This window comes from Ambystoma mexicanum, chromosome 7q (assembly GCF_040938575.1).
Source record: "Ambystoma mexicanum isolate Mex_15411 chromosome 7q, UKY_AmexF1_1, whole genome shotgun sequence".
NCBI classification, from domain to species: Eukaryota; Metazoa; Chordata; class Amphibia; order Caudata; family Ambystomatidae; genus Ambystoma; species Ambystoma mexicanum.
The window spans coordinates 134,487,051-135,640,483 of NC_090941.1; the positions used below are offsets into that span (position 1 = coordinate 134,487,051).

The 1,153,433-nt window shown below is 46.8% G+C and overlaps 1 protein-coding gene, 14 non-coding genes and 2 pseudogenes across 15 annotated transcripts; 1 reads left to right on the forward strand and 16 right to left on the reverse strand.

The window, feature by feature from the left end:
* The first annotated feature begins 116,631 nt into the window (after window positions 1–116,631).
* On the forward strand, window positions 116,632–667,581 carry GPR180 (G protein-coupled receptor 180). Its single transcript, XM_069639768.1, has 9 exons — window positions 116,632–117,439; window positions 163,747–163,905; window positions 290,145–290,345; window positions 395,107–395,287; window positions 395,610–395,659; window positions 446,040–446,197; window positions 536,280–536,471; window positions 563,019–563,096; window positions 666,368–667,581. The coding sequence occupies exons 1-9, from the start codon at window positions 117,304–117,306 to the stop codon at window positions 666,524–666,526; spliced, it is 1,314 nt and encodes a 437-aa protein (XP_069495869.1). The 5' UTR covers window positions 116,632–117,303; the 3' UTR covers window positions 666,527–667,581.
* Window positions 667,582–1,061,705: 394,124 nt separating this feature from the next.
* LOC138529025 (small nucleolar RNA SNORD99) lies at window positions 1,061,706–1,061,780 on the reverse strand. Its single transcript, XR_011284387.1, has one exon. It is a non-coding gene; the product is annotated as a small nucleolar RNA SNORD99 (small nucleolar RNA).
* Window positions 1,061,781–1,063,300: 1,520 nt separating this feature from the next.
* Window positions 1,063,301–1,063,369, reverse strand: LOC138529008 (small nucleolar RNA SNORD49). Its single transcript, XR_011284372.1, has one exon. It is a non-coding gene; the product is annotated as a small nucleolar RNA SNORD49 (small nucleolar RNA).
* A 360-nt stretch (window positions 1,063,370–1,063,729) lies between these two features.
* On the reverse strand, window positions 1,063,730–1,063,795 carry LOC138529020 (small nucleolar RNA SNORD65; annotated as a pseudogene).
* Window positions 1,063,796–1,065,594: 1,799 nt separating this feature from the next.
* Window positions 1,065,595–1,065,665, reverse strand: LOC138529017 (small nucleolar RNA SNORD65). Its single transcript, XR_011284380.1, has one exon. It is a non-coding gene; the product is annotated as a small nucleolar RNA SNORD65 (small nucleolar RNA).
* Window positions 1,065,666–1,069,380: 3,715 nt separating this feature from the next.
* LOC138529007 (small nucleolar RNA SNORA16B/SNORA16A family) lies at window positions 1,069,381–1,069,505 on the reverse strand (annotated as a pseudogene).
* A 383-nt stretch (window positions 1,069,506–1,069,888) lies between these two features.
* On the reverse strand, window positions 1,069,889–1,070,030 carry LOC138529004 (small nucleolar RNA SNORA16B/SNORA16A family). The gene has a single exon (XR_011284368.1). It is a non-coding gene; the product is annotated as a small nucleolar RNA SNORA16B/SNORA16A family (small nucleolar RNA).
* A 7,465-nt stretch (window positions 1,070,031–1,077,495) lies between these two features.
* Window positions 1,077,496–1,077,570, reverse strand: LOC138529023 (small nucleolar RNA SNORD99). The gene has a single exon (XR_011284385.1). It is a non-coding gene; the product is annotated as a small nucleolar RNA SNORD99 (small nucleolar RNA).
* A 2,068-nt stretch (window positions 1,077,571–1,079,638) lies between these two features.
* On the reverse strand, window positions 1,079,639–1,079,709 carry LOC138529018 (small nucleolar RNA SNORD65). Its single transcript, XR_011284381.1, has one exon. It is a non-coding gene; the product is annotated as a small nucleolar RNA SNORD65 (small nucleolar RNA).
* A 1,415-nt stretch (window positions 1,079,710–1,081,124) lies between these two features.
* Window positions 1,081,125–1,081,195, reverse strand: LOC138529014 (small nucleolar RNA SNORD65). Its single transcript, XR_011284377.1, has one exon. It is a non-coding gene; the product is annotated as a small nucleolar RNA SNORD65 (small nucleolar RNA).
* Window positions 1,081,196–1,085,502: 4,307 nt separating this feature from the next.
* Window positions 1,085,503–1,085,644, reverse strand: LOC138529005 (small nucleolar RNA SNORA16B/SNORA16A family). The gene has a single exon (XR_011284370.1). It is a non-coding gene; the product is annotated as a small nucleolar RNA SNORA16B/SNORA16A family (small nucleolar RNA).
* Window positions 1,085,645–1,090,888: 5,244 nt separating this feature from the next.
* LOC138529024 (small nucleolar RNA SNORD99) lies at window positions 1,090,889–1,090,963 on the reverse strand. The gene has a single exon (XR_011284386.1). It is a non-coding gene; the product is annotated as a small nucleolar RNA SNORD99 (small nucleolar RNA).
* Window positions 1,090,964–1,093,056: 2,093 nt separating this feature from the next.
* On the reverse strand, window positions 1,093,057–1,093,128 carry LOC138529019 (small nucleolar RNA SNORD65). Its single transcript, XR_011284382.1, has one exon. It is a non-coding gene; the product is annotated as a small nucleolar RNA SNORD65 (small nucleolar RNA).
* Window positions 1,093,129–1,094,575: 1,447 nt separating this feature from the next.
* Window positions 1,094,576–1,094,646, reverse strand: LOC138529016 (small nucleolar RNA SNORD65). Its single transcript, XR_011284379.1, has one exon. It is a non-coding gene; the product is annotated as a small nucleolar RNA SNORD65 (small nucleolar RNA).
* Window positions 1,094,647–1,096,089: 1,443 nt separating this feature from the next.
* Window positions 1,096,090–1,096,160, reverse strand: LOC138529015 (small nucleolar RNA SNORD65). The gene has a single exon (XR_011284378.1). It is a non-coding gene; the product is annotated as a small nucleolar RNA SNORD65 (small nucleolar RNA).
* A 3,450-nt stretch (window positions 1,096,161–1,099,610) lies between these two features.
* On the reverse strand, window positions 1,099,611–1,099,748 carry LOC138529006 (small nucleolar RNA SNORA16B/SNORA16A family). The gene has a single exon (XR_011284371.1). It is a non-coding gene; the product is annotated as a small nucleolar RNA SNORA16B/SNORA16A family (small nucleolar RNA).
* A 424-nt stretch (window positions 1,099,749–1,100,172) lies between these two features.
* LOC138529003 (small nucleolar RNA SNORA16B/SNORA16A family) lies at window positions 1,100,173–1,100,314 on the reverse strand. Its single transcript, XR_011284367.1, has one exon. It is a non-coding gene; the product is annotated as a small nucleolar RNA SNORA16B/SNORA16A family (small nucleolar RNA).
* Window positions 1,100,315–1,153,433: the final 53,119 nt, after the last annotated feature.

The window sequence follows — 1,153,433 nt, forward strand, 5'->3', positions numbered from 1 at the left end:
ATGGATGCAAACCTTTCTAATGTTGCCTAGTGAATGGTTCGAACCTTACGGTTTAGTTCCTTGTCCATGCATCTAACACCTAGCTTCCGGAGTGCGATTTATTCTTTCCAAAGCCAGGTTTAGGAGTTTAGCAGTCGCCGTATGCCATCGAGGCTTTTCGCCTGTGATTAGGCGGTTCCACCAAATATCTTCATTTCCTACAAATGATGTAGCCGTCAGGGGGGTGAAGTAGGTGCACCTGGCCTGGTGAAGAGCTGGACATCTCATCAATAGATGTTTTATAGATTCAAAGTCATCTGGATCTGCACATAATCTGCAGGGTGGTTTCTCCAAACCCGCTCTTATCGCTAAAATTTCTCCGGTCGGTAAGACATTTAGACGGGCTCTTAAAAGGGTTCTCATCAGTCGCTTATCTGGATATTTTTTACAGTACACCATCGGTTCTTTTAGTTTGTTGGGGTTCGAGGGAAGATGAGCTAGGAGTTTGCACGCTGAAACTGAATCAGCCGTATTGATCCAGTCCGAACATTCAAATTTCTTTTTTATCCTCGTTGGATTTTCTTTAAGTTCTGTCTCAGTACATGCTTTTTGCCGTAGTTTTTGTTTTTGCTCCGCGGCCCATTGATTCATAGATTGATTTGAGCCGTTTTCCAGTTCTACTGCCATTATTTGGTAGATTGTGAGACTCTCCGGGTGAATGATTTTCCTATATAATTGCAAAGAACTGTGATCCACTACGGCCTTCAAAGAGAGTAAACCCAGCTCTCGCCTGATTGGAGCTATCGGTGTTGAATTTGGGAGACCCAAGACGGCTCTCCATATATGGCCTTCCAGTTTTTGCCATGTTGAAGGCGGAAAAGAGGGTATGGCATCCATGCCGTAGGTCAGAGATGGAACAATCTTAGCTTTATAATAATTTATAGCCGGTTGGAGTGAAAACTTTCCATATTTCCGATCGACCATTCTTAACTATGCTGTAAGATTTTTAGTTTTCGCCCATAAGCTAGCTTGGATAGTTCCCGATTCCTTCGAGGTATCTAAATGGACACCCAGATATTTAAACGAGTCTACAACTTCAATATGTGTTCCCCTGAGGTGCCAGTGGAACCTCTACTTTTTTTTTGGTGGCAGTTTTTTGTAGAATCAAAATCTTAGTTTTTGCTTTGTTGATCTCCAGATTGTTATCTTGAATGTATGTTGACAGATTATCCAGTTGGCGCTGGAGACCCACTTGGGTGTGATCGAGTAGAATCAGGTCGTCAGCATACAGCAATCTTGGAATTGATGTCCCACCTATCTTAGGCGGAAATGATCTGATGTTACTTTGACTCTCCTTAAGGTCTCCCAGGTATGTTATAAATAACGCCGGGGCCAAAGGGCAGCCCTGCTTGACTCCACGACCTGTTGAGATGGATTTAGATAGGAGGCCTACGTTGTTTAGGCGAACTCTTATATGTGTGTCTGTATGGAGGCTAATTATGGGTTCCAAGATTTCGTTTGGACAGGCCCAGGATTTCAATTTTATCCAGAGCTTCTGTCGATCCACTCGATCAAAGGCCTGAGATAGGTCAACAAATGCAAGAAAAATTCGGGGACCACCAGTCAAAACTTTTTCTTTGAGTAGCGTCAAACACATTATGTTTGCGCTGGTGCTTGCATTCTTCTGGAAACCAGTCTGTAGAGGATCAAAACAAGTCGCTGAGAGCGCCCATTTTCGAAAGTAAGACAAAAGCATGTAGGCAAAGATCTTCCCAATGACGTCCAAGAGAGCTATTGGCCTGTAATTCGCCGGATCCGCACGTGAGCCTTTTTTAAAAATAGGAACGATCAAGGCTTTAGACCATGAATCCGGAACTGTTCTTTTTTTCCTGCATAGACTAAAGATTGCGCCGATGAGGTTAGACCACTCATCTGGATGTTCCTTAAGGTTACAATTTGCCAGGCCATCCGGTCCCGCAGCTCTAGATGAGTTTAATTTCATTATCGTGAGTTTGATATCACTCACGTCAGATAAATCCACCCATGGTGAGTCCGCCATTCTAATAAACTCAACCTCGTTTTCTTCCGGTTTTTGGAAAAGCTTCGAGAAGTGTGCATTCCAAGTTTCTTCTGGAACTGGATTTATTATGTGAGAATTTGCTGTCTTATTTGATTTATTTATCAATGACCAGAAGTCACGAGACTTTTTGTTAGCTAATGTCCTTAGCATCTCCTCTGCGTCAGCTTGATATCGCAGGTTTCTTGAGTGTTTCAGCCATTGCTTGTAATTTCTGGTTTCCGCTTTTAGGGTGTCCCACAGTGATGGAAGATTTAGGGATTTAGCTTCTCTTCTTTTTTTCCGTAAAGCTCTGCGTTTTGAGACCAGCATTGCATTATATTCATGAGTGTGCTGGGTCGAGTGTAGATTCAGTAGTTTTCTTGGTTTCTTAAAGGCCACAAGGAGAGGAATGTAGCTTGATCTGGCCACGTCATCTTGCACTGTCCGATCTAAGATAAGGGTTGTGAACTGAACTTTCAGTTTCGAGACATCTGAAGCGGTCATTCGTAGACGAGTATTTTGTGAATTTGTTTCGATTTCTGGGATGTAAAATTGCGATGCAATCGCCTTATTTTTAAGTTTTAGATGTAGCAGGTTATGATCGCTCTGCTTAGTTTTAGTCACACTGAAAGAAACAATGTTGCAATGAAAAAATTCAGAGACGAAAATATAGTCCAGGGTTGCCGCAGATACTCCTCGTTCCCAGGTTGGAAGCAAAGTTTCGGAGTTCGTCACTGAGGCCGAATTATACATGTTACGAGATTTCATGATTCCGTTCCATGTCGCACCCCTATTTGACACATTCGAGATAGTAGATGGGTTTATCTGGTTCGTACTGTGCGCTGCACAGTTGGCATTAAGATCACCACAGATGATAATATCGAAGGATTTGTAGTTCATGGCAATTTCGTCAATTGTGTTTGTTATTTCTTTACACATTTTTTCCGTTGAGGTCTTTTGGGGGTTCCAATATACGTTTATTATAGCTACCGCATCTTGTGTTCCAGGGTTTTGCTTTGGTTTTCTGGAATCCCATATGGTCAAAATTGCTAAAATTTCGTATGTCCTCTTTATCACCGTTAGAATTTCGACCCCCGAGCCCATCCGGATTGCTGTAAGTAGGCCTGATGAAGGGCGGCCAAATGGTCCTTTGTGGGCCGGGGATAATTCAATGCAGTAGCCGTCGAGCGCTGGTTTTTCACATAGCCAAGTCTCTTGGAGGCATATGATATCATATCGACTGAGATCCTGACTCTCAGAATTAGTGAGATGTACATAACCTCTGGTGTTCCAAGATGCTATACTTAGGATGTCATTTTCTAAGCATGTCGTTGACACGTCAGTTGGGGATTTCCTTGGGTATTCCACCCCCAATGATTGCTATTTTCCACGCCCTGGTAATAAGATGCTGCGAAACCAAGTCCATTTATCTTTCTTTGATGCTTTTTCTGTTTCACCGTTAGTTGTATTAGTTTGTTTTCCAGGTGACAGAATCTCCCTCAATGGAGCTCCGCGTTCTTGATGACGGCAGGGCAGGAATGTATCTGTTTTTTTATCTCGAAGAGATTTATAATTTTGTCTCCTCTCTTGTCTGTATTCAGAGCTTTCGTCCCTTCTTGACTTTGGAGGCCAGTAGGGTATTTTCACTGGGCTTTGCCCTCTTTTGCCAGTTCTGTATAGGTCTTCAGTTCTAGATTTATACCTAGAGTTCTTTTTTGGGGAGGTATTGTAGATGTGTCTAGTATCATCTTTAGGTTTTGTGGTTGACATCTCAACTATATTAAATCCCATACTAGCTAGTTCCGCGTAGACATCACACGAGAGTTCCTTCAGGGCATTCCGTTTAATATGCAGATAGGCCTTTGCTAGTTGTTTTCTATGATATGGCTCGATTAGTGTAAAATCGTCCGATTTTAAATTTCGCAAAGTTTTGGACTTTTTAAGAATTTTCAGCACCGTATTCCGGTTTAGTATCATGTACTGGTCAACTGAAGATGTTTGTTCGATCTTAAAGAGGCGTGTCTTCGATACAAAGAGATCCCTCTGTCTCATCTGTTCGTCCCTCCCCCTTCTCAGGGGGCTGTTTCCACAGTGGGACTTCTCAGTCGGTTCATCCAATTGTCTATGAGGGTCACAGGGAGTTAAGCCTATCGTCTGGCTTGAGTCAATTCTTTCTGGTGATGATTTTTTTTTTTTTCCTGTGCCCCGAGTGTCGTGTACTCTGGTGGAATTTGTAGGTTGAATATGTAGGACATTCATGTTCGTAGTGTTCATTTTGCCTTCTTTGGGTGTCTCTAGATGCTCACTAAGATCCATTAATGAGCTTTGCGCTATGAACTCGTCGACCGATCTCGGGGAGGAGGACGTACAAATTACTGAGTTGTTTAAATTCTCATTTTGCACAGATGAGCTCTTAGTTGGTTTTTTTGATTCCTTTTGTTTATTTCTCTTTATCATCAGGCGGTCCAGAGCCGACTCCATTTGTTTTCCATTTTCGTTCAGATCACTAGTTCTTGAAATTTCCAATACTGATTTGCTTTTTGTTGCGGATGTACTCATTTCCGATGCTTCATTCGTTTGTTGTTGGTCGGACATTTTTCCGATCGTTTGAGAATATTTTTCTGTTGTCTTTTTGAAGATCGGTGCTAAATCTCGAGACACAAAAGACCCTTCGGTCTGAGATTCTCTTTCTATTGGGCTGGAGAGGCTTGATTTAGACGGGACATTAGGTCCTCTAGCCTACTCAACTTTTTGTCCCAAATGTCACTGCATTCTTTGTTTTTTTGATCCATAGCTGTGATAAAGCCTTCCACGAAGATCAATTTACTGTGCATCATTGCAGTCAAAACCGTACTATCTTTGATTGAATCGTTAATTGCTTCATAAAGCTTTCCAAACGGGGCTAAAGCGATGGTAATAGCTGACATGATGACTGAGAGGTCGGTTTTTTTTTATGGAGATTCTTTGTTTCCTGGGGCTGCAATTTCACTTAGTCTTCGATTCTTTGGAGGGGATCTAAAGTGGGATGTTTGTAGAGGTGGTTGGATTGCAGCCAGACTAAGCTCTTCCAGAATTGGGGTCTCCACATCCGGATTCCGAAGTTCTAGAAGGGGGCATATGTCCGATGGCATTGCGGTTAAACTAGATTTTCTTGGTTGCGCTTTTTTGGGCGTCGATGAAATTTGTAAGTCTTGTCCACGGGTTTTGGGACTCCACACTTTGTGCACTTCTTGTTGGATTGCCTCCTGGTTGTATGATTTTTCCGTGGGAGCTCGAGATTCTCCCTCTATATTCCTGCTTACTGGATTTTTCTCGCTTTGCATCACTGGGACACATATATGATCTTTGTTTCGTTCTCCTCTCTCAGCTTGGTTTTTGTTTTCCATAGTTTCCAAAATTTCTTTGTCTACACTTGGATTTATTCTTTCAGGTATTGATGTCAAAACCTGGTTTCGTAGGCCAGACGTCCCCAAAGTTATTTTCCGTGATTTGCTCACTGTTTGTAAATCCTGGATGGCCTCTAGGATTTCTTCATCTGACAATTCTTTTGGGTGAGCCAATTTTGTTTTAAATTGTTTGTTTATGAAATCTTTCAGGGCACTCGACAGAAGGGGCGTCGGAAGGGTTGATTTGCAAGTCTTCTTGGCTCTCGATGCTTTTGTTTTTGCATTTGCCGAGGACAGTTTCTTTCGTTTTTGGCTTTGTTTGAAGACACCCTGGGGGAGTTTGCTTGAGGTTGCCCCTTTGGTAACTGTCTCGGGTTCTAAAGTGGAGTCCGGGAATGTAAGTATACATGGGCTCCTTTGTTCAGTTGACATGTCCATTGAGTTATCACAAGTCTCATTTGCCCCTACCTCGTCCGTTCCAGGTGCAGTTAGGTCCTCTCCGCCTACTGCTAGGGAGACAGAGCGAACATAAAGATTTTTTTCTGGCGACATTTGTGAGGCGTGGTATTGCACTTCTACCAGTTTGGTCGTTGAAACCACACCGCGGTCTTCGCCCGTCGAGGCTCCACCTACGAGGCCCCGTATATCCGGCTGCGAGTTCAAGCTGCAGTGGGCGGGCTTTGCGGACGAAATTTTCTCCCTGTTTGGGGTCCACTTTTTCTCTGTGTCTGTCCGCTCTCTCTGGATCGCCCTGGTTTCACTCTCCTCTATCCTCCCTCCTCCCGGGGCCACACACCCCTTACCTCTAGCCGGATGCCCAGGTGCACGGGCCGTCCGTCCTTCGACAGGAAAGTCCCGAGCACCACTCGTCTCGTTTCCGAGAGGGACAGGCAGACCCAGCCGGGGAGGGGAGAGGATGCCGCACGGTATGGAGGGAGACGGCCATACTCCTTCAGAAGTCGCCGGATCCATGGGTCGCGATCCCTGAGTTCGGGACGCTGCGGGGGCGGGGGACACAGGTAGGGGTGGAAAAGTGTGTTTATTTTCAATCATTTTGCCGGATGAATCTATTGTTTCCTCTTCTTGATGGGTGTTTGTACTATTCCTCCTAATTGGAGTTTTGTCCGGTAACAGGCTTGTTGACGTGTTTACTGACCCAGGGGTGGACTTCGAGACACACTGAGATCCTGTCTCGATCTGGTGAAAGCATTCGTGCCCCTGTTGTAAATTTCCTATAGCCTCTGGTGGTTGGTTCGGGAAGAAAAAGTTTTTCGCCGTGTTTATTGAGGTTTTGCTACACAGTGGAGTGATTATCGTTGGTTTCGTTGTTTTCGATGGTGGCCGCTGATTTTTCTGTTCTTTCTGTTTTTGGGTGGGAAACATGGATTTGGGTTTTGGCTTCGGATCTTCGTTCGGCTTCAGTGAACTACGTAGAATTCGGGGGGATAGTTCTGGAGTAAGGTCCGTTATTGTGGTGTTCACAGAGTACAAGAGATGTGTATCAGGCGCTATACTTAAATTTCGTACCTCTGTTGACATCTCTGTTGAAGCCATTGTCCGCGTTGTCTGCGTTGTCTGCAGCGGACTGCAGGTGACTGCTCTCCCTCTGCTCTCGCTCCGCTCTCCGCTCCGCGGGGAATAGCAGTATTAATGGACTCTCACAGGATAGACAGGATAGACAGTGTAGAGAGACTGCAGGTGACTGCTCTCCCTCTGCTCTCGCTCCGCTCTCCGCTCCGCGGGGAATAGCAGTATTAATGGACTCTCACAGGATAGACAGGATAGACAGTGTAGAGAGACTGCAGGTGACTGCTCTCCCTCTGCTCTCGCTCCGGAGGTTGTAAGAGGTGCACAGTATGAACAGGAGCCCCCCATGTTCTCACAAACCTCCAAATTGAGTTAAATACAGATCTTCAGATGACACCTACACATTTGCTAAATAAACACCGGTGTGGTGTCGTGCTGTGTCGTGCTGTGATGCTCTGACACTTGCCCAGATCTCACAGTGCCCAGGCCCTGTGCAGGGTGTCTTTTTCACGTCATCCGCATAGCTCTCAACTCACACGCTTTTGGCGGGTGTCACCCGCCTTCTAAACAGCTGACTCACCCGCCAAGCCTCCTGCATGCCCATTCATTTCAATGGGCCTCTCACCCGCCAAAAATAAAATCGGGTGTTTTCAGCCGCCTTTGTGACACAAATGGTTGAGAGCTATGCATCCGTGGCCAGGCAGCAATGCATCCATCACATTAATGTCCCATGAATACCGGAAGCTGCTCTCATTGCTCACGCTGGACAGGGCTAGCTGGGTCTGAGGCAGCCAGGCCTGGACATCGGTAGGTTTTCATGACAAAATCTGTAGGTGGTAGGACTGCATAAAAAGCAGTAACCTACCGCCCAAATCAGTAGGGTTGGCAAGTATGTATACTGCCTTAGTTTAGAGATATATGTATACTTAGGAGAGGGACTGAGTATGAGAATGTTATGTAGGGAGCATAACATCAAGAATATAGCATGAACGGCAAGCGATTGCGAAAGGAAATGTTTATATTAGGTATACATGGCAACACGCGCACACGCGTTAATCACAGTCATACCTGAAGTGTATCAGGCAGGGAACGGCCGCGACGGTTGATAAGGCAACGAGTATCAGGTAAGTGAGGCTGCATTAGAATTCGCGAGGCGAGTGGCCCGTGCCGTATTCCCGGCACACGGGGGGCTTAGCTCGTCCTCTCGTAGCGCACAACCGTAGCCTCTCGCCATCACCTTTGCGGAGGCGGAGCGGAGGTGCTCGGAGCGTGCCGGCCCCCACCCACGTGGAGGAGGAGCCGGAGCGTTCGTGCTCATCCAAGTGTCGCATTTAGACTGCGACGGATAAAAAGTACGAACGCTGGGCCCGGCGGTGAAGTATTAAAGAGTTCATAAACTGAAATCAAAGGATTAGAGTCCTTATTTGGAGCTGCACTAGCAGCGATTTGACACAGCAGGAATCAGCTGTGCAGCGTCTACAGCCCGCAGAAGGGAGAAGGACACCCTTCCCACGAGAGCAGGCACACATGGGCGTAATTTTAGGAGGGGACGGGGGTGTTTGTCCCCCCCAACTTTCATGGCACACTATTTTGTCCCCATTCATTTGAATGGGGCACCTTTTCTTCAGAGGTCATGTCCCCTCCAACATTTTCAGCAAAGCTTCTCCACTGCAGGCACCTTAACCTGCTGAAGACTTTGTAGCCTCGCAGTGAGGTTATTACACACAAATAGCCTATGGCAGAAGCATAAGAGAATGTAAACAGTACCGCGTAAATTGAACCATGTGAGTAAACTCAAAGACTTGCCTTATATACTTGCTAAGCGCAGAATCGCCATGAGCTGGAAAGCAAGCAATAGATCAAAAGTAGAAGTATGGTGGTGGCACGACCTTCGCAAATGGGCAGATGTGGAAATGGTGGTGTGGAGCAAAGCAGTTAATAGAGGGGGAGAGGATGAAGCGAAGACATTGATAGCCTGGAGGCACTTAGTAGCTACACTGTCTGGGTCTGCCCAGACTGGCCTAGAAGACGATGGTTCCTCGGGGGGAGAGGAGGGAGGGGAGTTTTCAGATAGAGTGGTAGAAGGTGGTGATGTGGGGTAGGCTCAGGATAGGGGATGGGGTAACGGGGAGTTGGTGGACGCGGCATGGAAACTGTACAGGAGATTTAAAATGTATAATTGTTGTTCACTGTCTGGTTCTTTTTGGGTTGGTTTTGTTTGTTGAAATTAATACAAATTAAAAAAAGGTAAAAAAAAAAAAGCAAACGTAAACAGTCTGGTGCAAGCCACAAAGGGGAAAGAAAGAGACTCATAATTAATAAAAAAAAATAATAATATATATATATACAGAAAGAAAGCATCAGACCAAGAGCCGTCGGCGTGCCAAGACACCTGCTCCAGGTATCAGGCACACAGCACACTTCCAAAATGTTAGAATTTGAATGGAGCGAAGAGGAACAGCCTCTGGACCTTGCTGCCAGCTTCAAAGAAGTGCTGGGGAGCTCACTAGTCGATGCAGTGGCGCAGGCGGTGAGACTCCTGCAGGAGAGGCTGGAGACCCTAGAGGCAATGCTTACCCAGCCCAAAGAGAGCACCAAGGAGAATGAGCGCACGCCCACAGGACCCTCGGAAGCAGGGTCAAAGAGAAGTAACCAGGCCCAAAAGAGAAAATCCGCTTGCGACCCCCAGGGCCCATCAGACAGGGTGAGAGAAAAGACCCCAGAGGTAGCCAACGCTTTTGCTAAGCTTAAGGAAGCTTACTTGCAATGTCAGGCAGTGCCAGACCTCACGACCCCCACTCCAGGGGAAGACAATCCAGGAGAGGATGACCCAGGCTCGGAAGAGGAGCCAGCGGAGAGAGACCTCTCCTCGCAAGAGGGAGCGGATGTAGCAGAGGGGGAATGGACAAAAGCCAGCGGGGGAAAGAGAGCCCGCAAAGAGAAACATCTCGAGGAGGATCAGGAAGACATGTTTCCGGACAGCATCCGGAACCCAAGATCCTCAGACTGCCAGCCATCCCCCAGAGTTTCTTAGTACATGACAATGAGATTGCGAAAGGCCCTCGACAAAGAAGTAAGGCAACGCCTGCATGCAGAATGCCCACGACCAGACCTCCCGGAGAAGGTAGCGGAGACCCCCGAACTAGATCCTAAAATGTTGACATTTGTGTCCAAGACCACTAAATATCCTCGCAAGGGAATTGACAGATCGTGGAGGAGCTGTCAAGAGAAGGTGTTAGATTTAACAGGACCTCTCACGAAGATAATGGATCTGGCGGAGAGGGCCAAAGATACAGGGGAAGAAGTGGACCCTGACGCATTAGCAGGCTGGGCACAAAGAGCAGTGTGCCTTCTAGGCAACGCCAATTGCGCCATCACCTCAGAGAGAAGGAGGGAATTGCTGCTCAAGATTGACCCAAAACTGAGCAACCTCGCATCATATGAAGCCGGAGAAGCGGTATAGGGCCTGCTCTTCGGAGAGACTTTTGGGAAGGAAATGGGCCGGTTCGTCGGCACCTACACTTCCCTGGAAAAAGCGCAAGCCTCCATAGAGAAGATATTTCGAAACATAGATTTAGCCAGGACCGGCTGCTTCAGAGGTCGTGTGGCTGGTCGGAATCAGGCAGGAAGAAGACCCCCCAATCCCAGAGCCCAATACTGGGAAAACAAACAGCAAGATACTTTCTTTACGGCCAGGGACATTTCACTAGAGGACGCAGAGGAAGAGGAACCAGGCGTGGTCAAGGTTTTACACCAGGTCAGAGTAATAGATTATCCTCCGTTAGGGGGGATGACACGTATGTTTTGGGAAAATTGGCACGAGCTTTCCAGCGATGCTTGGATATTGCAAACCGTCAGATGTCTGCAGTCAGACTGGCCACACCAGCAGCGCTTAGCACGAGTGGAGCAAAAATGCCTAGATTGTGAATTATCCCAGCTAGCGCAGAAAGACTCCATAGAGAAGTGCACTGCGCATCCCAGATTTGTAAGCAATATCTTTCTAGTCCACAGAAAGGAGAAGGTCTGACCAGTTATAAATCTAAAAGAATTGAACGGGTGGATTGTGTACCGCCATTTTAAGATGGAGGGTATCCATCAGCTCAGAGACTCCCTGAGAGAAGGAGACTGTCTGACGAGACTGGACATGAAGGATGCCTACCTGACGGTACCAGTGCAGGAGGATTACAAGACATTCCTAGCTTTTCGCTGGAATGGGCAGCTCTGGCAATTCAAGACAATGCCCTTCGGTCTTGTGTCTGCGCCCTGGGCTTTCACCAAATTGATGAAGCCATTAGCAGCAGCGATTTGAGAGAAAGGGATCAGGTTGATTATATAGCTGGACGATCTCTTACTCCTAGCGGAGGACCGAGACACACTAGCTTATCAGACAAGATGGATGCAGGATCTACTATCGTCTCTGAGTTTCCTCGTGAACGTGGAGAAGTCAGGCACCATGCCAGCAAAGAGACTAGATTTCCTAGGATTCATCCTAGACACCAGGAAAGATACATTAGAGCTGCCAGCCCGGAAGATAAGGGACATCAAGAGGGAAATCAGAGCCTGCTTAAGCAAGCAGTTTATCTCGCTCAAAGTTCTAGCAAGAATTGTGGGGTTATTATCAGCCTACATTTAGGCCATATTTCCAGGTCCTTTGCACTATCGAGCCCTACAGAGGCTAAAAATGAAACACTTGCAGCAAGGTTTGAGATATCATCAGCAAGTGCCGTTGGATCAAGAGTCCATCACAGAGCTGGAATGGTGGTTGAAGAATATGGACGCTTGGAATGGGCATGCCATCTTCATAGACCGACCAGACCTGATAATAGAATCAGACGCCAGCCGCATAGGCTGGGGAGCCCGATGCAGAGATCTGGAAACAGGTGGGAAATGGAGCGAAGAGGAATTTCGTCTACACATAAACTGCCTGGAACTTTTGTCAGGATCATTTGCGATCAAATCATTCACGAGAGGGAAGGTGAAGTTGTGCGTCCTGCTGAAGATGGACAACTTTTCAGCAGTCCGCTACATAAATCATCTAGGAGGAACAAAGACCAAGTTGCTAGCGGAGCTAGCGAAGGATTTTTGGCACTTCTGCCTACAGTCAGGAACATCAGTGACAGCAGAATACCTGCCCGGGGCACTGAATGTAGTGGCTGACTGGATCTCAAGATACCTAACAGACTCCAGCGACTGGAGACTGGATCCAGCAGTGTTTCAGATTCTGAATATGAGGTGGGGTCTGGTGCACATGGACCTCTTTGCGTCCTGTCTCAATGACCAGACGGACAATTACTTTAGCTGGAGGCTTGACCCGGAGGCTCAAGGCAGGGCCGGCCGTAAGGGCAGCAGTGCCCTGGTTAACAGGGGGCGGGTGGAAGGGGGGTGGTGCCAGGATGGGCCATTTTATTTTAATTTTTTTATTTTTTACCCTCCTCGCTGAGGCGAGGAGGTAATGATATTAATAGGGCACGTTAGCAGCCCATTGTCATTAAATGAGCCTCAATGACAATGAGGCGCCTGCCACGCCTTCTGCCATGCGCCAGCTCAGGAGAGCCTTTGAAAGTCTCCCCCGAGCTGGCGTGGTGGGGGGCTAATGGCACCTTTTGTCATTAAAGGCACCCGCGGCGAAGGGGTGCATTTTAAATGCACCCGCCACCGCTGTCGCATTTAACAGCAAAAGCCTGCCTGCCACACCTTCTCCCACTACACCAGCTCGGGGGAGCCCTTGAAAGACTCCCCAAGCTGGCCTGGCAGGGGCTAATGGTGCCCTGGGAGGCGTGGTGCCCCAGGCAGTCGCCCAGCTGGCCCCCCGTAAGGCCGGTTCTGGCTCAAGGGACAGATGCATTCCTACAGTAATGGTCGGGAGGCCTGCACTATGCATTTCCCCCCTTCGTGATGCTGAGCAGAGTTCTAACGAAGTGTCGGAGGGAGAGAGCGTAGTTAATTTTAGTTGCACCACTGTGGAAGCCACAAGTGTGGTTCCCGACATTGATGGAACTAGCAGCAGATTTGCAGAGGGTGCTTCCCGAAGGAGACCGACTGCTCACGGACCCAGCTGGGTCGTGTCGTCCTCTGAAAGTGAGAGGGACTCTCCCGCTCGTTACGTGCAGGATATCAGGAGACGCTGGGCGCTGCCAGGCATTTCGGTACAGGCTGCACAGCTTATCGCGGAATCCACTAGGAAGAGCTACGACGCTGCTTGGGCCAAGTGGACAAATTGTTGTAAAGGGCAAAGTCTTCATACCATTTCAGCCCCTCTAGTGGCCATATTGAATTTCTTAGCACAATTGTTGCAAGACATGAGATCATTTCGTAACATAGGTGTGTACAGATCTGCGATTTCCACAGGACACCTGCTGATTGAGGGAGTTCCAGCGGGAGAACAGCCAGCAGTAGTGAGGCTCATCAGAGGAGCCAGGTATAAGGTGCCCCCAGCACCTAGGTATAATACAGTATGGGAGGTGACGGTAGTACTGTGTTTATTAGGCTAACAAATAGATATCTGTCCCTGAGGCAAGCTGGCGATGCCGTTATGCCTAATATCATGCAAGCGCGTGTCAGATGTCAAGGCGCTGGAGATTAATAAGAGATCTTTTGGTCCAGAAGGGGTGACCGTTTCAATAGTCAAGAGGACTAAGACGGGTACTACTACGGTTCATTATCCTTATTTCCCAAGCAATTCTAAATGGTGTGTAGCTGGATGCATTAAAGAATATGAGAATAGGACAGCAGACTGCAGGGCAGCTGGTACCACCCAATTACTAATAGCACGTAGAAAACCTTTTCACACGGTTACAACAGCCACCATTGCGAGGTGGGTTAAAGAGGTAACGCAAGCAGCAGATATTGATTTCGGAATGTACAGAGCATATTCGGTAAGAGGTGCAATGGCTTCCAGAGCCTTTAATACAGGGGTATCATTGCAAGAAATTATGTTAGCAGCTGATTGGGATAGTGATCGTACACTTAAGGAGTTTTACTTCGAGCCAACTGAGAGTCTAGCTGTTACAGTGTTGGGGAAGCTTTGAACAAGCATAATGCTCGCCTCCAGAAGATAACTAACTGTGCAGGGAGTATTAATTCTATTAAAGACTAGGAGGCGAGCATTAAATTCCCACCCGATCATGTAGTGTTTGAAATTGTGATATGTATGGAATATAACAGTACATGGACACCACCCTAAATTTCTTCATTGTATGTTCCCTAGGGGAAGAGCAGAAGAATAATTGAGAGCGGAGGCGGTGGCCACCGAGGCTCGAGTTGAGGAACAGGAAACCGAGCGAGCAGCGGTGCTTCAGTTGACTAGTTTGAGGAGTCTTCTGTTGGCGGTACATGGTCATAAAGTTCAAGAGACAGTTCAGAGCACGTAAAAGAGAGGAGAAGCCCAGAGACAGGATGTGTGTCATAGCTGGGCTGTACTGGAATGGACTACAGAGACTTTGTGATTTGTAGTTTTTTGGAAAGAAAGGTTATTTATGGGCACTTTTCAGAGTTTTATATGTTTTGTTGAAACTGAGGAGTAGTAATAAATAGAAGTTGAAGCATAATGCTTGCCTCCTAGTCATTAATAGAATTAATACTCCCTGCGCAGTTAGCAGGGGTAAACTTCATTAACAATGGCCCTATGACCGCGCCTGTAGCTTTGGTGCATTCCACTCCATGCACCCGTACTAAACCACGGCAACCCAAAACAAGCTTCTGGCATAGCAAACATGAATACGTCCCAAGCTGAGTGGCCGCTCGAGGCCTGGCGGACGTTTTCTATATTTCTGGGTCAAACTGTCCAGCCTGGGAAGCTGCGTTCCGGTCATCCATCCTTCCCCGGGGCCATCCCTGGCCACTTATACTGCCACAGGGCAGGAGGAATACATCCTCTCCCTTATCATCCTCCACATGCTCATACTGCTGCTGCTGATTTTCTGCCACCTGGACCACTGCGGCTCTGGGCGGTTTCCTCCCCGTAGTTTGTCTCCCTTCCTCCTTGAATGCTGGCCTCACTGTGCTGGCTGGAGCAGGGCTAGGCATACCCTAGCAAAATTACTCTCTTTTACGCAGCTCCCGCACGTGTGTCCTTTGGCTGGGCACTCATTTGCGTGCGTCCCATCCGCACTGATGACACATGGTGCCCGTCTCTTTCTGTGGCCACTCCCCTCTTCTGGCTGGTTTACTTCCTTGCCATTTGCCCACGGCACATACATCCTCCAACTTCACGCGTTGTAAGGGTTCTTCCAGCTTGAGGTACTGCCTAGAGCTGTCCATGGCTGACGCACACCCTTCCGCCAGATCCTGGGCATGGCCCAGTTCTAGGATTCTGTCCAGACTTAGCCCTGGCTCCCTAAGAACCTGTTTGCGCAGCTTGGTAGAGCTATAACCATATATTATCTGGGCTCTCACTGGAGAGTGCGATGTTGCGAAGCTTGCCATGAAACGCATTCAGGCTCTCCCCTTCCTCTTGCCTCATGCACCTGAACCATTCATAGTCTTGATTGATCATGGGCATAAAATACTCATTCAGTGAGGCAATGGCAGCGTCATATGCTTGGTCTCTAGGCCGCCAAGTCTTGAACAGCCTCTGGACAGCTGGACCGGCCGAATACAGGAGGGTTGGCTGTTTTGCCATTTCCTTTATCTCCACCCTCTCAAAGTACAGCTCAAGGTTCTCCACCCACGCCATCCAATGAGGTCTCAAACTGACAGGTGCTCCCACTACATCAAAGATATGCAGGGGCACCCGCTGCCCATTCTGCAGGTATGCCCCTTGGGCGTCATTCTCCTCATCCCCCATGCAGGGCCCTCAACATAGCATAGTCCATCCTCACCCCAGGCAGGCACTTGGCGTTGTGTCATGCGGAAATGCTGGCAGTGTTGGAGGTTCCATTATGGTGGCTTCACGTAGAATCAAGCTACTGTGGTGAGTGGTCTAGTCTATAACCAAGATAGCTGCTGCCATCATATCTAAGTGTGGGAACTGAGGTACGGTGCATTGTATCCATCTCTTGGTAATACTCAGCTGTTCGTAGCCTTGCTAGTATCTTAGCGTTCTCAGCTTACTTGTCCTCCTTTACTCTTTCACTCCGGTTCTCTGCCCGAGTCTTTCCTGTCTCTCGTAGTCTCTGCCTTTGCTCAGCTTCCTTAGGCTAGGACTCCTGAGTTTTTCCTTCAGGCTGTAATTTACCCTATCTTCTTTTCCGCGTCCCCGCTGAACTTTCCCTTTCTCTCGGCTTCGGCTGGTCTTTCTCTGAGTTTCCCGACTGCTTTGCCTGCTGATTCTGTCTTTGGTTCCGCTCTCCTGGTAAACAAACACGGACCGCCTTGAACTGCTTTGTACCTTGAACTGATTCAAGTAAGTGCTTTCTCCCCAGCGTTATTGCAGCCTTCCTGCTTGCGAGTACTTCTTTACTACACTTTGCAAAATTCCCTTTATTCTGTACCTGCTAACTTACAATGCCATTTTCATTTGGAATACCTTCTTGCACCGTTCTGAACCTGAATCCTTATTACTTACCTCATTCTCTACTGGATCCAGAATGGACACGTTTCTGAGGTTACCAACAACAAGTGCACTTCCGAACGCTTTGCTGCCCAGTGCATCAACCCATTCCTATTGCTTCCCTTGTGCCGCCCAGGTGAACTTCCCTACACTAACCTTCCTCTTTATTATTTTATCCCTCCGTTGTTTTCTGTTTGGAACTCCTGAAATTTTAATTATCACTGACATTTCCGGTAAGCACCTTTCTTACGATTTATAAGAAGACACTCTTTAGATTTCCTGTTTCGGTTCTCCACATAGGTTCAGACCCCCTAGGCCATTGCAAGACCTCCTTAACAGGTACTATTGTTTTCACTGTTTACAGGTATATGCCGTTTGGCCCATAGTTGTTACTGATCTGTGATTTTTCCTTGCAGCATTGGTTCGGCAGCGCGCGTGTTCCCCGCTCTTTTATATGATCAACACCTCTGTCTGTCTATTATCAGAACAGCAGAGTGGTGTATCGTAAAGAAGAGTTCCCTCTAGTTGAGGAGGCCAGGTTCCTGGATTCTTGAGATTACAGGCTACTTGTCAGTTTTGGTGACGTTCTACTTGCTGTTCCACTCACTCTTCCTCAAGACGTCCAATCAACGCCCCAAGCGGATTTGGTTTGGTAACACCGCCATTTTCATCGGGTTTCTCTCTTTCCTTTATCTGTACACGCTCTCTCTGCAGGTTTCTTCGCCAACTTGCATTAACCCACGTCTCGTGCGGCTTTCATTCTAATCTGTTGCTTTTGCCGCTACCTCACTGGGCTTTCTCATTTCTTGCAGTCTCGCGCTGTCATCTACCCCGGGTGGCTGTTTCCTGACTTTTCCGCCGAATCCTGGCCAGTTATCCTCTGCAGAATCATCTTCCCATTTCCTTATCATCGAGTGGAATCTGCAGAACAGTTGACCCGCTCTCAAGCTCTTTTAAGAATCTCATTAAGGAGCACTGTTCCTGGATGGTACAGACTTTTCTGTTATCCTCTGCCTGTGTACCTGTACGGGTACATCCTAAGGCACTGATTCTCACAGTTTCCTGCTCTCTATCCTTCGGAAAAACCTTCCACTGAAGAACCTTCTCATCCCCAGGACTCCTGATCTTCAAGAGATTCAGAGACTTAGAACTTACAGGGCTTTTTGTGCCAAGAGGCTTTTTCCCTGTTGTAGGGGTAGCTCCTCGGGGTTCCCCTTGGCTTGGATTTCCTATCAGGCCAAGGTGGCCTCCAGGGTAGATCGCTGTCATGAACAGAGTCCTGGATAGGTAAACCCACACCTGTACTTGCAAAAGGATACCAGAGGTCAGGTCAGATCTTAATAAAGGATACGTGGTGAGATAAATCCAGCCTGTTGTATCCCGTGTCCGACCGCTGATGTACCACAGGGAAAGGATAGTAGATCAATATTAGACCTTCCAATTGATAAAACTCTGTCTGACAATGAATTAACAGATAGAGTGAGTGATCAATGGAAAGAGCGAGGAACACGAACAACCACCAATCTGTAGAAAATAAAGAGAACTATACGTTTGCGTTCTGGGACAAATTAATCTAAGATACCCTTTCTGGACTCACACTAACCTGTTGGCGTAGGACCAAAAGCCTTCCACGTAGAACACCAGATAGTCCAATTGGAAAAAAACAACGTCTAGGAATGGGTAGGTTAGTGTGGAAGCTAATCCCGAATGGCACGAGGGTCGCGCTAGTGCCGGGTTGGTGCACCCCTGGATGGCGTCCCAAATGTTCTGTGCACTGTGGGTATCCAATATAACAATGTCCGGAAGAAAACAAAACCAAAATCCTTCTTTGGATACAAAGGTGTAAAAGGAAGTTCCAATGCCCTTGTGTAAATGAACAATACATTCCTAAACTTAAATATTGCCAGTACAACCCAAAATGCTGCGTGTAGAAGAATACCAGAGCAGATTCCAGTAAAATATGGAATTTGGATGGCAGTTCAGATATCTCATTTTAGATTTAGGTTTAGGGTAGGAGTTTTTCTCACCCATTTATACAGTTTAATAAACACCCTTGAATCACTTGTGTCTGTGTTCACTGTTGCCACCATGAGTTCCTTACAGTACCAAGTTACCACCGTAACGGGTCCATCAGGGTTAGAAACCAATCTATCTAAGTCATTCCCTTTGGCGGAGTCAGACTCAGAAGGGTCAGACGACTTCGAAACCTTATCCGAAGGAGTCGAGACCTGTTTTGTTTCCAATTCAGAAAAAAACACTGACAGAACCCTTACCCCACCAGAAGAAATGGCCGACCTACTGGCTGTCATGGCCCAGTTGGCTGCCAATCAAATTCAGGCTGAAGCTAGGCTTCAAGAAAACTTGACAAAATTGGTTGAGTTTCAATCCCGGCCCCTACTACCACAGGGGACACTTCAACCATACCTAGAAGGCAAAGATCTAGGGAACTTGTTTCTGAATTTGGACCGATTAGCCAAACCGTTAGGAACGAAGAAAATCTAAAAAGATGTTATTTAGGGGCCATGTTGAAAGGTGAACTACACACAGCCTACCAACCAGTTACTCTTGCCCAGGGAGCAACCTTTATATCCATAAAAGAAGGGCTATTGAAAAGAGTAGGCCAACCCTGTAACTTCTATCAGCAAAAAGTGAGGGCCGTTAGATTAAATCCTGGAGAAACACCCCTTGAAATGGGTGAACGTATTCAAAATACCATTGCTCTTTGGATTAATAATAAAACAATGCAAGAATTGGTAGAAATGATGACTTTAGAACAATTCACCAATTATTTACCCCCTTTTTTGCAAAAGGCACTGTTACAATTAAATTGACCTACCCTAGCCATGGCCATTGAGACTGCCAAAAACCACTAGGATGCAGTCAAACACTTCCACTCGGTACATCGAGGTGAGGAACAGAAAGATTACAAACCTACTCACCGACCCCAATCCCCAGTAGTAGACAAACAAGAAGGGTCATATAAAATCCAGGAATGGATACTGAAGGAAATAATGGATTTTAAAAGACCTGACCCTAGAAGTAAAGAAGAAAGTAAAAGGGAGGAACCTAAAGGAAGTAGACCACCCCCCATCAGCTTTTCATGTAGAAATCCTGGTCATTTGGCCAGACACTGTCCAAAAAATGTAAAAGAAGAACCTATGGAAATAGGCTGTTTAAAGGGAGAAAAGAACCCGAAGAAGATCTGGAAACCTTCAGCATATGTTTGTGTCAGAATGAAATAATGTTTGTGCAGATAGACTGCGCAAAAGACTCAGTTATTCAGCGGTTAAATCCTTAATGGCTTAGATCTGAGTTCAATTTCATGAAAAACCGGATTCCAAAGATGTGCAAAAGAAGTTTATTCAGTCATAGCTGACACGTGTTTCGAACTACAAGGTCATCCTCAAGGCTGTTGTGAGTGCGATTAAGTACAGAAAGTTTTTAAATGATATAAAACATTAAGTACAAAATTGTAACCAAAAGCATTACAATGATGAAAGTGGTACCGACAACAGAGAAGAAATCGATACAGAGAGAATTGCAGTCAATTTAAAAACACCCCGGATAGGGCAATAAGTCATTGGCAAGAAGAAAAATGATATAATAATATAAAGAGCCATTCAAAATTGGAATATCAAATATACATACATTTTGCAACAAGGGTGTACATACCCATATTCATAGAGGGTTCCAGATGATCCAAAGGGGGGCAGACATGGAGTAGGGGAAACAGAGAGGGTGAGATGAGCACTGTATCATTACAAATTCTTTTTTTAATATATAGTACACAGGTAAATCTGTGCAGCCCTGGTGATGAGAGCTCTGTGCATCATGCACACTTCAGAGTGTTCAAGGGTGCACATTGATGAATATAATAAACAAGGAGATGCATTGGTGAATTCACAATTACTGTGGATGAAAAGGGAAACCCAATAAAGGTGATATCATTGTGAAAAAAATGAGCAGAGGGCCGGCATGGAGCCGGGGTAGTGGGAATCATGGATTATTGATAATCAGGCTGGACTCACCAACTGATTAAAGGGAATGATACCATTGGTCATTAATCCTCAAATTGAGGTCAATAAGTGGACCACAAATGACCAAAGAAGTCTGGAATATCATGAAATAATGGAGAAAACAATTGTCAGCAACACTAATGATCTATTATATGGTCACAAGGCACTATTTTCTATAACAAAGATAAGGAGAAGTGACAGGTGGAAATCTTACCAAATGTGTATATGTCAAGAATACACAGAGGAAGGCTCCAATTCAAAGCTTGCTCTCTCTCAAGTATTCTAAATGTAATACCATGAAGATCCCACAACGCCAATATTACTGCGGAACTTCGGCAACCATGTTACCATGGCGACTATGGCGGCCACTCCACAAACAACGCTATCGCGCTTTACGGGGAGGAGTCCCGCGGGGTTACGGCCACCTGTTAAAACACTTCCGGGTGACCGCACTCGCTGCTTCTGATTGTTTCAATCATAGCTCTCGGTGGTTTTGCTTCCATTCTTGTTCCTAGTTTCCTTTTGCTCTCGTTACTTTGTCCCCTCCTTCTTGACCACGGCTTGTATCCTGACCCGTCCTGTCTCCTTGAAACTCCTTTAAACACTTCTGCACATTGCCGACTCGGAACGCTACCTGACCTGCTCTGCCTGCTGGATTGGTTACATCGCTGCTCGCACATTGCCGACTCGGAACACTACCTGACCTGCTCTGCCTGCTGGATTGGTTACATTGCTGCTCGCACATTGCTGACTCGGAACGTTACTTAACCTGCTCTGCCTGTCGAATTGGTTACCTCAGTGCTCGCACATTACTGACCCGGACATCACTTACCTGCTTGCATTCTTGGTCTTCTACGTTGCAACACCCGCGGATCCTGAACATCCTGCAACTTCTCTGCGGTTCTCAGAACCTTCCTATCCGGTACCTGGAGAGAGCCTGCATTGCCCAGTATATTGCGCACGAACTAGAGACTTCCCCTTGGCGCTTTAGGCCGATAGGCGTCCTCGTTCCGGCGGGATAGAAACGGACTAGAGACTGCCTGCTGAACCGATAAGGCGTGCTCGTGCCGTCAGGTATAGGGTAGACTGGGTGGTGCAGAGCTCCTCGGTAAATACTATTTGGAAGCTGTTGGTAAGTCTCCAAAATCATCCGTTGTTGTCCCTTGGTGTATTGCCATCTTTTTCTCCTTGTAAATCTAGTCCCTGTGTTTATTGTATCTTATTCTTATTCTTGTGAAGTTTCACCCGAATCCTGTCTCCTGTGTCCACCATCCGGGTTGTCTTCATCGTTTGCCCTCCTGGATCTCAAAGAACCATCTTCCGGCTCCTCCTCATCGGCTGCTGCACTGATCCTGTCTTTCTGCTAATTGCTACCTTTGTAGTTTTCTTTTGGAATACAAAGGGAGACATTGGCAGGGAGAATCCTACGGCTACACATCGAGTGTTCTCCGGCTCCGGCTTGGCGAAACCTGATAGAATTAGAAGCAGCTCATAAACCGAAAGATGGATGTCAATGACACATTGGTCAACCTTATGCAGCTCATGGCAGAATTGCAGACCGATATAACGGCTGCACATACTGCTACCCAAGCCAGGATTGATGAGTTACAGGCTCGGACTTCATCCAGTGCAGCCACACCTCCTCCTGCAGTGGCTTCTGGTTCAGCCGCAGTTGTGTCCCCAGGACCGGCTCAGCCATCATTGGTAATGGCCTCGCCTCATCCTCCGGCACCCCCTGAGAGGTTCCACAGGGATCCGAAACTCTATCACACCTTCTTGAATCAGTGCCGTCTGCACGCTTTTCCTGATTAGGCCACTAAGGCAGCCTTTGTCCTGTCCCATTTAGCCGGAACCGCCGCCACATGGGCGATTCCTTTACTGGAAGCCGGTAGTCCTCTGCTATTTGACTGCGATGCCTTGTTGGAAGCAATGGGGCGTGTTTTTGATACCCGCTATCGAACCCAAGCTACCGAGTTGGAACTCCTGGCGATAAAACAAGGTGATTCGTCTCTTTTGGCCTATATAGCTAAGTTTAACCAATTGATTGCTGAAACGGCCTGGCCAGAGGATAAGAAGGCCTCTCTGTTTTACAGGGGGTTGTCGGAAAATTTGAAGGATACCCTGGCCACGGTACCGGTGGTACCAACAGCCTTCCAAGAACTATTGGATTTGGTTCTTCAAATCGATGCCCGACGGGCAGAGAGGAAGGGTGAAAAGAGAGAAACATTGCCTGTGTTGGTTACTCCTTCTGTTGTCTCGTCTAATGCACCGGAACCCATGCAGATTGGAGCCATTAAGGGCCCCTTAACGCCTAGTGAAAGAGAGAGGAGACGTCTGCACAACCTCTGTTTCTATTGTGGGTCTCCGGACCATCTTCTCAAGGCGTGCCCGAAGAAACCCAAGAAGTCGGGAAACGCCCTGACTCGGTAGTAGTTGGGGTTCCTCTACTGAGTCCAGCAATTCTAGAACCCTTAGGCATTGCTCCAATCACGGTCACGGCTGTCTTTCAACCTGTATCAGGCACTGCTTGGGTTGGGGAACTCATTCTGGATTCCAGAGCCACCGGAAACTACATCGACCTTACTTAAGCTCGTGAGAAAGGGTCATGTTCAATGTCAAGAGTTCCCCCAAGATGGTTAGTGCAGTGGACGGCTCATCGCTTTTATTAGGGTTGGTTACGGAACAAACCGAACCGCTCTCCATGAAGACAGCTACTAGTCATTGTTTTTGATGTCATTGCGGCACCCCAGTTTAAGCTCATTCTGGGCTTACCATGGCTTAAAAGACATAATCTGAGTATCGACTGGACCAAGAGTACTATGTTGTTTTCCTCTGAGTACTGTACAAAGCAATGCCAGTCCACCCACCCATGTGTGGAGAATCCTTGTCAAGCTCTCCTTAGGGTCGCACCTGCGGTGAGGGCTGTGGTGGCCATGACATTGCCTCCAGAATACATCTCATACCAGGATGTTTTCAATGCCAAGAGTGCCGAGGTATTGCCTCCTCATCGTCCATATGACTGCCCGATAGACCTGATTCCGGGTGCCAAAATACCTAATGGCAGGGTGTATTCTTTAACAACTAAAGAAGATACCATTTTGAAGGAATACATTGACAAGGCCCTTCATACGGGTTTCATTCGCCCGTCCCGGTCCCCGGCGGCCTCTCCCATGTTCTTTGTTCCAAAAAAGGAAGGGGACCTTCGTCCATGTATAGACTATCGGGAGTTGAACGCAGTCACCATACGAAACCAATACCCTATACATTTGATCTCTGTGATGTTGGATCAGTTAGGCACGGCAAAAATTTTCACGAAACTGGATCTAAGGGGTGCCTATAATCTCGTTGGGATGCGCACAGGGGATGAATGGAAGACTGCTTTCAAATCAAAATTCGGTCTCTATGAGTATTGTGTCATGCCGTTCGGCCTCTGTAATGCCCCTGCTACCTTTCAGCATTTTATCAACAATGTGTTTCGGGATGTCTTGGACACATATGTGGTGGTCTACTTGGACAATATCCTCATATATTCCCCATCCTACAAGACCCACATTGAACATGTGTCTTCTGTTCTTCAACGACTTAGGGACAATCATTTGTACGCTAAATTAGAAAAGTGTGTGTTCCATGTGACATCCGTTGAATTCTTGGGATACAACATTACGGACAAAGGAATACAAATGAACAACACAAAAGTCAAGGCAGTCTTGGAATGGCCAACACCCTCAAATTTGAAACAATTGCAGTCTTTCTTGGGTTTCGCCAACTACTACAGGAGATTCATTCAATCCTTTTCCAGCATTGTTGCTCCTCTTACCTCACTTACCAGCTCAAAGTCTTGGTTTTCTTGGACTCTGACGGCCCAGGCAGCCTTTGATCATCTGCAATACCGGTTCCGTGTTTACACTGATCATCGAAACCTATTAGCCTTGCAATCGGTGAAGTGCACCACCGCCAGACAAGCCTTTGGCACAAATTTTCTCTATGTTCCACTTTCAGGTCTCATACTGACCGGGTTTCCGGCACTCCAAAGCCGATGCCCTTTCCAGGATGCATAATGGTTCTCCGCCCGCTGTGGACGAACGTGCCGTTCTGCTTCCTTTGCAGGTGGTTTGTGCTTGCGGAATACAAAACCCTCTATGTTCCGCCCTAATGAAATGGGCTAAAGATAATGTCTCTACTGTTCATGACCTGGATCTGACCTTGTCACAACGCATTCCATACCACAACGGGTTGGTGTACCTACCTGACTCATGGACCCGCACTAGAGCCATGCACTGGTGTCATGACACCAAGTTTGCAGCTCACCCAGGCGATAGGAAAACATTAGACCTCTTACGACGATGGTCATGGTGGCCACAAACGTCCAAAGATGTCCTGGAATATGTAGCCTCTTGTGCTGTTTGTGCTCAGTGTAAGGTTCCCTCAACCAAACCTGTTGGCCTTCTGCAACCCTTACCATTACCCAGTGAACCTTGGTTAATGATATCGATGGATTTCATAGTCGAATTACCTTGCATCCATGGTTATGATACTATATGGGTGGTGGTGGACTACTGCTCCAAACTAGCTCTTTTTATCCTATGTAAATGACTTCCTACGGCTCCCGCACTAGATAAACTCTTTCTAAACCATGTGTTCAGGCATTACGGTCTACCTCATATTATCTTTTCGGATCGTGGATCGCAATTCACGTCCCGCTTTTGGTGTGCTTTGACCGCCTCCCTGGGTATACAAGACCGTTTTTCTACCGCTTACCATCCCCAGATGGACAGTCAAACGGAGAGGCTAAACGCCACATTGGAGCAATATCTACGATGCCTTACGGTACAATATCAGGAATCCTGGTTCTCTCTCTTAGACATGGCAGAGTTTGCTTCTAGCAACTCAATCCATATATCAACTGGGACCTCGCCTTTCTATTCCATGTACGGACGGCACCCCTTACAACCACTGTCCTCGTAATCCAACACTGCTGTTACTGCTTGTGTAAGAGACCTGACCAAGGTCCGGGATGGGGTGTCTGCACAACTCCAGAAAGCCAAGTTACAGCATAAGATCCACGCAGACCTTCACAGATCCCCAGCACCCGTGTACAAAATAGGTTCCAAGGTTTGGTTAACAACTCGGAATCTACACATACCGGGCCGCTTATTTCTTTTACCACGCTTTGTTGGTCCTTACCGGGTTACCGCCATCATTAATCCTGTAATCGTACGCTTGGAATTGCCTACGGATTGGCGCATTCATCCGGTTTTTCATGTCTCCTTGCTAAAACCGTGCCTTTCTACCACCAGGTTGCCTTACGCCCTTTACCTGTCAACGTGCAGGGTTCGGAGGAGTATGAAGTGTCCTGCATTGTGGACACTAAGGTTCAGAATGGGAACTGCTTATACCTGGTTGATTGGAAAGGATACGGTCCGGAGGACAGGACCTGGGAGCCGGTAAAAAACGTCCATGCCCCTCTGTTTGTTGCCGATTTCTAGGCTGGGAGGCGGAAGCCTTCTTTGAGGTGGGGAACTGTCAAGAATACCCCGAGGAAGGCTCTGATTCAAAGCTTGCTCTCTCTCAAGTATTCTAAATGTAATACATGAAGATCCCACAACGCCAATATTACAGCGGAACTTCGGCAACCATGTTACCATGGCGACTATGGCGGCCGCTCCACAAACAACGCTATCGCGCTTTACGGGGAGGAGTCACGTGGGGTTACGGCCACCCGTTAAAACACTTCCGGGTGACCGCACTTGCTGCTTCTGATTGTTTCAATCATTGCTCTCAGTGGTTTTGCTTCCGCTCTTGTTCCTAGTATCCCTTTGCTCCTGTAACTTTGTCCCCTCCTTCTTGACCACGGCTTGTATTCTGACCCGTCCTGTCTCCTTGAAACTCCTTTGAACACTTCTGCACATTGCCGACTCGGAACGCTACCTGACCTGCTCTGCCTGCTGGATTGGTTACATAGCTGCTCGCACATTGCCGATTCGGAACTCTACCTGACCTGCTCTGCCTGCTGGATTGGTTACATTGCTGCTCGCACATTGCCAACTCGGAACGTTACTTAACCTGCTCTGCCTGTCGAATTGGTTACCTCAGTGCTCGCACATTGCCGACCCGGACTTCATTACCTGCTTGCATCCGTGGTCTTCTACGTTGCATTACCCGCTGATCCTGAACATCCTGCAACTTCTCTGTGGTTCGAAGAACCTTCCTATCCGATACCTGGAGAGAGCCTGCATAGCCCAGTACATTGCGCCCAAACTAGAGACTTCCACTTGGCGCTTTAGGCCGATAGGCGTCCTCGTTCCGGAGGGATAGAAACGGACTAGAGACTGCCTGCTGAACCGATAAGGCGTCCTCGTGCCGTCGGGTATAGGGTAGACTGGGTGGTACAGAGCTCCTCGGTAAATACTGTTTGGAAGGTGTTGGTAAGTCTCCAAAATCATCCATTATTGTCCTTTGTGTTACACATTTCGGTCGGTGGTCTCTCTGGGCTTGTAACCGCTTCTGCGGTATGCTTCAGAATAGTAATTCAAAGATGGTCCCTCATTATAATCTCTGGGCGGAGTGCAGCGGTCCAGTCTCTGCACGTTCTCCCGAGACGCAAACAATCGCTCACATGATCCTTTATCCGGAACTGAAGCCGAGAATTCTTTGCGTCACTTCTGTTGTTACAGACGCTCTGTGAGTTCGCCACTAGGTTTCTATTACCTTGCTATCCTTCCAAGATAAGACTTTCTCTACATTATTAACCTTGTTTTCTCCTCTCCTCTCCTCCTAGATCGTATCAGCATGGTCTCCCGTCGGCTCTACTTTCTCGAGCCTCTCGATCCGCCATTCTAGCACTTCCCTCCTTTACCAACCCAAGATCGCCGTCCCAGGCTTTGTCATATCTGTGGCAATCTCTAGGAGTAAGTGCATCCTCTTTAAGAATCTTTTCATCCTTTCGGTGTTCTATACTTACCCTTCTATTTGTTTTACTCCATCTGTCTTGCTTCTGTTCATCAGTACGGTCCTCTAAGTACTTACTACAGCCGTCGTTGGTGAGAGAAATTCCCTTCCTCATATCTTTACACTATTCTGACTTCCTCCTAATAATGAAGATCCTCTCTCATCTCCTGTCATCATTTTTGCATTCAGAAGAAGCCTTCCCGTCTGCCATCCATTGCCAAGAACCGGAGACACCTCGCAACCACTCTGAGTCACCAGATTCCCGGATTCGACCAGGGTTTTCTTCCCCAGAGGGTTTCCCTGGCGGCCCTGTCCTTTCTCCTGGTTAACCTCATTCTGGGTCGGAGAGGGCAGGACTGTTCCAGGAGAGCTTTCACCGCTGCATTTGGCTCTTCCAGATTGGACTCTTCTGTCTGTCAAGGTGAGATTGTTTAATATTTGACATTCAGTTGGTGTTGGTAATAGTAAGCGACGCCCAATATTGACAGACAGAAGCCCCATGGAACAACAAATGCAACAATTAATGGCGGCAATGCAGGCAATGTCCTTAGAGATGCAGTCACTAAAGCAGGACAATGCACAATTGCGACAGCAAGTCGCCAGAGCCTTTTCGGATACCCCCCATCTAGTTTACACACAGTCATGTATGATGGTGATCCGTATAAACTCAAAGAATTTCTTGACAGTTGTACCGTCCAATTTACCTTTAAATCTCGCTTTTTTACTACTGACAAGGATAAGGTGGGGTTTATAATATCCCATCTAACGGGTCCAACGTTAGCATGGGCTACTCCTTTAGTGACTTCAAACAATGTCATTCTAGATTCATACCCAGCCTTCACTAATAGTTTAAAGACAATGTTTAGCAGAAAAGAAATCACTGTAGCTACACAAGAGAGGCTTCTCGACTTGAAACAGGACAGTAAGGATCTTTTGGGATACATTACACAATTCAAACAATTGACATCCGAAACAGGATGGCCAGACGATGGCCTTCTCACCCTTTTTCGCAGAGGTTTATTGCATGAACTCAAGGATGAGGTGTCTAAAGTTCCTCGCCCGGCTAATCTGGCCGATATGATAACTCTATCTATGCAAATAGACTACTGCTTGCAAGAGCGTTCCTATGAAAAAAGGAAGAACAAAGGGACTCAACCACATATTGAATATTCTTCTGTAAGCAGTAAATCACACGCCTTAATCGAAGAGCCTATGCAGATAGGGGCCATAAGAGAACCACTGTCTGCTACTGAGAGAGAGAAGAAAGACACTTAGATTGTGCATGTATTGTGGTTCCTCCTCTCACGTCTTGAGGGATTGTCATATCATTCCCCCACAACGTACTCCCAGTTCAAAGCCAGGAAACTCCAAAACCCTACCGCAAGGGGAAGACCGGTAGGGGTTCAAAATCCAATTTCCCCATATAGAATGAGTTCGACTCTGGAAACTTCTTCAACTAACCAGACCATGGTGGTAGTGCCCTTAACCATGATTCTTTCTGAACAAGTCATATGAGGTATTCCCGCATTAATTGATTGCGGAGCTGCAGGAAACTTTTTGGATTATAAATGGGCTACAGAACATGGGATAGCCCATATATCCAAGACTGTCATAACTCCCATTCAAGGAGTGGACGGAAATCCTTTAAGTTCAGGCCCTATTAGAGAACAGACGGACCCAATCACTTGCATGATTGCAACTCATAAAGAGACTTTGGTGTTTAACCTGATTAAAGCAGCACATTTTCCTATTATTTTAGGGCTCCCTTGGTTAAGGCTCCATAATCCATTTATCAGCTGGTCAGCTGGGACACTCTTCCTTGGGTCTGAATATTGTGTTCACCATTGCCTTTCACATGAGTCGGTGGGCCTTCATATCCCTACTGAAGTTTCACACCTCCCATCTGTATCCACCATCAACCAACTAGAGGTAATCCCTGAATGTCATCAGAGGTTTAAGTCAGTATTTGTAAGTCCAGAATTTCCTACCTTACCTCCACATAGACTAGACGATTGTCACATAGATTTGCTTCCCGAGCAACCTATTCCTTTCAGACGCATGTATGTTCTCTCTCAACGAGAAAAATTGTACTAAACTGTACTAAAGGAATACCTTCAATCCAACTTACGTAACAGACTGATTACTGAATCGGTGTCACCAGCAGGGGCTTCTCTTTTTTTTATTCCCAAAAAGGATTTGAAAGAACTTCGACCATGTATTGATTACCGGGGTCTTAATAAAATTACCGTAGCTGATAAGTTCCCCATGCCTTTGATTCCTGATATCATCGAGGCGGTCCGGGGGGCCTCTCTTTATACAAAACTTGATCTCAGAGGGGCATATCATCTCATTCGAATAGCTCCAGGGGACAAGTGGAAAACCGCCTTCTGAACACCTTTTGGACACTTTGGCCCTCATTACGACCCAGGCGTTGGACCATGGTACTAATAGCACCATGGTCCATGCCGGTAACTTACCGACTCCGCCACGGCGGAATGGGGAATTACCGCCCCATTCCGAGGTTGGCGGGGCGGTAATTCCCCATGCTGCCATGGCCCTTCCCCATTCCCATTTTTGCCCCATAGGGCTCAATGGGAATGGGGAAGGCGCTAAGTACGGTGCCGCAAATTGCGGCACCGTACTTAGCACCAAGGTCCCTTTGCGGGTTGGTTTTTTAACGCCTGCTAAAAGCAGGCGTTAAAGTGCCACCCGCAAAGGGACCTCGTAATCAGGCGTTAAGGGTTTAACGGCGTCGCCACCTTTTACAGCGCCGTTAACCCCTTAACGCTTGGGTTGTAATGAGGGCCTATGAATATCACGTTATGCCGTTTGGATTAGTCAATGCACCAGCGGTTGTCCAACGGTTTATGGATCATCTGTTTGCGGACATCTTATTCCATTTTGTTATTATATACCTGGATGACATCTTAGTATATTCCACCAATCTAGAAGACCATATTAAATATGTCAACATCGTTCTGGAACGCCTTCAGTCCAATCATATGTACTGTAAAGCTGCAAAATGCGAATTTCATCAGGAGCAAGTAACTTACTTAGGATTTGTTCTATCGTCTTAGGGCATAGCTATGGATCCCAAGAAAGTATCAGCAGTCTTAGAGTGGCCAAGACCTGCCAGTATTAAGGACATCCAGCGATTCTTAGCGTTCGTGAACTTCTACAGGAAATTTATACCCTGTTTTTCCGAGATCATTCTACCCATAACACGCCTTCTAAAAAAGGGTATTCCATTCTCCTGGGACGAATCTGCTCAAAACGCCTTCCAGACGTTAAAGACGATGTTCACTTCTGCCTCTATTTTGACCACCCCCGATCATAACAAACAATTAATCGTTGAGACAGATGCGTTCCGATATGCATTAGGGGCAGTGCTTTTACAACTCTCGGATCAAGGGGAAGAGAGAACAGTGGCGTATCTTTCAAAAAAGTTCAATTCTTCAGAACAGAATTATTCTGTCCTTGAGAAGGAACTATTAGCGATCAAAAAGACCTTCGAAGAATGGAGACATTTACTGTTGGTATCCTCCTTCCCGGTCAAGGTCCGCACTGATCATCAAAATCTCAGAGTTCTCCAAAATGCATATACTAACAACAGTAGACAGGCACACTGGGCATATTTCTTTCTTCCTTTCCGGATAGACTTCACTTTTCTTCCTGGCAAACACAATTAAAGGGCGGGTGCTCTTTCCCATAAGGACTCCTCTACATCCAAATTTTGCTCAGAAAGGATGTTCCCCAATTCTAGATTTATCGCGGACCTTACTGATTTCCTCCAAGAAGTAAGAGCAGCTACCATTCGAAACAAATCCTTATGTGAAACCATCGCTTCCACTCATCATCTCACTGAAGAAAAGGACTATTTTTGCCACAGGATTCAAGTCCTGATTCCAATTCCATCATTACAACAGGAAGTTTTACGGATGTGTCATGACTTGCGAGCTGCGGGTCATCGTGGGTTCCAATCCACATTAGAATTCATTCAACGACATTTCTTATTGCCAGAAATGAGATCTGATGTCCGGGATTATGTAGCAGCATGTAATATCTGCTCTCAAGCCAAGACTCCACGATTGCCGCCCTTAGGGCTGCTAACTAGAATGCCTATCCCGGACAGACCATGGCAGATCATATCAACCGATTTTGTAATGGATCTACCTCCTTCAGAAAATAAAACCACCATTACGGTCACCATTGACTATTTCACCAAACTAGCACATTTTACCCCTTTATGCAAACTGCCTGGAGCAGAACTGATGGCTAAAATCTTCCTCTCAGAAATATTTTCTCAACACGGTCTCCCGGAGACTGTAGTATCAGATCGAGGTCCCCAATATACTTCGCTTTTCTGGCAAAAGATTTGTCACATTCTGGGAATTAAACAAGCTCTTAGCTCAGGGTACCATCCCCAAACCAATTGGCAAACGGAACGCTTAAACCAAACTTTGGAAGGATACCTACGATGCTTTGTGTCGGCTGCCCAGGACAATTGGGTTGAATTGCTTCCATTTGCGGAATTTGCCTACAATAATGCCAAACACTCAGCCCTCCACACCAGTCCCTTTCATTGTTCATATGGTTATCACCCCTCATTTGTACCTACAGTGACTACTCCTTCTTCCAGCTGTCCTGGGGTGGATAGCCTTATCTCAGACATTCACGAAGGTCAGAGGATAGCCAAACTATCTCTACAAATGGCACAAGACCGAGCTAAAAAGAATGCAGATCGACATCGTCGAGAAGCCCTGATACTTACCACAGGAGATTCTGTTTGGCTAGCATCCCGATTCCGACCTCGTCATCTAGTCCCGTCGAAGCTGTCTTCCAGATACTTCGGTCCCTTTAAGGTGTTATCATTGGTGGGTTCAGCTGCGGTCAAACTAGCGTTACCTGCTTCTTGGTCACGGATACATCCGGTTTTTCATCTGTAACAGATTGTCATGATCCGCCCCTGGAAGCTATGGCACGATTGGAAAGCACTGCCACGAAGAACCTGACAGTAACGGCCTAGCCCTCAACCAATATGGCCGCCATCGCTACTTAAACCAGCCCCGCCCACTTACCTGCGCGTTGTATCTGTGATTTCCATCGATACGCTCGCTCGGCTACTCCTCCGCGTAGCCCCCCCCAGCCTCCTTCCGTTTTCTACCTGCGCTTCACACTACTTGCCCAGCCTACGATTTACCTTGCTTCCTTCTTTCTGCGGCGTCTGCCGCTCTTCATTCCACTCTGATTACTTACCTTCGGCGCCTCGCCGTTCCGACTCGCGGTCTCCTCCGCCACTCTCGCGCCTCCTCGCGTTCTCCTCTATTAGCTTCGGGGTTCTGTCTATCCTTTGGGTTTGGGACTATCCATAGCTTCTAGTCTCTCCCTCTCTTTCTTTTCGTTCTGCTTGCATCGCTCTCTTCTGAATCTGTTACGGATCCTTCTGTGACATCTCGCATATGGTATATTATTCCTGCCAGTTTGCTTCCTATGAAATCCTGAGAAGTTAAAGTCACCCCAGAACTTTACCGGTCTGCCTCTTGCAACTATACTCGACTCGAGTATCCTTCCTGGAACAGTCTGCAGGGTTTTTTGTGCCATCCATCGGCTTTTTCCCTGTCTTTTTGGGGCTTGGCTCCTCGGGGCCCCCCTCAAGACAGGTCCCATTCCCTGTCGAGGTGGCCTCCGAGGGAGCCAGGCCTTACTTGCATGACAGGAAGTCAAAGGAGAAACCATCTAAGGAACGTCCCAAGGTACTACGGAAGAAGTCATCCAGTGTCCCAGGATCTTCAGGTGAGGAGCAGGGGGCGGAAGGTGATCAGCGTGACAGAATACAACGCCCGAACGTAGCCATGGCTTCTCTGGAACAGTACCAGGAGTTGGTTGCCGCCTTACAGAGTTTAACCCTAGAAGTACAAGCCCTGAAGACTGAGAACGCCGCTTTACGCCAACAAGTGGTCTTCCGTAGAGATGACCAAGGGGATTTGCCGCCTATGCCTCTTACATTTGGAAAGTATGATGGTTATCCCGGCAGTCTAAAGGAATTCTTAGACGCCTGCCAAATTCACTTTGCCTTTCGACCTTATGCCTTTGAAACTGCGAGAGCTAGGGTCGGTTTCCTTATCACCAACCTAACAGGGAATGCCTTGGCCTGGGCCACCCCTTTGGTGACCAGAAACGATCCCGCTCTGTCCAACTATGACCAGTTTGTGGATCTCTTCAAGGGGAGGTCTCGGGGGAACAAGAAGCAGCCCTTGCAACCTTACCCGACCCTCGGAACTAAGAGAAGACAACAGTCTAATGATCTTTCGGGTTCAACTATGGACTACAGAATCCTCCCCCATAGAAGTTCTAGCCATGCTGGACTGCGGAGCCGCAGGAAACTTTATGGATATCGAATGGGCTAAGGCACAACGAATCGCCATTAAACGCAAGAAGAAACCTATCCCTGTAGAAGGGGTAGACGGTGAGCCCTTGTCCTCAGGCCCCATAGATTCCGAGACTTTACCCTTGCATTTGGTCTTAGGAGAACACCATGAATCTATGATATTTGACCTGATTCGAGCAGCACATTTTCCTTTGGTGATAGGTATTCCATGGCTCAGACGTCACAACCCTCAGATTAATTGGACCACCAATGTTGTGCGTTTTGACTCTACTTATTGTAAGGACCACTGTACCATCAATCCCCCTACCCAGGGAGAGAACAGGGAGCACCAAGCACCCCAGCATAAGGTGGTAGCTGCCATTCCTCTACGATACCAGGAATATGCGGAGGTGTTTCAGGACTCTGTACCCAAGCTCTTACCTCCCAATCGACCAGAAGACTGTGCCTTAGATCTCCTTCCAGGGTCCGTGGTTCCCTTTGGTAGAATGTATACTTTGTCTCCTTCCGAAAAACTAGCCTTACGGATCTACTTGGACGATAACCTTCAGAACGGACTCATTCAGCAATCCCGATCGTCCGGGGGAGCATCGTTATTCTTCATCCCCAAAAAAGACAACACCGAATTACGGCCTTGTATTGATTACAGGGGACTCAACCAAATCACTGTGCGTGACCGCTATCCTATGCCTTTAATATTCTGGAAGCGGTCAGAGGGGCCTCTTATTTCACGAAACTAGACCTCAGGGGAGCCTATCATCTTCTCAGGATAAGGACAGGCGACGAATGGAAGACCGCATTTCGAACCCCATTCGGGTTATACGAATACCGTGTCATGCCCTTTGGTCTCGTGAATGCCCCAGCTGTTTTCCAAAGATTTATAGTTAAGATCTTTTCTGACATGTTGTTTGTGTCAGTTGTCATTTATCTGGATGACATCCTTATCTACTCTGAAAGCCTTCAAGAACACCAAGACCATGTGAGACAGGTGTTACACCGACTCCTGTCTAACCGTCTTCTGGTTAAACCCGAGAAATGCCAGTTCGAAGTAACATCTGTTTCTTATCTAGGTTATATCCTATCCAAGGAAGGAATCCAGATGGAACCCGAGAAGATTAGAGCCATCATCGAATGGAAAGAACCTAGAGGTATAAAGGAGGTTCAAATATTCTTGGGTTTAGCCAATTTCTATCGCCAGTTCATCCCTAATTTTTCCAACCTGATGTTACCTATTACCAGTCTTCTCAAGAAAGGAGTTAAGTACGTTTTTGGTCCAGAACAGAAGAGGTCATTTTTTCACCTTAAGGAGTTATTTACTTCGGCTCCCATACTTGTACAACCTGATCAAACAAGACCCTTTATCGTGGAAACAGACGCGTCTGGAGGAGCACTGGGAGCCGTACTTCTACAAAGAACGGATGATGGCCTCAAACACCCAGTCGCTTATTACTCAAGGACTCTGACGAAAAGCAAACGTAATTACTCAGTTCTGCAAAGAGAATTACTTGCCATAATATCAGCCTGTCAAGAGTGGAGGCACCTACTCTTGGGAGCAGCTTACCCGTTCCAAATACTTACAGATCATCGCAACCTCCGGGTATTGCAGCAGATGGATTGCGCCAATGCTCGACATGCCAGATGGGCCTATTACTTTTCCTAATTTGAGTTCACCATTTCATATGTACCGGGTACTGAAAACAAGATGGCAGACGCACTCTCCAGATGCCAAGGAGAGGAAGACAACCTACCACAAGAGCATGACCTCTTATTCCCAAATCTGAAGATTATGGCTAGGGTCGTGCCACTTCTACAAGATCTGGTAACCCAATACAGTCATCTACCGGCCATACCCGCATCCGTCACTCAGGCCAATGACGGTCTATTCTACCATGGTACTAAACTGTTTCTCCCTTCCAGAGAGCTTCAAGAACAGATACTTTCGTGGTGCCACGATACCCCCCTAGCGGGACACCCAGGTATCAAGAAAACACAGGAACTCATAAGCCGCAGATTCTGGTGGGCAGAACTACCCAAGGATGTAAAAAGATATGTAACCACCTGTCCCGTATGCGCCGCCAACAAGTACCAAACAGGCAAACCTTTGGGCCAGTTGCAACAGCCTATCCTACCCACTAGACCCTGGGAACTGATTTCCATGGATTTTATTGTTGACCTGCCGGAATCCGAAAATAAGACAGCAACTATGGTCACTGTAGACACCTGCAGCAAGATGGCTAATTTTTCTGCTCTTTCAGGTCTTCCGTCAGCTCCAGAGACGGCTTCGATCTTTCTCAGAGATGTTATTCGTCTCCATGGATTGCCTCGGACCATCATTTCGGACCGCGGAACCCAATTCACCTCCAAATTCTGGACATTACTATGTCACCAATTGGGTATCAGCCGAGCACTTTCCTCTGGTTTTCACCCCCAAACTAACGGACAAACCGAGAGACTCAATGCTGGGTTGGAACAATATTTAAGGTGTTTCTGTAGTCACAAACAAGAAAGATGGTCAGCCTTTCTCCCTCAGGCCGAATTCGCCTACAATAATAATTACCACACGTCCATTCTCATGAGTCCATTCTACTGCACTTACGGGTATCATCCACAACAACTACCCTGGACCGGAATGCAACCTACCCAATCTCCTGCCATAGACGACAGGTTGTCGGAACTCAAGGAGGTTCATAAAATGGCTAGAGAAGCACTGGAAGGCAGTCAGCTCACACAGAAAAGATGGGCGGATAGAAGTCGCCGATCCAACCCAGAATGGAAGCCAGGACAGAGAGTCTGGTTATCTACCAAACATCTTCCTAGATGGATACACACAGGCAAATTCGCACCTCGATACCTGGGTCCTTATCCCATCATCAGACAGATCAACCCCGTAGCTTATGAACTACGCTTACCTAAGGGTCTTCAAAGAGTACATCCAGTCTTCCACACCTCATTGCTCAAGGAATACAAGGAGGATCCTTTTCACCGCAAGACTCAGAAGACTAAGACTCCGAAGGTAAAGGAATCCCAAGAATACGAGGTGGATTACTTAGTGGATTCACGTTACCACCGAGGGAGACTCCAATATCTGGTCCATTGAAAGGGATATTCCGAAGATGAAAGGACGTGTGGGAACCCAGATACCATCTTCACGCACCCAGACTCGTAAAAAGGTTTCATCGGAGGTATCCAGGAAAACCAGGGGGTTTCCGGGGAGAGAGAGGCCATACTGTCATGATCCGCCCCTGGAAGCTATGGCACGATTGGAAAGCACTGCCACGAAGAACCTGACAGTAACGGCCTAGCCCTCAACCAATATGGCCGCCATTGCTACTTAAACCAGCCCCGCCCACTTACCTGCGCCTTGTATCTGTGATTTCCATCGATACGCTCGCTCGGCTACTCCTCCGAGTAGCCCCCCCCCAGCCTCCTTCCGTTTTCTACCTGCGCTTCACACTACTTGCCCAGCCTACGATTTACCTTGCTTCCTTCTTTCTGCGGCGTCTGCCGCTCTTCATTCCACTCTGATTACTTACCTTCGGCGCCTCGCCGTTCCGACTCGCGGTCTCCTCCGCCACTCTCGCGCCTCCTCGCGTTCTCCTCTATTAGCTTCGGGGTTCTGTCTATCCTTTGGGTTTGGGACTATCCATAGCTTCTAGTCTCTCCCTCTCTTTCTTTTCGTTCTGCTTGCATCGCTCTCTTCTGAATCTGTTACGGATCCTTCTGTGACATCTTGCATATGGTATATTATTCCTGCCAGTTTGCTTCCTATGAGATCCTGAGAAGTTAAAGTCACCCCAGAGCTTTACCGGTCTGCCTCTTGCAACTATACTCGACTCGAGTATCCTTCCTGGAACAGTCTGCAGGGTTTTTTGTGCCATCCATCGGCTTTTTCCCTGTCTTTTTGGGGCCCCCCTCAAGACAGGTCCCATTCCCTGTCGAGGTGGCCTCCGAGGGAGCCAGGCCTTACTTGCATGACAGGAAGTCAAAGGAGAAACCATCTAAGGAACGTCCCAAGGTACTACTGAAGAAGTCATCCAGTGTCCCAGGATTTTCAGGTGAGGAGCAGGGGGCGGAAGGTGATCAGCGTGACACAGATTAAAGTGGCCGTGAAGGACGGTTTTCATCGGATTACTTTGACTCCACCACCTCCTATCCTCACTGATACTGGTCCTGAATTCGAAGTGGCCAACATTTGTCACTCTCGATACAGAAGGGGTCGGTTACAATTTTTGATTGATTGGAAGGGCTATTCCCCTGCAGAAAGAACCTGGGAACCTGCTTCTGGGGTTCACGCACGCTGGTTGATCCGGAGATTTTTTTAACTTCACCCGGGTAAACCGGGGTCTCGCCCCAGAAGAAGGGGGCATACTGTTACACATTTCGGTCATTGGTCTCTCTGGGCTCGTAACCTCTTCTGCGGTATGCTTCGGAATAGTACTTCCAAGATGGTTCCTCATTATAATCTCTGGGCGGAGTGCAGCGGTCCAGTCTCTGCACGTTCTCCCAAGATGCAAACAATCGCTCACGTGATCCTTTATCCGGAACTGAAGCCGAGAACTCTTCGCGTTGCTTCTGTTGTTACAGACGCTACGTGAGTTCGCCACTAGGTTTCTATTACCTTGCTATCCTTCCAAGATAAGACTTTCTCTACATTACTAACCTTGTTTTCTCCTCTCCTCCTAGATCGCATCAGCAGGGTCTCCCGTCGGCTCTACTTTTTCGAGCCTCTCGATCCGCCATTCTAGCACTTCCCTCCTTTACCAACCCAAGATCGCCGCCCCATCTTTGTCATATCTGTGGCAATCTCTAGGAGTAAGTGCATCCTCTTTAAGAATCTTTTCATCCTTTCGGTGTTCTATACTTACCCTTCTATTTGTTTTAGCGACCTTGTACTCCATCCGTCTTGCTTCCGTTCCATCAGTACGGTCCTCTAAGTACTTACTACAGCCGTCGCTGGTGAGAGAAATTCCCTTCCTCATATCTTTACACTATTCTGACTTCCTCCTAACATTGAAGATCCTCTCTCATCTCCTGTTATCATTTTTGCATTCAGAAGAAGCCTTCCCGTCTGCCATCCATTGCCAAGAACCGGAGACACCTCGCAACCACTCTGAGTCACCAGATTCCTGGATTCTACCAGGGTTTTCTTCCCCAGAGGGTTTCCCTGGCGGCCCTGTCCTTTCTCTTGGTTAACCTCATTCCGGGTCGGAGAGGGCAGGACAGTTCCAGGAGAGCTTTCACTGCTGCATTTGGCTCTTCCAGATTGGACTCTTCTGTCTGTCAAGGTGAGATTGTTTAATATTTGCCATTCAGTTGGTGTTAGTAATACCTTGGTGTATTGCCATCTTTTTCTCCTTGTAAGATAAATTCCTTGTGTTTATTGTATCTTATTCTTATTCTTGTAAAGTTTCACCCGAATCCTGACTCCTGTGTCCACCATCTGGGTTGTCTTCATCGTTTGCCCTCCTGGATCTCAAGGAACCATCTTCCGGCTCCTCCTCATCGGCTGCTGCACTGATCCTGTCTTTCGGCTAATTGCTACCTTTGTAGTTTTCTTTTGGAATACAAAGGGAGACATTGGCAGGGAGAATTCTACGGCTACACGTCGATTTTCTCTGACTCCGGCTTGGCAAAACCTGATAGTATAAGAACAAGAACAGGCTGTGTTGGCGCTGAGTTGTTACTGGCATATAAGCAGAATTTAGTCACCGATCCTGTTAAATCTGGTATAAATACCTATGCCAACAAACAAAAGGAAAGATGAACGGACGGTAAGTATCGTGTCCGTTTGTAAACATATAGTCAGAGGATAGAATGAGGCAGGTAGCGGTAAGCGACAGGGTGGCTTACCCTTTCAAATAATGGGGATGTATCCCTTGTGGTGGATCCAGGAGATAACCTCGGATGCAGAGGTCTTCTTCGTGTGGAAGATGTTGTAGTGCAGAGGCGCCGTGCGTACGGTCACATGCACACGTATGATGTCACGCGCATGCGTATTACGTGTATGATGTCATGCACATGCGCAAGCCATATCTGACGTCACGCGGCAATTCGCGTATATGTGTCACTCATATTCTGCCATTTATTGTCATAAGACGGTGAGTTAAAAACAAAGTATAGGGATAAGGGGGCGCTGTTGAGCCTGAACAAGATGGCCGCTTGAGACTCGAGCTCCGTGTCCAGCAGATCACAAGATCCTTTTACGGCACATCTGCGATCATAGCCTGGTTCCCAGTGTCCACGATTCCTGAGCTGCCAACCCAGGGACCACTTGGGCCAAATCCTGATGAGAAACAGTGATGGGGACCCTGCAATCGGGCACCGCTGCTCCATCCCCCACCTTCAGCGTGCACATACACGCCAAAAACCCTGGGCCGGAGGAGGGGCGGAAGAACCACGCGAGACGCCCGGGACCCCACACCGTCCTTGCTGAGGCTGCCGAGGGAGGACGCGCCTCCGTGACACTGTACGGAAGCAGGGATCAGGAGCTGACTGAACACGCGCTGAGGCTGGGCGCCGCGGCCACGGGGAGACGCGCCCGCTGGAACGGTGCAACTGGAGGTGTCCCGGCTCTCGGGAGCTGGACCAGCGCGGATACAGGGGGGCGGCTCCCCCTACACTGGCCCTGCCCGGCCTCCCCTCCAGAGACAGCATTACATCAGGGGAGCGATCCGGTATGGGCCCTCCCGCCGTCAGCGAGCAACACACGGGGTGAAACAGCGGCACACCAGCTAGCACCAGGTGCCGCGCTCCCCCGACAATGTACATTTGCAAGCCGGATCATTGTGGCCTGAAGGTACATGGAGGTGGGGGGCCCTAAGCGCACCCCCTTGGAGGGACACCGCGGCTCCACGCCCTGCTGGGCCCCACAGACAGCCTGCCAGTAGCCCTGGGCCTCATGGTGGGTCAGTGGCACTGGGCTCCGTTGCCTCGTGCCGGTCACTCTACGCTACTCGGGGCCCTGCCCTGGCTCCGCTTCTCCTCCTTTCAGGACGCCTGACTTTGCTTCCCCCAGCGTCGCATGGATCGTACCGCACCAGCCTTTCCAATTGAGACTGGGGGGCCCTGGGCCCTGGAGTTATCACTGTGGCCCCCTATCTCTCTTTCACCCTAAACCTTTTTGTAACTGATACCACGGGGTGGAGGGCTGGCATCCTCGCCCACTCGGCAAATATAACAAGTAACTTGCACATGAACTCCTGTTTTCCACGAGGGCAGAGTGAAGGGCGCAACATATACTCTCTTGGTGAACTACAGTGGAGACCCCTATCTGCGCACAGAGGGATTTGGATTCCGCCCCAGGCTACCCTGCTGCGGGCCGGGCACTCTGCGGGCCGGGGGCCCATTGGCTGCAGAGGTGGCCGCGGTCTCCCTATTCCTTGGATGGGAACACGTACCCTGGACCCCCTGTCCTCCTAGTTGTTAATCTGGGTCCTCCCCCCCTGGGGAGCAGCGGGCAAGTGGGGTGACCCACCACCTCAACCAACTGCACATTCTGGGAGGCCTCTTTCATCTCCAAGGGATGTATACAATACCCTACCGCCGGCCCGAGCCGCCGCCTGCGGCGGAGACGGGCTGCTTGAATCCCTAGGAGGGTATATTCCACTAGTCCCTCTCCGACGCGGCCCGGGGTGCCATCAGCTCTCCCTCACCTCTCCTGCCCCTCATCACCGTCACAATGACTAAAGGGGCTGGGAAAAACAGAGCTCCATAAACATGTTCACAAAGACTCCGGTGAGGTCGTCTGAGGAGGTCTCTGAGCAGGCCCCTGCCACCTCTTCATCCCTTGCTACCTCAGAATCCCAGAACATGATGGATTTCATCTGTGAGGGCTTTACCACACTTCACTCGAAGTTAGATGACATGAATGGCACCATATCCTCCATCAAGGCTCATATTGAGAGGACTGACAGTCGAGTATCGGAGGTCGAAACCAGGGTGAGCTCTGCCGAGGACGGTCTGGGGGCTATGCGTTCGGAGGTCACAGCTCTGTCCAACCGCGTCCTTGAGGTGGAGAAGAAAAATGAGGACTTGGAATCCCGCTCGAGGCGTAACAACCTCCGCATCATTGGGGTCCCCGAGAGTGGCATCGTTGAGCTGATGGAAGACTTTGTCGAACATACACTACTGTCGCTTCTTGATTCACCAAAGCTCTCTCCACAGTTTGCTGTAGAGCAGGAGCACCGGGGCCTGACTCCTAAACCCAAGCCGGGTGCACCTCCATGACCCATTATAGCTTGGGTCCAGAACTTTCGAGACCGTGATGCCCTCCTCAGTGCCACAAGACTTAAGGGTGAGCTTCTGCTGGGTGGAGCAAGGATACATCTATACCCTGATTTCTCGGTGGCTGTTCAGCGGGAGCGCAAAACTTTCCTGGCGGTAAAGAGGAGGCTTAGAGACCATGGAGTCAAATACTTCATGTTGTACCCCGCCAAACTGCGAGTCGAGCACAACAATCAGGTGTCTTTTTTCACGATCCCAGATGAGGCCTCCAGATTCATTGACGAACATTTGCCAGGTTGACCCTCCTCCCCAGTTATACGTCTACAGCTGCTCAGCTAACCTGTCGGGGAGTCGCTGACACCGGCTATCTCCCTACACCAGGAATACACCACACCTGTACTCCTCAACAAGCGTTAGTTGGATTATTTCTACATGATTGTGCCATATTAATTTATGCAAAAACCTTTGTCAAGTTACGTACGAAGCTTCATTGTAGGCACTATGTTTTCACCGGATCTGCCATTGCTGAGGAGCGGCGCCATCAGTCCAGCACACACAGGCCCCCAGGCGTTGATGCCACTGGTTTGGATTTGGTTAAGGGGTTTTGTGATTGTCATTCCTCTAGTTGGGGGAGGGACGCGGGTGGGGGTGGGTTATGATGGGTGTTATGTTATAAAAAGTTTGGCTCTGGCAGCGAGGGCGGACCACAGGGCAATGTTGTGTTACTGGGGCTGCAAGGCTGCTACACCGGCCCATTGGATAACAACATCCCGGCGATACGAACGCTACCGCTCCTTTGACGGAGAATAATCTGACTTTCATGAGCTGGAATGTGAGGGGGCTGGGCAATTTTAAGAAAATGAGACAACTACAGCTGCAAGCCGAAAGGCATGGGTCCAGGATCCTTTTCCTACAGGAGACACATGCCTGTTCTGAACAATGTATGAGATTTGCCAAAACATGGGGCCCCCAGAGATACTTCACCAACTTCTCTACCAAAAGTCGTGGGGTTATGACTATTATTCATAAGAGTCTTAAATTTACACTTATATCTTCACAAATAGATCCCCAGGGTAGATATGTTCTACTCCATGCCACACTCCAGAACAGGGAGGTGATTTTGCTGAACATCTATGGTCCTAACATAGATGACCTGGAGTTTTTTTACACATCTCACATCCCTTCTAGATGGCTTCCCTCTGGTTCCTATTCTCTGGGGAGGGGACTTCAACACCATTTTTTATATAGACCTTGACAGACCTGGGTCCAGGCCCCGCCAACTCACCAGGGCAGCTTATGCTACACTGTCGTCCCTTCCCCGCCTTGCTATGGTGGACACATGGAGACTCCTCTACCCTGACTCCCGTGTCTACTCCTTTTACTCTTCGGTGCATGACTCCTAATCCCGAATTGATAGATTTGTAATTTCTGATGTACTGATTAAAAATGTGATACAGTTGACGATCCCGCCTAGGACCCTATCTGACCACTCGCCAGTGACCATCACCATGGGTTGCGGACTGGACTGCGACCGTACTAGACGCTGGAGGATGAAACCCCATTCTCTCCTCGATCCCTTGTCCAGCTCTGAGCTCGAGGTGGCCATTGAGGAGTTCTTTGAAATAAATATGGACTCAGTGTCCTCGCAGGCTACCCTATGGGAATCCTTCAAGGCGTATATTAGGGGCATAGCGCTATCCAAGGAAAGTGGCATTCTTAGAACAATTCGAAGGGATATTGCTGTCTGTGAATCCAAACTATCGAACCTGGAGGCCCAATGTTCGTTGTCCTCAGCCCCTGGGACCCTTGCAGCTATAGGAGTGGAGCTGGACGTATTTCGATCTCTTGTGGATCGAGAACAAAAATTCCTAGATAGCCCCGGCCTGGCGAGGAGATACGGATGGGCGAGCACCCTGGTCGCTTCCTTGCTAGACTCATCCGCTGTGAGCTGGGTGCTCCAAATATTGTTAGACCCGATGGTTCCTTGGCTATCACATCACAGGCCATCAATTCGGAATTCTTTGCTTTCTATGAAGCTCTATACTCCAACTCGGACGAGGCCACAGAGGCGGAGGTGGACTCCTATCTTGATGCCCTCCCCTTAACGGCCCTCTCTCCCGAGACCGTTGGGTCCCTCGATTCCCCGCTCACCCCGGAGGAGTTCTCAGAGGCCATAGATTCAGTCTCCTCGGGGAAGACCCACGGCTCTGATGGCATCCCGGTTGAATTTTATAAACGCTATAAATCTCTCCTACTCCCTCATTTAATAGCTCTCTGGGAGGAATCGGTGGAGGCGGGCATACTCCCTCCATCACTTCGCAAAGCCACAATCACTGTATTGCTCAAACCTGGTAAATCTCCCACGCAGTGCGGTTCGTATCGCCCACTCTCGCTCATAAACTGTGATGCCAAAATATTTGCCAAAATGTTAGCGACCAGACTTGCCCCCTGTATGCCATTTATTATACACCCGGACCAGGCGGGATTCATCCCAGGACGCTCCACCTCTTTGAACCTGAGACGGCTTTTCAATATAATTAGCAGGATAAGTCCCAATGTGCAAGCGGTAGCTGCAACTCTCGACATGCAGAAAGCGTTCGATTCAGTCTCCTGGAGATACCTCTGGCGGGTGCTCGAGCAATGTAAATTTGGGCCTGTTTTTCACTCCTGGGTCAAGGTACGCTACTCGGGCCCTGTGGCCAGTGTCCGCACGGAAGATCGATGCTCCCCGCTCTTTAAAATTGCTAGGGGGACGAGACAGGGTTGTCTGTTCTCTCCCTTGATTTTCGCTAGAGCGATAGAACCTTTTGCTGACATGCTTCAACAACTCTACTCACATAGAGGGCTCCGCTCGGCGTGTCAAGCCGATATAGTGTCCCTGCATGCTGATGATGCACTCCTTTTCGTGCGGTCTCCCGCCACTAATTTACCCCCGATACTGGAAGACGTTATCCACTTTGGGCGCATCTCAGGCCTCAAGGTGAACTGCGCAAAATCCACGCTTTTCCCGCTCATGGAATGTACCCTCCCCCCTCCTGATACCCTGGGGTTCACATGGGTGCAGACGAAATTCACTTATCTGGGAATAGAAATAACACGTCAGTTTGAGTCGACCTTCGCAGAGAATTATCAAAACTACCTTGCGCACTTGGCGGCCAGGACTCTAGCATGGAGCAAATTGCAGATCTCCCTTGCAGGTAGAATAGGGATATTGAAAATGATAGTGCTGCCCCAATTACTCTACAGGTTCACCAACATCCCCCTATGGCCGGGCGAGAGCTTTTTCCAAGTATTGACTCGCACTATCAACTCCTCCTGTGGCATTCGGGTGCCGTCAGGCTTAAGCTTGGTACCTTATCTACCCCTATGGCTGATGGCGGCTTTGGGGCCCCTGATTTTCTTAAATACTGGTTGTTTTCTCAAATCCAATACACATCCCACTGGTTTAATACAGCGGACCCTCCTTGTCACGACTCGCTCCCTTCGCTCCCGTTCCCACCACTTGGGGGCATGATTTGGGGTTTATTCCCTACTGGACCTTTCCTCCAAACCTTATGCTACAGTGCTGTGATGAATTGGGAGCGCTAAATACCTATTTTCCAAGCTACTTCCCTTCCGGATCCATTCCAGGTTTTTGGCAGCCAGCATGCTTCTTTAACCAAATGACTATGCTTCCCAGAATGCCTGGCCCACTGCTCCACCTCCACCCTTGCAGGACAAGGTTGGGTGGAGGATAGGCAACAGCTGTGGCTGCAGGTGCAGCAATCAGCACACCTGAGGCGTGTGCTCGTTAAGCAGCTTTAAAAGCCTCAGTCTTACTTCAGTCCAGCGCTGGTCATCGTTTGCAGTGTTCCTGTTGTGACTAGTCCCTTGTTCCTTGTTCCTTGCCTTTGTACCTAGTTCCTAGTTCCTGTTTTCTTGTTCCTCCGCCCTGAATCTCGGATTCATGCGCTAATTGATTTCTGCTCCCTTGATTCCCTTTTTGTCTTCCTCTGTTTGCAGGCAGCATTTCTCAGTGCTTTCCCCTTTTAGATGCAGCCCAGTTTGTCTGTGTTCTATATTTCTTTGACTCTGTCCTTTGCTGCTGTAAACCTGTATGCCTTAGCCTCCCTCTTAGATTAGCTTCCTGTCTTTTCCTTGGAGGGGTAGGGAGAAGTTTGCATTGGTTATTTCGTTTTTCCCTGCTCCTGATCCTTACTTTCTATTGGGATCCATTCCATGTTTTCCATTGCACTTCTGCATTTATTTCCCATTTGATTATTAGGTGTGGGTTGCGGTTGTAGCTAGCTCCTGTGTGAATGCTTATGTTTTCCTCACTAATTTGTAATCACTATTCCAACTTAGGTATTTAGTTTTCCTCCCATTGCTGTTCTAGCCTTTCGGGGTCCCAGTTTCATCAACAGGATTCGTGGGCTAGCTGACATTCAAGAGGTTTATCTCGTCCTCGTGAGTACAGTTCTTTAGTTCCCTTATTTAATACCATCAAGAGTGTTACTTCACAGATCCTGTCATTGCTTGCCCTCCACGTGGGTTTAGCGCTGTCAGTACCTGTAGCAGCAATTGGGGGTAAGGCGCTTGCCGACTTTCCTCGCGGTCAGGTGCTTACCCCACATCCCTTTTCATATATTGGTTTTGATGTCACACTCTATTTGCACTCCTGGGTTCTAGCATACATGAGTCGTTGTTCCTGTGTGCACATTTCCCTTGCCATATTCGCTGCCTTTGTACTCGCCTGACTAATCCTGACACTCCTCCACATGTTAGACTCGAAAAAACTAGCAGTTAGTGACCGGGACATCCGCTCCCTGGTGATGCAACCCATCCCCTCGGCACGGGATACACTGGACCGGGTGGCTTGTACTTCTCTGGTTGTTAACGAAAACGTGGAAACTGCTGGACTCTCCCCATCCATTCCATGGCAATCTCCCGCTATGGCTGATGTGGGGTACGAGCTGCTTCGTGATGTATTTGAGCAGGGTAGCTTTGTTGAGTGGCCTGACCTACCGTTGCCCTTGAGGGGTGGTCCGAGTGCATGGCTCCAGTATTCGTCCCTACATAAAACCCTTCAACGAAAATACCCCATGTTTCCAGCAATACCGCCGGACGATCCCGCTATTGAAGAACTGACCTCCCCCATACCTACCAGAGGGAAAATATCTAGGCTATACACTATGATACAATCCAGATCCACTCTGAAATTCACCGGGCTGAGGTGGGCGTGGGAGGAAGACCTCGGGGTGGAGGTGACAGACAAACGCTGGGCTCACATGTCTGCTCGTATACATCGAGTGTCCTTCAACTCCCGCTTCAAATGAATCCAGCTAAAGGTGTTGCATAGGTTTCATTATACCCAGAGCAGGTTGCATCGTATGCTTAGTGATCACTCCCCAAGATGCCCCAGGTGTGGCCAGGATGTTGCCGACTATATACACATGATTTGGTCTTGCCCCTGCCTCTCCCAATTTTGGGGGATGGTGTTCTCAACCGTATCCGCTATACTTGACCAACCCATCGACCCCTCCCCAATGAAGTGCCTATTCCATGACTTCCCCGGACTACCCCAGATTCCAAGAAACTGGCCGGCCTTTGCATGCTCCTTGCGGTACGAGCCATTCTGCTCTGTTGGCTACGCCCTGCACCTCCCACTCATGCTCAATGGCTCAGGGCACTTACGTGGGCCTCAGACACTGAGGAAACCTGGTCCTGCCTACAACCAGCTCACTCGAGGCCCAGGGATGTCTGGCTCAAATTCCGCTCTTATATGTCATATTTAAATGCGACACCGGATGCATCTTCCCCAACTTATACACCTATTCACACAGGTACTCCATCCTGAGTTAAGGGGTCCCTTCCCTAGCATTTGCCCCATACGGGATCTTGATGGAAAATGTTCATATTGGATGCAGTAACTGTATGCCTGTATTGTTTCAACTGTACCTACCGTGTACTTGCCTTGTGTTATGTTCGCCTGTGTTTTCCTGCCAAGCTGAATAATAAAAAAAGTTTTTAAAAAAAAGAAGTATAGGGATTAAACTGAATCTAAAATGGGGATTAACCATCAAAGCAAAAATGGTGCAATCATGGAGGATGGAATCCCTGTTAGGCATGAGACCAGTTAATGGGGACCTATGCTGTTATACATAATAAGCCATAAGGTGCTTGGAGTTAGAACAAGGATATCTTGACTAATGAGAAATGGTATAAATAAGGTCAAACGGGCATGCACATGTGGGAGTACATGTGATGGCACAATGCAATGGCCACATGAGTTTATATCCATGTTGACTGAAACAGAATTATAGTCAAATTGGCATGGATAACTCCCAGCTACCCCTAGTCATTGGGAAATCACCAAAGCATAGCATATATCTCAATTTGAAATGTATAACGACAATTCAAAGAAGGTCTGTTCAATTTATCACATGCAAAACTAAGATTCTATAAGAACACATACATCTCATGATCTGTGTTCAATCCATGCTGAACACAGCGTAGATTACAAATTGTTTTGGCCTCCATTTGCCTGAGCCTCAGTTTCAGATCCCCTCCTCTTTTGTCGGGTGTGGCTTTCTTGAATCCAATAAATCTGATGTCCTCTACGCTATCAAACTGGTGGCATTTTTGCCAGTGAGAGGCTAAAGGTAACAGATGGTCCTATTTCTTAAGGCTATGAGATGCTCACGTATATGTGTACGGAGCTCTCGGATGGTACTGCCCACATAAATCATCTTGCAGACGCACACAATGGCGTAAACCACAAACTTGGTTCTACAATGAATACAATCTGTTATGGTAGTTTTGATCCCTAAGTTATTGGTAAATTCTTTGCAATCAGGATGAGCATATTTGCATAGAGTACATGTACCACATTTGTGGAAGCCCTTCACAATCCAATCCGAACCTTTAGACCTGGGATTGGTGATAAACGAGGGACATAGTCTATTTTTTAAGGTTCGAGCTCTAGCATAAACAAATTATTGTTTTTCTCTGACAAATGGGGAGGTCTTTGTCAAGCTTAAGTAGGTCCCAATGTCTGCAAATAATACTGTGCATTTTGTGTGTATCAGCAGAATATTGGGTAATGATGTCCACATGTTTTCTAGGAGTTTTATTTGAGTTAGTACAATTTTTGGGTTTTAACATCTCGCTTCGTGGTTTTTTATTTATTTTACTGCGTGACTTAATCAGGGCAGTCTCTGGGTAACCCCTCTCCTCAAATCTTTTGTTCAGGAGTTCCATCTCCTGTGTGAAAGCAATATCTGTGCTGCAATTTCGACGTGCTCGGAAAAATTTGCCAACAGGAATATTCATGATAGTGGATTTACAATGGCAGCTTTCTTATCACTCTCTCCAGACAGGTTGGTACCAAATTTGTTAGTATCCAGATGATCCTTAAAAGCAATGAAATTGTCTGAGGTGCCTCTCCAAATGATAAGCATGTCATCTATGTAACGCTTCCAGAGCACCAAATTGCCAAGAAATATGTTGTTGTTCAAAATATGCTGTTCCTCATAATTTGACATAAAGAGGTTTGCCAGTGAAGGCGCATATTTAGCCTTCATGGCAACCCCTTATATCTGGGAGTAATAATATTCATCTAAAAGAAACACGTTGTCTAGAGTGAATTTCAAAAATTCCTTCAGCATGTTGATGTGAAGCAGAAAGGAGGCAGAATGATTTTTGAAAACATAATCAATAGTTTGTAGAGCCAAGTCATGGCTGATAGACGTATATAGTGCCGTCACATCCATGGTAGCCAGCAGTAATCCTCCTTCCCATTCTATAGTGGATAGGATCTGTAAAACATGGGTACTGTCTCTTAGGTATGTAGGCATAACAATCACCTAATCCTTGAGTATGTTGTCTATGTAAGTGGACACAGCCTCTGTGACCCATCCGATCCCACTCATAATGGGTCTCACATCTGGAAGTTCAAGAAAGAATTTGTGGACCTTGGGTAGAAAGTACATGACAGGCATTGTCGGATTAGTAATCGTTAGAAATAATCGTTCATCATCGGTGATGTTACCTCTATTGTGCCATTGATCAATCAGAATCTGTAGATTACTCGTAATCTTAATCGTTGGGTTGCCCTGCAATTTAAGATAGCACTCAGGGATCTGAAGATGGTTATATCCCATAGTGACATAATCTTTCATGTTGAGTACCACAATGTTACCGCCTTTGTCTGCTTCACAAATCAATATGCTGGTGTCTTTACATAGAGTGTCAAGTGCTGCCTTTTCTTGTCTAGTTAGGTGTCCACCTGTTGGTGTGTGGAAGTATTGTGCGTCTTATCCATGTATGTGTGGATATCTTTAATCACTGCCTGGTGAAAGGTCTCAGTAATATTCTCATTGGCCAATTGAGGAGTACATTTGGACTTAACCTTAAGTTCTTGTACGGGAACGTTCATTCCTCTGATTCCAAGATATTGACATATATCAGTCAATTGGACATCAGAATCCATAGTTAGACTTGTCAATAAATGGGTGTTTTCAATGTCTGTGATAGTTAGGATGCTTGGTACATCAGGAATGTGTCTTGGTTTAAATTGTTTAACCTGAGTAGCAAATTATTTTTTCAACTTGAGCTTACGAGTGAACTTAAAAAGATCTACCTGACAGTTCACGAGATCTGTGGTGTTCATAAGGCAAAATGATAGGCCCTTATTTAATGTAGTTACTTCCTGCTGGGTATGGGCTCTATCGGATAGATTAATGACCAGATTTGTTTTTAGCGATTCCCCTGTTGTTTCCTCGATCCTGCTCTTGTGAGAATGCCTTTCAGCTGTCTGTTTGCATCCGGACCTCCTCCATCTCCCTCTGCCCCTGCTTCTCCTACGGTGGTGTTCCATGTTGGTGTATTTTGCACAGGTAGGTTTAAAAAACATACCTGTTTGCCTACGTGGTGAGTACCTTTGCGGTAACGTTTTATTTGTTCTAAAAAAAAACGGCCCTGAATAGGTTGGGGCTGGTTATTACCAGTCTGTTGGATGGCATTAGTGCCATCATTGTCTGAATCAATATCTGAGCTGCCTGCAGACGTATTGGGGGTATTGCCCCTTGATTTACTCTGCAGGTCATCAAATTTAGCTTGGACAGTGTACACACAATCCTCTCTATAATCTCTCTGATCCCTGAAATATTTCTGAAATTTATGAAGTTTAATCTCATCTTGGTATATTCCCAAAATCTGGTACATTTTGTCATAATTATTGTCTTTGGTAGCTTGTGGATTGGGCATGCCACTGATTTCTTCCCTCATAGCATCTATTAGTTCCTGCATTCGCGTGTGTTCTCTTCTAGCAGGTTCTATTACCAGTTTAATACTTTTAGTAGAACTTTGGTCCAGATTGAATTCCCATTCATTAGCTAGATCTTGGTCATCCTGATTGTCAACATTGGGGAAGATGAGGATCCATAGGCCCCTCAGAATCTTTTTGTTCTCTAAGTAATTAGTAAGAGAGGCTTGTTCCCAAAATGCATTAATTTCTTTCTTTGATAACCTTTCAAGTTTAATACATTTCTGACTCAGTGTTTCTACAGGATTGTAGTAGTTTTTGAAAGGATTGAGTGTACTTCCTCTTGGTGCAAAGAGGGCAGCTCTTTCTTCTTCCCTATTTTTAAGGTAACTTGCCATTGTCCTAGTAAGTATTCACAAGGGAGCGTCTAATATATTTCATAAATCAAATATACAGGTAAAGAAAAAATGCAGCACCCCAAGTCACAGTAAACAACAGACAAAATGGGCGGGGAGTGACTACTATGGGTGCGCTTAATTTCTTCACAATTTAATTAGTCAAGTGCGGCAGAAGCTACACAAGAGGAACCCCCGGGTTCCTCCAACTGTTGACAGAATGAAATAATGTTCGTGCAGATAGACCGCGCAAAAGACTCAGTTATTCAGTGGTTAACACTTTAATGGTTGAGATCTGAGTTCAATTTCATGAAAAACCGGATTCCAAAGATGTGCAAAAGTAGTTTATTCGGTCACAGCCGACACATGTTTCGACCTACAAGGTCGTCCTCCAGGCTGTTGTGAGTGCGATTAAGTACAGAAAGTTTTTAAATGATATAAAACATTAAGTACAAAATTGTAACCAAAACCATTACAATGATGAAAGTGGTACCTACAACAGAGAAGAAATCGGTACAGAGAGAAATGCAGTCAATTTAAAAATACCCCGGATAGGGTAATAAGTCATAGGCAAGAAGAAAAATTATATAATAATATACAGATCCATGCAAAATTGGAATATCAAATATACATACATTTTGCAATAAGGGTGTACATACCCATTTTCATAGAGGGTTCCAGATGATCCGAAGTGGGGCAGACATGGAGTAGGGGAAACAGAGAGGGTGAGATGAGCACTGTATCATTACGAAAACATTTTTTAAATATATAGTACACAGGTAAATCTGTGCAGCCCTGGTGATGAGAGCTCTGTGCATCATGCACAATTCAGAGTGATCAAGGGTGCACATTGATGAATATAATAAACAAGGAGATGCATTGGTGAATTCACAATTACTGTGGATGAAAAGGGAAACCCAATAAAGGTGATATCATTGTGGAAGAAATGAGCAGGAGGCCGGCATGGGGCCGGGGTAATGGGATTATTGATAACCAGGCTGGACTCACCAACTGATTAAAGGGAATGATCCCATTAGTCGTGAGTCCTCAAATTGAGGTCAATGAGTGGACCACAAATGACCAAAGAGGTCTGGAATATCATGAAATAATGTAGAAAACAATTGTCAGCAACACTAATGATCTATTATAGGGTCACAAGGCACTATTCTATATAACAGAGATAAGGAGAAGTGACAGGTGGTAATCTTACCAGATGTGTATAAGAACAAGAACAGGCTGTGTTGGCGCTGAGTAGTTACTGGCATATAAGCAGAATGTAGTCACTGATCCTGTTAAATCTGGTATAAATACGTCTGTAGGCAGCTCAGATATCGATTCAGACAATGATGGCACTAACGCTATCCAACAGACTGGTAATAACCAGCGCCAACCTATTCAGGGCCGTTTTTTTTAGAACAAATAAAATGTTACGGCAAAGGTACTCGCCAAGTAGGCAAAAAGGTACGTTTTTTAAACCTACCTGTGCAAAATACACCAACATGGAACACCACTGTAGGTGTAGCAGGGGCAGAGGGAGATGGAGGAGGTCCAGATGCAAACAGACAGCTGACAGGCATTCTCACAAGAGCAGGATCGAGGAAACAGGGGAATCACCAAAAACAAATCTGGTCATTAATCTATCCGATAGAGCCCCTACCTAGCAGGAAGTAACTACATTAAATAAGGGCCTATCATTTTGCCCTACGAACACCACAGATCTTGTGAACTTTCAGGTAGATCTTTTTAAGTTCACTCGTAAGTTCAAGTTGAAAAAATATTTTGCTACTCAGGTTAAACAATTTAAACCAAGACACATTCCTGATGTATCAAGCATCCTAACTATCACAGACATTGAAAACACCCATTTATTGACAAGTCTAACTATGGATTCTGATGTCCAATTGACTGATATCTGTCAAGATCTTGGAATCAGAGGAATGAAACTTCCCATACAAGAACTTAAGGTTAAGTCCAAATTTACTCCTCAATTGGCCAATGAGAATATTATTGAGACCTTTCACCAGGCAGTGATTAAAGATATCCACACATACATGGATAAGATGCACAATACGTCCACACACCAACTGTGGACAACCTAACTAAACAAGAAAAAGCAGCACTTGACACTCTATGTAAAGACACCAGCATAGTGATTTGTGAAGCAGACAAACGCGGTAACATTGTGGTACTCAACATGAAAGATTATCTCACAATAGGATATAACCATCTTCAGACCCCTGGGTGCTATCTTAAATTGTAGGGCAACACAACAATTAAGATTACGAGTAATCTACAGATTCTGGTTGATCAATGGCACAATAGAGGTGACATCACAGATGATGAACTATTATTTCTTACGATTACTAATCCCACAATGCCTGTCATGTACTTTCTACCCAAGGTCCAAAAATTCTTTCTTGAACTTCCAGATGTGAGACCCATTATGAGTGGGATCGGATGGGTCACAGAGGGCCTGACCACTTACATAGACAACATACTCAAGGATTATGTGATTGGTGTGCCTACAAACCTAAGAGAGAGTAACCATGTTTTACAGATCCTATCCACTATAGAATGGGAAGAAGGATTACTGCTGGCTACCATGGACATGACGGCACTATATACGTCTATCAGCCATGACTTGGCTCTACAAACTATTGATTATGTTTTAAAAAATCATTCTGCCTCCCTTCTGCTTCACATCTACATGCTGAAGGAATTTTTGAAATTCACTCTAGACAACAATGTGTTTCTTTTTGATGAATCTTACTACACCCAGATAAAAGGGGTTACCATGGGGGCTAAATATGCGCCTTCACTGGCAAACCTCTTTATGTCAAATTATGTGGAAAAGCATATTTTCAACAACAACATATTTCTTGGCAATTTGGTGCTCTGAAAGCATTACATAAATGACATGCTTATCATTTGGAGAGGCACCTCAGATGATTTCACTGCTTTTAAGGATAATCTGAATACTAACAAATTTGGTATCAACCTGTCTTGAGAGAGTGATAACACATCCATTAACTTTTTAGATCTCACGATTTACATCTTCCAAACAGCCACATGTGCGGCATTTGTATACTGCCACGCTCAAGCGCTTACATATGAGGCGTCTAACTGTAATTTCTGTGTACTGCACAGCCCGTACCTACATGTCTAAAATTACATGCATTTTAAACTCGATGAGCTCTTTAGTCTGACATACCTATGCCCACCCTGGATCTCATTCACATACGCACTGTTACATATGCCGAATTAAGTCACACATAATTCTCTGCTTACTGAACTTATCGCTTATGCCCTATGTGATCCACAGCCTATAGGGAATATCCTGACATACTATCACCATTTACCTAGCCATGTATGCCTTACCATCAGTTGTCATATTTAGCTAATATCTGCTCGGCATTGATTGTTTCTCCCATCCTATATGTGCCCTACCACTGATTGTCACATTTAGCCTGTGTGTGCCTTTTGCAACTGATTGCTTCTCCTAGCCTATACGTGTCCTAACACTGATTGTCACATTTAGCCTATGTGTGCCTTTTGCAACTGATTGTTTCTCCTAGCCTATATGTGCCCTACCACTGATTGTCACATTTAGCCCATGTGTGCCTTTTGCAACTGATTGTTTCTCCTAGCCTATATGTGCCCTGCCACTGATTGTCACATTTAGCCTATGTGTGCCTTTTGCAACTGATTGTTTCTCCTAGCCTATATGTGCCCTACCACTGCTTGTCACATTTAGCCTATGTGTGCCTTTTGCAACTGATTGCTTCTCCTAGCCTTTATGTGCCCTACCACTGATTGTCACATTTAGCCTATGTGTGCCTTTTGCAACTGATTGTTTCTCCTAGCCTATATGTGCCCTGCCACTGATTGTCACATTTAGCCTATGTGTGCCTTTTGCAACTGATTGTTTCTCCTAGCCTATATGTGCCCTACCACTGCTTGTCACATTTAGCCTATGTGTGCCTTTTGCAACTGATTGCTTCTCCTAGCCTTTATGTGCCCTACCACTGATTGTCACATTTAGCCTACGTGTGCCTTTTGCAACTGATTGCTTCTCCTAGCCTTTATGTGCCCTACCACTGATTGTCACATTTAGCCTATGTGTGCCTTCTACCACTGTTTGCTTCTCCTAGCCTATATGTGCCCTACCACTGATTTTCTCATTTAGCCTATGTGTGCCTTTTGCAACTGATTGCTTTTCCTGGCTTATATGTGCCCTACCACTGATTGCCATATCTAGCCTATCTGTGCCTTCTGCCACTGATTGTTGCTTCTAGCCCACAATTACCTACCACATACTGTTCCCTACAGATGATCATGAGTAAACTCTTAAGGACCCTGACAATCCAACTCATACTAAGCCTTTTTGCCACTATGGGCACTGCCACCCCAGCCTCACACTCCCCTCCCCCAGGACAGAAATATGAGATTAAGAGCAAGACTGCCACGTCTCTATGAACCTAAAATAAACTTTAGCAGAAGAAGTTCTACATGCAACACAGCCCAATCCATAGCACTACCCAACAAAAGCACAGAGCAACACAACTCTCATAAGCTGTCCTCTGACCATCTAGCTACAAATCCCAGAAACAATCAGAGAACTAACTCATCAACAACTAGACCTCCCCCTAAGAAAAGAAAACGAGTACCCTATCACTATCTGGATCGCTTATCAATGCCAGATCCATGGTGGCCCACGCCACCGAGATCGCCGACACCCTAACCAATGAGAATCTGGATTTACTGGCCATAACTGAAACATGGCTCCATGATGCTGCAGGACCTGCCCTTATGTTAGCTGTACCTGACGGATACCAGATACTCAGAACCAACAGACCTAACGCCAAAGGTGGTGGATTAGCCATTATCCATAAAACCAACCTAGCTCTCAGGCTTGCCAACACACCACCTTACCAATCTTGTGAAACCCTCACTGCCAAACTTCACCTCTCTAACAACCGGACTCTAACCATACACGTGGTCTACAGACCTCCTGGGCCACTAGGCTCTTTCGAAGAAGACTTAAACTGTATCCTAGCTAATAATACCAAAGATCACTCACAAATATTGCTTATGGGCGACCTCAATCTCGGATTTAACGATAATGACGACAAACATGCCCAATCAGTAGATGCTATTCTAAAGGACTATGGCCTGACACAAAAAGTTATCACTCCAACACACACTAAAGGAAGGACCTTAGATTGAGTTGCCGACCTAAACTGCAACATAACCATTACAAATACCATACCGCAATCTTGGACTGACCATTACCTAATCACCTTCTCTGCCTCTCTAGACTTTATCCGCCCTAATACCATAGTCATGGCACCATCTCTCTCTACGAGGAGCAAAAAGGACATTACAGCAGAAAAGTTAATACCATATCTTCTCCCTGACCTCAATAACTCATCCAACAGTACAGATCCCACTTTACAAGTCGAAACCTTTAACTGCACCATGACTAAGGTATTAGACATCATTGCACCAGTCAAAACTCATAAAAGTAAACAGAAAGCCCACCTCAATGCATGGTTCACACCCCAATTGAAGGAATTAAGGGTGAAAAAACGAAAGCTACAATCCACTTGGAATCATTCACCCACTGAGGAGAATAAGCTCAAATTAACAAACCTTTCTAAACTGTACAAAAAGGAAATAATTAGCACTAACAAGAATACATTCAACAATAGAATATCTAAGGCTAATTCAGACACTAAGGAACTTTTCGCTATCCTTCGCGAAATGGAATCGCCCATACCACAGGCTGATAACACTCCAAAGGACAAGCTATGGTGTACTGACATTCAGAATGCCTTATCGAATAAAATGACATCCCTCCAAATCAAAATTGCAAAAAAGAAAGCCTCAGTGCTCTTACCAGCAGAGAGACTACCCCAACAGCAACCGTCTCCACTCACTCATGACTGCATTACCTTACCCTTCAGCTTCAGGAAAGTCTCTACTATTTGAACAGAAAAAAATCATACTGTCACTCAAACCCTCCAATTGCAAAGGAGATAGCTGCCCAACCCAAATCATAAAGGATGCAGCTAGAGATTTAGCCCCCTTCATCTCTAAGCTCATCAATGCCTCGTTCACGACTAACCTAGTGCCGAACAACCTTAAACACTCCTGGGTGCTCCCATTGCTCAAAAAACAATCTCCAGACCCCTCCATCCCGACTAATTACAGACCTATCACCACGGTCCCCTTTTTACTTAAAATCCTCGACAGAGTAGCATAGTTACAAATACAGGACAACCTAGGAACCAACAACTTACTAGGATCACGTCAGTCTGGATTCCGCCCCCTACACGGCACAGAAACAGCCTTGATTGACCTTAAGATATGATATGATATGATATGGTATTTGTAACGCGCCTATACACAAGACTCAAATTAACGAGCTAAAGGATAAAGGGAACTCGGCTATGCTACTCCTCCTTGACCTATCGGCGGCTTTTGACCAGGTGGACCACACAGTGTTATGAAACCACCTCAGGTCAGCCGCCCATTTCTCAAGTGATGCCATAGCCTGGGTTCAATCCTTCTTAGCGAACCGCACCATGAGAGTCTTCTCCCCTCTCGCAGCCGCTGATCCCGTTCAAGTCCCATGCGGTATACCTCAGGGATCATGCGTCTCCCCCACTATGTATAACATTTTTACTAAGCACTTGTTTGACAAGTTGTATAGACTGGGTGTCACCTATACTAACTACGCAGATGACACCCAGATCCTCATTCCCCTGTCGGGCAACTTCCTGGAGGGCTCAGCCTTAGTAAATAAGATATACCTCCTCATTCAGGCATGGATGGCATCCCGTGGCCTCTGCCTGAATGAGGACAAAACAGAGCTCTTAATCCTTGGCTCCGAGACTGCCATTAAAAAACTTGACCCCAGCTATGCCACCTTCAATATCGACAACAACGACATTAAAGTGTTACCTGCTGTTAAAACCCTTGGTTTCTATCTTGACTCAGCACTTACCCTCAAGAAGCAAGTCAACTCACTAGCATCATCCTCGGCATATACCTGCAAACTGATCTCAGCTTGTAGGCCATATCTTTCTGAAACTAGCCCTATCACCCTAGCCAACGCACTCATACTATCTAGACTGGACTATTGCAACGCACTTTATGCAGGCTCTAATAAGTACATCTTAGACAAACTACAAAGACTCCAAAACAATGCCTTAAGAGCAGCTCTAAACATTCCCAACAGAGATCATATTTCTGCTTCAGAAGAAATGTTCACTGACTCAAGATAAAAGACAGGGTCCTCCTCAAAACACTATCCCTTACCTCCAAATGCTTAAACAACAGAGCGCCTCCGTACCTTACAGAGAGAATAAACAGGAAACCCTCTAACCGGCCCATAAGATCGGCTCAGGCCTACACCCTAGAGGTTCCTAGATATAAACGTAACACAGCTGGCCAGTCCAGCTTCCCAGTTATTGCTGCCCAATCCTGGAATGAACTCCCAGTAGAGCTCAGAACTGACCAACCATACCCTAGATTTAGGTGTAAAGTTATAGCTTGGTTATGGACCAATGATGCCTGATTTGAGCTGCGACTCTCTCTCACACCTAGACTGCTCACTCTCCTTGACCACTCGGCCTACCCTACTCCAATTGTATATACTCCATTGTACCACCCTTACGTAGGACCATATGGTACACTGTAAATCGGGCATTGTAAATTTGATCACTCATTGTAACAATGTATAGATATCTATGCTTGTATATAACTATGTATGCATATAACTACTCTGCAACTAAGCTTTTAAGTATCCTTGTACTGCTTGCGCCCAACTACCTAAGGGTCTTGGCTGCGCCATATCAAATAAACAAACAAACAAACAAACATCTCACATGGCAGGGTTGAAACAAAAACCTTTAGAAAGCCCACTGAGGTTAACGGTAGGCTGCATGCAGAAAGCTGCCATCGTAAATCCACTACCATGAATATTCCTGCTGGCAAATTTTTCCGAGCACGTTGAAATTGCAGCACGGATATTGCTTTCTCACAGGAAATGGAACTCCTGAACAAAAGATTTGAGGAGAGGGGTTACCCAGAGACTGCGCTGATTAAGGCATGCAGTAAAATAGATAAAAATCACGAAGCGAGATGTTAAAACCCAAAAATGCCACTAACTCCAATAAAACTCCTAGAAAACATGTGGACATCATTACCCAATATTCTGCTGATACCCACAAAATGCACAGTATTATTTGCAGACATTGGGACCTACTTAAGCTTGACAAAGAAATCTCCCCATTTGTCAGAGAAAAACCATCATTAGTTTATACTAGAGCTCGAACCTTAAAAAATAGACTATGTCCCTCATTTATCACCAATCCCAAATCTAAAGGTTCGGATTGGCTTGTACCTATGAAGGGCTTCCACAAATGTGGCACATGTACTCTATGCAAATATGCTCATCCTGACTGCAAAGAATTTACCAATAACTTAGGGATCAAAACTACAGTAACAGATTTTATTAATTGTAGAACCAAGTTTGTGGTTCACGCCATTGTGTGCATCTGCAAGATGATTTATGTGGGCAGTATCATCCGAGAGCTCCGTACACGTATACGTGAGCATCTTACTAGCTTTAAGAAACAGGACCATCTGTTACCTTTAGCCTCCCACTGGCAAGAATGCCACCAGTTGGATAGCGTAGATGACTTCAGATTGATTGGTTTGAAGAAAGCCACACCCGGCAAAAGAGGAGGGGATCTGAAACTGAGGCTCAGGCAAATGGAGGCCAAAACAATTTGTAATCTACGCTGTGTTCAGCTTTGATTGAACACAGATTCTTATAGAATCTTACTTTTGCATATGATAAATTGAACAGACCTTCTTTGAATTGTCGTTATACATTTCAAATTGAGATATATGCTATGCTTTGGTGATTTCCCAATGACTAGGGGTAGCTGGGAGTTATCCATGCCAATTTGACTATAATTCTGTTTCAGTCAACATGGATATAAACTCATGTGGCCTTTGCATTATGCCATCACATGTACTCCCAAATGATTCTCTGCATGCCCGTTTGACATTATTTATACCATTTCTCATTAGTCAAGATATCCTTGTTCTAACTCCAAGCATGTTATGGCTTATTATGTATAACGGCATAGGTCCCCATTAACTGGTCTCATGCCTAACAGGGATTCCATCCCCCATGATTGCACAATTTTTGCTTTGATAGTTAATCCCCATTTTAGATTGAGTTTAATCCCTATATTTTGTTTTTAACTCACCGTTTTATGACAATAACTGGCAGAATATGAGTGACACATATACGCGAATTGGCGCGTGACGTCAGACTGGGCTGCACATGCGCATGACATCATACATGTAATGCGCATGCTGTCATGCGTGTGACGCCGTACGCACAGCGCCTCTGCACTACAACATCTCCCACACGGAGAAGATCTCTGTATCCAAGGTCAACTCCTGGATCCACCACAAGCGATACATCCCCATTATTTGAACGGGTAAGCCACCCTGTCACTTACCGCTACCTGCCTCATTCTATCCTCTGACTATATGTCTACAAACTGACACGATACTTACCGTCCGTTCATCTTTCCTTTTATTTGTTGACATAGGAATTTATACCAGATTGAACAGGATCAGTGACTACATTCTCTTATATGCCAGTAACTACTCAGCACCAACACGGCCTGTTCTTGTTCTTATACACATTTGGTAAGATTACCACCTGTCACTTCTCCTTTTCTCTGTTATATAAAATAGTGCCTTGTGACCCTATAATAGATCATTAGTGTTGCTGACAATAGTTTTCTCCATTATTTCATGATATTCCAGACTTATTTGGTCATTTGTGGTCCACTCATTGACCTCAATTTGAGGACTCACGGCCAATGGGATCATTCCCTTTAATCAGTTGGTGAGTCCAGCCTGATTATCAATAAGGCATGATTCCCACTGCCCCGGCCCCATGCCGGCCCTCTGCTCATTTCTTTCACAATGATATCACCTTTATTGGGTTTCCCTTTTCATCCACAGTAATTGTGAATTTACCAATGCATCTCCTTGTTTATTATATTCATCAATTTGCACCCTTGATCACTCTGAACTGTGCACGTAATGATACAGTGCTCATCTCACCCTCTGTTTCCCCTACTCCATGTCTGCCCCCCTTTGGATCATCTGGAACCCTCTATGAATATGGGTATGTACACCCTTGTTGCAAAATGTATGTATATTTGATATCCCAATTTTGAATGGATCTGTATATTATTATATAATTTTTCTTCTCCCCAATGACTTATTGCCCTATCCGGGGTGTTTTTCAAATTGACTGCAAATCTCTCTTTACCGATTTCTTCTCTGTTATCGGTACCACTTTCATCATTGTAATGGTTTTGGTTACAATTTTGTACTTAATGTTTTATATCATTTAAAAACTTTCTGTACTTAATCGCCCTCACAACAGCCTTGAGGAGGGACCTTGTAGGTCGAAACACGTGTCGGCTGTGACTGAATAAACTACTTTTGCACATCTTTGGAATCTGGTTTTTCGTGAAATTGAACTCAGATCTAAGCCATTAAGGATTTAACCACTGAATAACTGAGTCTTTTGCGCAGTCTATCTGCACAAACATTATTTCATTCTGTCAACAGTTGGAGGAACCCAGGGGTTCCTCTTGTGTAGTTTCTGCTGCACTTGACTACTTAGATTTTGAAGAAATTAAACGCACCCATAGTAGTCACTCTCCGCCCATTTTGTATGTTTGTGTCAGTCTTCTGATGACTTCACATATGAAAAGGCCAAGGTAAATGGGAAACAAGGGAAATCATTGATTGACTAAGGTAGCAAGCAAACTGCCATAATGGCTGACTTGGTCACAACAACGGACCTCGAGAACGCTACCCTATTTGGAGTTACCTGTGTTAACGGGGATAACAAATTATACCCTAAGATACCCATGTACATTACCATCAGGGGCGAGTCATGTCTGATATCTTCCGCCATCATTCCTGGTCTCCCCGAAGAAGTCATTGTGGGTAGAGATGTCCCTATGTTTTCTACTCTTTTGCAGGAAACCCCACCTTCATATAGAACGTTTTCAGCCCAGGACTGCTGGCACTCTAATTACTATTCCCATAACTCTCCAATATGGGACTGGAAGGAGACAAAACCCCATGAACCTCCCACAAAACATAGGGAACCCATAAGGTCAGAGTCAACCTCTAGAGACCAGTTTGTTGGTTATTTTCGAGTGACCAATGCAAGCACCTCGCCTCCGCCTGCACAGTTGAAGAGAGACCTGTGGAATAATTCAGTTCCTTGGGTACATCTCATCCCTGTTCTTTCCCAGGTCTTAAAAGTGGAGAACCTGGACGAAGACCAGTCATATCCAGCTCGCATAGGGGAAACCTGATCGTGTCTCACCCGCTAGTCCCCGGGGATCTGTCATACAGGTGGCCAGGACACGGCCATCGCTTTTGGATCCAGTTCCTGGGGGTGGACCAGTGCGGGAGGATCACCTGGATGAGGGGTCTTTAGGGAGTGGAAGTGGGACACCAGATGACGAGACGCGGTATCCCCTTCCCTGTAACACCTTTAGCCCGTCCTACCAGGTAGGATACTTAGGAACTCACCCCCCCTTTTCCGTCATGAACACTTTCTCACAGACAACTCACTGTGAGGGAAAACGGACTAACACCGAACCGTATACCTGACGTGTCCCAATACAATGGTAAGGCAGGGTCAGGCAATTACTGATCATTACACACACCTGACTTCCATCACACTTCCCCACACGGAAAAAAGGCAGAGCATGAAAGCACACTCTGAGCGAGTCAAAGCACACGAGGAAGCAGCAGTTCCAAGATGGCAGTTTAATACAAGGCAAAATACGGCAAGACCGAAGAGGATTGCAAGGAGGGATGTGCCCTTGACCTTTTCATCGAAAGACCGTAACTTTTATGAACCTTCGAGAATAGGAAATGTAAGAGCTGAAATCAAAGCTGAAGAATCTTGCATTTCATGTCGGAGGTACCCGAGGTTCTCACGCGGCGATAGTCAAGGCGGGGAGAATCGTTTGCCGCCGTTGGTACTGTCATTGGCTCCTACAACAAAGCATGCACAAGTGAAGTCAGCACAGCCAGTGAGTTGGGGAGACTGATACGAGACCAGTCTTTGTGGAAACCAAGGTTTCAAGTGGCAACACTGTGTAAAGGAAATTGAAGAGAACAGTGCATGAAGTGTATGTGGCAAGCAACACGAATATAATTAAAACAGCAGATGAGTGACTGAACTATAAAGCTAAGAATAAATACCGTAAACAGAGTGGTCGGGCCCCATGTGGCTGCTCATTCGAAAGTCTCTGTTAGATATCCAACTGAAAGATGACAATTGTTAAAGGGAAGGAATTGTAAAATCGAAGTGGTCCTGCAACGGGTCAAGCCAAACCCTGTGCACATTCAAAAGTCTTTGATACTTGATGTAAATTCAAATTGTTCCAAGCCCGGCTGAGGTAAACTAATTGTGTTAAAAAGGGATCTGAGCCCGGCTGAGGGGGATTCGGAGTGGACCGTGAGTCACCCGAAAACGAATATCCTACGAACGTTTTGCTAAAGGAATCTGAGTCCGGATGAGGGGGATCCAAGGGGACGAACATTGTGCTAAAGAGATCTGAGACCGACTGAGGAGGATCCAAGGGGATGAACATTGTGCTAAAGAGATCTGAGCCTGACTGTGGGGGATCCGGGTGAATAGTAAATCACCAAAAGTGAATAGTTGTGAAAACTTGTTGTTTTTTTTGGTTACATAAGGACCTCTGAATGAAGAGACTTTGAGAAGAAAAGAGACTTGTGCACAGAAGGTCCTGATGTTAATGCTTGAACTGTAACCTTGTGCTAAAGAATCCAAAGACTGTGTTGTGCTTCAGTGAACCGCCTTGTCCCATGCTGAAAACGTGGGGAAGGGAGGCCAACAGCCTGAACATCTTGACATGTCTTTTATTTATTTATTGTGTGATTTAGCTTTATCAATAAAACTTTATATATAAATTCTTATATAAGTACATGAAAAAACATTGATTCAGACTGAGATAAAAAGGAAGAGTTAAAAACAGAATGTCTTACAAAATGTATCATTACAAGTGCAACTAAAACAGGTCTTTTACAAAATTCATTATTGTAATCACAAGATGCCCATTAGGTTCTACAAGGAGAGTCCACTACAAATGTTCATAAATTAAAAAGGCCTATTTCTAAAATAAGGTTCCCGCATCACATTGCGAAGGTCAGAAAGTGTGGTGCATTCTATAATTACGTGTTTCAAAGTTTTGTTTGCCTTCATTCAGTGCCAGCAAGATCGGTCTGCATTAGCTAGTTCGCGTCCCCAAGACATCCCTAGTCAAAAAGAGATTTCTTTGCAGGATGTCTAATAAGACATTTCTGTATTGTGTTTAGTGGTTTAATATCAAATGCAAAGTGCACAAAAATGTTATATTTCTAACCAGGTTCTATTCAAGATCCAATCATTTTCGTAAATTTTCTTTTTGACCTTAAAAGGAATATATTACAGGTCAGATACAGATAGATCATTGGTCGTTAGTATGGTCATGGACCACTTAATCCACTGAGTCAAGTAATACAATCACCTCGAGTAAAAGATGCATTTAGTTGTTTAAACAGGGTACCAACAGGAGGAAATAGGATGCTGCATAATAGCTATAATTTACACCAAGAGATCATGGACTCCAGCAAAACCTGGCCCAAGATATGTCGAATAGCGGCCAAAGGAATACACGATGGAAGGGAAAGGAAACACGTCCAGATAGTTGCTTCAAGTTTGGTCCATAGTACGCCCTCTTCTCGTACCTCAGCTCCATATATCAATCTCGGAACCAAAATTTGATTATGCATCTTAATCACTGGGGCAAGAGAGAATCGACTGTATTTATTGTGAAAAACTCAAAGTTGGGTAGCGGGAGAGATAGCTTTTAGTTCAAGTGCCTACTTTGCCAGGACCAATGATCTCTTGGATTTGAAAATTACGCTAAGATATTTGAATTCAGATACTTCCTCCATTTTTTGACCATCAAGAAACCAGCCAAAGTTTCTTCTACCCGACAACAACTTGTGCCGATTCATAAAGAGGACCTTGGATTAGAAACATTAATGTGCAAACCAGATCCTTAAAATATTTACCAATCACTGTCAAAGAAGTTTGCGATCCAACTGCAGTGTATTCCAGCAGAACAACATTGTCTGCGTAAAGGAGGTACTGCAATTTGATGGAACATAGTTTTGGTAGATTTGCAACAATAGTAGCCAAGTCCGCCCCTATTTCTAGAATATACAAGTTAAATAGGAACAGCGATAACATGCAGCCCTGCCGAAGACCACATGCTGCATAAATCCATTCTGTATAGTTCTCCCTTTGATCTAATTTGCCCTTCAAACAATTATCTGTATGTGGATGTTCCAAAATACTGACCAGATATTCAGGGCAACCCCATTCGCTTAACATCGTCCATAGGCGCAAGCGATCTATGCAGTCAAATGCCTTTGTGATGTCTAAAATGTTATCTCTGACAATCGGAATCAATGAGTATCACTAACCTGATCAGACAGCTACTTCCCAAGGAGAAGACAAATGCTGAAATGAAGATCTCCCGGACAACCCTGCCCTCCCCTCACCGGAATTCATTACAAAACCAATGAGAGAAGGAACACGACCCTCAGGGAAACCCTCAGGGGGAAGAAAACCCTGAATGGATGCGGCTCACAGGACGTCTGGCAATGGTCTTGAGGTAGGTAGCAGTCTTCTGTATAGTGGAAGGCTTGTGGCGGAATTGGAATCTCTACGGACAGAGACAGAACAGGTAAGTATACAGTTGTTAGAGGAAAGAAGGGTAGGGTAGGATAAATGGGAGGCTGACACTTACTGGCCGATCCCTCCGGAAAAAAACTGGAGGGCTAATGTGGACCCGGAATACTGGAGGCCCAACACCTAGGTCCCGGAAGGTTAGTAGAAAACCCACCCTAAGGAAAAAGAGAGAGTTATCTTCTGCAGATGTCACAGGGGAAACACAGAGGACTTGTGGGCAGAAGAAGCCACCTCACTTTGGATGGGAAGTCAGAAACAACGTGATGTTCGGAACGGAAAATGGAAGTAGATGGATTGCCAGGGATGGACGGGATCCACTACAGGAGCCAATTTGAGATCTCCAGAAAGGAAGAGGTCAGCTGAACAAGTCTGGGAGAAGGATAATGAAACAGCGAAAAGGTTAGAAAGTAGTTAGAACATACAAAAGTGAGTGTAGCTCTAATACCTAGAAGCAAACTTACGGAGCACCGTCTTCAACAGTAGCAACGCATCGGATTGCAGTCCTTCCTTCACTATATGGAATCACGTGACCGGCAATCCGCGTCTCTAGCTAGGAGACGTGCAGAGTCTGTACCACTGTCTGCAGTAACGTCAAGGAGATCAGCGGCCATGTTGGGCGTACTAGTCCGTATCGTGCTGCATAACCGGCGGAGCTGCCAAAGAGCCCAGCGCCGGAACGGTGTAACATAAAAAGACCATGCACAAACTACGCTTTGATTGAAGCCCCTGTTTAGTCAGTAAGCGAATAAAGAATCAATTAAGGGATGTATTGGCCGCCTTTCTGAAGCCAGATTGTTTGATGTCAAATTTCCCAGAACCCTTGGAACAGTGCTCTAGGTCGCGCAGTAGAAATCTCGAGAAGATTTTGTACGAGGCTTCAAGTGGAGGGATAGGGCGGTAATTTGCAGGATCCTCTATCTCCTTTTTTAAAGATCATTACATCCATTGCCTCCTTCCAGGTAGACGGAAATTCATGACACAACAGCACTTTCTGATACAAAAGCAGTAAAACCTGTGCCTATAACAGAAGAGCTGTTTTTAAAGTGAGATTCGTTAGGCCGTCTGGGCCTAGAACACTGGACTTTTTTGCCTTCTTGATTGCCCACACTATCAGCCTCATCACGGGTTGGGCGCAAACCCCGGCGGTATTACCACCGGGGCAAGTAGCCCTACCACCAAACCCCCTGGCGCTATTAGCGCCGGATCACGGGTTTGGCAGAATGGTAAGTCCCCATTCCCCATTGGGCCCTTTCGGGAATTTCCCATTCCCCATTGGGCCCAATGGGGAATGTTCGGCGCTGTTACCGCTGAAAATCAGCAAAATCGTGGCTGATTTGCCCCCAGCTCAGAGCTGGGGGAAAATCTGCCAAGCCTGTGATTTGGCGGACCCTTAAATGCAGCGGTAATAGCATTACCGCTGCATTTAAGGGTTACTGCCAAACTCGTGATGAGGCCCTATGTCTTCTGTGCCCATTTTCAAATCCTCCCATGAGGAAAAACGCACGAGTGCTAGGTCAGAAGCCATGGTGGAGGTGTTCGGTCCATTAGCGCAGCCATATAGGGTGTTAAAATGAGCCTCCCAAACAGACCCAGATATCTGAACCGCTTGACCTCGTATCAACCCCCAAATGTTCGACGAATCTTGTTAGTTCAATGCAGATAACATACACTGTGTCTTTTTGGAAAAGTAGGTACCTGTGTCCCCTTAGCCAATTTCGATAAGTTTGTCTGAGTTTCCTTATTAGCATCGGAGCCGCAGGGCCCAACTTGTTAGCTTTCCAGATGACCTGTCTAAGTTTTCTTTTTCTTAAACTAACAGCTAAGTAATATTTGTGGGAAAGATCAGGACGTGATGTCCTTTGGGACAACATAGACGGGGTTATTAAACCCTGCAATATAGTCTATAGGTGAGGCCAAACATGTCAGGGGACTTATCAGTGAAGTTTCCCTCCAGTAAGTGCTGTTCTACTTTAATGTTGAAGCGATCAGCTATTTTAGGATGCCACAAGACTGCTTCATAGCGTGGTCTGATCTCAAAGAGGGGTAAAGGGTTTGACATGGGGCACCCCATTGTAGAACACTACCCATGAGAGTCTAAGCTGCAAGTGGTCGCTCTCCTGGCAATGTTTATTATTCAAACCATGAAAACTAGTCACCATGGAATCCCAGATGAACATGTAATCTAGTGTTGATCGATGGGTTCTGCTAGACCAGGTATATGTAGGCAGAATATCTCCCTCTGTTCTACCATTTGGAGGTGCTAAGCTACATTTGTCCAGAAAATACTGTGACAATCTCCCCCTAACTCTGGCGTTCTGGGTATATTGCTGGTCATGGACTTGATTGTACCAGGCAGCATCTAGATATTCTGCATTAATGTCACCTATGATAACCAGAGCGGTTTCTTTGGAAGCACAATGTGATTCAATGCACTTAGTGCTTACAGATATGTTGAGGCACGATTGTAGTAAATATTTAACACAACCAACGACTTCCAGACAAGGTCAGCAACATCACACAAAGTAATCTTAATGCCCAGATTATACCCACACCCTAGTAAGAGATTTTCAACCCAGGAAGCCGGTGAAATTCGCCAGGCAGTCAATAGGCCACCGAAAGGTCTTCCGTTTTGCCCTTTTTGAGCAGGCTCATGTAAGATGAGAAACCCATCCACAACTGGGATGTCTAACATCAAGGTTTGTTGTAGAAAAATAAGGACTGCCTCGTCCCAGAGCAGTCCGTTATAACAAACATGGTAAAAACCTTGAGGGTTCCATGAGAGCAATCACGTGCCCATATTTCAATTGGAACCATTTGTCCCAGTTTATGCTCTTCAAGGGAATTCATCACGTGAGCCCAATCGTATGAAACTGTGCGCTTTTTGTCAATAGGGGGTCCTGCACCAGTGGAACGGATGGAGTCCACTTTAAAATTAACTAGCAGGGGTTCATGGAAAATTAAATCAAAACCTCGACTGGGGATTTCCCTTTGACTGACAGAGAGCACTTCTTCACAAACATCAGTTAACAAATATCCCATGTTACATAGCCTCTCTGATTCGGGCAATAACCAAATTCTTAACCAAATGGGAATGAAAACCCACTTTTACAACATCCACCCTTCTAAAATCCACCAAAAATAGTCTTGCAATATCTCTAGATGTCAATGAGTATAGAGATGGAATTTCTTTGAACAAACCCAAAATATATTGTCGATTCAGCGGGTAAACCCTGTTGACCTTAAACGTTAGTTTTATTGAGGGATAGACTAAACTCTCCCCCAAGTTCATACTAGACCCCACAAAACGTGGAAGTGAGGCCCCCTCGTCAACCTCCTCTATTACTTGGAGCTTGGAGGGCATTGTTATTGGCCCTTTGTGTTCCCGAGGAGCATGATCTAAGGAACTGAATGACACACGCTCCCGTGTGGATCTAAGCCACCGTTCTTCGGTTGTAATAAAGGGAGGGATCTATCCAGAGCAGTCTGGGGCATGCAGGCGGCAGGTACAACATTAGGGTCAGTTGTAGTTAACGCTACTGTGGCCTGCACATTTCCAGATGCAAAAAGGTAGGCTAGATCTCTGACCCATTATCCCCAGGCTCAGAGAAACATCCAGCAGTTCAGTGACAGCATTTGTGTCAAACTAGAATCGCTCTCTGCAGAGTCAATAGAATAAGTAGTAAGCATTGAAAGGTTAACCACGTTTTCCGTCGCAATTTTGTCTTTTGGTTTTAAAAAAGCTGTAATTAAACGGTTAGGCTTATTATCGATTTGCAGCAATTTTGACCTTTTAGAATGCAACTAGAGCACATGTCCATGGCCGTTTCCCTCTTGCGTGTGTCCGGCACCTTTGGTTTCCATGACAGAAAATAGCCACTTCTCGCTTTTCATCACGCAAAACCTCTGGTGCCCGGTCTTCAGGTAAAACTTCAATCTGTGGTTTCACAGACCACAGAAATTTAGGAGAGCCTTTGTTATTTTGGCCTAACATGGCCTGAGTGTCATGGCCCATAGAACTTGCACTTTCTGGACTTCCTGGTCCTTATCGCGACGAGGCTTGTATTCTTTGTTACTCCCAACATGGCCGCGCCAAGCGACTTGCCTCGCACCAGCCTTCACGTCGCACACGGCACGTTCTATAAATTAGCCACGTCCCCGCGCGTCTCAACACTATCATTAGCTAGTGACTTGACGCGTGTGTGCTGTTCGGCGAATCCACTATTCCTAGTTCCTGGTTCCTTCTTCCTTCCTTTCACCCCTTCCCTCTAATCTGCTCCTGGAATCCTCATTCCTAGCGACCGCTACCTTTTTCCTGGACATCCTGGAACAGCGGCCTTCCCGGAACTCTGAACGCGCTCTGCAGCTGGACGAAACTCGAGCGAGCCTATACAAGACCCTATCCGTCCATAAGAGGAATCCTCTCATGGAACAGAGCAAGAAGCAATCCCAGGTGAGACGGGGGAGATTTATGACACTGAGATTTTTTCACATTTTTAGCTTTCTTTCTTTTTTTTGGTGACAATATTCTGGGTAAGCGGAGGTTCTCTTGCCAATACAGCCTTGGCCGTGGTCCCCGCACCCTCAGTGATGAAACCCATGAGAGGCAATATGGCTATCATGGGTTCCACAACCGATTGCAGTGATACACAGGCTGGACTAGCCAACACAACGGGGAACCCAACAAGCACAACTGTATCCAACGGAGTCCATTGAGCGGCTTTTGACAGGTAATCAGTGATGCAGTATAGCTCTCTGCGACCTTTCCCACCATTGACATTATAGATTCCGGAAGCCATAATAAAACCTTCAATAAAGCTTATTTTAGCAAAAAGATCTTTTAGAATGGAGTGCACTTCACGCAGTTCATATAAGCTCTAACCATTGCCTCTGTCCATCATATCCACAATCGCAGGGAGAACTGGAAAGGAAAATGCATCAATTATGGGCTCATCCTGACACAAGGGTTGGCCATAAGGTTGTTTTGAGGGCAAGAACTGGTTATCTTGATTCTGTGCGGTACCTGCGCTCTTCATTGGAGAAAAGCATTGAGAAGAGTCAGGACCTGGTTGGTTAAAAAAGAGGCGGGCTTCCACTTGATTAGGAGAGAGCCCCGAGTCATCACTATGAGGGGGAGACTTAAACGCCACTTTCCCCGTAGATTTGTGCAAGAACACTTCCTCCATGATCCCTTGAGGCGTCCCTGGGCAAGTCGCAAGGGGATCTAATGTGTAGGGCCCCACTGACAAACAAACCTGTTTAGACAGTTCAAGGGATACTACTGGGGCCAGTATTGAGATCAGTATTGGAATCACCACAGTCCAGCAAGTCCTCTGGATTCACTTGGCTTGGAGAGCATGTGATTTCAGGGTGGGCCTCCATGGTGTTACCATTTGTAAGCTCAATTATGGGAACCTTTATGGAGGCTTCCACTCTCTCCCCTCCCCCACCCCCGCTGCATTTAGTCTTGTTGCAAGGGCAGGTGGCCAATGGGGAGCTCCTTGGATGCGTTGTCTGATATTACATTGATATTAGTGTTGTCTGGACAGGGTACCGGTCCCTCACCCTGGTCCAATTCCAGCTTCCCTAGACATTTAACACTGCAGAGGCCGTTGATCGTGGGGGGGGGGGTGGAGCTGAGTAAACACGCAACCAACCCTGAAAGGCGCTATGAGGCAACAAAGGACCTAATAGCAGAGAGTACCTTTTTATGATGAAGTCGTAACTAGTCAGTCCGCTGATGAACCTGTCACAATGGACTCTGCTAGGTTTCCCACACTGTCACACGGGAACAAAGAAACACACAGCGCACACCGCAGGCTCCGCTAGGAAAGGCCTCTTTGAAGGCTGCCTCCAGGCATGGGCAACGAAAGAGGACTGGCTCAGGTACAATTCCAGTGTGTGAAACTCCATGGAAACACACAGCGCACACTGCGCGATACGCTAGAAAATGCCTCTTTGAAGACTACCTACAGGCATGGGCAACGAAAGAGGACTGGCTTAGGCACAATTCCAGTGTGTGAAACTCCACTGAAACACAAAGCGCACACCCCACCCTGACATACCATTTTTTGAACACTTCTTTCTTTTTTCCATAACACTATTCCCCACACTATTTGTATTTAGAGGTAAGGATTAGCAATAGATTTATTAGTATAGGCCATTTTATTTTGACAAGACACCACTAGGACTGCGTCATTATTATTTGATGGTCGTAGCTTGCTCCCATCTGTAGATTTAGGATTAGATAGGAATTTATCATACCCTTTTTGAAGTTTAATAAACACCCTTGAACTGTGGCTACTTGTGTCTGTTTTACTGTTGATGCCATGCCTTCCTTACAGCAGCTACAAGCAAACAATTGGGGGATTTTGATTACTGCAACTGCACAAAGAAAATTACAATAGATATTGTAATATATGTTTGCAGTCAGTGTTCAATTTGATCTATTTTCGTAACATAAAAGGGGCTGTTTTGGGGGACGGAAAGATGGGGGTGGAATTGGGGAGGAAAACACATAAGGATGAAACATATAAGAAAGGGAATTGAAATAAAAAGCAACATATATATTTCTTTGGATTTTTTGTTTTTATTGTTTAGAAAAAGGGGGGTAAATTGCCACTTAAAAAGAAATCTAACAACAACAGTTAATCTGGTGTTGTGCGATTAACTTTTGCCATTCGTTAAATGTGGCGCCTTCCTTGACTACCCATTTGCAGCATTTTGTACACCATATTTGCATCATGGTAAGATCGAGTGTTGGTAAAACAGGAGTCTGTGTAGTTGACACTGCCGCTGAAGTAGAGACTTAATTTTCAGTTGGAGTTGTTGATGCACTGGTGGATGGAGGCTCTGCAGGTGGTGCTGATCTCTGTCTTTGCAAGGAATGGGCCTCATGCATTTTTCTTTTATGATGTGCGTGTGCTTTTCTATACTCAGCATCCATGTCATCCCAATGCACTTGCAGAAGATGATTAATCAAAACTCATGTTCCCAGGCTTTGAGATGGAATATCAGAAGGCCCACGGCATAGACTTCTATTGCAGAAGGTGCAAAGTACCTCCTTTGCCTCTTTTCTTGAACAGTGTTTGTTCACTTTAAAGAAGCGCCAACTGTCTGCAGTGGTTTTCATCACAGTTGCCTTCTTCCTGGGTGGTGATGGTTTGTCAACCCAAACAATGATGTTGTCACTAGTAGTGCTCTCGTGGTCAGACACGTTGGAATGTCTAACCGGGAAGGAAAATGTAAAACAATAAAAATGACAACACAAAAAAGACAATGCTGAAAAAAATTTAAAAGTTGTTAAGAAAAGTATAACAAAAAATAGACAAAGTAAACAAATTACGAGACAAAGGAAAATAGGATTAGGGGAAAAGTGGGTAGAAAGGATAAGGAATTTAAAGGGTCAAGTGGCAAAAGTTCTTGCAGTTACTCAGATGACCTTTCACTAGCAAGTACAGAAAGCAATCATAATATAATTTTTTTTTGTGTGGGTGTTTGATTATTCAGGGCTGCAGGCTACCACGCCGCTGATTGCACAATGTTAAACGCGCGGATGTCGTAATACGGCATGGGCGTAGCCACGTCAATATGTCTGAACGTGCGATTGGGCAGTCTGTAGATGCGGGTAACAATGATATATAGACGCGAAGGCGAAAGATCTAGTGGCAAAAGAGTGGTTGCAGAGGTCAGCGAATACAGGGGCAAGAGAGCCAATGTTGTCCTTGATGGTTCTGGAGGAGGAAGGGATACCTGTTTGGAGGAGACCTTCAAGCAGTGGACAACTCTGGTGACTTCTTCAGGTGTGACGGGGAGAAGGAGAGAGAGGACGAAGGAAGGTGATAAGGAGGCAAGGGAGTGAGGGACGGGTTGGGCATGAGGGTGGCAAGGGTGCTCAGGATGTCCAGAGTTCTGGTGGTGAAGTGTGTGTCCAGTACATTGCAGAGGGCCTGGGACGGAAGAGGGGAGGAGGAGACTGCGGAAGGGTTGCCCAATTTCCTGCAGATTTTCAAGAGTTCAGCTGTGTTGTTGGTTGCACCAGATACCTGTGCCTGGCAGTGGGCCCTTTTCTTGGCATGGATGGAGACTCTGTTTTGCCTTTGGAGCAGGCGGCAGGCCAGTTTGTCAGAGGGTGAGCCTGAGGTTTGCCACTTCTGTTCTGCAGCTCTGCAGTTGCGTTTCAGGGCTGCAAGTTCAGAGTTGTGCGTTTGGAGGCAGGTTTCAGGCGTATCCTCATGACTGGGGCAAGAATGTCAAGGGTGTTGGTAATGGCCAAATGGAGGTTGCTGAGAGCAGAGTCAGTGGTAGAGTCTGGGGGAAGAGAGAGTGGGGGATGAAGGTGGATTTGAAGGCAGCAGCTGACACTTGTTTCATCGGACGGATGTTTGTGAACGAGGTTGGCAGGACTTTTGGAGGTGCGGTCAGGGGGCCGAGGGGACCCAGGTGAGAGGGGAGAATGGTCTGACCAAGAGAGTGGAGTGACCAGAGAGGGGGAAAGAGGGAGCTCAGAATGGATGAGGGCATTAAGACTGTGTCCATTCGAGTGGGTTGGACCGGAAGGGAGAATGGAGAGGGATAGAGAAGTGCAGAGGTCAAAGAAAAGAGTGGATGCTATGACATGGGAGTCCAATTGTATGTTGAAATCGCCCATGAGGAGGAGATTGGAGGTGGTTGAGAGCAGGGAGGAACAAAAATCAGCCCATTCCCAGAGGAACAGGGTGGTAGCGCAGGGAGGCCTGTAGATGGTAGCAATGGTCAGAGAGGAGGGGGAGAGATGGTCAACTTGTAGACCAGGCTCTCAAAGGAAGAGTAGAGCTGGGTGGGTATAATGGAAGAAGGAACCCGCTCAGGGAAGATTAAGGCAACCATGTTGCCAGCACTGTGAGGTTGTGGCTTGGAAATGATCTTGAAGCCATCAGGGGGAAGGTAGTCAAAAGCAGTGACTGAGCTGGCATTGAACCATGTCTCGGTAAGAGTGAGAATGTTGAGGTTAGTGTCTTCAAGAAGGAGGCAGATGTCGGCAGAGTGTTTGTTGGCTGAGCGGGCGTTAAGAGTAGCCAGGTGAAGGAGGTCTCTGCCTTTGAAGGGTTTCTGAGGTGGAGTACAGGGGTGTGGTACACCAGTCAAAGTGGGAGGGACAGAGAGAGTGATAGGGGAATAGGCAGGTGAAGGAAGTAAGTAAATGAGGGTTGGCAGGTGCCGATCAAAGTAGGAGGAGGTTGGGTTGAGGACCCTGATCCAAGATAGTGCCTGAATGGTAGACGTTAATGATGCAGCGTGATGGTGAGAAGCCAGCCAAGAGGACTTCCCACTTAGTGCCACCATTGTTGGGAGAGGATGTGAAGGGAAGGAGAGTGTAGATGAGATGAGGAGTCCATAGATCTGGTGAAGGGACAGAGAAAAGGATGTTGGTAAAGACCTCTCTGCAAGTTGCACTGACATAGCCGCATAGCCGCGTTAAAAAGCAATTGTTGACTCGATTGGGCCTTCTATTTACATGGGCATAGGCGCAGGTAAACCAACTCTGCCATCGCTGTTTTTAGTTGCAAATTCACATTTGGTCAACACAGCTATAAAACTGTTTAAATATATATATATATATATATATTACATGGACGCACTAGCGTCCATGTAGTTATGGTTAAGTTGGTGTTTCCATAGGAAGAGCATTTTTTGGGCGGCTTATAACTTCGCTCCCTCTGGACAAATCCTCACCGCAAAAAAAGTATATGGCCCACTCTGAATTGCAAAGTTTGGAGAGGTTTGGTCCAGGGGGGCAAAGTGATAGGGGGGGTCGCAAAACTTTTGTTTTTTTCCCATAGACATAATGGGAGAAAACTTTGCGCACGCCTAAAGCCCAAACCGCTGGACGGATTTACACCAAATTTGTGGCAGGAGCGGGGGCTTGGTCCCGAAAGCGTGCTTTTGCAAATTTGGTGTAAATCCGTCCAGTAGTTTTTTTTTAAATGACCAAAATGTAAGGCAAAAAAATTAGTGATATCTCCGTTCGGTTCGCGGACGGACTTCCCAGTTCGCTCCGCGGACAGTGCCCGGATTGGCCGAGCGGCTTGCGCGATGTCCGCGGACATCCGACATGTTCGCTGATTGGACAGCGTCGGCCGTGGTGCGCGTCAGAATTTTGGTGGCGCCTGACATCTTGCATTCGCAGATGACCGCGGACAGCGAGGTGAAACTTGGTTTAAAAATTGTATTTAGTGGAGTGTGTTGGTGTGTAAGAGTGTTTGGGGAGAGTGGGGGAGTATGAGATAGGTGCAATGTTGTATTTTTTTAATGTGCTAGACGCTTTTGTTGTGTTCGATTTGTCTGTGGACAACACGGCTGTTCTGAAATGTTCGTAGCAGAATGGATTCGGTGTCAAGTTGAAAGTGTTCTAAGAAGACTTGTGGGGTCCTGGAATGTTCGCAGGGGGTGTCCTCAAGACGTTGTCTGTATTGTTCGTTGTCAAGCTGAAAGTGTTCTAAGAACACTCGCGGTGTCCTGAAATGTTCGTACATAAAGAAAATGGGGGTGTTCTGAGGACGTTGTCCGTATTGATCGCTGGCAAGTTGAATGTGTTCTAAGAACACTTGCGGTGTCTTGGAATGTTTGAAAATAAACAAAATGGGCGTGTTCTGAGGACGTTCTCCGTATTGTGTGCCTGCTTAGCTGTATCCAAGGAGGGAATGGCACAGAGAATGAAGTGGAAATGGTAGAAGGGCTGTCTAAGAGTTATGCGGTCTGCGGACAGGGCGTGCTACATCCGGGGTTTTCCAGCAAATCCAGCATGGAAAGGGGGCTGTAGGGATCAGCCAATCAGATGTTGAGGTTGTGGATTTGTGATCAAAGAGACTGTGTGTAGTGAAGATGGCAGAAGTGGAGAAAGTCAGGGTGTTGGTGCTCGGAGATATGTTTGTGCATGGTTCACAATAGTATGCTCAATGCAGGCACGTTGCAAAGAATTCTGATGTTAAAGGAGTGGAGGTGGTGTGGAGCACTGTGCCTGATTGCAATGTACAGGGAATTGTACAAGTTTGTGAAGATATGGGCAGGATCAACAGTCCCCATGTGGTAGTTTTGCACTATGGTGCTTTCCATTTGGGCTATGTCAGTGCCCCTACTTTGTTGGCAGATTTGGGACACTTGGTTCAAGCAGTAATGAACATCCTTCCAAATGCCAAAGTAATTTTTTCTGGATTAGTACCTAGGGCAATATGGGACAATAGTTCAGTTTGTTGTCCTCAGCAAAACAATGCTAGTTGTGTAATCAACCGAGGCATGTGTGCCTTCATGCTTAGAGCTGGTATGTTCTTCTGTAATAATGAGAGTATTGATTCCAGTAATTCTGTTTATTTTAAAGAAGATGGCATTTCCTTATCTTTTATGGGAAATGCCATTCTGTTTTGGAATGTAAGGGTTGCTTTGGAGAAGGTTATGTGAAGATTTTAGGAGTAAAGTAAGAAAAAAATAAAATAAAATAACAGGTGTCTGTCAAGCATCTGCAAAAAAACCGCAAAAAACACGTCTCTTTTCAGAGCCAACCTCAAAGGGGAAATGGGGCACACTATTTAAATTTACATTCACCACGCTCAGATTTTCGATATGTCCGCGGACATGGCGGTAGTCCGCGGACATCGAAATCACTAGCTAGGGGTTCAGTATGTTCTATGTTACATGTATATAAAGTCAGAGCTATTGTGGTTAAATTGTGCTACTAAAAACATATGAAATGCAGTGAAAAAACATTGTTAAAAGGGACGTTATGTTTAAGTTGCGCTACTAAAAACCTATCAAATTCAGTAAAAAAACTTTGTTAAAGAGACGTTATGGTTCAAAGTAAAACCGAAAAACCCCTGAAATTTGGCAGTTATGGTAAGATAAGCAACCATAACTCGCGCCACCGTGCACTGCTAACACTAACACCCAGGACATCAAAGATGACATCACAAATGTCATTGATGATATCACTGATGACATCAAATGTGCATTTACTTTTCATGAAAACTCTGTAGGAGTGATTCTTATAATGTTGACCAAAAAGTGTGAAGGATCATTTGAATAAATATCATGAGCTAATTAGTGCATTTAGTAATGCATTGATATAAATAGCATTCTATTATGAAGTTCTATCCAGTATACTAAGCAACTCATGCAGAAACTTAGGCAGTGTGTGCAGTATACATGATGAAGGTGCAATATTCATAATCTTGCCATGTAGAATAATGAAATGATAACTGCTTTCTTATTAGAGTTTTGCGTACTGTGAAACATGTAATAAGTAGCTAATAAAACCCACTTAATACATAATTACACTTAATACAGACAAAACACAAAGAGACAACACATACAAATATGAGTATATATAGAGACAGAGAATTAAGCAAAAAAGCAGAAGTAGTAGCAGAAAGAGTTCATAACCTAACTGATTATCTTTATGCAGAGAAATGATTGCTCTGTTTCAAAGCTGCTACCTACTGTATGTATGTGTATCAAATGATGTCAGTGAACTCTAAGGAAAGGAGTGTGAGTACAATGTATACAAATATGAGCATATACAGGGAAGGTATAGTAATAAAACTAAAACTATGAGAAAGTGCTGATAACTCTAATGATTATCTTCATGCACAGAAAGGATTGCTCTCTTTCAAGCCTGTGTCTTCCGCTATATATATCTTTATATGATATGACTTGACCCTAAGTCTACAAATATAGTACCTTTTCAATTTTTCCTTCCTGACTGTTACTGAAGAAAACTATGTGGCTTAGATACGTCAGTAAAGGAAAAAAGGGAGAGCCAGCCATATGATGTCATCAGTGATGTCATCAATGACATTTGTGATGTCCTCTTTGATGTCCTGGGTGTTAGTGTTAGGAGTGCACGGTGGCGCGAGTTATGGTTGCTTATCTTACCATAACTGCCGAATTTCAGGGGTTTTTCGGTTTTAGTTTGCAAAGGTAGCGGGCGCCCCTCTCTCGATAGAACAAGGCTTGATAACCTGTTCAGTGGTTATTAACCACATGAGAGTTCGCAGCCACTGCTTTTTCTCACTGTGCCTTACACAGATGGGAAATATCCATTTGCATATCAGTCTTTGTCCTGCCCAGGGGCAGTCCAGCACCGAAATGCAATGGCAATTCCAACCTGAACGAGAGTACCACCAGCAACCCCGCTGTCAAAACTACCCAAATCCTTCCTCCCTTCCTCCTCACCTTTGCCTTCGTGGGCGTCTTCCTGTAGAGTAGCCCTTCTTCTCCTGCGTGTTTCCTTAGGCTCTTTAGTCTTCTTTTTCTCGTGTAAATAAGGTCGGTCTCCACTGGAAGCCACGCTGTTGGGGAGAGAATCCCCCAGAGAGCGAGGCTCCGCAGGGAGACCGTCCTCCAACAGGGAAAAAAGCCTCCCGGCAAAAACCCTGTGCTGAATTGCTGGATTTCTGGATTGCCGGCTTGCTGGTTTGCGGGATTGCTGGAAGGAGACCTACTTCCCTCTTTGTGTAGTGCCTGGGTTCCGGACGAGAAGCCTCGAGGAATCAGACGCACTCCTTTGCCGACAACGAGGTAGCAGCCGGGGGATATAACCAACGGAATAGTCAGGGGAGGCAAGAAGGTAAGAAGCGAGGAAGCTGGAGCTGAAGAGGAAGTTCCGATACACGGGGTGTACGGACGAAGGAGAGCGGAACAGGAGAAAAACAGGTAAGAACAAGGTAGTTGAAAGTAATGAAGACAGAGCAGCAACCGAAGGGACGGTCGCGGGAGAGAAAGTCAGAAGCAAATAACGCGGAGCGTTAGCTCACAGAATGAAAATACACTAGCGTTGGCAGCACGGAGAAAGAACCGAAGGTGCAACGCGAAGAACGCCAGCACCGTCTCCAGTATAAGGAGTGGGCGGCCATCTTGAAAAGCACTAGACCGCGCACTGCGGAACGTTGCAAGAACGTAACGACCCATTCAATGGCGTCTCCATGAATGCCACAATTTCCATTGGGGAAGCATGACACCCATACACGTGTTTCATCCTTGTTGGGGATCATCAGTGAGGTGAAGCTGATGCCTCTCTAAGCACACTGAGAGGGAGACCCCGTCTGGTTGCCCCCAGGAGACCTAGAGTTACCAATCCCAGGTTCCTTGAAATTTGGTTTGCAAAGGTAGCGGGCGCCCCTCTCTCGATAGAACAAGGCTTGATAACCTGTTCAGTGGTTATTAACCACATGAGAATTCACAGCCACTGCTTTTTCTCACTGTGCCTTTCACAGATGGGAAATATCCATTTGCATATCAGTCTTTGCCCTGCCCAGGGGCAGTCCAGCACCGAAATGCAATGGAAATTCCAACCTGAACGAGAGTACCACCCGCAACCCCATACACGTGTTTCACCCTTGTTGGGGATCATCAGTGAGGTGAAGCTGATGCCTCTCTAAGCACAGTGAGAGGGAGACCATGTCTGGTTGCCCCCAGGAGACCTAGGGTTACCAATCCCAGGTTCCTTGAAATTTGGTTTGCAAAGGTAGCAGGCACCCCTCCCTCGATAGAACAAGGCTTGATAACCTGTTCAGTGGTTATTAACCACATGAGAGTTCGCAGCCACTGCTTTTTCTCACTGTGCCTTTCACAGATGGGAAATATCCATTTGCATATCAGTCTTTGTCCTGCCCAGGGGCAGTCCAGGACCGAAATGTAATGGCAATTCCAACATGAACGAGAGTACCACCAGCAACCCCATACACGTGTTTCACCCTTGTTGGGGATCATCAGTGAGGTGAAGCTGATGCCTCTCTAAGCACAGTGAGAGGGAGACCACGTCTGGTTGCGCCCAGGAGACCTAGGGTTACCAATCCCAGGTTCCTTGAAATTTGGTTTGCAAAGGTAGCGGGCGCCCCTCTCTCGATAGAACAAGGCTTGATAACCTGTTCAGTGGTTATTAACCACATGAGAGTTCGCAGCCACTGCTTTTTCTCACTGTGCCTTTCACAGATGGGAAATATCCATTTGCATATCAGTCTTTGTCCTGCCCAGGGGCAGTCCAGCACTGAAATGCAATGGCAATTCCAACCTGAACGAGAGTACCACCAGCAACCCCATACACGTGTTTCACCCTTGTTGGGGATCATCAGTGAGGTGAAGCTGATGCCTCTCTAAGCACAGTGAGAGGGAGACCACGTCTGGTTGCCCCCAGGAGACCTAGGGTTACCAATCCCAGGTTCCTTGAAATTTGGTTTGCAAAGGTAGCGGGCGTCCCTCTCTCGATAGAACAAGGCTTGATAACCTGTGCAGTGGTAATTAACCACATGAGAGTTCGCAGCCACTGCTTTTTCTCACTGTGCCTTTCACAGATGGGAAATATCCATTTGCATATCAGTCTTTGTCCTGCCCAGGGGCAGTCCAGCACCGAAATGCAATGGCAATTCCAACCTGAACGAGAGTACCACCAGCAACCCCATACACGTGTTTCACCCTTGTTGGGGATCATCAGTGAGGTGAAGCTGATGCCTCTCTAAGCACAGTGAGAGGGAGACCACGTCTGCTTGCCCCCAGGAGACCTAGGGGTACCAATCCCAGGTTCCTTGAAATTTGGTTTGCAAAGGTAGCGGGCGCCCCTCTCTCGATAGAACAAGGCTTAATAACCTGTTCAGTGGTTATTAACCACATGAGAGTTCGCAGCCACTGCTTTTTCTCACTGTGCCTTTCACAGATGGGAAATATCCATTTGCATATCACTTTGAACCATAACGTCCCTTTAACAAAGATTTTTACTGAATATATATATATATTTTTTTTTTTCTTAACACTGATCATCCATCAGTTAGGTGAGCGGCACTATCTGTAGAAATAATCATCAGGATCCACCTTTATTTAGAAACATTCTTCCTTTATTAATCACAGCATTACAAAAAGGATTAAAAATCATCAAAATTCGATGCTCCCATAGTGTGGGAAAAAAAACCTGGCGTTGATGCATTTCGCGGCTGCCTTGCTGCTTGTTCAGAACCAAAAGTCCCATTAACCAGTCCACATTAAAGCATCCAGTGTGTCTTGAAACAGAGATAAAAAGAGGACCGGTTTCCCTCAGTATTTTCTGAGTAAGTTTCTGGCGGCCATTCTTGACTAGTTGGTTCCAATATGCGTTTTATCTCAGCATTTTAGTTTTCAGTCCTAGGTACATGAGTGCTACATTGTTCTCATCCAAATATTTATGATTTGTCTTGAAAATGATATACTGAGAATTGCCGTTACCAACAATCCTATGTACTGTAGCATGTTCAAATTACAGCTATGTCAACAGCATTTTCCATAGAACACAATAGACAATCGAGCAATGATGATATTGCTCCATACTGACAGTGCAATCAACATTATGTCGAAGTAAACACAATGTTCAGGACTACTTACCCAATGTTAGGAATGCAAAGTACTGACCACATTGTGCTGCATAGACAGACAGATTTAAAGTGCTTAGTGCTTAACATGACATGTCTACATTCTTGAATGCATGTGCTGTCACATTATCTGTAGAGCCCAAAATCAAGCCATGGTAGTATTACACCATGATTAAGGTGCAAAGTGCAAGCAACATTTTGTACATGTAAACATGATGTTCCATCTAACTCATTACCCTATATTGGCAATGCATAGTGCTATCCGCAGAGGTATTGCTCCATAATTAAGGAATGCATGTGCTGTCACATTATCTGTAGAGCCCAAAATCAAGCCATGGTAGTATTACACCATGATTAAGAAACAGAGTGCAAGCTACATTTTGTACATGTAAACATGATGTTCCAACTGACTCATTACCCTATATTGGCAATGCATAGTACTATCCGCAATCTACTACGTAAACAATTGAATATAAAGTGCTTAGTGCTTAACATGACATATCTACAATGTTGATTCTATTGTGCTGTCACACTGCAATCACTGGACATCCAGCTAGCATTGTCCATACGACCTACTAGTTATAACAGCCGTAATAGTGCCTATTGTTTCATATATAAGAAATGCATAGTGCAAAAACATTTTTCGACTTGTTTCCTATTACAAGTGCGCATACGATATAAAAGCAGATATCTCATATATATCTTTATATCAACCTTACTATGCAGAGTGCTAGCAGCATTTTCTTATGTAAACAGAACAACTGTAAAGTACATAGTGCTTTACAAATCATGTCGAATGTTTAAAGATTTCTTGTTGGACCCGGTAATGCTCAATTTGGATATATCCTATCCCTCATTACGCTGTCTAATGGCTATTACCTTAGCACCTGGGAATGTGCCATACAATTTAGGCCTACTTCTGGAACACCCACTGTAGGCCAGAATTTCTTGTTACTAATTACCTCACATATATTTTCAATAATGCATAACCCTTATCTGTATCTATCTATTTCTACCTGGACAGAATGGGCATTTAAAAATATGCCCGTTTGGTGATACAAGTACTGGGTGCAAGAAACAAATAACCAAGAAAAAGTGAAAATTAAAGAAAAAAGATTGAAAAAGAGTAGAAAATAATTTCAAATTGTGAGTAATAATGAAAACACTAATTAAGCTGTGTCAGATTTCTCAATGAGGTATCGATTCCCAATATTTCTAATCTGCAGAAACATGGAAATCAAACATGTACATTACATGACAAATAGAGTCAAGCAACAAGTTCATTGCCCTAGGAAAGTATATAGTTCTTCATCGATATTGTGGCCACTTGGTGGTTTACTTTCAAAATCTAGAATACAGCAGGTCTCCTTTTGCCAGAGCATTCGTTCTCTGTCTCCTCCCCGAGGTCCAATTTCTATTCCATGAATACTGAAAAAACCAAAACTTTCTACATTACTTTGATGGCATTCTGTGTAATGTTTGGCCATGGGGTAGTTGGGATCTTTGTGCAGGATGGCTCTAACGTGTTGCTGGATACAAATCTTTAATTTGCACTTTGTGCTGCCAATGTACCATTTTTGACAAGCACATTTCAGGACATACACCACATATTCTGTTTCACATGTAATTATATATGAAATCAGAATAGTGTTTGCCGTTATAGGATGTTTAAACGACAAACAGGTTTTGGCATATTTACATATATTGCATTTCGTGCATTTGAAAAAACCCTTCTTTTGATTGGTGAGGCAATTACTCCTTTTATTGTCCTCCTTTTTAGTCATGAAACTCTGCACCAATGTGTCCTTAAAGGAACGATTCCTTCTAAAACTAATGTCTGGGTTTCTATTCAGGCTACCAGTAAGATCCCTATCTGCTAATCAGATTTTCCAATGTCTTTGCAGTATGCGTCTAATCATTAGTGCCTGATTGTCAAACGTAAGAATCAACGGTGAAATGTCTTTTTCTGCATCATGGTTGAATCTTTTTTGTGATCCCATTAGAATACTTTGTCTGTCTTGTTGTCTTGCTTTTATATATGCTCTTTCGATCACCTTTTTGGGATAGGATTGTCTTTTAAAGCCTTGTGTTGTGATACTGCTTTCTGCATCATATGCCTCCAGAGTTGTACTGTTGTGTCGTATCCTTATAAATTCAGCATAGGGGACACTCCATATTAGATTTTTCGGGTGTCCACTTCTGGCATGCAATTAGGTATTCGATCCTGTTACTTTTCTATGCAGTTCACGTGTTAATGCCTGATCCACAATCCTTAAATTGACATCTAAGAAGGTGATAAGAGTTCGACTATGTGTCTCTGTGACTATCAAATTATGATTATTCTGATTCATTTGTCTGACAAAATCATGCCATCCTTTTTCGGACCCCTTCCAGATAATAAACAGATCGTCTATGTATCTGAGCCACAGAACCACATTATTAGTATTTTCTTGATATTCTTCAGACCATACTTCACATTCCATTTGTGTAAGATGGCGGAAATGTTGTGCTCATGGCAGTTCCCTGGACTTGTCTGAAAAACTCGTTGTTAAAGAGAAAAACATTGTTTGTCAAACAGAGATCTATCATTTGTAAGACCATTTGTGTGTGTTAAAGATAGTTAAGGGACTTTGTATTTAGAAAATGTTGACAAGCCCATTTCCCAAATGTATGACCTATTGATGTATAAAGAGATACAACATCCATAGTTACCATAAAATAATCAGATTTCCATGCTACATCATTAATAACCATTAAGAAATCTGTGGTATCTCTGATGTACGATGGAAGAGAACAAACAAATGAAAATAGGACTTTGTCTATATATTTAGACATATTCTAGAACACTAAACCTATGAGAGACACAATTGGCCTCCCTGCTAGTTTCTGCTTATTCTTGTGGACCTTTGGGAGAAAATAAATTGTTGGTGTAGTGGAGTTCGTAGTCAACCGAAACTTACAATTATCTTCTATCAAAATTCCCCTCTGTTCCCATTACTCAAGAAATCATTTTAATTTGCTTTCCAATATTTTAGTGGGATTTGCATCGATTCTTTCGTAGCATTTCTTGTCGTTGAGTTGCTTGTATGCCTCTGTTATATAGTCAGTTCGATTCATTAAGACTATATTTCTCTATAGGAGGGGAGATCAGTTCTTTTGTAGATTGTAAAAGGGATTTCGCACTGGGGGAAGGTGAAAGGCTGAGATACTCACAGCTGCGACACTGGCTTCTATACCCCATAAATAAGGAGGCGGCTACTAGATCACCAACCCTTTTTGAGAAATTCCTGATGACCAACGACGGCTCGAAAGGCCTTATCTCGCAGCTTTATAAGATCTTGGATGAGGCTACCTCGAGGCCGCAATGGGCATATATGGGAAGCTGGGAAAAATTCTGGCCAGGGAAATAGAGAAGACGGAGTGGGAAAATCTATGGAGGAAGATCCCTAAACTAGCGAGAGCCTCGCAAACCCGGGAGGCCTGGTATAAGATATTATATGGGTGGCACTATACTCCAGCTCGGCTGCAGAGGATCTACCCGGATTCGTCGGGAACTTGCTGGAGGGGATGCGCCAGGAGGGCACTGCGGAACATATTTGGTGGCGATGCCCAAAAATAGTCCCGTTCTGGGGAGACATCAAGCAGGCGATGGAACAAGTGTTTGGGGCAGAGGGAGGCACACCCCCGGAATGGTCACTATTAGGCTTGAGGCCAGCAGAAGGGCCGGCGGGTTCGAGGGGCAGGGAAAGAGCGAGGGTGATGCTCACTCTGGCAGCAATGACAATCATGGCCCAGAGATGGAAGAGCTCGAACATACCCATGTTTCAAGACTGGGATATAGTAGCGATGGAATGGGCCTCCTATGCAATGAACAATACAATACAAAACTTTGCGGGCGAGTGGGGTGAGGTCCTTTCCTTTTTCAGAGATGATTTCAGGATCGAGTGGCGCCCGCAACGTTTAAGACTTTTGGATCTGGAATAACCCCAACTAGACACTTTGTGGTGACAGGGAGCTACGGAGACTTTGCAACAGCATCAGGGGGAGGGGGAAGGGAGGAGGGTGTTATGGGGATTGTTAAAGTTGTTGAAAAATTCAATAAAGAGAATTTTAAAAAAAAAGACTACATTTCTCCCTTTATCAAAGGGTTTGAAGATACAATCCGTTAGATCTCGAAGTTCTTGTAATGCTATCCTGTCATTTACTGACATGTTGTCTTTCTTTGTTCTTGAATACATTTTTCTTCGAAGATCTTTTACATCTTCAATTACAAGATTCTGAAAAGCCTCAATGCTACTCCCAGTATTTGACATTGAATTGAATCTAGACTTTTGTTTGAGTTTACTTTTTGTAGTCCAGTCTGTTCTTATATCCAATTCTGCAAGATTCAAAGGTTCCTGTTCTGTCAGCATCTAGTCCCTTTTCCAATGCAATGAAATCTAATAGTGTATCCAATTCGCCTATCTTGATTCCTGTTCTCCCTGTTGCTTCTCGAGTAGGTCGTTAACATATATATGTAGGCAGTAGTCTTGTAAAGATTTCTTTTTAGATATATTGAGTGTACTGTTGCACACAGTTACTGCAACACTTAATAGGTTTCTATTCATCAACAGTACATATATATGTAAAAAGTTAAATTAATATGGAAAGAAAGATTTTTAACAATTGGGTTATTTGGGGGAATATGATTGCACAATTGCTTTTTATTTTACTTTGTACACATGATATATTGTTTTAATTAGCCAAATTGTCTGTATTATTAATGTTAATTTTGTATGGAATAACAAAACCCTTGGAATTCAAGGAAAGAACTTTAGTTGCAGGGGCGTTAAGGTGAGCAATACCTTGTAACAAAACCCTTGAAATTCAAGGAAAAAACTTTAGTTGCAGGGACGTTAAGGTAAAAACTTAATGCAACAAATCCCCTGAAATTCAGCAAAAGCCACCTTAACTTCGCACCCCCTGTTGCACAGCCTATGACCACAATGATGACATCACAGATCACATCACTGATGACATCACTAATTATATTACAACAGTAACTGGCATTAAGCAGGGCCTTCAGCCATGGTCAGTTTGCATGGCCAAATATATCTTAACACATGAATGGGTACTAGTCATGACCTTCAGTTATGGACAGTGGTCACAACCTTCACCCATGTGCACTGAATATTTTAAAACACTAACAGGCAACCAACCATCGATTTTGGCCTTTACCCGTGGATACAGCTTTCAACCGTGTCCACTGTATATTACATACACTGATCAGGCACTAGCCATGGACTTTAGCACAATACTGGCTAGTGGCTACAATCTTTGGCTGTGCCCACTATATATTCTAACATATAAATGGGCCACTAGCCATGACCTTTGGCCTTGAGCAGTTTGTACATCTTTTGGCCATGTGTACTGTATATTTTTAAATAAGAAAATGCAATAAGCGAAGGCCTTTGGCCGTGCCCACTGTGTATTATATACACTAATAAGCCACTAGATATGGTCTTCAACACAATACTAGCCAGTTGCCACGCTCTTTGGCTGTGCCGACTGTATATTCTAACATATTAATGGGCACAAGCTATGGCCTTTAGCCATGGCCACTGAATACAGCTTTCAATGTTGCCCACTGTATATTTTAAAACAGTCATGGGCTACTAGCCATGGCGTTTAACCATGCACATTGGTATTTTTGAACACTAACCAACCACTAGCTATGGCCTTTGGTGCTGGCCAGTGACCCCAGCCTTTGTCATGGCCAAGTCCACTGCCTAAATTGTTATTAAGGTAATCAACATTTTCATGAGCTAACTTGTAAATGATATTATGTCTCATCCATTATTGATGTTATCCGTTATATACAATCTAATTAGTGCTGTGACCAGCGATGGCATCAGTGATGTGATTTGTAATGTCATCAGTTTTCTCATACAACATGTAATTAGTGATGTCATCAGTGATGTGATCTGTGATGTCATCATTGTAGTCATAGGCTGCGCAACAGGGGGTGCGAAGTTAAGGTGGACCATTTTAGCCATTTGAGAGAGAATTAGCATTTATTGAAGTACTAAGTAGTCTGCTTGTGTGAAAAATGTTAGTAAAGCTCATATTAGATTTGAGTTTGTTGGCGCGTTTCATTTCCATCTTCTTTGCTAAATAAGATAAGAAGAATCATGTGGTGTTCATACTGTTGAATTAATACAGGAGTTTGCTTTACCAACCTTTGATTCCACTCGATTTCGGGTAATTGTAGCATTCCGTGTCTTTGAAAGCACGGTCTTGGCAGGAAACTACAGATCCCATCAGCCCGAGCATATTTAGTCAATTTCCAGTCTTCACCAGTCATTGTCCGGAGTTCTCGGATTGTCAGGAGACTCAAGAGCCTCCACAGAAGTAAGCATATTTTGTTTTCTATTGTATTGTATACGATACTGGGTGGAACCATGACTTGGCTATCTATGGGCTATTATTCTGACCTCGACCTGCTTCTGGCAGCTCGAAAAGCTAGGAGACATGCAATCGTCGATAAATATATTGCTCTGAAATTAGATGTAGCTCCACCTCCCACTAGCAGCCGCCAGGTTACGGCAGGACCTCACACAATCCTGTGCTCTCAAGAGGTACCCGCCGCGACCGCACTGGTGGCAATTGAACCACACTACAGTACATTCAATGACCCAACGTTGGTGGTTGAAGTAACCCCGGAGCATCCGACAAACGGAGCAGCAGAGACTCAAAACATTCCTGAAAGCTGTCGATCAGGGCCCCACTGACTAATTCCCCAGTCTCAGGCTATGCTCTGAATCTGGTGGATGGACATGATATAGAAATTGCTGTGTTAAATGCGAGTCATTAAACAAACATGCATTAGATATTAATGAATATCTTATTTCTCACGACCTTGATAGATTTTGTTTAACTGAAACCTGGTTAACTTATGCAAGTAGTCCTACCCTTGACATGGCAATTCCAGATGGATACTTTATCATCTGCAAAAATCGAACCTCGGGTCATGGGGGTGGCGTGGCAGTTATTGCAAAAAAAAGCTTTCTGTTTTTTTAAAGCACGAGCGTTTGCGATAATTGTGAGGTATTGCATCTAAAACTCACCCCATCCCAGTATAGTAGCTTTAATCGTATCCTGGTGTATTAAGCCCCAACCCCAGGATATGGCCCATTTTAATGAGGATTTACTCCAAATTCTAAAACCATTAATGGTCCAAACTGTTCCACATTGGTAGTGGGTGTTCTAAATCGATGGCTTCACAATCCGAGAGAAAGAAGTTATAGCTTTGGGAGAACAACTCTTAGAAATGGTTTGTTGATCCTTCATTAAAGTTTCTTTCAATTTATCCATATTAAAATCCACTGTCCTTCTTACATCTCGCACCAAATAGACACCCAAGTACTTTACCGAAACCTCCGCCCATGGACAATCCCAATCCAACAACCTTCTACTTATTGGACTAATTTTCAAAGGAAAAACAACCGTCTTTCCCCAGTTAACCTTATAACCCGATAAACATTCCACCTCCTGTAACATACTCCGAAGTAAGGTTCCCCCTTCAACCGGATTTGACAACACTACCGTTAAATCCTCAGCATATGCTAACACCTTTACCTCACCATCTTTCAATATCCATCCACCAATATTTCTTGCCTGCCTAATATATGCAACAGTGGTTCAAGCACCAAGTTAAATAAGAAGGGAGAAAGTGGACAACCCTGTCTAGTTCCCCTAAACAGTTTAAAATAATTAGATACATATCAACAATGTCTGACGCTGTGGGCGTATCAGCAGGGTTTTCCGTGATGTGGTCCACCCCACTCAAACCCTGAGAGTCTTTCAATTCCCCTTCCTCCTCACCTGATGAAGACGAGAAGTCCAACTTCCTTCCACGAGGTCGACGAGTAAAAGTCCTCCTCTCCTTGTGTAGATAGGGTCTGCCTCGGGAGGAAGCCACCGCGACCCTTTGGGAATTAATTCGCGGAGACTCCCCTCCCGCGACAGACAAGTGCGGCAAGGGGAAAAGCCTTACGGCATAAAAACCCCTTGGAGTGTAGGTATCTGATGATGCGGAACGAGAGGAAGATCCAAAGCCAGCTGGAATACAGGAGACCGGCAAAACTGACGGTAGGGTGTAGCAATAAGTGCAGAGCACGGCCCTGAATGCGAACGGGGGGGGCAGAGAGTGAAACTAAAACAAGTAAGGCAGGAGGAAAGAAGGGAGGAGAGCAAACAAGTGCCCGAGTACAAGAAGGAGCACCGGTAATAAAGAGAGAGAGAGTGGACAACAGGAGGAAAATAGGACAGGAGCGGAACTCCGCTAAGCGAGAGTACAGTGAAGCGCTGGCAACAAAGAAGAATTCAGAAGTTGCAACGCGCCGAACCGCCGAGCGTGAACAGAGAAGTACTCTCAGCGGCGGCCATGTTGGAAAGGACTAGAACGTAAACCGCGCTATTGAGCACAACGTGGCGGCACGGTCTGACGACCGCCATGTTTCCACCTCTTCCATAAACGCCAGGAACCTGCGGTTGTGACAACACAATCCAATTAACCCATATTCTTGCTGGGATATCATAGTGCAGAGCACCTACCATATTCAAAAATTGAGGACCAAAACCCATCCGAATCAATGTGTAATTTAGGAAAGACCAATTGACACAGTCGAATGCCTTTTCGGCATCAAAAAACACAATCATAACTTCATCAACTTCCATTTTCGACAGGCCAATTATATTCAATAAGGTTCTAATATAATCGTATCCATATCTATTGTTCATAAAGCCAATTTGTGAATAATCTACCAACTCCCCAATGTATTTCTGTAATCTAGTAGCCATAATCTTCGTAACAATTGTCATATCAACATTTAGTAGAGAGATAGGTCTATAACTACCACATTTGGTTGAGTCCTTTCCTTGTTTGAGAATTAGCGTAAAAACTGCCTCCCTGCTCGAAGGAGATAATTTACCTTCAGAGAGAAACTGATTATAGAGCCTGCACAGTCTTGGGACCAAAGCCATACTAAAGGATTTATAAAATTCAACCGGTAACCGGTCAAAACCCGCAGATTTCCAACCTTAAGCACAGATCAACTTTGAATATGTGGGCAAAAATAAATGCGGTTAAAATGGTGTTGCTTCCAAAAGTTTTATATTATTTACAATCTCTTCCCCTAAAATTCACTAAAAAAGTATTGAAACCCATTGATAAGATTTTTATTGAATTTTTGTGGGGAGTGGGTAAAAAACTGAAGATTCCAAGATTTATTTTGGCACGCAGTGTTAGGGATGGGGGTTTTGGATATCCTTTATTGGAAAATTATTATAAGGGGTTTCTTTTAAAGAAAGCCTATTATTATTTTAGGGAAGATGGATATTCAGATCTGTTTTGGCTTTGGATGGAAAAGGAAAAGTTGGACCCGTTACCCATTGATTGTTTATATTCGTATGGAAAGTTACCAAAACCCAGGTTGAGGATTGAGGCGTTAGAAGTTACAAAGTCGACTTTGGTGTCATTGATTGAAGGGTGTGATGAGAATGAATTTCTTTATAGCACTGCTTCCATTTGGTTGAATCTGGGTTTGAAGATTGAGAATAAAATGTTGTATTGGAAAGGATGGGCTAACAAAGGAATTGCGAGGATAGGAGATGTGTGGGATAGTGATCGAATGTTTGCGTTTGAGGATCTTGTACTCTAATTTGGCTTGAGTAATAGGGAAATTGAGAGGTATAGATGTTTGAAACAGTTAATTTTGGAAAGGCTTTGAATGCTCAGTGAACCATTGAGTGACAAACCACAAATGTGTATATTGTATGGTGCTGCTCTGAATGTAGTTTCCACATTTACTATATTGATACCTGTACAGGACTGTATGCGTGCTTTGTGGGAGACACTGAGGATGAAGTGGGTGACTGAATTGGGGAGTGATATATCGGAGAAGGATTGGGATAATGCTTGGAGGGTGATGGTGATAGATAAAATGGATTTGAATTTAAGATATACTCATCAGCGAATCTTAGGGCGCATTTATTGGACCACAGTGAGGATGAAGGCGAGGGGTTTGATGGATTCAGATTTGTGTTGGGGATGTGGGGATGTAATCATTTAGGAGGAACTTATTTACATATGTTGTGGCAGTGTAAAAGAGTACTTGCCTTTTGGAAGGATGTTCTGGATCGAGTGGATCTAGTGCTGGGTGATTCATTCCCTCAAACGTTAGTATCTGTGATTTTCCTCTGAAATGAAAGTAGGAGTCTGAGAAGTTGTGGTGCTTCTGATTGGATTTATAGGGCATTGATGACAGCTATAAAACATATTATGAAGGTATGGAAATCACGAAAAAAAACACGTGTTGATGGTTGGTTGGTAGATATGCGCGTATTATCGAGACATGAAAAGTCTCGTGCTTATCAGCTTCATCGGGAGACTGAATATTGTGAAAGCTGGGAATCCTTCAATGATTTCTTTGGGTAAAGTGTAAGTTAATTGGTTCTGTAAATGATAGGATTAGGGTGGGGGTTGGTATTGTGTTTTGTTTGTGTGTATATGTTGTGTGTGTTTTTACTATATATTTTGGGTATATCGTGGGAATATATGGGTGCTATATGGTTGATGTTTTTTTACTTAAAGGTATTGTTGGAGTATTGTTACTTTGGTGATTCTCACGAATGTAGTTAATGTTATATATGAATTCAAATTAAATAAAGATGTAAAAAAAAGGTAATGGTTTGTAGAGTGTAGAACAATTAACACACGGCCATATATGAAAATATTTTAGACTGGGTAATCTCTAGAAATCTCGAAATGGTTATGAAGAGTACCACTCAATGCATCTGGTCAGACCAATGTATCATTTATTTCACAGGCAACCTAAAAATTATACCAAAAACAGTCCAAATGCCAACCATAGCGGCATACAATCGTAACTATAAGAAGGTGAAGCCCCACCATCTTCAGAGTTGCCTGCAGGAAATCATGCTGTCCACTGATGACTCTGATATTCCGGAGACGCTTGTGGAAACATATAATAACGTCCTGCCTAAACTGCTTGACAAAGTAGCCCCTATGACAAGGAAACTAGTGAGAGAAAATGCAAATCACAAAACCTGAAAAAGCAAAAGAGAAGTGCAGAACATGCTTGGCTAAAACATCCCATAGCTCCAAAGAGGGAGAAATGGAAAGCACTTCAGGCAGCTTACAAATCTAAAATCATCTTAGCAAAAAAGAATGCCTTCAATGAAGCAATTACAGGAGCAAAAGATCAACTCAAAGAAGCTCTTTGAGATCTTGAAGCTTCTAGAGAAACCAAAGGCATTAGTGTAACCGATCCAGCCTTCAGATCAAGACTGTGATGGTGTTCAGCTGGCCTTTGCAAATAAGATTAATATAGCCTGTAGACAAATTGAAAAAGATCTAGGGAAAGGACTAGGCAAGCAGGCCCAGTCAGCCGCCGTCTTCAAACAGCATGTACATCCTCCATTTGTTTTCAAATATGTAACAATTCTCGAGATGGAGCAAATGCTGTCCTCCATACACCCTACATCGTGTCCTGAGGATATCAACCCAGTGAAATGTATCTTGGAGATGGGAATGGATTTGCTCCTTTTCTCTTTAGATTGATCAACTCTTCTTTTGACCATGTTTCAGGTCCAGAAAAAATAAAGATTGTCACTATCACCCCCATGTTGAAAAAAGCTGTCCTGGACCCTAAAGATGCTAAAAATGAAAGGCCCGTTACCAACACAAATGTTCTGCTGAAGATCCTAGATAAGGTAGCTAGGAAACAAGTAAAAGCCCACCTTGAGCTGTCATCGATATTTCACAGCAGACAATCTGGGTTCAGAGCTAATCACAGTACAGAGGCAGCTCTCCTTGATTTACAGACCAATATGCTGGAGAGGGCGAACCAAGGAAAGAATGGTTTCTTGGTCCTTCTCGACTTGTCCGCAGCCTTTGATCTGCTGGGCCATGATTGCCAGCTTGACACACTATCAGATACAGGGAATTGTGCCCCTCTGGCGAGGAACTGGATTAAATCCTTTCTGTCGGGTAGACAATCCTCAATTTCCTGGGATAATGCCTCCTCCAACTCAGCTCTGATTCTTTATGGAGTTCCACAGGGAGCTTGCATGTCACCAACACTTTTCAACCTGTATATTAGGTCTCTTTGCAGTGTGTTAGAATCCTGTGAAGTTATGTTTATCAATTATGCAGATAATACCCAGCTGATTCTGGAAATCAGTGGGGACCATGATACGGACACCAGGAATCTGAATGCAATGTACAGGATTATTGAACAGTGGATTTCCCTAGATCTTTTTCAATTTGTCTACAGACAATTGGCTCTGTCTAAATGGAGTAAAAACTGAACTTCTGGTGTTTGACAGCCCAGGTGCAAGAGCAAAACTGGGGAACGAATATCAATGTTTTTGTGTTAAAGATTGCCCCATTATAGTTGCGGAAAAAGTCAAGACCTTGGGGGTATTTTTTATTGCCTCTCTTAGCTCCGAGACACAGACCAACTACTTATGAAGAAATTGTAACTACTATCTAAGATTTCTCAGGAATATTAAGCCATTCATCTGAGAGATGAATTGTGCCTCTATAGGCCGAGCCATTATACTTTCTCGTCTTGACTACTGTAACTTCTTACTTCTGGGGGCAAGGAAAACGTGCTTACAACAGCTGCAAAAGCTCCAAAACGATGCAGTTCAGATCATCAAGGGCATCCCTAGACAGGAACATATTTACTCAGCAAGGGCATCACTACATTGGTTGTCCATAGTTGCCCATATTCATTTCAAGACAGCCATCCTAGTGCATAAGTGCATCCATGGAACAGCCCCAGTATACCTGAAGTCCTGCAATGCTCTCTATAGTCTGATGTGTGCCCTGAGGTCAGTTAATTTGGGAAAGATCTGCTCCCTAAGGTTTAAAAGGGCTCTGGGGCTTGGTAGAGCCTTTCCCACGAGAGCAGCTCAGATGTGGAATTTGCTCCCAAGCTCGCTTCGTCTTGAAAAAAATGCTCTCCTGACTCATCTGAAAACCTTGCTTTTCAAATAATTTAGGTTTCAAATTGGTATGTAGCAGTTGGTTGACCTGAAACGATTATGTGTGTCCCGTTTTCTAATGTCCTACTGGTGTTTGTGTTGGTGCCCTGATGCCTGCGGGTTCCCGGCAGGGTTTGAATAAATAAAAAATGTAGCTGAATTTCAGGGATTTGTTGCGTTAAGTTCTCACCTTAACGTCCCCACAACTAAAGTAGTTTCCTTGAAAATATATATATATATGAAGGTAAAGGTCCGGGTGCCTTTGCGATACTTGATTGAAAGGATGGATATCTACACAGTAGTTACATTGTAAACCCACCCAAGGGGTTTTATTATAGTAGTGAATACATATAGTCTTAGTGAGTCAGCCGACATGTGTTTCGACCTCTAGGGTCCTTTTCAAGGCTGTACATACATGTGTTATAGTGGTGATTGTGACAAGTGAAAATGTGTGACATATGTGCACAGCAGGATGGGGACGGTCCTATTTGTCATAACAATATAAAATGAATTAGGGTATGTCAGTCATACAGAGATATCATATATCATAATCATCCAAGTTTTAAGGTTAAAAAACAAAACAATTTTCAGATGTGGTCATGGGGATGGAAGGAGAAGAGGAGAGAGAAGAGTGAATAGGTTAGTCTCTTGGCGTGCATGTGCCAATATAAATGAGATTGTTTAACCTGGTGTTCTGTCGTTGTCTTACCTAAAGGTTGCTTTGTTATGCCCAATGTGATTCCTGTGCTGGTTGGCCTCCTGAATAGGATAGAGCAATGTTATGTCTGCCCTCTGTGATTCTGGGCGGGTGGCTGTCCTAAATGGGTTGGGGAGAAAGTATGTAAACTTTGGGTCAAATGGGTGGAGGGCTAATTCCATACCCATTGCCCATGTTCCCTGGTCCTCCTTGTGCTGGCGCCGTACCAAGTTTAAGGTGTTTGTGACGACAATTTCCGATTGATCCCGGATGAGATCTAGGGCATCCTGTTAATGCCCTCCGTTACAATGAACTGGGGCGGTTATAGTGGTGGGATGAGGCATGCGGGTAGCCATGCCCTATGCCGTGATAATGTAGTGCCTGAAGTGGGCGGTGAGCGTGGAGCCAGTGGCAGAGCTATACATTGTGCCCTTAGCCTGCAGACCCGTGTCTAATTGAACCGTGGATGTCTACATCCATGGTGGTGAGTGAGGAGGGATAGTGGGTGGAAGGGGCAGTGTTGCCCAGTCCCGGTGACTGTTCAGCATCCAGCCAAAGGATTGGGATCTTCCAGATTGTAAGTGCTGCTGTGGTTTTGTTTATGAGAGTTCAACCTGTAGAGGTTGTAGTACATGCAGATTCCGACGTTATACCGGCAGGGAGGGGGATTGCTTAGTGTGGACCACTGGGGCTTACCTTTGTGTTTGCTGCTCCGTCGTTATGTGTTCCTGGTCCTGATGCAGCGACTCGACTAAGGCGCCCTGGTGCACCATATATTCACATTTGACATGCGCGAGTGCAACTACATGTGCGTGCATGCGTTGTGACTCAGCTAGTGTGAGTGAGCGCACGCATGCGTGTGTCACGATTTGCTCCCTTAGCTCCCTTTCCCACCACTTTGGGGCATGATCTGGAGTATATTCCCTACTGGACTTTCCTTCCGAACCTTATGCTACCTTGCTGTGATGAAGTGGGAGCGCTAAATCCTTATTTTCCAAGCTACTTCCCTTCCGGATCCATTCCAGGTTTTTAGCAGCCAACATGCTGCTTTAATCAAATGACTATGCTTCCCAGAATGCCTGGCCCACTGCTTCATCTCCACCCTTGCAGGACAAGGTTGGGTGGAGGATAGGCACCACCTGTGGCTGCAGGTGCAGCAAGCAGCACACCTGAGGGCGTGTGCTCGTTAAGCAGCTTTAAAAGCCTCTGTTTGCTTCAGTACAGCACTGGTCATTGATGCAGTGTTCCTGTTTGTGACTGGTGCCTTGATCTTTGTTCCTGGTTCTTAGCTTTGTGCCTAGTTTCTATTTCTTGTTCCTTATCCCTTATCCCTGGATTTCAAATGTAATGTGCTTAATTGTGATTTCTGCTTCCTAGATTCCCTTTCTGTCTTCCTCTGTTTACAGGCAGCATTTGTCAGTGCTTTCCTTTTTGGTGCAGTCCAGTTAGCCTGTGTTCTATATTTCCTTGCCTTTGCCCTTTGCTGCCGTAAACCTTGATGCTTTAGTCTTTTCTCTTTATATATTTTGCTTCCTGCCTTTTTCCTTGGAGGGGTGGGAGAGGTTTGCCTTTGTAATTACGTTTTCTTTGCTCCTGTTCCTTTTCTTCCTCTTGGAATCCATTCCAGGTTTTCCCTTGCACTTCTGCATTTATTTCCCATTGATTATTAGGTGTGGTGTGCTGTTGTAGCTAGCTTCTGTGTGAATGCCTATGTTTTCCTCACTATTCTGTAATCACTATTCCTACTTGCCCCTTGTCTTGAGTCTTATGTATTTAGTTATCCTCCCGTTTCTGTTATAGCCTTTCTGGGTCCCTGTTTGATCAACAGGGTTGTGGGCTTTGCTGACATTCAAGTGGTATTTCTTGTCCACGTGAATACTGTTTTTAAGTTACCTTATTCAATACCATCAAGAGTGTTAGCACAAAGATCCTGTTGTTGCTTGCCCTGTACGTGGGCTTAGCGTTGTCAGTACCTGTAACAGCAATTGTGGGTAAGGAGCTTGCCGACTTTCCTTGTAACCTTAAGGAGCTTCTAAGTGCTTACCCCACATCCCTTTTCATATATTTGTATTGTTGTCACTCTATTTGCACTCCTGGGTTTTAGTATACATGTGTCTTGGTTCCTGTGTGCATGTTGTTTGACTCAAAGCTATTCACTGTGTGATGTTGTGCACATTTCCCTTGCCATATTCACTGCCTTTGTACTCACCTGGCAGCGTGTGTGCCAGGTCAGGCATCACAGCGGAGACAGTCCTTCTGTGCATATGCGCTTGCCTGTAGGTGTCAGCTGAGTAATACCTGGTGGGGATGGGTAGTGTGGATAAGGGTTGGGGGCAGGTTGGTTCAATGTGGTGTGGAGGCTCCTGCGGGGGGACAACAGAATGGGGGATTAGGTGGGCAGGGGGAATAGAGCTTCGGCAACCATGTGTAATGAGAGGGGGTCCAAGAGTTCAAGAGTCCACGTGATCTGTCCTGACCATGTCAGTCACAGATCACGTGGACATCACATCCCTGTCCAACTTAGACCAACAAACAACGTGAACAACAATCAAGTTAACTGTAAGAATTTTAAACATTGGGGTGGTCACTGGCAGTGATTATCCTGTGGGCTCTTGCTCACGTGTGTTTGTAGATGCCATGCAGTACATGTCCTTGGAGTCGGGTGGATGGCACCAGCTGTCTCCGGAGTGAGTATAGCCCTCTGTCTTCCCTTCGTGGGGTTTTTGATCTAGGTGGACTCCTTTCTCCGTCTCTGGGTGCCGGAGTCTCTAGACCCGATGTTTCTCTCTGGGCTTCCGCTATTGGTGTCTGTTCCATCAGCATGGAGGGGGCCTCTTTGTCCTGTTGAGTTTCTTCCCACAGGGTAGATTGTGTCTGCCTGAAGTGGGACACATTCCTGGTGACTGTTTCTGGGCCTCGTGTGGCTCTAGCCAGCCTGTGTTCTCAGTGGGTGACGGTATAGGGGAGAGATTCATAGGGGAGGGTCATCTTTCCCCTAGGGGTGCGGTTCTTGATGAGTACTGTGTCCCCCACTCTGAGGTGATTTGGTATCGCTCGTCTTGCGTGGTCTTCCCCTTGCATTGTGTTCTTGTCTCCTTCGTTCAATTTGCTCCAGATGTTCCTGTGGGGGTTGCCACGAGTGGCGTAGGGGAAGTCCTGCTTGACCAGGTACCTCGAACATCAGGGCTGCTCTGAGTGGCTGAGTGTGGGGTTTGCCGGTACGAGCAAATGAACCGGTATAGTTCCGGTAGCCATGGCCGTTTTGTGTCTTTGGCGATCTTCACGCACATGTTGATAGACGCCATGAATCGTTCTGCGTCACCATTGGCTTGGGGCCAGTACAGTGTGATATGGTGGTGGCGAATCCCCATGTCGACGATGAAGCGTTTGAGTTATTTGCTTGTGAATGGGGGCTGATTGTCACTCTTTATTGACGATGGTATACCATGGACTGCAAACATCTTCTCCAGCGCTGTCGTGACAGAGGCTGCGTCAGTTGAGTTAACTGGCTCGACCTCGGGGTATCTTGTGTATTCATCCACTGCTACCAGGAGGTAGGCCTCGCTGGCGATGGTGGAAAAGTCTACGCTCACTGCATCCCAGTGGCATTCATTTCTTGGGGGGCAGGGCATGGGCTCTGGGGGTCCCGGTCTGCGGGTGGCTAGGCACGCCGTGTAGGCTTCAACAAGGTTCATGACTTTCACTTGTATTTGCGGCATCCATACTCGAGATTTGAGGAACACCTGGGTCTTTACAATGCCCTGGTGCCCCTTGTGTGCGAGCTGGAGCGCTCTGTCATGGAGGTTGGTGGGCAAGACGATACAGTGTCCTTTAAAGATTAGGCCATCCAGAGACACTGATAGCTCGTGCCATGTTCCAAACAGTGCTTGCATCTTCTCCTGCGCTTGGGGTGTCCGGAGAGCGACGGCTGAGTGGAACGTCTTCCACTCCCCGGAGAGTATAGCTTCTTTGGTCTTTTGGAGGCAGGGGTCCTTGTCTGTTTCTTCCACGATTTCCTGTAGCTTTATGGCTTTTGGTTTGGCACAGGTGATGATTTGACATACATGCTCTTCTGTCTCCTTGGCCGCTTCGAATTCTGATGCTGTGGTTGGTCGGGGTGTTGGGATAGGAAGTCTGCAGGGTTGTTCGCTCCTGCCCGGTACTGTACCTCAAGGTAGAATTGCTGCAGCTGCAGCATCCAGCGTTCAATTCTGGCTGGGGGTGTGCTGCTGATCCCTTGAATACTGGTACAAGGGGTTGGTGGTCCGTTAGTACGGTCACTGGGTGCCCCAGTATGTAAATGTGAAAGTGTGTGCACCCCCATATGATGGTAAGGGCCTCTTTTTATATGTGCGCATAGTTTCTTTCTGTGGGAGTGACTGCCCGAGGTCAACTGGTCTCGCGTACACTAGTAGTTCTGTCTTTCTGGATGTGTCAAAGAATGCCATGCTCGCGTCGCTGGACAGTGAGTCCTTGATCTTTTGGAATGCTGTCTCTTGAGTCGCTCCCCACTCCCATGTTGTTTTTGCTTTTGTGAGCTCTCGCACCGGGGTAGAAATGGTGGCCAGGTCGGGGATGAACAGCCCACAGTATGTTGCCATACCTAGGAAGCTGCAGACTTCAGTGGCATTGGTGGAGGCTCAGGCATTATTGATGTCTTCTACTTTTCCAGGGTCCGGGGATCACCTTTCTCGTTGAAGACATACCTGAAAAAACTTAATGTAGATTTCTCAAATTCTCATTTCTCCTCATGGAGCCTTAACCCTGACTCTTCCAGCCGCTGTAGTGTGGCAGCCAGCCGGGTGTTGTGTTCTTTTTCGGTTTTGCCGTACACCAGGATGTCATTGCTGACATTTGTGACCCCAGGGAGGTCCTGCAGTACTTTTCGTATATGTTGGAACACTTCTTCTGCCAACGAAATTCCAAAGTTAAGCCGACGATATCTCCTCAGCCCTAGGTGTGACGAGAACGCTGTGATATATTGATTGCTTGATTGATATTTTATTTCTATCGCGCTCGTACACAAGTGTTTCAGAGCGCGACAAGGCAAGGGAGGGGAATAGGGGAGAACAAAACAGCTATCTTACTAGGCCCAGTGACATTGAGTACGCGCAAGTGCATGGGAGAGGGGGAGGGGAAAAGTGCATGGAAGTGGGGAGAGGTGGAAAGTGCGAAGCAGAGGAGAAACAGATAAATAACAATAAATAAATAATAAAGGCAACAAACAGTGGTAATGCAGCCAGCAATTTGCAAGTGCTAGGTTTAAGGCAGCAGACAGGGTATGTCTGATAAGTGCAGGAAGAAAAAGGGGGGGCTGTATGGGTACAGATGCAGACCGCAGTGCAAGGGGTGGCCCGGAGGCAGTGCGGGAGGGTGGCAGGATGAGCAGGTGCCTGGGCCCAAAATACAGAGGGTGGCCAGGTGCACGGTGCCAACAGAGAACAGATCAGCAGGGGAGAGGGGGAGCGAAGGCAGAAGAAAAGAGGAAGGTCTTGAGGTGCTTCCGGAACCGGAGATGGTTCTCCTCAAGTTTTAGAGTGGCAGGGAGGCTGTTCCAGAGGGAGGCCCCAGCCGAAGACAGAGATCTACCCCCAACTCGTTTCTTAGAAAAACGACTGACCCTGAGTGAGTTGGAGGTAGAGGAGCGAAGAGCTCGAGAGGGGAGGTATTTGCGGAGAGATAGTTGAAGGTATTTTGGACCCAGGCCCCAGAAAGCCTTGTGGACAATGCTGAGGGTTTTGAATGTAATCCTTGCATCCACTGGGAGCCAGTGGAGAGATTTCAGAGCTGGAGAGATACGATCCCAGGGCTTGAGGCCAAGGACAAGTCTCGCAGTCCTGTTCTGGATTAGTTGCAGAGGGCGGAGAGTAGAGGCAGGTAGATTTAGAAAGAGGCTGTTACAATAGTCCAAGCTAGAGAGAACCAGAGCTTGAGATACCATGAGCTTCTGGGGGAAGGAGAGGAAAGGCAGAGTACCTCTCACGAGGTGCAGTCGGAAATCTGACTTTTTAGAGACCTCAGAGATGTGGGCGGAGAAGGAAAGGGTGGAGTCAAAGATGACCCAGAGGTTCTTAGCCTCGCAGGTGGGGGTAGAAGGAGGGCCAGAGAGTGAGGGGAAAGGATGGTGAAGGTGTGCCGATGAGGAGGACCTCCGTCTTGCTGGCATTCAGACAAAGATCATTGGCGGCACACCCATCTTGAATGGCAGTTAGGCAATCAGAGATGAGAGAGGGAGAGGAAGCGGCAGAGGGCAGCTTAGAAATGAGTTGAGTGTCGTCAGCGTAGCACTGGAAATTTGAGCAGAAAATGGCAACGCAGTGGGCGAGAGTTGCCAGGTATTGGTTGAAAAGCCAGGACGAGAGGTTAGACCCCTGGGGAAAACCACAGGTAGAGAGGAAGATAGATGAAAGGAAGGACCCAAGTTGGACCTGGGAGGGTCGATCTGAGAGGAAAGAGGTCAGCCAGGCCAGAGCCTGATCAGTGATACCCAGGTTTTCACGGAGACGGTTGAGTAGGATGGTATGGTTGACCGTGTCGAAGGCATAAGAGAGATCGAGGAGGATGAGGACAGATGGAATGTTAGAGTCATATCTTGATTCTTTTGCCAGGCGGACCTGGTGCTACCCTGACCCTAAGTCCCGCTTGCTGAAGATGGTGGTGCCAGTCAAGTCCACAATGCGTTCATCTATTGTCGGCGTTATGTGTCTCTCTCGCCCAATCTCCACATTTGGCAGGCACATATCGATGCATATCCGCACCGCTTGGGGCTGCTTGGGCTTTGTAGTCACGACCATGGGGGAGACCCAGGGTGTGGGGACTGTGGTCTTATCGATTATTTGAAGGTCCTCGAGCTTGTTCAGTTCTGCCTCTACTGCTGCCCTCATGTGGAAGGGGTTCCTTTCGATGCTGGACTCACCTCGGTTTGACTGTGGGGTCGATGTGGAGCTTTACTGTCCTACCTTTTAGGCACCCAATACCCTGGAATAGCTTCCTGTGCTTGGCTAGCAGGTGATCGATTTCTCAGGAGTTTATGGCGAAGTTGAATAGGATTAGTTCTAACCTCTCCGCGGTTGGGCAGCTGAGTAGCGTTTCTATTCCTGCTTCAACCATGTAGATGCGGATCCTGCAGCTTTTCTCCTTGTGGGTGAGAGTGGTCTTGAAGTATCCCACGACTGGGAGGGGCTTCTTGCATCCATATGCGAATACTTGCATCGTTTTCTGCCGCAGGGGTGGCTTGTGGTCTAGTTTGTCGAACCGTGTGGTCGGCATGACATTCAGTTTCCCCTGTATCGATCATCATCGTCACTGGGATGTCTCCCACGGTGATGGTGAAACTCCGGTGTGATCTGCTGCCATTGTTGGCTCTGCCTTGGTCTTTCCAGTTCGGGTGGCTTGGGGCCTGTTCTCTGCTCGACTGATCATCATCGCTGCTATCTGTGTCTTCTCCCTCAATTGTTTGGGCCCATCCTCTCCGGGTGTCCCATGTCCGGTCTGGTAGTCTCCTCTGGCGGCGGTCAGGTTTCTGGGGTGGAAGGTTTGTGCGTTCCTGGGCCTTGTGTCACTCCTCCAGTCATGAGTTCTCCTCTGGGGCGAGTGCTCTATGGTTATCTGGGAGTTATACAGACGCATAATGGCTGACTTTCCCACACTTGTAACACGTGGTGCCGTACCCTAGGCAGGGTTCTCCTTTGTATTGCTATCCACCACACCATAGGCAATCTCTGGGCTTGCTTGCTGCCTGTCCTTGTGGGGATTTGTTCTGTCGCAGGGCATTGATGGTGGTCATGCTATTGCGTGACATCTCTGTGTCCAGTGGCAGGAGACTGATCAGTTGCTCTATTTCCGCCACGTGTTCGTCTGTTCTTTCTCGTTGTCGCCCCATGGTCAGAATGGTGTCTAGCGGGAGATTCGTCTCCGACAGTTTGGACCTTTGGGGTTTTTCAGAGGAGAGTCCATGTATGACCTGTTGCCTCACTGCAAACTCGTAATCTGGGAAGTCACAGCCGATGGCCATCTCTCTCAGTCGGCCATGGAAGTCCTCAATACTCTCTTGTGGACATTGTCTGGCTTGGCTCATTTTGAAAGGCTCAAAGTCTGGGCTGATCTGGGGCTTCAATTTCTTCATGAGGACGGCCTTCGTGGTCTCATAGTCATCTTCTGTGCCTCGGTTTGGGAGTGCATTGAATAGTCTGAGGGCCATGGTGCCGAGGTTGAGCATAAGGAATGTCCTTTTCTTCTCCTCTGCGATGATGTCACGTGGTTTGAGGTTCAGCTTGAATTGCTGGATCCAGAGCTCCCAGCGGAGTCCTGCATGGGGGCCAAAAGGTTGAAATGGCTGCATAAATGTTCTTTGCGCTAAGTCTAGCCACGTGTTGGTGTCAGGATTATGGCCTTGTTGCCTCTGTGGCATTGCCATGGGGTCATCTGCCATGGTGCGTGGTTCACAGGAAGGCATGTGTGCTTGGTAGCTGTCTCTTCCTCTCCGATGTGCTGTGGCTGCTTGCTAGCAGCTTCAATGCTGGCTTGGCTAGCACGGTGTGGGTGTGTGACCAGCTGCTGTGCAGTGCACTTGTCTTTATTAGTGGGGCCCCTGGATGAGGTTTGGGGGCCAGTGCTGTGTGGTGGCTCGTGGTTGTCAGAGCCAGATGCCACAAATATTGTCCTGTGTTTCAGGATGCTTGATGCCTGGGGCTCATTATTGTGTGGTGGCAAGTGACTGTGAAGCCAGATGCCAGATACGTCATCCTCTGCTTTGTGGTGCTTGTGTTGTGGAAGCTTGGCACGTGGTGTGCTTCCAAATGGTGAGGCCATGACAGGGGCTTTGGGCTGAGGCCTAGGGGCCTTCGCGTGGCAGGCAGTGAGGGGTGTTGTTTTTATTTGTTTCCAGCGCGTGCAGCTGCAGCGCACTTAATGTCTTTGAAAACTGATTTTTTTTCTCTGTCCCCAGCACTCCACCGGCGCCCAGCCACCGTGTGGGGAAAGGCGCGACACGAGTCAGCAGGCCCTGAGGTGCCTGGGGCACGATGCCGGGATGCACACTTTCTGTCCTTGATGGAGGTTGTTCTCCTCTGTCAATGGCGCTCCATCGACGCCTGGGCACAATGGGGAGAAGGGCCCAACACGAGTCAGCGGCCCCTGAGGTGCCTGGGGCGCGATGCTGGGACAGCGTGACTTGCTGTTGCAGGTGGGGGCCGCAGCAGGAGTGTGTTCGCTACCTCCTCATCGACAATGTGATGGGCATTGGTGGCTGGGCCAACAGGCTTGCAGGTTTGGAGGGAACGGCAGGCAGGGCCTGCAGGCTGGGAGTGCTGCGTGGCGCAATGATGGGACACAACACACTTGCTCTGGTGTCAGAGCAGAGAATGCCTTGGCAGGCTTTCACGCTCCCATTTATTGCCTTTGCTTCACGTGATCTGTCCTGACCCTGTCAGTCACACATAACGTGGACATCACAGCACCCTGCTGCCACCCCCGACCTCTGTCAGGCACACTGCATCCGACTATGCAGTGTCTCACCACAGACCATACAACTCGGTGGGCAGTCTGGAGTTACACAGGGCAGAGGAGCTAGCCCACGGTGGTTCTGGATACCCAATTTAGCAATGGGAACTTCACTTTGGCTGCCGGTACTGTAACTCATACATGCCAACCCTCCCGATTTAGGCGGGAGACTCACAATTTTTTATTGAAAAATCTGGCTATTTTTTTACTGTCTCTGCCTAAAATAATTATAACCCCGATGCAATCCTCTCAGGGGCCCCCGAATGTTGGCATGTCTGGTAACTTGGTAACTCCGCCACAGCTGACAAGGCACTGGCACGGCCCAGCCAGGCCAAGAGCATCCGATCAGTGTTGGTTTATGGAGGCACTGCAGTCGCCATAAACTAGATGCCGAGATGGGGGGGTCTTCCTTCACTGGGACCCTCGTTGTCACTAATATTTGCGATAAAGTATAGAGGCATACGCCGTGAATGAGGTAAGTCAGGCCCCATCAGGGTCCAGTCAACAAGAGAACTAGTTCAATAATGCAGTTGGCACTGTTGCATGTCACCCAAACTGGGAGCATGGTAGCTCCCAGGACTTGTGTCATTGTCACATGGTGATAACCATGTGACCTACCTAATAAAAGGGACGAGCCAGTTCCGGCTTGTCAGTCGATCAAGAACTGACTCCTGCGTCTTTATTGTCTGCACCATGCTGGTACCGCGCAGGATCCAGAGGGCCTGCCTGTGTGGCCCTGCATCCGGGGAGTGCCCCCGCTGTGCAGCACCGTCCCACTGTTATTGTTCTGTGATCACGGCCATTGTTGCAGCCCTGGCATTGGTGCCCCCAGAGCCGCGGCTGATGCCTGCCGGGTGTCCCCGGTCACAGTGTCTGCTGATACCGGTGATCCAGAATCTGCAGGGTGCCCCCTGCCGTCCGTTCTCTGCATGCTCGCAGAGCTATGGTCTGCCGGGTGATCCCGGCACCCAGAGCGGCCTGCCCAGAAGCCAAGGGGCAGGTCGCCACATTGTCGATGAGGAGTAGGCGGTCCGGACCCGTGCACACTGGGGTGCGGGCTGCGGGAAGCCTTTAGTTGTTTTTCTTTGCAGCGTGGGCCGTGTGGAGGTGAGAAGCGGAAAGCAGCGCTGGACGCAGAAGAAGGTGGGTGGCGCCAGAGCACAGCCGGGCCTGCGGCGGTATATCACGGAGTGCTGCAGCCTGGCGGTGTTGCGGGTAAAAGGGGGCCGCAGCAGTTCATTGTGTCCCAGTGCATCGGGGGCCGCAGTTGAAAGGGGCATGGCCTGAGTACACCCGGCCCAGCGGCTGTGAAAGAACAAAGGGGCACTGCGGCCTGCGGCAGCCCCGAGAAGAGAGGGCATGGCCTCTCAACACCTGGGCCTGCGGCGGTGAAAGTGCGAGCACTGGGGCCAGCTGGCGACTCCCTGCTGTCTCCAAGAAGAAGCAGGGAGGAGCAGCAGGGTCCTTGCGTGCCCGCTCCTGAACACATCGGGAGGAAGGCGGGTGAGGCTGAGTGTGTGCGCCGATCCACCCAGCGCTGCATAAGTAAGGAAAGAGGAAGATGGATGGGCCCTCTTCAGATCCTGGGCAATCGGTGGTGAATTTGGCCGCTCTCACTGTCGAGCAAGGACAATGTAAATAGATGACCAGTGAAGGCCTCAGGCCCGCTGGGACTTCAAAGCAAAAGGGCCAGTGATATTATTGGTATCCCGGGCCGCATGTGCAGGAGTGATGTTACAATCAGCCCACTCGATCAGGGCTGTGCAAATAGAGGCCCCAATGTGATCTGGTGTCTAGCAGCGGTGGCTGGCAGGTTTGAAAACGAAAGATTGGGGAAGGGAAGGAAAAGGCTGCTGCCATGCCGGTGTAACTGACTGAGCTTAACGGATAGGATTTTTTGACACCAGGAATGTGGTGTGCCTGTCTTTCTGGGGTCCCTAGGGTGAAGTTTCTGTATCTTGATGAGAGCCAGGCTCACTGAAGTAACAGAACAAGGTGAAGCCGCGTTACGAGCGACTCGAAAACAGATGCAAAAAGCACGAACCCAGCGGACGAAACGCAGCAGACACTGTATTTATAAGCTCCCAGGATTCTAATAAGCACTAAATGTGCAAAACATATGAAAGAATCCATCCCAAATATATATGTACGTCTATGTGAACTAAGTGCATTATTAATGTGATAATAATGCACTTAGTTCACATACACGTACATATTTGTGATAAGTCCAGCTGTCTGCGCATGCGTTGTGCATTAGTTTCCCTGTCAAGGACACACTCCACACAGAGCAGCTCGTAAATCACGCCAGCGAACCTCCCATCTCCCAGAGTTGAAAAGTGGAGCCATGTTTATTGATTCTTCTTGTTAAGGTAAACAGCAACAAAACAAGAGAACACCCCTTCTCTTGATTACAATGCCCTGTTGCAACATTGTAAATATGTCCATGCCCATCAGTAGAATGCTCTGATTGCCACACTGCTCGAATGCAGGCACCAACATGGGAAACAGCCCTTTGCTCCATGTCTGTCCCAGAGGAAAACAAACATTATGTAATATGCACTGCTGAAAAACCTATTTTCAATATTCAGTATTACACAAATAGCAAAAAAAGTGTGCTAACTGAATTGGCCCATGTTTTGTTCAGTGCTGACTGTATAGATGGTTTTCAGTGTGCCCTGGTAATTCCCCAGCTCTATTTTTGGTGCTATGGGTTGCTGCCAGCTGGGTAAATCTCAGGCCATTCTGGGCCCGGGCTAAACTTTGGGTCCTGTTGCACGGTGCTGGATGTAGCTTGGACACAATGTTGTTTGTTGCAGGTTATAGCGTGGGTGTTATGATATGGGTTTGTTATGGTATGGGTTTCTGGGTAACTCGTGGGCCCGGGGCGGGGTAGGGAGTGATCGGATGTAGCTTGGACACAATGCTGTTCGTTGCAGGTTATGGCTTGGGTGTTATGGTATGGGTTTGTTATCTTTTACAGCAATGGAGTAGCACTCCGAAATGTATAGAATGATCCAACATGATAGTTTTTTGGTCACGTTTTGGTCATCCTGTAGATTGTCAAATGTGCATAGTGCCTAGCTGTTGATATGTACTCTCACTTTTCTTGTACACGGTCAAAAACTGCTCTCGGTAGGATTTTCTGAAGGGGTAGCAAAAAATGACATGACAGGGTGACAGATTTTCCTACCCCGTCACATTTTCCTACATCTGCGTGGATTGTCAAATGTGCCTAGTGTTGGCATGGGCGTAATTTTAAGGGGAGACAGGGGTGTTTGCCCCCCCAACTTTCATGGCACACCACTGTGTCCCCATTAATTTGGCTGGGGCACCTTTTCTTCAGATGTCATATCCCCCCCAACAATTTCAGTAAAGTTACTCCACTGGCTGTCGGTAGGATTTTCTGACCGGTAGCAAAAAATGACATGACAGGGTGTCAGATTTTACTACCCCGCAAAAACAAAGAGGTGATGGCTGGAAGGTTTAGACTTAATCTTAACCACTGGCAATGCTCTGGGCAACCCTCCAGACCACCGTTCTTCGCCTGCCAAGCCATTACAGAAGGGAAAGACCATATGCAAATCAGGCTTGGCCCCACCCCAAAAGGGGCAGTCCAGCCCGAACTGCTAGGCCACATCCCTTCTGCACGAGACCACAAGCATCCCCAAACATGTTTCGCCCTTGTTGGGGCTCATCAGTGAGGAGTAGCTTGGGTCTCTAGGCCCAGCAGGCACGGGACCCACGTCTGGGCATACCCGTCCCACTCGGGGTGACATAGCAAAAACAAAGAGGTGATGGCTGGAAGGTTTAGACTTAATCTTAACCACTGGCAATGCTCTGGGCAACCCTCCAGACCACCGTTCTTCGCCTGCCAAGCCATTACAGAAGGGAAAGACCATATGCAAATCAGGCTTGGCCCCACCCCAAAAGGGGCAGTCCAGCCCGAACTGCTAGGCCACATCCCTTCTGCACGAGACCACAAGCATCCCCAAACATGTTTCGCCCTTGTTGGGGCTCATCAGTGAGGAGTAGCTTGGGTCTCTAGGCCCAGCAGGCACGGGACCCACGTCTGGGCATACCCGTCCCACTCGGGGTGACATAGCAAAAACAAAGAGGTGATGGCTGGAAGGTTTAGACTTAATCTTAACCACTGGCAATGCTCTGGGCAACCCTCCAGACCACCGTTCTTCACCTGCCAAGCCATTACAGAAGGGAAAGACCATATGCAAATCAGGCTTGGCCCCACCCCAAAAGGGGCAGTCCAGCCCGAACTGCTAGGCCACATCCCTTCTGCACGAGACCACAAGCATCCCCAAACATGTTTCGCCCTTGTTGGGGCTCATCAGTGAGGAGTAGCTTGGGTCTCTAGGCGCAGCAGGCACGGGACCCACGTCTGGGCATACCCGTCCCACTCGGGGTGACATAGCAAAAACAAAGAGGTGATGGCTGGAAGGTTTAGACTTAATCTTAACCACTGGCAATGCTCTGGGCAACCCTCCAGACCACCGTTCTTCGCCTGCCAAGCCATTACAGAAGGGAAAGACGTGGGCCCCTTGCCTGCTGGGCCTAGAGACCCAAGCTACTCCTCACTGATGACGCCCAACAAGGCTGAAACATGTCTGGGGATGCTTGTGGTCTCGTGCAAAAGGGATGTGGCCTAGCAGTTCGGGCTGGACTACCCCTTTGGGGGTGGGACCAAGCCTGATTTGCATATGGTTTTTCCCCTTTTGTAATGGCTTGGCAGGCGAAGAACGATGGTCTGGAGGGTTGCCCAGAGCAATGCCACAGGTCAAGATTTATTCTAAACCTTCCAGCCATCAACTCTTTTGTTTTGCTATTGTCACCCCGAGTGGGAAGGGTATGCCCAGACGTGGGCCCCTTGCCTGCTGGGCCTAGAGACCCAAGCTACTCCTCACTGATGACGCCCAACAAGGCTGAAACATGTCTGGGGATGCTTGTGGTCTCGTGCAAAAGGGATGTGGCCTAGCAGTTCGGGCTGGACTACCCCTTTGGGGGTGGGACCAAGCCTGATTTGCATATGGTTTTTCCCCTTTTGTAATGGCTTGGCAGGCGAAGAACGATGGTCTGGAGGGTTGCCCAGAGCAATGCCAGAGGTCAAGATTTATTCTAAACCTTCCAGCCATCAACTCTTTTGTTTTGCTATTGTCACCCCGAGTGGGAAGGGTATGCCCAGACGTGGGCCCCTCGCCTGCTGGGCCTAGAGACCCAAGCTACTCCTCACTGATGACGCCCAACAAGGCTGAAACATGTCTGGGGATGCTTGTGGTCTCGTGCAAAAGGGATGTGGCCTAGCAGTTCGGGCTGGACTACCCCTTTGGGGGTGGGACCAAGCCTGATTTGCATATGGTTTTTCCCCTTTTGTAATGGCTTGGCAGGCGAAGAACGATGGTCTGGAGGGTTGCCCAGAGCAATGCCAGAGGTCAAGATTTATTCTAAACCTTCCAGCCATCAACTCTTTTGTTTTGCTATTGTCACCCCGAGTGGGAAGGGTATGCCCAGACGTGGGCCCCTTGCCTGCTGGGCCTAGAGACCCAAGCTACTCCTCACTGATGACGCCCAACAAGGCTGAAACATGTCTGGGGATGCTTGTGGTCTCGTGCAAAAGGGATGTGGCCTAGCAGTTCGGGCTGGACTACCCCTTTGGGGGTGGGACCAAGCCTGATTTGCATATGGTTTTTCCCCTTTTGTAATGGCTTGGCAGGCGAAGAACGATGGTCTGGAGGGTTGCCCAGAGCAATGCCAGAGGTCAAGATTTATTCTAAACCTTCCAGCCATCAACTCTTTTGTTTTGCTATTGTCACCCCGAGTGGGAAAGGTATGCCCAGACGTGGGCCCCTTGCCTGCTGGGCCTAGAGACCCAAGCTACTCCTCACTGATGACGCCCAACAAGGCTGAAACATGTCTGGGGATGCTTGTGGTCTCGTGCAAAAGGGATGTGGCCTAGCAGTTCGGGCTGGACTACCCCTTTGGGGGTGGGACCAAGCCTGATTTGCATATGGTTTTTCCCCTTTTGTAATGGCTTGGCAGGCGAAGAACGATGGTCTGGAGGGTTGCCCAGAGCAATGCCAGAGGTCAAGATTTATTCTAAACCTTCCAGCCATCAACTCTTTTGTTTTGCTATTGTCACCCCGAGTGGGAAGGGTATGCCCAGACGTGGGCCCCTTGCCTGCTGGGCCTAGAGACCCAAGCTACTCCTCACTGATGACGCCCAACAAGGCTGAAACATGTCTGGGGATGCTTGTGGTCTCGTGCAAAAGGGATGTGGCCTAGCAGTTCGGGCTGGACTACCCCTTTGGGGGTGGGACCAAGCCTGATTTGCATATGGTTTTTCCCCTTTTGTAATGGCTTGGCAGGCGAAGAACGATGGTCTGGAGGGTTGCCCAGAGCAATGCCAGAGGTCAAGATTTATTCTAAACCTTCCAGCCATCAACTCTTTTGTTTTGCTATTGTCACCCCGAGTGGGAAGGGTATGCCCAGACGTGGGCCCCTTGCCTGCTGGGCCTAGAGACCCAAGCTACTCCTCACTGATGACGCCCAACAAGGCTGAAACATGTCTGGGGATGCTTGTGGTCTCGTGCAAAAGGGATGTGGCCTAGCAGTTCGGGCTGGACTACCCCTTTGGGGGTGGGACCAAGCCTGATTTGCATATGGTTTTTCCCCTTTTGTAATGGCTTGGCAGGCGAAGAACGATGGTCTGGAGGGTTGCCCAGAGCAATGCCAGAGGTCAAGATTTATTCTAAACCTTCCAGCCATCAACTCTTTTGTTTTGCTATTGTCACCCCGAGTGGGAAGGGTATGCCCAGACGTGGGCCCCTTGCCTGCTGGGCCTAGAGACCCAAGCTACTCCTCACTGATGACGCCCAACAAGGCTGAAACATGTCTGGGGATGCTTGTGGTCTCGTGCAAAAGGGATGTGGCCTAGCAGTTCGGGCTGGACTACCCCTTTGGGGGTGGGACCAAGCCTGATTTGCATATGGTTTTTCCCCTTTTGTAATGGCTTGGCAGGCGAAGAACGATGGTCTGGAGGGTTGCCCAGAGCAATGCCAGAGGTCAAGATTTATTCTAAACCTTCCAGCCATCAACTCTTTTGTTTTGCTATTGTCACCCCGAGTGGGAAGGGTATGCCCAGACGTGGGCCCCTTGCCTGCTGGGCCTAGAGACCCAAGCTACTCCTCACTGATGACGCCCAACAAGGCTGAAACATGTCTGGGGATGCTTGTGGTCTCGTGCAAAAGGGATGTGGCCTAGCAGTTCGGGCTGGACTACCCCTTTGGGGGTGGGACCAAGCCTGATTTGCATATGGTTTTTCCCCTTTTGTAATGGCTTGGCAGGCGAAGAACGATGGTCTGGAGGGTTGCCCAGAGCAATGCCAGAGGTCAAGATTTATTCTAAACCTTCCAGCCATCAACTCTTTTGTTTTGCTATTGTCACCCCGAGTGGGAAGGGTATGCCCAGACGTGGGCCCCTTGCCTGCTGGGCCTAGAGACCCAAGCTACTCCTCACTGATGACGCCCAACAAGGCTGAAACATGTCTGGGGATGCTTGTGGTCTCGTGCAAAAGGGATGTGGCCTAGCAGTTCGGGCTGGACTACCCCTTTGGGGGTGGGACCAAGCCTGATTTGCATATGGTTTTTCCCCTTTTGTAATGGCTTGGCAGGCGAAGAACGATGGTCTGGAGGGTTGCCCAGAGCAATGCCAGAGGTCAAGATTTATTCTAAACCTTCCAGCCATCTACTCTTTTGTTTTGCTATTGTCACCCCGAGTGGGAAGGGTATGCCCAGACGTGGGCCCCTTGCCTGCTGGGCCTAGAGACCCAAGCTACTCCTCACTGATGACGCCCAACAAGGCTGAAACATGTCTGGGGATGCTTGTGGTCTCGTGCAAAAGGGATGTGGCCTAGCAGTTCGGGCTGGACTACCCCTTTGGGGGTGGGACCAAGCCTGATTTGCATATGGTTTTTCCCCTTTTGTAATGGCTTGGCAGGCGAAGAACGATGGTCTGGAGGGTTGCCCAGAGCAATGCCAGAGGTCAAGATTTATTCTAAACCTTCCAGCCATCAACTCTTTTGTTTTGCTATTGTCACCCCGAGTGGGAAGGGTATGCCCAGACGTGGGCCCCTTGCCTGCTGGGCCTAGAGACCCAAGCTACTCCTCACTGATGACGCCCAACAAGGCTGAAACATGTCTGGGGATGCTTGTGGTCTCGTGCAAAAGGGATGTGGCCTAGCAGTTCGGGCTGGACTACCCCTTTGGGGGTGGGACCAAGCCTGATTTGCATATGGTTTTTCCCCTTTTGTAATGGCTTGGCAGGCGAAGAACGATGGTCTGGAGGGTTGCCCAGAGCAATGCCAGAGGTCAAGATTTATTCTAAACCTTCCAGCCATCTACTCTTTTGTTTTGCTATTGTCACCCCGAGTGGGAAGGGTATGCCCAGACGTGGGCCCCTTGCCTGCTGGGCCTAGAGACCCAAGCTACTCCTCACTGATGACGCCCAACAAGGCTGAAACATGTCTGGGGATGCTTGTGGTCTCGTGCAAAAGGGATGTGGCCTAGCAGTTCGGGCTGGACTACCCCTTTGGGGGTGGGACCAAGCCTGATTTGCATATGGTTTTTCCCCTTTTGTAATGGCTTGGCAGGCGAAGAACGATGGTCTGGAGGGTTGCCCAGAGCAATGCCAGAGGTCAAGATTTATTCTAAACCTTCCAGCCATCAACTCTTTTGTTTTGCTAGATTTTACTACCCCTTCACATTTTCCTACCTCTACGTGGATTGTCAAATGTGCTTGCTGTCGGTAGGATTTTCTGACGGGTAGCAAAAAATGACATGACAGGGTGTCAGATTTTCCTACCCTGTCACATTATCCTACCTCGGCATGGATTGTCAAATGTGCCTGCTGTCGGTAGGATTATCTGACTGATAGCAAAAAATGATATGAAAAGCTGTCACATTTCCCTACCTCTGCGTGGATTGTCAAATGTGCTTGCTGTCGGTAGGATTTTCTGACGGGTAGCAAAAAATGACATGACATGGTGTCAGATTTTACTACCCCTTCACATTTTCCTACCTCTGCGCGGATTGTCAAATGTGCCTACTGTCGGTAGGATTTTCTGACGGGTAGCAAAAAATGGCATGACAGGGTGTCAGATTTTCCTACCCCGTCACATTTTCTTACCTCTGCGTGGACTGTCAAATGTGCCTGCTGTCGGTAGGATTTTCTGACGGGTAGTAAAAATGACATTACAATTCCCATCAGATTTTCTGACAGATAGCAAAAAATGACGTTACACCGGCACAATGGAAGAGGGTGCTGGCTGCAGACTCTGTGTAGGAGCAACATCATGCACATTGAAGACAGGGCGTGGCTGCCCATGTTCACCACACAGGAGCAGGCCCCACGCCAGCATGAACCGAACATGCTGTTGCCACTCCAGGGCCAGGTGGCGGTAACTCTCATGAGAAAAGAAAAAGGAAGGCGTGGAGGAGGGTTACAGCTCTCACGAGTACGTGTGCGCCCTCTGCGTTAGCAGGGTTCTGCACCAGAGCCCCAGGAAGCGGCAACTCTGTCTACGTCTTTTTTAATTATTGTTCGTCTTGCCATGTGACCGCGGCCTGTTGATAAGCCTCAGCCTGGGTGTCTGCCACTAGAGCTGAAGCTGCTGTGCTATCATCCGGCGCTCCAGATCTGGCAGGGTGCCCCCTGCGATCCGCCATCTGCGTGTTCGCTGATTTATTGTTTGCCGGGAGGCCCCGGCCTTTGGTGTGGCCTGCCTGGAAGCCAAGGGGCAGGCCGCCACAAGCACCAACTTCCAACTGTCACAACTAGGTGCGCAAGCTATGATATTCCCATAGCTCTCAACCATTTGTGTCACAAAGGCGGGTGAAAACACCCGATTTTATTTTTGGCGGGTGAGAGGCCCATTGAAATGAATGGGCATGCAGGAGGCTTGGCGGGTGAGTCAGCTGTTTAGAAGGCGGGTGACACCCGCCAAAAGCGTGTGAGTTGAGAGCTATGCATTCCAATATGGAACGTTGGGATGCCATTGCCCGCTTGGCAGATACACCTCCTTATTTTATTGTACAACTTTCAAAATCATCTTTGTTTTATTGGAAAAAGAGGTCCCATTTGCACAAAGCTGTCAAATATATTGTTAAAAATGCTAATTTCGCGTTCTACCTTGCACACTGGAAGCTGGTAAATGAAGGTTGCAGCTCGGTTTGCAGCTTGCTACGTTCGGCTACGAAAACAACCAAAGACCAGGGGATACCTTTCGAATACGTGATACCAAATATTACATAACACCGGAGTGTTAGGGGGTTTATCCTCAAACAGTGCAATCATTGGTGGACCGGCTTTCAGAATACTGCGTTCTAATTGGTTCATTGTTTCGATTAACGACAGGTTGTCGTTTTCTCGGCCACGTGGATTTAGCCATGGCAAGCCCCTTGTAAAACACAAAGGAAGGACTCTTGATTAAACGGGCAGATTAAAACATTGAACATGGGAAGAAGAGACTACTACTTATTTTTCAAGTTTTGAGAAAAGGAAGCAATACGAAGCACCGTCAGAGGCAAAGACACCGGCCAAATATAGATGAACATAAACTACCAAGCAAGCGTTCAACTGCTGGCTCTGGGGACGCTTGACAAATATGTTCACCATTTTGAAGAATGAGGATCTCTTGTTTCGACGATCGTTCGTTCCTGTTCACCTCGATAATAACAATATCGGAGGTTTGAGAATACCAGTCTTTCGTATAGTGAGAATCTTCCTTTTGAAGATTCTTACGCTACAAACGTGCTAATGTTTCCGTCTGAAAATACGAAAATGTTGCTTACGGGGCTGTTTGCAAGTTGAAAACGTAATATACTATTACCCGAATAGTGTTCTTTCATCAACGTAAAATACAACAGACCGAACGAATTTTTCGCGTGAAGCCAAGCTCTTTCTAAAAGTGTCCTTCTTCCATGTTGGTAATTTTCTTGGTGACCGGTCTCTCTCTTTTTTTTTTTTTTTAAAGATTGCAGCTGTTGGTCGCTGGAAAGGGCGGGTCTTGTGGGAGTTGGGTAGCCAAATTGGATTACGTTTTTTAACGTTGGAGCAGTGCACTGGCATTAAGATGCACCCGTTTGCCTTCGTATTGCTGGCTGTGTGCTGCTACCTCCTGTCCCAGCCCAGTGTGTGTAAGACCCTGCAGGGCAACTTCCCAGCAGTGTCGAGAGGTGGGCAGCTGCTGGTTTCTTTCATCTTCCATGGTAGGTACAGTGCCAGAGTGTAATGTGAGCAGTGAGTCACAATACAGTACATTATAGCATGACATCGCAGGAGAGGTCGAACTGCAATGCAAAACACCCTAGTATGATGAACATGTATCTATTGTGTTATTGCTTTTTTAAGTGTACATACCACCTTGCATCAACCCCTTCTTTGCTTTCAAAGTATAGACTAAGTAGTTGCTGCTGGAACTGTACAATCTCATGCTTACTCACTTGCCTGAGTAATTTGTAGGTGTTTGTATACGCACATATTTTCTATTTTTAGCATGTGAGGTTGACAGTGTTAGCAATTACACTATTTTAATCAGCTGATCGAATACAATTCTAGTGTGATTGGCATGGGCTCCTTTTTTTGCAAACCATAATGAGATTGATTGAAACTAAATATTTCTTACTGCCAGTTTGACGTCAGTTTATACAGAAAGTCATGTCAGTTGCATGCATTGTGTGAGCTGGAGTTGCTGTATGTTTTCTGTATACAAATGGTTGTATGCTTTTTTTTATAATCAATTGTTTTAGGGAACAGCATTAGCACAAACAAGATGTTATATGAACGTGTAACAGGTGTAATCTGAATTTGGGGATGTATTTATTAAGAATGTAAACTAACATGACATTTGTACCAGAAAATTCAGATTTTCCATACATACTGTACCAGAAAATTCAGATTTCCCATACATACGTTACAGAAAGTCATAATTCTATTAAAGACACGGAGGCGAAGGATGATGCCTTCCCACAAACGTTACTGTTCGAGCAGCATCATTAAAGGGAAAGTGCCCTGAAAAATGTTACCGTCCCGATTGTTCGGGCATGTGTTTTTCCGCATAATGTGATCAATCGTAACTTTCCTATGCATTTTACCTTAGTTTTCCTCACTGTTACACATGTGAAAACAATGGGTTGGGCGCAGCCATCTTGTGCTAATCTTATCCGTTGATCCATCGTCCTAGGTTCGAGCCCCCTCGCATCAGTAAATCATATCACCCGCCACTGAAGCTGACATCACTAATCCAAATGATATGCTCCACCTATTTTCACGACGTTATTGGGAAGTGTAGCCAAATGTGCCCACTCCTCACCCACGTCATAATGACGTCAGTTGAAGTAGAATCAACACAAACATCCTTTCACAGCACGTCCCAAATTGGATTCGAAAACAATTCTTTTAAAGAAAACACTAGCAATCTGCAATTTCGCAAGTGCTTTTATTTAGCACAGAACGCTCCAAAAACCACATTATCATGATCCAGTGATTGCGATGAACCACCAATAGTTGTGTGTCCTTAGGCTCGACGCACAAGGTGTTCCTTTCCGGAGAAGATGTGTATTCTACGCATCAGCTTCTTGCTACACTGTAAACGATGACAGGTTGCTACTTGTTGCTGGTACTGCCAAAGGGCATATCGGTCCCGGTCTATCGTCCCACATGATGGTAATGCAGATTGAGGCATTTAGACGCATCTGCCATTGCTGATGGAAAAAGCCATCCCACAGCAGCTGAAAACGAGGGCATTCGCAGAACGGTACAATATATCTGTGTAGATAACAGAATAAAAATATATTTTAGTATCCGTTCTTTATTCAAATTTATCCTCTAACTCTGCAACGGACGAAACCGAATAATGACCACAAACAATGAACACACAAAGACAATGTGGGGGACTATAGTACACTACGATGTGCATGAAAGGTTAGCGTTGTGAAGTCGGTATATCTCCCAAAGGCATGGAAAAACTGACGCCGAAATGGAACAACAGACAGATGGCATTGTAACGGAACTGGGAATATTAGCTATCGAAAAGTGAACCAAGAACCTTTGGAAAATGTTCTGCCCTCTTCACGTCTAATAATGTAATGTTGATAGCACACTGTGATATTCCATGGCACTAAGTGGTTTAGATATCACTAACCTGCAAACAGGTCATGGTTTTGGGTCATCGATGAATAATCGTCACAATATGCTCCAACTAACAACCCATAACAATGTCAGTAACCAATACCGGCCAAAAATCCAAACCTTTACTCATTCCTACTTAAACTAAACACAAATAACTATTATTAGTAGACATAAAGAAACCATGAGTGTGGCTCATTTGTTTTTTTTAATATGGCGCGGAATACAGAACAACGCATTCTGTCCACTATTTACGTCAAATTGTATTTTGGCACGTCACTGAATTCTCCCATATGCAAACAGAACAATTTCCCATTTTTTTAATTGCAAAAATATTATGTATAGTTCAACTTACATTATGTTTGGTTGTTCCATTCTCTTGGCGTAACACGCAGTGTCCGTGCTGCACAACGGTTTGCATAAATTGAAACTAAATGTTCAATGTCCACTTTCAACACAGTAAACGTTCACATTTTTGTGGGTATTCCACAGCTTCTGTCCTTCTAGCCTGGCGATTTCTCCCTTTCATCCAAGGTCACATAACAATTGAAGCTTGTTTTCAGCGTGTATGCGTGGTAGGCTTTATTTTTGTGAAAGAATGCCACAATATTAAAACATACCGGACAAAACGCGGCAGTGTGAATGGATTCATTTCTTCTATCCCCTACAAGCATCATCCCACGCAGTGACCTTCACTCTATGGAGCCATGAGCACAGCCGACCCACGTGGCATTCGAAAAACCCATGAAAAATAAACCAATTGTTGGCTGGCATCCACCAGTGCCGCAAGATCTTGAATACTGTCTTACCCATCACTAGTGCAGGTTATGGACCTAAATATGATGTAATTCACAATGCTGTGGCCTTTCCATGGGCAAAATCATAAATTCTGGAGTCTCAACGTTCATGAAGAGCAGCCACCTTTTGATGATTATTTTTTCATTTCGGAATAAAGTTAAACTTGTTAAACCCTGCAAGCTATCTCTTTGCTTCTTTCCCGAGAGGTTTGTATTCATTATGTTGTGAACGTAACGGGGGACAGCCGTTCACACTATCCCACCAGAGAGGCAGCCCTGTCTACGTTCAAGCGAGACAGGTTACTTTGCTTGCCCATACCAACTTAGTTGTATTCATGATCCGACTAGGCCTTGTGACAATCGGCCGGGCGTGTGCATAGGGTAAGCGTGGACTGGCGTTAGACAATTTTTCAGAGTCGTTCCATGAATTTCAAATGCGGTCCTGAGAAGTCTGTAGCCTTGTGCTCAACATTGCAGTAGTGCGCGAAGGCATGCAATCACGACGTTCAATCGAAAAGCGCATCTTCTTGGGAATCCCATAGCAAGTCAGGAAGGGGCCTGAGGCGATGAAGAATTAGTTCCCATTATTCCATTATGGTGTTTCAGTTTTAGAAATCTGAAAACAGCAGCTGAGTGCAGGCCAACCCAGCCAACATCGAATTCCTTCGGTAGACTATCCATTGTACTGTGAATCTCAGCAAGAAATCACATAGTCTATAATTGGCACGGTATAAACTATGAATTGTATTCTGGATAACTGTCATTGTAGGAGAGTTGGTCCTTAGGGTGTAATATTCAATGACAGTTGCTTTTCATTTCACTGAGTAGGGAAAGCCATGACTTCAAATTAGTTTTGGACAACAGTTATCAAGGTAAGTAAAACCGATACTACAAGGCACTGAAAGCTTGGTGTAACCTAAGATTCCTTTTGTGTCTGTCCAAAGCAGACCACAATATCATATAATGATATGGTATGGCATTCATAACACACATATGCACAAGTGCTTCAAAGCGCAACGAGGCAAGGGAGGGGAGGCAGAGGGAAGACAGACAAAGAACTTACTAGGCCATAAGGAAAGAGCACAGAGACCATATGTAGAGTCCATAGGTGTAGCGAGGGAGCGACAAAGAGGATGTCAGTGTGGGATTGCCCGGAGGAAGCACTGGTATAGGTATCAGCGTTGGGGAGTACTGGGTTGGAGACCAGGATGTCATTCTTAAACGTCTTCCTACCAGATTCAGTGAGTAGAGCAGGGTAGTCGATAGAGAAACAGTTAGAAAAGATAGGAGAGACAGAGAGCACCATAGAGTTGGTAGGGAAAGGAAAGCAGAGGAATTGTGTTGGAGGGGGCTGGGAAAAACACTAGGGAAGGACACCGGGAGGGGCGCATGCAAAGCAAAACACAGAGTCGCACTGTATGGCAACCTAGCAACAACAGGCACTTATTCCCAAAAAGTTAACAAAGAGGATACATTGGAAAATGACATTTTGGACTCTATGGTTAGCCACGTAGCGCTATGGAGAACCCAAAAACACACCCACATCAAAAGACTGAAATAGTCTCCGACTGTGTAAAAAGGTGCACACTCACCAAGGTGTTTGAAAAAATAATACACAGCTAAAGCACAACATTATGATATGATATGGCATTTATAACGCGCCTATACACAAGTGTTTCAAGCACAACGTTCTGGAAGTTATGGGGTTGACGCAGGTCAGCCGAATGATCATTGCTATGAAAATCTTACCCACCATAGGCCTTCAATGCCAGTGCCAAACACTGCATATGTGGTTTGGGTCTAGAAGAGGGTTTGACAGACAGCAAGCTTCAGTGTACCATTGACTGATGGCAAATAGCATTTGCCCATCACTATTTCAGCAACCCAAATGGGCAGTGCAGCACATGTGCTAGGACAACTGTATTTTCAAATATATCACCAATAGCAACCACAGACATGTGTCTCATCGATCGAGGAACAGTAATATCAATGAAGGGAAGGTAAAAGATCTACTTTAATGAATCATACACCATATTTAATCTGCATAACGAAATACTCTTTAATATGTTTTTATAGCATTGAAATTGAGTGTAATAGCATTACATTTTTGATGTACAATGTACAAACTTTGGGGAACATATCAAAAGTGTTATTGTGAACAGATTAAGAAGACAGCTACTAATTACTTTAATCTTTAACTCAACTTTTCTACACGTTCCTCTTTTGGTGGACCTGGCTTGCTTCTAATTTTTTGTCGCACTGTATGTATCCTAGGAACAAATTCAGGCTCGATTCCATGGGTATGCATGGCCAACACATTCAATTTCAAATGTTTGTCGAATTCCATTTCCTGGTATATTGGCCTGGCCACCTATTGTTTGCTTTATTTTGTAAAGGTCATGAGGTAACAAAGCATCCCGAAGTTTCCAGCAGTTTCGCTTGTTCCCTCCCAACATTCTCATTGTGCGCAAGTACAGCTAGTATTGTTCTGTTGTGCGCAAGTACAGCTAGTCTTGTTCTGGCCTCCATACCATCTATGCTGAAATGCAACCTTTTGGTCCTGTACTTTAGGCACATATTGTGCAACACCTAAAAATCTCCGGTATGACAGAATTCTGTCAGTCCTTTCAGGTCTCTTGACAGCGTTTTATCGTACACCATCTTCTCAAGAGCTTTGTGTGGGGGGGAACATGGCACCAACCACTTCTTCTTGCGTCCCTGCTCCTTCGATAAAAGGTCCATGTGCACATTCGTGAAAATGTTGGTTTTCTGTCCATGAGTGTACGTTGGAACAATGGTGCATCAATGAACGCCATTTTTCAAGTGGAATTTCTACAGACACATCACAAGTTTTGGCGCTCCACCAAAGATGGTTGCTAATAGACTGACACCACTTTAAAATGTTTTCCGACCCCTTTTTTTCTACCAGAAGCTGTAATTTTTTTATTGACTGATTTGGCAACATGCCATAGATCGAATTGAAGACGAATGTGTGGAAACTGCTCTCGCATGGCCTTGGCAATCGAAACATGCCTGTTAGTCGCTATCAGGTCTATTTGCATTCCCCTCGATTGAATATGTTCGATGGATTTGATGAAACCATGTTTCTCCAAGGCCACAGAAGATGTACATTCGGATACCTGCACTATCTAAGAACTCCCAATTTATTTACTGTCCATATCTTGAAAGTGGTATGTGCAGTACTTTGCTGAAAATCCTGGGCTGTCACACTGTCCGTTGCCAGCTAGCCAGAAACGTTTGCCAGCGAATGTGCTTTCGATTGACATCTGTTCAATTTTCCATGCTTGACTAATAGCGGGGTATAAGAATTCCCTTTGATATTTGTAATACTGAGTTTAAGAAAGGAACTCAACGCCCACAAATTGACAGAAACCTTACTGAGTAGACCCGCTAAAAAGTAAAGCTGCGTAACATAGATCACCCCTTACTTCTTAGCACTCTGTCCTCCTTTGGCTTCAAAGACTCTGTTCTCTCCTGGCTCACCTCTTACCTCTCCAATCGATCCTTCACTGTCTCCTGGGGCGACTGCACCTCCTCCAGCCTCCCCCTGAACTATGGCGTCCCTCGGTTCCGTGCTGGGACCCTTTCTTTTCTCTCTCCATACCTCCCTTCTCTCCCCAGTCATTTCTTCTTTCGGCATTTCCCACCACTTCTATGTTGATGACACCCAACTCTTTCTTTCCTTCTCTTCCTTCACATCTGACCTCCACCTCACTCTTTCTTCCTGCCTCACGGCCATAAAAGATTGGATGTCATCCCACTTTCTTTCCCTCAACACTGACAAGATTGAGGTGCTTTTCTTCCCTCCTAATACTCTCTCCCCTTCTCCCCCTCCCTTCATCCACTTTCCACCTTCCAACCTCCCCATATCTTCCCATGCCCGCAATCTCGGCCTCCACCTCGACTCCTCTCTCTCCTTCTCCAACCACATCTCTCTAACCTCTCGAGCCTATCGGTACCACCTCTATAACATCCGCAAGATCCGCACCTCTCTCACATTCCATGCTTCCAAACTCCTAATCTCCTCCCTCATTTTCTCCCGCCTCTTCTACTGCTCCTCTCTCCTCTTAGGACTCCCTGTCTCTCGCCTAACTCCCCTAAAATCCATCTACCACTCCTCTATCCGTACTCTATGCCTCCTCGGCCCTCAAGACTCTATTTCATCCTCTCTCACTCAACTTGGCTGGCTTCCCTTCCTCTCACAACTGAAATTTCAATTCCTCTGTCTTGTCTACAAATCTCTCCATGACCTAGCGCTCCCCTTCCTTTCCTCCCTTCTCTCATTTTACTCCCCCCCCCCCTCCCGCTCTCTCCGCTCAGCAAACCTCTACCTCCTCACTGTACCCCCAGCCCCAAGTGCCTCCTCATGCTTCCGCTCCTTCCAACTCTTGGCCCCCCTACACTGGAACTCCCATCCCGCTCTCCATCCGCTTCACCCCTACCTACTCATCCTTCCGCCACTCCCTGAAAGCTCATCTTCTACACTCCCTCCTGACTTCTCTTCCCTTGCCCCCCTCCTTTCCCCCATCCTCTCTCCTTCCCCTCTGACCTTAAATTAGTAACACATACTACTTAAAGGCAATGAGGACACCAGATCACTCTCCCTTCCCCTCCCCCCGTCCACCCCCCCACCTCAAATCCTACACCGTAACTCCCTTCTCCTACCCCCTCTTCTAACCTATCCCCACCCTCCCTCCACCCTTGTAAATAGTTCTACTTATTTTTCGAATGACGTGCTCATGCTTGTATAAATGCTTCCCCTTCCCCTACCTCAAATCCTACACCGTTACTCCCTTCTTCTACCCCCTCCTCTACCCTATCCCCCCCCTTGTAAATAGTTCTACTTATTGTTCTAATTACCTGTTCATGCTTGTATATAGGTTTCTCTCACTTTTGTACCTGTTGTTATACTGTAAAGCGCTTTGGCTTAAAGCGCTATATAAATTCAATAAACATAGTAGATTTCCAGCGGGCACTTTGCCCAGCATCGGTTGAGTGGACCATGAAAATGTATTATAGAGGTGGACACAGCTGGCTTGGATTTTCAGGTTAGTGCCTTGTAATATACGAGACACATTCACCAATGGCTCCCTGCATATGTTCCCCCCTCAATGTATGGCCACATTTCAGCATCTGTACAATCTCTAGCAGGCAGCTGTCCAATATAATGTAATTTTGCTCCTTTTTAATAGCCAGTCGTCCTGCATGAACGTGGTTTATGACACGACTGTGGTGGACAAATCGCCCGTACTAGGCAAACTGAAGTTGAGATCTTTAGCAAGTTCCTTGGTCAATTGCAATGAAGCTTCAGTCTCTGTTGTTCAGGTAGTGATAATTGCACACAAATTGGAGAAACGGTTAAAATCGGATGTTTCTTGGGTGGAACATTTTTGCGGGTGTAGATTGTGTCAAGGGGTTTGCGAGGAATTGCAATGCTTCTTCATTGTATTCAGTTTCATCTTGTCGAGTTGTCACATGGTAGCAATGGTCCATGGACACTTTGCATGGTTCGCCGATCACATTCCATTCAGTTTCTGGCCACTGGTCATAAGCATCACGAGTCTGCTTATTGACTGGACTATGTTGCACCTCAAATATTAGTTGCTCCATTGTGAAATCTGTTTGACAAGCAACAGCTTTGGTTTCATTTGTTGTCTGTGTCTTTATACTACTCTTCCTTTTGGGCTTCTAAGAGATGTGTTGAAACACATGGTCATTGTATAGCACAGAAACAGCACATACCACTTAAAAAAAACAACATTTGAATAAAACACCAGTCTAAACACTTCTACAAAGTTTGTTACCCTTGTTTTCTTGATTTTCTTTGAAACGGTGGGATTCTCTTCTGGTCCATGTGCCTCCCCTTCTAATTCAACAGATTGAATCAAATATTCATTAAGAAAAAGAAAATGTCTATCATACTGGAAAATAAAATCTTTCTTCACACAGAGCACTTACACGCATAGCCTCGAATACAGTGTACGTTATTTAGTCATAATATACATTTCAGATTTCACCTGATAGCCTTTTCGAGATGTCACATGTACTTGATTAAAGATCACTGTGGCAAACATGCTGACTGTAATGTTGCCCTCAAACTTCTTAAAAATGTATTCTGCCTTATGGAGGAAGTGTAAAGTTCAAACCGAAATCAGAAAAGTTTGAAACCGTGCACAGTCGCATGCATTTCCCTCTCTAATAAAATACTTTGTAGGATTTACTTTCATTCTTGTAAGGGAACTGTAAGTATGCATACCTCATACTCTGGACCGGTTGCAATCGAGGAAGTGATTCTAGTCGAAGTTCCAGCATCCCCCGTAACACAGTATTTGTTTCAGTACGGATGAAAACAGCAAAATGGAACTGAGACAAACCGATGCAGACGATGCTACATATAGGGAGAAACCCATACACGCCACTTGGTGTTACTAACCGATAACACACATAACCATTTTCATTTTATATCAAATTGCAAGCATAACACATTCTCGTAAAGGACAAGTACAATAAAATTACTTGATAGGTGAGTGAACTTGATGTTGACTCCGGAAAAGAAATTGATGCAGAATCTTGCTCCTTCATTTTCTGTGCATTGTCATATAGTGGTACAAAGGAAAATTAAAGTTGTATTAGATATGAGGGCAGATACAACGCTCGAGAATATCACTTTGTGCATGTCGGTAGCACTCACCATTGGGACACTGGACGTGTCGATGGTTTTGTCACTTTTGAGGGTCTGTGCTTCCATCACTGTGCTCTAGTCAAAAAAAGGGACATGTCAAGCAACCGATTACGAAAACATTATGCGACTTTTAAAGGGAACTGTGGCATTGTTTTATAATGGTCATAATTGCTTGATTTATTAGAGGCTCAAGAAAGCGGGGACCGATGTACTGTAGTGAAACGTTGTATAGTAAAAATTCAATACAAACTGGTTGCTTTGGAAACTTTAATAAGACAGTTTTGAAGTAAATATACACAGAAAGCTCAAATCTGTTCATGAAGTTACCATTTAAGTACCCTACCAGATTTAGATTGAGAGATCATAGATAGTACTTATTTATGCAGCCCATCGTCCTTCATAACAAAGACAGTTAATTAATCATGTAGGACTCCCCGGAGGAAGCGTGTGCATATGTTCGGTTGGGTTTACATTTGGAAGCAATTTATGAAGAATTCTGGGTCGACGTGTTTTTGAGTACTTGGATTGTTCGTACATATCGTCGGTAAAGTGCTGGCTGCAGATGCGGAATCGATTGGCCCTGACGTCTTTCAAGACATCCTGGGCTCTACTTTCTATCTCGTCCACCAGAAAACCACAATATTGAACCCATTTTATTATTAAATCGATATTCTTCCGGAATGCATGCAGGACCATGCCCAGACTTTTTGCATGGCTCATAGAAGGGCAACCGAGAACCAATCAAGCGGGCATTCTTGATAAATTGGTAGGATCTGTATAAAAATACATATAAATAATGAAAAAAAATACTGTATGCATGTGATTGATGTAATTGTAGTACAGCTCCCTATGCAATATTTGTTTTAGTCAAAGAAGGAAAACCTGTGTAACCTTGTCGAATGAACACGTCGATAACTGTTTTACAGAAACGATTGGTATACCGCAAATAGTAACGTGGTACTTGTCCATTGAATGTACTTTCATGCATCAAAAGGGAACATGCTTACAAACATGAACCATGAAAGATTCTATTCTATTACAATGGACATTGATGCAATGTGCTATTTTTCGAGATCAAAATACTAGAAACATAGACAATGGCAAAGTCATTGAGCTAAATGAACATTACAATGCTTGGTACAACAGGTGCAAATAGAAAAAAAATTGAGATCAGCAATAGAATATAGAGAAGTAAATCAGTGACCTACCGCCCTTACCTGGATGAAAAAACAAGCCGATTCAGCAAGCAGGGGAGCAAGTATCCGGGGAACAAGTTGCACGTTTAACAGATACCTTACAGCGCACAGAGATGTTCTCCTGTAAAATGTCAAGGTGTTTATAAATGATTAGAAAAGTGGGTGTGTATATGAATGTGTGACGTGTTTGTTGCAGGGTCTTGCAGAGGGGAGCCCGGAGACACTGGCTCTGTGGAGGCTGTGAGAACAATGGTCACTGTGCAGAAGAACCCTTTTGAAGTGTACATGGTGTTTGGCACCTTGGCCGTTCACACCTACCCAGCCCCTTGCGAGTGCATGGCTACAGGTGCGAAATGCCATTGATACTGTAGGGGGGATGGATGGGCATGAGGCGAGTGCAAAAGGCCCGGAACACTGCAGAAGGGAGCTGTGGGGTCTTGCAGAAGGGAGCCTGGAGACACTGGGTCTGGGGAGGCCATGAGAACAATGGCCACCGTTGTTGGTAAAACGATCCTTGCCCCCACCCTTGCGTCACTCTAGCAATATACTATATGTAATAATCAAGGGGGGAGGCGTAGCCACCTCCCCCCCCAGCATTCTGTTGCACCACAGCCCATTGGAAACAACCCATACTTTAATAGCCACCAGCTCAGCCATAAGAAACCATATTGAACTAGTCCCAATGCCATCTTTTCTACCGGACCCGAAAATCCATCTCTTTGTTGAAAGGCCAGAGCCCACCAGCTCCGACCCCCCCCCCCAGTTCCTTTCATGCTGATACCCATCTGACCCTCCCGCGCCTAGATTACTCCAGGACCCCCACCACAGCCCTAATCCTGTGTGGCAATATATTTTCCCAACAAACATCAACCTATTTTATGAGGACCCAAGCGGACCAGATGGCAGATCAAACCTTTGGGGTTGGCACCTGGGTGCAGAGTGCGGTATCAAAGAGAATCCAAAAGGGTAATGGTTAGACTGCCAATATATTAGCTCATGCAACCTGATTACCCCTATTCATGCAAGATTTTATGTGTGCCATTATTTCTGCATTAGCAGATCCTGCTGTTTAGTTTAGTTAGAAAGATGTGTGCTCTCTTGCCCTGACCTTCATACCGCACAGATGAGCCCAGCTGACCCACATGTGTCAAGAGCAACGGAGAGAGAGCGGCCAATTATCATCTTGTTTCCCATATAGTATCAACTGTTCCGTAGGTTCCTCACCAATCCAATGCTAGAATGTGCACCCTAATCCTAATGTCATCAGTGATGCTGGTACATTGATACTGGAGGGCGGGGGGTGGATGGGCATGATGTGAGCGCAAAAGGCCCGGAACACCGCAGAAGGGAGACACACTTATGTGGATTGCCGGGCAAGGTCTTGAAGAGGGGAGCCTGGAGACACTGGGTCTGGGGAGGCCATGAGAACAATGGTCACCGTGCAGAAGATCCTTTTTGAAGTGTACATGGTGTTTGGCACATTGGCCGTTCCCACCCATGCAGTACCAGAGTGGCGTATAATGGAGGGGGATGGATTGTTGCGGACGAGGTGAGCGCGAAAGGGCACCAACCATTCTTTCATGTCCCTCATAAACGAGTGTGCGTGTTCTTGATTCACTGAAAAATTGAAACAACTATTCGTATATGCTCATTTATATTTTAGTTTGGTGATGTTGATGGCACAAACAAATTACAAATAGTATAGTTCAGGTTGCAGCACAGTGTTTGAAAATCCCCTGTACTGTCTGCTGTCATTGGGGAATTTGGCGCGAATGGCTCCAACGACCCAGGTGGGCATTTCTCGTCAAATGCGGAATCCAAGCCTCCCATAAAGCCACCATGTAAACAAACGGTAGGTCACCAGCTTGTACCATCTGTGGAAGAGAAACGTACATACTGTAATTGGATTTACCATAGAAGTGTACCAGCATTACTTGAAAATGCATCCTGAATTTTATGGCATAGTTGCCTTTATAAAAGTTACTTCACAGATAAATGAACTTGTGCTTTAAGTCTTAGACACATTACATAAGTGAACACCCATTCAATACATAACAATGTTTGGGCCACAGAGAAGTATTATTGTTGAAATGTTAGTCGTCTCAGTGGTCAAAATAACATCACACCTAGAGTACACTTACTCGTTACTTGGATTGCGTGGGCGAACTGTTGCGCGAAGTTCGTGCATAATCGCCATCATAATCCTCAACATGGACCTTGTGAGGCAAGCTGCCCTGAAGTCAGGCAGCTTGGTAACGCATAGCAGTGGTGTGTCTTCTTTTGATATGTAGGCCGAGCAGCCAGAGTTTTCTTTGCAGCAGCAGTTCTCCACCTCAGTTGGCATGACCTTGCAGCGATTGCAGGTACACCAGGTGTCTTCCATGCAACTAGGCTCAGGCTTATGCTGGTGCTTCATCTTCCCAAATATTGTTCAATTTCCCCATCGTTTCCGCATATTTTTCTTTCAATTACTTCCTCCTCGGAATACTCTGGCTCCTACTGCTAGGACTGTATTGTTGCCATTATACAACACATTTTTGAATAAAACAGAAGTAATGATTGAAATCAATAGTAGTGCTAGTGTATCTGTTCGCATGGGCTTTGTGGTAAGAAAGTAGCTGAACCGAGCAGAAACGAGTCACAGGTAATCCAAATAAAACCCAGAAACGATTGAAAAAACAACTCTGATGTTGTCTGATGAGAAGGGGTCCGTTTTATACTTGAGGGAAGAGACGTCCATCCATTTCCATGCAGACATGTCAATAGCTTGCACACAAAGAACCTTGACACGAGACGTGCATTGGCTTTGTGAAAAGGGGCGTAAGCGTCTAGTGATGGCACTTGACCTTAGGGCGATGCATCAACGGATAAGATTAGCATAAAATGGCCTTGCCCAACCTGTTGTTTTCACATGTGTAAAAGTGAGGAAAACTAAGGTAAGAATGTTTTTTTACGATTGATCACAGTATGCTGAAAAACACATGCCCAAACGATCGGGACAATAACATTTTTGAGCGCACTTTCCCTTTAAAACAATAACTCAGCGAAAACTACAAGTCCCAACAGTTTAAAGTCTGTTATTGGACTTTCAAACATGTGCCCTTAACTACCAATCATCATAGTCCATCCCTATAAATCCAGTCCACAATGTTGATTCCTCCTCTTTCTTTGTCTGGTCTCTTGTAAAACGGTTGACGCTGTAAAGTGGTCCCTTAGCCTGACATCATGTTCTTGTTGATTTATTATCCGTCATAGAACCTGAAACTCAAATAATATTTCAGACTTCTGTTCCAAGGGTGGGTACTCTTTGACAACATATCATTTTAACATTATCATCACAGAAGACATCTCATTAACAATGTATGTCATTGATTACTGGGTTGCATAATCCTTCGCCTCTGTGTCTCTAATATTATGTCTTTCTGTAACATACATATGGAAAATCTGAATTCAAAGTCAAGACACAGAGGCTCGTATTATGCTTGTTCAAAGCTTACTTACCACTGTCGTTGCCACTTTTTCCACTGGCTTAAAATATTATGTTTTAAGCTTCGATTCTTTCGACCAGTCTGCTGCCTTCATGATGTCTTCTAATCTGGCTGCTGCCTAAAATGCCTTAGAGGCCATTGCTCCTTTCACTGAGTGTGCTCCATAGAAATATGTATCTACTCCCGCTTGGGCCATAACCCATCTAATCCATCTAGCTAGCGTGGCTGACACTACTGCCCCAAAAAGGTTTAATTATGGCAATGAATAACTGATTCACCACCCAGGGGGGTCTCATTTCCCTGGTCATGCTTGATAAGATACAGATCTCAAACAAGTATTGGTCCTTTTCACAATATCAAATGTTATTCCCTGAGGGAATGGGGTCTTCCTATTGATCTCTAGTGCTCTGATGTCTAATACCCTCTTCAACGACAATAAACATAGGAGCATAGCTAAATTGGCTGATAACGCCTTCCTTGTTAGTTCGTCATTATCTGCCCATGATATAAACATTCTCAGGACTTTATCTACGTCCCATACCTGATCATATTTTTGTCTTGGTGGTCTAATTATTCTAACTCCTTTCAAAAGTCTGCAAATCACAGGGTGTTCTCCCACTATTATCCCCTCTATTCTCGGATGTCCCACAGAAATAGCTGAGCAGGCTGTGTTGATCGTCCTCTATGCTTTGCCCTGAGCTGCTAGTTGTGCCAGATAATTGGCTACGTGAACTACATCTGTTCCAGTGGGATTAACGTTCCTCTCCACACACCAATTGTGCCATCCTGTTCTGTATGCCTTCCTGGTCCCAGGTGCCCAGGCTTCATCGATAATCTGTTCAGCCTCTTCCAATAATCCTGGCCTAGTCCAGGATCTCCTGAAATTGCCCACGCAATGTAATTGAGGTATAACGTAAGGGAGGTAGCTGCCAGTATATATTTGATCATACTCCTTGAATTCCAAGCTATGTTACGCCTGTCGGCTTGATTTTTCCCAGTTTATTATAAACCCTAGTTGTTGAAGGAGGTCTAACGTGACTTCCACCTGTTCCTTGATCAGTAATTCGTCCTGGCACATTATACAAATGTCGTCCAGGTAAATGATCATTCTGATTCCTCTTTCCCTGAGGCATTTAGTTCTCTTAGATTTATTATCGGTTTCGTTTTGTGATGGCCTCTCATTAGGATCATGTTGTTTATAAAGCTGTCCCTCATATAGGAGCCTGCCTTATAGCATCTTACCGTGCTAGTTCTCCTATTTCTGTGTCTAGTAATTCTTTGTCTGCTGGGCTGAGCACTAGTGCTTTTGGCCATCTCTCTAGTCGTGGAGCACTTTACCAATCTATTTGAAAACCCTGTATGGTGTCTTAACACGCAAGCTTCTGTAGAATAATTTGCCATTTTTCTTCAAACTTCGCTACTCTTCCCCTGATTCTGAGTCTGATTCTGTGTTATCTGCGCTTGCGCATTCATTCTCACCTGCGTTAGGTTGATGTTGGTTATCTGCGTTTCTCCAGCCTCACCCTCTGCGTCTTGATGGGAAAAACGGGTAAGGTTTCCTTTCCTCTTGCTTCCAATGGTATCTGTTGGCTTGGAAACTGTTGTTTGCGAAGCGGCTGGCGGAGCGGCCCCTGCCTCTTCCAGCCCTGCCAAAAACCTGTCTGCTGAATACTCTTTTAACGAAGCCTGGGCTTTATCAATCGCCGCATATGAATTTCCAAACGTTGTCAATTCCTATAAACGCATCTCCGAAGAGTTTCCCATTTGCAGATGCTGCCGCCTCAGATATGGCCAGCTAGCTGAGCTTGGGATCGATCTGACCAAGATTGATCTCCTTCTTTCCGCCTTGATGCCACTATTGACATTGCCCAGTAAACATATTGCTCTCTGAGCCCAACCCGATAGTATAGTTGGGTTTATCACCTCATTCTTTTCTGTTGCCTAGTCTGCCATTTTCATTATTTTGGTAATAGTCCCAATTACGTCTAGCATTTTGTCCTGGCATGAGTGCCAGGACCTATCTAGACCTTTTTTAATATCTTTGACGTACCTCCCTATGAACGTGACCATGCGGTCATCAATGTCTGGGGTCTCTGCAATGCCTTCCGGGAGGTGTGGTCTTGGGCAATCTGCCTTCAGTTTATTTCTGGCTTCCTTTGCCAGCAGTGTTCGGAGCCTTTTCTTTATGTATGCCGCTATCTTAGCCCGCGGTTCCCATTCTGAGGAACGTGGATGTATCGAGGCATCCGGGTCAAATTCTTCCCCAGCTTCTTCTTCCTTATCTACCGTTTTCTTTTTCTTGGAAGCTCTACTAGTTTCCTCTTCTTCTGAGGATATAATCTCGACTTCTTCCTCTGATGATTGAGTGCCCCAATCATCCCCATCGGATCCCTCTGAACTATTGGAGGTTTCATCTCGCCATTTGCGCTCTTTGTCTTTTTGGCTTGCCGCCTTTCTCTTGCCCTTTTGTTTCAGTGGCGAGCCTGGGGGGGGGGGGTGGGGGCCTTGGCCTTTTTGTCCTTGCAGGATTTCTTTCTCCCCCCCCTTTCTCTATTACTTGAGCACCTGTTCCTCTAAGCTCTTCCATCCCTTTGGAGAACTCCAGTCTTCCATGATCGGCAGCTGCTGTGAGCTGTGCCCCATACTGTAACCCAGGGCCTAATGCAATATTTTCAACCATGCCGGGTTGTATTCATTTCTGGCTCACTTGAGCTTTTCCCTCTTCACTTGAACTGGACATTATTGTATTTGAGTGGAGACAGGTGTGCCACTGTTATATGAACCAGGTATTTTGGGCCTGAACCCATATTTTATATATTTCTAGGGAAGAATCAAATTAATTTAGCGCTGTGGAGGCTTGTTTACACTATCAAACCTATTTTTGGGCTGAATTGCCTTTTTCAGCCACTAGGTGGCGCTGTTCTCCGATCCACGTTGACTAACACTGTCCTATCCCTCGCATGCTTTGTTTCGTGTTGCCAGGGAAACCTTGCACGCTCTGTTCGTTCGCTCTTGTAATCGTTGATCTCCTCAGTGATCCGATCGATGAGGGGGTATGATTCTTTAACTGTGTATAATGTCTGACGCTCTGTGTTGAGGGCACTGAAAACCTCACGGAAGTTGTAAACGAGGAGCACCGGAACTTTAATAAGTCACTGTTGTGCTTCTCGTACTTGCGTGACTGTAGTGCCTCCTCTGTCACTGCCTCATGCGGTCGCCGAAACGGTTAGTCCCATCGTGCCCGCATAAATGAAATCGACATAAGATCCTTAAGATTCTGCAGATATATTCCTTATTAAATGCTGCACGTTATCGCTCTCTATCTCCTGACTGCCATTAATTCACAGAAAAGCATACACATTCTACCATTAAGTAAAGTAAGTAATGATTAACTGGCTGCCCAAGCAGCAAAGAAAGAGGAGGAATCATCATAGTGGACTGGATTTATAGGGATGGACTATAGACTATGATGATTGGTAGTTAATGTCACATGTTTCAAAATCCAGTAACAGGTGAACTACGAAAAGACTTTAAACTGTTGGGACTTGTAGTTTTTGCTTTCTGAGTTATTGTTATTGTTTTAATGATACTGCTCGAACAGTAAAGTTTGTGCGGAACCATAATCCTTCGCCTCCGTGTCTTGATGTAGAATACAAAGTGTACATACTAAAATTAAGGAAAGTCATGTTTCTATCAAAGTTACGGAAGTGAATGATCATGCTCTCTCTTTTATTTACTTTCTTGAGAGGCAAAATACAAACCAATAATATCGGAACTATAAAAATATTAGTTTTCTAGTAAGAAGATATTAAACTGTAGTCATATTCAAGTACACAGTGGGGATTGTGAAACGGGACTCTCTTCGCCAATAATGATCCAATGGCGCCTTATATCTGTCTTACTCCTGTGTTGTACTTCCGCCCCCTTTTTTAGTTTTGCTGCCCAATTAAGAATTTTAATAACTTTTCAACTCTGCTTTCAAAAAGGATCCGATTCTGGAAACAGTTGACTAATTCACGATCCGTAGTATCTTTCATCAATCCTCCTTGGTGAGAAGTCTCAATTCCCACCCGTCCAACCAAAGGGAATAGTAGCTAGCGGTTGCGCTTTGCTGACCTCTTCTAAGCGCACTTGCTTCTGTTGTTTAACTCCTTTGTGTAGAGCGAGTGCACAAGTGGGCTAATATTACACCTTCATGTCTTAAATAGAATCATGGCTCCTCAATGTTAATATGGAAAATCTGTATTCTGCGTCAAGACAAGAGACTGTTATTATACTCGTTTTAATGCTACTCCCCACTGAGGACTTTGGGTCGATTGGCTTAAAGTAAATATTTTCAAAACACAATGTATTCAACTACTCTGCAGCTCCGAGTTTGTCCTCCTGGTGAGCCATGAGACAAAATGCTTTCAAAGCCATAGCTCCTCAAACAGAGGCCCCAGTAACTGCATATATCTATGCTGGATTATTCCATGCACGATTTCACCAATCTGACTAAGGTTGTGGAAGATATTGCCTTGTAGGGTCTCCTCAGTGCGATCAGCAGCATCACCTCATCTGGGGGCATATACTGCTCTTTTGCTGTCTCTTCTCCTTCAAGACATCTGACTGGGCTAAGTTTAGGCTGACCATTGAAAGCTAGATAGGTTAGTTTTACTGCCTGATAATCTGAAAAGTCTCTCCTTCTGGGAAATGGCTCTTGCTGTTACCTCAAGCGGTCTGACATCACTTAACAAATAGACCAAAGCGAGTGGTCAGCTTGGCTGCCGGGGCTTTCCTGGACAGTTCGACATTGTTTGGCCACCATAAAATATAAGCAACTGAATTACTTAATTAATGTCCCATAAACTGGAGTACCTTGGTGTTTCAGGACGCAGGTACTTGACTCCCTTTAGCAGCCTGAAGACTAGCAAATATTCCCCAAATGGGGTCCCTCTGCTGTGCTCATGCCTCGCTGAGATGGCTGACCTGAATATATTAATGGTCCTGTACGCTGTCCCCTAAGTATCCAACACAACAAGAAAATAAAAGATCTGAATCACATCGATCCTAGCTGGATCCCCTCTCTATACACTCTCTATACACTAGGTATGCAACTTGGCCCAAGCTGAACTGTCAGGTTTGTCGTTCTTGGGACCCAAGACTCTTCGATTTAAAATGCTCAGCCTCTCCCGAAAGGCCTAGCTTTCTCCATGGACACCTGAAATCAACCAGGCTATTAGCTTTAATGACCCTTCCAAAACGAGTGAGTGAACACAGCACTGCAACCTTTGGCTCTCCAGATGTTTTGGATGACAGCTTTCATAACGGCCCCGACAGCATAGTAATTCCTGATGGATCATGGGATTGCAGTGAGAAAAAAAAAAAAGGAATGCAGAACCCTTCTCTAGAGGGCCCTGCAGAATCCATCCTCTCTCGCTATCTCGCCGCAAATAGTGTCCTACTCCATTTCATAGAAATAGGAAAGATTTTTGAATAGTATTAACCAGGAATTAATGCTATATTGGAATGCACTGGAAAGGATTATGTTAAAGGTATTTGTACCGCGCACTGGTCCCCAGGCGCTCTGGCGGATCTGCAAATGAGTAGGTGGGATGGGTTAGTAGGTGAAGCAGGAGTAGGATGGTGAGAGGAGTGGTGTTCTGTTGGCAGCTTCAACTCGGTATACACCGGGTGCTGAGCTTTGGTGCGAGTATCGGATCGATGTCAGTCCTTGTGTGCTGTTGTTGGGACTTATGTGGTGTTGCAGTGTTGTGAAGTGCGTGCGGGTTGTTGTGTGAGAGATGGTTGTGTGAGGTTTTTGAGTGAGATAAGTCTGCAGAAATGCTGAGTTTTTTGTTAGTGGGTTATATGAAGTTTAACATGCTAACATTCAGAGCTCTATCCAAGTGTGGCGCTTGCTAATCCTCCCAATCTCATCAGGATGGACGGAGGGGTTACACCTGGCAGGCTTTTGGGTTAGTGTGACGCGCTCCTTGTGCTATTCTAACGTGTTCTAATTCTGATGGATTAATTAATGGGGGTTGGGTGTCTATTCTCCTCCTTGGGTGTTGGAGCAGGTGATGTAGTCTCCACTTACAAACTTTCTATCTAAATGTGTCTGCTGGGAGTTTGGATATGGTACGGCCGGGAGGCAGTGGATGAGTCATTTAAGGGCTTTCGTCTAGGTCTGAATATGTGATCAGTCTATAGTGTTCTCCTTTTGTGGCTATTACTCATAATGTCTTATGGTCTGCCGTGGAGTCCGTTCTTTGGGTTCTGTGTATGTCCATTTTGGGAGTGACCGAGGTTGGTATCTTTATTCATCGTTGTTTAGCGGGGTGGGCATTCTTGTGCGTCGCTGTTGTAGTTACGCTGTGAAGAGCCATGATTTGAGGAGTTTCCTGAACGCTAGGTGGTTTGTTTTGTTCTGTATATTCTTAGGTAGGTCATTCCAGGTTTTCGGTGCCTGGTGAGAGAAAGAGGATCCTCCGAGTTTTCTTCTGTTATAGGGATTAGGTTCCAGGCGGATGTTGGTGCTTGATCTCGGTGTTCTTGTCGGTTGATGTAGGCGTAGTTTATCGCTTAGGTATTCTGCGCCTTGTTTGTGTATTGCTCTGTGCGTGATGCACATGGATTTGAATTTTATTCGCTGTTTTAATGGTAGCCAATGTAGTATTTCCTTCTCGAGCCCTTTGCTCAGCCACCTCTAACTCTGAGGGTCAGACACTTCTCCAGGCAGAGAGTGGGGGAGGTAGTTCTCGCTCGTCAGCCGGTCCCTCCCTCTAGAATGGCCTCCCTGCCACTCTCAAACTTGAGCAGGACCACCTAAAGTTCCAGAGCTGCTCAAGACCTTCCTTTTCGCCTCTTCTCTCTCTCTCTCTCTCTCTCTCTCTCTCTCTCTCTCTCCCTCTCCCTCTCCCTCTCCCTCTCCCTCTCCCTCTCCCTCTCCCTCTCCCTCTCCCTCTCCCTCTCCCTCTCCCTCTCCCTCTCCCTCTCCCTCTCCCTCTCCCTCTCCCTCTCCCTCTCCCTCTCCCTCTCCCTCTCCCTCTCCCTCTCCCTCTCCCTCTCCCTCTCCCTCTCCCTCTCCCTCTCCCTCTCCCTCTCCCTCTCCCTCTCCCTCTCCCTCTCCCTCTCCCTCTCCCTCTCCCTCTCCCTCTCCCTCTCCCTCTCCCTCTCCCTCTCCCTCTCCCTCTCGCTGACCTACCTGGCTACCCTCAGAGTCTCACTGGGTACCAGGCTCCTCCATGACCAGTTGCCCCTGCACTGCCTGCAGGCCTACCGCGCACTAGGTGTTGGAACTGTAACCCTACAGTCCCTTGTCTCCTTGCACTTACCCAGAGCCGTGCTGCCCTAATTGCACTTCCCCTCTCCCTGGCACTTCCCTTTCTCCCTCCCCCCTGCACTTGCGTTCGCACTTGCACGATCTGAATGACACAAGGCCTAGTAAGATCGTTTCTTTTGTCCTCCCTCTGTATACCCTCCCTTGTCTTGTCCGCCTAGAAACACTTTTGTACAGGTGTATTATAAATCACTTGTATATCATATCAAACAGTTAGATGAAAATAGAATTGAATCGCAGGAATTACCAATTCACTTTTGATCTATATGATTCATCAATATACCTTGTGTGTCATGGTTGCGTGTGACTTGAAAAAGCCATAGGTGGCGAAACATGTGTTGGCAACAAGTGATCAATAGGATCTATAACTGAAAGTGATCAATGGGACCTATAACTTGGGATCACCATATTGAAATGGATATATTGAAATTGAGCAACTTGGAACCTGTGGGATTCAGTTGTTAGTGGGTTTTAAGACCCAGGGAAATTTCATTTTGTACCTATGATTTTTTCATTACTTGAAATAAAATTGTTTCAGTTCTTTATGGTAGATATTACCAATTGTTGGGGGCGCTGTTGAGCAGCCTAGGAAATGGCTGCCTAGCACAAGAGCTCCGTGCGGCACCATATTGCATTTTGCCCCATCAGCGGAAATCTTTGGTATTCTCCCTGCTCCCCTGCCTCTACCGGCTCGGGAATACATAAGGCAGCTCTACCTTCAATTCCGACCAGCTCCAGAACTGACAAACGGCCAAAGAGACATTTGCCGGGAGTGGGCCTGGCCGCCGGCTCAAGGGGTGGCGCTGCAGGACTCGGTGGGCCACTGCAGACCTATTTGCCTATACTGGATACCCCGCTGTTGGCGACTGCTGGGCCGCTGGCCTCTCCCCCCTCGGTCAGTAGGGCGTTGTTGTTCTGGCGCTGGCCCGGCTGCCCTGTCTCCGACAGCCGGGGGGAGGCGCGGCCGTTGCCGAATCCCGCGCTGGAGTGAGAGGGCAGCCTGGTGCGGCGTGCCTGTCCCGGGTGGCTCAGCGCCGCGAGAATCACATCTGTGGCGATCGCCGTGGGAGCTGTGCTTGAATAGGCTTGGACCGCGGGGGCCCCGCGGCCTTCACCTACGTGCTGCCCAACTTCTGTGGACATTGCCCGTGGGGCGCAGGGGCGGCCGCCGGACCTGGTGCCTTCTCCGTGTGCCTCCGGAGCGTAGCCGGGTCGGCGACGCCTTCTATCTCAGGTGAGCCTGCGACTGGGGTGTGACGGGGCCCGCCGTGCTGGTGCCCTCTTGGCACGCGGACACCTCTGGGCCCTGGCTGTTCGATCCTTGCTTCTGCAGTCTCTGTGGGCTGCTGGGGGCCGGCTCCCTGATCATTGAGGAGGCACCAGCTCCTCATTCTGACAGCCTACTACACTGTTGGGATCTGCGCGTGGGGCCCTCCTGGATCCTCGGGGCCCTGCGAGCACGACGGGAGATGCCTGGCGGCACCCCTTGGCCCAGATCATTGCTGCCCTGCGCTCCTGTCCTTTTACCCCATACGAATCATGCCGGCCGCCTTGGGAGCACGCAGAGGCCCCGGCTGTCTCAGTGGACTGGGGGATATCCATATACACAGCGCCCACGCCATTATCAGAAGCATCTGGCCACTTTTGGGGCTGCCCTACCTGAATCCACGTGTCTCTGGAAAAGTTGGGCCTCCTATCCCACTTCATCACATTGGGCCTCGGCCCTTGACACTGCACCTACATCTCCTGCGGGCGCGGTCTGCGTCCCTGCCCAGCTGCCTGGCTGGTCCTTCATTCTTACCTCCTTTCATCCCAGGAGGCACCCACAGTATATCTGGTGACCCCAGCTCTAACTACCTGCATCTACCACACCAGATATCCCACTCCTGGGCCCCCATTGTGCAGCTAACTAAGCAGGGATGTCGAACCGCTCCAGAGGCACCGGCAAGTTGGGGGCAATGGATACATTTGCGAAGGTGGCACCCAGAGCCGACCCGGACCGCTCACTGATCGACCCGGATGACCCTGTCTCGCCTCCTGGCGCTCCTGCCCCGGATCTCACTGCAATGATGGAATCTATGGCCAAAAACTTTGCTTCCTTTCACGAGAAGCTTGACGACATTAATGCCAACGTTGCCTCACTCAAAACCCAAACGGATCATGCTGGCACCAGGATCACTGAGGCGGAATCTGGAATAGGGACTAATGAAGACGCGTTCTACCTCCTTGATACTGTCACCACGCTCACACGTGACATGAAGTCCGTAAAGGCTAAATGTGATGATTTGGAGTCCAGATCATGTAGGAACAACATACGTATCGTAGGGGTTCCGGAAAATGCTCTCAAGGGCCGCATGGAGTTGGCCATCGGAGACCTTCTCGAGAAACTACTTGACAGCCCGACTTTGTCCCCCTTCTTTACGGTTGAACGTGCACACCGCGCCCTAGCCCCTCGTCTCAAGCCCTGCGACTTCCCCATTTATTTATTTTATTTATTTATTTGTTTATTTGTTACACGCCCAGACCCTCGGGTGTCACGGCGAGGTTATAAGATAGCTTAGAAATTAGTCACAATCAAACATTACATTGGTTGCATTACATGATATAGGTTACAACATATTCACAACAATATACAGTGGCCTAAGTATCCACAACAGTATCCGATGGAAGGGGTCCTATCTTAGGGTGCTAATATTGGTTGAATAACCAGGTTTTTAGCTGTTTCTTAAAGAGCATGAAGGAGGATGCTTTTTTGATGATGATGGGAAGGGTGTTCCAGTGTTTGGGGGCTAAAGTGGTGAAGCTGCTGCCCCCTGCTCTAGTGGTTTTGAATCGGGGGGGGGGGTCCAGGAGGAGTTTGTCGTTGGATCTCAGTAATCTTATGTTAGTTTTAGGATGCAGGGTGTTATTGAGGTAGATAGGTCCTTTTTTTTGTAATGCATTTGTGGGTGATGCATAGTGTTTTGAAAATGATGCAGGCTTTGATGGGGAGCCAGTGGGCATCTTTCCTGGTCTTGGATATATGGTCTGATTTTTTTATGCCTAGCGCTGCCCTCAGGACTTTGTTTTGCAAAAGTTGCATTTTGGCTAGGTTGGTGTTGGAGGTGCCCAGTAGTAATACATTGCAGTAGTCCAATTTCGATAGGACCAGTGCTCTGGCCAGGGTGAGGCAGTTTGCTGGGGTCAGAAATTGTCGGCTGAGTGCGATTAATTTGGAAGTGTAGGCCGTGGAAGAGGAAAGTGCATTGATCTGTTTGGTCATGGTCAGGCTAGCGTCGAGGTACACGCCCAGTGTTTTTACTTGTTTTGAAACTGGGATATTGGTGCCGTCGATGTTGATGGTTGAGTATTCTGGCTGAAGGGTTGCTAATTTGGCTGGAGCTCCTACGATGAGGACTTCCGTCTTCTCATCGTTAAGACATAGGCTGTTTAATGCCATCCAGTTTTGTATGATGATGTAAATTTTGTTGATTGCTAAAGGGTCCTGGTCATAGTTGCCTGTAAGAGGTATAAGGATCTGTGTGTCATCCGCAAAATTTGTGTAAATGACACCCATATCGTCAAGTGCTGAGAACAGGAGCTTGGTATATGCGTTATACAGCGTGGGAGAAAGGCAAGAGCCTTGGGGCACTCCTATGGGGACTGGGATGGGGTTGGCTGCTTCTTTGCCTATGGACACTCTGGAGGTGCGGTCAGTTAAGAATGATTTCACCCAAGCAGTGGCTGCCCCAGAGAAATTGAATTCACGGGTAAGTGAGTTGCAGAGTTTGTCGTGGTCCACCAAGTTGAACGCTGCTGAGAGGTCCAACAACAGGAGAATGCAAAGTTTCCCTGAATCTCTAATGGCATCCATCTGGATTTTGAGGTCCAAGAGAGCTGTTTCAGTGCTGTGGTTGGGCCTGAAGCCTGATTGTCTGGTGCCGAGGAGCTGGTTAGATTCTAAATGGGTTTGAATTTGGTTGTAGGCTAGTTTGTCGATGATTTTGAGTAAGAAAGGGACCGTGGTTATGGGGCGATAATTAGTTGGAATGGTGGGGTCTAGATTTGATTTTTTTAGAAGTGGTGTAACCCAGTCTTCTTTAATGCAAGTCGGAACTGTATTGGAGTTGAATGAGGCATTGACAAATTTGGTGATGAGGGGGGTCAGGGTGGGTGCACAGGCTTTAACTAGTTTGGCTGGGACAGTATCTCCTTTGCAGTTGGATGCTTTTAGTTTGGAGATAGTATCGAGTACGAGATTGTGGGTGACTGGTGTGAATTGGAAGGGGGGTTGGAGTTGTCACTGGAAAGGGTACAGGGGTTAGGGAAGGGGTTTTTTTTTGTAGCTAGGAGTAATTTTTTGGAGTTGATTTTGTTTTGTAACGTAGTGATTTTGGAGGCAAGAGCATCTTGAATGGTGGTACACCATTCTTTGCTTGTGTTAGTGGATGTGACGGTCGGGAGTGGATTTTCAAGTTCTCTAAGGATAGAGAAGAGTTCTTTGGAGTCGGATGCTGCATTGCTAATGCGAGCATTGTAGGCGTTAGCTTTATGAGAGATGATAGCTGATTTGTAGAGGGTATTTGCGTCTTTGAATGCTTTGGCTGAGTCCGGGAGGGATGTTTATTATGGGCATGCTCAAGAGAGCGTTTTTTCCTTCTAAGGGCGATTAATTCCTCGTTGAACCAGAAGTTGGATTTTTTGTTGAGGCGCCTTAGTTTGGAGGTTACAGGTGCTATGGTGTTAATCGCTGTGGAGAGGCATTTGTGGTAGTACTCAGCGAGAGTAGTTGGGTCATTGCTGAGGATTGAGTGGGTATCTAGCAATTTGTTCAAGGTGGGGTCGAAGTTCTCAGCTGTGAGCTTTTTGGAGTTTCTACTTTCGATAATGTCCATAGATATGTTCTTGGGTGTGCAAGGGTCGTCACTAGTGATAGTAAATTCTATGCAGAAGTGGTCTGACCAATTCAGTGCGGTAATCGGGCCTAAGGTGATGTTGAGGGTGAGGATCCAATCAAGGGTTCTGCCCTTGGTATGGGTGGGGACATTGACGTGTTGGCAGAAGTTCATGTCATTTAGTGCCAGGATGAGGGCGGTTGCTTTGGTGTCTTGGTTATCATTAAAACCTAGATTCAAGTCACCAATGATGATACATTTCGTTTTGGGTTTGAGGAGGGGCGCCAGTATTAGTGGGATGTCTGTTTCTGGGTGGCTGTTTGTGCTAGGGGCTCTATAGATGACCACTATGTTGATTGTGGTGTTTTCATTCAATGAGAGTTTGGCGAGTAGTAGTTCGTACCCTGAGATTATTTCAATGGAACTTGATCTAAGTTTGATAGTGTTTTTTGCTATGATGGCCACACCACCTCCTGGAGTGGTGGTTCTATCAGATCTGAGAATGGTGTAGTCTGGTGGAATAGCCAATGCTAGCAGAGGGCCTGATGCTTGGTGTAGCCAGGTTTCTGTGATTACTAACATGTCAAGGTCAAGTTCGATGATGAGGTCATGAATATCAATGGCGTGGGCTCCAAGGGAGCGGGCATTGATGAGAGCATTTTTGAGACTAATGGGAGGGTTGGGCTCCTTAGTGGGAGTATTTATGGTTGGTGGGCCACTTAGTGGAGTAGTTTTAGTTGCTCTAGGCTCGGTGTGTTTGTCGTTTGTTGTGTGGGCCGTGGGTTTGGGTGATCTGGGAGGCTGGGTCATGGTAGTAGGGTTGCGGTGTGGTGGCCTTGTGCGAGCTCTTAAACGGGGTGTTCTCTCGTATCCTAGGATAGGGTGTGTTTTACCATTGCTTGAGGGGTTGAGGTGTGCATGTGGATCATCAGTGATGGTCGAGGTGGGATGGTGTTCCTTACTGGTTGCGTAGGAGTCTTTGAGCCTGGAAAAGAGAATGGAGGAGGATGGGAAGGGAGGTGTGGTAGGGAGGAAGGGGGAAGGACAGGGGATGGGATGGTGTCTTGGGCAGGCTAGTTTGGTGAGGCCATTACTGAGGGCGAGGAAGTGAGTGCCAGTGCACGGGGTGTCCGCTCGGACAAGGCAGAAGGGGAACATAATGCACAATATCCAACTTAACATAGCTAGGGATATAGGGGGTGGTGTAAAGTGAGGCTCGGCTCGCTTTAGTGCACCAATTGGGCTAGATACAGTAGTTAACAGTGAAATACTGTTAGGCTAATAGCAAGAATCCTAGGAGGGCCTGTGAGCGGTCAGGAGCGACCATAAGGCACAACACAAAATCACAGTGGTCTCTGAGCGACCATAAGGCACAACACAAAATCACAGTGGTCTCTGAGCGACCATAAGGCACAGCACAATATCACATGCCTGTCATTGCCAGAATTCTGAAGTACAGAGACAGGTACCTCATTCTCCACCTTGCGCATGAAAAGGGGGCTCGCCTGGACTCCCAGACTATCCGGATTTCCCCCGACTTCTCGGTGGGCGTTCAGCAGGAGCGGCGGCAATTCCTTGCGGTGGAAAAGTTAAGAGAACGCAATATTCCTTACGCAATATTGTTTCCAGCACAACTCAAATTTACCTTTAGGGAAAAACGTTACTTCTTTACGGTATCTGACGAGGCGTTGAAGATCATTGAAGCGCAGATACCTCTCCATAACCCTGCCGAGGACGTCATGGACAATGACTAACCCACTATGGGCCCACCCCTTTTTTCTCCGTTACGTCTGATCAATGGTTTTTTCTGCCTCCTGGTTACCCATGTCGGATCATTGATATGCATTCTAAAAATGTGATGATGGTGTCACGGCCTATATCGGCTCTCCTACGAGAGAACCGCTTGTTTATTGTTAGCTGAGCTATGCCTGGGTGGTCATGTGGGCCAGCACGTGGTCTGTCCACTGATATATTGATCCTCTTGTAGCTGTTTCAGGCTCGCTGTGGGGGCGAGGCCTCTGGCTCGTAATTTGCTTGTGGTTGCTTGGCCATGTTAACTCATGACCTATTTTCATTACCTTCGAACACATATTGATTAATGTAACTGCCTTATCTTTATGTAATCTGCTGATACACGCACCATACTGGTACTTATGGTTCCCGTCCTTTCCTTGGTGTCCGCACAGCAACAGTGCCCCCCACTGTGTTTGCAACGGCTAATCTTGTGGGGTTCTTGATTGTTGGGCCCGCAGAGCAGCTGGACCGAGTTGTGACGAGTCAGCAGATGTCTGACTAAGGGGAATTGTTGGTGAATGTGGGTGGGGGGTGGCTACGGGCACCGCCGATCGTTGTTGGGTGCTGAGGGAGGGGGGGGCGAAGGTTTAGTTTGGGGTGAATCTACAAAAAGATGGCAGAGGTAAAGCGGCATCTCGCGCAGTGAAAGAGTTGTACAAATGTTATGTTCGTGGCTGGGATTGCACACTGAGCTACATCTGCTGGGATGTACCCTAGATTTGCGAGATGCCTACAAAGGTAATGTCCTGGAATATCCGGGGCCTCGGTAATTACACTAAGTCTCACAAGATTGTCTCCTATGCTCAATGACATGGGATTAGGATACTCGGGCTGCAGGAGATACTGGACCCACCTGGCAACTGCCATCGCACCATCCTGGGGACCCAACAGATTTTTCACTAACTACTCCACACAGGCTAGAGGTGTATTGACCCTGATACACAACTCTATTAAATTCACTCTATTAAAAAGTTATGTTGACCCCGATGGCAGATACATCATATTGCATTGCAGGCTGGTGGATAGGGAATATCTCTTGGTAAACACCTACGGCCCCAACGTTGATTCCCCTGACTTTTTTGATGCTGTGGCCACTATCCTACTGGGCTATGTTGGGGTCTAGATCATCTGGGGGGCGGGGGACATGAACCTGGTACATGATGTGGACCTTGATAGGACCGCGGTGGCACCCAGGGCACTATCGCGAGCAGCACGCAAACTGCTTTCATATTGTGCTGCGCTTGACATCCGTGATACCTGGAGGTCTTTCCATCCCCACCTACGTGAATACATGTACTAGTCAACTGTGCATGATAGCTCATTCAGAATTGATCTCTTCTTGGTTTCCAATGAGTTGGTTGGCAGGTTCCGGGAGGCCCAAATACTGACCCGTACGATATCCGACCATGCACACGTTACTCTGTCGGTTGAGCTCAGATTGCCAGTTCCCACTTGTAGTACCTGGCGTTTTAGATCTGCGGCCCTCCTAGATATAGGATTTAAAGCTGACATACTGGCCGACATCACTACCTACCTCGAATGCTGTTCCCTACAGTCAACCCCAGCTAGTGTCTGGTGGGATGCATTTAAGGTATACATTAGGGGGATGTCTATCTCCAGGGAGGCGGTGTGCTGAAAACCATTAGAAACGATCTTACTCACTCCGAGGCCAGGCTCCGTGACCTGGAACGGGAATGTGCCAGTGCATCCGACCCCGCCAAACTAGCCCAAATCAACAAGGAACTCGGTGTCTTTGATGCACATGCCACCAGGGAGGTGCGCTACTTGAGCCAGCTGCTAGCGGCGCGTAGGTACGGGGAGGGGGCTAGACCCGGGAAAACACTTGCCAGGTTAACAAGGTGGGGGGTTGCAGACCCTAATTGTATCCATCAAGGATGCGGGGGTATGCGTCAATTATATGATATGCCATTTATAACGCGCCTATACACAAGTGTTGCAAGGCGCGAATGGTCAGACCAGCGGATTCTAGAAATCTTCACTGATATCTACACGGACCTCTATGCTGCGCTCCAGAACACATTGAGCAACATATGAGGGACATCCTTGCCCAGATCCCCATGACACTGATCTCCAATTCCACCAGGAATCAGCTTGACTCACCGATCTCGCTTGAAGAGTTGGTGGAGGTAATCTCCAATCTTCCCAGGGGTAGGGCTCCTGGCCCAGACGGGCTTACTCCTGAGTTTTATCAGGAACATGTTGCCATCCTTGCTCCCAGACTCCTGGAGGTCTGGGATGAATCACTCCGTCTAGCCGTCCTCTCCTCCTGCCCCGCTCACTGCGTGAGGTTATCATCATGGTGCTGCACAGGCCTGGCAAGCCTATCGATGAGTGCGGCCCATATAGATCCCTGTCACTGATGAACATCAACACAAGATTTTTTGTGGTTTCAGTCAAAAATGGAGTAGTATACTATGTGCGGTGAGATATATCAAAATGATTATAGACAAATGAAATAATTTCCATTACTTTGGAATGTACTGCATAAACATTTATTAAATTAAACATTGTGTTTGAATCATATAAATAGACTCTGTGTTGGAAACAATCCCTTGTGTTCCCTACTGTTTTGGGCATCAAGAATCTAAATGTTAGCATATGTCGCTCTTTTAAAAAAAACGTTTGCGACATATGCTGCAGCAACTTGAGATGCGTAGAGTTTTTTTTTTTAAAGGCCAGGTAGATTAAATGTTTGAGTAGTCTCTTCCACATCCATGTATGATGGCTGATGTGAATTAGCTGTCTGGCATGGGTGTCTCAGCAAGATGGGGTCAATGTCTAGTAGCTGCTGTATTTATCCGCTTGAGGAAGGCGAACGCCTCCCCCCCCACAGAGGTACCCTGGGAATCTGTGCTTCAAAGCCAGTCCAGATGTAACAAAGCCACTCTCCCATCCCTTTGCTGCTCACTGCAGACACAGGAAGGGGTGGTGTTAGAGTAGCCCAGGGCGAAGGGTATGCCAGGAGAGGGGTTCCACTATCTTGGTTTCTGCTAGGGCCCCCTACACTTCCTGCGGACAGGGCTTCTGGGTATGATGTCAGAAGGCAAAGGACACTTAAAGACAAAAAGGATTCCCCTGGAACTTGTGATACATTACTCTGCCATAAAGACAGAAGGCCTCAAGGAAGTGGGAAGCTTTTCTCCATACCCATCCGAAGGGCACATTTGGAGTGATGTGGACAAGGCCTACTGCAGCTAAGGGAAATGGTACCCAGGACACTGCTCTTGGGGGTGACCGAGCCATGCAAGAGCTCTCTACATAACTTCCTGGTCGCAAAGGCAGAAGAAAGGGGTACCTAGACCCTGGAGTGTGTCTCCCAACAACCCTGAAGCCAAGAAATACTTGCTGGGTCCTGGAGCCCACCCCGGTTCGCTATGTACTACACCAACCCTGACATAGTGCTTGTGCCAAGCTTCTTTGTGCTACGTACCATTTCTGCTTGAATCTCAAGGCTTGTTCATTAACCAAATGCAGAATCGCTGCCCCAGGAATACTCCTAGAAGCCTGGCTAAAACGTTGTTGAGCCCCAAAGACAAGTATCGTACAAAGATATTTGAACAGGCCCTGTTCCCTTGGTCCCCTTCTTTACTGTTTGCGAGACATCATCACTAATTTTACATTTTGCTGCTGAAATCATTTCCTCAGACTTCCCGTCTGCCAACCGCCAGTGCTTCTTAAAGTCTGCTTTCTTTTTGTTTTGCCTTAAATGGGTGGGCCAGTATTGTTGTATTTGTTGTCCGTATTTTTGTTAGTTAAATAAGATCCTATTTTTAGAACTGTGATTGGACTTTTTATTTTGGTACCACCCACCCTTCATATAAGCTGTGCATAAGCCACTTTTACTCCCTAAAAATAGACAAATACCTGCCCCCATAAAAAAGAAGGAAAAAACACTCCCAACGAAAAATAGGAAACAGACTCATAAACCTCTCGATTCCTGCTTTCACAGACACAGCTACATGGATATGTTTGGACCAGTAGTGCATGTTGCACCATGGGAAGAAACTCCTATTAGTGCCTGATCTGAAGAGGTAATGATGTATCTTTTAATGTGCATGAATAACTATATGCCAAGAAATATTACAAAACATTTCTGTTATAAAATATTTGTACTGACTTATATAATGCTCCCATTAGAATTGGGATTTACTTTGTTACTCCCTAAAAACAATAATTGGTCTCCCATCTTTAAATAATGGGGAGTAAAATGCTTCCATTTCAAAATCTGGCACGCTGGTACTCCCATACTATTGTTTGTGCTGCATCTGTACAAGCTCACATCCCTCCTGAAGAGTATATGACCTGCGCTACTCAAAAAGGTAAACCTGTCGGGCTGCGTCCATTTCACCTGTTGGATTGCTGCCGGTTTAGTAGTAGTGTGGGGCTGAGTAGGAGGTTTTGCCATTAATCATCTCTGTACTCCTGCAAAGCGGTATTAATTTCTGTAGAATGTTTTCATTGGGCTACATCTAATTCAAAGGAATTTTCCATCCATCGTAAATCAGGCACGCACAATTTTCATTTATTAAAGTTCTTTTTATGAACCTTGGACCCCAATTTAACAGTATTGATTTGCTACGGCCTTCATGCCCTTTCGGGTCAAACGTACAAAGTTGCACAGAAGTTCTTTTTTAATTAATAAAGTGAAATAAATCAATGTAAATGAACAACCAATAATGCATCTATGATCTTCCAATTTCAAATGGTGCCACAAAGAAAAATGATCAATACAAGGCTTGAAATTGCTCTGAGTTATTTAGCTTTTGGATAGGACCTAAAGTAGCCTGGGTAGCTTAACTTCAACAGCTACCAGGATATTCTTTCTCAAGCCAACACTGCCAGACAAATATATCTATCTGACATTAAATCTATGTGTCTGGGAGTATGCATTCGTAATTCTCTATAATGTAAAGCATGAATGCTTATATGAACTAGCCACAACACTATTGTTGCATTTCATTTGGAAGTTCGAGTTGTTGCATATTATGTATTGGCGCCTCATTTTGAAGTAGGAGTCGAGAGAAGGAGAGAATGAGCAAGGCTGCAACGCAGATAAGCAGGTGGCAGCACGGAGAAAAATGTGGCAGTAAAAAGACAGTAACCGAGATTAATGCAGTAAGTGCATTAATCTCGGAGTGGCAGAGTTATGATAAATGAGAGGTAGCAGCAAGATGGAAGAACTGACAGAAAATACATGTATAAGAAATAAAAGAGAAAGCAATTGAAATAACGTAAAACGTGAAGACATTTAAAGCCTTCTAGCAAATATTCAACAGAAATGGTCAGCAAGACAGAGCAACATCGCAATAGAAAGGTTGAAGGCATGTTCATTTTTGGGAGCATGCCAAAGGTTAGGGAAAAAACAGGTTCTGGCAACTTTAAGGTACTCCATTCATGAGACTTGACTTTAGTAGCTCCTGAGCCACAATGAGGAACTACTGGCCAGAGGAAAATCCTGACACCCAGGAGCCATTTCTAGCTCCATGAATCCCAATTATGACCCCTGTCAATATGCTGGTCGCACTTTTCTATGCCACTTTTACTTGAATAGACCTTTTTAAACCCATCACCATAAATGCATTTTGATTACCCTGGGCACACATGCACCATGGATTGAAAAATGCTGAAGGGTCCAGGATGAGGCATTTGTTAAAAACCCAATTACATCAAAAGGTCTCTGCCTATCTAAATCACTCTACTTCCCCTTTATTGAAAACCGATACCCCCCCCTTTTCTATAGACATGTCACTTGCAAACCGCTTTCTAGAAAACTAAATTGAAATACCACCTAATTTACATTCCTGCATGTAAATAGCTTATAAAAAGGAAAATGTATGTTCAATGTGTATGTTTGCTAAATTCCCTTCAGTGGGGGTTTTATTGCATTCATGTGAAAAAAGGTGTACATTGAAAATGGGTAGTGAATAATCATGTTTTCCACCTGGATTTAACACTGGTAATAGGACTCTGCTAGTTGATGAGACCAGTGAATAACCTTACACTATTCTCTAGCTATGTACACTGTGAGATGCCCTTTTGACTCCCAAAATACTTCTTCTGCAATAGACATCGTCACAAAGAGAAGGATTTAGAGGATCTCTTTATATACACACCATAGGACCTATTCTAGCAAAAGTTTAATTCCAGAAGCACATACACTTCAGGTAGGCCTCTCTTACAATGCTCTGCTAATAATCATTATTATGGGTAAAAAAGGAAGGCAATCTATTCCATTCTCCTGTCTGTTAGAAATTCTCCTTTCTCCCCTTCTTCCTTTCCATTGGTTAGTTAGTGAGTAAGTGTGCTCTCCTAGAATCTATAGGTTTAAATGTTTATTGACCAGCAACTACACCCCTTAAAGTGTGTATCATTTCCCTAATCTAAATGGTCAATGTATGTGATTGGACACTGTTCCAAAAGTGACATCACACTAACCCAGCCCCTCTATGGCCATTGGACATATAATGAGGATGGCAGTCTGATGGGCGTACCTTCCAAACCCAGTTAACCTCCTGTTTGATGTGATGTCATCTTGGGAGATTTCTGCATTGAACTTTTCTAACTTTCTATAACGGCATATTCCACATATGGGATCGTGTTACTAATCAGCTCATCACATTGCTCTCACTCAGACAAACAAAATAATGCAATTTTCATCTTCCTACAATATATGGGGACTGGGTTACACATTCTTGTCTCTTTCGCTCTGATACTTTCATATACACTATTTTCCGTTGTTAATGAGCTCAGACACTAGGATATATGGATCACTAACGTGCACTGTTTCTGCTTGTAGATTTCCATATTTGCCTAATTTACATCATTAACATAATATGAAAACAATTGTTTGGTATCCAGCTAATTAGTCTTTTCCAGCTGAACTTTTTTTTAAGTCTCTATGGGGTTCTGTTCAAATGTTAGCAGCAACATTGTGAATCCAAATGTAAAATTCAACAGTCACTTCTTTCCGTCCACTTAACGCAATATTAAGTGGCATCCTCTGTACCTCTGCATAGCAACAGAACATCTGGTGTCCATACTGTTAGTTCAGAGCTGGGGTATTTATGACCCAGTGACCTGTCACCATGGTAAACATTCTTTGTGGTTAGGTTGTTGTGGAAATGTATGACTTCATCCCCTCCCCCCCCTGTTGAGTGATCCCAGGATCAGGGTGCCCTTAGATGAGACATCTAGTCTTCCCAGGCGTAAAGTGTCCTTCCTCAGTAGAGATTGAAAAGGAGTGTGGGAGCCCCTCTACTGAGAACAAACATGGGTAAAATACCCTGTTCTATGGAATTTCATCCACTCGGGAGGGTCTACAACCACGTTTAGTTCACTGCACCCTTCATAGTGGAGAACTATCCATGTGCATATCAGTCTTTGTCCCACCCACAAGAGCAGTCCAGCACCGAAATACTAGGCAATTCTCTTCTGAAAAAGAGTACCATCAGCAACTCCACCTTTAGGAGAGGCCTTTCTGGTTGAAATATCAGATTAGATGAGAGGAGAACACTACTGACCCCTGTTTAAAAATTAAGTCAATGTATTTATAAAACATTTGCCTAGGCTCAGAAATAGATAGCAGATGTAAATGGGCAGATTTTGTTTTTTTTATTATCCAGACCTGTATCCCGAGAAGCAACCCCAGGCAGTCAGCAACTTTTTGCGGTCCTCTTTAAAGGCCTTGAATTTCATTTCTCCTGGGAAGGCAACACATCCCCTTTCCTGTAGTTTGTTGAGGGGATCTGGGGATGGAATACCCAATTGACAGTGCAAGGAAAATATCAATTTGCTTTCTAGTTCCCTAAAGCAGCGATTTCTCCAGTGCAGCCTTGAAAGGCCTTCCACTATCCAGCTTAAAACGGAATAACCTAACTTTTTCTTTGCAATCACACTCCTTTCACAACTTATTTGTTTGACGTCTCTGTATGTTTATTCAAAGTTGATTTTCAGTCCTTCAAAGGGAAACTGACCCAATGCTAGACCCAAATTCAGTTTTTATTCTTTCCTGTGACAGGCTGTGCTTTTCATCTCTGATTGAACAGTTCTACATTTTACTAAAAGTTATCTGAATTCTTCCATGTGACTGAAATGATTAGTTTTTGTTCTTTGCCTTTTACTTTGGGCATTGTGAGAAACCTGAGGGCATCCTCACATGTATACCCCTTGGGACCCTTCTCAGGTGGCCAGGGAAGGACCATCGCTCTTGGATCCCGACCCTGGAGGTGGAGAAGCGAGGGAGGATCTCCTGGGTGGAGGATACTTGGGGAGTAGGAATGAGATGTCCTGAGGTGAGACCCCCTATTCCACATTTCCATTTCAGCGAGAACCCTATATCCCAGAGGTGGATTTGGGGTGTTGTTAACCCTGTCTCACTGACCCAGAAATTGCCCAAAGATGGTATCACTCTAGAAGCATTAGAAGAAGGATAAAGAAGAGAAGGTGTAAGAATAAAACAGGCGAGGCATGGTATCCCCTTATCCTGCTGAGACTCATCTAAACCCTCCTCATCCTTTATAGGTTATGGTAAAGCTGTTCCCCTAATTTCTCCATATATGACACTTGACAGTACTGGGACGAAGAAGAAACAACTAAGAGTGATGAACACTACACCGTTTTACCACTTTGGTGCTGAGATGAGGAAGATGACAACAACTAAGAGCAATGAGGTTCAGGCATGTCCCTTTAACGATGGTCAGGCAAGTCTCATTAGAGACCCGCATCTGTAGCCTACCAAGGGGCTGCAGGTGTATAAAAAGAGAACAGTGGAGCAGAGCAGGGAGCAAGAAGGAGGTCTGTGTGGAAGAAACCACAAGGCGACCATGCTTCAGAGGAGGCTGACGTGGTGGCACCGGACGAGGAGCCGGGAGCCGGCAAACTTCCCAGAATTCGTACACAGCCTGTAGCCAGGGGGCCATGTAAGTATTGGCTGTCTGGGAGCTTCTGTGAACCGTACTCCGCAGCAGGAGCTGTGAGAGAGCACCAAGAAGAAAGGACGCCGTCCGTGTCCAGGAAGCAGCATTCCAGACCGGCATGCAGAGAAAGACATGCGGCAGGAGAGCGGAGCACGAAAGGGTGAGTTTCCCGGCTTCAAAAGTGAAGGAGAAGCAGAGGGAGCCACTGGACAGAGACATCATGAGCCATTGAGTGTCAGGGGAAGACGCTCGAACACCGGGGCGCTCCTAAAATGTTTATTGAATGCCGAAGGAATGGAACTTTACAATTGAGGAAAACAAGGTTTATTGAATACCGAGCTAAATGATCTTTAGGTACCTCCGGCAGGTTGCAGAGGGATTTGAATTTCATCCTGGCAGCATTATCCACAAGGTTATCTGGGGCCGAGGTCCCCACTGTCTATAAATTGCTCTCACTAAATACGCTCCCTCCAAAAGTTTACGTTCCTCTGGCACCAACTCTGTGTGTTAAGCGGTTACCTATACAGCGAGCTGGTGGCCGATCCCTTTCCTTAGCAGGCTCCCTCCTATGGAACAGCCTCCCCCTTCCTCTTCATCTTGAGCAGGATCTCCTCAAATTCCGGAAGTTCCTTAAGACTTTCCTTTTCCCCTGCTCCCCATCTGCTAAATCCCACAGTTGCTGAGACTTGTGACCATGGCCCTTATGTGTCCTCCCGGGTCCTAGCCTGCCTCACCCAATCGCCTACCGCCTCCACCCCTTCTAGCACTTTGCCTTTGCCTTGGCACCCACTGGCGTATGTCACCACAGGCCTGCACTTTTATTGACGGTTGACCACTCCACCTAGGCACTTATAGCTGCTCATTCCCTAGCACTTCCCTCTTGATACACCTGGCACATACCAACCCACTCGCTCATCCCATCTCTGTGTGCACTAGCACGTTCTGAATGCTTACAAGGCCTAGTAGGTCTGCCTTTTTCTTTCATTGTTATATTTCCCATGTTCCCTCCTTGTTGCCCTGTGGCCGCTAATTTACTTGATGTATAAGCGCCTTACAAATTCACAATAAAATTAAAATAAATACAAATAAGTGGAACTTTAAAAAGTAAGCGGCAATGCTTATGGATTACCTAATTGAATGGAACTTTACAATTGAGCGAAATGAATACTTATTAAATACTGAACCGAATTGAACTTTAAAATACAGTGAAACCAATGCATATTGAATATTACACTGAAGGAAACTTTACAAATAAGGGACATGGATGCTTTTTGAACACTGAACTGAGTGAAACCCTGAAATTAAAACATTCTAAGTGTTAAATGCAATAGACCAAGCAAATAAAGTGAATAACCCAAAGGCCCAGGCGAAATCAAATTACAGAAAAGGGTACAAGTGTGACAAAGAGTCAAAAGAAGGTGGGTGTAAGTAAAACACCCTCAAATTTCATTTTATGAATGATTGCAGAGTGACAGGCCCCAATGACTGGAAAGGATGTGTGACAAGGGATGGCAGAGCCAAGAGGCTGACAAGGAAAAGCCAGAAGATTGTGAAGTGACACATCCAAGCCAAGATGCTGAAAGTCGGGGATCCTGGTTGCATGACCTGTGATGGGTGGACCGTTTGGTCTGACATCTGCGCCTAGACCAGTGTGCCCTAAATGTTGAAAACTCAGACATTGTGATGAAGTCAAATTCTTGGGAAGGGTACCTTGAGACTTGAGGAGCTACATTGTATGATCTTGAGAACGAAGCCTAAAACGAAGCCTATTTTCTGTGAACTGTGTTGCTTGGAACATGGGGAAGGGAACCCCGAGGTTTGGGTTTGAACAATATTGAACTGTATTACCTTGAATTGGAGAAAGGTAATCCTTGAGACATTTCCGTGGAACTTTCTTATACTTGGGGGAAGGGGAGCTGAGAGAAAGCAGCGAGCTGGGTGAAGCTTAGAACTTTGAGTTGAACACTATTCCTTTTGGTTTTGACATTCCTACACATTGGTTAGTTGTAGTTCTGAAGGCAAGTATATGTTTTAGACATAGACAGACTTTTAAGTTGAACTTTCCTTAGTTTCATTCAGGTAGGGACATCCCACTATAGTATAGGCCAAGTTAGGCCTTCTACCATCCTGACATTTGTTTTAATAAAGTATTTTATTTTGAACTTTAGGTCTGTCTGTGTCTTGCTTCATGATGCCTTCACAGCATATATTTTAATTATAGATAGGCTCTGCAAACATTGCAAATTTCCTCGCAGGTGTATTTTTTAGATGTTGTGCGCAGGTTGCATCTCACACGTTTGTTTTTAAACTAGCGCTTTTTTGTGAATACTTTTCTTTGCATAGATTTCCCTACTTTTCGTCATAATCACCCTACTGCCTGGATTTTCTGACCCAATCTTCTGCTGGAATATTGGCGTCTGTCTCGGCCCGTCTTTTGGAAAACCTTAAAAGCAAACACCTTCCTAAGTGATCCTAAAGCTTTGCCCACAGCTGCACAGGTGTTGCGAATTTCAACATGTCCTTGACAAACGAGTCTCCAAGAAGCATACAATTTGCTGCTGCCGCTTCTGAGTTTCCAAGTCCCACCAATTTTGGGTCCATCTTTACTAATATGAATCTCCTAACTTTTGCCGCTAAGGCGCAACTTGACTTGCTTAGCCGGCTAATAACTCTCTGGGACCAACCTGTCTGGATGTGCTGGTCCAGTCGATGTCCTTCCTCCATCTGTAAGCTTTTACCAACTGGGCCCGCTATGTCATGCAACTTGTTGTGACAGGTGTTCCATGACCTGTCCATGTCTTTATTTGTCATCCCTGTCATAGCTCCCCCTGAAGGTCCACATGCAGGGGTTGACCACTGGCATCTCAGCATCTTCACTTCTATGCAGTGCTGTGAGATTTTCGCCATCCAATTTCTTCTGGCCTTTTCATCAAGCTGGCTGCACAGCCTTTTCTTTAGGTACCATGCCACTTTAGTAGGAGGCTCCCACTTGGATGAGATCAGTTGTACAAGGGAGTCTTGGTAAACGTCTTGCCTGCAACGCCCTTGCTGGTATATTCCAGAGCCCCTTTGTGCTTCTTTGGTTTGAAGTGTGAAGGCACCATGAAGCAAGACACAGAAATATATTTATTAACTTAAATGTCGGGACGGTTGAAGGCCTAACTTGCCCTATACTAAGGTGGGATACCTGAACAAAACTAAGGAAAGTCAGAGTAAAAGAGTTAACTTAAAAATCATTCTGTGTCCAAAACCTATTCTTGCCCTCATAACTAAAGCTAAACAATGCGTAGGCTCTCTGCTTTCTTTCAGCTTCCCTTCCCAGTTACAAATTATCCTCAGGGTTCCCTTCCCCAAGTAACAAGAACTTGGTTCACAAAATAAAGGGGTCTTGAGTCAAGTTGCTACCTTGAAACTTGAGGAGAACCGCCTACTGTTCCGGAAGCTTCTCAAGACCTTCCTCTTCGCCTCTGCCTTTCCCCCTCTTCTCCCCTGCTGATCTGCTTTCTCTCTCAGCAATGCTGCACCTGGCCACCGTCTGCCCTTTGGGCCCAGGTACCTGCTCACCCTGTCGGCCGCCTGCACTGCCCCCTGGCCATCCCTTGCACTGGGGCCTGTATCTGTACCCATACAGGCCCCCCACTCTTTGTCTGCACTGATCAGATACTCCCTATCTGACTAACCTTGCACTTGGCACGCACAGGCTGCACTACCACTGTTTATGATCACTGTATTTATTTATTTTACTTATTTATCTTGTCCTCTCTTATGCTCTGCACTTTCCAATTTCTCCCCCCTCCCATGCACTTTCCCCCTTTTCCCTTCCCCATGCACTTGCGCTTTCTCAATGTCACTGGGCCTAGTAAGATCGTTGTTTGTTTTCTCCACTGTTCCCCTCCCTTTGCCTGGTCGCGCTCTGAAACACCTGTGTATGAGCGCGATATAAATAAAATATCATATCATAAAACAACAGGTACAGTTGCTAAAGTCTCAGGGGGCCTTTCCACAAGACTTCACCTCCGCCAAGTTTATTTTAGTCTTTCAAAAGTGCAACAAAACTTGAGGTTAACTTGGTCCTCCTTCTGGTTGACTTCATTAGTTTATTCACAATGTTTTTCCTTGGTTTGTTTCATAATTCATTCAGGGCTCACTGGTCTAGGCGCAGTTTGGTGTTTAAATTGCATTAATGAGACTTAATTTGAAATGATCTATTGAGTACGGTAATTACGATGCACTTGTTATGCTCAATTGTACATTTTCTTATAGTTCAGTATTTATAACGGACTTGTTATATGTAGTTTCGAGTTTCTGCTTGGTTCGATATTCAATAGGCATATATTGCATTTGTTTCAAATACCGTTCTTCTGTTTGTAGCGCCCCGGTGCCTGGTGTTCTGGCACTTGCTGGCTGATGGCAGCTCCCTCCGACAGCCCTCGCAGCTTCTCTGTCTGTGAGGCCGGGGGGCCTTCAGATGCGAGCCCTGCTCACCTACCGGGCAGTCTTCCCTGCACACCAGCACTTGGAGAGGGTTCTCTCCCGACGCGTACAGCGTCCTTTCTCTCCAGGTTTCTCCCGCAGCTCCTGCTGCTCGTGCTGTGCATTGGAGGCTCCCAGTACTGTGCTACAACACATTGCAATTGCCTTGGGCCACAAGTTCGTCTGGGTCTCTGCCGGCTACCTGGCTCCTGCGCTGGTCCCACCATAGCTGCCTCCGCGCATAAAGGTCCTTCTGCTGGTCTCTCCCACGCAGCCTCCCTGTTGCGCTTCCTGACCCGCATTTTATACACTTGCAACTAGTTAACAGGTATGTGGCTTTACTTAGGTTTGCCTGGCCATGATTAAAGGCACAAGCCTGACTCTCTGCAGGCATCGTATTCATCTCAGTACCAGAGTGGTAAAAGAAAGGTATAGAGTTTACTGTTCTGTGTCTTCTCTTCCTTGTCCTCGTCCCAGTACTTTGAACAGTCATATGAGGGGGGCAGTCTTCTTGTAGTAGCCCATAAAGGTTGGGGAAGGGTTAGGTAGGTCATTATTAAGGAAAGGGGGTTACCATATCTCGCCTAAGGGTGCCCCACTCCGAAACTCTGAGCACTCTCCACCCAGGTGATCCTCCCTTGCTTCTCCACTCCCAGAATCTGTATCCAAGAGCAATGGCCTTTCCCTGGCCACCTGATAAGAGGATCCAGGGGTTTTAGGAGTGGGAATATCCTCTGGTTTCTCAGTCTTTGTTGCCAGTGTAGGGTGAGGACTCCCTCCTGCCCCCCCTCCTCCCCTTTCCCCCTGTTTTTGTTCCTTCGGGCCAGAGGGTTTGCCATATTTCCCTAGCTGATTGACTAGGAAGGCTCTTCTTAGTGATTCTAGCAAGGCTGGAGTTCTTGAGTGCCTTGCTCATGGGACCCAAGGAGTAAAAGAGCCTCCTCTTTTACATGTCTTGGCACTTCCCCCTGTTCTCCAGGCCTCAAGGGATGTACTGGGCTCTGTGGCGTGATGGGGTAAGGTGGCTGGAGTAAGGAGGCTGACCAGGTGTTCTCATTTTGGCTGTAGACGTTTATTAATGATTCAGAGAAAGTACACCTGTCTTTCCCCATCTCTTGAAAGGTTGTCCCTGCCTCAACCGAAAATACTTGGGTGTTCATCAGAATGTCTGTCAAAAACAAAAAGGTACCCTCTTCTGTCCAAGCCAACTATGCTATACCTGTCACTAAGAAATAAAACACTCAATGTTCCAGGTTCTTCTTATTGGGACCAGGTGAAACCAACCATTCTTAGTTGATTCAATAGCAGTCTATTGAAAAAGGTTCTGTTTTACCAAAAGCACTAGGACCAGGCAAATGGTCTACTTGGGCAAGTTTTCAAGACTGATCCTTGATGTTCTCTTGAACAGGTTTTTAAAAGTCCTTTTACTTCCTCCAATGGGTTAACGAACAGCTTGGTTAATCTTTTCTCAATTCTTCTTCATTACTGTTGATACCCTCTTAGGGCTAATTGTATCTTGACTACAGGGGAGATTGCTCCCGAATTACACTTGGACTTCTTTTTAATCTCTTTCCTGCAAGTTGAATTGCTTGTCTTGACAATGGAGTTAACTCCCGAGGCACTCTTGACATGTAGGACTCTTGTCACCACTGTCACATGGAAGTTTACTCTTGATGTATTCCTTACTTTGAAAGTTTGCTTGATATTTATGGAAACTATCCCTGCCAGTCTCTTGCCTTTTTCCTCCTTGATTGTCAGCCCCAGTGTGCCGGCTTGGTTCTCTGGGTATTACTGTGATGAGGGCTCCCGAGGCTCTGCTCAATCAACACACTTTCTTCACTCTTGGGCTAAGTACTGGGACGAGGGAGATTACTCCTAATGCCTTTCCCTGTCACCTCACTCTTAGGGCAAGTACTGAAATGAGGGATATCACCCCTGAGTTCTTGACAGTTCCCCAAACCCTTACCGTGTCTCCCATAACTCCTGTTATCTTTGTCTTGGTTGGAGTACTTCACCAGTTATTCCCAGTGTGTCGTGTTGTTGCATTCGCCTCAAACGCTCTTCTTGCGTTCTTCAAGATTCTGCTCTGTTTCTGTGGTTCGTCCAGCTTCACAACCCTGCTCTGCTTCTGCTGTTCACCCCGCCAGCCGGTCTCTGCACCGTTGCAGTACCCCATGGGCCACCTCCTTGAAGCTGCTGGTTTGCTTCCAGTCTCCTCTCTCGGTTCGAACTCCCAGGGTGGGACAAGCTTCACATCTGTTGTCTTCTTGCTTGTTGAGTCCTTCCTCACTTTTTATGCTGTGGTGCTGGGCCTTCTCCAGCAGAACACTGAAGTGCTTCTTCTGGCTCAATGATGTAATCTTCATGCCTACACGGGGTCACCTCTTCTCAGTACTTTATATATTTAAGGAAGAGTTTTGCACAACTCCTTGGAGCTTCTTCTTCTTAGTACTTTTATTATAAGTTCCTTGATGATAGTGGATCTTCACCTTAACGATATCATGTCTTGCAGGAAGAAGAAAGGGAGCACTACAACATCACTTAGTAGTAGTGTCAACGTGTGTTTCAACAGATGTTAAAAGTTTCAAAGGCAAGAGGGTTATGGAGTTCCATCACGGAACCGGAGTCCTTGTCCCCAGGATGTCTCTCCATGTGATGTCCCACTTTCCACCACCCCTATGGGGAATATTGCATAGTGGTTGCATCTTCCTCAACTCACACAGAAAGGCTTCCCCATGACTCCCTCTGGCGCCCCCTGGAGAGAAGTGACGAGATCCCATGAATCGTCACAGCTGTAAGTGAAACTGTGGTTGCTTGCTCTTGTTGACGCTGATGCCCTGCAAGAAGGTCATCCGATACTACATGAAGCTGAGCTTTTGGACGAGTGGCCCAATCCTGCAAAGGTGGCCTTCCTTGCCATCCCTTCCACTGAGGAGACTTTTAAAACTCAAAGCCATCTCTGAGTTTAGGCTCTGAGACTTTTCGTCATGGGAATCTTCTCTTTACATATTTGCAGTGCACTCATTCTGGAAGTATGGCCAATTGTTGCTAAATGACCACCTGAATGGAAGGCTTGGTTCCCTTAGCCTTATATCAGTGCTTAATCTGCAGGTGCACTGTACTGGGAGCGTAGATGAGTCAGGTGGATTTGGGCGCTGCTACCAGCGTATGCAGAAGTTTGGTTTAACCAGTTTACAGGACAAGGACAACTGCAACTCAGATGGCTGGTACCCATCACCTGCTCAATGAAGGAGAAAAAACACTACAACTGCTCTGTAAAAACCTTTCTAGTTGGAAAGGCCACACCTTACTCTTGAGACCCTTGATTGCGTCTCTGTCTCCACAAAGCCCAGAAAGCAGCCAAAAGCCTGCCTTCTGCCTTCAAACACTTTTTTTTAAGCTTGCTTGCCTGTGCTCGACTCTTTGAATCTCTACTGGACCAGCTGTGATGCTTTTTGCACTACCAAGTGCTTCGATCTGCTTAGCAGCATTTCGAGCTTTCTCAACACCGATTCGAACCATTGAATGCAAGGACAGCTGGCTCGACTCCATGAAAGCACCAGACTAGCCATGTCTTGACTGCCAACTCCATCCAACAGAAGCATCATTTTGAAATGATGGAAGGATGACTCGACTCAGCGGAAGCATTGTCTCCGCCCACTCCACTGCCAACATGACCTGTTTGACCAGGGAGCTCCGCCTCTATCCTCCTGATACCAATTTGCCATTGGGCAAGCATTACAACTGTCTTGAAGCCGACTTGACTGCGGAAAAGCACTTAGAAGCCTGGCTAAACGCTTTTGGGCCCTAAAAGACTAGAACAAAAAGTATTTAACGTGACCTGGTTACTCTGATCCTCCTTAAAGGGCCTGAGTGACTTGTACATCTTATTTACCTTTTTGAAAGACATATTCAATAACTTCTTTGCCTGACCACCCATGTCTAAAAGCCCAGAACACCCTTTTATTTTAAAGCCTAGGTTATCTGTGGTTTGCCTTGTAGGATGGGGGCAGTAGTGTTTTTATTAGTTGTGTGCATTTTTGTTAAACATCCCTTTTTATTTCTCTAGAACCTTGGCTGGGCATTCTTTTTTTTGGTACTATAGTTGTTTGTGTTGTTTCTGTACCATCTCACACCCCTCCTAAAGAGTATAGCCTGCCCATGGCCTGTGTTAGTGGTGAAGGAGCTTTACCTTTTGGGCTGTGCTCGTTTTACCTTTCTTGATTGAGATTACTGATTGGGTTCACAGCTGGTTTAGTACTAGTGTGGGCAGGGGTGTTGCTAGGTCTGGAAAAGACCCGCGCTATGCTGATGCCAGAACTGTCGGGACTGGGGGCTAGCTGGCATTTTGGTTGTAGCTCCTGAGATTCTATCCGGGGCTACAACCAAAAGACCAGGGGCTATAGCCCTCTTGGTCCCCCCCTAGCAACGCCTCTGAGTGTGGGGATTAATAAGTAGTTCTCTACTAATCATCCTAGCGTTCCATTCAGCAACATGCACCATTGTTAGTGATAGTAAAATGAAGGATCGTTGCGCCACATTATTTCTACTCGGCCTTAATGCTGCAGTATTACCCCTTGGACTGAAAAACACAGAGAAGAATTGAGTGGTAATGGAGCAGATAGCTAGGATTAATGAAGCTTGCAAGATATCGTACTAAGCTTATAGATCCTGCGTGTTGCATAGGTTCCTCTGATCTTACATAAGTCATTGAGGTCTTACGTTGCTAAGAGCTGGAAAGGTTTCTAATGTTCTAAATTTCTAACAAACCTATTTCAATGTTGCTCCATTGTCTTCATCTGTTTAGGTGACAAAGCTGTACTGACTGTGAAAATCGACAATGTAGCTGCTGCACTGGCGAAAGAATCCACTCTCCATCTGTTTGCAGAACAGGAATGGAACACGCTACCAGAAATCACTGATGTATCTAGCTGCACCCTGAGGCTGTCTAAAGCTCGGCTGACGAGTGAGTCTATTTTGCTTTTCAGTGACTAAAAACGCAGCGTATGCGGGACGGGAAACCCATTCATAAGTGAATGAAAATTGTTACTTTTTCTGACTGAAGTTAACGAAACGTGAAGAAACATTTTTTTTTTGCTTGTTTGAATTTGACGACTAAAATGTACTTTGTGTCTCGTATTTTGTTTCAATAATGACTTTTACCTCAACCAGCGATTTAATTAATAACACAAACGAAAGAAGAAAAAGTAAATCACATGACAAAAACCCGAATCCTTTAAAAAAAACATGTAACTAGTAGGGTATATCGCGAGAAAGGTAACATTCCTAGTAATAATGCAAAGTAAGAAGCTGATTGGGTACACATACGTCATGCCTTCCTTCACATGTTTCCCATCTGCCTGCTTGTGTACATCTGCGCACATGGTGCCACAGCTTCCAGCAATTGCAGCAGCATTAACTGTATCCACTGTATTGTCTCTTGGAGTTCCAGTTATCACTGTTAAGGGTCAAGGGTGTAGACAATGCATTTCACGAGAATGGCCCTGAAGTATTGCTTTTATTCATAATATGCTTAACCAGCCTCGTTTCCTTCATTTCGAATTGCTTGATCACCATGTTCTCCCACACAAGATGAAATCAGGTGGCGCCGGGAAAGGGGAATTGCATGGAGGTGGCTTGCTTACTTTTAGCGAACGGATGTATAACATTGGTGACAGTTATGTTCTGTGGAAATATTGAATATGAATAATTTTAAATGTTGCCTTTTAGCAAATTGATTTAAACCGGCCACACGCAGCGTCCCTTTGTGTTAATTCTGCACCCACAATTGTAGTCCACACGCCCATGGCTTCATCAGCGTGGGAGGTCCACTCTCCAGCATGATTTGAAGTTGCAGACCTTGATTGATATTAGGCTTCCAAGTCTTGTCTGGCCAGTGGCTGGTAGGTGCCGTCTGTAGATCAGCGTGTTGGAGAATCTGTTTCTACGAAGCCATAATCCTCACTTACTACTCCTTCCTATGTCCTGAAATAGTTGGCCCATCTTGCCTATTGCCCACTTCCAATTTGACACACGTTTTCTCAGCGCCAATTCTGAAATATTTAAATTGCCATACCGGTGTTCTTTTAATATAATGTACAATGTACACCATTTACTATTTTCAGTTTGATGTGACCTTGTCTCTTTCACTATTATAAATGCCAAGTCACCCCTGGGGGGCAGGAGAGGGGCCACACTTGACCCATAATAAAATATATTTTAGCATCGATTAGGTTATGTGCAGAGCCAACAAATATTACCTTAACTTGAAATTTGAGGTGCTCGTTTTTATACTGAAAACTAAATCAAAGGTGATTTCCCCTGCCCCCCAGCAGATTTATCTTCTTTAATAACATATGAAAACAAAGGTAACATTCACTATTGGATAGTCCCTAACTTCCCTGCTTTGGAGATTGATTTAAAGATTGCGTAAGAGTAGTTATAGAGGGGGGAGGGGCTTTTTTCCAATATAACATTTTTGACAGGTGGGTACACCCCCTGGTTGTCCTTATCCCTACCCCTTTTTGATATGGGTTGGATTTCTTTTTGATATGGACTTCGATATAATTAAAAAAAAAAGTTGTTTAACTTTGCTTGACAATACACCAGAGAACAGCGATCATTGTGCGAGCCATCCGCATCTGACATAGAAGGTACGTAATCGGGCAAATTGACCTCACAGGGTCTCGATAGAAGGAATAACGGACATTACAACTAGTGAGGCGGGTACCCAGTATATACGTAGATCCTTGAACAAGGGTCAGAGGGTTATACACCGTCTCTGTCACTCCTCTCTACATCAGTTAAGGAGAATAAATAGGATCGTAAGGGGGCCCAAATGTTTGTGGGTTTACTCGATGGTGGCTGCACGACAGACCAGCGCTCCTCCATGTCCGAAGCCCAAGTGACAGCCTGAAGCCATTGGTTAAAAGTGGGAGCACTAGGGCGCATCCAAAGCAACAAGACACAGCGGGTCGCGAGAAGCATGCATAGACCGGCTAGTTTCCTGAGATTGCGGCCCGTGTGGGGGAATTTGTGAAAGATGCAAGTCAACGGGGATAGTGTAATGGTGCAGTCAAGTATTTGAGACATGGCCTTACATACCTCGTCCCAGAATGAAGAACGTTTTGGACAGGACCAAAGTATATGTATATAGTCAGCATTGTCTGTTGTGCATCTGGGGCACCCGGAGGGCCGGTCCCTTGATATGTGATGTAGCCTAGCTGGGGTGTAGTGGTATCTGAGGAGGACTTTAAATTGGACCAATTTGAATCTAGAGTTAAGGGAGACTTCTTGGATACGGGCGCACATGGATTCCCATTTTTGATCAGTTATTTAATATTCAAGTCCCTACTCCACGCTACCCAAAGCTTGTCCCATGAGCGGCCAATCCTCCCTTGGAGAAGTCTATACCACCTAGCGACCTTTCCCTTCGTGGTGGTGCCTATCATGATTTCGGATAGTGATGAGTCATCAGGGGAAATAGCGGGGAAATCAGGCCGCCTGGCCTTGGGAGGCCGGCACAAACCAGCATATTGCAGCCACTGGGGGGGGAGGGAGGGGCGCTCCCTCAGGGATTCCGGCAGGTCCACCCATTCCGTAAAGGTTCCCATGTTTAATACATCCCATATAGTGTTGAGGCCCCTCTCGGACCAGTGGCAAATCATTGCGGCATCCACTCGGGGAGACAGTTCCACAAGGGGAATTTGCCATGAAATGGATGTGGGGTGTCTACCAGTTTCCACAGTCTAAGCCATGCCATCCTCGTGACCTCAGTGGGATCAATGGGGTCTAGTTTGAGGCTTACGGAAGGGAGAACCAGAGAGCGAACATCCAAGATCACCAGCAGCAAGACGCTCGAACTTGAAGTTGGGGGCAGGAGGGGGCCACTGGGTTCAAACCAAAAAGCAGCAAAATGGGCCTGGGCAGCAATCCAGTATAGCTCGAAGTTAGGGGTGCCGAACCCACCCTGCACAAAAGGAATAGCTAACGTGTTTAATTTCAGGCGGACAGCACCCGAGTGCCATAAGAAGGCATTAACCGTTCGGGTCAGTGACTTGAAGAATTCACTACCGGGCCAAAGTGGGACGTTTTGGAATCTATATAGAAGTTGTGGTAGGACTATCATTTTGAGAGCAGCCACCCTCCCGGCTATTGTAATCAGTATTTTGGCCCAATCTGTAGTCTTTTGGGTGAGGGAGTAGAGGTAATCCCTGTAGTTTTGAACATATAATGGGGTCTGGTGGCGCGCAACCACTACTCCAAGGTATGCTAACACTGATTGAGACCAGGTGAACCCACGAAGATCCTGAGGGACCGCAGTGGCATTCGTTAATGGCAATAGTGTGGAATTAGTACAGTTAACCTTCAGCCCAGACAATTCACCAAAAAGAATAACGTCTTCGAATATAAGGGCTGGTTCTCATCAGGAGAGCTAATGAAAAGTAAAGCTTCATCCGCATAGAGTGAAATGATTTGGGGGTCAACAAAGAGTCTTATACCCCTGTTGGCGTTTAGTTGGCGAATCCTGTCCGTCAGGTGTTCGATGGCTAACGCGAATATCAGAGGCAAGAAGGGGCAGCCCTGTCTGGTGTCCCTGGCTATCCTAAATTGGGTGGAGCATTGGTCTTCGGTGCGGACCCTGGCAACAGGGGACACATACAATAGTTTCACCCAGGATAGGAAGTGGGGACCAAAATTATTATTCTCTAGTACCAGCCACAAGAGACCGGGGGTGAATGCATTTGTCATATCTAATGTGGCTGCCACGGCTTGCACCTCTGGGTCAGTTCGGGCCATGATGACGAATAGACAACGCAGATTAAGGGCAGTGGAGCGCCCAGGGATGAAATGCGACTGGTCGGGATGAACAATGAATGACATATATGGTGCCAGTACCTTGGCAAATATTTGAACGTCTTTTTGTATTTTAATGTCAGTTAATGAGGGAGAGGGGCCGGTAGGAGCCACACTTAGTGGCCGGCTTATTATGTTTTAGTAGTACTGAAATTACCGCCTCACAGAGCGAGGGGGGAAGTTTACCGACGTACATGCCTTTTCCCACTCCGCCACCAGGCGGCCCTTATAACCTTTATAAAATCCAGTGCTAAATCCATCTGTGCCGGGGGCCCTCCCCAACGATAGTGAGTCGATTGCCCTGGATAACTCCTCAGTTGACACCGGACGGTCGAGGGCCTCTCTGGTTTTCGAGGATACCACTGATAGTGGTAGGCTGTCGAGGAGATTCAAAATCTGTGGCGGGGGCAGTGTCGATATTGGTATAGAGTGCTTCTTAGAAGGAGCAAAACTCATCATGAGTAGAGGGCCATGGAGCCATCCGCTCTTTCAATTGCTGGAAGATGGGGCGCCCCTCTCTGCTGGCGGATCATTCTATCTAATAGACGGCCAAGGCGCTCTGCCTCCCATATCTATGTGCCTTCTCGGGATCGTCCAAGAACTTGCGCTCACGATCAGCATGGGGTCGGGAAGGTATCCAGTGCTGTCCCTATTTCACCCAGGCTGGCGGTGGTTGGGGACGCAGCTTATTGGCCTTCAAGCCTGGTAAGAAATCGATCTCAGCAATGGACTTCTGAATAACTTTAAGGATCCCTGCCTCTTTAGCCAGTGCGACTCCACAAATGTAGACTTTAAAAGTCTCCCAGCGAGTGGCATAAGACTCCACCGATCCAGTATTGAACGTAAAGAAGTCGTAAATGTTGGAGCCCAATTCAGATTCAAACACTGGGTCCAACAAGGTGTTCGGCTTCAGTATCCAAGGGCGCGTACCTCCATTGTTCTCGCCCCCCCCTTCAATAAAATGGTGACCGGGGAGTGGTCCGAGAAGGTCCTAGGTAGGATGTCGATTTGTTCAATGGTTTTTAAGAGTATATCGGATACCAACCATCTGTCAGTACGCGAGTGGAAGTAGAGTACAGATGAATAGAATGAGAAAACGCGGGAGCCAGGATGTTTCAGTCTCCATGCATCAACATCGCAACTGAGACTGCACTTCAATAATTAGTTTTAGCAGCTTTGGAGAGCTGGCGAGTCCCGCTCTTGCGTAGAGCTCTCCGGTGGCCCCTCCCTCACGAGGCCTCTGGAGCTCCGCGCTCTCTTCCAAGAGACTATTCCGGAAACGGCTATTATGAACAGCTATAGCCACGGCGAGGGGGCGAACACCCCCCGGAAGTCCTGTGGATTTGCTAGTGTGCAAGGAGGATGCTCCGGGTTCATAGCGGCCTTTTAGACCCTAAGTGTTTTGGGACGATGACGAGGCGGTTTTAATAACTACAAAGCCCGACATAAGTATATTTACAGACAATAACTGAGAATACAAAGTGATTTTTATAATCACTATATTGAAAACAAACTATGAAGAATGTGACAGTCCCTCCAGCAGTAAAGTTACACCATAACCACGCTTGACTCTATTTTTCTAAATACACCAGACCCTTCCTTAAATCACTTTTTTTCCTACCGACAATGAATTACAGGTTGTACATTTTAACTGTTTGTTTTGTTCTTTCTCATAAGCTTCACCACCAAAAACAGTGTTTCATAAATGAAAAGGTCCCATAGCACCAGACATTTATTTTGCCTCTTGCCCTATAGGGAGTGCTAAAAAGTTGTATACTTTAACACTCCAGATAAGTGTTCATTTCTACACCGGGCCATCTAAATGTCACTCTTGGCTACTTTAGCGAAATACTTCAAAACAATTCAACAAATGTAGCTGTTGTGTTAATAGCGAAGAGGACTCTACAGGTCTTTATCATTTTCATAGTGATGAATACTTGAGCGTTAACAAAACATGTACAGACATCTAAGTGCGAGCTTCTCGGGCGCGGTTAAATCACAACGGGCGTTTAGCCCTTTTAGCAGTTAATAAAACAAAAATTGCTATATTTTCACGTCTATATCTGACATTGAAGTGCTACATGAATACTTAGAAATGAATTGTCCTTCTAGCACAAAGCTGTAAATAAAAAGCATGATATACCACTTGAAAACTGTATAAAACGCATGTAGTATGTATCACACACAACATAGCTTTAGAAGTTATGATAAATCATTCAGCATATAGTGACCCATCCATCACCCCTGTAAAAAAAATTGGGTTGGCTTTTGTTAGCGGTGTCATGACGCATGTTTTCAAAAATAATAGAACAACTCTGCTCGTTGGGGCCCTGGGCAATCCATCGACCCATTAGTAAATCAGAAGAACAACTTTGATCGTCAGGGCCCCCCAGACACTCTTCGGGTCCCTTTGGATGAATGAAAAACAACAAGAAAAAAAGAACTCTACATTTCAGTGCCCCCCAGTATTTCCTCGGGCCTGATGGTCGAACCAGAAACAACTTTGATCCTAGGGCCCCCCCCCCCCCGACACGAGGCCCTGTGGGCCCTTACAATCTACAGCCAAGATGACCCATCCTTGGGGCATTTAAAAGATTCTTGATTTGTTGATCCCAAGAGAGCCAAGCAGGACTGTTGATGAATTCACCGAAGAACTCTGCGGCATATGCCCCCCAGGTCCATTTGGCTTTACCGCTGTCACCGCACTGTCGGACCCCATCCACGGGTCGTTGAACCATTTGAAATGTGTGAAGGACAGACCCTGTCCCAGCACCTTCAAAAGCCCCAGGAAAAAAAGGGTTGTATCATTCCATTCACCTCGGGACATCCAAAATTTGTTGAACCGGCTGCCAAAAGCACTATCCACGCTCCATTCTGCCATCCATGATTTGCTGATTCTCGCTCTACAATTCACATGCAGATATTGCAATGCCTGTGCCATCCGGGTGTTGTAGGCCATTTCTATAAAAATAGCGAAAGCTAGAATCGGTGTCTTCTAATGTTATGATCTTATATCCTGGCTCAAAGTGAAATATTGAGTTTCAGCGGCTTTAAAAATGTCAACCGGTTGTGTGATCTGTGACACATTTACAAACCGGAAATTCTTTTATGAAAGGCGACGTTATATTTTAAAATCATGACACGCAGTTAAGAAAACAACACAACAGCAACTATGTAACCATCAGGCTCAGTGTAGACAGTTGGACCAGTAGGGACAGCCACAGGATCGCCACTGAAATGCCGCCCTGTCCCTAATGGTCTAAACGGCTGCACTGTCCCTATTGGTCCAAATGGCTGCACTGGTCCAATTGGCTGCACTGTCCCTGATCGTCAACTGTGTTCTCCAGCAAATTTGAAATATGAATATTACGTATCTAACGCACATTAGTGTTTTAAAAACACACACACGCACACCCACACATTGCTGAAATTGGTGTGTGTAAATGTTCAAGGCAGTATGTGCTTAACATGCTGAGCTACCTTCTGAACCCAAGTTAATCAAAATGTATTTCAACTTTGGCTATTGTAAATGTTCAACACTGCCCCGCAGAAATGTGCGTCGCGATAGTTTGATCAGCACGTAATTGACAACAACAGCCGTGCGATAGGGTTAGTGCTGCAGCGGTGAGCAGTATAATATCCAGCCATGTGCTATTTAAGTTTGGTGAACAATGCAAACAACTCATACCAGAAATTGCTAAAGAGCCCAAATGCTGTGCTTTCAAATACTGCATTGCTTAACTGAAATAGAGCGCTGTAAACTAGCATGTGATATTTAAACATTCTCACACGCATTGCTTGATTTGGTTAGTGGTTAGCAATTAATAAACACATGCTGTGTACCATTTCACAAAGCCACGTGTAGCTAGCCCCAAGGCTTTCATTTATACACACACAGAATGCATCCGCTGGAGGAACCTCCGTGAGCAAACTTTCCAAAACTGTCATACAACAAACATAAAATGCATATTGCAAAAATACAGGCTGGCAGTTAATATTGAGAATAAGCATGTTTTGTTTAAAAATATCTGTTTGCCACAGTTGAATAAAAATACATAGTGTCAGATTCTAGAACAAACTTTAAATAAACTGACTTGCATATTGCCCTGCCCATAGAAAAACGCCTGTATTTTGGTTATCCGGCCTATTAAATAGCTGGTAAAAACACTTGGCTTATCCTGCAAACTAGCTGGTCTAAAAACACTTGGAACTGCAGCGTCACAAACACATATCTGCCCCTTGAGCATCTTCATAGCGCTAGAAATCCTCTTCTATAACTTTTAATATTTTATGCTTTTAAAAAATAGCCTGCCTGGTTACAAGCCTTTACATAAAGACTAACCAAATTTGTATTTAAATATATGTTTGCCCCAATTTTTAATAGAATCAACTCTCTTTTTAAAAGGAAAATGCCTCTTTCTTCAGCAGTCTTAAATGTCCTGGGGTCTTCAGTTGCAGCCGGGTCTTGCACATTTCCCAAAATCTGCAGCACTGCGCTGGCAGGTTTCCAAAACATGGGTTTTAAAGACAGTTCAGTTAATGCCCCCGTTCTGAGAACAGCCCTATCCTGCCTATGACAATATTCCACATGCTGTCTGCTAGTCCCTTTGAAAGGCCATTAGTCCCGGATAATTTACCATGAATGGCTTAAATGCCTGCCGATTAGAAACACGACACGCATGTTAGCTTTCTTTTGATTACAATAGCCTCAGGAGTCCTGTGAGTTTACAATGAATGGGGCCATGCAAATACAATTTAGTCACACCAGGCACATGTGGACGCACAAATGCAGTAGCCCTGGGTTTTCATTGCAAGGTTGGATCATTCTGGGATGGTCAGCAATGCTTTGGCCCTGCAGTGGGGTCTGGAATCAGCTATGCATTGGCCTTTCAATGGAATCTGGAATCGGCTATGCTTTGGCCTTTGCAGGGGCATCTGGAATCTGGCAAGATGAATGTGGAAATCGGGAATGCAGGCGCAGGAAATTCAGGAAAGAGTGTGTGTCCAGAGTCCTGTCAGCCACCCTTTATATAAAGCATGGTGACATGATAGAACTATACGGTGGGGCAGGCTTAGCTGAGCACGCCTCTAAACTGGATTGGTCAGGGGTAATGGTTGACACCTTGCCCTCGGTTGGTTGGGTTTCAAGGGCATGCTGTCAGATTCATGATGCGAGTTTTACAATGTCCAGACCCTCGCACAGTTACTTTATCTAAAATCCAGTTTTGCCATAAATGGCACATTTGTACAGTGGTAGCATTTTAAAAAAATACATAAACAGGTTACAAATTGTATGCAGCACATGCCAGTCCAACTCCTGCAGTCTGTAAGACATTGTTTCGCCCTTCTAATAATTTTTGGTCATTTTTAGGGTGAAATATTTGGTCTAAAATTCTATAACTTTATAGATGTGTGTGGATTATCATTATGCATGTTAGCATTGAAATTCGTAGTGGCATCAGGTATACTTTATACTTTCTGTGGAATACCCAATTCTCTGTCATTTCTATTCCCAATATGGCAGTGAAAGCTACAATGTCTTAAATTAAACCCCCGAAATTACATTAAAACTTATTTTTTACATTTCTGCAAAGTCCGGTTACAAAGATAAAAGTCTGAAAAGTTTCTTAATAAAATATCTGTTTAAACCAAATGGTCAACATTGTCCTCCAAATATGGTCATGACTTTCTAGGCCATCCTCCTAAGTCCAGGGTTGTCCTGGAGCTTTTCTTTGAAGCTTCTTGTAGAAGTCAAAGGGAGGTATGACTTTCTTTTTCACATCCTCGTGTCCCAGAATTTCTATTGTGAGAGGCCTCTGCCCAGGCAAAAGTCTGATGTGTATGTGAACTTTCTTTGTCTTGGTCAGTCAAAGTTCTTCAACCTAGTAATTATCAGCCAAGTGTCCTAAAAGTTTATGGTGCTTTCCTTTTGTGGGAAGCCTTAGCTAAGCCAGCAGGGAAAAGCCTATTCTGGAGCTTGCAAAATTCAGCCGATGTTTTATTTTCTTTTGTCCTGGATCAAAACAAACCTGTTGGATAAAACATCCCCTATATGTTTCCCACCAACAACCCCCTTTACATTGCTAGGCACAGGCACGTTTTTGTTCAACATGGTACTTTTAAAACAGGCTTTTTTCTTTCTGGTTTGCAAAAGCCCATTTTTACATGTGTGAAGCCAGCTGGCATTTTCCTTGCAAATTTGGTTTGTCTCTTCCCTCTGCATTTCCACATTGTTTTGTAGCCATAGTTAGTTTCTGGTAGGCAGCAATTTGTTTGAAACACAGATGCACTGAAATTGACGTGGGCCCGGAGCCAGGGCCTCTTTGACGCATTGATCTTTGATATTTTGTATCCCAAAAGTAAAGCGTTTTCCGTGTGGCTGAAATAAACCTTCTTTTGATTCCTTCAGAACTGAACAACAGCCTGTCATTCAAAGATACTGCTCTTGTCTGCTGGATCACAATGTGAATGGGCATGGCAGTGTCTCCTGAGTAAAATAGTGTGATGAGGAATCAGAGGAAAAAGCATCAGAGTGGCATTTAATGCATAAATATTTCCCTTTTTCACTGGGAACTGTGGGTTTGCAAGCAGCAGAGCAGGGCTGCTTTGATTCGCTTCTCTTGGGTGCACCCCAGAACACACTGGCACCTTTCTCTGTGTGCTCCTTGTTCCAACTCGCCCATTTTGTGTTTGGCAAGATGGTGCAGCCATCCTGTTGTCGCTGCAAGTTGCAGTTTTGACGCAATGGTGCCCCAAGGAACCAGCGCAGCCATTTTGCTGTTGACTGCCAAAGCACAGCTTCGTTATGGAGAAGAATTCTGTTGAGTGGATCAATGTAGCCCTTTTGATGTCAAAGAAATTAAGACTGCATCGTCTGCAAACATTAAAATTGGCATTTTGTCACTGGCCAAAGTGGTTGCATCAGTTGGAACTTCCTACAGCCTGCTGATCACTCCATTATTGAATACACAGAAGAGAGAGAGAGGGCCAGGATGGAGCCCTGGCACATCCCATCTCAATTCCCACCATATGAGATGTAGCTTCGTCAAGTTTGCATCTAATCACAGCATCATTGTTTGTATAAAGAGACTTAATAGTACTGAGCGACTACCCAGCTCCTCCAAGGTAGACCATAGTCTTGCCCTCAGCTCTATGTTGGAGGCTGTTTTAAGGTCTATGAAAATAGCATTGACGAATTTTTTTTCCAATGCAACAAATTTATCATAAACTAGATGTAGTCGCAGTCACTGATCCACAGTACTGATTCCCCTTTGAAAGCCCACCCGTAGGTGACACTACCCTCAAGAATCCATTTTTCAAGATGCATCAGGATGGCATTTGCAAACCTATTTCCCCCAGCATCAAGAAGGGAGATGGGTCTGTAGTTAGTAGGAAGATCTCTGTCCCCCTTCTTGAAGATGGGTACAATAATAAAAATAATAATAATAATAGACTCGATCGCCAGTCAAACATCCCCTTCATGTAAAATCAGGGGAGAGGAAGGTGCCGCTAGTTGGGCCGTACTGGTGTCCCGAGGCTTATTGGTTTTCCCTTTATACAAATTCCCAAAGTGGTTTACTTATAACGCTGCTGGTATTACCCCCTGTAAATGGCTACTCTGTCTGGCTCTTCCCCATGATTTCCCAAAAACCTATCATACTCTTATAATTTATTGCTTGAATGAGGGACGCCCACAGGTCCTTATGGAACACTGATCTTTTGGCCTTAATAATAGCACGGTAGCTGCTCCTCGCTATTCATAGAGCCATGATTCCATCACTGGCCACCTGCTTAGCTTTCCTTATTACAAGGCTCTTTGCACATCTACAATCCCTATCGTACCATGGGGTTTCACGGGTAGATTGGGTCGTCAGACTCTTCCTTGGTTAAGTGAAAAAACCTCCCAGATAGCCCATAATATTAGCATGAGCACTCAAAATGTCATCAATCTGCACCTTGATTAAAGAAAGAAGCAATCCCCTTTGGTAACATCATCAGGCATAAACCAACACAGCTCTTTGTTAAGACGGATTTCTGAACTCTGTCCTGGCGGCGCAGAGGTTCAGAAGGCCAACCTAGTTTCTTGGAACAGGGTAACCTCTGGACAAGCCAGACCAATCAGGGTAGCGATTGCGGCGGTCAAGACTAGGTCTCAAGAGGGGTGAGGGTGACTGAAAGCCCGCAATGAGCACACAAAGCAAGGACACTTACAAATGACTCCAAACAGGTGTTGTATTAAAAAATATATGCACATTTATTAATAGGCCTTTGTAACATTGACCGTAGCGAGAAATCACAATAAAACTCAAGTAAACCAACACATACCAAACCAATACAATATGTATACAAATACAAACGAGTCTAACGAGTTAGACGCACGAAATGTGTAGACCACCTAGATGGGGAGGAAAACGGGCAGTGCGAATAATAATTAGACCCAGTCCGCCTTCAGAGGCACCTAACTAAAAGGAAGTCCAAGCCCTACGAAGAGTGGAGCCTTGTGCTCAAAAGTACCTGCACACGCTGGTGCCAACTGGCAAAAAGGGGAGTCTCTTTGAGGGAATCAGGCAGTTTAGTTTGGTGAACAAATGAAGATGAACAGAGCTCCGCGACTCAAGCGCAGCCTCCACTGTGGGCAGAAGCAGAGCGCGAGTATGGAAAGGCGTGCTGTTTGACACAGCGGGGAAAAGCTATGGGCTCCTGCAGGAGGGCGACCAGTTCCTAGCTATGCTACTCACCGGTCCCCGATGCAAGCAGACCCAGGCTTCTCCGCGTCCGTTTCAGTGCTGGCAAGTTCAGATAGGAGCAGCGGACGTCTCGTCGTCGTGTAGATTCCGCAGCAGCAGAAGTTGAGTTGAGGGCATCCCAAACGCAGTGAACCTGCACAGTTTGTTACCACAGCAGGGCAACGGAGCGGCAGTGTGTATTTCAGCCCAATGTACACTACTCACTTCAGACCTGGGAATGCCAAGTGTACGAATCGTGTGAGAGTGACAAGGACTTGTAATGCAACACCACCTGACGGCGGTTACAGAGCAAGGCTCCTGGGTAGGCTGGTCAGTCTGCTGGATGGCCCAGAGACACTTCCGAAAGCTTACGTGCAGGAGATGGTGAAGATGCCGAGAATAGTTGTTCCCACTATTCCAAGGGTCGAAGTACCAGTACAGGCCTTCTCGTTCGATCAGAGGTAGAAAGGGTTTCACAAAGCGACAGCAGTGCAGAGGAGCAGTCCTTCAGCGGGTCACCAGCGATTCCTCGGTTCAGCCTCGTGGTTGCAGGATACTTGGCTCCTGTATTCCTTTGTTCGTGAGAACTCAGGAGATCGACATGGTAGTGGCGTTTCCAGCCCCCTCTTATCCACGGTTCCCTTCGCGCCAAAACGGAGGGGACCCAATGGGAGATCCGCTCATAAAACACTCACACCATCTGTGGACCTTATCACGGACCACGGGGGTCCCAGGCATTCACACCACCCTAGACTCTCTGGCGCCCAGGATGTGTATTGGGACCAGACATCCCAGCCCCCATCCTGGAGGCACACACCAGGCCTGTAGAAGCCTGCGAAAGCATCTGTGTTTCGCGGGAAAGTACATGCCCAAATAAGGAAGGCCCCGGGTCGGCTCGACCTGGGGGAGGTGAAGGGGGCAAGACAGTCAGCGGACAAGACAAAGAGCATGGTGGTCTGGCCATTTTGGGAGCCAGGCCACCATTTTGGGCTAAGTGCGAGAAACGCGCTTAAAACGCCAAAAGGAGCTCAAAAACACAAACGATCGCTTGCACCAATCCCGTCCGTGATTCACTTGCACCGTTCATTTACAATCCAAAGAGAGTATTTAGGGCCTGTAGAAGACTAGAGACCCAAGATAGCAGTAACTTAGCTTACAGTGCCCTCTTGTGCCATGTTGCGCGAACGCTGCAACATGATAAAGGAAACTACGGAAAACAACGTTTCCCGGTACTGACTGTCTTAAGGGCATGTCAGTTTCCCCGTAAGAATGGAGCGAAAGCCCAGAGGAGTGCGGCGGAAGGCTGCACTTCTCTGGCAAAGTCTAGATCATGGTGAAAACAACAGCAAAACGTTTAGGGGTTGCCACATGGAAGGAAAATTACCCACAATTAAGAAATCTTTCCTAACACTCTTTATTAGCAGTCTCCTCTTATTCCCCAAATCACATTTTTAGTTATACTGATGGTTCAGTTTCTTCGGAGATAAAATGGACCTGTTATCCATAACCAATTTGCTACCAGTCAAAATAGTACTTGCCAACTTCATCTGTTAAAGAATGTAATTCCATACTCAACACTTATGGAGCTGCAATGAATTCATTGTTATTGCATCTTGGGAAACACACTAAGTTATGTCTCTTTGGACAGCAGCTAAAACACTGTTATATTAAAGCTAGCTGTGCTCCAGAGTCGAGCGACAAGCACTTGGATCATTAAGAGCACAATTAAGTGTGTTCACTCACTGAACTGTCAGTTAATTGACTCATGTATAGGTTGTATGCGTCAATCTTCTCATATTCTTATAGTTTAAAAAAAATGTATATTTCTATATTATTATTTTTACACAATCTACAGGGATACAAACACTACTGAAATAACCACCACACCCCTAAATGTGTCAAGACAGCACAGAACATATGAGCAAGTCATATATAAGCGATAAACATTTTGGGTTAAAGACGCCAACCTGCACATACAGTATTCACAATGGGCAGCCAAGACAATACCCCTCCATGCCCCAAACAAAGCAACCAGATGAGTATCAATATTAAACAGAAATCGGCTCGGAGCTACCCACTTTCTCTATTCCTGAACAGGCAACAAGGGTCGTGCCATACCTCCTGGTTTCTCCTCCCAGGGAGGAGGGGAAGGCTGGGGTCCTCCGCATCCCTGGACATATAAGTTCTGTAAGGGCTCAGTAATCCAGTGGTCTAATGCAACCTGGTAGTGTCATTGCGTATTGAGTTTCCCTCTTCTCACACATACTCATACTGTTCACCCATTCCTGAAAACAAGGAGCCCTCTTTCACCCATGCCCTGGCTATTAAGGATCTGGCTACCACTTATTTCATCCCCACTAATTTCTTCTCAGCCTGACGCCCACCCTCAACCAGGGCCAGTAACCACAGTTCTGGGGATACTGTCTTTCAGCATATAACATCGGGGAGACTGCTGCTTCTATTTTAACCCAAAATGGAAAAATCTGCAGGCAGTTCCAGGAAACATGGACAAAATTAGCTGGGTTGTACCCAGACCTAATGCACTGGGTTTGGGGGGGATTGTCATGGTAAAACCCATGCAGGCGTGTCGGGGAATAGTACATGCAGACATTTCAAATGAATCCATTGGAGGCTATTGTTCTAGGACAGATTACGCATTTGCATACAGATCATGCTCATCCGTCAGCTCCCTCCCTAAAACCAATTACCATTTGACTTTGTTTTACATATATGGGGTACTCTCTGTGATTGCATTAACTTTATATGTGGAGGATACCGGCTTCTTGGTGGTCGGTGGAGCCGTGATATATTAGAAGTATTGGGGAAGTTACAGATGCGTGCTGGAAGTTTGGCCATATCAACTGTGAAGTACCTATCGCAACCGGAAGTACAACAGCATAGTCGCTGCCGTCCACTCCCCTCTGTCACTTAGGGCCTCCCATGTAATGAACCTTCCACCCTGAATGAGCTCCCCCAAAATGTGAAACCCCAACTTTTCAAAATGATGTTGAAAAATCTTCTCATTGTTAAGTGGTATTCTATAAACCTGGTATATGGCATATATTGGGGAGTGACAAACCTCCTGTCCTTCCACACGTCGTATCTGACCCCAGGCTCTGCAGGTGATTGCCACTGGTTGTATCTCTGTTTGCACCCTTCTCTCAGGGCAATCCCAAAGCAACCCTCTTATGTCATTTGGCTGTGAAGTCACTTTTTCAAGCATTATGTGTGGGAGTTCAGCAGAAGGGGACCACAACCAGACAGAATATTGTATCTGTGCTGCTAGGAAATAAGTATACAGATCCGGGTAATATAGGCCCCTGCTCATATGGCAAGGTCAGAGTGTTGTACTATATCCTGACTTGCCTTCCAGCTGGACCATCAAGCTCTTAAACCGGGGCCAAAAACCTACTGCGGGCCACGTCGCGACATTATTAAATATGTATAGAAGCTTCAGAAGATCACAGTTTTAGCCAATGATATTTGGGCTGCCTTGGAGATGGGAAGGAGGATCCACGCTTCAACCCAGTGTTCCAGTTTCTTGAACGTCGTCACATAGTTAGTTTGCGCCTTGCCTACAAACACTGCCTGGAGACCCCAAGATATGATTGCAAATGAGGAGGAGCTAGCTAGCTTCCCAGTTCGGGTGGCCACCCTCTGGAACAAACGTCCACCCTACCTGCGGGCTGAACCCTCCTAGCTATCTTTCAGAAAGAATCTGAAAAGCCACCTTTTCAACTGATCGTCAGTGTACCGATGTGCCGTTGTCTTGACAGTGTAACAAGCGCCTAGGTGCGCCTGTGCTTTGTGCGCTGCTATAAATGTATAAATGAATAGTTTTCTCTGTGCAATTCTGTCGGGGATGGGGACGCCAAAATTCCTAAATCTCGAATACCCTGTGATCACCAACCGAAGGCCTCACCAATGTCGGACTGAGCAACACTAGCAGTCAGCGGGAGTACCTCTGACTTAGCCCAGTTAATCCACAAACCCAAAAGGTCCCCGAACTGGCAAATCTCCTCTATTAGTGATTGTAAATTCTGTATGGGGTGTTTCACATAGAGCAACATATCGTCTGCATAGAGTGAGATTATGGAGAGATGGAAGTGGATCTCTACCCCTCTGTGCTCATCATATTCCCATAGGGTACAGGCCAGAGGTTCGACCGCCAGGGTGAAAAGGATAGGGGACAAAGGGCATCCCTGCCTATTACCCCGCGTTGGATGGATATAGTTAGGCAGCATACAGTTAGTATACACCGTCACCCTGGGTGATGCTTACAACAACCAAACACATTGGAGATGGGATAATCCGATACCCAACTGCCGAAGAACCTTTAACAGGAATGGCCATTTCACTGAATCGAAGGCCTTCTCGGCGTCCAGGGCGGCCACAGCAATTGGGATTTCAGGGTTCATGTTATGCATGAGTGTGAATAGCCGTTGCAGGTTATTCTAGGTGGAGCATTCAGGGATGAAGCCCGCTTGGTCTGGGAGCACCAGAGCGAGCATATATGGGAGTAGTCTGTCAGGCTTAATCTTGGCCAGGATCTTATTGTCCGCATTAATTACTCTACGGCCTGTACGAGGAGCACTTGCAAGGATTCTTAGTGGGTTTCAACAACACTGTAACAAGGGCAGTTCTGGTGAATTCGGGAAGTACACCTGAGGTACTGGCTGCTTCGTACATATTGCGCAGGTGCAGTATTAAAAGATCAGCGTATGCTTTGTACAGTTCTGCTGTGATCCCAGCCATGCCTGGTGCCTTACCATTAGGAAGTGAAAGGATCACTCTACAGAATTCCTCGTTGGGGGGGGGGGGGTCATTCAGGGACATCCCTTAGGCCAGGTCTAGCCATCCCAAAGCGACCCTGTCCAAATATTACCAGACAGAGTCATGCCCAGCAGTCATTTAGGAAGTATATAGCTGCTCGTAAAAGTCGCGTAATACATAGTTATTTTTCTCACAGTCTTTAGTAATGTTTCCCTCCATGTCCTCCATTTCCACTATGGCAACGTTCGGCTGGGGTGGTCCTCCTCGCCAAAAGCTGCTGCTACTATGGGGTCCCCAAAAAAATGTTCTTCTGTAGCCGTCATCAGGACCATTTCCTCCCTTTTCACCCATAGTCAAGCCTGCGCATCTGGGGAGTTGAGGAGCCTTTGTTGCAACTCCAAGCCCTTGATCTCTTGCTCAAGTATAAATATGGATCTATGTATGGACTTCAAGACCCCACCCTCTCTAGCCATGCAACACCCCCTCATATATACCTTTTTAAAGACTTCCCATACAACCCTGGAATCGGGCACCAAACCCACGTTTACCTGGAAAAAGGTCTGAATGTCGTGCCCTATTTCCTGCCGGATACCGTGTCTTCTAGGGCGCGAGCCCTGAAGCGCCAGTGCAAATGCCTAGGGGGCCCAGGAATTGTACCAACACCGGTGAGTGGTCAGAAAGGGTCCGGGGGAGTATGAGAGCCCTCATAATTTCACGAGCTAAGTCAGATGATACCATGACGTAGGCTATTCTGGAAAGAGCTACAGTGTACCTCCGAGTAGAAGGAAGATTCCCTAGCTGTAAGATGTGACAGTCGCCAGGCGTCATGGAGATTGTGATATTCAGCTATGGCGGCCCATTTCTGGGCTGCTCTAGGAAGGGTTAGCTAGGTTGTGGAGGATCTATCCAGATCCAGAGAAATAGCAATATTGAAATCAGCCGCCCACACGACGACCTAGTACGGGAATGTATGCAGGTTATTGGCACAGCATTGGAAGAAGTCTGGGCAGTCCTTATTCAAAGCATATATATTCAGGATAAGGGCACACAACCCCACTCTCTCGCCAGCCAATAATAGTTAATAACCCTCATCGTCCCCAATTTGATCATGGAGTTTAAATTCTAACGATCAGTGGATTTACGTAGCTACCCCAAATGAATGTGTAGTAAAGGAGGAGCAATACCTGTGTACCCACACCTTGCATGATTGGGAAGCCTATTATCCCGTGCCAAGTGTGTTTCTTGCAAGCATAAAATATTTACATTGTGATTCTTTACATTGTTTGTGATCAGGCGTGCTTTCTTACAATTGGTAAATCCCCATATGTTCCAGGTTAACAACGAAACAGCTCTTTATCGACTTTTAGGGTTCCCATACTGTGGTCTGACATAAAATCCCAACCGGTGCTCATATAATGCCGTTGAACCCCATTGGCATTTATCTGGAGGGGAAGGTTGCCTCTCCTCCCTTCGTGAGTCAATAGTGCTCGCTCGTACTGTTACTCGACCTAACTCAACACCCCAAACCCAAACATCTTTACAAAACAACTTATCTCTTTCATCCCCCCTGAAACCTATCCCCCGCCCACGCCAGAAACCTAAACTTACCGGCTCCTTGACCCCCCTCCCTCACCCTAATCATCCCCATCAAGTAACCACAAACAATTACTTCCTTGCCACTGGGCATGGGGAGCATAGCAGCGGCTGGATTGGCTCCTTGTGACGGAAGGCCTAATACGAGATATGTTGCTTTGTTACCAATTTCAAACAGGACCCATATACCTTGGTCCTGCTGCAGAGGGACACATAGTCTCCCATAGTTAGAGTACCATAACGCTTTGAGCATAACAGGATAACTTAAACCTTAAGGTGTTCGTCCGGGAGAACTCCTCGGATCCAGTGCAAAGCGTTCTGCGGCCTCCAGAGATGTGAAAAAGGATACCCTGCCATCATGTACCACCCTGAGCTTGGCTTGGAATAACATTGGATAGCGTACCTCCTTTCTTCGCAGGATGTTTTTTTACTGCTTGAAAAGTATTCTTTGGTCATGCACTTGCAGGCTGAAATCCGGAAAGAGACGGATGATCGCCGAGGCCCAGTGCAATTCTCTTATTTCTGGCAGCACTCAGCACTCAGCAGGATGTCTCTGTCTCGGTAGTTGAACATTCTAGCTGTGATGGCTTTCCCCGGTGCCCGAGGGGGAGGTCTAGTTGCTAGAGATCTATGTGCAATCTCCACCATGAACATGCTTGTGACCGGTGGGTTTTCCAGGACCTTCCTGAGTAATGTTTCTACAAATTACTCCATGTTGCCATCAGGCGTGGACTCAGCCACTCCCGTTATATGGATATTATTTCTTCTGGATCTACCCTCAAGGTCGTCATTTTTAGCACCACTTTCTTGATTGTTTGTTGGAGAGTGCCAACCTCATGTTGCAAAACCACCACTTTATCCTCCCCATTACGAATCTTCTGCTCCGCCTCAGTCATATGGCCACAGAGCTTATCAATTCGAACTGAGGATACATCCACTTTACATGTTAAGCATTTATTCTGGCCCAAAGGTCATCGGTGCTGTTTTTCAGGGACATTAATGTCTGGTTCAAGGCAGAAACGTCCAGGTGAGATGGGCCCGGCATCTCAGCAGGAAGGGGAGGTTCCTGATCGACCCTAGCGAACTGGTTTATTTTGGCCTGTTTTTTTGGATTACCCATACTAGAGTGACGGATAGCGGCCACTGAAAGATTCAGAGCCCAGAGCGCCAGGGGCATGGTCACCCTCCAGTCCACGCAGCAGTCGGTTGATTGATAACTTATTAGCAAAAACCGCCTCGGGGAGCCCAAGATTCACAGGATGTAATTTACATAAGATGTTATATCATATAAGGGCCCGTGTGCAGGCCTAAGCAGTGCATCAAAGCCCATGTAATGCCCTTAGGGCTTCACGTATAGCACAACACAGGACCACGGCGGACTGCCACCACTAATATCAGGGAGGGCCACACATGGTCCGAGGAGGCTGCACAGACACAGAAGCCCACACTCCCTCTTTTTTTTTTTTTGGAAACTTCTTTTTATTGGTTTTATAACACCGAGAATAAAAGAACATTTCCAAACTCCCCCCACCTCCTCCCATCACCCACCCAAAGGCAGCTTCGTTTTGTCCGTTGGCAGAGAATGTCATAGTTCAGATACACCAGAGTGCCTCGTGTAAACAATCCCAACAATACTCCCCCATCACCCCCACCCTCCCTGCAGCGGGTTCCACCTTATCCATGATTCGACACATCCATTAATCCTTTAACAGCGCTCACCCCAAGTCTAATAGTCGTAGGCGCTGAGGACGCCATCCAGTTCGAAAATCGTCTTTTAGAAAGAGCAGGGTTTCCTCCCAGTCTCCTGCAAAGGACTGTAGCTTATTGTCTTTTGCGTACGAAGCCCATTCAAGAGACACAATGTCCCAGATTTTCCGTAACCAATCTTGAAAAAGAGGAACCTCCCCACTTCTCCATCTCTGTGCTATTACTGTCATAGCAGCCAGAACAAGAATTAAACTCGCCTTCTCTCGAGATTTAGGCTCACCTACCCCAGCAGCCCACCCCACTCCCAGTAAAGTCTCTTCTGGAGTCCTGCTACTTCCTGGCCCATATGCTTGCTCCTGAGCCCTCTGAACCTCCAACCAAAAGGGCCTAACGCGTGGGCATACCCACCAGATATACTGTGCCTGTAAGAATTTCAATTACTAACCTGATGGTGCAGCAATCAACGAGGCACTTGGGGAGTCCCCTAGGGACCCTGACACCTCCCCTCTCCTAGAAAGGAAAAAAAGGGGTTGTGTGAGGGATCCCAGGGAAACCCTCCTGGAGGAGAAAACCCTGCCGGAACGAAGATGGATCCAATCGTCCTCGGTATGGCGCTCTTCAACGCAGGAAGGATTCTATTCGCGCGACTCTGACTGCTTCTGTACTCTAATTTAAACAAACGGGGTATGAGCTGAAGTATAGTCATAGAAAAATCAGACAGGAGTGAGAAAAGAGCAGTACCCAGCGTGTTGGAAGGGAGTGACTAATGAAGAGTCTTGAGGAGTCTCGGATGTCGGGAGTGGGAGGCTGGATAAGGACACAAGTCTGTAGGTAGGTAGAGAGAGAAGGTAAGTTTAAAGGCGGGGATGTAGGTAGCATGCACCCTAGCTGCAAACTTACGGAGCGTCTGGGGAGAGAAGCGACGCGCTGAGCTGTGGTTCTGCTGCACCATATCCGGGATCCCTGGAACAGCGTGGTGACGTCAGAGGACGTCTGACTGAAGACGGAAACACTGCACCGCTACCCATAGTAACAGGAACCATGCTGGGAGAGGGAAACAAAGACATAGTCTGCACTCTCCAGCGCCGCCAAAGGGAGCCGCGGTGCCAGCGAGACATGACAGTGCCATACCCTCCATCCCACATCCTCTCCAGCAGTTCCCAGAGGTATTAGGGAATATCTCCCTAAGTCTGGCTGGTGTATAGTGCCACCCAAACATAATCTTGTACCACATTTCCTGGATCTGAGAGGCTTTCGCCACTTTGGGAATTGTCCGCCATAGACTTTCCCACTCCTCCCGCTCAATATTCCTACCCAAGATCTGATCCCACCTTCGCATGTACGTCCAAGGGCCTCTGTTCAGAGTTTCGTCTAATATCCTGTATAAAGTGGATATAAGGCCTTTGGATCCATCGTTCGAGAGAAGAAACCTCTCAAACCGCGTTTTCCCCCTTGTGGCCGCCAGCTTATTCACAGGATTCATAACCCAGTGGCGCAGTTGCGCATACCGGAGTCTCTTCCCCCTCCCGCACCCCATACTCCTTTTTACAGTCCTCAAAAGAGAGCATCTCCCCTCCTCGGAACATATCGCCCAGCCATCTACATCCTCCCTCTTCCCACTGCTGAAAGGCCTCTCCTTCCATTCCCGGGGTAAACTCTCCATTACGGAACAGGGGTGTGAAGGGAGAGGGGAAGGTTGTGATTCCCTTGTTTCTAACCAATTTGTCCCAATTCCGAACCATCAAGCTGGTAATGGTGCTCTCATATATATGACCAGGTCTTAGCTGCCTCGGGAGCCATAGAACTTCTGCAAGACTGCGATGTGCCACAGCCCTATCCATTGCCACCCATTGCTTGTTTTGTGTGACTTCACCCTCCCGCAGCCAGTCCCTGACCACTCTTAAGTGCGTCGCCTCATAATACCGTTGAAAGTTCGGCAATGCTAGACCTCCCTCCTGCCTGGGAGCCAGCAATATTTGCTTACTGACCCGTGGCGTTTTCCCAGCCCACAGGAAGTCTTTAGTGAGCAATCCCAATTTCTTGAAAAAGTCCTGTGGGACCACCTGGGGAATTGCCTGGAAGAGGTACAGAAGGCGGGGAAGAGTCACCATTTTAACCGTCGCCACCCTGCCCAACCATGTAATCGGGAGATTCCTCCACCTGCGAAAATCCCCTTTGATGTTCTTTAGTAAGGGAGGGTAATTGGCCCTATACCAGCCTGCCAGCCTTGGTGTGATTCTTACCCCAAGATACCTAATTCCATTCGGGCTCCAAAGAAACGGGGTAGACTCCCGCAAAGCTACCTGCTCCTCCCCCTTTAGGGTCAAGTTCAATAACTCTGATTTGCTGAAATTAATCTTGAGACCCGAAGCCTCCCCAAAAGTTTCTAACAGACTCCTACTTAGCTGGATAGATTCTGCTGGGGCCGTTAGAGCTAACAAGAGGTCATCAGCAAATGCCGCCAACACTTTTTGTCCAACCCCCCCCCCCCCGAATGGAATGCCCTTTATTCCCTTCGCTTCTCTAATCGCTTGTAATAGAGGCTCCAGATAAATCGCATAAAGCATGGGGGATAGAGGACACCCTTGTTTGGTACCCCTACTCACTCCAAAAGACCTAGACATAGCTCCATTTACCGCTATTCTCAAGCTAGACATCTGATAGTTGGCCTGCACCATACGCAGAAAATGTCCCCCGATACCCATCCTCCGCATCACCTTAAACAGAAAGGACCACTCCACGCAGTCGGAAGCTTTTTCTGCGTCCAGTGATAGGAGGACCGCGGGAGTGTCCGTTCTGTGTGACCTTTCTACCAGATGAGCTATCCTTTGTATGTTGTCCGCAGTTTGCCGACCCTTAACGAACCCTGCCTGGTCAGGGTGAACCAAGTCCGGGAGGAGATCCTCCAGCCTATTCGCCAGCACCTTCGTAAAGATTTTAGCGTCGATGTTAATCAGTGCAATAGGCCTATAGGATGTTCGCTCCTCAGGATTCTTATTGGGCTTCAAAACGAGGGTGAGCCTAGCCTCCTCCATGGAGGGAGTTACTCTCCCTGTCTCCCCAAAGGTATTAAAAAAGTAGGTCAGCTGTGGGGCCAGAATATTTACAAAGGTTTTATAAAAATCCGCGGTATAGCTGTCGGGGCCTGGTGCCTTGTTCAGTGGTAAACCCCCAATCACCCTCTGCACCTCCTTTTCTCTAATCTCCCCATTCAGCATCTCCCCTGCTTCCCTTCCGATCCTTTCCAACTCAATCTTGTCCAGGAAATCCTCCTGCAACGGATCCCAGGGATTCTGCGATGGATAAAGAGTTTCGTAGAAAGTTGCCAATGCCTCTCTTATCTAGTAACTCTGTCCCCCGATTCTGTTTTTTTATGGCCGTGATCGCATTTTTGGCCTTGGCCCCTCTTAGTAATCGCGCGAGGAGGGCATCCGCTTTATTTTCTTTCTCGTAGTAATGTGGGCATACCCTCAGGAGAGCCCCTTCCGCCTTTTTGGTTCTAAGAACCTCCAGTTGTCCCAACGCCCTGCGGTATTCCCTCATAGAAGGCCTGGACGGTGTCGTCCCCGCCTTCCGTCTCGCTGTTTCCTCTTCTTCCTCCTCCAACTGCTCTTCCAGCGCCTTCAATTGCTTCTCCCTGTGTACCGCTGCCGCTATTAACTCCCCCCCGCATCGTAGCCATAAAGGCATCCCATCTCATCTCTTCTCCTATCTCTCCCCTTTGGTTGACAGTGAAGAAGTTCTGAATCTTCTCCTCTAGATTCTGCCGAATTATCAGATCTCTGAGGAGGTGTCCCGGGAATCTCCACATCCATACCCCTCTCTCTCTTGGGCCCAAGTACATTACCATTGAGACTACTTTGTGATCCGCTATACCAATGGGTCCCGTCACAACCTCTTGAACCCTACCCACCAAGCTCAAGGACACCCAGATGTAGTCGATTCTGGATTGAGATCTGTGGACCCCCGACAGGTAAGTGTATCCCTCCTCCACTACCTTGATCTCCTGCCAGACATCCCTCAATCCTGCTTCCCATATCTTATTCTTTAGGTCCGCTGACATCACTGCCCCACCTCCTCCCCTTAAATGACCCGACCGGTCCCAATCTCTCTCCCATGCTATGTTGAGGTCGCCCATTAAGATCATGTGCCCTTGAGCTTTTTCCTCTACCAATCCCAGGATCTGCCTCAGAAATTGCTCTTACCCCACATTCGGGCCATACACTACCACTACCGTATACGGTCTACCCTGATAAGTCCCTATTGATAAGATGTACCTGCCCTCCTTGTCTCGTATACTCCCCGATATCTTGAGGCCCGCAGAAGTTTTAATAGCCAGGGCTACCCCCCCGGATCTGGTCCCCCTGATGCATGCAGAATCTGGTCAAATCCCCGAAGTTTAAGGCGTCCCTGATCCTTGGTTCTATGGTGCGTTTCCTGTAAGCCTAAAATATCCAGGTTTTCTTTTCTTGTAAATTGTTCTAGTTTTTTCCTTTTCAGAGGAGTATTGAGGCCCCTCACATTATGCGTTAACCACTTAAGATTATATTAATAAACCCCAGCCAGTGAAGAGCCCGGAGTGTCTGGGAATTCCCCCCCTATATGAGTTCCCAAGTGGCGATGCTTTCCATCCGTCCCCCCTTGGCTCCCTATAACCTGCCAAAACTGTGAGGACACCCTCTGAGCCCTGTATTTTGAACCATGCCCACCCCCCTGCTGCCCAATCTCCCCATCCATCCCCTCTTCTCCCCTGTCCCCTCTTCCCCGCCATCTCCCCCCCTCTGAAGGGCGTGCCCTTCCCGCCTCCCCCCCCACCCCCTTCTCGGGTAAATTCGCCCTTTCTGATTCATGGATGGGTGCCCCCCCCCCGCCAATAACACCTTTTGGTGGCCCACCACCCTCGTACCAATCCTAAATTTAAGACCCATCCTGTACTGCTTTTCTCCCCTCTCCGGGTCCGCTCGTATTATTCTTCGTAGAGAGCTTGCCACTGAGCTTCACCCTCCTTCTCTTCTCTCCACTGTTGACCAGGCCCATGGCCTTGCTTCCGGAGTAGTTGCTGCCGTTTGCCTCCCCGAGCTCGTAGAAGCATCATCGATATCGAGATTTAGTATGCCCGCGCCTTCCTGCAGTGTGGTAATTCGTCTCTGAGCTCCTCCCCACTCGAACAACAAGCCAAAAGGAAATGTCCATCTTTAGTTAATCCCTCTCGTTCAATGCCTTGAGGACCGGAGCCATTTGCTGTCTCTTCAGCAGTGTGCTGGTCGTCAGATCCTGGAATAATGCTATGCAGTGCTCTTGATACTTAATAGGCTCTTGTTTCCTCGCTTCTTGGAGGACTGCCTCCTTTTGGGCGTACCTGGCGAATGCCGCAAGAACATCTCTGGGTCTTGACTGTGGCCCCAGACTCCCTCTGCCCACTCTGTGTATACGGTCAAGCTCAATCTCCTCCGGAGGCGAGATCCTCAGAATCTCAGCAAAGATCGACTGGGCCACTTATTTTTAGATCTTTGTCTTGCACAGTTTCAGGGAGCATTTTAATTCTTATGTTGATCCGTCGGGACCTATCTTCCATTTCCTCCACTTGTATTTCCAAGTTGCGCATAGCTACATCCAGCATCTCAATTGACGCACTGTTAGCCGTTACTTCCCTGTCCAATTCTTGTAGTCCTCTCTCTAGGAGGTCCGTTCTCTCGCCCTGCTGCCGCAGCTCCTGTTTTATTTCCCCCATAGCTGTGTTAAGGTCCGCTCGAAGAAGTTGAAATTGGTCCTGGAATGTTTTGGTCATGCTAGATTGCCCACACTCCATCTTCACTCACAGGCCACTGATAATATTCCCAGGTAACACAGCGCAGCGTTCCAGCTCGGTCCTCTCATTCATTCCAGGCGCTCCGGATACCGAGCACCCTCACCCGAGGAGTTCGGGTTGTAATCCCAATCCAGGCAATGGATGATAGCCCAGGAAGGCAGAGGTCCACAAGAAGGCCCAGAGAGCAGGCCCACACACTTACTTTATAAGCAGGCAGCCGGGTCCGGCACGGGTTGAGGTGGACTCCTCCGCTCCCAGTGTGTCGGGTGTCAGCATCTTCATTAGACATGCCGGCTGCAGGCTCCACACAAGCACTGGGCCCAACAGATTTCCTAGGCGCACCGATCCATAAGGACGGGCCCGCAAGCAGCATGGGTTCTCCTCGCTGAGCACAGCACTCCCTGGCATAGTTTGCTGCAGTAGGCTGGCACTGGCACCCGGGTGGGAAGGTCCATGCCGCCAGGAAAAGATCTCAAAGGCGGACCCCCGATCACCTCAAGCCTCTGCCTCCACCTTTAGGGGTCTACACCTCTGGTACAGGATTAATTGGCAGGATATGTTTAGCCTTTGTCAGAGCTGTCTCAGGGAGCAGCCATTTTCCAGCCACGCAACAGCACCCCTCCCATATTCTTATATTTAATACTGTAGAAAAGAGCTTATTTTAATATTGAGCTAATAAACGAATAGTGTGTCATGTATCAAGCCCAAGTGACATGGCTGTTTTATATTACTGAAGACTGAAACCTGATGCTGCATCTTGCTTTTTGCCTCAAACATTCTCAGGGTAGGCTCTTATCCTTTGCCTCAACGTCCCTCAGTTATCCTAATTCTGGTTGTGAGAGCATAGGGGACGATATAACAAAAGGCCCCCTGCATGCTTTACTTTTACTTTTTAATTTAGTGAATTTATAACGCGCTGCCATGAACCCTGAGGCGTCAGGGCGCATACAAGATGAACAAACATGAAAAACAGAAAACTGAAACAGTCGCCAGCAAATGAAGGGACGGGGCGAAGAAATGGTGAGCGTAAATGCCAGAGGTCAGTAAAAAACTAGCATTCGTGTAGCGTTTCCCTGCCTATGAGGAAAGCGGTAAAATTCAAATGATGAAATTAGGAGTCTATCAATTGTTCCCTATTTTTGCACCAAAATGTTAACAATGCAACTGTCCAGTGTGTTTTTTTTCGAGGTATTTCCAACGTTTGTTCCTGTATTTCTAAATACAATCACATTGAGTACACAACAAAATTCACATTCATGTTTTGGAGAATTCTTAGCCTTTCTTAAATAGTCTGGAAGGGAAGCAAAAACTGAGGCTGCGAAAATATACCCAATGCCAAAAGCTACCCAATGCAAAACTGGAATACCTTAACCATATTAGCACCCATATGAATAACCAACAAACTGGTGAAAGCATTACTGCTGAAATGAAATGTACCAGAATACTATACCTTGCCAGCGTGGTATGGACATCCTCAGGCATAAAATAGTTCCACACCATCCTCAAATGTGATGTCACATGCGCAATGACCCTGCCGTGCACATCTGATGTGCCATGGTCTCGATGTTTCCTTTAGTTTTTAAAATTATTTTCTTTTTTTATTGCAACCCTTTAATGCCTAATTATTTCTATATTTTTATCATTGATTTAAAATCTTTTTTTGTTCTTGAGTTGGGCGATGTGCGCCTTTGTGCTGTAATGTAGGATATTTTAATAGGGTGACAACTAATTAAGGGGAATTATCCACCCACTCCAAATCCAGCATGCACAACTTTTATTTATTGAATAAAGTTCATTTTATGAACCTGGGACCCCAATTTCAACAAAATTGATTCCCTACAGTCTCCGATTTCCCCCTACGGGCCAAGAAACACACAGGGTTGCACAGAAGGTCTATTTTATTATGAAATAGAAATAACAGCATCAATTTAAATGTTAACATTCTACATCTATGAAATTCCAATTTCAATGGTGAATGATGAATAGACTAGTAACCTCAGTTTTCATTGCTACATTTGCAGAAATAGAGACTTTCATTGCTACGTTTGCAGGAATAGAGACTTTTGTAACACACACATTGACATCTGTAACTTTGGTGCATGGATCCATCATGTACTGGAAAGTTATTGGGGCTCCAGGATAAAGCTGTCATTTTGTAGAAAAACGAATCAACTCCGGACGTCCCCGACTATCTAAGTTTTTCTAATTTCCCTTCATTGAAAATACATACCTCCTCCTTACGCAATGGACATGTTAGAATTCCAAACAGCGTTCTAGAAAATTCAATTGCAATAATGACCACTTGACATTCCTGTAAGTAAATTGATTGGAAAGAGAAAAATGTGTAACATATCTGTTTGCTAAATTTCCTTCAATGGTGCTTGTAAAAGTGTACATTTCTGATTTTCTGTGGACAGCTTAAGACTGGAAAATGGGTATCAGTTAATCGCCATCCGCCCTTTTGTCTTGAATGAATTCACACCAATAACAGAACTCTACTTGGTGATGTAACCAGGAAATGTACACAGTGAGATATTCTGTTGGCTCCCATAATACTTCTTCTGCGCTTGATCATTACACAGAGAATGAGGCAGAGGATCTCCCAGTATGCATACGATGGGACCTATTCTATCAAATCTATAATTTCCAGAAGCGCAAACACTTCTTAAAGATGTATTAATTTCTCAGGATGTATAGTCCATGTATCTACCCCGCCCCTTCAGTACTTTCACTAATAAAAAGATCTGGGATTTACTCTACTCCCACTCCCTTTTTCTCTGCTTCCACACTGTGTTCTTCCTCCTATGATTGTAAAGCATTCCGTTTCTTCACAAAGCTAGGTCTGCACTTTATACATGCCCTAATAATAATTGCTCTCCTCAGGATTCTTTCCCCTTAATATTATACTTGCATATGAATGTCTCTTAGCTGTGTCACAGACTGGTGAACAACCTCTGAAGGACTAGTTCTATTCTTCCTCTTTAGGAACTGGTGGGCATCAGTCAGCAAGATGGGGTCTGTTTCACTCGACAGCCTGGGTTCCCTCTTTCTGTATTGGGTCCTTTGTGCTGTCATTTCCACTGGAGAAGGCCTGAGTCATTCACTCCAGGTAGGCCTCACTTACAATGCTTTGCTAAAAATCCAAATGGATCCATAGTAAAGAAATCTATTCCATTCTCCTTTCTGTTGTTATTAATTCTCATTTTCCTCCCAATGAGCGAATTAGTGAGTGAGTCCCCAGAATCTATGGGTTTGGACTTTATTAATTAGAAACACTTCCCTTTAGAGGTGGGTATGATTTCTCTAATGTAACTGGTCGATTTATGTGATTAGACAGTGTTCCAAAAGTGACATCACACTAAACCATCTCCCCTGCACTCATTGGGCATATTAATGAAGAGGGCAGTCTAATGGAAGTGTTTTTTTTTTTAAACCCATTTTCCCTACCACTTGATGCACTGTCATCTTAGAGATTTTGAAATTAAATAATTGTAACTTTCAAAAACATCATTCTTCAAATGTGATCATGTTACTAATTGGTTCATCGGATTGCTCTCACTCAGACAAATCAAATAATGCAGTTTTCACCTTGCTATATATTTTTGTCTTTTGTCTTGTGCACTCTGATGCTTTTACACAAAAATTCCATTCCCAGCTCAGAATAACGAGCTCACCGGCACACACACTAGGATGTATGAATCACTGGTGTGTTCTGTTACTGCACAAAAATATGCAAATTTTCCTAATTTACATAATGAAACACACATCAAGAAAATATCGATGTGAGATGCAGCGGATGTAGCTTTTCACCCTGAACAATTTTCATTGGTTTATTATTTATATAGCGCTATACGCCAAAGTGCTTTACAGAACTAAAAATAAGTGGTACAATTCATGAAAAACAAAATGAGAAACACAAATTAACAGGCAAGCAAGTGAGTTTTCGACCACAGATTCAATATTTATATAAAACACCACTTAAACGTCAGGATGGAAAAAGTCCTAACATGCCCTATGCTAAGGTGGAATTTCCCTACCTAAATAAAACTAGGAGTCTAAGTCAAAGAATACAACTGAAGAATGCCTCTGTGTCCAAAACCTATCTTTCCCTCACAACTAAAGTATATATAACGTAGGGATGTCAGCAACTAAAGAAACGGTGTCCAACATAAAGTTTTGAGCCTCTTCCAGCTCTCGACTTCCCTTCAGCTTCCTTCCCCACATATAAAGTAGTTCCAACAAAATGTCTGTTACCTCTCATGAGTTCAGGAAAATATAGTTCAAGCAATAAACGGGGGAGGAGGGGTGCATGGGGGGGAGAGTTTCCCTTCCCGAATTTCCAAATAACACAGCTTCCAAGCACAAAAACACCTTGGTTGCAAGTCAATGAAGAGTTTGTCCCAGGGTTCCCTTCCACAAGATTTAATCCTAGCAGCAAGTCTCGGGGCTTCCTTCCCAAGACTTAATTTCAGCTCAAGAATATTATTTGTCTCTTTGAAGTTTGTTGTCACTCTTGTGCCTTCTTCACAAGTTGAAATTGTGACTGTGGAAAAATTGTCTTCAAGCTGTGTTTCAAGATTTAAAGGTCACGGGGGCGCTGTGGTGCACCGACGAAGGTGGCCATTGAGAGATGTGCTCCTCTAATGACAGATCCTGGTGAATGACTCCTGTGGACGGCGAGAACCTCTTCCGCGAAGCAACATATGCCCCGATAGCTGAAGAACAACTTCATCAGCTGTGCAAGTTTGGAAGACGATCTCATCGCCGAACACATGAAACGGCAGCTGGCCACCCTGTATGGCCCGGGAACCCGGTTTGGACCACGCACCAAAACTGGAGGGCTCAGCGAAACGTGTAAGGACATACGAGTAATCATATGGCGGGCATCGAATCCGGCCCCTGCAAAGGAACACGGCTGAGCCCAATGGATCTTGCCTTCAGCGGGCCGTTCGTGCAACAGTAGACAAACAGACGACTGGTGCCCTGCAAGTGAAAGTTATGTGTTGGCGCACCCCTGCGCGTTGACATCCAGGGTGCTACGGAGCGCCACGCGCCAGGGACCTTGCATAAGTAAAGAGAAGGCCATTAAGCAGGCAGAGAGGGCGGCCGCATGCACACAAACAGCTGGTGATACACAGCGGCAGTCCGCATGCCAAGGCAATACGCTGGCCCATAACATGCCCAGAAGGTATCTAAACACCCAGAGGACTGTCCCGGCCCACAATAACATGCAGCAGCGTGGCCGTAAGTGAAGTTGAAAGCCAAAACCTCCCACCGTACCGTCACTGGTCGGCCCCTGCAGCAGCCGTTGGAAAGAGCGTACTGCGCGTGAGCAGGCAGTGTGGAAATTACAGCTGGCACATTCTTGGGCAACAACGCGGCACCATCCCGGCAGGTCTGAAACCTTATGCCGGTGGTTGCTGCTGCAGAGCCAGTCTGGAGAGCAACCATTGGCCCAAACACACGGCCGCCACCCCCAACACAGAAGGTATACAGCCTTACGACACCTGGGCACGTACAGTGCGAGACTGTCGGGAGTAACGGCGGAAGTCTGGCTTGAAGCACTGAAACAACCAAGTGAGCGCTTGCAAATACATTGAAACGCCTGCAACGAGGCAAAAGCACAAAGCAGCATTGGAGTGAGCATTAGGGGGCAACCACATCAAGGCATTGTTAGTACAACCCTACAGAGCAAGATTGCCACCACAGCATTTTTAAGGCTCTCAATACATGATCAGTGTGTGAATAATACAGCGCCCCAAACTACCACGCTCGGACCATAGAGCAACATGCATAAACATTGGCAAGACTATACAACGTACCAATGCATCTCAGAGGAGATAAAGTTACAGCATTGCATCTACAGATCCTGGCCACAGGAGGAGCTGCTGGTGGATGATCGCCAGTCCAAGACAAGTCGACTGAAACTAGACGGAGAAGCTTGGGCCCCACAATATCAAAGCCCCCAACGTGTGAGCAGTACAAGGAAAACCTTGTGCTCCCCACCAGTATACCCTGGAGATCGTACAGAGTGCAAAACCCCTGGCAAACACACACAACACACAGCAATAAGGTAAACAGGACTGCTAATGAAGGACATGACGCAGGGTGCAAAAAATAGCAGGAAGGGCCCCATGGATGCCTACACGAACGTGAACACAGCAGAGGAAACTGAGGGGCACCACCAGAGCCCCCATGGGTCGAGTCAACCCCACCCAGAAATTAACATGGACTCGTACATGACAGTGCTGCAGGCTGGCTTTGCGGCAGTGAATAACAAACTGGACAACATAGGCAGCAATATAGTCTTCATAAGGGCAGACCTGCAGAAAGTAAACACCAGAGTCACAGAGGTGGAGACCAGGGTGAGCGCACTGGAAGACTCGGCAGCCACGCAGGGCAGAGCCATTGAGGACATTAAGAAGAGTTTAAAGGCGGTGCAAGTCAAATGCGATGACCTGGAGTTCAGGTCACGTCGTAATAACATCCGGGTGGTGGGCATGGCCGAGAGCTCCATAAATGTACCGATGGAAGTGTTCCTGCAGGAGGCACTTCGTACAATGTTTCCAGAGGCGCAATTCTCGCTGCAATTCCTTGTGGAAAGGGCTCATAGATCACTAGCCCCACCGCCCAAACCAGGGGCCCCACCACGTACCATCATTGCTCTCCTGCTCAACTACCGTGACCGAGATCTGATTCTTCGTTTATAAAGAGAAAAGGGTACTCTGTCTTATGACTCAGCCAGAATCCATATCTACCCGGACTTCTCAAATGGGGTCTAGGCTGCCCGACGCACATATGACCAGGTTAAAAAGGTGCTAAGATAAAGGAAGATACCCTACACCATGATTTTTCCAGCAAAGCTTTGTGTACAACATGCAGGCACAGCCCATTTCTTTGAATCCTCAGAGGAGGCCATGACATATATAGAACAGAACATTCCGGCTCCAGCTAACGACGGCTGACCGCTGATCCGATTCAGTACAAAAGGGGCATAGCTCAAATCCGCACAGCCCACCGAGGCACAGCATCAAGAGATTCTCCCGAATCCACTAGAGTAACATAAAGAGGCTCCTGTTAAGTTAAAGCAAATGAAGTTATCTGTTGTGGCCACACAGCTCCACCCACTGTATCAGACGAGAGAGTTAAGGTTGGGGGCTTCAATGTCCAGTTGGGGGGATGGTGAGGAGGGGCGAAGGGCCTGTTGGGTGTGTTTTACAAGAAAAAACGGACGGTTGGAAGAAACGCAAAGCCCATAGCGTACAGACCTTGTTGATATACAAAGCACATACAGAGGTTAGATGGCGCAAACCGGAGTAAACTACACTTTTATGCTCCTTACCTGGAACATTAGAGGGCTGGCCAATCCGATTAAAGCAAGGAAAATCCTGGCATATGCCAAGAAGCACAAGGTTGATGCCTTAATGCTGCAAGAAACTCATGCCACCCAAATGGTAGTTGAGATGTTTGCGCGAGACTGGGGCCTGCTGCGTGTGAGCACTGACTACTCCACACAATCTAGGGGGGGTGCTGACCCTTATACACCATCGCACAGGGTTTCAACTGACCAGATCTATTCTGGACGAAGGGGGGGCGCTACGTGATCATATAGGGTGTGTGGGACAGGCAGGAGGTAATATTGGTTAATACATATGGCCTGAATACAGACGATCCCAATTTCTGCATACACATAATCGACCAATTAGCACCATTGGTCGACTCCATTGTCATATGGGGCGGAGACCTCAACACTATTCTTAACGTGCAAAGAGACGGAACAAACAGGCACACACTAAAGCGGCGCAGGCCACACTGCAAGCCATGTCCCATCTCCAACTCGCGGATGCCTGGAGAGAATTACACCACAACTTAGAAGAGTAAACATTTAATTCCCAGGTGCACAAGTCAAGCTCAATATTGGCTGTGTTCCTCAGTACATTTTACACATGTTAAAGAATGCGTTATCCTTCCGCGAACGCTGTCGGACCACTCACCGGTGCAGCTGGAAATGGGCCTGACTGGCCAGGAACGGGGCGCTCGCCAATGCTGGATGGCGCCGGCGATGCTCCGAGATGGGGCCATCATCGAACAATTGAGGAACAATATAATAGATTACTTCGACTGCAATAAGGGTTCAGTTTGGTCCGTGGCCACGGTGTGGGAATTGTTCAAGGTCTGGCTAAGAGGGCATCTCGTGTCACAAACACATGGTACATCACGCACAATCAGATCGGAACTACACCACACGGAAACCGAGCTACGCTCCCTCGAAAACACGCAAGCATTGGCACCGGGAGAGGATACTCTCGCGCCCTTACAGGAACAACTATATAGGAATCTGGCAGAGCGGGAAACATTATACATCACCCAACCGATGAAGGCCAGAAGTTAGGGGGAGGAGATTAAGGCAAGCAGGACCCTCGCCAACTTAGTCATCACGGGGCATAATATTTAACCAATCACTAGCATCATTGGAGGTGATGGGTCGGTTCAAACAGAGCCCGGGAAATAAATGGGGTGTTCCTAGAGTTCTACGCCACACTATATACAAACGCAGATCAAGTATCAATAGAGCTAGACCAATACTTGGGATTGTTTCTGCTCCCCAAACTAGAACATCAGGAGAGAGTGCTATTAGAACGCCCCCTGACAGCAGACGTAATTGAGCAGGCAATTAAGGACCTGACAGCAGGGAAGGCCCCCAGACTGGACGGCCTCCCGCTAGACTTGTACAAATGCTATGTGGCAGAATTTACACCTATATTGTTCGAGGTGTGGGAGGATCACTTCCCCCGTCTATGAGAGAGGCTTTCATCACAGTCCTGCTCAAACCGAACAAACCTCGACACAAACCCACATCCTACCGTCCCCTATCATTGATAAACATTGACACCAAAATCTTACCTATAGCGATTAGGCCATTACCACACATGAACAAGCTAGTGCATTCCGACCAGTCTGGATTCATCCCCACAAGATCAACCTCCCTGAATCTAAGCAGGCTATTCGCCATAATATCCCAACTCAACCGCAAAGCAAAAGTAGTAGCGATCTCGCTAGATGCTGAAAAGCTTTTGATTTGGTAGCCTGGCAGTATATGTATGCAATGTTTTCACATATGCAATTTGGGACACAATTCATGGGGTTCATACGATTACAAAGACCCCAGCGCTAGAATTAGAACAAATCACACCTTATCATCTGGATTCTCCTTACACAGGGGAACACGCCAGGCTTGCCCACTGTCCCCCCTCATCTTCGCCCTTACTATAGAAGGAATGGCAGCATTTTTACGACACAAGCACAAGGGGATAGGTATCCAAATTCGCATCCCCCCAATTGATCTCGCTTTACGCAGACCTGCTGTACATCAGCTACCCTGAAATTAAACTGGCCCAGTCATGCAAAATGTCAAAGTATTTGCCAAATATTCTGGGTATAAAATTAACCAAGCCAAGTCAGAAATTATCCCGCTAACACGAGGCACAGTACGGACGGATACCAGGGCGGAATATCGCTGGTCCCTATGCTCCACCCGGTACTTGGGCGTTATAGTAGCCATGGACAGAAATACGCTAGTCTCTGCCAACCACAAAACATACATATCGCAACTAGAGACTAAGCTGAAGATATGGAATAAACTCCTAATTTCACTGTACGGCTGCATACCCCTACTGTAACCAAAACTCTTATACTTGTTCAGTAACATCCCAATATGGGCCGGTAAAACGTTCTTCATTAGGCTACAGAAACTTGCATCCATCTTCACATGGGGGTGGCAGGGGGTTGCGGTAAGAATGAGCTGGCCTAATATATGTGAACAATATGACAATGGCAGACTATCCGCCCCAGACTTTGAGCTCTAATCCCAGGCGGTGCAAGCCAAGTTTGCAAGGTACTGGTCCCAGAATACAGAAAAATATGCCCACATACAGGTGGAATAATATGCAGCTGCACCAGCAGACATATGCTCCATGATATACACCCGGCCGAGTGGCAAAACTGGGGACGTGGACCCAGTGGTCTGCACGGTATGAGCTTGGGCAGAGCTGTTTCGGAGAGTAGGGTGCACAGAACCATACATCCCATCCTCCCCCCTCTGACAGTACCCAGGCATTGCCCCCACATTCGACACAACGATGCAAAGAACATGGGACCCCATGAAGGAACTGACTGTGGGAGACTTGTTCCCAGGAAGTACATTTGTGACTCTGAACGAGGTACAGGGAAAAATCAGGGGTGCCGTTTTACCATAACACTACAATACCATCGGCTAAAAGCAGCCTGTAGGCAAAAATGTCCCTCATTCCCCAATGAGCCGACAGAACACCCATTCATACCAAACATTGTAACCCAGGTAGGGTTTGAGGGTGGCATATCTAAGTTATCTAGAGCGACACAAGCCCACACCCCATCCAAAAACATGATGAAGACAAAATGGGAAAGGGACCTAAAACATATCACCAGTCTGGGCGGAGAGCAGAGGGTAGAGGCTATCTCTCACGGTATGCTCCTTGATCGAGGAGATTCCGGGGACAATGATAGCATGTAACAGAGTACCCAGCTGTTAGTTGAAACAGGTATTCACAGGAACTGCAGGAGCAGGAGCGAGCTGTAAACAAAGAGACAGAGAATAAGCAAAGACAAGCAAGTACACTGGGCAACACGGATTGATCAGAAATAAGGGTGTACTGGAATGTAAGGGGTCACCGGGGATTAAGGAAAGCCCTTGGGATAAGTACCAGCAGATTACTCTTTTTTTTTTTTTATTTTTTAAACTTTCTTTATTGGCATTTTACTTAGCAATGCAAACAACCAACAGATCTCCCCCCAACCCATCTCCCCCCGGTACATTCGTGAAGGCATAGAGTCTTTTCATAACAGGTCGCTCCGGAAAGGCAGGAAAAAGAAAAAAGAAAAAGAACAGCAAATATTGATAGGTATACTACATTAGTTTTCAGCAGAAGTCCGACACAATGTGGGTGATAGGTCAGCAATGCACAATTAACCCTCTCGGGAGGATCCAGGCGCATCACAACCTCCACTCAGTCCCCCCTCCAGTCACCAGCCATTATCCCTCAGCCTGTTTACTGTGGACCACCAGTGGAACCGTGATCAGTAGTCAGCAGACGGGTGCCTCTTAACTAGACAGGCTAGGGCAGACCTTCCTGCGGTGAGAGGGGACCAGAACCCCCACCACTTGGCTGTTTGAGGAGATATAGCGTATAAGCAACCCACATCTGCCTGTCCCCCCAGCCCGACCCCATCATTGCGCCCCACTTGGTCTCCATATCATTGCAATATAAAATATCTTCAGACCATTGGGCGATTCTCGGGCTCCGTTTCCTACCCCACCTCATGGCCACTCTGCGTTTAGCCAGGATTAGAAGAAGGCCTATCAACTTCCTGGTCTCTCTAGGTATTTGCTTGGTATAACCCAGTAAAGCCATTACGGGATCCGGCGTAAGCTGTTGCCCCACAATATCCCCGATCACCACAAATACCTGCCCCCAGAAGTGCTCTAGCTCCCCACATTCCCAGGCCACATGAAGAAATCCTGCCCACATCTAATACAGGCCCCCGAACTTTGGGGGAAGTACTCCTTCAGTGGAGTTGGGGTATAATAGCATTGATGCAAAAACTTTAAGTGGATCAGCTTGAAATTTGTATTGACAGCCCCTTTCCTAGTCATTTCACAACAATAATCCCAAGTAACTGCCGATATTTCCCTACCCATTCTCCGCTCCCACAATTCCCGGGATGACGTCCCAGCACCAGATCGGTTCTTCAGGGCCATCGCATATAATCCCGAGAGGACACGCTGTCCCATACCTCCCCCAATCACTTTATCGAGCATCACAGCCACTGGGGGTGGGTCGGGAAAGGATGGGAACAGCGCTGTTACGACACCCGCAGCCTATAGTACAAAAGGATATATATATATATTTTTTTAAAACTTTTCTTCATTAGCAAGAAGCAGCAGCAGGCACAAAACACAGTACATTGGCAATCAGCATTTCACAATTAAATTGAACAATGTACGGAACATGAAAGGGCGTATTGGTGAGGGGGCGGATTGAGTCGAGCGGGTCTATACAAAGTCCAGGCTAGGTTTCCGCCCGTTCCACTGGCGGAGGCGAGGGTAACAGCTCTAAGTCCACTTTATTGTTCAAATGGCTACAGAACTCACTCCACACATTTTTTGGGCGAGAGTTCGAAGGTAGGGAGTTGATGTAGTCCTCTTCACACATTTGGGTCCAACCACATTAAATGAGGTTGGGGAGCGGCGCTTCCAGCACTGTAAAATACATATTTTGGGCACCATTGCCCAGACGTTTAAAACCTTGGCTACTTTCTTAGCCTTGGGCCCCTCCCAGAGCCCAAACAGCACAGCAAGGGGATCAGGACCAGTCTGGGACCCTACAATCTCCGAGAGGGCCTCCAACACCGCCTCCCAGAACGGGGCAAATACACCGCAGGACCAGAACATATGGGTGTGGTCGGCTTCTTCAGATCTGCACCTCGGGCATACGTGGGGTTGGTTATGTGCAAATTTCCCCACCCTGTGGGGGGTATAATTCAATCGGTTAAGGAGCTTATATTGCATGCATCTGAATCTGGAGTCGAGGGAGACCTTAAGTGTATGTGAGCACATCTTGACCCACATGGCATCAGTGATTGCTAATCCCAGTGCACTATTCCATGTGTGCCGCAGTTTGTGGGATGGGTCTGCCAATTTTTCCATCAGCATTTTGTATAAGGCGGATGTTATGCCCTTACCTTCAGCGGAGTTGATATATAGCAGATCTCGAGAGTCAGGGGGTTCATCTGGGTATGAGGGCCACATGGCCCAAACTGCCGCTCTTAATCTAAAATATTGTAATAGCTCCAGGGCTGATCTCGAGTGTCCCGGTCGCCATGTCTGTAGGGTAATACATTTCCCTTCTGGGAATAAGTCAGAGAGCGCCCGATACCCTAAGTCTAGCCAGTGTCGAATGAGGAGTTTGTCCTGTGTGGGGGCGAGGCCCGGAAATAGCCAAATGGGTAAACACTTGTAATACGGGTGGCATTCGGGGTGGGATTGTAGGATTAGTTTCCATGCCATGATCATGGTGGCTACAGCATCAGCCGGGGCATCCGTCTGGTATGAGTGATAAAGGATCAGGGACATAATATTCACCTCCTCACTTGCAAGGATCTCCAGCTTTACGTGGGGGGGAGGGTCTTGGTGTTTATACCAGTTTGTAGCATGCTGGGCTTGAGGGGCAATCCAATAACCAGAGAGGTCCGGGGCATTGAAGTCCCCTTTCTCATAGGGTAGAGTCATGTGTTGCCACATCCTGCGAACGGCACCAGAGTGCCACAAGAATTGAGCGCATACAGAGTGCAGGTTTGTGAAGTACTGCTTGCCGGGCCAGATCGGGACATTTGCGAATATGTATAGGAGCTTAGGGACTATTATCATCTTGATTAGAGACAGCCTGCCCGATAAGGATAGCGGGAGGTTTCTCCATCTAGACATCTTGGACTCCTCATATTGCGCGGTAGCAGTGTAGTTGTCAGCCAGTAGCGATGATCTTAATAGGGATACCTGGACCCGAGGTATTTGATGCCTCCTGGAGACCAACGAAGTGGGGAATTCGCATGCCGGTTGTGGGGTTGTAACAGTAAAGGGAAATATCTCAGACTTGGTGTAGTTTATGGTAAAGCCCGAAAATGTGCCGATTTTAGTTATATCACGTATGATCGGGTCTAGATGGACGTAAGGGTCCCTGATGTATAGGAGTACATCATCCGCGTATAGTGATATTATTTTGGGTGTGTCACGCAGCCGTATCCCCTTGCGGGTATGTTTGGCCCTCACACTGTCCGCCATGGGCTCGATAACTAACGCAAATAGTATGGGGGAGAATGGGCAGCCTTGGCGAGTTCCCCTGTGGAGCATGAAAGGAGACGACTTTAGGGAATTAATTAGGACACTGGCCACAGGGTTTGTGTACAACAGTTTGATGTAAGATAGCATGTGTGGACCGATTCCCATTTTTTGCAGTACCGCCCACATATATTGCCAGGAGACCATGTGTCCGCGTTAGCCTTAGTATCGATTCTGGACATGACGTTAAACAACCGGCGGATATTAATGGCATTAGAGCGGGCGGGGACGAAGCCGCTTTGGTCTGGGTGTACCAGGTGTGTCATTATGGGGAGGAATCTGTTCGCAATTACCTTGGCAAATATTTTGGTGTCTGTGTTTATAAGTGACAGGGGTCTATCGGAGCCACATTCGTCCAGGGGTTTGCCCGGCTTAGGGAGCACAGTTATGATAGCTTCACGTAGGGATTGGGGCAGGGTGTCCAGGTGGAGCGATTCGGTCCAGACTTCGTGTAGGCGCTGGGTCAATAGGGCGACATGTTCCAGATCAAATTCAGCTGTGAGGCCATCCGGGCCGGGAGCTTTGCCCTTTGGTTGGGCTGAGATGACCTCAGCTATCTCCTCGGGCGTGATGGGGCGTCCAGTTGCTCTTTAGTGGTGCGGGAGATATAAGTCATGGGAATTTGGTCAATCAGGAGGTTCCTGTCATGGGGGTTGTGCTTGCGCTGTGGACCATAAAGGGCTGCGTCGCGAAGGTCTCCAGGATGAGCTGATCAGACCAGTGTTGGGTACCTCCCTCGTTCCTGATGCTGTCGATTCGTGTTCTGCCCCCCCTCAGTTCGGGCCAGCCTGGCCAGAGTGCGGCCCGGTCTTTCCCTATCGCCGTATTTCCGCGCCGCTATGGGGCAGGCGTAATATTGTACCTCTCTGAGGGCATGCAACTCGAAAGATTCCAATTCTGACCTTATCAGTGCCTGTTTGGTTGGGGAGGGGGCGGAGATGTATTCCCATTCTAGTTTCTTGAGTTTAGTCTCGGAACTTTGTAGGGAGTTCTTTATATATTTTAGGACCCCAGCTTCTCTAGAGATGCACATACCTCTGATAAAAACCTTGAATGCCTCCCAACGGGTCCCATCAGGTGTGTCATGGCGCTTGTTGCATTCAAAAAACGTGTTAATATCTGCCAGGATGTCAGCCTTGTAGACTGTCATGGAGTGCCTTGGATTTGAAACGCCAGTAGGAGTGGTGAGGAAGGGCGGGTCGCAGTGTGATCGCCAGCGTCATTGGAGAATGGTCCGAGAGCGTGCATGCTAGTATCTGTGTGTCCGAAGTTTTCTCCACTAGCCCGGCTGATATGAGGAATAGGTCAATTCTGAAATGGCTATCATGTACGGAGGAGTAAAATGTGTAATATTTGGTGAGTGTGTGGAGTGTTCTCCAGGCGTCACGCAAGCCAAGTGTGGCCATGTGTGTATGGAGCCGATGGGCAGCTTGGGATGTGGCTCTGCTAGCGGTGCCCGATCTGTACAAGTTGTTATCTAGGATCAAGTTCATGCCCCCCCATATGATTGGGACCCCGATGTATCTCATGAGTAGGGTGGTTACTTTGTTGAAGAATTCAGGGGCATCTATATTTGGGGCATATGTATTCACCAGTAAACACTCTCTGTTAGCTAATAGGCAGTGGACGATCACATATCTACCCCCCGGGTCTGTATAGCTTGTGCGCAAAGAGAATTCCACCGATTTGTGGATCAGGATCAGGACTCCCCTGGACTGGGAGTAGTAACTGGTATAGAACCTGTTGGCGCCCCACGTAGGAGCCAGGGATGATGAGAGGTGGGCAAGGGCGTGTGTTTCTTGTAGGAGAAGTACCTTGACACTGTGCCTCTGGGCGTATGCGGTTATTCCCCGGGCTTTTGTGAAGTTACTTAGCCCCTGGACGTTCCACAACATTAGTCTAATGGCCATAATGCAGTTTTGCGGGACAACCAGCAGCGTATGACATCTATTATCGGCCATGTGCTGACCGCCAATGCACTGCAGTACCCATTCGCACCTAAGACTGCCGCTGTCCCGCCATTTTGAACATGGCACCCCCCCAACTCTGCACCCCACCACCCTCACTGCCCACCCGAACCCAGCAGTGTAGTAGTAACCACCCAAAAAACACATGCAGGCGTGCCATACCCAACGAGGCAGCGCCTGCCCATCGCCCAACTGGGGCATAACCAATAAAAACCTGCCAGAATTGGCATTGCAACTGCAGCGAGGGGCGCCACTGCCGTGTACCCAATTTAGCTAGTAGATTGGTGCATGGAGCACCATAGAGCATGCAGTGGTAATTGATAATTCAATTGCAAGGAACCTATGTGATAAATTGTGACTGGCAAAGGGTGACAGAATATGAAGGCCACGTGAGTTGTGGTAGGGGCCTCTCGGGGAGCGAGGAGGCGATGTCTGCTTATGTCACCGTGTAATGTAGCACAGTTAGTTTAACTAGATGTCGGCTTATCAAGAAGGGAAGCTTGTTGATATACTTGGTGACGCCCGAAGGGGCCCACCCACGGTGGCCGGCACCCATTTCCTTAGTCGTTGTCCATTAGTTTATCTGCCGGGTCGGAGAGCGGGATCTGTGATTCGATAAATTTCACTGCTTCATCCGTGACCGTGAGGAAGTATAGTTTATTGCGCTGGGTGAATTTCAGTCGTGCCGGAAAGAGCATTGCATATTCAAATTTCCTTTCCCTAGCATCTTCTTCACACCGTTGAATTGCCCGCGCTCCATCTGGACCCCGACGGAGAAGTCCGGAAAAATTCGGATGACTTGTGATTCCAGTCTTTTCCCACTTCTCCCGAGCCAGGCATAGTACGTGGTCCCTGCCCCTGTAACTGAGGACCTTAGCAATGATTGGTCTGGGGAAGTCCCCCGGCTTCGGGCGGGGAGCCAATGCCCGGTGAGCGCGCTTAGTCATGAAGAACAGTGTAAACTGTGGGTTATCCAGGAGGTCCCTGCAGAGTTTTTCAACGGCCAGTTCCATTTTACCACCAAGAGCGGACTCCGGAAACCCCACAATGCGGATGTTGTTCCGTCGGGATCTGGACTCGAAATCATCGCTTTTCGCCTTAACTTGTTTCATGTCGCACACCAGGTCGGAGACTGTGTTCTGTAGAGAGTGCACCCCGTCCTCATTGAGCCCGATTCTGGTCTCCGCCTCAGTTAGTCTAGTCCCGTGTTGATCTAGTTTAGCTCTCATGGAGGCCACGTTTGCATTGATGTCGTCAAGCTTCTCATGGAATGAGGCAAAGTTCTTTTCCATGGTCTCCATCGTTGCTGTCAAGTAGGGCTGAAGGGAGTCGGGTAGTGGATCTGCGTCGTCGTGGCATAAAGCGGAGCGCCCCCTGCTCAGGCCTGGGAACGGTTTTTGCATACGTGTCCATTGCTCCCATTTTGTTGGTGCTGTGTGATCTGTTTGACATACTGCGGGTGATTAGAGGAGTAAGCCGGAGCCAGCCGCAGTGGGCAGTGTAGTCGGAGGGAGTTAGATCTTCTGGCGACACTTGTGTATAACCGGTAGGGGGAGAGGGCTCTCTGTATTAGGGGGCAGATCAAAGGTGTAAGGGCTCAGCGTTAGATATTTTTTCCAGAATAGCATTGCCTCTAGGATGCCAGCTGGGATGGGTCATCGCTCTGGATATCGTGAACAGGCGCTGTGGTGCAAGCGGGGTGCAGGCCAGTCGGGGCGCAGTGTAGGGTGAGATGTGCCACATCCCAGTGGAGTCGCCCGCCGCAGCGGCCGGGGAGATCCACCAGCCGACCGTCCCCAAAGAGGAAGTTAATGTAGCACAGGGCGGCACGTTGGAGAGAGCAGGAGATTGCCGTGGTGCGGGGCCCACCGACGCTCGAGCAGCTTGTGGAAGGAAGGAGCCAATCAGTCACAGGTGGCGTAGCTTGATGCGGTGGAGAATATGCCCCAGCACAGTCTGTGATGAAGTACCTGGCACGGTACCTTGAATGCAGGGTTGTGGTCCAAAGAGAGCGAGCAGCCTGCACCTCCAATATGGCAAGCCCATCCAGGGCATGGAGACTGTGGGAGGATGACGTCGCTGTGGGACGCCCCAGGCGTGTGTAGGCGTTAGGGCCCAAAGCGGTCAGCCCAAGCAGGAGAGCCCCTGGTAAGTTGAGGTGGCTCAGGGTCGCTGGCAAGGCAGCAGAGAACAGTCTGGGCTGCCAGTGCAGAGTCTTTGGGGCCAGTAGGAGTGAGGGCACAGGCCAGGCCCAAGAGCAGTGAGGGTGGGTGAAGGGCGCGCTCTAATTAGCCCCCTAGCTCCTCACCTACAGCAGGGATGGTGTGGGAACAGGCGTCCCGTTGAGTGCCCCCAGCCGTGAGGAGGAGGGGCCAAGGTGTGGAGCCGCTGGTACAGGCTGCAGACAAGGGGCATTTGCCTCCCAGCTCGCGTCGCCCCCGCCCGCCGGCCGGGTCGGCACTGCACGGGCAAGGTGGCGGGCTCAAGGCCGGAGCCGAGGGCCACAATCTCGCCGGCCGGCCTCAAATGCACCAGCCGCTGTAGTGATCGGTAGTCCCTGGGGGTGCAGGGGCGAAGCGTGGCTGTCCAGGCAGGCCATGGAGCCCCAACGTTCCGCCCCCCCCCAGCCCAGGCCAGGTCCACAATGGAGGATCCACGGCTGCAGCGACTCGAGTACATGGCCCGGCGGATCACCAGCAGAGCAGGGCTGTCGGCGGGAAATCAGAGAAGTGGTCCCGATTTGGCCAAAGGGCACCGATTTTCATCGATCTGCTGCCCTTAGTTTTATCTTCATAAGGTGATGGGTCCAGTCACTGGATAAGGTGTAATACCGCTGATGATGGCGGATGCACAGCAGTTGGGCACGGAGCTCGAAGCTAGGTGGCTATCTTCCGGGCTGCTCAACAGCGCCCCTAAAAAGATATCTAAGCCTGAGAGGGCCCCTTTTTCCTCAGTTGGTCAATTGAGATAAACCTTCCGCTCGGCAACAAATCCCCAAGTTTAGTTACACCCAACCTCTTCACCATCGCCTCACTAGTCAGGGGACCACCAGGGATAAATATAACTGGAAGCTCTGGTGAGTGGAGGATGCCACCCATTGGCATACATTCCAGGAGAGACCAAGTTCTGCACGTCGGCTCCACCAAATTCCCTGGCACCCGTGAGCGGCTCTGAGCGGTCAGAATGACAGACTGTAGCAGCGCTGGTGATGCAATTGACCTCTCTATCTCCACATGCCGGCGCTCCGCCGCCATCCCATACCAATAATGGAGAAAACTATCCTGCACTACCATAAAGTACAGTTCGAGATCTGGTAATGCTAGTCCCCCCCGCCCCCCCCCACACCGGCACAATGAGCTTTTCCCAAGAGACATAGGCCTTCTTACCGGCCTAGATGAATTTTAACACCATCGAGCGGAGATCGGAAATATTTTTTGGGTACCTTAATGGGCACATTAAGAAACACATACAAGAGGTTAGGCAGAATGGTCATTTTGATGACTGATCCTACCAAACAAGTTAATCGGGAGGGAGTCCCATCTCATCTTTGCCAATTTGGCCAATTCAAGGGCTTCCCCATAATTCCTATGGTACACCACCTCCTCCTCCCTGGCCACTGTGACCCCCAAGTAGCGAGTGCTAGTCAGGTCCCACTGAAAACCCCAGGCATCCTGAAATTGACTCGACCCACCCGTCAACGGAAATTTGACCGACTTGCTAGTATTTACTTTAAGCCCTGGAAGTTCACCAAACTGTTGAACATCCACCGTGATTGGATCCAGGTTGACCTCCGGATGACGAATGAATAAGACCATCTTGTCCGCATACAACGAAATCACCACTTTATGCGTATGTAAACTGGACTCCCCGGTGAAGGTGTAGCTCCCTAAACCTCTCAGCCCATGGCTCAATCGCCAGGGCAAATAGTAAAGGAGACAATGGACAGCCCTGGTGTGCCCCCCGCTCGAGTGATATTAACCCAGTGGTCAGCACATTCACCCTCACCCTGGCTACCGGTTTGGTATACAATAACGACACCAAGGAGATAAAGAACCTACCGAGACCCATCGTACGCAAAACAGTGAATAAGAAAGGCCATTCAATAGAATCGAAGGCCTTGGTAGCATCCAACAAAACTGCCACCACTGGGTCATCCCTCGGTAGCGCCGCCATCAGACCAAACATCCTTCGCAGCCCAAACGAGGTTGACCGACCAGGTATGAATCCCGCTTGATCTGCCCTCACCATTATTGGCATCAAGGGTGCCAGCCTAGCCGCTATAATTTTCGCCAAGATCTTATTATCCAGTTTGATAATAGATACCGGGTAGTAGGAGGAGCAATCCCCCCCCCGGCTTCCCTGGTTTTAGTAATACCACCACTACTGCCTCCTTAAGAGAGACCGGCAGCCGGCCCACAGACACCGCCACCTGATACAATCGCAGTAGATAGGGTGCTAATTTGTCAGCAAAACATTTATAAAATTCAGCAGTAAAGCTGTCTGGGCCCGGGGACTCCCCACCCAGCAACGATTTAATGGCCCACACAACCTCCTCTAGTGTCACCGGTCTGTTCAGCCACTCACTTTGCTCCTCAGAGCACCAATACAGGCCCACCTGATCCAAATACACCTCAATATTATCCTGCGCGATCTGCAGCTGGGACGCATACATGTATCTTCCTCAAAATCCCCAACTCCTTAGCCATGCACTCCCCCCTTATCACACATTTAAATCCTTCCCATAAGATGCCAGCCAATGCCACTGACCCATCATTCACCTCGAAATATTAATCTATGACCCTTCCCAACTCCTCCCTGAAAACCCCGTCCAAGAGCTCATCACTTTTAAACCACCATTGGGGTCTCATCCTCTCCTGACCCTCCACCCTGATAGACAGAAGAACGGGGGCATGATCCGAGCCACAATATCTACCCCCGCAGACCGGCACATAATCACCTGAGACACCAGGAAATAATCTAACTGAGCTGCAGAGCCATGTGGTGCAGAGTAATGTGTGAAGTGGCTCACCCCCGGGTTTCTCACCCTCCATATGTCCTCAATACCCCACACCGTGAGCATGCCCCGAATTCTAGAAGAGCATTTACTACTTAAACGTGCAGTATTGCCTACCCGATCCCAAGTTGGGTCTAAAACGGAGTTGAAATCCCCTGCCCAGATAATTTCCCCATCGGGGAGCTCTCCCAACTACCTCTCCACCCAATCCAACGCGTCTGTTTTATCAAGGTTGGGTCCATAATAAGAAACCAGCGTATAGAGCTTCTCATGGATAATCCCCTGCACTACCAGGGCCCTGCCCTCCTGGTCCTTCACAACTTTTGTCAGTCTGAATCCGACCGAGCTATGCACCAAAATACAAACACCCTTAGAGTAGGAGGAATAGGAAGAAAAATACCTGACACCCCCAGTTCCTACCAAATTTAGAGGCCGTGGCCGCTGTCAGGTGGGTCTCTTGGAGGAAAGCCACCTCCACCCGATGTCGCCTCAGATATTGCAAAACCTTTCGGGCTTTAGGTTGGCCATTAAGGCCCCTGATGTTCCACGTCATAAAGTTCAGCATTGCCATCAGGGAATATCTTGGTGAATGCCGACCCGCCTCCATATGTCACCCCACAAACCCACACCTTCAATACCGCATAATCCCTCCCCCTCCCCTGCTACTCCCCTCCCTCTACCAACAACCCCCCAACTTGTTGGTGATCCCCCTGCATGCTGTCCCACCCCCCTGTTGAACCCCACCCAATCACCCACCCCTCCACGCTGGATACCCCAACCTTCCAACACCTTTAATGCCCCTAGCATGTGCACAGACAGCTTTCGCTCAAGGGGCGACTACGAGCCTGACCCTCCCGTGCACCAATACAGGAGCTTGGTCTCCCAACAACTTTAAACTCCAATTATTCAGTGGCATCACACGACCTATGTTATATCCACAGGTACACAACCTCAATCGTTATTATTTCTTGACCCCGGGAAATTCGGTAACATCAAGGAAGGAGACGGCTTCCTCCGGGGTCTGAAAAAACAGAATCTTTCCCCCATGCACAATCCGCGACTTGGCTGGATATAGCATAGCATATTTTATATCCTTGTCCCGCAGCCTCCTCTTCACATCCAGGTACGTTTTCCTCGCCGCTTGCACTTTATCCGAGAAGTCCGGGAAAAACTTGATCACATCGCCCTTATAGTATACCGTTCCTTTCTCCCTAGCCTTTCGGAGCGCTGCATCCCTATCCCGGCAATTCAGTAGCCGGGCAATCAGTGGACGCGGAGGGGCACCTGGGGTTGGTCTTCTTCCACTCTGGATCTTATGTGCCCTTTCTACGATGCACAGTGGTAAGAAACCTTAAGGCCCCAATGCTTCTCGTAGGATGTCCTCTACCAGAGACTCCATGCTCCCCTGGCCCACCGACTCGGACAAACCTACAATCCTGATGTTATTCCTGTGGGATCTCGATTTGAGGTCATCCTGGTTCTCCTTGAGTTCCCTCAAAGCCTTCCTGACCACAGACATTTCTCCCAAAACTGAGGTTGCCACATCCTCCACTCCGGATATTCGCCCCTCTGCCTCGTCCAATCTTTCCCCATGCTTATCGAAACAGACCTGCATGTGGTCCACTTTACAGGTTAGCGTATCAAGTTTGCCGTCTAGGGATTGTAGACCGGACTGCAACTGCGTAAACGTAGCCTTTATGTCCTGGAAAGCAATTGCAGGATCTGACTCGGACACCACTGCGCTGTCCATTATTCCGCTGTTTTAGGCTGGAGTGGCCGTCTCAAAGTGCAGCTTTGACTGCTGCTTGCCTCCCTTGTTTGACTTGGACATGATACGTGGGCCAGACGGGCCACCAAAGCAATCCGCAGTGTGCAGTGGCTAGGGCCACTGGATCTGCCACAACCGCCACCACTTTCCCCCAGGGGTCCGGGCCAACCCCGCTGCCAATTCCAAATACCGCTGCTGCCGACACCTATAAAGGAGAGGCGGTCCACCAGACTGCAATGGTATCCTACCCAGGCGTCCTTATGCCCCCAGGTACAGAATACCCGTGATCCCAGATGCCGTAAGTACGACTACTCCACGCAAGGGCAGATCCCTCGACCACTACGCTCCCCGGTCCAATACTCGCACAGATCTTATGGTGGTCAGGCAGTGGAGCCCACAGCTTAGATTTGTTAGTCACTTCAGTAGCTGGCCTCAGCAGGGGGCCCCCTTAGACCAGGCACAGCACCCCCCCTTCCACACAGCACCAGCCTTCACTATTCACTTTGCAAAGCAGCCGCTCTCCACCCCTGGGAGCCTGCCACGGGACCTGGGCCGTGCACCAGCCCCCTTCCATCAGTGTTCGCACTTGCAGCAGCTTCCTCCTCGGGGCCTTCCCTGGACAACCCCGCTCACCTCCGCTAGCCACACACAGAAGGTACCCGTCGTAGGGGCCAGACGTCTCAGGAAGTTTGGCACAACCAAAGCACCCGTCTACCTCCCAGTGCGTTCCCGGTGACTGTGGAGTACTTATCCCCAAATTCAATCCAGCAGCGGGTGGTGCCCGGCCCCGCGGCGCCACCAGAGTGCATGGCGCACTCCCACCACCGTTCGTGTTAATCCACTGCTCCTTCCGACTGGGCACACGACCAGCCACCAGCTGCGGCAGCGCCTTTCGCGAGACCCAGGGCACACATCCTCACGTCAGTCGCCTCACCAGGATGTCAGCCGCTCTCCTCCGCTCGTCTGGTCAGCAGACCGCTCCGGGTGAGAAATACAGGACACCACACCACACCGAGCCCGCAGCAAGACTGCACCTCCCCCCACACTTCTCCGGCTCAGCCCTCGGCTGCAGCTCCGTCGCACCAGACTACGGTGCTTTCTTCACCAAGGCGGCCCAAAGCAAAGTCCCCAGGGGCCCGGTGCTAGTGAACAGCCACACAAACAGCGTGAGCCCAGATTACATCACGGAGACCTCCGGATAACAGACCGGATTTATGTGGTGCTGGAGAGCTTCACGGGCCTGTGGCCATCTTTGCTGGGCTCTCTAGTGCCCCCTCACCAGCAGATTACTCTTAACGACAGTAATACAGCAGCATCATGACTTAGGCGTGCCGAGGAAGCTGTTGTACTCGGTGCAAGGGTAAAACTGAAGATCATATACTGGGGCAGGTACGACTTCAACGGACTAGGCGAAGGCAACAGAAGTCTTTCCCTTATCTGATCTGAACGGAGACCAACCCAGTGTCACACGGTAAAACGGATTCAAGTGGAGGCATCACAGTGGACCAAAATGTAATACAAGTAGAAAGCAGCGTTGGAAGAAATAACCAGGTACAGGACAGGATAGGATACAGACACTAGAACTAAGGACTGAAGTCGAGAAATATCATAGGCGAGGAACAAACAGGAAAACTTCACCATACTGAGTTTGAATAAAGAAGAGAGAAAAGCTAGACAGAAAGATATCAAAAGCTAGAACAGGCAGGTTGCAAGGCAAGGAGCTCAGAGGAGCAGGGCAGAAGGCAGCGGAGTGCGGCAGGGTCACCAGGTGGGAAGCCCAGAGGAGCAGGGTGGAATGCAACGGAGTGCGGCAGAGCCGCCAGGCGGACGCCCAGAGGTGCAGGGCAAAAGGCAGAGGAGTGCGGCAGAACTGCCAGGTAGGAACCTAGAGGAGCAGGACAGAAGGCAGCGGAGTGCGGCAGGGTCACCAGGCGGGAAGCCCAGAGGAGCAGGGTGGAATGCAACGGAGTGCGGCAGAGCCGCCATGGGGACGCCCAGAGGTGCAGGGCAAAAGGCAGAGGAGTGCGGCAGAACTGCCAGGTGGGAACCTAGAGGAGCAGGACAGAAGGCAGCGGAATGCGGTAGAGCCGTCGGGCAAGAGCCCAAAGGAGCAGGGCAGAAGGCAGCAGCAGACTGGAGAGGGAGCTGCAAGCATCAACAGCAACAGGATTTAAAGGAAAAAAGAGGATTTCCAGGAAAGGTCAAAAACTGGTAACAGGAGCACAAGAACAAACTCCCACTGGAAGCAGTTGATTGACAACTGCTTCTGTTCAAAGTGAGCTTATAAAAACCCTCCCTCCCAGCCAGCAGGCCAGCAGGGTGGAGCTGATTGCAGACTCTGGCAATTAAGCCCACCCCTGGCTTCAGTAGCCTGCAGCAGTGGTTTCTAATTAAGGGCTCTCCAGCTCTCTGCAGCCTAGCCTGCAGTAGCTTGGAACAGGTAAATGCAATCAGGTCCTCTGCAGCTCTTAGTAGATTGCTGCAAACAAATGTATTTAGTATGCCTCCTCCAGCCCTCTGCCTTTTGGACGGCATACATGTCCCAGAATGCATCTGCTGGTTTAGCCCAAAAGCCGGAATGGAACATGCAATTAGATTATGTCCAAAACTGCAGCGGTAAAACAAGTAAATAAATGCAGAGGCAGTTTGCAGGTTTTAACTTTGCAATTGAGTGTCTGCTGGTTGGCATCTGAGTAGGATCATGACAGAACATTACAATAGACGACACGTAATGGGCAAGATACTGTCGGCTCACAAAATCAATCTCAGCGCAAACCTTCGATTAGTCCAGTTTAAAAATGCTCCGTCATCTCCACCTCACTCCCAAGAAGATAGCGAAATTTGATCAGAACAAACCGCATCCTTCCCTAAATGTAATATCCCGGATGACAACTCAATTCACATGTTCTGGTACTGCCCAGCTATACACCAATACTGGCGGGAGGTGGCCACCATGATTAGCAGCATCCTTGATATGCGCATTCCCCCCTACCCCACAGAAGTACCTTCTGGGATATATAGGAAAAATATCCATAATGTCACGGCTGTTCACTGTCGCAGGGGCGGTAGCCAAACGGAACATCATTAGAAACTGGAAATTGCCTAATACACCCATGATCCAAGCATGGATAAAAGACTTGATATATATAAATGACTGCGAGGAAACCTTTTTATCGTATTTCGGGCCCACAAATAGACCAAAGAACATATGAGCCGCATTTCACTGCTGTTTAGCGAACAAACACAATGAGCCCTATTCAACAGCAGAACAGGAAGGGTCTGTGAGAAGTCAATGAAATATGCAGAATAATTGCCTTGTATGTATTGTTGTTTCTGCTTTGTATGGAACGATGTGTACTTGATTCAAGTCGTTGTAACCTTTAGCGAAAAATAAAGTTAAAAAAAAGATTTAAAGTTCACAATTGTTTTTCATAAAGTAGCATTCAATTTTGGTATGCAGCATTTAATGGTTTTGCTTGAAATTAAAGTTCTGTCTTACTGCTGAACTTAGGATGTAACAGTTCTCCTCTCTTAAGGTTTTCACTAAATACGGGATTCAAGAAATAAAGGATTGTATTCAGTGGGTTGCCCTGGTTAATATTTTCATTCAGTTCGATATTCATTAAATGTAGTTTGTATACATTTTGGTCTGCAATAGGCACGGTTGTGTTTTTGTTCAGTTTGATATTCAGAAAGCACATGGTTTGCATCAAGAACGCCTTTCATTCAACCCGTGGTGCAATGTATTCATCATTCACTTCAAAAGTAAAGTTTAATCCTCTGAGACTTTAAAAGAAAAGTGTTTGCTCCCACACGCGACTACTCTGATACAAAGCATTCTTATTTATGTAATGATGAACAATTGATTGCCCTGGAGACCTTCAAAAACTTGTTTCTTCACACACATGACTACTCCGATGCAATGTATTTCTGGATTTGCTCAGTACAAAGGCTCACGCAACGGGTTTCCCAATTCGTAGAAACTCGCTGCTCTCTTTCAAAGGCTTCACAGCAGTCTGAATCAGGCGGCTGCCTTCTTCTCACGTCTGGGGTCTCGTACCTGCCCCTCGGGTACCCTTGTGTCCACTTCTCATCACAGGGGAACAAGAATCTTGAATGTACATATAAAAGGGCAGCCTCTCCCCGCAGCTCCCTTCGTAACGTTCGGTTCTCTGCACAGAATCCCAACTCCCACCCCACACTTTTGCCAACCTTGTATAGGCGTCCCTGTGTCTCTCATACTGCTGGGCTGGTCTTTCTTTATACACCTGCAGGCCCTTAACAGGCTGCAGGTGTGGGTATTCAATTAGCCCTGCCTGACCGTCATTAATGGGACATGCCCAACCCTAAAAGCTCTTAGCGGCATCTTCTTCGTCCCATTACCACTCAATGGTCAAATGGGATGGAATGAGGGGAGTGGGCTTATAACAGCCTACTCCTCCTTTGAATGCCTGGTCTTCAGGCTCTCAATCTCTCCTGGCCTCTCTTATTGTGGCCACCATCTGCAGGCCACGGTCGCCCTCTTCCTCTCTGGGTGTGCTGACCTCCCCTCCTTCCTCTTTGCCTCAACCTCTCACCTTCTCATTCTCTGAGACCTCAACATCCACTTGAATGCTTCTAGCCCCTCCCCTGGGCTCTTTTGCAATCTCTCTCTCTCTCTCTCTCTCTCTCTCTTTTTCTCTCTCTCTCTTTCTTTTTCTCTCTCTTTCTCTCTCTTTCTCTCTCTTTCTCTCTCTTTCTCTCTCTTTCTCTCTCTCTCTCTCTCTCTCTCTCTCTCTCTCTCTCTCTCTCTCTCTCCCTGGATGTTCTTATCTCATCAGACATCCCCCCCCCTCTCACCACTCTTCTCTCCTGGACGGACCACTGTCTTCTCTCCTCTCACCTGTCTTTCTCTGTCCCCCAGGTAAAGCTGACCCCAGCACTGCCACCCACCTTCTTGGTCATCCAGCCCATGAAGCGTGCGTCAGAGGAAGCTTTTGCCGATACTTTCTCTCCTTCTCCGACTCCTGTGGCTGACTTGGAAGGGCCACAAGCTGGTAGGCTTGTGAAAGGCAAAGTTGCAAGAAACTCTGTAAGGTCACCAAGACAAGTCTCAACTGAGAACAAGTAAGACTACACCACAAGAGGTAAGTCCTCTTACCTTTACATACTTTTGGTTAGAAGAAATGGTTCCAGCAGACTTCTGTTCCTGTGCAGCTCTGCAGATCCTGTTGTTCCTGGGCCTCAGTCATGTGGACAAGAGGGAGGACGTCTGGGGACTCCTGCACTACAACTGGAAGGTCCGCAGCAGCAATGGGCAAACTTCAATTCAGCAGCACTTCGCAGTTTCAGCTCCTCACGTCTATAGCAAATAGCACCACCGCAGTCTCACGGATACCACTCTTGACTTTCCTAGCATCTGGGGTCCAGAACTCTAAGGTAGCTCAGGCTTGGCCAGTCCTGCTTCAATGGAGTCCGGGGGATCTTCCTGAAACACAGGGTCCAACTTAAAAACGATGCACTCGATTGGGTGTTCCTCCCCCTGGCAATTCGGTTCCTGCAGCAGCTATGGAAGTACAGCCAGCTCCGAGAGGATGTCCAAACCAGTTCACTTTGGGGTTGATTGGTCCCACCAACCCCAGGGGAGAAGTCGTCCTTGCAGGGCTTCTCTAGTCGAAACAAATTTGGAGCTTCAGAACAGCAGCAGGGCATCACCGGGCAAACCAACGATCCAGGAGTTGCAGCAGGCGTCTCTTCCAAGTTCTTCTTTGGATTTCTTCGTCCAGTGGTCGACTCTGCCTTCCAAGCCAAAAAAGCTTCGCCTTTTATGCAGGTTTCTCCCATTCATTCCAGCCTAGCTGTCAATCACACAGCAGGGTGGCTGGCTGTCCTCCACGGACAGCCAGTCGGCCAATCACCTTTTGGGTGCATTCCCGTAAACAAGGGGATTAAGCACAGGGAGTTTCGGGCACCTCCCTCAATTCCTGCCCCTGCCAGACACACTGGAGTCAGAGGCGGGCTTCACTAGTGAATCCTGCCAAAGACGTAATGAACAAAGGGACCAAACCTGGTTTGGGGCACAAAGTAAAACTCAAGAAGGACCTTTCCAACAAGAAATGGCGAAAAAAGACCGGGGCCATTTTGACAAAATGGGCACCCATGGGTTTGCTGCAACTGTAGCCCGTGGTAAAAACACACAATGGTAGTAAAAAGTAAACCACTGTCACCAGCCATTAATTATAGAAAGGGTAACATAAAAATTTTACGTGAGAAACTAGACAAAGGGGATACTAAATAACCCCTCCAGCACCCTATGGTAAGATAGTGTGTGCAGGGTCTAGAAAGTTAGAAAATCTAAGTAAAGTCAATTTCACTTCACTGCTCTTGGAAACAATAGTTTCATCAAGAGAAGGTATTTAAACCTTTGGGAAATCTAAGAGACTTCCCTGTGCCACTGCACTGAAGGTGCTGTGTGACACAATGCAAACATGATGCCTATAGAGTTTGTCAGACTCCAAAGTCAAAAGAAACAGAGTCTAAATCACAGAAAAAGAATACATGAGAGAGTGGGAAAAAGGTCTAACTCTCTCCAGGTTAGAAATTAAAAGTCCTAAAGTCCAGCTAAAAGGGATGGGGGGTCTCTATAAGGGACAGGGAAATTAGCACATTTCTGAGAATTCTCCCTAACAAAGGGAGGGAGGGAGGGGGAGAGGCAGAGGGAGAAGGAGGGAGAGAGAGAGAGAGGGGGAGAGAGGGAGAGAGAGAAGATAGTTTGTTTTGTCATTCCTCTGTCTACCCTTTCTTGGCTTGTCGCGCCTTGAAACACTTGACTTATATCGTATTAAGATGGGAGAAGGGTTGGGTTGGTAACTTACAGAAAAGGGGGATATCATGTCTCGCCCAAGGGCGCCCCACTTCTATTCCCAAAGGACCCTCCAACCAGGTGATGCTCCCTCGCTTCTCCGCCCCCAGGGTCAGGATCCAATAGCGATGGCCTTTCCTGGCCACCTGCATAGAGGATCTCAGGGGTTCAGGAGTGAGAATACCCTTAGGTTTATCACAGAAGGTAAAGAAGAATGATTGAAGAGGGAGAGGAAGCACGTCCTAGTATTTGGGGGGGAATAAAAGAGAGTGAATAGAAGCAGGTGTTGGCACAAGGGGGACGAGGCACAGTAAGAAGAAAGAGATTCAGAGCCGAGAGAATGGGATGGGAAATAGAAGAAAAAAATAAGAGATGAAGATAGGTAGGGGCAAGATTATAAGACCAGGCAAAGAAGGGTAAAGAGCAAATGTGACTCAAAGAGGAGCCAGTGAACTGAGGAAAGAGGAGGTGCAATGTAGTCCCGAAAAGGAACACTTGTGTAGAGGTGTGATACAAATACCATATCCTATCAAAATAAAGAAAAAGGTAGACTTACAGCTGAGTTGTAGACCGAGCAGAGGGGAGAGAGTTGAGTAGCAGGAAGACCAAGGCGAAGAGAGGAACAATAGAAGAGACTGGAGAAAATAAGAGACAAGACAAGAATGTTGGTGGCAGTAAAAGCAAGAAAAGGTCTAGCCTTTCGGATATTACAAAGCTGAAACAGACCGGAGTGAGAAAGAGTGGAGACATGGCAGGAGAAGAAAAGGGAAGCGACAAAGACAACGCCCAGATTCTGTGCAGAGAAAGAAATAGGGAGAGAGTAGGGAGGAAAGGAGATCAGAGGAGGAGCACAGTGATGGCAGGGAAGAAGAAAACTTCAGTCTTTGAGGGATTTAGATAGAGGAAGTGGGCCGACATCCTAGACTGAATAGCAAGAAGGTGAGAGTAGAACGGATAGATGGAGATCATTAGGAAAAAGAAAGAAAGAGCTACTAACGGGACGTGGCTAACTAGCCAGGAAGTAGGTCGTGCTCCGGTGCAGCAGCTCCTTTTGATCCAAAGGCGATCCGTGATAACGCGCTTAAATTGATTCAAAAGTTCTTGGAAATATTAGCAAAGGCGTCGGAATGTGTGCCCCACGACATCAACAAACTACAAGCCTATCGGTGTAAGCATGCCGGAGATATAGACTTTTATGCGTGTGACTTGGTGGGCATGTATTCCCACAAAATGGCGGACAACAAAGGCAGCGAGACCCCGAGCACTGAAATCACGGAGCTGGGCTGTGAGCAGTGAGCGAAGAGCTGGCTCCAGACGGGGTACCCAACGGAGCACATATTTAACACAGTATCAGCTCGCGTTGAGCAGCAGGGTGCGGCAAGCCTGCGAGCGGAGGATCGAAGAGATACTGTAGCCGCCGGTGGGGCTCCCCGAGCGTTCCATGGGCGGGAGCGGGCTGCGCAAAGCTGATGCGGCCGGGCGCCGCGGGACAGTGACTATTAGGAGCGGCTACCCGAACGCTTCCCCGTGCGGAGAACAGGTGCTGCAGACCAGAACTGTAAGATATATTGTAGCGGAGGCAGCGGGTGCGCCGCAGGAACGTGTGGCAACATTAGTAACGGATGCCTGGACTAGGATCAAGGAGTTTCGGACGGCCGCGCAGAAAACGGCGGCATGCGAGAGTCGAGCTGGAGGACAGATTATTGGGATTCAAGCAGAAAGGGCAGCTGGTGCAAAAGGCGGCTGCTCCTTAATAACATCAGCAGCTGATAACTGGGGAAATGGACACCTTGTAGCAACGGCTACGGGAGAACACACTAACAGACCACTGGGCTGGCACTGATGGAGGTGATCCTGTGCTCCTAAAGACAAACCGGAGTACAATATTGGGAGCTGTGGGCATTCTGTGGGGCTGAAGACAAGCAGACCACCTTGAGGAGTGCAAGAGCCAGAAAGTGGACGCCGCCATAGAAAGGCACGGCATACAGGATGGATCCAAGCTGATGATGATATAAGAGTGATTGCTGCGGATACAGGCAGTGGTGGGAAGAGTGCAAAGAGCCCAAAAGCTGGGTGATCACGATAAGGGAAAGAGTAGCCTCCCAAGATGCAGCAAGACAATTTGAAACGTGGGAGGACGCAACCCACTCTGTGAAATAGCCCAGCAAACACAAGCATATACAGGGGCTCCTCTAGGATAATTGCCCCAGACTTGGAGCGATACACTGTTGCCGCATCAAAACAGAGGAGCAGGATTGATACACCAGAGACCAAGCAACCTCAGACACATAACTGAGGCCGCAAGATGGCAGGGAGAGGGGCCGTAAGCAAGAACAAGAACAAACAATCCACAATGGAAGCATTCATCAAAACGCAGCAATCTCCTACGACCACAGCTCCTAAAGGCGCAACAGTACCGGTGGAGAGCACCGTAGCGACTGAAAATCACCAGATATTAGCGCCCATTACGGAGCTGAGAGACTCATGGGGGATAGAGATGTCGGACTTGCGCACTTCCCTGGAGGCTAAAATAGACGCAGTAAGCATAGAAGTCACCCTGCTGCGACAAGATGTTGGGGCGTTGGCAGAGAGAACGAGCAGCCTGGAGAGTGCGGTGAAAACCAACAAAGATACTAGCACCATCAATGCAAAGGAGGTTCACGTACTGAAGCAACAGGTAGCTAACCTGGAGAATCGTGCGGAGGAAGCGGAAGGGAGAGCAAGAAGGAACAATATCCGCGTGGTCGGCCTGCCAGAGGGGGAGGAAGGCCAGGACCCTACAGACTACGTTGAGAACCTAATCTTACAAGGAATAGGGGCCGAAAAACTCTCGCAAGGATTTGCAGTGAAGCGCGCACACAGAGCCCTTATGAGGAAGCCGAAGTCTGGGGCCCCTCCCCGGGCGATAATCGCAAAGTTACTGAACTATAAAGATCGCGAGAAGATTTTGGAGTACTTTCGTAAAGGGGGACAGTTGAAAGGGCTTCAAGCACCATCACAGCGTATCCTGACTATCAAATATATGCTTCGATACCCCGCGAAACTGAAAGTGTTGCACAAAAGCAGGATGTACTTTTTTGACATTCCGGAAGAAGCAACGACATGGCTGGACCTTCAGGGTTGCCCGAAAAGAGATAAGGAGCAGGCTCAAGAAGAACACGATAGGTGATTGGGATATTGCATGTATATTGATATGACGCAGAGCGGGTACCCCTGCGGTGACTATGATAGAGATTAAGATAAAAGGGTGCGACCGAGTAAAGTTGGCTGTGATAACTTTGACTGTGTCGAACATATATAGCAGTTCGTATACATATGTAAATTGAGTAGCAATGTGCGGTTGAACTGAAGCAAACGGGAGCTGCAGGACGAAAGCACCCTACCCCCCCTAGCAATAGTAGTAGTAGCAGTAGTTTAGCCAATAGGGCGACCTCACCGTGCGGATCTTCGAGTACAGGCGATTGCCAGAAAGCGCTAGATCCGCGGGTGCCTGAGATCCAGGGATGGAGCTGGGCAACAGTTGAGGGGGGTGATGTTGGGGATGGGATAGGAGGCGGTGCGGGGGGAACGGGGAGTTTAGTGTGTTTTTGGTTAAGGGAGTTTAAACTGGGGAACGAGCCTATACAGAATGGAATGGAACTTAGATTTAGACTGCACCTGTGGGAGGTGGAATGGAACTCGAATAAGCCATGGGGGACCTTAAAATAGTTACATGGAATGTAAGGGTGCTAAATAGTTATCTAAAGAGAAATAAGGTCATGTTGTACCTGCGTATGCAAAAAATAGACATTGCACTGCTACAAGAGACTCACCTGACAAGGGAGAAAATGGATACGATTTCTGGGAAGTGGAAGGGGGTGATGGTGGGCTCATATTCTGCTTATGCCAGGGGAGTGCTTATTTGGGTCGCGCCACATGTCCCATTTCAACGGTTGCAAGAGGTAACTGAGACAGATGGGAGGATGGTTATATTGAGGGAACTGGTGGAAAATAGGGAGATAAGCATAGTAAATACGTACGCCCCGAACCAGAACACAGCGGCGTACATCAGAACATTGTGTACTAATCTGAGCACGTGTGTGGGGTGCGTGGTGATTTGGGCAGGGGACTTTAACCCCCGAGAGCGAGGATTCCGACATGGAGCCTACGAACGGAAGCACTGAGAGACCCCTTTTTTAGGGAGGACATTGTAAACTATTTTGAGACGAATACTGGTAGTGTGGACTCGGCAGGAACACTGTGGGAGGCCTTCAAAGTCGTGATGAGAGGGGTAGCCGTAGCAAAATCTAAAGGTCTACAAGGTGGGATTCTAGCTGATCTACGAGAGACGGAGGAAAAACTGGAAGGGGCTTTAAGGGGCGAAGATGGCACTAAGGAGAAATTAGAACTGATACTCATGCTACAGCAAAAATGCGAGGAGTACTGGGATAGATTGTGTAACATCAATTATAAAAAATATGTAGAGAGACAGCATGCACGTGGGGATAAACCAGGAAGACTCTTGGCATGGCTATATAAGAGCGAGACCCCTAGAGTCACGATCAGGACCATAATGAGGGAAGACGGTAGTGTAGCGGACACCCAAGAGGGAGTTAACCAAGAGTTTGCAGACTATTATAAGCTATTATATGGAGACGACGGTAAGAGCAGCCGCGCTACGATAATAGAAACATTGGAGGATATAGGATTGCCAAAGATGAGTGCGGAGGAGAAAGAGGAGCTAGATGCACCAATTACCCTAGAAGAACTGGGGGAGGTGGTGAGACAGTTGCCTACTAGCAAGACCCCGGGGCGGATGGACTCACAAGTGAATTTTATAAAGTATACATGGAAGAGGTTCTCCCCCTACTGTTATTAATGCTAAATGAAGCGTTTGAGACGGGAAGTTTGCCAGAGTCACTGAGAGAAGCGATTTATAATACCGCTTCCCAAACCTAATAAGCCTGGGCACAACTGCAGCTCCTATCGTCCTTTGTCGATGCTGAATCAAGATAGCAAGATATTGACGGCTGTCTTGGCAAATAGATTGAAGAGGGTTATTGGTAGACTAATACACCCTAACCAGACGGGTTATGTCCCAAATAGGAACATCTTTAATAATCCTAGACGCCTCCAACGAATTATTGAGAGTGGTAGCGAAAACGCAGGTGAAATGGCAATTGTGTCCTTGGACGCAATAAAGGCCTTTGATTCAGTCAAATGGCTGATAGCGGCCCTGGAGTGTTATGGGCTGGGGCCTGGATATGTACGGTGGGCGAAAATACTGTATAGTTATCCGCTGGCTAGAGTCAAGACAGGATCAGTGATATCGGAAAGGTGGCAGCTTCGCAGGGGCACCAGACAGGGATGTCCTTGGTCTCCAATGCTCTACATACTGGCCCTGGAACCTCAAGCAATATACCTGAGACAACAATATGATACCATAGGCATTGAGGCGAAAGGGGAACGACATATCATCTCCCTATAGGCAGATGATGTGCTGCTGTACTTGCGGCACCTGGAAGAAAATCTCCAATATATTCTAGAAGTAATGGAGAGATATGCGGGGTTGTCTGGTATAGCAGTGAACCCCCAGAAGTCTAGAATGTTCTAGAATGTTCCCACTAGATCGGTACAAAGGGATCCCAGTGGAGCAGTTACCCGTAGTGCAGGTACCATGGGCGGTCAGTACATTTCGGTACTTGGGGATAGACATATACCACACAGTGGAAGAGTAGCATAGGTGGCAATTAAAAAAATTGAAAATTGCATGCGATTTTGGGTGAGGTTGCCCTTAGCAATGATGGGGCGTGGAGCAATGCTCAAGATGGTGGTCTTGCCTAGGCTCCTGCACTACTTTGGGAACATACCATACTTCATACCTAAGAAGTTCTTCACCAAACTGAATAGAATGTGCAGAGATTTCCTGTGGCATGGCACGCGGAACAGAGTGGCGCTATGGAAGCTACAGAATTTCTATGAAAAAGGGGGGATAAAATTGCCCAACTATGAGGTTTATTATGTAGCGAGCAAACTGCAGTATGTTGCCAAATGGCTCTCTGATGAAGAGACCTCTGAATCCAGGCTGTTTGGACAAGATTGTGCACCATTCTATTTGAAAGAGATGATGTGGGTACCCAAGGCAGAAATGTAAGGGCGCCCCAAGATGATCTTACTGGGATGGAAGATGTGGCGTAGGGCATGCCAGATGATGGAAAACCCGTCTCCATGCTCTCCGCAGGTACCACTGGTTGCATTAACAGGGGCAGATGAACAGCTAAGAATGATAATCAGAAACCACTGGGAACCGGTTGGGCTAGCAACAATGGGTGATATTTGGCGGGAAAGTTCTATTATTACCTTTGAGGGGCTGCGGGATGAAACTGTTGCACGCGGGCCAGTATATTACATATCACAGAATGGTGCAGAGAGTTAAGAGAATATGGCCCGAAACTGTGCTGGAGGAAGAACCAGATGCCACCATAGATCTGATATACGACATAGCGGAAGGGGGACATGAGATATCTAGAATATATGAGATGTTGATGTTCAAAGTGGGGAAGGAGGTCACACAGTTGAGACTAGATTGGGAAACGGAAGTAGGAGCCCCGATGGAGGACAGGATGTGGGGACGGGCTCAGGGGTATCATAAGAAGGTATCTAGAAATGCGAGATTAAAACAGATACAACTGTATATTACGCACAGGGCATATATGACACACCAGAGGATATCGAGGTTTGAGAATGCAGGACTGCAAGCATGCCCCAAGTGTGATGAGGAGAACGTGGACATGGTGCATATGTTCTGGTCATGCCCTGTCATTGAATGCTTTTGGAGCGACGTGGAGCGGAAACTGGCAGAGAAGGGGGTCAAGATTGTAGTGGATACAGTGTGGACCTGTTTGTTGGGGGGGGGTTCCCAAGATCACAGAAGCTCAAGCATGTGGGTAAACTGAGAGATCTGGCATATGGGCTTGCAAAGAGGAGAATCGCTATGGGGGAAGACATGCCATAGACCGAGAGTGGATGTGTGGTGGAAAGATTTGCAGAAATGGGCGGTGGCAGAAACCATGGTATGGCAAGAAACGAGCAATGCTGGTGGGGGAGGAGGAGACAGAGCCCCTGATGGCCTGGAAATCATTGATAGCAGAGCTGTTCGGGTCAATACGAGACCCAGCTGAACCCATGGAAGGAGAGACCCTACAACAGGATGCAGAAACAGAATGTATAAAGTAATAGGCTCGAAATGGGGGAGTGGGATACGGGAAGCAGTGGCTAGAAGTGAGCAATGTACAATGGAACTGTGATATATGCACTGCCTGTTTGGTTTGTATTGTTTGGTTGAAATTAAAATGAGCCCTGGGTGACCCCATACAGAAGAGGAAAAGTAGGAGCGTTGAGGCCAGCCCAGGAACAATGTTTTATTTTTTATTTTTTAGATAAGGCTCTAGGACTTTTTGTTCAAAAGTTCTAATAAAAGATTTGACTATATATATCAAATTCAAAAGGCAGTTATTTCTACTTTACAAAATATTGACTGCCATCTCCAGTTCCTCTGCTCGTAATAGAACATCTGGTATCTGTTCCTTTATGCTTGGAACTGGGGCATTTATATCTCCTGAGAAAACGGGTTGTCATGGCAAACGTTCTTTTAAATCTAGTTGTTGGCAGTGCGATTTATGACTGAGTGGTTCCTGTGACTGCCTGTCCCTTGTCAGACATCCAGTCTTCAAAGGTAGAAAATGTCCTTCTCCTGCCTGATAAGATATTATTTAAGAGGGACCACTGGAGACCACGTCCAGAGCAAATTAACTGTATTGTTAAGGGTGTTTAGCCTACGTTCAGAGACAGATGGAAGTTGTAAATGGGGAGCATTTGTTTGTTTTCACTGCCTGGTTCCTAAGAACCAGTTCCAGGCAAAATCATACACTTTTATAGTTAAGCTTAAAAGCCAGTGTTCACACTTTTTTTCATGGGAAAGCAAGCCATCAGCCTCCTCGCGCTGCGTTACTTTGGCTGTGGGAAGGAATGCCAATTGATTGTCCAGGCAATGTTGCTGGCTTAAATCACTAATGCAGCCTTTGTTTTATTTTCCCCACATTCCTTTTACATTCCCACAAAATGGGGAAACCTTACAACATTTTGGGAAAGTAAACTCCTATAAACATTTAATTCTTTAATTTCTCTGTGTGTATTTCTCTTATATGCTAATTTTCAGACCTGTAAAGGAAGACCGATACAATGCAGCGCCCAATTCGGTTTTTCAAGGCCCAATTCGGTTTTTCATTTTCCTATAAACGGTTGTGCTTTTCATCCCATATTGAACTGTTTTTCCATTTCACAAAAGATTGGTGTTTTCTTCCATATAACTGAAAAGGTGTGTTTTTGTGCCCTTCTTTTACTTTGGACATATGCTCTTGCTATAGGTGGGCTGCAAACATTGCACTTTTTTCTTTTTCTGATGCTGTGCGCACGCTGCAGCTCACATATTGATTATATTAAGTCCACACTTTTCTCTGCAATTTTGTATAAAAGTGGTCACAGTAACAGTATTTTTCTATTGTTGTTCATCATTATGTGCTGTTGATTGCACCTTTTGCCCTTTTCGGTTTCAGCGTGAACCTTTTAAATAATAGAGACTATAAATGCATCTCTTTTTCTCGAGAAAAGCGATATGTCTTAGTTATGGTCTGACTTCTGAGGACTCAGTTTAGATCTGGTGGTATGTTATTTGATTGGCTAGTACATTAGTCAGCAGACATTAGAACTGCTGACATTGCATTTCGCAGATTATGAACCTGGCAGTGTTGCATGATCTGCACACTCAAACAATGAAGGATTGTGGTATTGTATGACGAATGGAAAGTAATTTATTGTTTGCTTGTTAGGTGCTTATACAATAAGATAATACGGGTTAAAGCACCCACAGGGCAAGGAACTAAGGGAGGGAGGGAGGGAGCAGGAGGAGAGAAAACAAAATCATTAAGAGCGGGGGGGGGGGGAAGAGGACGAACCTGCTATGCCTTTTGAGTATTCAAAATGTGCAAGTGCAGCAGGTGAGAGGGCAGGGGGGTCTAAACTCGTGGGTGAGCCACAGATGAAGTGCTAGAAATGTTGAGTGCTAGACTGCCTGGAGCCGCAAGGGGTGTAAGTGCACGCCTCCAGGGGTGGAGGGAGTAAGTGCAAATGCAGAGGATGGACAGGAGCAGGGCCGATTGGGTGCGGGAGGTCAGGGTCTCGAAGATGCATAAGGGCCCAGGACACCAAATGCAGCAACTGTGCAATTAGCAGGGGAGAGAAGAAGGGAAGGAGGAGGTAAAGAGATTCTTAAGGAGCTTGTGGAATTTAAGAAAATCCTACTTGAGGCACAGAGGGAGGGGGAGGCTGTTCCATAGGAGGGAGCCAGCTGAGGAAAGCGAACAACCACCTGCACTTGGTTTAGCAAAACCCTTTACACACAGAGAGTTGGAGCCAGAGGAGCGCAGTGCTCTAGTGGGAGAGTATTTAGAAACATACATTTGAAGATAGTGTGTTCCCCGGGCCCAGACCTCCTTGTGGGTGATGCAGAGGGATTTTAATTTAATCCGTGCAGCAACTGTGAGCCAATGAAGACTTTTTAGCGCAGGAGAGATGCAGTCCTTGGGCTTAAAGCCAAGGATAAGTCTTGCTGCCCTATTATGTATTAGCTGTAGGGGTCTCTGAGTGGAAGATGGTAGTTTAGGAGGAGGCTATTGCAATAGTCAAGCCTAGAGAGAACCATGGCTTGGGTCACATTGAGCCTCTGGGGGAAAGTGCGAAAAGGGAGAATTCCTTTGAGAAAGAAGAGCTGAAAGTGGAACTTATTGGCAATGTCCTGACTGTGAGGGAGCGAGGAGATAGGAGTCGAAGATGACTCCATGGTTTCTGGCTTCAGAAGAGGGTGCAGGGGGAGAGCCCAAAAAGGAAGGCCAGCGTTAAGGGAAGGAGGGAGCAGGGGTCCCGATGGGAAGCATCTCCGTTTTACAGGCGTTAAGGCAGAGATCATTGGTGTTCTACCAGGACTGGATGGCAGATAGGCAGTCAGGGATGATGGATGGGGCAAGAGGGTCAGTGGGGAGTTTGAAAAAGAGCTGTGTGTCATCTGCATAACATTGGAAGTTGGAAGAGAAGGAGGAGATGAGGCGTGAAAGCAGAGAAAGGTAGATGTTGAAGAGCCACGGGGAGAGAATAGAGCCCTGGAGGACACCACAGGTTGCGAGGGAGGTGGGAGAGGAGAAGGTGCCTGGGATAACTTGGGAAGAGTGGTCAGTAAGGAAGGAGGTCAGCCAGTTCAGTGCCCGTTCAGAGGTACCAAGTGTATCATGGAGCCTTTGTATGAGGATGGAATGGTTGAAAGTTAGCAGCAGGTTTGAAAGGAAATTGACCGGCCACTGGTAGCCACCAGAAGACTGGGCTTTCTAGAAGGTTCTGCAACAAGTGATGAGTGTGACAAGTACACCTACATCGGGCGTGGATTGTTGTGGTCGTCGATTAGGGAGTGATTCGGCCATCAAAGCCCTTCTTGTTTTCTTCATCAAAGTTGTGGTTTTAATTTGTCACTGCTTGGTTTCTCAGGGGCTCGGGAAGTGGAAGTTGGGTTGCTTCTTCTAGGTACTGGGGGTGTTATGCAGTATTTCGTTGTATATGTTTCAAAGCAATAAACTGACAGTTTACACTGCTCTCTAAAATGTCACATTAGCTTGGTTCCCCCAAAAGTGCATCAAACATGCAGTGACATTACTGTGTTTTATGCATGTGCGTGATGTCCCCTTTATTAAGGATGGCGTAGAGCGCGGGCAAAACCTTTCTACTCCCATGGATGTCTGCAAAATGCTGGCAAGATTAAGGAGCCCAAAACCTTTTGTTCTTAGTTATTTGGCCCCTATCTGCATTAACAAGCCGTTAGCTCAGGTTTTGTAACTCTGACATTTTCTAACATCCACTCCCTTATGATAACAATGGTAGTTGCAGCATGCATTCATGCAGGTTTTTATCGCAGTACGTTTTTGGCTTCTTCAGGGGTAGACCTCTTTGATCACACACCTGTGACGCTCCTGGTTTTGTGACCCGTTTCCCAAAATGGTGACTCTGGGTGTGTTCTGGAGATTATAGTTCCTAAAACAAACAAGCTTTGTGGTAGTCTTCGTCAGCACAAACTGTGCATGAGAGTGGGCATTATTTTATCACGTTTACCCAGATGAAAACTCTGGTGCTTGTCTCGTGGCAATCAAAGGCAGGGACACCATTTGGGGATTGCTAGGGTTCGCATCTGCGACCTCGGCTGCAACCCCTGTTTTTTCCCTTGCTACCTCTGGTTACCCCATGACACTTTTTGCAGTTTTGCTGGAAACAGCCCACCTGTATCCAACACCACGCATAATGCAGTCCAGGACCTGTATGCCCAACACCCAACTTCTACTTGTTCTCCTTGCCTACCTGATCCTACAATTGCAACCTTATTTGTTTTTTTGCACTACTGCTCCTCCAGCAAATGCCCTTAAAGGACTTGATCGCATGTGAATGTTTGCACCCCTCCTGCAGCCTAGGCTCTCTGCTTACCACCTCCTTCCACAGCGCTATGAAGCCGTTCGTGTTGAATGTTGGTGCAGTTCAAAACACCTCAAATCGGTCCATTTGTGATGCAAGCTACATCTCTCTTCTAGAGTAAGAACGTCAAATGATCAATTCCATGCTTTATCACCATTGCATATTGCACCACAATAGATGTCTGGAATATTGTGCCAGGCCTTCACAGCACGGCTATGGCACTGCTGACAATTTGACGTTTCCCATCAGCCGGTCGTGGTTTTTGTTTTGTGGAAACGACATTTCAGGTAGAAGGACTTCTTTTCCCCCATTCTCAAAATGGACCTACAAGTCCCCATCATGCAGGGCACGCACTGTTGGTGGAAATCACTGGCTCACGTGACATGACCAGTTAGCAGCTATGACTTGGGGACAGTTGATGTGGTGGGGCTGGGGAAATGGGTGAGAAGGGTGTGAAAAGCCAGAGGGTGTTTCACAACCTAGTCCCTGGGGATCCCGTAATCAGGTGGCCAGGTAAAGGCAATCGTTTTTGGATTCTGACTCTGGGGGTGGACAAGCGAGGGAGGATCACCTGGGTAAGGGGTTCTCGGGAGTGAAGGAATGGTCAGACATGGTATCCCCCTTTTTCCACAACCAATCTAACCCCTATCCCTGCTTATTTTATGAGAAACTACAACTCCCATAATTCCTCCCCACTTCATCTTAACAACAGTAGTGTGCTGAGGAAGATGAGGAATGAGGCCAGAAAGATTACCTTCCCTGACTTGCATTGGCCCTGTCACTGTAATGAGGCCAGGCAGAGTCTGTAACGTAGCTCTAACAATGTACACCTGCCACTTATTAACACTCCCTGTGAAGATAAAAGATGGCGCATACAAGCACACTTTGAGCGAGCTTGGGGACAAGAAGGAGCAGCTCTTCCAAGGCTGATGCGAAACAGGCTGTGGAAGTTGGAATGCCCATATTCTGATCGGTAGTGGAGAGGATCAATGGAAAGCCAGGCAAGATTTCCATGCTTTCGGGAAGCCGTGAGAGTTCGAAGAGCAAAGCCACGTTAGTGGAGGAAAGAAACCTTCAAGTTGGCAGAAAGTGGACTGTGAATGGCTGGGGATGAGCAGAGGAGGCGTTGGTAACGGCCTTGAGCTGCAGGAAAAAGATTGAAGAAATCCCATTAACACGACCGGTGAGTTATCGAAGGGAAAAAAAGTCTGGTTGATGTTAAAGGGAAAGTGACTGTAATTTGAAAGTTGATGGTTGTGTATGTGCCGATAAAACGCGATTGAAGAGGACAATTGTTGAAAGGATACAAAGTAACAGAGTGGTCCTGCGAGGTGAAGTCGCACATTCGAAAGTCTCTGTGAAATGTTATGAGTTTTGAAAGATATTACAGTGATGATCAAAGGAAAGAAAGTAACTGCGATAAAGAAAGAAAGTTGAATAAGAGGAAAGTGAAATATGTGAACTGTGAATATGCCAAGAGGGCAAAATATGAGTACTTTGGAAAATGCCAAGAAGGCAGGTTAAAGAGAACAAGAACTACACTTACCAAGATGTATAGGTGCTGCAAGAGAAGATTGTAAATTGAATGATTGTTGGAAGAGAGGTTGAAGTGGTCATGCAGAGGTCTATGTGAATTCCTTGCAGCTTTGAAAGTCTTTGACATTGAAAAGATACTTTAGATAAAATGTGGGGAAGGGAACCCCATGAAGGAAAGATAGGCTTGAGCCTGGCAGAAGGAAGCCTCTGCAGAACTGTGAGAAATTGAGAATCTGAATGTAAACTGAATATTGATGGAAGGCGGGCAAAGCCTAAAAAAGTAATTGACCTACCAGAAGGTTGAGGACTAAGATTGAACTGTTGAATTGTACCAGTAAGCCAAAGTGTGCAAGACTGATAGAATTGTGCTATCCGCCTATCCTTTATTTTTTTTAGAGACTCTCTAGACCTCGTGGGGTTGAACCTGGGAAAGGGAGTTGATACTGAAGCCATTTTGACTTTTCATTTTGAGACACTATTTTTATATTCCGTTAACACATTTGCAATTTTGAGAAGTAGGGCAAGGTTAGGTTTTCTTAGCAAATGGCTTCTTATTTTGACCAGACCGACTTGGACGCATTTGTTATTTGTTTAATTGTCGAGATTACTCCCATTTTAGAGTTAGGGCTAGTTAGGAATTCTACCAAACCAACTAAATTATTAAATAAATGATTTTGAAACTTGTATGCGTTGTGTATGTGTCTACTGCTCAATACCATGCCTATCTAACAAGGGGGATGTGGAACCAAGCCATCATGATAGTCATAGTATTTTTTCCATTTCCGTTGTTAGTGGAAAATGCTAATCTATAATAGAATTAAAGAATGCAAAGGATCAATGCACTAAACCAGTCTGGGATGACAATGCAGGATCTTTTGCATTGGTTTTCTTGCTGGTCAGGCTGTATATATATATGTGGCCCATGGGTGAGAAATCATGTCCATCAGTAGACGTGGCTTATCAGGTGGCACTTGAAAAGGGCCCCATTTTAATAGGCAGAAAAATTAAGAACTGTCTTGGCCTCTGACAATTCATACAGACTGCCCTGCCCCAGTGGACTGACATAATTCGTACAGGTTATTGACATGTAGTGAGATGTAAAGAATACAAAAAAACATTCATCCAATTAAATAATTTGCTTAATAGCAGGGACTAGTCTCTAAGCACAGGACCGGGGTTCGAGCCTGTGTTGCTCTAAGTTGTAGACACCGTTGTGTCTACAACGTTGTGTCTACACCGTTGTAGACACACACCACCAGGGGGCGCACAAGCATCGGATGCCTGATTCGGCATCTCCCTTTCATCAGGCTGAATCACCCCTGCTGAAGACTGTTTAATCTTCAATTTATTTTTGCAAACCTGCCTATCTTAGTCATTTAAGCCTTGTGCTCTTCTGGACTTACTCGCTTCCTGCGAATTCTGCCCCATTGCCTTGGATCGCCTCATCTACACCTTTTCCCGCCTGCCGGCGGCAACATGGCGTCCTGGTCCTGTCTCTCACTACTGCGGCGTCTGCTCTTCATCCTTGCCTGAGCTCGCCATTTCGCCACACTTGGTCTGCGCTCCGAGCAGCTCCTGCCGCCTGCCTGCAAGTTTTTGTGAAAGGCTACGTGGCTGCGGGGTGCTGTTCTTTTGGTGCATCCAACGTGAACGTGTCACTACCTGACATGGAGACCACAAAAGTGATGGGTGGAAGGTTTCGAATGAATCTAAACCACTGGCAATTGCTCTGGGCAACCTTCCACACCACCGTTTTTTAGCCCGTCTGCGCCATTGCAAAAGGGGACCAGCCTTGTGCAAATCAGTCAGCAGCTGCCGCCACCAAAGGTAGCAGCCCAGCCCGAACTGCTAGGCCAGGTCCTCTCTGCACAGAAAACCAAGCAACCCCAGACATGTTTCGGCCTTGTTGGACCTCCTCAGTGAGGTGCAGCCTGGTTCCCTGTGGCGCAGAGTGGAAGGGACCCACGTCTGGGCATACCCTCTCTCACAAGGAGAAACAAACTGACCACAAAAATGATGGGTGGAAGGTTTCGAATGAATCTAAACCACTGGCAATTGCTCTGGGCAACCTTCCACACCACCATTTTTTAGCACGTCTGCGCCATTGCAAAAGGGGACCAGCCATGTGCAAATCAGTCAGCAGCTGCCGCCACCAAAGGTAGCAGCCCAGCCCGAACTGCTAGGCCAGGTCCCCTCTGCACAGAAAACCAAGCAACCCCATACATGTTTCGGCCCTGTTGGACCTCCTCAGTGAGGTGCAGCCTGGTTCCCTGTGGCGCAGCGAGCAAGGGACCCACGTCTGGGTATACCCTCTCTCACAAGGAGAAACAAACTGACCACAAAAGTGATGGGTGGAAGGTTTCAGATGAATCTAAACCACTGGCAATTGCTCTGGGCAACCTTCTACACCACCGTTTTTTAGCCCGTCTGCGCCATTGCAAAAGGGGACCAGCCATGTGCAAATCAGTCAGCTGCTGCCGCCACCAAAGGTAGCAGCCCAGCCCGAACTGCTAGGCCAGGTCCCCTCTGCACAGAAAACCAAGCAACCCCAGACATGTTTCGGCCTTGTTGGACCTCCTCAGTGAGGTGCAGCCTGGTTCCATGTGGCGCAGCGAGCCAGGGACCCACGTCTGGGCATACCCTCTCTCACAAGGAGAAACAAACTGACCACAAAAGTGGTGGTGTGGAAGGTTGCCCAGAGCAATTGCCAATGGTTTAGATTCATTCGAAACCTTCCACCCATCACTTTTGTGGTCACTACCTGACATGGAGCCTTCCCCTGGATCGGGGCTCTGGGGCTCGTGTTCTCCCCCCGCTCCGCTTGTGACTGGGTGCTTCGACTGTGTGGGGGTCTTTCTCTGCGGTGGGTCTTCCGGAGCCTGGCTCGTGTTCTACCACGATTCGCTGGTGACTGGGCACTTCTGCCGTGTGGGAGTCCGTCTCTGCTGTGGGTCTCCTGGAGCCTGGTTGGACGCTGTTGGGGCCCACCTCGGACGGTGGAGTCTGGATCCGGGCTCCGGGACTTGTGTTCTCCTCGCTCCGCTTGTTCCTGGGCACTCCTGCTGTTTGGGGGTCCGTCTCTGCTGCGTGCGTCCTGGAGCCTGGTGGGTGGGTGCTGCGGGGACCCGCTTCTGGCAGTTGTGTCTGACAGCTCGCTGCACAGCCTGGTGAGTGTGGGCAGTCCCGTTTGGAGCCACCTCGGGTGGCGGCGTCTGCCTGCACGTAGGAAAGCCTGACAGGGACGGCCCGTCACTGGTGGTGACTCAGCTGCGGACCGTCTCCAGAGGCGCACTGTCCTACCGCTCACCGCCAGTGCGCCGGCCTGCTCCCTCAGCACATATCGGAGCCTTATAATAGCGGCCCACCCCGGAACTTGAGCCATCTGCTGAGCATCTCCTCTGGAGTACTACCCCACAACTCTCCACCAGTTTGCCGACCTTCTCCCCCTGCCTCCATCAGCCTCTGCTCCCTCCGCCTGAATTGAGCTGTGAGGACCCCCCTCCACCACCATCTACTCTGCTGCCGCCTCTCTACTGCTCAACCAGTCCTCCGGCTTCCCTCATCCTCGCTTGCTGTCTACTGCTCCCTCCTCCTGCAGCAGCCTACATGGACAGCCTCCACCTCTGACTGCTCCTGCCTTCCTTCTAAGATCCGGCCTATGCTCCTGCCTACCTCAACCACGTTTTCCTGCTGCCTCTCCTACTGTCCACGCTGGTCTTCGTGTGCAACCTTTACCTGCCACTGCCCCTACCCTCCAGGTTTCCACCGTCTGCTCCAACCACCCTCACTGCCATTGTGCTCCACCCACCCTCATCCTGTGCTTTAAGTGGGATCCTGTACTGCAAGCGGTCCGTCAGTACGGCCCTTCACCTCCTAGTCTACTCCACTACTACTCAACACCAGTGTGTCCCTCCGCCTCTACTTCTGATTCCTGGACTACCTGGACTGTTCCCTACTACCATTGTGCTCCCGCCACCCTCATCTTGTCTGTTCCTGCTTTGGACTATCTGAACTTCCGCTCATTCCCTGGTCCTTTCTCAGAGACGCAGAACACCAACCTTGATTCACTGTCGGGGTTCACACATCAAGTCTCTGTGGGGGGACACCCTCCTCCTCTGCCACCCCCATCCTGGGAGCTCCTGCCCTGGTCGCCCTGAGCTGTCCCCACCCTACTCCCCTTTCCTCAGCATCATAATTCTACTCACTCTGTTCACTCCCAGCTTCATATCTTAGTGGCTTGATACATCAACTTCGAGTCTCTACAGGAAGATCACACTTCGTGTCACTGTACGGGGGCATCTTCCTCCTCCTACCCTCTCCTTCCCAAGGATACCTACATTAGAAGCTTTGCTTCCTACTGAGCAACTCCTTCTTACTCCCTGTTATGCTCTTTTCCCTCTCTCTGGCTCGCCCCACCCTCCTTCCCTCCTCTCTTTCCCCTACCTTCCCCCTCCCCAAAATACTCTTCATTCTCCTCATGGCAATCTCCTCTCTCAATCTTTTCCTCACCTCCCAAACCCACTCTACCCCATTCCCCAATGCCTCATTCCAACGCCGCAACCTCATATACTTTCATCTCACTAACTCTATCAATGCCTTTGACGTTGCCCTCTGGAACACTAGGTCAATTTGTAACAAAACCACAGCTGTCCTCGACCTCTTCCTACGCCTCAACCTCAAATTTCTTTGCATTACAGAAACCTGGATCCCGCCCCACAACACCTCCGTTCCTGCTTCCCTCGCCACCTCCTCTTCTTCTTTTGATCATGTCCCTCGATCCTCTGGCTGCGGTGGTGGTCTAGGCCTTCTCTTTCGACCACACTTCACATCCTCTCCCTCTCCTACTTCTCTACCTACCCTCCCTTCCTTCGAATTCATGTTCAAAATCTTTAATTCTCCTCATGCTATCTCATTCCTTATCATCTACCACCCCCCTGGCCCTGTCGGCTCCTTCTACGAGGACATCGACCATCTCCTTAGCCTCATTTCCCCCACCCCCACTCCACTACTTGTACTTGGAGACTTTAATCTCCATCTTTCCTCTAACCCTCCCTCCTCTCCTCTCCTATCCATCCTTGACTCCTACCTTTTCTCTCCCCTACCATCCCCTCCTATCCACCAGTCTGGCTCTACTATTGATCTCGTCTTCACCTCCTCTTTCACCGCCTCTCCTACTTCCTCCTTACCCAACTACCTTTATGATCACTCTTTACTCTTTCTCCCTCACCCCCGCGTCCCTTCTCCTCCTCCCCACCCTATCATCCACCCTCTTCTCCCAGTGTGACCTACGCAGCTTTGACCCTTCCCTATTCCACGCATTCCTGCTCCTCCTCCCTCCCCACTCTCCCATTTCTCTCTCTGCATCTGATGCCTCCTCCGTCTTAACTTCCTCTCTCTCCTCCACTCTTGATGATCTTTACCCTCTCTCCTCATTTCACCCTTCCCGCCGACCTGCTCAACCTTGGCTCTCATCTCATCTCTCCTCTATGCACCGCCTCTTTAGGCGCCATGAACGTCTCTGGCTTAAACACCCCACCCCCTCTAACCAATCTGCTTACTTCTCCTATCATACCCTCTACGATTCTTGTCTCAACTCTGCCAAACGCACCTATTTCTCTGACCTCCAGTCTCAATCCTCCCACCCTCGCCACATCTTCCAAACTTTATCCCGGCTTCTCTCTCCAGCTACCTCTGACCCTTCCATTGCCTCTCCTCTCTCTGCCACTGATCTTGCCTCCTTTTTCTCTAATAAAGTCCTCAATCTCCGTCAAACTATCCTTTCCTCCTCCTCCTACTCTCCCCCCACTGTTCCTCCTACTCCTCCTCCCCCATCCTCTTCCATGTCCTCCTTCACTCCTGTCACTCAGTCTGAAGTTTCCCTCCATCTAGCCAAAACTCATCCTACAGCTTCTCCCGTGGACCCCATTCCTACCCCCCTCATCCCTAAAATCTACCCTCTCCTTTTACCATATCTCACCTCCTTTTTTAACATCTGCCTCTCAACTTCCTCTTTTCCTACTCCTTTTAAACATGCGTCTTTTATCCCCATTCTCAAAAAAACCTTCTGCTAATCCCCATCTTGCAACCAACTATCGCCCCATCTCCTTCCCTTTCTCTCCAAACTTCTCAAACGCATTGTCTATTCTCAACTCGCTTCTTTTATCTATAGCCACTCCCTCCTTACCCCTTCCCAATCTGGCTTCCACCCTATACACTCCACTGAAATGGCCCTCATCTCGGTTCTTAACTCTCTCCTTTCTGCACGCTACTCTAAACACTCCTCCATCTTATTCTTCTTGATCTCTCCGCTACATTTGATACTGTCGACCATCCTCTTCTCCTCAACTCCCTCTCTTCTTTTGGCCTAAAAGACTCTGTCCTTAACTGGCTCTCCTCTTATCTTTCTAACCGCACCTTTTCTGTCTCCTCGGGTGGCTCCACCTCTCCCACATATCGTCTCAACCATGGAGTTCCCCAAGGTTCTGTTCTTGGCCCCTTTCTTTTCTCACTCTACACTTCTTTTCTTGCTCCCTTCATCTCCTCATTTGGTATCTTGCATCATTTCTACGCTGACGATACCCAGCTATTCCTCTCCTTCTCCTCCTTCTCTCCTGACATTCATGATGTACTCTCTTCTTGCCTTTCTGCTATTAAATTCTGGATGTCCTCTCACTTCCTTACTCTTAACGCTGAAAAAACTGAACTCCTTTTCTTTCCGGCTAACACTCTTCCTCCTCCCTCTCTCCCTGTTTCACTCTTTCCCCCTCCCAACTCTCCTTCTCTCCGCATGCCCGTAACATTGGTCTTCACATTGACCCTTATCTCTCCCTATCTCACCACATCTCTATCGCTGTCAAATCGTGTCGCTTTCACCTCTACAACATTCGTAAAATACGATCCCTCTTAACCTTTCATGCTACTAAACTCTTAATCACCTCCCTCATCTTCTCCAGACTTTTCTACTGTTCCTCCCTTTTCTTCAGACTCCCCTCCTCCCACCTCTCTCCACTAAAATCTATCTACTATTCCGCCATCCGCTCCCTCTTCCTTCTCTCCCCTTTTGAATCCATCTCTTCCTCTCTCACTACCCTAGGCTGGCTTTCTTTTCACTCCCAGCTTAAATTCAAGTTCCTCTGTCTTGTCTTCAAATCCCTCCATGGTCTTGCCCCCCCTACCTTTCCTCCCTTCTTACTCTCTATTCCCCCCCTCGTTCTCTTTGCTGATCTTTTCCTACTCTCTCCTTCACCTCCCTGCGCCTACTCCTGCTTCGGCTCTTTCCACCCTTCCTTTCGCTCTTCTCTAAAATATTATCTTTTCCATACCCCCCTAACACCTCCCACTTCCTCTTCTACTTCTCCCCGCCCATGCCTCACCTCCTACTCCTCCACCTCTACACCCTCTCCTCCCCTCCACTCCCCTTTTAGCCTTCCTCCTGCTCTTACTTAATCTTATTCTTCCCTCTCATCTTCCTCACACCCTCTTGCCTCCCTTCTGACTTCCGCTAACATCTCCGCTCATCCCTCCTATTCCCTCTTATTCCTTTGTCCATCTACACTCCCTCCTCACCTCAGCAATACTGTAAACTATTCCTTATACTGTTTGTGCTGTGATTCAATTGCCATCCATTATCTGTTGAATCTCCCACTCCTTCCTATTCCTTTGTCCCTCTGCACTCCCTCCTCACCTCTGCAATATTGTAAATTGTTCTTTATACTGTTTTCGAGTTGTGATTCAATTACCATCTTATGCTTGTTGTATTTCTTCTTGTTCTTATGTAAAGCATTTTGAATTAAAGGCTATATAAATTCAATAAAATACAAATATGTTGTCTTGCTTACAAGACAAATGATTGCCCCTGAGCTAATCCAATTAAGGTTTCTTAACTGGTTGAACTTTGAAAAATTTGACTGTAGAGGAAGGCCAAAGGAATTTCAGACCCAAACACATTTGGACTGTGGCACAATCCGTTTTAAACTGAAACTATACCTTGGAAGATAAATGGGTGGCTGGGAACAAAACTTGCTTTGGGCCAAACAGGAACCTAAGTATGATTCTCGGCAGCAGTAAATGAAGATCTCGCATTGACCAGCTGGGAGGACTCAATGACCAGGCACCACAAACCATCTCTCCAACGGAAGAACCTGTCTCGAGTGTTCATACAAAGCTAACATCAGAAACGGAAAGTTTTGACTTATCTGAATGACTTAAAAGGAGACGTTTATTTTCTCCAGGAGACACACCTTTGAAGGGTGATTTGGATGGATTGAGGAAAGGTTGGGTTGGGAGGACTTATGGTTCATCTTTTGAGTCATGGTCCAAGGGTGTGGTTATTCTTATTAGGAAACATGCACTGATCAAGGTTGTCAAAGAAATATGTGACAAGGAAGGTAGAATGGTTGCTATTTTAACTAATATTCAGGGCAAAGAAGTGACCTTTTGTAATGTTTATGCTCCAACGTCAGATGATGGTACTTTTTTCAGAAAGGTGGCTCAAGCAATTCAAGACCTTAAGTCCAGTAACATAATCTTGGGGGGGGGGACTTCAATACAGTTATTGACTCTGCTATAGATAGGAGTAGTACCAGACATTGCAGGAGGATGGACATGCAATCTCGGGCTTTTCGGGATCTGTTGGAGGAACATAATCTGAAGGACTGTTGGAGGATAGACGATCCTTCAGTGAGGGAATATACTTTTTATTCCGGTGCACATGCTACGTATTCCAGAATTGACATGATTTTGATGGCAGGGGACATGTTGCAAAACTATAAAAGGAGTGATATGGGTAATATTGTGCTGACTGAACATGCACATGTTTCAGTGGATTTGAAGTGGAATTACACTATGTGTAGATCAAATTCTTGGAGACTAAATACTATATTGTTGGACAATCTAGAGCAGATGACTAAAATTGCAACTGAAATTGACTATTTTGTTGAGGAGAATTGTACTGGTGAAGTGGGATCTGACATGATATGGGAGGCATTCAAGTGCACGGTTTGTGATATGTTTATTAGTCTGGCGAGTGGTTTGAAGAGAAAATGGGACAATACACAGAATGTACTGGAATTGAAGATTAGGGACTTGTCAGGGGTTCTGATGGTGGATCCTACGAGAGGCTGAAAAGAGAGTTGAAGGAGCTAATATTAAATGGGGTGGATAAGAAGTATTTTCATCAAAAATGTGCTTATTTTGAATATGGGGAGAAATGTGATCGCTGGTTAGCGTACAGATTGAGGTTGAGGGAGTCTGAGCGCTCGATCATGTCTATTTCAGACTCTAATGGCCAGGTCACATTCACTCCGGAAGGTATAAATGAGTATTCAGGCAGTTTTATGAGGAATTGTATAAGAATGAAACCCATATTGACGCAGCAAATGGAGACTTTTTGGAGGGTATTCCAGTTCCAGGTATTTCAGAGGAGGAGGCTACTTTATTGGAGGGAGATATCGCGGTGGATGAGGTCAAGGAGGCAATTTCAAAATTGAATGTTGGTAGGTCTCTGGGGCCAGATGGACTGCCAGTGGAATTCTATAGGTGGTTGCCTAATTCTGCGTTGATGCTGTTGACGGATATGTATAAGACCTCCAAGGCTAGGGGTATACTTCCTGACACTACTAGACATGCTACTATTTCTGTCTTTTTAAAGAAAAACAGGGATGAGTTACTGGCGTCCAGTTACAGACCGATTTGTTTCATTAATGTGGACAATAAGATTCTGGCTAAGATTCTAGCTCTGCGAATAGAAAATATTTTGCCTAAATTGATAGATCGGAATCAGTCTGGTTTTGTTAAAGGTAGGATGACGTCCAGTAACATGCGGGCACTGCTTTGTACTATCGCGAAAGCGTCTGAGTTGTCGGAAGACTCGGCTGTCCTATCACTTGATGCGGAGAAGGCATTCGATAGAGTTGATTGGCAATTCATGTTTAAAGTGTTGGATAAAATGGGTTTTGGGATTCAGTTCTGTTCTTGGATTAAATTGCTGTATACCAGGCCTACAGCTGATGTTAAAACTAATGGTCTGAGGTCCAGAACTTTTGAATTGGAACGTGGCACGAGGCAAGGTTGCCCATTGTCACCTTTGTTATTTGTACTTAGTATTGAACCTTTGGCTATAACTTTGAGAAATGAGGAGGGCTTACAGGGCATAAATTGTTGGGGAATGCAGCAAAAAATTTGGTTATCCGCAGACGACTTATTATTGGTCCTCAAGAACCTTGGAGAGTCAGTCCCGGTTCTTATGAACATTCTCGAGGCCTTTCACCAGTGCTCTGAATACAAGAATAATTGGGCAAAATCGGAGGTTTTACCATCTGTGCCGCTGTGTGACAAACAATTTATTACCAGGTTGGGCTTTAAGTGGTGTGCTGATAAACTACTGTACTTGGGGGTTTGGATTTTGCCCAATGTTGGTGATTTTGTGAATATAAATATGACTATGGTGTGCACAAATTTCAAATTGGATTTGGAAAGATGGTGTTTGTTGAACCTTTCCCTTTGGGGGAAGGTGAATGCTTTAAAAATGGTGTCGACTCCTAGAGTCAACTTCGTTCTGAATATGGTCCCATTAGACATTGAGAAACGTTTTTGGCGTGAGTTGGATAGACTTATGCAGGAGTTTTTGGGGGATCGCAAACCTCCGCGTCGGAAAATTAGCAAACTGCAATTACCTTTGTCCAAGGCTGGGCTGGGGGTCCCTAATTTCAAGGCATACCATCTGGCTTTTATGTCACGGCATATATTCGCTTTTCTCAAATTGGAGCATGATTGTGTGCAGAGTCTAGCCATGTAGGTCCTTTGTTGCCTGGGGCTGTGTTGACCAGTAAGCCACGTCGAGCTAAGATGGTAGGCCCTCTGATCAGGAGTTTACGGAACTCATGGGTGGCATTGTGTGAGTGTTTGGGTTTCAATGCGTTGAAAGATCCAAGTGCTTCTATTTGGTTGAATCCAAGTATTAAACATGAGGGGGAAATGTTGTTCTGGCATGATTGGTACCTGGCTGGGGTGCGGTGGATTGGCGATCTGTTCAATGGCTTGAATTGGATGACAGCTAGGGAGATGCAGTTGTAGTTTGACATTCCTACTTTTCGCCTAGCAGATTATCGGAAGATTAGGAGGGCGGTGGGGGTTGTGGATATGGAAATGAAAATCAATACAGATATAGTTGGTTGGCAACCTGGAGTGAGTGGACGTGGCCTGGTGAGTCAGGTCTATAGATTGGTTGTGTCAAATTATCGGCTAATGACGCTTTAAGAGTAGATTTGAATCCGAGAATTGGTGAAGATATTGCGGAGGATGATTGGATGGGTATTTGTGAGAATGTGAAGCTGTGTTCTTTGAGTCTTTCAGACAGGTCACGTCAAATAAAGATCTTGAATAGGACATACTGGACCCCTGAGAGAATGATGAAGAGGGGTATGTGTGACAATTCTGAATGTTGGGCATGCTTATATGAGGTGGGCACCTTTGAGCATATGTTGTGGGAGTGCTCAAGGGTGAGGGGTCTGTGGTTTGAATTTGACCAGATCTGTGAGAAGATTCTTGAAGAAAAGGTTTATATAGATTTTAAGACCATAATACTGGGTAGTGGGGACTTGCTGGACGACCTGACTACTTCTCAGAAGAAATGGATCTTTCGTGGTGCAACGGTGGGGAAGAAGCTCATTTTGAGACGTTGGAAATCATCTACCCCTGTTACTATTGAGGAATGGATTGCAGAGATGCATTCTCTAGCAGATATAGAGAGATTGCTGTAGCGGAGGGAAAAGAAAGATGCATTATTTAATAAGATTTGGGCAATATATCTATTACTGTATTAGACATGTTTTATTATTGTATTGTGACTCCTGAGGGGGAAGGGAGTGTTTCTGATGTATATAGTTAATAGCGGTGATTATTGCATGATGTTTATATTTTTTGTATATATGTTACTATGATGTGATTGTGTTTTTTAAAAAATAAATTTATAAAAAAACAAAAAAAAACAAAGCTAACATCAGACTGCTACATAGATCATCATATCCATCCATTCACCCAAACATAGAACTCTGCCATCAAAAGAAATGGAGGATGTGGTGGCCGTTGAACATCCTGATCTAGATACAGTCATAGAAATAATAACTGAAACCAAAGAAAATTGAGCGGCATAGACCAAACACCATGCCACCAACATCTGCCACGTGTGCCCAGTTTTTATGCCCAGTTTGTATGCGCAACCCACAGATGGTAATGGAGGTATACATATGCTTCCAAGAAAAAACACAAAGGACAATTTGTACAAAGTTGGCATTAAAACATTAGTGGGAGGCTGTATTATGACTGCTTTCTTCCTATTGTGCCACTCCCATGGATATCTTCATATTGAGGTCAATCACCAGTTGGACCTTGGAGAACAGCAACAGACCTGCACAGACCTCTCCATTAGCCCAAATGAATGAGCCCTGCATTTTGGTCGTGTGGGAAATCATTGTACAGTCAGTTAATCTTTCAAAATCTTTGCTCAGGTTTCAAAATAAAGGTTGGGGCCTCAGAGATCCTATCACCATGTGGCAAGATTGCATTTGCTGTTATTGCCCCTCATAGTTGAAGAATGAGCTTCTTGCAAGTCCAGCCGTGTGATGCGTTCCCCATATCCTTTCTGAAAACCGCTGAAAATAACCTGACCAAAATGCACACAAAAAAAGACACACTCGCACTATATGCAATGGCCACAGTATAACCCAGTGCTAATATTCAATTTATTGGGCTGAGGCTCAATGGCTTTTGTAGAGACGTAACACTTCCATGGCATTATCTGTGGGAAAACAACCTGTCCATTAGGGGCAGGCATGTACAAAAAGGGTGTAATGGCCATTGAAAAGCCACGATTCCAGCCCACAATGCAAGTGTAATGGGCAGTCCTTGGAGGGAAAGAGCAGCACCAAGAATCCCTATTCTTCGCAAGATAACCCGGCTGTTGACTGCTGATTCGATAAATGGAAAATAGTCACTTCCTGGCTGTGCCCAATAGTCACCACCAATAATAGCAGGTAGATGCCGACCTCCCTTGTCTCTTTGGGCAGAAACTGTGTTTACATGCTGTCAAACGATTTTTAAAACGTTTTCGTTCTGGGCATATGTTGATCTCACTGTTTCTCACTATATTAGTTGTTCATACACTGTTTTGCGTTAAAGCAGCAACAGTTTGTCACTGGCCGGTTGACAGTGCTTTATTGCCTTGCTGTTGTTGCCATTATACACACTGATAATAATGCTACATATGGTAATCCATTCTTGTATGAAACGTATACAATAACCTAATCATATTATTCTTAGTGGAACAATGCTATGTGATGCCCCTTCCTGTTTTTTCAAGGAGTTAAAGCTGTGTGTTGTGTGTCACCACTTCCTGTGATTTCACTTGGGTGCTGAGGGGGGGGGGGGGGGTCAAATGGCATCACCTCTGGCGATTTCATCAGAGGTCAGGGGTCATGTGATGTCACCTCCGCTATTCCTGGCATTTTGGTGAAATGACGGCCCTGATCAAAGGGGTGGGCGGGCAAAATTATGTGTGTTGAGAAATCTGCCTAAAACTTTGAAACCCCAAGGTGCCTGTGCTGATTAACTCCCATTTGTGACTGGCAGAGCCTCTTGGATAGCTAGCAGGAGCCCTGAGTTGACATGCTGGGCTGGTTCTGGACAGTCCGGTTAATTTAGCCCTCGAATTTGAATCTGCAAACCCCAAACCAGAAAATTCCTGCTATTACCAAGCAACTGCTTAATTTCAATGAATTATATTTACATTTCCGAATTTTAGTGATTTATTTATGCGAGTCAGCATTTGGAAAGTGTCGGATTTTATTATTTGTATTAAGCTAGGGGTCGTTATAACTGTTTTCATCTGATGCCAAAAATCTACATTTTTGCCAAAAACCCTTCAAAGGCTGGACTTTGGTACACCCCTACTAAAGATTACTGATACCACAAAAGATGACCATTCGAACACGCTCATGGCCGCTTGAAAGTGACTATTTCTCTCAAATTCTCCAATAATACTTTCTCAGGTTACTTCTTCAACTGAGCATGTACATTTGAAAGGGTAATGCTGTCATCAATGTGCTTTTTAACATTTTCATAATGTTTCTTTTGTTCTGTTTAATTGGTTGAATGTGTATTTATTCTTGGTGTGATTTATATTTGACAACAGTGTGATTTGCATATTTTGTGATTTAACCATTATAATAGTCATTATAGTGCTAATGAAGTATTGTTTGCCTTTCTTGACACCAGTATACAATACCAGCGTGCTAACTTCTTTTGTCTTTTTAACAATAATGTATTCTTTTCATGCTTTTCAAGACATTCTTTATACATCACTCTTTTTAACGAGGAAGCATATGATGAAGGGGTAGTTTCACTTTTTTAATTTGAAAATCTAGAACGCCAATGTATATTAAACAAGAGCTGCTTTCGAATGAGCGTGAAACCTAAAACAGTTTATCACGCTCTGTGACACCCAAACGTTTTCTTTGGAGTCTGGTGGGTTGTGATGTCCTTGGAAACTTCCCTTTCATAGAAAAGCTGTATGGGGTTTTGCAACAAATAAAATGTTAAGTCCTATAAACTCGAACAACAGACAAATGAATCTGCATGCTCTAATTAGATTCCCCCTGGCCTGAATCACTTCTAATCATTGTAAACGTCAGAAAACCATTGTAATACCTTTCAGATAATTAAGCAAGAGAGTTTATTTTGCTTTGTTTGCAAGATGGACGGCATCCCAGCCGTTAAACCATTCCGACCAACTAACCCACCTGCCCTCGAGATCTGTCGTTTTTATGTATTGTGCGATGCTTGATCGCAAAGCTTTGCGAGGTGCTTAACAGGCCTTCCGGCATGATATTCCCACCCCCCACTGGAACAAGGTTTCCTATTATCCCGAGGGACCAGTCCATCCTCACAGTCAATATTCATAAGAAGCAACGTGATGGTTTACTTGCGGGTTAATATGTCCTCTCACTTGTACTTCTGGGTACATACTCCTTAGGCGAGGGGCAAAGGGCCACCCAGACCCCCTCTTCCAACGCTGATGAAAAGTCTATTGTCGGGGCATGTTCGAATCAGTGTGATACATTGGCTCAAATTTGTCATCCATTGGCTCTAATTCATCGTCCTTGCCCCAGCAACTCAAGACAGGCCAAATGTTTGTGGTCAGCAGTTTAGGCACACCTGCACAGTCCAGCTTATAGCATCTAGCAATACCTGGAGCCAATTGGGACAGAAGGACGTCCCAATCAAAGTGCCCTAAGATATAAAAGCTAATTGTACACAGTAGGTTTGTAGGCATACAGGGATGATGTTATGTTATCCATTTCGTACCACAAGGGTACAGCGCAACTAACGCCAGAAGACAATTTGGCGCCACAAGATTTCCAGAGAAGCTACATTAGCACAACACCAACTCTCAAAAAAGAAGAGTTTTCTGTGAACGTCGAAACTGCAGATGCACCGCAGTAGACCGTAGTGCAGTAGGCAAGGCATTCCACAGTTTGGCAGCTGCCACTGAAAAGGATTGCCCACCAATTCTGATGTACCAAAATCTGGGCACAGAGATAAAACATCTGGCTCCAGAGCTGGACGTGGTCCTACCTCCTACGCTCGTAGAACAGCTAGACCGTTCTATTCCAAATGGCGGTTGTTCGACACGTTGCCGGGAAAACGACGTTTGCACTTTTCACGTCGCTAGCTCACGTGTATTCTGCTTCGTCACGTGAACTACGGCATTAAGTATTTAAGCAGCGTGGAAACTTCACTCGCTGCTTCTGATCGAATCATTTGGCGTTGTGTAGCTGAACCTCCGGTCTGCATCCTTGCAGGTTACTACAGCTACCTTTTTGGCCTTCTATAGCGTGTTTTCCGCCACACGCTGATTCCTGGAGCTGTTTGGTTGCGTGTAAATCCACACGTTGTCTTCAAACGCGGCCGGCCTGGGCTGCGTGAATCCTGTTCGCGTGTAATTCCACACGCGCACGCTATCTTCAAACGCGGCTGGCCTGGGCTGCGTGAATCCTGTTCGCGTGTAATTCCGCACGCGCACGCTATCTTCAAACGCGGCTGGCCTGGGCTGCGTGAATCCTGTTCGCGTGTAAATCCACACGCGCACGCTATCTTCAAGCGCTGCTGGCCTGGACTGCGTGAATCCTGCTCGCGTGTAAATCCACACGCGCACGCTATCTTCAAGTACGGCTGGCCTGGACTGCGTGAATCCTGCTCGCATGTAAATCCACACGCGTATGCTATCTTCAAGCGCTGCTGGCCTGGACTGCGTGATTCCTGCTCGCGTGTAAATCCACACGCGCACACTATCTTCAAGCGCTGCTGGCCTGGACTGCGTGAATCCTGCTTGCGTGTAAATCCACACGCATATGTTGTCTTCAAGCGCTGCTGGCCTGGACTGCCTGAATCCTAATCGCATGTAAATCCACACGCACACGCTCTTTTCTTCGCGGCTGTCCAGAACCGCGTGTACTTTGTTTATACCTTAAAAGGAGCGCTATTTCCAACTCCTGCACCTGTGTTATTAACAGGGGGATTGATTCATTTCTATACTTTACACTACGTGGGAAGGAAACTTTTCAAGGATAATTGGAAGGTGACAGTGAACAGTACTTTGGACGCTATCCTGTGGTGCATCAACCCGGTATCTAGCGTGAGCCTCGTTCCGTTCGGGATAAGTCTCCCTTACTAATCTTCCCTTCCTTGTCGTTTGTTCTACCTTTGATTCCGCAAGAGACTCTGCTGGATTCATCTGCCCTAGACTCAAGGTCAGTGTGTGCATTCATGACATTTCCTATTCCATCATACCCAGGTTGGGGCAGTTATTCATGATACTTTATTTTGTTCTAGGCTGACTTCTTATACCTTACCCACGCCCTTTCCAGTGATCCATCGCTCTGCCTGTTTTACCAGTCAGAGAGTTGTATCATTTGGAAGGTCTTAACTTGACTTCACAACTATCAAAACGCGTGAACAGGGATCCGGAAGACCCTACCACCTGTATCCTTTTAAGTACCGTATCCTTTTCAGTTAATACTTTGGTGCTTTCTGACAGGAGGGCACCGAGAAGCTGGGAGATGTGATCCTTAAATGGGGTATTGGTCGCCAACCGTGCCGCACCATTCTGCAGAATCTGTAGGCGTTGAAGCAAAAAAGCAGGTTGTGCCAGATACAGAGTTGCAGTAATCGATCTGACTAAGGACCTACACTGCAACAATCGAGGCACAAAGGTGCTAAGGGATGAACTGCAAAACACTTCGACGAATCTTCAGCTGAAAGTGGCCAGCTTGACAGACTGAGCCGATCTGAGTAGCCATAGACAGGAACGCACAGAATTTGACACCCAAGAGCCTGACCGTTGCAATGGGGACAGGGAGGGTCCAAAAGAAGGCCAAAAGGAGGGAGTCCAAAAAGAAGCCAGAGAAGCAGAACCAATTACCATGACCTCAGATTTACCTCCATTCAATTTGAGCCAGTTGCTGCTCATCCAACTTCCCACGGCCTCCAGATAGTCCTTAAACTGAGTAGCATGGGAAGGGTGGAGCAGATCAAGACGACCAGTATCCGAGTACGAATAACACCTGAAGCCGTGGGAGCGGATAAGAGCAACAAGCTGTTGAATGTAGATATTGAACAGGGTGGGCGAAAGGACAGAGCCCTGCGGAGCGCCAAAGTCAGAGACACCGCAGAAGAGTAACGAGGAGGAAGAGCGACGGACTGAGAGCGGTTTGAAAAGAATGAAACCAAGAAAGAACTGCACCAGAAATCCCAGTTGCAGAGAGTAGACTGAGCAGGATGGAGTGGTCAACGGTGTCCAACGGATCCGCAGCTCTAAAAGAATCATAGCTGCCACTCCACCCTTATCAGAAAGATGTCAAGATGGGGTAGAGAAAATATGTTTGCTTAAAACCAGCAAAGGAAAACCCTGGTCCCATGCTTTCATTTCATTATTTTCCCCATCACTGTTTAATTTTCATTGATTGGGGTCTGCAAGCTTCCATAGACCCCCGTTTTGCCCTTCTAGTGCAGCTATATTAGCAACCGGAAGGCATATTTTCTTCTTGTCAATTGTTTACAGGGGTTAAGGTTTGTGGGAGGAGGGTCATCAATGTTTAGTTTTTAATGCTCCCCTATACTACGATTTAAGCACTCATCAATTTTATTCAAATCTCATCTCAGACTTTCATAAACTCATTCAGTTCTTGGCGTACAGCATGTTATTCTCGCTCATTTAATGGAGGGCAAAGGACAGATGCATATCGTGGGTCGAGCTGTGTCGAGTGGATCTGGAGGGCACTGTATTGATGATTGTAACCTTCTTCTTACTACAACACCAGCAGCAAAAGTGAAAACTACCATCCAGCAAGAAGAACACGGTTATACACACTGTTGTGTTTATATAAGGTTGTTCAGAGACTTTGTACCCAAGGGAACATATTATATCATCAGGAGAACATAGAGTGGCAGTACATTGAGGTACCCGGAATGCCTTGCTCTGCTTATTAAATATTACTTCTAATACCTGTAAGCTTTTGTGAATAGCTGTGATTTTTCTAATGTCTGGTAGAAGGTTTTCAAATTTTTCAAGCATCTGGGCACTACTTTAGGCCATCCTGTTAACAATTTTTTGGGAAGACTTACAGATTTCCCTTCTACTACTGCCCAATAGATATTAAACTGTCTAGCTCTTGTCTGCAAAATAAAATGTCTGTCATAGGAACTGAAACTAACTCGAGACACTTGTCCTCACCATGCAACAATAGCTTAGCAGTTAGTGATATACCAGTTGCCATTCCATCCCAGCAATTCCTGTTTCCTGCTAATAACACTTGACCTTTTCCTAGCTTATTACGACATTGCAGCCTGGGTAGGTGAAGGGGCCTCTCTTTCCAAGTTGATCCAATTACTAATCACAAGTCCATTGTTATCCCTGTGGCAGATGTCCAGTATCTGGTGGGGCGGGTCAGGACATTCTTGTTTCTTCCATTACTGAACTTTTATTTTAATTAAAGAAAAAACAAAATCCTAACTTCCCCTAAGCTATGGGACTTCCCTACCTAACACAAGCTAACTAGGGTGCTCATCCGTTGTCGGCGAGTCCAAAAGGAAGATGTCCATAGCTGAACCATTATTTCAAATGGATTGTGTCCTCCCACGTATTCCTCATCTTACCTTCAGCTTTGCTGCTTTGGAAAAAAAATTCACTTCACCAGAGGGCGCTCTGTTCGAGTCTGCAGCATCAATGTCCCTCGGCGGGATCCGTCGAGCGTCGATGTCATCCGCTGTATAAATGGATTGAGCCGTGCCCGTTGGCCTCTGTTCCTTTTTCCAATAGCTTTTTCTTCGTATTAAGAAAACGGCGCTTCAGTTCTCATGAAAATGTCTTCGTTATTGAACCCTCGCCTAGAACTGGCTTAAAAAAATGTCAGAAATGCGGGAAGAAGATGTCGTTAACAGATCCCCATCGTAATTGCCTCTGGTACTTGGGTCCCGACCATCGGATAGACGAGTGCGGTTCCTGTCAGTCGATGACCAATAAAGCTATAAAGGAACGGAGAGGTAAAATGGCTGTGGGGGAGGAGTCCTGGAAGTCTTCTTCGAGAAGAAATAAAGGCTCGGCAGGGCCTAGTGAAAGACGTCACAAATCAAAGAAATCAAGGTCGAGGAGTAGGTCTAGGAAGTAGCCTTCTTCAAAAAAGTCAAAGAAAAGGTGACAGCGGTCTCCCTCTTCCTCTTCTTCGACGTCTTCAGAAGAGGTTATCACCGGCTAAATATGATTCCCCGAAGAAGTGGGAGGCCTTCAGAGCCTCAATGTTAAAAATCTTTGAGAATACGGCCCAGACCCCCTCAAAGAAGTCTAATGAAGGCCATGCATGTCCCTGCTCATACTAAAAGTGACAGGGGAAGATCTAAGACATAAAGATCCGACGAATAATCGCTGAGGGAGTCTTTCAGGGGATCCTCCCCGATGCTTCACAAGAAACGCCTACCAGTGCAAAAACCGGCGGCAATACTCGACAAAATGGCGCCGGATACTCATCCGCCATTAAAATCGTCATTGAAGGCTTTCTTGAAGCCTCTTTCGAAGACGTCGGAGTCCAAGGTGTCGACAGGCCACTCGAACACTCGTAAGTCGAGTATTCCTTCGACGGTGTCAGGGGTTACTTCGATGGTGTTGATAGCTCCTTCGACGATATCGAAGGCTCCTTCAACTGTATCGAAGCAGTTACTGATGACGTCAATGCCATCAATGCCCTTGTCGACGTCTTTGTCGATTCCTATTCCTAAATCGACTTCTGTGTAGAAGGCAAAGTCTATGCCACCGGAGAAGATTTTTCATCCGGAAAATAGACAGGATTTTTTCAAATCCATGTTCTCCATTTATGAGGAAAGATCCTCAGAGGAGGAGGATGTTTCACCGGCTGTTGTAAAGTTTGGAACAAGGGAAGTTCCTGAGGAGTTGATTGACCCTCAATCAAAAATGACAGACCAATATGAGTGCCTGCAGACAGCAAGTGGTCTGGACACATCTCCAAAGTATGAGTTTGAAAAACCTGACCCTGCTGATCATGCAGATGCAGGGTACATGAGGTTATTGAGTAGGGTAACAGAATTTATGGGATGGAACAGAAATATTCCCCTACTTACCAAGAGGATGACATGACAGACATCCTTTCGGGGGACCTCAACAAGACCCTGTTCTTCATTTTCACATAGCTTTGCAAAGGAAGGTGATGACTGCATGGGAAAACCCAGAGTCAGCTCCTGCAGTTAATAAGAAATTCACATCTAAATACAGGCCCTCTTCTTCAGACCCCGAATATTTAAGGAAACCTCTATCACCTGAAAGTCTAGTGGTTCAGGCGGCCACGTCTACTAGGAATGCAGCATACCCTACAATTCCCCCAGACCGGGATGATAAAAGAAATGGACGCATGGCCCGTAAGATTCTTTCTTCAGGTTAGCATGGCGTTGAAATCTACAAATGTAACTTGCACCCTTGCAAGATTTACATACACCATGTGGGACTGGTATGACGGCGGCAGCTGAGCATATCCTTGATGGTGAGGAACAGGAAGGTTTTCCAGCCATAGTAAAGGATGGAAAGGAGGCTATGGGGGAATGCCTCCATCAGGTTTTGACAATGCTGACGGCATCAGTAGGTCCATGGCATCTAGTACTGTGCAACGCAGATTCGCATGGCTGAGAAAGTCAGGTTTTGCACCGGATGTGCAGGGCAGTCTTCTCAATATGCCATTTGACGGCTTGAGGTTTTTCGGCAGCAAGGCGGATGAAAGTTTGGAGAAGCTCCAGACCTCTAAAGCGGCAGCAAAGTCACTTAGTGCCGCAATATACGACCACCTCAACAGCGCACCTACACAGGCACATCTTCCTGGAGGGAGTCGTCCCTTTTGATTTTATTCTTCATTTGGAAAAGGAAGGGGACAGGCCAGTCAAAGAGGACAAAGGAAATATCCTCGGGCCGAGGAAAAGGTGCTAGATCTGCCCCAGCATCGGCAACTGTCCCATCAGCCGCTACTGCAGCTGCCGCAAAGCCACTCTGAGGTTTTGACCCTCAAGACACGGTGGGAGGCAGAATCTCTCAGCATCTGGAAGAATGGCGGGGCATTACTTCAGATGCTTGGGCACTGGAAACAGTATCCCAAGGTTACTGCCTTCCCTTTCAGAAGAAACCTCAGAATCACCCTCCGGGGTACAACTCTGCCAAAATTCCAGACCCGCTCCTGTTGCAGGAAATATTAACCCTGCTAGAGAAAGGTGCAATAGAACAGGTACCTGTAGTAGAGAGGAACAAGGGTTGGTACTCCCCATACTTTCTCATCCCAAAGAAGGACAGAGGATTGAGACCCATCTTGGACTTAAGAGACTTGAACAATTTCCTCAGGAAGGACAAGTTCAAGATGGTTTCCCTTCCTCAGATCTTTCAGGCTCTCCAACTCCAAGACTGGTTGGTATCATTGGACCTTCAGGATGCTTACTTTCCTGTGCCAATCCATTTCAAGCACAGAAAGTACCTGAGGTTCACGATTGACAACTCTCACTACAACAGCTCTTCAGAGAGGTGTACCGGTACAAGATATTTGTGCAGCAGCCACCTGGTCATCCATGCACACGTTTGTAAAGCACTACTCCCTAGATTCTACTTCTTCACAGGGGGGTCTCTTCGCAAAATCAGTACTTCATACTGTGCATGATTAATATTTCTGGTACTCCTTACTCCAATTCAGACTGCTTTGGGAGCCTATCTAAGATGAGGAATAAGTGGGAGGACACAGTCCATTCGAAGAACAAGTTACGTACCAACTGGATGTTTCTCCCACGTATTCCTCATCGACCCTCACATCCTATCCCACAGTACAGTTTACGTGTTTTACATTCAAGGTTCCTTTAGAGCTTTTGGTGATAGGGACACGCCTTATCTACTAATGCTTGACCACAATAAATGAAAAAACCGAACTGAGGTCAACGGGCGCAGCTCGAGCCATTTATACAGCGGATGACGTCGATGCTCGACGGATACCGCCGAGGAACATCAATGCTGCAGACTCTAGCAGAGCGCCCTCTGGTGGAGATAAATTATTCTTCCAAAGCGGCAAAGCTGAAGGTAAGAATATATCTAAGATGAGGAATACGTGGGAGGAACATCCAGTCGGAAGAACGTTACAGTTGGCAAGTAACTTGTTCATCCCTGCTACTATCAGAACCACCTTACACACAGGGGAATGACTCCCGTCTCCTGTGGCTTTTCAGCACAGTCACTTCAGTAATTTCATCGTAGATAGATCCCAATATGTCTCCCTGCCTCCCTTTCGCTCTGATGCAGTTCCTCTATTTTGTGCGGTCCCGCAGGTATAGGCACTGTCCCCTATCCTGTTCAGCGTCTAGATCATACCCCTTTTGCATCTCATCCAATTTTATGGGTTCTGATATTACTCTTATGCGGACAATACCCAAATTCTGGTTCGCCTCGACCTTACTCAATCCGAGACAGCTAGCCTCCTCAAAAAATGTCTCGAGGACTTGGGGGCTTGGATGGTGACAAACTGGTTAAAGCTGAGGTCTTAGTCATGGGTACCACATCTCCCCACCTATTCTGGACTACTGTTTCTGGCCTGCCTCTGTCAGTCCACTTCCCACTCCTGTAATGTCGTCAGAAATCTGGAGGTTAAATTCTCTGCATCCCTCTCCATGGATGAGCAGGTGGCAGCAGCGTATAAATCCGGCCACTTTAAGCTTTGCATCCTTCGAAAGGTTCTTCCTTTTATCCCTGTAGCATGCCAGGCCCCGGTGGTTGCAGCCTTGGTCGTCAGTGTATTGGACTATTGCTACTCACTCTACCTGGCTCAGCTCTGCTACTTGATTAAGCGACTACAGGTACTTCAGAATGCGGCGGCCAGAGCTATTCTTCATCCCCCATTTGGAGCGCATATGTCTCCATTGCTCAAGCAATTGCACTAACTTCCTGTAGCAGACTGGATTTCTTTCAAGTCCATGTGTATAGTGCACCAAGCCTTTTATGGCCTTGGAGCGGAATATCTTCAAACCACATTTCCGCGCTATGTGCCAAATCGATCCTTGCGCTCCCACTCAGCTCTCTTGGTAGAGATTCCCCACTACCAACTTGTCCAAACAGGAGGATGTGCCATCTCGGTGGCAGCCGCCAAAGCCTGGAACGACCTGCCCCTTGCACTACGTGGAACTGCTGATCACCTCACATTCCGACGGCTACTAAAAACGACTTTATTTTAAAAAAAATGCAGCTCCTTCATTAAAACTGTCTATCATGCTACCAGCGCCAAGATGCCTTAGGGCGTATGTGCGCTTCTAAACGTTCTGTTAACATAACATAAGATAATATAACGTAGATAGTTCTTCCCAACTATTTGGACCAGTTCTGAAAATAATGCTCTTTAGTATCTCTTGTGTCCCTGACACCTTGTTTTCCCCTCCTGAGATTATTTTTTGCTTGGTCTTTATTTGGTACTATGGGTGGTACTTCTATAGACAATGCACACTGTTTCTCCTTCCTGGGCCAGTCACAAGGATTCTCAAGTAAACTCATGTTTCTCTCTTTCTCTTGATGGTCACAGAGACAAGTATACACATTCCCAAAAAGACTCTTGTATTCACTTCATTGGTTTTACTGGAACGAGTATGAATGTTCCAGTAATGATTCTCTTCTGTTTCTAGTACTTTAGTTTTTACTGGTATGAGTATGAGAGTACCAGTAATGATTCTCACTTCTATCCTCCTCTTTAATATTACTGTGACAAGTAGGAGGATACCAATAATGATTGTTGCATCTTTCCGACTGTGATATTACTGGGATGAGAGTACCACTAATGATTCTCTCCGTTCTCCGCTGTCCTTTCTTTCTTATCTATGTCCCCATGTAACTTCCCCCTCTCCTTAGGCACTATAGGATTGCACTCCTCACTGGGACGAGTATGATTATTATGCTTGTTATGTTCGTTATCCCTCCCGGGTCTCACGCCTTCTCTGTTAGGTCTCTGACTTGGGGTTAGCATCACCGGGCCTGCTGTCAAGACGGGATGCTTTCTTCTGTTCGTCCGGTTGACATCTTGTCTCTCGACTTCCTTGTCTCGTTTTCTGCATCAGCACCGGGTCGGGAACGGGTCTGTGGTCTCAGCGTTGTTCTTGGACTGAATAGTTCACCGACTCTCGGTCACGCCCCTACTTACGAATCGGTTTCCTTCCCTCAGCTCTCCTGCCTGCATGTTTTCCTTGCGTTTCCTTCACTTGCCAGCATGTTTCCTGGTTCCCAAGCTCCGAGTCTTGGTCCGGGTCAGCTTCTCAAACACAGCTGATGCAAATCTCACAGCCTTTCTCCTCTGACAGGATTTCTCCTCCCCTTTTTATGATCCTTAGCTGCGGCTTGGCCAACAGAGCGCCCAAGTCCTTTCGATCTGTAGTCTGAGTACTCTGCATGCCTCAGACAATCTTCTTCTTCTTTACAGTATTGTACTAATTGTCTTTCTCATAGGAATGTAATGTTCTCTACCACTGTAACATACATTAATGGGTTATTCATGAGTTCTTCTGATGGAAGTTGTTGGAGGTGGGTTGTGGTTGAATAACTTGGGAAGTTCCTCTTTGAAACGGGAGTCCTTGTCCCCAAGGGGGAGTCTCTCCCAGTGAAGTCCTGCATGCCTCTACCCCTAGGGAGGGTATTGCATAGCGGGCTCACCTCCCTTGCTTCACGAGGAAAGGCTCCTCCCTTGGGGAGAAGTGACGAAATCCTGCGATTCGTCACTCTGGCCAAACTGCAGGCGGTTGCACTTCCCTTACTTCTCGGTATGTTATCCATTCCCAGTTACATCCAGTCCGAGGGCCAGGCACAATTCTGGTGATGGGGGCTCAAATGCCTTTGATTGGCTTATTTTCTGTGAAGGTGCACTCTGCATCGACGGGTCAATCTGTTGTACTACTTCAAAGGAAAAATCCTAATGCCTAAAAGCACAAGTGTGGTGCGATTTAAGTGTGTTCAAAGGTATATTTTAAATATATTTATAAGTACTTGCCCTCGGCGGGCCCAACCGAAACACACAGTAATATGTGTAAATTGGTGTCAAGTAGGATATTTTTATAAAAATGAAACATTTTAGATAATGCAACAAAAATTAAGTAACTTAAAATGCAATATATGAATCTTCGAGAGACCAGTCAATTGGTTAATTAAACCGCTTGGGCAGAACATTGCTGCCCTGAACAACTGCAAAGGTGCACACATTTCATAAACAAAACATTGACACAACAACTGGAAAGTAGAACACAGCACAAGGGTCACAAAATCAGGACACAAACAGAAAAATATAAAACACAATATTAGGAATATACATTGTGTTGTGGAGTGGAGTTTAATCTAACAATGACATACTTCTCCCAAATGTAGAGTGTAGCCAGTCTGTTTTAAACGTGTGTCTGTCAGAGCGGAATTAGTAGATGACCCTAAAGGTTATATATCATCGACTCACGAGTTTCGGGCCAATGAAGGGGTCCACATTTCAGCAAATAATGGGCCCAGCCCTCCTCAGGACATAGCGAGAATGAGGCAGGGCAGCAAACGGAAGTGCATAGGTCAGTGCGGGTTGTCTGTGGTTCCCAGCATAAGTGCAGTGCTGAAAAAGACAGATGCAATGTGAAGAGTGTGAGGGTGGGCTCGCTAGGGTACAATACCAATCTGCAATATTTGGTAAAAACAGGCATTAGATAGTGGCAAAGGAATAGAGTACCAGTTTCTGTTTAATTTCGTAAGGAAAAGGGTGGTTTCGGTATATATTAGTCGAATCGCACCATCAAGTCCAACAATACGGGCAGGCAGGTCTGCCTTAGGAGGTACGCCAGGGCCGCTCCTCTAAGAACAACTAAATGTACAATGTAGGAGGAGGCCAGTTTGTGTCGACAGGAGAAGAGGGGTACAATGTGTGCAGAAGGGTGATAAATGTAGAGCCTTCTTGGTGGCACAGATCCACGTAGTTACCAACGTGTGGCTATGAGAAAAGATTAAAGACCCATGGCTGAACAGGCTGCCACGTGAAGACATGTGAAAAACAAGTGGTGAAATGAATAAAGCCAAATAAAAAATGTATCCGCTCTGCATGTGTAGGGGAATGTGTGGGCCTGCATTGCCGACAGAGCTGTGCGATTGGCAGTGGGCGAGGCAATGTAAGAATTGGCCCATATGGAGATCCATGCTGGCGGCCTGTGAAAACTGGCAATATAGGGTCTCACCTGGTGGCTCCGTGGGTCGGGCATGCAGGTCTACGAATTGGCCGCACTTACAGTATCCCGGTGGCTAGGTTCCATCTGTTGTACTGCGAGAACTTCATCCAAGGCCAGAGGTCTTCAGGTACTCCTCAATCCTTTACCAGGATTCTTGGCCAGCTGTTATGATTGGTTATTTATAACGCGCTTAATACCCAGAGGTTTCTAAGCGTGGACCTGGGGATCGAACCTGTGTTGCTCCATGTCGTTGTCTGGCTTCCAAGGCGAGCACGTTGCTCCTGAGCTATCCTCCCAAAACCGTTATATTAGACTTGGCCAGCTGTTATAGTGCACATCGTCTCTTCTGCTCATGCGTTTATAATTCAGATAGTCTTGCACCTCTTCACAAGCAGTGTCTGATTGTCATTACTCCATTTATCAGTTATGTCAGGGAATCTCTCGTTGGCTTCCCAAGAGTCCCTATTTTGTGAAGCTCCGAAATGTTAGTGTTGGTGAGCTGGTCCCCAGAGATAAGTCCTGGTGCTTGTTCCAGTCAGCCTAAAGGGCCATCTAATTTTTGTCCATGGTGTACACCCGAAGCTGCAAGGGCTGTATTTGTCCCATTCCAAATTTCGAATTGGCTGCATCCCTTTTCTTTCTTCCTCTGTGCAACCCCTCAGTCTGCTGTTGAAGATAGTTGGAGCCCCCACTCCCCCACCCGCTGAACAGTTGGATAACTAGATTGTGATATGAAATGCAGAAAAGGATATTGTAAAAATCAGGGTTGCTGATGTCGTGTTAAGACATATCGAAAATCCAGATCCATCTATCTTACTGTGTGTTACTAGAGAGAATGCCGATGCATCTGCGTGATTTTATGAACTCGGTATCCTCAAATGTAGTCGAAACTAGATGCTGAACTAAAGTAAACAGCCTGTTCTGTAAGACTGCATTAAATTGGCATAAATCATGAGTGGTGTTCAAACACACCCACTACCACGTCAGTCCTATTTCTGGAAGTCAAACCAGTTAGTAAATAGCATTAGCACCCAGGCCAAGGAGTGCATCCAATTAGGTTCTGCAGATCGTGGGCTGAAACCTATAATCACAGGCCATGTTCCATGGAACCCGCAGGCTGCATTCCCTGCAAGGGGCCGCTAGACCCCCCACCCACTGCCCCAACTTGCCGCCCTCCGGTATCTTTTTTAAAAAAAATATCCCAACCCCCCCTCCCCGTTCCCACTTACCTAATTGCGTTAGCAGCATGGTCATAAAAGAGGGGCTCTGTACGGAGCCGCGCCTTCTATAACCATGGTGGCTATTTTTGAACAGTATGTTCATCATTGAACGTCCCTTTCAATGAATGAAAATACTTATTTTTTTAGCACCCCGGGTTACTGCTTTGGTAACCCGGGTGTTAACACACTGTTCCAAGGGATAACTGGAGGTGGGGTGGGGGGGATAATGGTGCAGAGCCCTCGTGAACGGCCCTCTCTTTGATTGGGCCGTTAACTTGGGCTGCTGTGCCGTTACCCTTGTTCCAACCCTTTGAACAGGGTGTTAACGCCACAGTATAGTGACATTTGAATTATTATAATTCTTTCCTAATGCTATACTCTGATCTTCAATACTACGCTGTGCATGTACAACCATACAATGGAAATCTCTTGGCAGGGGCACTAGATCAGTGTCTGGCTTGTATTATTTCTCTGCACACTTCCTCCCACAAACAGTGTTTTATTCTTCAAATATCGGTACCAGTAAATTATCTTAACAGTTTCTTTCCTTCCCAACCTAGAGTGCAAAACAGGGGGCCAGTAATAAATTAGACCTGAAAGATGGAATGGTTCAGGGTATGTTTCAGGAGCTGGGGTGGTTTACTAGCAGCAGTTTCATTCTTTAATGGCACTTTTGGACTCAGGGTCCCTTTTGAGGACTGTGACTCAGTTTGAAGGGACCAAGGTATTCAACGCCAGAAATCCAATTAGGGAGGGCCTCACATGGATAATGAAGGACCCCACAGGGACACATAGCAGGCTTTTTTGGGCGAGGGGGGATCCTAGCAACAAATCCACCACACATTCCCAGCTCCCCATAAAACCACAGGTTCCTTCCTGCCAGTGAATTTCTGTACATCCTCTGGTACCATGGCCAAGTCTCGCTTTCTGAGGTGGTGACCATGTTAAAGAATTTTTAGCTCTGCATTAGTACTGTGAGAAACCTGAAGGCGTCTCACCAGCTAGAGTCCCCGGGGATCTGTCATCCAGGTGGCCAGGACATGCTTTTGGATCCGGTTCCTGGGAGTGGACCAGTGCGGTACTATCACCTGGGTGAGGGGTTTTCGGGGAGTGGGACACCGGATGGCTAGACGTGGTATCCCCTTCCCTATAACATCTTTGTACCATCCTACCAGGTAGGATACTTAGGAGCTCCAACCCCTCCTCCCCTCCACCACAACACAAACACTTTCTCACAGACAGCTCAATATGAGAGAAAATGGACACATTCGAAAGTCTTTGATATTAATAGAGTAAAGCAAGTTTGTGTTGAAGTAAAATTGGTCGAAGCCCAGCAGATGGAGACTGATTGAGCATTGTGTTGTAACAGATCTGAGCCCGATGGAGGGGGATCCGGGGTGAACCAAGAATCACCAGAGAAATTGAATACTTGAATTTTGATGCATGGAAATCCTACAGGCATTGTGCTAAAGGGGATCTGAGCCCGGCTGAGGGGGATCTGAGTTGAAAAGTGAATCACCTGAGAAACTGAGTGCGTGTGAAATCCTTAGAGGAAAAGGAACGTATGGTTTGTCGCATCAGACCCTCTGAAAGAAGAGACGTTGAAAGGCAGAGACTTGGGCACGGTAGGCCCTGATGCTAATGTTTGAACTGCACTAATGTTGTGGCGGTTTACTTTTGGGTCAATTTCAAACAAATTCGAAGCTACTGCTTTTGAAAATTCCAGCTATTAAAAGCGCTTGATGAGGAATACTGTTTTTGGACATTGCTTGTCCTTCAGGGCATTTTTAAAATCGTCTGCCAGCTTTCCTGCAGCCTTTGGTCCTTGATCATGCCATTCTATCATGGCTGCCTGTTTTCTTAACCGGACTGTCTTTGCCTGGCCTGCTCTCCCCTCCCATTGGTTGCTAATGGCTTGGTAAGCCAATCACTGCAACCGGGAGGTGGGAGCTGGCCCATTCGAACAAGGCCCACAACGAAGGCCCCGTCTGCTCCCTGTCTGCTACCATAACGCTTTCCACTTCCATTGCCCCCTCTCCTCCGGTTGCTTGCGTGGTCTGTGCGCCGTACTAGCCCTCCGTCTGGTTGCCTACTTGGTCTTTATTTAGAATTCTTATATAGCGCCTTATGCCCATAGGCCTCAAAGCGCTTTCAAAAAAACATAACATACAAACAATACATAAATGGAAAAACTCAAAACCGACCATTTATAACCGGGCAAATAGAAAAGTACAGAATGGGAACTCATAAAATTACTACTAAAGGTGGTAAGACGAGGTACAATCAGATTTTATGTCATCTTAATAACTCCCAGATTCTCCATAAGTTTCAGTTGGGTTTTCGGCTAGGTGATGGGGCAGAGACTGCCCTCTTAGTCATTAAGTCGCAGTTACTCCAAATCATGTATGGAGGCCAAACAGACTTATTGATGATTTTAGATCTCTTGGCAGCCTTTGACCTGGTGGATCATGCCATCTTGACCACCAGGTTAAGGTGACCTTTTCTATTTTTCACCTCGGGCCACTCATTGGGTTACCTCATTTCTTAGTGGCAGACATTTGAGAGTGGCTAGCGAGTCCGCAGAGGCTAAACCAACCACTCTGCTGTTCAGGGTACCACAGGGAGCATGTGTAGCTCCTTACTTCTACAACAGTTTTATGATACCTTTTTTTCATATGTTGGAACAAGAGGGGATCTTTTTTTATCAATTATGCAGATGACACTCAATATGCCCTCTCTATCTCAGGCTCTCATCAGGATGATGAAATGAACATCAACAAGGTATATCAAGCCATTCAAATATGGATGGTCTTGAATGGTATGGCACTTAACTCTAAAACAGAACTCCTGATTGTCGGTTCTGACAGGGTTGCTAAGCTCGGCCCATCGTACAATAACATTATAATTGATAATTGCACAATAGAGGTCAAGACCAAAGTTAAGACCCTAGGCATCTTTTTAGACGGGCACCTGACCATGAAGGCGCAGGTTAATAGTCTAGTATCATCTTCATCTTATTTCATAAAGCTGTTGCGGTATCTTCGCCCTTTTATTTCGGGGAACAACGCAAAGACCTTGGCTGGAGCCATTATTGGCTCTAAATTGGACTATGGCTGTAACCTTCTGGTGGGCATCTCGCAAGCGCACCTGCACCGGCTTCAGGTCATTCAGAACGGGGCAGTGACAGCCATTAAAGGACTTGGTCGCAGGCATCAGATATCATATGCTAGGCGGAGTCTACACTGGCTGCCAGTGCCGGCAAGACTACGCTTTAGGATGATACTTATCACCCATAAGTGCCTTAAAGGCCAAATGCCACTCTATCTACTGGAAGCCATTGAAAAAAAAAAGAAAAACCGAGATAATCAAGATCAAATAACACAAATGTCCTAATAATTCCCCGATGTAACGTAGCAAAAACTCGTAATGGAGCATTTAATCTAGTGGCTCTGTCTGCTTGGAATGCACTGCCTCCAGAAATTAGAACCTTTTGAATCCACATTTTTTTCTGTTAAATTTCACTACTTCTGCCTATCCTCCCTGTCTCTGCCAACCATTTTTGACCCTTGATCTGTCGTGTATGTGTCTTGTTTGATCCTTGTTTGCGCCCTTAAGCCTTAGGGTGCCAGGAGCGTGGTACAAATTAACATAAACAAACTATAAGAGCAAGTTTCGTGGAGCCCATGGGCAGATATTTGCACAGGCACGTATGCAGGGTGCAGGCTCCACACCCTACCAAAATACAATCTCTGTTCCCTTGGGGACACCAATTAGCGAGTTCTATCCTGCGCAAGAATTTCAGGTCGGAGGAACGCACTACCCCGGGCCCCGTTCTTGCACGAAGCCAAGCAAGTACTTTGTTACGAAGTGCGTCTCTGGGTTCACTCTTAGAGGGTTTCGAAACATTAGTAATGATAAAGTTTAGTTTATCCATAACCAGAGCTTTGATGGCTTTATCTTCGGGTATTAACATGTTGGATTTTCTTAGGTGCAAAGTGTGCTGCTCCTTGCCCCCCCCCCCATCCCCACTCTGGTTTCCTGTGTGGTCTGTGTGTCGCTCTTCGACCCCCTGGTTGCCTGCGTGGTCTGTATGCCGCTCCTTGCCCCCTGCCCCTTCTGGTTGCCTGAGTGGTCTGTGTTGGTCCTTGCCTCCCCTTCTGGTTGCCTGCCTGGTCTGTGTGCCGCTCCTTGCCCCCCGTCTGGTTGCCTGCATGATCTGTGTGCTACTCCTTGCCCCCCTCTGGTTGCCTGCATGGTCTGTATGCTGCTCCTTGCCCCCTGCCCCTTCTGGTTGCCTGAGTGGTCTGTGTGTTGCTCCTTGCCTCCCCTTCTGGTTGCCTGCCTGGTCTGTGTGCCGCTCCTTGCCCCCCCTCTGGTTGCCTGCGTGATCTGTGTGCCACTCCTTGCCCCCTGCCCCTTCTGGTTGCCTGCATGGTCTGTGTGCTGCTCCTTGCCCTTCCCCCCCTGGTTGCCAGTGTGGTGTGTGTGCCGCTCCTTGCCCCCACCTCTGGTTGCCTTGGTGTGTGTGCCGCTCCTTGCCCCCACCTCTGGTTGCCTTGGTGTGTGTGCTGCTCTTTACCCCCCCTGGTTGCCTGCATGGTCTGTGTGCTTCTCCTTGCCCCCCCCCTCTGGTTGCCTGTGTGCGCTCCTTGTCCCCCCTCTGGTTGCCTGTGTGCTGCTCCTTGCCCCCCTCTGGTTGCCTGCATGGTCTGTGTGCCGCTCCTTGCACCCCTTCTGGTTGCCTACATGGTCTGTGTGCTGCTCCTTGCCCCCCTCTAGTTGCCTGCGTGGCTGTGTGCCTTTCCATAACCCACTCTGGTTGCCTGTGTGCCCGCTCCTTGTCCCCCCCTCTGGTTGCCTGCGTGGCCTGTATGCTGCTCTTTGCCCCCCCCCTCTGGTTGCCTGCATGGTCTGTGTGCTGCTCCTTGTCCCCCCCCACCCCTCTGGTTGCCTGCGTGGTCTGTGTGCCGCTCCTTACCCCCTCTGGTTGACTGCATAGTATGTGTGCCACTCCTTGTCCCCCCCTCTGGTTGCCTGCCTGGCCTGTGTGCCGCTCTTTGCCCCCCCCCCTCTGGTTGCCTTCATGGTCTGTGTGCTGCTCCTTGTCCCCCCCCCCTCTGGTTGCCTTCATGGTCTGTGTGCTGCTCCTTGTCCCCCCACCCCTCTGGTTGCCTGTGTGGTCTGTGTGCCGCTCCTTGCCCCCCTCTGGTTGACTGCATAGTATGTGTGCCACTCCTTGCCCCCCTTCTGTTTGCCTGCATGGTCTGTGTGCCCCTCCTTGCCCCTCCTCTGGCTGCCTTTGTGGTCTGTGTGCCGCTCCTTGCCTTGCCCTCTGGTTGCCTTCATGGTCTGTGTGCTGCTCCTTGCCACCCCTATGGTTGCCTGCATGGTATGTGTGCCGCTCCTTGCCCCCCCTGGTTGCCTTTGTGGTCTGTGCCACTTCTTGCCACCCCCTCTGGTTGCCTGCGTGGTCTGTGTGCCGCTCCTTGCCCCGGTGCTCTGTGTGCCGTTCCTTGCCCCTCCCCCCTCTGGTTCCCTGCATTGTGTGTGTGCCGCTCCTTGCCCCCCTCTGGTTGACTGCATAGTATGTGTGCCACTCCTTGCCCCCCTTCTGTTTGCCTGCATGGTCTGTGTGCCGCTCCTTGCCCCTCCTCTGGCTGCCTTTGTGGTCTGTGTGCCGCTCCTTGCCTCGCCCTCTGGTTGCCTTCATGGTCTGTGTGCTGCTCCTTGCCACCCCTATTGTTGCCTGCATGGTATGTGTGCCGCTCCTTGCCCCCCCTGGTTGCCTTTGTGGTCTGTGCCACTTCTTGCCACCCCCTCTGGTTGCCTGCGTGGTCTGTGTGCCACTCCTTGTCCCCACACCACCCTCTGGTTGCCTGCGTGGTCTGTGTGCCGCTCCTTGCCCCCCCTCTGGTTGCCTGCGTGGTCTGTGTGCTGCTCCTTGCCCTCCCCCCCTTGGCTGCCTACATGGTCTGTGTGCTGCTCCTGCCCCCCCCCCCACTCTGGTTGCCTGTGTTGTCTGTGTGCTGCTCCTTGCCCCCCCTCCTCTGGTTGCCTGCGTGGTCTGTGTGCTGCTCCTTGCCCCCCCTCTGGTTGCCTGCGTGATCTGTGTGCTGCTCCCTGCCCCCCTCCTCTGGTTGCCTGCGTGGTCTGTGTGTTGCTCCTTGCCCCCCCTCTGGTTGCCTTCATTTTCTGTGTGCCGCTCCTTGCCCCGGTGTTCTGTGTGCCGTTCCTTGTTGCCCCTCCCCCCTCTGGTTCCCTGCATTGTCTGTGTGCCGCTCCTTGCCCCCCCTCTGATTGCCTGCATGGTATGTGTGCTGCTCCTTGCCCCCCCCTCTGGTTGCCTCTGGTCTGTGCGCCGCTCCTTGCCCCTCCCTCTGGTTGCCTGCATGGTATGTGTGTCACTCCCTGCCCCCCCCTCTGGTTGCCTGCGTGGTCTGTGTGCCACTCCTTTCCCCCCCTCCTCTTATTGCCTGCATGGTATGTGTGCTGCTCCTTGCTACCCCTCTGGTTGCCTGCTTTTTCTGTGTGCCGCTCCTTGCCCCCCCACCCCCCGGTTGCCTGCTTTTTCTGTGTGCCGCTTCTTGCCCCCCCCCTCTGGTTGCCTGCGTTTTCTGTGTGCTGCTCCTTGTCCCCCCTCTAGTTGCCTGCGTGATCTGTGTGCCGCTCCTTGCCCCCCCCCCTCTGGTTGCCTGCGTGGTCTGTGTGCTGCTCCTTGCCCCCCCTCTGGTTGCCTGCGTGATCTGTGTGCTGCTCCCTGCCCCCCTCCTCTGGTTGCCTGCGTGGTCTGTGTGCTGCTCCTTGCCCCCCCTCTGGTTGCCTGCTTTTTCTGTGTGTTGCTCCTTGCCCCCCCCCCTCTGGTTGCCTTCATTTTCTGTGTGCCGCTCCTTGCCCCAGTGTTCTGTGTGCCGTTCCTTGTTGCCCCTCCCCCCTCTGGTTCCCTGCATTGTCTGTGTGCAGCTCCTTGCCCCCCCTCTGATTGCCTGCATGGTATGTGTGCTGCTCCTTGCCCCCCCTCTGGTTGCCTCTGTGGTCTGTGTGCCGCTCCTTGCCCCTCCCTCTGGTTGCCTGCATGGTATGTGTGCCACTCCCTGCCCCCCCCTCTGGTTGCCTGCGTGGTCTGTGTGCCACTCCTTGCCCCCCCCCTCCTCTTGTTGCCTGCATGGTATGTGTGCTGCTCCTTGCTACCCCTCTGGTTGCCTGCTTTTTCTGTGTGCCGCTCCTTGCCCCCCCCCCTGGTTGCCTGCTTTTTCTGTGTGCCGCTTCTTGCCCCCCCCCTCTGGTTGCCTGCGTTTTCTGTGTGCTGCTCCTTGTCCCCCCTCTAGTTGCCTGCGTGATCTGTGTGCCGCTCCTTGCCCCCCCCTCTGGTTGCCTGCGTGGTCTGTGTGCCGCTCCTTGCCCCCCTCTAGTTGCCTGCGTGATCTGTGTGCTGCTCCTTGCCCCCAACCCCTTCTGGTTGCCTGCATGGTCTGTGTGCCGCTCCTTGCACCCCTTCTGGTTGCCTACATGGTCTGTGTGCTGCTCCTTGCCCCCCTCTAGTTGCCTGCGTGGCTGTGTGCCTTTCCATAACCCACTCTGGTTGCCTGTGTGCCCGCTCCTTGTCCCCCCCTCTGGTTGCCTGCGTGGCCTGTATGCTGCTCTTTGCCCCCCCCTCTGGTTGCCTGCATGGTCTGTGTGCTGCTCCTTGTCCCCCCCACCCCTCTGGTTGCCTGCGTGGTCTGTGTGCCGCTCCTTACCCCCTCTGGTTGACTGCATAGTATGTGTGCCACTCCTTGTCCCCCCCTCTGGTTGCCTGCCTGGCCTGTGTGCCGCTCTTTGCCCCCCCCCTCTGGTTGCCTTCATGGTCTGTGTGCTGCTCCTTGTCCCCCCACCCCTCTGGTTGCCTGCGTGGTCTGTGTGCCGCTCCTTGCCCCCCTCTGGTTGACTGCATAGTATGTGTGCCACTCCTTGCCCCCCTTCTGTTTGCCTGCATGGTCTGTGTGCCCCTCCTTGCCCCTCCTCTGGCTGCCTTTGTGGTCTGTGTGCCGCTCCTTGCCTTGCCCTCTGGTTGCCTTCATGGTCTGTGTGCTGCTCCTTGCCACCCCTATGGTTGCCTGCATGGTATGTGTGCCGCTCCTTGCCCCCCCCTGGTTGCCTTTGTGGTCTGTGCCACTTCTTGCCACCCCCTCTGGTTGCCTGCGTGGTCTGTGTGCCGCTCCTTGCCCCGGTGCTCTGTGTGCCGTTCCTTGCCCCTCCCCCCTCTGGTTCCCTGCATTGTGTGTGTGCCGCTTCTTGCCCCCCTCTGGTTGACTGCATAGTATGTGTGCCACTCCTTGCCCCCCTTCTGTTTGCCTGCATGGTCTGTGTGCCGCTCCTTGCCCCTCCTCTGGCTGCCTTTGTGGTCTGTGTGCCGCTCCTTGCCTCGCCCTCTGGTTGCCTTCATGGTCTGTGTGCTGCTCCTTGCCACCCCCTATTGTTGCCTGCATGGTATGTGTGCCGCTCCTTGCCCCCCCTGGTTGCCTTTGTGGTCTGTGCCACTTCTTGCCACCCCCTCTGGTTGCCTGCGTGGTCTGTGTGCCACTCCTTGTCCCCACACCACCCTCTGGTTGCCTGCGTGGTCTGTGTGCCGCTCCTTGCCCCCCCTCTGGTTGCCTGCGTGGTCTGTGTGCTGCTCCTTGCCCTCCCCCCCTTGGCTGCCTACATGGTCTGTGTGCTGCTCCTGCCCCCCCCCACTCTGGTTGCCTGTGTTGTCTGTGTGCTGCTCCTTGCCCCCCCTCCTCTGGTTGCCTGCGTGGTCTGTGTGCTGCTCCTTGCCCCCCCTCTGGTTGCCTGCGTGATCTGTGTGCTGCTCCCTGCCCCCCTCCTCTGGTTGCCTGCGTGGTCTGTGTGTTGCTCCTTGCCCCCCCTCTGGTTGCCTTCATTTTCTGTGTGCCGCTCCTTGCCCCGGTGTTCTGTGTGCCGTTCCTTGTTGCCCCTCCCCCCTCTGGTTCCCTGCATTGTCTGTGTGCCGCTCCTTGCCCCCCTCTGATTGCCTGCATGGTATGTGTGCTGCTCCTTGCCCCCCCCTCTGGTTGCCTCTGGTCTGTGCGCCGCTCCTTGCCCCTCCCTCTGGTTGCCTGCATGGTATGTGTGCCACTCCCTGCCCCCCCCTCTGGTTGCCTGCGTGGTCTGTGTGCCACTCCTTGCCCCCCCCTCCTCTTGTTGCCTGCATGGTATGTGTGCTGCTCCTTGCTACCCCTCTGGTTGCCTGCTTTTTCTGTGTGCCGCTCCTTGCCCCCCCACCCCCCGGTTGCCTGCTTTTTCTGTGTGCCGCTTCTTGCCCCCCCCCTCTGGTTGCCTGCGTTTTCTGTGTGCTGCTCCTTGTCCCCCCTCTAGTTGCCTGCGTGATCTGTGTGCCGCTCCTTGCCCCCCCCCCCTCTGGTTGCCTGCGTGGTCTGTGTGCTGCTCCTTGCCCCCCCTCTGGTTGCCTGCGTGATCTGTGTGCTGCTCCCTGCCCCCCTCCTCTGGTTGCCTGCGTGGTCTGTGTGCTGCTCCTTGCCCCCCCTCTGGTTGCCTGCTTTTTCTGTGTGTTGCTCCTTGCCCCCCCCCCTCTGGTTGCCTTCATTTTCTGTGTGCCGCTCCTTGCCCCAGTGTTCTGTGTGCCGTTCCTTGTTGCCCCTCCCCCCTCTGGTTCCCTGCATTGTCTGTGTGCAGCTCCTTGCCCCCCCTCTGATTGCCTGCATGGTATGTGTGCTGCTCCTTGCCCCCCCTCTGGTTGCCTCTGTGGTCTGTGTGCCGCTCCTTGCCCCTCCCTCTGGTTGCCTGCATGGTATGTGTGCCACTCCCTGCCCCCCCCTCTGGTTGCCTGCGTGGTCTGTGTGCCACTCCTTGCCCCCCCCCCTCCTCTTGTTGCCTGCATGGTATGTGTGCTGCTCCTTGCTACCCCTCTGGTTGCCTGCTTTTTCTGTGTGCCGCTCCTTGCCCCCCCCCTGGTTGCCTGCTTTTTCTGTGTGCCGCTTCTTGCCCCCCCCTCTGGTTGCCTGCGTTTTCTGTGTGCTGCTCCTTGTCCCCCCTCTAGTTGCCTGCGTGATCTGTGTGCCGCTCCTTGCCCCCCCCTCTGGTTGCCTGCGTGGTCTGTGTGCCGCTCCTTGCCCCCCTCTAGTTGCCTGCGTGATCTGTGTGCTGCTCCTTGCCCCCAACCCCTTCTGGTTGCCTGCGTGGTCTGTGTGCCGCTCCTTGCCTCCCCTCTGGTTGCCTGCATGGTCTGTGTGCTGCTCCTTGCCCTCCCCCCCCCGGTTGCCTGCTTTTTCTGTGTGCCGCTCCTTGCCCCCCCTCTGGTTGCCTGCGTTTTCTGTGTGCTGCTCCTTGTCCCCCCACTCTGGTTGCGTGTGTGGTCTGTGTGCCGCTCCTTTCCCACCCTCTAGTTGCCTGCGTGATCTGTGTGCCGCTCCTTGCCCCCCCACCCCTTCTGGTTGCCTGTGTGGTCTGTGTGCCGCTCCTTGCCCCCCCACCCCTTCTGGTTGCCTGTGTGGTCTGTGTGCCGCTCCTTGCCCCCAACCCCTTCTGGTTGCCTGTGTGGTCTGTGTGCTGCTCCTTGCCCCCCTCTGGTTGCCTGCATGGTCTGTGTGCTGCTCCTTGCCCTTCCCCCCTGGTTGCCAGCATGGTCTGTGTGCCTTTCCATGCCCCACTCTGGTTGCCTGTGTGCCCGCTCCTTGTCCCCCCCTCTGGTTGCCTGCGTGGCCTGTGTGCCGCTCTTTGCTCCCCCCTCTGGTTGCCTGCATGGTCTGTGTGCCGCTTCTTGCACCCCTTCTGGTTGCCTACATGGTCTGTGTGCTGCTCCTTGCCCCCCTTCTAGTTGCCTGCATGGTCTGTGTGCGGCTCCTGGCCCCCCTTCTGTTTGCCTGCGTGGTCTGTGTGCTGCTCCTTGTCCCCCATCCCCTCTGGTTGCCTGCGTGGTCTGTGTGCCGCTCCTTGCCCCCCCTCCGATTGCCTGCATGGTCTGTGTGCTGCTCCTTGACCCCCCTCTGGCTGCCTTTGTGGTCTGTGTGCCGCTCCTTGCCATGCCCTCTGGTTGTCTTCATGGTCTGTGTGCTGCTCCTTGCCACGCCCTCTGGTTGCCTTTGTGGTCTGTGTGCTGCTCCTTGCCACACCCTCTGGTTGCCTTCGTGGTCTGTGTGCCACTCCTTGTCACCCCCTCTGGTTGCCTTCGTGGTCTGTGCTGCTTCTTGCCACACCCTCTGGTTGCCTGCATGGTCTGTGTGCCGCTCCTTGCCCCCCCCTCTGGTTGCCTGCGTGGTCTGTGTGCTGCTCCTTGCCCCCCCTCCCTGGTTGCCTGCATGGTATGCGTGCTGCTCCTTGCCCCCCCCCTCTGGTTGCCTGTGTGGTCTGTGTGCTGCTCTTTGCCCCCCCTCTGGTTGCCTCTGGTCTGTGTGCCACTTCTTGCCCCTTCCTCTAGTTAGTTGCCTGCGTGTTCTGTGTGCCACTCATTGCCCCCCTCTGGATGCCTGCGTATTCTGTGTGCCGCTCTTTGCCCCCCCCTCTGGTTGCCTGCGTGGTCTGTGTGCCACTCCTTGCCCCCCCTCCTCTGGTTGCCTGCGTGGTCTGTGTGCTGCTCCTTGCCGCCCCTCTGGTTGCCTGCGTTTTCTGTGTGCCACTCCTTGCCCCCCTCTGGTTGCCTGCGTGGTCTGTGTGCTGCTCCTTGTCCCCCTTCCTCTGTTTGCCTGCTTTTTCTGTGTGCCGCTCCTTGCCCCCCCCCTCTGGTTGCCTGCGATTTCTGTGTGCTGCTCCTTGCCCCTCCTTTTTTTTTAATGCATTTTCGCCTGTTTTGCCTGAATCCCTTCTATCCCACTCTCCCCTCCCCCTCTGTTAGCCCTCTTTCTATCCCCCCAACCATCAAACCCTTTTGGAGTTCGTCTTGATACATTCGTTTTTTGGCCTAGTTCAGGTCTGGCCTGTGTTGTATGCATTTATCCTAATTCAATTCTGGCGTGTGTTGTATGCATTTATCCTAATTCAATTCTGGCGTGTGTTGTATGCACTTAGCCTGGTTCAATTCTGGCCTGTTGTTTCATGCATTTAGCTTACTTCACACCTGACTGTGTTTCTTGTGAAAACTTATTGTGTAATTCCCCCCCCCCCTGTTTTATGTTTGTGATCTCTTTTTTGCCTTTCCGTTTTCCTGTTTGCCTTCCCCTCCCCAACCCCCCTGCTTGCCTCTTCCTCTTTCACCACACTCACCGTCTCCTCCGTTTCCCCCCTTCTCGCCATCCTCCTCTTTTCCCCTTCCCTTGCTATAGTAGAGCACTTACTCTCTGAATTGTCATCTCACCTAGTACGATTGTCTTCCTCCCACCTCCATCCTTGTTCTTCCTCCCCCTCCAGCACTATCTGAAATATCGTCAGGCCTAGTACGATAGTTGCTTGCTTTGTTCTTATCCTTCTCCCTGCTCCCACCCCCCCCCAACTCTTGTTTAATTTTGGCACTACCTCAATTGTCATCAGGCATAGTTAGGTAGCCGCTTGTCTGTCTCATTCTCCATCCCACCCCTTCCCCTCCTTATTGTCAACTGCACTTGCAATATCAAAAATGTTGCTAATGAATGATAGTTAATTTCTCATTCTTAAATGTATCAAAGACCTGTAAGAATGTCACTGTATTCTCCCTTGTTCCCTCCCTTCCTTGAAGCGCTTTGAAGCACATTGTGTATAGGCGCTATATAAATAATCAATTCAATTCACCCTTGTGCTAGAGAAGCCAGAGACTGTGCTAAAATCAAGTGTGCCGCGTTGTCTCGTGCTGAAAACCTGGGGAAGGGAAGCCAACGGCCTGAACATCCTGACTTATTATTTCCTGGACACTTCTTTCTTTTATATAACACTGTTTCCGACACTACTTGTGATTAGAGTTAAGGATTGGCAATCTATTTATTTTTTAGTATATGCCCTTTAATTTTGAGAAGACACCACTAGGACTGCATTATTATTATTTGATGGTCGTAGCTTGCTCCCTTCTTTAGATTTAGGATTAGATGGGCGTTTTTCAAACCTTTTTTTGAAGTTCAATAAACACCTTTGAACTGTGGTCACTTCTCTGTCTTACTGTTGATACCATGCCTTCCTTACATGTGGTGTCGGGAGTGGGATGTGACTCAATTGAGACAAATTGGGGAACCCTAAAATTCCAGAAGCTTAGTCATATAGCCTCCGACCCTTCTATCACCACGAAAGAATCCATATGCTTTGATATCTGTAGCAGCAGAAAAGCTGCTATCCCTCTTGGGAAAAGAGGAATCATTCCCACAGACTGTTTTGATACCCCCTCCTTGGTGTTATATAAGATTGTCTCCAAAATCTGGCCTGGCCTGGAATTTCGGTTTATATGTCCTAGCTGGCGTCATAGATCCCGACTTCCTGGGAGAAATAAAGGTTCTCTTAGAACCATGGCGAAAATCCATTTTGAAGTATATCGTGGGGACAAAATTGCACAAGGAATTCTTGGAAGGGCTATATTTCCTCATATTAGAGATAGTGAACCGGAAGATACTGAGAGAGTTAACTTAGTCTTTGGGGAAGCTGATGAACCATCTACCATTGAAGCAAAAGGGGACGAAGAACCTACCATCTGTCCCGACCTAGCTTTCGTCCAGCAAAATGATCCAGCCCTCGCAGAGGCTTTCTTGCAAGTGATTCCTGAAGGGAAGGATTAGAGAAGAGAAGTCACTTTTTCTTCCTAAAACGGGGATTACTGTTCAGAAAGGAAATCTCCACAGAAGGCCTAAGTAAAACTGTTAGTAATCCCCAAAACCCATCGGAAGATCGTACTAGAGCTTGCACACTCTCATTTGACAGGGGGACACTTAAGACAATGTAAGATCCAGGCACACATCAGTGGGAAGTTTTACTGACCAGGTATCCATGCTGATCTAAAGAACTTCATTCAGACATGTGAAATATGTCAGAAAACCAGTACACCTATTTCCTTGCTGAATCCTTTACCAATAATAGAAGTTCCTTTCTCAAGGATTGGAATGGATATCATTGAACCGTTGGAAACCTCTAGACTGGGTAACAAATACGTCCTCGTAATCGTTGATTACGCTACCAGATACCATGAGGCAATCCCAATGCGTAACAACAACACCCAGCAGATTTTGAAACGCCTATTACCATATTTTTCCAGGGTTAGTTTTCCTAAGGAGCTTCTAACAGATCAAGGATCCAATTTTATGAGCAAGCTAATGGGTGAAGTCAAAGAATTGCTCCATATCGCCACCTTAAGAACCTCAGTTTACCATCCGCAAACAGATGGATTGGTAGAAAGATTCAGTAAAACACTTAAAATGATCCTAAGAAAGTTGGTAGATAAGGATGGGATAAGATGGACTGGGACCCCATGATCCCTGAGCCCTATTTGTAGTAAGAAAACCCCTCAGGTGTCCACTGGATTCTCTCCTTTTGAACTACTTTATGATAGAGAACCTCGATGTCCTGTATATGCTCCCGGAAACCTGGGAAGAAAGAGAAAAAGCACCCATTCCCCTTTCCCAGACGACCACCAGATTGCGAGAGCATATGGAATTTGCTCTAAATCTAGTCTATACTCATATGCAAAATGCCCAAGCACAACAAAAGTCCACTTACGACAAAAAGGCCAAGTTAAGATAATTTTCAATAGGACAAAAGGTATTACCTACTTCGGAAAACAAACTAGTCTCCAAAGTGGCATGGGCCGTATGAAATATTAGAACGAACAGGAACCTGTACCTATGAGGTAGCCCAACCTGATGGGGAAACAAAAGACCCATCTCTGCCACGTAAATCTCTTAAGAGTGGAAGGAAAATCTTCCGCCGCCAATGCCATGATATTATCTTGTGTGGAACCCGAAGAAATCGATGACTTTGAATGAATTCCCCAAGATCTGTCTGGTCAACAACAACAAGAAGATTTTAAAAGATTTAGTTACAACATTTCCGATGTATTCTCAGAGAAACCAGGAAGAGTGCAAGTCACTTATCTCTATATCAGAACTCCCAACGGAAAAGTGGTCCATCTGAAACCATATAGACTCCCGGCAGCCCGTCGACGGATAGTGGTTGAGAAAGTAAACAAAATGCTACAGGCAAAAGGGCGACTATCATCAAACCCTCTTCAAGCCCATGATCCTACTCTATAGTATTGGTCACAAAACATGACCATTCCTGGAGGTTTTGCATAGACCTCCGCAGAGTCAATGCCATCTCCGACTTCGACGCCTATACCATTTTGTGCATCGATGCACTCGGAAATGCCACCTTCCTATGAACCCTAGACTTAACCAAAGGGTGCTGGCAGGTCCCAGTGCATAGACCTGATGAGGAAAAGAACGCTTTCTCAATGCCCCTGGGACTATTCCAGTTTAAAGTCCTCCCTTCTGGCTTACACAGGACCGAAGTTGGACTTTGGAGGGTCAGTCCAAGAGTAAGGAGGTCAGCCACTCCAGAGCCTTACCAGTGATGCAAGATTCACACTGAGACGGTTGATCAAGGTTGTGTGATTGACTGTGTCAAAGGAAGAGGAGAGTTCATGGAGGATGAGGACAAAATGAGAGCTGGAGGATGAGGACAGAACGAGAGCTGGAGTCTAGGTTGGAGAGCAGATCTTCACAGGGGTTTCCGTGCCTCTGGCCGATCTGAAGCCAGACTGATGGACATCGAGATAACCAGCATATTCAGTGTGAAAGTTTAGCTGAGAGATGGCCAGTTTCTCCAGGAGTTTGCCCAGGAAAGGAGTGATGGAGAGCGGACAATAGTGGGCTGGTTTAAGGAAAGCATGGAATCAAATAGTAAGACAGACACAAGTGATCACAGTTCAAGGGTGTTTATTGAACTTCAATCAGGTTTGAAAAACGCCTATCTAATCCCAAATCTAAAGATGGGAGCAAGCTAGGACCATCAAATAATAAAAACACAGACCTAGTCGAGTCTGTCAAAATAAAAGGGCATATACTAATAACCATTGCCAATCCTTACTACTAAATACAAATGGTGTGGGAAACAATGTTATACAAAAGGAAAGGGTTCAAGAAATGATATGTCAGAATATTTAAGCCGTTGGTTTCCCTGCCCCATGTTTTCAGCTTGGGACAAGGCGGCACACTCGAGCTTAGCACACTCTCTGGCTTCTCTAGGATGCATTTCCAAACTTCCACATCCAGGCCTTCTGTGTCAAAGTCTCTTTGCTATTCAAAGTGTCTTATTTTAGAGGGCCTGATGTAACACGACAAAATATTAAAGTTCCTTTCTTCTCAGGATTTTCACTTATACAACTTCACGGGTGATTTACTGTTCACCCCGGGTAACCCTCTGCCGAGCTCAGACCCACTTTAACACAAAACTTTCAATTGGTCTCCCTTTGCCAGACTCAGACCAAAATGATGTACTTTTCCATACTTCTCTACTACATCATAATCGAAGACTTTCGACTGTGCATGGGATTTTGCTTGACCCGTCGCAGTACCACTTCGATTCACATTTATTTGTTCTTTCAATTGATCTCCCTCCACCAGACTCGGACCAAATTTCTATACTTTTGTCACTTCTCACTTCTACAGAGACCTTCGATTGAGCACCCACGCAGTGCCGGACTACTCTGTCAAAGGTATTGTAGTTTACTTTAAAGTTCAATCACTCATCAGCAGTTCAACTTCAGTTGCACCTCTTATCGCACGCATTTTAACAATGTTCAATCCAGCATTCTCCATACAATGCTGCTGCTTGCAACCTTGGCTACAACACAGACCGGTCTTGTATCGGTCTCCCCAACTCACTGGCTCTGTTGATTTCACTGACGCTGCTTTGTTTTTGGAGCCAAGGCCGGAACCACAGCGGCTGCTGATTATCCCTACCTTTATTGATACAGGAGAGCCCTGAGTATCTCCGACACACAATGCAGGATTCTTCAGTCTGGTTTCCTGGTCTTACGCTATCTATTCTCGAGTACTCTGGAAAGTAATGGTTCCTTGTCGGAAAAAAGGTCAAGGCAATTTCCCTCCTTGTTGATCCCCTTCGATTTTCTGTCGTCTTTCCTCTCTTGCTCAGCTGACATCTCGAAACTGCTGTTTCCTTGTTTGCTTTGCCTCGCTCCCAGTATGCTCTCGTGCTCCACTTTTTATCCACATGGGTAAGTGTAATGGAAGTCAGGTGTGTGTGATGGTCAGTAATTGCCTGACCTCGCCCTACCATTGTATTCGGACACGTCAGGTATACTGCTCGGGTGTTAGTCTGTTTTCTCTCATAACGGGCTGTCCGTGAGAAAGTGTTTGTGTTGTAGAAGGGGGCTGGGGAGGGTAGAGTTCCTAAATATCCTACAGGGTAGGATGGGGTAAAGGTGTTACATGTAACGGGATACTGCGTCTCACCATCCGGTGTCCCACTCCCCGAAGGCCCCTCACCCAGGTGATCCTCCCGCACTGGTACAACTCCAGAAACTGGATCCGAAAGCAATGGCTGTATCCTGGCCACCTGGAGGACAGATCCCTGGGGACACCTTCTGGTTTCTCACACCGGGCAGGAAGGATCAGCAGAAGGCTTTTTCAGGAGGGGGTGGACAAGGGGGTGTTTTAGAAGAGAGGGGAAGATAACTTTGATTGCAGAAATCGGCCAAGGCTGGAGCGAGGGAAATAATGTTGTCCTTAATGGTTCTAGAGGGTCAGGGGAGCACTTGTTTGGATGAAACTTTCATACACTGGACTTGTCTAAAAACATCATCAGGTGAATAATACTCATACCAAAATAAAACGCTTTCCAACCAAGTTCAATTAAAAAAAGGAACCTTTAATTAAACTCAAAATACACAAAATAAATAAACACGAATATCCCACCCATCTAAGAATACCCAGAAATGCTGATGTTAGAATAAAAGGGGACACTTTGCATCTGAAGATGAGGGTAGCTAGCAATAATTTCAGCACCCAAGTTAAAGTTCAATGGTGAGGTTTTCAAAAAAGTGGAGAGTAGGGTCTTAATTGTCAGTATGGTCTATTAAGGCAGGCTAGGGGGAAGTTCCACTTCAAATACCTTTTAGGCTTCTTCCTGAGGCTCTATGTAGTAGATCCGGGAGTCTGGGAGCTTTCTGAGGTAGTGTTTCGGCGTTGGGTTGGCAAGCGGGTCGACTGGGTCCAACAGCAGGTACACCTGGTCCGAAGAAGCTTGGGATAGGCAGACATATCTGTGTCTACGTAGCTCACTGGCCATTCATGGTGGGACCCAGGGACCAGAGCTGTTTCTTTGATCGTAGGTTTTTGTGAGACCCAGTGCGAGGTCTTCAATGATAAGATGAGTACTTGCAGGGTCTACCGGCTCTAGTGACTAGTCTCCTGGGTACCAATGTTCTGGTTACAGGCAGATCCTATTCAACGGCCCCCTCTCCACTACTCCCCGCACAAATATTCCTCTGGTTTGGACGAGGTCAAGGGCTTGCTCCTTTCTTGGAAGTCTTAATCTTCACCTCTATGTAAGATGACTTTGGGGCATTTTGTACCACAAATAAGGTTTTGGGTGAAATCCTGCTGGTTCTGTAGCTGAACATTATTTCATTAAAGGGGTGGTCTCACCCATTAAATAGTCAGTCCATCATAGCAGATGAGCCTTTCTAGCCTTCTGTAAAAGGTCCAATTCATGTAATGGAGGATGTGATACACTCTAAACTTCAATTGTTAATATCTCAAGCTAAAGTACTCGGAACAAAATACTGGAAATTCACATTGAAACACGTTCTGCAGTTTTATCAACAGAAAGTGGTTCCCACCATAAGTTATGGGTTTGAAACCCTATTGCCCAAAGAGTCCAAATGGTGGTCTACTCTTGAAGCCCGATTTTGGACACAATTGTTGCACCTGCCTAAGAGTACTCCGTTACCACTAATTCGATATGAATTGGGCATTCTATCGTTGGAATCACAAATTAAATGGAGAATGTGTGCTGTGTTTAGGAAATCCATTATGGGGATATCCACTTCTGGAACACTGGGCATTATGGCAAAGCATTTATTGGCGCAGGAGCATGCTTTTACCAAGTTGTGGTGTAACTTCACATTAGATGCATTAGCTGATGCATCTATTACTTTGGATTTGCTATTACTTAACCCACAACGAGCAAAACAAAAATGACACCAGCATGATTGGATAGAAAATCGCAGGTTGTGTAAAAAATATAAGAACTTTGATATCCGAGTGTTTGGACATAAAGCATTGCGCGAGATGGCTGAATATTTATTAAGGTGTCCGTCACCCCATATCCGCCATCAATTTTTGAGGTTCAGACTAAATCTTTGGCCGACGAGAGAAATCATGGCTAGGCGAAATTTGATTCCAAAAGAACTCAGTTATTGCCGTTTTTGTGCAAACAAGGCAGAGAAGGAAACATTAGAACATTGCATAATGTACTGTCCTATGTTGTCTATTCAAAGGAAAAATAATTAAAAAAACATCTGGTAGTTAGGTATGGCAATATGGCAATGAATAACATCTGGCAAGCTATATCCAAAAACCCCAAATTAGGCATGTGTGTGGCACTAGTGCACTTTTTGGAATCAATTTTTCCAAAATGTGACTGAATGAAATGCACTGAATATAAATGTCATCTTAGACGCAATAATTTAAATTGGGGTTTAGATGCAATAATTTAAATTGGGGTTTTAATAACTTTGTATACTTTAACAGAACAATGTATTTATTTTGATCTGATATGTTTAATGTGATGGAAATGAAATTGTATTTTTAATAATGATGCAATCTGTAAAAAATGGTCAGTTTTATGTATTTGTATAGTTGTTTTATATATTTGAAAGGATGATTGTATTATCCAAACTAAATAATATATATATATATATATATATATATATATATATATATATTTTAAAAGTCCAATACTGGCTGTTGGTGCAGAGTCTTTCGCTTGGTGATATCCATGCCAGAGGGCTTTGTCTGCAGAAAGAGGGGAGGGATCACAAGAAGTGCGAGTGACCCAAGAGATTCCAAGATGATGGAACCCTTCTCTGGATGCTCATGGGCAACTTTAACTCCTCCCCTTCTCCTGTCTGCCCTGCATCAAATATATTGCTGGACTCTCACCCAGGGTGCAGTGTCCTTTTGGCTAGCAGAGGTTGTGCTTTGAAGCAGGTCCCCCCTCCTGGCTGGAGCTGATCCCGTTCTCCTTGAAGGTGACAAGCTTTTACCAGATAGAACAAAGGGAACTTTTTAGGACTGCACTAAAATAGTTTGTTTTAGATGAAACTCACTGCCGGACAGCTATTTACACCGAGCCTGCCAGAGTAATGGTTCTAGAAAACAGGCTGACAATAAAATGACATTAAAAGCTTTATACCAATAGAACTGTAGCTTTCACCAAACCACTGTAACAAACTATTTATTTGTTTTTGTTTAATTTATCTGCCAACAGCACAAGGGGGAGGTACAGTTATATTGAAAACTGCTGGTTTACTTTCAAAGGGATTCCGTTTTTATTGCAAGAAATGCCAGGCCGAAAATTGTAATAACTTTGGTACTATACCTGCCGGGTATAAACCATTTGGATCGCAACTTACTGAAGAAGTCCTGGTTAGACTTTGACAGCATTTTCGCCAGATTTGGAAATAAAAAAGGTTTACAATTTTTAGTAAGCAAATTGGCCGTGGCACTTTTTAAATTGTCACCTCAGTGCTGCTAAACACAAACTTACTGTTGGCAGACATGTATAATTCCAAACACTTTCCCGCACCCCATAATACTGAATAAGGGGAGATGTGTCAATAGACAGCCATACGATGTGGAAGTATTTCCTTAGTGCAAAATATGTGTTTTAAAGGAACCATGAGAAACTGTTACTCAGTTTCGGCATGTAACAATTTCCAGCTGTACATGCTTTTATATTGGGTCATTTGTGGCATAAATAGCTTCTGGCATGTCAATTGATGATGCCCAGCAGAAAGTATACATGTGGTGTCTTAGATGGGTGTTGGTAAGTTCGGGTATACACCCAGTAGACGGGTCCATCTGGGTACAACCCCACCATCATCAGTTTTTTAAACAAACATATATCGCAATCTGAAAGTTAGACTCTTTAGCAGATGTGACTTCCATGGCAGAATCCATTTACTAGAGTGCCTAAAATGTTTTAAAAAATCTGAGATTCCCCCTAATGGATGGAGATTCATCACGAGGGGGACTCGTACAACCAGTGGGTTCCATTCTGGACTGACGGAGGGGAGGCTCTTCACAGACAACAATGATGCATGGTGCTCGGCGCAGGTTATCTTCCTGGGGATGGGTGGTTTGGCCACGATGTTGATGTGCCATCTATCTGGGTTTGAGGGACTGTCTACAACTGCTGGCAGATGAAAGGCCGATCTCCCACTGATGGGGCTACTAGTGAAGCATGACAGTAGCAATCACCTGTCATAACAATATAGTGAAGTGAAATCAGTGTCAAGTTGAAGGCCTGCAGGAGGGGCCTGATCCCAATATTCATTACCCTGAGCTTAATTAAATCAGGGATTACATATGAAGCGTTACTGCACAGTAGAACGGCTCAAGTAGTTTGTCCTTTAACACATCCTACTCAAGGCCAGTTTGCTGCTACGATAGGGTGTCAACAAAAGGAAGAAAGTTCTCATCGAACGTTAGTAATCAAGATATAGCTTCATTGTTGAATACTAACCCAAGACACAGTGGAACAATATCCGAATCGGAAATCGGCTAGCCATGTTGCCATGGCTCAAGAGGAAATACCTATGGCCTACGGGGAAACGCTCACAGGATATTTATTTGAAGAAGCATTGAGGGCGTTAAAAGTTGACATCAAATCAAAAGTACACTTCTAAACAGAAGCCCTGAAAACTAGTCTCACAAAAGCAATTTATGAACATAAACAGAAGATGAAGTCTTCAGGAGCCATGGAAACCTTTGCAAAAATGAAGTGATGAACATCCTTCCTCTGACATCCAATGTTGAATTGCTGCTTGAAAGGAAAGGTCTCTATGAAAAGTATCAAGATCTAGAAAATGGATCCCTCAGAAAAGATCTTTGTGTAAACTTTGTGAAAGAGGGTGCTGAAGGCTCACTTTTCAAGAATTCACAAGAGGTATTTTGATATAATGGCTCGGCTGAAAGGAGAGGATGGCTGAAATGACAGTCTGGTCAATCTGAAACATTCCTATAGCCCCATCTCATGAAATTTCATCAAGCTACATGACTTTACCAGTAAAGAAAAAATAATGAGAACAACCAGGATAGAAGGCAGGGGATTGCACATTCAGATCTTCCAAGTCATCTCTCTGAGCACTCTGGCAGGGTAGAAGGATTTTAATCCATGGACTAAAATCTTAAACTTGAAGAAAATGCATTATAGATGGATCTTTCCTTTTGGTATGAGATTTAGTCAGAATGGAAAAGGATTTTCAATGTTCCTCTACAGAGGATAGCCTAAAGTTGCAATAGAACAAGAGGACCCCAACAGCCCAGCAGGTCAGATCTCCCAGACCAGAGCCAAAGGATGTCAGGTCTGTAGATAAATCCTTTCAGCAGCTCAGGAAAGAGACATGGTCAAATGGAATAGATGCACCATGATGTGGACAAACCTAGTTCTGTAATTTGATGTCCATACACAGGTGACCGAAACCTATGCTCAGTTGCATTTCACTGCGCCTTAATACATCCTTTTGAAAGGACGAGTAGCACTGATGTGCTCAGTCTCATAGTGCTGTCTGATTTGTGCAATACATCCTAATCCGAGTTTAGCAAGTTTATACACACATATGAGTTAATCAAGGGAAATGGCTGTGAGCAGGGAATCGAGAAAAACTTGATCTGTCGAATATGCTGGTAAGCAATGTTTCCAGTGGTTGCATGTTCGGGGCTGAAGGGGGAAGCTTTTTTGGGAAGGTGCCAAATTTCAAAATACTTCGCAATCATATAAAGTGAAGACATTTCTGCGGGCACATTCAATTTGAAGCGCGAACTAGGAGGAGACTCTCAGACCAGCTATGTTCCAAAATATTGAGCTGCAAGGCTTAATGTTTGGTCTCTTAATGTGCATGGACTAAAACTGCCCATTCAACGTAGTAACCTAGTTTTTCAGCACAGGGTACATTTGCTTAAAATGGACCTAGGAAAGCTACCGCCAAAGCTATATCCAGTCGAATTTTCTCCAGCATTGCATCTTTAATGGATTCACATGCTCATGAATATTCCCTGTTGTCAGGCTGGGAATCCTCAGGGAATAATAAAGCAGTTTTGATTTAAACTTAAAATATACTGCTTTGTAAATATACTGCTTTGTATTTGTACAGCCTGTTGCTGTCACTTTGTGTCATGCTGCCCCAGCCAGTGACAGTGGTCCTCCTTCGCTCTACCCAGTGGCCATCTTCAGATATTGTATTGCACGTTTTAAGTGTTGGGAGTCCTTGTTGTTTCACTCCTCTAAATATGACTTTCATCTTTTTTTTAGAAACTTTTCAAACTTTTTTCTTCATCATTGGCCACGGCTGTGACTGCCGCTAGCCGGGATCTGTTGTCGATGAAGATCTAAACATCTGACGATCTTCTGAACATGGATCTTCTAAGAGGCCCTATGATGTTCAGTCCCTCTCCATGCAGGCGGACGCCAGTAAGAAGAGCCTTTTCAGTCCTCAAGAATATTTTTGTGGACGATCGACACGAGAAATGCATCTATTGCCTGCACCCGCACGATGTGGATGACAGCTCCATTTGCCAGGCCTTTTCCACGAAGACGGTTGGTGCTTGGCTGGAAGAGGGTGCCAGGGTCTCTGATTCGGCCTCAGTCTGGAGTCATGCCTCTGCCAGAGTTGGCAGACCCATAGATCGAACTCCCTCTGCAAAGAGGTCGAGATCCCATTAGGACACTTCCTAGGGGAAGAAAACTAAAGGGGGACGAAAGTCTCAGGTTCTGACTGCCTTCCCGTTGACGACATCGGCTGGTGCCCGCTCTGCAGTGATACACAGGGAACGGTTTTCTGGGGAAAAAGATTCATCAACTTGCCGGTGAGGGCAAGACCAAACAACTAATGATATTTTTGTTAACCATGGTCCTGTTCACTTAGGCACAGGTGGAAAAGCTGGTCTGATGCAGGGAAGGAGGGAGAGGAGGGCAACCAGCACAATGATGTGGGGGAGTGCGAGAGGGGAATTAAATCTCGGATTCTTAAATCTAAGCAGCTAGCCGTCACAAGTGCAGAGATTGAGGCATCGGAATAGTCATGTAATTTTTATTTTAGCTTTGATAACTGGAGAGTTCCTTGCAAAAGGGTGGTTGCCCAGAGGGTGGGTGAGGTGATATCAAAATATCACTAAAAAATGCACTGTCCCACTTGTTATGGGATGGGAAAACCCATGTTGTTGTGGGGTTTTCTCTCAATTACATGCAGTAACCCCTGTTGGTATTGGGGGTATCATAAAATGTTGTGGTGAGGCCACAACAGGTGAGATCGACCGGTTTCGATGGTTCAAGGGTGATTAACGACCATCTTCTTCAGGACAAGATCGATTTTCATATGCTGCTGAGTAGCGACTGTCCTCTTAGTAGGGCAGCAATAACAGGCTGCAGAGGGATCCTGGGAAAAGTCAATCGAGGCGAGCGCATGAAAACTGCAGTCAGCTCCGCCCACATCCTTAGGATATGCCCTTAATAGGGCTTGGGTGTATAAAGGAGGCGGAGGAGGAGAAGGATAACGAGAGGGACAACGGGAAGCCAAGACGCTGTGTTGGAGAGACACTCAGTCTGGACACCAGCAGTTGTCTCGGAGGATCTGCAGCTGGTGGAAACGGGAGCAGAAGCCTTCAACTCGGAGGGCGGGCAGTTGGGACAGCCGAACTGGAGAGAGAAAGCAACACTGTTCATGCTGGACAGCTGGAGCTGAAAAAGCAACAGGGAGCAGGAGAGACGTGCTCCACATCTATTGTGAAGCAGGAGGTTTGAGAAGGGGAGTAGGGACGTGCCCGACGAGCGTGGCAGGCTGCTTTCCCTGCTGCAGGAGAAGGTGAGCGGGAGTGATTTGGAGCAGCTGCTAAAGCAAAGGTGAAGCACCCACGAGTTTCAGAGGACACGGATTGGGGGGGGCAATAAAATGCTCCCTAGACTGCATGTAAGTGACGGTTCAAGGCAATGTAAATCATATATGAATACTGAACTGAATTGAAACTATACCAAACTGAAGTGAAATCACCAATTTAAGTAAATGTGAATCAAATTGAATACCGAACTGTATTGAAACTACTAATTAAGGAGAATGTGAACAATAGTGAATTCCAAACTGAAGTTAATAAGTGGTATTTAAACACGATTATGCCATATTGATTACCAACCGACCATTTGAAGTTCAAAAGAACTATAGTCTATGGTAGCACAAAAGACTGATGCAGAAGAGTGTTACATTAACCAGTGCATACAAGTGTGAGACGTCCGAAGCCTGAGACAGAAGAACCTGAGAGGGGGCTAAACAAGGTTAAGGGAACTCATGGTTGCGCGGCCTGTGATCGGTGTACCATGCGGTCTAACAGCTGCGCCTAGACCAGGAAGTTCCCCATTGTAAAGAGCCCAGCCATCACAAATCGAGCCAAGGAGAAGCTTAAGGTTCCTGGTTGCATGACCTGTAGTGGGTGGACCGTGTGGTCTGACCAACTGCGTCTAGACCAGAGAGCCCAAACTATGGCAACCAAAGGACATTAAAATGATGCCTGAAGCACTGTGAAACAAATGGTAAAACAAGTAGAAGTGGAGGGGAAAGTCCAAGGAGAATGCACAAACGCATTTGCGGAGCATGAGGGTGTAGATCAGAATTTTAGTATAGTAGTAAGAAATTGACACAATTATTTTCTGAATGCCGAGAAGCCTAATGCGAGACCAGTTGAAGTGGTAGTGATGAATTGTTGCAGTCGGTGGTGGCAATCTAAAATAACCCTCCAAGTTGTAAGCCTTTGGCTGCGGAGTAAGAACTTCAGGGATGAAGGAGATAGGAGATAGGAGAGTGGAGGGTAGGGATGGCATTGTAAGCCGGATGAAATGGGACTAACTTTACCAAATAGTTCAGCATAATGTAGTGGAGCATCATCCAGTGATGGATTGTGTTTATACAGTTGGTAATCTGCTTTGAGATGGCTTGGGTGAAGGATGGAAAGGAGAGAAAGGTTTGGATGTCTTGAACAAAGAGGTGGTAGTAAAATCCGAAGGACAAGATGAGTCAACCTGGGGCATAGGTATAGAGGGTAGAAGCGCAGAGGTCCAAGTACTGATCTTGGGAGACACTCAACAGAGAGGCTGGTGGGGTCAGAGGTTTGTGAGCCCCAGGATATTTTGATGGGAGTTATCTTATGGGTAAGAGGCAATCCAGGCGAGAGCTGATTTGTGAAACCCAATGTCTTGGAGATTGGGAAGGTGGGGAAGTGGTCGATGTTATCAAAAGCAGCATGAATATAAGAGAGTGTGAAGTGGTGAGCATCTTGGAGACATCTATGAGTGCAGTCTCGGTGTAGAGTTTATTGTGGAAGTCAGATTGAAGTAGATCCCAAAGTCCATTATCCTCGAGTACTTGGTGATCTGGTTGAAGGCTGCCCAAGAGTGGGAGAAGGTGGCAGAGTCATGAGGTGAGATCCATGTTTCTGTGATGGCAAAAAGTGAAAGTTGAGGGTGATAAGAGACAAAGTGATCCATGATTTAGGAACACTTGTTTCAGAGACATTGTGCATTCCAGATGAGCGTGATGGGAGAAAGGGATGAGGAACATTGGTTGTGTGTTAAGTGAGGGGAATAGATGAGGTGGGATATCCTAGGAGAGTGGAGCATTGGGTCTGAGGGTTGCCAGTGCAGGGAGAGAGGCAGAAGATAGAGTGAAGAGAGTAAGGTTGAAGGTAGAGTTGTTTTTGAATGCTGCAAGAGAAGGGAGGATGAAAAGGAGGAAGGGAGTGTAATCGAGGTGCATGATGGAGGGTAAAGGAAGTAGGCAAGTGAAGACTGTGTAGGAAGGGTGCAACACGAGAGGTAAAGTGTAAGTGGGTGAGCACCAAGTGGAGGGGTGAAACTTTGCTGGGAAATAGAGGGTATACTTAGTAAGGTGTGCTAGAACTGGGCTTTCAGCGACTAAAACGCAGCTTACATGACGAAAACAGGCATGTCGGTTGGTTATTCAAGGTAAGAAGAGCTCTGCGGTTAATGGACAGTGACTGCATCAAAGGAACCCTAAGTATGAAAGTAAGGGTCAGGCGATGGGCAACCTCGGCAAAGTCTTGGCCTGAGCAGAGACTCTGTTATTAGGGCCAGAGAGGGCCTAAGAAGGAGTTGCTCTCTGCTTCTTTTGGAACTCGATGACAAATTCTTGTAAGTATAGGAATTGGGATTGGGGTTGTTTGTCTGTCTGATAATTGTTTGCAGAGAACTGTCTGCAATAAATCTGCGTGCATTAGAACAATTATCAGACGAATAAACAACCCCAATAAATATGAAACCCAAATGCGGTCGCTCCAGCCCATCCTCCCTTACTTACCTGTTTACTCGCCTCCACGTCCTCTGCACCCCTGCAGCATCAGATCCGTCCCTCTAACACGGGACGGATCTGATGCCGCAGGGACCCCCTTTCTTTTTTTTCCGGTCTCTCGCCCCCCATGTCGAGGAAGCGGGGGACACCCCGGAATCCCACCCCAAGGCCAAAAATACCAACCATAGGGCGCGAAGGACACCCCTGCAACCCCTGCTCCACATGTTCGGTATGTTTTATAATCGATCAAATTGCACTGGCCGAATTCAGTCAAATGTACCATTTGATCAGTTATAAACAAGCAATTTGGCTAATACCTAGGAATTGCATATTGAACTACTACTGTTGAAATACTTGATTAGACTAAGTGACTTCCTTAGCAAGTCGAATTGGAAAAAGCAGTCTGTGCTTCAAGCACTTTTACCCATCTATGTATTTTAAATGTATTGATAACCTGCCAAACAAATGAAGTGAAAACACGATTCCTCTGTAGAAGTTGCTACAATAAAAAAACACATGCAATGAAAACACAATCAAAATCTATTTTGCTGTCCTTGTAAAGTAGTTTGAAACATCCTCCTGGTAACTCCTGATTTGTTTTCAATTTGTTATTCCTCTACCGCCTCCTTCCCCCATTGTTTTGAACTTATTACTGTGCCAATTAGAATGCCTTTCAGAATGATCCAACGCTAGTCGCTCCTACTTTCTCAACCCGTCACTTTATTAAGCTTTCAGCCTTCTTATTTTCTTTATAACACACCTATCCTAGTCTATCTTTCATCCTAATGGAGTGCACGATGCAGCTAAGCATTGTAGTGCCATTAATGACCTTGGTGCTTTTCAAAACTAGTACTTCCTTTCAGCTAGACATTTGAAAGACTAATTTCCACCCTGAATCGATCATGAATTGTATTAAACGTTTGAGCTTTTCGTTTTTGCTTTAAAATTGCCTTTTATTTATAAACCTATTTTTATAATGACTACGTTTCTATTTTTTCGAAAATCAAACCATTATTATGTTGTCTGTCGCTCTGACTTTATTGTAATCGAATGTTATTTCCCTGGTGTCTGCTTTTGTTTTTATGTATCTGTACATTACTGAAGTATTTTCCTTGGAAATGCAAGTGCCCTTCCTCAGGAGCACAGATTTAAAAAACACTCCTGACAGAACAGGGACTGCCTAGCCCTTGTGAAATTGATGACCACCCAAACGTTTCCCTAGTCATGCAGTAAACTGCATTCCTGATGTACATTTGTTCTTCTTTCCCACTACATTTATACGAAAGGATTCCATTGGCCCTACTTTGGAGATGACTGGGCAGCAACTATTCTGTCAGCAGTGCATCCATGCTGCTGAGGAAGGGCAGTAGTGTTTGGCTTTACTGGAGACGAGAGGCATGTTTGTGCTGCTCTTGTGTGGTATGGATTTTGCTGTGTGTATGGGGGAATGTTCAGACACAGGCTGCATTCCTGGGTGTGGAGTCTGTGCCAATTTTGCAGCCTTTTGTACATTTCAAAACGGAGTCAAACACTGCACTGTGCTTTGTGCGCATTTTAAACATACAATGTTTATAAAGTGAATGTTTCTGGAAATATTGATATATATATATATATATATGTATGCTTGTTTGCTTCTAGTTACTTTGAATGAGACCGATCTGAATCAGACGGTGTCCCAGGTTTCTGGTCCACAGGCATGGTATGTGCTGTATGCTGATACATCTACTTGTGAGGCAAGCCAGGAGGTATTGAATTCTGAGGCGGTCTCATTTGAAATTACTTTATTGAATCCAGATGCAGCAGGAAACCCCCTGGATCACTTTGGTGCAGATGAATCCGGTAAGAGGTTTTTTTTTTCCTTATCTAATGTTCTCCCGGAAACCACATGTTTTATTGTTTATGAATTTGTTTAATATTGAATGTTTTCAAAATGATCGAAGGTTGGTTGCGAGTTGTAAATGTGATGAGTTTCTGAAAAGGGCACAAGGTGACGGAGTGTAAAAATAGTTCAGTGTCAAATTTGCTGCAGTTTGCTCATTTAGAGCCTTTCTGCTTGTGCTAGTTTTTGATTGTGAAGTTTTCATGCCATCACTATTTATCAGGCTTTTATGAGTCACATGTTTTCCCAATCACATGAAAGTTCTCTCTTCTGTAGTGATACATATCATTTCTTTCTTCAAGCTTTGAAATCGGTTACATGGGTTCAGTCCAAGTTATTGTTCAAGTTCTATTTTTGTTCTCTAGTAAGCCACAACTTCATTTCCTTATTGTGCTTATGGACCTATTGTGACTTTACTAGCGCCTGGGTGCCTTACATTTTTTCAAAACTTGAATGCATTTTTTCCCTCTCTGTGCAGGATACCATGCCAGGAGTCATTTGTGGGCTTTGGTCATCTCAAGGTTCACTGCCTCCTTTTATAAAACATTTTTGTCTTCTTTTTATTTTTTATCATTTTCTTTAAAATTTTATTTTTTGGAACCCTCCTGACACATTTTACTGTCCTCTCCGTAAGCCCTTGGTTTCACTCGGACAGTGGGTCAAGCTATACTACGAACCAGTGGAGTGACGCTCCTGTTTTGGCCAATTTTCAGGCCATACAAGCCAAGCCAATATGGCTTGGAAATCTCATAGCAGGCACAGAAATTGCCCAATGAGTGGGAGTCGTGTGACACTCATGGTCCCCACCGCAGGCAGGCCTCTCATGGGAGCAATGCACTGACAGGCCTGCTGCCCTCACCGCTCCACTCTCTACCCGGACCGCACCTGGCAGAAGCGGCCTGCGCATGCCAATTCCCCAAACGCCGCCAAACTAGCCTGTTCCCAGCCAACTCGAGACAGATTGCCTCCCTTTTTTTTTAACTCCTCCCCACATGGGTCATAATAGCTTTGTAGACCCCTACCTCAGGCCATACCTAGAGTACCTAGAGTTCTAGGTCTGTACACCTTGTTAAACACCCTTGCTGCTCTCATGCCTTTCAACTCTTGACTTCAGGGCCCATAACTTCCTGGACATCCATTGGGCTAGTCTATAAAGCTTAAATCATCAGGCTCTGTGTTCGAAATGATTTGTGCAGCTCTGGAAGAGTTGTATGTTTTTCTTATTCCTGTGGACATTGAAGCTTACTTGGGCAATATGCCCTTAGTTGTATTTTGGTTTATTTATTACTTATCCCTGATATATCCTTTCCTGTCCTAATCAGCCTTGAGATATCAATCAAATGCCACTCCTCCTCGTGTGCCTTTCCTTCTAGCAAATATATGAACAACAGGCTCTAATACTCAGAATTTCTTTAGCTTTGTTCATTTTACTTGTTCTTGCCATTGCAGACTGCATGGTTTTCATCCTGAATAAATAATGTAACTATCCCTTTAGTGTTGATGCCATCTCAACGTAATTCCTAAATTATTGTAATCTCACAACTAGTATGGAGAAAGACATATTTATCTTTGTATATGGCTACATTCAAGTGGTCTTCAATTCCAAATAAAATGGTAAAGAAAGGTCTATGTTGGAAGTCTCATTGTAAACTACCTGTTACCTTAGCCGCAATAGTTCTCTAACCTCTGACATTCTTCTATTATCAGGGCTTGCAGAATCTACTAGCCAACTCGCATTTGCAGTGATATTTTATGAAGGACAAGTACCATTTGCATGGTTCTCGACCTTGCTAGAGAGTATGGGGATGCTTGAAACACTTGTGTATAGGCGCGTTACAAATGCCATATCATATCATATATCATATCATATACTATGTTGTGGAAAGCCATGAGGAATTTTTATTAAAGTCTGCTGTTTAAATTCCATATTCAGTTAACCATTGCTTTATCTTATTTGTAGGTTTCTCGCGAAATTTCATGCTTAGATAATTGCTGCCCTAATTCTCTTAACGAACATCCTGGAAAAATCTATGGGAAGCTACTTTTGTCAAGACTGCTTAATTGGTGTTATGGTAACAATCAGTTTGTAAGCTTGTTTTCACAAGGGTATTGGGACAGTAGAACAGGCTTGTAAATAATACCTGGTTACCAGGAGATGTGTTTTTTGTCACACTTTGCTCCCTTTACTCTCTTACCACCACTTTGGGGCATGAATTTGGGAACTGTTTTATATTGGACATAACCTGCAGACCCCCTACAACACAGTAAGATGCTGATTTTGGGAGCTGAAAGTCCCTATGTTCCATTTCACTTACCTTCCGGATCCAGGTCAAAAGATGATGCTTCCCAGTATTCCTTGCTCGCTGCTTCATCTCCTCCCTTGCAGGACAAGGTTGGGCGGAGGATAAGAAACACCTGTGTCTGCAGGTGCTAGTAAGCATCACACCTGAGGTGTGTGATCGTTAGCCAGCTTTAAGAGCTTCTGCTTGCTTGTGACCAGTGCTGGTCATTGTTCCTGTCTGTTACCGGTCCCTTGTTCCTTATTCCTGGTTCTTATGCATAGTGTCTAGTTCCTAGTTTATTATTTCTTGTTACTGGATGTCGAACTTAGTGTGCTTCTCTATATTTCCTGCTTCCTGGATTCCCTTTCTTTATTCATCTGTTTTGGAGTCAGCACTTTCCAGTGCTTTCCTTTTCCTGCATTTTGCCCTATTCTGCAGTGTAACCTTGATTCCTTAGACACCCCTCATTTATAGATTTACTATTTTGTACAATTTTTCTTCTTTCCCTCGATGGGGGAGTGGGAGGTTTTGCATTTGTAATTTTGTTTTCCCTGCTCCTGTTCCTTTCTCTTGGAGTCTGTTCCTGTGTTTCCTTTGCTCTTCTCTCTATGTTCCCCATTGATTGTTAGGTGTAGTGTGCCATTGTATCCAACTCCTGTGTGAATGCTTATGTTTTCCTCCCTATTCTGTAAGCACTATTTCTACTTGTCCCTTGTCAGTAGTCTTATGTGTTAAGTTATACTCCCTTTGCTGTTATAGCCTTCCTGGGTTCCTCTTTGATCAGTAGGGTTTGTGGGTTTCACTGACATTCCCACAGTGGTGGTGTTTCTCATCCTTGTGAGCATTGTCTATGTTACCTTATACAAACATTCATCAAGGGTGCCAGCTCACAGATCCTGTCATTGATTGTCCTGTATGTGGGTTTAACGCTGAAAGTGCCTGTTGTCATGGATTTAAAGACACAGCACACGCCAGACCAGGACTCTTTCCCACTGGCTAGGGATGTGGCGCACAATAAAAACGCTTTCAAGTTTATTAATTTCAGATTCTGCTTTGAGAAGGCAGCCAACCTGTCTCACCCCCCGAGCCTCCCTTGAGGAACACCCCGTGTTGCAATGAACCATGAACAAGGCCAGTGTGTAATAATGAAATTATTTATTTTTAAATTCAAATAAAATCAAACAGATTAAATATAGGGCAGCAATCACCAGTGTGGTGATAATTGCACATCAGACACATCAATACAAAAAATGAATGAAAGTAAGATTATTTTTTGGTAATACTTTAAATGGCACAACTGTTAGGCATTCCCACTGCAACACTCCCCGAAACCCCTGTTAACCAGGTTTTGTGTGGGTGGAGAGGAGTAGCAAAGAGTCTGATGTAAGAGGCAAAAATCAGATTGGAAATCTGACCTACCACCCCCGAATGGGAGGCCAAAATCGGATTGAAAACCCTTGAAAATGAGCAAAATGGCACTCGGAATTCACTGAATAGTTCTTTTACATGTGCGGTTGTATGGATAAAACGGGAACTTGTGTGGCTGGGCTAAAGAAGCAAGAAAGCTTACAAGCTACAAGGCAAGGTACTAAACAACATGTATACAAGTGAGAAAATCGACTTTGGGAAGGAAAACAGTGTAGCAAAAATCACACGTGGCACAATTGCAATTTCTTAGTTTTCACGGGTCTAAAACAAGCAAACAGCTTAGGAATGAGTTAAACGGTAAAAATCAGAAATCGGTTTTACTGATGAGATACAAAGGCACATAACAGGGATGAGACTGAAGTGAAAGGGTGACTCTTTATGGGTGACAGTATGGGATTCTTTATAGGAAAGGAAAATCAGATTTTAAAAGGGAAACACTTTCACGGGCAAACTCAGTTTTGTTAGCAAAATGGTTTCTTCTATTGCAACTATATTTTAGTGGCCAGGTTATTAAAGAAAGACCCGGTACGTGTCATTGAGGTTAATTTGCAAGGTTAACTTATTCACTCTGCATTTATCCCTATGGGAAATTAATGTATTCAAAATAGTACTAAGGACTTACACAAAGGACTGAAAGGATTTGGAAAGAATTACGCTACACCTGGAGACTAACAAAGATTTTTCGAAGGACAAGATACACAGACGATTCTGACAATTTACGGGTTACTAAGGTATTTACAGGATTTTATTAAAGGGTTCCACAGCAGTGCAAGGTAAAAGAACAGTGTATGCAGCTTTTTGGTTCTGGGGACGGGTGGTACTTATATAATGCACTTGAGTTGGGGTTTTGGACAGCTAATCGGGTCTCTGGACAGTGGGACAAGGATCTCGTCACTCTGCAGCGGCTGGGCTCTCCTTTAAGGGAACAGCGGGGCAACCGGGGTCTGGTGCATCAGCTGGGCAAAGACGGGTCTGGTCACTGGATTCTCCCAAAGGGGTCCGCAGCCTTTCCTCCGATTTTTGTAGGTTTTAGTTCTGGATAGTGGATCTGCCTGATTAGGAGGTTAAGCCTGGATCTGGATCAGCTACCTCTGGCCTGGCTCTGGAGTCTGGAATCTTGCAGGGTGCAGTTTGAATGTTGAATGTCTGGATCTGAATTTTGAATGTTCGAATCTTGTATTTTTGAATGTCCTAATTCCCTCTATGCTTCCTCCTTTTATAAGCGGGAGGACAGAGGATTTTTACTATGTGGGCGGAAATAACCTGGACATACCTCTAAGATAGGATAGGTCAGGCTGTGGATGTCGCTGCCTCCCTGCAAGCGGATTGGATCCAGGGAAGTGACATCAGTTTTAGGGTGGGCGTTTTATGATGTGCTTTGTTTCACCTCAGTTACCTTTGCCAAAATCAGTTCTGAAACAAAACGCTTATATTTACAATTGTTATTCTCATGAAAATCAGATGGGCAGATCCCATATTTTGCAATGAATATGCCATTTCAAACCCCAAGTCTGTGCGATGTTGCTCTGCCCTTCTGGCACTCTTTTGCAATTTCTATGTAAAACATTTCACATAAAGTTCTACAAATGGCTACACAGTGTCGGAATATTTCCATTAAATTTTACATCTGTGTCATGTATGCTTTCCCCAAAAATGCCCCTTTAATGCCGTTTGCGTCCCCCACATGCTAGGAAGACCCACATCGTCTCATTTTGCTGATACAAAAATTACATTAAAAGCCATCATAATTTCACATTACTGCTTATTCAGATTACTGAAATAATGTCTTAATGTAAAAAGACTTTTAAATCAAATGGGATGGCTTTGTTCCCAAATGTGGGTGGTATTTCCAATCCCTGAGCCAAATGTCTTTCCCTGGTCAGCTTTCCCAAGGGTTGTCATGACTCCTTCCTTTCAGTTTGAATGCAGGGGTTTTCACACTTCTGAGGGAAACACCTGGTGTGGAATCCCCCTTTGTTCTTGGGAGCATCTCTGCCATGCAGTCTCAGGCACCCTGTAATTATCGCACTTGTCAGCCCAAAGAACAGGGTCCCTGCCCTGGCAGTATCAAATCACAGAGAGGTATGAAAACTGGTCTAACGGGAATGCCTGAGCTTCAGCCAGGCTGTTATTTTGTGAGGAAAATTAAAATATACAGAGTTAAATGTATCTATAGTTTTGCAGTGTTTCTCCCCAAAATGTACGGGTGTGTTTCCGGGCATTTTACAGTATTATTTCTTATTGAGCTTTCACAGTGTAATGTTCACTGCTTTGGAAAGCAGAATAACACAGGTTCATTATATTTTTCATGTTCATTTAACAAATGCGGTTTTCCTCGCATTTTCATTCTGAAGGCTTTCATAGCTCTGGTCAATTTCTATACACAGGGATATGCTTGAGAAATGGGTTCTTTGGAACTGACACCAGGCAAAGGAGGGAAAGAGCTTCTTCGAAGTGCGTTGTGTGTGTTAATTTGTTTCCAAAGTGAATGTTTAGCCTGCGGACTGAAATGAACCGGCTGCTTTTCACAGACTTTATTTGACACAATAATGCTGTCCCGGGAGGAATGGCCCTTATTTGATGGTGTTCAACCTGAATATAGATGGACATGGCTGTGCTTTAAAACCAAGCTGGGTGATGTTTAAAGATGAAAATGGCACCAGTGCAATGTCATTTTAAAAACAGAACATTTTCTTGTGCAGTTTTAAGTTTTTAGAGATCACAGCACATCAACGCTTAGCCACTCTGCCTTGGAATTCCTCTTTTTGGGTTCACATGAAGAAAATAAATGCAGCCATTCTCGGGGTGTCTGTGTTCCATCTCACCCCATATGTGCTCAGCAGACACAGCACAGCCATCATTTCTGCAACTGCTAAAATGCAGTTTTGTGATGCAGGGATTTCTGTTGGGCTGGTGAATGTACCCCACACTGTAACAGCAATTATGGGTGAGTAGATGGCTGACATTGTTTGTACTCCTAGGGAGCTTCGAAGTGCTTATCCCACATCCCTTTTCATGTATTTGTATTCTTATTACGCTCTACTTGCACATCCTGAGTTTTAGTGTACATGTAACTTGCTTCCTGAGTGCCTGTTGTTTGAAATAAAGCTATTCACTGTGTGTTCATGTGCACATTTCCCTTGCCATATCCCTACCTTTGTCCTCTCATGACAGAAATCCTCCAAAAAATGGCTCTACTTTTAATTTTGTTCCGCTAAAAAATTATTTTATTAGGATTGATCACAAGACCCTTTAGAACTCTTGTACTACAAATGTGCATCCCTAATGACCTGCTTATGGTCATTCACAGTCTCTAGCAATTTTGAAGCAGTATGATCGTGCCCAGAAGTTGCCAAAAGAGTCTAGCATTCACGTGTTCTTTCCCTACTGTTTTTTGTCTTTGTAAATGTTATGTTATGTAAATGCTACTGAGATGAATTCTCTTAGCACAGACACACCTATTTTAAATGGTATGAATTTAGGGATATTTCTTTTCAATAATGACAGTTTCTTGATGACCATAACCCCTGCTCTTCTCCAAAAACAACTAAATTAGTTCAGTACCCTCTGTTTGGACAAGGGTTTAGTGACTATTACAACTAATATTGAATATGTGGCCTGCCACCACCGGAAGAACTTCAGATTTAAAGGAATGGTTCGGTCAAAAAATGTTATTGCCCCTACGGGTCGGCCATGTGTTTTTAAGCCTAAGTCGCTCGATTTTTAGAAACATTTCCTATGGACCTTAACCGAGTTTTCGTCCATTAAACGCACGCGAAAACGGGCACCAGGGAGCTGCCATTTTGTGATAATCCTATCATTTCCCCCATCACCGTGGCTGACCTGCTTTTGTGGCACAAAATCATATCCCCCTCCCCTGAGCCTGACATTATCAAAACATTCATATTCCCCGCCTCTCTCCGTGACGTTACTGTGCTGCGTAGGCAAACACCCCCAGTCGTCTTCTACGCGACTTCACACAGAACCCAAAACCAACACAGATCAGCTCACAACACAGTGCGCCACAATTCGGAATATGAAACTGTACTTTAAAATCAAACAGCAACACGGTAAATTTGGTAAAGTACATTTATTTGACATTAAATGTTTATAGAATATTCTGCAATTGCCATATGAACTCCGAAAGTCATTTATTTTCTTTTATCTCTATCCGCGAATCCGTAAAATTTTATCGTGAGTCACGCGCTGTTCCTTTATGGTACACAGGGTGTTGGTTTTCGTTCAAAGAAGCACTTTAGTCGCACGTTGAACCGCAAGGCTGTTCCATCAAGTAGGCACTAGGCCAGCGTAAAGGTTGATATGTTGCTTCTAGCCGCTAGGACCGTGTAAGGGCATATGGGCCCTTGGCGATCGTCCCATAAGATCATCAGAATGGTGCAGTTGTTTACATTAAGCTGCAGCTGGCGGTTAAAAAATCCATCTGCCGGTGTCTGAAACTGGTGGCAGGGGCAAAAGGGAAGGATGTACCTATTTTGAAAACATAAAATCTATAATTAGTCTCGCCAGCCGATCTTTATTAATATTATTCATTTTATTTATTACGGACGAGCTGAAACTATTTGCTTTCAAGGATAGTGCAATGGAGTATGTTCAGCTCTAAAATCAATGCGAAAACTAACAAAATAAATCGAGGTTAGTACACAGTGAGAAACGACTTTTTGGCTACATGCGTGTGGAATGTGGACCTGCATGCCCATGTGCCCGCTACAAGGACGATCCCACAAACCTTTTCAAAGCTCTTCATTCATTAATTTATTCATGCATCCATTCATTAATTCTTCATTCCGGTATAAAAGCGTCTAAAGAGTTACTTACATTTATATTTACAATTTCCATTGTGTCTCTGCGTAATGCAGTCCGTAAATCCCACTGTGCTCTTGACAACGATTTTTCGTATACTGAACTAACATGAAACTCTGTCTAGTTTAAGAATTTTCTGCCTTATCGTCTCAAATGTTATTGCACCCCCCCCCCCAAGGCCCCCCCTTCAAATGAAGTTCTTTCTGCAAGGTCCCTGCCTCTCAAGGTCAAAAAACAATAGAACCTTATACTGCCAGTGCGAGTTGTGTGCCTCTTCAGGGCGCGAGCTGAAAATCAAAGCCGCTGACCTTCACTAGAAATGAGCATACATTCTTTCTTTGGAAGATCCCGTAGTAAAGCCATCTGTGAGAACTAGAAGTTTCGAATCCATCTATGTAGTGCGCCTCAATGTGCAAATGCAAACTGGCTTCTCTCCCATCTGCAACGGCTCGCTTGGCGTGTTCTAAGGCCCCAATTTTGTCCTCGTTGTCTGCGAGCTTTGAAGCCCCAAAGAACCATAACTATTGAGACTTTTACTTTTTTGGGGAAGGTCAGGGAAAGTATAAAGTACCCGAGGAGTTGAGTTGAAAGTGAGATTTATTGTTTGTTTGTTTTATTATTTGCAATACGCAAGCCTCCCCTCGGTTAACAGTGCCCAGCATTTCTAAGAGATTGCGAAAATTAGTTACATCAACAAAAATATATACATACACATATAGACAAGGTCAGCAATATGAGGTGAATAGAGAGAGAATTCAAAGATGACACCCAGGTAGTTCGGCACCCAGGATGGTGAAGGTAGGGGTTAGGGTTAGCGTACTTTGTATGCACACTGTACAATAAAATTTATTTACAAAAAGACAATCGTATTACAATTATTTAAACCGGGATTTGTACTTCACAACCAGCTCTCCTTTGGGTGGACATGGCACAGTGGCAATGGATCAGTGTTCTGCACAGAAACGTTCAAAATTCCATATCTGTGCTTCTCTAATACAGCAACAATAAGGCTTTTGACAAAGTCGAACTCCATTTCTTCATAGACTGGTTTGATCACCCATTGCTTACTTCTTTTTGAAAAGGCCTTAGTGTAGCGAGGCATCCTTACATTACCCTTAGTCCTAGATTGTTCACGGCCGAGATTCTCGTTATGGGCCAAGACGGCAAGTAGAGTCCTATGTCTCATGCCCTGTATGCTGAAATGCAAGCGCTTTGGCCTGTACTTTAGGCACATATTGTGGAACACCTCCAAACCTCCTGTGTGACAGAATTCTGTCAGTCCCCTCAAATCTCTTGAGAGTTTTATCGAAAACAATCTTCTCAATGGCTTTGTGTGTCGGTGAAGATGGACTCAACCACTTCTTCTTCCGTGCCTCCACTGGGGATAAAGAGCCATGTTCACATTGGTGGAAATGTAGGTTTTCAGACCAGCGGTGCACGTTGGTACAGTGGTGCATCAGTGACTGCCATTTTTCAAGTAATATTTCCACTGACCCTTCACAAGTTTTGGAGCTCCACCAAAGATGGTTGCTGATAGACTGGGACCACTCTGAAATACTTTCCAAACCTTTTTTTTCCCCTGCAGCCGAGATTTTCTTATTGAATGATTTAGCAAGATGCCATACGTCAAATTGATGTTTAATATGTGGGAACTGCTCTCTCATTGTCTTGGCAATTGAAACGTGTATATCCGTGGCTATGAGGTCGATGTGCATTCCCTTCGATTGTAGATATTCCACTGATTTTATAAATCCTAGTTTCTCCATGGCCACTGAGGATGTACATTGTGTTACCTGCACGACCACCAAACTCACAATTTTCTTACTATCCATGTCCTGAAAGTGGTAGGTGCAGTACTTGGCAGAAAATCCAGGGCTGTCGCACTGTCCATCGCCAGCTAGCCTGAATCGTTTGCCTTCAAATGTAATTGCTAGAGACAATTGTTCAATTTTCCAAGCATCACTAATGGCCGGAAACAGATAATCATGTTGGTATTTGTAGTACTGCATTTTTTAAATGAAATGGAGTCCAACAAACTGAAAGAAAGACTCTAACTTTCTAAAACTGGAGCCACTAAAAAGTGATGCAGCTGCACACAGTAGATTGCCTGCTGGCAGTTTCCCCAGCATCGGTTGTGCAGACCATGAGAACGTATGATGTAATCTACATGCGGCATGTATTGTGATGTTACTGCCTTGTTTTTGACGAGTCACATGAATCAATGGCTTCCCACATACTTTTCCTCTGACGGAATGCCCACATTTCAGCATACTTATAATATCCATCAAACAACTGTCAAATACTATGTATTTGCCCTCTTTCATTAAACTGTCATCCTGCGTCAAAGTTGTTTCGACCTGTGACGTTGAGGACATATCACCAGATTTGAAAGAAATATCGCTGCTATCAAGTTCTGATGCGTCGGTGAATGCTGCTGCTGGTCCATTCTCTGTCATTTCAACATCTGCTACCTCAACATTGATGGGAGAACACAACAATGTCGACAGATTTTTTGGTGGCAATTTTTTGGCGGGTGTAAATTGTGTGAATTGATCTGCGACTACTTGAGAGCTATCTTCAATACTTCCAGTATCATGTTGTTGCGGCGGTGCGGTCGTACTGTAGCAATGGTCCAATAAAACTTTGCTGGATTCTCCGGACACATTCATTTCATGTTCTGGCCATTGGACATGAGCATCCCGAGTCTCAACATGCCGCGTCTGAATTAATAGTTCCTCCATAGTGTAAATGGTCTGGCAAGCAACATCTCTCATTCGCTTCACTGTCTGTGTATGTATAGTTCGTAGACCCATGGGTAACTAGAGGACAGATTGGAAAAGGGATGTTCAGTTTAAACACAAGATAAAGTATAGTACAATTGACTGGAAAAAACATAAAATAGTCCCCAGCACAAAAAAATGTCTAAAGTTATGAACTGTTTGTAAATAACCTTATTTTGGTTTCTTTTCTTTACAACTTTTTTTGACTCGACCTTCAACATCTGCACGCTGTTGCTCCGATACGTATCCGCATGTCTCCCCTTCCTCTTGCACTGCAACGACTATATATTCTGTATTCGCATAGACAGCATGGAATGAGGCTCCATCGACTCCCTGAAACATAGTATTTTCATTACTGTGCATCAAAATATTGTTAGCGTAAAACGCACGTGAGGACGAACACACATGTACATCTCAATAGCCAAACACGATTTAAACATTGTGTGGAACAATCAAACGACAAGTATTCGAGCTCTGATGACCTAGTTCGATGGAGATGTCGGTATCCATACCTCTGGCTCTACATGGACTGCCACAAATGATTGTATTGAAGTGGAGGCATCAGCAACTCCCTGAAACGCAGTACTTGCGTTAGTATGGTTCTCAATATCGTAAACATAACACACACTTGGGGTCGACGGCACAGGTACATATAAAGAGATAACCACAAATGTTGCATTGTCTAAAAGAATCAAGGAATATTTAAAAATGATCAGATTTAATCGACTTATTTCTCCGATTTCTTTACATCTGCATCATCTAAATGGGATCTTGTGATTGTAGTGAAAGCTCCATCATCTCCCTGAAACACAGTACTTGCTTTAATAGGGAAGAAAGTATAGCAAATGGAATCACGTTATATGATCACGCTCGATGAAGCTGTCAGTATCCATACCTCATGCTGCTGAAGAATATCTAGGGCTGTTGTCAATGTGGTGCGCACTTCCGAAAGCTGTTGCGCCGCTTCGTATCCACATGGTCCCGCTTCCACCGGAATTACTTGAATGTCAGGAACCGCATCAAGGGCGTGGTTTGACGATTCAACAACTGCCTGAAACATAGTATTTGCATTAGTAAGGATTACAATATTGAAAACACAACACGCTTGGGGTCGACCGCACAGGTACATATCAACGGCTAACCACAAATGAAACATGGTGTAGAACAATCAAACGACAAGTGTTCCAGTCCTGATGATCACGGTCAGTTGAGCTGTCAGTATCCATACCTCGGGCTGCTGAAGAACATCTAGGGCTGTTGTCAATGTGGTGGACGCTTCAGCATCTCCCTGAAAGACAGTACTTGCATTAGTATGGATAACACTAATTATAACTGAAAACAAACACCAGGGGACGACAACTAAGGTGTATATCAATTGGAAAGCACTAACCAAACAATTAGTAAAATAATCACACGATACATACAAACTATTACTTGATATGCATAAAACAAGTCTGTAGCGGAATAGCCAAGTATGATTACCTGATACGCGCTAGAAGTGGTTGATAACTGCGAGCACGTGACGGAAGTAGAATGTTCTTGCTTCAGATTCAAGGGATAGTCAAGAAGTTGTAAAGGTAAATTATTGTTTGATAATGAAATGCCAATATTTAAAATTGCCATGTACGGAGACAGAATACTTGAGTAATGCGCAATATAGCACAGTTCCCTGTGCCCATATATAGATTTTGTTTGTCGGTTATGAAATCTAAAGATAATATATTGATAAATGTCATTATTCAAAAAGCTATACTCATATCAATGTCAAAAGTATTACAAATTGGAAACAACACCTAAAATATCAATGAATCCATTCGGCTACCTACACACTACCGCAAGGCCTTAAGCTAAAAACGGACACTTGACTCGCCAGTGACGGATTGTGGATGAATAGAGTGGGAATAGCGTTTGCGAGCAATTTTCGTGTCGATCGCCGTTTGTTCTTCTTTGTTACACCAGATGTGGTGTACATGTTCGAGGGAAAGTGCCGGCTGCAGATGCGGTATCGATCACCCCTCTTGTCCTCAAAGACTTGTTGGACTCTACTTTCCAGTTCATCCAGTGGATATCCGCAATGTCTGACCCATTCTCTTATTCGATCAACAGTTTTTCGGGAATACATGCATTGTAGTGCCTTCAGAGTTAGCATGGGTCTTCGAAGGGCAACTGCTAATCGAACAGGCAGGCATTGTTGAAAATTCTGAAAAGTAAATATCAAGATTTTTATTAAACCTTGATGAATAAAAATGTCATAAAGTAAATGAACCATACCGTGCTCAATGCAAGGTTTGTTTTGGTTGCCGGAACTATACCAGTTCATCATGTGCGGCTTAGTATTTGCATAAGTTACAGAAATTTCTGTTTTGTCTTGCATGAAAAGGAACCATGCTTACATTTTAGACTGGACCCCCGAAGGATGCAATTCGATGACAATTGACACAGATGAAAATAAATGGATCTATTGATAGCATAACAATTGAAACTCAAGTCAATAGCAATGAGACCAATGACCATAGCTCTATTGGGTACTGTAATAGCAAATAGATTGAAATGTAAAAATGACCGAAATATGACTAGGATACATGGCCTTACCTTGACCAACAAACAGTTGGATTCAGCAGGCTGAGCAGTATGTTGCAGGAGAACAGGTAGATGGCCACAGGTAGCACACTGACGAGTTTGCTCGAAGCGGTCACAGATAGCACGGCGACGACCAGATTAGCATAGATCTCAGTGCTTCTCAGGTAGAAGGTTCAGGAGTTGACTTGCAAAGAACAAAGATGTTCTCATGAGACATGTCAAGTGGTTTATAAAGTATTAGAAACAGGGGTGTGTTTGTGAATGAATGACGTGTGTATGTTGTGGTATTATGTTTATTGCAGGGGGGCGGCCTGCCTCAGGGGAGGCCTGCCTGGAGACACGGGGTCTGAGGAGGCCATGTGAGAGATGGCCCCAGGGCGTGGGATACCTTTTGAAGTGTACATGCTGTTTGGCACCTTGGCCGTTTGCGCCCGTCACAGCCCCCCATGCCAGCGCTCATCCCCGGGTGCGAACCGCCTTTGATAGAGGGGGTGGGATGGATGGGCCTGTGGCGTGCAGATAAGGCACAGGAAGACTGCTGAATGGAGACACACTCTGACTGGAAAACTCCAGAGGTATTTGCAACAGCTAATAAATGTAACACATCACTCTCTGAGATCACGGTCCTGCATGTGAACCAGCCTGAACCAAGCACATGGCTCGTTCATCTCCACAAACGTGTCCTTGCCCACGCACCCTCGCCAGTGAAAAGTTACTGCCATTCTGACCCTGTGTCCCTGCAAGGTATTCTCTTCATGTGCCAGACCACTGACCACGCCATGATGGCCACCTAGCAGATCCCCATCTAACATTAGACCCCTACTGCAGTATATTGTTGCCTATCAATAACAAATGCCACATATCGGAGATTCTTGTGAGCACAGACCTACACTTCAAACAGTGTATTAAAGTGGTCAAGACCCTTGACCTAAGGCCTGTATAATCCAATGTTAATTGATCATATTGATATATGTGTGACTTTTATAGAGACATAACCGACTGAAAGACTTTGAACAAGTGTTATTTAGTGCATGCATTATTGATAATATATTATGTTAGCTTCGATAGTGACCACCCCGCTTCACAGCGACCTGAACTTCACCCATTCCGAGCACAGGTGTCTGACGTCCATCCTTGAATGGAGACACACTTGATTGATTTAAAAAATCGAAACAACCGTTGTTAAAATATATGTGGTGTTTTATTTTGTAGCTTATTTTGATCACACAAAAATACAAAACTTTACACATTGTACAGTTCAGGTTGCAGCACAGCGAGAGAAAATCCCATGTACTGACCGCTGTCACTCTGGAATGTTTCTCTTATGGCACGAACGGCACAGGCGGGTATCACTCTTCGAACGCGGTGTCCAAGCCTCCTGTGAAGCCACCATGTAAAGGAACGATAGGCCACCAGCCTGTACCACCTGTGAAAAGGAATGAAACAAACTGTTTTTAAATGACCAAGATAAGTTTAATAAAAGTTTGTTGTCAATGACAATTCTTGTAACTAATGGCATTCTGCTCGGAGAAATGCTATATACACACTGCACACTATTGAACGACTTTCGTTCGTTACAATGATATCTATATGTAATTTTGGATATAGTAGAAGACCATGAAATAGGACTAGCATGACAAGCAGAGTACACTTACTCGTTACTCGGATTACGAGGACGAACAGTTGCGCGAAGTTCGTACATAAGCACCATCATTATCCTCAACACGGACCGTGTGAGGCAGGCTGCCCTGAAGTCTGGCAGCTCGGTGATGCATTGCGGTCGTGGCTCGCCTTCAGAAATGTAGGCCACGCATCCCGAATTTTCACACCAGCAGCAGTTCTCCTCCTCGGTCGGCATTAGCTTGCACCGATTGCATGTGCACCAGGTGGAAACACCGTCCATGCGACTAGGTCCAGTGTCTTCATCCGTTGATTCGTCCTGCCAACTGCTGTCCGAAGCCCCATCGTTTTCACGTGTTTCCCTTTCCAGTAGTTCCTCCTCGGTATACTCGGGCTCGTACATGTAGGGCATTATTGTATCCATTGTGTGTTGCACAAACTAAAATAATTGATAGCGGTGGTACTGGTATCTGTCCACACGGGCTACAAGCAACGAAGGTAGCTGACCAGAGCACAGAAACGAATCACAGAATACTCAAAGTAACACAGAGAGAGGAATGGAATCGAAAATCTGCTGCTGTGTGTTGTGAAACGGTCTGTTTATACTTATTGAGGAAAGAGGCGTCCTGCCATTTCCATGGCGACACGTCATTAGCTGAAGCGCAGCGAATGTTGACACGAGACGTGCTTTGGTGTTGTGAAATGGGCGGTACGTGTCTGCTGATGACAGGCTCAGGGGCGGGGGATATGATTTAGTGCCGCAAAAGCAGGTCAGCCAGGGCGATGGGGGAAATGATAGGATTATCACAAAATGGCAGCGCCCTGGTGCCTGTTTTCACGTGCGTTTAATGGACAAAAACTCGGGTAAGGTCCATAGGAAATCTTTCTAAAATCGAGCGACTTAGGCTTAAAAACACATGGCCGACCCGTAGGGGCAATAAAAAATGTTGACCGAACCATTCCTTTAACCTTTCCCTAGATAGAAAAAGCTGATGATTTTGGTTATTTTGGGGATTTGTTTTTCCTACAGTGCTTCATGGATGGAGCAGATTTCCAAAAGTCATTTGGTGGCCAGTAGGAGATAGAGCTAGTATGCACTTCCTGCTGCAATACAAAGGAAGAACCACTTCTGAAGTATTAGAATTGTATGGAGCTCGGATCCTGTAAAGACTGGAGTGGGATATGGTTGGGGTAGAGCAACAGAGCACCCCCAGCCAAGGCTGTCAAGGGTTAAACGTGGGCGAGCAGCCAAGGCTGAGACTTCAGGAGGTGATGCAGGCTGGTGCTTAAGTACAGTGAATCCCCAAGCCCACCCCTGGGGGTACACACAAAGGAATGTCCACACACTGTTTGGCGATAACACAGCTTTGTTTTAATATAAAGTAAGGTTCCTACCAATTGTATATATATAAATATATATAACACACAATATATATAACACACTATTCAATAATGGCAACAATATATATACACTATGTGGTAGCACACTAGACTTAAATTCAGTAAAAATGCACCAACTGCTGACAGTTTTAAATAATCATGTGAATTCTTAAGTAAGATGTACTTTCATAGATCAGGGTAGAAAGGCAGATTCGTTTCAGAACAAAGCCAGTATACTTTCTTTAGACTGAAATAATAATACCTTGTGAGGATCCCCTTACCTGTGCAACCTGTAATGGAAAAGTTGGGGAGTACCTTTATCTTGTCTTTTACAGCCCAGTCCAAAAATGTTCAATAAAGCCCTGCTTTCTTTCACAGGTTCCACCACCCCAATGCACCTGGGACGCCACCGAAGAGCAGGATCCAAGATGAATCTGGGACCCCTCCTAAGGCTGGAAGATGCTCTTCCCCGTAACAGTACCCTTGGCGCCTTGGCAGGCGAAGTGGCAGAGTTTCTTGACTTTACTCGACGGGATGGACTCCCTTTGCAAGTCAAAGAGAAAATGAGGAATCAAGCACTCTCGGAAAGGCTGCAGTGGTCTCCTAGGAAGGTGAAAGTTGCTGTGGACTCCAAAAGGGCTTGACAGATGAACATAAGACTCTTAGGGGACCTTGGATGACTTTTGGTGACGACGGTTGCAGTGCCTGAAGTACGTGTCGGGTCGCAGGATTCTTCAGTTCACTTGATTTCGGTTCTTCTTCGACCTGGACTCGACCACTGGACTAGGCTATAGATCCTCATCAAGTCTGGGCACTTGGGACGTCTTTGTTGGATTCTGGTGGTGGGAAACTCACCTGTGGACACACCTCTGTACACAGGGACCCGGGACCTTCTCCAATTTGGAAAAGTGGTCAGAGGTGATGGCAAGGATGTCCCTTGAAACATTCTTTCACCAGTTGGAATTTTTGGAGCTCCGGGTGTCAAGCAGCATTATGCGCTGCACCCCCGCTTCTGGGCAATACACAACAATCTGGCTTCCAGCGGTCATAAACACGCCTCCGGGCCCTGGGTGACACCACTGAACTTCTTCAGCACAAGTTGTCCAGGCACTCCTCTTCTGGACTCAAGAAGACTCCTTCTCTGGAAGGCAGGCACAAAGGACTGGCTTCCAGGGTACCTCTGATGAAGAGAAGCAGTTGCATGATAGTCCTCGTAGCTCGGGAAGAGGTCTCCTATCCATGTCCTCTCTTGTTTTTTTTTTTACTTTATTTAAATTTTGAAAAAGTAACAACTCATCAAAACAGAGATCCGTGAAAACAAGTAGCAAAATATCAATAAATTAGCACAATCAAAAACAGAAACAATTCAAGAATTATCAACTTGCAGTCAACAATATCCTAAGCATTTTACTGTGAACTGACGAAAAATCAATATAAGCAAAGCATTATATACAAATACACAAGACAAACGATTGACCTCTCTTGATTCTATCCTCGGTCTGCACAGCAGTCTTTGGGTTTCCTGAAGAGATTTCGCCGCAGACTTCTTCTTCCAACTGGTCCCAGGATACTGGTTTCGACTTCAGCTTCAGCTCTAGACAAGAACAATTTGGTGAGTGAAGAGAACCTAGTTAAACACATGTGTTCCCCATTCACTGAGGCTGAGCCAGGCTCAGTCAGCTAATCAGACACAGGTGCATTCATACAGGCAGACCGCTAATCAGACTCACAGTAGGCTGCCATTCACCCAAAACCAGACACCCATAACGCATAATGTGGATTGGAGTAAGCCCTCAGCCTTTCAGAACACTACACTGCATTCATATCAGTTTCAGTGAGAGCTTGCCCAGGCATTGTGTCACATCATCAAAACCAGACACCCACAACCAGAATGTGAGTTTACTCCAAACTCCATTCATACAGGTCCCACCCCCAAGGGTGCCCACAACAGTTACTGGGAAGGCTCTAGCCAGTCTGGCCTGGTCTTCCCCACAAGACCATATATGTTATTTCCACCCAACAGCCTTTCAGGGCAAGGGACCGAGTGAGGGCTTCAGGACCTGGGTGTCCCAAAAATGGAGGACACTCAGAGTCACTTTCAAATCAGCATGTAGCTGTCACTAGCCCATACCCTGCTCTGTGGGCAACACACATGTTCCCAAAACACACGTATTGGGGGTACAAGGTTGTACCCCAACCAATGGGTGCCATAAGGGTGTCCCATGGTTGTTGTCCACCAAAAGGAAAAATGAAGAGCTGCACTACCAGAGGTCCAGGCTGGACTTGAGTGGCAGAAAACATACAGAAAACGCACAGAGAAGTGGTAGGACAGGAAATGGGAGCCCCTGTCCCTCCAAAGGGCATTTCCAGCATCACAGGTCCCTTGGGCAACACACTGCAGTGCAGAAATTGAGGCCATGTAAATATAACAAAACCTGCATCTAACAAGAATACATCTTTTAAAGAATGGTTTTGGCCCTGCCAACCTCTAAACCCAGTATCTCTCTGCACTTTGAAGTTTGCTATAGGAGTATAGAGTATGAGACAAAAGTCAAACCTCTGGTATACTAAGTGAAGGTATGTCTCTCTGCTATAAGTTACAAATACAAGAAGGGGTACAAAGATGCCCAACTCGATGTTGTGTTCCCAAGCAGCAGATACCTGGTCATGTCTCTTGTATATAAGCCCTCCATTAACCTGGTTAGGCTTGGAGACTTTATGGCTCCATGCTGATACTGACAGACATTCGAAATCTATGGTGAGGGAGGCCTTTAATGACTTGGCCCACCTGTAAATGCTTGTAAAATCTTGTATATGTACTCAAGTGATACAATACCTAGAGCTAAAGTTCCTACAAGTCTTGGAGAACCACCTTGATTAAATGTAGCCGTTTTTTAAATGAAAATGCTATATGCAACATTCTGGTTCGGTATATTAGCCCTGGCAGAAGTTGGAAGTATCTGGAATATGTGTAACTCTGGCAGATGTTTTTATTTCCCCTCTCAGAAGGAAGATCTACAACACTTTCTGGTTCTTTGCCCTGCTTTTCTGAGGCTGAAAAAAATGGTTGAATGATTTTCAGGGAGAATGGGCTAGCAGGGATTTTCTGATATATTTTTTAAGATGATCAGAACAGCAAAGATCAGGTGTTCATCTTCTAAGACGTGCACGAAAACATGAGGCATTGCTTGATTATTCACCATAAAGTTGGATACTGTATAATAATGTGGTTTCCCTTTTTAAAAGGATTGCCCCTTAAAATTAAGCTTTGATACAACAAGTAAGACCACTTGTGTAAGTGTTTTGCCAACTTTTAATAGTTTGTAATAACTTATAATATTTCTGCTTTTGTCCCTTTCGGAGCCCCCTATGGTGAACTGGGTGAAATCTTTCTTTTCTTTCCTCCATGCTAGGATTTGTAGTATGCAAAACCTGAAACTCCACGATTTGGCCTACATATTTGGTATGGTTTTTAGATGTAATTTTTTTAATCTGGTTTATTTTATTTTACTCCTGTTTTAACGATAGAGTATATTTAGTATCATGGTTTTATGATCAATATCCCACATAAAAATAAATTGGTGTGCCAAGACACATTAGCGCATACTCACACTCCAAGGAGAATAGGACTACCAGTTGCACAGGACTTGAACCCATATGGATCAAGAAGCCAGCTAGGCTGTTGGTAGCCGATTTATGAACAGGACAAGAATCCCAGATCAACCAGACAAGTGCCAGAGGCCTGCTTACCCTCGAAAGTGGTGCCGAAAGCTGCCAAAATCAGAGCTCATCCGTGTATGTGCTTAGCTTCACCGCAGAGCTTATCGTGGTCTGAAAAAAAACCAAAATGCTGTTGGATGCTGCAAGGTTATTTAAAGCCTTGCCCGTAGTTATGACGGTAACGCCGGTAGCCCAAAATGCTTTCCCCCCAATTTACCAATGCCTGAGAGCAAATAGGTATTCAATAGGAGATACCAGTGAAAACATAGTACTACCAGATAAATGGGAACAAAGACACATAAGGTGCTGCAGAAAGAGTCAATCCGGAGTCTGCTTACAAGAATTTCCACGGTCTTATGGGTATAAAAGTGATGACAGGCAGTCATTTTGTGTTTTGAATTTGGAGGTGGTAGGCTTCTACCACTGCTACCTGCCTGAAAAGAGACCACAGCCTGACACAAGGGAGCCTTGGAAAATGATAGACCCAGAACGAACTTGAGGCACTTGAGATGTGTCCCGCAGAGAGTAGGAAGATCTGATCCGGAAGAAAGTGGACCTTCTGCTAGATTTGTTAAAGAAGGAAAGTAGGCATCTGAGGGTGAAGTAGAGCTCCAAGAGAGTTGCCATCTTGGAAACTGAGTCTATACCAAGAAGACTAAAGAGAAATACAAACTTGGGGAACAGGATACCAGACGAATCCCGAGCATTGGTCAAAGTGAAAACCTGGTGAAAGGGGTGCCTGGAGAATCCTGAGAATTGGTGAAAATAAAACCTGGTGAAAAGCACCCTAGTGAACCTTTGAGATTGTAGAAGGATAAACCTGCTGAGACTGGAGCGGGGAACCAAAGGAGAAGCACATCCATATAGCATTTGGTACTGTAAGCATGTATTGTTGTGATTTGCTTTGTTGGGTGTCCTGACCCACGCTTGGACTATTAAGCTGCAACATTTGGTGCTGTGGGCTTAGAAAATCCAAGATGGCGGAAAAGCCCACAGGTGCGCCAGAATCCTGGAAAACCGCGCGGTTTGTGCGCACACCAAAATGGTTGCCTAACCTGCCACCCACCAGTGCAAGCATGATGGGCCAGGAGTGCCATGAGTGAAATGTGTGCCAAAGGAAAAACAGCAGTGCCGGTTGGCTAAAAACAAGCGCTTTAAAATCACCTTTGTTTCCCTGAATGCAAGCTCAAAATGCCTATTTTAAACATCACAAGATATTCAAAAATCTCAATGAACACCAGCAGACATTTGGCAGAATGTATTCTTGCGTGCATACTAAATCTGGAAAGATGAAGAGCCCAAAACAATGTTTATAACAAAACTGGCTGAGCTGTGGATGTCAGCAGCTTAACTTAAATGGACAGAAAGCCACTAAAATCGAAATGTTTAAAATAAATGAGTGACCTACTTTTGAGTGTAACATAGTTTGCAACTGTTGAAATGTCATAGTTTTGAACTTAGAATCAGCGTTCTAGCTGCATGTGTAAAAATTGTCAGTGTGATTTGAATGTAGAAAACTGGGAACTAAAGTGACATTTAGCTGAAGCCTGGCTTGAAGAGAGTGGATTCTGCCTGACAACTACCCCCGACAGGAGAGGGAATTCAGCAGCTGTGTTCCCCTGCCAAAAGGAGATGACACATCTCTGTTTGAATTAGGGGAGTGGCACCTGGAGACTAAAGGAAACTAAACAAAGCACTGTCCCTGGCTCAGGCAAATGTTATATTAGGGGGGTCGTAAATGGCTTCCTCTTGGGAGAAACTGGGAGGGGCAGTGCCTGTGAGAGCAAGCTGAGCTTGGGGGAAGTGGATAAACCAGAAATTCCACCATGTGCTTTGGAAAACCACACCCCTTTGGGGCCAGAGCATGATTTTAAAAAGATGGATAATTCACAGTGCGGACTTGTCAAAATTATATAAATAACATCATCATTTTTGTGATTTTTCAGTGCACATTTTAAGAGGTGTTAGGACCCTGTGGTATGTTCTTGGGGATAGTAACGGAAAAAAAGGTTGTTACTCCAAATGTATGCATGTTAAAAATCTGACACTTTATCATCTGAAACCCATATCCCTGGTGCACATTTGTGTAAAATCTGGAAAGGTTTAGAGGTCGTTATCTGGATGAAAAGGGGAGAATTCTGTCATAAGTGGACACAACATCGTACAAAGACAGGGATTGGATGGTTTGGTGCTACAGAAAATATGTTAACTGGACCTATAATATTAGGAAAATGGTACATAGATAAATATGTATTTGGGTCAGAAATAGATTTGTGTGCAATTTGACAAGGGGAGGTTCCTCTGACCATAAAACCTACAGCATCACTCTGACACTCCATTTCTTTCCCCCAATCAAGGGAGAGAGGAAAGCTTGGCCAATGATAAGTGAGAGGGGCAGGCTTAGCTAGGCCCAGGCACACACCCATTTTCAAAACACATAAAAGGAACATTGAAACCCAGGTAGAGAGATTCACTTTCCACTTTCTTGCGGGACGCTTTGCCGGTAGACTCCAGACTTCATATCCATCAATCTCCAGAGACCAGAGATCCAGAGAGACCAGAGATCCAGAGAGACCAGAACTGTGCAGTGCCGCTAGCAGAGTGACCCAGATCGCTGTGAAGAACCGCTAGCAGAAGTCCAGCCAATCCTGACCCGATCGGTGACGAAGCCGCATTCCTGTCCAAAATCTAGTGTGAGTACCCAGCTGGCACTGTGCCAAAACCAATCTCTTAGTTTAAAATAATCTAATCCAAACTATTTTAGCCTATTAGAACTGCATCCTAAAAGCGTGTCATTCTGTCATTTTTAAAACTGAAAACTGTCATCTGTCATTCTGAGCTTTAAAATTTCAAATCCGAAAAACTACCTTTACTAAATCGGCCGTATCTCCGGAACCTTTTGTGCTAGGAGCGAGTTTTAACTGTCATCTTAAAGCTAAGATTCTAAACGTATAGTGCCTCCGTAATTGCGCTCGACGCACGCGACTAAATTTGCCGCGATTTGACATTTTGCTTAATTTCAGCCACGTGTAAAAATATTTGTCCTTGCTTTCCTTGCTGAAATTCGTGTGCAACCTGACAATCATTCATAGAGCATTGCTAAAGTGATTGTAACGCTCACCTGGCTCCCACGGAGGCGCTCACCTGGTCTGGATTGCTGTGACCTCTTCAAGCGTGATGCGCAGGATTCGAAACACCGACTGAACTGGACCCCCAAACCTGGCTTGTCTGGCCCGTAGAAAAATCTTTCTGTAGGTGGAGAAAGGGGATTAACTGACTGCAGAGTATTGTGATTGCTTCCCACCTCCCCTTTGCTCTTCTCTGACCCCTCCGAAATCCCCAATCAAGGCTCACCTTAATGTTTGAATGGATGAGCTCTCCATCCTGCTTCTGGTGCAGGGACGCTTATTTGACCAGTTACTTCACTGGTTTCGGAAGTCGAAATGCCGTAAGTATGCAGTTTAAAAAGTTCCAGAGTAGAGTCTTCTCTTTGTTTGCTTTTCTTAACATGCGATCTGTCCTTATTTTCAGGTGCAGAGCGTAAGTGATGCTTCGAGGGATATTGCCGGAGATAAACTCGGGTGAGTTCGTGATAAAATGATCCCTTTAAATGTCTTTGAATCCCTCTAGTAATGTCTTTCTTTTTTCTCCTTAGCGGCCGGGGTGCGGTACCAGGCCAAGAAGTGGCGCCGACCCGAAATGAGGAGTGGTTCCGTCAAATATGGCCAGGTAAGTCTTGTGACGGAAAATCAGGCTTTCCTCATTTGTTCCTCCTGCTCACCTTTTGTCTCTTCTTCTCTCCTGCAGGTGCAGAGATGTGGCGGAATGCCCGCGGTGGATAGTGAAGAGCCCACGAGGCAGGTGAGTGATGCGCGGCGCTGCAACAAGTGGCGCGATGCTTTTAAAGAATGTCTATCTTCAGGATCGCTGGCGTGATGGTTCCGGACACAGGTAGGAAGTTAGATTAAGTTCTTGGTTTTCACCTTTTCTCTTCCCTTCCTTCCTTTCAGGTATCCCAAGATCGAGGTGTACGTGGCTGGAGGCAAGATGCAGGAGCAGGCACGGTGAGCGTTCAGCTGCTAGATGCAGAGCAACGCGAAGCACGTGTGGCAGTCCGGGCGTGGTTTAAATAGCCTTGGAAGAAATTCCGGGTAAGTATTCTTCCACGGTCCCCACCCAAGTAAAATAGTTCCTTTGATAAAATAGTCCCTCCTAAGCCTCATTTGGCTTGAGGCTTCATGCAGCATGGTCTGCGTCAGGTAAGTGCACCAAACACCCTCTTTTATGAGCCTGGCGCCTATGGCGCCAGGACTGATGTCCAACATGAGCCTGGCGCCAACCAGGACAAAGTCCAAAGAGCCCCTATTAGGGGCCGCTGGGCTTTTACCCGAGGGCATGATGCCTGCTCCCGGGGGTGCTGGGCCTGTCCTGGTGCTCCGGGGGTAGGCATCATGACAGTGATCCTGAATTAATTTAAGTATCTCTCACTCACCCTGAACCTCTCATATAGGGAATTAAAAGCAATTTGAGTATATTTTTCACTTCATTGCCACCACATTTAAAAGGATTTTGCCTGTGTTTAAAACTCCTACCTGTTTTCCTCTAAGCTTGCTAGGGGGGAACTGAATTATATTTGATTGCATTCCTGAGAACTGTGTGCTTTCCTCCCATCTCTTTACCTTGCATAGAGTGGGGGTGAATTGTCAAAGAAAAGTGATTACATTGTCTTTTGTTGAATTCATATCAAGTTTATTTTCTGTACTGCATTTTCATTCATCATTGCATTGTCCTTGAAGCCATAAAAGCATTCTCAGCTACTTTATCCTCTCTATATCACTTCTAAGCCATCAAAAAGAGTGTACCACTGTAACATTATCCATTGTTGATTACTATCATCTTCACAGGTGTGCTATCAAACATTAATTTATTATAAAAGTGTGATATATATATTGTTTAATTTTCAAATAAACCTTTTAATTTGCAAAACAAACCTACTTCTTGGCTCAGTGGGGTCAGGGGGATTCTAAGAGAGGGGTGTTATATAAGGGTTGTCATCCAGAGTAAACGAACTGGACATGAAAATATATCAATAAGGGTTTCCCTCAGCATCCCAAACTAGGCATTGACTTAGCTGTAGTGTTGAATTGAATCCGCTTACAGCTTTGCCAAATTATTTTGGAACGTTTTAGTGATAGGTTTTCTCTTTGTTTGGACCAAGGACTTTTGGACATCTGTGTTTGGATAGAACAGGGTTGGCCAGGTGGCTAAGGACTTCATAAGAATAGATTTGGAGCTTTTCAGTTGGACATTTTAGGATGTCCCTGGAGGAACAAGGACTGCTTAACATTTTGGTATTTCTTTGTTTTGGGATTGCTGTGGGGTGTTGGGCAACACCTCAACACCCCCCAATTTGTGTTGACCCATTACTGACACCGTTTAAACATCTCCTTTTTGGTTTTAGTAATTCCCTTAGACAGTACATGTGTTTTCAACACTATCCAAAGAAACACCCATTAATAAATGCTTACTGCGACATAATTACATCTGCCTCACTTGTGTCATTGCTCAACCTCGTCACAATGGGGCCTTTCTAAATGGCATCTGCATCTGACCAACAGAACTCTTCCTGTTCTCTCCTCACTGATGAAATCTAATCTCCCTTTTTATAATCCGGGCGGAATTCCTGGTTGTCTCTCTAACACCCTTCGGGTCAGCATAGGTGTAGAAGCTTTTCCAGACCTGTTATGAGGTGTGAAACATTTGGTTGGTTCAGTAATTGGATTGCCTCTTCAGACACCTTAAGAAATCCACCCCCACCACTTGCTTGGCCTATTGTGAGAATTACTTGTATTAGGATGTTTTTGTCAGATCACATCCTTCACAAGGTGTACATTGGTTACGCAGTGGCCACATTAGAAAAGTGGTTTTGTTGAAATAAATATAAAACTTAGTAAACCTGTTTTTTCAAACCATTCACAATCTGAAAAATAGAGACCCAGATTCCTATGAATTAAATGTTTTTAGTTTTGGCTATTAGGTGGCGAGCCACCTATAAGCCGAAACTATTCCATTAGAGCACAGCTAGGGAGAAATGGCATATGAGGAGGGACATAAAGCTTGTAGGTGTTGTTTGGTTATTTACCTACCCATTGACTGCCCATGCCCATGCTAATTTCTATGACTATTGCAACCCTCTTCCCGCCCAAAACACATCCTCGCGGGATCTCTTTGAGCTACCTTTATCAAGCCTTTCCATCAAACTTTGTTTTTGAAGTGCCTGCCAGTGTTTTTTCAAAACATTATTTGAATGGATTGTGTCCTCCAACGTATTCCTCATCTTTGACATGTAATGTCCAGCTTTGGCTGCTTCGGAATCCTTTTTCGGCAGAGGGCACCCTGCGTTGATGGCATTGAGTCGATGTCCCTAGAAGGCCTCCATCAAGTGTGATGTCATCGGATGTTATAAGTAGCATGCACGGCGCCCGTTGGCCTCAGTTCTGTTTTTACGAAAACGGGTTTGCTCCGAAACTCAGCGCACCTCGTTCAATTCGATTGCGTAGTTACCTCAGTTGCGCAGTTACCTTCGATAATAATGTCGTCCTCTTCAACTCCGACGACCCCTTGTTCCGGATTCAAAAAAGGCAAGGAGTGCGGCTCCAAGATGTCCATCACGGATCTGCATCGTCTTTCTGTTTTGCCTGGGTGAAGGCCACAACACTGATTCATGTACCAAGTGTCAAGCAATGCCGGGAAAGGCCTTGCGAGAACGAAAGGGGAAGTTGAAGGTAGGCAGGATATCGAAGCCCTGTAAAGCCCGACCTTATCGTTCTTTGACCGCAGAGTCGAGAGACCTAATCTCCTCTGTGTAAGAAGGATAAAAAACATTCAAGGGCCCAAAGTGGCTCCCGCCATTCTTTGTCCTCGACGAAGCGATCGAGGATGAGGCAGCATCGGTCGCCTTCCTTTTCGTCCTAGTCAGGTGGCACCCCTGAGAGGGTAAGATGCCCCTCCAAAAAGTTGACGCCTGCGGAGTGGGAAGCACTAAAAAGAATTCAAAAGAATTTGAGAAGCAGGGTAAGGCTTCGTCCGTGCCTTCTGTAGAGGCTGGCAAGGAGCGTTCTCGACCCAAAACTTGCGTGCCCTTGAGCGCGGGTGGACGGTGTGATTCGCATCGAGAGGCCTCGAATAGACAAGGATCACTCGAGACATGGCGAGCATTCGAGATCGACACCTTCGAACCCTGTAGAAGCCTCAAAGCCCTCTGTGCCAAAACTGCCGGATGAGCCCGTCGATTCGTCGACTTTGTCTAGGTCTTCGACGTCGACGCCGTGTCAGTTCAGCCCCCAAGGCGTGAGGAAACTCTTAAGAAGGCTAAAACCAAATCTACTTTGACGCCTTCGAAGCCAGTGAGTACTCCTGAAAATATCTTCACTCCTCTGCCAAAGAAGGATTTTTTCAAATTTTCAAATCCTCTCTTACATTTTTGAGGAGGAAGAGGGATCAGATGGGGAGGATGCCCCTTTTGTGCTTCAGTATGGAACCCCCAATGTGCCGGAATGCCTCATATCGGAAGAGAGCAAGATGGAAGATCTTTGACACCTTGCATAATGCCATCGTTGGAGTTCGTCAGGCCGGAACCAGAGGAGCACACTGACTCCTCGTACCAGCAACTGATGGCCAGAGTAGTGGAGTACCTAGGCTGGGCTAGACCCCCTGGTACAGTTTGATCAGGATGATCTCTCAGATATTCTAGACCAATGTCCACCTACAGATCCTATACTACCCTTCCATGTGGCTTGGCAAAAATGGATGGCCAGAAATTGGGAGACCCCTGACACCAATCCAGCGGTGGACAAGTCCCTCACAAAAATACTGCCCTTCCGGTAGCGACGCCGGCTACCTGTCCAAACACCCCACTCCGGAGAGTATGGTGGTCCAGCACGCCACGGCTACCTCGAACAAGACAGCGTACCCTAACATCCCTCCTGATACGGACGACAAGTGCGTGGATGGATGGGCACAAAAGATATTTTCAGCTGGGAGTATGGCCTTAAAGTCGGCCAACTCCACATGTCCCTTAGCAAAATATTTGTACACTCTGTGGGAGTGCATATCCATGGCGGCAGAGCATATTCCAAAAGGGGATGAAAGGAATGGCTTCCTGGCTATTATTAAGGACGGCAATGAAGCCATGTCCGAGGCCCTTCAGTCTGGATTGGACACTGCAGATAGCATCAGCAGGTCCATGGCCATGAGCACTGCGATGAGCAGATTTGAGTGGTTGCGGAAGTCTGGTTTTGCACGGGATGTGCAGGCTCGTCTTCTCAACATGTCATTTGGCGGGTCTCACCTTTTTGGCAGCAAGGCTGACGAGAGCCTTGAGAGGTTGCAGACCTCGAAGGTGGCTGCCAAATCTTAAGGAGAGGCTGTTAGGCAACCTCAGCCTTTTCGTCCAGCGGGACAGCCATGGAGGGGGCGATCTTTTCGCTAATACTCATTTGGAAAGGCGAGAGGAATGGCCAGTCAAAGAGGCCAACAGAAGTTCCCTTGTGGTGGACGAGGTAGTGGTGGCAAGCCAACTCCAGCTGCAGCTACCTTGCCATCAGCTGCTGCAGCAACTGCTTCAAAACCACTTTGAGAGCTTGCGTCACGTGTCACCAGTTGGGGGCAGACTGTCTCAGCATCTCGAAGAATGGTGAGCCATTACTTCAGATGCATGGGCTCTGGAGACAATAGCCCACGGTTACTGCCTACCATTCATAACACAGCCTATCACCAATCCACTGGGGAACACTCTTTGAGGATTCCAGATCTGCTGCTTGTGCAGGAAATATTAACCATGCTAGAGAAAGGTGCTATAGAACCAGTGGCTGTAGCGGAGAGGAACAAGTGTTGGTATTCCCCATATTTTTTGATTCCCCAAGAAAGACGAAGGACTGAGACCCATCTTGGACTTGAGATACTTGAACAAGTTCTTCAGGAAGGACAAATTCAAGATGGTCACATTTTCTCAGATCCTTCAGGCCCTCCAATTATAGGATTGGTTGGTGTCATTGGACCTACAGGATGCTTATTTTCATGTGCCAGTTCATCTCAAGCACAGGAGATACCTGAGGTTCGCCATTGGCGGCTCGCACTATCAGTTTGGAGTCCTGCCTTTCGGGTTGACCTCCGCCCTGAGGGTCTTCACCAAATTAATGGTGGTGGTGGCAGCGCATCTCAGGAGAGAGGGGGATTCATGTCTACCCCTACCTGGACGATTGGCTGATCAGGGCGCGTTCTCCTGAACAAGTCTTGGATCACCTCAGCGTTACCTGCCACTCCCTACAAAGACTGGGCTTCTCCCTCAACTTCAAGAAGTCACACATGACACCTTTCCAACAGCTCCAGTATATCGGGGCTGTTTAAGACACGTCCTTGGGAAAGTTCTCGCCACCCAAGGTGAGGGCCCAAGACATTCTCCAGATGGTAACAAAGTTTCAGAATGACCACTGTCTCCCGGCCTTCGAATTCCTAAGGTTGCTTGGCCTGATGTGATCCTGCATTTACCTGGTACCAGAGGCCTGTCTACGAATGAGATCCCTACAGTAGGCTCTTGCAGACAATGGTCCCAGTTCTCGGGACGGATGTTGGATCTACTGCAGGTTCCGATCAAAGTTACGCAGTATCTTCTATGATGGGCCTGCAAGGAAAATATCCTGAAGGGGGAACCTTTTTGGCAACCATGGCCGGAGGCGACTGTAGTGATGGACGCTTCACTCATGGGGTGGGGAGCCCACACCAACGATCTGACAGCCAGCGGTCGTTGGTCTCCATAAGAGTCCAAACTACATATCAATCTTTTGGAGCTGAGGCCAATCAGACTAGCGCTGAAGGCCTTCCTGCCCTTTGTCAGGGGAAAGAATGTCCTGATAATGACAGACAACACAGTGGCCATGCATTACCTCAACAAGAGAGGAGGTGTAAGCTCACTACCACTGTGCAGAGAGGCAATGCAGCTCTGGTACTGGGCAATTCGAGAAGGCATCTCCCTATCAGCAGTTCACTTGGCTGGGGAGGGTAACACTGCAGCTGATGCTCTGAGCAGACAGAGCACAGTCTCCCACGAGTGGGAACTATCTCAGGAGGTCCTTCAAGAGATCTTCCCCCTTTTGGGGAGCCCCTCACGTAGATCTGTTTGCAGCCAGGATCAACCTGAAGTGCGAAAGGTACTACTCAAGGGAATTTCCTACGAGAGTAGCTCTAGGAGACGCGTTTGTGGTGGATTGGGATTTTTTACTGCTATACGTGTTTCCACCGGTCCCTGTCATTCCTCAAGTAATCAGGAGGTTGAGACGGTTCGGGAGCCACATGATCCTAATTGCCCCTCATTGGGCCAGGAGGACATGGTCCCCGGACCTTCTGGACATGTCCATCTGTCCTCCGATACGTCTTCCACAAAGAGAGGACCTTCTCTCACAAAGGGAGGGCCAGGTTCTCCGTCCGCAGGTCAACACTTCACGCAGGGTTTCTGAAAGGTTGAGATACAAAGATTGGGACCTCCTGGATGACGTGATGCAGGTGTTGCTTTCGGCAAGAAGGCCAGCAACAAAATCTCTGTGCCGTTGGAATACATTTTGTGACTGGTGCAGGGAAACGAATGTTGATCCTTTTCTATGTTCGACTCCGGATGTGCTATGCTTTCTGCTTTCATTAGCACACAAAGGTCTTCACATTGGGACCATTAAGTGTTATCTAGCAGCGCTTTTCATATTTAAGCACTCATTGGAGGAATGTTCTTACTTCAAAATTCCATTGGTGACTCAATTTCTGAAAGGGCTCACAAATGTGTTCCCACCTTCTGCTTTTCAAGTTCCAGTTTGGGACCTTAACCTGGTTCTAAAATGTTTAATGTGTGCACCATTTGAACCTTTACACACATGTCCATTGAGGTGGTTAACCTTCAAGACTATACTGTTGGTTGCTCTAACATCTGCACGTAGAGTGAAGGAGTTGCAGGCACTCTCTTCAAAGCCACCCTTTATTGTATTCCACAAGGACCAGGTTGTGTTGAGGGTTAAACCCTCCTTCCACCCTAAAATCGTATCAGACTTCCATCTAAATCAGAAAATAGTTCTGCCTGTGTTTCATCCTTCGCCGCATCACAGTAAAGAGGAAGAAAGGCTCCATAGATTGAACCCTAGAAGTGCTTAAGCTTTTATGTGTCTAGGATGTCCAAGTTGAGAGTGGACGACCAGCTCTTTATAGGATATACTGGACGAAAATTGGGGCAAGCTGTTTCAAAACGACTTTGTCTAGGTGGATCATCCTTACGATTTCAGAATGTTACAGACTGATGGGCAAGGACCCACCAGAGGATTTGAAGGCACACTCTACAGGGCCATGGCCTCTTCCACAGCCTTGCAAAGGGAGTCCCCATTTGAAAAACTTCTGTGATGCAACATGGTCATCGTTGCACACGTTCACCAAGCATTATTGCTTGGATACTTCACACGCTCAGGATGTTGCTTTTGGTAAGGCGGTACTTTATTCTACCCTGTGACAATTGGCAAATCTAAATTCTCCACCCTCCTCCAGTCTTGGATACTGCTTTGGGTGTCTGCAAAGATGAGGAATACGCTGGAGTACACAATCCATTCGAAGAACAATTTACTTACCAACTGGTAACTTTCTTTCAACTGGATATTCCTCCAACGTATTCCTCATCACCCTCCCATCCCACCCCTTTGTACAATTTCCCATGCTATTAACATCTTTCGTTCCAACAAGGCTGACTACTGGGCAACTTTGCTAACACACCGAGGGGAAAAACAGAACTGAGGCCAACGGGCACCGTGCGTGCTACTTAGAACATACGATGATGTCACCCTCGATGGAGGCCTTTCCGAAGCTGGACATTACATGTCAAAGATGAGGAATACGTTGGAGGAACATCCAGTCGAAAGAACATTACCAGTTGGTAAGTGACTTAATTGGGGCTGTAAACACGCTAATGGTGTAATAGAAATGTCTTAACCAGGTCTGACTTCAGCCACTCGATTTTAGAAGGAGTTTACCACCTGTTTGGGGTTCTTTCGGAGGGTTTGACCTGTGTTTTAGTGTGATTTCCAATCCTTTTTCTGGGCTGGATTGCTTGTAGTAGGCACTGCCTTTGTGGTGTAGTCCTTTGCTTGTTTCTGTCCCCCCCCCCTTCCCTCCCATCTTCAGGGCAATTGGCTGAGGCTCCCTCAGCCACCTCCACCCTCCATTTCCTTCCCCCTGCTACACTTCCTGCCCACCCCATCCTTGATAGTGCCATCCATTTCCAGAAAGTACTCTTAGAAGTGAGCCCCAGGGCAGCCTTGCCTGGGCAGACGGCTAAGGGCCAGAGGCAAATGGTAGCTCCCTAGGGTAGCTCCCATCACCTGTTTGCCCCTGTTCACCCCATTGGACACCTGGCGGGACAATCTACAGCTACATCTAGGTAAGGTGGTTTGGGCGGGGATTACAGCCATTGCTTGCTCTGGTAAAACCCTACCACTCCTACATTACTATTGCCTATTTTTAAAATTATGCTGTCTTGCACTGTACTCTTTGTTTTGCCTTGTATTGCACTTAGATGACTTGTGCAGATTAGCCTATGTATTGCATCTGGAAGAATGTGTGGGGGTCAGGCTATGTATTGCATTTAGATGAAATGCGAAGGGTAGTCCTTTCACTGCTCCTGATGAGTTTTGAAGCCTAACCCCTACTTTGCACTCCAAAGTAATTTACAAGGTGACCATGTATTTCACTTGGAAAATGGTGAAGTTAGCCTTTGCGCCACACAAAATACACTCATGAGGATTACTAATACACCACACTTAGATGAAAATACGAAGATAGCCAATGTACTTCACTTGGAGGAATGGTGAGTATAGCCTATGCGCCGGACGCAATATATTTAATGAGGATCGCAGACACACCACACTTAGATGAAATGTGAGGATAGCCAAGGTATTGTACGTGGAGGATTTTTGAGGGTAGCCAATGTGTTGCATTTAGAAGAATGGTAAAGCAAGCCTATGCATTGCACACAGTGGATGTATGAGGATAGCAAATGCAGTTCACTTGGATGAAGTACGAGGGTGGACAATTTATTGCTTGCAAATTATTTTTGGGGTTGGCTGGTGTGTTGCACCAAGACGAATTGCGAGGCTAGCCAATGTGTAGCACTTAGACGTGTTGTGTAATTAGCCTATGTATTGTACTTGAGAACTCTTGAGGACAGCCAATGTATTGCATTTCAGGAATTGTGACGGTTAGCCTGTGTTTGACAACTCTGAAGCATTTTTAATGTATCCAAGGTATTTCACTTTGAAAGCATTGAGTAGCCAATGTACTAACCCCCCCCACTCCTGCTCCTCTCCCGCATACCTCCCATGTACCACCCACACCGTTATAGAGCAGCCAAACAACACGCAAAACACACAAAACACATCCAACATCACAAACACCACAAACACGCGCAAGCAACAAATAATCCCCGACACTGAGCCTTTACCCCTCTGGATACAGCAAGCCAGTGCACAAAATCAAACTCCCTTAGAAAACCGACTCATACAGATTTCTGTCCTATACCCCTTCCCTCACTAACCCACGCCCCCACCCTCTTTCTTACAGAGCCACGTGAGCACCTGGAGATTGACAATGGTAACGGTGCATGGTATAAGACAACTTAACATAAGCCCTATCCGTGACCTTCACTGTAGTCCTGTTAAATGTCCTTTTAATTTCTAGCACAAAACAAAGTCACTATAAGTTAGACATCTGTTTCTTTGTAGATAACTAAAATATGAAAGCTTTGAAGAAAATAAAGACATCAGACTTCTTAAAGTTAATGGCACCTATACAAAAGCCACGAGCGTCTTGAGGCCAGAGGTGACTTTGCATCTTCTATGGAAAGCAATGAGTTTTAATTTAATTGCTTAGTCCTGGCAATTGGATATGTAGGTTTCAGGTGGTATCTTGAAGATCAGAAATGGCCAGCATCCACTTTAAAATATGTATCTACAGGCTTGCATGTGATAAACCTGACAGCTTCTTCTGCTATTAGTCACAGAAGACATATAGAGATGGCTTTATTTTAATTTATTTTAATGATATGTTTGCCTTTTACAAACATTTCATTATTGGTCTTCCATTTTTTTCTCAAATAAAAGCTTTACGTTTCCGACTCATACAGATTACAGTTATTGTGAAATCACTATCCAAAATTTGATAACTGAAAATTACATTTTTATCATGGCCTTCTAATAGAAGCGCCCAGCGCTTCTGTTTGTTCATCTGCTTCTGAAAAATTCTGAAGAAGTCTTTGAATACATTTTGTTTTTCTAATAGGGCAGGGCAGGCCATGATTACATGAGTGTCTCACAAGTGTTCTCCTTCTTGCAAAATCGACAATTAGAATTGTTCAAATCCAATTGTTTCGTCTTGGTTAATAGTCACGAGTCGGTAGAATATTCAGTCGAAACCGTAAAAACAGATCTCGTATTCTTTGATCCGGGAAGCATGCTAAATAGCCTGGGAGTTCATGTAGGGCTCTTGTTTCTATATCACATTTCAAAAAACTTTGTATTAAGTTTGGTTTGCAGTTGTTTTAATCCAGTCATTTCTCTGAATTTTGTGTTTTGCATGTTGCAGGGTATTTATTAGCATATCTTGAGAGATTTCTTCCTCTTCCATCAATTTCTTTATCTCTTTATTCCAATGTTGAAGAGCTGTCACATGTAGGGCATCCTTCTTTTGTTTAGATATTTCCAGTGCCAGAATTGGATCTTGACAAATCGTTTTCCTATACAGTTCCATCTGTTTCCAGATAATTATGGATTGTAAGGATTGTAGTGCAAATTCAAACCAAATCCTCAGCATTGGGAATGATTTAGGCAATGATGAGGTTTTCTCCAAAATATTGCCTCGTAGTGATGCCACTTCATTGATTGTTGACTAATCAAAGTCTCACTTGCATATGCAAGAATAGGAACCACTTTTTGCTTAAATAAGGCGATAGTTGATTTTACTTAATATGTACCAAACTTGCTATGGAAGAAGCAGCCTTGGGGAGCAAGAGACCTTGCTTTTGTTTCAATATGGTCTTTCCATTCTTTTTCCACTGGTGAAGGATTTATCATAGCACCTAGATATTTGAACGATTTAACCTCTTCAATCGATTTCCCTTCCAATGTTGCTATTGGATTTTTCCGTATCTTACTTTTCTGGGTCGATAATTTCATTTGCTTGGTTTTGGTGGTATTGATTTGAAGATAGTTGTCTTTCATTAATTTTTTAACTTTATTTAGTGTCTTTTGTAAGCCTGACTGAGTCTTATTCATTACTATTATATCATCGGCATATATCAAGGACTGTATCGGTTCGTCACTTATCTTTGGAGGATTTACAGATGTATCTTGAATTGATTCCACAAAATAGGAGGTGTACAAATTGTATAGACAGGCGGCTAGGGGGCACCCTTGCTTTAGACCATTCCAAGTTGTGATTGGTTTAGTTATTGCTCCATCCTTGTTTAATCTAACTTGGATAGAAGTATTGGAGTATAGCTGTTTTATAGGGTTATGGATGGATAAATGGCAGTCCCATGATGTTAGCTTGCTCCATAGCTGTTGACGGAATCAAAGGCCATTTTTAAGTCTATACACACTGCATATACCTGTTGTTTCTTTACAATCGATTCATACTTAATCATACTTAGCAGCAGTAGGTTGACATTTGTTCCTACCTTGGTTATTAATCCCGTTTGTCTTTTTTCCTGTCTACCATTTAACAGTGGCCATTTATTGAGGTTTTTTTCTGTAAATACACCGCGAATAGCTTGCCTAGCGGGTCTAACAAGGCAATTGGTCTATAGTTTGCAGGATTTTTCCTGTCGCTGTTTTCGTAGATAGGAATCAAAATTGCTGAAGTCCAACTACTCTGAATTTGTTGTACTCTTTCGATCAAAATGAGGAGCTGGGCAAAGAAGACGGCCCATTCTTCTGGTGCTGATTTTAGATTGGCGTTGGAAAGGCAGTCTGGTCCCGGCGCTCGTGATGAATTCAGGAAATTGATTGTTTTTTTGATGTCTTCTATTTCCCAATTTAAATTCCAAGGGGGTTCTTTAAAAAATCCTTGTGTTTGCAACAAATCTGGTTTTGCTTTGTATAAATTGGTAAAGTGACCTGTCCAGATTTGAGCATCTACTTCTTGTGTCATGGATGATGCGGTTGTATTCTGGTTTAGAAGCGACCACAATTGTCTAGTATTTTTTTGATTTAATGCCGTTAGAATCGCTTCTGCATCACATTGCTTCAATAAAGCTTTTGCTGATTTCATCGCATTGAAGTGCTTCTGCTTTTCTATTTTTAATTTTTGAACAGAGTTTTTCTTTTTCTTTATTGCTCTAATTTGGTTCTTGAAGTTTTTTTATCATTAAATGAATCTCCCTATTAAAATAATGTTTGTGTTTTTTAAAAAATTACCATGATTTGTCAGTGGATGGTGATAATGTTGCAAAATCCATTCATAATTAAGTTTTGAGTGATGAGGGAGTGATGAAGCTTCAAATTTCGATAGGAGACCAGCCATTTGATGTTGGTTTATGCAGAGTTTGTTCATACCATTATTCAATTCAAGGTCTGGTAGATTTAGTAGCATAGGTTGAGTTTGCGATGTACCCCATGTTATTGAAATTTGATGATGGTCACTATTTGATTGTGGGCTATTTGCAGTTGCTGTTAATAGTTTCCGTATCCCTTCTGAGATGAAGATGTAGTCAATAATTGAACTTGATTTTTCTTGTTTCCAAGTTGAGGGCGGTAATCCTTGTTCATTTACCGGTTGAACTGTCATGGTTAAGTTTCAGTTAGCAATTTCTTTGATCCATTTTCTCGCTCTTGGGATCAAGTTGTAGGGGTCTAGTCTTTTGCCATCTGTGCTATATAAATGAAAGGCTTTAATCAATTGAAATATCACCACCACAAACCCCTTTCTTTTCTTGTATTTAAAATAAGCTTCTGCTTTCCAACAGGTAAATGGTACATCCTGGTTTTATAACTCGAATTGTAAAATCTGAGTGTTATTTTTATGCGGTTTTAGCAAAACTGTACAAAGAGATAGTTCATGCTTCCCAGACACACATGGGAAGATTTTGAATTGGCTTCGCTGAGATCCATGCTGACCTTACTTTATCAATTGTGGATTTCCTCAGCTCTGCCTCACCATCACAATCCCTGCCCCCCCTCCCCGAGGCCCCTAACCGTTTCTCACGGGGACGGTGATTAGTCATTGTGGTCATCATGTCTATATTTAAACCTAGGAGCCATTACATGTGATGGCGCTTTTCATGTTTTATATGGCTTTTTGGGCCATAGGCAAAATGTAGCACTGTCGGGAAATAATAATGAATCAGGACTCCCCTAGCTTTAGATGACAGTTCTGACAGTTGGACCGAATGAATGGCACAGTGTAAGTGATTAAGCAGTATATTTTAATGTATGTGGGTGACTCCCCAGGCCTTTGAATGCATCATAAAGGCAACCACAAAAACTGTTGGGCTGTAACATATGTTCAGCAATAATAGCGAGAAAATCACATGGGTTAGAATCATTGTGTTTATAAACAGGTTTCTCGTTTAAAGGAAAACAATTGTAAAGCGCAAATTCATCACCCTTCAGACTGCACATTCAGTCTAAATGTTGTGCATAGGAAGACCCATTTGTATTCATGTCAAGGGAAAATGCATAGGTAACTGCTTCCCTCTTTGTGATGAAGAGTAGCACGCTCTTCCCAGTCTTGTCGCTCTCTCTGGCCTTTATACTGCGGAACCTACGCCTTTCAAACCGAGAAACTCCCTCTTCCCTATCCTCAGTCTGGTGTGTATATATGTAATTCATCTTGATTCAAAATGGTGACTTGTATCATTGAATAAGTAGGATGTATACTAATTGACCTTTTCACAGTTGACCGTGGGAGAATTTACCTAATTTAAAAGGTCAATTAGGACATAAATGCGGGGGAAACCCCTTGCAACCTCCACCCAATCCCCTTATATTATTTATAATCCAAAACCAACCCAATACATATATAAAATAACTAAAATAATATAAAGGTCAATTGTGCAGAAGGTCAATCAGGACCACTATAATTAGGTCAATTAGGACACAAGTTCAAATGTAAAAGGTCCATTTGGGTAATACCATTAAGTATGCCTTGTTTTTACTGCCAGTAGCACTTACCACACAACCTTTTGCTTAGTAGAGCAAATCCAATGTTAAAAAGTAACATCTTAGACAATTGACCTTAGCTTAGGTGATTTCAGTCAAGTCCGTTAAAAAGAAAGTCAGAATTAGCCTTTAGCTTGGATGACAGTTTGTAACAGGAAGCGGATCTTGGTTCCTTCCTCAATTCTCATTCACCAAACGTTACAGAAGCCAAGACAGTCAGTCTCTGCTGCTAGTGCTTCTGTTGTGCTGTTTCCTGTTGGTTACATAAACATTTTTTATAAAACCTCTAATCGTGATGGTCTGCACGTTGTAATGTATTTGCTCACCTTACAGAAATCAACTAAACGTATGAGGTTTGTAAGCCCATTGAAATCTGTTTTGCCAACTGCAGTTTTAAAAGCCTACATTGATGTGGGGCCAAAGTCATTGTGCGTGATGTCATGGCGCTAGTATCCCATGACTCTCCATCCTGAAATGTATAAGTAGTAATCCACACCTGCCTGGCTGATTACACATGTCTTTCACTTACTTATGAAGAGAACACCATGTTGGTTTGACCAATCTGCTTTTTTTCCGGAAAGCCCCAATATGTTTGCATGTGTAACCCCATAAAATTAACCTCTGAGGTGCCTCTTGAATGGGGGTAAGAACAATGTGCATCTCCTATTTATACTTCTGCAATCCCATTTCTACTTTCAGGCCTTTGCACTTCATTTCAAAACACTAGATAACAGTACATTTGTGCATTTCAAGTTTTTCTATTTGTATGAAACCTAAAATCTTTAACATGGCAGTTCCTAGTGATACATGTGCTGGATTAAGTTCTTTTTTCAATTCAACTCTGTGGGTAAAGAATTTCGGTGTATAGAAGGCAATACATTCATTTGGGTAGTACCCTATATTGTCAAGAAGAGTTGATAGTACTGACGAGTGGAGTTCCAAGTGTAAAGATGACATGGGCAGCCGCTATGCTACCTAGCATTGTTATGACGAAGCTGTCTAAGGGAGAAAAAGAAGTTTGTTTGAACATTCGACAGGTGTTATGTATAGACAAAGTAATGAGAAAGGAAATGATAATACAGCTCAAGCAAGTCTTTAAAAATTGGCTTAAGTCGCATACATTTTTCATGCTGCAGCGAGATGCAGAAAATATGTTAAGAACCTTAATAAAGATATTTGCGCCTTTTGGTACTTGATCAAATCTCCTAACGGTGGTCAACATTCCTTGCAAGCGAAACCTATTGTGGAGGCATCTTGTGTATATCAATATTTAAAATTGTATAGGAAACTGATGACAGCTGGAAGCTTGACAGGGCCTGATGAAGTGCATGTCCTGTAGAACATATTGTATTTATTATTCAGAAGTGTAAACCGTCGAGAGCCCCTGGGCCGGACGGGCTATCCAATGCGACTTTCAAATGTTGCCCAGGCTATGGGCTGTTGTACTATCGGCTTTATTCAGGAATATTATGTCTAAACAATATATACCGGACTCGTGGAAATGTGCAAATATCTTCTCGGTATTTAAGAAGGGAGACAGGTTGAATCCTGGTAATTATAAGCCAGTCTTCCTTCTGGATGCCTCCAGCAAAATATTGTCTGTGCTTTTACTAAAGGAACTACACTCTTGGAATGCCTCCGAAGGTGTTATCAATAGGAATCAATCAGGATCTCAAAAAGAAGTTGGAATGTCATTGAACATTTTTATATTGCAACTGTTTTCGGTACAGGCAATGTTGTCAAAACAGCCGATATGTGTTGCTTTCTTGGACCTAACTCAAGCTTTTGATCAGGTAAATAGAAACTCTGGAGTAATTGCAGCAAAAGGGCTGCCCAAGTAATTTACTTAGCATCTTGGTGGCCCTATATACTGAGACGGGAGTCTGTGTTGGCCTAGATCAAGATGGTAATTATTTACGTCTTATAACTATTCATCAAGGACTTTGTCATGGCTGTGTTTAAGCACCGTTTTTATTTCGTTTTAATATAAATTATCTGAAGGGCTCCCCGTTAAGGCCTGTCCTTCTCGATGGGGTACTGTAAGAGTGCATTATGTGGCATATGCCAAACAATTTGGTCCTGTTCGACCATGGACTGCAAAGATCTTTAAATGTGGTAGCTGGATACCTGGCTAATCTGGATTTAGAGATTAATGTCTCAAAAACATAAATATTGATCTTGAAGCCTTGGCATACAAAAAAGATAAAGCTACCATTGGCATCTATGGATAACTAAAATTGAAGTAGTTGAGCAATTTAAATACCTGCGTGCCAATTTCTTATCCAAGCAACGGGACAAACAAAAACTGTACAAATCTTTGCAGCCGACAATAACGTTATCTGTGGTGCAAATGAAAATCCTGCATAAGCATTTTAGCACTTCTCTATTCTCCCTATTAGATTTTAAAAACTCCAAATACTGCATAGATGAATTGATGGCGCTGAAACACGGACTATATGCATTGACTGGGAGAATTTAGAGGCCTTGTTGTGGTCAGAGAGCTTCGGCCCTTCCAGCTGGAGTTCCTAGTAGTGTGATTAGGCAGGAACTTGGTCTCTTGTCAATACAATCCTTATTATATTGGAAGCGGCTCCCGTTATTTTGTAAGATTTGAATTCTTGATGTAAGTAGCCTTGTTGAGGATTTAAAAATAGTGTGGATAAACAAATCGTGCCAGGTATGTAATCAGTGAATAGTATTTTGTTGTAATAAATTACATTCTGTGTATTTTACAGTTTGAGTTTGTGCAGAATCCAATAAAAACAAAATTAAGACTTGATTGTTCAGACTGGATTGAAAATGGAGAATGCATCATAAAACATCCCTTGTTTTATCACTCATGAAAGGAAGTGAAACCTTTTTAATGTGGTTTCTTATTTGCTTTGCTATCATTCTCGCGATTTGACAAATGATTTTATTCAGTTAAAACTGAACTTGTTTTTAATTAATGACGCGATGGGTGCTAGAACCAGGGTTGCAACAGAGGACTAATCATGTCGGTTTTGCAAAGCTTATATCGCGACTCTTGGACATCTGCTTATAGAATGTGATGTTTTATCACCAATATGGAAGCGCTGGTTGAGTAAATATGTATATCACGACAGAAGTTTGCACACTGACCAAATTTGGCATAGAATTTTTGTGGCCCAACAGACAGCACTGTCAATAGCAGTGAAAAGAACGATTGTTTTAAATTTGTATTTCACATTTTGTAAATATTGTGTTTTTGTATCTTGATGGATTTATGTATTGTTTAATGTGTTGTGTTTTGATAGTATGATGGGTTTGAATAAATCAATAATTGGATGAAGGCTGAGGCTGCAAGAATGAGGGGCATGCACTTCTTGGGGATCTAGAGTGAGACAAACCTCAGTGAGGCGGAAGAGGATGCCTGAGGGCTGTGCAGGGGCGGTTCTTCACTGCCTCTATTAGACAGTAGATCTACCTGGTGAGCCTGCAGCTAAGGTAGGCGGTTGAACTCTGGAACAAATCAAGTGTTTACTACAACGTTTGTCTCCTCAAAAGCGATCAAGTATAAATAAGGATACCGGTGTTATTGTGTTCTTCTTTTTTCAACTTTGCCGCCTGTATTTAATCATATTTATTTTTTGCCCTTTTGTTGGAATTTATTCACATTTATATTTTGCTTGGTCACAAAATAAGCTGTAACTAGTATTTTTCCACATTTATTTCAATACAAAATATAATGTGCTGATGCTATTTTTTTACAGTAAAAACAAATTGCTGATTCTACTATTGTTGCATTGAGCAACAATGCTGAAGCCATTGAATCATAATATATTCCATTTTTTATCCTTTTTTGTTTCATTGCTCAGACATTGCCCTTTAAGATACGATTGGCAACTTGGAGAGCTAAGCAGGAGACCTGCATTTCAACTTTTTTCAATTTTTACAAATAGTTACTAAATGAAATCTGAATGTTTTCCATCTTTATTTGTGTAAAAACTGAAACCAGGGGACCTTAAGACATTCCCTCCTTAATGTCAGTGCAACTGACATAAACGACTGCCACATCTACACTGGTGGACTGTGATTGCATAGATCATATACTGATGAGTGTGCTCTTTCTACGTGGTGTGCTCTGGTTGAAGGGGGAGTGCCGTAAGGAGTGGGAGTATGGGGGGGACCCCACACTAAAGGGAGAGGTAGACTATGGTTGATCAAAAAGTGTTGACCAAATGTAACTTGACCAGAAAGAGGCCATTGTAAACATGCAGAACCTAGTTTCACACGTTTTTGAAAATCTTGACATGTGTAGAAGTCCTGGCTATAAGGAGAGGCTATCTAATGTGCCAAACAGTGCCAATACTCTGCATAAGTCACAAAAGCAACCACTCTACACATAGAACAAGTATGAACTGTACATTAGAGTTGTGTTGCATCATGACTCAGAGTTTCAGAACTGACTCTAAAACTTCCGTACAAGAAATTGACTTTTCCAGGTCAATCAAGAGAGCCTTTACCTTTTTATTCAATTCCGATGGCAGCCTGGCAGCTAAAAGATCAGTCGACTTCATTTGAATGATCTTTTCATTTTCAGGGGCCATACTTATAGAATGAATCCTTTCTTAGCCTGCAGTGGTAGACTGCAAGCAAATACTTTGCATGTTTCTTTTTATAAGTCCAACAACCTCTGGATCCGTGCATCCATAATTATATATTGTGGAAAGGAGCCTACTTCAAAAGGCTTTCTTCACACCACTGCCCAGCACTCATGCTTTTAATACTTATCATTTCTACATATTCAAGATCTACAAGTTCTCTTGTTGACAGTTTGTCATATTTTAAATAGCTCCAGAGATTCACGTTCCCTATAATGGGGGTGGGGCGTGGGTGCAATAATTCAAGTTGCAAGCTACTCACCAGCCCTAAAAAAAAGTAACTCGCCCCCTCAATTCTGTACATGCACACAGCACAGCGTTTCTTACTCGCCAAGAGTCATCAACAGCCAGGGCAAAGTTTGTATCCTGCTCTATAGTGACAGTGTAGTTCAGAGCATCTTTCCTGTTTCAACTCTCACTGACCATTCACAAGAGTTTGCTGTAGGAGATCACCAAAAACAATAACATCCTTAACTCCAAACAGGTCTTCATTGTCCTCCTTCAACACCTGCACCAGTCTCAATGGAACAAAAGCTAGCAACAGATTGGATGCCTTTCTAACTTCTGAGAACTTTCATTTTGCGCAGAACTCTGCCTATATCACGTGCCACTTCTGTAAACTGTTTCCTGAATTCCAACTCGTCCTGCTCAACTAGTAGCATCAAAATGTGTTGCAGGGTTGCCCCGTATTTTAAATGATGCCATACCAATGGTGACAGTCCACATTCAAAATATAGTGCAGCTGGCCTCCTGTTGGAAAAATTCTCTCAGAACACGAATCAGCAACTCTTCCCTGTACCATTTTGTGCATTAACATACAGCAGCAAAGGAAGAAACTCTTGGCAAGAGCAGATTTTGTTTTCATGCTGAAAATCATGTAAGACTTTGTGAACTACCTGGTCATACATTTGAATCTGCTCTTCATTGAGTATAGAAACTGAACTTTCCAAATACATTAATATTTTGCTGGCTGTTTAACATTCTCCACTTCCCCATGGCAATGTCTACATTATTCTGTTCAATAGGGTCACTTGGTGCATTTTGACGGTAGTTGTCAGACTCTACTCCCTCCACTAGTGCCTTTTGTAATGTGTGCTGCCATCAGTGCTCTCTGGGGATTTTCTTCCTCTAAAAGCTCGATAATATGCTTGGAATTGGGACAAACAATGCTCCCCTTCAAAAGCGAACTGTCTTGTTCCGTAACTCTGATCTACCATGTCAAGGTTTAAACAACTGCAAAAGGCAAAAGTAAAGCAATTCCTTTTTTTCCAGCTGTTTGGCAGGACATCTTCTTGTGGTTGATGAAAGATTGTTTCTAGTGTCTCGCCATGTAGCCAGGAAAATCATGCATCGTAAAACATCCTGCCTTTATTATGCCTAAAGCACTGTACGCGTGTTCAACTACAAGCAAGGGTCCTCCATGACGTGAAGACAGCAACATGTGGATGGCTTGAACATCTGCAATGCATGCCTCACGTACAAATGATGTGCACAGATAGGAATTGCAGAAAGGGCTATTTAAGCTGTAATGTTTTTCAAATGCTTCTTTTCAGGGGAAAGTGGTTCCAACAATCGCCTATGGAACTGAGGCTATGCCATCGTTACCTAAAGCCTTGTGGTCGAGACTGGAGAGTCTTTTTTGGCGTTTGGTCCTGAATCTTCCAACTTCAACACCTTTGGCTTTGATCAGACGGGAACTCTCACTCTTGTCCTTGGAGTCCATTGTTATGAGAGCTTCGGTCATGTTATATCGAAAAATCAAGGACCCATCTTCTGCCACGATTTTCTTCATGGTACAAGAGGAGATGATAGCTGGTAAATGTAAACTCCTGACCACCTGGGAGTCAAACTGTAATCTACAGCTGGAAGCCTGTGGCAGCTCTATGGAAGAACTGTTGGGTAACCCGACAAAAACTAAAAAACGCTTAGACGAAATGGACTGGATAAATAAGTTGGAAAAGGCAGTTACTTACAAATTGACCCAGCATCTGCCCCCATCACACAGAAAACTAAATGAAATCCAACCATTTCTCATAAAACACCCGAACAGGAAAACGCGAGCAATACTTCTTAGTGCTAGGTTGAACCTGCTTCCTACAAACGAGATTCTGCATATAAGAGGCCTTTCTGCGACCAACACTTGCCGTTTCTGCAAAGACAATCAAACCATTGAAACGCTTCGGCATCTCTTATTATGCCCAGGAACATCTTCTTACCGATCTCCTTATCTGCTTTACCATTTGGAGCAAGCATACTTAACAGACTCCGATCTCTGGTGGGACCGACTCATGGGAGAGTTTAGAACTTCATGGACGATAGCAGCTACCAAAATCCTAGAGCTGATCTTTGAAGACAAAGCACCGGAGTCTGTGTAGGTTTGCTAAAGTTAGCATAAATCCTTCAGAGAGGCTGGTCAGTTCTGTTTAGTTCTGTTTTGCTCTATTTTACTAAGCTAGGCTCTCCTTGTCTGCTGCACAGTTTACTGTGTTGATACTGTTGACTTTGTCGTTTCAACATTTTTTTTTTCTGAGTTATAGAGACTTCGCGTCTAACTTGTAAAAATCACTTTGGGGATTATAAACTCATACATTTAAAAAAAAAATGCTTATTTTCATTCTTTTTTGCGGAAGTGGTGAAGACCATGAAAGTTCATAAATAAATGTCAATGGGAGTGGGAGTGGTGGGTGGGCTATAGCCCTCGGCATGTCTCTTAAGAAATGCAAATGGTGGGTTATTGTAAGGGGGGATTGGATAGCTGCATGCTGTGGGGACAATGACTCAAAATAACAGTGATCATTTAAATACATTTTCTTTCACTGTGTTTTCTTCAGCTTTGATAGTACTGTTGTAAAAAACAGCATTGTTGAGTTGAGAGGCAGGACACGGGTATGGGGTCTGAATTGGGGTTGGGGTGATGAGTGAGGGTATGTGGTTGGTGGGAAGGGGGAGGTATAGAATATTAGAGTGTGGGGCACTTCGACCTCTATGGGAATTTGTTTTTAAAAAATGTAAACAAAGAAAACTGCTATGTCGGGGGGGAAATTCTCCCGGGGTCGGCTGGGCTGTCCCCAACTCCTCCCGCGTATCCCAAAAATGAGTATGAGACGCACGCACAAGAAGCAAGGTGTTTCTGCTGTTTTTGAACAACGGCAGGGATGGGTCTAGGATCGTACGCGTCCGTCCTGACCCTCGAAATTCGTGGGGCTCGCAGGCCCCTTTTGCTTCAGTATGACGCGCTACTTGCGTCACCTGGGAAAGTTAGCAAAAAACCTATCGCCACTCTGGATTGGTTCCTCGAGTGGTAGGGTTAGTATAGCATACGTATAGAGAACGTTGTTAGTGGTTAAGGGTCAGTCAGGTGGTATACTTGGGTTGTCCCTTCTATTAGATACATAAAAATTGTTACATGAAGACCCCTGATGATTGGCTAATGTTAATGGCGTCAGTGATGAGTGCCCCATGTTCTGATTGGTCCACTCGCGAGCCAACCAGCCTGGGACCATCGTTGTTCCCAGCTCGCGGTGTACCTGTCATTTGCAACAATATGTAACTATGTGTTTATGCAGACAATGCGTGGATTTGCTCATATGCTTGAGAGCAGACTATTCCCACCGCTGTAGGTGTCCATTGGGTCATTTCATTGTTGCAGCCTGTGTCTCAAACGTGGGACCCAGGCGACTTCTCCCTCCTGGGTCTGGCACCCTGTCAGGTTCGGCTTGGTCACGTGAGGAGAGACCGTGGTTGAGGCAGAATTCTGCACATTTAAAGTTGTATTTGCCTCTGTGTGTCTGGATTAGTTTGCAGGTGTGACCTTGGCTTCGGCTTGTGGCATGCGAGTTGCAACATTGCCCCCTTGGCTGTCAGTTCTCGCTGGGCTCATTCTGCAGGGTCAGCAATTGTACTCTTGTTCGTTCAATGTTCGTGGAGGCTCTTCTTTGCGGCCTACTTGGGCCTGATGCATAGGTGGGGATGTTTGATGCACGGCACTTTAAGTTACGGTATCAAATTGCTTCATATCCAGTATCATGTCTTCGTTGCATTTTTCATCACAATGCATGGGTTAGGAGAAGCGTCAGCAAGCATTTTAGATGAGTGCTTTGTGCGTCTTGCGTTTCTGCATTTTGAAAAACCTATGTGAAAAATAATAAAGATGTGCGTCAGTGGGTGTGTCCGTCACCTACGTCATAGCACTGAATATGTTCTTTGTGTGGATTGGTGTGGGAGTGTCCAGTGTGCATGGTTGCACAGGTGTTCTAACCGTTGGCTAGGTCGTCATGGCATCTCTAACGATGTGTTTATTTACTGTTGAATGGTTCAGTCGAGTTCATCCATGCCGCAGGTGTCGGCTTGAGCAGGGCAGGCTGGTGGGCAGGCTGGTGGGCACATCCGTATGTTCCTGTACCAGGGTATTTGGTCGTCTGGTAGATAGGCAAATTCATCTCGTGGCGGGTGTCTGGGTCGCGATCCTCTAGGCTAGGGGCGCGAGGGAATTGGGGGGAGTCTTTTGTCCCATTCTCCCACTTCAGTTATTACCCAGGCCACGGGTTAAGGCACTCGCTTCACTTGAGCCTCGTTGAAACCCCCTCCTCAGGTGTATGTAGCTCAATTATTATTCACCTGAAAATTAGATTGATGGAATATAGTCCTGAAGTCGCAACAAGGGGTCTACTTCGTACCTCTCTATCCACAGCACCATCATGGGAAAGGGAAAGGAGAAAGGCAAAGCTAAAATGAATGTCTTCAAAAGTTGCATACATCGAATCCTCATGGCATGGTCGTCAAGGATCCGAGGTGGGGCATGAAGTGAAAAAATGGCAGCGCTACTAAGGGCCATGGTAAACCAATAGCAGACTGCTTCACAGACAAAGGGATGTGCCGGTCTGTGAAATAGATATGGGCTCTCAAGACGAGTGGACACATGAAAGGGCTAACCTATGCCACACAAGCACACCGGAGATGGTCTGTCTCCACAATATAAATATCTCAAAATTAAACTTGGATCCCTGAGCCTAAAAGTGAACGTACAATGCCCCTTCGTGTCCTCCACAGTGCGAGCACCACAGAAACATGGCCGATGTGCTCTCTAGGCTTCGGCGCTTTCTTGTCTGTGGTTTGGTAAGCAAGCTTGAGCGGCTCGAGACAACGAAATCATGTGCACGTGCTAGAACAGCTCAAATTGGCGATAAGCTGCCTAAACTAATTACATTTACCACAGTTTTCAATATGGGGAATAGCCAGTTATTATATGATCGTTGCTATTTTTAGCCCCGGCAGAACATTGAAACTGAGTTTTTTTTTTGTTTTGGTAGTTTAATAAAGCACGAATGTGACAGTGTTTAACCGACGTGTTCTGCTTCAAGCAGGGAAAATATCAGTTTGTAACAGTAAACTGTTTCCATATTGATATACACAGTGCCGATTTTTTTGTTTGTTAGAAACTGCAATACAATTTCAAGAGGCATGCTAACTGGTGCACTTTTGCTTTTTCCTGTATAATTTTGTAAATAATTCGCCCTCTTACCAAAGTCGACCGGTCACGTTCTGCCTTTTTTTCTTAGGCACCCTTGATTCATGGAATTATTTGCGTGTAAAATGGGGACGAATGGGGATTTGCGGGCAGAATGTCACGCAAATGCCCGTTTTACCCGTAAATAATTACATGAATCAGATGGATGGCTGAATGCCACATACCACTTGCCTGATCAACTCCGGGTCCATTTTGCATGGTTCACGTGCTCTTTAAATAATCACATTCTAAAATCATTTTTCACATCAAAACACATAGAAATTATGCATACTACACAGTAAGTATCTCTACTGAGATGCTTACTGTGCAGGCAGACTTTGGATTATATAGTATAAGCGCACCATCTAGTGGTTGGGTTGGTTCACTTATTTTATTTAGAACATTTCTGATTTGATGGCCTTTCTTAGAACGGAATATACAACATGATCGCCTGATATTAAAAGTTGTAATAATCGAACGGATATAAAATCTATATTTGTCTCCCCGTTGAGTTCTGGAAATTAAAAAATAAGGATTTGTAAATTGGTTTTGTGATTTTGATTAAGTACCGTTTCTGTTTTGCTCTTTGTAGTACGGCATCCGTTCATCAGAGTAGGTCACAAAAGACCAAATTAAAAATATTAAAGGTACAGGAGGCAGTCCGAAAAATCGAGAAAAAAAAATAGTGTGGGTGCGGGGCTGGTTGAAAAGCCAACTTCCAGGTGTTTCCGAAAGTAGTTATTCGTCCGAGTTATGTTATTATGAATCTTATTTCAGACTGCAACCTATGCCTCTGGAAAGTATTATTAATGGGAAACCGTTTTCCAGAACACGGTCGTCTCGCGACTGATTATTTGCTTCTTAACAAAAGTAACCTACCTCGTGATTTGCGTTATTTTGCAAGGTAAGGTGGCAAATACCGTCGGGCTCTTTAAAATGCCAGTTTAAACTAAAACGCAGACAAAAAGAGGACAGCCCACTCGAGCTGTCACCATTTCAGCAATATGACAGTTCTCTCAAACCCCATCTGGCTGCTCTATGAAACCCACAACTCTGAGAGATGTAGCAAATTTTGGAAGGTCAGCAAAGACAACTCTCTAAATATATGAAACCAATGCTGATTGAACTGGCAGCTGGGGAATGTTTTAGCTTGAGGGCAGTGCCGGGAATAGGCCCAGCGGCACTCCGGCAAAAAATGGCTTGCTGTGGTGATTAAAGAAAGTACACTGGGATATGATAAGTACTTTATTGGGGCCTGTACGCAGGCCAACGCCAGCCAACACCTCCAGCTAAACTTCCCCCAACTGACAAATCCCAAATGCTATACCTCCCGCTCCCAACGTTCCATGCCCATGTTCCATAGCGCACAGCGGGTGCCTTGGGCTTTGGAACACAAGATCGTAACACTTCTCCTCTTCAACACTTAAGAAACAAACCGATACAGAATTGAGATAAATAATTAATCATAGAAAACATAGGCCCTCATTACAAGTTAGCCAGTCCGGATATAATGGTGCTGGTAAAACCGTACCGGCGCCGTTTTCCGGACCGGCTAACTACAAGTTCTGTGGCTGTGTGGTGTTACACCCACCAGGTCTGACCTGGCGGGCGTAACGCCACCGGCCGCAGACAGACACGGAAACACCGATGTTTCCACTTCCCCATTCCCATGGAGTCCTATTGGACTAATGGGGATTTACAGAATGCCGGCTCCGGAATTACCACATCACCGGGGCTGTAATGCCCCGGTAATTCCGGTAAATCCCCACGAGTCTGGCGGCAGCCTGCCGGTTTTACCGGCACGGCTTCCGCTAGACTGGTAATGAGGCCCATAGTTTTTGAACTTGTAAGGACAGCAAGCATTACGCCTAAAATGGTCTCTCGAGCCATCTCTAAGATTGCACGGCTCACCTGCCACAACTGTCTCACTGTGCTGACCAAGGTCTACAACATTCATTTGATCACTGCACTGCTTTCTTGCTGAACCAATAACAGATTCATCCACATGCCCCCCCCCCCGCTCACAGGAGGAATCTCCACTCTCATGACAAGCAACATCACCACTACAAAACTAATTTCCCCCGTGCCACCCCTCCTGTTCAACCTGGTCCAAAATACTGTGACTCTCCTTTGGTTAATTTAAACTTTTTTTTTTTTTTTAACTCGAACATCACCCACTAGAAGATCATTCTGTTTGACATACTGACACAACTTTGACCCAGCCTTGCTACCTCTCAACAATTTGAAAGGAGAGACACTGGTCACAACATTAGGCGTGGACCTATACGCCCACAACATGCCACACATAGCCATCTGCACAGATACCTGGTTAGCTATTGTCCATTGAATGCAACTCTTCACTGTCCTGTTTACCCTCTCTACCAAACCATTTGCCTGGGGATGGTAAAGTGTGGTATGCCAACTTTTGATGGACGTCCAGTGATCACACATGGGCTACTCTCTGGAAACGCACTCAAAATTGGTGCATCCCCAATGCATCTTTTGATTGTTGCAAAACACTTCTCTCTCTCTCTCTCTCCTCCATCCATTCAAAGTTTACACCCTTACGTAATAGTTCCCTCACTGGTCAACAATTTAGCATATCCAGGAACGAACCAGGAATAATTTTTCCTTAATCCCATGAATGACAGCCAACTCCCTTTATCATGAGGCCTTAGAGCCTGATTGATAGCTGCAACCAAACCCTTCCTTAGTTTCGCTCCCTCAGTCGATATGACACGACCCAAGTATTCCACTGAAGCACTTAAAACACACACTTAAAAACACACACTTGGCCTTTTGTAAAGTCATTCCTCTGTCACGCAACCTCTTTAACACCTCAGACAGCACTCTATTGTGTTCATCTTTGTTACGCCCAAAGACCAATACGTCATCCTGAAATGCTACCACATCATTCAAACCTCTGAACATCTCCTGCATTATGCGCTGGAAAACAGAGGAAGTGTATGCCAGTCCAAATGTCATCCATTTGAATTGATACGCTCCTTCTGACGACACAGAAACAGTCAAATATCTACAATCCAGATGCAGTTGAATCTGGTGGTATGCAGCTCTTAGATCTAGAGTTGGAAAACACTTTGCACCCACCATCCCTAGGGAGAAGTGACGACATATTGCAAATCGTCACACCACACCCTCTTTAACCTCCCACAACCTTCACCCATCTTCGGCCATTTACTCCATGTGGGATGAGTGCCCATGTACAATTGCTCCCCTTTATATTCCTCCACTTAGTCTTCAAATGTATCAATAGATTGCTCAACAATCTCTAGTTAACTCCCTCTCTATATATTCTCCGAATTCACTCTATGCAAGTGAAGCTGCTCGTTCTGTACAACTTCTTGCTTTCATTTCTTCACCCTAGACCCGACTCACCATTAAAACTCCTTAACCCCCAATATCAAGTCCATCCCACTTTATTGGGCTTTAAACCTTTTCTTAATGGACACCTCCTCACTTAAGAGTACCTAAGTTGTGAACTGGTGTCACCCTACCCCTTTCATATGATAACCCTGTACTACATGTAAATATTCCATTCTATCGATACTATTCCTTGTTAATTTCAGGGACCGAAATTAAGATGGGATAAGCAGGAACTAAACATATCCCCTGGGTATCCAGCATTAACCAGTGACCAGGAGATACCAATGGGGAACGAGGAACAATATAAAGTTACTCAAATCTGACTTCCGCATAAGATGCTCACATAACATTTAGTCCATTATTTATGACCCCTTATGCTTTAAATGTTGCATAGATTTTTCCTAATGTTAAATTCACATAGGTGAATTTGTTCGGCATCATTCTAGCCTACAATTGCTAAATAGCTCCAAGCTCCTCTAATTTTCAAAGGCTACATTTTAATTTGTCATTGCAGACCTGTTGCATCCATACTACATGTGGTTCTTGTTTCTGCCAGTGCTATTTTGTCCTAATACTAGTTTATACCCCAGTAATCAGAATCTTCAAGAAACACAACATCAAATGCTACAACTACGCAGACACTCAAATCATCTACAAGATCGAAGACACCCAAGCCGATCATTCAAACCTAACCGACTGTCTAAAAAGTCTTCAACTGGATGAATGCCAACAACCTGAAAATCAACCCAGGAAAAACAGAAATCATGATCATATCCAAAGGCCAAGAGAAGGAAACCGCCATCCCGTGGCCAACAGAAATGGGATCTGCACCATCACCATCTAAAGTAGTAAAAAATCTCGGAGTCCTGATGGACAACACCCTAACCTTAGAACCGCAAATAAACGCAACAGTCAAGAAATGCTTCTTCCTCCTCCACACGGCAAGAAAAATACTACCTTTCCTCTCCTTCACACACAAAACACTCACTATCGTCGGCCTCATGTCAAGTATCGACTATGCAAACAGCCTCTACCTCGGTATACCGGAATACCTACTGAAGAAGCTACAGCGGATCCAGAACACAGCAGCCAGACTACTCCTCAAACTATCCAGAAGAGACCACATCACCCCGGCCCTAAAAACACTACACTGGCTCCCAGCAAAACACCATATCATCTTCAAAACAATGTGCATAACGCACAGGGCAATCTGCGGACAAGGAGCAGAATTCCTACAAAAGAAAATAACAATCTACAAGCCAACGAGACCGCTCAGGTCAACCAACGAAATCTGACTGGAACAAAAACCTTACATCAAGAAGAAACTCGGAGGCACCGCTTTCTACCACTTAGCCGCGAAAACCTGGAACAACATCACAAAAGTAATAAGGAACACCAAAGATCACCTTAAATTCAGAAAATTACTAAAAACCTGGCTCTTCAACACCAGAGACTAAAACTGAAACAACAATAAGACAAATGACTCAACAGGAAAGGACATTGACAAGCCCTAGAACCGACAGAAGTACTCTGAGCACCAGTAGGGCTGACGCTGGACACAGGGGTCCACCTGAGAGACCCAGGGAGACGGAGGCAACAACTCCAGCCAACCCTTACCATCCCCCACCGCCCATACAGCCACAACTAGGTACCACAGGGTTGTGGAACGGACGAGATACCATCTATCACCACACAATCGGAAATATGGACACTAGCAGGTGCGCTAGTCATGTGGGTGGGGATGAGGAGCATGCAAAGTTATTAAGGGAGCAGACGGAGGGGACAGCTAAATGCTCAAACGGCCTCGAATGCAAAAACCGGCACGTACCTCCTGAGGCACAGGATGTGCAAGCACCCCGTCATGTAAGATTACACGAGCCCAACCGATCAATCCAGGATAGAGATACCAACTAACCAATACCACTAACAATTTCCTTCTCTGCATACACCTCTGAAACTCCAAACCAAACACAACCACAAACCTACAGCACAACAAACCGCACAAACTTCACTACACTGCAACAACAAAACAAAAAACACACATAGACTCGCACATCAGCACACGACGACTACCGGCCGCATACACCCCAGGCCCAGCCGACGGAACCACCGGGCTGAGGCTGCCAACAGCACATCACTGCAATCTTGCACTTTTCCAGCCTCCACCCACTAACCCACCTCTCCCTCTCTCTTTCAGAGCCGCCAGAGCGCCAGGGGACCACACCGGTGGTGATAGCGCGCGGTACAAATGTCCTTTAACATTAACATTAACATTATATGCACATTGTTTTGTCAAAGCTATCCTTGGTTTTCTCAAATATACAAATAAAAGAATGGGACCATGGAACACAGCTCTTTTACCCATTTCATCAACCTTGGAAGGACGAAGGGCTGAGTAGACCTATTGTGTTGGAACTTATGACCATGCGGTCAAACACCAATTCCGTTAGTGTGTGCTTTTGTCCACTGAGTCACAGACCAGACATTGACAAGGTTGGTAGTCATCACTGTTGTTTCCCTGCTGTTTCAGTTTTTCACTGCTTGAGTTGGCTTCTTGGTTTGTCCTGAATTTCTCAGGCTTGAGAAAAGCGAATTGATATCATTGTATATGGTGCTCCTTCTAGCTCTAGTCAGGGGGCCTCATCGCGAGTTGGGCGGTATCCTGGCCGTATTACTGCCGGGATACCGTCATGGCAAATGGCGTTACCGCCAACCCCCCGGCGCTATTAGCACCGGGTCACAGGTTTGGGGAATTTTCAGCTCGGTTACCATCAGCGGTAATTGCACCAAAAATCATCTAATTCCCGGCGCATTTACCCCCAGCTCGATGCTGGGGGTAAATGCTGCCAAACCTGTGATTTGGCTGACCCTTAAATGCAGCGGTAATAGTGTTACTGCTGCATTTAAAGGTTACCGCCAAACTCGTGAAGAGGCTGAGGGTGTTTTGTTTACTTCTCTAGGTTAGCGGTTATTTGAGTAGTGTGGCAGTGTAGGAGGTTATCTTGTTCAGTAGGTCAGTACCGTGGGCATCAAGAACTGGACTCTAAATATGGTGAATGCAAGTCAGATTAGTGATGGATACTTTAACAGATGATTTATGTCCCGCCGTCGGGCTGGACATGGGGTTTAACGGGCTGGAGCCCGAGCTGAGGCCTGAGCGTAGGCCCAAACAAAGCGAGGGCCTCCGCTCAGGCTGCGGGCCATTGAACTTCATGTCTGCCCCAGCGGCGGAGCGTGCAAGCTATTCGCACCCCGGGATTTCCCGAGGTGCAGATAGTTTTCTTTTTTTTTTGTCCGACAAGAGATGCGCTCTGCGCGAGTGCACCTCCCGTCGGAGAATAGCAAAATGGGAAAAAAATGGGTTCCGCCATTAAAATAGAAGAGGGAGACATTGAAAACATGTTAAAAAATGTCTGCCGTCATTCGAAACAGGTACCAAGTCCCTTTTTCTATTTTATTGGCGGCAGCCATTTTCTTTTTGTTTCCTTTTCACCGCTGCTGGAGGTGAAGGCAGAATCGCGCTGGGAAAGGAAAGGAGGATTCTGATTGGTCAGACCACCTTTTCCCAGTGCAAATAAGTGTGGGAATCATTTTCAGCAAAGGACGAGCAGTTTCTGTGAGATAGTCACTACCCTAATCCCCTTCTCTTGGGGTGATTGTTGCAAAGTGGTCAGGTCAGTCAGTAGTTAGTAAACAGTGAGAATGGAGGAGGGGTTGGGTAATGATGCTTCCAACCAAAGCTTCCCTGGACCTGCGTATGGAAACCTCATCTATCATGTGGCCTCAATATTATGTTTTTTTTGTTTCCTACTGCATCCTTCTCACGGTGGAAATGGGGAGGACAGAAGTGTGGAGTGCATTTTAGTACTTATTCAAGCTATTTCAAAGGGTTATTGGAACCTTTGTGATGTACAACCGTGTGTGATGCTCTGTCTGCTGCCAGGGCCTTACTCAATGTTTTGAGTGTTTTTTACTCCAAACACCCTTTAGGCGTTTTACATATGCGTTGGAATACCAATTTAAACATACCCTTTACATTTGCAGATAGGTTCCCCAGTATTTCTCCTGGATCTTCTTTCAGACATGTTATGTCTCTGTTTTTGCTCAAGAATCTGGATTTGCCCATTCCATTTTGCTCACTGCAGATGACCTTGCTTGCTGAAGATGCTGTTCAATTCATAAGGCCCAGAGTACCCGACTGTCTGTTCTTTTGTTTTTGTTCTCTGTTTTAAATATCCCTTTTATTGTGGAAGAATTGCTTCTCTCCAATTATCAAGTTTAGCTGGTTCATGCCTGGTAAAGTTAGGGACCACTGAGATCTCCCACATTGGGCCACCAGATGCTGCCTATTGTCTTTGGCTGCTTCACGATCACAAAGATTAGCCTCTGTTGCTCTGTCTTTCTGTGATGGTGATTTTCATTCTAATTAGTTTCCTTGTTGGTTTTCTTTGTGCTATAGTCTGAGTGTGCCTGGCTGCACTTCTATGGCCACTGTAGGGTGTGTCATATTGAAGTGATTGTTGTGGATTTTACGATTGAGTTTCTCGAGCATAGGCCACTTAATCTTCATGTACAAGTCTGTGGTAAGCAGTGGCCAGGATAGTTTGAGTTTCTATCTGTCGGGCCTGTGCTCCCTTAACATAGTTGCTTCATGATCTGCTGACACTGGACAGGGCTAGCAGGCTAGTGGTGCCCACTCCTCTCCCTCGCCTGATCCTAGTGTTTTATTTGCTATCTCTGCTCCGCTTAGCAGTGGTGTTGGTATTGGACTCTGGATGGGAAGGACCTGCCCAATGGGGTGGAACCAAACTGGTAGTGTTATGTTATTGGTATTTGTTAGCGCTCGGTCACCGAAGGTATCTTGGCGCTGTAGGAAGGAGGGGGCAGCTAGAGCAGAACTGGGTGTGTCTAGAATAGGTACGTTTTAACAGCCTTTCTAAAGGCAAGGTAGTTCGGAATTTTCTTTATGGGTTGCGGGAGGTTGTTCCATAAAGCCGCCGCAACTATGGAGAAAGCCCGACCACCCACCCGGGTCTGCTTAAGCCTCGGCACTACTAAACAATCAGCCGAAGCTGAACAAAGGTTACGGCTAGGTAGGTACCGGGTAAATTTGGCTTGCAGATATTCGTCCCCCTGCCCATGGAGGGCACGATGGACTAGACACAGGGCCCTGAATTCATTTCGCTGAGTGACCGGTAGCCAATGGAGGGCTCAGAGCACTGCAGTCATATGTGCCCCGTAGGGACAGCAAGTGGCAACCCGCGCTGCTAGGTTCTGCCAGATACAATGAATTACAATAATCGTGACAGCACCATGGCCACCACCACAGGTGGGCATAGAGAGGCTGGAATCAAGGGGAGAACCTTTTTCAGAAATCTAAACTGGAAATGACCATTTTGGCAGACTGCCGTAATCTGTTTATTCAGAGACCGTGTGGCCGAGAGAATAAACCCCAGATTATTTACTTTGCTAACAGGAATCGTTAGGGGACCCAAGGAAGCGGGCCAGAAGGAGGAAACCCAAAGAGTGGGGTTAGGTGGACAGCCCACCGCCATCACCTCAGTTTTGTCTCCATTCAATTTGAGCCAGTTGCAGTTCATCCACTCTCCCACGGCCGTCAGACACCCCCGCAGGCACAACAACACCTCAGCCTGATCGAGATCCAGTCGAATCAGGATCTGGGTGTCGTCAGCGTACGAGTAGCATCTGACGCCGAAGGAGTGGAACAAACATACAAGGGCCCAAATATAGATGGTAAATAAGATTGGAGACATGGAGGAGCCCTGAGGCCCTCCACAAGTGAGGTGACAAGAAGCGGACAGAAATGGCAGCATGGAGAGGGTCTGAGTACGATCCGCCAGGAATGACGTGAACTATGCCAGCACTTGGCCATTGCAGCGTATGTCTCCATCTACGCTTTGTTTCCAGTCCCTGTCTCTGCTACCCCCTATCAAAACAACCACATAAGGCCTCCTGTGCCCCTGCCCCCTTAGAAAACAGGCTGCGGTTGGGACAGCAGGTCAATAACTCCACTCCAGCCTGCTAGAGAAAGGGATAGGTTCTGGAGTCGGGGTTCTGTTCGCCTCAGGGAGCAGTATCTCCAGTATCTAGTGCTTGCTTTAGAGCAACTGCAGTCAGGCTCGGACTGGCCTATAGGGCAATAGGCCCATGGCCGAACCAAAAACACAAAATGCTGGTGTGGGCCAGTTTTTTTGGTCAAAGTGAGCCACTTTTTTGACCAATTTGGGCCAAGGTGGAAGACGGCAAGACCGAAGAGGATTGCAAGGAGGGAAATACTCTTCATCTTTACACTGACACACCGTATATTTCATGAGCTTTCAAAAGTAGAAAGCATAAGACCCGCACTTGCAGCTAAGGAATCCTGCATTTTGTGTCAGAGGTACCTGGGGCTCTCCCACGGTCAAGGCGAGGAGAAGCGGTTGCTGCTGTGATACTGTCCTTAGCTCCTACAACAAAGCAGCACAGCCGGTGAGTTGGGGAGACCGATACTAGACTGGTCTGTGTGGAAATCAATGTTGCAAGCTGCAACATTGTATAAAGAAGATTATTAAGACAGCAGATGAGTGAATGAACTTTGAAGCTAAAATACAATAGCGTAGACAATGGTCTGGCATCACGTGGGTGCTCATTCGAAGGTCTCTGTCAGGTATCCATCTGGCAGTGTCAAACAAGAATTGTGAAATCGAAGCTGACCTGAAATACTGATGCGTGTTTCTTCAGATCGCATTGCTGAGTGGTTAAAGCAAAAATAAAGTTCATTCAGTTTTGTGTTGAATTAGGGGCTGACAAATCTGAAAGGAAATAGGAAAGAGGAATAAAAACTCGGGTGGGATGAAGTTTGCACAATCAACTTACATTTTGTTGGTTCTCCAAAATTGGATCTTTTATAGATTCACCTGCTGTTTGAATAGGCTTGGTCGTCAGGCTGGCAATCCTCAGTAATATTAAAGCAGTTTCATTTAGAAAATGAAGAAACCTGCAGTCACTTCAGTGTTCTGTGTTTTGGGTAATTTATCCTCTAGCCAATAGACAGTACCTCACAGAGGCCATCTTCAGATTCTTACCACCCGTTCAAGTTTTGGGAGTCCCCACCTAGTTCTCTACTTTCATTCAACGGTTTGAGAAGAATTCTACAAACGTAATTTTCACACCATTTGCAAGGTCATGCTAAGTACTCTTTTATTGTGGGTTTTTAGAAGTTGCTCACCCATTTGGTGCTCCCCTACTGAGTACAGGGCCTGTGCCGCACCACCCCCTGCATGTTGAGCCCTGTGGTGTCTCTTCATTTTCCCACCATGGCCGAATCCAGAGCTAAAAAGAGCTCCTATAAGGCAGCTTCTACAGTCACCTCACAAATCTCTATATTGAAGAGCAACATCAGGAGTAGATGCAATTTTTGTCCACGAAGCTTCGTCAACCAGCAATTTCGTCAACACCCACTTTGTCATCGACAATGGCAAAGCGTACCAAACTCATCTAGTTTACGAATGCTACCATGCTGACAACAAAAGTCCTGTCAACGACAACCTAGTCTATTTATTTATGAATTTATAAAGCGCACTAAATCCATGGGCATCAAGGCAATCGGTACAAGTTAATCAACAAAGTCTGGTACATAGTCTGAAACAGTTAGGGGTCTCTGATCAGTCCGGCAAGGGGCCCTGGGAGAATGTCTTAAGGTGTTTCCGAAAGGTCCAGTAGGATTACTCTGCTCTCAGTGCTAGAGGTAGCGCACTCCAGTTCTTAGTGGCAATGACTGGGAAGCTCGTCCCGCCCGCTCTTGTTCGCTTGAATCTAGGGGTGATTAGCCTGTGCGAGTAGGTGGAGCGAGTTGATCTTGCGGATTGCACTTTTTTCAGTTTTTGGGAGAGGTATATAGGGTGTTGGAAATTGGAAAAGTTCAAACTTGCGCGCCATACCACTGACTGGGGGGTGGAGACGTCATCATCGTCATTTCTGTCACTTTTGCAAATTGCTGCAAATATTGCAATATTTATGGTAAATGAGAAGTGTTACATTTAGGTTACTTTGTGTTATTTTGTGTCGAGGCGATACATTTGTAGATTTGCATGCATGCAGAAACATAACGATGAAACATTGTCACACGGAGGGCCCCTCCCCACTCAGGTGAAGCAGGCGATCAATATGTGCACGTGGAGTTTAGCTGTATGAAGGGCGGTCATGAGAGGAAATCGGAATAGTTATTATATATAAAATGCACACATGGTATACATGTATGGGAAGTATTTTTCGAATTTAGTAAAAGATATGAAATCTATGAGGTGTGGTTGCTCTGTGGATTCATTAGAGGGCTGTTTTTTTCGCAGTCATGGCAAAGGCCTGTCAGCAGTCAGAGAACAGGTTTTGTAAATTGGTCAGTGGGGTGGCTGCTGTCCGTTTGCACATGGCTCAAGTGCTGGAGGGCGAAGGGAAGATATGATCTCTGGTAAACAGGAGAGCTCATTGTTGTAAGGGATTGGCATCCTGTGATCTCGTCGGGGTATTTGGAACTGGTGGCTTCTCCCAGGGCAGTTATGGAGATCAGTAGTAATGCATTTCAGGAGAGCAATTGTGTTGTCAGAGAGTGGGTGGAATTCATGTGAATAGGAAAGGTCAGTAGTCATAAAAATCGGACACCGGACTGGTTTGGGCAGTGCGGTTAGCAAATTCAAATAGGTCAAAAGGGAATCTGTGTCTTTCTCTCATCTTCGTGTGCTTAGCTATTTTTAGGGCAGGTGTGTGTGCTTCATTAACAGGAATTCTGTTATTGTATAACTAAGAGGTCAGGCTGCCACCAAATATGGAGAGGTTTTTGGGAAGGGGTGTGTTGAAAATGTAAACCTTGTAATTCTATGTTTTTAGGGGATTGTGTTATAATGTCTGTGTCCAATGAACTGTGTGGGTTTTTAGACTTCCTTGTACAGGGAACCCAATCATGTTTGGGGGATGCCATTGTAACGGTATTTGGAGGAGTGTATTAACTCTTGCAAACTGTATATTATGTGTTTTTGTGTGGTTCAGGGAGACCCGGGTTAGTGTGACAGATGTCATTTATGCCCCCTCCCTGCCATTTGTACAATAAACTTGCTTTATGGACAAAAGGCGTACTTAGTAAATCTAGAGGTGGGTATAATTTAAGTGAAGGGGCGGAGCTAAAGGTCCACACCTACAAATCAGAGTTGGAGAGGCATAGCCAGTGTTTTGAAAGTAAAGAGATCAGGAATTGGGAGCCAGTGAGCTTTTCTTCTGGCTGCCTTAATATGCTCTCACCTGGGGATGTTCAGAGTGGCTCAAAGTTCATTGTTCTGGATGAATTGAAGTGTTTTGATGTTGTGAGTGGAAGTGGCAGCAAATAGGACATTGCAGTAGTTCAGGCTAATAAGTGCACAGGCGATGGTGAGGCAGCTGTCGGTGGAGAGGAAAGGCCTGCTGGCGTTAATTAGGTTGGTGGTGTGAGCAATTGAGGATACTATAGGACTGACATGCCCAGTTAGCGAAAAGGTTGCATCTAGGTGGACAACATGACCACGTCTTCAATAACCATCTAATTGATGATCGCCACGAAGTCTTCGCTGGCGTCTGACTACCTCAACAAGTCCATGACCGGTGCCTCCTTGGCTCACGACTCCCAAGAGACCCAACGAGTCAATCTTGACTCTCCACCCCATGTTTCACCGGCTCAATTGTTATGCACTCCTTCTGACCAGGGTAAAGTCACCATTTCATAATTTTTAATTTCAGCAGTATTAACTAAGCCCTTCGTCCTTCATCGGTCAATTTGTTGATTACAGTACCATTGAATTGGTTAATAACAGCTAGTGTTACATCACTTAGAACATGAGGAATTCTACATAAAGTTCGATAGAAACATATATTTATTATTGTTGTTGTTCAGAGCGAAAGATAGGGTAGAATTTAAAGATAATTTTATCTCAGTGTGACAGTTGTTCAAAAGAAACTTTAGGGAAAAGTTATGTCCAGTAGTCAATTCTGAAGGACACAGTGGCAGCATATTGGTCTACACAGGTTAAGATTGTGAGCAAAAATAAAAGCTGGTTCGCTTTCAAACAAAGTTTTGGAAAAATTGATGCAAATTAGGAATTTGAAATCTCATTTGAACTATAGCGTGAGGGACAACAGCATGAGGGTGCCAATAAATGTTAAGTGGACTTGTTGATAAAATGTTTGTATTTGCTTGCCGTTGGCTTTAACAGTACCTATTTGCCCCTTAAACAATGCTATTGACAATTAGTACATTTTGCCAGAACTCAACAATGCTACAAATTTGCACAGATTTCACAATATTGTACTAATAGTTCAAATTGCTTATCATTCACTGTGCCAGAGTAAACCGACCTTGTTAATTTCAGACACAAACATGAACAGCCATACATGCTGAGGGCAGGCATAAAGGTTTGATGGGCGCACAAAGGCATTGACCCACACACAAGCAGAGACAGGGAGAGGAACGCAGAATCAAAGGAATGACTTGCACATTTGGATTTAGAGGCACTCATGGATGTATAATTCCAGGTAGGGGACTGCCTTTCCTAGTATCACAGTCCCACAAGGCAGCCTTACGAATTGGAACAAAATAAGGCGCAGACGCAGGGAAGCAATGTCCCGCACACCGTTATTCTCCAAGTGATGACTTCATACTTACTAAACGGTTCACCAACTCCACCCTTTCCGCACACCATGCTCCCCATACCTTCCATCTCCATCCCTAATCAGATGACCTCCCTAGAGGCTTCACAACCGTCCCCTTTTTTTAAACACAAACGTTAACACTTAGTCCATCTCCTTAATTAGTCTATGCGGTCTGTTTCTTGCTCTTTGAGGCTGGCCAGTGCCGCTCACCTGGCCTCGATACAGGCTCAGCCTACCCAGGGGATCTGCTAGATCATCGCCCAACGCTTCGATCTCCTTTGTACAAGGTACCCCAGGGTATAGGGTCGGTTTCCTCTCCTCCACTTTGTCTCATGACAAACCCCGGCATCTTCTTGAAATGTGATGAGTTGCGGGTCATCTTCCTTGTTTTGCCCTCTGCAGTGATGAGGAACCCCTTTACCATGACTGTAAGCGGAGTGCTGCTGAACGCTGATGTGTGCTTGTGGATCCAGGGTTGCTGGACGATCACTCTATCCCCTGGCAGTATATCACTCTCACAGGCTTGCCGGACTGCATCTGACCGCTGATTCATGCTCTCTTTTTCCAGAGCATCTTGCTCACGCATACCCCAATCATGCACATAGGGTTCCTCCATGAGGGTGAGATGTGGCAGCCGAGTCCTGATGTTGCAGCCAAACATGACCTCGGACTGTGGGGGGTGTTCCGTAATCACATAGTAGTTGCTATAACATCTTCTCTACAGGTTCTCCAGTTAAGTGGGCGATCTGGACGTTTCGTTTTATGTTGCTCATGAAGCATTCCACCGTCCCATTTGCCTGCGGCCATAGGGGTGTAACCCTCCAATGTTTGAACCCCATCTATTTCTGCAAATGTTTTGAAGTCTTGTCCTGTGAACGGGGGTCTGTTATCTGATTTGACCACTCTCTATACCCCGTATGCGGTGAACATTTATCAAGCGCCAGGATGGTGTGGTAGGCAGCTGTCAAACTCATCAGTTTATCCCTCCCCCATTGATGGGCCGAAAAGGAGTCAATGGCAATCTCATCCCACGCTTTTTCTGGCAGTTCAATCATGCTCACAGGTTCAGGCTTTGTGTGAGGGTTGATTACAGCAAAGGTGGGGCAGTTCTTGAGGAGAACTTCTACCTGCGTGTCTAATTGGGGAAACCACACCTTTTGTCTCAGTAGTCTCTTGGTGGATACTATCCCCCTGTGACCTTCATGGGCTAGGGCGAGTACCCATCCTTGTAGCACTTGTAGAATGACGATCTTGTTCCCTTTTAGTAACATGCCTTCCTCTGACCAGGTCAATTCCTCTTTTTTTTTTTTTTAAAACTTTATTTAACAATCGTGGTGGTACACTTACTACACAACATAACATACCATAGCATTTCACATTACGTTTCTCCAATATCGGAACTTGGTTACAGTGGAACGATTTTACACACTTGGCACAGTATCAGTTCCCCCGGGGCTGTTTCCAGCCGACCCCAATTCACACAAGTATACCCTGAATGGGCCCCATATGTCCTTGGGTTTGCATGTACCTGGCAAGGACATTATGTAATGTTCTTCACATTCGTTGACATAGGCCAGCTCTCTAAGGAAGTGGTTTGCACTCGGGGCGTTCGTGCTTTTCCATTGTTGCAATATACATTTTTTGGCCACTGCGCACGCAACGTTGAATAATCGCCGGGCCACTACTGAGATCTTACCAATGTCACCAAATATATATTTCTGAGGAGCTAGGTCCGCTGGAATCTGTGTAATATCTTCTAGGATGGATGCCACTTCACCCCAGAACTTGTATATGAGTGGGCACCTCCAATACATGTGGAATGAGTCGGCCTGTTCGTCTCCACATTTCAGGCACCTGCTCGATCCATCTCGTATAAATTTCGCTACCTTCTGAGGGGTATAATGTAACTTATTTAACACCTTGAATTGGATTTGGCGGAGACCCGCGTTGATGGAGACTCCTTTTGTCAGAGCACAATATTTCTCCCATTTCTCGTTCGGGATCGTGATCCCCAGGTCAGATTCCCATGTCAGTCTGATCCTGTTTGTTGTGGGTGTGTTTGCCTGCATAACTGCATATAGCCCCGAGACACTAACTCCCCCTTGGGCAGTCAACACATCCAGGCATGGATGGGTGGGTGGTTCCTCCGGGAACAGAGGCCATCTAGCTTTAAAAGATAGTCGCATGCGATGGTATTGCAATATTTTCAGCGGATCTCTTCCCATCCCTACTTTAAATTCCTCTAAAGTTATGAACTTGCCATTAGGGTATATGTCCCGGAGTTTAAACTCACCATCTGGGTCCCAGTTTGTACGGATACCCGGATCGTAGGACGGTGCTATACCGGGAAAGTTCCAGAAGGGTGCTTCCGGGCAGTAAGGGGTTACTATTCCAAGCCTGCCGAAGAGTCTAGACCACGCGTGTACTGTAACGCTAACCGGGTGGAATGGGCAGTCATCCTTATGTTTCTTATTAAAGATTATGGACCTTATATTGGTAGGGAGAGCGGCGTGCTTTTCGATAACAACATGTGGGGAGGTGTCCAGGTCGTCGTACCAGTATTTGATAAATTGGGCCTGTGCTACAAGGTAATATAATTCGAAATCCGGGGCAGCTATTCCCCCCTTGTCATAAGGTTCCACCATCTTTTCCCATTTCATCCTGGCCGTGTTCCCTCCCCAGACAAATTCCACCGCCAGTGATCGGAGGGTTGCAAAAAACTGTGCCCCCGGCCACAGCGGAATGTTGGTGAATATGTATAGCAATTTCGGGAGTATTACCATTTTTAGTATGGCCACTCGACCAACGAGAGAAATGGGGAGCCGTGTCCACAACTTAAGTTTAGTAGATATGTTGTCTAATAGCTGATCATGGTTGTCAGCATAAAGAGAGGCTGCTCCAGTGGACACCACTATTCCCAGATATCTCAGCTTGGCGGGGGACCATTGCAAACCATATGTGTTGGTTGGGCATCTCGTGGCAGGGGTTAAGGGGAATATCTCGGATTTAGACCTGTTGGTTCTGTAGCCCGAGTACTCGGCAAACTCATGTATTGTCTCTATCGCAGGGCCTAAATGTACATCTGGTTCTTTAATATATAACAGTGTGTCGTCTGCATATAAGGATATGGATTGGGTCTGACCTGCCATTTTTATGCCCCTCTGCCCCTGATGCTCCCTGATTGCTGCTGCAACCGGCTCCATCGTGAGGGCGAACAATATAGGGGAAAATGGACATCCCTGTCGCGTGCCCCTGCCCAGCTTAAACCAGTCAGACAGCACGCGGTTGGTTAGCACTCTGGCGCCCGGGTCCGAGTACAACAGCCCAACACATCTTAGAAAGTAGGGACCTATACCAAATTTATTTAGCACCTTGAACAGGTAAAGCCATGACACCGTGTCAAACGCCTTTTCAGCGTCTAGTGAGACTGCCACTGCCTGGGCCTCCGGTTTTATCTGGGCCATTATACCGAACAGCCTCCTAAGGTTGAGGGCCGTCGATCTGGTAGGGATGAAGCCGCACTGATCAGGGTGTATCAACGTGGGCATGTGTGGGAGAAGTCTAGTGGCCAGGATTTTAGCAAAAATTTTTGCATCACAATTTCACAATTAAGTAAAGAGAGGGGGCGGTAAGAGGACATCTCACTGGATGGTCGCCTGGGTTTCAGCAATACTGTGATTATGGCTTCTCTCATTGATGGCGGGAGAGTACCCACCTCCACAGCCTCCTCCCACACCGACAGCAACACCGGGGTTAGTTCCTCACTAAGCTCCTTGTAGAATTCTGCACCAAGCCCGTCCGAGCCCGGCGCCTTCCCGTTGGCCAAAGATTTTATCGCATCGGCGATTTCCTCAGTGGTCAAGGGTTGGTCCATTGCCAGCTTGTATTCGGAGGGTAGCGACGGGAGGGTGATGCCACGGAGGTATGCCTCCACCTCCTCGGGCGTTTTCGAGTCGTGATTGGAATATAGATTAGAGTAGAACCGGGTGAATTCCCTATTTATCCCCTCCTCACTGGTGACCACTGAACCGTCCTCCAACAGTATGCTGGAAATCGGTGTGTGTTGCCTCTCAGCTTTCAACAAGTTGGCTAGAGCGCGTCCCGCTCTGTTGCCCTCACCATATCTGCGCGCTCTGCTGGGGGTTGACATGTACAATAATTCTCTGTTAGCCAGTTTGTTGAATTCTAGCAGGTTACGATTGATGTCCGAAAGGGTTTCTCTATCGTGTTTTTTAGTGTATCTAGCCTCCAGGTTCGTCAGGCGTTTCTCCACTTCCTCGAGCTCTATCCGAACCGCCTTCAACATACCCGAGGACTTAGAAAGCAGTATACCTCTCACCCAAGCCTTAAAGGCCTCCCATAGAGTGTGGCAGCTATTCACTGAACCCCTGTTGGTGTCGAGGAAATGCCCCACCTCTATATGTAAAGACTCCACTACCTCAGGGTCGCTGAGGATATTTGGTGGCATCCTCCATCTTCTGGCGGGGGGTGTTATGTTTTCTAGCGTGATTGTCATCATAACAGGGGAGTGGTCTGAAAAAGTACGGGGAAGTATTTCGCAGCTGTCTAACTGGTGTATGAGGCTTAGAGAAACCAGCCAATAATCTATCCTGGACTCTGAATCATGTACCGACGAATAAAATGTGTATTGTCTCCTACATGGATGCAGTGTTCTCCAGGAGTCAACCAGTGCCATTTGTGACAGGATCTGCGACAGCATCTCTGCCGCTCTGGAGGGTGTCCGGCGTTTTGTGCTGGAGCGATCCAGCGTGGTGTCGAGGATGGTGTTGAAGTCTCCCCCCCACAAAATGTGTTCATTACCCGTGCATCCTATTTCAAGTGCCACAGTTACATAGAAGTCGGGATCGTCCAGATTTGGCCCATACGTATTCACCAGCACCACCTCCCTTCCCGCTATACTCCCCCATACTATGACAAAACGACCCAACATGTCCACTTTACTTTTCCCACATCGAAACCCAACCGAGGGATGTATGAGGGTTAGGACCCCTCTCGCCTGTGTGGAGTATTCCGTATAGTATCGGTTATGACCCCAGTTCTTCAAGAAGGCCGTGTTAACTTTGCGAAGTGCATGAGTTTCTTGCAGCATGATCACTTGTGGGCAATGTCTAGTAATATAGGCTCCCAACTTTCTTGATTTAGCTGGATTGTTCAGGCCCCTAACGTTCCAAGTAAGTAGCCTCAACTTCAATCTCTTATCTTTTACTCCGTTACATGCCATCTCTGTGTGTTAGACTCATCATATTCATTCCGATCGTCCCAGAACGGATGTCCTGTGTAGCGTTGTGTCCACCACTTTTAACTTGAAACACCCTCCCAACTGAGCTCCCCCAACTCCCCAAGCTCCTTACATGAGTCCCGTATATCCCAACATAAATGGTTTTATCCCACCCTGTTGGATCCCTCCCCACATCATCCACCCCAACTTGACGATGTTGCCCAATAACATTCGGGACTTCCCCGATGGGCATACCCCTGAAATAACCTTGGAACTTTCCTGAGGGTAGCTGCCGTCGCTGTCCGACCACCCTGTCGGGGGCTCACGGCCCGGTCCTACCTTAAGTTTATGTCCAGGCCATTCTTTGTGTTGAGACATGTTTCCCGGCGGCATATTACGACAGTGCAGGCCCTTCAGTCTGCCGCATCCAGTCCCTCTGCCCCTGGCTGGTTTCCGGCGTTTTTATCGTGTGTTCTGTCCCTGGGAGGGAGAGGGATAGAGGCCTCCACGTATGCCATGGCTTCTTTGGGGTTTTCGAAGAAATGGGCCCTACCTCCATGTTGAATTCTGATCTTCGCGGGAAAAATCAGGGCATAGGGCACATTCCGCATCCGGAGTTGTCTTTTTACCGGCTCATAGGATCTGCGTTGAGCCTGCACTCCAGCGGAGAAGTCAGGGTAAATGTGGATCCTGTCATGCTCGAAGTGCAACGTGCCTTTCTCCCTGGAGAGCCGGAGGATTGCGTCTCTATCTCGATAGTTGAGGATGCGTGCTATAATAGTACGCGGTGGTGCTCCGGGCTTCGGCGGTGGCGCCAGGATGCGGTGGGCCCTTTCGACCAGAAAATGTTCCGAAAGAGAGTCGGAACCAAGGATAGTTTTCAAAAGGTGTTCCACCTGCCGCTCCATGTCCCCTTTGCCGAAGGTCTCCGCTACTCCGACGATTCGTATGTTGTTCCTGCGGGATCTGGATTCCAAATCATCGCACTTACTCTGGGTTCTCCGCAGTTCAGATTGGAGTAGGGCTATATCTCGGCCATGTTGGGATATCGTATCTTCGCTTGCACTGATTCTGTTTTCTGTATCCGTTATTCGCGCACTCTCCTTCTCTACTCTGGCCTTCAAGGATCCGATCGTTGCCACTATGTCATCCAGCTTGACATTGACGGCCATGAACCCGTTCTGGACCATCGTCGCCAGGCGTTCCAAGGGGTCCTCTTCCTGCCTGTCCGGGGGGTGCTGCGACCCACCAGACACCCCGCATGCTTGAGAATTAGCGAAGGAGTCCATTGGGCCCACCTTTTTGCCTCCTGCCCCCTTCCTTTCAGTGCGGCCCATATAGGATGGTGAGCGACCCTAAAGTGGGTTATGTCCTCCCCTGGAGGCCAGTCGCACTACGAGTTGTTTTCTGCGACGCGTGGCTACTTCCGTGTATTTTGAGCCACGTAATGTGCCTGTAGAGGATGAGGGAGGCGATGGGGGCCCGTACTCACTTACGTCGCCGGAACGGTGGTATTATCGGCCGCGCTCCTCGGCCGCTAGGCAGAAGGTCTGGGTCTCGTGCCGCTGTGCTCACCAGCACTCCAACGGCGTGCCCCCAGTCGTGCCCCCCTCCTCCCTTGAGCAGCGATCAGCAAAACCGGGCCGTCGTTGGTTCTTCCAGGAGGTTCCACGCCTCTCTTCCCTCTCCGCCGTGCCCCTCCCCCACTGCGGCCTGTCCCTCCTGCGGCCTCTAGTGGTTCTGCCGCGGAGCCGTCGGCCGGCGACGCCGCCTCTTCCCAACCGGTGCTTCTTTCGATTCAGGATTTCTCGGCCGAACAGCTGCGATTTTGTCCAATTTTTGGAGGGTGTCTGCAGGAGATCTCTCGCCACTGGAAACTTCAACTTCTTCGTGTGTAGAACGGTTCAGGAAGGATATTTATTCAAAGGATTTTCTGGCCGAGCCGGAGCTCTCCCTTCAGGCGGCCATTTGCTTTGCGCGCAAGCCACGCCCCCCAGGTCAATTCCTCTTTGACATGGGGCAGGCTTCCAATGACTCGTTGTACTTCTGGACTGGCGCCTTCTCCCGCCTGTTTAGCCTGCTTCCAGCAGCCCGATTCAAGACATCATAGGATGACTTTGATCGCCTGGTCATTCTCGGTCTCCTGCGCAATGTGCTGGATATTCACACCCTTCGGGGTCGCTGCTTGAACAATGTAGTTTATTCACTGGTCAGCTATCGAGGGGCTCGACTCAGCCGAGGTGATCGGATGGCAGGACAGAAAATCTGCCGGGTTTTCTTTTTTCCCTGGCCGGTGGGGCTTGGTGTTGCTCTCTCATGATGGCCTTATTCTGGCGGTGCATATCTACGCATAACCTAATGGTGAATGAGTCCTTCTTGGGGAACGGGACCATCGGCGAGACCCTTGGGGTGCGCCCTTCCGCTGACTCATTGATGACCTGCTCCAGCAGTTTGTGCAGATCTTCTTTCACTTGGGATTCCTCAATAGTGTGCCACGGGGCGCACCTCCGGGTTGGTGTGTAGGGTGATCTGTCTGCCCTTTAGTTCCATAGACCTTTAAATAGCATGTGGAATAGCTGTTCAATTTTTGTTGATTAGTCCATGTACTTGTGGGCCATGAGACGGTATAGCCCATGTATCAGCCCCATGTCCAGTGCTGCTCTAAAACTCAGGATGCACCCGCTGTCTGTGGCAGCCTCCAAGACGTGGATGGGTATCCTTTTAGATTGGGTTCTGTAATTGTAGTCTGCCATGAAATACCCTTTGCACGGTAGTGGGGTCTTTGATCCGTAAGGGAAAATTGTCACTTCTGCTGGTCTGAGTTTTGGGATACTTGGAGTGTCATCGTAGACCTCCTCACTGATGAGATTAACTGTTGCCCCCGTGTCAACTAGGAATTCAGCCGGCAGACCGTTCCTTCGCAGTGGGATTCCCTAAAGCATAGAGATCCTTGCCTTCTAGGCGCTTCTGGCGATGAATGGCCGGACCCAGTGGTCTGACTGGGACTGCTCTACCAGGTAGCAAATATATCTTTTGGGCCTCCATTTGACGCACAATGTCGATGTTCGGTGTGACCGCCATTCGGGCAGCACTTTTTCCTGTACTATCGCTTCTGTACCCAGGCCTCCCACTGTCTTTCCTGTCCCTTTATAGGTAGGGAAGCATGGCCATACCTGGACATGTAAACATTCATGTGTTGAGGGCCTGCAAACCTCACTTTCCACGGTTTCCTCCCTTGTGCGTGGGTTGCTTGTTCCAGCCGCCTGCAGCCTGGGTGCCTCCTGGCGCGTTCGCTCACCTTTTTATATTGTTTTCAAATGCCCGCGGTCCCGCTTGCTCTGGGGCATGTTTAGATGCGGCAGCCTCCTGCTCACTGCTTCCCAGTGCGGGCTTCGCACTCTGGGAGCCGAGTGCATCCGTGAATTTCTGGACAGCAGGCAGCTGTCAGCAGAGTATTTCTCCACATCGGGACGCTGGTTTCCGCTCCTGACTGCAATGCACTGTACGTGCAATCCCTTCCATGCAGCTTTGAGTAAAGCCACGGTTGGTTCAACCGCCTCGTCGCCAGTGTTTAATCCCAGATAGGGGACTGCCCTACCTAGTATCACAGTCCCACACAGCAGCCTTACAATTTGGAACACTAAGGCACTGACAGGGGCAAGCCAGTGCACACACCTTTATTCTCCAAGTGCTGACTTTATACTAACATAATGTTTCCCCTACTCTACCCTTTCCACCTACCTCACTCCCTCTGCCTTCCTGCTTCCTCCCCGATCAGGTGACCTCCCTAGAGGCTTCACAACTTTACAATGAAGTCACAAAGTCACACCATAGAACAGCCACACAGAAAGGCAGACCTGCCCAGAGTCAGTAAAACACAAACATACAGGCAGTGGAAGACACACAGAAACTAATGTTTTCCCCTCCCCCGTGCCCAGACTCACCAGCAGGCTAGCTGTGTTGGTGCAGTGCTAATAGTTGTGCTGCTGACTAATTTAGTCAGACACAAGGATGGAAATGTTCATTAAAGCTACAACACAGAAAGCCTGCCTTGGTGCCACATCTCTTGCCACAAGCCTCACAAGGAAGCCTGCTTAATGGCATCCGGGACAAAGCACAGTGGAAATGTGATTACGGATGTAGGTGACACCATCAACCCTTGTTTTTCCTAACCTGCATTTTAAAGAATCCAGCCCAGGGTAGCGCGCCTCTTCTGAATTGCGCTACATGGAGTGGTACCCCATACCCTTCACCCACCGCCCCCACTGCTATTTACTCTTACCTACCCACCCCCTGTTTATAATATTTTCAAAATTCGTTGTTAGTCACACGATTTGCACTTTCGGGAATATGTTGGTGGTATAAATGTGCATAACATGGCTTTAGGCTGCAACATTTATGTGCTAGATATGACCAAAACAGGAAGATTTCATTCTTGTGTAGTTCACCAGCACCTCGTCTTAAGAGCCCTGTGCCCAGTATGCTTAGCAGGCCAGATGGAAGCAGTAAAAGGCATCAGTAAAGTGGCAAGCAAAGTCCAAACAGCACAAATGCCCAGCTGGCATTCAATGAGAGCCTCAGCCAAAGACGGGTGCCATTCCCAATCATGCTGGAATTCATAATATCAATGGATGAAGTGGCCAGCATTATTGTGACACTTCATCAAAGATGGTCCTCGCCCAAGCATGTTTGGTTTTGTAGTCTCGTAGATGATGCAGCTTGCGTTCATTTTGGGTCCTCATCAAAATGGTGGCGGCCCCTGTGGATGCTGTGATTTGAAGTCCGAGTAGGTGTCTCGGAATTGTGTGGTGCAGAGAAACAATAAGAAAACGGGCCTACAATAATTTGGAATTGGTACTTACATTTGAATGCATGTGTCTGTTTTTGAGGGAGAGGGAGGTTCAGAAAGAGACAAGTGATTGGTAAAAGTTGTCATTTTTTCCCCATGAACTGGTTCTTGTGGAAGGACGTCTGGCAATACTGTCCCCTCCAGAAGATATTCAACAGAAGCCTGTTGATTAAAAGCAGGGCCCCTGTACTATCTGTATGGATTAGATTGGGAAGAGAGCAAGCGCGCTCTCTAGCCAGACCTTAAGACCTTGGTAATAATTGGGACATCATGGGTAGGTGTGGTGGGACTAATGCCTAATGTAGGCATGTTTAACATAAACTGACAGGTTCATACCTGCTGTTTGGGTAAGAAACCGGGAATGCTTCCTATGAGGAACAGCATTATTATGAGGGGACAGTGGGGGTGTAATTTAGCATGTCTTTATATATAATTAATTAGCAATTAGGGATAGTTTTGCCCGTTTACACAATTTTTATAATTATATCCGTCATATGGTACATTTCATATATATATGTGGATGAAGTAAGTAGATCATGTAAGGAAACAATGATGTGATATGGCATGATGAAATAGTGATATCATACAGCCAGAAAACTCCTATATGTTTATGGTATAATGAAAAGGAATATACTAGTGAAAACATTTATTTCACATGTTAAGATGTTTATGCTCACTAACTAAGATATGATTTATGTTTAAAAATCAAAACTATCATGTGAAAGCAATTTCTATATACTGAAATCCTTGTGACATTTTATAATTTGCAAATAGCCTATAATGAAATGTGCTTACCGACAACTACAAATAAACATATTGTATTGATTGGATTTTATATAGTTTAGAATGAAAAATTGTGCATTCTGTGAACTGGAACAAAATACTTGTTTTCACTGACTCAATTGCACACAGGATAGAAGTATTTATCTATTGTCTGAAAAATACATTGTCTTATAGTGAGATTAGTCGTCAAGTTACCTGTCGCTATCCCTTCTGTGACCCTTCAACCGTCCCTCTGCTTCCTGCAGCTCGTTGTAACTTTGGAGCAGCAGAGATCGGTTTCATTTTACTGTGCAAGGTGCTGTCATGCTGGCCATGATCCTTCAATGCTATCCAACTTCTGTTAAAAGAATTCTATGTAATATATCCCCCCCACATATCCTGGCCAGAGCTCAGCAATGCTGACAAATCTGTTCTCACACACCTTTTAAATTTTATTTTAAGGATTTCGAATTAACGGACCTCCTGGATGCGGTCCCAAAGAAGGACACTTTGCTACTGTTCAACATAGCAGTTAACCGTCCACTGCTAGAAGTGTGGGAAAGGCCTACCTCTACATCTGTAGTCAACAGAGCCCTTGCAAAGAAGCATCGTCATGCTCCCTAAGATCCACCTTTCCTTCTCTACCACCTTACGGAGAGTAAGAGATTGGATGCATGGGGAAAGAAGGTGTTTCACTCAGGCTTCTCAGGCGTCCTAAACGCTTCTTGTTTCCCTGGTGAAGTTCTCTTTTGGTCTTTGGTCTGCTGCGATCAATGAAGCAGACCACATCCCTGAAGAGGACATGAGAGAGCCAGATTTGTGGTCATTATACAGGATGGCAGGGAGGCTTCCCTTTTGATTCTACAATCTGGCCACCACACAGCTGACTGTGTCAAATAATCCATGGCCACATGCACAGTGGTACAATGCCACTCTTGGATGAGGACATCTAGCTTTGCACAGGGTGTGCAGGCAAAGCTTCTGGACATGCCATTTGACTCACAGACCCTGTTCGGGGCCAAGGATGATGATGCCCTTTAGCACTTTCAATCCTCCAAGGTAACAACAAAGTCTATAGAGTTGGCCATGCGGCAAACCTCTGCGCCAGCCTCAAGGGGTCACAGCTTTCACCATTTTACCTTCCATGCCCTCAGGAGTAGAGACCAAACTGCCCCAGGGAGAGTGCAAGGCAGACACTTCCCAAGAGAAAGAGATAGATGTGCATTTAGGGGTTGATCAGCAGCAGTCATTGTCCCCTCAGCCACCCATTGTTCAAAATCCATGTGAGACATTCTGTCATGAGTCCCCTGCAAAACAAAAGAGATGGCTGGAAGGCTTAGAATTAATCTTAACCTATGGCATTGCTCTGGGCAACTCTCCAGACCATCCTTCTTCGCCTGCCAAGCCATTACAAAAGGGGAAAGACCTTATGCAAATTAGACTTGGTCCCACCCCAAAAGGAGCAGCCCAGCCAGAACTGCTTGGTCACACCCCTTCTGCACAAGACCACCAGCATCCCCAAAAAATGTTCAGCCTCGCTGGGTCTCATCAGTGAGGAGTTCCTTAGGTCTCTAGGCCCAGCAGGCACGGGACCCGCGTCTGGGCATACTCGTCCAACTCCGGGCGACTACAGCAAAGCAAAAGAGGTGATGGCTGAAAGGTTTAGAATTAATCTTGACCTCTGGCAGCAACCCTCCACATCATCTTTCTTTGCATGCCAAGTCCCCTGTGAGGTGGAGAATTCCCCTGCTCAGCATGGAATGGTTTCTGGACCACCTCTGACCCTTGTACCTTAAAGGTCGTTCTTGAGGGTTACTGTCTCCATTTCATTCTGTGTCCCCCGGACCACTTCCCTTACACCCTAGCCTTGCCTGCAGACCCCATTGTCTTGGAGGAGGTCTGCCAGCTTCGCTCGAAGAGCATGAAGGAACTGGTTCCACACTCGGTATGTTGCAAATTATGGTGTTCCATTTATTTCCTGGTACCAAAGAAAGACGGAGGCTTGCGTCCGATACTGGATCTCAGGCTTCTGAATTTGTATCTATGAAAGGACAAATTCAAGATGGTAATGCTTGCCAGATCTTTCAAGCCCCCAATCTGCAGGACTTGCTTCAGGTGAATGGGCATGTGAAGTACCTGAGGTTCATAGCAGGTCAACACCACTACCAGTTCAGAGTCTTGCCGTTCAGTCTTTATTTAGCACACAGGGTTTTCACTGTGCTGCTGGCAGTGGTAACAGCTCGCCTCAGGAGGAAGGACATTTATGTCTTTCCCTACCTGGACACTTGGCTCATTCACCAGACCAGACGTCTTCGGCACATTTGGCCGGTTGAACAGCTTCGGCTTTTTCTTGAATATCAAAAAGTCCCACGTTTCTTCAACCCACCCGCTCTAGTTCATTGGGTTATTCCTGGAAACTCATCCGAGCAGAATCTTTCCACTGGACAATTGAGAGACGCATCTCTCTCAGATTCTACATGTCCTGCAATCTTAGGGAAAAGTTCCTTCCTCAGCCTTTCTGCATCTGCTGTGTCTCGCAGCCTCCTGCATCCTGGTGGTTCCGGAGGCCTGGCTATGCATGAGGACACTTCAGTGACTGCTTTCTTGGTAATGATAGTAGTTTTAGGGCCATGTCGGACCTTCTTCAGGCATAGAGTCGTTTTGTTTCAGACCTTGTGTGGTGGTTCGGCTAAGGATAACCAACTGAAGGGCACGTTCCGTTGAACTTGGCCTCTGCTGACATTAGTTGCAGATTTGTCCCTGAAAGGTTGGGGTGCTCACTTGTCACAGCGGACTGTGGTTTCCCTCGGAGCACATTTCTTCCACCGAGAGTTGACCTGCTCTCCCAATCAGAAGGACTGGTGCTCCATCTGAACATCAGCAGCCTGATCCTTCATGCTTGGCTACTTATAGGCTGAGTTACAAGGCGTTGGACTTGTCGGACGATTCCCTGGATGTGCTCCTCTCAGCTCAGAGGCACAGAACTAAATCAATTTATGCTGCGGATGAAGTAAATCGGTATAGGGATCTGGACCCATTGGGCCTCATTAGTTTGGAGGTGCAGAAAAAGTGGCGTTAAAAGGGGTGGTAACTCCGTTAACACCACTTTTCCTACACCGCCAAACTACAAGTTTGCTGATGGGGATTGACTGATTTACCTCCTGCCAAGAGCTGGTGGTAAATCGGGCCCCCACCGGCAAAAAACTGCCCATGGGACTCCTTGGAATGGGGAATTACCGCTGTTGCCGGCACCTGTAATACCGGGATATCACGCACTGGTAACGGTAGGTCTGTTTGCCGGTATCCCGCCGGAATTACCGGCAGGATACCGGCAAACTCATGAGGGTCATTATCTTAACATTTGCTCCTTGTCTTGGATATTTTTGCTGTCTTTTGACCCAGTTCTACCTTCAGATCGGCAATATGAAGCGATACCTAGCTGCTATCTTGGTTTTTAAGCGGTCCCCTGAATAGGGTTTGTGACGAATACCAGGGTATTGTCACAGCTTCCATGGGGAAAGCCCCTTCCCATGAGGGCAGGGAGGTGAGGCCACTACCCGAAAGTCGACCTGGGGTTGGTACTCAGCGGGTGCATCTCATGGGTAGAGAAGTCCTCCATGAGACCAGTGACAATGGCCTAGGGAGAATGCGGTATTCACCCCCTTCACCTCTGTGTCTCTGTAGAGTAGAGGATTCCATTCACACAGATCATACCGCGACGAGGAAGAGGGAGGCCTACCCACGTGGATTGCACAACGAAGAAGGAGAGAACCCACAAACGCAGCACAGCAGGGTCTGGGACCCATATGAGGTCGTACGACCTACACAGAAGCAAAACACACGTGTCAAGGACCCATACAGGATGGAAGGAATTCAGTCAAGGGGTGGGGGCCCAGGACAAGTCAGGGAGAGCCTGAGAGAAGATAATGGCCTCACTAAAGAGAAAGAAGATATAGAGCAAGTTGTGTTAACCCAGAGACAACGCAGGGGGACCTGGGATGCAAATAACGGAGAAAGAGAGGTGCAAGAAGGTGAACCAAAAAGGTCAAGGACCATCTAGCAAAGGACGAGACATTTTCTGGAACTCCAAGATACATAGTCAAGTCTGGTAGGATGGTGCACCAGACTTGACGCTTCTATCTTTGAGCTGGAGAAAGAACAAGGTGAAGGGACTCCCCTTTGATATTTAGGAACTGTATTTAAAAAGTCACTTGTGTTTTCTCATCAAGAATAGCACCCAAGTCTCTTTCCAGAACGTAAGAAGCCTCCCTCTGCATCAAGAAGACACCCAGTTTTTTCTTAGTTTAGTGTAAGGGACGGAAACAGGTTTGGACACTGTTTTGTTGACGTAGGACAACCACTTATAGAAATAGGGTACAATCGTTTTTTTTTCCTTTCCTTTTCTTTTATTACTAGTCTTTGCCAACAAGCATGCCACCACTGTGTAAGACCCGTGCATCTGCACTCTTACAGTTTGTTTCTTCAAAATTACCACAGTGGCGGAGTGTGAGGGAGTGTTCCTGGTGTGGAGCCCCAAGCTGTCTATTGGAGTTGGTTGGAGTGTTTCCTCACTGTCTACTGTGTTGGGCGGAGCACCCTACCACCACTACAAAATCTCCATTCAGACACGGAGCGTCGCGAAGTGTGAGAGAGTGTTCCTGGTGACCGTGGCTGGCCGACTGCGGAAGAGAAAGAGCAGTCTGCCGCCCAATGGAGCAGACTGCTTTAAGTGCTGAAGCCCACGTGAAGACGTATAGTGGTGTGCCCGTAATGGCCGCCGGCACAAGAGCTCAGATACGGTGCGGGAGACCTGTGCCGGTGCCTGTAGGTACTGAGATCTTGGAAAGTCGTGTGACCTTGGCCAGAGAATCCCAAGTAAGTGCCCCCCCCTTGAACATAAGTGGCTGTGATAACAATACTGATAAACCTATATGGCCTAAATTTGGAGAAAGTGACTCAACCCGTGGCACGAGTGCGAGTGAGAGGCGTGGGGAAGATGAAGGGGGGCCTCGCACAGAAATTGCTGTGCACACATATGCAGGGCAACGGCAAATGGAGAAGAGAAAATCGCCGCTTTTCCCACCGGTGCGAGCTTGCAGCAGCGGCATGCTGAGTCGAGTCTGTGTCCGGTGGAGGGAGTAGTGAATGAGGGACATCTCTGCATTGCTTGTACCGCCTTGCGGCGGTTACAAAATGAGGAGGAGTCTTTCACAGAGGACGAAAAGTACAATGTAGACGGACATGATGGTCCTAAAAGTAATAACAATGAAGCCCCCATACAAAAACACAACACAAACCTGTTCCCTACCTTGCAGTGTTGTCCTCCCGCTGCAAGATTCTACTCATGCAGTGAGCCGCCGTCCTGCTGCGAGAGCCCTCCCCCTGACTGGCCGCGTGACGCACAGCTGCTGGGAGAGTGTCACGTGCACAGTGAGCTGTGCAGTAGTGGGGAAGGGGAAAGCGCAGTCGAGAGGGAGGTGCGCTCCAAGGGTAACGATGTTAGAAGTGTGTCCTTAGAGCACGAAATTGTCACCCCCCACTGCCCTATGAAAACACATTCGGTACAAGTAACCGAAAAGGAGCTGGGAAAATACTTTGAAAGAAATAAAGAGGATAGCGTGGAACATACACTGGTGGAAGAGGTCTTTAATGAGCCAGATCAAGGAATTGCAACAACACAACTAGATAATTCTAAAATAACGGTGAGCCGTAGGGACTCGTTAGCTGTTGCGGACCATCTGCTAATGGACCTCATTGCAATAAATGGGCAAATAGGTGCCAAAAAACAAGGGAATGACCACATAAATGAAAACATGCTGTGTGAGTCCAGACTTGAAAAATTAGGAATGGATCCAAATACCAGCACATGACATCTGCCATCAAGACGAGGAACAACTACCCCTCCAAAAAGAGATCAGCCACTAAAAGGAAAGGAGAATGGAGCTAAACCCGTATCCTAGATAGTTTGCTCACAGAAGAGAAACTTGCAGAATAACTTGGTTAAGAATACTCAGAGTGGCCCTACGTTCGACATAGGAAAAGAAGCGTCGGTACCCTCTACCTCGGCGGACTCCTCTGAGGAATCCTCCTCCGACTCCTCCTTTATTCAAAGAGAATTTCCCAAAGTAAGAAGGATGAAACAAGGGAAGAGCCGGAATACGCTTGCCCCACCTCAGAGGTGCAAAGGGTAAACAAAGTAAAAACGGCGCAAACCACGGCAGAAAAGATTGCAAACAACCTAAGACCATACTTAATGTCGGCAATGGGAATTTCGTTGCCCCCCTAACAAAATTGTACGAATAATTTCACGAAACGTATAAAGATCAAAATACCTTACTGGCACTCATGACTTCAAAAATGACCAAGATGGAAATGGACATGGCAGGATGGGAGCAAGAACTAAAAAATGAGAAATAAAAAAAAGAGGACTCAAATAGATTGATTAAAGTGCAACTAAGAAACAACGCGGAGGAAAAGAGGCTATTTGCTGAATTAGCAAGAGAGGCAATTACAATTTTGAAACAAACTAAGCGCATGGAAGGGGCCAGAGAAGGCGAAAGAAAGAAACGGGATGGGTCATCTTTCAATGAAGACTCCTGTCCGCATGTGGAATGCAATGACAAAAGTGCAGACGAGTCAGAGAGAGACCCAAAAGTCCTCCTAACAAACAGCAAAACTCAAAGTAATGCAGACTTGAACAGCAAATAGGAAAGAGCAGTACCAAGAGGAAAACAATGATAAGATAGTGGTAGATCTAACGAATGATCAGGTCCAACACATTTCGATCCAGGGAAAAAAAGAAACTTCAACAGACACAAGTGTGGAAGAGGTTGTAACCGCCTCTATGTCCAAAATGGCAGAAGGAGTAACAATAGACCCCAACCAAATTCCCAAAGAAGGGGTCAATGTCCCTAGTAAGTCAAGTGAAGTATATGGAATCTTTGGAAAGGGAAAGAAAAACGAACCGTTAGTCAAAGAAGGAACACAAAACGGAAAGTGTAAAAAGGAAACAAAGAACATGGTGCAAAACAAAAACAAGATGTCCAGAGGATCGTGTAAGTTCTTAAGGAACTTAAAGGCCTAAACGTGACAATTCGAACGGACCCAGTGGTAAACAGGGAGGCAATAAATTCAGAAGTAAAGAACAAAGGAAGTAGTGTCACAAAGTCTGCCTGGACTCCGGAAGACCGTAGTGGGTGCAATAACATCATTGAAGAAGAAATAACCGCTGAGGAACTATTGAATATCTCAACATATGAAACAGACGAGGGGGAAGCCCTTGACCAGAGCCTCCAAACACATGAGACAAGAGCTGTGACGATGGAGGAATCCGTTACTGAAGAATCTCGATCCCTAAAAAAAACAATGAAAAAAAAGTCCACTTTCAAAAAGAAGCGGTGTCTTCGTCTCACCGATAAAGAACATCTCAAAAACACAGACCCTAAAAACGGGTCTGAAATCACCGACCAAATGGTTTATGACAATTGAGGAAAAGAGAAAAAAAATCTTGAATCTAGAAGTGAGGCGAGAAACACAAGGGCAACTGAAACCTGTAACTTACGACAACAAAAAAGGAGCGAAAAAAAAATGTGAATCAGGAAATGGTCAAAAAGAAAGTAAATTGAGGCAAGGAAAAGAAGCGTGGAAAAAGAAGTCGAATGATCGCTCGAAGCCAAGTGATATAACCCTATTACTGGAACGAAGTAGCCCGAGGAATGACGGGTTGGTTCTGAATAGGTACAACGTAATGCAACTGATACACCACATTCCCCACCTCAAGTCAATCTCCTCAAACAATGTCAAAATAGTAGAATTTGTGGATGAGGAAATAATGGACACAGTGCGGATCCATCTCTTCTCAAAGATTATAAAGGAAATATTACTAGAAAGCAGGTCGGAGATGCAGACTTTGGGCTTTGACATACGGGAGGAGAGCGAGCCGGTGAACAGACTGAAGCTGCAAAGCCCAAATAGCATTGTGGTGATCGAAAACATGGAAAGTACAAAAGAGAAGAAAGGAAAGAAGCCTGTAAATGAGGAACTATATAATAAGGAGGTTGATGATGTACTCCATGAGGACGTAAGCCCAAAGAAACGTATGAGGATAACATTTTCAGCGAACAAGCAAGAATAAGGCTCGTCAAGCAGTGAAGAAGCAGCAACTGAAGAAGGTGTGATCGATAATGGTTGGTTGTGGATTACAAGAGCTTTCCTCCCCTCAAGTCAAAGTTAATGTTTGAAGAAGGATAGATCTAGAATTGAATGTAGGTCGTGGAACACAAGAGGACATGTTCATCTATTTAGTAATCCATTGAAAGCACTCTTGGACCTAGATATTATATGCTTACAAGAGACTTGGCTGGTGAACTTTCCATGTGTAGGAGGCTACGAGGTAGCCTGCAACGCAGCAATTAAGAACAAAAAAGGCCGCCCGATGTCCAGCCTATTGACCCTAGTGAAACGAAGCAAGGGTCTGTACATCAATAAGGCAATGAATATCAATCCATACATACAATTGACTTCAATAACATGCGGAGAGGAAGGCAGATCTCGGTGTACGACTCTCCATATACTCAATACATATTGGCATCACCAGCGAGTAGGAGACTTAGAATTTGTGGATATAATATGCGACACTCTTGATGAACTGAAATTGCAGGACCCTGGAGGTAATAATATGCGGAGATCTAAATATGAACTTGATACAAGAGAGTGGAACGAAACTTGCAAAGAATTGTCACATGAACAAAAAGAGGGAAGTGGGGAAAATATGGTCTGAGGAAATGGAGATCAGACTGATGAGCATGCTAAATGGTTGCACAAAAGGGGATATCCCTGCAAAATCAACATGGGAAAGAGGATCCCAAAACTCTATACTGGACTATTTCTATGCCAGCGAGTCTTTAGCAAGGAAAATACTAAGCTTGGAAGTAATAAAAACTCGAGAAAGTGACCACAATCTTGTTAAAATAAGCTGGAAGAAAGAGCAAAATGAAAAGCCCAAAAAGTGGACTACCAAAATAGAAATAGTCCCGGGTCAAAACAGACTAAGGTTGAATAATAAACATATCGAGGTCCTCACCAATACAGTGAAAGAACAAGATCAAAACCAAGAGTATCTGGAATACGACATACCTCTGCAGAAGTACTCAAAAACCAGTAATAGCGGCGGACAGAACAGCTATAAACTTCACGCTTTTGATCCAACCATCGTAAGGAAAACGAGAGAACCTAGGCAAAGAATAAGAGCCCTCGAGAGGATGGTTTCAAATGAAGTATGGGAAAAGAGGAGAAAGTTGAAATCGCAATATAAGAACTGGATACGGCGCCATAGACACATAATACAACAAGATGCAGAAAAAATAATGTCAACAAAACTTAATGTAATAATAATGTAACAAAAACTTGAGAGATTTTTGGAACATAATTAACAACATAGGCGCGCCCCAAGGGGCGTTGATAACAAACATGGTCTCGGAACAACAATGGACTCAGCATTACTCTAAGCTCTTTGAAAGACAAGACAAACAGATAAAAGAAGTAATGCCTTGTCCCTCAAGCTGGGACATTGAAATATCCAAAGAAGACATTCGTGTAACAATAAAAAACATCAGTTCGTCGAGAGCTCCAGGGCCAGATGGCTTTACAAATAAAATGCTGAAAGAACATCCAGATTAATGGGCTGAACTCTGCAAAACATTATTCAAAAAAATAATTAAAGAAGGGAGGATTCCAAACGCATGGAAGTCCGCAATTATTGTCCCGATCTTTAAAAAAGGGGAGAGATCGGACCCCAAGAACTATAGGCCTATAGCCCTGCTCGATGTGATAGGAAAGGTATTTGCCACACAACTACTACATCGGTTAACCTCATGGATCAATCAAGCAGGGGCGTACGACCAGAGACAAACTGCTTTCGTAAAGGGCGTTGGTTGTGGGCTGAACCTCCTAATCCTAAAGCTACTAAAGATGGAATCAATAAGGACCGGGAAAAAAATCTTTGCGGCTTTCGTGGATTTAGCCCATGCATTTGATGGGGTAAACCGAGATCTATTATGGGAAAAGATGGCCAAGTTAAGTTGCGCCCCGAGCCTGCTACAAGCAATTAAAGATCTTCACTCAGGCACAAATATCAGAATCCGCCTTGATCAAAGTGGCACCTTGACAAAACAGATTGACACCTCAAGAGGTGTAAAACAAGGGTGTCTGCTTGGATCCACTCTATTCAAACTATTAATTGCGGATGTGGGAGAAGCTCTTGAGGAAATCTCAGCATTGCCGCCTAAAATAAATGGGACGCTGATGATATCGTCTTACTAGATTTAACTCCAAAAGGGCTCCGGCTCAAGTTAACAGCACTCGCAAATTACATAAAGCTGAATGGGCTGGAAATAAATGCTAAAAAAACTGAAATCGTCCAGCTATCTTATCTAAAAGGACAGAAACATTCAAACCAAGGTCGACCAAAGTGGATGCTGGAAAATGAGACAATTCAGAGTACAACCCGGGTGACATACCTAGGGGTACAAATAAGTGCTAGTATAACAGATGAACCGATGGTGAAGAATATAAAAATAAAATGTAAGGCGTTATCAGTGCAAGGAGCAGTGCTTCATAAAAAATATGGTAAGTTTTCGTATCAGCTCCTCATAGATTTTTACAAAGCGAAAGTAATCCCTGCATTAATCCATGGGGCTGAGGCAATGTTTGGATGTCCTTATGGTTTATGGTTCCAGTGCGAAAATATGTTCTGGAGGAGGATTCTGCAAGTGCCTCAAAGTACACCGAACGCTTGTATTAGATATGAACTGGGTCTGCTTTCAATTCATGCGAGAGTACAATGGAATACTGTATCTATTTATAGGAAAATCATTGAAAAGGAATGTGCTCCGCAATATGAAATACTGAGACCAAATCAAACGAATAACCCAAAAGATGTCTTCGAGCTCTGGAAAAAGAACTGTGAAAATACGCTAGCACAATTGACATCGACAAAGGAGATGTTGGAACAAAATCCCAACGCAGTAAAGAAAAAACTATGGGAGCCTATTTGGATCAACACGGTCGATCAGCGGGCAGCCCATGTATGTATGAAAAAGTATGCATGGGAAAGTAAGGCACTAAATGTGATACCGAAGTACCTAAAAAAGTTTCCCTGTCCGAGGAGAAGAAACATCTTTCTAAAACTAAGGCTGAACCTATTCCACACGTCTGAGATTAAAAATAGGAGAAAAAGGAAGGGAGAGAAAATGGAAACTAATTGCCGATTCTGTAACAGTGAAACAGAGACGTTAAAACATCTGATAATCTCATGCCCGAAATTAAAAGAAATGAGAATCAAATTTTTGGGGACGGAGTTCGCAAAATTCTCCACCTACAGTGAGGAAGATTGATGGAGAAAGATCCATGATGGAGAGGATGGAAAACTGACCTTTGCACTAACCTTTTTTCTGGAGGAACTGGACTCTTTATTGACGGAGCATGAAAACTAAAGGTTGAAGAGGAGATAAAAAATGTTGTTTTAAAAACGTTTGTAATAAGCTGATTTAAATAAAAGAAAAAAAATACAACAGTTATGTAGTTAGTATGGGTTTGTGCAATCAGTTTCCTCCATGCCAGTTTGTGGTTCCAGCGTGGGATTTGAATTTGGCGTTTGTTTCTTATTGGTGCTCCATTTCAGCCCCTTCAGATACTATCATATTACTCACCCGTAAGGTGATTTTCCTGATAACCATCACTTCCGCTAGAGGGGTAAGAGAGCTCCAGGCATTTATCAGGTAAACCTCCCTACTTGGTTTTCTCCAAATAGAAGGTGACATTGAGTGAGATCCTCCTTCCTCCTGAAAGCGCTCTTGGAATTTCATCATTCTCAAAAAGTTCCACCTTTCTGTGTTTTTTTTATTTTCCCCTCACCCGCCACCCATCCTTCCAAGTCAGAGGAGCATTCCATTGGTTAGTCCAGGTACGGACCCTCAGCTATTATGTCTCTCAGACAAGGTATGTCAGGAAAGATGGCCAGCTTTTTGTGCTTTATACTGCTGCCCGTGCTGGTAGGGCTTTCACCAAAAAGACCGTACCAGTGTGGATCACTGTGGATTTAGGAATGCTATGATCTAGCTTGTAAGCAGGTGCCTGAGGGTCTCTGCTTATTTTTCCTGTGAACCTGCTGCCACCTCTGCCCTACAGAGAGTGGTCCCTGTTCTTGGCATGTGCCAGGCGGCTATGTGGGCCTCGCTGCACACATTGACCAAACATTACTGCCTGCAGTCCCGGTTAAGACAGGATGCTCTTTGATAGGGCAGTCCTAAATAGTTTTGTGTAATAAGGTAGTGGCGTTGCTCTCGTCCCTCCTCCAGTTACATGTTCTGCTATAAAAGTCTATCCTAAAGGAGGAATCTGTGGGAGTAAGGAATCCATTAGAAGAACAAATTCACTCTCAGTAATGTTCTTTCTGATGGGTTTTCCTCCCACAGATTCCTCCTGGCCCTCCCTTCCTGCCCCTTTTGACACATAGCCAGTACATCATCAGTTCTGCCGTCCCTCATCGTCAAGGTGCTTGAGAGGGGAGGAGGGAGGGCTGATGTCACGGGGCGCAGCACCTTTAGATATATAGTGCTCTCATGTCGTGTGCATCGGGCGGAGCTGACACAGGGGCGTGCTGCACCCCTTGTTGGAGAAAAAGTTTGTGAAGATCAGCTGCGGATAGGATTATCACAGATGAGGAGTCTGTGGGAGGAACATCGATCAGAAAGAACATTACAGCGATTTAAGTCATTTATTCTACATCTATGTACACAAGCTTCCTGGTGAGGGAAAAGTAATCATTTGTACAGTGACAGTTTCACTAAGACTACATATCTAGGAACATTTAGATTGTTATTCTGAGATTTTTCTTGCAAGCTAGTTATTTTTTCAAAATGAAGCTGTGCAATGTCTTCTGCTCAAGGATAGATTCCGGTCACTAGTGTAGGTTAATGTCTTAGTCTAGGCTAAATATCTTTATATGTAAACTCAGTGAAAATACGTTCATAAAGGGACGTTATGGTTGCAGCGCAAGAAAGCAAAATGCCAAAATGTTGCCAGTTATTTATTTAAAAGCAACCAGAACTGCACAACCGCCATTGTAAAACGGCAATATGCTCTCAATATGGTAATTGCCCTGAGAAAGTTCTCTTCTATTTAAATTTTGCAGTTGTTATGCTGTTTATTTTTGTGTCCTCCCACATGTCGTATAAACAAACTATAAGTCTTTCCTTTCTTCTTTTAATGTCTTTTTCACTGTTGAAGTCCTATTCAACATTTGGTTACATATACCCCCTCTTTGTCGTTTTATGTGATGTCATGGGTAGTATATGGCAGAGTGTGAGTTATGGCTATTTTGCTCCAGCCGGCGAGTTGATGTATAGTTGTTTTACAATGGGGTGGGTGTTATTTTGGGTTTTCTTTTCTTGTGCTGCAACCATAACTTACCTTTAAGACCTTTTTTTAAAATAAATATCATAGGTTTTTATTAGGCCAATTTTATCGTAACGTTGTTTACCAAAACGTTTTTTTCACTGAATTGTTTTACTTATTTCTTTAATGATATTCCAGATCATATCGACATTACCCACTGTGCATAGGTACACTTTGCCTGGGACATGCCCTTGACCCCACCAAACCATCCGAAGTCGTCACTGAATGTTTATCGCAGCCAGGTTCAGGGGCCATGTTCCCCCATTGTGGTGCAGAAACTACTGGCCATGGCCTGTAGGCATGGTCGGTGGCAAATGAGCCTAGGGCATGGACTTCAGCTATGTCCCTCGCCCCACAAAGCCACAAAAAGTGACCACTAGCCCAGGCCTACTTTATACCCCTAGTATGTCTGGGGATATCTGGCCATGCTCTGTATCCAAGGCCAATGACTACTTTGCTTGGCACAATTGTTGAAGCCACCCAAAGTGACCTCTGTGCTGATATTACCATTTTGGGTCTGTGAGAAAATCGCATGGCCAATGGCCACTTTGCCTGTGGCATGGCCTAGTATTTGTATTTTGTATTTTATTTGTTTTTTATTAAGCACCTTAAGCCAAAGCGCTGAACGTAAAATTGAGAAACAGTACAATGAAAGTGAATGAGCAATTGGATCCAGGAAACAATCACTCAGGAATGTTGAAGTAGATGAGATTTTAAGGAACCACAGAAGAGAAAGTAGACTGAGATAGAATGAAAAAGTGGGAGAGCATTCCAGTGAAGGGGGGGGGCAAGAAGTTCAAAAGATCAAAAACGAGACTGAGCACAGGGAGAACGAGGAGCCAAAAGTCGGAACTGAGAAGAAGACTGAAGATAGCGAGAGGGAATGTACAAGGATATATGTGCAGCAAGGTAGCCAAGGGCAAGATCATGGAGAGACTTCAAAACAAGATATAGAAAATGTAATTTAATTTGAGAATGAAAGGGTAGCCAACCGAGTGTTGCAAGAGAAGAAATAAAATCCTGAAAAGTGAGAAAAGACAGTAGACGAATAGAAGAATTAAATCCTGATCTAAGAGGAGCAAGACGAGAATTAGAGAGCCCAAACAGAGCAGTAGAACAGTAGAAAAGTCAATTTAAAGAGGCAATTAAGAGTTTAGATGCTTGAAATGTGAGGAACGGGCGAGCCTTACGGATGTTGTGAAGATGAAAATGACAAGAGCGAGAGGTTAGAGAAATGTGATGAGAGAAAGAGATTACGAGCTGTAGATGAGATTGGGAGCTTAGAAGGACAAGATATGAAAGAAGGTGAAAGATTGTTAGCAGGACAAAACAGTACGTCAGTCTTCCCAGCATTAAGAGTAAGAAAGTGGGAAGACATCCAAGATTTAATAGCAAGCCGAAAGAGTATGATGAATTTCAGGAGAAAAGGAAGAAAAGGGTAGAAACAGTTGTCATCGGCGTAAAAGTGGTGAGATAAGCCAAAAGAGGAAATAATAGCTGCGAGATGCAATGTGTACAAAGAGAAGAGAAAGGGGCCCAAGACCGACCCTTGCGGTACCCCATGGGCAAGAATTGTGCCTAGTCATTGGGCTTGGACATTATAGATGTCTAATGCCTACTTTACCCCAATGTGTGCCCATATGTCACTGGCCATGATATTTGGCAATGCCCAAGCTGCTCCAAGTCACCTAAAGTAGTCATTGTACCTGGCCGGCAGCCTGGCCCAGTGGCCCCACTACACCCATTGTGGGTCTGTGGACCCCAATGGCTCTGCCATGCTTAGTGGCCACTTTGTCTGACTTGGTGGCACCAACGGCAGAGGGTCCCTTTGTGTGGCTTGGTGGGGCATGGCTGAAAGAAGACCAAATTCCACGCCCCAGGCATAATTGCTGCTGCCTATCTCTACAAGTCATCGCCAGTGACCCACATGCCTGGAACAGGTGCAAAGTACCCACATAGCCGCAGGCCACGCATAGTTCCCTCAATGAGTGGCTTAGCTGGGGCCTAGAGCAGGGTTGAACATCATGGTTCGAACAAAGTTGCCACTGGCCACAATCCCGAGCAGCCTGTGGCTCATGGATTGGCAATGGGGTAAGTGGCGCCTGGGCCTGCACACAGACCAAACCTTCTTGAAATTAACATTATAGTAAAGTTGGCCTAATAAAAACCTATGAAAATTAGGGAAACATGTTTCTTAAAGGGACATTATGGTTGCAGCTCAAGAAACAAAACCCCCCAAAATGCACCAGTGATGGTTTCTTAGCGATCCATAACTGTATAACCACCATAGTAAAAAACATAATCCATCCACTACTCCTAATGCCATAAATGACGTGCATATCCAAACTTTGAACCAGATTTCAACAACGATAAAGACATTGAACGAAATAAAAGAAAGGCTTATGGTTTGTTTACATTTAATTCGTGGGATAACGGAATAATATGCCCCATAACTGTAGTGGAGATGCAGGCATGGTAGCTTTAGAAACAATAGCAGGATTATTTTCTTTTCATGGACTGCAACCATAATGTCCACGTTTTTTTACTTAATGTAAAATATATGTATCTCATACAATGCTTCAGGTTCGCTAGTGCTTTGGGCAGAACACATTGTATAGCTTCCTTTTCATCAAATAACTAGCTGGCTTTCAAGCTAAAACTCAGGGTAAACCCAATCAACATTTTTCCCAAGTATGGGAACCACTAATGTGAAAGCAATATACCACTGCACAGCTGACACATACATGCAAAATGTAGAGGTAAAATCAAGGGCATGTGGTGGGGCAAAATGTGTTTTAACCATCAGTGGAATACTGGCAGGCACAGTGAAGGTTTCATCTAGGTAGTGCTTGTGCTTCAGAAGGGCTGCTGGGGATGGGTAATTCATTCTGCCCCAGCCCTAAGAGTGTATTAGAGACACAGGTCTCTCAGTGGACTTCCCGATATATAGCAGTCATCTTCCCTCTTCAGACAGCTATTTTAAGTGATGTTTTCTTTTAGAAAAGCGACACTGCTCTGCCTCAGCAAAGAACAAAATCAAGTAAAGTCAATATGTACTTTATAATATGATATCTGCACAAGTCAGAGGGAAAATAACGCAGTTGACTTTGGCTGCTCTGAAACTAAGAGTTAAAATGCCCCCTAGAAAAAGAAAGCAAGACCATTTTTTAGCATTGTTGACCTCTGACCAGGATTTATGGAGGCAACCGAATTAAGAGTCATTTAGATGGCACAATAGAACAGCAAAAACAGACAGTTACAGAACATGATTTAATCGAGTCCTGGGGTTACAGTAGGACCAAGAGATCTTTGACGGTGGGGCTAATTGAAGAGCTTGGTTTTGAGTGCTTTCCTGAAAACTGTGATCGAAGTCTCATTCCTGAGAGAGGTAGGTAGAAAGTTACAACTTTTGGGTGCTAGGACCGGAAAGCTCCTACAGCTCCCCCGCACCCCCCGGCTTTGGATCTTTTAACGGTGGGGACGATGAGCAAGTTGGAGTGTTGGGCTCTTTTGGGTCTAGAAGAGGTGGCTCTGTAAATATTTTCAGCCAGGTAAGAAGGGGCTGAGAGGGAGAGGCACTTGTGAATGATGGTCAAGGTTTTGAAAAGTATGCGCTCTCTGGCAGGAAGCCAGTGGGCGTGGCGTCTGGCCTGTGAGAAGTGTTCCCTTTTAGGGATGCTTAATGCCGCTCTAAGGGCATTATTTTTTGTGATTTGTAGTTTGTTGATGTTTTTTGTTGAGGTACCTAGAAATAGAGCGTTACAAAAGTCCAGCTTGGCCCCAATATTGGCTCTGGCTATGGTGAGGCAGTTTTTGGAGGAGAGGTACGGTTTGATTGCATTTATGATCTTGGTGATAAGTGCTGCTGATGAGGCGATGGCGCTGACTTGGCGTGTCATTGAGATGGTGGAATCCAGGAAGACTCCCAATGTTTTGACTGCTTCTGAGGCCGTGATGACGGTGTTCTTGATTTTAAAAGATTTACATTGACTGTCAAGTTTGTTGAGAATTTCATTTGGTCCTACTAGAAGGATTTCTGTTTTGTCTCCATTTAAACGGTCCATTAGCCGCCATCCAGGCTTGAATGAGGGCGGATGTTTTTTTGAGTGTGCCCAAGTCGAGATCATAGGAGCAAGAGAGGGGGATGAGAACTTGGGTATCATCGACATAGTTGGTTTATGCTATGCCGTGATTGTCCAAGTCCATGAAAAGTGGAAGGGTAAATATGTTGTATAGTGTAGGCGAGGTGCAGAAACCTTGTGGAACTCCACAGTGGATAGTGGTCGGGGCAGCACATGCCTGATCAGAGAACACTGTCATAGGTCTTCCTTCCAGGAAGGAGGTGATCCAAGACGTGGCTTCCTGAGAGAAGAGGGCAACATCCCTGAGATGCCTGCAGAGGGTCTTGTGATCAACAAGATCAAAAGCTGCTGATAGGTCAAGGAGCAGGAGCAGCGCTGGCTTGCCTTTGTCCATCATTTCTCCCAACTGGTTTTTCAGGTCGAGTAGGGCAGACTCTACTGTGGCGTGGGCGGAAGCCTGATTGTCTCTTACCAATGATATTGTTGGTTTCCAGGAAATGTTTTATTTGTACACAGGCAGCATTGTCCACGATTTTGAGCAGAAATAGCACAGTTGTTATGGGTCTGTAGTTGTTTGGCGGATCTGGATTCAAGGAAGCTTTTGATTTTAGCAGGGGGCGAACCTATGATTCTTTGAGGGTGGGTGGGTATAATGCCTTTTTCAAAAGAGGCGTTGATGAAGAGTGTAAGGAATGATGCTAGTGAATCTGCACAGTCTTTTACAAGGTTAACATGGCAGATATCTACCTTGCAGAGAGATGGTTTGATTTGCTTCATGATGGTTAAGACTTCGGGCTCAGTGGCTTCCGAGAAGCATTTATTAGCATTGTTATTAGGCTTTGTGAAAGGTGTGTTGGGTGGCCTAGCTTTTGGTAGTGCCGTGTAGCGCACAGCGATTTTAATTTATTTATTTATTTATTTTTCTCGAGGAGGTTGATTTTATTTAGCATGGCTGACTGGATATTGGTGCACCAGGCATCATCTTTCACGCTTTCTTGGGTGTTGGTAGGAGGGGCTGCCAGTTCCTCGAAAATAGTGAATAGCTCCTTTTGATTCGGATTTTGCATTTGAGATTTTAGCGTTCTAGGCTGATGCCGTAGCTATCGTGATGGATTTTTTTTATTGAGTGGCCAGAGTTTGGTAGACCTCTGCCGTGGATTTGTGAGGGGAGGCTTGCCACTTGGTAAGCGACCACAGCATTTCTGGGAGCGAGGTACTAGTAGTTTTGGAGTGAACCATGAGTTGGAGTGTTTATTTGATCTGGCTTTTTTACTCTCTAGCGGGGCGATGGTGTCTACTGCTGCTTTGATTGTGGAGTTGTAGAGTTCTGCCAGTGCCACAGGGTCATTAGAGAACTGATGTTTCAGCGCTGAAGCCTCTAAGAGTGGGAGGAACCTGCCTTTGGTAAGGAGCCGTGCAGATCTGACTAGTGCTGGGGTGGCCGGACTTGTGGGTTTAGTAGTGTTGGTGGTCGGGATGAAGAAGTGTATGAGGTTGTAGTCAGGCCAGGGGATGTTGGAGCTGATATCTACCGCACAGTTGTGGTTGGCTATCCAATCTAGGATGTGTGTGTGTCGGGTCAGTGACTCTTTGGAGGAAACTCATTTCATGGAGTGCTTAGGCCAAAGACTTACTTTGTCTTTCAAATCATTGAAGCTGAGGTTGAAGTCTCCTAGAAAGACTGTTTTGGTAGAGTTTTTTAGGTTATCACATAGCAAGTGCAGGAGATTCACTTGGAAATCGAGTAGTGGGCCTGGGGGATGGTAGATGATATGAAAGGTGATGGTATTGTTGGGTGAGAGGGAGAGTTTGGCAGAGAGGGTATTGCAATTCTCGCCCACTGAAGAGTTAATATGTCTAATGGCATGTGAGTCTTTAGCTATGAGGGCCACACCTCCTCTTTTGCTAACTGTTCTGTCCTGGAGGAAGATGGAGTAGCCTGGTGGGAGGGCGAGACATGTGGCTGGTCCTAATGCGCCATGGAGCCATGTTTCAGTGATTGAGAGTATGTCCGGATCCAGATCAGTGAGGAGGTCGTGAATTTCAGTGGCATGAGCGAGCGTTGATAAGGGTGCATTGGAGTGGAGTAGGTGAGGGTGCTTGTTAGGGAGAATTCTCAGTTTAGGCTGAATTTCCTAACCTAGTGAGTCCCCCAGCAGCTTTGCTGGATTTTTGGGGTTTATTTTTTTCTCCTGCCAAAAGTGAGACTCTTTTACCCTCACTCTTGGCCATGATTTGAGTGTGTTTCTTTGAATCTAGATGTGTTTAATGGGCTATGGGGTCTTTTACTCCATAGGGCTTCATGTGTTTTTGTGATGTGTGTTACACAGCACCCTCAGTGCAGTGACACAGGGGTGTCATAGTGACCCCCCAGTATAGACTCCATACCCTGGGACTGACTACTGTCTCCCAGGGCATGTAAAGTCACCATTGACTTTTCTAGTCTTAAATTCTGAACAGAACCAGTACAAACCATCATATTGTGGACGTACTGTCTGGGGCAATTCGATTGCCCCAGGGTCTGTTAGTCGAGGGGGCACGTCTCCGTCCCCCCTGATCGAGTTTTGGCTGGTGGCAGTGGATACTACTTTTTATATTCAACCGCAAATATTTTCCTATGGGATTTCCTATTGTTTTAGGCTACTATCTTTATTTAATTATTTACGGTAGCCTCGAACATACCGCCGGCTTATTTAATTAATATTAATTCTCCGGTTGGTATTTTTTGCGAAAACTTGATTCTAAAATGGCGTTTGTGTTCTCTTCTGTGACTCCAACCCAAGTCGAGCCCTTTGTTCCACTTTTTGGCGGGCTTCTCCACAGAAGCCCTCCAAAGTGGTGCCACTCTGTCTGGGGTACTTAGGAGGGGTGGAGGGGGATTTAGGCACCCTGGACTGAGTTGCCTGGGCAACTCAAGTCGCACTCCGTCCTGATTGGCCCAAGTGGTGAGCCGGCCGGCTCACCACTTAGCATGTTTGAGTGACAGCTAGGCTGAGTGAATGGGGGTTTTCTGCATAAAAGCAGGGCTTTGGGGACTGGAACTTCAGAAGTCGCCACAGGACCTAAGAATCCGACGAGGGAGAAGCTGAGCCGACCTGCCACGACACCACCACCGGTGGAGTCCTGCTGGACCGTCTCACCACTTTTTCCCAACGACAGAGGAGATCTCCCGCCGGAGAGTCTTCTTCCTTTAACTGGTGGGGATAACCAGTTTCACCGTCTTTTCGCCTTCCCGACGTACCTCGTGGCCGCCTTGCCTGTGCCAAGCACCCCGGCAACCGGGATACCACATTTTACCACGACCGTGAAACAAAGGTACCACCTTTAACTGGAAAACTCCACGGCTGGTTTCTTCCCTGGTAGTGCAACTATCTTCATCTTTCCTCCAAGTCGAGATCTTCTCTTCCCCTGGACGACGACGCAACTTGCACCCACTACAAGGAACAACTGCCACCGCTGGAGGATCCTTCCCACTTAAGGTACCGTGTCCCGCCTGGCTTCCCTTGCTACCGACTGTACGGGGTAGATTTAGTCCCCGGCTTTCGAACCTGGGTTAGCCTGGGATACCCTGGCTAAACTTTCCTAAGCCTCTCTAAACTCTTTTTGAACCCTCTGCAAGACTTTCAAAGCCTAGTGTAACTGTGTGATCTTGGGCACATTTGTGCTCTGCTCTCTGTAAGAGTGGGCCCAGCCTTTGGACTTTGGCTCACCAGTGACTTTTTGCTCTTCTGCCTTGCTAACAGTGTTCCTGAATCTTAGAGAGGTGTACCTTTCCATATTCTGTCTTTTTTTCCCTCCCTTTCTCACAAACTTATTGGAGTGCCCTCTAGTTAAGCGCTCACCTCTGTATGAAAATAAGTGGTGTTTTACTGTGACTTATCTAATAAGGAAAAGGGGTGTATATATTACAATAGTAACTGTGTTTAGAATATTTTACAATAAGAGTGCTGAAGTGTTTCAAACCGTGTGTTTTTAAATAAATAATTATATACTTTGATACCAAAGCTCTGGTCAGTGTTTGCTTGTATTATTGTGTCTGGGTACCTATTGTGTATACTTTGCATACTGTCTTACTCTTCTTGAGGGAAGTCTGACTGCTCAGCCACAGCTACCAGGTAAATCTGGGTGGTACAGACTGCTACCAAGTGGGTTTACTGCCAACACCTGTAGTCTTAAATCTTTTGCAGTGTTCCCTAAGGGAACTGCACAGGTTTCTGCCTAACAGTGCTACTGCCTTTCCCCTATTTGCGTGGGATGAGGGTCTTGTATCCTTGTGGAAGTTGGATAAGGTAATAGGCCTCTGTATGTGGGGGGGAGGGAGTTGTTGATATTCTTCCTTCCTAGTGGTGTTAGGAGGGATAGGTGGGAGGCGCGCTCCTAGTAGCTGGTTTCTCATTATGGTGGGTCTAGGGTGGCATGGAGTGAGTTGGGGATGTCTAGAGCGGCTTTGTGAGCTCTCTAGGCTATCAGCTACTGGGTAGGAAGGGTAGTGAGAGTGGTTGGGCGGTAGGGTGTGTAGGGCATGTGGAGGGCAGAAGGAGGGCAGGAAAGGTGTGTGGGGATGTGTTCCCGGTTGGGCTCTTTATCCACCATGCTGTGGGTAAAACAGGGATTAGGTTGGCACAATGGCTGTACAAACTAATCAGGGCGTCAAGTAGGCAGGCACGGCGCACAGTTGCAATACAGTTCGGTTCTAAGCAGCAATTAGGCAAACATGGGAACACTTTGGCATTACAAATATGATATGGGCATCAAATAGGCAGGCATGGGTGTACCGTTGCAGTACAATCCGATTTAGGCAACAATTAAGCAGGCACGGGCGCACAGCTGAGGTACAGGTCTGATATGGGCATCAAATAGGCAGGCCAGGGCATACAGTTGCAATACAATCTGATCCGGGCTACAATTAAGGTAGGCACGGGCGCACAGGTGAAATACAGGTCTGATATGGGCATCATATAGTCAGGCTAGGCTTGTACAGTTGCAATACAAATATGTTTTAGTCAGCAGTTAGGCAGGCATAGACGCACTTTGGCAATACAAATATGATATGGGAATAAAATAGGCAGGCCAGGGCGTACCGTTGCAGTACAATCAGATTTGGGCAGCAATTAGGCAGGCACGGGCGCACAGGTACAATAGCATAGCGGCAGTGCGAATAGACAATGCAGCAGCTCAATACAGTTGTGTTACAGGAAGAGATGCTAATATTGCACTAACGTGATATACGATACCTTAGTGTTAGTAGGTCTTGGATGGAGAGGACAGTTGTTATTAGCATGAGGTATAGCAAGGACCTAAGTTTGTCTGCGTATGCATGCTGTTCTCTGTGCAATCCGTGTAATATAGTGGCTGCGAGTATCCACCGGATAGGTAAGTTAAGGTGCTGTTAGTTACCACTGCTGTTATAGTGCGTCGATGGCCAAGGCGTGCTGAATACTCATTGTCGTAGACGGTGATGACGTGACAGTAGAGGGAGTTCGGAGCGGCACCAGTGAAGAGGGGGTGATATTCTATACTGGTGTGACTCGTGGATGCCATTGGTGATGCGGGAGCGGCAGGATCTCTGCCAGCTAGGTGGGGGTGAGGATTAGCAAATGTAGTACTCACGATTTGCAGGGCAAGGCTTTAGTAAGCGTGGGATCAGCCTGGGAGGGAGGGCAGGGCATGCGGCGTGTCTGGCCGACGGAACGGCCCGCACAGGCACAGACAGGCCCTTAATCTGCGGCCCATCGGGTGCGTGGCTGGCTTCCGCCTGCCGGCTAGCCCAATAGGTTAAAGGCTGGTGTGGCAGCCAATCGGGTTGAGGCTGCTGGAAGAAATCCGATTTTTCACTCAAGTTTCATTCGTTGCTGTGTGCAAAGTATGCCATGCAGTTAATTAAATCAGGTACTTAGTTTCAGTCAGCAGAATGTGTATTTTTCTATTCTGGCATGTAGGAATCAATCAATAACGTGTTTTATTTGTATTTAGGAGTAAGTGCATTTCAGTACAGGACATATACAAATTGCACTGTCACACAAGGATTTCAATATTTAGACATTTCTTTTCACAATATGGTAAATCCATATTTTCAATAGTGAGCATAGACATCTCAGAATGTGAAATAATAGTCTCACTAGTATGTTTATTTTAATTGTAGAACCTATTCAAGTGTTAATTATGTTATCTCACTAGTTAACCATGCTGCATAATCTTTTCCTTCCATGATCTTTTTGTTGAAAAATTACCACTGATTAGTCCGGTGGATTGGTGAGCAATTTATTAATAAAAAACAAACAGCGGGACAACAAACCAGCAAAAGTGCGAGACTTCACAAGTGGCAAACCCCCTTGCCTCCACTCACCATTCTCTTATAGCCAGAGGAACACATGCATTTCAGTGGAAGGCGAGATCCAGGCAGGGCAGGGCAGGGAATCCTGCTGAAACAATGTTACAAGCCCAAAAGGGAAACAAGTCAGCAGCCAGAGATGTGAAGGCGATCATAGCTACACCCTAGGACTGCAACCTTTTGCTCTCCAGATGTTTTGGACTACAATTCCCAACAGCTCTAGCCATCATAATCAATGGTGAGAGATCATGGGAGTCGTTGTCGAAAACATCTAGAGAACCGCAGATGCCTGCGGGATGCCTTCATTGCAAGGATATATGCAGTAAAGCCTAAAGCCTCACCTTGCACTAGCAAGAAACAGTTGTTTAAACGGTTACCAGACATTTCGTCGAAAAAAAATGGTCGACAGGACATTTGGTCGAAACCCTTTGGTCGAAAGACAAATGGTCGAATTTTTTTTTTTTTAATTTTCACTTTTTTTTGGGAGGGGGGGGTCCCCCAACCCCCTTTTTTCCCTAAACTAAAACCTAAAAATATATATATATATATATATATTCAACCATTTGGTTTTCGACGAAATGTCTTTCGACGAAATGTCCGGACACTGTTTAAACATTGGCAGTTTAAAGTATCTATTAAATATTGTATTTCAGCAGTGTGTAAGAGTACATAAAATGTTCAATTACAGACTTTTCCCCCTCAATATGCCTATTTAATTCTGTGATACCTGCAATTTACTTGAAGACTTATATGCTTCATACTCCTACGTCCCGTCCCCTTTCCTCCATCCTGTATGGGTGTCCCTCCCTCGTGAAGCATGGGACTGGAACCTTTTCTCCAGAAAATGTGCCTTTCGTCTTAAATTTGGAGGGGCAGTGCCGAGGCCCTGGGAGCATGCGCTTCCTTGACTCCTTCCACCAGCGCCACACATCAGTCCTCTTTTCCGTGTCGATGGGATCAGACTGAATTCTCCAGCGCTTGTGGTTAAGCCTCACAGCCTATGATTCAACCCGCCTTTTTGCCTAGTTTCTTTGTCAATTTAACTTTATTTTTTACAGATACACCGTCGACAGGTGCCTCATTTCCTACTTCGAATCCACACGTCCGCTGCCTCCGGTGCCTTGGGGGAAGACCAGGGATGGGACGGCTACTCAGAATGTGATGCACTCACCCTCTCCCCCGATCCCTAAAGAACCAGCTTGCGCCGTGGAAGGAACTGTTCGACAGATCCCCTACGGACGTTGTGAAGGAGTATGTTAGAAGGAAGACCAAGAAGGTGAATATACTATTCTCCAAAGCACGTCGCAAGGCTGACTCCTTCCCAGGGAGTTCAACCAGCAGGAGGGGCCAGTCGTGTCCTGCAAGCAAGGGTATCGAGGCTCCAGTAGCTACTGGCCTTACGGCTGAGGGATCCAAGGATCCTCCCGGTCCCACAGCCAAAGAGCCACTAGGCTTCAACACCGGGACATGTCCAGAGGGGCTTTGCTCTGTTACCACGTCTGCGTCTGAGGGGGTGCCTGTACGCAGCGCTAATCGCATTACTGGCACCATGGCCGAGGGTCAACAACCTACCAGGCAAGGTACTGAGGTTCAAGCAGGAGCAGAGCCTACACATCCTAGCAAACAGGTCGAGCCCAGGCCTGTGTCAAGTACAGAGGCACGCCCCATAGGGGCAGACAAAATGGCAGTCCAAGCAGACAAACTGGCGGCCAGAACAGATGCACGCCAGTCGGGTGAGCACCAAAGGCGGGAATGGACACAGAGTGAATTGGACGCTGGCATCCACGTCACTGGTCACATGGTCCACAACCTACTCCATGCGCTACACTCAGACCTCATTCCCATGTGACAGGCTGAGTGGGGACAGACAGCAGGGCTACATGGCTCCACCTGTGCAAGCACCGGTGCAAGAGCCCTCTCAACCAGTCTGCGAGGAGCAGTTCTTTGAGAAATTTCTAACACTCATGCGGTCTCTGCAGATGGGGAACATCCTTAAGGGCATTATACTGGACATAATCCCTCCCATGCTCCCTCAACAGCCAGTACCTGCGCAGGGGCTGGCACAGTCAAAGGCTCCAAGTGGAAGCACCCTGCTCCCTCTGCTTACGGCCATGCCTGCCACTGCACGGGGCGCTGGCGGGCCTCCCCCTCCGGCCACTCCATCTCTGGCAGACCTCTTGGGCCATCCTGACGCAGGCAACCAGCTAGACACTGAAGAGGAAGAACAGGATACTTCGGCGTCGGCGAGAGCGTTCCATGATGGGATCGCCAGTCTTGCAGAGTACCTGGGTATCGCACAGCCTCAAAAGGCTCAGCCTAAAGTTGGTGTGACTTGGCAGAAGTTCTCACCATCCACGCAGATTGCAGGTCAGGCATTCCTCTGCAAAAGGATGTTGAAGCTCTGGCTGAAAAGAGTTGGGCTAAGCCACACTCCACACAGCTAGTGAACAAGAAGCTGGAGGCCAGGTTTAGGCAGGTAGAGGGTGATACACTACTCTTGTCAGTACACCCCCAGCCGTTATCATCCGTCATCGCGAACGGCCTCCATGTGCGCCAAACCCCAAGTTTCTTCCACCAGCACATCCACATTGGTGCTATTGGGCAAGGCGAAGAAGGTCCTTGAGGCCTGCGGCAAGACCTTTGGCAGGCAAATGCCGACGCTGTCCTTGTCGCAGCAAATAAGACTATGGTGTGAGATCGCAGATTTCCTCCCAGACATTCTGGCCCACAAGCAGGCGTCATTCAAGGCAGGATTGGCAGAGGACAAGATAGTGGCTCAAGACCACTTGGAAGCCACAGTCAGTCATATCGATACTGCAAGCTGGGCCACATGCGTAGCGACAGACACGAGAAGGACAGCCGGGCTCAAAGCCACAAGTTTCAACCCAGAGTCCAGAAAAGAATTCTGGATCTACCATTTGAAGGGGGAGATTTGTTTTACTCACCACGGACGAGGAGCTTGACAAAAAGAAACCAGCTCCCCAACGGCCAAGTCACTGGCTATCTTAACCAAGCCTGCAGCCACAAGCTTTTACCAGGGTCAACCTTGTGCGGATAGAACCCAAACATTTGGCAGATTTTGGGGCTTCACAGACTGAAGGGCCAGGCAGCCAGACAGGTCCCCCAGCCAACACCTCCAGAAGCATCAAAAGACTTTGCACAAGGGGTTCTTCCAGTCCCCCTCCCACACCCCAGCCTCGGAGACAAATAAACAATGACGGGCCACGTCAGATCCACAGCACTTCAGTGGGAGGCAGGTTGGCCCTCCACAGTCAGTCCTGGTGGACAAAGTTGTCGGACCCTTGCGTTGTGTTGGTCTCACAGGGCTTGCACCTCTCCATTCCATTCCTCTGCCCTTTTCTCTGCCCCTCCCCCAGATCAGGACACCATCACTCATAGCGGAAATACGCTCACTTACAGTGAGCAGAGCGGTAGAGCAGGTTACAATCCCTCAGCAGGGGTTGAGTTTTAACTCCCGCATATTCGCTACTAAGAAAAAGAACCAGGCAAGCCTGCGAGTGGTCCTAGATCTATCCTTCTTAAACATTCATCTGCCTTTGCAGAAGTTCAAAAGGGCTATGCCAGCTCTGAAAGCAGAGTCTCTGTGTGGGGGAGACTGGATGTACTCCGTGGATCTGAAGGACGCATATCTACATGTCCCTATTTGGCTGCCCCATCGTTCGTTCCTCAGGTTTGCAGTCATGGGCTTGCATTTCCAATACAAGGTGCTGCCGTTTGGCCTCAACTCCGCACTTAGGGTCTTCACTGGGCTTATGAACACTGTGACAGCGCAGCTCAGGTCGGAGGGCCTACACGTCTATCCAGATGATTGGTTGGTCACGGGGGAATCTCCCAGGCAGGTCAGGAACACAGCGGAGGGGCTCATGACTGCCCCCTACAATCTGGGGTTCTCCATCAACTTCCAGAAGTCTCAGTTGCAGCCCACACAGACCCTGATATTCCTGGGACTCCTATGGGACACACAGCAGCAGATGATATTCCCTACAGAAGAGAAAGTGGCAGCGGTGGGGCATTTCATCAGCATAACGGTCACCACAGCATGTTGATATCAACACCTGCTAGGCATAGTGGCTGCATGTATCTTGATGGTGCCTTACATCAGGCTCAAAATGAGGAGACTACAGCTTCACTTTTCAGACTACTGGAATTGGAAGGGGACGGGGGGGTTGCACAGTCAGCGGCAGTTTCCATACCAGCGGGCCTGAACCAGGATCTTGGGTGGTGGAAGCAGGACTCCAACCTTAGGGCGGGCATGCCGTTCAAACCACCCAAGTCTGAATACACGATTACTACGGACATCTCCGTTTGGGGCTGGGCAGCCATGCTGTGCATGGACTCTGGTCGATTGAGGAACAGCAGAACCATATCAACTGGTTGGAGATGATGGCCATTTGGCTTACGCTCAGGGCTTTGCTGGCAATGGTCGGGGGCTGTGCAGTATGTATTCAAACGGACTCCATGTACATGTAGTACCTCAACAAACAAGGCGGTACCAGCCCCCCCCCCTGTTGTGCAGGCTGGCCATCAGCATTCAGCATATGGGAATGGGCCATCAAACAGGGCCTATGGATCTCAGCGGTGCATCTGCCGGGGAAGTCGAACCTCGAGGCAGACAGGCTCATCCGGCTGGGGTCCGACAAGTACGTGTGGCAGCTCAACAGGAATGTCCTTCAGAGTATTTTCAACATGTGGCAGCATTCTCACATAGACCTTTTTGCGATGGAACATAACCGGACATGTCAGCAGTTTGACTCCTTGGGGGGCAAGGCTCGATGGGGACGCATTGCATATGCAATGGGACAACATGTGGGCCTATGCATTTCCTCTAACCCTCCCTCCCCCGTGCTGCATAGGGTCATTCACAAGGACAGGGAATCCTGTCACCTGAGGCCGATCCTAATAGCGCCACAGTGGCCGGCCAGGCCTCGGTATTCTGACCCCTGGAAAATGGCGAATTGCCCCCCAGTACCCTGCCCCCTGAGGACTATCCCTCTCCTGGTCCAGCAGGGGGTGGCTGTGACCCACCCCTCTCCAAGAGACTAGCCCTAGCAGCCTGGTACCTGAGCAGATAACTCTTCAGCACCTACATCTGTCTCAGGACAACATGGAAATCATTCAAGGAGCCAGGAGCTGGGCTACACACAAAAAATACAGAAGCAAATGGGCTAGGTTCTGCTTCTGGGCCAGAGACACAGGCGTTGACCCTCTAACATTTACCCTTGACCAGGTGCTGTCATTCTCAGCACATCTAGCTAGATCAGGGGTCCAGGTAGAAACATGCAGGACCTACCTAGCAGCAATAGGAGCATACAGAAACTTGGATACATTCTTTCTCGACTTCCAACCCCGTGGTGAAAAGACATTTGGTGAGTTTGACAAGGCTCTCCCCGCCAGTCAGGCGTCTGCATCGGTATACAGTGTTTATATTGAAAAGTGTATATCGAATCCCACATATATCTAAACTTACATCTTGAAACCTTCATCTCGAATATATTTAGGGTGGGGGTAAAGGGTTAATTTTTTGGGGGGAATTGGTCGGGATGGGTTTTTTAGGGGTCGGAAACTTTTTTTTTTATGCATTTAATATTAAGGTTTTCAAGATATGTTTCGATATATGGGCATTCGTTATACAATATCTCGGTATAAAGACATGTAACCGTCCGCATCCAGTCTGGGATCTTAAATCTCAATGTAGTCCTCCGCGCTCTCACGCATAAACCATTTGAGCTGATGGCAGTTGCTGACATCTGGTTGGTGACTATCAAAACAGCGCTTCTGCTGGGCCTCACTGCAGCACGCAGGATTAGGATTAGCGAAATTCAGACCCTGGTGGCAACGGTACCATACACAATGTTTCATCAAAATAAACTAGTGCTCTGCACCCATCTTTGGTTTCTCCTGAAGGTGGTCTCCTTATTCCACATCGAGGAGATTGTACTTCCAACTTTCTTCTCTAGTCCTGCGGACGAGGCAGAGAAAGTGCTGCACTGTCAGGCGAACACTGAAATTCTACTTGGACAGGACCAAGGACTTCAGTAAGTCGAACGCTTTCTTTGTCACCTTTGGTGGAGCAAACCCAGGCGGACAGGTGTCCAAGGCCTCAATAACCAGGTGGATGGTCTTGGCCATTCGGGAAGCATACAAGGTTCAGCGGAAGGAGTTTTATGGAACATGCACGCTCATGCGGTTAGTGCAAAGGCAACAGTGTTTGCTTTCCAAAGACATGTACCATGGCAGGTGATTAGCAGGGTGGCGACATGGGCCAGCCTCTCAGCCTTCTGCAGACTCTACTGCCTGGACATCCGTGCACGTTCTGATGCAGCCTTCAGCCAGGCGGTGCTGCGAAATCTGTTCGCCTAAGTAGGTTCAGCTACACTCCTCCCCAGGGCTTTATGATCAGGGGACGGGACGTAGGAGACGTAGGAGTAATTACAAGTTACTCAGCGGAGTAACCAACATACTCCTAGTCCATAGTCCCCTTTCCTCCATGGTTCCCATCATCCTCCCCCCTAAAAAAAGACAAAGCTCATAGGTTACTACATCTGATGCGTCAAAGGGGTCAAGCGTGCGCATGCTCCCAGGGCCACTCCCCTGCACACGTCCAAATTTAAAGGGAAAGGCACATTTTCTGGAGAAAAGGTTCTGGTCCCGTCGCTCGCAAGGCAGGGACGCCCATACAGGCTGGAGGAAAGGGAACTATGGCCTAGGAGTATGTTAGTCACTCCGGTGAATAACTTGTAATTTATATATTGTGTTTGTAACAGAAATCTTAGTTTGAAATGCTGAATTATGCCCTTAATGCCCCACTCATACATTTTGGTAACATTTTACAGTAAGTAACGGCTGCTTTATAATTTTGCAGTGTCCTGTCAGTGAAGTATCTTTAATGTACAAAGTAATGTATGGCCTAAATTTAACATGTCTCCGATAATCGAATATTGTTCTTTTTTAGGATTACATGAATTCTTTTTTCTGATGGTCCTGGCATACTTTGTAACTGCCTGCATATATGTTCAGTCACTATGGAACTCTGTGAAGAAAGGGGGACCGATGCATACAGTGTTAAAGGTTTTATCGACCGCATTGCTGTTACAAGCTGGCTCTACTCTGGCTAACTATCTGCATTTCTACAGGTAGTGTTTTGTTTATTTTAATAAGTGAAAAACGTGCACAGTGCACTAAAAGCTGAAATCACTGTCTCGTCTCCATACTTAACAGTGACACCATCAATAAAGGTTTTTATCCCATAAAGTGTATTAACGTAATAGAAAAGTTAAACAAGTTTAGCTCTTCACACTTTCTAACTTTGGGCTTTCCCTGATTCATCTCTGGATTTGGGTGGGTGTTTTGATTGTGTTTTATCTTAATTAAATTGCCCCCAGAAATGATGTTTCTCTGTGAAGTGTTGCTATTAAGAAATTATGCATACGACTGATGTGGCCTGTTTCACATTAGGTATTCAAGAGACGGCAAAGGCTTACCTCTAATGGGGAGTCTTGCAGAACGTGAGTATAGCAACTATCTCTTTTCACTAACGCATTGAATATTGTCTTTGGCAATTACTTATTCTGATGTAAATTAACTGTATCCTTGCGCTTAATATGAGCACATAGGTCAACCACACTGTGTTTTTTTAACTTGTGCGTGCCTGTAACCTGTATGTTTTTTTCCTTGATTGGGTCCTGACCTGGTTTACTGCTTAGATTTTGAATTTTCATTAATACCTTGTTGGCCTGCCGGAATCTGCTTGCATCACCCTTTGAGTCATGAAGCAATGGCACCTAATGGGCACATGAACACAAGCTCTATTGGTTTCTCTCCTCAACATGGCATTGCAAACCACATTGTACATTTAACTAATTGGATATCAATATTACTTAAGTAATATATGCACTGATGGCAGCTTGCTGTTTCCCAGTGCTTCATGTCTCCAAGCCACTGAGGTCCTGATTTTGATGGCATTCTAGTTCTTCCTTTCTATCGTTAGTAATAAAGATTTTCCATAATAACTTACTAGGAAATCTTAATTCTATTAAAGACACGGAGGCGAGCATTATGCTTCTTTCTTTATTTTAAAATGTAAAGAAAGCTCAGCAGCAAGATATTATTTCAGTGCACCCGAGTGCCATAGATCATATGCATATAGAAAAGTTGCACTAGAAAATATAACACATATACACAAACTATTAACATCTGATAATCTGTCCATAAATTCTTAATAAACTCCATTTCCCAGAAGGCTTGCTGAAAGTTCATCCTGAGGCCACCAACATGTGACCTGTGTCCTCCAATAGGTGTGTGTCCCCTCATAAACAGTTTTGAACATGATGCAACTTCCTCTTTCGAGGCTGCAAACTTGTCCGATAGAAAAATTGCAACTGGGGCCAGCTCATAGCAGAAGATAGAGACGTGCTGTGGATTAGGTGGACTTGTCTGTTGGTGCTGTCAAGAGAGAGATAGAGCTCAAATTATTTCATGTATATTAAAAACCTAGTTCCCTTAGAGGGGTGGGGGAGAAATTCATTGTGTTATTTTGAGTAAAAACACATACTCTAAAAATGATCAATTATTCTTATTAATGTATATAATAATTATCAAGCGTGATACATGCTTCATTTCTCGCCGGGTGGGATAATGCTCTCCTCCGTGTCTTTAATAGAATTAAGACTTTCTAGTAAGTTATTATGGAAAATCTTTATTCTATGTCAAGACCGGAGGCTCCGATTATGCTAGTTTAAAGCTTACTTACCACAATGGATGCCGGCTGTTCTACCGGTTTCAGGTAGAATTGCTTGAATATAGATTCACCTGTCCAGTCTGCCATTCTCATGATATCTTTCAGTCGGACTCTGACCTGAAAGGCCTTGGAAGCCATGGCTGCTCTCACGGAGTGGGCTCCGAAGTGCAAAGTATCTATTCCTGCTTGGGTTAAAGTCCACCGCACCCAGTGTGCTAAGGTTGGAGCGGAAACTGCTTTATGGGGCTTGCACAGAGCTGTCAATAGCTGCCCATTAGGAGAGGCCCTAAGAGGAGCTGTAACCTCTTTGTAGGCCTTCAGGCATCTGACTAAGCAGAGCTTGGGCTGGTCCTTAAAAGCGGGGTAAGAAATCACCCTTGAGTTGCATTTCGTTCTCCTATGTATATGGAACACAATGACATCAGGTGAAAAGGTTCTGCCCGCTAGATCGAGGGCTCTGACGTCAGAAATTCTCCTACAGGAGACAAGGCAGAGCAGTGTAGTGAGTTTGCCGGATAGAGCAGTGTGGGATAATTCCTCATTATCTGGCCAAGATAGGAAAAGATTTAGCACTTTGTTAATGTCCCAAAGCTTATCGTAGCGGGACGAAGGCGGGACTGTAAGTCTGACACCCTTGAGCAGTCTGCAAACAAGGTGATGCTCTCCTGCTGGGATCCCTTGGATGAGGTCGTGGCCTGTGGAAATAGCTGAGCGGTAGGCGTTACCTGTCCTTTAGGCAAGACCTCTTTCCACTAAGGATGCTAGGAAATTTATAATTTCTTCTATAGGTGCTGAAACTGGATGTAATCCTTTATATCGGCACCAGGACCTCCAGGCGCTCCAGGAGTTGGAGTATCTTTTGAGAGTAGCGGGAGCCCAACTCTCCTCAATGAGGCTGACCGCCATGTGTGAAATGCCAGGAACTCTCCACCTTGACCTGAAATCCTCCAGGCTGCTAGGATCAGGGATCCGTTGAGGAGGAGGGGGTGACGCTGCCCCGATGGATCCAGCAGGAGATCGGAAAATCGGGGTAGAAGGATTGGAGAATCAGAAGAAAGTTCCAGAAGAACTGGATGCCAGGTCTGAGCGGTCCAGACCAGGGATATGAGGACCAATTCTGTTTGTTCCTGACGGGCCTTCACCAGGGTCCTCGCAATCATGTTGAAGGGGGGAAAGGCATAGTGAACCCCTTCGGTCCAATGTTGCAGGAAGGCGTCCGTCGCAGTCGTTGCTGGATCTGGTTTCCAGCTGAAAAACACTAGTAACTGGGTGTTGCGGCGTGAGGCAAACAGGTCTTTGGACATGGGACCCCAAGCCTGTTGAAGGCAATGGAAGATTTCTTTGTTGAGCCTCCAGTCGCTGTAATCCACTGCATGCCGGGAGTACCAATGCGCCACTACATTCGTGAGGCCTGGGAGATATTCCGCCGTGACCGAAATCTGGTGCTCTAGACAGAAATGCCAAGTCTTTGGCTAGTTCCGTTGCTAGGGGGCCGAGATTTGGTACCACCCAGATGATTGATGTATCTTACTGCTGAAATGTTGTCCATCTTCAGCAAGATACAACAACTCACTCTGCTCCTGGCAAAGGAGCGCACTGTGAAAGAGCACGCGAGGAGCTCCAGACAGTTTATATGCATCTCGAGTTCCTGAGGCGACCATGTTCCTCCTGTGGCCGCTGAGCCGCATCTCGCTCCCCAGCCGGAGCGGCTGTCATCTGACTCTATCACTATATGTGGAGCATATCCAAAGATTGCTCTGCCGTCCAGGCTTCCATGTGTGTGAGCCACCAGTTGAGCTCCGTCCTTGCTTCTGGCAAGAGCATTAGTCGTTGGGAGTAAGAGAGACTGTGTCTTAAGTGCTGGTCCTTTAGTCTCTGCAATTCCCGGTAGTGAAGAGGCCCGGGAAATATAGCTTGGATAGAAGAGGAGAATAGTCCTATCACCCTCACTAGCTCTCGAAGAGATATGTATGTAGGAGTCTGCAAATCTCTCGTCTGGTCGAGTGAATCTTGGCCTTTGGGAAATGGAGCTGAGCAGCATTGGTGTCTACTACAAATCCTAGAACCTCTAGGTTCCTGGATGAGCGAAGGATCGATTTCTCCCAATTTACGAGGAATCAGAGACTGTGTAGCAGGTCTATGGCCAGCCTGATGTGGTGTTCTACCAGAGCTTGAGATTGTGCCATGAAAATAATATGGTCCAGATATATTATCATCCGGACGCCTTGTTCCCTTAAATGCGCTGCTACTGGTCTCGGGAGCTTGGTGAATGCCCAAGGTGCGGAGAAGAGTCTGAATGGCAAACTCGTGAACTCCCAGTCTCGGTCTCTCCAAGAGAACCTCAGATAGCTTGCGTGGTCCTGATGAATGGGCACCGCGAGGAACGCATCCTTAAGATCCAGACGCATAAGCCAGTCGTTCGGTCTCAGGATATCCCTGAGCATGTGAATCCCTTCCATTCTGAAATGATGGTAAATGATGAAGTTGTTGAGAGCCCTTAGGTTTATCACTGGGCGCACTTTCTGCTTTCTGCATACTAGAAATATGGGGCTGAAGAAACCTCCTTGGCTTGGGCAGGGGCGAATTGCTTGTTTCGAAGCTAAGCTGTGTATTTTCTTGTCCAGCGCTTCGTCGTTCGCTTCGGACATATTAGGGCGACCTATTTGCAAGGGTTGTGCGAAGAATTCTAGGCGCATACCGCGCAGCATGTCTCTGACCCATGCATCCCCTGATAAGGAATTCCATGCTTGAGCAAAAAGAGCTAGCCTCCCTCCTACAGGCGTTTGCGACGCTGGCACTGCTATAAGCAGACTGACCTGTGGTTTGTTGCTGGGCTGGGTATTGTGCGGCTCTCCTCCAGCCGCGACCTCTTCCTCGCCCTCTTGAAGGGAAGAAGGTATCTGAGCGATCCTGCCAGGCGTTGTGTTGATCTCTGGATTGTTGAGGTCTTAGATCAAAAAAGTATCGGCCGGAAGAGCGACCTCTACCTCGTCCGGCCCTGGAGAAAGTGTTTGAGGAGAAAACTCTTTTGATGCAGTCTTGAGCTTTGTCTAGAGCTGTGAAGGTGCCAACAAATTTGGACATTTCTTTCATGGATGTATCACCGAAGAGCAGACCCTGGGCTGCGGCCCCGGATTCGGTGTCTGCTAGTACATTTAGTTTGGCGTCAATCTTGTAAAGGATACCGTTGCAGCGCTCTGCTAATATGGCACAGCTGGCGTTACCCAGAAAACAGATGGCTCTTTGTGCCCAACCTGAGAGGATTACTGGATCGATGGGGTCGCCTATAGCTATGGCTGCTTCGGCAAGGTCCATCATCTTCGCTAGAGGACCAGTGACGTCCAGTACCCTATCCTGACAGGACCTCCAGGCAAGATCTATGCCCTTTCATGGGCCTTTGACATTTTTTCCTAGAAAAGTAATAATTTTGGAGACTTAACTCCGGCATCAAGGCCACTTTGCCTGGAATTTCCGAGTGTGGGCATTCTGCCCTGAGTCTCGCTCTAACCTCCTTGTCCAGGGGCTTGCGTGATCTGTCTTTGATGTACTCCGTTGTTCTCGGAAATGGTTTTCTCAGTCGGTCAATCTGGGATGTACTAAGTCTTCCCGAGTTAACATCCCCTTAGAAGGATAATGTTCCTTGGTTGGTTTCTTAGGGATGGGGGCTGCCACAATCCCTGAAGTTGAGGTTCGTGACCCTATTGTTTGCGTGTCCTCGTCTGAAGAGGCGGGAGATTGAATGCCAAAATCGTATCCCTCTTGATCGGTGCCCTGCTAATATCCCTCTGGGCTTGAGGGTCTAGTACCCCTGTTTTCTTCCTCAGGGTAAAAGGGTCCATCAGTGGAAGGGGTGGGGTTTCCTTCCTATCCAAAAAGGCCTTTTTCAGCCTGGAGAAGGTGTCTGAAAGGTCAGCAATGGCTGGTTCTGGCTGGCTTGAGGTTGTAGAGTTTTTACTCAAGCGAGCCGGATTACATCCCCATCTGAAAGGTGCTTCCTCTTTTGACTCTTTTTTCTTGGTAGGGAGTTCTCTTGAAGGTGCTCCTCCATGTTGTCCAGGAACTGCTGAATAGGCAGGAGCATTTCTGATGCAGCTCTTTTGATGCTGGTCTTCACTGTAGAACCCAACACCTTTCCCAGGCTGTTTGCCATTGCCACTTCGTCTATCTGGTAAGTATCTTCCTCAGATTTAGACAATCCTGGCCATCATGAGAGAAGTACTGGGCTGCCATTCTTACAATTGCATTGCACCTTTCTGTTCTCCCTTTTTTCAAATATGATATATATATAAAAACATTTTTCTGTGGGCACAGAACGCCTTCTCTCAAGCCCACTGTACAAATATGGAGAGCTTCAGTGTAGCCCTTGATTCAATGGGCTATGCTCTTTTTCTCTGTCTCTCCCTCTTTTTTTAAAAAGGAACTATTGAAATACTGCCAAAGTAAACTATTGGATGTGTAACGGAAATGCGCTCGCGAGCGCCAGAATGCTGAGAAAGGCACCTGAGGAGCAAGAGCGCCCTCTGGTGACTGCGGGCGGCGCCGCAGTCACACAGGAGCTAGAGCTGCTTCCCCGGGCTCCCGCAACTCGAGCCGAGTGATACGCGCGAGGGTTCGCAGAAGCGGGCCCTCGCGTTCCACTTGTAAACGGCTTAATAAAGCCGATATAGTTACTTTATACGTGTGCACTATCCTCCGACGCCAGCAGAAAGCAGCTGGCGTCTGAGAGAGAGGAATCACGGAAGCCGAGAGGACGCGTAATGCGTTCCTCAGAATGACCTGATAACCAGTAAATAACATGGAAAGCGCACGGCCATAATTAATAATGAATAACGTTGCTAAAATACATAAACAAACATAATCAATACAGTTCTAGAACATGATGCACTTATCTCTTGCTGTGAGCAGCAAAGAAAGAGGAAGTTGCATCATGTTCAAGACTGTTTATGAGGGGACTCGCACACCCATTGGAAGACACGGGTCACATGTTGGTGGCCTTGGGATGAACTTTCAGCAAGCCTTCTGGGAAATGGAGTTTATTAAGAACTAATGGACATTTTATCAGATGTTAATACTTTCTTGTCTATATTTGTAAAATTTTCTAGTGCACCTTTTCAATATGCATATGATCTATGGCACTCAGGTGCATTGAAAAAATATCTTGCTGCTGAGCTTTCTTTCCATGTTAAAATAAAGAAAGAGAAGCATAATGTGAGCGTCCGGTCTTGACATAGAATTGACAAACTTGACCTTGTGATATATTATCTCGCAGAAAAATTACTTTAAATGAACAGATCAAAGGTGCAACAGAAAAAATGTACTCTGCACTTCGCTCCTAGTTTTCTTAATAACAGGCCACAGTGTCATATGTCAACCGTGGGCCTGTTGTACCAGCACTATTTTTGCACGGTTGCTTCAAATCAAGGCCTACTCAGTGCATCAAGAGGGAAATTCGTTCACCTCAAACAAGCAATTGCATCCCAAATGTAGAACTATCGTTCTAAACCTAGTTTTCTCTTTACAAAATGTATTCCACTCTTAATCGCTACTACCTTAGCCCCCCTAGGAGGGTGTGTTGCCCAGTCAGGATGCTCGGAATGCAGGCTGTATTCTCTAGGACAATGCTGCGTTCAGAGTAGCCTGGGTGGCCAGCTCCCCCTCCCCTTCCCTGCTCCTCCTTCACCACTTAGCACTGTATCGTTTTCTACACAGGTGCTAATGGTGTCTTTAAAAAAAAAGTTCCTTTTTTACGTTGCCTGGCGCCACGTAGTTGCAGCTGTTGGTTTTGGCCATTTTCCTGTTGATGCCACAGTCATCAACATGAAAAACGGACTTGTCAGCAGCCGTGAGAGGTGCCGGGCCGCGCAAGGAAGGTGTGTCTGTGTGTGTGTCTGTGTGTTCTTTTTTTTTTTTTAAACACCATTAACGCCCATGTATCAAACTACATGTTTGCTAGTGGCGATATGCCCCTCAGCGGCTTGCCAACCGTTTCAGTAATGGGACTGCCACCCTCATTAAGGGACCCTCGCTGAGCTTCAGCCCTTAATTTAGGGGTGGGGGCCGTTACTTACAGGGCCGGTCTGCCGCCTCTGGGCATATCCCCTCTTTATAACGTTATGAGTGAACAGTGACATGGGTGTAGTGAAAGGAAGCATTAAGTTGGGGTACAGAGGTATCCAAGCATAAAGAGCTAAATCATGGATATAATGTTCTACCACCTGTTGAGATGTAGTGTGTGCTGAACTTTAAGAAATATGGCTTTGTTAGCTTTACCCACAGACATATGTTTGAAAGGTCACTAAACCAGCCTTCTGTGAGATCTAGTTCTAAAACTGTCCACGTGTGCTGGGTGCAGTTTAGCCTAGTTCAGGACGCCAAACCAGTCTCGGTTGATATACATGCATACACCTTGGGGTCTAGGTACATCAGAATAAGCAAGTGAAAAGGGAATGAAGGAAATCTGCAATTGTGTCCATCCTGATGAGGCCTAGAATCCCTTGAATACTTGGATTTTTGTGTCCTTTTGTTGTTTGCCTAGGAAGAATATGGTCATGATTACATGGAAACCGAGAGGAATAAGTCATTTTAGATCTGCACTGGCATATTCTAGCTTCTACCAGACGTGGATACATATTCTTCTCTCACCACCTATATAGTAAAGGCCGTAAACAGTAGGAATAATATTTTAAATTCTATACACTGAGCGAATATGGTTGATCTTTTAAAAGATGTAACTAAATGTATTTTATAGTTTATTTTTCTATGTGTACATTAACATGTTTTTACTTATATATTTTATATCACAATTATAAATCATTTTAACATTGTGACTTTTGTTTGAATTTTATGCTACCTGCTGTCGCGAAATAAAGAATGGAATACTATTTGAGGTCTTCATTTCATTAACTTTTTGAATTTCATGATTGGGCAAGTGACTGCATGCTTATGCTCAGACAACCACCTGGGTGACTCGAGCAGCTCTCTCTCATCTGTTTAGACATGTTAAGGATTTCAGTCAGGCACACACCCGGGTCTCGCCTAGCATGTGATGCACAGATGAAATATTTATTACGTCTATATAGGTTCAATATTCTGAGTGATATACCACTCATATCACAACCGTCTCAAAATACCCCCCAGGTCACAGTGGACCAGGAATCAGGCTAGTTGGTAAAGGTAAATATTTATTTATTTATTTAAAATTCAAATCAAACACATTTGAATCTCTATATATGGGGGCAGCAATCACCAGTGTGGTGACAAAACAATTCAGAAAGTAAGTAAAGCAAAAAATTCACTTATAGTAATACAGAATAGAAGCACAGGAAAAAGAACAGTTTTGGCTTGTGAAAAGATAGCGCTTAGGTTAAAGTTTCCCCCTGCAAAGTTCTCAATTAACAAATGAGCAGTTCTACAGAGATGTAAGTAAGCAGCAGGTATTCAGGAGTAAGAACAGAGTACAGTGTTTGAATATCATTTTCCCACCGCAAACAAGAGAGCAAAGCGTTTTTGGTAAACTTACACTTTTTAAAATGACAGTTGAAAATGGTTTTGTGAAACAAGGAAAAAGTGTGCAAAAATCCTTAAATTGCAAAAAATTCCTATGAGAGCAATACTAAACAGGTTCTAACCAACATGAGCTACAATATGATCAACAGTACACACTTTAGATCAGAATGGAAGTTAAAACCTTTGAATGGAAAAAGACACGTGTAAAACTTTTGCAAAATGCAAATTTGTGCCTAAATGTCACAATGTGATTTTTTTAATAAAAATGGGTCAAATATACTATTTTGGTTGTGGATGTAGCTACAGGTCTTAGGTTTAACTGAGAGTTGAAATTAAGTCTCTAGCTATAAAATTGAAGAAGTTATGTCAGTTTTAATGAGAGGCATTTTTGAAAAAAACAGCAGAGAAAAGCAGAAATTCGGTTTTAAAATGACAGATTGGTTTTATTTAAACTATATTAATGACTAAGAAAAATAGAATGCCACCCGGAAATCTCCACAGTTACGCATGGCCGCTTGTAACTCTTCACGTGGCGGATACTACGTTTTCTTTATGGGAATTACTTTATCTAATCCAAATCATAAAAGGCTTATGGTCTAATGAAACAAATGAGAAAAAAAATCAGCGTGAACACTCGGGCTTACAAACGGGGTTGCAAGACTGGTTCTGACAAGGTTAAAGGTTCTTAAGTTAAAGATGGGATTGGTTGAGAGATGGGTTTGGACAAGGCAAATATACTATGGGTTACTATGATTCCTGCTTATACTTACATTCCACTGTAAATTTAGATTGGACCGTCAAGTCTTGGTCATCACGGGTCAGGTCTACCGGCAGCAGGGCACCTCTGGCGGGATGGTCAGCTGGGCGGCTCTGGTCAATTGTACTGCACCTCAGATTGGATTGGATAGGATTGGCCCTTCTGCTCAGTAGATTAGCGCGATGGCGAGTTTAGCAGTAAAGCCTGGATGGTAGCGAGCCAGACTGGATCAGAATTAATTTCCCTTAAATTTGGGATGGTTCAAGATTAGGGCCTAGCTGAAAAAGAGTTCAGCAATTGCTGGGCCTTTTTTTTTTGCAAAGTAATCTGGAATCAGCTGCAAGATGAAGAATTCTGGAACAGGGCGTCACGCGGCAATCAGGATGAAGTCAGGAATCAGTGTGTATGTGTGTGGTGAAGTCCCTATATCTATCATGCCAAGTAACATCACAAAGTTTATGGTAGGGGCAGAATTTCAAACCACACCCCCACGGCTGTGATAGGTCAGAGGCACTTGCCTTTTTCTGGTTGGAAGTCAGATAGAGCTGTCATTTTTTTTAATGTGATTTGGGAAATCTCACATTGATTTGAACCACAATTTAACTTTCCCACAAATGCATATTCTTATAATTATGCCCTCTAATAAAATCGGACACATACATTACATATTTTATGGGTTATCCTGACATCTAACTCCCATCTCAGTAAGAGCTGTCTTTGTCGTTCTGTGGAGTTTTGTCAGTTTTAATCATAACGGTTTGGCCTGACAATTCCTAATTCAGTGCATAATTGGGCAATTACCTCTAGAACACGGGTATACAATATTATATTTGTAGCATCAATAGCTTTGCCACAATTATTCTTTTTGTGTAACTTTGGTTTCTTATGTAGTACAGGGTTCACTCACGTCTTTACAGAAAGAGCATAAAATTAGATTTACAACTACCAGTTTGTAGATTTGTCCTCCTTCATGTTGCAAAGTTAAAGGTTTTCAAAACTTAATCACAAATAGGATTTTTAAACAACACATCTTTTAGCAGTTTTTTCCTTTCAACAGGCAACAGCTGTCACATTCCTTTGATCAGGGTGGGGGGTCCAGAGGGAAGTTACATGCCCCTCCCTTCAAGGGATCAGTGCTCAGCCTGCCATTGTCCTTGGCTGGGCCAGAGACGAAAGTCTAATGAGTTCATTGTTGTCAATATGCGAGAACCTCCAGCATCAATTAAGCCTTCCTGTAGCAGGGGAGTGTCAACCTGAAGTGTCATCTTTCCCAGGCTGGGCACTGTCAAGTCAGAATTAATAGTTCACTCAAACTGGGTTTTGACTTTAAGATTCACTTTAAGATCTTTCATTTAAAACATATAAAAATGAACACAGTTTATAAGGGATTTGGACATTTAAAGAATTAGGGCTTTCACAAAAACATGCTTTTAAATAGGCGGTTTTGCACTTCTTCATGGAAAAAGCACATTTAAACTCAATCCTTTACATCAGAGTTTCCTCTGCACAGCTGAAATTGTCACATATTTTGCCATTTTTAGCCACATGTTTCCTGTGGAAATGGAATCAAATGTTATTGAGCTGGTTTTTCATAAGATACATTTCTTAGCTGCTGTCAGTCAATGAGGCCCGTCTTCTCTGGCCACACTGGATGATCTGTAATTCTTTTACTCTCAATGATTCACTGAAAAATGAATGGATCTAGCGCCAAAACAGCACTGTGAAGTTTGCAAACGCTGCATTTTAAAAGGCATTTTTAGTTTTTTGGCCAAATTATGTGGTCTTGCTTCATGTTAACTGTAACCGCACCCACTGGCATTCTCCTGCAGTGAGAATTCTGTTGTCACCCCCACTTTGATTGTCTGGCAGGGGTGTGCAGCCTTTGGTGAGTGTGACCCATGCACAGTTTTGCAGATATTTGTGTGCACAGGGCTTAACGCATCCGTTTTTGGCTGTTTCTTTCCCCATTTATACAGGGGTGCAGTGGGGCGCATCGGCATGGGTAAAATATCCCACAGACACCAGGAGGGCAGTGGATTCACAGGAACTGAAATCCACATGCAATTTTTCTGATCCTGCTTCTTAGCAATGGATTCCCTCTACTTCTATTCCAATCTGAGTGAGGTCCTCACAAATGGCTTCTGGGTCCCACCTTCAGAACTGCCCCGGTTTTCTCCTTTCTGTAGAAATCAAATCTCTTATTCTGTTGTACGGAAGGGCTGAAAATCCCCAGTCCAAGTGGGACCGACAGGCTGGGAAATCCCACAACCAATAATGGAAGAGTTAAGGTAATTGACAATTTTATTAATAATTCAGATAAAACAGGTACAGCAGTAAACACCAAGCTTCTCCACACTCCCCTCTTTCTTGAGCTTGACCACAGTTTAAGAATAGAAATTATGTCACAACTGATGTTTCGTTACAATTTTTTTATTAACCTTTTTTTGGTTTTATCAAAAATGTTTACAAATGTTTTAAAATATATAGTAAAACTAAACAGCATTCATTTCTGTCATTGAATAACAAGATAACATTATTCCATACATATTCATATTTCATACATATTCGTAGTTACCAATATCATTAAAATACATTTTAGGCGGAAAAGGAAGAGAAAAGAAAAACAGCCAAAATAGTCACTTAAAAAACTTAAACATTTTGCACACTTCATTTAAAACCTTACAACACTCATTTTTACATAAACATTTTTCCTAAGGAGCATATTTAGCCATAGACAGTCCAAGGATACAAATTGAGGATTACAGACCTATTTCCCAAAAAATTGTAATCTCTGTGACCTTCGTGCAGGGGAATAGAGATTTGGTAAATTGATAATGACGATATCTACAGCAACCCGAGTCGTATGATTTATTTGCAAGTGTAATATTTAGAATTACATTAGTTGGCAAAACATTAAAACGAAAGTGAATAAAGTTATTTCTGACCTGCTTCCCAGGGGATTGAATCAAATATAGTTCAAGTGCATAAAACCTTAGGCATAGTATTGGACCTGAATCATAATATGAAGGCGCAGGTCAGCATGCTGTTCTATTCCTCGACCTATTACATAAAACTGCTAACCCACCTTCGGCCTCTGATTTCTCAAGAAAATGCTGAGACGATTGCAAGGGTGATCGTTAGTGCAAAGAAACTATTTTAGCAGTCTCCTTATAGGTATCTCAATCTCAACTTAACCGTCTTCAAGTGATCCAGAATAGCACGGTCAGGGTTGTTAAATACCTTAACTGGAGAGATTATGTCTCAGAAGCTAGACGGAGCCTGCATTGGCTACCGTTCAAGTTCAGTACCGGTTGCCATTAGTTACTCATAAATGTCGCCTGGGACTTATGCCAGAGTATTAGATCGCTCAGATCGAATTACAAGTAACAATTGAAGACACCTGTGTGCAACACTAGTAAAGCGATAAAAGGTGCCTACATCAAATCTGCCCCCAGTGCGTGGAATTCTCTCCCGCCCGACCTAAGGGAAATTAAATCCACCGAAATCTTCAAGAAAAAATGAAAAACATTTTTATTCTGTTAGCTTCGACTTTTGTGGCTATTCTTTAATCAGCTGTTTAGTTGAGCTAAACCCTAAACCCTGCTCTTTGTCCTAGATGTTGGTGTGTTTTTCTGTGCGCCCTTAAGCCTTCGGGTCCTTGGCTGCGCGTTACAAATGCAAAGTAAAGACCAGTCATAGAGCCGATTTCTTTCTTTTTAACAACATTGGGATTTTTTAGTAAGGTAGTCTTTGAAGTCCCAATAGTTTCCAGGATTAATAAGAATTTCGTGCTTAGTTCTTGCATATGGCCTTTACTATATCGACCCTCCCTTCCTTTAGTGCCAAGAAGACCATAAAGATTCGATATTGGCTCAGACCATAATTTCTTCATTAGCACGAACTTCTTCCATTCCACCAATCTAGAAAGTGACTGAAGGCCCAGCTCATATCTTATAGCCGAAAAAGTGATGCAACGAGGTATGTGAAATAAGACCTTCCTCCATATAAAGGCCTCATACCGCTCAAGTTCACCCAGAATTCAGTCTGGAAGACGTTCCATACCATATATTAATCTGGGAGTAACCTTGGCAACATAAAACTTCATAGCCGGTACAAGAGAGAACTGACCATATTTTGTATCTACGTTGCCAATCTGTGTAGCAACTAGTAAGGCTTTATTTTTCAAGTAATTGCTATAGAATCCTCTACTGTGGTGATCCACGATTGGGTAACCCAAGTAGAACATATGATTCATAACTTGTATCTTAATCTTGTTAATTTACCAAGTAAATGTGCATTTCTTATGGATTTAATATCACAGTTTTTGTTAGGATTAATGACTACATTTAGTTCTGTGTATTCCGTAAAGCTATTCAATAGTCTCTGAAAACCAACGGTGGTGACATCCATTAGTATGAAGTTGTACGCATAAGCGGCCCATGAAAGTTGGATATTGCCAATTTTTGGGGGGGTACTAGGGATGCTTTGCTTAGATGGCGTCGAACATCTGATACATATAGATTGAACAATGTTGGGGCAAACAAATACCCCTGTATTAGACCATTAAAGGTAGTAATAGCTTTGGACATCAGGCCTTCTTGGTTCATTCTCACCCTAACAAATGATTCATTATGAAGACTAACTAGACTATCCAATAGATCAGAGGGCATACCCAGCATGTGTAATTTAGTCCATATTTTCCTACGATCCTCTAAATCAAATGCCTTCGACAAATCATTGAAGCAATGTACACTGCAGTATGAACCTTAGTAGTGAAATTATCATGCTGGAGACTGGTCGATAGCATTCCTCCGCAATCAGTGCCCATGTCTCTATGAAAGCCCAAATGAAATATGTTGCAGATGTTCATATCTGTGCTCCAGTCTTTTATATGTCTCAAAATAACAGAAGCAAATATTTTTCAGTCCACATCCATTAAGGATATTGGTCTATAATGTTCAGGGCATAGCCTATCCCCCCTCTTAAATATGTATGAGGTTTTCCAAGAATTTTGAATTATCCGAGTCTGCAAAATGTTATTAAACAGAATAAAAAGGCATCTAGCTAATAAATCAATATTCTGCTTAAATATCACATACGTAAGCGAATTGGATCCCCCCGCTCTTGATTGACTGGCACTAGAAATACTTTTCATAACATCGCCCAAAGTGAACTTAACTGACCAGATTCTGTCACTCCCTTCATAAACCAAGGCAGTGGAGTGGGACCCTGATTGATGCAGTTCTCTAAAATAAGAATTCCAAACTTCTTCTCTGACTGGATTCGATAACATTAAATGTTGTGTTCTTTCTAGATCATTGATCAGTACCCAAAAGGAACGCAAGTTATTTTTATTTAAAGAGGAAAGCATGTTCTCGCTATCTACTTGTAAGAGTTTGGCCCTAAGAATGTTTGTCTAATTCCTCAACCTTTGTTCTGCATGTATATACGGTCATTCCACCTCAGAGCTCTCACTAGTCTGATTTCTTTCCTAGCTTTCTTCTGTTAAATACTGGGATAAAATGTGTTGCGATGTATTTTGCCAGATCTGTCCCCTGGCCTTTTTAGGCCTTCCTTTGGCAACATACCACCAATATACTTGTTAAAAGCAAACACAGTATATATTGCATTCTTAGAAGAATTCTCAATCATTCAAAATATGAATTGTTATGAAGATGTCTCACTGTATGTAAATAGTTATGGCCATGCTTGCTATTCATAGAGAGCAGGGTGTTCATTGTGTATGATGTAGTAGAGTTCTATGTGGAATGTCACAGTGTAATATAGTTCTGAGCAGGGCGTCATAGCCTGCCTGGGGCCAGAGAATGTTTACTCTTAATGTTGCTTCTATTACAGTTTGCACTAGCCAGCCAGGTGTAAGATTGAACTGGTGGTCTGTACTTCATGAATATTGAAAGATACGTCGAGGTTGTCGAAGCCTTTGGTGCTATCGGCACCTTCGGGGGTTTTTTCTCGATATTTGCCTTACGAGTACCCAGATATCGTGGTTCCTCCTAATAAGGCTACGGCGAAGTCTGTGAGGTCAGTTTTGGACTCCAGGCCCTCTTCTGTCACCAGACCTGGGTTTCAACTCCCTCTGGCTGATACTTATGAAGAGGAGGAAAGGTCTGAGTTTGAGGACCATGGTGAACTTGATGAAGCTCCACATTTACACAGTCAGTTGAGGCAGACCCTCCATGATGCCAGTGGGTTTGACACTTTTCTGGAAGTGGAATTTGGTAGACCTGAGCCTGGGGCTCATGCAGAGTCTTCATGCAGGAGGCTCATGGCGCTACTCTCTGAGTATCTTGATTGGTTCAGTCCTCCTGAAGACTTTGTGCAGGATGATCTAACGGACATCTTAGATCAAGGTCCGTCCTCTGACCCGGTTTTGTGATTTCACCTTACAGAAAAGGGTGGCAGCTGCTTGGCAGTCTCTGGAATCTCTTACGGCTGTTAATAAGTCTTTGACCAAGAAATACTGCCCTTCCGTTAGCAACCCCAGCTATTTATCTACTCGCCCCACTCCTGAGAGTTTGGTGTTTCAGGCAGCTACGGCTACCTTGAGGCAGGCAGCGTACCCTACCATCCCTCTGGGCAGGGACGACAAACGCTTCGACGGTTGGGCCCGGAAGGTATTTTCTGCTGGGAGAATGGCCTTGAAATTGGCCAACTCCGGATGTGCAGGCCCGTCTTCTGAACATGCCCTTTGATGGGGCACATTTGTTTGCCAGCAAGGCCGATGAGAGCCTTGAGAGGTTGCAAACCTCAAAAGCTGCGGCAAAATCTTTAAGCGCCACGGTGCGTCAACCTCTGCCTTTTTTGTTCTAGGGGACAGCAGTGGAGGGGAGGTTCCTTTTTGTTACTACTCCTCCTTTGGTAGATCGAGAGGGACCACCAGTCAAAGGGGCCAGCGTAAAAGTACCCGTTGTGGTCGGGGAAATCTTGGTGCCAAAGCCGCTTAGGCAGCTGCCTCTTTGCCTTAAGGCACTGCCACAGCCGCTTTAAAACAGTCATAAGGCCATGTCCCATGGTACGCCAGTTAGGGCAGACTGTCTCACCATCTCGAAGAATGGCGTGCCATTACTTCAGATGTGTGGGTTCTGGATACCCTAGCCCACGGTTACGGCCTTCCCACCGGGGAAACTCTCTTTGAAGCTTCCGGATCTGCTCATTGCGCAGGAGATCTTGAGCCTGCTGGAGAAAGGCGCCATAGAACTGGTGCCTGTAGCGGAGAGGAACAAGGGATGGTATTCCCCTTATTTTTTGATCCCAAAGAAAGACGGGGGATTGAGACCCATCATGGACTTGCGTTGGTTGAACAAACTTCTCAGGAAAGACAAGTTCAAGATGGCTACTCTTTCTCAGGTCCTCCAGGCTCTTTAACTTCAGGATTGGTTGGTGTCTCTGGACCTCAAGGATGCTTACTTTCATGTGCCGATTCATCCCACGCACAGGAAGTACCTGAGGTTTGCGGCTGGCGACTCGCATTTTCAGTTTCGGGTCCTGCCGTTCGGATTGACTTCCGCCCGAGGGTCTTCACCAAGCAAATGGTGGTGGTGGTAGTGTACCTCAGGCGAGGGGGGATTAACGTCTACCTCTACCTGGACGACTGGCTGATCCGGGCATGCTCTCCCCGGCAGCATTGGATCATCTCAGTGTCCCCTGCCACACCCTCCACTGGCTGGGCTTCTCCCTAAATTTCAAGAAGTAGCATCTGACACCTTCCCAGGGGGATCAGGGGGGTGAGTGGTAAGGTTCTCCATCCAGAGGTGAAGACTCTCAACCTTCATGCTTGGTATCTGAAAGGTTGAGGTATAAGGATTGGGACCTCCCGGATGACGTGATGGAGGTGTTGCTTTCGGCCAGGTGGCTGGCAGCAAAATCCCTGTACCGTTGCCATAAATTCTGCAACTGGTGCAGAGATCACAATGTTGATCCTTTTCAGTGCTCCATTCCTATGGTTTTGTCTTTCTTACTTTCTTTGCCCCACAGGGTCCTTCAAGTGGGTACCATTAAAGGATACCTGGCGGCGCTGTCTATTTTTGAGCGCTCGTCTGAAGAATGTTCTTAATTTAAGATTCCTTTGATTTCTCAGTTTCTTGAAGGACTGACTAATGTATTCCCGCCGTCCCCTTTCCAGGTGCCGGTTTGGGATTTGAATTTGGTTTTGAAATTTCTCATGGGTGCTCCTTGAACCTTTGCACTCTTGTCCTTTAAGATTACTGTCCTTCAAGACTGTGTTCTTGGTTGCGGTTACTTACGCTCGCAGAGTGAGTGAGTTGCAGGCACTTTCATCTAAGCCACCCTGGACAGGGTTGTATTACGAGTACGTTCCTCTTGTCTGCCTAAGGTAGTTTCTGAATATCATTTGAGTCAAAGGGTGGTTTATCCATCTTTCTACCTTCCTCCTCATCCTGGTTAGGAAGAGGAGCGACTCCATCAGTTGGATCTTAAGAGAGCCCTGAGCTTTTACATTTCTAGGATGTCCAGGGTCAGAGTGGACGATCAACTTTTTGTAGGATATGCTGAACACTGATTGGGCCAGGCTGTTACCAAACAGACCTTGTCCAGGTGGATTATCCTCACCATTACAGAGTGTTACCGATTGGCGGGTAAGGACCCTCCTGAAGGGTTGAGAGCTCATTCCACTAGGGGTGTGGCTACTTCCACTGCCCTCCATCGGGGTGTTCCTATTAGGAATATTTGTGATGCCGCTGCATGGGCTTCCATCCACACCTTTGTAAAACATTATTCCCTGGATACAATCAATGGTCAGGATATGGCCTTTGGGAAGTATTCCACGTATTCCACATCGCCCTCCCAGCCTGCCCCTCAGGAGAATTTCCTATGTGATTGCAGATTCCGTTTACGCAAGGCTAAGTGCAGTCGAGCAGGCATGACACTGGTGCCACACGTTCTGAGGGAAAAAACGTAAACTGAGGCTACGGGCACCGTGCGTCCTATTTATAACATCCAGTGACGTCGCCCTAGACGGAGGCCTTCGAGGGACATTGACTCGACGCCCTCTGCCGAAAATGTTTCCGAAGTGCACAGCTGTGGACATTACATGTCAAAGATGTGGAATACTTTGGAGGAACATCCAGTTGAAAGAACGTTATCAGTTGGTAAGTAACTTGTTCTTCCTGGAAGGTCTGCAAAATATAAGCACTATCCTTATGGCATCTGTTTTGCAAAAGTTACATATGTTTCTCAAGCCTAGAACAACTTTTTTTCCTCCTTGCTAGCTGTAAAAACTAAGGCCATCATTACGGGTTTGGCAGTAGTTCGGCGGTATTTCTGCTGTACTACTGCCAAAATCGATTACCATTACTGCTACTTGGCGCCCGTGGGTTTACTACAGGCTACAAGTGATGGCATAGAGGTGTAAATCCCCATTTTCGGAGTCCGTAGGACACATGGGTTTTTTGGCAGAACTACTGCCGGCGGTAAATACGCAGAATTAATTCTGCCAAAGATTGGCGCTAGGGGGTCAGATTTACCTCCAGCTTTTTGCTGGAGGTAAATCTGAACCCCTACCGCCAATTTTGTAGTTTGGCAAGGCAGGAATGCGGCTAGTTCGGTGTGGCGAGAATGCAGCAGTAACAGCATTACCGGTGCATTGCCTCTGATTTCTTTCCCGCACCACTGACCTTGTAATGAGGTCCTAAGTGTCTGGGTTCAATTTATTTTTACATAGTGGATGCCAACTAAAATGCACGTAGTCAACAAGGTGGGGTTTGTTTCTTTGGAGATAAGTGAATTCATCCATCTTCTTAATGTTTTTGGTAATGGCACACATATATTTCAGGGGGCAAAAAAATTCAAGTTGCAAGCTGCTAGCCAGCCATAAAAAGTCACTTGCCACCTCAATCCTATACATACATACATACATACATCACATCTTTCTTAGTGACCAAGAGTCCAATATCACTAGCCAGAGGCGAGTGCACATTTTCTTCCCTGCAATAGTTCAGTTTTATGGTCCCTTGTGACATTGCATCATTTACTTGAACTTCTCTCTGCCAACAAGCAGACAATTAAAATGTTTATTCTCATGCCTGGCTGTCTTAAACCTGATGGATTCTTCAGCAATCAATCACTGACTGATTCAGAGCAAGATTTAATCAATTTGAACACAACAAACCTGATTTCTTTTTGGATATTTAAATGCATTTTGTTCCAGTAACAGGCACATGGTACATCTCAATTTGAGAGCTGAAGATAGCCTCAGAACATCTGTCAATTAGGTGTTTTATGAGTTGTGTACAATGTCCCAACAATGCATTGCTTCCACCTATGCATCAAGTTCACTATGGAATATTTGAAAAAGAGCACACTTCCTGGATACAACTACCTCTGCTGAAAGGAAAAGCCATCTAGGACAATGTTTATGCAATAAATCCACAGACTGGAACAAATACCTACACAGGGCAAGTTTTCATCCAATCCACACAATGTTCCTTATCTTGAGTCATGCCACCCGGCACCAATGCATATGCTCCAACAGCAATACAAGGGACAGCCAACTTGCCACACTCGACACACACACACACTTCTCGCATAAGGGTCCCTCAGCCAGACAAAATGGCCAGGAATTTGATTGTGCATTGAAACAGCAGAGCTGCAGAAGGAATACCTTTTGGTTGTCACATACTATCCATCACTAACGCACTAACACAACGGAATAGATTTGTTAAGGACATATAACTAATAATTGGGGGGGATAAGTTGAGAGACACTTTCAAAGAAGCTCCCCCAATTGCAAACTAGCATGATCGCTGACAACGACTACATTACCACTAGATCAAGAACAAAGAGCTGGAACATATCCATGTGATGTCAGGAGATGCTAAATGTGACAATCTATCTGCACCGGATCTGCCATACCACCTCCACAGAAGTGAAGAATACAGATGCAAGGGACATACAACTGCAAATCATACAATGTTGTATAACTCAAGGAATGCAACACATGCATGCAATAAAAGTATGTTGAGACCTGCAAGAGCTGCATAAAAGTATGAACCTACATAGATATGCCATATTGAACCACAAAACAGAAGCATAAGTGGGTTCGCCCTTTGCACTGGATGGCCACACATTGCACTGTGATGATTTTTCAAAGGTAATCTCTCAAACCACATAATCTAGAATGTGGGAGCTCAAGTACCTAAATATGCTTATCCTAAAAGACAGGTCTGAACATAGATATATACATTTTATGACACACTATGGCCATATTTGTGCCCACGTCCAGCAATGTAATCCCATCAGCAAAGACAGAAGACAACCCTCCAGTTCCATCTCTCACCAACAGCTGTTGGATACTACTGTTCGGAGCACCAACAACCGAAACCTTGGGAGTATACGCTCAAAAGCTTAGCGCCCATTACCAAGCATTAGACACTCTGAGACAACAGCATACATTGCACTGTTAAATGGTTAACATATTTTGCACTTGTCACATTGTATGCAAGCCAGGACACCTTCAAAGCAAGCTATTGTCAATGGGCATTAGTTCTTTAGATATACATTATCTCATTATTCACTGTAATCTGGATTTTCTGGCAATATTAGAAACCTGGATTAAGGACTATTTTGGACCTGGCTTTACATTTGCATTACCTGCATGTTATACAATGCTAACTGCCAATATATATTCCCTACCAAGAGGTCCGGTTGCACATGTGCTAAAAAATATATTAATGTTTAATCTTCGTGAGTTTGATATTCCAGGGTGCCAAATTCTGTTGGTCCTCAATAAACAAAAACATGCTCATATCAATATTTGTTTATAGATCACCTCACTCTAATGGGGTCCTTCTTCCATGGATTCTTCACCTATGATATCAATCTGCCAGTGCCAGCTGCTCTTTGGAACCTTCCGCCACCAGAGGGCACAGCACATCTCTTTGTCAGCTTCGCCTGGCGCCTCTACACACCTGCATCTGACCTGACGTCTGGGCCCAGTGACCTCAGTTCCACCCTTTTTCCCTAGCACTCTGAAGCTAAGGGACCGCAGAAATAAAGTGTACTGGCTACCCCAAGAGGGGCATGCAGGGAGGGAGGGCTATGAGGACTCTGTGGGAGGAAAGTCCATCAGAAATAAAATTACTGAGATCTAAGTCATCTTCTAATGGACACCTTCCTCCTATGGATTGCTCATCTATGATGAACTCCCAAAGCAGTACCACTACCTGGAGGAGTGAGGGTAGCAAGGACACACCTAAACAAGAAAACTCTGAAGGACAGCTTTGCCGAAACAAACATCTTAACCAGACATGGAAGCCAACCAGTAATGCTTAGAAAACTTGTGCAAGGAAGTCTACGTAGTTGACTGGCAAATTTCCAGAACAGGCACCCTGAGATCTTCTGGGATCTCCTTGCCAGCCAGATTGTAGCATTCCGAGAGGCAGAGGCTCCATCGAGACAGTCTGTTTCATAACAGCCCTGCCCGCTAGGGCACCTGCGTAACCAACTAAATGTTGGTAATCCGTCCTGTTCTCCTTTGTCCAAGAGACTTAGAATATGAGGGCCCCACGTCCCATCTAGCTGATAAAGCGCTCACCTGCCTTGGGAAGGGTGAGGCGGGAGAAAACAGACGGTTTGATGGACTTCTTGAGAGAGATGAAAATCGGAGACCACTTTCAGTAGGAAGGAGTGTCTAACTCACAATGTCACCTTCTTCTTGGAGAAAACCAAGTAGGGAAAATTGACAGACACAGCCTGGAGCTCACTCACCTGTCTAGTGGAAGTGATGGCAACCAGGAAAATCACGTTACGGGTGAGAAGGGGCTTGAACGGAGCACCTATCAAAAACAGCAACTCTAAATTTAAATCCCATACTGGAAAAACAAACTGGCATATGGAAACCTATTGGAAGGACTCCTCATTAATTGAAGAACTCTGAGCATCGTGAAAAAAGAGACCTGCCCCGGGGTCCTCTTAAAGACCGAAATGACCGCAAGATTCTCTTTCACTGTAACAATCTGTAGGCCCGTCTGGGCCAACGACAGAAGACATTCCATAACAGAGGAAGTGGATCAAGTAAAACGGTCCCAATCCCTCTCCCAGCAGCAAGCCGAAAACCTCTGCCACCTGCAGGCATAAATAGACTTGGTGGTGGGTCTTCAATCAGATAGGAGAACGTCCTCCGACAAATCCCACTCCCTATACCTCAACCGGTGAGCAGCCAAGCATGAATGTTCAGGCGGCGGATGTTCGGGTGCAGGATCCTCTCCTCTTAGTGGGTGAGAAGGCCCCTCCTCTGCGGAAGATGCCAGGGAGGGCAGATGGCCATGCCCAGCAACTCCAGGGAACACGTTCTCCGGGCCCAGTCGGCAACGCATTCAGCAGGTCGAAGTCCCATTCGAATGTCAAAGTTCCCACTAGTGTGTCTGCTAGAGTGTTCTCATTGCTGGCCAGATGGTCCGCAGTCAGATACTGTTCTTCAGAGTGCAGAACCAGAATCTCATTGCTTCTCTGCACAGCGGCATGGAGCCTGTCCCACCCCTCTTGTTGAGGTAATGCATTGGCTACAGTATTGTCCGTCAGGACCAGTACTGTCTTGTCGTTCACAGAGGGGAGGAAAGCGACCAGGGCCCGCCTGATTGCCCTCACCACCAGTAGGGTGATTTCCCTCACCACCATGTGCTCCTGGCACTTTGATGGGGACCAAAGTCCACTCACCGTCAGATCTTGTAGGTGAGCGCCCCAGGCTTTCATGCACGCATCTGTTACTAGAGCCATTCGTGGACACGGTTGACGGAAAAGTGACCCCTTCAGGAAGTTGTCCTTCACTAACCACCACTGTAGGTCTTTGGACAGTCTTCCAAGACCAGAAGAAGGGCCAAAGTCGAACTCAAAATTGCGACCATTTTGAGCTCACGAGTCACTGAAGTGACCTCATGCTCAGACAGACCTCCGGTACCACCAAGATGCATGATGTCATAAGACCTAGCAAGCACGCAGAAAAGCAGCGACTGTAACGGTTGCCTGAGGTTGAAAAACCTGGACCTTCTTGAAGACGTTCACCCCTCTGCCCTCGGGTGGCAAACCCCAACCTAGGTGAGTTTCCAAGACCGTCCCAATAAATCGGAGGGACTGGAACGTTGAAACCGGAGACTTCTTGATGATGCCCAACCTGTGCAATAGGCTGCATGTCCGGTAAGGGTGCACCAAAGCCAGATCTGGTGAGCGGGCTCGGATGAACCAGTTTAAATCTTTAACAATTAAAGAGATTATCACCTCTCTCATACTGAAAGTGTCTAGGGGACGCCTGCCCATCACATCTTTTTAAAAATTGTTCACTTGCTAAGGCCAATAATCTATACATTTGTAAATATTTTTTTCAAGGATTGTTCTGCTCCAAAGGTGTTAAAACAGGCATGGATTATAGCACTCGTCAAGAAACTTACACTGGATCCATATTGTGTTGTAACATACCACCTAATTATGAACCTAACCATTTATCATGAACATTTTGGAAAAAGTTGCTATTTTGCAACTTCAATGCTTTTTGGAAAATCATAATTTGCTGGGTGATCGTCAATCAGGTTTCCACCGTCTGAGCCACAGAATTTGCACATGTAAATATAAAGGATTCTCGTTTCCAGGTTATTGATCAGGGTAATGTAGAACTCCTCATGTTAGATTTATCATCTGCATTTGGTATTCTTGATCGTTCCACTCTATTAAATTGCATCGAACTGTGGGGATGGCTAAGACTGTTTTGCCTGAATATCTGCCTTTCTCAAAAATTGGGTCTCTGCAGTTAAATTGTTTTTTTTGTGCCCACAGAGTCACAGGTAGATCAGTGTTCTGCAAGCATCATCTATACAAAATATGTGCATGATCAGCTGATTTAATTAGGTGCTGTATCTTAAAATTACTCAGACGCCGAATTTCTTTTTCAATTAAATGGAGATTATCAATCTAATATTGCACGGATCCAATATATTTGTTATCCTCAGATCGAAAATTTGGATGCCCAAAAATTGTCTATCCCGTAATCAAAATAAGACTACCATTTTATTAGTAGCTGTCCGTTATCGGCTAAACCCACCCCCTAACAGGTATTCTGACATTGAACTTTTCAGGCAAACTGTTAAACCCAAATGAAAGTAAAAGCTGTAGGGAATACACTTGATTCAATATTGTTTATAATCCACTAAACAAAGTATTCTGCTCTACCAGTTATGTAATGCTTTTAAGGTAAATGTATCCTGATCTATCTGAAGAACTTTGTGCTAGCAGTGCATGTGCTATAATTTGTTCGAAATTACGTTACTGTAACACTCTCCACACCAGGGGCACCTGAACACATCATACTCTGGCTGCACGTTTTTCAAAATACAGCTGCACACATAGCAACAAACACCTCCTAGGACGCTCATATTACACTAGTCCTTGATATCTACAATAAATACCAGTCAAATCTAGAATAGTTTTCACACTCCTCCTATCTATGACCCTGTAGTGGTATGCGATTAAATGATCTAAAACAACATGGCGCTGGTGAGCAGCCATTTTGGACATTCACTTCTATCACTGCAATGAAAGCCTACGTTTTCGTGGGCTCAGTAAGTAAACGTGCATTTCTGCAGTGGAGACAAGGTCACATAAATAATGATGTCAGATGGACTAACTGAGGGGAATAGTTGTTGTATTGTCCGCCGAAGGACGAGCCAGGAAGGGAGTCGGAGCATTCTGCAGTTGCAGTGATGAGGAGTACTGGGAAAGAAGGCAAGGAAGAGAAGCTGGGTTTTCCCCCCTTCTAACTGGAATTTTACACTCTAGGCTCCTCATGCCTATTGTCTGCTCTTTGGCCGAGGGCAGTCTGGTAACCTAGAGGGGCAGGGACTCGCACCATAAAGAGAAAGAGGTATTCCTCTTAGGAAAGCAGATGGAACTGGACCCCCTGGTTATGCAGTCTCGCTGAGAGGGAGGACGCTCCGTTCCAGACCACGTTAGCACGAGTGATCTCTCTGCCTACCTGCTCTGGGACTAAGCAGTGTTGTGGTGGCCGAGATGAATGTGTCTTCTGCAACCATTCTAACTGTGAAGCGCTTTTTCTATGTTTCTCTATAATTGAATATATCTATTGTGTATAAGTATAAGGTGTGAGTAAAGGGCCTATAACAAGCAATTTTCTTTCTTTATAACTAGTGGTTTAAGTGTGATTTCTTGCCTGTCCAATTACTTGTTTTGTTGGGTCCTGGGGGGATGTAAGGCTGGGATCCCTCCTCATGGCCAAGCAAAAGCAAAACAGACACACAAAGCCCTTTACGCATCTTCACCTGAATCCTTAAAACAACACATGAAATGGCATACTTAATTTTGGTCTCAGAGAAGAGACTACGAGATTTACTAACATGTCTCCTCGATTTAAATTATCCAGAGTAGCTTACAAATCTTTCTGTCTTTGCAACAAAATACAGGATAATCTTAATGTGGATATTAGATTCATAAAGAATCTGTCCTTTTTTAGGAGGGTTGGGCCCACCTGTCAAGGTAAGCGTCCCGCCTTTGGTGCGTACCTGTGTTTTTATTTCTTGTGGATCTGTAATCCTCAGACCTGGCTGCATTGCTAGCATAGGCCAATGCAGAGGACCAACCCAGGTGTTTCCCAAGAGGTGTAACTTAGTACAAACCTGGGCCGACTCACCACAGCCCTGCTTCCTCTGATTTACACCGTCTGATTTACATGGTGTAGGAACAGTGCTGAAGTACTGGTAGAGGAAGCCATAGAGATTGTAAGCAGGTGGGCAGGCGTGTTGAGGAAAATCACAAGAGCGGACAGCAAACCAAGAACAGGGACACAGACCAAGAGAACTGCATGCAAAACAAGAGGCCAAACAAGGGAAGAAGGCAGTGAGGAGCGGGCAGAGCGAGGAACCTTAACCTAACGGCTAGACGGGAGAGAGGCAAGCCAGGGGCATGCAGAGTAAAGGGACCCAACCAGGAAGGACAGGATAAGGTCAGCAAGGCAGAGGCACAAAAACCAGACAGGAGACAAACAGGACGCAGAGAGGACCAGTCAGGAAGGGTAGGTAAGACTCAACCGCCACGCAGGAAACGCACCTCCCATAAAAAAGCAAAGAAACGACACCATAGTTCGCTGTCATCTTCATCTGGCTCTTCTCCTGACAGGTAAGTTAATTTCTTGAGTAAGTCAGATCCACTCTCTGACTGGGAAAAATGTTGTTGAAAAATGCTGGAGGTTTTTTCAGAAGGTGGCTCTGAGTGCCCTTCCGAAAGAGCCCAAGACGGCTTCATAACCCACTGCATCTAATAGAACCGCCAGGGAGCCTATTCAGACCACTTCTCACACGCAAAAGCGCCTGGGAGGCTAATCTCCTCGACATGTGTCGAAGGAGTCTTCATCTTGACACAGGCATAAGACAAAACCTTCCTTCTCGACTCCTGTGAAGGAGCATCTACCTGGGCCTTTGAAGCCTCAGGCGAAGTATGTTAAGCCGTCAGAACCATTGATGCCCTTAACAAAAAGTTTCGAAGCCGTTGGTCGACACATCAGTCTTTCAAGCCTCTACCAAAAACTGACGACTTTAGGACCAAGGGGTCAATTTTTGAAGAGGAGGAAGATCAGGATGTTCCCTTTGGCTATGAATACGGTACTCCCAATATACCTGAAGAATTGATTTCTGAAGAATTCAGAATGATAAATCTAGTTGACACCCTAAAAGAGGCTAGTGGCTTGGACACCTCACCTGAGACTTTGCCACTCCTGATTTTTCAGGTCATGCTGACCCTTCATAGGTCAGTGATGGGAAAGGTCACGGAGTACCTGGGATGGGGAAAAGCCAGTGGCTGTAATGGAAAAGGATGATCTGACTGACATCCTCGACAGCAGACCCCAAGGGAGCCAGTTTGACCTTTTCACACCGCCTTAAGGACTAGGGTGTTAGAAAATTGGCTAAAAACAGATACTATACTGGCGGTTAACAAGAATTTAACAAGAAAATACAGAGCTGCCTCTATAGACCCTGGGTTTTTTACGAGACACCCAACTTGTGAGAGTTTGCTGGAGCAGGCAGAAACTTACTTCTCAAAGGCTGTGGCCTATCCAACTGTCCCCCTCCACCCCCTCCCCTGGAAAGAGATACATAAGGGTTGATACTTTTGGTAAGTTTGTTTTTTTTTCTTTTCAAAATATTTATTCAAATCAGTGAGTGTGCACATTTTTAGTTAAAAGAATCTTCACACCCAAGTACAATGCCAGTGCTTCCCAACCAGTTTACGTTTTGACTTTTCCATTCCAATCTAAACCAGAGTAGGAACAATGATCTCAACAGTAACTCCCCCTCGCTCATCCCCCCCCCCACCCAGACAGATGAGCGCTCTCAAGTCACTAAGTAGGAGTCATTGTCCAGATCGGGCTACTTTCCTTCTATTGTGAGGAGATCTCCAGAGACTAGTGGCTGCCCCACTCCCGGAGGAATGACTTTCTACCCTAGTGTTCCCCCTTTGTGGGGGACATTGATGCCTCTCCAGACCAATTTTCCCAGTTGTATCTCCCCTGGAACATCGGCCATTTCATCTCTCTTGCGGGCCACACCTTGTGTAGAGCCCCTGTAATGTTCTCCATTTTAGACATTTTTCCGGATTTCCCAGTTCACCGTTTTTCAGTAGTGAGGTACTCACTTTTCCACCCCATGGTGAGTCAAACCCCTGCTGCTAACAGGGAGTGTGGCATGTGAGGCAAGCGCCTCCCCACCCCCCACCTGCTCTAACCCAAACAATTCTAGGAACGGGCTGCTGGTTCTTTCTATGCCATCCAGGTTTCTCACCCAATGTCACGATGCTTGCCCCCAGACATCGGGAGCAGACCAGCCTTCCCCGGTTACTAGCACCTATGGGGACCTTTAAGGCCCCAAAAGGTTGCCTCAAGACGGCGCCAGGCTCATAATATCTTTTCAAGTGAGTCAGGTTGCAGGGGAAGAGGAATCACATTCAGCCCAGTCTGAGGCATGGCTGGAGGGACTACTTTACCTGGGACTACTTGTGCAGGGTGTGGCTGGAGGGACTACTTCACTTGGGACTACTTGTGGGACTACTTGTGTGAGGCTATATAAGCCACACCCTAAGGACAGAACACGCTTCGTGTTATTCTGCACTCCTGCAGCGTAACGCTCACTGTGTCTGTTAGCTTCAGTCAACCCGGTCTTCAGCCACGCCCGTCCTGGGAATCGCGAACCATCACCTGTGGAGAAAGAAAGGAGGAGAGAGAGAGAGAACAAGGACAGCAGTTAAGTTGTTACCTGATGCTCCATTTTAAAGCTTCTCCTTCAATCGCTTCAATCACTGCCGAACAGTAAAGAAACATCAGGTTAGCCGCGCAGGGGGAAAAAGCCAAATTAAAGACAATTCAACATTGCGCTAGCGCTAATACTCACCCGAAGGCTGCGCTCCCCTGCGATCCAGGCGCCTTCACGCGATTGCCGCTCCGGAGTCACCGCACCTGCAGAACAGAAAAGGAACAGCAGGTTAGTCGCGCAGGGGGACAAGTACCATATTAAAGACCTTTTCACTTCGCGTTAGTGCTAAACTCACCTCTGGGAATTCTGCTCATCATCGTGGAGAGGAGGCAATCTTCACCTGGCAAATCAGAACCGCATCTGCAAAGAAACGAGCACAATAGTGAGGATTTTGGCAACAAGAACTCTAAGCAAACTATACCAAGAAACTATTGGCATAGAGACTTACCTACAGAGTCACAGTTGTTCAAGCAGCCCGCAGGATCAGTGATGGAACTAGATCCTATGAACAGCAACGCGCTCCTGCATACAGTCGCAGGACAGAGAGTCTGCCATTAATAACTCTAAGGTGAGACATAGTAGAGGTGTGCACAAGAAGGTCACGGGAGGTGGGAGTTGGTCCTCCCCCTTACGGCTAAGTTAACATTTCGTTTCAACATTCCAGGCAAACCTTCACTCGTGTCAGAAGGGTAAAAAGAGAGGACACGTGCAGCCATTCACCGCTCAGCTTCGTGTGACGTTGGTGGAGACGGTCACCGCTCAGCTTCGTTCGGCGCCCCTGTGGAGACCAGGTGAGCTTAACAACCAACCCAACACCTCCTTCCGAAAAGTATGTACCTTTGGGCAGGCCCACCACATGTGCCTGTAATTGGGCTCTCCATCTGCATCCCCTCATGCACAGTGGGCTAGGTTCCTGATATATTTTGGAGAGTTGGACCGGGTCTTACTGCCGCCCATAAAGAAGCTTTAGACCATGCAACTTCGACTGGCAAATGACAGACGTTCTATGGGCACCTATGCACAATTGCCGCCATTCTTCCTCCTGAAGCTCCCTTCCCAGGTCATTTTCCTACCTCTTCTTAAGGGTTCCCCCCCCTCCGCCACTTTCCTGGCCTCTGTCAAAGCACCAAAAATGCTGGAGAGATCAACCCTTTGGCCTTCAATGCTGTACTCAAAATGTTCTCCAGCGGTGTCAAGTCTCTCTGTAGGCTCTCCCTCCATTTTTCAGACAGTAAGACTTTAAATGCAAATAGTGGAATACAGATGATGCCCCAAGTCCCAGCCCTCTTCTAGCTGTACTAGCGGTACACAGGCGTTCCCCCTTCAGCATCTGTCCAACCCTCTCCAATCCCGCCTCAAACCACTTTTGGAAGCACAGTGATTCTTGCATCTCATGCGTGATCGGGGGCGCCCAAATTTGACTTAATTGAGATGGCCAGGTGGTGATCCCCCTCATCTCCCGCTTGGTCCACCAGAGTTCCAGGAGCGGACCCAGTTTCCTGGCTGAGCACCTTCCGTGGCATTGCTGCCTTCGGGGCCCACAACCATTCGCCCAAGGTCACTGGTCGCAGTAAGTGGTTCTCCATCTCCACCCATTGTTTGTCTCTGTCTCCCCATAAATGCGGAACCAGGGCCCTGAATTGTGCAGAACAGAAGAAGTATACATATCCGGGAGATTCACCTCTCTGTCCCTGGACCTCACCAGCGTGTCATAGGCTACTCTCTGTTTCTTACCCTCCCAGAGGAACCGATTGATTCTGTGTGTAAGTTCCAGAAAGTGTTTGCGCGGCATGACTATGGGCAACATCTGAAAAAATATAGCACCTTGTGGATTAGTGTCATTTTAACGGCAAAGAGCCTGTCCAGGAGCATGGTAAAGTTTGTTGCATAGAGGTCTTTATTGTCCTTTGTGATCTTTATCCCCAGGTTCTTCAACACTCCCCGCTCTATTGGGATTCCCAACTCGCATAGCCCTCCCTTATGCTCTGCATCTGACATATAGTATGGAAAAAGAATTGACGTCCCTGCATTAACTTTGAGACCTGCCCACTGCCCGTACTCCCCAATCACACACAACACCTCAGGAACGGAAGTGGCTGGGCTCGACAGATACAAAAGCATATCGTTGGCGTACTGTGGGATGCATTGACCCACTAGGCTCTGCCCTGCGACATCTCTGTGTGCTGCTTTCACCAGAAACAACAGAATGGCCTCCAAAAAGCCCTATTTGCGCTAAAAATCTCTGAGAAGTGCACAGGGAAACCGGAAAAATAGGCTGCCAATCTACTTTACCTGTGTCAGTGGTAGAACAAGAGACCACACTGACAAAACCTGTCATTGGGCTGCCCACATAGTGAAATGGAACTACCTGAAAAGGCAGTGCTGCATTTCCAGGAAAACCCAGAAGTGCTCTAAAATCCGTTTTTCCTTGGCTGTTGAAATTGCAAAATAATGGTTCCCAAACAGAAAAGATCCAACATCCCTGTTGGGTGTTAACCATCACCTTATTTAAGGAATCCCCATAAGCCCACAATGTCAGGCGTAGCAGATTTCATCACAAGAATATCCACATTCAAAAAGGTGCTTGCCTGGAAAAACCTGTCAGAATATGGGCGCAGTACCGCTGCCTGCCTGTATCGAAGCTGTCATTTACTTACACTGTTAGCTTAGACTTGTACATTAAGATCAAATTGTGGAAAAGAAGTGACTTGCCATCAAAAGCAATATAGGTTGCTACTATTTAATCTCTATGTTTTAAAAAGACTGGAATTAGAGATCTGTGTGTATACTTGTTGAAAATGTAAAGTATTTTAGCAAAGACAATTTTAAACAAAGTGTCTTAAAGTGAACTGATACCAGCCAGAGGACTTCAAAGCACATTCCACAGTTTGCCCCAAACAAAGGTGCCTTCCTTTTGCTCTCTGCCCAGGAACTCTCAGTTAGATGCTAATGAAAGGAGGAGGAGATTTTGCGCTGCTTCTCTAGGGAGAGACAATAGGCTTCCTGGACTGAAAGGGAATGCAAATTCAGGTGTCAATAGAAACTACTGCCAGCAGGAAGAGAGGCCTGGATTGCTCTTGGCCCAGCAAAACCTTGGGGGCGGGACCAGACAGATGTGTATCTGTAAACCACAAAAAAATATCTTTTTGAAAAAGACTCAGAGAACTGTGCAAAATTTGTAAAAATCTGTAAAATATAGGTTGTTAACATGAAAATTCTGCTCACAGTTTGAAACTACTCTCAACTCTGTCCTATGGTCAGAGACAGGACTACAGAAATTTTGATTTTGTAGCAATTGTGACAATGCTAGAAATATGAAACTTCACAGGATTATGCCCAGATGTCATGCGCATATATGTAGAAAAAGGTGGAAAAATCTGACACTGGGTACCCAACTAAAAGCACGAAAAATGGTCAAATCTGAACTAAAGCTATCACGGAGATGGGACTCGGACGTATACTGGCTTTACTAAATCTGTGATGTAAATATGTATTGCTAGCAAATTGGTTATATTGTAAATATGCTTTATGCGAAAAATAGATTTACTGTACAGAAACAGAGCAGAGGTACTCCCTGGATTGTAAAACACAGCATCATCATGGCATCAGAGTTCCTTCTCAAATCAGGAGAGGGGACAGACCCTAACCAATAGGATTCCTAGAGGGTGTGCCTAGTATAATTCAGCCTACCCAACCCTTAGGGAAATACATAAATAGGGACAGTTTAGGATGTAGAGACACACACAGATTCACCCATCAACTGATTACTGGCAAAGCACTTTGCAGGAGAAACCCATATCCAAGACTCCAGAACTTTGAAAGCAGAGAGGCCCAATTCCAAAGCTGAACCCTTCGCAGCTTGGCCTTTAAAATCTTGAAACCTGATTTTACCCCCAGACTTCCAAGGTGAACACCAAAAAGAACAGCCTGGCCGTGCTGTTTCTGCTTTCTTGCCAAGAACTCTTGCTAGAATCTAGAGATTCTAACAAAAGGCATCTTTTTTTTCCTCACACTTATACATAGAACAAATATATATAGGGACTATATGGCAATTCAAATATAAAAATCACAATTATATTCAGCATAAATTTAATAACCATTTCTCCTTGTAATCTGGCTAATGTTCCCTTCCCCAGACTTAAAGCAGAAATTTTGATCAACAGTTAAGGATTACGAAAAGTTCAGTTTTACATCAAAGTTCTGGTGATAAGGTTCTTCTTGCTCCAAAAGTCTCTCACTTAGACTTTCCAACAGTTCAAAAAAATGATTACTCTTTGTCTCTCCACTTATAGCAAAGAGTTCAACATAACCTCTTTTAGGAAACAAAACACTTCCACAGTTCATCTTTAGCAAGAGCAATGTTGCTGCAAGTGTTCGCAGTGTTGTGAAGGAGTTGGGAATCTACTCTCCTGTGGAGCGCTATCGTTTGCTACTGTGCATTTAAAGAATTTTCCCTGAGGCACTTGCAACCTACAAAATCCAGGAGGCCAGTGAAAGCGCAGCGAAAGTGCTGTAAGTGTTTGGCAGTGTTCGGCGGGGAGTGGTGGAAATACTTCTAAGAGTGAAACTATAACCTGCTGTCTGATTTAAATCAACAGAAACAACACATTAAATCTCCTAACCACAGCACATTCCTAGTACAGAGTGCTGTGACATGAACACTGGAATGGCTACGTTGCTAATTGCCTTGGGAAGGAGATGGGAAAGAGCCTTGTTTGTGGGAGTTTAGAGTGCCCAAAGAGCCTTTCGCTGCCGTCCTTTAAGGCGTTCCTGTTTCCGCTTTGTGAACCCTAACAACTTTGCCTTGCCCTACAAATCGTTTGCATAAGAGAATCTTTGGAACAACACAAGTTCCAGATCACACACATCATGAAATTGAGAATTGAGGCTAGAGGAGGAACTTCCGAGACAGAGACTTTAATGAACTCCTTGCCTGGTTTAGAAACGGAACAAATATGCACTGTTTTTGACATCCCACAAGACAGGGAGCAGTGCGCTTGCTGAAATCAGCAAGTAGTGGGCTTCAAAGTTAAAACGGAAGCCCTGGCAGAAGAAACAGTGAACTTGGACTTTACCATCAATAGCCACTTGATACAGAGTAACATAGGGGAATGTTTTTCCCTTAATCCTGTAGAAACGTTCAAAATAGGACTTATATTCTGGAGGTGAAATGCTGTGTAAGGAAGGCAGGATTGGATGCCGTGGATTACAGGATGAAATATTCAACTTCCAGTGGCCCCTGGAAACAGATGAGGATTTTTCCCCGACGGGTGTCTTTGTTGAGTACTCTGGAGCTCTTCAATACGCCTATGGAAGATCAATTACCTTCTTACTTTGACTCATCCAACCATGTAAATCCTTTGGAATATGGAAACCCTAACAGACATAAGCATGGGACACCAGACGCTGGCAGCGTTGAATCTTGTATTAACCTCACTGGTAAGTGTTTGATACTTTAAAGGAAGAAATCAGGAAAAACACTATACAAATTAACAACATGGCTGATCTGATGGAAACATTGCCCAAAATGGACGAAATGAAACGTTTCTTCACCATTGAAGTACGAGGAATTGTAAACCACTTAGTGGATATACAGAAGGATTTTACTTTGCTGCCTTTTCATGGAAAAGTCTTTAAATCTGCAACGAAAATCAAATATATTCAAAGACAAATTACCTTAATGGCAACTAGCAAACACTCTCCGCTGGAAGACCCGGAAGCCAATGAAGCAGAACTAAGTGTCAAAATAATTTCTGGAGCAGTGCTTGAAACTACAGCTGCCATACCAAGGAGGAACTGTTCCTCATTTATGGACACTCCTCCGGAGGAGGAGATGCTGGAAAAGCTGCTACGGCTTGGTGCAATGGAAGTGGATCTGGACCAGCCCATGACAATAAGGGAGCCATCGGGCGCCCAAGAAAGCTCAAGTATGCAATAGAAAACAACCAAAAAAACAAACAAGTAACAATACGAACTAGGAGACACTTGGTGAATATGGAGAGGAAAAAAAAACTTAAGTCCTTAAAGGGAACTAATAAGCCTTCAGCAGGGACGGGGGAAGTTAAACTCTGACCCCTTACTAGGCCAAATAAATCTGTCACAAAAGGAAGGCATTAAATTAGCCCACCTCTTTATAAGAGAAGACAGTTTAACAGGGCCTTAGGACTGCATATAATTTGCTTCTCAGCACTCATTAATTGATAACAATGGGACTGAGTACTGCCAAAAAGACTAGGAAATACCCTGTGCAAGCATGTTGAAGACTGTGGTGCTGCAACTGCCTCAAGTTGCCTCCCGGAACAGGTACAAGAAATACACCATCAAAATCTGAGGGGAGAAAAGGGCTATCAAAGCCTGAATCAAAATGTCTGGCTACAGGTTTCGACTCAAGAACCGCAGAACACATCTAAGCTAGTTCCTCACATAGAGGCTCCATTAAAGGCCCCTCAGGGGATCTGGAGGGATGGCCCCACAAAGCAGTGGGGAGCCCTGAAGGACTGGCTACTTCCAACAACTGTGAACAAACACCTCTTTACAGAAGGAGAAACGCAAAAAAAATCATCTAATTCCACAAGAAGCTCATAATAGTGAAATACTGTATGGAAAGCAGAAACAAGGAGGGGTTAACTCACATTGGTCTGATAATGAGACAGGGACGTCAAGAGGGACGCAAAGCATGTGCACAATACTCTCGCTTTAACTGATTAAAGAAGGCTATCTGTTCCCAATTTAGCAGAGCTAATAGCTGCTCTTTCTCCTGAGGCAAACGGGTGGGAGGATACAGCCTTTGGGATTTCTTCTGCTGATATGACAAATAGATTTGCATAACGAGAAAGCTGTTGCCTCATGGAAGAGCAACTATCTGAACAGCACAGAAACCTGTCCTACAGGAAAGTTTTATAATGGAAGCAATGTTAAACGTTAATGACCTAAAATATCTAAATAGGCCACAGATCCTGTGAATTCTAAATAATATTCCGGGCCTTAAAAAAATTCTGTTCCAGTGACATTGATCGAATAGAATTTTGTGACGGAAAAAGATGGGACGTGGCAAAAATCACGATTAGCTCTCGTCTAACAGAAAGAATCTTGCTCTCCATCGACGAAATTCGCCAGAGAGGTTTTGATATTGGTAACTTCATAGAGCACCCAGTACACAATGAAAATGGCTGGACTATGTATAATCAAGAAAGGCAGGCATTTTTAGAAGAAAAAATAAATAGAAACCTAGGGGGAAAGTGGAGAGAAGGGAGGGCAATTAAGGAAGTAGAATTAAGACATCAGAGGTGGATTTCTCATCTGCCCACAACTAAGATTATACGAGGTCAGCAATCTGGTTTTAACCTTTAGCCACGCTTCTTGGAATACGAGAGGTTTCTATCACTTGGTGGGCCAGGGGGCTCTATTGGAGAGCTGTCTAAACATGACTTTGTAATTTTACATGAAACCTTCATATCGGAAAAAGTGACCTTTGATGGCTACTCAATTTTCCAACAAATGGCAGTTTGCGGTTTTGCAGGGCGCCCCAAAGGAGGGCTCCTTATTGGGGTAAAGAATGTATATACGGACAACTTGGTAATTATGGATGATGAGCTGCAAGGTGTATTGTCTGTTTGTGTAATCACGAGAGAAGGCTGCTTACACTTACTTCTTGTGGATGTGTATTGTAATTATGGGGATCATAATCAAGAGGTATTGCTCTACCATATAAATGAAACTCTGAGTTGGTGGAAAGAGGTGCACCCTGAAGGCTTGTTCATCATAGCAGGTGACTTTAATGCAAACTGTCTTGATTCTAAGAACTATGCATATTTTCTGTATAGTCGTAAAGAAAAGCCCTTGCAAGACCTTAGAGGTCTGAGATGGAGTGACTTCTTTGAGGGCTGGAATTTAAGTAATGTGAACGAGAGAGAGAGGCATGCGGGGACTTTTGTGAAAACATGGAGTAGTGGACAGAAATCCTCCCGATTGATTTTGTTTTTGCCTCGGAGGAATTGCAAAAAAGTGAATATAAATTCAAGGTGGAAAATGGCTTTCCTATTGACCATGCGTGATTGACAGTGACTTCATTTGCTAATCCCGTCAGGCTCGAGGACACATATGGGCAGGGTAAAGGTATCAAGTGGGAAGAACGGGTTAATCTGGGCCTCCAGTGACATTTGGGACTTGAACAAAAAATTGCAGGAAGCTTCCGTGGGTCGCTTTTGGAAAATTGATAATATATGCTCAGTTTATCATTTCCCGGTTTTTATTAAGAATGCCCTGAACCCAAGGAAGTATGCAATATCACATAAAGGCTAAATTATAACCAGAGAATCCAACTAATAAAAAGAGATTACAGAAAAGAGCTTAGAAGGATGGTTCGGAATGGGTCGGGGGCGATTGCACAACTTAGACAGTCTGAAGAAACTGAAGCAGTATTATAGGAATAGATTGAAAGGCATTAAAGGTAAGGCCTACCAAAGAGATGGTTAAAAATGCTGACCTCTCTCCTAACTATAAACTATGGTAACTACTGGAAATTAATAAAAAAAAGCAAATTACCAAATTGAAGCAATATCTAATCCTATCTCTAAACAGATTTGGACTCCACATTTTTTGGAGTTCTACAACAAACCAGTAGATCCCTCAATTAGCTGGGAGATGTTGAAATTAGAAAATTTGGCACTGGTACCTTCTGTAGCACAAATTAAGAGTATTCTATGCAACAGAAGCAATTCAAAAGCACCAGGGCCGAATGGGCTCTGTAACAAGGTTATGAAAGCAAATCCAGGGTTTATGGTCCTTGAACTTAGACAAACATTTCAACTCAATCATCCAAGAAAGGTCCACCCCATAATCCTGGAAGGTGGCTCATATAGTGCCCATTTACAAAAAAGATCAGAGAGAGCGACCTGAAAATTATAGCCCAGTAGCTCTCTTAGATCCTGATTTTAAAAGGTTTGGGGCAATTCTACTCTCTGCATTGGAAGAGTGGGCCAGAACAAACAACATCCTCAAACCTGACGAGTGGGATTTCGACCTGATGTAGGTATGAGTTTAGCAGACTGGATACTGAACTATGCCCAGCGTCTGGCCTGGGAGGGCCATCATAAAGAAATGTATGTGGCATCGGTCGACTTAGCCCTGGATTTTGACCGTGTAGACAGAAACAAGTTATGGAAGAAATTTGCAGACTGGGGACTTCCAAACGGCTTTCTGGCCCTGCTTGTCCATCTACATGAGTACTCAGTAGTTAGGACTCGTTTGAACCAGGAGAGGCTGTTGTCAGACAAAATTGGAACAAATTATGGCCTCCGACAAGGTTGCAACCTAGTGACATTTCCTTTAATGCCTACATGACAGACTTTGGTAATTATTTGGAACAGGCTTCTTTTATTGCACCTAAAATCTTGGGTACCAGAGACTTCATACGCGGATGATATTATTTTATTAGACTGTACTAAAGTGGGTATCCAAAGACTCTTGAACAGCCTTTACGCATACTGCATAGAAAATGATCTGGTCCTAAATCTTCACAAAACCCTCCTAATTACATTGACAGCAGGCAAACGTGTTAGAAAAAGACCGGTATGGCTTGGTGGAATTAAGGTGACAGAGGTTGACAGTATGAAATATACCTAGGGTTTGATATTTTGAACACCCCATGCAAAACATTAATGGAAGGCTTTTATATAAAGGCTACTAAAGCAATAGCACAGATGAGGAATTTTAATTTTCTTTTTTTAATTTTTATTTTTGATTAAATCAGCAAACTTTGCAGTAACAACATCAAATTGATTATTTATAATTACCAAATGAACAAACTTATAAGTCAAATAATCATATTGATAAAAAAAAATACCATAAATTATAAGAGAACAAATAACACCTATACCAGCCCAAAAAAGCCCTATGATTAAAATAACAAGCACAAAGACACATAAATGGCAAGACCTACCACAAACCACACAATACCCCCACAACCTTAACACCTAAGTAACAACTACATATTTACATTTCAGTACCCCAACCTACACTCACCCATACAGATCATTAAAAGGCCCCCATAGTTCTAAATACTCTCCCTCCCGATTTTGTCTTAATGATCAAACTTTTTCAAAGCCTGAAAGTGTTTGCATATCCAATAACCAATTCTCTATCAGAGGCTTCTTTCTTGTCTTCCACACCTTCATAATTTTCTTAGTTGCCATCAGTAAAGCTTTATTAATCCAACTCAATGAATCGCATGTACTTTCACATCTACCCTCAGTTGATAGTAAAATCACTGCCAGACAAGTACGCGGAAAAGAGATCTTCCCAGTTGCATCAATTCTAAGCACAGATGAGGAATTTTAATCATAAATTTGGTAAATTTCCTATAATATCCCTCTTAAAATTTTATAAATCCAAAATTGTGCCCATGGTGATTTATGGGGCTGCGATCCATCATAGTTTACGCCAGGAAGATTTAAGTCATCTCCAAGGTTTTATATGGAAGAAAGTATCAAGGTTGCCACTGGCGGTACCTATTAGTGTAATCTGATATGAGCTGGGACTTTTATTGGTAGAGGCCCACGTTGTATGGAAACAAATTTTACTAGGTTATAAATTCAAATCCATGCATGAATTTTTTTTTGCAGAATTCACAGAAAAAGAAGCACCTCTTAAACATTGGAAGATTGGGACTTGGACGAGGAATCTAATTAACTTGGTCCCGGGTAGCTATAAACTAATGCTGTGGCGTGCGGACTGGTGCAGGACATGTGATAAGGTGGGAGGTTATGATAGATACCAGAATATTTCTAAGAACCTAAATAAAACTGGGGCATTGTGCGCAACACCTTTCTAAACATCCCTCTTGGAAAGTAGGATACACTCTGATGAGATTTAGACTGAATATACTGCCGACCAGACTAAATGTGGGAAAAAGGAAAAAGGGGGATCTGGAAAACTGTAGATTTTGTTCAAAATCAAGTGAATCAATGCAACATTTATTCCTATATTGTGAAGCATTAAGGGACCAACGTATGGCCTGTTTTAAGAAATACATATAAGTCTATGTAAGTAATACGGGCCCAGTACTCTGGAATATGTGCTGTTCTAACATTCCCTATCACCTAAGTAAGTCTGTATTAATTCTTAAGAAACATTAAATTAGTTGAGTACAGATCAGGAGAAATTTGAATGTTACCTATTCAGGAAAGTGCATCAACTGACTAATTGGTCTGAAATGGCTTCAAAAGGAATTGTGTAGTTTATCTTGTATTTTTAATGGTCAACCGTCCCTAATGAAATAAAATGGCATACTGTATGTATATGATGTTCTTTTCTCCTTTTTTAAATGGTTTTAAATGATTAATCAACATAGGTATGTGGGATGATACATTTGTGTAAGGTTTTAACATGTATTTTAAAATTATATGCACAATAAAGAATTAAAGAAATAGCAATATTTTGTCAGGATGATGTCACAGTAATTCACAATATATGGTAGTGGCCTTGCCACTTCTTATTCAGTCTTTATCCACACCACAGTACTTCAACAACTTCTTCCTGGTTAACCAAACTGCCAGGTCTACTATTTCTATGGTAAAGTTCACTTTAAACAACTTAGTACAAGCGTTTGACGTTCAACAACATCGGCAATGAATACTTCTTCTGGAAGGACATGAAACCCATTGGAGCTGTTTATGCCACATGCAATGCAGATTATGCTCCTCTCCTCCTGAATACCTTCTATTAGGAGGGCAGACCCTCTACCACTCTTGTTTTCCCACACTTACATCAACCAAATGCTGAGAATGGCTTTTTATTACACTTGCTCTTCTTTGGCTTAGACAATGCGTGTTTGGGTCTTTATCAGCTATTGGCTCCTCCTCTCTTTGGCAACAGGGTTTTACAATTGGCTGGCATCTTAATTGCCTTATTTTAGAATTGGCAATATTGGTTGTTGTTAAGTTCCCTTAATATTACCCATTTTGGGCTTTGGCAGTGGTGGTGGTTACCTTCTTTCAATATTGCTCTCTTTTGGTTTTGTCAATTACTTCAAAAATGATAACCTTCTTGTCTGTTCCCAGTGTTCTATTTCTGCCACTTTAACTGATTTTGTATCAGATGGGAATGTAAAGTTATTCTTAGTCTGCCACTTTAACCTCTTTGTTAGTTGATATTCAATGGCCAGCGGGCGATTAGGAGAGTTCCGGGGTCACACAATACTAGTGAACTCACCGGGTGCCGCACATGCGTCCGTTTGCTCCGCTGTCACCATGGTTTCTGCCTCCTTCGCTGACTGCTGCATGGTAAGCTGCTTCTCGGTTTCCTGTGGCAGGCACCCATCTGGAGGGCAGCGTTGCAATTTCAGAATTACGCTTCCCACCGCGCAACCTCTGCATTCAAGGCCACCAGGGGGAAAGATTTCTGAAACAATGCTTTCCGCTGCGCAACTTTGGCACACAATTTCATTAAGGGTAGAGACTCTCACGAAACAGACCTCTGCTTCACTAATAGCACCGGCTCTGGCGTCTCTGCTTCCCTTCAACTTCTGCTGCCACTGCAATGTGAAGTCTCGATAATTACCCAACCCTCTGCTTCTCCTTCTGCTGCTACGTCCGCTACTCTTTATGGCCTGCACCTGAGGCGGCCTTTTATACCCCTTAGTCCCTCTCAGGTGTGGGTCATTAGATTCACTAGACTGGACCAGGCAGTCTAGTGCCTCCCAAATCCCCCTTCCTCGTCCCAGTACTTTGGGCATTGTGGAACTTGAAGTCCCCAATGTTCAAATGACCTTTTTCTTTCTGAACATTGTTTAAAGGAGGGTTAACGTAATCGGAATTTAAGATGATAATGTCCTAATGCCCACATTTAACGTTCTATTGTTGGCTACAGGAGTTCCTATCATTATAGATATGGGCAACTTTGATGGGGGGAGCTTTACTCCTGATAAATGATTGATGAGGACAGTTTTCACAACCCCCATGATGAATATCTTTTGAACAGGAACCCTCACTCTGACAACAAGCCATTGCATCTTCTGGCATCACTGACATCTCTTCCTCCGAGGAAGACAAATACCTCATCTCATACAACAGAGTCCTCATACTCCCTTGGAGCCCTTCTCCTCCCAACTGATACCACCCCCAGGGTCAGGATCAGGTAGCGGCTTCCTTCCCCTGTCCACCTGGGAGGGTCCATGTAATAATGTCCCCTCAAAAATATCGCCATGCAAACAAATCACCAAGGAATTGCCATTTTTTGTGGGGACATTATGGGACACCCCCGCACCCTTTTTTTTCTTCTTTTCATGGAGAGCAGGGGACACCCCTGCTGCCCTATATATATGGTCACCCATATAATGTCGCCACAACTTTTTCCCGGCGACATTATATACAGGGACCATCTATCTATATATATATATGGATAATATTACCTGATACCCCTGGGAGGAAACTTTAGGTAGGGTTTCCGTGAGGACTCCATAGGATTCATCACATCTCTTACAAGGGGAAGGGGCCAATTTGCACAGAGGGGTCACAGAAGAGCTCCATGTCGTTCCAGGGGTGGAGGAGGGAAATCTTCCCTTTCAGCCTCTGCTTCTTTGCCCTCAGCTTCGGCAACAACTCAAAAACCCCTGAGTGCTGTGAGAAACCTGAAGGTGTCTCACCCGCTAGTCACCGGGGATCTGTCATCCAGGTTGCCAGGACACCGCCATCGCTTTTGGATCCAGTTCCTGGGGGTGGACCAGTGCGGGAGGATCACCTGGGTGAAGGGTCTTCGGGGAGTGGAAGTGGGACACTGGATGGCGAGATGATCCCCTTCCCTGTAACACCTTTACCCCATGCTACCAAGTAGGATACTTGGGAACTTGACCCCGCCCTTTCCCAACACAAACATTTCCTCATGGGCTACAAGAGAAAACGGACTAACACCCTAGCTGTATACCTAACATGTCCCAATATAATAGGCAGGCAGGGTCAGGCAATTACTGCTGACCATCATACACACCTGACTTCCATTACACTTCCCTACACGGATAAAAGGCAGAACACGAAAGCACACTCTGAGCAAGGCAAAGCACATGAGGAAGCAGCAGTTCCAAGATGGCTGTTTAATAGAAGGCGAAAGACGGCAAAACTGAAGAGGATTGCAAGAAGGGAAGTGCCCTTGACCTTTTTAATGAAAAAACATTCTTTTCATGAACCTTGGAGAATAGGAAACGTAAGACCAGGAATCAAGGCTGAAGAATCCTGTGTTGGATGCAACCGGGTCTCTCCTGCGTCGATAGTCAAGACGGGGAGAATAGTTTGCCGCCGTGTTACTGTCCTTGGCTCCTACAACAAAGCAACACCAGTGAAGTCAGCACAGCTGGTGAGTTGGGGATACTGATACCAGACCGGCCTGTGTTGAAGCCAAGGTTGCAAGCGGCAACATTATATAGTGAAAACTGAAGAGAACAGTGCATCAAGAAATTGGATGCATGAGAATATCCTGCGAACATTCTGAAAGAGGATCTGAACCTGGACGAGGGGTACCTGAGGTGAATAGTGAATCACCTGAGAAATTGAGTGCTTGTAAAAATCTGAAAGAAGAAAGGAACTTATTGTTTGTTGCATCAGACCCCCTGAATCAAGAGACTTTGAAAGGCACAGAGACTTGGGAACGGAAGGCTTTGATGTTAATGATTGAACTGTATCATCATGCTAGAGAAGCCAGAGACTGCTGAACTCGAGTGTACCGCCTTGTTCTGTGTTGAAAACGTGGGGAAGGGAGACCAATGGCATGAACATCCTCACATATAATTTTGTGAACATTTCTTTCTTTTTTGCCACATTGTTTCCCACACTATTTGTATTTATCAGTAAGGAATGGAAATAGGTTTATTAGTATAGGCCCTTTTAGTTTGACAAGACACCAGGACTGAGTTATTTATTATTTGATGGTCGTAGCTTGCTCCTTTCTGTATGTAGCTTTAAGATTAGATAGGTGTTTTTCAAACCCTTTTTTAAGTTCAATAAACATCCTTGAACTGTGGTCATTTGTGTCTGTCTTACTGTTGATACCATGCCTACCTTACAGTCTTTGGTCCACAGGACTTTTGTGGGGGCAGGCTGGCTCAGCATCTGGAGAATTGGCTTGGTATAACCTATGATGCTTGGGTCCTGCAAACAGTGCCCCACGGCTACTGCCTCCCCTTTTTTGAACATTTTTTATTTGATTTAGTTGAAAAATCAACTTTACAAGTAAACAAATTTCAATATATCAACTTTACAAATATACAAATTTCATACTTTTCAATAAAATCAGTATAAAATCTACGTATACACACAAATTTACATAATTTACTTCTTTACACAATTTGCAATGGTTATACAATGCAACGGGACATCCTCGTTACTATATGTCTCACAGCTCTATAGTTATTAGCATAGGAATTTCTTTTATAATGCTGTTGGAAATTGCATTAATTTCTAAAGTCCATCTGTCTATTAATATTAAGCCTGATAGAGCTTTGATGTTTTGAGGATTCCGATTTTACCCAAATAGCCAATCATTGCTATGTTCAAGGATATCCATTGCGCATCACACATTATAGTCCACATAATATCTTGATCAATTAAAATCTGGTCCGTGAAGTATTTAGCAAAACATTGACGCCTTAAATGACTGAGTTTTTTAAATTCCAACTTCACATGCGTTAACGTTTCAGCTTCTTTGTGATTCTCACAAAACCTACAAGTAATGGTTGCCTTCTTATCCGCATCCCAACCTGCCTGAACTGCTCTAGTTGGAACTAAATTAAACCTGAATCTCATCTCGATCCGATATTGCATATTCAGGTGTTTTTCCATGTATTTAGGGATTTGATTAAGATATTTTGAAGGGAAGTACCCATTTTCTCACAATAATTTCTTGTTTTAATCCAATCAAACATCCAGAACCTCTTTTTAGCTCTCACAGGGTTCTCTGTTAGCAGACTTTAGCTAATTCCTGCTTCTGCCATTTGTTCTATATGTCTATTTTTCCAAGTATTCATCACATCAGATCTTTCGACATCAGAAGACTGAGATATGATCTCAATCACCATGTTTTTATATTGGTCCTCCATTTTACATTTCTCATATAGCATTACTGAACTCCAGTTTACAATTGCCTCAAGAGAAGTAAGACCTAATTCGTAGCGTATTACAGACATCTGGAAGCTTTTAGGTAAATTCAAAAGTGGCTTCCAATATAGGCCTTCCAGATACAGCCAATTTGGTTGAATGCTGGTCGTTTTACTGGAGCAGGATTACTTTTTGTCTGTAATATGCGATGATTGCTTTGCCCGAACATTTTCCATATTTTTGCTGAATCAATTTTGTTTGCGAGCGAAGCATAATCATCTTGCTCTTGAGTTCTTCTTTGTATGGCACCTCGGCCTGGCTATCATTAATGTTCACTCCAAGATATTTATACTGTATAACAATTTTGATAGTTTCTCCTGCAATCTGCCATTGCTTTCCTAGTTTGTTTTTGGAAGCTTGGGCGTTCGTAATTATAACAATATTTGTTTTAGTCAAGTTAATTTGGAGGTTATTAGTCTTTGCATGAATTTCCAATGCGTGAAGCATACGACTTAACCCTATCGGAGTTTGATCTATGATCAGTAGATCGTCTGCGTATAACAAATATTTAAAGCTATTCAGGTTAAGTCTAGGGGGAAAGAGATCTGATTTTATTGAGATACTCTGGTATATCTTGTATATAAAAGTTAAATAGAGTAGCTGCTAGCAACCATTCATTTTTCAATTCAATATTGTTTTTTTATGGCTTGAGTTAATCCTTCTCTATTCATTTTTACTCTGACAGCTGTTCCCGTATACAATTGTTGGATTACATTAAGCAAATAAGCTGGACACCCTGCTAATTTGAGTTTGCTCCAAAGCAATGGTCTAGATACTGTGTCAAAGGCATGTTTGTAATCCACAAATGCCATGTACAACAGAGTTTTCTTGGATATTGCTTGATGTTTCAAGGCTTGTAGTATGTGCAAGTTAGGAGCTGTTCCAACTCCAGATATAAAACCTGCTTGTCTATCGTTTAACAGTTTATTTCTCTTCAGCCATTTATTTAATTCTTTCAGTATAATTTTTGCATATATCTTTCCTGCAGAATCTATAAAATGCCAGCGGTCTGTAATTTTCGGGGTTCATGCAGTCCCCTTTTTTAAACACCAGAAAAATAATGAACTGTTTCCAGGTTTTAGGTATTTTCCTGGTTCTATGTATTTTGCAGTATATGTGATGCAAAATTACTGACCATCTTTCTGGATGCAGTTTATAGGTTGCATTCGCTATGCCGTCAGGCCCTGGGGCCTTAGAGCTGTTGAATTTTCTAATTCTATCTTCTATGTCTTTTGTCTGTATTGTTAAGTTATGTTCTTCCTTTGTGTATACAGCAAGGTTTCCCTGTGTTAAGGATTGATCATAGAACAGGTAGGTGAAGTGACTCACCCAACCATCTTCATCAAAAGCATTAATATTGTGCGCGGTAATGTCTGACTTTGCACCATCGTTTAAAGGGGCCCATATTTGAGCGCTTGATTTATTAGCAAGAGATTGCAGCATGCCTTCACTTTCTACTTGAATTTTCCTCAGTCTATGTTTCTCGATGAAATTTCTATTTTGTGTTTATCATGGCCACTAATTTGTTATAATCATCAAAATCTTTTGCTACAATGTTTCTAATAGCTTTCCTCTTTTCTCTTTTTTCTTCTATGATAGGGTCATAAGGTTTCACCAACCTTTTTTCGCCTCCACTTTTTAACAAGACCCCCAGATTGTCCTTCGAGAGGCCAATCCTTGACTGATACGGATCTGCTCCTCTTACAGGAGATCTCTGCCCTGTTGGAGAAAGGTGTGATAGTCGGTACCTGCAACATAGATGAGTCCGGTTGGTGCTCTTCCTATATTCTAATCCTCAACAAGGACGGAGGAGTGTGACCCATCTTGGACATGAGACGCTTGAACAAGGTCCTCAGGAAGGACAAGTTCAAGATGGTAACTCTTTCGCAGAATCTTCAGGCCATTCGACTTCCGGTTTGGTTGGTGTCATTTGACCTTCATGATGCTTACTTTCCTGTGCCCATTCATCTCAAACACAGAAAGTACCTAAGGTTCGGGGTTGGTGGTTCTCATGATCAGTTTTGAGTGCTGCCATTTGGGCTCACCTCTGCCTCAAGGGTTTTCGCCAAGCTTATGGCGGTGGTGGCAGCAGCAGGTTTAAGGGGGGGAAGGTGATTCACATCTACCCCTACCTGGATGACTGGCGGATCAGGGCTTGCTCTCCCGAACAGGCTCAGAATCGTCTCAGTCGGACCTATCATTTCCTCCAGGACCTGGGTTCCTTCCAGAATTTCAAGAAGTCCCACTTGACACCATGACAGAAACTTCAGTTTATTGGAGCAGTCCTAGACTCGTCTTCGGGGAAAAGCCTCACCTCCCGAGTTGAGGACTCAACCTCTTTCACAGAAGGTCCAAAGGTTTGAGTGCCCAGTATCTTCCGGGCCTTTTGACTTCCTAAGGTTGCTCTGCCTCATGGCATCCTGCATTTCCCTGTGCCAGAAGCCTGTCTGAGAGTGAGAACCCTCAGTTGACTCTTGGATCCCAGGGGTCTCAGTTCTCCGGCAGAATGATGAACCTTCTTCAGGTCCTGAACAAGGTCGCTCAGGATCTCCTATGGTGGGGCTGCCAAAAGAATGTGATGAAAGGAGAACCTTTTTGGCAACCGTGGCCCGAGATGCTAATTGTGACAGATGTCTCCCTCACAGGGTTGGGAGCCCGCATACACGACCTTTCAGTCACTGGTCAACGTCGGAGTTCAAACATCACAAACCTTTTAGAGCTGAGAGCAATCAGACTAGTGCTGATGGCTTTTCAGCCCTCGGCACGGTGTAAGAATGTCCTGATAATGTCAAACAACACAGTGGCCGTGTACTATCTCAAAAAGAGAGGGGGTCTAAGGTCACTGCTTCTGCGCAGAGACTTCTTTCAACGTCTGGTTCACCCATTAAAGACGGCTGAACATTGAGAGGGAAAAAACTATAACTGAGGCTATGGTCCCCGTGCAAACTACTTATACCAGCGTCCACGTCACAGCCGAGGACAGGACGGAGGTAGTCAAGGGCCACGACTCGAGGGCCACGCGGCAGCACAGCGCTGCACAGCGCTGATACTGTGAAAATATTTTCCAGAGCTGCAAGCAGGCTCATGAATATATGATGAGCAATATGTGGGAGGAACATCCAATAGAAAGAGCATGAACAGGGGTAAGTAATTAGTTCTTCGCATGTAACCAATCATTAACACTGAAAACATCAGCAGATCAATGAAATATATTCACTAATAATTACAGATTCAATTACATGTGTATGATCGAAAAGCATAGTGCCCAGATAAACGGGCACTCTCGACCCAACTGGAATATCTATGCATGCCTGTAAACCCTAACTAAACTAAATGCCTGATAATGGCAAATGAATTTGGATCGCACCCTACAGTAGTCAACCAGTGACCCTTCAGAGATGTTTTAGCCAACAACTCATGTGATACCTCACCACTGACCTTACTGGCTGGGGCTGATGGGAGTTGTCGACCAACATTTTTTGAGGGTTACAGGCTCCCTACACCTGATGTTTAACTTATAGTTACACCTCCATCACTTGGCCCTTTTCCACCATACTCTTTGAATGCTAACCAAGCATACCATGTGAAGGTGTGGAGGCAGCATTAAAGTAATATTTAACATAAAACGTTACAAAAAATGTTATTAATGAAGCCTGTTCAAATTGTGCATTACACTTAAAACCTGTTTCAAACTAATTGTACCTTTAGAACATGCCAGGGGTCTAGACCATTTTTTACTTTCCTGAAAATATCATGTAACAGTGTGGATTATTGAAATGCCACAGAAGTTGTCTTTGCTCTTACACAATGAGCATGTAGGCGCTTCTGAGGCAGAAGTTCACTGGTGGAAAAGCACACTATAATACAAGCAATAATCCATATAGAAATGCACTTTGGAGGACTGGAGCCTTGTCCGCCAAAAGTGATGTCTTTTCTGATATGTTTAGTTTTGGAAATCTGGAAACGCGCGGCTCTGCGACCATCTATGGTATGACAAAGCTAGTTCGCCACCTAGGATGGGCTAGAGAAAAGTCATCAGGCAGGTTTTCTGATTAAGTTGAAAATCAGTAAACCTCTTCAGTAGGAAAGAAGGATGTTTCTGCAACACTGCTTTGTCCTTGTGGGAGACAGTGAAGACTCATTGGGGAAGAGTCTTTTGGACGAATTAATTGTAGCTAAGAAATCCGTTTTTACCATTACAAGCTTGAAGGCAACTGAAGTCAAAGGCTGAAAGGGTGTGTGGCTCAAACGCGCCACGGTATTGAGGTACATGGTGGTATGAGGAGGTCCCACCTGGAGAAACCTACGAAGAGGACCATTGAAACAGTTCCTGGTCAAGTTGCTGTGACTCTGATTTTGCAGCTTTCCCCTCACAACCTGTCATTTATGGTCAGGCCTGCACCGATCGGATTTCATGCAGTAGGCAAGGGTGGTTGGATGGTTTTCTGTCGTCAACAATCCTCTGAATGCATATTGAAAATAAACACATTGAATGGGTGTGTCACCAGTGCAGCACCGAGATTTACCCTGGCCCCCTGAAACAAACATGCTACAAAAGTGGCAAAGATAGCCATGGTTTGCTACACCTTTTCAGTGAAACAAAGTCATTCTCCTACAGGCTGAGCAATGGTAAAATATGTTGGTAGTTGCCCATTAGCTGCTTAAGGCTCTTTTATATTCATGTTACTCTGGCAACAGTTAAAACGGTACAGATTGAGATTCAAAAGGATTACTAATAAAATATAAGACATTTTGTTTGGTATTGTTTAAAAAAACACAGGTCACTAAAAAAATGCTACTATAGGATCATTCTCCTGTCTGTAAAAGAGGGAAGTCCAATTGTGATGGAAATTCCATTTTCTGTTCATTCAACCTCATCCCTATCTCCCACCATTCCTGTGAATCCGATCGGGGTTGTTGATCAAAATAATCTCATAATCGTCAATTTTCAAATTGGATTTGGTCCATCTTTGCAAAAGCATAAATGGATCATCACTTCTGGGGTGGATCTTTTGTGTTTTTTCTTTATTTAGTTGGTTTTAAATTGTCCTTTTTAACATTTTGATTACGTTATTGTCAACGGTCCACACATTGTTGATTAAAACGATGTTCTGCTTTTGTTGTATTTCTAGAACAATATCTTGTGTCTTTGGACCTAGGTTTTTGGTCTAATTGGATGTGCACCTAGTTTTTTGCATGACAACATAATATATTAATCTGAAAAATGAATTAAAAATCGAGTTGTAAAAAGGCTTTGTTCATGCTGCACTTTTTACATGCATATGTACCTTGTGCAATAGCTTTAGTTTAATATTATACGCAAAGAATATGTAAAAACCCACATATGTATATACAAATGTACTGCTTTAAAATGCTAACATGGTATGCTGTAGTGTGATAATAAATCAAGTGCTTAACTTGACTATAAACAATTCGGATGATCTTTGTCTTCATTTCCAATAGTGTTTGACATTGCCTCCCAGGTGGAAATGCTTTACCTCCTTTTGAGCCTCTGTGTCGGTTGGACTCTAGGCAGAATAAGGAAGTCGCCCAGTAAACCACTGCAGTGGGACTCCACTCCCACATCTACTGGCATAGCTACAGTGGCAGTTGTGGCAGAGGTAAATGTGAGGGTGATGTAATGAATGTGGAGTGGGGGTTGCTCCCAAAGCGATCGGCACACATTGCATGAACAATAGTCCAGAGCAATGATCTACACTGGTGTGTACATACATTACAATCATGAAAGCATTGAGTAACTTGCCAATCATGACATTGTGTTTTACACTTCCTGTCTTGGCCCTTTCCATGAGCTTTCCCACCCGAGTTGCTGGTCTTGTCATGCGTATTTCAACTTTTCTTGGCTAGTTTGACTTCTCCACTCCCTCAATCTACTTTCTCCTTGGCCTACCACTTACTCACCCTACTTCATCGTCCTTCCACTTTCACAGCCCCTCCCCACTCCCATCCCCCACTTTTAATTCCTGCTCACCCATACCTGAACGTAATGGCCCTTTCCTTGCATTCCACCACACCTTTCCTCTCTACCACTCATCCATCCTCCACCCTCACTCCTCTTTCTCTTTACAAATAACCACCCCCTCAATACTGGGCCTACCCGCCTGTTCCTGAGCCCCACTACCCCTACCATCTTCATCCCATTACAGCCCCTACAGCTTCTACCTTCCATTCATGCCTGCCTCCACTTGCTCTCTACCCCCTCTGCCTCCCAAGACCTCCACAGTTCCCAACCTTCACTGCCTTCCACATCTTGCATCGCGTAATTCCTCCTCCTTCACTGATCCTCTGCCACTCCAACCCCCACCCTCCTTTGTTGCCTACTTAGATGACTGTTGTCCCAGGCAGGTCTCCCTTACTTTCTCCTTCTCTACCATGCTTTTTTTCCACCCCACTCTCCCGTGCTGTTTAATTGGTCATTGGAGTCTCAACCTGCACCTCTCCACCCACACCACATAACCTTTGTCTGAGCCCCATATGAAAGCCATACCAGTTGGTACACACCCACACACACGCCCCTCTCATGTTTAATGGTGTTATTTTATGATGTTAAAAAACGTATAAACTGTCTTATCCTATGATGTTGAATTGTCTCCTTGAAAATGCATCTTTCAACAAGCGATCATTTTTTTTTGTTTTTAATGTTGTCACGATGTCTGATTCCGTGTTATTCCACTGATAAATGTAAGTGCATTCCGTACACGCAAACTCAGCGTCCGTAATTCGAGAGAAACCTTGGTGTTAAAAATTAATTCCATCTATCCCCTGAGCTGCAGAACAATGCCATCTGTAAATCTGTTTCTTATAAGCTCAAAATGCTTGGAAAGGTGATCCCCCTTCCTACCTGTGCACTTGCAGGGTCTCGTGATTGCTACGGCAATTTCAGGAGTCTTCGATTACTGTAATGCTGTTTTTCTTGCCTAGCCCAAATATCACATTCGCAGGCTCCAGATTTTGCAGAACTCGGCTGCACGCCTGGCTGTGGGCCTGCCTACATTTTCTCATGCTTCGCCTATTCTGGCTCAGCCTCACTGGTTGACACACTACGCGCTCCACGGGCAAGGCGCGCGGTCTTCCTCCAGGAGAAAATCTCTGCCTACTCTCCAACCAGGGCTCTTTGCTCGGCGAATCTTGGTCGTTTGGTGGTTCACAGATTTAAGAAGCTCACTGTGGGAACCCAGGCCTTTTCTGTAGTTGCCCCTCGTCTCTGGAATTTCCTTGTCCTTTCTCTTAGATTAACCTAGGATTTCTCTCACTTCAGAAAATTGCTTAAAACCTTCTTATTCCCTAGATGATATGTACCAGGATATCGAACCCTCAGTTGAAGGTTGTTTCCTTTACGTGCCAGGATACCCCCGAGTGATAGTATGCTATAGAAATTCATTAACATAAAATAACAATTACAATGGTCACCACTCGCCAATCTAAACACGTGCACCCTTTCAACAGCAGTGCAAGATAAACTCCCCCTTGTCACAAAACATTGCAATCGTTCAGACAATCCATCACTAGCTTTATTCGTATTCTACCACAGGCCACTCTGCGCATGGCAACCTGTATCATTACTGTAGTGCCAGGAATTACTAAGGAATAGCCTCCTACACTAAGACATTGATGTGCAAGACCATCATGCAATAACATCGCAATGCTGATGTTAGAAAAAAGTACAGTTTTGAAATGTATAGCGGTCATTTTGTCACTCTTTTGTCTTGTATTGCGACAAATACAGAATTGCAGTCCTGTATCTGCCATTTGGATATTGGCATGTATACTTGTACAGCATCTTAAGTGGTGCAGCCTAGTGGAAATTCAGACCCATCCCTAACTGCACGCCCAGGTAACCCACTGCTCTACAAGGACATAACGTTGGCAGACTACACTTTACATATTCCAGCAATCAGTAGCATATTGTCATGATAGAGATGTTTGGGTAGCGTTGCGTTGCGTTGTTGTTTTAATTTAGATGCAGAAGGCATGCTATGATGAAGCAACACAAACATCAAATAAAGAAATGCCAACCAGAGTGAGCTCGGCATGGCATTTTATACCACTGGGAACTTGCTTCATTATGGCTTCCCGACATGGCACTGCCTTGAAATGGTGTAGGATGACACTGTACTAGCTTAGAGCTCAACCTGCCTCCTTTCATACATAACTATGGCAGGTTGGTCCTAGTGTCAAAAACCACACTACATTATTTTCAAGATAATTCAAGATGGCGTTCTCTGCATCCTCTCCCAAGCCTCTTAAGTGAAGCAAGTGGCAGAATCTGATCCCTGCCAGTGGTGGCCCATTATTAGCATTGGTGTTGGAAGCAATCATGTCTCCCCACTGCCGATTCATTCCGCACAATCGGTATGGCGCCCCTGAGGCCCATTTAAAGCAGCCTTGTTCAGTCTTGGTTCCCTTCCTCTGTGGCCGATCTATGGCATATCTACTTGGAAGTGAATAAAAAGCTGCACACTCGTGAAAGTGGGGGGCAGGTGGGGGCAAAGGCCAAATGCAAATAATAAGTTCAAGAGTTATGCGGGTACCAGGTGTACGGAGGGGAGGCTAACGGGTAAACCTGCATTAGTGGACAGAAATCCTGAAGTTGAAGGATGCTGCACAGTAGGAAAACTAACAGCCATGCTGGCATCACCAACTGCAGCAATCGAAAGAGCCATAAGAGGGGCAGGCACACCTCTGTGAGTACAGTACATCAGAAACCCACACAGAAGAGAAAAGGGCTGAGGAAAGAGCATACAACAGAAAGGTCAGTGATGACGGCAGAAGGTGACCACATGACGAAAATCAAAATGTGAAAATGGAAGTTCTTGAGCCCAGGGTTTAACCATCCAAAAATTCGGTTGCATTTTCGTTAGTTTGGGCCATTACAGGAGGGTACAAAACACCAGTCTAAACCCATCCCAAACGGTTACATCATGTCTCCTCTGCACAGAAATACAGGTAACCTGAAACACCTGGGGCCTCGATGTTCCCCATCAATGGGGCACAGGTTGATTCTCTAAACACTGAATACAAGGGACCCACTGAGCATAACCCATTTGTTTTTAGAGGACTGACTAAGAAAAACAAAGTGTTGCTAAAGATCTTCTTTTCATATTTAGGCCACATACCACATTGATCTAAGATTGCAATGACGTGCATTTCTGATTATAGATAGCTGCGGTCCCCATTGCCATCAGGGATCTTGCAGTGGACAAGGCGCTGGATGGTTTTACAATTGATTTCTACAAAGTCTTTTGACTACTTGAGGCCTCTTAACTAGTGGTAGTATATGAAGAATATGTGGACATTGACTGTTCCCCACTGCCATGCCACATCCCTTCCTTTCCCTAAGAAATGTCCTAACCAGTGTTGCTCTTGCCCTTTGGTTTACTCAAAAATACTGATCAAAAAATGCCATCTAACATTGTCATTACGTTGCTGAAGCTGGTACCTTGTGTGATAATGTGTTGCGTCTTGTTGATTCCCTACTCAAAATATACAGATGTTTTGACCATAAAGTCAATGGTAGGATCTAGTTTCTAATTCTGATATTTAAGCTCCAACCTTAATTATAACAGGATTATTCTTCCTAAAGTGACTCATTTAAGAAATATCCACTGTGATCCCACCAGATGTATTTGCTTTAAATTCTGCCTTTTAATGTATGCTAACATTATTATGGGCTAGGAATTTTTCTAGGATTGGTTGATCCACCTTACTTGAGGATTAGACACCATATGTTAATGACCTTAACATATGTAGCAGATGGCTTTATGAATCTCAAGAGCCTGATGGATCATTCAATGGTTTTAATTTGGACAATTCTTTAGAATAGACTTTGAGGAGGAATTTTAGACTGTAGATAAGTTCAACTAATGTATTCTTCTAAAAGGTCCTGCAACCTCCTGTGGCCTCCATTCACCCTAACTCGGCCTTCCCTAGGGCCCAAGGTTAGCATGAATTCTAGGGATTGCTAACCCCTGCCTGTCTAATCTAGCCTAGCTATTACAGGAGGGCATAAAGGCCAAGTCCTTGTCTAACTCACATTCCTAAGGGTGCCCTACTTTAGTACTCCCACCAGAATGGTATTTATGATGATCACACTTGTGCCAGTAGTTTCTCAAACAATCTCCATTTCTCTTTCTCCATTACTTCCCTTCACACCTTTGCCTGGTCTTGCACCTCCTTACTCACCACTCACCTTTCTCCTTCTACTCCCTCTCTCGTCTCTCTTGCTTCTCTCCTAGAATGTTCTCACCTCCTCCTCCCTCTTGTTTCCTACTCCTTTTCCTCTTACCCTCTCCCCGTCTCTATTTCTGTCTCTCTCTCAACCTTTATCTTCTATCCTCACATCTTCTCACACTCCTCTCCTTTCTATCTCCATCTCTTTCCACTGACACACCTACTTACTCTTACCTCCAACCTTCCCCTCTACAGCTCCTTCCCCACTCCACCTCTACTTCCTCACTCCACCTCTACTTCCTCGTGCACCCTTTCTCACTACCACTCACTCTCACACTCACAATCGCAGGTTCACTCTTTCCACTTGGTACCACTCTTACACAAGGGGCCCAAAAAAACGAGGCGCTTGCACTCCTATCCAGCTCCTTCACACTCTTCAGCACTGTGCTCCTCCTTCCGTTCTTCCCTTGGACCCTCAGTCCACCTCCTGAACTCACTCAAACACCCTTCGCTCTATCTTTCATACCCATCACTTCCTGTTTCTGTCCTGCCCTCTTCTCTCGATTGTGTCCGTGTTCCACCTGACTCTGGACCTAATCTAAATCTGTGCTTCTCCCCGGGATTCGGTCTTCACAATTCACCACTACATAAGCCCCATTAGCTCTGCCCCTTTTTGGTGCGCAGCATTGCAAACATCAATCTCTGTTGAATGCCAGTTCAGCGTTCTGCTTGCTCTCAGATGTGAGAGTAATGTTCCTCTCTTCTTTGTTGGACATACTGTGCAGTGTCAAAATCTTTATTGCTGCCATCTGCTTTCTCCAGCAGCCCGTGGGGCTCTTCTGATACTGCATTGCACAATGGTTAAGTCCTGAAAAAAAGCCTAGAGAACTCGGGCCAGAATTGAGGGTGCAAGGCTTTAGGTTAACAGTGGTACCAGAATCAACAGTAAAGGCACATATATAGGGGCTCAGAAACTCCCTCAACATGCCTGTGTGGTAGAATCGGTCTGTGGTAGAATCGGCCTCTGGCATACGACCTTGTGTGCTGCCCACCACAGGTATCTGGAGGGGGTTCCCTGTTAACCCTGATGATCCTGTCGCACGTAGCAAGTGGCTCTGGTCCAGTTCCCAAAATACCAGTTTTGGAGTGCACATACAGATAATGTGTCCGTTTTTACTACATTCCTTGGTGGCTTTTATGTTGATGGACAATATACTGTATTGAGCTTCATCCAGTGTGCACTATAAGCAATTTCAAAATGTCAAGTGGCCAGTTCGTTTTTGTGCGATGAGGATTGGTACAAATCCAGGGGTTGCCTGTGCTTCACACCTCTGAGAGGTGCATGGCTTTTTGCCATTTCTCAAACAGCTGATATCTATGAATGAATGCTGATGGAACAACGCCGGAGCCATTACGTCAGCAGTGCAGTGGCCACGTCCACCCACTTGGCAGCAACACGCTGGCTGTGTTTCTTTGCCCCCAGAGCAGTCTTCGTGCAGGTTCTACCTTTGGGTGGTCCCTTCCCCTCGCAACCCCCTACCTGCATTTCCCACCCAGCCTGGCGGACCCCTCTTTAATTATTCTCCCTCTGCTCCCCCTAAACCCCTAACAGACAGGATCCTTGCTCATTCTACATGCTCGTTTAACAGACAGGACCTTGCTCATTCTACATGCTCGTTTAACAGACAGGACCTTGCTCATTCTACATGCTCGTATTGAGACCTACTACAGATTGCTTGCCTGCAGTACTTATGTTAAGTGCCCCATGACAATCTGTTCTGGGGCCCTAATACTGTGGTTAGATTTCAATAAGTAGTGAATGCCAGTGGAAGACAGTCATTTGTGTTGTCACTCAAGACGCTTATTTGTATTAGAGCTTATACAAGGCAGACTCTGGCTAAGCTGCAGCATAAACGGAAGCACTCTCCATAACACACAAGTATTGCAAGTAGTACTAGTTTTAGGTTATTTTTTGTAGCTACACGAGAATTGGTACTTAATTGCACTAAATCGTGTTTCCGGTTTTATCTTCTTTACAATTTTTGCGTCGGTAATGTCTTTTGTCCCACAAATCAGTTTGTTAAAATAGATTGGGTACGATTTGCTTCCAAAACATTGTGTCCAATGTTTTACTGTTCTCAACATCAGTGGATGTTCTTGTTCCTGGCATAGGTTATGATAAATCCCACCATATACATTTTTTTCCAGAGGAAACTGGCAATTTCAGAAATCTTTAGATTTGCCATATGTACTACTCCTCACTCATGTTGTAAGCATTTACTCCATGGAGATTTAGCCAAACTGCAGACTATGTCCAGACAAGGTGCTCATTGCCTCGAGCCTGCTCCTCACAATATATACAACCTGGTGGCTAGGTCACGAGTTAAGCACTTGCCACACACATGGGGCTAGCCGGTACGCCACAATTTTGAATCTCGGCTTGGTCACCCTCCGCTCTTTGTCTTTCCAAGCTTGATACCTTGTTTACCATTAAATTAGATTAAAACACCCAGTACTCTTGTTTGCATTAGGCGTCCCCCTTCTTTCCAAATTGTTGAGAAAGACCTACTCCTGCGTAGACCAGGCTGGAAAACGTGTTCATAGTTGCTGCAAAAACAGTAATTGATTTTTCAGAATAAACAATCCAGGTATTCAAACTGTCCATTACATAACTGGGTACTGAGGCTCCCCTATATCACAGTGATCTGGCTAAGCTGCAGCATAAACGGAAGCACTCTCCATAACACACAAGTATTGCAAGTAGTACTAGTTTTAGGTTATTTTTTGTAGCTACACGAGAATTGGTACTTAATTGCACTAAATCGTGTTTCCGGTTTTATCTTCTTTACAATTTTTGCGTCGGTAATGTCTTTTGTCCCACAAATCAGTTTGTTAAAATAGATTGGGTACGATTTGCTTCCAAAACATTGTGTCCAATGTTTTACTGTTCTCAACATCAGTGGATGTTCTTGTTCCTGGCATAGGTTATGATAAATCCCACCATATACATTTTTTTCCAGAGGAAACTGGCAATTTCAGAAATCTTTAGATTTGCCATATGTACTACTCCTCACTCATGTTGTAAGCATTTACTCCATGGAGATTTAGCCAAACTGCAGACTATGTCCAGACAAGGTGCTCATTGCCTTGAGCCTGCTCCTCACAATATATACAACCTGGTGGCTAGGTCACGAGTTAAGCACTTGCCACACACATGGGGCTAGCCGGTACGCCACAATTTTGAATCTCGGCTTGGTCACCCTCCGCTCTTTGTCTTTCCAAGCTTGATACCTTGTTTACCATTAAATTAGATTAAAACACCCAGTACTCTTGTTTGCATTAGGCGTCCCCCTTCTTTCCAAATTGTTGAGAAAGACCTACTCCTGCGTAGACCAGGCTGGAAAACGTGTTCATAGTTGCTGCAAAAACAGTAATTGATTTTTCAGAATAAACAATCCAGGTATTCAAACTGTCCATTACATAACTGGGTACTGAGGCTCCCCTATATCGCAGTGATCCTGTGCCCCAACCAACAGTTCCTGCTTTGCTGCATAGCGGTCAGGTTGGACAGCCGCTATAGCCGGTATCTAAAGGGGTTCCACACTAGCTACCCTCCCTTGCGACTAAACCAAAGAGGATACCCGGCTCACATCATACGTAGATCGCTGAAACAGGCACAACACAAAAATAGACAAGATTGTCTAATTAAACAAACTAAAATTGTAGAGGAAAAGATCACATGTGTGTCGACTTTCTCTCCAATTAGTCACGACACACGCAGATTGATCATAAAAAATTGGGGCATGTTAACAATCGAAGATTTTAACATCAACAAATCCTGGTTTGCATTCAAATGAATGCCTAATTTACGGGACAAATTGGTCCACACATACCCCAATACAAAATGGGTAAGCACTTTAACACAAACCACTTCATGGGACCTTCCACCAGTTATCGGCCCCTTTACATGTGGCAACTGTTCTGTTTGTTGGCTAACAAGTAACATGAAGAACATAGACTTAAAGGGAAAGACATGGAATTTAAAATCATTCACAAACTGCAACATTAAGTGGGCGATTTATGGCATAAAATTCACCTGTGGTCTGCTATATATAGGCAAAACAAAAAGACCGGTGCGACAAAGAGTTATGTGAGCACAGGTCATGTGTAAAAAACGCCATAACAGACAAACCACTACTGGCACACTACACGATGGCACACCACAACCAAGGAGATATATTTTGGTTCATTATTGAAACAGTGGCAGCACACCCCCGTGGTGGAGACCGAGATATGCAATTACGAAAACTGGAGAACAAAAATGGATTTATCATCTAAACTCTGTAAAAGATGGCCTAAACATTGCCATAGAATGGGGCTTATTTATCCATTGAACACCATCACTGGCATGATCCACCTTCCATCAACGCAGTATAAATAATATTAAATTCCGTTTTGATGAAATCCGGCATCCAGTAGATGAATAGTCAGTTGAGACTTTTTCTGGAAAAATGCACTTTCTCACAACATGTAAAAAACATCGAAACGTGATTGAAATAATATTTATGCAGCGTAAATAATTTAAACTCACGTGTACAGCATCTTATTGAAACCCGCATTCAGCTGATGAATGGGCTGCTTAAGCCCGTTTCTTTATAAAGAAAAAAATGCATATTCCTCTACAACATGTCATTATAAACTAGGGAATTACATCAAAAGTTTCACGGCAAAAAGAACGGGCCGTAAAAATACATTAGAAACTAGGTCGTAGACCTTTAAAAATAGCTAGGTGATCGGCACAACACGTGGCGCGATGACGTCGTCACGTTGGCAATTTAAAGATACTCGTCACGTGACCTTGCGAGCCTCTTGTTTGCAGGGTTCAGATGCGGAGAGCACACTGCAAGTTATTGAGGCGGAAAACTAAGTAAGTCGAATTAGTTTCTTGAAGAAACTTAACAAAACCGAAAGATATTAGTCCTTAGTAACATTCAGAATCCACTTGCAGATATAATTGTCAAGCAAGTGAAAAGGAATTTGCACGAGAGCAACGCAACCAAATCGAAAAGACACAACAAATGGTGAGCGCATTTACTCCCTCTCCCCTCAAAACAAGGTAAAAGAGATAGAAATACATATTGACAAAGAAAATATAAATATTGATTTTGCATTGATGCATCATGTTCATATTATAGTATGGACACAAAAGCTTGAAGACAGAAGTGTGTAACCACACCCACTTTGTGACCCACTTCGCAGACAGACGCGCCTAGAAAGGGTCCCCACACCTGAGTCAAGAAATATAAGGTTAGTGACAAATTCACCAGACAGCAGACAGGACATGCCTCCCCCAACCCCTCTTAATTGTTTGTTTTAAGTGTTTTAATAACCAAAAACTATTTTTGTTTTTTTACAGTTGTTTTCCGCATAAAAATAAGACGGATATAAACCAACAGTTGATTGTGTCATGAATGTATGCACAAGAAAAGAAAAGAAAACGTCCTGAAGACGGTCCCACAACCCAACCTGATTAGAAATCTGAATACGTGGCATGTTTCAGTGGACCTAGAAACACTAATATGTGTTGACACATGAAAGGACAATATTTTTATCCTTACCTTTTAGTAGATCAGAGGCTTAGAATTTAACATCTGCCCTCACCATCCAATACTAACTCACAAACCCTTGCTCTAAAAAGATCTGAGATTAAGGTGGTTCTAAGGAAAATGTGTTGTTCTAATCTACTTTATATGGACACAGAATAGTGATTGTTTTTTTTATTGATTTTTACTATGAATTATTTTTGTACAGAATAAAAATTAAAATATGTATTTTGATCATGGCAGAAGGCACATTTAATACTATGAAGAAGGTTACACCCTTGTAGGTGCAAGGGAGGGTAGTTTGTGTGAAACCCCTTTAGATACCAGTAATCTTTTGTCCTCACCCACTGAGCCCCCCAAAAAAGAGGACTAAAAAGCTTGTGTATATCACCTACACAGCCACTATAACCACCATATTATTGAGGGTATCTTTTTTTCCCTTTTCAGTCCCTTCTGTTTCTTAAAATGGGGACCAGGCTGTTCTCTTTTGGCGCAAAATGTTCTGCCTATAGTCCTTGTTTTTCTTTTTTTTTTTTAAATGAAACCAAAGTGGATTCAATTGACTTATAAGGAATTTATTTGAAATAAAACTTCCCCCAAATGACCCTCCTTACCACCAGGGAAGCATGCTGTGAATTACAGGGTACAAAGCGTGTATCCAGTGTACACACACCTTCTGTGCAGTCGATCCACATATGGCCTGAGTCACATGCCTTGAACTTTCATCTTATGCAGTCCAGCGAGCTCTGTGCTGTAATCCGTGATCCCTCTAGATCTCCCTTTAACACATGCAGGCCACGGGTCAGGATGCAATGGTGGAGTTAATGGTTGAACCTCCATCTTTCGGTTTAAACAAGGGGTGACCATAATGGGTCTGATGCGGGCAGGGTGATGAACCAGTTCTTATTACAGCGCGGATCATACAGCCACCTGCTCACAGCCTTGGTTGCAGCGCGGATCACATGGCCTTCTGGTTTTAGATTTAGGGCTCCAACTCTTGCCCTTCAGACACCCTTGGGTAGGTTCTCTCACACAGGGAAACAAGCTTCTCAAGCAACATGAAAAGGGGCAGCCTTCCTGCACGGCTGCCCTCACCGTGCTCCACCAGCTCCTGGGAGTCCAAACTCCCCCGCTATGCTTCCATGGGCCACCTCTCTCCTTTTTCTACAGCGTCTCGACGTCCCGCACCTGCTGCTTGCACTGACTTCCTTGTTGCTGCTCCTGCTTCGCTCGTCGCCCCTGTCACTAATAATACGCCTGCAGCCCCTGGACAGGCTGCAGGTGTGAAGGCTCAATTAGCCCTGCCTGACCACAATTACAGGGAAATGCCTGACCTTCACAGATCTTAGTAGACCTCTTCCTCGTCCTAGTACCAGAGTGGTAAAAGAGCATAGTCGTCATTGCTCTTAGTTGCTTCTTCTTCGTGCCAGTACTGTCAACTGTCAATTGTGGAGAAATGAGGGGAACTAGCTTATAACAGCCTATGAATGTTGGGGAAGGGTTGGGCTGGTTGTCACTAGGGAAAGGGGAATACCATGTCTCGCCCAAGGGCATCCCACTCCCATTACCCAAGAACCCTCCACCCAGGTGATCATCCCTTGCTTTTCTGCCCCCATGGTCGAGATCCAATAACAATGGTCTTTCCCTGGCCACCTGTGCAGAGGATCCAGGTGGTCTAGGAGTGAGAATACCCTCAGGTTTCTCACAATACGCACTTCCGCCCAGTGGTACAATTATTCTACGAAAATGGTACAGTATCATTTATAAATAGTAGATTTGCTGTAAAACGATGAATGATTGCCCTTTTTCTTTGACTGCAACAGATATGTTCATACGATAAAATTGCACACTTTGTTTTTGCGATTTATTTCTCCTCCTAGCATTTGCTCTGTAGGAAATAAAGCTGTCCACTAGCTCCCTCTTTCCAGCATTGCCAACCAATAGTTCCTCGCTAAAGTAACGCATGCAACTCAGCATGCAAAGGGATGACGTAATGTAATTTTAAAAATGTATTTATTTACTTGCATATTTTTGTTAAAAATAAACATTTTAGCAAAACCAAACAAAGCCACCTTTTGTCTTTCATCAGTCACAACCAGTTCTTTCTTCTTCGGTTTAACTATCAGTTTATTGACCAGACAGACCAGATATCTCTGAAGGTCCTTCGTCTGCTCATTTTAGACATATGCTCATTGCTTTTGATTATTATTATCCAACACCTTCCAATAATATTGGACCAAAGCTATGACCAGAGACATCTAGGTTGCTCTTATTAGCTGTTGCCTCCAATCATCGGCTGAAAAGAGTTCTAAATTTCTTTGCAAAGCGGGCAAAGTATTCCGTACGCTTTTCAACAAGACATGAACAGACAATAGCTAAATGGCTAAATGGTAAAGATTTTCTTTAATTTCTATGTTTTTGCAGAATCTGCAGCATGTGTTAGTTCTGTTATCCTTAGACCTGGCCGCTATAATTTCATTGGTTCTGCAAAGATTAAATCACATCCTCATGAAGGCTGTCCTTATTTTCGGGCTTGGACACATTAAATAAAGTTGGATCTCCCCTTGTTTCCTTGTTTCCAAGGCTAGTTTCGTGTGTAGTTTTCACTTTCCAACTTCATCCAAGGTTTGGATCCAATCAGCTACAAACAGTTTTACTTTCAGTCTGCTTGGGTTGGTCTGCAGGTCTTCCTTCGAGCAGGATATAACTTCAAGGTGTTTGGAGTAATGGTTTGCCCATTTGTTCAGGTATTTATTGGAGTTGGCCTGAAGCTCCTTGCTGATCCCACCTATCGTATAGTGGAGGGTTTGGTGAACAGCTTTTCCGAAACAAACTCTGCAGTTTTCAATCAGCTGCTAATTTGAGCGAGCGTAGTCCTAATTCTTTCCTCACCACCTGGATAGGAATTGATGGTGGACGCCTCAAGACTTTCTTCCAGAAGGCGCCCTTCATACGGATCCAGAGAGTAGCCGGTAAATCTGCAAGGCCTCAGCGCCATAAGTTAGCACTGGGACCACTTTCGCAGTATAGAAATCAATAACCAGTTTCAGAGAACATTTATACTAGCTCTTCTTCAATATTGCTTGCCCGAGATGCCAGCATATCCGCCTTTTGGAGATGTTGCATATATGACTGAGTCATTTAGGTGAGTTGTTATCCAGATCTCCAAGCATTTCAAAACACTTGACCCGCTCAATTTCCATATGGTTAAGAAACCAACACTGTGTTTTTTTGCGTCTTAACAAGCAATCTTTTGCTAAAGTCATGATCTTTGTTTTAGTAGTGTTTATCTCCAGATTGTTTGCCTTCGCATATTCATGGATACAGTTAAGTTGCCCTTGGAGCCCCAATTAGGTATAGTCAATAAGGACTAAGTCATCCGCATATAGGAGGTGAGTTATTCTCATGGGCCCCAATTTAGGTTGAAAAGTTCCACAGGTCTTCATAAATTCCTCCAAGTCTGCAATATAGAAATTATAGAGTGCTGGAGCCAAGGCACACCCCTGCTTAACTCCGCTATATGTTGGCATTGCCTCCGTCAGACTGTCTTTCATTGATAGGTGGATACGTATCGTGGTGTCTGTATATAATCCTTGGATCTGTTCCAACATGTCTGCCGGGCATTGCTTTGCTACCAATTTGGCCCATAGACGCTCTCGATTTAAGCTATCAAAAGTCTTGGTAAAGTCTACAAAGGCCAGGTAGATGTTCGTGTTGGTATCAATGGCTTTATATATATATTTTTTTTTTTGGTTTATTTTGCTTTTTTAAAGCTCTCACAAAGCCCGCGGGCATCATGGCCCTGTTACAGGAATTGTAATTTTTTTTGCTGCGTAAGTTTATTATTATTTTTTTTTTCTTTTTTAGTAGGTTAATGTAATTTAACCACCCAGAAGAGCCACAAATATTCAAGTAATTACATCTCTCAGGTTCTAATTAGCGACAGGGAATATCCAATCCCTGTGTCTGCTCAGATTTAAGGAATAATAAACACTAAGGGCATATAATGGTGTTGTAATGAAGGTGGAAGAAAAATGTTTTATCCTGTTCACGCTTCTTTATTTTCTTTTGTCAAGGGAGTTCCACCTTTTTCCTGGTTCATAATCCCTCCATACCGATTTGACTTGGTGGGGGGGATCTGCATCCTTCCACTCACCTCCCTTTTTACTTCTTGTGCAAGTACCACCTTTAACATTAATCAACAGAATGTTTTCCTTATGCTATGAGTAAGGGTGCAGAATTAAGACTGGCACGGAGGGGGGAGGGGTAGTGCGGTCATCGTGGTTGGTATAAACCTTTATTCAAGTGAGAAAATGAAAAGAAAACCCTAACTTGCCCTAACTGTAAGAGGGGTTGCCCTGCCTCCATCAAAATGACTAATGTCAGTCAGGATGTCAAAAGCTAGAGTCCACAGTACCATGTCAGAATCTTAGCTCTGCCCCTCACACTACGCTAAACTAACTAAATAAAGAAAGGATATTTTTCTAGTCCAGATGAATGTCGCCCTTCTCCTGGACGAAAAAGCAGTTCTTGGTTTTGAAAGTTCTAAAAGTACAGTCTCAACTGCTGGGGGAATATCTCCCTTTCCCAGCCTTCTTCAGGCATATTAAACAGTTCAACAATTGGTGGGGGGATGTCTCCCTTCCCCAACCAGCCTTGCTCAGGCTTCTTCTCTTTTTCTGCGGTTTCCAGACCCTGGTTATTTATAATTGATATTTTATTTCTATCGCGCTCATACCCAAGTGTTTAAGAGCGCGGCAAGGCAAGGGAGGGGAACAGGGGAGAACAAATCAACGATCCGACCTTGCTCCCTTCTTCCAGGTACTGCAACGAAGAAGAGTAATTTGGATGCTTCTCCAAACTGTGGTGGGTTCCTGACCCTGTTTGGCAGACCTGGTTCCCTTCTACCAGGCAATGGGACTCAAACACAGACTTTTTAATCTCCTGCCAAGCACTCTCTACATATGTATTACTCTCACAGTTCTTTTCACTGTTTCTTAATCTCACTTGCAGATTTGGTTTACTCCCATACCAAGTAATGCGTTCACAGGAATTACTTTGTTTTCTTCACCTTCTTCTCTCTTCTTCTCTCTTATTTGACAGCCCTGGATCGCCTTCACATCCCCTCCACCCCCCCAAGTACTGTTACAAATAAGATTAGGAATCCTTGTTAAGTGATATGTCCTTTGTTATAGTGTCTTGATAATGTTTCTCTCCATGTCTCATAGGGGTTATCCTATCTTTCCACACTTTCCATGCATTGCTGACTTTAGGGTACCAGTGTGCCCTCTGGGGACCCCAGCCATAGGCTCAGCCACCGAAATACCTCTAGTGTCTTGGCTGCAGCCCTCTGCTCAGTTTTTTTTTTTGTGTCTTTCTGGCTCGCCGGCGCTCTGAGGCTCTTCTCGGCTTACCTCTGTGGCTTCTGAACCCTGTTCGGCGTGTCTCTACCAGCCAGACCATGTGGTCCTGCAGTGCTGTGCTGTCGGCTCTGTCCCCAGCCAACATTTCGATTCCCTTGCTGTGTCCCATGTACACTGGGCTTCTCTCCATCCAAAGTCCTGGTCTACCCCTTCTGTTATCTGTGGTGAGCGTCTGCCACGCTCTCGGTTCCTCCAGTGAGGATCTGACACTTTGGTGAGTACATTGTCAGTATTAATGTCAGCATCCAGCAAGGTCTGTAGTTGGAGACTTGACCGTTCATGCAGGTTCATCTGCGTGATCCCTGTGGATCCGCATCTCTTCCTCGTCAGTTTCTTGGTTTGGATCTTCATGATCGCTACCCCTATTCTTCCTCGTTTGAGTACTTTCCACTTCTTGGGTCTTATAGATTTACATGGGATCAGAAGGTAGGGGTGAAGGAGAGGTGTAGGTGTTAAACGGATACTGCGTTCTCCCACAGTAGTCGTCACTGGTCACATAGGGGACTTCCCCTCCCATGAGATCCAAACCGCTGAGCACCACCCCTATGGGGACTATCGGGTAGCAGCCTCACCTCCCAGGCCTAAAGGGAATGTGCACATCTGCCCCTAGGAAAGGAGCAAAACAAAAACAAAATTATAACGTTTTGGGTGGGTGTGTGGGGGCGACTAAACTGCCATGGATGTTTTTAGTGGAAAGGGGGGTGGCCCTCTCCCCCCACGCCAAATTGATGAAGGCATCTCATGTAGCCCTCCCTGGGGGCAGATTGCTTGTGCAATCTGCCTAGAAAGGAGTACATGATATGCCCCCCCCACATCCATTTGGTGTGGTGGGGAGAGGGCCACCAGAAAACATTGAAATGGCCCCACAATACATGGGGCAATATAGTTTGCCCACGGGTGTCTTCTTTTTGGAAGTGCATGGGGTTTACCCTTTTTCCTTTGTGGCTTTGACACCCTAGGCCCAAATCTGTAGGTTGTCCACATGAGCAAAATCTGCTCTGCCGGAAGACTTGGGGTTACCAGTGGGTCAGCCTTTTTCCTTTGTGCCCAGGTAGGTGCACCCACACATGTGAGGTACCGTTTTCATCGGGACACCTGTGGGAACCAGTGACCAGGGAAGGTAGGACATGTGGTGTTGGCTGCGTGTTTTCGGTGGATGGGCAGAGTAAAATGTCAGAAAATAGTGATTTTTAAAATTTTCTCGCCACATTTCGGGCTTTGCCTGGGGCTGTGGGTAATACATTCTGGGGCGATTTGCGCAAGTCACTCCTCTGTGGATTCCCACAGGTGTACTCTTTTAGGAAATGCATGGGGGTTCCCTGTTTTCCTTGGTGGCTGCGACACCCCAAACCTGTAGGTTGTCCACATGAGCAAAATTCCTCAAAATCGGCTCTGCCGAAAGACTTGGGGTTACCAGTGGTTTAGGCTTTTCCCTTTGCGCCCAGGTAGGTGCACATACACATATGAGATACCTTTTTTGTTGGAACACCTGTGGGAATGCGGGAATGTAGGACATGTCGTGTTGGCGGCGTGTTTCGGGGGATGGTCAAAGTAAAATGTACGAAAATTGTGATTTTGTTTTTTTCGGCCAAATTTCGGACTTTGCCAGGGGTTGTGGGTAATACATTCTGAGGTGATGTGCGTAAGTCACACCTCTTTTCAGAAATGCATGGGGGTTCCCTGTTTTCCTTGGTGGCTGCGACACCCCAGGCCCAAACCTGTAGGTTGTTAAATGAGCAAAATTCCTCAAAATCTGCTCTGCCGAAAGACTTGGGGTTACAACTGGTTTAGCCTTTTCCCTTTGCGCCCAGGTAGGTGCACTCACACATGTGAGGTACCGTTTTCATCGGGACATGTGTGGGAATGCGGGAAGGTACGTTATTTGTTGTTTGCGTGGTTTTCATAACGTTTCGACAGATTTGCTGCTGCCTTTTGTCATACAACCCTTTCATTTCCCAAATGTGACCTACATTTAGTCTCTGCTTTAGGCACTATATACTTTTGTAACCTGCACATGTCACCTACCCTTCAAAAGGTCTACCTGTGCTCTTTCAAAAAAATGTATGCTTGCCCTTCCTCACCACATTTGTTTTACTTATTTACACATGCTAAGTACGTCTGTTTAGGCCATAAGCATAAAACTCCTGTGTACCATGGCTCAGTTTTTGGCTTGTGGTATTCCTTGTTTTGTGAAACATTATGAAAAATGTGTGATTCCCTAACTGGAAGAGTCGGGGGGAATGTAGCAGAGCATTGTTTTTCTCAAAATTCACAGAAGCCATTGCCTTGCTGGACAAACCATGTCCACCACGTAACTCTTTTTTCTGTAATTTTCCCGATATTTCCCCAAACTATGGAATTGTTCCCTACAGATTTGTTGCCTGACCTGCGCAAATCACCCCTTCCTAAACTTGGACTTTTGTCTACTTTTCAGAAATGTATGCCTTTCTGTCTTCCCATTCAGCTTTCCTACCCTTCTCTTCTATTCCGTCCACTCATGTCCTATAGGAAAAAAAGGCCCAAATCGCCTACCTCTCAAAAAACGGCTGGTAACCATATCAACATATGTTTTTATGGGTTTCAGTCAACCTGTTCATGAAAACCTGGAAAATAGGGAATTCAGCACAGCAACCCATTTGTTCCTAGCACTTACAAGGAAGGAACCACAGGCTTCTGTGTACATCATTCGAATGGCATTTTCTGAAAAAACCCAAAATGTTCTACCTTTTTGGTCATTTTCTCTCACCCCCTACAGCAAACTAGGATTCCTTGGTGGCGTTACGACCACCTACATGTGGGGGGAAAAAAGGGGGCAAAATTTGGCTGAGATATCTCATGTAACAAAAAGGTGACCAGGGATTGAATGGCGACATACCATAATCACCAAAAAAGGCCTTGGCACTGGGGGGAAAACTGTCAGGAAAACAGCTCTGCAAAGACTATCTATACCTACGTCCCCAAGCACAGGTCCGGGAGGAACCAAGACCCACTCCCTGACCAGTTATTGAGGCCACAGGTGGCTGAAGTAGGAACATCGGTACCCAGGCAGCTGCAAAGGAAGCAGTAGATCAACTATGAAACCCGATTGTAGACAATGCAAGAAAACCCCTCACAGTAAGGCACAGAAATAGGACACCTACCAGTAGACCACCTGGGACTGTTGTGCTGTGGACGATGATCCCTGTGATTCACTCCCCAGGACTGCAAGTGGTGGAAAAGGGGTAAACCAGCAGCCGCAAGCTGGTATCAGAGGGCGGACAGAGAGGTTGGATAATCAAGTTCCTGCAAGTCTCTGATATTAGTCACCGTAGTCCGAATCTTGATGTAGATGGAGTCCAGAACTGAGTGTGCCGCGACAGAACAAAGGCACCAAGGACAAGGAACCAGATGATAGTCCAAGGCAACCTCGGCCAAACGTGAGCAAGAAAGCAATCCGTGAGTCCAAAGCAAAATTCTGTAGAAAACCGGACATTTCTGCAGGTGTAATTGGTTTGTGTAGGGAGTCCCTAGTCTCGGTAGAGAGGACGGAGAGTGGCAGGCTGTCCAAGTATGCCTCGACCTCGGTTTCAGAGACATTGTAGGCATTAGAGTAGAGAGATTCGTAGAATGAACGGAATTCAGTATTGATATCTTGTGGTGATAGGTCCAACGTGCCATCAGCCCTCTCTATAGCCGGAATGTGGGGTGAGCCGGACTCCTGGCGGAGTAACCTAGCCAAGACACGACCAGGGCGCTCCCCCTCTCCGTACATGCGAGGTGAATGGGTGTTGTCTAGGAACTTCCTCTCCCGTTCCGCATGAGAGCGAAACTTTTCAAGTTCTGTGCCAATACCAGAAAGGGCATTGGGTAGCTGAGAAGAGGCGTACTGAGCCTCAAGGGAGGGGAGTCGAGATTCACTCTCGAAGATGTCCCTACGGATCACTGTAAGAATCCCCGACTCTTTGGGAATCTCTATGCCCCTGATGTAGACTTTGAACGACTCCCAAGAGGTAGCTTGCGTTCGGACTGAACCAGTGTTTAATGCAAAAAAGTAATCTATGGTAGCCCTGTGTTTTGTCTCAAAGGTAATATCTAACAAGGAATGAGGTTTCAATCTCCATGTACGGCCTCCATTATTGTCTATGCCCCATCTAAGGGAGATCGTTATCGGGGAATGGTCAGAGAACGTTCTCGGGAGAATTTCCATGTGTGTGATGTTTCTGATGAGTATATCAGAGACAAGCCATATGTCGATCAGTGAATGTGAATCGTGTACGGAGGAAAAAAAGGAGTACGTACCCGTGTTCGGGTGGGTCAGTCTCCATGCGTCCAACCCCATTAACTGGGTCTGCACATGTATGATATTTTTATAGCTGCTCTGGAGAGTTGACACAGTCTAGAGCCCGATCATTCGAGATCTACGTCCAGAATAGTGTTAAAGTCTCCACCCCAGAAGGTGGGGGCAAGGGGGAACCCGGAAAGTAGTGATGACAGATACGTGTAGAAATCGGGATCATCTGTGTTGGGGCCATATATGTTAAGTAGTACAACCTCTCTGTTCAGCAGGGTCCCAAACAACAAGACATAGCGACCTAGGGCATCAACGTGAATTGCCTTATGCTGAAACTTGAGGCACATGTGCATCAGGATCAGTAATCGGTGTAGTAACGTTGGGGGCCCCACATTTTAGCGAACCTCTCGCATCCCTCAGCGCGAGCATGTGTTTCCTGTAAGAAAAGCAATTTAACATTGTACCGCTCAACATATAACTGCAATTTACACATTTTGGCATAGTTACCCAATCCCCTGACGTTCCAGCTGATGCAAACAAGGCCGTCTTCAGCCATTATGACCGATGGTGGGAATTAATACAACCAAATAGTGAGTTAGAAGTCTGGACACAGGATCTAGTTGAATGTGAGTGGGACCCCGTTCGACATGTGTAAATCTAAGCATGTTTGGGTACTCTAGCTCCCTGTCGCATGTCAAGCAATTTTCAACAAAACACCCGCAGCAAACCTCCCCCACCCCTCCCCCCAATTAGAGAGGTGAAACCCCAGATAAATTTTAACAAAACCAAGGACAGTGGCAGCATTGCCTGTGGGGCTGTGCGCTAGCCATGGGCGGCAATGCTTCCGAGATAGGGAGTTGACTTGGCATTACGTGGTGAATAACAGGTAGAAGAAAAGAGCAGTCCTGTGAGACAGAGCTAGATATTGGATAATTCGGAATATGCAGAAGACTGTGTGGTCCGCCATGAACAAGATCCAGCACTGCATCTCGTGTTGTCACACAATCCACAAGAATCAGACCTGAGTAGCCACAGTATCTGGGATGTGCGTGGTCATCCCAGAAAATGTTTGTCTATAAATTTGGAGGCCTCCTCGGGGATGGTGAAGAAGAAGAAGAAGAAAACTTGATTAGAGTGTTAAATCCTGAGTTTAGAAGGCTAAAGCATCGAGTATTTGACCCCCAGGTCTCGTAGCCTCTTCTTGGTGGTCAGGAAGGTCTTACGCTCCTGTTGGATAGACACTGAAAAGTCAGGTTATAGGTGGACTCTGGAGGAGCCGAGGAGTAGTTCCCCCTTGGCTCTCGCCGCACGTAGAAGTGAGTCTCTATCCCGGTAGTTCAAGACTTTTGCAATGATAGGGCGAGGAGGTGCCCCCGGCCTGGGTTTTAGTGTCAGGGCGCGATGGGCTCTCTCAATTACGAACTTTGGGGAGTTTTGGGGAGTCCAGCAGCGTAAACAGGGTTCGTTCGACATAGTCTTCCATGGGACCGTCAATCTTATCTTCTGGTACCCCAATGATGCATATGTTGGTGCGCCTGGAGTGCGATTCAAGGTCCACATTCTTCTTGCTAACGCCCAGGACCTGGCTGGAGAGGGCAGTCACCTCTGCCCGAAGGGCGACAATGTCATCTTCGGCCACCCCGACCCTCGTCTCCACCTCCGCAACCCGGTTATCCGTTTTTTCCATATGAGCCTTAATCAACGATATGGTCCCAAAAATGTCATCCAGTTTGGAATGTAACGCTGTAAATCCCTCGCGCATGTAATCCATAATCTTTTGTGATTCAGTGGATTCAGCGGATGCCGACGTGGCAGGCTCAGGCACGGATTCACCCAGTTAGGGAGTCGTCTTTGTAAACATGTTGATGGAGCTCTTCTTCCTGTTCGCTCCTGTAGTCATGGTCCCACCTGTTCCCGAGGATGGTGAGCTGGGCAGCGCCCAGGGAGCGGCAATGGCTGATTCGGGCCGGAGGACCAGGCTACAACAGGTGGCAACGAATGATAGAGTTATACGACAGTCTGTAGGCAGGCAAAAGGTCTCAAGATGATGTATCTAGCAGGTTAGTATTGTACAGGCTAGTCTCAGCAAGAGTGGGGTCAGCTACTGTGGCAGAGCAGGTCGGTCAGAGCTGGATCGTGGCCCTGGTCACGCCACCAAGAACTGGTGCAGGACGGGCCCGGGTGTTTTGTGGCCTCACCCGTACAACGGAATGAAATGATATATGCGACACAAGCGCCCAGGGGGACTTGGGTGAAGCAGAGCCAAGGGCTCTCCTATGCCTGGAGCCAGGAAATGCAGCTATCCCTGCACTGCAGCTCAGATCTGGCATTGGGCATCATGCCCCCAAGGGATGGAGCTACCGGCAGGCAGTGTGGGCGAGGTGAGGCGGTCAAGGGGGCCTTCAAGTTCCGTGGAGCAATCTCTGGCAGGGCTGTGACTCCGGGTGCTGCGGAGTGAGAAGGTTCCAACGTAGGGGCGCAGTAGCAGAAGGTTCCTCTCACACTGAGTGGTATTAGAGACTCACAGCCACCCAGGACGATAGGGCAGAGCCCCTGCGCCAGTCGCCCACAGAAGACTCAGTAGAGGCGAGGCCCGGGTGCTAGCGCAAGGTGGATCAATAGTATGAGCTGGTGTGGCCCAAAGGAGCGATCGTGTGTATGGACTGTGCTTTCCCACGTACTGTAGGGTGAGGGCAGCAATGACGGTAGATCAGGCGAAACTGCTGTTGGTTGGTCGTGAGTGAGGTGGGATCTCCGTCACCATTCAGGCTCCCAGCTCGGGTGGCCAACACACCCAGAGATGGCGCAGCGGGCGTGGGTAGATGGACGGGCAGCACGTACCACACCGGCAGCCGTAGTACGCAAGTTCCCCTTGAGTTGCCAGGGGGAGTGTCGTGGAGTCTCGACCTGCGGGACCACGGCAAGACAGTCCAGGCTGCTGGCCAGGAGACCCAGCAATAGGAGGACTGCAGGTAGTTATGCCTTTTCAAAGTGCTTTGGAACGCTGTTGCCAGTTTTAATATCAATGGGGCAATACAAGTGATGCAATGTTGTCATGGCCACTGGCCCAGAAACACAGACCCCGCACCATCAGGGGATGAGGGCAAGGGGTGACACAACTTTTAATTGTCCCTTTGGGACAATTCAGCATAGGAAGCCCAGCTAGACTCAGTTCTGGTGCCTTTGGAGCCAGGCTCATGAACAAATATAAAACTCACACACTTTATTTTGTGCAAAGTACTTTATTTTCCTTACAGGAACCTCCACGTGCGTTTATTTGGGTGTGGCCACTGGGGAAAGCTGGATTACACGTGCAGCATCCTTTAGGAGGGGCTGGGTGGGGCCGGTGGGCCAAGGTTTATGGACGTGGCCAGAGCTAGACTATTTAAGCCCACCCAGCCTTCAGGCAAGCCCTGTGTGTTATTCTGCACTGATGGCAGCGTAACGCTCACCGCCGCCTGAGCGCATCTTACCTTGTTTCCAGTTACCAGCCTCAGCATCTTATCTTCGGTTCCAGTTACCAGCCTCAGGATCTTACCTTTGTTTCCAGCTGCCAGCCTCAGCATCTTACCTTGGAATCTGCTTGCTTCGGCACGCATCATTGTTGTCTTTGGCATTCTTAATTCATCTCCAGACCTCCGGAAAGCAGCAATCCAACTCTGACATCGTGGTACGGCGGGCCATTCATCGTAAGATGGTGCCTGCAAAGGAAAAAGATAAAGACCAGGTTAGAGTTTGCAAAGACATAACGTTTAAGGTTGCGCTTTTGACAAATCTTCACGCTTAATCTTAAATCGACATTCACCTTCTGTCAGAGCTTTGTGGACTCCATTCTCTTCCAATTTGGCCTCGCTTTGTACATCGCAGCTACCGCAGGGCCGCATTTCATCTGTTGGGAGAAAGCGGAGGAAAGACATCATTAAAAGATGCAGACAATAATCGGGAATCAACATCACAATATTAAAGCCATAAGACACTTACCATCAGAAGGGGTTAAGCCACAGCTGGTCTGGGCTGCCACGTAAAATGGGCCAGTGAAGGAACTCGGCCCATCAAGAAGCGCCCCTGCAGTGAGAAGCAGGACAGAGAGTTCATCATCATTAATCAACAGGTGAGACTATATAGGTCGGCGTATGCTCACCACATTTTGGGAAGGGTTCAAGAGAGACAGCAGTCACATAACCGCATTCTCACGATCTCATATATCCACGCAGGAGCAGTGTCACCAATTATCGCAGCCCGCAGCATATGTGCAGGGGAAGAAGTCAGACAAGGGTGATCCACTTCCAGGGAGGGCTGCAACCGTGCCCCAACGTCCCAGCAGAGACCTGGTGAGCATAACAAAGGTATGGTGGAGGTGATCCAGCGATGTGCTACAAACCAAGTGCAGAATGCCGCCCGCTCCGCCTCGATAATAATAACGCTGCCCGTGGGACAGGCAGGCTGGTGATCCTTATCAGGGATCAGTGAAGGAACTAGATCCCATTTGACACGCCCCTGCCAGAAGTAGCAGGACGGAGAGCTTATCTTCCATAATTCACAGGTGAGCTTTATGGGCCGGAATATGCTCACAGAAACCGAACTTTGGAGTGAAGGGTTCGAGAGGTACAACAATCACATATTGGCGCACTCACGCTCTTATCTCCACGCAGGAGCAGTATCACCACGTACCACCGCTCACAGCTTTTCTACTTAGGTAGAGGCCTGAAAGGGGTGATTCAAGTTCAGGGAGGGCTGCAAAGGTGCTCCAACGCCTCCGCAGAGACCAGGTGAGCGGAACACAAAACTATCTTTTGACTCATCGAAGGAACCAAGAATTGAATACAGACTTTTTTACCAACCTGCATTTCCTTGTTATTTTTGGTTGAACATTGAAATTACCTTGAAACCTGCGCAAGGGGAGTTCACCCAGGTTACTAAGAAGGACTGTGGATATCATTGTTGATATTATTGTTAATTGCCATTTATATTCTTTATGTATTTGATGTTTAAAGTGTGAGCACTCGATATCCTGTGTTAGATTGTTTTTCTTTCAACCCGCATGGGGTCTGACATGGATTCACATGCTCATGAATATTTCCCGTCGTCAGGCTGGGAATCCCCAGTAAAAGAAAAAAGTTTCACTTTAAAACTATTTTTCAAATGGATTGTGTCCTCCAACGTATTCTTCATCTTTGACTTGTAATGTCCAGCTTTGGCTGCTTCAGAGGTTTTTCGGCAGAGGGTGCCCTGCATCGATGGCATTGAGTCGATGTCCCTCGAAGGCCTACGTCGACGGTGACATCATCCTATGTTATAAGTAGCATGCACGGTGCCTGTTGACCACAGTTCTGTTTTTCAGCAAACGTGTTTGCTTCGTGAAACTCTGCGTGCCTCGTACTTCTGAAGTACTGCTGTTATCTCTAGTTACGACGATGTCTTCGTCTTCTACTACGATGACACCTCGTTCCGGGTTAAAGAAATGTAAAGAGCATGGCTCCAAGATGTAAATTACGGCTCTGCATCGGGTATGTCTGTGGTGCCTGGGTGAAGGCCACAAGACGGATTCCTGCTTGAAGTGTCAGTTCATGACGGGGAAGGCCTTGCGAGAATGACAGGGGAAGTTGAAGGTAGGCAAGGTATCAAAACCCCGTAAATCCCGACCCACTGGGCTTTCGACAGACTATGAGGGGTGACTCTCCTAGTCAGAAGAAAGCCAAGTGCTCACAGCCCCGTAGTGGTTCCTGCCACTCTTCCTCCTCATCGAGGCGTTCGAAACTAGGGCACCTCCGGTCCCCTTCCTCATCATCTTCGTCGAGAAGTACCCCTGAGACAGTGAAATGTCCGACCAAAACGTCAACACCTGCAAAGTGGGAAGCTTTCCGGTTGGAGATGCTAAGGCTTTTTGAAAAGCGGGGCAGGGCTCCGTCCGCGCCTTCTGAGGAAGCTGGCAAGGAGCGGGCCCTTGAGTCCGGGGTCACGGCGTGATACACAACGAGAGCCCTCGAGGCCTCGTGAAAAAGTGTCCAAGGATCACTCGAGATGGAGAGAGAGGTCCCAATCTCTGGCGTCATTGAGGTCTACGAAGCCCTCAACGTCTTCGAATCGGTCAACGCCGTCATTGGTGCCCATTGGGTCTTCGAAGCCAGTCAGGCCATCAGTACCTCGGCGCCGTTGTTGACGCTGGAACCAACAGCGCCGATGGAGCCTACTTTACCGGCTTTGCCTTCAGGTCCAGTGGACCCGCCAAGGAAGCCTCTGACTAAGTCTAAGTCTGCAGCTTCGATGCCTCCTAAGCCTCTGGGCTATGTGCCAGAAAAGTCTTTTGTCCCCCTTTCTAAAAAGGATTTTTTTTTAGGAACCTCACTTCAATTTCTGAGGAAGAGGAACTATTCGGAGGGGCAGGATGCCCCCTTTGGGCTCCAGTATGGGACTCCAAATGTACCAGAGTGCTTTATTTCATAGGAGAGCAGGATGGAGGACCTGGGTGACACTTTACATAATGCAAGTGGTATTGATAGCCCTCCAGAGTTTGAGTTCGGCAAACCAGAACCTGGGGAGCATGCTAACGCTTCATATAGGCACTTTATGTCTAAGGTGGCGGAATACTTGGGCTGGTCCAGGCCTCCGGTGCATTATAGTAAAGATGATCTTAGATATTCTGGACCAGGGTCCGCCTGCGGATCCTGTATTACCGTTCCATGTGGCTCTTCAAAAGAGGGTGGCCAAGAATTGGGAGACCCGGAGACCAATGCAGAGGTGAACAAGTCTCTTGCACAACAATACCGCCCCTCCAGTAGTGACCCCAGCTATCTGTCACAGCACCACACTCCCGAGAGTCTGGTGGTCTAGGCACCTACGGCTACCATGAAGCAGGCAGCGTACCCTACCATCCCTCCTGATAGGGATGATAACCACGTTGTTACGCTCACCAGGTCTCTGCGGGGACGTTGGGGCACGGTTGGAGCCCTCCCTTGACTTGGCTCCCCTGGATCGACTCTCTCCCCCAGCTGCTGCAGAATCAACTGCTCTGGATGCAGATATTGCCCCTGAGAGAAGATGAGAGGCAATGAGAATGGCGTGGTGGTGTCGTGATTCCCCTCGACCCTTTTGTGCCCAAACGAAGTGCGCAAGCGTTTACCCATGCAAGCTCACTTGTTTATTTGTAATGCTTTGTGTAGCAGGGGTGCTTGGAGTGGACCTAGTTGCTTCACTGGCCCGTGGAAGTGGCGATCCAGGCCGGCTGCGACCAACCACTTAGAAGGTGAGTATTTTAGCAATGATTATTGTTCGTTAATTATAATGTCTTTTGCTGTGATTGTAGTTCGTAATTCGTGCAATGTCTTTTGCTGTGATTATAGTTCGTAATTCTTGCAATGTCTTTTCTCTCCTCTATAGGTGTGAAGATGGCTGCCCCGAGTCGCCGTGTTAGGAGCGAGTCCAGTGATTCCCCAGAGGATGAAGAAGTCTTTGAACTAGATGGTAAGTTGGCTTTTGATGTCGATCACTAGGCTTAGGTATGGCGCGGCTGAGCGTTAGTTATTTACATGACTCCTAACCTGTTGTGCTCTTTTCTCTTGCAGGAGAAGACTGGCAGCATCCAGCAGAGGCTGGCTGTTCAGAGGCCGGTCCGCGGCTGCAGGATGGAGGTTCCGCGAAGATGAAGAATGGAAGATAAGCTCCTGCGTAGCTGGACGTCCAGATCAGGTGAAGAAGCGATCCAACTACAATGGCGATAGGAGTCAGGTAAAATGCGATGCGCTGCAGACTATGGAGTGCAAGAGATAGGTGAGATGCGCATGCAGCAATGGTGTAGCTGGAGACCGGTAAGGTGCACCTTCTGTGATGGTGCAGCTGGAGTCAGGTAAGTTGCGTCTTCAGCGATGTAGTAGCTGGAATCAGGTAAGATGCACGACAAGGAGAAGAGCAGGGAAAACGGGTAAGGACGGCCGTAAGCATTACGCTGCAGAAAGCAGACTAACGCAAAGTGCCAGTATGTGGGCGGGTTGGCCTTAAATAGGCTGGCCCCGGCCCCTCCCTTTGGCCCCTCCTTGTGGCTCCACCTTGCCACTCCCAGAGGTTCTTGCATGTGCTCCCCACTGATCTTCTATGGCCACGCCCGGCCCTGATGCACGTGCCAGAGGCGCCAGGACTGGGTCCATTTGGACCCTGTAGGAGATGAAGATATGAGCCCTTGCCTAGTGGCCATGACACATGTAGATGGATGGGCGAGGAAGATATTTTCGGCGGGGAGTATGGCGTTAAAATGAGCCAACTCCACCTGTGTGCTTGCAAAATGTTTGTACATTCTGTGGGAGTGCATCTCCATGGCGGCGGAGCATATTCCAGAAGGGGATGAGAGGGACGGCTTCATGGCTATTGTTAAGGAAGGCAAGGAAGCCCTGTGTGAGTCCCTCCACTTTGGATTGGATTCTGCGGATAGTATCAGCAGGTCCATGGCTACGAGCACCGTGATACGCAGGTTTGCGTGGTTGCGGAAGTCTGGTTTTGCTCCTGATGTGCAGGCTCGTCTTCTCAGCATGCCTTTTGACGGGTCTCAACTTTTTGGCAGCAAGGCTGACGAGAGCCTTGAGAAGTTTCAGACATCCAAGGCGGCTGCCAAATCTTTAGGCGCCGCTGTTGGGCAACCTCAGCCTTTTTTGTTCCAGCGGACAACCACGGAGGGGTAGATCTTTTTGCTACTACTCATTTGCAAGAGCGAGAGGAATGGCCAGTCAAAGAAGCCAGCGAAAGTTCCCTCGTGGCAGACAAGGTAGAGCTGCCAAGTCTGCTCCAGCAGCAGCCTCTTTGCCATTGAAGGCTTCAGTCACAGTTCTCCAGTGGGAGGCAGATTGTCTCAGCATCTCGAAGAATGGTGAGCCATTACTTGAGATGCGTGGTCTCTGGAAACAATAGCCCATGGCTACTGTCTTCCCTTTCTAAGAAAGCCTCAGACCAATCCACCGGGGAAACACTCTTTGAGGATTCTGGATCCGCTCTTTGTGCAGGAGATTTTAACCCGGCTAGAGAAAGGCGCTATAGAACCAGTGCAAGGGTTGGTATTCCCCATATTTTTTGATTCCCAAAAAGGACGGGGGACTGAGACCCAGCTTGGACTTGAGATACTTGAACAAGTCCCCCACCAAAGACAAATTCAAGATGGTCACTTTCTCTCAGATCCTTCAGGCCCTCCAACTTCAGGATCGGTTTGCGTCATTGGACCTTCAGGATGCTTATTTTCATGTACTGATTCATCCCAAGCACAGGAAATACCGGAGATTCGCCATTGGCAACTTGCACTATCAGTTTCGAATCCTGCCATTCGGGTTGACCTTTGCCCGAGGGTACTCACTAAACTGATGGTGGTGGTGGTGGCAGCGCTTCTCGGGAGAGGTGGGATTCACGTCTACTCCTACGTGGAGGATTGGCTGATGAGGGTGCGTTCTCCCTTCACAGACTGGCTTCAAACAAGCGTTTACCCATGCAAGCTCACTTGTTTATTTGTAATGCTTTGTGTAGCAGGGGTGCTTGGAGTGGACCTAGTTGCTTCACTGGCCCGTGGAAGTGGCGATCCAGGCCGGCTGCGACCAACCACTTAGAAGGTGAGTATTTTAGCAATGATTATTGTTCGTTAATTATAATGTCTTTTGCTGTGATTGTAGTTCGTAATTCGTGCAATGTCTTTTGCTGTGATTATAGTTCGTAATTCTTGCAATGTCTTTTCTCTCCTCTATAGGTGTGAAGATGGCTGCCCCGAGTCGCCGTGTTAGGAGCGAGTCCAGTGATTCCCCAGAGGATGAAGAAGTCTTTGAACTAGATGGTAAGTTGGCTTTTGATGTCGATCACTAGGCTTAGGTATGGCGCGGCTGAGCGTTAGTTATTTACATGACTCCTAACCTGTTGTGCTCTTTTCTCTTGCAGGAGAAGACTGGCAGCATCCAGCAGAGGCTGGCTGTTCAGAGGCCGGTCCGCGGCTGCAGGATGGAGGTTCCGCGAAGATGAAGAATGGAAGATAAGCTCCTGCGTAGCTGGACGTCCAGATCAGGTGAAGAAGCGATCCAACTACAATGGCGATAGGAGTCAGGTAAAATGCGATGCGCTGCAGACTATGGAGTGCAAGAGATAGGTGAGATGCGCATGCAGCAATGGTGTAGCTGGAGACCGGTAAGGTGCACCTTCTGTGATGGTGCAGCTGGAGTCAGGTAAGTTGCGTCTTCAGCGATGTAGTAGCTGGAATCAGGTAAGATGCACGACAAGGAGAAGAGCAGGGAAAACGGGTAAGGACGGCCGTAAGCATTACGCTGCAGAAAGCAGACTAACGCAAAGTGCCAGTATGTGGGCGGGTTGGCCTTAAATAGGCGGCCCCGGCCCCTCCCTTTGGCCCCTCCTTGTGGCTCCACCTTGCCACTCCCAGAGGTTCTTGCATGTGCTCCCCACTGATCTTCTATGGCCACGCCCGGCCCTGATGCACGTGCCAGAGGCGCCAGGACTGGGTCCATTTGGACCCTGTAGGAGATGAAGATATGAGCCCTTGCCTAGTGGCCATGACACATGTAGATGGATGGGCGAGGAAGATATTTTCGGCGGGGAGTATGGCGTTAAAATGAGCCAACTCCACCTGTGTGCTTGCAAAATGTTTGTACATTCTGTGGGAGTGCATCTCCATGGCGGCGGAGCATATTCCAGAAGGGGATGAGAGGGACGGCTTCATGGCTATTGTTAAGGACGGCAAGGAAGCCCTGTGTGAGTCCCTCCACTTTGGATTGGATTCTGCGGATAGTATCAGCAGGTCCATGGCTACGAGCACCGTGATACGCAGGTTTGCGTGGTTGCGGAAGTCTGGTTTTGCTCCTGATGTGCAGGCTCGTCTTCTCAGCATGCCTTTTGACGGGTCTCAACTTTTTGGCAGCAAGGCTGACGAGAGCCTTGAGAAGTTTCAGACATCCAAGGCGGCTGCCAAATCTTTAGGCGCCGCTGTTGGGCAACCTCAGCCTTTTTTGTTCCAGCGGACAACCACGGAGGGGTAGATCTTTTTGCTACTACTCATTTGCAAGAGCGAGAGGAATGGCCAGTCAAAGAAGCCAGCGAAAGTTCCCTCGTGGCAGACAAGGTAGAGCTGCCAAGTCTGCTCCAGCAGCAGCCTCTTTGCCATTGAAGGCTTCAGTCACAGTTCTCCAGTGGGAGGCAGATTGTCTCAGCATCTCGAAGAATGGTGAGCCATTACTTGAGATGCGTGGTCTCTGGAAACAATAGCCCATGGCTACTGTCTTCCCTTTCTAAGAAAGCCTCAGACCAATCCACCGGGGAAACACTCTTTGAGAATTCTGGATCCGCTCTTTGTGCAGGAGATTTTAACCCGGCTAGAGAAAGGCGCTATAGAACCAGTGCAAGGGTTGGTATTCCCCATATTTTTTGATTCCCAAAAAGGACGGGGGACTGAGACCCAGCTTGGACTTGAGATACTTGAACAAGTCCCCCACCAAAGACAAATTCAAGATGGTCACTTTCTCTCAGATCCTTCAGGCCCTCCAACTTCAGGATCGGTTTGCGTCATTGGACCTTCAGGATGCTTATTTTCATGTACTGATTCATCCCAAGCACAGGAAATACCGGAGATTCGCCATTGGCAACTTGCACTATCAGTTTCGAATCCTGCCATTCGGGTTGACCTTTGCCCGAGGGTACTCACTAAACTGATGGTGGTGGTGGTGGCAGCGCTTCTCGGGAGAGGTGGGATTCACGTCTACTCCTATGTGGAGGATTGGCTGATGAGGGTGCGTTCTCCCTTCACAGACTGGCTTCTTCCTCTATTTCAAAAAGTCCCATATGACACCTTCCCAACAGCTACAGTACATGGGGGCTGTTTTGGACACTTCCTTCGGAAAGTGCTCACCACCCAAGGTGAGGGCTCAAGACATTCTCCGGATGACATTCTCCGGATGGTAACAAAATTCCAGACTGCCCAGAATCTCCCGCCCTTTGAGTTTTTGAGGTTGCTCGGCCTCATGGCATCCTGCATTTTTCTGGTGCCAGAGGCTTGCTTGCGCATGAGATCCCTTCAATGGGCTCTCCGCTTGCAATGGTCCCAGTTCTCGGGACGGATGTCGGACCTCCTTCACATTCCGCCCAGAGTCTCACAGGATCTTCTGTGGTGGGCCTGCAAAAAGAATGTTCTGAAAGGCAAACTCTTTTGGCAACCATGGCCGGAGGTCACTGTAGTGACGGCTGCCTCCCTCACGGGGTGGGGAGCTCACGCCAACAAGTTGACTGTCAGCGGTCATTGGTCTCTGTTGGAGTCCAAGCCACACATAAACCTTTTGGTGCTGTGAGCGATCAGACTAGCGCTGAAGGCTTTTCTGCCGTCTTTATGGTGAAAGAACATCCTGATAATGATGGACAACACAGTGGCCATGCACGACCTCAACAAGAGCGGGGGGCGTAGGGTCACTACCACTGTGCAAAGAAGCACTGCAGCTCTCGTATTGGGCTTTTCAAAAAGGAATCTCCCTCTCGGCGGTTCACCTGGCCTGGGAGGAGAACACTGCAGTGGACACTCTGAGCAGGCAGAACACAGTCTCGCACAAGTGGGAACTAGCTCAGGAAGTCCTTCAAGAGATCTTTGCCTTTTGGGGAACCCCTCACGTGGATCTGGTCGCGACCGGTGTCAACCGGTAGTGCGAACTGTATTGCTCAAGGGAATTTCCTCTGAGGAGTTCTAGTCGGCATGTTCGTGGTGGATTGGGAATTCCCACTGCTGTACGCATTTCCTCCAGTCGCCGTCATTCCTGAAGTCATCGTGAGGTTGAGGAGGTTCGGGACCCGCATGATCCTCATTACCTCGGATTTGGCCAGGAGAATGTGGTACCGGGACCTTCTGAATATGTCCAACTGTCCTCCGATATGTCTTCTGCAAAGGGAGAATCTTCTCTCGCGAGAGGGGGGGTCGTTGGAATACATTCTGTGACTGGTGCAGAGACAAGAATGTTGATCCCTTTCAGTGTAAAACACTGGATGTTCTATTTTTTTTTTCTCTCGTTGGCACACAATGGTTTTCAGGTTGTACCATTGAGGGTTACCTGGCTGCGCTTTCCATTTTCAAGCGCTCTTCAGAGGAATGTTCCTATTTTAAGATCCCTCTAGTCGATCTGTTTCTAAAGGGGCTCACAAATGTGTTCCCGCCTTCTACATTTCAGGTTCCGGTGTGGGACCTTAAACTGGTTTTGAAATATCTAATGGGTGCTCCTTTTGAACCCTTGCACTCATGTCCATTGAGGTTGTTGACCTTCAAGACTACACTGTTAGTTGCTCTTCTATCTGCAAGAAGACGGAGCGAGTTTTAAGCGCTTTCTTCCAAGCCACCCTTTACTATAGTCCACAAGGACAGGGTTGTTTTGAGGGTGAAACCCTCCTTCTTGCCTAAGGTGGTTTTGGATTTTCACCTATGGCAGAAAATTGTGCTACCAGCATTCTACCCTCTTCCGCATCCTAGAAAAGAGGAGGAAAGGCTACATCTGTTGTACCCTAGGAGACCGCTGAGCTTTTATATTTCCAGGATGTCCAAATTGAGAGTGGATGACTAGCTCTTTGTGGGGTACACCGGACACAGACTGGGCCAGGCTGTCTCCAAGCAGACATTGTCCAGGTGGATCATCCTCACGATTTCCGGATGCTACATACTGGCAGGCAAGGACCCTTCTGAAGGTTTGCATGCCCATTCCACCAGGGGCATGGCCACCTCGACTGCCCTGCAGAGAGGGGTTCCTATTATCTGTGATGCTGCCACATGGTCATCTATTCACACGTTTACTAGGCATTATTCTCTGGATACTTCCCATGTTCAGGATGTTGCTTTTGGGAAGGCAGTCCTTTATTCTGCCCTCTGAAAGTACCGCATGTCTAAATTCTTCTCACTCCTCTGATTGTGGATCACGCTTTGGGAGTCTGTCAAAGATGAGGAATATGTTGGAGGACACAATCAATTCGAAGAACAAGTTACTTACCCCTGGTAATGTTCTTTCGACTGAATGTTCCTCCAACCTATTCCTCATAGCCCTCCCAACTTACTCCTCTGTAGAATTTCCCATGCAATTGCAGCTATCGTTCTCGCAAGGCTGAGTACTGTCATGCCTGTGTGGCTGGGCGTTTCTAATGAACTTGAGGGAAAAACAGAACTGAGGCCAAAAGGCAATGTGCGTGCTGCTTCGGATGACGCCACCCTCATGGGAAATTGACTCGACGCAGGGTGCCCTCTGCCGAAAAATTTCAGAAACAGCCAAAGCTGGACATTACATGCCAAGGATGAGGAATATGTTGGAGGAACATCCAGTGGAAAGAACATTACCAGGGGTAAGTAACTTGTTCTTCTCCTCTAAACCAATCATTGTACGCTGGGTCATATTGCCCCCATCCAATGACAGTCCTCTCCCTAAACCCCACCCCTGGTGGGCATCTTCAGATTTTTACCGTATGTTTCAGTGCTGGGAGCCTCAAGTTGCACTGTGATCTAATTTTTGATGAATTTTTATAAAATAGTTTGAATTTGACAGATTTTTGCTTTATCATCTTTGACGAAGGATAGAGACTGGCAGCAGGGCTACGCTACCAGCGAAGATCTTCATCCACCATTGGATCATTGAAGTTTCCAGAAGGCTGGCGTTGGGCCTACTTCGGGCCCTTTCAGATTGGCTGAGGAAAAGAAGGAAGCTGGACATGTGGTTTAAGAACGTCTTCATCTGGACCACGATGAGGAGGGATGTGGGGTGTGCCATGGTTTCTCGAAGAAAACCAAAAAAGACTGATCCAGCAGACTGTCGGCGTGGCTCAAGTCGAGCAAGGCCTCTGAGGCAGCATCGGGGTAGGGTCAATCGTCATCCGGGACCAGCCGGTCTGGGGAGCGTTCTCCCTCCGGGTGGAGGTTGAGATCCTTTGAGGAAGCCCCACTTGTGCAAGTTCAAGAGAAGGCTAAACTCTGCAACGCTAGCTCGCTGGGTTTGCCGCTGATGCCAGTGACCATTCCGACAAAAGGCATTCGCCATCACCATCATCCTCCACGGTTCAGCCTGCCAATGAAAGGAGCATCTTCAAAGAGAAAGTCACTAACACCGTCCAAACTCTGTGTCCACGGATAATACGACAAGGGAAAAGTCCGGGAAGGACTCGTCGAAGCCGGCTAAGACTTTGCACCAGGCCAAATGAACTGAGTCGACGACAGCAAACACTTGTGTATATGCGCGTTATAAATGCCATATCGTATCATATCACTTTCGTCTAAGTCAACAATGTCCACCGCAGCTCTGAAAGAGAGCGGGTCCAGGAAGGAAGTGGCGGCCACTCCACGGGTGTCGTATACAGCTGCGGAAGCAGCAGCAAAGGAACTGGGACCGGGGAAAGACCAGGCGGCCGCTCCGACCCAGCAACCTCCTGAGAGGGATAGGGAAATGGTCCCACCTTTGGAGCCTCCCATGTATGTGGACCGGCAAGCTACTGAGGATAGACCACAGTAGATCTACTGAAGTACCGATGAAGAAAATGATCTGCACGTTGGGAGCTGCTCAGACCACAGAGGGGGAGGATCTGAGGGAGGGCCTTTGTCACCTGTGCGGAAGAAGAGAGGCACTAACCAGGATCCCACTCTGCTGGTTCAGTTTACCCTTAGACCTAGGGACATGTCTCTGAACATTCTATCAACCCTACACACACGGGTCACCGAAATCCAGCAAAGGATGCTTCTATCGGGGCCTGCACCTCCACGGGAGGCTCCAGAACCTCAGAGGTTACACTCTCCCCTGTGGAAGAGCAAGTCCAAGGTGGGCACTGGTCTTCTGCATCAGCCGACTCCTCTGCAGCCGCCACTTTGTCGCGAGAAACTACTGCCGGAGCCCTGGATCCAAAACTACTGGTACTGACAAGGACAAATATTTAATTGCTGCTGACGGGGAGACGCCACACGCAGACGAGGCTTATAGGGCCTCCCGTCCAGACAACGTTTGATCCTTTCATTCAATCATGTCGATGGCCTCTGAACTGTTTCAGTTGGTTCCTGAGGAGACGAAGGAGGGTTTCCTGTACCAGCGACGCAAGTTGAGGAGAAAGATAATCATGACCATTCCCTTCCTGGATGACATCTGGGAGGAGGCCCAAGCCCTAATGAAAAATTCAAGTATGGCCCGGACCAAGTGGGACAGATTGGAAAAAGAAGTACAGGGTGCACAATTCGGCTCCCAGGTGCGTAAGGTCTCAGCACTCGCTGGATTCGGTGGTCGTGGCCGCAGCTAGAAAACGCTTGGCGAACCCGTCACCCGCAGCCATGGTACCTCTGGACCTGGATGCGATGGGAAAGAGGATCATTTACACTGCAGCATCTACCATCAAGGCAGCGAACACCCTAGCCATCTTGTCCCGTTATGACCAGGAACTTTGGTACAAGCTGGGCCCTACCCTGGACTTCCTTCCCAAAGACAAGAAGGTTGAGGCACTGGAACTCTTTCAGGAAGGGGAAGTGGCCTGGGATTGCGCCATCACAATGGCAGTAGACATCACGAACACAGGTTTTTGGCAGATGGGGAACAGGGTGTACCTGCGTTGTCAAGGTTGCAAGGTTGGTTGAAGGCTACAAACTTCCGCCAGGATGTTCAGGCTAATGTGCCAGATATGCCGTTCGACGGGGGAACATCTCTTCATAAAGGTGGTTGACGAGTCTTTGCAGGCGATAACGACCGACATGGAGATGGCATGTTCCCTTGAAACTTTGCAACAGCGATGACCCTCATTCTTTTGCTCCTCCAGAGGAAAGCCAGGAAGATCTTCAAAGGGATATAGTACCCCTTACAGGCAGCCTTCTCGCTCTTCCACTCAAGAAGCAGTACAGGGAGCGGTTTCAGGGCAGCGGAGGTCAGCGTCTGTGCCGTCCGCAAGGAAGAACACACTCCCCCGTGCCCCAAGCTAGCCTGAACCGGCCCTGGCTCCAGGCCCCTACTTGCGCACCCCAGTGGGAGGCGGGCTGCTGAAGTTAGTCAGCACGTGGGAAAAATCACCACAGACTGATGGGTGCTGGATGCTCTTGGACAGGGTACACCTTGGAGTTCCAATGCAGATGTCCTCGTATCCCTTTGATTCCGTGCCAAGAACTACATGGGCCACAGCTTCTGCAGGAGGAGCGGTCCATGTTACGGAAAGAGCAATAGAGCCTGTCCCCCAGCGTGATGACTGGGTGGTGCATTCCCGCTCGCAATTTCTGGCAAGCAAGCACACGGCCAAGGCCGTACATCTGCTGACGGAGCTGGGGTTCTCCATAAACTATCAGAAGTCTTGCTTGAAGCCATCTCAGGATGCTCTATTCCTAGGTGCACAACTCAGCACAGTGATGTGCTTGACGTCTCCCTCGAAGGAGAGGGTGAAAGCCATAAAAAGCAAGGTGCATTGCTTGTCGTCAGCCCATGCAGCAACGGTGCGGTCCAAGTCACTTCTGGGCATGTTGTCCTCCTGCATCAACCTTGTTCGCCTCTGCAGACTGCGTGTCATGACCACCGGACTTTTGCCATAAAAAAATTCTCTGAGGAGGTCTAGGGCTGTGGCGCACCATTCCTGGTTTAAGAGTAGCAAACATACTGGTCCATAACAATTCAATTGTTTTGCATCACTCAATATGGCCGCCAGGTGACCTTACCTGATTTCTGTAGCGCTGTCCAGTAGTATGGGCTGTGCGAGTATATAAGCCCCTCCCCTCTGTTATGCTGCGCTTTGCGTCCTTGGCTTAACAGCGGACGCTTACCGCGGTTCTTCTCTCACAGAAAACACTTCAGTCATAATTCCCCCTTGTTACACCACAGTGTTTCCAGTTGTTTCCTCAGATTATTTCTCCTGTAGTTCTGCCCCTTTTTTCCTGTCGAGTTCCGGTCCCTCCAGTAGCTTTTGCCTATGTGGAAAAAAGGCGTTTTTTCTGTGAGGAAGCTGTCAGGAGAGGTCTTCCGTCTTTCTTCCACAAACCACAAGTACAGCGCATTGTGAAATACAGTTGTTTGGTTTAGTTCGCAACAGTGTAGCTTATATTTTATAAACACTGGTCTTTTCAGCCGCGCTTCGCTCCTTAAGGCTTACGGGAGCTGTGAGCGCGAATACAATTGTTACCGCGCTGCCTTTAGAACTTAATTAGCGCAGGCTCGTTGCCATATGTTATTCCTCAGAGCATTACGAAGGCTATGGGTTGGGAGGTGAAAGGTTTTGGATTACAGCGCATATTTAGTCACGGCCTTCCCGTTATTCACGTTATGAGAATATGCACTGAGTTTAAATTGTACATTTAGTTACTCATTTTCTCGTTTTCTCTTCGATGTATCAGGGTTTTGTGAGGAGATAATTTAGCACAGCGTGTTGCTTGACAGAAAAGTTGTTGGAAACGCTTGTGTGCTAAGTGCAGATTTTTACTTCTTGTCCGTCTGTGGAAGATTTTCCTGGGAACATTAGGTGAAGGTCATTCCTTTTTTAGGTAAAGTTTATACACTTCTCATTCCCATGCACATAAAGATTTAGGAATTCTTCCAGAACCGTCCCAGTAGTTGATAGTTTTTTCCTGGGGTTTTTGGGTTCGTCATTTTCCTAGCACCTCATCAACCATATGTAGTTACTCATTCACCAGTGCCCTTCTTCAGAACTTGTGCCCCTGCACAGATGCAGGATGGAGAGCCCATTATAACATAAGCTAAGGTGAGCAGGGTGAATTTAGGAAGGTGAAGAGGTTGACTTGTGAGAAACAGTCCACTACCTACTCAGAACCCATTTTGATCAGTTGTTGTTATACTCCACAGATGTTATCTGCTGATTGAAGAAATAAAGGGTTAGTGATATAACCACGCACTCAGAGAAGAATAGTTAAGGTCATCAGGAGTGGTGTTCCCGCGGAGTCCAAGGTAAGCGTTACACTGCTCATGAGATCTCTGCAGGAGTTCCTGGATGCTAGGTGGATGCAAGTGTCAGGGAACTTTACGGACAAGATCACCCTCAATGAAGAATTACGTCAGGCGATACAGTGGTGGGGTGTTCGGCAGCATCTCATCCAGGTAACTCAGTTTCAGATTCCTCCTTACCAAGAGACGGTCACAACGGACGCCTTTCTAGAGTGATGGGGGCCCACACCGGACGCTAGAGGCCTCTGGCAACCAGGGGAAAGGGACCTACACATCAACGTCCTGGAACCTTAGGCCGTATTCTGGGCCCTCAAGTTCTTTCTGCCATCATTGAAGGAAAAGGTGGTGAGGATATTCACAGACAACACCACGTTCTACATCCGGAAACGGGGGGGGAGGGCGTCCCGGTCGTCGGCACTCTCCAAAGATGCCCAAGACTTGTGGCGGTGGGCCATTTGTTAAGGAATGTTCCTTGTTCCGTTTCACTTGGCGGGAGTCAAGAACACCATTGTGGACTCTCTCAGCAGGGAACTGCGTTCTTGCCATGAGTGGGAGCTTTGCCAGGGCCCGGTGGATCGGCTGTTTGACAAATGGGGATGACCCCAGATCGATCTCTCGCAACGGGGGTGAACACCAAGTGCCAGATGATCACCAGCCGGTTCCCGCAGCCCAAGAGCATGGGGCATGCATTCTCGATCCTGTGGGAGGGACAGTTCCTGTACTTGTTTCCTCCCTTTCGTCTCCTACTACGTGTGATCAACAGTGCCACTGCAGGATGATTGTCCTCGATCCAGCGTGGCCGAAACACATCTGGTATCCGGTCCTGCTACGTCTGTCAGTGGCACCCTTGCATCAGGCTATCCCTGTCCTCCGATCTTCTCTCCAGAGAGGGGGGAGCGATTCCTCATCACTACCCAGTGTCTCTGAACCTGAGGGCATGGCTCCAGCAGCCCTAGAGTTTGGGAGTTATGCTATACCTGACGAATGTAAGGACATCCTAGCCAGGGCTAGGGCCTTGTCCGCGTTGAAGTGCTATGGGCATAAATGGAACGCTTCTCCGTGTGGTGCAGGGCTTGGAGGATTACCTTGCTGCGGATCATGGCCCCTCAACTGCTGCTATACTTGCTTTCCTTGGCCAAAGCGGGGCTGTCTCATGCCTCCATCAAGGTGCATCTCGCCACCGTATCCAGGTACACTAGGTCTCCAGGCAGACCTTCACTGTGGTCTCACAGACTTGTCAAGGAGTTCCTCAAGGGACTTTTCAGGACTTTCCCTCCCGCAAAGGTTTCTCCACCGGCATGGGAGCTCAATGTGGTGCTAACTAAGCTCATGGGAGCGCCTTTTCGAACCTATGCAACAGGTCCCGCTCAAGTTTCTCTCGTGGAAGACGGCTTTCCTTGTGGCCATCACCTCGGCCAGGATGGTTGGGGAGATTCAGGCCCTGTCCTGCAAGCATCCTTACTTGTCCTTCCACGCTTCAAGGGTGGTACTGCGTACACACCCCAACTTCATGGCAAAGGTGCCTTCAGCATTCCACCTTAACGAGCCTTTGATGTTACCCGTTTACTTCCCGAATCTGTCATCATCTGCGGAACAGACTTTGTGTTCGCTGGACCTTGCTTTTGCCTTGAAGTTCTACGCAGCACGTACTAAGAGATTTTGGAAGATTTCTTTGGACTCAGGCCGGCCGAGAGCCCATTCTACCAGAGCCATTGCAGTGACGACAGTGTTTCTCTCTGGTGTGCCCCTGCTCGACATCTGCAGGGCTACTACGTGGAGGGCCATGCACACCTTCACGAGGTTCTACTGCGTCAACAGGGATTCCAGGGAGGAGTCCAGAGTCGCCAAGCGGTGCTACACAACCTGTTTGTTTGAGGTGACTCTGTTCCAGAGGTGAGTGTTATTGCTTCTCCTGTGGTTGTGTATATGTACTGCTGTGTAATCGTCATTCATGAGCATGTGATTGCATGCCAGACCCCATGCTGGACATGGTTTAAGTTACTTACCTGTAACTATTGTACTCCAGCATGGGTCTGACATGAATTCACATATGAACCCTCCCTCTGTCCCCTCTGTGGCTCTTATTGGTTCATACTGCCACTTTATGTGCTCACCAAATCTGAAGATGGCCACCAGGAGTTGGGCCTAGGAAGAGGACTCTCATTGGATGGGGGCAGTATCACCCAGAGTACAATGATTGGTTTAGAGGAGAAATACAGTTTTAAAGTGAAACTGTTTTTCTTTTACTGATAATTCCAAGCCTCACGACTGGGAATATTCATGAGTATGTGAATACATGCCAGACCCATGCTGGAGAACAATAGATACAGGTAAGTAACTTAAACCTTCGTTCTGATAAGCAGGGAAATCCTTGTCAGAGTAGGGATACTGACGCGTTTGAGAAATCATCTAAAAGATGTTCGCCACACATTTCTGACCCCTCACAATTCCCAAGCCCCATTCATATCACAAGTCCCTTCCTGCCAGTGGACCACATACAAATTCTTATACCACGTCTGAGGAAGTAACTATATTAGACAAATTGTAAGGTGTCATCATTTCAAGGGAGGTATCAACTTTCAAAACCAAGAGAGAACAATACAGAAAAAACACATTGAACATTTAATTTCCCCTTTTTCAGGACATTGTCAGTGCAACCCATTTGCACTGGTCACATGGACCCAGGTCGGGTGCCTCTGAAGCTTCACTGCAAAATTGCATACCAGAAGTACTTGCAGTGGTCCCTTCCATCTTGGAGCCAGAGCTGACTTTCTCTGGCGTATCTTCAAAAGGATCAAGTGGCCTGGCTGGAAAGAATATCACGCTACAAGTGGTTATTTGTGCAGTGCTGCCTTGACCTGGTTGTGAACAGAACTGATAGGAGATATTAGGGATTTCACATACCCTAGTAGTCTGTCATCAGTCAAGTGCATGTTGTCATCAAAAGCTATTGCAGGTGGAGACACAGGCAGGCACATTGGTCTGCCGTACCACACTCCATAGCGGCTGAGGCCAGTTTTTCAGTTTGGGGTGATTTGCATGCTGAACAGTATGAGGCAAAGGGCTTAAGGACATTTTAACCCAATCTCTTGGCATAGTTGTCCAACTTTTTTTATTACCCCATTATGTGTCACCAACTCTCCTGCTTATTGAAGGTGGACAGTAATAATTTCACCACACTGTTCAAGAAATGGGTATCTTGATCACTGTCGGTGCTAACCAGCATTACAAACCTGGGTACAAAGTCTCTTGCAAGAATCTTTACAACTGTTGGAGCATCTCCTCCACCCACCCAGAAAGCACATCTTGTATTACAAGGTGGTATTGCCAGTTATTACATTGTTGAAGTTGCATTAAATCTATCTGAAGACCTACAAATGGGCAATATGGTGGAGTGTGTGCTCCATGAGAGGCTGGTACAGCCTTATTTTGGAGGCAGATGCTTTAACATTTACAATATTAATTAGCCATTTTAGTGAACTTGGGGGCACACCAGGATCTATTAAATGACATAATCATCCCTTCTCTGCCCAAACGGTCTTGTCCATGGTACATTATTCCAAGATGTGATAATCATGTTTTGGTGCAACTACTTGACTTTGGTCGTCTTGCACCATAGACCTGGCGTGTAATCGACAGCCCTTTTTCTATTCAGCTGTCTTTCTCTCTTTTTTTTTTTTTTGTTTGGGCCAGATCTTCCAGAGTGTGGTTTGGGGAAGGGTTAGGACAGATATTAATAGGGAGAAAATATATTAATCTTAAGAGTATAATACTCCTGCCAAGTTGGTGGTGCGGTCTGCAAAATTATTGCAGCAACTAATCTCATTCTCTAAGGATTTGTGTGCGGGACATTTGATAATAGATATCTTTAAATATAGCATGATAGCATCTAGGAGGACATTTGGCATACTGGCAGTTTTTACTAGGGATCCTGTCAATATCAATCATCTGCTTTGCTTCCAGAGCTGACCAAAGTCATGAGCTCCCACAAAGGCATAACAGGAGTCGGTATGAATGTGAATTGATTGTTGTGCCAGGCTGCATGCTCTAGTTAATGCTACGAGCTCTGCTACCTAAGGGGAGGTGGCCTGAGGTGGTAATCTACTCTCCACCACTTTCCCCGGTTCACATACCATGTACCGCGCAATCAATCTCCCATTTCGATCCTGGTAACGAGATCCATCCACGAAATATGTAAGATCTGCTTCAGGTAGGTTTACGTCAGTTAAATTTGTTTGAGGTGTTAACAAGCAGTTGAAAATAGCCACACAATCATGGGTTTCAGTATTCCGTGTTTCTTCATCATTGGGGTAGGAAGCAGGGATCCTGGGTTCAGTACTGAACATCTAGTCAGAGAGATGTTAGAGGAATTTAAAAGGAGAACCTTTTATCAACTAGCACGGGATACAGACATGTGTTGCCTCTTGGTTTTCAGAAGCAGGAAGACAACTGAATGTGGCACAGCCACCTCAAGGGAAGATCCAGCACAATATTTTCGTATTGTTCAATTGCTATTGCTGCGGCTGCCACTGATTTGAAACAAGACAGCATCCTTGAATGCTGACAAGCCCTAGTTTGTCCGTCTTATCCTTCAGTGTTTACATTGTTTTTCAATCCCATGTTCCCTCCCTGTTGCCACATCGAAACACAATTTACTTTCTGTATAAGCGCCTAACAAATGCACAATAAAATGAAAAAATAAAAATCGGGGTCTAATTCAGTAAAGAATTTGCTTTATGATGTATGCCTTGTTTCTAGGCCAAGACTGTGAAAACGAAACTATTCATCTCATGACTATACAGTGTGGAGCCGTTTCTTATATTCGGGAAATCCTAATGCAGGCACACTAGCTAAGCTGTTTTTTATTTTAACAAAAGCCTCTTCTTGACCATCTGAACATATCCCTGTCAGTAACAATCGACTACACTTAAAAACGCCCTCACCAGTGTAGTGGTTTTGGGTTTTGGAGTCTTGCGCACCGCCTCCTTACTAGAAGCGGGCCATCAATCAGAGTCCTCAGTTATTTCATGTCCTAAGTAGTGCACAGGTGGCTTGCATAGCTGCAGTTTAGTCTTGGATACTTTGTCGGTTCTCAGCAAGTGCAGTCAACAAAACCTATGTTACAAGTCTCTTATGATGGTGAGGCAATCTGAACGGATCCTCCAGGAAACTTTATATCAGTCCTTTTTGAGCTGTTGGGAGGAAAGAGTGTGGGATTCCGTGTTCCCTTATGGCAAATTAGTCCAGGCAAATGTACTACATTCCTCTAAATGCAAAAAAGAACATGGGCAGAATTATTGAAGGGTGCATTTGGTATACGAGTCTGTCCTTGATTACAGCTACAGACCACAAAGACTGTACTTTCAGGGCATTTGTTCTACCAATGTCCTTCTTGCTTAAAATAATTACAGATGAATGGGTTTGTAAGTGGTCCCTGCAGTCCCTGTGGAATCTAAGGTCCAGCTTATCCTTGCTGGCCTTACTGCCCCTGTTGTCCGTGTATTCTCTGCTGTCTGCGTTGCCCTGATGCCCCCTCCACCTCTGTTGGTATGTCTGGCCCACATAGCCTCCCCCGTGTCCTAACTTTCCCCCTTGCCCAGGGGATGGACCACCACTAAATCTGTTTTGCAATTCGCACCCCAGCCCCTATCACCATTTGTTGTGTGGCTTGGGCCTGTCCCTGTAGGCTCTGCATCTGGAGGGTTATTACTTTACCCATGAAGGTCTTTCTTCTGTTCATAACATGCCACACAGTGGTTCGCAACTACCACTAGTTCCGCCAGTGGTTTAGCCTGCATCCTATGCACACATTTGTTAACTGTGCTTCTGCTTTGGGCAAACAAACCACAAAAAAGTTCACTAGGGCTTCTTGGGCAGTCTCATCGTGCTTGGTAATGCCAGAGTGCTGAAGGAAGACTACCTTGACTCTAAGTAATCTGCAAGGGATTCACCTTTATTCTGTTCATCTAAGCCCAATCTGTTTTCTGGGGGCAGATCTCAGGAATCGCAGTACCTATCCTCTCACTAGCTGAACTAAGGCTTCTCCGTTGCCAAGGTCTGTACCTGGTCATGTGGCTCACTTGGTCAATCATTGTCTGACTTCTGGCGGGATCACTACTCTCATTAGCTGATTAATATCTGCCCAAGAGGGATTGCAGTACTCTGTAATAGTGTTTAACTCGTCTATGAATTGCTGTGGCTCTTCTCTAATATTTGCGAGCTCTTTAGCCACACTCTGCACGTCATCTGGAGTCCATGGGACATGCACAGTTACGAACTGGGTCTGCTGCTGCCCTCCTATGTCCAATTAGCTCCCTGCTGGCATTTGTCAAGGGGTCATTAAAGCACCCAGGAGTCTCTCCCCTATACAGAACCATTGGTGCATTGGGCAAGGAGGCCCAGTGCATGGGCACCTGCATTCTTTGGTCCATGCAACCCAAGTGCAGAAGGCTTGGCAGGCTGGAGCTGTATCGCTACCATTGACTGATCCTCTCCTGCAGCCTTGAATTCCCCTCCGCCCGCCCTACCTGTCGCTGGCCTGTTCTCGATGCAGCATGCTCACTAATGAAAAAGTAAATTGCATCTTTGGCCATTTCCCATCATGCTCTTCCGGTTCAGTTTCTGCCTTTTCTTAAACTATCTAGGGGCACAGGTGCATCGATTTCCATGAAGCACTCCCAGCCCTCAAACATTGTACTTGTCTTTGCAATCAATCATTAACTTCCCTGAGCCCTCTCACTTTACTGTTTCATGTAGCTGTTGCCTCTTCTAACCAAGCTGCAAAATGTGCCCATTGCTTTGGACTGATCTTCCCCTTCTGCTCTACTATGGATCGCCGGAGCACACTCAATTTTTCCAAGTTAAAAGTCCCATCAGTAGGGAATTGTGTATACTTATTTAGTATTGTGAAGAAATGCCAAGAGTATAAGAAATCATACGTTGTACGGTTAGTTAAAGTTGATAAGCATATAGGGTGCAGGTGAGCCCTTAGGAGGGTCTTCCTCCTGCTTGGATTTTCCGTTGCCCATTCTCTAACCCTAGTTTATGTTCTCAGTCAACTTGTATCCACTTTTTCATGTACCATTGCCTCTTGGACGGTTAGAAAACAATATCAAGCCTACCCAGATTTATGTGGTTGCTACTTAGCTGCACAGGCACACAATGCCACGTGGTGGTTTGCTGAACAAAATGAATACCCTCATGTAAGAATAGAAAGGGCGGTCGTGCCTCTGGCTATTCTGACAGCAATCCTTTCAAGGAAGGGTACTCTCAATATGGGTCAGATACAGACTGTTCGGGTAACCCAGGCTGCTTGAAGATAGAGGACAAGATGGGTATGGGGGATTGTATTCTCGATTTTATGACGTTGATGGGGTTCCTTTAACACAGGAAAGGGTTTTCCGGCTGCATTTTGAGCTGTTGGTGAATCGCACGCTGGGTGATCTGTACAATGACGGCCATTTGTTAACACTTCAGCAACTGAGGGAGAGTGGGACAGTGAGCGAGTTTACCATCTTCCTCTATATGAGACTCAGGAACGTTTTGCAGCAGCACTTGGTGATTACCCCTGTGGTTCATATATTTTCGTCTCTAGCTTCACCTGTTACCACTCCGCCTAGGTACAATAACATGGTGTCAACCATTTACAAAATGCCTCTAGGTCTCAAGCGGTGCGGGGCAGGACAGTGCCAGAGAAAGATGAGAGGCTTCACTGGGGTTGCTCTTCCCAGACAAACGGTGGCAACAGGCTTGCACTCAAACTAAAACCATTGCAGTGAATAGTAAGTTCAAATTGACACATTACAAATGCTTTCACCAAATATAGCACTCACCTGCTAAAAACTAGCTAAATACTACAACAGGTTCTCCTTTAGATGTGAAAGAGGTCACGTGGAGGGGGCAGATTTTTTGCATTTGGCTAGGGGGTCCCTTGTTTGCAACGTTTTTGGTCTCAGGTTACTATTGCATGGGAAATGACGTAACTTGATGTACCAGCGACCCCTATGATATGGCTACTTGAATTGTTTGGAACAGGGAACATTCATATGAGACAGCTCCTTGGCACGGTATCCATTTCTGCGAGATCCCTTATAACAAAAGCATGGTACAGAGGACCAGTACCCACATCTCACTAATGGTTATGTTTGCTTGCATACTGCGAAACCTATGAGACACAGTATGGTAACATCTTGCGTCCATGTAGCCGGTCAAAGATATATAGACTCCTCTAAGAGAGTATTTACTGAAGGATTCCAGCCAGGCTGATAACCTGGTTACGGACGTTGGATTGGTGTCTTGAGGCTGGTTGTGTGGGATGTCTTGGCCAACTTTTGCTCTGCTATGCTGCAGCACTGTTTTCTGATGGTGCCAAAAATAGTAAAATGGCCGCAAAACCCTGGTGTGGGCCAAAACCCCTGAAAAATCACGCTTTGCCAAGCACAAAAAGATGGCTGCCCAATCTACCACACAGGTTGTCGGTGGTGGAACAGAGATCTCACTCCTGAAATATGTCACTGGGCTCCACAACAAGTGAAAATGGAGTACAGAAGGGAAAAGCAGTGCTCTGCTAAAGGAAATCCAAAATCTTGCTTTAAATCCTTTTTTCTTTGGTGCTGAAACTGCAGAATGCCGGTGCAAAACACCCTCAAACATCCAAAATTCTTGCTGGGTGTTACAATTCACTGTGAACTTACAATGTCCTGAAAAGCTGAAAGCATCAAGGGATTTCCACAGTAAAAGTGGCCTGTCTGTGGATCTGTCAAAATCTGGGCGCAGTACCCTGGGCCGCCTGAATAACAGCTGTCAGGGGCCTGCATGATTAAACTTTAAACATGTATAAACTGTAATCAAATGTTTGCAATTTAAGTGGCCTGTTACTAAGAGTAACCTATGTTGTAATTGTTTAATCGCATGGTTTAAAACCTAGAATGAGAATTCTTGCTGCTATTTTGAAATCATAAGTTTGGTTTAAGCTAAGGAAAAATGCAACAGAATTAACATGTACATTTAAGCCTGGCTAAAGCCAACTAAAATGGAATAACAGGTTTCCTCACAGAGGCCTTCTTCATCTCCAGCAGGAAATCACACCTAAGTGATAATTATGGGGTGGAAATAACTTGGGCTACAGAGGCAAAAGGAAACAATGAACAGCTGCAAAGCAGGAAACGCTAGGTGTGAGGACAGTCATAAAATGGCCTCTGCCAAGAGAACAGGGAGGAGACTGCTTCTGGACTGAAGGGAGACAAAACGAGGCAGAGACAAACAACCATCGGTGGCTGAACATTCACAAGGAACATTTTGTTTAAAGACTTCTAACTTACCACTTAAATACCAAAGTAACAGAATTGTAAATCAAAATTTTGGTTGCACATTTCAAGAGGCGGAAAGATCGTGTGACATGTTCTGGAAGGAAACGGCAGAAAATGTGATTTTACACCAAATGTATTCCTGCTAGAAGTATGAAACTTTATACACTTATGCCCATGTTATATGTGCACACTTGTAGACATTTGCTGATACATTGGACATTGCGTTCCTGATGAAAAGGGCAAAATCTGGTGAAAAGCAGACATAAGATCCCACAGCGACAGGGTTTTGAGGAGTAGCTGCTACACAATGTATTGTGTCAAAAGTAGATTTTGTGTTCAAGAGGCTAGGGGTGGAATTTAAGCCTCATAAACCCACACCATAAATCTGACACCCTGTTTTTCTCCTATCAAGGCAGACAGGAGACCCTGACCAATCCCTGTCTAAGGGGCGAGTTCAGGCTAAACCAGCAACACATACCCCCTTTATCATAGCATAAATAGAGACAGCAGAGGGCAGATAAGGACAGAAAGATTCACCCACTATCGGAATGCTGGCGGAGCACCCTGCTTCAGAACTTTACATCTTCCTTGCTCCAGATTCCAGAAACTTGGCAAAGCAGAAAGGCCCATTGCGTAGCTGAACCATTTTCAGCTAGGCCTCAAATTCCAGAACCAAAATCCCACAAACCTAAGGGGAGGCATCAAAATACAGCCGGGCTGCGCTGTACTGCCTACCTGCTGAAATAATTATCAGAAGAACCAAAAAGGGCAGATCCAATCCAGTTCTGTGCCGTGCTGTGACCAGAGTGCCTTGCAGATCCAATCCAGTCCTGTGCCGTGCTGTGACCAGAGCACCTTGCTGATTGCAGACCCAGTCCAGTCCGATGTGCCCAGCTGTCTGTCCCAGAACCAGATTTCATTCCCTGACCAGAATCTTGATGGACCAGAATCCTGACGGTTCTGTTTAAAAACATATCTAATGAGTATCTATAGATAGAACTGTGTCATTAGCATATGCACTGTCCATAGTCAATCCCTATCTTAAACCCATCCTATTTAGTATTCAGAATCTGCATTGTTAGAGTATTTTTGAATTGTCTGAACCCTCCATCCATCCCTCCTATCTTCCTCCTGTGTTTTGTATTGTTAAAACTATCTCTGCGCTGATCTTTTCTCATCAGAAGAAGGCGGGACCCCTGCAGGCAGTCATTCTGATCAAGTGGCTAGTGTTCTTGTGTGGTATTCGTTTATTCATAGTCATCCTCTAGTGTAAGAAATCCTTTTTGTCATTTTAAAAGTGCATTCCTGTTTCTCATTCTTGCGCCTATCTCGAAAAAAAACGACCTCCACTAAAACATCCATAACTTCCTCAAAATTTCAACTTCTGCTTGTAGCTAACATCCACAGCTTTAAATCGCATCTAAAACTGCACTCCAAATCCCTACGGTTCTCCCGTATCGCCATTATCGCGCAGTGAAAAGTTTGCCGCAAATTTTGTTTTAGGGAAATTCTTAAAGGTGTAAAACAGCTTATGATTGCTCCTGACCTTAATTTTAAGATTTCAAATTGTTTCTTGGTATTAAATCATTGCTAGTGTTTGTGTGCAACCATCCAAAGCGCTCCCATAAGCATTATAACAAGTTCAGCAATTTAAACCATATTTAGTGTTTTTACCCAATCCATTCTAAGATAACGTTCAAAACCATTCTGACAGCTTGCCAGTCAATTCCGTTTCTCTCTTGTGTTGCTGGGGGAAAGTGGGATTGATATTCTGATTGAAGTCTGCCATTCCTGAATACCTGCTCTCTCCTCCTATCTTCTTTACATTACCTATTGGGGGATTGAGGGGTGTGCAGGAGGAACCTTTAACCACAGTGCTATCTGTTCTGAACACACACACAAAAGTATTATTTCTGTGCTGAATTGTTTTGCTCACTACTACTCCTTGTGTATTAAAGCGATCAATCAGTGTTACATCACCCCATTGGTGATTATTGTGTACCCATTAAAACATAGTGTGATTAAATTGTGAATACCTAAATAAATATTTTAACTTTGCAAACTAGCCTGATTCCTGGTTCAGTGTGACCGGGGGCGGGGGGGTATTCCAGGAGAGGGGCGTGATATAAGTGGTACATCGTTCAGAATAAAATAACTTTTAGACGAAAATAAATAAGGATTTCAGTTTTGCATTACATGCTAGGCGTTGACTTAGGTGTGTGCCGGATTGAAATCACTTACAGCTGTATTGGGGATATGGTCTCACTTGAATTTATGCAAGTTTTAGAGTGGAGGGTTATTGTGTATGCTGTCATGTCGGATTGTAACTCTGCTGGTGGGACCTTACTGTCGCGGGTATGCACGTGGGAGGGTATTGGGATAGACTGATGGTTTTGTTACACATTTTGTAAAAACTATAATATCTTTTTTTTTTTTTTTTAAAGAAAATGCTCTCAAGAACCCGGTCGCATGCTAACGGTGACATACAAATTAACTTAAAGTATTTTTTAAATTTTTTTAATTCAACATACAGAAAATATTAAAGATGCATTCCAGTTATTCCAAAAAAGGATGGTATTTCCATGTTAAAGTGTCGGATATACAGTCCAATTAAATATTCAAAATGAATTAATTTTTGTGACTTTTCAGATGGACAGGTAATGTGAGTTTTATAATTCAATGGGTTGTTAAGTGAGATTACTATCCTGTACTGTAGGGCTATGTTTTGTTTTGTAGAAAATGTTGGCCATTGGAGGCATATGAATCACTCATGAGATAGGTATGCTATTTGTGTACGTTTATTTTGATCCATTGGAAAACAGTGTCCTACTAACTGATTTACATTTTTGGAGGCATGGAGTATTGATCATATGATGTCAGATTAGTTTATTTTAATTTTTTTTACGTGTTTGAGATCTGCCGTTCTTAAATAACATTTGCAATCAAAAATCTTCTTTTTCTCCAGCATGGGGTCTGACATGGATTCACATGCTCATGAATATTCCCCGCCGTCAGGCCGGGAATCCTCGGTATAGAAAAAATCAGTATCAGTTTAGTTTCTAATCTGTCTTTCTCAGTAGTAACCAATCACTGGTCTCTGGGTCATACTGCCCCCAGCCAATGACTGCCCTCTCCCTAAGCCCGCCCCTGGCAGCCATCCTCAGATTTTTACTGCACGTTCAAGTGTTGGGAGTCCTCGTGCTGTAGCTCTCGAGCTTTTGCTGCGTTTTCGCGCTTTTTTTCAGGAGATTTTCTCATTTTTTCGGTTAAATAGAGCCTCAAGCTCCACCGTTTCTACTTCCGATCAACGGGGATCTGTTTCGGAGTTTCTACGCCCCTCAAGGGTGAAGATTTCGTCGAGTTACGCTTTTGAAGGATTCCAGAAGTTCCGAGGCCTACCCCGGACATGGCCCAGGAGAAAGGGAGCTCGACGCCCGGGAAGCTGTTCAGGACCTGCCCTGGATGCCAGCTTCAGAACGTTTTCAAGGAGGACGAGCATTCGTTATGCCTCTACTGTCGCCATGAGGACAAGACGCACAAGGAAAAGGACTGCGCGTTTTGTGGGAACATGTCGGCGCGGACCATGAAGGATCGCCACCTCCGTCTCGCCAACTGGCTGGAAGGTAAGAGTTCGCCAGGCGAGAAGAAGAAAAAGAAGTCCGAGCGGTCTTCTAAGTCCTGTCAGGGTGCCCCGACGACTGGGGCCCAACAAAAGGCTAAGCACCGCGAGTCCGCGGGCACCGGGAGCGCCGCACGGTCGGGCTCCTTGGCTGCTAGGCAGGGCGCATCCTCCCCGGCACCATCGACCACGAGCCAACGCTCTGGCTCGGGTAAGAGGAAGTCCGAGAACCCGGCGAAGCTTCTGGAGAGGCCCCGGTCGATCTCGAAGATTCCGGCAGAGGGGGAGCGAGGCTTGTACCCTCCCCCCAAGGTGAAGGCCCCAGGCATACAGAAGGTGACGTTGGCCTTAATTCACCCTGCTAAGACCTCGATCGAGGATATCGCCGCGGCCCTGGCTCAGCCTGTGGAGGCTACACCAGTGGAGGCGCCCTCAGGTACCAGAGTCTCCCTTCCACCGCGGAGGGAGTCGTCTTTCAGGCCCATCGAGAAGACCCCCACGAAGTCCTTGTTGGAAAAGGTGGGGGAGGGGCTGGTGGCCGTCGTGGATACGGACACGACCTCTGAAGAGGAGCTCATCCAAGTCATGGAGGAGGCCCAGCCCATTGGGAGGGATCCCGATGAGGGCGACGGTGACGCAGACGAGGCTCCTCAAGAGCCCTCGCTCCCGTCGTTTCCGGCGCCGCAGGACACCTCGGCGGCCATTTTGTCAGCCATCCAGTCCTTATGCTCGGAGATCAGGACTAGGTTGCCCCTTCCCCCGACGGAGGTACCTGAGCCGGAGCCAGGACCTTCGGGGAGCCCACCACTTTGGAGGAGGACGCATCCTAGGCCTCCTCTCCCGCCTCTGCGGCCTTCTCTGCCTTCCCCCCGGTCCACTACCCACGGGGATGATACAGGCATGGACACGACTACGACGGGTACGGATGACGACGGAGGCGACAATGGGACGTGTCCCCCGTCGCCTCCTGCCCGGGCGTCCCCGCCCGACGAGATTGGATCCTTCCATGCTATGATTTCCAGGGCATTCGAGCTCTTCCAGCTCTGCCCCGAAGAAAAGAAGGAAGGGTTCCTTTATCAACGGCGCGAGGCTAAAAGGAAGACGGTCCTTGCGTACCGCTTCTTGATGACATCTGGGATGAGGGGCTCGCCCTCTTCAAGAACCCTGCCACGGCTCCAGCGAAGAGGGACCGGTACGAGAAGAAGTACCGGGTCCCCGACGCTGCCCCCTTGTGCCTTAGGTCGCAACCGACCTCGGATTCGGTCGTTTCGGCGGCGGCCAAGAAGAAAGCGGGAGGGGGGGCATCGGCCTCGACTTCAACCTCCCCGCCGGACGGCGAGGGTAGGAAGCTGGATGCGATGGGACGACGGGTCATCTCATCTGCAGCGACGACCATTAAGGCGGCCAATGCCCTGGCCATCGTAGCCCGCTACGACAGGGAGTTGTGGTTCAAGATCGCCCCTCTGTTGGACTTCCTTCCGGACGCCAAGAGGGCTGAGGCCCTGGAAATCTTACAGGAAGGTGAGATTGCCTCGGACCACGCCATTACGGTGGCTACGGACATCGCCGACACCGGTTTCTGTCAGTTGGGCAACAGCGTTTGCCTGAGACGACGAGGATGGCTCAAGGTGACGGATTTCCACCAGGACGTACAGACCAAGGTTTTGGACATGCCCTTCGATGGGAACAACCTTTTTGGCAAGGCGGTTGATGAGTCCCTTCAGGCGATCAAGATGGACACGGAGACGGCCCATGCACTGGGGGTGCTCCAACAGCGACGGCCGTCCTTTCGGAGCGCCGGAGGCAGACAGGGTGCCTCCAAGGGAGCCGGCAGCAGCTCCTCTATGTACCGTCAAGCGGCAAGATCTTCGTTGCAGGAGGCCTACAGGGGACACGGCAAGTCAGGTGGATCCCGCTGTCGTCGCCAAGGTGGTCAAGGAGGCAAAGCGGCCTCCAAGCAAGATTGAACCGACTGTCAGTTCGGGCCCCCGTCGAAGCACCCAGGTGGGAGGCCGGCTGACGAAGTTCGTCGGCGTGTGGGAGTCCATCTCCACCGACCGTTGGGTGCTGGACGCCCTGGCCCTGGGGCACACCCTCGAGTTCCACAAGAGGTGCCCCCGCATTCCTCCCGTGGCCAGGAAGGAAAATCACGCCCCTCAACTCTGGAGTTTACTCAAGATACTTCCTCGTAAAGAAGAAGACAGGAGGATGGCGTCCCATCCTGGACCTGCGACGACTGAACAAATACATCAAGGCACAGAAGTTCCGGATGGTCACCCTTCAGCACGTGCTGGGACAGCTGGAGGAGGGCGATTTCCTGTCGTCGTTGGACTTGGAGGATGCATACTTCCACATCCCTATTCTAAAGAGACACCAAAAGTTCCTCAGGTTAATGGTCAAAGGGCGGCACTACCAGTTCAAGGCCCTCCCGTTCGGATTAAAATCGACGCCCAGGGTGTTCACCAAGTGCCTAGCACCGGTGGCGGCGCGGCTGCGCCTGCAGGGATCCACGTCTACCCCTACCTGGACAACTGGCTCATACGGGCAAGGACAAGGGAGCTCGCCGTGGAACACACTGCGAAGACCGTCCAGCTGCTCACGGACCTGGGGTTCTCCATCAACTTTCCAAAATCCCACCTGGTCCCATCGCAAGTCTCCCTGTTTCTGGGAGCAAAGCTCGACACAGTGGCGCGGCGGGCCTCACCGTGGGAGGAAAGGATAAGGACCATCCTGGGAAAGGTGCAACGTCTGCTGGCCACGGACGTGGCCAGAGTGAGGTCTATCAAGTCCCTCCTCGGAATGATGTCCTCCTGCATTTATCTGGTGCGCCACTGCAGACTTCGGATGCGGTCCTTGCAAGAATTCCTCGACGCCCACTGGATCCAGACGACGGGCAGCTTCGAGGACAGGATCCCGCTCGACGAAGCGTTCTGTCAGGCGATACGATGGTGGGGGTCTCCTCTCTCATCTGACGGCAGGAACAGGTTTCCTAGCCCCCGCCCACCAGGTGACGGTAACGACGGATGCCTCCCTGGAAGGTTGGGGAGCGCACCCCGGGGGTCTCCCCGCGAGAGGCCTTTGGCTTCCGGAGGAGAAGACTCTCCACATCAACATCTTGGAGCTCCGTGCAGTGTTCTGGGCCCTCAGGTCCTTCCTTCCGTTCCTCAAGGGCAAGGTGGTGAGGATCTTCACCGACAACACCACCACGATGTTTTACATTCGGAAGCAGGGCGGAACCAGATCCCCTGCCCTATCCAAGGAAGCCCAGGATCTGTGGCATTGGGCCGTCGCCCAAGGGATGTTTCTGGTACCCTTTCATCTGGCAGGGATAAAAAACACCATCGCCGACTCACTCAGCAGAGAGCTGCGCTCGTGCCACGAGTGGGTACTGCGCCAGGATCAAGTGGACCGACTCTTCCGACGATGGGGCGAACCCCAGATCGATCTCTTCGCGACGGCGGCGAACTCCAAGTGCCAGCAGGTTTCCCCAACCGAGGAGCATGGGTGATGCTTTCTCGTTCCCTTGGGATGGCCTGTTCCTTTATGCGTTCCCGCCGTTGCCGTTGCTACTCCGGCTCGTGAACCAGCTCAAGAGGTCCCGGTGCAGGATGATCCTCGTCGCACCGGCGTGGCCGAGGCAGATCTGGTACCCGGACCTTCTGGACTTGTCAGCGTCCACACCAGTCAAGCTGCCGACGGACGCGGATCTTCTCTCCAGAGAAGGAGGCGCCATTCTTCATCACGAACCAGAGTCGCTGAACTTGCAGGCCTGGCTCCTGCAGCACTAGAGTTTGGAGGATACGACATCCCGGCCGACTGCAGAGAGGTTCTTGCGAAGGCCAGGGCATCCTCAACTCTCAAGTGCTACGGACACAAATGGAAGAGGTTCTCTGTCTGGTGCCATGCACAGAAGATTAGCCCTCTGCCGATTACGGCCCCTCAAGTATTGCCGTACCTATTGTCCTTGGCCAAGGCTGGCCTGTCTCCCGCTTCCATCAAGGTACATCTGGCTGCCGTCTCACGTTACACCAGAACTACAGGACGGGCGTCCTTGTGGTCTCATCGACTGGTGAAGGAATTTATGAAATGACTGTTCCGATCATTCCCGCCGGTGAAGGCCGCTGCCCCTGCGTGGGAGCTCAACGTGGTGCTGACTAGGCTCATGGGGGCCCCATTCGAGCCTATGCATTCAGTGCCGTTGAAGTTTCTGTCGTGGAAGACAGCATTCCTCGTGGCCATCACCTCTGCACGACGAGTGGGAGAGATCCAGGCCCTGTCTTGCAAGCCTCCATACTTGACTTTTCACGACACAAGGGTGGTGCTGAGGACGCACCCCTCCTTCATGCCCAAGGTGCCGTCGGACTTCCACCTCAACGAGCCCTTGGTGTTGCCAGTTTTCTTCCCGTCGCCTTTGTCGCCGGCTGAGAGGACTCTGCACTCGCTGGATGTGGCCAGAGCGCTGAAGTTCTACGTGGACCGCACAAAGAGTTTTCGGAAGACATCACAGCTGTTTGTGAACTTTGGACCTGTGAATCAAGGGAAGGCTCTCTCGAAGACTTCCATTTCCAGATGGCTCTCCGGCTGCATCATGCACTGTCACCGGTTGGCAAACCGACCGTTGCCAGGCCGTCCGAGGGCCCATTTGACCAGAGCGATCGCTGCTACTACGGCATTCCTGTCTGGTGTGCCCCGGCTCGACATCTGCAGGGCTGCTGCGTGGAGGTCGACGCACACCTTCACGAGATTCTACTGCGTCGACCGGGATTCCAGGGAGGAGTCCAGAGTCGGCCAGGCAGTGCTGCACAACCTGTTTGCCTAAGGTGAGCCTGGAGAGGAGGTAGGAGTTGCTTAATGTTGAGTTGTTGTATTGCTTGATATTGAGCCTTTTGCCACCTCCGTGGTTGTGCATGTGTATACTGCTATGTATTCTTATATTCATGAGCATGTGAATCCATGCCAGACCCCATGCTGGAGAAGGAACAAGTTACTTACCTGTAACTGTTGTTCTCCAGCATGGGTCTGGCATGGATTCACATGCGAACCCTCCCGCCTACCCCTCTGCGGCTCTTCACTTGGTCATACTGCCACTTCACGTGCTACCAAATCTGATGATGGCTGCCAGGGGCGGGGCCTAGGGAGAGGGCAGTCATTGGCTGGGGGCAGCATGACCCAGAGACCAGTGATTGGTTACTACTGAGAAAGACAGATCAGAAACGAAACAGATACTGATTTTTTCTATACCGAGGATTCCCGGCCTGACGACGGGGAATATTCATGAGCATGTGAATCCATGCCAGACCCATGCTGGAGAACAACAATAACAGGTAAGTAACTTGTTCCTTTTATGCCCGTTTAGGAAGTCCAGAAGTTCTTTGCGCTTGAAGTAGGGACACACCTGAAACGCATAAAGCACATATTAGGACAATAACTGAATCATTTGTTACTTAATTTATATACATGTCTGGTTTTGATATAATGAACCCGTTGTTATGGAATCACTAACATAGTAACCTTATTCTCTTATTACATTTATTTTGAGCACATATTTGGACTGTATATTTGACTATTTATTAATATGAAAATAGCTTCCTTTTTGGAACGATTGGAATGTATCTTTAAGGTTTTCCTCATGTTGAATAAAACGTGTACTCTTAGGTAGTGCATATGGTCACCCTTAGCATGTGACTGGATTCCTGATAATGTCTTCTGTCAGAAGATTTTGTTCAGGTTCTTTAGATCCAGGGAGTAGGATCTTTTTCCAGTCTGCACTGACAATATGTCTTTAAATGTATTATTAACGAACAGGAGGTTTTGCTGAGAAAAACCCATAGACAGTTTGCATACCACCATAATTGTTTTAGGGGAAGGGAACTTACCAGAGACTCTGCAGAGTGGGCCTGAAAGGGCTAAGAGCGCTCACTCTGCAGACATTGTCTTTCCCTATTTATCTGCTAGCGTTTCCATCCCACCCAGCACACCCAACCCAGAATCAACAACCCATATCTGTATTTTCACTGAATAAATCCTTCAGCTCACCCATGTCTGAAAATGAATCCGCACATCTGGGTCTTCTGCAGGAGGCAGTCTTCCAGTCCGGTGCTATACCACTTTTTGCGACAGGTCTGAGTAGCGGCACCAGTATGTAAACATCCAAAAAGAATAGTCTTCATTTCTATTTATGGGACAAGCAAAAGATTCATTAGAGCCAGTCTTGCAAGACAAACATACAACATCCTAGTAGTAACTGAAATACGCTTGGGTGCTCCCACTCCTGAAGAAGCCCTCTCTGGGCCCTGCTTTCCTAGCAAACTTCCGCCCCATCTCCCTTCTTCCGTCCCTGATGAAAAGTATGGAGGCGTTGGTCTCTCCCCTTCTGTCATCCTTCATGGAATCTTCAGGTTATTTTGATACTTTCCAATCGGGATTCCATCCTGGAAGAGGCACCGAATCAGTACTTAATTCTGTATTCAATGACCTCACCCGCCTAGTTGATCAGGGCGGTGTGGGAGCCTTGCTCTTACTCGACCTCTCAGCCACATTCGGCACGGTTGATCATTCTATACTGGTATCCTGTTTGACGGACGCGAGCCTGGGGGGAACAGGTGCTGATCTGGTTCGCAGATTTTCGGTCTCAATCTGTTTTCCTGCCTCCCTTCTGTTTGGAATCAGTCATACTATTCTGTGGAGTCCCACAGGGGTCTGCTCTGTCTCCCATCATTTTTAATATCTATATCCGCCCTCTGCTCCTTCTTATTCTTTCTCACAGCTTTCGATTCTATTCTTATGCAGATAGATATGCAGATCCTCACTCGGTCTGACACTGCAGCCCGACTGAGGAACTGCCTTGAAGACTTAGGTGCCTGGATGGCTACCAATTCTCTCAAGCTTAGTGGCAGTAAAACAGAGGTCCTGGTGGTAGGGACAAACACCCCCCTAAACTATTGAACCACGGACTTCTGGCCCACTTCTCTTGGTCCCTTCCCCCTTCTTTCTCCTACGTTAAGAAATCTGTGGGTTAAGTTTTCATCTTCTCTGATGATGACTGAGTAAGTGGGCGCAATCTGCAAAGCCGGTCATTTCAAACTGCGGACTCTGAGAAGCCCATGCAATACTTCGCCCTCCGGCACGGTCGCACATGGCCCCTCTTCTGAGACAACTACACTGGCTCCCTATTGAACAACGGATCCTATTTAAATCCATGTGCCTGTTTCACTGGGCCTTCTATAAGGTAGGAGCAGAGTATTTGCAGGAGAAATTTGTCCACTATGTGCCTACTCGCTCCCTTCGCTCCCAGACTGCGCTACTTCTTTTGGTTCCTCGCTTTAAATGCGCTCGAACTGGCGGCCGCGCTTTCTCGGTGGCAGCAGCCAAAGCTTGGAACCAACTTCCTCTGGCTCTTCATGCTACCGCAAATCACTTGGCCTTCAGATGCGCTCTGAAGACTCTTCTCTTCTAGTATTCTTTTATCACCTACTACCCTCCAGCACCAAGATGCCTTTGGCATATGTTGCACTTTATAAATTTATGTAACATAACATAATTTACTGTGAGGGGTCCGAAATGCGAGACAGGCACAAAGGTAAAGTGTTCTCAAAGTTTGCCATTTATTCAAATGAAAAAGTGGTCCTGATAATCGCCTGTCTTTTCCTAACCTAACCTAGAGGTCCCTACCTAGCAAACTAAAACTAAAGAAAAATGAACTAATGTCCAGTATACCGCTTGCCCTCACACTAATACATACAATCAGATTATACAAGGAAACTATAGATGACGTTTGGTTCAACAAACAGTTTTGTCATTCAAATTCAAATATTCCTGGAAGTTTTCCATGCGACTAGGGTTGTATTCCCTTCCCTGGGATCAATTCAGGAATATTCAGATTATAGTTCTGTTTCAACAAAGTTCCATTCAAAAAATTAGACTGTGGTTGAAAAATACTTTTTCTTTCTTAAAGAAACAACCAATGTTCTTTTCACTGCAGCTGGTTGACAATTCAAACAACCCACTGCCTTCCACAACGTCTCTCTCTTGCAAGGAAGATTAACTTTCATCTTCAAAACACAGATTCCAAAACCAAATGCAGTTTTGTTATCATATAACACTTGCTTCAAAAGAAAACTTCTTCTTGTCAAGGTAGCATGTTACTATTTCTCAATACTTCCATGATTTAGAGCACTTTTGTAAGAATAGCAAAAAGCAACATGTCTTGTTAATTCTACTGCTTGTTAATAAATGATAACGTACATACATTCTTTTCATTCAACAAAAGTTATTTCCATATATATTTCTGCCACAATTATAGCAAACCATCATCTTCTTTCCTGGTCCACTCACCTCCTAGGAGTAACTACTATAAGCCTTTTCCTGGTATGCTAGTGTGCCAGGAAGAATACTCCTACAACTAACTTCAAACTTGATGGTATTATTGGTTCCAATATTCTCCACACCAATCTCGCTTGGAAGGAGATTTAACCAACAAGTGTCTCTTTTTACAGTCTCTTGGTTTTTGACACCGTGTTCCAATTTTCCTTAAACTGAGAGCAATGTGGGCAAGAATTATTCTCAAAAGATTTCTTAACTTCTTGGCAGCCTTCCGATTGAAAGCAGTTTGGGTTACACGATTCCTCCAATTGAAATCCCAAAAAGGAAGAGTTGAGCCGTTGTCACCTTAATCTGGTTTCACAATCACTTGAGGTTCTTTCCCAAATGTATAGCTCTCAAAAGGGTTCCCAGTGGTTGTCTTATTACGGATCTACAAGCCTCGAGTAAGTTGCGTGGCGGTCTCAAAGAACGACAACAGCTCTGTTGTTCTTCCGCTGCGATACCAGTCTGTCCAATGCTGTACGGGAAGCCCGTCTTCTCAGCTCGGCTTCTTTCTAGTACGCGGTCTTCTGCTGCACGTACTCTGCAGTCCTTGTTTTCACCCATTGGGGTAGCTCCTACAATCGGGCTTCTCTCCGTGGCTGCCTCTGCACCTTGGATGATGGTAACTTTAGCTACACCTCCCGAACTGTCATGAACTGCTACTCGATGTTCTTCTTCCTCTGCTTCACCTTCTTACCCCAACTGGGTTTCATCTTGAGATTTAAATATCCCGCTGTGGTGTTTCAATTGGCAAAGACTAGACTGCACATATACATATGAACATACACCATTCTGATTCTGTATTGCCTCTAGGCTCCTCTATTTCGTCCCAGTACTTTTAGAATTGTGGGAATTGAAGTCCATAGAAAAGGGTGTAACATGAAGTGATTATGTTATTTTCAATTAAGCCAGATTGTTCTATAAACTGAGAGTTACTAAAGAAAGGGGAGCTTGTGGAAAGAGCCCACAGTTTCACATTAGAGGGAGGACTTCATATTAAGACAGAATTATGACAATTCAAGATTTTCTTCTTTTAATTCCCGAGTCTCTGAGGTATCCACTTTATGTTGTTTAACTGATATTTTTTTTAATAACGGATTCTTTTCACATAGATATTAGAGGTATTGGTACATTATAGTATGTCATTAAATATCTGGGAATTATTTCATCTTCATCCTTAAAAGAAGATGAATATTGCGTCTCTCCTAGTGGAGTCTAGATAGGCCTCATTTGCCCCAGACAGTTGACCCCACGTCATCATAAGGCTCTTGGCCTTCCACCCTATTATTCCCGCTTTTTTTCCCCCGCTTTCTTTTTAAAAAAAACTTTTTATTAGTTTATTCAAACAAACAATACAAGCCAAACATGCAGTGCATTTAATGACATTCCAATTATACATCGCTCAATTTTGATCACTGCTTCCCTTACCCCACCCCCCGTTCTGAGCCTGATATTTCTCTTTCTGTTGCTGCATCTTGCGATAGGGTCTCCCTTTCCGCGGGTTCCATTAGGTCTTGCGTTGACCCAAACAACTCTGCTATTAATGATTTCCAGGCCATCAGGGTCTCTGTCTCCTCCTCCCCTCCAGTACTGCTCGCTTCCTGCCGTACCATGGTTTCTGCCTCCGCCCATTTCTGCAAGTCTTTCCACCACACCTCTACTCGCGGTCTGTCGCAAGTCTTCCACCCCATGGCGATTCTCCTCTTCGCAAGCACATATGCCAGATCTTTAAGTTTACTCACATGCTTGAGTTTCTGTGATCTAGGGAACCCCCCCAACAAGCAGGCCCACACTGTGTCCACCGCAATCTGAACCTGTTTCTCTGCTAGTTTCTGTGCCACTTCGCTCCAGAAGCGCACAATGACCGGGCATGACCAAAACATGCGCACCATCCCCGCACCCTCCTCATCACATTTAGGGCATGCATGTCCTGCATCTTTTAACCTGGATAATCCTTTGGGGTGTCATATACTCCCTATGCATAATATACAGTTGTATCTGCTTTAATCTCGCATTCCTTGACACCTTCTTGTGATACCCCTGGGCTTGTTCCCACATCCCATCCTCCATCGGGGCTCCCACCTCCGCTTCCCAGTCTTGCCTCAATTGTATTACTTTCTTCCCAACTTTAGACATAATCAGCTCGTATATTCTAGATATCTCATGTCCCTCCTCCGCTATATCGTATATTATATCTACGGTAGCATCTGGTTCTTCCTCCAGTACCGCTTCGGGCCATGTTTTCTTAATTCTTTGCACCATTCTGTGATACGTAATATACTGGCCCGTGTGTAACCCAGTTTCCTAGCCGAGCACCTCAAAATCTATGTTAGTCCCCTCTTGCCAAATATCACCCATTGTTGCCAACCCAGCTGGTTCCTAATTATCATCCGTAGTTTTTCTCCCCCTGCCAATGCAATTAATGGTACCTGCGGGGAATATGGGGATGGGTTTTCCATCATCGTGCATGCTCTACGCCACATCTTCCACCCAAGTATCGTCATCATCTTGGGTCTCCCTTCCATCTCTGCCTTGGGCAACCCACATCATCTCTTTCAAGTAAAACGGGGCACAGTCTTGTCCAAAAAACCTGGATTCAGAGGAAACTTCATCTGAAAGACATATTGCAGTTGGCTTGCTACATAATAGACCTCATAATTTGGCAGCTTTATACCCCCTTTCTCATAGAAATTCTGTAGCTTCCAGAAGGCCACCCTGTTCCGCGTGCCATGCCACAGGAAATCCCTGCATATACCGTTCAGTCTAGTGAAGAACTTCTTGGGTATCAAGTACGGTATATTCCCAAAAAAGTTCAGGAGCCTAGGCAGGACCACCATCTTCAGCATTGCCCCACATCCCATCATTGCTAAAGGAAGCTTCACCCAGAACCTCATGCAATTTTCAATTTTCTTAATGGCCACTTCCGTGTTGCACCTATGTTCATCTTCCACTGTGTGTTATACATCTAACCCCAAATAACGAAATGTGCTAACCGCCCATGGTATCTGTAACACTGGTAGCTGTTTCAATGGGATCCCTTTATATCTTCCCAGTGGGAACATGCTGGATTTCCGAGGGTTCACCGCTATGCCAGACAACCCCGCATATCTATCTATCAATTCTAGAATGTATTGGAGGTTTTCCTCCGGGCGTCGCAGATACAGCAGCATGTCATCTGTATATAGGGAGATCAGATGTCGTACCTCTCCCACAGAGATTCCTATCGTAACATATTGTTGCCTTAAGTATATCGCTAGGGGCTCTAGGGCCAGCATATAGAGCATTGGGGACCACGGACATCCTTGTCTGGTACCTCTACGAAGCTTCCATCTTTCCGATACTACTACTGCTGCTGTTTTTTTTTTTTTTTAACTTTGGTTTTATTGACATTTTCTTAAATAAACAAAAGGGCACTTATGCATATTGAAATGGCCCCCGCCCCTCCCACCCCCGCCACCTCAATAAGACCCCTCCCCCCCAACAACTTAGTCCCAGTCAAACCCCCTTGTAGGGGAGTTGCGTTGCAAGCCCTATAAGTCCGGAGCTCGGGAATGAACGTGAGCGTTGACTTCCTGTATGGCTATAATTCGTCCGCCATCTCCTGGGCTGTGGGCGCCCAATCCACCCCTGTCTCCACCCAGAGGATCAGTGGACATCCCATCCCCAAGTCTGTTGCACCCCGTACCAATTCGCTCGGAATGAGGCTGAATCATTGTTCATCATTGCCGTTACTTTGTCCATCAAAAACATATTTTTAACCTGTAACTAGTCCTCCTTCGAGGGGGTGTCTGGGCTCTTCCACTTCTGGGCCAGGGCCACCCTTCCCGCCCGCAAAATTGTTTCCCACATTCTAGGATACCTCAGTATGTCCGTGTCCTCTGGGGGGAGGCCCAGCAACATAGTCAGAGGGTTGTGGGGGAGTAGTTCCTCAGAGACTTCAGCGATCCAGCCCCTTACCTTCTCCCAATATGCTTGAACTTTTGGGCAGTGCCACCACATGTGTCCCCTCGTTCCAGCCTGGTCACATCCCCTTGGGCATGCGGGGGACACTCCCGAGAACATTTTCGACAACGTCACGGGATCTCTGTGCCATCCCTGAAGGATCTTGAAGTTGTGTTCCATGTCCGCTGTAAATAAGTTCCCATGGAAAGCTATTTTGAATATCCTGGACCATGTGTCCTCCGAAATCTCTTCCCCTGCCAAATCGTTCCAAAAAGAAAGGAAACGCCTCCTCTCCCCCAAGTTTACAGTGTTCAGAATTTTATACATCCCTGATACCGCTCCCTTCCTTGAGGACACTGTGTCAAGTAGCTTCTCAAAGGGGGTCAGCTGTCTCTTCAAATCTTGGCCCCATGCTTGGTCGCATAGGATACCCTTTAAACGGAGGTATTCAAAAATGGAGAGTGACCCCTGCCCGAGAGCATCCCTCAATTCCCCATATGGTAGGAATTCCCCTTCCTTAAACATCTGTCCCGCCCACTCCATCCCCGAGTCGGACCAAGACACTGTGCTGCGGAATCCCCTACTGCCCAGTTTGAGGGGGTGGCCCCATAGTGAGGACATCGGGGACGGCCATGACGTTAAGTATGCCGTCTGGGGGCCTTCCCGCCAAATCGCCCAGAGAACTCCCAATGTAGGGTGGGACTTTAATCTATTCGGAATGAACTTGCGTGGGGCCCATAGGAGGTCTCGAACTTATAGTGGGTGGGCATCCATGTCTTCCAAGTATGACCAGTAGGTGCCCAACCCCTCTTTCATGTGCTCCAGGAGAACACGCAACTGGGCGGCGCGGTAATAAAGTTGAAAGTCTGGCAACCCGAACCCTCCCTCCTCCCTAGGTAAAGTCAGGACAGCCTTTGCAGTCCTCGGGGTCCTGCCCTGCCAAATAAACTCACGGACCGCGTTTTGAAGGACCCTGAAGGTTTGGTCGGGGACGATAGTTGGGAGAGAGGTAAAGGGGTATGATAACCGCAGAAGTATGTTCATCTTCACTGCCGTCATGCGGCCGTACCAGGACAGAATCATCGAGCCCCATCTCCTTAGGTCTGCTGTGATCCCCGCCATAACGGGGTCGTAATTCATGGGGGCGAGGTTGGACAGGTCCCTGGGGAGGAGGACACCCAGGTAATCGGATAGAGACCTTCCCCACTGTTATCCCTTCCAGCTTGTCTAGGGAGTCTAAGCCCGGCTCACGTGTTCTCATGGGGAGCAGGACTGATTTAGATGCGTTAATCTTAAGCCCCGAGAAGCGCCCAAATGTGGCCATCAGGGACAAGAGGGGGGGAAGCGAGGACCTCAGGTCCACCAGGTAGGCCAGGATATCATCCGCAAACAGTGATAATTTAAATTCCACATCACCTCTCCTAATCCCCTTGATATCTCGGTGAGCTCTGACTGCGATGGCCAGGTGTTCCATAGTAAGGACGTAAATTAGGGGGGAAAGTGGACATCCCTGCCTGGTTCCCCGCAAAAGGTAGAACGGGCCAGATAGCCTGCCATTCACTTGAACCCTGGCCCTCGGGGCCCTGTATAGCGCAGCCACCCAATCCCGGATGTGTGACCCAAAGCCCATTTTCTGGAGGGTGAGTTCCATGAATCTCCATTCGACCCTGTCGAACGCCTTTTCCGAATCCAGGGACAGGACGCTCGCGTCAAGGTCCGACACCTAGGCATGGTGAAACAAATCTATGGTTTTACAGATATTATCTGAGGCCTGTCCCCTTATGAATCCCACCTGTTCTCCGTGGACCAGTTTCAGCAGGATCTCCTCCATCCGCCTCCCAATCACCTTAGCCAGGATCTTTACATCAATATTCAACAAAGATATCGGGCGGTAGGAGGAACACTCCGAGGGGTCCCTACCGTCCTTGGGGAGCACCACAATAATTGCCTCCATCATGGAGTCCGGGAGAGACCCCCCCTCCAACACTGCGTTGAATACCTTGACCAGATGTGGGGCAAGGGTAGAATGAAACCTTTTATAAAAGAAGACTGTGTAACCATCCTCACCCGGGGAAGTGCCCACCTTCATTCTGCTGATCACTCGATCCACCTCATCCTCGGTCACCGGGCCCTCCAACCCCCCCGCCATCTCCCTGGTCAGGGCTGGGATCTGTATGGAGTCCAGGAACCCCTCGATCTCCTCCTCATCCCCGCTGTATTCAGACGAATATAGTTTTTCATAATAACGGCGGAAGGCCTCTCCTATATGGAATGTGTCATGGCCTAACTCCCCCACCTCGTTCTTTACTGCTCTCACCATTTTACTTCTCTGTACCTCCCTCAGTTTCCAGGCCAGAATCCTGTCCGCCCTGTGCCCCCTTTCATAATACCTTTGCTTAACCAGTTGGTGACTTCTCTCTGTTTTGTGAAGGAGGAGATCTTTCAACTGGAGCCTATAATCGTCCAGGGCGGCTACCTGGTCGCGGTCGAAGGGTTCCGTAGGGGGGCCCCCCCGGCTGGAGTTGGGCGATTTTTCTCCCTCAGGGACCTCTCCTGGGCTACCCTTTCCCTTTTTTCCCTCATTTTGATCAGGACTCCCCGCAGGGTGGCCTTGAAGGCATCCCAAAGGGTATGCAAACCCACCTCCCCTTATCATTGAGCTCAAAGAATTCTGTGATGGCTTCGAGCACCTCCTGTACGAGAACCTCGTCCTTCAGCAGAGAGTCATTACACTTCCATCCTCCCCTGCGGTCGCTTAGCCCTTCCCTTGCTATAGTGACTCTGACCAGATCGTGGTCCGACCAGGGGACTGGATCAATCCTGTGACTAGTTATGAATGGGTACAGGGACTCGTCCACCAAGATGTAGTCTATTCTAGAAAACGACATGTGGATCGCTGAGTAGCATGTGAAAGAGGGGGCGTCGGTTCTAGGGGTTGGGACCGTGTCCACTAGGCCCAGTTCCGAGTTGACCCTTTGGAAGTTCCGAGCCATGATCTCATCTGCCACCCTGGAGGTCTGGGGGCCTGCTCGTTTCCTGTCCCGGGTTGGGTCCAGACCATATTAAAATCCCCCCCAACCACCACCGTGTCATGAACAAAGAACTTGAGTTTATCCCTCATCTCCTCCCAAAACTGAGCTTGGCCTTTGTTTGGGCCGTAGATAGCAGCCAGGGTGAGTGGGGCCCCCTGCAGGGATCCCCGAACTAGCAAATAGCGGCCCCCCGGGTCCTTCAGTATGGCTTCTTTTTTCGAAGCTAACGTTCCTTGCTAACAAGATAGCCACCCCTCGCTTCTTTCCCTTGTGGGAAGCACTGAAGACCTCCCCAATTCCTCCACCCCGCAATTTGGGTTCCTTCCCCCGTGGCCAGTGGGTCTCCTGCAGGAAGAGAAGGTCAAGATTGGCCCTTCTAAACTCCCTGCTATCCAGGGATCTTTTCATGGGGGAGTTTAAGCCCCGTACATTGAGGGAACCCACACCCAGGGCGGGCAGACTCTCAGGCATAATCTAGATATTCCCCCCTCACGGTCAACGTCTTCACATTGCTCTTCCCTGCGTGCTACTTTACTTTCGCTTTGTACTCCCATTCTCCCCCCCACCCCCCCCCAAGTGGGCATGAAACAAAACCCCAACTGCCCCCCTTTCCCAAGCCCAAACTGAACAAGCCCAACTTTCGTGTGCACCCCCTCCCCCCCTCCCCGGCGTCCAGCCAATTAGTTCCGCCAACATTGGCTTTTGGTCGAACCACCAGCCTGCCCCCTGCGGCCAGGCAATTCACATAAGAAACTATTCATCTTGAGCCCCCCACGACCTCCCTCAGCTGCGTTCCGTCTATGAACCCCATGTACTTGCTGTTTGTAGGAACGCTGATAATGGTAGAACCTCCGAGTCCATACAAGACTGTCTAGGTCCCAGCGGGTCGACCCCGTTCTCAGTCCTTGGAATCGTTCCGTTCGCCGTCCTTCGCTGGTGATGGAGTGATCATTTTCTTGAATTTCCGCACGCCGGTTCGCCTCCTCCTGTCTCCCGACGGGCCGGGGCCACTGGGTTTGCCCTTCTCCGGCCCCGATGGGCCCCTCCGGGGGTTCGTGTCCACTGTATATTCCTGAATCGCTCCCCGTATGTCCTCTTCCGTGATCAGGGTTGACCGTTGGCCCACGTATTCGAAGGTCAGGGAGAAGGGGTAGCCCCATCTATAGCGCACCCCTTTCTCCTTGAGCAACTGCGTGAGGGGGTGGCACATTCTCCGCTTGGCCAGCGTGTAGGGGGAGAGGTCCTGGTATATTGAGACCTGGGCAGTATTGTAGGTGATTTCTCGGGCCTTCCTGGCCTCCTCCAGCACTTTTGTCTTGTCCGAATAATGGTGGAACCGGACCAAGATCGACCGGGGGCCCACCACTCTGCCCCCCGGGCTGTGCACCCTGTCGAATGTGAGCTCCGTGGTCATCTCCTCCGCAAACAGGAGAGTAAAGATGTCCCGCACCGCTCTGGTGACGTCCCTTTCCGTTTCCCCTTCCATTTCGGGCACCCCAAAGATTCTGAGGTTGTTCCTCCTCTCTCTGTTTTCGAAATCGTCCATCTGACGGGCTCTCTCCTCGTCCCTCTTTTCCAGGGCCTCTAGCCTCATGTTTATTTGTATATCTTGGGGCGCCGATGCCGATTGATTAGTCTCGACCTGAAGCAGTCTGTCCTCAATCTTGTCCACCCTCTGGTCCATTTTTTCAAATTTCTGTGCAATGTCGGAACGCATGTCCCTGATTTCCTGTAAGATCGAGGCAAAGCCCCTTTCCATAGCCGAAGAGGAAGGAGCCGCGTCTTCCGACTGGGCCATGGTTCATTTGAGACTCTACCTTTGTCGCCCCTTTCGCTCTCCTGGAAGCGGTATCCCTGCAAGGACTCCCGCCAGCTCATCAGGTACTTCCCTGTGGTCCGCAATCCAAACCTCAGTGTCCCTGGCGGGGGGGGGTAGGGAGCCCACCTCGGCTCAGACTGTAACTTCCCTCCTGGGGTGCCCAGAGGGGGGCGTGCGAGGGGGGAACCAAGGCTGAGGGACATCTCGCTGGAGCGAACTGACCCCAGGCAGCCTCCAAAAGGGGTCGTCGTGTTTCGCGGGGGGGGGTGTGCACACGCACCACCGTCGCCAGGCGGGGGCCTCACACCCCATCCAAACTCTCTAGCCGCTCCCCCAAGCCAGAGAAGGAGGCCAGTGGTGGGGGAGGGGTGGGCCGGACAGTGTGTCTGCGTGGGTGGGGGAGGGGCTCGCAACTCCTCCGGCTCTGCGGCCCCCGAGCGGCGCTCTGTTTCACGCCCAGGAATCCCGGGTCCCTATCTCCGGATCCCCAGGGACCCCGGACGCTGCTCTTTCGCTTGGGGGGTGCCCAGGGGGGGCACCAGGCGATTTCACTATCTTGGGCCTGCCAGGGGGCCCTCGTGGGGGGCTCAATTCCCTCTGGATGCCCGGCTTCAGCTGGAGGTATGCACTCAGGCAGCCATTGCCTGTGTGCCCCCTCTACTGCTCCTGTTTTAACACTAGCCAGCAGTTCGCTATATAGCATTTCCGCCCACCGCAGATATCCAGGCCCTATCCCATAGCCAGCCAAGGCCGCAAGCACCCATGGCCATTTGTAAGATTCGAAGGCCTTTATTGCGTCCAATGACACAATTGCTATTTCGCCCTGGTCGTCACTCCCATGCTCGATAACTCGATGGAGTCGCCTATGATTGTTAGATATGTTCCTATGCGGGACATAGCCTGTCTGATCAGGGTGTATTAGCTTCCCAATAACCCTTCTCAGTCTGTTTGCCAAGACAGACGTCAGTATTTTGCTGTCTTGATTCAACATTGACAGGGGTCTATATGAACCGCAGCTATGCCCAGGCTTATTAGGTTTAGGGAGCAGTATTATAATTGCTTCTCTAAGTGACTCTGGCAGTCTACCCAACTCGTACGCTTCATTCAGCATTTCTAACAGTGGGGGGGAGCACCTCTCCTTTAAATACTTTATAAAATTCACTTGGGAATCCATCAGCCCCCGGAGTCTTACTGGTGGGCAGCTGTCTCACCACCTCCTCTAGCTCTTCTAAGGTAAGTGGGGCGTCCAGCTCCTCCTTTTCTTCAGCACTGATCTGCGGCAATCCTATATCTTCCAGTGTTTCTAATATCATTGTACTATTACTCTCCCCATCATCTCCATATAATAGCCTGTAATAGTCTGCAAATTCTTGGTTAACTTCCTCTTGGGTATCAACTGTACTACCATCCTCCCTTGTTATTGTTCTAATCATGGGTCTGGGGGTTTCACTTTTATATAGCCATGCCAAGATCCTTCCTGCTTTATCCCCTCCCGCATGCTGTCTCTCTATATATTTCTTATAGTTGAGGTTGATCAATCGTTCCCAGTGCTCGGCACATTTCTGCTGCAGCCTGAGTATTGGTCCCATATCTTCCTTGGTATCATTTACTCCCCTTAGTGCCTCTTCCAATTCTCCCTCTGTTTCCCTTAGGTCAGCCAGGATCCCTCCTTGCAATCCTTTAGATTTCACTATGGCTACCCCTCTCATCACAACCTTAAAGGCTTCCCACAACACGCATGCCGAGTCCACACTGCCAGTATTTGTATCAAAATAGTTTATGATCTCCTCCCTCATATCCTCCCTAAAGAAGGGGTCTCTCAGCGCCTCTGCCCAGAGGCGCCATGTCGGAATCCTTGCTCTCGGGGTCGATATTGCCATTTGAGGATCAAAGGCGAGTGGTCCGACAGGACTCTTGCTTTATATTCTGCTTGTGTGATCTCTGTTATTACCTCTTGCGTGGCAAAGACCTAGTCCAGCCTTGTGTGTAATTGTTGCGGGGCGGAATATTGCGAGTACTGCCTCTCTTGGGGGTGTTGTCCTCCACACGTCTCCGAACCCAAAGTCAGTCAGTAATATCTGCAACGCTTTAGCAGCTGGGGTGGGTCTATCAATCTTCCCATCCGATCTATCGACCTTAGGGTTTAGTACACAGTTGAAGTCTCCCCCCCCAAATCACTGCGCTTCCCACACACATGCTAAGGTTGGTGCACAATGTCCTCTGTATTCTGCTGTATTCTGATTTGGGGCATACGTGTTTACAATGCTTATCTCCCTGTTTTCCACCAGTCCCCTCATTATGACCATCCTTCCATCCATCTCAACAATCGTGAGTAACAGGTGAAAGGGGACATGCGGCGCAACCCAAATAAGTACTCCCCTAGCATAGGCTGAATATGAAGAACCCGCCACGACCCCCTTCCATTTCTTCCCGATCATCTCCATCCTATCTCGCGTCAGATGAGTCTCCTGCAGCAGGGCTATATCTATTTTTTGTCTACGCAGGTATAACATAACCTTGTTCCTTTTTAGATAACTATTAAGCCCCCAGACATTCCAGGTAATTATTTTAAGGTCCCCCATGGCCGTTTGGAGTCCCACCCCTTCCCCCACCAGTGCAGTGCATATCTAGGTTCCTTCTCAATTATATTCCCCATCTATTTAGGCTTGTTCCCCAACTCAAACTTCCCCTAACTAAGAACACACCAATCCCCACATCCCCCTCCCACCCACCTCCCTTCCCTGTCCCAACAACTCCCTCCCCAACTGTTGCCCAGCTCCATCCCTGGATCTCAGGCACCCCCGCATCTAGCCCTTTCTGACAATAGCCGTACTCGCGGCTCAGCAGGGTAAAGTCGCCCTAGTGGCTGTCTTCCTACCAATTCCTAGTGGTAGGTTGTGACCATTCTGCTGCTCCTGATTACTTGAAGTCAACTACGCCTACCGCTATACAGTATGCTTATGCGTTTCATTCTCTATATTCCAATCCAACAACATAAGCGTGTCCAACAGTGCAGCAATACTGTTCGAATGTTCCACAGTCTCTTACTAGGACTCCCTTCCCCCCCCCTCCACCCCCATATATCCCTTCAGCATTCATAATATCTCCCCCCTACTTGTCACGCTCCTCATGATTCTGTTCCCCATCTCGCTCCGGGCAGCCTTGCAAATCCAGCCAAGTCGTCGCTTCCTCTGGAGTGTCGAAAAAGAGTGCTCTGCTTTTGTGTAAAACCTTCAGCTTCGCCGGGTACAAAAGCATGTACTTGATCCCAGCCGTGCGCAGTCTCCTCTTGACCGCCACATAGCTGTATCGCTGCCTCTGCACCAACATGGTGTAATCCGGATATGCCGTAATGTTGGTGGATGCCCTTTCTATCGTACCCCCTTTACGAAAGTACTCCAAGATCTTCTCCCTATCTTTATAGTTCAGGATCTTTGCAATTATCGCTCGAGGAGGGGCCCCGGGCCGTGGTTTCCTCATCAAGGCACGGAGTGCTTGTTCCACAGTAAACCCTTGTGAGAGCTTATCTGCCCCTATCTCTTGCAAGATCATATTCTCCACATAATCCGTGGGGTCCTGGCCTTCTTCTCCCTCCGGCAAGCCGACCACATGGATGTTGTTGCGTCTTGCCCTTCCTTCCGCCTCCTCTGCTCGGTTCTTCAGATTGGTCACCTGCTGCTTTAATATGTGGATCTCCTTCACGTTATTTGTGCTGGTTTCTGCGTTGGTTTTAACCGCGCTCTCAAGACCACTTGTTCTTTCAGCCAGCGCTCTGACATCTTGTCGCAGTAGGGTGACTTTGATTCCCACTGCGTCTATTTTATTCTCCAAGGTTGTCCGTAGATCCGCCATTGTCGTCCCCCATGAGGTTCTCAGTTCTGTTATGGCTGCTAGAACCCGTTGATTCTCTCCTTCCGGGGTACTGTCCAGTGAAGCCGTCGCTGCGCTCTGTGTTGGAGCAGTAGGGGTCCGTTGCGTTTTGGCAGACCTCCATTGTGGATTGCTTACTCTTGGCCCGGAGCCCTTTCACCACCATCGTGCAACCCTGTTTGCGTTTTGGAGTTTGGCCCCTCCGTATCGTGCTGGATCTGTACCCAGTATATCTCTGCCGGCACCAGATCAGTCCTGGTCCGGGAGCGTCGTCCTCATAGGGCTGCAATCTATGATAACATGCGCTGTATTACGTTTTGAGTGGGTCGTGTCCCCCCACGTATCTTTTCTGACTGTTGTGAACTCATGTGGTGTTTGGTGTCCAATATTCCCCCCAGTGCCTGTCACCTTTCTTCTTATTGTGCCAATCAGCAGCTGTCCAGGGTAGGATGACTTATTACCTTATTGTGTCAGCACAGCAGCCTGCTATTGTGGGTCCAATGGTGGTATGTTTGTCCTTTGCGCTCTCAGGGGTGTCAATCAGGTTAATTTCTTGGGCACATGCCACTTAGCAGAAGGAGAGGCAGGCTACCATTATCCTCCAAGCCCTGGTGTACCACTTTGTTGTATGGGCCTCCTCCTCCACCTAATGTAGTGGCTGGGCAACGTTCTGAACGGTGTCTTCTGCACACCTCTGTAGTCAGGAAAGGACTATGAAAACAAAGAGGGGGGTTCCTTGCTGGCTTCGTTGGCACTCGTTCAGCGTGGCTCATTCGCAGTTGATACACAATGTGTCTTTCAGCCAGCACTTCAAACTTCTGTTGCCTGCAGTCTAGCCAGCCCGCCTGTATGCCTGCCGGTTCGTTACGCGGGCACTTCCAGGTGGCAGTCACACGCCCGCTTATATCGTATAAATGTATCCTGCCTCTCGCAAGGATAGAGGCTGGATACTTGTATCTGCGTTCCCGGAGCGCGGATCGAGTGAATTCGAATCCGGTGCTTGGCGGCCGAGCACCAGTGTTCTTACAGGTCCCGGCAGCCGCTCCGTGATTCAGCTCTGTCCATCCGAATACCACGCATGCATTTGCCGGTTCGGAGCCTCCAGTCAGGCTGCCCAGCATGCGGATCGCACTTTGTGCTCCCGGTCTCTGCTGCGCTCTGCCTCCTTCCAGTCCATTGCAGCTGTACTGAGGGTCTTTGTTCTCTGCGGCCGACGGACAGCACCCATCTTCTTTCCTTTGTTGCGTCCGTCTCTGGCCGTTCTCAGACAGAAATCTCCTCGGTCACCCCACAAAGCTGCACAACATTTTCTCCAGGCACGCCTCAGGGTGTCCCATGCCCATACTCCAAGTTGCAGTTCTGGCTGGTTTCTATATATGTAGTTTTGCACGGATGTTTGTCGGATCATCGGGAACGCCAGCGGAGCCACGTTCTTTTACATAGCTGCTTGGCCACGGCCCCTATTCCTGCTTTCATTAACACAGTTTAGTCCATTGTCTCTGGAGACCGGTCTGTTATCTATATTTATGCTTATAGGGATATTACATGAGTAAGTAGTTCTGGGTAACTAGGGCAGCAATGATGAGTTTTCGATTAAGTCTCCCTCAGGTGAGTGGTGCAGGCCTCTGCCTCTTCGATGCTTTCCACTGCAGAAGAAGAGTTCTTTGATAAAGGCAGTAAAGTCTGGTGGAATCCACTGTCATTGAGAAGGTGGCCTTGGTCCACTAACCCAGAGTCTGGTAAAAGTCCAATATTGGCATATTCTATGCATCTCTGCATTTCAATCCAAAAAGCAACCAGTGTTTCCTAGCTAGAGTTTGCTGGGATTTAAGGAAAAATAAACATTAAGGGCATATAATGCTGTCATAATTAAGGTGGAGGAAATCCTTTTTTATCCAGTTCCTGCCTCCTTGTTTAGTTTTATCAAGGAAGTTCCATGCCGCTCCCACTTCATAATCCCACCCATTTCTATTCTGGCAGCATTTCTGTTAATTTCATACTTCTTTTACCGGCTTTTGCTTGGTGGGCCTTCTATGTCCTTCTGCAGCACCAAAAATAGGAAAAGACTTGCAGCAATGCAGGTCAATTGTGCACACTGTCCGGTCTTTTCGTTTTCCATCTCCAGTCTCAGTAAAAACATAGGAATCTTTACATTTTTCAAAGGCCTTCAAAGCTTACAGCTCAAGACAGGGAGGCAAGTACAACTTTGGTACTGCCTCAAAAAATAAATGCTTCTTGTCCAAGGAAAGGACTGCTTGCACAGCATTGGCTGGCCAGGCCATGTATTCACCCTAACACTCCCTCAGGGCATGGCTTCAAAACTCTTATCTCTAAAAACCTTTTCCTTTCCAGTAGGAGGCTGGCTGTGCCACCATTTCCACCAATGGTGAGGGATTAAAAAAGACTAGTAGTTCTTGTACGTAATCATAGGGGATACACTCTGGGGCTTCTGCCGCTTCCACTCACATTGCTTCCAATATACCAAAGGTTAATCCAAGAACTCCTATTTGAGGCAAATAAACCTCTCTCACTCCAAATGTCTTTGAGGAGGCCTGGAACACCAAAGAGCGTAGGCATTTTATTGCTTGCACGTCCTGATCCACTATAAAATCAGGGGGCAAATAGATTTCTCATTTCTAAATATTTTCATCCTGTTGGAAATCTCCTGCATGGTAAAGATCTTGGAGTCTCTTTAAGGATGGGACTACTTGGCATGTGTTGATATTTATGATGCCTATTTTTCCATCCCCATGAGGGTAGAATATCAGAAATTCCCTTGGTTTATAATTGGAGGTTGCCATTAGTACAAAGATCTCAATTTGAGCCTGAAAAATGGGTTGTTTTATTGTAAAGGAAAAAAAGGCAGCTGAAAATACCATAGCGGTGCTGCCCGAAAATATGGTTTACTTGTTATGGTATAACAACCCAAAAAAACATTACCTGCTCTCCCCCTGCCCCCTTCTTACCTTCTGGCGTAACACACTTCACTGTGTGCAGCCGACTCGCTGTCTCCCTGCGATGTCTGTTCCCATTCACTTCCATGATCGGGAACCGGCGCAGCAGCGTCCTTTTCACTTTTTTTTTTTTTGTAACTTTATGTGAACGGCTGCGGGGGCCACCCCTGCTGACATTATAGTGAACAAAGGTGCAGGGGAAAACCCCTGCAGCCCCCGCTGCCTTTGTTCACCATAATGCCACCGAATGGGGGATTTAGTTGACATTTTCGGCCGTTTGAAATGTTTGTATGGCCGAAAATCTCCTATTCAGTAATTTTTATTCTGCCTTTTTGGGTAAACCCCCAAGGTCATCTCTGTAGTGGCAGTGCAACTAAGGCTTCAGGGAATTTACATATACATCCCTACCTGGACACCTGACTGATCAGAACTCATTACAGGCCCATGTGGTTAGAGCTCTTTCAGAAGGTATGCCATCCTCTGTTTATGCTTTTTCTCACGAAATCAAAAAAAGTCACACTTTTCTCCAGTACAGTGGATTTTTTTCCTAGGAACAATTTTCAACACTACACTTTCTTTCCCTGAGAGGGGATTGTCTGCATTGAGGTGCCAAACAGATTTTTCCAGACGAGAATTGCTATTCAGGAAACCTGGTTTCAAAATATTCTAGGTCTCCTGGCCTCTTATATCCATGTAGTGCACTTTGCAAGGCTCAGGAGGTTGAAGGCCTAGTTTCAGTGGTCTAGTCAGTCTGTAAGACCAGCATTGCGACTCTCTACACAAGTGTTTTCACGTAATCAGATGTTGACTAAGAGTGTGGACATGTATATAGCAGACTTGAGAATATTAAAACCCACTATGCCATTGTTTGGGAATGGAAGATGATTACATCCGGGATCAGTTGCTGTTCTACGCCTCAGACTCTACGATACAAGAGAAATTATGGAAAACAAAGAATCCCACATTGGCGGAGGCATTCTAAAACGCAAGAAGTATAGAAGTGAGTAAGAGGTGTGCCCAATACTTGGAAATGAAGGAGACGACAAGGGAGAAGAAAGTGGGAGTACACGCAATGCAGCTGGTGGAAGATGAGTGAACAGTGGTGGAAGCGATAAAAAAGGAGTCCACACAAACTTGTTGAAGTGCATGGGGGAAGGATTTAGGAGTGCTTGCTTTAAATGTGGATTGATGGGACATATGGCATCAGATCTTGCGTCCACCGGAGAAGTCAGTGTGCCGCAGGTGCAACAAGAAGGGACATGTTGCGCTAGTGAGAGCGGAAGAAGGGACACTGGATCAATAAGGCCATGTTTAACCATGATGAACACTGAAGATGGAAGAGACAGACCTTTCCAAGATAGTTGTGCAGATCCAGGGGGTGAACTCGATGGAGGTTGAGGGAGAAGAAGGGGAGGAGGGCCCGTATTTACCACCTCTGATTAATGTTAGGGTGGAAGAGAAAACGGAACAGATGCTAGTGGACTCTGGGTCGCTGTACACAGTGGTTTCCCAAAGCGTGTCTGAATTAACGTTGCGGAGGGGGATAGGGGATTTGAAGGAGAATGCTATTGATCCTTCTGCCTATGGAGGTGTTCTTATTCATATCCTGGGCTAGTTGTGGTGTAACATAGGAGAGGGTGATGGGTGTACAAAGGGAAAGGTATATGTTGCAATGAAAAGGGGATCATTTGTTTAGGTGGAGACATCAGGGATGGTTGAAGATAGAGCTTAACCCTTTAAGTGCGAAGGACAAGGTATCTCATCCTTGGGATTACCTCCCCAGTGCCAAGGACGAGATAGCGCGCCCTTGGCACTTAAGGAGTGAAGGAGAAAATGTTAGAAGGCTTTGCATGGTGACATACTGAAATCGCCAAAAAAGGCCTTGGCACTGGGGGGGGGGGACCCATGGCAGTACCTAAACAGGAGAAACAAGTGCAGTTTGTGTGTTCAGGGAGTGATTATGGAATGCAGGTTGTGGATACATTTCTGTCACAGGATCAAAGTGAAATGGGGTGCTGTTCCTTTGGGGCACTAAGTTGGACAAGTTCCTCTGAGCTTGAGGGGAGATGTGGAGCAAGAGATTGAGAGGTTGTGTAGAGAAGATATCATTGAACCTATTGAGGCAAGTGAGTGGCTATCACCAATAGTTGTAACTCTAAAGTCGAATGGCAAGGTACATGTATGTGTGGATTTGCGTGATCTAAATAATGTGCTATGGGAGGATCGGTATCCGCTTCCCAATATAAACAGGTTGTCATCCATGGGTGAGGTGAGGTGGTTTTCGACCATTAATTTGTCTTTAGCTTACCACCAGGTGGATTTGTATCCCAAATCAAGACACCTTACATCGTTCAGTCATGAACTGTCGGACACACCCCTTTTGGACCTCCTGGTCCTTGACACATTGGGGCTTACACTCTGCTGTGCTTCCAACATGGCCATTAAACACGGAACGCTGCCTACCAGCTTTCACGTCCGATGTAGCACGTTCTATAAAGAAGCCACGCCCCCACGGTCCTGTGCGTCTCAACGCTACTGATTGCTGTGGCTAGACGTGTGCTCCGTAGTTCGCCTTCGCTGAACTCTGTTGTTTCCTGGTTCCCGGATCCCCCGCTTCTTCCTACTATCCTCCTTATCCTGTCTTGCTTCCCGGACTCAGTGTACCCGCCTCCGAGTACACCTTCTTCGAATCCTGGAGTTTCCAATTGACCCTGGACGTAGAAGCTGAACGAACGCTGGAACCCGAAGACGGCCGTATGGGGTTGTACAAAACCCGACCGTACGGAAGAAGACTCCTCCCAAGAACTCCAGCAAGCAGCGAACCCAGGTGAGAAAGTGGGAAACCTGTGACAGATTGAGACGCCACCTAACTGAAGTCCATACAGACATGGAGGCGGCCATTCAAGATATTATGCGCGGCATGTAAGAACTAACGACCGAAGTACAAAATCTAAAGGCGGAGAATGCTGCATTAAAACAATTAGTCTTGTCCCGCGACTCCGCCACGAAAGAAAGCATACTATTGGGCGGCATTGTGGACAAATACGATGGGTCTGCAAAAAACCTTTGTGGATTCCTTGATTCCTGTTTAGTCCACTTTACCTTTAAGCCCTATTATTTCTCTACTCCCCGGGCTAAGGTGGGCTTTATTATTTCGCACCTTTCCGGGAATGCATTAACCTGGGCCACACCTTTAGTTAATGTCGGAGATGCCCTCCTGGATGATTATGACGGATTCATTCAAACTCTTAAGACCATGTTTGACCGCCCAGAACAGGTCTATAGTGCTCAGGAACGTCTACTCGATTTCCAACAAGGCTCCCAGGACATGCTCACATATGTAACACGGTTTAAACAATTGGCTAAAGAAGCGGATTGGTCCTCAGAAGCCTGCTTCACTCTTTTCCGAAGAGGGCTAAATGAAGACATCAAGGATGAACTAGCCAGAGTGGCTCGCCCAAGTTCATTCCAAGCCCTTATGGATCTCGCTCTGCAGATTGACTTCCGCATCCAGGAAAGGAAGGCAGAGAAAAGGAAGACCAAGATACCCTTCCAGAAAATCCCTATAGAGACCTCCTCGAAGTCTGATTCTGTTCCTGCCCCTAGAACCCGAACCCATGCAACTAGGGGCTTTCTGTGGACCCATATCCCCCCAAGAAAGGATGCAAAGGATCCATACGGGGTTATGCATGTATTGTGCCTCGGACAAACATTTAGTGAGAGAGTGTCCTAAAGCCCCTCCACGGCGTTCGGGAAACGCCAGCTCCCGATCCTAGATGGAGCACAGTTTCGGGAGAGAGATGTTTGCTCCACATCTATTCCATCCTTGAACTCTCCTGGACAAAACAATCTGGTAATATTAAAAGCCTTTCTATCACCATCCAAGGAGGAAACCTACCCCATTTTGGCATTGGTGGATTGTGGAGCCATGGGAATATTCATAGATCAAGATTGGGTCTTTAAACACCATATTCCATATGAAACCCGAGATATCATGCAACCCGTAGAAGCAATCGATGGAAGACCCCTTTCTTCAGGACCCATAACCCTTCAAACCAAGGAAATTGAGCTCGCAATAAACCACCATCGAGAGAAGATAAAGTTTGACATCATAAAGTCCACCCATTACCCAATGGTTTTGGGTATGCCCTGGCTACAAAGACACAACTCATAAATCAATTGGGCAGCAGGTTCCTTGTTTCTGGGTTCCGAACATTGCATGTCTCATTGCTTAATCCTGGATTCCGCTCCGACACCATCGGAAGGAGCTTCGGCAGACCACGAAGGCCCGCTCACAGTCTCAAATATCATCCAGATTCCTAAAGTCTATCAGGAATACGCCGATGTGTTCTCTTCTGCCATTGTTCAAGCCTTACCTCCTCATAGACCCGAAGACTGTGCTATTGATACAGAACCTTCAGCTGTGATTCCATTTGGAAGGATGTTCATCTTATCCGAACCTGAGAAAGGGGCCCTCCGTGAATACCTAGATATTAACCTTGAAAATGGCACCATACGACCATCCAAATCCCCAGCCGTAGCCTCACTATTTTTTGTTCCAAAAAAGGGTACCAATGAGCTCAGACTTTGTCTTGATTATCGAGGTTTAAATCAGTGCACCTTGAAAGATCGCTATCCATTGCCCTTGATCTCAGATATCCTGGAAGCAGTAAGAGGAGCTGTAATCTTCACTAAATTGGATCTCAGAGGTGCCTACTATCTGATCTGTATTAGAGAGGGAGACGAATGGAAGACAGCCTTTAGAACACCCTTTGGTCACTTTGAGTACTTGGTCATGCCCTTCGGACTTGCAAATGCCCCAACGGTCTTCCAACGCTTCATGGATCGGGTGTTTTCAGATATGTTATTCCTCTTCGTCATTGCGTATCTGGACGATATCTTAATATTCTCTAAGGACCATCTTAAGCATTAGGAGCATGTTAAGGCAGTGTTACAACGGCTACGTGAACACAAGCTCCTGGCTAAACCCGACAAGTGCCTTTTCCATGTCTCTACTGTTCACCATCTAGGATTTGTCCTTAGCCCAGAAGATATTGGAATGGATGACTCCAAGGTAAAAGCCATACTATCCTGGCCTATTCCGACTACCGTGAAACAAATCCAATCCTTCCTGGGGTTAGCTAACTTTTATCGGAAATTCATAACTTCCTATTTCCGAGATAGTGCAACCGATCATTGCCTTGTTGAAAAAAGATACTCCCTTTCTTTGGACAACAGCCCAAGAGAAGGCATTCCAACGGTTAAAGACAGAGTTTACACAAGCTCCAATCCTGGCTCAACCTGACATCAATCGACCTTTCCTAGTGGAAACAGACGCCTCTAACTACGCCATTGGAGCAGTTCTAAAACAGGAATTCGACGACAGCCTGGAACATCCCATTGCTTATCTTTCACGGACACAAACTCCCAGTGAAACCCATTATTCTGTTTTGGAAAAGGAACTGCTAGCCATCCGTCAAGCCTTCACAGAGTGGCGTCATCTACTTCTAGGAGCAAGACATCCTGTCCAGGTCCGCACGGACCATCGGAATTTTCAAGTTTTACAGGCTCTGGAATGTAGAAATAGCCGTCAAGCCCATTGGTCCTTCTTCTTTGCCCATTACCAGTTCCAGATTCATCATGTCCCTGGAACACAGAATATAATTGCTGACGCCTTATCTCGACATCCCAACTACGAAACTCTTGAAGACCGGTCATTCCCTAAAATGTTTCCACATACGATATTCGTAGCTCAAGCAGTCAGCCTCCTGGACGATGTTCGGATACAAACCCAGTCCTCTGAACTATGGAAAGAATTTTCAGGAAAGAACCGATTGAATCTGAGAACAAACAACGGATATCTTTTCAGGGATAAAGGTTTAGTCATCCCCACACAGAAACTACAGCAAAAGATAATAACCCTCTGCCACGATACCCTTCACTCCGGACATCATGGCATCACAAACACCCTCCATCTAATACAAAGACAATTTTGGTGGCCGAGAATGAAAACTGACGTACGGACTTCATTGTGGAATTACCACCTTCCAGGGGGTACACGACTATCATGGTCACCATAGATTTATTCACTCATATGGCTCATTGTACGCCATTATATAAGCTACCTTCTTCCTCAGAACTTGCTGGAATCTTCCTGGAACACATATTTAGAATTCATGGACTCACTTCCAAGATCATATCAGACAGAGGACCACAATACATATCTCAATTTTGGAAACACCTTTGCCGGATACTAGGAATCCAACATGCCCTCTCTTCAGGGTATCATCCACAGACTAATGGGGCTTCCGAACGTGTGAATCAAACCCTGGAACAATATCTTTGTTGTTTGACTACCAAGGTCCAGGACGATTGGTCACTTCTAATACCTGTGGCTGGATTCTCCTATAACAATTCGGATCACTCGGCTGTCAAGACCAGCCCCTTTTTCTGCAGCCGAGGATTTCACCCTTCGGTGCTACCTTCCGTCCTCCCACATCCTACACCTGTTCCTACAGTTGATTTCTGGATCGAAACACTCATCAATGTACAGAAGGAAGCCAAAGAGCATTTAGAAAGGGCCTGAACTCATGCCAAGCATTATGCGAATTCCAAAAGAAGACCAGGTCCCTCCTACGCAGTAGGAGATAAGGTCTGGCTATCATCGAAACTACTGCCCCGACATCTACGACCGAATAAACTGGCTCCCCGGTATTATGGGCCCTTTCCCATAAAAGAAATCATTAACCCAGAGGCCTTCCGACTCAAATTACCAGACTCCTGGAAGAAAATTCACCCAGTTTTTCATACGTCTCTAATGAAACCATACATCCAGTCCTCCCCGACTACCCTCAGGCCCAATTCTGTACTTGTCAATGACCAACTGGAATATGAAGTGTCCAGAATATGTGACTCCAGATACAAACATGGTCAGCTCCAGTACCTGGTTGAATGGAAGGGATACCCTCCCAGTGAACGCACTTGGGAACCAATCTCAAACTTAAATACCCCCAGATTACTCAGAAGGTACCATCTCATACACCCGGACAAACCCGGTGGGACGGGTTGTCGGAAGAGGCATGCTTTCATGAACCGTCGGACACGCCCCTTTTGGACCTCCTGGTCCTTGACACATCGGGGCTTACACTCTGTTGTACTTCCAACATGGCCATTTAACACAGAACGCTGCCTACCAGCTTTCACGTCCGACGTAGCAAGTTCTATAAAGAAGCCACGCCGCTGCGGCCCCGCGCGTCTCAACGCTACTGATTGCTGTGGCTAGACGTGTGCTCTGTAGTTCGCCTTCGCTGAACTCTGTTGTTTCCTGGTTCCCGGACCCCCCGCTTCTTCCTACTATCCTCCTTATCCTGTCTTGCTTCCCGGACTCCGAGTACCCGCCTCCGAGTACACCATCTTCGAATCCTGGACCTCCTGGAGTTTCCAATTGACCCTGGATGTAGGAGCTGAACGAACGCTGGAACCCAAAGACGGCCATACAGGGTTGTACAAAACCCAAACCGTACGGAAGAAGACTCCTCCAAAGAACTCCAGCAAGCAGCGAACTCGGGTGAGAAAGTGGGAAACCTGTGACACATTCATAACACTGATGGGGCATTACAGTACAAGCCTATGCCGTTCGGTTTGGCGTCCGCAAGTTCAGTGTTTCAGAGGATTATGGAAAATCTGTTTAAAGGTACCAAGGGCATACATCGCTTTCAGGATGACATCTTGAAATGCGTGTGGGAAGAGGCCGAGCATGACAAGTTGTAAGTGGAGGGTTTAGACACTCTGCAGAGCTGACTGTGAAGAAAGAGAAATGCAAGTTTAATGTCAATGAGGTCCCGTACCTATGGCATGTGATGAATGGGGAAGGGTCTAGACCCAAACCTGAATTGGTGAAGGCAGTAAGGGAAGTGTGTAGGCTTGAAAACAAGGAACAGTTGAGGTTGTTTTTAGCACTTGTGGAGTTCTATGCTACGTTTGTGTTGAATTTATCTGAGAAAACGGTGGATCTGAGGAAAGTATTGAAGTTTGAGTGGTTGGACCCGATGTAAAAAAGCATTCTGGAGTATTAAGGAAGCCTTAATGGAAGTTCCCACGTTACATCGGTTTGAAGTAGCGGCTAAGACTGTGTTGACTGTGGATGCAAGTCTGAGGTGTTTAGATCCAGTATTGAGCAAACGCCATGGAAGACAGGTGGCCATTGCTTTTGCATCAAAAGCACTCAGTGGGAGTGAGAAGAAGTTTACTGTAATCGAGAAGGAGCCCTGGGCATGCTGTTGGGCAGCAAGGTATTTTACATCAAATCTTTGGGGTTTACTGTTTGTGATCAGGAATGATCTCAAGCCATTGGTGCAGTTGGTTTCTACCCGTGGATCTGGTATGGCCACTCCACAGATTGCGAGATGGTTGGCCAACACTCAGGAGTTCAATTTCAAGGTGGCGCATGTGATAGGGAAGGATAATTTAGTGGTGGACTGTTTGTCAAGGTTTTTTCCTTCAGAATGTGTCCGGAAGGAGGTGGGGGAAGAAATGGATAAGTGGGTGTTTTAAGCAATCCGGAGTTGGTGGGCATGATTGTGCCAGAGGTGGAGTGGAAGAAATTGATGGACGAAGATGAGTAACTTAATCGTGTGATAAAGTACACGCAAGAAGGATGGCCTAGTGAGTGAGAGAATTGCTTGAGACTCTCCCAAGGGCCATCCACACAAGAACAGGTCAATGGGCTGTGTTCGTGCTGGTAGAGAGACTCCCAGACCCCCCTTTGATTTGCATATTAAGTAACTTTGGGTCTCACCCTAAGTTACCAGGGGAATCCAGACGTGGACCCCTTGCTCACTGTTCTCAGAGAGGCACAGCTCCATCTCACTGATGATGCCCAACAAGGATGAAACATGTGTATGGGGTTGCTGTTGGTGCTCTTGTTCAGAGATGAATTGCCTAGCATTTCGGTGCTGGACTGCCCCTGGGCAGGACAAAGACTGATATGCAGGGATATTTCTCCTCTGTGAAAGGGACAGTGAGCTAAAGACATGGTTGAGACTCTCCCAGGGGCCATCCACCCAAGAACAGATCAATGGGCTGTGTTCGTGTTGGTAGAGAGACTCCCAGACCCCCCTTTGATTTGCATAAGATAATATCAAGTTGTGCTAGTTCTGAATTATATGTTAATGTATATATGTTGTTCTAGTCATTGTTTACATAGCAACTAGTTGTTTTAGTGTTATGTCTGCAGAATGTGTAAAGGGCATATGTTGTAATATGGAACATGGTGGTCACCAAGTTCCATATTACGTGGGTGGGTTCTACGAGTAGACAGTTAGGTTAGGAGGTAACTGGCTGTGCCGGCATAGGGCTTCTGATGGTGTACTAATTCTGAATAAACCCTTACCCCTCCTTACCAGTTGTCTGTATGATTGCCACAATGTGTTTCTGCTATTGAGCTCAAGAGTGTACATTAACCCTCTGAAAAGGCAGGGTTTTTTTGTTGCATTTGGCTGCCACTTTCATCAAAATTGCCTGGCTCTTGCAAACACTATCTTTGTGGTTTTGCATCCTATTTGAAAAGGGACAGTCAATCTCTATGCCGAGTGAGGCCTTCAGAATCTAATTTGGTTCTAAATTCCTTGATGAGCAACCCCCTTTGAGCATATGGCATCCTGTAACATTGACCCCCTATCCTGAAAAACTGCCTTTCTAATGTGGGGGGCACCTCTGCCAGTAGGGTGGATGAGTTGAAGGCTTTATCATGTAAGTATCCATGCTGACAATGTGGTTTTGGGATCAGTCCCGTCCTTCAACTCCAATGTCCCCTGTCTTTGAGATGCAGTGTCATGGTACTCTGTGGAAGGTATTCAGATGTGACCCGGATGTTAACATTACATTTGGATAGAACTAGATCTTTCTGTAGGTTGCCAGGATGATTGTTTTGTGCATCAATCGCTAAGGCATGTTTTGTACCTGGGCTTTCTGTCCTGGACGGACTCCATTGGCAGTCAACCAGATCTAAGGTAGTATCTGTTGTATTCCAGAAGCACGTGCCCATTTCCAAGACATGTCGGGCGGCCACCTGCACTACTTCCCTGAACGTTCTCTCTAGGTGAGCTGCTTCTTTTGGCTAGGAAGTGTGTGTAACATATTCACTTAAAGCTCGAAGTGGGTGAAAATTCACTCTGGAAAATTTGGCGAATTCATGGTGAAATTTGCCCACTTAGCCAATTTCCATTGTGGATCGAAATTGGTAGTTTTTGACATTTTCACAACTGAAATTTCTTTTTTCCCAAACTAATTGTTTTGGGGGCCACTAAATGTTTTGGGCTTAAAAAACAAAACGTTGACGAAAAATGAAGTTTCAGATGGTTTCCAAACTACAATATCATTTTTTCCACAAAATGTAATTGTTAAGGGCAGAAAATGATTTCAGCAAAATAAAATTTGCCTTAAAAATGACAAAAGCAGGTTAATAAATGTTGCTGCTGACAAAACCAAATTGGAGTCACACTTCACCAATTTCTGTTTGCCAACAGCAGTTTTGCTATCTTCATGAAGTACATTTTTTCATATTACAGTGTGAAGTCAAGAGATGCGGAATAAAATGCAATCTAAAATTGTGCTTTATTATTATTATTATGCTTGATTTCTGATTCTGCACATGCTGTCTTGTACTCCCAATTTTTTTTAACTCTTGCTGGTAAATCCTAACAAACAAAGTGAGTGCGACTATGACGAGAGAATACAGAGAAATTACCTTTGATTGAGTTGCGGGGAATTTTAGCCCCTAGAAAATCCCCATGCTACTGTGCCCCTGGCAGTCACCTTGTTGTGAGCCTGCCCATGATCTTACTTATTATGTTATGTTGTTATGTTAAGTGAATTTGTTAAGCACAGCTAAGACCCGTGGGTATCTTGGCGCTGATAATCCAAAGTCAACCAGAAAGGTTGCCACAAGACGAGAAGGAGGGCAAAAACTCATGATAACTACACAAATAGACGTTTTGTAATCTTGACTTCTTGCAGAATGTAGATTGCAGAATGGGCAGCTGACTGTCACACTGTTAATCCACTAGAACGTTTCTAAAACATTTCTTGAACACAAAATATATAGGAATACTGATGTAGGATGATACTTTTGTGTGAAATGGTATTCAAGCTGTACACTTGCTTCCAGTACCATACAAATCGGGGTATCCTTTGCAAGAAAATTATCTACGGAATTCACCAAGTAAAAAAAACAAAAGCTAGAGATGTGGGTATGCCGTGGTTACAACGATCCTGGGTTGGTAATTGTAAATTGGGTTAACCGTTTTTTGTCATGGCGACCAATTACATATGTATGTGTGGAGGATTACCATCTGGCAAGGCTGAAAAGCCCAAGCATTTTATTTTTTTAAAATAATGAAATGATGCAGAAAATCAATTTTTGAAGGGGGATCTGCTAACCAGACCTCCTTTCATTAAACTCCATGCCAAAATCATAGTGTACACCTGCGCCCTGCAGCATCACTGTCCTGATCTGCATCCCCTGCTCTTCAGAGGAACAGAGCAGTTTCAGAGGTCATAGGTGCCCTATTTGACCATTTATGTGACAGCCAAGTCACTGTGATGCATAGGTTGCATTTAAGTTTAAACCTCTGTTTCAAAACCATTATAATTATGAAAAATTACCCATCTGGTGGCTGGATAATCTAGACATATAGGCCATACCTACTTTGGTATGGTGGTTTGTAGTTCACATAATTATTAAAGCCACATCTAATGTGTAGCATACCACTGCCATCCGTGTGAGTTCAGAAAGCTATGGGTGGCCATGTGGATTTCAAGTAACATGCTGTTGACACTGTTTGGAATGGTAACTCCTCCCATGATAGGCATGGGATCTCCCAGCTGGCGATGCCATAGAGCCTGGCTTCAAAGAGTCGGATGCATAACCAAGGCCTGCCCCACCATAGGGGGCTGCACACCATAGGGCCTTTACAGCTGCAGGCTGGGAAAGGGGAGGAGTTAGAACTTCCTTCCTTTCTGTGGGCTTTTCTCTACTTCCTGTCACTTCCACTTCCTGTGGAACAAGGTACTCTGTGCATAACATCAGAAGGCACCTGCCACTTGTCCCAAGTACAGGTATTGGATCCCTGAATGCAAGCTTTTATCCAATCTCCTGTGGCCTTCATTCTATAAAAGATTGAGGTCTCCTTCTCCTTCTTTGATTCATTTTTGGATCTTCAAGTACATCATAAAGAATTCATTTGGAACTCTTTTGAGAAAGTTGATCCTTAAAAAGCCCTCAACCATTGTAGTGAAGGAGTGCTCCAAGGCAGAGGAAACCTTTGCTCCCTACCCAATCCCAGGGCTCATTGGTGGGGGAGGACTCTTGCTAAGGGCCAAGGCCTACCACTCTGCTTGCAAACCTCCCTATGCAGGGAGAGCAGAAACTGAAAATTACTCGCCTTGCCCTGGAGCCCCCTGTGGTGGGCCTCCGCATCCTGGGAGACAGAGCATCCAGAATCCATTTTTAACTGAACTGATTTGAGCAATTTTCGAACCATGTTAGACACCTCTGAACCTACACTACCCACCAGTGCTGCCTTTGGCACTCACTCGAACTTCAGACCACTGCTGTTTCCATCCATCAAATCGACTTGATCCTGCATCGCCCCAACAGAGCCTTTTCACTTCGAGGACCAGTACACCATGCAGATGACTTCAAACCGCTGTATCGAAACAAGCATAGAACCGCTAGGACTCGCATTGCAGCTTGACTTGAACTGCTCGATCATTGTGTCACTCGTTGACCGGAACCTTCGGTACGTATCCTTTCACCCTCGATTTTCAAACCACTCCTGGTGATCCATCTACCTGCACCACCCAATGCTGCATTCGAACCGAATGGAGCACAGCTCAAACCGACTCAAAGCCTTGGATCAACGCAACTCAAACCCTGGCTCGACACCATTGAACCGCATAACATTGGAATTCGGCACTTTCAAGTGACCCTGGCCTCTTGGTGCACCCTTTGAGACCATAGGTACTGGATCAGTCCTTTTTGCACCTTTTTCCACCAGGACATACCCTTTTGAGCAAACTTGTTGCATTTCTTTACTGTTTCATCCCCGACAAAGTATCCAGAGTGCCTATACATTCCTGTTGTGCTCCTTCTGTCATTTATAGTGGTGGGATTTTGATAGTGTTTTCAATAGATCATTCTAGGATTAATTTGTTTAACTGAAGTGCATATATATTTTTATAGAAACTTGATTGGATATTCCTTTATTTTGAAACATTTGTACTATTGCTGTTTGGGTTGCTATTGTCTCACATGTACCCTCCTTCTAAAAGTATAGCCTTCCCTCGGTCCACGTTACCACAAAAGGAGAAGGAGGTATATCTCTCGGCTGTGACTGTTTTTACCTTTTATGATTGGGATCATGGTTGGTTTGTAGAAGTGTGGGGGCTGCGTGGACCTTTTAACCATTACTCTTCCTTGCATACTGCAGATCAGAAGTCAGTTTTTGTGTGTGTGTTGGTGCGCTGGAGTGAGGGGGGGGTACGAGGGATAACCCCCCTCCTTAACAGAATAAAAGGTTGACCATGATCAACAATAAAAAGAGTCAACCAAATTTACAATGGCCAAATGGAGGTCGTTGTAAACCCACAGCACCAATAGAGCTATTTTGGATGCAATACCAGGCATGAACGAGGGACTCTTATTCCTCCAATCCACGTTACATAACAAGTGAGATGGACTCTATCTTCATCTAAACCGCAAGTGTTTGTTAATTTACCTAGTCTGCAATCAAGACATTCAAATTAAAATGTCAATTTTTGATTTGCTAACTATATGTGAGGTATCCTTACCATTTTCCAAGGTCGCAAGACAAAGAAGGGCCTTAAAGGGCATGTGCACCAACTTCATGACCAAAGAAAAACTGCATTAACTTCAAGTGCCCTAAAAGGAAAAAGTTGATCTATATTCTACACGACTTTGTAAAAAATCCCCAAACCTGTTTTTGTATACATATAAAAATGCTGACAGATCCAGAAAAAAAAGCACAACTAATGTGATAGCTGCCGATATCATTTATTGTCTGCATGCTTACATTTAAACAAGTTAAATAACCACAAGTAATATACATCCATATATGGGTGTCACACATTTAAAGCAATTTTTTAGAAAGATTGGACAACTCAAATACACAATCTGTCAATGCTGGAAGTCTCAAACTCCTTTTTTGTCTTTGAATTTTACCTTTATTTAATGACCCTAATCACCTACTGTAAGCATTTGGGATGACCTTCATGTGCTTTTTGTTTCTGCGCCTTTCGTCATTCAATCTATTTCTCAACAAGGTCGACATGTTTTATAGGAGGCATGCAGAAATTACAGTCATTTGGCATTTTATGTGGCCTAAAACTATTTATTTTGTTTGACAGGGCATTTTACTTCTTTGGGAGCAGTTTGAAGATAGCACTCACCACAGTTACCATTCACACCACAGTTTAGCAAGAACCCTTCTGCTGGTCCTGCGCCTCTTCCTTGCTCTGTCATTGGCATGTGGTCTTTTGCAAATGATCACAGTGGAAAGGAGCACACTGAAAAGAGGATTTTACATCACATTTGCCAAAGTAAGTTTTACGTTTATGAACAAAATTACCAAAGTCTATAATGATATTCTAATTTCACAGTAATTACATATTATGCAATATATGAAATGACCTCATTATTTGGGTGTGGATTAAGCTGGGTGTAGACACATTTGCAGAGTTGTATTGTGTTAAGTAAGCTTTTAGTTTCACCTTTCTTTTCAAAGTGAATGTCGAACTGGAAAAATGTGTTGACTAAATTAACATACTTCATACTTGGGAACTATAGACTGAAGTTGTTTTCCCCCTTACTTGCAGTCAGGGATGTTGGCAGCTCGATCACCCACAGAGTCACCATTCTCGCAGCAAATATGCATTTGAAATTGGCTGCCAGCAATCACATATATGTTCTTGTCCCCTCCATGTGACCATGTAAATGTCCCAAGGTCTTCTGTGAAATAAGGTTTGGATGGGAAACCATGAGACCATTCATCCGAGGAGGGAAAAGGTGGCATTCTCCAGACCACAGGGAGTATAAAAGGAGGCTTGTAGCTGTTGACTTTTGTAGGCTGGCTCGGACCACCTCCAGATTTCAGCAGCTATCGCTGGGGCCAGTAACACGTGGCTCTCTAGAAGGTTTTCTGTATGACTTTCATGACCCTGAACCATTGACAATGCCTGCTGGGGCTCATAGAATTTATAAGGTAAAACATTTGGCGAGCCAGATTTCTGATCAAGCAGCGCGCTGAAGGGTGCAACAGCACCTAGCTCGCCAGTTAAAGGGAAGGACGCCAGACTGTTCTTCCGCTGGAAACCCTCACATGCCGTTGGGTTTATCGCATGAGAACTTGAACAACAAAAGCCCACAATACAGACAAGGACTCCTGGCAAGGCGCTTTGAGGGTTTACTCAGTCGGTACCCTTCTTCTGTCCTCCTTTTCAAGCACTCTCCCAGGTGTCCAGCTTCTCGGGTTCCTTTTGTTCGGCTTTAAAGGAGCCTCTGGCTGCTCCATCTTGCATTTGGTTTCCTGTAACACTCCTTGAGGAATTGGTTTTCTAAACTTTCACTGTAGCGTCTTCTAGTCCCCGGGCTTCTTCCGCATTCACCCGAGGTCTCTCTCTCAGACCATGGGTTTTCTTCAGCACTTGCACCAATAGCTATTCCGTCCCCACTAATTAAGGCACACATGATTTCACCCTCCTGCCAGGGATCTCTCTTCTTTACAAAGCGGTTCACCCTGGGGGGGCCCCCTTCGGCTGGGCTCAGAGACCTTTCGCTAGGACTACCTTTTTTCCAGCAGCATACGTTTCTGTGATTCGGTTCTCCAGGTTAATTCTCTCCAGAGTAACTGCTTTAGGCCTCAAAGACATGGCCTACCACTTTCCAGGTATAAGCTTTCTTGTGTATTCAGTGATGTCTTGGGAGCATGCCAGCTTCCCACAACCCAAATTTCATCACTTGCTTCTACACTTTTATGGTTCCTCTTGGGGTTTGGTATGTGTCTCTTCCCTTGAGGTTGACTAAGGTTGTTATAGGTTTTTTTTCTGGGTTTTGTATATGTTGCTAGCTTGTGCTTTCATTAAAGTATTATCAAATCCTTCTACCCGATAATCTTGGCATTAGCTAATTTGGTGGTTTCCCTCAATAGGTTGTTCAGAGTCTTTAAATGCTGCCATCTTGGAATTCTCCTGTGTTGTGTGCTAGTGTCTGCTTCTTTCCGCAGCTGCAGAGTAATGACCTTTATTGTCTTGCTGATTCTCTGTCCAAAAGCTGGGACTGCAGCTGTTCAAAAAGCTGGGACTGCAACTGTTCAAACCCTTTGCTTGGTGAGTTCGGGAACTTCTTTTTTCCAGGTGTGTGTACTAATTTCTAAACCATGTGGCAGTCGAGCTGGTACGGGTTCGTATGTTGCCTTGAAAGGGGTTCACAGCAATAGGAATTGGGTGCTCCCATGTTATTTGGATCCATTCCATATACTAGTTATCATGCAAGGATGCATACACATTCTGTACCCAGGTGTGAGGGGTCAGTAATGCGAGGCGGTCAACTGTTTGATGATTTATCAAAATATGCCATTTTATTCTTAAAATAATGTTTAAAAAAATGCTGCACTGTCCCTTCACTGCTGAGGAATTCCCTGCCTAAGCAAAGCTAAGGGAACACTGTCTAACACGGAATGACTGGACCTCACAATAAGCAACCCACTCACAAAGAAAACATATGCCAAAACAACATGACATGAATAACATTGACAGTTCCTGAATGATCTTCCACTGTCCTGGGTAATCTCCCTTCCCCAGGATTCCAAGTCACTTCTGCAAATGTTCAGCCAAAGAAAGAAAAGTCTTGAATAATTTCTTGATCTTTGAAAGTCAAAGTAAAAGTTCATAAACGAAAGTTCCACTGACAACAAATCTCTTCTCCTGGCTGAAATATCCAATTTCCACTTCTAGCCAAAATATCACCATTGGTACTCCTGGCCACAATGCTTTTCGACCTCTTTAAGAAGGCTTGCCACAGTTAAAAAAAAATGCAATATCCACACTGTTAATAAAATACACTTCTTGAACAACAGTTAGGATTTCTTGAGTTACAGGTTTTAGCATTCACAGTGGTATGTTTGTCAGGATGACTTCTCACTGCTGCTGCTTCCACTTCAACAACCACACTTCTACCTCTTTTACAATGAGAACAGTTACCACCATACTCCACCTTGTTTAGTCTACTGCAATGTTGCATACACTGACATTTAGAAATACCAACACAGATTCAGTACTTTGGACTACTACCACAGCTTCAATAATTTGTACTTTTAGACAGGCTTCTACAAGATAAGTACTTCAACAGCCTCTGGTAGGCAAGGCACTGTTCCTCTGAATATCTCTCTTCAAAAGGGACAGCCTCTTGTCTGTCTGCCACAATAAAAACTGAGTTTGTCGCTTAGACTCAGTTCTCTCTGTCTGCCACAGTCTTTGGCACTACAGGTTGTGTCTACTTCAAGATAGTGTTTACAAGCATCCAGTTTCCCTTCCCCAGCTTTACTTATAACTTTCTGCCAGCTATCATCCTAAGTAGTTACCCAGAAGCCTTGATTCAGGCAATGCTTCACGTAATGCTTGCTGTGAGAAACCAGAAGGTGTCTCACAGACTAGACCCGAGGATCTGTCCTCCAGGTGGCCAGGACACAGCCACCGCTTTTGGATCCAGTTCTTGGGGGTGGACCAGTGCGGGAGGATCACCTGGGTGAGGAGTCTTGAGGGAGTGGGACGCCGATGGTGAGACGCGGTATCCCTCCCCCTGTAACACCTTTTCCCCATCCTGGTAGGATACTTAGGGACTTTATCTCCCTACCACCTCTCCCCTTCCCCTACACAAACACGTTCTCACGGACAGCCTGCTGTGGGAGAAAACAGCCTTACACCAGAGCATTACAACTGACATGTCCCAATACTGTGGCCAGGCAGAGTCCGGCAATTATGGTTAACGACTCACACCTGACTCCCATTAAGCTTCCTCACATGGATAAAAAGCGGAGCATGAGAGCACGATCTGAGTGAGGTAAAGCACACAAAGAAATAGCATTTGCTAGACGGCAGCTGTACGAGGAAACCAGACTAAAGAGTCCTGCTTTGTGTGTCAGATACCCGGGACCCTCCTGCATGACTGAGCAAGTCGGGGAGGAGCTACAGCCACCGTTGTACTGTCCTTGGCTCCAGGATCAAAGCAGCGCCAGAGAAATCAACAACGTCAGTGAGTTGGGGAGTTTGATGCAAGACCGGTCTGTGTTGAAGTCAAGGTTGCAAGTGGCAACATTATGAGGAATGCAAGAGCAAAGAATTAACCCATGTGATGAAAGACGTGAGTAAAGCTCAATTACTAATGGATGTTTGAACTTTAATGTGAAACTGTAAAGGTGCGAAATAAAGTAAGTGGTCTGGCACCGCAGGTGTGCTCAATGGCAGAAACGAAAGTGGAAGATTCGTAAGAACGTTGTGTGAAGTGAATCGAATTGGTCCTGCGACGGTTTAAGCAAAACCCATCGCACATTTGAAAGTCTTCGATTTTTGATATGAAGAGGAAAACGTAGAAAGTTAGAATACATGGTCCGAGCCCGATCAAAGTAGACCAATTGTGAACATTGTACTAAGGGAGACCCATGATGAACACTGGAAGCAAGTACTTGTGAATGTGAAAATCCTGATAAGAAAGGAACTTGGGTGCTTGTTACAACAGGCCCTCTACAGTAAGAGAATGTTACTGAGGAAAAAGGCTATGGTGGAAGGCCCTTTTACCTATGCTTTGAACTGTATCCTCATGGCAGAGAAGCCAGAGTGTGTGCGATGCTCGAATGTGCCGCCTTACCCCGTGCTGAAAACGTGGGGAAGGGAAGCCAATTGCTTAACTCCTGACATATTATTTCTTGAACACTTTTCTTTTTTATTACACTATTGTCCCGCACCATTTGTATTTAGAAGTAAGGAGTGGCAATAGGTTTATTAATATAGGCCCTTTTATTTTGACAGGAATGCGTTATTATTATTTGATGGTTTTAGCTTGCTCCAATCCTTAGATTTAGGCTTAGATAGGCGTTCACCCAAGCCATTAAAGTTCAATAAACACCCTTGAACTGTGATCACTTGTATCTTTCTTCACTGTTTGATACCAGGCAATCCTTACATGGCATACTTGTATTTTAGGTCAATTCACTGTTGGTAACTTCACAACACAGTTAGATTGCTTTTTAACTTTGCGAAAGGCTGATATTGTAGTTAATATGGGGAACCTCTTGATTTGGGCAATGCTTATTCTCTGCTTTAACTTTGAATTTGTGAAAGGTATGCCTTGTTAAAGTAAATAATAGAATATAGTCTGTCTTCAGAAATCACAAGTAGGCACACTCGACCACTTCTTGATGTTGTGTTCAAAGTTTAAAGATCTTTAAGTTCGATATTGAATTGTATTCCCGTGTAAAGTGAAGGATAGAGTTCAACCCTCCTTTGGGAATCATAGTTAGCCACACGCGACCACTCCTTGATGTTATTTTCACAAGTTAAAGGTTCCAACAGTGTCTTTAGTAAGGTTAGGCATTCAGTAATGGCCTTCGCAACGTTCACCCTCCTTCGAAGACACGCAACCACTTCTTCGAATAGTAACTGTCTTAGAATAGTGAACAATGAATGTAAGCAGCATTCTCTTTGTATGCGAGTAAAAAGCCTTTTCATTTGCACGTGAGTGCTGCATTTCCCATTATTCAAGTAATTCAGAGTCAAAAAACTACTTCTACTCGCTTTAACTCACATGCGAGGGAACTGGATACTGTTGCCGGCAGTGTTTGCGCAAGCTATTAGAATGCTGAGATTCATCCTCAACACTTGCTCTGTGGGTCGCACTGCTTCTACGATCTCTACCATCACCTTTACTGCTTCTGGCTGCTTACGGACCCACACCCTTCCTCAATGAACGTGTCTTCAGTCCAGCATCATGTTTCTGGAGCCCATCTTGCTCCTGAGATCCCCGGCTTGGTAACTGCTCCTCCCCTCAGTCTCCAGCACGTTCAGAACGCGGGAACCACGGCAAGAGATGGAGGAAAAATGTGGAATAAATCTTCGATATTAGCCAAAAAGGCCTGTAACTCTTTCTTTGTTTTGAGAGGGGACATTTTCATTACAACCTCAACTTTATCTGATTGGGGTTGCGCTAGACCATTTCCTACAAAGAAGCCCAAGTATGTTACTGCTGATCTAGCTAAGCAGCATTTTTTGGGGTCAGCTGTTAGCCCAGCTTTCCTCAAGGCTCTGGTGGCTTGGTACAAATGGAACATATGTTCAGGCCAAGTTTTGCTATATATGATCTCTTTTTCATTCAAATCATCTATTATGGGAATAGGATAGCTATCAAATTGGGACACATCATTCACTTATCTGAATCTATACAAAATTTTCCAGGTATCTTGTTTGGCAACTAAAATTATCTGGGAGAACCATGGGCTGTCAATAACGTCGCCTTCAACATAGCCTCTACTTTCTGAATGATTTGCTTTCTGCTTTCAGGGAAGCAGTAAGGTTTTTGATGTTCTACCTGTCTTGGAGGAGTACATATTGATGGAGAATTGGTCCAGCTTGCCCCTCAAGGGGGGTGGAGGGGGCAGGTCCAACCTCGGGACCTCGCAGCAAGAACAACCAGGAGACTGATGGGCAAATCAAAGGTCTTATTGGAAAGTACAATACATACAATACAGCATTTGCAATAGAGAGAACAACAAGTGAGTGGATCAGTTGCCAAACAGAGCGCTCTGCCCCTAATGGGTCAGAGCTTATGTTTTATAGCATGGCATAAGCATCAGTACTAGTTTCAGTATATTTTCCAACAATAGTTAAAAATAATTTTACAAAATAGTCTCAATTGTACTTGGCAAGTTGTATAGAAATTGAAGCAATTTCCACTATTCTTAGCTAGTTATGCAAATGATTATTTAATCTAATAAGTTGAGTCAAAAAATGTAAGGACAAACAGCTTCCTTAGCGGTATAAGGCTCATATCCATTGCATTTCAGAGCTAGATCCATCTTTAGGGCTAAGCAATGAATTGTACACACACGTTACATAAATAGTCGTAAGATAACAATGAATCAATGCATACATACCAATTTTGATCAAGTCGTATAAACAGAAATGCATAGAGAAAAACAAAGGTAAAAGATGAGTGATTAAAAAAAGGGAGTGACTAGAAAAAAAAAATGGCCTCTGCTAGGGTCCAGAAAACGTAAGAGGGCTTTGAACCATTCCCAAGAGTTTCTTTTGATCTGTTACGTGTACTGGTGTGGGAAAAGAGGAGTGTGCCTGATGGCAGCATGAATGTATCAGATGATACATGTACACGTCCAATGGTTGGGCAACCATTGGTAGGCAGCAGAATCACAAAGGAAGGTACAGTCCCCTGTAAATTGACTGTGCTTTGTTTGCATTAAGGTGTATTCCTGGGAATGTTATGTTTGCATCTAAGTTGAGGGTGAGGTTGGTGCAGCGGTCAAACACATATGTTGGTGTATTTCCGAATAATATAGTGCCATTGTCTGTGAAGGATATAATGGCCTGCGGGACATACGCTGTTGATGTTTTGGGTGGTCGTATGGTGCTACCTTCGGGTAAGAAGAATACCTGTGGAAAGGTGTAGTTGAGAGCGGGGCACTTGGAGTCAGACAGGTTCAGATAATAACACCATTCAGCCAAGTCAAAGGGAATAAGAATAAAAGGTATTTGTCTGGTAGCATGTGTGAGGGTGTGTGCACATATATAACACTCTGAGGCATTCATCAGATCAGCATAGGCCCATGAGAAGTTGAGGAATGTATTTGTGTCGGGTGTAGGACCGAGAGCCTTCGCAAGAGGACGTTTGTTCTAAATCATTCAGCGATCATGGCCATCTTTCTCACCTGACCCATGCCCTATTTTCACGGCAAGCCCTGCCTGTGTAATAAGTTCCAGCACCACTACTGGACTGCATACCTGCCAATTAAGACCTCCTGCTACAGACGCCTGCACCAACTTAGGTGCCTCATTGACAACCAGTCTATCTCATCCGAAAATCGATATAGGCGTTCAGCAGTCCCAAACAACGTCCTGATGACAGTTCGGATCCTTCATCTGTGAACATTCTCTACGCAGTGAAGGCTGACTATCCCCCGAACCAGAAACACCTGCATAATTTATGTGTCGACTGTAATACCTTACTACTAAATCTAATAGTAGTATTTGGAATGAATACGATACACATATGCTACTAACCCTCACTTCACTCAACTGTGATGTTAACAACAGTTTTTTACTTGTTTCACCTTCCATTATAAGCCGAATGAGGCTCATATGTGACAGTTATAATTTGTTTTTCTTTGTGTTTTTTTCTTTTTGTGAACAAACTTTTAACATAGATGTGTCCAAACCCATGAATAAATTGAATCGGTTTTCAAAACCCAAACTATTGTTTGACCCTAACTAGCTAGTTCTTCAACACTAGCTTCCTGCCTGTCTTGACCTACCTATCCTAAACAATTGATATGGGGTAGCTATTGACTCTATTTCTCCTCCTTATGAAGTGAAGGGCAGCAATTAAATTAAAAGAGCGAGATATGGCAACATGTTTGCTATGTGTTGGGTGCAGGAATGGCACTACTTGTGGTATCTAGTTCAGCAATTCCCCAGCTTGATTGGCATATATTACAGTAGTGTATATAGAAATACAGGCGTGGAAAGTAGTGAGGTGGGAGAGAAAGAGCAGGGCCCAAGATTTTAGGATAAAGATCAATCCCACTTATTATAATAAGCAATTTAGCCCACCAGTCAGGGCATAATCTGTTCCATGGGATGTTTGCCTGTGTATCTTATGACTCGGCATAGTGAGCAGTAATCATTAGTAGGACCTCATGGGCAAGATAGGCAGGTAATCAGACAGTCGATATTTAAGCTATTGTAAAGATCTGGTAATGGCATTCTTAGCTTGAGCAGTCTAGCCCTACACAGTTTGGGGCCTTGTGCCCAAAGGTTCCAAGCAATTTCTGTGATCCCTGGCCCTGCGATTCCGGGGATAGCAGGTGGCAAAGTTCAGGAAGCCAGCAGAGTAGAGGCTTGGTCAGGCGTGGAGCAGGAACATAAAAGGTCGGCGTGCTAACAAATGTCTCCAGGCTGGTAGCTCTGTAGCAACGGAGGTAGTAGTACCAGGGTGTCCCTGCTCGACTAATGAGCCAAGGGGACCCCGACACTTCATATGGGTCTGGTGGAGCTGGTCTGTGATGCAGGAGACAAAGGAGCAGAGGCAATTGCTGAGGCGCTAGGCTCACTCGGCTGGCCCGCAGACCTTTTGGACTGGTGGGCACTTGTGCCTATACTCCAGGTACGCAGCTTTCTTATGGCTGCATGAAGAAGCAAAAAAGGTTTTTGAGAGTGTTGGGCCACCTGCAGAAGGCAGGTGCAACCGGAAAAGGTTTTGAGAGCATTGGGCCATCCGCAGAAGGCAGGTGTAGCATGAAGTTGGTGCGTTTTACCTGCTGATGATGATGATGATGATGATGATGGTGCTGGTGGCAGAACTCTGTAAGTTATACCTCTGGACTGGTATTGCAGTGTTGCATAGAAGCACAGGATGGGGTGCCTCAAAGGGCGTGTCCTCTGTGGCCCTGGTGGGCAGATGCAGCATGGGGTCTTTGTCCTGGACCACTGGAGGTGGCAGCTAGTCTGGTTATTCCGCAGTCGCTGGTGGTGAGGCAGCGTCATCCTTGTCTTTTGGCTGTGGATCTTCGTCAGCTGGTGGTGCTGTCTTTACACACTGGCTAGCATTGACCCAGGCGTTGTGTCCCCTGCAAAGAACAACTGCGTGGCTTGCCAACAGTATTTGGTAGGTGTCCTTCCATCCAGGATGTAGCAATGATTTCCGCTGATGGACATTTAAGACTACCCTAGCCCCCTGCAGGAGGCTGTGGCACAGTGTGCCAGGTGGTCGAACAAGAGCTTTTTGGATCTGCTGGAAGTGAGAACTGACAGTGAGCATTCATTTTTTGCAATAGGAAAAAACAAGATCATTATTCAGTTGCAAATTACACCGTTCTGGGGACACTGGGGGAGCCACGGGCATCCTCATGAATCTGCCCATTACAATTTCATGTGGCGACAGTCCACAGGTTCTATTTACAGGGGTAGGCCTCGGTCTATCCAGAAAATGAAATGTACCAATGTTGACCACAACATACCCGAAGGAGGCACATTTTTGCTTTGATATGAAGTCTATTTGCAAGTTCATGAAAGGCCCGTGAGGTGGGTCAAGTGCCCCGAGAGTTGTTTTGACAGGTTTTCTCGGGTTGAATGTCATGCATGTGGTGGAGTGAGCAGCACAGTGCTTTTCTGCAGTGGAGCGAACCAGTATCATGGGACCTCAGCGTCATCTTCCCTTTGCTGGAGAGTGACAGAGTGAGCAACACGTGCTAAGAGAGGGTGGGGCATTAACTGGCCATGCTATCAGGCCATAGGTGATCAGAGCAACATGTACATTCTTTACATTCCCAGTTCTGTTTCTCGTCCTGAGGGGCCGCCTCTTGGAGGTCTGCAAGAACGGAAAGGGATGCTAGGGGATTCCCATAGGAGAGGAGGAACAGCAGCACATAGTCAGGAGCCTGAAAGCCATGGAGGGACGCATTGTTGGCATACTGGTCTGCCAAAGCATTTCCCTGGGAAATGCTGTCCGAGTCCCCGGTATGGGCCTTACATTTCACAATGGCCAACTCGGTGGGTAGCAAAATAGCGTTAAGCAGTGCTTCAAGATAGGGTGCATTGAGGATAGGAGTACTTTTGTCAGTGAGATAACCTCTGTTTCCAGAGAGTCCTATAGTCATGAGAGATACCAAAGGCATAACTGGAATCTGTGTATATAGTAGCTGTGCATTGTGTGGCGATTGTGCAGGCCCTGGTGAGGACAATGAGCTCTGCAACTTGTGCAGAGTTTACTGATGGGAGCTGAAAGGCTTCTAATGCCTCAAAGGTGTTACAAACTGCAAAGCCTGCCCAGACATTTCCTGTGCAGTCCCTAAAACGTGACTTATCAACAAACGGAACTAAATCAGTATTGAGGATGTGGACATCTTTGAGGTTGGGTCGTGAAGAGGATACTATATCAACTGCAGCAAGGCAATCGTGTGGTTGACCATCCGCAGGAGTGGGTAAAAGAGAGGCAGAATTTAGAAGAGCACATCTGATGAGAGTGATATTGGTGCTTTAGAGGATTAGTCTCTCATACTTGGTAAGGAGTGCAGCTGATAGGTGCTGTGTTTTACTCTGAGCAGCAATGCTAGTACAGAGTGTGGCAATGCCACGTTTATGTGGTGTACCAGTGCAATGTTGTCAGCTTTGGAGAACAAGAGTGTGGCGGCAGCCTCCACCCTTAAAGATTTGGGGAAGGCAGAGGCTACAAGGTCTAACTGTGAGCTGAAGTAGGCTACAGGGCGTTGTAGCTCCCCATGCTTCTGTGTGAGTACGCCTAAGGCATTCACCTCTTTCTCATCACAGTACAGGGTGAAGAATTTGGAATAATTTGGGAGTGCTACAGCAGGGGCAACAGACAGGGCAGTTTCAATTTCAGCAAAGGCAGTAATAGACTCTGGAGAGCATGCAAGTTTATCAGGTGAGGAATCTAATAGCATCTTCTGCATGGGCACTACAATGGAGGCGTAATCAATGATCCAAGGTCAGCAGAAATTGCTCATACCTAAGAAAGAGCGCAGTCGCCTTTTGGTGTCAGGAATGGGGCATTGCACAATGCATGCAACACGGGTGGGGGCAAGGTGCCTAGCGCCGTGGGAGAGGTCATGTCCTACGTAACGGACAGTGGGGAGGCACAGCAGGAGTTTTGACTTATTAACCTTGTACCCTTTGGCAGCCAAGGCAATGAGTAGAGTGTGCGAGTGGACACAGCAAGCCTCAAAGGAGGGAGGCGCTAACAGGAGATCTACGTATTGTAACATCGTTGGAGCCTTGTGGGAAGGAGATATCTTGGAGGTCTTCCCGTAATATTTGGGAGAAGAGGGAGGGGGAGTCAAAGCCCATGGGGAGGGATCGTAAGCGAGTTTGGCGCTGTTTGTATGTGAAGGCAAAGAGGTATTGTGAGTCTTTGTGCATTGGGACAGAAAAGAAAGCTGAGGCTAGATCAATGCATGTAAAGAAGGTGGCATTGGGAGGGAGACATGAGGATAAGTGATAGGATCTGACACAACTGGGTGAGGAGGGATGACCGCTTTATTGAGAGCTCTTAGATCATGTGTGAACCAGTACTTGCCTGTCCCCTTTTTGGCCAGAGGGAGTATGGGGGTAGTGGTGTATAAAATACCTTGGTCAAGGAGTGATTTGAATGACAGGGTTGATATCTTCTTCTGCTTGGGGTGAGATCCTGTACCGCGACACTCGTGGCAGAGGAACCACAGGATTCAAGGTGATGCATACTGGTTTGGCAGAGATGATGTGTCCCACATCATTAGCATGGGAAGCCCACAATGAGACAGCAAGTGAGTCAAGGAGGTATTGCACCTGTGTTGTTTGCGCGTGGTTGAGGGAGGCAGGACTCCCTGGAGGTGTGGGTGGGAGCAACAACTGTTGTAGGAGAAGGAAACATTCAACCTGTTTAGACTGTGGGACCTCTAGGTAAATACCATCAGGAGACCAATAAATGGTACAATTCATTTTGCATAATAAATCAATACCCAACAAATTTGCAGATGAACACGGGCTAGGGAGAAAAGTATGTTGGTTAGAAATGGGGCAATTGAAACAGATCCATTATTTGACACACGATGTGGGATAGTCGGCCCAGACATTCCAATACTATTAACAATTTGACAAGAAACATCAATATGAGGGAATTCAGTAGCCCTTAAAGTGGACTGGAGGGCACCGGTGTCAACCATACAATGCACATTCTGTCCCTGAATGTTGTGGTGGAGATGAGGACCGGACTGGTCCAGGGATAGCAAAGCAGCAGACAGCATGGCATGGCAGCATGCATATCTTGGTAGCCCCCTCCTGATATTGGAGGAGGAGGCGGCAGAGATGGTGGGGGCGATGGAGAAAAGGCAGTGTTGGGAGGAGGAATGATGAAATAATTTCTGTTGAGAGTGGGACCATATTGCCGAGGTTTGGTAGGGCATTGTTGGATCAGGTAGCCAGCCGGCTTACAATATCTGCAAAAAGGTTGGCCCAGTTCAGGCTGTTGGGCCGTCAAAAAGGGGTGTGTAAACCTGCTGAGGCTGTTAGCTTTGGGCAATAGAAGGGGGTTGTTGCATACTTGGCTGGCGTTGGTAAGCTGGGCGTCCCCAGTTCGGTGGAGCAGTTTTTTGTTGAGCGTGCTGCATTTGTAATGCCATGAGGAGGGCGACACCATCTTGTTCTTGCCTTTTCGTTTTGTCATAAGTGTTGTGCAGCCTGCAGTGCTTTTTAAATTGATTCAGCTTGCCACCCAATCTGCATGTTTTTTTAATATTATTTGAAATTTTAGGGAGGAGACCATTAACAAAATGCGAGACCACGGCAGGTTGTGCTTGGTCCCCATCGTTCGCAATGCCAGAGTATTTAGTAAAACGGTCTTGCAATCTAGACAGGTACTCGGATGGTGATTCAGACTGCAGCAATCTTGCCCCAGTCAGATTTGATAGGGTATTTGTGCTTGATGAGGTGGGGGTGAGCACCTCCACGCTAGCACTAATGTCAGTGGTGGCAAGGCGAGCGTCGGGCCATTACAGTGTGTTTTTGAGAACTGCTCAGAGGAGCTGCTTAAGGTCCCCAATTGTGGGATCATAGCACGCAATAGCAGTGGTGACATTTTCTATCACTGCAGCAGGGTTGTCGGGCAAAGTGGGGAATTGTTGTGCCATGTGATACAAGTCAGTGGAGCTCCATGAAGTGTGTATTCTAATAGGAGGATTTGCAACATCATGTTGGGGGTAGGAGGGCAGTGTCCCTCTGGGCAGCAGCTGAGGCATCCATAGTGTTAAGCGAAGGCGGCTCATCCATGGAAGAGTGTGAAGTTGGATGTCTTGTTTAGTGGGGATACGCATGGCAGCGTTGGCAAGGGGTGACCTCGGGTCTGCTGAGGCACAATACTTGTGCAGGAAGGCAGGTGACAATTGGTCTTCTAGACTGTGCTGTCTCTGACCCGGGGAGGCTGCATTTCGTTTCAAGGATGCCAGAGTTTTTTTTTAGTAGAGCCCCTGGTAAAGTGGGGTGAATACTGCGTGGGCTTGGGGGCAACTGCTGGGAAAAGTGAAGCAGAGGAGGAGTAGGAGGAGGTGGACGTACATGCATCAGTCAAGGCAGAGGTGGTTGTGGTGGTGGAAATGGAGGGAGTTGCAGGTGCTGGTGGCAGAGGTGGCACTGCCACTGGAGGGGGGTAGGGTGGGAGGAGGTGTCGCTGGCTGTGGTATGGGAGCAAGGCCCGCGGGCAGTGGAGGAGAATAGGGTGGCAATAATTCATCAAGGAAGTCCACTGGGGGTGCTATGGGTGCTTCCTTGGATGCGTTTTTCTCGCTGTCATTGGGCAGGCAGGGATAGAGACCTGTGTTTTTGGTGCGTTTGATGTTAGGCCGACCGGCATTGGATGCATACTTATTTCGGTCAAATTCCCTTTCTAAGTTGCCTGAGAGTTCCTCAGCGATCGAGTCAATTTCAGCCTCTCTATACCATACGAAGAAAGAAGACCAGTGGGCTTGAGACGTCTTTGATTTCCTATTTCTCTAATGCCCCTCTTAATACAACCAAACGGTCTATCTCAAACGAACCAGCTAGTGGACACTGAAAATCCTTCTGGAACCTCGAATAGACATTCCATTCTTTGAAAAATGTACATGAAAAAGCCCAATAAGTTGAAAACATATAGAAGGCATTGGTCCCTACAGATGGAGTAGGAGTGTCCATCTGTCCTAAATGGTATAGAGCGGGTGATGCAGAAGGATAGTGGGACTGCAGGTCTTGCAGGCCAAGGTGTGAAAAGACAAACAACCCGAGGATAATTGGTGTTTATCCCCGGTGACAGCGTGAGGCACAAACAAGAGAGGCACCAGAGGGTCCGATAGGAGCAAGCAAGAGTGGATAGATTAGTGCAGAAATTGCAGTAAACGTAATAACAAAGGGAGAACAAGACACCACTTCTGTCATATGAGCTAGAACAAGACAATTAACTATTTCTTGGCCCAACCTTTTCATTTGCGTGTTGTCTAAAGCGTGAAAGTAGAGACACAGGGTGCAAGGCTCAGGGTGTTGAATAGCTCAAAATGGTGACTGGGCTGCAAAATAAGAAATTTTGAACCATTTTTTCCCCTCTTTTTTTTTCTCCAATTATTGCAACCGAACGTGTGTGCTATGGAGAGCATGTAGCAATCTAGGGATACTAGTGTGGGTGTAGTAAAGATAGGAAAACAAAAGATACAAATGAATAGGTCCAAGGATGCTAGGCTCAGAACAACACCTCCACATGTATTATCAAACTCTGCATTGCTAAGGAAGGAATCACTCTTCAATAGTATGTTGTAGAGATAAATCTGATTTTTTTATATTAAAGTTGTGTGCAAAAAGACATCCAACATTTAGAGAAATTAAGACATCAAAATGGTTTGCTAAAACAGAACAATCAGACAAAAAAATATATTTACAACACAGTGCCAAAAAAACATTTTTTGGGACAATCTCCAAATTGTGTGTGTAACAAACCCGACTCCTATTAGGATTTGCCAAGAAATTCACATATTGCAGTGTACATATTCAAGTCAACATTTGTGGAAAACACATAGAACAATGGTAGGTACACAAAATTATTTTTCTTGCGTAAACAGCATTAATGTGCTGTAGTTTTGGGGGTAGTAGTGTGTCTACACCAGGTGTTTCAGCCGTTTCTAGGTGGGCTAGGTGTGCCTCATCTTTAACACGGCCTTCATCAGGACGGAGTTCTGTGTAGATTGACGTCTGTGCTGCAGGGGAAGGAGACTACAGTCAGGGGGGTGTCTGAGCCAAAATTATTTAGTTTGAGTGAATCACGTGTGGTTGATGTAAAATCAAAAAGCACATAGCTTACCTATGGGTTAATAGATTTCACAGGCGCTAAATTTGAGATCTGCTAGCCGCATGGGCTGGTCTCTGTATGGTCCTGTTGCAAATAACAGAGAACGAGAGAAGCAAAGTGAGGTTGAAGCTAAACATGTCCCCGTTTAAAAAGGCATGAAAAAAAGTTTTTTATTATATGCAGGGAAAAAAATCTTACCTCTCGCTGGAGGTCGAAAAATGCTGATCCAGGGTGGTATCAGTGGGAAACAGACACGGCTTGCACAGCTAAAAAATATATATGGCTCAAGGTGAGTGTGGTTACCTAGTAACAACTGTCTCATATATATAGCAGTAAGTGCAGGGTTTATTTTAAAGTACCTGTGAGGGTTGCAGCATGGGCAGCCTGTCTGCCAAAAAAGTACGAGCTGGAGCTCCTCAGGCTGCTGTGTCACAGTTGAGACTGCAGGGGCCTGACTGCAAAGCGTTGGTAACGCTGTTGCTAGGTCCCTGTAGGTATTTATATGTCAGCCATCTTGGAATGGCCCTAGGATCGAGTGAGAAACAAAATGATGGATTCTGCTCCATCCGGGGGGCACAAAAAAAGCTCAATCAATTATGGGTGTGATTAGTGTCAACGCGTGTCTAAAAAGTTAATTTAGACAATATTGTTGACAAACGGTTGTCATGGCAACCGTAAGCATTGCGGGGTGGCATTGGTTTTTTATACTCTGAGACAACATAGCTAATGGCCCCATGAGGTTGTGATTACCGAAAATACTTCATTTCAATATGTTGTGGCATGGATCACAAAATGTTTGTGTCTCAGGAATCTCAGCAGAGAAAAACCATAATTAAGTAGGTGGACAGTTTGTATTGTATTACTAACAGCCCGAGAGGGTGAGAATTAGGGCGTGTCGCCTGGAAACTTAATACATAGTTTCATAATGACAGAAAACATTTGGAATTAACAAAGAAAGTATAGTTTTTCATGTAGGTGATTTCATACATTGACCAAAAAAAAAAGTGTCAATGTCTACTGACTTCTGCATTTCATGAAATGAAAAATGATCATAGTGTTAAGAAGTTCATAGCTCATACTCAATCATTGGGCACATGTCATTACAGGAAAGACTTCCATTCAACTGACACATTTAGACCAGCCTGAACGGAGTTAAGTCTGTGGACCCACCGTTGTTCTAATTGGGTCAGCGTTTTGTTCAGATCCCCCCACGCTTTGCTGGTTTCACTTTTTGGAGGACAAACCATCTTAGATCAGTATCACTATGGTTCTTACTGATAAAATCTCTACTAGGGGCTTGTCTGCTACCTTGTTCCTGATACAGGAACGATGTTCAGAGATGCGCATTTTGATGGCACGTGTGGTTTTTCCTATGTAGAGGAGTTTGCATGGGCATTGTATTACATATATGACACCCTTCGTGTTGCAGTTTGTAAAATCTTTCATTGTCCATTTAACTTGTGCATGTTCGAAAGATTTCTTTTGTAGGGTCAAAGGGCATGCCACACATTGACCACATTTGTGATGTCCAACTATCGGAGGTAAATCCCATAGTGTGTTCTGTGTTTGTGGGGGTGGCTCTATGAAGGTGTGTACTAGAGCGTCTCTTAGATTTCTGTTTTTCTTGAAAGCAAAACATGGCACATTGTGCAGAGTGCCGGGGTGTTTCACCAAATTCCAGTTCTTCTTGATGGTTTTCTGGATCAATAGGCTCAAGGGTCCAAAAGTGGTGACACATACCAGTCTTCCCAAATCTTTTTTCGGTTTGTTTTCCAAACAGATTTCTCTAGGTGTATGTTTGGCTCTCTTTTTGGCTTGGTTGATGGCCTTTTTTGGATAGCCTCTCTCTGCAAGTCGTTGGGTTAGTCCTTCCGCATGTTGATGGAATTTTGCCAGGTCTGAACAATTTCTTCGTATACGCAAAAATTGTCCGTAAGGTAAATTGTACTTTAATCCCATCGGATGATAACTTTGGAAGTGCAAGAAAGTGTTGCGGTCCGTGGGTTGTCGAAACAACTCAGTTTTTAGTCGATCCCCGGTCTTGTAGATATGCAGATCCAAGAAATCTATTTGGTGGTGGTCCCAATGCATGGTAAAATTAATGTGAGTATTTCTTAAGTTGATCCAACTGTGGAACTGTTGTAGTTCCAAAGGTGTCCCCTGCCATATAATAATCACGTCGTCAATGTATCTCTTCCATAATGAGATGTTTCCTAGGAAGGGGTTGTCTGGCGTGAAGACATGGTTCTTTTCGTAGCGGGCCATATATAGATTGGCAATGTCCGGGGCGAAAGTAGCGCCCATACTCACACCTTTAGTTTGTTTGTAGATTTGGTTCTGGAACAGGAAGACATTTTCAGACATTGCCAATCTAGTGCACTCAAGGATGAAATTTGTGGGGGTAGAATCGAAGTCTTCTCTGGTGTTCAGGATGTCACGAATGGCTTCTAGACCTTCTTGTTGTGGTATCGATGTATATAGAGCCTCGACATCCATTGTGACAAGGAGGCTATCGGTGGTGAGGATGATGTCGTCAAGTAAGTTAATAGTGTGTGTGGTATCCTTTAGGTAGGAGGGCATTTTGATTACAAAAGGTTTTAAAAAATAGTCTGTGTAAAGGGACAAAGGTTCCAGGAGGGATTCACACGCCGATACAATCGGTCTACCGGGCGGTTTTTCTGAATTTTTATGTATCTTTGGGATGATATAGAAGGCTGGGCTGCGTGGGTTGGTTTTGTTCAAGAACATCTTCTCATCTTCACATGTCCAACCTTGCGTGAGAGCGTGTTGAGTGAGGCTTGCAATTTCGTTTTGGAGGACCTTGGTAGGGTTGTATTCCAAAGGTAGGTAAGCTTCTCGATCGCCCAGTAGTCGTAGGCACTCAATGTTGTAATCAGAGGTATCCCAAACGACTGCCGCCCCCTTTGTCTGCGGGCTTGATTGTGATTGATCTGTCTGTTTCCAAATTTCTCATAGCAATCCTTTCTTCTTTGTCAAGGTTATCGCTGTAGAAGTTGTCTTTTTTAAAACCAGCTAGTATGGTCTTGGTGACTATCTTCTCAAAAGTTATGATCTCGACGGGAGTCGAGCCAGGTGGAGGATAGAACTTGGATTGTTCTTTTAAACCTGTAGTGTTGTCTGACTTATTCTGTGGTTGTTGTTGTCCAGTGTCTCTGCACGAAGGTAAGTAAACTTCAAAAAAATGTTTCAAACGTACATTTCTGAAGAATTTCCGCAGTTCTAATTCAATCTCGAAAGGTCGTGCCTTTTGGGCAGGGACGAAGGATAAACCCTTGGCGAGGAGCCTTAATTCTGGTGGGGTCATAAAGCGGGTGGATAAGATGAAGACTGGTATCCATGGTTCTGTCCTTGGTTTTGGTACCACTGGCGCGTTCTCAGTCGCTGTCCTGGTTGCGTCGGTCGTCTCCTGGGTCTTCCTCTTTGTCCGCCCCTGGGAAAAAAAGGTTGTGGTTGCTGTTGCACTGTAGATCCCGGTAGGCTTGAGGTACTTCCACTCCCACTGGAGGAGGTCCCTGCGAAATTGACTGATCTATTTCTCCGATTGTAGTTTTGGCTTGCTTGTAAATCTGTGTAGTATGTAGGTCTGAGAAAAGGATAGGTTTTTTCTTCTGAATAGTTCGCTAGGTCTTTTTTGAACTTGTCCACCTTCCTGTCCAGTGTCAGATTTTTGAACTTGGTGATTTCCAACTCCAATTTATCCAGTTTATCCTTAGCATCCTGAATGGATTTGTCTTCGAGAAACTTTTTTTCCAAATCGATTAATTCAGCGCCTTGTTTTTCACATTCCTCTTTAGCCGTGTCCATAACTAGAATCAACCAATCGCGGCTGCATTTATTTCCAACCCCACTAAACTTTTTCGTGAACTTAGGGTTATCTGTAAATACCCTGGGGATGTTCCGTACTTGGAGGCCTTCGGGTATTATGCCGGCCCTCAAGTATTCAAGCATGAACTTGCCATGTAGCTCTGTTCGAATTATTATTTTTTTCTTTTGATTGAGTATTTCAAAGATAGGGACAGAAAGAGTGTAGGCCCATCCAGCCAAATTCAACACACTATTAAGGCCAAAACAAAACCAGGTGCACGAGGCACCGTGGTGGGCATGGGGCAGGAACTGAAATCCTCCCGTTGGGTGAGCCTGCAGACAACAATTTAAAGAGCTCTGGAGTGAATGGAGAACTTCACTGGTAATGGCCTAACACTACAATGTGTGGGGAGGGAGCGGCAACTGCAAACCAGTATTAACCACACAAAACCCACTTCAAGAGAACAAACCAAGACATTAGCATCGTCCGAAAAACCAACTTCCTAATGTATTCATCACAATAGTATCTCAATGGCTTGCGGATGCAGAACGTTTAAAAGAAAACAGCGGGCATACACAGCAGAGACATTTAGCACACTTGGCCGTGTCACTAATCCTCCAAGAGAGTCACCAGGCCCGAAACACAAAGCCCAAACACGTCAGCCAAAAGGCTGATATGCAGTAACACGCAGCAATGCAGTTATATACCAAAATCAAAAGGCAAATCCTCACAAGCAGGCATGGGTCATTGGCATGGCCCTTCCCTGCAGAGCGAACGAGGCCACCTCTGTTCCCTCGTTACCACGCAGTAACACCACTAACCAGGGTACAGTACATGTAATGGCAAGCACGGAGACACATATATAACAGAGCAACAGAGAACAGAAATAGCTGCATCGCGTTATATACAACGCCAAGAAGAAACACACAGTTGCAGCCCAGTACATAAAAAATCACGACCCACTTAATGTAGTGTGTCAATGTTATCTCCATTGCTGGTAAACTCTGCATACAGCCTACTCTGAACACAGAATAAAATACTGGAAGTGGGAGCTGGGGCTGGCAGCTATCGCAGCTTGTGTCTGTTCAGTACGGAAAAAGGGAAGTGGACAACATCCTGCACTGAAGGGTGGCGCACACCAGAAACGGAAAGTAACTGTGGCGCAGTGTGCAAACCTGGCTCCTGACACTGGAATGCAGCTCCAGGCACTTTTTTAAGCACTAGAGTGTACTGTGCAGTGGGTAGTTTCCTTGCAAACATTTGTGCCTGCTAATCCTACTATAGTCGGCAAGTCTATTGTATCAAACTATCTGTCCTTTGGGCGGCACACTTAAAATCCTAGGGATCTCTCCAAAGTGGCACTGTAACGACTAGATTCACAGGAAATGTCTGTGTCCTTAGATTAAGTTTGGGCAGGCTCCCTGGGTGCAGTGCCTGCACTGCACCCAGAAAACCCAAGCAATGAGAAAGATCATTAAAATTACACTTATAACAATGAAGGTGATGGCTGCATCTTCGGACATAAAAGCTCACACCTAAGCCAACAGAACAGACAGTATCCTGCTCGGACAAGGGCATGCATTACAATACAAAATACTTTCCCCGAGGGAGAGCAAGATATTCAGACAGACTTACACGGATACATCATGTCAGGTAGTTGCTGCAAATCAAGAGAAAACCTGGGAGTGCTATGACATGACATGACATGGCGACAGTGCAAAAAACGTAAATACAATGGCGTGGAGACCAGAAAGAAAATCATAAAGAAGTGTATAAAGAAAATCAGTTTGATTTACCCATCAGCAGGATTAAAAAAAGTTCACTTCTGTGATGCCACACCCAGTTTGCCGCAGACCATCAAAGAGACCCTCTACAAATAGATGGCATTTTCAATATAACAGGCATGTTGCTTAGTCTTAACAAGCAAATTACCTTTCACAACCCCTGGAGAAATGGTCCAGCTTTCCCCTCAAGGGCGGTAGGTCCACCCTCGGGACCCGCAGCAAAAACACTCAGGAGACTGATAGGCAAATCAAAGGTTCTTATTGGAAAGTACAATACAGCTATTGCAATAAAGAGAATGCCAAGTGAGTGAATCAGTTGCCAAACCGAGCGCTCTGCCCCTATTAGGCCAGAGCTTATGTTATATAGCATGGCATAAACATCAGCACTATTATACTGTTAGTTTCCTAATGAGTCCACGACTTTTGTAGACATTTTGTAATGGCAGAAAGCAGCTTGTTCTGAAGCCTTGCTGTTACATGCAGTTCATTATGTTGAAATAACGGTAAGCAACTTTGTTGTCAACAACTGATATATTCCTTTTAGCTGATATTGTGCAGTTATAGAGAGGCTCTGGGGGATGGTCACTGATGTCTTGCAAGGTGACACTGGGTGTGAGCCTTGCAGGGCTAAGGAAGGGGTTGACCAAGGCAGAAGAGCCGGGTGCAGCAGGAGGCTTTAGGCTGAGCCAAAGTGGAGAGAGCAAGGCCTAATGTATATGTCAAGGCCTTTTGTCTAAGTGTGACTACTGTAAGTAGCAGCAGGGCAATCCTGCCACATCGGTATATAATGGTATTCTCCTTTCACTCTCCCTGGTTCAGGCTTAAAGACATCAGGACATTGTTGTAATAAATTCAATAAATCCTGTTTTTGATTTTGGGATAGCTATGGGGGGGATTAATTGGTTATTCTGGTTTTCTTCTGATAGAAGACTGGTTAGCATGATGGAGATATCTTTACCCATAGGTTGTTTCCACTCTTTATGTAGATTGAAATGATATGTATGGGTTTTAATTTTCCTATCGGGCTGTGATATTTTGTCCCAGCTGTTCAGTTACTTCATAAGGTCCCTGTCATCTAGCTGGCATCTTATTATCAGAGGAGGGTAGAAGGACCAGTACCTTTTGGCCTATGGATAAAGATCTCATCAGTGCCTTCCTGTCATGACATTCTTTGTGCTGTTCTTGGGCTTTTACCATGTTTACTATTTTCCTTACTGCTGCCATTTGTTCTTCTTTTTAGCAGTTTATGGTAAAATAATAGTGTCTCCCTCCCTCTCCTCTCAGGTTTCCTGTAACATGTCTAACACATTTCAGGGTTCCCTTCCATACAACAATTCAAATGGAGACACTCCGGTAGATGATTGGGGAGCTTTCCTGATGACAAACAGAGCCCAAGGTATAATAACATTCAAGTTCTTCCCATCTGCTTCAACCAATTTCTTTAGACTATGCTTTAGAGTCTGGTTCCTTCACAACCCTACCCTCTCTCTTGCAATGCTAACACATAGAGAAAGCACACATCGTGGAAAAGGGATGGTGGAGTCATGTACAACATAAAATAGTATTTGGGCAGCTATCAACAATGGGGTACTCTGGTTAAGTGTGGGAGCATCTCCAGGAGAGTGCCTCCAAATCACGTCCTCATTACTAGTACAGGAGTCACAGTCCCCGTAAAACCCTACCATGTAGACTGAAGGTAACGCCCAAATCTTATCAACATAAGACTACCTTTGAAACCATGTGTTATTGTGAAACATTGAACCCTCCTGTTGACATAGGTACTAAGACGCTGGGGCAATCCCCGCTATTTAAACTGAACAGCAAAGAAGAACTGTGTTTTCGTCATCCGCTGACCCATCCGGCAATGGCTCGTGCGATTCTGCTGAGCTGGAAGCTGTGATACGCCCGAAAGGAGAGCCAGGCAACCCGTGGAGGCCGCAGCAAAACCTAACAAGCTGAAGCAAGCCTTCGGGAGACTACAACAAGGCTCATCTTCAAGGCTAAAAAGAGGAATAGCGGTACGCCCGAGAAGTGTCTTGCGAGTCGTTGGGAGCCGGTGTGAAAAACCTGCAGGGACTCAGAGGTGGTGGCATGACCTGTAGTGGGTGGACCGGGTGGTCCAACAACAATGCAAAAACTGACTAACGTAGCCTACGGTAAAACTGAGTAGGTAGTTATCAGGAGAAAGCGAGAGACTGTGGAGGAGGCGTAACCTTTCGCAGCGGGACTGAGTTGTCCTAAAGCTACATCAAGGAGGTCCACAACAACTAGAGGTGGAAAGAGGTGAAACAAAGAGGACTACTAAAGGAAGAAGTTGAAGTAGGGAGTGCAAACCAATGACCCCTGGTGAAACAGATGAAGAGTTCCCCGGGAGAAGGTAAGGGGAACACATACAAGTCCAAGAGGGGGCCAGGGAGTTAAGAGACTGTAAACAATAAAGAAATAGAGAAAACTGTAAACCGTTTTGTGATACAGTTGCCATGTCAATTCCACAAAAGGGTTATACTGGAAAGTCGAGAGGGACTCCAGGAACGACTTCATCATCTCAGTGGGGAGCAGCTCAAGAGAGGTGTAAAACCCAGAGATTGTGAAAATCGCCATAAGGGAACTTCAAACCTTGTTAAGAACTGTGAACAGACATTGAGGAACCAGCTAGGACAAGGGAGTCATTCTCCTAGCCCCACAAGAACTTTGTGTAACCATTTGATTTTTCTGTTGGGTTACGGAGAACCCAAACCTTTATGGAACTATTACTTTAAACAACCAAGAGGTGTTTGGCCGCTTTACATCGAGGAGAAGGGAATTATTCTCCTGGATTACAAACAGTAGTTGGACTTTATGGTGTTTTGTTCTAGTGGCAGGAATAGAGAAGGAGCATTTGTGACTGGGATGGTGCCTTTTTGTTTTGACTCACACTGACTTCCTGACGAGCACCCGAGTTTCTTTAGTTTAGGTATGGAAATCCCCTTAGCGTTAAGAACAGATAGGTTTGGTTTTTCATTTAATAAATGTCTATAGCAACCACCTGTGGCCCCACTTGTTCAGTCTCTTCATTCCTTATCGCCACAGTATCCACCCCCATTTTGTTTACCCTACTGCTCCTCCTATTGCCCCTCCTTTGAATAGATAGTGCTTTTACTATCAGAATGTGGGATGTTAAATGGCTGTTGTTCTACTCTTATTGTGTAAGACCAGGGGTACACAATATGAAAAGGTTTTCCTTAAAAATAAGCACATTGGAAGTCTAAGCACATTTTCTGTGATATCCCACTTGCTAGCATGTACTTAAACATGGAAAATGCTGTAATTTCAAGGTAAACTCAAATTATGACTTTGTCCTTCCAGAACTAATTGAATTAGTACTGCTTTTCAAAAGCGCCAAGCGCTTCACAGACTTTGCACTGAACTGAAGAAATGCTCCTTCCATCAGATTGGCCCATACACGGATTCAAAATCCCTGATGGCACTTTTTACACCAGACAGCATTTTTCAATACCCTTGGACACCTTGCTGCTATTGTCTGTGCACCGCATCACGCATCTGTCTGACATTCATAACCTTTTTTTCCCCAGATGACTGCTTCCTGGGTGCTGTTTAAAATTAGCATTGTCAATGCCAACAATTGTGCCTTTTGTCGAGGCATGAGATATGCATGTTGCAGGCACTGCCACAAAGGTACTAAAAAGCCACGAAATCGCAAAAAGCTGGGACATGGTTAACATTGTTGTTTCTGCCAATGCTCGTTTTTAACATGAATTCAGTGCAAGGACAAACATATTGGAGATGTTTTACACCTGCAGTTAAGGCCATTACCTTTCGGTAGAATTATGAATAACTTTTGCAGCCTCTTAAAAGCAGAGATCTTGCTCAAAGGCAGGTTAAGGGGTGTTTTGGGCAGGAGGGCAAAAGCGTGGGTGGAAATGGCCATGGGAAGTCATTCAGAGGCGTAGCCAGTATTGTCCAACAAGTGGGGTCTGAGGCTGATGTACTTGGGCCCACCACAGTGACATTAACATCTGAAAATGCCCATAGAGCGCTGCTGAGTGGGCTTTTACAGGTTTTGGGTGGTCCTTGCCCGCTCAGGCCCTACCCTGTCTACGCCTCTGAAGTCATTGGGTAGGTAAAAAGCCAAACACCCTCAGACTCTGGGCCTCATCACGAGTTGGGCGCTAATTAGCCCTACCGCCAAACCCCCCGCCGCTATTAGCGCTGGATCACGGGTTTGGCGGAACGGTAAGTCCCCATTTGAGAATTTCCCATTCCTCATTGGAGCCAAAGGGGAATGTTCGGCGCTATTACCGCTGGCGGTAATAGCGTCAAAAATCACGACGGATTTGCCACCAGCTCAGAGCTGGTGGGAAATCCACCAAGCCTGTAATTCGGCCGACCCTTAAATGCAGCGGTAATAGCATTACCCCCACATTTAAGGGTTACCGCCAAACTCGTGATGAGGCCCACTTTGTCCTTCCAGATACCCTATATCTTTCCTATCCTAATGACAATGGATTATAGGCAGCACATGCAGTGCTGAGGAATAGCCAAAACTATCAAATGATATAATTTGTTCTTTCACCTCATTTCACTGTCTTTATTCATATTGGTGATGGTTAACAACTGCTTTGAAGTTGCAAACGGCAATTTCTAGGCCTGGGAGTAATTCAAGGTCCTTCCTTTCGGCCAACCTACACTATGATTTCTCATCCCAGCAGCTTCCAGTTCTGCAATTTGTGCCTGAATCAAGTTTCTGCAGAACACCTGATTAGCCCCTGTTTCATATAATGCTTGCTAGTAGCCCATTAGTCAATAGGCTATAGAGTGGTTCATATGCACTACAAGTAACATTTTGTCAGAGGCTATTGAATTTAACTTTTGACAAAAACAAAACTTTCAAATGTAGGATGGGCTTCCTGAGGAATCTTGGCACGATCCCTGAAGAATCACTGGTTCCTCACTGCATACACACTTGTAAGTAGCCTGTCGGCATTGGAAGTACGGAATAAGAAAACCCTTATAAACACAATTAAACATTAAGAACAGTTTCCCTATATCTTATACATTCCTTAGACGATAAACCAAGGGACTGTTTGTGTTTTTTCTTTTATGTTCACATTCTTTTCTGTGAGTGCACCGCATTGTTTGCTAAACTAACATTTTTGCTTTTGTGTAGGTTTTCTTGTTGTAAAAGAACTCTGGTTTAAGAACTGCATCGCCTTATCGTGTCACTGATTAAAAGTACTAAGAAAGATTCATACAATTACACATTGCATGGTAGCGAAAAAACAAAACATACAACAATAACATGAGTCATGTATTCTTAGCTAGAAAAACTAAGACTTCGTTTGATATTCTTTTTTTCATAGCTAGAACAGGTTTTAATTGCAACTTTTTTGTTTCAGGGCTGTCTCTTGTGGTTTTTATGTCATCCCATTCTTGTAGCTACTTCATTTTTACTTAAAGAGCATCAAAGAGAGAAGGTATGTATAAAAAAAGCGTGCATGCCCTTTCCTTCTTCGTTTGCAAGTATATGATGGATGTCTTTTTCTTCTGCGCCGCCTTATACAGTTTCACAACTTGCATTTATTCAACCACACATAATCGGTTCTATTGCTACTGTAACAGTGGCGTGTCCAGACTCTTTTGACTGGAGTGGCCCAAGTGGGGCACTGACTTATGCGGAGGTGGCATTAAGTATGAGGACACACACACACAATGATTATAGTTTACAGTAAGGGGGTGGCCAATCAGATTCCAAGTGTAGCACGTGCCACCCCAGGCCACTTCCTGGACACTTCACTGTATTGTAGAACGTAAAGCTGTGTCAGTTAAGTTGTAATGCACAAGCGTCATCACACGCCACTTAACAGGTGGTGACATCACATTGGTATGCCCCCTGCCGGCATCAGCAGTTCATGTTATCATATATATTAACACTGATTAGATCACATCACTCGTACATTGTTTGAATTGATCCAAACTAGCTTCACTTTATTTGAGTAAAGGATTATTTAAAACATAAAGGTTATAGAACAGAATACTTCATAGAATATTATTGTTCAAATAAAACAAAACTGAAAAGAAAATGGTATCTTTTTTTTATCTATTAAGTGTTAACAAATATTGAAGTGGCTCATACAACAATCAATATCATTGAATTGTTTGAACAATTAAGTATTTTTCCTAATTTCAAATGCCCGTAATGAATAGCTCTTCAACATAATGCACTAGCTCACTGTTCAGCAACTAGAAGAAGCATTAGCTCTGGTCTACATTGTCCACCATAAATCCACCTAAAAGCATGAGCAATTGTCTTCTGCCTCAAAGAAAAATAAGATGAGCAAAAAAACATAAAATGGAATAGATCCTCTGTAATATCTGGATCACAAAGACCATTCACAATTGTTCTGTTTCTTTTTTTCCAGTTTTCCTTTTCAGCTTTTATAAGAAATGTATTCTTCCTAAATTTAAAAAGAACAAGACTATTGAATTGAACCAAACTGATGGTTTCATCATTCCTTACATTTGGAGACAAACCGAGTGTGTAAAAAACGAGTCTTAAGTAGTCCTTTAGACTTAGAATCGAGGCACTCTGGTAGCAATGGCCCAGACACTAGCACTCCAAATTGACTTTGTGTGTCTCAACCACTTGATTAGACGCCTGCCATTACTACTCAGTAAGTGCCCAAGAATCCTCCTTCAAAATGTAGCCTCAGGGTTGTCCAAATTGCACAACAGAAAAGTAAAGGTTTGGCTGCTAAATAATAAACAAGATAACCAACACCAAGTTCTGCATTGAGAGCAGACGGAGGTGACCTAGGAGAGGCACACCAATTTGATTTTCTTGCTTCTGTGTTAGTATATCCCCTAGACCCTGTCCCCTTTGCACGTCTTCACACGGTTTTGGGCAGATATGCCAACAACATAGCTTTAATAGGATGACTACCTGTAGACCTGGCAAATGGGAACAAAGCAGATTTAGTTTGTCATCCAAATTGCCTTTTTTTTACGATACTTGTTCCAACTCAGTGTCACATACCTAGATAATCAAACTTCTCCAGCATGGGGTCTGGCATGGATTCACATGCTCATGAATATTCTCCGTCGTCAGGCTGGGAATCTGCGGTAAAGAAAAAATCAGTTTCAGTTTCGTTTCTGAACTGTCTTTCTCCTAATAGCCAATCACTGGTCTCTGGATCATACTGCCCCCAGCCAATGACGGCCTTCTACCTAAGCCCCTCCTCTGGCAGCCATCTTCAGATTTTTACTGCACGTTCAAGTGTTGGGAGTCCTTGTGCTGTAGCTCTCGAACCTTTACTGCGTTTTGCGAATTTTCAAAGAGATTTCATCTCATTTTTCGGTCAATCAAGCCTCAAGCTCCACCTTTTCTACTTCCGATCAACAGGGACCGGTTTCGGATTAATCATTTCCCATCGAGGGCAGAATTTTCGTTGAGTTTCACTTCTCGGAGGCTTCCGGAAGATATTTGAGGCCTACCCCACGTGGACATGGCCCAGGAAAAAGTAAACACGACGCCCGGACCCAAGCTCTTCAGGAGCTGCCGTGGATGTGGACTGCAGAATGTCTTCAAGGAAGATGAACATTCTCAATGTCTCTACTGCCTTCATGAAGACAAAACGCACGTGGAGAAGGACTGTACGTTTTGCAAGAACATGTCTGAGCGGACGATGAGGGATCGTCGTGCCCGTCTCACCAACTGGCTGGAGGGGAAGAGCCCAGCAGCGGGTGAGAAAAAGAAGTCTGAGCGGTCTTCTAAATCCTTTCAGGGCGCCCCAGTCGATGGGGGCCCAACAAAAGGCTAAGCACCGCGGGCGCCGGAAGCGCCGAACGGTCGGGCCCCTCGGCTGCCAGGCAGGGTGCAATTTCACAGACGCCATTAACCACGAGCCAACGCTCTGGCTCGGAGAAGAGGAAAGTGGAGAACCCGGGTAAGCTTTGGGAGAAGTCCCGGTCGATCCCAACAACAGCCGAGGGGGAGCGAGGCGGTGATCCTCCCCCAAGGCGAAGACCTTAATTCACCCTGCTAAGGCCTCTATCGTGGGAGTCGTGGTGGCCCTGGCGCGAAGCCTGTGGAGGCGACCTCGGGGCCTAGAGTTTCCATGCCACCGTGAAGGGAATCATCTTTTCAGCCCATCGATAAGACCCCTGTGAAAACCCCAGTGGGAAAAGAGGGGGGGGGGCCATTGGCCATCACGGACAAGGATGCAGCCTCTGAAGAAGAAATGGCTGGAGTCGTAAAGGTCCTGAGCAGGAAGTTCGAGGAGGTTCGGTCCCACGGGAAGGATCCCGAAGAGGCGGACCAGGAAAGCAACGGCGGTGGCGACGAGGAACACGTGGAGGCGGAGGATTCCACTCCCCAACCGTCAAGCCCCTCGCAGCCGGTCCCTGGGCCACAAGACAACTCGGGGGCGATCTTGATGGCGATCCAGGCCTTTTGTACGGAGATAAGGACAAAGTTGCCCTTACCAACAACGGACAACCCAGCGGAGCCTGGACCGTTGGAAAGCCCTCCAAGCAAGCGGAGGAGAATTCATCCACCCCCTCCTTTTCAGCCTTCTCGGCCCGCACAGCCTTCTTCCCCGTCTCCTGAGCCGAGGGACGATACAGGAACAGAGACCGCCACTACGGGGACGGATGACGACGGGATGGACCTTCCATCGCCACCTGCTCGGGCCTCCCCGCCTGACGAAATTGGCTCCTTCGACACCATGATCACCAGGGCATCCGAGCTCTTCCAGCTCTGCCCCGTGGAAGAGAAGAAGGAAGGCTTCCTCTATCAACAACGGGAGGCCAAAAGGAAAACGGTCCTCTCTGTCCCGTTACTCGACGACATCTGGGACGAGGGGCTGTTGCTCCTGAAGAACCCATCCACGGCCCCTGCCAAGGGAGACCGGTACGAGAAGAAGTACCGGGTTCCGGATTCCGCCCCCATGTGCCTTAGGGCGCAACCTACCCCGGAATCGGTTGTCTCTGCGGCAGCCAAGAATAAAACAGCAGGGGCAACGGCGTCAACTTCGTCATCCCCGCCGGACGGTAAAGGAAAGAAATTGGACGCCATGGGACGACGGGTCATCTCGTCGGCGGCGACTACCATCAAAGCGGCCAACGGCCTTGCGATCGTAGCCCGCTACGACAGGGAGCTATGGTTTTAAGATCGCTCCTCTACTGGATTTCCTCCCGGCTGACAAGAGGGCTGAGGCCCTAGAGATCCTACGGGAGGGAGAGGTAGCGTCGGACCACGCCATAACGGTAGCCACGGACATTGCAGACACTGGCTTCCGCCAGATGGGCAACGGTGTTTGCCTTCGCCGACGCGGTTGGCTCAAGGCAACCGATTTCCGTCAAGACATACAGACCAGTGTCCTGGACATGCCCTTCGATGGGAACAACCTGTTTGGCAAGGCAGTGGACGAGTCGCTGCAAGCCATCAAGGCCGACACGGAGACGGCTCGTGCCTCAAGCGTTCTTCAGCATCCAAGGAGGCCCAGGATCTGTGGCATTGGGCCGTAGCCCAAGGGATGTTTCTGGTACCCTTCCACCTGCCAGGAATAAAAAACACCATCGTCGACGCACTCAGCAGGGAGTTGCGCTCGTGCCATGAGTGGGAACTGCGGCAGGATCAAGTGGAAATCCTCTTTCGACGATGGGGCAATCCCCAGATCGACCTGTTTGCGACGGTGGCGAACACCAAGTGCCAGAGGTTCGCCAGCAGGTTTCCCCTGCCGGGGAGCATGGGCGATGCCTTCTCATTCCCCTGGGACGGCCTGTTCCTGTATGCGTTCCCTCCGTTGCCGTTGCTGCTGCGACTCATCAACCAACTCAAACGATCCCGGTGCAGGAGGATCGTCGCACCAGCGTGGCCGAGGCAGATCTGGTTCCTGAACCTTCTGGACATGTCAGCGTCCCCCCCCCCCCAGTCAAACTGCAGATGGATGCGGATCTCCTCGTCCGAGAAGGAGGCGCCATCCTCCAACGCGATCCGGCATCGCTGAACTTGCAGGCTTGGCTCCTGCAGTGCTAGTGTTTGGAGGGTACGATATCCCAGCGGACTGCAAGGAGGTGCTTGCAAAGGCCAGGGCGCCCTCGACTCTCAAGTGTTATGGACACAAATGGAAGAGGTTCTCTGTCTGGTGCCGTGCACAGAAGATTAACCCTCTGCAGATTACGGCCCCTCAGGTGCTGCCGTACCTACTGTCGCTGGCCAAGGCGGGGCTGGCTCACGCCTCCATCATGATCCATCTAGCGATTTCCCGCTACTCCAGGACCCTGGGGCGATCATCTCTCTGGTCCCATCGCCTGGTGAAGGAGTTTATGAAGGGCCTGGTCCGGTCATTCCCGCCGGTGAAGGCTCTGGCCCCGGCGTGGGAGCTCAACATGGTGCTGTCCAGGCTCATGGGGCAGTCATTTGAGCCGCTGCATTCGGCACCGTTGAAGTTCCTGTCGTGGAAGACGTCTTTTCTTGTGGCCATCACCTCTGCACGACGAGTGGGAGAGATCCAGGCCCTCTCCTGTAAACCTCCATACTTGACTTTTCATGATATGAGGGTGGTGCTGAGGACGCACCCCTCCTTTATGCCCAAGGTGCCATCGGACTTCCATCTCAACGAGCCCTTGGTGTTACCTGTTTTCTTCCCGTCACCTTCGTCGCCGGCTGAGAGGACTTTGCACTCGCTGGATGTAGCTAGAGCGCTGAAGTTCTACGTGGACCGCACAAAGAGTTTTCGGATGACATCACAGTTGTTTGTGAACTTTGGAACTGGGAACCAAGGGAAGGCCCTCTCGAAGGCTTCCATTTCCAGATGGCTCTCCGGCTGCATCATGCACTGTCACCGGTTGGCAAACCGACCGTTGCCCGGCCGTCGGAGAGCTCATTAGACCAGGGCGATCGCTGCTACCTGTCACGATCCCTCATCATGCGGTCCCCAGGGCACTCCCTCATCCCCAGTCCCGCCCTTCTCTCACTTCCCCCCTTCCCCGGGACTCACGTGGACTCACACACGTCTTGCGGGCACACCCGCGCCTGGTCCGTAATAGGACGGCTGTCAGACTACGGCCGTTCCTACATTGGCAATTGCCTTGGCGCATAGGATCGCGAAGGGCTAACCCTGAGCTTCCGCATCGCGGGACTGTGAGGTCACGTGATGCTCTTGCCCGATCACGTGACCATGCCACGCATCACGTGACCAGAAGCGCGAGTACATAAACCCGGAAACCTGGGTATTCGTTGCTTCTCAGCTGTGCTCTGCATTCTGTTTGGCGCTACGGACTTTGAATCATCTTTGGATATCTCACGGAATCGACCTGGCCTGCTTTACTGGACTCCTCTTGGATTTACCTCTTCGGATTTCTTTGCACAGTGATACACGGCTCTCGACCACGGACTGTTATTGGACTGCCTCCTGGATCACCCTTTTGCACCCTGGTTCTTTGAACTCCTTGCCTCACAGTTTCACAGCTCCACAGCTCCTGCTGACAGGCGAACAACTGAGCCTACTCCTCTTGGGGTACTGCCGTCCACGTGGGTCCCGGACCTCTCCACTAGGTTCCTCATCCCCTCCTTGACCCTGACTGGTAAGACCTTTCCAGTTATTCTAATACTGTAGGTACTGTTTCTTGCTTGGTACTTAATCCGCATTTTCTTGCAGCAGTGTGGGGTCCCCGAGGTTCGCGTTCCCGGACTTGGACATTCGAACAGCTTCGCCTGTGACCTCAACGGCTGCACAGAGAGTTGCGTTAAGTTCTCCCTGTGCGGCATTTGGGGACGGAGGCCTCTACTGCCTACACGACACTCAAGTCTCAACACTACCACATCGTTCCTATCTGGTGTGCCCCTGCTGGACATCTGCAGGGCTGCTACGTGAAGGCAGACGCACACCTTCACGAGATTCTACTGCGTCGACCGGGATTCCAGGGAGGAGTCCAGAGTCGGCCAGGCAGTGCTGTGCAACCTGTTCGCCTGAAGGTGGGCCTGGTGAGGAGGTAAGAGATGCTTAATGTTGAGTGATGAAATGCTTAATTTTGAGCCTTGCCACCTCCCGTGGTTGTGCATGTCTGTACTGCTATGTATTCTTGTATTCATGAGCATGTGAATCCATGCCAGACCCCATGCTAGAGAAGGAACAAGTTACTTACCTGTAACTGTTGTTCTCCAGCATGGGTCGGGCATGGATTCACATGCAAACCCTCCCTCCTACCCCTCTGCGACTCTTCACTTGGTAATACTGCCACTTTACGTGCTACCAAATCTGAAGATGGCTGCCAGAGGAGGGGCTTAGGTAGAGGGCAATCATTGGCTGGGGGCAGTATGACCCAGAGACCAGTGATTGGTTATTAGGAGAAAGACAGTTCAGAAACGAAACAAAACCCAGCCTGACGACGGGGAATATTCATGAGCATGTGAATCCGGTGTCAAAGACATCAAAGATCGCCTGGTACACATGTACCCTACAGAAAAATCAACACCAAGTACCCAAACTACTCTCTGGCAGCTCCCACCCGTGGTTGGACATTACCGCTGCAGAAAATGTTCTGTATGCCACCTCACTTAAGACCTGAAAGAGAGATCCGTAAATGGCACCATATGGAAACACAAAACTTTCTCCAATTGCCTGACAAAATGGAGCGTATACCTAATCATATGCCCGTGCAACCTATATTACATAGGTAAAAGCAAGCGTGAAATACGACAAAGATTTTGTGAACATAGGTCCTGCCTAAAAAACAAAATGGAGGACAAACCTATGCTGGCGCATTTCATGAAATACCAACACAAACGCACAGAACTAAGATGGTGTGTAATTGAAACCATCGAGGCCAAAGCCAGAGGGGTGACAGAGATTTAGAGCTAAGAAAACTTGAGCAGAAATGGATACACCGTCTAGATACGGTGAAGAACGGGTTAAATGTGTCCATAGAGTGGAATCTCTTTTTCTGAAAGTTTTGTGCACATTTTGGTATTCAACCTTTGTGAAATGTTGTATGGCTCCTCTTCTGTTGAAATTCTCACAGTTGGATTATGTGGTTCCAACACACGTTTGAGAAGCATTGAACGTTGTAACTAAAAACAATAGATCGACCAAAATGATCAGTACTTGTAATTATGAATGGTACAGTAATGATCTTGCATCGCTGTGAAATAAGAGAATATGCGAGTGACAAATGTCCAATATGCACAGTGGCATCATGAGACTCCCACTCACAGATGAGAAGTATAACATGTTGTAACCAAAAATATTATTTTCAATTGTAATCATGAACTACCTTGTAACTCAGCGAAATAGGAGAACTTGTGTATAACCAACGTCAAAGTTGTAACAACAACATGCAGCACTATGAGGTACAGCCCGTGTGCATAAACACGCAAATTAGCACAGTGTGAAGTGCAGAGACATGACATGCTAAGTAGCTTACACACAGTAACAGTATAAGTATACAGCACATATGAAATAGCTGAACTCGGAATAGAGATACTACTCCCTCAGCTAATCATTCGCCCATGCGCCCGATCCCCGGGCGCGCGCCAACAAGTGACGTGAGCACAAATAGCACCGGCGCATGCGCGTGACCACAGACACCGGTTATAAGCGAGCTGTGGCCACGGTACGCATAGGTAAGGAAAATACTCCCTTTGTAAGCAGTTAGCCGCCCGTGCTGATTATGAGCCATACACAGCCCAATGGAGCATTTGTCCCCACCGGACACAGGGCTCCCACGGTCAGCATGAAAAAACCGAGGGACTCACCTTTCACCCCTGGGCACTCGGCCTCAGATCAAGCACTGAGCACACGGATGCAGCTTTCCCATTCCCCGTGGTTAGCACAACAACTGAATGATTTACCCTTCACCCCTGTGGACTTGTACTAATATTAAGCACCAAGCACACGCACGCTATATTACCTATAATCGGCATGCATCCTTTGTTACTAGCCACCATCACAGCCTCACTGGCTTGTAGATGTAGGAAAACAAAAAAAACACAATAGTGCTAAAATATTCGTGTCTTACTTTACAGCCACGAAGCTGAGCACTTCCTCCTAGAGAATCAGGAGACCATTAATCTAAGCGCACAGAAGGCGCTTCAAGCAAAGAACTGTAACCAGATTCCGCGCTAACCTGCCACACAAATAAAGCTACGGCCCAGGTAGGAGTATGTACAGCACACTAAATACAGGACTTTTTCGCCTGTAGAGACACACCCACCCCCTGACTCTGTTTTTATTGTTATTTGCCCTTAGATGCCCCAACACAGTGGTACATCAAGCGATAACCGAAAGTCCACTAGATTCGTCCTGAAGACGGCACCAGTATCGCATTCACTTACTGAGTGCCAGAAACACTACTATTGTGTCGACTAGACAGATGTGAGGTCAACTGGACCACATTCTAAGTCACTATCTTTACTAACCCTCACCAGAAATCAGTGATTGTAAAGAAACAATGTAATGAGGTTGAATAATATGCCTAAACACTGAATACACTGGTCATTACGGGCAAGCAAATAGCTTTCTTGTTGTTATGTTGTTTTGCATTGTTAATAGCCATGTTATGCTATTTTTTTTAAAAACCACGGTAATTATAAACAATTGTAATTGTATTTTCATGAACATTGTGTGTCTCATGTGTACAGACAACTGGTAGTGATCTGTAAATAGTGTGCTGCTTCCATAACCAGGCCAGTGTTGAACAGGTGGGGAAGCCTAAGTCCATTTTGTCCTCAAGCATGTGAATCCATGCCAGACCCATGCTGGAGAACAACAGTTACAGGTAAGTAACTTGTTCCCTATCAACAGTCTGAACTTTCAATAAATTATAAGCCATAGTTTGTAACAGTCTAGGGTTTTGGCGCCACCATAATCTTGTATTTAGATCTATTGTCAAATAAGCCTTTACTATCAATGAAGATGGTATATTTGTCAGTAAATGCCTATAGTGCACCCTGTGTTGAAGCCATTAACTCTGCAGTATCTGCTTCAAACAACATGCCCATAGGTTGACTGGCTGTTTTTAGGGTATTACTGTCAGTGAAAGGAAATGCATACAGGTCATTGATCTACAAGTTGAACAATAGAGGCGCCAGGGCGCAGCCTTTCCCTCTGCCTTGCTGCGATGGAAACTGGTGGGTGAGTTCGGCTTTGTGTCTATATATTACAGATAGCTCTGTTCTTAATCTTTGCTTCCTTCCCCTGATTGTACTCTGTTATATCTGTTATATGTCTGAAATGCTGTTGGTGCTCCCCCCCACCCGTTTCTTTTCAATACTTAAACATGGGATAGCTCAACAGGTAAATTACTCTGCATGACACAGCGTGCAATCTGCAAGTCACAAATGTGATATTGCGGTGAGTAAATTCTTTAAGAATCGCCCTGCTCTTTACTACGTAAGCAGTGACATTGAGCAGCTGGGTGTAGATGCGTGGGAAATTGATTAAAGTCTTTGTGCACAGGCGGGCATTTCATGCTATGACAGTGTGTGCTAGTTATCTTTACCTGTGAGCTAGCTTCGAAATGCAAGTGCTGGGTTACTTGGTACACAGGGGACGCAATTGGCAATCGAGGGCGTGACCTGCCAAAAAGAAAGAAAAATAATAGGCGTTAAGACACAACCCCTACCATGATGAAACCATTGCTGATGTTAGTGAAGCGCAATGGTTTTTGAAGCTGGATCCGAAGTCCAGATAGCATCAATTAACTCAGCATCCTATATGTAACACCTTTCACCAGCTACATGGGTCTGAAAAGCTATAGGAGGCTCAACTTCGGGATTTATTCTGCAGCAGACGTTTTCCAGAAAGCCATTGGCATCCTCCAGATCAGTTACGACATACTGATACTTGCCCAAGATGAAAAAGCAATACCATGAAAGGCTGAGAATAGTATTAAAAAGGCTGCAGGATATTGACATCACATTGCACAGGAGCAAATGTAAGTTCTTCTGAAACAAAATAGAATCTTTTTTGGTCATGTCTTCTCAGTGAAGGAGTGACTTCCAACCCGAAGAAGGTGCAGGATATTCAGACAGCCAGAACCCCAAGAAATGTGCATGAGATTCGTGGCTTTATAGGAATAAGGCCTACTGATGTAGGTGTATTCCCAACCTGCCCATGCTCACGGCACCGATATGTGAAGAGTGCATGGTGGGTCTGAAGGACAGAGACTGAGATCTTCCATTTCCAAGTATTTTATTGATTAAATGAAATGGTGAAAACTCTAAACTAGCCCTAATTATGGGTTTTCCCTACCTAACACAAAACGAACAAATGTGCTTGTCCATCATCAGTGAGTCCAAAAGTCCAATTCAAATGGATTGTGTCCTCAAACATATTTCTCGTCTTTGATATCTTCCATCCAGCGTCAGCTTCTTCAGAAATGTTTTTCTCAGTAGAGGGTGCCATGCATCGACTCATGCCCCTTGACGGCCTATGCCCTCTCGCGAGCATGATGTCACCGACTGTACATATAGCATGCACTGCACCCATTAGTTCAGTTCCGTTTTTCTGCTGAACAGTTTGCTTCAGATCGGTTCTTTGACTTTGTATGTCAACAGTTGTTTTTCAAATGCTGACTCCTAAGACAGGATTTAAGAGATGTGGCGAGTGTGGGTCGAAGAAGTCCACTACAGACCCACACTGCATTTGTCTCTGGTGCCTCGAAATCGGGCACAAGATAGAAGACTGTCGTTCCTGTCTGTCGATGACGGGAAAAACGATGAAGGGGAAACTCGCTGTGGGTAGGCCCCCATCCAAGTCCCCATCAACAACTCCTTCAAAAAGGAGGTCTTCTGATGAGAAGAGCTTGATTGGTGAATCACCACCTCCGAAGCGCTCTAAGAAGCGCTTGCGGTCTAGGAGTAGATTGCACCATTCTTCATCTTTGTCCAACTGGAAGAAGGCTAAGAAGAGACATCATACATCTTTGTCCTCCGTCTCTTCCTTACCCGATTGCAAGCTCATCTGTCCATGTAAGTCGGCTTCTAAAGTATTTTGGGGGGATTTTTGCCTCTGATTGTTGAAAGTATTTTGAGAAGGTGGCTTCTTCCACCCTTTCGAGAGAGCCGAAGAAGAGCTCTGACCCCGTCGATCCTCGTAAGACTGAGAAGGTGTCTATAAAGGTTTCTTCTCTTGTGCCCTTGAGCCTAGACCCAAAACACTTCACCCCTCCAGAAGACTCGAAACTTTGAGATGAGGAGAGGCCTAAACCTCATCTTTCGACTAACCTCAACGAGTCTCGTGTTGGGTACTTAAGCGTTGAGGTCTTCAATGTTGAAGCCGGCGATGTTATCGACGGAACACTCAAAGGTTTACAAGCCTCCGGCAGGAAAATACCTTTTCAATACAATGTCCTCAATTTTTGAGGAGCACGAGGCCTTTGAACAGGACACTCCTCCTTTTGGCCTGGGGTATGGGACACCTAATGTTGTTGAGGCCTGAAGAGTCTAGGATGCAACACCTTTTTCAGAAGAGTCTAGGATGCAACACCTGGTAGACTCTGAGGGATGCAAGTGGCCTTGACACCTCTCGTGAGGTGGAGTTTGCCGGTCCAGAGCCCTCTGCTCATGAAGATGCCTCTTAAAGGGCACCTATGAGTAGGGTAACGGAGTATCTAAGTTGGGGAGGCCTGCTGCAGTTTGGGCAGGACGACCTGACAGATTTTCTGGATAAAGGTCCTCAAAGATCCCATCCTACCTTTTCATACTGCTCTAAAGAGTAGAGTGATGAACAATTGGGAAGCTCCAGATAATATCCCTGCCGTTAGTAAAGATCTCATAAGGAAGTATAAGCCTTCTAGTGTGGATCCATGCTCTCTGTGTAAACATCCAACCCCTGAATGTTTGGTGGTGCAGGCTGCCACCTCATCATCTAGGGCTGCCGCCTACCTGACTACACCACCTGGCAGGGATGACAAAATATTTGACACCTTGGCCAGGAGGATTTTTTCTGCCAGTGGCATTGCTTTAAAATCTATCAATGATACTTGTGCTCTGTCCAAGTGTTCCTTCATGCTATGGGATGTCATTGCCATTGCTACAGATCGTATCCCGGAAGGGGAGTAATGGATGGTTTCTTAAGCATCATTTTAGATGGGAAGAAAGCCATGTGCCAGTCACTTCAAGTGGACTTGATTCAGCTGACAGTGTCAGCTGGGCAATGGCAGCTAGCAAGTGTTTTGCACAGGCTAGCTTGGCCGTGTAAATCTGGATATCGCCTGATGTTCAGGCGAGATTGTTACTCATGCCCTTCGATGGCTCCCACTTGTTTGGCAGCAAAGCTGATGAGAGCTTAAAAAAGCTGGAATCATCAAAAGCTTAGGCAAAGTCGATTTTTGTGGAAATTCGGCAGCCGCAGCAGACTCATCCGGCTCCTCAATCTTGATGGGGCCGGTCCTTTCGATATTATTTAAAAATTCAGCCAGGCCACACAAAGGAGTCAGAGAAGATTTCCTTGCGGTGGGCGAGTTTGAGGTGATACCACCACCCAAACAGCTGTAGCCTCCATACAATCAGCTGCAGGCTGACTCAGCATTTGGAAGAATGCGGAGTTATTACTTCTGATGCTTCGGCCTTGCAAATTGTAGCCCAAGGTTACTGCCTCCCTTTCTTGAGAAGGCCTCCTGATTTGCCCACCAGAGAACCACTCCCTCAAGTTTCCAGATCTGCTCCTTCTGAAGGAGAAGGCCACCCTGCTAGGGAAAGGTGCCATAGATCTGCTGCCTGTGGCAGAGTGGAACTGAGGGTGATACTCCCTTTATTGTTTTACCCCCCAAGAAGGACGGATGATTTAGACCCATATTGGACTTGAGATGTCTGAACAAGTTCCTCAGGAAGGACGAGATCAAAATGGTTACTCTCTCTCAAATCCTTTAGGCCCTCCAGCTCCAGGATTGGATGGTATCATTGGACCTTCAGGATGCTTACTTTCATGTGTCTATCCATCACAAGCACAGAAAGTACCCGAGGTTCGCCATTGGCAGTTCTCATTTTTCAGTTTTAGGTTCTGCCAAACGGGCTCTCTTCCGCCTGAGGGTTTTCACTAAGTTAATGGCGGTAGTGGCCGCAAGTCTCAGAGGAAAGAGGAGAGGAAGGTGTAATGTACGGAAATTCTCCCGAGGGACAGGATGGGAGGGGCGATGAGGAATACGTGGGAGGAACATCCAGTCTTTATGGATATTTGATAGGTGGGAATCAACCTTGTAATCATTAGAGTGGAAGAAATTGTTGTGTGGGTGTTGTTGATCTCCGTGATATAGGACAACTGGATTAATATCCCTGAAGAAGGCCACTTGTCTGGGTGAAACACGTGTTGGCTGTCCAGTAAAGCTAATCTAGTTGACATCATAAGGACTAGTGCATCTCATTTAGCCAATACGACTTGCAATGTTAACTTTAAAGTGTAAGTGTTGTGTGGTGCATATGGACAGGTTGGCACTAGAAGTATATTGTTTTGTGACCTTGGGCCTAGGTCACTTCACCTTGACCATTGTTAGCCACCACACAGGAACATAACAGACATATTTTTGTAATTTGAGCTTGCCTTTCTATGATAGTGGTAGATAGTTTGACAGCGGGGTGGTCCGTTGCTTTAGACACACTTTATTTTTTTAAGAATATATCTTACCCATTTGATTTGTGACAAGTCAATTTTTAAACAACATTTTGACAGAAGCTTCCGTTAGATGTAGATTTCCTTTTCAAGCAAGTAAGGAGGAGGCATTTTTAACCCTGCACATTCTTTAAAATTGCAGTGTTCTACATTTTTTCAGATTAAAGATTTCCGATAATCTACACTAAACAGACTTTGTAGCCTAAATGGCAGCTCTCGATGTCGAGTACACAGTGGTGGCAGAAAGACCCCATGTTGGAGCGGTGTATCTAAATACCCAATGGTTGCTGGCCTCACCTTTATGATTTTTATCTCGTGATCGTAACCGATTATAGGTGCCAAAGCGCTTCTTCTGGCAGAGTGCTGCATAGTGTGAGAGCATGCTGTGAAAATCTGCCTCTTTTCAAAGTAACCAGATAGCTGGTAAACCCATATATTGTTGGTATAACCTGAATCCTATCATATATATATATACATTTGAAAAAATAAATTAAAAGAAACGCATGCTAAAATGAAACAATGTGATTGGAAAAAACATCTGACCAATTCACTTTTTGCAACATTATTTGCTTATTTGTAGAATGTACATCTGCTGAATGCAAATATGGAAAGGCATATCCCCAAGAATAAAACCCAGAAGGAATACATTCTACATTGAGACAAAATGAACCTATGCACAGGCACAAAACATCTGGATCAACATGAGTAAACTGGGACGGGTACAGATGGGCATCCCAGGACAAAAAACTGTTCCTTGTAGTTTCTTGAAGTTCACATAAAAAAAAGTCATGTAGGCCAAGCAGTACTACGCGTATATATCGAGCAAATGATCAGGGCGAACCCGGAGGAACAAAAAAGACCCAAAGATGTAATGATTATTGGAACAAAAACCACATATGTTTCATTAGATACAGGTTAATAATTGTGACAGGTAAGTGAACGCAAAACATTCCCAAAAAAAAAAAACATGTGTTTTTGGTACCCAACCGCTAAGACAAGCCACAACCACGACGACGAGACACGAACACACTGAGAATCCCGGCGAACGATGCAGTAGGGATACTTAAGCTTCTACAGAGGTGTACCCGTAGACGAGGGGACCGGGACCACACTAGACTAGACTAGACTGTACGTGCTGCTTGATAGCACACACTTCACATGCAACTCCCTGTAAAGCATGAAGATGCTGCATATGTAGCACTTGACTGTCTTATCCATTGTGATTGGACAGGGACTTTGGCAGCCCACACCCCAGGCGCTGACCGAATAAACTGATTCCATGTGCGAAAGTCATTTAAGCACGATCATCATCACAGGAAGCTCTTGCCAGAGCCCCGACCACAATTCCCCGTCCTGATGAAGGCCGTCCTATTCAAAGCTATCCAAGTTGGCTGAAAGGCTGAAACAGTTGTCGACTTTTTATACCACAGTGTTTATTGTATACACTGGGCACCAAGTCGATGTTGTCTACACCTATATCAATATAATTCCCTTAAAAATAATAAAGGGTTGTACTGATGAGATGCTTTGTGGTCTGTATGTACTAATATTTCATTTTCACTGTATGTTTTTTGTTTGGGAATGTTTGGTGTTCACTTACCTGTGACAATTATTAGCCTTTATCTAATGAAACATATGTGTTTTTTTAATCCAATAATAATTAAATCTTTGGGTAGTTTTGTTCCTCTGGGTTTGCCCTGATCATTTGCTCTATACTTAACACCTACTTCAAAATGGATGCTGTATTTCTAAAAAAGGTCGCAGTGCATTTTGTACATTTCTCAGAAAAATCTGATTGCCTGCATAAGTAAGATGGACTTAATCTCTGCGAAAAATGTATGTACTACGAAACATAATATTTTCATTGTGAAAAGAGGACATGCCAAAATCTCTTAGAAATGCACAAACAGCCGTATTAACATTGCGCCTTGCTTTTTCCATTTGTGGACCAAATGAAGAAGAACGCCACATTTGTCTCTGAGCAATCCGTGAAAATATTACTTGAGAATTAGGAAACATGTCCATGACTTTCCCAAGTCCTTCTTTCATAGCAAATTGCAAAGAAATTCCAGACACATGTCCTAAACTGTTCCCTCCACAATGAATTACAATTATGTCTGGATGTTGCTTTGTTTCCAAAGTAGCACAGAGAGGTAGCAAGTCCAACCACTTCATTCCACGTACTCCATGCCAGTGTACTTCCACATGTGGAAATCCAAGATCTACAGCTACTCCACAGCTTTCTGCATGCACCTTCAACCAATGTATCCACGAATCTCCCAAAATCCAAACAATCTGTTTTCTGAAACACACAGCCATAGCTATCTGTTGTTCTCTCAGCAAAAAGAGTATCTGAGAAACTCTCTCCTGGCACAACACACCCACTAAACTTTCCTGACCAATACCTTTCACAGCTCATTCTCATGACTTCTGAACCCAAAAATCCCTGGATGTAACTCCCGATGTCCGCGAACTACCGCCATGTCCGCGAACATATCTTAACATGAACAGCCCTTCTACCATTTCCACTTCACTCTCTGTGGCATTCCCTCATTGGATGTAGCTGAGAAATCACATGACCATGCACCAATCACATTCAAGACCTCAACATCTAACTGCATCATCATAGATCAGCACTGCAAATGTACAGTGAATCTCTCTGAGTACAAGTGTCATATCATTGGCAAGCACCATCTACAAGAAATACTATACAAGTCTCCAAGATTTCTACTTGTAGCTCCATGCATATCCATATGCATGAACACAAACTACAGGTATGCATATTTTCTGTACAGTACATGAACACATTTTCAAACTGACCTTTAGCTTGTGTAATCTGTAAAATGAATCTACTGTCTTTTTTCCAATTTCCTAAAATCAACTATCACTTATAAACCTTTATACTATTTACTTTCTTAATACACACACTATCAAATCATGTTAAACTAACATTTTGGAAATGAAATTTATAGACTACATATATTGAAACAAAATTGCATGCATGCACACTCTATGTTCCAATCTCAAAAACTGTATTTATTTGATTACTTTAATTTAAGCATGACATTAAGGCACTATTACCTAGAACAGCTTAGTTACAGAAATTGTGGTATTCAGTGGTACATTATGAATTTCACAAGACATACTAAAGATATGTTGTTTGTTACAGTTACTCATTGCAATACAATTTGTTCATTAAGAACATATCATATGTATTGAACTGGTGCGACATATCTTATGTGATTAAGATAGTTTTAAGGAAGGTGCTGAGGATTTCAATTCAAAAAATCAATATCTAAATTAAAAACAATGCTATATACAAACAAAATTACTAATTTGTTTCTTTTACAATTGCAGTGAAGACCATTCTCCTGAAAAGAAGCAGCCGAATTTCAAGAACAAAGAACTAAGAATTAAACTGCTCATTTTAGAAAAAAAGTAAGTAGAATGTCACCATAATATTTGTATTATTTCTCCAGCATGGGGTCTGGCATGGATTCACATGCTCATGAATATTCCCCGTCGTCAGGCTGGGAATCCTCGGTAAAGAAAAATCAGTATCAGTTTCGTTTCTGATCTGTCTTTCGTAGTGGTAACCAATCACTGATCTCTGCGTCATACTGACCACAGCCAATAACTGCCATCTCCCTAAGCCTTGCCTCTGGCAGCCATCTTCAGATTTTTACTGCACGTTCAAGTGTTGGGATCCTTGTGCTATTGCTCTCGAGCTTTAGTGCTTTTTTCGCGCTTTTTCTTAGGAACATTTTCTCTTTTTCGGTCAAAAGAGCCTCAAGCTCCACCGTTTCTTTATCCGATCAACGGGGACCCGTGTCGGATTCTTCTACGCCCCTCAAGGGTGAAGATTTCGTCGAGCCACGCTTTTGGAGGACTCCAGAAGTTTCTCAGGCCCATCTCGGCATGGCCCAGGAGAAGGGAAGCTCAACGCCCGGAAAGCTGTTCAGGGTCTGCCGTGGATGCCAGCTTCAAAATGTCTTTAAGGAGGATGAACACTCCCTTTGCCTCTACTGCCTGCATGAGGACAAGACGCACGTGGAGAAGGACTGTGCGTTTTGCGGCAATATGTCGGAGCGGACCATGAAGGACCGCCATCTGCGTCTCGCCAACTGGCTGGAAGGGAAGAGCCCGTCGGGCGAGAAAAAGAAGAAGTCCGAGCGGTCTTCTAAGACCTTTGAGGGCGCCCCGGCGACGGGGGCCCAACAGAAGGCCAAGCACTGCGAGTCCGCTGGCATCGGGAGTGCCGAACGGTTGGGCTCTATGGGCGCCAGGCAGGGCGCATCCTCCCCGGTGCCATCAACCACGAGCCAACGCTCTGGCTCGGGTAAGAGGAAGGCCGAGCACCCGGCGAAGCTCCTGGAGAGGCCCCGGTCGAGCTCAAAGGCCCCATCGGAGGGGGAGCGAGGCGGTGACCCTCCCCCCAAGGAGAAGGCGGTGAGCGCACCTAAGGTGGTGAAAGCCTTGATCCACCCGGCCAAGGCCTCTATCGAGACAGTCGCGGCGGCCCTGGCTCAGTCTGTGGAGGCTACACCAGTGTTGGAGACCTCGGGCCCAGAGTCTCCCTGCCACCGCGGAGGGAGTCCTCTTTCATGCCCATCGACAGGACCCCCGTGAAACCTCCGACGGAGAAGAAAAAGGGGGGGCAGGAGGTCGTCGTGGATTCGGCCTCAACCTCTGAGGAGGAGCTGATCGAAGTCTTAAGCCACGGCGTTGGCGTGGAAGAAGACCAGCCCGTCGGGAGAGACCCCGACGTCGGAGACGACGATAACGTCGAGGGTGCCGACGGGGCTCCTGACAGCCCGTCGGAATCCCCTCAACCAGTGCCGCAAGACAACTCGGCGGCCATTTTGTTGGCTATACAGTCCTTATGCTCGGAGATAAGGACGAGGTTGCCGTTACCACCAACGGAGGAACCGCTCCCGACGGGGGACCCGGAGCCAGGCCCTTCTGGGATCCCTCTTCCTAAGAGAAGAAGGATTCATCCTCCATCTCCTTTTCAACCATCGCGCCCTGCTCAGCCCTCCTCCCCGTCCACGACCCGTGGGGATGATACGGGGACTGACACGGCCGCGACGGGTACAGACGAGGATCTCCCGTCGTCACCTCCTCCCCGGTCTTCCCCGCCCAACGAGATTGGATCGTTTCATGCCATGATCGCCAGGGCATCCGAGCTTTTCCAGCTCTGCCTGGAAGAGAAGAAGGAAGGTTTCCTTTATCAACGGCGCGAGACCAAGAGGAAGACGGTCCTCGCTGTACCTCTACTGGACGATATCTGGGATGAGGGTCTCGCCCTCCTCAAGAACCCATCCACAACGCCTGCGAGAAGGGATCGGTACGAGAAGAAGTACCGGGTCCTGGACGCGGCCCCCTTGCGCCTTCGGGCACAGCCGACCCCGGACTTGGTCGTCTCCACGGCGGCCAGGAAGAAAGCAGAGGGGGCCTTGGCCTCTGCGTCAACCTCCCCACCGGACGGCGAGGGAAAGAATTTGGACACGATGGGACGCAGAGTCATCTCATCGGCAGCGACGACGATTAAGGCTGCCAACGCCTTGGCTATCGTAGCCCGCTACGACAGGGAGTTGTGGTACAAAATCGCCCCCCTGCTGGACTTCTTACCAGACAAGAGGGCGGAGGCCCTAGAGATCTTGCAGGAAGCAGAAGTGGCGTCGGACCACGCCATTACGATAGCGACAGACATCGCTGACGCTGGATTTCGCCAGTTGGGCAACGGCGTGTGCCTTAGACGGCGTGGATGGCTCAAGGCAACTGACTTCCGGCAGAACGTGCAGACCAGAGTCTTGGACATGCCGTTCGACGGGAGCAACCTGTTTGGGAAAACAGTGGACGATTCCCTACAAGCCATCAAGACGGAGACGGCCTGGGCTCTTGGTGTTCTCCAGCAACGACGGCCGCCCTTTCGGAGCGGCGGAGGCAAGCAGGGTGCCTCCAAAGGTTCCGGCGGTGGATTTTCCACCTATCGTCAAGCGGCCCGTTCGTCGTCACAGGAAGCCTACAGGGGACGAGGAAAGTCGGGCGGACCCCGCCGTCGTCGCCAAGTAGGACAAGGCGGCAAAGCTTCGTCGAAGCAGGACTGAACCGGCCGTGGAGTCGGGCCCCCACCGAGCTTCGTCAGCGTGTGGGAGTCCATCTCCACCGACCGTTGGGTGCTGGACGCCCTGGCCCAGGGTCACGCACTCGAGTTTCTAAAGAAGTGCCCGCGCATCCCCCCCGTGGCCAGGAAGGAACATCACGTCCCTCAACTTCTCTTGGAGGTAAAGGCGATGCTCAAGAAAGGCGCCATCGAGCTCGTCCCAAAGAGGCTTCGGGGCTCCGGAGTTTACTCAAGATACTTCCTCGTGAAGAAGATGACGGGAGGATGGCGTCCCATCCTGGACCTACGACGACTGAACAAATTCATCAAGGCACAGAAGTTCCGGATGGTCACCCTCCAGCACGTCCTGGGTCAGCTGTAGGAGGGCGATTTCCTGTCGTCTTTGGATTTGGAGGATGCTTACTTCCATATCCCCATCCTAAAGGGACACCGAAAGTTTCTCAGATTCGTGGTCCAAGGGCGTCACTACCAGTTCAGAGCCCTTCCCTTCGGATTGAGGTCGGCACCCAGGGTGTTCACCAAGTGCCTCGCACCGGTGGCGGCGCGGCTGCGCCTGGAGGGGATCCACGTCTACCCCTACCTGGACGACTGGCTCATCCGAGCAAAGACAAGGGAACTCGCCGCAGAGCACACGGCGAGGACCGTCCAACTACTCACGGACCTGGGATTCTCCATAATGCACGCGAGAGGCCTTTGGCTCCCGACGGAGAAGTCCCCCCATATCAACGTCCTGGAGCTCCGGGCAGTGTTTTGGGCCCTCAGGTCCTTTCTTCCATCCTTCAAGGGCAAGGTGGTGAGGATCTTCACCGACAACACCACCACCATGTTCTACATCAGGAAGCAGGGCGGTACCAGATCCCCAGCCCTGTCCAAGGAGGCGCAGGATCTGTGACATTGGGCCGTCGCCCAAGGGATGTTTCTGGTGCCGTTTCATCTGGCAGGAATAAAAAACACCATCGCCGGCTCGCTCAGCAGAGAGCTGCGCTCGTGCCACGAGTGGGAGCTACGACAGGATCTAGTGGACCGCCTCTTCCGACGGTGGGGGCACTCCCCAGATCGATCTGTTCGCGACGGCGACGAACTCCAAGTGCCGGAGGTTCGCCAGCAGGTTTCCCCAGCCGAGGGGCATGGGCGATGCTTTCTCGTTCCCCTGGGAGGGCCTGTTTCTTTACGCGTTCCCTCCATTGCCGTTGCTGATCCGGCTCATCAACCAGCTCAAGAGGTCACGGTGCAGGATGATCCTCTTCGCACCTGCGTGGCCGAGGCAGATATGGTTCCCGGACCTTCTGGACTTGTCAGCGTCCCCGTCAATCAAGCTGCCAGTGGACGCGGATCTTCTCTACAGGGAAGGAGGCGCCATCCTCCATCACGACCCGAAGTCGCTGAACTTGCAGGCCTGGCTCCTGCAGCGTTAGAGTTTGGAGGCTACGACATACCGGCCGACTGCAGAGAGGTTCTTGCAAAGGCCAGGGCGTCCTCAACTCTTAAATGCTACGAACACAAATGGAAGAGGTTCTCTGTCTGGTGCCATGCACAGAAGATTAACCCTCTACAGATTACGGCTCCTCAAGTACTGCCGTACTTACTGACGCTGGCCAAGGCTGGACTGGCGCACGCTTCCATCAAGATTCATCTTGCTGCGATCTCCCGATACACCAGAACCACGGGACGGACGTCTTTGTGGTCTCATCGTCTGGTGAAAGAATTCATGAAGGGACTGTACAGATCGTTCCCGCCGGTGAAGGCTCCGGCCCCGGCGTGGGAGCTCAACGTGGTGCTGACCAAGCTCATGGGACCTCCGTTCGAGCCTCTGCACTCAGCTCCGTTGAAGTTCCTGTCGTGGAAAACAGCGTTTCTTGTGGCCATCACCTCTGCACGACGAGTGGGAGAGATCCAGGCCCTTTCCTGCAAGCCCCCGTACTTGACTTTTCACGACACGAGGGTAGTACTCAGGACGCACCCCTCCTTCATGCCCAAGGTGCCGTCGGACTTCCACCTCAACGAACCCTTGGTGTTGCCTGTTTTCTTCCCGTCGCCTTCGTCGCCGGCTGAAAGGACTTTGCACTCGCTGGATGTAGCTAGAGCGCTGAAGTTCTACGTGGACTGCACAAAGAGTTTTCTGAAGACGTCACAACTTTTTGTGAACTTTGGACCTGTCAATCAGGGGAAGGCTCTCTCAAAGGCTTCCATTTCCAGATGACTCTCCGGCTGTATCATGTACTGTCATCGGTTGGCAAACCGACCGCTGCCCGGCCGTCCGAGAGCCCACTCCACCAGAGCGATCGCAGCTACCACGGCTTTCATATCTGGTGTGCCCCTGCTGGACATCTGCAGGGCTGCTACTTGGAGGTCGACGCACACCTTCACGAAATTCTACTGCGTCAACCGGGATTCCAGGGAGGAGTCCAGGGTCGGCCAAGCAGTGCTGCGCAACCTGTTCGCCTAAGGTGAGCCTGGTGAGAAGGTAAGAGATGCTTAATGTTGAGTTGTTGTATTGCTTAATGTTGAGCCTGTTGCCACCTCCCGTGGTTGTGCATGTGTGTACTGCTATGTATTCTTTTATTCATGAGCATGTGAATCCATGCCAGACCCCATGCTGGAGAAGGAACAAGTTACTTACCTGTAACTGTTGTTCTCCAGCATGGGTCTGGCATGGATTCACATGCGAACCCTCCCGCCTTCCCCTCTGCGGCTCTTCACTTGGTCATACTGCCACTTCACGTGCTACCAAACCTGAAGATGGCTGCCAGAGGGGGGGCTTAGGGAGATGGCAGTCATTGGCTGTGGTCAGTATGACGCAGAGATCAGTGATTGGTTACTACTACGAAAGACAGATCAGAAACAAAACTGATACTGATTTTTCTTTACCGAGGATTTCCAGCCTGATGACGGGGAATATTCATGAGCATGTGAATCCATGCCAGACCCATGCTGGAGAACAACAGTTACAGGTAAGTAACTTGTTCCTACTCAAACATACTGCAAAGTTAATTCATGCTATTTCTGTGCCTAAAAATAGAGAGTGTGCACCATTGTGTCCAAAAATCCCCATGTCTTAAACAGCGATTTACAACCAGAATGGCGCAGAAATTCCTACTTTTGGACACACAAATTACCCAACTCAACCGCTAGAATTTTCATATTATAGAACAAACAACTGTTTTTATTGTATACATTAGATTTACTATTTGTACTTCTCCACACCACTAGCTTATTTTTTTCTGTCATCTGAACCTGAGTTTAGTAACATATGAATTGAAGAATACACATCCCTACTAGTTGTAGTTCCCAATGCACAGTCAGACACCATTACATACATCATCTTACTCAAACACTCATGCACACAGCACACATACATTGCAGAACACCCCAACCCATACCTTCTTTATTTTTTTCAACAGACCCTAAAGAATGCCTACCAAAAGTCAAGTCCGTAGAAAGCAACGCAGAAGTAGAGCAAATGAAAATAAGTGTCCAACATGAGCATCCATCTCTAGCAGAATTTGTAAAAAAAAGTTCAAACAAAACAGCTAATAGTCATTTAGTGAAGCGCAAGATGTTTCAAGTACAAAAACTTTGCCTTTTCTATCAAAATGTAAAACAAACCAAAAAACAATTAACAGAAAATCAGCTATCACTACAGATAAAACTGCTTCTTTAAATTTTAATATAGTGCAAAGTAAGCATACCAAGAAAAGTATTTTAGCCAAAATGTTCTGTCACAAAGTCCTTCAAAATCTTATAAAAACAGGAGAGAAATCAGGTTCAATGCTTAAAACCTATCGTAGGAAATTAATTTTAGAAGCGTTCATAGATAGTGCAATTCTTCTCAAAAGAAAGTTATTTATTTTAGTGTTAAACAAAATGAAACCACTAACAAAACTAATAACTAAATTACAAAAAAGACTTCTCAATAAACGTAATGTCAACAGAAAGAACTTCTTAAGTATCTGCGGAGGTGAATGGAGTCACACTACGAGCACAGAACCATGCTTTAATGAAGAAGCGTACAAACAAAAACAAACAAATACAATTGCCATACATAGCAGTGGTCGAGGTTATGAAAAAGTTAATAATACTATAATGGAACAAGAAGTACTCCTTACAAAAATATGTCCTGAAAACTTAGAATTACCCCTCCATTCAACTGAATCAGAACGTCTATTGTACGAATGGCCATGCACGTCAATATGTAACATTGCTAAACAATTTTTCAAGTCTTTACGCCAATTCCTCAATCAATATGTAAAAAGCAAAGACTAAATCAAAATTGAACTACTGCAAAATATGGATACCTGTCCAGTGCGCAAATACACAGGACTACAAGGACATTCATTGGCTTGCATTACAGGACCTACTTATAAAACCACCTTCCATGATATCAAAAGAATATCAACACATCATTCAACTATAAGAAATGTAGTCTATAAACTGTACTATGCTAAAAAAAACCTGCTTTAGCACTAGAAAATTTAAATAACATTCTTCTACATGGTACAGCATAAGACCTACTTCAAGAAATTGACTATATCCAGAAAAAATATTTTGGAAGTGAAAGCCATTTACAGAAGGAAATAGCTTTAAACCAAATCAGCAACAATTCTACACATGGCAACCTTTTGCTAAACACATACAAAAAGGAAATACTAAAATTTAAATGTACCTCAGCTGAAGTACCAAACCATGTATTTGTATGTTGCCGCACAAAATTTTATAAACGTAACACAAAATCTGTAGACCTATCATATAAAATAGAAGACAATGAAGATTCTAAATGGTTTGAATTAGCTCTCTACCTTGTAGCAGAAAACAAATCCGAAATAAGTGACCCCTTAATACTTTGCCGTTACTGCACTACAAAACTTGACAACAACCAAACTCCTTCACGTGCTATCACAAATAATTTGGAATTATACCCACTACCAAAACCCCTACAACAACTTAATTTATATGAGAGCATCATAATTCAACAGTACACCCATTTCAAGCAATAATACGCCTTCAACCAAAAACAGTAATATTAATTCCCTCTGAATTGGTAAAAGGCATTTCTGGAAAAGTACTTTATTTACCATTAGATCTAAAAGAAAATGTGCATACTCTAGGAGTGCAACGTCCAATGCAGCAATCTTTAATTATCTTAGTAAATGGAGTACCTACAAAAGACAAAATAATATGGCTACAGCTGGTAGATTTACATAAAGTTAGACAAGCCTTACAATATCTTAAAGAGAATAATGAATATTACAAAGAAATTAATATTGAAGAAAACTTGAAAGATACAATTGAAATAATTCAAGAAACACAAGAAGCTGGTCAATTTGAGCTACTAGATCCTGCTATAATATCATATACTTTAGACCATTATACAATTCATCCTTTGCACTCGAATGAAACCATAGAAGATGCACTGGAAACATACCACATGCGTCAAACAAAAGGATCACCAATCAGCATATGGGAAAAAGAATAGAAGCACATGCTTTTCCTCTACTCTTTCCTACTGGCAAAGGAGGAAGGTATGATGATAGACCTATTCAAATATCAGCTTCAGAATACCGCTCATTACGGATGTATTCTGAAGATCCCAGATTTAGACAAAATGTGGAATACATATTCCACCTACTCTTTGAAAGTGAACTAGCAACTTTTTTACAGAGTTGCACACATATTAAAATCAGGATCTCACTTTCAAAATATGACAGCTACACAATTATTACAAAAAGTGCAACAAAAGGATGAGGTTTTACAATCAAATATTACAAATCTATTAGCAAATATGCATGGTACTAAAGAGTACTTGTTTCGACGTCACGGAGATGTACGTTGTATGATCAGAAACCTTGGCCCACCCACTTGGTTTGTTACATTAAGTTGTGCAAAATATGCATGGGAAGATTTACATGATTTCCTACGCATATCAAATAAAAACAAAACAAACATAGATATACTAACACCAGGAGAACTTTGTTCTTTGGATCCTGTTAATGTTTCAAGATATTTTCACCATCGCTTCATTGCAATGCTACATTTTATTTGTAATAAAACTGTTCCTCCCCTTGGAGAAGTGCAACACTTCTTTTGGAGAAAAGAATACCAAGCCAGAGGAGCACCACATATCCACATGCTTTTATGGATTAAAGATGCTCCTACATTTGGTCAAGACAGTGATGCCACTGTTTTACAGTTTATTGAAAAATATGTCTTGTGAAATTCCATCAGAATCCACAAATAGTGTTATTCATGCACAAACTTTACAATTTCAAAGACATAAATGTGGCAAATATTGTCGTCGCAAATACAAAAACAAAGGGAAATACTACACCAAATGCCGATTTGGTTTCCCTAGGCCAGTTACAAATACAAGTCAAGTGAACAACCTCATGTCTTCAGTTAGACATAGTGTTAAAGGTAAGTCACCTAAAAATACATATTACATAAAAAGAAAAGAAGAAGAAAAATATATCAATGATTATAATGCAATCATTGCCCACTTATGGAATGCAAACATAGATGTGCAGTACATTGCAGACAATTCTACTGCAGTTGCACTATATGTCACAGCATACTTAACCAAAGCAGAAAAGACATAGCTCCAAGACTTCTGGAATGACCTGTTATCAGATAAAACAGTGTCTCAGAAATTATACAGCTTGGGCATAAAAATGCTCTCCCATAGAGAATGTGCATCATATGAAGCAGCTGATCGTTTAACTGGTACTGCATTGTATGGTAAATCTGAAAATATAGTATGGCTAAGTATTGGTCCAGCTAAATCTAGAAAAAGAGTTCTAAAATCATATGAAGATATAGAAACAATAGCCAAACATGATCCCAACAGCCAAGACATTTTAAAAAACAATTTATTGGACACATACTACCCAAACAGAAGTAATACTTTGGAAACCATGTGTCTATACCACATAGCCCAAAACTACACATACAAAAATAATATAAAACCGGATGAAAAAAAAGGTAAATACATAGTGACAAACTGTGAAGGCAGCTTAGTTTAATTAATCATATCAAATTGTCATTGAAGACTCCTCAACATAAAGAAATATATTACATGTCCCTGCTACAACTCTTTAAACCATGGAGAAAAGAAGAAGAAATACTAGAAAACTATGACTCATATGAAGATGCTTTAAAAGAAAATGAAAGCACTATAACTGATGTAAACTTTACACAATACAAAACAATGTTGCACAATGAACAGCAACACGAAGAAGAACTCCAGGCCCAACTAGTTAAAGACACTCCTGACAGTAGTCAACCTTCTGTAACAGGATGCCAAGAGCCACTAATAATAAATGAGGCAGAATTAGCTATGATAGAAGTAGAAAACACCATGTGTCAGTATGAAGATAAAGAAGACTTAACTATACTACAATCAAAACTAAACAATGAGCAAAGTAGCATTTATGAAGAAGTAACAAAACAAATTGCACGTGGTGTACAACATGAAAATAAAGAATGTTCCTGCCATAATTATAAACCTATACTACTGTACGTCAGTGGTGAAGCTGGTTCTGGCAAAACATTCCTATCAAAATCATCAGTAAATTCCTTCAACAATTGACAAACAACAAACTGTCAGCTGTTGTCACTGCCCCCACAGGTTTAGCTGCCTACAACATAGGTGGTGTCACTTTACACCGATTACTACTATTGCGAGTAGAACACCAGAACAAATTAGACTATTATAAACTTTCTGCAGAAGCTGCAATGGAACTACGCAGAGTATTGAAACAAATGAAAATGCTACTAATAGATGAAGTGAGCATGGTCTCCAACCTAATATTGGCTTTGATTCACCTCAGATTACAAGAAGTACTGAAAACAAACTATGAAGAGCTCTTTGCAGGAAAACACATTATTGTTTTTGGAGATCTTCAATTGACACCAGTAAAATGTGAGCCTATTTTTAAAACATTAGGACACAAACTCTGCCGTAAAACTGTTGGCAGCATTGGAAATGTCAACCTATGGCAACATTTCCAATACAGAGAATTAACAGAAAACATGCAGCAATCTGCAGATCTCACTTATGCCAACATCTTAAAAAGTATCAGAGTTGGTATACTCTCTAAAGAAGCAGAAACAATATTGAAAACCCGGCAAATTAATGAACTTTATGGCGATAATGCATGTGCTACAGATGTTATGGAACAATTAGCCCACAAAAATGTCAATTGTATGGCCTTAATGCCAACTCTTGCAAGCTGTTTTAAATTCAATGAAATAATGTTATGTGAAGAAATGCAACCAATAATGGAAATTAGCGCCACAGACAAACTAGATGTACATGGTATGACACTACCTATGTGTGACCAAGCCACAACAAGACTAAATAGTTTAGAAAAATCAATCTCAAACATAGCAGGCTTAGAAAAGATATTAAAATTATCCTTAAATTGCAGAGTAATGCTTAAACGTAACCTTGACATGGACCAAGGACTAGTTAATGGATCACTGAGTACAGTTGTTGGCTTTCAAACATACCCCCGTGACAACAAAATTCAGTTTGTCAATTTACTCTTTGACAAACTTTCAGAAGTTAAAAGGATAGGACGCTCAACAGCTCGATTCCTTCTCTTCAAAGACATGTATGTACGCAGAGAACAATTTTCTCTAACTCTTGCATACACAGTCACGATTCATAAATCACAAGGTCTTACCTTAGACAAAGCAATGATAGATATTGGTAACACAGTCTTTAAAGAAGGCATGAGCTACGTGGCACTATCACGCTTACGTACACTTGAGGGTCTATTTCTAATCAATTTTGATGCAAGTAAAATAAAAGCTGATATTCCTTGCATTTTAGAATACAATAGACTTTGCTCACTATACACTCCCCATCTAAACACATATTCTGTTCCACAAAAAGTAAAACATTATAAAAGAAAAATAAATCAAACAGAAAAGCTACAGGAGGTCACTGCAAATCCTCCAAAGAGAGAAAAAGAAAGTAATACTTCATCAAGTACCACAAGCAAAAAAGAATCAATTAGGGAAAGTAAACCAGGTACTTCTTCAAAGAAGGAAGACAAACGCCAAAAAAAGCAGTCAGATACGGAACTACCTGGTCCATTTAAACTCTCAAATATAGTTGGTGTAAATTGCTACGCAAAGGTAGCAATGAATATTCTATTTCAATTATCACCAATTGTTGTGAACATTTACTTACACAGTACAGACCCATTGTGTTTGCAAATGTTAGTACTTCACAGAAATGCAGCAAACAATCCTGACAACACATATAGTGTTTATGGAATAAGACAACAATTGGACTACTGTGCTGGAATGGTGAAATTCACTATAAACTCACAGGAAGATCCACAAGAATTTCTAATGTACTTACTACAAGTACTGGAAAACAAAAACATATCTATAAATGAAATCTTGCAGATTTCATACATGTGGAAACATACATGCACTCTCTGCAACAATGTGACACGAGAAGAAATCCCCAATGAACGCTTTGTATATATATGTATATATATATCTATCAATACCTAATTGTGAATCCATTCCATTTCAGCAACTTGTACAACATGCAAACCATGGTAGATTATGCTCTACCTGCAATTCAGATAATCGCTCCACGTTAGTAATACAAACACATAGTAAATATGTAATACTAATGCTTCCACGTTACAATGCAGATGGTACCAAAAACAACTGCAAGCTGACTGGATTCACACATGGTCAAATATCACTTGGTAAGAAAGCCTTCACAACAATAGGTATAATCTACCACGCAGGAGCCAAAACCAATTCAGGGCACTACACTGCATATATTAAAAAGAAATGTGGATGGTTTCAATGTAATGATAGTACCATTACTCTAAAGCAGAGATTACCAGCAAATCTTACAAACGCTTATTTAATGTTCTTAAAACCAAAATTTGATAACTAAACTGTACTTAAACCTCAAGTAAACTTGCAGTAAAAAATATAAACTGTTAGAATATTCCAAAAGCTATCTAACTGCCCAAAGACTCTACAACAATTAATCACATAAATGAATACCACTAAAATATATAAAACAAATAGACAGAATACGCCAATTGGTATCTAACTGTCCCAAAATTTAACCATATCCAAACAGATAAATCAATTCCACTAAAATAGATCAAAAAATAGACAGTTAGAATACGCCTACTGGTATCTAACTGCTCCAAAATTTCATAATATCCAAACAAATAAATATGTTACTGCTCCAAAAAAAATGCAACAACCCAATGTATAAAGCATTAGCCAAAAACAACAAATGAACACTGAAAACAAACAAATAAATAAACTGTAGCATAACAGAAAAAGTTTTTTTTTTTAATCCAACATGGATTTTTTTTTCTCCCACAGACCCAATGATTTTAGCAATGAACACAGAAAATGAGCAAATTGCACAGTACTCTGGTTTGTAATCTACTAAATATGAGGGTCCAAAAAAAAATGTTGATTATACAATGTAAAAAGTCATTACAAAATACTAATACTAACATGCTATTTTCTTTTATCACAGCATTTAACAAGAAATATATGTACTCCAGTTACTAAACCAAACAGTAAGTATATTATATACTCTATGCCCTGGCCACAACCATCACAGCATATCACACCCATAGTATCTTATAACTTTGTTCCTTATAAATTTGTTTTTGACCCAAAGTTATAAGCAACTACAAATGTGATATGCTGCAGTGGTTGTGGCCAGGGCATAGAGTGTTGGGTGCATGATCACACCCATAGAGTAAAACATTTCAACTATGGCCTATGGAAACTTTTAATGTCCGCGGACATTACCAGTGTTCTTAGAACACTTTCAACTTGCCACAGAACAATATGGACAGCATCCCCAGAACACCCCCATTTTGTTTATTTGCGAACATTTCAGGACACCCCGAGTGTTCTTAGAGCATCTTCAGGACACCCCCTACGAACATTTCAGGACACCGCGAGAGTTCCTAGAACACTTTCAACTTAACAACGAACAATACGGACAGCGTCCTCAGAACACCCCCATTTTGTTTATTTGCGAATATTTCAGGACACCCCGAGTGTTCTTAGAACACTTTCAAATTGCCATCGAACAATATGGACAGCGTCTTCAGGACACCCCCTGCGAACATTTCAGGACAACGCGAGAGTTCTTAGAACACTTTCAACCTGCCATCGAACAATACGGACAGCGTCTTCAGGACACCCCCTGCGAACATTTCAGGACACCGAGATAGTTCTTAGAACACTTTCAATCTGCCATCGAACAATACGGACAGTGTCTTCAGGACACCCCCTACGAACATTTCAGGACACCCCGAGTGTTCTTAGAACACATTCAACTTGCCACATAACAATATGGACAGCGTCCCCAGAACACCCCCATTTTGTTTATTTGCGAACATTTGAGGACACCCCGAGTGTTCTTAGAGGGTCTTCAGGACACCCCTATGAACATTTCAGGACACCGCGAGAGTTCTTAGAACACTTCAGGACAACGCGTGTGTTCTTAGAACACACCCCCATTTTGTTTATGTACGAACATTTCAGGACAACGCGAGAGTTCCTAGAACACTTTCAACTTAACAACGAACAATACGGACAGCGTCCTCAGAACACCCCCATTTTGTTTATTTGCGAACATTTCAGGACTCCTCGAGTGTTCTTAGAACAGTTTCACCTTACTTGCGAACAAAACGGACACATATTGAGTCCGCAGAACATCTCCCATTCAGTTTATTTAGAACATTTCAGAACACCCTTGATGTCCGCAGACAAATCAAACACAAAAAGAATGTCTACCACAGAAAAAAGCACAACATTTAACCTATCTCATACCCTTCCATCCTCCCCAAACACTCGTACACACCAACACACTCTATTAAATACACATTTAGAACAAACTTTCATCGCGCGGTCCGCGGACGTCCGCGAATCCAAGATGGGGGGCGCTACCGAAAATCTGACGCGCTTCACGCTTAACACCGTCCAATCAGCGACCACATCGCATGTTCGCGGACATCACGCAAGCTGGTTGGCCAATCGGGACACTGTCCGCGGAGCGAACAGGGAAGTGTGTCCACGGACCGAACACAGATATCACTAATTTTATTTTTACCTACTTTTTGGTCATTTTTAAAAAGAAAAAACTACTGGACGGATTTTCACCAAATTTGCAAAAGCACACTTTCGGGACCAAACCGCTGCTCCTGGTCCAAATTTGGTGAAAATCCGTCCAGCGGTTTGGGCTGTAGGCGCCAGCAAAAAATGTTTGACATTCAGTCTATGGGGGAAAAAAGTTTTGGACCCCCCCTATACCTTTGGCCCTCCCACCCCCGGACGAATCCTCACCAAACTTTGCAAAAAAATTCAGAGTGGCCCATATATTGCAAAGTTTGGTGAGGATTCGTCCAGGGGGAGCGAAGTTATAAGCCGCCCAAAAAGTGCTCTTCCTATGGAAACAGCAACTTAACCATAACTACATGGCCACTACCGTGGCCATGATATATATATATATCTCACACACACTTACACACACTTACACACACTTACACACACTTACACACACTTACACACACTTTCACAACCTGGAGAGATCAGGGAACAGCCAGGAGGCCTATCATTTGCTCAAGCAATAGTGTGAACATGTCATTTATGGGGAGAGGAAAAAAAAACACTTAATTTGCGCATTGAAGATATGAACTGGGATAGAATTCTCTTCAATCTTGCTTCCAATGGAAACTTTTACTTTTATATCGATCTATTTAGCTCCTTGTAAACACTCACTGTACGAAAATGTTGTTTTTCTTATGAACCTATTAAAAAGTGCATTTCTGTCCAATCTGAAAAGCAATGTAGAGCAAATATTAGACATGCGAGATTAGTACTGAAATGCTGACACTGAAAATCCTGATAAAGCCAAGCGCGCTCTGTTAAGAACAGATTCGATAATAACTAAAGCATAATTATGCAAACTCAAGTACAAACACATTTTATTATTGCCTTACTTAAGATTTCCTAACCCCAAATGGCAAGCCGAATTGCTAAGATTCCGATTTTGATTAAACCTAGTAAAAACAAATGAGACTTCGAGAATATGGAATAATCTTGATCATAGTGCATGGGAATGTGATCGATGTGGTGAAGGTTATGTCCAAGACATCAGACATCTCCTGATAACCTGTACAGGAACGCTGGCAATAAGGGAGAAATACTTTGCCAGATCTGTATATCACAAAGAGTGGATTAAAGGGATGGTCTAGTAAAAATTTTTATTTAAAAAATAGATAGGCCACATAAAAAAACAAATACTAGCATTCTCCGTTTTAAAACTTCCTATGTAAAATTTTGAGCTATTCAAGCTCAAAATTCGAAAAAGCAAGCACAGGGGCGCAGCCATTTTGTGAAATGGAGGCCCTCCTGTGCTGGCTTTTGCGGCACTAATGAAGGAAAAGCCAGCCAGCTGTAGTAAACAAAGGCTACTGCTGGGTGGCTTTCCCTTCATTAGTGCTGTAGGCGGAGGACGGGGACCGGAGACCAGAGCAGGAAAGCTGCAGCTGAATCTCGGTAAGTGCTATTTATTTTTTTTACAAAAAATAATCTGGAGGACCCCGGAAAACTTAGAAATAAAACCGCAGCTTTAAAAACGTTGTATTTATGTTTGCGGTCGCTTTTGAAGCGACCGCAAACATAAATACAACGTTATTGTGTTGAAAAACGCTGCGGTTTTTCTTTCCAAGTTTCTCATGCTCCTCCGGCTCGGAGGAGCCTGAGAAACTTGGAAAGAAAAACCACAGCGTTTTCCAACACAACCGCGTGTGTTTCTGCCTGCTGTGGCTATCACTTTGGGTCTCCGGTGCTCCCAGGGGATTAATACCCAAGATTTTTGGCTCATGTTTTCGGCAAACAAATCAATCTTCTAATCAATTGAATTATTGAAATTACTGAATGAATTGAAGTTCATAAAAATTGCCTTATGAAGTATAGTGTGTGGCCAATTGACAGTTCTTTTTATTTATTTAATTTAGTTAGCCCTGTCAATTCGTGGTCTGATGATGAGCAGAAAATTATGTTTTAGGTGAATTATTGATTTATTTCTTCTTGTTATCTGCATCTCCTTTCCTTGACTAGCTTTTTTTTGTCATGATTGTCATAATTATAAACAGATTAAATGATGAACTTGTGTAGAAACTCTGATTTCAAAGGAAAAAGGGGCTTCTCATTTAAAATGGATTACTCAGAATCCCATCCGCAATATGCATCTCCTCGTGAAATAAAACTGTTGCAATCAAGCACAGTGAGGAACCAGTGGCTTCTTAGTCACCCTGGCTGGATTTTCATTACCAGGTACAAATACAAGGTTTATGCTCATAAGAGATGGGCTAAGTATCTAACTAATGACGCTCAAAACTAATTAAGAAACAAAAGGAGTGGTGAACAAGCAGCTACATTCAACAAAAAGAAGAATGCAATTAAGCAAAGACATAAAGGTATCAATCATTTGCAAAGGCAATGGATCAAGCAGGAAGCTTCGGTGGATGCCGCTCTTAGCAACGCTACCCACCAGCCTGTGAGGCCTGCTCTTGGGTCTTTCACATACATTTGTCAGTATAGTCGTCATGGGGCGTGAGGCAATGCTGCTGGAAGTGGCGTCATAGGGGAAGAGGGTTGGCAAGATAACTGATGACGGAAAGGGGTTGGGCGCCTTAGTTCTAAATGAAGATGATTGCAAACGTGGGCAGCCCTCTTGTTCAGCCATGCAGAGTTCCTGATTTACCTGCTCACGCACACCTGATTGTTGTGGTTACTTATTATTTGTTCTTAATACTGTGTTTTTTTTCAAAGAAAATTCTTCTTTGTTTGTGGTCTTTTACTGCAAGACTGTCACAGCAGAGTTACAGGGTGCATTCATTAAGAAAGTACTGCCAGGGCACAAGGGTACTGCACATCCACAAGTTTATAAATAATGCTGCTCATAGGTACAAGGGGCCACCTGTCGTCCTTCCTTGTGCCCCTGAGAAGTATCCTACACGTGGCTGCAGGCCTCATCAAGGGTTTACAAAGATATAACCACATCATCCCTGCCCTCATCGACCTTCACTGGCTCCCACTGCATGCATGAATCACCTTCAAGTCTTGCTGCATCATCTATTAAGCAGTCGCCCTCAAGTCACCCAGCCACCACGCGCCACCTGGGGACTCCAAGCTGAAGCCACCGCAAACATACATACAACGTTTTAAAAGCTGCAGTTTTCTTTCTAAGTTTTCTGAGCTCCTCCAGCCCGGAAAACTTAGAAAGAAAACTACAGCTTTTATATTTGCAGTGATTATTTAAGAAAAAAAAGAAATAAGCACTTACCTAGATGCAGCTTTCCTGCCTGCATTCTCTGGTCTCCGGCACCAATGAAGCAAACACCACCCAGGGTTAGTTTTTGTTTATTACAGCTGGTTGGCTTTTGCTTCATTAGTGCTGAAAGGGCAGCACAGGAGGCTCATCCATTTCACAAAATGGATGCCTCCTAGTGCTTCAAATTATTGAGTTTGAGCTTCATTTGCTCAAAACTTTACATAGGGACTTTGTTTAAAGATATTTATATATATATTTTTGATTATGGGCCATCTTTTTAGCCAATAACATTTTTTGAGCACACTATTCCTTTAAAGTGCTATACAATAACGCTCACAGCATCAATTCATAATACAGCCTTAATTTGACAATTCATAACCTCAATTCATAATACATTCATAGTATGGCAATTCATAAAAGAGCCATATAATTCATATTTTTGTACTTGCCTGAAGTATTTGTTTGACACATACAGGCAATAATCCTATTCTGAATACTGGTATTCAGAATACACAGTATGTACAGTTCTATAGGAGGCATATATGTTTTCCAATGTGGTAATAAATTTAAAAAGTCTTGCAGATTAAATATATGTTTTGTGTAAAACACACACCACACACACCACACACACCACACCCCCCCTGTCACAAATGGGTGACTACAATGCATGCCACTCACTGCATTTACAGCCCAAAAAAACACAAGCACTCAATCCTAGAATACCAGTGCTAAAATATAACTTTTATTTTAGATAAAATACATCAAGTAAAACATTTGAAGTCAGCATAGACTTACAAATTGGTTGCGAAATGTACAACTGTTGTAGTTTTGCCATGTGTTAAATCCCAACTCGGGGACTTCCTCAGGCTTTTCTTACAGCCTCAAGCTATGGGCTTCCTTTATTTCTGAACACAGGCGATTCATTGTCTTCTGGTCATGTGACGTTCATTTAAAACACCATACAATATGGTTTAAACAAGGTGGCCATCTTGGTCTAGTCTATTTTGGCTGTTTAATATATTGTTCACCTTTTTAAAATATTATTGAACATTTCATTCACAAAAAACATTTGTTTAACCGAATTTCCCCTTTCATTACTTATGTTAACAATTTGTCCATTGGATAAAATATCCTGCATTTAATTATGTTACCATTGCAATGAATCCTGCATGGCCGCGGGTTAAACCCAGCAACCTAATGAGGCCAAGCAGTTATATGGCAGCAAACATTAAAATCTGTCCATGTAAATACCCATTACCTCCACGTCCACTCTTCCTCATCACAGTACTTACTTCATGAGGCACTTGCCTCCGTCACAGGACCTTCTTCTATTTCTTTAAATCCCTATAACTCCTCCCCCACATCCACATCACTCAGTTTTAATTTTTCCTGCCTCCGGCAGGTTCAACTTTTTTCTTCCCAGTGCGGGGCACTGGGGAGCACCGATTGCTGGCCCCCTGGGTGGGGGGGGCTGTGTGGCGGGGCCCTCGGCTCCCTCAGGTGCGGCGCTGCTCCTGGGCGACCTGCGGGGCTTGGGGTCACATTTGAGCGGGGTTGCCTCGCTCGGTTCTTTGCTGGGCTCCAGACCGCAGCTTGAACATTGTGTCCCGGGTACTGCACGGCCCGGGGGAAGGTAAGGAGAAGGGAGGACTGGGCTTGATGTTTTTCCCCTCTCCTCCTGTTTTGGCCATCTTGATTCAACAGGCCTTTTTCCTCGTGCTCTGTGTACACGTCTTTATTGGAAATGATGGCAAGCACTTGGCAGTTTGGGCTAAGTCTTCCCTTTCTTTTGTTGTGAGTCCTCTCTGCTTCTTGTCGTGGGGTGACTGTGGCAGAGAGTATTTGAAAGTGCGGGGGCTCTGTTCTGTCGCAGGCATGTCACATACCACCCGCTCCAAAGACACACACAGCCCAGGATGCACCGGATGTTAGCTGCATTCTCTGGGGGAAGGTAAGGAGAAGGGAGGACTGGGCTTGATGTTTTTCCCCTCTCCTCCTGTTTTGGCCATCTTGATTCAACAGGCCTTTTTCCTCGTGCTCTGTGTACACGTCTTTATTGGAAATGATGGCAAGCACTTGGCAGTTTGGGCTAAGTCTTCCCTTTCTTTTGTTGTGAGTCCTCTCTGCTTCTTGTCGTGGGGTGACTGTGGCAGAGAGTATTTGAAAGTGCGGGGGCTCTGTTCTGTCGCAGGCATGTCACATACCACCCGCTCCTCAGACACACACAGCCCAGGATGCACCGGATGTTAGCTGCATTCTCTGGGGGAAGGTAAGGAGAGGGGAGGACTGTGCTTGATATTTTTCCCCTCTCCTGCTGGTATGGCCATCTTGACTCCTTCAACATGCCGTTTCCTTGTGCTCTATACTCATCTTTATTGGAAATAATGGCAAGTACTTGGCAGTATGGGCTAGCCCCTTCCCTTTTGTTGTGAGGCCTCCATGCTTCTTGTCATGGGGTGACAGTGCTAGAGAGTCTTTGAAAGTGTGGGGGCTCTGTTCTGTCATGGGCATGTCACATACCGCCCTCTCCTCAGACACACCCAGCCCAGGATGCACCGGATGTTGGCTGCATTCTTTGCGTGCAGCCTGTGAAAACGGCGCGGATTTGGACACGTCTGCAAGCGGCCGGAAGGGTACCGGCCTGGCATAGTCTACACTTCGGGTTTGAGTCTCTGCGGTGCTGACTCGGCCTATCATCCTTCCTCGACCGACGCATTGGAACGATTTGGAACATGGGGCTACCAGCTACTGGATACAGGGCTCAAGCCACCTCTCAGTCATGTGGCGAGTTAGTGGCGTGTTTGGGTCTGTGCTAGCTGTGGACGCAGACTCCTTGTCCTGTCCTCTTCCTCTGAACTGCGCGAGGGAAGGTCAAAGGAGTTGATTTTCTTTTCCCTTGTCCGGCATGGAATTATGGAAAATGCATCATGGAAGTAATGGCCATGCAGGGGGTTCCCAGTGTCTCTTCTTTTAAGGCCTAGGTCCTCCGGTGCCGACGTGTTGCTTTCACCATCCTCTCAGACTTGTGGGAAGTGATGGGGCACATAGTGGCACATGTCTGTGCTTAGAGGGGTTCTCAGAGCCCCTGGTGCCGGTGGAGGGGGATGTCACTTCAGTGGGTTTTTCCAGTATAGGCATACCCCAGGTAGGGGGTTTCCTTTGATGTCTGCTATCCGGGATGGATTGCTTTGCTCCGCTTTGTGACAGTACTCTGCCCTTTTGATGCCAGTCTGGTGGCTCCTCTATCGGCTGAGGAGGCCATGGTCTGCTGGACTTCTGGGCTGTCCTCTATCTTCCTTTTGATAGGTCGGATCTTTTTGTGGGCTGACAAGCAGGCTGTTATATTGTGGCGCAGGCCTGCTTCAACGTCCTGTGATTTTCCTCTGGTACAAGTGCAGTGACTGGCGGTTTTTCCCTAGCTCCTCGTCTCTATCTTCTCGGCGGTGTATGGGACCGGTGGGGGTTTGGCTTCCTGGGTAATGGGCTCCTCCCGGAGGGGGGTATCAGTTGCCGTTCCCGTCTCCTCCTGTCCAGGTTTGCATGGTTAGGACTTTGGTACCCAGCTCACAATCCAAGTAGTTGGCCATGGGATCCGTTCTCTCAGAACGGTTGTTGTGGGTTACCGTCTTGCCCGTTCCTCTCCCTGTTCCGGGTCAAGTTTTCAACTTGCGGATGTTCCTGGTCCCTATGCCTTTTAGGATGTGTCACCTGCTTATGGGTCTCAAGACCCTGCACTGATTGTCCGGACATCTGGGGAGAGCGTACTCTGGATGTTGTGCAGGGGGGGGGCGCTTGCTGGCTGTTCTGGGCTGGGTTCTCAGAAGACAGTCTGTCTTGGCTCGCCTGCTGCTGAAGTTATGGGGCACGTGGCATTTTGCGTGTTTTCTGGGTTCCTTGAGCCCGTCTTCGGTTATGTCCCCTGGTGTCTTATACTCTCTCCCGACATCTCGGCTTTCGTAGTATTGTTTTCAGTGTCCCCAGCGCTGCGAGTCTCCCTGCTATGGTGGCGGGGGGATTTCAGGTCTACAGGCTGAGGTGTGCATGGTCCTTCCTCCTGTGGCCTCTCTTGCTACCGACACCAGCAGAATGGGTTTGGAGGGTCTACATTGCGGGTCCTCTCAGCTCAAGGGTTGTGAGATCTGGGGAGAGCCGGCGATTATCCAATTGGCAAGAGTTGTGCCACTGTCCAAGCTATGGTGTACTTCGAGGAGTTGCTGGACGGTCGGCGGTTTTTGGTCCGATCGAACAATACGACGGCCTTGGCATATGTCAACTGCAAAAGGGGTTCCAGCCACTCCTTGAATGCTCTGGCAGCGCTGACAGGCACCTGTGAGGAATCTCATCTGGTGTCTCTGGTGACCTCACGTATCAGAGGGGTGGACAATGTTCAAGCGGATTTTCTCAGACGCCGGTTTCACTCCTCTGCGGAACTCGTCCTGTTGGCCCAGGTCTTTGCTGTGACCTGTGTCAGATTAGGGTCCCTGGTTCTAGACCTGTTTGCATCCCCGGCCTCAGCAGAAGTTCCACTCTTCTGCTCTCGGTTTCAGGCCGAGGGGATTGGGGGATGGACGCCCTCCCTGTACAGTGGCCTTGGGGTTTTCCTTTATGACTTTCTGCCTATTCCCCTTCTGCCCCGGGTGGTTTGGCGCATCAGAGTGTCCAGGGTGACTGTGTTGTTGTTAGCTCTGTTCTGGTCCCGCCGGAGTTGGCTCCCTCTGTTGGAACTTCGGTCCTAGGAACCTTGGCTGGTTCTGAGGTGGCCGTGTCCCCTTCAAGGGGATATGCAGTTGGAAGTCCACCAGATGCAATGGGCAGTGTGGCTATTGCTCAGTCTAGGTTGATATCTCAGGTGTTATCGTATCCTGTGGTTGAGTACATAATGGATGCTCTTAGACCCTCCCCTCTGAAGGTGTTCGGCAGGCATTGGGGCCATTTCCGAGACTGGTATGGGCGGTCTGGGATCCCTCCCTGCGTTCTGGCCTCTCTGCTATCCTTCGATTCCTCCAGGGGGGGTTTTGACGGGGGCCTGGCAGTTTTTTCCAGGCTTCGCTCTCAGTGGGCCTCCATGAAATTACTTTTGGGGGACTCTGATGGTCACTTGGATGGGGAGGTGTTGGTGGGGAAGTTGCTCCAGGGTTTTTCTTCTTCCCGTCCTTGTGCTGATAAAGGGCTTCCCCCTTGGGATCTCCCTCTTGTATTACAGTTCCTTCAGGGGCCTCCTTTTGAGCCCTTTTTCTGAGATTGATATCAAACATCTTACACTGAAATCTGCTTTTCTTATTGCCCTTGCTTCTGCCCGTTGGCTTGGGGAGATTGGGGCTCTTATGTCACCCTCCTTTCCTGAGGGTGCTGCCAGACTCGGTGGTGCTGAGATGTGGTCCGAAGTTCCTCCCTTAAGTTGTATCTTGGGTTTCACACCTCTCAGGATCTGGTTCTCCCTGACTTCTTTCATGATCCGAGAATGCCGGAGGAGGTGGCTTGGCTTAACATTATGTTGGAGTATTTGGCTAGGTTTGCTTTTTTTCCACCAATCTGATAGTCTTCTGATTGCTTGTGGTCCGGCTGGGGCTGGGCATAACGCATCTGTGGTTTCCATTTTTCCGGTTGTTCCGGGTTATCATCTCCAGGGCCTATGTGGCTTCTGGCCTGCCTATGCCTGCGCACGATCAGGGGCGGTCTGCCAGGGGTTTGGCGGCTTCCTGGGCCGATGCAAGTAGGGGTTTTCTCTGCAAGAGATTTGTATGGCTGCCGCCTTGGCTGGTCTAGGAATTTTCATCAACCGCTATGGGTTGAGTTTCTCCCACTCGGGTAGGGGGGGGGTGAGGTGTTCCTTCGTGGTTGAAGTTTTGTCTGTGGGGATGTGAATTAAGAGTTATTGTGGGTGTGTTTTGCTGCACTGTTTTTAGCTCTGTGTCTCATTGGGACCTTTTTCCTCGTTGCTGCTTTGGTATAACTCATGAAGTAAGTACTGGGACGAGGAAGAGTGGACGTGGAGGTAATGCTCGGATTTCTTACTGGTAATCTTCATTACTCATAGTCCTACTCGTCTTCGTCACAGTACTGACCACCCTCCTCTCCCTCCCTGCTCCGGCTTGGTAATATGAAACTGAGTGACGTGGCTGTGGGGGAGGAGTTATAGGGATTTAAAGAAATAGAAGAAGGTCCTGTGTCGGAGGCAGGTGAGTCACGAAGTACTGTGACGAGGAAGAGTAGGAATAGGAGTAATAAAGATTACCGGTAAGTAATCAGAGCATTACGCAATTCTGGTTTTCACTGCTACAGTTTGCCATGCTGCACTAGCAGGCTACAAGCAGAGATTGTGGCGACATTCGCAAATAACTGTTCAGTACCTTCAAGTTATTCCCGTGATAGTGTATAACGTTATCTGAAAACACCAAAAAGCTCTCCAATTCTCCTCCGAGTGAAATTCAAAAAGAAAACTGCTAAATCACACAGCTCATTCATCCTTTCTATGCCGCCCCAGTGGGCTGTTGACGCTTATAAACATGGCCTAATTGGCTGTTATTCTAGTGGCTATGTGCAAAATGCTTAAGGTAGAAATACACATACCAGAATGCAACATAATACTACTCAGTAAAAGTCTGTAGTAGACCCAATATATAATAGCATCTAACAGATCGTCACTGTCACCACTTGTAGACAATGAATACTTGCCTGTTTTTAAAGTGACTTGTGCAAAATGCTATTAGTTTTGTATTTTAAAGTGACATAGTGGATAAAAGTGCTGCAAATTCTGAGCCTCTGATGGACTTGTTATATGACATCTAACTGACCCATACAGTAGGTGTATATCGGAGACAATTCTCAAAACCGCCCAAGTGGGCTATACACAGAACAGAATTCTATTCTCAATATCGCCCTAGTGGGCTAACCATCTATGTAGCCTGTGTAGCACATATCTCTGCAACATTTTTATCCCAGCCAACAGTACACAGTCCAATTGCTATAGCTTTAAGGATTTCAAATTGTATTCAGAGCTAACCGACTCAGTGGCAATCTGATTCAGTCTTTCAAAGGATGCGCAGCTCGTTCTTCCCCGGCATTATGTCCCTTAGGTTTTTTAGTGTTGAAAGTGATAATGAGCCTCGACTCCAATTTCCTTAACTTTTGCTGTCTATTACCACTCCTTTTATGGACATGTGCTAATGCAAACAACCTGATCCCATTGGCATCACGTGGATGCTTTTAAGTTAAATGTACAGCCAAGCGATAATTGATGTCTTTATTTAAAATTGCTCTATAATGTTGCAATATTCTGAGTTTCCTTTGACAAATGAACAGACAATCACATAAACTACACATTTCGTTAAACAATGTATTCTCGGTTTGATTTTCCACATTTTTTCTGAGTTGTGCCCATACTTGACAATTCCCTCTTATCTGCATATATATACATTTTACAATTTGCCAATATCTTTTACAGAGAATGATGTGGGAAAGAGTCCGGGAGCCCACGAGAGAGAAAATTAGTGGCTATTTAAATAATTAATACATTTCAGCTCTCCGGAGTGACAACAAATGGCTTAACTTATTCAGGCAATATTTTCCATATAAATGTGTCTAAGTAAGTGGATTAGTAGTAGAAGCACAATGCACGAGCTAAGAACACAAGACCCCCTCTGCTTTGGGCAGTAGAACTCTACCACATTCGGAGATCCTTTCACTTTGAGGTTGTCAGAAAAGTGTAGATGTGACAAACCTGGAGGTTGTTAACTGGCTGCTTGTTTTAACCGGAATATTGCACCTCTAGGATTTTCACTTTGTTTAATTTGAAATAGCCCACATTTTGTTCACTCTTATATTACGCAGATGTTTTAGAAGAAGATGAAATGTGTCAATATATCGTTATAAACATTGGTCAGAGTTCTCCAAAAGGCGGTGTACTATGTCATTTGGCTGATGTTAATGTCACCATTTAAAATGGACATCCAATGAATGTTAACATCTTTTTAATCAGCACAGGAAATGTTTCTTATTCCCACTTTTCCTGCCTGCTAATTTCTGGGCAATGAGACACCTGGACAAAAACTGCAACTTGGTGTTTTTCTCACACCCTTTTGGTTTTAAGCCATGAAGGGTCTGTAAATGTCTGATTTCCTATCTGGTAAACAATGGCAGTGTCTCCTGTCTGGGACTGGTCTGGTACATTTTAGAGCGATTTACGTAAGTCTATGCATCGCAAGACTCTTGCCAGAGAATACATGGCTTATGTTTATGGTACTGAACAAACCCAGTAAGGTGGGGATTGGTGCGTTTCCCACCCTAGCATAATGTTCACTTTCTACACCCTTACCTTAGCACCCACTCAACACAAGGTGATCACTTCGAAGGAAAAGGAGGAGAAAAAGGGGGGAAAGGTCTCCCTCCTGAATTGAATCCTCCTCTAAAACCTACATTTTCCTCCTTCATCAGAAACCTGTCATTGGTCCCCGACCCAGAGTCGATCTAATCTTTCAGAAAGCACCCAAAGCCTACTTTGATGAATCTAGAAGAAGTTTTGTTCACTAGAGGCTTGTCATGCTGGGCATCACTAAGCAGGCCCCACACCTTTGACACTGGCATCTATGCCAGGTGTATCTGCCCCGTCAACACCAGTGCCCTCTACTTCATTTCTGGGCAGTTGAAGCCAACCTCTGTTCCCTCAAGCCAATAGTATCAGTGCCATGACTCACTCCACCGCAGCTGCTGCTGCAACATCTGACTTCTGTTCCGGTACTGCACGTCTCCACACCCAGGGCTGACTCAATGGTGCATGCCAGGCCTATGGCGCTCATTGCTGCCCCACCAGTGCTGCTGCAGCCAACCAGAATATGTCCAAAGCCAGTGGCTCCCCCTCTCACCAATGCCTGAGTCACAGGCCCCAATACCCTTAGTATTTTTGAAGGTGAAGATGGCTTAGTCCAATCTGGTTTAGAAAGTATGGAGTCAATGACTGGAGGAAGTAATCTCCGACAATGCAGACGGGAGCCGTTCAAGGATACTTATCTGGTGGCTCTGCAATAAGTATTACAAGATGCCAGTGAGATAAACGCCACATCGGAGTCCGATTTGGAAGGGGGGGGCAAGTTTGCCTCTTTTCACTGCTTGGTAGTCATGATGGTAGTTCATTTAGGTCTTTTGTGAAGCAAAACAAAAGAGGTGATGGATGGAAGGTTTAGAGCCTCTGGCACCGTTCTAATGCTTGCCACGCCATTACACAAAGGGGACAGACCATGTGCAAATCGGGCTGGATCCCACCCCAAAAGGGGCAGTACACCCCAAACTGCTTAGCTACATCCAACAAGCAACTGCCGACATGTTTCAGCCTCATTGGGCATCATCAATGCGATATCTAGGCCTAGCAGGCTCGGGTCCCATGTCTGGGCATACCTGTCCTCATCAGGGTGATTAAAGCAAAACAAAAAAGGTGATGGCTAGAAGGTTTAGAATGTATCTTCTTAACCTCTGGCATAGCTCTGGGCCACTCTCCAAACCATCATTCTTCAGCCTGCCAAACCGTTAAAGAAAAGGAAAAGACCATATACACATCAGGCTTGGCCCCACACAATAAGGGGAAGTCCAGCCTGAACTGATTTGTCACATCCCTTCTTCACCAGACCACAAGCAACCTCAGATATGTTTCAGCTTCATTGGTTGTCATCAGTGCAGTGTAGCTTGGGTCTTTAGATTTGTTTGTTTAGGTCTTTGGTTGACATTCTTGAACAGGACTCCCTGTCTGACATAGTTCTCCAGTTTATGGAGAGGCCACGAACAATCCCATCATGGCCATTTTGGAAAAGCTTACTTCCATCTCAACAGTATCTAAAAAAGAGGCCCATAAACACTGGCTTGTACCGGGTGTTGCAAGTTTTCACAAAACCAACCCTACAACTGAATGCTTAGTGGTACAGGCATTTGATGGCCTGCGTTGGAAGGCTTTTCTGACTCTTCTACCTGACGACCGGAATTGAAACCATCTGATACCTTTGGTAGCAAGATTTCTGCATTGGAAAGTCTGACTTTGTGCACTGCCAATCCCACTTTTAACCTAGACAGGCATACCAAACCTTATGGGAATTACAAAATAAAGCTTCTGGATACATGATGCAAGATATATGCACGTCCATTTCAGACAAATGGTAGCAGACGGCAAAGAGACTGCAGAGCTACTTTTGAAAAACGACTCAGTGGATCGTTTCACTATGTCCATGAGCACGAGTGGAGGGTTCTGAAATTGTTCCTAAAGGTGCACTTTAAAGGCCAACCCCCAATGGTCAGGTGAAATTGCTGGACCTGCTGTTTCATTTCATGTTTTTAAGGTGGTGCTTTACTTTTGAAGTTCAAAACATCTAGGGTTATTGTCTTGTCCTGGGTTTGTTCTGGGCTTTTTCTGGGCTGTCTGCATTGTTTTTCAATGTCACTATTTCTGTTTGTATCCGCTTACAGAACAGCAACAATGTAGGTATTTTCAACCTCTCAGGGTGAGAGCTCACTGTACTGTAGAACCACCACCATGTGACAAATTCCCATGCCTAATTTTGCAGTCTGTCAAGAATGTGGTTTAATGTGCAAAGTACCGCCCCAAGCTAGAGAATATTGAGCCCAGAGGAGGTACAATGGGATCCCCAAGTCGAAGATCCTCCGTGAGTCGAAGTCAGAGGACACACACAGTGCAATCATCCTCCGCATTTACCCTAGGTCTACTAGAGAGACCTTGGAAGAGCTGATGTAATCAGTAGCAAGACCCAAAACCTTCAGTGTGGAAATATATTTACCATTAAGGAAAATACTCTTAAGCAAAGGTAGCAATGGATTTGATATGGTTACACGTTCACAAATTTTCAAAGCGAAGTCATATCCTTTAAATAGGACAGGCCACGAATGCAGGAGCTCCTTAAATAGGTTTCATATACACAGTTCACAGAATGACGAATGAAAGCTGTGGGAAACCGTTACAAAATTGTTGTTACAAAGCAAAAGTTTTATATGACAGATAAAATGTTTCAAATTCCCAGCTCAGGGAGGCTGTTCAAAGGGAAAATAATGTTCAGCCTTACCAAAACTTTGTGGCTTGCAATTCATATGCTGGGGAAACTGTGGACTCAAGCTCCATTGAGGTTGCATCAGAGAGGGTCACGGAGTGGTAAATGGTTGCAGGCCCTAAAATAGTTGAGGCCCTGCTCACATTAAATACTCAAGCTCAGCCCACCCTGGGCTCCTATAGGTGCAGGCCCTCACTCAAGAGTCCCAACTAGGAGTGGAAATCACCCTATATAAGCCGGGCAACTCATTCTAGCAGTGTGGGTTGCTGGAGGGAAGAGTTTGTTAGTGGCTGGCGAGCGGAGGGAAGGGGGAGGAGATTCTGGAAGAGGGAGGACAGCAGATGGAATCAGTGAGAGGTTGTACATGAAGAGATGGAAAAGGCGGTACCTTGAGACTCTATAGATATGGATGGGGATGGAGAGAGCTGTGGCGAACCATGTTGGTCCTATGCAGAACTTGGAGATGGTAGGCGGTACGAGTATGTTTCACAGAGGAAGTGTTTTGGGATTTTCCATAGGTCTAGGTCCGGGTTTTTATATTTGTCTTCCTGAGCTAGAGGTACTGGTTTTTCCCTTGTGCTCTCTAACTGGAAGTGTGGCAGAGTAGTCTGGGCCTAACTGTCAGGAGGATGAGTGGTGTGAAATATATTCTTTATGTATGAAACACGTAAAGGGCACATAACATAGGCAAGTACCAAACTTTTCCTAACTTTCCTCACTAGGCCAGAGCGATTGGGAAGAGACCAAGAGGACCAGTTATACAGATTTGGACACCATTTGGTAAAGCAGTTAACTTGTGCAAAAGTGTCCAAAGGAGCGGTTTCTGGAACTCCAGTGGAGGTTAAGTCACAGAAAAACAGAAAGGTGATGGCTGGAAGGTTTTGAATTAATCATAACCACGGGCAAAGCTCTGGGCAACCCTCCAGACCATCATTTTTCAGCCTGCCATTACAGAAGGGGAAAAACCATATGCAAATCAGGCTTGGTCCTACCCCAAAAAAGGCAGTCCAGCCCGAACTGCTAGGTCACATCCCTTCTGCACGAGACCACAAGCATCCCCAAACATGTTTCAGCCTTGTTGGGCGTCATCAGTGAGGAGTAGCTTGGGTCTCTAGGCCCGGCAGACTCGGGACCCACGTCTGGGCATACCCGTCCCACTCGGGGTGACTTTAGCAAAACAGAAAGGTGATGGCTGGAAGGTTTTGAATTAATCATAACCACGGGCAAAGCTCTGGGCAACCCTCCAGACCATCATTTTTCAGCCTGCCAAGCCATTACAGAAGGGGAAAAACCATATGCAAATCAGGCTTGGTCCTACCCCAAAAGGGGCAGTCCAGCCCGAACTGCTAGGTCACATCCCTTCTGCACGAGACCACAAGCATCCCCAAACATGTTTCAGCTTTGTTGGGCGTCATCAGTGAGGAGTAGCTTCGGTCTCTAGGCCCGGCAGACTCGGGACCCACGTCTGGGCATACCCGTCCCACTCGGGGTGACTTTAGCAAAACAGAAAGGTGATGGCTGGAAGGTTTTGAATTAATCATAACCACGGGCAAAGCTCTGGGCAACCCTCCAGACCATTTTTCAGCCTGCCAAGCCATTATAGAGGGGGAAAACCATATGCAAATCAGGCTTGGTCCTACCCCAAAAGGGGCAGTCCAGCCCGAACTGCTAGGTCACATCCCTTCTGCACGAGACCACAAGCATCCCCAAACATGTTTCAGCCTTGTTGGGCGTCATCAGTGAGGAGTAGCTTGGGTCTCTAGGCCCGTCAGACTCGGGACCCAGGTCTGGGCATACCCGTCCCACTCGGGGTGACTTTAGCAAAACAGAAAGGTGATGGCTGGAAGGTTTTGAATTAATCATAACCACGGGCAAAGCTCTGGGCAACCCTCCAGACCATCATTTTTCAGCCTGCTAAGCCATTACAGAAGGGGAAAAACCATATGCAAATCAGGTCTTTCCCTTCTGTAATGGCTTGGCAGGCGAAGAACGGTGGTCTGGAGGGTTGCCCAGAGCATTGTCAGTGGTTAAGATTAAGTCTAAACCTTCCAGCCATCACCTCTTTGTTTTTGCTATGTCACCCCGAGTGGGACGGGTATGCCCAGACGTGGGTCCCGTGCCTGCTGGGCCTAGAGACCCAAGCTACTCCTCACTGATGAGCCCCAACAAGGGCGAAACATGTTTGGGGATGTTTGTGGTCTTGTGCAGAATGGATGTGGCCTAGCAGTTCGGGCTGGACTGCCCCTTTTGGGGTGGGGCCAAGCCTGATTTGCATATGGTCTTTCCCTTCTGTAACGGCTTGGCAGGCGAGGAACGGTGGTCTGGAGGGTTGCCCAGAGCATTGCCAGTGGTTAAGATTAAGTCTAAACCTTCCAGCCATCACCTCTTTGTTTTTGGTTAAGTCACAGAAGACACCTGGAGAGGAAGAGGGGAACCAAAGATGATTTTAACAGAGGACTCACCAGCAGTGACAATGAGTCATGTGAGAAATATCCTGGGACCAAAAGGCAGTTCTGCCTCAGGCAATTTTGAAGTTTAGGGTGCTCAATGTGCAAATATGTTTGCCCCCCCCATAGGTTCCAGGAATTACACACTGGTGCAGAGAAATCGGAAGACCTTTAGGAAGGAAGATTATTTAGAATTCTGTGATTACCAGGCCGAGGGACTGAGACAGAGGAGCTGAAAGGCAGAGGGGCTGCAGTCGGCGGTAGTCACTGAGGCAAGTTACCTGCATAATCCCCTGTCACAGGATTCTGGTTTGAGGCAGGAGTCTGCTTGAGAAGAGCCGAAGGGTGAAACGATTATTGGAGATATTCTTGCAAAGTCACACCAGAGACTAGCCAGCCATGGGAGGAATACAGGGAGAAGAGTTTGACAGTGTGGTTGCAGGACAGAGGGCAGACTGGGAAGATGGAACCAGGATGCTTGCCTGATGTTCTGGGAACTAGGAAACTTAAATCCAAATGGTGCATTGTCCTCCGGGTCAGGCCAGTGAAGGGGCTCCCACTTCTGGATCTTGCCATTTTATGCATGGTCGGGAGCTTCAAGAGTTAAGGCCCTCATGCAGGAGCTATGAACTATTTCCCACAGGATCAGTGGTGGAGGAGTGACGCAGTCTGTACTTTCTGTTCATCTTGGAGAGGCATAGATTTGCCATCTGGTTTGGTGAGGCGTCAAAGAATGCTAGTGCAGAGAGTTGGTCCTTCCTCGACCAACAGGCCTTCCTGGTAAAATTTAGGAGTGCAGATACAGAGTTCCAGCTGCAGACCGAGTGACTGGATAATGGGGATCTGATTTCCCCCCACTCCCCTTCTCAGGAGGCTTTGAGTGAACACAGCACCCAAGTGCACACTAGGTATTATTCAAACGGTTTAGGTCTGTTTGACCAAATAAAATGGAACTTTTCCTATTTGACCTAAATTGTTTTGGTTGTTCTTTCGTTCACAATTGCGGGGGAGACGCCACCATAACCTATTGTCTTACCCCACCCCACGTATATATTTATTTGATTTTGACCGAATTTCAACAAAAAAACAATCAAAATAATTCGATCAAATAGGAAAGGTCAATTTGAATTCAATCAAGTATGCTAATACCATTCAAATAGAGGGTGGTCAGCCAATGGCTGGACATCCCTGCAAATAGATCCATGTACTCATGAAGGGCTCACAAGAAGAAAATGTATCCACAGTGCCCCAGACAGAAATCTGCATATGGCAGTGAGAATTGGTTTCAGGCTGACTACAGCACTCAACAGACATCCTACGGCCAAAGATTTACCACTGCTCTCTCACACAAAGTGGGACATGGGTTAGAAATGTGACTCCTCGGGTCTTGAAGGCAAAGAAAGAAAGCCTTGATTTTGTGAATTGGAGGAAAGGTAAAAAAGGACCCAGCCAGGTAAAATGCATTCCACCAACTGGAGCCATTTTACACAAAGCCATACGCTACCTCCAGCCTTGCCACACGATTAACACAGAGGGGGTGTCCACTCTCTCTGACACTATGGGGTATCTTTGGGGTACCCCTGCCACATGAGTCATAAGAACTGTTAAGCAAAGCACACAGAAATAGAAACCCATACTATTAGGCTTGGTGTTAAGAATAGGTAGGAGCGAAAATAAAGCTCAGTATCCATACATTCTACATAAGAGTAAGGGAGCTTACTCGGTGAACAGCGGGGGATCAGGACCCTTGAAGAGGGAGATGGTCAGATCCAGAGCCTCTAAGAACAATCCAAGGGCTGGTAGTGAACATCACACTTGAGTAAGAAGCTGAATCTTGCAAGCTAGTGAACCATGTAGGACCTATGCTGGGCCAGTGAGAGCAACTATCATTGAAATGTTGGGGGACAAACTTTTCCAGATGTACATAAAACTGAGATTGGAGCAGGTTTATCAGCAATACTTGGCCAAATTACTATGTTCTCAGGAAATTGGCTGTGCACAGTGGCAGCATGGTTGCAGCAAAGGTGTATTGCTGTGCGCTGCACTACATTAGTGAAATGGAGCATGCACGCCGAACATAGAATTCATGACGTACACAAACCCACTACTCTTAAAAGAACATCACGCCAATCATTCCACTCAACTCACTCCCAGCTCCTCTGCTACCCCTCACCCTCCTTGTAACTCACTGTTTCTACTTTGGTCAGCAACCTGTTGCTTTCCAGCTAGGCCTGGGCTTTATAAATTCCATGTTACAGTGCATGCGGTAGCAGCTCTGTAGCTACTGTTAAGAATTGCTTGCACCTACAGCCCAAACCGCGAGACGGATTTGCTCCAAACTTGCGCGAGGAGCGACTGTTTCAATGACATTTGTGATGTCATCTTTGATGTCCTGGGTGTTAGTCTTAGCAGTGCACGGTGGTGGCGCGAGTTATGGTTGCTTAGCTTACCATAACTGGCAGATTTATGGGGTTTTTCGGTTTTACTTGTAACCGTAGCGTCCCTTTATCTAAGTTTGTTCAGTGAATATACATACAACATAGGGCACAGCCAATGCCATTACCAATGCTATTTTGCTTCTGGAATGAAATCATGAACCTTAGAACATTGTGTCTGCTCATTATTTTTTTCTTCAATATATTTAAGTACTTTATAAAGCACATACACTTTGCTATTCTTTTCAGATTAAATAAACCATATGAACTGCAGCAACAGTTTTTCAAAGACATTTCCTAGATACAAATATTTGAAGTAATCCTTTTTGAACTAGATAAATGCAGCAATCCCTGTGTGTGGGTAAAGGGGGTTGCTATGGACAATTTCATGTCCCTTAAGAGATGAAAATGGTAGGTGACTAAAAAGGAGAAATGAGCATAACGCGGCATGCTTTGGGGAACAATGACTACACACAGATGATTGTGCAATGCATTTTCTTAAATTGTTTCTTTTAGACTTGAGAATACATTTGTAAAACAGAGATTTGTAAGACTCACATTCTCATGCCCATGAATATTCCCCATTGTCAGGCTGGGAATCCTCAGTAAAAGAAAAAAACAGTTTCACTTTCACTTAAAAACTCCTCTAAACCAATCACTGTCCTCTGGGTTATCCTTCCCCCATCCAATTACAGTCCTCTCCCTAAGCCCCTCCTCTGGCAGACAGCTTCAGATTATTACTGCACGCTTCTGTATTGGGAGTCCTCGAGTTAGCTCTGCAAGCTACTTCTATGTTTTTTTGTGTTTTCGACGGAAAACAGTTCTGTTTTTGTTTCGAAGGAGCCTGTGTGCTCCCTTCTCATTCTGCCGACAGCGGGGATCCGTTGTCGGTGAATTTGAGTGCCCCTCAAGCACGAAGACTGTCGAAGATTCCAGAAAGCCTTTGGGCCTACTTCACGCCCTCCGACCATGATGGAGGAGAAGGAGGGAAGATCCCTCTTCAAGCCCTCAAGCCCTGCACCAAGTGCGGGCTCCGGAGTATGTTTGTTGAAGATAAGCACCTGCAATGCCTCTACTGCCTGCATCCGGACCACAAGGAAGTGGAGTGCGAGATATGCCTCGGGTTCTCCAAGAAGACGGCGAGGGATAGGGATAGGCACAGTAGACTGACGGCGTGGCTGAACGCCAAGACCTCTGCCCCGTGCTCAGAGTAGGGTAATGCCTGTCTGGAATCCCCGTTCCTGGAGACTGGCAGGCTTGGAAATTGCATTGAGTACACTATCACATTGACTCATCCAAAATGGCCGCTGAATAATACCACATCTCTTTCCAGACAGCCATGCCCTAATTTCATTCTCACACCATCAGGGGGAGTCGCAACCATTTAAATGCAGTTCAACCACTGTTCGCTGTGTTGCTACTTTCCGTAGCATGTTTTCTGGATTCTTCTCTGCTCCTTCTCCATGCTGCTGGATAATCCTCCAGTCCATCCCGATCCCGGTAATTCCTGCTTTCCTCTGTTACTTAACGGTCCCCTTACCGGTGCCTGTACCTAGCGCAGCTCACACATTTCCCGCTCTGCCTTTCCTTACTATTCCTGCTGTCCTCTCAGTCTCATCTCCCCGTTCTCTATGCCTGCATTCTGTCTTGCTTAGATTGATTCTTTCTCTGCGTAATTTCATGCCCGCTCTTCAGTCCACCTCCGGTGCACTGAAGGGTGTTTACAGCCGTGGTTGCCACCTTTCTTTCCCTGTGCTCCCCGCCATTCTCTATTGCTAAACGGCGTGATCCCATGCTGGCTCTTCAGTTCACCTCAGGTGACCTCATTCTAAGAGCTTGAACTATTCCTCGTTCTTCCTGGACAGGAATTCCTTGAACTTGAAGGAATACTCTGCACACCGGTTAACACGGATCTTGACCAGCCTGAACACCAGACAAGAACAACTCGCAGGTTTTTTCCCCCTACCATTAGTGTGTTTCCCCGTTTCTCCAGCATGGGGTCTGGCATGGATTCACATGCTCATGAATATTCCCCGTCGTCAGGCCGGGAATCCTCGGTATAGAAAAAAAATCAGTATCAGTTTCGTTTCTGATCTGTCTTTCTTAGTAGTAACCAATCACTGGTCTCTGGGTCATACTGCCCCCAGCCAATGACTGCTCTCTCCCTAAGCCCCGCCTCCGGCAGCCATCCTCATATTTTTACCGCACGTTCAAGTGTTGGGAGTCCTCATGCTGTAGCTCTCGAGCTTTTGCTGCGTTTTCGTGCTTTTTCAGGAGATTTTTCTCATTTTTCAGTTAAATAGAGCCTCAAGCTCCACCGTTTCTACATCCGATCAACAGGGACCGTTTCGGAGTTTTCTACGCCCCTCAAGGGTGAAGATTTTGTCAATTTATGCTTTTGGAGGATTCCAGAAGTTTCCGAGGCCTACCCCGGACATGGCCCAGGAGAAAGGAAGTTCGACGCCTGGGAAGCTGTTCAGGACTTGCCCTGGATGCCAGCTTCAGAATGTTTTCAAGGAAGACGAGCATTCGTTATGCCTCTACTGTCTCCATGAGGACAAGACGCACAAGGAGAAGGACTGTGCGTTTTGTGGGAACATGTCGGAGCGGACCATGAAGGATCGCCACCTCCCTCTCGCCAACTGGCTGGAAGGGAAGAGCTTGTCAGGCGAGAAGAATAAACAGAAGTCCGAGCGGTCTTCTAAGTCCTGTGAAGGTGCCCCGGTGACGGGGGCCCAACAAAAGGCTAAGTACCGCGAGTCCGCGGGCACCGGGAGCGCCGAACGGTCGGGCTCCTTGGCTGCCAGGCAGGGCGCATCCTCCCCGGCGCCATCAACCACGAGCCAACGCTCTGGCTCAGGTAAGAGAAAGTCCGAGAACCAGGCAAAGCTTCTGGAGAGGCCCATCGAGATCGAAGATTCCGGCAGAGGGGGAGCGAGGCTCGGACCCTCCCCCCAAGGTGAAGGCCCCAGGCGTCCAGAAGGTGGCGATGGCCTTAATTCACCCTGCTAAGACCTCGATTGAGGATGTCGCCGCGGCCCTGGCTCAGCCTGTGGAGGCTACACCAGTGGAGGTGCCCTCAGGACCCAGAGTCTCCCTGCCACCGCGGAGGGAGTCGTCTTTCAGGCCCTTTGAGAAGACCCCCACGAAGTCCTCGTTGGAGAAAGTGGGGGAGGGACTGATGGCCATCGTGGATACGGGCACGACCTCTGAAGAAGAGCTCATCGAAGTCGTGGAAGAGGCCCAGCCCATCGGGAGGGATCCCGACGAGGGCGACGGTGTCGCCGACAAGGCTCCTCAAGAGCCCTCGTGCCCATTGTTTCCAGCGCTGCAGGACACCTCGGTGGCAATTTTGTCAGCGATTCAGTCCTTATGCTCGGAGATAAGGACAAGGTTGCCCCTTCCCCCGACGGGGGAACCGGAGCCAGGACCTTCGGAGAGTCCACCGCATAAGAGGAGGAGGACGCATCCTACGCCACCTCTCCCACCTCTGCGGCCTGCTCTGCCTTCCCCCCGGTCTACTACCCACGGGGATGATACAGGCACGGACGCGGCTACCACAGGTACAGATGACGACTGAGGCGACGACTGGACGTGTCCCCCGTCGCCCCCTGCTCGGGCGTCCCCGCCCGACGAGAGTGGATCGTTTCATGCCATGATTTCCAGGGCATCCGAGCTTTTTCAGCTCTGCCCAGAAGAAAAGAAGAAAGAAGGGTTCCTTTACCAGCGGCGCGAGGCTAAGAGGAAGACGGTCCTCGCCCTCCTCAAGAACCCTGCCACGGCGCCGGCAAAGAGGGACCGGTACGAGAAGTAGTACCGGGTCCCCGACGCTGCCCCCTTGTGCCTTCGGGCACAACCTACCCCGGATTCGGTCGTCTCGGTGGCGGCAAAGAAGAAAGCTGGGGGGGCATCGGCCTCGACATCAACTTCCCCGCCGGACGGCGAGGGCAGGAAGTTGGACACGATGGGGCAACGGATAATCTCATCCGCAGCGACGACTGTCAAGGCGGCCAACGCCCTGGCTATCGTAGCCCGCTACGACAGGCAGTTGTGGTTCAAAATTGCCCCTCTGTTAGACTTCCTTCCGGACGCCAAAAGGGCTGAGGCCCTTGAAATCCTAAAGGAGGGGGAGATCGCTTCGGACCACGCCATCACGGTGGCAACGGACACCGCCGACGCCGGTTTCCGTCAGTTGGGCAATGGCATTTGCCTGAGACGACGAGGATGGAGACACAGAGACTGCCCGGGCACTGGGAGTGCTCCAACAGCGACGGCCGTCCTTTCGGAGCTCCGGAGGCAGACAAGGTGCCTCCAAGGGATCCGGCAGTGGCTCCTCCTCTTACCTCTCAAGCGGCTAGATCTTCGTCCCAGGAAGCCTACAGGGGACGTGGCAAGTCAGGTGGTGCCCGTCGTCGTCGACAAGGAGGTCAAGGGGGCGAGGCGGCCTCCAAAAAAGATTGAACGGACCGTGGGGTCGGGCCCCCGCCGAAGCACCCCAGTGGGAGGCCGGCTGGCGAGGTTCGTCAGCGTGTGGGAGTCCGTTTCCACCGACCGTTGGGTGCTGGACGCCCTGGCCCAAGGGCACGCCCTTGAGTTTCAGAAGAAGTGCCCTTGCGTTACACCCGTGGCCAGGAAGGAAAATCACGTCCCTCAACTACTGTTGGAAGTAAGGGTGATGCTCAAGAAGAGTGCCATCGAGCTCGTCCCAAAGAGGCTTCGGGGCTCGGGAATTTACTCAAGGTACTTCCTCGTAAAAAGAAGACAGGAGGATGGCACCCCATCCTGGACCTACGAAGACTGAACAAGTACATCAAGGCACAGAAGTTCCGTATGGTCACCCTCCAGCTCGTGCTGGGACAGCTGGAGGAGGGCGATTTCCTGTCGTTGTTGGTCTTGGAGGATGCGTACTTCCACATCCCCATTCTAAAAAGACACCGAAAGTTCCTCAGGTTCGTGGTCCAAGGGCGGCACTACCAGTTCAAGGCCCTCCTGTTCGGATTGAAGTCTGCACCCAGGGTGTTCACCAAGTGCCTCGCACTGGTGCGGCGCGGCTGCGCCTACAGGGGATCCACGTCTACCCCTACCTGGACGACTGGCTCATCCGGGCAAGTTCAAGGGAGCTCGCCGTGGAGCACACTGCGAAGACCGTCCAGCTGCTCACGGACCTGGTATTCTCCATCAACTTTCCAAAATCCCACCTGGTTCCGTCGCAAGTCGCCCTGTTTCTGGGAGCCAAGCTCGACACAGTGGCGTGGCTGGCCTCGCCGTCAGAGGAAAGGACCAGGACCATTCTGGGCAAGGTGCAACATCTGCTGGCCACGGACATGGCCAGGGTAAGATCTATCAAGTCCCTCCTCGGGATGATGTCCTCCTGCATTTATCTGGTGCGCCTTTACAGGCTTCGGATAAGACCCTTACAGGAGTTCCTCGACGCCCGCTGGATCCAGTCGACGGGCAGCTTCGAGGACAGGATCCCTCTCAACGAGACGTTCCGTCAGGCGATCCGGTGGTGGGGTACCCGCTCTCATCTGTCGGCGGGCACAGACTTTCAGACCCCAGCTCACCAGGTGACGGTGACGACGGACGCCTCCCTGGAAGGTTGGGGAGCACACTCCAGAGATCTTCAGGCGAGAGGCCTTTGGCTCCCGGAGGAGAAGTCTCTCCACATCAACATCTTGGAGCTCCGCGCGGTGTTCTGGGCCCTCAGGTCCTTTCTTCCGTCCCTCAAGGGCAAGGTGGTAAGGATCTTCACCGACAACACCACCACGATGTTCTACATCCGGAAGCAGGGCAGAACCAGGTCCCCGGCCCTATCCAAGGAAGCCCAGGATCTGTGGCATTGGGCCGTCGCCCAAGGGATGTTTCTGGTGCCTCTTCATCTGGCAGGAATAAAAAACACGATCGCCGACTCACTCAGCAGGGAGCTGCGCTCGTGCCACGAGTGAGAACTACGTCAGGATCAAGTGGATCGACTCTTCCGACGATGGGGCGAACCCCAAATCGATCTCTTCACGACGGCGACGAATTCCAAGTGCCGGAGGTTCGCCAGCAGGTTCCCCCAGCCGAGGAGCATGGGCGATGCTTTCTTGTTCACCTGGGACGGCCTATTTCTTTATGCGTTCCCTCCGCTGTTCCCTCTTTATGCTGTTCCGGCTCATCAACCAGCTCAAGAGGTCCCGGTGCAGGATGACCCTCGTCGCACCGGCGTGGCCGAGACAGATCTGGTTCCCGGACCTTCTGGACTTGTCAACGTCCCCACCAGTCAAGCTGCCAACGGACGCAGACCTTCCCTCCAGAGAAGGAGGCGCCATTCTTCACCACAACCCAGAGTCGCTGAATGTAACGCTCACCTGGTTCCCCCGGAGGCGCAGGTCTTGATCTGGCGAGGATACTGTCTTCAGTGTTAGGCGCAGGGTTCGTTTTGCTCCCGGACTGGGCCCCCTTCCCACCGACAGTTTAAGCTGAAGAGTGAGATGTCTGCAAGGGTAAACCAAGGTATTCGTGTTTGGAAGGTTCGGAAAGTTCCTAGCCCCTCTCGCCCTTTCTTTCCCCGTGGAACTGGGTTGATATTGCGCTTACCTTATATAGGTAAATGCCGGGCTCTCCATCCTGCGTCTTGTGCAGGGGCGCTGGATCCAGTTGCTTCACTGGATGCGAGCTCTGCCTCTTGATAGCAGAGGATTTGCTGAGAGTGAAGACGCCGTTAATGCACGAGCGTGCCTTGTAAGTATTAAAGTTCCTTTTGCATTGTTCTCTTCTCTTTCAAAAGTCTTAAGTCTGTAAAGTCTATGTCTTTCCCTTTTCAGATGCTGTGACGATGAAGATTATCCTTCTAATGGCACGTAAGTAGAAAGACTGCACTAGCGCTGGAGAATGCTCCGTAATGTCTCTTTTGTCTTTGCAGGTGCTGAGGTGCAGCGCGAACAGATTGAAAGCGAACATAACGCAGGTAAGCAGTCTTGTAACTAAGCGTTACTAACCGATGTATCTTGCCTTGCAGGTGCCGGAATGCAGCGCGAGCTGAGTTGGAACGGGCGTAACACAGGTAAGCAGAACTTGTAGTTGAATATTACTGACCGATGTTCTCTCTCTTTGCAGATGTCGGATGCCGGAAGAGAAAGGCAGAGAAAGGCGCCTTGGATGCTGCCGTTGGATTAGGTAAGTAGATTCACTGCCTTTACTTTAGCCTAACCTGTGCCTTTGTTTTGCAGGAGCTGCAGAAGACTGAAGAAGACTGAAGATTGGATTCCAGCAGGTTATTTCGTGTTCACAGGATCTGGAGCTGGAGGTTTCCTGGAGCTGACACGGTGAGCGTCCTGCTGCAGGTGCAGAATAACGCGAAGCACGTGAAACCAATCGGGTGTGGTTTAAATAGCCTTCTGTAGTGCTTAGGCGTCTCCTTCCACGGCCCCACCCAGGTAAGAAAAGAGTTCCAGATTTCTAGAAGAGTTCCTGTGTTCTGCTTCCAGGGAGTGGCTCCTGCTCCACCCAGATAGAAAAAGTAGTTCCAGGCAGAGAAGGATCAGGAGACCAGTTAGCTGGTAAGTAAGCAGCATGGTCTGCTACAGGTAGGTCCACCAAGCACTCTTATCTAATATGAGCCCGGCGCTTCCTGTGCCGGGACCAGTCACCATCATGAGCCTGACGCCACTGGCACCAGGACAAGGTCCAGAGGGTCCCTATAGGGACTGGCTGGTTCCTGGGATCAGAGTCATGGGCCTGCTTCCAAGGTCGTGGGGCAAGTCCTGACCCCTTGGAAGCAGGGATCATGACAGCACCCCCCCTCAAGGCCCCTCCCAAGGTTGACTTCTCCGGAGGTCTTGGTTTGTTAGGAAATGTCCGATGAAATTTCTTGATTAGTCGGGGTGCGTGTACATGTTCTGCAGGTTCCCAAGATCTTTCTTGGGGGCCGTAGCCTTTCCAGTCAATTAGGTAGTGTAGTTTTGATTTGGAGATCTTGGAATCCAGGATATTTTTGATTTCAAACTCAAGTTCTCCGTCAACTAGGATAGGTTCAGGGGATTTAGTCAATCGGGTTTCTGGTTGAACAGGTTTTAGTAGTGAAACATGGAAGACTGGGTGCATTTTCATGCGATGGGGTAAATCCAACTTGACCGCTACTGGATTTATTATGGCAGTAATAGAGTAGGGTCCCAGGTATCTTGGGTTAAAGGTGCGTGGTCCCTTTAGGGGTAAATATTTGGTGGATAACCAGACTTGATCTCCTATTTGGTATTGAGGGGCTTCCTTTCGATGTTGATCTGCTCCTTTCTTGTATTGTTCCTTGGCCCTTTGAAGGTGGGTAGTAGCTTCCTTGAAGGCTTGGGTGATGGTTGAATGTAGGTGGTCAACTGCTGGTGTTCCAAGATCCTGAGGTGGATCCAGGTTAGAGGTTCGAGGATGATTACCATACAAAAGAAAAAACGGGGTCTTTCCGGTTCCAGAGTGGACTGAGTTATTGTAAGCGTACTCGGCTATCCAAAGGATGTCCTTCCAAGTTCCTCCTGTCTGTTGCAGCATGCAGCGTAGGTACTGTTCCAAAGTCTGATTGGTCCTTTCGGTCTGACCATCGGTTTGTGGGTGGTGACTGGTGGAAAGCCTCACATCAATTTGAGCTAACCGACAGCAACTCTGCCAGAAGTGGGAGATGAATTGACTTCCTCTGTCTGAGATTAAAACTGAAGGAAAGCCGTGCAACCGAACGATGTTTTCAAGAAATTCTCGAGCCAGGATTGCTGCTGACGGTAACCCCTTTAGTGGGATGAAATGTGCCATTTTTGAAAATAAGTCTACGATTACCAGGATTGTATTGTATCCGGAACAGGGAGGTAAGTCGGTGATAAAGTCCATGGAAAGGGTATGCCAGGGATGAGGTGGGATTTCAAGTGGTTGTAAGAGGCCTGCTGGTTTTTCCTTAGGACTCTTGTTCTGGGCGCACACTCCACAGGACATGACAAAGTTTCTGATGTCTTTTCTCCAAGATGGCCACCAAAAGTGACGCTTGACCTTTTCCGAGGTCTTGGCCATACCCGGGTGTCCTTCCATTAAGGAGTCGTGATAACAAGAGATGACTTGATTTTGTAAGCTGGTACAGGGTAGATAAAGTCGTTCCTTGAAGTATAATAAGTCGTTCTTTACTGTGAAGTCTTCCCCCCGAAGCTGCCATTTTTGTATGTCCGTTGGAGTTACAAGTTGTTTAACCTGGGTTTCAATTTCTTCAATGGATTGCATGCTGATCAAACCCAGGATTCTTTGTTCAGGAATAATAGGTATGAGCTCAGGGTTAACCATGTGTTCCTCTACTCCGATTCGAGAGAGGGCATCCGCTTTACCATTCTTATTGCCTGGTCGGTAGGTGATTATAAAATCAAATTCGGCAAAAAATAATGCCCAGCGAAGTTGTCTGGAGGATTGAGCTTTGGCTGATTTAAGATACTGTAGATTACGATGGTCAGTAATGACAGTGACTGTGTGTCGGGCTCCTAAGAGATAATGCCGCCAGGCCTTAAAGGCGGACTTAATAGCCAACAGTTCCTTATCGGTAATGGTGTAATTGATTTCTGGGGCTGATAATTTGCGAGACCAAAACGCCACGGGGTGCAACTGGTTGGTTTCTGGATCTCTTTGTGAAAGCACTGCTCCCATAGCAAGGCTGGAGGCATCGGTCTCGACGATGTAAGGTAGTTCCGGGCGGGGATGTTTTAAAATCGGGGCGGAGGTAAATTTAGTCTTTAGCTCCTGAAAGGCTTGTTCTGCCTCGGTAGACCATTCAAAACGTTTGTTTTTTCTGAGGAGAGCTGTAATGGGTTGGACTACCCGAGAAAAGTCTGGAATAAACCTGCGATAGAAGTTGGCGGAGCCCAACATACTTTGAACCCCTTTTACAGATGATGGTGAGGGCCACTTGATTATTGCATCTACTTTCCTCGAGTCCATGTGAACTCCGTTAGGTGACAAAATAAATCCCAGAAATTCGACCTCAGTAACATGAAAGACGCACTTCTCTATTTTTGCAAAAAGTTTGTGTTTGCGGAGCCTCTCCAGTACTGCGGTTACATGTTTTCGGTGTTCTGCCTCAGAGGACGAATAAACCAGAATGTCGTCAATGTATACAACTACACACACATCAATGAGTTCACGGAGCATGTCATTCATAAAGAACTGGAATGCGGCCGGTGCGTTACACAACCCGAAGGGCATCACTTGATACTCGAACAGTCCATACTTGGTACGAAAGGCCGTCTTCCATTCATCGCCCTCCTTTATTCGCACCAAATGGTAGGCTCCTCTGAGGTCTAACTTAGTATATATGCAGGCGTTTTTTACTTGGTCAAGTAGTTCTGGGATCAATGGCAATGGATACCTGTTCTTAATTGTAATCTGGTTCAGGGCACGGTAGTCTATACACGTTCTTAAGTCTCCCTCCTTTTTTGGCACGAAGAACAGAGCTGAGGAGGCCGGGGACTTCGAAGGACGGATGAATCCGTTAGCCAGGTACTGGTCCAAATATTGCCTTAGGTGGAGATTTTCAGGTTCAGTAAGGGCATAAATCCGACTGCACGGAGGAGTGGATCCGGGAATCAGGTCTATCTGACAGTCGTATGATCTGTGGGGAGGCAAAGAATTAGCTTGGTCTTTCCGAAAGACATCTTGGAATTCCTGGTATTCAGGAGGCAGTTGCGGACTCTCAGAAACAGTTGCAGCTAGTTTGGTGGAGAGCTGAGGGTAGCAGGTAGAAGCGCATTCTGGAAACCGGATTGTCTTTGCTCGCCAATCAATTTGAGGATTGTGTTTCTCCAACCAAGGAACTCCCAAGATGACTTGAAACTGAGGGGCCTTGATCACATCAAACACGATCTTCTCTTGATGCCCATCTTGGCTTACTAACGTTACTTCCATGGTGGTGTGAGTTACGGGTCCGGAAGCTATTTCCGTCCCATCCACAGTGGTAATGACGTCTTTCACCGTCTTTGGACAAAGAGATAGATTTATCCTGGCGGCCAGCTCACAGTCCAAGTAATTCCCGATTGCGCCACTATCAATGTATGCTTTAATGGCATGCATACGATTAGGTTGTTCAGGACTCACGAGGACCATGGGCATGATGAAATGCGAGGTCAAAGAACTGGTTTTAACGCTCGGCAAGCGGACCTCTACACTTGCCGGGCGAGGTCGTTTTCCCGGCTCAGAATTCTCGGTACCTTTATCAGACGCCCCTACTATCTTCTTCTTGGGCTTCACTGGACAATCTCGAAGAAAGTGCCCTGAGTTTCCGCAATAGAGGCATAATTGCAGTTGTCTCCTCCTTTCCCTCTCCTTTTGGGTTAAAGGTCCTTTTACACCCCCTATTTGCATGGGTTCCACGGAATCAGTTCCTTTCGTAGAACTTTGTGGCCTTGAAAAAGGTTGGGTTTCAAATCTGGATCGATCGGCTTTCCGATTCTGTAGTTGATGATCCAATTGCACTACCAGATCGATATATTCGGAACAGTCTTGTGGAGGATTTACCACTTGAGCCAGAACGTCTTTTAATTCCCCACGCAGACCTCTGTAAAACAGTGTGATCCTCTTATCCTCCGGCCTTCCAGTTTCCACCACTAGTCTGTTAAATGATGCAATATAAGTCAGAAGATCTTGATTGCCCTGTCGTAGTGAAAGAAGTTCATTGTCCAAGGCCTGTCCCTGATAGTGCCTTGCGAACAGTTTCTCCATACTGGCTTGAAAGTCCTGGAAGTTATGGAGAATGGGGTCATCTTGAGACACTAAAGGAACAGACCAATCTGCGGCACTGCCACTGAGATAAGAGAGCACGAAGGCCACTTTAGCCTGGTCCGTTGGAAAAGCGGCGGGTCTGCACAAAAAGTGCAAGCGACATTGGTTGAAGAACACAGCAAACCTTTTTGAATCACCTGAAAAGCGTTCGGGCGGAGCCAAAGGTATATTTCCTGGTAGATTGATTTGTATCGGATTCGAGGAAGCTGGAGGAGCGTGGCCCCCACTTGGGGTTGATAGAGGAGTTTGTCCAGCTTGGGCTTGCAGCAATTGTCTAGCCAAATCGTCTGTTCGCTCTTTGGAGACCACTAACTCCCTCCTTAGGGCATTTGTTTCCTGACGTGCAGCGTGTACTTCCGCCCTCAACTCCCCGAGTAATTGGGCCAACTGGTCTGTGTCTGAGGTTTCCATTGCGCCTGGGCGGGAATTTTGTGGTAAGGCTTCGCGTTCTGTAACGCTCACCTGGTTCCCCCGGAGGCGCAGGTCTTGATCTGGCGAGGATACTGTCTTCAGTGTTAGGCGCAGGGTTCGTTTTGCTCCCGGACTGGGCCCCCTTCCCACCGACAGTTTAAGCTGAAGAGTGAGATGTCTGCAAGGGTAAACCAAGGTATTAGTGTTTGGAAGGTTCGGAAAGTTCCTAGCCCCTCTCGCCCTTTCTTTCCCCGTGGAACTGGGTTGATATTGCGCTTACCTTATATAGGTAAATGCCGGCCTCTCCATCCTGCGTCTTGTGCAGGGGCGCTGGATCCAGTTGCTTCACTGGATGCGAGCTCTGCCTCTTGATAGCAGAGGATTTGCTGAGAGCGAAGACGCCGTTAATGCACGAGCGTGCCTTGTAAGTATTAAAGTTCCTTTTGCATTGTTCTCTTCTCTTTCAAAAGTCTTAAGTCTGTAAAGTCTATGTCTTTCCCTTTTCAGATGCTGTGACGATGAAGATTATCCTTCTAATGGCACGTAAGTAGAAAGACTGCACTAGCGCTGGAGAATGCTCCGTAATGTCTCTTTTGTCTTTGCAGGTGCTGAGGTGCAGCGCGAACAGATTGAAAGCGAACATAACGCAGGTAAGCAGTCTTGTAACTAAGCGTTACTAACCGATGTATCTTGCCTTGCAGGTGCCGGAATGCAGCGCGAGCTGAGTTGGAACGGGCGTAACACAGGTAAGCAGAACTTGTAGTTGAATATTACTGACCGATGTTCTCTCTCTTTGCAGATGTCGGATGCCGGAAGAGAAAGGCAGAGAAAGGCGCCTTGGATGCTGCCGTTGGATTAGGTAAGTAGATTCACTGCCTTTACTTTAGCCTAACCTGTGCCTTTGTTTTGCAGGAGCTGCAGAAGACTGAAGAAGACTGAAGATTGGATTCCAGCAGGTTATTTCGTGTTCACAGGATCTGGAGCTGGAGGTTTCCTGGAGCTGACACGGTGAGCGTCCTGCTGCAGATGCAGAATAACGCGAAGCACGTGAAACCAATCGGGTGTGGTTTAAATGCCTTCTGTAGTGCTTAGGCGTCTCCTTCCACGGCCCCACCCAGGTAAGAAAAGAGTTCCAGATTTCTAGAAGAGTTCCTGTGTTCTGCTTCCAGGGAGTGGCTCCTGCTCCACCCAGATAGAAAAAGTAGTTCCAGGCAGAGAAGGATCAGGAGACCAGTTAGCTGGTAAGTAAGCAGCATGGTCTGCTACAGGTAGGTCCAACAAGCACTCTTAACTAATATGAGCCCGGCGCTTCCTGTGCCGGGACCAGTCACCATCATGAGCCTGGTGCCACTGGCGCCAGGACAAGGTCCAGAGGGTCCCTATAGGGACTGGCTGGTTCCTGGGATCAGAGTCATGGGCCTGCTTCCAAGGTCGTGGGGCAAGTCCTGACCCCTTGGAAGCAGGGATCATGACACTGAAATTGCAGGCCTGGCTCCTGCAGCACTAGAGTTTGGAGGGTACGACATCCCGGCCGACTGCAGAGAGGTTCTTGCAAAGGCCAGGGCGTCCTCAACTCTCAAGTGCTACGGACATAAATGGAAGAGGTTCTCTGTCTGGTGTCGTGCACAGAAGATTAACCCTCTGCGGATTACAGCCCCTCAAGTACTGCCGTACCTACTGTCGCTGGCCAAATCTGGACTGGCTCACGCCTCCATCAAAATACATCTGGCTGCAATCTCCCGATATACCAGGACGACGGGTCGGGCGTCCTTGTGGTCTCATCGCCTGGTGAAAGAATTCATGAAGGGACTATTCCGATCATTCCCGCCGGTGAAGGCTCCTGCCCCGGCGTGGGAACTTAATGTGGTGCTGACCAAGCTCATGGGGGCCCCATTTGAGCCTATGCATTCGGCGCCTTTGAAGTCCCTGTCATGGAAGACAGCTTTCCTCGTGGCCATCACCTCTGCATGACGAGTGGGAGAGATCCAGGCCCTATTTTGCAAGCCTCCATACTTGACTTTTCATGACACGAGGGTGGTGCTGAGGACGCACCCCTCCTCTATGCCCAAGGTGCCGTCGGACTTCCACCTCAACGAGCCCTTGGTGTTGTCAGTTTTCTTCCCGTCGCCTTCGTCGCCGGCCGAGAGGACTTTGCACTCGCTGGATGTAGCTAGAGCGCTGAAGTTCTACGTGGACCACATGAAGAGTTTTCGGAAGACGTCACAGCTGTTTGTGAACTTTGGGACTGTGAATCAAGGGAAGGCTCTCTCGAAGACTTCCATTTCCAGATGGCTCTCCGGCTGCATCATGCACTGTCACCGGTTGGCAAACCGACAGCTGCCCGGCCGTCCGAGAGCCCATTCGACCAGAGCGATCGCTGCTACCACGGCGTTCCTGTCTGGTGTGCCCCTGCTGGACATCTGCAGGGCTGCGACGTGGAGGTCGACGCACACCTTCACAAGATTCTACTGCATCGATCGGGACTCCAGGAAGGAGTCCAGGGTCGGCCAAGCAGTGCTGCGCAACCTGTTCGCTTAAGGTGAGCCTGGTGAGGAGGTAAGAGTTGCTTAATGTTGAGTTGTATTGCTTAATGTTGAGCCTGTTGCCACCTCCCGTGGTTGTGCATGTGTGTACTGCTATGTATTCTCTTATTCATGAGCATGTGAATCCATGCCAGACCCCATGCTGGAGAAGGAACAAGTTACTTACCTGTAACTGTTGTTCTCCAGCATGGGTCTGGCATGGATTCACATGCGAACCCTCCCGCCTACCCCTCTGCGGCTCTTCACTTGGTCATACTGCCACTTTACATGCTACCAAATCTGAGGATGGCTGCCGGAGGCGGGGCTTAGGGAGAGGGCAGTCATTGGCTGGGGGCAGTATGTCCCAGAGACCAGTGATTGGTTACTACTAAGAAAGACAGATCAGAAACGAAACTGATACTGATTTTTTTTTTCTATACCGAGGATTCCCGGCCTGACGACAGGGAATATTCATGAGCATGTGACTCCATGCCAGACCCATGCTGGAGAACAACAGTTACAGGTAAATAACTTCTTCCTTCTGCACAACCTTCTGTTTATAATCCGAGGTCAGACAGGAGCAGGCATTATCCTACTCTCTTCTTTAAGACTATGCCTTTCACCTCACCTCAGGTTAGTGAAATTACTAAACCTAACAATGTCTCACCCAGGACAGGCCGGTCCTAGGAGCAGCCTTGTAAGTCCTTTGAGGGCGCATCATGCGTGGGGGCCCAAGACAAGGCCAAGAAGCGCAAGTCCGAGTCCACTGCGTTCGCCGCGGAAGCAGGTCCCAAGGTGGACATGACATGATCGACATCACCCTCATCCTCCATTGCCAGCTGGGAATCAATCTCCTCTGCGAAAAGGAAATCATCCAACCTGGCTAAACTACAGGAGAAGCCTGAGAAGCCGTGGACGGAGGAGAAGGCCTAACTGCCCAAGAAATCCCCCAATCGGCACAGAATAAGACTTCATTGACGATAGTTGGTGGCGGCTGCTCTCAAGATGGCTAAGGGGGCTGACCCTGTGAAGGTAGCCCCCGTAGCGCAGAAGGTATCCCTGCCCCGAGGTACGAAAACGCTGCAGTGACTTTGGCAAAGTCTGTCTGGCATGCCGGAAAAGGGAAAACCAGTGCAGAACATGGTTCCAGCCTCTCAGGGGGGAAAAAGGAGGAGTGGGGCAAGGAGGCCCCGAAACAGCCCTCCCAGGCCGTGGCCCAAGCCATGGAGGTCTCGTCCACAGACGACGAAGACCTGGAGTCCTTGCACACTGTCCACAAGAATGTGGAAGAAGAGGACGGCGACGACAGCGTTTGGGCCAGTGTTCCGATCCCGTCGGCCAGCTCAGCCGAGGGATGTGTCTCTGGACATTCTGTCTACCCATCACACCTTAGTGTCAGAGATCCAGAAGAGGATACCACCGGGCCCAGTTCCAGTGGTCCCCCAGGCCTCCGATCAGTGGCCAGTGAAGAAGAGGAAGAGTAATCCGATTCCTCCATTTCAGCCTCCCCATTTGCGCAAGGCCCCATTTCCCCCAGTGGGCCTAAACATGGGTACGGGGACGGGTACGGCCATGACGACGAGGATATCGTTGCAGCGGGTCTACGCATTTGCATACGCCACCTAGGGCGTCCCCACCAGATGAGGTGGGGTTGTTCCATTCCATGATTAGCAGAGTCTCCAAGCTATTCCAGCTTGTGCCCGAAGAAACCGGGAAAGAGGGTTTCTTGTACCAGAGACAGAAGACCAAGAGGAAGACAATTATGGTGGTGCCCCTTCTGGACATGTGGGAGGAGGGCCTGGACCTCATGAAGAACCCTAGGATGGCTCTGCAAAAATGGGATAGGCTGGAGAAGAAATACGGGTATGCCAACTATGCTGAAGACACTCAGTGTCTGAACCATCTCACTTGGGACTATACCAAAGATACCATCTCTATCAACCATGTGTTCTGCCGCATTGAATCCTGAATGAGGGATAAGGGGCTTGCACTGAATGGAAGGAAGACAGAGCTGATGATTGCTGGCACTGTTGGCTAGACAAAAAAACTTGGGAATGAATACCAAGCCTTTAACATCGCAGGCTGCAAAATTAAGACGCTCAACAAGGTGAAGTCCTTGGGAGTGATGCTGGATCAGGATCTCTCCATGAAAGCACATATCGGTGGCCTGCATCTAGCACAGGCTACTATCTGAAACTGCTGGCCCAAATCAGACCTTTCTTTAGTAGCGCGAACTATACGGCGATCGCAGGAGTGATTATTGGGGCCAGCATAGACTATTGTTCTAGCTTTCTTAAGTGCATTGCCGAATGGGAAATGGCCAGACTACAGGTCCTCAGAATAATGCGGTAAGAGTGGTTGAGGTTTTCAAAAGATCTGACTACGTCTGTCGCTAGACAAAATCTCCACTGCCTCAGCTGCTGGAAAAAAGAGTCTTGCGATCTAACAACTCAAATCTTCTGCTTATTCCTAAGGCAAAACTGGTCATTGTCGCACAGAACTCTTTTCTCCACATAGCTCCAAGGCTCTGGAATGACCTTCCACTGGATCTGAGAGCCTGTAGCAGCTTTCTGAAATTTAAATAGGATCTCAAGACCTTCCTTTTCTGGTAAGCCGATCTCTGTCTATCTCTGCCCTGCTCTCTGATCATAATTGTGTCCTAACTGTGTGTCCTTGTGCTATTATGCCGAAGGGCCCTGTCTATGCGCATTACAAATAAAATAAATAAATACTGTCATGTCGGTTGCTTTGTTGGACGACGTCTGGGAGGAAGGTTTGGCCTTGATAAAGACGCCAAATACCACACCATCCAAGGAGAAAAGCCTGTAGAAGAAGTGCAGAGTCCCAGACTCTGCCACCAGGTGCCTGAGGTCTTGGCCTTCTCCGGACTTGGTGGCGTTGGCCGCTGCCAGGAAACGCTCTTCCAATCCATCGTCCTCTTCCATGGTGCCCCCGGATCAGGAGGGCAAGAAGCGTGATGCGATGGGCCAATGCATCGTTTACACCGCGGCTTCCACCATCAAAGCCGCCAATGCCCTTGCCATCCTGTCTCGTTACGACAGGCAGCTTTGGTATAAGTTTGGGTCAATATTTAATTTCATGCCAGACTACAAGAAGGACAAAGACCTGCCCCTGTTCCAGGAAGGTCAGCTGGCCTCGGATATGCCATCACGGGGGCGCTGGATATAGCGTACTCTTGGTTCCTTCAGATGGGCAATGGGGTGGCCCTACAACACCATGGTTGGCTAAAGGCCACAAAGTTCAGAGCAGACGTGCAGTCCAAGGTGGTGGACATAACTTTTGATGGGGACACTTGGTTTGGAAATGCAGTGGACGAGACGCTCAAAGTGATTAAAACTGATACAGAGATGGCCTGCTCTCTGGGAACACTGCAGCAGCGGAGATTGTCGTCCTTTCTCAATAGGGAAATCCAATAGGGCCTCCAAGGGCGACACACTCCAGACCAGGACTCTTGCCCTTAGCCTAGGATGTAGAGCTCAATTAGAATACTTTTTCTTTATTTCCTAGAATTCAGATTGAGCTGGCACCAAACCCGTCTCACACACTTTTATAAATACTGCGGGTCACAATGGACCATAAACCAGGCCTGTTGGTGAGAATGCAATATTTATTCATTTTAAATTCAAAGGAAATCACACACTTTTAATATTGGGCGGCAATCAGCAATGGGGTGATAATTACAGTGTAAAATGATGAGATACACTTGGTTGACCTTCTACTAGAACATATCCAAAGCACAGATGAATAGGAGCAATTTTACTGTTCGGGTAGATAGCACCCAAGTTAAGATTTCCCCCTGTAATGCTCACTCAAACCCCAACTAATCGAATTTTGAGTGGATAGAAAAGAGAAGCAAGGAGTCAGGGATGCTACGCAGCAAATGGAATTAAAATCTGACCTTCCCTCGTGTAGAGGGAGGCAGAATCGGGTTTGAAAACCTTTGCAATTGCATAAATGACACTCAGAATTGCTAAATAATGTAATTATATGTGCGGTTAAATAAATGGGGTAAATATGATTTCTAACAGTATCAGCGATGTACGAACACTAGCAACTATAAGGCAAGGTATGAACAAAGGGCATACAGTTCAAAAATCAACTTGAAAGTAAGAACACAGGGCAGCCAGAATCACACGCACAGAATTTGCATTTGCTAAATTACACAGGTTTAAATGTCAAAAACGGTTTGAAAAAAGGGTGAAATAGACCGAAGCAGTTTTTGGGTTGGGTGATAGAGGCACATCACAGGGATAGTAGGAAAGTGAAAGAGTGATTCTAGCTGAATGACTGGGTGAGATTTTCAAGGTTAAAGGAAATTTGGTTTTGGGAAATAAAAGCAGTTGAGAGAAAATCGGTTTAAAAAAAAAGGACAAGTTTCACTTAAACTAGATTTAGTGGCTAGATTGTTAAAGAAAGACACGGTATGCTCCAAGGTTAATTTGCAAGCTTAACCTTTTCACCCCAAGTTCAGCTCTATGTGGGAATTAGTTGAATTATTCAAAATATGACTAAGGACTTATGCAAGACAGAAATGAATGGAAGAATTGCACTAACACTAGAAAATCAAGGAACAGAATAGACAGAGGATTCAGACTTAAACAAGTTATCAGGGTATGGATGGGATTACTTGGAAGATGGAACAAAGACAAGGTATCAAGATGGGGTAGGCTATGTGTTGCTATGGGATGGGGTAATACTCACAATCAGCACTTGAGTTTGGGATTGGGATTGAGTTTGGGATTTTGGGACAGCCAACTGAGTTTCTGGACAGCGAGGCAATAGCTGGTCACTGGTCACAGCAGCGGGCCCTCCTAACAGAAAACAGCTGGGCAAAGCTCTGGTCACGGCACAGCGGCATGCAGGTAGTGGGGCAAAAAGCCAGTCTGGTCACAGGATACTCTCAAAAAGGGTACCACAGCCTTTTCCCCTTTCTCCCTGAGTTAGTGGGATTTTGTTATGGGGTTTAGTTCTGAAGGGTGGTTCTGCCTGGATAGGAGGGCCTGGATCAACTATCCCTTTTCTGGCAGTGGAGTCTGGAATCTGCAGGATGAATATAAAATGTCTGGATACGCAGGCGCTGAAAAATACAGAAGAGAGTGTCCTTTGTCTCTGTGAGCTCCTCCTTTTTATAAGGCGGATGACATCCCAGGATTATACGGTGGGGCAGGCTTCGGCTGGGCATGCCTCTAACAACTGGATTGGTCAGGGGTCATTGTTCCCACCTTCTGTCAGCGGTTGGGTTTCAGGGGCATGACATCAGATTTATGATGTGTGCTTTACAATATATATGATCATCCCACAGTTATTTTTGCTAAAACCAGTTATGGCACAAACATGCACCTTTTTACAGTTGTGGTACTTTCAAAACTTACATTGGCAGATTACATATTTCACACAGAGCATGGCAGTCCAACTCCCAAGTTTGTAGGACTTTGTTTCGTCCTTCTTATCATTTTTCGTAATTTTCGGTGAGAAATATTTTACCTAAAATTCTATAACTTAATACATGTGTACATATTATTATAAGGCATGTTAGTATTGAATTTTCAAAGTGGCACTATATACACTTTCCACAGAATATACAGTTTCCTGTAATTTCTGTCCCCAACATGCTAGTGAAGGCTACCAAGTCTTAATTTAAAGCCACAAAAATTGCATTTAAACTGTTAAACCTTCGACTTCCTGTGTTTCCTGGTTACAGAAATAACAGTCTTAAAGTTTATTAATTAATATAGTCTATTGAGCCAGATGGCCAGCATTGTCTCCCAAATAAGGGCATAACTTCCAAGGCTGCTCTGGAGTTGGCTTTGAAGCCCCCCAGTTGAAGTTGAGGGGAGGTGTTATTTTCAATTTCACACCTAAGTGTCCTGGAACTCTATTGTAGCAGGCCCCAGCCCAGACACAAAGTCTGACAAGCGTGTGATATGCTTCCTCTTGGTCCATTCAGAGTTTCCAAGGGGGGGGGCCCTTTTGGGCCAAGGCACTCATGTTCCCAGCAAACAAATGTCCTTTGAAGCCAAGCAGGAAAACCTCTTTTGTTGGTTTCCCAGTACAGCAAATGCATTAATGTATTTATTTACTTATTTTTTTTCTTGAGCCAAAAACCAAAGCTGTTGGAATAAAACATTGTATTAGATTTCAAGCAAAACCTGCCTTACATTTCTAGGCAAGAACAGGGCCTTATTCAACATTACACTTTTAAACGGACCTTTGTCTTGTTTGCAAAAGCAACCATTTTTACACATGGTTAATTCTGCTGGGATGTCACTTTCAAATGCAGCCTTCTTACATCCATTTTCTGAATCTTTCCAAAGCCCCAGTCATGTTTCCAATGCACAAGCATCTGTCAAAATAAAGATCCCTTGAAACTGGCATATGCACTGAGAGATAGGGTTTCTTTTGAAGAGTTTATCTGGGATATTTTGTAGCAAAATGTCAGGCGTTTTTCCATACGGCTGGGAGTAAAGTTGTTTGTGATTTCACAGATTGTTTTGTGACACAGCCTGTCATTCAGTGAGAAATGCTTTCTTTTGCTAGAGCACAACTTGAATATGGCTGGACATAGCTGGGTCTTACTGGATCAGAACTGTAGATTGTTGAACAGATGAAAAAGAGCATCATGGCGGCATCATTGTAAATGTAAAATATTTCCTTTTTCAATGTGAAATTCTGAGCTAGCAGCAAAGCAGCACTGCTTTTCAACTTTCTTCTTTGGTGCACACCAGGAAACACACTGGCAGCCTTTCTTGGTGTGTTCCCGGTTCCATCTTGCCCCATATGTGCTTGGCAAAGACAGCGCAGCCATTCTTTTAGTGACTGCAAAACGCAGTTTTTAAGCCAAGGCGATAGTGCTCAACAGTGCTGGCGCAACCATTTTGCTGGTTACTACTGAAGTGCAAATTGGTGATGGAAGGGAATTCTGCTGGGTGGGTAAATGTACCCCACACTACCCCCTGTAGCCAGCCCTTCCACTCCACCACCCAGCCTACAGTGGCCACTCAAAGGCCTACGGCAGTGGAGGCCAGAATCGTCGTCGTCCACAGGCCAGGACGCAGACACCCAAGCAGGCCTGAAGAAGCCCCCACTTTCACACCCCAGTGGTAGGCCGGCTAGCGGATTTTGTCGACCAGTGGAAAGCCATCACTACGGACAAATGGGTGCTGGACATTCTTCATCTATGGCACACCTTGGAAATCCTACACAGGTGCCCTTGCATTCCTCCTGTGGCACATCAAGAACTACACATAGCTCATCTGTTTCAGGAGGTTCCGGCCATGTTAAGAAAAGGGGTAATGGAGCTTGTCCCTCCACGACTCCGGGGCTCTGGAGTGTACTTCACATACTTTCTGGTTCAGATGAAGTCAGGAGGGTGGAGGCCAATACTAGACTTAAGAACCCTCAACAAGTACTTGAAATCCCAGAAGTTCTGGATGGTCAGGTTGCAGCATGTGCTTGACCAGCTGGAGGAAGGTGCTTTTCTAGCGACACTTGACCCTGTTCACCGGAAGCATCGGAAGTTCCTGCGTTTTGTAGTCCAAGGGCGGCACTAACAGTTCTTACCCCTGCCTTTCGGCCTAAAATCAGCTCCAAGGGTGTTCACAAAGTGCTTGCCCCTGGTGGTGGTGCATCTTCGCCGCAGGGGCATCCACGTCTACCCTTATGTGGACGACTCGCTCATTCGCTCCCGTTCTCACACACTGGTGATCCAGCATGCAGCGGAGACCATGCGACTTCTGATGGAACTCGAATTCTCAATCAACTATCTGAAGTCCTGCGTAGTGCCATTGCAGTACGCTTTGTTCCTGGGCACCCACCTCAACACATTTGCATTTCTAGTGACCCCCTAGCCTCCCTCGAAGCGAGGGTGAAGGCCATCCTGGGGTCGGTTCAGGGGCTGTCTGAAGCATCCATCTCAACTGTCAGGCCCATCAAGTCTCTGCTGGGCGTGATGTCTTCCTGCATCCATCTGGCCCCCTACTGCAGGCTCCAGATGCGGCTTCTTCATGAATTTCTGGACGCCAGGTAGCATCAGGTATCAGGCGATTGGACGGACAGCATCACCCTCAATCAAGCATTACCGTGGTGGGTAGTGCTCCCTCCTCTCTCTCAAGGAGCTCCCTTTCACATTCCTCTGTATCACCCCTCAGTCGCCACAGATGCCTTCCTGGAAGGTTGGGGAGCCCACACAGGGCAGTCGCACACCAGAGGCCTTTGGCTCCTGGAAGAGAAGGGTTTGCACATCAACGGCCTGGAGCTCAGGGCAGTGTTCTGAGCCCTCAAGTCCTTCCTACCACAGCTGCAGGGGAAGGTGGTACAGATCTTCACGAACAACACCACCACCATATTCTACGTCCGAAAAAACAGGATGGGGCGCGATCTCCCGCTCTCTCCCTGGAAGTCCAGTCCCTTTGGTGCTGGGCCATTATTCAGGACAAGTTCCTCGTTCCCTTTCACCTGGCAGGTATCAAGAACACCATCGCAGACTCACTCAGCAGAGAGCTGTGGTCCTGCCACGAGTGGGAACTTCAGCAGGCGCAGGTGTCTCAGCTCTTCAGAAGGTGGAGTCTTCCCCAGATTGACCTCTTCACGACAGCGGCCAACTCCAAGTGCTGGAAGTTAGCCAGCACGTACCCTCAACTGATGAGTCTGGGGAATTCTTTCTCATCTCTGTGGGAAGGCTCTCCCAATATGCCTTCCCGGTGATCCCACTCCTGCGACGTGTGATCAACACACTCAAACGTTGCCTTTGCAGGATGACCCTCATGGCCACAGCAGATCTGGTACCTGGACCTGCTCCATCTGTCAGTGGCTCTGTTTATTCGGGTACCTCCACTTTCGATCTGCTCTCCAGAGAAAACAGAACAATACTGCACCACGACCCAGCGTTGCTGAGCCTCACGGCCTGGCTCCTGCAGCCCTAGAGTTTGGACATTATTCCTTGCCGCCTGAATGCAAGAAGATCCTGGGCAAGGCCAGAGCTTCCGCTAGGCTGTCTTGCTATGACCACAAATGGAAGCGCTTCACATTGTGGCGGAGGACTCTGAAGATTACGCCTCAGCACCTCTCATACTTAAATTTGCTGGCTAAGGCTGGCCTCGTTCGCACCTCTATCAAGGTGCATCTAGCTGCCATATCCGGATACACCCAGGCACCTGGAAAGCCCTCCCTGTGGTTGCACAGGCTTGTCAGGGAGTTCCTCAAAGGCCTCGTCATGACTTTTCCGCCAGTGAAGGCTCCTGCTCCAGTTTGGGAGCTTAACATGGTTTTGACTAAGCTCATGGGCCGCCTTTTGAGCCGCTGCATCAGGCCCCTCTGAAGTTTCTCTCGTGGAAGACGGTGATCCTGGTGGCCATCACCTCAGCCAGGTGGGTCAGGGATATCCAGGCCCTCTCCTACAAGCAGCCATGCTTGTCCTTCCATGCTACGAGGGTGGTGCTGCTGACCCCACCCCACCTTTATGCCAAAGGTCCCCTCTGAGTCCCCTATCAAAGAGCCTTTGGTTCTGCCAGTGTTCTTTCTGAACCCTTCTATGCCTGCTGAAAGGGTGTTGCTTTCACTGGATGTTGCTTGTGCCCTGAAGTTTTATGTGGCACGCACACAGAGGATTTTCGGGGGACCTCTCAGTTGTTTATCAATTTTGGCCCTGTGAATCACGGAAGGCCCTGTCTAAGGCTTCCAACTCCAGGTGGCTCAACGGCTGTATCGTGCACTGTCATCGTCTGGCCAATAGACCTCTTCTAGGCCGGCCGAGGCCCATTCCACCAGAGCCATTGCAGCAACAATGGTGTTTATCTCTAGTTCTCCCCTGCTTGACATCTGCAGGGTTGCTACCTGGAGGTCCACCCACACCTTCACAAGATTCTACTGCGTTGACATGGAGGAGTGCCAGGTTGGCCAAACGCTACGCAACCTGTTTGTTTGAGGTGAGTCTGTTGCAGGAGTGTGTATAGTGCTTCTGTGAGCCTTGCCAACTCCCGTGGTTTTGTATATGTACTGCTGTGTAATCGTTTTCATGAGCATGTGAATCCATGACAGACCCCATGCTGGAGAAGGAACAAGTTACTTTCCTGTTCTCCAGCAAAGGTCCCAAAGGACAGTGATTGGTAATAGCGGAGACAAGCATTTTTCAGTCTAAAGTGAAACTGCTTTCTATTTTACCGAGGATTCCCAGCCTGACCACAGGGAATATTCATGAGCTTGTGAATCCATGCCAGACCAATGCTGGAGAACAGGGGTTACAGATAGGTAACTTGTTCCTTTTGATAGTTTGGCCATATGGCTGTAGACAAAGGGTTGTTACATTGACCTGTGTAGGAGGGGGCATAGTTGGGAGGCAGTGGGGTGAACAAGCACATGGACCTCGAAGGCATTACTGTGAGGGGAAACACTGGAAGACAATGGGTGAATATACAGATGTGGTGTTTATGAGCCTTAAGGAGGGGGGTCAGTGCAAAGCTGAGCTAGGAGACAACATGTTCATATATGGAACGTGGGTTTTAAAGGAATAGTGAGCTGAGAAATGTTATTATCCAGAGCGTTCGGGCATGTGGTTTTAAGCAAACTGTGTTCGATCGTAAAAACATTTCCTATGCACCTTACCTTAGTTTTCCACACTTTTACACATGCCAAATCAACGAGCGGGGTGCGGCCATCTTGTGCTAATCTTATCCATTGATCGATCACCCGAAGTTCAAGTGCCACTGCGGCACTAAATCATATCATCCGCTCCTTTAGCTGACATCACTATTCCTAGCGATGTTCTCCACTATTGTCATGATGTTAGTGGGCATAGTAGCCAAACGCGCACAGTTATCACCTACGTCGTAACGTCAGTTGATGCAGAACCCGGAATATCAACACACACATCCTCTCACAGCACAGCGTGTCCCAAATCGGAATACAAAACATTATTTTTAAAGGAAACATCAATACTCTGCAATTTACAACGTGCTTTTATTTCACAAAAAACGCTTGGGGAAAATCCAGTGATTTCAATTTACCACCAATTATTGAAAGTCCTTGGGTTATAGTATCAAAACTTTATCATGAGTCACACAGTGTTCATTTCGGGAGAAGATGCTCATTCGACGCACCTTGAATCGCAAGGCTTCGTCATCAGCTTCTTGCTAGACCACCGTAAACGATGACGGGTTGCTCCTTGTCGTTGGGACTGCCAGTGGGCATATCGGTCCCGGGAGTTTGTCCCACATCAGTGTAATGGAAATCCATCCGTTTAGGCATATATGCCACTTCTGGCTGACAAATCCATCTGTCGGAATCTGGAAACTATGGCATTCGCAGAACGGCAAAATATAGCTGTGTAGAAAGCATAATAAAAATATATTTTAGTAGCTGTTCTTTATTCAAATGTATCCATTTACCCTGTAATTCTGCACCGGGTGAATCCTAATAACGAACACAAACCACAAACAATGGAAACACACAGCTGCGGACACTCAAAATGAGAAAAATAAACATAACAGGTTATCATGCCATGTTCTTTCTAGCGAGAGGCGCCTGCTACCTTTTTTTAAAAAATGTAAGGGAACTGGCTAACTCAAATTTGGACAAGCGAACCAAGTCCCCATGGAAAATGGTCTGCACCCGGCTCATCCAATAATACAACTTTGATAGCACACACTGATATGCCATGGGACGAAGTGGTTTAGATAGCACTAGCCTGCATACAGGTTGTGTTTGCGGGTCGTCAATGAATAATCGTCACAATATGCTCCAACTAACAACCCATAACAATGTAAGCAAGCAACACCGGTCAGAAAATGAAACATTTACGTGTTCGTCTATAAACTCATCTTTAAACTGAATAGTTCAACTTAGAAAATATTTGGTAAAAATATTTGGTATTTCATTCTCTTGGCGTAACACAGAGTGTCCGCATAGAACAATGGTTTTCATAGAATGAAAATAAATGTTCCAATGTCCAGTTTTAAAATAGTGAAACTTATCATTTTTGCAGGTATTCGACACCTTCCACCCTTCAAGTCATATCGAATCCTCCCTTTCGTCCAAGGTCGAATAACAATTGAGGCTTCTTTAGAACTTGTATGCCTGGTCGCTTTTGTTTTTGCCATAAATCTAAAACATACTGTACAAGACGCGTCGGTGTGAACTACCCACAAGCAACATCAAACAAAGTGACCTTCACTCCATGGGAGCGATGAGCCCGGCTTACCAACGTGGCAGTCGAAATATGTTTGAAAAATAAATGAATTGTTTGCTGGCATCCACCAGTTACACTGAACGTCAGTAAAACAGATAATACAAGCCACTGAAAGTCTGGTGTAATCTAAGATTCCATTTGTGTCTCTCTGAAACAGACCGTGATAGCATATGAAGATATTGTATTGTATTTATAATGCGCTAATGCACAAGTGCTTCAAGGTGCGACGGGGCAATGCAGGGGGAACAGAGGGAAGACACAGACAGCGATCTTACTAGTGTTGGTAAGTAGATGATCCTTGCCCCCCCACACCCACTCGTTCATCACTCTCAAAACAGAACATATGTAATAACCAAGAGCGAAGGCATAGCCAACCCCCATGACATCCCGTTACACCACACACCATTGCAAATAACACATACACTATAGTTTGAAGCCCGGCATTAGGAAACCATTTTGAAATAGCCCGAATGATATCTTTCTACTAGGCCTGAAAATCCTTCTCTCTGTACAAATGCAGCTCTCCCATCCCCAGCGCCTCGCTCAGCCTGCCCACACCATCTCCTCCTCATTGCCATGTCTGCGCGCGCCCTGTTCTCGCGGAGGAATGTGCTCAGCGGATTAACGTGAGACACTGACAAGTCATAAATCCAAGTGCCCGTTCATCTCCACTGAACTTCACGTGCACCAAGAACCTCCACCCCACCTGGCCTGAGCCCACCAGCTCAGACCCTGCAGTTTGTTTCATGCTGATAGCCATCCGACCCTCCCGTGGCCTGATCAGTCAAGGACCCACATCACAGCCCTTATCCCATGTAGTAATATATTCTCCCAAAAAGCAACACACGTCTACCTATATCCTGAGGACCTAAGCAGGGCAGATGATCGCGCAGGTCCAGTTGAGGGGGAAAGAGGAAAAGAGCGGGGCAAAAAAGTTGACAAAGAGGATACATTTGAAAAGACAATTTAGGCCATCAACGCCAGAGCCATGCACTGCATGTGTGGTTGTGGTTTGGGTCTAGCAGAAGGATTTACAGGCACCTAGCAACCACAGACATGTATTTTATCGTTCGAGGACCAGTAATATAAAAGAAGGGAAGGCAAAAGATATACATCATAAACCGGATTAAATCTGCATAATTAAACACTTCTTAATACTTTTTATAACACTGAAATTCGAGTTTAATAGCATTCTATTGTTGGTGTACAATGTACAAACATTGGGGAACATATCCCAAAAGTTATAGTGAGCAGATTAAGAACACTGCTGCAAATCATTTATACCGGGAAGTCAACTGTTCAACAAGTTCAGCTTTAGGTGGACGAGGCTCGTTTGCAATGTTTTGTGGCATTGTGTGTGTCCTAGGAACAAAATCAGGATCCATTCCATGAGTATGCATGGCCAACACAGTCAAAGTGAGATCTTTCACACAATTGAATTCCATTTCCTGGTATATTGGCTTTGCCACCCATTTTTTTGCTTTGTTTTGCAAAGGCCAAGGTGTAAAGAAGCATCCCAAAGTTTCCGGCAGTTCTCGATTGTTCTCTACCTCGGTTCTCGTTATGCGCTAATACGGTTAGCAATGTTCGGCTTGCGTACTGTCTATGCCGAAATGCAACCTTTTGGGCCTGTATTTTAGGCACATATTGTGGAACACTGCCAAATCTCCAGTGTGACAGAATTCTGAGAGTCCCTTGAGGTCTCTCGAAAGAGTTTTGTCATACACGATCTTCTCAAGAGCTTTGTGTGGAGGTGAACATGGCACCAACCACTTCTTCTTGCGTTCCGGCTCCTCCGATAACGGTCCATGTGCACATTCGTAAAAATGTTGGTTTTCTGTCCATGAGTGAACATTGGAACAGTGGTGCATCAATGAGCAACATTTTTCAAGTAGAATTTCCACAGACCCATCACAAGTTTTGGAGCTCCACCAAAGATGATTGCTGAAAGACTGAGACCACAGTAAAATATTTTCCAAACCCTTTTTTTTTACCAGCAGCTGTGATTTTACTCACTGATTTGGCAACGTGCCATACATCAAATTGATGACGAATGTTTGGAAACTGCGCTTGCATGGCCTTGGCTATTGAAACCAATCTGTCAGTGGCTTTGAGGTCTATTTGCATTCCCCTCGATTGAAGATGTTCGAAGGATTTTATGAAATCATGTTTCTCCATGGCCACTGAGGATTTACATTGGGACACCTGCACGATCTCTGAACTCACAATTTGTCTTGAAAGTGGTATGTTCAGTACTTTGCTGAAAATCCGGGGCCGTCACACTGTCCATCGCCAGCTAGCCAGAACCGTTTGCCAGAGAATGTGCTTTCAATTGACATCTGTTCAATTTCCAGGCTTGATTAATAGCGCGTAATACAAATTCCCTTTGATATTTGTAGTACTGGGTCTTAGTAAGGCACTGAACTCCCACAAATTGACAGAAACTGGACATCTTACTGAAATTCGAGCCACTGAAAAGTAAAGCTGCTGAACATAGTAGATTCCCAGCTGGCACTTTGTCCAGCATCGGTTGGGCGGACCATGAAAATGTATGATGGAGGTTGACACAGCTGGTTTGGATTTTCAGGTTAGTGCCTTGTATTACACGAGACACATTCACCAATGGCTGCCAGCATATTTTCCCACTCAATGTATGGACACATTTCAGCATCAGTATAATGTCTACCAGGCAGCTGTCGAATACAATGTATTTTTGCTCCTTTATTAGCCAATCGTCCTGCATGAATGTGGTTTGTGACTCAACTGTGGTGGACAAATTGCCCAAACTAGCCAAACTGGAATCGAGATCTTTGCCAAGTTCCTCAGTCAATTGCATTGAAGCTTCAGTCTCTGTTAGTTCAGCTTGTGTTATTTGCACACGAATTGGAGAAACTGTCAAATTCGAATGTTTATTGGGTGGACATTTTTTTGCGGGTCTAGGTTGTGTCAAATGGTCTGCGAGGAATTCCAATGCATCTTCATTATATTCAGTTTCATCTTGTTGAGTTCTCACATTGCAGCAATGGTCCAAGAACATGTAGCTGGCTTCACCGGGTACATTCAATTCAGTTTCAGGCCATTGGGCATAAGCATCACAAGTCTGCTTATTGACTGGACCACGCTGCGCCTCAAATAGTAGTTGCCCCATGGTGAAATCTGTTTGGAAAGCAACATCTTTGGTTTTATTTGTTGTCTGTGTCTTTATAATTCTTTTCCTTCTGAGCCTCTAGGAAATGTGTTGTAAAAACATGTTCAATGTATAGCACACATACAGCAGATAGCACTATAAATACAAAAACATGTTATGAAGAAAACACCAACCCAAAACACTTCTAGAAAACAAAAATGTTTATTAGTTACCCTTGTTTTCTTGATTTTCTGTGAAAGCGTGTTCTTCTCTTTAATGACCAAACCAGCAAGCTGATCCACCACCTCTGATCCATGTTCCTCCACTTCTAATTCCACACCTTGTTTACATTCCTTGAATAGAATATTCATTAAAAAAACAAAAGTCAATTGTATTGGAAATTAAAATCTTTCATCGCACACAGCGCTTACACAAAGCAAACAGTGTACGTCATTTAGTCAAAATATACATTTCAAATTTCACCTGATTGATGGTAAGTGTACTTGATCAGAGATCACTGCCCAAAACATACTGATTGTAATGTTGCCCTCAAACATTTTGCAATGTATTCTGCATTAGGGAGGAAGTGTAACGTTGGAACTGAAAACATAAAAGTTTGAAACACTGCACGTTTATATGAATGTCACTGTCTAATAGTATCCTATGTTGGATTTACTTTCTTTCATTCAAGGGAACTGTAAGTACGCATACCTCATACTCTGGACGAGCTGCAAAGGCTGATGTAATTGTAGTCGAAGTACCAGCATCCCCCTGTAACACAGTACGTGTTTTAGTATGGATGAAAACAGCAAAATGGAACAGAGACATAGGATGCAGACAATGGTACATATAAAAATAAACCCATTAATGGCACTTAGTGTAACAACCAACAGGATACATAAACAATTTCATATTATTTGAAATTCCAAACACAATACATTCTCGTAATTGAAAAGTGAAATAAAATTACCTGATAGGCGCTTGTTGTTGATGATGACTCTGGAAAAGAAATGGATGCAGAATCTTGCTCCTTCATTTTCAGTGCATTGTCATCAAGTGGTAAAAGGGAAATTGGATTTGCATTAGATATGTGGGAAGATCCAACTGTCAATAATGTAAACTACTGCATGTCTATAGGGCTCACCATTGGTATATTGGAAGTGTTGGTGGTTTCGTCACTTGCGAGGGTCTGTGCTTCTGTCAGTATGCTCTCCTAAATAAATGGACATGTCAAGCAACCGATTACGAAAACATTATGCTTCTTTTGAAGGGCACTATGACATTGTTTTCCATGGTCCTAATTACTTCATTTGAGGCTCCATAAACCAGGGACAGATGTATAGTAAAATGTGGTATAGTGAAAATGTAATACAATCTCGTAAATATGCAAACTTTAGTAAGACACATTTCTGATGTTTGTTAATCTGCTTAGAATCACATGCTGTGCATAGGTCCGACATCCAGTGGTCACTGCGGAGTATTGCATTTTGTTTTTCGTAGTCGAAAAGGGGACGTCGACAAGGCGTGTCTGAAACACTATCCCTATAGTGACGTGCGTTGTACCCACAATCCCTCACGCGTCGAGGTCCCTCAGATTGTTTTTTTCCGCCCAGCTTCTGGTCGCCTTCACGCGGAGCTCCTCGAGAGACATTGCAACTCCTCGACCTTTGGTCGTTTTTTCACATAATATTAATAATCCCTCCCTCGACGCAGTTGTAAGCTGTTCTCCGCCGAGCAAAATCTTCGACGGAGGGTCGAGCGGAGGAAATCCTTCGGCGCTGCCGAACACGTGGCCTGGCCTCGCAGGCCATATACAGTAGGGAGAGTGGGGTCGGGGGACATCTCTGGGTCTTTTCTGAGAATGCCTTTCCCTTTCCCCTTCCTTTCCCTTGGGGTGCTTATCGCGATTTATTGCCTCGGCTATGGAGAGGACACCCTTTAGGTTTTGCCCGCTTTGCAAAGGCAAATTCACTTGGAAGGACAAGCATTCACGGTGTAACCGCTGCTTGCCCCTCGATCACAAGGAGGAAGGTTGCGCGGCTTGTCGGCTTCTTAAGCCTAAAACTCTAAAAGACCGTAGGGTTAAAAGGTGGGCGGCCTACGCGATGTCGAAGGCCGAAGGTTCACCCGCCGCTGCTACCACCGACAGTGACGAGGAACGCGATAACACGACCTCCGCTACGGAAGTCGAAACCCCCTCTAAGGAGCGCTTGCGCGCTTCGTCTGTCCCCGGCCCCGACGGGCTCGGCTCACGCCCTGCTTATGGGGATGAACACCCCGGCGACACTGACGCACACAAAGACTCACATAAGCACACAACCCATGGCTCTTCTTCGTCTAAGACGAAAAGAGCTTCAGCGCCCAAGGAGACGCAGGTTCCACCGGCGGCCTCCTCGGACCGTTCGGGTTTGAAGCCCCTCTCGCAACCGCAGCCGCGACCAGCGACTGGGCTTTCGGCAAATAAGGGCGCCGCCCCCAAACCATCGGCCGGCGCGCATCAACAGAAGGCGCATACCGCCGTAGAGCGTTCGACACCCATAGCGTCGAAAACGCAAGCTTCCGCCGACAAACGAGTCGCCGACAAACGAGTCGCCGAAAGCTTGGCGAGGATCGCTGTAGCAGACGCGCAGAAGCGTACGCCGAAGAACACGTCGAGCGCTACGCATAAGTCGAAAGACACGCCGAAAAAGCCCGAAGAAAGGCAGGGACTACCCCCTTCAGTCGGGGGGTCACCCAGCACACCTGAAGGTTTTTCGGAGGGCGACGGGACACTTTCCTTCTTTGGGAGAGGTCGAGCCATTTCCAGCTAGATGACTCTATTTTTCCCCCGCCAGACCGCTCTGGGGTACCCCATGAAACCATGGAAAGACTCCACCTCTGTATGGAGAGGATGGAAAGGTTTATGAATACCCAGACCTCTCAAACTCCCAAGAGGACTAGAGAAGGGCCTCAGGAGGACCCCAGGGCCAAAAATCCGAGGCTAGTCAATCCCCAGGTGGACACAGCCTCAGACTTCCATAACGTATACGACCTCACTGGGGAGGAAGAATACTTGGAGGAGGAGGATGTTTTCATGGACGATGAAGAAGGACAGAACCAGGAGGAATGTCTGGGAGACAGGCCAGACATTATAGAAGAAGGCTTCCGAGAAGACACGGAAGAAGGACCTTCGCACCCCTGGCAATCCCCATCAGTATATTCCGACACTGATGTCCTAAACCTAAATCCTCCTGACAATTCACCGGTTAGGAACACGTCTCCAATTGACGATCAGCCCACTTTCAATGCACTGTTGCGCAGAGCAGCAGCACATTTTGAAATGGACACTGGGGAGCTCTCTCCAGAATTAGACTTTGTGGAAAAAGTAATTAAAGAGAAACCCCCGGTCAGCCAAACCATTCCCCTCCTAGCTTCAGTGAAGAGAAGAATCATCCCTTCGCTGGCCACTCCCGCATTGATCAGAGGGGTCAATCCGAGAATTGAAAAACTTTTCACTCCTTCTCCCTCAGACCCGCTCTACATTAGGGGACATTCCATTCCGGATTCCCTAGTAGTATCTAATACTAGAAAGAGGGCAGGGGTACCACTTTCCACCAGTGAGGCACCCCCTGACAAGGAGGGCAAAAGGCTATATGCCCTTGCAAAAAGAGTAACTTCCTCGGCTGCCTTCTCAGCAAGAATTGCGAACAACAATTCTTTGCTTGCTAGCTATGCAGACGCGCAGTGGGCCAAACTGCGCAAGGACGCCGAGGAAGCACCGGAGCCTTTACGTACACGCCTACTTTCAACTATTGGCGAAGGAACCCAGGTGAACCAGAGCATTGTAAAGAACTCTCTGGACGCGGCAGAAACAGCGGGACGTTCCCTGGTGCAGGGAATACTCCTAAAACGCCATGTATGGCTGCGCAACTCAGGGTTTAAACCGGAGACACAGGCGTCTTTAATAAATAAACCTGTGGAAGACTCTAACCTCTTCGGAAAAGCGGTGGATGAAGCTCTAGAGATGGCTAAAAAAAAGTTCGATACTATCAAGACTCTTGACCAAATCTCTAAGCCCACTGCCAGACGCGGCTATGGCAACAAACGCTTTTTTCGTGGCCAACGCCAACAACAAAGTCAGCATCAACAATACCCTGCCACCAATTACCAGACCAATAGTGGGCAGTACAGCCAAAGAGGCCAACGCCGGGGTAAAGGGAGAGGTCGGGGATCCACCCCCAGAGGCTCCCAAGCCCCCAACAACTCCAAGTGACACGAAGATTCGCGTACCCTCCCATGCAACACCGGTCGGGGGCCGGATAACATCCTTTCTTCCTGCATGGGAGGAGATAACGTCAGACCGTTGGGTACTTTCCACCGTAGCCCACGGATACTGTATCGAATTCAACAGTTCCCCATCCTACAGACCCCCGAGGGGACGTCGCATGACACCGGAACATCTTGCCATCCTTCTCCAAGAAGTACAACAACTGCTGGAAAAAGGAGCCATAGAGGTCGTGCCTCTATCTCAGGTAACGGAAGGTATTTATTCAGTGTACTTCCTTGTACCCAAAAAGGATCTAACCATGCGCCCTGTATTAGATCTGCGCCCAGCGAACAAGTTTATCAAACCCCAAAAGTTTCGTATGGTAACCTTACAGGAAGTAATCCCACTGCTTTCTCAGGGAGATTACATGACAACATTGGACATGAAAGATGCATACTTTCATATTTTAATGTTGCCAGCGCACAGAAAATACCTCAGGTTCATGATAGAGGGCAAACACTACCAGTTCAAAGTGCTACCCTTCGGCATAGCATCAGCACCAAGGGTATTCACGAAGGTGCTGGCAGTGGCAGCGGCCCACCTGCGCAGGTTGTCCATCCCAGTTTACCCTTACCTCGACGACTGGCTCATAACAGGGGATTCTTACGAAACATGCTTCTCCAATACCCAAAAGACAGTAGACCTTTTGTTCCAGTTGGGCTTCTCCATCAACGAAAAGAAGTCCAGTTTAGACCCCAGTCAAATCAAGCAATTCCTAGGGGCTCTAATTCAAACAAAGGACGGCCTCGTCTTCCCCTCCAAAGAGAGGGTCCAAAACATGCTGTTTCAAATCCCTCAATATGTGACCGGTCGAGAGGTGACGGTACGCAAAGCAATGCGCTTGCTAGGAATGATGGCGTCGTGTATTTATTTGGTACCTCACGCGCGCCTGCGCATGCGCCCAATGCAAGAGTGGCTCAACAGCCAGTGGTGTCAGGCCAGCGGACTATGGGAGGATCTAGTTGTGGTCTCGCAAGCCTTGGTTCTCTCGCTACGGTGGTGGACAAAGGAAAACATGGAAAAAGGGAAACCCTTTGCCACACCCGCGGCGGAAGCCACTCTAACCACAGACGCATCCCTCACAGGATGGGGGGCGCACCTATCCCATCAGACTGCTCACGGAGTGTGGACTCCGAACGTAGCATCCAAACACATAAATCTACTGGAGCTACTAGCTGTGTTCAAGGCGCTAAGAGCCTTCCAGGAACACCTACAAGGCAAAACAGTAATGGTCCTTACAGACAGCACCACAGCCATGTACTACATCAACAAGCAAGGGGGCACCCACTCTCCAGGCCTGTCCAAGCTGGCCCAGAATATATGGAAGTGGGCTCTCAAACAGGACATGTTCCTACTATCACTACATGTACCCGGGGAACTCAATCTGCTGGCAGACAGTCTCAGCAGAGATTTCCCCCTGCCCGAAGAGTACGAATGGCGCCTGCACGAAGACATCGTCTTCGACGTCTTCACACAATGGGGATTCCCAGAAATAGACCTGTTCGCAACCCTGGAAAACTCACAATGCCTAAGTTACGCCTCCAGGTACCCCCAGAACCAATCCAAGGGGAACGTTCTGTCGATGCAATGGTCAGGGAAATTTGTTTACGCTTTTCCCCCGACTCCCCTTCTCAACAGAGTGGTGCACAAGATGCACCAGGAACAAGTGACCATGATACTAGTGGCCCCAATGTGGGCATGACAACCATGGTTCACTCACTTGATGGAGATGTCTCTATCCCCCCCAGTAAAACTCCCCTGCCCGTACAACATGCTGTCTCAGGACAAGGGCAGGACTCTGCATCCATGCCCCCAGAACAAGAACTTAGCAGCTTGGCTCCTGAGATCATAGAGTTCGGACATCTACAACTCCCGCAAAGATGCATGGACATCCTCAGGGAAGCCAGAAAACCGAACACTCGCCACTGCTATTCTAGCAAGTGGAAAAGATTTGTCATCTGGTGCAGGAGTAAAAGCATCAACCCTATTGACTGCTCTCCCACACATGTGGTCCTATACCTGACCCACCTATTGGATTCAGGTCTAGTGTTTAACTCCATTAAAGTCCACCTAGCTGCACTTTCTGCATACACCACTTCCCAACTCAAAGTGTCGTGGTGGAGGATCCCTGTTATAAAGGCCTTCATGGAGGGAGTAAAAAGAATACACCCCCCGATAGCTGACCCAGCTCCCGGATGGGACCTTAATGTGGTACTTACCAGACTCATGGGCTCTCCATTCGAACCCATGCACAAAGCATCTCTTAAACACCTCACGCTTAAGACTGCTTTTTTAATAGCTATCACCTCCATCAGGAGAGTAAGTGAACTTCAGGCTCTTTCTATTCTAGACCCCTTCGTTACAGTTCACAAAGATAAAGTGGTTCTACGCACTCACCCTAGGTTTGCTCCGAAATGTATTCTAAATTCCATGTAAACCAATCTATAGAACTACCAACGTTCTTTCAAAATCCTTCCAATTTGGGAGAAAGGACTCTGCACACACTAGATGTACGCAGAGCGGTCATGTTCTACATGGAAAGAACCAGACCACTGAGGAAGACTAATCAGTTCTTCGTCTCGGTGGCAGCAGGAAGAGAAGGAGATGCGGTTTCAAAATCCACTATTTCTAGATGGATGGTTCAATGCATCACTCTCTGCTATACTCTTGCTAAGAGAGAACTGCCCTTTAGGCCAAGAGCACACTCTACTCGTGGCACGGGGGCATCCATAGCATTCATTGCAAATGTTCCCCTTGAGTGCATCTGCAAAGCGGCTACCTGGAGTTCTGTGCACACCTTTACAAAACACTACTGTCTAGATACACACTCTAGATCTGACTCCCAGGTGGGACAGGCAGTATTACGACACCTTTTCTCTACTGTTCCTTCTCATAACCCACCGCCAACTCCGGGTACTGCTCGCTAGTCTATGCACAGCATGTGATTCTAAGCAGATTAACAAACATCAGAAGAGAATGCATTACTTACCGTAAAAGCATTTCTGATGGTTGTATCTGCTTAGATTCACATGCGCCCGCCCTTCCTCCCCGCTCGGATGGAAGGAACATAGACTTCCTTTATATATCTCTCTCTTTTCTGTACTCACTCACGTCTAGAAGGCTCCCTCAGGGCAGAAAAATACAAACAGAGGGACCTCGACGCGTGAGGGATTGTGGGTACAACGCACGTCACTATAGGGATAGTGTTTCAGACACGCCTTGTCGACGTCCCCTTTTCGACTACGAAAAACAAAATGCAATACTCCGCAGTGACCACTGGATGTCGGACCTATGCACAGCATGTGAATCTAAGCAGATACAACCATCAGAAATGCTTTTACGGTAAGTAATGCATTCTCTTACACCGAAAGCACCAATCCGTTCATGAAGTACCCCACTGCCTACAGCTAATTCATCATCCGGTACTCACCTGAGGCAGCGTGTGCATCAATGGAATTGGAATTGCATTTGGAAGCAATTTACGAAACATTCTGGCTGGACGCTTTTTTGTGTACTTCGATTGGTCGTACATTTCTGCGGTAAAGTGCAGGCTGTATATATGAAATCGATTGGCCCTCAAGTCTCCCAAGACAGCCTCGGCTCTACTTTCAGTATAGTCCACAGCAAAACCACAATATTGAACCCATCTTATTCTTGTTAAATTTATATCCTTCGGGAATGTATGCAGGATTGTGCCCTGACTTTTGACATGGCTACTAGAACGGCAACCCAAAACCATACAAGCAGGCATTCTTGAAAAATCTGTAAGATCTGTATTAAAAAAGTATAAATAATTGCAAAAGAATGTTGCTGTATGCACAAGATTGATGGAATTATATCACAGCTTTCTATGCAAGGTTTGTTTTGGTCAAAGAAGCAAAACCTGTGTAGCGTAGTCGAATATACAATAACTTTCATACAGAATTGATTGATATGATGCAAATCATAACGTTTTACCCGTCCGTTGAATGTACTTTCATGCATCCAAAGGAATCATGCTTATAGACATGGTCCAGAAAGATGCGAGTCTATTACAGTGGACACTGATGAAATGTGCTATATATCGAGATCAGAACACTTGAAACATTAGACAATGGTAAAGTAATTCAGATGAATGACTTTGGGTGCAATGGGTACATTCGGTCGAAATAGATAGAAAATTTGAGATCAGAAAGAGATTAATATAGTGAAGTTGTAAAGTTAATAGGTGACCTGCCCTTACCTTGACTAACAATTAGATTCAGCAAGCAGGGGAATTAGTAGCAGGAGAACAGGTAGCACGATCAAGAGTTGACTTCCAGTGTTCAGAGAAGTTCTCTGGATAAATATCAAGGGGTTTATAAAGTATTTGAAAACTGAGTGTGTATGTGAATGGGTGACGTTTTTGGCGGGGTCTGCTAGAGGCAGTGGGTCTGGGGAGGCCACGTGAGGAAGATACCTTTGAAGTGTACATGGTGTTTGGAACCTTGGCTGTTCCCACCCTGCCGGCCCCCTTCGGAGCGCAATGCCACAGGTGCAAACTGCCATTGATAGTGGCGGGTGGATTGATGGGCAAGAGGCGTGCGGATAAGAGCCGGAACACTGCTGAGGGGAGACACACTTATGTGGATTGCAGGGGCACGGTCTGCTTCTGGGGAGCCTGGAGACAATGGGTCTGGAGCGGCCGTGTGAACAATGGCCCCTGTGCGGAAGATACATTTTGAAGTGTACATGGTGTTTGGCACCTTGGCCTTTTATAATGGAGGGGGATGGATTGTTGCAGAGAAGGTGAGCGTAAAAGGGCACCAACCATTCTTTCATGTCCCTCATAGACAAGTGAGCGTGTCCTTGATTCACTGAAAAATGTAAACAACTATTCATAAAAGCTCTTTTTTATTTTGTTCATGGCACAAATATACTACAAATTGTATACTTCGGGTTGCAGAACAGTGTGGGAAAATCTCCTGTTCTGTCCGCTGTCACTGGGGGATTTGGCACAAATGGCTACAACGACACAGGCGGGTATTACTCTTTGGACGTGGAATCCAAGCCTCCCATAAAGCCACCATGTAAATGAATGGTAGGCCACCAGCACATACCACCTGTGGAAGAGAAACACACATACTGTATTTAAATGAACCTGAGAAGTGTACAAACCTTACTTGAAAATGCACCCTGTATCCTATGGCATAGTTGCCCGTACAAATGTTACTTCATGGATCAATCAACTTGAGCTTTGAAGAGTAGACACATTACAAAGTGAACACCCATGCAATCCATAACGTTTGGGGCACAGAGAAATATTGCTTCTTAGTTGAACATGAAAGACACACATAAGATGAACACACTGATTTCCCCAAAGCGCGAGAAATTTATTCAATTGGCAGACTACATTAATTTGGCAGTGATAGATCAAAGTTACGACAATATAGGAGAAAAACATTATTCGTCTCAGTGGTCAAAATTACATCACACCTAGAGTACACTTACTCGTTACTTGGATTGCGAGGGCGAACTGTTGCACGAAGTTCGTGCATAAGCACCATCATAATCGTCAACACGGACCTTGTGAGGCAGGCTGCCCTGAAGTCATGCAGCTCGTTAACGCATAGTGGCGGTGGATCTTCCTCTGATATGCAGGCCAAGCAGCCAGAGTTTTCTCGGCAGCAGAAGTTCTCCTCCTCTGTTGGCATAACTTTGCACCGATTGCAGGTACACCATGTGGAAAGTCGATTTGGCTCTGGCTCAGGATTAATTGATTCCTCTCACCAACTGTCATCCGATGCCCCATTGTTTGCGCATCTTTCGCTATCAAGTAATTCCGCCTCGGAATACTCTGGCTCGTACTGGTAGGGCTGTATTGTTGCCATTATACAACAAAATTGAAATCAATAGTAATGCTAGTATAAGTATCTGTTTGGAGGGGCTCTGTGCAATGAAGATAGCTGAACACACTACAAACGAGTCACAGGCTATAGAAAAAATAAATAGTGAAACGTTTGAAAAAGCCACTCTGATGTTGTCTGATGAGAAACAGTCTGTTTATACTTATTGAGGAAAGAGGCGTCCTGCCATTTCCATGGAGACACGTCATGCTGGCGCACAGAGAACGTTGACACGAGATGTGCATTTGCACTGTGAAATGGGCTGTACACATCTAGTGATGTCAGCTTCAGGGCCGGGTGATATGATTTAGTGCCATGCACTTGAACTTAGGGCGATCGATCCACGGATAAGATTAGCACAACATGGCCGCGCCCTGTTTGTTGATTTTGCATGTGTAAAAGTGTGGAAAACTAAGGTAAGGTGCATAGGAAATGTTTTTACGATCGATCACAGTTTGCTTAAAACCACATGCCCAAACGCTCGGGACAATAACATTTTTGAGCACACTATTCCTCTAAGGGGTGATGAGAGAAATATGCAACCCTGTATGGATTATGAATTAAAAAAATATACATGCGTTTGTTAAATATTTATTTTTCAAAATGCTATCAATGGGGCTCATGTTCTACAAAATCGTAATTTTACTGGAGGGGCTGTTACGTGTTTACATACACGTAGTCGTCTCCGCGCCACCAAATGTTTGTCATTTGCGCAGCAGAGTGAAAAATTCTAGGTAAAAGGCGGCATATACATGTAACCCTGCCCAACAGGCTCCCATGTCGGGCAGGGTTTAATTTCAGTTGGTAACACTGCATCCCAGTTGAAAGTAAAGTCTGCTCAACATGCAAGCATGTTGGGCAGGGTTTAATTGTGCACGATGCCTGCCATGCTTGCATGGCAGGCAGCGTGGACAATGTATCCCTATGTGGTCCGCCTGCTTTATACTGATGCATAAAGCTGGCGGACCCCATAGGGAGCTCCAGCATTTGCGCTGGCATGAAAATACATTCCGGCACAAATGCTGTAGCATATGAACCATCTGAGTGAATGGAAGGCGATAAAGCCTTACTCAAGGCTTTCACGCCTTCTACTTACATTACTGCTCATTAGAATAGGAGCTCCTATGTTTGTTGGAATGAAGATTTGTGCATGCAGGAGTTCAGAAGCTGAACTGCTGCTGTCCCATGGGCTGTGAAGAGACTAGTCACTGTTTTACGGCCTGCCTGCTTGCTCTAAATATCAGGCCTCTGGCATGTAGGGTTACTGTTATAGTTAAAGATCTTCCAATTGCAAATCACACTGTACAAGGGTAAAACGGTTATATGTGATCTTACCTACCACAATTACAGAGTGGTAAATTTAATCACGGACAAAATACTGATATTCCCTCCCCCTCACCCCCAAGATCACTCTTTTTGTATCCTTATAACGATACCCCAACCTCATCCCAACCCATTTACCCTGCTACTCTTTATTTAATTAATGTTTGTAGTGTTTTTCAGTATTCTGGTCCACTCAGAAATGCACCACTCTGCAATATTTTAGATAAATTGACTGGATACCGGGTAAACAAAGTGAAAACAAAGCAAATCATACTGCAAAAACAGTCTCATAAGAGCCTCCAATGAATTAAAGCATTTATTAGTTAATAATAATAATAATTGTTCTTTTATAACACGCTTAATACCAGTAAGCGTGTGGTTTCTAAGCACGGCGTCGCGATTCGAACCTGTGTTGCGCTGTGTTGGCCTGTTTCCAAGTCAAACGCGTTGCCCCTGAACTATCCTTCCTCAGCTGTTCTTTGTAGGGTTCGGAAGTGTTTCAGCTCAGGGACGAATTGATGTCTGCAGAGCTTGAGTGGCTGACAGTCTCTCCCTCACTAGTCTGAGACACACACCACAGCCTCTCTCTCGGGCCTGGCTGCTGGCACTTCGGTGGGTCGTGGGAAAATTCAGCACGAGGACCAGCCTTCCACAGTTATCACTTGTCCTCTGCTCCAGCAAATTATGCTGCATGAGCCAGGCTCAGCAGATTTTTTTTTTTAATGTTCGCTGACTGGGCCAGACTGAAGCGTCACAGATTTTGCTTACTAGAGTCCACATGCAGGCCGCATCAGAAGCCTAAAAACACAAGGCAAATATAGGAAGCACACTTTCAAGGAAAATGAAAGATTAGTAAGTTTGAACGGGTCTTTATTTTCACTGGAACCTTGCCCAGCACAAGACTGCAAAGATGGAACTCTGTCTGTGCGATTGCAGCAGTGAAGGGAAGAGGGTGGGGTAGAATATTTTTGGCGTACCAAAGGTCAGATTGTATATTCTGAGGCGGTTAAGACACCTTTAACCCACTTTGTAGTTGCGCCCATGGCTGGACCTACACTACGTAAACCAATGAAGACATTTAAAAGGGTCATGCTTGCACAAATCCTTAGCCTTTGAGAGGGGAGTATCAATTAGTGTGCCAAGCATGTACAATATGCATTTTCACATCTTAGTGCATCAGAATGAAATAAGATAATTGTGTTTGAAGTAAACACTACCAATTCAATGTCCTGCCCTTCAGTCTTCAGGTCCCGAACCTTTTGACAGAGGTGGTGGCTTATCTCAATTCCTAGTTTCTGAAAGTGATGTCAGTTACGTTGGTGTCGAAACACCTGCATACAAAATGCCACCTTTCTGTGGGCTTTCCTCTGAATCTAGAGAAGTTGTTAGATATTTCTTCGAAATGGCTATAGTTCATATGGCCTGCCCTGAACACCATTGTTGGGAGTGCAACCCTTCCAGCGGCGAGAGTGGCATTTGTTAAACCATCCCCAATGTCATAACTTTTCCAAGATTTTGGTGGCAGGTTGTTGGGACGTGCGGTTTTGCTCATCTTTCTGGTGCTGGAGGTGCAGCTGTGTAGGAGTTCATTTCAGTGTCTCTGCGAGGCCAATGGTCTACATTCTGGGTAAGCATAATGGTCCTTTTAGGTCCAGTGTGGCAGGGTAAGCAATGGTGGACCGTTAATTCCAGTTTACTGAAGGTCAATCCTTTTCGGCAACCCAGAGGTTTCTTTGGTGACAGAAGATTTCTGAGCCGCTGGGGGCCCACCTGCAAGACCTTTTCACTGAGAGGCCATTGGTAGGATGAGGACTGAAGTTGCCATAGAAATTTCTTGGAGATCATGACAGCCTGAATGGCAACGATCTTGAAAATTGTGGGAACTGTGGTTTTGGAGCTTGTGTGGCATCTCTTTTGTTACAGCTGATGTTAGTTCCGGTGCCACTGATGTCCTTGCTCTTTATGCAGAGCTACACTGCTTACCCTGGTGAATGTAAAAATATTTGTAGGATTTGCCAGGAGTTATTTCAATAGATAAAGATGGTTCTATTTCTATGTGATTATAGCGTAAACAATGTCAGAGAGGCAACCTTAAATGAAACAAAAAGAGCGAATAAAATACAAAATTTATTTGTCTATTGCCCCCGCCAAGCTCCTCCAACACCTTGTTTACCTATGTGTTTAAGCCCACCCTAACCCCCTCTCCACTAGTTTTTTTAAATAAATTCCCCTCTGTAATTGTTTTCTCTGTTATCGCTGCATACCATAAAAATATTTGGGAGGAAAACTGTATCAATGAGAAAGGAAATAAGCATATGTAAGTAACTTGTGTTTTTTTAATGGGTACCTTTCTCCCCAATATTCCACATATCTTGAAATAGACCTCTAGGCACAGATTGGTCTGGAAACATTTGACATCCAACGTGTAGTGCAACAGAACTCGCCATTGACTTCGCCCAGCCCTCCTGGGGCTATATGCTGGAAGTGGCACTACAAGCATACATTGACTGAGTCGTGTAAAATAAGCCCTTTAAATTCTGTTTTTTTATTCACTCAGACAGAAGCCTTCTAGGAACACCCACTTGAAGAAATATTTTCTCTTGCATTATGTCACCTAACAGACTTCAGGTCCTGTAAGGATTGTGGCAGACAAATGTTCATTTTAGACCCCATCAACCCTTTGTTTCGTGCCTATGTGCAGGATCACTACATGGAAGAATGTTGTTCCTCTTAAACAGTGCACCAGAAGGTGGGAGAGAGTGGGTCATTATGGGTTTTCATGGCTTTTAACAAATCTTAGATATGTTCTTTCTGCCAATTGAACGTGGAGAGCCACAGGTTCCAGAACATTATCCATGTGATAAATGGAAGTGAGGGAGGTCCAAATTCTGGTCCCATAGCTGGTCATGTTCTTCCAACCATCACTTCTTTCTCTTGATGTCGGCACCACTAGTCCAGGGTCTCTGCTTACCTTTCATCATCCCCATTCATTAGATAAGCCAGAGACCAGCTTTCCCCTCTGCTACTGCTACTACTACTCCGTAGTAGTGTGATTATTTTTCTGCTGCCATACTCGATATTTCTAAACAGGACACGCTTTTTCTGTTGGATCTATCGCAATCCCAGCCTGATGGTCCATCTAATGGATAGTGGAGGCCAAGCTCATTCTGGCCTACCTGCCCACCTCATGGTTTGGTCCTGAGCTTCATTGTGCTATTGGCACCCAGTCTTGATCTCCTCTTTCAACGTCGGATTCTTCTCCACTGGCTCAATCGGTGCTAGCCAATGGGTGTTGGTGTAACCATCACCATTTTGTATGGTTCCATTTGCTTTCTCACTGCTCCTTCCTCCTTTGTCTCCACTCACATAGCCAGGTGCTATGTTTTCAGTGCCTACTGATGGTCACCTCTGTAGTGAGGCTTTTGACTCCATCTTTGTAGATTAGGTTATCGAGGAAGTATCCGTTGGTCTTGAAAGCCGCCATGATTCAAGGTCTTCCGAACTGTAGGTTTCCGGCTCTGATTTTCCTATTGAGCAGTTGTTGCTGGATTCTGCAGACGCTTTCATGATGTAACACCTGATTTCCTCTGGGTTTACACTGCCTCTGTCTGAGGGCACACAGGCTAGAAGCAACTCCAAAAAGGTAAAAGGGTTTTTGTGGGAAATGGTGGTAAAATGCTCCCTCCTGATTACTCCTGTTGCGTTTCATGATCAGAGCCCCTTGGTGATAACCGTAGACCTGGACCAGAAAACAAAACGGAATGTACCTGTATTTCTTGAGTCTGGTCTTCCCAAACGTCTCCCTTGACCACTTGAATTATCTGTTGGGTGTCAGGCCAAAAGTGCTGTTTTTGCAGGGCAACAGGCGAAAGCATATCCCCAGAGGTTTGCATCCCTCCTAAGTGCCGCAGTTCAGTAACTCTAACTTGGAAAGGGAACCATACCTATTACATACAAGATTAATACATCTGACATATATTTATAAATATTCTATTTCTTAACTCATATTGATAGCGCTGCTATAAGAGTATTTATGTTCACTACATTTAATAAATTCCAATATTATATATAACATAGATTCATTCCAATCAATGACTCAACTATGCATGTTGGTCAAATAAAAAAAAACATATTGCTTGACTTGCATCAAATAACATATTCAACAAAAATCCAAACAAATATATATTTTTTAAAACACACATCTCCTAATATTCCACAACTCCTGCCGTCATATTATCAAAGTACAATGTGACATGCAGTGCTTTTGTATTATTAATGCATACTAATTCCTTAAAACTGAAGTTGGCTCATTTGAACAATTGCCTACATTATTCATTGTAACATCTTCAGGACAACAAACTAAGACAAAGAAACCGGGCCCAACACAATTTTTGGCTTCAACCTATTTGAATGTACACACGTAATAATACATTGTATTTGTTTTGAGTTTTCTGGGTGGTCCCTCTATTAACTCTAGGTAAGACATGTAAATATCTGTGTGGGAAGAGTGACTGAGTAAATTAATTACATCAATCATACAACCAAGAAGCGGGAAGGTTTTGTTATATTAACTAAAATAATTGCTCAGAAAAATTCAGACTAATCTTCTCACATCAGTGAGGGTTGAGAGAACATTACTCGATGTAGCCTGTTTTGCTCGATTCCTCTACCCTGCTCCCCCGCCCCTCCAGCCTACTTCTGCAGGAATCTGTCCTGATACATTCTGGTTTCACCATCACCGTCTTTTGGCCAATGCTGGATTTGACTTTTATGGACTTCATTGATTCACAGTGTCACCCTTTCTCAGCTCTCATGCTGGACTTCCTTTGCATCTTGTACTCATGGTGGCCCTGAAACATGCTGTTCCCAACTTCATTGTGGATCCTGGCTTGCAACATAATGTGTTACTACTGACTTCTGCAATTGTATTCGCTCTCCCCTCTTGCTTCTCCACTCTTTTTGACTGCTTACTCTTCTTTTTGACTGCTTACTCTCTGTTCTCTCCTCCTATCCCTTTCTCCCTTTTCCTATCTCCTCCCCTCCTCCCGTTAACTCTTCTATGCACTTACTCAAACAGAATTGTCCCTGGACCTAGTATGATAGCAACATCGTCTGTCTCCTCCCCCCTCCTCTTACTTGTTCCCCCCTGCACCCTCCCTCCAGCACTATCTGAAATATCATCAGGCTTAGTACGATAGTCGCTTGTTTTGTTTCTCCCCACCCTTTCTGCCCCCCTCTCCCTCACCTTTTGTTTTTCTCTGGCTCTATCAAAAATGTCGTTGGGCCTAGTACGGTAGTCGCCTGTCTGTTTCCATTTCCTTGTCACTCCCCCCCTGCCTTCCTTATCTATGTCTTAGCTCTTGCAACATCTGAAAAGTCATCAGGTCGAGTACGATAGTTAATTTCACATCCTTACTGTTCATGGCCTGTAAGAATGTCATTGTATTTTCCCTTGTTCCCTCCCCTGCCTTGAAGCGCTTTGAAACACATTGTGTATAGGTGCTATATAAATAGACTATCATATCATATATCAGGTGTGCACACCCTCATCAAATCACTAAGTCCTATTCTGTAGAACAAGCCATCATAATTGTATGAGGAGCACCAATCCACTTAAAACCACAAAATTACCCTTACCTAAACATCCACTTCGAGGAAGGTTTGGTGTGACCCTATTTGGTAAATCGAAAGACAAGAATTTGACTTAGATGTTTAGTAGCCAACACCCAAAGTCCTTGCGGCAGGGTCTGTTGGATGGCCAATGTTTGAGAGGAAAACATAGTTGTACCAGTCTCCTGGATTATAAAATCCAGTCTGAATTGGAAAAGAAAATTGATTAAAAGAGTATACTCTTTAATCATGGTAAGAGATCATGGAAGAGCGCTAGATAGACCGATTCTGATGGCCTTATGGAACACATCCAGGAGAAGAACATGGTAACAGATCATGGAAGAGCGCTAGATAGACCGATTCTGATGGCCTTATGGAACACATCCAGGAGAAGAAACTTATACTTTAGCTTGTGTAACCATTTTTTGTTTTAGTAATGACATCCGTAAATGTATTTTGAGGAATTGCCAAATCATACAAATGGTTGAACTGCAACTTCAGAAAACTTTGTGTTCAGAAAGGGAGTGAACCTAAAACAAGCTTGGGTTTGGCCTCTGCATACTCCAAATACGAAATGTTGGGATTTGCCTTGGGTTTGGAATTCTCTCAATTACAGTCCACTGGACAAGTGGGAAATATGAAGACTCTGCAGACACTCTATTTGGCCATTGAAAAGTTTCACAGATGGCCTCAAGAATACACCAACTCTCGAAGGTAGTTCAAGGGTTTTTATTGAAAGGTTTGCAGAGGGGCTTAATAAGGGCCTCCCTCTCTCTCTCTCTTCTCCTGTGGGCTATTTAGCCACTAGCCTAGGCGTCACTGTATCCCAAGATGGTCAGTAATACCTATTATCTAGTAGTTGACTAGCTGGTTGTGATGCCCTAAAGAGAAAAGCCTTATCTATCTCACTTCCACTGGGAACAATCTAGGTGAATCCTAACCTTGGTCCCACAATAAGAATGTTATCGAGACTGGGTGCCTTCTAATCACCTGATTCTCATTCATTCCGTTCCTTGCCCTGATGTTCTATACTTCTTTTCCTTTTGTTCAACTCTCGACTTTTATTCTCCGCCTATACTTTTTCTCTTTCTTTTTTCCTCTCTGTGCATCTCTGATGTTCTTCTGTCTACTCCTACTCTCCTTTGCTTCCTGCTACTACTCTCCAATCTCCGCTCCACCTCTCCCCACACTACACTCCAGCTCTCCTTCCACTCTCTTGTTCACCGCTTTCACTTTCCCTTTGCACACGCTCTTTACAATCTTCCTCCAAACTCTGCTGCACCATTCTTTCTTCTACTTGTCTCTCAGTCAGCTTACTCCTTTTGTGACTACATCCCCTTTTTGGTCCTGATTAGTGCCCTGCATCAACTGGTTCCCTGGGCCAACCTCTGCATACCTCCTTACCCCCATGCTCCCGACCCCTCTCCCCCAAACTGTTCGCCTCATTACATATGTCAGAAAGACAAAACAGGCTTTAAGTCCCATCCTCTATTCATACACCAGTTTTTTGCAGTGGCAGCACGCTATGAACAAAATCACTATTAGAGTTTGTATACGTGTTGGATGCTGTTTCCAAATTGCTAATTTGACTAGTCCAGCTTTCTTTTGCTTCTTGGCTATCCGCTGCCTCTCTTCCCAGTTACTGCTGAAGTCTGGCATTAATCACACTGTAGCTGTAGTTCTACAGGATAACGAGTAAGAGACTAGCCAGCATTGTCTACATGAGATATGGGGTGATTGACGGTTGTACTTGACATTTGTAGCCAAGTACAAGTAGAAGGGACATAGACTGGAGCCCTCCCAACTCCCACACTCCGCCTCTGGGGCGGAAGTGGCTCTGGTGAACACCCTGGTAGACCTCCTGTGCAGTTTGGGAGAGGTCCCTGACCCTGGTTGGAAAGGACCAACTCTGAACGCTTATTGAAAAGGAACATGTTGCACCTCTGCATGTAACTGCCCTGTTATCGATACAGTTATGTCACCCATCCAGTAAGACCCCACAGACAATATGCCATGTCTTCTGTCTAGAAGGATAGTAGCTCTGCTTCTGTAGCAAAGTCCCTCCTATTTAAGGCACCTCACTGTGAAAAGATCCTGCTCCACGAGTCAATGAAATGAAAATGCATTGCACATTCTGTCAGAAAGCGAGAATCTGGTTCTTCAGACACAGTAGGCTTAACATGGTGGTAGATTTTGAATGCCTCAAGTTTTGAATATAACTTGAAAGATCTGACAGCCTGGTTTTCTACTCTCCCCACAGTTCTCCAAACCCCGATGTCTGATCCTCTGGCATATCTCCATCTCGTGCACACTACCCTAGTGTCAGCTTCATTTCTGTACAAGTCTCTGGGTGCCAGAAAAGTGAGCCCATTTAAACCACAGAGCAAGGCTAAGTGAAATTCTAACCTCTCTTCTAAAATATCAGCAATGTTCTCAGATTTGCTCCGATCTGGTAACGATGAGAGCGTATCAGAATCTGAGGTATTTATGAAAGTGTGGGGGCCCCTCAACTGAGAAAGCACACAGCTACATAACCTTTTCTATGGGTAAGTTCCCACTCAGTAGGCTCAACAACAGCGTTTCAGCTCACTTGCTTTCACAAAGGAGAAATATCCATTTGCATATCAGTTTGGTCTCACCCACTTGGGCAATCCAGTGCTGGAATGCTAGCCAGTTCTCCTCTGAGCAAGAGTACCAACAACAGACGCATGTTTCATCCTTCTTGGGCCTCGTTAGTAAGGTGATGCCCTACCTCTCTAAACTTAATGGGCAAGAGGCTAAGCACAATCAGCAAGGGGTCAATGCCTGGATTACGTTCGGCAACTTAGGGTGAAGGGCCAAGTCCTTAAACATTTTTAACAGTGTGGGAGTCCCTCAAGTGAGGATGAACGAATAAATAACCTATATATGGGTAGGTTCCCACTCGGGAAGGTCTACAACCTTGTTTTAGCTCACTGTACCTTTCACGGAGGCAAAATATCCATTATAAACAAATCTGGGGTATACACAGAAACAGATGATACATGGACTGTTTTGGACGTCTGGCGTGATGTGGCAATGGTAACTACTCCCATCTTCCACATGATCTATCTTGGACATACAAGTAAAGTGTTGGCCTGCACACATTCTGGCCCTCTGATAAGATTTCTCCCTTCTGGTATGTACAACTGCAATGATTGGCTTCAGGACCTTGTTGTCATCTATGTGAGAGAAAATATTGCATTGAAAGAGGCCTTCATGTGGAATAGGAATTAATCTGGTCTGCTTTTTATAATGAATATGGTCACCCTTGTTGTACAGTGCTTTCAGTGATAGATTGCATCGTGCTCCCATTTATGGTGTATTGTGCTGAATTTTTCCAGATGTAGTTTTCCAATGTGTGGGTTAAACTGAAAAATTGGTGACTACATGTAGGTTCTGTAATAGTTGTGCATGTTATGTTGTGTATTACACCAAAGTAAATCCCAGGACTGCCGTTCTAGGAAGCCGGGAGATCAAACTGCTCATAGAGTTAGTATATCGTTTAGGAACTGTACAGAACCAATATGTAAATAATAATCCACATCAAAGTACATTTAAATTACAATACAACCCATACACTAAAGTGGGCAGAATGTGTAATACAGATAGAGAGAAGGGGTGTATTCAGTACCCTAGTGCTTGGGGTCTTTAGTGCTCCCTTGTAGTCTATTGCACTAACAGTCATTTACCGGTTTGAGTGAGAGGTGGTGCGTGCCTATTCTTATCTCATGTTGTGTATTTCGCCATATTGTGCTTAAATATCACTTAACCTTATTTTACATAGATCAGGAGTCTGCAACCTTTGGCTCTGTATGCTTTGAACTACAATTCCCATTATCAGTTGCCATTCACTAAACTGGCTATACATGATGGGAGTTGCATTCCAAAACATCTGGGAGCCAAAGGTTGCACACCCCAGACCTAGGTGGTTATGTGAATTATTTTTCAAAATGATACGGTTTTGGCTATTCCTTAATAAAATGTTTGAGAAAAAAATATATGTATATAATATATGGACTGTTATTTTTCTTTGGCTCTGCGAGTCAAGCAAACTTGGCATCGCAAGAATGAGGCAGTAGCTTTCTCCATTTGGGCCAAAGCATAAGCGGAGCATGAATAAATAACCTTTTGGAAGGAATCGACAAAAAGGCGAACATTTAACCGCACCGAAAGGCTTCAGCTATGGTGTCTCGTTGCTGGGAAATGTTCCCTCTGTAGTAAAGCTTGGATGGTCGTTGTCTCCATGTTCAATGGCAGCACAGGATCCTCTTTAGTCTTGCCTGTTCAGTATCATGTCTTGCAACGGATCCTTGCTGTCCCTGCTACGGCTGAATATTCAGTGGTACTGGTTCACATGGCATCTCCATGGCTGCAGTGAGTCATTTGAATGGAAATGCACAGCACCTTTTTAATGTGTCCTGCACTATTTGAGGGAGATTGACATTTCATGGATCATAGGGGTTTTGTGCACGGAACTGATATGCTAAACACGTTGCCTATATTCCACCTGACATTAGATCTTCAGAAACAGCAACAGAAATTGATTGTTTTTTTTCCCCTCTCTTCATCTGCAGGTTATTACCATTGGCGTTATTCTCTGCCAGACAGCCTCTATGGTGGTCTTGTACAGACTCTTCCTATCGCACAGCCTCTACTGGGAGGTTTCCTCGCTGTCTGCAGTAACGCTGCCCCTCACAGTGGCATCTGGACACCGGGGTCGCCACTATTCTTGATATGAAATCTAGAGATTACACTCTGAGCCAAAGTGCAATAATGACCACATTTCAAGTGCTACTACTTTATGTCCGAGATTATCCTAAAGGGCACCTTTTTCAAAGGTTTTAGACCAAAGCTGACAAAACGTCTGCATCTTATTGCAAACTCAATCTGCATAATTGAGCCAGCAGCAGAACAACTGATTTTACAGGAGTCGACGAGTCAACAAAAGTATTTCTAATATGCAGTGATGTAAACATGAGGACTAATCATAATGTTTTATAATGAACTTTATTTTATAGGCCGTTCCAATTATTGGGATCTTCTACACTTAGTCCTGCGTTCTGACATGATGGTGCAATAGGAAAGTCTGGGCCGTCCGCACTGTGTGACATTTCAATTCATCTATTTTGTATTTAAAAATAGGCCTGTGTGACCATGAAGGCACTGACAAACTATTTAACTGCATGGTTCTCTTTTTAACTACATTTTTTATACACACGTATATAAATATGTATGTATAGTGTGTATGTGTGTGTATATATATATATAAATACACACATGAGTTTGGCATTGCACAACTGTGTATGTGTGTGTGGGGTGTATATATATATATATATATATATATATATATATATGTTTATATATATATGTATGTATATATATACATATATATAATACTCACACACACACACACACTCCTGGCTTGTCATCAACAATCTGGACGAGAAAAAAAATGTTATTACTTTATGCATTCTCATGTTGTCACAACCTATTTCTATCACAAATTCTCATAGAGACTAATATTCGCTTATATGTGTATTGGAAAAAGAAAATGTTCTAATGTCTTAAGATTAGACATACTACACAAGTACAAAGTGTCAGGAGGAAAGGTTAGCTTTCTGTGATTATTCTGTATTGTTTCATTGTTTTTATAAGCATTAATGCCAGATGCAATATATTAAATTGTGTAGCTACACCACTCCAACAAACCAAAGTAAAGTTTGTTTTACAGTAAATGATACAGGTTGTTGCACGTTATCTTTTATAAATTAAAAATAGTGTTATTGTACATCTGGTAAGAAAATGATTTGTTCTAATCATGTATTTCTCTTCCTTCACCCCCAAACCTATCCAATGAAAATATCAACTAAAAAAATGTAGACTGAATAAAAATGTAGGATAACTTTTCTTGGAGCAGGGATTGGGGGGTTAGGGTTTGATTAGTGCCCCCGCCCACGCCAAGGAGTGAGAGTGGTTGAAGTGGCGCCATGCGAGTGTTGGGAGATAGGGGTGGAGGGGAGTATCCAACATAGAAATGTTAGGGTCAAAGTGGATTATGGATGTTAATATGGGCCTTGGGATAATCCTGGCAGGAGGTGAGGCTGTTACGTGTGTGTGAATATGTGTAAATAAGTAGACCACTCACTTGACTTCTTTTGAACTAAAATGGACCTTTATTTGAACAGCAGGTCTTTAGAAATCAGTAACTGAACTCACTCAAGAAATAAAGATAACTAAATTGAAAACAAGAGTTAAGATGTTTTCCAAAGAGTTACCCCTCTCTCATGTTTTTTCCTATGATGTCTCATAGGTAACTCTTCCTCTTTGGTATTTTCCAGGGCATCCCCAAGTGTGCCGGGAATCAGTCTCTCTCTCTCTCTCTCTCTCTCTCTCTCGTAATCTCCTTAGTAATGTAACGTTTTATTCATGGAAGCATTGCTTACTAGCTCACTCTTCAAACCAGTCTTTTGGGAAAGGGCTATTCATTTACCTGACAGAGTCTCTCTTAGTTCAGTGGCATACATCCACCTGTTTCTACAACCCTTCCCTATAATATAATTATTTGGCTCACCTCTTGGTTCTCTCCTCAATCTGTCCGTAATAATCACTTCCTTCAAACATGCTCCGTTACGGCCCGAGCGGCTGTCAACCGTTTGTCTCCGCTCACACGACAGATGATTGGGTGACGGAGTCGGGCCCCTTTTCTCCTTGCCGACAGTGAACAAGGACGTAAAGGCTTACGCCGCAGCTCGATCCTCCCCCGCAAGGGTGGGGGCCAAGGAGCAGAGCCACGGACCCAACGCTGTAACCTCAGCATCGCTGCAGCTCGTCGTGCTGTTCTCAGCTCACGGACATCGCTACAGTAGCAAATTTGTATGATCCTTATTTTGCTTTCTCTCTCCTTTCTCAGCAAAACCAACAGTCTAACTTCAGGGAACTTCTGACACAACGGGTGTCTTGTAAATCTTTCCCAAGAACAACGGCCTGGGATCAGTATGCCCATTCATAGGTGGTCTCCTCCGTCGCAGCAGATTCCTCCAACTCCCTCTTCTGTTTGAAAATAAACCATCAGACAAAATCCGCATTAGAACCTTAGTGTTAGAGCGAATCAGATCTCACTTTACTAACATAAACCTCATTGGGCCAGCAGACTGTCTTTCATAAGTCATGATGTCCTTCCTTACATTATGACATCATCCCCAGAGTCTGTGTTGATTCATACTTGAAGGGCTCTGATTCTCCTTCTCCTCCACCGCCTTATCACAGTGTGGTAGATAGATTTGTGTTGATTTTTAGGGGAAACAAAGAACGTTGTATTTGAAAATAAAAAAGTAGGTAGTATATATTTGCGTAATCAAAGAAGCTGCACGCATCTGTTTACTGCTTCACAATAAGATTTGAAAGCCTTGAAGTTGTTGCCAAAAAATGAAAACATTATTTATTGATAGCCCTTTGTTTGATGACACGTGTTTCGGCACAATCCCTGTGCCTTCCTCAGATCAGGGCAATGTCTATTTGATGCCACAAAATTGTATAATTAAAGATGTGCAAAATGTCATAACGTGACGATACAGCAAAAACCCCCAAATTGGGGCAACACAAAAAAAATAATAATTATTATAAAATCATATGTTTAACACCATTAACATAAACACAAAAGACACAAATGGAACATTCATTGTATGATAAATTAGATCACATCCCGTAACATTACATAAAAGTCATATAGAATTCAAAAACAGCAAATCAAATAAATTAAAAAAAGTTGTTTAAGTAAAAGACAATTGTAATTAAAACATACCATTCGGTCGTCAAGATTTCATTGGAAGAGGGTGGAAGTGGGGGTGAAGAATAATTGAAAATATAAGGAGGAGAGGAGGATAGGAGAAAAAAGAGAGAAAAGACATCCAAATTAGATGATATATACTAAATAAAACTGCGGGGATATGTTCAGTGTATAATCGGAGAAACCCAAGTGGGTACAAAAAGCTTACCCATCAACTTATTTGTCAGCTACACATTAACGTGGTTATCAAATGAGTCCCATCAGACTCTATTCGTCTTCTAAAAAGTAGAGGTAAGACATAAAGGTCTGTTTTGTGCATCAATAAATCTGTGTGTACTATGACATTTCAGCCAATTGATTTAAACAGATATATTATAACCCGTCCGTGAGTACGGTTACATGCTAGTACCGGTTAGTTTTAGTGTCGCATTGTTTACCTCTAACCGCCTATGCGTTCGTTTTCGCATTGCTCCAACACGATTATTTAAGGGTGTATTAGATTACCTGAAGTGTGTGCATGTTCTTTAAATTATTGTGACCATGCTCTGTCTTAGGTGTTCATATTGGCGTGTATACAACCATGAGGGTACGAAAAGAGTAATGCGGTTTCACCCGTGTAGGGGAGGGAGGGGGGGAATCTATTGCCGTCTGCAGTGCGGACCCTGAGCTGATTGGTGTGCTAAGGGGTGGGCTAGATAGCCCCCTTAGGGCTTACCTGAAAATTTCAAGATTCACGCATCACGCGTCGGATTACCAGGATAGGAGTCGCCATACCGTTTCCTTTGTATATAGGATATTACTATAGTAATCCTAGTGGTCCTACCTCTATTTCCATCTTGTCACAGCTGTCGGCCATGTTTAAGAGCAAAAAACATTATTGTTGCCAATAGGTACGTACGTTATAGCGAGGATACTTGGGTCCTGCAGGAGTGCGTTCCTATGATACATTGAGAGATCATTTATCTCGTTACATGACTTAATTACAGTCTCAATTGATATTCCTGCAACGGAGGTAGTCAATATACACCTTATCCGGATGAGCTCCCAGAGGAGTGTTCACTCCTCCAGAGGCATTCTGGGAGATGTAGTCTTATAGGGCTCTGGAATCAGGGCAGTCATGCAAATGCCTTGCAAACTATTTCATAACACTGGGTCTGGTGTTCCTCATAAAAAATGTGAGTGTTGCTGGCTTTAAGGGAGGCATTTTATGTTTATACGCGAGACGTATGCAAAGCCATGGTTTTAGTGTGTCATAAAGATTTTATCTAGATCATATTTGAAAAACTATTATTTGCAGTTATCAGTTTCCATTGTTTGACGCTTACAATCATAGATATAAACATTGTTCCCAATTTACATGGTTACATCATTATTCTTAGTGCAAAGTGCTCCCATGGCGATCTGTTCAATGCAAAGAGCAGTCTGCAAAAGTCATAGAAAGTATGACATTTCATTGTCTGTGTTGAGGCCAGTTTACACACATCTGAAGAAATTGATGAGTTTGGCCTCCTCCTGGCGTAATAGCAGTTCCTGGTTGCCTCCTCTGCACCCCAGAGTCACTTTTTTTAAGGTGCCACACTTTCTAAAACCTGGACTCAATTCTTGTAGCCAGGTCACAGTTGCCTCTTTCCTCTCTTCTGCTAGTAGTGGCGGGCTGAGACTCTGTTTCAAGGTTTTTGCTCTTCTGTAGATCATCGACGGGTGATCATGTATAAGTGCCCCAATATGGGGCTCCAACTTAAGTAGATGCCAATATTTTCTGAGAGATTTCTTGATAATATGCTTGTCTGCACAGTATGTGGTAATAAATTGTACCTTGTGAGATGGAATAGGTTTAGCCCGTTGTGTCAAAGTCTGTATTCTCGGTATTTTTTGTGCTTTATTATGTGCAATCTCAGTGCTCTTAGTCGAATAGCCCCTGGCTTGAAATCTTCTTGACAATATTGCACATTCTTCGTTGAAATGAAATAATTGAACAAATAGAAACAATTAAGAAAGAGATTACGGATGCAAAAGCATTGGAAGCAACCAAAGAGAAAAACTATTTGAAGATGTATGAGGTACTAAAAGAATATCAAGATGATATCAAATTACGGAAACTACGGAAATTTTACAGAGATGAGAGAACTATAAAGAAGACAGAGTGTATACATTTCAAGATAAATATAACAAACTGACCACACCCTCATCTAAAGAAAGCACACCAAATACATCAGCAGCGAGTTCGGACGCAGAGGAATTATCGGAAGGAGAACCACTTACATCAGAGGATGACAACAGAGCAGGGAAAGGCTTCCTCAACCAGATAAGGAGATATAAAAAAGGCAGTAGGACCCAAACACCAAAGCAAGTCCGTTTTCAGTTAATGAACCTCCCAAACAAGAAACAACCTTTACTCGGAGAAGAGGAAGGAGGGGGTCAGGTAGACACAGGCAACCCAGATGCCTTAGAAGAATCTCGAAGACTAACAAGAGCAGGAACCAGGGCAGCGGCCAAGAAGAGCCAATGAATACTCTTGTGATGAATCTATCAGACACAGAACTGACACAGGATGAAATCTCTCTCCTTAACAAAGGATTATCATTTGCACCAACTGCCTATATGGAACCCATGCAAGTGCATATTGATTTGTTTAAATTTGTGAGAAAACTAAAACTTAAGAAATTCTTTACGACTCAAGTAGAAAAAGTGAAACCAACTTCAGATCTAGTGAGAACAAGTGAAGTCACGATAGAGGAACTAGGCAACATTCCACTTTTGAGATCACTACAGGAACCAGAAAATGTCCCCATCCATCAGACCATGCAAGAACTAACAATCTTACCTATTGGTCTAATCAGTAAAGAACTCAAACCTACATCCACATTTTTACCACAACTACCTCCGGACAATATGATAGACGCTTTCTATAAATCAGTCACGAAAGACCTATATAAGACTCAAGATAAACTGAGAAATAATCGCAGACAGACAGAACGGAAGAACCTTACACTACAAGAGAAGAGTGCACTTCACAAACTGAAAACCAATTGACACCTGGTCATTAAAGAAGCCGACAAAGGTGGAAATATAGTTGTTATGAATCGTATGGACTATATTAAGATGGCTCAAAATCATCTCGATACTCCAAACTGTTATGAAGCTTTGACAAGTAACCCGAAGAATAAGATTGTCCAAGACCTTAAGGATTCAATTGACGGATGGTACCGACAGGGCCTCATCACAGATGAGGAAAAAAGATTTCTGTTTATTCCCAAACCGATATTACCAACTATTTACTTCCTTCCTAAGGTGCACAAGGCCTTCTCCACCATCCCAGAAGGAAGACCAATTCTGAGTGGAATAGGTTGGGCCACGGAACCATTATCAGAATACATTGATAACATATTAAGACCCAAGGTCAAACTGGTAAAAGCCTACCTAAAAGATACAACTGCTGCAATACATATCATTGAAAGTATTCACTGGCAGTCCACATACTATCTCGCCACATGGGATGTCAAGGCCCTCTATACGTCCATTGGACATGATCTTGCCCTTGACACCGTTGACTACATTTTTAAAGAGGAATCAGCATCTCATTTCCCGTTCGTTTGCATGCTAAAAGAAATGCTCATGGCCACCCTAGATAATAGCATCTTCACTTTCAACAATATCTTTTTCAAACAGAAAAGGGGGGTAGCCATGGGGGTTAAATATGCACCGGCACTAGCAAATCGAGAAATGGGCATGTTTGAGGACTTGCTAATTTATACTACAGAGACTTACAATAGACACGTCGTCAAATGGACTCGATACATCGATGATGTTTTCTTCGTATGGAACGGGACACCACAAGAACTGGAAACTTTCAGACTTCAAATCAACAATAACAAACTAGGCATTGAATTCACAGGAATTTGCAGTAAGACAGAGATCAATTTCTTGGATCTGAATGTCTATGTTTCAGGAGAACATCTGAAAACCTGAACATACCGGAAAGAGACGGAAGTAAATTCGACACTATATGCCACCAGTTGCCACCATGAACCGGTAATTAGGAATATCCCAAAAGGGGAATACATTAGGGCAAGGAGAAACTGTAAAGAATTATTTCATTTCAACGAAGAATGTGCAATATTGTCAAGAAGATTTCAAGCCAGGGGCTATTCGACTAAGAGCATTGAGATTGCACATAATAAAGCACAAAAAATACAGAGAATACAGACTTTGACACAACGGGCTAAACCTATTCCATCTGACAAGGTACAATTTATTACCACATACTGTGCAGACAAGCATATTATCAAGAAATCTCTCAGAAAATATTGACATCTACTTAAGTTGGATCCCCATATTGGGGCACTTATACATGATCACCCGTCGATGATCTACAGAAGAGCAAAAACCTTGAAACAGAGTCTCAGCCCGTCACTACTAGCAGAAGAGAGGAAAGAGGCAACTGTGACCTGGCTACAAGAATTGAGTCCAGGTTTTAGAAAGTGTGGCACCTGCACGATGTGCAAACACGCTACACCGACGACAGATGTTTTTAAAGCAGACAACGGACTTCAAATCAGGATACGTGAACAGAAAATTGTAAAAGTAAACATGTCATATATGCAATCATCTGCACTTGCAGGAAAATCTACATAGGGAGTACGATTCGTGAACTTCGCTTCAGGATTAGAGAACACCTGGCAGTGATCGGAAGCCAGGACAAGAATCTGCCTCTCGCTGATCATTGGCAGTGCGCACACCAGATGGACAACAAGCAACATATCAAATTCATTGGTTTAAAAAAAGTGACTCTGGGGTGCAGAGGAGGCAACCAGGAACTGCTATTACGCCAGGAGGAGGCCAAACTCATCAATTTCTTCAGATGTGTGGAAACTGGCCTCAACACAGACAATGAAATGTCATACTTTCTATGACTTTTGCAGACTGCTCTTTGCATTGAACAGATCGCCAAGGGAGCATTTTGCACTAAGAATAATGATGTAACAATGTAAATTGGGAACAATGTTTATATCTATGATTGTAAGCGTCAAACAATGGAAACTGATAACTGCAAATAATAGTTTTTCAAATATGATCTAGATAAAATCTTTATGACACACTAAAACCATGGTTTCGCATACGTCTCACGTAGAAACATAAAATGCCTCCCTTAAAGCCAGCAACACTCACATTTTTTATGAGGAACACCAGACCCAGTGTTATGAAATAGTTTGCAAGGCATTTGCATGACTGCTCTGATTCCAGAGCCGTATAAGACTACATCTCCCAGAATGCCTCTGGAGGAGTGAACACTCCTCTGGGAGCTCATCCGGATAAGGTGTATATTGACTACCTCCGTTGCAGGAATATCAATTGAGACACTGTAATTAAGTCATGTAACGAGATAAATGATCTCTCAATGTATCATAGGAACGCACTCCTGCAGGACCCAAGTATCCTCGCTATAACGTACGTACCTATTGGCAACAATAATGTTTTTTGCTCTTAAACATGGCCGACAGCTGTGACAAGATGGAAATAGAGGTAGGACCACTAGGATTACTATAGTAATATCCTATATACAAAGGAAACGGTATGGCGACTCCTATCCTGGTAATCCGACGCGTGATGCGTGAATCTTGAAATTTTCAGGTAAGCCCTAAGGGGGCTATCTAGCCCACCCCTTAGCACACCAATCCGCTCAGGGTCCGCACTGCAGACGGCAATAGATTTCCCCCCCCTACACGGGTGAAACCGCATTACTCTTTTCGTACCCTCATGGTTGTATACACGCCAATATGAACACCTAAGACAGAGCATGGTCACAATAATTTAAAGAACATGCACACACTTCAGATAATCTAATACACCCTTAAATAATTGTGTTGGAGCACCGCGAAAACGAACGGATAGGCGGTTAGAGGTAAACAATGCGACACTAAAACTAACCGGTACTAGCATGTAACCGTACTCACGGACGGGTTATAATATATCTGTTTAAATCAATTGGCTGAAATGTCATAGTACACACAGATTTATTGATGCACAAAACAGACCTTTATGTCTTACCTCTACTTTTTAGAAGACGAATAGAGTCTGATGGGACTCATTTGATAACCACGTTAATGTGTAGCTGACAAATAAGTTGATGGGTAAGCTTTTTGTACCCACTTGGGTTTCTCCGATTATACACTGAACATATCCCCGCAGTTTTATTTAGTATATATCGTCTAATTTGGATGTCTTTTCTCTCTTTTTTCTCCTTTCGTCCTCTCCTCCTTATATTTTCAATTATTCTTCACCCCCACTTCCACCCTCTTCCAATGAAATCTCGACGACCGAATGGTATGTTTTAATTACAATTGTCTTTTACTTACACAACTTTTTTAATTTATTTGATTTGCTGTTTTTAAATTCTATATGACTTTTATGTAATGTTACGGGATGTGATCTAATTTATCATACAATGAATGTTCCATTTGTGTCTTTTGTGTTTATGTTAATGGTGTAAAACATATGATTTTATAATAATAATTTTTTTTTTTTGTGTTGCCCCAATTTGGGTGTTTTTGCTGTATCGTCACGTTATGACATTTTGCACATCTTTAATTATACAATTTTGTGGCATCAAATAGACATTGCCCTGATCTGAGGAAGGCACAGGGATTGTGCCGAAACATGTGTCATCAAACAAAGGGCTATCAATAAATAATGTTTTCATTTTTTGGCAACAACTTCAAGTCTTTCAAATCTTATTGTGGCGCAGTAAACAGATGCGTGCAGCTTCTTTGATTATTGTTACAATCGGAGTGGGGGAACTCAGTGTCTCCGGTCTTCCTGCACGCACCATTGCGACACCACCTAAATGGTGATTAGAACTCAAGTCGCGGAGGTCCAAGAGTGATTCTTCCTAAAAAGTTCCCTGTGTTCTTATATATTTGCGTAGTCTATATTTTTGGGTTAATGTTTGTGGATTCACTGTTTTTAAAACTATCTTTCTGCATCAACTCCTAATTCCTCCAATTATGTTGCCTCCATTGATTGTTAGCCCCTGGGTTATGTCTTCATGGTGAAGAACTTCCTTTACACAATGTGCATTTCTCTATCGCTGCAACCGTGAAGCTTAAACAGCATTAAATAGTGGCAGTTGCAGTTTCATTTCCTTTATGGCCCAGGGATTGTGTGTAGACCACGTGCACCGAGAGTTTTAAAAGAAATTTTAAAAGAAGACACATGAACACAAATTACAGAAACTCCAAGTTTGTGTCACAGACCAACATAAAGACAATACGTACTCCAATTAGCGTTTTTCAAGATCTTACTGTTACCGCATAAAGTGGAGTGGAGTAAAAGAATTGCTCATATACAGAAAGTTGGATCGTTATCTATATAATGTAGCAATTACTGTCTACCGGTTTCAGTGGCAACTTGTTTATTAGGACCACTTGCTTCAGGACAGTCTTTTGGTATTCAACAAAGAAGTAGGTCTAGTCAGTACCTACCAAATGTCAAATTTAGAAAAAGAAGGCAGGTTTTGTACTTTACCACCTCCTTTATGGGTCTTGGGGTTGGGACAGACGGGTGAACCTGTGTGTGAAAAACAAAATGCACACATGTCACCATTTGGCTCTTAACTGCCCATATATGGCTTGTGAATAAACAATTCTGTTAGTGCTATTCATCTCCTAAAAACACAAGACTTAATGTGGTTGTTACCTCTTATCATAATTATGGATATGTTGTCATATCTATCTCAAATCCACTTGTTTGATGTCAATCACAAGCTATTTTATTTGTTTACTCCTTTCCATGTATATCATATTATAATAATGACCCACGGGGTCTCACTGACCTGAGTGTTCAAGGTAGATAGTTTGTGTTGTACCATCTAAATTCAAAAATGATGTCCCCGGTGAGCTGGTTGAGGACCCGGGTCCTAATGGGAGAGGGAAGATCACAAAATAATCTATCGTCACTTTTTATAAATGCCGGAATGTTCACATGCCAAGGGTTTCAGTGTTGTCAATACCGGAGGATATCATTTATCTAAATAGTTCTCAAGTAATGTTCTATGTGCCACGCGTTGTGAGTCTTAGGCACAATATACATTTGAAAGCAACAATTAGTATTCCGTGCTTACCTTGCTATTTACGGTGCGCCAGCTACGTCCTTGTTCCCCAGAACCGGTCTTTGTGTTTTCACAGTGCTGGTGTCGAAAAGCATTGTGCAGTGAATCACTGGTCATGTGATACCTGCTTAAATGCGTCTCGTGTTGTTAGGACGCGTGTGGGGACGTCACCCGGAAGTCAGGCACTTTTCTTCCTGACACTGCGATTTTTTGATTTGCGAGAATTTGATTCACCATATCGATGCTTAACATCCAAATAGGCATTAAGGGATTCAATGAGAATAGACTAATAATTCATACGCGATTTTAGTAGTTTTACCGTTGTCTTCACAGATATGTGATCATGTGACCCGGAGATCAGGCAAATTACTCGGGTGCTTCCAATAATTTGTATTGTTAGATTGATTTTAGTAAGTTTAGCACTCGGAAGTTCTGTCAAGGGAGCATCAACAATTTAGGGTCAAAATGAATTTTGATTCAAAGTGAATTGTACAGACATGGTTTACCTTGATGCCTATATGAAAAGATATATGGCTTCCATTGTACCCGGGTTACAGGTCACCTTTCATCCACTCATAAGTGCTCAATTAGTCATTCCTAGAATTTGCCAAGGAATACTCTTCCATACATTACCGACAGCTACTATGAGGAACCTCAAATAGGGACAGCACAACAACCGACTAATACAAATAGGCGGGGGTGGCAACCAAGATGCAACAATTATAAAAAATGGAATACACCAGCCCAATGGAGTTTCTCGAGTGGAAGCTCGGACGAGGAAAATAGACCAGGAACCTCAGGTGAACAGGACCGTAACAACTCATGGTCTCGTGATCAATCGGGGGACAGGAGAGTCCAAATCGCCAACACCAACCAGAGAGGCCATAATGCCAACAGGAAGGCCTCTTTTTTTTATACCGCGGCCAAAGAGGAGACAGAGGCAGCAGGGGACAAATACAGGGATCACCCTGAGTAACAAGGAGCCGAGGCAGGGACTTACAACAACAACAAAACTACTAGTCATGAACATGTTTGACCACAACCTTTCCAATGCAGAAACCAGGGTCTTACAAAAGGGACTAAGTTTTGTTCCAACAACTCGACACGATGCGTTTCAAACCAGAATAGAAGTAGCCAGACTAATGAGGAGCATTAGACTACGACAACACTTTGAACAAATAGAGCCAAATACAGATGTCAGAAGAGAACATGACACCACAGGATTACATCCAAAATCAACTTTTTACCCACCGAATGTGTCTACAGAATCAATTGTATTTGAAAAAGCCATCTTTAAAAAAACTAGAAGAACTAGAAAGAGAAGAAAAATCCAGCTTTCAAAACCTGTCCAAACTTGAACGAGAGGCACTAGAAGGCCTGAGTAAAAACTCAGGGGTGATCATTAAACAAGCCGACAAAGGAGGGGCCACAGTTATTATGAATTCACGTGACTATCACCTTATGGTAACAACACTCCTGGATAACCGGAACCATTACAAAGTCTTACCAGGGGATCCTACCCACTCCCTACGCCTGACCATTGCAAACATAGTTGAAGAAGCGGCATTTGAGGAATATATAAGTGCCAAAGAGGCGGCATTTCTTACCCCTAAGTTTCCGAAACTACCAGTGTTTTACGCACTACCTAAAGTTCATAATGGTATATCACCCCCGCCGGGAAGACCTATTATAGCAGGGATCAAATCCATCCTGCAGCCTTTATCCCAGTTTGTGGATTTTTTTCTGAGACCAGAAATACCAAAAATGCGCTCTTACTTGAAAGACACAATGAGCGTCTTGAACATGCTCCATGAGGTTACCTTTGATCCAGCCACACAATTCTTGGTAACATTAGATATTGAAGCTTTATACACCAATATCCCACAAACAGCGACACTTCAAATCGTGGAAAAAGTATAAGAGAGCTAGAGAATTCCCCGGTAGACCCAATAGAAACAATCATGAAAATGGCAGAATTGGCACTAACCCAGAACTTTTTTCTATACAAAGAGACCTTTTACCAACAATGTTCCGGGACTGCGATGGGAGCCACATTTGCCCCACCCCTGGAAAATTTGTATGTGGCTGAATTTGAAGAGCTACATATCTACACACCCACCAATCCCTTTAAAACACAGGTCTCCCTGTGGACGAGATACATTGATGATATCTTGGCCATCTATACAGGGACAAAAACTTCCTTCATGCAATTTTTGGAATGGCTAAATTCACGGAATACCTTTTTGAAATGTACCCATTGCATCTCAAAAGAAGTTATACACTTCCTAGATGTGGAAATTAAAGCAAACGCGGGACAACTGTCCACAACGGTTTTTAGGAAACCCAGACCGCAATGCCCTACTGGACTACACAAGCTTTCACCCAAGAAGCTTACGTGAAAATCTACCATTTGGACAATTTTCAAGCTATAAGCGTAACTGCTCGAGTTTACAGGAATATGATATCCAAGCAAACATCCGGGCAAACAAGCTATCAGAACGTGAATATCCGAGAAAAACCATCAAAATGGCCAGAAAAAGGGCCAGGAACATCCCAAGAGCGATCACATTACAGCAGAAGGTACGCCCGGTTGGAGAGAAAACTATCACGGCAGTGTTTAGCTATTCCAAAAAGGTGAACCAAATAAAGAGAGAAATCGTAAAACTTTGGCCTCTTCTGAATATGGGTCCAGTGACCATTCCCATACCACGCTTTGCTATTAAAAAGAGGAAAAACTTGAGAGATATTCTCATACACTCCTATATGCCACTTCAGGAAGTCACCACACAAACCACACTTTGGAAAGCAACAGGGGCATCTGGACACACAGCATGTGGCAAATGCAAGGTTTGTCCCTTAACAAAAAGAACCCAAACACTGGATCTGGGATTAACAGCACCGTGGCGACAACAGGCATTGACAAATTGTAACACTTCAAACATAATCTACATGATCAACTGCCCATGTAATAAAAAGTACATAGGTATGACCACCAGACCTGTAAAAAAACGGATACAAGAACATCTGTCATGTATAAGAACCCAACGAGAAAATGCTCTGTTGGCAGAGCATTTCAAATTACACAAACACAAGGCCAATGAAAGCTCATGGACAATAATAGAAAAAGTGACCTGCCCGAGAAGAGGTGGAAATATGGCCAAATTGCTCTTGAGAAGAGAGCAAAAATGGCTCTTCCGCCTCAAAACAGACCAAATGGGTCTGAATGAGAGTATTCCTTGGCACAAATTCTAGCCATGACTAATTGAGCACTTATGAGTGGATGAAAGGTGACCTGTAACCCGGGTACAATGGAAGCCATATATCTTTTCATATAGGCATCAAAGTAAACCATGTCTGTACAATTCACTTTGAATCAAAATTCATTTTGACCCTAAATTGTTGATGCTCCCTTGATAGAACTTCCGATTGCTGAACTTACTAAAATCAATCTAACAATACAAATTATTCGAAGCACCTGAGTAATTTGCCTGATCTCCGGGTCACATGATCACATATCCGTGAAGACAACGGTAAAACTACTAAAATCGCGTATGAATTCGTAGTCTATTCTCATTGAATCCCTTAATGCCTATTTGGATGTTAAACATCGATATGGTGAATCAAATTTTTGCAAATCAAAAAATCGCAGTGTCAGGAAGAAAAGTGCCTGACTTCCCGGTGACGTCCCCACACGCGTCCTAACAACAGGAGACGCATTTAAGCAGGTATCACATGACCAGCGATTCATTGCACATCGCTTTTCGACACCGGCACTGTGAAAACACAAAGACCGGTTCTGGGGAACAAGGATGTAGCTGGCGCACCGTAAATAGCAAGGTAAGCACGCAATACTAATTGTTGCTTTCAAATGTACATCGTGCCTAAGACTCGCAACGCGTGGCACACAGAACATAACTTGAGAACTATTTAGATAAATTATATCCTTCGGTATTGACAACACTGAAACCCTTGGCATGTGGACATTCCTGCATCTATAAAAAGTGACGGTAGATTATTTTGTGATCTTCCCTCTCCCATTAGGACCAGGGTCCTCAACCGGCTCACCGGGGACATCATTTTTGAATGTAGATGGTACAACACAAACTATCTAACTTGAACACTCGGGTCAGTGGGACACCGTGGGTCATTGTTATAATATGATATACATGGAAAGGAGTAATCTAGGTACCTTTGGATTACCATGAGACAATTGCATAGAAAATCGATGGCAAAACGAATAAAATAGCTTGTGAAGGACATCAAACAAGTGGATTCGAGATAGATGGATATGACATCATATCCATAATTGTGATAAGAGGTAACAACCACATTAAGTCTTGTGTTTTTAGGAGATGAATAGCACTAACAAAATTGTTTATTCACAAGCCATATATGGGCAGTTCAGAGCCAAATGGTGGCATGTGTGGATTTTGTTTTTCACACACAGGTTCACCCGTCTGTCCCAGCCCCAAGACACATAAAGGAGGTGGTAAAGTACAAAACCCACCTTCTTTTTCTAAATTTGACATTTGGTAGGTACTGACTAGACGTACTTCTTTGTTGAATACCAAAAGACTGTCCTGAAGAAAGTGGTCCTAATAAACAGGTTGCCACTGAAACCGGTAGACAGTAATTGCTACATTATATAGATAACGATCCAACTTTCTGTATATATGAACAATTTTTTACTCCACTCCACTTTATGCGGTAACGGTAAGATCTTGAAAAACGCTAAGTGGAGTGCGTATTGTCTTTATGTTGGTCTGTGACACAAACTTGGAGTTTCTGTAATGTGTGTTCATGTGTCTTCTTTTAAAATGTCTTTTAAAAATCTCGGTGCACGTGGTCTACACACAATCCCTGGGCCATTAAAGTTATGTATAACCCAGTGGATGTCTGTACACCAAACCACTAAAGCACCGACCTTTGTCTGGCTATTTGTCTCTTCCAAAACACACACACATAGTGGAAGAGAGTGGTTGATGGGCATGATTGCAGCAAGGCTGAATGTTTTACAAATACTAGAAGTAAGTAATTTATCTTCTTATCCTGTCCCCTGTATTGTAGGCGGCACTTCAGCACTCTCTAGGGATAGATGTGGATAGGAGGAAGAGATATTGAGAAACTCATGCTATCCTTTTCTGTCTTCCCCCACAGCCTTGTTACTACTGCTGTTGTATCTCCCAGCAGTTCTTGCTTTTTCACCTGCTTTTTTGAGAACTATCTCTGCCCTCAACCACAGTAGTTTTTTATCCAACAAACTGGTGGTTTCTCCTGTTTTGGAAATCAGACTTTGTTGGCTTTAACAAAATCATACCACAGTTGGTTTTTGCCCCAATTCTTCGTGTTAAAAAGTACATAGAGTAAGGGCATTTCCCTGTTAAACTCGCATTTCGCCCCCTCATTTTTGTGAATGCAGTTTAATTTCCACCGTAAAAGACCTCCGGAACATCCTCTGCTTACCTGTGAATGTTGTCTTTGCCCTAGGACGGCAAGGACACATTCTGGTTCCAGAAGGAGAACATCCCTTCTTTGCAGGGGAGAGTAAATAAAAATGTTCCTTGTGTTCAGTCTCATGTTGTTTGTGACACATGATTTGGTTGCATTTGACATACTGTGAAAATGGACAAGTCACCTAGCAAATGATTTTTGTAAAAGTAATTAAGGAGCTTCATTTATGGAAGACCTTGTTACAATTTGAGTACCTTAACTGAGTCGCTTAAGAATTAGATATGTTTCTGCCAATCTAGCTGTTTACAGAGTAGTTGTATATGTATCCACCCTGGTCTAGGTGCAGTAACAGTTCAGATTAAACCAGGAGATTGCAGTTTTCAAGTTCATGGATGATTCCGTATATTATGTTTAAGTGGTAATAAGTGAAAAAATTGTTTGAAAAAAATGTATTAAAAAAAATTGATTTAGAAAGAATGTTCTGTGACAGTGCAGAGTGGTCTTTCTAAATCGAACTGTCGGCCCCTGCGACACACACGAATGTGCGCAGGGGCTGACAGGCACAGGAGGGAGGGAGAGAGGAAGAGAGGGCGAGAAAGAGAGAGAGAGAGAAGTGTTTGCGTGTGCATTTGGCAGGGGGTGGTGGAGTGGGTTATCCAGGAGGATAGGGAGGGTTCGGGGGTGAAACCCCCTGAATAAAAAACTAAAAAAACTCAGCAGAGCGGTTTTTTGAGGGCTGCACAAAATCGACCGACATAAATCAGTCTTTTTTATGTGCGGCCTTCAAAAAGTGGAAAAATTACATGGAACCATTTAATTAGGTCACTAGCCGCTCCCTCTACATTTCCCTCATATGCGGAAAAAAGGTAACCTTTTTTTGTTACCTACATTTTCTCTGGGAAATACCAGTCCGAAAGAGCATACGTTGTTCCTTCCTAACTTGTTTTTGCATTTGCTATTATCAGATGAAGACAACCGATACACTGCCCTTCAAATTTGTGGATGTCAGATCTTCGCAATCCGGTATGAGAAAGAATCAGCCTGCTTTGAAAGTGTTGGATCAAATTTCGGTCACTAGTACTAAAGTATTGGGCTTCAGTTTCTACTTTCACTTCGCAACTGATCTGACAGCTAGCAGATAAATACACCTAGGGCCAAGGATATGCAAACCATAAATAAATAAATAAAGCTATGTAGCTGGCTCTGTCAGCTCATTGTTGGGTGGTTGGATGTGCTATTTACTCCTCAAAAGAAGCCGATGGAGACAAGGTGATGGACTTGCTTTGCTATACACCAGATAAACACTTGCACCTATTAGCTATGTGTGTGTGTAGAAGTGCCGATGGAAGGAACGGTTTATAGTGATAATCTCGAATGTACAAATCTCGAAAAAAGAAATGTCGAATTTTTTTTAATTTTTTTGTTTCGAAATGGGGGGTTCCCCCCAACCCCCCCTTTTTTTAGCTATTTTTTTATATACACTAGAGCCCAAAAAAAAAATCGAAAAAAATAATTCGACATTTTTTTTTTCAGCCTTTTGACTTTCGAGATTTGCAAATTCGAGATTATGACTGACCACCGGAAGGAACAGATGGAAGAATAGCTGTTGCTGTCGAGAATTACTGCTCAAAGCCCTACCTGGAAAGGGAAAGGTGCCTTAATGTCTTTTTGAAAGTTGGATGTAGTCATTAGTGATCGTTTGGTGCAGTAAATGGCCGCTCTTAAACAGTGGAGCCTGCACCAAGGAAGTTCTTTCTCATGAGCCTTGTTACTTGGGAAACTACCAGTAGTTTGCCGTTTCCTTAGAGAAATGTTCTCAGGTTGTTCTTTGGGGTAGTCATTGTGTAGACTGACATCTTCGACAAACGGCTTTGAGTGCTAGTATTTTGAAGCGATTGCCAAATACATAGCGTATGATCAAAATGTTTTAGCCTTCTCGTTCCAAGCTCTGAGGAATTCTCAGGGAAGAATTTCAATTCCTATGTTTTCATTTGTTATAAACCTCCCCTAGAAATCACAGGTGCGATGAACTGTATGAATGCCTTTATCCCCACCTTTAAATGTAGCATCCCAGTCCAAACTGCTAAGCCTCCTCCCCTCTTTATGAGTCTTCCTAAGAGGGAGATGTATGCACAGCTGTTGGTCTCAAACAGGATGTGCCTACAGTAGTGCTCAAGATGTATTATTAGAATAGACCGGTTCTGTAATGAGGTACAGGCAAGTGATTTGATTGTAAAGCCCTAGGTAATTGCAGTAATAGGATGACATTTCAAATCTCAATTTACGTAGCAGGGGATTGTTCTAAATACATGCCTTGAAATGTAACATAAAGGATATCCCAAGCGGCAAAAAGAGAACAATCCTCCTAGAACTAAAGATGGGTGACATCAGTACAATGAAACAGTGTATTTGTTTTTAATAAAAAAAATAGAATCTAGAAAGTGAAGTGTATGATGTAGCAGTACACATTTAAACCTAATCTAGTTCATTTTTCCTTCCATAAATCCTCATCGTAATTAAGTCATATGAAAAGATTAAATTAGCAGAAACATTCTGCATGCTGGTTTCACTCAGCAGCTACCAATGTTTACTTGCCAAAGGGTACTTAATCAGGATTACATTTTCCATGAATAATTGCAAAACAAAGTACCTTGGTGGATTTGCTATAATCTATTTATTTGGCACTCACACGGTTGTTGCCATCTTGAATCCGTTGTAATATAGCATTATGTCGCAAATAAATATGTACTTAACTGGAGTGATTTTATTGGGTGTATGATTAGCAAATGTTTACATGGTATTTTATTGTACAGTCATTTGTCTGACCAGTGCTGTATTAGAGAATATATAAAGGCGGGAGACGAAAGTAATTGGGATTGTGGTTCTGTGTGTATGTGGAATGTGATATCTTGTGTTTAAGTAGTGAAATCATTTAACATTGCCAATGTCCAACTGCTTGCTTTTTAAGAACATACTCCTTAAATGTGTCCCTGTTCCTGCTACACCCCCATTTAACAACTTTGATAGAGTTGTAAAGTATTGTCTGGTTTGATTGAGTGTTCCCATGCACAGAGGGTCAGGCAGAGCAATTTATGCGATTTCTTTTTTGGGGGATGGCATCAAGTCTGTTTTACATGATATTCTGTAATTGCACACACAAGCTATACAAGTGCTACCTAGATGAATTCCTAGTGGGGAAGAAGCATTGGTTGAAACCACCCATTACATTTTGGCTTTCTTAGTACATTGCACAGTTTACTATCAAATGCCACTGCAATCAAATTACATTCAAATGAGGGTAAGGTACAGATGGTGTTTTCAGCATACCTTCAGCCCTCACAGCTGAGTGATTAACAGACAAATCAACACACAAAGAATAGTTCAGAGTGGTATATTTTTAAAAAAGTGAAACGTGCCCAGGGTTTAGGGTAGACTGAAACTAACAAAGTGGGATGTTCAGAGAAATGTACAATAAGCCATTTCAGTTTGCTTAAGAGCCATTGTCCGCCCCCTTTTTCGCTTGTGGCTCCACAATCTGGCAGTCAAGTAAAGGTCACTCGATCTTTGGAGTTTAGGTATTCTGGCACCTCTTTCTTGTCTGGGCTGAGTGGTTGTCCCTTTGCTGCATTTGTCAGAATGGTATTCTTCTTGATGGCAAGCCCCACCAGTTGGTGCTTGAGAGCCCCCTGGGTCGTAGACAAAGTTCCACATGCCATTGCGCCAGGCCTCTCTTAGCCTCGGAATGGCAAAGAACAAGCCTTGGAGTGACATTGGCAGACTTTGCCACGGTCTCCACCAGAACTGGAATGGCAAGCAGCCTACCTCCTGAAAAGCTTTTGGCTTTGTCACTCACTTCTTCTCTTGGCCTCCCTGGCTCCTGCAAAGTTCTTTCCTATGCCCTCCTTCACATCCCAAAATAATTGGGCACTCCTCTTGTCCCTTCCTCGACCTCCTCTCTCTCTCCATATTTTACTTTTTTCCTTCCTATTGCTTCAATACCTCTCTGCGTACCAATGCATGTATTTCCTGTAGTCTGCCTTTCACCATTTTTACTATCACTATTTTCTCCCTGCCTCCTATCTCCAGGCTGTCAGTCTTTTACAACCTTCTCCATCCTTGGTTACTATTCTCTCTGCTTCTTCCTCCTCCTGTTAGTTCAATGCTCTTTCTTCAACATCATCTGCTTTTACTATATCTCATCTTCCCTCCTCACGTTGAACCACAGTGCCCAGATATGTTCCAGCTTTTCCTTGCAATCTCTCTTCCACTTTCCATCTTCTTTCTCCTGCTGCTTTAACACCATCAGTGTTGCTGATGTGGCTCACAGTACTCCTACCGTATCCAACCCATTTCATGGTAGCGCGCTACGTTAACACGTCGAGCCATTTACTGTATTCAGAAATATGCAGCGGTACTGTATCATCCGCATTAACGGAGTTACTTGCTAATGCTAATATTCTTTTGCTTGCCCTAGCCGTCATCATAGGTCTGTGTCCAACTGTTACTGTGTGAAAAAATGCTTGATGCTTTTAGTGTTCATTGTGTGAATGGATCCTTTTCATGCTTATTGTGAATCGTGTGGGTCCTAGTAACACCAGCTGATTCATCCGTACACTACCGCAAGACAGTGTCTTACCTTACCCTTCATACTGAATAATGCCTGCTTCTAAGTTGTGCCGATTGTGATCAGCGCTGACTCTTAGGAAATACAATTGCCAACACCTTGCGCTCTCCTTTGACTGCGCACTGTTCTGCCTGTGAACTTAAATAATGCCTGCTCCGATCATGTACCTGCTGTGAACTGTGTGGTCACATCTGCATGCTACCGTAAGATAATGTTCAACTTTACCCAGTGCCCTGAATAATGTTTGTTTATAATTTGTGCTGCTTATGAACTGCATGATTCTCAGGGACCGGAATGGCCACCTCATCGCGCTATCCTATGACTGCAACTAGTTGCCCCCGATGATTGGTCACCACTGACCTTTATCCTGCACCGCTGTGTACTCTGTACGGCCCTCTGCTACCCCACCACCCGTCGCGCCATATCCTAAATTGGCACAGGAAACCCAATCCACAAGATAGCGTACCGTACCGCCCTACTGGTACCCAGCTTCACTTTCTCTCAGCATGAATTTGCATCCTAACACGGATGATTCATCACTGTGGGTAACACCCTTGCCAAACTCTGATGCAATCGTCGCCATCGTCACCACCCTCTCCCTTGCCCCACACCCTTCCTACCCAAAGTATTGTCTTTTCCATGTCCACATATAATTCCCCACAAGGTCACCCATAGCCAACACAGATGCACTTCAACGTGTAAAGCTACAATTAAACCTAATGAGCCCTCTCTAAGAACGCCAAAGTCACACAATACAACACTTCCCCCAGCATTGGAGCATCTCGCTGTGCACGCCTCAGCTCAAGATTGCCTTTACCACCTACATTTGCCACATGTCCCACTACAGGATCCACCAGACTAACAAGACTTGCCTCACGAACCAGCTACTGCCACGTCCGTAGCTTTACTTCTAGGCAACCACACTCCATAGATGTGCAGAGGCCCCACACAACCTTACAACCTATGAGTCAAACCTGTCATGTCCACCCTACAATATGGCACTGCTACAAAACAACCTAAACTGCCCAGAACCCTCTTGTCCCATGCCTCAGCTCCCCGATCTCCACCGCCAGAGCCCTCTCCCATCCTTGGCGCCCTCCTCAATGTACATTCTCTAGGAGCCCATGCCATTGAGATGCACAACCTCATCATAGACCAACAACTAGACTTTCTAGTTGTCCCTGAAACTTGGCTGCACCACGCTTCTGGCCCCCTATTAGCACTGGCCATCCCCCCCCTGACTTTAGTATACTCGGGGCTGACCGCCTAAACTCATTGGCAGGAGGCATTGCCATCATTGCCAAATCCGGTCTTCAACTTATTTTATGCCCACTAGACACAATAGAAGGCTATGAATTGCTCCTTCTTAAACTCACAACGGAGCCCAAAACTACAACTAATGTTCTGATCTATTGAGCTCCTAACAACTCTAACCACAAAGCCAGTGTCCTCCACTCATCCCTCCTTGACATGAACTTCACCCAACTAGTGAATTCACCTACGCATGCTAAGGGTAGAACACTAGATTGGATTCTGACATTAAACGTCTGCCTATCAATTGATTCCATCACAGCAATTAACTGGCCTAACCACTATTTAATCTGCTTCAAATTAATGACACAAGATAAACTCATCCTCCTTCTTACCACACTTTGTCCTATTGAAATAAGAAATGCCCGTAATCTCACAGTAGATGGCCTCGTGCCTGTCCTGATGGAGGCCCTCTCAACTCACATCCCCTCTAACACCAACCCCACATGTCTTGCTGCTACTTATCACAATTGCCTCAAGACTACTGTCGACGCCTTAGGCCCACTTACATATAAAACACCCCAAAACACCTTGGTCAGCCAAATGTTCCAATTTTTGATTCAACAAGGAATTGGTGGCACTTCGGCACAACAAAAGAGCTCTTGAACACATACATAAAAAGTCCCTATTCTCCGACTCAGCCAAGTCCTTCCTGGAAGCAAACAAACTTTACAAAGCAGCTATTATAGCTCACAAAGTCAATGCCGTGAAAACCTATTTTAACAATGCCTCCTCTAATTTCAAATAACTTTTCACCATACTCAGAGAATTGGAAGCCCCCTGTCCCCTCTACTACCCCCATGAACTCGAGCAAATCTTGGTGTACCACCATACAGAACACACTTGCTTCCAAAATAGGTATGCTCCAAGACAAAATTCTAGCCAAGAGAAACTTGCTGGCAGCAAAAGCTCACCTCCGCCACTCCTGGATAGAGACTGTGAAAACTTAGTCACGCAATTCAAATTCTCACTGGTCAGCCAAGACCAGGTTCTGGACACCATCTCCACGTTAAAAACATCTAACTGCAAAGGAGATTGTTTCCCCGCCCATTTAGTTAAACTCTGCGCACCCACGCCAACACCTATCATCACCAAAATTGCCAATGCTTCCTTCTGCACCAACATTGTCCCTGCCAGTATTAAAGAACCGTGGGTTACCCCACTCCTCAAAAACCCTTGCTGGACGCTACTCTGCCTATGAACTACTGCCTCATAACCATAGTTCCCTTTCTGCTAAAAATAATTGATAAAATAGCCTACTCTCAAATACAAAACCATCTTGAAAAGAACCATCTCCTAGGAGCCAAATGTTTGTATCCTACTACACTCTTTCAGAAAACTTACATTTCTCACATGAAGCTACCCTTTAGGTCAAATACTTCCTTGCAGAACGTACCTCAAGAGTAACCACTGGAAAAGAAGCAGCGGACCCCATACGAGTCCCTCTAGAGGTACCGCAAGGCTCATGCCGCTCTCCTACCCTTTATAACACTTACACAAAGCTTTTATTCTCAGCCATTGATGCTATGGGTGTCATCTACACGAATTTCGCGGATGACACACAGATCCTCATCCCCATCACTGGCAACCATGAGCAAGACACAATCACTATAAATTAGATATACACGATAATCCAAAATTGGATGGCCTCAAACAGCTTGTGCCTTAACAATGAAAAGACGGAGATCCTTGTTGTGGGCTCCCCTGCTAAAATAAATTCTCTCCACTCTGACTATTCATCCATCAACATTGATGGAACCCCCATACCAGTCCTCAAGCAGGTTAAAATGTTGGGTGTCCATTTAGACGCCAACCTAACAATGACTAAACATATTAATGCTCTGTCATCAGCCACTTCGTACACATCCGAACATATCGCCTTAAGCTGACAATTTCTGACCCCGCAAAATTGTATCACTCTTGCCTGTGCACTCATCTTGTCTAAAATAGACTGCTGCAACATTCTATTGTTAGGAACCTCAAATACAAGTCTGGCCGAACTTCAGCTGTTGCAAAATAAAGCTCTGAGAGCAGCCCTTGGCTTAAATGAATCTGACCACAGCTCCAATACCAGAAGGGAAGTTCACTGGCTGCCTGTTAAAGCCAGAATTATCTTCAAAACACTATGCGTCACCCATAAATGTCTCTCCAAGAAGGCTCCCATCTACCTCAACAACTTCATCACTCAAAATAAGGCCACTGGAACGCTAAGATCCAACACTAGTACCCAACTATTTGTCCCACGATTTAAAAGATCCAGTGCAGGGGGGGCACCTAAAATGTGAACTCCCATACTAGAAATAAGCCTTCCCACCAGTGTTTAAAGAAGACGATAAAAACGTGGCTCTTTAACAAATTCTAAACTGTCAGCAGGTCCTTTTTTTGTCTGACCATCCATACAACCCCCGACTACCTATGATGTGCTTCACTTTCTGCCTGGACCTTACTGTCCTGAAACTGTATTCTTGGTTTTACATACACCTTTTACAATCCTGTATGTAATGTAACTATATTTCTCACTGTAAACAGAGAGGTAAGCCTTCTATAACCTACGCCCTGATACCCCCGGGTTTGGGCGTATAACAAATGCAATAAATAAATCAGTCGCCTTCTCCTGCTCGCTCTTCTTCGCCCTCCCTCCTCATCTCTTTGAGTCACTGCTACCTTCCTGCTGTCTCCATCCGCCTGCGCTCTCAGCGAGCACAATTCTCGTTGTCTCTTTGTTCTTGGGCCGACTCACAAGCAGGGGCTGCATCCACCTAACCCCTCAGCAGGGTCCTGGTGTTAGTTGAGCATGTGTTCGCACTTGAACTTGAATTTGTTTCCTCCCCTGTTTTCACCCGTCACCTGTGATTGTATGTGGATTTGCGGACAGATCCTTAACAAGAGCCACCTGCAATCTTGCCTTTCAAATCTGCAGCTGTTTTGTCGTGGGCCAGTCCGGTGTCTCTGAGTGACATGTCGGCATGACTTTCATCTGCCTCTGCTTACACACAGTCTCCAGGTGCACAGGGAAGCATGATGCGTTTGGCTTGTCAGACAGCGGCCGACTGATAACATCTCAAATCAAACCATCGCTGAATAATATGGTTGTCCAAAGTTCAGGGACCTGCACAAGTTAAATTCATACTCAAGTTCCTGATGTAGGCCAGTATTTTTCCTCCATAGGTTCTGTCAGCCATCTCCAGTGCAATGTTTGTTTGGTAGGAGCCATATTTATATTGATTGATTTATTGATTTATAGAGTGCTTTACACCAAGGCGCTGTACAGTGGACCAACATAATACATAACAACATCAACAATGTAACAGTGGAAGCAAAATTACATCATGAATCATTTGATAAAACAGTGAAAACAGCAATTAACTGAAGGGGAGGGCTAATAGGGGAGTGGGATTAGGTGGGGGGAGGGGTGGTGAAGAGGGAATTGAAGGGAGAGAGAGGAGGGTAGGAGAGGGGAGAGAGAAAATCAAGGGGAAGAATGAGGGGGGGAAGCAGAGAGGGCAGAGGGAGAGGTTTCAAAGAGGAGAATGGAGGAGGAGGGATTTAAGGGAAGTGCGGAATGAGGGGAAGGTCGTGGTGGAGCGGATTGTGAGAGGGAGTGAGTTCCAGTGCAGGGGTGCAAGGAGTTGGAAATAGGAGGAAGCACAGGGGGATGGAGGTAGAGTGAGAAGGAAGTGGTCAGAGGACGAAGGGAACAGGAGGGGGAGTAGAAGGAGAGAAGGGAGGAGAGATGAGGAGGAGCAAGACCATGGAGGGATTTGAAGACAAGGCAGAGAAAGTAAAATTTTAGCTGTGAGTGAAATGGTAGCCAGCCAAGGTAAGCGAGCGAAGTAGAGATGGAGTCACGGGAGGTGAGGAGACAAAGGGTACGAACAGCAGAGTGGTAGATGGATTTAAGGTAGGCAAGATGAGATGCTGGTAGTCCAAAGAGTAGATAAGAGCAATAGAAGAGGCGAGAAAAGATGAGAGAGGAGATTAGGAGTTTGGTAGCGTGGAAAGTGAGGGAGGGACGGATTTTGCGAATATTGTAGAGGTGGTATCGGCAAGTGCGAGAGGTGAGTGAAATGTGCTGCGAGAAAGAGAGAGAGGAGTCAGAGAACACCTAAATTATGAGCTTGGGGAGAGATAGGGAGATTGGAGGGAGGAAAGTGAATGAAAGGGGGAGGAGAGGGAGAGGGAAGGGAGTTGGAGGGAAAGAAAAGGACTTCGGTTTTATCGGTGTTACGAGAGAGAAAGTGGGAGGACATCCAGTTCTTAATGGCAGGAAGGCAGTTTTAGGTGATGGTCAGTTGAGAAGGAGGAGAAAGAGAGAAAGAGTTAAGTGTCGTCGGCATAGAAATGGTGGGAGATTGCAAACGAAGAGATAACAGGGGTAATGAGGGAGGTGTAAAGAGAGAAGAGGAAAGGACCAAGTACAGAACCTTGGGGAACACTGTATTCAAGAGGAAAGGAAGGAGCGGTCCGGCCATCCCATGATACAGCAAAGGAACGGGAAGAGAGATACGAGGATATCCATTTGAGAACAGGGCCTTTAAACCCAAAGGAGGAAAGAGTGTGGAGAAGGAGAGGATCATCGACAGTGTCAAAGGCTGCGGAGAGATAAAGGAGAATAAGGATAGAGGATTGCTTGTCATGGCGAGCAGGGAGGAGGGAGTTAAGGATAGAGGTGAGAGCTGTTTCTGTGGAATGTTTGGGACGGAAGCCAGTTTGGAATGGAGGAAGGAGAGAGGAAGTATTGACAAAGGATGAGAGCTGAGAGTAGGCAAGGCGCTCAAGAAGCTTAGAGAGGAATGGTAGAAGAGAGATAGGTCTAAAGTTAGCAGTGAGAAGTGGATCAGCAGAGGGTTTCTTCAGAATAGGAATAATCGTAGCATGCTTGAACGCAGAGGGAAAGGTTGATGAGGAGAGGCAGATGGTGAAGAAAGAGGTAAGGTAGGGGATAAGAAGAGGGTAGATCTTAGGGATAAGAAGGGAAGGGAGAGGGTCAGATGGGGCGGACGTGGGGTGAGCTTTGGATAGAAAGGAGGAATCTTTGGAAGGGGAAATGGGTGAGAAGATGGACATGAAGGATGAGGGAGGAGAGGGGGGAGGAGGAGAAGGGAATCAGAGAGCGAGTTGATTTTTTGCCGAAGGGTGAGGATTTTGGAGGAGAAGAAGTTAGCAAAGTCAGAAGGAGAGAGTGTGGAATTGGATGAGGGAGCAGGAGTGGGAGGAGAGAGAAGACGAGAGAGAGTTTGGAAGATACGATGAGGGTGGGAGGCTTGAGAATGGAGAAGATTAGAGTAGTAGGATGATTTGGCTGAGGCAAGGCAGGAGTTGTATAGTGCGTGGTAAGAGAAGTAAGAGGTTTGATTAGAAAGTGAGGGAGTTTTGAGCCAGAGTGTCTCCAGACGTCGGAGAAGGCGCCACATAGAGCGGAGATGGGGAGTAAGCCAAGGTTGAGAGGGCTTCCGGGTTGGACGGAAGAGAGAAGGGGGGTAAAGTTGATCAAGGGCAGAGGACATAGAGGCGGAAAGGGAGGATAGAGCATAATTCGCAGAGAATAAGGCGAAGTCTTGGAGAGATGGAAGAGAAAAAGAGCAAGTGTCCAGAGGAGTGAGTGGGGGAGGAGTCAAGGATGGAGAAGAGGGGAGAAGATTGAGGGGAAGAAGAAAGATGAATATTAAAGTCACCAAGTACTGATAGAGGAGAGGGGGAGGGAGAAATAAGTGAAAGGAGGTGATCAAGGTCTTCATAGAAGGAAGAGAGAGGGCCAGGGGGATGATAGATGATCAGGCAGGAAATAGGGTGGGGAGAGGAGAAAGACTTGTAAAGGAATTCAAAGGAAGGAAAAGAAGGGAGAGTTGGAGAGGAGGAGGAGGAGATGTATTTGGGATGGTAGAGGAGTCCAACGCCTCCACCACGCCAGAGGGGCGGGGTGTGAAAGAAGGAGGAAGAGGAAGTCGTTAAAGAAGCGGGGACAGAGGTGTTATGAGGGGGAGTCCAGGTTTCAGTTAGGCAGAGGAAATGAAGGTTAAGGTGAAAGAATAAGTCAAGAACAGCTGTGGTTTTATTACAGATGGATCTGGCGTTCCAGAGAGCCATGTTCATGAGGGCGGAGTGGCTGGCGGTAGGGGGGTACAGAAGATTAGGGCGGTGAGAGAAGGTAGGAGTGTGACTGGAGGAGTGGGGGCGAGAATAGTGGAGAGGAGTGGGCATTAGGAGGAAAAAGGAGAGTAGGAGGGAAAGGAGAAGGTGGAAGGGTGGAGAGAGGGGGGAGAGGGTGGTGGAAAGCAGTTTTGTAAGATTGCATAACAGAGGCATCAGAGAAAGGACGAGTAGAGAAGGGCTGTAGCTGTAGGTGTTAGAGGTGGCGGGGATAGGACCGGTGCCCGGATAGTTACAAGAAGGGGAGTGTGCAATGGATGGACCTAAGTGAGGGATGGGGAGAGGATAGTAACAAGTTAGGAGTAACGTGGGGAGGCGCCAGTCAGAGGGAGCAGGCACTCGAAACTGTAGTCAGAGGTGATCAGGAGGTTGAGACAGGAAGAATGAGGTACCAATTCTGGGCTGCTGCTCCTGGTTTTGAGTAGGGGGAGCTAGCTGCAGGTATTAGTACTTAGAAGGAATCACTGGGGTATGGGACCCGGGTGAAGGAAGTAGGAACTGGTGACGGGGTGCTGGGCTGCAGCCCTTATTCTTGGACGGATAGGGCCAGAGTAACCACGCCCAAAGAGAGGGAGAGGGTCCGTGTCGGGTGGGACTATTACAACAAAATAAGGAGGCTCAAGAGAACAGAGTAATTTAGGAGGGAGGGCAGAAATAGCAAGCTAGAGCTGTTGTATCAGATCCTGGGAGGGAAGGGTCGCGGGCGGTGGTGTCGGGAACGGACTGGAGGCACCAGGAAGAAGTAGTGAGGGCGTAGGCAGCAGCACCAGGTGGAGTCAGGCGAATGGTGAAAAGCAGAGAACGTAGGCAGCTGCAACCACAATTGAACGGGGAGGGCAGTGGCACAATGTGGAGGTGCCAGGGGAGGAAAACACGCAGCCAGGGTATGAGGAAGAGTAAAGTGATTCTAGAAAGCTGCGGTCACGTTTGAGCAAGGGGGGGCAGCAGAAAATGGTTACGGGATCAGAGTAGTGGCACCAGGAAAAATAAGATAGTCAAGTTGGAGGGCCAATGCAGCAAAGTTCTGTAACCTCGCCCACCCCTGAGTGGGGAGGATTGCCGGCAGCCGTAGAAGATGGTGTGGAGGCACCGACAGGAGGACGCAAAGCATCCGAGGCAGAAGGCTGTAGTGGGGATCCCGGCCAGCCATGTTGGTCGAAGGCAGGGAGGCCGCAAGCAGTGCGCCAGGTGGCAAGAGGATACAAAACGCTGCTGTCCCGGCTGGTATGGACTTCAGACAGGACACCTTGCAGCAAGAACAGTCAGGTAGTGGTGAGGATCCCGATCAGTCACACTGGGTAAAGGCAAGGAGTGTTGCAAGGCGTGCTCTAGGAAGATAGGCGAGATGAGTACACTGCTGTCTCGGCGGCTGTCACGGCCACAGGGCGGAAGGAATGCAGTAGGAGCCAGGCTGGAGAAGGCGTTCCTGGATGTCAGCTCTTGTTCTCAGGAGGGTAGGACCGCTGTAGGGACCGCAAGTGCGACGAGGGGACAGGGCAACCCGGAGACTGCGCGGAGATGCTCCGCAGAGCAACAATCCCACTGGGATCACAATCAGCCACATCTGGCCTCAGGAGAATGCAGAGCGAGGGCAAAGCCACGTCCGAGCCCTAGAGGACGAAGAGTGGGGTCGGGGCACCGGGACCAGCAACCAGTGCCGAGTGACCCGAGGAGACAGGAAGAGCAGTCCGCTGTCTCGAATGGTCACAAACCGGAGGAGCACCGCAGGAGCAGGGCTGGAGCCGGTGGCTGTGCGAGGCTGGACCCGCCGCTGAGCGAAGAGGACCGCAGGAGGCAGGCTAAAGTCAAGATGGCGGCTCCCAGGACCGCTGGGATCCCGCTAGGACACAGAGAGCCGATGTGGAGGCGGAGTGCACTGGAGTCAGTGTGGAGGCACGCAGAGCCTTTATGTCCCCGTCGGGACACAGGATGGGTGAGAGCTGAAGGGAGGTTCCAGGAGCTGCAGTAGGCAAGTAAAGATGTCGGCTCCCCGGATTGCTGCGAACCCGCCAGGAAACAGAGAGCCGGTGAGGAGGAGGAGTGCCCCAGAGGCAGTGTGGGGGCACGCAGAGCTGTCTCGTCCCTGTCTGGACCCAGGATGGGGGAGGGCTGAAGGGAGGCCCCAAGAGCGGCAGCAGACGAAGAGTAACTCACGGAAGGGGGAAGGACCGCTGTTCTGGCTGTCTGCCAAGTGGGAAGTACACCGCTGGGGCCGGTCCGATGGTAGAGCAGGAGGAGGCCACCCCAATGCTCGATCCGAAAACAACACAAGGCGGATCCGATTCCGGTTGAGAACGCTGTCAGAGGAACCCCAGCAGATGAGCAACAGGAACGGAGAAAGGTAAGGAGCAGAATTGCAATTAAAACTATTTTATCAGAGAATGATTCAGCCTGGGTGAGGAGGCGCCGGTTCAGGCTGCCGAGCCTTATATCGAATGTATACGATGGTACTATGCATATAGTTACTCCATCCCTGACATATAGATGTCCTAGACTTGACCACCATGTCACTGGAGGGAAGCAAGTTGGACAGGCACATAAAAAGGACAGTTTTTTTGTGATGGTAGGTTTTCGGGGAGAGCTTTGTCATATTGATGTGTGAGGATTTGGACTGTTCGGTTTCAGTTTATTGGGATGCTTTCCCAGGATGTAGTTTGATGACACACTTTCTCCTAGACTCCACCTCCCTGGCCATATTAGTCTTATCCCTGCCCAATAGTACCTTTCCACTGGAGCTAAGGGCTTCCACATTGATCCCAAAGGCTGATATGCGGGGAAATTTCTTCTCTGTGAAAAGGACAGTGAACTAAAGACTTGGTAGAGTCTCTCCCAGGGGTTATTCACCCAAGAACAGGTCATTGGGCTGTGTTCGTGCTGGTAGAGAGATTCCCAGACCCCCCCCCTTTGTTTGCATACATTAACTTTGGGTTTCACCCTAAGTTAACAGGGCAATCCAGATGTGGACCCCTTGCTCACTGTTCTTAGAGAGGCAACAGTTTCACCTCACTGATGATGCCCAACAAGGCTGAAACACGTGTATGGGGTTACTGATGGTACTCTTGTTCAGAGGAGAATTGCCTAGCATTTCGGCGCTGGACTGCCCCTGGGCAGGACAAAGGCTGATATGCGGGGAAATTTCTTCTCTGTCAAAAGGACAGTGAACTAAAGACTTGGTAGAGTCTCTCCCAGGGGTTATTCACCCAAGAACAGGTCATTGGGCTGTGTTTGTGCTGGTAGAGAGATTCCCAGACCCCTCTTTGTTTGCATACATTAACTTTGGGTTTCACCCTAAGTTAACAGGGCAATCCAGACGTGGACCCCTTGCTCACTGTTCTTAGAGAGGCAACAGTTTCACCTCACTGATGATGCCCAACAAGGCTGAAACACGTGTATGGGGTTACTGATGGTACTCTTGTTCAGAGGAGAATTGCCTAGCATTTCGGCGCTGGACTGCCCCTGGGCAGGACAAAGGCTGATATGTGGGGAAATTTCATCTCTGTGAAAAGGACAGTGAACTAAAGACTTGGTAGAGTCTCTCCCAGGGGCTATTCACCCAAGAACAGGTCATTGGGCTGTGTTCGTGTTGGTAGAGAGATTCCCAGACCCCCCTTTGTTTGCTTCCATATTGATCCCATCTGCCCATTATCATGGGTCCCATGGGTTGTAAGGTCTTGTAACCAGTGTCTCCCAGGGGCTAGTCGTGGTGAGCCCGGTCTTCCTCGTCCATGTCGTACCTCACAGAGCGGTTGGAGGTTTGTGGCACCCAAGACCCATGAAGTACCCAAGTCCCATCACTGCTTACAATATGGGGCTTCATTACACCATGTACAAGAGTGTACACCAAACAACCATTGTTAGATAATTGTCTCATTTGTTTTTCTTTATTCTGTTTTAGTTCACAAAGGAATTTTTCATATACACAAAATCTCACATAGAAATAAAATTTACAAGTAAAATTCAAGGAACTTTTAATGCTTTGGCAATTAAACAGAAACAAATACAAGGCCCTGTTACAAAAAAGGACAAAACCCACGAAGAGCCTTTACGAAATCTTCCAATCCAACCCATCCTTACAGGCCCAATAGTAGACCCACATATGAATATATAATGGTAATTTATTAAATTATTAAAAGAATTACGCTAAAAAGTGCTTACAATATTGGTATTCATTACACCATGTACATGAGAAGTACACCAAACAGCCATTGTTAGATAATTGTCTAATTTCCATCACTACAGTTAAAACGTGTGATGCTTTGTAATAAAGGTGCGCATTCTCAAAATATAATGATACACTATTATTTTTCCTTCATTCACAATGGTTAAATTGCCATACATGTCTTCCTGACTCCACCTTGGTTTTCAGACTCTGTCAGGATTGTCTTTGTTTCTGAAGGACAAGGTGCCTTATGTAAACGTCTTTGGCTGACAGCAGTCTCTGAACTTCCATCTCTATGCATACAGATTCTCTTTAATCCCTGGGTGTGACTGTCTTCAGTTGTTGGTCTCCCTGGAACTCGCGGTTTAAAACCATTCTTTTTCCATTGCACAACTCTTATCAACTGTGCACTGATTTGGAAGAAGGCAAAAGTCGCAATTATACCAAAATCTATACAGAAGAATTTCATGTTTTTGTGTGTGACACGGCACTATGTTGTTGCAATGCTTTTATTATAAAGTTCACAATGCAATTATCCTCAAATCCGATGAGCTCCTTTATCAAGTTCACTTGATTTTATCAGCTTCTCTTTAATTATGTCAAGCAACAAGGTTGCTTTTCCTTGCATTCAGAGTTTTGTTCGGTTCTATGGGGCTCATTACAAGTATGCTGGTATACGGTAAAAGTGGCAGTATTTCCATTTACCGGCACATTTACCGCACTGATGAATCACAAGTCAATGGCAATACCATTGCTGGCATTTCTGGCGTGGGTAATTGAAGCCCGGCAATGGTATATCTGACGACAGTATAACCAGCGCCGATATTACCGGCACAACAGTATCACTGGTGCATTACGAGATGGGAAATGGTGGTAATACTGCGATTTTTTGACTTTCAGGTGGAGGTATCTTTGCCTGAAAGCAGGAGGTAAATACATACAGGTGATAAATGTACGCCAAAGGTGCACTCCGTCAGTAACAGTAATGGCCCGGACCGGTATTACTGCTGTTTTACCAGCCTACTCTTAATGACTCCTATGCCTGTTGGCTATGCACAAAGGGTCACACCACAGATTCCAGCACAAAAGGACACATCCCGCTGGTGTAACCTTTTGTATGCTGCCCTCTCTTCCTTGTTGGGGGGTGTCCCCCCCCCCCGAATCCCTGCATGCTATGCAGCACACTCTGCCCCCTCCTCCACCGGCTGCTGCCCCTGCCCTCTCCCACTTACCTGCTGCAGGCTCTGTCCCTGGGCTCCTGGCTTCCCTGCTCCAACTGTAATCTGCAGAGTGTGGCACCAAAAGCCCGGGGCACCGCACAGTGTGCTTTTGTGGACACATTTTTGTGGACCGGGCTTCCGCCGTTGGGCTCTGCAAACTGTGAGCGCTTTGTTCATAAAGTTTTAATCTGGATTCTCTTCTGGGAGATGGTTGTACGTTCGGAAACTTGCTGTCCTGGGGTTTCTGAGCGTCTCTACACTTTCCATGTCTCCCAGAACCATCTGTTCCTCGTTGGCAGTTCCTCATACACGAGGTAACAGCAGGCCTGCCCCAGCGACCTCCAGGGCTGTGTGCACCTCCAAGCTCCCACTGCTGCTTGGAGAACCTGACCTTTCCACTTTTTCTCTTTCACCGTGCCACAGTGTGCTACCTCAATTTCCCCCAAAACCCAGACATAATCTTCCCTGATTATGCGCTGTGGTCTCATTCGAATGGTTGCCTCGCTGTCTTTCTCCCTTTCTCCCCTTTCCCTCCTTTACCACCTGGGTTCCATCTCCAGTCTTATTTTCTTCTCCTGTTTGTTCTACTTTCTGATCCACTGTACTGTTCTCAGACTTCCTTTTGACTTCACCCTCCCCTCCATCTTTGTGCTTTCCACTCCTTCCTTCTTATGACTCGTTACAGCTTTTCGTCTCCCAATCTTTCTGATGCCCTTTCTAACACCCTCCTTGTTACTCCTGATAACCAACTCATCACACCTTCTGCCCACCTTCTTCTTAATTCACTACCTTAGTCAACCTCCTCCTTACTCCCTCTGCCCACTTTGTTCTCACATCTTCTTTATATCTCCTGAATGTTTCCTTCAACGGTTCTCCTGGTACACTCCATCCTCTTTCTGTTTCCACCAGCTTGCCTTCGCCCCTCAGTCTGCTCCTGTCTCCCTTCCACCATGGCTCCTCCATGCCTCTCTCACATACTTGTAATGCCCACATCAACGGCCTTCAAGTTTTTTGGAGACTTTGCTGCTCCCTCTGGGCCACGCTTCTCTTTACCCACTGCCCCTGTGGGCAGTAGTAGGTTTGTGACCATCAATGATTTACTAGTGAAGCTTGGTTGTGTATGCTGTGGCAGTCATGCCCTGCTGGCGTATGTCAGAACTGACACAGCATTCATAACACTCATCAGCCATCTTGGAATTGATATGCACAGCAAATATGCTGCTAGGCAGCTGACCAAACGTGCTCTTCCAACAGACTGATGTGGCATTCCCCTCTGTCCTTCCGGCTCCTAAAACAGGCTCAATCAATCCCTAAGCCGTAGTGAGTCTTGTGCTTTTCCTCTTTTCACGCAGATGATCAGAATACATGGTAGTGATATACTGGGCATCAGAACACACTGCACAGCCCTTAAAGGGACATTGTCAGGTGGGTGACACCCTGTGACAGTCCTCTGTCAGAGCTGGAGTATTGTGGGATGGACTAGCGCTGTTCCTCTATATGCTGCCTACAATCTGTGGCAGCATGTGTTGGTACTGTGCTCCTATTGCCACTCCATCAAACATTCAACTTTTTTACAGTTGGTACACGTGACTCATTTGGATTCTTTAGAATTTGTAGTTTTGATTCACTTGGATAGTGCTTGTGTATTTGATCTACTTGGTTTTCTTAGGGCTTGTTCTCTATTTTTTATTATTTGCATTATCACTCCTACAGCTGGCTCACTTGGCTTTCTTAGGGTTCCATGTGTAACTATGCCCGCAAAAATATCGTGGTACAAAAATAGCACCATATTTTTGCAGCGATATTGACCCATGGACCCTGCGGGAGACACCCCCGCAAACCCTGCATTATTTTAAAATGTGCGGGGGACACCTCCGCAACCCCTGCTCCCACAAATTAACCCCCCCCCAAAATATCGCCTATGGTGAGACAAACGGCCATATGTACGGCGATATTTTTGGTGCGGATATTTTGTAGAGATACCTTTCTTAGCCCTCCTGTCCTTGACTCATTTAACTTCAATAGCATCTCAGCACATGCATCACTTCCTTCTTGGTTCCCTTGTTTTGTCGGCACCCCTGGATCCATGAAAGGATTTAACCCACAACTTCCATACGTTTATTTTGTTATTGTTTCAATCCTTTTTAGTGCAATGACACACTTTTTCTTTGTTTCCCTTGGTTTGTGAACACCTTCGTGCTGCTTGGGGTGTTGTAATCACAAGTCTCTTAAGGCAATTTTGTCACTGGTATTTATTCACCCCTTCATTCTATTTATTTGGGACCTGATTCAGGTTTCTGTTATGCTAGCTGATTAGGTCACATTATGTCTTTTTATGTTGTGTGCTGTTTTTATATGTCATTTGTGGTGAACCAGGAATGTGACTCGGACACAGTGGAGTCCTGTTGATTGTTATGGACTTTTATTCAAATAAGAGGGTTAGAAAATACCTTGCTGTTCCTGCTCTAAGAGGTGTTTTCCCTACCCCAACCAAAACTAAGGGTCTACCCGATGTCAAGATGTCCAAAGCAAAATGTCCTGTGTCCGAAATCCTAGTCTGGCCCTCACATTATAAGGTGCTAAGGGTAATGTCTAAGGCTTGGAAAGTGCACAAATGTGCAAGTTCAACAAAATATTCAACTCCAACAAAAAGGCTCCACTTAAATGGTGTTCACAATTCCTGGGAATGTCTCCCTTGCCCAGGCTTCTTTCCGGCAAAACAAAAGTTCCAAAATACAATCAAGATTGCCCAAGCGCTCGGCGCAGGAAGTCTTGATTCTATTAAAGACACGGAGGCGAGCATTATGTTGTACTTCTTTAATACTGCCTTCCAACAGCTTTTTAAATCTTACTTTCAATTTACTTCATTTGTTTTTTTAACAGTATAAACATGTAAAAATAACAAAGAAAAACTCCTCGGGGAAGAAAGCAGAGACACACTACGTTCCCCATGAGACCTTGCAGCTCAGTAGTCCCCAGCCTCTGTGCTGCTGGCCAATCAGGGCTCTCACTCCCCTACAAATGACAGCTGCTCTAGGTCCCTTCCTCTTCTTTATTGGACGCTTCCTTAACAGTCAGTAACAGTCTAAGCCGACAAATCTCACGTCTTGAGAAACCAAAATTCTTTCTTCTCTCTATGCAAATAGCTGTGTTGAACTTTCATGTCTCTACTCGAACCCTCTCTGAGTTCTGTCTCTCTTGGCCCTGTAGATGCCTACTCTTGAGCATTCTTTTGATCCTCTCCTAAGCCAAAAAGAGATTCATAAGTTAGGCGGGGAGAACGTCAGCATTCTCATACATATGACATCATACTTTGCAATCATAAATTACGTATTCCAAATGGGAGGGATAATGCTCACCTCTGTGTCTTTAATCGAATCAAGACTTCCTGCGCTGAGCGCTTGGGCAATCTTCATTCTAGGACAAGACCGGAGGCGAGCATTATGCTCGTTCAAAGCTTTCCACCACTGCTGTGGCTATATTAGAGACTGGTTTAAAATAGGTCCTGAAACTGAGTCGCTTAACCAGTCTGCTGCCTTCATGATCTCTTGCAGCGGGACTCCTGCTGCGAAAGCCCGTGAAGCCATAGCTCCTCTGGTCGAGTAAGCCCTGAAAACTGCAATGTCTATTTCTGCTAATTCCATAACTTTCACCCATCTGGCTATGGTGGCTGTCGCTATTGCTTTATATGGCTTTCTGTGCGCTATCAACAACTGACTAACCCCTTGCGGTTTTATCGCTGCTGTTGCTGCTCCGTAACACTTTATACATTGAACTACGCACAGTACTATTGCTCGGGAAGTACGGGTATGAAATCCCCTTGGAGTTGGTCTTTGTACGCTGCGCGATATTGAACGCTACTCCTTCTGGATAAAATACTTTCCTGTCAATTTCTAGAGATTCCACATCTGAAACTCTTCTACAGGACACTAAGCAAAGTAGAGTGGCTAACTTCCCTGACAATTGTCTACCTGACAGGTCTTTTCTTGGCCATTGTCGAACAACTATAAGACTTTGTGTACATCCCATAGTGATGAATACCTAGGCATGGGTGGCTTGCTAACCTTTACCCCTTTCACAAGCTTTGACACGGCTGGGCGTTCGCCTATGGGGATCCTGTCTACGAGCTTGTGTCCGGCTGAGATTGCTGATCTGTAAACTCCTACTGTTCTAAAAGCTCTACCAGCGGTGGGCAGACTTGCTAGAAAGTTAATTACCTGCACTATAGGTGCTGAAACTGGAGAAATGCCCCTCCCCCTGCACCATATGTCCCAGGCTTGCTAAGCCGAATTATAGCTCCGAATTGTGGAGAGAGCCCATGATACCTTGATAAGTTCTGCAGCTTCTCTTGAAAGCCCTGGCAAGCACCATCTGTGCCCGAAATTCTGCAGGCTAGCAGTGTTAGCGTCTGATCCTGTATGAGCGGGTGCAGGGCTCCCGACGGATCGGACAGTAGATCCGCTCTCTGAGCAATCCTCTGGGAGACATCTGTAGAAAGTTCCATCGGAACTGGAAACCACGCTTGCGATCTCCATTCTGGTGTCACTATCACTAGCTCTGCTTTGTCTCTCCATACCTTTGCTAGAGCCCTCACCAGCATCATGAAGGGGGGAAAGGCATAATGGGTTTGACCTCTCCAGTGGTGGAGGAAAATATCTGTCCCTAAAGACTGCGGGTCTAACCTCCAACTGAAGTATCTCGTCAGTTGAGTGTTCAACTGTGAGGCATACAGGTTCGTATAATGGACCCCATCTCCGCTGTAAACTCTTGAAGACTGCCTTGTGAAGTCTCCAGTCGCTCGAGTCTAGTAGGTATCTCGAGTTCCAATCTGATACTATATTCAGTGTTCCCGGAAGATACTCTGCCCTTACAGTTAGGCCCTTCTCTAGGAAACTGTGCCAGAAGTCCTTTGCTAGTTCTGCTAGCATCTTGGATCTTGTGCCTCCTAGCTTGTTTATATATCTTACTGCTGATATATTGTCCATCCGCAGTAGAATGCAACACTGTGCTCTGTCTTTGTTAAATGCTTTCACTGCGAAGGATCCTCCAAGGAGCTCTAAGCAGTTGATGTGCATCTCTTGCTCCTCCTGCGACCACTTTCCTCCCATCGCTACTTATCCACACCTGGCTCCCCAGCCAGCTCTGCTGGCGTCTGACTCTATAATGAGCTCTGGTACGTCTCAGAATATGGCCCTACCGTTCCATGCTTCCATATTGTGGAGCCACCAAGTTAGCTCGGTCTTGCTCTCCTCATCTCACGGAACCAGGTGATGGTATGGGCCGGGAAAGATTGCTTGAATAGAAGCTGCCAGAAGACCCACTATCCTGGCTAGATTCCGAAGCGATATATCCAGCTTCTTGAGCTCCAATCTGAGATCCCTCTTTATAGATCTCACCTTGTATGCTGACAGTTCCAAGGTAGCTTTCTTCAAGTCTATTGTGAATCCCAGGAATTCCAGTCTCTTGCTCCGCACCAGTGCAGATTTGTCCTTGTTCACGAAAAAACCTAGACTCGATATTAAGGCTATTGCCCAATGCACTTGCTGTTGCAATCTGTCTTTGTCCTCTGCCATTAGTAGGATGTCGTCTAGGTAGATGATCATACGAATCCCCAGCTCTTGGAGCTTGGCTGCTACGGGCCTCATGAGCTTGGTGAAGGCGTATGGTGCTGAGGCTAGACTGAAAGGCAGGGTGTTGAACTGCCACACTTTGTCTCTCCAGATGAATCTCAAGAAGGGGCGTCAGTGAACTGCTATGGGTACTGTTAGATATGCGTCCTTCAGGTCTAGGTGCTCTAGCCAATCGTTCTTTCTGAGCAAGTCTCCTAGCAGATGGATTCCCTCCATCTTGAAGTGTCTGTACACTAACCAACTGTTTAGGTCTCTTAAATGTATTACAGGTCGTACCTTGCCTTTGCGTTGAACCAGGAACATGTTGCTCAGAAAGCTCGATGCGTGTGAATGGACTCTCTATGGCATTCATTTGCGCTAGGGCTTGGATCTCTGAGTCTATCAAGGCTTTCTCTGTCTGAGCCATTCGATTGTGTGGGGGAAGGGTTAGTCTCTACAAACTCGAACTTGAAACCTTGTGCGGTTTGCAGGACCCACGCGTCTGACGACAGTTCACACCAGTGTTGAAAAGAACCTAGCGTCCTGCCCCCCACCGGAGGGTAACTCGCTAAGTGCTCGCTCACCTGTGGTATTGTTCTGGTGCCTGTGGTATTGTTCTGGTGCCTGTAGTATCCTCGCCCTCTGTGGCCCCTGTAGCCTCTTCCTCTGTTTGGGGAAAAAGGCGTCCTGCTGCCTTGTCTCCCAGTATTGCACCGTGGGTCCCTGGGGCCTTCTGTTCGAATTGAACCGGCCAGTCGATCAGCCTCTAAATTGACCAGCCCCAGCAAAAACTCTTCCTGTGAATACTTTTCTGATGGAGGCTTGTGCATTTTCTAGGGCGGTGAACGTTCCGACGAACTTGTTCATCTCCTTCACAAATGCGTCTCCAAAGAGGAGACCTTGAGCACCTTCACCTGCCTCATACGAAACCAGGTCACCCAATTTATTATCGATCTTTAAGAGCATGGATCTGCATCTCTCGGATGAGATTGCACAGTTTGCATTCCCAAGCATGCATACCCCTCTTGGGCCCAACTTGCCAGGATGACTGGGTCTACTGGCTCTCCTGTGTCCCTAGCCCTCTCGGCTAGGTCCATTATTTTTGCGATGGGCCCAGTCAGGTCCTAGAATTTATCTTGGCATGATTTCCAGGCATGGTCCCTGCCCTTTCTAGTGTCCGTTCCTGCCTTTGTTACGAAGGTAAACATCTTGGGGTCAAGTTTGTGGGTCTCGGCGACTCTCCCTGCCAATTCTGGTCTTGGGCACTCTGCTATGAGGTGAAATCTAGTTTCTGTTTCTAACAGCTTTCTCATTTTCTGAGCCATGTATTATGCCACCCTAGGAGACTGGGCCTGTTCTGTGGACCTGGGGTGTCTGATCGCATCTGGCTCGAACATGTCGGACTTGTCCTCCTCGTCGTGGGGGCTCTCCGCTTTGCTGGCTATTGACTCGCAGCTGGCTATCTTCTGCGAGGTAATGCTCTCTTTTCCAATGCTCCTTAGGTCATCTTTATACTCTTCCTCGTGCTCGGACTCCTCTGAGGATGAGAGAGCTTCCCCTATGTTTTTCGCCCCTGGGGTAGGGGGTACGAGGCTGGGCAAGGCTGACTTGGCCAAGAATGCATTTTGTTGTCTACTAAATGTGTCAGCCGCCTCTAGGGACTTCTTAATCTTCCCCGCCTCTGTGCCCGGGGGAGTAGAAGAGTGTTCCTCTTCGGGGCTGCTTTACTCTCCTTTGCATCGTGTTCTAGAGGCTTCTCAGCTGAGGTTCCCTCACCTGGATCATCATGTAAGCCAGCTTTTTTGCCCAATATATCCTCCAGGACTTGTAATCTGTCCTGCAGGGATCTGACTCCCTGAGCTACTGCTCGCACAGGGGAGTCCCCCAAAATCTTTTTAAAACTGTGGGAGAGATCAATCTCCTTCTCTTCCATCTCTCCTTCTCCCAGGTCTTGGTCTCTCTCACTCCCTTCGCTCCTAACTTCCTCTCCCAAGCTATAAGCCATGGTTTGTTGTCTCTACTGCTGGCTGCAGTGTGGGCTGTGCTGTAACTCAATGCTGCACAGTTTATACAGAATTCGAAATAGCTTTCTTCTTTTGATTTTTTTATTGTTTTAAAAAAATCAATATTGCCTCTAGATAGCCGCTCGAACGCCGTGGGGTCGTCTCTCAAAATGGCTTTAATCGCTGGAGTGAAGGGGAAATCATTCCTGCGTCATACAGAACGTTGACGGGTAAAGCGAGTAAAGCGTGTAATGCGCATGCGCGACTTCAAAGTCTGCGCGTCTAGTGAGAGAGAGGGGACTGTGTGTGTCGCAGAATACTGCGTTCCGATCACGGCAAACATTATCTTTCAGAATGACAGACTGGAGCCCAGTGCGAGCGAGATCGCTCACGGGCCCGGTCTGTCAGCTGATCTAATCTTATAGAATCTGGATCGCTGTGAGGCGCGTTCCCTACGCTAGCCACGCTCACTCAAACAAAGAGTCCATCACAATGATATTAATCACGCTTCTGCTTATTTAGTATCACGCTACAACTCTAAATGATTGTATATATTTCATAGAATATATAGAAGGGTACTTAGCTGTGGACTGCAGCGAAAAAGAAGGGACCTAGAGCAGCTGTCATTTGTAGTGGAGTGAGAGCCCTGACTGAGCTGCAAGGTCTCATGGGGAACGTAGTGTGCCTATGCTCTGTTCCCTGAGGAGTTTTTCTTTGTTATTTATACATGTTTATAATGTTAAAAAAAAATGAAGTAAATTGAAAAAAAGCTTTAAAAAGCTGTTGGAAAGCAGTATTCAAGAAGTTATAGCATAATGCTCGCCTCCGGTCTGGTCATAGAATCAAGTTCTTTGTAACTTAAGAAGATAACTTCCTCTTCCTGTTATTTACAATTCACTTCAGACTTGCCTCCACCTGGTATATTCTTCTGCCAGGACTTTTTGTAACGCTCACCTGGCTCCCACGGAGGCGCTGGTCTGGTCTGGGTTGCTGTGGCCTCTTCAAGCGTGATGCGCAGAATTCGGACCACCGATTGAACAGGACCCCCAAATCTTGCTTGTCTGGCCCGTAGCAATATCCTTCTGCAGATGAGAAAGGGGATTAACTGTCTGCTGAATAATGTGCTTGCTCCCCCCTTTCCCCTTTCGTTCTCCTCTGACTTCCTCCAAAACCCCCGGTTTAAGCTCACCTTATGGTTTGGAAGGATGAACTCTCCATCCTGCTTCTGGTGCAGGGGCGCGCGTTCGTCCAGTTACTTCACTGGTTTTCAGAATGGCGCTGGCAAATCCACTTGACTTTACTGAGCGATACGCCGTAAGTATGAAGATGCAAAAGTTCAAGTGTGAGCCTCCTTTTATGTTGTCTTTTTCTGTCCTTTAATTCAGGTGCAGAACAAAGGCGATGCGTTGAGGGGTTAAATTGCCGGGGTAAAATCAGGTGAGTCAGTGATGAGGGTGACCCCTCTAAATGTCTTTATAATTCCCTAGTAATGTCTTTTGTCCTTTCCCCATAGGGGCCGGGGTGCGGTACCTGCCAGAGATGTGGCGCCGACCCGAGATGTGGAATGGCTCACCAAGAATAGCCGGTAAGTAATATCCTCTTGTTTTCCCTTGCTCACCTTTTGTCTCTTCTTCTCTCCCTTAGGTGCGGTGCAGAGATGTGGTGACCGGCACTGAGAGCCGCGATGGAGCCGGGCGGCGTCTCGGGAACAGGTGAGTGAAGCGCGGTGCTGCAGGGAGCAACGCGGTGCTTTTAAATGGAAGTCTTCCTTCAGGAATGCTGGCGTGAAGATTCCGGATGCAGGTAAGAAGGTTGAAATAGTTCTTGGTTTTCACCTTTCTCTTCTCTTATTCCCTTACAGGTGTTCCTGGTTCGAGGCGGGCGTGGCTGGAGTCCAGGTGCAGGAGCAGACACGGTGAGCGTTCAGCTGCTGGGATGCAGAACAACGCGAAGCACGTGTGGCTGTCTGGGTGTGGCTTAAATAGCCTTGGAAGAAGTTCCAGGTGAGTATTCTTCCACTGCCCCACCCAAGTAACAAAATAGTTCCTTCAGAAAAATAGTCCCTCCTCAGCTTCATTTGGCTTGGTTCTTCATGCAGCATGGTCTGCATCAGGTGAGTGTGCAGCATGGTCTGCTTCAGGTAAGTGCACCAAACACTTCCCTTTATGAGCCTGGCGCCTATGGCGCCAGGACTGATGTGCAACATGAGCCTGGCGCCAACGGCGCCAGGACAGAGTCCAAAGAGCCCCTATAAAGGGCTGCTGGGCTTTTACCCGGGGGCGTGGTGCCTGCTCCCGGGGGTGCTGGGCCTGGCCTGGTGCTCCGGGGGTAGGCATCATGACACTTTTATACAGTTCATTCAATTCACACTCCCAAGGGCATGGGTCTTCTTTAGGATTCTTTTCACACAATTGGCTTTGCCTGGTATACTTCCCTGTCAGGACATTCTTACAAAAGGTTCACAAGTCTCTTAATTTCAAATGTGGGTCTTCGACTCATATTAAACTGCAGGTTTCAGCCTTTGCTATGCTTTTGATATCCAGTTAGTCGGCAACCCTTTCTTAATCACGTTTATTAGTATTTCCACCCTCTCCCATGGTGCACGGCAGTTGCCGTGAAGTGCCCGTATCCCACCTTCCCCAGCTTGGCTCACCGGTTATGTGCGGCTGTTTCGGCATCCTTCACTAGCTTCTGTGGTTGCTGCAAGACTCCAGTAGGTTGGTCGAGCAACCTGTCCTTTCTCTGCTCTGCGGCTGCCTTTCTCAGTCTGGAAGGACTCCAGTTCTCCTGGATCACCTTCTCAGCGGGACCGTCGGACCTTCCATGCTGCACAGCACTCGGTATGCTTCTCTCTCCTCTGCGGGCCTCGCATGCTGCTGGGCTCTCGGCAAACTGTTTCTCCTTCCAATGGGAGCTGCCTGCTCCTGTCACCTTCATCAGCTGTTGGGGATTTAAAGCTCCCGCACAGTGCCACTCCTTACAACAATTAGAGCTAGGAGTGGGCGTCTGTGCTCTAGTGATCTTCATAACTCTATTCCTCTTCCTTGTCCCAGTATCTTTAAAGGACTCATACACATGAGATTGACAGTCAGTCTTTGTCATTACAGGATTTTGTGGGATGTCATCAGCAAGTCTTGTGGCATGTTTGGGGGTAGGGGATTCCATAATATGCCATTAAGGCATGATGGATGGGACATACCTAAAGGGGGCAGATGGATACCATGTCTCATCTGATGATGCCAATCTCCCCTCATGAGGGTCGCCTCCCCTCATGTGGTCCTCCTTCAAATAGCTACCTCCAGGGACTGGATCAGGTAGCGGTTGCCGTCCCCTGGCCGCAGGAGGAGAGGCTACCTCTGGGAAAGGAGTTATGACATCATCAGATTCATCAAATACCCTTCCCCTAATGCTGCTGGTTCTTTCGGTCTCTATTGGGAAATGGGAAAGGAAGTCTACATTCCCCTGATCTATTCCTTTTCAGTTTTCTACCATGAAACAATACGGCTGTATATCTAGGAACCAGTGCATGACTTGGACATTGGTGGTTTACAGAGGCTTATTCATGTTAATGGAGAATGATCGGTGTCCTGCCTACATTTTCTGCCTGTGAGGTAGTATTTTAGGTATGAGACTGCCCACTTTATGGCTAGAGCCTCTGGCTCAATTGTGGCATAGTTCTTTTCCCTGGGATATATCTTCCGACTAACATAAAGAATCGGATACTAGATACCATCTTAATCTACGGAAAGAACGTCCCCTAACCGCAATATGTGAAGCATATGTTTGTAAAATAAACTTTGTTAAAATCAGCCACCTTTAACACTGGTTCACTGCAAAAAATATGCTTGAGTTTATCAAAACTGATTTTGCCTTGCAGGCTCCATTTTATCTTTTGGGGTTCTGCATTTTTGAGCTTATCAGTGAGGCAAGAAGTGATAGAAGAATAACTGGGGATGAATCGTCTATAATTCCCCACTAGCCCTACAAAAGCCCTCAGATCTTTCTTGGTTTTTGGGGACTGGGTTCCTTAAACAGCTTTTACCTTTTAACTTTGGGGTTGTACCAGCCCATTTCTCCACGGAAAATCGGAGATACTTGACCTTTGATTGTGCCAAGTGTCATTTTTTCGGGGTTGCCGGTAAGGTCAGCCTAACTCAAGGCTCTGATGACTAAATAAAGATGGTGTATCTGTTCTTCCCATGTCCTACTATGAATGATTAGATAATCGATATAATCTCCACAGAAAGAACAGTAAGTCGGAAGGATTTTGTCCACTGATCTTTGAAATGTGGCCGGTGCCCCATGAAGTCCAAAAGGTAATACCTTGAACTGAAATAGTCCACTAGGGATGGAGAAGTCTGTTTTTTCCCTTGTCCTGTGATTCACGGGCACTTGCCAGTATCCTTTTGTCAGATCAGTCGTGGAGAGGAAAACAGCAGCTCCCAATCAATCAATTAAATTGTCTAACCTTGGCATGGTATAGCTGTTGAATTGGGATACTGTGTTCACCTTTCTGAAATCAATACAGAACCTCTATGAGTGATCTGGCTTGGAAACGAGTTCAAGGATATCGGAGTGTAACATTTTCTCCATTTCCTCTATCACTATTCCTTTTCTTACTTCTGGGATTCGATATGGTTTTAAATGGACAACCTTCCCCAGGGGTCTACGGATGTAATGAAAAACCTTTTACTTGTCCTGGTTTCTTTTTTAAAGACGTCAGGAAACTATTCCAATAAGTCTTTCAAGTCTTGTTTTTGGGTCTGAGGCAGGTGGGATGGAATTAGGGTGTTTTGTTCTGACTCGTCTATTAAGAGACTAGTCAGTACCACTGTTGTGGCTGCAACATGAACTTCTCTCCATTCCTTAAGGAGATTTATATGATAGATTTGAGTTTTAATTTACCTATCGGGTTGGGAGACTCGATAGTTGTGTATTAGGGGTCCTCCAATAGCCGGTAGTGTTTGAGACACAAAATTAATCCAAAAAGGAGCGTACACCAGACAAGAAGTAACAGTGTTTATTGCAGGGCCAGGCGCAGTTCGGAGAGCACAATTCAATCAGCACAGTGGAACAGAAATGGTGGAAGGGAGCAGTCAGTGCTGTCTACTGCGGCTACACGTTTTCTAGGTTTGAACATTATAAGCAAAACAAAGTTAGCAACAATGTTAAATCATCCTAAGAATCTTATTGGCGGGACTATGTCTGTTTCGTATGGCTCCCTATATGTTACTAGTTTGTGATAGGTTCAATCAATATTGACCCCCCTTCTCACGAACCTTCCCAAACTGACAAACATTTCATGACATATTTATGCTGACCACCAGAACTTAGTCAGCTGCCAGTGCCAAGTTCATATGAGACACACAATCCAACATGGTTTTGGCAATGAAGAATCCTTCACACGGCATCTGATCAATATGGTGCCCTCCTGACATCGGCAAGGACACAAAACACTGTTGCACCCGTGGCACACCAAAACTCTCCATCTGATTGGTCTCCTTCCGGCTCACCCACACACCCTACAGCCCTCTTTCCGGGCCCTTCTTCCAAAGAGCGAGTTGAAACCGCTTACCCCTCCGTGAAGTTCCTTCTATGTACCAGTATTCATTCATTAAGGACCTTCCCTTCCCAGCGAGTGCCTAGGAGCCTGGCTCATTGACCTTGAAAGTATCAGCTGGATGCCTTTCCCAGCCAGTACAGTCCCCTGGGAATGGTCGATTTGCAACACTTCTTTAGCACACTGCTATGGCTAAGTGATCGAGAAATTCATGTCTGCCCCGAAATACGGGGTCTGCCAGTCTGAAAACCTAAGTGGCTCACTTACCTGTGGCCTATTGGTCAGGGGGGCTGTTTTATGCGTCATATTATACTGTACTAGCTTTGCTGCCGTTGCCCCTGCCGCAGGGTCTCTATCCCACCACCTCTCCCCTGGGTGACCCTACCCCAGCTTTATCCCGCAAACTCCTCAAAATGCACCGGTGCACACATCACATAAGTTGCATGGTACAGCTATCAATGGTTTTTCCCCCTCTAGGGATGTCCCATGCTCTTACCCATCATTCCGGCAAGTGACAAGTGTGCCTCCCTTGGCAGCGCTGTATTTGCACATTTACTGCATTTCCCCTTTCATCGATCTATCGATCGACACAATTTTGCCCACCATATTCTAACTTACCATTTTGGAGACCCACAGCCTCATTACCCTGCTCATGCACCCCCACCCTTCTTCCTCATATTCCCTTCAATGATGATTCTGGTCCCATACACTCTTGTCCACTTGTAGAACATGCCACCCAAAATAAATCCTATTCATCCACATTTGCGCGTTGCACTGTAAGCACCACTTGCTTATCTCTCTCAATTCCTTCAGACTTTGTGGCATTTACTTTATTCCCCTGTGCTTTGCCCTCCTCCCCACCGACCTTCATTGACATTATACACCTCCTTCTTCCCATTATACATTTGCAATGTTGTACTATCAGCTGGCCTGCACAGAAGGCGATGAGAACCAGGACGAGATGGGGGACAGTCTCCTTAAACAAGTTTGGCAACCAAGAGCTCGTAGTTGGTCACCTGCAACCACTTTGTGTTAGTAGCTGCTTGGACCCCAGGAAGCAAGAGCGAGGTGAAGAAAACAGACGCCCTTGAGAAAAGTCAAAGGTGATGGGGTATACTTTCCAAACTCTGTGGCCGCCTACCAATATTTGTTGCTGCGCTTCCTTCAGTTCACAGTGTGCCCCTGCCCTTCTTGTGCCTGCATTTCCTCCATCATACTTCTTTTTAACAGTGCCGGGTGGTCATTGAAAGGTATCGGGTCCTCTTTTTTTTTTAACATGTTTGTTTTAAGAAGGCAGGTTATCACAATACATAACTTAAACATTCGCGACATGATGCACAGTACAATACAATACGATTTCTCTCCCATTCCCTCCCCCAGTCTCAAGTTTCTTCCCCCCACTCCCGCTGGGGCTACCCAGCTTGTATTGTTCTCCTGGCCAATTGGGGCTTAAATGTCAAAGCCGGGAAATTTTGGTCATAGTCGAGGACCGGACCCCAGATGTTATGAAATCGATGTAGAAGGCCTGCCCCGGCGGCCGTCACCCTCTCAGCTATCAAGATGTCCCAGACCTTCACCCACCAGAACGGCATGAGGGGACCTTTCGCCGTCTTCCAGGTGCGGGCTATCACGTTCCTGCCCGCCAATAAGCATTGGGATAATAGTTTGGCCTTGGGCCCTGACCTTGGGTAGATTCCATGAATTGGGGCTCCAAGGAGAATAGGTTCAGGCTCTAGGGGCAGTTGCACCTGAGTAATGTCCGCAATCGTCGCCAGGCAATGTTTCCAGAAGGCTTGGGCCTTGGGGCAGGACCACCACATATGGAAGAAGGAGCCTACTTGGCCACATTGTCTCCAGCAGTGTGGGTCGAGAGTGGGATGCATGTGATGGAGTCTTAAGGGCGGGAAATACCACCAGAGGAGGATCTTATTCGCATTCCCTATTTGTGATACATGATGAAGAGGTGTGGGCCCGGGACCAGATATCAACCCAGAGTTGGTCCTCAATAGGGTGGCCCAGGTCCGCTTCCCATTGGGCCATGTATCGGGGCTTGGAAATTAGGAAGTCCGGTTAGAGGCGTTTGTACAGAGTAGAGCTTCTCCCTCGGGGTGGCAGCTCGGTAAGGGTCACTTCAATGAGCGTTGGGGGCGGGTGGCTGCCTGGCGAGTCTGTGGATGAGTGCACCAGTGGCGTAGCTGGATGTACGTGAACCTATCCTGTTCCTGAATCTTGAAGAGTTCTTTGCATCGCTCGAAAGTGCAGGGTTGACCCCCCTCGAAGAGTTGTCCCAGGGTCTCCAGGCCTCCTGCGATCCAGGGCCCAAAGTTTCGAATTGACAGGCCAGGTGAGAAAGTCGGGTTCATGAACACTGGGGCAAGGGGGCTAAGTGCCACTGGAATCTGCTTTAGTCTCAGTGCTTTGTCCCAGACCGAGATGGTATGTTTAGTGGACGCCAAGAGTTCCTGCCATCGCCACCGCTCAGGAGGAGGGACGTGTGGGAGAAAGCGTAGAGGCAGGGTTAGCTGCACCTGTTCGAGGTCCACCCATCTAGGGCGGTTAGTATGTATTTGCCATGATTGAATACAGGCCAGCTGGGCCGCCATCTGGTACTTTTGTAGATCTGGAACCCACGAGACCGCCGAGCCTTGCGTTGCCCAACATCGTGGATTTAGGGATCCTGGCTTTTTTCCCCCTCCAAATAAACTGCAACATTTTCTTCTGTAGGTTTTGGAGGGCTGGGGCCGGAATCGGGACCCGGGAGAGAGGAGCAAGCGTAGAGGAACCTCGGTAGCAAGTTCATTTTACACGCTGTGATACGGCCCATCAGCGAGACCTCCTGTGCTGCCCACCGTTTGAGGTCTGCCTCCAAGGCCGTAAATAATGGAGGATAATTAGCCCGGTAAACCTTGCTTGTGTTAGCTGGAATCTGGACCCCCAGGTAACTGATTTCTGGTTGTCCATTGTACTGGGCAAAGCGAGATTAGGGCTTCTCGGTCTGTCGAGGATAGGCCCACCGTCAGGGCCGCTGACTTCCGAAAATTGATGGCAAAGCCCGTGACCTTCCATAGCTTGCTATCTCTGCCAGGGCTTGAGGGAGGGAAGAGCAGGGCTCCGTAATGGTCAGAAGGACATCATCCGCGTAGAGGGCCAGTTTATGATGCGCTGAGCCCGATTGGAAGCCTTTGATTGCAGGGTTCAGCCTGATCCGCTGGGCGAACGGCTCCATAATTATTGTGAGAAGGAGCGCCGACAGCGGACATCCCTGTCTGGTTCCACAGGTTAAGACGATAGGGGAGGAGAGGGTGCCATTGACTCTGAGAAGGGTTTTGGGCGCTTTATAGTTAGCCAGTGTCATAGTGCAGACTTCTGGGCCGAAATCAAACGCTTCGAGGGTGAGCCTCATGAAGATCCAGTCTACTTTATCAAATGCCTTAATTGCGTCCAGGGCCAGCAGCACCAACTCCCGGGAGTCTCGGGAGGCCAGCTCCACCAGATCTAAGGTCCTGCGGATGTTGTCGGCGGTGGAACGATGTTTGAGGAAGCCAGTTTGGTCAGCGCTGATTATCTCCGGCAAGACATGGGAGAGGCGTGTTGCTAGAATTTTGGAATATATGTTAGCGTCAATATTAAGTAGAGCGATAGGACTATATGACGCGGGATTCCTCAGATCGCCTGCCGGTTTTGGCAGTAAGACAGTGATTGACTCCTGCATGGATGGGGTTATCGTGCCTGTGGTTCTGAATGAGTTAAACAGCTGCACCAGAGTCACTAACAATTGAGGTTTGAAAATCTTGTAGAACCTAGCCGTAAATCCATCTGGGCCGGGGGCCCGGGATATAAGGGCTTTTATCACCACATCTACTTCCTCGTCGGTGATCGGTGCCTCCAAAGAGTCATAGGCTGTCTTCTTTAGTCGGGGCAGCGCTGCTTACCGGAGGTATTCCTTTTGTTCTCCCACGTTTCGCACAGGAGCGGTCATCCCCTGGGTCAGGTGGGCCGTTGCAAGCCGAAGTTTGTGGTTGTAGGTCATTTGGTCAAAAACCAAATGATCGAATGCCATTTGATCGAGAGTCAAATGGTCGAAAAAATTGTCAATTCTTTTTTTTTTTTTTTTACTTTTTTTTACCAAACAAAACTAAAAAAATATATAAATAAATAAAAAAATTCCACCATTTTTTTTTCGACCATTTGACTTTCGATCAAATGGTCATTCGATCTTTTGTTTTCGACCATTTGACCGGACACCGAAGTTTGTCCTGGTTGGCGTATTGAATTTTGCCATGTTGATCACGTAGACCCACAATTGTGTTGTTCCTTCTTGTCTTGGCTAGTTTGGCCACCAGTAGTCTATTTGCCTTGTTGTTCTTGGCATAGTAAAACTGCTTAGCCTTCGCCATTTGGTGGGCAGTATGTTCAGCATAGTGGGCCTCAATCTTCTTCTGCGCTATCTGTATAGCCCGCTGTGTTTTAGGGGTCCAGCCCCTCTGCTTATGGAGCCTTTCAGCTTTATCCAGGTCTTCCTCGAGGCTCTGACGAGTTTGTCGTCGATGTCTGTGGTAGGCCACTCCTTGTGCAATTAGTTCCCCCCTCACCACTGCCTTCATTGCGTCCCAGTTGTTGGCAGGGGAGGTGTCTTCGCTGGGGTTCTCTTTGAAGAAATTGGTGATCGTGGTTGCGATTGTGTCTCTGAGAGGCATTTAGTTCAGAATTGGGTCATATAACGTCCATCTACGCTGTTGGGGATTAAGTGGTTCCTGCACTCGGATCTCCAGGGCCACCGGGGCGTGATCAGACAGGATTCTGGAGCCTATTGTCACATTGTCGGTGAATGTAAAGATTTGCGGGGATACCAAGAGAAGGTCTATCCTGGAGAACGTTCTGTGGACATACGAGTAAAAGGAGAAGTCTGTTTCAGACGGATGGAGTACCCTCCACGAGTCCATCACCCCTAAAGTTCTGAACAATTGCAGGAGAGCCAAAGCTGTAGCAAAGTCACCGGAAGAGGGCGGGTGCGACTTGTCCTTGATGGGGTCTGGGACGCCATTGAAATCACCCCCAATCACAATCTGGCCTTCCAGGAAGGGAGAGAGAGCTGTACTTAGCGACTCTTAGAAAAGCACCTAGCCTGAGTTGGGCGCATACACTGAAACTATGGAGTACAATTGTCCCCGTATCAGACATTTTACCGCTATGTATCGCCCCACCGGGCAGCTCATGGAATCTAGAATCTGAGGGTTCAGCCCCTTCCCAAACAGGATTGCTGTGCTGCTTCTCTTAGAATTCCCAGATGCGAAGAGTAGCTTTGGAAAGTTCCGGGAGCGTAAGCGACCGTGATCTGCCGGCAGTAGGTGAGTCTCCTGTAGCATCGCCACTGCCGCGTTGTCATTCTGGAGTTTCTGCAGGATGGACTTGTGTTTTGGAGGTGAGTTCAATCCCCTAACATTCAGGGAGACAAAGCGCAGAGTCTGGTGTACCGGGACCAGCTCCTGGGGCTCCGACAAGCACTGAGGGGGGGGGGGGAAGATGTAGAGGAATTAGCCATCATGTTGCGGAGTGTGCAGCCATAGGTACCCTTGCCTTTGGGGTATTTTGCTCAGACCGCCAACGGGAGGACCGAGATTGAACTAGGGGAGGCAGACCGGTTGTGGGTCGGAGGCCCCCCCTGGCCAACAGGGCCAACGAATACTGAAAGGCCAACGTGGCCAAGATCATCAATAGTCTTAGTGGATCGTTCCAAGGACTCATTGGTGGAAAGTACCTTGGAGCTGGGCATGAGCCGTGGAGTGGTACCCGCTGCGTTAGGAAATTGCGCTCATCTGTGTTCCTGTGGGGGCTGCTCAGGTCCAGAATGCGGGACCGGCTAACCGGGAGTGTAAGGGCCGGCGTCCTCATCACGGGACCCCGCTAGGCTATTTGAATGTCGGGGCATTTCGCGGACGTTTCAAACGAACATCTGAATGCGTAAGGAAAACATCTACCGCAAATGAGACGCGGAACTGGAAAGGAGAAAAGTAAGTAGGAATATTTGACAAATGCGCGAAGAGACACCTGTGTAGTGATGTCGCAATGACATCAAGAATGAGTGTCCAATTGAAAATTGAAACCGCTCTATTAGGCGTTGTTTTTCATTTGATATTCCAAACTCTTATGGAGGGGACCGACACAAGGCTTATAAAAGACCTCGTGGGAAAGTGGCCCATGGAGTAAATACGCTTTAGGCGCTGATCCAACAAGGGCATCTAGTACGGGTTACCGACAGAGTGAAAGAATGCCGGGTGCATCTGGTTAACTGACACGAAATGGGTTTTTCCTTTACATTACAGAACTACTCCAGGTGCACTAATAACAAGATCGCCACACCACAGAAGGTCTTTTTTCTTGAAACGAGACTACTATAACAGGATGCCAGGTAATTAAAAGATAAATAAAAGGTGCCCTAAAAGTGGGGACAGTGAATGACTATTACTATGGATGGTGGTTCATGTATAGTGTTAACAGAAAATATAACATGAGCCCCCCTTTATGTTGCAGGTTAAGTACCAATATAGGTGCCCTGATCTAACCAATTGGAAGCTCTACACTTTCAGAAAACTTTTGTGCCATTCCACTGCACATACAATAGATGGACAGGTACGACCATCAGTACCCGTAATGAGATATTGTCGAGCACTTAATGGTGGTGGTGTGTGGTGAAATTGCCTTTTTTAAATGGCATACAATTGATTCACTCTTGAAAATGGAATAATTAAGTATTTTAAAAATGCAAAATAGTACCATACACTCTATCCTAGATGTGAGAGAAGTCACCGTGACTTTCTCTTATCTTGCCCCACAGAATATGTCGTAAACTCCTCTTCTGGGGGGCATGCAGATTGGGTTTATGAGAGAAAATAACGGGTCCTGAGGAAGATGATACATGAAAGAATATCATTGAAACCGGTCGACCAAAAATACAGATGTCACCTGACCAAGAGTGACACAAGTGGATTTTTGTAGTTTAGAAAATTTTAATCATTGTTGTAGATATTGCAATTTGTTTTATGTATGAATCACAAGCTCTCACACAATTTACCTGTGTACACACCCAAAAGAAGGAGCTTAACAGTGGGTGCATTTTCACTTGTTGAGAGTGTGATGTTTGATATTTATATTCTTTAAATGTTTTAGACATTACACTTGGGCCAACCAGACACACCTCACGGAGGGCAAATAAATTGGTTGTAATTTCTGATGTCTAGTCCCACGTGCACTGTCTGACTGAAGTGTGTAGCCGGGAAACATGGTTTCCCATAACTACAAATTTTTAACTTGTTTGAGTTGGAATAAAATTTTGGTTGAATGTACCCTTTGTGTAAAATCACATTTAGAAAATAATTTCACCATACGCAGGAATAGGGTGAACACTGCCCACATGTACCCCTCGCTCTTAGTCGGTGCACCAGCGCTTTGTAGGGTGAGGAGCATCATGCAGGGCTAGGATAGGGTGTCCTCTCTAGGGAGAGTGTTAGGGCTGCATTGATGGCGCAATAAAGAAATCAGCTCAAGTGAAGTTTTTTGTCCTATTTCTGTTTTGTGTGTTACAGTTATAATTGATTACAGAAAGGATACAATACCCACTTGTGGAGGTAATGTGTATTTAAGTAATTCCCTGTGTGTTAGACAATGATGTCTCATCTAACCACATCAAGGTATGCACATAGTTATTCCAGACTGCCCTGCAAGTGTCGTTCATTTTCGCTACTACGTCCTCTTCAAATCCCACTAATCCTTCCGCTCGATGTTGCACCTCCCCCCCTCCCATTTGCCATCAATAAATACTGATCCCTTTATCCTCATCAAAGGCCTTGTATGGCACCATAGAATGTCATGCCCGAGGAAATTTTGCAATGCACTTTCTTGTGATTAGTGAACAGTTGCTCTCCTTTTCTTGCCCCTTCTGTTACAAATTGTACTGTTATTTGCTTAGTACCCTCTTTTGTGGCCATCCTTTCTAGCTGTATATAGTTGTCCGCATACACCATTTCCCCTTCATCTACCCAGTGAACTGCCAGAGTGGCCCTGAAAGAGTCCTCCTGTTCTACACAATGACAGGTGCATTAAGCAACCCTTTTCCCTCACTAGTGCCTCTTGTGGCAGAAAGAATTTGGTTGCACCTGTGACGTGTGGGATGAGAGAGTTATATGTTTACAAGGGCCACTTGTAAACACATAACAGGTTTCAATAGCCCTCTATCTCCCCACACACGCCATATCAACATACCAGGCATTGCCAAATTCTGTTTCTTGCCTGCTTCCAAGTGCATTGTTGGAAACATCTGAATTGAATATACTTCTTTTTGCTCTCATATGTTTGTCATTATTTTTTAGTGCTGTCTGTCCCTTTGTTTATCAAAAACCAGAGAAGAGCGAGAGAGAGAGGAAAACACAGGAAAAAGCCAAAACAACCCACAACACATTCATTTTCTGCTTTCTTGTATTTCTACTGCTATTCCGAGGCAAATCTTCCTCCTCCAGAATCTAATATTAGATAAAAATGTCAATGACACTGAGGGAGCCAGTGCTGCTGACACTGTTGTCTTGACAAATGCATACATGGGCACTTATCAGACACTTTGATGGCTGTGGGAGTAGAGTATACCACAACGTGAGGCCGCGTAAACCTAGGCTCTTTCCATTTCCTGAAGTAGCTCTTGATGAACATCTTGTATCCTGGGAAGAGGGGTGCAGCTGGTAGGAATGCATCCTCTTGCGTGCATGCGGATGAGCTCTCCATGGCGGGCCGGCTTGAGCGTGGACATACCTGACTGGATATATAGGCAATTGCTTTGGTGAGTTCAGTCAATTACATTGTAAATTCTTCCTCCCAGTACCTGTGAGGAACTATGAGCGGCTGAATGTGTATGTGCAGGAGAGAAAGGCGCATGCTTTCTCTTTCCAGTAACAATTTCTTGCAGAGTCAAATTGTGATCAACACCCCGACAAGTTATGTAATACATACAGAGCTAGAGGGAGGCAATAAAGCCAGTTTTTGCCAAGTGTCATTGTTAGCTTTGCCAAGCGCCCCTTAAGCAGACCACTTAGTTTCTCAACCACACCGTTAGGTTGTAGACGGTTCACTGAGCATAGGCGGTGCTCTATCCCCAGGATGGCGGTTATCTCCTTGAACAGGTTATTGGCAAAGTGTTGCCCATTGTCTTAATTCATCACAAATGACCTGTCTTGGAAATACCTACTGCACCAAAAGTTTGTATTTTGCGTCCTAGTTCGACGTTAGTAAACAAATGTCCATTGCCTCTCATGTTCCATGACAATACTGTAAGCTCGGTTATTGGAGTTTTGTTGTGAAGAACAGAAGTTGTTGTGATGCTTTTGTTAACCACAACCAATTATTTGTCTGATCAGAGGTTTGTATCATGTTTTTCAGACATTCAATTTCAGCATTTGGGATAGATTGTTTTCCATTGCCACATGGTTTTACCGCTTCAGCACAAGGCCATGTGTAATGGCAGGTGTCAAAGCATAAAACTCTGAAATGTTCCCTTTCTGTCATAATTTGATCAAAAATAAATTTCGAGTTTAGATAAACAAGAGAGCAAGTGTCTCTGGAACGATTAGCAAAGTCTACTATTTCCTCCCAAGATTTGAATTGTCCTTAGCCACCATTAGGGCATGGGGATTTTGGGCGCACTGCTTGACTGACACAGCGATGATATATATCAATTCACTGACTCAGCTTGAAAACCTTGAATGGATAACATACCCAGCAGTCGCCACTTGGACACGTATCTCTTGTCTGTAGGTCACACACAGGTCATGTCACACAAAGGTCTACCACGCGTGCATTATCCAACTGAGACACCAACCGTAATGAACCCACTTTTTTGTACAGTTCTCTTGCTGCTTTGGTATCCGCGCCTTTGTGCTAGGCTATTTATAGGTCTCCACAACAAATCGATGCTTTTGAAGAAAGAAAACAGCCCCTAGAATGTATTTGATTTGGTTTCTGAGGTGCCTGGTGTCTTTTATCTCTTCATTTTATGGTACACTTTAACCAAATAGATGGACAAAGCGTGAAAGGGACTGCTGGGCGAAAACATCTTTATATTTCCAACGTGTACTAAATAAAAACATGCGGTACGACGATGGTGTTAAACGGCAGTGCTACAGTAGCAGTGATACTGGGGCGAAGACCAGCCAGGGTAGCTGCCAGATTAAATGTTTTTTTTTTTTACTGAAGACTTCACTGCTTGTGGTCCAATCAATGCCATTCTCTGGTTCTGAAAACCTTGCTTCCCAGTTCACCACTAGAACCGTTTTTCAGATCTGGGATTTCAGTTAACTCACAGATGCATTCTGGTAGTTGAAGTGTTGGTTGCTTTTATATTCTGCTTTATGATAAACCAAGGAACTAATATAGTGATGCTTGCACTTTCCCTGTGATATAACATGTTCGAAAACTTAAGCTATCTTTCTGATCCATTTGTTTTTAACGACTAAATGAAAAGTGTATGTTTAAATTTTAGCATTTTAAATAAATAAAAAAAATATTCTGCTTCATGATCTAGTGTGTAAACGTGCTTTCATTGTCTCCACTTTTCCCTGCAGGGTACAGCGCACTTTAATGCACTTTAGTTCGTGTCCGCTCAGCTAATTGTTAGAAAACTGGACTGAAACTTCCCAAGACTGGAATTATTGCACTGCCATGACCTGTCACATGTGGACGAGATTATCACTCCTTTACATTGCAGTTTCCTAGCAGTCAGCCTTCACTTCTGCTAGTGCACCACCGGGGGGAGCCAAATCCCACGTTACTGCTAAATATCATAAATATGTGGCCTCTTCAATTAGTTTTCACTATTGATAGGCGTTTCTATGAAACTTTAAACACGATTTCACTCGAGGAAGGGTGATCTTCCCACTGCAGGGGACTGGGGGATGCATACGAACCGTCACCTTTTGCAGTTTTAAAATGACTGCCTTCCTTGGGTTCTTTCCGTTTTATCACTTTAGTGCTGGCTAAATACCCGTCCGACGCTGGGATGTACAGGCGGGTAAAATGGTGAGTGACTCCCGAGTGACAAGTACAGGGATTCGAAGTAATAACACAACCCGAGGCGCATATACAGTGCTTCATGCCGAATTTGGCCAGTCTAACGCGGTAATGCCGCAGCCATCTTATTGTGAATGATGAAATGCGCGCGGCGTGGGAGTTATTATTGGCACCCGTACTTGACTGCACGGTGCATACACATCACTACAGCTGCCACTTAACCCGCCAAGCTTTATAAGGCGCAATCTCTGGGCGCTGCAGGGTTGTACAAGTGAATCATTTAATAAAATCCGCCTGCCGTGGCATCCAGCACCGCCAAAGAGTGCACGGATTTTCGTGGTAGACTCCCAACGTGTTGCCATGTCATGACATGAATGTGCCCCCCCTTGATCTGTTGCAGTTCCTCCCTTTCACTTTAGTTGAATGTTTGCCACATGTAACATGTACCAAAAGAACTATATTAAACCGAAAATGCCCCCAAAGTGTAATTAAAACATGGCAGTCTAAGTGCAACTGTGGATCGAGCGTGACACGCGGTAGCCTTCGCAGCATAGGCCAACATATATGGCACGCATGTGACCGGGGTTGTTCTGGCCCGGAACATGAACTGGAGTTACGACTGCGTCATCACTTTGGAACGGAGCTGAACGCGGGCTTATCATTTGATCCGTCTGCCGTTCCGTAGACTACGCATCACTTTTTAATCACAGGGCATTCGGATTTGGTATTTTGCTCGCCGAAGTAAATTCGTTTCCTAGCTATATATATTCATTGATAATTAGATGGGTTTCTAAGTGACGAATCAAATCGAAATACACGTTCTTACTGTAAAGTATTCAGACACTTTCCATTTCAATATCATTGCCATGTTATAGAACTTTAACAATTCATAACAGAACTACTAACTGCTTGCAGGATAAAAATAACATTTGAACAAAGCCACCAAAAATCCATTTCTCAACCAAAGAAGTATCCCTATTTATGTGCGAATAATCTCTCTTTATTTTATTTTTTAAATAAAAATAAAAATCCTCAACATGCGAGGTAAACTGTATGTAAATGCGTCAAGTAATAGGCTTGTGGTGCAAATCGCATCGTTTTATCTCCCACTCTGCATTCGTTTCTCCGGCTTAAAGGTGCGTCGGAGATATGCATTTTTAAGCGTATTCAGAACGCGGGGCGTGAAATTAAATGTTTGACAGAGTGAGAAAAATATACAGACTTTTTGGAGATGCTTTTTTTTTTTTAAAAAAAAAGGAAGAAAAAAAATCTAGTAATGTTATGCAGATGCGGGGGGCGCCGCGGCGCGCGGAAGATGCGACCCCTCTCTCCAGGAATTCGCGGCGCGGTGTTCGCGCGCCTAATCTGCCCCCTGTATCTGCCGCCTCCATTGAAGTCGCCGGGTTGCTGCCAGGCCGCCTTGCAGATAAGAGCAGGGGAGCTCAGTGGGGCCCTCCGCGCCGCACTCTCACCCAAGGCAACGGGCAGAATGGAACGGATTCCTTCCGACATATGTTTTTGCCAGATAAGTAAACAGTGTGTGTCGGGGAGGAGGAAAAAAAAACGAAGAGGAAGAAGAACGGGGCGAAAAAAAAAAGCATTTGCAATTTAATGACATTACAGCTCTCAGCTTAGGGGGCCGGCGTGCTGCGAGGCGAAAAAGGAAAGGGATGAGCGTAGGAAGGGGGGCAGGGATAGAGAAAAGAACAAAGTTCATCTTTCTCCCTTTTGTGTATTGTATCAATGATACGCGGCCTACCTTCCCTCTTTTCATTTGACAGTTTTGCATGCTCCCTGTACCCGTTTGCACCCCTGTGCTGCATAGGTTTTACTTTCGTTTCAATTTTGTTTCTTGTCGCACCCCTCCCCTACACTCTACTCTGCTTTTTGTTTTCATCTTTGATACAATGCTTTGAGTCACCCATAACGTGCCCTGCACGTATCCCACAATCGGCCACAGTGTGTGCGGAAGGGATTACAAGGGGTCGCCCACGAGCTCTGCACAGGGCACCTACCTTCTGCTCCCCCTGTGCCGTGCATGGCTGCTGTTTCTGACTGGCCGTTCAATCCATAGAGTTTCTTGGTGTCGGTAGTAAGCAAATGCTCGCCTTTTCTGATCCAGTCCGGGAATTTAATGTTTCCTTCATGCAACGCACTTATACTGTGTGTTTGTTCTCTTGGTGCTTGTGACAGCAGACATCTGGAGACAACAGGAATAAGCTGTGCCAAAGACGCCCATCGGCTGGGATCAATCGAGTTGATTCACAAAACTGTTATTGGAAGAGACATCACACAACCTTGGACTGCCTAATGCCATCCCAGGAAGTAGCGCCTCAGGAAGTGACATCACTAGTAGGGACCACCACATGAACTTCAACTCAGGTGTCATCCCAGGAATTTACAACACACCCCTGAGGGCACACATCAAAATTAGGACATGAGTAAACTCTGTGTTGTGCCCGCAGGCAACGGCCGTTAGCAACAGCTCATCCAGTTAGTGCTCCTTATTTGCTGGCTTGCCATCTTTTGCTCACAGACCAGAAGGGCATTACTCTCTCTGGTTGGGTCAGGTGGGCTTTACTTGGCCTTCTGAAGAGCCTGCCTGCATCACTTTCTCAATTTCAGGAATGTCTCCAACTGGGGCGTGCCTGCCACCCTTTGTTCCCCTCAGTGTGCTGTGCCACGGTCCATGCCACGGCCCAGCTGGGCGTTCTCTTGGATTGCCTTTGTCCCCATGTCCGAAATTGTCAGAATATAGTTATAAACTCAGACACACAATTCACATTGCTGCGGATGGGAATACATATAGATTAGAGGTCAATTACACAATTGCCCTACACTCGTCTGTTGGATGGATGGGAAATGATGGGACATGCTGCCCAAGGATCTTGTTACGACTTATTCGGCGGTCATTCTCAACTCAGGCAGTTCCTCCCCCCCAAGCAAGGTGGCGCGCACCCAAAGCGGTTATACAGATTCAACTTTAGTGAGGCCTCCAACCTGTCTTGCACCGCCCAAACAAATATCCTCTGTACCACCAATGAGCTAGGAACCAGGTCTGGTAAGAATATATATTTATTTAAAGTTTGACAAAGAAGAATTGCAACCAAAACATCAGCCACCAACGCTGTGGCACTACAGAATATCACAATTTCAAATTACTTGCACCAATTGACCAATTTGTATTTCTAATGAACTTACAGATACTACAACACAGGTAAAATTTAGAGACTGTACATCAAACACACACAGAGAATTCCTTGCACATTACCAATTATGAAATTTGAACAGCCCCCAGTGATTGCTTGGTTTCTCACAATGCTCTTCTCTCCCAGCAACCCCCACCCACAGGCATCAGTTATATATGACCCCTTAATTTGAAGGCAATGTACAGGGAGTGGGAATGCAATAGCACAATCATTTTGGCTTTTTTATTAAAAGGCATGGTTTGACAAATGGACACAATGAAACAAAGTCGTTTTGGGGTTTTTATTTGAAGGGCAAAGTCAAGAAAGGCACTCAATCGGAAAATCGTTTCAAGCTTTTTATTTGCATGAAGAGCAGGGCTTTGGGAAAATCACTTTGGGATACAAGTACATAAATGGGAAATTTCGTTTTGCACACTTTACATTTACTTGAATGGCATAGTTTTAGAGTTACTTTTTTGGGATTATGGGCACAAGATTCTGTACAGAAGACAGGCATTTCAGAAAGGTAGAGTCACCCAAATACTTTGTCTATACCGGCTCTAACACACTGGGCATGAACTTGGTTAGTTTCGAACTCTAACAACACTCATCCCGTGATTTTCTGTATAGTAATTAATTGATTTAACTTCAATATGCTGCACAGTGTCTAGACAGCCTCCGCCCTCCACACAATTTAATGGAAAGGATTAAGTCAGGCAGTTCCCAACACAATTCAATTTAAATGGATAGTGTGATTTTCTAAAATGGAATTAATTTAAATTGGATTTAATAAAAGAAGCCAACAGTCTCCCCAGTTGCACCCCCTACCCGCTATGTGAGAAGGAGATGAAGGCTGGCCGATTCCCCCCCACATTTTTGTTGGCATTTGGAGTAATCTACTTACATGGGAGGCCTTGGTTATGGGGCATCTAGGTAAACGGCAGGGCACATCTGAGGATAGCACAGATATGGCCACAGGCTTCAGTCAAGGGTAATCCCCGGAACGCATACTTCCTCTGGCTTCTCATATGGCAGTCCCAGCTAGCTTCTAGTTTTCCCAGTCTCCATCTCCCATGCAATGTTTAAGGCCTTGGTAGCTCTTCCGTCTCTCTGCTAGTACTTTGCAAGAGTCCAGAAGCAGACTACCTCCAGCAATAGAGTGGGAAACTCAAGGGAAAAATCAAAAGTCCAAAGAAAGGCCCCAAGAGTCAAAAAGTCGAAGAAAGATCAGCAAGTCCTTCTTAGATTGAAAACTGATCTCTTATAGGGCTGGTGACACTACATTATTATCTTAATTCCTGCGCTACAGATTGGCCAGCTCTCTCCCTCTCGCTCTCCCTCCCCCCAATACGCCCACTGCCTGCTATTATGACAAGGAGTTAGGGGGTGTGAATGATGGAGGCTGAGGGAGGAGAAAGATTCATCATCCCAAAATGACAAGTGGGTTTAATTTATTCAGTGTCCTTAAAATCTAACAATATGGCAGCTACCCTAATATTTCAGATAACTGCACTAACACATATATTTTTGAGTTCTATATTTTATGGCGAGTCGGAAAATACTAATAATTTCTTGGCACACCCTTGAAGGAGCTACAATTTTTATCGATTTACTCCTGAGTCAAAATAGTCACAAATCTTCCCCTTTCTGATTCAAACCTTAATCCCATAACCTATCATCACACCAACTTTCTATTCCCTCTGAATTATCGGAAGCCCAGAATCGTAGATTTTCTCATAACTCAAGTTTTATCCATCACCCAAAATTCATTTTTACATGGTCCTGATGGGCTTCTGATTCCCCTTTAAAATGAACCAGGGATGAGCTCAGTGGAACTTTTGTTTTCAAGAAAATGTATTCAATTATTCAATGTTAGTCAATGGCAAGGCACCACAAGTGCCCCTAAGTTTCACACCAGCCTCCACCATTTCTTAGGTTTCATTTTTCTCCTGTGACCTGATTAGGACATCTGGCTGGCCCATGTGATCATGCCCTCCCCTTCTGGGCTTCAAAGGTATTTTGTTCAAAGCTAATGCACAGTTAATGGGGAGAGCTGACCTTCATGGTCACTTCTGCTGGCTGGTTTATTTGCCACCTCCACAATTCCAATCTACTCCTCTGTATTTTTGTTAGCATTTAAACTAAAAACCAGACCTTATTCTCCTGGAGGTACTCAGCAAAGGTCTTGAGGTCAACGTTTCAGAGGCCCAGACCTTCCAGTTCAATGGGGCAAAACAAGCTACATACATAATTCTAAAAGAATAGCATTTTACAATGACACAATGGAGGTCATTACGAGTGCGGAGGTAAGGGGTTAACGGCACCGGTAAGTATGCCGGTGCCGTTAACCCCTTACCACTGCATTCCGAGTTCCCTTAGCGAGTCCCACTAATGGCGGCTGGTAAAACCAGCCGCCCTTAGCGGGAGCCGCTAAGCGGCCAGGGAGCTAATAACAGGCCCGTAATTACGGGCCTGTTATTAGCTCCCTCCCCATTTCCATTGAGCCCTATGGAGACTCGAATGGGAATGGGGAAGGGTTTTTTGAATGGGGACTTACCGGGTCCTCCAAGGTTGGAATGACCCGGTAAGTCCCAATTCAGAGAACCCGGACACGACTTTGGAGACAGCCATGGTGCTAAAAGCACCATGGCTACCTCCAAACTCGTAATGACCCCCAGCATCTGCTGCCCCTCATGTTATTTCCCATTCATTTGGCATATCCATCAGCTTTAAGCTCTCAGGTAGATTCCCCTTCACGTGCGCACCTGTCCATTTTAGTGGCGTTGGCTAGGCCCATTTCTTTCTATTTCACTAGGCCTTATGTCGAAAATCACTGTTTTGTACTGGCTTTTATATTTCAATGGAGCTCCACATTAGCCAGCTTCACTCTCACAATAGGGGCCTAGCAAGGCCTCTCCATCTCTGTCACTCTGGAGCTGTATTTTCACCCCACAATCTTGTTGAGATGCTGCCGGTGCACTGATGACCCATCACGAGGTAAGCGCAATGGTAATTGTTATAATTGTTATAATTGTTCTTTTATAACGCGCTTAATTCCAGGCACCAGTTTCTAAGCCTGAGTCCGAGATTCAAACCTGTGTTGCTATAAGTTGTCTTGCTTCGAAAGACAAACACATTGCCTCTGAGCTATCCTCTTGGTGCAGGCTTTATTGTCAATGGTCTGCCAAACACGTGGGATACTCATAGGTAGGTGTACTGGGTACACAAGGCACACTGACATAGTCCCCCCACACCTTTTAGCTATCTCTTTACCTTCCAACTGAATAGAGGCAACCGTCACACTGGAACCCCACATCCCCGAACACTCCACAACACCATACATTCTACACTTATGTCAGGAGTGCTGACGTCACCAAAAGCCCAGACCCACGCACCAAAACCAGACTACAACAGATCTCTAATACTGCACCGAAGATGTCTCTGCAATGTATGCAGGAAAAGGAAATCTAACATCACTGTGGCTTTACGAACAGCACTGCATTGTAAAACGGAGTGGTCTTTTGCTTTGACAGCTGTAATGCTCCAATCACAAACAGACAGGTGCTGACATTAACCAGTAAAAAGCTCATCTTCTAGCCACTGCCTGGTGTGACGGAATGTCATCTGGTAAGGGTCGGTTAGCTTTTTACAACTTTTAATAATAAAAGGATGCAGGTAATCCAGTTTCTGAAACTAAGATCTGGTAATCAGACTCCACTTTCATAATGCTCCAGACCAAAAAGCATAGTACACGCATGTATCTTTGTGGAAAACCTTGTAGCAAAGGATAATGGGCTAAAATAAACTGATCGCAGAATACTTTCATACTAAGTGAGAGCCATTACCTGAAGGTGTTTGTTTTGTGTTGATTGCATATTTTACTCGCATCCATGATAAGGGTGAATACAGAGCACAAACATTGTAAATGTTGTGAAAGTAACTTTTGTATTGCAATCATTTCCAAGGCCTGATTTCATCTGTAAAGCCAATGGTGTAGATTACATATCTTCTTTCAACCACTGTGTGACAATTCAAAAGGATGAGCCGAGAACCAAATAAGAACTATGCCCCATCAAAAATATAGGTCCAAAACATTTAAATGCATGTACTTCCCAAAAGAATTGAACATGCTCAGCAAGTTTTAGGAAGAACATGACGGAGATAAAGGAAAGTCTGAGATATCATCAACAGTACAATGTTCCTGGATTCCCAGTATACAAAAGAAGAGCAATTTGTATTATGAACAAGCCCTGTGTACAGAAAATGTGTCTGCTATTTAAATGTGATTTGTATTCAGGGACCATTTTTATGATATGTTTTGGAGTATAAAATTGTAAAGCTGATTAAAGCCATATATGATTTGCTAGGGCACAAGTACTGAATCCTTGCATCTGAGACTCAAAGTGACCTGCATGAGTGTGGTGATTGAAGCGAGAAGTTTTGAAACTGCTTAAAAAGAAAGGGGAACTAGAAGCACTATTATTATTATTATTATTATTATTATTATTAGGGTATTTGTTGAGCGTGGAACTAGCTTCAGGAAGCATTAGAGTGCTTTACAATCATAAGGGGAATAGCACAGTTAGTGAATATGTTACTTATCAGGCCTAGAATTCACAATCATTAAACTTGAAGAGCCAACAAGTAAAGGCCTTGGTGCCCTGTTTAAGCCTCTTCTGAAGATTACACAATTAAATCCACTAGCAGTTGTCACAAATGGAACTTGGACTGTAAACTTCACAGGTCTTGTCATAATTTATCACGTTGCAGGCATCCCATAAAAACACCATCAACCCTGGTTAACGGAAAGGTCACTGAACTATATGTCGAACAAAAGACACTCTACCTAATTTTCAAAATATTTAGCGTAGTGCAAAGTGACTTTGTGCCGTAAAAGGTTACTTTGCGCCACGCAAAAAAAGTGCTCATTCATGGATCAGACTGCCCTGGTCCTTCCTAGTTTGCGCTGTGCTAGTGCGCTTTGCGCGACACAGAGCGAAACGCATGGGAAGGGCCAACGCAAAGAACTAAATAAGAGGCAGAATGTGGAAAATTCCCATTTATAATGGTTTATTGAGAGGCCACCCTCAATACAGGGAGTTTCTTCCCTCCCCAAGCCAAGTGTCACACAATAAATGGTTAATGTAAGCTCTTTTATTCAGCCCTATTTCAGTCTCATATCATGCCCCTTGTATTCCTCCCTCTGAGCTACCAAGGAGCCAAAAACCAAGCCAGTGTATTCAAAATATATTTGTATTTATTAAATTGCAAGTAATAGAAATCACACTAAACTACACACACCACCTTATTTGTGGCTCACAATTAACTTCTTGTTACACAAATAAATCACACAAATTATTTGAGAAAAACACAAATCCCAGTACTTTATCTGAATTTCAATTCAAGAAATAATTAGCGCTGGTCAGTGAACAAAATCAATTACAAATGTAGTGCTGTGCAATTTTGATTTTCTTGTGTGCTTAAATAGTGTGCTTAAATAAAAGGTTAGCAGCTTGGTTTTTCAGAACCCCCTATATTTTGGTCTCTGTTGGGGAAGTCGGACAGAACAATTGGATGATTTGAGAATTTTGGAGTTCAGACCCCCTCCACGTAAATGCCTGTGTTAGGGAAGCTGGACAGAATAAAATTGGGATGATGCGAGAATTTCGGATTTTGGTCTCCTCTACTTAAAGTCATGTCCTGGGGAAGCTGGATAGTAAAAATTGGGGTGATTTGAGATTTTTGGATTTCAGACCCCCTCCTCTTAAAGGCCTGTGTTGGGGAAGCTGGCAGTTTAGGGATTTTTTTTTAGTTTAGGGACAAAGACACCCCTCTTCCTAAAGAGGTTGCGGTCAACAGGACAAATAGGATTACCCAATTAAATTACAGTCTATAGTTTTCAGCGCACAGCGGGAATGAGCTTTGTTAATTTAGAATTTTAACAAAAATCACTCTGTGGTGTTCTGCCAAGGGGAATTAATAAAAGTAATATTTTTAGTTAATTAGGCTAAGGATCTACACAGTCTTGCCCCCCACCCACTATAAAGGGAAAGGATTTAAGGCCAGCAGATTCCCACACCTTTTCGTTACAAAGGGCTCAAGTCTACTTGCATTGAAAACCTCTGTTTAAAGTTCAGGAATGCCAGCTGCATTTCAGGACCCTCTGGAAAGATAGGGCAGGGTTCTGGTCCCTCCACTATCAATGATGTCCCCAGCACTCCACCATAGGACCCAGTCAGTTTTAGGCCTTCCCAGCAATAGACAGCTCCACTCAGAGGAAATCTCTGTAACATCTCCTTTTGGCGTTTCCTTGTGGTTGTCAGATGGTCAGTTTTAGCAGCTCTCTTCCCGATGGTAATTTTGGAGCTCTCTCCCGACAGTCATTTTAGGAGCTCTCTCCTTTTCTCATAGTGCATCCACTTTATATAGCAATAATGACACTATCAAGTTTATAACCTTGGGCAGCTCCTTGCAAGAGTTCTTGCATCCAGGATTGGACAGTTACCCTTCTCTCTCCTCCGAACTCCAGACTCTCTCTCAGGATTGCTTTAAGAGTCTGGAACAGACATATGGCAACTTCCCTTTGAAATCCGCTTTTGTTTCTATGTCTGCTTTTGGGCAAACGTTAGTTTTGTTGCAGAACCTCGTAATGTTACTAGTAACTGCCCTGATATATATATATCCCGCTTCAGCTACTCATGTCAAATTTAATAAAACGACAGCCCTTTCTGCAGTATGTAGCACACCTGTGTGGCAATTTCCCACCATTTACACAAAACGCATAACAATTATGAACTCACAATTTACTCCCCATGTTACTAATATTACCCTCCACCAGTTTTCCAACTCTTAAATTTGGGATGATTTCAGATCAGCCAGAAACCCATTTTTGCTGATCAATACAATTCCCTAAATCGCAGATGGATGATTTGTATTTCAAAATCGGCTGGAAATTATCTAATAAATGACACATAAATCAATACAATACGACTTGTGGTTGAAGGGGTCTTTTTAAATTAATTGTAAATCTGTATGTTCAGTAAATGGGAGCTCTGCTTCCTGCAGGCCATTTGTCTCTCTCGGCCAGCCTGTGAACATAGGGGGTAATTCATGGATTATTTGCGCTGAAAAAAATGGGATTTGTGTGCCATTCTGCCCGCAAATCCCTGTTTAACAAATGGGGATTAGCGGGCAGAATGGCACACACATCCTGTTTTTTTCAGCCCAAATAATCCATGAATTACCCCCATAGTTGTTTATTGGTCTCTTTGCTGTTTGAAGTAGGTTTTTCTGAAGTTGGTGGCTACAGATCGTAAATGGGGGATGCATTGGCTACACAGAGATCTCCCACTGCAGATAATGAGCTATGCCGGCACTGTGATGTCACAAGGCTTGTCGTCTTATCTGAAAGGGACCATCATTCTGATCGGAAAGGCTACAATTTCTTGTATGTCTTTCAAAATTTCAGCTTCCCTTGATTATTGCCCCTGTTTTCACACTTCCCCACTACATTCCGTGTCATATACCAACCGGGGCCAATTGTCCTGCCCAGAGCCCAGCCTTTCAACACCTTTTAGGCAGGGCACATTTTATTGCAGTTGTAAACAGTTGGGATGCACAAACTATGCTGGCAGTGGGGGAAGCCACGTGTGAATTTTACCCATTGTCCTTGGCTGAAATGAACTCACATACTGCATTTTCTAACATCAGCCTTTATTCTTTGACACACAGTGAGTTTTACTGATCAGAGTTTCCTTTGCTTTTGCACTGAAAGTGCAGGGCTGTTTTTTCCAGTCATTAACAAAAGACAATTTTAATTACTTGCTGTTCATTTTTATGCTGAAAAATGGGTCTGAATTGTCACAGTGCAACACCATTTGACGGGTGGCAGTTCAGGGAAAATGCAGCATTTATTTCTCAGCCAGAAATGTGATGTGCTTTTCCAATCTGCACTTGGATAAAATTTTTGTTTTAGCTTTCTCTCGATTTCCACTGCAGAAAGACACCCACATAGTCTGCCTCAGGCATACAGGAACATTTCATGGCAACAATGTGGGCTTTTCTCTTGAAATATTTACTGGTATTTTGCATGTGAAGCATAATATAAATTACTTTTTGTCACCCCACACAACATGCCTTTTCCCTGACATCTTTATGTTGGCAGGGAACATTTTTCTCATGTCTTGCTTTAACTTGCAAACATACATGCAACGCTGTTTTGGTGTCAGTGTTTAAAAATCCTGTTTTTCATGTGAAAGGGACCTTTGAATTTCTTCTGCCTTTGTGAATTAAAATGCTGCTTTTCCTTTGTTAATGACAGGTAGGCCTTTTTCACATGGCCCTTCAGTTCATTTGTTTGGGGCCTTTGATTGCACCCTACACAATCAAGGTGGAAAATGAGGAAGAACGTGGGCACGGGGAGGGTGCACCGCGCAAACAAAGAACACGCTCTATCAAGTGCTAAGGAACCACTATTCACAGATGCTATTGTGCAGATGTCTGGAGTCCAAAGGAGAAAGCACATCCCCTTACACATCTCAAATCACAAAGCGCAATGAAATCTCACGTATAAAAGCGCAATGAAATCACATTGAACTTGGACTTCCACAATACTGAACCCTGCATTGCAAGCACTGATCCTACTACATGGATGACGGATGAGGAGGAGTGCCAGAATCTTCCATCTACAGACTAAATTATTTGGAATACTAGATGAAGAAGTGTATGAAAGATACTGATTCCCTCCCCCTGTAATCCTAGACCTGATCAGGGAGTGGGAGAATGATCTGGCATCACCCACCATGTGCTCGCAGGCATTGACTCCCCTGGTGAAAGTACGGCCAGCCTTATACCGCCTGGCTACTGGATCATTGCAGCACACCACAGCCATTTTTTTTGAGGGAATATAACAGCCCACACAATACAGCTGCCTCCACCAGCTATTGTACTGCATCCTAGCATGAGTGCATAGACAGATATGCATGCCACATGCAATGCAGGCAAGGCAGAGCATCTGCTGGGAATTCTACGCAGTTGCACTCTTTCCACAGGCCCTGGGAGACATCAACTGCACACATGTAGCGCTGCAGCCCCGCAAGAGACTGAGCACATCTATCGCAACAGGAACCATTGGCATTCCATCAATGCGCAGGTGATCTGTGATGCCAAGCAACACATCATGCATGTCAATGCCAATTATCCAGGATGCACGCATGACAGCTATATCTTCCGCAATCCCCCCATATAACAGGCCTTTGAATCGGGAACCTTTGGAAACACCTGGCTGGTGGGTGAGGATCAGCTATCACACACACACATGCAGTCACATGACACATATGAACGCAAGAAAGGCCAATAAATGCAAACAATAACCATTCCTCCCTTTTCAGGGGACAGTGCCTACCCGCTCTCACCATTCCTGTTGACACCCATCAGGAATCCAGCCACCCCAGGTGAGGCAAGTTACAACATAGCACACATAGCCACTAGGGGCATAGTGGAGCGCAGAATGAGAGAGCCCAAGTCACACTTCTGCTCCCTTGGCCACTCATGTGGCATATTGCTACATGTATGCCCTGTAGTATGGGAGATAATTCTGGCATGTTGTGTCCTGTACAATATTGCCACACGTTTTGGCATAGCAGCAAAGGTGCAGGTGAGCCACCTGCCTCATCCACAGGCACCACGGATTCCCTTAGTAGGCCAAAGGGAACAGAGCCAAACATACTCCACCTGAGCTGTAACCCCCGTGGAGCACTGGCAGTGAAGCCACATCCCCGATGCCCTTCAATGATGCAATTGGGCCAATCCAGCTTGCACATAACAAAACCCTGAGAATGTGTGTGAGAGGCAAACTAAACAAAAACTACAATGCCACCCCATCAACATCCATCACATCAAGTGCACAAACCACCAACACAGTCATAGCAAGTGGAAATAAAAGCACCCTGAGAATGTGTGTGAGAGGCAAACTAAACAAAAACTACAATGCCACCCCATCAACATCCATCACATCAAGTGCACAAACCACCAACACAGTCATAGCAAGTGGAAATAAAAGTATTCTTGTCACAGGCACAAAAGCCTAAACAGTGTGAAGCCAGCTCCATCCACAATGTCACTTGACCATGTGCTCCCCTGAGAGGCATGCACCAAGTGCAAGAAAGGCTCCCTGACTGCCATCCTCATGATGTCGCCCTATGCACCATTGCTGCTGCTCCCACCCACCTCCACACTCTACTGCCATGTAAGTGCACCCGCAATGCGGAAAATCAACAGCTGCCCACCTACCCCTTCCACATGCATGTTTCTGATTCCCTCAACATGTCCACCATCCAATCATGAAGATGCTCTCCAGGAATACCAGAAAGCAAACTCGCCAACCACAGGACACACAAACACAAATATAAAGGTAAGGTAACATACCTCTCTCCCTCAACACTCCTTGACCATATCAATGGAACCACATCAGCAACATGACACATGATACATGAGAAGGACATACCGGCATCCAGCAACTGCACCTCACCAGCAATGCCCCTCACACTGCACACATCACTCACATGCATACTTGTCAACTGGATCACCCACCTATGTTAAATGAAACAGTCAGGTGTTTTGCATGCCCATGCAACATGGAGAGGGGTGGACTGGGAACTGAAAGAGGCAATGGAAATGATATCCAAAAGTGACACCATATCACACCTCAACTACAGCACCAACCTGATTGCCATGAAAAACCACCACACAAACTAAGCCCATGGTGCAGAGGCCTACCATGACCAAACCTGCATGCAGGCATATGTGTTGACATAATCCCCATCACCCCCTTTGCCAAATTACCCTAGGCTAGATACGTGGTTAGCCATGCACACATGCATCTCAAGCATGTGTGAGGAGAGTGCGACATGGACACGACCAGTGTGCACATGCATGGCAACTGAACCACTGACACGCCAAATGGGGAATGAACATCACTCAAACACCTTTAGGCCAGCCATAGCAACTCCCGCCTGGAACACACCCTCATGCATCTTTGCACTGACATTGTCGCTCATCCATGTCCACTAGCAGCCAGGCCCAGTGAATGGATGACTCTGACATCATCCACACCTTGGTGTTATTCCGTGTGAGTCATAATTTGGTTCACAATGCACTATCCACAAGCATGACACTATGAGCGTGTCCAACGAGATGTGTCTTGCACACCGTTGCCACACATAGGTGTATTGGCATAGCAGTAAATGTATGTATACAGTTATGTGTACTGTGAGATCAATCTTAACCACATACGGACACCAAGGATCCTTCTCCTGGAATGCACAACATGTGATGGAAGTGACCATGGTAGCATTTCTGCAATACCCATGGATGGGTAGAGTATACATGGAAGGGTGAGAAAGGATCCCAGCCAACTGTACCACATAATTTGACAGCTTATTATGCGCAGATGGAAGCACATATGACATGCACACCTGGCACTCACTTGATGTGGCTGCATAGTGTAACGGTTTACCGAGCGGCCACCCTCAAAACAGGGAGTTCCTTCCCTCCCCAATCTAGGTGTAACACAATAAATAGTTTAATGTCAGTTCTTTGTTCAGCCCTATTTTTGATTGCCCTTGGAGCGCTCCCCCTGCGTTACCAATGAGCCAAGAACCAGGCCGGTGTACAACAAATATATTTGTATTTATTTGAAAGAAAAATAATGGAAATCACAATGAAACCACACACGTCACATTCTTTGTGTCTCACAATTAAACTTCTTTTTACATAAATAAATAACACAGGTGGATTGGAAAAACACAAATCACAGTACTTTACTTCATCCCAATTTCAATTCTAGAAATAACCAAAACTAGTCAATGAACATCAATTTACATGTGCAGTGCTATGCAATTTTCAAGGGCTGCCAGTTTGGTTTACAGATTTGTACAAATACATATGGTACTTATTATTTCACCCACACTTTTGCTTTGAAATAAACCCAGGATGATTTGGGATGAGTGTGGAATTTTGGATTTCAGACACCCCTCCACTTAAAGGCCTGTGTTGGGGAAACTGAACACAACATATTTGGGATGATTTGAGAATTTTGGATATCAGACCCCCCTCCACTTGAAGTCCCATGTTGGAGATGCTGGGTCGAAAACAAATTTGGGATGATTTGAGAATTTTGGATTTCAGACCGCCTGTGATTAATCCACTTCTGGGGCACCAGTGGTCCAACGATCAGCTCCACACTTCTAGTACACCAGAAGGGATCCAAACAGATTGGAAATACAAGTAAATTATAAATGTCCTTGTCCAGTTTTTTGGTAATTTGGACGGAACGGCAGGCTTATCTCCACAAGGTTGTGGATCATTGGTTATTTGCAATACAGCAAAAATGCAATTATTACCCAATGATAAAAGGGACTGTCCTGTAAAGGTTGTATAAAAATATCTACTTTATTATTATTACAACAGACAGTTCTATTGTACTACAAAATACAACCCACCCTGTAAAGGAACACAGAGGACAGACAGTTTCATGAGGGAGAGGGATGCACTCTGGATACTGACAGGAGGGTATTCGGTAAAACAATCAGTCTTAACTGTTCAAGGTTATTTGGTTTCAGCACCAATGGAGCAGGGGGTCATAAATGTCACTAGGGGTCTTCAAAGAAGGACCAGGGGTACAGAACCACAATGTACCTGGTGCTTGAGATGATCTTGATGCTCGACATGATGGAGTCGGTTCCAGGATGCTTTGCAGCTCCTGCGACAGAGTTCAAAATGGAAGACAGCTGTGGGTATCAGGTAGCAGGCAGCTGTGGCTGGAAAGATGGCTGCAGGCTCGCCTACATGGTGGCTATGGGTCAAGAATCGTCTCTGTGCTGGTTGGTGGATCTGGAACACTGGTCGAGGCATCTCGGATGGCTTTAGTGACTGAAACCTGACAACAGTCAGTGGTACAGCCGGTCGCAGTTTGAGGGCTCGACTGTCTTGAAAATGTCCATAAAAGATTGACGCTGGTTGATGCTTGTTGTTGCACTCCCCCTAGCTTCTTCGGAGGGCTTGTGTCGTCCTTTAAGGCAGACAACCCAAAGCTGAGGAGGGTGTTTGCAGGCAACAGCCTTGTCGTTTGTTCAGAGACTCTCTGGCACTTCCCACCAAGGAAGTTTGCTGGCAGAACCAAGCAGGGCATGCTGTGTACCGAGTGGGTCCCGGCTCTGGAGCTGCTGGATGGGTCCTCTGAGCCCAGTATCTCCCTCTGTTCCCTGACACATGTTTAGGGGCAGGATCTTGCTTTTCTCTTGGAAATCCTGGCCTTCCTTCACTGGCTGAAGCTGTAAGGCAGACTGTACCTTCAGTCAGGGTCTCTCTGGTTAATTGAGCCCTCTGTGACTCTTGATCAAAGTGCAGATCTCCCTTCAAGCTTGTGGTGAGAACAGACTTCTGTCGCTCTCAAATCACATACTTCGTCCCTCTGAAAGGGGGTTCTCTGCAGTGGTTGCCTTCTGTAAATAGTCGTCCCAGACATGCCATTCACTACCCTTCATACAGAGGGGTGGGAGCTAGCTTTAAGTTGACACATTTCATACCAAAGAGGTATGCTCGACGTATGTTTCCTGCCCTCTTTTGTTAGTTTTGCTGTCACCAGCCGAACTTAGACAATAGAGAGGGCAGATCCATGGAGCCTTTGATATTTTAATTAGGCTGGCCATGGCCGGAGGAAGGTCTTGCCTTCCTTCTTCCTGAGATGCTTTGATGTACCTGTGGCTGTCATATTCCAGCTAAATGTGACAGGGAAGACGACACCTGTAGGCTGTGTCCCCCTTAGTACACATTACTATGTGTTTGTTGTTTGGTGAGCCGAGGAAAATGTGTGTGGATTAGCCCCACACATTTTCTAAGGTTGATCTCCTGTTATTAATTTTCATTAAAACCTTCAAAAAATCCCAGGCGAGCGCACACTCCCCGTGTGGATGGTCGAATTCCTCACACCACCCATCCACTTAAAGGCCTGTGTTGGGGAAGCTGGACAGAAAAATGTGGGATCATTTAAGAATTTTGGATTTCAATCCCCCCTCCACTTAAAGGCCTGTGTTGGGGAATATGGACCAATAGTATTACCCAATTAAATTACACTCTGTATTTTAAGGACACACTGGGAGTGAACTTTTTTAATTTCAAATTTTGACTAAAATAACCCTATGGTGTTCTGCCAAGGGGAATTCATCAAGTTAATATTTTTAGTTAAGTAGGCTCAGGTTATACACTGTTTTGCCCTCCCCACCCACTATAAAGGGAAAGGATTTAAGACAAGCACACCCCCGCCTCTGGTCTCTATTGGCTCAATTATACTCACATTGAAAACCATTGTTCAAAATTCAAGAAAGCCATTCGCATTTCATGACCTTCTTGAAGGACAGGGCAGGGGTCTGGTCACTCCACTCTCAAGGATGGTCCCCAGCTCTTTATCATAGGGCTTAGTCAGTTTTTAGCCCTCCCTAACAATAGACAGCTCCACCCAGATGCAATCTCAGTAATCTCCTCTGGTGTTTCCTTGTAGCTGTCAGATGGTAATTTTCAGCAGCTCTGTCCCCTCCTCATAGTGCATCTACTTTATATGCCAGTGATGGCACCATCAAGATTTCAAAAGTTCTTGCAACCAGGATTGGACAGTTATCCTCCTCTCTCCTCCCAAATCCACACTCTCTCTAAGGATTGGTTTAGGAGTCTGGAAAAGATTTATGGCAACTACCATTTTACATCCCGTTTTTGTTTACATGTCAACTTTTTGGCAAAAAATAGTTATTTGGCAGAATGTGCTTTACTGGTAACTGCCATAATGTATATATCTTCCAATCCAGCGAATCATGAGGAATTAATTAAAAAGACTGCTGGGTCTGCACCATTTTGCACGGGCATTTGGCAGTTTTCCACCATTTTTACAAACAGCATAATAGTTAGGAACATGTATTTTACTCCCCACATACCTAATTCTACCCTCCACCAGCACAGCAATTCTCAAATGCATGTCATGTTTAGCGCAGCCAGGAACACCTTTTAGCTGACCAATACAGTTCTCTAAGTCACAGACGGATGAGTTTTATTTCAACAAAATTGCCTGGAAATGATCTAAAAAATGACACTAAAATGAAGGCAGTACGACCTATGGTTGCTGAGAAAAATGCCTAAATGATAATATGATATGATATGATAGTTTATTTATATAGCGCCTATACACAAAGTGTTTCAAAGCACTTCAAGGAGGGAGGGGACATAGAAAATACAGTTCATTCAGTAAACGTCCTTGAACAATACAGAATGTGAAAAAATAACTATCATAATAGGCCTGTCGATATTTCTGATAGTGCAAGTGCATAGAACAAGTAAGGTAAGAGGTAATGGATAGGAAGGAGAACAAAGCAAGCAGTAACATTACTATGTCTGAATTTACGCAGTGCAGATGGTAACAAGAGGCGGGGTGGGAGGGGGGGCAAGGGGAAGGAGGGGGAAGGAAGGAGAACAAGGCACGCTACTGAGCAAAAATGTCGGTGACAAATTTAAAAAGCAGGGGAGGGGGGAGGAGGGAGAAGAACAAGGAGGGGAGGAGGGGAGACAGACAAGCTGCTGTCAAGAGTCACGGAACAGATGACAAGAGTAAGTGCTAGGAGGAGGAGGGCTGAGAGGGGGGAGAGAGAAGGGGGGGAGTAGGAAGGTAGTAGAGGATGGAATTGAGGAGGGGGTTACACAGTGACTAAAGGGGGGCAGGGGGGCTCACAGTGACTAACGGGGAGACAGGGGGTCACACAGTGACTAAAGGGGGGACAGGGGGGCTCACAGTGACTAACGGGGAGACAGGGGGTCACACAGTGACTAACGGGGGGCAGGGGTGGCACACAGTGACTAACGGGGGGGGCAGGGGGGCACACAATGACTCAGGAGGGGCAGGGGGGCACACAGTGACTAAACGGGGGGCAGAGAGGCACATAGTGACTGACGGGGGCAGGGGGGCACACAATGACTCACGGGGGGGCAGGGGGGCACACAGTGACTAACAGGGGGGCAGAGGGGCACACAATGACTCATGGGGGGCAGGGGGGGACACAATGACTCACGGGGGGGCAGGGGGGCACACAGTGACTAACGGTGGGGCAGGAGGGCACACAATGACTAACGGGGGGCAGGGGGGCAACAATGAATCACGGGGGGCAGGGGGGCGCACAGTGACTAACGGGGGGCCGGGGGGCACACAGTGACTAACGGGGGGCAGAGGGGCACACAATGACTCACGTGGGGCAGGGGGCCATAACAGTGACTAACGTGGGGGCAGGGGGGCAACAATGACTCACGAGGGGGCAGGGGGGTGCACAGTGACTAACGGGGGGGCAGGGAGGCACACAATGACTCACGGGGGGCAGGGGGGCACACAGTGACTAAGGGGGGTCATGGGGGCAAACAATGACTCACGGGGGGCAGGGAGCACACAGTGACTAACGGGGGGGCAGAGGGGCACACAATGACTCACGGGGGACAGGGGGGCACACGATGACTCACGGGGGGGCGGCGATCCGGCGTACCACAGTGGACAGCGGTAGACAGGGCCTTAGGAATGGGCCTTGTGAAGAGGGCCGGCCAAGCCCGCCGGCCTTCCCATTGGCCCTGATGTTACATGCTCCAGCCAATTAATGCCCCCCAGCAGCACCAGGCCCAGCACTCCAGTGCAGGGTAAAAACGAGTGGCCATCTTGGAATGGCAGCTCCACATCAAAACGGAGCACAAAGGACAGCAGAGTAAAACGAAACGGAGCGATTTCTGGCTCATAGAGTCTGCAATTTACAGATGTAGCACAAGCCTGTGCATAAAATATTATTTGCATAAATGTTCATTTTCGAGCGTCCTCGCGTGCATCTTGGTGTGGCCCAATGGTAGAGGGCTTACCTTCCAGGGTGTCCAGGATCGTAGTGCACAGAGTGAAGAGGAGGTCAGGTGGAGGGGAAAGCTGAAGCCGCTCCGGCAATAGTCCTTTTACATTAAATGGACATCTTTATGTTATGCAAGTTTTAGCGCTCTGGTCTCTCTTTTTGATGGAGGTAAAATGCTTCATTTTTCACCCATTTGTGGCTCTATTACCCCAACACAAATTGTGCCACGGTAATAGTGCCCAGCATGCCCCATAGAGTCCTAAAAGGTGACGTACAGCCTTACTGCAACTCAGGATCTGGAGCTAATAGGGCCTGGCTGAGTGGCAGTAACGCTATGTGTGTTTACCACCAGGATGCGGCCAAGCTCCTGATAAGGCCCTATGGGGGTCATTACAAGTGAGGCGGTAAGGGGGTTAACAGCGCCGGTAAAGGTGCCGGAGCCGTCAACCTCTTACTGCCTCATTACAAGTCTGCTCGCGGGAACCTGCTAAGGATGCCTGGTTTTACCTGGTGCCCTTAGCGGGTCCCACGAGCAGACCTGGGTGCTAACAACGAGTCTGTTATTAACGGGCCCATTGGTAGCACTCTCCCCATTCCCATTGAGCCCTATGGGGGCTCGAATGGGAATGGGGATGTACCGGGTCTGGGTTCCTTGAATGACGAATTACCGGGCCATCCAAGGTTGGAATGGCCCAGTAATTCCTCATTTAAGGAACCCAGACCCGGTAAGGGGGTACCGTGTAATGACCCCCTATGTCTTTTCCCTGACATCTTTATTTTAGCTGGGGAACACTTTTCTCATGTCTTGCTTTCAAACTGCAAACACACATGTAAAGCCATTTTCATGTCAGTATTTGTAAATCCTGCTTTTCATGTGAAAGGGGTCTTTGATTTTCTTCCGTCACCATGAATTAAAAGGCTACTTTTCCTTTTGTAATGATAGATAGCCCTTTTTCACATTGCACTTCCTTGAGATACTCGCATATGCCCCACAATGTACCTTAGTAGGCCCATTTTTAGTGTGAAGTTTTTTTAATATATAGGGGGGCAGGTCCTTTTTCCAGTGGGCCCTTCAGTTCGGTTGGGGCCGTTGATTCCACCCCACAATAGGTGTCCATGCATCCCACGCCAACCACCTGCTCACTCCTTATGAGTTCACTGACAATCTCTTTAAAAGGAGTCAGCTCGTCCACATGTGGTGATCCGACTACAGTAGCCTGGGCAGGGGCCACATTCCTGCCAAGCTTTTACTTGATGCATCGCATGAGGTTCCGATCCTCTTGTTGACCTCTTCCCTAGTACGCCTTTCACACCACAGGCATTGATTTGGTCTGTGACCTCCTGCCACATTCTCAACCCGGGGTCACAGGAAGGGTACTTCCAGACTAACTGTACAGGTCGACCCAGTGCTCATTGACATAATCAGTAAGGATTGTTAGCTCCTTATCTGAAAAGCACTTCTTCCTTTGTGGCTCCTTCACCTTGATCTCTGCCTCTTTGTGGGGTGATGCATCTTCCTGTTCTGTAGTCAGGCCCCTCTTGCCCCTAGTGGACCTTGGTGGTACAGGGGCACCTGTAAGCTCACCACCACATTTAGCTGGTGACCCTTTTTCTGCCCTATTGCCCCATCCTTGTCCTCCCCCTCTGCACAGTGCCCTCCCAATTATGGTGCAGTTAGGGTAAGCTACCTGTAAATTGGGGTGGGGTGGTACCCTGAAAAAATACCCAGCTCTGTGCATGCCAGGAAATGTGCGTTGCACCCACTAACAATCTCTGTCTCTGTGCACTCCTGGAAATGTGAATTGCACCTCCTTAATGTCTCTTCCTCTGCACATGCCAGGAAATGCATGTCGTAACCCCCAAATATGCCAACCACTGCACACACAATGCAATGCACATTATATAAAGTGCTATGCGTTTGTAAATGCACTGTGTGCAGCGTGTAAATTACGCGCATAGGGCCCATCCTCTGATTTCATCATTGCTGCCTCGTGCATTACGGAAGACACCTGTGCCTTGCTCAAGCTCCTGCCTCTTGCCATATTTCCCCTCCTCCAGCCTGATTTTGCCATCAATCATCAGCATCTCCTGCTTCCTGGTAATGTGCCACTGGCTGCTGACCACTAGCACTGCTTTGGAGTGCCTGCTAGTCCACCCCAGCCTGTTCCTTTGTGACACTTTTGTCATGCTCTGTGACCACCTCATCTGCCATTGAAGGACTTCCTCCTCTGTATACCACATCCACAGCTCCACAGTACACATAGTCAAGGCCCAGCTTCACCTCACCAGCCTCAGGGGCACCATTTCCACAACATCCACCAGCAACAACAAGGCGAGTTTCGAAGGCTGTCAACTTCTCAGCTGGAGGAGTTGGCATCTTAGGTAACCAGGTTCTGGCCCACTATGATGCCCCTTTTGTGCCGTGGAAGCAGCTTGGAACGTGCAGCCTTCAAGCGACCTGGGTGAAAATCACTGATGCCATCAACACCAAGGGGGAGGCAGTCCGTACAGTGGACCACGTGAAGAAGTGCTGCAATGACCTCAGGATCCGGAGCCAGGCAAAGGCGGCTCTTGAAGCAGGTGCCACCACGGAGGTGCACCATACAGGCCACCATCGGGTGTCACCCCTTCACCTCCCGGTCCTGGAGAGTGTAAACCCAGAGTTCCATGCGCGGGTCCTTGACCTGCAGGCATACATCCAAGCTGCTGATGAGTATTTACAGGGCAAACATTTTCACAGATGTCATATGTCCTGCATGGGTATGCATGAACTGAGCTAGGTCATAGCTTTGATATCCAGGCCTTCATTGGGCCCTGTCAGGCTACTGAATGTGGGGGCATCCATGGTATGTCACCAAGACATTTCTTTTTGTTGCTGCTTGATCCTCAGCTACAAGTTGAATGTATGTTTTGCTTGCTTTCATGTTTGACTGTCAGGGGTGCATGTTGGTAGATGTGGTTGGGTGGAGATGTGCCTATGGTGCTATGGACACATGTGGCCAGGTGGCCCTACCATGGCTCTGCATGCTGGATACACTTGGGTCACTGCTTCATTGTGTTTGTGATGTGAAATGAGTTGCTGTCATGTGCATGTCGCCTATGTTCACATGTGCATGCCACATCATTGTTACTCATCCTTTTGCCTTCAGTTGTGAGACTGGAATCTGTCAGATTTCCGAGCATGGACCTGTGTGTGTGAGGCAGTTGCTTGTTAACTGATGCTGACAGCATGCTACTGCAACGTTTGATGTGAGTACACATGCATTGGCACTTATGATTGATTCCTATCTTCTTTGTTCACTTTTCCACAGTTTCAGCGACTGGAGAAGAGGGCACCAGCAGTGCTGTGGAGCTTCAACCCAGGGACAAGGCCACCAGACGTTGGCACAGAACCCTGGCATGCCCAGTTATTCCAACTTCTTCTGAGGGTGATGTGCCTGGGCGAGTGTCTATACATCTGCCAATGCTGCCAAGGAGGAGTCTCAGGATTGCAGCATTGTGGTGGACACCTTGTCAGCTGCTGGACATGGTGGTGGTGACATCCCCACAAATGCACCCCAAGCCATGGGGATCTCATTGGAGGTGTATGGGTTGATGGGGTAAGAGAAGAAGGAGGAGGCCATTGCAGGGCAGCCTGTGGTGACAGGTGGGGCTACCGAGGGGGATGTACAATCAGCAGACCTCGCCCTGAGACAGGAAGCTCTGCAGTCCACTGTTGAGGTGTCACCACAACCCCCTGTCCCAGGGTCATCTGCTGCAGCACTGATGACCTACAGCGATGCCTCCACCCAGACAGAGCCAGAACTTCTCACCAATGTGGGTATCTGGGATGCAGTGCTGCTACTACTGGCATCTGTGCTCCAGTCATCCTCAACTGAGGCCTCCATGGCAGCTGTCACCACGGCCTCCTGTGCCTCTGAACTGCCATGCTTCCAACATCATGTTGGAGGAGAGAGAGAGAGAGAGAGAGAGAGAGAAATATATATATATATATATATATATATATATATATATATATATATATATATATATATATATATATCCGGGTGCCTATGTGCTTTCAGCACCTATAAATAAATAGAAAACATAAGCAGATGCTGCATTAAGTTAGAGGGCCAAGGCAAAGTTTAGTGTGGGTACGTGGGTGCTGATTTAAGTTAGGGGTATGGGGTACAGTTTGGTTGGGGTGCTGGGACAAGGACTTATCAGTCGCAGGATTGGAGTGCGAGTTATGGTGGTTGCTGGTGAGTAATCCTTGTTAAAAAATGCCCATGGGTCCGGTGCAAAGGTTGTTTGATACTGCTATGTTCTGTTTGTGATGGGGCATGCTGGGAGTCTTCCACACACTACTCCTTTTACATTGGGCTGCAAGTTTCTACACACTTTTAATTCAATGAATTGACTCCCAGTGCTATTCTTTATGTCTGCGCAATTTTCTTTCTTGCACTAACTATTTTGCACTGACTTAGTGCTTTTTTTGCAAATTATGCCCACTCTGTTTTGAACACATTGATGGCCTGCTAAAGGAGTATGTAGGCAATGCACTACCAGTAGTAACTGCAGGAAAACATCTGCAACTCCACGCTAGCAGCATGAATAGATGTGGGAAATCTGAAATCAAATGTCTGATCATTAAATTAATCACCACATCTCCATGCGAGCTCAGATCTACATGAAATGTTGACGTTTTGTAGTTAGGTATTATATCTATCGAATTATGTAAAATAATATAGAGCATGTCCATTTCGAATAGGTGAGAAAATGGCAAAACCACGTACTTACGCCAAATTGTATCGCACAGAGATCATTCAAGTATCTAAATGTGCACAGATTGTCCATATAGATTCACCAGAAAAATCAGAGAAAGTAAAGGGCAGGGAATTCCGGAGAATCCAATTTGACTACAGGAATATAGGTTCTGATATTTTACATGCTGTATGTCATTCTAGTTAGATGGAATACCAAGTGAATTACTTCTTTCAAGCTAAATCTACTTTGTATTGAGAAACAGAATTTAAAATTGGATGCATTTTGATGTCCCTTTAATGTTGACTTGCCTTTTTAAAGTGAAATACTATTTAAAATATAATGAGTGGCTTAAGCCGGTCTAGAGTCATCTTGGGTATAGTGCCATTGAAAAATACTGTTGCCTGGAGTGATGTGCATAAATGCACCCCAGGGAGGCCATATTCATAGATTAGGTGTCTGTGCAACAAAAATGCATGCTGATGGAATTAATCCTATTCAATAAGAATTGTGCAAATTGCAAACCCCTGCAGTCCCTTATATTTGGATGCACACACAGATTCATGTCTAATGTGGAAGGGGGGATTATTTTGTAAGATTGTACAGGTTACTGGGGAAGGATATATCTCTAGCACAAAACTACAAGCAGGCTGAAAACTACACACAAATACATTAGAATTGTGCATTCATATATACATTGAAAGTCACAAAAACAAACAAATTGAACGGTACACACCCACAATTGAATTTAAAACTCCATACTTAGCTTTATTCAAAGTCACATACATACACACATAGATTTCAAGCAACACACTCATGTTTAGTGAAAGTCACACATGCATGTTTAAAGAAAGCTCTGCCAATGTATTTTGAGAACACTATGCATCTGGGTTCACAGTAGAATAAACATATCCCTGAAAGTGTATAACTTCAAATTCAAACTTACAGGAGACAAATGCAAGCTGGCCTTTGTCTACTATTAAGAGGCTTACACATAGCCTATACATTCACTACCTCACACGTGTATAGGGAGGTTGCATTTATTGTAAGGATATTCTGAACATTAATTGTTCAAGTAACTTTCTCCAATACCATATTTGTCTTGATACTGGATAAAATCCAATGTTTTAAATACACTTACCTCATCTTGAAATGCAATAATTGAATGAAAATATGTTGTTGAGACTATAGAAAATGAAGAGTATAAATGTAAAGTGCCTAGTATCTTTTAGAATAATATATATATATATATACATATAAAGACTGAATTAATGCTTGTATTGACTGATACCAGTGAGATGTATAAAGGCAGGTCATTTGTTTTTTTTGGTTGATTATTGGTTTTGCTATAGTATTGTGATGATTTCCATGATGTTAAGCTGGAAACCAACTTTGTTGAAGTTACATTTGTCTATTAAATACATTTTGATTTTTCAATACCACGCTGCCGGTTCCTTACCCAGAATTACGGGGTGGGACTGTATGAATGGGGTGAGACTGGTATGCCACGTCTACGTAAGCCAAAGATTCGAAAACACAAAATATCCCCACACCTTGTAGTCACTGTCTCCTGGCATTCCCAGCAGTAGCCCTGCAGTGGAAGCAGGACAGATTCAAAGGGCACATGTGCATTCTTGAACAAAGCTGCTGGAACGCAGATGCTGGAACACAGTTCCAGCAGATAGAAGTGTAATTTTAACTGTATGCACCTCTGGTTCAAAATATCACAATGGTGTACCACAGCAGCCTTGTGACAGATTAATATCTACATATAAGACATGTCTGGTTTTGACATGGTGGCTACTGAGATTGCATAATTATGCAGCCACAGTTATGTGATGCTATTTTATTGTCCGCTTGGTGGAAAGTGATTCATTCATGACAGGGTCTGGTGTGCATTAAACTGTCTGGACTAAGGGTACCCGCAACAACCAAGCTGGTTCCAGCCCAGGAAGCCCTCTCATTGATTGCCACCAATGCCGACCTTAAGGCCAGGAGAATCTCCTTGATGTCCGCTATTGGTTCTAGCGCCACCACTCCAGATGACAATGCCACTGACTCCATCTCCCCAGCTGGAGGCTGTACGTGGGGTGCCATAGAAGAGGAGCCCCTATCAAAGGTAAGCTTCTTCTGTAGCTTATCCGTTTTCACCATTGCAGCATCTGGAGGGCACAAGCCCCACCATCAAGCCAAGGAGGGGAGGAACCCCAGTCCCACAGGGTACAACCTGCAGAAGTGACCACCCGTAGAGTAGCACTAGGAGAAGAGGAGGGGAGTAATCCGCCAAGACAGCCCTGCTTTCCAGCCATCGTGCATGCAGCACACAGGTCTGGAGCGGATGAAACACAGTTGGTCCCAGCTCCTCGCCATCAGATGCCAATGCAGAAGCCCCTCTCCTCTGACCACCAGCTCCTTACCTTTCAGGGCTCCCACTAACAGCTGCACATTGCAAATGGGCACACCAGGACAGCCACACCACTGCCCGGAAAGCGAGGCCCCAGGTCCACCAGATCTAGGCCAGCACTACTTTGTGATCCGGGCACCTGAGGGAATCCCCTCACAGTGCCTGGGGTGCAGAGCGGCTCCCAGCAGGATAAAGGCTATCCCAGAGCTCACATCCCCTAGAAGGTAGCATGGAATGTCACGGGCCACAGAGCATGACGACGCACCAGCAGTAGCAGGGGCAGCGTCACAGCAAATGCTACTGACCGGAGTCCACCTCCACTTCAGACAGCAGATCCGGATTCGTGCTAACAGGAGGATCCAATAGCATTTATGCCGCCTATTGAGGTTCTAGTCAGCGCCACCAGGACAAGCTGTGCCATGGCCAGCTGGCGGCCCACAAACCTAGACCACATGGTGGCCACATCAAGCACTTCACCAATGGCTGCCGGGACCAAGCTCCACATCAGTGCCTTAGTCCAGCACTGCACTGTCCTCCACGTGCATGAGCTGCCAGTGAGCTCCAAACTGCCTCTGCTCTCAGCCCCTGTAATCTCCTGCGCAGTCCATCAGGCCACTCCAACTCTCCAGCAGGTCGCTCCAACTCTCCCCCTGGCCCAGGCACACAGCCCTCTCCTGCCTCTGCTGCAGGGCCAGGCACGCAGGGAACTTTCCTCCTGCACCGGCCAATGTCTGTGTGTGTCCTGGCAGCCGCACACCGAAGCTGACTGCCCCTCCCGCCAACACTCAGCAACTTACTCATGTGCTCACAGCCTCCTATGCAAGCCAACAGGGCAGATCACACATCACTTCACACCCTGGATCATACTGCCGCTATCACCAGGAGCCGACGCTCCCCAAAGGCTGCACTGCAGAGCCAGGTCACTGTGCTGCCAGCCCAACAAGCCTGTCTCCTTTGCGCTTCCGAACCGGCGGTATCACTATCCCAGGACTCTGGATTGTCCATCTGCCGGATCAGCGTGGCTTCAGACCCCACTGGGTGTATTTAAGATGTGACGGCTACCCGGGGGCTACAGCTGCACAGGATGTTAGTGAGCCAATCTACGGAGCTCACAGCGAGTCCGCCATATCGGATCGGGCTTTGTAGCGCCACCAGAGATCCGGATGCACTTTGCTGTCTCAAGACAGAATCAACCCCATCATGGATGAAAAGCTAATATGCAGGACAACATATTGTACCAAGAGAAATGCCCTGAACTGAAAACATGCAGTCAATTCTAGAACAGGTTCCCTTGAAGAGTAGGGAGCCTTTTGCTCTTCCCAAGTCATGCAAGACATCCAAAGTAACTTGCAGGCGGCTTGCCATAAAAGTGGAAGTGAGCTTCCTGGGTGTCAGCATTTGGCAGCAACTGGATATTTAGGTTTTCTAGCAGCCAGCCACTCTGTTTCCCAAAGGCTGTTGGGGAAAGGGTCTTTTAATGCCCTCTTAAAAGGTTATCCTTGGCCCTATCGATGGGTCCTTAGAACTGGATCCCTTCCAATAAGATGCGACAGAATGAGGAGTGCTCTTTCTGTAAAATCCAAAATCCTGACAGGGGATAGGTTTATTGGACAGCCTCCTATCAAGAGCCAATAGCTGCTTTAATAGAAGTGATCTGTCCTTTGTCAATCACAGAACACTGAGTCTGCAGTATGTGATTAGGTAAAAAATGAAGTGATATAAAGTCTACTTTCCAAGATGGCAAAATGCTTCTTCTTTGGGGAGGTGCCTTCTCTCAGTTCTAAAATTCCCCCAACCGTTGTCTGCTATGGATCAAAGACTCTTCTTTGAAGTTGTCTTTACGGAGCTCCCCCTGCCCCCACCCCTTAGCAGCTTACTTTTCAGTGGACGTGGCTGAGCCCTGCTCTAGGAAACCAGTCTTTCCACATGTGGGTGAGGAGGTGGATTCTCACTAGAGGCACACAGCAGTTCCTATGGTGTTCCTGTTTACAGTTCAGAGCAGATGGAAAACATTCAGCATGTGCTCCCTTCATTTCCTAAGTCAATGATTGGAGAGATAACATATGAAGGCAATGTTTAGCAGCAAATGTGTGACTGACAATAACTTCAGTTCCTTTTATACCACTATATCCATCTTTTGATGTGCTTTTGCTTGCCCTTAATTCAACTCAACCTCCACTTTATAAGAGGCCACAGTTTTGCCACCTAGTATAAAGGTTATTTGAAGGCCAATTTAAGTTAACATGAAAAAAGAGTTTGTTCTTTACAGACACATTACCCCTCAAAAATAAATGTGGCATTGGTCATAACTTTGTTTCTATGCATACTAAAAACACACAATTTAGCAGAGAGCTTAATTGTGTTGTTATGTATGTCCTCTAAATGTGGGAAACGAAGATGGTATGCCAATAAAAGTTTGAAAAATGACTGGTGCTGCACTTTTAAAATGCTGTTCCATTGCTGTTAAAAATGAACTTAGTTTTAGCAGTCTGTTTAAAAACCATACTATGTATGTATGTATGTATGTATGTATGTATGTATGTATGTATGTATGTATGTATGTATATGTATGGGGTTTATAAAGTGCAAACCTAGCTGGGAAGCAACAGGGTGATGCAACAGGGTGATGCACCCAGGAGTTACATTCTTTCAAAACCCAATGTTTACTCTTTCATACAATTCACACTCCATACACCCTATATAAGCCACCACATCCAGACACAGTAACAGGCAGGCAGGAGCTGTCCACTTTCTGGGAGTCGCAGGGAAAGCAGCAGTGGTGTAGGGGATTGAATACAGGAAGAGATGCCAACATGACTATGTAGATCTAAAATAACGCGGATGAACATTTGCACACAACAAACACTATCCATGTAGAATCTACTACACAGGGATACAATACATTCAATGAACTATATCATGGCTGCTGGTGAATGAGTCCACCGTAAACGCACATACAGATATGTCCCCACTGCTTCATTTTGTGGGAGTTCTGCTTTTGTAAGTTTAAGTTTAGGAGTTTGGCTGTATTACCTGCAGTAATACTTCAAAACTCAGCTACCGTTACCACATGCAGTACTTACCGGGTGCCCAGAAACTTCTCCATGATTCAAAGTAATGCAGATCTTTCTGTTATGCCCCATTTTAGGATCCCATAGGCCTTCCTGGGGTCCGGTAATCACTGTATTTGGTGATTACCACCTGCAGTACTGCTTTTGTGTGGCAGTAATTACCTCCACATAAAAGCAGACAGTAATAAGAGTTTCAAAATGAAACTTCGAATTTGGCGGGGTGTTAAAGCATGTGTGCATGGTAATTACCAGGGGCCTCATTACGAGGTTGGAAGTAGCCATTTAGCTATTAGCTCCATGGCTGCCTCCAAAACCCTTCCGACTCCACTCTAGTGAATGGAGCAATTACCGTCCATTCCGAGGTCGGAGGGACCGGTAATTCCCCGTTCACCAGGGCCATTCCCCATTCCCATTGAGCCCCCACAGGGGCACTAATAACGGTACCGCAGATTGCGGTACCGTTATTAGCTCTAGAGTCCCTTTGCGGGTCCCGTCCTTAACGCCTGCAAAAACCAGGCGTTACGGAGGGACCCGCAAAGGGAACTCGTAGTTGGGCGGTAAGGGATTACCGGCACCGGTGCCCTTACCGGTGCCGTAATCCCTTACCGCCCACCTCGTAATGAGGCCCCAGGTGTTTTGTCACTACCGTCAAACTTAACATTAGGCCCACAGACTCCTTATGGTGGCAATGGCCATTGATTGTCATAATCCACATTATCACACATATTGAAGTCACACGTGCACTTTCATGTCATGTAGATCAGTTTGTTACATTATGCTATTTCTAACTTTTGAAATGTGGTGGGTGCCAATAACTTGTCGACCTTGTAAAAATCTTATGGATTATATAAAAGTAAATAAAAAAATAACTGGTTACACATACTACCTAAAAAGTCCAGGCAATAAGCGTTTCTGTAATCTTAAAGTCAAAGGGCCTCATTACGACCCAGGCGGTAAGTTACCGCCTGGGCCGTGACTTTACCACCATGGCGTAAACTACGTTTACGCCATGGTGGTTGGCGGACTTACCGCCCCATTCCGACCTTGGCGGGGCGGTAAGTCCCCAATCCCCATTTACCCTTCCCCATTCCCATTTTTGCCCCATAGGGCATAATGTGAGTGGGGAAGGCGTTAATTACGCCACCGTAAATTACGGTGGCGTAATTAACTCCATGGTCCCTTAGCGCCATGGATTTTACCACCTGCTAAAAGCAGGTGTTAAATCCGCCATGGCGCTAAGGGACCTCGTACTCAGGCGGTAAGGATCGGCGCTGTTTACGCTGCAGTAAACCCCTTACCGCCTGGGTCGTAATGAGACCCAAACACATCATCAATATCCAGATGATATGTGATGTAAAAATCGGTATCTCACCTTATTGTGGGTGAAGTCCTCGATTAACACTCAAAGCTGTGGTCCTGTGCAACAGTTACCAACCATGCCTCATGCATAGCTAACACTCTCATGGTCGGTGCCGTCATCATGACACGCATCTGTGCCCCCTGGAAGATACCATGTTCCCATAACGCACCCAGAAATACACCAGTACATGTCATCGACTGCATATACATGACATGCAGAACTGAACATCACTAAGCACATTCCAACAGTAGTACTCTACCGTCTCACATGTACAGAATGTATGGTTGTATGCCGTGGAAGTCATCCTGAGGTGTCACGTGTGGCCTACTGGTACAGGTTCACCTTCACTACTCTGTCAAGGTACACTATCGTTCAATGACCTGAGAGTATGTCCACCACCACATGTGCGCATAGCCTGCATGGCCCTCTGACCTTGATAGCTGCTGTCATGTTGTAACCTCGCATGTCGTGGCGTGGGGAGGAAGGGCTAGAGCGGCGGGAAGGGAAAGAACGTGACGAGAAGAGGCAGGAAGCCTCGGTTCATAATGAAAGAGAGTTGAGACCAGATGTGTGAGTGTGGGCCTCTCATTGCGGCAGCGTGCGCTGCGCATTACCATAGTCTCCGACTACCAACTCCACAGCTGCCTATTGACAAACCTTTTCCCTGACTTGCATGTGCCAGTTGTGCAAGCAAGTGAGGAAAACTCACTCATTATGCAGTTGGAGTGGTTGGGGGGTCACAAAGAGGAATCTGTCTGAGCAAATGCCTTTGTGTTGGCATATTCTACCTACCTTCAGAATGTGTGGGCCCTAGGCATGCGTTGGCAGTGGGCGCCACAGTTCGGAGTGCATCCCGATATACCAATGTATTCACTCTGAAATATGAGCTTCCATGAGTCTGGTTTCCTTGCTTCTGGCCTCCACTGTTGGTATCATGATTGGTGGCATGCCTTCCACCAAACTACAGGAGCTAGGAAAACACAAGCTCACCACACCTTGGTTGACACAGAGCACCTGATATGAATAACAGAGTACCCACCAGGCAGTTGAAGGTGTAAGGAGGCTAGGAAGAGTTGCTCCTAGGTTGCGTGGATTTTAGGGTAATCCGAAAGTGAATTCAGGGATTGCAACTGGATAGTTAAAGTTTTTTTGGGGGTAAACAATACTTATTTTGTATAACATTTCCGGCGCATTTGTTGGCTATTCCTTTCTTAATAACACACATAAAATATTAATCTAAGTTATTCTTCTTATATACAACCCACATTTAGACTATAGACCACTGATCTCTCTGCCTTTTGTTGCTTTGAGCTTTTGATGATCATAAAGAAACGTACAACAATTTGAACATCCTGAAATATAATGCTGCAGTTCTTTTATACACTTGGCACTATTATACACTTATACCTCTGTTAGAGTTAGGCTTGATGGAGAGGGTAAAGTTACCAATCTGATCCCTACCTGTAGAGGAGTTAAACAGGGTTGCATTCTGGCTGACACCCTTTTTAACTTGTATTTAGCAGATTTGGCAGTAGCACTAAACGCCACCCTCTCAAATGATATCAAAATATGTCAGTTAAAAGTCGGTTGGCTAGGTTATGCAGATGAGCTTTTGCTACTTGATTATACCCCCAGAGGACTACAGTTTAGATTGATGGCGCTAGAGAAGTTTGCTCATGAGAATGGGCTTAAAATTAAACTAGGAAAGACTACAATGATTGCCTTCTTGGGAAAAACAAAAAGTCAAGGAGTACATAATCTGAGATGGACCATTGCTGGTCAGAATATTGAACTGACTGAATGTTATAGATATCTGGGTGTTGTTGTACATCAGAAGTTGAGTTGGAACCAACCGTGGTTCGAGACCAAAGCAAGTGTATGAAAATTACTATGGGCCTCATCACGAGTTGGGCTGTATTCCCGGCTGTAATACCGCCGACTGTAATAGCCCTAGCACTGACCGGTCCAGCTGTATTACCGCCGGATCACGAGTTGGGTGTTAACGGTAAATCCCCATTCCCCATTGGGTTCATTGGATTCAATGGGGTATTTTCAGCGCTAATTATGCGGGCTAATATAGCCGGCGGTAATACAGCCGAAAACAGGGGATTTTCACCTCCAGAGAAAGGCTGGAGGTAGAACAGCCCATTTAGCGCCCAACTCGTGATAGGGCCAGCCCTTAAATGCGGCTGTAATACCGTTACCACCGCATTTAAGGGCTACAGCCCAACTCGTGATGAGGCTCTATGGCATTAAGTCACTTTGGGCCTCATCACGACTTCGGCGGTAACCATTAAATCCGGCGGTAGCGCTATTACCGCCGGATTTAAGGGTCCGCCGAATCAGGGCTTCAGTGGATTTCGCCCCAGCTTTGAGCTGGGGGGAAACCCGCCGAAAATTCACGCTATTACCGCCGGTGGGAAATCCGCCGGCAGTATTAGAGCGAAGATTCCCCATTGAGCCCAATGGGGAATGGGGCATTCCGGAATGGGCTCAGTGGGAAATGGGGACTTATTACCGCCAAACTTGTGATCCGGCGCTATTAGCGCCGGGGAGTTCGGCGGTAGGGCTAATACCGCCTGCGCTAATAGCGTTACCGTTACCGCCCAAGTCATGATGAGGCCCTTTATTGGAACACAAGGCGGATGTTCCTTAAGTACCATCCTATTGTTATATTCTGCTAAAGTTGTCCCCTGTGTTCTATACAGTGCCGAAATATGGGGGAAAAAAATTCAAACAGTAATTGAATAGGTTTGAAGGGAAAATTTACAAAATTCTATTCAGAATGCTTAAATCCCGAACGTGTGAATTTATATTACTAGAATGTAACGTGATGCGCATAGGTGACACTATGGAATATAAAGTGGCAATGCTATATGCTAAATTATGCACTTTAGATAACCTTTAGATACCATTGTTGAATTATTGAAAGCATTCAGAGGAATTTGCTAACAATGATAAACTTTGTGTGCTGGGATACCTTGGAAATAGTCGGTGCTAAACGTGGAATTTCAAGAAATAGTCGGTGATGTAGATTATGTGGGATTATAAAAATCGAAACAGCTGAACACATTCTATGTCACTGTGAGAGTCTTGACAATTTGAGACTGAAATATTTGAAGGCCTACGATAATTATTGATACCTTGAATATGTTAATGTAATGTGGGAAAAACTATTAAAAGGACATGATGTAAATTACATTTTTCATTTGATGAATTTTTATGACCTATGTTTGCACATTCTTAGCCAATTGTTTGATGGCATATTTTAACACTAGCCCTTTTGAGCTGTTCTGTCTTACTTAGTGCAGGGATTTAACCTTGACTTTTTCTCATTGTTGTCTTCTATTGTTTAGATATATGTAGAGCCTTTGTTGGTTGAATGCATACGTATGAAATAAATAAAATAAAAATACAACGGAGGTCGGGGGATAATGGGTTAAGACAAACCTACCACGAAGCAGGGGGGCGGGGGAATGGGGTAGGTGCTGGGGTGCTCATGGGTGAGAAAAATTTGAAGTGCAATGCATGGTAAGTGAGAGCCTCCAGGGTGGAGGGTATGCCGAGGCAAGTGCTGAGGATAGACAGAAGCTGAGGACGATTCAGTGTGGGGGGGTCAGGGCCTTGAGGATGCATAAGCGCCCTGGACACCAATCAAACAACTGTCAGATTAGCAGAAGAGAGATGGGGTTAAGGAGGAGGTAAAGAGGAAAGTCTTGAGGAGCGTCTGGAATTTAAATTTAAGAAAGTCCTGCTCAACACAAAGAGGGAGGGAGAGGCTGTTCCAAAGAAGGGAGCCAGCTGAGGAAAGCGATCAACCTCCTGCCCTCTGTTTAGCAAAACCGTTTTACACACAAAGGGCCTCATTACGACCCTGCTGGTCCGGAAAGAATGGTGGCAGTAAAACAGCTGCCACTGTTCTTTCTGGACTGGCTGATTCAGAGTCTTGCAAGCAGGAGGTATCACTCCCGCCAGGTCTGACCTGGCGGGATTAACACCACCCGCCTGCAGGCAGACATGGAAACACCGGCTTTGTCATAGATGGAACCGTTGTTTCCATGGTCCCCATCACCATGGAGTCCTATCGGACTTCATGGGAATGGGGATTTACAGAATTCTGCCTCCGGAATTACCGGGTCACCGGGGTTGTAATGCCCCATTGATTCTGGCAATTACGGAGACGGAATGGTAATACGGGTCCGGCGGGAGCCTGCCAGTCTTTCCGGCACGGCTACCGCCGGACTCGTAATGAGGCCCAAAGAGTTGATGCCAGAGGAGCGCAGAGGTCTAGAGGGGGAATAATTGGTAAGAGAGATTTGCAGATAATGTGGTCCCCGGCCCCAGACAGTGTTGTGGATGATACAGAGGGATTTCAATTGAATCCGTGAATCAACCAGGAGCCAGTGAAGACTTTTCAGGGCAAGAGAGATGCAGTCCCTGGGCTTGAGGCCAAGGATAAATCCCACAGCCCTATTCTGGATTAGCTGGAGTGGTCGCAGAGTGGAAGAAGGTAGATTCAGAAGGAGGCTATTGAAATAGTCAAGCCTAGAGAGAACCAGGGCACTGGTAACATTGTTCTGCTGGGGGAAGGTGAGAAAAGGTAGAATTCCTTTGAGAAGGAAGAGCTGAAAGTGGAACTTCTTGGCAATGTCCTGAGTGTGAGTGAGGAAGGAAAGAATGGAGTCAAATATGACTCCAAGGTTTCTGTCTTCAGAAGAAGGAACAGGGAGAGAGCTCATGGGTGAAGGCCAGAGCGAAGGGAAGAAGTCCGGAGCAGGGGTCCAAATGGGAAGGATCTCCGTTTTGCTGGCATTGAGGCATAGATCATTGGAAGTGCACCAGGCCTGGATGGCAGATAGGCAGTCAGGGATGATGGAAGGTGCAAAAGGGTCAGCAGGAAGTTTGAAGAAGAGTTGCGTGTCATCTGCATAACACTGGAAGTTGGGGTCGAAGGAGGAGATGAGAAGTGCCAGCTTAGTAAGATAGATGTTGGAGAAGGAGGAAGGAGAGGAGAAGGTGCTCAGGATGACTTGGGAGGAGCAGTCAGTTAGGAAGGGGTTCAGCCAGTCCAGTGAATGCTCAGAGAAACCAAGGGTGTCGTGGAGCCTTTGTATGAGGATGAAATGGTTGCCCATGCCAAAGGCAGAGGAGAGATCAAGAAGGATGAGGACAGCTTGGGTGTTGGAATCCAGGGATCTGAGCTGTTCTTCATGGGTGTTCGGAAGAGCAGTCTCCGTGCCTCTGGATACTCGGAATCCAGATTGATGGTCATGGAGACCACCAGCAAGTTCAGTGTGAGAGTTGAGTTGGGGCAGGGCCAACTTCTTCAGCAGTTTCCCCAGGAAAGGGGTGATGGAGATAGGGTGGTAGTTGGACGGGAAGGTAGGGTCTGTTGATGGACTTTTAAGGAGGGAGCACATAAGGGAGTGCTTGAGGGAGGAGGGGAAAGAACCAGTGGCAAAAGAGTGGTTGCAGAGATCAATGAGTACAGGGGCAAGATAGCCAATGTTGTCCTTGAAGGTTCTGGATGAGCAAGGGAAGCCTGTTTGGAAGAGACCTTCCTGGAGCGGACAACTCTGGTGACTTCTTTGGGTGTGACAAGGGCGAACGAGGAGAAGGAGGAAAGAGAATGGTGAGTAACCAAGGGAGGGAAGGGGCTGAGGGATGGGTTGGGAGGGTGAGTATCAAGGTTGTCAGGATGTCCTGAGTTTTGATGGTGAAGTGAGTGGCCAGGGTGATGAAGAGGGCCTGAGAAGGAATAGGGGAGGAGGAGACTGTCAAAGGGTTGGCTAGTTCCCTGCAGAGTTTGAAAAGTCCAGCCGTGTTGTTGGATGTGCCAGATTCCCGTGTCTGGATGTGAGCCCTTTTCTAGGCATGGATAGAGAGTATGTATTGCCTTTGGAGCAGGTGGCAGGCCAGTTTGTCAGAAGGTGAGCCTGAAGTTTGCCACTTTCATTCATCAGCTTGCACTTTTGTTTCAGGGCTGCAAGTTCGGAGTCGTACCATGTGTTGCCTTTAGATGCAGGTTTCAGGCAGACCCTCATGACTGGGGCAAGAATGTCAAGGGTGTTGGTGATGGACAGGTGGCGGTTGCTGAGAGCAGTGTCAGTGGTAGAGTCTGAATTGGGGGCAAGGGTAGATGTAACGCTCACCTGGTATCCACGAGGACGTCACTCAGCCTGTTCTGACCTCTTACGACCTCAAACCCTTCCCTGGAGTCTACTCGACTGGAGACTGGGCCTGAAACACAGGATTAGTAGAGTTTAACTCCCTATTGTCTCTGTGTGCTTGAACCCCTTCTTCCCCAGGGTCCAACCCTTCCCTTTGATCCACAGCTCACCTTGTTTTCTTGGAAAGTGTGCTCTCCGTCCTGCTTTCAGCACAGGGGTGCGTTGATTGATGCAGGCTCGTTGCTGCCTAGTTACTTCACTGGCAAGAGTCCGACAGGTAAGTATAATGAGTCTTTTGAACAGTTCACTAACTTCGTTCCTTTCCTTCCTTAGATGATGGCCGGCGTCTGGGGATGGCGACGTGCTGCTGAGATGAGTAGCACTGAAGGTGAGTGAGAGCGCGATGCACGATGCAACCCTTTCATATTTGTATTGAACTGAGTTCTTTTTCTGTGTCTTCTAGGTGCCGCAACGTTTTCAGCGTGGATGCCGGTTATGAAGAAGAAATGCGGTGAGTAAGTGCGGTAGGCGGCGCATCTAGATATTTCCACGCTAACCTGGAGTGTCTTTTCCCTCTTGCAGATGGATAAGAAGTTCCGGAGACAGAGTTCCCCCAGAGCGGCTGGGATTCAGGTAAGCGTTTGAAGATCGTACAGTCTTTAAAAATAAGCAAAGATTTGCTGAATGCTTACTAATGCCTTTTTTCTGTTCTTTTCCCTTTTCCTTAGGAAGCGGCGTGCCAGGATGGGAATGACACCGCCGAAGATGCCCGCAGAACAGAAGGAGCGATGAATGATGGGCAGAAGCGCCGCAAGGCAAGGCTGTTCCTAATGGTGTTCTTGTTCTTGCAGGAGCTGAGCGCAGAAGAAAGATGCAGACCTACTGCAGACCGATCCGAACACGGTGAGTGTCACGCTGTAGGTGCAGAAAACACAAAGTATATTTCTCAGCCTGGCCGTGGCTTAAATAGTCTCTGGGTATCCCAGGTGTCTCTGGGATGAACCACACCCAAAAGACTAGACTGCACATGCAGTTCTGGGAACCGAAATATGTGGGGGCATCCATCTTGTCCCCATCAATGCACTACAAGTCCAATCCCCAATGTTATCCTATGGGAGTGAGTGAGTCTGGTGCCACAAGCGCCAAGTCTGACTCCAAGTGGGTCTTTGGAGGGATGGAGAGGCCCTTGAGGGCCATGTAGGTGATCATGGCCTGGCTCCAGCCTGACATTTTGGAGGGCTGGGGACATAAGGGGCAAGAATCATGACAGTAGATATATGTGGAAGTGAAGGCAGCAGCTGACACTCGTTTCATCGGGCAGATGTCTGTGAACAAGGTTGGTATGGCTTTTGGAGGTGAGGTCACAGGGCCGTAGGGACCCAGGTGGGTGGAGACAAGAGAGTAGTCTGACCAAGAGAGAGGGGGGACCAGAGGAGATGAGAGAGGGAGGTGTGAGTTGATGAGGGTGTCCAGAGTGTGCCCAGCAGAGTGGGTTGGACCAGAAGGTAGAATGGAGAGGGATAGAGAGGTGCAGGGGACAATGAAAAGAGTGGATGCTGTGCCAGGGGAGTCCAATTGGATGTTAAAGTCAACCAGGAGGAGCAGAGGAGCAGGTTAGAAGAGGTTGAAAGTAAGGAGGAACAGAAACCAGCCCATTCAGAGAGGAACAGGGAGTAGCGCCTGGAGGCCGGTAAATGGTAGCAATGGTCAGGGTGGAGGAGGAAAAGATTGCCAACTTGCATACCAGGCTCTCAAAGGAAGAGTAGAACTGAGTGGGTAAGGTGGAAGAAGGAACCCACTCAGGGAAGATTAAGGCAACCCCACCACCAGCACAGTGAGGTAATGGCTTGGAAATGATCTTTAAGCCGTCAGGTAGGAGGGAGTCAAAAGCAGTGACTGAGCTGGCATTGAACCATATCTCAGTAAGAGCAAGAATGTCATGGTCAGTGTTTTCAAGAAGGTGGCAGATGTCAGCAGAGTGTTTGTTGGCTGAGCGGGCGTTAAGAGTGGCCAGGTGGAGACGGTGGCTGCCTTTGAAGGTTTTCTGAGGTGGAGTACAGGGGCGTGGTACTCCAGTAAGGGGGGGGGGCAGAGAGAGAGGGCAGGGGAGAGGCAGGGGAAGGAAGAAAGTCAATGAGGGATGGCAGGATCCGGTCAAAGAGAAGGAAGTTGGCTTGAGGGTCCTGAACAAGGATAGTGCCAGTATGGTAGACATTAATGATGCAGCGTGATGAGAAAAAGCCCGCCAGGAGGACTTCTCACTTGGTGCCACAATTATTGGGAGAGGAAGTGAAAGGGGAGAGAGTAGAGATGAGATGAGAAGTCCATGGGTCAGGAGAGAGGACAGAGAAGAGGATATCGGTGAAGATCTCTCTGGAAGATGCACTGACATAGGTGTCTGTGATGGGAAGGCTATGATTTGCATCCAGGATGTCTTTTTTGTGCTTTTCACGTCTAGATTTCATGAGAGAGGGAGGATAGGTGATAGTGTAGCAGTTGGAGAAGAATGGAGAGATGGTGAGTGCCATCTCAGTGGCAGAGGATAGATGAGAGAAGGAAAAGTAAAACGGGGGGCCGCACTGAACAGTCCTGGCTCTTACTCTCAGGTGGCCTAGTAGTTAGGGATGGCACAAATACAAATGCAGAGCAATAGGTAGGGTGCAGGATGCAATTTTAAAAAGGATCACAATACACAAAAATGAATGCAAGATGTCAGGCACACCCACCTAGATTAGATTTAAAAAATGATCACAATGCACAGAAGGAATGCAAGATGTAAAGCACACCCACCTAGATTCAATTTGAAAAAGGATCAGAATGCAGAGCACAAAATGGATGCAAGATGTAAAGCACACCCACCTAGATTCTATTTTAAAAAGGATCACAATGCACACAGTGTATGCAAGATGTAAAGCACACCCACCTAGATTTGATTTAAAAAAATTGTCACAATGAATGCAAGATGTAAAGGAGAAACACAACTTGAATGAGTTTAGCAATTGTAGAACACCGAGTGCAGTGACGGAGAGAGGTGGTGAAGAGAGAAAGTCAGAATAGGATTGGCACAGTTAAGGTTCAGGGAGAAAGCTAGAGGAGGCAATAGGACAGTTCAGCTATCACTCACGTTTGCACAGAAAGGAAGGCCTTGGGTGCTCTGATCCAAGTTCATGCAGGAGCAAGCAGTGCACAGGAGGCTGCAGCATTGTTTGTGTTGGAGAACTAAGGTGGGGGCCCAGCCGAGCCCTACCAACTCAGACAGGTTCAGACAGGGCCTTAGATGTGGGCCTTGGGAGGCCGGCCGGCATTCACCTGATGTCTTGCCTAATTGGGCCTTTTGCTGGAAGAGGGGCCCAATCAGACAATGCCTTCCTCAGCAGAGCAGGCACTCTGGTACCTAGCGATCAGGGGCCAGCATGATGGAAATGCTGCCTCACAGTGCCTTTGATAGGCAGAAACAGCAAAACGAACACAGCAACTGCAGATGAAGTCACTTTCACTTTAAAATAATTATTTTTCCTTTTTGGTGTTCGCTGCTGATATTAGAGAGCACACTGTGTTCCATTCTCCAGTGGGTGTGATTAGGCCCAATAAAGCCCAGAGGGCTTGTCTTTTGTGCTGGTGCAGGTGGGGTGGGGGGGGGGTTCCTCGGGCCTCGTGGTGGAGGAGAAGAAACCTGTGCTGGCTGGCTCGCATCACAGTGTAAGTTCAAAATCTATTCAGATATTAAGGAAGATCACATTACAATATCACCCATATAAACCTTTACAAACTGATTAAAATGTCAGAAAATATTGCACCCATACACCTTTGAACTATCAAGGAAGCAGTACACAACTGGAACGACACCACTGTTGAAGAAATATATCCTTTCACATGATCTGAATAAGGAACAAGGAAGATTGGTAAATGTCTTTAATAACAGTACAGCAAAATGAACAACATATACGGGCAGGAAAGGTTTCCACAACCAAACATGCCCCTCCCAAAACAAGGCAATTCTTATAAACTTTTAATTACTTTTGAATCAATGATAGGGGCATATTTGAAGGTGTTCAGGGCATTTATTTTTTTTTTTTTACAAATTACACTTTTAGTTTCTTTCCTACCACAAGAACTACTCCTGGTCCTGTACAGTGTAGCCCATACACTATTCTGCAGCTGGGCTCTTATTATAAAATATTTATATCTGCGATCTATATTTTGAGTACAAAGAAGTGTCATCCAGAATCAACTGGTGCAATTATAATGGGCAAGGTTCAGGAAAAACGACCTAACTTGTGCAATGCATGAGTAATGTGAAACGAGGATTTCTTGCTTTTGTGTGCCAGGAAGAAACACTTATATGTGGCCAAGCATTTCAATTTCTGTGTAGAGTCTGGCATCTAACCATAGGGGTGCAGTGTTATATTGGCCAGGACCAACTACTAGAGCAGCATTCATACTCAGTGGCGGCTGGTGAGTTTGAAAGCTGGTGGGGCGTACATTTTCCAGGGCGAATTTAGTAGCGAGTGCGCGCAGCGCGCGAGCCCATCCTCCTCCCCCTGCAAAATCTTTGGAAAAATGGCCTACAAAATATGCAATTTACTGTCCAAAAAACCCACCGAAATATGAAAAAAGCATTCGGTTTTACATATTAATGGTGGTACACTATTCTTACGTGTGCAAGTGTGATGGTGTATTTTACAGCAGCTTGTATTGAGAATAGCTGGTACTATCTCTGGGAAATCCAGTTGGAAATCATGGCCATGGTACTTAGGACCGCGCCCAGCTTGAGAAGGGCACTCATCGCTGTGGAGCTGAATCTGAGGCGAGCACCTTTTCACTTTACATCATGGAAAGGACAAGGTCGGACTGGGGCAAAAAATGGGCTCCGGCCCCACAAAAACCCTGGCCCTCATTTGCGATCACAGTTGGCTACTTTGCTGGACAAACTGTTGGAGAAATACCCGCGGTGTGTTTTTTGATACAATTTGTGGCAAGGGCATTTTACAGCGTACTGGGCCAGAGGAATCGGCTAGATGGGAGGGGACATTTGGAGGAAGGCACTAGAAGGGCACCAGACTGGGCCAGGGATGGTGTGCAGAGGTCAGCTGTGCGCATAACTGTGGGGTGTTGGGCAAGGTGTAGGAATAAGTAAATAAAGCATCATCAGAACGAGATCAGCGTTAGCAGAGCTCTGCACGCTTGCTCCACCCCCTGCGCCATGCCTGCAGACCTGTTCTGCAACATCGGAGCCTTCGGAGGGGTGGAGGCAGCAAAACAGGAGTGCTGCACCTTTTAAAGATTGCCCTACTCTATCCCCCTCCTCACTACTCCCACGCCTCCACTCTCTTCTCGCTCCTTTTGATACATCTTCATTCCATTCTTCATAATCAGTTCCCCTTACTCACTTTATCATTCTTTCTATCGCCCTCTTCCTATCTCCCCTCCCAACTCTACGTGTCCTTTCTTCCAACCTGCCTCTCTCCTTCTCTTACTGGTCCTCTTCTTTTTCCTCATCGCTTCTCCTTATTTCTCCATCTTACTCCTTCCTCTAAACTCACCCATCTCTTGCTCTCCCTCTTCCCCTGCCCTTCGACTCCTTCCTTTCCTCCCCTCACTCTATCCATCTCTCCCTCTTCCCGCCCATCTCTCGTCTTCCACCCAAACTATCCTTCTCTATCACCTTCCTTTTCCTCTCCTTCCTTCTTCCTAGCCACCTACTTGCCGCTCTTTCCCAGTTCTCCCTCTCCTTGCTTCTCCCACCTCACTATCTCGCTCCTTCCTCACCCCCTCCCCCTCTCCTCACACCATACCCACCCCAACCCAACCTCTGACACATACCGTTACAGTCCCATGAGGAGATGGAGGTTCTACAAGCATTCCCGTCGTTTGTCTGTCAGTCCCCACAAAGACAGGACATCACCCCATAAAGCCAAACTGGTAGAAGACTGGGAGGGTATACAGACCTCAGACGTCCTGCCAGGGCCGCCCCCAACCAAACATGCAATGGACAGTGACATGGAGGGCCATTTGGTGCCCAACCCACTCTTATAGCCTTCACCCACCTCCCCCTCAGATATACTCAATGACGAGCATCCCTGCTAGCACGCCTCCATTCAATGGCCTAACACACTTATCCCAAAATATGCCAGCCGGAGTTGGGGAGCAACACACTTTACATTCCCCACAGCCCACCTAGTTCAAAATATTCTCTGTCCTCACTGTCAAGCACCAAGAATACCACTGCCCCCCCGAGGCATACGCATTCACCTTCCGACAACAGATTGGGGGGATTGGGGGTGCTAAAGGCACACCTGGCCCACATCTGGCACCCCCAGTCAGGGGTCACACTAACTCAGACACATCACCTCAACAAACTCAGAATTGAAGCTGATGGGAAGTGGGGTTGGGTGTCGGATCCCTGCTAGAACCACGCCCACATGAACTAGCACTGGAAGGTGATGGGGGGGTTAGGTGTCTGACCCCTGCTAGGACCACCCTCACATGAACCAGCACTGGAAGGTGATGGGGAGTGGGGTTAGTTGTCTGCCCCGTGCTAGGACCTCTTCACATGAACCAGCACTGGTAGGTGATGGGGAGCACCCTTTTCGTTTCTGACCCCCAACATGACTTTTCCTTTCTCTACACGTTAGATATACATCATTACTTCCCTCCAGAGTGCAGGAAGTCAGAAATCACACAAGAAGATCATGTCACAAGGTAATGTAAATAACTGAGCGCACTAGACATATATGCATACAATACCATAACATGTAGCACTGCATCTGCATTACAACATGTCAATCCTACCGCATGTGACCCTAATTTTCACAATAAGGCACAACTGCTTGCAAACCCCTCCACCATGTCTGGGCCATCAGCATTGCATGGAACAGGACTATGAAATGCTGTCACTAGACCTACTCGCCTCAGTCACATGCACCAGCATTACAAGACCTATATTCCATACACAACTACTGTCATTGTTGACATTTCACATGGAGAATAACAGGCCATTGCCTGGACTAGTATCCCTAGTTCATCCATGCAGGCCCCTGCGGATATCCGTTGCTGATGTGGGCTTTAGCCGAGTTCCCCCATGCAAACACAGTGCAAGTAATCCAATAGGACAGAGCCCACATATCACTGCTGAGCAAGCCATTGAGGTTACACTGTTAACACAAAACTGGAAAAGTAGTTGAGTAAACCCCAGACAAGGTATCTTGTATTACTCTCTGATGCTCAGATGTGGGCGGGCCAAGCAGGGCCCGGGACCATTCTGGAATTCAATGCTGGCAGAAAAACTGCTGGCAACAGAATTCAAGTGTATACCCCTCAAGCAAAGAGGTAAAGTGTTTATATGATGGGGAAGGGAGAGGTTGATGGGGGGTACCCCTGTAAAAAATAAAACGGGAGTGCTGTTGAGGGTGTTCTCCCACCGGCATTCTATTTCTGGCATAAGAACATAGAACCCTCTGCCTTGCTGAGGCCAAATGAGTGGCTCAAGCTGAACTAAAACTGCAAGCTGCCAGCTGCCAAAATCAGAGCAGAGCCTGGTCAGCTCAGGACTAAAACATAAAATAAAAAAATAAAAGTCAATAGCAGTCACAAGGCCTGACCTATTTTCCTCCCATTCAACATCAGTAGAAACCTTTCACAGAGCAGTTTCATTGCTGCTTCAGCTTTGGTGGGAATACAAAAGGCATGAAGCCAGCCTCCCACCTGTATCATAGCCAGCCACGGCCAGCGACCCCTCCCGCATCATGCTGCTAGGCCTGGCCACCAGGCACTGCACCAGCCGTGGTGGTGGTGCCACTGTGCCAGGCGGCCAGGCCTCTTCCTCACGCTGCCAGGGCTCTGCCTGGTGACTTACTTGTGCCGTTTTATATTTTCGGCATTTTTTGTCGAAAAATGCCGAAAATATAAAACGGCACATTTTGGATGGAGATTCTACGTGGCACGCACTGGGCAGCAGCAGTACGCCTGCCTGGGCCTTACTGTCCGCATGGGCCAAGGCCCCATTAAGTTGACGGCAGTCTAGTCAGCAACACTGAAAGACGTAGGCCCTGGCCTACACGTCTTTCAGTGTTGCTGACTGGGGCTCGTGGACCACGTTCCCTCCCCGGGCCCAAAACACAAACAAGAAACAACATCTGCTGGGACCACCTACTTACCCGCCGGCAACTCATGTTGTGGACTCGTGGACCAGGGTCCAGGCCGTCTCTGCTGGGCTGGTGGTGGTCTTCAGGGCCGGGCAGCTGGGCTCGCGTCGACTTGTGACTCCTGCCGTCATCTAAAGAATCAAGGCCAGGGAAGAGTGTGAAGGTGGCGCAGGCGCACCCACACACCCTGCACCATAGATCTGCATAGCTACAGTAATGTCATTGGCTGTTTGCCAGCCAATGCAAGGGTTGTCATTGGCCGGCAAACAGCCAATGACATTCCTGTCTCCATGCAGGGGAGGGACTGGAGGGAATTTCAGTGACGACTGATTACCCGGACCTAGTGTGCTGTTTACGCATATTTTAGACTGGTGGGGCCACCCCTGAAGCGCCCTGCCATCCTTCTAATTGATGGGGCTTACGTAGAGTGCGTGGAGCTACGAGCTCCACGCACTCTACTATTGAAGAATGAAGACGTAAAACGGGACGCGCCCCGCTGTGAAAGCAGCCGGGCCCGGCCCTTTGTTATTGTTGCCTTGCCACAGCGCCCCCGCGCTGTTGTCAAAGGAAATGCAAGCTAAAAGAGATTCAATCAGAGAAGTTCTCAGATTGAATCTCTTTTAGCTTCCTCTTTCTTTTCTCCTTTTCTGGGGGGGCGGCGCCCGGCCGCCCTATTATAGCAGCCGCCACTGTTCATACTGGTTTGGTTCTTAAAGGACCGTTACATTTCTTCATTTCAAATCAGAATAAAACACTGTATAACATGCAAAAAAAGATAGCAGGCGCCCCTGTCTAGAAAAAACATGGCATGATAACATGTTCTGTGTTTTTTTCCCACTCTGAGAGTCCCAGACACATGTTCCAGCCTTGTTGGGCCTCATCAGTGAGGTGGAGCTGTGCTTCTCCCCAGGTAACTTAGGGTGACCAACCCAAAGTTCCTTTGCAAAAAAAGGTAGCAGGTGCCCCTCTCTAGAAAGAACATGGCATGATAACATGTTCTGTGGTTTCTTCCCACTTTGAGAGTCTGCAACCATCGCTTTTTGCTCACGTTACTTTTCACAAAGGACGAATACCCATTTGCATATCAGTGTTTGTCTCACCCACAAGGGCAGTCCAGCACCGAAATGCCAGGCAAACCTCCTTTGAGCAAGAGTATCAACAGCAACTCCAGACATGTGTTTCAGCCTTGTTGGGCCTCATCAGTATAACATGCATTTTCTTTATTTTTCCACCACAACACATCATATCTGCAATGATCATAAGATATTTTTAATACCCAAAGGATGTTAATGCAAGTTTCCAATAGTTGCAACATCCCATCCAAAATGTGTTAAGTACCTTACTAATCCAACCAGATAAAAACCATACCTCCACTGATCTGATCAAAGGCAATGAAAATCTATCCCTGACGCTGTTCATACCTTGATAATCAACAAAGAGACGCAACTGTGAAGGTTTTCACCATACAAAATAGCGATGCACCTGCAGGAGACCTGAAAGGAACAATGAAACCATTTTGGAGATTTCCCCTGAGCAGACCATGAGTGTTTGTCTCACTCTCTGTGAGAGTATTCATGTTGTCGAGAGCAACCAAAGCATCAGCTTCTAATTTGTTTACACATGTTGTGGCGATGCCCTACATTCAGGCATCTGAAACCCATACAAGAATTCTTGTTAGCAAAAAGGAACAATAAAAACAGCTATCACATTTTGCCCCACATCTTCAACAGTGTTCCCTAACAGAGCACCTTCTCAAATCTACAGATCCCAATGGGTGGTTGTGGGTAACAGATTCTCCTCTAAAGAGGCTGATCCGATCAGCACCAATGGGTACTTCAATTAATGTAAATAGTATGACTCTACGAACAAGGAATATGAAAATAGCCAATGGAAACTTCGGGATGTAATAAGATCAAAAGAAAGCATCTTTCTGTGATTTCCCATATCAGATCCTCAGTAGCCTGGCTTGAGTGTTTCCTGAATCAGAATCCAGTATGGCACTATCAAATTCCAAGCACCGTATTTGCCTCTGTTTTGGGAACTACTGGGACCACCATTAACTCGGCACACATTTCATTTATCACATTTTGATGATCGGAAAAAAATAAACAATTGGCAATTCAGAAACTTGCAAAATGTTACTTCTCTTCATTGGTTAATTTGTAAAACAATAAGTGCCATTGCCCTCCGCTGGTCTTGATAGCCAAAATATGCTTTGTACTATCCCACTGGCAAACTATCCGAAAGAGTTTTCTTTTGGTTCAGGATCTTGCAACATGTGAACCATTTAAAGCTTAATTTCGCAGATTAAGCTTGGGAACATGGGAATCAAAATAGTGCATTTCAAAAGATCCTGGGCACAGTGAATTTAGCAAAAATCAATAGCTAGGACTGAAGACATTTCCATTCTATAAGTGCCGGCACTCAACTCCTGTTTCAAAATAACTCTGTTAGAGGCATTGACACTAAAACTAGGTCAGTGCAGAAGAATCTTCATGAATAAATAAATATGCAAAATAATAAAGATGGTCAAAGATCCATATGCCATGGTGAACACAGTACAGATGGAAGAACTTGATCATGTCGACACAGAATATTAACGGGAAAAGGAACCCCATCTTTCAGTTGAGCAAGCAAAGCATTATCTTATGCCACCCTGGGCTGAAGCATTCATGAAATCCAATCAAAACTCGACGGCTATTTTAGTCTTCAAAATATAACCTTGTTCCCTCAGATGCTCATTAGCAGCCCCATTGGGGAAATAGTGTGTGTGCGCAGTCGTAAAGAAATATCAGACAGGAGGACTCAATGGGCCTCATTACACAGATGGCGCTATTAGCGCCATGGTTCATGCCGGTAAAATACCGTCACCGCCTTGGTGGAAAGGGAAATTACCGCCCCATTCCAAGGTTGGCGGGGCGGTAATTCCCCCTTCCACCATTGCCCTTCCCCATTCCCATTTTTGCCCCATAGGGCATAATGGGAATGGGGAAGGCGCTAATTACGGTACTGCAAAAAGCAGGCGTTAAATTCCCCAACCCGCAAAGGGACCTCGTAGTAAGGCGGTAAGGATTTACCGGTACCAGTAAACCCTTACCGCCATCCGTGTAATGAGGCCCAATGTAACATTAATGGGTCCAACACTGAAAACAAAACTCCTATTATTCAACTCCTTCCAGAGGATGCAGAAAAGCCACCTCCAGAGAAAGTAGCTATAGAATTAAAATTCAAATCCAAAGAGGAATACCGTCCATGGAAACCGAGCAGGACAAGCTTCCCAAAGAGCAGGAAAAGAGCTGATGGAGGTGCATGATTTGGAAGATATATGGCGGACGCGCGTAAGAACATCCTTGCCTACACTTTCTAGTTTTAAAAGTACAAACAGTCATTAAGGTTGAGCTACTTCTTCACTACGAAAGAACCTCCACATCAGATCCCTAGCACTGAACATCTTCAGAGGACATTCTCTGATCATTTGGCCATAGAAATAAGGCTGTGCTAGAAGAGCCCTGCAGAAAAAACTGGACATTTGCAACCTTATTTTATTTATCTGTATTTTATTGTTTATTTAAAATGCCCACTATGCAGCAAGAATTGTGTTTTGAGGCGCATCAAGATAAGGAGGGGTGGATAGGGAAGAGGAACAAGGTACAAAAGAAAAAGAAAGCGTTCTTAAAAGGTCTTGGAGCATTCAGAACGTGCAAGTACTAAAGCATGGGAGCAGGGGAATGGAAGGTGAAGGAGGGGAGGGAGACAAACAACAACATTCTGACTAGGCTGCGAGGCGATTTGGAATGTGCAAGTGCTGAACAAGAAAAAGGGGGCAGATAGGGGGAAAGGAAGTGAAGGAGGGGAAAAGTGGGGTACAAAACATGCACAACCAAGTAAAGTGCTGGGAACAAGTAGGTCGATTGCATTAGGAAACCAGAATGCAATTATGTCAGTCAGGTATGAGGAGAGAGCAGACTGGGAAAGCCTCTCCTCAAGGAATGAGGAGCTACATCAGACATGCAAGCAAATTTGATAAGCAGGTAGGTGACTGGTGCAGAGCATAGTGAAGGGTCAAGAAGGAGAAATCACTGAGCACAAAGTAAACAATGCAGTATGAGGCATGATAAATAAAAGAGTCAGGAGATTAATGGAGAACAGCATACATAATCACACAGTTAAATTAAGGAGAGGACAGGGGGAGGTCACACCTACATGAGGAGGGGTGACATGATAAGCAGCGACAAGGCAAGACAAACCGTGTAGGGTGAGCAAGTGGGAAGCTCAATGGGAGTGTGACAACACAAATAGGCAGGTAAAATGGAGAAGTCCCAAGAAGAGATTGAAGGGCAGAGCTGGTGGTCCTGCCTCGTAGAGCGAGATGCAGTTAGAGTCAAGCAGGAGCAAAGAACAAAAACAGGAAGGATGACAGGAGCAGTGGAACTGTCAAGGTCCAGTATAGGAAGAGTCACATGCTGTAATGTACAATGATGCGAACCAACAAGAAACAAAGGGGCTGTAGCAGTGAGCAAACAGTACAGTCCAAAGGGGGGAGAGCCAGCAGGATGAGAATCAGGCCTTCTATACATTAGGTGATGAAAAGGCTGTGGCTGCAAAGCGTCACAAAAGGAGCTGTGCCAGTGTAGAAACGGGTGAAACTAAGCTTCAGGGAGAAAAGGGCAAAGAAACCCGCCGAAACGCTAGAAGACCCAGACAGGCCCACACAGGAGAGGATCCTTTCATGGGGTCCTTTACATGGGGGCCGGCTTTGCCTGCCAGTTCCCCCTATTGGAGAAATGAAGCGGCCATCAGCCAATCAAAATGAGGCACTTCTGAACAGGCTGGAATGCACCCCTTGCTTCAAGCGGACAAAGGAATCTGCCATCTTGATAGATCCGTCAGCTCTGATGTAGTTAAGAATGGCCTATGAGGCCCACGATCAGGAGCAGCTCCACCTCCATGGCTATGGATGGAAAGTAGTCACATGGTGGTGGAGCTGCTGAGCAATGCAGGTCCTGTGCCGGGTCACAGAGTAATGGGCAGACAGGGGAGGATCCTTCCATGGGGTCCTTTCCATGGGGGCCCGCACCTCCTGCTGACTCCCTGCCAATGGAGAAATTAAGCGGCCATCAGCCAATCGAAATGAGGCAGTGTGTGTTGAACGGGCTGGAACGTACCCCCTGCTTCAAGCAGACAAAGGAATCTGCCATCTTGATGGAGCCCTCAGCTCTGATGTAGTGAAGAATGGCCCATGAGTCCCACGATCAGGAATAGCTTCACCACCATGGCTATGGATGGAAAGTAGCCACATGATAGTGGAGCTGCTGAGCAATGCAGGTCCTCTGCTGGGTCACGGAGTAATGGCCAGACAGGAGAGGATCCTTTCATGGGGTCCTTTCCATGGGGGCAGGCTCCCCGCCATTGGAGAAATGAAGCGGCCATCTGCCAATCGAAATGAGGCAGTGTTGAATGGGCTGGAACGCTTCCCCTGCTTCAAGCGGACAAATGAATCCATCATCTTGATGGAGCCCTCAGTTCAGATATAGGAGGTGTTGAATGTGGATGTTACACATGCAGAAGTGAAAGAAGCAATAACTCATTCTAAAATGTCTAAAGTGACAGTACTTGATGGTTCCCAGGCCCCTATTTTATTTATAAAAATGCTCTCAGAGGTGTTTTTCCCAATATAACGCATGCTTTATAAGGGACTCATGAGTGGTTTGCAAAACCACCATCATGAGCCAAAGTGGACATGATACTAACAGTAAAGGCACCAACCTACGCGGTTCTAATCACCATACTACCTCCTCAATTTAGGTGGAAATCATGGCACAAATAATCCTGGAAAATGAGTTAAATAGGTGTATTATTGAAATTATCCATACCGTGAAAGGGGCTTTCTGGCACATTTGTTAAGTTAGATGATGTGGGCAATATGTACTACTGTGCCCCTTTCAGATCTCCTTGGCAATGTTCTCGATTGATGAGGATAAATGCTTTTATCAGGTCTTGCAGCTTTTTTTTTTTATAGCAGGCTATGGTCAAGTTGGGTACAGACAGGAGTTTAATTATACGTTTTAAAAATCTATATTTTCCAAAGCTTATAATCGGCCATATGATTTCCCCAAGCTTGCAAGGCAGGGCTGGCCCCAAATCCATGCCTTTTTAACCTCTATAAAGAGCCACTGGCTGAAGCCATAATAAAGCAGGACCATATGACACCAGTTGTATACAGGAACTGGAGCTTAAATCTATACTTGCCTGTTGATGATTTCAATATTCATAGTAATGAGGGAAAAGATTCAATTTTTGCCGAAATGTTGCGTTTTAGCAGTATGTTAGTGTGCATAGAAAAAGATGAGAGAATGTAAGGGAGAGCTGCAAGGTCTCCTCAACAAACAAACAAAGATGTGTAGCCCCTGCTCGGGGGCACGTGGCAGTCTCCTCTGCAAATAAAGCACATGGGGACTGTGCTGCCTGCCGCTCAGTGAAGGGGGGGTGGCCTGCCACTCACGCGAGAGGTGGTGCCCTCCGCATAACCACAGTGGTGGGCCACCACTGAAAAGTATGGAACTTACTACTTCCACATCTAGGGACAATGAATCACATGTTGCAGAGCATTGGGCACCTTTTATGTGGTAGCTACCGGTCAGTCACAAATACCATGGTTCAATATAAATGGGGTCTCTTAGAATGACTTCCAGCTTGCTGTACGCCCCTTGGGTTATTCCTCATGCTCTGTCATCCTCCCATCATGTTATTGCCCTTAGCAAAGGCAGTTGAGTCTCTAAAAACGATTGAGGAAAACAGGGAAAGCAGGGGCAACATGTGGGTTCTTTTGTATGCTATAACATAGAGTCTAATCAAGTAAGGCTTTAAGTGAAGATGCTATGTCTTGTTAAAAAATAGCTCAATGGATATTACCTCTTATTATTCTCTCATCAAGTAACTATTAATTTACATCCAGAACCCAGGTCAAGGTTGAGACCAAATGAAAGGAAGGAGAGGGAGGAATAAAACAAATACGTTAAACTCCTGAGAATAAGATCCCACTATGATATGATTAACCTAAAGTGAACTTCAAAGGACAGTTTTTTTCAGTATTGGCCTGTATACACCACTAAATCCGTTACGTTTTTTCCTACCGTTCGTACCGCTCCTCAATGGTGAGTTGCCGTCTCTTTGGCTGCCACAAAGGAGAACTGGCAGCCACACTCCTTCTGCGCTCCGGTCACCTTTATTTCTTCCACACTGTAAGGGCCTCACTTGCAGTTTGGTGGTACCAGTAACACATGGAGTCTTTCTGAATTGCGTAAGTTTTACCGCTCTGCCAAATTCAGGGTTTCAAAACTGAAATTCACCAAAACCGCCTGATTTTGCTTGGAAGAAATTTCCTCCACAAAATACCATTACTGTATACCGTATTACTGCGTGCAGTAAATACAGCATGCAGTAATATTTCAATACCCCTGTAGTCCAATAAACTCCAAAATAGGGAATAACGGACCAGTCCTTATGACTCCAAGGAGGATCATCAGGAGTTGGGCAGTGTGGTAAAAATGTGCCAGTAATAGCGTTGTCGCCACATTACAGCATCGCCCAATATTGAGGTTGGGGGAAAGCCGAATTTCCACTCATTTTTTGTGCAATTGCTGCAGCGCAATTACTGCCACTTTAATTGTACCAAAAATGCCCCATTGAGTCCTACAGACTCAATAAAATGAGAATTTACACTGCCACCACCACTTGTGATTCAGCAATAATACCACCGAACCGAGTGGCATTGACAGTAATTGCTTTATGAGGTATTCTGGCAGATTTACGGCTGGGATACCGGCCAACACCTGATGAGGCCCTAAATCATGAAGACTCTTTCCGTTGTTGCGTCCTTACCGTGTACAGTCATGGGGGCTCATTACGAATGTGGCTGTCCGGTAAAAAATTGACGGTAACGGAATTCCCACCACTTTTCTTGCCCTGCCATACTACGAGTATGGCCCTGGAGTGGGGGATTTACCTCCAGCACCCTCCCACTTTCCACTGAAAATCAGAAAAATCGGTGGAATTACTGAAGTGGTAATTCCACCAAAAATTCTCCAGATGACTCTCAAGAAATGGGGATTAACTCTGCCACCGCTACTTGCATTCCAGCGGTGATCCCGCCAGACCAAGTGGCGGTAAAGGTAATTCCGGTGGGCAGTATTCTGGCAGATGTGCTGCCGCAATACCGGCCAATTCGTAATTGGCCCCCATGGTATTTTTGTTCGGCGTTAATTCCTGAAGAAATACAGCAAAACTCTAAACGAGGCCTTACGAGTTTCCTATCCGCACCTTCTTTTGATCATCCCTTCCGGGAGCACACCTGTTTCGGGAGTAGTGAGGGGGATGGTGGCATTGAAGCAGGCACTGTTGTTTAGATAGGAGACATCCGCCATGCATCCTGGGTAGCACTGTCCTGACCCCTGCACTTTAACCTCCGAATGCTTCATACTAAGAAGATCATCTTTCATCATACTTACTACTCGGGTCTGCAGGGGCGCTGAGGAATTTATTTTAAAAGACCGGTATGTATTCCAGCGGGTGAACCTATTGCAGCACGAGAAGCAGGGAAACATTTCTGGAAGGTGCTGCACCGCACTGTGCATCCGTGTGTTGTGATTGTGCGGCCGGGCAGGGCCAACAAAAGAACACATTATGCGACCTGCAAGAACCGCTATAATGTCACTGGCAGCGTCTGTTACACATTACAAACCGTTCCTGGCTCCCATTTTCAAAGTTTCCAGTATAAAAGGCACTTTTGAGATGCCGACTGCTTTGCCCCTTTCGAATTACACACTGCTCGTCTCCCGGATCCAATTCTCAGCGAGTGAAAAAATCCATTTGGACATGAGGGTGTGCGGCTGCTGGAGGTGCTAATGTAATCAACTTAGGATAGATTTCAATGTTTCTTCTGGTCTGGCAGGCATTAGCACTTTAAATTCATTATATCAGTTTGGCAAATGTATGCAGCCTTGAGGACCTAACAGGAAACCCAGTAAGTATAGTATGCTTGAGGATATATTAAATTTAAGAGATTAAACTGGCATAGCCATTGCAAACAGAATAGGACATCAGGCCTCGCTCGCTTCTGCGCCTGCATGAATATTTCGCAGACATTAAACACAGTCTAGTCTAATTGTGGATCCTTGCTCGAGAGTAAAAGCTTTCTAAACTTTTATATATGGTAAGTGACTATTATAACAACAATACGAGATTCCAGGCGCTCTCAGGATGCATTATGTTAACCTTCCATGTTGAATTCCGCTTTTATATCAAAGACTTTATAAGGGATGTGGCAGTACAAAGCCGGCATTGCAATCTCTCGCCTTCAGGAGCCGTATATTTTGAATGGCAGCAAAGCAAATGATGCACTATTCAGGTCAATGGGAAAGGGTTGCCTTGTTTGTTCCAGTCTTGAGCCGGATGTGTATGGCGAATATTTGCGATAAGCTGAAATTGAAAGTCATCCTGACATTACTAATTATGCAGCGGGAAGCGGTGAATGTTAAGTATGGTTGGGACTCTGAAACCCAAAAGTAAACAAGTACATTGGGAGGCATCGTACACTGTGTAAGACAGTTAAATGCTAAGAACAATATTACTTTTCAACTTCTCCGTAGTGCTATATTTTACTACAGCATGAGTGATTTTTCATTGAATTTGGGGTATTGTTGTCAGTGCCTGTGCATAATACGGAATTGCTGTCGAATAGCTTTGAATACATCATTCTCACGCCAATTTTATATTATTAAAATGTGTGTCATGACTATTTTCATAGTGCTACCCGTAAGAGGGCCAACATTACCCATGTAGATTTCCAGGGCAGGGGTGGACTGGGAACCACGAGAGACCCTGGAAATAATGTTGAAAGTTACACATTTATTACACATTTTCAGCAAGCCCAACCCTTCTTCTAGGTTTGGAGTGCATAGAACGGTTTGGAGTGCATAGAACGGTTTGGAGTGCATGCAACGGTTTGGAGTGCATAGAACGGTTTGGAGTGCATGGAACGGTTTTGAGGTATAGGTAAACCACCATATCACATCTCTGCGCTTACTCTCTTCCTTACACACCACTCAACTAGAACACAGCGATGCTATGACACCATTCGGTATAACTGTTATCATACCAACACTTGCCTCAAACTGCCCATCATCCTAACTAAACACAGCTGGTTACGCACCCTCCAGCCTAGGCGTTCTCCACAGGCCTAACGCAGCCAAAATCGGTCTGGATAACAACCTGCCAGAACAAACACATACTCTTGATCTCCCAACAACCACACCTACCACTAACAAGCAGCTATCACACAAATGCCTCACCTGCTGCACACGTATCCGGTGTGCACACGCACCTTATGACTATCTCTCTCTCTCTACTGACTTGAACTACGGTTCCTGAGGGCATTCAACCGACCTGCGCCTTGAGATCATACCAATGGTACATAAGGCGCTATATAAATGCAAAATAACATAACATAACATGAGAACATTTGGAAATAAAATAGGTTACTACACAAAAGAGGCCCAGTGTGCAGGGTCCTACTGGGAAATCTTCAGACTTTCCCGTGGGGCAACGCACCCCTGATCCAGGGTCATTGGATCTCGCAGCCTTACACACTTGTCTCAGAGGACGCAAGCCATGGATATGACAAAATGTGTGAATAGTGTTACAGTAGAGACAAGTGTTGAACACTGAACACCAGCTCTAAAATCATAGGCACAAAACATTTGACCCTCTGATGACATTGCAGGATGTGACATCACATGACCTTTGCTCCTCATTGCATCCTATAAAGTGACAACCTACACCAGGGGTCTAGAACCTGCGGCTTCTCAGATGTTTTGGATTATAACTTCCATGATCCCACACCACTGACTATGCTGGTAAGGCTGATGGGTGTGGGATGTTTTTACCCATGCATCCGAGCCCTACCACAAAAACTGTGCAGTACTGGTATGGAAAATATCATGATGGCCAGAACTCCCCAGAGAGTGCACAGGGAAAACATGAAGAATAGGCTGCCACCCATTTTTGCCTATGTTGTGAGCACAGGAGGGCACTGCCTAAAACCACCATTGGGCTACACACACAGTAGCCTGAAACCATTGGGAATGGCAATGCTGATTGCCAAAAAGCAATTCAGAACTGTGGGGAATCCATTTTCTTAATCCCAAAAATGGTTGCATTACCAGTACTCACCACTATCAGAAAGCCGGCGTTTTAAAACCACCAGACTTTTGTGTAAAACTGAACAAAGGAAACAAAACCAGACCAAGGAAAGAATTGCTAAGAGGTGGATAAAATGTAAAACTATATTCTGAAATGACTTGAAGGAAGTAATTATTTAATGTATAGGTAAAAATTGTCAGTTTGATTTGAATGTAGAAAACTGGGAACAAAAAGTGACATTTAGCTGAAACCTGGCTTAATGAAACTGGATTCTGCCTGACAACTACCCCCGACAGGAGTTGAAACTGGATCAACAGCTGTGTTCCCTGCCAGGCCTGGCTGCATCCTGAGGTCACATGGCCCTGTTGATTGAAAGGGGAGTGGCAGCTGGGGACTACAGGGAGTTCAAGGCCTGTCCTGGACTCAGGCAAATGTTATATTGGGGGCGTCGTAAAAGTGGCTTCCTCTTAGGGGAAACTGGGAGGGGCAGTGCCTCTTCTAGCAGCTGAGCTTGGGGGAAGTGGATAAACCAGTTATTCCACCCTGTGATGTGGGAAGCCACACCCCTTTTTGACCAGAGCATAATTTTAAAAAGATAGATAACTCATAGTGCGGACTTGTCAGAATTATATAAGTAATATCATTATTTTTGTGATTTTTCTGTGAACATTTTAAGAGGCGTTAGGACCCAGTGGTGTATTCTGGGGGATTGCTAGCGGAAAATAGGGTCTCACTCCAAATGTATGCATGTTAAAAATCTGACACTTTATCATCTGTAACCCATATCCCTGGTGCACATTTGTGTAAAATCTGGAAAGGTTTAGAGGTCGTTATCTGGATGAAAAGGGGAGAATTCTGTCATCAGTGGACACGACATCGTACAAAGACAGGGATCGGATGGTTTGGTGCTACAGAAAATATGTTAACTGGACCTATAGTATTAGAAAAATGGTGCATAGATAAATATGTATTTGGGTCAGAAATAGATTTGTGTGCAATCTGACAAGGGGAGGTTCCTCTGACCATAAAACCTACAGCATCACTCTGACTCACATTTCCTTCCCCCAATCAAGGGAGAGAGGAGGAATTGGCCAATGATAAGTTAGAGGGGCAGGTTTAGTTATGACCAACGCACACACCCATTTTCAAAACACATAAAAAGAGACTGCTGGGACAGGTAGACACATTCAATTCCATTTGCTGCGGAGCATGCTGACCGACAACTTCACATCCAGAGATCCAGACTTCAAATCCATCAATCTCCAAAGACCAGAACTTTACTTCAAAACTTAAAGCAAGGGCCTAAACCCACAAACTGAGAACTCTTCTCAGCAGGCCTCAGCAACCTTAAAATCATTTGAAAACTATTCCACAGCCGGGCGAGCTGTTTGAATTCTTTTGCCAAGAACAATTGCCAGAGACCAGACCAGAGATCCAGAGTGACCCAGACCGCTGTGAGCAGAACCAGAGAGCTGACCCAGACCACTGTGAAGTGCCGAGACCAGAACCGGAGTCCAGTCCAAAACCTGACCAGATCCGTGGCGAGGCCTATTTCAAATTTATATTGTGAGTACCTAGCAGAACTGTGCAGAACCAATCCCTTAGTTAAAATAATCTAATCCAAACTATTTTAACCTAAGTAGAACAGCCTCCTAGAAATCGTGTCATCTGTCATTTGTAAAGCTGCACAACTGTCACCTGTCAATTCTGAAGCTGCAAGCTGTCACCTGTCATTTTGAGTTTTACTTTAAATCCGAAAATCTACCTTTATTTAATCGTCCGTATCTCTGGAACCGTTTGGGCTAGGAACGGAATTTAACTTTCATCCTTATACTTTTGCCGTAATCGCGATTCACACACTCGCGAATTTTGCCGCGATTTGCGATTTGGCCTGATTTCTTTACCTGTAAAAAGATAGCAGCTTTTTTCTTTCCTTTGCTAAAAATGTGTTTGTCTCTTAATAACCATCCCTGAATCATTGCTAAAGTGAGCCTGAGCTCATCCCAAGTATCTCTCACTCACCCTGAACCTCCTAAAGGGAATTAAAAGCATTTTCAGCATATTTCTCACTTCACTGCCACCACATTTAAAAGCATTTTGGGCCTGTGTTTCAAACTCCTACCTGTTTCCTCTAAGCTTGCTGGGGGGAACTGAATTTCGTATTGTATTTGATTGCATTCCTGAGAACTGTGTGCTCCTCTTTCCATTTCCTTCCATTTCTTACATTGCATAGGGGAGGGGAGTGAATTGCCAGAGAAAAAGTGATTATCTTATCTTTTGATAAAATCATATCAAGTATTTCTGTACTGCATTTTATTCCTCATTGCTTTTCCTTTGAAATCATAAAAGTATTTTTGCTACTTTATCCATCCTATACTAACTCCTCATTGATTATAAAGAAGTGTGCTAGTGTCAGATTACCCATTGTTGATTAACATTATATTTATAAGGGCGATATCGATTATTAATTTATTATAAAAGCGTGGTATCTATATTTTGTTTTATTTCTCAAATAAACCTTTTAAACTTGCAAAACAGAACTACTTCTTGGCTCAGTGGGCTCAGGGGGATTCTAAGAGAGGGGTGTTATATAGGGGTAGTCATCCAGAACTCATGAACTGGACATAAAGATATATCAATAAGGGTTTCCATTCAGTATCCCAGACTAGGCATTGACTTAGCTGTAGTGTTGGATTGAATCCTCTTACATGGGAGAAGTCGTCCAAAACATCTGGAGAGCCAAAGGTTGCAGAAACCTTCCATACAACATGTGATCCTAATGAAACCGAAGGAAAACAGTTTTACAAGTGTAAATGTAGTACATAACCTCGAAATCCCACAGAAACAGATACACGGTCGGCATAGGAGAAACAAGGAGGGGGGCATAGCAGACAATATTGAACTGTTGGGGGTCCCCAAATAGCACCAGCACTACCACAATTACAGTGCCTGACAGTTTATTGCCCATTCCTGCAAGACAATGTGGTCAAAAAAGCAAAGTGGTCCACACTCCAAGAATTTAGCACCAATATTGCTGCTTGCATAATAGGGAATGGAGCAAACAGATTTTCCCCCAATCAATCTAAACATGTTTTCCTATGATACAAATGTGCCTGGTATATTTAAAGGATTAATATATAGATGATCATTGTGTAGGGCTCAGAGAGGTCAATCCACCCCTGTGTTGGAGGGCTTCTCCTTAGAAGCCTGACTCTCCCATGCAGAAATGTCTACCGCTACACTGTTGGGAGGTGACCAGGGTGGTAAAAAGGTAAACATACAGCAATGGATCACCCACACAATACAGCAGTACAATTGTATTCTTTATATAGGTGTTATGCAGAAGAGAAAAAGCAATGTATTACAGGAAAGAAACATTTTAAGTATGGAGTCTTTAGGGTTTAATGTCTCAGCCCAAATACAATGTTATATATTGGGATTTTAGAAATTAGATATACCAATGTTCTCCAACAGGAAAAGGTCAAGAAGAAGTGCTTTGGTTATGTTAAAGCATAGCAGTCATATTCTGTAGCATAGTACATGTTGCAGTTTTGGACATACGCGTACAGACAGTTACAGAAGATAGCCATGGTAGAAAGGCAGATAGTTGGATCAATTGATAGATACAGGCCTCATAGACCAGTCCCCAGAGAACAGAGCACCAAACAGAAGACCAGATCCCCTGAGAGCAGGCCTCCAGTGACCATAGACAATGCCCCAGAGAGCAGACAAAACCACGATACAGAGACCAGAGGTAGACCCTTCAGGCCAGACATCAGGCACCAGACACCCCGAGACCAGAGACAAGACCCCCAGAAAAAAGACCAACTGCCCATAGACCAAACCAGATCAAAGAGACCACAGCAGATAGGACAACACTGCAGAAAGAAACCAGAGACAGCCAGGTCCCGGGGACTGGGCCAGAGGGACCAGCCTCAAAGACCAGAACCTACAGACCAGATCAGACACTGGGACAGACCAGGCTACATAGATCAGGCCCCAGACCAAACCACAGACCAGAACCCTGAGACCAGACCCCAGAGACTAGAGGCCCGACTCCTCTCCTTACATATAGGCAGGGAGACAGGCAGATAGACAGGTAGATAGACAGGTAGATAGATATGCCAACAATACCCTTGGAAGATATTACACGGCCACGTTAGTGGCCGTGTAGTTATGGTTAAGTTGCTGTTTCCATAGGAAGAGCACTTTTTGGGCGGCTTATAACTCCGCTCCCCCTGGACGAATCCTCATCAAACTTTGCAAAAAAAATATTTTGTCCACTCTGAATTATTTTGCAAAGTTTGGTGATGTTTGGTCCAGGGGGGAAACGTTACAGGGGGAGTTCCAAAACATCTTTTTTCCCATAGACTGAATGGGGGAAAAATGTTGCGCACGGCTACAGGTCAAACCGCTGGACGGATTTTCACGAAATTTGCAGCAGGTAAAGGGGCTTGGTCCAGAAAGCACGCTTTTGTAAATTTGGTGACAATCCGTCCAGTATTTTTCTTTAAAACGACCAAAAAGTATGTCTAAAAAAATGTGTGATATCTATGTCCGCTCTGCGATCACACTTCCCTGTTCGCTCCGCGGACAAGATAACGATTGGCTAATGGGCTCGCGTCATGACCGCAGATACGCGACGTCTCTGCCGATTGGCTGCTGCGAGACGTGTTCTGCGTCCGATTGTTTGGCTGCGCCCGACATCTTGGAACTGCCGATAGCGGAGCAACAACCAGCGTACACATGCTATATTTATAAAACTCTTTTGCTGTGTCACGGAGCGTTGGGACAGGTTCAGACAGTAAGACATGGTTGATCAATGCATTTGTTCTGGGGGTTGGTCTTCACAGTGTATTTTCTATGGCCACCTTGTACGCACAGAAAATGAGGGGTGTAATAACGGTAGCATTTCAGTCCATGCAGTGCACAGGAAACTTGTAACTGTTGTAAGGACATGCGTAGTGGTAGCGAACATTGAAATTGACAACATGCCATAATTGCAATACTTTTTCCTATGGGATTCATTATATTCATTAGTACGCCGCCATGGGTGTGACATGCTACAGTGGTTGTGGCCAGGGCCTAGAGTCTTGGATGCATGGCCGTCGGCCGATGGCCGAAGGCCTTACTTCCAAGACTGTAGGCCCTGGCCACAACCACTGCAGCATGTCACACCCATGGATACACCCGTAGTATTGTACATCGATTGCTAAGTTGTGGGGAGTGTGTGCAGCCTTGGGTGCATGGCTAGAGGCCATGCACCCAACAACAAAGTTATAAGTACTGGACGTGCAAGCCACTGCACACCCATCCCATGTAATATCTATGGACATACAGCTAGGAGTGAAGCCTCTGGCCAGAAGCAGTGAAGGATACCACACTTATAGAAAACCCTCCACTACCAAACATCACTGAGGTGGTTGTGGGGAGACCCTGCACTCTTGGGTGCATGACCGAAGGCCATGCACCCAATAACAAAGTTACAACCTCTTCATGATGTATTTTCTATGGCCACCTTGCACGCACAGAAAATGAGGGGTCCAGTAAGGGTAGTATTTCAGTCCGTGCAGTGCACAGGGAACTTGTAACTGTTGTAAGGACATGCGTGATGTTAGGGAACATTGAAATTGCCAACATGCCGTAATTGCATTACTTTTTCCTATGGGTATTAGTACGCCGCCATGGGTGTCACATACTACGGTGGTTGTGGCCAGGGCCTAGAGTCTTGGATGCATGGCCGTCGGCTGAAGGCCGAAGGCCTTACTTCCAAAACTCTAGGACCTGGCCACAAACACTGCAGCATGTCACACCCATGGATACACCCATAGTAATGCATATCGATTGCCTGGTTGTGGGGAGTGTGTGGAGTCTTGGGTGCATGGCCAAAGGCCATGCACCCAACAACAAAGCTATAACCTCTTCACTTACAAGCCCACATGGGTTTTATCTAGTGCGGTGGTTTTGGCCAAGATGTGTACTTTTGGGTGCATGGTTGCAGGCTGTATGCCATACATCCAAGCATGCACCCAAAAGGAAACCTGTAAGCACTAGAGTTATAAGGCACTTCACAACCATATATTGAAATGTATGGACATAAACCTATGATTTTAGGCCCTGCCCACAAACAGTGCAGCATTTCAGAGCTACAGAGACACCCCTAGTATTCAATATCAGTCCGGTGGCTGTGGGGAGGGTCTGCAGTCATGAGTGCATGGCCGCAGGCCACGCACCAAACAGAACAGTTGTATGTAGTGTACTTACAAGTCAGAATGGGTGTGTTATGGTGTGGTAGTGCATCACTCAGGCGGCTGTGGGGAGGGGCTGCAATCATGGGTATATGGCCGAAGGCCATTTCCCCCAAAAGCACATTTGTATGTAGTGTACTTATATTCCGCAATGGATGTAATATGGTGCGGTAGTAGTGGCCAGGATGCAGAGTATTTGAACAAAGTAATAAGCACTGCAGTTGTAAGCAACTGTGCATTTTATATACTGTACACCCACACATTGATAATTCTATGGCCTCAAACTCACGTCTGTAGCCTGTGGCTACAAACTACTGCAGCATATCACAGCTATAGGTACATTTGTACTATGCAACATCATTAAGATGGTTGTGGGGAGGGCGTAGCGTTTTGGAAGCATGGCCAAAGGCCATGCTCCCAAAACCAACTTTGTTTGTAGTGAAATTAGAAGGCACAATGGTTCCGATATGCTGTGGTGTTTCTGCCCAGGACCCAGAGTCTTGCCTGTATGCCCAAAGGCCATGCACCCAAGACTGAAGTCATAAGCCGTGCGGTTATAAGTGAATATGGGTGTGGTGTAATGCGGTAGTTGTGTGCACGTCCTAGCGTCTTGGCTGCATGGCTGCAGACGATGGTCCCAAAAGTTAACTTATAAGTAGTTAATTTACAAGGACCATGGTTTTGATATGCAGCGATGGTTGTGGGTAGGAACTATACTCTTTGTACCTTGGTCGTAAGGCGTAGGTGGTAGGTTACACAACCAAGATGCAAGGGCCAGCCTACAGCCACTGCGGCATATTAGTACCATAGATTAGACGTGTAGGTTCGCATATGTACAAAATGACTGCCAATATACTTACTCCTTACTTTGTTCAGAATCCTTATATGTTTTAAATGCCTTTAGTACTTGGCGGAAGTATCCTTTTTTTTAATTTCTGTGATAAAAGAAAAAAGTATGTTAGTCTGCATTTTATGAAAACTTACTACATTGCATAATAGACAGTTTACCTTTTTTTCCCCCTCATACTTAGTTTACAAACCAGTTTACTGTGCATTCTGCTCAGTTCATGTGTTTGCTGTTCTAATCCTTGGGTCTGGGGAAAAAAATCCATGTTGGATTAAAAAAAAACCTTTATTTGCTATTGTACTAACTACTTCCTTGTTTCCTTTGAGTGTTTCCTTAATCTTTCTGATTAATGTTATGTTTGTTGCCTTGCTGCTGATTTTTAACAACAGTTAAATACCTGTAGGCGTATTCTAACTGTGCATTTGTTCTTACAGTTCTGTGATATTAATTTTTTTGTGTCGTTGTTATATCCCCTTGGGCAGTTAGATACCTGTTGGCATATTCTAACTGTTTGTAGTCTTTTCCATACTTCTTTGGTAGTCTTGAAGTACATATTATTTATTAAATTTTGGCTTTAAGAAGATTAAATACACATTGTAAGATTAGCTGGCAATCTCTGCTTTAGAGTAATGGTGCTAACATTACATTCAAACCATCCACATTTCTTTGTAATGTATGCAGTGTAGTGACCTGCATTGGTTGTAGCTCCTGCATGGTAGATTATACCTATTGTTGTAAAGGTTTTCTTTCTAAGTGACACTTAACCGTGTGTGAATTAACCAACTTTGTTTGTAGTGAAATTACAAGGTACAATGGTTCCGATATGCTGTGGTGTTTCTGCCCAGGACCTAGAGTCTTGCCTGCATGCCCAAAGGCCATGCACCCAAGACTGAAGTCATAAGCCGTGGGGTTATAAGTGTATATGGATGTGGTGTAATGTGGTAGTTGTGTGCACGTCCTAGCGTCTTGGCTGCATGGCTGCAGACGATGGTCCCAAAAGTTACTTTATAAGTAGTTAATTTACAAGGACCATGGTTTTGATATGCAGCGATGGTTGTGGGTAGGAACTATACTCTTTGTACCTTGGTCGTAAGGCGTAGGTGGTAGATTATACAACCAAGATGCAAGGGCCAGCCTACAGCCACTGCAGCATATTAGTACCATAGATTAGACGTGTAGGTTCGCATGTGTACAAAATGACTGCCAATATACTTACTCCTAACTTTGTTCAGAATCCATATATGTTTTAAATGCCTTTAGTACTTGGCGGAAGTATCCTTTTTTAATTTCTGTGATAAAAGTAAAAAGTATGTTAGTCTTTGCATTTTATGAAAACTTACTTACCTGTTGGCATATTTTAACTGTTTGTAGTCTTTTCCATAATTTTTTGGTAGTCTTGAAATACACATTATTTATTAAATTTTGGCTTTAAGAAGATTAAATACGCATTTGTAAGATTAGCTGGAAATCTCTCCTTTGGAGTAATGGTGCTATCATTACATTCGAACCATCCACATTTCTTTTTAATGTATGCAGTGTAGTGACCTGCATTGCTTGTAGCTGCAGCATGGTAGATTATACCTATTGTTGAAAAGGTTTTCTTTCCAAGTGACACTTGACCGTGTGTGAATCCAGTCAGTTTGCAGTTGTTTTTGGTACCATCTGCATTATAACTTAGAAGCATAAGTATTATGTAGGCACTATGCGATTGTATCAGTAAGGTGGAGCGATTGTCTGAATTACAAATAGTACATAATCTGCCATGGTTTGCCTTCTGTACAAGTTGCCTAAATGGAATGGATTCACAATTAGGTATGGAAACATACACAAATCGCTCATTTGGGATTTGATCCTGTATCACATTGTTACAGAGAGTGCATGTATGTTTCCACATGTACGATATCTGGAAGATTTCATTTACAGGTATGCTTTTGTTTTTCAATACTAGTAGTAAGTACATTAGAAATTCTTGTGGATCTTCTTGTGAGTTCATAGTGAATCTCAACATTCCAGCACAGAAGTCCAATTCTTGCCTTATTCCATGAACACTGTATGTGTTGTCAGGATTGTTTGTTGCATTTCTATGAAGCACTAACACTTGCAAACACAATTGGTCTGTACTGTGTAAGTACATTTTGTTAAGAATTGGTGGCAATTGAAATAGAATATTCATTGCTACATTTGCATAGCAACTTACCCCAGTTTCATTTGCAAATTTGAATGGACCAGCTAGTTCTGTATCTGAGTGCATTTTTCAGAGTTTCTGTTCCTTCTTTCAAGACGTACCTGGTTTACATTCCCTAATAGGTTCTTCTTTGTCTGTGGTAATTGATGAAGCTTTAGCTTCTTTTGTTTTCATTGAGGGATTTGCTGTTGGATTCTGTTGCATTTCTGTTTGATTTAGTTTTCTTTTACCACGTTTCACTTTATCTGGAACAGGATATTGTTTCAGATGGGGGTGTACAGTGAACGCAGTCTATTGTATTCTAGAATGTAAGGAATATCAGCTTTGACTTTACTTGCATCAAAGGTCATTAGCAATAGACCGTCAAGTGTACGCAAGCGTGATAATGCTACGTAGCTCATGCCTTCTTTAAAGACTGTGTTTCCTATATCTATCAATGCTTTATCTAGGGTAAGACGTTGGGATTTATGAATGGTAACTGCATATGCAAGAGTTAGAGAAAATTGCTCTCTACGTACATACATGTCTTTGAAGAGAAGGAATCGAGCAATTGAGCGTCCTATCTTTTGCACTTCTGAAAGTTTATCAAAGCTAATATTGTCAAACTGAATGTTGCTGCCACGTGGGTATGAATGAAAGCCAACAACTGTACCCAGTGCTCCATTAACTAATCCTTGCTCGACGTCAAGGTTACGTTTAAGCATTACTCTACAATTTAAGGATAATTTTCATATTTTTTCCAACCCAGCTGTGTTGGAGATTGAATTTTCTAAACTATTCAGGGGGTAATTCATAGAATTCAGCGCACAAGTGGCGCACGCGGCTGGTGCACAGTGTGCGCGTGCGAATCCCTGCGCCAGCCGCGTGCGCCAAAACCCATTTCCGCGCACAGCGTATTCATGGATTCCAGCCACCAAAACCAGCCTTGGCGCACAGTGGCGCAGCGACCTTGCAGCAGCGCCAGTTACGCCCCCAAGAATGCCTTCCGCGCAGGGAAAAGACATCAAAATCCCCAATCCAGCGCAAAGGGCTGCGCTAACCCTGTACCAGCACGGCAAGCGGGCTACGTGTATTTCAGGGGTTCGCGTGAAGTTTCTCACGCGATCGGGCCTGGGGGAGCGGGCTACGTGTATTTCAGGGGTTCGCGTGAAGTTTCTCACGCGATCGGGCCTGGGGGAGCGGGCTACGTGTATTTCAGGGGTTCGCGTTAACTTTTTCACGCGATCGGGCCTGGGGGAGCGTGCTACGTGTATTTCAGGGGTTCGCGTGAAGTTTCTCACGCGATCGGGCCTGGGGGAGCGGGCTACGTGTATTTCAGGGGTTCGCGTGAAGTTTCTCACGCGATCGGGCCTGGGGGAGCGGGCTACGTGTATTTCAGGGGTTCGCGTGAACTTCTTCACGCGATCGGGCCTGGGGGAGCGTGCTACGTGTATTTCAGGGGTTCGCGTGAACTTCTTCACGCGATCGGGCCTGGGGGAGCGTGCTACGTGTATTTCAGGGGTTCGCGTGAAGTTTCTCATGCGATCGGGCCTGGGGGAGCGGGCTACGTGTATTTCAGGGGTGCGTGAGAAGTTCCACACGCGATTGGCCTGGCCGCGTGTATTTCAGGGTTGCGTGGGAAGTTCCACACGCGATTGTCCTGGGCGCGTGTATTTCAGGGGTGCGCGGGAAGTTCCACACGCGATTGTCCTGGGCGCGTGTATTTCAGGGGTGCGCGGGAAGTTCCACACGCGATTGTCCTGGCCGCGTGTATTTCAGGGGTGCGTGGGAAGTTCCACACGCAATTGTCCTGGGCGCGTGTATTTCAGGGGTGCGCGGGAAGTTCCACACGCGATTGTCCTGGGCGCGTGTATTTCAGGGGTGCGCGGGAAGTTCCACACGCGATTGTCCTGGCCGCGTGTATTTCAGGGGTGAGTGGGAAGTTCCACACGCGATTGTCCTGGGCATGTGTATTTCAGGGGTGCGCGGGAAGTTCCACACGCGATTGTCCTGGGCGCGTGTATTTCAGGGGTGCGCGGGAAGTTCCACACGCGATTGTCCTGGCCGCGTGTATTTCAGGGGTGCGTGGGAAGTTCCACACGCGATTGTCCTGGGCGCGTGTATTTCAGGGGTGCGCGGGAAGTTCCACACGCGATTGTCCTGGGCGCGTGTATTTCAGGGGTGCGCGGGAAGTTCCACACGCGATTGTCCTGGCCGCGTGTATTTCAGGGGTGCGTGGGAAGTTCCACACGCGATTGGCCTGGGCGCGTGTATTTCAGGGGTGCGCGGGAAGTTCCACACGCGATTGGGCTGCGTGCGGGTATTAGGGGTGCGCGCAAAGTTTCACACGCGATTGGGCTGCGTGCGGGTATTACAGGGGTGCGCACAAAGTTTTACACGCGATTTCAGCAGGGTACGTGTATTTCAGGGGTGCCAGGGAGTCCTACATGTGATTTGCCAGTGTGGGTCCTCCCAGGTGTTCCCTGTACACCCTCCACGGCCCCTGCAGGCAGCCCACACCACAGGGGACTACCCTGCATCCCTGGTCATGTCCCGCAGGCAGCCCACCCAACATGGGCATGCCCCCCAGCAAAGGCACATGTCTCCTTGCACCAATGATCACCAACTCATGTCCCCTTGCACCCCCACCCCCAGCATTGCGGGGCACCTGCCAGCAGGCCCCCACCCATGTCTCCCAGCACCCCCACCCCCCCCAGTCACCAGGGGCAGCCTCCACCAGGCCCCCACCCATGTCTCCCACCACCCCCACCCCCCAGTCACCAGGGGCAGCCTCCACCAGGCCCCCACCCATGTCTCCCAGCACCCCCACCCCCCCAGTCACCAGGGGCAGCCTCCACCAGGCCCCCACCCATGTCTCCCACCACCCCCACCCCCCAGCACTGTGGGGCACCTGCCAGCAGGCCCCCACCCATGTCCAACTCATGTCTCCCACCACCCCCACCCCCCAGCACTGTGGGGCACCTGCCAGCAGGCCCCCACCCATGTCCAACTCATGTCCCCCACCACCCCCACCCCCCAGCACTGTGGGGCACCTGCCAGCAGGCCCCACCCATGTACAACTCATGTCCCCCACCACCCTCACCCCCCAGCACTGTGGGGCACCTGCCAGCAGGCCCCCACCCATGTCCAACTCATGTCCCCCACCACCCCCACCCCCCAGCACTGTGGGGCACCTTCCAGCAGGCCCCCACCCATGTCCAACTCATGTCCCCCACCACCCCCACCCCCCAGCACTGTGGGGCACCTGCCAGCAGGCCCCCACCCATGTCCAACTCATGTCCCCCACCACCCCCACCCCCCAGCACTGTGGGGCACCTGCCAGCAGGCCCCCACCCATGTCCAACTCATGTCCCCCAGCACCCCCACCCCCCAGCATTGCGGGGCACCCTCCACCAGGCCCTCGCCCATGTCCCATCCATGCCCCCACCACCCCCACCCCCCAGCACTGTGGGGCACCTGCCAGCAGGCCCCCACCCATGTCCCATCCATGCCCCCCTGCACCTGGGTCCCAACAATCCCCAATCATGTCCGTAATGGCCATCCTCCCCTGCCAAAAGGCCCAACCAACTATCACATCCACCCACATATCAAAGGCAATTACATGTTACACACCCAATGTAAATAATGCAAATGAACACATGTCTGTCACACACAATGGCTGCAAGTGAATGTTAAAACACCCAACATGACATGCATGAAAGTAATGAGATGATACGACACATTGAAGGATGAAAATAAAAATGTATTGAAAATCAACAAGAATGGAAATGAAATTAGAAAAACCACAAAGCAAAACAACAAAAAGAAGATGAATGTCCATGAAAAAAATCCAAAAAATCCAAAAATCCATAGAACTATATACAAGACAATCCCGGGTCCATGAGCCCAACCAAATGAAACCTAACTATGTCAACTAACTAAAAACTGAACTATATACAAAAAAGTGGCGCATTGTCCAATCGCAACCAAATAAAAAAAAAAATATTTCAAAGGAAACCTACCACTAACTATATAACTATATACAATGGCAGCGGGCAAGTCCTGCGGCTCACTCTGTGATGTTGCCGGCCAGGGCATCATCGAACTCCATGTCGATGTCCTGGAGGCGGGACTCTGTCCTGGCCCCGAGGTCTCGCAGGGATAACCCCATGTCCACCTCAAACTCCCTGCGAGCTTCCTCGAGGCACTCAGCCCGCCTCAACGCCCGACGCATGGAGAACTCCGCCCTGACCATGGTGAGCCGCTCCTCTTCCGCCCGCTGCCGCTCCGCACCTATCCGCTGGACCAACTGCTCCCACACGGAAGACACTACCATCCCAGGGTTCTCCTGCCCTCCGGCCGATGCCTGCCCCTCTGATCGTGATGGCCCCGAGCCATGATGCCTCCCACGTCGAGCCTGCTGCTACCTCCGACGCCACTGCCTCTGCCAGCACGACGGCATCCAGGATGATGGAAACCACCGACGCCGTCGTGCACGTGCCCTGCCCGATGATGCCGTCACATCCTCCATCTGCTGGGGTCCAGTTGCTGTGTTGTCCGCCCCTGCTGGACCTCTGACTCCCGACTGTGGCAGGGATGGGATCCCCACCGAGCTGGCTGCATTGGTCAGGGCAGGTCCACAGGGGGCCCTGGTGGCATCTGGGCCGGAAGACGGCAAGGAGAACGACTGGCGTATAGTCTCCACAGAGGAGGAGAGGGCCGCCAGATTGGCTGACACATGCAGGAAACCCCCGAACATGGCAGATCCCAATTGGGCCACGTCGGCACGGTGCTCTTCGTGATGACGTGCGTGCTCCTCCTGGGAAGCACGCACGGCATCATGAATCACAGCCGTGCGCATCGCGACCCCAATCAGGACCTTCTCCACACGGCCAGGGGTCCCCTCGTCCGCAGGTGGAGGGGAGTCAGATGACATGGACATCCCCTCTACCTGCGGACGGGCCTGGGACGGGGCATCCCTGCTGGTGCAAGGTGGTGCACCCACAGGTTCAGGAACAGCGACATGCACAGGCCCCTCCACGGTGACCTGTGCTGTCTCCTGTCCCTGCCCCTGGACTGCACCACTTGCACCAGCAGGGATGCCCCCACCAGGCCCCATGTGCGCCTCAGTGGCGGCCTCCTCCTCCTCTGTGGAAACCACCAACCTGGATGGCTCCTCGCCGTCTACCGCCGTAGCAGGCCCCTGTGGGGGCTCACCCACCCCTTCCGCTGCAGCCGTGGGGGCCTCCCCGCCGCCTTGCTCCACAGCGCCGTCTCCGCCCTCTCCTTCACTAGCCGCTGCGTAGAGGGAGACATAGAACACAAGCATCAGGGTACTGTACAATGGTCCCCTAGACAGGAAGCAATAGCAGATGAGTGCCACTGTCAAAGTACACTTCCATCATGTCACACCACAACACATGTGTCAGTCCAGGCAAAACACACACAGTGACAGTCATGGTGCGTGCCATGGACATTTCAATGCATGTCCAATGGACTCTCGAATCATACAATGTAATGGGACTCACATGCATCATGGGTCATGCCTATCACATGCACACACTTCACCTCAGTCACATCCATCTGACCCCGTACACCCCAATCACAGTGCATACAAGGATGACTAGGCTGCATCAGTGAATCTGTACATTGTCACAGACATGTGTCATGCATCCATGGCACTCACAAGTCACAGACACGCAGGTCAGGCACACAGACATGGATACCACATATGTATCTGGCATCAGCACCCATCCCTCGCCCCCACCCATGTCCAGGAACAGAGACTGCCATGCTCTCATGTGTGCAATCTGCACAGGGCTCCCCATGTCGCATTCAAACACATGCAACAACCGTGCGGTTCACACATTACAGGTCGCACATGCATTCCCATGATGTCCCTGCACACATACATGCGTACATGGCCTATGTCACACATGCAGGCAAGTATCAGACAACCAGCACACTGCAACATGCCCTGTCTCACACAGCAATGCTTGGCCACTTACCGCTCAACTCCAGACGGGTCTCCCTCTCAAGGACCTGGGCGTGGAGCGCTGGGTGTGCGCGTTCCAGGACCCTCAACTGGATGGAACTCATGCGGCCCCGGCCCCCCTCCACGAGGCGCCGGGCCTTCATGAGGGTCCTGGACCTCAAGTCCTCCCAGCGCTTCTTGACCTTCTGGATGGTGCGGGTTGCCACCCCCTCCGCGTTGATGGCAACCACACAGTCGGCCCAGATCCTATCCCGTCCTTCCCTGTTGGCGCGGGACGATCCGAAGAGGGCATCATACTGCCCCAGGACTTGCTCCACCAGGACACCAACTTCGGTGGCAGTGAAGCTGGTGCCCCTCTGCCCCTCTGGCCGGGGGTTGCCACTGGGGTCAGATGTGGATGTGCCCGACATGGCAACCCCAGGGGCAGGAGTGGGTGGGCAACTGGGTCCTGGGGCTAGGCTGTGGAGCGATGTTATTCGAGTCGGGAGTCTTCTGTACCAGCAGGGGTGGACACAGCAATTGGACCCCTGCAGATGGCTGATGTGCAGGCACCAAATGGCAGGGCACGGTGGCAGCAGGCAGGCAGGCAGGCAGCAGCAGATGGCACGTGGGAGGCTGCTCGGGGCACTGGGGGGCAGTGATTCGGCCTTCTGGGCAGGAGCGTGGTCTTCTGTGTGTTTTCACGTGGCCAGCTTGATACGGAGTGATTTGGCACGTGAAAAATCTGCACGTCAGCGTGTAATTCGAGGAAAGGCCCTTAGCGCGTAAGCGCGTCTGCACGCATACGCATTTTCATTGGACAGAAGGCCCCTCAAGCGCAAGCCCCCTGTGACGTGACGCGTACAGACGTGCATGCGCATTTCAGCGCGCGTGAAAAACTGCACGTCCGCGTGTAATACGAGGAAAGGGCCTATGCGCGTAAGTGACGTGACGCGTTCAGGTGTTTCCCTCATTGCACGTGATGACAGAACACAAGTGGATTTCCACCAATCGCGTGTGAAAGTTCCCGGCACCCCGGAACACACGTACCCAGGCTAATCGCGTGTGGAACTTCAGGGGCACCCCGAAACACACGTACCCAGGCCACTTGCGTGTACGCACACTCCCCTCCGATCACACGCGATGACACTCGGACCGTATCCGAACACGGGAAACACGCGCACGGCAAAAGACGTGCACAGGCGTCAACGCGTCTGCCACACGAAGGCAGGCGGAAGCGTCCCCGCGCACAGCATAAAAGTGCGCGCAAACAACAAACGCGTATATACAGCTACGATGAATGCCCCATTTGTCGCTGCACTGATCGTGGGACACCGCAGGAGGAGGAGAATAGCCAGGGCACGCATTTTCGCAACACAGACAAGCCTTTTTGGGATGCCTGACGACCAGGTCTATGGCAGGTATAGGTTTCCACCCCATATCATCCTAGACCTGGTCAGGGAGTGGGAAGATGACCTCACATCCCCCACCCTTTGCTCCCAAGCATTGAGCCCCTTGGAGAAGGTGCTCAATGTCCTGCATTTTTTGGCCACTGGGTCATTTCAGCGGACCACTGCCATAGTGGGGGGGGTCTCACAGGCCACGCAGTCACGCTGCCTACACCAGGTACTGGCAATCATGACAGCGCGCCCCTCAGTCCGCAGGCACATATACATGCCCAGAACACCCGCAGAAAGGCAGGCCGTTGTCCTGGATTATTTCAGGGTGGCACACTTCCCCAAAGTGCTCGGTGCCATAGATTGCACCCATGTGGCCCTACGTCCACCTAGGGCCATTGAGCACATCTACCGAAACCGCAAGCACTGGCATTCCATCAATGTACAGGTGGTATGTGATGCAAAGGGAATCATCACCTCTGTCTATGCAAACTACCCTGGCTCCACCCATGACAGTTTCATATACAGAATGTCCGCCCTGAGCCGGGCCCTGGAAGCTGGGCAGCATGGCGACACATGGCTCCTAGGTCAGTACAAATGCCCTTGCACATGCATGCAAGTCACACACAGACAAATATCCAAACCCTAATTATCTCAACTATTATCATCTCCCCAGGGGACAGTGCCTACCCTCTGAGCAACCACATGATGACGCCAATCCGGAACCCCACCACACCACCCCAGGTAAGATACAACGCCGCCCATATTGCAACCAGGGGCATAGTGGAGCGCACATTCGGAGTGCTCAAGTCACGTTTCCGCTCCCTTGACCGCTCTGGTGGGCAACTACTCTATGCACCACCAGTAGTGTGCAGGATCATTGTGGCAGCATGTGTCCTGCACAATGTTGCAACACGGCAGGGCGTCCCGGTGGACATGGTGGTGCCCCCACATCCCCAACCACAGGCGCTGCCCATGGGAGGGGACAGGGCACGTGGCGAGGAAGCCCGGACCCAGCTTGTGGCCACATTTTTCACCTAAACTCCCACCCCTGCGGAGTGCACACAGGCCTGGCACATACCAGGTGACAATCGATGATGACAAAGAGACAGTCAACTGTCACAACCTTACCACCCTGAGATAGTTGCCATGGAAGTGCCACATCGTCTGCATCCCTAGCTACTTAAACACAAGCTATCCTGTGTGACCAAAAGGCACACATATGACATATGACATGATATGGGCCATACACAAGTATTCCAAGGCGCAATGAGGCAGGGAGGGGGGAACAAGGGAACACAGAGAACGGTACTACTAGGCCAGGTGTCATTGGGATCGTGCAAGTGCAGGGGTTGGGGGAATAGGAAAAGTGCAAGGGGAAGGGTAGGGGGAGTCCAGTACAGGGGAAGTAGCCCGAAAAAATAATACATAGGTCACCTGGTGGCAACTACAAAGGTGAGTGCAGACAAGTGCTGGGAAGGGAGGGCTGTAGGGATAGAGAGACAGTACTGCAGTGCAGGGGTTGCCAGGGAGGCAGCGCAAGTGGAGAGTGGCTGGGCCAGGGACCAAGGTCGGTGAGAGTGGCCCAGTTGCAGCTCCTGTGCAGTTCCAGTGGAGAATTCTGCAAGGGAGAGGCAGACAGTAAGCAGAAGCAAAGAGGAAGGACTTGAGGTGCTTCCAGAACTGGAGATGATTCCCCTCAAGTTCAAGTCAGGCCGGAAGTCTGTTCCAGGGGGAGGGCCCTGCTGCGGAGAGAAATCTACCCCCAGCTAGTTGCTCTGAGAAGCGGATGACACGGACATGCAAGGTGTGCATCACACACACCTGCAAACCAGGACATGGCCATCACTGTCATATCACACAAACCCTCCCAAACATCAACATGTCATGGCACGCAATACCCATACACCAATGCAGTAACGATAAGGTACACATTGCCATGTCCTAAATGCACAGTGGCATCGGACACTGCTGCCTGACCCGGAATCAGATGTAATGACAGACCAACAACCTCCCACCCAAAATAAGTCATTTCCAAATGCATTACAACAGTCGTAGACCTAACATCACAATGAATGCCTGTCTACATGCACATCATGCATTGCAAAATCAACACTGCAGCTCATGTGTGCAGTGTCCTACTCCTGCATCACACTGCTCAGCGCACAGCACAGTGAACAGCCATTGTGTGTGATGCACACCCTGAGCATCACATCTAAGTGACAGACCACGTCAAACATCAAATCAGGCATGTACTGGATCCATGATCGTTCACAGAACATGTGCTGCCGGGACACAGTGGGCACCAGAAGGCAAACAGTGTACACGTGTATATGCAAGGGTGGGAGTACATGTAGTGCATCAGAGTGCAAGTGTGTGGTTCTGCAAGGACATGCACTCCACATATGCATGTGCACTCAAGTGACCATCAGTGTTCCCTATACATCACATGTGAACATCCACCATGTGTACACCCCAGCATGTCAAACCACAACTATCCCCTCGCACCTGAAAGGAAAACACAACACATGAACAGGCATTGATCAGCAGAACACAACATGTACATGGGATACCACCATTACTATGTCAGAGTCCCCATCACACTGCAGGGCAAGGCAACAATCAACAACAACCCCCCCTCCCTCACAAATGACCATGACCCACTGAACAACTGCACCTGGGTCATGGAGCCCCCAAACCTCAATTCCACCTGGCAACAGGATCACCTTAACCCTTCGTCACCATCTCCCACCTTGTGTGTAAAAAGATGCCTGAACCCTCAGAATACACACTCATTTCCGAAACACAAAATCCAAGGCATAAAAACGAACCCAAACACCCTCCAGTAGATGACTTGACGTAGCAGTACCTCACAAAGGCCAAGTACTACCACAATGATGCAACAACCAAGGTAGCACAGCAAAACAATGTCACGACAGGATGTGAGACATGTGTGGTACATGACATAGGATGATGCACCATGAATGGATGTGTACTGTCAGAGGTCCCCTGTACAGGCGCGGGAGTGCCACGAAACAACCACCCCCACCATGTCCCGGGTGCCTGCAAGGTCAAACTCACACAGGCCCCTGAGACCCTGGTGGGGAAGGAGGTTCAGGGATATGCAGTCGGGACAGGTGTTGGCACACTGGATGACTGGAATGAGCGGCAGGAGAGGGGAGGTGGAATGACACATGAAACTAGGAAATGCACGAAAATGTACAACCTGCATGAACACATACACAATCCAAACAGACTTGGACATCATCGTCATGGCCTTCTGTAGTCCAGGCTCAGGAGTGGTACGAACCAACCACCCCCTCTAGGGTTTTGGCGCCTGCAAGTTCGGGGCTTACACAGGCATCCGCAACCCCAGTGGGGAAAGAGGGTCAGGGAACGTTGCTTGGATAGGCACGGGAAGCAGGAACACCGGGTAGAGGGTACAGGTTTCAAAATTGCATAGGATCACGGGTGATTAGGGAGAAAATAACATACCAAATTGAACCACACATACATCCATGCATCAGTACACTCCCCAGCAAGCCTATGCAGAGCAGTTTGTAAGAAAAACAACAAGACACTTAGCTCTGGTTTTGAGTGCTGGCCTCCTGCCTGCGCACTCTCAGGTCCGGTTACAGGAGCACTGCAATGCTGCAAAGAGAGACACAGTCAACAACCTGTACGTGCCAATTGCACACAAACACAACACCAAACATGCCCCATAGCAACAGACTACTCTACAAACAGACAATCTGTGGTTGATGCTTCGTACCCATATATAACATCACCCCTGTGACGGGTCATACACAGTCAATGCAGTAAGGCAGCCGCTGCTGGGTGCGTGGCAAATGGGACACCAATGTGTCACAATTCACACAACATGCAATGTTCCCTGGGTAAGCAGACAGACCCATATTGCAAGCCATGACTACAGAGCAAGTTGTGTACCACCATGACCGAAACAAAGTTGGCAGTGCATTTATCATGATGTACGTGGAAAAGACATGCACTGCACCCTAGTATGTCCCTTGCTGCATGTCCCTGTGAGCTGCCCATTTCCATGTCTCAGAAGGCTACATGGTTGATACAAGTGGCTCAATGGACCTTGGTGTACCGGAGGGTATGTGCCACTGCCCCTGCATGTGTCCCAGACAACCCTACTATCAGCAGCCATCAGTCCACAAACACATCTGAGCTGCATTGTGTGCTTCAACACCAATATTCGTCTAAGCTCACCCTCAGTGCTGTGACTAAGCCTGCATGTGCAACTCGCCTGGTGCAAGCTTTGCTGTGTCGTGGCCCCCCTGTGATGCTCACCTTACCTGGAGTCCCTTGGAACATGTCAGCAGTACTAGGATGTGGGTCTACAATCACTGTGCCTCTGCTTCTGCACACATGTGCATGTGGGCACCAACAAACTGGTCCAGAATTCCGTCGTCCAATGGGACATGTCTGCTGGCAAAGGTGCTCTGGAGGCTCATCCACCTGCAGAAAGGGCATGTAACACATGATTAATGCTTCAAAGTCATCTGTGTGTGTCTCATCAGGCATCTCATTACTTGACCATGTCAGAGAGTCACATCAAAAATCACACCATCAGTCCGTCTTTCACCTACAAAGTGTGGAACACTATCTACAGCATGAATTGCAACAAGCACATGTACAGGAAAGAAATGAAACATACTACACAATGCATAGCAATCAATGTCCACATTAATCATGATACACCCCATCTAGCAAAAGCTGAACAGTGGACAATGACACCTAAATCATCCCCACTAGGGGTGTCAACACAAGTCACACAGCACCAGACATGCCACAGACATGACAGTCCAATGCCCTTGTGTAAAATGCTGTAACACCGAACCATACTTGCGAGCCCATGGATAATGGAGGCAGGAATGGCATATGTGAGTCAAGGAACCCAAGCAGCAAACACATACACAAGACAACCATGAAGGGCCCAGCTGGAACAGACAGTGGATGCCTTCAAAAGCCACAAAGCACCGCACCGTCACATGAAAGCACAATAGACTAGCAATTGTAAACTAAATCAACTATTAACTAATTATACTAACTATGGAAAACCTACATTACCTATTTAAACTAACTATCAAACAGAAACTTAACTAACTAAACTAGAGGAAAAATCAAAAATGGCCACATACGACCCGGGGGGGAGGGGAGGCACCCAGGAGGGGGGAGGTACAGGGTGCTGCTCAACATCCACATGCGATGATGCTGAGCCAAAAAAAAAACCTCCATGGGCTCAACGCCTGCACAGCACAACCTATGTGGGAGATAGATGGTCGTCCGAGTTTGGCTCATCCTGAAAAGGAGGGCGTGGCACAGTAGCCTGGCCACGCCTAGCCGCAGCTTGCCCCTCGTCGGCAGCAAGTCTGCCGGACGGGTGAGCCTGGTTCTGTGTGGCGATGTGACGTAGGTCTGCATGCAGAACCTCCCGTGATACACGTGCTTCCTCTTGCAAGGTAGCACGTGTAACACGGAGTTCCTCTTGCAAGGCCTGGCTGGACAACCGCTGCACCTCCCGGCAAGCCTGTAGCTCAGCCGAGATGGTAAACTCAAGCTGTGCAAACCTCTCCTCTGCCCGCTGCCTCTGGGACATCATAAGGACACCCAGAGTGGATCTGAGGGAAGCATACTCCTCCCTCAAGGCATCCATGTGCGCCTCTGCGTGGGCAGCAATTGCTTGACGCAGAGACGACATTTCAGCCTGGCGTGCCCTGTCTGAGGCCGCCATGCCCAGCCTGAGCGAGCGGGCCGTGGACCGTGCCGCCTGCTGCTGGAGAAGCACCTGCCTAGCAGGGGGGAGCACAGATCGGGCCACACGCTCCATGCTCTCAGCGATGTTCTCCATTGCTGCCCCCAGCCGTTCGGAATTGGCAGTCATGTCTTGCTCCCACTCAGTATACAGCGGTTGCGCGCGGCGACCGCGTTGCCGGGCTTGACCCCTGCGGGACCCAAGGACCGGGTGTCCTCGCTGTGTTGGCACCGCCTGCGGCTGCACGACTACATGCCCCCGTCGACGTGATGTCCCAGGCACATCAGTGACTGGTGTGGAGGGTGGCCCTGCGTCCCGATCCACCACGGGCGGAGGAACCAAGACTGTCTGATCCCTCAGTGCAGGTGTCGCAGACAGAGGAGTGTCCACATCAGAATCACTCACCCCTGACACATGGACTTGATGCTCATCCAACTCAACATGGACGTCAGAGTCGTCATCAAGGCTGAACTCATAGGCAGCCAGAGACAAGATGGACTGCAGCACTTGGGGGTTTTCGTGGCCTACCACCCCACGACCCCCACTAGTGCCGGGTTGATGTGGCGTTACCAACCCTGTGTCTGGCATGACAACACCATCCTCTGCCTCCATTGAGTCATCACCTGAAAAATAGAGAGGAAAAGGTCAATACACATGTCAGAAGCACACGACACACACACACACCGACAGCAAAGGCATCAGGCAGACATGTGACACACAACATATGACCTGGCATGCATGCTGGGTCTACTTTGAATAGCTTCTGTGATCAGACCTGTTGAAAGGTGGCAGTTTCCATGGAAGTGGGTCTATGCAGTGCAGAAAATGTGTACGCCACTCACTACCTACATGTACAAGCACTACATGGTGTGTGCCAGGAAATGTGAAGGCAGTGCAATGTCAAAATCAGACATCACGTGCATTGTGCATTCAATGTGTACCATGTCCAGAAGCCAAGCACCCCTCCACCCCAGTACCAAAGCAGGGATGCCTATCATGGTATCAAAAGGCTGACCATACACCTGTGTATTGACAGGCAGTGTTGACTGGCATCAACAGCTTCATGTGATTCAAATGACAACACTGCAAATGGTGCTGGGACAGTGGGCAGGACACATGATGGAAACTCCAGAGGCCGCCCACGTGTGAAGAAGACACAACAAGAGTTGGACAGAGTCATTGGCCATTGAACAGGCTGAGGCCTGTGAGCCACACAGATTGTCAGAGCCTAAACATGTGTGCAACGCAGGACTGAGGCACAGTTGACATGGGAAGGCTGATGAGATGGCAGGCAATATATGTAACCAAGGACTGATATTACAGTGATCATCCAGTCAAGGACACATAGGGGCATGCGTGCAATGCACATGGAGCATGAATGGGCACTCATGTCCCTGCGGGACATCTGACCCATGCACAGTACAAGTGAGATAGCCTGCATCGAGTACTAAGGCTGTACGACATGGCATATGTCTGGCAGATTCTACGCTGGAAGTTAGCATCTACACAGGACACATGGACAAGAAACTACACATTGGCAAGATTGGAGCAGACCAGTGCAAAGGTGGAACTGGGGTGCAGAGTGGCGGAGGAGGGGCAAGGGAGCATGCCTACATGGAGTCCCGCATGCAGGCAGAGGAGACATGCATGACGGTAGCATTGCATTACTTACACATCAGAACCATGTACACGTCACATGTAGCAGCAATCATGCACAACACATCCCACAAGTGAAACACACACGTCCTCAACAAACACGCATCAACACTCACTGGACTGGGCATCAAAGTCCAGCTTCTCTCCCACTCCTTCGACCAATTCAGGTGGTATGAACTCCGCAACGAGAGCCTCATGCGGAGTGAGTTCTTCCTCCTCTGGTGCAGGCCCACCGCCAGTCACCAGAGTCAAGTTGTAATTTGAGGCACGCTTGGCCTTAGTGCTGCGCTTGATGTCATTCCAACGCTTTTTGCACTCCTGCGCCGTGCGCACCTCATGGCCGAATGAACTGACATGTTCCGCAACATGCTTCCAGTGGGTGTCACGTTGGGCAGCCGTGGTCTGACTATTGGCACCCACTAGCATGTCACGGCTGTGTCCCCGCACGTAGTCCACAAGGAAGTCCAGTTCCTGCTTACAGAAAGGCTTCTTCCTCGACGTGCAGGAGGTCGTGGCTTTGTGTGGGGTCCCAGCCTGTGCTGCAGGTGCAACCTTCCTCCTCTTGGACTGTGGCGCAGACCCTGGCTGGCTAATGCCGCCCTGACCAGCATGGCCAGTGGGTTCGGTGGATTGAGCCAAGGGAGTGGCAGGTGGAGGGATGACCAGAGGCCTGACTTGTGTCAGTGGCAGCTGGGTGCCCACTAATGGACCCTGCGCAGCAGCATCAGCTGTGGCAGGGTGGTTGGCCGCAACGGTCCTGGTTGGCAGACTCACAACCGGGGTGCTGTTGGGTGCATCTGCCCCTGCACTTGCCAACACCCGGCTGTTCGGGGCAGCAGATGACATGACTGCCCCAGGGACACGTGTCTTGGTCTGAGCAGCCCAGCGTGCCCCTATGGTTTCCCTCCTGGCCTGTTGGAGATCTACCAAGGGCTCTTCAAGTGCCAACGCAGCCTGCGCTGGCAGACCCTGAGCCTGGGTGGCGGTGTCCACAGCTGCACCTGCAGCTACCACCACCCTTGGGCCCGTGGCAGTCGATGAAACGGACTGCCGGGTCATATGGGTGCCAGTGCCAGATGCAGGAGCTGCATCCCCCGGAACCACAGGGGGTGGTGGCATGGCTGCACCGACACATGGCACAACATTGTGCTCAAGTGGCGCACCCCTGCCTCTTCCCCCTCTGTGGCTGCCCTGGACACCCTGGAGTCCCCCTACTCCCTGGTCACCATGGCCACGTCCCCGACCACGCCCGCCACGAGGAGTACGCCCAGCTGAGGCGCCCCTCACCTTTGGTGGCCTCCCAACCATGGCACAGATGTAGTAGTGCTGGCACAGATGGAGTGGTGCCAATGGGAGGTGTACACCACAATTGACCTGGGCAATTGGGGTGAAGGGGGTGGGAAGCAAGATGGTAACAGCCCCCCTGCACCTGCAAGGCTGTATGTGACCCCGGTGATGTGGTGACGGGTCACGCAACGCTCAGGCACCCCAAAACTGCAGTAAAACCGTGCACGCAACCCTGCAGCCTACGTGCGTGGATTGAACCTCCCGCAGTACGCGGTGGCACCCAGTAACACGAATAACGCGTACGCGTGGGACACGCAGGCTACTATGACATCAGAAATGGGTGCGATACACAGGGGCACCCGCAGTGGGAAAAACAGCGTGTGTGACTCACCGTCTGACTAGCGCGATGCAGAAAAACACGCGTAGCCAATACCCCCGCCAAAAGAAGAGATACGTCCTTGAGAGCTGTGAAGTTGTGATGGCGCGCGAAACAACAGGAAGCAGCAACACACGTCGGTCTCCATGAAAGGCACGTACAGCGAACTGCTGGGCCCGCTCACCTTTAACCCGTGCTGAGGGAAACGCACGCGCGCGTCACGTCACTTACGCGCATAGGCCCTTTCCTCGTATTACACGCGGACGTGCAGTTTCCACGCGCGCTTACGCGCATGGCCCTTTCGTCGTATTACACGCTGACGTGCAGATTTTTCACGTGCCAAATCACTCCGTATCAAGCTGGCCACGCGTATGCACACGGAAGACCACACTCCTACCCAGAAGGCCGAACTACTGCCCCCCAGGGCCCAGAGCACGCTCCCACCTGCCATCTGCTGCTGCCTGACTGCCTGCTGCCCACGTGCACTGCCATTTGCTGCCTGCACATCAGCCAGGGGTGCTGTTGCTGTGACCACCCCTGCTGGAACCGAAGACTCCCGACTGGGATTCCATCGCTCCACAGCCCAGCCCCAGGACCCAGTTGCCCACCCACTCCTGCCTCTGGGGTTGTCATGTCGGGGCAAACACCATCTGTGACCACTGACAACCCCCGGCCTGACAGGCAGAGGGGCACCAGCTTCAGTGCCACCGAAGTTGGTGTCCTGGTGGAGCAAGTCCTGGGCCAGTATGATGCCCTCTTCGGAAGTACCCACGCCGACAAGGAAGGACAGACTCGGATCTGGACTGACATCGTGACTGCCATCAACGCGGAGAGGGTGGCAGTCCGCGACTTCCAACATGTCAGGAAGCGCTGGGAGGACTTCAGGTCCAGGACTCTGAACAAGGGCCGGCGCCTCTTGAAGGCAGCGGATGCCAAGGGGCGCCGGGGCCACTTGTCGGAAGAACCGATGAGGGTCCTGGAACGCATATCCCCAGCGCTCCACGTCCAGGTCCTAGAGAAGCAGACCCATCTCGAGTCGAGCGGTGTGTGTACATGCATCCTGATTGTGAGCAGTGCGTGTGGTGATTATTCGGTAGTGTGCAGGTTGCACATCTGTTTGTATGGGGTTGAGTATGGGTGGGGGTGTACAGGGCCGTGGGGCTGACACATGCGAGGGCTGTGATGTGTGAGACATGGATGGTGCTTGTGTGTGTAGGCTTGCATGCCAAATGCAGTTGTGTGGGCACACATGTTTGGATGAATGTGTATGTGAGTAGACATGTCCGTGATGTCACGCATGTATGTTGTTTTCGGCTGCATGTATCAGCACTGTGTACATGTGCATGTGTGTGTATTTGACAAGGGTGCAACAGTGATGCCACATGGATGCATGTGACAGCGGTATGTGGAAGCCTGATTGGCAGATGTGACATGGATGGCCGTCTGAACAGTGCGACACTTGGCAGGAGTGTACACATGCATGCAAGTGTGGTGGTGTGTGTACATGTGTGGTGCACTTCCTGTGTTGCATGTGATGTCTGGCTCCCCTTTGGCTGCTCATGCTGTTGTATGTGTATGGATGGTGGTGGCAGTTGCGATATGGCTGTGGTATGGCTCATGTGTGCGAGTTGTAATGACATGTGTGTTGGGGATTGTGAGGACCTGGTGGAGGCTGCCCATGGTGGCTGGGGGGTGGGGGTGATAGGGGACATGAGTGGGGGCCTGGTGGGGGCTGGCCATGGTGGCTGGGGAGTGGGGGTGGTGGGAGACATGGGTGGGGCCTGGTGGAGGCTGCCCCTGCACTGCTGGGGGGTGGGGGTGGTGTGAGGCATGGGTGTGGGCCTGGTGGATGCTGCCCCTGGTGGCTGGGGGGTGGGGGTGGTGGGAGACATGAGTTGGACATGGGTGGGGGCCTGCTGGCAGGTGCCCCACAGTGCTGGGGGGTGGGGGTGGTGGGAGACATGAGTTGGACATGGGTGGGGCCTGCTGGCAGGTGCCCCACAGTGCTGGGGGGTGGGGGTGGTGGGGAACATGAGTTGGACATGGGTGGGGGCCTGCTGGCAGGTGCCCCACAGTGCTGGGGGGGGAACATGAGTTGGACATGGGTGGGGGCCTGCTGGCAGGTGCCCCTGGTGACTGGGGGTGGGGGTGGTGTGAGACATGGGTGGGGGCCTGGTGGAGGCTGCCCCTGGTGGCTGGGGGTCCAGGGGGACATGCGTTGGGGGGGAGTAGTGCAAGTTGACATGTGGGTTGGCTGGTGGGCATGGGCATGGTGGGTGGGGTGCCTGCATGACATGTGCTGGGTAGGCCCCTCTGGTGTGTGCCACCTGCAGGGGCCGTGGAGGGTGTAGAGGGAACACCTGGGAGGACCCACACGTGCAATTCAAGTGTGCTGCTCCCCGCGCACCCCTGTAATACACGTACCCTGTTGATATCGCGCACACCTGTAATTCACGTACCCTGATGGAATTGCTTGTGTAACTTCCCGCGCAACCCCGTAATAAACGTACCCCGCTCAATCGCGTGTGTCACTTCCCGCGCGCCCCCGAAATACGCGTAGCCCACTCCCCCAGGCCCGATCGCGTGAGGAAGTTCACGCGAACCCCTGAAATACACGTAGCCCGCTCCCCCAGGCCCGATCGCGTGAGAAAGTTCACGCGGACCCCTGAAATACACGTAGCCCGCTCCCCCAGGCCCGATCGCGTGAAAAAGTTCACGCGAACCCCTGAAATACACGTAGCCCGCTCCCCCAGGCCCGATCGCGTGAAAAAGTTCACGCGAACCCCTGAAATACACGTAGCCCGCTCCCCCAGGCCCGATCGCGTGAGAAAGTTCACGCGAACCCCTGAAATACACGTAGCCCGCTCCCCCAGGCCCGATCGCGTGAGTTAGTTCACGCGAACCCCCGAAATACACGTGCCCCGCTCGCACAATTGCTGTATGTTGCCACTTTTGTAATGCGCAGGGACGCTACCGCCTGCCTTCGTGTGGCGGACGTGTATCGGCTTGTGCGTGTCTTTCGCTGTGCGTGGCTTTGCCCTATTCGGTTCCATGAATACGTGTGGTTCGGGTGCGTGTGGGCGTTCCCTCTGCTTCCCTGCAGTACATCCCCAGTTACGCCCTTGTTTTCGCAAGTTGTTCCCCATTCCGCGCGTTACGCCCCGTGTTCCGCCCACTTTCTAGTGTATGCGCAGAGGTTGTGCGCTTTCACTGTGCGCGTCGCGCACGTCTTTCGGGATGTTGCAGTGACGTGTGCGCCATGCACAGGTTTGGCGCACATCCCGAGGAAGACACGCGCAGGGACTTCCATGAATCGCACGCGTGCGCGTGTGCCTCTTTTTTTCCGCTTGCGCCTGCTTGCGCCTGCTTGCGCGTAGATTTTCGGCGCACGTTTGTTCCATGAATCGGCCCCTCAGTCTTGTTGTGGCTTGCTCACACATGGGTACTGTCATACCATGTATGTCTAGTTTGTCTGTGGCGCTAATTTTAATTATTGGTTGCATTTCTTTATTTAACATTGTTTAATTGAATTTGAAACAGCTTGCAAGAGTTGGCATTAAGGCCATACAATTGACATTTTTGTGCACAATTTGTTCCATAACATCAGTTGCACATGCATTATCGCCATAAAGTTCATGAATGTGCTGGTTTTTCAATACTGCTTGTGCTTCTTGTGATAGTACACCAACTCTAATACTTTTTAATATGGTGGCATAAGTGAGATCTGCAGATTGCCGCATGTTCTCTGTTGATTCTCTGTATTGGAAATGTTGCCAAAGGTTGACATTTCCTATGCTGCCAACAGTTTAACGGCAGAGTTTGTGGCCTAAGGTTTTAAAAATAGGTTCACCTTTCACTGGTGTCAATTGTAGAAGATCTCCGAAAACGATAATGTGTTTCCCTGCAAAGAGTTCTTCGTTGTTACTTTTAAGTACTTCTTGCAATCTGAGGTGAATCAAAGCCAACATTAGGTTGGAGACCATGCTCACTTCATCTATTAGTAGCATTTTCATTTGTTTTAATACCCTGCGTACTTCCATTGCAGCTTCTGCAGAAAGTTTGTAATAGTCTAATTTATTTTGATGCTCTACTGGAAGCAGTAGTAATCGATGTAAAGTGACACCGCCTATGTTGTAGGCAGCTAAACCTGTGGGGGCCGTTACAACAGCTGACAGGTTGTTGTTTGTCAATTGTTGAAGGAACTTGCTGATGATTTTGATTAAGAATGTTTTTCCTGATCCAGCTTCACCACTCACGTACAGCAGTATAGGTTTGTAATTTTGGCAGGTACATTCTTTATTTTCGTGTTGTACACCATGTACAATTTGTTTTGTTACGTCTTCAAAAATGGTGCGCTGATCTTTGTTAAGTTTTGCTTGTTGTACAGTTAAGTCTTCTGTATCTTCTTGATACTGATACATGGTGTTGTCTACTTCTGCCATAGCTACGTCTGCCTCATTTGCCATTAGTGGTTGTCCTAGTGGTTCTTGACTTCCTGTTACAGAAGGTTGACTACTGTCGGAAGAGTCCTTATCTAGTTGGGCCAGAAGTTCTTCTTCTTGTTGCTGCTCATTGTGTAACATTGTTTTGTACTGCGTAAAGTTCAAATCGGTGTTAGCGCTTTCATTTGCTTTAAACGTATCTTCATAGCAGTCATAGTTATCTAGTATGTCTTCCTCTTTTCTCCATGGTTTAAAACGTTGTAACAGAGACATGTAATATAGTTCTTTCTGTTAAGGAGTTTTTATTGATAATTTTACATGATTAATTAAGCTTCGTTTGGTAAGTTTTACTAAGCTCCCTTCACAATCGGTCACTCTATATCTACCTTTGCTTTCATCAGGTTTTATATTATTTTTGTATGCAAAGTTTTGAGCTATGTGGTATAGACACCTGCTTTCCAAAGTGCTACTCCTGTTCGGATAGTATGTGTCCAGTAAATTGTTTTTTAGAATGTCTTGGCTGTTGGGATCATTTCTGGCAATTGTTTCTGTGTTCTCATATGATTTCAGCACTCTTTATCTAGATTTAGCAGGACCAAGACTTAGCCATACTATGTTGTCTGATTTTCCATACAAAGCAGTACCGGTTAAACAATCTGCTGCTTCATAGGTGCCACATTCTCTATGAGAGAGCATCTTTATGCCTAGGCTGTACAATTTCTGTGATAGTGTTTTGTCTGATCCTAGGTCATCCCAGAGGTCTTGAAGCTCTGTTTTTTCTGCTTTTGTTAAGTAGGCTGTAACATATCGTGCAACAGCAGTAGAATTGTCTGCAATGTTCTGCACATCTATGTTTGCATTCCATAAGAGGGCAATGATTGCATTGTAATCATTGATATATTTTGATTCTTCTGTTCTTTTTATGTAATACGTGTTCTTAGGTGATTTACCTTTAACACTATGTCGAACTGAAGACATGAAGTTGTTTACCTCACCTGTTTCTGTAACTGGTCTAGGGAAACCAAAGCGGCATTTGGTGTAGTATTTACCTTTGTTTTTGTATTTGCAGCGACAATATTTGCCACATTTGTGTCTTTGAAATTGTAAAATCTGCCCATGCAGCTCACTATGTGTCGGTTGTGAAGGGATTTCACAAGTGACATATTTTTGGATAAACTGCAAAACAGTGCTATCATTGTTGTGAACAAATTTAGGTGCACCTTTGATCCATAACAGCATGTGAATATGTGGTGCTCCTCTCGCTTGATATTCTTTTCTCCAAAAGAAGTTTTGCACTTCTCCAAGGGGAGGAACAGTTTTATTGCAAATAAAGTGTAGCATGGCAATGAAACAATGATGGAAATATCTTGACACATTAACTGGATCTAGCGAGTTCTCCAGGTGTTAATATATCTATGTTGCTGTTTGTTATGCGTAGGAACTCATGTAAATCTTCCCATGCATATTCTGCACAACTTAGTTTAACAAACCAAGTCGGTGGTCCAAGGTTTCTGATCCTACAATGCACGTCTCTGTGCCGTCGGAACCAGTATTCCTTTGTACCATGCTTGTTTGCAAACAAATTTGTTATACTTGATTGTAAAACCTCATCTTTTTCCTGTACTTTTTGTATTAACTGCGTAGCTGACATATTTTGAAAGTGGGTTCCAGATTTCAAAATGTGTGCAACTCCGAACATAGCGTTGCTAATTCACTTTCATAGAGTAGGTGGAATATGTATTCCACATTTTGTCTAAATCTGAGATCTTGCGAATACATTCATAATGAGCGGTATTCTAATGCCCCAATCTGAGTGGGTCTATCATCGTATCTTCCACCTTTGCCAGTGAGAAATAGCAGTTCTTCTATACTTTTTTCCCATATACTCATTGGTGAACCTTTGGTTTGTCGCATTTGGTAAGTTTCTAGTGCATTATCTATGCTTTCATTGGAATGCAATGGATGAATTGTGTACTGGTCCAAAATAGTGGATACTGTAGCAAGATCCAGAAGTTCGAATTGTCCAGTTTCTGATGGCTCTTGAATTATTTCAGTTGTTTCCCTTAAGCTTTCTTCAATATTTATTTCCTTGTAGTACTCATTATTGTCTTTTAGATATTGCAATGCTTGTCTAACTTTATGTAAGTCCACCAGTTGTTGCCAAATTCTTTTGTCTTTTGTTGGTACACCATTTACCAAGACTATTAAAGAATGCTCTATTGAACGTTGCACTCCTAGAGTGTGTACATTTTTGGTTAGATCTAATAAACTACTTTGCCACGAATGCCTTTCAACAATTAAGAGGGAAGTAATTTTGCTGTTTTTGGATGAAGGCGTATAATTGCTTGAATTGGGTGAACTGTTTGAATTATGATGCTCTCATACAAATTGGGTTGTTGCAGGATTTTTGGTAGTGGGAACGATTCCAAATTATTTGTAATAGCACGTGAAGGAGTGTGGTTGTTGTCTAATTTTGTAGTACAGTAACTGCAACATATTAGGCGTTCAGTTAGTTCATATTTGTTTTCTGCTAAAAGGTAGAGAGCTAATTCAAACCATTTGGAATCTTCATTGTCTTCTATTTTGTATGCTATGTCCACATTTTTTGTGTTCCTTTTGTAAAATGTTCTGCGGCAATACACACACACATGGTTTGGTACTTCAGCTGATGCCCTTTTAAATTTTAGTATTTATTTTCTGTAAGTGTGTAATAGAAGGTTGCTATGTTCAGATTTGTTGCTACTATGCTCTAAAACTATTGCATTTTGTAAGTGGCTTTCACTTCCAAAATACTTTCTCTGAATACGGTTAATTTCTTCTTGTAAGCATTTGAGCAGGGATGTCATTTAGGGGTCGCCAGAGGTCGCAACTGCGACCTCTGAGGTCTCCCTTGCGACCTCTGTGGTCACTCTTTTTTTTTTGTTTGTAATGCAAGCTCATGGGCTGTGGACAGCACCATGTGGCTCTTTAGTTCTGGAGTGGCTGGCTTTCTTGTTCAAGCCCCTTAAAAAAAAAAAGAAAAAGAAGAAAAGAAGTGACACAAGTCGAACACTTTCAGCACTGACCCTAAATAAGAAAGATTAGGAAGACCAAATAATGTGTCTTTCTGGTATTCTATACAATAATTGCTAGACTCATTAAAGGTTTATTCCAGGCACACTTCAGGGGGGAGTCACTGTTTTAGTCTGTTCTTAAACGCCTCAACTCCTTCTGAGGTCGATAAATGAGTACCAACACAGGTTGGGTGATATTGGCTGTATTTTTTCTATATAAAGCACTTAAGCATGAGTGCTATATAATAACACATCATTATCATTTGGTGATGAACGTCTGCTTGCATTCACAGTAATTTGGTAATATGGGCCTATACACACTGATCTTAACGATACATATGGTGATCAATTTTTGTATGAAATGTACATCACATTATAGCGATATCGTAACCATAGTTTTTGTAGTGTACAATGCTATGTGATAACACTTCCTGTTTTGTCAACGGGTGAAAGGTCGCGTTCCATCGCATTCCATGATATCACTTTTAGGTGGGGTCAAATTACATCACTTCCTGTGATGTCACCAGGGGGTCAAGGGTTGTGTGATGTCACTTCCGCTACCCCTGGCATTTTGGTGAAATGACGTCCCTGTATTTGGGTGTACCATGCAGAAGAGTGTTATTTAAATTGTCTAATTCTGAAGCTGGACTTTTTGCATAGTATATTTTATACACTAGATTTCTTACAGTTGAATGATGTACTGATATCCTTTTGATATCATGGAAGGTGCTTTTGCAAATAGGCCCAGAAATGCAGGCTACTGAATATCCATATTTTACAGCACTTTCATTTTACTTTTGTCTTTCCCTTTTACATACAGATTGAGGAACTGACGTAAAGATTTGAAAGCTTTGTTTGGAATGGCACACATTGATGTGCACGGCCATTTGTATACTGGACGGTGTGGTTCTGTCGAATCGAGATGTAATTCTGAGTTTTCAGGGGATACTTTTGTAAGCAGTGTTTCTTGTTCCATGATGGTACTATTGATTTTCTCATACCCTCGTCCACTGCTATGGATGCCAATTGTGTTTGTTTGATTTTGTTTGTATGCTTCTTCATTAAAATATGGTTCTGTGGTTGTTGTGTGACTCCATTCACCTCCACAAACATTTAAGAAATAATTTGTGTTCACATTCCGTTTATTGCTTAGTTTCTTTTGTAGTTTGGTACTTAGTTGTGTTAGTGCTTTCATCCTACTTAACACTAATATAAACAACTTCCTTTTGAGAAGGATTGCACTGTCCACGAGAGCTTGTAGGATTAACTTTCTACGGTAGGTTTTAAGGGGTGAGGATGATTTCGGTCCTCTTCTTAGTAGATTCTGAAGCACTCTGTGATGAAACATTTTTTCTAAAATACTTTTTTTTACTATGGGTTCTTGTTACTATATCAGGATTCTTAGGAGCATTGTTAGCTGTACTGGTAGCCGATTTTTTGCCACACTTTTTGTGTTTTGTGACATATTTTGATGGAGGAGGTAAAGTTTTGGTATTTGAAGCTTCCTTTGTTTTGCTAAACGACTGCATTAGCTGGTTTGTTCCAACGTTCTCTACACGCTCTACTACAGATGGATGCTTAGATTGAACACTTTTATTTTTATTTGCTCTACTTCTGCGTTCCTTTCTACGAAGTTGCTTTTTGGTAGGCATTCTTTGGTGTCTGTTGAAAAAAAGAAGGCATGCTTTGGTCTGTTGTTCAATGTATGTGTGCTGTGTGCATGCGTGCATGAGTCTGATGGGGAAGCTCTTTGTCATGGTGTGTGAATGTGCATTGGACTCTTACAATGATTTGGTAAGGCTATTTTACTGTTTGTATACTACTACAATGTGCTTCAGATGAGAGTACAAAGTGGCCTAGTGGTGACGAAAAGCATTATTAGTAAACGAAATGCCATAAACCTGAAACAGCAACTTCTTTTCTAGAACTAACCTTCTAATGATTCTGTATGTTATTTGAGTTCCCAACACACAGGGATTTGTCAGCCATTCTGCCTGTTATTCTCTGTTTAATAAATGGGTATTTGTAGGTAGAATGGTTCAGAAATCAATGTTTGCTTTGGTGCACAAATTAAACAAATAACCCACGCAGCCTCTTTGAGGAATAGTTACAATATGAAGTTAGTACTGTGCTTTTTTTTTAATGCGAAATGACCAGGTTTCTCTGGATATGTCGTTTGCAGTGTAGATGCTGTTGAAGTAGTCTTCACTGCGATTGAAAAAAAAAACATTAATTACTTTGTGTGTTTACAGCAGTGATGATACTGCACACATTAATTGTGCATCTTTCGTCAGAGCATTCTCCTTTCATATTTCAACCCAGTGCACGTGTGCATTTCACTTCACTCTGTGCTGCCTTTGTATGTTACTTGCAAGTCCTTCTGTATTGAGAACAATTTTAAGGTTAAGGTATACTATCTATAGGAGAGAGGTTTGCAAGCGATAGGGCATAATAGTAGATGGGAAAACATTTTCTACTTGCAAATTATAAGCATGATGCCGACACATCGGAAGACCCTCAGAGGGAGATGCCACCACAGCAATCGGGAGCGCTTATTTTTCTCATACGATCACATTGCAAGTAGCATTACTGTAGGCCGTACACAGTACACAACTCTGACATTTTCTAATGCAAAACTGAGTTTTGCCCTAAATAGGCATGCTTGTAACGTATGTATAGGTTATGCGGAAGAAAGTAAGAAGTCATGCGGTTTGTCAATGATAAATCGGACATCTTGCACTTAAAAGGGGGAGCATTTGTATGTATTGCCTATGCACATTTAGTGGCATTAATTTATTTAAATTACATCATAAGGGTTGCACATTTTCTCTGATTAAAATATGCATACCTGTACTTTAGACTTATGCATGTGCTTAAGCTGTACGTAGAAATCCGCAACACTTTCACAGTAGTTTGTGAAGTAGATGCTTTGCAATGATATGCGACTTCCAGTCAGAGTCATCGACAGTACATTTGAAGTGCGCAATGTTGATGACAGAGTTAGATTTAGCGATGTTCAATGTGATTGGTGGATGGTTGTGTGACTGCTTAGTTGTGTCCAATGAGGGACTCGATTTGCTACCGATGTGGAAAGGGTAGAAGGACTAGGTAAGAGCTATGTGCCGCACGTAGGCAACGCTTGTCCACGGGAAGGGCGTGCCACATACGGATTTCATACGGATTTCTACATGCAAATCCTGTATGGAAAGGGGACTGTAGGCATCAGCCAATCAGATGTTCCCATTACTCTTTTGTTTTGGACAGACAATGCGTATACTGGAGAAGGCATAGGTGGAGAGGTTCAGGGTTTGGTGCTTGGAGACATTTTTGTCCATGCCTTACAACACTATGCCGAGAGTAGGCATGTGGCACACCATTTCGATGTGAGAGGAGTGGAGATGGTGTGGAGCACTAACACAGATGCCAATGTTGCGGCAATTCTGCAAGTTTGCAGAGACATGCACATGATGACCACTCCTCATGTGGTAATTTTGCACTACGGTGCTTGCCATTTGGGCTACGTGAGTTCACGTACTTTGTTGGCAGATTTGGAACAGTTGGTTGAAGCACTCATGAACATCTTCCCAACAACGAAAGTAATTTTTTCTGGTTTACTCCCTAGAGTAAAATGGAACAACAATTCTGTTTTCTGTCCAGATCAAAGTATTGGTAGGTGTATCATCAATCGCGGCATGCGTGCTTTCATGTTACGAGCTGGTATGTTTTTCTGCAGCCACAAAGACATTGTTGCAAGTAATGCAGATTATTTTGAAGCAGATGGCGTTGCGCTATCTTCTTTGGGAAATGCCATGGTCTTTTGGAATGTAATTATTGCTTTAGAGAAGGTTCTGTAATGGTTGTAGGAGTACAGTAAGGACAAAAAATACAAAAAATTACAAAATAACAGATGTATGTAAGGCATCTGCCCAAAAAAAAAAAAAACGCCTTAAAGGGGGAAAAAGGGGAATAGTACTTTAATGTACTGTCGTCACACTCTGATCCTATATATGTCCGCGGATATGGCGGTAGTTTGCAGGCTGTGCATAACACCAATGGGGATTCTGGGGTGGAGACGCATGCAAATGAGAAAGAGCGGAGTTAGGGATTGGTCAATAAAGTTCAGTAGGTGTGTTCTGAACAACGAAATTCAGTAAGACCTTCTTCTCCCTGACAGGAGACCACACAGCCATGGCTCTGCGTGCTCGAAAACAGATTATCCGGATTTTGGGAGACTCATGGATACATTGGTTGAAGGTGCATGCAGAAAGCTGCCATCTATCTGCAGATCTCGGATTTCCTCATGTGGAAGTGCACTGGCATGGCGTGCTTGGAATGAGGTGGCTCCGCTTGCACCCTCCTTTTTTGTGTGTCCTCAAACTTTTTCACGAATGCGCAGAGGCCTACATCGGTCACTTGATAGTTCTATTGTTAAACTGAGAAAGGCGGCTCTGAAAAGAGCCATTTTAGAAATTTTTTTTGTTTTCCACTTTCCTGCTTTTGCCCACACGACACACTAGGAGAGGAGGACAAAGGAGGGTAAGGAAGGGACACCAACCACGGGGATAAGAAAGGGCAAGTGGACAGAGAAAGATATAGGGTGAGCTTTACTTAGGTAAGGAGCAGATGTTCTGGTGCTCCGCGACCATAGCCTCAAAAGCACTTTGAAAACTCTCCCCCCTGCAGAGTACTGCGTCACAATACATACACACTATTGTCACCTTTGCAAGGTAAGGGTCAACAGAATCGCGAATGGCTTGTGAGGCAGCTGGGGGGAGGCGCTCCCCCACAGGAGTGTCTCTTGTGGTGACAGGATCGGACACAAAGGATGCTATGGAGGAAATCAATCGACTACGCTCTTCACATGGCACCACCTTGCGAATGTCCGCACTGTGGAACTAAGTGAGGTGTCGCTTCATGGTTGTCGTACCAAAGCTGTACGCACAAAGTCTCCCGCGACTCAGCACCACCTGGCACTGGTTACACCTCACCAGGTTCGCACGTGCTTTTGGTACGTTCCCATAAACGGAAAACAACCGCCACACCCAAGATCCCGGCGAGTGCTGGTAGTGCAGAGTTCCTCCACCTCATTCTCTTCTTCCTCTTCTTCCTCTTCTTGCTCGATCTCTACATCCTCACCTATATATCTCTCTGCAGGCCCTTGGGGAGGTGGCGGGTTTGGGGGTGGTGCAGCGGCTAATGAAGCAACAGCAGCCATTAATGCCATACCAATTACTTTCCTTTTGGTCACTACAGCAGTAAAGGCAGTACACCTCAATCGGCTAAAGCTAGCATGACAATAAAGATGCGCTCAGGGGTGTGGCCATTTATAGAGGTGGAGGGGTGCGCCTCGTGACCATCTTCATCACTGAAAAGCGTTCAGAAAATTTCACAGAACATGTCCACAGATAAGCTATTGTCTGGAATATGTGAAATTATATTTTTATAGACTGTACAATATTTTGCCTTGTGTGCATAGGTTCCTTTTGTACCATTAAGGAAGCACACAAACTGCGCAAATTAGTCCACACGCTCAGCATGGGTGCGGTCACATGATGACGTCCTGAACACATCCACGACAGAAATGGGTGTTCGCTGGAGAGCAAATGCAGACTAACAAACTTGCGCATGCGCGCAAGTGTCCTAAGGACAGTTTTCGGGTTCTCAAACTAATTCAAAGTGCGACACAAGTGAGAGGGACAGTTAGGGTCAGGCGCGATGTTCGCTGTACTTATGGTTGTACTGTGCATGTGCGTACATGATATGCTCACTGTACGGACAGGTCCAGTGTCCTTAGGACAACTCCATTTTGTTTGACTACGACCTAGCCGGCCACCGCGCCTGTTCTATGGACGGCACCATCTTGGCTGCGGACAATACGGACAGGTATACTGTCCTTAACACACTCCCATTTTGCTCATTTACTGCCATCCCGGACACCTGGTGTGTTCTACGAACATGTTTTATCTCGTTTGTAAGCGGTACGCCGAGGTATAATGTCCTTAGGATGCCCCTTTCTGTTTATGTACGCACAACTTGCACAGATGGTGCGGTCAAACATCAACTCCATCTTACTTGTCATTAGTAAGGGTAGGTTTACTGCCTTTACAACATCCACATTCCATTCCTTTCGGATAGGTCGAACGGGCGCGCTGTTCGCAAACATTTTAAGTATTTTTAAAAAATAAATGTATTCCTCAAATTCTTTAACTACAACTACTATACAAAAACATTCCAAACACACACACAAACTTCATTCCAAAGAAAAACCGGGGGAAGCAGATACTGACACAAATATAGGGGAATTAGGATTCAACACGGCCTGGTTATGAGGGGAAGAAGGGATGGATGTTTTTGTCGAAATGTCTATTTTCTTCCTGAAGGTTTGGGGATGGTTCACTACGGAATGGAGAAGGGGGGCAGGCACAGGTGGGACAGTGGTAACATACTTTTCCTCTCACACAGTCTTCCACAAACTCCCTTAAAATTTTAAAATTCTCATTCAATGTGTCCATTTTCAATTCAATCCTTTTGATCCTGTCTCCTTCTGTGCCATTTGTTGGCCTTTCTTCTTTTCTTTCCTGGTCTGTAAAAAATAAATATATATCTATTAAATGCCCATAAAATACTGGCCATTACTTTGCATACACAGAGTGCTGTGTACCATTGTTATCGCTCTCTTCCAACATTTCCCCACGCGGAAAGTACTGTTCCAACCACTCCAAAGTACTCGTCGTTTCTGTGTCAAAACAACAGAAAGGCATTATTATTTCTGCACCACATACCCAAAAAAATACACACACGTACTAAAAAAGACCTTCACTTACTATTTTGATGTTATTTCCCTTCGTCCTACTGCATCCGTCCACTGTCGGTCCAGGCTGCAGAGTTTCTGTGAAGTAATTACGATAGAGGCATCCTTTTTTTTATGGTACCATCCATTTCATTCTACATGGTTATTAAATGTATCATATGCATAATTTTCATTTCACACGTTTAGGTTTCCATATTTATTTATCAATACTTATAATGTTTTTCTGTCCTTTTTCTAAGTTCAACATTTTTTGTGTATGAAAATAGTACATTTTCAGATACCCCCTGCCTGTTTGGGTACTTTTGCCCTCGTCCGCGCCCGTCCACAAACAGGCGCTCAGTCCGTCCCTCTCTAATAGCAATAGGGAGGGTGTTCTATATGTTCTATGTTACATGTACATCAAGTACGTACATTATAGTACATTTCTCCCAAAATCACATGACAAAAGTGTATCTTCAGCACAACACCTTCATTAACACAATCTTATGATTAAGTTCCCCTTCCAAAAACCTGTAAAATTCACTACAAAAAAAACTTTGTTAAGGGGACGTTATGGTTAAGTTGCCCTACCAAACACCTGTGCACTTCACTAAAAAAAACTTTCCCACCTCCCCACTATAGTTCAAAGTAAAACCGAAAACCCCCTGAAATTCGCCAGTTATGGTAGACTACGCCACCATACCTGCCATCACTTCTGTGCACTGCTAACACTAACATCCGGAACATGAAAGATGGAATCACTGACGCCATCACTTGTTTAGCCCCTTTGTTTTCGTTCACTGCCATATATATATATATATATATATATATATATATATATATATATATATATATATATATATGGCTGCCGTCTGGCAAGAAAACTCTCACTGGGAAAACGAAATTGATTTTTTTAATTGCTGCAAAAGAGAAATAAAGGTTGTTTTAAGACTTACAACCGCCATTGCAGTGTTTGCTGTTGGTTATCCGTGATTACTACTTGACGATTGGAACACTTTTGTATGTGGAGTGCTGCTCGCCTGAACAGTTTTCTTTTGATGCCGTACTTACTTGAAATATATATATATATTCAGTGAAAAAACTTTGTTAAAGGGACGTTATGGTTAAGTTGCGCTGCTAAAAACCTATGAAATTAAGTGAAAAAACTTTGTCAAAGGGACGTTATGGTTCCAAGTAAAACCGAAAAACCCTTGAAATTTGCCAGTTATGGTAAGCTAAGCAACCATAACTCGCGCCACCACCGTGCACTGCTAAGACTAACACCCAGGACATCAAAGATGACATCACAAATGTCATTGATGGGGGGGTATGTTTGATTGTTATATCATAACATAGGAACATTTAACAAATAAAAAAAAAGCACACAAACACATTATATGTACTAATACATAAGAAATGTAACCCATATATACAACACACTAACCATTCATTTAAATGCACTATGTTCTAAAATGGAATATACCACAAGAAAATAAATTGGCTTCCAACATAATTACCTCACAAACACAACAGAACTGAGAACAAGAGCAGACCCACTGAGTACATAGGACATATCTTACCTGAAATAGTAAGTGTACTTAATTTTATTCATATATTTATAAACTTTCTGTATTAGATAAAAAAATATATTATCTTTTTTTTTTTCTCTCACAGAAATGTCTAATACTCTGGAATGGCTAGAGGAACATTTCCCACATGAAGAAATGTCACAAGATAGTGAAACTGATGGTAAACACTTTATAATATAAACCATTTAATTATTATTATTTTGTATACATTTAACATATATATATATTTTTTTGTACAGAGCATACCAAAATAGAAAATACTTCAGAAAAACCTGTTATGGATAACACTTTTCACAGTATAGAAGAAAAAATGGATTTATTGTTGACTAATTTTAATCATTTGAAAACTTTTGTGGAAGATCATTTTAAACCATAAACCTCGTACCATTGCCCCACATGTACTTGTCCCTCCTCACCATATCCCAGTCAATTATCCCCAAACCCTCTCCATAATCCAAAACGTTTTGATGAGACATCCATCCCTTCTTCACCTAATAACAATCATGATGAAACCCCTAATTCTCCTGTTTTTGTTTCTGTTTCTGCCTCACCTTCTCTGTCAAAAATTATTAATATATGTTAAATAAAGTTTAATTTTTATATTGTGTTGTAAATAGTTTCGTTTAAAAAAAAAAAAAAACAATGTAGGTGTCCGCGGAAAGTGCAGGTGTTCTGAAATGTTCGTAAATAAACTAAAATGGAGGTGTCCTGAAGAACACTATACCTGTTCGTACTGTTTGCTAGCAAGATGAAGCTATTCTAAGAAGACACGCTGTCCTGAAATGTTCGTAAAAAAAAATAATTAAAGTGTCGTAAAAAACACTATATCTGTCTGTAGTGTTCGCTAGCAAGTTCAAACTGTTCTAAGAACACACGCAGTGTCCTGAATTGTTTGTAATTAAATGAAAATGGAGGTGTCTTAAAGAACACTATACCTGTACGTACTGTTCGCTAGCAAGTTGAAAATGTTCTAAGAACACAATTGGTGTCCTGAAATGTTCGTACATAAACGAAATTGAACGTGTCCTGAAGAACACGATATCTGTCCTTACTGTTCGCTAGCAAATTTAAACTGTTCTAAGAACACACGCAGTGTCCTGAAATGTTCGTTTCACGTGTGACGCAATTTTAATTAGTTCAGGACCCGAACAGTGTCCGTAGAACATCAACGCACATGCGCTAGCCAATCTCCGTGCATTTGGTGTCCTGCGGACATGCGCTTCCTTCGCGGACTTGTTCGCGAACGGATCATATGACCGCGTCCAGGCTGATCGCGTGTTCTGAATGCGGACACTGTTCGGGTCCCCGAACAAATTAAAAGTACATTTTCAATTAATCCATAATATTTTTCAATAAAATCTCAGCATGGCACAAGTCCCACATAGTAATCCTGAGTTTCTACATACCTTTTGAAACTTTTCAAACTTTTTTTTGTGTTCGATCTGTCCGCGGACAGCGCGCATGTCCGCGGACCGTGCACAAGCACCCCTATAAAAGACCACGCCCTAGAGCTTATTCTCATTGTGTTTCTGGCTATTCTTCAGAGCACAGCTATTACACCATCGAGATGGCATACCTGGCTGCAGAACTGCCACCTGGTGCTGCACCTGCTTCAGCACCACCCCCACCCCCTCCACCACCACCACCTCCCCAAGGGCCTGAAGAGGGGAACAGGAGTGAGGATGCGGAGGAGGAAGAAGAGGATGATGAGAATGAGGTAGAGGAAAACCCTACTACCCGCACTAGGCGTGAGTCTTGGGTGTGGCGGTTATTTACCATTCATGGGAATGTTCCTAAGGCTCGTGCGAACCGTGTTACCTGCAATGAGTGCAAAATGATACTCAGTCACGGAAAGCACGGTAAGTACAGCTTTGGGACCACTACTATGAAGCGACACCTGAGGTCATTTCACTCTGGGGCTATTCGCAGGGTTGTACGTTGCGAAGAACGTAGCAGGTTGATTTCCTCTACTTCATCCTCTGTTTCTGATCCTGTCACCACAAGGACCACCTCTGTGGGACAGCGTCTTCCTCAAGCTGCTTCATAGGCCATACAGAATGCTGATGACCCTTACCTTTCGAGGGTCACAGTTGTATGTATGTACTGTGACACAGTACTCTGCAGGGGGGAGCGACTTCGTAGTGCTTTTGAGACTATCGTCTCAGAGCACGAGAAGATCTGCTCACTACCCAAATAAAACCCACTCTACATCTTCCTCTCTCAGCTCGTCCTTTCTTATCCCTGTGGTTGGTGTCCCCCCCTTTACCTTCCTTTCCCCTCCTCTCCTAGTGTGTCATGTATAAAAAACCCAAAAAAATCCAAAATATCAAAAATCAAAAAAAAATAAGGCTCTTTTCAGAGCCGCCTTTCACAGTTAAAAAATAGAAGTGAAAATAAATGAAGCAGGGCCCTTTGTATTTTTTAGAAGTCCGCGGACAGTTCGCGAACATTTAAAAAATTGGGTTGCTACCCCATCACAAACATTGCAATTTTCTCTGGGAAGAAGTGGTGGCTCTGAAAAGAGCCTTTGGGTGGTGTTTGTAAGTCAAAAATTATAAATGCTTAACACCTACCTCAAAATTGTTGTTGTAATTCCAAAAAAGGTCGCAATGCATTTTGTACATTTCTCAGAAAAATCTGATTGCCAGCATAAGTAAGATGGACTCCATCTCTGCGAAAAAAGTATGTACTACGAAACATAATATTTTCATTGTGAAAAGAGGACATGCCACAATCTCTTAGAAAGGCACAAACAGCCTTATTAACATTGTGCCTTGCTTTTTCCATTTGTGGACCAAATGAAGAACAACGAAGCCACATTTGTCTCTGCGCAATCTGTGAAAATATCACTTGAGAATTAGGAAACATGTCCATAACCTTCCCAAGTCCTTCTTTCATAGCAAATTGCCAAAAAAATCCAGTCACATGTCCTAAACTGTTCGCTCCACAATGAATTACAATTATGTCTGGATGTTGCTCTGTCTCCAAAGTAGCACAGAGAGGCAGCAAGTCCAACCACTTCATTCCACGTACTCCATGCCAGTGTACTTCCACATGTGGGAATCCAAGATCTACAGCTACTCCACAGCTTTCTGCATGCACCTTCCACCAATGTATCCACGAATCTCCCAAAATCCAAACAATCTGTTTTCTGAAACACACAGCCATAGCTATCTTTTGTTCTCTCAGCAAAAAGAGTATCTGAGAAACTCTCTCCTGGCACAACACACCCACTAAACTTTCCTGACCAATCCCTTTCAGTGCTTATTCTCATTTGCATGACTTCTGAATCCAAAAATCCCTGGATGTAACTCCCGATGTCCGCGAACTACCGCCATGTCCGCGGACATATCGTAACATGAACAGCCCTTCTACCATTTCCACTTCACTCTCTCTGCCATTCCCTCATTGATGTAGCTAAAAAATCACATGACCATGCACCAATCACATTCAAGACCTCTACATCTAACTGCATCATCATAGATCAGCACTGCAAATGTACTGTGAATCTCTCTGAGTACAAGTGTCATATCATTGGCAAGCACCATCTACCAGAAATACTGTACAAGTCTTCAAAATTTCTACTTGCAGCTCCATGCATATCCATATGCATGAACACAAACTTCAGGTATGCATATTTTCTGTACAGTAGATGAACACATTTTCAAACAGACTTTTAGCTTGTGTAATCTGTAAAATGAATTTACTGAATTTTTTTCAATTCCCTAAAATCAACTATCACTTATAAACCTTTATACTATTTCCTTTCTTTATACACACACACTCAAATCATGTTAAACTAACATTTTTTAAATGAAATATATAGACTACATATATTCAAACAAAATTGCATGCAAGCACAATCTATGTTTAAATCTTTAAAAAAATACTTATGCAATTTCATATTTTTTTTGTTTTTATATATTTATTTACTTAATTACTTTAATTTAGACATGACATTGAGGCGCTATTACCTAGGACAGCTTACTTACAGAAATAGTGGTATTCACTGGTATATTATAAATTTCACAAGACATAGTAAAGATATTTTTTTTTGCTACAGTTAGTCATTCAATACAATTTGTTCATTAAGAACATATCATATGTACTGCACAATGCAATGTATCCTATGTAAATAAATTAGTTTAATGGTTTTAAAGAAGGCACTGAGGATTTCAATTAAAAAAATCAATATCTAAATTAAAAACAGCGCTATATACAAACAAAGGTACTAATTTGAAGCTTTTACAATTGCAGTGAAGACCAGTCTCCTGAAAAGAAGCAGCCGAATTCGAAGAACATAGAAGAACTAAGAAGTTACCTGTTAATTTAAGAAAAAATGTAAGTAGAATATCACCATAATATTTGTATTATTAATCAAATGTACTATAACGTTAATACAAGGTATTTCGGTGCCTAAAAATAGAGATTGTGTACCATTTTGTCCAAAAATCTCCATGTCTTAAACAGCGATTTACAGCCAGAATGGCCCACAAATTCCTATTTTTGGACACACAAATTACCCAACTGAACCGCTACAATTTTCATATTTTAGAACAAACAACTGTTTTAATTGTATACATTAGATTTACTATTTGTACTTTTCCACACCACTAGCTTACTTTTATTTTTGTCATCTGAACCCCAGTTTAGTAACACATAAATTCAAGAATACCTATCCCTACTAGTTGTAGTTCCCAATGCACAATCACACACCATTACATAAATCTTTATCATCTTACTCAAACACTCATGCACACATACATTCCAGAACACCCCAATCCATATCTTCTTTATTTTTTTCAACAGACCCTAAAGAATGCCTACCAAAAGTCAAGTCCGTAGAAAGCAACGCAAAAGTAGAGCAAATGAAAATAAAAGTGTCCAACATAAGCATCCATCTCTAGCAGAATTTGTAAAAAAAGTTGAAACAAAACAGCTAATACAGTCATTTAGTGACACACAAGAAGTTTCAAGTACAAAAACTTTGCCTCCTCTATCAAAATGTAAAACAAACCAAAAAACAATTAACAGAAAATCAGCTATCACTACAGATAAAACTACTTCTTCAAATTTTAATATAGTGCAAAGTAAGCATACCAAGAAAAGTATTTTAGCCAAAATGTACCGTCACAAAGTCCTTCAAAATCTTATAAAAACAGGAGAGAAATCAGGTTCAATGCTTAAAACCTATCGTAGGAAATTCATCTTAGAAGCGTTGATGGACAGTGCAATTCTTCTCAAAAGAAAGTTATTTATTTTACTGTTAAACAAAATGAAACCACTAACAAAACTAATAACTAAATTACAAAAAAGACTTCTCAATAAGCGAAATGTCAACAGAAAGAACTTCTTAAGTATCTGCTGAGGTGAATGGAATCACACTACGAGCACAGAACCATATTTTAATGAAGAAGCGTACAAACAAAAGCAAACAAATACAATTGCCATACGTAGCTGTGGTCGAGGTTATGAAAAAGTGAATAATATCATAATGGAACAAGAAGTACTCTTTACAAAAATATGCCCTGAAAACTTCGAATTACCCCTCCATTCAACTGAATCAGAACGTCTAGTGTACAAATGGCCATGCACGTCAATGTGTAACATTCCCAAACAATGTTTCAAATCTTTACGCCAATTCCTCAATAAATATGTAAAAAGCAAAGACAAAATCAAAATTAAATTACTGCAAAATATGGATACCTGTCCAGTGCGCAAGTACACAGGACTACAAGGACATTCATTGGCCTGCATTAGAGGACCTACTTGTAAAACCACTTTCCATGATATCAAAAGGATATCAACACATCATTCAACTATAAGAAATCTGGACTATAAACTGTACTATGCTAAAAGTCCTGCTTTAGCACTAGCAAAGTTAAATAACATCCTTCTACATGGTACAGCAAAAGACCTACTTGAAGAAATTCACTATATCCCAAAAAAATATTTTGGAAGTGAAAGCCATTTACAGAATGAAATAGCTTTAAACCAATTAAGCAACAATTCTACACATGGTAACCTTTTGCTAAACACATACAAAAAAGAAATACTAAAATTTAAAAGTACATCAGCTGAAGTACCAAACCAGGTATGTGTATGTTGCCGTAGAACTTTTTATAAAAGTAACACAAAAACTGTAGACCTATCATACAAAATAGAAGACAATGAAGATTCTAAATGGTTTGAATTAGCTCTCTACCTTGTAGCAGAAAACAAATACGAAATAACTGAGCCCTTAATACTTTGCAATTACTGCACTACAAAACTTGACAACAACCAAACTCCTTCACGTGCTATCACAAATAATTTGGAATTATACCCAGTACCAAAACCCCTAAAACAACTTAATTTATATGAGAGCATCATAATTCAAACAGTACACCCATTTCAAGCAATAATATGCCTTCAACCAAAAACAGCAAAATTACCTCCCTCTGAATTGGTAAAAGGCATTCGAGGAAAAGTAGTTTAATTACCATTAGATCTAAAATAAAATGTGCATACTCTAGGAGTGCAACGTCCAATGCAGCAATCTTTAATTATCTTAGTAAATGGAGTACCTACAAAAGACAAAAAAAATATGGCAACAGCTGGTAGATTTATATAAAGTTAGACAAGCCTTCCAATATCTTAAAGAGAATAATGAATATTACAAAGAAATTAATATTGAAGAAAACTTGAAAGATACAACTGAAATAATTCAAGAAACACAAGAAGCTGGTCAATTTGAGCTACTAGATCCTGCTACAATATCAAATACTTTATACAATTATACAATTCATCCTTTGCACTGTAATGACACCGTAGAAGATGTACTGGAAACTTACCAAATGCGTCAAACAAAAGGATCGCCAATCAGCATATAGGAAAAAAGTATAGAAGCACGTGCTTTTCCTCTACTCTTTCCTACTGGCAAAGGAGGAAGGTATGATGATAGACCTATTCAAATATCAGCTTCAGAATACCGCTCATTACGGATGTATTCTGAAGATCCCAGATTTAGACAAAATGTGGAATACCTATTCCACCTACTCTTTGAAAGTGAACTAGCAACTTTATGTTACGGAGTTGCACACATATTAAAATCAGGATCATACTTTCAAAATATGACAGCTACACAATTATTAGAAAAAGTGCAACAAAAGGATGAGGTTTTACAATCAAATATTACAAATCTATTAGCAAATATGCGTGGCACTAAAGAGTACTGGTTTCGACGTCATGGAGATGTACGTTGTATGATCAGAAACCTTGGCCCACCCACTTGGTTTGTTACATTAAGTTGTGCAGAATATGCATGGGAAGATTTACATGATTTCCTATGCATATCAAATAAAAACAAAACAAACATAGATATACTAACACCAGGAGAACTTTGTTCTTTGGATCCTGTTAATGTTTCAAGATATTTTCACCATCGCTTCATTGCTATGCTACATTTTATTTGTAATAAAACTGTTCCTCCCCTTGGAGAAGTGCAACACTTCTTTTGGAGAAAAGAATACCAAGCCAGAAGAGCACCACATATCCACATACATTTATGGATTAAAGATGCTCCTAAATTTGGTCAAGACAGTGATGCCACTGTTTTACAGTTTATTGAAAAATATGTCACTTGTGAAATTCCATCAGAAGCCACAAATAGTGATCTTCATGCACAAATTTTACAATTTCAAAGACACAAATGTGGAAAATATTGTCGTTGCAAATACAAAAACAAAGGGAAATACTACACCAAATGCCGATTTGGTTTCCCTAGACCAGTTACAAATACAGGTCAAGTGAACAACCTCATGTCTTCAGTTAGACATAGTGTTAAAGGTAAGTCACCTAAAAATACATATTACATAAAAAGAAAAGAAGAAGAAAAATATATCAATGATTATAATGCAATCATTGCCCACTTATGGAATGCAAACATAGATGTGCAGTACATTGCAGACAATTCTACTGCAGTTGCACGATATGTCACAACATACTTAACTAAAGCAGAAAAGACAGAGCTCCAAGACCTCTGGAATGAACTGTCATCAGATAAAACAGTATCTCAGAAATTATACAGCTTAGGCATAAAAATGCTCACCCATAGAGACCGTGGATCATATGAAGCAGCTGATCGTTTAACTGGTACTGCATTGTATGGTAAATCTGAAAATATAGTATGGCTAAGTCTTGGTCCAGCTAAATCTAGAAAAAGAGTTCTAAAATCATATGAAGATATAGAAACAATAGCCAAACATGATCCCAACAGCCAAGACATTTTAAAAAACAATTTATTGGACACATACTACCCAAACAGAAGTAATACTTTGGAAAACATGTGTCTATACCAAATAGTCCAAAACTACACATACAAAAATAATATAAAACCTGATGAAAAAAAAGGTAAATATAGAGTGACAAACTGTGAAGGCAGCTTAGTTAAACTAACTAAACCAAATTTAATTAATCATATCAAATTGTCATTAAAGACTCCTCAACATAAAGAAGTATATTACATGTCCCTGCTACAACTCTTCAAACCATGGAAAAGATAAGAACAATTACTAGATAACTATGACTCATATGAGGATGCTTTCAAAGCAAATGAAAGCACTATAACTGATGTAAACTTTACACAGTACAAAACAACGTTGCACAATGAACAGCAACATTAAGAAGAACTCCAAGCCCAACTAGATAAGGACACTCCTGACAGTAGTCAACCTTCTGTAACAGGAAGCCAAGAACCACTGGGAGAACCACTAATGAGGCAGAATTAGCTATGATAGAAGTAGAAAACACCATGTGTCAGTATGAAGATAAGGAAGACTTAACTATACTACAAGCAAAACTAGACAATGAGCAAAGTAGAATTTTTCAAGAAGTAACAAAACAAATTGCACATGGTGTAAAACATGAAAATAAAGAATGTTCCTGCCATAATTATAAACCTATACTACTGTACGTCAGTGGTGAAGCTGGTTCTGGTAAAACATTCCTAATCAAAATCATTAGTAAGTTCCTTCAACAATTGACAAACAACAAACTGTCAGCTGTTGTCACTGCCCCCACAGGTTTAGCTGCCTACAACATAGGTGGTGTTACATTACACCGATTACTACTATTACCAGTAGAACACCAGAACAAATTAGACTATTACAAACTTTCTGCAGAAGCTGCAATGGAATTACGCAGAGTATTGGAACAAATGAAAATGCTACTAATAGATGAAGTGAGCATAGTCTCCAACCTGATGTTAGCTTTGATTCACCTCAGATTACAAGAAGTACTCAAAACAGACTATGAAGAGCTCTTTTCAGGAAAACACATTATTGTTTTTGGAGATCTGCTTCAATTAACACCAGTAAAAGGTGAGTCTATTTTTAAAACATTAGGACACAAACTCTGCCGTAAAACTGTTGGCAGCATTGGAAATGTCAACCTTTGGCAACATTTCCAATACAGAGAATTCACATAAAACATGCAGCAATCTGCAAATCTCACTTATGCCAACATTTTAAAAAATATCAGAGTTGGTATACTTTCTAAAGAACCAGAAGCAATATTGAAAACCCGGTACATTAATGCAGTTTATGGCGATAATGCATGTGCTACAGATGTTATGGAACAATTAGCCCACAAAAATGTCAATTGTATGGCTTTAATGCCAACTCTTGCAAGCTGTTTCAAATTCAATGAAATCATGCTGAGTAAAGAAATGCAACCAATCACGGAAATTAGCACCACAGACAAACTAGATGCAAATGGTATGACACTACCCATGTGTGACCAAGCCACAAGAAGACTAAATAGTTTAGAAAAATCAATCTCAAACACAGCAGGCTTAGAAAAGATATTAAAATTATCCTTAAATTGCAGAGTAATGCTTAAACGTAACCTTGACGTGGACCAATGACTAGTTAATGGAGCACTGGGTACAGTTGTTGGCTTTCAAACATACCCACGCAACAACAAAATTCAGTTTGTCAATATACTCTTTGACAAACTTTCAGAAGTAAAAAGGATAGGACGCTCAACAGCTAGATTCCTTCTCTTCAAAGATATGTATGTACGCAGAGAACAATTTTCTCTAACTCTTGCATACGCAGTCACGATTCATAAATCACAAGGTGTTACCCTAGACAAAGCAATGATAGATATTGGTAACACAGTCTTTAGCACTATCACGCTTACGTACACTTGACGGTCTATTTCTAATCAACTTTGATGCAAGTAAAATAAACGCTGATATTCCTTGCATTTTAGAATACAATAGACTTCGCTCACTATACACCCCCACCTAAACACATATTCTGTTCCACAAAAAGTAAAACGTTATAAAAGAAAAATAAATCAAACAGAAATGCAACAGGATGTCACTGCAAATCCTCCAAAGAGAGTAAAAGAAACTAATACTTCATCAAGTACCACAAGCAAAAAAGAATCAATTAGGGAAAGTAAACCAGGTACTTCTTTAAAATCTTTCAGATTTCATACTTGTGGAAACATACATGCACTCTCTGCAACAATGTGACACAAGAAGAAATCCCCAATGAACGCTTCATATATATATCCATACCAAATTGTGAATCCATTCCATTTCAGCGACTTGTACAAAATGCAAACCATGGTAGATTATGCTATACCTGCAATTCAGATAATCGCTCCACGTTATTAATACAAACACATAGTAAATACATAATACTAATGCTTCTACGTTACAATGAAGTTGGTATCAAAAACAACTGCAAGCTGACTGGATTCACACATGGTCAAATATCACTTGGTAAGAAAACCTTCACAACAATAGGTATAATCTACCACGCAGGAGCCACAACCAATTCAGGGCACTACACTGCATATATAAAAAAGAAATGTGGATGGTTTGAATGTAATGTTAGTACCATTACTCTAAAGCAGAGATTACCAGGAAATCTTACAAACGCTTATTTGATGTTCTTAAAAGCAAAATTTGATAACTAAACTGTATTTAAACCCTAAGTAAACTTGTGTTAAAAAAATATAAACTGTTAGAATACTCCAAAAGCTATCTAACTGCTCAAAGATTCTACAACAACTAATCAGATAAATGAATGCCACTAAATTAGACCAAAAAATACACAGTTAGAATACGCCAATTGGTATCTAACTGTCCCAAAATTTAACAATATCCAAATAGATAAATCAATACCACTAAAATATGAAATATGTGAACACTGAAAACAAACAAACAAACTGCAGCATAACAGAAAAAGGTTTTTTTTTTAATCCAACATGGATTTTTTTTTAATCCAACATGGATTTTTTTTTCTCCCACAGACCCAATGATTTTAGCAACAAATACAGAAACTGAGCAAATTGCACAGTACTCTGATTTGTAATCTACTAAATATGAGGGTCCAAAAAAAAAAGTATATTGATTATACAATGTAATAAGTCATTACAAAATACTAATACTAACATGCTATTTTCTTTTATCACAGAAATTAACAAGAAATACATTTACTCCGGTTACTAGACCAAACAGTAAGTATACAATAATAAGGAGAACCATAGCAGCATATCACATCCATAGTATCTAATACCTTTGTTCCTTATACATTTGTTTTTCACCCAAAGTTATAAGCAAATATGAATGTGATATGCTGTGGTGGTTGTTGCCAGGGCATAGAGTCTTGGGTACATGGCGAAATGGCCATGCACCCAAGACTCTATGCCCTGGCAACAACCACCGCAGCATATCACATTCATAGAGTCAAACATTTCAACTATGGTCTATGGAAACTTTTAATGTCCGTGGACATTATGAGTGTTTTTAGAACACTTTCAACTTGCCAGCGAACAATACGGACAGCGTTTTCAGGACACCCCCTACGAACATTTCAGAACAACGCAATAGTTCTTAGAACACTTTCAACTTGACAACGAACAATACGGACAGTGTCCTCAGAACACCCCCATTTCGTTTATTTGCGAACATTTCAGAACAACGCGAGAGTTCTTAGAACACATTCAACTTGACAGAGAACAATAGGGACAGCGTCCTCAGGACACCCCCATTTTGTTTATTTGCGAACATTTCAGGACACTGTAAGTGTTCTTAGAACACATTCAACTTGCCACCGAACAATACGGACTATGCCTTCAGGACACCCCCTACGAACATTCCAGGACACCGCGAGTGTTCTTAGAAATGTCTTCAGAACACCCCTATTTTGTTTATTTGCGAACATTTCAGGACACCGTGAGTGTTCTTAGAACACATTCAACTTGACAGAGAACAATAAGGACAGCGTCCTCAGGACACCCCCTACGAACATTCCCTGGACACTGCGAGTGTTCTTAGAAGCGTCTTCAGAACACCACCATCTTGTTATTTGCGAACATTTCAGGACACCGCGAGTGTTCTTAGAACACATTCAACTTGACAACGAACAATACGGACAGTGTCCTCAGAACACCCCCATTTTGTTTTTTTGCGAACATTTCAGAACACCATGAGTGTTCTAAGAACACATTCAACTTGACAGAGAACAATACGAACAGCATCTTCAGGACACCCCCTATGAACATTTCAGAACAACGTGAGAGTTCTTAGAACACATTCAACTTGACAGAGAACAATACGGATAGCGTCCTCAGGACACCCCCATTTTGTTTATTTGCGAACATTTCAGGACACTGCGAGTGTTCTTAGAACACATTCAACTTGCCAGCGAACAATACGGACTACGCCTTCAGGACACCCCCTACGAACATTCCAAGACACTGCAAGTGTTCTTAGAAACGTCTTCAGAACACCCCATTTTGTTTATTTGCGAACATTTCAGGACACCGCGAGTGTTCATAGAACATATTCAACTTGACAGAGAACAATGCGGACAGCGTCCTCAGGACACACCCTACGAACATTCCCCGGACACCGCAAGTGTTCTTAGAAGCGTCTTCAGAACACCACCATCTTGTTTATTTGCGAACATTTCAGGACACCGCGAGTGTTCTTAGAACACATTCAACTTGACAACGAACAATACGGACAGTGTCCTCAGAACACCCCCATTTCGTTTATTTGCAAACATTTCAGGACACAATGAGTGTTCTAAGAACACATTCAACTTGAAAGAGAACAATACAAACAGCATCTTCAGGACACCCCCTACGAACATTTCAGAACAACGCGAGAGTTCTTAGAACACATTCAACTTGACAGAGAAAAATACGGACAGCGTCCTCAGGACACCCCCATTTTGTTTATTTGCGAACATTTCAGGACACTGCAAGTGTTCTTAGAACACATTCAACTTGCCAGCGAACAATACGGACTACGCCTTCAGGACACCCCCTACGAACATTCCAGGACACTGCGAGTGTTCTTAGAAATGTCTTCAGAACACCCCCATTTTGTTTATTTGCGAACATTTCAGGACACCGCGAGTGTTCTTAGAACACATTCAACTTGACAGAGAACAATACGGACAGCGTCCTCAGGACACCCCCTACGAACATTCCCCGGACACCGCAAGTGTTCTTAGAAGCGTCTTCAGAACACCACCATCTTGTTTATTTGCGAACATTTCAGGACACCGCGAGTGTTCTTAGAACACATTCAACTTGACAACGAACAATACGGACAGCGTCCTCAGAACACCCCCATTTCGTTTATGTGCGAACATTTCAGGACACCATGAGTGTTCTAAGAACACATTCAACTTGAAAGAGAACAATACGAACAGCATCTTCAGGACACCCCCTACGAACATTTCAGAACAACGCGAGAGTTCTTAGAACACATTCAACTTTACAGTGAAACATACGGACAGCGTCCTCAGGACACCCCCATTTTGTTTATTTGCGAACATTTCAGGACACTGCAAGTGTTCTTAGAACACATTCAACTTGCCAGCGAAAAATATGGACTACGCCTTCAGGACACCCCCTACGAACATTCCAGGACACCGCGAGTGTTCTTAGAAATGTCTTCAGAACACCCCCATTTTGTTTATTTGCGAACATTTCAGGACACCGCGAGTGTTCTTAGAACACATTCAACTTGACAGAGAAAAATACGGACAGCGTCCTCAGGACACCCCCATTTTGTTTATTTGCGAACATTTCAGGACACTGCAAGTGTTCTTAGAACACATTCAACTTGCCAGCGAACAATACGGACTACGCCTTCAGGACACCCCCTACGAACATTCCAGGACACTACGAGTGTTCTTAGAAATGTCTTCAGAACACCCCCATTTTGTTTATTTGCGAACATTTCAGGACACAGCGAGTGTTCTTAGAACACATTCAACTTGACAGAGAACAAAACGGACAGCGTCCTCAGGACACCCACTACGAACATTCCCCGGACACCGAGAGTGTTCTTAGAAGCGTCTTCAGAACACCACCATCTTGTTTATTTGCGAACATTTCAGGACACCGCGAGTGTTCTTAGAACACATTCAACTTGACAACAAACAATACGGACAGTGTCCTCAGAACACCCCCTTTTCGTTTATTTGCGAACATTTCAGGACACCATGAGTGTTCTAAGAACACATTCAACTTGAAAGAGAAAAATACGAACAGCATCTTCAGGACACCCCCTACGAACATTTCAGAACAACGCGAGAGTTCTTCGAACACATTCAACTTGACAGAGAAAAATACGGACAGCGTCCTCAGGACACCCCCATTTTGTTTATTTGCGAACATTTCAGGACACTGCAAGTGTTCTTAGAACACATTCAACTTGCCAGCGAACAATACGGACTACGCCTTCAGGGCACCCCCTACGAACATTCCAGGACACTGCGAGTGTTCTTAGAAATGTCTTCAGAACACCCCCATTTTGTTTATTTGCGAACATTTCAGGACACCGCGAGTGTTCTTAGAACACATTCAACTTGACAGAGAAAAATACAGACAGCGTCCTCAGGACACCCCCATTTTGTTTATTTGCGAACATTTCAGGACACTGCAAGTGTTCTTAGAACACATTCAACTTGCCAGCGAAAAATACGGACTACGCCTGCAGGACACCCCCTACGAACATTCCAGGACACCGCGAGTGTTCTTAGAAATGTCTTCAGAACACCCCCATTTTGTTTATTTGCCAACATTTCAGGACACCGCGAGTATTCTTAGAACACATTTAACTTGACAGAGAACAATACGGACAGCGTCCTCAGGAACACCCCCTACGAACATTCCCCGGACACCGTGAGTGTTCTTAGAAGCGGCTTCAGAACACCACCATCTTGTTTATTTGCGAACATTTCAGGACACCGCGAGTGTTCTTAGAACACATTCAACTTGACAACGAACAATACGGACAGTGTCCTCAGAACGCCCCCATTTTGTTTATTTGCGAACATTTCAGGACACCATGAGTGTTCTAAGAACACATTCAACTTGACAGAGAACAATACGAACAGCATCTTCAGGACACCCCCTATGAACATTTCAGAACAACGCGAGAGTTCTTAGAACACATTCAACTTGACAGAGAACAATACGGACAGCGTCCTCAGGACACCCCCATTTTGTTTATTTGCAAACATTTCAGGACACTGTGAGTGTTCTTAGAACACATTCAACTTGCCAGCAAACAATACGGACTACGCCTTCAGGACACCCCCTACGAACATTCCAGGACACCGCGAGTGTTCTTAGAATGTCTTCAGAACACCCCCATTTTGTTTATTTGCAAACATTTCAGGACACCGCGAGTGTTTTTAGAACACATTCAACTTGACAGAGAACAATACGGACAGCGTCCTCAGGACACCCCCTACGAACATTCCCCGGACACCGCGAGTGTTCTTAGAAGCATCTTCAGAACACCACCATCTTGTTTATTTGCGAACATTTCAGGATACCGCGAGTGTTCTTAGAACACATTCAACTTGACAGAGAACAATACGGACAGCGTCCTCAGGACACCCCCATTTTGTTCATTTGCGAACATTTCAGGACGCCGCGAGAGTTCTTAGAACACATTCAACTTGACAGAGAACAATACGGACAGCGTCCTCAGGACACCCCCATTTTGTTTATTTGCAAACATTTCAGGACACTGCAAGTGTTCTTAGAACACATTCAACTTGCCAGCGAAAAATCTGGACTACGCCTTCAGGACACCCCTACGAACATTCCAGGACACCGCGAGTGTTCTTAGAAATGTCTTCAGAACACCCCCATTTTGTTTATTTGCGAACATTTCAGGACACCGCGAGTGTTCTTAGAACACATTCAACTTGACAAAGAACAATACGGACAGCATCTTCAGGACACCCCCTATGAACATTTCAGAACAACGCGAGAGTTCTTAGAACACATTCAACTTGACAGAGAACAATACGGACAGCGTCCTCAGAACGCCCCCATTTTGTTTATTTGCAAACATTTCAGGACACTGCGAGTGTTCTTAGAACACATTCAACTTGCCAGCGAACAATACGGACTACGCCTTCAGGACACCCCCTACGAACATTCCAGGACACCGCGAGTGTTCTTAGAAATGTCTTCAGAACACCCCCATTTTGTTTATTTGCGAACATTTCAGGACACCGCGAGTGTTTTTAGAACACATTCAACTTGACAGAGAACAATACGGACAGCGTCCTCAGGACACCCCCTACGAACATTCCCCGGACACCGCGAGTGTTCTTAGAAGCATCTTCAGAACACCACCATCTTGTTTATTTGCGAACATTTCAGGATACTGCGAGTGTTCTTAGAACACATTCAACTTGACAGAGAACAATACGGACAGCGTCCTCAGGACACCCCCATTTTGTTCATTTGCGAACATTTCAGGACGCCGCGAGAGTTCTTAGAACACATTCAACTTGACAGAGAACAATACGGACAGCGTCCTCAGGACACCCCCATTTTGTTTATTTGCAAACATTTCAGGACACTGCAAGTGTTCTTAGAACACATTCAACTTGCCAGCGAAAAATCCGGACTACGCCTTCAGGACACCCCCTACGAACATTCCCCGGACACCGCGAGTGTTCTTAGAAGCGTCTTCAGAACACCACCATCTTGTTTATTTGCGAACATTTCAGGACACCGCGAGTGTTCTTAGAACACATTCAACTTGACAACGAACAATACGGACAGTGTCCTCAGAACGCCCCCATTTCGTTTATTTGTGAACATTTCAGGACACCATGAGTGTTCTAAGAACACATTCAATTTGACAGAGAACAATACGAACAGCATCTTCAGGACACCCCCTATGAACATTTCAGAACAACGCGAGAGTTCTTAGAACACATTCAACTTGACAGAGAACAATACGGACAGCGTCCTCAGGACACCCCCATTTTATTTATTTGCAAACATTTCAGGACACTGCGAGTGTTCTTAGAACACATTCAACTTGCCAGCGAACAATACGGACTACGCCTTCAGGACACCCCCTACGAACATTCCAGGACACCGCGAGTGTTCTTAGAAATGTCTTCAGAACACCCTCATTTTGTTTATTTGCGAACATTTCAGGACACCGCGAGTGTTTTTAGAACACATTCAACTTGACAGAGAACAATACGGACAGCGTCCTCAGGACACCCCCTACGAACATTCCCCGGACACCGCGAGTGTTCTTAGAAGCATCTTCAGAACACCACCATCTTGTTTATTTGCGAACATTTCAGGATACCGCGAGTGTTCTTAGAACACATTCAACTTGACAGAGAACAATACGGACAGCGTCCTCAGGACACCCCCATTTTGTTCATTTGCGAACATTTCAGGACGCCGCAAGTGTTCTTAGAACACATTCAACTTGTCAGCCACAACCCCCATTCATATTTGCGAACATTTCAGGACACAGCGAGTGTTCGACAAAGTTTTCAGAACACCCCCAGTTTGTGTATTTGCGAACATTTCAGGACACCCCGAGAGTTCTTAGAACATATTCAACTTGACAACGAACAATACGGACAGCGTCCTCAGGACACCCCCATTTTGTTTATTTGCGAACATTTCAGGACACTGCGAGTGTTCTTAGAACAGTTTCAGTTTGCTTGCGAACAAAACGGACACGTAATGAGTCCTCAGAACACCCCCCATTCAGTTTATTTAGAACATTTCAGAACACCTGTGATGTCAGCAGACAAATCGAACACAAAAAGAACGTCTAACACATAAAAAAACACAACATTCATCCTATCTCATACACTCCCACCCTCCCCAAACATTCCTCCACACCAACACACTCTACTAAATACAACTTTTGAACAAAGTTTCACCGTGCTGTCCACGGACGACCGCGAATCCAAGATGGCGGGCGCTATCAAAAATCTGACGCGCTTCACGCTCCACGCTGTCCAATCAGCGAACACGTTGCATGTCCGCGAACATCATGCAAGCCGATTGGCCAATCAGGATTCTGTCCGCGGAGCGAACAGGGAAGTGTGTCCGCGGACCGAACACAGATATCACTAATTTTTTTCTACCTACTTTTTGGTCATTTAAAAAAAAACTACTGGACGGATTTTCACCAAATTTGCAAAAGCACGCTTTCGGGACCAAGCCGCTGCTCCTGGTCCAAATTTGGTGAAAATCCGTCCAGCGGTTTGGGCTGTAAACGCGAGCAACATTTTTTTCCCATTCAGTCTATGGGAAAAAAAAAGTTTTGGGACCCCCCCTATAACTTTGCCCGCCCTGGACAAATCCTCACCAAACTTTTTTTGCAAAGTTTGGTGAGGATTCGTCCAGGGAGAGCGAAGTTATAAACCACCCAAAAAGTGCTCTTCCTATGGAAACACCAACTTAACCATAACTACATGGCCACTATCGTAGTATTGTTCGTTGTCAAGTTGAAAGTGTTCTAAGAACTATCGCGTTGTTCTGAAATATTCGTAGGGGGTGTACTGAAAACGCTGACCGTATTGTTCGCTGGCAAGTTGAAAGTGTTCTAAGAACACTCATGATGTCCGCGGGCATTAAAAGCTTCCATAGACTATAGTTGAAATGTTTGACTCTATGGATGTGATATGCTGCGGTGGTTGTTGCCAGGGCATAGAGTCTTGGGTGCATGGCCATTTGAAAAACAAATGTATAAGGAACAAAGGTATTGGATACTATGGATGTGATATGCTGCTATGGTTCTCCTTATTATTGTATACTTACTGTTTGGTCTAGTAACCAGAATCCATGTATTTCTTGTTAATTTCTGTGATAAAAGAAAATAGCATGTTAGTATTAGTATTTTGTAATGACTTATTACATTGTATAATCAATATACTTTTTTTTTTTTGGACCCTCATATTTAGTAGATTACAAATCAGAGTACTGTGCAATTTGCTCAGTTTCTGTATTTGTTGCTAAAATCATTGGGTCTGTGGGAGAAAAAAAAATCCATGTTGGATTAAAAAAAAGCACTTGTTCTGTTATGCTACAGTTTGTTTGTTTGTTTTCAGTGTTCACTTGATGTTTCTGGCTAATGCTTTATACTTTGGCTTGTTGTATTTTTTGGAGCAGTAACATATTATTTATTTGTTTTGATATTATAAAATTTTGGAGCAGTTAGATACCAATTGGCGTATTCTAACAGTCTATTTTTTTGATATATTTTAGTGGTATTGATTTATCTATTTGGATATTGTTAAATTTTGGGACAGTTAGATACCAATTGGCGTATTCTAACTGTGTATTTTTTGGTCTAATTTAGTGGTATTCATTTATCTGATTAGGTGTTGTAGAATCTTTGAGCAGTTAGATAGCTTTTGGAGTATTCTAACAGTTTATATTTTTTTAACACAAGTTTACTTAGGGTTTAAATATAGTTTAGTTATCAAATTTTGGTTTTAAGAACATCAAATAAGTGTTTGTAAGATTTCCTGGTAATCTCTGCTTTATAGTAATGGTACTATCATTACATTCAAACCATCCACATTTCTTTTTTATATATGCAGTGTAGTGCCCTGAATTGGTTGTGGCACCTGCGTGGTAGATTATACCTATTGTTGTGAAGGTTTTCTTACCAAGTGATTTTTGACCATGTGTGAATCCAGTCAGCTTGCAGTTGTTTTTGGTACCATCTGCATTGTAACGTAGAAGCATTAGTATTATGTATTTACTATGTGTTTGTATTACTAACGTGGAGCGATTATCTGAATTGCAGGTAGAGCATAATCTACCATGGTTTGCATTTTGTACAAGTCGCTGAAATGGAATGGATTCACAATTTGGTATTGATATATATATGAAGCGTTCATTGGGGATTTCTTCTTGTGTCACATTGTTGCAGAGAGTGCATGTATGTTTCCACATGTATGAAATCTGATAGATTTCATTTATAGGTATGTTTTTGTTTTCCAGTACTTGTAGTAAGTACATTAGAAATTCTTGTGGATCTTCCTGTGAGTTTATAGTGAATTTCACAATTCCAGCACAGTAGTCCAATTGTTGTCTTATTCCATAAACACTACACGTGTTGTCAGGATTGTTTGCTGCATTTCTGTGAAGTACTAACATTTGCAAACACAATGGGTCTGTACTGTGTGATTAAATGTTGTCAACAATTGGTGGTAATTGAAATAGAATATTCATTGCTACATTTGCGTAGCAACTTACACCAACTATATTTGAGCATTTAAATGGTCCAGGTAGTTCTGGATCTAACTGCTTTTTTTGGAGTTTGTCTTCCTTCTTTAAAGAAGTACCTGGTTTACTTTCCCTAATTGATTCTTTTTTGCGTGTGGTACTTGATGAAGTATTAGTTTCTTTTACTCTCTTTGTAGGATTTGCAGTGACATCCTGTTTCATTTCTGTTTGATTTATTTTTCTTTTATAACGTTTTACTTTTTGTGGAACAGAATATGTGTTTGGGTGGGGTGTATAGTGAGCGAAGTCTATTGTATTCTAAAATGCAAGGAATATCAGCGTTTATTTTACTTGCATCAAAGTTGATTAGAAATAGACCGTCAAGTGTACGTAAGCGTGATAGTGCTACATAGCGCATGCCTTCTTTAAAGACTGTTGTAGGATTTATTGGCGTGTTTTGGGAGCACAGAGCACAGCACCACTGCACAGGTTCAATGTATAGCATGTTTTTGAAGTGCAGCACCACTGCATGGGTTTGGTGCATTGCTATAAGGTGGTACAGCAAGGACTGTGTTGCCAGTGTAACATGGACATGTAAATGAAAACAGGCTATGCAGTCAAAAACGATTTCTACATATAAATTGCAAATAATTTTTTTTCACAGTTAAAAACAAATATTTTTACCTGAAATTCCTCTGTTGCAGGAGACACATTTGAGGATTAATTAACTAACCTCATTAACAAAAAACTAACATGCTAACTCATTAATAAAATAATGTGTTCTCCAGTGCAAAATGGATGGAAAAGACAGACTCTGAAAGTCATTTTAAACGCGCATCCAGATTTTTTTTTCTTTTTGCTTCTCTGTGCTGCTCTGTCCATAGTATTTGTAGGAAGCAAGACTCGAATAGCAGGAAATCAATTTTCGTTACAGTTGCTTACTGTAAAAGATTTCTATTGTGTGCAGGAGGAGGATAGAACATGAGGGATTCTTATTGGACAAGCATCATATTAGAGGCTGTAACCAAGTTTTCTTGTAGAATCTGGGGGAAGGAGAGAAGAGAATACATTTTAGACAGCTCGGAGAAAGACCTGACCGGTAGCTGTGGAGTTCCTGATTGAAAAAGCAGATCCCAGCTGCACTGCTGCAGAGACTGGGGATCCCAGACAATAATCCCTGGTTTGAGTAACGGCTGATGCCTGTTCTCACTGGGGGTGCTTGAAGAGGGAATTGCCACATCCAGAAGGCGACCAGCCGAAGAATTTCACATGCTGAACAGATTAGGTAATTATACATTGCAAAGTACGGGGGTGGTGTGCGTGAATGCGAAACTATTCAGTCAGTGTAGAAGAAAGAATTCCAGTGTCTTATCATCAGGTTTAATGTTGCGACTGTTGTCGTCGCCCTCTTCTCATTTTGTTACAGATAATGTTGACTGTGCTATTTCATTTATTTCTGTAAAAAGAGTGAGATCGTGTTTAAATGCAACTTTTATAATACACAAAAATATCTGAAAGCAGACGGGTAGTGTGTTTTATTTTCTCTTTCCTTTGTGCATTTACCATTACAGTGCTGATGATGTGGGGAGATGTCTAGACAGTGCAATTGTCATTTTTAAGGTGGCTAAAAATAAGACTTGGCTGCAGCTGTGTGCACGATTTTATTCAGTATGAGCAATTATAAATAACAGTGTGTGTGAAATAGCCTGCTGAAGGTAAATGAGTCAGCAGAAATAGAGACCCGGGACATAGTTCACTGTTGTATATAAAATAGTTAGTGTACCACATGTTAGCTCGCTGTTGTAAATAATTCAGTGAGAATTGCCCATGGTGGCACACTAAAAATGAAAATGTGGTATTTCTGAAATGTAGGCCTGCAGTCTGTCTAGTGATCACACGAACAATCTAAACAAAAATAAGGGGTTCTGGATATTGGGGCCACAAATAAAACAAAGGAATTATGCTCACCAAAAATACCACCAACCACGCATACCAACCACGCATACCAACCGCGCATACCAACAAATGTATACCATCTAAATGTGTCTGTGTACTGAAATAATGCATATCCACTGTATCATTATTATACATTACCCAATCTGAATACAAGGAGTGATTGTTGCTAAATTATTTTTTCGGCGGTAAGAAAATACTGCCAGGCCCCAAATCTACACAAAATACCCAACATATTTATGGTACGTTGCAGGCCGGGAAAGTGATCATAGAGCACCTACCGGGCGTGGCAAGCGTGTCTCACACTGCCATCTGTACATTAAAGGGAACCCATTTCATAATAGCAGTGTGCCACTAAAAACGAATTTCAAAATGTCTCAAATGGAAGCCACATTCCCAGAGCTAGTGCAATATTTAGAGGCAAAGTTGTTTGCACATGGGACGTGGTCATCGAACAATGCCACAGAATGGCACGACTGCATTCATGGTGAAATGCAGAAAGAAAAACTAGACAGTATTTTTGCAGCAGGCAGCATAATTCAGGTCTGCCTTTAGAGATTATTAAATGCAGCTGACAAACATGCAGAAGAAGACTGTTTAATACGGCTATGTGCCAAAATATGGTTTATTTTGAATAGGTCCCTGCGAATGCAAGAAAGTGATACCCAGCTAATTAACAGGTTAAAGACTGACTTAGATGGGGCAAGTAAAAAAGAGGAGATGTTAAGAACAGAACTAGAAGGATGTCAGAAAGACATGCAATTAAAATGCAGATTTTTTGATATTCAGTTGTCCAAAAGCAAGAAACAGTTTGAAGACAGTGAGCAAGAATTGGTACACTTAAAAGCCTTAGTGGATCACATTAGACAGGATAAAAATGAGATTGTTTCAGAAATGCAGATTTAAAAAAAAGAACATTTTGAAAAAGAAAGTGATCTCCAAGGTGCAGAGCAAGAAATGGTTAAAATGATTCAAGAAAAAGACAAGAGAAACAAAGAATTCAATGAATGCCAAATGCAAATGTGCGGCATGCAGGAGGTAATAAATAAAATGAGTGATGAAAACAACTATCTGCAAAATGAAGCACGCAGGCTCCTTAAAAAGTGCAAAGACAGAACAACAAATGTGCATTCCCAGGTCCCAGGAGAGGCGGCAGGGTACTACATTCAATGGAGTGGAGGTGAATTCTAGTTCTGTCCAAAGAGCTACTGCTCCAGTGACTGGGCCGGTGACTGAACTTGGTTGCAGCGCCCTTTGGGGGATTTGATACTCCCATTGGGGGCAGCCACCAATCCCATACACATGGAACCAGGATTGAGTCACCAAGTAGTGCAATTCCATGCATTGCAACAAGTAGCCCCATAAAAATAATGAAATCTATGAAAGCTCTGATCAAACCATTTAAAAAAGGAGGGGAATGCTGCATTGAGGATCACTTAGAAGCGGTTCATGACATTTTTAAAGCACTCCAGATACCTAATGAACAGTACAGACAATATTTTAATTTAACTTTAGATGCTCCGACGGCCAGCATCATAAGGGGATTAAATGAACAGCAGAATATGACATGGGTGGAGTTTGAAAAAGAAATTAGGCGTCATTTTTCTCCTTTTCAGTCATTGCAGGAGGCAAAGAAAGTCACTTACACAATCACTGCTGGGCCTAACACATCCCCTCGCCAATTTTTACAGGACTTAAAAAGGGCATTTTCTCGCTTTGATGTATCTTTTGACCCCAATTCCAATGAGTTTAAAACTGCCTACTTCTATGGGCTACAGAAAGACATCATATCACAATTGGTCCGTGAATTTGACCGTGACAAGTCCCTTGAATGGATTGTACATCAAAGCACAAAACTATATGAGGTACTCTATTGTCAGGGTAGAGAAAGTGATAAAATGAAAGCTGCTAGACCTAAATCTAAAGAACCCTCAGCCACAGTGATGGAAATCAGGTCAGCCAAAATGTCCCTTGAGTCTGCTCAAAGTCCAGGTAAAAATAATTCAGCACCTGAACAAAGGGTTAATCAACAAAGGTCATCACACTCTGCACCAATGTTCCAATCACATGATCCTAGTAATAGGGAGAGCTACATCAGCCCTAGGTATTTAGAGGATAGACCCCGGGCAGGATATCGGCCTGATATGTCAGGTATGAATAATAACCAAAGACAAAATCAAGATCAAAGAAATGATGGTCCCTACCAGACATTGGGGACACAGAGCAGATTTGGTCCCAACACCATGATATATGGTAATCAGGATAGATGCCGATATGTGGATCGATTTGCTGATAATGGGAATCAACATAGGGGTCAGTACCCACAACATGAGAGACAGGACATGAGGCAGAACTACAATCCACATCAGTACAATGATTCCCCACCAGGTGACTATAATCAAAGGATGGGCGCACCCTGCTCCCCTCCACAAATGAATCAAGAGCTCAGGAACCATCCCAATAGAAATCAATCACCTGAGTGGTATGAGAATAGATCCAATCAGGGGGGAAAATAACCAGTATCGACCTAGACCACAGAAAGAGGATTCTAGAGAGATGGAAAGGTTCCAGTGCCTCGAGGCCCAAGTGAAAATGTTAGCTGAGCAAATAGGGAAGCTCTATACAGCGCAAAAACAGCCATCCAAAGAGGGGGCTGATGACCATAGCAATGACCGGGGGCGTCTGAAAAGTGACTAAGTACTCATGATACCTACAGCGCCGAAAAGACAGATTGCTCTGATGTAATTTCGCATAATGACTCTGAGATGTCTAATGATTTAAAACTGAAAATGCCAGTAAATGAACATGTAACAGAAAGTGCAAACACTTCTAAAAGAGAGGTATGTTTAACCTAGAGCTAAATCAAACATTGGATATTTGTACAAATGAAATAAGAAAACCTGAAACTCCAAGAGAACAAAGAGACAGATTTAAGAAAAATGACTCATGCATGGGGAATACCAGTAAACAGGGAGTAAGTGGGGATGCTATGATTTCTTCCCTGGGCAGTCAAAACAATGACCAAACACAGGCAGAAAAAGGAAATACTCAAAAGGAGGGTACAAATCAATCACCTGAAGAATTCTTTGAGCCACATATTTTTGAAGAGGCTGAAAGGGCTGGTACCACACTAAATGATCACAAATGCACAGAATTAAACAATGACAAATTACTAAATGATGTTGTTGCACATGTTCAGTTGGAAGGTTGTAATGTGGTCCCTGATGATACCCAGATGGATGGGCGAACAGTGGCCACACTCCAAAAAACCTCTGAACATGGAGAAATGAATAAAGTATCTCGCGCAGAAATGGGTAAAAAGGAGGGAAAAATGTCTTTCCATTTACCAATGTGCTTAGCCAAAAGTGAAAAAGGCCTGAGAAAGGTGAGTCCTGAAATCAGTAAGAATTCACACTTCTTATGTGTATTAGAGGAAGTTGAGGACAGGTATTATGCTCCCATCACTGTAGAAGAAAAATGCCAAACATTCGCAATGATTGACACTGGCGCACAGGCCACAATTATGACCAAGGAGCTGGTAAAGAGTATCAATGAAGGGAGACCCCCACAGAATCAGATCACAGTGAAGGAAAATCAAGGTCCAGTGCATAACTTTAATGGGGAGGAGGCGCCCATCGTAGGTGTAACTGAGGTTGACATAAAAATAAGAAAGCACAGAATGAAACAGGAGGTATTGATCACATCTATTTGTGAAATTCCATTTCTGATGGGGACAGATTGCCTGAAAAGATTGTCTCCTCTCATAGATGGGGTGAATGGAGTGCTGTGGTCCTTAACCAAAAAACCATTGAGACCTAAGAAACTAAAATCACAAAACAGCAACATGAATGAATGTCACTCCGTTGCCAAAACAAATGATGCTGTGGAGATACATCTCCAGAATAGTTGCATACCTAGTGTCACTGTTATATTAATGTGTCCAGACAAAATGCAGAGCGACAATGAAATACTACCTGTACAAATATACTTGGACACAAGGAAAAATTGGCAGACTGCCATAGATGAGCACACATTACGTTTTTATTTAAAAGAGAAAACATTCAAACAGAATATTGCTCCTAAAACAGATTCAGAAAAACACATTACCACTCTTGCTGAAATACACATGGAAGATGAGCAACCATGGGTTCATGTTGGTATAAATGACTGTTTTAAAACAATAAAAGCCACTTTAGCGCTTGAACAGGAAAGGAGCTTCATTAATGAGAAATTATTGCAAAAAATAATGGAGAGAGAGGAGATCCCGAAATTTAGAATTAAAAACCAATATGTTTCTGGGTTGGACAGTCCAGACTTTGAAAACCGAATTGCAGGCAGATGCATGCTTAAAATTAGCATTGGGCAGAAAACAATTTACCATAATGTATGGATAGTGAGTGGAGCACAAAATGATTTTTACATGGGCAATGACATCATGCACAGAATGTGTATGGTGTTAGACTTCCTTAATCAAAAAATATGGTCACGCCTAGGTGGGCCGGCACCTGAATTTGAAGACAAAAGAAGGGCTTTTCATTGTGCACAACTGGTTCCTTATGCAATCGAATTACAAATGAGGAAAGATACTATTATTCCTGCATTTACAAAACAGTTTGCAATAACACTGAAATGCAAAAATGGACAGCAGATGAAAGTCTCTGATGCATTTGTATGCTTGAATGAATCCATAAAACAGCAAGGCCTGGATTATGAACACATTCCATTGGTAGATATTGGTGAAGGGCCTGTAAGAATTATGGTAAATAATAAGGGTTGTCAAGATATTCATTTAGAGGAAAACTCCCCATTAGGAATGGCCATACAAAAATCACATTATACTGCAGATATAAATAACATGGTGATTGGAAATATCCCTGAAAAGTATGTAGATGCCAAGGGTGAGTTACCACAATACCTGGACTCTCAGCCCAAAGGAATATTTAAAATTCATTCTGTGTACCCTTATGATTCAAATGAGACAGTGTGCTGCCATCAAGAGGATTGCATAACATTTAATTTAAATGAAAATGAAACAGAAAATCAGCCCATTGAAGTGGAAGCTTTTATGCCAAAATATTTGAAAGTGGCAGCTGTACAAAAAGACACAGCCACACAGTTAGAGGAAAGCGCCGAGATTCCCTTACCAGAAGATTTTCCAGAATTTTCCAAAATGGTAGAAGAGCAGATTTTATCAGCGGATGCATGTGACAGCGATGAGGATAGAAACAATCTGAGGGAGATATTTATGGAGGTTAAGGATGTATTTGCAAAATATGCTTATGATTGCGGTTTAACTGATTTCCATGTGGCCACACTACCAGACGGGTGTAGCAGAATTCCAGTATTTGTACGCCAGTATAGACTACCGCTGGCATGTTTAGAATCATTAGCAGAGATTATAAAAAATTTGGAAGCTCTGGGAATCATCAGGCCCATTCATAGCACATCCAATACACCTATTTTAGGTGTGTTAAAGCCAAATGGTCAATGGTGGCTATGTGCAGACTTGAGGGAGTTAAATAAAAGAGTACCAGTATCCAGATGGCCACTGCCATTCATTGATCAGGGCCTAGCTCAGGTACATGGTTCAAAAGTATTTACCACATTAGATTTCACCTCTGGATATTGGTGTGTGCCATTGGCAGAGGAGATACAGAATTTATTTTCCTTTTCGTTTGATAAGAGTCAATACGCCTGGCTTAGAACTCTGTTCGGGTACATCAATAGTGGGAGTGAATTTGGCATATTTTTGAGAAAGGCCATGCCAGATGCAGCGGAAAGAGGAACCATAGTTTATGTGGATGATGTCCTGATAAAAAATGAAAGCCTGAAAAGCCATTTTGGTGAAATAAGACATGTGCTTGGCCAATTGTAGAAAGCAGGCGCCAAAGTATCTTTACAAAAAGCACAATGGTGCAAGAAAAAAGTAAACTTTCTAGGCCATGAAGTGACTGAACATGGGCTAAATCCACAAAAGAAGAAAATAGAGGCCATACAAAAACTAAAGGACCCTAAAAATGTGAAAGGGGTAAAAAGTTTATTAGGGATGACAGGCTATAATAGAAAGTGATTGAAAATTATGCTGAAATCACTCAACCATTGACTAAACTGCTTAAACTGAATACACCCTGGATATGGGAAAAAGAGCAGTCTGAGGCAGTGGCTAAATTGAAAGAATGTCTTGTAAAGGCACCATGTTTAGCATATCCCATAAAGGGTAGGGATTTCTTTATAGAAATAGGTTTCTCTGAACAATGTATGTCAGCAGTGTTATCACAAAAACACGATTTTAATCACAAAACCATTGCCTATGCAAGTAAGGCATTTTCCCAAGTTGAAATGAAATTCAATGAATGTGAAAAGGCCTTATTAACCACTGTGTGGGCGCTACAACATTTCCACCCTATTGTTCAGGGAGAAAAGGTGATTATTGAGACAAATCATCAACCTTTGCAGTTTTTAGAGAGTAAAAGAATTAGGTCAGGTAATCTAGCGCAGTCTAGAATCACTTCATGGACGCTGGCATTACAAGGTTTTCCTGTAGAAGTGAGATATGGACAAAATAAAAAGAGCCCAATTGCTCAAGGGTTAGCTGACTTACATGACTGCGCAGCTGAACAGGTATCAAATGAAATGGAAGTGGAACCTAATTTGCAGGAATTTGAACAATCACCACACAAAGCTTTTGATGAAAAAACATGCAAGGATCTGCCAACTGTATATGTGGATGGTTGTGCTTTTCACATTGAAAATGACAGTAATAAACAATTACAGGGTAATTCATAGAAATTCGCACAAAAGTGGCGCACGGCATGCCCGTGCGAATGTCTGCGCCAGCCGCGTGCGCTAAAATCGATTTCCACGCACAGCGTATTCATGGATTTTCGCATCCAAAACCAGCCGTGGCGCAGCGTGGCGCAGCGACCCTGCAGCAGCCCCAGTTACGCCCCCAAGAACGCCCTCGCGCAAGGAAAAGCCTTCAAAATCCCCAAATAATCGCAAAGGGCTGCGCTAACCCTGGACCAGTTCACAGGGCTGGCAAACAGCAAACGCCAAGCGGGGAACGTGTATTTCAGTGGTTCGCGGGAAGTTCCACACACGATTGTCCTGTGTACGTGTGCATCAGGGGTGCGCGGGAAGTATCACACGCAAAATCAGCAGGGTACGTGTATTTCAGGGGTTTAATGTTGTAGCAGAAAAGCTATCTATGGCGAAAAATAAGTCCAAGTGGACATGCTTGCAGTGCCAAGACCTCAATTTAGGTGTTTTCTTGGTACAGAAAGGTACTTCAATACTTCCGGTAATCTCTGTGGATAGCAATGTTAATGTACGGGTCACTGTGTGTGACTAAATATCTATTCACAAGTACAATGAGCCTTTGTGGATCTACTGTCTAGTCAAAATGTATTTCAGGGGTGCGCGGGAAGTATCACACGCGATTCCAGCAGGGTACGTGTATTTCAGGGGTGCGCGGGAAGTTCCACACGCGATTTCAGCAGGGTACGTGTATTTCAGGGGTGCGCGGGAAGTTCCACACGCGATTGGCCCCATGCGAGCAGGGTACGTGTATTTCAGGGGTGTGCGGGAAGTTCCACACGCGATTTCAGCAGGGTACGTGTATTTTAGGGGTGCGCGGGAAGTTCCACACGCGATTGGCCCCGTGCGAGCAGGGTACGTGTATTTCAGGGGTGCGCGGGAAGTTCCACACGCGATTTCAGCAGGGTACGTGTATTTCAGGGGTGCGCGGGAAGTTCCACACGCGATTCCATGAGGGTACTTGTATTTCAGGGGTGCGCGGGAAGTTCCACACGCGATTTCAGCAGGGTACGTGTATTGCAGGGGTGCGCGGGAAGTTCCACACGCGATTCCATGAGGGTACTTGTATTCCAGGGGTGCGCGGGAAGTTCCACACGTGATTTCAGCAGGGTACGTGTATTGCAGGGGTGCGCGGGAAGTTCTAGGTAGGTTCTAGTGGTGGAGTGAGTGCACACCCAAATAGAGGAGATGTTTGAAAATATTATTTTGAAAACCACAAGGAGTGGTGTCGATTCTTTTATGAGGTGCAAAGGAGGAAAAGAGGGTTTTGGCACAAAAACCCTATAGCAAATAAGAGCAAGGGAAGAGGACCCAAGGTTGGAGTCCTCCCGTGCCCTGCACACTCTTGGACTACGCAACAAGGGCGTAGATTCTTAAGGATATAGTTAGCAATATTCGTTTTTAAGTACTCTTTAGAGAATTGATTCGACAAAATTTATAACATCAAACAGAGGAACAATGGTTTTTGTATTTTAGGTGTTCAGGGATGAAGTGAGCACCTATTTATTTATATATAAAAATGTAGTGAAGACAGGAGAAATTGCATAACAACATTATAATGTCAACAGAATCAAAAGTTGATGGAAATTCCACTCTCAATGGCTTGACGCATTTCGAGGTGATACCTCTTCTTCAGAAGCCTTTGTGGATCTACTGTCTAGTCAAAATGCATTTAGGGAAAAAATCAACAGAAGGTATACTTGTAAGTTCATCAACCAAATAAACAACAAGCAGCATTACTTCATTCAAATTAAGTATCTACATGTAGTGTGTTAAACAGTGCAAACATTCAATTTAGTTTGACCAGAGTAACTATCTGGCCATGTTTTTTAAAAAAATTCAAAACACTGTCTAGTATAATCCCGTGCACCTCTAATGGGAATCAAACCAAATAGAATATCAATAGTAATCTAAAAATGGAAGCTATGATGAAAGCTTCTAAAATTCAATTCAACAAATGAAACATATTCGATTTTAAGGGCATATTCAACCAGTGTAGGTTTACTGTTAAGCATGGTAAATACAAACTACACACCAAAGAAGGTTTTTTTTCACAAAGAGGATATTTTACATAAAAAAAGTACTAACCTATTGAGGTTTAATGTTGTAGCAGAAAAGCCATCTATGGTGAAAAATAAGTCCAAGTGGACATGCTTGCAGTGCCGAGACCTCAATTTAGGTGTTTTCTTGGTACAGAAAGGTACTTCAATACTTCCGGTAATCTCTGTGGATAGCAATGTTAATGTACGGGTCACTGTGTGTGACTAAATATCTATTCACAAGTACAATAATGCGTTCATTAGTGAGGAAATGACCATATACCTGCTATAATTCGTGCGGTAGAGCACGCGGGTATGTTGCGGCAGGGTTCAATGTACGGCGGACGTGCAGGATTCCTCTGTGTTGCATCTAACGTTGCAGGAAGAACGGGTGCAGATAGATCTGGGAGCTCGTAAGTACGAATGCTTTCTGTGGAGGACAGTGTGGTGCTAGTGAGTGTTCAAGATCATATGGATCATTGATCACACAGTCAAAAACGTGTACAGTACTTTATACATAGCGCGTACCTGTTCAGCCTCTATGTACATCCAGTTATGCTTCTCTCTGCTCGTTGTTTGCACGGTGCCCATGGAAACGAGGGACCGTGTTCAAACAGCCTAGTATTTGGCGGGCTAGATTCTGGGCGTAGAAATCAACAACGGACTAACCCGATGTTCGAGAAATGTGGCGGCCATCTTTAGCTATGTAAAAGGACCCTGTTAGTAAAGGTGGTTACGTGTGTAAAATTCTGCAAGTCATCTTCTGACAACATAATCAAAATTCTATTAAGAGTAGCATAAGTTTGAACAATATGATGATAACAGCAGCGGTCGAAAAACAAAGTTATTTTACCGAACATTTTCTAAACGTAGTGCTACTTATGCGTATGACACTTCTGTATCGTTCGAGTGTATCCAAACATCACAATATGTCCATTTACATTCCTTTATCTAATTTGCTGGACAATCTGATACATGGTGCCAGATGTCCTCACATTCTTGGTTATGCACACTGTTTACTTGTTCAATATTACAAGTGGCAAATGTACATTGCTGTAAATTCCATCATATACTAGGACTAACAATACTAAGTCCTAGCATGCAACAATGCATAAAAATATGCATAATATGTACCGTGGCGTGAAGACTGTTCTTCAATGGCTATGACCACTTGATTAGTGCTGCTGATCTATCAAATGTCTAGTTATTTCAATAGGGTGCTCTTGTGATATTAATTATCCCATTCACTAGACAGTCAGTTGTGGGGACGTTGCTGCCTTCCCATATCCAAAAGCAAAGTGAATTATTGGTGCATGGTAGAGAGTGCACGGTCTACAGGACAGAAATATCTAAAAAGTTAAAAGTATCTAAATGAAGCAGTTCAAGGATGTTTCCTCGTTGAGACCCCTTGGGTATTTGATGTCTAAAAGGTATATCCAATATTTTTCTCTTTGTGCCAATAGTCTTATGTAGTTACCACCTCGCTGTGGTTTGCTTACAACTTCAACGAACTGGAATCTTAATTGACTGATGTTATGTTTTGCTTCCATAAAATGTCTGGCTACTGGTGATTTCTGGTTTTGGCACCGGATGGTGGACTTGTGCTCTGATATTCATTCTTTCAAAGATCTCGTAGTCTGTCCAATGTATAATTTGCCACAAGGGCATTTCAGAGCGTATATGACGCCTGCTGTTATACAGGTGGCGAAGCTTCTGATCTTTATCTTTTTGCCTGTTGATGGGTGAGAGATGGTATTACCCTTAATTACATTGTTGCAGTTGGTACAATTAAGGCATGGAAAAGTGCCCATTTTTTTAGTCTGTAAAAGCATCTGTTTATCCTTATTTGGTATTTCAGCTTTCACGAGTCTGTCCCTAAGGTTGCGGCCCCTTCTAAATGCCATCATTGGTACTCTTGGGAAGAGTTATTTCAGGTGTTCATCACTTTGTAGTAAAGACCAGTGCTTTCTTATAGATTTGCCAATCTGGAAACTTTGACGTGAATATTTGGAAATATACATCAATGGGGTAGAATTAGTTCTGGACTTAGGTGCTAACAGGTCTTTCTGTGTTAGATGGTTCGATCTATCGTTGGCCTCTTGTAGAATGTCCTGAGGATATCCTCGTTTCTCAAATCGCTCAATTAGTTGAGTGCATTCAATGTCAAGGCCAGCTGGGTCTGATATGATTCTTTTTAGTCTCAATATCTGACTGTAGGGGAGACTTTTTAGCATGGGTTTCGGGTGAAAGCTGGTAAAGTGTAGGAGATAATTGGTATCTGTGGGTTTGTGATAAATGGTGGTCACTACCTTTCCTTCATAGATCTTCAAGCTGACATCTAAAAAGTGGAGGTCTGGTTCTCCAACGTCCATCGTGAATTTGATTTTTGAGTGTACTGTGTTCATGTAGAGTAAAAACTCGTCCAATTCAGTTCTTGTACCGCACCAGATTCCAAATATATCGTCTATGAATCGTTTCCACAGTATGATCTTACATGACCATATTTGATTATCTAAGACATGTTCTGTTTCAAATCTATACATAAAGGAGTTTGCATAGACAGGTGCCATAGCAGAGCCCATGGATGTGCCAGATATTTGATTGTAGAAGGTCTTTTGGAATCGAAAGTAGCTATTATGTAAGATGAGTTTAAGTAGTTCAATAATGAACTCTGGGTTACCTCGTATTTGTTCAGAGTTGGAGAGTAACCATTCCACAGCGTTAATGCCTTCATCGTGTGGTATAGAGGTATATAGACTGCATACATCCATACTGAATATGATGCAGTCGCTACTGATAGCCGAGATTTCTGCTAGACAGTTGAGGAAGTCTGTGGTGTCTTTGAGGTAGGTAGGAATTTCCTGGATTAAAGGCTGTAGAAGGCCGTCAACATAGATAGCTAGGGGATCGAAGATGCTCTCCGTTCCTGCAACTATGGGTCTTAATGGAGGTTTCTGATTGTCCTTATGGATTTTTGGAAGTCCATAGAATACTGGTTTTATCGGATGTTTATTAATGAGAAATTGACTGGTTTTAACACTTATCCAATCATTGTCGAGTGCATTGTCAATTAAGGTCTCGATAATAGTCTTTATACCCTGAAGGGGGTCGCCATTCAATCTACTGTAAGTTGTCTGGTCGTTGAGTTGTTCGAGGCATTTAGTGGTGTAGTAAGTGGTGTCCATGACTACTATGGCTCCGCCCTTGTCTGCCGGTTTAATGGTGATATCTTCATCTTTTGCCAAGGTCTCAATATGCTCAAGCTGACTATTCTTGATGTTGATGGGAGATAATTTGCGGTAGTTGATCCGTTTCAAGTCATTAAGTACCTTTTTCTCAAATAGATCGAGTATAGGATTTTGGATAGGTGAATCGAACAGGCTCTTGGGTCGTAGTTCTAGATTGTCTTCAGGAGTATCATCTTGTCCTGGATCATTTTCAAAAAACATCTTTAATCTAATCTTTCTCATAAATCGGTGTAGACAGACTTGCTCTTCAAACAAGGATGTGTTACTCGTGGGTACGAATGATAGGCCCCGATTCAGAATAAACAGTTGGTCACTTGATAGATGTTTACTTGAAATATTCATCACTATGTTTTCAGTTATTTGTTTTTTGTTTTTCGTGGCCTTTTTACCTCTTCTGGTCTTTCTCTTAACCGATCTCTTAGGCCTAAAAAAGCCCCAGACGGTGTTGCTATTCGTCCCTTGTGTTGATCTATTGGTGTCTCTGTTCTGGCGTTCTCTATGTCACTCTGTGATGTTGTTGGTTGATGTCTTGAGGCTTGACTGATCGGATCTCCTATACTCCCACTGCTGCTATCGCTACCCGAACTGGGTGAATTCGGGTGTGGTGGTCTATTTCTGTTCTGGTTCCGGTGGTGGTAAAACTCTTGCCAGGAGTAGACGATGTCGTTCAAATAGTCGAAGGTGTCTCTTTTGAACTTTCTTAGCTTTCTTTGATCAATGCCCACCTTATAGTTATTTAGTTTTTCGTTAATGTCCTCCAGAAGACCTGTAAGTTCTTCCGCTGTTTTAAATTCCGATAGTTGCGTTTTTAGAGCCTCAATGTCTGTATCTAAAGTAGTCAATGACTTCAAAAGTTCTTCAATAGTTAATAGAATAAGATCAAGAGAGCACTTGTTAAGGATCTGGTCCCATTTGGCAATAAATGTTTTACTCTCGCTGCACAGGGTCGGTCTCAGATATATCCTTAGACCTCTAGGGATCCTCTGGGATTTATAGTACTCAACTAATGTTGTAGCGTGAAGTTTTTGTGATATTTCACGTCTAATCAGTTTTTCCAACTGTGAAATTAATCTCTCCGGATTTGACGTAGACTGTAGGTTTTTCTCTGTGGTCTTGATCCGAGACAGAATGCGTTTCGCTTCCTCCGTGTCAAAAGCGAGGGTTGTAGCGTGTTTGTCAGTCAGTTCATTAATGTGTGAAAATGACATATTAGTTAGATGTTTAGGGAAAGGGGTGCTACCACTGGGAAGTTCCACACGCGATTTCAGCAGGGTACGTGTATTTCAGGGGTGCGCGGGATGTCCCACATGCGATTTCAGCAGGGTACGTGTATTTCAGGGGTGCGCGGGAAGTTCCACACGCGATTGGCACCGTGCAAGCAGGGTACGTGTATTTCAGGGGTGCGCGGGAAGTTCCACACGCGATTTCAGCAGGGTACGTGTATTTCAGGGGTTCTGGGGAGTACTAAACGTGAATTGGCCGTGTGGGTCCTCCCAGGTGTTCGCTCTACAACCTCCATGGCCCCTGCAGGCAGCCCACACCACGGGGGACTACCCTGCACCCCTGCTCATGTCCCGCAGGCAGCCCATCCACCATGGGCATGCCCCCCAGCCGACCCACATGTCACCTTGCACTACTGATCAACAATGCATGTCTCCCACCACCCCCACCCCCCAGCAGTGCAGGGGCAGCCTCCACCAGGCCCCCACCCATGTCTACCACCACCCCCACCCCCCAGCCACCAGGGGCAGCCTCCACCAGGCCCCCACTCATGTCTCCCACCACCCCCACCCCCAGCAGTGCAGGGGCAGCCTCCACCAGGCCCCCACTCATGTCCCCCTGCACCCCCACCCCCCAGCAGTGCAGGGGCAGCCTCCACCAGGCCCCCACCATGTCTACCACCAGGCCCCCACCCCCCAGCCACCAGGGGCAGCCTCCACCAGGCCCCCACTCATGTCTCCCTCCACCCCCACCCCCCAGCAGTGCAGGGGCAGCCTCCATCAGTCCCCCACTCATGTCCCCCTGCACCCCCAACCCCCAGCAGTGCAGGGGCAGCCTCCACCATGGGGGAGTGGGGGACTCATGTCTCCCACCACCCCTTACCCCCCAGCAGTCAGGGGCACCCTCCACCAGGCCCCCAATCATGTCTCCCACCACCCCCACCCCCCAGCAGTGCAGGAGCAGCCTCCACCAGCCCCCCACTCATGTCTCCCTGCACCCCCACCCCCCAGCAGTGCAGGGGCAGCCTCCACCAGGCCCCCACTCATGTCTCCCACCACCCCCATTCCACAGCCACCAGGGGCAGCCTCCACCAGGCCCCCACTCTTGTCTCCCACCACCCCCACCCCCCAGCAGTGCCGGGGCAGCCTCCACCAGCCTCCCACTCAAGTCTCCCACCACCCCCACCCCCCAGCCACTAGGGGCAGCCTCCACCAGGCCCCCCCTCATGTCTCCCACCACCCCCACCCCCCAGCAGTGCAGGGGCAGCCTCCACCAGGCCCCCACTCATGTCTACCACCACCCCCACCCCCCAGCCACCAGGGGCAGCCTCCACCAGGGCCCCACTCATGTCTCCCACCACCCCCACCCCCCAGCAGTGCAGGGGCAGCCTCCACCAGGCCCCCACTCATGTCCCCTATTACCCCCACCCCCCGCAGTGCAGGGGCAGCCTCCACCAGGCCCGCACCCATGTCTCCCACCACCCCCTAGCAGTCAGGGGCACCCTCCACCAGGCCCCCACTCATGTCTACCACCACCCCCACCCCCCAGCCACCAGGGGCAGATTCCAGCAGCCCCCCACTCATGTCTCCCACCACCCCCACCCCCCAGCAGTGGAGGGGCAGCCTCCACCAGGCCCCCACTCATGTCCCCCTGCACCCCCACCCCCCAGCAGTGCAGGGGCAGATTCCACCAGGCCCCCACTCATGTCTCCCACCACCCCCACCCCCAGCAGTGCAGGGGCAGCCTCCACCAGGCCCCCACTCATGTCCCCCTGCACCCCCACCCCCCAGCAGTGCAGGGGCAGCCTCCACCAGGCCCCCACCCATGTCTACCACCACCCCCAACCCCCCAGCCACCAGGGGCAGCCTCCACCAGGCCCCCACTCATGTCTCCCACCACCCCACCCCCAGCAGTGCAGGGGCAGCCTCCACCAGGCCCCCACCCATGTCTACCACCACTCCCAGCCCCCAGCCACCAGGGGCAGCCTCCACCAGGCCCCCACTCATGTCCAACTCATGTCTCCCACCACCCTCACCCCCCAGCCACCAGGGGCAGCCTCCACCAGGCCCACACTCATGTCTCCCACCACCCCCACCCCCCAGCAGTGCAGGGGCAGCCTCCACCAGGCCACCACTCATGTCTCCCACCACCCCCACCCCCCAGCAGTGCAGGGGCAGCCTCCACCAGGCCCCCACCCATGTCTCCCACCACCCCCTACCCCCCAGCAGTCAGGGGCACCCTCCACCAGGCCCCCACTCATGTCCCCCTGCACCCCCACCCCCCAGCAGTGCAGGGGCAGCCTCCACCAGGCCCCCACCCATGTCTCCCACCACCCCCTACTCCCCAGCAGTCAGGGGCAGCCTCCACAGGCCCCCACCCATGTCTACCACCACCCCCACCCCCCAGCCACCAGGGGCAGATTCCACTAGGCCCCCACTCTTGTCTCCCACCACCCCCACCCCCCAGCAGTGCAGGGGCAGCCTCCACCAGGCCCCCACTCATGTCCCCCTGCACCCCCACCCCCCAGCAGTGCAGGGGCAGCCTCCACCAGGCCCCCACCCATGTCTACCACCACCCCCACCCCCCAGCCACCAGGGGCAGCCTCCACCAGGCCCCCACTCATGTCTCCCACCACCCCCACCCCCCAGCAGTGCAGGGGCAGCCTCCACCAGGCCCCCACCCATGTCTACCACCACCCCCACCCACCAGCCACCAGGGGCAGCCTCCACCAGGCCCCCACTCATGTCTCCCACCACCCCCACCCCCCAGCAGTGCAGGGGCAGCCTCCACCAGGCCCCCACTCATGTCTCCCACCACCCCCAGCCCCCAGCAGTGCAGGGGCAGCCTCCACAAGGCCCCCACTCATGTCCCCCTGCACCCCCACCCCCCAGCAGTGCAGGGGCAGCCTCCACCAGGCACCCACTCATGTCTACCACCACCCCCACCCCCCAGCCACCAGCGGCAGCCTCCACCAGGCCCCCACTCATGTCCCCCTGCACCCCCACCCCCCAGCAGTGCAGGGGCAGCCTCCACCAGGCCCCCACCCATGTCTCCCACCACCCCCTACCCCCCAGCAGTCAGGGGCACCCTCCACCAGGCCCCCACTCATGTCTACCACCACCCCCACCCCCCAGCCGCCAGGGGCAGATTCCACCAGGCCCCCACTCATGTCTCCCACCACCCCCACCCCCCAGCATTGCAGGGGCAGCCTCCACCAGGCCCCCACACATGTCCTCCTGCACCCCCACCCCCCAGCAGTGCAGGGGCAGCCTCCACCAGCCCCCCTCCCATGTCTACCACCACCCCCACCCCCCAGCCAACAGGGGCAGCCTCCACCAGGCCCCCACTCATGTCTCCCACCACCCCCACCCCCCAGCAGTGCAGGGGCAGCCTCCACCAGGGCCCCACCCATGTCTACCACCACCCCCACCCCCCAGCCACCAGGGGCAGCCTCCACCAGGCCCCCACTCATTTCTAACTCATGTCTCCCACCACCCTCACCCCCAGCCACCAGGGGCAGCCTCCACCAGGCCCCCACTCATGTCTCCCACCACCCCCACCCCCCAGCAGTGTGCAGGGGCAGCCTCCACCAGGCCCCCACCCATGTCTCCCACCACCCCTAACCCCCCAGCAGTCAGGGGCACCCTCCACCAGGCCCCCACTCATGTCCCTCTGCACCCCCACGCCCCAGCAGTGCAGGGGCAGCCTCCACCAGGCCCCCACCCATGTCTCCCACCACCCCCTACCCCCCAGCAGTGCAGGGGCAGCCTCCACCAGGCCGCCACCCATGTCTACCACCACCCCCACCCCCCAGCCACCAGGGGCAGCCTCCACTAGGCCCCCACTCATGTCTGCCACCACCCCCACCCCCCAGCAGTGCAGGGGCAGCCTCCACCAGGCCCCCACTCATGTCCCCCTGCACCCCCACCCCCCAGCAGTGCAGGGGCAGCCTCCACCAGGCCCCCACCCATGTCTACCACCACCCCCACCCCACCAGCCACCAGGGGCAGCCTCCACCAGGCCCCCACTCATGTCTCCCACCACCCGCTCCCCCCAGCAGTGCAGGGGCAGCCTCCACCAGGCCCCCACCCCCCAGCCACCAGGGGCAGCCTCCACCAGGCCCCCACTCATGTCCAACTCATGTCTCCTACCACCCTCACCCCCCAGCCACCAGGGGCAGCCTCCACCAGGCCCACACTCATGTCTCCCACCACCACCACCCTCCCAGCAGTGCAGGGGCAGCCTCCACCAGGCCCCCACTCATGTCTCCCACCACCCCCACCCCCCAGGAGTGCAGGGGCAGCCTCCACCAGGCCCCCAGCCATGTCTCCCACCACTCCCTACCCCCCAGCAGTCAGGGGCAGCCTCCACCAGGCCCCCACTCATGTCCCCCTGCACCCCCACCCCCCATCAGCCTCCACCAGGCCACCACTCATGTCTCCCACTACCACCACCCCCCAGCCACCAGGGGTAGCCTCCACCAGGCCCCCACGCATGTCTCTCACCACCCCCACCCCCCAGCAGTGCAGGGGCAGCCTCCACCAGGTCCCCACTCATGTCCCCCTGCACCCCCACCCCCCAGCAGTGCAGGGGCACCCTCCATCAGGCCCCCACTCATGTCTCCCACCACCCCCTACCACCAGCAGTCAGGGGCACCCTCCACCAGGCCCCCACTCATGTCTCCCACCACCCCCACCCCCCGGCAGTGCAGGGGCAGCCTCCACCAGCCCCCCACTCATGTCCCCCTGCACCCCCACCCCCCAGCAGTGCAGGGGCTGCCTCCACCAGGCCCCCACTCATGTCTCCCACCACCCCCATCCCACAGCCACCAGGGGCAGCCTCCACCAGGCCCCCACTCATGTCTACCACCACCCCCACCCCCCAGCCACCAGGGGCAGCCTCCACCAGGCCCCCACTCATGTCTCCCACCACCCCCACCCCCCAGCAGTGCAGGGGCAGCCTCCACCAGGGCCCCACCCATGTCTACCACCACCCCCACCCCCCAGCCACCAGGGGCAGCCTCCACCAGGCCCCCACTCATTTCCAGCTCATGTCTCCCACCACCCTCACCCCCAGCCACCAGGGGCAGCCTCCACCAGGCCCCCACTCATGTCTCCCACCACCCCCACCCCCCAGCAGTGTGCAGGGGCAGCCTCCACCAGGCCCCCACCCATGTCTCCCACCACCCCTAACCCCCCAGCAGTCAGGGGCACCCTGCACCAGGCCCCCACTCATGTCCCTCTGCACCCCCACGCCCCAGCAGTGCAGGGGCAGCCTCCACCAGGCCCCCACCCATGTCTCCCACCACCCCCTACCCCCCAGCAGTGCAGGGGCAGCCTCCACCAGGCCGCCACCCATGTCTACCACCACCCCCACCCCCCAGCCACCAGGGGCAGCCTCCACCAGGCCCCCACTCATGTCTGCCACCACCCCCACCCCCCAGCAGTGCAGGGGCAGCCTCCACCAGGCCCCCACTCATGTCCCCCTGCACCCCCACCCCCCAGCAGTGCAGGGGCAGCCTCCACCAGGCCCCCACCCATGTCTACCACCACCCCACCCCCCCCAGCCACCAGGGGCAGCCTCCACCAGGCCCCCACTCATGTCTCCCACCACCCCCTCCCCCCAGCAGTGCAGGGGCAGCCTCCACCAGGCCCCCACCCCCCAGCCACCAGGGGCAGCCTCCACCAGGCCCCCACTCATGTCCAACTCATGTCTCCTACCACCCTCACCCCCCAGCCACCAGGGGCAGCCTCCACCAGGCCCACACTCATGTCTCCCACCACCCCCACCCTCCCAGCAGTGCAGGGGCAGCCTCCACCAGGCCCCCACTCATGTCTCCCACCACCCCCACCCCCCAGGAGTGCAGGGGCAGCCTCCACCAGGCCCCCAGCCATGTCTCCCACCACTCCCTACCCCCCAGCAGTCAGGGGCACCCTCCACCAGGCCCCCACGCATGTCCCCCTGCACCCCCATCAGCCTCCACCAGGCCCCCACTCATGTCTCCCACCACCACCACCCCCCAGCCACCAGGGGCAGCCTCCACCAGGCCCCCACTCATGTCTCTCACCACCCCCACCCCCCAGCAGTGCAGGGGCAGCCTCCACCAGGCCCCCACTCATGTCCCCCTGCACCCCCACCCCCCAGCAGTGCAGGGGCACCCTCCATCAGGCCCCCACTCATGTCTCCCACCACCCCCTACCCCCAGCAGTCAGCGGCACCCTCCAACAGGCCCCCACTCATGTCTCCCACCACCCCCACCCCCCGGCAGTGCAGGGGCAGCCTCCACCAGCCCCCCACTCATGTCCCCCTGCACCCCCACCCCCCAGCAGTGCAGGGGCTGCCTCCACCAGGCCCCCACTCATGTCTCCCACCACCCCCATCCCACAGCCACCAGGGGCAGCCTCCACCAGGCCCCCACTCATGTCTCCCACCACCCCCACCCCCCAGCAGTGCAGGGGCAGCCTCCACCAACCCCCCACTCAAGTCTTCCACCACCCCCACCCCTCAGCCACCAGGGGCAGCCTCCACCAGGCCCCCACTCATGTTTCCCACCACCCCCACCCCCAGCAGTGCAGGGGCAGCCTCCACCAGGCCCCCACTCATGTCTACCACCACCCCCACCCCCCAGCCACCAGGGGCAGCCTCCACCAGGCCCCCACTCATGTCTCCCACCACCCCCACCCCCAGCAGTGCAGGGGCAGCCTCCACCAGGCCCCCACTCATGTTCCCTATTACCCCCACCCCCCGCAGTGCAGGGGCTGCCTCCACCAGGCCCCCAGCCATGTCTCCCACCACCCCCTACCCCCAGCAGTCTGGGGCACCCTCCACCAGGCCCCCACTCATGTCTACCACCACCCCCACCCCCCAGCCACCAGGGGCAGATTCCAGCAGGCCCCCACTCATGTCTCCCACCACCCCCTACCACCAGCAGTCAGGGGCACCCTCCACCAGGCCCCCACTCATGTCTCCCACCACCCCCACCCCCCGGCAGTGCAGGGGCAGCCTCCACCAGCCCCCCACTCATGTCCCCCTGCACCCCCACCCCCCAGCAGTGCAGGGGCTGCCTCCACCAGGCCCCCACTCATGTCTCCCACCACCCCCATCCCACAGCCACCAGGGGCAGCCTCCACCAGGCCCCCACTCATGTCTACCACCACCCCCACCCCCCAGCCACCAGGGGCAGCCTCCACCAGGCCCCCACTCATGTCTCCCACCACCCCCACCCCCCAGCAGTGCAGGGGCAGCCTCCACCAGGGCCCCACCCATGTCTACCACCACCCCCACCCCCCAGCCACCAGGGGCAGCCTCCACCAGGCCCCCACTCATTTCCAGCTCATGTCTCCCACCACCCTCACCCCCAGCCACCAGGGGCAGCCTCCACCAGGCCCCCACTCATGTCTCCCACCACCCCCACCCCCCAGCAGTGTGCAGGGGCAGCCTCCACCAGGCCCCCACCCATGTCTCCCACCACCCCTAACCCCCCAGCAGTCAGGGGCACCCTGCACCAGGCCCCCACTCATGTCCCTCTGCACCCCCACGCCCCAGCAGTGCAGGGGCAGCCTCCACCAGGCCCCCACCCATGTCTCCCACCACCCCCTACCCCCCAGCAGTGCAGGGGCAGCGTCCACCAGGCCGCCACCCATGTCTACCACCACCCCCACCCCCCAGCCACCAGGGGCAGCCTCCACCAGGCCCCCACTCATGTCTGCCACCACCCCCACCCCCCAGCAGTGCAGGGGCAGCCTCCACCAGGCCCCCACTCATGTCCCCCTGCACCCCCACCCCCCAGCAGTGCAGGGGCAGCCTCCACCAGGCCCCCACCCATGTCTACCACCACCCCACCCCCCCCAGCCACCAGGGGCAGCCTCCACCAGGCCCCCACTCATGTCTCCCACCACCCCCTCCCCCCAGCAGTGCAGGGGCAGCCTCCACCAGGCCCCCACCCCCCAGCCACCAGGGGCAGCCTCCACCAGGCCCCCACTCATGTCCAACTCATGTCTCCTACCACCCTCACCCCCCAGCCACCAGGGGCAGCCTCCACCAGGCCCACACTCATGTCTCCCACCACCCCCACCCTCCCAGCAGTGCAGGGGCAGCCTCCACCAGGCCCCCACTCATGTCTCCCACCACCCCCACCCCCCAGGAGTGCAGGGGCAGCCTCCACCAGGCCCCCAGCCATGTCTCCCACCACTCCCTACCCCCCAGCAGTCAGGGGCACCCTCCACCAGGCCCCCACGCATGTCCCCCTGCACCCCCATCAGCCTCCACCAGGCCCCCACTCATGTCTCCCACCACCACCACCCCCCAGCCACCAGGGGCAGCCTCCACCAGGCCCCCACTCATGTCTCTCACCACCCCCACCCCCCAGCAGTGCAGGGGCAGCCTCCACCAGGCCCCCACTCATGTCCCCCTGCACCCCCACCCCCCAGCAGTGCAGGGGCACCCTCCATCAGGCCCCCACTCATGTCTCCCACCACCCCCTACCCCCAGCAGTCAGCGGCACCCTCCAACAGGCCCCCACTCATGTCTCCCACCACCCCCACCCCCCGGCAGTGCAGGGGCAGCCTCCACCAGCCCCCCACTCATGTCCCCCTGCACCCCCACCCCCCAGCAGTGCAGGGGCTGCCTCCACCAGGCCCCCACTCATGTCTCCCACCACCCCCATCCCACAGCCACCAGGGGCAGCCTCCACCAGGCCCCCACTCATGTCTCCCACCACCCCCACCCCCCAGCAGTGCAGGGGCAGCCTCCACCAACCCCCCACTCAAGTCTTCCACCACCCCCACCCCTCAGCCACCAGGGGCAGCCTCCACCAGGCCCCCACTCATGTTTCCCACCACCCCCACCCCCAGCAGTGCAGGGGCAGCCTCCACCAGGCCTCCACTCATGTCTACCACCACCCCCACCCCCCAGCCACCAGGGGCAGCCTCCACCAGGCCCCCACTCATGTCTCCCACCACCCCCACCCCCAGCAGTGCAGGGGCAGCCTCCACCAGGCCCCCACTCATGTTCCCTATTACCCCCACCCCCCGCAGTGCAGGGGCTGCCTCCACCAGGCCCCCAGCCATGTCTCCCACCACCCCCTACCCCCAGCAGTCTGGGGCACCCTCCACCAGGCCCCCACTCATGTCTACCACCACCCCCACCCCCCAGCCACCAGGGGCAGATTCCAGCAGGCCCCCACTCATGTCTCCCACCACCCCCACCCCCCAGCAGTGCAGGGGCAGCCTCCACCAGGCCCCCACACATGTCCCCCTGCAGCCCCACCCCCCCGTAGTGCAGGGGCAGATTCCACCAGGCCCCCACTCATGTCTCCCACCACCCCCACCCCCCAGCAGTGCAGGGGCAGCCTCCACCAGGCCCAAACTCATGTCCCCCTGCACCCCCACCCCCCAGGAGTGCAGGGGCAGCCTCCACCAGGCCCCCACCCATGTCTACCCCCACCCCCACCCCCCAGCCACCAGGGGCAGCCTCCACCAGGCCCCCACTCATGTCCCCCTGCACCCCCACCCCCCAGCAGTGCAGGGGCACCCTCCACCAGGCCCCCACTCATGTCTCCCACCACCCCCTACCCCCAGCAGTCAGGGGCACCCTCCACCAGGCCCCCACTCATGTCTCCCACCACCCCCACCCCCCGGCAGTGCAGGGGCAGCCTCCACCAGCCCCCCACTCATGTCCCCCTGCACCCCCACCCCCAGCAGTGCAGGGGCTGCCTCCACCAGGCCCCCACTCATGTCTCCCACCACCCCCATCCCACAGCCACCAGGGGCAGCCTCCACCAGGCCCCCACTCATGTCTCCCACCACCCCCACCCCCCAGCAGTGCAGGGGCAGCCTCCACCAACCCCCCACTCAAGTCTCCCACCACCCCCACCCCCCAGCCACCAGGGGCAGCCTCCACCAGGCCCCCACTCATGTTTCCCACCACCCCACCCCCCAGCAGTGCAGGGGCAGCCTCCACCAGGCCCCCACTCATGTCTACCACCACCCCCACCCCCCAGCCACCAGGGGCAGCCTCCACCAGGCCCCCACTCATGTCTCCCACCACCCCCACCCCCAGCCACCAGGGGCAGCCTCCACCAGGCCCCCACTCATTTCCAACTCATGTCTCCCACCACCCTCACCCCCAGCCACCAGGGGCAGCCTCCACCAGGCCCCCACCCATGTCTCCCACCACCCCCTACCCCCCAGCAGTGCAGGGGCAGCCTCCACCAGGCCGCCACCCATGTCTACCACCACCCCCACCCCCCAGCCACCAGGGGCAGCCTCCACCAGGCCCCCACTCATGTCTGCCACCACCCCCACCCCCCAGCAGTACAGGGGCAGCCTCCACCAGGCCCCCACTCATGTCCCCCTGCACCCCCACCCCCCAGCAGTGCAGGGGCAGCCTCCACCAGGCCCCCACCCATGTCTACCACCACCCCACCCCCCCAGCCACCAGGGGCAGCCTCCACCAGGCCCCCACTCATGTCTCCCACCACCCCCTCCCCCCAGCAGTGCAGGGGCAGCCTCCACCAGGCCCCCACCCCCCAGCCACCAGGGGCAGCCTCCACCAGGCCCCCACTCATGTCCAACTCATGTCTCCTACCACCCTCACCCCCCAGCCACCAGGGGCAGCCTCCACCAGGCCCACACTCATGTCTCCCACCACCCCCACCCTCCCAGCAGTGCAGGGGCAGCCTCCACCAGGCCCCCACTCATGTCTCCCACCACCCCCACCCCCCAGGAGTGCAGGGGCAGCCTCCACCAGGCCCCCAGCCATGTCTCCCACCACTCCCTACCCCCCAGCAGTCAGGGGCACCCTCCACCAGGCCCCCACTCATGTCCCCCTGCACCCCCATCAGCCTCCACCAGGCCCCCACTCATGTCTCCCACCACCACCACCCCCCAGCCACCAGGGGCAGCCTCCACCAGGCCCCCACTCATGTCTCTCACCACCCCCACCCCCCAGCAGTGCAGGGGCAGCCTCCACCAGGCCCCCACTCATGTCCCCCTGCACCCCCACCCCCCAGCAGTGCAGGGGCACCCTCCATCAGGCCCCCACTCATGTCTCCCACCACCCCCTACCCCCAGCAGTCAGGGGCACCCTCCACCAGGCCCCCACTCATGTCTCCCACCACCCCCACCCCCCGGCAGTGCAGGGGCAGCCTCCACCAGCCCCCCACTCATGTCCCCCTGCACCCCGACCCCCCAGCAGTGCAGGGGCTGCCTCCACCAGGCCCCCACTCATGTCTCCCACCACCCCCATCCCACAGCCACCAGGGGCAGCCTCCACCAGGCCCCCACTCATGTCTCCCACCACCCCCACCCCCCAGCAGTGCAGGGGCAGCCTCCACCAACCCCCCACTCAAGTCTCCCACCACCCCCACCCCCCAGCCACCAGGGGCAGCCTCCACCAGGCCCCCACTCATGTTTCCCACCACCCCCACCCCCAGCAGTGCAGGGGCAGCCCCCACCAGGCCCCCACTCATGTCTACCACCACCCCCACCCCCCAGCCACCAGGGGCAGCCTCCACCAGGCCCCCACTCATGTCTCCCACCACCCCCACCCCCAGCAGTGCAGGGGCAGCCTCCACCAGGCCCCCACTCATGTTCCCTATTACCCCCACCCCCCGCAGTGCAGGGGCTGCCTCCACCAGGCCCCCAGCCATGTCTCCCACCACCCCCTACCCCCAGCAGTCAGGGGCACCCTCCACCAGGCCCCCACTCATGTCTACCACCACCCCCACCCCCCAGCCACCAGGGGCAGATTCCAGCAGGCCCCCACTCATGTCTCCCACCACCCCCACCCCCCAGCAGTGCAGGGGCAGCCTCCACCAGGCCCCCACACATGTCCCCCTGCAGCCCCACCCCCCCGTAGTGCAGGGGCAGATTCCACCAGGCCCCCACTCATGTCTCCCACCACCCCCACCCCCCAGCAGTGCAGGGGCAGCCTCCACCAGGCCCAAACTCATGTCCCCCTGCACCCCCACCCCCCAGGAGTGCAGGGGCAGCCTCCACCAGGCCCCCACCCATGTCTACCCCCACCCCCACCCCCCAGCCACCAGGGGCAGCCTCCACCAGGCCCCCACTCATGTCCCCCTGCACCCCCACCCCCCAGCAGTGCAGGGGCACCCTCCACCAGGCCCCCACTCATGTCTCCCACCACCCCCTACCCCCAGCAGTCAGGGGCACCCTCCACCAGGCCCCCACTCATGTCTCCCACCACCCCCACCCCCCGGCAGTGCAGGGGCAGCCTCCACCAGCCCCCCACTCATGTCCCCCTGCACCCCCACCCCCAGCAGTGCAGGGGCTGCCTCCACCAGGCCCCCACTCATGTCTCCCACCACCCCCATCCCACAGCCACCAGGGGCAGCCTCCACCAGGCCCCCACTCATGTCTCCCACCACCCCCACCCCCCAGCAGTGCAGGGGCAGCCTCCACCAACCCCCCACTCAAGTCTCCCACCACCCCCACCCCCCAGCCACCAGGGGCAGCCTCCACCAGGCCCCCACTCATGTTTCCCACCACCCCACCCCCCAGCAGTGCAGGGGCAGCCTCCACCAGGCCCCCACTCATGTCTACCACCACCCCCACCCCCCAGCCACCAGGGGCAGCCTCCACCAGGCCCCCACTCATGTCTCCCACCACCCCCACCCCCAGCAGTGCAGGGGCAGCCTCCACCAGGCCCCCACTCATGTTCCCTATTACCCCCACCCCCCCCGCAGTGCAGGGGCTGCCTCCACCAGGCCCGCACCCATGTCTCCCACCACCCCCTACCCCCAGCAGTCAGGGGCACCCTCCACCAGGCCCCCACTCATGTCTACCACCACCCCCACCCCCCAGCCACCAGGGGCAGATTCCAGCAGGCCCCCACTCATGTCTCCCACCACCCCCACCCCCCAGCAGTGCAGGGGCAGCCTCCACCAGCCCCCCACTCATGTCCCCCTGCACCCCCACCCCCCCGTAGTGCAGGGGCAGATTCCACCAGGCCCCCACTCATGTCTCCCACCACCCCCACCCCCCAGCAGTGCAGGGGCAGCCTCCACCAGGCCCCCACTCATGTCCCCCTGCACCCCCACCCCCCAGCAGTGCAGGGGCAGCCTCCACCAGGCCCCCACCCATGTCTACCCCCACCCCCACCCCCCAGCCACCAGGGGCAGCCTCCACCAGGCCCCCACTCATGTCAATCACCACCCCCACCCCCCAGCAGTGCAGGGGCAGCCTCCACCAGGCCCCCACCGATGTCTACCACCACCCCCACCCCCCAGCCACCAGGGGCAGCCTCCACCAGGCCCCCACTCATGTCCCTCTGCACCCCCACCCCCCAGCAGTGCAGGGGCAGCCTCCACCAGGCCCCCACTCATGTCTCCCACCACCACCACCCCCCAGCCACCAGGGGCAGCCTCCACCAGGCCCCCACTCATGTCTCTCACCACCCCCACCCCCCAGCAGTGCAGGGGCAGATTCCACCAGGCCCCCACTCATGTCTCCCACCACCCCCTACCCCCTAGCAGTGCAGGGGCAGCCTCCACCAGGCCCCTACCCATGTCTCCCACTACCCCCTACCCCCCAGCAGTCAGGGGCAGCCTCCACCAGGCCCCCACTCATGACCCCCTGCACCCCCACCCCCCAGCAGTGCAGGGGCAGCCTCCACCAGGCCCCCACCAATGTCTCCCACCACCCCCTACTCCCCAGCAGTAAGGGGCAGATTCCACCAGGCCCCCACTCATGTCTCCCACCACCCCCACCCCCCAGCAGTGCAGGGGCAGCCTCCACCAGGCCCCCACCCATGTCTCCCACCACACCCTACCCCCTAGCAGTGCAGGGGCAGCCTCCACCAGGCCCCTACCCATGTCTCCCACCACCCCCTACCCCCCAGCAGTCAGGGGCAGCCTCCACCAGGCCCCCACTCATGACCCCCTGCACCCCCACCCCCCAGCAGTGCAGGGGCAGCCTCCACCAGGCCCCCACCAATGTCTCCCACCACCCCCTACTCCCCAGCAGTCAGGGGCAGCCTCCACCAGGCCCCCACTCATGACCCCCTGCACCCCCACCCCCCAGCAGTGCAGGGGCAGCCTCCACCAGGCCCCCACTCATGTCTCCCACCACCCCCACCCCCCAGCAGTGCAGGGGCAGCCTCCACCAGGCCCCCACCCATGTCTCCCACCACCCCCTACCCCCTAGCAGTGCAGGGGCAGCCTCCACCAGGCCCCTACCCATGTCTCCCACCACCCCCTACCCCCCAGCAGTCAGGGGCAGCCTCCACCAGGCCCCCACTCATGACCCCCTGCACCCCCACCCCCCAGCAGTGCAGGGGCAGCCTCCACCAGGCCCCCACCAATGTCTCCCACCACCCCCTACTCCCCAGCAGTAAGGGGCAGATTCCTCCAGGCCCCCACTCATGTCTCCCACCACCCCCACCCACCAGCAGAGCAGGGGCAGCCTCCACCAGGCCCACACTCATGTCCCCCTGCACCCCCACCCCCCAGCAGTGCAGGGGCAGCCTCCACCAGGCCCCCACCCATGTCTACCACCACCCCCACCGCCCAGCCACCAGGGGCAGCCTCCACCAGGCCCCCACTCATGTCTCCCACCACCCCCACCCCACAGCAGTGCAGGGGCAGCCTCCACCAGGCCCCACCCATGTCTACCACCACCCCCACCCACCAGCCACCAGGGGCAGCCTCCACCAGGCCCCCACTCATGTCTCCCACCACCCCCACCCCCCAGCAGTGCAGGGGCAGCCTCCACCAGGCCCCCACTCATGTCTCCCACCACCCCCAGCCCCCAGCAGTGCAGGGGCAGCCTCCACCAGGCCCCCACTCATGTCCCCCTGCACCCCACTCCCCAGCAGTGCAGGGGCAGCCTCCACCAGGCCCCCACTCATGTCTACCCCCACCCCCACCCCCCAGCCACCAGGGGCAGCCTCCACCAGGCCCCCACTCATGTCCCCCTGCACCCCCACCCCCTAGCAGTGCAGGGGCAGCTTCCACCAGGCCCTACCCATGTCTACCACCACCCCCACCCACCAGCCACCAGGGGCAGCCTCCACCAGGCCCCCACTCATGTCTCCCACCACCCCCACCCCCCAGCAGTGCAGGGGCAGCCTCCACCAGGCCCCCACTCATGTCTCCCACCACCCCCAGCCCCCAGCATTGCAGGGGCAGCCTCCACCAGGCCCCCACTCATGTCCCCCTGCACCCCACTCCCCAGCAGTGCAGGGGCAGCCTCCACCAGGCCCCCACCCATGTCTCCCACCACCCCCTATCCCCCAGCAGTCAGGGGCACCCTCCACCAGGCCCCCACTCATGTCTACCACCACCCCCACCCCCCAGCCACCAGGGGCAAAATCCACCAGGCCCCCACTCATGTCTCCCACCACCCCCACCCCCCAGCAGTGCAGGGGCAGCCTCCACCAGGCCCCCACTCATGTCCCCCTGCACCCCCACCCCCCAGCAGTGCAGGGGCAGCCTCCACCAGGCCCCCACCCATGTCTACCACCACCCCACCCCCCAGCCACCAGGGGCAGCCTCCACCAGGCCCCCACTCATGTCTCCCAACACCCCACCCCCACCCCCCAGCAGTGCAGGGGCAGCCTCCACCAGGCCCCCACCCATGTCTACCACCACCCCCACCCCCCAGCCACCAGGGGCAGCCTCCACCAGGCCCCCACTCATGTCCAACTCATGTCTCCCACCACCCTCACCCCCCAGCCACCAGGGGCAGCCTCCACCAGGCCCACACTCATGTCTCCCACCACCCCCACCCCCCCAGCAGTGCAGGGGCAGCCTACACCAGGCCCCCACTCATGTCTCCCACCACGCCCACCCCCCAGCAGTGTGCAGGGGCAGCCTCCACCAGGCCCCCACCCATGTCTCCTACCACCCCTACCCCCCAGTAGTCAGGGGCACCCTCCACCAGGCCCCCACTCATGTCCCCCTGCACCCCCACTCCCCAGCAGTGCAGAGGCAGCCTCCACCAGGCCCCCACTCATGTCTCCCACCACCCCCACCCCCCAGCAGTGTGCAGGGGCTGCCTCCACCAGGCCCCCACCCATGTCTCCCACCACCCCCTACCCCCCAGCAGTCAGGGGCACCCTCCACCAGGCCCCCACTCATGTCCCCCTGCACCCCCATCCCCCAGCAGTGCAGGGGCAGCCTCCACCAGGCCCCCACTCATGTCTCCCACCCCCACCACCCCCCAGCCACCAGGGGCAGCCTCCACCAGGCCCCCACTCATGTCTCTCATCACCCCCACCCCCCAGCAGTGCAGTGCAGGGGCAGATTCCACCAGGCCCCCACTCATGTCTCCCACCACCCCCACACCCCAGCAGTGCAGGGGCAGCCTCCACCAGGCCCCCACTCATGTCCCCCTGCACCCCCAACCCCCAGCAGTGCAGGGGCAGCCTCCACCAGGCCCCCACCCATGTTTACCACCACCCCCACCACCCAGCCACCAGGGGCAGCCTCCACCAGGCCCCCACTCATGTCTCCCACGACCCCCACCCCCCAGCAGTGCAGGGGCAGCCTCCATCAGGCCCCCACCCATGTCTACCACCACCCACACCCCCCAGCTACCAGGGGCAGCCTCCACCAGGCCCCCACTCATGTCCAACTCATGTCTCCCACCACCCCCACCCCCCAGCAGTGCAGGGGCAGCCTCCACCAGGCCCCCACCCATGTCTCCCGCCACCCCCTGCCCCCCAGCAGTCAGGGGCAGCCTCCACCAGGCCCCCACTCATGTCCCGCTGCACCCCCACCCCCAGCAGTGCAGGGGCAGCCTCCACCAGGCCCCCACCCATGTCTACCACCAACCCCACCCCCCAGGGGCAGATTCCACCAGGCCCCCACTCATGTCTCCCACCACCCCCACCCCCCAGCAGTGCAGGGGCAGCCTCGACCAGGCCCCCACTCATGTCCCCCTGCACCCCCACCCCCCAGCAGTGCAGGGGCAGCCTCCACCAGGCCCCCACCCATGTCTACCACCACCCCCACCGCCCAGCCACCAGGGGCAGCCTCCACCAGGCCCCCACTCATGTCTCCCACCACCCCCACCCCCCAGCAGTGCAGGGGCAGCCTCCACCAGGCCCCCACCCATGTCTACCACCACCCCCACCCACCAGCCACCAGGGGAAGCCTCCACCAGGCCCCCACTCATGTCTCCCACCACCCCCACCCCCCAGCAGTGCAGGGGCAGCCTCCACCAGGCCCCCACTCATGTCTCCCACCACCCCCAGCCCCCAGCAGTGCAGGGGCAGCCTCCACCAGGCCCCAACTCATGTCCCCCTGCACCCCCACCCCCCAGCAGTGCAGGGGCAGCCTCCACCAGGCCCCCACTCATGTCTACCACCACCCCCACCCCCCAGTCACCAGGGGCAGCCTCCACCAGGCCCCCACTCATGTCCCCCTGCACCCCCACCCCCCAGCAGTGCAGGGGCAGCCTCCACCAGGCCCCCACCCATGTCTCCCACCACCCCCTACCCCCCAGCAGTCAGAGGCACCCTCCACCAGGCCCCCACTCATGTCTACCACCACCCCCACCCCCAGCCACCAGGGGCAGATTTCACCAGGCCCCCACTCATGTCTCCCACCACCCCACCCCCCAGCAGTGCAGGGGCAGCATCCACCAGGCCCCCACTCATGTCCCCCTGCACCCCCACCCCCCAGCAGTGCAGGGGCAGCCTCCACCAGGCCCCCACCCATGTCTACCACCACCCCCACCCCCCAGCCACCAGGGGCAGCCTCCACCAGGCCCCCACTCATGTCCAACTCATGTCTCCCACCACCCTCACCCCCCAGCCACCAGGGGCAGCCTCCACCAGGCCCACACTCATGTCTCCCACCACCCCCACCCCCCGAGCAGTGCAGGGGCAGCCTCCACCAGGCCCCCACTCATGTCTCCCACCACCCCCACCCCCCAGCAGTGTGCAGGGGCAGCCTCCACCAGGCCCCCACCCATGTCTCCCACCACCCCCTACCCCCCAGCAGTCAGGGGCACCCTCCACCAGGCCCCCACTCATGTCCCCCTGCACCCCCACCCCCCAGCAGTGCAGGGGCAGCCTCCACCAGGCCCCCACTCATGTCTCCCACCACCCCACCCCCCAGCAGTGTGCAGGGGCAGCCTCCACCAGGCCCCCACCCATGTCTCCCACCACCCCCTACCCCCCAGCAGTCAGGGGCACCCTCCACCAGGCCCACACTCATGTCTCCCACCACCCCCACCCCCACAGCAGTGCAGGGGCAGCCTCCACCAGGCCCCCACTCATGTCTCCCACCACCCCCTAGCCCCCAGCAGTGCAGGGGCAGCCTCCACCAGGCCCCCACTCATGTCCCCCTGCACCCCCACCCCCCAGCAGTGCAGGGGCAGCCTCCACCAGGCCCCCACTCATGTCTACCACCACCCCCACCCCCCAGCCACCAGGGGCAGCCTCCACCAGGCCCCCACTCATGTCCCCCTGCACCCCCCACCCCCCAGCAGTGCAGGGGCAGCCTCCACCAGGCCCCCACCCATGTCTCCCACCACCCCCTACCCCCAGCAGTCAGGGGCACCCTCCACCAGGCCCCCACTCATGTCTACCACCACCCCCACCCCCCAGCCACCAGGGGCAGATTCCACCAGGCCCCCACTCATGTCTCATACCACCCCCACCCCCCAGCAGTGCAGGGGCAGCCTCCACCAGGCCCCCACTCATGTCCCCCTGCACCCCCACCCCCCAGCAGTGCAGGGGCAGCCTCCACCAGTCCCCCACCCATGTCTACCACCACCCCCACCCCCCAGCCACCAGGGGCAGCCTCCACCAGGCCCCCACTCATGTCTCCCACCACCCCCACCCCCACCCCCCAGCAGTGCAGGGGCAGCCTCCACCAGGCCCCCACCCATGTCTACCACCACCCCCACCCCCCAGCCACCAGGGGCAGCCTCCACCAGGCCCCCACTCATGTCCAACTCATGTCTCCCACCACCCTCACCCCCCAGCCACCAGGGGCAGCCTCCACCAGGCCCACACTCATGTCTCCCACCACCCCCACCCCCCCAACAGTGCAGGGGCAGCCTCCACCAGGCCCCCACTCATGTCTCCCACCACCCCACACCCCAGCAGTGCAGGGGCAGCCTCCACCAGGCCCCCACCCATGTCTCCCACCACCCCCTACCCCCCAGCAGTCAGGGGCAGCCTCCACCAGGCCCCCACTCATGTCCTCCTGCACCCCCACCCCCCAGCAGTGCAGGGGCAGCCTCCACCAGGCCCCCACCCATGTCTCCCACCACCCCCTACCCCCCAGCAGTCAGGGGCACCCTCCACCAGGCCCCCACTCATGTCCCCCTGCACCCCCACCCCCCAGCAGTGCAGGGGCAGCCTCCACCAGGCCCCCACTCATGTCTCCCACCACCCCCACCCCCCAGCAGTGTGCAGGGGCAGCCTCCACCAGGCCCCCACCCATGTCTCCCACCACCCCCTACCCCCCAGCAGTCAGGGGCACCCTCCACCAGGCCCACACTCATGTCTCCCACCACCCCCACCCCCCCAGCAGTGCAGGGGCAGCCTCCACCAGGCCCCCACTCATGTCTCCCACCACCCCCTAGCCCCCAGCAGTGCAGGGGCAGCCTCCACCAGGCCCCCACTCATGTCCCCCTGCACCCCCACCCCCCAGCAGTGCAGGGGCAGCCTCCACCAGGCCCCCACTCATGTCTACCACCACCCCCACCCCCCAGCCACCAGGGGCAGCCTTCACCAGGCCCCCACTCATGTCCCCCTGCACCCCCACCCCCCAGCAGTGCAGGGGCAGCCTCCACCAGGCCCCCACCCATGTCTCCCACCACCCCCTACCCCCAGCAGTCAGGGGCACCCTCCACCAGGCCCCCACTCATGTCTACCACCACCCCCACCCCCCAGCCACCAGGGGCAGATTCCACCAGGCCCCCACTCATGTCTCATACCACCCCCACCCCCCAGCAGTGCAGGGGCAGCCTCCACCAGGCCCCCACTCATGTCCCCCTGCACCCCCACCCCCCAGCAGTGCAGGGGCAGCCTCCACCAGTCCCCCACCCATGTCTACCACCACCCCCACCCCCCAGCCACCAGGGGCAGCCTCCACCAGGCCCCCACTCATGTCTCCCACCACCCCCACCCCCACCCCCCAGCAGTGCAGGGGCAGCCTCCACCAGGCCCCCACCCATGTCTACCACCACCCCCACCCCCCAGCCACCAGGGGCAGCCTCCACCAGGCCCCCACTCATGTCCAACTCATGTCTCCCACCACCCTCACCCCCCAGCCACCAGGGGCAGCCTCCACCAGGCCCACACTCATGTCTCCCACCACCCCCACCCCCCCAACAGTGCAGGGGCAGCCTCCACCAGGCCCCCACTCATGTCTCCCACCACCCCACACCCCAGCAGTGCAGGGGCAGCCTCCACCAGGCCCCCACCCATGTCTCCCACCACCCCCTACCCCCCAGCAGTCAGGGGCAGCCTCCACCAGGCCCCCACTCATGTCCTCCTGCACCCCCACCCCCCAGCAGTGCAGGGGCAGCCTCCACCAGGCCCCCACCCATGTCTCCCACCACCCCCTACCCCCCAGCAGTCAGGGGCACCCTCCACCAGGCCCCCACTCATGTCCCCCTGCACCCCCACCCCCCAGCAGTGCAGGGGCAGCCTCCACCAGGCCCCCACTCATGTCTCCCACCACCCCCACCCCCCAGCAGTGTGCAGGGGCAGCCTCCACCAGGCCCCCACCCATGTCTCCCACCACCCCCTACCCCCCAGCAGTCAGGGGCACCCTCCACCAGGCCCACACTCATGTCTCCCACCACCCCCACCCCCCCAGCAGTGCAGGGGCAGCCTCCACCAGGCCCCCACTCATGTCTCCCACCACCCCCTAGCCCCCAGCAGTGCAGGGGCAGCCTCCACCAGGCCCCCACTCATGTCCCCCTGCACCCCCACCCCCCAGCAGTGCAGGGGCAGCCTCCACCAGGCCCCCACTCATGTCTACCACCACCCCCACCCCCCAGCCACCAGGGGCAGCCTCCACCAGGCCCCCACTCATGTCCCCCTGCACCCCCACCCCCCAGCAGTGCAGGGGCAGCCTCCACCAGGCCCCCACCCATGTCTCCCACCACCCCCTACCCCCAGCAGTCAGGGGCACCCTCCACCAGGCCCCCACTCATGTCTACCACCACCCCCACCCCCCAGCCACCAGGGGCAGATTCCACCAGGCCCCCACTCATGTCTCATACCACCCCCACCCCCCAGCAGTGCAGGGGCAGCCTCCACCAGGCCCCCACTCATGTCCCCCTGCACCCCCACCCCCCAGCAGTGCAGGGGCAGCCTCCACCAGTCCCCCACCCATGTCTACCACCACCCCCACCCCCCAGCCACCAGGGGCAGCCTCCACCAGGCCCCCACTCATGTCTCCCACCACCCCCACCCCCACCCCCCAGCAGTGCAGGGGCAGCTTCCACCAGGCCCCCACCCATGTCTACCACCACCCCCACCCCCCAGCCACCAGGGGCAGCCTCCACCAGGCCCCCACTCATGTCCAACTCATGTCTCCCACCACCCTCACCCCCTAGCCACCAGGGGCAGCATCCACCAGGCCCACACTCATGTCTCCCACCACCCCCACCCCCCCAACAGTGCAGAGGCAGCCTCCACCAGGCCCCCACTCATGTCTCCCACCACCCCCACACCCCAGCAGTGCAGGGGCAGCCTCCACCAGGCCCCCACCCATGTCTCCCACCACCCCCTACCCCCCAGCAGTCAGGGGCAGCCTCCACCAGGCCCCCACTCATGTCCTCCTGCACCCCCACCCCCCAGCAGTGCAGGGGCAGCCTCCACCAGGCCCCCACCCATGTCTCCCACAACCCCCTACTCCCCAGCAGTCAGGGGCAGCCTCCACCAGGCCCCCACCCATGTCTACCACCACCCCCACCGCCCAGCCACCAGGGGAAGCCTCCACCAGGCCCCCACTCATGTCTCCCACCACCTCCACCCCCCAGCAGTGCAGGGGCAGCCACCACCAGGCCCCCACCCATGTCTACCACCACCCCCACCCACCAGCCACCAGCCACCAGGGGCAGCCTCCACCAGGCCCCCACTCATGTCTCCCACCACCCCCACCCCCCAGCAGTGCAGGGGCCGCCTCCACCAGGCCCCCACTCATGTCTCCCACCACCCCCAGCCCCCAGCAGTGCAGGGGCAGCCTCCACCAGGCCCCCACTCATGTCCCCCTGCATCCCCAACCCCTGGCAGTGCAGGGGCAGCCTCCACCAGGCCCCCACTCATGTCTACCCCCACCCCCACCCCCCAGCCACCAGGGGCAGCCTCCACCAGGCTCCCACTCATGTCCCCCTGCATCCCCACCCCCCAGCAGTGCAGGGGCAGCCTCCACCAGGCCCCCACCCATGTCTCCCACCACCCCCTACCCCCCAGCAGTCAGGGGCACCCTCCACCAGGCCCCCACTCATGTCTACCACCACCCCCACCCCCCAGCCACCAGGGGCAGATTCCACCAGGCCCCCACTCATGTCTCCCACCACCCCCACCCCCCAGCAGTGCAGGGGCAGCCTCCACCAGGCCCCCACTCATGTCCCCCTGCACCCCCACCCCCCCCAGCAGTGCAGGGGCAGCCTCCACCAGGCCCCCACCCATGTCTCCCACCACCCCCTACCCCCCAGCAGTCAGGGGCAGCCTCCACCAGGCCCCCACTCATGTCCTCCTGCACCCCCACCCCCCAGCAGTGCAGGGGCAGCCTCCACCAGGCCCCCACCCATGTCTCCCACCACCCCCTACCCCCCAGCAGTCAGGGGCACCCTCCACCAGGCCCCCACTCATGTCCCCCTGCACCCCCACCCCCCAGCAGTGCAGGGGCAGCCTCCACCAGGCCCCCACTCATGTCTCCCACCACCCCCACCCCCCAGCAGTGTGCAGGGGCAGCCTCCACCAGGCCCCCACCCATGTCTCCCACCACCCCCTACCCCCCAGCAGTCAGGGGCACCCTCCACCAGGCCCACACTCATGTCTCCCACCACCCCCACCCCCCCAGCAGTGCAGGGGCAGCCTCCACCAGGCCCCCACTCATGTCTCCCACCACCCCCTAGCCCCCAGCAGTGCAGGGGCAGCCTCCACCAGGCCCCCACTCATGTCCCCCTGCACCCCCACCCCCAGCAGTGCAGGGGCAGCCTCCACCAGGCCCCCACTCATGTCTACCACCACCCCCACCCCCCAGCCACCAGGGGCAGCCTCCACCAGGCCCCCACTCATGTCCCCCTGCACCCCCACCCCCCAGCAGTGCAGGGGCAGCCTCCACCAGGCCCCCACCCATGTCTCCCACCACCCCCTACCCCCAGCAGTCAGGGGCACCCTCCACCAGGCCCCCACTCATGTCTACCACCACCCCCACCCCCCAGCCACCAGGGGCAGATTCCACCAGGCCCCCACTCATGTCTCATACCACCCCCACCCCCCAGCAGTGCAGGGGCAGTCTCCACCAGGCCCCCACTCATGTCCCCCTGCACCCCCACCCCCCAGCAGTGCAGGGGCAGCCTCCACCAGTCCCCCACCCATGTCTACCACCACCCCCACCCCCCAGCCACCAGGGGCAGCCTCCACCAGGCCCCCACTCATGTCTCCCACCACCCCCACCCCCACCCCCCAGCAGTGCAGGGACAGCTTCCACCAGGCCCCCACCCATGTCTACCACCACCCCCACCCCCCAGCCACCAGGGGCAGCCTCCACCAGGCCCCCACTCATGTCCAACTCATGTCTCCCACCACCCTCACCCCCTAGCCACCAGGGGCAGCATCCACCAGGCCCACACTCATGTCTCCCACCACCCCCACCCCCCCAACAGTGCAGAGGCAGCCTCCACCAGGCCCCCACTCATGTCTCCCACCACCCCCACACCCCAGCAGTGCAGGGGCAGCCTCCACCAGGCCCCCACCCATGTCTCCCACCACCCCCTACCCCCCAGCAGTCAGGGGCAGCCTCCACCAGGCCCCCACTCATGTCCTCCTGCACCCCCACCCCCCAGCAGTGCAGGGGCAGCCTCCACCAGGCCCCCACCCATGTCTCCCACCACCCCCTACTCCCCAGCAGTCAGGGGCAGCCTCCACCAGGCCCCCACCCATGTCTACCACCACCCCCACCGCCCAGCCACCAGGGGAAGCCTCCACCAGGCCCCCACTCATGTCTCCCACCACCTCCACCCCCCAGCAGTGCAGGGGCAGCCACCACCAGGCCCCCACCCATGTCTACCACCACCCCCACCCACCAGCCACCAGCCACCAGGGGCAGCCTCCACCAGGCCCCCACTCATGTCTCCCACCACCCCCACCCCCCAGCAGTGCAGGGGCCGCCTCCACCAGGCCCCCACTCATGTCTCCCACCACCCCCAGCCCCCAGCAGTGCAGGGGCAGCCTCCACCAGGCCCCCACTCATGTCCCCCTGCATCCCCAACCCCTGGCAGTGCAGGGGCAGCCTCCACCAGGCCCCCACTCATGTCTACCCCCACCCCCACCCCCCAGCCACCAGGGGCAGCCTCCACCAGGCTCCCACTCATGTCCCCCTGCACCCCCACCCCCCAGCAGTGCAGGGGCAGCCTCCACCAGGCCCCCACCCATGTCTCCCACCACCCCCTACCCCCCAGCAGTCAGGGGCACCCTCCACCAGGCCCCCACTCATGTCTACCACCACCCCCACCCCCCAGCCACCAGGGGCAGATTCCACCAGGCCCCCACTCATGTCTCCCACCACCCCCACCCCCCAGCAGTGCAGGGGCAGCCTCCACCAGGCCCCCACTCATGTCCCCCTGCACCCCCACCCCCCCAGCAGTGCAGGGGCAGCCTCCACCAGGCCCCCACCCATGTCTACCACCACCCCCACCCCCCAGCCACCAGGGGCAGCCTCCACCAGGCCCCCACTCATGTCTCCCACCACCCCACCCCCCAGCAGTGCAGGGGCAGCCTCCACCAGGCCCCCACCCATGTCTACCACCACCCCCACCCCCCAGCCACCAGGGGCAGCCTCCACCAGGCCCCCACTCATGTCCAACTCATGTCTCCCACCACCCTCACCCCCCAGCCACCAGGGGCTGCCTCCACCAGGCCCACACTCATGTCTCCCACCACCCCCACCCCCCCAGCAGTGCAGGGGCAGCCTCCACCAGGCCCCCACTCATGTCTCCCACCACCCCCAAGTGTGCAGGGGCAGCCTCCACCAGGCCCCCACCCATGTCTCCCACCACCCCCTACCCCCCAGTAGTCAGGGGCACCCTCCACCAGGCCCCCACTCATGTCTACCACCACCCCCACCCCCAGCCACCAGGGGCAGATTTCACCAGGCCCCCACTCATGTCTGCCACCACCCCCACCCCCCAGCAGTGCAGGGGCAGCCTCCACCAGGCCCCCACTCATGTCCCCCTGCACCCCCACCCCCCAGCAGTGCAGGGGCAGCCTCCACCAGGCCCCCACCCATGTCTACCACCACCCCCACCCCCCAGCCACCAGGGGCAGCCTCCACCAGGCCCGCACTCATGTCTCCCACCACCCCCACCCCCACCCCCCAGCAGTGCACGGGCAGCCTCCACCAGGCCCCCACCCATGTCTACCACCACCCCCACCCCCCAGCCACCAGGGGCAGCCTCCACCAGGCCCCCACTCATGTCCAACTCATGTCTCCCACCACCCTCACCCCCCAGCCACCAGGGGCAGCCTCCACCAGGCCCACACTCATGTCTCCCACCCTCCCACCACCCCCCCAGCAGTGCAGGGGCAGCCTCCACCAGGCCCCCACTCATGTCTCCCACCACCCCCACCCCCCAGCAGTGTGCAGGGGCAGCCTCCACCAGGCCCCCACCCATGTCTCCCACCACCCCCTACCCCCCAGCAGTCAGGGGCACCCTCCACCAGGCCCCCACTCATGTCCCCCTGCACCCCCACCCCCCAGCAGTGCAGGGGCAGCCTCCACCAGGCCCCCACTCATGTCTCCCACCACCCCCACCCCCCAGCAGTGTGCAGGGGCAGCCTCCACCAGGCCCCCACGCATGTCTCCAACCACCCCCTACCCCCCAGCAGTCAGGGGCACCCTCCACCAGGCCCACACTCATGTCTCCCACCACCCCACCCCCCCCAGCAGTGCAGGGGCAGCCTCCACCAGGCCCCCACTCATGTCTCCCACCACCCCCTAGCCCCCAGCAGTGCAGGGGCAGCCTCCACCAGGCCCCCACTCATGTCCCCCTGCACCCCCACCCCCCAGCAGTGCAGGGGCAGCCTCCACCAGGCCCCCACCCATGTCTCCCCCCACCCCCTACCCCCCAGCAGTCAGGGGCACCCTCCACCAGGCCCCCACTCATGTCCCCCTGCACCCCCACCCCCCAGCAGTGCAGGGGCAGCCTCCACCAGGCCCCCACTCATGTCTCCCACCACCCCCACCCCCCAGCAGTGTGCAGGGGCAGCCTCCACCAGGCCCCCACCCATGTCTCCCCCCACCCTCTACCCCCCAGCAGTCAGGGGCACCCTCCACCAGGCCCCCACTCATGTCTACCACCACCCCCACCCCCCAGCCACCAGGGGCAGATTCCACCAGCCCCCACTCATGTCTCCCACCACCCCCACCCCCCAGCAGTGCAGGGGCAGCCTCCACCAGGCACCCACTCATGTCCCCCTGCACCCCCACCCCCCAGCAGTGCAGGGGCAGCCTCCACCAGTCCCCCACCCATGTCTACCACCACCCCCACCCCCGAGCCACCAGGGGCAGCCTCCACCAGGCCCCCACTCATGTCCTCCTGCACCCCCACCCCCCAGCAGTGCAGGGGCAGCCTCCACCAGGCCCCCACCCATGTCTACCGCCACCCCCACCCCCCAGCCACCAGGGGCAGCCTCCACCAGGCCCCCACTCATGTCCAACTCATGTCTCCCACCACCCTTACCCCCCAGCCACCAGGGGCAGCCTCCACCAGGCCCACACTCATGTCTCCCACCACCCCCACCCCCCCAACAGTGCAGGGGCAGCCTCCACCAGGCCCCCACTCATGTCTCCCACCACCCCCACACCCCAGCAGTGCAGGGGCAGCCTCCACCAGGCCCCCACCCATGTCTCCCACCACCCCCTAACCCCCAGCAGTCAGGGGCAGCCTCCACCAGGCCCCCACTCATGTCCTCCTGCACCCCCACCCCCCAGCAGTGCAGGGGCAGCCTCCACCAGGCCCCCACCCATGTCTCCCACCACCCCCTACTCCCCAGCAGTCAGGGGCAGCCTCCACCAGGCCCCCACCCATGTCTACCACCAACCCCACCCCCCAGCCACCAGGGGCAGATTCCACCAGGCCCCCACTCATGTCTCCCACCACCCCCACCCACCAGCAGTGCAGGGGCAGCCTCCACCAGGCCCCCACTCATGTCCTCCTGCACCCCCACCCCCCAGCAGTGCAGGGGCAGCCTCCACCAGGCCCCACCCATGTCTCCCACCACCCCCTACTCCCCAGCATTCAGGGGCAGCCTCCACCAGGCCCCCACCCATGTCTACCACCACCCCCACCGCCCAGCCACCAGGGGAAGCCTCCACCAGGCCCCCACTCATGTCTCCCACCACCTCCACCCCCCAGCAGTGCAGGGGCAGCCTCCACCAGGCCCCCACCCATGTCTACCACCACCCCCACCCACCAGCCACCAGGGGCAGCCTCCACCAGGCCCCCACTCATGTCTCCCACCACCCCCACCCCCCAGCAGTGCAGGGGCCGCCTCCACCAGGCCCCCACTCATGTCTCCCACCACCCCCAGCCCCCAGCAGTGCAGGGGCAGCCTCCACCAGGCCCCCACTCATGTCCCCCTGCATCCACAACCCCTGGCAGTGCAGGGGCAGCCTCCACCAGGCCCCCACTCATGTCTACCCCCACCCCCACCCCCCAGCCAGCAGGGGCAGCCTCCACCAGGCCCCCACTCATGTCCCCCTGCACCCCCACCCCCCAGCAGTGCAGGGGCAGCCTCCACCAGGCCCCCACCCATGTCTCCCAACACCCCCTACCCCCCAGCAGTCAGGGGCACCCTCCACCAGGCCCCCACTCATGTCTACCACCACCCCCACCCCCCAGCCACCAGGGGCAGATTCCACCAGGCCCCCACTCATGTCTCCCACCACCCCCACCCCCCAGCAGTGCAGGGGCAGCCTCCACCAGGCCCCCACTCATGTCCCCCTGCACCCCCCCCCAGCACTGCAGGGGCAGCCTCCACCAGGCCCCCACCCATGTCTACCACCACCCCCACCCCCCAGCCACCAGGGGCAGCCTCCACCGGGCCCCCACTCATGTCTCCCACCACCCCCACCCCCACCCCCCAGCAGTGCAGGGGCAGCCTCCACCAGGCCCCCACCCATGTCTACCACCACCCCCACCCCCCAGCCACCAGGGGCAGCCTCCACCAGGCCCCCACTCATGTCCAACTCATGTCTCCCACCACCCTCACCCCCCAGCCACCAGGGGCAGCCTCCACCAGGCCCACACTCATGTCTCCCACCACCCCCACCCCCCAGCAGTGCAGGGGCAGCCTCCACCAGGCCCCCACTCATGTCTCCCACCACCCCCAAGTGTGCAGGGGCAGCCTCCACCAGGCCCCCACCCATGTCTCCCACCACCCCCTACCCCCCAGTAGTCAGGGGCACCCTCCACCAGGCCCCCACTCATGTCCCCCTGCACCCCCACCCCCCAGCAGTGCAGGGGCAGCCTCCACCAGGCCCCCACCCATGTCTACCACCACCCCCAGCCACCAGGGGCAGCCTCCACCAGGCCCCCACTCATGTCTCCCACCACCCCCACCCCCTGCAGTGCAGGGGCAGCCTCCACCAGGCCCCCACCCATGTCTACCACCACCCCCACCCCCCAGCCACCAGGGGCAGCCTCCACCAGGCCCCCACTCATGTCCAACTCATGTCTCCCACCACCCTCACCCCCCAGCCACCAGGGGCAGCCTCCACCAGGCCCACACTCATGTCTCCCACCCTCCCACCACCCCCCCAGCAGTGCAGGGGCAGCCTCCACCAGGCCCCCACTCATGTCTCCCACCACCCCCACCCCCCAGCAGTGTGCAGGGGCAGCCTCCACCAGGCCCCCACCCATGTCTCCCACCACCCCCTACCCCCCTCTACCCCCCAGCAGTCAGGGGCACCCTCCACCAGGCCCCCACTCATGTCCCCCTGCACCCCCACCCCCCAGCAGTGCAGGGGCAGCCTCCACCAGGCCCCCACTCATGTCTCCCACCACCCCCACCCCCCAGCAGTGTGCAGGGGCAGCCTCCACCAGGCCCCCACCCATGTCTCCCACCACCCCCTACCCCCCAGCAGTCAGGGTCACCCTCCACCAGGCCCACACTCATGTCTCCCACCACCCCCACCCCCCCAGCAGTGCAGGGGCAGCCTCCACCAGGCCCCCACTCATGTCTCCCACCACCCCCTAGCCCCCAGCAGTGCAGGGGCAGCCTCCACCAGGCCCCCACTCATGTCCCCCTGTAACCCCACCCCCCAGCAGTGCAGGGGCAGCCTCCACCAGGCCCCCACTCATGTCTACCACCACCCCCACCCCCCAGCCACCAGGGGCAGCCTCCACCAGGCCCCCACTCATGTCCCCCTGCACCCCCACCCCCCAGCAGTGCAGGGGCAGCCTCCACCAGGCCCCCACCCATGTCTCCCACCACCCCCTACCCCCCAGCAGTCAGGGGCACCCTCCACCAGGCCCCCACTCATGTCTACCACCACCTCCACCCCCCAGGGGCAGATTCCACCAGGCCCTCACTCATGTCTCCCACCACCCCCACCCCCCAGCAGTGCAGGGGCAGCCTCCACCAGGCACCCACTCATGTCCCCCTGCACCCCCACCCCCCAGCAGTGCAGGGGCAGCCTCCACCAGTCCCCCACCCATGTCTACCACCACCCCCACCCCCCAGCCACCAGGGGCAGCCTCCACCAGGCCCCCACTCATGTCTCCCACCACCCCCACCCCCCAGCAGTGCAGGGGCAGCCTCCACCAGGCCCCCACCCATGTCTACCGCCACCCCCACCCCCCAGCCACCAGGGGCAGCCTCCACGAGGCCCCCACTCATGTCCAACTCATGTCTCCCACCACCCTCACCCCCCAGCCACCAGGGGCAGCCTCCACCAGGCCCACACTCATGTCTCCCACCACCCCCACCCCCCAACAGTGCAGGGGCAGCCTCCACCAGGCCCCCACTCATGTCTCCCACCACCCCCACACCCCAGCAGTGCAGGGGCAGCCTCCACCAGGCTCCCACCCATGTCTCCCACCACCCCCTAACCCCCAGCAGTCAGGGGCAGCCTCCACCAGGCCCCCACTCATGTCCTCCTGCACCCCCACCCCCCAGCAGGGCAGGGGCAGCCTCCACCAGGCCCCCACCCATGTCTCCCACCACCCCCTACTCCCCAGCAGTCAGGGGCAGCCTCCACCAGGCCCCCACCCATGTCTACCACCAACCCCACCCCCCAGCCACCAGGGGCAGATTCCACCAGGCCCCCACTCATGTCTCCCACCACGCCCACCCACCAGCAGTGCAGGGGCAGCCTCCACCAGGCCCCCACTCATGTCCCCCTGCACCCCCACCCCCCAGCAGTGCAGGGGCAGCCTCCACCAGGCCCCCACCCATGTCTACCACCACCCCCACCGCCCAGCCACCAGGGGCAGCCTCCACCAGGCCCCCACTCATGTCTCCCACCACCCCCACCCCCCAGCAGTGCAGGGGCAGCCTCCACCAGGCCCCCACCCATGTCTACCACCACCCCCACCCACCAGCCACCAGGGGCAGCCTCCACCAGGCCCCCACTCATGTCTCCTACCACCCCCACCCCCCAGCAGTGCAGGGGCAGCCTCCACCAGGCCCCCACTCATGTCTCCCACCACGACCCAGCCCCCAGCAGTGCAGGGGCAGCCTCCACCAGGCCCCCACCCATGTCCCCCTGCATCCCCAACCCCTGGCAGTGCAGGGGCAGCCTCCACCAGGCCCCCACTGATGTCTACCCCCACCCCCACCCCCCAGCCACCAGGGGCAGCCTCCACCAGGCCCCCACTCATGTCCCCCTGCACCCCCACCCCCCAGCAGTGCAGGGGCAGCCTCCACCAGGCCCCCACCCATGTCTCCCACCACCCCCTACCCCCCAGCAGTCAGGGGCACCCTCCACCAGGCCCCCACTCATGTCTACCACCACCCCCACCCCCCAGCCACCAGGGGCAGATTCCACCAGGCCCCCACTCATGTCTCCCACCACCCCCACCCCCCAGCAGTGCAGGGGCAGCCTCCACCAGGCCCCCACTCATGTCCCCCTGCACCCCCACCCCCCAGCCACCAGGGGCAGCCTCCACCAAGCACCCACTCATGTCTCCCACCACCCCCACCCCCCAGCAGTGCAGGGGCAGCCTCCACCAGGCCCCCACCCATGTCTACCACCACCCCCACCCCCCAGCCACCAGGGGCAGCCTCCACCAGGCCCCCACTCATGTCCAACTCATGTCTCCCACCACCCTCACCCCCCAGCCACCAGGGGAAGCCTCCACCAGGCCCCCACTCATGTCTCCCACCACCCCCACCCCCCAGCAGTGCAGGGGCAGCCTCCACCAGGCCCCCACCCATGTCTACCACCACTCCCACCCCCCAGCCACCAGGGGCAGCCTCCACCAAGCACCCACTCATGTCTCCCACCACCCCCACCCCCCAGCAGTGCAGGGGCAGCCTCCACCAGGCCCCCACCTATGTCTACCACCACCCCCACCCCCCAGCCACCAGGGGCAGCCTCCACCAGGCCCCCACTCATGTCCAACTCATGTCTCCCACCACCCTCACCCCCCAGCCACCAGGGGCAGCCTCCACCAGGCCCACACTCATGTCTCCCACCACCCCCACCCCCCCAGCAGTGCAGGGGCAGCCTCCACCAGGCCCCCACTCATGTCTCCCACCACCCCCACCCCCCAGCAGTGTGCAGGGGCAGCCTCCACCAGGCCCCCACCCATGTCTCCCACCACCCTCTACCCCCCAGTAGTCAGGGGCACCCTCCACCAGGCCCCCGCTCATGTCCCCCTGCACCCCCACCCCCCAGCAGTGCAGGGGCAGTCTCCACCAGGCCCCCACTCATGTCTCCCACCACCCCCACCCCCCAGCAGTGTGCAGGGGCAGCCTCCACCAGGCCCCGACTCATGTCCCCCTGCACCCGCACCCCCCAGCAGTGCAGGGGCAGCCTCCACCAGGCCCCCACTCATGTCTCCCACCACCACCACCCCCCAGCCACCAGGGGCAGCCTCCATCAGGCCCCCACTCATGTCTCTCATCACCCCACCCCCCAGCAGTGCAGGGGCAGATTCCACCAGGCCCCCACTCATGTCTCCCACCACCCCCACACCCCAGCAGTGCAGGGGCAGCCTCCACCAGGTCCCCACTCATGTCCCCCTGCACCCCCACCCCCCAGCAGTGCAGGGGCAGCCTCCACCAGGCCCCCACCCATGTCTACCACCACCCCCACCACCCAGCCACCAGGGGCAGCCTCCACCAGGCCCCCACTCATGTCTCCCACCACCCCCACCCCCCAGCAGTGCAGGGGCAGCCTCCATCAGGCCCCCACCCATGTCTACCACCACCCCCACCCCCCAGCCACCAGGGGCAGCCTCCACCAGGCCCCCACTCATGTCCAACTCATGTCTCCCACCACCCTCACCCCCCAGCCACCAGGGGCAGCCTCCACCAGGCCCACACTCATGTCTCCCACCACACCCACCCCCCCAAAAGTGTAGGGGCAGCCTCCACCAGGCCCCCACTCATGTCTCCCACCACCCCCACCCCCCAGCAGTGTAGGGGCAGCCTCCACCAGGCCCCCACCCATGTCTCCCACCACCCCCTACCCCCAGCAGTCAGGGGCAGCCTTCACCAGGCCCCCACTCATGTCCCCCTGCACCCCCACCCCCCAGCAGTGCAGGGGCAGCCTCCACCAGGCCCCCACCCATGTCTCCCACCACCCCCTACTCCCCAGCAGTCAGGGGCAGCCTCCACCAGGCCCCCACCCATGTCTACCACCAACCCCACCCCCCAGCCACCAGGGGCAGATTCCACCAGGCCCCCACTCATGTCTCCCACCACCCCCACCCACCAGCAGTGCAGGGGCAGCCTCCACCAGGCCCCCACTCATGTCCTCCTGCACCCCCACCCCCCAGCAGTGCAGGGGCAGCCTCCACCAGGCCCCCACCCATGTCTCCCACCACCCCCTACTCCCCAGCATTCAGGGGCAGCCTCCACCAGGCCCCCACCCATGTCTACCACCACCCCCACCGCCCAGCCACCAGGGGAAGCCTCCACCAGGCCCCCACTCATGTCTCCCACCACCTCCACCCCCCAGCAGTGCAGGGGCAGCCTCCACCAGGCCCCCACCCATGTCTACCACCACCCCCACCCACCAGCCACCAGGGGCAGCCTCCACCAGGCCCCCACTCATGTCTCCCACCACCCCCACCCCCCAGCAGTGCAGGGGCCGCCTCCACCAGGCCCCCACTCATGTCTCCCACCACCCCCAGCCCCCAGCAGTGCAGGGGCAGCCTCCACCAGGCCCCCACTCATGTCCCCCTGCATCCCCAACCCCTGGCAGTGCAGGGGCAGCCTCCACCAGGCCCCCACTCATGTCTACCCCCACCCCCACCCCCCAGCCACCAGGGGCAGCCTCCACCAGGCCCCCACTCATGTCCCCCTGCACCCCCACCCCCCAGCAGTGCAGGGGCAGCCTCCACCAGGCCCCCACCCATGTCTCCCACCACCCCTACCCCCCAGCAGTCAGGGGCACCCTCCACCAGGCCCCCACTCATGTCTACCACCACCCCCACCCCCCAGCCACCAGGGGCAGATTCCACCAGGCCCCCACTCATGTCTCCCACCACCCCCACCCCCCAGCAGTGCAGGGGCAGCCTCCACCAGGCCCCCACTCATGTCCCCCTGCACCCCCACCCCCCCCCAGCAGTGCAGGGGCAGCCTCCACCAGGCCCCCACCCATGTCTACCACCACCCCCACCCCCCAGCCACCAGGGGCAGCCTCCACCAGGCCCCCACTCATGTCTCCCACCACCCCCACCCCCACCCCCCTGCAGTGCAGGGGCAGCCTCCACCAGGCCCCCACCCATGTCTACCACCACCCCCACCCCCCAGCCACCAGGGGCAGCCTCCACCAGGCCCCCACTCATGTCCAACTCATGTCTCCCACCACCCTCACCCCCCAGCCACCAGGGGCAGCCTCCACCAGGCCCACACTCATGTCTCCCACCACCCCCACCCCCCCAGCAGTGCAGGGGCAGCCTCCACCAGGCCCCCACTCATGTCTCCCACCACCCCCAAGTGTGCAGGGGCAGCCTCCACCAGGCCCCCACCCATGTCTCCCACCACCCCCTACCCCCCAGTAGTCAGGGGCACCCTCCACCAGGCCCCCACTCATGTCCCCCTGCACCCCCACCCCCCAGCAGTGCAGGGGCAGCCTCCACCAGGCCCCCACCCATGTCTACCACCACCCCCAGCCACCAGGGGCAGCCTCCACCAGGCCCCCACTCATGTCTCCCACCACCCCCACCCCCACCCCCCTGCAGTGCAGGGGCAGCCTCCACCAGGCCCCCACCCATGTCTACCACCACCCCCACCCCCCAGCCACCAGGGGCAGCCTCCACCAGGCCCCCACTCATGTCCAACTCATGTCTCCCACCACCCTCACCCCCCAGCCACCAGGGGCAGCCTCCACCAGGCCCACACTCATGTCTCCCACCCTCCCACCACCCCCCCAGCAGTGCAGGGGCAGCCTCCACCAGGCCCCCACTCATGTCTCCCACCACCCCCACCCCCCAGCAGTGTGCAGGGGCAGCCTCCACCAGGCCCCCACCCATGTCTCCCACCACCCCCTACCCCCCTCTACCCCCCAGCAGTCAGGGGCACCCTCCACCAGGCCCCCACTCATGTCCCCCTGCACCCCCACCCCCCAGCAGTGCAGGGGCAGCCTCCACCAGGCCCCCACTCATGTCTCCCACCACCCCCACCCCCCAGCAGTGTGCAGGGGCAGCCTCCACCAGGCCCCCACCCATGTCTCCCACCACCCCCTACCCCCCAGCAGTCAGGGGCACCCTCCACCAGGCCCACACTCATGTCTCCCACCACACCCACCCCCCCAGCAGTGCAGGGGCAGCCTCCACCAGGCCCCCACTCATGTCTCCCACCACCCCCTAGCCCCCAGCAGTGCAGGGGCAGCCTCCACCATGCCCCCACTCATGTCCCCCTGCAACCCCACCCCCCAGCAGTGCAGGGGCAGCCTCCACCAGGCCCCCACTCATGTCTACCACCACCCCCACCCCCCAGCCACCAGGGGCAGCCTCCACCAGGCCCCCACTCATGTCCCCCTGCACCCCCACCCCCCAGCAGTGCAGGGGCAGCCTCCACCAGGCCCCCACCCATGTCTCCCACCACCCCCTACCCCCCAGCAGTCAGGGGCACCCTCCACCAGGCCCCCACTCATGTCTACCACCACCCCCACCCCCCAGCCACCAGGGGCAGATTCCACCAGGCCCCCACTCATGTCTCCCACCACCCCCACCCCCCAGCAGTGCAGGGGCAGCCTCCACCAGGCACCCACTCATGTCCCCCTGCACCCCCACCCCCCAGCAGTGCAGGGGCAGCCTCCACCAGTCCCCCACCCATGTCTACCACCACCCCCACCCCCCAGCCACCAGGGGCAGCCTCCACCAGGCCCCCACTCATGTCTCCCACCACCCCCACCCCCACCCCCCAGCAGTTCAGGGGCAGCCTCCACCAGGCCCCCACCCATGTCTACCGCCACCCCCACCCCCCAGCCACCAGGGGCAGCCTCCACGAGGCCCCCACTCATGTCCAGCTCATGTCTCCCACCACCCTCACCCCCCAGCCACCAGGGGCAGCCTCCACCAGGCCCACACTCATGTCTCCCACCACCCCCACCCCCCCAACAGTGCAGGGGCAGCCTCCACCAGGCCCCCACTCATGTCTCCCACCACCCCCACACCTCAGCAGTGCAGGGGCAGCCTCCACCAGGCTCCCACCCATGTCTCCCACCACCCCCTAACCCCCAGCAGTCAGGGGCAGCCTCCACCAGGCCCCCACTCATGTCCTCCTGCACCCCCACCCCCCAGCAGTGCAGGGGCAGCCTCCACCAGGCCCCCACCCATGTCTCCCACCACCCCCTACTCCCCAGCAGTCAGGGGCAGCCTCCACCAGGCCCCCACCCATGTCTACCACCAACCCCACCCCCCAGCCACCAGGGGCAGATTCCACCAGGCCCCCACTCATGTCTCCCACCACCCCCACCCCCCAGCAGTGCAGGGGCAGCCTCCACCAGGCCCCCACTCATGTCCCCCTGCACCCCCACCCCCCAGCAGTGCAGGGGCAGCCTCCACCAGGCCCCCACCCATGTCTACCACCACCCCCACCGCCCAGCCACCAGGGGCAGCCTCCACCAGGCCCCCACTCATGTCTCCCACCACCCCCACCCCCCAGCAGTGCAGGGGCAGCCTCCACCAGGCCCCCACCCATGTCTACCACCACCCCCACCCACCAGCCACCAGGGGCAGCCTCCACCAGGCCCCCACTCATGTCTCCTACCACCCCCACCCCCCAGCAGTGCAGGGGCAGCCCCCACTCATGTCTCCCACCACGACCCAGCCCCCAGCAGTGCAGGGGCAGCCTCCACCAGGCCCCCACTCATGTCCCCCTGCATCCCCAACCCCTGGCAGTGCAGGGGCAGCCTCCACCAGGCCCCCACTGATGTCTACCCCCACCCCCCAGCCACCAGGGGCAGCCTCCACCAGGCCCCCACTCATGTCCCCCTGCACCCCCACCCCCCAGCAGTGCAGGGGCAGCCTCCACCAGGCCCCCACCCATGTCTCCCACCACCCCTACCCCCCAGCAGTCAGGGGCACCCTCCACCAGGCCCCCACTCATGTCTACCACCACCCCCACCCCCCAGCCACCAGGGGCAGATTCCACCAGGCCCCCACTGATGTCTACCCCCACCCCCACCCCCCAGCCACCAGGGGCAGCCTCCACCATGCCCCCACTCATGTCCCCCTGCACCCCCACCCCCCAGCCACCAGGGGCAGCCTCCACCAAGCACCCACTCATGTCTCCCACCACCCCCACCCCCCAGCAGTGCAGGGGCAGCCTCCACCAGGCCCCCACCCATGTCTACCACCACCCCCACCCCCCAGCCACCAGGGGCAGCCTCCACCAGGCCCCCACTCATGTCCAACTCATGTCTCCCACCACCCTCACCCCCCAGCCACCAGGGGAAGCCTCCACCAGGCCCCCACTCATGTCTCCCACCACCCCCACCCCCCAGCAGTGCAGGGGCAGCCTCCACCAGGCCCCCACCCATGTCTACCACCACTCCCACCCCCCAGCCACCAGGGGCAGCCTCCACCAAGCACCCACTCATGTCTCCCACCACCCCCACCCCCCAGCAGTGCAGGGGCAGCCTCCACCAGGCCCCCACCCATGTCTACCACCACCCCCACCCCCCAGCCACCAGGGGCAGCCTCCACCAGGCCCCCACTCATGTCCAACTCATGTCTCCCACCACCCTCACCCCCCAGCCACCAGGGGCAGCCTCCACCAGGCCCACACTCATGTCTCCCACCACCCCCACCCCCCCAGCAGTGCAGGGGCAGCCTCCACCAGGCCCCCACTCATGTCTCCCACCACCCCCACCCCCAGCAGTGTGCAGGGGCAGCCTCCACCAGGCCCCCACCCATGTCTCCCACCACCCCCTACCCCCAGTAGTCAGGGGCACCCTCCACCAGGCCCCCGCTCATGTCCCCCTGCACCCCCACCCCCCAGCAGTGCAGGGGCAGCCTCCACCAGGCCCCCACTCATGTCTCCCACCACCCCCACCCCCCAGCAGTGTGCAGGGGCAGCCTCCACCAGGCCCCGACTCATGTCCCCCTGCACCCGCACCCCCCAGCAGTGCAGGGGCAGCCTCCACCAGGCCCCCACTCATGTCTCCCACCACCACCACCCCCCAGCCACCAGGGGCAGCCTCCACCAGGCCCCCACTCATGTCTCTCATCACCCCACCCCCCAGCAGTGCAGGGGCAGATTCCACCAGGCCCCCACTCATGTCTCCCACCACCCCCACACCCCAGCAGTGCAGGGGCAGCCTCCACCAGGTCCCCACTCATGTCCCCCTGCACCCCCACCCCCCAGCAGTGCAGGGGCAGCCTCCACCAGGCCCCCACCCATGTCTACCACCACCCCCACCACCCAGCCACCAGGGGCAGCCTCCACCAGGCCCCCACTCATGTCTCCCACCACCCCCACCCCCCAGCAGTGCAGGGGCAGCCTCCATCAGGCCCCCACCCATGTCTACCACCACCCCCACCCCCCAGCCACCAGGGGCAGCCTCCACCAGGCCCCCACTCATGTCCAACTCATGTCTCCCACCACCCTCACCCCCCAGCCACCAGGGGCAGCCTCCACCAGGCCCACACTCATGTCTCCCACCACCCCCACCCCCCAAAAGTGCAGGGGCAGCCTCCACCAGGCCCCCACTCATGTCTCCCACCACCCCCACCCCCCAGCAGTGCAGGGGCAGCCTCGGCCAGGCCCCCACTCATGTCCCCCTGCACCCCCACCCCCCAGCAGTGCAGGGGCAGCCTCCACCAGGCCCCCACCCATGTCTACCACCACCCCACCGCCCAGCCACCAGGGGCAGCCTCCACCAGGCCCTTACTCATGTCTCCCACCACCCCCACCCCCCAGCAGTGCAGGGGCAGCCTCCACCAGGCCCCCACCCATGTCTACCACCACCCCCACCCACCAGCCACCAGGGACAGCCTCCACCAGGCCCCCACTCATGTCTCCCACCGCCCCCACCCCCCAGCAGTGCAGGGGCAGCCTCCACCAGGTCCCCACTCATGTCTCCCACCACCCCCAGCCCCCAGCAGTGCAGGGGCAGCCTCCACCAGGCCCCCACTCATGTCCAACTCATGTCTCCCACCACCCTCACCCCCCAGCCACCAGGGGCAGCCTCCACCAGGCCCACACTCATGTCTCCCACCACCCCACCCCCCCCCAAAAGTGCAGGGGCAGCCTCCACCAGGCCCCCACTCATGTCTCCCACCACCCCCACCCCCCAGCAGTGCAGGGGCAGCCTCCACCAGGCCCCCACCCATGTCTCCCACCACCCCCTACCCCCCAGCAGTCAGGGGCAGCCTCCACCAGGCCCCCACTCATGTCCCCCTGCACCCCCACCCCCCAGCAGTGCAGGGGCAGCCTCCACCAGGCCCCCACCCATGTCTCCCACCACCCCTACTCCCCAGCAGTCAGGGGCAGCCTTCAACAGGCCCCCACCCATGTCTACCACCAACCCCACCCCCCAGCCACCAGGGGCAGATTCCACCAGGCCCCCACTCATGTCTCCCACCACCCCCACCCCCCAGCAGTGCAGGGGCAGCCTCGGCCAGGCCCCCACTCATGTCCCCCTGCACCCCCACCCCCCAGCAGTGCAGGGGCAGCCTCCACCAGGCCCCCACCCATGTCTACCACCACCCCACCGCCCAGCCACCAGGCGCAGCCTCCACCAGGCCCCCACTCATGTCTCCCACCACCCCCACCCCCCAGCAGTGCAGGGGCAGCCTCCACCAGGCCCCCACCCATGTCTACCACCACCCCCACCCACCAGCCACCAGGGACAGCCTCCACCAGGCCCCCACTCATGTCTCCCACCACCCCCACCCCCCAGCAGTGCAGGGGCAGCCTCCACCAGGTCCCCACTCATGTCTCCCACCACCCCCAGCCCCCAGCAGTGCAGGGGCAGCCTCCACCAGGCCCCCACTCATGTCCCCCTGCACCTCCATCCCCCAGCAGTGCAGGGGCAGCCTCCACCAGGCCCCCACTCATGTCTACCACCACCCCCACCCCCCAGCCACCAGGGGCAGCCTCCCACTCATGTCCCCCTGCACCCCCACCCCCCAGCAGTGCAGGGGCAGCCTCCACCAGGCCCCCACTCATGTCTCCCACCACCCCCACCCCCCAGCAGTGCAGGGGCAGCCTCCACCAGGCCCCCACCCATGTCTACCACCACCCCCACCCACCAGCCACCAGGGACAGCCTCCACCAGGACCCCACCCATGTCTACCACCACCCCCACCCCCCAGCCACCAGGGGCAGATTTCACCAGGCCCCCACTCATGTCTCCCACCACCCCCACCCCCCAGCAGTGCAGGGGCAGCCTCCACCAGGCCCCCACTCATGTCCCCCTGCACCCCCACCCCCCAGCAGTGCAGGGGCAGCCTCCACCAGGCCCCCACCCATGTCTGCCACCACCCCCACCGCCCAGCCACCAGGGGAAGCCTCCACCAGGCCCCCACTCATGTAGAACTCATGTCTCCCACCACCCTCACCCCCCAGCCACCAGGGGCAGCCTCCACCACCCCCACCCCCCCAGCAGTGCAGGGGCAGCCTCCACCAGGCCCCCACTCATGTCTCCCACCACCCCCACCCCCCAGCAGTGTGCAGGGGCAGCCTCCACCAGGCCCCCACCCATGTCTCCCACCACCCCCTACCCCCCAGCAGTCAGGGGCACCCTCCACCAGGCCCCCACTCATGTCCCCCTGCACCCCCACCCCCCAGCAGTGCAGGGGCAGCCTCCACCAGGCCCCCACTCATGTCTCCCACCACCCCCACCCCCCAGCAGTGTGCAGGGGCAGCCTCCACCAGGCCCCCACCCATGTCTCCCACCACCCCCTACCCCCCAGCAGTCAGGGGCACCCTCCACCAGGCCACACTCATGTCTCCCACCACCCCCCCAGCCACCAGGGGCAGATTTCACCAGGCCCCCACTCATGTCTCCCACCACCCCCACCCCCCAGCAGTGCAGGGGCAGCCTCCACCAGGCCCCCACTCATGTCCCCCTGCACCCCCACCCCCCAGCAGTGCAGGGGCAGCCTCCACCAGGCCCCCACCCATGTCTGCCACCACCCCCACCGCCCAGCCACCAGGGGAAGCCTCCACCAGGCCCCCACTCATGTAGAACTCATGTCTCCCACCACCCTCACCCCCCAGCCACCAGGGGCAGCCTCCACCACCCCCACCCCCCCAGCAGTGCAGGGGCAGCCTCCACCAGGCCCCCACTCATGTCTCCCACCACCCCCACCCCCCAGCAGTGTGCAGGGGCAGCCTCCACCAGGCCCCCACCCATGTCTCCCACCACCCCCTACCCCCCAGCAGTCAGGGGCACCCTCCACCAGGCCCCCACTCATGTCCCCCTGCACCCCCACCCCCCAGCAGTGCAGGGGCAGCCTCCACCAGGCCCCCACTCATGTCTCCCACCACCCCCACCCCCCAGCAGTGTGCAGGGGCAGCCTCCACCAGGCCCCCACCCATGTCTCCCACCACCCCCTACCCCCCAGCAGTCAGGGGCACCCTCCACCAGGCCACACTCATGTCTCCCACCACCCCCCCAGCAGTGCAGGGGCAGCCTCCACCAGGCCCCCACCGATGTCTACCACCACCCCCACCCCCCAGCCACCAGGGGCAGCCTCCACCAGGCCCCCACTCATGTCCAACTCATGTCTCCCACCACCCTCACCCCCCAGCCAGCAGGGGCAGCCTCCACCAGGCCCACACTCATGTCTCCCACCACCCCCACCCCCCCAACAGTGCAGGGGCAGCCTCCACCAGGCCCCCACTCATGTCTCCCACCACCCCCACCCCAGCAGTGCAGGGGCAGCCTCCACCAGCCCCCCACCCATGTCTCCCACCACCCCCTACCCCCCAGCAGTCAGGGGCACCATCCACCAGGCCCCCACTCATGTCCCCCTGCACCCCCACCCCCCAGCAGTGCAGGGGCAGCCTCCACCAGGCCCCCACCCATGTCCCCCACCAACCCCTACTCCCCAGCCCTCAGGGGCAGCCTCCACCAGGCCCCCACTCATGTCTCCCACCACCCCCACCCCCCAGCAGTGTGCAGGGGCAGCCTCCACCAGGCCCCCACCCATGTCTCCCACCACCGCCTACCCCCCAGCAGTCAGGGGCACCCTCCACCAGGCCCACACTCATGTCTCCCACCACCCCACCCCCCCAGCAGTGCAGGGGCAGCCTCCACCAGGCCCCCACTCATGTCTCCCACCACCCCCTAGCCCCCAGCAGTGCACGGGCAGCCTCCACCAGGCCCCCACTCATGTCCCCCTGCACCCCCACCCCCCAGCAGTGCAGGGGCAGCCTCCACCAGGCCCCCACTCATGTCTACCACCACCCCCACCCCCCAGCCACTAGGGGCAGCCTCACCAGGCCCCCACTCATGTCCCCCTGCACCCCCACCCCCCAGCAGTGCAGGGGCAGCCTCCACCAGGCCCCCACCCATGTCTCCCACCACCCCCTACCCCCCAGCAGTCAGGGGCACCCTCCACCAGGCCCCCACTCATGTCTACCACCACCCCCACCCCCCAGCCACCAGGGGCAGATTCCACCAGGCCCCCACTCATGTCTCCCACCACCCCCACCCCCCAGCAGTGCAGGGGCAGCCTCCACCAGGCACCCACTCATGTCCCCCTGCACCCCCACCCCCCAGCAGTGCAGGGGCAGCCTCCACCAGTCCCCCACCCATGTCTACCACCACCCCCACCCCCCAGCCACCAGGGGCAGCCTCCACCAGGCCCCCACTCATGTCTCCCACCACCCCCACCCCCACCCCCCAGCAGTGCAGGGGCAGCCTCCACCAGGCCCCCACCCATGTCTACCGCTACCCCCACCCCCCAGCCACCAGGGGCAGCCTCCACCAGGCCCCCACTCATGTCCAACTCATGTCTCCCACCACCCTCACCCCCCAGCCACCAGGGGCAGCCTCCACCAGGCCCACACTCATGTCTCCCACCACCCCCACCCCCCCAACAGTGCAGGGGCAGCCTCCACCAGGCCCCCACTCATGTCTCCCACCACCCCCACACCCCAGCAGTGCAGGGGCAGCCTCCACCAGGCCCCCACCCATGTCTCCCACCACCCCCTAACCCCCAGCAGTCAGGGGCAGCCTCCACCAGGCCCCCACTCATGTCCTCCTGCACCCCCACCCCCCAGCAGTGCAGGGGCAGCCTCCACCAGGCCCCCACCCATGTCTCCCACCACCCCCTACTCCCCAGCAGTCAGGGGCAGCCTCCACCAGGCCCCCACCCATGTCTACCACCAACCCCACCCCCCAGCCACCAGGGGCAGATTCCACCAGGCCCCCACTCATGTCTCCCACCACCCCCACCCACCAGCAGTGCAGGGGCAGCCTCCACCAGGCCCCCACTCATGTCCCCCTGCACCCCCACCCCCCAGCAGTGCAGGGGCAGCCTCCACCAGGCCCCGACCCATGTCTACCACCACCCCCACCGACCAGCCACCAGGGGCAGCCTCCACCAGGCCACCACTCATGTCTCCCACCACCCCCACCCCCCAGCAGTGCAGGGGCAGCCTCCACCAGGCCCCCACCCATGTCTACCACCACCCCCACCCACCAGCCACCAGGGGCAGCCTCCACCAGGCCCCCACTCATGTCTCCCACCACCCCCACCCCCCAGCAGTGCAGGGGCAGCCTCCACCAGGCCCCCACTCATGTCTCCCACCACGACCCAGCCCCCAGCAGTGCAGGGGCAGCCTCCGCCAGGCCCCCACTCATGTCCCCCTGCATCCCCAACCCCTGGCAGTGCAGGGGCAGCCTCCACCAGGCCCCCACTGATGTCTACCCCCACCCCCACCCCCCAGCCACCAGGGGCAGCCTCCACCAGGCCCCCACTCATGTCCCCCTGCACCCCCACCCCCCAGCAGTGCAGGGGCAGCCTCCACCAGGCCCCCACCCATGTCTCCCACCACCCCCTACCCCCCAGCAGTCAGGGGCACCCTCCACCAGGCCCCCACTCATGTCTACCACCACCCCCACCCCCCAGCCACCAGGGGCAGATTCCACCAGGCCCCCACTCATGTCTCCCACCACCCCCACCCCCCAGCAGTGCAGGGGCAGCCTCCACCAGGCCCCCACTCATGTCCCCCTGCACCCCACCCCCCCAGCAGTGCAGGGGCAGCCTCCACCAGGCCCCCACCCATGTCTACCACCACTCCCACCCCCCAGCCACCAGGGGCAGCCTCCACCAAGCACCCACTCATGTCTCCCACCACCCCCACCCCCCAGCAGTGCAGGGGCAGCCTCCACCAGGCCCCCACCCATGTCTACCACCACCCCCACCCCCCAGCCACCAGGGGCAGCCTCCACCAGGCCCCCACTCATGTCCAACTCATGTCTCCCACCACCCTCACCCCCCAGCCACCAGGGGCAGCCTCCACCAGGCCCACACTCATGTCTCCCACCACCCCCACCCCCCCAGCAGTGCAGGGGCAGCTTCCACCAGGCCCCCACTCATGTCTCCCACCACCCCCACCCCCCAGCAGTGTGCAGGGGCAGCCTCCACCAGGCCCCCACCCATGTCTCCCACCACCCCCTACCCCCCAGTAGTCAGGGGCACCCTCCACCAGGCCCCCGCTCATGTCCACCAGGCCCCCGCTCATGTCCCCCTGCACCCCCACCCCCCAGCAGTGCAGGGGCAGCCTCCACCAGGCCCCCACTCATGTCTCCCACCACCCCCACCCCCCAGCAGTGTGCAGGGGCAGCCTCCACCAGGCCCCGACTCATGTCCCCCTGCACCCCCACCCCCCAGCAGTGCAGGGGCAGCCTCCAGCAGGCCCCCACTCATGTCTCCCACCACCACCACCCCCCAGCCAGCAGGGGCAGCCTCCACCAGGCCCCCACTCATGTCTCTCATCACCCCACCCCCCAGCAGTGCAGGGGCAGATTCCACCAGGACCCCACTCATGTCTCCCACCACCCCCACACCCCAGCAGTGCAGGGGCAGCCTCCACCAGGTCCCCACTCATGTCCCCCTGCACCCCCACCCCCCAGCAGTGCAGGGGCAGCCTCCACCAGGCCCCCACCCATGTCTACCAGCACCCCCACCACCCAGCCACCAGGGGCAGCCTCCACCAGGCCCCCACTCATGTCTCCCACCACCCCCACCCCCAGCAGTGCAGGGGCAGCCTCCATCAGGCCCCCACCCATGTCTACCACCACCCCCACCTCCCAGCCACCAGGGGCAGCCTCCACCAGGCCCCCACTCATGTCCAACTCATGTCTCCCACCACCCTCACCCCCCAGCCACCAGGGGCAGCCTCCACCAGGCCCACACTCATGTCTCCCACCACCCCCACCCCCCCAAAAGTGCAGGGGCAGCCTCCACCAGGCCCCCACTCATGTCTCCCACCACCCCCACCCCCCAGCAGTGCAGGGGCAGCCTCCACCAGGCCCCACCCATGTCTCCCACCACCCCCTACCCCCCAGCAGTCAGGGGCAGCCTCCACCAGACCCCCACTCATGTCCCCCTGCACCCCCACCCCCCAGCAGTGCAGGGGCAGCCTCCACCAGGCCCCCACCCATGTCTCCCACCACCCCTACTCCCCAGCAGTCAGGGGCAGCCTCCACCAGTCCCCCACCCATGTCTACCACCAACCCCACCCCCCAGCCACCAGGGGCAGATTCCACCAGGCCCCCACTCATGTCTCCCACCTCCCCCACCCCCCAGCAGTGCAGGGGCAGCCTCGGCCAGGCCCCCACTCATGTCCCCCTGCACCCCCACCCCCCAGCAGTGCAGGGGCAGCCTCCACCAGGCCCCCACCCATGTCTACCACCACCCCCACCCACCAGCCACCAGGGACAGCCTCCACCAGGCCCCCACTCATGTCTCCCACCACCCCCACCCCCCAGCAGTGCAGGGGCAGCCTCCACCAGGTCCCCACTCATGTCTCCCACCACCCCCAGCCCCCAGCAGTGCAGGGGCAGCCTCCACCAGGCCCCCACTCATGTCCCCCTGCACCCCCATCCCCCAGCAGTGCAGGGGCAGCCTCCACCAGGCCCCCACTCATGTCTACCACCACCCCCACCCCCCAGCCACCAGGGGCAGCCTCCACCAGGCCCCCACTCATGTCCCCCTGCACCCCCACCACCCAGCAGTGCAGGGGCAGCCTCCACCAGGCCCCCACTCATGTCTCCCACCACCCCCACCCCCCAGCAGTGCAGGGGCAGCCTCCACCAGGCCCCCACCCATGTCTACCACCACTCCCACCCACCAGCCACCAGGGACAGCTTCCACCAGGCCCCCACCCATGTCTACCACCACCCCCACCCCCCAGCCACCAGGGGCAGATTTCACCAGGCCCCCACTCATGTCTCCCACCACCCCCACCCTCCAGCAGTGCAGGGGCAGCCTCCACCAGGCCCCCACTCATGTCCCCCTGCACCCCCACCCCCCAGCAGTGCAGGGGCAGCCTCCACCAGGCCCCCACCCATGTCTACCACCACCCCCACCGCCCAGCCACCAAGGGAAGCCTCCACCAGGCCACACTCATGTCCAACTCATGTCTCCCACCACCCTCACCCCCCAGCCACCAGGGGCAGCCTCCACCACCCCCACCCCCCCAGCAGTGCAGGGGCAGCCTCCACCAGGCCCCCACTCATGTCTCCCACCACCCCCACCCCCCAGCAGTGTGCAGGTGCAGCCTCCACCAGGCCCCCACCCATGTCTCCCACCACCCCCTACCCCCCAGCAGTCAGGGGCACCCTCCACCAGGCCCCCCCTCATGTCCCCCTGCACCTCCACCCCCCAGCAGTGCAGGGGCAGCCTCCACCAGGCCCCCACTCATGTCTCCCACCACCCCCACCCCCCAGCAGTGTGCAGGGGCAGCCTCCACCAGGCCCCCACTCATGTCTCCCACCACCCCCAGCCCCCAGCAGTGCAGGGGCAGCCTCCACCAGGCCCCCACTCATGTCTCCCACCACCCCCACCCCCCAGCAGTGCAGGGGCAGCCTCCACCAGGCCCCCACCCATGTCTACCACCACCCCCACCCACCAGCCACCAGGGACAGCCTCCACCAGGCCCCCACTCATGTCTCCCACCACCCCCACCCCCCAGCAGTGCAGGGGCAGCCTCCACCAGGTCCCCACTCATGTCTCCCACCACCCCCAGCCCCCAGCAGTGCAGGGGCAGCCTCCACCAGGCCCCCACTCATGTCCCCCTGCACCCCCATCCCCCAGCAGTGCAGGGGCAGCCTCCACCAGGCCCCCACTCATGTCTACCACCACCCCCACCCCCCAGCCACCAGGGGCAGCCTCCACCAGGCCCCCACTCATGTCCCCCTGCACCCCCACCACCCAGCAGTGCAGGGGCAGCCTCCACCAGGCCCCCACTCATGTCTCCCACCACCCCCACCCCCCAGCAGTGCAGGGGCAGCCTTCACCAGGCCCCCACCCATGTCTACCACCACTCCCACCCACCAGCCACCAGGGACAGCTTCCACCAGGCCCCCACCCATGTCTACCACCACCCCCACCCCCCAGCCACCAGGGGCAGATTTCACCAGGCCCCCACTCATGTCTCCCACCACCCCCACCCTCCAGCAGTGCAGGGGCAGCCTCCACCAGGCCCCCACTCATGTCCCCCTGCACCCCCACCCCCCCAGCAGTGCAGGGGCAGCCTCCACCAGGTCCCCACCCATGTCTACCACCACCCCCACCGCCCAGCCACCAAGGGAAGCCTCCACCAGGCCACACTCATGTCCAACTCATGTCTCCCACCACCCTCACCCCCCAGCCACCAGGGGCAGCCTCCACCACCCCCACCCCCCCAGCAGTGCAGGGGCAGCCTCCACCAGGCCCCCACTCATGTCTCCCACCACCCCCACCCCCCAGCAGTGTGCAGGGGCAGCCTCCAACAGGCCCCCACCCATGTCTCCCACCACCCCCTACCCCCCAGCAGTCAGGGGCACCCTCCACCAGGCCCCCCCTCATGTCCCCCTGCACCTCCACCCCCCAGCAGTGCAGGGGCAGCCTCCACCAGGCCCCCACTCATGTCTCCCACCACCCCCACCCCCCAGCAGTGTGCAGGGGCAGCCTCCACCAGGCCCCCACCCATGTCTCCCACCACCCCCTACCCCCCAGCAGTGCAGGGGCAGCCTCCACCAGGCCCCCACCCATGTCTACCACCACCCCCACCCCCCAGCAGTGCAGGGGCAGCCTCCACCAGGCCCCCACTCATGTCTCCCACCACCCCCATCCCCCAGCAGTGTGCAGGGGCACCCTCCACCAGGCCACACTCATGTCTCCCACCACCCCCACCCCCCAGCAGTGCAGGGGCAGCCTCCACCAGGCCCCCACCCATGTCTACCACCACCCCCACCCCCCAGCCACCAGGGGCAGCCTCCACCAGGCCCCCACTCATGTCCAACTCATGTCTCCCACCACCCTCACCCCCCAGCCACCAGGGGCAGCCTCCACCAGGCCCACACTCATGTCTCCCACCACCCCTACCCCCCCAACAGTGCAGGGGCAGCCTCCACCAGGCCCCCACTCATGTCTCCCACCACCCCCACCCCAGCAGTGCAGGGGCAGCCTCCACCAGGCCCCCACCCATGTCTCCCACCACCCCCTACCCCCCAGCAGTCAGGGGCACCATCCACCAGGCACCCACTCATGTCCCCCTGCACCCCCACCCCCCAGCAGTGCAGGGGCAGCCTCCACCAGGCCCCCACCCATGTCCCCCACCAACCCCTACTCCCCAGCAGTCAGGGGCAGCCTCCACCAGGCCCCCACCCATGTCTACCACCAACCCCACCCCCAGCCACCAGGGGCAGATTCCACCAGCCCCCCACTCATGTCTCCCACCACCCCCACCCCCCAGCAGTGCAGGGGCAGCCTCCACCAGGCCCCCACTCATGTCCCCCTGCACCCCCACCCCCCAGCAGTGCAGGGGCAGCCTTCACCAGGCCCCCACCCATGTCTACCACCACCCCCACCGCCCAGCCACCAGGGGCAGCCTCCACCAGGCCCCCACTCATGTCTCCCACCACCCCCACCCCCCAGCAGTGCAGGGGCAGCCTCCACCAGGCCCCCACCCATGTCTACCACCACCCCCACCCACCAGCCACCAGGGGCAGCCTCCACCAGGCCCCCACTCATGTCTCCCACCACCCCCACCCCCCAGCAGTGCAGGGGCAGCCTCCACCAGGCCCCCACTCATGTCTGCCACCACCCCCAGCCCCCAGCAGTGCAGGGGTAGCCTCCACCAGGCCCCCACTCATGTCCCCCTGCACCCCCACCCCCCAGCAGTGCAGGGGCAGCCTCCACCAGGCCCCCACTCATGTCTACCACCACCCCCACCCCCTAGCCACCAGGGGCAGCCTCCACCAGGCCACCACTCATGTCCCCCTGCACCCCCATCCCCCAGCAGTGCAGGGGCAGCCTCCACCAGGCCCCCACCCATGTCTCCCACCACCTCCTACCCCCCAGCAGTCAGGGGCACCCTCCACCAGGCCCCCACTCATGTCTACCACCACCCCCACCCCCCAGCCACCAGGGGCAGATTCCACCAGGCCCCCACTCATGTCTCCCACCACCCCCACCCCCCAGAAGTGCAGGGGCAGCCTCTACCAGGCCCCCACTCATGTCTACCACCACCCCCACCCCCAGCCACCAGCCACCAGGGGCAGCCTCCACCAGGCCCCCACTCATGTCTCCCACCACCCCCCCCAGCAGTGCACGGGCAGCCTCCACCAGGCCCCCACTCATGTCCCCTATTACCCCCACCCCCCCCTGCAGTGCAGGGGCAGCCTCCACCAGGCCCCCACTCATGTCGACCACCACCCCCACCCCCACCCCCCAGCCACCAGGGGCAGCCTCCACCAGGCCCCCACTCATGTCTCCCACCACCCCCAGCCCCCAGCACTGTGGGGCACCTGCCAGCAGGCCCCCACTCATGTCCCACTCATGTTCCCCTGCAGCCGCACCCCCCAGCACTGTGGGGCACCTGCCAGCAGGCCTCCACTCATGTCCAACTCATGTTCCCCAGCCAACATATCATCACAATCTAGATCCCCGGTCCCTATGGTCAGCCTCCAAATGCAAAACACCCACCCGAGTATTGCATCCACCCACTCAGAAATGGCAATAACATGATAGAACTGCAATTGCAAGTTTGGAAACGAACACATGTCCCTCACATACACCCAATGGGTGTCAGTGAATCTCAAAACCCATATCATGATGTGCATGAAACCAATGAGATGATACTACACATTGAAGTTTGATCAAAAAATATGTATTAAAGAAAACATGAATTGAATCAAAAATAAACTCACAGAAATGGGAATGTAAAAAAAGTAAAAAGAAGCATGTCCATGAAAAAATGCAAAACCAAAAATCAGAATCCAAAGGAATGGTGTCCAAAGTCACAGTCCAGAAAAGAAAATCCAATGGGAAATTATAATTGAAAGCCATTGCTCCATGGGTAAATAGTAAAAAGAAAAGAAAATCCAACAGTGAACTATGTACAGGTGAACAAGCCAGGGTCCATGATCCCAACAAAAGAAATGAAACCTATCTAACAACACTACCTAATAAAAAATAACTATATACAAAAATGTGGCCCATTGTCCAAAAGGTCCAAAGAAAATGCAAAAACAAAGGAAACCTAACACTAACTACATAACTATTTACATGGGCAGCGGGCTAGTCCAACGGCTCACTGGATGTTGTCATGGGCCAGGGCATCATCGAACTCCTGTTCAATGGCTTGGAGGCGGGCATGTTCCCTGGCCCCGAGGTTTCGCAGGGATAAAGCAGTGTCCAGCTCCAACTCCCTGCGAAGACCCTCGAGGCACTCAGCCCGCCTCAGCGCCCTCTGCATGGAGTTCTCCGCCCTGACCATTGTGAGCCGTTCCTCCTCTGCCCGCTGCCGCTCCGCACCTATCTGCTGGCCCAACCGCTCCCACACGGAAGCCACTCCCATTCCAGGGTTCTCCTGCCCTCCGGCCGATGCCTGCACCCCTGATGTTGATGGCCCCGAGCCATGATGCCTCCCACGTCGAGCCTGCCGCTGCCTCTGACGCAACTGCCTGTGCCAGCACGACGGCATCCAGGCTGATGGTATCCACCGACGCCGTCGTGCACGTGCCCTGCCCGATGATGCCGTCACATCCTCCATCTGCTGGGGTCCAGTTGCTGGTGTGTCCACCCCTGCTGGACCTCCGACTCCTGACTGTGGCAGGGATGGGATCCCCACCGAGCCGGCTGCATTGGTCGGGGCAGGTCCACAGGGGGCCCTGGTGGCATCTGGGCCGGAAGACGGCATGGAGAACGACTGGTGCATAGTCTCCACAGAGGAGGAGAGGGTCGCCAGATTGGCCGACACATGTAGGAAACCCCCGACCATGGCCGTTCCCAACTGGGCCACGTTGGCACGGTGCTCTCCGTGATGACGTGCATGCTCCTCCCGGGAAGCACGCACCTCATCACGAATTGAACCTGTGCACAACGCGACACCAATCAGGACCTTCTCCATACGGCCAGGGGTCCCCTCGTACGCAGGTGGAGGGGAGTCAGATGACATGGACATCCCCCCTACCTGCAGACGGGCCTGGGATGGGGCATCCCTGCTGGTGCATGGTGGTGCAGTCACAGTGTCAGGGCCAGTGACATGCACAGGCCCCTCCATGGCGACCTGTGCTGCCTCCTGCCCCTGCCCCTGGACTGCAACACTTGCACCAGCAGGGATGCCCCCACCAGGCCCTTATGTGCGCCTCAGTAGCGGCCTCCTCCTCCTCTGTGGAAACCACCAACCTGGATGGGTCCACCCCGTCTTCTGCCGTTGCAAGCCCCTGTGGGGGCTCACCCACCCCTTCCGCTGCAGCCGTGGGGGGCATCCCCGCCGCTTTGCTCCACAGAGCCGTCTCTGCCCTCTTCTTCACGTGGCGCTGTGTAGAGGGAGACATAGAACACAAGCATCAGGGTACTGTACAATGGTCCCCTAGACAGGAAGCAATAGCAGATGAGTGGCACTGTCAAAGATCACTTCCATCATGTCCCTCCACAACACATGGCTCAGTGCAGGTAAAACACATGTGGTACCAGGCATGGCGCATGCTATGGCCATTAGCATACATGTCCAAGTGATTCTTGAAACATACACTGTTGTTTTGGAACTCACATGCATCATGTGCCATGCCTATCACATGCACACCCTAGTTTCATCCACCTGGCCTCGTACACCACAGACACAGTGGATACAAGGATGACTAGGCTGCATCAGTGAACCTGAACATTGCGACAGACATGTGTCATGCATCCCTGGCATTCACAAGTCACAGACACGCAGGTCAGACACACAGACATGGACAGCATACATGTACATGGCATCAGCACCCATCCCTCACCCATGTCCAGGAACAGAGACTGGCATGCTTCAATGTGGCCAAACCGCATAGGGTAACCCATGTTGCATTTGAACACATGCACCAACCATGTGGTTCACACATTACTGGTCTCACATGCATGACGTCCCTGCACACACACATGCATACATGGCCTATTTCACACATACAGGCAAGTATCAGACAACCAGCACACTGCGACATGCCCTGTCTCACACAGCAATGCTTGGCCACTTACCGCTCAACTCCAGACGGGTCTGCCTCTCAAGGATCTGGGCGTGGAGCGCTGGGCCTACGCGTTCCAGGACCCTCATCTGGATGGTACTCATGCGGCCCCGGCCCCCCTCCACGAGGGGCCGGGCCTTCAAGAGGGTCCTGGACCTGCAGTCATCCCAGCGCTTCTTGACATGTTGGTAGTCGCGGACTGCCACCCCCTCCGCGTTGATGGCAGTCACGATGTCCGTCCAGATCCGAGTCCGTCCTTCCTTGTTGGCGCGCTTACTTCCGAAGAGGGCATCATACTGCCCCAGGACTTGCTCCACCAGGACACCAACTTCGGTGGCAGTGAAGCTGGTGCCCCTCTGCCTCTCTGGCCGGGGGTTGCCAGTGGTGCCAGATGTTGCAGTGCCCGACATGGCAACCCCAGAGGCAGGAGTGGGTGGGCAACTGGGTCCTGGGGCTGGGCTGTGGAGTGATGGTATCCCAGTCGGGAGTCTTCTGTTCCAGCAGGGGTGGACACAGCAAATGGACCCCTGCAGATGGCTGATGTGCAGGCACCAAATGGCAGTGCACGGTGGCAGCAGGCAGGCAGGCAGGCAGGCAGCCAGCAGATGGCTCGTGGGAGGCTGCTCGGGGCTCTGGGGGGCAGTAATTCGGCCTTTTAGCCAGGAGCGTGGTCTTCCGTGTGCTTACGGGTGTCCAGCTTGATACGGAGTGATTTGGCACATGAAAATCCTGCACGTCTCCGTGTAAATCGAGGAAAGGCCCTTAGCGCGTATGCACGTCAGCACGCATATGCGATTTCATTGGACCAAAGGCCCTTAGCGCGTGAGCGCGTCTGTGACGTGAGGCGCGCGGGTGTTTCCCTCATTACACGTGATGACAGAGCACACGTGGATTTCCACCAACCGCGTGTGGAACTTCCTGCGCACCCCAGAAATACACGTACCCAGCCCAATCGCGTGTACGCTCACTTCCCTCCGATTACACGCGATGACACTCGGACGTGCAGTTTTACCACATGTGCTCGCATATGCGATTTCATTGGCCCAAAGGCCACCATGCGCAGCTGTGACGTCACGTGCATGGCCGTAGAGAATGGCGCGTGTAAAAATGAAGAGATACACGTCCGAGTGTCAAAGCGCGTAATTGGTGGAAATGGCCTCATTGCGTATGCGCGTCTGTGACGTGTGTATAAAAGGTACGTGTAGAACGCCATTTCCTTGTATGTGCTTTTTGTGGAGAGCGAGTGGGTGAAATCTGTACTTCTTGTCGGTTCACACGCGATTTACTTCACAGCGTTTCCAGTTCGTGCTCCCTGTTACCTCTGACAGCTTTTTCTCTTTTCCTCTTTTTCCTGGGCCTGTTTTCTCAAACAGCGTTCCCTACTACTGTTGTCCTGTCTCCTCAGACAGCGTACAATTCTTCTTTTGGCGGGGGTGTTGCCAACGCGCACACGTGCATATTTTTCATGCTTTTGTTCCTGGCGGACGGTGAGTCGCGCACGTATTTAACATCTGTGCTTGCCCCGTGTGTCGCATACCCCTTCAGAGGTCATTCTAGGCTGCGTGTGACAAGCATACGTTCATTCTTGTGTTCCTGCGTGCCACAGCGTAGTGCAGGTTTATTTTTCCACGCACGTGGTCTAGGAGGTGTTGCGTGCACCTTACTTCGCTTTTTTGGGGTGCCTGTGCGTTGCGTGACCCGTCATCTTTCCCCAGGGGTGACATACAGCCTTGCTAGAGCACTAGGGTACGATTACCATCTGGTACCCAACCCCTTTGACCCCCAATTGCCCAGGACATTAGTTCACATCGACTCCCATACGCACAATAACATCAGTGCCATGGCTGGGAGGCGAACAAGCCGTAAGGGTGGCAAAGGTGGCTGAGCCCCAAGTGGTGGCCGTGGTGGATCCGGTAGGGGACGTGGCCGTGACTTGCAGGGTGCCCCTAGCCCCCCATGTGTGGAGGAGCAGTCTGGGACACCCATGCCCTCCCCCCCTGGTTGAGGTTACCGTGGCTGACACCATCCATGCTCAGCCCTTGTTGGACCAGCCCACTGTGGAACCAGACCTGGCACAGGGTGACTCCATGGCTGACTTCCAGGTCAGCAGGTCTAGGCCACGTGCGCCGGTGAACGTTGGTGTCATCAGGCCACGTGGATCAGGGGCAGCTAGGTCATCTGCTGCCCCGCGTAGGCAGGCTGGGGAGGCTGCAGGGGCAGCTGCGGCTCCATCCACCCCACCTCTCACACACCCATCCAGGACAGTGTCGGTCCAAGTCCATCATGCTGACATTCCCCCTGACACCATCACACTTGAGATAATGCCTGCACCAACTCCCATGCTGAGTGTGCAATCCCACGCTCCTGCCCCTAGTGTCCAGAGCGGCGCAGGACACTCCGGATCCCCACCACCTTCCAAGAGGAAGAGGAAGAGTGCTCGTCCAGTAGAGGCTGATGCCCCAGACACGGCTACACAGTCCGGCCCGTCAAGGAAGCCCAGCTTCAATGAGGCCGAACTGAATGCACTTGTAGAGTATGTGTCCGCACATGACCGTGAAATGGTGATTGTTGCAGGATCCAAGACCACAACTGCACAACGTCAGGCACACTGGAAGACCATTGCGGACATCATAAGTGCCCTTGGAATTGTGAGGCACACAGCTAATGAATGCTACAAGCGCTGGAATGACCTGAAGCGCAGGGCAAAGAATAAGCTGGCCTTAAGTCATGCCGCAACTCTAGTGACTGGAGGTGGGTCTCCAGCAGATGACATAGAACTCACTCCACATGAGCAGGTTGCTGGGACCTACGTCACGGAGGAACAGATCCAAGGCGTGGGAGAAGTGGCAGATTACGAGGCATTGTCCGGTGAGTGCACATGCATGTGTGTGTCATCCATGTGCATGGTGTGTGTGGGAGGGCTTCTGTTTGGGTGCCAGGGGAGGATGTGTGTGCCTGAGTGGTTCGGCTCACCCATGTGCCTCTTCCTAAACATTCTTGGCAACAGCATTTGGGTATAGCAGCATCCCTTCGGCCAACATTAGACATCCAGCTCAACACCACGCCAGTTGCCCTTGGAGTGTCATCTTGCCACTACACTCTTGCTTATTTACCTCTGTTTATTCAGGCAGATTGTTTGCATACCACCACTTTTACTCGGGATTTCTCAGTCCTATTGTCACATGTCTGACATGGCTATGGTACAGTGGACTGGCTCAGTTTCGTGGACATGATTAGTTTGGACATGTCCCTGTGCTATAGGACCATTTTTGACTGGCAGCTGCATGTTAAACATTTGAACCATTACAATGAAAATAATCAATCATATGAACAAACTGGACTGAATGAACAATTGGTTACCTCCTCTCCCTCTTCACTTCATGGCTAGGGTACATGCCATCTGTGTGATGGCATGTGTATTTGACCTGTCAATCACTGGCCAATGTGTGATGCCACTGCTAGGCAGCATGCAGCAAATGTGTTCATCTTCCATCTTGGTGTCATCAATGTGTGCCATCTACCTCCCTATCACACGCAGTGACAGTGCATGCATGGGAGTGTTTTAGTCATGTGGGACATGTGTCAATCAAGTACTGTTTCTGTAGCCTCTCAGCCCTCATTGTGTGCCATAGTGCTAATACCTGTTTCCATTTGTTTTCTTTTATGTCTTTGCAGGGGAAGACGCACCTGATACTGCTGGGGTTGTGGAGATGGTGCAGACCCAGGAGGGGTCTGAGGGCCGACCGACCACCAGTGAGGGACGTGGTGTGGTGGTGGGTGAGAACCCACCACTTCTGCAGGTCGTGCTCTCAAGGGGTGTCTCTGGCTGCACCTCCCCCGAGCTGTACTCAGGTGTTGATTCGGATGATGAGACCTACGTGCCGTCGCAGGTGAGTGTTCCTGGGAGGGATTCTGTTCTGTCCGGCCCACCTGCACCAGGGTTAGAACCCTCAATGGGGATGTCAGTGTTGGCAGGTACGCCTTTGGTGGTTACGGATGCAGGGTCACACTCTGCGACATCTGATCGTGTTCCTGGGCCAGCAGATCAGAGGGGAAATGCAGTCCTGCAGCCTCAGGCAGTGCTGGCACAGCAGGTGTGGTGCCCGCCGACGTGGTGGCCGTACGTCACCTGGCAATACCGCATGGGAGCAATCCATTTACGGTATGGCAACCCAACAGGCAGCATCATCAGAGATGATGGCTCAGGACATGGATAGGGTGGCCACTTCCATTGTCCCCCCCGAAAGGCTGATGGAGCGACTACAGCTGGCAACCGACTCCATCTGCCAGTCACACAGGGAGGACATGTTGGCGTCCGACAGGGACAGGCGGGCGGCACTGGCGACTCTGCAGGAAGCCATCTCCATAGAGTCCCAGGGCCACAGGGAAGCCCTGAGGCTGGAACTCCTTCACCTCAGGACGACTCTTGTTGAGCTTGAGGCTTCAACAAATCGAAGGACAGAACAGCAGCTAGAGCGTCTCACCCGTACGCTCTCAACTGAGATGCAGGCAACTAGGGTGGAGGTCCGGGCATCCCGTGAGTTGTTGCATGGGGACCTCCGCACACTTATCCTCCAGAACGAGACCTACCACACCCGCATGCTTGCAGCCATGGAGGAACAGACTAGGGCTTTGCGTGGGCTGCCTCCCATAGTGCCACCACCTTCGGATGCAGCTGCAGAGGGTGAGGATAGCGACAGCAGTGATACCCCCACAATAGGGTAGCCGTGTAGGCCATGAGCCCATGGAGGTGTTTTTTTTCCGCAAGATTCACACAGGTGGGTTTTGGTGTGCACCCTGTCCTCGGACCTCCTGGGTGGCCTCCCCAACCCCCCCCGGGCCCATTAATGGCCATTTTTGATTTTTTTTTTTTGGTACAGTATGTTGCCTTGTGTGGCTCCCAGGGGGCATACGCTGCATTGTGACTGGGCACATGCTGGCTTGTCATGGATTTGGTTCTGATGCTTGGGTTTTTGTCACACACACCCCTCCTGCTTCCCGTTTCCATGGGCTTGCAAAGGGTGTGCCCAAGTGACATTGACATACATGGTGACATTGGACTCCCATGAGCTGTGTGGGCAGTCTGTAGTCAATACTGTATATACATTCATAGTGCATATTGTTGTTGTATTGTACACTGCGTGGTGTATTGATATGTGCCTCTGCATCCATATTTGCAGGTCCATTCCTCATGTCTTCACAATGCGGTCCACCTTGGAACTGGAGTCCATGTTGTAAGCAGTGCACCTACACTCTTGCGTGGCGCTAACACTGTATACTTGGAAGTGTTCGGAGGGCTGTCATCATCAGGTGGTGAGGCTAGCTAATTTTTAAGTCTGTAATGTCATGTTTAAGGTAGGTTGGAGGTTGTGTAGGTGATTGGTATTCTTGGTAAGTATTTGGTGATGTGGGTTGTAGGTCCTGCATTACTGTGAGCATTTCATGTGTGGACATGTTTCCATTAGGGACACTGTAGCTGCTGACACTTGGGGCATGTTCTGTGGATTCATTTCTTCCCTCTCACATTGCATGACATGCCATGGTGTGTTGTGTGGCCGTGCCGGGGAGGGGGTGGGTGACATGGCACTGTTTTCATGTAGTATTTTACAAGTGGGTATTCATTTCTGCAGCATGGAAGTGTCTTTTCATGACACTGCATTGGTGGTGTTTGTGTAGGTAGGGATGCACACATTGTGACACTTCCACATGAACAATCTCAGGCTGCTATGGTTCTGACAGTTGACAGTCCCTTTGTTCGTCTTAATTGTCAGGTCGAGTCATCATTGCTTATCAGATGGTATGTGCCAGGCCTGTGTGCACTCCACTGGGGTGTGATTTCTATGTGAAGTAATTAGCCACCAGCTGCGTACGGGCTGCCTCACCCCGTGCCCTCTCCCCTCCCATGCGCAGCGGGCGTGCATGTGGTTGGGGATGTGGGGGCACCACCATGTCCACGGCCAGGCCCCGGCGTGTTGCAACATTGTGCAACAACAGCTGCCCGCCAGAACGGTCAAGGGAGCGAAAGCGTGACTTGAGCACTCCGAATGTGCGCTCCACTATGCCCCGGGTTGCAATATGTGCTGTGTTGTATCTTACCTCTGGAGGCGTGATGGGGTTCCGAATTGGCGTCATCATGTGGGTGCTCAGAGGGTAGGCACTGTCCCCTGGTGAGGAGGTGATGGGTATCATTAGTGGGGTAGTGACATAACTCTGCATCTGACATGCATGCATGTGCAGTGGCATTCATACTCACCAAGCAGCCATGTATCGCCATGCCGCCCAGCTTCTAGGTCCCGGCTTAGGGTAGACATTCGGTAAATGAAGCTGTCGTGGGTGGACCCTGGATAGTTGGCATATACTGAGGTGATGATTCCCTTAGCATTACATACTACCTGCACGTTGATGGAATGCCAGTGCTTGCGGTTCCTATAGATGTGCTCAGATGCCCTGGGGGGACGTAGTGCCACATGGGTGCAGTCAATGGCACCGAGCACTTTTGGGAATTGTGCCACACCGTAGAAATCGAGGGTGGCAGCCTGCCTTTCTGCAGGTGTCCTGGGCAGGTATATGTGCCTACGGACTGATGGGCGTGCAGTGATGATGTTCAAGACCTGGTGTAGGCAGCGTGACTGCGTGGCCTGTGACACCCCACCCACTATGGCACTTGTCCGCTGAAATGATCCTGTGGCCAAGAAGTGCAGTACATTGAGGACCTTCTCCAGGGGGCTGAGTGCTTGGGAGCACAGGGTGGGTGATGTGAGGTCATCCTCCCACTCACTGACCAGGTCCAGTATTATGTGTGGGGGAAACCTGTACCTCACATACACCTGGTCATCAGGCATCCCAAAAAAGCTGGTTCTGGGAGTGAAAATTCGGGCCCTCACTATCCTCCTCCTCCTTTGGTAACCCACGGCCACTACTGCTAGGAATGGTATATTCATCCTGGCGTATGAGCTTGTTTGTTGTTTGCGCGCACTTTGCTGGGCGGGTCGACGTACGCCTGCTTCATGCTGGCGTACGTGTCTCATGATTGGACCATTTTTCGGCACGTCGTAGGCGAACGTGTGAATCTTCCCGCCCACCCCAGGAATACACGTAGCATGCTCTCACAGGCACAGTCGCGGGTGAATATTCCCGCCCACCCCTGGAATACATGTAACCCACTCTCACAGGCCCAATCGCGTGTGGAAGTTCATGCGCACCCCGAAGTACACGTACCCAGGCCAATCGCGTGTGGGACTTCCCGCGCACCCCGAAGTAGACGTACCCAGGCTAATCGCGTGTGGAACTTCCCGTGCACCCCGTAGTACACGTACCCAGGCAAATCGCGTGTGGAAGTTCACGCGCACCCCGAAGTACACGTACCCAGGCTAATCACGTGTGGAACTTCCCGCGCACCCCGAGGTACACATACCCAGGCCAATCGCGTGTGGAACTTCCCACGCACCCCATAGTACACGTACCCAGGCAAATCGCGTGTGGAAGTTCACGCGCACCCCGAAGTACACGTACCCAGGCTAATCGCGTGTGGAACTTCCCGCGCACCCCGAGGTACACATACCCAGGCCAATCGCGTGTGGAACTTCCCGCGCACCCCATAGTACACGTACCCAGGCAAATCGCGTGTGGAAGTTCACGCGCACCCCGAAGTACACGTACCCAGGCTAATCGCGTGTGGAACTTCCCGCGCACCCCGAGGTACACATACCCAGGCCAATCGCGTGTGGAACTTCCCGTGCACCCCGAAGTACACGTACCCAGGCAAATCGCACAGCTGGGGGGTGGGGGTGGTGGGAGACATGAGTTGGACATGAGTGGGGGCCTGGTGGAGGGTGCCCCTGACTGCTGGGGGGTAGGGGGTAGTGGGTGACATGAGTGGGGGCCTGGTGGAGGCTGCCCCTGCACTGCTGGGGGGTGGGGGTGCAGGGGGACATGAGTGGGGGGCTGGTGGAGGCTGCCCCTGCACTGCTGGGGTGTGGGGGTGGTGGGAGACATGAGTGGGGGCCTGGTGGAGGCTGCCCCTGGTGGCTGTGGGATGGGGTGGTGGGAGATATGAGTGGGGGCCTGGTGGAGGCTGCCCCTGCACTGCTGGGGGGTGGGGGTGATAGGGGACATGAGTGGGGGCCTGGTGGAGGCTGCCCCTGGTGGCTGGGGGGTGGGGGTGGTGGGAGACATGAGTGGGGGCCATGTGGAGGCTGCCCCTGCACTGCTGGGGGGTGGGGGTGGTGGGAGACATGAGTGGGGGCCTGGTGGAGGCTGCCCCTGGTGGCTGTGGGATGGGGGTGGTGGGAGACATGAGTGGGGGCCTGGTGGAGGCTGCCCCTGCACTGCTGGGAGGTGGGGGTAATAGGGGACATGAGTGGGGGCCTGGTGGAATCTGCCCCTGGTAGCTGGGGGTGGGGGTGGTGGTAGACATGAGTGGGGGCCTGGTGGAGGCTGCCCCTGCACTGCGGGGGGGTGGGGGTAATAGGGGACATGAGTGGGGGCCTGGTGGAGGCTGCCCCTGGTGGCTGGGGGGTGGTGGTAGACATGAGTGGGGGCCTGGTGGAGGCTGCCCCTGAACTGCTGGGGGGTGGGGGTGATGGGAGACATGAGTGGGGGCCTGGTGGAGGCTGCCCCTGGTGGCTGGGGGGTGGGGGTGGTGGGAGACTTGAGTGGGGGGCTGGTGGAGGCTGCCCCTGCACTGCTGGGGGGTGGGGGTAATAGGGGACATGAGTGGGGGCCTGGTGGAGGCTGCCCCCGGTGGCTGGGGGGTGGGGGTGGTGGTAGACATGAGTGGGGGCCTGGTGGAGGCTGCCCCTGCACTGCTGGGGGGTGGGGGTGGTGGGAGACATGAGTGGGGGCCTGGTGGAGGCTGCCCCTGGTGGCTGTGGGATGGGGGTGGTGGGAGACATGAGTGGGGGCCTGGTGGAGGCTGCCCCTGCACTGCTGGGGGGTGGGGGTAATAGGGGACATGAGTGGGGGCCTGGTGGAGGCTGCCCCTGGTGGCTGGGGGGTGGGGGTGGTGGTAGACATGAGTGGGGGCCTGGTGGAGGCTGCCCCTGGTGGCTGTGGGATGGGGGTGGTGGGAGACATGAGTGGGGGCATGGTGGAGGCTGCCCCTGCACTGCTGGGGGGGTGGGGGTGGTGGGAGACATGAGTGGGGGCCTGGTGGAGGCTGCCCCTGGTGGCTGTGGGATGGGGGTGGTGGGAGACATGAGTGGGGGCCTGGTGGAGGCTCCCCCTGCACTGCTGGGGGGTGGGGGTAATAGGGGACATGAGTGGGGGCCTGGTGGAGGCTGCCCCTGGTGGCTGGGGGGTGGGGGTAGTGGTAGACATGAGTGGGGGCCTTGTGGAGGCTGCCCCTGCACTGCGGGGGGATGGGGGTAATAGGGGACATGAGTGGGGGCCTGGTGGAGGCTGCCCCTGCACTGCTGGGGGGTGGGGGTGGTGGGAGACATGAGTGGGGGCCTGGTGGAGGCTGCCCCTGGTGGCTGGGGGGTGGGGGTGGTGGGAGACATGAGTGGGGGCCTGGTGGAGGCTGCCCCTGCACTGCTGGGGGGTGGGGGTGGTGGGAGACATGAGTGGGGGCCTGGTGGAGGCTGCCCCTGGTGGCTGGGGGGTGGGGGTGGTGGTAGACATGAGTGGGGGCCTGGTGGAGGCTGCCCCTGCACTGCTAGGGGGTGGGGGTGGTGGGAGACATGAGTGGGGGCCTGGTGGAGGCTGCCCCTGGTGGCTGTGGGATGGGGGTGGTGGGAGACATGAGTGGGGGCCTGGTGGAGGCTGCCCCTGCACTGCTGGGGGGTGGGGGTAATAGGGGACATGAGTGGGGGCCTGGTGGAGGCTGCCCCCGGTGGCTGGGGGGTGGGGGTGGTGGTAGACATGAGTGGGGGCCTGGTGGAGGCTGCCCCTGCACTGCTGGGGGGTGGGGGTGGTGGGAGACATGAGTGGGGGCCTGGTGGAGGCTGCCCCTGGTGGCTGTGGGATGGGGGTGGTGGGAGACATGAGTGGGGGCCTGGTGGAGGCTGCCCCTGCACTGCTGGGGGGTGGGGGTAATAGGGGACATGAGTGGGGGCCTGGTGGAGGCTGCCCCTGGTGGCTGGGGGGTGGGGGTGGTGGTAGACATGAGTGGGGGCCTGGTGGAGGCTGCCCCTGGTGGCTGTGGGATGGGGGTGGTGGGAGACATGAGTGGGGGCCTGGTGGAGGCTGCCCCTGCACTGCTGGGGGGTGGGGGTGGTGGGAGACATGAGTGGGGGCCTGGTGGAGGCTGCCCCTGGTGGCTGTGGGATGGGGGTGGTGGGAGACATGAGTGGGGGCCTGGTGGAGGCTCCCCCTGCACTGCTGGGGGGTGGGGGTAATAGGGGACATGAGTGGGGGCCTGGTGGAGGCTGCCCCTGGTGGCTGGGGGGTGGGGGTAGTGGTAGACATGAGTGGGGGCCTTGTGGAGGCTGCCCCTGCACTGCGGGGGGATGGGGGTAATAGGGGACATGAGTGGGGGCCTGGTGGAGGCTGCCCCTGCACTGCTGGGGGGTGGGGGTGGTGGGAGACATGAGTGGGGGCCTGGTGGAGGCTGCCCCTGGTGGCTGGGGGGTGGGGGTGGTGGGAGACATGAGTGGGGCCTGGTGGAGGCTGCCCCTGCACTGCTGGGGGGTGGGGGTGGTGGGAGACATGAGTGGAGGCCTGGTGGAGGCTGCCCCTGGTGGCTGGGGGGTGGGGGTGGTGGTAGACATGAGTGGGGGCCTGGTGGAGGCTGCCCCTGCACTGCTGGGGGGTGGGGGTGGTGGGAGACATGAGTGGGGGCCTGGTGGAGGCTGCCCCTGGTGGCTGTGGGATGGGGGTGGTGGGAGACATGAGTGGGGGCCTGGTGGAGGCTGCCCCTGCACTGCTGGGGGGTGGAGGTAATAGGGGACATGAGTGGGGGCCTGGTGGAGGCTGCCCCTGGTGGCTGGGGGGTGGGGGTGGTGGGAGACATGTGTTGGTGATCAGTAGTGCAAGGTGACATGTGGGTTGGCTGGTGGGCATGGCCATGGTGATGGGTTGCCTGTGGGACATGAGCAGGGGTGCAGGGTAGTACCCTGTGGTGTGGGCTGCCTGCAGGGGCCGTGGAGGGTGTAGAGGGAACACCTGGGGGGACCCACATGGCCAAATCACGTGTAGCATTCCCCGGCACCACCGAAATACACGTACCCTGCAGAAATCGCGTGTGAATCTTCCGCGCACATCGGAATACACGTACCCAGGCCAATCGCGTGTGGAACTTCCCGCGCACCCCCACCTAGCCAGGCCAATCGCGTGTGGAACTTCCTGCGCAACCCGTAGTACACGTACCCAGGCCAATCACGTGTGGAACTTCCCACGCACCCCCACCTACCCAGGCCAATCGCGTGTGGAACTTCCCGCGCACCCCGAAGTACACATACCCAGGTTAATCGCGTGTGGAACTTCCCGTGCACCCAGGAACACGCGCACACGCTATTTTTCACACAGCGGGTGTCCGTGTTTGTCGGTGCCCCTTTGCACCTCATTTGTCCTAGAGGGCCACTGTATGGGCCATTCATCATGGCTGTATATGGGTGCTTTTTGTTAGCGCACATTTTGGCGCACATTTTTTTCAGTCGCAGGGGCGCTACCGCCTGCTTTCTTGTGGCGTACTTGTTTGGCCCTGTGCGCGTCTTTGACCGTGCGCTGGTTTGCCCTATTCGATTCCATGAATACAGGTTGTAGGCGAGTGTGTGGGCGTTCAGCGCACTTGCCTTCTGTACTTCCCCCGTGACGCCCATATTTTCACGCGTTGTTCCCCATTCCGAGTGTTACGGCCCGTGTTCCGCCTACTTTTGTGATGTGCGCCGCGCTATGTGCGATTTCGCCTTGGCCGTGGCGCACACTGTTGGATGACCTGTGCGCCGGCGTGCGCGGCACACATTTTTAGCGCACATCCAATGTTTTTCTCGCGCACAGATTTCCATGAATCGCTGTGCGCTGGTTTTCCTGCGATTTTCGCACTTGCACTGCGATTTTCGCACTTTTCCTGCGATTCGCACCTATTGGCACCTCTGCGCAGGAATTTTCGGCGCACATTAATTCCATGAATCGACCCCTTAGTGTCAGGAATAGGGAACGTCTGGTTGAAATCTGACGGCGTCCCCAGTATAGGGATGAGGATTAGAGCTAGAAGCAGTCAAGTGGCGGAATTGGCGGCCATTTATAAAGCAATTGCTACTGCAGTTGATAATAAATTCAGTGAAATTGTCCTGGTGACTGATTCTGACTATGCACGAAATAGCTTTGTGGAGTATTTACCTGGCTGGAAAGCGAGAGGCATGATTACATACAACAAAAAGCCACTTAAACATGGAAAAATGATACAAGCCATAGACAAATTGGTGTCAGAGAATGATTTAACAATATACTGGAGAAAAAATCGTGGGCATTTAAAAACACCCGGAGAGGATAAGGAACGAAATGATAAGGCAGACCACCTGGCTAAAATTGGGGCTGTGATGGGAGAATTGCTACCTATAGATGATTTACTGGGTGAAATACAAATTGATGCAGTAACACGTTCTAAAGCACCAAAGGAGGTAGATCAACCGTTGGTACAGTGGGGTCATGATACGCCAGACCAAGATTTGATTGAGGCACAAAAGAATGATCGAATTTTGGGAATCTATTATAATCATTTGATAGATCCTGAACAAAACCCTTCAACAGAAAATGATTGTATGGGAAAAGAAGAGTTGAGGGTGCTATTAAAGAATAAAAAACGAATTAGATTACAGGATGGACTCATGATTACAGAGTCCATAACAGGACAGATACAGTGGGTGGTACCCCTTTCATTCAGAGGGCTAATGATACAACATGCACATGATGCAATAACTGCAGGCCACAGAGGTTCACAAAAAACATTGGAAATTCTAAAAGATTATGCTTACTGGCCACATATGTCCCAAGATGTGGAATTATATACTAGAGGATGTCTAGTATGCACCCAATTTAAACCTGCTTCACCAATGCATAGAGCCCCATTGATGAAAAGAGGCCTAACTCTTCCATGGTCAGATTTGCAAATAGACTATGTAGGCCCTTTAAAAAGGTCGAGCAGAGGAAACCGTTATATTTTGAGTGTGGTATGTTTGATGTCGGAGTGGATTGAATGTATTCCTGCACCAGATTGTAGTGCGCAAACAGCAGCCACAATGCTGGTGAACCATGTGTTCTCAAGGTTTGGGTTGCCACAAAGAATTGAGTCAGACAGAGGAAGTCATTTCACAAGTACTCTAATGAGTAAGGTATGGCAAATACTGGGTGTAAAAAGGAAACTACATATCGCATATCGGGCAGCGTCTTCAGGTGGAGTTGAACGGAGCAATAGGTCTGTTGTGGACATATTAAAGACATTTGTGGCAGAAGCAGGTTCCAGCTGGGATTTACGTTTACCGTTGGTTTTAATGGCAATCAGATCAACTCCTGCCAAAGCAACAGGTGTTAGCCCCCATGAGGTCTTGACAGGTAGGAAAATGGTGTTACCACAACACCTGCTATACAGAACACATGAACAGACACTTGTGAGTGCATCCACAGTTCATGAGTACATTGATGAATTGAGGAAGCATTTGCAACATGCATTTGCTTTTGTGCAGAGAAATCTAGAAAGAGCTGCTGACAGTGCAAAGTCATACTACGATAAAAGAACATCAGTGAGAGAATACAGTGTAGGGGATCAGGTGTATAAGTTTCATTTTGGAAAAAGTAAACAGAAAAATTCTAAATTTCTAGCAGCCTGGCAGGGGCCATTTCGAATTATAGATAAGGTCTCTCCTGTAGTTTATAAAATTTTGAAGAATGAAGGTGAAACAATAATAGAGCAGTTTGTCCATGTAAACCAAATCAAGCCATGTCATCAAAGACATGAGATAAAAAATCTGGGGCGTGTAGAAACAGATAAAGTCCCTTGAACACAAAAAGGTAAAATAAATGGGTACAGTCAGGAGGCAGTGACAGAGAAGTTAAATAAAGATGGTTGATTATAATGGCACATAAACACTGTAATATATGTAAATATATATAATATAAAAAAGAAGCTGAAGTTTATGGAGTCGGTGTGCAGAATGAAAATGCATTGAATATTGAAAGTTGTTTTATGTATGCTTGTTCTCTATAACCTGTGCTTAATTTCAGAAGGCGAAAGAAAAAGGGCGAAATGTTTTACAAAGCATGTTTTATTTTTGGCAAAAGGGTGAAGTTAGTATTGTACTATATACTTAATCTGTTTCTTTTCTATTTGATTTAGAATAACATATTTGTACCAGAGGTCACGGGAGACGATGGAGTCCTGGAGCCCCAGGGATGAAGAGCAACAGATGCCTGCCTCCGGGTGGAGGTGAAGACAAAATAACCGGAATGCCAAAAGAGATGACTCCTATGGAAAAAGAATCCAAGAATGCCAAGATGAAAGAGTACCCGAATGAACCAAAAGAGGCACACAAGTGTCCTGGCATGTGGAGTTCCACGTATTTATTGTTTTAATTAATTATTTTAATTTGGTATGTTAATTATTTATTTTAGTTGGTTGTTTTATTTTGTTGTTTTCAATTGACTTATAAAATTGGAACACTGGACTATGGACACTTCCATTGGGAAGGCAAATGTTGAACATTTTAAAAGAACTGATAGACTCAGATGAATTTTAATATATGTTGAGCAGTGGTTTTCAACTTTTTCATTTATGCACATGAATATTCATTGTATGGGATTGCTACACTTTGAAGAAAAGAAACAAATTGTTTTTTTTTTTCCAATTGGCTTGGATCGTAGCCAAGTTAAAAAAAAAAGGAGGGGATATGTTGGATTGTTTTGCGTGTTTTGGGAGCACAGAGCACAGCACCACTGCACAGGATCAATATATAGCATGTTTTTGAAGTGCAGCACCACTGCATGGGTTTGGTGCATTGCTATAAGGTGGTACAGCAAGGCATGTGTCAGATTAACATGGACATGTAAATGAAAACAGGCTATGCAGTCAAAAACGATTTCTATATATAAAATGCAAATAATTTTTTTTCACAGTTAAAAGCATACATTTTGACCTGAAATTCCTCTGTTGCAGGAGACACATTTGAGGATTAATGAACTAACCTCATTAACAAAAAACTAACATGCTAACTCATTAATAAAATAATGTGTTCTCCAGTGCAAAATGGATGGAAAAGACAGACTCTGAAAGTCATTTTAAACGCGCATCCAGATTTTTTTTTCTTTTTGCTTCTCTGTGCTGCTCTGTCCATAGTATTTGTAGGAAGCAAGACTCGAATAGCAGGAAATCAATTTTCGTTACATTTGCTTACTGTAAAAGATTTCTATTGTGTGCAGGAGGAGGATAGAACATGAGGGATTCTTATTGGACAAGCATCATATTAGAGGCTGTAACCAAGTTTTCTTGTAGAATCTGGGGGAAGGAGAGAAGAGAATACATTTTAGACAGCTCGGAGAAAGACCTGACCGGTAGCTGTGGAGTTCCTGATTGAAAAAGCAGATCCCAGCTGCACTGCTGCAGAGACTGGGGATTCCAGACAATAATCCCCGGTTTGAGTAACGGCTGATGCCTGTCCTCACTGGGTGTGCTTGAAGAGGGAATTGCCACATCCAGAAGGCGACCAGCCGAAGAATTTCACATGCTGAACAGCTTAGGTAATTATACATTGCAAAGTACGGGGATAGTGTGCGTGAATGCGAAACTATTCAGTCAGTGTAGAAGAAAGAATTCCAGTGTCTTATCATCAGGTTTAATGTTGCGACTGTTCTCGTCGCCCTCTTCTCATTTTGTTACAGATAATGTTGACTGTGCTATTTCATTTATTTCTGTAAAAAGAGTGAGATCGTGTTTAAATGCAACTTTTATAATACACAAAAATATCTGAAAGCAGACGGGTAGTGTGTTTTATTTTCTCTTTCCTTTGTGCATTTACCATTACAGTGCTGATGATGTGGGGAGATGTTTAGACAGTGCAATTGTAATTTTTAAGGTAGCTAGAAATAAGACTTGGCTGCAGCTGTGTGCACGATTTCATTCAGTATGAGCACTTATAAATAACTGTGTGTGTGAAATAGCCTGCTGAAGGTAAATGAGTCAGCAGAAATAGAAACCCGGGACATAGTTCACTGTTGTATATAAAATAGTGAGTGTACCACATGTTAGCTCGCTGTTGTAAATAATTCAGTGAGAATTGCCCATGGTGGCACACTAAAAATGAAAATGTGGTATTTCTGAAATGTAGGCTTGAGGTCTCTCTAGTGATCACACGAACAATCTAAACAAAAATAAGGGGTTCTGGATATTGGGGCCACAAATAAAACAAAGGAATTATGCTCACCAAAAATACCACCAACCACGCATACCAATCACGCATACCAACCGTGCATACCAACAAATGTATACCATCTAAATATGTCTGTGTACTGAAATAATGCATATCCACTGTATTATTATTATACATAACCCAATCTGAATACAAGGAGTGATTGTTGCTAAATTATTTTTTCGGCAGTAAGAAAATACGGCCAGGCCCCAAATCTACACAAAATACCCAACACTGTGTTACCAATATCTATCATTGCTTTGTCTAGGGTAAGACCTTGTGATTTATGAATCGTGACTGCGTATGCAAGAGTTAGAGAAAATTGTTCTCTGCGTACATACATATCTTTGAAGAGAAGGAATCTAGCTGTTGAGAGTCCTATCCTTTTTACTTCTGAAAGTTTGTCAAAGAGTATATTGACAAACTGAATTTTGTTGTTGCGTGGGTATGTTTGAAAGCCAACAACTGTACCCAGTGCTCCATTAACTAGTCCTTGGTCCACGTCAAGGTTACGTTTAAGCATTACTCTGCAATTTAAGGATAATTTTAATATCTTTTCTAAGCCTGCTGTGTTTGAGATTGATTTTTCTAAACTATTTAGTCTTGTTGTGGCTTGGTCACACATGGGTAGTGTCATACCATGTACATCTAGTTTGTCTATGGCGCTAATTTCCATGATTGGTTGAATTTCTTTACTTAGCATGAGTTCATTGAATTTGAAACAGCTTGCAAGAGTTGGCATTAAGGCCATACAATTGACATTTTTGTGGGCTAATTGTTCCATAACATCTGTAGCACATGCATCATCGCCATAAAGTGCATTAATATGCCGGGTTTTCAATATTGCTTCTGCTTCTTTAGAAAGTATACCAACTCTGATACTTTTTAAAATGTTGGCATAAGTGAGATCTGCAGATTGCCGCATGTTTTCTGTTAATTCTCTGTATTGGAAATGTTGCCAAAGGTTGACATTTCCAATGCTGTCAACAGTTTTACGGCAGAGTTTGTGTCCTAATGTTTTAAAAATAGGCTCACCTTTTACTGGTGTTAATTGAAGCAGATCTCCAAAAACAATAATGTGTTTTCCTGCAAAGAGCTCTTCATAGTCTGTTTTGAGTACTTCTTGTAATCTGAGGTGAATCAAAGCTAACATCAGGTTGGAGACCATGCTCACTTCATCTATTAGTAGCATTTTCATTTGTTTCAATACTCTGCGTAATTCCATTGCAGCTTCTGCAGAAAGTTTGTAATAGTCTAATTTGTTCTGGTGTTCTACTGGTAATAGTAGTAATCGGTGTAATGTAACACCACCTATGGTGTAGGCAGCTAAACCTGTGGGGGCAGTGACAACAGCTGACAGTTTGTTGTTTGTCAATTGTTGAAGGAACTTACTAATGATTTTGATTAGGAATGTTTTGCCAGAACCAGCTTCACCACTGACGTGCAGTAGTATAGGTTTATAATTATGGTAGGAACATTCTTTATTTTCATGTTTTACACCATGTGCAATTTGTTTTGTTACTTCTTGAAAAATGCTACTTTACTCATTGTTTAGTTTTGATTGTAGTATAGTTAAGTCTTCTTTATCTTCATACTGACACATGATGTTTTCTACTTCTATCATAGCTAATTCTGCCTCATTTATTATTAGTGGTTCTCCCAGTGGTTCTTGGCTTCCTGTTACAGAAGGTTGACTACTGTCAGGAGTGTCCTTATCTAGTTGGGCTTGGAGTTCTTCTTCGTGTTGCTGTTCATTGTGCAACATTGTTTTGTACTGTGTAAAGTTTACATCAGTTATAGTGCTTTCATTTGCTTTGAAAGCATCCTCATATGAGTCATAGTTATCTAGTAATTGTTCTTCTTTTCTCCATGGTTTGAAGAGTTGTAGCAGGGACATGTAATATACTTCTTTATGTTGAGGAGTCTTTAATGACAATTTGATATGATTAATTAAATTTGGTTTAGTGAGTTTAACTAAGCTGCCTTCACAGTTTGTCACTCTATATTTACCTTTTTTTTTCATCAGGTTTCACATTATTTTTGTATGTGTAGTTTTGGGCTATGTGGTATAGACACATGTTTTCCAAAGTATTACTTCTGTTTGGGTAGGATGTGTCCAATAAATTGTTTTTTAAAATGTCTTAGCTGTTGGGATCATGTTTGGCTATTGTTTCTATATCTTCATATGATTTTAGAACTCTTTTTCTAGATTTAGCTGGACCAAGACTTAGCAATACTATATTTTCAGATTTACCATACAATGCAGTACCAGTTAAACGATCAGCTGCTTCATATGATCCACATTCTCTATGGGTGAGCATTTTTATGCCCAAGCTGTATAATTTCTGAGATACTGTTTTATCTGATGACAGGTCATTCCAGAGGTCTTGGAGCTCTGTCTTTTCTGCTTTAGTTAAGTATGCTGTGACATATTGTGCAACTGCAGTAGAATTGTCTGTAATGTACTGCACATCTATGTTTGCATTCCATAAGTGGGCAATGATTGCATTATAATCATTGATATATTTTTCTTCTTCTTTTCTTTTTATGTAATATGTATTTTTAGGTGACTTACCTTTAACACTATGTCTAACTGAAGACATGAGGTTGTTCACTTGACCTGTATTTGTAACTGGTCTAGGGAAACCAAATCGGCATTTGGTGTAGTATTTCCCTTTGTTTTTGTATTTGCAACGACAATATTTTCCACATTTGTGTCTTTGAAATTGTAAAATGTGTGCATGAAGATCACTATTTGTGGCTTCTGATGGAATTTCACAAGTGACATATTTTTCAATAAACTGTAAAACAGTGGCATCACTGTCTTGACCAAATTTAGGAGCATCTTTAATCCATAAATGCATGTGGATATGTGGTGCTCCTCTGGCTTGGTATTCCTTTCTCCAAAAGAAGTGTTGCACTTCTCCAAGGGGGGGAACAGTTTTATTACAAATATAATGTAGCATAGCAATGAAGCAATGGTGAAAATATCTTGAAACATTAACAGGATCCAAAGAACAAAGTTCTCCAGGTGTTAGTATATCTATGTTTGTTTTGTTTTTATTTGATATGCGTAGGAAATCATGTAAATCTTCCCATGCATATTCTGCACAACTTAATGTAACAAACCAAGTGGGTGGGCCAAGGTTTCTGATCATACAACGTACATCTCCATGATGTCGAAACCAGTACTCTTTAGTACCACGCATATTTGCTAATAGATTTGTAATATTTGATTGTAAAACCTCATCCTTTTGTTGCACTTTTTCTAATAATTGTGTAGCTGTCATATTTTGAAAGTGTGATCCTGATTTTAATATGTGTGCAACTCCGTAACATATAGTTGCTAATTCACTTTCAAAGATTAGGTGGAATATGTATTCCACATTTTGTCTAAATCTGGGATCTTAAGAATACATCCGTAATGAGCGATTTTCTGAAGCTGATATTTGAATAGGTCTATCATCATACCTTCCTCCTTTGCCAGTAGGAAAGAGTAGAGGAAAAGCACATGCTTCTATACTTTTTTCCCATATGCTGATTGGCGATCCTTTTGTTTGACGCATTTGGTAAGTTTCCAGTACATCTTCTATGGTGTCATTACAGTGCAAAGGATGAATTGTATAATGGTCTAAAGTATTTGATATTGTAGCAGGATCTAGTAGCTCAAATTGGCCAGCTTCTTGTGTTTCTTGAATTATTTCAGTTGTATCTTTCAAGTTTTCTTCAATATTAATTTCTTTGTAATATTCATTATTCTCTTTAAGATATTGGAAGGCTTGTCTAACTTTATATAAATCTACCAGCTGTTGCCATATTTTTCTGTCTTTTGTAGGTACTCCATTTACTAAGATAATTAAAGATTGCTGCATTGGACGTTGCACTCCTAGAGTATGCACATTTTCTTTTAGATCTAATGGTAAATCAACTACTTTTCCACGAATGCCTTTTACCAATTCAGGGGGAGGTAATTTTGGTGTTTTTGGTGGAAGGCGTATTATTGCTTGAAATGGGTGTACTGTTTGAATTATGATGCTCTCATATAAATTAAGTTGTTGTAGGGGTTTTGGTACTAGGTATAATTCCAAATTATTTGTGATAGCACGTGAAGGAGTTTGGTTGTTGTCAAGTTTTGTAGTGCAGTAACTGCAAAGTATTAAGGGCTCAGATATTTCGTAATTTTTTTCTGCTACAAGGTAGAGAGCTAATTCAAACTATTTAGAATCTTCATTGTCTTCTATTTTGTATGATAGGTCTACAGTTTTTGTGTTACTTTTATAAAAAGTTCTACGGCAACATACACATACATGGTTTGGTACTTCAGCTGAGGTACATTTAAATTTTAGTATTTCCTTTTTGTATGTGTTTAGCAAAAGGTTGCCATGTGTAGAATTGTTGCTGATTTGGTTTAAAGCTATTTCATTCTGTAAATGGCTTTCACTTCCAAAATATTTTTTCTGGATATAGTGAATTTCTTCAAGTAGTTCTTTTGCTGTACCATGTAGAAGGATGTTATTTAACTTTGCTAGTGCTAAAGCAGGACTTTTAGCATAGTACAGTTTCTAGACTAGATTTCTTATAGTTGAATGATGTGTTGATATCCTTTTGATATCATGGAAAGTGGTTGTACAAGTAGGTCCTGTAATGCAGGCCAATGAATGTCCTTGAAGTCCTGTGTACTTGCGCACTGGACAGGTATCCATATTTGGCAGTAATTTAATTTTGATTTTGTCTTTGCTTTTTACATATTTATTGAGGAATTGGCGTAAAGATTTGAAACATTGTTTGGGAATGTTACACATTGACATGCATGGCCATTTGTACACTAGACGTTCTGATTCAGTTGAATGGAGGGGTAATTCTAAGTTTTCAGGGCATATTTTTGTAAGGAGTACTTCTTGTTCCATTATGGTATTATTCGTGTTTTCATAACCTCGACAACTGCTATGTATGGCAATTGTATTTGTTTGCTTTTGTTTGTACGCTTCTTCATTAAAATATGGTTCTGTGCTCGTAGTGTGATTCCATTCACCTCCGCAGATACTTAAGAAGTTCTTTCTGTTGACATTTCGCTTATTGAGAAGTCTTTTTTGTAATTTAGTTATTAGTTTTGTTAGTGCTTTCATTTTGTTTAACAGTAAAATAAATAACTTTCTTTTGAGAAGAGTTGCACTGTCCATCAACGCTTCTAAGATTAATTTCCTATGATAGGTTTTAAGCATTGAACTTGATTTCTCTCCTGTTTTTATAAGATTTTGAAGGACTTTGTGACGGTACTTTTTGGCTAAAATACTTTTCTTGGTATGCTTACTTTGCACTATATTAAAATCTGAAGAAGTAGTTTTATCTGTAGTGATAGCTGATTTTCTGTTAATTGTTTTTTGGTTTGTTTTACATTTTGATAGAGGAGGCAAAGTTTTTGTACTTGAAACTTCTTGTGTTTCACTAAATTACTGTATTAGCTGTTTTGTTTCAACTTTTTTTACAAATTCTGCTAGAAATGGATGCTTATGTTGGACACTTTTATTTTCATTTGTTCTACTTTTGCGTTGCTTTCTACGGACTTGACTTTTGGTAGGCATTCTTTAGGGTCTGTTGAAAAAATAAAGAAGGTATGGGTTGGGGTGTTCTGCAATGTATGTGTGGTGTGTGCATGAGTGTTTGAGTAAGATGATAAAGATGTATGTAATGGTGTTTGATTGTGCATTGGGAACTACAACTACTAGGGATGGGTATTATTAAATTAATGTGTTACTAAACTGGGGTTCAGAGGATAGAAAAAAGTAAGCTAGTGGTGTGGAGAAGTATGCATAGTATATCTAATGCTATACAATTAAAACAGTTGTTTGTTCTATAGCATCTAAATTCTAGCGGTTGAGTTGGGTAATTTGTGTGTCGAAAAATAGGAATTTGTGGGCCATTCTGGCTTTAAATCGCTGTTTAAGACATGGGGATTTTTGGACAGAATGGTGCACAATCTCTATTTTTAGGCACAGAAATAGCTTGTATTAACGTTATAGTATGTTTGAGTAATAATACAAATATTATGGTGATATTCTACTTACTTTTTTTCTTAAAATAACAGGTAACTTCTTAATTCTTCTTTGTTCTTCGAATTTGGCTGCTTCATTTCAGGAGACTGGTCTTCACTGCAATTGTAAAAGCTTCAAATTAGTAACTTTGTTTGTATATAGTGCTGTTTTTAATTTAGATATTGATTTTTTTAATTGAAATCCTCAGTGCCTTCTTTAAAACCATTAAACTAATTTATTTACATAAGATACATTGCATCAGTTCAGTACATATGATATGTTCTTAATGAACAAATTGTATTGAATGACTAACGGTAGCAAACAAAAATATCTTTACTATGTCTTGTGAAATTTATAATATACCAGTGAATACCACTATTTCTGTAACTAAGCTGTTCTAGGTAATAGCGCCTCAATGCCATGTCTAAATTAAAGTAATTAAGTAAATAAAGATTTAAACATAGATTGTGCTTGCATGCAATTTTGTTTCAATATATGTAGTCTATATATTTCATTTAAAAAATGTTAGTTTAACATGATTTGAGTGTGTGTGTATAAAGAAAGTAAATAGAATAAAGGTTTATGAGTGATAGTTTATTTTAGGAAATTGAAAAAAATACAGTAAATTCATTTTACAGATTACACAAGCTAAAAGTCTGTTTGAAAATGTGTTCATCTACTGTACAGAAAATATGCATACCTGAAGTTTGTGTTCATGCATATGGATATGCATGGAGCTGCAAGTAGAAATCTTGGAGACTTGTACAGTATTTCTGGTAGATGGTGCATGCCAATGATATGACACTTGCACTCAGAGAGATTCACAGTACATTTGCAGTGCTGATCTATGATGATGCAGTTAGATGTAGAGGTCTTGAATGTGATTGGTGCATGGTCATGTGATTTCTTAGCTACATCCAATGAGGGAATGGCAGAGAGAGTGAAGTGGAAATGGTAGAAGGGCTGTTCATGTTACGATATGTCCGTGGACATGGCGGTAGTTCGCGGACATTGGGAGTTACATCCGGGGATTTTTGGGTTCAGAAGTCATGCAAATGGGAATGAGTACTAAAAGGGATTGGTCAGGAAAGTTTAGTGGGTGTGTTGTGCCAGAAGAGAGTTTCTCATATACTGTTTTTGCTGAGAGAACAACAGATAGCTATGTCTGTGTATTTTAGGAAAAAGATTGTATGGATTTTGGGAGATTCATGGATATATTGGTTGAAGGTGCATGCAGAAAGCTGTGGAGTAGCTGTAGATCTTGGATTCCAATATGTGGAAGTACACTGGCATGGAGTACGTGGAATGAAGTGTTTGAACTTGCTACCTCTCTGTGCTACTTTCGAGACAGAGCAACATCCAGACATAATTGTAATTCATTGTGGAGGGAACAGTTTAGGACATGTGACTGGAATTATTTTGCAATTTGCTATGAAAGAAGGACTTGGGAAGGTTATGGACATGTTTCCTAATTCTCAAGTGATATTTTCACGGATTGCGCAGAGACAAATGTGGCTTCGTTCTTCTTCATTTGGTCCACAAATGGAAAAAGCAAGGCGCAATGTTAATAAAGCTGTTTGTGCCTTTCTAGAAGATTTTGGCATGTCTTCTTTTCACAATGAAAATATTCTGTTTCGTAGTACAAACATTTTTCGCAAAGATGGAGTCCATCTTACATATGGTGGCAATCAGATTTTTCTGAGAAATGTACAAAATGCATTGCGACCTTTTTTGGAATTACAACATCCATTTTGAAGTAGGTGTTAAGCATTTATAATTTTTGACTTACAGACACCTCCCAAAGGCTCTTTTCAGAGCTGCCACTTCCTCCCAGAGAAAATTGCAAGGTTTGTGATGGGTTAGCAACCCAATTTTTAAATGTTCATGAACTGTCCACGGACTTCTAAAAAATACAAAGGGCCCTGCTTCATTTATTTTCACTTCTATTTTTTAACTGTGAAAGGCGGCTCTGAAAAGAGCCTTATTTTTTTTAATGATTTTTGATATTTTGTATTTTTTGTTTTTTTTTATACATGACACACTAGGAGAGGAGGGGAAAGGAAGGTAAAGGGGGGGGACACCAACCACAGGGATAAGAAAGGGCGAGCTGAGAGAGGAAGATGTAGAGTGGGTTTTATTTGGGTAGTGAGCAGATCTTCTTGTGCTCTGAGACGATAGTCTCAAAAGCACTACGAAGTCGCTCCCCCCTGCAGAGTACTGTGTCACAGTACATACATACAACTGTGACCCTCGAAAGGTAAGGGTCATCAGCATTCTGTATGGCCTATGAAGCAGCTTGAGGAAGACGCTGTCCCACAGAGGTGGTCTTTGTGGTGACAGGATCAGAAACAGAGGATGAAGTAGAGGAAATCAACCTGCTACGTTCTTCGCAAGGAACAACCCTACGAATAGCCCCAGAGTGAAATTACCTCAGGTGTCGCTTCATAGTAGTGGTCCCAAAGCTGTACTTACCGTGCTTCCCGTGACTGAGTATCATTTTGCACTCATTGTAGGTAACACGGTTCGCACAAGCCTTAGGAACATTCCCATGAATGGTAAATAACCGCCACACCCATGACTCACGCCTAGTGCGGGTAGTAGGGTTTTCCTCTACCTCATTCTCATCATCCTCTTCTTCCTCCTCTGCATCCTCACTCCTGTTCCCCTCTTCAGGCCCTTGGGGAGGTGGTGGTGGTGGTGGTGGTTGACGGGGTGGGGGTGGTGCTGAAGCAGGTGCAGCACCAGGTGGGAGTTCAGCAGCCAGGGATACCATCAAAGATGCGATGGAAATCTGCAGTTGGCAGCAAAATTCGCTGTGCTCTGTAGAAAAGCCAGAAACACAATAAGAATGAGCTCTAGGGCGTGGTCTTTTATAGGGGTGCTTGTGCGCGGTCCGCAGACATGCGCGCTGTCCGTGGACAGATCGAACACAAAAAAAAGTTTGGAAAGTTTCAAAAGGTATGTAGAAACTCAGGATTACTATGTGGGACTTGTGCCAGGGTGAGATTTTATTGAAAAATATTATGGATTAATTGAAAATGTACTTTTAATTTGTTCGGGGACCCGAACAGTGTCCGCATTCAGAACACGCGATCAGCGTGGGCACGGTCATATGATCCGTTCGCGAACAAGTCCGTGAAGGAAGGGCATGTCCGCAGGACACCAAATGCACGGAGATTGGCTAGCGCGTGCGCATTGATGTTCTACGGACACTGTTCGGGTCCTGAACTAATTAAAATTGCGTCGCACGTGAAACGAACATTTTAGGACACTGCGTGTGTTCTTAGAACAGTTTAAACTTGCTAGCGAACAATAAGGACAGATATAGTGTTCTTCAGGACACGTTCAATTTCGTTTATGTATGAACATTTCAGGACACCAATTGTGTTCTTAGAACATTTTCAACCTGCTAGCGAACAGTACGGACAGGTATAGTGTTCTTTAAGACACCTCCATTTTCCTTTAATTACGAACAATTCAGGACACCGCGTGTGTTCTTAGAACAGTTTGAACTTGCTAGCGAACACTACGAACAGGTATAGTGTTCTTCAGGACACCTCCATTTTCGTTGACGTACGAACATTTCAGGACACCAATTGTGTTTTTAGAAGATTTTAAACTTGGTAGCGAACACTACGGACAGATATAGTGTTCTTTAGGACACTTTAATTATTTTTTTTTATTAACATTTCAGGACACTGTGTATGTTCTTAGAATAGTTTCATCTTGCTAGCGAACAGTACGAACAGGTATAGTGTTCTTCAGGACACCTCCATTTTCGTTTATTTACGAACATTTCAGAACACCTGCACTGTCCGCGGATACCTACATTGTTTTAAAAAAAAAAATTAAACTATTTACAACACAATATAAAAATTAAACTTTATTTAACATATATTCATAATTTATGACAGAGAAGGTGAGGCAGAAACAGAAACAAAAACAGGAGAATTAGGGGTTTCAACATGATTGTTATTAGGTGAAGAAGGGATGGAAGTCTCATCAAAACGTTTTGGGTTATGGAGAGGGTTTGGGGATAATTGACTGGGATATGGTGAGGAGGGACAAGTACATGTGGGGCAATGGTACGAGGTTTTTGGTTTAAAATGATCTTCCACAAAAGTTTTCAAATGATTAAAATTAGTCAACAATAAATCCATTTTTTCTTCTATACTGTGAAAAGTGTTATCCATAACAGGTTTTTATGAAGTATTTTCTATTTTGGTATGCTCTGTACAAAAATATATATATATATATATGTTAAATGTATACAAAATAATAATAATTAAATGGTTTATATTATAAAGTTTTTACCATTAGTTTCACTATCTTGTGACCTTTCTTCATGTGGGAAATGCTCCTCTAGCCATTCCAGAGTACTAGACATTTCTGTGAGAGAAAAAAAAAAGATAATATTTTTTTTTATCTAATACAGAAAGTTTATAAATATATGAATAAAATTAAGTACACTTACTATTTCAGGTAAGATATGTCCTATGTACTCAGTGGGTCTGCTCTTGTTCTCAGTTCTGTCGTGTTTGTGAGGTAATTATGTTGGAAGCCAATTTATTTTCTTGTGGTATATTCCATTTTAGAACATAGTGCATTTAAATGAATGGTTAGTGTGTTGTATATATGGGTGTTACGCTCACCTGATTCCCACGGGGGCGTCGATCTGGACTGGCCCGCTGTTGCTTCCACCAGAGTAACACGTAGAGCCGAGATGACAGACTGGACAGACCCACTTAGCTTCGTTTGTTGGACTCGTACGAATATCTTTCTGCAATGGAGAAAGGGAATTAACCTCCCGTAATCTGAGCTTTAACCCGCCTTCCCACTCCCCTTGTCTGCCCACAGAACACTCCTGAAGTTCCCTCTAAATCTCACCTGAAGATTTGGAAAGATGAGCTCTCCATCCTGCATCGAGCGCAGGGGCGCGTAGACGACCAGTTAATTCACTGGCGTGGAGGAATTGGTAAGTTCCAGTATTGACTCTAAGTCCAATTGTTCGTAAGAGTTCAAAAGTCTGATCTTCACTCTGCCAGATTCCTTGCAGGTTGCGGATTTAAACCACCAGAAGAGTTCCAAGTGGCAATTGGTAAGATTCTGGTAAGTCTATTGTGGTTCTCCCCTTTGGGGCCGGGGTACAGCGATGATGCAGAATTAACTGCGCCTACCCGAAATGAGGTGAGTACCCCCCTGTGGTAAATCAGGTAAGTCTTTGGGGGTAGGTTGTATTGTCCTTGTTTTTTCCCTTTAGGGGCCGGGGTGCGGCGGTGATGCGGAATTGACTGCGCCGACCCGAGATGAGGTGAGTACCCCCCTGTGGTAATCAGGTAAGTCTTTGGGGGTGATTTGTATTGTCCTTGTTTTTCCCCTTAGGGGCCGGGGTGCGGCAGTGATGCAGAATTGACTATGCCAACCCGAGATGAGGTGAGTACCCCCCTGTGGTAAATCAGGTAAGTCTTTGGGGGTGGTTTGTATTGCCCTTGCTCACCTATCTGTTCTTGTCTCCCCCAGGTGTTGAAGAATGGCCTGGTGATGCTGGATTCGCGATGGAGTAAAGGAATGCAGCCCCGGTTGGTGAGTTCAACGCGGCTCTGCGAGGTGCGTGGCAATGCACCTGAGAAGGCTTCTCTCTTCTAGATCGACGATGTGCTGGATCAAGGATTCAGGTAAGGGTTTAGTTCTGACCTCTTCTCCTTCTCCTTTTCTTGTTCCAGGTGTTCCAGGGCTGAAGCGGGCGTGGCTGAAGACTGGAGCTGCTGAAGACACGGTGAGCGTTACGCTGCAGCAAGCAGAATAACGCGAAGCACGTGTGGCTGTCTGGGTGTGGCTTAAATAGCCTTGGAAGAAGTCCCAGGTAAGTATTCTTCCACAGCCCCACCCGAGAGGAAAGGAGTCCCTGAGGTAAAGTAGTCCCTTTAAGCCTCATTTGGCTTGTGGCTTCGTGCAGCATGGTCTGCATCAGGTAGGTATGCAGCATGGTCTGCAACAGGTAAGATTTCTGTAATGAGCCTGGCGCCCATGGCGCCAGGACTGACTTTATTCTTATGAGCCTGGCGCCATAGGCACCAGGACTGTAGCCAAAGAGCCCCTAACTGGGGTTTTTGGGCATGCTTCAAGTGGCATGATGCCTGCTTCTGGGGTTGCTGGGCCTGGTCTGGCTTTCCGGGGGCAAGCATCGTGACAATGGGTTACATTTCTTATGTATTAGTACATATGATGTGTTTGTGTGCTTCTTTTTGAATTTGTTAAATGTTCCTATGTTATGATACAACAATCAAACATACCCCCCCAGAGTTTTTAGGTAGTGGTACTGTTCTTCGAACATGTCCGTGAACATTAAATGAGTTCGTGGACATCAAGTACAGTAGAAGAGATTCAGTCAGTTCCATATGATATGTATATAAAGTCAAGGTCATTATTGTTAAGTTGCACTACTAAAAACCTATGAAATTCAGTGAAAAAACTTTGTTAAAGGGACATTATGGTTAAGTTGCGCTACTAAAAACCTATGAAATTCAGTGAAAAAACTTTGTTAAAGGGACGTTATGGTTCTAAGTAAAACCGAAAAACCCTTGAAATTCGCCAGTTATGGTAAGCTAAGCAACCATAACTCGCGCCACCACCGTGCACTGCTAAGACTAACACCCACGACATCAAAGATGACATCACAAATGTCATTGATGACATCACTGATGACATCACATGTCTGACTCACTATTTTTTCTTTTGCTGACATATCTAGGCCACATGGTTTTCTTCAGTAACAGTCAGAAACTAAAAAATGTATTTTATTTGTAGACGTATCCTTCAAGTAGGTTCTTACAGTAATTCCCTTAGAGTCCAGTCACATCATATGAAACATATACATAGGGGAAGACACAAGCTTGAAAGACAGCAATCCTTTTTGTGCATAAAGATAATCAATAGACTTATCAGCACTTTCTAATAGTTCTGTTGTTTTTTTATGGCTGTACTTTCCCTGTATATGGTCATATTTGTATACATTGTACTCACACTACTTTCCTTAGGGTCCAAACACATCAAGTGATACATATACATAGGGTAAATAGCAGCTTTGAAACAGCAATCATTTATTTGCATGAAAATAATCAGTTAGGTTATGAATTGTTTCTGCTACTACTTGTGCTTTTTTGCTAACTTCACTTTCCCTGTATATACCCATATTGGTGTGTGTTCTTGTCTCTTTGTGTTTTGTCTATAGTAATGCAATTATGTAATACATGGGTTTTATTAGCTCCTTATTACATATTTCACAGTACACAAAAATCTATTAAGAAAACAATTATCATTTCATTATTCAACATATTAACATTACGAATATTATACCTTCATCTTGTATGCTGCACACAATGCTATGTTTCTGCATGAGTAGCTTAGTATACTAGATAGAACCCCATAATAGAATGCTATTTATATCAATGCATCGTTCAATGCACTAATTAGGGTATGATATTTATTGCAATGATCCTTGACACTTTTTTCGCAACATTATAATAAGAATCCCTTGTACACATATTTCATGAAAAGTACATACACATGTGATGTCATCAGTGATGTCATCAATGACATTTGTGATGTCATCTTTGATGTCGTGGGTGTTAGTCTTAGCATTGCACGGTGGTGGCGCGAGTTATGGTTGCTTAGCTTACCATAACTGGCGAATTTCAAGGGTTTTTCGGTTTTACTTGGAACCATAACGTCCCTTTAACAAAGTTTTTTCACTGAATATACATATATATATATATAGATATAGATATATATATATATATTTATATATATATATATATATGTCCATTCAGTAAAACAACTTAACCTAGGATACAATGACCCCCTGGACTCTGAAGCACTTACCTTCTATACAGCTATGTCAGAAATGAACTTCGTACAACTGATAGACCAACCCACCCATTCAAAAGGAAGAACCCTGGACTGGCTTCTCACTCTTAACTCTCAAGTCACCATTGACTCCATCCTCCCAGTCAAATGGTCAGACCACCATGTAATCAACTTCACAATAGACAATGCTAGTACAGATCACATCACTCCCAAAAAACCAGACACCTTCGAAACTAGAAATATCAAAAAGGTCTCATCTGACAAACTCACTCCAGCCTTGAGTGCTGCTCTTGCCCATATGGTTCTAGGCACCAACAACCCTTCCTATCTAGCAGAACAATACCAACAATGCCTCACCCAAACTATTGACCTACTTGCTCCCATCATCACTAAAGCCTGCAGACCTGACAAACGATCCTGTTTTTGGTTTAATGAGGAACTTGTAGCCTTAAGACGCACAAAAAGATCACTTGAACACCTCCATAAGAAAAACAATACCCCAGAATCGGCATTAGCCTTTGCTGAAGCCAACAAAACATATAAATCATCAATAATCACCCAAAAAGCCAATGCCTTTAACCTCCGTATTACTAATGCGTCCTCAGACAGCAAAGAACTGTTTACCATCCTTAGAGGGCTTGAAAACCCCTGTCAAACCTCAGCACCTACCAACTCTAGTAAAGACTGGTGCACCACTATACAAAACGCCCTCTTATCTAAAATCCTCCTACTGCAAAATAAAATCGATAGTAAAAAAACACTCCTAGCTGACAAAACTCCACCCACCATATCAATGACCACATCAAATACCACTACTGGCCCCCCTTTTCAATTCACACCAGTTTCTAACAAAGAAGTATTTGACACCATAACGAAACTCAAAGCCTCCAACTGTAAAGAAGACCAATTCCCTTCCCACCTAGTGAAACTCTGCGCCCCCACCCTTACACCCATCATCACCAAATTCATCAATGCCTCTTTCCTCACAAACACAGTCCCCACCAGTATCAAAAAAGCTTGGGTGACACCACTTCTAAAAAAACCATCCCTGGACCCGTCTATACCCACCAACTACCGACCAATTACAACAGTCCCATTTCTCCTAAAAATAATTGATAAAATAGCCTACTGCCAAATTCAGAACCATTTGGAACACCATCAACTATTAGGAGACCGTCAGTCAGGATTCCGTCCCAACCATAGCACAGAGACAGCCCTCCTTGATCTGAAGATCCAAATGGATGCCACTAGAGAAGCAGGTAAACTCTGTCTACTGATGCTCGTGGACCTCTCAGCAGCCTTTGATCTGGTTGACCACGATAAACTCTGTAACACTCTAGCAAACAATTTCAACCTAGCTCAGAACGCCACCAACTGGATCAAATCATTCTTGGTCGATAGGACCTCCAGAGTATCCATCGGCAAAGAATCAGCAGACCCGGTGCCTGTCCCTGCAGGTGTGCCGCAAGGCTCCTGCCTATCCCACACTCGGTATAATGCATAGACCAAGCTACTATTCGCAGCTTTGGATGCCATGGGTGTAATCTATACTAACTTCGCCGATGACACCCAAATCCTCATTCCACTCTCAGGCAACCACGAACAAGACTCACTCCTGGTTAACCAAATCTACTCACTCATTCAAAACTGGATGGCTAATAGTAGCCTTTGTCTCAACGACGACAAAATCGAGCTCCTCATACTAGGCTCCTCCAGCAAAATCAATACCCTTGAGCCCGCTTTCAAATCATTCACCATCGATGGCACCATAATCCCTGTTCTTAAACAAGTCAAGACCCTTGGTGTTTACTTAGATGCAACACTATCCATGTCTAAACAAGTAAATACATTAGCCTCGTCCACCTCATACACCTCCAAACTCATCTCCCTTAGCCGTAAATTCCTCTCAGCCAATAACTGCGTTACTCTAGCCAGAGCACTCATACTGTCTAAGCTAGACTATTGAAATATCCTTTTCCTTGGCACCTCCAAAGCCAACATAGCCAAACTTCAACTCATGCAGAACAAAGCTCTCAGAGCAGCCCTAGGCATCAAAAAATCTGAACATATCTCTAACACCAGAAGAGACCACCACTGGCTCCCCATCCAAGCTAGAATTCTATTTAAAACCCTGAGCATCACTCACAAATGCAGGGCCAGCAAAGCACCCAAATACCTCAACAACATAGTCATGAAGAAGCCCCAGACCAGACTCCTCAGGTCCAATAAAAACGCATACCTTGAAACCCCCAGATACAAAAGAGAGAAAGCAGGGTGTAGTAGCTTCAAAACACTGGCCCCAAGACACTGGAACGCTCAACCCACTCACATTATGAACAAAACATCCTTCCCAAAATTCAAAAGCTTTTTGAAGACTTGGCTTTTCAACAAATACTAACTGAACCAGAGCACTAATCCGCTCCAATTAACTGTACATAGCTGACTATTTTGTATATTGTTGTATAATATCTGACTATTTTGTATATTGATGTATATTATTGACTGTTATTCCTGTGTACCTCTGTGTTCGCTTTTAAGATTGCATTCTCCCATTGTCTGTAACTATGCCGTGATACCCTCGGGTCTGGGCGTATAACAAATGTAATAAAATAAAATAAATAAATAAAAATAAAAACTTTGTCAAAGGGAGGTTACACTTCACAGTGAAACCAAAAAACACTGCACTTTCCCTAATTTTGGTAAACTAGGCAACCATAACTCGCACCACCTACGTTCATTGCTAAGACTATCACCCAGGACATCAAAGATGACATCTCAAATGTCATTCATGACATCACTGATGACATCACATGTGTACCTCCCTCATTTTTTATTTACTGACATATGTAAGCCAGGTGCCTTTCTTCACTATCAGCCAGGAAGTGTATTGGAGACAGGTAGGACAACATTGCATGACAGCTTTCCTTAGGCCCAGCTGCTTCACCAATTCCATTGAGTAAGGTTGCAGGGCCATGGCATTGATGGACTGGTGGGTGTGCAGGGATCCTGCAGTCGCCCCCCTCCCTCCCCACTCCCCTCCGAGGCAACGCATTTGGCTTCTGTTGCATGTGCCTGGGACCAAAGCAGCAAGCCAACCACAGAAATCAAAACGTTTGGCTTGGCCAATGGCTGTCTACATGGCTGTAAAGATAAATACAACATCTGAATGTCGTGACTGTTAGGGTATCCAGCAGGGCAGGTGTTAAGGAACCACGTGGTCATCAGAACATATTGTGTATGGCACAATAAAGGGAAGCATGTTTAAAAACATTTCCCTTCGTATAATCGGGAAAAAACAAGTGCTGCGGTATCTGAAAAATATAACAGTCAAACAAATATGCGGCCATGATTCACATCCTCTCAGTGTTTTCAAAGCCTACGGACTCTTTCACTGCGCATTAAACAAAGATGCTCCAGCTCTGGAAGTGTAAAGTCCACTGCAAAAAAATCTTTCCAACAAACCTTTACTCTTTTATCCAACCCCAATTAAAAGTGTGGGGTGAGCTATCTCAAATAAAGGGGGATACCGGGAATGACACCTGTGCATAAAAAGACATAGACATCTTCTAAAAGAAGCACACAGTTCAATAAACTAAGATCGACTTTATAACAGCAGATAACACCATGCAACAAATTAAATATTGTTTTTTTCAGTTTTGTGAGGGAAATATGCTTCATGATATATTTATAGAAAACATATTCTTTACGTTTCGACCATTCATTATAGTTTAATGTTCATAGCATTATTCTTTAATCATATAATGGGGCTCAGCACACATTTGGCGGTAAAAGTGGCGGTAACAGAATTACTGCCACTTTCATCACAAAGCCGAGTTACGCACTTGTCGCTAATTCCACCGGCAGAATTACCACTGACGGAATTACTGCCGCTGTAATTACCAATGAGATCTGGCAGAATTTGCACCAGGGCTAATTCTGTCAGTGGAATTACCGCCACAACCAGAAATGGTGTTTCCACCGGATTACAAATTGAAAAAAAGCTGAACTACCACTGAAAATCAGCAGTAATTCAGCCAAAAACACAGTGCAGTTACCGCCACCTGTAAGGTGGAGGTAAATACACAGAGGTGATGGAAATCAAGTCACAGATGCATCGAATCCACTCAGGAGGAGTAGAAAAAGTCCACTCCTTCCCCAAACATACATCCAAGCAACATGAGGCCACACACAAACGCCAATCATGGGATCCACAACCTGCTACTATTCATCCATCTACAACATCATGCAAGACCGCAGCAGGGAAGGAGACAGGCACCACAAAAGCGCAGGGAATGCATGCTGCAGGGGGGGCATCCCCTTGTACATTGACGGACAACCAATTAGTAACACTCCATCGCTTGAACCGGCACACCATCTCAACCTGCTCACCCTGTTCAAGGCTGATCTCCAAAGCGCCATCGCAATCAGAACTGCCATCCGCCCCCTTGTAAATGTGTCCATCCTACACTTCTGTGCCATGGGTGGATTTCAGCATACTGTTGGGACGCTGCATGGGACGTCCCAGACAACTTTCTCAAAGGTGCTGGAACAAGTCCTGGATGCTCTCATGAGGCATGCCCATCATCACATCTCCATGCTCACCACCCAGGTGCAAATGCATGCAACAAAGGCACGTTTATATACCACTGCTAAGTTCCCCAACACCATAGCAGCAGTGGACTGCACGCATTTGGCATTAATACCATCCCCTCCGCCTTCCGCCCCCCGACAGGCAATGAGCAGGCATTCTATAACAGGAAACAGTTCCATTGCATGAATGTCCAAATGACATGTGAAGCCGCCCTCACAATCAGTCACTGCTGCGCCCGATACCCTGGTGCCACACATGATGCCATGATACTGAGGAACAGCACCCTACCAGCATACATGGACACACACAGAGGACAGTGCACCTGGTTTGTGGGTATGTAGTAGCCAATCTGACAAAGACATAGAATAGGGACACACATGGAGGATGGAATGAGAAGTAATGTGAGCAAACTACAAGTCCCATAATGCATCACCAAGAAAGCAACAAATAGGCCATGGGCCATGACTGACTTGCCTCAGTACACGTACTGACTGCAGGTGACTCTGCAGGACATCCTGGCATGCAAGGTAGCAGACAACAATCGGTGAGTTTAAAATGTTGTAGGGTTTGCTTCTGTGGCCAACACAATCAGTGACACCAAGCAAGGCCCCTGTCAAAGCCATTCCCTGACAATGCATGGTCATAGGGTGGTACATGGCCTACCACCTTCTCCATAGTGTCAACTTTATGGGTGATGTCAGCGCATACACAAACATATGATGAAGGATGTTCCACACACTGGAAAGTGCACTCTGTGTGGAGTGTCCCTCCACCACAATTGATGCAAGATGCATCATCCACATGCACAGATGAGTGCACATAGGCCTACGGCACAATAGGCCCATATCCATGTACCTCGACAGACAAACAGCCACATCTAACACTCAACATTCAATTTCTTGTAGGTGTCTCAGGCTATCCGCAGTGACCCCGGCTGATGACACCTGTGGGGAACCCTGGTATACCACAGGAGATTGCCCCCAATAAGGCCCACAGGTGGACCAGGAAATGCACTGAGCGCACCTTCGGACTGCTGAAGGCTAGATTCAGGTGCATCCACCACACAGGTGGTGAACTCATGTACAGCCCTGAGAAAGTGGGTCAAATCATAGTCAAATGCGCAATGCTCCACAACATGTGCATACAAAGGGACATACAAATGCCTCCAGATGAGGACCGTTCCTCCCCTGCTCCAATGATGAAAACGCTGCAGGTGAATACAGGGCACATCAGGACATAAGCGGGGAGGTGAGGGAAGGACGAATGGTCTGCCAGGACCTCATGGACAACTTTTTTGACTTAGCACATAAGTTTGAGAGGGGCAGGGTGGCACCTGAAGAGGAAAGAGATATCTACCCCCTACTATCTGCCTAGAAAAGCGTCTAATCCTTAGAGAGTTGGAGGTAGCTGAGCGAAAGGCTCAAGAAGGAAGGTATTTTGGAAGAGATCGTTGGATGTAGTGTGGGCCCTGGCCCCAGAAAGCCTTGTGGAGCATGCAAAGGGTCTTGACCTTGATCCTTGCAGCCACCGGGAGCCAGTGGAGAGATTTCAGTGCTGGAGAGATACGATCCCTGGGCTTGAGGCCAAGGATAAGTCTTGCAGTCCTGTTCTGGATTAGTTACAGATGGCGGAGACTAGAGGAAGGCAGATTGAGAAAGAGGCTGTTGCAGTAGTCCAGCCTAGAGAGAACCAGAGCTCTTGAGACAATGAGCTTCTGGGGGTAGTGAGAAAGGGAAGAGTCCCTTTCTGGAAGTGCAGCTGGTAGTGGGACTTCTTTGTGATGTCCGAGATGTGAGGAGACAAAGAGAGAGTGGAGTTGGAGTTGCAGCCTGTCTCCAATACATTTCTCTGATCTCGCCTACTTAGAAAATGGGCTGAGGAAGAGAGCGTAGGAATGAGAGCGTAGGGAGAGGACAATAATCTCACACTTTTATATAGTGTTTCATGTTGAATTCCTTCCGTTTCTAATCATAGTAATATGTTAATAATCCCAATTGAAAGTTATTCACTGTATCAACCTTGGAACGATGACGCATAGGGGTCAGAACATTTGACACATTTGCCTGGAACAATCGGATCCCAGTGCGACAGCTACGGCAGGTCAATTTAAAGCTCTTAATGAGAATTCTTTATGATTCAAAGACAGGGACCCACTCTGAACTACCATACCAGCGTGCACACGTGTGCAGTGCCAGTAACACCGGCATGCCGCAAGGAAGAGGAAATTACGAGTAGCACGGACATGCACATACCAATCAAGTTGCCGGTAAGAAGGGCCACCATGATGCCGGCAATACTGGCATCGCGGATCACCTGTAAATAGCAAACTGCTGTGTTCCCAACTGCCACAGGTGCACACAATCAACACAGGTGGAGTCAATGGAGCCTGGCCCTGCACAAAAGGAGCACACCCGCACACAACACCCCTTCCAAGACCAAAATGATTCCACTTGCAGTTGCGATACTGGAGCTGGAGGACATGCCTGCACTGCTACTCCAGGGATTACAGAGGAGATGCAGGAGGAAAAGGAGGGTGAGACCACCCCAGCAAATCCCACCAGTGCAGGCAGTGGGTCCCCACAGGCAGCCACCAATCCCTTGCATAAGGGCCAGTCCTTCAACTTAACCCCAGCACAGATCCACACCCTGTACCGCCTGGACAGGGACACCATCACCACCATTTTGGATCTAATACATGAAGACTTGTTAAGCCTGATCAACATCCGCACCGCCATCCCCCCTTTGCTGAAGGTGGTGTCTGTGCTCCACTTCCTGGCCACAGGCAGCTATGAGCACACATTGGGGTAGCTGCATGGCATCTCACAAACATGTTTCTCCGGTGTGCTAAACCAAGTGCTGGATGCACTCCTAAAGCACGCAAGGGCCCACATATCCCTACCACGGACAGATGGGGAGGTGAATGACACCAAAATAGCATTTCATGCACTGGCAGGCATGCCCAATGTCATTGATGCCCTCAACTGCACCCACGTGGAGTTGGTAGTCCTGCATGCCGTGGAGGTGGTGTACCACAATCGGAAGCTATACCACTCCATCAATGTGCAGATGGTGTGTGATTCCAGCAAGATGATAACACATTGCTGTGCCAGATTCCCAGGATCCATGCATGATGCAATGGTGCTGCAGAACTCCTCGCTTCCCTGCTATATGGAACGAGATGCTGCACAACGTGCCTGGCTCCTGGGTGAGTCTGCCCTCTGGGCCATGGTAGTGTATCGTGGGGGCACACATGCATATGCAACCTGTCTGCCCTCTGGGCCATGGGAGTGTATCATGGGGGGGCATGCATATGCAACCTGTCTGCCCTCTGGGCCATAGGAGTGTCCTCAATGGGGTGTCTGGACACTGTCCATGCTGGCAAACAACGTGCCCATAATCATACAAATAAGATGCATGACATAGAAAATGGAGACAGACATATTCTGGCCGTACACCAATGTGTAAATGTCAGACTCACAATCAGCGCACACCCCTGAATCTGTCCACTGGACATCACCTGACCATACCCACATCACCACAATGCACCATCATGCAGTCACAAAGCTGAATACACATGACCGCATCGAAGCACCTCGCAGGTCATGCTTCCATGAGTGTGCAGTATGAATTCACCATCAGGGAAATCCCCTGTCACTGCCCTTCCCTGACAGTAACACTGCATAACACCATGGCAACATGTGCAGATGAATACAAATGGGAAAACACATGTGACATGGATGCCTCAAATTGGAGCCATTAAGTATTGAACAACACCTACATGGGTGCGAATGGTGCAGGAATCACCCACAGCACATGAGTACCATCGTGCAAGTCGATACCCTGCAACATCCAAGGAACACTTCCCTACACTGGGGGACCCTACCAACAATCATATTGTGCCATTATGAATGGTGTGAAGACGTTAAGGGACACGTGCATGGCGTCAACAATGATCCAAAAGCATGATAGACTAAACAAGCTGTATCACGTTGGGCATTAGCTTAATGCATCAAACATTGCCCAAAATGCATTTGGTCTCATCCCCTGCCACACAACCCTCACATATGAGTACTTCATGGACCTTGTCACTCCATCTGGGTGGTTGGTGATTCCAATGTCAAGGCCCCTAAGTCATGTAAGTAACCCAAGACCAGCACCATGGAGTGTCAAGTTGTGTACAGGGAAGATAGTTGCGCAGATGTGAAGTCAATAGCTGCCATTCACGATATACTGCATATAAGCATGAACGATGTACAGGCTGAGCACAAATGGAACTGAAGAAATACCCTTACACATACCTTATTGTGCTCCCATGCAGGTGATGCTTGCTATCCCCTGAAGCGTGGCTCCTCACCCCTGTCAGGAATCCGCAGAACAGGCACGAAGAGGACTACAATCATGCCCATACACACACTCGTGTGGTCATAGAGCAGACCTTTGGCCTGCTGAAGGCATGGTTTCGCTGCCTCAGCAGGTTGGGTGGCACACTCAGTTAAGGTCCTGAGAAGGTGGGCAAGATTATCATGGTATGTGCCATGCTGCACAACATGTGCATCCAGCGTAACATTCCTCTGCCACCTGACAGGGACCAGCCACCACCAGGTGAAGAAGAAGATGAGGAAGGAGAAGATGTTGCACATTGGCCAGGCCACGATGCACATGAGGGACGTGCTGTGCACCAATCATTGATAAACCATAGTTTCTGATGCACTGGGATGCAGAGGGTGACATGGATGTGGGACCCTGGGCACTGTGACAGGGGGAATATGGGCACTGGGTTTGGGGATGAATTTGCATTGTACACTGTCATTCAATAAATTGATACATGCTGAAGAAGCAATGTCCAGTCATGTGATTTTTTTAACACAACACAATTGTACAGATGGTTTTTACAACATGAATGAACCCTCCACCCCCCACAAACACCCTCTCCCCTCCCACCACCCCCCCAACCTCTGCATCCCCCCTCCAACCTCCCACTCCCCCTCCCCCAACACACCCACACACCCCGTCCAGCCTCCCCCCAACACCCCCACACACCCCCTCCAGCCTCCCCCTCCTGTCCTCCCCAACACCCACCCCCAGCCACCCCCCACCCCCCACACCCCCACACATCAAGTGCACAACAAGTGTCCAGATGCACTGCCAGTCAGCACGTGCAGGGTACCCCTGCTACTGCCGCCCCCTCTCCGGAGGAGTGGGTTGCATGTCAGTGCACCGCATGCTGCGCAGGGACCTGAGCACAGGGCTGGTCTGTGTGGAGCTGGCAGGCGTGGCAGTCGATGAAGTTGATGGCTGTGGCTCAGATGCCGCTGGATGCCGCTGCTCCATGGTGTTGGCCATTCTCACAAGGATCTGGGCCACAGTAGCAAAGCCCTCATGGACCCACTTTGAATTTTTGGTAACAGCCTTGATGATGGCCACAGTGTTCTCCCGCATCACATGGCTTGTTGCCTCCCCATCAGCAACTATTACTTTACAAGTTCGTGCATTTTCTGTTGGTGGCCCTCCATCCTTGACAAACGTCCCTCGAGGTCCGTATTGCGGTGGAGGTGGATGGTTCATTGGCTGGTGTTGATTTGGACAATACGGGTTTGTCCTCTGATGGAGCCCACTCTTCATGTCTGCCCTTGCCTTCAAGCTTGTGCTTAGGGGTGTCCTGTGGGGTGCCTTGTGGGGTGTCCTGCAGGCTGGACATTCGTACAACATCCCCCGACAAGATGCTTCTTTCAGGGGTGTACTCTTCATGCCCCTTGTCCTCATCGGCACTATGTGGTGTGGATGCAGCTGCCTCCCCAACAGAACTAGTGGCTGCCGACTGTGTGCCATCATGCTCCGCAGATGTGGGCTCATCCTGTGAGATGTGTGTCTCTAGAGGTGCAGGGGCAGGTGTTTGCAGGTCATGCGTTGGGGCCTGTGCAGCTGGTTGGGCACTGGTGTGTGCCTTGTGTGCCACTTGGATCAACCTTGTGCCCCTGGATGTGGATGGCCTGGTGCCATTGCCCTGACCCCTGGACATTTTGGCTGGTGTCCTGGGCTGTGCAGCAGCATCATGCCCATCGTTGTCTGTATCCGTGCATGTGGGGGACAGAGAGAGGCAGGTCATCAGTGATGGGAGTACTTGCATCATGCATGCATTGGTGTTTGTGCAGTTTGTGCCATGTGGATCGTTGCATGCTAGTTGTTGTGGCAGACAGGGTGCGTGCAAGATTGGGGGGATAGTATTGGCATCCCTCAGTGACATGTTTAGCATGGTATCTGCTGTGTGGCCTACAGGTATGTTGTGGCTTGCGTGCTGTGTGACATGTGCTGTTATTCTGTGTATGGGGTGTGTATTATGTATAGGAGCAGCATGCAGCATGTTATTTGATGTGACAGTGGTGGGGCCAGAATCTAGACAGGGATATGTGAATGTGTGTATGATGGGCCATGTAGTAGCTCTCATCAGATTCACATTTGTTGGACAACATTGCACTTTGGATGTCAGGTGTTTGTGGGGACTTGTGTTGTGCGCAAAGGGTAACTCACCTTCATCAGCCGATGATGGGACTCCATACTACGCTCTGCCTACTCCTTCAACGGCCTCCATATCGATTGTTGAGCTGCAGGTCTCTTCCCACCTTGTCAACTTTATGGGGGAGTGTGCACCGCTGCCTGTTGCCAGCCCTTGGCTGCAATTGGCCAACAATATGTTGCGTATTTGCAGGCGCAGATCATCCCACCACTTCTTACAGTCCTTTACGGTGCGTGCAGTGGTGCCAACCGCACTCACCTTTCTCGCTACATCCTCCCATATCTGTTTTTTTCTTAGCTGTGCTGGACGCCTCAGGTCTGCACAGAATACTACTTCGGCTTGCTCCACTAATGTTTTGGATAACATATTTAGCTCTTCATCGCTAAATCTCGGTTTACGCAAGCAAGCTGCGGCTTTCTTGGGAGCTTTGGACATCTTCTTCCAGGAGTGTTTGGGATTTTGCCTGCAGAGGTCCTGTCTGCAGAGGATTACAATGGATTGTGTTTTTGAAGATGGCTGCCGGTGCATTTCCCGTTGCTGCGCGATGATGTTACTTCTGGTTTCGGTAATAACAGACCCGGTAATAATGCTAAGGGTATTTGCGGTACCGTTATTTAGGGGATGTCGGTGGAGGAGGAGGTATCAGCGCATGGAAAGACATTTTTGAATCTGCTCTGAAGCTCAGGTTGATGTATATAAATGGTTTCTGCTCGCTCACGCAAAACACAAGTTGAGCGTGCCTGTCAGATAAGTAGACTCAATATCCTTACTATTTTTAAAGAGGGTACTGCCTCCACCATAAGCCTAACATGGCAGAGTACTCTCCCAGATGGGTAGATAGGGTTGAAGCTAGACTAAACAAGAATAGGAAAGCCTGACAAGTCTCATTTTGCACAAACCCCACAATCTCGCTGTGACAAAATGACTTATGTTCTGCAGGACTATCGGATGAGTATTGGCTAAACTACCTATTCAACTCCCACACCTTTACAAACTAACAGGGATCCCAATTATAAAGGTTGAGCCAGGCCTCAAGCTGTTGTTCCTGTGGGTTCACCTGGATTTGGAGGTGGCGAGAATGTAGAGGAGCATCTGCATGCCTCTGTAGAAAATCCTTCCCCCCTACCTCCTATATGTTGGATGCTTGAGATTGTGCCAGGTTTGACACCAGCAGTTTGCCAATACCGCAGCGAATATTCGAGAAAAGGTACCCATTGAGAAAACCCTATTGCATGTATCCCCGAAGAGATGACAATCTGAGGGAGGAACTCCCTGTAGGAATATGAAAAGAAGTAAAAAAGAGAAGTTAGTGATGTCACAAGAGACGGGCGTGACGCCCTGAGAATACTGGCTGAAGAGAATGCATGGATCTTACAGAAACTGATGATGAAGATAAAAATCGAGTAAACATTCATATGCGGAACAAAGATTGCACGTGTGCGAAGTGCTGAAGAAAATCAACCGTTGAATAATTGTACAAATGCTGAAACACAAGTAGACCAAGTAATCATAGAAGCTGGCTATACGTAGTGAATGGAATGCAGGCAAAGCCACCATTGTATAGGAGCTGGACATTGGTGTCATCAATTTAGTAAGCCCGGACCCATGAGGAGGAAAGGCAGAGAATTGTGTACCAGCAAGAATAAGCTGAGATCGTGGAAGCACCTGTCAAGGCTGTCTGACCTGGTATCGAAACTGAAGCAGCCAAGGTTGGTTATCTATTCTTGAAAGCAGTGAACGTGTGAAGGGTAAATCATCTCTCATTACAGTGCAAAGAAAGAACACCAAGAGTGCCAAGGGTTATTCATTTAAGACATTTAAATGCTGAAAAATTGACCAAATCGTGGTCTCCTGTCACGTGAGCCAAGGAAGGAAATAGAGTTGAGCTTGGAGTCCTAGAACAACGATAGTGAGAGCCTGCACTCCCATATATTCCCACAGACAAGGATACTTTGCAAGGCCAAGTTCAAATACAATCTTCATGGCAGAAGGCATGGGTGATGAGAGATGTTGGGATAATTGGGTGGGGAGGTAAAGTCAAGTCCACCTCCTGGCACCTGGGTCTGAGCTTACGTGCTGCTACATGAACTGAATGTTCCAGCAGTGGCATGAGTGTGCCAACCAATTGTAGAGAGCTGTATAACTAAGGGCCTTATAGTTTGAAGACCAATGATAAACTGTGTACTTAATAGTGTTGGAAATGACATGTTTTAGAGGTAGGCATAAGTTGTCCACCTGACAGTAGGGCAGACAATCACAATCCTAGTCCATATAGAAAGTATACTTAGATGTTCCCCATGAACCAATTATAATCGCTTGCAGGTTTTTCTTATTTGCCGCGTGGTATGTCACCTCTGACAAATATTTTTGTATAAAGTCAATGTTTAATGAGAAAATTGTTGAGAGCTGAGCGAACGTCCTTTGATGTCTGTTATAACCTCCCTGTTTTAGATAATTGTTAATAAAAACAGAAACCTTTGCCATATTCCTGAGTTGGTTCGATTATTTGGACTCAGAGTTATTCTGCAACCCCATCCATTGCATGCACATTACTAAAGAACCATAAATTCATGTGGTAGCAGAGGATGGTTGGAAAAGATCCAAACTAGTTTGTCTCCGGTGTTTTGGACGATATGGCATCCTCTGCCATAAGCCGGAGGAACGTAGGGTATCCTGTGGAGAGCGGCCGATAGAAATAGACTTGCAAGAAGAACCGAGATGGTGGGCCGGTCCCCCTTTGACGAAATCCCTGCCATGGGCACTCTGTGGACAGAATGCGAAGTGTTCGGATTGAAGGAGGAGTCGATACCAAAGTCGATTAATGAATGGTGAGTAGACTAAGAGGAATGGCAAATGCAGGGGATGGTTTTTGAGTAACAGGAAATATTGTGAGAAGAAAAGGTAGCGCCTAGGAATCCTGACTCAAGGGAGTTTCAGAAGGAGACGTCGCAAATCCCAGCGGGGTAGAGCAGAAACATATAATGAGTAATCAGGATTACGTAACGTGACGTCTCAAACCCTGTATAGGGTATAGAGTAAAGGCGAGAGAAAAAGGTGATCACAGTGTTTATATGTGTGTAATGTAGAGTAGTCTGAATGTTGTTTGTTGAGCAAAAATATCAAAGAGCGATAGAAGTTGTGAAAAATTTTAAAAAGTGGAGGAGCAACAGTGATTGAGAGTAACTAAGTGATTGGCACCAATCGAGAAAGTAGATATCGCCAATCAAGAAAGTAGATTTAGCCAATCAATAAAGTAGATATAGCCAATCAAGAAATAGATATATTGATGAAAGGTATAGACAGGGTCCTGAAATTAGAGGCTTGAGCAGGGATTGATGGTGCATGCTCATATTTGTTGTTTTAAAGATGTTGAAAAGTGGTGATTTAAGCAAAAGTATAAAGGGTATTTAATAAGTCTGGTAAGTATTGACAGTCAATTGAGAATTGTCATTATGGTAGACAAGCATCTTATGCAAGTATGCAAAACATTACCAAAGCACATGCCCAAGCTCAAACAGTATAGTGCGGAATGGCTGAAAGGCACGGCAGATAAAATGTTCATGCCATGGCCACAAGTTGTATCATTGTCAACAGCGGTATTTCAACACATGACCACATAGTTGCATGCTGCGTACACGGGGAAGAAATTAGAGAAAAGGTTAGAGATTCTAGAGCTCTGAAAGATGTACCAAGAAGAAAGGGAAGACCCACTACCTGAGGAGTGGATGATTAGTCAGTGAAAGAAAGAAGGTGTGAGCCCTCAGCTCCCCTTACCTTGCCCGAAGTAAAAGACGTTAGTATGGAAGAAATAGGGTTATATCCTTTGAAGGAGTTGAAAGCAGTGACGTGGTATAGTAATCTGATGTATGAACCCCCAGCTTACAATAGTGACGATAGTCCAGAGGAGAATAAGAGAAAAAAAAGAGATCTATAAGATCATGCAAGTTAAAGAAGAAAGGAGTGAGCGGTTGAAACTGTTGACAGAAATAGACAGGGAGATTAAGAGATGGAAAGGAGAGAGAGATAAAGCTGACGAGATAGCGCTTGTGCAGAACGAATGGATGGGAGGACAGATATTACTTAAAAAAGATGGGAAAAGTATCGAGGAAGCTAGGGAAAGAGAAAACAAGGATGAACAAGAAAGAAAGGATAAAGAACGAGAGAAGAGATTGAGAGATGACAAGCAGAAAAGGAAGAGCAGAGAGCGGCGAGAGCAGATTTATCAGGAGGTGCAAGAAAGAGGAGAAGAACAGGCAGAAGAACAAAGAAAGTATGACAATAGACAAAGAGTGATTAAAGTGAGGGATAGACAGGAAAGGGAGAAAGAAGAGGAGGAAGCGGGAAGTCTAAGGGATAAAAGATTACAGAGACAAAGGGAAAAGAGGAAAGAAGGGAAGGAATAAGGAGAGGGGAAAAAGAAGGCAAAGGGAAGAAAGAATTAAAAGGGATGCGAGAAAGCAAAGAGAAGTAGACAAAGAAATGGAACGAAAAAGGAGGCAACAAGGTCTTGATACCAGTCTCACTTGTAAGGAACCCGTAGGGCCAAGCCCAGAAATACGATGGGACAGCATAGAAGAGTTCCTTCTGATAAAGGAAGCAACGCAAGCAACATCTAGAGTTGCGTTAGGCGAAGAAAGATTTGATATGGAAAGCATTGGAGAAAGGATCGACAAGGTCTATCAAAAGTTAAGGCGAAATATCGAGTATGGAACCTGAGGGAATGATGATCGATCCACAGTGCCTCAATCACGAAGAGAGGAGGGAAGCCTGTTCAGCGATGAACGTCAAGCATTGTCTTTAAGTAGAATGAATCTGGATAAGGGTGAAGAGGATGATAGTCACACTAGTTGGGGACAGACATGTCAGACAAGGAAAGAGAGTCCGGTCTTGGGGTAGAAGGAGGGCGCGTGTGTTCCCCTGAAGGAAGCCTGCAATTAGATGAAGAAGTAAGATGGTCTGATCTGGAACAAACTAAAGATAGGACGCCAGATCCTATAACCTTTCCTGAGTGTCCCTGAGTACGATCCCACAGTGAGAAGGGAGAGTTGCTGCCATATGTGAGCAGGTTAAGGTTGTTACCCACAAGGAGACAGACAGGGACGATCGTCCCTGCCATGGATAGATTAATGATGGAATCTGACTCTGGGAGGGGGTACACTCAATTTCCATTGTTAGAAAAAAGTGGAGCAAGACCATAGTATATTCCATGGCCAAAGATGGAAAAGGATAATTTAAGTTGTAAGCTCCCAAGTTTAACTTCAGGCGCTCAGAAATGGATACATGAATTAGAAAAAATGACAGGTGGAAACACATTGGCCATAGGGGACATAAAAGGTCTCCTGGCAGCTATCTTTGGGGAGAGGGCTGATGACATATGGAGAAGAGCAGGGTATTCAAGTTCAATGGCACAGAATAGAGTGCATGATGGAGAATTTTTTAATAATTGCAGAGCAGATGTTTGGAGCCCACTCAGGGTACAGTATCCTGACACATCAGATATGGGTGCAATTATGACACGTAAAATGAAGGAAGATGAAGACCCTATTGCTTACATTCAGGATATTCAGGAGAAATGGCAACTTGAAACTCGCGAGCCATTGGAAAAGACAGTGGCATTATTTTACCACATCTTGTGTCAAGGTTGCCTGAGCCGGTACAAAGGCAGAGGAAAAACAAGTAGGAATGGAAGCAAAGCCATGGGCTGTGATACAGCTGATGATAGTACACCATTGTCAGTTATTACAAGAGAAAAACAAGAAGAAAGATGAGAATAGGAAAATCGAGGAAGCCAAGTTAGTTCAGAATTTCTTTTCAAAATTTGCCATAGAAGGGACTGTATTGACAAGTGGAGAAGGACTGGGAATGCAGGAAGCAATGGGTGCATCGCAGGAGAGTAATCTGTGCCCGATGGAGCAAGGTGGATATGTGTTTGTGCCACGAGGAAGAGGAGGTGGATTTCAAAGTAATCAGGGCAGATTTCAAAATAATCATGGAGGGATTCAAGGTACGCAGAATGAGAACCAGAGTACTCAAGGAGGGCTTTCAGATGTGCACCCCTAGTTTGTTGGACTTGTGGGATGAGTGGCACAATGCACACGTATGTGGTAAGCAAGAGAATGTACAAAATGGTCAATTTTCAAGAGGGGGACAGCTTATACTCCAACATATAGCACACAGACTTGAGAAGGATTTGCCCAAGATCATATATTGTATCAGACACAAGCACCGTGAGTACAGCAGGTACAACAGCAAGAACAAGTGCAAATGAATCCACCACAAGGGCAGTCACAACAAGCCCCTATGCAGACACAACAGTATGCAAATACAGGACAAGTACTGACACCCAGGCTAGGAGGTTTCACTGTGGTAGGAGGGAATCCTTTCACAGGGATGGGGATGAGCCGGTACCCACAATAGGACAGCTCACAGGGTGACTTGATGTGTTTAGTGCTATCAGTGACACCAGACCCCCCCCAGGAGGAACCAAGGGTCGATGTGACGATAGGAGGCAAATCTTTTTCTTTTCTTGTAGACACTGGAGCAACTCGTTCATGTATATGAGAGGGAAAATATCCATTGTCAGGAATTGCCATGAATGCTCAAGGGTTCTCTGGAGCTACGAGTCGAGTTCCTTTTACCAATTAATTAACAGTCTCTATAGGAGAGTGTGACATGTCTGTTCCTTTGTTATATTCAAGACAGACACCAGTTAACATTTTGGGAAGAGATTTAAGGACAAAACTGAACCCAAAGGCCCTTTAAGATAAGGCAACACTCTACAGGGTAGATGGGGATGCAGAAAATACTCAAACATCAATGATAAAACCGACTCAGGAAGTTGGCAAAAGACTTGGTCTGTTTTAATACCAATTATCTAAAACAGGGAGTACAACGGACATCATCGGATGTCTGACAGTAACATATTTTTTTTAAAACACTTATATACTAAAAATTCATCACCATTGACGTCATAGTATGTGGCAAACTAAGAAAACGTATGTGGGGTTGTGATTGGGTAACATGAAACATCTAGGTATACTTTCTATGGGGGTTGGTGTTGTTACTGGGTCTCTACTGTCAGGTGGACAACTCTGCCCACCCCAAGTGCAAGTCATTGTAAGCGTCATGAAATACACAACACCTAATTGGATCTTTAAACTATAGGGTTCTTTGGTACGTGGCTCTTTATAATTGGTTGACACGCTTGTACCCTTCTGGAATATTCCACTCGTTAGCAGCATGCAAGCTGGCACCCCAGGTGCTGGTGGGTCGGACTTGACCATGCCTCCCAACCCAATCAGCCCACCATCTATCATTACTCAAGCTGTCTGCCATGAGAATAGTCTTTTGAACTTGGCCTTGCAAGTATCACTGCTCCTGGGAATAAAAGGGAGTGTGAGAATGTTTTTATCTTCTGGTCTCGGTCTAGCTCACCCAAAGTCTATTTTCATTGTCTATTTTCATCTGACCATATGGAGATGGAGACCACGCTTTGAGCTTCTCCGTTATATTTAATACCATTTAATGAATAAAACTTGGCACTCATTGTCCTTCTGCCGCACCTTACACAGGAGCTTGGCTTTCACCTTCTCGTTCATTGTATCTTTACATGATAGACCACGAGTTTCTTGGCTGACCCAATCCTTGACACTGAGCCAGGCAAACCTTCTAGATTCTCCTTCCATCTCCAGCCAAGATTATTCTGCTGCGCCACACTTCAAGTCCTTCTATTCACAGAGTTTTCAGTTTGCTAAAGTACAATGTGGAACTTCCAGATTCCTAAGCATATATATACCTTGGCGGCACCGCCTGCTCTATTCACTACATATAGCAAGCCTTATGATTACTTTGTCTACTTACGTTACTGCATCTGTACAATTATAAAATGGTTTTAATTTTCTTCTGTGTTTTACACATGCAATCTTCATTCCGTATATGAAAGTTTACTCGATTCTCACTTCATCATCAGATTCTATATGGTCTATTCACCTTTTCTCTTGTCATCTTTTCAGTGGTGTATCACTTTGCTTCATGTGACATCACCAGTCTCTTCTTTCATCTGTCTTCACATGCTCTTCAGGGATCTTTCCCAAGAGGCTGTCAGCTTTTCGTGGCTACATAAAAAATGGTTTTCTTAATGGATACTTTGCTTCAAAGGTTGCCTATGTTACATGCATCATTACAGGTGTCGCCTTTGTTGCTATTTCTGGTTCACAACAAATAAGCAATTTAGGGGCAAGACTTCCGGTAGAGGCATTTGGCTCCTCCTCTACACTCCCAGCTCTGGTTGATTCATCTACCACTCTCTCACTAGTCTCTGAATCTAGACATCCTCTCTTGAAGAAGTGCTTCTTAGGAGTCCATATCTTCATCACACCTTTCAAAGATCCTGCTGATTTAACATGTCCACTATCCAATTAGGCTGCAGTAGACCCATCTTCCCATCTTCCCACATACTTCTTGTGGTCTCTTGGATACAGGAACTTCATTCCCTCAGGTGCATAGATGCTGGCTTTTATATAGTCTCTGATATCTTCATATGTCAGTTCCTTGGGTTCAAATCCAGATTCAACATCAATCAAGATCGCCATTCCTACTGCTTTCTTTGCTGTCTTCTTCCACTGTGTGATTATTATCTTGATTATACAGAATCAAAACATTATCATCAGCAGTAATGCCCCAAGGAATTTGAAGATATTCACCATCCATTGTGGTACCCATGGGAAAATTAATGTGAACCAGCTGTTATCTACAATATATTCTACTTCATCTTCCATCTTGGTATGCAAGGTGTCAACAACGTTATGGCCTCTGTCAAGGTCCCATTCTCTTCATCGTGAGCAGGTATGAATGTGCAACATGATTCCCCGATTTTGGCACAAACACCTCCATCCATGGCTGTAATCATGTCCAAGACATACCTATTTTGGAGTGTCATCAGTATTATGGCTCTCAGCTCTTCCTCAATAGCATTGCATCCCTTTATGGTTGTGTTGATTGTCTGCAGGAGCTCGCATTTTGTTATCTGTAACCATTTGGCATTCGTCATCACCTGGATCCTTGGCATGAAGATTGTTGTGAATATTGCTGAAGTCTGACTGAACAATCGGTGTTCATATGGAATGGCATCAAAAGCTTCTATTGATTTTGCTGAGAAATAGTTCTCACTCTTAGTTCTGTTGAGAATCTCAAGTGCTCTTTTCTTACTCAGATGAGCATCAGCCTTAGGAAACCCTCCAATGTTCATGTCACTTTTCGGAACACTAATGCTGCAACGTGAAAATTCACTATGTAGCATAGATCTCCCGAGTCCCTAGGTAGCTTCATATAAGCGGTGGATCCACAAGCCCAATAGTGGTCTATTATCACTACTGTCCCATCCTTCATTTCTAGTACATCAAAGATTCATCCACATTGTTGGTTCTCTCCAACTTTTCTTGTGCCATTGTTTCTGAAGCATAGTTCTGCGCTTGCCAGAGGAACTAATCTGCACAGGGCCTCCTCTATCTTCAACCCATGTCAGCAGCTTTGCAAGCTTCGGCCAGAGAGGTTTACATCCGTTCTCTACACACTCAATTACTGGTTTGTGATGTCCTATTAATGGCACTGCTCTGCATACGACTATGCCTTCTTCCCAGCCATCTAGTGAAAGTACTGTTCCCCAAATTTGCATTTGACCGCTCTCCTTGCATCTTCGTATCTCTTCATCACTCTTTCCTTGGCAATTGAGCTTTCTGTTTATCTCCCTTTGGATTCCTGCTCCTTTCATTCCAAGCTGTCGTATCTTATCACATGATCTCTGGTGTGTGGTCTTGCTCTTGTTTTCAAATCTTAAACAAAATCATCTTCTTCTGGTGCTGACCATTCTGTCACCCATACCAAGGATGCTGTTCGACACTGGAATTGACCTCTTGTATGGCAGAGTGCAAGGTGAGTCAGGCAATGTGCTGTCTGGACGTCTATTTCTATAGCTTTGAATATCTTAGAATTCCCAATGCATAGGGTAGGAGACTGCAAAAACAGCAACTCTCCTCAGAAGTACTTTTTCCCACTTCTTTCATGTGTTGATACCACATGTTGTTTCCCAAGTGTGCCGTACTGTCTAAATAATTATTTAACTCATAATCATCTTCTCTTGCACTTCTCTTGGGTCTCTTCCTTGCCAAGTGAGTTCTCATAGGCAACTCATGAAATACATTAGTATACATCCTTCCTACAAGGTGAAGCATAGGAACACTTGTCAAAGAAATAGGTGACTTTGCACGTGTCATTGGTGTAGGGATAATCACATATGTTCTTGGCCTTCATGCAACAGGTATGTCTGCAATGGTCACTTGTGTGGGGAGGATCCAGGAGGCTGCTGCTTTATTTGGACCAGCAAGGTAAGCAGCATGCATTAGCAGAAACAGGAGAACAATAATAGATGCTGTGCAGACATATATTAGGCACCGATACATTAGTCCCCACCAGTGGCGATTTCCCATACGTCGCTGAGCTCGCTCGTTTGCCTCCACTGTATCACTTTCAGGATTCCACATCATGCCTGTGAACTATTTTTAAGGAAGGAAAAAACCTTTTTAATCAGACAAATTTGTTAAGTGCTCAGCTAGCTTCTGAATGTGCTCGATTATCTCCACAAGTAACCGACTGATTGCAGGACGATTTATAGGATCTCGCAGAAACACATGGTGTTGCACCAAACAAAATTAGGATGAACTCAAATTATGTAATAAAAGACCATAATAAGTAATCTGTGGGCATCGACATCAGACAGGACCATTTGGGTGCCCAAAGAGAAACTCAGTAAGGAATGAGTCTGGATACTGCTCCCTCTTCCAATTTTTGACCAAATGTTGTCATTTAGGCATAATCATGATATAGCTACAACTTTCTAACGTTCATTTTCAAAAGATTCCTGTGGCTCAAGAAGGATTGCTCCTACTATAATATCTATAAAGAGTGTTCCGTGGGAGCCACAGTCAAAATGCACATTTGCATTTATTCAACCAGCAGCTTCAGTGTCCTTCTTCCTTGTCATTAACCCCTTAAGTGCCAAGGACGAGCTATCTCATCCTTGCCTTGGAACTGAGGAGGTAATCCCAAGGACGAGATACCTCGCCCTTGGCACTTAAAGGGTTAAAGGGTTAATCGAGTCTGCACGTGCTGAGCTACTTCGTGTTGACTTGCTTCTGAATTAACGGGTGAGGGTGTTTGGTTCTCACCGGCATACATCGTTCTTGGACTTTTACTGCTGAGGGATTGACATTTTCCACAATGCAGGGTCCACAGAAACGGGGCTCGTGCAACTTTCTAGTGAAGTGGCGTATTAACACGACATCTCCCTCGAAAAGTTTAGGGACTGATAAAAGTTTTTCAGGTTATGGTTGCTGAATGGTCTTCGTTTGTGTCCTGAGACTGACACACCTTGCGGTTGAATTGATCTGAAATGACAGAGATACTAGCGGTCATACATGTCAAATAAGCAAGTAACTAATTTCCTAAGATTTTAGCTGTCTTCTGGGCATCACTTCTAATCCTCGTAGGTGGAGTCTGAGGAATTCTCATTCGCCTCCCTGTTATTAGTTCATAGGGTGTGAGGTGGTGGTCCGACCCGGGCTGATTCCTTAATGCATATAATGCTAGGGGTAGACAATATAGCCATCCCTTCTTCAGTAACAATTTTAATTTAGAAATTCTCTCTTTGAGAAGAGTGTTTTATCTCTCACATATCCCGTTCACTTGCGCTGATAAGCAGAAGAAAACCTGTGTTTATGTTCAAGACCAAGCTGTTTGAATAATTAATTAACAAAATGTGGGCCATTGTTGGATCTCAGCACCTCACATACTCCCCATCTTGGAAATACTTCTTGTACTAAAAACGTCACTGTGTAAGTGGCATCAGGGTGTGTACATGGATTTGCTTCAATTCATCTCAAAAAGGGACACACCACTACAATCATAATGTCCCCCTTTCTTATATGCGGAGTATCAAAACCCAAGGTGTCTGAAGAAGTTGCAACCCTTTTGACTTCTTCAGTTCTCTTAGTATGTGCTGCACATTTAACTATTGCAATGGCTGCTGGGAGCTGTAGTGCCTTAATACATCTGTCCAATAGTGCTGCGTGTTGCACAGGATTGCGTCTGCTCAGAGGTAGACCCTCCTTTTCCAACGTGCTAACCCTGCATGCATGGTTGGCGTCACATACACCATCACTTCCTCCCCTTCGTATTTCTCAAGTGCGATAATAAGCGCCACCATCTCTGCTGCTTGTGCCGAAAAGTGAGATGGTAGCCTTTGCTTGCCACAATTTCAAATTCCCCATTTTCTCTATGTCTCACTACAGTTGACCCAGTCAATCCTTCTCAATTAATTTGATCGATTTTTTATGACCCATCAATAAAGAGAATCTCTCCTCTTGACAGCGTGTTTTCTTTTACACTCGGTACATCGTCATATGACTCTTCATAACTAGCACAATCATGCAGATAATCACCCTCTGCCACAGGCTCAGCTACAAATGTGGCAGGGTTCACTATTCTGCACCCGACTATTTTAATCACAAGATTAGAAATAACAAATTCATATGCAGATGCTCTCTGAGATGTCAACGTACCCTTAGGTTTCTCAAAATGGCAAACAAAGCATGCTCAACAAATAATGTCATAGAACAGCCCATCACTAGGCTCATAGACTTCTCAATGGCGAACGCGGCTGCTGCCGGCGATTGTTCACAAGGAAAGTGTCCTCTCATAAGTGGATCTAAAATCCCACTATAATATGCCAGAAGTTTGTACCCCAGTGTATTCGTCTGTGTAAGCACTGTTGTCATAACTGTCCCATTCGTATAGGAAAACAGGTAGAATGCCTCAGAATCATTGGGAATTCCTAAAACTGTAGCTGCACAAATTGCTTTCGTTAATTCTTCAAACACTTCCTCCATTTATTCAGTCCATTCTATTTTATCCTTGTTTACTTGTGTCTTTTTTTAGAGCCTGCAAAAGTAGTCTTGTCTAAGAACTATAATCAAACACCCATGCTCTAACATAGTTGTATAGTCCCAGAAATCTGCTGCATTTGCTTTGTTGTGTGTGGTTTTGCTGTTTTTATAATTGCCTCAGCCCTTTCAGGTGTGACCTTTTTTCCCTCATGTGAAATCAACTGGCCTATATATAACACCTCTTCTTGGCAATACTGCAACTTCTCTTTGTCCACTTTATAACCCTTGTCTGCTAGGATAATCATTAACTGAATTGAGTCTTGTCTGCACTCATCTTCTATCATGCTACACATCAAAATATCATCTACTTACTGCTGCACAACACTTTTCAAATCAATATTGCTTCAGTCCATCTAAAGGACCCTATTAAAAATTGATGGAGACTCACAGTACCCTTGAGACAAGCAAGTGGTTTTCAATTTAGTCGGTGGAAAGTAAATGATGTCAAATTGTGGGAGTCCTTATGCAACGGTATTGAGAAAAATGCATTTTTCAAGTCAATCACTGTGAAATATCATGCCTCAACTGGGATACTACATAGTATTGTTGCTGGATTTGGAACTATAGGAAATCTGCCTCTACAATCAGGTTAATCGGCCTCATGTCTTGAATTAAACGCCATGACCCCTTTCTTGATTTTTTCACAGGGTACTCCACGGTATTGCACGGTGAATCTGATATCACTAAGATGCCCTGATCAATTCGTATGTAAATAGTTTTAAAAATACCCCCAGCCTCTCGAGACATGGGATATTGTCTTGCTTGAGGTAAAATTGCTCCTGGCCTCAGTTTAATCTTAACTTCTACCACCCCTTCAATAATCCTACATCATAGGGGCCTGTAGTTCATAATGAGGCTGGCACTTTTTCTAAGTCCTTGCCAAAATATACTGGTCGCTGTGGGATCTGTCTTTTCTCTATTTTGCAATTCAAATATGACTTCATTGTCTGCTGGATTGTCTCTCAACATATCCTCATCTGTGACATCAGTCAATCTATACCCTTCCCCATTGGCAATCACTCTCCTCCATGGCCTGCCCTTATCAAATCCTTCGAGCATGGTCAATTCCCCTTGCACTATGGCTGCAACTAGTTCTAGAGGAACCGTTCATCCCCCCTCTTCATCCATAGGTATCTGTGGCCTGAATAAAAACTCATCAGGTATTCTCATAGTCTTTCCCACAAAGCCAGGTAGCCATGTTAACAGAATGCATACCCCAGAATGGAAAACTTCAGGTTCCATTGGCACTCCCTGCAGGGCCATGTGCCCTATAAATGACATAATACATTTGCCCATGTTTAAATAGTGTATCCCTGCATTAGAACACACTATGCCATCATCAGTAAACAAAAATCATCATATTGAGCTTCATCATTAAATCTCGTCCCAGAATATTAACTGGTGTCTACTGCGAATACAATAATGGAACAGACAATGCACACTCTCCTATTGAGACTGGTAATTCATCAGTAAAAGTAAACTCTGCTTATAGCTCCAGAGAACCCTTGAGCATTCATGGCATTACCCGATAATGGAAATGATTCCTCTTGTATACATGAGCGAGTTGCCCCAGTGTCTACTAAAAAAGAAAAAGATTTGCCTCCTATCGTCACATCAACCCTTGGTTCCTCTTGGGGGTCTGGTGTTACTCATAGTACTGAACACATCAAGTCACCCTGTGAGCAGTCCTATTGTGGATATATGCTCATCCCTGTACCTGTTAAAGGACTTTCTCCCACACCTCCTATTCTAGGAGTTAATACCTGCCCTGTGTTTGCATTCTGCTGTATCTGCATGGGTTCATGCTGTGACTGTCCTTGCAGTGGATTCAATGGTGCTTGTTGTGGCTGTTGTGTTTGCTGCATTTGCAGCGCTTGTGCTTGATACACCGTCTGATCTTGTTCAAACCCATTCCTAACTTGTGGGCTATATGCAGGAGGATAAGCTGTCCCCCCTCTTGAAAATTGGCCATTCTGTACAAACCCTTGGCTTCCACACATGCGCGCAACATGTCCTGCTATACCACACATCCAGCATATTGGAGGTGCTCTTCTAACTTGCCCTCCTTGATGAAACCCTCCTTGCATATTCTGGTTATCATTCTGCATATTCTGAAAGCCACCTTGATTATTCTGAAAGTTACCTCTCCCTCTATAGCCCATTCCTCAGCCTCTCGGCATGAACCCATTTCCTCCTTGGTCCATCTGGCGTTGGTTATTTGCCTGTGATGTACCCATTGCTTGCTGCTGAATTCCCAGCCCTTCTCTGCTTGTCAATACTGCACCTTCTATGGCATAGTTTGAGAATTTCTTCTGAACTAACATGGCTTGCTTTCGCTTCCTAGCCTCTTCCTTCTTCTTATTTTTCTCTTGCAGTAGTCAACAGTGGTGCACTATGGTCAACTGTATCTCTGCCCAAGGCCTTGCTTCCATTCCCACACATTTTTATAGCTGTCTCTGTACTTGCTCCGGTAGTCCCTGACATCAAATGTGGTAAAATACAGCCACTGATTTCCCCCACGGCTTGCGAGTTTCCAAAGTCCACTGTTCCTGAATATTTTTAATGTAAGCAAGTGGATCTTCGCCTTCTTGCATCTTACATGCCATAATTACACCCATATCTGACGTGTCAGGATACTGTACCCTAAGAGCTCTCCACATGTCTGCTCTACAATTATTAAATGGCTCTCCATCACGAGCTGTATTCTGCGGTCCGCTCAGCGCCTGTGGAAACCAAAGGGATTTTGTTAAAACAGGGTCCTGTCCTACCTGTATCTTCTTTACTAGCAAGTTGGTTATATAGGCTGTTCTCCACAGGAAACTTTGCGTTCCTCTGGCTGGATGGCAGAGGGTGTCCGATGTTCCCACTACTCCAAAGACCTACTTATCGATGGCCGTTTTTAACCATCCCCTTTCTGCTACTACGTGAACCCGAAGGCCCTTTAAGACGAGGTAACACTCTACAGGGTGGATGGGGATGCAGAAATTACTCAAACATCAATAATAAAACTGACTCAGGAAGTTGGCAAAAGACTTGGTCTGTTTTACTAACAATTATCTTAAACAGGGAGTACAACGAACATCATCGGATGTCTGACAGTAAGATTTTAACATATTTCACAAAAAACACACTTATATACTAAATATTCATTACCATTGATGTCATAATATGTGGTAAACTAAGAAAACGTATGTGGGGTTGTGATTGGATAACGTGAAACATCTAGGTATACTTTCTATGGGGGTTAGTGTTGTAATTGGGTCTCTACTGTCAGGTGGACAACTCTGCTCACCCCTAGTGCAAGTCATTGTAAGCATTGTAAGCATCATCAAATAGACATCTCATTGGATCTTTAAACTATAGGGCTCTTTGGTACGTGGCCCTTTTGAATTGGTTGGCACTCTTGTACCCTTCTGGAATATTCCACTCGTTAGCAGCATGGAAGCTGGCACCCCAGGTGCTGGTGGGTTGGACTTGACATGCCTCCCCACCCGATTAGCCCATCATCTATCATCACTCAAGCTGTCGGCCATGAGAATAGTCTTTTGAACTTGGCCTTGTAAGTATCATTGCTCCTGGGAATAAAAGGGAGTGTGAGCATGTTCTTATCTTCTGGTCTCAGTATAGCTCGCCCAAAGTCTATTCTCATCTGACCATGTGACTGGAGACCACGTTTTGAGCCTCTTCGTTATATTTAATACCATTTGATGAATACAACTTGGCACTCATTGTCCTTCCGCCTCACCTTAACAGGAGCTTGGCTTTTGCCTTCTCGTTCATTGTCTCTTTCCACGATAGACAACTAGTTTCTTAGCTGTGCCAATCCTTGACACTGGGCCAGGCAAACCGTCTCGATAGATTCCATCTCCAGCCAGGCTTATTCTGCTGCGCCACACTTTAAGTCTTCTATTCACAGGGTTTTCAGTTTGCTAAAGTACGATGTTGAACTTCCAGATTCCTATGCATATATATACCTTGGCAGAACCGCCTGCACTATTCACTACATATAACCAGCCTTTTGATTACTTCATCTACTTGCATTACTGCATCTGTACAATTATAAAATGGTTTTCATTTTCTTCTGTGCTTTACATGTGCAATCTTCATTCTGCATATGCAAGCTTACTCAATTCTCACTTCGTCATCAGATTCTATATGGTCTATTCACCTGTTCTCTTGTCATCTCTTCTGAGGTGTGTCACTTTGCTTCATGTGACGTCACCAGTCTCTTCTTTCAGGGATCTTTCCCAAGAGGCTGTCAGCTTTTCGTGGATACATGAAGATTGGTTTCCTTAATGGATACTTTGCTTCAAAGGCTGCTCGTGTTAAAGGCATCAACACAGGTGTTGCCTTTGTCGCTATTTCTGGTTCCCAACAAATAGGCAATTTAGGGCCGCAACTTCCGGTAGAGGCTTTTGACTCCTCCTCTACAAAACTAAACATGACAATTTCATTTACTGATCAAGGAATAGCGTGTTCCACTCCAGGAATAAACTACTTAAACGTGGGAGAATTTATACTGGCGTTCACAGGGCAAGTGGCTCTGCAAGTGAGCATTCTATTGACATGGCTACCTGGCTTAGTGGGAATAATTGTGAGGATACCTGATGAGGTTTTGTTTAGACCACGAATACCCATGGACAAAGAGGGGGGACAGACTATCCCTATAGAATTGGAAGCAGCCATAGTATGCAGGGAAATTGCAATTATCGAAGGAATAGATGATGAGGGTAGACCATGGAGAACAGTAATAGCTCTCGAGGAAGGTTACAGATTGACATAACTGATGACGACATGTTCAGGGAAGACCAGACAGATGATGAAGTGGTGTTCTTTGGGAGAATTTCATACTGAATAAGGATAGAAAAGAGGGAAGTCCCACAGCGAATGGCGAAAATGCGGCAACGTCCAGCATTATTTCAGGTAGACTTGGGAAAGGTGCCAAGCGTACTTTGGACCACAGGCCCTTATGATTTAGGTTTAATGCAATGAATAGGGGAAGTTAAAATAAAGCTTAAGCCACAAGCAATTTTACCTCGAGCAAAGCATTACCCCATGTCTAGAGAAGCTGGTGAAGGTATATTTCAGACCATTTCAGCACTAATGAAACAAGGGATTCTGGTGCCATCAGAATCATCATGTAATGCAGCAGTGTATCCGATCAAAAATTCCAAACTAGGGTCATGGAGATTTATTGAAGATATGAAACCGATTAACCAGATTGTAAATGCAGAGTTTCCTTTATTTCCTAATCCGGCGATGATACTATGTAGTATCCCAGTGGAAGCTATATATTTCATGGTGATCGATTTGAAGAATGCGTTTTTCTCGATCCCGTTGCACAAGGACTCACAAGACTTGACGTCATTTACATTCCACCAAACCTAACTGAAACATACTAGTTTGTCCCAAGGTTACTGTGAGTCCCCATCGATCTTTAATAGAGTCCTACAGATGGATTTAGGCAAAATTGATCTCAAGAGTCTGGTGATATAATACGTAGATGACATTTTAATTTGTAGCACCACAGAAGATGAGTGCAGACAAGATTCTGTTGAGTTTATGACTATTCTAGCAGACAAGGGATATAAGGCTGACAAGGAGAAGTTACAATACTGTCAAGAAGAGGGGTTATACATAGGTCAATTGATTTCACATGAAGTAAAGTAAGTGACACCTGAAAGAGCCGAGGCAATTATGAAAACATCAAAACCAAACACATTGAAACATATGCAACGGTTTTTGGGGTTCTGCAACTATGTTAGAGCCTGGGTGTTTGATTACAGTACGTACACAAGAACACTTCTGCAAGCTTTAAAGAAAGCACAAGTGGAGAAAATAAAAATAGAATTGACTGAAGAAATGGAGGAAGGGTTTAGGGAGCTGAAAAAATCAATTTGTACAGCACCTGGTTTAGGAATTCCCAATTATGCTGAGGAATTGTATTTGTTTTCGCACACAAATGGGACAGTCATGACAGCAGTGCTTACGCAGAGAACTACTTTGGGGTACAAACCTTTAGCATATTACAATGGGATTTTAGGCCCAGTTATGAGAGGACACTTTCCTCATGAATAATGATTGGCTGCTGCCGCATTCTCGATTAAGAAATCTACAAGTATTGTCATGGGCTGCTCCTTGACTCTCTTTGTGGAACTGCTCTGTTTGCCAATTTAGAGAAATCCAAAGGCACAGCTTATGAGGTAATGATTTCTAACCCAACGATTAAGATTGTAAGATGTAAAATAGTGAATCCTGCCACGTTTGTAGCTGAGCCAATAGAAGAAGTTGATCATGTGCATGACTGTGCTAATTATGTTGAATTTTATGATATACTCTGTGTAAAGGAAAATGCTTTAGCAGGAGGGGAAATTCTCTTTATTTATGGTTCTTTGAAAATTGATCAGACTAGTGGGGAAAGGCATTCAGGCTCCACAGTAGTGAGACATAGATTAAATGGAGAATTTGAAGTTGTAGCAAGTGCAAGGCTACCATCTCACTTTTCCGTGCATGCGTCAGAATTAGTAGCGCTCATTGTCACGCTCGAGAAACACGAAGGACAGGAAGTGATGGTGTACAGTGACTCCACCTATGTGATGTCAATCGTACATGCAGGGTTAGCACATTGGAAGAGGAGTGGCTACCTCCATGCAGACGGCACTCCAGTGCAGCACACATCCTTATTGGATAGGCTTATTCAGGCCATAGCGGTCGTTAAATGTGCAGCACATACTAAGCAAACAGATTTTATCTCTTGCAGGAACAAAGCCGCAGACAAAGAAGCCAAAAGGGTTGCATATTCCCCAGATATTTCGAGTTTTGATACTGAGAATATTAAAGAAAAGGTAATCACAACCATGTTAGTGCAAGAGGGGTTTTATAAATTATGGATAACCCAACTAATGGAGATTCAAGAGAGTGAATCACAGGAAGAGCAGGAATTGTGGAAACGAAGGGGGTGTTCTTTGTCCCCCATGGAAGAATTATGGTGACAAGATAGCACTGGAAATCCAGTGATGCCAGTAGCATTATTGAAGGTTGCACTTGAACAGCTGCATTAAACTGCGCATGTAACTAGAGAAAGTCTTGCTGCTACAATTGCGGTAGACTGGTTCATTCCGAATTTGTTGGAACACATTGCACTATTTATGGTAAACTCCATCGTGTGTCAAATGTTTACTGCCGGGCATACAGTGAGGACAATTAGACGGGTAATACCTCGACCAAATGGTCAGTTTCAGCATTTACATATCAACTATGTTCATATGCTGCAAGTATGTAATGGATCTAGGTATCTACTAGTGGTGGTGTGTCACTTTTCCAGGTGGATCGAGGCAGGTCTGTGTAAACACCCTGATACCACTTGCGCAGTGAAGTTTTTAGTGCACAAAGTTTTCCTGAAATGGGGTGTGTGTGAAGTGCTGAGATCCGATAATGGGCCCCATTTTGTTAATGAGCTATTTGAACAGATGTGGCTTCTATTGAGTACTAAGCCTATGTTTTCTTCTGCTTATCACCGCAAGCAAACAGGATATGTGAGAGACCCAACCCTCATTTACTACTGACAGGGCGTTGAATGAGAACGCCCCTTATACCTCCATCTAGGAGTAGAAGTGATCCCAGAGTGTAGCTAGAACTGAAATGCACGACTATTTGACATGTATGACCTCTAGTATTTCTTTCATTTCAGATCAAGTCAAGCACAAGGGGGTTTGGTCTCAGAACACAGATGAAGACAATTCAACAACCAACCCAATTGAACTACTACCGGCACTTAAGTTATATGCTGGAGACCTAGTTTTTATTAATAATTTTACGCGAAGGTGGCATGAGCCACGTTTCAGTGGTTCCTTTTGTATTGAAAATATATCCCCTTCCGCTGTGAAGGTCCAAGGGAGATGAGCTTGGCTTCACCTGGGTGACGTAAAGGCCTATAAAGGTGAGACCTGCCATCCCACAATTGCCGATCCAGAAGCAAGACAAGAAGAAGAATGTCAGCGTGTGCAGACTCAATCGATGATGAAGAAGAAGGACGAGAAAGCAACCAGTGGTTAATACAGATTTTTATATTGGACTGGAATTCAATTGGACACTCCTTACAGATATTTTAGCAGAGTACAAGACTTGCAGATAATTTCAGTACTTTCAAAATTAACTTTTAGAAATACACATTGAAACATCCAGAGTTATGCCTAAACATTATTTCTTAATTACAAATTGGAAAACGAGACCAGTATCCAGATTCATTTTGTGGAGAATACCTGTTCTAAGCGGTAAATCATATGTTGCTTATCGATAGTGACATTCATTGGCTTGTGCTTGCTGTCTGTTTATACTTCAAACTTACCCTGCTCTTGTGAGAAGACACGTTAATTTTCACACTTTCTTACATGATCCTAAATATGGGCCAGTGATAAGGAGGCTTCTTATTGCCATCATTGAGCAGATTTTGCAGTTGCAAATATAAAAACATTTGATGAGTGTATTAAAAATTATTAAAGAGGAAAGTGACACGGTTCAAGGCGAAGAACAAGCACAACGAGTAGTCGGATGGAGCGAGAGATAGATGCCTATGTTCTTTTGCATAATATATGCCTGCATGATTGTTCTCTTTGTCTTTCTGTTCCTCATCATTCACAGTCTCTATCATTTTAGTACTTCCACTGAAGGAAAGGTCCCTATGGTTCTCCCTACTATGAAAACTACTTTTGATTTACTCCATGATTACTAAACGACCTTTGGGAAACACAACAGAGATGCAGAGGAAGATAGTGAGGGGATAAATACCTATCTAGACAATGCAGCACACTTGGGGAATAACATGTGGTACCAGCACACGAGAAGCGTGGGAGCAAAGACATCTAAGGAGAGTTGCTACGTCTGCTCTCTCATACCCTATGCCATGAATGCAGTGCACATTTTCATCACCAGAGAATTCCCAGAACACGATGCTAGGGGCCTCAGCCGTCTTGCAGCATGTATGACCAGAGGACAATTTCAAGGAAGTTGGGCCACTTTATGATGGAGATTGAAATGGTTGTGTCTGTTAAGTGGAAGGAATCCACACACTCATGGAAGCATTATATGCTTTTGTTAAGATAGTAACTGTAAATAAGACCCCCAGCAATGCCAGCACAGCACTACCAAGGAAAGCTAACAACAACTGACACCAATGTAACTTCAGTAGAAAATAAACAAGTACATCATCACTGTGCATCACATTTAGAACAGTAACAATAGCTGATGACCTAGAAACATTCCAGCATCAGCAGTATTATACATGGACCCATACACAGCCCATTAACATGTGGCTTGCAAGCCACATTGTAACAGTTTCCATACCAGGATGACTATATCAAGACCACACAGATGGAAAAAGGAACCTGGATGGAATAGTAAGATGCTTGTGTATCCTGCAACAGGACAGGATGAGGTGGTTATTGAAGAGAGGGCGACAATGAACTGCCCTGATGTGACAGAAATAGCTGGATCACCTGGAGGTTGGGAGCAAACTCAAGTCTTAGTCTGTGGATGAGTGAAATCCAAGTAGGGATGGGAAGAAGGACTGATGTCCTGTGCAGCCCATCTACTGAAGAGAGAATATGTACAAGAGGTACAGAGGGTGAACGATGGGTGTTTTATGTCATGGGCTAAAGATGCCAAACTGCTGACATGAGTAGAAGATGAATCAGGTCCCATGGTTGTAATCCCATTGGCTAATGCAACATTGTACTTCCGAAGACACAGAAAGAATCATGTGGGAGATAACAAGGAATGCAGAATTATAGTTGATGTTTCTAGGGTGGGAGGAGGGACAGCTGTCCTCATTGATCGATATTGGGCTTGTAGGTCTAGAGCCTACATGAAGCTGCCCAAGGATTGGGGTTGAGTGTGCTCTTTGGTGCTCATTCCTGTTCCAGCATTAGTGATTCCTCAGAGTGACCTGAACATTGGAGAATTTCCAAAAGCAGATGCCCATTTGAAAAAAAGAAGATCGCTTGAATTTCTCATTCGGAATAGGAAGAGAGAATTACTTCTCAGCCAAATCAAAAGAAGCATATGACATCATTCCTTATGAACACAGGTTGTTCAGCAAGACTGCTTCAATATGTATGCTATATTCATGCCTGGGAACTGAATGATGCCCAACGCCAAGTGGTTGCAGATTAAAGGGATTCAATGCTATCAAGGAAGAGCTGAGGCCATATGACTAATGATCCTGCAAAAAAGATATGTTCTTGACATGGACACAGCGATGGAAGGAGAAGTTTGTGCCTAAAGTGGGCCTTCATGTTGCACATTTACACCTTCCCATGATGACGAGAATGGGACCTTGACAGAGGCCATAACGTTGCTAATAAACCTGCATGACAAGATAGAAGACAAAACAGAGGATATTGCGGATGACGGTTGGTTTACTTCCATATTCTCATGTCTTCCGCAGTGGTTGTCAAACAAATTCAAGATTCTTGGAGCAATATTGGTGTTGGTGATGTTTAGATTCTGTGTGATCAGGTTAGTGATCACCCAATGCAATAAGACAGCGAAGAAGGCAGTAGGAATGAAGATCATGATCGATGTAAAATCAGAGTTTGGACCCAAGGAATTGACGGATAAAGATGTCAGAAAATACATGGAGGCCAGCATTGTAGCACTTGGTGGAACAAAGTTCCTGTATCCAAAGAATCATAAAAAATATGTGGGAAGATGGGTCTATTGTAATCCAAATGTACAATGCAACTACATGACCTGGAGTATAGATGAACATGTTAAATTAGCCGGCACCCTCAGGAGGGTGATGAAGATCTGGACTCCGAAGAAGCACTTCTTCAAGAGAAAATACCAGGATGTGGAAACTATTGAAGAGGTGGTTGAGGACTTGATCAGAGGGGGGAATGTAGAGGAGCATCTGCATGCCTCTGCAGGAACATCCACCTCGACAACCTCCTATATGTTGGAGGCCTGAGATTGTGCCATGTTTGACACCAGCAGTTGTGCCAATACTGCAGCGAATATTAAAAAAAAGGTAACCATTGAGAAAACCCTATTGAATGTATCCATGAAGAGACGACCATCTGAGAGAGGAACTCCCTGAAGGAATATGAAAAGGAGCAAAAAAGAGAAGCTGGTGATGTCACAAGAGACAAGCGTGACACCCTGAGAGCACTGGCTGAAGAGAATTCATGGATCTTACAGAAACTGATGATGAAGATGAAAATCAAGTAAACTCTCGTATGAGGAATGGAGATTGCACATGTGCGAAGTGCTGCAGAAAATCAACTGTTCAATATTTGTACAGACGGTGAAACGCAAGTAGACCAAGTCATCATAGAAGCTGGCTATATGTAGTGAATAGAAGGGAGGCAAAGCCACCATTTCATAGGCGCTGGACATTGATGTCATGAATTTAGTAAGCCCGGACCCATGAAGGCTGTCTGGCCTGGTTTCAAAACTGAAGCCGCCAAGGTTGGTTATCTATTCTTGAAAGCAGTGAACGTGCAAAGGATTAATCATCCCTTATTAAGGGGCAAAGAAAGAACACTAAGAGTGCCAAGTTGTATTCATTTAAGACATTGAAATGCTGAAAAACTGACTAAATCGTGGTCTCCTGTCACGTGAACCAAAGATGAATATAGAGTTGAGCTTGGAGTCCTAGAACAACGATAGTGAGAATCTGCACTCCCATATATTCCTGCAGACAAGGATACTTTGCAAGGCCAAGTTCAAAGACAATCTTCATGGAAGAAGGCATGGGTGATGAGAGATGTTGGGCTAATTGGGTGGAGAGGCAAAGTCAAGTCCACCTCGTGGCTCCTGGGCCTGAGCTTATGAGCTGCTAAGTAAACCGAATGATCCAGACATGGCACGAGCGTGCAAACCAATTGTAGAGGGCCGTATAATGAAGGGCCTTGTAGTTTTAAGACCAATGATAAACCATGTACTTAATAGTGTTGGAGATTACATGTTTTAGAGGTAGGCATACATTATCCACCTGACAGTAGGGCGGTCAATCACAATCCCAGTCCTTATAGAAAGTATACTTAGATGTTCCCCTTGATCCAATTATAATCGCCTGTAGGGTTTTCTTATTTGCCACGTAGTATGATGTCCCCTATGATGAATCTTTTGTATAAAGTAAATGTTTAATGAGAAAATTATCGAGAGCTCTGTGTACATTTGTTGATGACAATTGTAACCTCCCTTCTTTAGATAATTGTTAATAAAACAGCAACCTTTTACATCATCCTGAGTTGGTTCGATTATTTGGACTCAGAGTTATTCTGCACCCCATCCACTGCATGCACGTTACAAAAGAACCATACGTTCACGATGTATTGATCCCAGGTAATGAGTCAGATTTGAGAGAGTGCTGCATGCAGTTCGAGGAATTGTTGAGTGATGCCGGACAGGTGAAGGGGCTTTGCTGGGGCAATGCAGCATCAAGCTAATCCGTTGAGGTGAGAACAGTGGTGCAAAGAACTAGTGAGTGCCAAAGGCAGCACCAATGGATCCGTCTGGTTTGAATGCGATAAGCACAGCTTGAACAGGTTGCCATCAGTTAGATTTAGTGAAAACAGAAATCCTGGCTGTTCTGGACCTCAAGATGCTGTGAGACATACTGCAGGGGGTCTAGGACAGGGTGAGACAATTTCTCAGCAAATGTCACCCCCAATGTGCTCTGGGAGTGGGTAGGGAGCAGAGCTTGCCTCTGCCTCAGGAACACTCCCTTTTCACCTCAATGGCTGGGGGATTTGGAAAGGTCAACTCTCCCAAAAGATCATTGAATTCTTCCTTGAGTCCTGGATGATGCAGAAGTGAATAAAGGAAGGGATGGGAGACACTCCTGTTCATAGGCAAAGATCCACAGCTGATTGGACAAAAGCAAGCCTGGTTTAAAGGGTCCAATTCCTATCCATGTGACAAGTTGTCTTTGCCTTCTTGCATTATATGCAAAGTGCTTTGTACTAAATGAAGTGGAGGATACAGTAAGGAAAGAGAGGCACAGATATAAAGAAGATGTGTTATCCTTCCCCAACTGTGTTTAGCTCCCTCTGACTACACTAATCCTGCCCCCTTCAAAGACCCATAGCTGCAGAGTCTCATTGGTATGCAACACCCTAGTGTGAGGCTAGTCCTTTTATAGAGCGTTTGACCCTTGAGTCCTGTTTCCCAGGACAGTTCTGGTTGAGGGACTGTCTTGGTAGCTCACAAAGGATTAAAAGAAAGAGAGAGAGTCCTCACTGCCTATGGTCCTGCTGGGTGCAGCACAGCAAGGCAGTCAAGGCGGAATACACACAGCCTATCCATGGCTGGCCTAGCTCACCGTGTTGACACATGAAAGATATGATTCAGAAGTGGCCTTAACAATTATATGAAATACCAGCCACCATACACCAAACACCAAACTTAGGTTGGCTAATGTTTATAGATTAAACTGCCACCAGGATAGTATTTCATTATAATTATGTAGTTTTGCAACGGCGGTGCATATTGTAAATGCATTCTCTGTGCTGAAGGGACTTTGCTGTTACCCCAACTATCGAGAGGGCAGCTGCCATCTCTGAACCTGCCCATCGTGGCTCCGCCAGACCTACCGGATGCTTGGCAAGTGTGAAAGGACTTGGCAAGCTCTTTTATTTTCACTCCCATCTGGGGCCAGTAAAAATGGACATGGAATCGATCAGATGTATTGGATACTTCTACGTGATCCGCCAAAGAAATGTCATGAGCCAAGTCTTGTATGAACCTCCTGTGGCATTGGAGCACAACCAAACCTCTGGATGAACCTCCTGTGGCATTGGTTTATAACCAACCTCTGGTTAGCCCCTGTCGCAGAATGTTCAGGCTCACTGTACATACAGGAGAACATTCTCCCAGTACAGCATGAACATCCCTGGGGTTTTCTCCTGATCCTGTTTCTCTGCCTATTCATGCATATTTTTCAGAGTGGGGCTGTTGCGTTGTGCTTGGCAAATGTCAGCCTGCCTGTGACCTCTAGCCGAGGGCAAGTCACTCAGTTCTGGTAGATCCTTGAGGTCTAAAACCACGGTATCCCCCATCCCAGGTTGTGGGTTTATGTTGGTAGGCAACCATGAGATCACTGAGTCTGGCAACACCTCTGACAAGGGAAAGTGCCTCTGTGGCCTCTGAATCTAAACTGGGCAATACTGGCGGTGCTGGTATCTCACCAACTCCAGCTGGAAGCTCACCTGGGCCCATTGCCACAAGTGCTGCTTCTTGTGCTGAATCTTTAGTGCTAGATCTAGCAGCCCCAGCAATGATTTATTCATCAGGCAGGCAGGGCATTCTCTAACAAATAACCCACCAAAATTGCGTCCTGGTCAGTGATACACAGTTGAGAAGTTTCACTCGCCAACTGAACTCAATAGCCAGTGGACAATGGGTAAGGACATTAAACACCCAAAGTAATTTGTCATGACTAGGGATGATCTAGTCCTCTTGCACCCAGTGTCATCGGAGCAGTGATACTCGTAGCAGTATCACAGTGTTCTGGGCCTTTGTTCCCATTTAAGAATACATGATCAAAAAAATCTCAGTATTACCAGGAACCCGGGCCTCTGTTGGTGAGCTTGTACCTTTCCCACTCCAAAATTCTAGGGTACATTCAGCCTGCCCCGGTCCTACGGGGAATTCATCATCTATTATGCCCACGCTGACTACGTCATCCTTGTCCATGAGGGTAGAACTAACTTTGGGCAACTGGGGAATACCCTTGCAGGGAAGATATCCCTTTCTATGTTTCTGGTCTCAACACACAAGGCAGCCCAGTAGCCGCCTAGTGACAGCTGGAACTAATGTGATTTTTCAGTTGACTCCTTTGGAGAGGCCCATTTACACCAAAATGAAGGCTGCGATTATCAGTAAGTTCTGCAAAACCCCAGAACAATAGCTCAGGAGCTTTAGAGAGCTCAAGAGGAATTGGAATCAAACATTTGAGGCATTGGAACATCAATCCTTAAAATATCTAAGTGGATGGGTCACAGGTAACACATTTGACACTTTTGAGGGCATGTACAATTTGGTTGCAGGTGAGACTATCCTTAGAAATTTTGAGATGCAGTCAAATCTGCATCTAGTGTACAAAAGTATCAAAGACCCTAGAGGGCTTGCAAAAGCGACTGACATGTATTTGAGCACTCAAGTCCCAACGATGGCTCAGGTACCAAATGCAAATGTGGGTGCCCCAGTGATAGGGGTGTCCTCAGCTCTGCTTTCTGTGCGAGCATGTGCCTAAAATTTACCCTGACATTTATGTGGACCTTTCTTAGCAAGAGGGGTGGGCATTTGTCTTTACCCTCCTTTGGTGGGCTTTTATCATGTGCCTTGTCATCTGGTTTATATGTAGGTACCTGAGCCAATCTTATGGCTTGATAAAGGCCATGAGTCACCAAGGACAAAGGGAGAACTGTGTACTTTTTTGGGCATGATAGAATTCTGTCAGAAATGTGTGAAAAATGCCACTGACAAAGTGAATGTGATCCGCAAATTGTTGAAGAAAGTAGAGGAGTTTAATTGGGATGAGAAATGTGCAAAAGAATTTTGCAAGATAAAGGTAGAAATTGAAAAGTCTGATAAGTCTGCAGTGTTGCGCCAATCTGATATGGAGAAATGGTCATCATTTCTTCCTTAGGCCTAACTCCTTTGTCTGATATTTCATAACCTAAATAATCTACAGAGTTCCTCCTAAATATGCGCTTCTCCTTCTTCAGTGTCATGCTCCTTCCTTCTAAGATATCCAACACCTTGCACAGTTTTACACTGTGTTCTGCTCCACTCTCACCACAAATCAATATATATTCCTGAAAGCAGTGGACCCCTTTTGTACATTTAAACAATTTGTACATTGCCTTCTGGAACACGGACAATGCTGAAACTAGCCCGAATGGCATCCTGTGACGCTGAAAAACTACTTGTGCTATATGAACCCTGTCAGTTTTCTAGAATATGGCTCCAACTTTATTTGATGGTACACTGAAGCTAAATCTAACTTGAAAAAATAACGCCCCCTTTCTGACTAATGCTAGCATTTCTGGCATGTTGGGCGATGGATGTCTCCCGACCACAAAACATTTATTAAGTTGTCTCAAATCAACACATAAGCATATTTCATTGTTTTGTTTCTGGACAACCATCAAGGGAGAACACCATTCCACAGTATTTGCCATTTCAATGATACCCATGGTATACGATCTCTCCAATTCTTCCCTCACCTTTTCTCTTAACACGAGGGGCACAGAGTATAATTTCACCACTATTGGTATACTCTCTTTCCATCATGCCTTTCAGTTTTCCGACACGGGTATCAAATACATTCCTGTGAACCATATTCATTTCACTCTCACACATTCAACAGTTGCTCACTAGTACTCTGATCCAGACAAATAAATCGTTTCTTCTCTGTTAAGTCATCCACATTCCCTTTCAGACTTTTTTTTTGCAAAACCTCATGGGACACCAGTGATATTGGTCTATCTGGCCGGACTATAAAGTCCATTGATTCTCCTTCATCTTCAGGTCTCTCTTAAACTACGCCGTTTTATTTTCGTTGCATTTCGTTTTTAGCACTGTATGAAGGTCTATTGTCTGGAATGTCATGAAACTACAATTGATTATAAATTGAATTTTAACTTGTGTCATCATTAGTTGGGGCCATTAGATAACGTACCTGCCCAAAATTTAGCATTTTATTAACACAGCTAAGATTTTAGCCTTTTTGTTTCCCTGCATGTGCTGCCTGGGCATCTGAACTACACAATCCAGCAGCCTTGTAGTTCTCTGCTGCCTCATTAGTTTAAACCCGGCGCGAACGCGCCGGCACGAAGGGGGCAAGCCGGTCTGTGCCGGTCTGGCCGGACTATAAAGTCCATTGATTCTCCTTCATCTTCAGGTCTCTCTTAAACTACGCCGTTTTATTTTCATTGCATTTCGTTTTTGTATTTCGTTTTTAGCACTGTATGAAGGTCTATTGTGTGTAATGTCATGAAACTACAATTGATTATAAATTGAATTTTAACTTGTGTCATCATTAGTTGGGGCCGTTAGATAACGTACCTGCCCAAAATTTAGCATTTTATTAACACAGCTAAGATTTTAGCCTGTTTGTTTCCCTGCATGTGCTGCCTGGGCATCTGAACTACACAATCCAGCAGCCTTGTAGTTCTCTGCTGCCTTATTAGTTTAAACCCGACGCGAACGCGCCGCGCGAAGGGGGCAAGCCGGTCTGTGCCGGTCCGTGGCCGGACGGGTCAGAGTTGGTGGAGCCGGGACTCGTCACACCTGTGTCAGTACCCGGGATTTGGGGAGCCTGGGGCTTAGGTAAGTCAAGATCTGCGCCATGTTGACTACAGGAGTAGCGAGAGAAACTGGTCAACATGAGAGGGATGAAGTTTTAATTGATGAGGTGGAGGGAAATTTGGTCACTGGTTCAGTACGGGAGGATACGGGGAAGTTCTCAGACCTTAATATTGGCCTACTTAACACAAGATCGTTAACCAAACATGCTACCAATATTGGGGAGTTGATTACTTCCAACAATTTTGACATTCTCTGTTTAATAGAAACCTGGCTCAAGGACCCAGTAGGTCCCACATGTGAACAGGCTGTACCAGATGCTACAGTATTTACTTTGAAAACAGACAGCAGGGTAGAGGCGGCGGGGTGGCAAATTGCCAAAAACAGCCTTAAACTTTTTAAGGTTACTCTAGGACTTAGTGGATGTGAAGCTTTGCACCTTAAGTTAATGCTCTCACCCAATAATTGCTTAAATTTAATTGCTATTTACAGACCACCAGCTTTGGTCTCAGACTTTTCTTCGGAACTTTGTTCATATTTAAACACCCTGAGATCTGATAACGTATCTACAGTTATTATGGGTGATGTAAACTTTTGGCGAGGGAATACGAAGGATAAGGGAGCTATTGCCCTGGAAAAAGCATTGAATAACCTGGATTTTTCCATTCTCAATATGGATCCAACCACCCCTCAGGGAAACCATTTAGACTGGCTGTGTGGTTATAATGTACTATTACAAAATTGCAGAACCACTCCTTGTATATGGAGTGACCACTACTTAATATCAGACAATCTAAGATGACCACTCTATGCACATAAACCCAATCCTCATATTAAAATAGTTAAGAGAAACTTCAATAATCTAAATGCGCTACTTCTTAAGACTTGTATGGATAAAATAGCGGACTCACTTCAGGATCAGGACTCATGTACTAACCTTCTAGATAAATATAATAAGCATCTTACAGAGTTAGTGGAATTAGAGGCACCGCTCATCTCAAAATTAGCTAGGAAAAATAACAACAGCCAAAAATGGTTTAGTCCAGAGCTCAACTCTTTGAAGAAAGAAAAACGCACTTTGGAAAGGAAATGGACTAAAGATAAAACCACGGAGAGTAAAAAGAACTGGAAATTGAAGGATAAGGAATATAGAGATAAGATTAAGGTAGCCAAGGCTGATTTTCTCAATAGTGAAATTGAGCAGGCAGAAAATAAGACAAGCAAGCTCTTCGATATTTTGAAGAGCATGGAAAAGCCGGCCTCTCTCCCCCCGCCTTTCATGCCCTTCGAGGAGGATTGTAACAAGGTGTCACAGGCCTTTCAAGCAAAAATAGAAAAAGCAAGACAGAACATTATCAAAGCCAGACTTATCGCTAAACAAGACACTGATCCCCCACTAACGGAGACTCTTGTCAGAGGACAGTTCTTCAAATTTAGCTCTATCTCAGAGGCAGAGATGTTAGAGGTGTTGAACAACATGAAACCAACCACTTGTGCAGAAAATATCCTGCCTCCTAGCATCATTCTCCAACATAAAGCTACCTTTGCGCCCATTCTTCAGAGAATAGTAAACGCCTCATTTAAAGAGGGCATAGAGCCGAGAGACATTAAGAAAGTTACTATCACCCCTCTTGTCAAAAAAGCAGGTCTGGATCCTAAAGATCCTGCGAATCTTCGCCCAATAACCAACTCAAACTTTGTTCTCAAGTTATTGGACAAGGTTGCTACACAACAACTGCAACAATTCGTTGAAAATGAGGAGATCCTGCATCGGCAACAATCGGGATTTAGAGCCTCCCATAGTATGGAAACAGCCATGCTGGATCTGCAGAACCAGATGCTTAGCTTAATAGATAAAGGCAAGTTAGGAGTGTTAATGCTTTTAGATTTAAGTGCCGCCTTTGACCTGGTGGATCACCACCTTCTCATCAAGGCACTCAGAGAGAATGTGGGATGTTCAGAAGGAGCCATAGATTGGCTTCTGTCCTTCCTTTCGGACCGTCAAGCCAGAGTCCATTGGGGCAGTAGCTTCTCCGATCCCTGTGATATTTTATTTGGAGTCCCACAAGGGGCCAGCCTGTCCCCAATGCTGTTTAATATATACATGCGCACTCTGTGCAGCTTACTGGTGAAGGAGGGGGTGTCGTTTACAAATTACGCAGACGACACCCAACTCATATTGGAACTGGATGGCAGCCATCATGACGCAGACAGTGAAGTAATAGACAGGGTCTATAAGATAATGAATGCTTGGATGCAGACAAATTGGATGTGTCTGAACGACTCCAAAACTGAGCTTATGCTGTTTGGATCTAGTTGTCAGCTTGCCAACTTGAGGGCAGAGTATAAGTCATTTAAAATCAAGAACGCCACTATCCAGGTAGTCCAGAAAGTGAAGACCCTGGGAATGATGGTTAACGCAGTGGTAGACTCTCATGCTCAGACTAGCTATCTACAAAAAACATGGCATATTACTTAAGGCTCATGAAAGCCATTAAGCCTTACCTTAATGAGGGCAACATGGCTACCATAGCCAGAGCCATTATATTATCAAGACTTGACTATGGTAATGCCCTGATGCTAGGGGCTTCCTCTAGGGATGTCTCTAGTTGTCAGGTGATTCAGAATAACGCGGTTAGGCTGGTCAAAAATTTGAGGAAAAGAGACCATGTCACTAAAGATAGAATGGCGTTACACTGGCTAAGAGTAGAGGATCGTATAAAATTTAAAGCTCTCTGCCTGGTTCATAAATGCCTTTATGGCTCTGCTCCAGAGTATTTAAAAAAGAGGTTAGTGCTTCACACCCCCAGTAGAAGTCTTCGCTCCGGGGGTAAATGCCTGTTGATCGTTCCCAAGTTCAAGCTGAAATCGGGGTTGGGCAGCTCCTTTTTGGTTCAGGCGCCCAGCTTGTGGAATAGTGTTCCAGAAACACTCAGGTCTGAAACAAACCTTCTTGCTTTCAGGAAGGGTTTGAAAACATATCTCTTCAGATGATGAAACGGGATAAGTTGGATCAGGGACATCTTCAGGGTCCAGCTTTGGACTGGCCTCTTTCTGTGTTCTATGTGTGTCTCTGTTCGTTTAAAGCGCCCTGATGCCCTTGGGCTACCGGCGCTATATAAAAATGAAATGAAATGAAAATTTTGCACCCGAACCTGCCATCATCACTATATTTGATCCATTCAGCTGGTCAAATAGCACAGCGAGCTAAGCGCTCACCCCTGATGTCTGTGTGCAGCCTGCTGTGGCAGGTGTGAATCCCGGTAGGGTCAACTCAGCCTTTCATCCCTCCAAGGTTGATAAAATGAGTACCACTCTGTGGGATAATAATGTCTTCTGTTATTTCAGTGCTTTAAGACCTGTGAGTGTGTAGCGCTCTAACAACCCGCCAACTGATTTCTTCATAACCCCATGCACTCTATGACATCCAGGGGCTCTGTGCTCTACGGCATCTTCAATACCATAATTCCCAAAGGATATTACATTAATAGAAATAAAAAAAGCCAGGACTTCTACAGCCTTGCCAGATGGCAATCCTTCACACTCTCAGGCAGCACCTACCTTTTGGACAGTGACTTAATTCTACCAAATCTCAATCCATGCCCACTTATCCCTACTCCTTCCCATCACACTAGAAAATCCAAGCCGTTATTGCTTTTTATTCTCTGTGTCTCCCTATTTAACCCTCCAACCCACAACAGCAGCTGATACAGTGCTCTCTATCTAACCCTATCTCTCTGCCCATGCAACAAGTGCCCACATTCTCACACCTTTCCCGTTGGAGCAGAGTGGCCTATAATGTTATTGGAGAGATTTTCCAATTAGCAACTTCTTCTAAGAGGCCAATTTGGGTTGGTGAATGTGGGCTGCACCTTGCACTGACTGCAATGTAACCAAATTGTCTACAGCCCTATTGACCTAGAAGCGCCAGCCTGCTGTGTGGAAAGTCTTCTAATTTTCAAACATCCTTCTCTCTAACAAACTAAACCAAGAGAGCATAGTTATTTGACTATGTTGTCTCACCCTTCTCTTTATATTCCAGCTGGCAGAATGGCCCACAGAGGAAATAGAGAGGCTTTCCAACACAAGGTTCCTCTGAGAGGCCTATTAGTCAGGAGCATGCCACTCTAACTGACATATAACTGGTTACATCAGCCCTACTGACCTCCACTATCTGGTGGGAATTCGCCATAGGCATTTTCCTCTGTAATAAACCATGCTCACCTCTCACTCATCCTCACTAGCCCTTCCCTCCAAGTAGAAACATATGACCTTAGTCATACAATTAATCAGGAATGCTGTCAGACAATGTTTAATTCTATTCCTTTTTGCAATTGGCACTCCGTATTGGCCTCACTGAGTTGTTCCAAAGCATTCAAAAGCGAGTTAAAAATATTTATCTGGAGCTGAAAAGCAAGAAACGATGGGGCCGGAGCTCAGTAGCTTTTTTTAGCCAAAATTTGGGGCTGCATACACCCTCGAGGTCTGAGTTCTTTACACTCCTATACTGTGTAAAAGGTTTATTTAGATGAAATGTACAATATAGTAGTGCATTTGACTTGGCTGCATTAATAAAGATAATGAACACATTGGGCGTCATTACGACAATGCCGGTCCGGTTACAACGGTGCCGGTAAGCCTATCGGCACCATTGTCACCGGACCGGCATTGTACGACGCTGTGGGCGGGTGCCATCCCATCCGCCAGGGTCTGACCTGGCGGGCAGAATGGCACCCGTCCGCAGAGTTTCACGGAAGCCCCGGCAATGTTAACGGTGCCAATGCTTCCGTGATCACCATCACCATTGAGCCCAATTACTGGAGCCTGACTTCCAGAAACGCCAGGATTTGAATCCCCTGGTGTTTCCGGCAAGTCAGGTGCCAGTAAATATTGCAGGTCGTGCGGCAACCTGCTGGTTTTACCAGCACGGTTACCGCCAAACTTGTAATCAGGCCCATTGTATAATCAAGTTCCTGATAACCAGCCTAAAATATTTCCTGAGAATATTAAGGTCCCTGAGAAGGCTTGTCAAAATAAGAAGGACTTCAGTCCCTTACTGAATTGCATGTGATTAGTATTAAATCATCTCTTGGCATTAAAGAAATCGTCAATAAAACATTTTTGAAATAATCATTTCCTGCATCACCACTGCTGATAGTATTGTATTGTATTTCAATGGGTATTATAGACTTAACGTTTTCATCTATTAATAATACGGATCATATGAATTAATTCCCTGTTGCTGAAAACCTGTTTTACTATGTGTTAACAACTGAATTCTGACATTCATGTTGGTTTAAAATACCTCAGTTATATAAACCATATGCCAACTCTGAGCCCATGTTAGTTTTTCACAGCAATTTTAAAGTCATTAACAGTGTGATTTGGTTCCAGAAATTCTTCTCTGGTGGGAGTGGCCTTTGTCCATCCTCTAATGCTTTGCCAGTGGGGAATCATAAGCTTATGTATTGACAGTCAAAGCATTACAAGACATGTGCAAATGAAGCAGTGCTGAAAGATAAATTTAGGACAGAAAATGTAAGAAAAACATATGAATGCAAATGCATGAATATTTTCAGTATATTGGCAGACGGCTTGACTAGACATTGCAGCTTCATGAGTTACTATCCCAATTAACACATTTCCCACTCTTTTGCACCCATATACATTCAGGTATCACAACATACTGACCTGGCATTTCCTATGATTCCTCCTAAGGATTCTCCAGCCCTGATAGCCTCTGTGAGGCAATGGTCTCTTACCAGACTCACTCAAACCCAAGTCTTAACAGCTCTATAAAAGTCTTGCCCCACAAGCTTTCCAGAACCCTGTGAGTGTGTCTGTTCTATGTTAGAATCAGCCCTTTCTTATCGGATATAGAGATAACACAATCTTAATAAGGCATTTGATCCCAGTCTTTTCACGCTAGCCTTCATAAGTTAAACCTCCCTACTGCCCTTCTATGGGCACAAGCCTAACTTGTAGATGAGTGTGCCAGCAAGGATTTTGCTAAGAGACCAGCCGAACAAGTGGATTTCTCTATTTCAGTCTTTTCAGCATTCTGAAGGCAATATTGGAAATATTACCAGCAGCCTGATTTATTTTTGGAATACAATTGTTCAGTATGCGACTGACTGTGTTTCCTATGCCCAGCTTAACCACAGATAGGAATGGTGGGCAGGAGGCTCGGCACCTGCAATGACTACCGCATCCATTCATGCCTTTCTCAGAGAAGCCTAACCATGTGTTTTTCTCTTCCCTTAAATGAGGGGTCAGAAATGTGAGGCAGATAACTTTGTAAAGAGATTTCAAATTTTGCCATTTTTATTAAATAAAACAGGTTGAACAAACGCGTCACTATGACTACCCTGACGAGGATTTCCCTGCCTAAAGTAAACTAAAGAGAACACTCCAAACAAGGGATATCTCACCCTCTCACTTACACAACAATCAAAATAAAAAGGAACGATATGGCAATTCAATTAGACAACAGTACATATATAGCATATGACCTGCTTCACAAGGTGATCAATGTTTCTTGTCGTGGTCAGGGCAAATTTCCCTTCCCCAGAACGAAACAAGGGTTTCTACACAGTTCAAAGGCAGAACAAGAAAATCCGTTTTAACACAAAGTTCTGTTGTTTCAATAAAGTATCTTGGAAACAAAAGTCATAAAACTCTCATTCCTCCTGGAATAAAAACTGTCTCACATTTTAGGAAACAACAAATAGTTTGATCAGGATGGTTCTCCACAATTTTTGCTGCAGAAAGAATTGTAACTTTTCTTCAAGAATTGTTTTTGCAAACACACTGCGCACACACACAGATTGTATTAGAATTGGTGTATATTTAATCCGCAAGGAGTTAGCCTGACACGTGTTTCGAGCAACTTGCTCTTCTACTGAGGCTACAGGTTTGTGTACATGCAAGATGAGCCAGTACATGAAAATTCAAAAACAAATGAACAACCCAAACAAGGAGGCAAAAACCAAGTGGACGGTCAGCACACCAAAGCGAAATAAACAAAAAAGGCAAGGGTTATCAGCCGCATTATATAGGTAAATGCATGGTGTCAAGTAATGCATTAGCCAAATCAAAATATCCCAATTCATAACGTGAGGAACAATGTAATACAATCAATGTCATAATAGAACGTACAAATAATAAAAGAGCAAGGAGGGGTGGGGGTGGAGAAGGACAAGAGAAAAATAACTGAAAAATGCGTTAGCAATATTGTCCAAGGTTGGCCACACAGTTAGTTAGTAAGTGAACGAAAACTGCGTTAAGTACCTGTAAATGGTGTTCCCTTTAAATTGAACACTGGACTAGGGAATAGGAAAAAATTGGTTATGAAAATGGGTATTCCCAGAGGGAGGCATAGAGGCCACATGAAATAACCTTAAAAGGAACTTACCAAGGGTATGCGGTAAGCATAGAAGCAAGAAATAACTTTGGGCTCCACTGTAAATATAACGTGCAATGAATTACTATTGACGCTTAAAATGAGCGGTAACTTAAGTTGATGAAACTTAAATAATTAGCCTTGATATGGCTGTAGCCAAAATACGTACATACCTGAAATTGCAGTCGCAAGAAGTAATTTGAGTGTGAGTTTGCGCTGAAACTAATTGCACGAACAAAAGTGAAACCAGAAGGGAGAGTGCAAGCCCATCATGAGGAAGGGAGAAAGAGGACAGAAAAGACAGAAAAGACAATTAGCAATTGGCCAAAGGTGCGCGTCTCCTTGCGGATTAAATATATACCAATTCTAATTCAATTTGTGTGTGTGCGCAGTGTGTTTGTAAAAACAATTCTTCTCTGTCCCATTTATGGTAGGACGTGGCAAGTCCCCACCCCTACATCCACCTGCAGCGCTTTCCACACCACTTCATATTACATAGGTCACTGCGCTGAATCTCGCTGTCCTTCTTTTGCCAACCCTGTTTTTTTTTTACCTTGGGACTCAGAGGTACAGCAGCTGACCTTCTCTCTCTAAATTCCATTCAACTATCCACAATGGCAATGGCAGCAGAATATATATTGACTAGAGAGGACGATATCAAAGCTTTATTTGCCCCCAAGGGATCTACCCTCAATGCATTTAAAAGATTGACATCAGAGTCTGAAGATCTGAGATACAAGTTTATGAAACTAGAACATCTCAGCATCAGAGAAATCAACAAATTTTACTCATTATATCAAGGAACATAAAATTCCGAGTGGTCTCCGAATATTAATTTTGCCGGATTTTGAAGACCCTGTTGATAATGATTTAGCTACAGATTGGGAAGCCAACTTATCGGCTAGCTCTAACAACATGCTTAAACTCCTTATAGAGAATGCAAGTAGAGAACACAACCATATTGTCACCCAAATTGATGCACTCAAGGAAGAAATCAGACTCTTTGACGCACCAAGTGCCACTATTGATAAAAATTACAAAACCCTTTACACTCGCCTGCGTAGACATCAAGATGAGGTAAAACTTCATAAATCACGCAAATTTTCGCGTGATGATAAAGACTATTGTGACAACAGGGTGTACACGTATCAGCCTAAATACGATGAACTTTCCCGATCACGATCCATTAGTATAGTATCCACACCAGCCAGTTCCGAAGTAGACAGCGATGGAGACAGACCCGAATCAGATGGAAACCCCACAGACGCTTCTAGCAATATCAAGTTGAATCCCTCTGATGACTCTGAGATTCCGGTTGGCAACCTTGCCCCTGATATTCAACCATATTCCTTTTTTAGAGCAGTTCGAAGATACCGCCAAGCCGCCCTTGCAGCCATGAAAAAAGTCAGGTTTCAGTTACCACCAGTCACAAATGTTACAACCCAAGACCCAAGCCTCGGGGCACAAGGGGTGGCCAATCCCACCGGCGCAAATGCACCCCCATTACAATGCAGACTGACCCGAGCGTCCTATCAACAAACCTTGAGGAATCAGATAAGCTAGATCTGATACATAACCTGAGTACTTATCCTCTCTCACAAGGCAAACGTTCACTCCTGAACAAGGGATTGCCATTCACACTAACTGATTTTAATGAATATGTTCCGATACAGATAGATTTGTTTAAATTCATTCGCAAAATCAAATTTAAAAAAATACTTTGCAACACAAGTTAAATACTTTAAATCCAAATCACATCCACCTCTTCTTTCAGAAGTAACATTGCAAACTATGTTGAGTACACATGTTCTGATGTCCCTTGATGATTGTGACCATGACCCTACGGTCAATGTGATGGATTTATTACATGATCTCAATATACAGCAGCAAAATTTGAAAATAAAGGAGTTGTCAACCAAATCCAAATGTGTACCTACTTTTCCTAAAGACAATCTCATTGACACCTTTCACCAAGCAGTCATTAATGACATTCACAAACTGCAAGACAAAGCCAGTCAGAGGAATGTGAATAAACATAATTTATCACCGAGAGAACAAATAGCTTTACACAAGCTAACATCCAACGAGAATACAATCATAAAAGAGGCAGATAAAGGGGGCAATGTGGTGATCATGAATAAGAACAGCTATATCACCATGGCCTTAGATCACCTGAATTCTCCTGGATGCTATGAGGTTTTGGCATCCAACCCAACAAATCGATTAAAGGTAGAAGTGAACTCACTTGTGTGCAGATGGCACAATAAAGGCTTGTTAATGGATGTTGAAAAACATTTTCTTACTGTAGATGGCCCAATCATGCCTACAGCCTACTTCCTACCAAAGATACATAAAACTTTTACAAATATACCAGAAGGGAGACCTATCTTGAGTGGGGGTGGTGGCATTTTTGAGCCTATCTCCATTTATATTAATGAATGTCTTGCACCTTTGGTACCTTCCATTCCCACTTACATTTGAGATACCATGCATATTTTACATATCTTAGATCAACTACCAGTACTTCCAAATATGCTATTAGTGACGCTTGATGTGAAAGCTCTATACACTTCCATCAATCACCAGAGGGCAATTGCCAGTGTTGATTACATTTTTCGAGAACATTCAGCTTCCATTTTTGAGCATGTAGAACTGGTCAAAGAACTACTATTATGTGCACTTTCCAACAATGTGTTCTTGTTCAACAATTCATATTACAGAGAACTGATAGGCATAGCAATGGGAGCCAGCTATGCCCCAACCCTATGCTAATATATTCATGCACCATTACAATCAACTGTTTGTTTTTGCTAATGCTATGTTCTTACCGTATATTTATACATGGAAAAGATACATAGATTATGTGGTTCTGATTTGGAAAGGCTCTTGTGACTCCCTCAATGATTTTGTGTTGTATCTTAATTCCAACACATGGGGGATTCAATTTACCCATATGTTTAATTACAGCAGTATCCATTAGTATTTCTGATAACAAAATTGTAACGAAGACTTATCGCAAATCTACATCAGTTAATGCAGTATTACATGCGAGCAGCTGCCACAAGAAATCTGTCTCAAAAAATATCCCAAAAGGGGAATTTGTACGTGCTAGACGCAATTGCTCCTTAAACAAGGACTTCACTACGGAATGTGCACTTATCCGTAATCGATTCTTGACAAGAGGCTATGACAGCAGCCTACTTGATAAGGCTCAACGGGAGGTCAAGTCTATGAAGAGAGAGGATCTGCTTACTCCTAAAGTACATCCCCATAGTACTCACAGCAACAAATGTAAATGTATTACCAGGTACAATGCAGATTATTCCAGTCTGTACAAATTGTAAACAAACATTGGCATATCTTACAACTTGATAGAGATATTGGTTCCTGGGTAGATGACTCACCCAACTTCATCTACACCAAGGCTAATAACGTCAAAAGCATCCTCTCACCTTCTTTCATGTCCAATCCACAACATAAACCCACTTGGTTACACTTACCTGACAACAATAGCTTCCGCAAATGTGGGGGATGCTCTATGTGTGCCTACGCATACGAAACCTGCAGAATTGAATTTGGTCAATTGGGCACTCATAAAATTCAATCTTTTATTAACTGTAACACTAAATTGTGTGTATATTGCATTATATGTGTTTGTAGACAGTGCTATATTGGCAGTACAATTCGACCGCTTAAGATCAGGATAAGGGAACACTTGGCATCCATTTCCCAGGTAGATTCTAAGTACCCATTGTCGGTACATTGGCAACAATCTCATCAAATGGACGACAAGGCGCAAATCAAATTTACTGGGATGGCAAAAGTAACCCTGCCACAACGTGGGGGCAATTTTGTCCTTAAACTGAAAAAACTAGAGGCTCGCCTCATTTGCCAATACCGTACTGTCACACAAGATCTCAATACGGACCATGAATTATCTGTATTATTATGAGCATTGTGCTATTATTGTGGAATCTCATGCGCAATCTCCCTTCATGGACAACAAAATAGTATGTCAGTGTTGATTCAATGTTGGTCACACAACTAGTTTTGAGTCTATTTAGATGTTAGAAATTCAGCCTGCCCACATGAGGTGGGTTTAAAAAGATAGATATATTGGGGCAAACTTGCTCCCACTACCCATTAGTGGGGTAGACATTCACCCATACATATCTTTCATTGTTTGGCTTATGCCCCAGGCTAATAACTCTTCTTATTCCTTATATCTTTTTATGGGCAACACGGCCCCCATTCAGCCGTCCCCCCTTCTTCCCTTACGCAGATATTGATTGCTGGGGGACTCCCACCTTGTTGTATGGCCAGAATTTTGTCTAACGTATCATGTTTTTTCCCTGCAAGCTTACCTTGCATATTTGAATATCTCGAAGCACTTTTTCCCTTTTCCTTCTTCAAACTAATATTTTCATTCGGGTATTCAAGAGTAATTAAACACATTTTTGCTTTCCCATGTAATATTTACCCCACACTACTAAATTTAGCGGTTTGTGTTAGAACAAACTCCTGGGAAACCGCCCCCTTAGCCTGTGAGTGCATTGAGTGCATTGCAGGTTATCAATGTTTACTCAGCAAAGATGGCGTCCCCTTTCTGCCACCCAGACGCTGTTGTAACGGTCAGGTGTTGCATCTATTAATGAGAGCAGGAGCCGCGCACGCTTGGCTCCTGTCCTCAGACACAGCGGAGACGCTGGTAAGAACGGTACTTGCGCGCAGTCCCCTAGCTTCTCAGAGGGTCTACGTGCCTTGTTAACGAATGGCCAGACGCGCACCTTTGGCCAATTGCTAATTGTCTTTTCTGTCTTCTTTCTCCCTTCCTCATGATGGGCTCACACTCTCCCGTCGGTTTCACTTTTCTTCTTGCAATTTGTTTCAGCGCAAACTCGCACTCAAATTACTTCTTGCAACTGCAATTTCAGGTATGTACGCATCTTGGCTACAGCCATATCAAGACTAATTATTTAAGTTTCCTCGAATTAAGTTACCGCTCATTTTAAGCGTCAGTACTAATTCATTGCACGTTATATTTACACTGGAGCCTAAAGTTATTTCTTGCTTCTATGCTTACCGCATACCCTTGGTAAGTTCATTTTAAGGTTATTTCACATGGCCTCTATGCCCCCCTCTGGGAATACCCATTTCCATAACCACTTTTTTTCTATCCCCTGGTCCAGTGTTCAATTTAAAGGGAACCCCATTTACAGGTACTTAACCCAGTTTTCGTTCACTTACTAACTAACTGTGTGGCCAACCTTGGACAATATTGCTAACGCATTTTTCTGTTATTTTTCTCTTGTCCTTCTCCACCCCCACCCCTCCTTGCTCTTTTATTATTTGTACGTTCTATTATGACATTGATTGTATTACATTGTTCCTCACGTTATGAATTGGGATATTTTGATTTGCTAATGCATTACTTGACACCATGCATTTACCTATATAATGCGGCTGATAACCCTTGCCTTTTTTGTTTATTTCGCTTTGGTGTGCTGACCGTCCACTTGGTTTTTGCCTCCTTGTTTGGGTTGTTCATTTGTTTTTGAATTTTCATGTACTGGCTCATCTTGCATGTACACAAACCTGTAGCCTCAGTAGAAGAGCAAGTTGCTCGAAACACGTGTCAGGCTAACTCCTTGCGGATTATATATACACCAATTATAATACAATCCGTGTGTGTGCGCAGTGTTTTGTAAAAAAAAATCTTCTCTGTCCCATTTGTGGTAGGACGTGGCAAGTCCCCACCCCTACATCCACCAGCAGCGCTTTCCACACCACTTCATATGACATAGGTCACTGTGCTGAATCTCGCTGTCCTTCTTTTGCCAACCCTGTTTTTGTTTAACTTTTCTTCAACAACGTTTCACAGCTCAAAATGTTGTTTTCTGTTAGTACCACTCTTCAGCACTTGCACCTTCTACTACCTGCTTTATCCTTTCACCAGGTTTCTTCTGTGCAACCACTTCTTTCCCTACGTCGTACTCGCCTGCCCATCTACCTCTTCAACCCCAAAACAGGAAAGTGCTTCAACAGTAACTTTCAGATTAGAATACCAACAACTTCAATAGTCTTCTTTGGTAGCACAATGTTAGCTTTCGGGGATTAGAACATTCACATTGATCTATACTAGGACATTTCTACAAATGATGCTCATCTCCCTCTAGATGACATCTTCTAGAAGGGCAGCCTGTTTGCCACCTTTCTTTCCCCTCTGATGCAATACTTAAATAAATAGTAGTCAGGATAGCCTTTTCCTGCTGCTGTAGCAATGTGAATTTAAATCAACCACAATAATTAGAGTCACAGAACCCGAGTCGCAACCTTGATAAAGCTGGTCCTTTTTAGCATTCCCCTCTTGTATTTGGCAACTTCTGTTAGACTGATATTGTCTGTTCTTTAATGTCTCTTGGCTTGGGTAATGGTGGGATTGTCAGGGACTCCATTTGTATTTCTATTTGTATTTATTTTTGTTTATATAGCGCTTTACACCAAAGCGCTGCACATTATAACAACAGGTTACATATGAAATAACATTATAACAGTTACAGTAGAAGGATTTAACAATTGAGAATCAGGCCAACAAAACAATAAGTAGAGCAATTAACTGGAGGAGAGAAGGAGAGAAGTGCAGTAGAACTGAGAGGGAGAAGAGGGGAGAAGAGGAGGGAAAGGAAAGGAAGGGGTGAAGGGAGAGAATGGGGGGAGGGAGAAGAACAAGGAGAAAAGGCAAGGAGGGAGGGGAGCAGGAAGGGGAAGGGATTCAAGGCGGGGAATGGAGAAGGAGAGATTTGAGGTAAGGGAGATCCCCATGAGGGGATTTGCCATCATTAGCGGCACCAGCGATGCAGTTGCCAGTAATGAGGTTTTTTTGCCAGTAGGGCGGTAAACCAAGCGCCCTACCAGCAAAAAAACCCTCATTACCGGCATTTAGCTGAAGGTAACCCAGGTGTCCCACTGGCAAACACGTAGTCGGCTGGTGCGGTAACGTGCCAGGATCCATTAATACCGGCACTTTTTTACTGCACCGGCCGATTTATAATGAGGTCCATAATGCCTAAAGTGGACCACTAATGTAATAAAGATACATAATCACGAAGGTGGGGGAGGGTGAAATCAAAGTTTAGTGGTTCTCACAACATGCTTGTGAAAAGTGTTAGAAAAACCTTTTAACAATGACGTAATTGCTGTTATTAGAGCATGTCCTTGCATGTGTGCTAGTTTGGAAAGACATGTTCAATGGAGTAACTATTGCTAGAGGGAAAAAACGACCCATGACTAAACTGTGAACCACCCTTCAAGAAGGGACCTTGGCCCCGACCCTCATGGTTCTTTTGAAATATGGGGAGATTGAGGAGACACCACAATCGAGGAGGTTTGCAGAATGCCTCGTTAAGTCAGAAGAAGTGGCTCCAGTCCAGGTTACATAGAGGACCGTGGGAAAAGTCAGATTTCATTAAAAAAAGATGCAGGACTCCAAGGTGCTCTACTTTCTGACTTCTTGACAGCACGCTACGGGAATTGCTCAATGCCACTACCACCTTGACCACCTGGTGTCAGTCTAAAAAAATAAGCACTAGGAATGTGAACGTTGTTAGGTCACCATAAAACCAGTTGCAATAGTCATTCGTTATAATCTGATGGTCACACATTCATAACTTGAGACAAACGCACAACTTCAGCCACAAACTCACCATAAAACAACTAAGCATCCTTCTTGTGGAAACCCAAGAGAGTGTTTAGGATAGGTGTAATTTGAGGATGAAAGAACAGACAGGTGTGTCGATCTGCAACTGGATCAACCCTTCAACAAACAGGCGCGGGGGGGATTCTGGGTAAACTGTCTGGGTTATCCAGCCATGGTTCTAAATTGGAGGAGCTTTACTAGTTCAAGTAAATCCTCTGGTGGACAGGGCCATTTTCTTGTACTTCTTAAATGCTCAGAGGGAGGGCATTGCCCCCATTAAGGGCAAGATGGGTTTTGCGTAAGTGACCGTCTTGCACATTTGTCGAGTTTTCTTCAGGATTGCTGTGAACGATTTCCGTTTTAGGGAAAGATGTGTTTTGTACAACTCAGGAATAATCTTGGAAAGTGCAGTTAATAAAAGTGTTCAGAAGAAGTGGGACTCCAACAAAGGTTGAAAGGGTGGAAATGATGCAGACCACCCTGTAACAGAGTGCTATCCGGGCAATGTTTCCAAGATTCTGGTGTGGTGCCACCATGGTAATAATTACCCAATGTACAGAGATTCATTCCGTTTGGACCAGTTTTAGACATGTGTGACATTTAGTTGCAAAAGACATGCATATATTATCTGATCCACTGCAAAGATGAAAGCTACATGATCACCAGACCTAATTCACCACACACACACTCAAAACACAAAATAAACCCTCTTAATTCAAGTGTGAACACCCTCAACGGTGATGCTTCGAAAGGCATGAGAGAACCCAAATGTTAATGACCGTTTACAACGAGAGAGGTATTTTATGAAAGCCACCAGGGAACCCTAAATTGTTAAGCGATGTATTTGCCTGTTTAAAAACATATGCACATAAACGTTTGACGTTCCACTGTCTAACCTGGCATAGACACAACTGATCAGAGCCAGAATACTGAATCCCAAACAGCAAACTTAGCCACGTAATTAATGCAAAGCGCAAAAGAATCATCCAGGGTCTTCCAAACCCAGGTACATCCATCCATAAGGGTAACAATCACTCCTACCAGACTCCTTCCACAAACAAATGTCGAAAACCCAGAGGGAAGCATCAATCGATCCAGATTGGCAAATGAGCACACCATTTATCATTACCAGAGGAATAATAAAGGATGGCCCAATGTTGACGTCTGATCTTTGTTGAAATGCTGTTCACCAAAATGAAGATGCTCTGGTAGAATCTAATGACAGTACCACCTTTTTAATGCCAGCCCCATACCATACACTAGGCTGGAAAAATCCCTTACAGGACAATCTGAGAAATCCAACTATTCACCCGGAGAGTCTCTCCAAACATACTAGACTTCAACATACATGCAAACTGCCACTAATATGTTAAACCATAAAACCATAGAAAAGAGCTGGATGAACAGGTTTATTTACCTATTTGTAATGCGCCAAAGCCCACAGGCATCAGGGCTCAACATAGAGACAGTGTACAACCAAGACATTTAGCAGGACAAAATAGACTGAAGAAAGCTTAAGTCCCCATGAGGACCACCTGATTATTTAAAAAGGTAGGTCTTCAAAGCCTTACGTAAGGCACTATTTCCTTCCAGTCTGATGGCTAATAGAAGGATGTTCCATAACTTAGCCGCCCGTACCAGGAAGGATCTGCCCAACCCATTAGAGCGTCTGAAGCTTGTGCAGGTAATCTGCCTCAGAGTTTCCGAGCGCAAGGCCCTGTCTGGTACATACTGGGAGATGAGTACTTTTAGATAAGAAGAAGCTGTCCAATATAGGTATCAATGGACAATGGTATTGGATTTGAAGGCTATATGTTCCTTTACAGCCAGCCAGTGTAGATCTCTTCTGTTGGACGAGATATGTTTGCCCTTTGGTTGCTTCTTGATGATTCTTACTGTACCCTTCTGTATTGTCTGCCATCTTGCCAGGCAGGAGCTATTAGCCCCAATTAGCAATGCGTTGCCATAGTCCAGCCTTGAGAGAATAGTTGCTCTAGCAATACTAGCGCAGTTCTTTTTGTTGACAAATGGCCTAATGTGGCTGAGCAGGCGGAGATGGTATTGGCAGCTCTTATTTATTTGGTTCACGTGAGCTTCTGCGCTAATTCAGCACTCCAGTGTGATGCCAAGTGTTTTATCTTATTCTGGCTTAAAATGGCACAGTTCTTGATGTAAAAACCTTTGTAATCGGGGCTTAGTTTAGCACGAGTCTGCCAGGAGCCAAAAATGAGCAGTTCCGTTTTACAGCCATTTAGGCACATCCAGGTCCTGGTCATCCAGGACTCCACGTCATAGACTACCCAGAGATTGCTGAAATCCTGCTCATAATCGCCACTCAGCTCTAGTACCAGCTGAGTATCATCAGCATAATTTGTAAAGAAGACGCTGGTGTCCTCGAGGAGGGAGTAGAGTGGTCTCAGATATAAATTAAATAACAGACGCGACAAACGAGCCCCTTGCGGCACTCCACATTTAATGGTCGCGAAAGGTAAAAAAGCATCGCCCCAGTGAATTTTAGACCTTGGATTAGTTAGGGATGATTGAATCCATTTTACCACCCCTCTTGCACAATTACCTGTGTGTTCCAATGACCATAGTAGCTGGTCATGGTCAAGCAAATCGAAGGCAGCAGATAAGTCGAGTAGGGCCAGCAAACCTGCTTTACACCTGTCCATTGTCTGCAGGATATGGGTCTGAATGTCGATAAGTGCTGTTGCGGTACTGTGTGCAGGCCTAAAACCTTATTGTTGTTTGTGTAGTATGTTGTTGGCTTCCACGAAGCTCTGAATCTGTACCGTGGCACACTTATCCAAGACTTTCAGTACGAAATTGCAATTAGTGATTGGCCTTAAGTTACTTGGGTCTTTTGGATCTAGAGCACGTTGGTGTCCTAAGCCGCACACGCATATACTCCAGTATTTACGTCAAAAATGTCCTTATTGAACAATAAGCAGTAGCAAACAGTGGCCAAAGAATGACAATTTCTCTTTTTTAATTGCAATAGCGTGTTTTGACGCTCACACTGGGTCCTCTTCAGAGCTACCGTAGCGTTACAGATGTATTAAATTTACAATTTACAGGGGCAAACCAAAATCAAACATTAGCACACACATTTACATCATCAGGTGTGTTATACTGACATGAATTGAAAACAGGACTACACATTGACAAGCCAATAGATATGGACATTCCACCACCCGATTGTCCATACCATCATATTATCATGATAACAGAAAGCATATCCAAATCAAAGTTACACATTACCAAACAGAATGTGTGTAAGAGTTCCACCAGCACCATCAATTGCCACGGATTATAGGGAAGAAAAGAAATGAAGGAAGACTTAACATCCACTTCTACATAGATTCATGAGCCTCCCTATGATACACACAGGCCATTAACCAAAACGCCTGCCCTAATGCTTTAGCATTCACATAATTGGCATCTCCTACAAAACGCTAGATCCCCTCAACTACCAACATTGATATATGAAAACCGCAACTAACCCAAGACGTGTGCATGACTTAACACTAAAACAGCCTTGTGGCTCCATAGCACAACACCAATCACTGTGCCCGAAACAGATCTTTGCACTACCGAATACAACAGGTAATTACTGTTACTTGGTCCTTGTAAGACTAATGCTCCACCTACAGCGTTAGCGTCTCACTCTACAAAGACAAAAGAAAAACACATGCCATATTTCAAGATGACTTACTACTAGTGTGCCACACACCACAACATACCACCACCTGAATCACGGCTGTTTACCTTCTTAAAACCACTAGTTCAATTGTGTCGGGATGCAGAGTCTCCGCTCCACATTCATACAAAACTGCTTCCAAACCTACAGGAAAAACCTTACATTAAACCCTTTAGACAAATAATGCTTGTCGCAGAAACGTCACTCTCATGAACCAAGCATTTAACTCAACTCGTGTGCAGTCGTGCTCACGAGAGCCCAGTGGCCACGGCTGCAGTGATACGCAGTTCGGAAAAAATGAAGATGAGCAACGTGCCTGTCCCAAAGGAACCTGATATGTATGCATCTTTGCGCTGACAACAATGATGCTAACGTCATGACGTCCTTGCATTGCGGAGTCTTGAACCAATTAATGACAGTCCCACCCCTTCTCTAGCCCCCATGGCTGCCCATGTTGGCACGGCAACCCACAGAGGGCACAAACAGAATACTTGGTTGCTACCCCTTTGCACAGTTTAATGCATGGCTAGACTCGTAAACTCACCTCCCATTATACTAGCTTATCACACACACAGGGACCTACCCGTGTCAGACTGGGTACTGGGCTCCTGCATTGTTTCCCTGACAACCGTGACGCAAACCTCATAACATCCTTACGTTACAGACTCTTCAACCAATTGCAATGCAGTCCCACTCCTGCTCTGGCCCTGAAGGCTGCCCACGTTGGCACAGCAACCTGATAGGGCATGCACAAAAAACTGAATTCACACCACTTAACCAGGTCTAATCCATAAATGGACTCATACTCTCACGACCTGTAACACTATGCATCATACCCTTTTGTTAATTTCCAAATCCACAAAAGTAGTTTGACAACTCTAGAGGGTAGCCGCTATCAGATCTGCGGGCTACCTTGTATAACCTTCTGTCCACGGTGCCCAAGTGGGCCAGACCTAATAATACAGGTCTCAACGCACTCTTAATTCACAAAAAGTCATGCCCCAATGTCCAAATGGTTTTGGCAACACTCTTAAATTGGTTCTAACCGTACCCCCTATACTAATCACAAACCACAACTCATGGGGAGAAAACTCTAACCAGTAATGGCATGCACACATTGGGCCCATTGTGGTGATCACATGTGTAATCATTGTATTCCTCCTACCTTCTGTGCCTTCTATATATCAACTCCCAAGCGGGATAGCAAATCCAAATCCCAAACTGATCACTCCTGATTGCCATCCCTCGGTAGTGCTGCTAGCACTGGCCGGTTAGGATCACTCTTAGAGGAAAGCCCCCATCTCATGCTCTGTGTTAAGGCCATGCATGACCGTTCTATGTTTACAAATTAACCCCGCTTCTGCTCTCCTCAGTTCTCTCTCTCTGTCACCCCCTCTCGGATTACTAGGGACAGTTACTAAACCAATGAATCTTAGATCCTCTTTCCTGGCCAGCTGCTGTTGCCGGACCTAATGCACCAATAGTGGTGATCTCGTAACTTCTTTGTTCAAAGCTAACAAATGTTCACCAATCCGGACCCTAAATTCTCAGATTTTACTTCCAATGTAATACAGGCCACATGGACACAAAATTGCATACACAACAAATATACTCTTACAATTAATGAAATCACTAATCCCCAAGGATTGCTTGACATTGATTGTGACCTCCTTGCATTCTTTAGTCTACTTGCACATTCTACATGTGCCACATTTAAAAAAAACCTTTCAATGTATGCCTAAGCCACATTTCAGGTTTCTCAATGGATTTTAAAAAAGAAGAGCATAGCTCGTTTTTGAGAGTTGGTGCTCTCGTAAACACCACATCTGGTTTCTTAGCTAAGTAGTCTCGCAAATCAGCATCTAACATCAATATTCCCCAATGTTTATGTAGGATTTCGCAAAGTTCAGCGTTCTCACAGTACTGGGTCACCACCCTTACTGTACTCACATCTTCAGTCCCCATCCCCTTTGGTTGCAGCAGGTCCTTTCTATTCATTTGTAGAGAACGTGTTTTGGCTTGTGACAGAACAGCACTGGAATAGCCCCTCTACAAATCTCATATTCAAAGTCTCACATTTCTTCTCAAACTCTGGCGTCTCTTTGCAAATGTGTCGCGCCCGAATAAACTCACCCACAGGTATATTTTTTATGACGCTGGACTTATGAGAACTTGAAGACACGAGAACTGAATTAATCTCTGTTGGCTTTCTAAAAGGCCTTGACATGATTCTGTTACCATTAACATAGCAATCCATGGGTAAATCGATATGGACAATCTGTGCACATTTAGATACTTGAATGATCTCTGTGCGATAAAATTTGGCGAAATTACGTGGTTTTGCTATTTTCTCATCTTTTCGAAATGGACACACTCTATATTATTTTACATAATTTGATAGATATACTGCCTAGCTACAAAATGTAGTGTAGCAAGCCCCAGAATTTTGAGGGGTTCCTGTGTGTCTCCGACTTACCTTAACTGTAGGCAGAGACTGCCGCCATATCATATATGCCCAGAACCCAACTGTTACAGATCTCAGAAATACTTTCTTTCAACAGGGAACTGTCAGTTCACCCCTAGCCATGGACCACAAGACACAATAGGAATGTAATCTCTTAGCAGACATTGGGGAGGATGAGTGGTCCGATTCCTGCCGTTAAAAGGAACACAAGCGCGGCAAGACATCTGCTAAGAATTTCTCAGTTTGGAGCCTCAAAAGGCAAAGTGGCCCATGGGGAGTAATTGTCAAGAAGGCACCGGAAAACATACTTGTTGACAGTGGACAATTATCTTGTGGAGGTCTGCTTCACAGGGGGAATGTACATACTGGGATGGATCCATTCTGACTTTAGTGGTATTTTTGAAGTAAAGGGGATACCCTGAACCGCAGATTCTGGTCCATCTAACAATGATGTGCGATATCTCAATACAAATGAAATGTGTGGGTCCATAGCATAGAGGTAACTGGTTTATAAGGTGCCCTGCCCTAGGTTAGCCTGCTCCTACAGGCCCCTGGAGATACAGACATAGAGTCAAGGCATAACTCTCTAAGGTATAAAATCCCTTGGCTCTCAGAAGTCACATAATTCCAGGGCTGTGAGCTGGTGGACAGAAGGTGCCGGCCAGGTATAATATTGTGCTAACTGGTGTTAGGATCTGTTATATTAACAAAAAGGTAGTCATGCAACCCCATGCAGAACACTTGGCAGGAACAGTGTTAGTTTAGTTAGGGTGAGTGAAGTGCACACAAAAGGGAGTGGAGAATCAGTGAGCAATTTGTTGGAAGGGTATATAGACAGTTGGAATGTGATAACTACATGTCTGCTAGTACACAATGACATCCTCTTCTCTTATATGTGTATTGCATTTTAATGAAAACCAATCGATGCAAAGATATTGGGGAACAAATATATATCCAAGGGAAGTCTGACATCAAATGTCTTTGAAAGGACTTCAAACATTGGTATGCCTGATATTTTCTCCTATATCATTTGTTTAGTCTCCAAATATCTCGAAAAACATTTGAAAATGGGTTATCTTTGTACAAGGAATTGCAATGTATTAAGCAGGGTTGCAAAATATGTATTCCTACTGGCGTACAGCAAATAAAAGCATACGAATCTACTAATATCCGACATTTGTAGATTAGTGTATGAAAGGTTTTACGCTTTCTGAAAAAAATGAAGACTAAAACTCACATCATGTGTTTGAGGTGCCATAACGAAATATAAGTGCCCGTAAAGGTTCTTGTGAACTAAACGTCGCAAGCTATTCTATAACCCTTAAATGCTTAGGGGACAGTATGTATTAGGAAATTTAATATATTTAATAAATACTTGGAAACAAATAAATACCAGGAAATGCTCCGGACTACTCGTTATGATATGATATATTTTATTTATATCGCGCCTACACACAGGTGTTTTAAGGTATGACGACAGAGGCGTTGCTAAGGGGGGGTTAGGGGGCTATAGCCCTGGGTATTTTGGTTGTAGCCCCGGATAGAATCTCAGGGGTTACAACCAAAAGGCTACCTAGCCCCGAGTACCGACAGTCCCGACATTAGCATAGCCCCGGATCTTTTCCAGACCTAGCACCACCCCTGCACGACGAGGCAGGGGAGGGGAACAAGGGGGGACAAGACAACGATCTTACTAGGCCCAGTGACATTGAGATTGCGCAAGTGTAGGGGAGAGGGAAGAAAAGAAGTGCCAGGGGAAGGGGAGGAGGAGCAAATGCAAGGCATACGATCAAGCATCGAAAACAAGAAGTGTGGCCAGCCGGTGGCAGTGCAGGGTTAGGTGCAGAAAACAAGTGTTAGATAAGTGCAGGTAGGGGGTTGTAAGGTTCCAGATCCAGCCCCAAGTGCAGGGTTGCCAGGAGGCAGTGAAGGTGTGCAACTGGGAGGGCAGGGACCTGGGCCCGTGGTTCAGAGGGTACCCAGGCAACCAGTGCAGTATCAGACAGGAGATCATCGAGGTAGCAGAAGAGGGAAGGCAGAAGCAAAGAGGAAAGTCTTGAGCTGCTTCCGGAGCCGCAGAAGGCGCTGCTCAAGTTAAGTTTAAGAGAGGCAGGGAGGCTGTTCCAGAGGGAGGCACCAGCCGAAGAGAGCAGTCTTCCCCCAACTTGTTATAGGAATCCCTGGCTCATTCATTTGTAGAAATTCCCTTCTGAGTTTACAAACAGGTTGGCAGTTTGGACGATGTAGGGGACAGTCTATGGACATCCCCATTCTCAAGCAGGGAAAGTACTGAGGATGTTTTCTGAATTTTTACACATCAAAGCAGTCTAGGAACTATTGTGAAAGGAGGTAACAAAAATGCTCTGATTTCAAACCAGCAATGCAGAAAGGAACAAGAGCCCAACCCCTAGCTCTGGTTTCCATCTGTAAAAAAGAGGTGCCTCAGTGTTCAGTCTACTGGAAAACAAGTCCACTTCCAATGGACCCCGCAACCCTGTTCAGGCAAAAATCACTGATTGCCATGGTGGCTGTTGATTCTTTTTTCTAGCACAAATGTAGGGTGTGTAAGAATTGCACGAGGTTTTTCCTCTTTGTACATGTGGCAAATCTACTAAGGATTCCTGTTGTCCACTCTGCAATGATCTTGAATTCTGAATAAGCAAGCAGCGTGTGGATCTCCTCTCCCACCCCATGGTGGAACGTATCCACCAAGATGCGTTCGGAATCCAAACAAACAGGCGTTACATCTTCCCTGGACATCTAGAAAGACCGACAGCCTGGCGACATGTCAGAAGCACTTCACTCTTACAACCTCCTTAGCATCAATAGATGACAGCAACCACCTGACGAAATGCCTGGTCCTCGAGGAACCATAAACCATATTCTACCTGCCCGTCAAGCTACAGTGCCAACTGTCTTTATCCTTTTCTTCATCAGGTCACAATAAAACACAACCACCTGTGATGTGGGCCGGAGGCCTGCTGGTGTGTCCCAGCACCCAGTGCACTGTTCTTCATCTTTGTTCACACGCCCTCTCTGAAGGCCATAGATTAAGGTGGGAAAGGGGGGTTGCCCTCAAACTATACTGGACAACAACTGACATGTGTTGAGGTATTTCTCCTCCACTTTGCTTGTAGTGATCAGGGCTGCATCGGCTAACTTGGTTGTGTTCTACCATCATATTCATTGTCTCTCCAATGGTCATGGTGCTTCTATGCAAGTACATTATTGTTTGCCCCTTACTATCTTTGCTTGCTCGTGAGCATCCAGGAGAACGTAAAGAACACTGACGTTCTTCCATGGCTCTTTGCACAACATGCCGACTTGTGTTTGTCTGGCAGTATTCGCAACTCCAGATTATCACCAGCTGCTGTATTTGACGTCACTTCCCTCATAATCCCAAGGACAGACATCTGATGGTTCTGCTGCCTTTTGATTGGAAGGACGCTTGAACCACCCATTTTGCCTTCATGAAGATAACTATTCCTGCCTGCCACGTAAGAACGCATGCTGTCTTTGTTGTATGGGTGAACAATCACCAGAGGACTGGGATAAGAAGCACTCACCTGTGCATCTTGCAACTTTCATTGTAGTCCTTCTCTGCTGTACCAATAATGGCCCCCAATGAGGCACTGAATTACTGGGCCTCATTAAGAGTTAGCCGGTCCGGATTTAACTGTGCCGGTAAAACCATACCGGCAGCGTTTTCCGGACTGGCTAACTCGGAGTTATGTGTCCATGTGGTGTTACACCCGCCAGGTCTGACCTGGTGGGTGTAGCGCCACCGGCCGCACATGGACGTGGAAACACCGGCACCAGTACCGGATGGTGCCGATGTTTCCACTGCCCCCATTCCCGTGGAGTCCGGTGCGACTCCACGGGAATGGGGAGTAAAGGAATGCCGGCTCCGGAATTACCGGTCCACTGGGGCTGTAATGCCCCGGTGATTCCGGCAAGTCCGGAGCCGGTAAAACCACACGAGTCCAGCGGCAGCTTGACGGTTTTACCGGCACGGCTACCGCCGGACTCGTAATGAGGCCCACAGTGTATGTAATGTGATACGCTCTGTGGACAATAGCTTGTCGTTCTACAATGCCACTCCAATGTAACCCCATCCTTCTCATTCACAAAGAGGGGATTTACTCCTTACAAGGCACTTACTTCATTTGTCACACCTCTGCCACAGTTGCCTCGCAATAAACGGGTCATCTCTCTTGGGGGCAGTTTGTATCCACTTTCATGGGCATTGCTATTCATTGAGTCAGCACTAAAGAAAACGGACAAGGGGCCTCATTACGAGTTTGGCGGTAATTTGGTGGTAAATCTGCTTTATTACCACAACACTGATTTACTATTACTGCACCTCAGTCCTGTGGGTTTACCACAGGATTACAAGTGGTGAAATGGCAGTGTAAAGGCCCATTTTTGTACTACATGACTCAATGGGAATGTTGGCAGAATTACTGTGAGCGGTAACTGCACCATGGTAATTCTGCAGAGTTTTGTCCTTTAAGTGCAGAATTTATCTCCAGCATAAAGCTGAAGGAAAATCCTCTTCCACAATGTCAAACTCTGAATTTAGCGGTGCAGTACAAATGGTGGTAATTCCATCACTGCCCAAAAAAGTGGCAGTAGCTGAAATATCACAATTTTTTACCACATAGCCAAAGGCCCCAGGCTTGGTACCGGTATCTGCTCCTTGAGAAAGTTGCTAATGACATTGCAGATGCCGTACCTGCCCTAAATGTAGAACGGCTGGCGCTATGCACCATGGTGCTTCAATAATATATGGGCTTAGATCACATTTGCACCAATAAGGGGTGTATGACCTTATAGGTTCTGAATGCCTTACGCACATAAACAGCAACTCCATCCAGATTATACATTAGGACCTCTGCTTCTGTGCTTCATAAATTAAGCTCAACCGATGATTGGTCCTGGTGGCAATGGCTGCAAACCAGCCTGGGACCCCTGGGTGTTTCAATATTTCATGGATATTGCATGGAATATTCCATGGATTTGAATGATCATTGCAATTTCTCTCATTGCATTCCTGAAATGCAGCTTGTCTACCTTCTTCAAACATATAAGTAATGTTTTCTCTCCTAAACAAAAGGTAATGGTCATGACCTCATATGATAATATTGATGTAACTGCAGATGAGTTATGTAATGAAATACAGAGACTCGAGTTCAGGCAGGTGTAGGCCTTAGTGACACCTTTTGTCCAGGCATTGACAGGGGGGATATTAGTGTGCATTTAGCCCGAAACAATATGCTAAAGTTGCGATGCTCTAAAGTAGGCCTTATTGTTTTCCACATTTGAAGCTGGCAATGGGACTGTATTTGCTTTCTCCCTTTATTTTACCTTCCTACCGACTGAATATAAAGGCCTCTAAATGTACATTGCCTTCCACAAATAGACAGTCAATATTATTATCAGCTGTCTTCACATTTTCTGCGATTTTCACCATCCAGTGACCTTCATGGTTTGTGAACGTTGTGCCTTGAGCTTCCGCTAAAACTGTTACTCCCTGTCTTGTGGAAGTCACAGAAACCGCTGTATACAAATGTGTTGTATATTTACCATTTACTCCTTACAAGGCTGCAACCAGGGCATTTCCTTATCCAGCACAGCTGTGTGTGCTGTAATACAATCTGTCAGCTACTTAAATTATTCAAGGTCCAACCTTTTGCTTTAAAAAAATTAGGTGTAACAGAACAATATATGACCAAATTTCCAGACCCTATACGCAGATCTCTGTATATGAGACTTAGATTTAACCTGTGGTACACTAGAGAGATCATGTTTGCTAGAAATCTTAGCAATATCAACTATTGCCGTTTTTGCTCTGATGTTACAAAAATGGAAACGTTGAAGCAGCTGATTGCTGAATGCCCAGTACTATCACCAATGAGAGTGAAACATAAATCTATACTTCTTGAGTATCGAATGTTGTACTCAGACATATTCTGGGATTTGCTTTATAACAGCACGAACTCAAGAATTAATGTAGGTATGGTACCTTTCATGCATTCATTGAACTTGCTGCAGCAGCTCAAATGATATACTTTATGGATATGATTTGTTTGGAATTAATTTTGCTGCTATAACTTACCTGCATTTTGTGAAGTATGTAAAACCAAAAACCTATATGCAGCTTTTGCAAAAATTTGAATATGGTTTAGCTTGAGCTGAGAAGGTTAATTCTTTTCATGATTGATATTGAGTAGGTTATGGGTTTAATTTGGTTATGTTTATGTCTTTTTCATCATTTTGTTGGCACCCCATTGGTGAACTAGAATGTAAAGATGAAGAAAGGATGTGATGTAAACATGCCATTGTGTGAGCTACTGTTAATAGGAAATGGAATCAAATGAAATAGTTATATTGTACTGTATTCGTTTATTTTTTTATGTCAAATTTTGAAAGGCTGATTCTTCAAAAAAAATACAATCTTCTTACTGGCCTGATTGTAAATTCGAGTTGGCTGTTCTTTTCTATGGCATCTTCTTGCCAGACAAGGCTCCAGAAAGAGAGAAGTAGGACAAAGCAACATGTGACCCTCGATCTGACAGTGCTGAAGTGCCATGCTGTTCCATGGTGAGAAACTCTTTATAGCCCACGCAGACCTCCAACTGGCCTATGGCGCTGCCAATAGGAGTGCATTGTAGGCTATGTTGAATACAGCAGGGTACCAACTAGCTTATTAAATTGCTTCATGGTCCTTTATCAAGACAATCGGTACTGGAGAAGATATGCAATAAATGGCTTGTATACATAAACACTTCCGGTGACCTTGGGGCCTGGCCATTTTTCATTTTTAGCTCTGTCAGCGTAGGAGTGCGAGATAAGTCTTCTGCTAGGATGGTTGCATCTGTCTCCCACCGTTACAAAATAATTACAATACTTTAAATGTTCTCTGACATCAATTTCTTTTACAAAACAAAAAAGGTGATGACTGGAAGGTTTGGAATTAATAGTAACCTATGGAATTGCTATGGGCAACCCTCCAGACCATTGTCCTTCGCCTGCCAAGATATTACAGACGGGGAATGACCATATGCAAACCATGCTTGGTGCCACCCCAAAAGGGACAGTCCAGCCTGAACTGCTAGGTCACATCCCTTCTGCACTTGGTTGTCACCAGAGAGGAGTAGCTTGGGTCTCTAGGCCCAGCAGGCTCGGGACCCACATCTGGACATACCCTTCCCACTTGGGTGGACATATGTCAAACAAAAGAGGTGATGGCTGGAAGGCTTAGAATTAATCCTAACCTCTGCCATTGCTCTGGGCATCCTCCAGACCATCGTTCTTCAGCCGGCCAGGCCATTACAGAAGGGAAAAGACCATATGCAAATCAGGCTTGGGCGTACCCCAAAAGGGGCAGTTCAACCCGAAATGCTAGGCCACATCACGTTTGCAGTAGACCACAAGCATCCCCAACCAAGAAAGAGATCATGGTGGTACCTGTTGATAAATTGCTTTGTAATCTCTGTCCACGCCAACTAGCTATATGTCTGCAGCCCTCGCCTGCAGTTAGGAACCTAGGGGTACACATAGACGCCATTCTTGCTATGAAACCTTAATATTGGTGGCACAGTAAAAACGTTGTCTTTCATCCTATTGACACTGAAGAGCATCTTCTCCTACCTTACCTTCACAAACAAGGTACCTATCACCACACTTGTGGTCACCTCCCTTCTGGATCACTTTAACTGTGTAAACCTGAGCATACCAACACATTGGACTACTCGACTACATAGGTTGCAATATGTGGCAGCCTGGTTATTAGTGAAAATGTAATGTGATGGGAAATGACACCTGCTCTATGTTTTCTTCATTGGCTGCCAGTGGAGAACCCAGTTCATATCAAAGCACTATGTATGACCCACAGAGCCTGGTTTTGTCTGTGACCTTGAGTCACATGTTACAATCAGGAAATGTCTTTCTTTTCACAACACCAAGAACCAAATTGAGAAGGATAGGAGGTTATTCCTTTTCTGTGAAGGCTCCCGTACTCTGGAATTCTCACTTTATCATGCTGCGTGTTATAGACAAACACCGAGAATTTAGAATGTTTCTTAAGATATTTCGCCATCTGTACTAGTTTCCTGGCTGAATTCTTATTGAAAGCCATGGAATGGCCACAGCTCACTATTTATTGCTGGGAAGCCAATTTCACTATGCTTAACACAACTCTGACATAACATAGCATACGGCATTTATGGGATACAGTAGTGTACTATATATAAGGCAGTCGAAAGATTCAATAATAAATGGACCTTTGGCCGCTGCGTGGACTTGTATTTAAGTATTTTTCGCTGACATCTAAAAGGACAGCTTCGTGTCGTCGATGGAGCTATCTATCTATTTAAATTAATCTTTGCAACCCAGAATCTCCAGCTGTATGTGTTCAGAATGTAATCGAGGCCTGTTCCAATACAAGCAGTTATATATGTGTTCGTACATTATAGAACTGTGTGTCTATGCTATACTTAAGTAATGTGTCTTTTAAACTCTTCCTTCTGGACATCCCTACTGCTGAGGTGTCCCTTTTGAAATAAAAAAAGGGTTCGTTGCAAACAGGTTTTGGGGCAAACTATGGTACCTTAAGAAAGAAAAGTGACTCTTAGGTACCCCACACTATTGACAGAGAGCAGGTCTCCTTCAAGCAAAATCAACCCGGCTGCTTGCTAGTGTGCGCCTCGTTTTGATGAAGGGCCAGAACGACACAACCATCCATGCCATTTTGAACTGGACATAGAATCCACTCTAATCCTCAAAGCCACCATCGTTTCCCACTATATTTAATTTCTTTGCTGGCAGAGAGGAAACACCATGGCCTGAATCCCCATGGATTCGTGGCTCTTTTTTTACACCTCTACAAAGCAGACACATTCCATGGGAATTCATTGTAATGCAGGTGCCCAGCATTGTTGCTTGTTTCCGGGTCAGGGTATTGAAAGGCATGGCAACCCAGGAATTGCTCGGATTTCAAAGCCTTAATAGCAATTGGACCTGCAAAACATCTAAATCTGCCAGAGTGGACCACAGATGCACGTGCGGTTCCACGCATGTTCTGCTCTGGCAGATTCTAAGGCTCATTTGAACCTTAGCTGGCATGTTTATAGTGCTTCACTAAAATACTGTTCTTCCTCTTGCAGTGATGCATTCAGGGAACCAGTTTCTCTGTATTCTTGCACTTCACGCTGGCGCATATGCAAGCCTTTTATTACTGGAAACCAGATATGCTAAGAGAAATCCTCTAATCGCCTCAAAGTCTTTTCTCCAGGGCGTTTTAATTTAGGTACATAAATCATGTTAAAAATATGGCATGCAGCAGTTGGGGAGAGTTTATCTTCAAGTTGCTGAAACAAATTCAGTTTAAATCTGCAATTGTAAAAGGTTGTAGATTGGGAAGATGTGTGGATCTCCGCATTGGAACTGTCTGGCATTCAGAATTTACTGAGATAACAGGGAACATGTCGTGGATATTTTTATCAGGCAGTTTTAAATCCCCGCCTTATTTAAAGTAACACCCAGGAGGGGGCTATCATGATTCGCATTCTCCCGATCAGGAAGGCATGCTAATGAATTGCCAGGATCATATGCGTGCTATCTTGCATCTAGTAACTTGCCCTGGGCCGTTCCGTTAACAGTTCTATCAAGAGATAAAGGTTATTTAGCCAAGCAAGACATGCAAAGTGTATGAGAAAGTCTAAGCCAGACAGAGGCTTGATGATCGACAAACTGCCCATTGCTGGAACAAAGACTTAAAGGAATCTTCTGGTGGCCACAAATTCGCTAATTGGGAGTTGCTACTAATAGTGTTTTTGTAATGCAGAAGCTAACACCTGTTAGTTTTAATACAATGGTATCCAGTTTTATAAGGTCAAAAGAACAAACTCCTAGGTGACCTTCCCCTCTAAAAAGGATCCGAGCCCAGCACCTCCACAGTGACAAGGTTACTGCAAGAGATCCAGTAACCCACTGAACTATCTTACCATCTCCGGCGGTGTCCAAATTCATGAGATAAATGTGCATGCATTTTGAGTCATTGTATGTAAATGTATTTCATGAATATTAATGAGGGATGGCCTGAAAATCTGACATGGGTCCGCCATCGAGACCTGGAGTTGTACAACCTGCTTTGGCTGATCACAGCCATCAAGTTCACAGGAAGACTATGTTAATGCTCCATCCGCCACCTCACTGGTCCTGTTACCTATTTTTAAGTCACCTCTACAGCAATGACTAAAAGATCTAAAATGCTAACATCCCAGAAGACATACTATATCCACCTCAATGGCCCTTTTTCGCCAACTCACTTTCTCTAAATTCACATGTCTTTATGGGGCAAGAGATGGGGAGTTGAGCTCTTTGTGAATGCAAATGTGAGAGCAACCAGCAAGTGAAGGCAGGGCAGAAGGGTCCCTGTCTAGTGCTGCCCAGATGTGAGCTGAGACATGGAAATATCCCCCAATTGACGGGGCTGGGCCTCTCCTGGGCATGGTGCAGTGGCCATCTAATATGGTTTTTCCCCTTTTGTAATGGCTTGGCAGGCGAAGAACGATGGTCTGGAGGGTTGCCCAGAGCAATGCCAGAGGTCAAGATTTATTCTAAACCTTCCAGCCATCAACTCTTTTGTTTTGCAGTGGCCATCTAATGCCTGAAATCCACTGGGCCTGACGTGATGGAGGTCATGGGCACATGCAGGTTCATATCACTGTCAGAATTCCATAAGGTGGTAGAAGTTGAATGGGGAGGGGTGGTGCCCATGCTGTCTGTTTCTGAAGTTTGAATAATGGGGTTGCAACAATGTACACAATGATGCTCATCAACTGCCATTAATCACAACCATCTTTCCTTGATATTACCTTATGGGCCAACTGCAACTACAATTTGAACATTTTGCAAGATGAGAGGTTATAATATATATGGGGGTGTGATGTAGCCTAGTAAAAACACTTATGCCGCCCTGTTCCTCTAATACGGTATTCAACTATGTCTTCCCTTGGTCCACCCACACCCCACTGCTCTCATGTACTGTTTTGTTGTAATTGGTGGTGACAGTCCTGTTAAAGTTCTGTGACATTAATTTGAAATGTTATGTGACAACCTCAGCTACAGTTTCAGATGCTTAACTTCAGACATGACAGAGAAATGCAGAGACACTAACATTGGATGAGGAATGAGAAGATGTGCGGATGAGGAATGAGGGGGTTGAGAATAGACCAACTCAAAGTTCATTGATACTTTGAGAATATGCATTGAAAAGGCTATCTGCATTTTCACATGCCCAATTTGTCCTGAATTATTAGAGGTCCTAACGTCTTGGTGAGAGATGCAAAGATATTGACAGATGCAGAAGAGCAAAGCCATCTTCTCAGAAGTGTTGCCACTAAACCAATTGAAGTGCCAGTCCTTGATGCAAAGGATTATAAAACACTGAAAATGTGGTTTACAAGAAAATGTATAGCCCAATTATACGTGTAGTTGTTGATTGTCTTTCCATTAATACCTTCTTTAGCCCACCATTTATCAGCCCACCATTCCATACTTAAGAGGTTTCTTTTTCTTTCTCAACCCCTTTCTGATTTCCTTTTTGTATTTTCAATTTGTGTTCTTCAGTTGCCCCAAGTGCCACATTGGAGACCAAAGAAGCTCAAAAGGGGGTTATGCATGTTTTTCAGGCACCTAAACCATCTGATACCACTCTTTCTGTTTTCAGGAGTGTGTTTACACACTAAGGTGAATTACCTGCTCCAATCCTCAACTTACTTGCCTTATGTAGCCCTTGTTTATGGCCCTGTCCTAAGCAAGGGTGTGCACGTCTCTTTCCCGGAGTAGGGACAGTTCCTGTGGATGCCACCACCCCCACCCACAGGTCCACCTGCAAAGGGAGGGGCACTGCACCTGCCAAATAAAATTGATGTTCACAGGAGATGGGTCACACCCTGAGTTCCTAGATGCTTAATGGACACAGACCCCAGAGTGAATTTTATAGAGATCCCTACGGAGACCCCTCTTCATTAAACACCTGTAATGTTTAAAACTTTCCTGAGTCCCTAGGATTCCCCTAGCGTAAGCGCCATCTAAGCAGTGGCCTGCTACGCCAGCTCACCCTTACTTGGAGGGGTCCGAGGGACACTTAGGGTGAGTCTGCTGCAACTGATTCCCTTCCTAACCTCAGGCACCCTCCACATGGAGTGTGAGGCCAGCGGATGTCCTCTTTGGGTGATCCCATCTTGATAGGCGGCCTCAGGCAGGCAAGCCAACCTATGCCACTACCACACGCAAGAGTACCTCCCTTCTACTCCCTATTTAAAATAATGGCCATCTTTACATCCTACTCCTACTTAACAGTTAAGCCACTTAACATTCCCCAACTCTCTACTTCCCCCTATCCTACTTAACATTCACCCTACATAACATACATTAAATAAATATATACACAATTACTCATACATATATACAACATACAATGCTATGTTACAATGGGGTGACTGCTGGAGTCAGTCACCCCTTCACAGTAACTTGCAGGTCTGTCCAGGGCTCATGCAGGCTGCTGGCTGGATCCCAGCTGGCTGATGAAATTACCTGCTGGAGACTGGGGTCTGTTCTTCTGTAATGTGTAGAGCCTCACCCCTCTTCTTTTTTCAGGGCCTGGGGCCTGCACTTGTTTTTTGTTCTTGGGTGACCCCCTGTGCAAGTGGGGGTTCGCCCACACTTCACTGCCACACCGTGCAGCTCTTCTTGTAGTCCTGGCCCACCCACACTTCACTGCTGCAACCGCTGTATTCATAATATTTGGGGTGGACCCCATTGGCTGGAGGGCCCACCCGACATCACTGCCACACCCCGCGGCATGCTTTCAGTACTTTGCGTGGGCCCTGTTGGCTAGGGTCCCACCTGATGTCACCACTGAACCTAGGCACCATTTATATTTTCAGTGGGGTCCCCATTGACAGGGGGATTCTGCCATGCTCACAGCCACTCGCACAGCCTCCTCCTGGCCTACTCCCTCAACAATACATTGCAGGATGCAGGCGGCGATCCACCTCTTAACCTGGGCTGTTCCGCTGGGGCCACTCAACGGAACATCCCGGGACTTCACCACCACCTCTCTTCACATGGGTTGGCCAACGAGGCCAACTCAGGACTTATATCTTCACCGCTCCACCCTCTGGGGTGGAGTGGTCTTCCACTTCTCTACTCTGCTTCACCTCTGGGTCATGGTGTACACAGTCCGGGAGGACTTTGATGACAACCGGCTCACCTCGCTGGCCACGAGGCATGCCTTTAGGGGCACAGCCGGGGAGCACAGCCGGGCAGCCCAGTCGGAGCCACCCCCCACATGCAGTCTTAGCCAGGCTGCCCTTAATGAGCCCAGGCAGCCACCGCCACGCTGTCTGGGCCACACATGTCTCTGGGCCCACCCGGTCTGACCCCCGGGTGGGCTAACAGGCACCACGGCCCAGGGGCGGCTAAGTTGCCTCTGACATAGCAGTTCAGCTCCCCTGCTAAAAGTCTCTGGGTTACCCCCCATGCACAACCCAGTGCTGCCTGAGCTATTTAGCCCCCAGGGGGCCGTTCGAGGCAGCAACCCCCAGGTAAGCCTTTCTCTCTCGCTCCTTTTTTCAACTGTCCTCTCCAACTGTTCTTTTTATTAAATCCTGTGGGATTCTTTCGTTTCTTCCTTCCCCAGCACATTCCAGGGCAGGGCAGTTCTTTTTCTATTGTTCTTTTCTTTACCTTTAGCATTACTTCCAACCCCGTGGTGGCCTGGATGGATTCTTCCAAAACAACACACAGAACATATAAACAAAACACACACACCATTTTTTAAATAAACCTTTTATTTCCCTGGTGTCTGTGTCTTTCTTTTCTGTGTGTGTTCCCTCAGAGGGCAAGCATGTAGCCCCACTAGCCAGGTCCGTGGGGACACAAGCTACACTTAGTATGTTGCTAAAGTATGTATTAGCAAAATAAAGGACCTGCTGGGCAACCCCCTTGAATGATAATAGTGACAGCTTGAGAATGTTCATTGAATTGAAGCTGTCCTCTATCCCACAAAACATGTTAGCGTTAAGAAGGCCTATATTCCTTCTAATTCTTGTAGTTTCACCACAAAGCATAGGTTATACAAATCTTCATCCTGTCCATAGTGAATTGCAGAAACATCTTTATGTAGGCAAATCCAAAAATGTTATTATGCACCTTAATTTTGTCCAGGGCAGTGTGGCTCAGTTGATCCTAGGCCTAAAAAGACGCAATTACATCTCACTTAACTGAAAAGCCTCCACTACAGAAGAGAATCGAGTTCAAACGCCTCCGATTGGATTAAATCCTTCTTATCCACCCGCACCACCAGAGTCTTCTCACCCTCGGCAGATCCGATCCCCATCCACTGTGGGGTGCTTCAAGGCTCATGGGTCTCACCAACGCTATACAACATTTTCACAAAGCTCCTCTTCGACCGCCTTGACAACATGGGTGTAATCTACACGAATTACACAGAGGACACCCAGATTCTCATCACGTTGTCCGGACGCTTACGAAGATGACTCCAAGTTAATTAATGACATCTACTTAGAAATTTAGGCATGGATGGCCACCCACAGCCTCTGCCTCAATGACGAAAAAACAGAGCTCTTGATTGTTGGCACACAAGCCCGCCTAAACAAACTCGACCCGCAATATTCATCCTTTAACATAGACGGGAACCAGATTAAAGTTGCAAAGGAAATAAAAACACTAGGAGTTTATCTGGACTCAACCTTATCCTTAAAGAAACAAGTCAGTTCCATTGCATCATCAACAGCCTACACCAACAAGCTGATCACTGCTTGTAAATCATATTTGTCCCCCACCAGTTGCATGACGCTAGCCAGAGCCCTAGCGCTCTCTAAAATAGACTACTGCAACACGCTTTTCTTAGGATCTTCAGAACTTAATCTCAACAGACTCCAGGTCTTACACAACAACTTCCTAAGATCTGCGCTAAGCATTCCTAGATCCAGTCACATCACGAGCCTGAGACAGAAATCCAACTGCTTACCAGTGCGCGATAGAATAACACTAAACACCTTGTCAATCACCCACAAATGCCTGTCTAATTCTGCTCCTAGATACTCGTCAGACAAGTTCTCCAAATACCAACCAGCCCCCCCTTCCACCACCAGATCCTCCCAATCTCATCTCCACACAGTTCCTAGGTTTAACCTAAAAACTGCAGGAGGTGCTAGTTTTCCGGTCCAAGCTGACAAAAACTGGAACTCCTTGCCCACCATCACCAGAATGGAACCCTCCTTCTGTGCGTTCAGTAAAGAGCTGGCTCACAGATAAGTCTAACATCTGAAGCCGAATTTTGCCGAATTTAGCCTAATACGGATTGAGGTGCTTGTGCGAACTGTGAAGATGGCGGACAGCGACGGAGAAGCTCCTGCGGCGGCGAGTGTGGTGAGAAGGCAGCATGGCTCCTTACAACCCATGCAAGAATTTGATACTTCAGGCCCACCCTCAAAACTGGGCTCGAGATGGCTTTTATGGATCAAAAAACTTGATATGTTTTTTGCGGCCACTGGGGAAACGGACGGTGATGCCAAAGTGGTGACACTGCTATACTCAGCGGGGATAGAAGTATTGCGCATTTATGAATCTTTCACCTTACCGGTGGTGACTTACGATGCTGTCAAAACTGCACTTAAGGACCATTTTATTCCGTTATCCAACATTGACTTTGATAGGTTTGTCATGTGCGGAGAAAAGCAGCATGAGGATGAATCGTTGGATCAATTTTGTGCACGCTTAAGACAGCTAGCCACCACGTGCAGATGGACGGACGCGGAAGTAATGGTCCGCCATCAACTAATTCAAGGTAGCAGCTCAGGTAAGCTGCGGAGACAGGTCCTGAGGGAGCCTGGCATGTCTCTAGCACAGATATTGGACAGTGGAAGGGTGTACGAACTGGCCGAAAGTAGAGGAGCCAAGATGGATGCTGCTGTACGCCCAGGCAAGCATGAGGACGCTTTTGCCATAGGGAGACAACCTCAGGCAAAACCGAGGTGGAGCCAGAAGAGACAGGAACCGACAACACTGCAAGGTGGTTCTGCCATTTGTCAATATTGTGGGTATGACTTACCGCATTCAGGAGACTGTCCAGCTAACTCAAGGGTCTGCGGGAGATGCAACACGCCACGGCACTATGCCATGATGTGTTGAGCTGCTGCCCCGGGTTGCCACGCAGAGAGGGCCCGCCAGGCTAAGCGTTGGGTTTAGGAGACAACGCAATATCGCTGCAGTGGAGCAGGACACCCAGAGGCTCAACATCGCAGAAGAGGAGGAGGAGGATGAAGAAGTCTTCTTCATCTCGAATTTGGCGACAGGGACCAAGAAACGCAGACAACCGACGTGCGTTGTGGACATTCAAGGCGTTCCTACACAGGTGCTAATTGACACTGGGGCCTCGGTGTGTGTGTTGGCCACTGAACATTATGAGGCCATCCCAGGTCCTCCTCCACTGGACAAGTCAAGGGCCATAATTTTCACATTTGGGGGTGACACTCCCTTGCCCATAAAAGGGGTGTTCGTGGCTCCCGTATCCCGAGGAGACAAGGCGATTAAAGCAAGGTTTTTCGTCACAGATGTCAGCCCATGGTCCCTGTTGAGTTGTGCGGCCTCGGAAGCGTTGGACCTTGTTCATTTTGCGCTTGCGGTCTACCAAGGGGACATTACTTCACTTTTGGAGAGGTTTGCGGATACCTTCCAAGGGATTGGCAGACTGAAAGCAGAGCCAGTGCGACTGCATATAGACCAAACCATTCGCCCAATAGCGCTGAAGCACCGATGTATTCCGTTCCACCTTCGTTCCCAGGTCGAAGATGAGCTCAAAGCACTCACCAGCATGGACATCATCGAAAGGGTGGAGGGGCCGACTCCATGGGTCTCGCCGATAGTTGTGGCGCCGAAGCCCAAACAACCGGGCAAGGTACGCACCTGCGTGGACATGCTGTTACCCAATGCAGCCATTAAGCGTGAACGCCACCTGACGCCCACGCTAGATGACATTATCGGCGAACTGCAGGGAGCCAGGATATTCTCCAAGCTGGATCTGAGGGCAGGTTACCACCAACTGGAGCTGCACACAGACTCGAGGTACATTACCACCTTTACCACACACAAGGGTCTGTACCAATTCAAGCGCCTTAGCTTCGGGATATCCTCTGCCGCGGAGGTCTTTCAAAATGCCATCAGGGGCGCTCTGGCAGGCCTCAAGGGAGTGATAAATATGAGTGACGATATTTTGGTCTTAGCCACATCGCATGCCGAGCACATGAAACGTTTGGAGGCAACCCTGCAGAGACTGAAAGACCTTGGCCTCACTTTACATCGTGAGAAGTGTGAATTCTTCAAGGAGCATATTGGGTTCTTTGGTTTCGTGTTTCACGAGAACGGGGTGTCCCCGGATCCGGAAAAAGTCAGGGATATCCGCAAGGCTGCTGCTCCCCAGTCGCCAACGGAAGTCTGCAGTTTTCTGGGGATGGTTAATTACTGTGGCCGATTCATAAAGGGGCTGGCATCCCTCTCTGAACCCCTCCGGGCCCTGACAAAGAACGATGCTGTCTGGATGTGGGACAAAAGAGAACAAGAGGCATTTCTGGCGATCAAGAGGGCGCTGTCCGACCAGGACACAGTGGTGTATTTTGACCCCACGGCCGAATCGGAGATAGTGGTGGATGCGAGCCCGGTGGGCCTGGGGGCAGTCTTAATGCAAGCGGATGCGAGAGGTGAAATGCTACCCATTGCATATGCAAGCAAAGCCCTCACGGAGACGGAGAGATGCTACTCTCAGATTGAGAGGGAGGCCCTAGCTATCCTGTGGGGCTGCAGACACTTTAGGTTGTACATTTTGGGGAAACCCATGACTGTTATAACGGATCACAAGCCACTTCTGCCCATCCTAGCGGGCGCGTCTTCAAAGCCACCTCCCCGGATAGAGCGGTGGATGCTCGCCCTTTTCGAATATGGGGTCAAATTGGTATACCGCCCGGGGACGAACAATCTGGCAGACTACCTGTCCCGCCACCCCAACAAGGAAAGGGAAGATGGACATGGGGAAGTGGTGGAGTGCCAAGAATTCATCCACAACATTGTGGAGTGTGCCATGCCGATGGTGCTGGTCAGAAATGTTGTGGCACAGGAGTCGGCGAACAACGAGGTTTTCCAGATCATCCAAGCTGCGATTAGGAGTGGGGAATGGAGATATATCCGACAGAACAACACAAGGAGGGAAGACAGAGCCCAGAGGGACCTCCAGGCACTATGGAAAATTCGTGATGAACTATCCATCTCTGAGGATGGTTTGCTGCTAAGAGGGAGGCAAATTGTTGTACCACGGTCACTGAGGGCTCGAGTCCTGGAGCTGGCCCACACTGGACACCAGGGCGTGGCAAAAACAAAGGCGAGACTGCGACCAAAAGTATGGTTTCCAGATCTGGAGGGCCTTGTTGAGGCACACGTGAAAGGATGTTTGCCGTGCCAAGCAGCAAGTCCCCTGGAAAGAGCACCACCGATCAACTCCATGGAGCGTAGTGAGAAGCCATGGAGTACGGTCCATGCTGACTTTGGGTCGACAGGAAGGGGCATGTACTTCTTAGTGGTAGTGGACCACTGGTTGAGATATCCGGAGGTGGAGCTCGTGGATTCAACGGCCAGTGACCATACTATCCTGGCATTAGAAATAATGTTTGCCACGCATGGCCTCCCGGAGGTTCTCTGCTCGGACAATGGACCAGCATTTACTGGACATCAATTTGGGCAGTATCTGAGAGAAAGGGGTTTACAGCACCGGAAGGTGTCGCCACTCTGGCCCCGGGCGAATGGAGAGGCCGAAAGGCTCATGAGAACGGTCAACAAGGTGTTTTGCATCGCAGCAAACAGTGGAAGAAAACTGAAGCGGAATCTTTTCGAGTTTCTCAGAGAGTACAGGACGACAGGGGTGTTGCTAGGTCTGGACAAGACCTGGGGCTACGCTGATGTCAGAACTGTCGGGACTGGGGGCTAACTAACCTTTTGGCTGTAGCTCCTGAGATTCTATCTGGGGCTACAACCAAAAGATCAGGGGCTATAGCCCCCTCAGCCCCCCTCTAGCAACGCCTCTGCAGGACGACCCCTTACCAGTCCACCGGAGTGGCCCCAGCAGAGGCTCTGTTTGGGCGATGTCTGAGAGGGCTCCTCCCGGAAGTGGGAGGGCGTGAGCCGGGTGTTATAGACAATGACAGAGTGAGAAAAGAGTGTGAGGCCCACTACGAGAAGGAGAGCGGAAGGAGAAGGCTGCAAGACAAGGAGATAGTGGTGGGAGACTCAGTGCTGGTACGCAACCACAGGCCTGAAGGAAAGTTGTCTTTGCCTTATGAGCCACAACCGTAGGCTGTCACCCATGTCAAGGGGTCCATGATTACCGCAGCGAGCGAAAGAGGAACTATCACCCGCAACCAATCATTTTTCAAGAAGATCGACATCCGGCCCGGAGATGCTGAGTCGGTGGGGCCCTCACGACACGAGAACAGTGCTGAGCTCCCTGAAGAGCACCCGTCCGTGGATCCACCACGGGCAGTCGGGACCCCGCCACCAAGTCCGAGAATGGAGCGGCGGTACCCTGCGCAACAAGGACACAACTTACCTGTTCGGCTCAAGAACTACATCCTGGACTCAGGAGACTGAACAGGTGACTGCCCAATGCCAATAAACTACTGTTTATGAAAAGTTAATGTTTGTTATTTAAGCCTGTTCAAGTTGTGAGTTTTTGCACTATTTTGTTTAAAGAAAAAAAGGGATGTTACGTCTTTAACTGGGTGTGCGCATGCGCGAGCCTCGTTATGGCCATGCATGCGCATTTGAAATAAAGACGGTCTGTGCGGCAGTTGCCGCCCGGACCTTGGAACGAACGGACATGTGTTCACTGTTGTCTGAGTGTGCATGCGTGCGAATGCTAGTACGCGGCGGCCCGAGGCACGGGTGACACCATCACACTGGATATTAGACTTCTGTGTGTTGGTCTCCCGTTGTCTGCTATTTTTGGCCTCCCATACCCACTCTGTCTCCACTGAAAAAAGGTGTCTTGTCTTTCTACTCCTTCATTGTTCTCACATCTCACCTGTCTTGCATCTCCATGTGAACTCACTCAGTTTCCTCTATCACTGCATTATTTGTAAATGCATTCACGGCTTGGCTCCCTTTTATCTCATCGTTATCACTCATCTCCCCGGCTCCCTTTACTCTTCCTTCCAAGTCCTTTAAGCTCACTGCCCCATTGTCTTCAATCCCTCTTCTGGCCTATTTTGCTTTTAGTGCTTAAACTCTGGAAATTCCTCCCACCTCTGTACACTTTTTCCCCTCTCATTTTTTATGTTTTGTTTCCCTGTTCAACTGTTTAATGTGTAAGAGGAAGCAGAAGAGCTATGCTGCATAGGTCCCAATTTTGCAATAGTGCTAATTTATTTGCTTATCGACAGCTAGTCGACTGCCAAACCATCCCCACCCTAACTATTGAACCTGAAACATGTGTTCCCAAAACAACCATTCACCTGTACTCCTGTTAAATACTAAACATTCTTGTTTCCATATAATATCATGATTGTTCCCCAAGTTACAGACTATTGTGACAAAATGTGCTAGAGCTACAGCAGACTATTTCGCACATACCTACACTTTATCAAGGCTTGCATATATTACTTTAATGTATGTGTAGTCTGGTTCTGTGTTCTCCTTAACACTATTTTAGCAGACACTTTTACACTTGAAGATCTAAACTAAATAAGACAAAGACTTTTTATTATCTGTGCTCCTAGCCAGTGGCCTTGCTTGGTACACAGCTACAGTTCAGCCTTCTTGTTACTTTCCCCGTCTGGGAATTTGTCTATCTACCTTTGTCAATTGTGTGGTCATCAAAAACACGCACTGGCTTTTCTCAACTTCTTTTGGTTTCCATGTCACATGACATAAGTTGGCAGGTACCTGCAAAGATGGCTTCCTAGCCAGCCATGACACTTTTGTTAATTTATGCTTTTTCTGACATCTCTGGTTATGGACATCTCAGTAACTCCATTAAAAAAATGACATTGCATATCATAGTGCATCTCACGCTATATCTTGACAATACTTTCAGACATAGTAAAAAGACTTTTGTTCTTTGCACTAGATGGAAGCCTTCTTACTGGGAAGTAGTTTTATGTCTAATAGTAGTCGTAATAATGTATGTTTATTGTGGATAACATCCATCTAACATAAAAATTCAAACATACTGTAAAATACATTTCACATAAAATAATACAATTCATAAAACATCAATCTTACAGTCAGTTTATACAGTGTGAGTCAAACTAATCAAGCACAATTACTATAAATATATTTCAAATGCAACAATGATGATCTTAAAAGAATTAAAAATATATCGTAACAGTTAAAACCAACACTAATCGCAGAGACCAACACACATGACTTGTTATATGCCATTATATACAATTTAGCAATGTCAACGGTCATGTGCCATGTCCCCATGAAAGTTGCAGATCCTTGGATCTATTTATGACGCAGCTTCGGTTCTTTAAGTTAGGAAGGTTTTGTCAGCATAAGCCACTAAAGGGGTTGTTCTATTGGCGATATATGGAATGTGTTTTGTTAAACTTTAGAGATGTCATTTACTCTTAAACATAGATGTTATAAGGTTTCTGGGTTATCACGCATCCCTGTCGCACCCCTTCAGAGGTATTCAAGGCTACACCCTGTTACCCATTCCTACCAAATGTGACAAAGTCGTTTCTGTGTAAAGATGCAATACCGGCAGCTACTATTTTTTTTATGTGGAGATTGCAAAGAACTCCCCATAATAACTTACAGTTGGTCATGTCAGATGCGATAGACAAGACCACAAAAACCAAAAAGAGGGGCCTCTGCTTGTTAGGATTCCATCGCAGCCGCAAGACATAGGGACGGTTCGGTTGCGAGCCGCGAGATACGAGGGCCATGAGCCCCCTTCTTGGGGCTTACAGGTTGTCCTGGAGATGCGGGACGTTTCCGGCTATGCGCTGATGCATCCCAGACTCATTGTATCATTAGAGGTGACAGTGCTTGGTGCGTGACCACACAGCTGGGTTCTTCCCTCTATCCATGTGGTCACAGGCTGGTGCTCCGTACAGCTTTAAAAAAAAACAATACTTAAGCAGTTCTCATTGAGACAAACGCTGTTCTTGGACTTACGGATGCAGGTTAGTGTTACAGACTTACACGACGGACAGCAGTGTGTTCATAGGTACTGCATTTCTCTGGGGTTATAATTTAACTTGTTACCAATTTGTTCCCTGGCTACCTCTTGTAATCCCATCTACACTTGCTCTCCCTACTACAGCTCCTGCCCAGTTATCATCCTCAGAGGGTGTGTCCCATAGCACTCCCGCCTTGGGGGAACTCTCCCACAGTGTTGTATTCCTAATTGACAGGAAGGTTATTTCCGTTAGGGGAGTGTTATATTTGCTTCCCAGACTCCTATGGGGTTCCACAGTTCCAGTGCAGTCCACAGACTCACAGAGTGCAAGAACCTATTTCCCGCCTTGGTCATGGCTTCGGCTGTACAGAAGTTACTAGGCGAAGTAGCGGCATCACGTCAAGAAAATGCAGTTCTCTTACAGTCCACGTCAGCCCTACAGACTACAGTGGATCAGACAGGGGGAAAAAACCCTTACCAGTAGTAATCCTTGGGGAATAGGTGCAGTACAGGCTACTTCCTCCGCTACAGTCGCTGCCACCCTTCGTAATGATTCATGACCCGTTCTGGCTCTTGCCATTTTGCCGGGTCCTGCAGGGAATTGTAGTATCCCTAACCCCCCTATGCCTACCAAATATGGGGGGGAATCCTAAGGAATACAAGGCATTTGTGACACAATGCCACACACATTATTTAAACAAACCTCAATAGCCTTCTTCAGACCAAGCCAAGATAGCATTTATGTTATTTAATTTAGAGAAAAAGTTTCTTTCGTGGGCTACCCCTTACATCAACAGCAGCGTATTGACAGACTGATGCTGGAAATACATTGGAGGGACAGGGCCTCCATGGCCTTGTCCTGTTCTCCTTTTATCATGTATGTTCTGTGTTATTTTCTGCATAGGAGTCCATGCGGGACTCCTGGCAGTGCAGCTCTTCCTCTTTTTTGTTTAGTGTAGAGACCCTTGGAATACCCTTATGGCACCCATGGGCGGGGTTACAACCATGTACCCCTAGTGTATGTTTTTGGGCACACGTGTGTGGCCCCCAGAGCAAAGTATGGGCTGGTGGCAGCTCCATGCTGAATTTGACAGGTGCTTCGAGTATCCTCCATTTTGGGATACCCAGGCCATGCCATTGGAATCAATTGATTCCTGATAGGTGACATGTTGGCCCCTGCGGCCTATTGCTTTCTATTGCCTGTTACCTTGTTTTCCCAAAGTCCTGGGTGAATGGAGTGTGTGACCAATATGCAGTTCATGTCATGGTTGTCTGGTTTCTGGTATGTAACACAATGAATGAGACAGCCCTGCCCGAGACTGGTATGAATGCAGTGTGAAGTGCTGAATGGCTGGGTACTTGTCCCAGTACACAATCCTTGGTGAGTGTCTGGAGGGAAGTGAATGGCCTGAATGCACTGTGAGCCTGATTGGCTGCCTGCCTGCATGAATGCCCTTCTGAATGATTGGTTGCCTGAATGCGACCCGAGCAGAGTGAATGAGAGACCAAACAGTATATCTGGGGTCCTCTCACTGATGGAAATCGTTCAGAAGCTGAAGTCGATAAATGATGCTGATTCTCAAAGCCGAGCCGGAAGAAGAAGGTTAATTGCTGCTGCTGTGCCTTCAAGAAACTGATCCAAGAGAGGACCTTGCTAGGAGACCTCTTCCCGAGCTACGAGGACCATCGTGTACCAGCTAACCTTCACCAAGGCTCCCTGAAAGTCAGTTTTCGAAAGGCTGCCAACTGGAGATGGGGACGCCGAGGAATCCTGAAGCAAAGCGCCCAGACATTGAAGTCCATCACCGTCGACAATGATCATCGCCGACCGGAGCCGCAACGCTCCATTGCCTAAGACATTTGAATCAAGGGCTCCCTTGCTCATCACCGTCGACTGCTTTGTCCCACCGGAGAAAGTCAAGGTTGCTGATGGAAACCAAGGAGAATCTGCCATGGGTTTCTCGCCAGCCGAAGTACTCGAAGATGCCGACGAAGATCCAAAAGCCAGCAGTGGCCGAGTCCCAATCGCTGACGCCCTTGCTGGGCCAAAGTTCTTCATTGACTCTTTGCGGCAACAAACCATCGTCGTCGAGGTGCACCGCATGTCTCATCTTCGCAGGACGTCCACGACTGATAGTCGACAAGCACCAGCAGGACTGAAGCGGCTGCCTCACCGCCTTTGTTCACCCTTTTCTTTGTGGGATTTCGACAGTCCGTGGCTCCTGCATTAAAGGGAGTTCACTCAAGAAGGATCCGTCGACGACCCGACATCGAACTCTGCTAAACCAGGTACATTGGGGTAGCGGTACCTTTTTAGAGGGAACCATGACTATAGTGAACAAAATAAAGGCTGGCATTGTTAAATTGCATTATTTACAGGTTGCCCAGGTGGGGGGATCGTCACACAGAACTGTGTCTAGGTAAACGGGACAAAGTATTCTGCCAATTGTTTACCACTTGTTTTCCTCCTGTGTCTATGGTTGATACCTTTAGCTAATTGATTTGTATGCCATTTGAGACTGTCAGCAGTTGGTGCATTTTAATGGAATCAAGAGTAATTGTTGTACCACATTGACACTGTATATATTTATCATTTTAGAATTGCCTGAGCACAAAGTGTGTTATTGCGATGGCGTACATAACTGAAACCTTATTTATAAAAAGAACTGTGTTTTCACTAATATAGTGTGTGGACATTCCTTTGTGGGGGCTTGGGGACTACACTGTACTTAAGAACCAGCCTGCATCACCTGCTGAGAGCTTAAGCCCCGATTGCTCGTCCATTGCTACCCTATAGAGAATCTTGGCTGGGGTGCTCTGTGCTTCTACTCTGCCATATAAAGGTCAGGAGTACAGATAACCGCCCCTCCATCCTTTACACAGACTATGACTGGTTTCTAGCCGCTTTTCAAGCTATGTTCGATAGACAATATGTACCTTAATCCATCCGATAAGAACTGTAAGAAATCAGACAAGATAAGAGATCTTGCATATATTACGCACGTTCCTGGTCTAGCGTCTCAGATGGATTGGCCTGAAGACGCACAACTCACTATTTTTCATGAAGGATTAAAAGAAGTGAAGGATACCTTATGCAAAGTTGTCACACTTCCTTAACCCCTTACTGAGTATATACCCTTTTCATACGCCTCCACCAACGTTCCAGTGATAGAATTTTGAACGGAGGCGATGGGATTTGCGTAGAAACAAGGCTTATTGACAAGGCTTTCTGGGACCGGGGACCACACTACCTACAATAACTCACCCCACCCCCTTTCCGAATCCAGAGGACCACTGTGATGCTAATGTTAAAGAACATTTGTTCTGCGCACTAACAAGGGGATAAAAAAGGGCATCTGATCGGCAAACCGTTCACATGGCCACAAGTGCCTAACCGCATGGGGTTATGAAAATGGAAAGCTGAACAGAGTGGTGTTCCAGGAAGGGACAGTAGGTCTGTCCTAGGGAGGTGGCCAGCCTTCAGAGTATCCACCACAAGGTTTGCAAGGGCCAAAATCCAGTGGGTACCGTATGAATGTCTCCTTTGCCACCAGAAGCAGGATGTCTGGGGTTCTTTTCTCAATGGCAGTATATTAAAGTTCTGCTATAAGCACAAATGTTATTTTACTAATTTCAACCTGTTCCTGAGAGTGGCGAGAAGCGATGTGGCGCCACATGGGGAGACGATTGAGTTGGGAATACTGCTTATCTTTAGCTCTTTAGCATAGTCAATGAATTTCTTTGCAACGGCAGAAAATACAAACCTTTAAACTAACTGTCAAATGCTTTGACCATTGTAGTCAAGAGTATAAATGTACACTGTATGAACATATGTCAGCTATCAATCAGTTCCTGTCGAGTTTGATTTGTGCTTGCCCAAATGTAATAAGCAGAATGGCCTCTTGCCAGGTGTGCTCCTTTGTGACTACGAGTTCCATATGGTGAGATCAGAGGATCGATCCCTAGTTGCTTAGATGTACAATGCCTGGCGGCAAGCATAAGATCTAATCCTCAACAGTGCTAGGTACAATAAACTTGAGCTTCAAAGCACAAACCTCTAGAAAAGAAGGCATGTATCTTGCAAGCCATCCTCTAGCCACAAGCCCTTTACCAAAAACAAAGTCTCCAACACCCAATCTTTAACTTCACGCATCAGGCAGCATCCTTTATTTTTGAAAGATTTAAATTTACAGCAACCAATAACATTTCGATCAACCTGTTTTCACAAGCCAGGAGGGCAAAACATCCAGCCATAAGATTTAGCTCTGAATCCCCACTCCAAGTAGTAAGACGGTTTTCTTGTTGTCAAATCCATGCAAGTCTCATGTGAGAAGGAAAGCAGACAGCAACCTCCATGCTTGGTAGCTTCGGTCCTGTAGATGCAACTTAAGCAAGTTCAATTTGCAGTTTTCAGATTCAGGATTTCCTGTGAAGGGAGCAATTACCTGCAAGGAGAAGAAAAGAAATTACAACAAAGCCAACCACATTCATGAAATCACAATTCATAGCAGCGGGTCTCAGTCCCATATCTGCAGGCCTCATCCAAGGAGTCAGCAAATTAAGTTGGTGTCATCATAGACCAGTTAGTGACTGCTTATGCCACAATCCAGAAGTAGGTGCAAACTGGAGGCTGCTTAACTACAGTGTTGAATCATGGCCTTCTACTATGTGAAGATAAGCTTGCAAGGTGAGCAGCCAGCAGGGTTTCTTGGCCCTGCACAATCACCCCGCGCTGCTCCAACTACTGAGGTCCCAGCAGGCAAGTGAGCACAATGAGGTTTGAACCAATAGACTGCTGCTCAAAAGCTCTTGTGTGTTTTGTTAAAGGTTAATCACCTGTTTTGAGGGTTAGTGCTTGATGAGCAGGCTAATACTCAAATGTCCCCCTCACACCTCCCGTTGTGTTAGTTTGAACCAATAAACTAAAGTGGTGCTGTAGCCCTCAAAAGCAGCCTTTCGTGCCTCAAACATGTTCCTTATGAGTGGTGTTGCAGACCGATTGCATTCCTTCAACCGCCAACACAGATGCTTGTTTTGTTCCTTGGGGTACAACAATGCCAGACCCCAGACAATGAACAGTGGCACTGTGTAGTGGAGTAGCCTTGGGTTATATATGTGAACAGTTAGACAGCCAGGTTGGATAGGTCCATAACAAGGGATATATTTCAAAACCACAATATAGCCAATGATGCAGATAGAAAGTCACTAGTCATTCTGTCCTTATCCCACAGGGGTAAGAAAAGCTAAAAGCAGGACAGATTCACTAATGTGAATGTAGTAACTATACATATGGATCCACTAGACATTAAGCAAATATGCACTCACCATGAAAACCATAGGTGAAATATAAACATGAATAATATCCACTGCATCCATTTATACATGGCACTCATTGGACAAAGGCTGTTATCTTTAAAAATGGATGCCACAGAAGCTTTTAACAAGTACTTCCAGGCATCAGGCTCAAAGCAGAATTCAGAAAAGCACATGCAAATTAGAACCATGCTGGCACCAAGATAGTGTGATAGGAAATAGGTTAACCAATTAAATCACACCAATGTCTGAGACTATGGGATTTGCACCAACTTTGCACCTGACCTACACAAAATAGATCAATGCCTTTGTTTTTACAGTGGGCAGGGCTGTTTTTGAAGGACCTCTCCCAGCTGTGGTATTAAGCCTTTAGTGCATGGGCCTACTTTTCAATGTAACATGTTTATCACGTTGTACCTTCAAAATGAGTCCTCCAATTGCAAGATCCTGAAATGGGACCAGTCTGCAAGAAGTAGGCATGCAGGTTTTGTTTAAGGCCTAACTCCCCTATCAACCAGAATTGATGCACACATCCCCCAGACTGCTTGCTGCCAGCAGCGCACCAACACCGAGCCACAACTAAACTAGCTTGCTTTAGCACAGCTCATCTGCCCTAGTTTCAAATATTGCTCTTCCTATGGATAAGTCATAGAAAGCAGATGGCACATGAACCAGGTTCTTCTCACTTGCAGCCATCCAAACCAACGACCATTTGAGCCACATGCAGGGTGCTAGCTGGGATCATACAAAGCATAGTAAAATAAATCTGCAAGATCACAGCCTACTGCCACCATTTAGCACAACAGTCTGAAGGGGCTACAATTCTAGTCAAGGAGTCTGTTCAATACTGGCACTCAACCATTCCATGCCAGATACCCAATCTTGAGTTAAGGAAGCTGTGGTGTGCCACTCATAGCATGCTCTAGTCCATTTAGCGCAACAGTCTGAAGGGGCTACAATTCTAGTCAAGGAGTCTGTTTAATACCTGCACTCAAACATTCCATGCCAGACACCTACCTTGAGTTAAGGATGCTGTGCCAGCCATAGCATGCTCAACAGTTCAGCGACTAGGAAACCTATTAAGTTGAAAGAAAAGAAAAAACTACTTACTGAAGAATCAAGTTGGGTAGAAGGAAGAAAACAAAACTAAACAGCCACAAGTTAGAGGTTGGAAACCGTCAGTTATCGCATCGGTTGGCTTTTCCTAACTTTCAGACTCATCATGTCGATGCTTTCACAAGTGCAGAGAATATGTGAAACGAGCATGAGACTTAAGAAAAAGCCTACTCATCATTCCATAAGCAGTGTGGAAGCCAATAGTCAAGACAATTGAGATCTTGCTTTCTGTAACAAATAAGGGAAAAATGAACTCCCCATCCAACTGGTCAAAGAGAAGCAATAAAGTTTAAACCGACGTGGATCAGAAACAGACAACGTCAGTTGTCGCATCGGACGGCTTTTCCTTTTCTTTTTTTAAAATCTTCTTAAGCTGGAAAAACTAGCCTTTCAAATATATACAACATAAACTTTACAATAGCTTTACATAAAAAGAAAATCCATAAAAGAAAAGAAATAAGACTGATAACATTTTACAAAACTTTGAAAACAAGAAAACAGAAAAAAAGAAATCAGCAATTAAATGTGTTTCATCTATAGACCATAAGGTTAAAATAGAGGGGCAAATATAAATCCGACCCTTCAAATACACAAAATACAATTCAGATCTCATCTCAAGCCATCTGGCGACAGGGCTCCAAATCCAAATATTATATTTACAGTACAGATGGTTGTTTTGGGTCTGCGAGTTTCAGAGATTGCATAAAATCTACAAGAGCAACATTTATTACAGTCCTTTGGCTGTCAAGTAACGCCCTCCATAATAGCTGTGGATCTAGTATCAGGTATCCCCCAAAAAGGTGCTTGAACACAGTTCTAGAATTAGTCAAGGCTATACAGTCCACCACTAAGTGCTTAATTGTCTCTATCTCTGTTGGGAGGGAACAAAATCGACAAATGTTGATCAGAGCCATCCGGTGCTTATGTAGGACCTCTTTTGTGTTCCATAAATTCAAACTTATTCTCATGAATAGACTCCTTCTGAAGTCTGGGAACTTGATCAAATAAGGCTGTAGTGTGTTGAGTTTTATTTAATCAGAAAAGCATGATGTTTAAATAAACACAACTTGCAACAGAGCTCTCTCGTGTGAATCCAATTAGCCACCCATAGTTTCTTTTTGGTAGGATTGTCAATTAACATGCTCTCTGTGATACTTTCCTTCTCCATAATGGCTTGTATTTTTACTCTCCATGTTTTTATCATTACATATTCAGTTGTTATCACATACTTAGATATGATAGTCATAACAGAGTTTTGATTGACCCACATTAAATACTTCCTGTATAAGGATATGAGTCTCCAAGTATACAGTGCATACAATGATACCTGCCCTAACTCGTGGCGTGTAACACAAATAGGCATTGTTTGAGGAAGACCCAGAATAGCAAAAGGAGCCCTCCATTTTATTCCACAAAATTTGAGGTAACCACTTCCTGGTTTCAGCTAAATAAGTTAAAATTGGGGCCACTTTTTGTTTAAAAAATATCATTGCTCGCGAAAAGGAAAACTTCCCATATTTGACCTATATAATATGGGCTTGTGAGATTCCCGTTTTCAGCTTCTGGGAGAGGTCACGATGATAGGGCTTGTCATTTAAATCAGAACTAATTGCCAAACCTAGATATTTATATTAATTTACCACCTCTAAGGTAGTACCTTGCAGTTGCCAAATTTTTGTTTTAATGGATCGCTTCCTAAAACCTTCAATTATCATGATCTTACATTTCCCATTATTAATACAGAGGGAATTTATTGTCACATAATCTTCCAGAAGAAGGAGGAGTGCGCACAGGCCCCTGGGAGTCTTAGCCAACAACACTAAATCATCGGCATAGAACAACCAGGAGACCACGCACGCCCCCAACTTCGGAGCATCCGACATAGCATTGGCAAAAACAAAACGTACATCAGCCACAAACAAATTAAAGAGGGTACAGGGCAGCAGACACCCCTGCTTTAGACCCCTAAATGTCTTAATTGGCTCAGAGAGATTGCCGTCCAGGGACAATCGCACCTGTATAGTAGTGCTCGTGTGTAACTCGGTTATCCAGTATACTAGATTCTCAGGGCAGGCGACTTTCCTTAGCTTCTGTATAAGTAACTCCCGGTTAATTGAATCAAATGCTGCTGCAAAGTCGATATTTGCCATGTATAGACTGCTTTTTCTGGAGCTCTTGTGATTTAACGGCCTGCAAGATATGTAGATTAATAGAAATCACATGCCAGGCATAAATCCTGTCTGATTAGGATCGTTGAGCCCCTCTTAGTCTAACCAAACGTTAAGATCTTTTAAAATTATTCTGGCTTCCCCGGAACATCCAGCAGGGTGATAGGTCTATAATTACCCAGTAGGGTACGGTCACCTTTTTTATAAATTGGAAGGACAATAGATGTTCTCCAGGACTACGGCAGAATACCAGATCTGATAACTTGCCCAAAAATAGCAAACAAAATTTGGGCCCATGCTAAGGGATGGCGCTTGATGGTAAGATTGGAAAGGCCATCAGAACCTGGGGCCCGGGAGGTGCTAAGCTTCGAAATATAAAACAGAATATCCTACAGATCGTAATTCAAATGACCCACATGGATACTATCTCTTGATTCCAAAACCAAAGGTGAGGGGGTTAGAGCATAGAGAGTCTTATAATAAGAGGTCCACACTTCTTCTGGTACCGGATTTATTTGATTGACTAGATTTCTCTGGCCATATGGTTTATTTAAAAGTCCCCATATCTGGGTAGAACTTTTAGTATCCAAAGCTTTCAGCATACTTTCAGCATCAACATGCACCTAGCTTTATGCCAATTTTTAAAGCGACATTTGAGTGATCTCAATCTACTCAATTTAAGTTCTATTGGTAACTGACTAGCTTTTCTTTTGTCTGCTCTATAAGCAGCTTTCCTCTCGGCCACTTCAATGTCAAAAGTATGTAGTTTGGCATTATGCACTTTACCAGAAGATTGTTTCTTTGTTTTGAAGATACTCATTATTTCAACATATAAAGGGACCCCATCATAGTCTGGACACACTGGGTGCGAGAAAGAACTCAACAAGGTCTGATTAAGATCATCCAGCAATCTTGGTGTCCAGTATACCCTGTTTTGGGCACTATTAAGAACCAGGCCGGTAGCAGTTGAATGATTTAATTTTTTGCATGGGCAGTTCCACGACCACTTCAAAGCTAAGATGTCATGATCTCTAAATGATTGCGGCTTTACTTGGAAAATCGTGATTTGATTAAATAAACCAGAGTCAGTATATACATAGTCCAGATGTGCAGTCTGCACTGCACGGTGCCAGGCACTAGCTGGAGGTATATCACCTGGGACTGTCCATTTACCATATGTAGATTCCTTTCTTTGACCAAATCATTCCATCTTCTAGATATAGGAAGTAAAGATTGAGTATGAGGGACTATGCATTTAATATTCAAGTCCCCTGCTATAACGGTAAATAGACAAGCTGAGTCTAGGGCTATCATATCCAAAAGGGACTCCAAGTCCTTAAAGTAATCATTGTCAGAGATACCGGCGTGGTTCTAATAGATATTCACGACCGCTATAAAGTGGGCATCAATGCCTATCTTAACCATTTGTAAAAAAACTATTTGGTGAAACCCAAGGAATTAGTTTGAGATTGGCAGAGTTTTTGATTGCAACCATCAAACCTGCCATCGGGCGACCTCTAGTAGGAAGGATAGCCGGGACCAAAGTAATAGTATGCTGGTCCCACACGGGGGGAGAAGTAAGCCATATTTCTGCATTCATATAATATCATATTTCTGCAGCAAATGTGCCTTCGATGATGTGAGGTGTTTGAAACCCTGTGTGTTCCAAGAGGCTAGAGAGATAATATGAGGTTGATCTCATTGCTAACAATTCTTCAAAAAAGGTCCTGAAGCACCTAATCTGACAGGCCCTTCAAAGTGGCCTGAACTCCTGCCCGTGTGACTAGCAAAATTAGAATCATTTTCATTCATTGGCTGATATCGCTTCCCATAATGCGGGACATGTTGGTGATCAAGAGAAGAGTGATCAACAAAAAACCCAATTCATACAACTAAGTCCTCGCCTGCCATAGTGTGTTTCTAACTAGCACTGATCGCATCCATAGCTTAACCACAGAGAGATCTTTTTCGTGCAAGAATTCAACTTGTTCTATATCACTGGTAGACAGGACTTTGAGGGCTGGTATGCCAGATAGAATGTTCATTACTGATTGTCTATTTAATTCATATTGTGTAAACGGGGGGGCGACATTGCACTATCAAATATGTCAGATTCCTTCGGTCATTGCCAGATTTTAAGCTTTTCTGCGGCTCAGAACCCACAAAAAGAGCGCACTGTTTTCCAGAAAACCCAATACCCTGTTTGATTATACTTTCTTTACCTCTCATCTCGGTATCTTCGGGACATTGGGTGTCCAGGAATAAGTGTCTCAATGAGAGCTCAATCTCTTCTCTTAGCCCCTCGCGTGTAAGGGTTTTGTCTTTACTTATCCAAGTCCCTTCAACACTTGGTGTTTGTGAACTAGAGGACAATATAGAATGGGAGGTTATTTCAGGGAGCTTAGTGTTGCTGATGGAAGATAAAAGCACAGGAGCCTGTGTAGCGTTACTTTGGACAGATTATGATCGCAAAGCTTTTGTTCCCCGGCACCTTGTGAGTCGGGGAAAAAGCATCCCAAAGAAAGATCAAACTCCTCTCTCAAACCCTCAAGTGTGAGAGTTTTCTCTTGACTTACACAAATTCCTTCATCTTTTGGTAATTGCCGATTTTCTGGCAAAAGTGGCAAAGGATTTCCATCACACCGCTTAAAGGTGTTTGAGATGATTGGGGGATGGGGTGCCTGATTATGATTAACTGACAATTGTGAGCTGCTATTCTTCTCACTCAGACGAACCAGATCATCTAAAGGTTCATAGGGCAGAATTTGGTTACGAGAGGGCTCGCCGACTATACCCTGGAATCTCAAAGAGTTGGTCTTACGATATTTATTGACAATAGCTGTTCTAGTAAGCCCCACAGCTGTTTTAGGCAAATTCAGTTTTTGGATGAAATTTTGTGTGCCCGTAATTTTCTTCCCCTCATTCCCGTTCATATTTTTAGTTTCTTTCAGTGATTCCACTTTAGCGCTAATGTGCTTGCTTGTTTCAAAGATATAATGAGGGACAGCAAACGGCTCCTTTTCCCCCGTGATTTGAGAAATTTTCACTGGATTTGTAGCAAGAACTTCCACAAGGGGACCAGATTGATTTACATGTTTAAGCTTTTGTCTTTTTCTTTTTTTTAAACAGGGAAACCCTGTTGACATACATCCTTAATTACTACTTGGGGGCTTTCATCAAGGGACCTGGGCATTTTCTGAGCCGCCTTTCCCTCACTGCTTACTGTATTATTCAGCTGTTTCTTTGTCTGTAAAAGTTGCAACTGCTGGGCGGAGGAACAGTCAATTAGCAAAACCTCCTTTCTTGATACTCCAGCCTCGGTTACTGGGTCAGACTGTATTGTGAGGACATCGTCCGTCTGGACTAAGGCATGAGTAACAACAGTCTGGCCTTGATTTCCTTTTACCAGAACAGACAAATCATTTTGAACGTTTATTTTGGAGTCTAAGGTTTCATTCAATCTTGTGAGTGCAAAAAGTGCTGCATTCATTGATTGTATCGACATCTCAACTCCCAAAGCATAGTGTCCTTCCACTGTTCTGACCAGTGCCCCGTTAGTAGCTAGATAACATCTTAGTGTTGGATGTGTGAAAGACAAGGATAGAGCAGATGAATTATTATTATTATTTTTTTATTTCATTCAGTTTTTACAAACTTTTTGAAAACTTTAACTTATTAAAAAAAACCTTTTTAGTTTACATAAAATAGAGTACAAAAACAAAATAGGAAGTACAACTAGATGACAAACTTTCTCTTAGCTTAGCACAAATGGACCTTGGCATATCTCCATTCGGGAAATTCATCTAATTCCCGTTTATTTCTGCAGTCTTTGAACCTTCCGTCTTCAGATCTATGTATATATAATAAGTGGCCTTCTTGTTAAATGACTTCACTATTCGCCAAGTCAATCGTTTGCAGTTATCTTATCCTCACAATATGGAGATGTCGCCTCCAACCGAATTTGCATTTGATCAAGGAATCTCATCATTGCAATCAGCAGGGATTTACTTTCGCCAATGTGAAGATGTATCCACCATTCTTCTGGACTATACGACAGGACTCGACTCCTCTCCTTCCTTAAGCTGTTTTCTCGTTGAACTTTAAGTAGATGAATTATATGCCGTGGGTGAAAACATGACAGGTGATTGAGATAAGTCGCTATTTTCCTACAAGGAATTGCCAGCTTTCGCGTATGTACCGAGTCGCTGGTCAAGCACACAGCTGCCGTTGGGTCTACATTCAAAATTGCGCCTTGTGCGCTGCTTTGAGCAGGTACCGACCCAGTCATTTCAGGCTGGAGATTTTTATCGCCCACATTTCGTTTTTCCTTTGGGGAAACCAACTAAATGATTCCTTCAGCCGGAGGGTCTTGCGCGGATTCTTTAGAGAGACAGAGGAAGTAACGGCGTAAGAGATAAAACTTCCACCTGTACCAAAGAATCCACCAGAGTATCAGTTTAATCAATACTACCAGCTGTATCAAGAGCCAAAGAAAGACCTACAGCCGCATGCATGTTGGACTGGGGGGGCTAAAGGGCCTCTGTGCTCGGTGGACTTAACTTCAAATGCACAGAATTTCCTTATGTCTGCCGTAGAGGTTACAGAGCATTAACCGCTTGCTTATTAGTCCTGGAGAGAAGTATAACCTTCGTTGAGGATTTGGGGGTTTGGTGTATCGCAGCTACTAACGCTGCTATTTCTTTTACTGGCGGCATGCCTGTTTTCAGCGAGAAAGACATCTACAATAAATAATCTAAGTTGCTTATGCGGCAAAATTATAAAAAGGCTTTTCCAATAAGCTTCAGTATTTCAACACAGGTAAATCAAATAAATAAATACCGACATAAACATACAGTCAAATCAAGATAACAAAACAACCAAATATTGTAAGTAAATATGAACTACCTCCGAAAAGGAGAAAAAGAATAAGACGAGCACCCGCCACCCCACCTCACCAGCAGTAACTGCAGGTAACTGCTCTTCCCAAAACTGCTCTTTGAAAAATGAGTGCACACAAATGCTCGTGCACTAGCAGTATATGGAATCCTGGGAAGCAGAGGAGGAGCTTAGGGACTTTGAAAACATTTTACCAAATATTCGTGGCAAAGTTCAAATCCGAGGTAATTCCAAGGTAAATTCACAGTAAATCCACAGTAAAAGCAATATCTGCTAGCAAGAGTATCTATGTAGAGAAGAAAAAGCTCAATTAGGGTAAAGCAGAGAAAGGATTTGTAACACAGGCTCCAAAGACACACGGTTGTAGCAAGAATCCCGTAACGTTGCTTCAGACAGGCTCCTGCAGGTAACTGCTCTTTCCAAAACTGCTCTTGCAAAATGCACATGCACTAGCAGTCAGTGGAGTAACTTTGCTGAAACTGTTGGGGGGGACATGACAACTGAAGGAAAGGGGTGTGGGGTGAATGGAGGGTGGATGGTGGCTCTGAGAGATAGTTTCGGCCAAATTGGTAAAAAGAAATGTGGTTGAATGGTAGATTTGACCGCATTCGGTCACCGCCATTAGTTTGAAGCCAAAGATACCGAACATGAAGAGCAGTGGTTGCAGGGGTGGCCTCTTCAGCCCATGTTTGTTATATTTGGCATCAGTGGCTGTGGGGCTGTCCCCCGCTTCCTCAGCATTGGTGGCAGGGGACCCAACAAAAAAAAGAAGAAAAGGGACGCTGAAGCGTCAGATCCGACCCGCGTTAAAGGGATGGATCTGACGCTGCACGTTACAGGAGAGGCAGCGGATGGAGAAAAGGTAAGTAGGGGGGGTTTGTCGGTGTACTGGCGGTTTGAGGGGACATGGGTTTGGTTTTTTTGTACCGAGGTAAAAACGTATTTGCAGCGAAAATGACTATGGTTAATTCCACCGTGATACGTCGGTCAAAAAAAACGAAATTCCTAAGGGATAACACTGAACTACTGCACCACAAGAGTCCATTGCTGATGCTCTGTTATAACTTTCATAAGACTGGTGGCATATCTTTAAAATGTTATTGGGCCCCCACACATCTTCAGCCGGCATGCCATGCACCCAGTGACACAACATAACATTCACAAAATGTATTCCACTAGAACATACAAACAATGCATTATTTATCATTAATTAAGACACAATAGTCAATACACACATGCTTGCACACCCTCTCACTCAAATGCACCCAGCACCGCCACTGAAATACACTGTGTGCACACAACATTTATATGTACATTTACAATAACACATGAAAACAGTGGCGCAACGTCCATTGGGCAGACCAGACTTTATCACCCCCTGATACCTGACATTTTAGGCTACGTTGACTTGACCTAGTTGAACTATAAAGCCATGGCCGAAAGGACCAGATTCACTGGAATGTCAGCAATTTGCCTAATTATTCCTTTCATTCAAAGGCAGAAACCATTGGTTAATGCAGTGCAGTGGGTGACCAGGTATAATTGGTATAGATTTTTAAATGCCATATATCTCCAAACTTGGGTTCTGCACAGCACCTTATATGTCTACGTGCTGATAGATTTTTTTTCTACAAGGTTCTGACTGATTAGAATTAAGGTATGTTTTCCTGTGTGCAAATGGCTCCAAGCAGTGGAGTACCGAGTGGGAGAGTCGCGAGGGGGTGGTCAAGCTGCCCCCCTTAGCTCTTTTGAGAGCCAGATCGGGACATTTGTCATTGGAAAACCTCTCCCATTCGGCACTTCATAGAGGGTGCACAACGGCAAAAATGTACCGCTGGCAGGACAATGTGTGCTGAGCAATTCATGCTCAGCACACTCATTATCCTGGCAGCAGGGCACCTTACCCGTTCCGAATGGTAGAGGCGTACCGCTGCCAGGACAATGTCCCAAGGAGCTCCAGCCAGCAGAGGGTCCTCACGTTGCTCTGTATCAACAGAGCATTACAATGTGAGCCATTAGGCACTGATGGGAGGGGGGTACTATTAGCAGGGACTTTTGTCCCTTTAGAAATGTGAATGGGAGGGAGTGATCAGAAGAGAGAAGGGTGCATAATGTTGCATGCTTTATGAAATAATGACTACGGCTTTAAAACCCAAGGAGGATTGGTTAGGCTCACATTAATCTGCATGGTGCTATTGTGAGTTTGCATGCAGAATGGGGAGAATGAAACTAAAGCCATACTCCCATTGCTCAACAGATGCACATGCTTGATCACACATTTCATTGTGTTGTTACTAGTCACAAAGAAACACCCATCAAATATGTGTAGTGAAATTTCTGCGCAAAGGTCACATTTTTGCAAATGCACATGTCATATTTTACCTGATGCACAGAACAAAAATCATGCATACTACCAAATGTGCATGAACATGATAATTGTGAACATTGTTAATGCAAATGTCACCACTTGCCAGTGCCTATATTGTTCATTGTCACTTGTGCACAGGGGAAAGGCCAGAAGGCAAAACCTCTCTGTTGATGAAAATGTATGTGGGACTGCCAGATAATTCTACACCTTTAATCATGCCCACTTTTGTGCCAGTGGTGTCCCTGCTGCCTGCCATCATGACCCAGACTGTCTGTATGAATGTCGTCCAGCTGCACAGGCATGCACTGGAGGGCCCTATGTAACTTTCACATTGCGAAAACATCTTCCTGGGGACGCATGCGACATGCCACAGGTCAGGTGCAACTAAGCGGGTTTGCATGCTGTACTACTCCTGCCCGAGAGTGCGGAAGCAGATCGATGTAAGATGGTGGCTGTGGAACGGCATCCTCCACATTGTCGATGACCTCACCTGCCGGAAGGCATTCAAGACCTGGCTCTTTCATTCTGCATCTCAACACACCTAGTCCACCTTATTGGTGAACAATCACCCCCAGACAGGCAGGTGAGGGTTTCAGTGAGTCACACGAGGAGACAACAAGACACTACCGTGCACGCACAGAAAGGATTCCAGTTGATCAGCATGATATGATCGGCACTCACTCTTCACAACTACATATCGGCCATGATTCCCTGGTATGTATTGCACTCCATCTCAATGGAAGATAGCCGTATCCCCGGCAGGGTACCGCCACTCATCCGTATACATCTGTAATAATCCACTACTCAAACCCACATCTCGAATCAACTCTGTCACTAGACTGCAGCTAAGACCCACGAAAATATTTGGTGTAGCTGGGCACAGTCTCCTTCACTCGCATACTCTCCCGACAGCTCATCAAAGCACCCATCCACTATCCAGATCTCAATGGGTTGCTAGCAGGGACTTAGCCGTCCCTACCTACCTTTGTGGCTAAAATGCACACACATTCTAAAATGTGCTTATCTATTCTCATAACTCGGAATTCTGTCCTCCAAGGGTGTTAAACTACAGCACTTTGAGGCCATACCAATGGCACTAGGGACTATACAAATGCCATATAACATAGCATTACATCACCTATTGTCCTTCCTGGACCACAGACCAACCCCAATCATGGTCTCTTCATTGCCCTTGCAACATTATCACCCTATATGGTCCCATCATATTGCTTCATGCAGCCTCTATCACTTTCCTATTCTTAACCTTCACCATGAACATGTCATTCCAGGTCATCAATGCTCCAGCACGTCACCCCCCTTTTTTACTCCCCCCTCATATAATCTTTACAATCTCTTCTACCACCTTTTTTCAACCCAAACAGCAATAATACAAAGACTCCAAAACAAAAGAATGTCCAATCAAGGTCTATAAAAATGTAGACTTTCAATTAAACAAAAAAATTAAAATAAATAAACTAAAAACACAAGCAAAAAAACAGCCCTCTCAAGAAACACAGATAATGCAAGCTGTTGTAGAATATCACACTTTGTAGATAGGCAGGGGGCTCAGACACTCATTCGGAACAATATAAACGTTCAAGAACGTGTCTTGTAAGAAAATGGCAGAGAAGGGGGGCTAAAAAGTCACTTTGGTTCCTAAGGTGCCCCAGGGTGCTGCGGCTCTTCACAGTACCTTTTTTCTTAGTCATGTATGCTCAACAGCATCGAGCCACCCTTCTATGCACTTTCCTGGGGTTGAGCCATTTGTCATGATGGGGTGATTCATGTTGATTCGGCACTGAGTTGGTGTCAAGACTGGGGCTCTGTGTGGATCATGCCAGTGTGAGTCAATGGATGACAAAAGTTTGAAGTCATCAGTTGAGTCAGGTTGAGAAGATGCTTCTGTCAGGTCACCTCGACAAGTGACCCAATTACTTCCAGCGGGTCCAGTCTGTGGTCAAGTTGGGTCGAGACGAGGTACTGTTGGATTGATGCAGTGCTTGGGATTTGGTGAGTTGGATGCTTCCACATTGGTGAGCCAGCACTTGAGTCGAGGCAGTGGTGATCTTCCCTGCAAGGTGGCATAGAAATGGCTTGAAGATGCAGGTAAACAGCTCAAAAGAGTCAAAAGCAGCACTGCCGGTCCTATATGTTGGTTTAAAGGGTGCTGGTCATTGTTTAAGTGGCTTGGAAACGGCTTGAGGCAGTGAAACAGAATTCCAGCTGCTCTTGGACTTCTGGATGAAGGCTGCTGCACACCCAGTGCAGGGAGCTTTGCTGCCACCTACTGGGGTTCCTTCATATCCAATAACAGGGTTTTCGTTCCAGTGCAGCCACCCAGTTCTCCATGGGTATGGTTAGAGATTTCTTCTGCCTTGGATGCCTTCTATCTACACCTTCCTGGCAGAGGACTTTGGGATAGACTGTTTCCCCAACTGAGGAATTATCCTTGTCCTTGTGAAAGTCCAGAGATGAATCAAAGAATAAGGGGGTGCCCTTCTGCTTTATAAGCAAAATGGCACAGTGCATTGCTCCAAAGAAAGTCTTCTGTTAGGGATACTATACCTTAGTTTCTAACAAGGGCTCTTTCTCTTATGGCATCACTCCCAGTGTGTCTTGCTTTCAGGAAACGGAAGTGACAGGAAAAGGAAGATAACCCTAACAGAAAGCAAGATAGTGGGACCCTTGCCAGACTCACCTTGCCTCTCTGGCTACTCCAACCCCAGCCCCACCCATTCCTTCTAGCTTCAAATGAACTCCACTGATTAGCACCATGGTGTGGGGCAGGCTTTGTTATTTCAGTGCTGCCTCTGAAGCACCATTCTCAGAAGACCGCTTGGGGAATGTTTCTCTGCCTTGGGGCAAGGTTTGATCCTTTCTGTTAGAGAATCAGGGGAAGAATATTATCTATTCTTTTGTTTCACCTGGCAGCTGCGGAGACAAACAGCCTAGACAGCAATATACACCAGTGCTGTTCTAGTGAAGCCCTGTTCCCATAGCTCACACTGGTGTGATATCAAATTGACATGGCTGTATAGAGTGCCCTTAACAGAGTCCATGCCACAACCAGACATGGCTTACATTTACAGATTTACATGCTAACCGACTGTTTAGGGCATTCAATTATCAGATTGTAGAGGAGAGTTGCAGGCACTTTAAATGCCACCTATGCCTACACAGACTTTTGTGTCCCAGACACTGACAAGTGCCCTTTGAACCTGCTCTGTGCCACTGCAGAGTTGGCATTCAAAATGTCAGTAGACTGGTTACAGCAAGTCATGTGTGCAGTACAATTTAGACTTGGATCATTTTTGAAAGGAGCGTCTGACTAGCAGATATCCCTTTCAGGAACAGAATTACCTCTATCTTTTCATTTTAATAAGAATATAAAATGCTCAGGCAATCCGACCCTCACATGATGACATTCTTGTATGTTGCTCTACTCTTCCTCCAACTATTTCCCTACCTCCATGGACTGCCCATTCTATTAGTGATACAACTTCCTTCAATCTGATCTCCTTTTTCCCTTAATTGGCAATTCCTTTGCCTAACACAACCATGCATCACCCCATTCAATAGCAGAACTCGTCAGCTCTATCCACCTTCCAAACATCTCCATATCAGTCACCTCTCCCACTGGCACTGCTGGTTGCACAAAAATGTGTACCACTTTTCCTTGGTTGCTCTCCCCTTCCCTGCCACCTTTTTTTTATTTTTCATTTGAATTCAATATTATATCTTACCCATAACTTCATTCTCTGGCTTATCCTATTATTTAACGTCCGCCCCCTGTCCTCTTGCCTCTTTCTGTGATGGGTTCTTTACTTGCCTTCCACCTTCCTTCTGGCTACCCCTTTTTACTCTTAGTGATTACAAACTTCATTTTGAAATCATGAATTGTGCCTGTTCTTTTCTTCCTATTATAGATTTGTTTCTATCGCAATATATCATTTTTCAAGTTTATCTTTGACTCGACATTGCTGTGCTCCCTTTTCTTACTTCTGGTCATTACTGTCTCTCCTTTTCCTTCACTATTCACTTTCCAACTCTGACCTTGTTGCCGCTCATTCGATGTAATTTGCACCTTTCCCTTTCATCTCTGAAGTATAATTTTCTGAAATCTTTCTTCTTCTCCCAACATGTTGTTGGCTTTTCCGTACACTGAGGCTTCCGCTTTAGACCCACTCTATCTGGTTCTTCTTTTGCCCCATCATTTAAATGCCCTTATAACTTTGGTTCACCTGAACTTACCTCTGCCTGCAATCTTCCCAACAGAGCAGAAGGCTACTGGTAGAAGTATCACTCCTCTGCAGATCTATATACCACTTGAATATTTCATACCACCCATGATAGGGGTCTGCAACCTTCAGCCTTCCAGATGTTTTGAACTAACTACAACTCTCATCAGCCTTACCCAGCATATTCAAGGGAGAGGGACTATGGGAGTTGTAGTCAAAAACATCACGGGAGCATCAAGTCCACAGACCCTTTGGCCTAAGATTTGGCTTGCATTCATACAAAAATATTTTGGCCGGATTACAAGTTTGGCAGTGTGCTAAAAAAGTGGCTGTAATTCCACGACCACCACTTTTACCTCTGTTTTCAAAGCACAGCCAAACTATGGGTTTGTCCTTAAAGTGGAGGATTTACCTCCAGCATTATGTTGGAGGTAAATCCTCCACTTTAACATAAGAAATCAGGTTCTAAATGATATGGTCGCTGCAAAAATCCTGTGGCAAAAATAATTGCACTTTATTTGTGGGGTAGACCACCACACAATAAATAATTACCCTAACCCATCGCCCACATACACATAATATGCATGAAAAGTGCAACCAATCTTCTTTTGAAAATTGGTCTTTTTTTGCCACAGGAATTTTCACACCGACCATATCAATGGATATGAAAAATCATCCAAATTTACCATGGCAATATTACTACTTGCGGTAAATGTCCCAAAGTCCCATGTGTCGTATGAAAACCAAACTGATGACGAGGACCTTTATTACCAGAACAACATCACATCTTTCTGCCCCATCCTCGTTTACTTTTCTGCTCAATACTTTGTCTGCTGCTGAGTTTGTGTCATACTTTTGCTTTTAAAGTTAATTTCAATTTTCACATTTCCTACATTGTTCACATCTGCCATTTCCCCAACACATAACATACTTAAAATCTTTTTTTTTGTTTTAAACTTTACAACCTCCTAAGACTCTTATGTTCACATTAGTGTGTTCTCTTGACCTGGGTATTAGACTTTTGTGTTGGTGTCCCGTTGTCTGCAGTTTTTGGCCTCCCATACCCCTCTGTCTCCACGTAAAAAAATGTGTCTTGTATTTCTACTCCTTCATTGCTCTCACATCTCACCTGTCTTGCATCTCCATGTGAACTCCCTCAGTTTCCTCTATCTCTGCATTATTTGTAAATGCATTCACGGCTTGGCTCCCTTTTATCTCATTGTTATCACTCTACTCCCCGGCTCCCTTTGCTCTTCCTTCCAAGTACTTTAAGCTCACTGCCGCATTGTCTTCAATCCCTCTTCTGGCCTATTTTGCTTTTAGCGCTTAAACTCTGGAAATTCCTTCCACCTAAGTACACCTTTTCCCCTCTGATTTCTTAGCTTTTGTTTCCCTGTTCAACTGTTTATTGTGGAAGAGGAAGCAAATGAGCTATGCTGCACAGGTCCCAATTTTGCAATATGGCTAATTTATTTGCTGAAAGAACAGGACAGCTAATCGACTGCCAATACATCCCCACCCTGACTATTGAACCTGAAACATTTGTTCCCAAACCAACCATTCACCTGTACTCCTGTTGACTACTAAACATCCTTGAGTTCATATAATATCATGATTGTTGTCCCGGGAGGATAGCACAGCGGCAGCGTGCGCGTCTTGGAAGCAAGACGACACAAAGCAACAACAGGTTCGATCCCCGGGTCCGCGCTTAGAAACCTCTGAGTGTTTAAGCGCGTTATAAATACGTAACTAAGACAAAGTAAAAAAAAAAAAAAAAACACAACTAAGAAAAACTAACAATTCCTGTAACAGCGCCTCGATGCCTGCGGGCTGTGTGAGCGCTTTATAAATGTAAAATAAAAAAATAAATTGTTCACCATGTAACAGACCATTGTGACAAAATGTGCTAGAGCTACAGCAGACTGTATTTCGCACATACCTACACTTTATCAAGGTTTCCATATATTACTTTAATGTATGTGTTGTCTGGTTCTGTGTTTGTTCATCTCCTTAACACTACATGTTTTTGTAGCGGACAAGATTTTTTTTTTTTACACTTGGAGGTCTAAACTAAGGGCCTGATCCACAGAAGCGTTTTTATCATGGTGCAATCCCATTGGAAAACGCTGTGAATTAGGCCCAATCTCTGCATCGCCCCAAAACCACATAAGTTCTATTTTAGTTGTCATTCACTAGGAGGCATTTTCTTCCCGAAATCGGGTGCTGGGTTGCCCAATACCACGTTACGTTTCAATTCATGCACAACCAGTCACATTTTTTTCAAATTCATCATTGAATGAGCGTATCACAGGGATGACTTTGATGACTTTCGCTGTAAAGCAGCAAAGAGTAAACTGTACTTGGTAAAAACTGAAAACTTCAAGTACATTATTTTTCCTTTCTAATGTTTAAGCTCTATAAGACTACATTTTATTATCTGTGCTCCAAGCCAGTGGCCTTGCTTGGGACACAGCTACATTGCAGCCTTCTTGTTACTTTCCCCGTCTGGGGATTTGTCTATCTTTCTTTGTCAATTGTGTGGTCACCAAAAACACGCAATGGCTTTTCTCAAATTATTTGGCTTTCCATGTCACATGACATAAATTGGCAGGCCATGACACTTTTGCTAATTTATGCTTTTTCTGACATCTCTGGTTATGGACATCTTAGTAACTTCATTTTAAAAAAAATGACATTGCATCTCATGCTATATCTTGACAATACTTGCAGACATAGTAAACAAAAAAAAAAGACTTGTTCTTTGCACTAGATGGAAGTTTTCTTACTGGGAAGTATTCTTATGTCTAATAGTCGTAATAATTTATGTTTATTGTAGATACAATCCATCAAACTTAAGAATTCAAACATACTGTAAAATACATTTCACATAAAATAATACAATTCATAAAACATCGATCTTATAGTCAGCTTATAGAGTGAGTCAAACTAATCAAGCACAAGTACCATAAATATATTTCAAATGCAACAATGATGATCTTAAAAGAATTAAACATATATCCTCACAGTTAAAACCAACACTAATCACAGAGACCAACACACATGACTTGTTATATTCCATTATATACGATTTAGCAATGTCAACGGTCATGTGCCATGTCCCCATGAAAGTTGCATATCCGTGGATCTATTTATGACGCAGCTTCGGTTCTTCGAGTTAGGAAGGTTGTCAGCATGAGCCACTAAAGGGGTTGTTCTACTGGAGATATATGGAATGTTTTTTGTTAAACCTTAGAGATGTCATTTACCCTTAAACATAGATGTTAAAAGGTTTCTGGGTTATCACACATCCCTGTCGCACCCCTTGAAAGGTATTGAAGGCTACACCCTGTTACCCATACCTACCAAATGTGACAGTCATTTGTGTAAAGAAGCAATAGCGACAGCTACTATTTTTTTTTATGTGGAGATTGCAAAGAACTCTCCATAATAACTGAAGGTTGGTCATGTCAGATACGAAAGACAAGACCACAAAAACCAAAACGAGGGGCCTCTGCTTGTTAGGATTCAATCACAGCCGAAAGACATAGGGACGGTTTCGTTGTGAGCCGTGAGACATGAGGGCCATGAGCTCCCTTCTTGGGGCTTACAGGTTGCCTTGGAGATGAGGGACTATGCGATGATGCATCCCAGAGTCATTGTATCATTAGAGGTGACAGTGCTTGGTGAGTGACTAAACGGCTGGGTTCTTCCCTCTATCCGTGTGGTCACAGGCTGGTGCTCCGTACAGCTTTAAAAAAAAAAATACTTAAGCAGTTCTCATGAGACAAACGCTATTCTTGCAACGGTCATGTTCTTGGACATACGGATGCAGGTTAGTGTTAGACTTACACCATGGACAACAGTTTCTTCATAGGTACTGCATTTCTCTGGGGTTATAACTTGTTACCAATTTGTTCCCCGGCTACCTCTTGTAATCCAATCTGCACTTGCTCTCCCTACTACAGCTCCTGTCCAGTCATCAAGGGGTGTGTCACGTAGCACTCCCGCCTTGGGGGAACTCTCCCAGTGTTGTATTCCTAATTGACCGGTAGGTTATTTCTGTCAGAGAGTGTTATATTTGCTTCCCAGGCTCCTAAGGGGTGACACGGTTCCAGTGCAGTCCACAGTCTGATAGAGTGCAAGAACCTTATTTCCCACCTGGGTCATGGAAGCATTAAAGACCTGGCTTCGGCTGTACAGAAGTTACAAGGCGAAGCAGCGGCATCACGTCAAGAAAATGCAGTTCTCTTCCAGTCCACGTCAGCCCTAAAGACTGCAATGGATCAGACGGGGGAAAAAAAACCCTTACCAAATAGGTGCAGTACAGGATACTTCCACCGCTACAGTCACTGCCACCCTTCGTAATGATTCCTGACCCTTCCTGGCTCTTGCCATTTTGCCGGGTCCTGGAGGGAATTGTAGTATCCCTAATCCCTCTATGCCTGCCAAATATGGAGGGGATCCTAAGGAATACAAGGCATTTGTGACAATGCCACATACATTTAAACAAACCTCAGTAGTATGCTTCAGACCAAGCCAAGACCTTAATCAATAACAGCGTATTGACAGAATGATGCTGGAAGTGCTTTGGAGGGACGGGTCCTCCATGTCCTTGTCCTGTTCTCCTTATGTATGTTCTGTGTTCTTTTCTGCACAGGACTCCTGGCAGTGCAGCTCTTCCTCTTTTCTTTCATTTTTTAAAATGTTTTCTTTTGGTTGGCAGAGGCATACAGCAAACACAAACATCAGAGCATGTATTACAATCAGTATGAAACAAAGTGGTACATTGTTCGCAGGAGCTACTGTACAGCAGGTATGAGAGTAAGGACTCATGAAGAACCACATTGTATAAGCCCCACATTATAAGCACAAAGAGCAGTCACCGACAGAGGAGTTTCCCTCCTGGCTGTGAAGGTAGCTGTTGAACGCAGTCCAAATGTTCATGAGGCGTGAGTGAATAGGAAGCATATCAAGGTACTCTTCTTCACAGTTTCGGGACCAGGTAAGCAGATTCAACCACTTCTGATATGTAGGGGGGAGGAACTCTTCCAATTTTGGAGTATGCATTTCTTGGCCACCATGCAATTTATGTTCAAGAATTTGGCCATACGTTTAGCCTCGTCAGATTTCCACACCCCAAAAAGGACCTCACCGGGTCAGGGTCAATATTAGTTTCAGTGATCTTAGACAAAGTCCCCAGGATTTTCTCCCAGAATTCCCCCAGTTTATGGCATGCCAAAAACATATATAGATCTGCATTCTCCACCCTACAGAGCGGGCAGGGGTGCGGTGCAGAGCAGGTAAATTTAGAGATGCTGAAGGGGGTATAGTATAGCCTATTCAGCAATTTGTATTGCATGGCCCGGTAGCAGAAGTTAAGGGAGACTATTGGTATGCAAGCACATTTTCCCCCATATGTGATCCTAAATCTCAATACCTAGTTCATCCGCCCACTCACTGAACGCCCTGGATGGTCGAATCGGGGCACTCGTCAATAGCAGTTTGTATAATGAAGAGACTATGCCACGGGTCCCACCCGAGTTAACTATGTAAGTGATCCCTGGAGAGTCCGGGGGCTCATTAGGGAAATTGGACCAAGCAGCACGCAGCCTGTAGTATTGCAGCAGTTCTAGTGCTGACCCGGAATGGCCCGGTCTCCATGTCTGTGGATCTATGAACCGCCCCTCAGGATAAAGTGAGTGCATGATAGCCCAAGGTGTCACAGTGCCGTGCCAGGTCTGTGTCATGTGTAGGCTCCAAACCGGGGAATCCCCAGACAGGAAGCCACTTGTAGTAGGGGTGCTGTTACACCGTGGTATTGACAGTCTGCCCCAGGCATGTACGGTGGCTCCGACTGGGTCGATGGGCGTCTCTGGTGCGTACCGTCGATGCAGTACGAGCGTCATAATATTGACTCCGGCTGCATCCAGGGTCTCCAGATTAACATGTGGGCGAGGGGGGGGAACCGGGATACCATTGGGAGGCGTATTGGGCTTGTGCCGCCAGCAAATACAGAGTCAGGTTAGGGGCGGTGAATCCTCTTCGTATGGGAGCGTCATAACTGACCATTTTTTGCGTACCGCACTGGAATGCCAAAGGAACTGCGCGCACAGATTATGAAGTCTTGTAAAGTATTCCCCCCAGGCCAGATGGGAATGTTACTAAATATATACAATAGCTTGGGGAGAAGGATCATCTTGATAAGAGAAAGCTTCTCAGCCATTGACAATGGGAGAGAGCGCCATCGTACCATTTTGGACTCTGTTAGCTGAGCCGCGGCCAGGTAGTTGTCTGCCAGCAGCGTGTCTTTAGTGAGGGACATTTGAACCACCCCCCCCCCCAGTACTTAATCCCGTCGGGTGACCAGCGGAGTGGGTATTCAGTGGCTGGTTGTCGGGTGGAGCTAGTGAGCAGGAAAACCTCAGATTTGGAAAAATTAAATACAAATCCCGAATGGGTGCCAATGCGGGCAATATCACGCAGAATTGGATCAAGATGGGTAGCGGGGTCTCCAATATACAATAACACATCATCTGCATAAAGAGATTTCAGGAGTGTCCTGTAGACGAACTCCCTTGCGGGAGTGGTGCGCTCTGACAGTCTGCCATTGGCTCTATCACCAGGGCGAAGAGAATGGGCAGCCCTGCCAGGTACCTCTAAAGAGCAGGACAAGGGCTGATGTTAGGGAGTTGACTCAGACCCTGGCCACTGGAGAGGAGTATAGTAGTTTGATATATCTGATCATATTGGGCCCAATGCCCATCGTCTCCAACACTAGCCACATATATTTCCAGGACACCATATCGAACGCTTTTTGGGCGTCGAGCGTCACCGCAACGGCACTCACACCCTGATCAATTCGCGCCAGGACGTTGAACATCACCTAATATTGTGGGATGTGGATCTCCCGGGTACAAAACCAGCTTTATCTTCGTGGATAATGTGTGACATGACTGGGAGGAAGCTGTTCGCAATTACTTTAGCGAAGATCTTGGTGTCCAGGTTCATAAGGGTGAGTGGCCTGTATGAGCCGCACTCATCAGTGGGCTTACCAGGTTTAAGCAGCACCGTTATAACGGCCTCGCGCAAGGTGGGGGCAGAAACAGAGTGACTCATCCCATACCTCCAATAGTTTGGGGGCCAATATAGCTATGTGTTTTGGTAGAATTCGGCCTTAAGTCCCTCGGGACCCAGAGCTTTGCCTTTAGAGAGATTAGATATGGCAACTACCATTTCATCTAGTAGGATCGGGGAGTCCAACTGGTTCCTAGTTGCAGAGAAGAACGGTTGTGGGTATCTGTTCGAGAAGCTCCCACATGTGGCGTTCGCTATGTTCGCAGGGTTGGGAATAAAGGTTAGTGTAGAAGTCAGTGAAGACATTCAATATCTGCTGGTCTGACCATTGCATAACGCCTCGACCATCCTTGACACAGGTAATCGGAGCCTAACCACACTCCCCCTTTGTTAAGACAGCCAATGTTCTACCAGGTCTATCCCCCTCTCCGTGCCGCCTGTGGACGGCTAAAGTATTGAACTTCCCTCGTGGCGTGCGCATTGAACATCTGAAGTTCCTCACTAATTAAGGCAAGGGTGGCCGGGTCACTTGACGTTGAACATTTCCGCTCATGTAGTCGGGACTCTGAGCGATTGAGGTCTGCTCCAATTGACTTTAGTATTCCCACCTCCTTAGATATGGACATTCCTCTAATATAGGCTTTAAAGGCGTCCCAGCAGACACCAATGGTAGTGGCCTGAGGGGTGTTGCGTTCAAAATAAGACTCAATGTCTGCTAAAATGTCAGCATGGAACACAATGTCCTGAAGAGCAGCAGATTTGAATCGCCATGTAAAACATGTTGGGGCGGGGATCTCCAGTTCCACCGATAGGGTAATTGGGGCATGTCGAGAAAGGGTACGAGTTAGTATTTTCGCTCCACCCACCCTACCCATCATTCCACTTGACACTAGGAACAGATCTATTCTGGCGGAGCTATCGTGGACAGAAGAGTAATGGGTACATTCTCGTGGATGTAGTACCCTCCAGGCGTCTTGGATATCAAGTGTTGTGCAGTGTATCTGCAGCCTATGAGCTGCACCAGACAGTGGCCTGTGGGCAGTCCCAGTCCTATCCAGCTTAGTGACTAGTATCAAGTTCATATCTCCACCCCAAATAATCTGGACTCCAACATACCCCAGTAATATAGAAGCCACAGTGTCTAAAAAGTCAGGGGTATCCACATTGGGGCCATATGTATTCACAAGAAGGAATTCACTGTTTACAATTGTGCAATGTAGTACTACATATCTGCCATTAGGGTCAATATAGCTTGTGAAGTGTGAATTTAATGGATTTGTGCATCATAGTCGACACAGCTCTGGCCTGAGTAGAATAGGTGGTAAAGTATCTGAAGGGACCCCATGATGGTGCCATACTCCTTGCAAGAGGGCCCTTGGAGTGCATCTCCTGTAGAAGAAGTATCCTGCAACCGTGCCTGAGCATAAGCCATAGTTTTGTGAGCTTTGGTGCGATTACTCAAGCACCGAACATTCCAGGACATTATAGTGGTGGGCATTTCAGTAGTTTAAGGCACATCCCAGCTCCATTGACGTTGCATGTGTTTGCAGTCTGAATTGCTATACTGTAGGTACCCCGATGTAACGTGATAGGCCGGTCTTCCCCTGCCATTTCGAATAAAATGTCCCCAGTCAACTCATCCCCCCTCCCCCACCACCTCTCCCTGCCAGGTAGTGTTCACCACCACCCCCCTCCACATTGTCAGAAACCTTCCCTCGAAACAGTAGTTAGCAGGCAAGTCCCAACATGGATCCACCCCACTATGGGCCCAACAGGGGGTCAACACCCAACGACCCCGTGAACATAATTGTTGCAACTGCAATGGGGTGTGCTGTCTCCGCGCGGTCAGCGAATGAACTAACATGGAACTCTAGGTACCAAAAACGGTACGAGGGTTAGCGGTTACACATGGCAAATGCATATTCGACGTCGCCTCACGCACAGCAAGCATGTGGTTAAATCCAAGGGTCAACTAACACTGGCATATAGTTCCCTGGATCATTAAATGCATCGGAAAAGGAAGTATAAGGCTAGGAAAATTGGTCAGAATCGGGTAGAAAGCACTTTGTCCGTCTGGGGGGAATCCCCCCCGATACAATTGCTACAGGATACAGGGATGCAAATAAGATATTAGGTTGATGAGATTACCATTATCACATTAGGAAGCAACCTCAATAAACAAAGATTACATGAAAACTAGACAGTAGTGCTCAATCATTGTCCATCAGGTCCCCCACTGCTCCAGGTAGCGGTATCTGCGACTCAATGAACTTCACCGCCCAACCCGGGACAGTAAAGAAGTAAAGTTTTTAATTATAAGTGATCTTGAGCCATGCAGGGAACAATACTGCGTAGGGGACATTGCACCGTCTCAAATTTTTAATGCCGAGGAACTGACACCTCTCCTACTGAACGGCAACAGAGAAGCCAGGCGAAGGATAAGGTCTCTGTCCCTGTAATTAAGGATTCTGGCGATGATAGGCCGGGGGAAATCTCCCGGTTTGGGGCGTGGTGAAAGGGCTCGGTGGGCTCGCTCTATCGTGAAATATGGGGAGAGCGCAGGGCTGCCCAGTAGTTCTTTAAGTAAGAACTCAACTGCCACCTCCATGCTCCCCTTGAGGGCATTCTCTGGAACCCCAATTATGCACAAGTTGTTCCTGCGCGAGCGGGACTCCAAATCATCGCACTTTGCCTTCACGATCTCCATGACCGGCGTCCTGAAGGGCATGTAACCCATCCTCGTTAGTGGAGATTCTGTTTTCCACCTCTGCGATCCTAGTACCGGCCTGGTCCACCCGCGATTTAAGTGAGGCCACATTGGCGTTCATGTCATCTAGCTTCTCGTGGAAGGAGGCAAAGTTCTTAGCCATCGATTTCATCATTGTGGTGAGATCGGGGGCCGAGGCGCCAGAGTGCGAGTCGGGTCCAGGTTCCTCCAGGGTGGGTGAAGAAGGCCCAGGCTCATCCCGCTGTGCTGCCCTCGTAAACTTATCCATATCCCCTACCTTATTTGCTCCGCAGGGTCGGTTAGCCATTTCTGGTAGAACGCGAGGCAGTTGGGTGCCCCATTGAGCGACGCCCAGCGTCAGGGGAGAGGCAGCACAGGGGCAGTGGACAGCTAGGATGGCAGTGGTAGAGCTCAGGTTTCCGTTGAATACAAGTTGGCGCCAGATGTGATATCACCTGTGCATCCAATGGAACCAGTGGTGCTGTTAAGTTGGTAAACACGTGAGAGCACAGTGGCACGTTAAAAAAAAAAACTTACAGCTGATGAGGATGTGCACACAGGTAGGCCTGAGCGGGGGGGGGACCAGGATTAGTGATGAAAGGTGTGTGAGGGTAGATGAAGGCCTGTCCCAAAAGTGCCAAGGTCAGCAGGAGCCGGTGAGGGATTAGGGAAGAGCCCTAGCAAAATAGCGCAAATTAGATGTTATGGTTGACCAATGGGATGCAACATGTGGGTTCATACGGGGTGACGGCTGCAGTAGTTCTCAGAGCCCTGAGGAGTGGAGGACAGGATGGCGGAGGCCACGTGAACAGATATAAAGTCCATGGGGCCGGTTCCACTGGCCAGAGTAGATTGGGCGTGTGACCAAGGCTTAGCTCCTGTTATCAAACAGCTGTGGGAGTGAATTTATTCAGATTTGTAGAGCGCACATCAGCCCGGGGGCATCGTGGCGCTTGTTACAGACAATATCTTAGTTACATAGGATACAGTAATACATACAAGTACAGTATTTACAGTGGACATGAATACATTAGCAATGCAGTATATTTACATGGATTCCTGAGAGTTTCTTATTATACTAGGAAGGAGGTTTTCAGTTTCCTGCGAAAAATAGGGAGTGAGTTTTCTGCTCTGTCAGCAGGAAGAGGGTTCCAGGTCTTGGCTGCAATGCAGGGGAAGCTTAGGCCTCCGGCTTTGGCTTTTTTGATGTGTGGGATGCAGATTAGATTGGAGTAATGCGATCTAGTGGGACGGGAGGAGGATGGTTTGAAGATGGTTTCTGATAGATAGACCGAAGACAAGGCTGCCGAGGAATCCTGAAGCAAAGCGCCCGGACATTGAAGTCCATCCCCGTCAACGACAATCATTGTAATGCTCCATTGCCCAAGAGATTTGAATCAAGGACTCCCTTGCTCACAGTCCACCACTAAAGTCAAGGTCAACGACGAACCAAGGAGAATCGCCAGTGTTTCCCACCCTCCAAATCCTCAAAGACACTGACGAAGATCCGAAAGCCAGCCTTGGTAAAGTCCTGATCGCTGACGCCAGATGCTGCAAACCAGACACACATACTGGGCAAAAGTTCTTCATTGACTCTTTGCAGCAAACTATCGCCATTGAGGTGCACTGCACGCCTCATCTTTGCAGTACGTCCATGACTGATGGTCGACGAGCACCACCAGGACTGGAGCTGCTGCCTCGCTGCCTTTGTTCACCCTTTTCTTCGTGGGATTTGGACAGTGGCTCCTGCCTTAAAGGGAGTTCACTCAAGAAGGATCCACCCATGACAAACTCTGCTAAAGCATGTACATTGGGGTAATGGGACCTTTCGAGGGAAGCAAGACCATTATGAACAAAATATGGACTGGGCTTGTTAATTGCATTATTTACAGGTTGGGTACAGGGGAGATCCTCACACAGAACTGTGTCTAGGTAAACGGGACAAAGTATTCTGCCAATTGTTTAACCACTTGTTTTCCTCCTGTGTTTATGGTTGATACCTTTTGCTAATTGATTTCTATGCCATTGGAGACTGAGCAGTTGGTGCATCTTTGGAAGAGTAATTGTGGTACCACATTGAGACTATTTATCATTTTAGAATTACCTGAGCACAAAGTGTTATTTTGATGGTGTATTTAACTGAAACCTTGTGTGGACATTCCTTTGTGGGTGCTTGGGGAACAACACTACTTCAGAACCAGCCTGCATCACAGAGATTAAGCCTTGATTGGTCGTCCATCGCTACCCTAGAGAGAATCTTGGCTGGGGTGCTCTGTGCTTCTACTCTGCCATATAAAGGGCAGGAGTACAGATAATCTCTCCCCCCCCTCCATCTTTTACACAAGACTTTGATTGGTATGTTAGATAGACAATATGCAGCTCAATCCATCTAACAAGAAATCAAGCAAGTGATTTATAGATATATATAAAACGCACTTTCGTGGTCTAGTGTCTGATGGATTGGCCTGAAGACACGACACACAACTCAGTATTTCTCATTAAGGATTAAAAGAAGTGAAGGATGCCTTATGCCAAGTTGTCAATACTTCCTGAACCTCTTAGAGTATATAACCCTTGTCATACGCCTCAACCAACATTCCAGTGATAGAATGGTGAAAGGAGATGGGATGTCCTTGAGAAAGAACCGAATCCAAACATGCTACTGGGTTGTACCTGTGGTACAGCATCCTTGGATGAAAACAGAACCTGTTTTTAATTGTGGCAAGATGAGACACTACGCAACTGCCCATGAAAACCCCTCCAACGGCATGGTAAACAATACCAGCGATCACCAATAGGGAATCTGTCCATTCAGAACAATTCCCAAGCTATATCATGGACACAGGACCAGCCACTAGTCATTTTATTATGCTTGGTGAATTTTATTTGGGATAGCTGAAGTGGGAGGGTGTTTACCTTCATAGACAGTGGAGCCACTGTTCGATATTACCTATGTACACCAGCAAAGGGTTCCCCTGAAAACCAAGTTCCAGGGTGAAGCATCAGTGGATGGCTCACCACTCATTTCAGACCCTCTCACTACACAAATAATATCCTCACACCGTCCAGCATCCATGACTGCCTCTATGCCTGGTGCACTTCCAATGATCTCTGCCTCAATGCCAGCAAACCGATCTTCCCATTGGGACCACTGCCCCCCCACTTCTTCCCCTCACTCGCTTTCCTACACAGGATTCCCCCTGCTCCCTCATCTGAAGCCAGAAGCCCGATATTCAACTCCTCTCCTCCCCCAAACCTTCTCAGACACAGGACATTACCTAGTCCCACTTACAGCTCTCCCTGCTCTAAGGAATTTTACCTTTTCTCACCTTCCCCCAGAAGCTCAATGGTACGAGCCCTTGTTCTCTCTAGGCGACTATTCCAATAGCCTCCTCAGGAATCGTCCTCTCCAGCTAATCCAGAATAGGGCACCAAGACTTATCCTTTGCCTCAAGTCCAGGGACCACGTGTCTTCTACCCCACTACCTGCATTAACTCACCCAATCTCTTTCCGAATCCAGGGGACCACTTAAGGACACTTGTACCACGCACTAGCAAGTATGAAAAAGGGCATCCGATCAGCAAACCGTTCACATGGCCTCAAGTGCCTATCGGCATAGGGTTATGAAAATGGGAGGCTGAACATCGTGGTGTTCCAGGAAGGGACAGCTAGTCTGTCCCTGGGAGGTGGCCAGCCTTCAGAGTATCCATCACATAAAGGCCAAAATCCAGTGGGTAGCGTATGAATGTCTCCTTTCATGTCTGGGGTTCTTTTCTCAATGGTAGTATATTAAAGTTCTGCTACTAAAAACTGTTTCAGGGAGTGGCGAGAAGAGATGTGGCGCCACATGGCGATACGATTGGGGGAATACTGCCAATAGCTCTTACGATAAAACGTAGCATAATTTCTTTGCAATGGCAGAATATAATCCTTTAAGCTGTAACTGTCAAATGCTTTGACCATTGATGTTAAGAGTATAAGTGTACACTGTATGAACATGTCACCTTAGCAGTTCCTGTCGAGTTTGATTTGTGCTCACCCAACTGTAATAAAGAGCATGGCTTCTTGCCAGGTGTGTGCTCCTGTGATTACGAGTTCCATATGGTGAGATCAGGGGATCAATCCCTACTCGCTGAGATGTACAATGCCTGGCGGCAAGCATAAGCTCTAATCCTCAACAGCGCTAGGTACAATAAACTTGGAGCTTCAAAGCATAATACTCTAGAAAAGAAGGCATGCATCTTGCAAGCCATCCTCTGGCCACAATCCCTTTACCAAAAAAGAAGACTCCAACACCCAATCTTTCACACATAACACCAGGCAGCAATCTTTATTTCTGAAAGATTTAAGTTTACAGCAACCAGTTAACATTCCGATCAACCTGTTGTCACAAGCCATGAGGGCAAAACATCCAGCCATAGGGTTTAGCTCTGAATCCCCACAAGACCGTTTTCTTGTTGCCAAATCCACGCAAGTCTCAGAAGGAAAGTAGACAGCAACCTCCATGAGTGGTAGCTTGTGTCCTGTAGATGCAACTTAAGCAAGTTCAATTTGCAGTTTTGGGATTCAGGATTTACTGTGAAGGGAGCAATTACCTGCAAGGAGAAGGAAAGAAATTACAACAAAGCCAACCACATTCAAAAATCACAATTCATAGCAGCTGGTCTCAGTCCCATATCCACAAGCCTCATCCAATGAGTCAGCAAATTAAGTTGGTGTCATCATAGACCAGTGAGTGCTTATGCCACAATCCAGAAGTGGGTGCAAACTGGAGGCTGCTTAACTACACTGTTGAATTGCGGCCTACTTTGTGAAGATAAGCTTGCAGGGCGAGTAGACAGCAGGGTTTCTTGGCCCTGCACAACCACCTCGGGCTGCTCCAACTACTGAAGTCCAAGCAGGCAAGTGAGCACAATGCGGTTTGAACCAATAAGCTAAAGTGGTGCTAGTAGCCCTCAAAAGCAGCCTTTCATGCCTCAAACATGTATCTTACGAGTGGTGTTGCAGACTGATCGCATTTGCTCAACTGCCAACACAGATGCCGGTTTTGTTACTTGGGGTACAATACCTGACCCCCCACACAATGAACAGTGGCATTGTGGAGTAGCCTTGTTATACGAGAACAGTTGGGTGGCCAGGCTGGATAGGTCCAAAACAAGGGATACATTTCAAAACCACAGTATAGCCAATGACGCAAATAGAAAGTCACTAGTTATACATATGGATCCACTAGACATTATATGCACTCACCATGAAAACCACTAGGTGAAATAAACATGAATAATCAACTGCATCCATTTATACATAACATGGCACTCATTGGACAAAGGCCGTCATCTTTAAAAATGGATGCCACAGAAGCTCAGAATTAACAAGTACTTCCAGACATCAGGCTCAAAGCAGAATGCAGTACATGCAAGTTAGAAAACCATGCCCAGCACCAAGATAGCGGTAGCAAACAGGTTAACCAATGAAATCACACCAATGTTTGAGACTATGGGATTTGCACCTGACCTACACAAAATGTATCAATGCCTTTGTTTTTACAGTGGGCAGGGCTGTTTTTGAATTACTTCTCCCAGCTGTGGTATTAAGCGTTTTATGCATGTGCCTACTTAAAACATGTTTATCAAGTTGTACCCTTCAACTGAGTCCTACAATTGCAAGATCCTGAAATGGGACCAGTCTGCAAGAAGTAGGCATGCAGGTTTTGTGTAAGGCCTAACCCCCCCCCCCCACCCCCTTATCAACCAAGCATTGATGCACACATCCCCCAGACTGCTTGCTACCACCAGCACACCAACACTGAGCCACAACTAAACCAGCTTGCTTTAGCACAGCTTATCTGCCCTAGTCTCAAAATCTTGTTCTTCCTATGGATAAGCTGTAGAAAGCAGATGGCACATGAAGTAGGTGCTGCTCACCCACAGCCATCCAAACCACCATTTGAGCCACATGCAGGGCGCTAGGTGGGATCGTAAAGCATAGTAAAATAAATCTGCAAGTCACAGCTTAATGCCACCATTTAGCGCAACAGTCTGAAGGGGCTACATTCTAGTCAAGGAGTCTGGTACTGGCACTCAAACATTACACACCAGATACCCACCTTGAGTTAAGGAGGCTGTGGCGTGTCAGCCATGCATGCTCAACAGTTCAGCGACTACGAAATCTATTAAGTTGAAAAAAGAAAAAACAATTACTTACTTAAGAATCAAGTTGGGTAGAAGGAAGAAAGCTAAACTAAACCGCCACAAGTCAGAGGTTGAAAATCGTCAGTTATCGCATCGGTCGGCTTTTCCTATCTTTCAGACTCATCATGTTGATGCTTGCACAAGTGCTGACAATATGCGAGACGAGCATGAGACAAGAAAAAAACCTACTCACCATTCCATAAGCAGTGTGGAAGCCAATCGTAAGACAATTGAGATATTTCTGTAAGAAAGAAGGGAAAAATGAGCTCCCATCCAACTAGGCAAAGGGAAGCAATAAAGTTTAACAGTCAGCTTTCGCATTGGACGGCTTTTCCTATGCACCATTTAAAAGCAGCTGATGGTGCCCCCTGGATAAGCAGTTCTGCAATTAGGAGCTGGAAATCACCATCATGTCTGACACTATTGTAACCCTGCAAGACAAAGTGAAACATGGCAAAAAAATAAGCCAACTATGCAAACCCTCTAGATGCAGTCAGAAAAACACCACTGACAATCTGCTGGTAATTCCAGCTATTTCAGTTGGAGTTTCATCATCAGGGTTAAATGCTAGCTCGTAACTGACAACTACGTGTGGCTCTGTTAGTAGACGCCATCTGCAAGACCAGTGCAACCCATTAATTCATCCATTAGACCATCCCAAAAATATCTGCTACATCTACCAACCATTCAAATCATACTCCCAAAAATCTGTCTCACTAGGTCACAGAAGAAAATGGGAACAAAACCACTCAGAAGTCAAAATAAAATCACTGTCAGGTGTGCACAGCACCTAGTGTGGGAAACTGCAGCCGATTAAAACAACCCAATACTAGGCCTTGCAAATGAACACATACATTACTTTAGTCTATTCAGGGGGATTGTAGTGCATTCAAAAAAAGGGAGCAGCAACCAAGAGGCAAACCCATGCAAGAAATAAAAGATGTAGGCATTTTAACAGCAATACATAGAGGCATCCACAGTGCAGGCAAGTTTATATATGTTTGGCATAATGAAGAGCTTTTATGCATATGATCACACCACTAGCAGCCTAAGCACATGGCCTGGAAATAAATGGGTTATGTAGGACCTACATAACCCATCAGTGAGGATGGTGTGTGAAATATTTCAGTGGTCTGCAACCTTTGGCTCTCCATGTGACCATCAGCAATAAACAACTGCAAGGGGGGGGGGTTGGAAATCCTGAGGCCCTATTGCAAAAGGCCCTTGCTCCCAGTTAACACAGTGTAACAGTAATTCCAGAAGGTCTGGGCCAGGAGTGGCATTGCTCAATAAATACCATTTTGAGTCAACATGCTGTTGGAGAACCTAACGGGGATCACTAGACCCGTTAATAGCATAGGAAATGCAACAAACCTAGCATATGAAATGCTTTGGTGACTAGAAAGATGTGGGAAAAAAATAAACCAAGTGGCTCTAGCTCGTTTAGGGCTGTAAATGCAGGAAAGGTTATAGAACAGGGAGAGGGGATTGAAAAATGGTACATTAACTTGTGTATTAACCAAGCCCTTTAGTATGCAACTGAACGCCCAATACATATAACATCCGATCTAGACTCTTGCCCAGTGACAAGGATGAAAGACACGTTGAAGATCGCTGGGATGGGATTACTGCTAGGCAGTCCCCTACAGAAGACACGGGAAACAGAGAAGACACGGGAAACAGAGAAGACACGGGAAACAGAGAAGACACGGGAAACAGAGAAGACACGGGAAACAGAGAAGACACGGGAAACAGAGAAGACACGGGAAACAGAGAAGACACGGGAAACAGAGAAGACACGGGAAACAGAGAAGACACGGGAAACAGAAGGGAAGGCGCTGCTACGCAAAGCCAAGGATTGAGTAGGGAAGGCAGTGAGAGCAAGAGCAATATTCTAAACAGATGCAAACTGAAGTGTACAATTAAAGTAGAGCCAAGAAGGACCCTCCCATTAAATATTAGCCTTCATCCAGTGCAAGAGGGATGGTAGTGTCAGAAAAAAGTGATCAGTGCCACAATGAACCTACTCAGCAATTAAGTACTGTACAGAAGGGGTGAAGATTAGGGATTCTATGATGATATGGCAAAAGGATCTTTGGGTTGCCCACTAGGACAGGAAGGGACCAATTCTTTGTTAACTACATCTGTAGTCAGTCACGGACAACCTAGACATCACTGAGAACCAGTCGCCTCACCCCCAGCATATAGCACTGACCAATATTCCATGGGCCCAATACTCACCACTAGCCAAATGATATTGTCATTAGAAGCAACATCTTCGACCTGCAGAACAACAAAAGTCAAGGAGTCAACATCTATATTTTACATTAAATGCTTACACAGAGAGCGGGTTAGTGTTCAGAAAAACAGTCTCACCACTGACAGTCTGTCGGTAATTCCAGCTTGTTTTAAGTAGCATCATCATTAACACCAGGCTAACAAATAAAACCCATCACAATAAATGTTGGTCTCACCAGATCAGTCCAGAATAGCTTTGTATCCTGCCAAAAATGAAAATAAAAAGGTTAATTCTGGTCCAGTTATGCGGCAGTACTTTAATATGATGCTAATTTGCATAACCTACAACACCCCAATCACTGGAGCTTTCAGAGCCCACAACTCACTCAGTTCTACCCCCCGCCCCCGTCCCGATAAAGGGTAGCTCCGGACGGGGAAATTTGTCTTGGAAAGGCACAAAGTCCATCTTCGAAGATCTGCAAAGATCATATATTTATTGGACACTGCATGGAGCCTATGCACAATTGTTTCCAGGTGCCAGAAGACCGATTTGGGGTGGGGGGGTGCAGGAATTGAACCACAAAAGTGGGAACAAAAACTGGTTATATTGGCCTAGATTGCCTTGCCAATTTCAAATAAACATGCCCAATATCGTCCCATAGGCGCAGAATGCACCAACACCAGACCACTGGTGTAAATATCTAAGGCGATCAGGGAGACTACCACATGGCGAGTTAAAAATGAAGCCAGCAAGCACTAGGGACCCAGAAGTATAAAGTTTTAGACAGAACCCTGAATCTACCAAGAGTGGCGAGAAGAGGCTGTGGAGATAAGGTGGGGAAATGCAACTAACTAGTTAAACCTCTTGAGCTGGTTAACTAGAGTCACAGGGTCCACAATAAACAAAAAAAAGTGCTGATGCGCAACGGGTCAACTAGAGTTCTTTTGGGAGCGCTGCATGCTGCCTTTCCTAGTCCATTCCTTCAACCACCAGAGTGGGAACCAACTCAGGAACGTGCCCTATACCTAGTAGCGGCTTTTTGCTTTGCATCTGGATCAGCAAATCTAGTGAGAATCTGTGCTCACGAGGTTAGGAATCCATGGTAGGCTTCATCACGGCCTAACTCAGAGGGGCATGCTTCAGCCATCAAATAATAAATGCGAGAAGAGTCTTCAGCGTTTCATAATCAACACAAAGTTCAGTGTGGTGCATGAACTTGTCATCACAAGACGGTCTTCTCAATTACTTAAAGTTGCATTGTTCAGCCTCCCCGTTCTTTCAAAAGGTGAGGCAAAGGTAAACGCAAAGGCAGACAACTCACCTTCACGAAGGCAGACTAGTCATTGGCTTTCTAACTTGGGAGTGCTTCATACCTAAAGAATAAACATTAAGGTTAACATGTTTCCCACCTCAACCACAATAAGCCAATATCCGAGTGTTCACATCCTCCCCAACCTCACCTTAGTAAGGAGTGGGTTAGTATCTACTGCGATTACAATCAATACTGCTGCAGCAACCTACCCCTACACATGTAATAGCGGTTGCCCTTTTACATCTTCCTGGGTCCGTGCTCCCAAGACTTAGAAGATCCAGTGACACCATGTTGGCTTATTATAAGCGACTTTGGGTTAGTTTATAGTAGTAGCAGCAGCTGGTAACAGTTGTCCCGCTTGTCTGACCATCTGTGTGCGCGTAATTGGGCTGGTTTACATTGCCCATTACATGTCACAGCTTCATGCAGGTAGAAGGGCCGGTGCTCCCGACACCCCCCCACCCCCCACCGTATTTTTGCTTGCAGCTTACAAGTCTCATGTTTCTGGTTAATGCACCACGTTCAGCAACTGTCTCAACTTGCCTAGTAGAAATCGATGTAGGAATGTGTGTAATAAAGTGTATTCAGAGAGAAGTTCCAGTTTTAAATATCGTAAATGTAGTTGATGGCAGAATGGTTTGTGTACCAGCTTAAATGGGTCTGATAGTTTGCGCATCCCAGATGAACGTCTGCGACAATTTGCGCCCCTCTTGTTCTGCCCCAAACCTTGACTGATCACCACTGGCTTACTGTGTCAACCACCCCAGAAATGTACTCCTGTGAGCCACACCTGCATACAGTAGTACTACATTGAGATGCCTACTTTGCCCTGCTAAGATCCTTGTGTTGTCCACCGTCACTCACTTGCTATTGGAGACCAGGCCCAAGCAAGCACACTCCTCTAGATCGTCACTGTTGGTAAAGCGTGGACCTTGACAGATTGTAGATTAGCATAATGTCTCTGCTGTAGCATAGATGGTAGAGGTTGAAGTATTTGGCTAGAATAAAACCAGAGAGCATAAACTGGCAATTAGCATTAAAACAAGCGTTTCCAATAGAGGGGCTCTCGTGTATTCACGATTTGCAATTATATCCGTATGAATAATGGGGACTCCCTGAACAAGGTACACCGCTATTGCAGTATGGGCAGACAATCTAGAATGAACGCTGAATTAACAGGTCTGCCTGTACTGAACACAAGGGAATTGTGTTTAGTATGGGGCACCCAGAATGAGGTGGACCAGGGCACCATACATTGGGGTGGGATGGTGTGAAATGCCAACGGCTACTACAGCTACAAAAAAAAAAAAATCAGTATGAATGACGGATATTGTAAGAAAGGGGGTGAGAAGTTTCAGATCTCCCGACTTCCCTATATTGGGTGGACGGGGAAGACCTCCTTCCGAGCAGTGGAGTGCAAGTCGATTCAAACCAGAGTAAATAGTTAAGTCAATTTCCCTCACCTTGGAGGAGCAACTCACAAGGGAATAGCTGCCCAGGTTCACGCAGGATGAGCCAATCCTTTATTTTCACTTGCATGCTATACAGATTACAGGAAAGGACAAAACTGGCTGTCCAGCATTCAACTGAGATGTCCAGGCTGGCCCACATAGTCAGACATGATGGGCGATACCTGGAACTATGGAAGGAAGCCAAGGACCAGAGGAGTGAGACTCAAGAGCAATGTGCGACTCACCAATGACAGGAGCAGTGAAGCCAGAAGAAATGTCAGAATTATTTTTTTTATTTTGTTCGAACACGGTTTTCTTTGTGTTAGTTTTCTTACTTTTGAGAGCTATCCATAGTGTTTTAGGTGGATGGGTCGGCTTGTTTTGGAAGGGTATTCAGTTTATTTTTGCAGTCCGACCTGGCAACACTGACCAAATCTGATTCTGGTGAATTGGCAAAGGGTAATCATGCATGTAAGAATGAGCATTAGAAGGAAGCTCCATGAGTAAAATGGACCCCCTATTGTAAGTCATTAGTACTTGGAATGTAGGTGGGTCGAGTGACTGCTCAGACAGATCTCACAAAGCCCATCCAGTTCACTCTAGCATAATGTTGGAGGTAAAACAGCCAAGGGAGTGAGCTATACTTCTCGGTTATCATGCACTCTCATAACTGTCTAACTCAAATCAACAATTACACTGTTGAATGTGGTTTTAGTCTGACATTGTTGTCGTAATACTACCATTGCAGTGTCCAGAAAGCACATTACTAATAATAATAATTTGGCATTTATATAGCGCTGCGAACCCTCAGGTATCTGAGCGCTGCTTATTATTACCCACGGTGTGTGGTACTCATTTATCGACCTCGGAAGGATGAAAGGCTGAGTTTGGCCCCGCCGGGATTCGAACCTGCGTTAGCAGACTCTGCACGGATGTCAAAGCGAGCGCTCTACTCGCTGTGCCACTTGACCGATAACTAGTGGCCGGCGAACGTCATTCACTGATGTATTAACACACTTACCTTGTATATCCTAGCCCAGATCTCTTGGAAGTCGAACTGCTGCTGCCAACGACCTGCAAAATTGATGCAATTGTTAGGACGTCTATTACATCTCATGAATGATGCAGAAATACATCAGCAGATGTACTTTCCTGAAATGTTGCTCAGTCAGCGGCATTGCGACTGGCAAACGACCGTCAAGGAAAGGCCTCATTTAATCTATCCACATCAACTAAGAGTTCACATGGCTTGGATAAAAGCCAGAACATGGTCAGATCCATTCAAAGTTGTACATTACAAAACCTACACACAATGTTGAAATAACCATAGTAGCGGTAAAAAATATCTACACAACAAATGTATTGATTAACTGGGTTTGATTTCAGTCAATACGGAACCACAATACCTTGCATTTTTCCTCCATGTTAAATTGCGACTGTAGTCTTTGAAACAGGTCTGTAAAGAAAGAGAAAGCGGTTAAGGACGTTCAGGCGGCTACAGATGGGGTTAACGTTTGATGGGTCAACTGCAAGTCAATGTCCACTACATCGGGACTGGTAAGCCAAGGGATGCAAACATACTTCCATAACAACATGGGAACCCTTCTTGTATATGGCTGGCTTTAGCGCAAACAGCATCTGCATGCGAACATGTGCTTCCCTGTAATGTTGCCAGTGCGTTACCAATAAAACGGAACCCAGCGACCGTCAAAAGAAACATTTGCTCTTGGCACCCGTTTGTCCACGTTAGCTACTGTAAATGACCTAACGTGGCTTCGATCAGGGCCGTGTGGAATGGGCCCATCGATCACACGTGACGTGCACATTTAAATTGCAGCGCTCCCTGTGTAGTTACCGCCCCAATCGCCCGGTGTTACATTGTGCTACACTCTCCAACCCCTACCATCCCCCAAACCCTCACCAGAAACAACCGCAACATACCTTACAAAACCTCTGCCCACTTATAGACAATATCTGTACCCCTACAAACTACGCCAACCTAGATGCGGAGAAACTCGCTGACCTCTACAACAAAACGTTAGAATCAGCAGTAGACACCATCGCCCCACTCAAACTCACCAAAGCCAAACCGGCAGCCCATATGAACAAATGGTTCACACCAGAGCTAAAAATCCTCCGAAACTCCAAACAAGCCGCAGAAGCCACCTGGAGAAAAACGCCCAACCTCTCCAACAAAACTCAACTCTCGATAGCAGCCACCACCTACAAAACTGCTATCCTTAAGGCCAAAAAAGAGACATATGATAACAGAATTGAGAGCGCCAAATCCAAAACAAAAGAGCTTTTCAATATCCTCAGGGAACTCGAATCCCCCCCCACTCTGGCTGAAACCTGCGTGAAAGATGCAGACTGGTGTGAGAGGATTCAAAAAGCCCTAGCAGACAAAATCACCATGTTACAATCCAAAATCGAACAGAAAAAGCTCAGCCTTTCCAAAAAAACAAACCATCCTCCGTCCACCACCCCAAAAACACCTACTTGCCCCCCCCTTCTCCTTCTCACCAGTTTCCACTAAAGAAGTAGAAAGCATCATTAAGGGCCTCAAGCCCTCTAGATGCCAAGGGGACTCATGCCCAGCTCCCATCATCCAAGAAGGCGCCAACACTCTGGCCCCCTTCATAACAGCCCTCATCAATGCATCCTTCAAATCAAGCTCAGTGCCCAGCAGCCTCAAGGAGGCCTGGGTCATGCCACTTCTAAAAAAACCTAATCTAGACCCCAATAACCCAACTAATTACAGGCCAATCACCACCGTTCCCTACATCCTAAAGATCCTAGACAGAGTGGCCTACCTGCAAATACAGAAGCACCTGGAAGACAACAACCTCCTGGGTCTCAGACAATCCGGCTTCAGGCCAAGGCATGGAACAGAGTCAGCCCTACTGGACCTAAAAATCCAGATGGACGAGGCAAAGGACAAGGGTAATCTAGCCATTCTCCTACTGCTAGATCTATCAGCTGCCTTCGACCTCGTCGACCATCAGATCCTCACAGAACATCTGATGACCTCAGCGGCCTTCTCTAACCAGGCGACTGCCTGGATCCAGTCCTTCCTAACCAACCGAACCACCCGGGTCTTCTCCCCAGGGGCATCAGCACTCCCTGTCCCCATCACCTGCGGCGTTCCTCAAGGCTCGTGCGTCTCGCCGACCCTATACAATATCTTCACAAAGCTATTGTTTGACCGCCTAGATAACCTAGGTGTCACTTACACAAACTATGCTGACGATACCCAGGTTCTCATCACCCTATCAGGGTGCTACGACGAGGACTCCACCAGAATCAACAACCTTTATTTAGAGATCCAAGCCTGGATGGCAGAGCACGGCCTATGCCTCAACGACGAGAAAACTGAGCTCCTCATTGTCGGCTCCCAACATCGACTAAACAAACTAGACCCCCGTTACGCGTCCATCAACATAGACGGTAACCTAATCACAGTAGCCAAAGAAATTAAAACCCTTGGGGTTTATCTAGACTCTACTCTCTCGCTCAAAAGACAGGTGAACGCAACTGCCTCTTCAACAGCTTACACCAATAAGCTCATCAACGCCTGCAAACCTTTCCTATCACCTTCCAGCTGCATTACACTAGCCAGAGCGTTAGTGCTCTCAAAAATTGATTACTGCAATACCCTCTTTCTTGGCTCATCAGAACACAACCTGAACAAACTACAGGTACTTCAAAATAACGCCATCAGAGCCGCCTTCAGTATCCCACGAAACGCCCACATCTCCAGCTTCAGACAAGATGCTCACTGGCTCCCAGTACGAGACAGAATCACCCTCAGATCACTCGTCATCGTCCATAAATGCCGCTCTAATGACGCACCCAAATACCTGGCAGACAAGTTCCACAACCACACCTCAACTAGACCAACTAGAACACCATACGCACATTGCCTTTCCGTTCCCAAATTCTCCCTAAAAAAAGCAGGTGGCGCCAGCTTCCCGGTCCTAGCTGGCAAACTATGGAACGCTATGCCACCATACCTTAGAGCAGAACCCTCATTTTGGACTTTTAGAGCCAAAACAAAATCATGGCTTTCCAACAAAAACGCTGCTTAATGCACTTCCTCTCTGCATGCCTCTGTTGACCACCTGTAACCCGGTCTGCTACACCGTTGTTGTTTTATCACAGTCTGTATTGTATATTTTTGCCATGCTGTAACTGTTTAAGTCTCCGGCGCCCAGCTACCCCAGGGTTCGGTGCGCGGTACAAATAAACTAAACTAAACTGTTCAACGCGTTCACATTCTATGCGATATCCAAACCGGTTTCTAACTAATATAAGTTTTAGAGTAAACTGCACATAAAGAGGCGCTCATAACAGAGTAAGGCAAGACGCACATAACAGTTGCAGACCTTCCTAAAACCCAGTCACGAGAATCCGAGCGTTAACGAGGCGGCGATTTAAATAAAAAAAAAAAAATAAAAAAAAAGTCCCTTCACATTCAACTTTTAAAGAAGCCACTTATCCCCAAAATTTGGTGTTGCGAGTACTGCAATGAAGCGATCGAACAATTAAACCAATGTTTTTAAGTCTAGACAATCGATACCGACACGGCGATTGATTTACACACCAATACAAAACACGCGCAGCTAAGATATCAAACCAATGACTAATGGTGGGTACAACTTACCGTCAAGTGTGGCCGTGGCGGATGGTAACGGATTGTCACCAACATCACCTATTCACTCCCTGACCAGCTCAGCAACGGGGGAAAAAAAACACTTACGGCCGCGACGGTCTTTTAAAGTCGTCACCTCGCAATATGCAGTGCTCTCATTGGTTGTTTGAGCTGACAGATAGAGTTAGAAGGCAAAACTATCTGATGAGCGCACAAAACTAGGCGGCCGTGGACGCCATGCTGGTGGACAAGAAGCTGTAGAATCCCCAGCATTTCCTATGCATCAGTGTGCAACATGTTATTTATCCGCTTTTAAATAGATTTGCAACACGCTTATAAAAATAGAATTCTGTGTTTTGACTGAGCTGTGGCTCAATACATAAAAACGATTAAAAAAATGCAGTAAAAATTTCACACATTAGCCTAACACCCCCATTTCTGGCATTAGTGTCTTCAGGGTCAACATTGTAATTTGCAAGTTACTAGCCAAACAAAAAGTAATCTACCTCTTCAATTCGCCAAGTTTTAATTCCTGGTGACGGAAGCAGTTAATCTGAAGCAATATACTCTGCATCACACTTTTTACTGGTGGTATATATGCTAAGTATCATGCCCATTTTGTTTGAGAGATGGTAGTCTAGTTAGGAGGTGATGTTTATAAACCAATCATTGTATTCTGCCAGGCTATTATGAAAGTCTGTGCAAAAAAGTACACGCCTACTCGTCCTTTGCAGTTAAGGGGTTAAACTACAACTATTGGCATGACAAGTGAAGATAGGCGGATGAGCTAACATCCTATGAATTTGTCTTTCTTCCAACCCATGGACTGTTCCTGGCCATGCCATTCACACCCACACCTGCCCTCTCCACTAAGACCACCCCCCCCTATTTCTGTCAGGTGACTGCTTAGAAATAATAAACGCATATACACACCAGTACAATCAATTGCTTACTGCCGCTGTGAACCCGCTCTTTGTGTAATAAAACATACCATTAACCAGAGTTCCTTCCACAGCACGATTTCTGAGCAATGTGCCCCTTCAGTTGCACGTTTTGAATTGTTAAAAACAAGCAGTAGCAAAGCCAACAGTTTTGACTCTTGTGTAGCGATCAGATAGGCATTTGCCAGGACCTACTGTAATATGCCCAGGTACTATGACCATTTTCTAGCTGTTGCCAACGTATCACTAGGTAGTGACATTATGGCAGTGTTTGAAAAATGCCCATCCCACATTTAAATGCCACAACGGTTGCCTTTTCCAATGCATTTTTCTTTAAATTGTAGGACTTTCAGTCCCAAATTTATATTTTTGGAAATGTAAGGCTACACGTCCCAGAATTCAATCTCTCAAATGGAATGGGGCATGTTGCCAAGTGGGAAAATCCGTTCCAATGATCATTTCCTCTGGGAGTCCCAGGACAACCGCTACCTTTAGTGGTGTTGTCCTTGCACTCTAAGGTGAATGGGATTTTAGGGTAGACATCAGCATTCCCATGGACACAGGTTATTTTTATGGTTTCTTTCAAATCTATTCTGTTTAGACCAGATCCGAGCGGATGGCCATTTGTCTGCTGCCTGAGTTAATCAGGGCCCAGAATTGATGTTAGGACAAGAACACAGGAAGATGTTAGTTTTCCTGTGGTTTAGCCCCCTTCCCCTCCCATTCTCTCCACTCATCAGGTTGATTTTCGGACATGTGCGAGCAAAATCCCTTTCTTGCCACATTGAAAGCAGTTGGGAGCATGGCCTCATCTATTACTCCACTGAATTATGACTCCAAGATTGAAAGCAATATTGCCATGGAAATGCCGCTAAACCAGGTTGAGTACCAGAGAAACATGCAGCCTACCTTCACGTTTAATCCCACCTCTGTGTGCGAGAGATGAGCATGCTTAAGAAAATGCATCCCATGACCTACCCTGGAGATATCATTCCATCCAAGTTTATTCTTGGTATCAATTAATTTGCCCCTTATCCTTCGCGAATTACTAACACAACTTTTCTTCACAAAATTGCCGACTCTTATACAAGATTTCATGGTAACTACCTTGCATAAGAAACCTGAACACAGAACCCCAAAGTAAACAGCAATCCGAGACCTATTTTAATGTTCCTTTTTACTACACATTGTGGACAAAATTGCCACAGTACAATTCCAGGAGCACTTGGGTCATTCTGATATTTTGCATCCTAGGCAGTCAGGGCTTCGATCTAATTACGGCACTGATGAGTGCCTTGTTGGATCTTCAGACTCAGATGCTAGGCGTCATCGATAGGAGCAAGACTGGGCTAGCGATGTTATTCGATCAGCAGCTTTTGCTGCTGAAGAACTATCCAGTATAGGAGGCTGCTCCAAGGACAGTGGACCGGATCAACTCCTTTCTTACTAATAGAAAATCTCAAATCTGGTGGGGTAATGCTGCCTCTGACCCAGCACAAATCACTTGTGGAGTTCTGCTGGGAAGGGGCAGCTTCCCCCCCCACCCCCCCCCGACCCCTCACCAGGCGCTTTACAGTTAAGACTTGATGCATTTGAGGCACTGATGAGCCAGAGGGCAGCAGGGACAGCAAAAAGGGCGCTTTCCCATCCAGCAGGACCGCATGCTAACGTAACCAATATAATGTATTCATATGGTGTGGGCAGCATCACTATATTTGTGTAGACATTAATAATCATGGGTAGAAGAGAAGGCTTGCAGGGTAAAGGCGACATTGCATGCACTAGGCCCAAAGCCACAAGGCAACAGAAATCTCCAGTCATGTCTGAGCTCCCATGAAGACAGTTGAACCCCCACCTGCCAGAAAGTGTTGCAAAGATGTGTTTTTACCCAATAGGAATGTGCCTTACAAGACAGTGATCAGAGGCCGGCACCTGGTGTGCATGGCCAAAGCATGACCCAGCCCATTCCTGAGTGACCACTACATACACAAGAAGCGAAACCATGCAAGGCACTAAAACAATCAGGCTCTACAATGCCTCTTTCCAGCCTGTCCTTTTGCACCACTTCCCGGTAGGACTAAGTTGCTGCGAGATCTATCATGACCTAGAACTAGTATCCTGCCAAGACCTACCCTGTAACCCACCATAAACCACAACCAAGGACACAGAAATAGGCTCCATGACAGTGCTGAGCCTAAGAATGACCCTCCGACTTACTCCCGTCCAACCTGTGAATCTACCTCAGAGCCGCTACCGCGAAACATGATGATCACTGCCACCTAATCCAGAAAGTAAATATGAACAGTGGGCTCCTAAGAGTAATCATCCAGGCACTCACTTCTCCCATCACTAAGCTTACTCTCCACTTTACACCAAGCTGCACACAGATATACCCCACGAAAAGATCGGCCTAACTGCGCACACAAACGTCCTACACAGACCCAATACCGCCAAAATCTAATCTCGGTGACCAACCTGCACACATTTTGACTGATCTCTCACTACCACCGCACCTAATGTTAGGATGCAGCCACTCGAGTGAAGCTGGTTCCCCGGAATGTCAGTCAAGAAGCCCATCAACAAGCCATTACACACACTCCGGAATATCAGGACTAGAGATGTATTCGACCCTAGAAAAGCAGATAAACTACCTCCGCCTCAGAGACTAGGATTGTCGCAGCGACTTGTACCCAGATTCTATTATCCCATATGTTTTTTTTTTTTTAATAAATGATTTGTACTGCGCTCCAGGTACCCGAAGCCTTAAGGGCGCAAGACGTTGAACTGAACAGAGGGGGGGGAGGGGGAGGAGAGAAAGTCAGGCCATGCTGCAGGGTGCTAGGGTTGGTGAAGGAAGACTAGCAGAACAGGAGTCTTCAGTTTCTTCTGAACACGACTGCAGACTCAATGGTTCTGAGGGCAGGGGGCAACACAATCCATGCCAATGGAGCTGCTATATTGAAGGCTCCACTGCAGACTTCATTCGTTTTGCAGCAGGTAGTTTTCAGAAGGTTTGTATTGTCGGATCTTCAGGGCTCTAGTGCTCGGCTTTTTTACAATAGCTTCCACTATAGACATTTATGAGTGATGAGTAACATCCTGTAACGTAATGGCCTGAACAGGAAGCCAGTGCAGGCTCCGTCTTGCGTCAGACACGTGGTCCCTATGGTTGACTTTTCACAACCCTCACTGCCCCGTGTGCTCCTTTGTGACGTAGGAGTTCCATACGGTGAGATCAGAGGATCGATCCGTAGTCGCTTAGATGTACAATGCCTGGCGGCACAAGATCTAACCCTCAACAGCGCTAGGTACAATAAATTGAGCTTCAAAGTACACATTTCTAGAAATGAAGGAATGTATCTTGCAAGCTAGCCACAAACTTCACAAGCAATCTTATTTCTGAAAGATTTACATTTACAGCAACCAGTAACATTGCGATCAACCTGTTTTCACAAGCCATGAGGGCAAAACATCCAGCCATAAGGTTTTAGTTCTGAATCCCCACTCCAAGTAGTAGACTGTTTAGTTGCCATAACCATGCAAGCCTCAGAAGGAAAGCAGACAACAGCCTCCATGCTTGGTAGCTTGCGTCCTATAGATGCAACTTAAGCAAGTTCAATTAGCAGTTTAGCCAACCACATTCATGAAATCACAATTCATAGCAGCTGGTCTCAGTCCCATATCCGCAAGCCTCATCCAGGGAGTCAGCAAATTAAGTTGTTGTCATCATAGACCAGTTAGTGAGTGCTTATGCCACTATCCAGAAGTGGGTGCAAACTGGAGGCTGCTTAACTACACTTAATTGTAGCCTACTATGTGAAGACAAGCTTGCAGCGTGAGTAGCCAGCAGGGTTTCATGGCCCTGCACAACCACCTCGCGCTGCTCCCACTACTGAAGTCGCAGCAGGCAAGTGAGCACAATGAGGTTCGAACCAATACTAAAGTCGTGCTTGTAGCCCTCAAAAGCAGCCTTTAGTGCCTCAAACATGTACCTTATGATGAGTGGTGTGGGTGACTGATCACATTCCCTCAACTGCCAACACAGATGCTGGTTTTGTTACGGGGGGGGGGGGGGTAAAACAATACCAGACCACAAACAATGAACAGTGGCATTGTGTCGTGGAGTAGCCTTGGGTTATATATGTGAACAGTTGGGCGGCCAGGTTGGATAGATCCCCCAAAAAAAAAAAATAAGATACATTTCAAAACAGTATAGCCAATGACGCAGCTATAAGTCGCTGTCATTCTGTCCTTATCCCACAGGGATTAAGAAAAGCTAAAAGCAGGACAGATTCACTAATGTGAATGTAGCAACTATACATATGGATCCACTAGACATTAAGCAAATGCACCCACTATGAAAACCACTAATTGAAATATAATCGACAGCACCATTTATAAATGAACATGGCACTCCTTGGACAAAAGCGGTCATCTTTAAAAATGGACGCTGCAGAAGCTCAGTATTAACAAGTACTTCCAGGCATCGGGCTCAAAGCAGAATTCACAAACGCACATGCAAATTAGAAAACCATGTTGAGCACCAAGATGTGATAGGAAATAGGTTAACCAATGAAATCACACCAATGTCTGAGACTATGGGATCTGCACCACCTTCACACCCGACCTACACAAAATGCATCAATGCCTTTGTTTTTACAGTGGGCAGGGCGGTTTTTGAATTACTTCTCCCAGCTGTGGTATTATGCTTTTTATGCATGGGCCTACTAACCGGTTTATCAAGTTTACATTCAAAATCAGACCTCCAATTACAAGATACTGAAATGGGACAAATCTGCAAGAAGAAGGCATGCAGATTTTGTTCAAGGCCCAAATCCCCCCCACCCCCCATCCCCATCAACCAAGAATTGATGCACACTCCAGACGGCTTGCTGCCACCAGCACACCAACAGAGACAAATAACCTAGCTTGCTTTAGCACAGCTCATCTGCTCTGGTCTCAAATCGTGCTCTTCCTATGGATAAACCACAGAAAGCAGATGGCCATGAGGTAGGTGCTGCTCATCTACAGCCATCCAAACCAACCATTTGAGCCACATGCAGGGTGCTAGCCAGGATCATATATAAAATAGTAAAATAAATCTGCAAGATCACAGCCTACTGCCACCATTTAGCGCAACAGTCTTAATGGGCTACAATTATAGTCACGGAGTCTGGTTAATACCAGCATTCTACGCCAGATACCCACCTTGAGTTAAGGAGGCAGTAGTGTGCCAGCCATCGCATGCTCAACAGTTCAGAGACTAGGAAACCTATTAAGTTGAAAGAAGAAGAAAAAAAAAAAGACACTCAAGAATCAAGTTGGGTAGAAGGAAGAAAGCTAAACTAAACAGCCACAAGTCAGAGGTTGAAAATAGTCAGTTATCGCATCGGTCAGCTTCCCCCTCCAACCCCCTCTCCCCCATCTTTCAGACTCCATGTTGATGCTTGCACAAGTGCTGACAATATGTGAAACGAACATGAGACTAAGAAAAAACCTACTCACCATTCCATGAGCAGTATGGAAGCCAACAGTCAAGACAATGGATCTTTTGCTTTCTGGAAGAAAGGGAAAATGAACTCCCCTAACTGGGAAAAGAGAAGCAATAAAGTTTACAGATGTGGTTCAGAAACAGAAAATGTCTGTTGTCGCATCGGACGGCTTTTCCTATGCATTTAGAAGCAGCTGCTATGGTGCTGGAAAAGTAGACTAACTTACAATCATGTCTGACACTAACCCTGCAAGACATAAGTTAGTGAAACACGACCAAAAAAAAAAATGCCCTCTATACAAACCCTCTAGATGTAGTCAGAAAAACATCCTCACCACTGACAGTCTGCCGGTAATTCCAGCGTGTTTTAAGCAGTATCATCATTAACACCCGCCTAGCAAATAAAACCCTTCACAATAAATGTTGGTCTCACCAGATCAGTCCAGAAGACTACAAGCTGCTTCGTATCCTGCCAAAAAATTAAAAAGGTTAATTCTGGTCCAGTTGTGCAGCAGTACTATGAAGTGCTATAAAATACCTGGATGCTAATTTACTTGCATAACCTACAACACCCTTATCACTGGAGCTTTAAGAGCCCATAACTCACTCAAGTCGAGTACCCCCCACCCAGATTAAGGAACGGTAGCTCCGGGCAAAGCATTGGTCTTGGAAAGGCAGCGCAACACAGGTTCGAACACCGAACCCACACTTAAAGCACTCGTTGGTATTAAGCGCGTTTAACATACAAGTATGCCCCTCAGCCCCTACACCATAGCTCTTGTCTGCCCCCACACAATGTGATTCTGATGCGCAAAGTATTTTTCTGAAATGCAACAGGTTAAGGCTTGGGCACCTACAAATGTAAAAATAATTCCAACAGTGGCATGCACTAGATGTATTCACAAACGGTGTCTTAACCATTATAGGTAACAAATTATGCTTAAAAATAATGCTGGTAATTCCAGCTATTTCAGTCTGAGGTTCATCATGGAAACCCCTTTAACATCCTAGATTAACAGGGTCAACTCACTATTAAAGTAGCATGGCACAAAGTCCATCTTTGAAGATCTTCAGAGATCACAGCAGGGATCATATTTATTGGGACACTTGCATGGCGCCTATGCACAATTGTTTCCAGGCGCCAGAAGGATTTGGGGTGGGGGAATAGAAACACAAAAGTGGAACAAAGACCGGTTATATTGGCCTAGATATCCTTGCTAATTTCAAACAAGCCCAATATCAGAGAAGACACGGGAAACAGAGAAGACACGGGAAACAGAAGGGAAGGCGCTGCTACGCAAAACAAAGGATCGAGTAGGGAAGGCAGTGAGAGCAAGAGCAATATTCTAAACAGATGCAAACTGAAGTGTACAATTAAAGTAGAGCCAAGAAGGACCCTCCCATTAAATATTAGCCTTCATCTAGTGCAAGTAGTGTCAGAAAAAAGTGATCAGTGCCACACTGAACCTACTCAGCAATTAAGTACTGTACAGAAGGGGTGAAGATTAGGGATTCTATGATAGATATGGCAAAAGGATCTTTGGGTTGCCCACTAGGATAGGAAGGGACCAATTCTTTGTTAACTACATCTGTAGTCAGTCACGGACAACCTAGACATCACTGAGAACCAGTCGCCTCACCCCCAGCATATAGCACTGACCAATACTCCATGGGCCCAATACTCACCACTAGCCAAATGATATTGTCATTAGAAGCAACATCTTCGACCTGCAGAACAACAAAGGTCAAGGAGTCAACATCTATATTTTACATTAAATGCTTACACAGAGAGCGGGTTAGTGTTCAGAAAAACAGTCTCACCACTGACAGTCTGCCGGTAATTCCAGCTTGTTTTAAGTAGCATCATCATTAACACCAGGCTAACAAAAACCCATCACAATAAATGTTGGTCTCACCAGATCAGTCCAGAACAGCTTTGTATCCTGCCAAAAATGAAAATAAAAAGGTTAATTCTGGTCCAGTTATGCGGCAGTACTTTAATATGAAGTGCTGATGCTAATTTGCATAACCTACAAACACCCCAATCACTGGAGCTTTCAGAGCCCACAACTCACTCAGTTCTACCCCCCGTCCCGATAAAGGGTAGCTCCGGACGGGGAAATGCGTTTGTCTTGGAAAGGCACAAAGTCCATCTTGGAAGATCTGCAAAGATCATATATTTATTGGACACTGCATGGAGCCTATGCACAATTGTTTCCAGGTGCCAGAAGACCGATTTGGGGTGGGGGTGCGGGAATTGAACCACAAAAGTGGGAACAAAAACTGGTTATATTGGCCTAGATTGCCTTGCCAATTTCAAATAAACATGCCCAATATCGTCCCATAGGCGCAGAATGCACCAACACCAGACCACTGGTGTAAATATCTAAGGCGATCAGGGAGACTACCACATGGCGAGTTAAAAATGAAGCCAGCAAGCACTAGGGACCCAGAAGTATAAAGTTTTAGACAGAACCCTGAATCTACCAAGAGTGGCGAGAAGAGGCTGTGGAGATAAGGTGGGGAAATGCAACTAACTAGTTAAACCTCTTGAGCTGGTTAACTAGAGTCACAGGGTCCACAATAAACAAAAAAAAGTGCTGATGTGCAACGGGTCAACTAGAGTTCTTTTGGGAGCGCTGCATGCTGCCTTTACTAGTCCATTCCTTCAACCACCAGAGTGGGACCCAACTCAGGAACGTGCCCTATACCTAGTAGCGGCTTTTTGCTTTGCATCCGGATCAGCAAATCTAGTGAGAATCTGTGCTCACGAGGTTAGGAATCCATGGTAGGCTTCATCACGGCCTAACTCAGAGGGGCATGCTTCAGCCATCAAATAATAAATGCGAGAAGAGTCTTCAGCGTTTCATAATCAACACAAAGTTCAGTGTGGTGCATGAACTTGTCATCACAAGACGGTCTTCTCAATTACTTAGTTGCATTGTTCAGCCTCCCCGTTCTTTCAAAAGGTGAGGCAAAGGTAAACGCAAAGGCAGACAACTCACCTTCACGAAGGCAGACTAGTCATTGGCTTTCTAACTTGGGGAGTGCTTCATACCTAAAGAATAAACATTAAGGTTAACATGTTTCCCACCTCAACCACAATAAGCCAATATCCGAGTGTTCACATCCTCCCCAACCTCACCTTAGTAAGGAGTGGGTTAGTATCTACTGCGATTACAATCAATACTGCTGCAGCAACCTACCCCTACACATGTAATAGCGGTTGCCCTTTAATGTCTTCCTGGGTCCGTGCTCCCAAGACTTAGAAGATCCAGTGACACCATGTTCGCTTATTATAAGCGACTTTGGGTTAGTTTATAGTAGTAGCAGCAGCTGGTAACAGTTGTCCCGCTTGTCTGACCATCTGTGTGCGCGTAATTGGGCTGGTTTACATTGCCCATTACATGTCACAGCTTCATGCAGGTAGAAGGGCCGGTGCTCCCGACACCCCCCCACCCCCCACCGTATTTTTGCTTGCAGCTTACAAGTCTCATGTTTCTGGTTAATGCACCACGTTCAGCAACTGTCTCAACTTGCCTAGTAGAAATCGATGTAGGAATGTGTGTAATAAAGTGTATTCAGAGAGAAGTTCCAGTTTTAAATATCGTAAATGTAGTTGATGGCAGAATGGTTTGTGTACCAGCTTAAATGGGTCTGATAGTTTGCGCATCCCAGATGAACGTCTGCGACAATTTGCGCCCCTCTTGTTCTGCCCCAAACCTTGACTGATCACCACTGGCTTACTGTGTCAACCACCCCAGAAATGTACTCCTGTGAGCCACACCTGCATACAGTAGTACTACATCGAGATGCCTACTTTGCCCTGCTAAGATCCTTGTGTTGTCCACCGTCACTCACTTGCTATTGGAGACCAGGCCCAAGCAAGCACACTCCTCTAGATCGTCACTGTTGGTAAAGCGTGGACCTTGACAGATTGTAGATTAGCATAATGTCTCTGCTGTAGCATAGATGGTAGAGGTTGAAGTATTTGGCTAGAATAAAACCAGAGAGCATAAACTGGCAATTAGCATTAAAACAAGCGTTTCCAATAGAGGGGCTCTCGTGTATTCACGATTTGCAATTATATCCGTATGAATAATGGGGACTCCCTGAACAAGGTACACCGCTATTGCAGTATGGGCAGACAATCTAGAATGAACGCTGAATTAACAGGTCTGCCTGTACTGAACACAAGGGAATTGTGTTTAGTATGGGGCACCCAGAATGAGGTGGACCAGGGCACCATACATTGGGGTGGGATGGTGTGAAATGCCAACGGCTACTACAGCTACAAAAAAAAAAAAAAAAATCAGTATGAATGACGGATATTGTAAGAAAGGGGGTGAGAAGTTTCAGATCTCCCGACTTCCCTATATTGGGTGGACGGGGAAGACCTCCTTCCGAGCAGTGGAGTGCAAGTCGATTCACACCAGAGTAAATAGTTAAGTCAATTTCCCTCACCTTGGAGGAGCAACTCACAAGGGAATAGCTGCCCAGGTTCACGCAGGATGAGCCAATCCTTTATTTTCACTTGCATGCTATACAGATTACAGGAAAGGACAAAACTGGCTGTCCAGCATTCAACTGAGATGTCCAGGCTGGCCCACATAGTCAGACATGATGGGCGATACCTGGAACTATGGAAGGAAGCCAAGGACCAGAGGAGTGAGACTCAAGAGCAATGTGCGACTCACCAATGACAGGAGCAGTGAAGCCAGAAGAAATGTCAGCATTATTTTTTTTTTATTTTGTTCGAACACGGTTTTCTTTGTGTTAGTTTTCTTACTTTTGAGAGCTATCCATAGTGTTTTAGGTGGATGGGTCGGCTTGTTTTGGAAGGGTATTCAGTTTATTTTTGCAGTCCGACCTGGCAACACTGACCAAATCTGATTCTGGTGAATTGGCAAAGGGTAATCATGCATGTAAGAATGAGCATTAGAAGGAAGCTCCATGAGTAAAATGGACCCCCTATTGTATGCCCCAGGTCATTAGTACTTGGAATGTAGGAGGGTCGAGTGACTGCTCAGACAGATCTCACAAAGCCCATCCAGTTCACTCTAGCATAACGTTGGAGGTAAAACAGCCAAGGGAGTGAGCTATACTTCTCGGTTATCATGCACTCTCATAACTGTCTAACTCAAATCAACTATTACACTGTTGAATGTGGTTTTAGTCTGACATTGTTGTCGTAATACTACCATTGCAGTGTCCAGAAAGCACATTGGACAAACTTTCCGCGAGGCACTAGTGGCCGGCGAACGTCATTCACTGGTGTATTATTAACACACTTACCTTGTATATCCTAGCCCAGATCTCTTGGAAGTCGAACTTCTGCTGCCAACGACCTGCAAAATTGATGCAATTGTTAGGACGTCTATTACATCTCATGAATGATGCAGAAATACATCAGCAGATGTACTTTACTGAAATGTTGCTCAGTCAGCGGCATTGCGACTGGCAAACGACCGTCAAGGAAAGGCCTCATTTAATCTGGGAGGATAGCACAGCGGCAGCGTGCGCGTCTTGGAAGCAAGACGACACAAAGCAACAACTGGTTCGATCCCCGGGTCCGCGCTTAGAAACCTCCGAGTGTTTAAGCGCGTTATAAATTCGTAACTAAGACAAAAAGAAAAAAAAAATCTAATCTTAATCTGTGTTTCCTCTGTAACAGCGCCTCGATGCCTCATGGGCTGCAAGTGCGCTTAACAAATGCAAATAAAATAAAAATAAATCTATCCACATCAACTAAGAGTTCACATGGCTTGGATAAAAGCCAGAACATGGTCAGATCCATTCAACGTTGTACATTACAAAACCTACACACAATGTTGAAATAACCATAGTAGCGGTAAAAAATATCTACACAACAAATGTATTGATTTTTTTTTATTTCTTCAACTGGGTTTGATTTCAGTCAATACGGAACCACAATACCTTGCATTTTTCCTCCATGTTAAATTGCGACTGTAGTCTTTGAAACATGTCTGTAAAGAAAGAGAAAGCGGTTAAGGACGTTCAGGCGGCTACAGATGGGGTTAACGTTTGATGGGTCAACTGCAAGTCAATGTCCACTACATCGGGACTGGTAAGCCAAGGGATGCAAACATACTTCCATAACAACATGGGAACCCTTCTTGTATATGGCTGGCTTTAGCGCAAACAGCATCTGCATGCGAACATGTGCTTCCCTGTAATGTTGCCAGTGCGTTACCAATAAAACGGAACCCAGCGACCGTCAAAAGAAACATTTGCTCTTGGCACCCGTTTGAGCACGTTAGCTACTGTAAATGACCTAACGTGGCTTCGATCAGGGCCGTGTGGAATGGGCCCATCGATCACACGTGACGTGCACATTTAAATTGCAGCGCTCCCTGTGTAGTTACCGCCCCAATCGCCCGGTGTTACATTGTGCTACACTGTTCAACACGTTCACATTCTATGCGATATCCAAACCGGTTTCTAACTAATATAAGTTTTACAGTAAACTGCACATAAAGAGGCGCTCATAACAGAGTAAAGCAAGACGCACATAACAGTTGCAGACCTTCCTAAAACCCAGTCACGAGAATCCGAGCGTTAACGAGGCGGCGATTTAAATAAAAAAAAAAAGTCCCTTCACATTCAACTTTTAAAGAAGCCACTTATCCCCAAAACTTGGTGTTGCGAGTACTGCAATGAAGCGATCGAAAAATTAAACCAATGTTTTTAAGTCTAGACAATCGATACCGACACGGCGATTGATTTACACACCAATACAAAACACGCGCAGCTAAGATATCAAACCAATGACTAATGGTGGGTACAATTTACCGTCAAGTGTGGCCGTGGCGGATGGTAACGGATTGTCACCAACATTACCTATTCACTCCCTGACCAGCTCAGCAACGGGGGAAAAAAAACACTTACGGCCGCGACGGTCTTTTAAAGTCGTCACCTCGCAATATGCAGTGCTCTCATTGGTTGTTTGAGCTGACAGATAAGAGTTAGAAGGCAAAACTATCTGATGAGCGCACAAAACTAGGCGGCCGTGGACGCCATGCTGGTGGACAAGAAGCTGTAGAATCCCCAGCATTTCCTATGCATCAGTGTGCAACATGTTATTTATCCGCTTTTAAATAGATAATTGCAACACGCTTATAAAAATAGAATTCTGTGTTTTGACTGAGCTGTGGCTCAATACATAAAAACGATTAAAAAAATGCAGTAAATAATTTCACACATTAGCCTAACACCCCCATTTCTGGCATTAGTGTCTTCAGGGTCAACATTGTAATTTGCAAGTTACTAGCCAAACAAAAAGTAATCTACCTCTTCAATTCGCCAAGTTTTAATTCCTGGTGACGGAAGCAGTTAATCTGAAGCAATATACTCAGCATATATACCACCAGTAAAAAGTGTGATGCAAAGTATCATGCCCATTTTGTTTGAGAGATGGTAGTCTAGTTAGGAGGTGATGTTTATAAACCAATCATTGTATTCTGCCAGGCTATTATGAAAGTCTATGCAAAAAAGCACACGCCTACTCGTACTTTGCAGTTAAGGGGTTAAACTACAACTATTGGCATGACAAGTGAAGATAGGCGGATGAGCTAACATCCTATGAATTTGTCTTTCTTCCAACCCATGGACTGTTCCTGGCCATGCCATTCACACCCACACACCTGCCCTCTCCCTGTCAGGTGACTGCTTAGAAATAATAAACGCATATACACACCAGTCCAATCAATTGCTTACTGCCGCTGTGAACCCGCTCTTTGTGTAATAAAATAAACCATTAACCAGAGTTCCTTCCACAGCACGATTTCTGAGCAATGTTCCCCTTCAGTTGCACGTTTTGAATTGTTAAACACAAGCAGTAGCAAAGCCAACAGTTTTGACTCTTGTGTAGCGATCAGATAGGCATTTGTCAGGACCTACCGTAATATGCCCAGGTACTATGACCATTTTCTAGCTGTTGCCAACGTATCACTAGGTAGTGACATTATGGCAGTGTTTGAAAAATGCCCATCCCACATTTAAATGCCACAACGGTTGCCTTTCCAATGAATTTTTCTTTAAATTGTAGGACTTTCAGTCCCAAATTTATATTTTTGGAAATGTAAGGCTACACGTCCCAGAATTCAATCTCTCAAATGGAATGGGGCATGTTGCCAAGTGGGAAAATCAGTTCCAATGATCATTTCCTCTGGGAGTCCCAGGACAACCGCTACCTTTAGTGGTGTTGTCCTTGCACTCTAAGGTGAATGGGATTTTAGGGTAGACCTCACATTCCCATGGACACAGGTTATTTTTATGAGTTCTTTCAAATCTATTCTGTTTAGACCAGATCCGAGCGGATGGCCATTTGTCTGCTGCCTGAGTTAATCAGGGCCCAGAATTGATGTTAGGACAAGAACACAGGAAGATGTTAGTTTTCCTGTGGTTTAGCCCTCTTCCCCTCCCATTCTCTCCACTCATCAGGTTGGTTTTCGGACATGTGCGAGCAAAATCCCTTTCTTGCCACATGGAAAGCAGTCGGGAGCAAGGCCTCATCTATTACTCCACTGAAAGCAATATTGCCATGGATATGCCGCTAAACCAGGTTGAGTACCAGAGAAACATGCAGCCTACCTTCACGTTTAATCCCACCTCTGTGTGTGAGAGATGAGCATGCTTAAGAAAATGCATCCCATTACCTACCCTGGAGATATCATTCCATCCAAGTTTATATATCAATTAATTTGCCCCTTTTCCTTTGCGAATTACCAACACAACTTTTCTTCACAAAATTGCTGACTCTTATACAAGATTTCATGGTAACTACCATGCATAAGAAACCTGAACACAGAACCCCAAAGTAAACAGCAATCTGAGACCTATCACTAATGTTCCTTTTTACTACACATTGTGGACAAAATTGCCACAGTACAATTCCAGGAGCACTTGGGTCATTCTGATATTTTGGATCCTAGGCAGTCAGGGCTTCGATCTAATTACGGCACTGATGAGTGCCTTGTTGGATCTTCAGACTCAGATGCTAGGCGTCATCGATAGGAGCAAGACTGGGCTAGCGATGTTATTCGATCAGCAGCTTTTGCTGCTGAAGAACTATCCAGTATAGGAGGCTGCTCCAAGGACAGTGGACTGGATCAACTCCTTTCTTACTAATAGAAAATCTCAAATCTGGTGGGGTAATGCTGCCTCTGACCCAGCACAAATCACTTTTGGAGTTCTGCTGGGAAGGGGCAGCCCCCCCTCCCCCTCACCAGGCGCTTTACAGTTAAAACTTGATGCATTTGAGGCACTGATGAGCCAGAGGGCAGCAGGGACAGCAAAAAGGGCGCTTTCCCATCCAGCAGGACCGCATGCTAACGTAACCAATTATAATGTATTCATATGGTGTGGCCCAAGGTGTGGGCAGCATCACTATATTTGTGTAGACATTAATAATCATGGGTAGAAGAGGCGGCTTGCAGGGTAAAGGCGACATTGCATGCACTAGGCCCAAAGCCACAAGGCAACAGAAATCTCCAGTCATGTCTGAGCTCCCATGAAGACAGTTGCACCCCCACCTGCCAGAAAGCGTTGCAAAGATGTGTTTTTACCCAATAGGAATGTGCCTTACAAGACAGTGATCAGAGGCCGGCACCTGGTGTGCATGGCCAAAGCATGACCCAGCCCATTCCTGAGTGACCACTACATACCCAAGAAGCGAAACCATGCAAGGCACTAAAACAATCAGGCTCTACAATGCCTCTTTCCAGCCTGTCCTTTTGCACCACTTCCCGATAGGACTAAGTTGCTGCGAGATCTATCATGACCTAGAACTAGTATCCTGCCAAGACCTACCCTGTAACCCACCATAAACCACAACCAAGGACACAGAAATAGGCCCCATGACAGTGCTGAGCCTAAGAATGACCCTCCGACTTACTCCCGTCCAACCTGTGAATCTACCTCAGAGCCGCTACCGCGAAACATGACGATCACTGCCACCTCATCCAGAAAGTAAATATGAACAGTGGGCTCCTAAGAGTAATCATGCAGGCACTCACTTCTCCCATCACTAAGCTAACTCTCCACTTTATACCAAGGGCAGCTATACTCATCAATTTCGGCCTAGCTGCACACACAAACGTCCTACACAGACCCAATACCGCCAAAATCTAATCTCGGTGACCAACCTGCACACATTTTGACTGATCTCTCACTACCACCGCACCTAATGTTAGGATGCAGCCACCATTGTGCAAATCACACTGGCTGCACCCATACCAAGTGCACCCAAGGACTGTATTCTACCCTACTCATGACGGACCTGGACGGTCCCCAAGGGCGTTCAACCCACAAGCGCTTTGAGATCATACCAATGATATATAGAGCGCTATAACATAAGTGCCACTTGGAATATTTGTCCTTTGATGTGATATTCTAGGTATTCCTTGGTTGCAGTACCAGAATCCTTGGATAGATTGGAAGGCCATAAACTTACCTTTCAAGGAGATCAGTGCCCAGGCACTGATCAAGTGAAGCTGGTTCCCCGGAATGTCAGTCAAGAAGCCCATCAACAAGCCATTACACACACTCCGGAATATCAGGACTAGAGATGTATTTGACCCTAGAAAAGCAGATAAACTATCTCCGCCTCAGAGACTAGGATTGTCGCAGCGACTTGTACCCAGATTATATTATCTCATATGTTTTTTTTTTTTAATAAATGATTTGTACTGCGCTCCAGTAGGGAGCCTTAAGGGCGCAAGACGTTGAACTGAACAGAGAGAGAGGGGGGGGGGGGGGGGGGGAGAGAAAGTCAGGCCATGCTGCAGGGTGCTAGGGTTGGTGAAGGAAGACTAGCAGAACGGGAGTCTTCAGTTTCTTCTGAACACGACTGTAGACTCAATGGTTCTGAGGGCAGGGGGCAACACAATCCATGCCAATTGTCGGATCTTCAGGGCTCTAGTGCTCTGCTTTTTTACAATAGCTTCCACTATAGACATTTATGAGTGATGAGTAACATCCTGTAACGTAATGGCCTGAACGGGAAGCCAGTGCAGGCTCCGTCTTGCGTCAGACACGTGGTCCCTATGGTTGACTTTTCACAACCCTCACTGCCCCGTGTGCTCCTTTGTGACGTAGGAGTTCCATTCGGGGAGATCAGAGGATCGATCCGTAGTCACTTAGATGTACAATGCCTGGCGGCACAAGATCTAACCCTCAACAGCACTAGGTACAATAAATTGAGCTTCAAAGTACACATTTCTAGAAATGAAGGAATGTATCTTGCAAGCTAGCCACAAACTTCACAAGCAATCTTATTTCTGAAAGATTTACATTTACAGCAACCAGTAACATTGCGATCAACCTGTTTTCACAAGCCATGAGGGCAAAACATCCAGCCATAAGGTTTTAGTTCTGAATCCCCACTCCAAGTAGTAGACTGTTTAGTTGCCATAACCATGCAAGCCTCAGAAGGAAAGCAGACAACAGCCTCCATGCTTGGTAGCTTGTGTCCTATAGATGCAACTTAAGCAAGTTCAATTAGCAGTTTAGCCAACCACATTCATGAAATCACAATTCAATAGCAGCTGGTCTCAGTCCCATATCCGCAAGCCTCATCCAGGGAGTCAGCAAATTAAGTTGTTGTCATCATAGACCAGTTAGTGAGTGCTTATGCCACAATCCAGAAGTGGGTGCAAACTGGAGGCTGCTTAACTACACTTAATTGTAGCCTACTATGTGAAGACAAGCTTGCAGCGTGAGTAGCCAGCAGGGTTTCATGGCCCTGCACAACCACCTCGCGCTGCTCCCACTACTGAAGTCGCAGCAGACAAGTGAGCACAATGAGGTTCGAACCAATACTAAAGTCGTGCTTGTAGCCCTCAAAAGCAGCTTTTAGTGCCTCAAACATGTACCTTATGAGTGGTGTGGCTGACTGATCACATTCCCTCAACTGCCAACACAGATGCTGGTTTTGTTACGGGGGGGGGGGGGGGGTAAAACAATACCAGACCACAAACAATGAACAGTGGCATTGTGTCATTGTGTAGTGGAGTAGCCTTGGGTTATATATGTGAACAGTTGGGCGGCCAGGTTGGATAGATCCCCCAAAAAAAAAAAAAAAAAAAAAAAAAAAAAAAAAAAGATACATTTCAAAACAGTATAGCCAATGACGCAGCTATAAATCGCTGTCATTCTGTCCTTATCCCACAGGGATTAAGAAAAGCTAAAAGCAGGACAGATTCACTAATGTGAATGTAGCAACTATACATATGGATCCACTAGACATTAAGCAAATGCACCCACTATGAAAACCACTAGGTGAAATATAATCAACAGCACCATTTATAAATGAACATGGCACTCCTTGGACAAAAGCGGTCATCTTTAAAAATGGACGCTGCAGAAGCTCAGTATTAACAAGTACTTCCAGGCATCGGGCTCAAAGCAGAATTCACAAAAGAACATGCAAATTAGAAAACCATGTTGAGCACCAAGATGTGATAGGAAATAGGTTAACCAATGAAATCACACCAATGTCTGAGACTATGGGATCTGCACCACCTTCACACCCGACCTACACAAAATGCATCAATGCCTTTGTTTTTACAGTGGGCAGGGCGGTTTTTGAATTACTTCTCCCAGCTGTGGTATTATGCGTTTTATGCATGGGCCTACTAACCGGTTTATCAAGTTTACATTCAAAATCAGACCTCCAATTACAAGATACTGAAATGGGACAAATCTGCAAGAAGAAGGCATGCAGATTTTGTTCAAGGCCCAAATCCCACCCCCCCCCCTCCCCATCAACCAAGAATTGATGCACACTCCAGACGGCTTGCTGCCACCAGCACACACACAGAGACAAATAAACTAGCTTGCTTTAGCACAGCTCATCTGCTCTGGTCTCAAATCGTGCTCTTCCCATGGATAAACCACAGAAAGCAGATGGCCATGAGGTAGGTGCTGCTCATCTACAGCCATCCAAACCAACCATTTGAGCCACATGCAGGGTGCTAGCCAGGATCATATATAAAATAGTAAAATAAATCTGCAAGATCACAGCCTACTGCCACCATTTAGCGCAACAGTCTTAATGGGCTACAATTATAGACAGAGTCTGGTTAATACCAGCATTCTACGCCAGATACCCACCTTGAGTTAAGGAGGCAGTAGTGTGCCAGCCATCGCATGCTCAACAGTTCAGAGACTAGGAAACCTATTAAGTTGAAAGAAGAAGAAAAAAAAAAAGACACTCAAGAATCAAGTTGGGTAGAAGGAAGAAAGCTAAACTAAACAGCCACAAGTCAGAGGTTGAAAATAGTCAGTTATCGCATCGGTCAGCTTCCCCCTCCCACCCCCTCTCCCCCATCTTTCAGACTCCATGTTGATGCTTGCACAAGTGCTGACAATATGTGAAACGAACATGAGACTAAGAAAAAACCTACTCACCATTCCATGAGCAGTATGGAAGCCAACAGTCAAGACAATGGAGCTTTTGCTTTCTGGAAGAAAGGGAAAATGAACTCCCCAAACTGGGAAAAGAGAAGCAATAAAGTTTACAGATGTGGTTCAGAAACAGAAAATGTCTGTTGTCGCATCGGACGGCTTTTCCTATGCATTTAGAAGCAGCTGCTATGGTGCTGGAAAAGTAGACTAACTTACAATCATGTCTGACACTAACCTTGCAAGACATAAGTTAGTGAAACACGACCAAAAAAAAAAAATGCCCTCTATACAAACCCTCTAGATGTAGTCAGAAAAACATCCTCACCACTGACAATCTGCCGGTAATTCCAGCATATTCAGTTGGAGTTTCATCATGGAAACATCTGGTTAAAGACTAGCTCGTAACAACCACGTGTGGCCATGCTCGAGTACACGCTGCCATCTGTAAGGCCAGTGCAACCCATTCATTCGACTATCCCAAAAACAAATTCTACATACCAACCATTCAAAATCATACTCCCAAAATCTGTCACTAGGTTGCAGAAGCAACACAACTACACTCAGAAGATTCAATCCCTTCGTCAGGTGCGCACAGCACCTAGTGTGGGAAATAAAACGACCCAACACTAGAAGCCTTGCAAATTAACACAATGAATACACATGCATTAACTACACATCCAGTCTGTTCGTTCAGGTTATGTCCTCCAGGTGTATTGTAGTGCATTCAAAAAGGGAGAAGCGACCAGGGTAGAAGGAGGTTGTAAGAGTGAGTTAAGAGGCAAACCCATGGAGGAAATAAAAGCTGTAGGCATTTTAACAGCAATACATAGAGGCATCCATAGCACAGGTAAGTTTATAGTATGAGTGGCATAATGTTAAGAGCTTTTATACATTGATGAGTTACCTTTCTGTTGATCTGTATTGTAACTGTATGCAAGAATATGCGCCCGGATGCCTGCAGGTCTGGCTGTGCTTTACAAATTAACTAAAGATGAAATACGATAAATGGCCACACCACTAGCAGCCTAAGGACATGGCTTGGGAAAATGGATGTAGGACCTACATAACCCATCAGTGAGGATGGTGGGTGTGAAATACTTCAGTGGTCTGCAACCTTTGGCTCTCAAGATAACCATCAGCACTAGCCAAACCATTGGCGAGGGGGGTAAATCATGGGGTCCTATCGCAAAAGGCACTTGCTCCCAGTTAACATACAGTGGAACAGTAATTCCAGAAGGTCTTGGCCAGGAGTGGCATTGGTCAAGAAATACCACGTTGAGTCAACATAGAACTTAACAGGGGATCACTAGACCCGTTAATAGCATAGGAAATGGCTTTGGTGGACTAGAAAGATGTGAAAGGAAATCTACACCAAGTGGCTCTGACTCGTTTAGGGCTGTACATGAAGGAAACGGTATAGAATAGGGAGCTAGGACTGAAGTGGGACGGGAGTATGGTAGTGTCAGAAGTGAACACTGAACCTACACAGCAAGCAACCAACGAAGTGTTGTACAGAAGGGGTGGAAGATTAGGGATTCTATATGAAGATGAGATATGGCAAAATGTTGAGGGTGGGTAGGACAGGAAGGGACCAATTTTTGGTTAACTACATCTGTAGTCAGTTACGGACAACTGAGACATCACGGAGAACCCCTCACGTCACCCCCAACATATAGCACTGCACAATATTCCATGGGCCCAATACTCACCACTAACCAAATGATATTGTCATTAGAAGCAACATCTTCTACCTGCAGAACAACAAAAGTCAAGGAGTCAACATCTAGATTTTACATTAAATGCTTACGCAGAGCATGTTTAAGTGTTCAGAAAAACAGTCTCACCACTGACAGTCTGCCGGTAATTCCAGCGTGTTTTAAGCAGTATCATCATTAACACCCGCCTAGCAAATAAAACCCTTCACAATAAATGTTGGTCTCACCAGATCAGTCCAGAAGACTACAAGCTGCTTCGTATCCTGCCAAAAAATGAAAATAAAAGGTTAATTCTGGTCCAGTTGTGCAGCAGTACTATGAAGTGCTATAAAATACCTGGATGCTAATTTACTTGCATAACCTACAACACCCTTATCACTGGAGCTTTAAGAGCCCATAACTCACTCAAGTCGAGTACCCCCCACCCCGATAAAGGAACGGTAGCTCCGGGCAAAGCATTGGTCTTGGAAAGGCAGCGCAACACAGGTTCGAACACCGAACCCACACTTAAAGCACTCGTTGGTATTAAGCGCGTTTAACATACAAGTATGCCCCTCAGCCCCTACACCATAGCTCGTCTGCCCCCACACAATGTGATTCTGATGCGCAAAGTATTTTTCTGAAATGCAACAGGTTTAGGCTTGGGCACCTACAAATGTAAAAATAATTCCAACAGTGGCATGCACTAGATGTATTCACAAACGCTGTCTTAACCATTATAGGTAACAAATGATGCTTAAAAATAATGCTGGTAATTCCAGCTATTTCAGTCTGAGGTTCATCATGGAAACCCCTTTAACATCCTAGATTAACAGGGTCAACTCACTATTAAAGTAGCATGGCACAAAGTCCATCTTTGAAGATCTTCAGAGATCACAGCAGGGATCATATTTATTGGGACACTTGCATGGCGCCTATGCACAATTGTTTCCAGGCGCCAGAAGGATTTGGGGTGGGGGAATAGAAACACAAAAGTGGAACAAAAACCGGTTATATTGGCCTAGATATCCTTGCTAATTTCAAACAAGCCCAATATCAGAGAAGACACGGGAAACAGAGAAGACACGGGAAACAGAGAAGACACGGGAAACAGAAGGGAAGGCGCTGCTACGCAAAACCAAGGATCGAGTAGGGAAGGCAGTGAGAGCAAGAGCAATATTCTAAACAGATGCAAACTGAAGTGTACAATTAAAGTAGAGCCAAGAAGGACCCTCCCATTAAATATTAGCCTTCATCCAGTGCAAGAGGGATGGTAGTGTCAGAAAAAAGTGATCAGTGCCACACTGAACCTACTCAGCAATTAAGTACTGTACAGAAGGGGTGAAGATTAGGGATTCTATGATAGATATGGCAAAAGGATCTTTGGGTTGCCCACTAGGACAGGAAGGGACCAATTCTTTGTTAACTACATCTGTAGTCAGTCACGGACAACCTAGACATCACTGAGAACCAGTCGCCTCACCCCCAGCATATAGCACTGACCAATACTCCATGGGCCCAATACTCACCACTAGCCAAATGATATTGTCATTAGAAGCAACATCTTCGACCTGCAGAACAACAAAGGTCAAGGAGTCAACATCTATATTTTACATTATATGCTTACACAGAGAGCGGGTTAGTGTTCAGAAAAACAGTCTCACCACTGACAGTCTGCCGGTAATTCCAGCTTGTTTTAAGTAGCATCATCATTAACACCAGGCTAACAAATAAAACCCATCACAATAAATGTTGGTCTCACCAGATCAGTCCAGAACAGCTTTGTATCCTGCCAAAAATGAAAATAAAAAGGTTAATTCTGGTTCAGTTATGCGGCAGTACTTTAATATGAAGTGCTGATGCTAATTTGCATAACCTACAAACACCCCAATCACTGGAGCTTTCAGAGCCCACAACTCACTCAGTTCTACCCCCCGTCCCGATAAAGGGTAGCTCCGGACGGGGAAATGCGTTTGGAAAGGCACAAAGTCCATCTTCGAAGATCTGCAAAGATCATATATTTATTGGACACTGCATGGAGCCTATGCACAATTGTTTCCAGGTGCCAGAAGACCGATTTGGGGTGGGGGGGTGCGGGAATTGAACCACAAAAGTGGGAACAAAAACTGGTTATATTGGCCTAGATTGCCTTGCCAATTTCAAATAAACATGCCCAATATCGTCCCATAGGCGCAGAATGCACCAACACCAGACCACTGGTGTAAATATCCAAGGCGATCAGGGAGACTACCAAATGGCGAGTTAAAAATGAAGCCAGCAAGCACTAGGGACCCAGAAGTATAAAGTTTTAGACAGAACCCTGAATCTACCAAGAGTGGCGAGAAGAGGCTGTGGAGATAAGGTGGGGAAATGCAACTAACTAGTTAAACCTCTTGAGCAGGTTAACTAGAGTCACAGGGTCCACAATAAACAAAAAAAAAAAGTGCTGATGTGCAACGGGTCGACTAGAGTTCTTTTGGGAGCGCTGCATGCTGCCTTTACTAGTCCATTCCTTCAACCACCAGAGTGGGACCCAACTCAGGAACGTGCCCTATACCTAGTAGCGGCTTTTTGCTTTGCATCCGGATCAGCAAATCTAGTGAGAATCTGTGCTCACGAGGTTAGGAATCCATGGTAGGCTTCATCACGGCCTAACTCAGAGGGGCATGCTTCAGCCATCAAATAAATGCGAGAAGAGTCTTCAGCGTTTCATAATCAACACAAAGTTCAGTGTGGTGCATGAACTTGTCATCACAAGACGGTCTTCTCAATTACTTACAGTTGCATTGTTCAGCCTCCCCGTTCTTTCAAAAGGTGAGGCAAAGGTAAACGCAAAGGCAGACAACTCACCTTCACGAAGGCAGACTAGTCATTGGCTTTCTAACTTGGGAGTGCTTCATACCTAAAGAATAAACATTAAGGTTAACATGTTTCCCACCTCAACCACAATAAACCAATATCCGAGTGTTCACATCCTCCCCAACCTCACCTTAGTAAGGAGTGGGTTAGTATCTACTGCGATTACAATCAATACTGCTGCAGCAACCTACCCCTACACATGTAATAGCGGTTGCCCTTTAATGTCTTCCTGGGTCCGTGCTCCCAAGACTTAGAAGATCCAGTGACACCATGTTCGCTTATTATAAGCGACTTTGGGTTAGTTTATAGTAGTAGCAGCAGCTGGTTAGTTTATAGTAGTAGCAGCAGCTGGTAACAGTTGTCCCGCTTGTCTGACCATCTGTGTGCGCGTAATTGGGCTGGTTTACATTGCCCATTACATGTCACAGGCTTCATGCAGGTAGAAGGGCCGGTGCTCCCGACACCTCCCCACCCCCCACCGTATTTATGCTTGCAGTTTACAAGTCTCATGTTTCTGGTTAATGCACCACGTTCAGCAACTGTCTCAACTTGCCTAGTAGAAATCGATGTAGGAATGTGTGTAATAAAGTGTATGGCAGAATGGTTTGTGTACCAGCTTAAATGGGTCTGATAGTTTGTGCATCCCAGATGAACGTCTGCGACAATTTGCGCCCCTCTTGTTCTGCCCCAAACCTTGACTGATCACCACTGGCTTACTGTGTCAACCACCCCAGAAATGTACTCCTGTGAGCCACGCCTGCATACAGTAGTACTACATTGAGATGCCTACTTTGCCCTGCTAAGATCCTTGTGTTGTCCACCGTCACTCACTTGCTATTGAAGAGACCAGACCCAAGCAGGCACACCTCTAGAGAATCATTGCCATTTGAAAAAACAGTTGGTAAAGAGCAGACCTTGACAGGGTGTACATTAGCATATTGTCTCTGCTGTAGCATAGATGTTAATATTTGAATAGAATAAAGCCAGAGAGCATAAACTGGCAATTAACTTTCATAGAGGGGCTCCCGTGTATTCACCATTTGCAATTATATCCGTATGAATAATGGGACACCCTGAACCAGGCACGCCCCTATTGCAGTACAGGCAGGCAATCTAGAATGATCATGTCTGCCTGTACTGAACACAAGGGAATTGCACCCAGAATGAGGTGGACCAGAAAGCTATTGAGGGGTGGGCACCATACATTGGGTTGGGAGGGTGCGAAATGCCAACAAAAAGATTAGTCCTTTAATGTGAATGATGGATATTGTGAGGAAGGGGGCGAGAAGTTTCATATCTCTGGGATCCCCTATATTGGGTGGGCGTGGAGGACCTCCTGTAAATAGTCAAGTTCCCGGCTCCTCCTGGAGGAACAACTCACAAGGGAATAGCTGCCCAGTGGGCCAGTACTTTGTTTTCACTTGCATGCTGGTACTTGCAGGCCATACCCATTACGGGTAGGACAAAACTGGCTGTCCAGCATTCAACTGACATGTCCAGGCGGGCCCACATTGTCAAGACATGACGGGGCTACTGGGGACTATGCAAAGGAGCCAAGGACCAGAGTGAGACTAAAGAGGAGCAAATTAAGAGCGACTCGCCAAAGACAGAAGCCAGAAGAAATGGAAAGTGATAAATGTCAAAAAAACAAAATTATTTTTGTTCCAACACCGTTTTCTCTATGTATATGCTTTTGCATTAGGTTTTATACGAGAGCGATCCACAGCGTTTTAGGTGGACGGGTGGTATTCTATTTATTTATCGGTCCGACCTAGCAACACTGACCAAATCTGATTCTGGTGAATTGACAAAGGGTAATCATGCATGTAAGAATGATGAGCATTAGAAGGAAGCGTGTAAAATGGACCCCCTATGGTACACCCCAAGTCATTAGTACTTTGAATGTAGGAGGGTCGAGTGACTGCTCAGACAGAGATCTGAGCCGACAAAGCCCATCCAGTTCACTCTAGCATGACGTTGGAGGTAAAATAGCCAAGGGATTGAGCTATACTCCTCGGTTATCATGCACCCTCACAAAAGTCTCTTAACTCAGTCAACTACTGCACTGTGCTGAATGTGGATTTAGCCTGGCATTGTTGGCCTAATACTACCATTGCAGTGTCCAGAAAGCACATTGGAGTTAGAAACTTTGCACGAGGCACTACAGTGGTCAGCGACCGTCATTCAGCTGTGCATTATACACACGGTTACCTTGTGAATCCTAGCCCAGATCTCTTGCAAGTCGAACTTCTGCTGCCAACGACCTGCAACAAGATACAATAGTTAGGACGTCTATTACATTTCGCAGATGTACTTTCCTGAAATGTTGCTCAGTCAGCGGCATTGAGACCGGCAAACGACCGTCAAGGAAAGGCCTCATTTTAGGTTCAATTCATTCTATACATCAACTAAAACGAGTCCACGTGGCTTGGATAAAAGCCAGAACATGGTCAGATCCATTTAATGTTGTACATTCGAGAAGTTACCATGAGATAAGTACAAATTACAACACCTACACACAAGTGTTGTAACCGTAGCAGCGGTACAAATATCTACACATCAAATGTAGTGCTTTCCAAGTGTTTTTTTTTAACTGGGCTTGATTCAACACGCAACCACAATACCTTGCATTTTTCCTCCATGATTGCGACATTAGTCTTCGGAACATGTCTGTAAAGAACGAGAAAGCGGTTAAGGACGTGCATGCGGCTACAGATGGGGTTAACGTTTGATGGGTCAACTGCAAGTAAATGTCCACTACATCCGGGAGGGGGTGACGTTAAGTCACGGGATGCAAACATTTGCATAATAACATGGGAGCCCTTCTTGTATATGGCTGGCTTTAGCGCAAACAGCGCCTGCAGGCGAACATGTGCTTCCCTGTAATGTTGCCAGTCCGTTACCAATAAAACGGAACCCAGCGACCGTCAAAAGAAACATTTGCTCTTGGCACCCGTTTGACCACGTTAGCTACTGTAAATGACCTAACGTGGCTTCGATCAGGGCCGTGTAGAATGTGCCTATCGATCACACATGACGTGCACATTTAAATTGCAGCGCTCCCTTTGTTACATTGTGCTACACTGTTCAACGCGTTCACATTCTATGCGATATTCAAACCGGTCTCTTACTAATAGAAGTTTTACAGAGAACTGCACATAACATAATAGCGCTCATAACCGAGACTAGTAAAGCAAGACTAACATTAAATCACACGTTGCAGCGCTTCCTAAAACCCAGCCATGAGAATCAGAGCGTTATCAACGAGTCGGTGATTAACAATCACTTTGCCCCATCAAATTCAAAGCCACTTATGCCAATACTTGGTGTTGTGAGTACTGCAATGAAGAGATCGAACAATTCATTAAACCCAAGTTTTTAAGTCGAGACAATCGATACCGACACGGCGATTGATTTACACACCAAGATACAAACACGCGCAGCTAAGATATAGTAAACCAATAACTAATGGTGCGAACAACTTAAGAACGAAATACCAGCAAGTGTGGCCCGCAGCGGATGGTAACGGATTGTCACCAAAATTACCTATCCACTTGCTGACCAGCTCAGCAACGGAAATAAACAATCAAGGGCCATGGCCCCGACGGTCTTTTAAAGTCACCACCTCCACCTCCCAATATGCAGTTCTCTCATTGGTTCTTTGAGCTAAGGGTGTTCCACAGAGTTTAAATGAATAACTAGAAGGCACAAGTCAATATCCGATGAGAGCACAAATCCAGGCGGCCGTGGACGCCATGCTGGTGGAAAAGAAGCTGTAGGATCCCCAGCATTTCCTATGCATCAGTGTGCAGAAAATGTGCAACATGTTGTTATTATCCGCTTTTAGATAATTGAAAAACGCTTATAAAAATAGAGTTCTACTGTGTTTTTTGACTGAGCTATAACTTAATACATTTTTAAAAAACTATAAAAAATGATGGAGTAAAGGATTTCACACATTAGCCCAACACCCCCATTTCCGGCATTACTGTGTCTTCAGGGTCAACACTGTAATCTGCAAGTTACTAGCCAGGCATAAAAAGTAATCTACCTCTTCAATTTGCTAACTCAATTGCGATTCCTGGTGATGGAAGCAGTTAATCTGAAGCAATATATACTGCATCACACTTCTTTTTACTGGTGGTATATATGCTAAATAACATGCCCATTTGGTTTGAGTGATGGTAGTGTAGTCCTTCATTTTAGTTTTTGCTATTAGGAAGTGATGTTTATAAACCAATCATTGCATACTGCCAGGCTATTATGCAAGTCTATGCAAAAACGACAAGCCTACTCGTCCTTGGCACTTAAGGGGTTAAACCACAACTATTGGCATGACAAGTGAAGATAGAAGAGAAATGGTTGAGAGACTAACATCCTTTGGATATTGTTTGTCTTTCTTCCAACCAATGGACTGTTCCTGGCCATGCCATCCACACACCTGACCTTTCCACCCAGCCCCACCCCCCTATTTCTCTGTCAGATGACTGTTTAGAAATAATATCATAGCTCTCAACTCACACGCTTCTGGCGGGTGTCACCCGCCTTTTAAAGGGCTGACTCACCCGCTAAGCCTCCTGGACGGCCATTCATTCCAATGGGCGTCTCACCCGCCAAAAAGAAAATCGGGTGTTTTCACCCGCCTTTGCGACACAAATGGTTGAGAGCTATGTAATATACGCATATACACACCACCAGTACAATCAATTGCTTACTGCCGCTGTGAACCCGCTCTTTGTGTAATACAAATACAGTAAGCAAGTGTTCCTTCCACAGCATGATTTCTGAGCATTATGTGTGTCCTTACATCAGTTGCATGCTTTGAATTTCGTTAAAAACAAGCAGTAGAGTAGCAAAGCCAACAGTTTTGACTCTTGTGTAGCGATCAGATAGGCATTTGCCAGGACCTACCGTAATATGCCCAGGTAGTATGACTGTTTTCTAGCTGTTGCCAACGTATCACCAGGTAGTTACATTATGGAAGTGTTTGAAAAATGCCCATCCCACTTGAAAGCCTCAACTGTTGGCTTTGCCAATGCATTTTTCTTTGAATTGTAGGACTTTTAGTCCCAAATTTATATTTTGGAAAATCTAAGGCTACAAATCCCAGAATGCAATCTCCCAAATGGAATGGGGCATGTTGCCAAGTCGGAAAATCCGTTCCAATGATCATGTCCTCTGGGAGTCCCAGGACAACTGCTACTTTTAGTGGTGTTGTCCTTACACTCTAAGGTGAATGGGATTTTAGGGTAGACCCCAGCATCCCCATGGACACAGGTTATTTTTATGGGTTCTTTCATATTTAGTCTGTTTGGGTAGACCAGATCCGAGCAGATGGCCATTTGTCTGCTGCCTGAGTCAATCAGGGCCCAGACTTGTTTTGTTTGGACAGATTTCCGAACCTGGAAGGGGCTGATAGAACACAGGAAGATGTTAGTTTCCTCCATGGTTTCGCCCCCTTCTCCTCCCATTCTTTGCACTCCTCCGTTCCCAGCCACCCTTTTTCCATAGGTTCATCAGGTTGGTTTTCGGACATGTGCGAGCAAAATCCCTTTCTTGCCACACAAGAAGCAGTTGGGAGTGGTAGGAGGGATAGCTCTTGTTCTAGCCATGGCCTCATCAATTACCCCACTGAATTATGATTATTACCTCCAAGATTGAAAGCAATATTGCCATCAATATGCCGCTCAACCCGGTTGAGTCCCAGAGAAACAAACCGCAGCCTACCTTTACGTTTAATCCCATCTCTGTGTGTGAGATGGAGAGCGTGCTTAAGAAAATGCATCCCATGACCTACCCTGGAGATATAATTTCATCTAAATTTATTCTGGGTAACATCAATTCATTTGCCCCTTTTCCTTCGCGATTTACTAGGCAACTTTTCTTCACAAAATTGTTCCCGACTCTATACAAAATTTCATGGTAACTACCTTGCTTAAGAAACCTGGACACAGAAACCCAAAATAAACAGCAACTTGAGACCTATTACTAATGTCCCTTTTTACTACACATTGTGGACAAAATTGCCATCATACAATTCCAGGAGCACTTAGGTCATTCTGATATTTTGCATCCTAGGCAGTTAGGGTTTCGATCTAATCACGGCACTGATAGTGTCTTGTTGGATCTTCAGATTCAGATGCTAGGTGTCATCGATAGGAGCAAGACGGGGCTAGTGTTGTTATTCGATCTATTAGCAGCTTCTGATCTTCTCGATCACGAGAGGCTCCCAAGAACTCTATCCAGTATACGAGGCTGCTCCAAGGCTGCCGTTGACTGGATCAACTCCTTTCTTACTAATAGAAAATCTCAAATCTGGTGGGGTCATGCTGCCATCGACCAAGCACAAATCACTTGTGGAGTTCTGTTGGGAAGGGGGCAGCCCCTCCAGGCGCTTTACAGTGAGACAAGACACATTTGAGGCACTGTGATGAGCCAGAGGGCAGCGGGGACAGCGAAAGGGGCACTTTCACATCCAGCAGGACCGCATGCTGACATAATCAATTATAATGTATTCATATGGTGTGGCCCAAGGTGTATAAACATTAATAATCATAGGTAGAAGAGAAGGCTTGCAGGGTAAAGGCGGCATTGCATGCACTAGGCACAAATCCACAAGACATCAGAAATCTCCAGTCATGCCCGAGCTCCCATGAAGACAGTTCGCACCCCCACGCGCTACACTGTTTGTTCATTGTTCTTGAAAGTGTTGAGAAGATGTGTCTTTCACCCAAGAGCAACGTGCCTTACAATGCAGTGATCAGAGTCCAGCTCCTGGTGTGCATGTTATCCCACTTTGGCCAAAGCATGACCCAACTCATTCCCGAGTGACCACTACCTTGCCCGACTACATACCTAAGAAGCGAATCCACCCAAGGCACTAAAACAACCAGGTTCTGCAATGCCTCTGTCCAGCCTGTCCTTTAGCACCGCTTCCCGGTAGGACTACGTTGCTGTGAGATATATCATGACCTATAACCATTATCCTGCCAAGACTTACCCTGTAACCCACCATAAACCACAACCAAGGACCCGGAAAGTAGGCTCCATGACACATAGTGCTGAGCCTAAGAATAATGACCCTCTGACCTTGCAAATCATAACTTACTCCGGTCCAACCTGTGAATCTACCTCAGAGAGCTGCTACCGTGAATCATGAGGACGATCACTGCCATCTCATCCAGATCCAGAAAGTAACCAGGAACAGTGGGCTCCTAAAAGTAAATCATCCACTCCAGACACTCACCTCTCCTACCACTATGATTACTCTCCACTTTACACAAACAAACAATAGAGCGCAGCTATACTCCTCGATCAATTTCGGCCTAGCTACATACATACAAACAATTCTCCATGAACACCTCAACAACCTGTTAGAACACAGCTATACCCCACGAAAATATCGGCCTAGCTGCACACATAAATGTCCTACACAGGCCCAATACCGGCAGAATCCAATCCCGGAGACCAACCACCTGACTGCGCACATTTCAACTGATCTCTCACTACCACAGCATCTAGTGTTAGGATACAGCCACCATCCCGCAAATCACACTGGCTGCACACATACTGAGTGCACCCAAGCACTGTATTCTACCCTACTCTCACGAATGACCTGGCCTATGGTCCCCAAGGGCGTTCAACCAGCAAGCGCTTTGAGATCATACCAATGATATATGGAGCACTATACAAATGCCAAATAACATAACATAACATATGTGCCACTTACCACCAGGAATATTTGTCCTTTGATGTGATTGCTGTACCGCATTGCCAGGTTATTCTAGATATTCCTTGGTTGCAGTACCATAATCCTTGCATAGATTGGAAGGCCCATAAAAGTACCTTTCAAGGAGATCAGTGTCCGTCTTCCTTTTCAGAAGGGTTAAGTCCAGCTGGTTCCCCGGAACAAACCAACCAAAAAGAAGCCTATCAACAAGCCATGGTTACACTTCCTCTACTCCTTCTGGAATATCATGACTTTGCAGATGTATTCAACCCTAGAGAAGCAGATAAACTACCTCCTCACAGAGACTATGATTGTCTCATCGACTTGTACCCAGATTCTATGATCCCATATGTTTATGTTTAATGATTTGTACCATGCTCCAGGTACCCAAAGTTTTAAGGGCACAAGATGTGGAACTGAACAGAAGTGAACTGGATGATCTCCAAACAGCCCTTTAAAATGAGTAGCAGTACCCTCGAGATAGATGGGGATGCAGATTCATACTCATGCATCAAATAATCAAGACAACTGAATAGTTTGGCAAAGTGAGTCCGTTTAATGACAAGTTCTTAAAACGGGGGGGGAGTGCAACGAACATCAGCAATCGCTCAATCTTCTCGCTCTCTTTGCTTTTAGAAAAAACACAATAGTTATAGCAAAGACTCGCCATTGCTGATGTACAACCTACGCACGTACTAACGTCATTGTACGTGACAATCTTAAAAATCTAACATACAATGTGATTGCTTATAGGAAGGTAACTTAATATAGATACTATATCTGTATATGGTAACGGGGGAGGGGATTGGATAATCACTGTCAGGTGGGGCAACTAAGCCCTCCCTTCAAAATGACCACTATGAACATCACTAAAAGTATGACGTCCCATTGGCTCTACTCACTATAGGACCCTAGATTACATGGTCCACTATGATTGGGTTGGCATCAATCGCACTCATACTTTTCCACCTACGTCTAGCAGCATGCAAAAAGAACATCCAGGTGCAGAGAAGCTCATCTGCACCCCAGCTTCCCACCAATTATGCTACAATCAATCATCACCCCAGTAGTCTTGTGTAAATTACTTCTTTGTAGTTTGGCCTTGAGTCTGCTCTGTGCTCTGAAAACTTTTAAGGAGTATGGGCATGACGGGGATCCATGCATAGGTGTGAAAGTCTTACTCTTCCAGCCTGTCTTTGTCACGTGACTGGACACCGTAAAATCAGCTTTTCTCTGTTTCTTTTCGTATATTTGATTTAATTCTACCAGTTCTCTGACATCTGTGGCTTATCTCGACCTTTCTGAACAGGGTATTTGTAATTAGGGTTTTGCTCTGGGTGCAGCTACTTATGTCAGCGACCTGAGTAGACCTCCTGTTGGTCCGGTGTCACGTTAGTGTGTTGTTTTAGGAAAGGACCAGTCCCCTCCTTCCCTTGGTTTAAAATTATGGTAGATTGATACACACTTGGACTGTGCCACCTCCGTAAATACATTAAATCTAGTCACACTTGCTTTAGTAATGTTGGAGCAATTTATTATTAATTAATTCCTGTTGCCCATTATTTGTTGACACGTGTTTCAGCCTCTGAAGGGCCTTTTTCAAAACAAAAACTTTTATATGGGCAAATTAAATCCTTATTGGTACTTTCGGGATTCCATCTCACAAAATCATGGGTTAATCCCTTGATTCAGTGTTCTGCCACAGTCCCTCACGTCGGCATCTGACTGATAGAAACTGAACAGGTCCTCTGTTCTTTTCTCACCTTAAATGTATCCAATGTCAGCTTATTCCAGCCAGATAAGACCTTGGCCTCTTGGCATGGTCATCCTTAGCTGAGTTTCGCTCTGTCTCGATTCTCGATTTTCTTGCTGCGACACACCTCCATTTGAGGCCTTTTGTAACCTTTGTTCAATTCTGCTCATATGCGTAGTGGATTTGCATTCATACATAAAGTGCTTCTTGAGGTAAATACTTGGAAATGTTTGGCACTTGCCGCAATCTATTGACTATTAATCATATCTCGCTTCACGATTTCTTTGCCTCTTGCAGTTACTTTGCATCTGTACACATTTAAACTAACTAAATATCTTCATCATGTATGTGGCATAAGTTTCTTCATCTTGAGCCCAAGCTGTCACTTATCTGTGGTATCTCCTTTATATTTTGTCTCTTTTCAGTATTCCTAGGTTATTATATCTTCTACATGTGTGTCAGTCCGATTTCTTATGACATCACTATTCATCTTCCTTCATTATCTTCTTTGCTTCTTTGGGTATTTTATTCAAATAACCGTCATATTGTTTAGAATGTAGCTATGGCTTTTTTAATGGATACCTTATTGTCCAGGTTTTCTAAGTTGTTGGTATATTAATAGCTGCTGCTATACTGATAGGAATTGGGCAGAGCCCAGGTGCCGCACTCTGCTGATTTAACTGTGCTTCATACGTCACATACTTTGGTGTGAACTCAATAGGCAATGGGAGGGGGCAACTGGAGTGGGTGCGATAATTGACACTTTCTCTTCACTCCCCCTCGGGGCGATTCATCGAACACTCTTACTTCTTACTTTGCATCCACTTTTTATTCATCCTTCACTTTTATTTCGTCCTCTGGATCCAGACATTTTGGCCTGAAGAAATGCTTCCTTTGGGTCCATATCTTTATGACTCCCTTCAAGCATCTTGATGTTCTCACATGCTCATCCTTGTTCCATGTCATCAGTTGGCATTCTCCACTTGGACTGCAATAGGATACAGGAACTTGGTTCCTTCTGGTGCATAAATGCTGGCCTTCACAAAGTCTCTTATTTCTTCATCAGTCAGGTCTTTGGCCTTCCATCCTGACTCGACATCAATCATGATCTTCATCCCTATTGCTTTCTTTGCAGTCTTCTGGCATTGGGATATTATTAATTTGATCACACAGAATCCAAGTAATATAATCACCAACAGGGCTCCTAGGAACTTGAATGCATCTGCCATCCACTGCGGAATCCATGAAAACAGTGCTCCAAATCAACTGTCATCATCAACTTCATCAACTTCATCTATCATCTGATTCTGTAGTTTTTTCAGCATGTCTATGGCCTCTGTTAACGTTCCATTCTCGTCATCGTGTGAAGGTATAAATGTGAACATGATTCTCCGATTTTTGCACAAACACCTCCATCCATAGCTGTGATCATGTCCAAGACATATCTGTTCTGGAGTGTCATCAGTCTGATTGATCTCAACTCTTCTCTGATTGCATTGAATCCTTTTATGGTCATGTTGATGGTCTGCAATAACTCCCATCTAGTTAGCTGCAACCATTAGTATTTGCTCCAACCTGAATTCTTGGCATCAAAATCAAGGTGAATACTGAAGAAGTCTGACTGAACAATCTGTGTTCATATGGGATTGCATCAAAAGCTTCTATGGATTTTGCAGAGAAATAATTTCCCCTCTTGGTTCTCTTCATAAGCTGCACAGATCTCTTCTTCCTCAGGTGAGCATCTGCTATCCGGAAACTGTCAATGTTCACATCACTTTTTGGAATCACCAATGCTGGAACATGGACATTCATCAATGTATATATACCTCCCCATTTTTTTGGCAATCTCATGCATGCCTGGGATCCACACGCCCAATAGTGATCCATGATTACTGCAGTACCATGCACCATTCCTGGAACATCAAAGACTTGACCACAATTGTGATTCTCTCCCATTTTTCTTGTGCCGTTATTGCTGAAACATAATTTAGGGCTTTCCAACGGTATTATTTGCAAGGGTCCTCCTCTGTCCACGACCCATGTCAATAGTTTAGCAAGCTTCGGCCATAATGGCTTGCATCCGTTCTGCACTATGTCAATGGTAGCCTGGTAACAACCAATGACTACCCATGCCCTGCAGATCACTACTCCCTTCTCCCATCTGTCTGGTGAAAGCATTTTTCCCCAGATTTGCATTTGACCTCAGTTCTTTCATTTGTGAGATTCTTCTGAAGTTTTTCCTGCAGTCTCCAATTTCTTGTTCACTTCTCTTCTGATCTCTGCTCTTTGTACTCCAGGTTTCTTGTATCTGATCACAATATTCTTTATTTTGGCATTGTTTCTTGTCTTTATGTCTTGAACATAGTCATCTTCATTTGGATCTGTTTTTTCAGTTGCCCATTTGGGAGAAGCATCACTTACCATGAACTGATGTCTGGTCTTGCACATTGCTATGTGTGACAGACATGGTGATGTCTGAACATCTATCTTGATAGCTACAAAGATTTTTGACTTTCCCATGCTGTAGGGCAGAAGTGCACATACAAAGCATTCCTCATTCGAAGTTCGCCTTCCAACTTCCTTCATGTGTTGGTACCATATGTTTCCCCATTTGTACTCATTATCTGTGTAGGTGTAACTTTCATCAATCCCTTATCGGGTTTACTTTGCCGACCCTGACCCTATGTCCAGCGTTTCAACTCATTTGCTAAAACACAAGTGTTGTGTGTGTGTTGTTGCTTACCACGTCCATTTCAAGCTCAGTCACTCAATCATTCTTTCTCAGAAGAGGAATGACTATATAAGGTCTGGACGCTCTTGTGGGTATCATGCGTACATCCTCTGGTGGGTGCATGGGAACAACACTTTGTGCACCTATAAAAAATGCGGTTCTAATAGTTAATGACAGCAATATGATTATGAATATAATGCATGTATAGATAATGCATCTATATGTCATTTTACAGCATTTGTTTCTTGGGCAATATGGATGTCCCTCCTCCTGAGGAAGAACACTGCTACAGCTTTGACTGCCCATCTCGATCATCTAAGGAAGCAAAAACTGGTTCTTTAATACATTTTCATTATTATCACTTCCTTCTGCGTTCTGCTATGTGTGCCTCACGGATCAATAGTTTTGGACCAGTTGTCCTCTGAATCTGGATAATGGACTGTCTCTTGTCTTCTGGAAACAGTTCTGTTTTGCAATGTAATGTTCCAACAATGAAAAATGACCTCAGCAAGTCTATAATACGTGTTCCATATAGACTAATTACCAGTCTATACCTCGAATCTGTTTCACTCCAGATGACATGTTGCTTCCCTGTCAGCATAAAAAGTGTATTTCTTGTCCTCACTTCCACGACCTGTCCCTCGAATGAAAGTCTCTACACGCTTCTGTGATTTGGCTCAAAATAGATTGCGACTTGGATTATGATCCCATTTAGAAGCATACTTAAGTTTGTAGTGTTCGCTGGATCACGGATGAATGTGAGCATGTCAGTATCAGTGTGTCTCTCAACAAGATCTGGAAAGCCTTCAATTAAGCGAAAGAACACAGCATTGGCCAGTCTTTGATTTTCTGGTGATAGGCACATTTGTCTTGTCCTCGCTGTACTCTGGAAGTAAAAGAAATTGTTCTGTGATAACTGTGAGCAAGTTTGATATTGTCTTTTTATTATCAGGATCTTGTAAAAACTCTGTTATGCGTATAAGTCTCCACACCAACAACGTGTAGGACCTCAATACCAATTATTCGAAATAGGTCAGTATGTTCCTGGTGAGGTCACTATTGTGTGACACCATAAGTAAGTCCAAACAAAGACTATTTATTGAATGACTCAGGATACTGTATTCTCTTCCAATTTATATATCCTCGTTCAAAATTTGGCATAGCTTTCCTTATCAAGGCTTTAGTGTGCCTCAGTCCAAAGTCAACAAGCTACTTGTGGCCCAAATGAATGCAATTATCTTCTTTTACTCTGCAACTAGGATGCACAGAGTGTTCGTATTTGTGTCCTTTATCCCCTTATTTTTCTCAAAGGAAATGTCTTATAACTGGGCCACAACCTTATCACAAAGGTTCCTTGCTTTTTCACTTGACTGGTCATGCGTCCTTCTTCCTCGTTATAGATCTCGTCTGCACGTGCTGTGGTTCTTCCCCGTTGTCTATAGTCTCTTTGGGTTGGGGTGCGGGCGTGGGGTCTCTCCGATATATGGCTTTATGTCACCAAGGAAGATCCAAGCTCTTCCTCCTTGTAACATAACTGCATATGGTGTTATGTCTTCCACAATAAAAGGCCTGTGGAACCTTGGCTCATTCCACCACTCCTTGTGTGATTCAGGACAGGGACAGTATCCCCAGGGTATAGTTGAGGTATACGTAACTCTGGAACCTTCTGTTGTAGTATCTCCTTATGTGTTCTGTACTGCCCTACACCCTCCTCGTCGCTGCAGCTGTCCTGAAATTACAGAAAAACTAGAAGTCATGCAGTTCAAGTAGTTTTGCAGTTCCAATCCTAGCACTTCTCCTGTTGGCTGAGCATCACATCTAGCTCTAGTTCGAGGCATTAAAGGCATCCACATTCTTCTGCCAGTCACAATTTCGTGTGGTGTAAGATGATGGTCAGAACCAGGCTGGTTTCTGAGTGCATACAATGCCAGTGGAAGGCAGTGCAACCATCCTTTCTTCAGAGTAAGCTTCAACCTGGCTATCCTTTCCTTTAACAAGCCATTGAGCTTCTCACATATGCCATTCCCTTGCGGATGATACACCGACGAAAACGTGTGCTTTATACGAAGCAACAAGCTGATCTGTTCAAATACTGTGTTAACAAAATGAGGACTGTTATCTGATCTCATCACTTCACACACTCCCCATCTGGGAAACACTTCCCTCACCAAGAATTTGTCGGCACAGGTGGAGTCTGGGTGTGTACATGGACTTGCCTCTATCCATCTAGAGAATGGATACACCACAACAATTAGATACCTGTACCCGTTACATACTTGCATCGTATCAACACAGTCAATGTGCAAGTGCTGAAAAGGACCATTAGGCCTTTGGATGACTCCTCTGATCACACGTAGTGTATGTCCAGCCATAAAGTTCTGACAGACTATGCAATTTATCATACAAAATGCAACATGCTCTGCTAGGTTTGGTACAAACCAGTCTTCGGCAATGGTTGCTGCTAGATTCTCTCTAGTTACATGTGCTGGATAGTGTAACTGCTCCAGTGCTATTTTCAGTAGGGCTATAGGCATTACTAGTTTACCAGTGCTGTCTTGTTGACACAAAGCCTCAGAGGGATTTAAAGAACACCCTCTTTGCTTCCAAATGTTCTTTTCTTCCTGCTGTGCCTCCCCTTGGAGCTCCATTAACTGAGTATTTTACATATTACTGTAGCTTTCTGACTCACTCCTCACAACAATCATTTTCTCATGCACATCAGGTATTCCCACATCCATCATTATTTCATCTTGAGTTGCCACATGCTTGGAGTCAGCGTCTTTTGCTTGATTTCTGTGCGAGATAAAATCTGTCCCTTTCGTGTGGGCTGCACATTTCACGACTGCTATGGCCACTGGGAGTTGTAGTGCCTTAATGAGCCTGTCCAATAAGATGGCGTGCTGAACTGATGTGCCGTCCGCACGGAGGTAGCCCCTCCTTTTCAAGCATGCTAAGCCTGCGTGCACTGTTGACGTCTCATAGGCAGAGTCACTGTACACCGTTACTTCCTGGTGTTCATGTCCTTCAATTGCGAGTATCAATGACACTAGTGCTGCAGCCTGTGCTGAGTAATGAGGGGTTAAACGTGCACTAATAAGTACTCAAAATTCCCCATTTGCCGTGTGCTTCACCACAGCGGCACCTGTATATCTCTGTCCATCATTTTGATCGATCCTAGAAGAACCGTCAATGAAGACGATTTCTCCTTCTGCCAATGCATTTTCTTTTACTCTGGGGATCTCATCATCGATTACTTCATAGTTCGCGCAATCATGTATTGGGTCCCCTTCAGTAACTGGTTTTGCTATAAACATAGCTGGGTTCACTAGTCTGCATTGAACTATTTTAATCGCTGGATTTGATATGACCACTTCATAAGCAGAAGCTCTTTGTGATGTCAACATACCTTTCGGTTTCTCAAAAATGTCAAATAATGCATGCTCAACGAATAACGTCATTGGGCACCCCATTACAATGGTTGTAGCTTTTTCTATGGTGAAGGCGGCGGCAGCCAAACTTTGTTCGCACCGGAAATGACCTCTCATCACTGGGTCTCTATTGAAAATCGAAGGGGACTCACAATACCCTTGAGGCAGCCTTGTGCTTTTCAGACTAACTTGTCTGAACGTAAAAGATGTCAAATCCTGTGAATCTTTGTGCAATGGGATTGAGAAAAATGCATTTTACAAATCAATCACTGTGAAATAACGTGCCTCAACAGGTATGTTACACAGAATTGTAGACGGGTTAGGGACTAGAGGGAACTCGGCCTCTACTATCTGGTTTATCGGGCAACAATCTTATGTTAGCCTCCAAGACCCTCCCTTTGATTTCTTAAGCAGATAAACCGAAGTATTGCATGACGGCTCTGACGTCACTTAGATGCCCTGATCCATCGTGGCAGAAATTGTCTTAAAAATCCCTTCATCCGCCTCCCTAGAAATGGGATATTGTCATGCTATCTGTAAAATTGCTCCTGGTTTCAATTTAATCTTCACTTCTCCGACTCCTTTCAGTAAGCCTACGTCATAAGGGCCTGTAGTCCATACTGAGACATGCACCTTTGCCATGTCATCATCAAAATATTCAGGACGTTTTAGTGCCAGCATCATTCTCTGTGGCACCTCTCTTTTATAACTATTTTCACCCAATAAGTGAGGTTTACCTCAAATGTCATCTCATCCTCACCTAGTTGTTCTTCAAACAGATCGTCATCAGTGACGTCAGTCAATCTGTAACCTTCCCCAATGGCGATTATTGCACACCATTGTCTGCCTTCATTATCACGGCCATCAACCAAAGCCATCTCTCATCGCACTATGGCTACTTGTATTGCTAAGGGAAACACTTGTCCCTTTTCCTCATGCATAGGTATTCTTGGTCTGAACAGAAACTCATCTGGGGTTCTCATTGATCTTTCTGCAAGGCCTGGTAGCCATGACATTAATATGCGCACTCCATATGCGAATATCTCAGGTTCTAATGGAATAGCTCTCATAGTCATTCGTCCTGCGTATGCTCTGATCATTTTGCACACGTTTAAATAGTGCATTCCTGGAGTTGAACACACTATTTCTTCCTCAGTGAAAGAGATTGTCATATTTAACTTTGTCATCAAATCTCGTCCCAATATATTGACCGGCGTCTGTCTCGAATACAATAGTGGCACTTTCATGTCACATTCTCCTATAGAAACTGGAAGTTATTTTGTGAAGGAACATGGCTTGTATCTCCTGTAAAACCGTGGGTATTCATGGCATCGCCGGATAAAGAAAACGTGCCTTCACGTATACACGAATGCGTCGCACCTGTGTCAACTAAAAACAAATATTCTTTACCCCCTATAGTGACATCTACCCTTGGTTCCTCGTGATGGTTTGGTGTCACTGATAGAATGGAACACATCAGGTCTCCCAGTGAGCTGTCCTAGTCCATGTATAATCTTGTCCCACAGTTTGTGAATGGATTTCCTCCATCACCAGTGGCATTTCCTGCTCTACCATTCAATACCTGTCCTGTGCCTGACGTCTGTTGAAGTGTCATTGGGGACTGTTGAGACTGCCCTTGCTGGACATTGCCCAAAGTCTGCTGTGGCTGTATGCTTTGCTGCACTCACGGCGCTTGCTGCTGTACAGTTTGATTCTGCGCAAATCCATCTCCACCCTGCTGTGAAAACGCAGGTGGATTTATCAACCCCCCTTGACCTGCACCATCCCTTGACTTCTGAACATACACTCTAGATGCCCTGTCATCCCACACGTGCAACACGTTGCCAGCGGTCTGATCATTTGTCCATTTTACATATTCTGATTTCCTCCTTGCATATTCTGAAAGCCTCCCTGATTATTTTGCCACCCCCTTCCCCGGGAGCCTCTTCCTCTTGGGCTAAACCCATTATTGCTTTGATCTAACTGCCTTTGGTTATTGACCTGCTGAGCATTTGATACATCAGTACTAGTTAACACTGCCCCTTCAATGGCATATTTTGACAATGATTTCTGCACTAATTTGGCCTCTTCGCCTTTCCTTGCATCATTCTTCTTGCAATTTTTCTCTTGCAGCAGCCTGCAATAATGCACAATGGTCAGTTGTATTTCTGACCATGGCTTAGCTTTGATTCCTACCAACTTCTTGAGCTGCTTCTGCACCTGTTCTGGCAGCCCTTGACATAATATATGGTAGAACACGGGTATAGATTTCCCCCAAGATTCACGAGTTTCCAGTACCCAAGCGTCTTGAAACGTCTAAATGTAATGCAACGGATCATCTCTCTCTTTCATTTTACTCGGCCTTATAGCTCCCATGTCAGAAGTGTCCGGGTATAGCACTTGAAGCCCCTTCCATACCGTGGTACTGCAATTGTTAAACAGCGCTCCGTCATGCGCAGTGTTGACTGTAGTCACACCAGGGTAACCTGCATGTGTCCAAACATCGTCAGCTCTAACACCTGGTATGGCGATCAAAAGACCCTTGATATCCCCTATAGCCAATGTATTACCTCACATCATTTGTTCTAACTCGTGTATCCATTTCCCAGCTCCCAGCAGAATCTGAGAAAACACCTTCAGCATGCTTTTGCGTATGCTCAGCGGAATCTAGAAAGATCTGCAGACAGTATGAACACCCACTATGACCTTAAGACAACCAAAAGGAATATCAAGTAGTAGTTTCCAAAGGAACCAAGCCAAGTAGCGCACATGTTTGCCCAGCTGGCGGGGACCTTTTGAAACTGTGGACAAAATCTCACCAGTCGCCTACAGAATCTGCATCCCCAAGGGCGATTTGACAGGAGAAGACAAGTGGGTCCACATCAGCCAGCTAAAGAGTTGCCACCCCAGGCATACATTGCGGCAAATAGAAGAGCCTACAGAAAACGCAGAGGGAGAGAATGATGAAATCTAAAATACATGCAGGGAATATTGTAAATTGTCACTGAATGCATATGTATATCCCACGGCTGTTATCCCTATTTAAGGCAGTAGTGGGAACATTTTCATAGCTGGGTTGTGTTCTGTTTTATAGTTGCACGAATCATTCTACCTCCTCGGGGACCCGGGAGGAAAAACCAAAGAGATCCGGAGTGTCGCTCCACACCGGAAAAGTAAGCATGAGAGAAGACGGGGTATCGTTCCTATTCTAACCAGAACCGGAGAGGAGAGCGTGTTGCATCATTCGCTGAAGGGAAGAAGAAATTACACCGGAAGAAACCTGTGTTCTTCATGAGAAGAAAGATAAATCCCACGTGCCCGACTTCCCCATGACTGCAAGTCAAGCCGAAGTCAGTGGGGAGGCTTCTGTGGGATATTTTGACCCATTCCGATGTGCCTCACTGCATCACTTTACAAATGGGGAAAGAAACAGCCCAAAATGGATGCGCTGACTCCTGTGCGCGCACAAATCTGCAAAACTGCGTTTCGGTCACAACCACAAAAAGCTGCACACCCGGCCACACACCGTTTGGGGGGTGAAAAACAGAGTTTGCACTGCAGGAGCATGCCAGTGGGTTCTGTTACATTGAACCTGGAGAAAAGCAGCAGAATTGTGAGAATTAAAACGAAAATGCCTTTTAAAATGTAGCTCTGCATCCTTCAAAAGTGCTGTTTTTGGCACTAGATCCATTTATATTCCATTGAATCTTTGAGAATGAAAAGGGAACTGAAATGTCAGTATCATTTAGTGTGGCCAGAGGAACCGGGCCTCATTGAGTGACAGCAGTTCTGAATTGTATCTAGGAAAAGGCAGTCCAGGAACATTTGTTTTCAGTTCCACAGGAAAAATGCAGCTAAAATTGCAACATGTAACAATTTCAGCTGTGCAGACAAAAACTTTTAACAAAGGCTGAATACATATAGCCAGACTGCAAACAAATCCCAGTACTCATGGGAAGAACTGTTGCTGAATAAAATGTATGTGCTGCATAGGAAAAGCGGATTTAAAAGAACTCAGTTTAATGTGTTTTTCCAGGAAGAAAGTGCAAAATCGCCTATCTGGAAAGCATGTTTTTGTTGAAAGGCCTAATTCTTTAAGAAATGTCAAAGGATTTCTAATGTAAAAATCCACCTGTAAGCTGTATTAATTTTATACGTTTTCATGAAAGATGTAGGTAACTTAAAGTTAAAACCCAGTCTTGAGTTAATTAACTATTACAATTCTGCTTTGACAGTCCTCAGCCTGGGGAAGTTGACACTTCAGATTGACACTTCACTGCTGGCAGGAAGACCTAATTGCTGGGGGGAGGCCTCGCATACTCAGAACAAAGTCCCTCATTAGACATTTGCCTTTGCTTCAGAGACAGACAATAGAAGGCTTGAACACCCATCCTCCCAGAGGAGGTGCAGGATGCAGGGAGATGCTTCTCAGTGAACTTCAAAGGACTGGCCATTTGCTCACTTGTGAAGAAAGAAAAAAAACCTGACTTGTGGTTTTGGAGTTAATTTGCTTATTTTGCCACAGATCTTCATGACATTTAACTCGGCGGCAAAAATAAGTAAAGGAATGAAAAGTACATCCATTGAAATCTGAATTTATGATAGACATGTGAAGACTTGGTAGAATTTCTAACTGTGTAAGGAACTGAAGTTATGCAAAAAGACAATTGCGCCAAAACTATTAATGCTGCAAATCTAATATTGTGTACCCATGTTCTAGGGGTGATTGCACATATATGTACCGAATTAGGAATTGTTAGGCCAGAACTTTATGATCACAATTGACAACATTTTATAGAAAGACAACACCAGGTCTCAACGACTCGGGAGTTGGATTTAAATGTAACCCACAAAATAGGTAACGTATGTGTCCGGTTTTATTAGAGGGCATAAGTATATAAATGAGTATTTTTGGGAAAGTTAAATTTTGGTCCAAATAACTGTGGGAGTTTCCCAAGTCACATCATAAAATATGACAACACTTTCTACCATCCAACCAGGAAAAAGCAAGGCGGGAACTGTGCCTTTGACCAACCATAGCCTTGTGGGTGTGGTTGTAAGTCTGCCCCTACCATAAACTGAGTGCTGTCACTTGGCAGGATAAATAAGGGAACCTCACAACACACAGACACACACTGATTCCTGACTCCATCCTGATTTCCGCGTGACACTCTGTTCCTGACTTCTTCATCCTGTTGCTGAATTCTTCATCTTGTTCCTGACTCCAGATTCTTTACCAAACCAAGGCCTCAGCATTGCTGAACTCTTCTTCAGCTAGTCCCAATCCAGAAACCATCCCAAAACTTAAGGAAAATAATTCTGATCCAGTCTGGCCTGCTACCCCTAATGCTTGCTGGCTGAAACTCACCATCCCACTGATCTACAGTGTCTAGCAACCAGAAGGGCCAATCCAATCCATTCCAGTTCAGTCTGAGGTGCCAGTCCAATTGACCAGAACCGCTCAGCTGATCCAATTCCACCAGAGGTGCCCTGCTGCCTGTAGACCCGATCCGTGATGACCAGAACCTGACGGTCCAATCTTAAATTACAGTGGACTGTAAGTATCAACAGGAATCCTAGTAACCCATAGTATATTTGCCTTGTCCTATCCCAATCTATAACCCATCCTCTCTTTAACTTAAGAACTTGTAATATTGTCACACCAGTCTTGAAACCTTGCTTTGATTCCTTGTGCTAGTGATAATTTCTTTAAAATCCTTTTGTCTTGTGAAATCCCAAACCCTTAAAATCATCCCATGGGTAATCCGACTGAGTCCTCCAAGGCAGACACAGAGGTGCTGGGGTTGGTTTCTGCAGACCACTCTGGAGCTTACTGTGTTTCAAACTGGTAACCAGCCTGAATACTCGTTTAGAGCATAATTGTCATTGTAAAAACTGATTTTGGTTTTCATTTTTGCGCCTCTATTTTCAAAAACACCTCTCATTCAAACATGTATAACTTCCTCAATTCTATAGCTAAAGACTTAATTTCAACTCTCAATTAAACCCAAGATCATTAGCTACATTTTTCTTAAACATCGCATAGTGAAAATTAGGTGGGAATTCGCAAATTTGCAAAAGCTTTACACATGTGTTTTCCCATCCAAAGCATTTCCAAACTTCCATTCTGATCCAAAGTGTGTACCGTTGCTCATATTATAGTTTATGATTGTTAGGATCTTTTCAGTTTTGGTCCCATAGGAATTTATATCAATTTAAGGATTTTTGCACACTTTTCATTGTTTTTCTAAGCCATTTTCCAGTGTCATTTTAAAAAAGTGTAACATTTCCAAAATGTTTTACTCTCTTGTTTGGGGAGGGAAGATTGCATTTAAACCTTATATACTGTTCTTCATTCCTGAATACGTGCTGCTTACTTACATCTGTGTAGAATTGCTTCTTTGTGAGTTGAGAAATTTGCAGGGGGAAATCCTAACTTAAGCGCTATCTTTTCAACAAGCCAAAACTGTCTTTTCCTGTGTTTTATATTCTGTGTTGCTATAAGTGAATTCAACTGCTGCCTTATCTACTTTCTGATTGTATTGTCACCACATTGGTGATTGCTGCCCCATATATTAAAACTTGTGTTTGATTAGAACTTTAAATAAATAGATATATAAATAAATAAATAAATATTACCTTTACCAACCAGCCTGATTCCTGGCCCATTGTGACCTGCGGGTATTTTAAGAAGGGGTGTGATATGAGTGGTATATCACTCAGAATATTGAACCTATAGACACAATAAATAAGTATTTAATTTGCACACTACATACTAGGCTGAGACCAGGGTGTATTACCTGAATGAAATCCTTAACAGATCCTATGTAGGGGAGGGCCACCCAATAAGTCCACCTCTCGGCACTTCCCCTATGGTATCCATGTAGGTGCTTCCCCTTCTGTATCAGACCTTTCCTGCTGTTCCTTCTGTGGTGTGTGTCACAAGACCATAATAAATGGAAATTAACTGGGAAAGGGAAAAGGGAAATAAAGAAAGCACCTTTTAGAGATGAACAATGGAATTGCCATTGAACAGATGCAGGGCGGGAGGCGTGGCACTGCGCAAAACAATGTAGTTCAATCAGTTAGAAAGGGGGTTGCTGTAGAAAGAGGTTTCTTTACGTGTTGCAGAGCGTTTTGAAGACTGTCAGTGTGCAACATTAACTACAACATTTTTTCACTACTTTCAAGAAGGGCACCAAGGCAATTTGGATGAGGTGTGCAGAAATCGGGATGGCAGGCATAGGAAGATGAACATTATAGATGGTGAAAACTGTTCGTGCTATGAAACGTCATATTCCCATGTGTGAAGTACGCCATTGGCACATGTCGTACAAAGGCACAAATAAATTTCTTTGCAATGTACCGCGCTTTCTCCATTTGCGAACCAAATAGAAAATGATGCAGCCACATCCGTGTCTGCATAATGCTATACGAAGTTATGCAATGTGGTATACATTTACCCACTCAGCAGAATTCCCCTCCATCTCTAAGCTGCATTTCAGCAGTTACCAGCAGAATGGCTGCGCTGGCTCCCTTGAGCACCTGAAGATTGATTTTAGGCAAAAATGTCTGTGGGATGGCTTTGCACCTCATAAAACAAAACCCCATAAACTTAGTCCCCTCCTGGAGGAGGCGACCAACATAGGCTGACCTATCCGGTACTTCGGGGGTAGGTCTATTTTAGCCCTGCCCAACAATAAATCCTGTGAGTCACCCGCCTTATAAAAAGGGGAAGCTGACAGAGACAGGGACTCCCTCTCTTCTGAATTTTCCAGCGCCTGCATATCCAGATATTCCACCTTCACTCTGCAAGCTTCCAGATTCTACTTACAGGCCAGAACATATGCTGACCCTATCCAGGCAAGACCATTGATCCAGAAACCCAGCTAAAAATCCCAATAACTAGGGGGAAAAGCTGTGGTGCCCTTTTGGGAGTATCCTGTGACCAGACCGGCTTTTTGCCCCGATTCCTGCATGCCAGCTGTACCATTGCTACCCAGTGACCAGACTTGCCCAGCTGTTGTTCTGCTAGGAGAGTCTGCTGCCTTGCTGTGCCGCTCTTTATCCCTACTTAAGCAGCCCCCAGTCTCTTTTCCTTTGCAGTTGGTGAGCAGGTGCAAGTGGATCTAGATCACCTGTCCTAAGCACCACCCACCTTCTTAGCCCTGCCTATTCCCTTCTGCTCTTAACTCTTAGATCAAGGGTGTCTCTCGCCTGGGTATCCGAATCGAAGGACAGATGAAGAAAAGGGCAATTCCTGTTTGGGCCTGTTCGGTCCAGGAGGACCCATGGCCCAAATCCATGCTCAGACAACAGGTAAGCATGCGCCGACATGTGTTTTCTCCCTCTGTGCCCACAGGCCATCCCCACCATCATCAGGCAATGCCAACATCAACTTCTCCGGTGCTGGGATGAGGACAGGTGCTCTGTGGCACCATAAGGTGTGTATTTGTAAAAGCGTTATTCTTGCGCTGCAGCATGTGTGTGCCTGCTCCCCCCCTCCGTTTGTCCCTGTTGCTTCCTCGTTTGTTGGCCTTCTCTCCTCCCTCACTCGCACTGCACTCCCATTGGTTGGTGGGCCCTTTAAATTGGCCTCCTAAGGCACCCCCTGCCGTGGCAGCCTCCTCGGCCAAGGACCAGAGGCTAAGGACAGCGCCAGTGGTGTCTGATGGTGTCCGCCATGCTAGCACGTAGCCTGCAGCTGTCGACCTGCTGAGACTGATTAGGTAAGTCGAATCTGGGTGTGTTGTATTGTGCTGTGCTCATAAACGTAGCCTTTTTCCCCTCCTAGGAAAGTTGAATCTGGATGTGTTGTATTGTGCTGTGGCATTGTTGCTGGTTCTCTCTAGGCTCCCACCTAGATCACCTCCTCCGGAAGGCATGCTGTTCATTGTTGTGAGTTGCTTATACCCCTCCTGTGTCTTCCTTTGTTGTGACCCGGGCCCCCCTCCACATCCTCACCCTGTGCATTCTGAGTTGTGTGCCACAGGGTTTTGTGTTTCTCTCTCTTCTCTCACCCCCTTCTCCTCCACATACCTCCTTCACACCCCCTCTGGTGCTCTCTGTCTCTCCCATCTTCTCAAACTGCTACTCTATCTCTTACCCTATCCATATCACTAAGTCTGGAAGGAAGAAGTTCAAGAAGGACATCCTGGTCTCCAACCCAGGCCTCCCTATCGCTGATACCTACACCAGTGCTTCCTACAGACAGACTCTCATTGATATCTTCTTTGTCGTCCCCTATCCAGACCTATGGACACTTCATATGGTCTCTGTTATCTCTCCTTTCTCCTCCTGCCCATTAAAGGTGGCACTAGAAGGGAGGTCCTCTTGGCCCCCTTCCACTCCTACAAGACCATCATTGATGTATATCTGAACGGCACCATCTTGGTTCAGGGCCCTCAGCCCCATCTCCTCCTTTTTGATTGGCGCCTCCTGCATCTTATCAACCTCCTCCCTTCTCCTGCTACTCCTTCTTCCATCTTGCTGGCTCCCTCATCCTCCTCCTCGGCCCACCGTCGGGCCCCTCTACCACTTATGCAGGGTGTACCTCAAGCTTTTACCCTTCCAAGGAAGTCTTTCAAATGTGCAACCTGCTTCACTGTGCTACTCTCAACTCTTGTTCTGCTGTCAAACACTCTGACATCTGTCACCTCCTCGAAGAACTCGACCTAGATGTCCTGGCTCTCACTGACACATGGTTTACGGCCAGCTCAATTACGGGTTTTGACACTCTCCTCCCTGTGGGCTACAAGATCATCTTCAAACCCAGAACCAGCTATCCTGAAGGTAGAGAAGCCCTGATCTTTCCGGGGTGGGTCCTGGCCCCTGTCATGCCTATGCAGGTCTACTCCTACTTTGAATGTCTGGTCTGCAGGCTCTCTATCTCTCCTGACCTCTCTCTAACTGTGGCCACCATCTACAGACCACATGGCCAGGTCGCCCTCTTACTCTCTGAATGGGCTGACCTCTCCTCTTGTCTCCTTGCCTCTACTTCTCAACTTCTCAAAGATCTCAACATCCACTTGGATGCTTCTAATCCCTTCTTTGGGCTTTACCACAACCTCTTCAACACTCTCCCTTTTTCCATTCTGTCCTCTGGCGCGACACACTCTGACAGACATACTTTGGATGTTCTCATCACCTCAGACATCCCCCTCTGTAAACCTCTCACCACTCCTCTCTCATGGACAGACCACTTTCTACTCTCCTCTCATCTGAAACTCCCTATCCCTCAGGTAAAGCCCCCCGGCCAGCACTGCCACCTACCTTCTTAGTGCTTCAGCCCATGAAGCGTGTGTCAGTAGATGCCTTTGCCTCTACTTTCTCTGTTCCTCCTACTCCTACGGCTGACTCACACTCTGACACAGCCCTTTCTAATCTGCATCTTTTTATTTCCAACACCCTGGACATCCTTTTAAATGTCATGAGAATCCGACTGAAGCCTATGTCCAAGTGCAACTCTTGGTATGATACCGATCTCGCCATGTTGAAACGCAAGTGCAGGGTGGCTGAGGAGAGGAGGGCTTCGAGCACATCCTCTGACAAACTGGCCTGCCACCTGATCCAAAGGCAATACAGACTCTCTGTCCTGTCCAAGAGGAGAGCACACATTCAAGCCTGCATCTCTGTGTCCTCTAACAACACAGCCAAACTCTTTAAAATCTTCAAGGAACAGGCCAATCCTGTTGCAGTTTCTACCTCTCTTGCTCCCTCCCAGGCCCTCTGTATGGCTCTGGTCTCTCACTTCTCTGGTAAAACTCAGGACATCCCGTCCTCTACCTCCTCTTCCTTCCGCTCTTCCTCTCCCGCCCCGCCCCCCCTTTGGCCACCCCTGCCTCTCCTCCTTTTTTCTCTTCTTTCTCTCTGACAACACCTAACAAGGTTTCTCGACAAGTCCAATCTATGAAAGTGTAATTCAAACAAGTGCTCCCATGCTCCTCCAGAACCATCAAGGACTATATTGACACCCTTGCTCCACCCTTGCCTAATTTCTGTAATCACTCTTTCACTACTGGAACTTTCCCCCGCTTCCCTTAAGCAGTCCCTTGTGAACCCCCTCCTCAAGAAGCCATCTGCCGATCCTACCTGCCCGGCAAACTATCACTCAATCTTCATCACACCTTTCCTGGGCAAACTCTTAGAAAAGCTGGCCATCTCCCAGCTTACTCTCCACACTGAATCTGTTGGTTGTCTCCCTGGCCATCAGTCTGGCTTCAGATCTGCCAGAGGCACGGAAACTGCTCTCCTGAACACCCTTGAAGATCTGCTCTCTAACCTTGATTCCAGCATTCCTTCTGTCCTCATCCTCCTTGATCTTTCCTCTGCTTTCGACATGGTCAACCATGCCATCCTGCTCAATCGACTCTGTGAGAACCTGGATATCACCGACCAGGCTCTGGAGTGGCTGACCTCCTTCCTCTTGGACCGCCCCTAACATGTCCAACTTGGTCCCTGTCTCTCTGCCACCTCTCTCTTTACCTGTGGCATTCTCCAGGGTTATATCCTGTCACCTTGGATTTTCAACCTCTACTTGGTCCCTTTGGCCCACCTGATACCTACCTTCTCCTCTAACATTCAGTGTTATGTTAAGTTAAGCTTTCCTTCAGGCTCACCTCAGCCTCCTCTTCTCTCTCACTCATTCCTTACTGCCTATCAGCGATTCAGGATTGGTGCGCCTGCAATGATCTCTGCCTTAATGTAGTAAGACAGAGATCATTCTCATTTGGGACCCCTGTCCCAGTTTTCCCTCTCTCACTCTGGCCATCCACCTTTGACCCTCTTCCCTCACCTTGCTGCGAGGCAAAAAACCTTGGTGACATCTTCAACTCCACTCTCTCTTTCTCTCCTCAAATGTCAGACGTCGTCAAGAAGTCTAACTACCAGCTGCACCTCCTCAAAGGGACTCTTCCCTTTCTCACTTTCCCCCAGAAACTCACCTTATCCAGAGCCCTGGTTCTCTATAGGCTGGACTACTGCAATAGCCTCTTTCTCAGTCTGCCTTCCTCCACTCTCCGCCCTCTATAACTAATCCAGAACAAGACTGCAAGATTTATCCTTGGCCTCAAGCCCAGGGACTGTACCTCTCGAGTCCTGAAATATCTTCACTGGCTCCCGGGTGGCTGCAAGGATCAAGTTCAAGACCCTTTGCATTGTCCACAAGGCTTTCTGGGTCCGGGGCCCACACTACATCTAACGCTCCCCTCCAAAATACCTTCCTTATTGAGCCCTTTGCTCAGCTACCTCCAACTCTCTACGTTTTAGACGCTTCTCCAGGCAGAGAGTGGGGGGTAGATCTCTCTCCTCTGCAGGTGCAGCCCTCTGGAATGGCCTTGCTGCCCCTCTCAAACTTGAGCTGGGCCACCTGAAGTTCCGGAAGCAGCTCAAAATGTTCTTCTTCTCCTCTGCTTCCTCTCTCTCCCTCCCCTGCTTACCTTACTGACCTACCTGTCTGCTGTACCGACTGGTTGCTTGGCTACCCTCAGAATCTCACTGGGTACCAGGCTCTTTCTTGATCAGTCACCCTTGCACTGCCTCTGGGCCTACTACGCACTTAGGGGCTGTAACTGTAACACTACAGTCCCTTGTTCTCCTTGCACTACCCAGAGCTGCGCTGCCTTGGCTGCACTTACTCAGAGCATTGCTGTTCTGTTTTCCCCTCCCCTCACCCCCCTCCATGTCTCCTTGCACTTCTTGTTCTCGCACTTGCACTATCTGATTGACACAAGTCCTAGTAAGATCATTTGTCTTGTCCTTCCTCTGTCTTCCCTGCCATGTCTTGTCGCACCAATAAACACTTGCAAGCCCGTTACAAATGACTTATATCATATCAGACAGACTCCTGTGAATTTAGAATTGGTGAAGTATTAGCACAACTGAACTTTGAGGGGGTAAAACAATGTTGTGCATACTGTGGTGGCCACTTGACCAGTGAGAGTGCAGCTGGGCCACAATTTTAAAAAGAGGAGTTTGCAGTAAATCCTACATTTATGGGTCTCATTGGGCCATGCAGGGAGAGTATACCATGTTGTTGCGTTGGGCCATATCCCTACAGGGATTGGCCATGGACGTCCAACACAAGGCTGTGGTGCCGCACTCCTAATGCAGATGGCCTCAGTAGGTATTTACGCCAGGAGGATGGCCCTTAGAAGCTGGAGTCTCAACCATTTTAGCAGGTGTACTTGTGAAGGATTGATGTAGTAAGGCTGTAGAAGCCCTAGCTTTTTTGATTGTTATTAATATTAGAATGACGCTGGAAATTCTATCTCAGGATGGGTGGTCTGCTGCCAGCCCCCCTTTCAGCAAACTCCATGTCGAAAGCAAAGTGTACCCCTGTGCCCTCCTGCATCAGTATCTCCATCTGCAGCACTTCTCTCCATCAGCAGAGAGCAGGTTTAGAGGACATAGGTGCCCTCTTGAAAGCGGAAATTATAGCAACATCATGGCAGCATGGAGGCTACATTTAAAATATGCACCTCTGTTCCCAAACACCACCCTGGAGGCAGTTATAATCTTTAAACATAAGCTATGCTTGATTTAGGGGTATAGTGGATGGTAGTTCATATAATTATTAAAGCCAAACATGCAAATATATCATAAAAGTATCAACACTCTGAGCTAAGCCAGCCATGGACAGGCTATGTGTATTCTCCTAGTCTCCGCTTCGTAGGTAAAAAGCACTTTGGATATGATGCAAGCAGGCAAAGTCAACTTGTCACAAGAACACGGATTGGACCCCTTAAAGCCAGCTTACTTTATTTTGTCCAATCCACTCTGAAATGTTCTCTATAAAAGAAAGGTCTCCCACTCCTTTACTGATGCCATTTTCACCATGCAGGACATAAGGAAGATTTAGTTTGGACCTCTTTTGTGACACTCAACTGTTCCAAAGCCCTCAACATAGAGATGAAGAAGGAGGATTCCAAGGCAGAAGCAAGCTCTGCTCCCTACCCCTATCCACTCCCAGGACATATGGGTGGTGACATTTAATGCTGACCATGAAATACCATTCTGCTTCAAAACCTCCCTACGCTGGGAGAGCATAACCTGAAAGACCTTCCCCTTTTCTAGAGCCACTGCAGTGTATTTGACAGCATTGTGAGAGCCATGACTGCAAGAATTCTGTATTTTTTCCATTGAACTGATTTGAACAATTTTTGAGTCACCTTTAATGCCTTCAAGCCAATGGAAACCGTGGTGGTCGGTCATTTTTTCGAAAAAATAATGTCGAATGAAAATTTTTTCGAAAAAAAAATGTCGAAAAAAAAAATGTCGAATTCTGTTTTTTTAAATTATATATTTATTTTGGGGTTCGGGATAAAAAAAAATGGGTAAAACAAAAAAAAAATAAAAAAAGGGGGTCTGAGGGGAACTCCCCCATTTCGAAAAAAAAATGCATTAAAAAATAATGTGACTTTTTTTTTTTCAACATTTTTTTTCTCGAAAAAATGACTTTTGACATTATTGGTTTCTACATTATGACTATAAACCGGAAACCGTCCGTGCTTCCTTTGGCACTCACTCAACTTCGAACCACCATGCTCTTTACTTGCGAAATGACAAGATGCGGCATTGCTCTTGGATAATCTCTTCACATGCCTTGCTCAAGCATCAGTGCACCATGCACTCGACTACGGATTGCTGCATTGGACACAGCATGGAAACATCAGGACCTCTTGTATTGCAGATCAACTCAAACCACTAGATCAGCGTGTCACGCATCAACCTAAAGCAGCTATACTCACTGTCTCGGGACATGCTTGATCATCAAACTGCTCCTGGTGATCCCTTCACCCTGGACTGCTCAATGTCGCTTCAGAACAGCACAAAGCACCTGCTCGACGTGACTCAACGCTGACTCCCTGTGTGGTCCAACACAACTGGAAGCCTTCAACACTGATTCAAACTGCAAACACAACTGAGCAAAGCCTGGATTGATGCAGTCAACAGCCTAACATTGCAATAAGGTACTTTGAACTGACCCAGTCCTCTGGTCCACCTTTTGGGGCCCTAGAGACTGAGTAAGTCCCTTATGCCCCTTTTTCCAGTGAAAAACATATCCTTTTAAATTCACTGTGGTTGCTAATTTCCTTTTCAACCCTGTTTCTTTACCCAGAGTGCTTTCCCTTTCTATTTGTTGCATTTCTGTCTTTCTTTTACATAGGTGGATTTGATCATGTTTTTATAGTTATTTGTACAATGGTTTAACTAATATATATACATGGTGTTTCAGAAGAATGCCCCAATGTCCAACCACAAGACTGTCGGGCTATACTACACCAATGATCCCAAATAAGGGTGTAACCAGTTATGTAATTGTCTTCAGTCTGGAGAAATGCCTGTAGTTGTTTTTTAAGAAGAGAAATTTGTCTCTTTGTCTTCTGATGGATGTACAGTTGTTTTTGGACTAGAGAGTTTTGTGGTTGTATTATTTGACGGAGTAGCAGTTTTTTGTTTTTTCAGTGGTATTGCTGGGAGATCTTATATAGGTTATGTTTGTATTTGTTTTCTTTGGAAGGTTTTGTTTTTTCAGGTACAGGGTACATAGCTAGGTGGGGGTGTACTTTGCTCATAGCTTGTTGTATTCTAGGATGCAGCGAATGTCAGCATTGACTTTGTTGCATCAAAGTTAACTAGGAATAGACCATCCAGTGTACAGACACGTGGAAGTGCTCCGTAACTGATACCGTTTTTGTAGACTCTGCTGCCAATGTCAATCAATGCGTTATCTAGGGTTAGACCTTGTGATTTGTGAAAAGTCAGAGCATATGCAAGGGATGGAGAGAATTGCTCTCTGTGTACGTATATGTCTTTGAAAAGAAGGAAACATGCTATTGTGCAGCCTATTTTCTTAACTTCTGCAAGTTTGTCAAAGTGGATGTTGACAAACTGAATGCTGTTCTCATGTGGATGTGTTTGGAAGCAAACAACTGTACCAATTGTTCCATTGACAAAACCTTGTTCTAAGTTAAGGTTACATTTTAGGATTACTCTGGAGTTTAGACACAGAGTTAATGCATTTTCTAATCCAGCTGTGTTGGAGATACAATTTTATAAGCGATTTAGTTGTGTTGTTGCGTGTTGACACATAGCGAGTGTCATGCCGGGCACTTCAAGTTTGTCTGTGGTGCTGATATGCACTATCGGTTGCATTTCTTTTTTCAACATTGTATCATTGAATTGACTAGAGCTTGCAAGGGTTCGAATTAAGAACATGCATTTTATATTTTGTTGAGTTAATTGTTCCATGAAATCAGGGGCCGATGTGTTTTGCCATATAGTTCATGGATTAGTACAGTTTTTAAGATGGATTTATTTTGCATCTTTACTAAGCAGTGTCACGGTTTATTGGACTGTCACTCTAAACTCAGGGAGTTCCTTTCCCCCGCAATGAAGGTGTCGCACAACAAATCGCTTAGCAGATTGAAACTTGGTTAGGCCTCCAACCTGTATAACACCATTCAGCAGATACCCTCTGTCGAACCAATAAGCTAGAAATGAGGCCAAAGTATAGAAAGTGTATATTTATTTGAATGTCCACAATGAATGATAACTCATGATCACCCCAGCCACCAACTCCGTGTCACAACACAATGATCACAATTGCAAATTACTTGCACCAATTGACTGACATGTATTTCTTAATAGACTTTCAGTTGCCACAACAAACACAGGTTGCATTTGAATATTTGAAATCAAAACACACATAGGATTTCTTTGCACATTAACAGATAGGACATTTTAAAAACACACAGTGATTGCTTGGGTTATCACAATGCTCTTCTCTCCCAGCAACCCCCCACTCCCAGCCATCAGTTATATATGACCCTTTTGGTTTGAAAGCAACATACAGGGAGTGGGAATATAATGGGAATTTTGTTTGGGCTTTCATTTGAAAGGCAAGTTTTGGGAAATGAACTCAATGGGAACATCGTTTGGGGAACACACATTCAAATGAAATGCAGGGTTTTGGGAATTCACAATGAATGGGAAAATTTGTTTGGGGAAAATTCATTTTCACAGGGAAGGCAGGGTGTTGTGATTTTCATTTTGGGGTCACTAGCACATTCAAATGAACAGCAGGGTTACCCAATTACATTAAAGACTAGAGTAATTTAATTTACTGTGCACTGGGATCATCTTTGTCAATTTAAAATTTTGACAAAAACATCACCCCATGATAGCTGACCGTATGGGAATTAATTAAATTATATTTTTAGTTAAATAAGCTAAGGGTATAATGCGTTTACCTCCCTTCCCACCAATGGAAGAGCACACACGAATGAAAAGGAATGGGTTAAAACAGACAGCTTCCCCTCACACTTCCGGTTAAAACGGATATGGAGTTTTTCTCTAATGGAATTAAGTGATATGTTTTGTCAAATATGACCTGGGTCTACACAGTTTTGATCCCCCATCCACTAATAGAAATGGATAAAGGCAGGTAGCTCCCTACACAATTGATAGCTTTGGGATATATCTACTTGCATGGGAGATCTCTGTTCTTAGCTCAGGAGGCCTGCCCGATTTTAGGACCCTCTTTTGGTAGGCAGCTCACACCTCAGGCCTCTATTCACAGCAAGGTTGCTCCAGCCAGATTGTAGGCCTCTCTCTTAGATAGGGCTCCCCGTTTCCAGGCAAAAGCCCCCAACAAGTGTGCCAGGGTCTCCTGTCTATCTGCTCTCCTGGGTGTCAGTCTTCCTTTTTGCCGGCTCTCTTTTTTTTCCCTCTGTTTGCCCTTCTGCCCTCTTTGGATTGAAAACTTATATTATATAGTTCTGATGACACTCACATATTATGAATATTCCCATTCTACAGATTGGACATCTCTCTGTCTCCTCCTCCCTCCAATCCACGCACTATTAGCTGATAGGCCAAGGAGTTTAGAGGTCTGGACTATGGATGATGAAGGGAGGAAAGAAATGCATCATTTCAAATGACATTTTTTTTCTATGTTTGATTTTCTCTGAACGTCACAGTAATTATCTTCTCCTTTAAGATAACTGCATTAACATATATATTTTTTAATTCTACATTTTACGGTGAATCGGGGAATACTAATTTTATTTTGGCACAACCTTCCTGGGAGAAGCTATTATTTATTTCATCCATCATCTTAACAGTTACAAATACATTGCACAACAAACACAGCCCTCCTCTTATTAAAATCACCAGCACAAAAATAACCTAGAACACTATTCATAGGACCTTACTACGGGATTGCCAAAAATAAAACACTGGTAGTCTGCGTTTTGCCATCAACCATGTATTACCGTTACCACCACCTGACATCCCATTTGGTTCCAATTAGCTTTATATCTAACAGCAGAAAATAAATACAAAATAACTGACCCCCTCAATAGTTTTTACATACTGCAATGCAAAGCTGGACAATAACCAAATGCGATCATATGGTATTACTAATAACTTAGAAGTCTTCCCACTTTCAAAAGCTGTCCAACAACTTAACTTGTATGAGAGTATTATAATCCAAACAGTACACCCATTTCAAGCTATAATACACCTTCAAAGGAAAACAGCTGAACTGCCTCTACCTGAGTTACTAAAAGGTATTTGTGGCAAATTGGTATATTTGCCATAAGATCTTAAAGAAAATGTAGAAACCATAGGAGTACAATGGCCAATAGATCAATCATTTTTTGTACTGGTTAATGGTGTACCAACAAAAGACAAAAGAAATTGGCAACAACTAGCTGACTTAAACAAAGTTAGACAAGCCCTACAACACCTTAAAGAAAACAATGAATACTACAAACACATAAACATAGAGGAAAACTTGAAAGAAACCACCTAAATAATTTAGGATTCAGCACAAACTGGCCAATTTGAACGTGTAGATCAAGTGGTAGGGGAGGCCGCTACCGGCAGGCTTTATACTGAAGCACCGGCATGGTTACTAATGGTACCAGTGCTTCATGGCTCCCATTTCATGGAGTCCTATAGGACTGTATGGGAATGGGAACATAGTGCACTGACGCTGATTGTGATATTTCGGTAGCATCGGGATGATGGATTTCCAAACTCTGATCTGGTGGGCTGATGTTTGGATGAGGCCACCCTTGGTTTAGTGAAACAGGGGAACCTTCTGAATAAGCCAAACCAATCTATGTAGCTTGGCATGCGGTCAAGACTAAGTCTCAGGAGAGGTGAGAGTGATCGGAAGCCCACAATGAGCACACACATCAATGAACCACAAATTACTCTTAGACAAGTGTATATGAAAAATATCTATACATTTATAGTCGGCCGGACCAAATAGACACAAGTAACTTTAGTAATGAGGTAAACAGTTATTGCACAAATCCTAAAACTATACAGTATAAATAGATTACATTTCCTAGAGCAATTTAGTTACAAGCTAAAACCACAACCTTTGAAGAGAGGGTTAGGTTTAGTACACAAATGACAACAGGTAATTCTTCAGAGTTCTTTCCTACCTTTCGTGTCCAACCCTAAGAAGGGGGAACCTTGTGCTCAACAGTACCAGTGTGCGTAAAAGCACGCGATCGTGCAGATGAACAAAGAGCATGTCTTCTTGTAGGGGCTGTAGCAAGTCAGGAAGGGGTTTGAGGCAATGAAGAATTGGTTCCCACTATTCAAGTAGGCCCTGCCCTTGGCAGCAAAGCAGTGTTCAAAAGGGGTGAATAGCTAGGGAGCACAGGCTAACCCAGCCAAGTTCGAATATCTTTAAGGGATACTCATGCGTAAAAACGACCGGCTGTGCCAGGGGGTCACCGGTAAGTTATGCAAGTATTCACCTACCCTCAGCAAAGTCCAGACCAAACTTTGCCAGTTTAGTCGAGGTCGCTAGTAGGTCTGAGTCCTACAGTTTTGCAGCGCTCTGGCTCTCAGCATCTGCGGTGGAGAACGATCGTCCATAACAGGACAGTTGCCTTTTCTCAGCTTTCCGAAGGAGGCATTAAGAAAATTCTGGTGCAGCTAGCTTCAGTGCACTGGAGAGCAGAACAGCAGGGGATCTATAGTGACCGTCACCAACAAGTAGTGACGCAGGATTCTGGGATGGGGGCCACGTTATGCACTCTCTTTATTCGGGAGTCCGAGGAGCTAGGCCTGCAAAACCTGGCAGGAGAATGCATGGGACCACAAACAAGCCATGTTCCAAGTCTCGGGTTTGCACTCGAGATGGCAGCGGAGCTGCGGTTTAACCTGTGGTAGAGCTGGACAGTTCGCTGGATGGCTCAGGAACACTTCTGAAGGTGCTTGTTCAGTGGGCAAGCATGGGGCACCGAGAGTACCAAGAGGAGTTGTTCCCACTACTCTAAAGGGCCAGAGCGTACCTTGGCAGGCCTTCATGATTGAAGAAGAAACAGGGCTCCAACGGGACATCAGAGGGCAAAAAGTGCAAAAACCTTCCCAAGCATCTCTGGCAGTTTCACAAGTCTGTATCTTTGTGTAGGAGACTTGGCTCCTTCTGTAGTTTGGAGAGGGCAAAAAGTGCAAAAACCTTCCCAAGCATCTCCGGCAGTTTCACAAGTCTGTATCTTTGTGTAGGAGACTTGGCTCCTTCTGCAGTTTGGTGAGAACACAGGTGATTGAGCTGGAATTGCTGCAGAGCCCCTTCTCTTATCCAAGATTAGCTTTGTGCCAAAATCGAGGACTTCCAATTGAAGATCTGCTCTCTTGCAGGCATCCCAGACATGGACCAATCAGCTCACAGTGGTCTCAGTCATTCAGGCACTCCAGACATCCTGGCACAAGCAGTGTGGATTGGGACTATACAGTCCCAGCCCTCTTCCTGGGCAAATATAGGTGACAGGCATAAGCCAGCGAAAGAGATCGGTTTTCGCAGGAGGCTGCATGCCCAAATAAGGAAAACCCGGGTTACTCGACCTGGGTGAAGGCAAGGAACAAAATGGCCATGGGACAGAACAAAAGACTTAGTGGCTGGGCCATTTTCGGACCCGGCCACAGTCTTGAGCCAAACACGGTAAACGTGTTTAACTAAGTAAAAGAAGTAAAACATTATGAAAAGTAACTGCTGCCATCAGCTCATCCCAGGCACACTCGTACAATCACCAAGAAATCCTTTGAGGGTCTCTAGGGCAATTAAAAAAAAAGGACTCCAGTGCAAGGTACTGGAAGGTAAATAGTCAAACCATAAGGGAAACATGGTTTCCCCAGTACTGACAGTCTGAAGGATGTGTACGTTTCTCCATAACATGTGAGCTGAATGCTGGGCTCCACTGGAAAACGTCAGGTTAGGATAGCCAAACAAAAGCAAAGAAGTTTGGGGGATCCATAAATGGAGGGAACATTGCACATAAATGAAATCTTTCCTAACACTAATGTGTTGCAGTGTTTTTAAAGAATAGGGAAACTGTGGCCTAGTGGTAATACAATGGCATATTGTAGTTGGAACAGTGTTTGGTGTGTGTTATAGTAGTGGTTGGAAAAGAACAATAGTTTATATGTAAAGAGAAGTGTTGCATATAAATACTTTGAGCCCGATTAATGGAATTTTGTGCACAGTGCAAAGTGACTTTGCCCTGCTGAACAGTGATTTTGCACTGCCGATAGAAACCCTGACTCATGGAATTGTGCAAAGTGTATTTTTGCAGTGGAAAGTCAGTGCAAATTCCTTTTTGCAGTATAAAGTGAGTTTGCATTGACTTTGTACTACAAAAATACATTTTGCACAGTAACATGAATAAGGGTTTGTGTTGGTAGAGCAAAGTTACTTTTTAGCAGTGGAAAATCACTTTGCACTGCGCAAGAAATTTGATGAATCGGCCCGTTTGGCAGTATACACGCATGTGAGAGCAGGTGGAGAATGTTGGCTCTGTAAGGGATGTGATGAGAAAGGTTGGAAACTGATTCTCATATGGAATGAGAAATGGGAAATGGTGTTTTCTTTTAGGAGGATTTTGCTGAAAGTTATAAAATGCATGTGTCTATTTACAGCAGCACTCTATCTAAGTATTTTGTAAAAGAAAGGAAAAGCTGATGTGAAAGATTTGTAGAACATTTTTAAGTGGCACTTGATGTTTGGAACTTTGATCTGTTGGCACTGCATGTAAGTAACCACCACTTGATGTTACCAGGTGTAGAGTGCTGTCATATATGGCATTTTATTGAGTGGTTAAAAAGAGAATATGCTTATTGAGAAGATTATTACAGGGTAAGTGGCAGCAACCCTCTCTCATTACATGGCCTGCGGTAGCGGCATTGTAGTTATGGTTAAGTTGCTAAACCCATAGGAAGAACACTTTTTGGGTGGCTTATAACTTTGCTCACCCTGGACGAATCCTCACCAAACTTTGCAAAAAAAAAGTATATGGCCCACTCTGAATTTTTTTGCAAAGTTTGGTGAGGTGTGGTCAAGGGGGGGGGGGGGCAAAGTTATATGGGGGGGCCCCAAAATTTCTTTTTTTCCCATAGACATAATGGGAAAAAACTCACGCCTAACAGCCCAAACCGCTGGATGGATTTTCACCAAATTTGCGGCAGGAGCGGCGGCTTGGTCTGGAAAGCGTGCTTTGTTAACTTGGTGTAAATCCATCCAGTAGTTTTTTTTTAAACAACCAAAACGTAAGGCAAAGAAATTAGTGATATCTATGTCCGCTCCGCGGACTCACTCCCCTGTTCGGTCCGTGGACTGGCCTCTGATTGGCTGTTCTGTCTGCGGACTGGCATCTGATTGGCCAGAAAATTCGCTGACTTTTGCGTGCATTGGTTTTCCTGAAACACCCGCCATCTTGGATTCGCAGACTTTTTTGGAGTCCGTGGACAGTGCAGTGAAAACATTAAAAAAAGCAGCATTTCACTTGTCAAACTCAACAAACAATCTCTGGAGATGTGGGGGGAGGGATGAGGATTGGATTGGGTATGACCATAAGAAGCCAAAAAACTGAATGTTTCACCCCCCGAAAGTCCACAAACACTCCAGATGTCCTGGGGCAGTCCTCTGGTGTTCACGGACACTTCAGATGTCCTAGGTCATCTGTACCTATTTCTGCATTACAGGGTTGGGGAAAAGCAGTTTTTGGATGGCTTATAACTTTTGCGCCACTCAATGAAACTGCATGTAATTTTGCAATTTTATTCTAGAACTAATCCTGAATGGTTTTGCATAGTATTGCGGGATTCTGTCAAGAGGGGGCAAAATTGGAGGGGGGGTCCCAAAATATTGTAAAGGCATATAAATGTGGTGTCATTTGACGAATCTGCACAAAATTTGGCAAAACGATTTTGGATCTAGATATAAATGGTTTTCTAAAATTTGGTGGGATTTTCACAAGAGGGGGCGAAATTAGAGGGGGGGTCTCAACATTTTTAAATGGCTTATAACTTTGTTGCTATTTGACGAATGTGGACAAAAGTTTTGAGAAAGATTATAGACCCAACCTTCAATGTTTGTCTAAAGACTGAATGGATTTTGTCAAGTGGCGGCTAAGTTATACGACTTTTGTATGTACATACATTTTGACACTTTAAAAAAAAAAACATGGGCGGATTTCGAGCAAACTTGTGAGGAGCATTGGCAAGGGCATTAAAGCATGGTTTTTCAAATGTGCCCGTGTTTTATTTTTTGACAAGTGTAGTAATATAGGTACAAAAAATTGTCATATATCTTTGGTGACTGAGGTATAGCCTGTGGCCGTGGGCAGTAGCCAGATTGGATGGGTCATGGCATAAGGTCATGACGCGGACAATCTGGCTACTGGCCATGACCGCAAGGGACGAAAAATGGTGTTAAAGTGGCTATGTCTACCTGGGAATGGCTATGTGGTAAAGTTATTGAAAGGTAGGATAGGTTTGAAAGGGAAAAAAGTGCTTGTGGTAATATGTTCATAGGGTTCTGCAGGCTGCCATGGCAAGGGAAGAGGGGCTGTGTACGGAGCCCCACCTTCTCTTTCCTTGTTGGCTGTCTTGGAAAAGGATTTTCCTCCCCATAGCGTGACGCCGCAGGCCGCAGGCGTCACGCTGTAGGAAGAATAATCCTTCCTTCTTACAGCAGGACGCAGCAGGAAGAAAAATCTATGTTTTAGCACCCTGGGTTCCCGCTTTGGGAACCAGGGGTGCTAATGGCCTTTATCCCCCATTTCAGGGGCTGCAATGGACGATAATGGTCCGTAGCCCTTCTTATTTATTTATTTATTTATTTATAACGCACCAATCCCCACAGACATCAGGCTGTGTGGTTACAGTATTTGTTGAGGAAGATGAGGTGGAGGAAGACAGATTACTACTTTCTGAGAAACGAACAAACTTTCTCAGAGCATTGCGGTCATTGGATTTGGTGTGGCGGCGCATGGAGGTGGTCCCGTAGGAGTACTGTCTAGGTAGTCTGCGACTGAGTACAAAATTGCACTCAGTGCATTTCACTTTGGTAGCTTTTGCCTTTGGTACACTCCCACCAGTAGCAAAGAACTGGCACACCCATGATTTGATCTTTGTGCTAGAAGTAGGCACTTCCTCTACCTCATCTACTTGGTCCTCTTCATTGTCTTTGAAAGTACTGCACTTTAACAACATTTTTTTTACTGAATTTCAAAGGTTTTTATTAGTGAAACTAAACCATAACGTCCCTTTAAAAAAGTTTTTTCATTGAAAAAAGCCGGTCTGGTAGCAAAGCGAGTAGAGCGCTCGCTTTGACATCTGTACAGAGCCCGCTGAAGCAGGTTCGAATCCCGGCAAGGCCAAAATCATCCTTTCATACTTCCGAGGTTGATAAATGAGAACCACACAAGGTGGGTAATAATAAGCAGCTCTCAGATACTCAGGGTTTGTAGGGCTATTTAAATGCTAAATTATTATTATTATTATTATTATTATTATTATTATATTTATATATTTCTAAAAGTGTTGCAAAAAATACTTTATAAAATATAAGCATACCTGTAGTATGCCTTCTTAGATGCCGATGTTGAATCTGCAAGTAGAAATCTTGGAACGTTTCACAGTAGTTTTTGATGCAGGTGGCTGTGATTAACAGGAGATATGTACTCTCAGAGTTGAAGTTCCCATCTGAAGTGTTGAACTGAGATGACAGGTTTAGGTGTAGAGTTTTTGGATGCGATTGGTGGATGGATTTGTGACTGTTTGAAAGCAGCCAATGAGGAAGTGTTGCAAACATGAAAGTAGAAAGGGTGGAAGGGTTGCCTTGTGCTACCGGGTTTGCGGAAACTGTGGTAGTCCGCAAACATGGGACGTGCCATCCAGGTTCTTTAATGATGCCTGGCATGTAAAGTGGAATATGGGTATTAGACAATCACATTTTGTGGTTGTGGTTTACAGGAAGACGGGGTATCAGGTGTTTTGTCTGTTCTGTCCAGTGAAGATGGATGTGTCTATTTCTTTTAAGAAGCATAGTGTGTGGATGGTGGGAGATTGTTGGATGCATTCATTGAATGTTTATAGTGAATGTTGTGGCATCTCTGGTAGTATTGGATTGTAAGAAGTGGAAGTTTCCCGTTACGCAGTTTGTAGGGTAAACTGGGAAGATTTATTATCATTGTGTGAGAGTATGGCTCACTTTAAACATCCAGACATTATTATTGTGCATTGTGGAGGGAACAGTTTGGGCCATGTGACTGCTGTATCATTGCAGTTTGCCATTAAGGATTTCATAAAAAGCGTAATGGAACGGTTTACAACTGTGCAAATTATTTTTTCTGCAATTAATCCAAGGCAAATATGGAGATGTTCAAATGCATTCAGTCCAGACATGGAAAAAGCTTCAGGGATGGCATCCTTTGAGAATGAAAGTATCATGTTGGATGGTGTAAGTAGGTTTCAGTGATTGGTGTGCATTTAAATGATTTTGGGAATCACATTTTTCTTTTCAATGTTAAAAATGCTTTGAAAAATGGGAAAATGGGAAGTGTATAGGAAAGCATTTGTTAGTAGGTGTAGAATATAAAAATGAGAAGAAAAAAATGAAAACCAAAAGAAAAAAAAGATTCTTTTAAGGACCACCATTGTAGAATACATTTTTTAAATTGAGTATAAACCTCCCCACCCCTTTTAATTGCCCATGCCGTCCGCGGATAAGGCGGTAGTCCGCAGACACCGGAAGTGTCATTCGATTCCTTTGAGGATGCCTGGCATGGAAAGGGGACTGCCGAGACAGTGGACAGTCGTGATGTCCGCGGACAGAAGGAATTAGTCAATCAGGTTTCTTGGCTGTAGTGTAGAGTAAGACAGGGTAGGAGGAGTTTTGTTTGTTGAGTGCACTGCAAGATGGCTATATCTTTGAAGTGGCAGAGTGTATGGATTCTGGGAAACTATTGAATCCATTGGCTAAATGTGTATTCTGAGCACTGTGGATTTTCTGAGAATCTTGGATTAGGTGTCATGGTATGGAGTGTGTGGAATGAATTGCTACCGTTTTGTGAGAGAATGGTTAATTTGAAGCATCCAGATATCATTTCTGTTCACTGTGGAGGCAATAGTTTGGGCTATGTCACTGGAATTTATTCCAACCCGCAGCGAGTATCCCCAGACAGAGAGGAGGGAACAATGGGGAAAAAGAAAAATAGTGAAGTCTAGTTAGAAAAAACTGAGGTTTGCTAGAGGGAAATTCCCTCATGTCCAAAAACAGAGGAGTTCAGAAATGTAACAAATTGCTGCTTTATTAATCCAAGCAGGGATACACACATGGATTCTACAGTTCCAAATGCACTCTCAGCTCATTGAAGGCAGGCAGTGAGTTTTTAAATTGGTATGACCTCACAACCAAAATATACATTCCTCACTCTTAGGTGAAATGGGACTGGGTGAACAGTATACTCATAATAACAGTCTACAGGGGACAGAGATATGGTAGTTCCACCTGGCACCACCCCCAGGAGGTCAGTGCAATCCTTGTCAGTTTAGAAAATGTACCAGCATGTGATAAAAAATGATAGGTGGGAAGGTGATCTGAGAGCACCGTCTGTCTCCCATTAATGTTGCCACTTCCAACTTCTCAAGCCCAGAGCAAGTACATTTTCTCCATCTTCTGTCTTCAGTTTGATGGGAGCAACCTTATCTGTCTGAATGGCTTAGTTCCCCAGCTCCAGGTCACGCGTTTGTTAAGCTTTCCCAATTCATTTCAATGTAGCTGTGGCTTCCATTTTGCTTTCATGGCTGTTCATGGTAATTGCTTTTTCGGTGTCAGCAAGTATTTCGTGTGTGTTGTTTTGCACCTGGCTAATGTCCCAGCGGGTGTGTTCAGCCATGTCACCTTTTCATGATTACTTTGGTGATACTGCAGTTGGTGGTGTAGAGGAGGTCCCAAATATAGCCTGCACTCCAGTCACCCATTTTGAAGTACCAGGAACGTTCACAGAGAGATATGTGACGAATGATGAGCAACTAAACCAGCAGAGAGCTGCAGTAGGGCTCTGCCGAGTGCCTATCAGAAGAACAACACCTATTGAAGTACCTATTACCAGCAACCATGGACAGTAAGGTATCTATTGAGAAAACCCTACCAGCAAATGAGACGAAATGAAGATTGCTTAAACACTGTCCCGGAAGAAACTCAAAAGGCCTTAATCGAAGACGAATGGTGACGTCACGAAGGCCCGGACAGTCTTGCAGATAGAAGATAAAATGACCCTAAGATGACACACAGAGACGAAATGCCATGAATAAGGATATTGTGAACGTAGAAGGAGAGACGATGTCGAAACATAAAGAAACTTAAGCTGTAAAGTGGGATGAAGTCATTCATCCAGCTAGCGCCTGTACATATGCTTGAAACCGCAAGAAGCTAATGAAACAGTGCGGCTTGCTATGCTTAGTAGAAGAATCGCGAGGCAAGCACCACCTATACATATCTACCTCAACAAAGCACATTATACAAGTGCGAGTCCACTTTACACAAAAGCAGAATTAACCCAGGTTACTAGGGGTCAAACAGGACAGGATTCGTATTCCAGCTAAAACGAGAAGAGAAAGCTGAATCGAAACTCAGCAAGAGCAACTCGTGCCTGGGAAGTCAAGGTCAGACCAAGAGAAGGAGCGAACAGTAGTTTCACGGAATGGAAACTTAAGAACAGAAGAGCCCATCTCAGGAAGGCCGAGATAAGGAGGCCCAGGCAGGTGGCAAGCCGAATATGAATTAACTGCGCAAATAGAAGGAAAACTAAACATCACAGTGTGCTAACACGTGACCAGCCGAGCGAGAAGAGGCACAGGTTCACACCTATGCCTGGCTGTAACCTTCCCTTCACCCTGGACTGCTCAATGTCGCTTCAGAACAGCACAAAGCACCTGCTCGACGTGACTCAACGCTGACTCCCTGTGTGGTCCAACACAACTGGAAGCCTTCAACACTGATTCAAACTGCAAACACAACTGAGCAAAGCCTGGATTGATGCAGTCAACAGCCTAACATTGCAATAAGGTACTTTGAACTGACCCAGTCCTCTGGTCCACCTTTTGGGGCCCTAGAGACTGAGTAAGTCCCTTATGCCCCTTTTTCCAGTGAAAAACATATCCTTTTAAATTCACTGTGGTTGCTAATTTCCTTTTCAACCCTGTTTCTTTACCCAGAGTGCTTTCCCTTTCTATTTGTTGCATTTCTGTCTTTCTTTTACATAGGTGGATTTGATCATGTTTTTATAGTTATTTGTACAATGGTTTAACTAATATATATACATGGTGTTTCAGAAGAATGCCCCAATGTCCAACCACAAGACTGTCGGGCTATACTACACCAATGATCCCAAATAAGGGTGTAACCAGTTATGTAATTGTCTTCAGTCTGGAGAAATGCCTGTAGTTGTTTTTTAAGAAGAGAAATTTGTCTCTTTGTCTTCTGATGGATGTACAGTTGTTTTTGGACTAGAGAGTTTTGTGGTTGTATTATTTGACGGAGTAGCAGTTTTTTGTTTTTTCAGTGGTATTGCTGGGAGATCTTATATAGGTTATGTTTGTATTTGTTTTCTTTGGAAGGTTTTGTTTTTTCAGGTACAGGGTACATAGCTAGGTGGGGGTGTACTTTGCTCATAGCTTGTTGTATTCTAGGATGCAGCGAATGTCAGCATTGACTTTGTTGCATCAAAGTTAACTAGGAATAGACCATCCAGTGTACAGACACGTGGAAGTGCTCCGTAACTGATACCGTTTTTGTAGACTCTGCTGCCAATGTCAATCAATGCGTTATCTAGGGTTAGACCTTGTGATTTGTGAAAAGTCAGAGCATATGCAAGGGATGGAGAGAATTGCTCTCTGTGTACGTATATGTCTTTGAAAAGAAGGAAACATGCTATTGTGCAGCCTATTTTCTTAACTTCTGCAAGTTTGTCAAAGTGGATGTTGACAAACTGAATGCTGTTCTCATGTGGATGTGTTTGGAAGCAAACAACTGTACCAATTGTTCCATTGACAAAACCTTGTTCTAAGTTAAGGTTACATTTTAGGATTACTCTGGAGTTTAGACACAGAGTTAATGCATTTTCTAATCCAGCTGTGTTGGAGATACAATTTTATAAGCGATTTAGTTGTGTTGTTGCGTGTTGACACATAGCGAGTGTCATGCCGGGCACTTCAAGTTTGTCTGTGGTGCTGATATGCACTATCGGTTGCATTTCTTTTTTCAACATTGTATCATTGAATTGACTAGAGCTTGCAAGGGTTCGAATTAAGAACATGCATTTTATATTTTGTTGAGTTAATTGTTCCATGAAATCAGGGGCCGATGTGTTTTGCCATATAGTTCATGGATTAGTACAGTTTTTAAGATGGATTTATTTTGCATCTTTACTAAGCAGTGTCACGGTTTATTGGACTGTCACTCTAAACTCAGGGAGTTCCTTTCCCCCGCAATGAAGGTGTCGCACAACAAATCGCTTAGCAGATTGAAACTTGGTTAGGCCTCCAACCTGTATAACACCATTCAGCAGATACCCTCTGTCGAACCAATAAGCTAGAAATGAGGCCAAAGTATAGAAAGTGTATATTTATTTGAATGTCCACAATGAATGATAACTCATGATCACCCCAGCCACCAACTCCGTGTCACAACACAATGATCACAATTGCAAATTACTTGCACCAATTGACTGACATGTATTTCTTAATAGACTTTCAGTTGCCACAACAAACACAGGTTGCATTTGAATATTTGAAATCAAAACACACATAGGATTTCTTTGCACATTAACAGATAGGACATTTTAAAAACACACAGTGATTGCTTGGGTTATCACAATGCTCTTCTCTCCCAGCAACCCCCCACTCCCAGCCATCAGTTATATATGACCCTTTTGGTTTGAAAGCAACATACAGGGAGTGGGAATATAATGGGAATTTTGTTTGGGCTTTCATTTGAAAGGCAAGTTTTGGGAAATGAACTCAATGGGAACATCGTTTGGGGAACACACATTCAAATGAAATGCAGGGTTTTGGGAATTCACAATGAATGGGAAAATTTGTTTGGGGAAAATTCATTTTCACAGGGAAGGCAGGGTGTTGTGATTTTCATTTTGGGGTCACTAGCACATTCAAATGAACAGCAGGGTTACCCAATTACATTAAAGACTAGAGTAATTTAATTTACTGTGCACTGGGATCATCTTTGTCAATTTAAAATTTTGACAAAAACATCACCCCATGATAGCTGACCGTATGGGAATTAATTAAATTATATTTTTAGTTAAATAAGCTAAGGGTATAATGCGTTTACCTCCCTTCCCACCAATGGAAGAGCACACACGAATGAAAAGGAATGGGTTAAAACAGACAGCTTCCCCTCACACTTCCGGTTAAAACGGATATGGAGTTTTTCTCTAATGGAATTAAGTGATATGTTTTGTCAAATATGACCTGGGTCTACACAGTTTTGATCCCCCATCCACTAATAGAAATGGATAAAGGCAGGTAGCTCCCTACACAATTGATAGCTTTGGGATATATCTACTTGCATGGGAGATCTCTGTTCTTAGCTCAGGAGGCCTGCCCGATTTTAGGACCCTCTTTTGGTAGGCAGCTCACACCTCAGGCCTCTATTCACAGCAAGGTTGCTCCAGCCAGATTGTAGGCCTCTCTCTTAGATAGGGCTCCCCGTTTCCAGGCAAAAGCCCCCAACAAGTGTGCCAGGGTCTCCTGTCTATCTGCTCTCCTGGGTGTCAGTCTTCCTTTTTGCCGGCTCTCTTTTTTTTCCCTCTGTTTGCCCTTCTGCCCTCTTTGGATTGAAAACTTATATTATATAGTTCTGATGACACTCACATATTATGAATATTCCCATTCTACAGATTGGACATCTCTCTGTCTCCTCCTCCCTCCAATCCACGCACTATTAGCTGATAGGCCAAGGAGTTTAGAGGTCTGGACTATGGATGATGAAGGGAGGAAAGAAATGCATCATTTCAAATGACATTTTTTTTCTATGTTTGATTTTCTCTGAACGTCACAGTAATTATCTTCTCCTTTAAGATAACTGCATTAACATATATATTTTTTAATTCTACATTTTACGGTGAATCGGGGAATACTAATTTTATTTCGGCACAACCTTCCTGGGAGAAGCTATTATTTATTTCATCCATCATCTTAACAGTTACAAATACATTGCACAACAAACACAGCCCTCCTCTTATTAAAATCACCAGCACAAAAATAACCTAGAACACTATTCATAGGACCTTACTACGGGATTGCCAAAAATAAAACACTGGTAGTCTGCGTTTTGCCATCAACCATGTATTACCGTTACCACCACCTGACATCCCATTTGGTTCCAATTAGCTTTATATCTAACAGCAGAAAATAAATACAAAATAACTGACCCCCTCAATAGTTTTTACATACTGCAATGCAAAGCTGGACAATAACCAAATGCGATCATATGGTATTACTAATAACTTAGAAGTCTTCCCACTTTCAAAAGCTGTCCAACAACTTAACTTGTATGAGAGTATTATAATCCAAACAGTACACCCATTTCAAGCTATAATACACCTTCAAAGGAAAACAGCTGAACTGCCTCTACCTGAGTTACTAAAAGGTATTTGTGGCAAATTGGTATATTTGCCATAAGATCTTAAAGAAAATGTAGAAACCATAGGAGTACAATGGCCAATAGATCAATCATTTTTTGTACTGGTTAATGGTGTACCAACAAAAGACAAAAGAAATTGGCAACAACTAGCTGACTTAAACAAAGTTAGACAAGCCCTACAACACCTTAAAGAAAACAATGAATACTACAAACACATAAACATAGAGGAAAACTTGAAAGAAACCACCTAAATAATTTAGGATTCAGCACAAACTGGCCAATTTGAACGTGTAGATCAAGTGGTAGGGGAGGCCGCTACCGGCAGGCTTTATACTGAAGCACCGGCATGGTTACTAATGGTACCAGTGCTTCATGGCTCCCATTTCATGGAGTCCTATAGGACTGTATGGGAATGGGAACATAGTGCACTGACGCTGATTGTGATATTTCGGTAGCATCGGGATGATGGATTTCCAAACTCTGATCTGGTGGGCTGATGTTTGGATGAGGCCACCCTTGGTTTAGTGAAACAGGGGAACCTTCTGAATAAGCCAAACCAATCTATGTAGCTTGGCATGCGGTCAAGACTAAGTCTCAGGAGAGGTGAGAGTGATCGGAAGCCCACAATGAGCACACACATCAATGAACCACAAATTACTCTTAGACAAGTGTATATGAAAAATATCTATACATTTATAGTCGGCCGGACCAAATAGACACAAGTAACTTTAGTAATGAGGTAAACAGTTATTGCACAAATCCTAAAACTATACAGTATAAATAGATTACATTTCCTAGAGCAATTTAGTTACAAGCTAAAACCACAACCTTTGAAGAGAGGGTTAGGTTTAGTACACAAATGACAACAGGTAATTCTTCAGAGTTCTTTCCTACCTTTCGTGTCCAACCCTAAGAAGGGGGAACCTTGTGCTCAACAGTACCAGTGTGCGTAAAAGCACGCGATCGTGCAGATGAACAAAGAGCATGTCTTCTTGTAGGGGCTGTAGCAAGTCAGGAAGGGGTTTGAGGCAATGAAGAATTGGTTCCCACTATTCAAGTAGGCCCTGCCCTTGGCAGCAAAGCAGTGTTCAAAAGGGGTGAATAGCTAGGGAGCACAGGCTAACCCAGCCAAGTTCGAATATCTTTAAGGGATACTCATGCGTAAAAACGACCGGCTGTGCCAGGGGGTCACCGGTAAGTTATGCAAGTATTCACCTACCCTCAGCAAAGTCCAGACCAAACTTTGCCAGTTTAGTCGAGGTCGCTAGTAGGTCTGAGTCCTACAGTTTCGCAGCGCTCTGGCTCTCAGCATCTGCGGTGGAGAACGATCGTCCATAACAGGACAGTTGCCTTTTCTCAGCTTTCCGAAGGAGGCATTAAGAAAATTCTGGTGCAGCTAGCTTCAGTGCACTGGAGAGCAGAACAGCAGGGGATCTATAGTGACCGTCACCAACAAGTAGTGACGCAGGATTCTGGGATGGGGGCCACGTTATGCACTCTCTTTATTCGGGAGTCCGAGGAGCTAGGCCTGCAAAACCTGGCAGGAGAATGCATGGGACCACAAACAAGCCATGTTCCAAGTCTCGGGTTTGCACTCGAGATGGCAGCGGAGCTGCGGTTTAACCTGTGGTAGAGCTGGACAGTTCGCTGGATGGCTCAGGAACACTTCTGAAGGTGCTTGTTCAGTGGGCAAGCATGGGGCACCGAGAGTACCAAGAGGAGTTGTTCCCACTACTCTAAAGGGCCAGAGCGTACCTTGGCAGGCCTTCATGATTGAAGAAGAAACAGGGCTCCAACGGGACATCAGAGGGCAAAAAGTGCAAAAACCTTCCCAAGCATCTCTGGCAGTTTCACAAGTCTGTATCTTTGTGTAGGAGACTTGGCTCCTTCTGTAGTTTGGAGAGGGCAAAAAGTGCAAAAACCTTCCCAAGCATCTCCGGCAGTTTCACAAGTCTGTATCTTTGTGTAGGAGACTTGGCTCCTTCTGCAGTTTGGTGAGAACACAGGTGATTGAGCTGGAATTGCTGCAGAGCCCCTTCTCTTATCCAAGATTAGCTTTGTGCCAAAATCGAGGACTTCCAATTGAAGATCTGCTCTCTTGCAGGCATCCCAGACATGGACCAATCAGCTCACAGTGGTCTCAGTCATTCAGGCACTCCAGACATCCTGGCACAAGCAGTGTGGATTGGGACTATACAGTCCCAGCCCTCTTCCTGGGCAAATATAGGTGACAGGCATAAGCCAGCGAAAGAGATCGGTTTTCGCAGGAGGCTGCATGCCCAAATAAGGAAAACCCGGGTTACTCGACCTGGGTGAAGGCAAGGAACAAAATGGCCATGGGACAGAACAAAAGACTTAGTGGCTGGGCCATTTTCGGACCCGGCCACAGTCTTGAGCCAAACACGGTAAACGTGTTTAACTAAGTAAAAGAAGTAAAACATTATGAAAAGTAACTGCTGCCATCAGCTCATCCCAGGCACACTCGTACAATCACCAAGAAATCCTTTGAGGGTCTCTAGGGCAATTAAAAAAAAAGGACTCCAGTGCAAGGTACTGGAAGGTAAATAGTCAAACCATAAGGGAAACATGGTTTCCCCAGTACTGACAGTCTGAAGGATGTGTACGTTTCTCCATAACATGTGAGCTGAATGCTGGGCTCCACTGGAAAACGTCAGGTTAGGATAGCCAAACAAAAGCAAACAAGTTTGGGGGATCCATAAATGGAGGGAACATTGCACATAAATGAAATCTTTCCTAACACTAATGTGTTGCAGTGTTTTTAAAGAATAGGGAAACTGTGGCCTAGTGGTAATACAATGGCATATTGTAGTTGGAACAGTGTTTGGTGTGTGTTATAGTAGTGGTTGGAAAAGAACAATAGTTTATATGTAAAGAGAAGTGTTGCATATAAATACTTTGAGCCCGATTAATGGAATTTTGTGCACAGTGCAAAGTGACTTTGCCCTGCTGAACAGTGATTTTGCACTGCCGATAGAAACCCTGACTCATGGAATTGTGCAAAGTGTATTTTTGCAGTGGAAAGTCAGTGCAAATTCCTTTTTGCAGTATAAAGTGAGTTTGCATTGACTTTGTACTACAAAAATACATTTTGCACAGTAACATGAATAAGGGTTTGTGTTGGTAGAGCAAAGTTACTTTTTAGCAGTGGAAAATCACTTTGCACTGCGCAAGAAATTTGATGAATCGGCCCGTTTGGCAGTATACACGCATGTGAGAGCAGGTGGAGAATGTTGGCTCTGTAAGGGATGTGATGAGAAAGGTTGGAAACTGATTCTCATATGGAATGAGAAATGGGAAATGGTGTTTTCTTTTAGGAGGATTTTGCTGAAAGTTATAAAATGCATGTGTCTATTTACAGCAGCACTCTATCTAAGTATTTTGTAAAAGAAAGGAAAAGCTGATGTGAAAGATTTGTAGAACATTTTTAAGTGGCACTTGATGTTTGGAACTTTGATCTGTTGGCACTGCATGTAAGTAACCACCACTTGATGTTACCAGGTGTAGAGTGCTGTCATATATGGCATTTTATTGAGTGGTTAAAAAGAGAATATGCTTATTGAGAAGATTATTACAGGGTAAGTGGCAGCAACCCTCTCTCATTACATGGCCTGCGGTAGCGGCATTGTAGTTATGGTTAAGTTGCTAAACCCATAGGAAGAACACTTTTTGGGTGGCTTATAACTTTGCTCACCCTGGACGAATCCTCACCAAACTTTGCAAAAAAAAAGTATATGGCCCACTCTGAATTTTTTTGCAAAGTTTGGTGAGGTGTGGTCAAGGGGGGGGGGGCAAAGTTATATGGGGGGGCCCCAAAATTTCTTTTTTTCCCATAGACATAATGGGAAAAAACTCACGCCTAACAGCCCAAACCGCTGGATGGATTTTCACCAAATTTGCGGCAGGAGCGGCGGCTTGGTCTGGAAAGCGTGCTTTGTTAACTTATATATTTCTAAAAGTGTTGCAAAAAATACTTTATAAAATATAAGCATACCTGTAGTATGCCTTCTTAGATGCCGATGTTGAATCTGCAAGTAGAAATCTTGGAACGTTTCACAGTAGTTTTTGATGCAGGTGGCTGTGATTAACAGGAGATATGTACTCTCAGAGTTGAAGTTCCCATCTGAAGTGTTGAACTGAGATGACAGGTTTAGGTGTAGAGTTTTTGGATGCGATTGGTGGATGGATTTGTGACTGTTTGAAAGCAGCCAATGAGGAAGTGTTGCAAACATGAAAGTAGAAAGGGTGGAAGGGTTGCCTTGTGCTACCGGGTTTGCGGAAACTGTGGTAGTCCGCAAACATGGGACGTGCCATCCAGGTTCTTTAATGATGCCTGGCATGTAAAGTGGAATATGGGTATTAGACAATCACATTTTGTGGTTGTGGTTTACAGGAAGACGGGGTATCAGGTGTTTTGTCTGTTCTGTCCAGTGAAGATGGATGTGTCTATTTCTTTTAAGAAGCATAGTGTGTGGATGGTGGGAGATTGTTGGATGCATTCATTGAATGTTTATAGTGAATGTTGTGGCATCTCTGGTAGTATTGGATTGTAAGAAGTGGAAGTTTCCCGTTACGCAGTTTGTAGGGTAAACTGGGAAGATTTATTATCATTGTGTGAGAGTATGGCTCACTTTAAACATCCAGACATTATTATTGTGCATTGTGGAGGGAACAGTTTGGGCCATGTGACTGCTGTATCATTGCAGTTTGCCATTAAGGATTTCATAAAAAGCGTAATGGAACGGTTTACAACTGTGCAAATTATTTTTTCTGCAATTAATCCAAGGCAAATATGGAGATGTTCAAATGCATTCAGTCCAGACATGGAAAAAGCTTCAGGGATGGCATCCTTTGAGAATGAAAGTATCATGTTGGATGGTGTAAGTAGGTTTCAGTGATTGGTGTGCATTTAAATGATTTTGGGAATCACATTTTTCTTTTCAATGTTAAAAATGCTTTGAAAAATGGGAAAATGGGAAGTGTATAGGAAAGCATTTGTTAGTAGGTGTAGAATATAAAAATGAGAAGAAAAAAATGAAAACCAAAAGAAAAAAAAGATTCTTTTAAGGACCACCATTGTAGAATACATTTTTTAAATTGAGTATAAACCTCCCCACCCCTTTTAATTGCCCATGCCGTCCGCGGATAAGGCGGTAGTCCGCAGACACCGGAAGTGTCATTCGATTCCTTTGAGGATGCCTGGCATGGAAAGGGGACTGCCGAGACAGTGGACAGTCGTGATGTCCGCGGACAGAAGGAATTAGTCAATCAGGTTTCTTGGCTGTAGTGTAGAGTAAGACAGGGTAGGAGGAGTTTTGTTTGTTGAGTGCACTGCAAGATGGCTATATCTTTGAAGTGGCAGAGTGTATGGATTCTGGGAAACTATTGAATCCATTGGCTAAATGTGTATTCTGAGCACTGTGGATTTTCTGAGAATCTTGGATTAGGTGTCATGGTATGGAGTGTGTGGAATGAATTGCTACCGTTTTGTGAGAGAATGGTTAATTTGAAGCATCCAGATATCATTTCTGTTCACTGTGGAGGCAATAGTTTGGGCTATGTCACTGGAATTTATTCCAACCCGCAGCGAGTATCCCCAGACAGAGAGGAGGGAACAATGGGGAAAAAGAAAAATAGTGAAGTCTAGTTAGAAAAAACTGAGGTTTGCTAGAGGGAAATTCCCTCATGTCCAAAAACAGAGGAGTTCAGAAATGTAACAAATTGCTGCTTTATTAATCCAAGCAGGGATACACACATGGATTCTACAGTTCCAAATGCACTCTCAGCTCATTGAAGGCAGGCAGTGAGTTTTTAAATTGGTATGACCTCACAACCAAAATATACATTCCTCACTCTTAGGTGAAATGGGACTGGGTGAACAGTATACTCATAATAACAGTCTACAGGGGACAGAGATATGGTAGTTCCACCTGGCACCACCCCCAGGAGGTCAGTGCAATCCTTGTCAGTTTAGAAAATGTACCAGCATGTGATAAAAAATGATAGGTGGGAAGGTGATCTGAGAGCACCGTCTGTCTCCCATTAATGTTGCCACTTCCAACTTCTCAAGCCCAGAGCAAGTACATTTTCTCCATCTTCTGTCTTCAGTTTGATGGGAGCAACCTTATCTGTCTGAATGGCTTAGTTCCCCAGCTCCAGGTCACGCGTTTGTTAAGCTTTCCCAATTCATTTCAATGTAGCTGTGGCTTCCATTTTGCTTTCATGGCTGTTCATGGTAATTGCTTTTTCGGTGTCAGCAAGTATTTCGTGTGTGTTGTTTTGCACCTGGCTAATGTCCCAGCGGGTGTGTTCAGCCATGTCACCTTTTCATGATTACTTTGGTGATACTGCAGTTGGTGGTGTAGAGGAGGTCCCAAATATAGCCTGCACTCCAGTCACCCATTTTGAAGTACCAGGAACGTTCACAGAGAGATATGTGACGAATGATGAGCAACTAAACCAGCAGAGAGCTGCAGTAGGGCTCTGCCGAGTGCCTATCAGAAGAACAACACCTATTGAAGTACCTATTACCAGCAACCATGGACAGTAAGGTATCTATTGAGAAAACCCTACCAGCAAATGAGACGAAATGAAGATTGCTTAAACACTGTCCCGGAAGAAACTCAAAAGGCCTTAATCGAAGACGAATGGTGACGTCACGAAGGCCCGGACAGTCTTGCAGATAGAAGATAAAATGACCCTAAGATGACACACAGAGACGAAATGCCATGAATAAGGATATTGTGAACGTAGAAGGAGAGACGATGTCGAAACATAAAGAAACTTAAGCTGTAAAGTGGGATGAAGTCATTCATCCAGCTAGCGCCTGTACATATGCTTGAAACCGCAAGAAGCTAATGAAACAGTGCGGCTTGCTATGCTTAGTAGAAGAATCGCGAGGCAAGCACCACCTATACATATCTACCTCAACAAAGCACATTATACAAGTGCGAGTCCACTTTACACAAAAGCAGAATTAACCCAGGTTACTAGGGGTCAAACAGGACAGGATTCGTATTCCAGCTAAAACGAGAAGAGAAAGCTGAATCGAAACTCAGCAAGAGCAACTCGTGCCTGGGAAGTCAAGGTCAGACCAAGAGAAGGAGCGAACAGTAGTTTCACGGAATGGAAACTTAAGAACAGAAGAGCCCATCTCAGGAAGGCCGAGATAAGGAGGCCCAGGCAGGTGGCAAGCCGAATATGAATTAACTGCGCAAATAGAAGGAAAACTAAACATCACAGTGTGCTAACACGTGACCAGCCGAGCGAGAAGAGGCACAGGTTCACACCTATGCCTGGCTGTAACCTTCCCTTCACCCTGGACTGCTCAATGTCGCTTCAGAACAGCACAAAGCACCTGCTCGACGTGACTCAACGCTGACTCCCTGTGTGGTCCAACACAACTGGAAGCCTTCAACACTGATTCAAACTGCAAACACAACTGAGCAAAGCCTGGATTGATGCAGTCAACAGCCTAACATTGCAATAAGGTACTTTGAACTGACCCAGTCCTCTGGTCCACCTTTTGGGGCCCTAGAGACTGAGTAAGTCCCTTATGCCCCTTTTTCCAGTGAAAAACATATCCTTTTAAATTCACTGTGGTTGCTAATTTCCTTTTCAACCCTGTTTCTTTACCCAGAGTGCTTTCCCTTTCTATTTGTTGCATTTCTGTCTTTCTTTTACATAGGTGGATTTGATCATGTTTTTATAGTTATTTGTACAATGGTTTAACTAATATATATACATGGTGTTTCAGAAGAATGCCCCAATGTCCAACCACAAGACTGTCGGGCTATACTACACCAATGATCCCAAATAAGGGTGTAACCAGTTATGTAATTGTCTTCAGTCTGGAGAAATGCCTGTAGTTGTTTTTTAAGAAGAGAAATTTGTCTCTTTGTCTTCTGATGGATGTACAGTTGTTTTTGGACTAGAGAGTTTTGTGGTTGTATTATTTGACGGAGTAGCAGTTTTTTGTTTTTTCAGTGGTATTGCTGGGAGATCTTATATAGGTTATGTTTGTATTTGTTTTCTTTGGAAGGTTTTGTTTTTTCAGGTACAGGGTACATAGCTAGGTGGGGGTGTACTTTGCTCATAGCTTGTTGTATTCTAGGATGCAGCGAATGTCAGCATTGACTTTGTTGCATCAAAGTTAACTAGGAATAGACCATCCAGTGTACAGACACGTGGAAGTGCTCCGTAACTGATACCGTTTTTGTAGACTCTGCTGCCAATGTCAATCAATGCGTTATCTAGGGTTAGACCTTGTGATTTGTGAAAAGTCAGAGCATATGCAAGGGATGGAGAGAATTGCTCTCTGTGTACGTATATGTCTTTGAAAAGAAGGAAACATGCTATTGTGCAGCCTATTTTCTTAACTTCTGCAAGTTTGTCAAAGTGGATGTTGACAAACTGAATGCTGTTCTCATGTGGATGTGTTTGGAAGCAAACAACTGTACCAATTGTTCCATTGACAAAACCTTGTTCTAAGTTAA

Coding starts and splice junctions, on each gene's coding strand:
- GPR180 (XM_069639768.1), top strand. CDS start 117,304: ATGCACCCGTTTGCCTTCGTATTGCTGGCTGTGTGCTGCTACCTCCTG. Junction 290,346..395,106: donor CTTTGGTGCAGATGAATCCG/GTAAGAGGTTTT, acceptor GTTCTTTTTTAG/GATTACATGAATTCTTTTTT. Junction 536,472..563,018: donor TTTACATCACATTTGCCAAA/GTAAGTTTTACG, acceptor TTTTTGTTTCAG/GGCTGTCTCTTGTGGTTTTT.